This window comes from Furipterus horrens, unplaced genomic scaffold (assembly GCF_987537825.1).
Source record: "Furipterus horrens unplaced genomic scaffold, mFurHor1.1.pri manual_scaffold_1, whole genome shotgun sequence".
NCBI lineage: Eukaryota > Metazoa > Chordata > Mammalia > Chiroptera > Furipteridae > Furipterus > Furipterus horrens.
This window is the reverse complement of record NW_028327171.1, coordinates 99,465,347-100,618,779: the sequence shown is the minus strand read 5'-3', so window position 1 is coordinate 100,618,779 and position 1,153,433 is coordinate 99,465,347. Positions and strand designations below refer to the sequence as shown.

The 1,153,433-nt window shown below is 37.4% G+C and overlaps 3 protein-coding genes and 2 non-coding genes across 7 annotated transcripts; 2 read left to right on the top strand and 3 right to left on the bottom strand.

Annotated features, from left to right (window-relative positions):
• Positions 1 to 261,333: 261,333 nt before the first annotated feature.
• Positions 261,334 to 261,464, top strand: LOC150021579 (small nucleolar RNA SNORA38). Its single transcript, XR_016513709.1, has one exon. It is a non-coding gene; the product is annotated as a small nucleolar RNA SNORA38 (small nucleolar RNA).
• A 2,840-nt stretch (positions 261,465 to 264,304) lies between these two features.
• Positions 264,305 to 943,777, top strand: LSAMP (limbic system associated membrane protein). Of its 3 annotated transcripts, XM_090276839.1 has the most exons (9): positions 264,305 to 264,855; positions 604,102 to 604,334; positions 685,228 to 685,353; positions 900,818 to 900,952; positions 910,429 to 910,549; positions 911,040 to 911,188; positions 918,066 to 918,101; positions 935,118 to 935,150; positions 940,871 to 943,777. In XM_090276839.1, the coding sequence occupies exons 1-9, from the start codon at positions 264,701 to 264,703 to the stop codon at positions 940,966 to 940,968; spliced, it is 1,086 nt and encodes a 361-aa protein (XP_090132965.1). In that variant the 5' UTR covers positions 264,305 to 264,700; the 3' UTR covers positions 940,969 to 943,777. The 3 variants fall into 3 exon arrangements, with proteins under 3 accessions (XP_090132965.1, XP_090132975.1, XP_090132981.1); XM_090276849.1 differs by lacking the exons at positions 918,066 to 918,101; positions 935,118 to 935,150; XM_090276855.1 differs by lacking the exons at positions 918,066 to 918,101; positions 935,118 to 935,150; positions 940,871 to 943,777 and adding an exon at positions 911,714 to 911,785.
• Positions 439,860 to 440,110, bottom strand: LOC150021578 (ubiquitin-like). Its single transcript, XM_090264854.1, has one exon. The coding sequence runs from the start codon at positions 440,098 to 440,100 to the stop codon at positions 439,867 to 439,869; it is 234 nt and encodes a 77-aa protein (XP_090120980.1). The 5' UTR covers positions 440,101 to 440,110; the 3' UTR covers positions 439,860 to 439,866.
• Positions 794,656 to 794,762, bottom strand: LOC150021577 (U6 spliceosomal RNA). Its single transcript, XR_016513913.1, has one exon. It is a non-coding gene; the product is annotated as a U6 spliceosomal RNA (small nuclear RNA).
• An 81,690-nt stretch (positions 943,778 to 1,025,467) lies between the features above and the next one.
• GAP43 (growth associated protein 43) lies at positions 1,025,468 to 1,149,067 on the bottom strand. Its single transcript, XM_090264772.1, has 3 exons — positions 1,148,916 to 1,149,067; positions 1,088,867 to 1,089,479; positions 1,025,468 to 1,026,149 (listed from the first exon to the last, which is right to left on the bottom strand). Exons 1-3 carry the CDS (start codon positions 1,148,943 to 1,148,945, stop codon positions 1,026,061 to 1,026,063), a joined length of 732 nt encoding a protein of 243 aa, XP_090120898.1. The 5' UTR covers positions 1,148,946 to 1,149,067; the 3' UTR covers positions 1,025,468 to 1,026,060.
• Positions 1,149,068 to 1,153,433: the final 4,366 nt, after the last annotated feature.

Here is a 1,153,433-nt window from a genome sequence, read left to right as displayed (position 1 = left end):
AACCAGATATTCCTGAATAAGAATTTTGCCCCATTAGTCCCTAAAAGGGGAAATCATAATTCATATACTGCTATTGTGAAATCTAGTAAAGCTTGGTCAATAAAGTGCTGACATTTTTAGTTGAGATAGCCCATCTGTTACTCTGTGCTGTAAGGAGAGAAATGGTTACTTCAAAAGCATGTACATTGTCTAGCGTTAGGCTGCCAGAGAAAATAAGTTTACAGGTCCTTACTTTCTAAAACCCTGAGAATATTTCTGAGGTATTGTTAGCCTATATACAATACACATGTACACTGGATGGTGTTTCTTAGATATAGGCCTAGTCCAAGTGCTATGTTTAATTATCAATTCATATCTTCCCCTTTGATATTTTTAAAGTAAAATGAGAGTTTAAGAGGTGGGAATATAAAGTCAAGATTTATAAGCAACTTCACAAAGCCCCAAAACTGAATTAATAGGAATCCAGTTTTGGGTTCAGTTCACCCAGCAACGTGACCTTAGGAAATGCCTTAAAGTCTGCAAATGGAGAAATTACTTATGCTCACTTTACCTCCCTAAAATAGCTGGGGGTATCCGAGGCGATAGTAGCATGGGGTGATAGTAAGGGAAGTGCTATAGAAAAGGACAATGTCCTATCATTGTTTTTCTCTGTGTGGCAAAGGTAAACATATCTCCTTACATCTCTGTCATCTTCGCATCAAGGTTTATTCCTAAAATATGTTAGTTTAGAAGAAAGGTTCAACTCTGTAAGCAGGTCAGTTTTGCAAGTATGTTTCAGAGTAGAGAATGGGAAAATAACTTGCATTGCATAAAAAATAGTACTTATATTTAGAATTTTCTCTTATAATAGTTTTTGTATTTGGAATTTTTATAATTCATAGAGAAATAAGGGACAGAAAATGACTCTATCCACAGCTGGGATTCTGTTATATCATTGTATTGTTGTAACCCAAAGGCATAGTCACCATTACTTTCTGATCTCTACTCCCTAGTGTTTTGGGGACAATGAGGAGTTTCTGTCACCTCATCTTATACTTTATTTCTTCAGTCATACTTTACTGTGCCATGGGCCACTGAACACTTGTTGCTGATGTGTTAGAGAGGTCATCGGTGGCAGACCCCATTGTGTAAGTGGAGCTGAGACCCTCAAAGTCATCTTCAAAAAGAAAAAGAATGAAGGGTAGATCTTATTAATTACTCTCCTTCATGATTGTGCACAAAAAAAATTCTATCAACATATATATCAGACCACTGAAACACTGAAAAGCTTAAAATTAAAAATGTGTAGAGAATTTTACCTTGCATACTAAATAGAATGATCATTGTTTGAAGAGAAATGTGCACAAGATGTTAGAGTTGACTTAGAGCTATTATCTGTGGGTGCAGCCTCATTAATAAAATCACTTTCTCATTCCTTGATTTTTCTACCTTTAGAAGAGGATTTTGTTGTTGTTGTTTAAATCAATGTCAAACTTATCTCTACCCATATTTCACAGGACACTTCGTCCTCTACTCATAAAAGTTAATCCATTGCTCATTTTTGCCAAAGCAATATAGTAGAGAGAAGAGAGCCCTTATAGTGGGAGGTAGACTGCTCTGGTTTAAGTTCTGGCTCTGCTTAATGTTTAACTTTAAGAGCACACCAGGAAATTTAATCTTTCTGAATTTTTTTATCACTACAATAATGATAATGTTACTCAGCTTGATGGATGCTCATTTATTTATTAAGTACATACTAACCTCCTACTATGTGCCAGAAATTCTTCCTGGTGCTAGCAGAAGGCTAGGAAACACAAGGAAAAGATAGGTGTAAGGATTAAATAAGTATCTGCAATGGTTCCTGGCACAGAGAGCATGCTCAGTAATATTCATGTCACTTTCTACCCTATTCTTTTCCAAAACCAGTTTCCAAAACCAAGAAAATCTTTGCTCTCAGGTTTCAATATAGACTAAGAAAAGAAAGGTATACTAACTGAATTTTTTACTAACCAGCCAAAATTCAAAATAATTATTTTTTCTTCTGTGTCCATTTGGAATGAGGTAAGTGATGTAAAACTACAAAGGCACATGCGTGTGTGAGCATCTCCAGCTATACACTTTCCCACAACAACATATACAATCTCTTCCTTATAAAATACAGAAACAACCACATTACTTGTACTTCAGAATTGTAATGGCTTGTGAAGGAGTGCTACAGATATTTTGCTTTGTCATTGTTTCCTCACATAAAAATTGAAAGGCAGAGTAAGCATCTCATGTGTCTAATTTCCTACATACTGGGAATGAGGTTGAGGGAAAGTGATTAATCAAGGAAAAAAATTTAAATATTTTTTGATCATCATCTCTGAAAAAGAAAAAAGGACTCAAGTATAATTAGGCTCTTGGGAAGAGATATTAAAGGCATTCAGGAAGACTAACAAAATAATCACTTATTTTTTATCCCCAAATATAATTATTTATTGCTATTTGGAGGAAGAAATTAGAATTAACACTTTGCTAGGCCTCTTAAATATGTTATTTTATTTAATTCTCACAACATGCAGTTAAATAATACAAAATATATAAAATATGCAATTACCAAAAAACCCCAGTGTGCACAATGTAAGCATAATTCATGTTTTTCCTTTGTTTGACCAGGAAGCCCATACTCTTCCACTTCATCATGAGATTCATCACATCTCATTAGACTTTGTCCAAAAGGCCTTAAAGTGTTTGCCTGGGTTTTGTTTCATTTCAATCCAAAGTATATTTTCTTTAATATTATATATATAGATATTAGATGTGTTGACACCTCACTAAGATAACATTATAGGGCAATGTAGAAGATATTGGGTGAAATGTCATCAAGCTTCTATTTCATATTCTATAGATGAGCGAAACAAAGATTAATGGATTTCACAGATATCAAATCCCAACAGAATGCCTGGCACATAGTAGGAGTTTAACAAATGGTAAATTTTCTTATTCTTAATCTGCAAGTCAGGTTTGCATATTATATAATTTACTCATTTCCCTAGTAGACTTGTCCTCTTTTAAAATCTCCTTAAAGCCTTTGAAACTTGGGACAATATTTTAGAGATTAACCTAATGTATTAGAATCATCTTTCTCTTACACTTTCTTTTATCTTTCTCCAGCTCTTGCTAATCCCTTATTTAATCTCCATTCCTATAGTTTCTCTCATTTCTCCTTTTGGGTTTATACCTTTTACATCTACAGAATTTCCATCCACTAGTACTCTTATTATCCAAGCCACCTTGCTGTGGCCATAGGGTAAAGTATATTCTTTGACTCAGGAGAAAGTCTAGTTATGTACAGAAATGCCTTACCTGAGGCCAGGGGAGAATTTAATACATTTTCTAATCTCTTCTCCTGTGTCCGTCCTTGTAGCTAAGTAATGAGAGTGAGGCAATCTTTTCGTCACCCCATTTCTTTTCTGTTGCTTTGTTTTATATTGTTTTTGCTTTCTGTCAACTTGTGGAAGACTGAGAAACAGGGATGTGTGATGAGAGAGCCTGATAATATGAGGCAGAACAGTGTAAGGAGCCTGCTGCTGCATTCATGTGGACATCAGTTTTCTCCCACCTAAAGGAAATGGATTTACTTTTTTTTCTAAAGGAACTCAACTGCCTCTGGTTTTATTGTCTTTCTTCCCAGGGCTTGGTATTTCTTATACCCATTGTTTATTGCCTCCTCTACTTTTTCTTACATTTCTTCTTTTCCCAGAGAACTGCCCTACCTCTTCTCTCTCTCAGATACTGTATCCAGGACAGCAAAATTACTCTTCATTTCCTAAAAGACAGGCTAATTATCAATAATACAAAAACAGAAAATGTGTATGGCTTTACTAAGATTATGTTTATTTTTACATTTTATCTAACTTTTGAAATAACCCAATGAAGTACAAATTACTGTTATTCCCATTTTGCAGATGAAATAACCAGGGCCACACCCTGTATTACATGCAACTATTAGGTATTCTCATTCCTGCTAATATGCCCATTGCACAACATTTTGCTGTCCTTCCATTTTAGCCTATATTGCTCTTTCCCTTCTCTGATTTATTTTGGTACTTATACAAGACTTTGTAATTTAATATTTAATTATATACTCTCTAAAGCTTTTATAGGATCACTTCATAAATCTCTCTCCATATATATTACATATATTTTGTTTAACAAGATTGTTGGTCACACAAAATATAGGCATTCTGTCTAATACTTGTTTTGTTTCTGGAGTAATTGACTCAGTATCAGAGTCTTATATGCTTAATAAATATGTTTGATTGATTGAATGAGTCATAAAAGATTTATCCTATTTTAACAAGTTCTGTATCTCTTTAAAAGCCTAAAAGAATGGATAGATGATGTGGTAATGATGGTAAAATAATACTTTACTTGTTGTTCATAAACTCCATCATCATTCCTGCTTGAGAGTTATGAATGCTTTTCCTGGTAGGATTCCCAGTTTACAGGTGCTGCCCATGATGAAGACAGTGGCAAAACCACATCTGCCTGGGCTGTCCTTGTCAAAGTGAATCAAGATTGCCACCCTTTGGAATGCTTGTCCTACTCTGTTTTGTAAGAACGGACCTGTCATGTAAGCCACAGAAATATTTACCCAAGAATAAAGAACAATTTTCTGACCAAAGTCAAATGTTCAGTATATCACTTTACAAATCTGGATAAGCTGAACTCCACTGTGTTATACTACTCTTGCCTTCTGTGGAATATGGTATTTTCTTAATTCTCTTACTTTTTTTTATAATCTTTTTTCTTTCTTGTAGAAAAGGTATAAGAGGAAAGTAAAGAGCTGGCTTGGATGTTTCTCTTCTAGTAGGAGGAGTACCTCTTAAAGGAGGAAACAGGTGTTGGAAGTGCCTCTTTCTTATCTGTACCCTACTTCTTATTTTTCCTCCTGTCTTCCTACTTGGCAAGAAAGTCTGGATTTTATGCATAAGATTCGCAGGAAATGTTTCTTCCTCAGCTGAAGAAATATTTAGACAGCAGCAGAGACAGACGTGAATCCCACATGCACAACAGACCTAGTCCTATTCAGTCTTTCACATGAGAGGACGAAAGCATGAAGAGTGTTTTTGAAAAGCTAAAAATATTTTTAATAATCACAGCCCTCTCTTCCGTGGAGGCTGGCAGTCTTGTTTTTTCTCTTCACTAGGTTGAGTGTTACAGAATTCTTTTCCTCTTCCTTTTTTTTTTGTCCAAGGGTAGCTAGGAGGTCTCACTTTAGATTATCATGCAGATGTCTTTTAAAGGAGACAGTTGTGAAAAGATGTAATGCGAGTTTCATAGTTTAGCTGGGAAACAGTGGTAAAGAAAGGGATGCTTCTAGAATGAGTTTACTCTTTGTCCAAAAATCATGTTAGCATCTAATGAAGCATACAAAATAAGGGACTAAAACAAACTAAAACAAATGAATTTTATTAGAAACAAAACTATATCCCAAAAAGGAGAATATGAAGAATACGTGAAAGGTGAGGCCACATATACAGTGCAGGTATTATTTTGGAGGTTTAAGTTTTCTGAGACACGGAAATGTGCTACTCTCTGTATTCAGAGTGGGTTCCTGGGATAAGCAAATTCTCTCTTGAGTGTGTTAGAAATGTAGACTGTCCAGCACGATTTCAGATTTACAGAATCAGAATCTGCATTTGACGAGAATGCCAGGTAACTCTTAGGCACCGCTAAAGGCTTTTTATACTTATCTTCCTTTTTAACTGTTTCTGCCTTTTTGTGATTGGCCCCTTTGCCTCTACTGCCACTTATTTTAGCACCCCCTTTTTGAGGAGTCTCATCTGACTTCTTGGCTGCCGCATCAGGCTGCCTGCTGGTAATAAATTGCTTGATACTCTAGAGAGCATCAGTCTTTAGCTACCAAAACAAAATTCTGATGTCAGGATATCTCTGGGGGTGCTGTTTGTGTATGCTGCTGGGTGCTCTGTGGTTAATACATAATTTCACTCCTGAAAGGCAGAAATTAGATCAATGTTTCTTCATTTCCTTGAGTTTAGGAGTAACACACATCAGGATTAATAGGTCTCAATTTTTTAAAAAATATTTAAATTTGTTCTGTGTTGTCGGAACAATAAATCATTTATTCTCTGAGTCCTTCATGCTCAAGGAATAGTGAAGTAATTACTGATTCTGGTCACAAGATTAAACCTTTGAAATGATATTTGCTGATACATTCTTCACCAGGAAAAAAATAATCATTTCCTTCGCCAGTTACTGTGGGTTAATAACGAATCTTACCACCTGAATTGTTGTTTGTTATTGCTTTATGTCAAGAAAACACAATGAAGGCATCTAGAGTATTCTCACCAGCTGTTCTTCCCAAGTGCTATGACACTAGGTTTGTTCTGCACAACACCATATAATTAAGACTCATACTTGCTTTGGTGCCTGAATATGTTGCTGTGGTACTGGTAGGTCTTTCTAGGATATTATTCTCGGTACTCAGTTACATGGTTTGTTTGTTGAAATGTTTTACTCCCATTGGACATTAGTTTAGAAAAAATTAGGATGTTTTTTCCTCCACATTTGATTACAGACTTAAAACAATGTGTATTAGCTGGTTAACTGGGATAGTGTCTGATTCAAATAAAAAGAAAAATCCATTTTGGCTGACTACATTTAACTCTAGGGGAACTAAAATTTCTTCTATTCTGTCATGTCTACCACTGTGACAGAATTAGCAGTGGTGCTTCTAATTTAGTAATTTTAACTTTTAGTATTAATTGTACAGTAGGGAATTTGATCAAGCTTGCAGATTTTGAATTTTTTTTCTTTTTATTTTCTCTCTCCCCTCTGCCCAGCACCCACCCTCCCCCAGTAATCCCACTCCCCCTAGTTCATGTCCATGGGCTGTACACATAAGTTCTTTGGCTTCACCCTTTCCTATACCACTCTCAACCCCGCCCCTATTCTGTACCTACCAATTATGCTTCTTAATCCCTGCATAATTTCCCCATTTCTCTTCCATCCCCCTCCCAGGTGATAACCCTCTAAATGATCCCCATACCTATGATTCTGTTCCTCTTCTTGTTGTTTTCTTAGTTGTGTTGTTGTTGTTGTTGTTGTTTTTCAGGATCTTAATTTTATTGATTTATTTCTTAAAGTATATTTTATTGATTATGTAGTTACAGTAGTCCCAACACTTTTCCCTTTGCTCCCCTCCACCCAGCAACTCCCCTCCCTCCAGAAATCCCAACCCCCCTAGTTTATGTCAATGGGCTGCACATACAAGTTTCTTGGCTTCACCCTTTTCCATACCACTCCCAATTTCCCCCTGTCTATTCTGTACCAATTAATTATGCTTCTTAGTCCCTGCACGATATCCCCATTTCTCCCCTTCCCCCCTCTCAGCTGAGAATCCTCCAAATGATCCCCATACCTATGATTCTGTTCCTATTTTGGTTTGCTTAGTGGGATTTTGTTTTTATTTTTTAGATTCGGTTGATAGTTTTGAGTTTGTTGCCATTTTAATGTTCATAGTTTTGATCTTCTTTCTCTTAAATAAGTCTCTTTAACATTTCATATAATAATGGCTTGCTGATGATGAACTCCTTTAGCTTAGCTTGATTATGTCTGGGAAGCACCTTATCTGCCCTTTCATTCTAAATGATAGCTTTGATGGATAGAGTCATCTTGGTTGTAGGTCCTTGCTTTTCATCACATTGAATACTTTTTGCCAGTCCCTTCTTGCTTCCAAAGTTTTTTTTTGAGAAGTCAGCTGACAGTCTTATAGGCACCCCTTTGTAGGTAACTCTCTGCTTTTCTCTTGCTGCTTTTAAGACTCTCTCTTTATCTTTCAGCTTTGACATTTTAATGATGATGTGTCTTGGTGTGGTCCTTTTTGAGTCTAGATTGTTTGGGACTCTCTGTGCTTCCTGGACTTGTATGTCTATTTCCTTCACCAGATTTGGGAAGTTTTTCTTCATTTTTTTTCACATAAGCTTTTGATTTCGTGCTTTTCCCCTTCTCCTTCTAGCACCCCTATGATTTGGATGTTGGCATGTTTAAAGTTGTCCCAGAGGTTCCTAAGGCTCTCCTCATTTTCTTCAATTCTCTTTCCTTATTCTGTACCGATTGACTGTTTTTTCTTCCTTATATTCCAAATCATTGATTTGAACCTGTTTCCTTCCCTTCACCATTGGTTTTGTGTGGATTTTTCTTCGTTTCATTTAGCATAGCCTTCACTTCTTCCTTTATGCATTTACCATACATAAGCATGTGTATCAAGTTTGTGAGCATCTTTATCACCAGTGTTTTGAACTCTGCATCTGTTAGGTTTGCTATCTCCTCATTTGTTAGGTTAGTTGTCTCCTCGTTGCTTAGTTCTCCCACTGGAACCTTGATTTGTTCCCTCTTTTGAGTCATACTTCTCTGTCTTCTCATCTTGACAGCCTCCTGTGTTTGTTTGCCTCTGTTGAATTGGTTTTTAATAGAAAAACAATACTTCTTTCTTTGTGTCAGGGGAACTTCATGAACACAGTAGATACCCAATGATACTTGTTCTATTTCTTGTATTATCAATAAAGATATTAAAGTTTCACTTTGAATAGTAGTTATGCTTAAAACCAAAGAAATAGAATACAAAGGGAATTGTTTTTTTTTTCCCCCTTAATATTGAAGGGAAAAACATTGAAGACAATGTATCATGCTAGAAGAAAACTTCTTTTTAAAATTTATCTATTTTTTAATTATATTTTTCCATTATCTTTTATCCCTCTTATATCCTCTTACATCTCCACCCACCCCACTCCTACAATCACCACACTGTTTGGCCATGTCCATGAACCTTTATCTCTTTTGCTGGATACCTCCACCTTTTAACTGCCCTGCCACTCTCACAGAGTTATCAGCCTGCTCTTTATGAGTCTGTCACTATTTTGCTTGTTAGTTAAGTTTGTTCATTAGATTCCACATATGAGTGAAATCATGTGGTATATGTCTTTCTCAGACCAGCTTATTTCACTTAGCATAATGTTCTCCAGGTCCATCGATGCTACTAAAGTTTTTCTTCTTGTTTACAGAAAAGTAGTATTCCATCACGTAAATGTATCATTGTCTTTTTTTTTTTTTTAATCCACTTATCTGTTGACAGACACTTGGTCTGTTTTCATATCTTGGCAATTGAAAATAACACTGAAATAAACATAGAGGTGCTTATATTCTTTAAATTACTGTTTTAGGTTTCTTTGGACAAATTCTCAAAGGTGGAATCTCTGAGTCAAAAAGCAATTCCATTTTTAACTTTTTGGGATAACTCCATACTGCTTACAACAGTGGCTGCACCAGTTTACACTCCCAACAACAGTGAAAAAAGAGTTATTTCTCAACCTTCTCACCAGCACTGTTGTTAGTTGATTTATTGATAGCCATTCTGATTGGTGTGAGGTGATATATTTTTGTGGTTTTCATTTGCATTGCTCTGATGGTTAGTGACGTTAAGCATCTTTTCATATGTCTACTGGTCATCTGTAAGTCCTCTTTGGAACAATGTCTATTCATGTCCTTTGCCCATTTTTTAATTGGATTGTTTGTTTGTTTGTTTGTTTGTTTTTTGGTGCTGAGTTTGTGAGTACTTTATAAAATTGGATTTTAACCCTTATAGATGTATCAGCAAATATATTCTCCCATTCAAATGTTTGTCTTTTTATTTTGTGGATGGCTTCCTTTGCATCAAAAAATATTTCTTTTTGCGTTGTAGTCCCATTTGTTTATTTTATCTCTTGTTTCCCTTGCCTGAGGAAATATATCAGAAAAATATATTTTATTCTTCTTGCCTGAGAAGATATATCAGAATAAATATATCCAAAATATCTGAAAATTTACTGCCCATGTTTTCTTCTAGAATTTTAATGGTTTTAAATCTAACATTTAAGTCTCTAATCCATTTTGAATTTATTTTTGTATGCGGTGTAAGACGATAATCTAGTTTCATTTTTCCACACAGATCTATCCAATTCCCCCAACACCATTTGTTGACTCTTTAGCCCATTGCATGTGCTTGCTTCTTCTGTCAACAATTAATTGACTATAAAAGCATCAGTTTACTTCTGGGCTCTATCCTGGCTGGTTTGGCTCAGTGGATTGAGCGTCGGCCTACGAGCTAAGTGTCGCTGGTTCGATCTTCCAGTCAGGGCACATCAGAGAAGGAAAACTCTGACTCCAAAAAACCTCCGCTGCCTTGCGGCATACCTCTTCAGGGGAAAGGCTAAGGGAGTAAACCCCACCAGAAAATCCGGAGCTGGAGTCCCTAAGGCGGTTTGACGTTGTAGTCAACACCGGCAACTCCTGCGGTGCACCTGAAACCAAGCTGTATTGACTCCGTCTTTCCCTTGGACCCTTCAGCTGCGAAGAGAGGGGGGGTCTGCTGCTTGGGCAACAGCAGACCCTCCATATCACCCTGCCCAGGCTCTGTAGCTTCAGCTTCACTGGAGAGGACACTCCAGCGTCATCGCAAGATGTCGATTCAACACGGGAGGAGACAGATACCGTGTCACTCCCGAGTCGGACTGCACAACCATTCTTGGCGGTGCAGATAGACTCTTAAGAAGCTACACCATCGTCTCTCGAGACGGACGGCTGCCGACGACGACTTCTGGGCTCTCTATTCTGTTCCATTGATCTATTTGTCTGTTTTTAGTTTGATTACTATGGCCTTTTGATATTAGGTAGTATGATTCCTTCAACTTCTTCTTCCTGAGGATCACTGTTGCTATGTAGGGCCTTTTGTGGTTCCATACACATGTTTGAAATACTTGTTCTAGTACTGTGGAATATGACATTGGAAACTTTTTTTTTAAGTATATTATGTTGATTATGTTGTTACAGTAGTCCCAATTTTTTCCCTTTGCTCCCCTCTGCCCAGTACCCCATTTCCCTCAAGCAATTCCACCCCCCTTAGCTAATGTCCATGGGTCATGCATATAAGTTCTTTGGCTTCATCCTTTCCTATATTATTCTTAACTCCCCCCTGTCTATTTTGCACCAACCAATTATGCTTCTTAATCCCTGTACCATTTCCCCATTTCTCCCCTTTCCACTTTCAGATAATAACCCTCCAAATGATCCCCATACCTATGATTCTGTTCCTATTCTTGTTTCCTTGGCTGGATTTTGTTTTCATTTTTTAGATTCAGTTGTTGATAGTTGTAAGTTCATTGTCTTTTTATTTTATTTTTTAAATATGTTTTATTGATTATGCTGTTACTATTGTCCCAATTTCCCTTCCCTCTGCTCCCTTCCATCTGGTGGCTCCCCTCCCTCCAGTTGTTCCCCCTTTTTAGTCCATGTCCATTGGTTGTGCATATAGTTCCTCTCAACATCTTCCTGTCTACTCCATTCCCTCCTACTATGCTTCTTAATTTCTGTACCATCTCCCTCCCTTTCCCACTTCCCCCTCTCTGCTGACCTCCCCCCAGTATGTTCCCCATACCTATAGTTCTTTTTTTCCACTCTCATTGCCTGTTTAGTTTGCCTTTGTTTCGATTCTCTAGCTTCTGTTGTTGGTTCTTGTGATGCAGTTTTCATTTTAATGTTCATAGTTTTGATCCTCCTTCTTCTAAACCAATCCCTTTAACATCTCATAGAATATTGGTTTGGATCTAATGAACTCCTTCAGTTTTATTTTGTCCTGGAAGCACTTTCTCTGACCTTCTAATCTGAATGACAGTTTCACTGGATAGAGTATTCATGGCCGTAGGTTTTTGATTTTCATCGCTTTGGATATTTCTTGCCAGTCCCTTCTTGCCTGCAGAGTCTCCCTTGAGAAGTCAGTTGACAGTCTAATTGGGACCCCTTTGTACATGATTCTTTTCTTCTCTCTTTCTGCTTTTAAGATTCCCTCTTTACCTTTAATTTTTGACAATTTGATTATAATGTGTTTTGGAGTTCTCCCTGGGTCCAGTTTTTCTGGAACTGTCTGTGCTTCCTGGACCTGTAAGTGTATTTCTTTCCCCAAGTTTAGGAAGTTCCGCTTCATTATTTTTTCACATAATTTTTAAATTTCTAGTTCTTCTTCGCCCTTTGCCAATTCTATAATCTGAATGTTGGATCTCTTATAGCTGTCCCAGAGGTTTCTGATCCTCTCCTCACTTTCTTTTCTTTTTGTTTCCTCTTTCTGCACTGGTTGATTGTTTGCTCCTTCTCTATGTTCTGGTTTGTTGATTTGATCTCTGGATTTTATTTCCTCACCACTTGTCTCATATGTGTTTTAATTCTTTTCAGTATTAGTGGCTTTCTTTCCTTCCCTGTCCTGTTCCAAATCTTTTGTTAATTCTGTAAGCCACCTTATAACAATAGCTCTGAACTGAGCCTCTGACAGGTTTCATATTTGTTCGTCTGTCAGGTTCTTCATCTGCTGCCTGGTGAGCTGCGTCACTGGAATTTCAATTGTTGTCTCCCTCATTTTGACAGATTTGTGTTTTGCTTTTCTTCCTGGGCAGGCTGTGGGGGGCGGAGCCCCATGTACTCATCACTACCCAGCGACCAGCGGCAATCCCGACCTTTTTTGCCAAGCTGCAGCACTTTGTGTGGGGGTGGGGGACCAAGATGGATTCCTGCCGTTATTCTCCACTGGGAGACTGGGATCCATCCTCCCTCCCTCTGGGCCTCACCGTCCAATGCAATGGGCGGGGCTGCCTTTCCTCGCATTGGGTCGCGAGCTGCCAGGGCTCGATGGCAGCCAAGATTGTTCCCTTGCTGCTCTCCCCGCTGCTACTGCAAACAGCCCTGCCTGACCTTTCCATTCTGGTTCCGATTTTGCCCCTCCTACCCATCCAGGCGAGCACCGCTGGTTTATAACTTCATTTGTTGAGCTTCCATGTAGTTTTATTTTCTGGAATTTCTGGTTATCTTTTGTTTTGAGGTAGTTGTATTCCTTTCTAGCTGTAGAGGGAGACCATGTGTGTCCATTTGAGCCTCCATCTTGGCTGGAAGTCCTGTTGTCATTTTAATATTCATAGTTTTGATTTTCTTTTTCTTAAGTAAGTCCCTTTGACATTTCATATAATAATGGCTTGGTGACGATGAACTTCTTTAGCTTTACCTTGTCTGGCAAGCACTTTCTCTGCCTTTTTATTCTAAATGATAGCTTCACTGGGTAGAATAATCTTGGTTGCTGATATTTTGTTGAGCATTTTAGCATCTATGTTCATCAGTGGTATTGGCCTATAATTTTGTATTGTCTTTATCTGGTTTTGGAACTAAAGTAAAGCTTATCCATAAATTGAACTTGAGACTCTTCCTTCTTCTTGAATTTTTTGGAATATTTTGAGAATGAGAGGTGTTGGTTCTTCTGGAAATGTTCAGTAAAATTCACCTGTGAAGCCATCTGGTACAGGGCTCTTGTTTGTTGGCAGTTTTTAAATTATAGCTTTGATTTCACTAGGTATAATCTGTCTATTCAAATTTTCTGATTCTCCCTGATTTAGTTTTAGAAGATATTACGTGTCTAGGAATTTATTCATCCAAGTTGTCCAATTTATTTGCATATAGTTGTTCATAATATTTTCTTACAACCCTTTGTACTTTTGTTGTCAATTGTTGTTTCTCCTCTTTCTGATTTTATTTATTTGATTTCTCCTTTTTTTTATGAATCCTGTTTTTAAAGGTTTGTCAATCTTGTATATTTTTTCAAAGAATCAGTTCTTGAATTCATTAATCTTTTGTATAATTTCTTTAGACTCTATTTGGTTTGTTTCTGCTCTGAATTTATCATTTTCTTTCATCACTTTAGGCTTCCTTTGTTGTTCTTTTCCAAGTTTCTTTATTTTTTTTAATATCTATTTTTTCAAAGATTTTATTTATTTATTTTAGAGATAGGGAAGTGAGGTAGAATGAGAGGGGGAGAAACATCAATGTGTGGTTGCCTTTCACACACCCCCAACTGAGAATATGGCTCACAACCCACACAAGTGCCTTGACTGGGAATCAAACAAGAGACCCTTTTGTTCACACGCTGGTGCTCAATCCACTGAGCCACACCAGCCAGACCTCAAGTTCCTTTAAATGTAGAGTTATATTGTTACTTTGTTCTGGTTCTTGTTTCTTGAGATAGGCTTGCAATGCTTTGCATTTCCCTCTTAGGATTGCTTTCCCTATGTACCACAGATTTTGGTGTGTTGTGTTCTCATTTTCATTTATTTTAAAGTATCTTTTGATTTTTTCCCTTGATCTCATTGTTGACCCATTCATTGTTTAATAACTGAAAAGAAGGTATATTATTCTGCTTTGGGATGAAATGCTTTGTAGATAGCAATTAAATCCTTTTGGTTTAGTATGTCATTTAAGGCCACTGTCTCCTTGTTGATTTTCTGTCTGGAAGATCTGTCCATTGAAGACAATGGGATATTAAAATCCCCAGCTATGAGTGTATTTCTATCAATCTCTCCCTTTAATGTTCATCAAGATGTTCGTTACATATTTAGGTGCTCATATGTTGGGTGCATAAATGTTTGCTAGGGTTATATCTTCTAGTCAGGTTGTTCCCTTATCATTATGTAGTGTCCCTCTTAATCTCTTACTATAGAGTCTTGGTTTTAAAGTCTATTATGTCAAATATAAGTATTGCTACTCCACCTTTTATTTTCCTTTCCATTTGCATGAAATACCTTTTTAAAAAGTCTTTTCCTTTCAATCTGTGTGTGTCTTTCACTCTAAGGTGGGTCTCTTGGAGACAGCACATCTATGGGTCTTGTTTTATTATCCATTCAGCTATCATATGTTGTTTTGTTTTATTGGAGTATTTAATTTATTTACACTTAAAGTGATTATTGATAGATATATATTTATTGACATATTTTTTAAACAATTCTCCTTTGTTTTTCTCCTTCTCCTTCTCTTTCTCCTTCTCCTTCTTCTTTGTCTTCTTCTTCTTCTTCAAGCAAGCCCTTTATCATTTGTCGTAATACTGGTTTGGTAGTAACAAATGCCTTTAGCTTTTTCTTGTTTGGGAAACTCTTTATTTCTCCTTCAATTTTAAATGATAGTCGGGCTTGGTAAAGTAACCTTGATTATAGGTTCTTGCTTTTTATCACCTTGAATATTTCATGCCAGTACCTTCTGGCCTGAAATATTTCTGTTGAGAAATCCAATGGGAGTTCCTGTGTAGGTAACAAACTGCTTTTCTTTTGCAGCTATTAAGATTATCTCCTAGTCTTTAAGTTTTGCCATTTTAATTATGATGTGTCTTGGTGTGAGCCTCTTTGGGTCCTTTTGTTTGGGACTCTCTGCTCTTCCTGGATTTGTGTGTGATTTTCCTTCACAGGGTTAGGGCAGTTTTTGATCATAATTTTTTCAAAAATTTTCTCAATTTCTTGCTTACTCTTTTTCTTTTTGGTATCCCAATGATGTTGTTATGATTCATGTTTTCACAAAAATTTCTTAAACTCTTATCATTTTTTTTTTCTTTTTGCTGCTCTGCTTGGGGATTTTTTTTTTCCTATCTTATCTTCCAAATCACTGATTCGATCCTCCGCTTTATCTAACCTACTATTTATTCATTCCAGTGTATTGTTTATTTCAGATATTACATTTTTGTTTCTAATGGTCCTTTTTTGACTTCTATGTCTTTTTTTCATTATTCTAAACTCTATATCTGATCTATTGTTTGCCTCTATTTTATTTAGTTCTGGAGGAGTCTCTTATTGTTTCATTTGAGTTTTGTTTCTTTTCTTTCCATTTTGGCTGCCTCTTTGTCTTTGTTTCTATGTATCAAGTAGATCTGCAAAGACTTTGATTCAGACCTATGTCAGATATTGTATGTGACTGTCCTTGGACAACCGGTCTCAAGGTATTATTACTGGTGCACACCTTGGCTCCCTTTGCTGGGCCTGGGTGTGTGCACAAAGAACCAAGCTGCACATCAAGGCTGATTTTTACTGTCACTGGGCCAGGGGGAGGGTCATTTAAAGTCTCAAGTCTCCCAGAGATCCACCTTCACCTGCAGGCTTTCTGTTAGGCTTATTCACTAAAAGTGTCTCGAGCTATACCCCTCAGAAGCCAGAGTTAAGCTCCCTAAGATAGGACAGCAGGGATTCCTTTGTGTGGGGTAATGGTTTCCCCAAGGCTGATATTGCATGTAGGGGAGTTTTCTTCCAGAGATCAATGGCTTCTGCAGTATAAAGGAATGACTGAGCATGGAGGTCTTGGTGGCTGATCCTTAATCTCTCGCCACAGAACTACCAACCCTAGACTCTCCTCACAGGACTTAGTCTGCTTTGCCATCCTCTGTCAGAGCCCAGGGCAAGTGGCTGAAAGAGAAATTGTGTGTTGGCCCTTTAAGAGGCTCTTTGCATCTCTAGCTGTCTCTCCCTGGCTAACAGAAACCCTGCTTCTTTTCATGGATGAGTGTTATTTGGGTTCCTTTCTCAGTTCAGGTGTTCTAAGCTGGGGATCCCAGCTTGGGGTTTAGACATTGCACTTCTCAGGGGGAAGCCCCTGGCTGCTGAAATATCCTTCCAGAATTTTAGCTGCTACCTATGGGAGGCCAGCCAGCATTCCCACACCTCCATACTTTCTACCAGTCTCATTGTGTTGATGTAGTTTCTTTGGTAAGTCCTTGGTTAAGCCTTCTCTTGAGCTAGTGTTCAGTTTGTAATTCAGGATGATTTTTCTATAATTTGTTGGGAGGAGGACAGTGTAGCTTCCACCTCCTCAGTTGCCATCTTAGATTGCTAGAAGAAAAATTTTGACAACAGTTCTTTAATCCATTTCTAAGAGATATGCTTTTGCCTACAGCTATGTTGATTAACCTTCGGGGTAATTTTAAACCCCAAGCTTTATTGTGAATGGAAATCAAAACACACCTTTTTCTTGCTGAGTACAATATCCTTTTCAATTTAGCAGGAATTTATCATGTACACAGCATTATGGTAGGTAAGGAAAATGTTAAAGGTAGAAAATGTGGTGCCTTCTCTTTTGACAACATATACATTATTTCATGGAATAATTAGAATCTCAAATAATAAATAAAATAGAGACTTAGATTTAGAGATCAAATTATTATTTGTTTATATAAAACTGGTTTTCTTCCTGCAGGTCCTCTCTAAAAAAAGAGCACACTAGTAACTCAAGCCTCAATCACAGATTTCATCCAAAACTTCTCCCTTTCTCTTCCCACTATATCCCACTAATCATGAAGTCTGGTTGATTCTACCTTCGTAATATTTCTTGATTCAATATATTCTCTCCATCATCTATGCTTCAGCTTTAGATTGGTCTGCTTTACCTTTGGCTCAGATCACTGCCATGCCCTTTTAACTTCTTATCTGGTTTCTCTGACTTTGACTTTTTATTTAAACAATTTCTTAAAACATAAGTATCAAATTATGCTTCTCTTATTAATATTCTCCATCAGTCACAAGATAAAGTCCAGACCCTCTCTTCTAAACTTAGGTCTCCAGTTTTGTCTCTATCAGCATAGATACTTCATTCCCACCAGAACATATCCAGCTGTTTCAGCATCTGGAGGTTTTTGCATTTCTACTCCCTGCCTAGAATGATCTTTCTTCTCATTTTTCCCCACTTGACAACTAAAGACAACAACAGAAGCAACAAAAACTACCTTTTAAATATTCACTTAAGAATATGTCTTCTAATTATTTCCTAAGCAGAAATAACCTTACTATCCTTTGGGTTCCACCCTGTAAGTTGGGTACACGTTTGTTCTCATTTCTACTATATGTACTCTCATTTGATTTGTCTCATCAGCTCCTAGAAAATTGAGTAGACTTGACTGAGAAAATGAATGATAAATAAGTGCTAAGAAAATGAATGGTCAAAATGTTGTACTTCTTTGGAAAAATATCTGAGAAGAGGTTCATCCAGTGTGTTAGTGTCCTGTTGCTGCTTTAACGAATTACTGCAAACTTGTAGCTAAAACAACATGAATGTATTATCACACATTTCTGATCATCAGGAATTCAGAATGAGTCAGCAGAGCTGTGCCCTTTCTAGAGCTCTAGAGAATTTGTTTTCTTGCCTTCCCCAGCTTCTAGAGGCAGCTTGCTTTCTTTGGCCTATGGCTCTACATCACTCTGGCTGCTACTTCAGTTGACACACTTTTTCTGACTCTGGCACCCATCCTCTTCCATCTTTTACAGACTTTGTGGCTATATTGGAACCACCAACGTAATTCATGATAACCTCCTCACCTCAAGGTCCTTAGTTAGTAACATTTACAAAATTTCTATTGTTATGTAAAGTAATATATTCACAGATTCCAGGGAATAAGGCATCTAGGGGCAGGGGGGTCATATTATTCTCCCTACCATACCCAGGATAAGCCATCCTTGGATATTATAATTACTTTCAAGCCCTTTTCATAGAAAGGAAGATAGAATGTAACCTTGCAGGGAGGATGTGGTTGATACTAAAGAAATTAGAAAACAACAACAACAAAAACAAACCACCTGAGATTTACAGGCAAGCTTAAACATCAATACACATGCCCACAATCAGCATGTATACATGCATGCAGGTACTCACCTCTAAAATATTTTTTTATTCATCACCTGGTCAAGGCTTTCCATTATGCTTCCTGGACTCCACGTTGTCTTGCTTTTTCTTGTTTTTTTTTTTTTTTTAAGACTTTTTCTAAAGATGAACCTTAGCTTGATTTCATGTGCTATGGTGCACAATTGAAGGTGCTTTACCTCAGCTACAAAGGTCCAGATGAGTAAATATTCTATTTCTACAAGCTCAGTTTAGTCTTCTTGAGACAGCAAGGGACATTTAGATCTGTACTGTTCAAAAGAACCTTCAGAAATTGGTTGGAACACTTAGTTACGGATGTGAGTACCTTTGGGTTGAGATAGTTGTGATTTTCTAAAGAGTTACTTGCTTTGTTATTTTCTTGACAAGCCTCAGGAAAACTGTCAGATTGAGTTCAAGCATTCTCATGGCCCGAAATGTAATTAGTCTAATGATATATGCCTACCTTTAAGATTTTTCTTCTCCCCCTTAAGGTTACAAGTTGTTAGTTTGGCTTAGTTTTAAATACAGTTTTTGTTTGTGCATGGTTAAAAAATCCTTCAGAGATATTACCTTCATCTCCTTGGCTGAGAGAATCAGTCAGACACTGGTTTAAATTTTCTTTTTTTTCCCCCCTTGAGTCCTGATGGCCCTTCTTGTCCCTATTCATCAGTCCTTTATCTATTTTTACTCTAAATTCTCTAAACATGCTTGTGCACACTCATGTGTGTGTGTGTGTGTTGGTATGCTGAGAGTCAAATACCTTTTCTTTCCCTGCTGAGTAATTGGATTCAGAATATAATAAGACTATGTTCTGAAATATCAGCACTAATCCTCTTGCCCTGAAGGGAATGGTGCTTGAAATCTTGAAAGTCCTTTATCAGACTAAAATATATTTCTCTATAACTAGGAAGTACCTTATATCATAAGTACTTGCCATCAAATGTCTTCAGCTGACAAGAAAATGCTTTATCAATCATTAAATTTCCAAGTCCCCTTCTCTTCTGTTTGTATTGTCATTTGTGGATCTTGCATAAAACAAGTTAGAAGTATAGACGTGAGGTTCTAATCAGGTTACTTCTCACATATACTTGAAAAGTCAAAGATATGTTTCTCACTGGTTTTAAGAAACAGATTGTTACTCATACAAAATTAACAATTAGACACTATTATGAGAGATCAGGTGTGGGAGGCAAAAGTGATGTGAGATAACTTTCTGGCACACTCAAGTTCTGAAGTGTTGACTGAATTTGACTTTTGTAAAATGGCACACAACCCGAGGGCACTTTCTAGAGCTGCCAGTTATGTATCAAGGAGTTCTCTGAATTTGACTAAGCTTATTAGGGATAGCATTATCATTTATAAGAAAACCTCATGAGGTTTTTTAAGTACATGGAGTCCTCTAGCAATATGAGAAAAACACACAGTGACCTATGAGATAGGCAGTGCTCAGTCTCTGGAGAATGACAGGTTATCTTGACCCACACTGCATTTGAAGCTCATGTTCAAGCTATTGGAGGGCTGAGTTTTAGATCACGAAGTCACCCCATCTGTCTTATCTTCTCTGCTTAGTCTGTGCCAATTTTTTTCTTAAGTACCTGAATTACTTTTTTATGTTGCTCTATAAATAAAGTGTTGTGACATTTTAAATACATTTACAGTTCATGTTAAGTCACTGCTCCTTTCAGTTAATTGAAAAGTGGGTTGGATCGCTCAAATTTTGTTATGTGGTACAAAATGGAATTCAAATCCAACTCAGACGTAAATAAGTCTCTTCAAATTTAAGTTCAAATGAAGCATTATGGCTGTTCAAATATGAACTCAATGCCATCTTTATTTAAGGAACCTAAATCATTATTCCGATTAGGTCAAAAATAGATTTACAGTTTGTATGAAAAATAGTACAATACTTAATAAATAATCCAAAAATAAACTGTGTTTTGCGTACTCACAACTGTAAACCTCCTTTTGCCCCACTTTATATAAAATATTAGAGAAGTACACAACAAATATAATTAACTGTTGTTTTTTTTTTATGGCAATCATTCCATTTTATTTTCCTCTGTCACTCAGGAGCTCATTTGATTGTCTGGTATGCATGTAATTATTCATTCAACAAATATTAATTTATGCCTGTTATATACCAGGAATAACTAAGATCCTAGAGACACAGGAAAAAATACCATAGCTTCCTCTCTTAAAGAGAAATGCAGAAACAGTTTGGGAACAATGTGGGACAGTCACACTGCCTGTCCTGGGGAATGACAAAAGACTTCCTAGAAGAAATAAATCCTGAACTGAGTTTTGAAAGGGAGGAGGAGAAGTTAGGCAAACAAAGGGCAGTGGGTTAGAGGGTGCCATTCTGGGAATTGGGAAAGCCAAACAGGAATGGAGTGTTTAATGTGTGGAAGGGGAGTGACAAGAGATAGTTTTTAACAGCTAGGAAGGGGGACATCATTAAAAGCCTGATATAACAAACATACTGGTAGTTTGGATCCTAACTTAAAATTAATGAGCAGATAAACGTTGGAGAATTTTAAGAAGTAGGAAAACATGATGTGATCTGAGTTTTAGAAAAGTATCTCTGACAACATTGTGGAAAATAGATGGGTGTTGGAGAATAAATAGTGCAAAACTGGAAACATGGGGACCAATTAGAGATATTCCAAAATCCAGAAGATGGCTGTCTCATCTAGACAAGGAGAGGTGGGAATGTGGGATGCAAAGTAAAGGAGAAAGTCAAGGATAACTCTTATCCCTTACTTGAACATCAGGATGGATGACAATGGTGTTTGCCAAGATAGGGAACAGTGGATAAGGAGTTGTGCTTGGAGGAGAAAAAGAACTAAGAGAACAATGACATTGAGGTTAGGAGGTTGGCACACAATAATAGCATGATAAATAAAATATTCTTGAATAACATTGCATTACCTCTTTCTTTTAGCAGCCCATACCTTCCAATTCTTTCTAAATGAAATATGTTTTAACTTTACCATATTAGCATTCTCAACCTCCATGCTTTTTCTTTCTGTTATATCTCATTTCATTCAACTTCTTATCTCCTCTTCTTTGTAAAACCCACACTTTTACTTTCCTTTCTGGTGTAACTTTGATATACCACTTACCTCTTATATCTTAGAGTCCCTGTTTATGTTGCAAGGCTAACTTTTAGCATTAGAAATTCATATACGTCTTTTTCAACTCAATCTCTTTTCTCATAATTCTAGGGGTTTTAAGGCAGCTTATCTACATCAGACCTTTCCTTTGTGAATGATCTGATATGCTTTGGTCAGTGTCAATTTGACTACTGGAAGGGTCCAACATGGGATAATCTAAGCCTGAACAATTTGCCCAAAGCTAATAACTAACTCTCAATTCTGCCTATGTATTTCCTTAAAAAAGAGCAAGAGATGGAATTGAATGAGCCTCAGAGCAGGAAGAGCAGCCAGTGATCATACTCACTATCTGTTTCTGGATTATGGGAAATTTGAGCACATTGAATTGTGCTAAAAAAACATGGTTTTCCAATACTTATACAGGAAACCCCTTGATAATTACAGTAGAATCAATCACATGAAAGATTTATCTTAAATTTTATATTTCCCACTATAAAAATTAATAAGTAATAGAGATAAATTAAGGAAAACTAAATTGTCCAGAGACACAAGAGGAAAATTACAAATTTGAGAAGAGAAGGTGAACTTTCAAAGTACAACTTGTTCTTTTTTTTTAAGTATATTTTATTGATTATATTGTTACAATAGTTCCAATTTCTTCCCCTTTGCTCCCCTCCGCCCTGCACCCCCCTTCCAAAACAATTCCCTCTCCAAGTCCATGCCCATGGGTCATACATACAAGCTCTCCTGCCTCACCCTTTCATATATTCTTCTTCTTCTTTTTTTAAAAATAATTAATTAATTAGTTAAATATTTTAACAATAAAAAATAACAATCCCTCCCTCTCAGACTTAAGACCCTTTGCAATCTTATAAAGGACAATGGACGAAGGTCTCGAGCTCCTCTAGCTGCTTCAAGCTGGACATGGTCGTCGTCCTACCTACCCTTGGGTCAAGAAATCCCTAATAAGGGTAGGGGTGTGGAGGGGAGGGTGGCCTTCCCACATGGGGAAGGATCGTGCAGACTCCAGGTCGGTTGGCTGTCTCTGGACAACGGCATGCTTGGTTTAACAGGCTGGCATCCTTGTTATATTCTGGGGGCAACAGGGTTAAAGGACATCATTCAATCCGTAACCACTAGATGACAAAAGACAGGTATTAATTTTTCAATGTCCCACATTAGGGAAAAGAAGGGCTTCTTTGGAGGAAGGTATGCCAAGTACATCTCACCTGTCCAAAACTCTTTTGCCCATTATACTTAGTTTGGACTGAGGGAAATATTTTAGGTTTCCCCCCTCTCAGACCTCTGGGCCCTTTCTGTCCAAGCCATTAGGATAGCAAAGAGAAACCAGTTTTAAAGTGAAGCCCACAGACCACCCCATTCTTCACCAACCCAGCCACTTAGTTCAGCCAAACCATTGAGTCTCAGGAGGCAGCAATGCAGACAGGATTAAGTGAGGCCTATACGTACAGACAATCACTCAGGTAATGAGATCGTAGGCTTATGCCCTTTGAAAACAGAAAACACATGTTAATTTATGTAACATAACCCACATACAAATCTCTAAATCTGTAGGACTGTCTTATCAGAAAGACATCCAGTTGCAAGGCATTTGACATTCTTCTTGCCTGTAAATTAAACATCTTTGATAATGCCACAGACATAGTTTAACTTTCAAATGAAAACAAATTTTAAATGAAAAGAAACTTTAAAGACGGTTAGTTGCACTACTTTATAGTCTACCACTGGGCATTGTGATCTTCTTTGAATTGTGATTTTTCTCCCTAAGATTACCCTCCTTGTCATTAAAGGGACTGCATTAAGTCCATTTTTAATTTATCCTGTTCATTTGCATAAACACAACAAGAGCAGCAAATGATCACTTATGATCTTTAGCTCTGCTTTGCTGGAACTTACGCAAGGAACACTTAGGGTGACCTTCAGTCTGCCCTTCAAGGCACAGAAGCAGATCCACATACCTGGCATTCAGCCTTGCCTGTAAACACCTGTCTTTTCCAGGTCCTCCTGGTTTTCCATTGTGCCTTAAGGTCCCTTCTAGCCATCTTTCAGGAAAACAACTTTCATTCCTTCCCTGGAAAGATTGCTATGGACCGCCCATCCATCCAAGGTACCAGGCCTTTTATCTCGTGAACTTTTATTACCTTTGAAAGTCAGTCCCAGTTGCTCAGGGCTTTTTGGTAACAACCAAAGCCCAAGCATGTCTCCTTTAGGCATGACATTCCAGTCAAAGTCTTAGTTAAAAAAGAAAAAAAAAAAAAAAACCTCTATTAACAACTGGTCTTGTTAGTTCTATGCAAAGAAAGTTAGGTCATTACTTACTTCTTTAGAATGCCAAATTCTGGAGGGATCAGATAGGGAGAAAAATATACAGTGTGAAGGAAAATCCTTGTCCTTCTAATATTCACTGAGCTTGCATTTCTATTCTTTATATTTTTATTTTTCCCCCCACTAAAAAATTCTCTGTTTGTTTGTTTTTCCATTACAGTTGTCTCACTTTTTTCCCCCTTTTGCTTCCCTGCACCCTGCTCCCCCTTCTTCCACATTCAGTCTCCACCCAGTTGTCCATGTCCATGGGTCATTTATACATGTTCTTTGACAAGACCCTTCCCCTTCTTACCACTTCTCTCCCTCTCATCTCCCCCTTTGTTACTGTTAGTTTATTCCTTGTTTACATACCTCTGGTTCAATTTTGCTCATTTGTTTGTGTTGTTCATTAGTTTCCTATAACAGGTGATAACATAAGGTAATTTTCTTTTGTTCCCTGGCTTATTTCGCTAAGCATAATTCTCTCTAGTTCCAATCATGTTGTTGCAAATGGTAGAAGTTCCTTCTTTCTTTCAGTACTTATTCATTGTCATTTTCCCCCTTTGTACTCGTGTTCCTCGCTATCTCTCTCTGTTTCTTCATCTTCTTAAAGCAAACCCTTTAGCATCTCTTGCAATGCTGGTTTGGTGGAGATGTATTCTTTTAGCCTTCTTTTGTCTTGGAAACTCATTATTTCACCTTCCATTTTGAATGAGAGCCTTGCTGGGTAGAGTATTCTTGGTTGTAGGCCTTTGTTTTTCATTGCTTGGAATATATTTTGCCATTCCCTTCTGGCTTGTAGTGTTTCTGCTGAGAAATCTGATGATAGCCTTATTGGAGCTCCCTTGTATGTTATTAGTTGTTTCTTTCTTGCTGCTTTTAGGATTCTCTCTTTGTCTTTGAATGTTGGCATTTTAATTATGATGTGTCTTGAAGTGGGCCTGTTGGGGTTCATCTTCATTGGGACCCTCTGTGCTTCCTGGACTTGCATGATTCTTTCTCTCCTCATGTTAGGGAAGTTTTCTGTCATTTGTTTTTCAAAGAGGATTTCTATCCCTTGCTCTTCTTCTTCTCCTTCTGGAATTCCTATGATACGGATATTATTACATTTCATGTTGTCCTGCACCTGTCTTAGAGCCTCTTCAGTCTTGTTCAGTCTTTTTTCATTTTGCTGCACTGTCTGTGAGTTTTTGTCTACATTGTCCTCCAGCTCACTGATCTGATCTTCTGCTTCCTCTAGCCTGCTTTTAATTCCTTCTACTGTGATCTTCAATTCAGAGATCGTATTCTTCATTTCCTCCTGGCTCTTATTGAGAGCTTCCATGTCCTTTTTGATGCTGGTATAATTCTCAGTAAGTTCCTTATAGTTCTTCTGGAGTTCACTGTAGTTTTTCTGGAGTTCTTTGTAGTTTCCGCTGAGCTCATTGAGCTTCTCCATAATCCATGCTTTCAATTCCATATCTGATAGTTTGCTCCCCTCTATTTCATTTAGCACTCTTTCTGGGGACTCTACCTTTCCTTTAGATGGGGGTTTTTTTCTCTGTCTCCCCATTTTTGTGACTCCTATTGTTTGTTGGTCCTTCTTAGAATGATCTGCACTTCCTGGATCTGCCCCTGGTGGCATCAAATCCTGTACCAGTCTGGGCCTAGGCAGCCTGTTGGAGACTTTCAGGGATCTACTGCCTTTGTCTGGCTTCTTTAGTTGTTAATCTATTCAATCTGTGATTAGCTGTCAGGTTTAAGGACCCTGGGTGTGGCAGCTTAATTCCTGGAGACAGGGCCTTTGCTTCCCCTCAGGCTGATGCCACTTGGCCGGGAATGGTCTGCCTGCAGTGTGGGGATGAGTCAGCACTGGGACCCGGTCGGCCGCTTCCCCAGCTCTCCCCTCAAAGCCACCACACCAAACTCTCCCCAAGCATTTCCAGTCCTCTCTGTCTTCCCTCTGCTTGTGCCCAGGGTAAGTGGGGGCAGAATATTTTCATACGTGATCCGCTTAAGAGCTCTTTTTCTCCAGCTCTTTCTCTCTGGCTAGCAAGAAACCCTGTGGCTTTTCGCTTTTCTCAGCTGGATACGATTTTACTTTCCACTCTGTTCCTGTAGGCTGGGAAGCTCAGCTGGGTGTTTAGACCCTGCCCTTCTCAGGGGGAATCCCTGGCTGCTGAGCTGTTTCTCAGTCCCTTCAGCTGCCACCCGTGTGAGCCCAGCCAGCCCTTCCGCGTCTCCGCACTCCCTACCGGTCGCGTTGTGATGTAGCGGCCTTTTCTGTCTCTCCGTGGTTATAAGACTTCTCTCCAGCTGGTGTTCGGTTGGTTATTCCAGATGATTTCTCCAAAATTACGTTGTAAATCCAGACTAGTTCTAGGAGGAAGTTAGTGTAGCTTCCACTTACTCCTCTGCCATCTTGTTTCTCTCCTTAAGTTCTTTTTAAAGATTACTTTGTTCCTCAGTCAGAAAGCCCTGCCCTAAGTAACACTGCATGCATTAATGTGCTTATTAAATGAACCTATGAAACCAAAGATGGGGCATGACATCTGAATATCTGAGGCTCTTCTCCAGGTATCTGTTTGCCTTCTTTTTTTACCTTTGTGCAGTGATTGCTTAGAAACACCTTCCTTGTTAGGTTTTACTGGCCACTTAATTTAAAATAGCTTCACTACCTAATTTAACCTTCCCCATTTTCTTTCCTTGCTTCATTTTACTCCATAACATTTACATTTATTAAACAAATTACATGTTTAGCTGTTTAAATTCTGTTTTATGTTCATCTTTACCTGCCCAACCAGAATGTAGGCTCCTTGAGGCATGGATATGTGTCTCTTTAGTTCATTCTCTGGCTCCTAGGATGGCACTTGACACATAGTAGACACCCAATAAATAATTGCTGAGTACATGAGTGGTCAATTGTTTTAGAAATGTTTGCATCTCAACATTCTAAGCAACTTATTTTTATTATTTTACCTTACATTTAAAAAGAACTGAAATTGTTTTATAGCCATAACATTGTGAACAAAAAGGCTATTGTTGTAAAAAAGATGAGAAATATCTTAAGTAGTTGATTCTAGAGGATCTCCATTGTTTGGTTTTTAAGTATATTTATTGATTATGCTGTTAACAGTTGTCTCAGTTTTTTTTCCCTTTGACACTCTGCCCAGTATCCCACTTCCCCTCCAGCAATCCATACCTTAGTTCATGTCTATGGGTCATGCGTGCAAGTTCTTTGGCTTCACCCTTTCCTATACTATTCTTAACAGCCCCCTGTCTATTTTGTTCCTACCAATTATGTTTCTTGGTCCCTAAACCTTTATCCCCATTGCCTCCCTTCTCCTTCCGAGCTGATAACCCTCCAAATGATCCTCATACCTATGATTCTGTTTCTCTTTTGGTTGTTTGCTTAGTTTGTTTTTGTTAGAAATAGTAAAAACCGAAACCAAGGAAGCTGAAATGCAAGATTTATTAAGAGGAACCTGCTGGGATGTCTCAAAGGAGAGAACAGCAGCTGATGTACAGGCTGACAAGGTTTTAAAGGGAGGGATAGAGGATGACTGGAACAGGGTATAGGGGCATGTAGTGATTGGTTTGGCCTGGGGGTAACGGCGGGAACAATGGGTTGAGTATGCGGTAATGGCGTGGACAACAGTGGGAACAACGAGGCACTTGGTGTTCTGTTGGGTATGTTGTTCGGGAGAAGGTACTTGGTGATTTATTGGGCAGGTTGCTGGGAAGAAGAATAGAATAAGGGAGTAAAAAATTTTCTACCTCCTACTGGTGCTTTGCAAGATTTGAGGAACTTTTCACTGGACTTCTCAATAGTCATTGTTTGTGATTTTTACTTCCTGCTAATCAACTTATTGGGTGGGGGTTTTGAGGCTTTTACTGAACCTAAGAGTTTTTATTTTTGAGATTCAATTGATGATAGTTGTGAGTCTGTTGTCATTTTAAGGTTCATAGTTTTGATTTTCTTTTTCTTAAGTAAGTCCCTTTAACATTTCATGTAATAGTGGCTTGGTCGTGATGAATTCTTTTTGCTTTATCTTATCTGGGAAGCACTTTATCTGCCTTTCCAATCTAAGTGATAGCTTTGCTGGATAGAATAATCTTGGTTTTAGGACCTTGCTTTTCATAACTTTGAATATTTCTTGCCAGCCCTTTCTCGCCTGCAAAGTTTCTTTTGAGAAATCAGTTGAGAGTCTTATGGGAACTCCTTTGCAGGTAACTCTTTCCTTTTGCTGCTTTTAATATTCTTTCTTTATCTTTTGAAGGGTTAATTCCTAACACTTCTGCCTGAAGGCTTGCAAGGCCAAGCCGGCCCAGGTGTCCTGTCTCAGCCCAGAGGTCTGCAAGGCAGATCTTGTTAATGGCAGCTGAAGTCTCAAGGCCCTGAGGTTAAAAGAAGTCTTGGAGTGCTTCAGCTCCTTTCCCTTTAGCGATAATGTCTTATGTGAAATATACTCTTTAAATTTATAGCCTTGTTTAGTAGCCATAATAAAAACAACAGATGTGTTTTGAAAACTCCTTGTTTGATCTATATACTTTTATGTTTGCTCCTATATCATTGAGAAGGTGTATACTAATTGCATGAAAATCCTTTGACTCTATTGTCAGTAACTTCATTTACCTAATAAAAGGGGGGGGGGGGCTGGGCTGCTAATTTTTTGCTGACAGCCTGATCGAGCTTCAGTCCTCCGTCTGTTTTTGGCAAAATCATTCTGCTTGCCGAGATTATCTCAGTGTCTCCGTTCACAGAGTACAGCAACCATCTTTAACCTTTGGCATTTTAATTATGATGTGTTTTGGTATTGTTCTCTTTGAGTCTAGCTTGTTTGTGATTCTCTGTGCTTCCTGGACTTGTATGTCTATTTTCTTTGTCAAATTAGGAAGTTTTTCTTTCATTGTTTTTTCAAATAAGTTTTAAATTTTTTGCTCTTCCTTTTTTCCATCTGGCACACCTATGTTTCAGATGTTGGTACATTTAAAGTAGTCCCAGAGGTTCCTAAACATCTCTTCATTTTTTAAAATTCTTGTTTATTCTTTCTGTTCCAGGTGAATGTTTATTTCTTCCTTTTGTTCCAAATCATTGATTTGAATCTCAGCTTCCTTCCTATCACTGTTAGTTCCCTGATTTTTTTTATTTCACTTTTTATAACCTTCACTTCTTCCTTTATTTTATGGCCACACTCAATCATTTCTCTGAGCATCATGATCAACAGTATTTTGAACTCTGCATCTCATAAGTTGGCTATCTTCATTTCACTTACTCCTTTTTCCGGGGCTTTGTTTTGTTCTTTCATTTGGGCCATATTTCTTTGCCTCCTCAATTTGGCAGCCTCTCTGTGTTTGTTTCTGTGTACTGTGTAGAGGTGCTTTGACTCTATTTCTTGGTAGTATGGCCTAATGTATAGGTGTCCTATAGCATCCAGTGGTATAACTTCCCCTATCACCCAAGCTATTCATTAGATTCCACATATGAGTGAGATCATATAGTATTTATGTTTCTCTGATGGGTTTATTTCAGTTAGTAAAATAATCCACAGGCTCAACTACAAGAGCAGTACACCCTCCTCTTGTAGTTGAGCCTTGGTTGCTGTTGGCAGATCAATGGGAGGGATTTACCCGGTCAGTCAGCTGCAAGGATTGGCTGTGACTGCTGATCACCAACCTCTGCCCTCCATGGAGGATCAGCTGTGCAGGGGCAGAGTGATGGTGCTCCAACATGGTCTGTAGCTTTCACTGGGTGCATTGGTTCTGTGGTTCCTCATGTGGTGCAAGCCAAGGTTAGCCTCTACATGTGTTTTGCCTGAGGCACCCTGCCTTAGCTATAAAGCAATATGAGATGGCTGCTATTTGTGCTTGGCTTGGAGATTCTCAGGGAAATCCAAGCTGTGAATCTAAGCTGGCTGCTGCTAGTGCCAGACCTGGAGCTTACTGAGGCCAGCTATCGCTTATTTGATGGGATTTAGGGAATTGTTAAGCATGAGCTAAGACTGGCCATTCATTTGGAAAAGCAGTTTGGGTGAGATCATAAATTGGGTGGGGTGGAGTCTCTTGGGATGTCTAAGATGGTTCAAACAGTGTTAACCAGGTTGATGGGGTCTCACATATGGCATCAGCTTACCAGCTCTGACTTGATGGATGTGGTTTCTTGAATTCTATAATTGTCAGACTTCCATTCAATTTGATTTCTGACAGTTCTGGCTAATGATTGTTCTATATTTTAGTTGTAATTTTGATGTGGTTGTGTGAAGACACAAGCCATGTCTGCCTACACCTCTATCTTTACCAGATCCTCTGCTTTTTGTTTGTTTGTTTTAAAGAAAGAAATCTAAGAGAACTTCATACTTTTTTCACAGTGGCTTCACCAGTTAGCATTTCTACCAGCCGTGCACTAGGGTTCCCTTTTTTCCACATCTTCACTAGCACTTGTTGGTTTGACCCAGCAATCCCACTTCTAGAAATATATCCTAAGAATCCCACAACACCAATCAGAAATATACATGCACCCCTATATTCATAGCAGCATTATTTATAATAGCCAAAATCTGGAAACAGCCGAAGTCCCCATCAGTCGATGAGTGGATAAAAAAATCTGTGGTACATTTACACAATGGAATACTACTCAGCTGTAAAAAAGAATGAACTCTTTAGATTATTATGCTAAGTAAAATAAACCTATCAGAGAAAGACAAATACTACATGATCACACTCACATGTGGAATCTAATGAACAAAATAAAAGCAGAGGTGTGGATACATGGAACAGACCGCTAGACATCAGAGGGGAGGGAGAGGGGGAGGACTGGAGGAGATTAGATGAAGTAAATAGATGCAAAGCCCATGGACACAGACAATAATATGGTGAAGGTTTGGGTGGGGGCTGGGTGGAGGTGGGTATCTGTAATAGTGTCAACAATAAAAACAGAAAGAAAGAAATATGTTTCAAATAGTATATGGTTAAGGTAACAGTTAAAATTCTTGGCTTAAAAATAGATTTATAAAGGATTTTTAAGAAGATTATTTAGATTTTTTTTTATGAAGTATGTTCTGAAAACATTTTATATATACTTAAAATGACTTAAGTGTAGGCTCTTGTGAATATTTTGCTTCTGTTTTTGGAAGCACTTTATTCTCATTTGAATTGTTTGGATAATAGTCTCACAGTTGTTCCCCCAATTGTCTGTTAGATTTAGAGCTTTCAGAGGAGGCCTAGAAAGAAAAAATGAATGAGTGGGCAGTGTTAATTTATTATATATATGAGCAGAATAATTTTAATTTATTAATTTCTGGTTCATGCCATTTTTTAAGGGAGTGGAGAGTAAAAGCATGCTGTGATCAGGTTGGGCTGGCTAAGTAGGCTATGACCTTCCCTATTCAGCCCCACTTTCTCTTGTTCAACTTGAGAATTCATGCAGACTTTATTTTATCATTAACTTCAAAACAACAAGGCTGAACAAGGGGAAAAGAGAGAATACAGAGAGGAAAAGATTTTGCCTTTAATCAAAGACTAGTTTTGAGTTCCTCAGGAATCTGAAAATTCTTAGAAATATTTTAAATTTTGTATGTTCTTGTGTTCATTTTTTCAACAAATATTTTTTATTACTTTCTCTGTATCAGGATCTATGTTCTATCTAGGTAATATAGAGGTTCAATCATTTTAAAAAATATATATTTTGAGTCTATACTAGTGCCAGGCCCTGTTACAAGCAGTAATGAAGGAGAAGTGAATACATCAAAGTCCCTGCTTCCACTGAGCTCACATAACATGATCAGGGAATTAAAATAACTGTACTAAAACAAAAACTCACAGATACCATCAGGAGCTGACAAGTACTACAGTGGGAAATAAAGCCAGGTAAGTGGAATGGAGCAAGGTGTGAGGGCATGGAAATGTGTCTGAGATGAAACAAATAGCAATGTTACTTTTCAGGGTCATTCTGTGCTTTAGAAATGTAGCTCTTATGAAAAATGTGAGGGCCAGTTTGGATGGTGATGAGATGATGGCTGGTGTTTAGGTATCATTGTAATTGTACAGGGCAGATATGGCAATGACTATGCTAAGAGGGTGGCAATGAGGTAGGGTATAAGTAAATAGATAGATCTATATACATGTATATTTACCTGCATATCATGTCTATATAGATGAATATATCTTGTATATTTAGAGAGAGAGAGAAAGGTAAGCTATGTTAAAAAGTAGAGTAGACCGGACTCAGTCATTCCTTAAATCTTGAGCAGCTGCTTAATTCAGGCAATGCAGTAGACACTCAGACACACAGTATATATGTACGTGTAGGTGCACAATATTTTATGTAGGAAGGTCTGTTATATATGAAACAACATGGACTGCATCTGCTGCAGAAAATATTTAGCAAATACATGAATTGTGCCTGTCACATTTTATGTGTCTCCTCAAAAATATAATTACTTTCTAGAGTGTATTAGTAAAGGAAAATGTATTTTCATTTTAGAGTCATGTTTGTGTTATATAAGCAAGTCTTTTCCCCTCAGGACAGAGCCTGGTCAGCTCTACTTTACTAAAGGTAATAATAAAGCTATCAACTTTCAGTAAAGAAACAAGTGCCTTGAGGATGAAGAATTGTTACCTTATTCATAATACAAAAAATTTACTAATTGTTTCCCACCCACCCTACCCATTCAAGAATTTAGCCACCAATTTATTATACATGTGCACACACATGCACAGACCCATGTGAAGTAATTTTTGAAGAGAGTTCTTTTCCCATTAGATTAGATTACTGAGCCAGAGTGAAGGGTTTGTCCCTCTCTGACCAGGAAACTGATGAGCCTCATGAATTAAAATTTATGTCTTCTGATATTACTGATGTGTCAGCAGGCTCCTTTGAATTATCACAGTCACCAAATGAATTTTATAGTCCATTGGGGACTGTCCATGCTTGCTAAGGTGATATTTCCATCTCTGGCATAGCATGGAATCTCATCTCCTTTGTAAATAATTATAGTACCGAATCCCAATCCTCTATCTTTTGCTTGTTGAAATGGTATCTATGTCATATATCCTCTACTTCTTAGAAAACCGGTCAAAAGATGGCATAATGTTCAAACCTTAATGGCCCTGCTGATTATCTCTATTGTGTACCATCTTCCCACTACCGGTTTTGTAACATGTATTTCTTAGATAGATTTGTTCTATTTCCAACTGACATTTCCTCATTTCTATTCTTATTTTACTAGTTTCTATTATTTTCTACTTTTCTTTTTCCCTGTTCTATTAAATTACTCTGCTGGGAGATTTACTTACATTACTGAATTTAATTCTTTCAAGACTCTCTAAGTAGGTATTTCTATTCCTATATAATAGATGTAAGAAAGTTGCCCAAGGTCATGCAGGCAATAGGAGAAAAAGCCAGAATTCATCTTGTGATTATAAAGTTCCAAAGGTTATGCTTTTTTATCCAATACTGTTTCTTGAAAAAGCCATTTCCCCTCATCCTTCTAAACCTCACCCTAGCATTCTCAGTATCCTACAGAAAACTCTCCTGGGAGAGGAAAACAGCACTACAGTTTACCCCAGTGCCTGTCCAACAGCTTTCTTCTAAGTCATGAAAGCAATATGAATAGATAAAAAGCATACAATTTGGACTGGGAAATATGGTTCTGAGTGTAGATCTGGTACCAATTAGTCAGGTGATCTGGGCAAATTCCTCTCAAGTACAAAATGACATAATGATACCTGTAAGATCTTGGGGTTGTGGGGAGATAAAATCAAGCTAGTTAGAGGTGTCTATTGCAATCTGATTGACCCAAAGTTATAAAATGGCTGAAGATCAATGGCTTGGATAGAAGAACCCAGTGAGACTTTCCAGAGTTTCTGCAAATCAGATCCTGAAGAATGCCTAGAGACCTGTCTTTCTTAAGCCATGTTTGTGTAAACCATTCAACATATTGTTCTAAAGTTGTTTTGTTTTTCTAAAGTGTACCAAAGTCCAGTTTTATTGTTTACAACACAGGAAATATGACTAATATCATATCCAATTTGCAACTCCCAGAAGTTTGAATCAAGGTAGATCTTATTCTTGGGGCCAAAATGGCTGAATTGAGTAGATTTGAGAAGTTTGCTTGTGAGACCATAAGGTTGTCTCATTTAGTAAGGGATTGGGTTCTAGAGATATTATCATATTCTGTGCCCCTCTTGTGATCTGGCATTCTTAGATTGGCCATAAAGCTGCATATTAACTAGAGGGTATCCCAGGGCCAGAGGTAACTCAGACCTGAAGTAGATTTGAGTGATGGCTTCAAATTATAAGGATTCCCTGATCTTCCTTCACTCCATTGGATGCCTGCACTAAGGGACCCTGGTGTAACATAAGTTCTGAGGTGGATGGCTACTGAAAACAACTTAGATTCCCAGAAGGCTGCTCCTGTTAACAAGGAAAAATAGAGAGAAGCACATATTCTGACTACTGGATGTGAGACTATACTGTCAGAGGTAAAGGGTGCCTCATTGCAATGCAAGTGCTATTGCAGATTTTTGACTAAAAACTCTAAGTCTCTACCCTTGAAGATCGTTAAGCTCTATCCACTGAATAAAACAAGAAAAAGGTAGATTCTCCTAGAAATTTACTTTCCTCCCTATCACACTTTGCCTCATGAGAAATTCTTTAAAACAACAATGAATATTGTTTTTGCAAAGTAAATTTCAAATTTTAGATTGGTTTGGTTTTTATGAAAAACAGAGATGGCACATGTGTGAGTGTGTGATGCTTTAGTCTTGATTTGTACTTACAATAAATTGAAATCTTTGGAATTTGGTTGAGAGATGACTGGAGAGTATCTAATTTCCCAGCAATCAGCACCATTACTAAAAGATTCTCTGAAAGGATCTCTTTTTTATTGTTTACCCATCATAGGAAATGTACTTAAGGGTGTACCATATGTGAAGACATGAATACTCCCTTTATTTGCAGAGATATTTGGTCTGCTAAGGGTGCAATGATTTTTGGATAATACATAAAGTCAAGATCCAGATGGCTTGCCAGTATTAAAGGTCTATTTTAGGCATATAATTTTCAGGTCTTAACCATGGCCCCTTAGCTAAATACAAATGCAAATTAATTATTATTTTTTCTATTATGTTTCTCTGAATTCCCTCAAGCAATTTTACTAGACCACAACACTCTTCCCTGTTGCTGGGCGGTGGTTCTGGTGCTGCCATTAAACATCTGCTAGGGCCTTCCTGAAAGGTGAGTTAATAGATCCTAACCATTACTCACTTATATCATCAGTTGTATGAGACTTAGGTAATTCACACTTTGAAAAAAATAAAATGAAATATATTTAAGTCCCTAAATTGAAAGGTAGTATACCATTTTAGCATTTCATAGTTTCTATGAAGAAAAAAATAGCCTTGACATAAAAAAAAAGTTAATGGAAAAGAGGTAGAGTGGGGGTGTATTCCATTTAGGTTCATTGACCATATGGCTCCCATCCATGACTGCACATTAGAATCATCTACAGTGCTTTAACAAAGACTATACCCTGGTCACAACTTGGACCATTTAAATTAGGATATCTGGAATTGAGGCCTGATAATTGAATTTTAAAATAGCTTCTTGTGATTCTAGTCCATAGTCAGAACTGAGTAAACTCATGGAATTCTTATCTCAGGTGACTCAAGGATGAGTATCAGTATCTACCTTCAGTTTTACATTATTAGCCTTAGAGGATACAAAATACCTTAGAAGAAGACAATGAATGCCTTAAATTGAACATACAAACTATGTAAAGAAACCTAATCTAAAAATTCATAAACATGCAACCATGCTGTTTCCTCCAAGACATTCTTACCTTCTTTTCATACATGCAATGATCAATACTCTTACTTAGGTTGTTTCTATGATGCATTCCTTTTCTTTTGTAAGAACTACTATAATTTGCAGCTATTTAAAATTTTTTCATAGCACTTAATACCACTTTTGGTTCTGTCAGATGACTACATAGCCCCTGGAAAGAAAAAAAATACATATTTCTTTTTTCTTTTGTATATTTTATTGATTATGTTGTTACAATATTTCTGAATATTTTTTCCTTTGCTCCCTTCCACCCAGTACTCCCCTTCCCCCAGAAACCCCACCCCACTTAGTTTATGTCCATGGGTCGTGCATACAAGTTCTTTGGCTTCACCCTTTCCTATATTCTTGTTTTTCTTAGATTAATTAATTAACTTTTTATAACAATAAAAAAATAACAATTCCCCCCACTCAGACTTAAGACCCTTTATAATCTTACAAAGGACAATGGGCGAAGGTTTCATGCTCTTTTAGCTGCTTCAAACTGGACATGGCCGTCGTCCTACGTACCCTTGGGTCCAGAAATCCCTAATAAGAGTAGGGGTGTGGAGGGGAGGGTGGCCTTCCCACATGGGGAAGGATCTTGCAGACTCCAGGTCAGTTGGCTGTCCCCAGACAATGGCATGCTTGGTTTAACAGGCTGACATCCTTGTTATATTCTGGGGGCAACAGATTTGCCAACAGGGTTAAAAGGCATCATTCAATCCATAACCACTTGGTGACAAAAGGCAGGTATTAATTTTTCAATGTCCCACATTAAGAGAAACAAAAGGCTCTTTGGAGGAAGGTGTGCAATGCACGTCACACTTGTCCAAAACCCTCTTGCCCACTGTACTTAGTTTGGACTGAGGGGAATATTTTAGGTTTCCCCCCTTTCAGACCTCTGGGCCTTTCTGCCCAAGCCTTTCAGATAGAAAAAAGAAACCAGTTTTAAAATGAAGCCCACAGACCACTCCATGCTTCACTAACCCAGCCACTTAGTTCAGCTAAACCATTGAGTCTCGGGAGGCAGCAATGCAGACAGGATTAAGGGAGGCCTATACATATGGACAGTCACTTAGGTAATGAGATCATAGGCTTATATCCTGTGAAAACAGAACACACATGTTAATTTATGCAATATAACCCACAAACCAGTCTCTATATCTGCAAGACTCTCTTATTGGAAAGACGTCCAGTTGCAAGGCACTTGACATTCTTCTTGTCTGTAAATTAAGCACCTTTGATGATGTCACAGGCTTGGTTTAACTTTCAAATGAAAACAAACTTTAAATGAAAATAAACCTTAAAGACAGTTAGCTGCACTACTTTATAGTCTACCACTGAGCATTGTGGTTTTTCCTGAATCGCAATTTTTCTCCTTAAGATTACCCTCCTTGCCATTAAAGGGACCACATTAAATCCAGTTTTAATTTACCCTGTTTGTTTGCATAAACACAACAAGAGCAGCAGATGATCACATATGATCTTTACATTTGTTTTGCTGGAACTTACACAAGGAACCTTTAGGGTGACTTTCAGTCTGCCCTTCAGGGCACAGGAGCTGAGCCACACACCTGCCATTCAACCTTGCCTATAAACACCTGTCTTTTCCAAGTCCTTCAGGTTTTCAATTGCACTTTAAGGTCCCTTCTAGCGATATTTCAGGAAAACAATCTTCATTCCTTCCCTGGAAAGATTGTCATGGACCATACAACCAACCAAGGAACCAGGCCTTTTTTCCCATGGGCTTTTATTACTTTCGAAAGTCAATCTCAGTTCCTCAGGGCTTTTTGATAACAACCAGAGCCCAAGCATGTCTCCTTTAGGTATGACATTCCAGTCAAAGTCATGGTCAACAAAACCTCTATTAACAACTGGTCTTATTAGTTTTATGCAAAGAACCTTATGTCATTACTTATTTCTTCAGAATGCTAAATTCTGGAGGGATCAGGTAGGGAGAAAAATATACAATGTGAAGGAAAATCCTTGTCCTAATATTCACTAAAATTACATTTCCATACTTTACATTTTATTTTGTTCACTGTCCTACATGTGAGGGGTTTTTTTTGTTTGTTTGTTTTTCTATTACAGCTGCCCCACTTTTTTCCCTATTGCTCCCTTGCACCCTGCCCACCCCTTCTCCCACAGTCAGTCTCTACCTAGTTGTCCATGTCCATGGGTCATTCATACAAAAGTACAACATATTTCTTGATGAGACAAATGAGAATTCAAAATGTCTCTTCAGTCTGGAGCTTCTAAATACTTTGAAAAAGGTCAAAGTATGTGAACTTGTCCACTTAAATTATCGTTAGGGGATACAGCCAGGCCATGTGCTAGTGGCAGCCACATCTGAACTTAACCACACAAGCCTCTTCTCATTTGATCCTCATTGTAACTCTGTGAAGTAGCTTGGAATGGGAATTTATACTCATTGCACTGATGAGGAAACAACCCTAGAACTAGTTAATGGCTTTTTAAGTATAATTTTACTATACTGGTATCTGTATCTCTAAGCTTCTGATTTTTTTACCTTTGTATTTATACTGGCCTTTGCTTGTTTGTAGAGAGGCTTTTTTTTTTTTTTTATGTTAACTTTGCACTCAGGCTCCTGGCTAACTTCTTTTACTGGTCTAATAATTCTTTAGTTTTTCCCCTCTATCTTTGCTGGCATATAAACATAGTATCTTTAAATAATGACAAGGTTGCTTTCACTTTACTATTAGCACACACCTTTTTTTTTATTTATCTTGTCTGTTTAGAGTAATCACTTGTTACAGAAAAATTTTAAGTATTTTTGATACTAGATATTCTTTTCTTGGTGCTAACTTTATAGAGAATATATAAAAATGTTTCACACCTAAATGTGATCCTGCCTTTTGTTTTAGAGAAAGAAATATCTGTGTATCTTTGTGCTTATTATATATGAGCTTATAAGATATATGCATGTATTAAATGCAATATTAGCAAAATCAACAACTAAAAGGCAAACCACGAAGTTTAAAAAATGGGCAATAGACTCAAATAGACATTTCTCCAAAAAAAAAAAAATGTATAATGGTCAATAAGCACATGAAAATATGTGCAACACTGTTTGCCATATGGAAAATGCAATCAAAACCACAATGAGATACTACTTCATACACACTAAGATGGCTATAATCTTTTAATGGAAAATGAGAACATTGTTGAGGATGTGGAGAAATCGGAATCCTCATACACTGCTGGTGGGGATAAAAAATGATGCAGCCACTGTCGAAAATAATTTGGTAGTTCATTAAAATGTTAAATATAGAATTACCACATACTCCAGAAATTCCTTGCTTTGGTATATACCTCAACATAAACATGTTATAGACTGAATTATATCTCCCCACTTCCCCAATTCATATGTTGAAGTTCTAACCCCAATGTGCCTACATAGATAGAGATTTTTTAAAAATAATTAGAACTTCTGGCCAAGATGGAGGCCTAGATAGACACACTGCATTTCCCTCTACAACTAAGAAAGAATACAGCTATCTCAAAACTAGAGACTACCAGAAGTTCTAGAAAATTGAGCTGCATGGAAGTTCAACAAACAAAGATATAAAGAAGAAATACTGTATTCAGCCAGTCAGGTAAGAGGGGCAGAGCCAGGGTGGAGAGGAAGCAGTGTGGTGGCGGCAGCAGTGGTGGTGGTGGTGGCTGGCTGGTGGAAAGTTTAGTCACATGTTTTAAAAAGTAGGGAGGGACACCTGGGGAGCACTCCTGGCACCAGACCAGACCACACAGCTCATGGTTCCAGTGCTGGGGGAAATAAAGCCTCATTGTTTCTAACTGTGAAAACCAGTGGGGGTTGGGATGGAGGAAGAAGGTGCCAGTATCTTAACAAGTCTGTTTGTTTAAAGGGCCCCCATGGTCCTAGAATGTCCACAGACCCACCCACTCTGGGAACAACATCCAGGGCAACAGCTAGAGGGGTGCCAGTTCCATACAGTAAGCAGAAGAAGTGCCTGGAAAAGGGATGAGTGCTGAGCAAGAGGCATCATCCTGTCTCAGACCCATCCTCTACATACAGCACCACAACGTGGTGAAACGGGTTACTCTATACTGATAAATACCTAAGGCTCTGCCTTAAAACATAACAGGTGTGGCAGCTCTACCTAATACACAGAGACAAACAAACATGAAAGCTTGTCAAGATGAGGAGACAGAGAAGTATGGCCCAAAAGAGGGAACAGATCAGGATTCCAGTGACAGAACTAAGCGATGAGGAGATAGCCAACCTAACAGACAAGGAGATGGCCAACCTTAGTGATGTAGAGTTCAAAACACTGGTGTTAAAGATGCTCACAGACTTGATAGATATGCTTAAGTATGGCAAATGCAGAAAAGAAGAAGTGAAGTCTATGCTAAGTAAAACCAAGGAAAATTCATACAAAACCAATGGTGAAAGGAAAGAAACCAGGATTAAAATAAATGATTTGGAATATAAGGAAGGAAAAAAGCAGTCAACTAGTACAAAATGGGGAAAGAATTGAAAAAAAAAAAATGAGGAGAGGCTTAGAAACCTCTGGGACAACTTTAAATGTGCCCAAAACTGAATCATAGGGGGGGTCAGAAGGAGAAGAGAAAAAGCAAGAAATCAAAAGCTTATGTGAAAAAAACAATGAAGGAAAACTTCCCAAATTTGGTGAAGGAAATAGACATATAAGTCCAGGAAGCACAGAGAGTCCCAAACAAGCTAGACCCAAAGAGGACCATACCAAGACACATCCTAATTAAAATGCCAAAGCTGAAAGGTAAAGAGAGAATTTTAAAAGCAGCAAGAGAAAAGCAGAGAGTTACCTACGAAGGGGTGCCTATAAGACTGTCAGCTGACTTCTCAAAAGAAACTTTGGAAGCAAGAAGGGACTGGCAAGAAGTATTCAATATGAAGAAAAGCAAGAACCTACAACCAAGATGACTCTATCCATCAAAGCTATCATTTAGAATGGAAGGGCTGATAAAGTGCTTCCCAGACAAAACCAAGCTAAAGGAGTTCATCATCACCAAGCTCTTATTATGTGAAATGTCAAAGGGACTTACTTAAGAAAAAGAAGATCAAAACTATGAACACTAAAATGACAACAAACTCACAACTATCAACAGCTGAATCTAAAAAATAAAAACAAGATCTGGCTAAGCAAACCAGAATAGGAACAGAATCATAGATATGGGGATCATTTGGAGGGTTATCAGCTGGGAGAACAAGGGAAAGAAATCAGTAAATGGTGCAGGGATTCAATTTTTCTCGATAGGAAACAGCTTGTTAGGTTCTCCAGCTCTTCTGGGGTGATATTTTTAAGGTACCATTTAATTAATTTTTACTAAACATAACTTGGTAACTGGCATACAGATAAATACACAAAACCGTTCCAGCATTCTAGAAGCCCTTTAGCACCCATTCCAGTTGTCACCCACTCCCAGGGGAAACTTCTATTGTTAATTCTGTAACTATACATTTATTTCCCCCATTTTGTACTTTATATAAATGGAATTATACACTAAATACTATTTGTGTCTAAGTTTATTTTTTCTCAACATTATAGTTGTGAGATTCATTCATATTACTCTGGTCTTTGTTCTTATTGCTGTGTAGCATTCCACTATGTAAAATTGTGAAATTACTACATTATACCTATTGTTCTGTTAAACATTTTGGGTAGTTTTTAGTTAAAGGCTTTGTGAATATTTCTATTCTTCATATTTTATTATTGGTTTATCTTGAATTACAATTTTTTTTTCTGTTGAATAAATACCTAGAAGTAAAATTGCTGAGTGGTAGCGTGTGTTTATTCAGGTATAGTAGATACTGTGAAACAGTTTTCCAAGTGGCTATACAAATTTATACTTCTGCCAGCAGTGTATGTGATTTCCAATTGCTCTAATTACTTATGCACCCTTGGTAATTTCTCTTTTTAATTTTAGTCATTTTATTATGTTGGTGTTGATATGTATTGTGGTTTAATTTGTATTTTTGGAATGACTATTAAAATTGAACACCTGTTAATGTTTATTGGTCATTTAGATAGCTTTTCCTATGAAGTTTTGTTCAATCATTTGGCCAAGTTATTTATTGAGTTGTCTTTTACTTATTGATTTTAGAAATTATTTATGTATCGTGATTACAATTTCTGAATCCTCTGTTATAAGGCATTACAAATACCTCTCCCTAGTCTATAGGTTGCCATTTTACCCACTTTTTGATTAACACAATTTGTAATCTTTTTCTTTATGTTGCTGATTTTATTCTGGGTTAATTTTGCATTGTATCCAAGTTTTGCCAATATCAATATACATATAAGAAAGTCTCTTATACTACTTGCATATTTTCAGTGTCCTATATATCTGTGAATTATTTTCTATACTTTTTTAATTTTAAAAATTTTTATTACTTTTTTTGTTATTTCATGATCTATGTTAACTAGTATTGTATTGATTCATTTTTCTCTTCAAAATTGCAATCTTTCCCTGCCTGGTGTGGCTTAGTGGATTGAGCACTGTCCTGCAAACCAAAAGGTCACTGGTTTGATTCCCAGTCGGGGCACATGCCTGGATTGCTGGCCAGGTCCTCAGTTGGGGGCACATGAGAAGCAACCACATGTTGAAGTTTCTCTTCCTCTCTTTCTCCTTTCTTTCCTCTCTAAAAGTAAATAAATAAATGCAATCTTGTTTAAAAAAAAGCAGTCTTCAGATTTATTTGTTTCATAGTTTTTTTTTCAAGTATTTTATTTATTTATTTATTTTTAGAAAGAGGGGAAGGGAGGGATAAAAAGAGGGAGGAAACATCAATGTGTGGTTGCTTCTCAAACACCTACAACTGGGAACCTGGCCCACAACCCAGGCATGTGTCCTGACTGGGAATCAAACCAGCAACCCTTTGGTTTGCAGGCTCGTGCTCAATCCACTGAGCCACACCTGCCAGGGCTGTTCTGTAGTTTTTAATGTATTAATTTTTATTTGGCTTTTATCTTTATTAAATATGTTTCTTTTGTTTTCATTCATTGTAATTTGCTCTAATTTCTTGAGTTGAATAATTAATCCATGTACTTCTAGTCTTTCTTTTAAAAAATGTAAGAATTTAATTATATAAATGTTTTTTCAAGCACAACTTTCTTCCTATTTCTTGGATGGGATATATAATGTTTTCATAATTTTAATTTTATGAAGTAACATTTTTAAAAATAGGGGAAGAGGAGAGAATAATTTAGGAAAACAAAATCTTTGGTTCAGGTAAGTTTTCTCAGAAACTTTCTAATCATATTCAACACATTCTCTGCCACTGTGACATGTCTTTATTGTTTTAGGTTCTGTTCTCTCAATCAGCAGGAGCTGCACATATTCCCAATTCACTTGACAAATGTATAGCCTTCTGTGTGGTGGTTCAGTATTTACCCACCTGTTTTTGCCCTGCCCCTTACCTATTTTTTTCTCTGCTGACATTGCATGAGGACATTATCTTCACCTCATCCCCAAAGAAAGGAGCCCTGGTATGCTCTTGTGGCCCACATGTGAAGACTTCCAATGAGAAATTGCTTTTGATCTGTACATCTATAAAGCATTCTTCATAAGGCTTGGTTTGAAACCATTGCTATTTTCTAGTTTAATAGAAAATGGGCTTTTCTTCACTTTTTACTTGTTTTTCAGCTTTTAGTTAGCTCTGTGGAGAGCAGAAAATAATCCCTATCCTGACATCTTCATGCAGACTTCTGTAGTGTGTTAGTTTACAAGTAAATTTTATTAATATTATTTTTATTAGAAAGTGCAATATAATTATTTTAAATGAGTGGTTTTAAAAGAGGTTTTGTGTTTCTACCTTTTATATTATTATGTAATGAGGTGATCTCTCTCTTTCTCTTTCTCTCTTACTGCATCACCTAGTAGAAAAAACAAAGGAAAACAGTACAATATATGTGTATTTGTGAATACTTTTAATGAGGTAATAAAAGGACTTTTGACTAGACACATTTAAGCACTCATTGAGAGTATCCAATTCTAAGTAAACCCAATTTATTTAAGCTTTCCACAAATTACCTAACACAAACCTTGTTCTTATAACAAATCCTTTCTGATACCCTCTGATGAAGACACCTCACAGTTCCTGGAGCATGAGACTTTCACGCATAGTCCTTTATAAGATTATAAAGGATCTTAAGTCTGAGATGGGGGAATTGTTACAGAGTGGGGGTTCCCCCCCAAAACTAAGTTAATTAATTAAAAAACAAGAACAACAATATTTTAAAGATGTCAGGATTTCCAAAATCTATAGATTTAATATCAGGTTGGTGCAAAAGTAATGTCTGACTTTTTTAAAAGAAAGTTTTAGATAGTATTTATTAAATTTTTGCCTCTTCTTGTAATTTTTTGATGTCACAGTGACTAATTTATACCTTATTTTTTCAGATTATTGAAGTATTGTTCATAATTGTCTGCAATATTTGTACCCATGTTCATCCCATCTAAAGACCACATTCGAAATGTTGTACTCTATGAGTTTCATAAAGGTGTCAATGCATGTATGGCAGCAAAGTCTATTCAGAGCACTTATGGGGATGATGCAGTGACTGAAAGAAGTTGCAGGATGTGGTTTTTCCATTTCCAAAGTGGGGATTTTAGTTTGAAAAATTGCCAAAAGAGGGTCGTCCAAAAAAACTTGATTCCGAAGTGTTGGAAGCTATTGTCACAGAAAACCCCACCATTACCTCTAGGGAACTTGTAGAAACAATTTAACATAGCCCATACAACTGTGCTACACCAACTGAAAAGAATCAGAAAGGTTTCAGTAGTTGGAAAATGGGTCGCACATGAACTGTCTCCAGAGAATTTGCAAAAGCATGTTGCTTGTTGTAAATCATTGCTTTCGCAACACCTTCAGGCACCATTTTTGGGTGCTGAGAAGTGGATCCTTCACCATAATGTTTCATGCTGCTGATTGTGGATCAGTCGAGGAGGAAGAGTTCAACAACCAAGAGGAAGACTTCATCCAAAGAAGATCATGTTGAGTGAATGGTGGGATATGGAAGGAATTGTCCATTATGAACTGTTAGACAACAATCAAACAATTACTGCTAATCTTTACTGTGAACAACTTCATTGTTTGAAAGCAGCTTTAAAACAAAAGTGACCCTCCCTAGTCAACAGAAAGGGTGTCATCTTCCATCATGATAATGCTCGTCCTCACACAGCTCGACTCACCAAAAACTTCTTGAAAGAGCTTGGTTGGGAATTATTTCTTCATCCTCCATTTTCTCCTGAACTTACTCCTTCTGATTATCACTTGTTTCGGGGACTACAGAATCATTGTGATAGTCTTAGGTTGACATCAAGAGAAGAGGTTGAAAATGAGTTGGATTCATATTTTGCTTCAAAACCTAAAGAATTTAACAAGCATGGCATTTATATGCTAGTTGAAAGATGGAATGAGGTTCTAGAAAGCAAAGGAGGTTATGTTAAAAAATAAATGTTTTCATAATCATGGGCTTTTTCATTTTTAAAATAGACCTCGAAATCAGACATTATTTTTGCACCAAACTTATACAATCAACCTAAAAATTAACAAGTGAATTATAATATTTATATGGAATTTCTAAACAACTGTGTTAAATGAACTAAGTTGGGAAACATCCTAACTGATTTTACAACTTACTATAATCAAGTCAGTGTGAGGTGTGTGTAAAGGTGAACATGTAAATCAGTAAACAGATTAGGGAGTCTAGAATTAGATCCTCACAAAAAGGAGTGGTCTGCTGATTTTCACCAAAGGTACAAAAGTGATTTGAGAGGAAAAATATATCTTTAATAAATGATACTGGAACAGTTAGATATACACATCCAATAAAGTACACTTTCACTCTTACCTTGAAACACATAGAAAAGTTACCTTAGGATGGATCATAGCTCTAAACATAAGAGCTAAAACTATAACACTTGTAGAAGGAAAATATGAGAAGGTCTTTGTAGATTTGTATATAGGTCATTAAGAATTGATAAATTATATTTCATTATATTTGAAAGCTTGGGTCTTCAAAATACACTGTTAAGGAAATGAAAAGGCAAGTCAGATTCTGAAAAAAAAAAAAAAACCTGTAAGATATATATTGAGTAAAGGACTTACATTCAGGATGTACAAAGAAAACCTACAGCTCAAAGTGGAAGAGAAACCCACTAAAGAAATTGGCAAAATTTTTGTATAGAAACATCATCATGAATGGCAAATAAGCCTGATTGTTTTGGAACCTGTGAAATAGTAATGGCAATTATTTTATTGTACTGTTTTTGATTTTTGAAGTGTAAGTGTGGTGGGAAAGGTGTGCGTGAAGGTGAATCTGCACTGGTGCCTTGCAGCACCGGCGCAGGTGAGAGAAGAGCTGTGGATAGGGAGGTTGAGCAGGAATAAAGTGCAGTAAGGTCCCTTATCAAGACAAGCAGTCTGATAAAGGCTATGTGATTTCTGGTGAACAGAGAGGGAGGTTGTGAGGACAATAGAGTCTGTCAGCCTCCCTCACCCCGGATGCCCAGGCATGGGTGCTTAGAAATAGATTCACATGCGCAGTGCACGTGCAGTTATATAAGCATTGATGTCATATTTTTGCTAGTATCCAACTTTGTCTATGCATAGTATCTATGGGGAAGAACCCCCATCGGAGTATTCCTGCAGTGAGCAGTGGGAGTGCGGTTGGCAGTTCACTGGTGGTCCAGCACACACACGCACTGGAGGGCAAGCATGAATGCTATAACACCTGAAAATAAAGAATGTCAGGAAAAAAAAAAGACACCTCACAGTTCCTAATCACTTTTTTAACAATTTGTTCCAATGAATTTATAAACTTAAGTTGTTTTTAATATAGATGTTTCTGGTGGCTTTTGAAACAGGATATTGACAAGTGATATATTTCTCTTTAATTCATATATCGCTGTTCAGTACTATTTATTGAACACATTATTTGGTTGATATAAAGTAAATAAATTAATAATAGTTAATATTGTTATATATTACACATATTTAATAGTAAGAGTTAATTATAATAACATATGAGGTTTATATAATGCTTTTACCAAAGTGGTTTAGTCTTCAAATACTCTTTAAAATAACAATGTATTTCAATTTACACAAATTGAAGCTCAGCAATATTAGTTGGAAGCTACAATATTAAATTATTAATCTACAAACTTTTTGTTGTGAAATAGATAGTACTAAGATAGTCACTAAACATTTTAAGTAACCAATGAAAAAACGGAGGTTCAGAAATGCCCAGTACCTTTCTAAATGTCATATACTTAGCAAGGGACAAAACCAGGTCTCTTCTATAAACCTTATACCCCACCCCCTGCAGTTTTATTGAGATATAATCACAGATTACACTGTTGTAAGTTAATGGTATACAACCTATTGATTTGATACATTTATATCTTGAAAAATTATTTTCCCTTTACGTAACACCCATATTGTTACAGAACCCCTAGGCTGCTCCAATTGAAAACAAACCCACGGGCTCTTTAGTTAGGGGCCCGATTGCCCGCCGCCAAAATCATAGCTCTTAATACCAGAGTTTGGTGAAAAGAAAAAGAATAGTTTATTTAACAGTTATACAGATTTAGTTATTTGCGGATTTCTGTTGTTAAGTCTTATGCTCTTTAAAACATACACAAACACATATCCTTGCCTCCCCCCCTACCAAACCAGGCTAGTTTTAGAAAAGTCAGAGAAACCCTTTCCCTACTTTCCAAACACAGTTCAGCTTTACCAGTAGCTGCCAATCATTCAATCCTGATTGGGGAGACCTCGTCTGTGTTATGGGGTCCACCAGCTTTTAATCCAGAACCTCATGGATTCTCAGCCTCCTTGTAAACTGCATAGTTAGTCCTTTTATAATCCACACAGTCAGCCCCAGCCTCAGTCAAATGCACATAGTCGGCCTCAACCTTAGTCAAATCCGCACAGTCAGCCTGGCTAAAATGTCTGCCGCTTATTTTCAAATCCCTGACTAGTCTTCTGATGCAGTGGGTGTGGTAACCAGTTCTGACCATTCACAGAACCTCATGCAGGATCTGTGTGCTTTCTCCATACCATCCCCTGGACCAAGTCCCCTCCCATCTACCTGAGGCTTTGGATGCATTAAAGCCATTTTGCATAAAAAAGACAGTAGCCACCAGCCTCAGGCATGTGGAGGCATTCTAAAAGCTGCTTCCTTCTCCCCATCCCCCGGCCACAAACTCTGGGGTTTTTTGGACTCCCCTGTTTCTGTAACAATATCATATAACATAATTATAATTTCTTTTATGTAGTGAGATCTTTTAAAATTTACTAAGAGTAAATTTCAAGCATATTATACAGTATTATTAACTGCTCACTATGTTGTATGTTAGCTACCCAGAATTTATTAGTCTTCTAAATGGAAGCTTGTACTCTTTGATCAATATCTCCCCTTTTCTCCTACTACTCAGTACCTGGTAACTACCATTCTAGTCTTTGTTTCTATAAGTTCAGCTCTTTTTGAGGCCACATAAAGGTGATATCACACAGCATTTATCTTTCTCTGATTTTTTTCACTTACCATGATACCCTCAATTTTCATGCATATTGTCACAAATGGAAGGATGTCCTTCTTTCTCATAGCTTAATAATATTCCACTGTGTGTATCTACCATACCTTCTATGCCCATTTATCCAGCAACAAACATTTAGGTCTTTTTAATGCCTTGGGTGTTGTGATTAATGCTACAATAAACATGAGAATGCAGATATTTCTTTAGAATCCTATATTCATTTTCTTTGGATATAGACCCAAATGTGGGATCACTGGGTCATATGGTAGAATAAATTATTCTTAATTTTTTTGAGCATCCTTCATACTCTTTTCTTTAATAATTGCACTAATTTACATTCCCACCAACAGTGCAGTTAGTTTTCCTTTTCTCCACATCCTCACCAACATGTTATCTCATTTTTTTTGATGATAATGATTCTAAGTTTTTGATTTGCATTTCCCTAATAATCAGTGAGGCTGAGCACCTTTTCATGTACCTGTTGGCCATTTGTGTGTCTTCTTTGGATAAATCTCATAATTTTGAATTCTATGCTAATATTTAGATGCTGAGAGGGGGAAAATGTCCCAGGAAAATAAAGAGACTACATGGTGTTTTTGAGGATACATCAATAGAATGCATTTATTGTTTGAGTACAGTATATGGTTAGCAAGAGAGAAACTAGAGATGGGGCTGGAGAAGTGAGCAGGTCAGTAGCATGTGCGTCTGTGTGTGTGCGGGGGGAGGGGTGAGAGAAATTGGATTATGTTTGAAATGAAATGAAAAGTTATAAAGAGAAATCCATTTAAAAGTGTGTGTTTTTGAAATACTGCTCTGACTGCAAAATGGAAAATAAATTTAAGGAGAGTAACACCAGTGACAGGAGACCAATCAGGAGAGTATTTTAGTGCTCAGGGAAAAATATGATATTGCCTTGAACAACAGTGGTGACAGTAACAATGAAGAGAAGCAGAAAGACTTGAGAGAATGATGGGCTAGATTCCATGGGATTCTCCTACTGATTAGATTGAGGGGATGACAGAGTGATTGGAGTCAAGGATAACAACTAAATATCAAACTTGAATAACAACAGGGATGGTGATAAGTAGAAGTAAATTTCTTGGGGGCAGAGAATTTCATCTTTGACATGCTGATTTTCAGAAGTGCCTGTGTGTAAGCACTTAATTAGGCAGTTGGATATTCATGCCTGGAGCTCAGGAGATATCTGGTATCTGTGCGTGTTAGTCATCTGCCTATATTTGTCAATTCTTGCCAGGAGGCTAGAAAAGAACTGTTCTCTGAGGTTTCTAACAGTGAGAAAAACAGAAGAACCAAGGACCAACACCAATATTAAAGGGTTAGCACAAGAAGCAGAGCATGCACAGATCAAGAAAGAGTAGCCAGAAAAGGTGAGGCCTTTGAATCAGGACTCAAGGTTCAAGCTAAGACTTGGAGCTAGACAAGACACTGGATTTAATAGAGAAACCCAAACATATTGGAAAAACTTCCTTTCCTTTTACTTTATTTTTTTATTTCAATTGAGACAAGGAGCATCTACAGTGTCTTCTCAGGTCACCCTTTATTTTTATACTTCTTCATGTTTTTCTTGGTCATTTGTTTTTATCCACAGTTCTGTCAATGGGTACTGACTTCATCCAAGAAAGCACATTCCAAGGTCTCTGTGGTCCTAAGATTGTCCTAGAGGGGGCATCAATTTATTATTGTGTACACTCTGTAAATGTTTCTAAAAGATCAAATTTTCAGATCAGTACATCTGTGAACAAAGATACCTTTTTATTGATAATATTGGTCAATTCATATTGAATTTGATGAGTTATTTTGTGAAAAAAAAAATTGCCTGGTTGAGGTGTGAAGAAGAAAGGACAACAGAAAATAAAGAGAAATATTATGTCTTATTATTTTGAACGTATATGGAGAGACTATAGAGGAAATGTGGTTAGAAGTGCTTATTCTACTGTTTACTCACAGATGATGGAGCTCACATAATATACCTCCATCTAATCCCAATGCATTTCTAGGTACCTATTTGCAATTATACCTTTAAATAAATATTGCCTGTTGTATTTTAAGTGAAAGGGAATGTATTATTATTGTTGTTATTATTGTTATTTACATTAGATGTTTTTGCTCCCAAAAGGCAGACTGAAGCCAGTTTTTGTAATTTTCTAACTTCTAGTTTAGCTCTGTAGGCACTCCAGTTTAACAAACATTTTGCACCATGATAATTTTAAATTTAAAAAATGGGACTGTTGACATTGTCCTATCATGTCAAATCTATGCATCACCCACCTTTACATTTTTTCTTTCTGTTCCATTTAACCTTATGTTCCTTGGCCATTCTGATATTTGCATATAAGAAGGAGGCAGAGGTGACTGGTACTGCTACTTTTTCTTTCTCTGGGTCCTGATCATTTCTGATTTTATTTTCCCCCTTCATTTCCATGGATTTCCTTCTCCTACTCTGTTTCAAAAAAAGAGAAAGAGAAAGCTTTTAATATTCTTAAAAAAAAATAAAACCCTTTTGAAATGATACTGTCTCTGCCACTTCACTCTCACTTTTTAAATTATAAACTAAAATAAAAATTGGCATATTGATAAAAGTTTCCAAGGCTGTTGCCTGCTGCTTTCTGGTGATTAGGTATGAGAAGGTGGCCTTTCTCAATTCAGATAAAGAATATGCAAATGATGATATTTAAACCAAAATGATTGTATAGAAGAAGAGGGAAGGGAACATTTATTCCATTTTCTTCCACACACTTTCTTTTTTGTATGGCTATGTAGGCAACAATTTAAAACTTTAATAAAGAGTTGAAGTTATGGAAAAGTTCACACACAACTGCATACCAGTTCTCCACCTTGGAAAGAAAACATTCCTGACTTGGCTCAAATATTCTAAATTGTTCATTCTTTGTTGAAAGGGTACCTTGGGTGTGTGACTTTTCTACATGGACAGAAATATGACATATTTTTAGCACTTGTTGTGGGCCAACTTTAATGCTGAGATTTTAAATATAATTCTTTATTTACTCCATAAAATAATCCTATAAGTATGCTTCATTATTCTTATTTGCACAGTGAACAAACAACATGGCGATACCACTCATCCAACATTAACATATCCAAGATCACTCAGTAGAAAGTGGATGTTTGACTTTAAATTAAGTATCATTGTCACCACACAAGAAAAGAAAGATAAGCCCAGGATGGAAGTAAATAAATAATCAATATCTCTGTGCATGAGTTTGTGTCTGAGCATAGGTGAAGACTAAAAAGAATTGTAATGTCTATTTCAGTCACTGCCACTTACAATATGAATGTGATCCAGAAACTATGCACAAATACTGTACCAAGACTGGGGGGATCGTAGAGATAACTGCTCACTGGCATGCACAGACTCTATGGCCACTCTGTAGAATCTGAGCCTGAGCTTTGAAAGTCCATCATCTACTCTGACATATTTATAGTCAATCAATTTAATATGTCACCCTATAGACTGATGCAATCATAAGTTATAATATGTATACAGGCCAGAAATTGAGGTTTTCTGGTGTAAACAAGAATTTAGGAACCTTTACTTCACAAACGCTGTGAATGTTTTAAAAACTTAATGGGTAAAAGGATAGTGTGACTATAATTTACCCACAGACCTTAGCCAGAAGTGATTGATGTGAGAATATGTATGAATGTATTTAGACATGTTTCTCTGCTCAAAAAGGGGCAGAAGGAAGAACTAGAAAACTGAAATGAATGAAATTGTCCAAACAATAGCTATATGTATTGAGTGAAAGGCAGCCAGAGTGCTCAAATTCTAAATTATCATTTTCAGGATGTATTAAACCCTAAAGTGACACTTACTGGGATTCTAAGGACAGTTCAGCCTTCAGGATACAACCAATCTCCCTATGAAGCCCTGGATCACTTGCATTTCCTGCTGGATCTAGAAGAAGTCATGGGGACTTATTTTCTCACTAGGAAAGCTAACACTGACTGATTTAGGATTGAATTTTCTCAAGCTCCAGATACCACTTAAAGATTGAATATTTAATTAAAACTTTAGGGAAAGGAAGGAAGAAAGAACATGATGTCAGCTAAAGATCTGATGTGTGCTCCTTTGGGCAAATGGCTAGATGACCACAGCATAGAGACTTCTGATGATGTTTAAAGGGCCACAATTCCCATTCATATTCCATGGCCTCATTATTCGGCAGCTTTTAACAAAACTGTCTCTTTGTGAATTCTTTTCCCACAAAGTATAACCCTTCACATGGAGGGAGGTAGCAGCCTATCTCTGTAGTTTAAAAGAAAACATTTGAGTAGAATGGGACATCTGTGCCTTTCATGTTAGTCATGTGGAAGAGACAAAATGAGGAGACAGGAGACATGGATGACTGGTGCTTTGCCCATTGTGAAGACCATGGGAAGCCCAGCAGCCCCCTCTAGAAACAACACATTTCTTTATTCTGCTATCAAAGAGAATTTGTCATGTTGAAAGTCTAAACTCCTTTAGTGAGAGAGAGACCTGATGGGGCTTTCTTTGTCTTTCATCACTCACTGCTGTTTGATATGAGTCTTTTGAGAGGTAGGTAGTTAGAGACCAGAAACCTAATATCACGTCCATCACTCCATGCATTCTTCTTTCTCCTCCTTTATCCAAATACTATGGGTAGAATGAGAGTGAAGCTTTGTGAATTTGGAATATTATTCAGCAAGTTTTATATTAGAGAGGAAATGGAAGTAGTCATCAGGTATCAAATATAGCTTCATGTTACGGGCCTTAATAGTCTATGAGATACAAATCACATGCTATAGTGGACAAGTCTGACCCAGAATCTACTTAACATGTTTCTAATGCTTGTACTAACAGTAAGTAATCTTTTTGAGGATTGTAAATGTAACAAGGATACAAGGCTGCCATAGTACACTTTATCCTTATAATTCACTTAAGGTCAGAAAATTCACCACATTTATCAGTAGTGGTTCCTTTAACTCAAAATTCTCAGGATTTACCAGTCAATATCAGTCATGCCACCCTTTATGCCTATGTGCTAAAAATTAAGTGAAAGAATGGTCCTTCCCTCCTTTTGATGTTTGTTATCTTTCACCTTGCATAAACAAATACTGTTTACTCTGACAACTGCTATATTGCAATTTAATTCTGGCACCAAAAACTCAGAGTTAGTATCAGACTTCACAGGTTCTAGGCTATGGTTCCCAACAGGACTGTTCTTATTTCACACACCAGCTATACATGAGGGATTTCCAAAGTACTCACTCTCTGCCTGACTGGTTACATGTTCAGGGGATCCTATGACCCCTTTAGGTTTAGTAATTTGCTATGATAACATACAGAGCTCAGAAAAGTGCTATACTTATATTTGTAGATATAAGGGATATAAATCAGGACTAGAAAAATAGACACATCAAGACAAGTTTGGGAGGACCTAAAACAGAGCTTCTATGCTCTCTCCTCCTGAAATTAGGGTGTGTCACTCTCCTGGTACAGGAATGTGTTCACTAACCAGGAAGCACCATTGAGCCTCAGTCTCTAGAGCAGTGGTTTTCAACCTTCCTAATGCTGCAACCCTTTAATACAGTTCCTCATGTTGTGGTGACCCCCAACCATAAAATTATTTTCATTGCTACTTCATAAGTGTAATTTTGCTACTGTTATGAATCGTAATGTAAATATCTGATATGCAGGATGTATTTTCATTGTTACAAATTGAACATAGTTAAAGCATAGTGATTAATCATAAAAACAATATGTAATTATATATGTGTTTTCTGATGGTCTTAGACGACCCCTGTGAAAGCGTCATTCGACCCCCAAAGGGGTCATGACCCACAGGTTGAGAACCGCTGGTCTAGAGAATATACTGTGGTTCCTTTACAAAGGCACAATAGCCTTAATCATTGTCCACATGATTAAATTCAATCTCCAACCTCTTCTCCTCCCCACCCCCCATAGGTAAGGCTAGTTCAAAGTTCCAACTCTATTATCATGAGGTTGGTCTTGCTGGTGACCATGCCCCATCCTGCAGAAATCTAGGGGTAGCCATGAGTCTCATTATAGTAATCTCAGGTGTGAAGCAAAGGGCTCATGAATAACAAAGACACTTCTATCACTCAGGAAATTCCAAGGGTTTTAGAGGCACTGGGATAAAGACCAAACACATTTTTAAAAATATACAACAATGGTAGATCTAGATGGATCTGAAATATAATGCAGTTATAAGAGTGTTAGCTCACCTCTGATCACACAACTTGTGTGGGAGAAATAGAATAGTAGTACAACCTAGGCTGTGTGTCTGCCTACCATGTCCTATGGTGCCCATGTCTCTCACTTCATTAGTTTACAGCAGAATACCTTCTTATAACTGTTTATTATCACACATATATTGAAATGTCTGATTTGAAATTAAACACAAAGTAATTCAACATGAATGAGGCTTTCTTTCTCCCTCTCTCCATTCCCATTTAACATCCCAGAAGTCCTTTTACTCTGTCAAAATGGAGAGATGTCTTCTTTTTTTAAAATAATTTATTTGTTTGTTTGTTTATTTATTTACTTATTTGTAGAGAGAGGGGAAAGGAGAAAGAGAAGGAGAGAAACATCACTGTGTGGTTGCCTTTCACTCGCTCCCCCAACTGGGGACCTGACATAAAACCTGGTCATGTGCCCTGACTGGAAATCAAACCAGCGACACTTGGCTTGCAGTCTGATGGTCAGTCCACTGAGCCACAGCAGCCAGGGCCTGAGAGATGTCTTCTTAAAGGTAAACATTTTGAGGGAAATAGAGCAATAGAAGCATATATAAAGCATTTTTAGTAACAGAGTAATCCAATTTTCAGTTGAGAAAGTTAGCTTATTTTTTAATCCTTATGAAAGTATATATTTAATATATTTATTGATCTGAGAGAGAGAGAGAGACATCAAGACATCAATCTGAGATAAATATGTCCCCAACACAGATCAAATCTGCAACCCAGGTATGTGTCCTGACTGGGAATCAAACCCTCAACCTTCCAATGCACAGAACAATGCTCCAACCAACCGAGCCACTTGGCCAGGGAGAAAAGTTAAGTTTTTGAATGACCCTTGACATTTTCTGCCATTTGCTATTATATGTTGTTCTTATTCAAACCAGCAATTCCTGAATACAATTCTACATAATTTGATTTTCAAGAAGATATAGAGAAAGTGGCTTGCCCCTTATGTTCAAAGCCATTTCATTGTTCTCTTCATTCTTCTAGAGAAAAAGACCAACACTTTCCATTTTCTGAGACTCTATAAATGTTATTGAAATGACTAGATGAAAATGATATTGTACTTAGCTTGTCCTTTCTGTATTTCTCTCTCTTGTCCTAAATGAGAAAAAATTCTTGTTCTCTGTGCTGATTCAATTACAGGAGACCCTGATGAGCTAGCCTTGGTATTTGCTTTCACAAACACATGGGCATTTTTACACATTAGCAGGATTATAAGGTTTCTAGTGATCTTGTGTGCTTGAAGATAATTGTGGCTTACATTTAAGGACAATTTTGGCTTGATTTCAGTTGTTCCTACTTGCCTTCCCTCATTCAGATGTTAGGCCTTTTTCTTGTTTCTCATCATGTCCTTTATTTTTTTAAATTTTATTTTCTATCATCCCAGATATTTAAAGTATAGTGAGAGATTTTTACCTTTTAATGTTATTAAAACATTAAAATTGTCATTCTTATCCTACATAAAATCATCAATAATGCCATTTGTTCTCAAAAATATTTTATGATCTCCTATTACCCTTCATTAATTTTTAAATGAAGTACAAATTTAACGTGGTATTTAAGGTCTTGCATAACAAAGTTTATCTCTAATTTTATTTTATATTATTACATCCATATATACTTGATCTACTTCCTAGCTTGCCTGTAAAGTGTGTCCTGGTTCCCTATCTATATTTGGCCAACTGCTTTTGTGATTTCCACTGTCTAAAATAACTTCTTCTCAACTGATAAAATTTAATCTCTCAAGATCCAGTTCTAAAGCCATATCTGCCAGAAAACCTTTTATTCAGTCCTCTTAGACTTCTTCTTTCCATGGGCAATACACTTTTATTGGTGAACTGCTATATGTTAAGTATAGAATTAGCTGCTGTAAATACAATGGTGAGTAATTTATCAATTGGAGTTTTGTGCCTTCAGGATTTTTTTAAGCCTAGGAAGAAATGAATGAGTAGCACAATAATGTACAAGGGATGCTATAATGAAGAAACCACAAAGTTCTATGGGGGAACATAGAAAGGGAACTTAGCCCAGTCTTAAGCAATGAAAGAAGGATTCTAAGAAAAAGTGGCATCTCTGCCAAGGTTGAAATAAGAATCAGCAACCATTGGGATGATAAATAAGGATGATGAAAGAAGTTTCCATGTAGATGGAAAATACGTGTCAAAGACCAAAGGTGAGAAGAGGCACAAGATATTGGAGGAGTACACAGAATTTCAATAATCCTAACATAGAATAAGTCAAAGAATTTATGAAAGCTGACACTGAGAGGAAAGTAGGGGCTTATAATAGTTGTTTTTGAATTACAATAGGAAAGTTTATCCAGTAAGAAAATAGATTTATAGAATGAAAAAAGAGAGAGATATAGTTTGAAATGTTAGATTTGAAAATCTCCAGTATATTTATGGTCACTAACTCAAAAGAGAGCATGATATCACACAGAAGGAGTATGCAGAAGTGAGGAGTCTAAAGCATAACCCTGAAGGATACCACTATTTAAGGAATGGCCAAGTAGTCTAAGCAGAAATAGCCAGAGAAGTGGGAGGAAAAAAGCAGAAGAGTATGATAGCACGTCAACCTACAAGAAATAAGGCGACTTCTGGCCAAGATGGAGGCCTAGACTGGGACACTCCATCTCCCTCCACAACTAAGAAGAACTACAACTACCGCAAAACCAGAAATAACCAGAAGTTTCAGAAAATAAAGCTACATGGAAGTCCAATGTATGAAGTTATAAACCAGTGGTGCTCGTCTGGACAGAAAGGAAGGGTAAAGCCGGGGCAGAGAGATCAAGCTGTGCTGGTGGCGGCAGCTGCAGCAAGGAGCAGTGGGACTACATTAAGCACAGACAACTGTATTTAAGTGGAGGCAAAAAGCACCTGGGGAGCACCTCTGGCTGCAGACCAAACCCATCAGCTCACAATTCCAATGCCAGGGAAGGCAGACCCCCATTGCCTCAGACTGTGAGGCCCAAAGGGAGTGGGGATGGAGAAGGAAGCTCCCAGTTTCTCAGCGGAGAGTGAATGGCAGGAACCCATCTTGGACCCCCGTCCCCACACAAAGCGCCACAGTGTGGTGAGAAGGGTGGCCCGGTAGTGATGAGTGCACGGGGCTCTGCCCACTATAGGGTAGGAGGTGTGACAGCCCCACCCAAAAAGCAAAGGTAAAAAGAAAACTGTCAGGATGGCAGGGATAATGATAGAGACTCCAATCACACAGCTGACCAGAAAGCAAATACATGAATTAACAGACAAACAGTTAGATAATCTTTCCGAGGCTCATTTCAGAGCTATAGTTATAAGACAGCTTACAGAAATAACAGCGGTACTTAAACAAGACAGGGAAGGAATGAAGGCTAGTCCTGCTGAAATGAATGAAAACACATATGAAACAAGTGGTGAGGGAAGGAAAACCAGGGATCAAATCAACAAATCGAAACATAGGGAAGGAACAAACAGTCAGCCAGTGCAGAAAGAGGAAACGAAAAGTGAGAAAAATGAGGAGGAGCTCAGAAACTTCTGGGACAACTATAAGAGAGTGAACATTCAAATTATAGGGTTGCCAGAGGTGAAGAAGAATTAGAAACTAAAAAATTATGTGAAAAAATAATGAAGCAGAACTTCCAGAACTTGGGGAAGGAAATAGATTTACAGGTCCAGGAAGCACAGAGAATTCCAGAAAAACTGGACCCAGGAAGAACCACACCAAGACACATTATCATCAAAATGTCAAAAATTAAAGATAAAGAGAGAATCTTAAAAGCAGCAAGAGAGAAGAAGATAATTATGTACAAAGGGGTCTCAATTAGACTATCAACTGATTTCTCAAAGGAGACTCTGCAGGAAAGAAGGAACTGCCAAGAAATATTCAAAGTAATGAAAAGCAAAAACCTACAACCACGAATACTCTATCCAGCAAAGCTGTCATTCAGGATAGAAGGGCAGAGAAAATGCTTCCAGGACAAAGTAAAACTGAAGGAGTTCAATAGATCCAAACCATTATTATATGAGATGTTAAAGGGACTTGTTTAGAAGAAGGAGGATCAAAACTATGAACATTAAAATGAAAACTGTATCACAACAACCAACAACAGAAGCTAAGGAATCAAAACAAAGGCAAACTGAGCAGGCAATGAGAGTGGAAAAAAGAGTTATAAGTATGGGAAACATATAGGGGAGAGGTCAGCAGAGAGGGGGGAAGGGGGAAAGTGGGGGAGATGATGCAGGAATTAAGAAGCAGAGTAGGAGGGAGTGGAGTAGACAGGAAGATGTTGAGAAGAACTATATGCACAACCAATGGGCATGGACTAAGTGGGGAGCAACTAGAGGGAGGGGGGCCACTGGGTGGAGGAGAGTAGAGGGAAAATAAATTGGGACAACTGTAACACCATAATCAATAAAACATATTAAAAAAAAAAAGGCAAAGCTGATCAATAGAATTTAATGTTCCTAAGAAGTTATGTAAAATTAGGCATGAAAAGTGCCCATTGAGTTTAGCCAATAGGAAATGGGAGCTCTGGCAAAGGCATCTTCAATGGACTCATGGGGGCATAGCATGACTGCCTTCGGTTAAAATGTGAGTGAGAGGTAAAATGGTGAAACCACAAATGTGACATATTACAAGAAAATATTAGCTAGGAAAAATAAAAAAGAAAGACATTGGTATCTAAAGGTAAATATGGGTTGAAGAAAGAATGTTTTAAATTATGAAAGAGATAATATGTTTTCATGAGCTTAGGTTTGTGATATAGTTTTTCCTATAAGGCAGCATGGCAACTCCTCAGGTAGCTGCCTGCTGAGCAGCCTGGCACTGAGGAACAGACAAGAGTCACACACAGGTTCCATCCTTGGTCAGGATACATGCATGAGCCAATCAATGAGTGTATGAGTAAGTGTAAAAATAAATCTCTCTCCCTTTCTCTGTCTAAAATCAATAAAAAAGAAATTTTAAAAAGTCACACACAGTAACTATGCTATTCATTCAGCTTTTATTGAATGCAGGTTCATTTAAAGTAGAACATCAACATACATTAATATCTTACACTCTAAAAATCTAAGAGAATTATGACACACACACACACACACACAGAGCACTCAATGGGGGATAATGAACCTGAGTCCCAGAGTCTCAGTCTGCAGGTCTGGGAGACAACATGGTTGGTGAGGAAGTTGTCAGTGTCTTGCAAGGAAGGATCTCCACAGCTAGACCAAGTCTTCACTCCAACAGGGCAAAGCCTCCAGTGACCTATGCCACGAGAGATCAGCATGGCATAGAGCAGCATTCTGGTGTGATCTGGAACCTTCGGCAGTTATACCTTGAAAGTGGTGTACTCCACCCTTCTGAGTCTTTTTGATAAATGCCTTAGCACTTCTGATGCCAAGCATGGAATTTCCCCAGGAGCCTATCTATCTATGGGTGGTCCTGCTCTGCAGACATGGCTATTCTGATCACATGTGCAGATTTCTTAGGTGTGTCTCCTTGCCAGATGTGTCTGCTCTTACTTAGGTAGTTTCCTTCTTGAATGAAAGTGTCATGGCTAACAGACAGTTGTTTTAGTTGACATAACTGACTCCATTTTGTTTTATATATTTTATGCTATTTTGATTGGACCAATGCCATTTTATTGCTCCTGTTCTGCTCATATGTTTACATAGTACAGAGAAAGGGTCTATAGAACAGTCAAAATTAAAAATACAAAACAGAAAAAACTCTTGTTAAATATGTCCCTGAGAAGAAGATAAGGCACAGCAAAGCATTAGCCTTAGACAAAAGGCTAATTAAGTATTTATAGCAAAAGGAAAGCCAGGAGGTTAGATACATATTCTCTGTATGTGATGTACAGGTTTGTGCTCAGGGAGTTGGGGGAGCTTCTGGCATGATGACTTATACTCTTCGAATTGCCCTAATACTTCACTTTTTGCCTCTTTTAGCACTTGTCACCTTTTCTCATAAGTATTTGCTTTACTTGTTCCATCTCAACCAGATTACAGGTCAGTACTGTCCAATAAAAATTAATGTGAAACACATATAAAATGTAATTTAAATTTTTCTACTGGCCACATTAAGAAATTTTTTAAAAGAGAAAACTCAGTTTAATATATTTTATTAAATCCAATGTATTTAAAATATTATAATTCAACACATAATTTACATAAAATTAATGACACATTTTCACACTTTTTTTTGTACTAAGTCTTTGAATCCTGATGTATATTTAACATTATATTAAATCTTAGTGAAGAACAGACACATCGTAAGTGTCCAGTCGCCACATTCAGCCAGTGCCTTGAATCAGACAGCACAGACATAGATGGTCAGTATCATGAAAGGAGACACTACTACTTCCCTCCACCGCAAATTTCATTTGCTTACTCAATGGTTGTTAAGTTAGAACTACATAAAATGAAAACATTTATCTAAGTAGTTATAGGACATTCAATAATTTTTTTAAAAAATATTTAATTGATCCAATAAATAAAAATCAGCAGTGCCTATGTAGTTTTTATCTGATTTGCTAGTGAAAAAGTCATGTTTTTGTCTTCAGAGGACTTTGGGACACTGATCTAATCTTTGTAAAGGGAAACGGTGCTATTTTAATTTGAGCAATTTAGATGGGACTAAGCAGCACTGTGCCCATTTCGGATATGTTGCTATCCTGTTTCTCCAGAATAGATTCTGATTCAATGAGTATAAATTAATACAGAATTCTTCTGATTTGTTATTAGAGCAGTTTGTCTTCTTTACAGTAAATTCTACTATCTCCCAGAGAGGTGGTTGCTATGGATTAGTGGAGAGACTGAGGAGCTGTAGTCTCCTCGCTATTGCCTAACCACACTCAGAAAGCAAATAAACATCAATGAATTTCTCTCCCCTCCAAAGAGTCCTTGTGCAGATGGAAGTCTACTTTTTCTTAGAGATATAGCTCCTGGTGTGCCAAATGTGCTACATGAATAAAAGAGTCATAGAATCATAAAATGATAGAGTTGGAAGAGGTCTTAAAAACATTTTATTCACACCTCTACACCCTCCTCTCCCAAGTTCTTTTTTTAATTGTTGTCCCATTTTTCCCCCCATTACTTTCCCCTGCCCTGCCCACCTGCTCCCTCTCCCACAGTCAATCCCCATTTAGTTGTCCAAGTCCATGGGTCATTTAACTAGTTCCGTGATTAGACCCTTTCCCTTCATTCCCTGCTTTTCCCCTGCCCCCACTCCTCTAGTCACTGTAAGTCTATTCCTTGTTTTCATGCTTCTGGTTCTATTGTGCTCATTTGTTTGTTTTGTTCATTAGTTTTCTGTATTAGGTGAGATCATATGGTATCCAAGTTCTTATTTTATGAGTGAAAAAAGTAGTTATAATAGTGCATTTCTTCTGCTACTAGAAGCAGAATTGAGCCCTTACATTAAGATTTTCCCTAGGTTAATGTAGCCCATTTGTTTATTTGTAAAATGTTTGCACAATAGAGAAAACCATCAACAAAATAAAAAGAAAACCAGCTGAAGGGGAGAAGATACTTGCTGATACATTTGATAAGGGCTTAGTATCCAAAATTTATAAGGAACTTATAAAACTCAACACCCAAAATACAAACAATCCAATTAAGAAATGGGCAAAAGACCTGAATAGATACTTCTCCATAGAGGACATTGTTATGGAGCAAGTGCGAGAACCACATGGTCGGAGACAACCAAATTAGAATTTAAAGAGCCTTTGTTAGCAGGCCAGCGACTACCCACTCTCACTCTACGTAGGGATTCAAGTGAGTAGCCCCGAACCTTGGTTTCGGGGTGCTTATAAAGGAAAAAACTACATCCTTGTTCCTGCAGGTGCAGAAACTGTTGTAAGAACTTGGCTGAGCAAACAACTTTGCGCACACAAACGGGTTTCTAGGTCATTGCACAAGGGTAGTACATTCTGGTCAACTGTTCGTTATGCTTGGCTTGAGCATGCAGCCCCAGAGGTCCTGCTTCTTTGGCTAAGTTCCTCCATTGTTGCAACCTTGGAGCTTAGGGCTGCAGGACTGCTGGAGGTAAGAAGGTAAAATGACCTCTAACAGACATAGAGATGGCCAACAGACATATGAAAAGGTGCTTAATGTCACTAATCATCAGAGAAATGCAAATTAAAACCACAATGACCCATTACCTCACACCTGTCATAAAGGCTATCATCAACAAATCAACAAACAACAAGTTCCAGTGAAAATGTAGAGAAAAGGGAACCTATTGCACTGTTGGTGGGAATGAAGATTGGTGCAGCCACTGTTGAAAGCAATATATAGTTATCTCAAAAAATTAAAAACTGAACTGTTATATGACCCAACAATTCCACTTCTGGGAATATCCAAAGGAACATGAAACATTAATTCAAAAGAATATGTGCACCCCTGTGTTCATTGCAGCATTATTTACAACAAGGATTTGGAAGTAGCCCAAGTACCCATCAGTAGATGAGTGGTTAAAAAAGCAACAGTACATTTACACAACGGAATACTACTTAGCCATAAAAAAGAAGGAATTCTTACCTTTTGTGACAATATGGATGGACATGGAGAGTATTATGCTAAGTGAAATAAGCCAGTCAGGGAAAGACAAATACCATAAGATTTCACTTGTATGTGGTATCTAAGGAACAAAATAAACTAACAACCAAAATAGAAACATACTCATAGATAGAGAATAGACTGACAGCTGTCAGAGGGAAAGGGGATTGGGGCTGGGTGAAAAAGGTGAAGGGATTAAGAAATAAAAGAGAACTCATAGACACAGAAAACAGTATGTTAATTACAAGAAGAAAAGGGGGTGGGGAAAGTAAAAAGGTAAAGGAAGAATCAATAGTGATGGAAAGAGACTTGACTTGTAAACACAGAATACAATATACAATGAAGCATTATAGAATTTTATACCTCAAACCTAGATATTTTTTTTAACCAAAATCACTCCAATAAATTTAATTAAAAAAATAATGTTTCCTAGACACACATTTTATTTAAAAGTGGGGCAGGCCAGACTGAATGCATATTATACCCTACAGAATAATTCTTGAACACATGGCTTTTATATTGACCTCTGCTGAAAAATCACTGCACACATTCTCTTCCTATAAATATTTAAGTTTTATGTATTCTTGAAGAATTGAATGTGCCCCTTTAAATGGATTCTCTCATTTATTTTAAATTTCCTAAAATAAAAGAGATCTCCACTATGTATGACATTTTTGTCAGTTCCTGCCACTGTACTCCCAGCTGTGGCTACTGAAGAGCTCCCAACAGATTACTCAGCTTTGCCTAATTCCTGAATCATTAAAATTCCATCCTGGTGGTATATTAGAAACTAATTCTCTACCAACAGGAATAAGAAAATTAGTCTGTAGCTCTATGCGAGATGTCCCTTTCTTCCAAGGACTGCATCAGCACCAAGCTTAGCATTCTTTCTCTCATCCTCCTCCCTCCCTTTCCTCTGCATTTCCATTTCATTCTGCTGAGTCACCTGCCCCTCTGGGTCTCTTGCAACAAACCCTAAGCCCCAACCCAGTTGTCTATGGCTCTGAGATTCCCTCTAGCTACTGTAGATCTCATACTCCAGGATCTAATTCCTGTTCCAGCATCATCAGTCATTGTCTGCTTCACTGCTTAATTTCCAGTGGAACACCTTGACATCTTGGCTCAGTTCCCTCAACTATTTCCAAGTATCAAACCAATCCCTCTTTTAGCCTCCCTTGTTTGTCTTCCTTTAAATAAGAGCTCTGGGAAACCTGGCCCAAACATAAAGGATTTCCTGTGCTACTCTGCATGTAGCAATTTGGACTGCAGGCTCTTTCTTCAGAGTTAACACATCTACCCTAGGATTATTCATCTGAGCCTAAATTTCCTTGTTTTCAGATAGCTTTTTTTTCACCACTCTTCTGCCATAAGGCACAGTATGCTTCAGGCTAAAGTTGTGTAGAGTATCAAATTTTGGCCAATTTTAAGAAACAAAATGATAACTACTTTTTTGTCTCATACAGTACTATCTCATTTCAGTGGGTATAAGGAGTCTTTCTGCAGGATTGTAGTTTTAGTGTCTTTGATGGCTGTCTTACTAAGAAAAATTAATCATCTATCAATTTTAAACATCCAATTTAAAAGGTACCATCAAAACTTTGACTATGGTATAGAATCTCATAAAGATGAGAAAAGAGATTCTACTGCTGTGAGTATGTGTATGTGAAAACAACAGATACTCAGGTTGGTTGAGTAACAATGGAAACATGTCATATAATACTGTTTATAGTTTCTTTTCCTTTATATTTTTCTGCTTTTGAGATGCTAATAATCAGCCCGTGGTATAATGTCAAGACAGAATTTTACGTATGGAAATATCTATTATTAGGACTGTACACACTAAAACACACCCTGGCCTGTATATTAGCCTGCAGAGACTTCATCTTATATTAGACTGCAGAAAAAAAAAAGTGTTTATATAGCCATCTTGAAAATTATCAGACAATATATCACTTGAAGGCTCTCATATAAAATAAAACATTAAGAAGAATATTTATGGGTTTTTGTGCTGTCCTAGCATTATAACTCTAATAAATCATTCCGCAGCGTATACCCCTGCCTCTTTCCTCCTGCCTTAGTAAAAGTTTTGCAATCTAATGATTGGTTGGAACTTGGAACATCACAGACCTGATAGAATCCTGAATTGGAGAGCGGTGATTAAACTGTCATCCTGCAGGATGTTGCTCCCTAGCCTCTGAGCACCAAACTGCACTTTGCACACTCATTGCATGAAATTAAAACTAGATTGTTATAGGAAAATGGCTGAATAATATAAAGCATTTCAATTCCCAAATAGCACTAGAAAACTGCAAGTTAAAAGGATATCAACCAGTACCAGTCATTTTGACAATGTACAGTTAGAGATATCACACTAGCAGTAGGTTTAAGAAATGCTGTTACGTAAAGAGTTTGTCTTATACAAGCTGTGAAGCTCTCCTGCACTTTCTGGTTCTTTCTAGGTCTTTTTTAGTTCCTAGGTCTTATTTGATTCCTAGTTTAGGCTCCATGTTGCCCTCAGTAAGTGGTAAAGTCTAAGCAAAAGTCAGCAACTTTTATTCTGGTAGGTACCACATTTGAGGGGAAAATGAGGTAGTGAATAATATTTCTAGATGCAATTTCTAACACTCCACCTATGTGGGCAATGTTGTTGACTTAGCATTCAAAATTATCTTTTTTATGTTTTAAGTTTTGCTTTGGATATAAAATGAGGTTGTTGCTGGTACTCAGGCATCCAGAGATGCTAATGTATTCACAACTTAGAAGGAAAAGGAAAAAAAAAAAGGACTTGGTTTTAAGTACCATCAATATTGAGACCAGAGCTTTCCCAGTGGGGACCCCTGGCCAACATGACAGGCAGATGTACAGGGCATCTAGAAATTCAGGAGGGGATGATGCTACCCAGGTTCCCATTTTCATTTGTATTTTGTTTCTGTACATTAAGCTTTGAAAAATAAAAAGTAGTAAGTACCTCTAGGCTTTTATGTTCTTCTTCTTATTCCATGTGTAGTTGTTCATTCATACAAAGACGGGATGTCCTTCTCCTGTCTGGAAATCTCATATCTTCTCATCAAGGCTGCAAAAATAGCAGGTACAAAATGCAAAATGCCACCACAAAACTAAAACAAAGAGATTAACACCATACATAAAAGGCAGCTAAATTTATACAAATATTCATTCCCTATATCTTACTCTATTGTTTAAGAAAGACACATAAATAAAAAGTATTTTTCTGTAATGTTGTGAATGAACATTGTGAAAGCCAAGCTACGGATCTGCAGTGAGGACATATTATAACTAATCTGTAATGCAGTGTAGGGAGCATGAGCCACATTGTCATGATCCTGCATGAAAATTGTGTATATATTTCTAATTGCCAATTACCATGCTTACTTCCTCAGTTAAAACACTTTTCTTGGATTTCAAATTTTCTCTAATTAAAGGTTGCTTCTTCTTCTTTTTTTTTTTTTAAAGGGCCATGTGTTTCAAACCAATTTCCTTTGATTAAATTGTAAATTTAGGTAAGTGAATGATAAGATCAAAGTTATCAATATTTATCTTAATAAATGAATTGGTAAACAATATTTGCATATTTAATGTAAAACTGTTTAAATGACATGAGTTTACATGTATTTACATAATTTAGGGCCTCCCAACCTAGGAGCCAGATTTATGATCTCAGAGTTCTATACTGTGACATCCAAATTATTATAGAAAATTCTATAAAGCACCTGACTAAATTACTGCATCATAATAGTATTGTCCTTTCTGTGAATGCAAAGACAATGGCTGTTTAATTCCTGGACCTAATGTAGTATTGGCACATAGTAGACACTTAATAAAGATTCTTGAATTAAGGAATGAAAGCCTCTTGGCTTTAGAGTCATACAGACCTAAGATAAAAAAACAGGTTATTCTATCTATGATCTGTGACCTTGAGCAAATTACTCAAATTAATCGTATTTCAGTTTTAGCATCTGAAAAAAAAAATGAGGAAAAAAATAAAAACAGCTGCTTCTTAGGGTAATTTTGAACATTTTTAGGGCTCAGAACATAAAACTTCTTTCTCCCCTCCCTACACACTTCATTCATATAGTAGGAATTGGGATTCAAGTCTAAGTAAGAGGAACTTACTAAAACATGGCTGTCCAATCTTTCCAGCCACGTATTTCTTTTCTTTGATTTAAAGGTATAAAGAGAATTCACCTGGAATCAGAAAAAGTGAGTAGGCAGAGAAGGAAGAAAAACAGAAAAGGAAGAAGGAAAAATATTGACTTGGCCTTTAGAAATTTAATGAATTTTGGGAGATGATTGCTTTAAGGCCAGTAGTACACACTGCAGATGTCAGGCAAAGCTGTGAAATGGATAGTATGTGTCCTTGCACTACGTACTTTACTTCTTCACAGTGGAATCATTTTTTAAAATTGAGGTATAATTTTTAATTGATGTGTACAACATAATGATTTGATATGTGTGGATAAAGCAAAATAATCACCACAATAAGTTCAGTGAATATACATCACCATTTCTGGTTACAAATTTAAAAAAGATTTTTCTTCATACTTGAAACTTGACAGTGGTTGATAAGAGCTGTTTTGGGCCTTGAGAAGCTAAGAATGCTAAAGAACATACTCTTTCTCACTCAAAATTAAAATAGTTTTGTCCACATTTTCTGGTCATCAAAACAATTCATGTAGCATACCAGTAAGGATTATGTACAGAAAAAATTTTTATAAGACCTTTATTCAAAGATATCACTTCTTAACATTTTGGGATGTATATAGTTTTAATATTTTGCTTTGCTAATATAAAGAAAACTGGATTATATGATATAGCATAGTTTATTCTCTCTTTTTTTAAGTAACTATGTTACGGAGAAATTGATATATATATAAAAATATACCTACATAACAATTTTTTTATGGCTGCATAAAATTTTACTGTATGTTAGTATCATTATTTGTTTGATCACTTCCTTATTAATGAGCATGTTGACTATGTCAAGTTTTACATTCTTATAAACAATATGCATAGACCTGTTTAAAATATAACTTAAATATTAATCTGATTATACCCTGATTATGTTTTTACTTGAATCATTGGGTCTAAGAGAATAGATATTTAGAATTATGATTTATTTTATCAGATTGATTATGTTTGAGCCATTTTTTCTTTCTACTAGAAGAATATTTAATGGATCCAGGAGATGACATATATACATGGTACTAATGAAAACCATTTTGGTTTGTCAATTGCTTTCATATTCATTGAATCATTTTGCTCTTGTGAAGTAGACAAGGTAGCTATAATATTCAACTGAGTAAAGTGAGGCAAGCAAGTACATGTACCTCCTTGATGGTCCAAGGAGTGCTGCTTGAAATTTGCCTTTCGTTATTATCTCTTTTGGAGTTAGGATGGTGGTTTAGTATATTTATAATTCTGATATATTCACAACTCTGTGAACTGTGCTTAAAAAAATAGCAGGTGTCAATTGGCCTTTTATTTTCATTTTTTTCTGCATCTAGTTCACCGGATGGAATTGTGTACAGAAATCCTCTTAGTCTTTATTAGAGAAAAACACTTGCTGGTGGTAAAAATAACACTCAAATCTCCAAGTTTGATGTTGTCGAGATACTTTATCATTGATAAAGAGGAGCTCTGACATGAAATGCCACTTTTCCTCCGAGGGACAACTTTCCTATGGATTCCCTTACTAATAATGCTGTCGTTTCAGAAATACCCATGAGATTTGGTTTCTCTTGTAATACCCTGGTCATAGTCTAAACAAAAAACTCTTCATTTACTACTCATACATGAGCTGAGACAAGTCTAGAATATTTAAGCAATGTAATATTAAAGGAAATTAAAAGAAAATAGATGACACATGTCACTATTGTGCAGTTATAGACATTTGAGAATCTGATGTAAATTATGAATTTTCTTATTGATTAAACTACATATAAACAATAAAATGTTTGTATAGTAAATAATAAAACTCATGGATTCTCTGAAGTCCATACATTGGCCACCAATAATGATTCTAATCTCTGCTGTAAATAATCTGAACTGAAAAACTTTATTTTACTTTCTTGAGTTACTGTCAATTTCTTCAAAAACAATTTGTTGTTTCTTGAGTCTTTCTTCATCTTAGTAGCCTTCGGCCTAGACAACAACCCTATACACCCAGACTCTCTAAACTACAGATCGAGAGAGGCCAATACGTATTTTTAACTAAATTCAGCCCCCACCCACAATAGTTGGGCTGTTTCTTCCATGACCTCACCTGTCAATCATTGACCTGGTTCTACACAGACATCAAAAGAAGAGCCATGTTTCTGTATAACACAGCCACCATAATACAAATACAACAAAAAGAGAAAAACCCACTCAGAGCTTAGGTAGGGAAGACCTTCCACCTCTACTCCTGTTTACTGTTTCCCTCAACCTCTTTTCAATGTTTGATGTAGTTTTTTTTTTTATTTGCTGAAGGAAAATTTACAATTCTTTATTATTTTGTATTCTAAGGGATTCTGTGACTTGAAAAAATGCTTTCTTTCTGTATCTTAAACAGTTGCTAGGAGACACGTGCTAAACAATGGTAAATCAATAAACCTGGGTCTTATGTTGCCTGGAAATAAAGAGATAGTATGTTCTTGTGCAGCAGGGAATATATTAGAGAGAGCTGAGCAAACTACTCATGGTCAAGATCTCTTAGTCCTTAGCAGAGGATGAGAGACCAGAATAACAAAGATTATTTTCTGAAGCAGAAACTTCTGAGATAAGATAGAAAACCGGAATTTGATGCAGAACTTAATATGAGAGTTGGTATTATAACAAAGAAATGGCTTTCTGCAAAGTTGTGTAAAAGTTACACAAGTGAGGTTTTCTGTATAGGGCATCTTAACAAGATGTTTTACAGTCCAAAGTGTGGTGCAGTGAAGGAAGGACTGTCTCTGGTTCAGTTGACAAGTCAGTAGAGTAGTTTTCCTTGATTTCCCTATTTTAAAGTCTAATGAAATTTTATTCACCTTCTACTCTTAGAAAAACAAATCACTTGTTCACTGGGGCTTGGAGTGTGGGCTCCCTTTTTAGTGCTCCATAGTTTTAGGACTAAGCTAAAGTAGAGTTTTCTCTTTAATGTGTGATTTGAATAGCAATAAAAGAACTATACTGCTCCTCTTTTTTGTTTATGTTCTCTCATTCTCTGTATAACTGAATTATCTCAATTATAGAGTCATTCCCTTTCCTAATTAAATATTGTGGCATGTTAAGCACACACCATTTGGAAAGAAGGAAGGAGGGAAGGAAAGAAGGGAGGAATGAAGACCCCAGGTAAAGGTAATAATTCTGTTTTATCAGAAAATACCTTAGAGGAATTAGTTGCTGCAGTCTGAGAAGGGGCCTCAGCAAGATGGATGTTTGGATAAAGGTTAAGACCCTGAGTGGAAAAATAGGTTACTTACTTCAGCAGTTTTGCCACAGGTCAATCAGGCCAGATCTCTTAGAGTCATATAAACCCTGAGAGGCCAAATAAGAAATTAAAATATCCAGCTTGGGAGGCTAACTATGGCTGATCACTTATTCTAGTACAAAATTAGCATTCTGTAGCTCTTGTCTCTACAGGCATATTCTACCTCAGTGACCCCTAGTTACTAATATTTTTAAAACTCTATGTTTTTTCAGTAGTTTAGGTTCTTAAATAGCATCTTTTCCAAAATTACTTCACAGAAAACTCAGTCGCCACACAAATATTAAGGACATGAGTACTTTTCAATCATTTTGATATAAAGAATGACTATTTTGTCTTTCACGCATTTTCAATGTCAGTTTGTAAAAGCCTTTCTGGGCTTGCTGACTTCCGTTGACCTCAGCATCAGGACTTACTTGACCCTCAGCCCCAGGGAATCTGCATATTGCTCTCTAGAGTTAAGCAGCATATAGTGTTAAGGGTTGTACCTTGGGAGAAAGCTGGATTTTGGCTGTGATGTACTAACATTTTTACTTTGGCAGTTCACTCCCCATTACCCCCAGTTCAGGACTAATTTTCTGCATTACAAGGATGATTCATTCATTCTTATCAAGCAGTAACTTACTAAGAACATACCTGTGTCAAATCTGTGTGAGACCTGAGAGTCTAGATAGTTCTTAACTCCCTTTATGGTCCATGGCAGGGCTTATCACTGAGTCCATTTTGCTGCTGATAATCATGATATAGTCTCTGAATCCAGTCAAATGATTCCTTGTTCCCCATTGAGTATTAAAGGTTCTATATCTAACTCTCTTAAAAGACTGGATCTTACCCTGCATCTTGATTACTACTACTCTGCCCCTACCTCCTAACTTCTGCCTATTAGCTGCTAGAAACTTTTTTTCACTGTCCATTTTCTGCTTAAAATGACACATTGGCCTCTGTTTCAGTGTTCTTGAGGTTGCATCCTGCTTTCTCTGTTAACTTTGTCAGGGTCTCTATCCACCTAGACTTACTTCTATGCCACAGATAGGCTCAGCAGGGCACATTTGCTTCTGGCTTTCCCTCTACAGAATAATTCTGCCACATTCTAATCCCAGTTCTGACAGAATTCTGATTAAATACACCAACCAAAAGATAGAAAATGCTTATGGCAAATCTTCAGGCAAATACAGCAAACTTGGGTTGATTTGTTTCTGCTGCTTATCTAAATAGAAATGCCAAATAGCAAGAACTTTGAATTCTAGCTGGTAACAAACTGAAAGAGAATGAAGTGCCACATTTTTGTTGTCTCATCATCCCCTTTTCTCTGTTTTATTTTATTCTTGATTGTGTCAAATAGCAGTGCAGAGCCTTCTCGCCTCCCAAGTCCTGGCTCTCATTAAAGCTTTGGTTTTAGAAACATGCACACATATATATGCAATTAAATGCAGGCTTTAACTTTTCACCTGGGAAACAGGAAGGATAAGGTGAACTAAGCTTTTAATTACAAGTACCCATTCTGGGAGGCTGGGAGTTTGAGCTCCCACTGCTCAGCCTAATCCCATCTTTCAAGAGAGAAAAAGAAAAGCCCACCTGTATCTATCTACAAATATGTTGACTTAATACATTCAACATTATTTTTTTATATTTGCTAATGTAAATTCTGCTTGAAAACCAGAGGAAAAAAAATATTGTTGTTATAAAACAAAGGCTTAATATACATATGAATCTTTGGTTCCTTTTAGATTCTTGAATTGTTCTATTTCTGTCTTATTAAATTTGTCTCAAGACATAGAGAAATGCGAGTATTCTGCACTTTAATAACTGCTTTCACCCAGAATCCCAAATCCCTTTATAAACACTAATTATTGTGATCTAATGTCACTGGAAATTGTTAAATATTCTCCAAAGAGGTTAAATACTTTAAATCACAATTTACAAATTAAAAACTAGAACTTGGAAAAGCTAAGTTGGACTGGAGATTTAAAAAGGGTTTTGGTTGAAACAACTGGAAATGACAGCTGTCAACCTGGTCCCCTAGTCCTTGAACTCATTTGATATTCTCCATTTTTTGAATTATTGCACATGTAGGAAGATAGGTTGCCATTGTGAATTCAAGCACTAAAGATCTCTTTTCCTCTGAACAATATATAACACTTAAAATTTTTATTGTAGAGTGACGGCATCTTTCCAGGTCAAACTTTAAATTATTTCTCTGTCATGGAAGTCATTATTTTAAAAAAAACTAAAGATTGTAATCAGTGAAATTATTTCTTCCTTCTTTAGTAATTTCTAGCTATCTACCAACTGGATTCAGTTTTGTAAGTTTAAAAAGTAGAGATACACATACACACATATAAGTATAGGTATGTCTATATGTATAAGTATGTATACATGCTTAAATACATCATATGTATGCATATATATCATGTAAATATGTATACACACAGAATAAGATAAACAAAAATTATTCCTATTTAAGATCTTGCCATTAGTAACAAATAAATGAGAGTCTCTTATGCTTATACAACCATGTATCAATATATTCCTAGCACTGCCTTCTTATTTCTAAGGGCTTATCTGTGTTTAGGGTTTTGGTGAAACAGGAGGACATAATGTCTGTACACATGAGCGAATGGTCTAACTTCATCTCAGTATTACCTTAATATATTTTTCTCTCAAAGACTATTGAGCAAGAGGTGTTTCAGAGGACAAATGCTAAGTAAGCATATACAGCCTAGAAAGTATATCTGGAGACCAAGTCTGATCATAGAATAGGCAATAGATGACAAAAGAATTTTATTAGGACTTTCATATGCATCAAGTAAATACATGTGGCATTAGGAGGTGTCAGAGTAGATATTTAGAGAATGAGCATAAAAATGTGAAATACGTTTTATTGTGTATAGATAGGGAAATAAAGACTGTCATTGGCACAAATGGGTTTCTATTGAGATTGCAAAGAAACTTGCTAGTACTATAAGCATTGCCTCATTTCCTGCTGAGCTGTATCCTTGAGTATTATATGAGTTCTGTCCAGAAAAATCCAGCCATTGTTAATATCATGAGGATGGTTTGCACAATCAATGTAACCTCACAGCCAAGGAGAGTGGCCTGGAACGCACATGTGTGAACAATGACAACTTCACCGTACTGGTCAGTGGGGGCATTAGACACCACTGAGTGAGCATGTGTACTGTGGGGCCATCACATTCAAAAAGACTGAAAATTCCTCCTCAGAAACTATTCAGATAATTCAGAAGGTTCTGGGGAATGATGCAATGAGTGCAGCACAAATAAAAGTGTGGACAAATGCTTCAAAGATGGTCAAGAATCTGTTGAAAGTGATCCATATTCTGGAAGGCCTACAACAAGCAGAGCACCTGAGAATGTTGAATATGTATGGGCTGCCATCAACAAAGATCATGCAGGATCTTGTCATGAAACATGTTGTGGCAAAATTTGTTCTGCAGCTTCTGCTACCAGAACAGAAGGAACATCATGCTGCAGTTGTGAGAACTGTGTGAGGTCCCAACAGTGCCTACTTTGAAGGGGACTGAGGTATCATTTGGCCTATGTACAATGTTTCTTGTATCTTGTATCTTTTATCTTTTTCAATAAATGTCTATTTTTTCATATTACATGAATGGATACTTCCTGGACAGACCTCATATACTTTCTGTCTGAATCAAAGGAATATATTTTCCTACCTGGATGTGAATCAAAGAGTATTTTTAGATGCCCCTTTTGGAAATAAATGGGTAACATTAGGTAGAAGAAGAGATATTGGTTGATGAATGGGTGAGAGGCTAGTAAAATATCTCATGTAACTGTTAGAGCACTTCTTGTGCCTTTCAAATAATTGGAACAACTAATTTTCCTTTTCACAAACATCCAGTTATAAGAATTACCTTTATTAATTTTTAAGTCTTTCAAGGAGCCTTCCAGCAAAAAGTGATGATTATAACAATATTTCTCTACAAACAAATTCCCTCTAAATGTACTTTTGGTTAAAAGATGATCTTGGGTTTTGTTGTCTTAAATTCTATGTATAGAGTATCATTCCTGAAATTGAATGGATTCCTACCCTAGTCCAGTGTTAGAAAAATCCTAGTGTTTGCTACAATTCTCAATTAGGTTTTGGCACATAATTACAGGCATAAATATCCCAAAACCTAGAAACTGTGGCCTCTTGGATTCAGGTTTCCTGGATTCTGTCTGATAATTGCATTATTTGGGCTTAAGTTATATATGAGAATTAATGTGACTTTAATCTCTGTATGGTTAATGTTTATGTTATATATCCACATTGTATGTATTTATCTTTATTGTATGAGTTAATAGATGTAAAACATCTGAAGAATTTCCTGGACTATGGCCTAAAAACTGTTAGCTGTCTCAGCTGTTGTTACTGTTGTTTCATTTGTCATTTTTTGTAGCTGTTATATGACATAATAACCTTTGCAAGGACAGGTGAACCATAATTTGAACCTGCATGATTAGAAACTATTAGATTGGCACATCACATTCCATCAGGGATCGTGACCTAACTAACTCTCCCGAGATAGAGTGCTTCATCTCACAGCAAAGGGTCATATTTTCTACTCTAGAAGATTCTTACATGATTGATACTCTATTGCTGATGCTGTCTCTTGGGAAGGAGTTGCAGGACCCTCAGAATGTGGGGCAATATGAATGAACTTCTAGTGGTCTTTAAACAAGACCACTCTCTGTGGAGGATGAATTTTTATTCTGGCCAGGTATTAGCAAGATTCAGAGAGCAAGCTACTGAGAGATGTCCTGGCTAAGCTCACCTGGGGCTTTTCCTTTGGCTTGATGAGGCCCAACAGACACTGACAAGCTGCCTCTGGAGATTCTGGTACTGTCTCATAGCTACAGGTCTACATGAGAATGGGCTCATATCTCGAGTTAACCACTGTTCTAATTGGTGTATAGAGAAAATGAAATTACATCTGGATTGGAACTATGCTTTATGCTGGAATGAACTCTGAGTCATACTCCATAAGCCCAGGGTTGTTATCTATTATCACACATGGGAATAACCTCTCCACCTTGTCACTGCCTATGCAGCATCTTCTCTAATGTTTCTCATCCCTGCAGTTCATCTCTCCAGTGTCTAGGCTAGGCAACATATCCTACTGCTCCCATCATCATCTATCCTAAGAGAGTGTATTGTTAACAGTCAGATTACATCTGCTAAATTCCTCAAATCTCCACAAATTAATAGTATTGTTTGCTTGTCTAATCACAGACTTTGGAATCAGTCCAACTCAGCTTCATGTTCCCTCTCTAACTGGCTGATTTTTGACTTTGAACAGGTTATTTAACCTCTACGGTGTTTTTGTGAGGACCCAAAACAATGGTATATATAAAGTGCTTGGTACTAGCCAGCAGTTGTTTAATTAAATGAGATGAATATGCAAAACACTCAATACAATTATTTTTGTATGGATGAGCACTCTATATGTCTTAGCTATTACCAATATTTGCTTCTTTGCCTTTTATGCTTTTCTCAGTCCTTTCTTCAACCTCTCCCTCCCTTTTCTAGGCACTTGGGGATAAAATAATAGAATAATGGATCATCTCTCTCCTCTAGCCACTGAGAGTAAGAAGGTGACAAGGGTAGGTAGAAGAGAAGTATAAGCAAATTTTTATGGGGATTCTGAGTGGGGAGAAATTGATTCTGACTAGAGAGGCAGGTGTCAAAGAAGGCTTCACACAGCAGGTAACATTTAAGCTGACACTTGAAGGACTGACACTGATTGCTTAATGATAAAGAACGAAGGAAGGAGAGAAAGATAGGAAACGTGATCGCAGTCAAATGTATTTGACCTGCCATAACTTGCCAAGTAGCAAGAGTGAGGTCAGCAAAATGGCAGCTGTGTGCTGAGAGAAACATCTGTTAGAACAGTTTGGTTAAATATTCAGTTACTGTTTCTTGGCTCTGGAAGAGACTTCAAAGTGAGCAAGCAGAAAGCTAACAGTTAAACTCTTATTTTTTGTTGTTATTTTAAGGCCTTTATAAAATCTGTAACAAAATAGATTTTTTTCTGAGGAAACACATTTTTCTGAGTCAGAGATAAGGTGGCTTGCAGTCTTATTTTGGAGACATTCTGCCCCAATCCCCCACCATACAAACAACTGTATCCATATCCAATGCATTTGTTGAGTCATAAATAAAAATAACAATGAAAGTATAAACATTCCTCTTTGCAAATATTAATCATGATGAGCCAAAAGTTGTTTTGGTTTTTTTAAAAACATAAGAAAAATCTCCTCCTTGACAACAGTTGCTTGTGCTTGCACATATATCATTCCAGTGAGCGTTACGGGAGCCGGAGCAACTGGTGTGAGGCTCAGAGAAGTTTAGCAGGAATCCGTTCCAAGAGAATTGTTATGGTGAGCACTTGTCATTACATATAAATCTGATTGGTCTTCTTGCCTCTGTTTCAGCTTGGACTTAACTTACACTTGAGCAATAACTTTATCTTCTTCTCCTCTCCCAGAATTCACTTTATTCAACTGACTAGCTGCCAAGTTACCTTGATTATCCTATTATCCACCTTCAGACACTCTTTAAAGCCAAATGAAATAGTATTTTTGTATATGTATATAAAACACAGATAGCACATATGCTGCTGTGTTGAATATGATGCTTCATATGATGAAAACCAAGAAAGGGTACTTGGGACAGCCCAGAGTGAGTAAAATGTCATTGAATTGCTCCTAAAAATGTTTATATTCATAGACTATTTAGAAATTCTATAATCAGTCATGGCAAAATTCACCCTTTCCAAAACTTGCACTTGGATTTTAGAACAATAACTCTAACCCAGATATTATCTTAGATGACAGATATTGTTCTTTTCCTTTTTCAATATTTTCTTACCCCATTCTATTTATGTGTTTAAATATATATTCTGATAGTCTAAAAATAATTTTTTCTTTGTTCTCATTCACTGGCTCATCTCCTATGTGACTAAATATGACTTCCCTACCCTCTGCATACATTTAACTCCTTAATGAAACTTGTCATTTAAAATAGCTCTAAAAGAAAAACCTCAAATTTAGCATCAAGCTCAGTGTTAAGTATAAAGTAACATCCCAAAGTCAAGTCAATGAATGAATGAAAATTAAGAACCAGATATACTTGGACATAAAATAGAATTACTCTGTATTTTCTATTTTTGCTACTTATTTTCTGTATACTATGTATCAATAATTTTTTAAGGGGTATGTGTGTGCATGCATCTGTGAAGAAGAAACTCAGAAAGTAATTTGATAAATGCATTAGTAAGTTTGCTAGAAACCCCTAATTTCAAACCAAATTCTTTCATAAAATTCTGCAACAAAAAGTTTTCTGTACTAGTTTGCCACAGATAACTATAATTCCATCTTCAAGTTAATAAATTATTCTCTGATCAAAATATTAAGAGGAATGGAACTAGCTTCCACTACCCAATTTTAACAGCTTAGCCTGGATCTTGTTATCATAACCTGGGATTTCCATTTTACCAAAGGAAGCAGGAGACAAACCTTAGAGGGCTGACACATGAAAAGATAGAATTAGGAATTATGTATGTAAGTACAAATGGACCAGAGTGTAAGACTTGAAGGCAGGCCTGGATGTGGAAATGCAAACTCAGAGTTGGTTAGAATATGAGATAGGTGGGTTTGGTGTCCTGAAGAGTGAAGAAAACATGAAAAGTGGTTCAGACAAACAGGGAACTATGAAGACCCCAATTTTGTCTACAGCTGAACATAAACACTTCGGTAAGGTGAATTACACTTGTACCGTACATATTAATAAGATAAATATGCTATCACCTGCAAATGATAGCTTGTTGAAAGTGAATAATATCTTCCTCTAGGCAGTAATTCTACTGATTTACTATTAAGACAGCATTCCTGAGTAAGCATGATTTGTATCCTACATGACAGATAATCTTTCCTTTCTGTCTTTAAGAATATACATAGCACTCTTCACAAAGGGAGAGTCAAGGGGCTGATTTCTGAGATTTTTGAGTTCTCTGCTGATATTTAATGCTTCCTTAATTGGAATAAACTTTGCACTCTTTTAAATTGAGTTCATTTTTTCTTGATATTTTCTACGTACCTGAAATAAAGATTTTTAAACTAACTTAGTAAGAATAATTTTACTTTCTTATGAAACTTCTGCCATAACTTAGATGTCAAATCACAGGTACTTATTGAGTACCTAGTGTATACCTAAGCTTTGGCAAAACCACAAGACTAATTTACCAGATTTAAGAATGGAAAAAGCGAAGACCAGGGACTAGTCTATTTTGTAGTATGTTATTATAGGATAACTACAGAGGTGAAGAGCTCTTCTGAGCAATTCCTCTTTAAAGCACCACTGATAGCCCTGTGCAATGGTGCTAAATAATTCTTACATGTAGGCTGCTTAATGCTTTGTGGTTCTGCAATTGCATCCCACTTTTCCCTAAGTTTCCTTGTCTTTTTTAGTATCCTGAATGTCCTCACTGTTTTCAACACAATCAGACTTTTAGTGCTCTGACTTTTTATGACTCTTCCTCTCCATTTAACCAGCCCTCATCCTCTACCCCACAAGCCCAAACCCATCCTTTCTCCTTGAACATAAGCTCAAGGTCTTTCTGGTCTAATGTTTCCAGGGCTCTATCATTTGACTAATGACATCTAAATTCAAGACTAAGAAATGTATAAAGGTAGAAGATTTGTTTCAACTATTTCCCCATGCTTTTGTCCTCAAGATGGGCTGCCTTTTTTCTTTCATTTATGCTAAATTAAAATTTTTTTCAGGCATGGAATTTATAACAATTCTTCTGTATCCTAAATGCCTAAATTAATCCCCCCTCCACCACCACCAAATCTTAAGCTAGGTACTACTTGTCATTTCATTCATTCTGGCTTGAGGGTAGGGAAAAGAAAAGCCACCCACCAGATAACTTACCTGTCCTACTCTCTCACTTTATGGGGGGGGAGAAGGAGAGAGAGAGGGAGAAAGGGAGAGATCATGTGTCTATGTGTGTGTGTGTGTCAAACTGTTCCTAGTGAAAAATATTTATAAAGAACGTTAATTGATAAGAATTATGCCACATCAGGAGGTGCCATCAGTGCATTTTTAAAGATGTTTCTAACATATGTGCTAGAATTTCTCCTAATCACAATTCACAGTGAAAATTGGTATATAAGGCCAAATCTATGACCCTAGCTAACGTGGATTAGTTATGATAATACCAAAGGCCACTTAGGGAAACATGGTCTTACCTACAAGGTTAGTTCCATGGCCAGGATACCAAGGATATCCTTAGGTTGAACATTATATATAATAAATGAGATAATGCAAGTACAGGTCAGAACAGTGCTGGGAACATAGAAAACACACAGTAAATGTTAGCTTCTCTTCTCATCTTTATATCTGTGGTTTTTCTACACCTTTAGTTTCTCTCTCTCTCTCTCCCTCTCTCTCTCTCTCTCTCTCTCTCTCTCTCTCTCTCTCTATATATATATATATATATATATATATATATATATATATATATTAGGATCTAGAATCTACCCAAATATTTTCATTTATGGTATTATAATTATTTTTCTTTGATGTATGAGGATATTTAAGTCCTGCATAAGGCATATGATATGACTTTATGTTTTTCAGACTTAGAGGTGAGAATCAGTACATTGTGAGCTAAATTGCATGATGAAAATATGTAATGAGGAACAGTAAGTCTTATGCTTTCATATCCTGTCATGCATAATAATTTCCAGTAACAACTCTGACTTAGAAGCTAGTAGACATAGACCTTTGTCCTACATGCTTTTTTACTTTAGAATCGAGGGTAGCCACAGATGCAACTTAATATTAGTTTAACATTGGCAGGTCAACCAGACCAGACCTCTTTTTGGTAAGCTTCCTGCTAATTTTAAACTGTTCAAAATTACATGTTTCAGTGACTACTTCTTACCTCCTGCTATGAATACAAAGCTTCTAATTTGTTCCTTACAATTTCTGGACTAGCTTTTATTTTCAGTTGTTGAATAAACTAAGGATGTAAAAGAATTACTTTTGCTTAGATGTTGTCAAGCATTTCTATAAATTTTTTTCATAATATACCTTCCTTCTCAAATTACAGTATCACGTCTTTCACTTCAATATCTATCATCCTTTTTTAAAAAATGTTAGTCTCGGTTTTGCTTTGCCCAATTATCTTGCCTATAATGAAATAGAACTGTGATGAAAGGAACACTTCTTCTAAAGCTCTTAAAGAAAAATTGGATTAGCTATACTCTAACAATCATAATTTAGTGTAGACAATTAAAATAATATATAATTATTTATAAAGTAAAGCTATAAATAAATTTAAATGTACTTCCTATTCAGATCCAAAATGTTTTATTTCACTAAAATTAGCATTATTTTATTACTATTTTATGAACCTAAATAAATCTTGAACAGATTAAAAAATAAAATATTTTCAGTAGCTCCACATGCTTTACTACTTCCTAACCTCTTAGGGCACAATTAACAGGTCTTTTAAGACCATTGACTATAATCACATGCAAGGCTATAATGAAGTGATGTGTTTCTCTAACTAGAATAGTTGTGAGTATGCATGAGTTTAGCTTATTCACAATTTTAGACTGTGACAACTACCTGACTCACCAACTCAACTCTGTATTTATGTAGTCACTTATATTTTCATTTATGCATTCTATTTCTTGGCCATGCAATCCATTTTTTCAGATTCCATAACTTAATATTTAAAAGAATCATTTACATTGAAGTAATATTTGCTCAACAGGTATTTATCAAGAACTTATTATATGCAATACTGTTCTGGATACAGGAAATGAAGAAATATAAATATAAAGCCCCTGTCCTAATAAGCACTCATTCTGCTTAAGGAGATAATTGGTAAAAAGTCAATAGGTAACCCTGGCCAGTGTGGCTCAGGACATTGGAGTGTCATCCTGTAAAGGTGAAAGGTCATACATTCAATGCCCAGTCAGGGCACATGCCTAGGTTGTGGGTTTGGTCCCTGGTCTTGACACATATGACAGGCACCCAATCAATGTTTCTCTCTCACATCTCTCTCTCCCTTCCTCTTTCCCTCCCTTCTCCTCTCTCTAAAACCAATAAGCATATCCTTAGGTATAGAAAATAATTAAAAAAAAAAAACCTAAATAGGTAAATTTCATAGTAAGTAGGATGCTGCTAAGTGCTGTAAAGAAAAATAAAATAAAGAGAGTTAAGAGGTAGTGTTGTATCGGTGTATAGGTGTGTGTATGTGCATGCCTGGGTGTGTGCATGTGTTTGAAATTATTTTTAATACAGTTGGCAGGAAAGATTTCATCATAACATAACATTTGGGCAGACACTAAAAGAAATTATGAAGCTCTGGAGAAGGTTTTTCCAAAAGAAAACAGCAGGTATAAAAACCCTAAATGGTGACTTTGCCCAATATGTTCAAGAAACAGCAAGGAGACCAGAGTAACTGGGATGGAAAAAGGAAGATATTGTGATAGGAGATGAGGACTGAAAACAATAGGCTGGGGCTCCAGGATGGAAGATTATATCAGGCATCTAAGGCCTTTGTAAAAATGTTGATGTTTTTACAGCACTGCACAATCTGCCTTGTTTTTTTTTTAATTATTTTTATTTTGTTTAAGTTATTGTTAAGTTATTGTTTAAGTTACACTGGTCTTAGTTTTTTAGTTCTAAGAGTCTTGGCAATTATACATTTGTATATACCCATGTAACCATCACTCAGAATAATAATATAGAACAGCAGAAAATTTCCTCTGGCATGTTTTCCATTCAACTCTCCCTTTTTTCTGTTCTTGAACTTTAAATAAATGGAACCATTTAGTATGTACTCTTTTGTATCTGGTATATCTTGCTTAATGTAGTGTTTCTATGATTTATTCTTTTGTATTAAATCATTTTTATTGTTATTCTATTATAGTTGTCCCAATTTTTCCCCCTTGCCTTCTTCCATCCATCCCACTCCCCACTCTTGTAGTCAGTCCCCACACTGTTGTCCATGTCCGTGGCTCATTCATACACATTATTTGGTCCCTTCCCCTTCTTTCCACCTTTATCCCCCTTCCCCTTCCCCTCTAGCCACTTTCAGTATGTTCCATTTTTCCATGCTTGTGGTTCTATTTTGTATGTTAGTTTATTTTGTTCATTAGATTCCTCTTATAGGTGAGATCATACGGTATTTGTCTTTCACCAACTGGCTTATTTCACCTGGCATAATACTCTCGAGTTCCACCACGCTGTCACAAAAGGTACAAATTCCTTCTTTCTTTCTGCTGCATAGTATTCTAGTGTGCAAATGCCCCAGTTTTTTTAATTCATTCATCTACTGATCGGCACTTAGGCTGTTTCCAGTACTTAGCTATTATAAATAATGCTGTTATGAACATAGGGATGCATAAGTTCTTTTAAATTGATGTTTCAGGATTCTTCGGGTATAATCCCAGAGGTGGAATTGCTGGATGAAAGGCGGTTCCATTTTTAGTTTTTTGAGGAAACTCCATACTTTTTTTCATAGTGGCTGCACCAGTCTGCATTCTCACCAACAGTGCACTAGGGTTCCCTTTCCTCCACATCCTCGCCAGCACTTGTTTGTTGATTTGTTAATGATGGTCATTCTGACAAGTGTAAGGCAGTAACTCATTGTGGTTTTAATTTGCATCTCTCTGATGGCTAGTGATATTGAGCATCCTTTCATATGCTTATGGGTTCTCTGTATGTTCTTGAAGAAGTATCTGTTCAGGTCCTTTGCCCATTTTTTCATTGGATTGTTTGTCTTCCTGGTGTTTAATAGTATAAATTTTTTATATATTTTGGAAATCAAATCCTTGTTCAAGATATCACTTGGAAATATGTTCTCCCACACAGTTGGTTCCCTTTTCATTTTGATGTTTTCTTTAGCCATGTAGACGCTCCCTGCATGGTCTAGGGGTTCCCTGCCTTGGGAAGGAAGGGAACCACAAAGCTGCAATCTCTGACCAGGCTCTTCACAGCTGCAGGCACCACACATAGGATATTTCCCCTTCAACCTATAAAACCTTACTGCGATTGTGAAGTGTCCTGTGTATTCTTTGGCTTCCAAACTTCACATCAGCTAAGATTCTGTTGAATGTTCAGTTTATTTTTCAGAAGGCCAGCCAAGTGTCTGAGTTGGGTGCAAGAGCAAGTGGACTCATCTTGCACCTACTTGGCCCCCATTTTCCACTTCCCTGATTTATTCTTATTGTTACATATATTTCTTGTTATTCCTGTGTACTATTCTAATATTTATTTGTTTATATTCTTTATTCATCCGTTTTCCCATTGATGAATATTTGGGCTTTTCTATTTTGGGTCGTTATGAATAATTCTGCTGTGATGTTGTTTTGAGAACATTACTTTTTATTTACTTTAAGCATATGCCTAGCTGTGGAGCTGGGTCATAGGATGTACTTTCAACTTTATAGTGAACTACCAAACAGCTCTTCAAAATAGTTGTATAATTTTATACTCCCTCCAGCACTTTATAATTGTGGTTGCTCTCCATTGGAATTGCTGATATTTTTAAAACTTTAGTCATACAAGTAGGTGTGAAATGATCTGTCTGTGTTCTGATTTACATTTCACTGTTGGCTAATAATGATAATGATGACCACCTTTCTAATGCTTATTGGACATGCTGATATCCTTCTTCGTGAATTGCTGTTTCATGTATTGTGTCTATTTTGTAAATGAGCAGCTTCTCTTTGTATTGTTAAATTGTGGAAGTTCTTTATATATTCTCTCAAAAAGTTATATTGCCAATGATATCTCAGACAGGGGACTGATCTCCAAAATATATAAAGAGCTTATATGACTCAACATCAAGAAAACAAACAACCCAATTAAAAAATGGGCAAAGGAACTGAACAATCGTTTCTCCAAAGAGGATATACAGAAGATCCATAGACACATGAAAAAATGCTCAACATCACTAGACATTAGAGAGATGCAAATAGAAACCACAATGAGATACCACTTTACACCAGTCAGAATGGCCATCATCAACAAATCAACAAACAACAAGTGCTGGCGAGGATGTGGAGAAACGGGAACCCTACTGCACTGTTGGTGGGAATGCAGACTAATGCAGCCACTATGAAAACCAGTATGGAATTACCTCAAAAAACTTAAAAAGGAACTGCCTTTTGAACCAGAGATTCCACTGCTAGGATTATACCCAAAAAATCCTAAAACACTAATTCAAAAGAACTTATGCACCCCTATGTTCATAGCAGCACTGTTTATAATAGCTAAGTGCTGGAAACAGCCTAAGTGCCCATCTGTAGATGACTGGATCAAAAAACGGTGGTACATTTACACAATGGAATACTATGCAGCAAAGAGAAAGTTCTTTCCTACCATTTGCGACATGGATGGAACTAGAGAGAATTATGCTTAGTGAAATAAGCCAGGCAAAGAAAGAAAAATACCATATGATATCACCTAATACAGGAAACTAAAGAACAACATAAACAAATGAACTAAACAGGACAAGAAGCAGAATAACAGTCAATAGGGGGAAGAGAGGCGGAAGAGAAGGGGGCTAAGTAAGGGAAGGGTTCAGTCAAGGAATATGTATAAATGACTCATGGACATGGACGATGGGGAGGGATATGATTGTGGGAAAAGAGGTGGGCTGGGTGGTGGGGAGCAATGGGGGAAAAATAGGACAACTGTAATTGAAAAACCAAAATATAAAGTTAAAAAAGGAAACAAACCTCTATGTTTAAAATTAGGCTTAACAACTCACCCTATCCTTGCTCTCCACAATTTTTTTTTAATGCTTGGATGATATTCAAGTTAAACAAAAACTTTGGAGTCATTCCAGATGCTTTCCTCTTGCTTACATTATAGCCAAGTCTTATCTATTGCCAAGCCCTAGCAACCTATATATTAAAAAATACACAAAAATATGACCTTTCATTTATATATTCCTTATGGTTCCTGTGTAAGCATTTTTGACACCATATTGATAAGTATTCCCACTAATTTCTACCCCATTTTTTTTTCCCTACTAAGAAAATCTGGCTCCACAACACATGTTGGTTAGAATCTTTGTTCTACCTTTTCCTAACTGTATTGCCTCAGACAAATTAGGAACCATTTCTGTAAGATGGAAATAAGATTGACAATAACTCCATAGAACTGATTAAATTAGTTAATAAGTGTAAAGCGCTTAGTTCTTGGCATAGGGCACTCAGTGCACGTTAGCTGTTTAGTTCTTATTTTTGTACTTTCTAACCATGAAACATCACTCCTACTCCAACCCCCTTGCAATATTTGGAATACTCATTGTATTATCCTCCTAACTGGCTTCCTGCCACCAAGTGGCAGCTCTGTCAGTGATTCTTTTCCTCTAAAATGAGAATCTGTTCAATTTATCCTATAACATAAAAATTCTGTAATGCTCTAAAATTATCTATATAATGAATTCCAATACACAGTGTGTAGCACTTATATCATTATTTTGTTATCCTTCTCTCTCCCCAGTCCCCACTTTATCCATTTCTAATCTTGACTCAATAAAAATTTTATTGATTTTCATATATTTTTGTATCTGTTTTTCCACTGGACTGCTCTCTCACTCTGGGCAGATGAAGTATCTTTCTATCAATGAGCAACAACATGAATCACGTGGTAGATGGGCTATGATATGTTTGCAGTAAATAAAAACATACAGATTGCCTCTAATTTTCAAGAGGATGAAATGCAAGGCTAACACATACTCTCTTTTCTCTTTCAAAATCTTCTTTGAATCCAATGTTTTCCATATCCTTAGCCCAAGCAAACTTAGCCCAAAAGAATAATTTGTCTGTAGTAATAATTAGTCCAATACTGAAATATTTTGCTTTAAGGCAGAACAAAAAAATAAATTTACTTCCCTATAAAATAATTATTTTTTAGCCTTATTATTTTGTGTCTAAACAATCGGAGCAGGTGGTATTTTAAGTGTCAGAGAAGAAAACTGCCTTATTCAGTGACCTTTTGTAAACTCTCTAAGAATTAAAAATCCAGCAGAAAAGGTATACATGTAAAAAAATGATCATAATACGAGAAAGAGAAAAAACAATGTCATTGGCTTCTCACTTACTGCCTAAAATAGTGCCTTGTTTAGAATAGGTACTTGCTAGATTAATGTAAAGGAGACTCATATAAGCCTGTGAATAATTAAGTTTCATAAATGGCCACTTTCACATTCTTCTAAAGTGTAAAGATTCAATGTGTATAAGCTTTGCATATGTGTCAATATCCTTAGCACTTCTACCAGGTCTTTCTCAAAAGACCTGACTATGTTTACTGAGGAATTAAAGGATCTCCACATTATAAAATTTTTCTGGGGTTCGGTCTGGATTTGAGGGAAGAAAGACAATGAAGAGAAAGAAACTTTCTTTCATTGGTTTTGTTTCAGTACCCACTGATAATCGCTATCCGCTGTCCAAACTACTATAATTCCCAGGACCTATCTCGTGGATTTCAGCTCCATCTGTTCCTTCCTCATGAAATTATTTTCCCCTCTCCTCACTCATCAATATCTTACTTGCCTCAAAATCCAACTGAAAAGCTCCTTCTACCATGAAGCTCAGTGGATCTCTCCCTTCTTGAACATCAATAGCATAGTCTTCTTAGTTGCACTCATAGTACTTGATACCAGTTATTTTAAATTCCAAGGTCTGAACAGATATCCTATCTATTCATGTGAGGGCAATTCTCAATAATGCAGGGGCATGAGCTTTGAGTCGTGCAGATTTTTGGCCCTAGTTTTGGTTTTGGGGATATTACATAATTTACATGAGACTCATTTTTGTCATCTGTAAAATAGAATAACCTACAAGACTAAATCAGATAGCATCTATAAAGGTATATTAGATGTTCAACAAGTCTCATTATTCTACCACATTCTTTTCGTTTGGTTGTAAACTTCTTGTTTCTTCTGTTTTTAGTCTAGAACAGTACATAACAAAGTATGTGCACAACATTCTTTAATAAACTTATTTTCAGAACAGTTTTTGATTTACAGAAAAACTGTGACAGTTGTACATAAAATTACCATTTACCTTGCAGTAAATTACTGTTTCATTATACCTATATAGTGGTTTAAGAATTGTTAATCTGTACATCCATGGGAAGCAACTTCATAAACATCCAAAGTTACATGGATTATCACCTCTTCCCCCACTCTCTTCAGTAAGGTTGTTTCATACATTTGTAATACAGTTAAATTTGTTTTTTATCACATTCTTTATTCCATATGGGAGCCTCAATCTTGTGACTTTAAATAATTTACGTACATTAAAATTCATTGTTTGCTTAAAGTGCTGAGTTTTAACAAATCCATAGTAACGTGTATCCACTGTTACAGCATCACAGAGCACAGGGTTACAGCCCTAAAAAGAAGTCACGCTTTACTTACTCAATGCCCTCCGTCTCCGAATCCCTAGAAACCACTGATCCTTTTTACTCTCTATGGTTTTTGCTTTTTAAGAATGTTATATAATTGGTATTATACATTATGTAGCCTTTCAGACAAGCTTCTTTCACTTAGCAATATGCATTTAAGATTAATTCATGTCTTTGTAGTGTTTGGTCACTTATTTCTTTTTATTGCTCAATAATATCCCCTTGCCTAGCTATACCAGAGTTAATTTATTCACTTATTGAATTAGAATCTTGGTGTTTCTAGTTTTTGGCACAGTTATTTTTGATCAGTATAAGAATAGAGTATGGGATTGAGGGAACAAATTAAGCCTTCAGCCTTGAAGATTTAGAAAACAGAAAGAATTTGAAGAATTATTATACATAACCTGAAACTAATCAGAAATCCAAAACATAGGAGGCTGCATTATCATTCTCTTTGCCTTAAAGAATGTGTAGATAAAGATATAAGAGGGAAAAACAAGACAAAGATATAGCCATCATAAATAATTGCAAAATGATTTCAGCTATTATATTTTTTATTAGATGCTATAAAATTCCCCATTTCTGGACTCTCATAGACCAGAACTTTAAAATATGAAAGGTATAGGTACATAGGAGATAAAATACTTAGAGATGATAATTACATGTAAGCATTTGTCTTTAACAGCAGGTTGATGGAAACTACATATGCTATGCTGTTTTGTTAGAGTCTGTGCCCCTTATATCTTAGAAGCAGAATTTGTAGGGGCACCATTTCTGAAAAGAAAACACACCATCCTCACCGAAGCATGCCAATTCTAAGGCTGATTCAGATTCCAAATTGAGTTGTTTTGCCTTTCTTAGCTTTCCTTTGAATCTCTTTCCAAACTATAATCTGTAGACAACTGTTCGCCCACATACCTGTGGGTAGGGCATTGTGACATAGCTTCGCCTTTATTCCATATTAAATGTAAAAATCACTGTAATGCAGTGCTGAGCTAAATATGTTGAAGGCACTCCAGAAAATAAAAGCCAGAAATTTCTGACTTAATGGTCCTGCAGAAGAAAAATCTCAGCTTCATTGTGTGTCCTATGCATATCACAATGCATATTTAACATAAAGCTGAAAGATAAATATGATAAACCACTTTCATCTTATTATTTATTATGAAGGATTAGAAAAATATATCAAGGGCAAGCAGGTTTTTAGTCTTTCCCCTGTTTTTCTCTTGTGTGTCTCTCTCAGTAAGGAGTTCTTAAGTCAGATTTCTGAGATGAGCACAAAAGTGTGGCAGAGAAAGGAATCATGCTCAAATGTACAATTTAGTTGAATATGTGTCTTTTCTGTATTAGAAACTGTTCAATTTTGTACCAAAATTGTTTGATATTTTTGTTTGTTTTAATTGTCAAAAAATCATCATTTAACCAAAGATTACTTATCAAAAGTCTACTTTGGCCATGGAATGCTGGTATATTCTGAACAGACATCAAAATTTCAAGGAGATAGGTCAGACTTATTACCTACTTGGAGAAAATAGAATTAGACCAATAAGATATGAATAATAAAACAGGATATGATTAAGTGCCTGATAAGTGGTACAGACCAGTTGTTTCCATTAAAGGAACACTTGTGACATTGCATGAGAAAATAACAGAATCTCCTAGAACTATTGATCTAGTCAGAATGCTATAAGAACTCAGAGAGAGAGAGCATCATGGAATCAGAGTATTTAAGAAAGATATTAAAAAAGGAACTAAACTAAGGCATTGATTGACTTTTTCTGCATAAGAAACAACACCAAGACGTAATGGTTTAAAACAACTAATTTATTTAGGTCATGATTTTGTGGCTGGCTTGATAGTTGTTCTAGTCCAGGCTGGCTCTGCTCATTTCCATGGGGTCTCTGCACAGCTGTTGGTTTGGCTGATGGATGGTAATTAAGGATGGCCTCATTCCATGTCCAGTGATTTTCCAATCTCCACTAGAATACTTCTTCATCATGTTGGTTTAGGGTCATTAATACGGAATTCTCAAATTGCCAAGTGAAATAAAATAGCCAAGTCCTAATGTAAAACCACTTATAAAGTCTCTGTTTGAGTCATGTTTGCTACTGTCCCATTGGCCAAATCTAGTCACAAGACAAAGTGAAGAAATAGATGCCGTATTTTGATTGGAGAATGTATAAAGTCACACCACATAGTGGTATTTATGTGAGGATGGGAAAAGTATGGCCATTTTATTAATATATTACAGTATAAGAAGCAGTGAGCAAAGATTAGCTTCAATAGAATAGAGTTAATGTTGAAAAAAGTGAAAAATATAGATGGATGACATCAAATCGAGCCACTGGAATGATTTTTCCAGGAGAAAGGAAAGATGACTATATTATCATTTTATGAATAGTAATTTAAAATTTAAAATTTAAGATAGTTTGGAAGAGAGAGAATCTAGAGAAACATTCATGTTTGAAAGTAGCTAACAGTATCTGGCACCTAGCGGATGCTCACTAAATGATTTCTATATCTCAATCTAAATACAGATGTGAAATAATGAGGACATGCATTATGGTGATAGTCTGAATGCAAAGATAGTGCAGGGTGTGATATGTAATTTTGAATGAATTATTAATATGCATGATTACTAATGGATTTTCTGGTTGGGAGAGATAAGTAGAGGAAATAAAAAAAAGATAGCTTTATACTTCTGACCAAGATGGAGGCTTAGACGGACACACTCAGTCTCCCTCTACAACTAGAAAGGAATACAACTACCTCAAAACAAAAGATAACAAGATATTCCAGAAAATAAAACTACATGGAAGCCCAACATATGAAGTTATAAACCAGCGGTGCTCGCCTGGATGGGTAGGAGGGGTGAAATCGGAACTGGAATGGAAAGGTCAGGTGGGGCTGTTTGCGGTAATAGCGGGGAGAGCAGCAGAGGGAGCAATCCCGGCTGCAGTCGAGCCCCGGCAGCTCGAGACCCCAACGCTAGGAAAGGCATCCCCCACCCCCATTGCCTTGGAGTGTGAGGCACAGTTGCAAATACTTCCCTTAGATAAATGGGAAGATCTAACCACTAAAAATTCTGTTTTGGTTCATCCACCAGATAAGAACATTCTCTGACCTGGGTGGATACATGGGTGAAATCAACATTTTCTTCATTAATTTTGTTCTCACATTTCTGGTTTTGAAAATGATACCAAAGCTTTTATTTACCCAGTGTTGAGTATCTGCCCAATGTTTGCTCAGGTACTTGTTGATAATGAAATGCCAAGTTGGTGGAAGCAGATACCTCACCAAAGCTCACTGTTTTCTTTATAGTCATTATTAATAGAATCCCCTAGAGTTGCATAGCATAAAACATATGTGATCATTTGTGACAGCTTAGAGTGAAAGGGAATCACATATGAATGATTTACATTCTCATGTGGAGGAAGATAGAAAGAAAAATACAACAATTGGAAAATCCAAAAATATTTCACAGAAAAACCAGGCAAAGGAATCAGTGACCAGAGAAAGTGGTGCAGGAGATTCCGAGTTTTTGTTTGGACAGAAAGTAATTAGACAAGATCTTCTGAAATAAGAGTTTATGTGGGAGATAAGTAGATGACAATGAGGGAAAACAAAATATGTGGATCTTCAAATGGTGGAGTATATAGTTTGGATATTATCCCTAGGTTATATATAAACTTGAAGGATAGGAAGATGTTTAGAAAAACCCAAGTGAAGGGAAGCAGTTAGGGAATGCTTTCAGGCAGAGTAATTACCTTTATTTTTTTATCCTAAGATTTATGGATATGTAAAATAGCATAAATTCCTCTGAATTGCTAAACTAAGGCAAATATTCTGAGTTAAAGAAAATCTGTGTGATAGTCCATTTGCATATGTTTTACAATTTATTTCTAAATTCCTAGGAACATTGCAAATTGAGTACTTTTCACATGAATCCTGTTTTTCAATTTTTGTAATATAAGGAAACTTAAGTACACACATTGAATAAAACTTAGCAGTTATTAAAAATGAATTTACAGTCATCAATGCCAAGTATGTTGTTCTAGTATATTCTTTTTTCTTATTCATCCCTTTAAATTAAATGATGTAAGTTAAGACTGTCATAATCTTGTTGACTTGTTTAATTTGATAAGCAGAATTGTCATTGAATTGATATGAATGAATCAATGACTAATCAGTTTAAATAGCAATCATTACTGAACATATTTATGGGACCTTAATTACTATACAGTAGTGTCATGTCAAGTGGGAAAAAGCATTAAAATATACAAGGATGTGTCAACAAGCAATGTCAGAAAGTGCAATGGACAATAAACCCATTAAACTTTTATCTTTTTTAAGCACTTTACTTGGACAAAGCATGATATTTCAGTGATAACTTGCAAAATATGCAAATTAGTATTATTGCACTTCCAAGCAAGCCGTGACACATTCCCGACCTGTTTGTGCATTCACCATATTCAACACAACTTACCACCAGTGTTGCTGTTGAGTTGAGTACAGATTCCAATTTTTCATCTGAAATTCTGGTGGTGATCTTAGGCAGGTGATGAAAGCTACATTGTCTGTTTAAACAAATCCATCTAGGTCTATCTTATTTCCTTACAATATTTTGTTCTTTGTAATTCAGCTTATCTTATTGGGTAAGCTTGCCTTAGTAAAGAGGAATATGATGTATGAGACAATGGAAGGCATTTGTTAATGTAAAGGTTTAGAACCCTGTGTAGTGTCTTTTAAGCACGACCAGTACAGATTGGGTCTGACAAGTTAGAATGGGGGTTCTGTGTATAATGAGGGGAAGGAGAAAGCATCTACAAAAATGTGAGAAGAATGTAAAGAGAATTATGCCCATTACAGAGTTCTAAAATCATTTTGAAGCAGAGATCACAAGCATGTTGATGGCAAGAAGTCAATACATTAAGAGTTGTTTTTACAGCTGACAATTATAACCATCTTTTTCATTATATCTCAGATATGGACACATATATCTGCCCAGGAGGAAAAAAATTCCTTCTAACCTCCTTGGTTCTTCTGGCTGGTTTAAGAATTAAATTGACATGACTCAGACTAACAGGAGAAAATCAAGTTTAATTTTATACATATGGAAGTGTCATAGATATAGGACCTAAAACTATGAACAAAAGAGGCAGCTTTTATAATTTTTAGACTTGGGTAGTAATTAGTTAAGAATGTAAGCAGAGTGTGTTCACACAGCCCCCTCAGCCCTGAATTTCCTGTCTCTGACAATAAGGGTGACACTTTATCTTCTGGTGCAGCAAGAATTCCTTTAACATGGGAGATTTATGTCCTGACAGAGAAGAGGGTTAGAATGTCCTTCTTGCACATGCTATTGCTCAAGAAATTTTAATTTAAAATAATCAGTATGCCAGGTGGCATATTTTGGGATGGCAAATTTTGCCCCACTACAGTCCCACCTTTGAAACTTCCCCAATAAGTTTCATAGTTGTGAAGTTCAGTTGATAGAGTGTTACAGCTCACTGAACCAGTTTCTTAGTCCAAACTATAGGTAAGTTCAGGTGAAGGCTGTCTCATTTCAGTAAGTGCTAATGCAGGTGGCCTCACAAAGTTAGACCTGTGGTACAAGCAATTGGGTATAATGCATTTCTATGAAAACAAAAGAAAATCAATGGTCAATGACATGAGCAAATTATAAACAGGTTTCTGAGTTCTGAGAATAGCCAGGGGAAAAGAATTCTAGATGTCAGGCTGAAAGCATCTTTTGTAGCTTGAGTGTCTCTGATGATGTTATCGGGTGCTCAGGAAAACTCTTGAGAGGCCCACACAACAGGCATAAACAAAGTCTACACATGGAATATTGATGTGATTTCTCTGAAGTTTATAGCAAGACGTCTAGTTTGCAGGATTTCAGGAAAAAGGACTGTTTTAGTTTTCAATTATTTCAAATTGGAAGGGTGGGAGAGAAATTGAAGTATTACCTTCTAAGAGTTTATGTGCATATGCACTCTCAGATATGACATTTCATTTAAAAATCTTGGCAATAAAACCAATGTTTCCAATGAGGCCCTGTTACAAGAACAGATTCTCATTCAACTTATGTAAATAACTATATTGTCATGGAAATAAGAATACTTACTAAGTTCCTAAATTCTGGAGGGATAAGGAAAGGAGAAAAAGATATAATGTTTCCATTCTGTTTACAGAGGTATAGTTTACCAAATTGTTGTAATCATAGTTAGTGTAAGAGGAAAGTTTTACTCATATCTGGAACTAAAAAAAAAGAAACAAAGAACCAGTAATATTTCAAATAAAGATTCATATGATTATAATCATCCTCCTCAGTTCATTTAGTCCCATAGTATTAATTCTTGTTGATCTTGATCTCAATGATAATGGTTTTATGAATCTAGTTTACTCTTGGGTTCTGTAAATTCTTACCCAGTTCAGTAGTATGATCTGAAAGTTATAAGAAACCCGTATTTGTCATAAGTCCTTTTTTAAATCTCCTTGAAGATGAAGCACTTTTATGAAAACATTTTGCAAAGCATCACATTAAAACAATAAAACTGTAAATGACAACAGACTTTAAAAATGCCCATTGTTCAATATCTGATGAGAGTTCATTATAATGCAAATAAAGAAATTTGGTTTTTTTTTGTTATATACATTTTAAGAAAATAAGTGGAATAATGATATAATATTACACATCAGATTTTTAGAAACTTTATTAAATTTCCAGATCACTTCTGTTAATAACATATATGCATACAAACATAATGTATATAAATGCATACAAATTAATTATTATTTCTTATTTGACAATGTTTCTCATTCATTTGAACTTATCAAATAAGCCCCGTCAGCTTTATATCTCTTTTTTTATAGGGAAAGAAAACAGGTATTTGAGATAATTAAGGGCCACTCTGAAAAGTATCAAAGGTAGTTTGAGGTTAAAAATACTTTATTTAGAATTTTATTTAGGTAAGTTTTCAAAATGCCAAAAGATTTTAAACCACTTGGTCAAATAAGATCATAGGTCATTGTGAAACAATAGTTATTCATTTAACAACGGTGCCATAGACTTCACAATTATAAGCAAAACTAATCAAAGACCTGATGAAGGACAGAAAATTATTTTGGTAAAACACAAAAGGTTTGTTTTCTGGGCTAACCACCCAATGGCAAAGAAAACTCCTCAGAATTTAAGAGTATGTAGAGAATCCAAGAATGTGGAGGAGTAAGTGGAAGCTACATTAACCTCCTCCCAGGACCAATCTGGAATTAGAACTAAATTGTAGAGACATCATCCAGAGTAACCAACAGAACAGCTAGAGAGAAGCCTTACAACCAAGGACAGGCAAAAGAAACCACTTAACCACAACAAGGCTAGTAGGCAGTGCAGAGGAGGTGAGAGATGGCTAGCTGGGCTCCCATGGGTGACAGCTGAAGTTCTGGAGGGATATGTCAGTGGCTAGGGGCTTCCCCCTGAAAATTGTGGGGTCTAAACCCCAAGCTGGGCTCCCTAGCCTACAGCACCAGAGTCAGAAAGGAACCCAGATAATATCCAGCTGTGAAAAGCAACAGGATTTCTGTCTGCTAGAGAGAGATGGCTAGAGACACAGAGTCCCTCTTAAAGGGCTAATGCACAAAATTTTATTTGCAGCCACTTACCCTGGGCTCTAGCAGAAGGTGGACAGAGCGGACTAGAGACACTTGAGGAGAGTCTGGGCTGGTGTTCTGTAGAGAGAACTGAAGGAACAGCTACAAGCTAAGTCATTTCCCTATATTACAGAAGCCATCTTTCTTAGGCAGAGCACTCCTCTCCAAGTGGCTTCAGCATGAGGGCAAGTAATAGCCTCTCCCACAAGAATTACTCTGCCCTACCCTGTAGTTCTTAAACTAGGCTGCTGATTACAGCTTGACTGTATTAACATTGATCAGTTTAAAGACTGATTAGTTTAACAACTAAGGCAGAAAATACAAATAAGCAGCCAAAATAGGAAGACAAAGAAATAGACCCCAAATGAAAGAATAAGAGAATTCTCCAGAAGAACTAGATGAAATGAAGGCAAGCAATCTATAAGACAGAGTTTAGAGTACTGATTATAAGGATACACAACAGAATGAAAAAAAGACATATAAATTATAAAAATGGTCGGTCAGAAATAAAAAATGCAATATCTGAAAGTAATACATTGGAAGGAATAAACAGTAGGTTAAAGGAAACAGAGGATCGAAATCATTATTTTGGAAGACAATATAGATAAAAACACTCAGGCAGAGCAGTAAAAAGAAAAAAGAATTTTAAAAAAATGAGGAGAGCTCAAAAACATTTTGAACAACATGAAGCTTAACAATGTCCAGAATATCAGAAGGAGAAGAGACTGAGCAAGGGATTGAGAACCTATTTGAAGAAATAACGACTGAAAATTTTCCTAATCTGGTGAAGGACAAAGATACACAAGTCCCAGATGTTCAAAGAGTCCCAAACAAGTTGGACCAAAAGAGGCCTATGCCAAGACACATCATAATTAAAATGACAGGGCTTAAAGACAAGGAGAGAATTCTAAAAGCCACAAGAGAGAAGCAGGTAGTTCCTACAAGGGAGCACCAATTAGATGTCATCTGATTATTCAACAGAAACATTTCAGGTCAGAATGGGGTCACATTAAATGTTCAAGGTGATGAAAACCAAGGACCTATAACTGAGGATACTTTATCCAGCAAGGATATCACTTAAAATCTGAAGAGAAATAAGGAGCTTCCCAGACAAGAAAAAGCTAAAGGAGTTTGTTAACACCAAACCAATGCTACAACAAAAGTTAAATGGCTTGCTTTAAGAAGAAAAAGAGAAAGGGAAAGAAACAGAGGAAAACAGTAAGACAAATAACATATTATTTCACTCATGTGGAATCTAATGAACAAACAACTAACAAGCAAAACAGAGACAGACTCATAGATGGAGAGCAGATGACAGCTAGTTGGGTAGGGGGAGGTTAGCGGGTGGAGGGAGGGAGCAAAAAGGAAGAAGGACTCATGGACAACAGTATGGTGATTGCAGGAACAGGGGTATATAAGGGAACTAAAAGGTAATGGAAAAAAAATACAATAAAGACTAAATGTTTTAAAAGTGTTGATAAGTAATCCAAGATAACTTTGTCTTTTTAACAGAAAGAGAAAAAGCAATTTCTATTTTTGAACCAGCTTACTCTCAATATTGAAATTCTTTTCTTTTTTTTTTTTTTACAAAACTATTACAACTATATTTTAAAATTCAGATTGTCACATTTTTCCCTTTTCCCATTCTGCCTTCCTTTAGGATATTTTATTTTATTGAAAACTCACATCCTACTTAGCTTGCATTCAAAGTGATTTCCCTTATTAGTTCTAGTAGCTTTAATAACATATATTAATTAGAATTCTCAACCCTTAGAAACTTTCATTTCTAGAGGAAACTAAAAAGAATGCTTGTGAGCTGTCTGTTATATAGTATTCTTTAGATTGAGAAATGTATGAATACATTTCATAATCTCTAAAGCATATGCTTCCTCATAGTATATTTATTTATTTTTAGTGTGGCACAAGACTTGTTCATTAACAGACCCAAATATCTTTAGTTTATCTCTAATAAGAAGTCAAAAGTAAACAGACTTATTTAGCAATTAGTGTTTCAGTATTTTATCTTATTTGGAAATGATCCAGACATTTAATGAATTCCCATCATTTAATTTAACTGAGCAAAATTTTCAGGGTGAAAGTTACCCAAAAGTTTTGGGAAACTATTTTTAAGTAGACATATTATTAAAATAATAATTGTTGAAAAGTTTATCTAAAATCTTTTTGTCCCACCTACATCTGTTTAACTTACTTTTTCCCAAGAATCATGTCTCAATTACCTAAAAAAAAAAAAATTAGATATTAGACAACAGAAAACATCAACCATTATCTTCAGTTATTTTTTCACTGAAGAATTTTGCAACAGAAGACAACATGAACTTATTTGATGAATAAGTTCAAGTAGATTGAAAGTTATTTACCATCATTATATTTCATTCTGCTAACTCTGAAGACACACCTACTTAATTAAACCAACAAATTTAAGCTACAGCTGACTCAAACAACATGGGGGTTAGGGACACCGACCGCTTGTGCAGTTGTAAATCAACACATAACTTAAGTCAACCCTCTACAAATGTGGATTCCCAAGCATAGTCTGAAAATACAGTTAACCCTTGAACAATGCATATTTGAATGGTGTGGCTCCACTTAAACACAGTTTTTAAAAATCTACATATAGGTGTAATTGCACAATTCAACCTTGCATTGTTACAGGGTCAACTGTAGTTTTTATTTACCAAAAATTATCCTAGATAACGAGAACTTGAAAATATTTGGTTCTTAAACACTAATTTTTAAGCCAGGTAAACGTAGCTCTTTTACACATTAATTTTTACAATATCACCTGGAGATAGAAAAATGACATGTCTATAATATATCTACATAAACATAGATACAGACAAACACAGAGCTCTTATCATTTCTATTTTGAAATGATATAAAACTTACTAGTTTATAAATAACAATAGAAATAAATTAAATTTATTCAGATGGTTAAAGCTTTTACTGTTTATTGAGAAGTTTTTAAGATTTGTGTTTGTCCTTGGAAGTAATCTTAAGGAGCTCTACTGCGTGGGCAGGACAGCTCTTTTAGCAGTTTATGTATCAGAAGGGCTTCTCTCTCTTTTCTTTCAGTCTCAGGCAATTGTGAGCTGGGATGTTTGTATTTCAAAGACATAGAAATATTTATATTTTCCTCAGTGTTTTGAGGTACATCTGAAGTCTAGGGAAATTATTATTGTAAAATTTCATATTTTTTAAGTGCAGGACAATTATACTTCCAATGTTCTTATTTTTACAATATTGGCCAAGTGTCCGAAGGCACATAGGAAGTGGTCTGAGCTGATTTTTAATTACTCTGAGTCATGTTTTTGCTTTCCTTAATATTTAATTTGCTAAACAAGAATTGTTGATTCTAACTTTTTAAATTCCTGCATTCCTGCAAGCTATCTTCAAAGCTGTAAAGACCATTGCATAGAAAAGCCTGAAGCTGTCAGAGCCTGATTACAGAGCCTAGCAAATTGAGCCGTATTGTCCATCCAGGGTACGTTTGCTGAATTTATTTTCTGGCTTCTAGCGTTTACATGAGTAACTTTGAGCCTAGAGATTAGGTTGGAGTGCTCTGTGTAAATCTTGTAGAGAAAGGGGAGTTACAACAGACATTGGGGTATTTAAGGGATTTTCTAGGAAAGGTGGAGGAATTTTAGGTTTTAAAAGAATTGGCTGAGGAAATAGAGCTGGGTTTTGATGAGGGTTGGGTTAGACCAGAGCCCACTGATCCTAAAGATCTCCTGGAAGGTAAGGAACATGTGGTTGGGTATAAGGAGGTGTTCAAGAGGGAGGAGAAGGGAGTTTTACATTAGATGAGAACTTTAATTTTGTTCTAAGTTTAATTTCTGAAAACAGTAGAAGCCCAAAGTGGCTCCCTAAAGGCTAGTTGTTATAGTTCTTTGTATCCATTTTTTAATCTGATTTTTCTAAAGGTACCAATAAAATAATTGTTCACAAGGAGAGTGCTCTAGAACTTTTTTCAATTTAGACGTTTTTACGGTTCAAAGAATCCATCATCTGTCCATTGATGAATATGATCATCTTAATAATGACTCAAAGCAGCAAATCTTGTTAGGGCTCAATGGTGGACACAAGAGGTATACCTAAAGAGGGTGCAAAGAGAGAAAGAGCGGCCCTTAAAAGATCCAGAAAGTTCACTCCCAAAGATAGTCTGAGAAAGTAAAGACCTTGTTTGCACAAGCAGTGAGGGTGGAGTAGTGAAAATGGTGATTCCAGTTCCTCATGAGAAAGTGAGACACCTCCAGCCACAGGTCTGCTAATCTGGGACACTGGGCAGTCAATACACAAATGGTATATTTTCAGCACTAACAAAACAATGAAGGTTGAGATGACAAAGGCCCCTTAATGACTGAGATCCCTTATGACAAAGTCCCCTGATTGCTAGCACAACTGGATGAAGAGAGTACTATGTGACTTTGTGACTCAAAATCCCAGACTAAATATTTGACTGGCTACCAAGTCCACCTCAGTAAGAGCATCTTCCAGATGGCAGAGACCAGAGAGAATATTCTCACTGTCACAAAGCCAAGTTCTCAGGACATAGAACAAAACAAAGGGAAAATCCTCATGTAGTTTTATGTAGTTTAAGACCCACAGCAAAGTTTTCTAAGCAGAGGTCCATCTCTTGAAAATCATTAACTCATCAATATGTGAGGCCAGCTACAACAGCAGGCTTATAGGGCCTATGCCTGTGTTCTTACTCTGGTTTTTCTACAGTGACAAGTGACACAGCAGAGAGAAAGAAAAACAGTGACTATCTCTGGGAGAAAAAGGATCTGTGAAAACTGAGAGTACTAATTTACCAAATTTACCAGTTGCTGTGCCCAAGAAACTAATTCCACAAATATTTTCTCCAGGTAAGCTAAATTTAGAAAGAGAAAGAAAAGGACTCTCGCCACTTTAACTTTCACTGGACTCAAATACAGAAATCTGGGATGTTGATGTCATAGAATTCTTACTTTCTACCAGGGTTTTTTGTTTTGTCTTTTTTATCTTTTTTGTCAAGTTTCCAGGAGCTCTTTTTCTACAGCAGTCCCAAGAGCAAGCAGTTTCAAGCCAGTAAAGATCAGTGGTGGGGGGCTGCGGGAGCAACTACTTCCTTCTAGGTTCTTCTGGCTGGTATAAGAATTAAATTGACATGAGACAGACCAAAAAAAAAAAAAAAAAAAAAACAAGTTAGTCTCATACAAATGGAGGTCTCATATATATGTGACCAAAAGAGTTGACCAAAGCAGCAGCATTAATACTTTTAAACAAAGTTGTTAGGCATGTGTAGTAATTAAGGATCCAGGCAGACTGTGTTCACACGACCTTCACAGCCCTGAATTTCCTGTCTCTGGCAATAAGGATGACTCTTTACCTTCTGGTGCTGCAATGATTCCTCTCACATGGGAAACTTATGTTCTGCTTTCAGGAAACAGAGAGGAGGGTTAGAATGTCCTTCTTGCACACTGTTTCTAATGCAACTTGAATTTAAAATAATCAATGTATCAAAAGTGGCATATTTTAGGATGGCAAATTTTTCTTTCATACACACCCCACACTGTGAGGATGCTCGCACTCACAGACACATCCTCTTTTATTTCATGTCAGGGACAATAAAATAAATATTATTGCTAGCCTTTCTTCACTACTTCTCTCCCCAAATGCTTCTGCTGACCTTTTATTAAAAAACTTAATTCCAAAAGCGAGATAATCAGTTAGGAGAAAAAATAATCTACTGTTAAATGGAACCCTTTGTCTCCTACTTTCAATCAAAGGTGAAATAGGAAGTAAAAGCAATCTGGATTGCTTTTAAATAATTTTTTTCCTGACCGTCTCTAAAACTTATTGACAAGAGCACTTGCATCTCGAGGACTTTGACTTTGCATCTATTCTTTCTATAAAGTTTCTATAGAAGTGACATGATATTTCTATATCTTTTCACCTTAATTAAAACAATACTTAGAAAAGAGACCTAAAACTTGGCAAGAGGCAAAAATCAGAATGCCTGGAGCTGGGAAAGCCAGAGGGAAATAAATTGCAAAGGTGTATAAGCTTTGAACGAAAGCTACGGGACAACTCTGATACAGGTTTTCTGGTTTCATGTCTTGGCTGCTCTTATGTTCACTCAAAAGTTTCATATTATTTTTATTCTCCTAAAGAAAAAGATTAACCTCTTGGTGGATTGATTGCTTTGACACTTGCACCCATAATACAAAGCTCTTCCTTCCCAAATTTGAGCCTGCTAGGGCCATGGAAATGCAAATAGCTGGGGATTGTTGTCTCACAGTCCAAGTTAAATTCCACACCATCTCATTTGTATAATTTTTTTGAGAAAAGGTATACAATTCTGTATGTGCTCACATAATCTACAGCCTTAGAGTTTAGGGTAGCATATATTCCTTCAATGCAGAAATATGTCCAGATTTAGGCTAATTGTAATGTCATTGAATAAGAGTGGGGTTCAGCTGCCTACTGCCACCCACAGGCAAATTCCGAAGACAAAAGCTGATGGGGAAGAAAATAAGTCTTTATTAAAATGTTGCACAATTTGGAAGGGAACGCCCTGATTCCAGGCCTTTCTCTTCTGCAACCACAGACAAAGCCCATTTCTTCCCAAGAAGACTAAAACCCAAAATGGTGTCCAGAAATACTGCTTCATCCTAATCTGTCCTTTGGAGCACAAGGTTGCTAAACTACAGGTTCTCTGGCTTCAAGCTCATTTCTCAGAGCCCACTTCTCAGACAGAGTCCGTGTGTGTTGTCCAGGCAGCCATTTGTTATGCACCTTCCAGGACCCGCCAGTCCCGCAGACTTTGGCCAACATGTACTATGGGTCCCAGAGAGAAGAAGAGGGAAAGTCTCTGCTTTTCCTCCGTTTAAATCTCCCAGCCCAAACTTCCGCGCTATGGAAGGGTTCAACTACTCTGGCCAATCTCAGTCCTTTGCCCAGGCTAATTGATAGTACAGCACCTCCCCTTGCACCCACGTTGACCCTTACAGTACACAGGCTGCTTTGTCTCCTGGTCCCACCTTCAGTCAAAGACTGGAAGGGAGTAGGAGGGCTTTTTCCTCTGTCAGTCATTCTCATTAGCCTCCTGCATATTCCATGCAAGGTCTCCTAACTGTCTCTGCCTGCGGGGTGGGGAAATTTGTCGTCCTTACATTGCATCACACCGTGGGTTCACCCACGCTGAGACAGGTGTTTCCTGTGGCCCCTACCTCACTCCAGGGTTTGGCCAGGCTGTCTGGCCAGGTCTGCTAGTATCAGTAACATTGTAGGGATAAGGACATGTCAATTCTACTAAATTACTTGCAAAAAGAAAAAGAAAAACAGAAAAACAAAAACCAGAAACAAACAAGAATTTAAAAGAAAAACAAGGAAGGGGTATTGAGAGAGTAGTCACGCCAAGTTGGCAGTGGGTGGTGAAATGACTTTCAGAGTTACTGGATAAACACAAAAGTGACAATTTTTTAATTTACAAAACTTTTTACATCAAATATACACTGTGGTATCCATATGAATATTACTGTTGAAATATGTGGTCAGATAAAGAGAAAAAAAAGCAATCTGTTCTGGAGACTAGAGGATATTATAAGTAAGATTTCTTCCAATATTGTATACATACAAAGTGAATAGAAGAGCTGAAGCAACTGGATATTGAAAACTGTTAATGAAAAAGCTCTGAATTATTCATGCTAACTCTCTAATAAATCAGAGTCCCTAAAAAAATCATTCTTTTCTTCCTTATACTTTACTGTAAAGATAATCTGATTCTTGTGTTTTGTCCATTTAATAAGATAAGCATCCCATCCAATGGAAAACAAGCTGACCTTAAAATTTCAGGCTTGTTGGAATCAATCTCCACTGAAAGCAGCTACTTCTATCTCCCAGACTAAAAGTAGAACATGAAATCCATAAGGCTCATTAAAATCCTACACATCTCAAGCCCCGTCTGTAATGATGACAAGCAGTAATCAATGTAATTGCAATGTATACTTAATACCTTCATATATCAACACATGCAGACATGTGACATGGTTTGGAAAGGTTGGAAATATTTCAAGACTCTTTAGATGTCTTAAGATTTCAGACTGTATCGTGGGTGATGATCTAGGTAAGAGGTAAGAAGCTGCTGTTCTGACTTTTCCCTACAATGTGGACTTTTTGGTTTTCAGCAGCCCAGCACTCTCAGTCCTCAATGTGAAACCCAAACATACTGAACATAAGCCAGACCACTATCTAGTGTTAACACCCAGAGATGACACAACCAACAAAGGTTTCCTTCTGGAAAACCCCTGAGGATCCCAATTACTCTTAATCAAGAGAGAAGTCAGTCAGGCTTGAATTAAGGGACCTGCATTCAAAATCAGCAGAGGGACGCATGTGATGAACAGATGAAGTTTCTTGGCTTGTCAGACCCGCTGAAAACTATTATTGTCAAACTTATCACCTCCCTTCCAACCCTACTTCTGCTTTATGGTATTAATAGGAAATGCAGTCAGATCAATTTTTCTTTGTCATCCTGCAAGAGCATAAGATTTTTTTTAATTGACATTCTCTAAATTTCAATTCAAGAAGTTATTTTTCAGGATAGAATTAAACCCCAGGATCTCTCCTCATTCAGAATTAAAACCCTGGGGTTGCTTCAAAGGGAGAAGAAAAGAAGAAATGTCTACAGCCCTGTTTGCTGCCAAAGGACTTAATGAAAGATTGCCAGCACCATATCTTCTTTAATTGCATTTCAGCTTGTTTCACACATGGGAGTCCAGTTGCCACAAGGGAATTATATACAGACACATTGTCCTTCATGGCTACGGAGGTCAGTGGAGTGGAGAATGAGAAGAGCATTATTTACAGAGATTTTTCCCTGCTGCCTCAGTAGGGGTCAGTTGGGAGGAGTCCTTGAGCAGCAAAACACCAGAGCTGTGCTTCCAGGATGCATTTGACAGCCTGGCTAGCCAAACGCTACTCATTCTTTAAACATAGGTCCCCTAGCGGTTGCAGTAAAAAAGGTATAAACATTCCAGCTTTAAAATATTCAGATATTTTTGGCCAAGGAGTTTTATTATAGATTATATTCTGTTTTTCAATATTTTTAAAAAATTAACTATGTTTGCGTTTGTATTCAAGGAGTTGATTATGTTGTTAATACTGGCTGAGCATTAACTCCACAAAAATGACTTATTCTGTTTCAGCAACTATAGAAAGTTTTGAGAAGTAAGTTTCCACTCTCATGAGACATGCATTCTAGTGGAGAAAACTGATAATTGAACAGTGATTATAGTGCAATGTAATGTATGCCATAATATAGACATGTGCATATATTTCTTCAGTAAATAATCTTGTTTCACCAAAATATTTTCCACCACATTTCCAGACCAGAAATTTTCTCTTGCATTTTTGTTCTCACCATAGGTCTTATTCCCTGAAAACTAAGATCATATTTAAATTCTTCTGTTAAAAGTCCAAGATCACTTTTTAGTTACCACACTTTGTGCATTGGATAATAGGATCTTAAGTCATAAAAATTGTAGTCAGTTTTTATTCTTGGAGAATCACAATGAAAAGTCTCCACTTACCCCTGCCCTTTTTTTTTCCTCCTTTCTCTGTCAACTCTGTAGTTCTCTATTATTTCTGATATCGTATAAGAATTCTTTTTCATTCTTTTAAGATTTTGTTTCTTCTGCAATCAGAAGAGGTTCTTTCCTGCTCTGTGAGATGTACTGTATACTTTCTAGGAATCCACATTGTTGGTATTAAAAGCTGCTATTTTGTTTATTTTTTCTTTGAAACACCCACAGAGTAATCTTCACTTTGACTATCTACATTCAAAAATATCTTCCAAAACACTAATTTTAAAATATAGATGAAGATTCCACTTGTACTAATAATTGCTACTCAGGTTTTTAAGTTATCACATTGAGGCTCTTGGAAGTACCCTAAGTAGCATTGACATCAATGCTCTCATTTTGAAAATAAGGAAAATAAATCCTGGAAATAGGAAATGACTTGCTCAAGGTCAAAGTTGCTAAAAATACATTTCAGCTGTCTCTGGCTCAATCATTTTTTCCAACATGAATCAACTGAGTTGGTAGCAAATGGACTTGATGACTCTTGGGAGGCACAGCATCACCCTTGGATGAGAAACCTAGGAAAATAATAAACCTCTCACTTAGCCTTGTCAATCCACATAAAGGCATTTCCATAAGTGACTGTGCTTATATCTTTCCCCTAATGTCTATAATAAGATGCCTTGAATTTATTAGTGCCTATAAATACTTCTGAATATAATGTGGCTCATGGGAAGTAACTGCTTCTTCAATTGCCATGGTTTTATTTTAGGTAATACAATTTTTTTTATTACTATTGTCTATGTCATGTTTTTCCTCTAAAACACTACAAATCTCATTTACTCATTCATTAGTTTATTAATTTATTCATTCTATAAGAGATTATTTTGCTCCTAATGCATCCCAGCCATTTTATTTTGCACTGGGCATAAAATAAATGTGGTTTCTTCTATCATATCTCTGCTTTCAGAACCATCGAGCAAGACTTTTTTTCCCCCCATTTGTATTGTTTCTTCTAGGAGACCTCAAGAATACTTTGCTTGTAAATAAATATGTCAGTAGAGAAATAGTCCTCAAGCTTTTTCGTTTTTCTTTCTTTAAGTATACTTTATTGATTATGTTGTTACAGTTGTCCCAATTTCTTTTCCCTTTGCTCTCCTCTTCCCAGTAGCTTCCCTCCAGCACTCCCACCCCTCCTTAGTTCATGTTCATGGTCATGCATATAAGTTCTTTGACTTCACTCTTTCCTACATTATTAACTTCCCCCTGTCTATTTTGTACCAACTAATTATGCTTCTTATTTTTTAAAGTATATTTTATTGATTATGTTGTTACAACAGTTCCAATTATTTTCCCCTTTGCTTTCCTCCGCCCAGTACTCCCCTTCCCCCAGCAATCCCACCCCCTTAGTTCATGTCCATGGGTCATGCATATAAGTTCCTTGGCTTCACACTTTCTTATATATTTTTTAATTAATAAATTAATTAATTTTATAACAATAAAAATAACAATTCCCCCCTCTCAGACTTAAGACCCTTTATAATCTTATAAAAAACAACCTACCTACCCTTGGGTCCAGAAATCCCTAATAAGAGTGGGGGTGTAGCAGGGAGGGTGACCTTGCCACATGGGGAAGGATCTTCCAGACTCCAGGTTAGTTGGCATCCCTGGACAACAGTGTGCTTGGTTTAACAGGCTGGCATCCTTGTTGTATTAGACAATCACTCAGGTAATGAGATTATAGGCTTATGCCCTCTGGTTCAATTTTGCTCATTTGTTTGTGTTGTTCCTTAGTCTCCTGTATTAGGTGATATCATATGGTATTTTTCTTTCATTGCCTGGCTTATTTCACTAAGCATAATTCTCTCTAGTTCCATCCATGTTGTTGCAAATGGTAGAAGTTCCTTCTTTCTTTCTGCTGTGTAGTATTTCATTATGCAAATATACCACAGTTTTTTGATCCACTCATCTACAGATGGGCACTTAGGTTGTTTCCAGCATTTGGCTATTATAAATAGTGCTGCTATGAACACAGGGTAGCATAGGTTCTTCTAAATTGGTGTTTCAGGATTCTTCTGATATAATCCTAGCAATGGAATTGCTGGTTCAAAAGGCAGTTCCATTTTTAGTTTTTTGAGGAAATTCCAAACTGTTTTCCATATTGGCTGCACCAGTCTACATTCCCACCAATAGTGCACCAGGGTTCCCTTTTCTGTGCATCCTCACCAGCACAAGTTGTTTGTGGATTTGTTGATGATGGCAATTCTGACCAGTGTGAGGTGGTATCTCATTGTGGTTTTTATTTGCATCTCTGTGATGGCTAGTGATGTTGAGCATTCTTTCATATGTCTGTGGACCCTCCGTATGCCCTCTTTGGAGAAGTGTTTGTTTCGGTCCTCTGCCCATTTTATAATTGGGTTGTCTGTCTTCTTGGTGTTGAGTCATATAAGTTCTTTATATATTTTGGACATCAATCCCTTGTCTGAGGTATCATTGGCAAATATGTTTTCCCATATGGTTGATTCCCATTTCATCTTGCTGATGTTTTCTTTTGCTGAGCAGAAACTCTAGTTTGATGTAGATATATCAGTGAAAATATTGCTAATATGGAATACCTGAAATTTCCCTGCCTATGTTATCCTCTAGGACTTTTATGGTGTTATGGCTTACATTTACGTCTTTGATCTGTCTTGAGTTTATTCTGGTGTTTGGTGAAAGTTGGTGGTTTAGTTTCATTTTTTTGCATGTGCCTGTCCTGTTCTCCCAAAACCATTTGTTGAAGAAGCACTTTTTACTCCGTTTTATGTTCCTTCCCCCTTTGTCAAATATTAGTTTACTATATAAACCTGGATTTATTTCTGGGCTCTCTATTCTGTTCCATTGGTCTATATGTCTGTTCTTATGCCAGTACCAGACTGTTTTGATTACTATGGCCTTGTAGTATAGTTTGGTATCAGGTATTGTGATTCCTCCTACTGTGTTCTTTTTCCTCAAGATTTCTGTGGCTATTTGGGCTCTTTTTTGGTTTCATATAAAGTTTTGAAGTATTTGTTCTAGGTCTGTGAAATATGACATTGGTATTTTAATAGGGATTGCATTGAATCTATAAATTGCTTTGGACATTTTAATGATGTTAATTTTTCCCATCCATGAACATGGTATATGCTTCCATTTATTTGTATCATCCTTAATTTCTTTCTCAGTGTTATGTAGTTTTCTGAGTACAGGTCTTTTACCTCCTTGATTAAGTTTATTCCTGGGTACCTAATTTTTCTTGTTGCTATAGAAAATGGGAAATTATGCTTCTTAGTCCCTGCACCATTTCTCTATTTCTCCCCTTGCCCCTCTCAACTGATAACCCTGCAAGTGATCCCCACACCTATGATTCTGTTCCTATTCTGGTTGTTTCCTTAGTTTGTCTTTGTTTTTATTTTTTAGATTCAGTTGTTGATAGTTGTAAGTTTGTTGTCATTTTAGTGTTCATAGTATTGACCTTCTTTTACTTGAATAAGTCCCTTTAACATTTTATATAATAATGGCTTGGTGATGATGGACTCCTTTAGGTTTACCTTGTCTGGGAAGTACTTTCTCTGCCCTTCCATTCTAAATGATAGTTTTGCTGGATAGAATTGTCTTGGTTGTAGGTCCTTACCTTTTATCACATTGAATACTTCTTGCCAGTCCCTTCTTGCCTGCAAAGTTTCTTTTGAGAAATCATCTGACAATCCTATAAGCACCCCTTTGTAGGTAACTCTCTGCTTTTCTCTTGCTGCTTTTAAGATTCTCTCTTTGTCTTTCACCTTTGGCATTTTAATCATGATGTGTCTTGGTGTTGTCCTCTTTGGGTCTAGCTTCTTTGGGACTCTCTGTGCTTCCTAGACTTGTATGTCTATTTCCTTTGCCAAATTTGGGAAGTTTTTCTTCATTATTTTACATAAGCTTTCAATTTCTTGCTCTTCCTCTTCTCCTTCTGGCACCCCTATGATTCGGATGTTGGCATGTTTAAAGTTGTCCCAGATGTTCCTAAGCCTCTCCTCATTTTTTTCAATTCTTGTTTCCTCATTTTGTACTGGTTGACTTTTTTTTTTTTTTCCTTGTATTCCAAGTCATTGATTTGAACCTCACTTTCCTTCTCTTCACCATTGGTTTTGTATAGATTTCCTTCATTTCATTTAGCATAGCCTTCACTTCTTCTCTTATGCATTTGCCATATTTAAGCATATCTGTGAAGTCTGTGAGAATCTTTATCACCAGTGTTCTAAACTCTACATCTTCTAGGTTGGTTATCTCCTCATTTGTCAGGTTGGCTATCTCCTCGTTGCTTAGTCCCCCCACTGGAACCTTGACCCATTCCCTCTTTTGGGCCATTCTTCTGTCTCTTCATCTTGACAGGCTCCTTTGTTTGTTTGCCTCTTTGTCTTAGATAGAGCTGTCAGGCCTGTTATGTTGTAAGGGGCGGAGCCTTAGGTATTTGTCAGTACAGGGCAACCTGTTTCACCACGTTGTGGCGTTGTGTGTGGAGGATGGGTCTGAAAGGAAACAATGTCACTTGCTCAGCACCCACCCCTCTTCCAGGCACTTCTCTCACTTCTGTATGGGCCTGGCACCTCTCTTGCTGTTGCCTTGGCTGTGTGTCTAGAGTGGGTGGGTCTGCAGATGTTCTAGGACCATGGGGCCCTTTAAACAAGCAGACTCTGCTGAGAGATTGGCAGTTTCTTCCTCTGCTCCAACCCTCACTGTTTTTCATAGTCAGAAACAATGAGGCTTTATTGTCTCCTGTGCTGGAACCATGAGTTGTGTGGTCTGGTCTGGTGCTGGGAGTGCTCCCTAGGTGTCCCTCCTGACTTTTTAAATTGTGTGACTGCACTTTCCACAAGCCCGCCACTGTTGCCACTTCAGCCACCACACTGTGTCCTTTCCACCCCAGCTCCACTCCTCCTACCTGTCTGGAGGAGTATTTCTTCTTTATATTTTTGTTTGTTGGACTTCAATGCAGCTTGATTTTCTGCAACTCCTGGTTGTCTCTAGTTTTGAGGTAGTTGTATTCCTTCTTAGTTGTGGAGGGAGATGCGGTGTCTGTCTAGGTCTCCATCTTGCCTGGAAGTACCTCAAGGTTTTTCACTATTCCCATGCATAATTCATAAATCGGGTGCAAGACAACCAATATGATACTTTCTAAGACAGCGAAGTGATGAGTTCCTCATCCATTTCCTGAAATTGCACATCAAACCAAAATTACTAGTATGAATTCTGAGGGTGAATTGTTTGTTGTTTTTTTCCTAGAGTTGTTCATTTGTGGAATATTTATGCATTCAATAATCCATGAACCAGCTGTACAGTCTGTAGGTAGTAACGTGTTGATCTAGCTAAACACTATGTATCCATAGTGCATAAAGCAATGTCTGGAACATAATAAATATTCAAAAATATTGTCAAATAAGTGAAAGGAAAAATGAATGAATAAGCTTCAGGAAAGTACTGATTGTACATTAGTTGATCATTTTCTTCCTCATTCCTAAACCTACCATTAGTGTAAAAAGGATTAGTAATGAGCACTAATTTACATGAACCTAGGCATAGTTATATATAGCCTTGGTAAGAAAAAATGGTTTTATGGAGTTTTTCCTACAATATTCCGTTGTGTTTCCCCCACATCCTACTGTTCCCTTCACTCAGCTTTTCTTTCTGGACGTGGCTGCCACCTAGAAGCCTTGGCATGTGCCCCACCCGGTGGAGCCCACCTGGAGGCATCTTAACAAAGCTTGCTTTGGGGCCAGGGCAAGAATTAGCAAGGGTTGCTTTCGAGGATTGCTACTCCCACAATCTAATACATATTCCAGCTTTGTGCTTCACTTCTCTGCCTGGGTAGTGAACTATTTTATGAAAGGTATAAGGCAGTGAATTTTAAAAAATGCATTGGATTTTTTTTTTTTTTTCATTTAGTAATTACTGCACTGCAGCAAACAGAGCCAGGTCTGAGTGGATGTTGACATCTAATTTTCATGTTTTGAATTGCTTGGAGAAAAGCAGATCTCTCTGTTTTCATCTACTAACTTTTGCTGTGAGGTAATCATGCAGAACAGAGTATGGTCTTGGGCAATGTTTAACACAGGCAGGTCATAACTACACAGAAAATGGACCTTTGCTTCTAGGATAGAAATAATTAAAGGCTCATGATCTTGGAGGAGCAGTGGTGATGTCACTTAACAGACACACACTTGCATGGAATTGCTTGCTTGAAAAGCATGTGTTTTACTATTTTGGATCACTCATAAACTGTCAATATAATTTGGAAGTAAAGCCTTTTTTCTCTCTTTGTCCCATTGTTGGGGGGTGCATTTTTATCTCCATGAGCAAGACCGTGCCTTATGGATATTCTGTTGGTTTTCTTTATTTGCAAATATATGTACACATTACAATAGGTTGTTTTCTCCAGGTTCCAAATGAACTAAGAAGAAACTGGAAAACTGGACATCTACATGGAATTGTGGAATTAGAATTTGGGGGCTATAAAGGACTTTGAAGATCATATCTTAACAGTTTTTTTATACATAGAAAAGAGTTAGACAATCTGCACAGTTTGAGGGAACAGTCCCCATGATACTGCCATCAATAAAATCACTAACTAGGAGATTTCAAAATGTGAGGTTTCCACTGTCTTCCTGCTAGCATCAATGCACATCAATATACGGAGTATTGCCAACCAGGGAAGTTCACCCAAGCTCTGATGTCCAGAGTTTTTATTGAGTTTTAAAAACATAGGTGTGATTAATTAAATTTCCACCTATGTGGTTAAAAAAAGTCTTCAGCCTCTCACTCTGACACTCTGAGCACCGACCCTTTAATCACATAGTTGGTCTTTCAGGAGTGGTTCACCCTCCTCTTGAATAATCTTTCTAAGGACCCACTATGATTCACCTTGTTAGCATAAATGACTGGTGTGGTTAAAGGGACCACCATTAATTACAACGACACACCTACCACTTGGTAAATTCCATAGTTTAGAGGTTACCTCTCAAGAGCTATGACATTAACTAGATCTCTCTTTAGGTAAAGACAAGTATCTAATATGCACAAATGCACAGCCCAAATTACAGATTTGGTTTAAGGAAGTTCAAATATGTCAGAGGAAATAACTGGATAACAGGAAAATATTTCCTTGCTCTTTCTCTAGAATTATTTTTTCTCCACTCATCAAATGTAAAATGCTTTTAAAAATACAAAATTTATAAAGCAATAAAGGGATGCTTATTCATTTTAGACCTGAGGGCTTACTTTGTATATATGCCCTCCTCCACATGAGGGTGAGAGCCTAATAAATCATGACAAATCTGTTACCAAAGAGAGCAGATTAAGAACAGAGAGAAGGCTCCATAGAAAGCAGAGGGACTTTCTGCTTAGGGACTCAAGAGGAACAACTCAGGATTATTGTTTGAGTGGAGGTTTTAAAAAAAAAAAAAAGAGTCGTGGGGGAAATTAGAGAAAGCAATTACTTTATTTAAACTAGGAAGATATTGAGCAAATCTAGTTGAACATGAAACTAAAAAGTAACATATAGTCTGCTTATCTAATTATTGTGAAAAGATTCTACAAATATACTAGAGTTGAGTAATTAGATAGAAGATTTCAGAAATAAAGACTAGGTCAATAAGAGCTTTCTTTATCTTGTACTTTTATCTATGTAACGTGGGCAATAAATGCAAAAATGTTTGCAAAATAGCAGGATATTTTTTGCCTTATTTACAAGTAGATTATTATAAAAGCTCATATATAACATGCTAAGTTTTGTGTAAGAAAAAAGGAGAAATAAGAAAATATCCATGTACCTGATTACTTTTATAAGAGAAAGGTAGTAGTAGATATAAACCAAATAACTAAAGAAATTTTTATATCTATGGGGGGGCGGGGCATGTAGGACTCAGGGAGAATGTGACACTTGTTTGAGTATAAGTTTTTGTGCAGTTTGCACTTTTGGAAGTTTGTTAATGTTCTACAAATTCAAAAATAAAAGCTAAATCAATAAGAATAGAAAGAAAAAAAAACACACAAAAAACTGATAACAAGCCAGAAACAAACAGCCCCAATCATCTTTTAAATGAAGAGCATCATCACACTTAAAGGAAAAAACAAAGAAATGAAATATTTTAATATAAGTATATACTTATCAAGGTATAACTCATATTCAATAAAACTCACCAGTTTTAAGTGTATATAACTATCTTTTGAACACAGTACCTTTTCTGTATACCCCCAATCTAGAGGCAAAACTTCAATCAAATCTTAAACTCTTTTTTACCCTGTGTTTGTTTGTTTTTAATAGTGGTGTGAATCAACAATTCTGAAAGTACTTTCTATGCATTGCAGGACTGAACAAATGAGTAAATATGGTCATGTTGGTAGAAGCAAAGGTTTTTACTGTGATAAAAAGAAATGTGAAATGAGCAAAAGCATGAAGAATCTTATATGGTTAGATTGGACCTGGAGATACCGTGGGAACAAATATTTCCTCTGTCCATTAAAAGTCTAAGAAGCAATGACACCTCAGGAAATAATGAGCACACTGTAAGCCTAGATACTGGTTTCTAAATGTCATTCCCCATTAATGGAACCAGGGATAATTGAATATGTGACTGAGTCCAGAGCTGGGGTAGGGAGGGTATAAGATGAGCCTGGAACATCTTATTGTTTAGTAAATGCTAAAAAATATGGAGTCATGTTAAGGAGCCAGCTTGAAGGAACTCCTATCATATACATCTATGACAATTTCAGCATCCAAAATTAAAAAGCATAATGGATTATAAAAAAGTGAATAAAATAAGAATCCATGAGTGCATACTGATAAATAATAGATAAACAATTAAATAAGTAGGAAAGAAAGAAAGGCTCTTCCTAACTTACGCCAACTTATAAATGTGGAGAAAATAGTGAATTTGGATAACACTATTTGCAACCATAACAGAACAAATTGTTTTAGGCAAGAACACCAATAAATATTAAAGACAGGGAGAAAAACTTGGTGAGAAATAGAATATTTGCATATCCCAAATCATTTCCACATATTGTTTATTAGTTGCAAGAGAAAGATAGTTATTATACAGTGAAGAAGTTAGAAAACACTTTGACCTAGTGATCAAAATTAATCAATGAGTGGCAGGTGGGGAAAATGGCTTCAGATATGATGCCCTAAGAAAGACACATCACTTATTTAAGTATTGCATGAAGCATATATTACATAAACAGAATTTAGGGGAAATATTAGATGTGACATCTGTATGCAATAAATAGCCATGCTGCTGGGTCTTATACTCATAGTTATGCTATAAAAGGCATAACTTGGTTATTTAATAAAATTGGAAAATAAACACGCATTGCATTTTTCTTATACTTTGTGAAATTGAATATAAATTTAATATACATATGATTTATATTAGCATTAAATTACAGTTGACCCTTCAACGACACAGAGGTGAGGGGTAACTCATCCCGCCCTCCGTGCAGTCGAAAGTCTGCCTGTAACTTTTACTCCTCAAAACCTTAACTACAGTAGTTTCTGGTAGCCATGGGGGATTGTTTCCAGGACCATTCACATCCCCAAATTTGTGGATGCTCAAGACCTTTTTATAAAATGGTGTAGAATAATGGATACAGTTGTCCTCTTCATCTGCAGACTCCCAAACACAGATCAAAAACACTGTTTTTAATTTATGGTGCTTGAATCTGTGGATGTGAATTCCAAGTATATGGAGGGCCGGTTGTATATTTACTGGAAAAAAAATCCATGTATAAATGGACCTACACAATTCAAACCCATGTTTTTCAAGGGTCAACTATAATTAAATGAGAAGATGGCAAAGTAGTACAAATTGGTAAAACTGGGAAAGGGTATACAGAAGTTCTCTGTATTAATTTTGCAAGCATTTTGAAATTACTTTAAAATATTTTTTTTTTTTTTTAAAGAACAGAAGAGCTACAATTGCAAGCAATGAATCCCTGAGTTCTTGGATATGGCAAAGTTGGCAAGGAGTTTCTTATTTCATCACCTTAAAGATCCTGCTTTAAATAAATTCTTTAATATGTTTCCTTTTTACATTTGTTCTGCTGCCTTTTGTGGATCCTATCTCTTAGTTTCTTCTTTCCCCCTAGTATAGTGTTCTCACAGGTAGTGTGTGGGCTTCCTCATTTGCTTCCCTTACATTGCTGCAATCCAAAAGGGAGCACAGGTGGCTAAGTGTACAGCTGTCTCATGGGCCTGCACAGATTCCTAGGTTATTCCTTCTTCAGAAGCCCTTTCCTCTTTCAGTTCCTAATTCAACTTTTCACCCAAGAGAAGCAACCAGATGGTTTTCCAAGCTTCAAAGGGACCCCCATCTAATAGGAACTCACTTTACGTCTTGTATAGCTGTTGAGGATCGAAAATTCTGATCCACCAAATTAAAAGTTGCCTAACATTTGTTATGCCACCAGCAGCTAAGAGAACTTTAGTGACATCATTTTACTTACTCTACCATAGTCTTTGAGAGGTATATAAGGAGCAGATATCACATACCTCATCAAAAGAAAGAACTGAGACCAGGATCAATTATATACCCTATTTAAAAGCCCAGCAAAGCCTGTCCTTCCATAAAAGAATATTTCACCTGTTTAACAATAGTTATACTGCAAAATTACCTTTTGAAGTTATAAGATAAAATAATAATTTGAAAGAAATAATTAGAATTATTAAGCATCTATCTCAGGTCACTGTCAATGGAATGCACTGTGGCACTGTTTAGGGTCTTCATGTGTCCATATGACCTCCAGGGTGTGATGTTCATGTGTGTGTGTGTGTGTGTGTGTGTGTGTGTGTGTGTGTGTGAATTGCTTTTCTAATGATTTCAATGTAATTACTCTTTGAGAAAGATAATGAGATTATAGAATATATCATATTGGCTTTGAATTTTGCATATTAGATATTTCTAAATGCTGCGTAATCATAGAGCTGAAAGGAATTTGAGTCATTATCACATCAAATACAATTTATTCTATCATAATCTTTTTCACATGAAGATTACAGCATTCCTCATTATTCTAGATATCTTTGAGACTATGGGAACAGGATAAAGGAAGGTAAGTCAGCCCTGACCAGTGTGGTTCAGTTGGTTGGGCATCATCCTGCTGGGCCAAAGGTTGCTGCCCCGATTCGCAGTCGGGCACATGCCTGGGTTGTGGGTTCAGTCCCTGGCCAGGGCACATATGAGAGGCAACCAATCAATATTTCACTCTCACATTGATGTTCTGCCTCACTCTTTCTCCCTCTCTTCTCTTCTCTCTAAAAATAAATAAATAAAATCTCTTAAAAAATAGTAGTCATTACCAATATTAATTGGCACATTTAGAAATAACAAACTTCATTTTTTAAAATATATCTCATTATAGGTTTCAAGCATTGTTAACTAAAATGTTTTGATTCTTCATTTTGTTCATAATTTATTAATAATGCTGATGTTCTCTCTGCCCTCTTTGACTCCTTTCTTCCTATACTCTTCCTTTAGCCTGACTCAGTAGCCACATACTTCTTTCTTCTCAAACCCGTAGAGTATTCTTTGAGACTCTGTATCTTCCTTTATTTCCCCTCTGTATCTGCCTTTCCTTCTTTTAACTAAAGCCTAAATCTTTGAATCAGACCCTAAGGTCTAGTCTTTTTTCCTCAACTAACAGTTACTTATACAACAAGAATACCATAATTGTGGGATAACTTCAAGGTTCTTATATCCAAAGTTGTTAAGAATAGTCATTTTTAACAAGAATGAAGGGATGCTGGGGGAGTCATTATCTGTATCAAGACCTGGATAATAAGGGAACTTTCATAGACACTATAGATTTGAAGGCCCTAAATCCAGAAAGAGGTTGCTGCATTTGAAGAGCAGAAAGAAGGCCAGATTCCCAAAGGGAGCACAGAAAGATGATGTCAAAAAAGTTGAGAGAGCAAGTGGATATTGGTCATAGTCAGCTGAAATGATGACTACCACCATTTGTAATTTCATGCTAAGTTTGCATCTCTGACAAGCAGAGACATTGGAAGAGGAGAAATAATAGTATAGAGAAGATGAGGCAAAATGAGTTATTGATCTAACAGAATAGCTGTACCATTTAGCCTTGGGGAAATTTGAATGGGAAATCAGAGTATCATTTTGGATGAGGAATTGTGGCATCATTTTGGGGAGGTTGGGTTGTGAATGAAGATGTTGCTTCGCTATTTCTAGCTCTGTGGACTTTCAACAGCCTGGGATAATACAGCCTAACATAGCGAAGGGATATACTCACAAGAAGTATATAGTGGTAGCTGGTAGATTTCAGTTTTACATAGACACAAGAAGATAGATCTATTCCCTATTTATTAATCAGTACAGAATTAGATTTCCTGAAGTTTCCTCAGATTAAAATGAGTTTAAGTAAATTTCCATTCACCATGCAATCAGAAGGCAACAATGGTTGTGATAATTCCAGACAGCAACTAATGAAAAATTTCATCTATTTTTGGTTCTTAACTGTATTAGATTGGTTTGGTATCATTTAGTATTTAGTACCTTTATCATGGTAGCTAAGTCACTTAATCTCCCTAAGTCTCCTTTTCCTCTTCTGTATAACTAGAGTAATAATAGTACTTGCCTAACACGATTGTTATATAAATTATTTTAAGTGAGATAATATATTCTACTGGGCAATAATACTGGCTTGAGTTCATGCAGCTTTAAGTGGTCAAAGCTGATTTTAAAATAAATTCTATATCTAAGAAATAGGCCCTTATTAGGAGAAAGGGGACAAAGGGAAGCAGAAATAATGACCAAGAAGCAATTTTAGTAGGGTTAATGCTTTCATAGATAATTTATAAAACAATGTCTCATTTATAGGTAATATAGTGGTCGATTCATTTTGTGTATCAATTAAAATGTCATTAATACAATACTTTTCACACTGTTGGAAAAACCATGATAAAGATTCATAGCCAAATTGTATTCCAAATTAGATTCATGTACCACTTATTAAGTGATGCAGATGATCTGCTACGTCCTATTTTAGACTTACTTGTCTGACATGCAGCTAGTTTTAGGAAACAATGTGAACACTCTTTAACAAATACACAGCTATGAAAATGCTTCACACTGGAATGAAGAAAAATCTACTGCTTGCTTAATGGCGGGGAGATCTGGGGTGACATCATCACAGAAATGTATAATGAATATATGCTTTTATGCTGTGCGTGGAGTACTCTTAATAAACCCTGTACATTGTTAAGCATTCAAACTGGGATTTGGCTAATGCTCTGGAACACTCCTCCTCCAGCACAACTGCTTTCTCTCTCTTAGTATAGGAAGAGAGTCAAGTGGACTAGAAGTGGCACTAAATAGATTGATAGAAAGATGTCTGCAGTAGAGATATTTTCCTGTGTGTGCACCTTTGTTTTCTTTATTCTCATCACCCTACCTTCAGGCAGTCTCTCTTTTATTTAAGGAATGCGACTCTGTATGAGAGATACCATTCTTGACAGCCTCCTTATGCCTCAGGGCAATGCCAGATACACAAAGGTCATTGACTTAAAAATGTAAGACTGCATCTTGCTCTGTGTCAGATAAAATACAAAACTGGAATGGCTCCTTGATCTGCCTTTGTGGTTTTCTGAGTTAACCTTAGGCAAACTGTAAAGTAATTGAAGTCCAAAGTTGATCTTTGGTGTCTGCCTCTCTATAGCCTATTCCTCTTGTTTAACCTTTCTCCTGTTCCTTGGGACTTACACTGTGCAAGATACTATGAGGGAGGTCATAGAAGATACAAAGAGTTGTATCTTCTGACTAAAATAGCTAATGGTGCTATCATTTCTGGTACTAAGTTCCTGAGAAGAAGAGCCCGTTTAAGATGGGAGAGTATTCTCCCTATTGTATGAATCTGAGGGCCACCAAGCTTGCCTAGGATTGAGATGAGCACACAATACATAAAGAAGTGGCCATAAATGCATGGCCTCTAGTGATTTGTCTTTGAAAAAGCCATCGGGTAGACACATCATACTGACTGTCCTTAGATCATCACTCACTGTCTCTGGGTGAAGCACAAGTATTACAAATCAAGAATTATGACTTAAAACCTTCTGGACATGACTGAATTACCTAGCTTACAACACTTGACTGCTGCTCACAATAAGTGCTCTCTAGTATCTGTTGATGATTTGGATTACAAATTCTAGAAAATTCTAACATAATTTGCTGTACTTCAGTTTGATTTATTTATACATCTATGTATTCTGGCTATCTAAACTGCATCCGGGAATTCAGTAATGTAGTTAACTTCTTCAGTAACAAATAATGGCTAAAAAGAAAAGAAACTGAGAAACATGGAGCATAGTTATGCAAGTTACAAATGAGATGGCGTATCAACGGTGTTTTCTGTATTGCTCCAATGACCAGGGGTTCACACATAGAACAAGTCACACTGCTGAAAAGTAATAACATAAAACCATTAAGAGTCATAGACAGTAAACTCCCAGAGCTCTACATTAAAAAGCTTGTCCTCCACTACTGATATACACACAATTGCATCCCTACCTAGATTCCAACCCTCTTACTTCAGGCTATCTTATATGAAACTTACATTAACTACAGGTTTAAAGAGGGCAAAATTTAACTACAGATTTAGAGTAAGCAAAATTTTCCAGTGCTAGTGTAACAGAACCCCTGGGCTCTCCAATTGAAACAGAACCCACAGGCTGTTTTGTTAGCGGCCCAATTGCCCGCCGCCAGAATTATAACTCTCAATACCAGAGTTTAGTGAAAAGAAAAAGAATTGTTTATTTAATAGTTATATAGATTTAGATTATTTGCAGATTTCTGCCGTTAAGTCTTACTTTCTTTAAAACACCCAAAAACACATAGTTCTGCCTCCTCTTACAAAGCCAGGCTAGTTTTAGAAAAGTTAAAGAAACTATTTCCCTACTTCCTAGACACAGTTCAGCTTTTTACCGGTAGCTGCCAATCATTTTATTCTGATTGGGGAGGCCTTGTCTGTGTTATGGTGACTGCCAGCTTTTAATCCAGAACCGCGTGGAATTCCCAGCCTCCTCGTAAAATGCATGGAGTTTTCCCTTCTCAAAGTTGCATGGTGTACCCAGTTAAAATGTCTGCCGCTTATTTTTAAATCCCTGACTGCATCCTGTGACACAGTGGGCATGGTACCCAGTTCTGACCATTCACAGAACCTCACACAGTCTCTGTAAGCTCTTTCAGTACCATCCCACGGTCCAAGACCCTTCCCATCTCCTTGGGCCTTGGAAGTATCAAAACCATTTACATAACAAAGACACTAGCCACTAGCCCTAAGCATGCAAAGGCATTTTAAAAACTGTTTCCTTTTTCCCATCCCCCAGCCTGAAGGCTCTGGGGACCCCCAGACACCCCCGTTTTGTAACACTAGTATTGAAGTCTGGGCTACATTTTCATTGCCATTCCTATTTGACCTCGGTGCAGTATATTATGGAAAAACAGAACAAAACAAAACAAGACAAAAACAGAAGCGGAATCAGAGAACTTGAGCTTTAGTTTTGACTTAGCCATTTATGATTAGCTCTATGTCATTTAAAACATCACTTATCTTCTCTGACCCTTAGTTTTCTTTACCTAGAAAAAGAACTTAATTGTAGCTTGTATAATACATAACAGAAAACTCTGAGGACTACAAGTCAAATGTTCATGAAATTGGAATGGGTTTAAGTTGAATAGAATTTAGAGGCTGTTTTAGTGACTACCTTGGCTAATGTGGAAGCTTTCACCGAGTGATTAAAGACTCGAGTGGTGCTCCTAAAAGGTTTGATAGAAAGTGAAATCTGTGCATCAGTGCAACGTGCCCAGCTGCAAGTAACAAAAAAAAAATTGTAGTAATTTTTAAAGTAAGAATTTATTTTTCTCATAAATCAAGAAGCCTAGATGTAGGAGTCTGCAGCTCTTAGTTCAATAGCTCATTGTTGCCAGGGCTAAAGTACCTGCCATGTTCTTGGGCTTTTCTTTATGACTGTAGGATGATGGCCTCAATTTTAGATATTGGGTTCTATTCAAGGCAGAAAGTGGAATGGGAATATAACAGACAGAAATATTCTCTTCCATCAGTAAAGCAAAAGCTTACTTAGGAACCACCAGCAAATATTCACTTCTGTCTCATTGACCATAAAGAAAATACTATGAATACCTCTTAGTGCAAAGGGAACTGAAAAGAGTAAGGTTTACCCAAGCACAATGATACTCTGAACCCAATTAGGGCTTTTAGCAAGGAAGAAAGAGAGAAAGAAAATTGGACAATTGACTCACAGTATCTGACACAAAGTAAACTTCAATCAAATAACTTAAAATTGAATTATTTTCCCCAGTCAGCCACTAATATTTTCTTTACATTGAGACTTCAGTCACCGACAACATCCAGCATGTGTGAAACATTTCTATTTACCCAAATATGACAATTCTCAAATAGAATGACTACATTTGGTGTTAAACTGACTTTCCTAATTAGTTACTCTAATTGAAGAACATTTAGCTCCTTGGAACAGAAACCATTCAAACCATTTTTTTTTCTTGATATATCTGTAACCACAGAAATAAGCAAATAAGAAGAGCCAGATCAGCAAGGCATTGACTTGTGCACACATCTAAGTTTACCAACAGTAGCTAATTAGTAGTTGTAGTTGGATGAATTATAAATGGTGAAAACATGGCAAATGAGCAATGGTGACTTTCATGCACGCAGCTGATCTTAGTTACATTTGCAAATATGGCAAGAACCAACATTGTGCTTCTTGCAGGTTTGAAGAGAAAGATACATACTAATTTGTGTACATTAAAAAAATCTGCCAATTTGATGATGGTAATAGAATTATGACCTTTCATATCTCAGTGCATTTACCCATGGACTTGACAGTTTCTATCTGTATTTATAGAGGTAAATGCAATAGCACCCATGTGGTCAGTATACAGCGCTTGTGTGATAAGGATTCTGTTCTAGTTATATTGTTTAAAAGATTATTTTGTGGAAGAGCTAGTATTCAAAGAAGAGGGCAGCCTGAAATGGGTGAATGTCTAGAGAGACATTTGAAACAAGAAAAACTATCTACCTATATTACCCAAAGGTCTTGAATATATTTGTTCAGTTTCATTCTTTATCAATCTTCTACATGGTATAGAATATGTAACACTAAATGCAGCCTGAACTTTGGAATTGCAAAGAAGTTAGATTATGATATGCACAATTTTAGAGTCCTTGATAAGAATTATAGAGCTGAATGGTCCTACTTGTCTCAAAATATTTAGATATTCATCTTTATAGCAATTGAGCTATCTTTTAGCAATTTAATTCTTAAATAAGAAAAATGTCAAAATTTTATCTTAGCTAAAGGTATCTAGTATTAGAACAACTGTGTTTTCATCTGAATCACCCAAACCAAAGCATCGTTTTACTGGCTTGGTCTAATACATTAATTTGACTGAAATCATTTCTTATATTGGCTATTGTGGGAAATCCTAATTAGCATTCTTATAGACTTCTGTAGGACATAATCAGTCAGAAACCCACAGAATAACAGAATGGTTTTAGCTAGTTTACTATATGGTTTTTTTTCCCCCTAAATCCCAATTGTAGGAAAGTAGAAGTGTTGCAGAAAATAATGACCTTGGTGAGTTCAGAGGGCAGCAAGAGGTTTTTATTACTCATGCGGCTCAGAGGAGCTCATTCCAAAGTCTAAACCCCAAACAACTGCTGCACATTCCTTTTATGCAAGCGTATAGGGCAGAGCAGGGTTTGGACGCGAAAGCAGGCTACAGAAGCAGAAAAGCTTTGCTCTTCCTCGTTTCTCCATGCTGGATACTCCGGAGTTACAATCTAACTAAATTAATTGGTGTGCTAATTAACTGAGAGTGATCTGGTTATAATCTGTCTCCAGATCTTCTTTGAAATTTCTTTATCTTGTTTGCTGGGCTGTTTTGCTACAATCTCCCACTTCCTGGAGTCTGGCAATGACTGTCTTCCCCCTTTGATCTCAGAGATGCTTAGTGCTCAGAAGCATCTGGGCTGAGGTATGGAATGCCTCCCCCTCTTCCTGACTTGTAAGTGTGCTGATACTGTCAACTCTGGCTCAGAGAGCCCCTGACTCAAGATTTAATTACATTTTGACTGCACCTGATGATTTACACAGAAATGGTAGGGAAGAGAAGTGGTGATTTTTACGTTTCTGGATATTTCTTTACAGAAGGACTAATCCACTCTGCTAATTCATTTTAAAAGTCCAGAGACCCGAGACATCTGGCCAGGATGGGGGTGTCAATGGACATGCTGCATCTCCCTCCACAACTGGGAGGGAATGCAGCTGCCTCGAGGCTGGAGATAATCAAAGTTTCCAGAGGGTCGAGCTGCATGGAAGTCCAGCAGACAGGAATATAGACAGGAGGTGCTCATCCAGATGGGTGGGAGGGGCAGAGCAGGGGCAGGGGGAGGGGGTGTGTGTGGCACATGGTGTGGTGGCAGGGGCAGCAGCAGGCCAACGGAGAGCTCAGTCACATGTTTTGAAGTGGGGGGGGGCACCTGGAGAGCGTTCCCGGCTTCTCAGCGAACCTCACAGCTCACAGTCCCAGTGCCAGGGAGGGTCAGGCCTCATTGCTTCTGACTGTGAGGACAAGTGGAGGTTGGGGTGGAGACAGAGACTGCCTGCCTCTCAGCAGAGTCCACTTGTTTAAAGGGCCCCCAGTGTCCTAGAACATCCACAGACCCACCCAATCTGGGGACAGCCAGAGCAGCAGCTAGAGGGGTGCCAGACCGGTGCGGAAGTGGAAGAAGTGCCTGGGAAAAGGGTGAGTGCTGGGCAGGTGGCATTGTTCCCTCTCGGACCCCTCTCTCCCCCACATACAGCGCCACAACGTGGTGTAACAGGTCGCCCTGTACTGATGAATCCCTACGGCTCTGTCCCTTACAACATAACAGGAGCGACAGCTATACCTGGGACATGGAGGCACACAAACAGGAACCTGTCAGAATGAGGAGACAGAGAAGTATGGCCCAAAAGGGGACATGGATCAAGGTTCCAGTGGGAGAACTAAGTGAGGAGGAGATAGCCAATCTCACAGATGACGAAATAGACAACCTAACAGACACAGAATTCCAAACACCAGTGATAAAGATGCTCACAGGCTTGACAGATATGCTTGAATACAGCAAACGCATAAGAGAAGAAGTGAAGACTATGCTAAGTGAAATGAAGGAAAACCCACACAAAACCAATGATGAGGGAAAGCAAACCAGGGTTCAAGTCAATGATTTGGAACATAAAAAAGAAAAAATCAGTCAACCAGTGCAGAATGGGGAAGCAAGAATTTTAAAAAATGAGGAAAACTTCCCAAATTTTGTGAAGGAGTTGGACATATAGGTCCAGGAAGCACGGAGTGTCTCAGGCAAGCTGGACCCAGAGGGGACCACACCAGGACACATCATGACTGAGGTGCCAAAGTTAAAAGATAAAGAAAGTTCCTAGGACAGCAAGAGAGAGACGGAGAGTTGCCTACAGGGACTGCTTATAGGATTATCAGCTGATTTCTCAGAGAACACTTTGAAAGCAGGAAGGGACTGGCAAGCAGTATTCAATGTGATGAAAGGCAACCTGCAACCAGGACTACTCTATCCAGCAAGGCTGTCATTTGGAATGGAAGGGATGATGAAGTGCTTCTCAGACAAGGTGAAGCTAAAGCACTTCATCATCACCAAGCCATTATTATATGAATGTCAAAGGGACTTACTTAAGAAAAAGAAGATCAAAGCTATGAACACTAAAATGACAACAAACTCATAACTATCAACAACTGAATCTAAAAAATGAAAAGAAAATCCAACAGAATAGGAACAGATTCATAGGTCTGGGAATCATTTGGAGGGTTATCAGCTGGGAATGGGGAGGGGAGAAATGGGGATATGGTGCAGGGATTAAGAAGCATAATTTGTTGGTACAAAATAGACAGGGGGCTGTTAAGAATAATATAGAAAAGAGTGAAACCAAAGAACTTATATGCATGACCCATGGACATGAACTAGAGAGAAGGGGAGTACTGGGCAGAGAGGAGCAAAGGAGGAAAAATATTGGAAACACTGTAACAACATAATCAATAAAATATACTAAAAAAAAAAAAGTCCAGAGACCTATAGAAGTTCTGGAAAACTCAAGCTCTCCTACAAGCTTAATTGTTCTAAGAATCTTGCTAAGGCTACTTGATGGGTTTTCGTTCAGTGCTGTTGATGGTTGATGCCCAGCCTGCCTTGTCTCCATAATTAACAAAGTAGAGCACTGACAACATACACTCATCAGCATGCTAGTACTTTCACCGCTGTGCTTCAGGCCACAGTAAGCTTCGAGGACAACACTAGAACACATTCCCTGGAGAGTTGGAAAAGTTTTTTGATCAATAGGAATATGAACTTCACATTAGGGGACTGTGTAGACAAAATAGTTCTTTAGTAGTGTCCATGGAGCATAACATGAAAATAAGCAGACTGCTTCAATGCACAACTGGAAAAAAAAGGAGGTTGTACACTAACTGGCCTAAGAGAAAACAGATAAAAGGTATAGTTTGTATTTGATACATGAAACCAGGCTGAGTGCTGGACAGTAATAAACTGATTTACCATGGACAGTAAAGTAAAATATAATTTTATTTTGCCAGTCAACCATCTCTTTCTCTTTCTCTAAAGAACTATTCCAGTGTTCTTATAACTCCGATTAGCCATATCAGCCCAGGAGAAGGTCGTCGTTGGCAGCCGTCCGTCTCAAGAGACGATGGTGTAGCTTCTTAAGAGTCCATCTGCACCACCGAGAATGGCTGTGCAGTCCGACTCGGGAGTGACACGGTATCTGTCTCCTCCCGTGTTAAATCGACATCTTGCGATGACACTGGAGTGTCCTCTCCAGTGAAGCTGAAGCTACAGAGCCTGGGCAGGGTGATATGGAGGGTCTGCTGTTGCCCATGCAGCAGACCCCCCCTCTCTTCGCAGCTGAAGGGTCCAAGGGAAAGACGGAGTCAATACAGCTTGGCTTCAGGTGCGCCGCAGGAGTTGCCGGTGTTGACTACAACGTCAAACTGCCTTAGGGACTCCAGGATACCAGGAGAAGGTATCTGACTTAGAACTGGCCAATTAGAATGTCTCACCTCTACCCTGACCACAGTGATTGGTCAGGAGTGGCCATATGATCTAGTCTGATGTCTCAAGAGTCCTCACCAGGCCATTAATGGACCATGGAGGTGAAAATGCTTCCTAGTGCTTCATTTAACAAATTATCCCTCTATGTGGAAAGACAATGTGCTTGAGAATGAAACCCATGGAGAGAAAAACAAAGCTAGGAGAGGGAAGTGGGGGGCGGCTGGCAGGGAGGGTATCTGGCGGTAGGGGGAGATTGATACTTCAGGAGATGGACCCAGCTGTAGTTGATTCTAGATCTTTCTTTGGACTTCTATTGCCAAGACTTTTTTTCTTATGCTAATTTGAGTTGAGATTCTTTCGCTTGAAATTTTGAGTATACAGTCAAATACACAAAATTTTAATTACAATGAATTCTAGAAAATAGATTGTCCTTTAAAAGGTTTATAGAATACATCCCAAATGTAATCATACAGCAAGCCAAACCAGAAACTAGTTTAGTCGTGGTCTGGCTATATTGTCAGAAGGATATGGAACCTGGACCTAATAATTTCCCACCTGGCTCTTTAAGTGATCTCTCGCTGTTATTCCAAGTCAGGCATGAATCAATCTTTGACATCAGTAGCACCACTCTAAGAAACTCACAGGAAAATACTTTTCATGGTGACTTGAACTCATAGCCCAGGATACTGGTAACACTTAACAGGGGAATACTCAGCAGGAGTGAGCAGCACTATGTCTATAACTAGAGATTGGAATTGCTTTTCCTAGAAATACCGGGAGTTTAAGTTACTGTTATAGAAAAAAAAAATTTCAGTGAGCGTGAATTTAGTACTCACAATGTATTATATGTGCTACACTAAAATTTTGCAGTGTCTCCTGATCTAAGGTAGGAAATGGACCTCGTTTACCTTAAGGACTACAATTTGGGGGAGTAGAGTTTTTCTCATGGGCCTAAAGTTTAGTTTTACATCATTGCTTCTCTACCCACAACCATTCAACCAGAAGCAGTAATGGATGTAATGACATGTATAAGCAGCATGAGATAAATGGCAATCCTGAATTGTGAATGTAAAATAAAGCCTAAGGAAAAACAAAGCTATCCACTTAGTTGAAGAAAAGATGACTAGCAATGCTTATCTCTCAAAGTTTCTAACTAAAAAGCCACAGGAAAAAAAGGAAAGGGACATTGCAGGCCAGAGGTTAAAATCTTTTCCAGATCGAGTTTATTTTGTACCTACTCGCTTGACATGCTTAGTTTACTAGTTTTTCTCCCCTTAATAAGCATGTTGTAGGGATCATCTGGAGACCAGAGTCTTGTACACATCAGCTTTTTAACAGCTCCACGAGGGAATTGATCACAGATACTCTGATTTTAACCTCAGAGCATGGAGTGGGCTTAGTTAAGTGCACTCACTGTCAATATTTCTCCTCCATACATAATACAGGCATATGCTCCAAGTGCTAACTGGGTAATTTGGAGTTCAATTCTTAGGAGAGTGAGAGAAGGAAAATCTCACATTATGTTTTAAAACCACTGTTGTTTAACACTTAGATCAAAAGCTTTACAGAAATCACACCTTTGATGCATTTTACTTTTGCAGGAGTGGCTAAAGGTGATTTATTTCTATTATAGTTTATTCCCCGTGGAAAAGGTAGTAGATGTCAATGGATAATGCATTAGGAAGTGTCATACTCTGCACAGTTGTTGTGAAGCTAAGGATGACAGAGACAGACAGTGCCTGTAAGTCTGTGGCATTCTTAGTCACAAAGTGCTGTAGTAGTTATACATTCTGACTTGGCATAAACAAATAATAGTGTCATTATTTTTTATCCTAATCATAATATACATACAGATATATTCTTTGTATGTATAGCAGAAAGGACTTAGTAGATTTAGCAGGCTAGTTTGATAGCTATAATATATTCAAAACTACACAGGAAATTAGGGGCTCAGTTAGGAGACTATAAATCAAGTTGTCCTATACCTGAAGTGAGTCTCATGAATTAAGACATTCCCTTATTGGTTCCCAGAGTTAGTAAAGCTTTATCCACCTTAGTTTTGGGGAGAGGGGGCTCTCTCCAAGGGGAAGCTGATGGTGCTACTGTTAAAACAGCGTCCATGCTTAGGGTGTCCCTCTTATCTCTAGTGCATCTCTCAGGAACCAGAAAGCCAGGGATTAAGGTGCCAACAAGGGGGTATCTCAGCACGGATCTAAGACCCAGAGGTGTGAGGAAGACTCATTCCTTGTTTAGAAGAAATTTTAATTTGACCACTACAGTACATCTTCAAGGATTTTATTTTGTTTAGTAATACTCAAATGATAAGTTTGAAATTCGGCATTTAAAATTTGGCAGTTGGACAGTCCCACAGATCTGGGTGTTCTGCAAACTCTGTGAGTCAGAATTATTCTGACATATTTCAGACAATCTACTAATCCAGTTTCATAAAGGCCTTTGTCACGATAAACCAGGTATAAAATGTAAATACACTCTTTAATTCATTTCTTCATCTCCAACTTGTCCTTTGAAGAGAGATAGTATAGAACAAAGAGTTAGGATGTTGGATTAGGAGCCAGAAACACTAGGACACTATATTCAGTCCCTGTGAATTCAATCACTGAGTATAATGACCTCATCACTTAATTTTCTGAGTCTTAATTTCCCTTTCAAATGAAAAGTAAGAAAAAGTTTGTATTTAATCTCCTATTGGGTTGGTCAAAACGTCTGTGTGGTTGTTTCCATAAAATAAAAGACACATTATTTATTTCTACCAATAACTTTATTGATTTGGATATTTTGAGTATGTCGTCTATCTCCTGTATGGTATGGTGTTGATTGTTCTCAATTAATGTCTCGATTTGATCACCATTAACTTCAGCTGGCCTACTCAACCATGGAACATCATCCAGCAAGAAATCTCCAATAGGAAGCTTCTCAAACTTCTTTTTATACATTCAATCAGTTACAGCAGCTTCTCTATACACTGCACAAATCTTTTCTTTTGTTTCAGTTGCATTTTTACCTTTCTTAAAATAATGACGCATAATATGCCGAAAATTATATTTTCTTCCATCTTCAATATTAAAATGGTTACACAAAAATTCACTAATATTGATGATTTATAAAAATGCACGCTGATATGACAGTTGTCACAATACAATCTAACAAAATTGTTTTGAATGAAGTTAAAGACAACTGAGTGCTACTAGAGCCTTCTTACAGAAAAAGCCAAACAAACATTTTGGCTAGCCCAATACTAAGTGTCAGACACTGTGACAATGACATCTTCTGGGTTATCTTATTTTGTCACAACTCATTGTCCCTACTACACAGATGAGAGGATTGAGACACAGAGGGTACATTTTCTGTGTGAAACCACAAAGGTAGAAAGTGATGCAACAGATTTACAGCCGGGAAAACTTGATTCTAGAGACATTTTTGCTAACCATTACATTCTAGTGCTGATAATATTAATTTCTTTATGAGGGTGGTCATAAGCATAAAATTAAAAGTATACATGAAAACATTTTATAAACTAGAAGGTGATTAATAGATATGGCTAATATACCATTTTAAGTCAAATTTAGAAGTCTCACTCTTTCTACTCCTTATTGAACTGTTGTTTCCTTGTGTGCCTGATCTCGTATTGCAGTGACTCACCCAGATATTTCTGCCTGCCCATTAATTCATCCCTGTTCTGGTCTCTGAGTTCTTCTAGTTGAAGTCTAGCAAAGTGTTTTCTGTGGGAAGTATATTAAAATCCCCTGATATATTAAATGTATTATTTTTAAGGTTAACATATTAAAATTTAATAGTGTCTAATACCACCTACCCAATACATCAATAATTTTTTTAAATTATATAGTATAGAAAACCTAAGCTGGGAGCTTCCCATGGAGAAGTCATCTCCATGAGTCAGAACATGTCTGGGGCTGGCCAATAGAACACTTGCATCTGAATCATCCAGCAAGTATGATCAAAATTCAGACTCCCAGGCTCCACCTAGAGATTCTGATTCAGTTGCTGAATCTTAAGCACACTATATAGTTGGATTCCCATTGCTCTAGAGTTAATTATAGACCCCATTTTATAAAATCTTATAGGTAGTTCTATACACTAGTAAGTATTACCCATGAGGAATATCAGGGCCAGTTTGCTCAAAAGAGTGTTGACTATCAAGGATAGTGTAACATCAACATGAAAAAGGTTGTTTGCTTCTTTCCTGAGGAAGTAGATTTGTGAAACATAGAATGATTTGTTAATTGAAAAGTGTCTCTTTCTCATCAAGGGTCAAATGATATTTTCATGTCTTAGTTTACATAACACCACTCCTGGAATCAACCAGCAATGCAAACACACCCAGCTCCTGTGATATTTTTTGGGGGCGGGGGTATGTGATTTTTTGGTGGGGGATGTCCAGGTGAGTCACTTGCAACTTTGTTTCAAATTATTTTCCTTTTCACTGAAAAACATTTAATAAATATGCAGATATATTTATTTTTAAAAGTTTGCTTTTCTGTTGTCTCTCCTGGCCATCATATGAGAGACAAGAGATGAAAAAGAAACCTTCTTCTAGGTCCGACCAGATTTCAAACAGCCAATAAACAGGAGGAAAGGGGCCATTGGAGCAGTATGTCTCTGACATGATACTGATTTGTAACACAGGAGCTTTTCCTGTGACTGAAAGGAAAGGAAAAAAATCAAGCATCCCAGGAACATTGAGGTCTACCAAACCATGTACTCTAAGCAGCCAGAAATATCTCAAGTCTTTCACCTCAAAGGTATTGGAAAACATTGAAGTGCAAATGCTGGAAAACTGGGGACCCAAGTTGTAAGAGAGGAGTATGTTTTTTGGTTTTATTTTCAAAGGAGAATAGTGTCTTCTGGAATCACCACGTGTACATTTTTTTAGTGGCGGTAGTTTCTATTTAAGGGTCTCTGAAGCCAAGACAAAATATACGAAGTTGATTGTGACACCCGAAAGCACTCTCATTCCCGAGGGTCTGTCAGCCATCATATCCCATGCCATTCTCTCCTAGCTGTATAAATTGGCCCCAGGGTGCTGTATTTGACACAAAAAGTTTCAGTCTCAGAATATTTCTCTGCACCCAATTTTCCTTAAAATTGGTCCGGCTATTAAGTTAGAAGACAGAAAATATAACCTTAGTGAGGGAGATACATTCACAGGGACACCTGCCACTCAAAGCAACTGTATTTCCACAGACAAGTCTGTCGTCCACGAAGTGCTAAAATGTTCACATCCATTGAAGAACATATAAAACAGCAAATTCTGGTGACTGTTTGGAGGTGAGTTCCTAGAATTCACTGTAAATTTCTTTGTTTGAATAAATCACTCCCTCAGGACCCCATTCATAGAATTTTAAAGTTTTTACTGAGTTACAAAAGCAATCTGAATGATCTTGTGGTTCAGTGGCTACATTAGTAAATCATTTATTTCCTGAGATTTACTACAAAAACACTTAAAACACATAAAATATAAATAACGTAAGATATTTTGCACCTTTTGGAAATTCATGCATAGACCTGACCCTCTGCTAATGGATGTACTTGGGCAGCTTTGGGGTTTTAGCAGCTCTTCCTCCTCCTTGCACACGCACGTGCACAGGAGAAACCATTCTCTACCTGGCTGATGTTTTGAGTGAAGTTGGGGTATCTTCAGAAACACATGACAAATAGAAAACACATGGCAAATTTCTGAATGAATGACCTGAGGAATGATTCTAGAAAAATAATTTTCCATGATCTGACAGAGCCCCTAGTACAGTCCAAGGTCACCAGTTAATTGTGTTACTAGAATGTGTGATGTTTATTTTTTTCCCATTTGGCTATAGAGACATCATAAGATTTCACTACTTTAAAATATGCTTATGACTTTCCATTGATAGTGGATTGTTTTCAAATTTTTCACATGTGGGATCTGGTGTCTATTAACTATCTCTTAACACTGGGGTAGGGTAGCAGGGCTCATATATGAATGAAACATCAGAGAAAATCTTTTTCAACAAAGATTGATGAGATGTCTAAAATGTGTCAAGCACATTCCTGGACCCAAATCAACAAAGCTCCTCCTCTCAGGGAGCTTACATTCTAATTGAAGGAGAAAGAAAATAACTAACTAATATATAGTGTACCCAGGGTAAAATGGAGGAAAATCTATTGGGCATGAAAAGTGATGATTTAACTATTTGAAAGAGAGCAGGTAGGGCTATATTACCTTATTTTATCAAACCAAAAACATGAACAATTTTGCAAATATGTACTTATGTTTATCTAGCTAAAAAGGAAGCAAGAGCTTCCAGTTATAACTGTAATATGCCATCAATTGTAAGATGCATTCAATTCTTAGAGACGCTGAAATTAAAAAAGAAAAGAAAAGAGAATTTTAAACAGAAGAAATCGTGTGTACCATGGGTTATTAGGAAATACCTTACTGAGAAAATGATGTTTAAGCAAGACCCAAGAGGATGGAGGGCTGGCGATGGATGACTATTGGAGGAAGAGCCCTTAAACAGATAACCAGCAGGTGCAAAGTTCTTGAGGTAGCCATACATTGGATGCACATGTCTGAGGAGAGCAAGCAGTCTGGTGAGACGGGAGCGGAACAGTCAAGGAGTAGACCCTGTAGGGCCTTCCAGGTCATTGTAAGAAATTTAGATTTTACTTTGAGTGTAAAGAAAAGCCAGAGGATGTTTCAGCAGAGGGGAGATTAAGAGTGTCAAAAAAACCTTACTTTGGCTGCTCTCCACTCTGGAGAATGGACAGTAGGGATGAAATGGTGAAAGCAGACCTCATCGCAGTAAGTAGCTATTAAAACCATCTATACAGGAGAGGATGGGGCTTTGACTGATGGGTAGGGAGCTGCAGTGAAGATGAAAACTGGTCAGATTCTCAGAGTATTTCAAAGTGACAGTTCTTGAGAGCAAAAAGGTGTTTATAAACCAATTTTTAAAAGGCTATACTATTCTCTAGGGATGACAATCATATTTATTATACAATAGAGCTGGTATCTAAGGGCATTTTTTTAGATAGGAAAGAAACAATTAATGGAAAGTGTTAGAAAGGAGTAGAATTTAGACACGAGATGATTTCAATGTCTAAGACCTTTGGTGGAGGAGCTCAGAGGGAGTCCCCATCTGGTCATAGACTTTAGCTTAAAAGAATAGATTAGGAAGTAGAGTTTCTCTGCAGAGTGAGAACAGCCTGTGTGCCTTAATTAGTGAATATACTGCATAAAAATTGAACCAGTAAAATTGGATGAAGAAAAGTCCTGGGATTCTGTGAACAAGTATTTTTATCCACCCCAGTTAATGATCATAGTCCGCAATGTTTTATGAATTCTGTATTTGGCAAATCAATCTTTTAATCTATTTTAATAATTTCTTTGAAAAGAGTATTGCTTAGTAAAATTTCAACTTTTTATTACTAAAATATAAGGGGTAATAGAAGAATAAGTTAACAAATGTAATTTTAGGGTCTACATACCTGGGCTTGAATGCCAGGTTGCAACTTCTTGTTTACTTAGATTTGAAATCACTTAACTTTGAATTCTCAGTGTCACTGTCTGAAAAATTAGTCTAAAATCATACCACCTTCCTCATAAAATTGTTGTGAGGATTAAAGGAGGTTATGTAGTTTTGGCATCTAGCACAGTTAGGGGCACATAGTACATTTTCAATAAAAAGCTATCATCATTATTTGCACCATCAAGGTATGATAGTACAAAGAAAAACATAATGCCTTGGAGACCAACTTAGAGACAAGCAGTCATCCTCAGCATGGAGAACAAAGGCAATCTGCCGGTCTCCTGTGGACAGACAAGTCCAACTGCAAAGGCGCAGGATGAGGAGGCATTCCAGTGGTGTCTTTTCCTGCCTGGGTTTTCTTCCTTTTACAACAGGATGACTCAAACCTCAACATTGACTCTCCTTAACCTAGAGTCTCCCTTGAGTTCTGCATTTCATTAGGATCTCAGTGTTAGCTGGTTAGAGTCGCTGAGTTAATTAGGTAAGGTGGAAACCTAGATAAACAATAGAATACCTGCCACTGAGGGGTCCTTTGGGAATTTCTTTAGTGGACCCCTGGAGGCCATCCTTTGTTATAATTGTGCACAGTTGTTGGACATCTCAGAGAAGTCCTGCTGAATTAAAGTGTGATGAATTTGTTGAACTAAAGTTTTTTAATTCGGTGGTGTCTCTCCTGTTCTGCCCTTGACTCACTTTATCCTTCTGTTTCCTTCCTGAAGCACCATTGACTTCCTCTCTTGCCTCTCTCCTTTTCATTTCCATTCATTTGTCTCTCACTTTTTGCCATACTGGTTTGTCTCTCCACATCCATATGGCATCTTTCACCTGAGATCCTCAGAGCTCAGCATAGTTGTTACTTAGTAGGCTTTGTAGAGCATTCATCATTGTTTTCGTCAGAAGACCGATTCTGTTTCTGGTTAGTTGAAGGTGGCAGGGAGCTAATTGTGCCCTTAGTTAGTGTGGTGGTAAACTCTTTTTATAATGTTTACAGGTTCACACCCTACTCTTAACCTATTTTTTTTAACTTCTTGGCTGATTATCACCCTGCCTGTAATCCACTCTTAATGGCAGGAAAGGTGCTGTCAAGGCAGCTCGGGGCAAAATGGGATAACACAGCATTTTTGACAACTTTCAGTGTGAGCTCTGGCTTCCTTAAGTAATGGAGACAGGCTGCATCATTATTTTGTTAGGAGAAAAATGTCACTGTGTGGCTGAGTTTGTGTTCACTAATGTGTAGATTTGGGAGACCATCATTTTCTATTTTCCTCTCATACATTGTCAAGAGATAGATAGGGCAGAGTGGGCCCTGCCTCACAGTCAATGCTACAGGGCCTTGAAAAATGTAGGCATTTTACAAAGACTACAATTTACAAACAGTGTGCTCATACCCACTTAGGCTGTACTTAATAACTGCATGCATTGTGAATGAGTATTAGAAATATTCATGAGAAATGCTAAGTGAAAATACTACATATTTCAAAAAATCTCTGCAATACCTATGTGTGGGGGGAATGCATGTTCTTGATATTATGAAAACAAATATGCACAGTAAAAACATTATCTTGTTTCATGAAGCCCAATTATTGAGTAACAGCTGCTGGTTCTACCTGTACAGCATATATCCTATGATATTGCCAAGAATAATAAAAAGGTATTGCCTACTAGTACCCAGTATACTATGGATGTACAATAAATATTAAGTCACTATTACATCAGTAATTGAAAGGTAAAAGAAAATACTGTAGAATTGATTTACTGACACTACTTATGAGTATGGTGATTCCTTTAGATGAATCACAACACACATACACCTACAATTCTTTTCCTTTTATACCTGGCTCTCCTTCTCTACCTCCTTATTTCCTTCACCTTCCTTCTAGCCTGCCTTCACCTCCTTTTAAATAGCTGTCTTTTCCCTTGGCCCTTTAATATTTCTTTCACATTAAGCTATTTCAAATAACAAGTTTGAGGTCTTCTTAATGACTTTTAATCAGTCGCTTCAATTCTCTATTTCTCTCACATTCTTCTCCATCTCTAATCTACGGCCTCTGTGTTAGTGTAGGGGTTCATTTATTTTCATTCATTACCCTCAGTTTACCCTACATATATTCTTTTTTAAAATTAATTCTTTATTTGTTTATTCATTTATTTTTAGAGAGAGGGGGAAGGAGAAAGAGAGGGAGAGAAACATCACTGTGTGGTTGCCTCTCACTTGTGCCCCCAACTGGGGACCTGACGTGCAACCCAGTCATGTGTCCTGACGGGGAATTGAACCAGCCACACTTGGCTCGCAGGCCAACGTTCAATCCACTGAGCCACAGCAGCCAGGGCTTCATTCATTCTTAATACAGCTCTCACACAATCTTTTCTTTCCATCCCTACCCCAGCCTTCCAACATGGGTTTTAAATGCCTAATTAGTAACATTTTAACACCAAGCTCAGAATTCAAGAACCTGTGCCATCTGCCCACACCATTCTTTCCCATTGGCATCACTTGTTACCCTTGCTTTGGCCTATCCCTATTCCAGCCAGATCAAGTAGCCTCAGATGCTTTCAGACTATTGACTCAGTTCATTCAGTGTATTTGGAGCACTTGTACAGACTCTCCGGTCAGCACCCTGCCAATGCATGGGCTTCGTTTTCTTATGAGGACTCAAAGTTCTCACCATCTTTAAAGTGTTTCTTGAGATTGTCATATATTTATATATGTTCTTCTACTTTGCACATTTTACTTTATGTATCAACGTTGCTGATAGTAAAATTTCATTTGTTGCTCAGTTACCTAGCAGTATTTCTCAAGGAGTTCCATGTATATTCTTTCCTTTTTTTCCTGTTAAAACAGAAACTAGAGTTTATCACTGACCTCAATTACAAAATAGTTTGCATTTTGCTATACCTGATATAAAAGTACATATATAATGGGCACTAGATGAATGTTTTTTAACTCTTTCTTACTTCTTAATGATATATTCCTTGTGTTGCTATTGTTTTTCAAGTAGGTATAAGAAAATCTTCCTAGAAAAGAACGTATATGCATATGCCATGAAAATAAACAATGCAGTAAATGCCCGTGGAGGGGGGCAAATAGAAGAGAGAGCAGGGACATCTGTAATAGTGTCAACAATAAAAAAAATCTCCCTAGCTAGATTATAAGCCCCCTGAAATTATAGATTTTAACTTTTTTATAAAACTCTTCACTCAATGGATAATTAAAATTTTCTTGACATACTAAAATAAAATAATAAAATTAATTATTTTTATTATTTATACTAAAAGTTTATCACTTTTTGGTTATTGCTAGTATAATTCATTTTGCTACACTTTCCAACTTTTTAGATATTAATACTATCCTTAAAGAAAAGTTGCAAATTCCTCAAGGACAGGACTGATTTCTATGCCTGTCTCTTTATAGTGCAGAGCACTGAAAAAGTTAAGCTGAAAAAATAGTAAGTACTAAGTAATAATTTGATAATTGACCTTAAAAGAGACAAGACTCCTGTAAAACACTTATTAGAATAACAGCCTGGAGATCCAAGATGGCAGAGGAGTAAATAAAAGTTACAGTAACCTCCTTCCATGACCAATCTGGAATTACAACTAAATTGTAGAAAAATCATGCAGAATAACCAAGTGAACAATAGTTGGAGAGAAGCCGTATAACCATAGACAGACAGAAGAAACAACTTCACCACAATGTGACTGGTATGTGGTGTGGAGAAAATGTGAGAGGGCTGACTGGGATCCCATGGGCTGCAGTTAAAGTGCTAGAGGGAAATTTAAGTGGCTGGGGCATGCTCCCTGAGAAGAATGGGATCTAAACCCCAAGCTGGGCTCTGCAGCCTACAACACCAGAGCCTGAAAACAACCCTGATAGCATCCAGCTGGGAAAAGCAGTGGGCTTTCTGCCTGCCAGGGAGAGATGGCTGGAAACAGAGAGAGCTTCTTAAAGGGCTAACACACAAAATTTCATTTGCATCCACTTACTTTGGGCTCCAGCAAAGTGAGGGCAGAGTGGACTAGAGACTCTTGAAGAGAGTCTTGGGATGGTGGCTTTGGGGAGGGAACTGAAGGAGCAGTCACCAGGATCCTTGTGCTGAGTCATTCCCCATATTGGAGGACCCATCTTGCTCAAGCAGACCACTCCCTTCCAAGTGGCATCAGCCTGAGGGGAAACAATAGCCCTGACTAAAGGAATTACTCTGTGCCACCCTGTGGTGCTTAAGCCTGACTGCTGATTACATATTGATTAGAGTAACAACTGAAGGAGACAGCCACAAACTATGGATCACTTCTAGTCTCAAACAGGCTGCCTAGGGCCAGACTGGAAAACCACCTGACCTCACCAGGGGCAGATCCCAAATGGGAAAACAGTGCTAAACAGTAGATTCTACTGAGACAACTTCCACTGTGGTCTTGTTCATGATTTGAGTTATTTTCCCTCCTGCATAGTTTTTAGCATTCATATAATGTCCTGTAAGTTTGCACCTATCAGGTCACTAGTTTTTATATTATAGTCTATTTCAAAATCTCATATTAGGTTCTTTCCTTCTCTTATTCCAACTTACCTTCTTCTTCCCTCTTATTATTTTTGTTTTATTTTATTTCTTTTGCTACAACTGATTTCCATTCCACATTCTTACTATTTCTCTCTCCTCCAGACTCTCAAAACCATTTTTCTTGTCATCAGCAATCTCACATTTCTTTTTCTGTTCTTAAAATACCCTTATTCTCTCTCTGCCTTTATCAGTAGTTGCTAGTTGGTTGTAGATATGGGGTTGTTGTTGCATTTTTACAATTATATGCCTAGATCTTCACTATTTTTATATTTTAAATATCAAATTTTACCGTTCCTATTTCCTGCTCCATTTTGCCTTCCTTTTGCTTTATTTTTAATTTTAAATTTAAATTTTTCCCTGTCTTAGCCTGATTTTAATTTCTCACTTTTAGTATTTCTTCTCCTTCTATCCTCTCCAGATCACTTCTATTTCCTCCGGACATCTCTTAAGCCTTGCTTTATCTTTTTTCCCCCTCTTATTTCCATACTATCTATATTAATCTTTGCTCATTTGTTGTTGATAATGCTGTGGTGAAACTTTTTATCCAGTTTGGTTCCTATTTTTCCTATCTCTCACTATATTTTTATAATTTCTGTTTAAGCCTAATACTATAGGCTTCCCTTCTCTTACTCCTTCTGTCTTCTTTCCTCCATTTTTTATTTATGATGTAAATTTTACTTTGTTTCTCACTTTGCCTTGTCTCTATTCCCTTACTCTTATTATTGCTCCTTTCTTTACCCTCTCAAAATCATTTGTCTTTCAATTAGTCATCCCATATTCACTTTTCCTTTCTTATAATAGCCAGTCTCTTTACACCTTTAATATTGGCTTGTTTGCTATTGATAGTGTGATTGTGGGAGGGGAACATTTTTGCAGGTGTGGGTTTGTTTCCTGAGCTGTTTGGTTTTGTTCTGGCAGCACCTGTAAAACAACATACAAGGCATGGTGGGTGGAGTAACTATCAGTCAGCCAGTTAGAATGAAGGGCCAAACAAAGAACAATTCAACAACAATCAAAACCCAGTTACAACCAGAAAGCCCACATAAACAGCACAAAGGATATCCCAAGAGCATTAAGTTCAAGAGCTCAAGTAGACTGCACCACGTAATCCCACAGGTCTCCTACCACAGAAAGTCATACCACAAAGACCATTAGGTAAAGTAGATCATTCTATGACTCAGAAACAAACAAGAAGAGTCACCTTAATGGGGAGACAAAGAAACAACTCCCAATAAAAGTGAAAGGAGGAATCCCCAGAAAGAGTGCTAGATGAAATAGTGTCAAGAAAACTATCAAAATAATGGTTATAAGGATGCTTAATGAGTGCAGTGACAACTACAAAGAACTCCATGAAGCTACAAGGAACTTGCTATGAACTATACCAGCATGAAAAAGAACATTAAACACTATCAATAAGAGCCAGGAAGAAATGAATAATAAAATATATGAAATGAAGAAACAATAGAAGGTATTAAAATTAGGCTAGATGACACAGAAGATTGAATCAGAGAGCTGGAGAATAAGGTAGAAAAAAATTCCCACACAAAGCAACAACAACAACAAAAGACTCCTAAAGAATGAAGAGGGTTTAAGGGAGCTTCAAGACACCATGAAATGTAATAATATCCATATCATAAGGATACCAGAAAGAGAAGAAGAGGAGCAAGGGATAGAAAATTTGTTTAAAAAAGTAATGACATAAAACTTACCTCAGTTGATGAGAGAAAAAGTCATGCAAGTCCAGGGAGCACAGAGGACCCCCAATCAAGATAAACCTAAAGAGGCCCACTCCAAAACACATTATGATTAAAATGGCAAATTTTAAAGACAAAAAGAGAATTTTAAAGGCAGCACAAGAGAAACAGCTAGTAACAAACAAGGGAGCTCTGATAAGGCTATCAGCTGATTACTCAACAGAAGCACCATGAGCCAGAAGGGAATGACATGACATATTCCAAGTAATGAAAAACAAAGGCCTGCAACCAAGACTACTATATCCAGCAAGGCTCTCTTTTAAAGTGGAAGGCATAATAAGGAGTTTACAAAAACAAAAAACAAAAACGGCAGGTAGGGGGGAGGGGGCTAAAAGAAAACATTGTCACCAAACCAGTATTGCAAGAGATGCAAAGGAACTGCTTTAAAATGATGAAGGGGGAGTTGTGGGGGTGGAATCACAGGTAAGAAGAGAAAAAATTACAACAGTCCAAAACCTATGGGACAAGAGAAAGAAGTCCTAAAAGGGACTTTCATAGTAACACAGGCCTACCTTAAAAAGATAAATAAATCTCAAATAAACAACCTAAACTTACATCTACAAGTACTAGAGGAACAACAACAAACAAAACGCAGACCAAGTACAAGGAAGGAAATAATCAAGATCAGAGCAGAATTAAGTGACATGAAGACAAAAAAACAATTCAAAGGATCAATAAATCCAGGAGCTGGTTCTTTAAAATGATAAACAAAACCATCAAACCTTTAACCAGACTCACCAAGAAAAAAAGAAAAAAAAAGAGAGAGGACCCAAATAAATAAAATCAGAACCAAAAAAGGAGAAATTACAACCAGTAGCACAGAAATACAAAGGATTGTGGAAATTACTACAAACAAGCATATGTCAAGAAATTTGACAGCCTGGGCCAAATTGACAAATTTCTAAAAACATATAATTTTCCAAAACTTAATCAAGAAGAAGCAGAAAGTTTGAATAAACCAATAACAACTATTGAAATTGAAGCAGTAAAAAAAAAAAAAAAAAAAAAACATTGTGGCACAAGAAAACTGTGGACTGGATGGAGTCACAGGTGAATTTTACCAAACATTTAAGGAAGAGCTAACACCTATCTCTCTCAGTTTATTCCAAAAAAACTTAAGAAGAAAGAAGATTCCCAAACTCTTTTTGTATCATCTTAATTCTAAAATGAGGTTAAGACACAATAAAGAAAGAAAACTCCAGGCCTATATCACTGATGAACACAGATGATAAAATGTTCAACAAAATATTGGCAAACCAAATTTAGCAATACATTAAAAAGATCCTACACCATGATCAAGTAGGTTTCATACCAGCAATGTAAGGGTGGTATAATATTCTAAAATCAATAAACATAATACACCACATAAACAAAAATGAATGACAATAATTACATGATCATATCAATAGATGCTGAAAAAGCATTTGATAAAGTACAGCACACATTTATGATAAAAACATTTAACGAAGTTGGAGTAGAGGGAGCATACCTCAACATAATAAAGGCAATATATGAAAAACCTACAGCTAACATCATACACAACAGGCAAATACTAAAAGCTTTCCCCCTAAAATCAAGAACAAGACAAGGGCATCTGCTTTCACCAGTGTTATTCAACATAGCATTAGAAGTTCTAGCCACAGCAATCAGACAAGAAAAAGAAATAAAAGCAAAAAAATTGGAAAGGAGGAAGTAAAACTGTCATTGTCTGCAGATGAAATGATCGTGTAAATAGAACACCCTATAGACTCCATCTAAAAACTACTTGACCTAATAAGTGAATTTGGCAAATTGAAGGAATTTTTGTACACCAACAATAAAACACCAGAAACAGAAGCTATGAAAAAATCCCATCTACTATAACAACAAGAAAAATAAAGTAGTTAGGAATAAACTTAACCAAGGATATAAAAGACCTGTACTCAGAAAACTACAGAACACTGAAGAAAGAAATTAAAGAAGATATAAAAAAATGGACATATATATCATGTTCATGTGTTAGAAGGTTAACGTAATTACAATGCCCATACTACTCAAAGCAACCTATAGATTCAACATAGTCCCTATTAAAATACCAATGACATATTTCACAGATTTAGAACAAATATTTCAAAAATTTATGTGGAACCAAAAAAGATACCACATAGCCTCAGCAACCTCGAGAAAGAAGAACAAAGTAGGAGAGATCACAATACCTTATATCAAACTATACTGCAAGGCCACTATAATCAAGATGGGCTGGTACTGGCATAAGAATAGACATATAGATCAATGGAAGAGACTATGAGCCCAGAAATAAATCCATGCCTCTATGGTCAATTAATATTTGACAAAGGGAGCAAGAGCATAAAATTCTGTAAAAATAGCCTCTTCAATAAATGGTGTTGGGAGAAACTGGAATGGTACATGCAAAAAAATGAAGCTTATACCAGCTTATACCATACACCAAAATAAACTTAAAATGGATAAAAAACTTAAACATAAGCCATGGCACCATAAAAATCCTAGAGCAAAGCATAGGCAGTAAAATTTTAGATATCCCACACAGTAATATTTTTGCCAATATATCCTCTAGGCAAGGGAAGTAAAATAAATAATAAAGTAATGGGAATATATTAAATTATAAAGCTTCTGCACAGCTAAAGGAAACATCATCATAGTGAAAAAGGAACGAACTTTATGGCAAAACACATTTACCAATGATACCTCAGACAAGGGTTTGACTTCCAAAATATATAAAGAACTCAGATGACCTAACACCAGGAAGATAAACAATGCAATTAAAAAATGGACAAAGGACCTGAACAGACACTTATTCAAGGAGAATATCCAGAGAACCCATAGACATATGAAAGGATGTTCAGTATCACTAGCCATAAGAGAGTTGCAAATTAAAACCACAATGAGATATTACCTCGCACCAGTCAGAATGGCCATCATTAACAAATCAACAAATAACAAGTGCTGGCGAGGATGTGGGGAAAGGGAACTCTAGTGCACTGTTGGTGGGAATGCAGACTGGTGCAGCCACTGTGGAAAACAGTATGAAATTACCTCAAAGAACTAAAAATGGAACTGCTTTTTGTTCCAGCGATTCCGATGCTGGGATTATACCCTAGGAATTCTGAAACATCAGTTCAAAAGAACCTATACACCCCTATGTTCATAGCAGCGCTATTTACAATAGCCAAGTTATGGAAACAACCTAAGTGCCCAACAGGGGATGAGTGAATCAAAAATTCTGGCACATCTGCACAATGGAATACCATGCAGCAGAAAAAAAGAAAGAACTTCTACCTTTTGCAGCAGCATAGAAGAAACTGGAGGCTATTATGCTATGTGAAATAAGACAATAGGTGAAACTCAAAAACCATATGATCTCACCTATAAGAGGAACTTAAAGGACAAAACAAATGAAGCAAAATAGAAGCAGAGGGATGGGAACAAGGAATAGACTGACAGCAACCAGAGGAGAGGGAGGAGGGGAGAAAGGGGGAAAGAAGAAGGGAAGGGTCTAGAACAGGAACAGTGTAAATGACCCATGAACATGGGCAACAGGGGGGATAATTTTCTGAGGTAGTACATGGTGGGCAGGGCAGGGGAGAGCAAGGGGGGGAAATGGGGACAACTGTTATAGAATAACAATAAAAAATCACTTTGAAATAAAAAACAAAACAAATAAAAGAAAGAATAATTACCTGGTGTGAAATAATTGCTAAAAGTTATTTGCTATTAAATCTTACCCTAAAGAACTATAGTCCAGTCTGATAGTTTTCAACTTAACTCTGATCTTTGATGGCTAGGATAAATGGACTCTGCTTTGGAGCTTTTTCATGTATATTATTTAAAAAAATAGTACTAACAGTATCTTATGCTCCCTTTTTTTGTAGACTGGTATTAGGGATAGATCCTGTTAATATAAGCATATCTAGGAGTACTAGTTTATAAAATAACAAAAAATGAATAATAAGGTCAAATAAGATATTCAGAGAATATACAGAACATACACCTGCAAACTGCAAGTGTAGCTAGTGTTTAAATCGTCACTGCAATATTCTGAGCTCTTGACAAGAAGGGTGTATATAAGTGGGCACTGGCATTTTTGAGAAGGTGTCTTTGGAAAAAGGTACTTTTTTAGAGTTACCTTGAGGAATTGGAATTTTTGAACTTATGCACTAGATAGCTGGATCATTCATGATATATATACCCTCAGCCCAGAATCACTTCCTCCTCTCATACCCACCTCCAGCCTTCACCCCAGGCAAACTCTTACTCATATTTCAAAACTCAGCTCAGGTGTCATTTTTCTAAATCTTGGTTCCTCCACCTCTATAAAACTAATCAGTTCTCAAGCTTCCTCCACACTCATGTTCCTATCATTGTATTTACTACCTGTGTTCTAATTTATTTGCTTACATGCCTGTCTTCTTTGGCTTATTTACTCTATGGATTGAGCTTTGATAAGCCCTCTATCCTGAATTCCAAGCCTAATTCTAGTTCACTTTAACTGCCCATAGTTTTTGTTTTGTTTAATTTGTTTACTGCTTTTATCAAATTTATAGTTATTTTAAAAAATGTTATAGAGTTGTTAAATGGGGAATCAAATTAAGAGTATCAAATGCACAAATTCAATATTGGTAAGAAAACCTCTAAAAACAAATTAGAAAAGAAAATAAAAACATATAAAGCAAAGATCCTTAAATGAAGCATGTCTCTGGGAAGAGGCATGTAGAAGTCTCTAGTGATGAATATTGTCTATGCAAAGAATTGGAGAGACTTCATGCCAAGACAGAGGCTTAGACAGACACGCTCGTTCTCCCTCTACAACTAGAAAGGAATACGACCACCTCGGAACAAAAGATAACCAGAAATTCCAGAAAATAAAACTACATGGAAGCCCAGCGTATGAAGTTATAAACCAGCAGTGCTTGTCTGGATGGGTAGGAGGGGTGAAATCAGAACCGGAACGGAAAGGTTGGGCGGCGCCGTTTGTGGTAGCAGCAGGGATAGCGGCATGGGGAGCAATCCTGGCTGCAGTCGAGTCCTGGCAGCTCGTGACCCCAATGCTGGGAAAGGCAACCCCCCCATTGTCAGACAGAGAGGCCGAGAGGGCGAGGGGACAGATCCCAGTCTCCCAACGGAGAATAACGTCAGGAATCCATCCTGGACCCCGCCCCTACACAAAGCTCCACAGCGCAGTGAAAAAGGTTGCAGACCACCACCAGTCACCGAGTAGTGATGAGTACACGGTGCTCCGCCCCCCACAGCCTGCCCAAGAAGCAAAGCAAAACACAAATCTGTCAAAATGAAGCAGACAACAATTGAAATCCCGGTGACGCAGCTCACCAGGCAGCAGATGAGGAACCTGACAGATGAACAAATAGGAAACATTTCAGAGGCTCAGTTCCAAGCTATAGTTATAAGGTGGCTTACAGAATTAACAAAATACTTGAAACAAGACAGGGAAGGAATGAAAGCCACTCATACTGAAACAAACGAAAACACATATGAGACGAGTGATGAGGAAATAAAATCCAGAGATCAAATCAACAAACCAGAACATAAGGAAGGAACAAACAATTAACCAGTGCAGAAAGAGGAAACAAAAAGTAAGGAAAGTGAGGAGAGGATCAGAAATCTCTGGGACAGTTATCAGAGACCGAACATTCAGATTATAGGATTGCCAGACAGTGAAGAAGAACTAACAATTGAAAAATTATGTGAAAAAATAACGAAGCAGAACTTCCCAGACTTGGGGAAGGAAATAGACTTACAGGTCCAGGAAGCACAGAGAGTTCCCAAAAAACTGGACCCAGGGAGAACCACTCCAAGACACATTATAATCAAATTGTCAAAAATTAAAGATAAGAGAGAATCTTAAAAGCAGCAAGAGAGAAGAAAAGAATCATGTACAAAGGGGTCCCAATTAGACTATCAGCTGACTTCTCAAGGGAGACCCTGCAGGCAAGAAGGGACTGGCAAGAAATATTCAAAGTAATGAAAATCAAAAACCTACAGCCATGAATACTCTATCCAGTGAAACTGTCATTCAGAATAGAAGGGCAGAGATAGTGCTTACAGGACAAAATAAAACTTAAGGAGTTCATTAATTCCAAACCACTGTTATATGAGATGTTAAAGGGACTGGTTTAGAAGAAGGAGGATCAAAACTATGAACATTAAAATGAAAACTGCATCACAAGAAACAACAGAAGCTAGGGAATCGAAACAAAGGCAAACTAAATAGGCAACGAGAGTGGAAAAAGAACTATAGGTATGGGGAGCATATGGGGGGGAGGTCAGCAGGGAGGGGAGAGGGGGAGAGGGAGGGAGATGGTGTAGGAATTAAGAAGCATGGTAGGAGGGAATGGAATAGACAGGAAGAGGTTGAGAAGAACTATATGCATAACCAATGGACATGGATTAAAAGGAGGGGGACAACTGGAGGGAGGGGGGCTACTGGGTGGAGGGGAGCAGAGAGAAGGGATATTGGGACAACTGTAACAGCAAAATCAATAAAACATATTTTAAAAAAAGAATTGGAATGACACAAAACAGAAAAATATTCAGCTATGTTTTCTCACAAAAACCTAGAGTTAAAAGCAGAAGTGACAGAAGGCTGAACTAGAAAGGAGTGTCTGGGCAGAGGGCAGTGAAAAATGTACTTTAGGATCAAGTGGACTTGTTTCCTAATTCTATCCAGTTCAGCAACTCGTCCTATAACTTTAAGCAACTAATGTATTCTTTCTTAGCCTCAGTTTCCTTATGTCAAAAATGAAATCTCCGTGTGAGGGCTGCTATGAGGCTTAAATATCCCAAGCTTAAATGCTTGGCCTAAGTTAGTACTGAATAAATGTTAAATACCACCATCATTAGAGTAGGTAAGATCCAGGTTCATTAATGGAAGCAATGTAATAACATGGCCATAATCTTAGCGATTTAATTTAGCAAAGTTCTTGAGGACTAAAGCCATAGAACTTTGTTTAAAAAAATAAGCACACAAAGTGTTACTTGATATGTTAGTACCAGATATTCATATACTTACACACTTTTTTTTCTCACTGTGTGCCAGATTATTATTATATACAATTTGTACTTTTAAAAGGTAGTACATTTAGTACAGAAAAAATTAAGTCAGGTATAGTAACTTAATGGTACACTAAAGTAATAATTAACTGTTTTATAATAAAACTAAACATAGGAAATAAATGTTTGGGGTGTTGAGTTTTAAATGATTAAATATTTGGTAATGTACTAGATTCATAGCCCATCAACAATGTTAAAAGAAAAGGTTAAATTCAAGTAATACCATACTAACTTCCCATTGTCAATGGATAAGCATAATAAACTAACTTTATACATAACTAGATCTAATTCTGTATATATGAATAAAAGTTGAAACCAACCCTCTTTCAAGATTTTCACCACTTTGTATGCTCCCTTTTTAAGTTGATAAGACTCCTGAATTATGAAAATAGCTTTAGAAAACTTTAGACTTAAACTTGTTTTCATTTTTCCCTTTAATCTAGCCCATAGAAAATAAAGAGATAAGAAAGGTGCTTTTGAAAAGTTCAAGAGTTTTAGCATATTGATAATATAAAGTTTTCATTTCAACTCTTCATAACAAGGTTATTTGTAAGGGAAGGAAATTGAGTACTGTACCATGACTTCATTAGCAATCTTACCAATAGGTTCAAAGGGTTGGTAACCTAGCAAAAACAAATACAAAATCCTTGCACCTTCTATTATTTTAAATATCCACTAGAGCAAGAAGATTGAACAACTCAGAGTCTGACGTATGGAGATCTATATCAGTTATGGAGATCTTCCACACATGAGAATAAAATCTTACACTGTCCTCACTTTAGCTTGACAGTATTATTTTTACATCAGATTATCGTTTGTGTGTTTCTTCATAGCACCGCTCTGTTAAGGATTTTAGTTCCATTTTCAGAAAAATCAGAATGTAGCATCTTAGTAAGTTCCCCAAACTCATGGGAGAGCCATGGCAGAAAAAGATCCTACGGACAGTTTTAGAAAATAAAATGATACATTGTATATTTTTCTAGTAGTTAGCTAAGAGGTAGTTTTTAACAAATAAATATATTTGTGCCCACATAAGGATTAGAAAATGTTCGGAAGCTTGAAACCCGCCCCCCAACCTTAATATAGACTTCTTTGTGAACACATGTATTTGTATAGTCCTTTATCTCTCCTCCTCCATCTTCCTCCACCCATTTTTATTACAAAGGTTCTCCAAATTTCCCCTATAAAAACATGGCCTGTGTCCCTCACACTATTCTCCTGCTTGGACACACACTGCTTTAGTTTGACAGCTAAATCAATTAATCATTACTAAGCTCCTCCTGGCACTGACACAAGGGCCCTTTCAGTTGTCAGAAGACAAAAAATGCACACAAAAAAGTGGGGGAAATAAATGTTTTAGTAGATTAATAGTTTATTTGCATTTACCCCTACCTCATCCACTTAATAGAATAAGCTCAGATTTCCAACTAACTAAAGTTTTTCACTGGCATAAAAATAATACAACTTTTAAAAAATGTTACAATACAGTAATACATTTTATTTCTATCTAATAGAATCCAAAGCAATTTAATGATATAAACAATAAACACTAACTCTTCCTCATCCATCCTTTTCTATATAATCTTTGTTATATATGAGAATCACTGTTGTGATTCTGAAACAGAACTATCTCCTTTGTTTCCTATTCTACTTTTTTTTTAAGATTGATGTTACCTCACTTTAAGGCTCACTGGAGACAATATCCCTTTATTGGGAGCGAAGAGTAAATTCTCCCATGAGAAGTTAAGAAAGACATCTCCTAAGGTTCCAACTTTCTCAAATATCTAGGTGGACCTTGAAAGCCCCAAATAGTTATGGGTACTGGGTGTTTCCCAGCCAGATTTATCTTCCAGAGATCTCCTAAATTAAAGGCCTTCCTGATAGATGGAGTTGTAAATGAAGAGGTTCTTTCAGTGTGGGATTTGGGTGGACCATCGGATTCAACGTGAACTGTTCTCAGATCCATCAAGAGTACGTATTAATCACAATAGTTCCCCCTAAATGCACACTTACTGTGTGTTTCTAGATCCTTGATGGACCAAAATAGATATCAAAGTTCTTATAATAGCCTGGTTCATTTTGAGGTTGTTTCATAAAATCTTTATTTCTGAAGTAGCAGAGACTTTAGGGATGAGGAGAAAACCGGAGCACCGCTTGGCTTATTTGGCTCTCTGCCTCCTTGTCACCGCCATGGAAGCCCTTCTGACATTCTGACAGTTTGGAATACCTGGGACTGACAGCTTTGTATTTCTCTCCTTTGTCCTGAAGCAAAAACAGTGATACACCATATAACTTCAGATTTAGAGCTAAAATGCCCTTTAACAAAGTTTGTAATTGCATATTTTGTAAGTGTGTGAATTTTTTTTCAAATTATTTTAGAAGTGTCTTTAACAGAATGGAAAAGTAAGGTAGATAAATATTCAGTACTAGAACATAGTCCCAATATGCCAAGGTTGTGAGCTCTGTGGGCTCAATCCCTGGAAAGAGCACATACAGGAAGCAACCAACGAGTGAATAAATGAGTGAAACAGCAAACCGATCTCTCTCTCTCTCTCTCTTTTCCCCTCCCACCTTCCTCCTCCTTCTTCTCCTCCCCCTTCTTCTTCTTTCTAAAATCAGTCATTAAAAAAATTTTTAAGATGTAACAGAAGTTAATTTAGAAAGTTAATTTGACCTGCACTTAGAGCAGATGCTCAGTTAGATATACTATTCAAGGGTAATTTCTACAGTTTTAAAAGTACTATTTTTTTTTATGAAGAACATAGAAGGTAGTGCAAATATTACCTAAATCCCTGAATACTCAAAGTATGACAATTAGATAATCAGGCAGCATTATTTATTAAAATGTACAGATTTTACTTTATCCGGTTTGAATTCAGAACAAGACAAACTTTGATATTTTATAATTATATTCACAAAGTTAAATGACACGTGGATTATAAAACGTAAAGGGATTCAAGTGATCACAACTACTATAGCAATAGTAGCAATTCATTGATTTTGCGGCAGGAATGTTTAAGGTATCAATTTTGCCCTATATGAAAAGGAAAATAAAATAGTCTCCCATGGTGCCACAAAAGGGAAAAGTGCATCCTTCCACCCTGTCAGGTATTCCAATGATGCTGAGATTGTCCTTATTTGACCAGCATACTGTCTAAAATTGTGCTCACCGCTGTAACACTTTCCAATACATCTTCCTAAATTCCACTCCTTCTCTTCCCTTGAAGTCCAGCTCCTACCCTTTCTTTTTGGCTTGTCAAAGAATGAATGTGGGTGAATACACTGGAAACATCTGTGTAAAAACATAATAAAGGTGGTGAATGTCCCAAAGACTAAGCTTTTTAATTTAATTTTTTAAAAACATTTTTGATGCAAACTTTCTTCTTAGCCACATCTCCTTCATTAGCTTTAGAGTTGGGGTGGATCTGAGCACAAAGCTTCACTGAAGCCCATTGCCAAAGTGCAATGAAAAAATGTTCTCAGACACTCTCTGACCATTTTGGAAAAATTCTGTTTTCCCAGGAATGTCATAGTATATTCTGAAGAATCCCCAAGAAATTTTAAAATGAAAAATAAAATTTACCACTAAGGAACTTTTGGGAGATGTTGACATTATTCTACATAGATCTATAGAGAAATATGTGACTTATATGTGAATTCTTAGAGAAATGTACACATTTTATGTATTCAATTCTTAAGGGAATACCATCTCTTTTTTTGTTGTTGTTTGCCTCAAAATTTTATCTGGAATGGTTTGTACCCTATCCTTCTTCCTTTGGGTTTTTGCACATTTCAGATATGTATACATTTCAGATATAAATAGCAGAAAGATGCTTTTAAAAACTAATTTATTTCATGTGATTAGTTTATAAAATATTTATGTAGTGGTGTTATCTCTCTGATGACTTGTGATTAGTTTTATTCTACCCTATAACAATTCCCTAAATATCCACAATACCACTCATAATAATCATTATTTTATTTGAGTTGTTTTGGCTACTTTTTCTACCAACTATGTCTAATTCATCCACAACCACTACCACTTCTCTGCCTATTTCATCCTTTCCTTTCTGTCTCCATAAAGTGATCCTCACTATCAGAGTACTGAATTCTTGCAATGGCCCCAATCCCCTGTCTCCTTCTCTTAAATGACATTTTAAAAACACACACTGATTATAATTAATCTTTTCTAAGCCTTTCAGGAGACCCTTTCTTTTGGCAGAATATTTGGATCTGGTATGTAAGGCCCCAGTTTTTCTGACCACAGCCTGTTTTCCCAATCTTTTATTCTGTTATTTTCCACATGAGTCCTTTTTTTCTTGGTAGAGTGCTTTGTGGACTAGCTGAACATTCCATCCTTATCACCTGCCTTTTGGATTTTGCTCATGGTGTGCTCATGGTCTGAATTTCTTGTGTCTCCCCCTTTGCTTGTAAACATCAAACATGAGCCCTGCTTCCCCTTCCATAAAGCCTGCTCTAGCAGACTTCTCCAAGTAATCCCTTAACTCATGCCTTTATCATTTGTTCTGCCAATTAATTATTTTCTCTCTTAGGTTATTATGTAAGCATTTTCCCTGTTTACTATCTAAACTAAAAACTCCTCAGTGTCTCCATTTCCTTTGAATTCCCAAATCACCCAGCAAAATTATGAAGGGCAATGGAAGGAATGCATATCTGAAAGGAGATTATTTGAAAGATTTGACAACAAAATACTTTTTTCCCCATTAATACAGCATTTTAGACCAAAAAACTACATTCACTATTTAAGTGCAAGATATTCAAAACAATACATTATCATTGAAGGTGGGCATTTTGGCCATTTATAACTTAAGGATAAAAAAGTTGATATTGGTTTATATCTGTACATTTTGTGAAATATAATATTTAATAAATTGTGACACTATGTTTAAACTGTCCAATGTCATACCCTAATTACTGCTTTCTGTCATATTTTTTTTTTTTTACTTTTTTCCATTTCTGGACCCTTTCAAAGTATAGTGGTGGTAAATTACTTTGGTCTGGTTACTTTATGCCCCACCCCATCCTACTCTATTATACAGCTTATAAGTCCTAGATCCTCTCTTGTCCCCAAACATATAACTTATCTTTCTATTTAACGGTAAATATTTTTCTTGCCAGAGAAGATGCCAGAATCCATGAAAACCATTTGTTTACTGATACCTAGATTGGAAAAGGGAAAATCCAGTATTTTAAACCTATATGCATTGATATGATTAAAGACTAACATTTTAATTTTAAAATGGAGCACATGGGGGGAGTGTATAATGAATGGTTCAGCCACGGCAGAAAAAGGTTAAACATAGAATTACATATTACCCAATGATTCCACTCCTGCAAATATAACCCAAAGAGTTGAAAACAGGTATTTAAACAAGAACTTTTATGCAAATGTACATAGCAACACTATTTTTAATATATAAAAGATAGAAACAACCCAAATACCCAAGATGTCTTTTATTCATACAATAAATATTATTGGTCCATAAAAACAATGAAGTACTGATTGATACATGCTACAACATAGGTGAGTCTTGAAAACATTATGCCAAGTGAAAAAGGGCAGTCACAAAATAACATGTATTTTTTGAATCAATTTATATGAAATACCAAGAATACTCAATATTACAGAGACAGCAACTTGATTAGTAATTGTGCAATGTTGAGAGTAGGAATACCTAAAGGGCACAAGGTTTTTTCTAAGTTATGAAAGTGTTCTAAAATTGGTTGTGGTGATGGTTCCACATGTTTATGCATATACTGAAACCATTGAATTGTATATTCTAACTGGATGGATTGCATGGTATATATTTAATGCTGTATGTATAAAAACCACTTAAAAATCAAATTTAGAACAAATTATTTTCTGTTTAGATAAATGTCTATTTATATTGAGATATTTGCTTGCAAATAATGGAGGTATAAACATTTTTAAATATTTAAAAAATAAGTGTCAGTACTGCCTCCTTACATCCTCATCCTGATGAAAAAGAAGTCAAGGAGCCCTTGCATTAACTGACATTAAGGATTATAGTTTCTAATTTTTCTAGGGCAGCACGTGCAAATATTAAAGAAGCCAAGGATTCTCAGAGAGCCACCCCTTGACCACAAGTCAGAGGAAAGGCAGGAGGTCTGAAAGATCCCAGGCAGTTGAAGTATGGTTAGCATGGTACAGGTATTCATCAATTCATCTCAGATTATATTGGAGAGAAGCCATCAGATCTCTCCTTATAGGGTTAAAAGAGTATAGCCTAATTTTTATTGCCAGAGGACAGTACTTGACTCTCAAACAACTAAGTTGCTCAGAGGTTAGCCACATGTTTAGAGGTGCTGTATGCTCAGGACTATGAAGATTATCACGCCATAAGTAAAATACTAATCCTTTGAAAGCACATAATATTAGTGCCTAAGTTCAAATCATTGCATTTACTTTGTTTATTTCTCCATATGAAATTTCACTAACCAGATTTATATCTAAGATTTACAGCTTTTATTTCACAGAATGATCTAGTGATCAACAAAGAAAGTTGCATTACACATGGTATTTACTTAAGAAGATAAAATCCCAGAGTGGGCTAGTTTCAAGGCCTGTTGATTAAAGCATTGATATACTGCCCCACCCTTCAAGTTTCTGTCCCTGTTTGATCTTATTTCACCAATGAGCGGGATGATATTCTACAAGTGTATTTTACATGGCCAGGAAAGATGCCATAAATGATATCTGGGTCTGCAATGGTTGCCAGATCTTTCTCTCCTTTGATTTCATTCCCAAACATGAAAAATAAGGAAATTACAAATGTAAATACCACCTGTCATCAATGGGAAATCGTTTCCTCCCCACAAGAGACTTTCTCTAAAAAGACAGATTCTCCACATTATATTTTTTTTAATTAAAGGAATTAGTGAAGGGTAGTATTAAAGAGCTCTAGTTTTGATTTATTTTGTTGATTTCCTACTATCGTTTGAGAAATAAGATTGTTACTATAAAGGCTAATTAAGTTTTCTGATGACTATTGTAGTATGTAGCCCACAAATGACATGACTTCCCTTCTCCTTTCACCCACCCAAATTAGAGTGAAAATATTGGCACTCTAGAGGAGGAGACTTTCTGAATAAATATGAGAATGTCATCTACCCTTTCCAGTTTTCAAAACTAAATATTTTTAATAGTGAGTCCAAAATATGCCATGTGAGTTCTATACTAATGATCTATTACTTGAGACACTGACAGCATCCATATGTGTCTACATCTTCCAGATGAAAAACAGGGGCAAGTATATACATAGCTCAGCTGGTACCAAACACTGCCTTACTCACAAATATAATTTGTAGTAAAAATTTAAAAACATGAATAATATAATTTTTAAAATCCCCCTTTCTCTCACCTGTAAGATTCCGTGACCCTCTTTATTCTTGGTATGTTTAATATAATGCTGATGTACTAGTATAAATTCAAATGCTGAGCTGACAAATGCTTTGATTAGCCACAACTGTTCAATCATACCCCTCCTGATACTTCTACATACATCTCCTGATACTTCTACATACCTCTCCTGATACTTCTACATACTCCACTATGGAATATTGTGTGTGTGTGTGCATATTTCTTGTCAGTTATAACATATGACAGTACAAAAAATGCTGATCTGACAAATGACTTTATATTTCTCTTGGGCAAAATTAAAAAAAAAAAAAAAAAAAAACAGATATGTGCCCACATTCATGTTCCTTCTCTCTTCCATCTCCTTTTCCACACACTGTGCACTATTGAGTGGTGTCTTTGATCAAAGTACATGAACCAGGAAAAAAATAATCAGCTCTTCCTGAAGAGAATAAAATCTCATTGATAACTCTTAGGTTGTTTTCTCACTAACTTGTGAATGGCTCAAAGTATCTTAATATTGAAAGGAATGTTGGGATTTTTCTCTTGTGCTTCCTGAGCAAGGAGTTAGTGAATACCCGGTTTCTGTAATCATCATAAGTGAAACTTTTGAAGTGTGCCTGTACTGAGGTTAAATCAGGACCCAGCATAATTATCCATAGTCAGCTCACTGAGAATCAGGCCAACAGGCTGGGAATTATATCGAATCTTTCATCATGCTACCCTTTTGTTATTGTTAGATTTGGAAATTTATGTATCTGCTTATCTGCTGATTTTTCTCAGGAGTAAATAAACTGTTACTAATTTCTTATACTGGGAAGATCTGTTACTCACTTTTTCTTATTGAAACTCCCCACACCCAAAAATCCCAGACTGAATTAATTCTTTATTTCTATTCAATGTGCAAAGAGTGTTTTTACAAGAAAGCAAAATTGTCCTCTATGGTAGTGACTAGTAGGGCACTGTGCACCATTTCATTCTACAAAGAGAAGTGTTCTAGGGTCAGAAAATGCCAGAAATAAGCATGAATGACAATACTACCAGATTGGTCATGCAAATTAAGGCTTTACCATAAATGTATAGGGAATCTTCCTGGGGTTGGGGAGTTATGTAAATACTTGAAGTATATTTATTTTAATTTTTTGGTCTTGGAAGAGAGTTAAACCTAGAAACATTGGTGTAGATCATATTTAATATCCACAAAAGAAATATACATGATTTCATATTGTAGGCATCTCACCCAGTACCTCTCTCATTGCCCTCTGCCTCACTATCTATCAAGAATAATAAGGACAATGGAATGCTTAGATATTAGTGTGCATTCTTGGATTGCAGGTATTTATATGGCCATTGACCCTGAGATCTAAATTCTTTCGAGGTCAGGGCAATAGATGCCCCCACTAAGCGACCAACTCCTGGAGCTCAGAGAGCTGTCTTTGCCTTTCTAATATACAGAACACAGATTTGTTGAATTGAAATTGATTTCATGAAATTTAAGGGAGTTTAAGAGTTCTTTCATTTCCCTTCTTATCCCTCCTTTTTCTCCCACCTTAGGGTGAAATTCAGTTGTTATTTTGTGATGAAAATGTAATTGGATTATTATATAAACCCTAATGGGTCACTTATCTGGGAAGATGAAGTATGTCAGCCATATACACATTAGTTTACACTAGTGGGTTATATTTCTGATAAAAAGAAAGCCCCTAAAGAGTAGAGCAAAAGAGATAATGATGCTGGACTACTGCAGTGGTGACTGAGGCAGCTGTCAGGCAAAGGGACTGGGGAAAGAGAAGGAAAATATGAAGGCCTTGGATGCCCATTGATATAAAGCCTGGCTGCAAAGGGCACAGGGAAAACAGATGTGACCTACTTTTTTATTATACTTTAGGCAGGCATCCTTTGAAATTAGTTTTGGGGAATTTAAACACTGGAATCTTATTATAAAGCTTTTTACAATAAATATTGAAAAGAAAACAGGAGTCAGAGAAAGGCTGTTTTGTAGATGTATACACACATGCATACATATAGAACATCTATGTGTAATATATTTGCACATATACATACTATATATACCTATACACACATGAATAGATAATGAGCAGTTCAAAATATTTTTCTTTGAATAGGTAAGAATTTTACTGATAATGAATAATAATATGAAAAGAAACAATTCTTGATTAGAGAATGATTTTTCTATATAAAAGCAAAGTGATTCATAATCAAAAGCAGCCATTTCAGACCAGACACTCCATAAGAATGGATAAATAAGCAAATCAATCAGTTAAACATCTTTTATTCTTGAAGTTTAGGGGTCCCAATAGACCTTGAGATTTTCACAGGAAAAAAATGTTATTTTTGAGTTCTGTTGCCAGTTACTTGGCATTCAAACCTCAGAATAACAGCCCAAACTTATTTTCACGATTTCATTAGAATCATATATGGGAATATATCTGTTACACAAATATTCATTGAGTGCCTTCTTATGAGCAGGGCACTAAATGCTACACATGAGCTGCATAAATTTTCTACCCTTCAAAACTTCATGGTATTGGAGGACATATGTGTAAACACATATATAATAAGTAGTAACAGTAAACATGTATACCATGCTTCCTTTATGCCAGATCATGTTCCATGCACTATATATCTATCTACCCATCTATATGTACAATATATACTCATTTAATCTTCAGAGAAGATTTATGAGAAAGGGGAGATTATTGTCCATTTCATATAAATAAAATTTAGGCATAGAGAAATTAAGTTAACCTGTCCAAGGTCACACAGCTATTAAATAGTAGAGTCAGAATTTGCACCTAGACAGTTTTGCTCCTGAGTTTGCAATTTTAAGCACCGTTCTATAATGGAAAAACACATAGGATACATGGGGATATAAATGAGGAAAGTTGTTGGGGGTAAGAAAACATGTCCTTGAAGGAGCTAAACCTGAATTGGTTCTTTAAAATATGTAAAAATGAGAGTGGGACATGAAAGAAAGAGCCAAGAATTTACTTTCCTGGTAGAGTCATATTTGTGAATGATTTCTTGTTTTAGTAAACAAGGCTTCTGTACAACATATTGGGCTACTTCCATTCGGTCAACTATACTTCAATTAAGAATAGCGCAAAAACTAGTTTTCCTATTATACCACACTTAAATAAATTGAATCACGTGATGGAGTGAGGAAATAGATATCCTGGTTGATCAATTGCATGAGATGAAACGAGATGGGGTGTCACTGATAAGATGTGATATAGAAATGATAAGAAAACATCTATTTGATCTACAATATTTCCACTACCAACTCACTTTTGCCTTGGTGTTATAGTATAGGAAGGCAGCAGATGTTATCTGGAAGGGATAAGTCTTTTGATGACCATTAATGCATTAGCTCATATTACACTTATGAGTTCCCTAGCAAAGAGCAAAAAGGCTGAATGGTAGGCAAATGTAGGAGCAGACAAATAGGTTATGACTAGTAGACTTTGGAGAAAAGAAGAAAACTAGGAAGAATGGTCCACGCCTTATGAGTTGTATCAGTCTGAGATAGGCAATGGTGCCCAGGTCAGAGGAGACATTGTCAAGGGCAATACTAAAAATTGCAGTTGTATAGCCAAAGGTTGCACTCAGACACCCAGGAATGTTTACCTTGGAAGCACAATTCCAGGAAAAAGGGGTAATTTTTTTCTCTCCTGTCAACAGGGACCTGGGACATTCATCTACATCCTGAAGGTGTGGGATAGGGTGGAAACAAACAAACATTTGGGTACAAATTTCTCCCTTGACTGATAACATATTTAGTAGAGAAGAAAAGAAACTGGTAGAGCTTAGAGATCACCCACTTCCTTGAGTGGCAAGTTTGATATCCAGGATTATTCTTGCCAGTTCAGTTGTTCCTCCCAATTCATAGTATAACTGGCACACTTTTGCTGTCCTTGATGCCAGACGTAAACTTTCAAACTCTGATAATCTTCCTAAGAGCACAGTTCACCTTGTAGGTGTCAACCTAAATAAGGAAGGTAAACTAAGGAAAGCTCAAATTACCAGAAACAGAAATTGAGTTCATTCTGTAATAGCAGAGGAATTGCAGTTTGGGAGTTGTATGCTGTAGCAAGCTGAAGCTAAGTCCATTGTGGTTTGGAGTGAGCTATATTTATGGGCAAAAAGTGCAAAAGAGGTGAAAGTCCAGCCAGAATCCAAGGAGTAAGTTCATTGGTTTGAGGATGAAGAGAGACCCATTGTGGTTGTTCATCAGTCAGGAAATGTCTGTCTTCTGTAAATCAGGCATTTAATGGAAATCAGTCTCTTGGTCCTTAAGTTCCATTCTGCTGAGGGTGCATGCATGAGATTCTCCATTTCCTATATTCCAGTTCCATTATTGGTTGAAATTCTTTCACAAAGAAACATACTGACACTGGATAAGATAGGTTCCTCAATACTCTTTCCTCTTTTCCATGAATAATAACTTTCCCTTTCATTGCTTTCTCCCTCTCAATCAAAGAACAACTGGATCCAGAGAATATATATGGCAAGGATTGTCAGGCCTTTACATGCACACACACATAAAAATAGAGGATATCTAATGAAATTTGAACTTAAGATACATAATGATACATTTTTGGTAGAAGTATATATCCCATGCAATACTTGGGATATACTTATGCTAAAAAAAATATTTGTTATTCATCTGAAATTCAAATTTCACTGGATGGCCTATATTTTATCTGACAACACTATATATGGCAGAGTGAAAAAGAACATTGGCCTTGGTGTTTACCAGAAGAGGAATTCAGATCCTAACTCTGCTACCTAGCAGACGCATACCTTTAAGTAATTTACTTAGTCTCTCTGAAACAGTTTTCTTCTTTTAACAGAGGTAACACTAAATCTATCATAGGGTTGGTGAGAAGATGAAGTAAGCTAATATATGAACTGAGTGGTAGGATGCACAAACTGAAGGGTCTCAATAAATGGTGGCTCTATATGGAGTTTAGCAGCATTCAGGGGCTCCTTTAAACAACTGGTAATAGTTATTGATGATGGAGTTTAACTTCTTACCTTCTGGCAGGGTTTTATTTGTCTTCTTACATAATCAATATCTAATTTTCATGTAAATTTCAATATATTTTAAATTTCTGAAGGACTTAGAGAGTGTAATTTATATGTAAAATAATTCAAAATTTAACTGAAAGCAATTAGTGTTTACATTCCTTTGCAAATTCATCCTCTAAAAAATTGGCTGTTTCACGCCTCTGTTTGATTCACAGAGCTGTATAGCCACTGTACCCATTTCCACTTTCCCTTTCTGTTTGACTAGTGCATGTGAATTCCACAGTACTTCAACTCCCTACCAGTGAGTTCTCAGTCTCTGTCTCTCTATCTCTGGGTCTGTATTTCTTTGTCTCTTTATTTCTCTTTCTCTCTTTTACATACACACACACATACTCATCTGCATTTGCCTGGGGAAAAAAAAGCCCATTTGTCTGTCTCAAAGAGAATAGGGTAGGTGTTCTAGAGATTTTTTAAAATGTATTTTCTATTTAGAAAGGAGAGAGAGAAAGAAGGAGGAAGAGAGATAACCCCCAAGAAAGTCAAACTATCTATTTATTTAGTTATGTGTTTGGGGTTGCATTTTGCATTAATCGCCACCACACAAGGGAGCCCTGCAATTTATTATTGGTGATAAGTGTGGACAGTAGCTATTATTTTCTCTCCCTGTTCTTAAGTGTGGCATAGTGGGACATTCAGATTTATGGAACATGCATTATTCAAAACTCTAGGTCTGGGATGGCTCAGCAGGAAGAATCCAGCTATTTCCATAAGCTTTTTCAAAATTCTTCCTCACTTGCTTTCTTCGTTCCCATGCCAGGGTATTAGAAATTACCTAAAACTCAGAAGAGGAGAATTCATCATGTAAATCTGTCATTATGGTATCTTTCACAAACAATAATGAATAGGAAACCCCTATTCTACAAAATCTACTAAAAAGACCTTGAGGAACAAAATAGATTTTTATTGAAGTAATGAGATGAACACCTAATTCTCTAGCAAATTGCTTAGGTGTTAAAGACTCAAATGATATAGCTTCCCCTACCCCAAAATTTGATTGTGCTAGTAACCAGGAATCATTTGTCATCAATCTTTTGTTTTTTCACTCAATATCCTAGGATTTCATATACATGCAAGATACTTGAAAGAAAGAAAAACAAAGCAGGTTACTGAGAAGAGTACACAATAAAATGAGGGGATAGAAATATTACTATATGCATAATAGCCTGTATATAGTAACACTAATATATGCAATGTGAATGCATTTTCAAATATAAATTATTTGAAATTGTCAGAGTGCAATACTTATAATTGCTAGTAATTGTAATCATTGTTGTATGTGTGTAATTTTATGAAAGACTATATAAATGTGAATTATATAATTAAAATATATTCAGCTTGTTGGAAATAAAAACATCTATCTGAAAATGGCTCAACTAATAAAAGGTATAAGCTCTCACAATGATGAGTTGGGAATCATACCAATGAAAGAAGTCTGAAAATGGCATTTGGTGCCATGGTAACCTACAAAGAATCAATAGGATAATGTAGTTCTTGGCTATGAACAATACAGAAAAGAGAGAAGTATGGTTAGTAACCTCAGCTCAAAACACCTGCTCTACAGTACTGAGCCTATACAGTAGGAGCACAAGTATTCCTATAGCTTTCAGAAGATTAGTCCTCTGCTTGACTTTCTTCAAATTTGTGAGACTGTAAGTGTCTTTTCTTTTCTTTTTAAGATTTTATTTATCTTTAGAGAAAGGGAAAGGGAGAGAGAAAGAGAAGGAGAGAAACACTGATGTGTGAGAGAAACATTAATGGGTTGCCTTTCACACGCCCCCAATCAGGGACTTGGTCTGCAATCCAGGTATGTGCCCTGACTGGGAATTGAACCAGTGACCTTTTGTAGGACAACACCCAATTCATGGAACTACATCAGTCAGGGTAAGACTATAAATTTCTTAAGGTCAGGAACCATATTTCACATTCTATGACTCCTAAATGCTTAACTTGTGCTATCATCTATACTCATTTGTATTTGTGTATGGGAAATAACCATTCATAGATGGTTACCTAAGAGTTAGTGCATGTTTTATTATAATTCTGTTTAGGCACAACCCAGCAATAAAAGTACCATCTAATGGGTTCAGGCTGGATCTAGGTTCTGTCATGTGAACTGGACCCCAGTAGGCCCATGTCAGTATAAATTACTTGGGATTGAGTCTCAGTTATGCCTTACTAGAATATGACCTTGAGCAAGTCACTCAGGTGGGAGTAGTACAGTATGTATCCATGTCACGGGTTTGCTGTAAGAATAGGGAATAACTATGTAGCACTCAAAGCAGTGCCTAGCACGTAGAGAGTGTTACTGTGCTAGCCATTTTGATTACCTGCATTCTTGTTGTATCCTGCATGAAATGAGATTTCAAAAATATTTTCTCCATCGGGAATAAGCAGGGACCTTTACACAAGTGCAGGGAGCACCTTGGGCTCTGATAAGTTGGGATGGAGAGAGAAGATATAACCTTACCTTTCCAATCCAGATCAGTTTACAATTATCTAGGGAAAATAGGGATGACAATTCAGGCTGTTTGACTACCCTATGATTGTAATTGGAGAGAATGAGAACATGCTATCAGTCAGATATAAAGCAAAGTCCAAGATGACCTCTATAATGGCAATCTTTGGAAAAGAGCTCTTTCCAGAGTGGCAGTTTTGTCCTTCTCTGACTTATCTTGTTGTAGAATATTCTGCTCACCAAGGTGAGAAACGGTTTTGAAACGGAACCCCTTTCTTTATGTTCTTGTTTATTGATTGGTGTGTATGGTTGGGTGGTTTAGGATAAATGAAGGTTAGTAGGGAATGGAAGGAAAAAAGGCAATTAAAAATGTTCTGAAAAGTCATTTGGTGAAATTAAGATCTCTGAGGCCAATATTAGTTAAGGAAGGTAGTAAATATAGTGGGCTAAGGGACATGTTTACAGAAAACTCAAGAAAAATTACTGTCTTACCTGTGATCTATTTAAGCATACACTTAAGATTAATGCATAACTGATTTTTCAATACTGGGGAAAATTGATAGGCTGCATAGAAGCAATATTTAAAAAAATACAACTTCTGTGAGGGGGGACTCAAAAATAACAAGAATTACCTTAGAACACTAGGTGAGTGTTCTAAGGAACCCATCTGGGTCAGTGTACCAGCTGGCATTGTTGTGAGAGCTGCATTCGGCTTCTGTGAATTTTTTTTTGAAGACTCTTGCAATGTGTTTGCCTATTTCATGATGGGTGATTTATGAGTCCACCTGCCCACACTGCACTGTGTTAAGCAGTTTTTGACCAAAAGCAGCATGATCCCCATACCCCACCCTCCCTATTCACCTCATCTTGCCCCTAGCGACACTTTTTTGTTTCCCCAAAAGAAAAAAGTCCTCAAAAGGAAACATGTTGCCAATGTGGAAGAGGTGAAACAAAAAACAGCAGAAGCCCCAAAAGGCATCAAAATTGATGAGTTCAAAAACTGTTTTGAGCTGTCAAAAAAGGTCCCAATTAGTGTATCATATCTAATGGAGAGTATTTTGAAAGTGACTGAAGTTTAAACATGTGAAAATAAATACACAATTTTTAATAAATAAATGTTTTTTTTGGGGGGGGTCCCCCCTCACATATATTTTTCCTGCTTACACTAGTAATTCATGTTCATTGATGGGGATGCCCTGTTTTGTTGTGTTTAATTTTGTGGGTAAGGTTAGTTTCACCCAGTCCATAACTTTCATTGGTTAGGGCTCATATATCCCTCAGCAACCTCATCTTGTCAGCATGAAGATTTCTTAGAGTTTGGGTGACCCACCACAACACATGCCCATCACTTGCTTTCAGTCTCTTGGTAATTAACAACCTAGGTATGTGTTTCATTTCTTTTTTAAAAAGTGATACAAATTAAGTCTGGCATTTTAAGTGAGAAAAAGTTGTGATTTTGTTGTAAGTAAAACTATGATTTGGATTTTATTTCTAATCCCCTTCTTGATAAAGATCAGTCTGTCACTGCTTATTTTTATTCTACGGAAACACTATATCAGACTTTTTTTTCAAATGACAGGTTATAACATTCTTTTTAGGGGGTACCTGTTTATCCTACACTTAATTAAAAGTCCATACGATCCTTCTAAACATTATTTCCTAAAGGTATTTGAACATGGTCAAGTATAAGATATTTATCAGCTACTTTATGTTTGTCTAAAATCAAAACAGAGTCTTTAAGATGTTTCTGCATTTTAATATACTTTGAGAACTTACAGTAACCATACACCTGAAATTTCACTGTTCACCCCATATTCAAGAACTTATAAAAGTAGTTAAAACAGGATTTGACAGGGATATCTGCATAAGTTTACTAAAATAATCTGCACTTATCCTTGGGGGATACATTCTAAGACCCCTGTGGGTGCCTGAATCTGAGAATAGTACCAAACCTTATGATTTTTTTTATATACACATACTGTGATAAAATTTAATTATAAATTAGGTACAGTAATAGATTGACAATAACTAATAATAAAATAGAACAGTTATATATACTGTTCTATATAGTATAGAACAATATACTATAAATATACTATAATAGTAGTTATGTAAATTTGTCTCTCTCTCAAAATATTATTGCACTACATTCATTCTTCTTGTGTGATGTGAGATGAGATGACACAATGCCTACGTGATGAAGTGAAGTGAAGTGAATGACATAGGCATTGTGACCTAGTGTTAGGTTCCTATATAGATTACTTGAACATAAACACTGCAATGCTACAGGAGTCATCTGATAGTCAAGATAGCTCCTAAGTAACTAGTGGGTGGATAGCATACAGGGTGTGTATATGCTGGACAAAGAGATGATTCAGATACTGGGCAGGACAGAGCTGAATGACATGATATTTTATTATACTACTCAGAATGGCACACAGTTTAAAACATAAATTGTTTATTTCTGGAATTTTTCATTTAATATTTTCCAATAGTGGTTGGTTGTGAGTTAACTGGAACTGTGGAAAGTGAAACCATAGATAAGGGGGGACTACTGTATACTTTTTTTCTCAAATATATAGTGACTGGTTTGTTTTCTATTTTTATTTTACTTACACCCACCTCCTTTCATTATTACTTCATTTTTATATTATTGTTGCTTAACAACCTTCAGTTAATTAACAATTATTATGAGGCTTTACGAAAATCTATAGAAGTAATTGTTACTGATTTTTATTTAATTAATTATTTACCTTCTTTTGAAAACTCTAGCTTATTAATGAACATATGCTTTCAGATATTACTTATTCTGTGATCCTACACTCAATAGATATTTTAGTATATTTGGGATATGTCCTTAGTTTTCTCTCTTTGTCTATTTCTTTTCAATTAAAATTAAAAGTGGTATTTTAAGTGAAGAGTTGTAATATAAACACTAGCAAGAAAAACAATTTTAAATTGCTGATTTGATTCTCTGTTTCATCTAATCTACTGTTTATTACTTCCAGTGTATTATTTATTTCAGATATTGCACTCTTTATTTCTGACTGTTCCCTTTTTATGGTTTTTATGTCTTTTTTTTATGCTGTTGAGTATATAATTATTATTCTAAACTCTCTATTTGATACATTGCTTGCTTCCATTACATCTAGTTCTTCTGGAGAATTCTCTTGTTCTTTCATTTGGGGTCTGTTTCTTTGTCTTCCCATTTTGGCTAGTTCTTTGTATTTGTTTCTTTGTAGTAGGTAGATCTGCAATTGTTTCTTTGTAGTAGGTAGATTTGCAAAGACTAGTATAAGCCTTTGTCAGACACTGCTTGTGACTGGCTCTGGGTAACATGTTTGGAGCTATCAGTAATCTGCAGCAAGTGGCTCCCTCTGCTGTGGTAGTCACATTGTGGTGAAGTGGTTTCTTCTGTCTGTCCTTAGCTAATGTTCAGTCGGTTATTTAGGATAATTTCTCTACAATTTAGTTTTAATTCCAGGTTGGTCCTGAGAGGAGGCTAGTGCAACTTCCACTTACTCTTCCACCATCTTGGGTATCTCTTCCTTCCAGTTTTTGTTTTAGAAAATAATTTTTAAAAATAATAACAGCAGCTAGCATCTATTGTGTGTTTCCAATGTGTCTAATATTTAACATGCTTTCTAAGCATTTTAAATATATTAAATCCTTTAACCCTCTCAACAAACTTCACTAAAGTCAGAAAGGTTAAGTAACTTGCTCCAGGTCTTTCAGCTAGTTAATGATAGAGTTAGTATTCAAACCCAGAGAGTCTAGATTTAAAGCCTGAACTTTTAACCATTTGCTGACTCTGGCCCACAACTCTTTTTTTGTGTGGTATAGTTGAGAGTATACTCTTTAAACAGATATCTTAGAGTGATATAAGGAATTATTTTCCCTCCCACTTGGGAGAAATGAGTCACTTAATATTATTTTTAATTTTGTTGCTAGATTATTAAGGGCCAGAGTAATGTTTCTATGATAAATTTCCAAGGATTCTATTTATAAAGTGGTTATTATCATTTAATAGTTATAATAATATTTTCTTTAACATACATTAGGGTTTTTTCAATGAATAGCACATGGTAAAACCAAAATATTAAGATTATTTTGATTATGGCTTCTCTTGGGTCTATGTAATTGTTAATTTTGGACATTTTCTGACCCTAATTCAGAAATGCCTATCAAGATTTTTGTATAAAGTAGGTACTCAAGAATATTTTCAGAAATATATGGATTGCATAAGTGACAGATACATTCTTGAATTTTCTCCATGAAATACACAAGAGACTTATTCTTTTTGATTCCCTGGATAACACAACTATTGTTGCAACATTAATTGCATTATGTGTATACATTTAGATTAGCAAAATTAAAAAAAAATTCTTAGTAATCGGAAAGATGTAGAGTCAAAGCCTATGGCTGCCAGCTGGGTAATTGTGGATTATCAATTTCCTCCAGACTCATCTTCTCTTCATGAATGGTAACAGTAGTTACTCCAAAGGGTTTCTGTGAGAATTAAATAAGATGAACCATGGGAAATGCCCAAAACACTACCCACACATAGTAAGAAAGACATACATGATATAAACTAGTCTTGAGCAATAGTGACAATAACTGCTTTCAGATACTGTTGCTTTATCTTTTCCCTCATAGTCAATATGCTCTTAAAATCAATTTATATTAACTAAATTTGCCTAGCGTTAACCTTAAGTATTTTCTCAGATACAGCCTTTTGTTAGTATATGCATCAGTTCATTGATCATAAGCTTCTTGTAGAAAATGCAGTTCTGAGTACCATTAGGTGTATGATGTATGTGCTTGTTTTTGCTGATTAAGAGTAGAAAAATGGTAGAATACATATGCTATCTGAGAATATGTTTTCCTTGTTCCTATGAAAGATCTGTTGCCATGGAGGAACTGTTCATATTCAGCCCCACACTGTTTTTTGTAAACCCCAGCAATCCTGCCTTGCTCCTTAGAGACTGAAGGACTGTCATCATCATTCTAACACTTGCATAATGACATATAATGCATGACCAATCTGCCAGTCTGAATGTGGAGAGCTGACATTCTGGTATGTTTGTGTGTATATTCCAGCCAGTCCTCTAAACCCTGCAGGCATCTCTCAGCACAGCTCCTGAGTAATCTGTGGAGAGCTGTGAATTAGAATTAGGTGGGGTGAAAGAAAAAGGGGTGTAGGGTAAAGAGCAATTACACCAGGGTCTTATTTCTCATATATGGGCTTCAGATGTCAAGAAACTACAAGAAACACCTAGGTTAAAGATTACACTTTTTCCATTCCCAAGGATATCATTAATTTGAGGGTCAAAATAATCATAAAATATTTGCCACAAAGCATTATAAGAATGGAGTGGAAGCAAGAATAGAATATTAGTTGGTCTCTTAATAATCCTGATAATGAGCAAGACATTTGTATATGCATCATCACATTTAAATCTCACAATGGTACTGTGAGAAAGGTAGCATTTGATCCATTTTGGATGTGAGGATTCTGGTCCAGATGTGTTAAGTAGTTGGCCAAAGTTCATGTAGTTGAAATTGAATAAATATATATTTCTGGTTCTAAAACCCATAAGTGTTTTTAATGCATAGCACTGCTTCCTTGGGAATTTTGTGGATAAGGGTGGGTGTCAGCATTTAAGAAAATAATTAAACTCTTTAGGGAAGACCCAGTGAGAAGTGATACATTTCTATTATGTCGATGGTTCTAGAATCACAGTAGAGCAAGGTTACTATTGCACATCATTGCACTCCTCAAAAAAGAGGGATTTATCTCTGATTCATGATGAAAGAGAAAGGACACGGTTGAGCAGTGGATAGGGAAGAAATTTGGTCCCCTGACCTTGTATTGAAAGTTCTCACCTTGAAGTTGTCCAAAGTCTGTCTGAATAATGAGGGCTGTCATGAAGGAGACTGATAAAGACTGAATGTCTGACACTGACAACAATAACATTTCATCATTGGTAAAAATGTTCCACAAGGGGCTGATAATATACCCAGGGATCATGCATGACTTATTCACATAATGGCAGTGGCTCCCATTCGAAATAGCTTCTGGAGACAATGGACTATGGGCTGGCAAAGCATTTCCGCTCCATCAGCAAAAACATCTTTGTCCAGCAAAGAAGCTAATGAAATAATACTACTTGATTTCTTTCTTTTGTGTGTGTCAAAAGGTGGAAGGATAAAAGATTAAGGCAAGATTTAATACCCCATGTACTTGTATGTGAAATATGGAACTTAGTGATTCTTCTATATATTGGTACATGAAAAAGAACAAAAAAGCAAGAAGAAGATAATGGTCATTTGGTGTTCTGGAACTGATTGTACAGTGGGAATCCACTTACATCTCAGGTCATGTGTGGTAGCCTTTGAACTTTAGCATAACCACCTGTGGATTTTGTAGAATTCAAGTATGCAATGAAATAGATATTTTACCAGAAGAATTTGATTTACTTTAAACGTTATGTAAAAATCACAAAGGAAGAGAGTGACTTAGCTTTATTCAGTTTCAGTGTGCACCTGAACAACCAGACAGTGATATGGAGAAATGGAAATGTTCTCTTACTAGGGGCACACTCATTTTTGAAAACAAGTTAAATATATTTTCTAAAATTTAAAATGTTTCTTTGGTTCAATGATTCTTACTATATAACAGGAATAGTCATACAAGTATACAAAGATATATACATATTTGCATAAAGGTATTCATTCCAGCATTCATCACAATGGCAAAAAAAAAAAATTGTAAACTATCTCAAGTAATAAGAAATTAATTAGATAAGTTTTGGAAGATACATACATTAAACTATTGAAGAGTTGATAAAAATTAAGATAGATTATGTTCAGGTATAAACAGATCTTTAATATGTATTGATAAGTGAAAAGAAGCAAACTAAAAATGAAGTAACATCTCATCCTGTAACATTAGATAAGATAGTGTGTGCATGTATGTGTATAGTGTTTTACAAAAAAAGAAAATTGCATGAAAAATGGAGAAGTATAAAACAAATAATTTTTAGTGAAATTATAGGGGAATTAAATTTTGCCACTTTTTCATGTCCATATAATCTTATTTTTCATAATAAATAAATACATATTTAACAATCATGTAAACAATATACATATAAAATATATATGTATTTACCTTATGATAAAAAACAGATATGTATTTATGGAAAACTACTAAGTAAACAAAGGAAAAAGAGCAGTAACCCAGGCATAGGGCAGTTTTTAAAGTTATTGGTTGTGGCAGAAGTACATGGGCAATACTGTTATTGTCTCCATGTGCACTACAGAAAACACAAAACACAAAAGCACAAGTCAAAAATACCTAGAATTTAGAGTTTTCTAATATTTCCCATTTCTCCTTAAATGATTTTCTGAGTGTCTTCATATTTTTCTATCATTTCTCTATGTTTCTTGCTGACTGGTACTCTTAACTGGCTCTTAAATGAACAGAGGTTATGCAGAAAAATCTCCTATGCAAAGAAAGTAAAATTCGAACAGTTAACAGAATTTGATGTCTGTGCCCAGAAGTTGAGGGAGGAAGTGATTGATATAACATTCCTTGATACATTTTGAAGAATAGTATTCTCAACAATGTTTATGAGCTGATCAATGGACAAGGTGTTGAAAGGAATTTTTAAGAAATAGTGAGAAGGAATAAATATTTTGATAATTGTTATTTTTAAGAGGCTAACTATTAAGAATGATCTGTTGAAAACTTAAATTTGGCTTCCATGTTTTTTAAATTTTTATGTATCATTTATTTGTTTTTTAAAAATGGAAGTAATGCCAGAACATTTTAGGTAAGTTTCTGCATAAATTATTTCTTGAGAGCATCAAACTTATTCAGAAAATGGAAAGAATATATATTAACTTTAGCAAAAATTATTAAAGAAAGACAGTATTGATTCATATGGACAACTTGAGCTGTAATTTATTGTTAATAAGTTGTACATATTTAAAATGTACAATTTCCTAGGTTTTGGCATACATATACACCCACAAAACGATCACTACAATCAAGGTAACTAACATTTCCGTCACCCACAGAATTTTCCTCTTGCCTCTTTGAAATGTATTCATCCCTCCACCCTCATCCTTAGGTAACCACTGATCTGCCTTCTATCACTATATATTAATTTGTATTTGTTATAATTTTATCTTAATAAACTCACCCAACATGTATTTTTTAAAAGTATATATATATTTTTTAAATTTATTTTTATTTTTTACTTTTTATTTTTTTATTTTTTGGTTTTTCAATTACAGTTGTCCCATTTTTCCCCCATTTCTCTCCCCCACACAGACCACCTCTTCTCCCACAATCATATCCCTCCCCGTTGTCCATGAGTCATTTATACATGTTCTTTGACTAAACCCTTCCCTTACTTATCCCCCTTCTCTCCCTCCCCCTGCCCCCCTATTGACTGCTAAAAGTATATTTTATTGATTATGTTGTTACAGTACAGTAGTTCCACTTGTTTTCCCCTTTGCTCCCCTCTGCCCAGTATCCCTCTTCCCTCCAGCAATCCCACCCTCCATAGTACATGCCCATGGGTTGTGCATATAAGTTCTTTGGCTTCACCCTTTTCTATATTATTCTTAACAGCCCCCTGTCTATTTTGTACTAACTAATTATGCTTCTTAGCACCTGCACCATTTCCTCATTTCTCTCCCTTCCCATTCCCAGATAATAACCCTCCAAATGATCCCCATACCTATGATTCTGTTTCTATTCTGGTTTGCTTAGTTAGATTTTGTTTTTATTTTTTAGATTCAGTTGTTGATAGTTGTGAATTTTAGTCATCTTAGTGTTCATAGTTTTGATCTTCTTTTTCTTAAGTAAGTCCCTTTGACATTTCATATAATAATGGCTTGGTGATGATGAACTCCTTTAGCTTCACCTTGTCTGGTAAGCACTTCATCTGCCCTTCCATTCCAAATGATAGCTTTGCCGCATAGACTAATCTTGGTTGTAGGTTGCTTTTCATCACATTGAATACTGCTTACCGGTTCTGCCTGCAAAGTGTCCTCTTGAGAAATCAGCTGATAGTCCTATAGGCACCCCCCTGTAGGCAACTCTCCACCTCTCTTTTGCTGTCCCCAGGACTCTGTTTTTATCTTTCACCTTTGGCATCTCAGTCATGATGCGTCCTGGTGTGGTTCCCTCTAGGTCCAGCTTGCCTGGGACCCTCCGTGCTTCCCGAACCTGTATGTCCATCTCCTTCACAAAATTTGGGAAGTTTTTCTCTTTTTTTTCAATTCTTGCATCCCCATTCTGCACTGGTTGACTGTTTTTTTCTTCCTTCAGTTTCAAATCATTGATTTGAACCCCAGTTTTCTTCCCTTCACCATTGGTTTTGTGTGGATTTTTCTTCATTTCACTTAGCACAGCCTTCACTTTTTCTCTTATGCTTTGTCATACTCAAGCATATCTATCAAGCCTGTGAGCATCTTTATCACCAGTGTTTTGAATTCTGTGTCTGATAGGTTGGCTATCTCCTCATCACTTAGTTCTCCCACTGGAACCTTGATCTGTTTCCCGTTTTGGGACATACTTTTCTGTCTCCTCAGTCTGACAGGCTCCTGTGTTTGTTTGCCTCCATGTCCCAGGTAGAGCTGTCACTCCTGTTATGTTGTAAGGGGCAGAGCCGTAGGTATTCATCAGTACAGTGAGACCTGTTTCACCACGTTATGGTGCTGTCTGTGGGAGAGGGGTCCGAGAGGTAACAATGCCACCTGCCCAGCACTTGCCCATTTCCCAGGCACCACTCCCACTTCCACACTGGACTGGCCCCTCTAGCTGCTTTCCTGGTCGTTGTTCCCAGAGTTAGTGGGTCTGTGGCTGTTCTAGGACTGTGGGGGCCCTTTAAACAAGTAGACTCTCCTGAGACCAGCAGTTTCTGCCCCCACCCTAACCCATACTGGTCTGCACAGTCAGAGGCAATGAGGCTTGATTTTTTCCAGTGCTGGGACCGTGAGCTGGGAGGCCTGGTGAGGAGCTGGAAATGCTCCCCAGGTGTCCCTCCTGACTTTAAAATGTGTGACTGCACTTTCTGCTAGCCTGCCACTGCTGCTGGTGCTGCCGCCACCACACTGGGTCCTCTCTGCGCCAGCGCTGCCCCTCCTACCTGTCTGGTTGAGTATTTCTTCCTTATATCTTTGTTTGCTGCACTTTCATGCAGTTTTTCTGGAACTTATGGTTGTTTCTAGTTTTGAGGTAGTTGTATTCCTTTTTAGTTGTGAAGGGAGACACAGCATGTCTGTCTACACCTCCATCTTGACCAGAAGTCCCCAACATGTATTCTTATTTTGTCTTTTTTCTCCACTGGATATAATGATTCTGAGACTATTCATGTTTTTGTGTATATCAATAAGTTCTTCCTTTTTATTACTGAGTAGTATTACATGTATGGATATAATCTGTTTATTTGATCACAAATTGGTGGTAATTTGGGTTGATTCCAGTTTTAAGCTATTAAAAATATAGCTGCTATGAACATCTCTGTATAAGGTCTTATGTGGACATATGTTTTTATTTCTCTTGGGCAAAATACCTATGTTTAGAATGGAAAAATTATCTGAAAAACACATATTTAACCTTTTAAGAAACTATCAAAGCATTATTCAAAATAGTTGTAGCATTTTACATTCCCACTACCAGCATATGAAAATCCCAGTTGCTCCACATATTTACCAATTCAATAGTTTCGTAGTGGTATGTCATTGTGGTTTTAATTTTCATTTCTCTGGTTACTAATGATAATAAGCAAATTTTTAGGTTTTTATGGCCATGTTCAAACCTTCTGTTTACTATTTAGTGTATCAATATTATTATTATTGAATTGTGAGATTTATTTTTATATCCTACATATAAGTTCTTTGCTTGATATATACTTGGCAAATATTTTCTCCTAATCTGGGGTTTGTGTTTTCTTTCTTTTAAAGGAGTTTTTTGAAGGCTCTAAGTTTCTAATTTCAATGAAGTCTAACAAATTTTATTTTATGTCTTAAGCTTTTCGTGGTTTACATAATATATTTTAACTACTCCAAAATCACAAAGCTTATTGCTTTCGTTTTCATTTAAAGGTTTTATTGTTTTAGGTTTTACACTTAGGGTTATGATCCAATTCAGTTTAATTTTTTAGATGGTATGAAGTAAAAATTGATGTTGTTTTTTTCCTACCCAGTTGTTTTATAACCATTTGTTGAAAATGTATTTCTTTTCCTATTGAGTTGTTTTGGTATCTTTGTGGAAAATCGTTTTATCATATATGTGTCAATTCATTTCTGGACTCTCTATTTTATTCCCTAAACATGTGTATCTATCTTTTCACACATATTAAATGTCATTGATTACCATTAAATTAAAATTACTTTTGAAATCAGATAGGGTAATCTTTGTAAAAATTAGCCTGGCTTTCCTAGATCCATTGTCTTTTCATGTAAATTTTAGAATTGACATGCTATTTTGTACAATAAAAAGTTAATGAAAACTTAATATAGATAGTCTTGACTTTAAAGGTAAATTTGGAGAAAACTGCCATCTTTAAAACAGAGAGTCTGATTGTGGGAGAAGGGGTAGGCTGGTGGGCGAGAGAAATGGGGGAAAAATGGGACAACTGTAATTGAAAAACCAAAAAATAATAAAATAATAAAATAAAATAAAACAAGGAGTCTTTTAATCAATGACCATGGTGTATCTCTCCACTATTTGGATCTTTACTCTCTATAATAAATTATTTATAGTCTTCTTTGTAGAGAAATGGTAGACATCTTTCAGAGCATGCTAAATTTTAATGATATTATAAATGAGATTTTCAAAGCAAATAAGTATTCCTCTAAGAATACAATAGATTTTTATATTAATTTTGAACCCTGTGATACTGCTAAATTCATTTATTTGCTGTAAATATTATCTTATAGGTTTTTGGGGGAGATTTTTTTCTGAACATAGTCATATCAAATGGAAATATGGATAGTTCTTTTCTTTTTCCTGTCATTCAGATTTATACTGTTAATAAATGGTTTGCCTTGATTGATTGACTAATTGATTGATTATTGTATTTTTATCCTCTTATACCTTTCTCCCCCTTGCAATCACCACACTGTTGTGCACGTCCATGAGTCCTTTTTTCCCTTTACTTGATCCCTCCAACCCTTAGCCCCTCTCCCCTCAGAGCTGTTAGCCCACTCTCTATCTATGAATCTGTCTCTATTTTGCTTTTTAGTTCAGTTTGTTCATTAGATTCCACATTAGAGGGAAATCATGTGATATTTATCTTCTCTGACTGGCTTATTTCACTTAGCGTAATGTTCTCTAGGCCCAACTATGCTGTAATAAAGGGTAAATTTTTCTTCTTTTTATAGCCAAGTAGTATTCCATTGTGTAAATGTCCCATAGTTGTTTTATCCACTCACTACTGATGGATATACTTGGGCTGCTTCCATATCTTGGTAATTGTAAATAATGATGCAATGAACATAGTGGTGCTTATTTTTTTTCATTAATTGATTTTTTAAATGTTTCCACAACTTTACGTTTCTGGAATAAACCTCGCTCATATGTATATATGTTTGTATATAATGTGTATATATATATATATATATATATATATATATATATACATATACACACATGTATATCTTTGTTAGGTTTTTATATTAAGGTTTCTACTAGCCTCATAAAACAAAGTAATAATGTTTATGACATCTCTGTTTTCTGAAAAAAATATGTATAAGATTTATTTTTCTTGCATATTTGATAAATGCACTAATAAAACTACTTGGATCTGGAGTTTTATTTTTTTTAGGAATGATTTTTTGATAACAAAGTAGAAGTCTTAAATAGCTGTAGGGCTAATTTCATTTAATTACATTTTTTATTTCTCCTTGTGTTAATTTTTATAAATTGTATTTTTCAGTTTAATTGCCCTGTATTATTTGTTTTTCTTTCACTGATTTCTGCTTTTGTATTTTTTTTCATTACTTCTAACTACCTTGGGTTAACTCATTCTTCTTTTTTGACTTCTTAATGTGAATATATAGATCATTTACTTTACTTTTTAATATGCTTTATTGATTATGCTGTTACAGTTGTCCCAATTTCTTTTTCCTTTGTTCCCCTCTACCCAGTGATCCCCTTCCCTCCAGTTGCTTCCCCTCTTAGTCCATGCCCATTGGTTGTGCATACAGTTCTTCTCAACATTTCTTATCTTCTCCACTCCTTCCTACTATGCTTCTTAATTCCTGTACCACCTCCCTCCCATTCCCCTCTTCCCCCTCCCTGCTGATTTCCCCCAAAACATTCCCCATACCTATAATTCTTTTCCCACTCTCATTGCCTACTTAGTTTGCCTTTGTTTTGATTCCCTAGTTTCTGTTGTTGGTTGCTGTGATACGGTTTTCATTTTAATGTTCATAGTTTTGAACCTCTTTCTCCTAAACAAGTCCCTTTAACATTTCATATAACAGTGGTTTGGAACTGATGAACTCCTTCAGTTTTATTTTGTCTTGGAAGCACTTTCTCTGTCCTTCTATTCTGAATGATGGCATCACTGGATAGAGTAATTGTGGTTGTAGGTTTTTGCTTTTCATTACTTTGAATATTTCTTGCCAGTCACTTCTTGCCTGCAGAGTTTCTTTTGAGAAATCAGCTGATAGTCTTATTGGGACCCCTTTGTATATAATTCTCTTCTTCTCTCTTGCTGCTTTTAAGATTCTCTCTTTATCCTTAATTTTTGGCATTTTGATTATAATGTGTCTTGGTGTGGTTCTCCCTGGGTCCAGTTTTTTGGGAACTCTCTGTGCTTCCTGGACCTGTAAGTTTTATTTCCTTCCCCAAGTTAGGGAAGTTGTGCTTCATTATTTTTTCACATAATTTTTCTATTTCTAGTTCTTCTTCTTCACCTCTGGCAACACTATGATTTGGATGTTGGCCCACTTATAGCTGTCCCATAGGTTTCTGAGTCTTTCCCCATTTTTCTCACTTTTCGTTACCTCTTTCTGCACTGGTTGACTGTTTGTTCCATCCCTATATTCCGATTTGTTGATATGATCCCTGGTTTTCTTTTCCTCACCATTAGTTTCATATGTGTTTTCATTCATTTCAGCAGTACTAGCCTTCATTCCTTCCCCATGTTGTTTAAGATCTGCTGTTAGGTCTGTAAGCATTCATATAACCAAAGCTCTGAACTGTGCCTCAGAAAGATTTCCTATCTGCTGAGCTGTTAGATTAGATATTTGCTGTCTGGTCAGCTGTGTCACTGGGATCTTGATCATGATCTGTACCATCCTGACAGTTTTGTGTTTACCTTTACTTCCTGGGTGAGGCTATCACAGCTCCTATGCTCTAGGGGGCGGAGCCCTGTGCACTCGTCACTACTAGGCAACTCTTCCCACCATGCTGTGGCACTTTGTGTGGGGGTGGGGGTCCAAGGTGGATTCCTGCAGTTCACTATCTGTTGAGAGACCAGAAGCCTCCTCCTCCATCCCCACACCCTCCAGCCCTCACAGTCTGAGGCAATGAGGTTCTGCCTTCCTTGGCATTGGAATCATGAGCTGATGGATTTGGTCTGCAGCTGAGGCTTCCTAAGGTTCTTCTCACCTCCCCTTAAATATAGATGTCTGTGCTTGCCGCCGTCCCGCCACTAGCACAGCTTGACCTCTCCGCCCTGGCTTCATCCTTCCTACCCATCCAGACAAGCACCACTTCTTTATGACTTCATACGTTGGACTTCCATACAGCTTATTTTCTGGAACTTCTGGTTATTTCTGGTTTTGCGGTAGTTGTAATCCTTCTTTAGTTGTGAAGGGAGATGGAGAGTGTCAGTCTAGGCCTCCATCTTGGCCAGAAGTCTCTAGGTCATTTACTTTAGATTATTCTTTAATTTCTGGAATATGTACTCAAGGTTATATATGTACCTCTAAATACTGGTTTAACTGCCTTGCACAAATCATTGTATGTTGCATTTTATTTCCAATTAGTTCAAAATATTTCCATTTTATCTTGTGGCTTCTTTGACCCATGATATTATTTATTTGCAGATAGTTGTGGTTTCCTAAATATCTTCTTACTTATTTATAATTTAATTTCAAATGTCATCAGAGAATATTCTAAGTATTTTTTGATCCTTTTAAAGTATTAATATTTGTTTTATGGTCCAGCATATAGGCTATTGTACTGAATGTACCAGTAAACTTGAAAAGTATCTGTATTCTAAAATTCCTATATGCACTGTTCTGTAAATGCCTCTTGGATAATGGTGGTTGATAGTACTATTCAGATATTTTATGCATTTACTTATTTTTTATGCATTTACTTCTATGCAATTATTAATTTTGACTACTTATTTTATCAGTTGCTTAGAGTAGTGTTAAAACTTGCTATGATTGTGATATTATCTATTTTATTCTTCAATTATTTTAATTTTTGCTTTATTGATTTTGAGACTATCACTAGGTGTATATGTATCTAAGATGCTTATGTCTCCTTGATGAATGGCCCTTTTCACAATTATGTATCTCTTTATCTCTTGCAATATTCTTTGTATTACAATCTACCTTATCTGATATAAGACATCAGGTAAGTTTTATTTCCTTATTTACATTATATATATATATATATATATATATATATATATATATATATATATATATATATATATTTCCAACTATTCTCTTTTAACCTCTTTGTCTCTTCATATTTGAAGTATGTCTTTTATAAGCAACATCTAGGCTATTGTGTTTTTATCCATTCTGGTAATATATTCCTTTTAATTTAAGCATTTAGATTATTAACTGATATTGTTGAATTTAGCCCTGCTATTTTAATTTTATTATTTGTTTTCTGTTTGACCCAGCCTCTCCATTTTTGTTCTCCCTTTTCCTTTTACTACCTTTCTTTGGGGGTTTAATATTTTTACCATTACATGATAATTTAACTTTTGGCTTGGCTATGCATTTGTATTGTGAAGATACTATAATATAAATATCTACAACACTGGTGTGGCAAACAGTTTCTTCTCATATATATGTGTGTATGTATACTACATATATATATATATATATATATATATATATATATATATATATATAAAATCAGTCTACTTAGAGTTAATATTGCACTACCTTATCTAAAATGTAGAAATTTTGCCACCATAAAAAATAAATGTCCACTCTCTAACCCGTGCTGTCTCTTATTTTACAGTGGTTATATTCTTCATACCTATGTATACAGAAATCACCACCAATGTTACATATGCTTTTTAAATAACATAAAGTAAAAATAATATTTTATATATAAGCATATACCATTTCCAGTGTTATTTATTTGATACTGAAGTTGCAAATTGCTCTCACATCATATGTCTTCAGTTTGAAAAACTCTCCTTGGCATTGATTATAGATCAGGTATACATGCATCAAATTCTCTTGGTATTTCTTTATATAAAATGTGTTTATTTTACCTTCATTACTAAATATTTTTACTGTACAATGTTTTAAAAGGTTTATGTTGACAGGTTTAAAACATTTTCTCAGTATATTAATAAAGTTTCCTTTTCTAGCTTCCATTTCTTAAAAATACATTTTGTTCATGAAGTATATCACATTAATTGATTTACAGATATTGTACCAACATTGCATCCCAATAATACATCTCACTTGATTATGATGTATGGTCTTTTTAATGTATTTTTGGATTTGACTTGCTATTATTTTGTTTAGGATTTTTACATCTATGCTCATCAGGGATATTGGCATATAATTTTCTTTCTTTGTAGTGTCTTTATCTGGTTTTGAAATTAAGATAATGCTGGCCTCACAAAATGAGAATGGTATAGTTTGAGTAGCATAGCTATTAGTTTATCTCTGAATGTTTGACAAAATTCACATGTAAAGCCATTCGGTCTAGAATTTTTGTTTGTTGGAAGTTTTTTGGTAACTGCTTCAGTTTTATTAGTTGTAATTAGTCTGTTCAGACTTTCTGTTTCTTCTTGATTTAGTTTTTGAAGATTACCTTTTTCTAAGAATTTATCCATCTCTTCCTGATCGTCCAATTTGTGGTCCTATAGTAATTAGTAATATAAGTCAAACAGAGAAAAAAAATCATATGATTTCACTTATATGTGGAATCTGAATAACAAAATACAGAAACAAACAAACAAAAATAAAATAGAAAAGCAGAAACAGACTCAGAGATACAGAGAACAGACTGATGGTTGCCAGATGGATGGGGGTTTAGGGGACTGAGTTAAAATGTTGAAGGGATTGAGAAGTACAGATTGGTAATTACTAAATAGTCATGGGTGTATAAAATATGGCATAGGAAATACAGTCAGTAATAATTTTAATATCTATGTATGATGTCAGTTGGGTATTGGACATGTCAGGAAAGCACTTCATAAAATATATGATTGTCTAACCACTATGCTCTGTACCTGAAACTAATACAAAATAATATTAAACGTAAACTATAATTGAAAAATTTTTAATTAATAAAATAAAAATTGAAAATTCTATTAAATCTGTGATTATTGGAAACATTGCATCCCAGTGCATAATTTGTGAAATGTCTCTAGTTAAAGATATTATTTAGCTTTGTTTTTCATCAGTTTAATTACGATGTGCCTAGACATAATTTTCTTTGATTTATCTTATGTGGGGTTAATGAGTTTCCTGAACTTACAAATTTATGGCTTTCACAAGTTGGAAGAGCTTGGATCATTATTAACTTAGAAATATAATTTTACCACAGTTTCTTTGTACTCTCTCACTGGGATTCCAATTATATTTTTGACCTTTTCATAGTGTCCTACCAATATTTAATTCTCTTCACTGTTTAAAGTTATTTTTTTCTTTCTTTATATTAGATAATTTCTATTGAGCTATCTTTAAGTTCACTGACTCTTACCACTTTTGACTGTCACTCCTCTTGAGAATGTTATATTTTTTCTGCTTATTTACATGTTGAGTAATTTTTAATGTGATGTATGGACTTGAAGTCTTGTTTCTTTTTTTCAGCAACTTAGTTAGATGAAGACTATAAATTTGGATTCACTTTCAGTGGAATGTTGTTCAGATTTCACTTCAGTTTTCTCAGCCTTTATTGTACTGTATCATGTTAGTCCACACATGTGTGGTTCATAGTCTAGACTAAGATTTGTATGGGTTTCTGCACAGAATTTGAAGGCCCCCTTTGCTGTTCTAATCCTCCCAGTATTTCCTCCTTACTGCACAGCTGCTCAGGTTCCATGCTGTGGTTTCTCTGGAATTCCTATTTCTTTATCAGAATATTAATTAATCATGTCTCTCCCTATATACTTCTTGAGGCAGAGCTAGGAGGGGAAAAAAAAAACAAGAAACTCATCCTCATGCTGGTTGCCTTTCCAAAATGTGTTTCTCTCTCACATTCTGCCTGCTTTTGTTTGGTTTCCCACTCTTCAGATATTTGGGGAGGGGGTGATTTTTTTAATCAAAAGTTTTTAGTTGTAATGAGTGGGATCATGAATATCATTGTTAAATCTCAGTTTTACAATTCATTAGATTGTGATGTTGGGTAAATTGCCTAACCTTTTTGAGGATTGATTTTATCACTTATAAAACAGAAATAACAAATTCATCTTTTATGAGGACTAAAAGAGATAGTATTTTTATAAATATTTCACAGAGTTTGGCACATCATTTTCATATTCTTCTTTTTGAATATTAGGCCTATGAAAGGCTATTTCCTTGAGTTAAACTGAAAATCCTAATTGGATCTCTGGAGAACTGTACTGCTTATATCCCTTCCCAATCAGCCTTTACCTTTCCAAGTCAGGTCTGGCATGGACTTTCTACTATACTTAAGGAAAATTGCTCTCTTCTACATGAACTAAAAAATAATAATAATAATAACTTTATTGAGATAGTTTGGCATACAATATTTAAAGTGTACAGTTCATTATGTTTTGACATAACTATACATCTATGAAACCATCACCACAATCCAGACAGTGAACATATACATCATCCCCTAAGTGCTTACTTTGCCCTATTGTAATTCCCCTCTCTGATGATACCCAACCACTGATTTGCTTTCTCTCACTATGTATTTGTTTGTATTCTCTAGAATTTTATATAAATGAAAATTTTTTGGCTCATTCCACAGTGTAATTAATTTTGAGATTCATACATGTTATTGCTAGTATCAATAACATTTTTTAAACTCATGTTTTTTTATTGCTGAAGAGTAGTACAGAATCCTCTTTAAAAACTTACTTTGTTTGGGTTTGTATTTAAGGAGGTACTTCCTCCAAGAATCCAAGGTGCAAATCTCAGTGCTTCACAGACAGAGGCACTTATTTGTTGAAAGGATGAATTTCTGACCACCCCCAGAGTGCTAATACCTTATATAGATTGCTGTTGTTGTTGTCATTCTGTAGAATGCTTGGCTTTTACTACCTGTCTCTTCATAAATGTTGTTCCTCTCACCTTCTGCTATGCCATAAACAATCACTCACTTCTTAAATGTTCTTTAATAATAAAGCCAAGAACATGCTCAAGTATTCCTGCACTGAAATCTGGTGTGGGATTGGGGGGGCTGTAAAAAGATAAAGTAGGCATAATTCCAGCCCACAATCCACTACCTTCTTGAAGATGTTGCTCTCGATCAAGTATTTTTAAAATATTCATTTTCTTTTTTTAAGTATATTTTATTGATTATGCTATTACAGTTGTCTGAATAATTTCCTCTTTGCATCCCTCCACCTGGTACCTACCTTCCCTCCAGCATACCTACCCTTAGGTCATGCATATAAGTTCTTTGACTTCTCCATTTCCTTTACTATTCTTAACATTCCCCCTGTCTATTTTGTACCGACCAATTATTCTTCTTGATTCCTATACCATTTCCCCCTTTCTCCCCCTTCACCCTTCCAGCTGATGACCCCCTATATGATCTCATACTTATGATTCTGTTCCTGTTCTTGTTCTTTGCTTAGATTGTTTTTGTTTATATTTTTGATTCAGTTGATGATAGTTGTGAGTTTGTTGTCATTTTAATGTTCATAGTTTTGATCTTCTTCATTTTCTTAAATAGGTCCCTTTAGCATATCATGTAATAATGGCTTGGTTGTAATGAACTCCTTTAGCTTTACCTTGTCTGGCAAGCACTTTATCTGCCCTTCCATTCAAAATGATAGTTTTGCTGGATAGAGTAATCTTGGTTGTAGGTCCTTGCTTTTCATCACTTTGAATACTTCTTGCCAATCTCTCATAGCCTGCAAAGTGTCTTTGAGAAATCAGCTGATAGTCTTATGGGAACTCCTTTGTAGGTAACTCTCTTCTTTTCTCTTGCTGCTTTTAAGATTCATTCTTTATCTTTAGCCTTTGGCATTTTAATTATGATGTATCTTGGTGTGATCCTCTTTGGGTCCAACTTGTTTGGGACTCTCGGTGATTTCTGGACTTGTATGTCTATTTCCTTTGCCAGGTTAGGGAAGTATCCTTTCATTATTTTCTCAAGTAAGTTTTCAGTTTCTTGCTCTTCCTCTTCTCCTTCTGGTAGCCCTGTGATTAGGATGTTGGCATGTTTGAAGTTGTACCAGAGGTTCCTAAGCTTATCCTCTTTTTTTTTTCTCTAATTCTTGTTTTTTCTTTTTGTTCTGATTGAATGTTATCTCTTCCTTATGTTTCAAATCATTGGTTTAAATCCCAGCTTTCTTCCCTTTTCTTTTGGTTTCCTGTGGATTATTCTTTATTTCACTTAGTGCAACCTTCATTTCTTCCTTTATTCTTTTTGCTGTACTCAAGGAGTTCTCTGACCATCCTTATCACCAGTGTTTTGAACTCTACATCTGCTAGGTTGGCTGTCTCTGTTTCACTTAGTTCTTTCTCTGGGGTTTTGTTCTGTTATTCCATTTGGGCAATATTTCTTTGTCTCTTCAGTTTAGCAGCTTCCCTGTGCTTGTTTCTGTATATTAGGTAGAGTTGCTTTGATTCCCTGTCTTAGTAGTGTGGCCTGTGTAGCAAAGGCACTTGTTGTCATGAGTGTCTGTTTGTGATATAGTCTTTTCTGTAAGTTAGCTTGGCAACTGCTTGGCTAGCTGCCTGCTGAGCATCCCAGCACCAAGGAATAAACAAGAGTCACACATAGTAACTATGCTATTCACTCAGCTTTTATTGAATGCAGGTTCACTCAAAGTAGAACATCAACATGCATTAATATCCTACTCATACTTTAACTATCTAAGAGAATTATAACACACAAGCACATAAAAATCAATGGGGGAATAATGAACCTGAGTCCCAGACTTCAGTCTATAGGTCCAGGAGAGAGCACGTGGGCAGAGGAGCTGTCAGCATCTTTCAAGTTAAGATTTCTGGTGCCAGGTGGGCAGCAGGGCAGGTGAAGTCCTCAGTCCAAAAGTGAGGCAGATGTGCCTCACACACCCTAGGCTTGGTTGGAAGCTGCTCTGTCCAGCAGAGTCTTCGTGACCACAGTGGAACAAACTTTTACCCAGGACATTACATTATGTCTGGGGGAAGAAAGGTGGCTGCCTCTCTAGTGGAGAACAGTGATTAGACCTTCTTCCCTCATGCCTTTTATTGAGGAAGATACACATGAGAGATACAAGATCAAGATTCATGAATCATCAATAGTTTGAAAGTATTAGGATTACAGTTGACAGTAACAGATTACATGTACTAGTACAGAGGGTACAGTGACTAGTCTGCATTAGGGTCTATGAAACATCTTGATGCCACACTGTCATTAGGTGCAAGGTTTCATACATTCCTATCTAGAGACTGTTTATGTTATACTACAGATAAAGAAAGCAGAGAAATTTCTAAAGCTTAATAAGCATTCTTTAAATCCATTTCCCATGGAAACCATCTGAGTGGCTTTCGGTTATGTGTCACACAGAGCCTTATGTTGAGACTTAAAGACAACCACAGCCAGAATGCCAGCAGCAGTCATGCTCAGGCCAGGGCTGCAATTCCCTAAATCATGAGGAGCAGTTCCCTACACAAAAGGGCAGAGCCTCCAGCAGTCCATGCCAAGGGAGATCAGCATTGCATGGAGCAGCACTCTGGTGTGTGGAGATCAACTATCTCAGCAGTGGTCTGATACCTGCCTCAGTTATATCTGATGATGTACTCCACCCTCCTGGTTCCTTTCGATAAATGTCTTGGCACCCCTGATGCCAAGTTTGGAATTTGTCCAGGCACCTATGTGTGTTACATGGCTGCCACCCCTGCTGGCAAGAGTAGAATTTCCCCAGGAGCCTATCTATGAGTATTCCAACTCTGCAGACATGGCCATTCTGATCGCATAGGCAGGTATCTTAGCTGTGTCTCCTTGCCAGATGTGTCTGTTCTGACCATGTGAGTAGATATCTTAAGCGTGTCCCCTTGCCAGATGTGTCTTTAAGCAGTTTTTCTCTTGAACCAAAGTGTCATGGCTTACAGAAAGCCATTTTAATTGGCATGAGTGACTCCACTTTATTTTTAATACTTTATGCTATCTTGATCAGACCAATGCCATTTTATCAATCCTGCTCTTTATACCTGTAAACTGTGTTGGGTAGAGCCTTAGGTAATTGCCAGGTTAGGGGAACCTGCTTCACCATTTTGTGGCTGTGTGGCAAGGGCTTGGAGGGGAGACAATGCTGCAGCCTGGCTTCTGGTGGTTTGACTGGAGTTTGCCCCATTTTCAGTCACTTCACACCCTTCCCTTGTGCAGCTGACACCCTTCCAGCTGCTTACCCGGTGGTGGATCCCAGAGTGGGTGGGTTTGCATACATTCTAAGACCACATTGGCTCTTTAAGCAGTGAAATCTGGTTTTTACAGCCATAAGTAACAGAGGTCTACCTTCCTGGTGCTGGAACCCTGGGCTGTGTGATCTGACCTAGGGCTGGGATTGCTTGCTCCTAAGGTATCATCCATTCCACCACCGCTACTTCCTTGCCACTGCTGCCGCCGCCGTTCCACCCACCTCTGCAACTCTGCCCTTCCTCCCCATAGGAATGAATGTGCCTTCCTTAAATCCTTGCTTGTCAGACTTCAAAACAGCTCAATTTTCTGATGATTCTGGGTGTTATTAGTTCTTAGATTTGGTTATAATTCTTTCTATGGTTGCACGAGAAGGCGAAGGATGTCTACCTATGCCTCCTTCTTGACTGGAAGTCTGCATGAACATTTTTTATTTTAGTTTTTCTATCTTTGTACTGAAATCAGCAAGAAATAAAAAAAATAGAGTTGGAGACCATGTAAGGGAACATTTAGTTCAGTATTCACAGAGGGTCTTTGTGACTTGACCCAAGACACAATCTGATATGTAGATCTAAGATTAATTTTTCCTCACTACTTTAACTCCTTTGTCTGTTTTGAAAATTAGTATTTATATACTCATTTTGAGATCTTAAAGGGAGACAGCCATTTTCACTTACAGTCTAAAAATATTAAGATTTATTTCTTAAACTTTATCCAGAGACCGTAGAAGTAAAATAAATGTGTTAAACTGGATAGGTGTTCTGATCAACATGCATGTCCAAAAATTAGCCCAGAAAATTCCTGAAAGGATGCCTAAAAACTGCTGTTTTGGACTTCCGGCCAAGATGGAGGCTTAGACTGACGCGCTCGGTCTCCCTCTACAACTAGAGAGGAATACAACTACTTCAAAACAAAGGATAACTAGAAATTCCAGAAAATAAAGCTACACGGAAGCCCAACGTATGACGTTATAAACCAGCGACGCCCTTTGGGCAGGTAGGACGAGAGAAAGGGGGCGGAGCTGTTTGCGGTCGCACCTGGGACAGCGGCAGGGAGAGCAATCCCAGCAGCAGGGAGGACAATCCCGGCTGCAGTCGAACCCCCGGCAGCTCGCGACCCCGACGCTGGGGAAAGCAGCCACCACATCGCCTTGAACAGTGAGGCCCAGGGGGGCGGGAGGACGGATCCTGGTCTCCTAACGGAATAACTGTGTGAATCCATCTTGGACCCCCGCCCCCAAAGAAAGCACCACAGGGCTGCGAAATAGGTCGCGGACAGGCGCCGGTCGCTGGATTGTGACGAGTACACAGGCACTGCCCCCTACAGCCGGCCCAAGAAAACAAAACGCATCTGTCAAAATGAGGCAGACAACTATAGAAATCCCGGTGACACAGCTCACCAGGCAACAGATGGAGAACCTGACAGATGAACAGATAAGAAACCTGTCAGAGGCTCAGTTCAGGGCCATTGTTATCAGGTGGCTTACAGAATTAACAAAAGATCTGGAAAAAGATGAGAAAGAAGCGAAAAACACTCATAACGAAAGGAACAAAACCACATACGAGACAGATGGTGAGGAAAAAAAATCCAGAGTTCACTTCAACAAACCGGAATATGGAGAAGGAACAAGCAGTCAACCAATGCAGCGAGAGGAAATGGGAAGCAATGATGAGAGGATCAGAAACCTCTGGGACAGCTATAAAAGTCCCAACATAAGAATCATTGGTTTACCAGAGAGCGAGGAAGATGAACTAGAACTTGAAAAATTGAGTGAAAATATAATAAAGGAGAACTTCCCAGACTTGGGGAAAGAAATAGACTTGCAGGTCCAGGAAGCACAGAGAATTCCAAAAATACTGGACCCAGGGAGAACCACTCCAAGACACATTATAATCAAAATGTCAAAAATTAAAGATAAAGAGAGAATCCTAAAAGCAGCAAGAAAGAAGAAAAGAATCATGTACAAAGGGGTCCCAATTAGACTATCAGCTGACTTCTCAAGGGAGACCCTGCAGGCAAGAAGGGACTGGCAAGAAATATTCAAAGTAATGAAAATCCAAAACCTACAACCACGAATACTCTATCCAGCGAAATTGTCATTCAGAATAGAAGGGCAGAGAAAGTGTTTCCAGGACAAAATAAAACTGAAAGAGTTCATTAGATCCAAACCACTGTTATATGAGATGTTAAAGGGACTGGTTTAGAAAAAGGAGGATCAAGACTATGAAATCTAAAATGAAAACTGCATCACAAGTAACAACAGGAGCTAGGGAATTGAAACAAAGGCAAACTAAACAGGCAATTAGAGTGGAAAAAGAACTATAGGTACGGGGAACATATTGGGGGGAGGTCAACAGGGAGGGGGAATGGGGAGAGGGAGGGAGATGATATAGGAATTAAGGATCATGGTAGGAGGGAATGGAATAGACAGAGAGAGGTTGAGAAGAACTGTATGCACAACTAATGGACATGATCTAAAAGGGGGGGACAACTGGAGGGAGGGGGACCACCAGGTGGAGGGGAGCAGAGGGAAGGGAAATTGGGACAAATGTAATATTATAATCAATAAAACACATGAGAAAAAAAAAAAACTGCTGTTTTGAAGTATATTGATTTGAGAATGCGTATTTAACTCCTGGAAACACAGTAAACCTTATTTTTATGAGGAAGGCATGGTCCTTTCCTAGGCACCCAGAACAGAGGCAGATTAAAGTCAGTTGAGGCCCCAGGTGCAGAAGAAAATATTGGGTCCCTTACAAATAAAAATACATAATTCTTCAGGACCCTTCAGAAGTTGGGGCCCAGGGCGTGGGCCTGGTGCACCCACTGTTAAATCTGTCTCTGACCCAGAACTGACACTGGTGAAACAGTTTCTTCCAATTAACATGCTATGCTATGGTTTGAGTTCTTGATATTACCAGTTTTGGATCTCAGCAAAGATTCTCTAAATGACAATTATTAACGCAATTTTAGCCAAATGTATAACAAAGAGTTTTTTCCAAGCTTTGTATATTTTAGTGTCACATCAGGGCCTTGTTAGGGAGAATGATTTCTGGTAAGGCTGAAGGATTTGTGATAGATGTGAATTCATTTTTGTTCATACAGAGTGGAGACAAGCTGTTATATGTGTAGCTCCACATAGAAGTTGAAAGGGGTTATATATTAGTTTTTTGATAGGACCACATCATTTTGAACAGTCACAGCTAGCCCAATTCAACCACAGGTAGTAAGTATTTCTGCTTTAAATACTGCCATCCAAAATTTGGGGCTGACAAAAGTAATATCTGACACTATATAAATAGCAGTGTAGGTCACATGCTATTTTACTGCACATCCGAGCTGTGGCTCTGTTCTTGTAATTCTTATTTATTTTCTTATCATTCTCCCAGATAGTCTGTAAGCTCATTGAGGGTAGGAATCCTGTATTGTTCACCTTTGTATCCCCAGAATATAACTTAATGCCTGGCAAAAAGTAGGTTTTCATTTTTTTTAATGAATTAAAAAAATCAAAAGGTTACAGCTTAAGACAAAATTAGCCAGCACTCCCTGGAGTAAGTCTGAATGGACTGTGGAAATCTGACTTATTCTTCATGTTTGGAATACTTACTTAATTTTATATACTAACTGATAACAACTATCAAAAAGGAAATAAAAGTAATACAACTTTTAGTATTCTTATTCTTCGAAGATATTGGAAATATTATACAGATCTTTTATAGATATTATTTAATTGAATTATGTCTAGTCTCTTTGGGGAAACTCTAAATTGGCTTTGACCAAAGGAAAAGTGGATAATAATTGTATTTTACCAACCACTTTATCTAAGTGCCAGTAATGTTGCCTGACACATAGTAGGTATGTAATATATACTTGTTTAATTAATCACTGAGCTTATATTGTTGGTTTACACCCAGACTCATTCTAAAACTTATATGAGGAACCTTGCCTAAATGGATGGAAGTTGAAAATAAATGTATAAAACTGGGGGAAGGGGGCAATGAGCACCAAAAATAAATAGAACAAGGGGTAAACAAGTATACAAAAATGTATGTATAGTTGTTAGATATGGGCATCTTTTTAAATTCTGCACTTTATAGAAAACAAAACAAAACAAAACAAAACAGTAACACTAGAGCAGATGCTCTCAGTGCTCTAGCCATGTTGCCTGGACCTTTTAGCATATTCCAGACAGGATTCAGGTGACCACACCCGCATCTGTGTTTAGGATTCTTTCCTGAAGAACTTCAGAAATCAGGGAGGTGTTGAGAACTTAATGCCCAGAGCATCTTCAACCAAAGACTTGCAGTAACTGGTATACAAAGATCACTATTCCTACACCACTTGGGAGTGATCCTTCTAAGATGTGTTCTTTCTTTTAATAATTTCTCAGAATCTCTCTGTGGGATTAAATTTCAGTAGCCTACTCTGGTAGCTTTTTCATTGCCTTCCATTTTCTGTGTTACTTCATCACTTCTTTGTCAGTGTCCCCTGCATTTCCCAAAGAAACTACTTTTACTCTAATCTTTGTCTTTGAGAGTATGTCCTGAAAAAAGCCAAAATAACATAGGCATATAAGTCAAAATTATACAAGGATAAAATAAGCCATATTGGCAGGAAGAACATTTTTCAAAAAATAATTTTAAATTTTTATTCATGTACAGTCCTAAAGTGGGCAGAGGACGATGTATAAAACATCTTTGGTGACATTGATTAAGCTACGTCTCTGTCTCCTGTGATTATGATTACTTCTCCCAATTGAGAAGCATTTGGGGGTGGAAAAGAACATTCTTTAGCCCAGGCACAGAAAGCTTAAAGCAAAGATCCCTTTTATTTCTTCTGGATTCTTTATGAATTAGCATTAGGATTATTCTGTCTCTGGTCATTTAACTACCACTCAAATTTCAACTCATCTACTTTTATCCCTTTGGTTCTACTCATTAGAAGGATGCTGTTCATCAGCTACTCTGTTACAGTTTTGGATGACATGCTGCTTACTGTCCCAGTCTTCCCACACACATTCTCCTTGTAAATTTACCTTTTAGAATAACATTTGTTATGCATGATCTCTGAGCAGATGAGTAACCTTTCCTTTGTTTTATTCTGGGGAAAAGAAAGGAATAATAAAGAAAAGGATCATGTACTGACACACTGGATACTTAAGCCAGACACATCATTAATGGATGTGGAGGTTTTGATCAGAAGTTTGATGGGTAGTGCTAATGCATTATGTGTTTACTGTCCTTGGACACAACTAGCTGTATGTTTCCAAAGCATCTGTCATACAATTCTGGCAAGTAACTGTGCTGAATTTTTTTTACCATTGTTTCTTTTGCTATTCCTGATTATTCAATAAAAATAGAAAAACAAAATTCCATAAAAGTAAGGGTTAACAAAGGATTGAATGGAGTGAAAGATTCTGGCCATGCTTAGACACTGAAAATGAGCAGATTGTGCCATACTTGATCTAGCTATTTTAACTCCTTTGATAGATTATTGAGAATACCATAATCTACCTGTGACTAATTGTTGGGGTATCACTTGTTAATATGACATGATAAAAAAAAGAAAGAAACAAATTAACTATACTGCTTTAGATTAAGCTTGTCATATAAATACAACATAAAGTTGGGTTTATAGACTCAAAATGAATTACTTATATTGCTGAATAATTAAGGGTGACTAAACAGTGCAAACCACCAGTGTGGAAAAACTCGAGTATTTCTCTGATTCCCCTTCCTTCCCTGCCAATTCTCCTTTTCACATATCTGAACATATACTATCTTTGGTGGATACCAAATCTGTCACTTTGTTTGTGAATGATAGATAGCTAAATTATAATGGAGAAACAACAGTTGCCTCTAGTTTAGGTAAGGCAATATCATTCTGAATCTTAGAAAATGGTAGATTAAAAGAACATAGGTCCCTGAGAATGGAGGTCAACAAAGAGTTGGAGATTAGGAGAAATATTAGAGTTGATTTTATTAATAATAAACAGTCATTGAAAACTTATTGTGTGCTAAATTTATTACTAAGTCCCCTTTATGCATTTACTTGTTTAATACTCAGAATAACTTTGACTTAAGAACTGTCATTTCCTATTCTTTACAAACGAGGGAATTGAAGCAGAGTGATTAGTTGCCAGAGAATAAATGGTATAGTTATCATTTTTTTAAAGATTTTGTTTATTTGTTTTTAGAGGGATGAAAAAGGAGATAGAAAGAGAGAGAGAGAGAGAGAGACATTAATATGAGAGAGAAACATCTATCAGTTTTCTCTTGTATGCACCCTGACTGGAGACCAAACCTACAACCCAGGCATGTGCCCCGACTCTGAGTCAAACCAGTGAACTTTCACTTTACAGAATGACACTCAACCACCTGAGCCACACTGGTCAGGGCTATAGTTAGAATTTTTTTGTTACAGAGCAAGGTCCCCAAGGATATGGGAGGGGCTTTGACCATAGAGTGGTGACAAAAAGCTAACAGGGCCTTCGTAAAATTCTACAAGTGGCCACAATTAGTCACCCTGCCCACTGAGTCACAGGCCACAGTTAGGGATTTAAAAATAAGGCGGCAGACATTTTGACTAGGGGAATACCATGTGGCTTTGAAAGGGTTTACAAGGAGGCTCGGGACTCCACGTGGTTCTGAATTAAGAGCTGGAGAGCACTGCAACACAGGCAAAACCTCCCCAGTCAGGCTTGAATGATTGGGAGCTGCTGGGAAAACTGAACTATGTCTGGGAGTGGGGAAACGGTATCGCTGACTTTTCTATTCTAAAACTAGCCTGGTTTGGCAGGGGGAGGCAGAACTAGGTGTTTGTGGGTGTTTTAAAGAAAGTAAGACTTAATGGCAGAAATCCACCATTAATCTAAATCTGTATAGCCTTTAAATAAACAATTCATTTTTTTTTTCACCAAACTCTGGTATTAAGAGCTAGGCTTTTGGCAGCGGGCAATTGAGCCCCTCATATGTGAACAGCCCATGGGTTCTGTTTCAACTGGGGCAGCCCGTGGGTTCTATTTCATTTTCACTCAGACAGTAACTCCGAAACAACAGTCTCAAAGAGCCCTAATACTCAGGTAGCCAGGTGAATGTGGCTAGTGGATAGCTCATTACAAAATGAGAGAAGAGCAAGAAAAAACTAGAATGCTTCAGTGACTGGGTGTGAGGATAGAAAGATGTTGGGGTTCAACACTTTCAGAATGACAAACATTACCAAAGAAGAGATTTCACAGGAACCCAAAGACCATTATATTTTAATACTTGATCATGAATGGCTTGACTCTAGGCATTGAAGATAGATATTCAAGAAAACTCTAAAGCCCTAGCTGAGCACCTCAGTTGGTTAGAGCATCATCCTGATACAAAAAGGTTGTGGGTTTGATCTTGGGTCAGAGCACAAAAAAGAATCAACCAATAAATGCATAAGTAAGTGTAACAATAAATTGATGTTATTCTCTCTCTCAAATCAATTGTTTTTTAACAAAGAAAACCTTACAAGTATATACCAACTAAGTAAAAAGAATCTGTATATCCTTGGTTAGTGTATTAAAATGGGGACCCCACAAAATGGAATTAATTTCAGGAAGGCTTGAAAAGTAGTTCAGGCTTCCCCAGCTAGGTGAGTGTTCTAAGAACCCATCTGTGTCAGTGGACCAGCTGGTGTTGCAAGAGGCTGTATTCAGCTTCAGTGCATGTTTTTTGAAGTCTCTTTCAATGCATTTACCCATTTCATGATGGCTGATTTACTAGGTCACTTGCCCACACTGCACTGAGTGTTTAGCAGTTTTTGAGGAAAAAAGACATGACCCCTTATTCACCCAGTCTCAAAGGGAAACATTTTGCCCATGTCGAAGAGGTGAAACAAAAAAAGTCAAAAGCACTAAGAGGCATTGAAATCAATGAGTTCAAAAACTGTTTTGAGCGGTGGAAACAACATCTTGATAGGTGTGGTACATCAAAGGGCAAGTACTTTGAAGGTGACTGAAGTTTAAACATGTAGAATAAATATACAATTTTTTAATAAATAACTTCCATTTGGGGGATGGTGTCTCCCTCATATGCATGGACTTCCTAGATGTCTTTAGTAATTTCGGCATAGGGACAGCCATGCAGACCATGCTTACTGAACATGAGGCAGCAAACCTATTGTTTTTTTAAATAAGGTTTTGCATTATATTTATTTCAAATACTGTTTCCCTTTCAACTTTAATTTTTCCATGTTGGCAAGAACAGAACAACAAAAATGAAGTTTTTATTTTGCTACATAATCCAGAAAGCTGTAGAGGAGGTAAGCAAGAACACTGATAGGGGAACTCAGACTTAGATTTTAACCTCAGTCATAGTTGATAGGTTTAAGTGATTAATGCATGTGGAAAGCTGTTGTTCCAGGAACTGGAATACATGACCTATATGACTCAAGGAGGTTGGATAAGCAATTCAACCTTTGCCCCATAGGGAGTTCTGCAAAGCAATTGAGATGGTATCTGAGCCATTGTGCTCCAGGGGGCGAATGTGGATGAAGAAATACTGGGAAAATCACCACTGGACTGCAACTCTTATCTGATTACCTTTTCCCAAATCCTTTGCCTACACTTCTCTTCTCATAAAAAAGGTGGGCTTGAGATGAGATGTTAAGAAGGTTTTGAGGATACATAATTGCTGTCTTCTCAGGTCACTGGCATCCGAATAAAGCGACCATAAAGATTCAGTTGTTGTCCCTTCTTATTGATTCTAGTAGTGACAGGCAGCATGAATGCTGACTTTTCCAGTTTCAACATGATTAATATTTTTGAATGGAGAAGTATTGATCAAAGAGTAGAGACTATTTTTATAAGTCAGTGGATGGGGGAAAATAGGTTAATTTATGTGTTGTGACTTTTACAGATGCTTTACAGGAAAAAGAAAGGTCTGAGAAATGCTCAATGTGCCTTTTTGTCTTGGATATTTGTAATGCATGTTTACATATAAAAGTTCTTAGAAGTCCTTCAGTAAAGAAATCCTACTGAGTTTGTTTAATGCTCTGCTTCCCAACCATATGTGATCAATAAAATCTATTTTTTCAGAGAATCCCTTTTAAAATCTACTGGTCCCATTTTGGGAAATCTTTCTATGGTTAATAACATAATTTTAGAGATGTAGAAATTAAGAGGTAATTTAAATATAGATCGTCGGCAGCCGTCCGTCTCGAGAGACGATGGTGTAGCTTCTTAAGAGTCTATCTGCACCGCCGAGAATGGTTGTGCAGTCCGACTCGGGAGTGACACGGTATCTGTCTCCTCCCGTGTTGAATCGACATCTTGCGATGACGCTGGAGTGTCCTCTCCAGTGAAGCTGAAGCTACAGAGCCTGGGCAGGGTGATATGGAGGGTCTGCTGTTGCCCATGCAGCAGACCCCCCCTCTCTTCGCAGCTGAAGGGTCCAAGGGAAAGACGGAGTCAATACAGCTTGGCTTCAGGTGCGCCGCAGGAGTTGCCGGTGTTGACTACAACGTCAAACCGCCTTAGGGACTCCGGCTCCGGATTTTCTGTCGGGGTTTACTCCCTTAGCCTTTCCCCTGAAGAGGTATGCCGCAAAGCAGCGGAGGTTTTTTGGAGTCAGAGTTTTCCTTCTCTGATGTGCCCTGACTGGAAGATCGAACCAGCGACACTTAGCTCGCAGGCCGACGCTCAATCCACTGAGCCAAACCAGCCAGGGGTTAAATATAGATAAATATAAATATTAATAAATATAACTAAAAATATTTATTGAGTCCTCACCATGTGCAAGGCAGTAGACTAGGTCCTTGGTAATGACAAAGGTCACTCACTGCCCTCAAAGAGGTTAACATATTGTCTTCTCTAACCAATATTGGTATAACAGAACAACTTCATTGATAATCACGTAACTTCAGTCTGTGACTTTCAGAGTCTTCCCAAGAATCAAACTGGTATTTCAAAAAGATTAAAAACTGAAGGAAAAATATGATATATTTCAAATTAAAGACCACAGATTTAATGAAGTCTACATCAAAATGATATATGATTCATATATTAAATTAAATTTGTTTAGTCCAACACAGTCTAATAAATCACAGTCACATTTAATAAATATATATCTTGTTTTAATCACCATTTAGTGTTTCAGTGTTCTCATCTCTCTAAATGTTTCACTTCAATGTTCATTAGATATGATTTTTATTTCTAAAGTAATCTATACATCTTCATTTTATAATTCAAGTTTACTTTTCCCATTTATACAATGTTTAATTAAGGTTATGTTTTGCTCCCTAATTTTGAAATAGAAATTCCTACATTTTTCACAATTAAATTATTACTAAGTAATATAATTTTAATATTGATATCCATTAGTGCAGTAACAAATTGCAGACATGGCATTCGTTATTGCTAGATTTGGAAGCTCTAAAATATCAAGTGATTTTGTGGTAGTTATGCTTCCCAAATATATATATATATATATATATATATATATATATATATATATACACACACACACACACATACCTACATACAAATATATAGTTATTCTTTAAAAACAAATATAATCAAGAGTAATGTTTTCTATATGTATTTGACATAGCTGTCAATTTTAATTAGTAAAGGGCAAATAAAAATACTAAACAATTTCAAAGTGTCATCATTCTTGAAATCTAACTAAAAAGCATATTAAAGTTTGGGTTCTCAGGCACTTTTGAATTATAATCTGATGGAGGATTTTATTGTTATTGTTCTATAATAAAATGTGTTGGGTTTTCCTTATTTCTGGAGCACTGATTCATTAGGAATATCTAGAAAATGAGTAACCATTGTGAAGTGGAATCAGATTTCTGAAAATTTTTCCATTAAAGATAAACTTTCTCCAGAACAAATTCTAAATCAACATCACATTGTTTCAGCAGGGCATTTTGTTCAAATGGGATTTTTTAAAGTACTTGTTAAATAAGTGAATGAGTGAATGAATGAATGAATGAATTGGCTAATGAATGCAGTAGAGAATTCTGGCCACCATTAATAATATTCTCCAATCTTCCAGAATTATAAATTTATAAAGTTCAGAATTACAAGTTTAGGATGTAGGATTTATTTGTTATCTGAATTTCTTGGTGCAGAGGAAAATAGCTAATGATTTTGAGAAACACTTTAACTACAGCCCAGAAGATAAGCATTTCCATTCCAGAGGCAATGCCTAAGACCTCACAAATAATTCATTTAAGAATTGTTCTAGGTGTTGTGGTTACAACAAACAAACAAATTTCTGCCTTAAAGTTTTCTTTTTAAGTATATTTAATTGATTATGTTGTTACAGTGTTTCCAGTGTTTTTCCCCTTTGCTCCCCTCTGCCCAGTACCCCCCTTCCCTCCAGCAATTCCACCCTCCTTAATTCATATCCATGGGTCATGCATATAAGTTCTTTGGCTTCACCCTTTCCTATATTATTCTTAACTTCCCACTGTCTATTTTGTACCAACCAATTATGCCTCTTAATTCTTGTACCATATCCCCATTTCTGCCCCTCCCCGCTCCCAGCTGATAACCCTCCAAATGACCCCCATACCTATGGTTCTGTTCCTATTCTGGTTTGCTTAGTTGGATCTTGTTTTTATTTTTAGATTCAGTTGTTGATAGTTGTGAGTTTGTTGTCATTTTATTGTTCATAGTTTTGATCTTCTTTTTCTTAAGTAAGTCTCTTTGGCATTTCATATAATAATGGCTTGGTGATGATAAACTCCTTTAGCTTCACCTTGTCTGGGAAGCACTTCATCTGCCCTTCCATTCCAAATGATAGCTTTGCTGGATAGAGTAATCTTGGTTGTAGGTTCCTTTTCATCACATTGAATACTGCTTGCCAGTCCCTTCCTGCCTGCAAAGTGTCCTCTTGAGAAATCAGCTGATAATCCTATAGGCATTCCCCTATAGGCAACTCTCCACCTCTCTCTTGCTGCCTCCAGGACTCTGTCTTTATCTTTCACCTTTGGCATCTCAGTCATGATGCATGCTGGTGTGGTCCTCTCTGGGTCCAGCTCACCAGGGACCCTCCATGCTTCCCAGACCTGTATGTCCATCTCCTTCACAAAATTTGGGAAGTTTTCCTCATTTTTTTCAATTCTTGCTTCATCATTCTGCACTGGTTGACTGATTTTTTCTTCCTTATGTTCCAAATCATTGATTTGAACCCCAGTTTTCTTCCCTTCACCATTGGTTCTGTGTAGATTTTCCTTTGTTTCACTTAGCATAGCTTTCACTTCTTCCCTTACATGTTTGCCATATTGAAGCATATCTGTTAAGCCTGTGAACATCTTTATCACCAGTGTTTTGAATTCTTCATCTGTTAGGTTGCCTATCTCCTCATCTGTGAGGTTGGCTATGTCTTGTCGCTTAGTTCTCCCACTGGAACCTCGATCTGTTTCCCCTTTTGGGACATACTTCTCTTTCTCCTCATTCTGACAGGTTCCTGTGTTTGTTTGCCTCTGCATCCCAGGTAGAGCTGTCACTTCTGTTACATTGTAAGGGGTGGAGCTGTAAGTACTCGTCAGTACAGGGAGACCTGTTTTACCATGTTGTGGTGTATGTGGGGGAGGGGTCTGAGAGGGAACAATGCCACCTGCCAAGGACTCGCCCCTTTTACAAGCACCTCTCCCATTTCTGCAACAGACTGGTGCCCCTCTAGCTGCTTCCCTGGCCGTCATCCCCAGAGTGGGTGGGTCTGTGGACGTTCTAGGATCATGGGTGCCCTTTAAACAAGTGGACTCTGCTGAGACTAGCAGTTTCTGTCTCCACCCCAACCCCCACTGGTCTTCACAGTCAGAAACAATGAGGCTTGACTTCCCCCAGTGCTGGAACTGTGGGCTGGGAGGTCCGGTGAGGAGCTGGGAACACTCCCCAGGTGTCTCTCCTGGCTTTTTAAAATATGTGACTGAGCTTTCTGCCAGCCTGCCACTGCCACTGCTGCTGATGCCACCACATTGTGTCCTCTCTGCCGTGGCTCCACCCCTTCTACCTGTTTGAATGAGTAGTTTTTCATTATATTTTTGTTTGCTGGACTTCCATGCGATTTGATTTCCTGGAACTTCTGGTTGTTTCTAGTTTTGAGGTAGTTGTATTCCTTCTTAGTTGTGGAGGAAAACTCAGCGTATCTGTCTATGCCTCCATCTTGGCCAGAAGTCTCCTGCCTTAAAGAGTTTATGGAATTTAAATAAAATGTCATGTAGTTAAAAATGCTATAAATAAAAATAAAGTGCAATGAGGGGCATAAGGGGATAAAACAGTGAAGGGGCAACATATCTAAAATAAGATGTTCAGGGAAGGACTTTCTGATGTTATATAAGTTGAGATCTGAAGAAAGTAAAGAAGAAAACCATTTAAGATACCAAGGAAGAGTTTTCCAGAAAACACTATTTTCCAGAAAATGGGGGTGGGTGGGTGAGAATTGCTTTGAGATAGAAGGCAAAAACTAGCAAAGAGGCCAGTTTGAGAGAGAGTAAGTGAAAGAAAATTAATAGGGGATGAGGTCAAAGAGAGGTAGCAAGAGATGGATAATGTGCAACTTTGTCTGGAATGGGAAACAATTGGGTTGTTTTAAACAGAATGACAAGACCTGACATACTTTTAAAGGATTACTCTGGTTGTTGAGTGGAGAATTGATTCTGGAGTAGAGAGTTTGTTATAGGAGATATATCAGCTGGGATTATTGCAACAATCCAGACAACTAAGATAAATCTGGGATCCTGTTTGTAATAGTGGTTATAAGAAGTCATCAGTTTTGGAGATATGTTTTAAGGGAAAAGACAACATTATCTGTTCATGGGTTCAACGTAGGGTGTAAATAAAATAATTATGACTCTAGAATAACTCTATGGTTTTTAACATAAACAACTAAAATAGTAGGAATGTTATTTACTGAAATAGAAAAAACCAGGGAAGATTCAGGTTGAGTGGTGGCAGGGGCTAAAAATAAAGAGTTCTGTTTGGTACATGTTCCTTTCCAAATCTCTATTAGATAACTATGTAGAAATGTCAGTTAAGCAGCTATAAGATTCTGGATAAAGGAAAGGGTGTTATATAGGAATATATATTTGAGATGTAGTAAATAACATTTAAAGATTGAAGACTAGTGAGATTACCCAAGTGTTAAAAAAGGAGGAAGAACATAAATACAGAAAATAGACTGATGGTTGCCAGAGGGAAGGGAGTTTGGGGACTGAGTGAAAAAGGTGAAGGAATTGAGAAGTACAAATTTATAGTTACAAAATGGTTATGGGGATGTAAAGTACAGCATAAGAAATATAGTCAATAATATCGTAATAACTATGTATAGTACCAGATGGGTACTGAAAATACCAGCAGAAGCACTTTGTAAAGTATATAATTATCTAACCACTATGCTGTATACCTAAAACTAAAACAAAATAATATCAAATTTAAACTATAATTGAAAAAATAACAATAATAAAAATAGAAGAAGTAGGAAAATATTAGGTCATAGGTCATGGGTAGTTATCATATATATAATGATGAAATTTAATTAACATGGAACAGAACTATAACAAAATCAATGAACACTAGAGAAACAAAATATAAACTTTGCATTTTGAGAACCAAGACACAATTAATCCAGTGAGACAATATTTTTTTCCTAAAAAAAGGCATTGGAATTAGCTATAACCTTTCAAATTGTGACTGCACCAATTAGTCTATTAATTCTATTTCATTGGAAGTTCTATCTATACAGGATCCTTCTAAATTTATTTTTGCATTTGAGTTTCAATAAGTGTTAAGAACTAAAATATCAGTTCTTCTTGAGATATTGAAAGTATGGAGAACACTGGATACAAAATCATCTATGAGGTGGCCCTTCATATAGCTATTTGTCATGATTAAGGCTGAGGAACATGGACCTTGATTGTTCATCCTCCTCTTGAAAAGATGTCTTGACTGCTGTAGAGTCAAGATTCCACTGCATATTCTTCCTCATAAGGCAGTGAAAGCCTTCTTTTGTATATTTGAAAGGGAGAAACACTTAAGGCAAGAGAAATAAAAAAATAAAAATAAACAAATGGGACTACATCAAACTAAAGAGTTTCTGCTCAGCAAAAGAAAACATCAGCAAGATGAAAAGGAAACCAACCATATGAGAAAACATATTTGCCAATGATATCACAGACAGGGGACTGATCTCCAAAATATATAAAGAGCTTATATGACTCAACATCAAGAAAACAAACAACCCAATTAAAAAATGGGCAAAGGACCTGAACAAACATTTCTCCAAAGAGGACATACAGAAGGTCCATAGGCACATGAAAAAATGCTCAACAGCATTGGCCATCAGGGAGATGCAAATAAAAACCACAATGAGATACCACTTTACACCAGTCAGAATGGCCATCATCAACAAATCAACAAACAAGTGCTGGCGAGGATGTGGAGAAATGGGAACCCTACTGCACTGTTGGTGGGAATGCAGACTGGTGCCGCCACTGTGGAAAACAGTATGGAATTACCTCAAAATATTAAAAACGAACTGCCTTTTGAACCAGTGATTCCACTGCTAGGATTATACCTGAAAAATCCTAAAACCCTAATTCGAAGAAACTTATGCACTCCTATGTTCATAGCAGCTCTGTTTACAATAGCTAAGTACTGGAAACAGCCTAAGTGCCCATCTGTAGATGAGTGGATCAAAAAACGGTGGTACATTTACACAATGGAATACTATGCAGCAGAGAGAAATAAGGAACTCCTGCCATTTGCAACAACATGGATGGAACTAGAGAGAATTATGCTCAGTGAAATAAGCCAGGCAAAGAAAGAAAAATGCCATATGATATTATCTAATACAGGAAACTAAAGAACAACATAAACAAACAAACTAAATAGGACAAAGAGTAGAATAGTAGTCAATAGGGAGGAGGGGGGAGGGAGAGAAGGGAGATAAGTACGGGAAGGGTCTAGTCAAGGAACGTGTATAAATGAATCATGGACATGGACAACAGGGAGGGATATGATTGTGGGAGAAGGGTTGGGCTGGGTGGGGGGGAGCAATGGGGGAAAAATGGGACAACTGTAATTGAAAAACCAAAAAATAAAATTAAAAAAAAAGAAGAAGAAGAAAGGGAGAAACAAGAGTTCTTTGACTTTTTTCCTCTGCTTCTGCAGGATAGGAAACTATGAAAATCACATATAGCCCAAAGTATTGGCTCTAACTATACCTTGGCTTTACTAAAAAAGAACACAGAAAATTAAGCTGTCAGAATTGTGTGGAACATAAGAAAAACTGACTTGACAACGGGGGTTGTTATTAAGCTGAAATACATTATCATTTTCTAAAAGTGTTAACAACTTGAAGGTTGTAGCCTCTTTTTATTCCCTACAGGTCTTTCAAAATAACAAATAATTCTATTCTAGAAGTGTTTTAGGTGTAATTTGAATTGAAAGGTAGTGGCCATTCTAAATTAATATTTTTTAAGGTTTCATCCACTACATGATTTTATTATTTTGTTTCCTTGGGCAGTTTAACCTCATTTGCCTTCAATGTGGCAGAAGCTTTTTTCCCCTTTCATCACATTTTCCAGATGACTGTGCAACCATTAGAGAGATATGTACATGGTATATAAAGAATAAGAATAAAAAGGGTAAAATCACAACAAAAAAATTTCACAAGAAAATAAACCAAGCTATATTTTGTTTTATGATATGAAAGTCAAACAGCTATCTCTTTATCACACTAGGTGAGGATGTTAGGGATATCTATGGAAAATTACCTGTCCCCTGGCCTTCTAGATCAAGACACAATTAGTTATACTCATTTTTCCTTTTACAATATAAAAGGAAAATAAAGTTACAATTGTTACAGTACTTAGGCCCCAAACTATGCAAATGTTACAGATTAGAACCTTGGAAGTATATTTAGAATGCAGTAGACTATCCCACAATACATCATTGATGTCGTAACAGTGCAGCTCTATTTCATTATGAATCATAAAAGTATAGCATAGTCAAATAAAACTATGTCTTATGGGGAAAGTATTTCATATGTGAAACAAATAGAAATGGCTAAAAAAGGATTGTCTCCCAGGACTTCAAATAGTTTGAATGCACCTAAGATTTGTAAAATTTAGTTGCAAATTAAAACAAAACAAAAAACACTCATTGAGGCAGATTCTCATTGTTGCTCACCCCTGCCATTTATAGTTTTATTAGTTAAAAATAAGAGCTATTTTAACCCTGTGTTTTTCTTCTTCTCTTTTAGAAAAGCTTTATTTTTCACTTACCGTACTTATTGCATCCATGTTCCCCTAAGAACTTATAAAGAACATATAAAGAACATTATTATATTTGTTACACCTCATTCCAGTATTAGTTTTCATTCAATGTTCTTAGTGTATCATTCTAATCTCCCATTGTCAAGGTCAACATTTTAGAATTTGCAAAATGTACCAAGGGATTCTGTGCCTATGCTACAATTAATCATTGATATCAACCAACACAATGGACTAGCCATTATTGCATTCCCTATGTACCTATAACTTAGCCAGAAAGTATTCTGGACATACAGTGGAGCTGTTTAAAGTCTTAGTAGCAGATTAGTTTTCTAGTTTTATCTACCTACTCTTGCATAAATCCTGGATGATGAAATCTGAAATAGCAGTCTCTTGAAAGCATAGAATAATCATCATATAGAGGCTGATTTTTGTGCAACATTATGGATAGAAGAGGTGTAGTTCCAAGAAAGTTTCACCAGTTTCTTCCACCTTCTATCTATCAATTAATCAATCTATCAATCTATCATCTATCTATCATCTATTATTCATCATTTATTTGTGTATCTATCTATCATCTATCCTGTGTAGTGTGTAGTATGTACATAAGTCTGTAAATCTGCAAAATTGGCGTTACCTTTGGTATGAGGTCTATGGAGGTAGGGTAACTGAATTCCTGCAGATTCTACCATAGGGTGACAGAGAGAGAGAAAAAGAGACAGAGAGAGAGAGAGAGAGAGAAAATGAGGCAGAGATGGAGATGACAGAGACAAGGGGTAGAGTTGGGAGCAGGGTAGAGAAAGAGGTTGTTTTAGTTTTTCTTCAGCATCATTATTCCTTGGCAGGATTCTGGAATTATAATATTAAAAATATTTATATAACTCTGAGATGTAAAGCTCCTTAGAGGTCAAGTGGCTACACTTTACAGATAAAAAATCTAGAGCCCAGAAAGGTTAGGTGCTGCCATCCGCTAATAGAAGAGCCTGCATCCTATGCTTACCCTCCCTGATCTTCAATTAATCATAATCCTTTCCCTCCACCCTAGCCTAAATCTGAAAGTTATTCCTCTATTAAGAAAAACAAAAATCAAATATAAATGACTATAAAGTGCAGAACTATTAAAAGAGAGAGAAAATTGAAGGACAAGTACAATTCAAAATTATCAAATTTTTATTATTTTTTCATATTAAATATTTTTAACTTTTATGAAGAAAAGTAAGACGAATTAAGCAAGTTTGGTATATTTAACAAATTGAACTTGCTTATCAACATTTGTAGGATACATTGCCTACCACAGTAGACTGTTTTGAAAACAAGTTGAAAATCTTTTTAAAAGTAGTTGAAAAAGTATATTAATAAGCTAAGGTTAATGCAGTAATATCTACAATTTCATGATTACCAACAGTGTGTGGGGCCTTAGAATAACACAGGAGGATGCAGTAATTTTCCCTTATCATTGAAAACATGATATTTACATTAACTTGAACCAAAAAGAAAATTTTCTGATCCATGTAAAGAAACAATTGTTACATGTTTTTCATCTGTTTATGTCACCTTATAGCCAAGGTTGAAAGGCCTTCTGATGTTCCCTACAGGGTACTTGACATTTAGCCAATCTTAAAGTCATGACTATGAAATTATTGCTTTTTATAAAATAATAAGAAACTTCCTTGCTAGCTCCCAAAATATATTAGTATAGGAACCTCCAAAGAGCCTAACCCAAGCCTGCCCATGGTTCTTTATGGACCAGTGGAGCAAGTTCTTTCACATAGCTTGAAGCAGACATACTACTTTATGCTCCAAGCTTACTGGGAGGTACTTGTGGGCTCCAAGCTTACTGGGAGGTACTTGTGGGCTCCAAGGTTACTGGGAGGTATAAGTGGGCCCATCCCCACTGTACATAAAAGAAAACAAAACTTGATGACGCTAGATGTAGAAAGAGACCTCTACACAAGGTGCCTTGGTTTCCTTGACTAAGGGCACTTCCAACTCTGAAGTTCTATGATACATTCATTCTGGAAATTCATTGAGGATAGGAGACTTGCCCTCCCAACAATCTTGAAGTTTTAAATTTAACAATTTCCTGATTTATTTTTCACAAACTAGTTAATAAAACAATCTCCCCTTATATGGGATCTTTCAGTCTTTGGCCTTGTATCATACAATATATGATAGCTAGGAAAGTCTCATGTCAGAAATGCACATGTTTTAGTTTAAAATTTCATTGAATCTTATAAACTTATTTTATAATTAACTCTTGAATAATTAATAAATTAGCAAAAAATCCAAATATCTTTAGAAAAAAAAAGTGTTTATAATTGATTGTCTTGCTAAGTTTTTTTTTTCAGTTAGCTAACAATTTCACAACCATAGTCTGCATAAAATGCTTTCTTTTAGATAAGATATAAAACCAAACACCATAACACATTTTTTATGCAAAATAAATGTGTCTGAAATATATTAGTTGTTTATACATTGTGCTAGAAAGTAGAGGATTCACTTTCTTGCTTCCGTTTTTTACAGAAAAAATTAATAATGCGTGACTCTGCTTTAGACAGGGGAAGACAACCTACAGCCCATGAACCAGGTCTGGACCACCACCTGTTTTTGTAAATAAAGTTTTATTGGAATACAGCTATGTTTATTCTTGTACATATTGTCCATAGCTGATTCTGTCCCACAGCAGAGTGTGAGGTCACCACACCCTTAAGCTCTGATTCAATGGTAATTGAGCTTCTAAAAATCCTCCAGAATTTTCTGGTCAGATATCCTGGTCAAAGAGTATTATTTTTGATATTTCATATACAGAGGAATCTGAAGCCCTAACTAAACTTTCAAAGGCTATAATATATGGAAAGACGTATTCTGTCTTGAATTCAAAAATTATTATGCATAGTCAGCATGCACATATCTTTTAAAAATTACTTAAAGCTAATTTTATCTTTGTTTCCATGAAGATATGTGTTTCACCTGTGACTGTTTTGTCCATCACATTTCCTATGGTTGCCATAGCATTTAAGAAAGGTATTTGTGTGTGTGTGTGTGTGTGTGTGTGTGTGCCCGCGCACGTGCGTGCGTGCATGTGTGTGTGTATTTGAAGTGCCTGTGAAATTAAAGAAAAAACATTTTTCCTGATTTCTTGATTAATTTTTAATACATTGGTCTCATCACTTATTCTTACAGTTATCTCTATTTTTAACTCTTAGCAGGAAATTTTAAGATCATTCAAGATTTCATTGTTATTATGTTATCTTCTTCTCTTTTACTCCTTTTTCAATTAACAGCCACTTTCTTTTTCTGTTCACACTTAGTCTTCCATGATACAGTGATGTTTATCCTTCACATACTTAATTTGATTTGTTTATTTGTTGTTGTTTTGTTTTTGTTTTATAACTCAAGATATTTACTAACAGAGAAACAATATTCTAGCAAGAAACATCTTTATGAGGAAGGAGTCTCTGAATCCCTTTGTACTAGACAAGGGTATTAGATTAATACTTCACTACATCCAGGTATAAGCACATCGATCTGTTGTGGGAAGTTTTAGGTCAGGGAGAAGACGATGAGAATTGTTAGTTCTAATTTTCTCTTTGGATGTTGATCTTTTAGTGTACAGAAGTTAAGCTATAACTTAAAGGAGATGACTCTGACTTTTCAGCCATAAAAAATTCATTTTACAGATGTTTTCCAAAAAGTCTATTATTTTTTAAAAAGGGAACAAATAAGAAAGAAATACAACTCTTAATGGAAAAAATAATGAAATAATTCAGATCTGTTAATTTCTTCAAAGTTTTAATGATTTGTAAGAATATGGGCCTATGTATCATTAGTGTGTTTCAGAGAAAAGGTCTTTTCCCACTTTGTTTAATTTTCTGTCCCTAAAAGATGCTATATAAAAGAGAGGTAGAAGATCTCCCTCTCCCATCCCATTGTGTATCTGATTTTCATTTCTTAATTCCATTTGAGTAGCAGAGACAAAACATAGAAATCCAAGTCTGTGAGGATATTGTACCATAGTTCTCTTGGACTTCAGAAAAATCTTTCTCTTAATTGGTCTCTGGAGCTTTGATTTTCATTAACTATTTTAAACAAACTTTTTTTTCTAATGGAAAGAGATCTAGAAACAATATGTGGTATTGGCCATTTCAGTAATATTAATAATGTTAATATCAAGCCAATTCCAACGAGACCTGTCACTGGATAATCAATCAGACTCTAATGATAAGCTAAGGACCCATGTAGGTAAATAGGAAAAAATCACCTACAATTAAATGTCTTGCTGAATCTGATATATGTGAAGTAAAGAAGCAAAATCTATAGCAATAACGAGGGAGACACATTTACAAATGTCCCAAATAGAGGATGATAAGCTTCTTTTTTTTTTTTTTGTCCTGTTGCCTTTTTTTTTTTTTTTTTGTTTTTCAATTACAGTTGTCCCCTTTTCCCCCAATTTCTCTCTCCCACCCAACCCACCCCCTCTCCCGCAATCATATCCCTCCCCGTTGTCCATGTCCATGAGTCATTTATACAGGTTCTTTGACTAAACCCTTCCCTTACTTATCCCTCTTCTCTTCCTCTCCCCTCCCCCCTATTTACTGCTATTCAGCTCTTTGTTCTATTTAGTTCCTTTGTTTGTGTTGTTCTTTAGTTTCCTGTATTAGGTGATATCATATGGTATTTTTCTTTCTTTGCCTGGCTTATTTCACTAAGCATAATTCTCTCTAGTTCCATCCATGTTGCAAATGGCAGGAGTTCCTTCTTTCTTTCTGCTACATAGTATTCCATTGTGTAAATGTACCACAGTTTTTTGATCCACTCATCTACAGATGGGCACTTAGGTTTTTTCCAGCACTTAGCTATTGTAAACAGTGCTGCAATGAACATGGGGGTGCATAAGTTCTTTTGAATTGGTGTTTCAAGATTCTTCGGGTATAATCCTAGCAGTGGAATCACTGGTTCAAAAGGCAATTCCATTTTTAGTTTTTTGAGGTAATTCCATACTGTTTTCCATAGTGGCTGCACCAGTCTGCATTCCCACCAACAGTGCAGTAGGGTTCCCGTTTCTCCACATCCTCGCCAGCACTTGCTGTTTGTTGATTTGTTGATGATGGCCATTCTGACTGGTGTAAAATGGTATCTCATTGTGGTTTTTATTTGCATCTCCCTGATGGCCAATGATGTTGAGCATTTTTTTCATGTGCCTATGGACCTTCTGTATGTCCTCTTTGGAGAAATGTTTGTTCAGGTCCTTTGCCCATTTTTTAATTGGGTTGTTTGTTTTCTTGATGTTGAGTCATATAAGCTCGTTATATATTTTGGAGATCAGTCCCGTGTCTGTGACATCATTGGCAAATATGTTTTCCCATATGGTTGGTTTCCTTTTCATCTTGCTGATGTTTTCTTTTGCTGAGCAGAAACTCTTTAGTTTGATGTAATCCCATTTATTTATTTTTGCCTTTATTTCTCTTGCTTTAGGAGATGTATCTGTGAAGAAATTGTTACATGAGATATCTGATAATTTCTTGCCTATGTTTTCCTCTAGGATTTTTATGGTGTCACGGCTTACATTTAAGTCTTTGATCCATCTTGAGCTTATTCTTGTGTGTAGTGTAAGTTGTTGGTCTACTTTCATTTTTTTGCAGGTCCCTATCCAGTTCTCCCAGCACCATTTGTTAAAGAGGCTCTTCTCACTCCATTTTATGTTCCTTCCGCCTTTATCGAATATTAGTTGACCATAGAGGTCTGGGTTTATTTCTGGACTCTCTATTCTGTTCCACTGATCTATATGTCTGTTCTTATGCCAGTACCAGACTGTTTTGATTACTATGGCCTTGTAGTATAGTTTGGTATCTGGTGTTGTGATTCCTCCTGCTGTGTTCTTCTGTCTCAAGATTGCTTTTGCTATTCGGGGTCTTTTTTGGTTCCATATGAATTTATGGAGTATTTGTTCTCGGTCTGTGAAATATGTCATTGGTATTTTAATAGGGATTGCATTGAATCTGTAAATTGCTTTGGGTAGTATGGCCATTTTGATGATGTTGATTCTTCCAATCCAAGAACATGGTATTTGCTTCCATTTATTTGTATCTTCCTTAATTTCTTTCTTCAATGTTATGTAATTTTCAGAGTACAGGTCTTTTATCTCTTTGGTTAAGTTTACTCCTAGGTACTTTATTTTTCTTGTTGCTATAGTAAATGATATTTTCTTTTTTGTCTCTGTCTCTGATATTTTATTGTTGGTATACAGAAATGCCTTAGATTTCTGTATATTTATTTTGTACCCTGCTATTTTGCCAAATTCATTTATTATATAGAGTAGTCTTTTAGTGGAGTTTATAGGATTTTCTAGGTATACTAGCATGTTATCTGCATATAATGATAGTTTTACTTCTTCTTTCCCAATTTGGATGCCTTTTATTTCTTTTTCTTGTCTGATTGCTGTGGCTAGAACTTCCAACACTATGTTGAATAGGAGTGGAGAGAGTGGACAACCTTGTCTAGTTCCTGAATTCAGGGGAATGCTTTTAGTTTTTGTCCATTGAGTATGATGTTGGCTTCAGGCTTCTCATATATAGCCTTAATTATGTTAAGGTATGCTCCCTCTATTCCCATTTTGCTGAGTGTTTTCATCATAAATGGGTGTTGTACTTTATCAAATGCTTTTTCTGCATCTATTGATATGATCATGTGATTTTTGTCTTTCATTTTGTTTAGGTGATGTATTATATTTATTGATTTGCGAATATTAAACCATCCTTGCATCCCTGGAATGAATCCCATTTGATCATGATGTATGATCTTTTTGATGTATTGCTAGATCCTGTTTGCCAATATTTTATTGAGGATTTTAGCATCGATGTTCATCAGTGATATTGGCCTGTAGTTTTCTTTCTTTGCTGTGTCTTGACCTGGTTTGGGGATTAGGATAATCCTGGCTTCATTGAAAGAGTTTGGGATTTTCCCCTCTTCTTGGATTTTTTGGAACAGTTTGAGGAGGATAGGAGTTAGTTCTTCCCTGAATGTTTTGTAGAATTCGCCTGTGAATCCATCCGGTCCAGGGTTTTTGTGTGCAGGGAGATTTTGGATTACTGTTTCAATTTCCTTCTTTGTTATTGGTCTGTTGAGACTTTCCACTTCTTCTTGATTCAGTTTTGGAAGGTCATATGTTTCTAGAAATTTGTCCATTTCTTCTAGATTGTCAAATTTCTTGCCATACAGTTGTCTGTAGTAATTTCTAACTATCATTTGTATTTCTGTGGTATCAGTCGTGATTTCTCCTCTTTCATTTCTGATTTTGTTTATTTGGGTCTTCTCTCTTTTTTTCTTGATTAGACTGGCTAGAGGCTTGTCGATTTTGTTTATTTTTTTGAAGAACCAGCTCTTAGTTTTGTTGATCTTTTGGACTGTTTGTTTAGTCTCTATGTCATTTAGTTCTTCTCTGATCTTGATGATTTTGTTCCTTCTTATTGCCCTAGGCTTTGTTTGTTGTTGTTGTTCTAGTTCTTGTAGCTTTATGGTTAGGGTTTTTATTTGAGATTCTTCTATCCTTTTCAGATATGCCTGTATTGCTATGAACTTTCCTCTTAGGACTGCTTTTGCTGTGTCCCACAGGTTTTGGGATGTTGTGTGCTCATTATCATTAGTTTCTAGAAATTTCTTGATTTCCTCTTTGATGTCATTGATATTTTTCTCTGAGATTGATTTGTAGTTTCAAGGCATTGTTATCTGAAAAGATGCTTGATATGATTTCAATTTTCTTGAATTTGTTGAGGCTTGTTTTGTGTCCTATCATGTGGTCTATCTTTGAAAATGTCCCATGTGCATTTGAAAACAATGTATGTTTTGCTTCTTTGGGGTGGAAAGTTCTATATATATCAGTTAGGTCCATGTGGTTTAATGTGTTGTTCAATGCCTGTATATCCTTGGTGTTTCTTTGCTTTGATGATCTGTCTATTGTTGATAATGGAGTGTTGAAGTCCCCTACTATTGAGTGTGTTACTGTTAATATCATTTTTATGGTCTTCTTGTATTTGCTTTATGTATTTGGGTGCTCCTATGTTGTGTGCATATATGTTTATTAGTGTTATATCTTCTTGATGGATTGTTCCTTTAAGTATTATGGAATGTCCTTCTTTGTCTCTTTTAATTGCCTTTTTTTTGTAATCCATTTTGTCTGATATGAGGACTGCTATCCCGGCTTTTTTTTCCAGTCCGTTTGCTTGGAATATTTTTTTTATATCCCTTTACTTTCAGTCTGTGTAAATCTTTTGTTTTGAGGTGTGTTTCTTGTAGACAGCAAATATGTGGGTCCTGTTTTCTTATCCATTCCGTTACCCTATGTCTTTTAATTGGAGCATTTAATCCATTTACATTTAAGGTTATTATTGATGTGTATTTATTCATTTCCCTTTGTACCTCTGTTCCTCTCCTCTCTCTCTCTTTTTTTTTTTCCCCTTCTTTTTTCTTAGAACACTCCCTTTAGCATCTCTTGCAATGCTGGTTTGGTGGAGATGTATTCTTTTAGTCCTCCTTTGTCTGAGAAACTCCTTATTTCACCTTCTATTTTGAATGAGAGCCTTGCTGGGTAGACAAGTCTTGGTTGTAGGCCTTTGTTTTTCATTGCTTGAAATATTTTGACCATTCCCTTCTGGCTTGTAATGTTTCTGTTGAGAAATCAGTTGATAGCCTTATCGGAGCTCCCGTGTATGTTATTTGCTGTTTTTCTCTTGCTGCTTTTAGGATTCTCTCTTTGTCTTGGAATGTTGCCATTTTAATTATGATGTGCCTTGGAGTGGGTTTTTGGGGTTTCCTCTTCATTGGAACTCTCTGTGCTTCCTGAACTTGTATAACTTTTTCTCTCATCGGGTTCGGAAAATTTTATGTCACTATTTCTCCTATCAGTTTTTCAATTCCATGCTCCTTTTCTTCTCCCTCTCTAATTCTGATGATCCTGATATTATTTCTTCTCATGCTATCCTGTAATTCCCTTACATCTTGTTCATATTTTTTCAATCTTTTTTCATTTTGCTGTATTGTCTGGGAGTTTTTCTCTACATTATCTTCTAACTCACTAATCTGATCCTCTGCTTTGTTTAGTCTGCTTTTGACTGATTCTACTGTGTTTTTCAGTTCAGAGATTGAATTCTTCAATTCTTCCTGGTTCTTGTTAACAGTTTCTATGTCTTTTTTTATGCTGGTATAGTTCTCTGCAAGTTCCCTGTAATTTTCTTGGAGCTGCTGGTAACTTCCTTGGAGGTTGTCATAGTTGTTTTTAAGGATGTCGAGTATATTGAGCTTCTTTACCATCATTGTTTTGAATTCTATGTCTGACATTTGGGCTATGTCTATTTCATCTATTTCTCTTTCTGAGGATTCCTCTTTTCTTTTCATTGAGGGGTTATTTTTGTGTCTTACCATGTTGGATTCTTCTTGTTTGTTTTTATTTATTTGTTTTTTGGGGGCGGTGTGTGGTCTGCTTTGACTTCCCTCCTTTGTGGTGTGAGATTCTTTATGGGAGATCTGGGGGTTTCAGTGTTGCAGTCTCTTTGATATCCTGAGCCTGATGTTCTTGAGTTACCCTTTATGTCATTTGTTTATACTGTCTGGTTATATTTCAGATGTTCTTTGGTAGGATCTTCCTTCTGGCTAGTTGATTGAGAGTCACTCTATCCACTTTGTCTTGAGTTCTTTTGTGGAGATGCTGTTAAAAACATAAACACACAGCCCAGGCAGGCGACCCACACCCTCAAAAAATATCCCCCACCCTCTATCCCACTATCGTCAGCCAACGAGCCCGTATTAATATAAATGTAAAGAGATTAGAGCTTTTATACTATAAGAAGAATAGATAAGAGTTGTTTTTAGTGAGGAAAAATATAATTTTTGAAAGAGGGGGTGATAGATTAATAATAGTTTAGACTATGCAAGCAAGTAGGTAATATTTACATTGTATGTTAATAAAAATAGAAGAAAAGGATGGAAAAATGCATAATATAGTAAGAAAGTGGGATTGTATTGTATTGGGTTTATATAGTAATTATATTCTATTATTTAGAGTGATAGGGGGGCTAAACTAGACACACAAACAAATAAACAACGATTAAAGAGAAAGGATGAGAAGGAGAGGTTATATGCAACACATTAGAGATATAGTTTATTTTTCTTTTTGGAAGGGGAAAAAAAAGAAAAGAAGAAGGAAAGAAAGAGAGAAAAGAAAGAAGAAAGAAGAAAGAAAAAAAGAAGAAAACACTCCCCCCCCAAAAAAAACAGAAAAAAGAAGAAAGAAAAGAAGAAAGAAAGAAAGAAAGAAAAGAAAGAAGAAAGAAAGAAGAAAGAGAGAAAAAAAAGTGAAGAAAAAAAAAAAAGGATGTTTTTACTCAGTTCAGCCTTGGTGTGTCGCCTTCTTTTTCTGTGTCCCCAGCTGGTCTAGTGTGGCGTTTCAGAGTTTCTTGTTCCTTGCAGCAATGGTGTGCGCCTGCGGTTGCCTGCACAGCTTGCTCCCTTGCTGCCTGCTGGAGTCAGCTGAGGTGTCCTTGCGCGCGCAGGCGGCCCAAGAGCTTGCCCCGAGATTGGTGCCTATTGTCGCTGGGCTGAGGTGTTTTTGCGCTCGTGTGCTCGTGCCCTTAGTCCCGCTGAGCCGAGCTCCGGGAGTTGGTCTCTAGCCTCTTAGGGCGGGGCCGCGGACACTTGTGCACAGTGGAAGTGAGCGTCTGTGAGTCCCTGCCGCCCGCTGTTCCCGCGCCGCAGCTGCCCGCCTTCCCTCACCCATCTGGGCTGCACGAACAGAGCCTGCACTAGTGGTCTGCGTTCTGGCCTGGGGCCCAGCACCCACGGGAGCTGGCTAGGGGTGTCTGCACATGGTCCTCTGCGTGTTCAGTGGGCCCTCCCTGTGCCCCTTGGGGCACTGATCTTATGTCCATTGGGGAGTGTCCGAGGGACGCCTGGACTCATGGCACCGTGCACCTGGGCCAGTGAATGAGGGTACTTCCCTATGCGCGCCCCTGGGACCCAAGGGTAGGGTTCGGGAGTGGACGAGCGCGCCTCTGCGCCTGCGCTCCTTAAAAATGGCCTACCACCCCCAAACTTTCCTCCCCTCTCTACCGTCCACTAGAGAAAAATATAAAGGAGAATTATGTTCTCACTTGCCCGGCAGCACACTGTCTCCTGTCCTTCAGCGCCAATGCCACCTGGTCGAGTCCCGTCTCTGCCAGCGGGCAGAGATCTTCTCTCCTCCCGACTCCTCTCTGGGGAAGCCTTTGGTCGCCAAAAAGACTTTGTATACTTCCAGCCGCAACTCGGGCAGCTGCCCCAGTCAGGAATCCCGTTTCGTCCCCTTTTCCTCCGCTATCCTCACTAAACAGGTTGTTCCCAGATGGATTTTCTCTAATCCAGCAGTGCCATGGCTCGACTCCTGCCAGTGTCCAGCTGCTCACTGAGATGTTCTGTCTGCAATTAGCCCAAACTGCAGACGGGTCTCGGGAGCCTGAAAGCGCAGCCTCCCCTCACTCCTCTGCCATCTTCCCAACCTTGATAAGCTTCTTGAAGACCTTAAGTTAATATATCAATTTCTTCTGGTTCTCATAGTAGTGAACTAAGTTCACTTACTCAGTAAGAATGAAATAAATACTAACAGTTGACTGATGGGAATCCTGTAGGACATTAAATCTTTCTCAGTACATGAACAACAAAAATTAAAATTGCTATTTCAAGTCCTATGTAAGTATCGTTGAACACCCATTCCCCGTTACACCACTTTGATTGCTTTGCCTGTTTAATTGTAAGAAGAAGTGAATAATTACTATTTTTTCTCATCTTTAACGATACAAAATTAGAGAAATTGACCAATTTTAAATTTGCCTTCATTTATAGAGAGCCCTCTTAGGTATAAATTACAAAAAAACAAAGAAAAAAAAACATAAAAAATAAGAATATGAAATATATTTGGAATCACAATAAACATCTACTAAAAAGTAAAAAGATAAAGTTCTATTTGGTCACCAGTCTAACTTATTTCATTTACAGTCACATGAGTTACATTGTATACATTTCACAGCTATCCAAAAGTTACTTCAACATGAGAAATAGATGTGATGTTTGTAAACAATGGTTCTAGTCATTCATGGAAACATTCATTTTAAGGTATCTGTTCCTATAGTTGTTACTTTTAAAATAGAGAAATGAACATAGATTTTTGTGTTGTGGAGAGTCTTCCACTCAGTTTACTTCCAACTTTTACTTGAATTCTTAATATCCACCAGGTGTCAGACATCATGTCTTAGACACGATTGGAAATTATGAAGATCTATTCATTCATCAATAAATATCTATTAAGTATATCTCATGTGTAATTTGCCAGGGTCAAATATGACAAATGAAAGTCACTACTGTCAAGCAGATTGTAAATCAAGTAGAAGAAAAACATATACACTAAGAATTATAGTACAAGGCAACACGAGATAAACATTATTCAAATGTTCTAATCAACAAATTTCAAAAAAAAAAAAAAAGAAAGAAAGAGAGAGAGAGAGAGAAAGCAATCATTTCTAGCTGAAGGGTGTCCTGAAGAAAATGGCATTTATACTGTGTTTTAAAGAAAGTACACAAATTTAATAGATATAGATGTAGGAAACAGAAATTGTCATTCCAGGCAAAGGGAATGGTATAAGCAAAGACATGAACTTGTGGAATGTGTATTAATAGAACCAAATGTATTAAGAAAATGTGGCAAAGATGAGGTATGTTAATGAGTCAGTTTGTATGTAGGAAAATGGTGCAGGTGAGGTAAGAGATAAAACTTACTAATTTGGTAGGGCCAAATTAGTAAGGACCTGGAATGGTAGGCTTAAGTGTTTGGTCTTCCAGGGGCAATGAAAACTAATGGAAGATTTTTCAATGAGGGATTTAATTTCACGTATTAATTTGGCAGCATTCATTAGGAGAGAAAGGAAGGGGAAAAGAGATGCCCTGCAGATGACTGGCTGGTAATCTCACAGAGTAGTGAAGAGCAAAGCTAAAATCATCAGGCCAGCACAGTGGAGAGACTACAAAAAAAAAAAAAAAAAAAGAGAGAGAGAGAGAAAATACTAAAAACAAAGTTAATTCAATAAATGACCCTAGAATCCTTATTTTATCCATTTTATATTCATTTAAATGTCCTTGCAAGTGTAAGGAGAGTTAGAGAAAATGTGGCAACAGAGACGATGAGGCAAGAAAAGTTTTATCCAAGGATGGCAGGAAATTTTTTACTTGGTTAAAAAAATGTTTTGCCAAAAATAAATATTCATTTTTTAAGTTAAAAAAATTTTTATTTAGACATTTAAATATTATATGCATATAATATATGGATGCATATTTATACATGTATATTATACACACACACGCACACATGTACACGCACGCGCGCACACACACACACACACATATACATATATATATATACACACACACATACTTTTGGACTCTAATAAATTTTCCTGTACTACTAAAGTTTTCTGAATTAGTGGTCTTAGTCAGTTTAGTCTGCTGTAACAAAACAGCACAGTTGAGGTGACATATAGAATAAGAAATTTATTTCTCACAGTTCAGGGCACTGGAGGTCCTCAATCAGGGTGCCAGCATGGTGGGATTCTGATGAGAGCCCTCTTCTGGGTTTCAGACTGCCAGCTTCTCCTTGTATCCTCACATGGCAGAAAGAGGGTGAGAAAGTTTTCTGGGGCCCCTTTTACAAGGGCACTAATCCCATTCATGAAGGCTCCTTCTCAAAACCTAATTACCTTCCAAAGATTTTGCCTCCTAATACCATCACATAAGGGTTAGGATTTCAACATATAAAACTGAGGGGGATATTAGTCTGTAACAATGTTGAGGAAAAAAATGTCTTTGTTTTTTGTAAACAACTGTTTAGTTAATGTTAGTTATCTATTGCATATTATGATGGTGAGGATTTGATTATCGATTTACATACTGATGATAGAAAGTATATTGAAAGATCTGTGTTTGTTTTAAGACTGTGAGACTTCATTAAGTAGCACATAAATCAACCTTGATTGTCTTTCATACATTAGTTCTCCAATAAAAATGGTACAGTTCTAGCTGAAGATTCTCTACAAATCACCAACTTTATGGTTTTATTGAGTCTCTCCTCCTTGGAGCCTTATCCCTCTTTGCTCCACGTTCTTAAACACAATCAGTTCATTTGTGGCACATTTTAATAAAGAGAATGTGTCAGTGTATGCTGCCCATGTTTTAACTGTAGAAAAGTGGAAATTGCTTCTTTTTCCTGAGGCCTTGCTCACAACAATGTCCTCTTTCTGCTCTGGCATTTTTTATCCCATTGACTCTTTACCCTTCTTTTGGAAGACTTCTAGTTGTCTTCTATAAGATTTAGAAATGTTCAGACACCTGCCTTCCTTGATTCTTTGAGTACTCTGCCCAGATTACATGTCCCTTCCTTCTCCTGAATACTACTATATCTGATTTTAAGTGTCCATTGATTCCCCTGTATATCCTAAAGAGTGTGTGAAAAAAAGTTACCTTAGTATCCCTGGCTGCTGTGGCTCAGTGGATTGAGTGTTGGCCTGCGAGCCAAGTGTCACTGGTTCAATTCCCAGTCAGGGCACATGACTAGGTTGCACGTCAGGTCCCCAGTTGGGGGCATAAGTGAGAGGCAACCACACAGTGATGTTTCTCTCCCTCTCTTTCTCCTTTCCCCTCTCTCTAAAAATAAAATAAATAAATAACTTTTTAAGACTTAGCTTGGCTTGGCTAAGGAAGTTGTTGATTTCCCTCACCCCAAATGTAAAAGAATTTAATTGAGAGGAATACATAGTTGACTTGGATGCTCAAACAGCAACCCCAAGATTCATTTGGTTTAACAGGGATTTTGGTATTCAGATTCTTGTATAACCTATGTTACATTTTAATCCACAGACAGGGATTCCAGGATTATCTCTTTCACTACAGGTTAGGTAGAAGTTTCTGCTTTACTTGACCTTGACCTTACTGATCTTTATTTCATAACAAACTCTCTGCTCTCCTATGGTTCTCTATAGTTGGATTCTCTGATTCATTATTTTTCTTTCTTATTTGATTTACTTAACCTACTAGTGGGACTGGTCATACTCTATGGGCTAACCAGGGCATTTACTTCTATTTCTTCTCTAAGAGCCCTGTGGCCCAAAGGAAGAATAAAGCAATTTTAGAATATAGCCTCAAAAATGCCCATAAAGCCCTCTTCTACTTAGAATCAAGGTTCCTTTGCCATTTTCTCCTATTTTAAATGTATCATCTTCCTTTTTTTTGTGGGTAAGTCTGTATCACATCATTTTATTTTATTCTCAACCCTGCTGTGGTTACTAAGTTCCTATCCAATGCAAGAATTTGACTCCTTGTTTTAAAAGAACTTTAAACCTTTCAAAGAACTAATGGTCAGAACCACATCCTAAAATGTGGCAAGTGGAGCCATAACTAATCTCAGTTTCTAAATTAATCCCATTTGATATGCCTTTGTCATGGGGTAGCAGGGGGTGAGAATGTAGTTAATAAATCTGTGTCCTGATTGCCCTTTTTCTTATTTGATTTTACTAACCTGCTGGTAGCACTGGTCCTATTCTGTGGGGTAGCCAGGGACATTTAGCTCTTACTCTTCTGTAAGAGCCCTGTGAACTTCATGATGGGTCAACTTCCTTTCTTGAGGTTAGATCTGCCTCACATCATCTTCCTTCATTCCCACCCACTGCTCCCATTACCAAGTTTCTATCCAGTGCAAGAATTTAACTACTAATAATCAGATATTAAAGTCACATGCATAACTAATGTGTGATGCCTGTCCTCAAAAGTGTTTATAATTATTAGTTAAAATTTTTCTGATGAGCATGTTTTAATTTCTTATCTGAATAACCTCTACATACTTCATTTGCAAAAGAAAAATGATTGACTTTTTCTGTCTAATTAATCATTAGGTCTTTCTTGGGTCAGGTTACTTTTCTTCATTCTCTTTGCTGTATCTACCCTCAATTATCTCTAGAGGTGTGACTGTCCAGCATCCCATAACCATATATGTACAATATCAAAATTATTTTACACTTAGACTTTAGGTCCTTGAGGAATAATGATAGTACAATGTTTCATGTAAAGAAAAGAAAGATATGAAACAAAGAACCTTGGAATTACTGACCAAACTTTAATATACTCATATATTAAATTAAATATTAGCCACCATTGAAGAAGAGAAAAAAAGTAATAATATGAAATTTAACCAATAGTAAAAAGTCATTGTGCTTCTTGATAGTTTTAAAATATTGTTTCTTTTCTACTATAGTAAAAAACTTCACTTATTGCCTATCAAAGCAGCCTTAAAAATGTGAAGTTTTATTTTTGATTTTTTAATTTCTAACCTGGAGATTAAGAGTCTTTTGTCCTATCCTTTCAAGGACTGCTTTTATTTTCTGTTTTCATCTCAATATTGTATTTCCATTCCATATATATCATGAGAGGTCATAAGGCACCAGTATCTTTTATGCAAATCAAGTAAAAATGTACAAGGTGCTTGGTCTGGTTTTATTTTCAAAAGTGGAATTACATGTGCTCCCAGCTGCAAACAATCTACACATGCAGCTAAAGCTACAGTCCTTTGGCCTTGGCCTCGCAAATCCAGAAGGCATCTTCATTCCTTTAGAAGGCAGAGTCCGTGTCTCTATTTGTGTTTAACAGTAAATTACCACAAGGTGGCATTCTCTCAGAACATAGTACTGCTCCAACGTTCTGGCGTCTGCATGTTGAAGATTTGGTATGTCTTTAGTTATATTAAGGAATCAACACAAACATTTGTTGTTTTTATCCCTTTGGACATCTTATTGAATTTCACAGAACTTTCTAGTAGACAGATCTTTAGTACCAATAACTTATGACTATGGCGATTTCATTCCTTGGATTTAAAGTTCTGTAGGCAAATCCACCACCCCCTTTCCCACCCATAACAAATGTTTCTCTACGCTCAAAGCACTTGTGTGGTCTATTTTTAACCCCAACACCTAGAAAACTCTTTGATAGTTTACCCACAGAATACACAATAAAGCATGCTGGTTAAGATCATGGTTTTGGTAGAGAGACAGATTTGATTGAAAGCTCATCACCACCCTTTTTAACATATGTGAGCATAGGCAAGTTACTTGACCTCTCCAGTTCCTTCCACGATAACACTACCTTACATGTTATTTATATTAAATGAGATAATGATTGTAAAACACTTAGTACTTGGTACATTTTAGGTGCTCAATACATAACAACTATACTTATTATTTATTACAGCGAACATCATAGTCCCAAAACATGCTTCCCCTAGCCTTTCTGACTACCTGAAATATTTCCTTTATAATAACTTTTAGGCTTAAGACATTGCCACTAGAAAAGCATTTAATAGTAATATATCACTTGGTTAATATGGTTTAATTTGTTAGAAAAGCTGATTTTACCTCACTTTCAAACATGGCCACAAGTAATGACAAAAAAAAGAAGAAAAACATCTTGATAAATATAATGAGGTTGAAAGTCTGTAGAAAGTCCACAATGTAAAGTGGAATGAAAAAGAATAGGACCTGGAGGCAGTGTAGCAATTGAGTTTTGCAAACTCAGCAAGGCCAGGGTGACCTAGAGCTCAGATTTACTTTTCTTCCTATTGTCTACTGCTTTTACTTCTCCTGAAATACAAATAGTAGTGCCTAATCCAAATTACTTTTATATGGAACATAGGGGACTAATATTTCTAAATTACAGTAAAATGTACTCAATGTATTGATGACAACAATCACTTTGAATTTTAACAATATATGTAAATATGTATACATTACTATATTAATGTTAATAGATATTATTTTCATGTTATAAATGAGATAAGTATACTTAGAGGATTATTTACTAAGTTCCCATAAGTAGTAAAATTTGGTAAACATAGGTCTTACTATTAGAAATATCTAAGTTGTGTCCCAGTTCATTTCTCCCAACATCATTTATTGAAGAGACTGTCTTTACTCCATTATATGTTCTTGCCCTCTTTGTCAAATATTAATTGACCATAGAGACCTGGGTTTATTCCTGGGCTCTCTGTTCTGTTCCATTGATCTGTGTGTCTGTTCTTATGCCAGTACCAGACTACTTTGATTAGAGTGGCTTTGTGGTGTAGTTTGATATCACATATTGTAATCTCTCCAACTTTGTTGTACTTTCTCAAGATTGCTCAGGCTATTTGGGGTCTTTTGGGGTTCCATATAAATTTTGGAATATTTTTTCTAGATCTGTGAAATCTGCCATTAGTATTTTTATAGGAATTGTGTTGAATCTATAGATTGCTTTGGGTAGTATAAATATTTTAATGATGTTAATTCTTCCAATCCATGAACACAGTATGTGCTTCCACTTATTTGTATCTTCCTCAATTTCTTTCTTCAGTGTCCTATGGTATTCTGAGTACAGGTTTTTTACCTCCTTGGTTAAATTTAGTTCTTGCTACCTTATTTTTTATTTTTGCAATAGTGACTAGTACATGAAAAAAATGAAACTAGACCACCAATTTACACCATACACCAGAATAAACTCAAAATGGATAAAAAACTTAAATGTAAGTCATGATACCACAGAAACCCTAAAGGAAAACAGGCAGTAAAATTTCAGATATCTTGCATAGTAATATTTTTTGCCAATATGTCTGCTAGGCAAGGGAAACAAAGGAAAAATCAACAAATGGGACTACATCAAATTTATAAGCTTCTGCACAGCTAAAGAAACCATCATCAAAATAAAAAGGGAATCCATTGTATAGGAGAACATATTTGTCCATGATACATCACACAAGGATTTAACCTCCAAAATATATAAAGAAATTATGATTCAACACCAGGAAGACAGACAATCCAATTAAAAATGAGCAAAGAACCTGAATAGACACATCTTCAAGGAGGACATACAGATGGTGCAGAGACATGAAGAAATGCTCAACATCATGAGCCATTAAGGAGATGCAAACTAAAACCACAATGAGTTATCACCTCACGCCTGCCAAAATGGCTATCATTAATAAATCAACAAACAACAAGTGCTGGTGAGAATGTGGAGAAAAGAGAACCCTATTGTACTCTTTGTTGATGGGAATGCAGACTGGTGCAGCGACTGTGGAAAACAGTATGGAGTTTCCTCAAAATTTTAAATATGGAACTGCCTTTTGACTCAGTCCTGGGAATATATCCTAAGAATCCTGAAATGCCAAGTCAAAAGAATCTATGCACCCCTATATTCATAGCAGCACTATTTACAATAGCCCAGATTTAGAAACAACCTAACTGCCCATCAGTAGATGAGTGAATACAAATGTTGTGGTACATTTAAGCAATGGAATACTATGCAGCCAAAGCAAATAATTTAAAAAAAAATTTTTTTGTGACAGCATGGATGAAACTGGAGACTATTATGCTAAATGAAATAAGTCAGTCAATAAATACCATATGATTTCACTTATAAGTGGAGTCTAATGAAGAAAATAAACTAATGAGCAAAATAGGACCAGAGGTATAGAAACATAGAACAGACTGATTACTGTAAGAGGGGAGGAGGGGAGTGAGAAGTTCTTGAAAGCATGTCAGGGGATTAGTCAAATAGCATATATGAATGACCCATGGGCATGGACAATGGTGGGGGCATTGACTGTGGGAATGGAGGGTGGGGTAGGTGGAGGGGGCTGAAGTGGGAAAAGTTGGAACTGTAATAGCATAAAAAATAATTTTTATTACTTAGCATTCTTAAAAAATGTTATAAGCATAAAAAGATTCTGACTTTCAAAGTCTTGAGCTTCCAATTACTACCAGAATGTTTGGCTGCCACTATGCACTCCCTATACAAAACTGGCCTGGCCTGCCTTGAAAATGTCAGAAGAAACAGACAACCTACCAATAGTTATTTTATGCTTTCTACACTTATTAAAAAATATAAAGCAACTAAAGGGGGATATGTAATAGGTAGGGAATTTAGACTTTAATAGGTGACACACAAATTTCAAAGATTAACATAACAGTCATGTTGAGCAGACAAATTCTCCTCCAAGTGGTCATGAAGGCACCAGGTCCATCCATCTTTGTTCCACTATTTCACAGAGCCATGTCATAATAAATATCCATCCACAGAGGTAGTAAAAAGCAATCATGGAGGAGACACACCCCATTTTATAATAGCCTTTGTTTGACAGTGACCCACATAACATTTGCTCATATCTATTGGCAAGACAGTTACAGACACACCTAGATACAAGGGGAGGTTTGTAGTTACAATCCTATTACTGGAGGAGAAAACATAATAGAATTCAGTGGACAGTGAAGGATCACTGCCACAGTGTGTGGAAGAGAAGTTACATTCCAATTGTATTTTTCTTTAATCTAAAACAATAACTTGCTAGTCTATTGATACTTATCCTATTTTGCTGAAGAATCCCTCAAGAACTAGTAATTTAAATTTTTTCCAATTAGTTGAGAATGTGGGTGGTATTTGTTCTGTGTGTGGGGTGATCTTTCTTAATGTAATTTTAAATAACAGACCCAATTGAGTGCAGTACCAGCAAAGTATTCAATTAAAATAACATTATTAAAATAAAAATTAATGTTCTGTTGCTGAACTGCTTGGCTGCATGCACCAATTAAAAGTTTTCTTATTTCCTGACCCCCTCTCCAATCCCTTTGGGAAAAAGACATATACACAAACGACTTTCAGACTAAATAAATTGAAGCTAAAGTTGAACTTAGTCCCTGAGATAATATAACCTTACAATTGCTTATAACACTTGTCATGTGTAATGTAAAAAATAAAATAAAAACACAGTGCAAATACGTTATTAAAACAAGCATAGATTATACTTTCTCAAACTTCAAAATTAAAAAAAAAAAACTACACATAACCTTAACTTCCTTTTCTTCCTGTCTTTATCTTTAAAAAAAAAAAAAAATCCTATCAGGAGGATATGTCCATTGAGAGAGAGAGAGAGAGAAAGAGAGAGAGAGACAGAGAGAGAGAGAGAGAGACAGAGAGAGAGACAGAGAGACAGAGAGACAGAGAGAGACAGAATGAATCAGCGATGTGTTAGATAAACAATGCGGCCATCAGGGATGCAACTGAAACCTTTCAGTGCACAGGATGGCACTCCAACCAACTGAGCAACCCAGCCAGGACAGGACCTCTCTTTATCTTCTTAAAATGACTGGAGAAGTCACCAGGAATAGATGGAAATTAGGAAAGAAAGTCTGGATGATGACTGTTGAAAACCTTAGATTTAGCGAGTTGTACCCTTTGATTTTAAATACTACGGTTTTTATTCTCCTTCACCTAGCACATAGATCAGGGAAGACTTCATCCTGGGCCCTGGTGAATTATGCAAGACTTTGACCCTAGATGTGCTAGATAAAACTTCCATACTATCTGGGACAACTATAAAACCGTTTCTTTTCTTTATTAATCCTGTCTTAGAAGTCCTGCTCTTACAAAAGTATATGTGGAATTATGTGAAAAAAAAACAACAACAAGTGTATCCAAGAATAAAGACACAGCACATGAAATGGTATATCCATTCCAGTGTTCACACCAGAGACATACGGAGCACAGGAAAAAGCTCTTCTAAAACTACCTGGCTCAAGGCGGGGGGTGTGAAGACTCTGGGTGGCATGGTGGCCCCAGGCACAGAGTGTGGGCAGCCTGCCTCCTCCTGTGGCATGGTGGGTAAGGCAGCACCAGCTGGGGGGTGGGTGGAGGGCAGGGTGTTCAGAGTCAGCAGTGAGCCAGGGCAGTGAGCAGGGCTGCAGCGCCTGGCCCTCCTAAGCCATCCGCCAGGACATCTCAGGTCTCCTGGGCTTCAGGGCCAGTAAAGTGCACTTTCAGGAGCCCTGGCCTTGGTCGATCTTTTAATGAAAGATTTCAATCAGAATGACCCACACCTGCAAATCTGTCTGGATAAAGAGGTGCTGTGCTTCCAAGAGGCCGAAGGTAGCAGCCACCTCACTCCCTGCCACACGCTGTGTTAAGGAAGTAATAAAGTCTACGCAGTATGCTCTTGCGTGGTGCCGGGAAGAAATCCCTCAGCAGGAAGGCCTGCTCCAGGGCAGTGATGGTATGCCTGGAGGCGCGGGCTCACCTCAGCTGGCGGTTTACTCGCTCCTTCTGCAAAGCCTGCTTCCCAAAGTCCTTGTCCTTCAGTTTCTGGATCTTAACCACCAAAAGTGAGTGTCCACGTTCTGCAAGAAGGACGACTTGAAGCGAATCCGCAGATTGGCTCTGTGCTGGTCCCAGTGCTTCATGTCCTTCTCGGGGTCTCAGACCTTCACCCACAGAATATGGTCCAGGAGCCAGTCGATGGGCTTATTCAGGTAGAACATGAGGATGAACTCCACAATCAGGCTCAGGTCCAGCAACTTGAACACCTTCTCAATGAAACCCAGCTGGGAGCACTCCTGGATCAGCCAATTCTCTGAAGGCTGCTGGAAAGCAAAGCTCTTCCTGGACCTCGGGTATCAGCTAAAGTGTTGGCCTCCAGCTGCAGGTACTAGATGCCTTTTGGCTGCACTTACCTTATGACAAAGCTGTAATCAAAGCTCCTTTGTCATTTTCCGTTTAAAATTTTTCTTCCCATTTTTCTTTTTTTTCAGGATATTTTATATCTAGGGTCATTTGAAATCACATATATAAATGTGCACTACTAGTCTTCTTTTCCTTTTGAGAATGCTATTACTATTACAGTGGATATGTTTTAGTGTTCATCCTCCTCAAGGCAGTTTGTTTCTCAAGATTTCTAGTGGATAAAAATATATAAGATCGTGTGTATTATGCTAAGTGAAATGTCAGTCAAAAAAAGACAAATACCATATGATTTCACTCATATGTGGAATCTAAAGACTACCATAAAAAGAATTGAAACAGCCATAGACACTGAGAACAGATTGATGGTTATCAGAGGGGAGGGGCATTAGGAAACTGGGTGATAAAGGTGAAGGGATCGAGAAGTACAAATTGGTAGTCACAAAATAGTCATGGGTATGTAAAGCACAGCATAGGATGTATAGTCAATAATGTTGTAATAACTATGGCGGGCACTGGAAATATCAGGGCAGGGGGACCACTTTGTAAAGTATATGATTTTCTAGCCAGTATGCTCTACACCTGAAACTACAAAATAATATTTAGTGTGTACTGTAATTAAAATAAAAAAGAAATATAGGATCTTGGGCAGCAAGAAGTTTTCCAGTTTGATCCAGCTTCCATTTCCCACCTTCCTTGAACCATTCTGGTGGACAATTCTTCCAAGTTTATCTGTAAAGCTTTGTATTCAGATAAATATTGATTGTACTTCCATTATTGCATAGCAATGGGAATAGCTAGAGTTTCAAACTAACCATCACATCTGTGTATTTGCACATGCTGATTGATACGTGTTTGCGAATTGCACCTAAGTTAAGTCTCCCTCGTTTTAAGAGAATCTAGACCCTTCAAAAACACAAATGGCCACAATGGAAACTGTTTGAATTGTTTTTAAAATGTGGCAAGTGAAGTCATAACTAATCTCAATTTCTAAATTAATCTCATTGGCATGCCTTTGTGATAGGATAGCAGAGGGTTAGAAGCACTGACTAAATTTTTTTTTTTTAGTAGCACATGCAGACTGCTGTCAGAAATGGTCTTTTGTCATATCAGGTTTTAGAAAAAAAGCAAAACCTGCATAGGAAATTTTGTCTGGAAACAGCCAATGATATTCATAAACACAGGTGAAACACACACATGCACGCCATGTATATAAGCCCAACAAATTCACACAAAGACACCTGTATACAAAGGCACACCAAGCATCCATACATTCCAATAAAGAAGAAATTGAGAAAGAAAATTAAGTACAGAAAGAGGGATTTATGGGTAGTCTTGAGGCCATCCTCTGAAGCTGCTTTATTCTTCTAAACTTAAAATTGTGCATATATCTCCTGGATAGTGGTTTTAGTGAGACCACAGCCTGGAGAACATAGTTGCTCTTTCTAGGAAACTTGCGCATTTGATGCAGAGGTGTAAAATGATTGAGAGCCATAAAGACTTGGGTTTACGACTTGAAATACCTGAAAGACACTTAATTTAGGGAAAAAGTTCTTTGTCTTCAAAAACCCATGGTTCCATGACTAATCACTCATCTCGCATGAAGACATATTCTCTGTCATCTCCACAAAAATAACATGCATCTAATCCTAATGAGTCTCAATTCATATTTTTCTGACTTACCAAGAGGAGGTTCCTTGACATTTGAAGGCAATTCATGATGAAGTCCCCGTCCAGCCATTTCAAGGAGCAACACTCTTTGTTACAGGAAGCTACCATGCCACTAGAGGCCAGGAATGCTTTCTGGTTGGCCTTCCTGTCACCACAGGACACCTCCCAATCCCTAAACAAACTTACCCATTCCAGATGAATGTCATCAATACATTCAGTTTCTTTATTTGCCCACATGTAAAGTTAAATGATGACTTTCTCAGGAGGTGGCTCAATTATTTAACTCAAAATTAATCAAATTACCTTAAGTTCATGCAATTTATCCTTTCTAGTTGATGAAATTTAAAAAGAAAAACCCCACGTGAGACTTTATTTTTTAATGTGGTTTCTATTAGACTGTTGATGAACAATAATTATTTTTAAAAAGGCTGTCTGAACCGATTGCCCTCCCAGTGGGAATGAACTCCATATATCAGGGAGAGGGATGACCTAGAATCTTGAAAAGCTGAAACATTCCCAGGAGGAGGCAGCTTCTCAGGTGTTTTTCTTCCAGTCTTTGCATAGCTTCTCATCCCTAGAAGTGCATTGAAATAGGTCAGCATGTGGAGAAATATTAAAGAGGTGTTATATACCCTCTGAGTCATGCCATTCAGTGCTTTATGTTCCCCTGGAAAGTGAGGAAAAGTAATACCTCATTAGAGCAAATGAGACCCAAATTTACAAGCATCTTTTACTCTCTTGTGATGACTTCTGCTTGGAGCTCAGATTTAGGTGGAGAGAATGACAGAAGTTGGGGAGGGGGAATGGCAAAGGGGAATCAGCATGCACCCACTCTTTCATATCATTTATTATTCACCTGTGTCTCAGATGTCTGTTTCTTCATTATATGTAACAAATAGGCAAGTGCTGCTTGGGATAAAATCAAGCCTGAGTTATACAGGTACTACTTTCAAAGCACTGACAGGAAGATACAAGGAGAAATGTTAAGATCCACATTTACTTTGAAAAAAATATATGAATTCTAGTTGTATATATATCAGCGCATCGGGCATTTTTCCAACAGCTTGCTATATCAGGCACTGTGCATGGATTATCTCATATAATTCTCACAAGAATTCAATCAGATGGCTATGTGCTTGGTTCCATTTTGCAGATGAGGAAGCTAGAGTTAATGAGTTCAAGGTTGTATACTTTCTGCATCCAGTCTCTTCAAGCTTTTATGTGTTTTGCACACAATTGTGAGAAAAATATTCTTAATACTGATTTGATCTGTATTTAACTCCTTATTGACTTTTTTCCAATGATCCCCACTTACATAATAAAGCTCAGTGATGAGTTTGAGCTCCTCTTTGCTGTTTTATTGGCCTCTACTCTTTCATAGCAATCAACTGCTTTTACTTTCTACTCTTTCATAGCAATTAGCTGCTTTTACTCTCTTCTCTTTTCTACTTATCTACATAACTTAAAATTTTCACTTTTGTGAAACCACTTTGTGAACTCCTTGATTTCTGGGTAATTCTTTCTGCCACAGGGAAGAAAGCTCATTCAGCATGGCTGGGTTTCTGCCACAACACCTGATTGTTGTCTGAATTTTTTACCAGGCTGTCCTTCTACTTTGACATCTGTACCTGTTATCTAGAAGGCATCTTTTCTACTTGGCTGCCTATGTTAGTTTTCCAAGGCTGCTATAACAAACTACCACAGCTGAGTGGCTTCAACAACAGAAATATATTTTCTTGCAGTTCTGGAGCATAGAAGTCTAAGAGCAAGGTATCAGCAGAATTTAATCCTTCTAATGGCTGTGAGGAAGGATCTATCCCATCCCTCTCCCCTAGCTTCTAGTGGTTTGCTGGTAATCTTGGGCATTCATAATCTTGTAGAAGCTTCACCTGGACCACAGACTTCATCTTCACATGGTGTTCTCTCTATGTGCATGTCTGTTCTAAATTTCCCTTTTTTATAAGGACATCAGTCATGTTGGATTAGGGCCCACTCTAATGACTTCACCTTAACTAATTACATCTGCTGTGACCCTATTCACAAATAATGTCACATCAGAGACACTGAGGTTTATGGTTTTAACATATGAATTTTAGAGTTCCCATAACACTGTAGTATTATTTCTCTAGGGCTTGACTATGGTGCCCTCTGATTTACTTTGCAGTCATTGAATCCTACATTCTTATACCTTTGCTACTATATGCAGTACTGTATCTGGTAACTTCTGAATCATTGTAGGAATTTGGGAGATAAAAACAGTTAGAAAAAATCCTAGCATTAGTCAAGTTTGATAATCCTCATGCAAGCAACTGATTTACAGCAGAGAGAGATTTTCTAATCATAATTATTTGGAAAGAGGTCTTCACAAAATTCATTATTTTAAAAATGATGAACTTGATGCATGAGCTACTATGACTATGTCTGCAAAGGCACAGTCTAATCATATAGGGTGAATATGGCTGAGTAGTAGAAATGAAACCAAGGAAAATGTCATTAAGTCCTTCCAAATGTTATTAAGACAGTTTTTTTGGAACAAATCATATGGATTAAATGTTTTCTTCCAGCATCTGAAACAAAAGTGCAAAATAAAGCTTATCTGTGTCTCTTAGAGTTACCATGTAATTGTACAAGCCCTTTGCTTTACTCACAAAACCCATCACAGGGCATTCACAATAACATTAGCACTTCATAGTGTCTACAAATTTAGCCTGCTAAACCAATGAGATATTTTTAGCTTTGGCAGATGTCACTGTGACTGTATTTAAGAATCACTTTGTCCTTTTCCATTTCAAACCACTTTTAAAGGTTAAGAAGAGAAAAATCTATTTTTTAACAAATGTTCAATAAGCATTTTAAAAGATTGTTTTGAGGTTTTATAGCTAAGATGTACAAATCTGCTGCAACCGATATTCCAAACTGAAATTTATTTAATACTTACTAGTAATTGGGAGAACATTTTTAAGTGACAAAGAAATAAAAATAGAGGAGGGAATGAGAACTTTGTCTCCAAGGATAGTATGTCAAAATTAGGAAGTAGAGATCAAAAGTTTGAAGTAATTGGTAGAGAATGAAGACTTATTAGACTTTTAACTACTTTTTAAATTCTAACCTTTTCTTTTATATACTAGCTCTTATTATTTGCTATAAAACTATGGACAATATTTAAGATTTTAGGAGAACTGACTAAAGCGAATCCTCCAAAAAGCTGTATACAGTCACTGAAGTTGTTGGCAAAAGCATTAAGAATAATTAACTTGTTTTGAACCTGATAAGCAAAGTCAAGTCTATATTTTGAGATAGCCAATCAATACCACTTATTTAGATCCCATCAATATCTTTTTTTTCACGCAAGTACCAATTGTTTTAATCAAAGTTGCCCAATGCCTTATTAAGTTTAGCTAAAGTTGGTCTCCAGTGAAGTTTGGGAGATTCTGACATTTACTGTCAGAGATTTAAGGTGTCACTAATGACAGGGACATAAAAAGTTGGCAACACAGACAGAAATAAGCAGTGGCTTTTAAGCCTTTGTCAAAAGAAGCCAGGCTAATAATATTGAAAACAATGAGTATAAGAAGAAGATTAGGAGAAAGGAGCACAGGGCATAAGTAGATAAGGGCACCATGGGAAATGATAAAGGGCAGAGGAAATCTCCACAAGATGACACAGGACAGAAGTTTCAGAATGATAGTGTGTGGCTTTATGGCAAAATTGTAGAGACTGTTATAATTTTTAAACTTTGTATACATTCAATTAATAATGAAAAAATTAGAGTGCTGTTTATAATTACATAAAAGTAAATAAGCAGTTCTTTTTTAAGGACCAAGAAGCAAGGGGCTCCTTAAAGTTTAAAATGCTGTGTTCAAACCCTTATAGAATATAGCAGTCATTTAAAACTTTTCAATGCAGAAGAGAGAAAAGGAGGAGAAATTCAGAGCTGGTAAAAAGCCAAGAGAAAAATGAAGACAAGGAGTTAAAAATTATCCATAGTCATGCTTTAGTCAGAAAGTCATGTCCTTAAACAGTTTTTCATAACTTGTTTAGTATAATTCCATATTTTAAAATAATTTTCAATTATTAAAGGTAATTTGGAGGGGGTTTTATGTCTTTTCTAACAAATGGTATTGTGATATTTTGTACTAAGTATTAAATAAACCAAGTTCTTTAACTTCTTTTTCCCTTCAATTTTTCATCTATAAAATGTAGGTAAGAAGCTCTTAGAGTAGGTTGATGAAATTAATTATTACCTTAAAGGAGCTTTAAATATAATAAATACTCAGTGACAAATAGGAATAGCTTTTACTATTTGTAACAGTAAAATAATCATTTATTATATGATTTAAATAAACCAAAAATATTGCACCTTCTTTTAAATGAAATTATTTTTTTATGCATGGTTTATTATTCATATTAATATACTGTATTTTTGGAGGATATAGTGAAGACATTTTAAATCTGTGCTTTAAAAATATCATGCAATATCTTGTCTAAACTTTAGTTTCTGTCACCTTTTTTTTGTATTTTAAAGGCTGTTTTAGATTATAATTCATATCAAAAGTAACTTGAAAAGGCCTCTGTAGAAATTTGATATGGCAAAATGTAAGGGATACTGCACATGCATATACCTTATATAAATACCTATGTACATGCACACGCACACACACCAATACTATTTATTAGAATACCTCACAATACGAAAAAGCAGGTTTTTTTTTAACCTTTAAATATTTTAAAATCTATTTTTAAAAAACCTATTTGAACATGTGGTAAAAGTCAACTTTTTTGATTGGTAAAATCAGTTACATTTTTTGTGTCAAAGCAATTTAAAGATAGTGTTTTTGATCCTAAGTTCCTGCAGGACAAGGAATAGATGTTACTTACTCCTCCAGCATACTTCTTGGATCCTAGTAAGATACTGAGTACATATTTATAATTAAATGAATGAATCAATCAATAAATAAATTAAAAAAAATGCATACATGAATGGAAGAATGAAAGGCAAAAATTTGGAAGCAGAGCAAAAGGAATAGAACAATGACCATATCTGTTCTTTCTTTCCCATTAGTTTTTTGTTTCTTTGTTTTTGCTACTTAGGGAGATCCTGGAGAAATCTATTTTTAGAATGCTGAGAAACTTTCTTAAGCATAAAACATGTTATTAAATAGAACACTGTAGTGGTAGCTTACAGTTTAGAGAAATTAGGTGCACTTTGATGCCTTGAACCCAAGGGTCAATGAAAAGCAAATCTAAGCACACACAGAACAAATTAAAAAGGATGTAAGAGGACTTAATAAAGAACAATCACACCTCAATTCTTTATTTTTTTTTTCTTTTTTCTTTTAATGTCTTTTAGGCAGGGCAATCTTCACTCCTGTATTTCTAACACTTAGACAGCATCTTGCATACATTGTTTGGGCTTCAATAATTTTTATGGAATGAGTCAAATAATGACTTAATGATATTGGAAAGGTGTTAAAAGTCATTCAAAAGGTTAAGGGGATATAGGTAAAGGAAGATGGAGAAAAGGATTGATATAAGTAAACTGAAGACTGAACAGAAAGAAAGGAAAGACATTAGATGGATGTGAAGGAAGAGTGAAAAGAAGAGATTGTACAGATTCCAAAATAAAATGAGAAGCATAGGGTACAGAATGGGACCTTTGTGTAAAGATTTGGTAATTTGGAGTTTGGGTTTTGTTTTCTCTAACCAAAAAAGTGTTAAGTACCTTGGGAGAAAAGCAAAATTCAAAACTTACAACCAAAACAAGTTAGGTATTATGTTTCTCCTCAGACCTCATAAAAGAGCTATTTACTCTTGTATGTTCTCTAAATATTTTCAAGAAAGAATGTTTTATGGGCATACAGATTTTAGAATTCCTTCTCTGAGTCTTAACTAATTCACATAGAAAAAAATCTTTCTGCATCTGGCAAACTAAGAAAGCTTTTCTGCAGCTGGGGTCTTCTGATTTGAAGATTTGAGTTCTGGGTTGTTCAGTCTCTCAAAATTAACAGAATTGAATAAGTTATTAAAAAGGGAATTAGAGCCCTGGCTGGTATGGCTCAGTGGATTGAGCACCAGCATGTGAATAAAAGAGTTGCCAGTTTGATTCCCAGTCAGGGCACATGCCTGGGTTGTGGGCTAGGTTAGGGGCATGCAAGAGGCAACCACACATTGATGTTTCTCTTGCTCTCTTTCTCCCTCCATTTCCCTCTCTCTAAGAATAAATAAATAAAATCTTTAAAAAATAAAAAGGCAATTAACATTGAAATAAAGAAAAGACAAGTCAGGTCTCAGTTACTCCAAAATCCAAAATCTCTGTCCAACCATTGGCTTAACTTGGAAGCATTGGCTCCAGGGAAATACCATAAGATGTCAAATAATGGCAGTATATTATGGCCAAGAAATTGGAGCCCTCTTCTTCCATGATAAACAATTTTCCCCCAAATTTACAACTTCATAGTAAATAGATGATATCATTCTTAGTATATGTACTAAGAATAAAAAACAATATAAAGATGAAGGGCTTGAAAAGATGTTGGACAGATATCCTTGTTTTGCAGATAAGGATATTAAGCATAAATGTGTTACTCAGGTCACAAAACTAGTTAAGAACAGAAATGTAAATAAAACTCAGTACTCCTGATTTCTTATGTCACATGTGTTAAATATATTATGTACTGAAAATAAAAAGTTGATTATGTGGAAAGTAATGAGAAGGATGTAATGAGGTCTAACGCCTTGAGTAGCCAGCTGATAAAAAGTAATTTATTGGGTATGTTAATTTTATGAGAGCAGAGTTAGTTCTTCACTATATCTCTAGTGAGTTGCACAGAATCTGGCACTTGGTAAGGTGATATTTTTTGGTGTAATTTACATACAAAACGATGCACAGATTTTAAACCTTCAATTTGGTAAATTCTGCAATTTTATATGCACATATAACTATGTACAGAACACAAATATTATGTATATGTTTTCCTTATTGGATATATGTATTAGGAGAACTTTTCTCAGTCTGTGGCTTGCCTATCTTTTTCTTAATGATGTAATTTACACTATCCCTGAAAATTCCCTCATGCCAATTTATGCTCCATCTTCCCTTCAGTTTTTTTACCCACAGAGGTAAACACTCTCTGATATCTATCACCATAGGTTAGATTTGTCTATCCTTGGAAGTTATATAAAGTAATTGAATTAATGTATTTTTGTGGCTGGCTTCTTTTACTCATATGTTTTTGAAATTTATTCATGTTGTTGCCTATATGAATATTCTCTCCTTTTATATTATATAGTAGCATATTATTGCATGACTATGAATATATTTTGTTTATTCATTTTTCCATTGATGAATGTCTGTGTAGTTATGAATATAAAAGTTGCTATAAACATAGTTTTACAATCTTTTTTGACATCTTGAACACATTTTTGTGAATGTACCGGCCATTTGTATTTCTTCTTTGTGAAGTATCTATTCAAGTTATTACCCATTTTGTAATTGGATTATTTGCCCTTTTGTTATTGCTTTGTAGAAGTTCTCTATATATTCTTGATAGGAATTCTTTTTCAAATGTATGCATTATGAAAACTTTTCTTCGATTTGTTTTTGCTTAGTAATTTTCTTAATATTTCTTTCAATATAATATAAATTCTAATTTTGATGAAGTTCTGTTTTTTCTTTTAGAGTTGTTAATTTTTGAAACTATTTTAAAAATCAACAATTCTAAAAATGTTCATAGCAACTGTTGTATTCATAGTTATGCAAATATGCAATAATGGGAGAATAAATAAACAAAATATGTTATAGTCATATAATAAAATGCTAACACATAATATAAAAAGAGAAACTAGTCATATAGAAAACAACATGAATACATCTCAAAAACATTATGAGTAAAAGAGAACCGCCACAAAAATACATTAACTCAATTATTTTATTTATATAACTTCTAAGAATAGACAAACTAACTTATGGTAGTACAAGGGGGAGCAAAAAACCCCGGAATTATCTTTTGGAGGGCAGGCCCCAGGTAGTAGAGGTGAGTGTTCTAGGAAGCCACTTGTATCAGTGTACTAGCTGGTGCTGTTGTGAGAGGCTGCTTTAGGCTTCAGGGAGTTTTTTAGGAAGACTCTTTCAATGTATTTGCCCATTTCACGATGGGTGATTTACAAGCACACCTGCCCACACTGCAACAAGTGTTCACCAGCTTTCACAAAAAAAGGCAGACCCCCTACCCCACCCTCCCTATTCACTGGATCTCATCCCAACAACGTTTTTTTGTTTCCCCATGAAAAAGTCCCCAAAAGGAAACATTTTGCCTATGTGGAAAACATGAAACAAAAAACAGCAGAAGCACTACAAGGCATCAAAATTGACAAGTTCAAAAACTGTTTTGAACAGTGGAAAAAAACGTCTCAGTAGGTGTATTGCATCGAATGGAGAGTACTTTAAAGGTGACTGAAGTTTAAATGCACAAGAATAAATACACATTTTTTAAATAAATAAATTCTGGTCACCTCTGTGGATAAGCGGACTGAAAGGAAGATAGACCACAAGTGGTATGAGGGAATTTTCTGTTTTTAAACTTGTTGAAAATACCTTTGCCTAATTCTAGGTTATAGAGTTTCATTGTGTAAATCTTATATATGTTTAAATAGGTTTTTTTAATCTAAATTTAATTTTTGATATTCTCAAATTGCTTATATTTTATTTTGTTTCCTTGTTTATATATAGAATTACTCTTGATTTTTGTGAATTGATTATGGATCTTGCAATTGCATTAAATTTACTTCGTAGTTCTAGTCTCTTTTTCTGGATTTCATGATTTTTTTTACAGATACAATTATTTTTCCTGTAAATAACAAGTTTTAAGTCTTTCTTTTAGATCTTCAAGATTTTATTTATTGTTTCTTGCCTTATGGTACAAGCGGGAAACTCTCGGAAAAATTTAAATAGAAATGGTGAGAAAGGACCTTCTCACCTTCTCTGGTAGAGTAGGAGGAAAGCATATAAAATTTCACAATTAAGGATGATATTAGCTGTGGAAATTTTGTAGATGTCTTTTACTAGGTTAATGAGGTGTCCTTCTATTCTTAATTTGCTGAGTTTTTATTCAGAATCTATATTCAATGTTGTCAAATGTAGTTTTCTACATAGATTTAGATGATAAGTATTTTTCTTTTTTATTCTGTTAGTATGGAAAATTATATTAATGGCTTTTTAAAAACGTTGAACAACTTTTGCATACCTGAGACAAAATCCTCTGGTTATGATACATCAGTCTGTGTCTGTGCTCAATTTGTTTTTAAGTTTTTAAGGGTTTTGCATGTGAGATTATAATAAATATTGGTCAGTGATTTTTTTCTTATATCTCTGCCAAGTTAATATATCAAATTATATTGGTTGAACAGTTTCTCTTCTTCCTTCATTTTTTGAAAGAATTTATGTAAAATTGGTATTATTTCTTACTTAAATGCTTCATAAAATTTTAGTGAAGTCATCTGAGCTGAGAGTACCTTCATAGGTAAATTTTTTATTATGAGCCAATTTATTTTATAGTCAAAGGACTATTTAGATTGCCCATTTCTCAGTTTATATAAGTGTATTGCTCAAGGAATTTGTTCATTTCAACTAACTCACAGAATGTATTGGCATAAATTTGTTTATTCTTTTAAGATCTGTACATTCTCTAGTATGTCCCATTTTGCACTTGATGTTGGTAATTTGCATTTTCTCTCTTTTTTGATAAATCTCATTAGAAATTTGGCAAGTTTATTAATTTTTAAAATGAATTTGCTTTCAACATTTTGATTATATGTTTTATTTATATTTTTGTAGATCTGTACTTACCTTTATTTTTTCTTCTATTTACTTTGCACTTAAGTTACTACATTTTGAATACCTTCTAAAGTAAATTTTTTATCACATTTTTAAAGTCATTCTTCTTTCACATAAACATCTGAACTATAAATGTGCAGCTTTAGCTGAATCATAAAGATTTGGTATACTGTCTTTTTACTGTAGTTTGTTTTGTAATATTTTCTAATTTTTGGACTTCCAGTCAAGGTGGAGACATAGATAAACATGCCTTGACTCCATGCACAACTATAACAAAAAATACAACTAGACTACAGAACAAATATCACCCAGAACTGTCAGAAATTCAAGCTATGTGGAAGCCTGACTACTGAGGGTTTAAGGAAGCCACATTCATTCAGATGGGTAGGAGGGACTGAGACACAGAGGGGTGAAGAGACATGGAGAGGTGGAGAGACATGGAAAAGGGCATCAGTGGCATGTAGGGAGAAATTGAAGTGTGAGTGCTGGCAGACAGCTTCCTCTCAGGCAAAACTCCAGAGGCCAGGCAGCAGCATTGTCCCTTCTTTGTGCCCTCCCCCAAAGAGAGCAACAGAGCAGTGACATGGGTTGCTCCACCCTGGTGATTACCTAAGGCTCCTCCCTATACAACCTAACAGGTGTGCTTTTCTATAAAAGGCCACACTACTAAGACAGGGAGTCAAAGTAGCTTTACCTAATACAGAGAAACAAACACAGGGAGGATGCCAAAATCAGGCCCAACTGAGGCCCAAATGAAAAAACAGAACAAAACTCCAGAAAAAAAACTAAATGAACTAGATGTAAGCAACCTATCAAGTGCACAGTTCAAAACACTAGTTATCGGGATGCTCAAGGAAATAATTGTGTACTTCAACAGCATAAAAAAGACCCAGGCAGAAATGAAGCTTATATTAAGTGAAATAAAGAAAAATCTACATGGAAACAACAGTGGAAGGGATGAAGCTGAGAACCAGATCAATGATTTGGAACATAAGGAAGAAAGAAGCATTCAATCAGAACAGCAAGAAGGAGAAAGAACTTTAAAAAATGAAGATAGGGTAAAGATCCTCTGAGAAATCCTCAAATGCACCAACATCCAAATCATAAGGGTGCCAGAAGGAAAAGAGAAAGGGCAAGAAATTGAAACTTATTTGAAAAAAATAATGAAAGGGGACACCCTTAATTTGGTGAAGGGAATTGACATACAAGTCCAGAAAGCACAGAGTCCCAAACAAGATGGACCCAAAGAGGACCACATCAAGACACATCATAATTAAAATACCAAAGGTTAAAGATAAAGAGAGATTTTTCAAAAGCAGCAAGAGAAAAGCAGAGTTACCTACAAAGGAGTTCCCATGAGACTGTCAGCTAATTTCTCAAAAGAAATTTTGCAGGCAAGAAGGGGCTGGCAAAAGGTATTCAAAATGAGAAAAACCAAGGACCTACAACCTAGATTATTCTACCCAACAAAGCTATCATTTAGAAAGGAAGGACAGATAAAGTGCTTCCCAAACAAGGTGAAAATAAAGGAGTTCATGAACACCAAGCCATTATTATATGAAATACTGAAGGGAATTATTTAAGAAAAAAATATCAAAACTACAAACATTAAAATAGCAATAAATTCACAATTATTAATAATTGAATCAAAATAACACACTATGTGAACAAGCAGAACAGGAATAGAATTATAAGTATGGAGATCATTTGTAGGGTTATCAGTTAGTTGGGAGGAAGAAGGGGAAGAATGGGGGGGTTGCAGGGATTAAGAAGAACAAATTGGTAGGTACAAAATAGACAAGGGGATGTTAAGAACAGTATAGGTAATGAAGTAGCCAAAGAACTTGCATGCATGACCCATAGACCCATGGTATCATTTCTCTTCAGTCTGGGCTGAACATGTATAGAGCTGCTGGAGGCAAATTCCTGCTTTTGTTCTCTGAAATAATTTTATATGTCCTCCTTTTTAAAGCAGAGATAGACAGATATTTAACATTCTTAGCTGGACTTTTTTAGTGCTTTATATTATTGCTGTTTCCAAAAATATAGTGTCCTATTACATATTTTTAGTGGGAAATCAGCCATCTTGCAGATAATGTGGCTAATTTTACTGCTTATAAATTCTTTTATTTAAACTTGGTTTTCAGAAATTTGAAAAATATAGGTGTATTTTGCTTTGTAGTATTCTTCATGGGGTCTATATAATATGTTAAACATACGTGTTAATGTCTTTCAATTATTTTGAAACAGTTTCTTCCATATTTTTTTTTTTTTTGCCATATTTCTTTAAATACTTTTTCTACTCTGTACTCTGTCTTCTCTTTTATACTCATGGTGGAGTTGATACTGTCCCATGAATCTCAAACACTTCACTCATTTTTTTCACTATATTTTGCTTCAGTCTGGATGCCTTTTATTTACTAATCATTGTAGATTTTTTTTCTGATTTCAGTTTGCTGTTAAATTTTTCTAATTAACTCTGTATTTATGATATTGGAATCTTTTTTCTGAGATCTTCAATAGATTTTGTTTAATATAATATTCATGCCTCTGCTAAATTTCACCATCTCTTCATTCATGTTGCATACTTTTTCTACTGGGTCCTTTAGATATTCTATTATATGTATTTTATCTAAAGTTTCTCACTGATAATTAATTCTAACAGCTGGGCTATCTTTGACATTACTGCTCTTCATTTGTTCTCTTCTTAATCATTATTTACTTTTTTTGCTTTGTCATGTAAATTTTATGGCACTGAAGATGCTTTGCATAAGAAAACAGTAGTAATTGATCTAAGTTGTATTTATTTGTAGAAAAGATGTAGAGTGGAGAGCTAAATAAATCTGATGTCTAGTTGAGATGTGTTTGGACTTTGTTACAATATTAGTTTGACCACAGGCTTTCAATGCTTTAAAAGTGGAATTAGAATTTATCCCCTGTAAGCTTGGGGTGTGAGCATTAGTGAGATTCATAGATCTCTGTGCTTCTTTGCCCAAATACTAGCTTTTTTTAAGCATGAAGATTTTGTACAGTCTAGCTTCCAATTCTTGGCTTTCTGGAGAGTTTTCTTTGTTGTCCTTCAGTCTCACTGAGGGTGTATGCTTAGGAAGACCTCTCTCCTTCCAGAATGCCTTGGAGCACTGTCTCAGAACTCTTGTTTGTCCTCAATTATTAGAAGCTGAAATCCTGAGGTGAAATTGATCCCTCTCAGCACTCAGCTGCTGCCTTCAAGCATTTGGAAAACTGTTCCTAAACACTCAGGAAAGATCCAGGCAATAGAGTTGGGGCGTGTGGGGTGCGAGGGGCAGTGAATACAGATTTACTCTGTGAATCTGGGCTCAGAATTCAAATCTTTCTTGACAGCCCACACACAGGCCTCACAATTTTGTTCAAGATTCTAATGATTTCCTGTCTTTGGGGATATTTTTCCTTTCTTCTAGTCAGCCAGGGAAGAGACAAGCTTTGTATGTCTTTTTTCCTATGAGGTGTTCATCACTGGGGTTCAGTTTATTTAAGGATTCTTTGCAATGCATTTTTCCGATAGGTTCAGGAGAACTGATTCTGTATCTCACTTTATTTTTGCTTGTGATGAGAGAGGTACACTTTTGTAACTTCCTGCTTCACAGCTAGAGGTGGAGTGATCACTCAATACATTTGGTGATGGAGTGGAGGCAAGCAGGAGGGCAGTCTCTCCTGTGTTGTTTTCAAATTCCAGGTGTGTTCCTAATTTGCTCCTTGTTATAATCTTGGAGAAGATTTTAACACCTTTATTTCCTCAAATATAAAAAGGAGATGATAATAATGTCTAAATGATAAAAATTTTTATGAGTTAGTATCTATAAAACACTTAGAGAGTTGCCTAAAACAGTTAAAATTATGAATGCTAATTTTATTTTTTATTTTGAAGAGAGTTCTTCAGACAACATAGTGTGTTTAAAAATCTCGGCAAAATAAGCATTGTAGAGGGTAGAATTAAAAAAAACAGTACCAATTATTAAAACAAAATGTATTTCTATAAATAGAATAGTATTTAATCACCCTGAATAACTTCTTTCAAGTTGCTGGTGAGTTAGGTCCTTCATCAGTAGAATGAGGTACTTTAGTTGAGTAGGGAATAATATATGCTGTTACATAAATTAAAATAACTGAAGGGGTAATCAGTCCCTCTGACACTGAGATATACTCTGTTATTGCTGGTCTGTACAATTTCTGGAGTTGACAAAATGCCCTATTATAGGGTGATGCACAGCTTATACTCCTACCTTTCTTTTCTTTTTAAAAACCATCCTGTATGTATTTATTGAACACTTTTACACACACTGCAGTGTGGACTATACAAATTTAGTGAAAGACATTGCCTTGATCTCAGTGAATTTGTACTTTTAGCTTTTTTTTTTTTTTTTTAAATTTATTGGACTGACATTGGTTAATGAAATTATATAGTTTCCAGATGTACAATTCTATAATACATCATCTGTATGTTGTAGTGTTTTCCCACCTCCCCAAGTCAAGTTTTCTTCCATCACCATTTATCTCCCCTTTACCCTCTTCTACCTCCCCCTGCCCCCCCTCTTCCCTCTGGTAATCACCTTACTGTTGTCTGTGTCTGTGAGAGGATTGTTTCCTTAATCCCTTCACCTTTTTCACCCAATCCCCCAACCCTCCTCCCCTCTGACAGCTGTCAGTCTGTTCTCTGTATCTATGAGTCTCTTTTTTGTCAGTTTACTTTGTTTATTAGATTCTACATGTAAGTGAAATTATATGGTATTTGTCTTTCTTTGATTGACTTATTTATGCCGCCCCACACTGCTTGGTTCTAGGCAGCTGAGATTTTCTATAAACAAAAGAAATGGCTGAAAAAACTAGATGGAACATCATTTTAGTCTCCTTTCTCTTTTCCTATTCCCTCTCTCTCTCTCAGTCTTTCCCTCAAGAAAGTCTTTTCATTTCCCAAGACTTTCTTCCTACTTCTTAATACCATTGTGTCATCTTCCAATAATCTTTCCATTTTTTCTCTCCTTTCTTTCATGTACCTCAAGCCAAAATAACACTGCATCATAATCATCATCAATCATCGTCATCATCAATATAATATTTCTGATAGATTAGAGAGATGAATGTATGATATCTTCAATGATTATATTTTCTTAGTAGTAATTATTCAGTACTCCTGGACTGTAGGAAAATATTATATATTATAAAAAGTCTTTAAAAATAATAAAAATAAATAAATGAATTCCGGTATCATCTAAATCAGGTCTAGCCTCTCAAAATTACAATTTGGAAAAATTGTGGCTCTGACCCATGAATTCTTGCAATCTCTGACATTCTCAGCTCTGTTTTTTTAGATCTTCTCAGGCTGTCTTGGGTCTCTCCTGTTTTTAACAATATGATCTCCAGCAAGGTTAGTAGGTTAACTACTGTTTGGAATATTGAACTACCCCATTTCTCTCTTAGCCTCATTCTTCTCTAACACCTCCCAAACAACACAGTTTATTCATTTACACACGCTGGTGAACATAATGCAGTGCATCTATTCTGATGCATTTTCAGTTCTGTGATTGCAGGTTCAGGGAGGTAATCCTAGATAAGGGGCTCTTCCACTAAAAACAACAACTTATATGTAAGTCTGGTTTTGTTCCTAATAAATCTGCCAAGAAACAAGGGTTTTTAGATACAGTATCAAGAGTTTCTGAAGGAACTATTCAAAGTGAGGCAACCTTCACTCCCTCCCATCTTTCCCTGTGAATTTTGCTAGGCCTGTGACAGCCATCAGTGACATGATCTGCTCCACCTACCCACAGATAGATTGCTTCTTTTGTCCTCGTTCTTGAGGTTGATAGTCTCTGAGCTAGGTAGGCAGGAAGCTGCAGAGGGCAAGAGTACAACTCTCATATCCTTGATAATTGCAAAGGCAGCTGAATTCAGGAGCCCCACCTGTTAATGAGCTGCCACTTATTTATATGCTTATAAATCACCTTTTAAACACTTACAAGCATTAATAAGCCTTGGCTACTGGTTACCATGGTAACTGATCATGTCCCAAAGGGCAAGGTTACTAATGACATGTGCACTTTGGGTCAATGGTCCAGTATCTCCTGGGACTGACATTTTAATTCCTGCACCTGAAACTGCTCTGTCCAAAATCACATGATAAAGGAGGCATAGGACATGATAAAATGCCTACTTTTCCCACTGTAGCTGAGTGTCTAAAGGGAATAGAATTGTGTGCAAGTCACTAGAAGCTATGGGAACTAGCAGCCTTAGCTTGTTAAGTGGCAGTTCCTGTGTACAGCCACACAGCTGGTCTATCCAGGCCACCTGCTATCAGATATTTTATTCCTCAAAGCTTCCGGGGCTTCTAGGCTCCACCATTGCGAAAAGGTTTTCCTTGTACATTCAGTTTGCTGTTACAAATAGATAAGAAGATAAGCTACTTGTGGGATGCTCAGTAATATTTAGTGAGATGCAAGGAATGGTTTCAGATGAAAGAGAACATACTTTTGCTCCCAGCGAACTGAAGGCATTTTCTCTCTTCTTTTAAAAGCACAGTGAGAAGGCAACCATCCATGACCCAAAACTCTTTTTTATAGAACAGAAAGAAAACCACTTTCTGCCTTCAACTGCTTTTCCAGACTAGATATAAGGATGCTCACCACAAGTGCTATCGGGTACGAGATGACAGCTACCAGGTACAGGGTGGTTACATGGCATTAGTGGACACTGACCTAATAAACAACAGAAAAATGAATTGTTATTGTTTTTGTCATAACTCACCCAGAGATGGCTTTTACCATGACTTCTAAGAGATACTAGTTTTCAATAAAATAATTGAATTGCTGATACAACAAAGAGTCTACTTACCCTCCAGCTGGTGTTCAAATTAATACCTTTAACCTCCTAACTGTCTGCTATAGTACAAAGAGCATGAACTTTAGATCAGGATTCATTAGTATCACTACTATTTATGTGCCTCCTCCCCTGAGGTGGAGAATCAAGGAAATGGATGTAGCTCCTTGCAAATTTTCAAATTTTGATGACAATTATTCCAGTGGTAGGGATATATTGTACCCTCTACTTTGGGGTGTTTTCAGGTCTCTGCATCCATTATATTATGAAAAAGGTAGGGGTTCAGAGTCTGCATGAGATTTATTTTGTATATCTATATCTATATTCCTATCTTTTAAATATCTTACTGGATGTATGCATATCTTACCTTATAGTTATGCATATGCCAATGCTAGGGAATTCGCTTTTTCTTGCCATTGTTATTTTCCATAGACAGTGTCCACTTCATGTTTGGCCTCTACCAGTCTTTCTTCCTATCTCCTGTGCTTGCTAAACTGAATAACTCAGATAGGCACTTAGAGTCTCCACAAAAGGACAAAGATACAGTCAAGGTCCAGGGACATATATTATACAGGGTTATCCCCCTAATGAAATATTCTGGCATGAGCAGGATGACAATGTGAATAAAAATCCAGTGGAAAGGAAAATGTAGGACTGATTAAAAGTCAAAAGAGGATCAGTTGTGTTGAAAACATTGTCAAAATGTAAAGGCTGCAAAGAATGCCTCAACAAAAGGGCAATAAACCATGTGGACTGTGGAGAAAAATGCATGAAGGGATGATTGACCCTTTGGTCTTGCTCTGGCCTGTTAGTAGTGAGGTTGACAAGGTGGAGGAGTACTTTGTAAGTGTATGCATGACTGATTTGATATCAAACTAAGTCATTCAAAATGTTGAGGGAAAGGAGACTGATCTCCCATGCAGGTGGGAATTTAATACATTCTACCACCCAGTCCTTTTCTTTATTTGTAGTGGTCAAGTAGAAAGAACAATGACGGGGAAACAACTCCAGCCTGCTTCTGCTTCTAAATGGTTTGGAACCATTGCCAAGTCATTTCTCACTTCTGAGTCTTCATTTTTATACTCATATATTGTATTTCATAAGGATATATCAGTTTATACCAACATAATGTATATGTGAATCAGTGAAAGCTGAATGACTCTAAATAAAATATTGTCAGTGTGAAAGATGATGATATGATAATGATAATGACCCCTTATGTCTTTTGGCAGTGGACTAGTATTTTCAGAATTGATGAGAAAAAGATATTTAGTAAAATACATAGAGAAAACTACTCTAGACACAACTATAAAGTGCTGAAAGAAGAAAGGAGAATTGGTAAATTTTTAAAAGAGAATAAGTAGATGCCAATAAATGGAAAGAGGAATTAGAGTGGCAGAAATGATACTTAGCAGATGAAGACTCTGGAGACCTGGGTCTAATCCTGGCTCTGTCGCTCACTGACTGATCTGAAAGAAGTTACTGAATCTCTCTCAGACTGGAATTTCTCATCCACTAACAGGAAGATCTTTTATCAAATGAAATTGAAAGTGGAAGTTCAGAGTATAAAAGCAGTTTAAAGTCTTGTTTCTTTCATTGAAACCTTTCTTAGCATTCTGTTTGCTCCCACTCTGCACTGTGGCGTTAAGCGCCTGTTTAAAATTCCCAACTTGGAGAATCATAGTTTGAAAACCAGGGAATGCAATATCTAATGGGCTTTCCAACAGTATCATTCTTGCTTTTGAGATTCAAACACTCCTAGAGTAGTTTGAATTCCCATCAGAAGGAACTTAAAAGGGATGTTAAAGATCTACTCAAATGGAAAAGCTGATTGTTGACTAAGGCTATTGTTGACTGGTTTAAAAACAAATATCTAGAAACAATATTCACCAAAAAAGAAAGATGAGTTCATGGGGAAGTAATGTCCCCCAAATTAATACTATTCTAAGAATTATTTATGTTAGTAGAGTAGAAAGAGAAGCCATAGTAATATTCCACAAAAATAACTTTGATCAGAAAACTGAACTGTCTACAATTCATTGACATTCAATTCAGTCTGATCAAGTTTGCAACCCAGAGGAGCAAAATGCTTCAACACATTCCAGCAAAAGGTTGTCCAGGGATATAATCTAAGCCAGTTCTTATTCATTCAGGATCATTTGTTTCATTCTTCCCTCTTTTGCCCAATAATTCAGTGAAATTTCTATAGGAAAATATAAAATGCAGTTGCCCACTCCTAACAAAAGTCAGCTGGACAAATATCTGACCAGGTTCATTTAATCTTTTGCAACCAAAAGTAAAGGAGGGTTTGGGAGGTAGGTAGGGAAGGAGCTCCCTTCCTTTCTAATGAAGCCATCATTCTCTACCAAAGAGTTCTGCAAAATGCTAATATTAGCAATGCTTTATACAAAGAAGTTCCCACAACTCTTTCCTCAGTTTCAGAATAGGATTGCTATTGTGTGGGGTTTCGAAGCTTTTGGTAAATACTGAACATTTTAACCTTTTCTTTAAGACTTGAGTTTCAGTTTTCAAGTTTGAATATGCACTGCCAGATGGGCTACTGAGTTGAGAGAGGAAATGGAGAAATAGAGCTTTGGGTGGAAAAACATTTATCTGATAGTCCTTTGACAGCTCTCATCTTGTTGATGTAGTAACAAGCTCCTGAGACTTTATATTAAAATAAAATGTTTACCTCAAAAAGAATTTCAAATATTATTCTGAATTTTAAAAGTCTATTAATACAAATATTTCAATTTTTCTGTAACACCCACTTTTGTTGGTTTTCGGATCAGATGCTCTCACTAAGGATTATAAATCAGATATTTAGCTGAAATCTCACTTGATATGCCTGATGATTTTGGAAATTCAGCTTATTTAATGGCTAATATCTGAAGGATCAAATGATCAATAAAAGGAAATAGCGTTTAAATTATGTTTTTTATTATTTCAAGTTCTTTTTATGCCAACAACTGAGCCAGATCCTAAGTAATTTTTTTTTTTTTTTTGGACAACTATATAATATTACACTTCATGAATATAGAAAGAAAGGGGTGTGTGTAGTATGTATGGAGTGTATGATTAATTTATGTATAGCCTCAGAGTATGTGTATCCCTATGACTGTACATGTGGTCCTCTAACATCATCACTCTGTATTTGGTTGCTGGTAAGAGTTAGTGCAAGCCCTCTGTGATCCAACTACTGTGTATTTCTCTAGATCTCCAGCTTACTCATCTTTTAGACATACTAAACAGCTTGCAGTATCAACTGAATAGAACAAGGTATGACTTTCTCCCTACTTCTACCTTTTAAATTGTATTTAAAAATTAGCTCCATCATTTATTTAGCCATAAAGCTTTTCTTGAAATTAACTGTCCTGTTCAGAAAACCTTGAGAACATGTAATTCATTTCACCTTTGTGCCTTCACTCTTCCTCTTGCAAATGTCTTATCCCAGCATCTCAAATTTCTAGTGTGCTCATGTGTTAGTTTGGATGATATTTCCTATTCTACTAAATTATGAGATGGTATCAGGAATGTACCAAGCCCAGACTTTTAGCAGAGGGCTGGCAGAGGATTGAGCTGCCTGCAGCTGATTAAGTCAGTGTCAACAAAAGGAAGTTGTGGTGACGTTCATGGTTTAAAAACGTTAACTTTACAGAACTACTTTCCTAAAGCCTTTAGACAGATTCTCATTTGATCCAGCGACAATATGTGCTTGGCTCCAAACTGATTGTCATCTGCTAATTTTTCTAACTGCTTTAATCATTTTGGGGGTTCTGCTTTGAGTCTCTCCAAATCCCCTCCTTCTCCCTAATGCCTCAAGTCTTCAAAGTGTACACCAATTATAAGAAATGTCTTAAAAGATTACCTTATGTTCCCAATTTAGCATTCCTATGTAATAACCCATGCTTTGTCTCATTTCATGTATCAAAATGCAGAGTAGAATTCAGAATTTCCAGGAGTCAATACAGAAACAAAATTTGAAATTCAGTTTAAGGTCACACATAAACAAAAAACAGTGTGTGTGTGTGTGTGTGTGTGTGTGTGTGTGTGTGTGTTTCTTGTTCACTATAGTATGATATTCTTGAGAACAAGGACTTTGTGTTTTTCAAAATTTTCCCAAGCATCTAGCATAATATTTACCCCATTTAAAAAATCTTTTTGTCCAAAGTAAGTATTTAGGGTTATTTTGCTGTTTTTATTTTCAAACACTCCTGTCAAGTGTGTTTGGTAAGTAAAAATGAAATGGGAAATTAAGACCAAAAAGAAAAATTATTTTCAGGAACATGAGATAATTAAGTGTCCATCAATAGATGAGTGGATAAAACCACTATGGTAATTTATACAATGGAATGCTACTCAGTCATGAAAAAGAAGAAAATTTTACCCTTTGAGACAGCGTGGAGAACATAATGCTAAGTGAAATAAGCCAGTCAGAGAAAGACAAGTACTATGTGATTATGTGATTTCACTTATATATGGACTCTAATAAACAAACTGAACTAATAAGCAAAATAGAAACAGACTGAAAGAGAGCAGGCTGACAGCCCTGCTGGGGGCTGGCGGGTGGGGGGGGGCAGAGGGTGGAGATATCAAGAAAAAAGAAAAAAAATAGAGAAAAAACTCATGAACACAGACAACAGTGTGGTGATTGTGGGGGGAGGGGCTGGATGGAGGTGGAAGAGGGTAGAGGTGGGATAAATGGTGATAGGAAAAAAAAAAAAAAAAACCTGCCCCAAAGAATTTCAACTCCCTTTTTATGGTCTAGTGTGAGACATGGGGTAAAAAGTGAGGCTAAAGGAAAAAAATAAGATAACCCTGAGAAAAAAAAGATCAAGGGGTACAAAGAAGAAAAATTTTAGGAATGGAACTAAACTGAATATGAATCAGAAGAGTGGGGAGGGTGGGAAAAAGTGGAAACGGAGACAGAGGGAAGAAGCAGAATGTTACATGTTTATAAAAGGGCAAACACTATTTGAGTGACTCTTTCCCCACCCCCCAACTTCCTTATTGACCAAAATATGTCATAGTTTAGTGTGGGAGGTCTAGACATACAGCTTATGTTATCTTCCACAATATCATGAAAGACACAGTTGAACTAAATGGCTGGCCCTTCTTTGTCTTGTTCTTAAAGGTCTTATTCACATATTCTGAAATTGTAACCTATAAATAATCTATTTTTAGCCTTATATAAATAGATGTGATAGTTCATATAATGCCCAATAGCAAATATTCAGGTGAGTGAACAGATCATTAACTGAAGCATCACCCACTTAAGACGAGGCCTGAAATTTCAGATTGTCTCCAATGACTTTAACAAAATAGCTGTAAATAGATGTGAAATGTCATTTTTACAAAGGAAGATAGCGGAAGGTTCCTTTCGGTCCTGAGAAGTTATAGTACTGTTCCTTCAGAATAAGACTTACTGGGAAATGTAGGTGCCCATGCTGTTTCTGCCTTTCAAGGACGTGGTCCATTTCATCTAGATTATTGAATTCGTGGGCGTAATACCAGTATTGCCTCTGAAAAACAGCACATGGCCTACCTCCACTCTTCCACAAAGTACTTATTAAAGTTGTCTTTGTACCCTCTAAACATTCCAGATGAATTAAAACAAAATGCAATATGATGCCTAGAGAAAAAGTGTAATTCTTAGACTATGTACTTTGAAGGGTAAGGTTTTTTCTCAACTGATCTGAATGAAATTGAGCCGTTTCTGCAAACCACTGTAGAGCACTCACCACCATCAAGCTCTGCACTAGGCACCGTGCATTTAAAGGCAAATAAGCTGTAGTTCCTGTTCTTAAAAGATTCATGATGTTGTAATAATAGTTCATCATCCATTCAACAAAATAGAAATATTTGCAAAGAACTCTGATGTGTTTGACAGTTGTGCTCCTCAAATGATTAAATTATTTCCAAGGAGGATAAAGAGCTAAGCACTGCCTGAAATGAGTAAGGGAGGCAAGAAGAGATGGTGTTTGATCTCAGTCTTGATTAAGGAGTAAGAATTTGCTGCATAAAGAAGTGTTAAAGGCAGGGAGTTAGGGGATATAAGGATATTTTCCCCAAGGAGAGAGACTAAGCAGAAGTGCACACTCACACACCTGTACACATAACATGTATGCTTCCCTATGCCTGTGCGTCAGCATAGTTTGGAGTTCTAAACTGAGAATAAGAAGTGCTTTTACGTCCTGACTCTGCTAGAATTTATTGCATGACCTTGAGCAAGACTTTTAAAAAATCTCTGGATCTCAGTTATTCCATTGGTAAAATGTAAAATGAAAAGCTAGATTGTGTGATAGCTAGGACTTCATCCAATGAAAAAAAAATTGAGTGATACAGTTAAATCTATTTGATCTAAAACTCATGATTTAGGGGATATAAGAACATTTTATGAGGAGTGATCTAAGCTCATATATTTTTTATTTCATAAAGGGAAAACATTTTAGACTCATTAACAGGAAAAATAATTGCAAATTATATACTTCTTTGCTTTTTGCTAACAATTCTTAGTATATAAATTTGACATTTTTCTTAAAAATTAGAGATACTTTTTTCCCCTAAATTTTGGATAAGAAAAGGTACTGCTAGCAGTCAGGACATTGACAGATAGTACACTAAAATACTCTCTCTAGATCTGCCTAAGAAAGTAGAGATGATATCAAATCAATGTCATACACAGCCCCAAGTTCCATGTGAGAGCAAGAATTTAATGACTGGAAATATGATAGAGATATACCAAATCTATTTATATCTGAATATCTGTAGGATTTGCATTTGTCAAATATGAAAACTTTGAGCTCACGAACTACATATAGTACCAGAGATAGAACCAGGCACGTTATCTTTCCTTCTGCAAACATCTTTTGGAGGCTTGAAGCTCAAGTTTTCCATTTTCATTTCTCTGGTACCTAATTTGCTCCATCTGGAAGCACTATGAACACAACTAAGAAGCAAACTTGAAATTTTAACTTTGCCAATTGTATAGTTTGGTTTTAGTTGAATTAATGAGTTACTGGATAGAGAACTAACTAGTTAATAAAAAGTCCTAGTAAGTTACCAACTGTCTAGTTGTTGGTATATTTGTGGCAGACATATTTTTGCACATATATGTCTCTAGGTGTTTGTATGGGGGAGTTGATATTCCAAAATTTTTCAAATTGTCTTTAAATGTTTCTTGGTTTTTAGCACTGAATAATATTCTATTATCTGGATATATCATAGTTTATCTATTCACCTGCTAAAGGACAATTGTGAATAAATTACTATAAACATAAAAAAATAAATGTTTATTGAGAAAGTTATAATTTAGTGATGGTTATCAAAGGTAATCTTTTCATTTGTAAAATGCCTGCATGGTATCAAAATTTCAAACTGTATTTGCAAATTGGAGTAACTATTGTAAACTGGCATTTTAGGGAATAGATTCCATTTCAGTTATTCAGGAGGAAAAAAACATCAAATATATATTTAAACCATTTCCTTCATAAAGGTCCATCACCTAGTAATAATGAAGTTAGGGCCTGTGATGTCAGAATTACTCTTGGGAACATGAAAGTCCCATTATACATGTAGCAATCATCTATTCATCTGTTGATGAATCTCTCTAATTATATATTGAATTAGTGGCAAGCCTAATGGAACTTCGAATAAGACAGAGGGGTGCATTTGGAAGGGAGACCACCCACTTTTCTTCAGGGTGTTTATCATCTCATTTCATATATAAGGATGTCCTAAGCTTTGTCTGCCCTGGGTTCTAATTATTCTTTGATATTGATCTAAACCACTTAGTGATGAATACAAGCAGTACTCTCCTTCAATTCAAAAGTCTTGAGTATCTATTATTGTTTTTATGTTTATTATCTTAATACCTGACATTAATAACATCTTTCTTCCAAAGAGCCCTCTGGAGTGCAATACGGTGTCAAGTTAAGACAAATAACTGTTAAAGCACTTTGTGTTCTACACATGAAAGGAGTTTCACTCTGGACCTGCTGCTTTCCAGGGACACTCTCTTTCTTCTTCCTTATTTTCTTGTTCCAATATAACAAACCCTACAAACTGCAGTTCTTAGACAATGCTCTTCTTTTCCTTCTCTCAGTCTCTCAAACACACACATACATTTCAACTCTCACCTTGATCCCGATGACTCCACACACTTTATTTTACTACTGGATCCTTTCTTAAAGCCCAGTTCCATATTTATAACTATCTTCTGTACATTTCTTCTGTAATATTTAAATAATTCTAACACTTCCCAACATAAAGCTCATTATTTATTTATTATTACAAAAACTATTTTATAACTTTATTTGATATTCAAAATGCATTTTGAAATGTACTTTTTTTTTTTTTTTTTTTTTTAATGGCCTGGCCCCAGTTAGGAATAGATTAGAATAAAGAAAGGCATAAGAAGCACAAGGACAGAGGATTATGATGAATAATCAAATCCAGTGAGCAGAGCCTGGAGTGAGAGCCAGGAGAAAACAAAATCTAGAGTTATATTAAATAGAAATTTAGGACAATCAAACTTTAGTAAGATTCACTTCAGCTCAGATGTTATGTGTATTTGTTCCAAAATGTGTACACATATTTAGAGAGTGGACATTAGCAAATAATTAATGCTAATTTATTTATGAGTAATTATAACTATAAACATCAATACTGAAAGGATCATATGGTTTCTTTTTTAAGTTTTAGCTTTCTTAGTTATGCACATCTGGGAAGTTCATACAGCTTGTGCTAATGCAGCCAAATTCATTAACAAACACTCCCTCCAGTAGCAGAAGATAACCAAATGGCAAGCCTGATGCTTAGGAAGGATTAGTTACTCCCCCTCCCACTTCCCTATACTCTTCACTCTGCTTGATCTCTATCAGTAATTATCTATTCTTCAGAAACCCAAGGTGGGAGGAATCACAGGTCTCATCTTGGATATCTCCCTCTTATTCATTTCATATATTCAGTCAAAAATTGCATTTCACTCTTTCTTTACATCTTTTATATTCTTCTGCACACTCACTGCAAGGTCTTTACCTTTTCAGCCTGAGTTACTGAGATAATATCCTAGCTCCATTTTATACAAGCGCTATACCAAATGTCACTTTCAAGGACTTGTCCCCTAAATAAAACACTTCTTGTTTATTAATGCATTAAGCTAGATATCCCCCTTATGGACTTATAAGAGCCTTTATAATCTGTCTTCATTCTCTTTATCTACATGAGTTTGTTACTACTACCCAGCATGGACCCATTCTGGTAAGACACACTTTCTTCCCTGCCTCAAGATGTTGCATCCTAAGTCAGCGTTTATCCTTGTTCTTGACCCTTATGAACTTTACTCCACACTCATTTCCAAATGTTAACATCACAGATATCCTGAAAGACTCCATCCCCAATTTCTTCTTTAGGATGCGACTCAGTTACTGTATCTTTCAGAAAACCTTCCCTTTCGTTTGGATTAGGTGGCTTCCTGTATGTGGACACAGTACCTGTGGGAACTTGCCTAGTTCATGCTCATTGTCATTGCCTAACTATTTGTATCTCTTTCAAGGATGTTCATTCTTTGAGAGGAGGGATCTTTCCCTGTGCTTCTTTGTGACCTCAGTGCCTAGTATTCTGACTGACACATAGAAGGTTAAAGTGATCTCCGCATGTTTGAATTTCTCTTCATTTAGAGCCCTTTTCTTAAAATTTCAGACTTAATTGTATTCTGGCTTTGAATCATTCACTAATTTATTGATAAATTTTTCCTAACAAGGTTAAAATTCCTTAATGTAGAGACCATACCTAATGGTTCTCAGATCTTTCAGAGTACCCCTTTCCAAAGTAAGTGATCAGACAAATTTTGTTATTTAAATAAAATAAATAATTATTGCTAATAATATCACAAACCAGAAATAATATAAATCAAATTGGTGGGAGTGGAAAGAAGTTGCAAATCATCACTTAGTTTGTTCCTTAATAGCAGGGTGGTCATTTTGTACCAAGAAAAATTATTTTACTCAGTCACTATATGTATTAAAACAAATACCAGTATTAGATGATATCACATCAGCTGAATATAAATGTTCTATTTTAAGAAATACTTCATAACATTGCTAGTTGCCCTTTACTTCCTTATTTCTTCTTCTTATTGCCTGTGTTGGCTCACACTCTCTCTTGTTCACTCGGTGTTGTCACAATACAAATCTTCATACCTGGTTATTATTTTCTCTGTCTTTCTACCTCCCCAAACTATCTGGTCCTGATATCCAAGCTAGATATTTCCTAGATCAAAGCTCTACCTATAACCTATTTTTTCTGAGACAGTGAATAGTCCTCCCATCCGCTCATTCTCATTGCTTTCAAATATCACAAAAGGCTTCTAAAGCCACTTACCAACCTGATTCTATCCTAAGATCAATACTCTGCCATGCTTTCTTGCCATAGAAAAAGCGAACACCATTGAACAAAAAAGACTCTAATTTTAATTTTGATACTGAAAAAAAAGCTGTGTAAAAATTATAACCGATAAACTGTTGTTATATATATATGGGTATTGGGAATATTTACTAAGTGTATTGGAAATTGCCTATATTTTAGAACTGTCAGTATTGTCTGTGTGTATATCTGTATGTATGTATTGCATAAAGTTTTACTATACTATTATTTTTCCATTTCTGACCAATATCTATTACCTGTATAACAACTTTTTAAAATAGGCACAGTGTGTTTAGTTGATGGTCTGTGATGATTTTTCTTCTGTGTGTGGTGGGGAGGGAGATATTATCATTGAATGGGTTAAGATTATGTAGATTCTTTTCTTAAATTTTAATTTTAGAGCTCTTAAAGTATTTTCACAGTTTTTAGCCCAGAGGCCTTTATCTCTTGTCAGTAAGAAACAAAAAATTACAAAAGAACTCTTTCATTTAAAAATATATTTTTTACGTATTTTACCTATTAGAGAATTATTGGGTTTAGGAGACTGTTCTTACATAATGTTGATATCCCTTCAGAAGATGGTATTTATAAGTCACTCACACGCAAGTATAAGTTACTTTAATCAGCTTCTTTTTTTTTTCTCTGCTAAGAGAGAATGGGACTTCCCATGAAGAATGGAGGTAACTGGAGAGTAGTATGTCAGGTGAATATCTAGAGAGCTGTAGTAGACAGACGGTCTAGGAAGGGCATACAAGGAATATGAAAAGAGAGCCCCAGGCAGTTAGAAAGTGAGGAATCCTCCTCGGTTCCTCTGCTGACATGATTTATGATACTCTAGAATCCCTGAAAATTATCTCAAATCTTGCCCGTGGTTCTAGAGCTCCAGGTGGTATAAGACTGCAGGTATATTCAAACAGGAATAGGGGATTTGTCTTTACCTTATTATCTGTTTGTCCAACTTATGTACATTAATTTTTGTTTCTTACCTGCTTAAAAATTAACATAGCAGTGGATTGTTCTGAGGCAAAGTAGATCTAGCCTTAGAGAAAGAGGCATTTCTAATGCACAGCCCAGCCTTCTTGTGTAAATGCTTTAGCTGTAGTATAAAAGATTAGCATTCTGGTGATATTAAGCAGATATTAAGCAGGAGGCATGGTACAATAGAAAGAGCACTGTTTTGAGAGTTGTGGTCTCTGAACATTAATCTCAATGATCCTAAATAACTGTGTAAATGCTAAGTTTCAATGTTTCAGCTTTATAATGGGGAATTTAAGCAAGAAGATCTGGGTATTTTCTAGCTTTAACGTTGTGCAATACTTTTAATTACACGTGCTTCCTGATTTTCCTCCAATTTCTCTAATTTCATATGAGATCTTAATGACTTGGAGTCTCAAAGTGTTTTTCTGACAAGTGGAGTAATAATATTTGCAGTGTTTATCCACAGAGTTACAGCAAAGATAAAATATAAAATATATGTGTCACTGTGTATTGTGAACCACAAAGTCCAATGTGTGTGCTTAACAAGTTATTACTGGGTATTTCTATTTCTACTATGACTCTGGTTTAAAAAGGCCCATGATACTTCATTGTGCAACCAGCAGAGGGAGACAAGTTCAGATTATATTTCTTCTTGAAACATTGAAGCAGTTAATTATTTTGTGCACATGTGTTTTTAAAAATAAAAATGAGGTTCATATTATTGACAAATATGTCACTTGCTCAATGCTATATTTACATCTTGAAGTTACAAAGAGAAATGAGAGAAAGAAAGAAAACATAAGGAAAAATATGGGAGAAAAATCTTGATTTTTGGACTTAGTTTATTATAGAACCCAGAGATAGAGAGCATCCTATGAACAATGTCATATTCCTATGACAACTTCCTGAACATGCCCATCTGGAGATGCAGGCTATTTAAATACCAATTTAGGAACCAACCCAGAATTCTAAAAGTAGAATTTCCAAAGAATTTTTGAAACTAGCTTCTTAACTCCACTTTTCCATTTTATCAGCCTGGTCTTTGAGGAAAAAATAGAGAGAGAGAGGACTGTTTTGCCCTTCCTGTTTCCTCAACTTTTATATCCAATTAATTGACAAGTTCCATCAGTCCTCCTGCAAAATTCCTCTAAAAATCTTTGCCTCTTTTCTCTTTCTACTGCCATTGCCTTGCGGCCTGCTTTTGTCATCTCTTGCCTGTTCTATTTTAGAACCATTATATCTGGTCTTCCCTGACTTTGACTTGTCCCAATTCATCCCCACTCCATTGCCAGTTAGTTATCTTTTTAAAACACAGGTGTGATTATGTCACTGGCTTACTGAAAATGTCTAAAGGCTCTATCTTGCATACAAAATAAAGTCAAACTCACTAGCATGCTTATCAAAACACTCACTTTCCCAGCTTACAAAAACCAGTCATTTTCTAGTCTAACTTTTTCCCATCTCTATCTACACATCCTTTTCTACAACTTACCTCCACCACCAATATAAAGTCTCTAGGAAAGACTTAATTTCTCATCATTATTGGAAAGCAGTAGTGTATATAATCAATGATGTTCATCCCTTTTCCATAATGTCATCAACAGCTCTCTTAATCTTCTTACTAGTTTCTCTACTTCATTTTTTTTTCTAACCTTTAGTGTTTCATTGTCAAAATAATCTCTCTAAGATGTCAGGATCTCACTTTACTATCTAAAGTGGACATCTATGAAATGATGAGAAATGTGGTTCTTCAAGCAAGAATTTAGGTTTCTCAATTTTGCAAGTTCTCTCTCCAACTTTCTCTCTCTTCTCCCCACTGCTAGTCAGGTAAGGCTTCTTCCATTTCCATGGTTTCAGATTGGTTATCGTGGTTATATTTCCCATCCTTTGCATACGAGATACTGCCTTCCTCCATTGTCTTCTTTACAAATCTAACAAGAGTTACCTAAAATACCACTTACTGCAAGAAGCCTCTTTCTTGATTACCTTTTCTGAACTACCATTATGTTTTGGTTCTGCCCCTTTATAATGTAGTCCTTGATCACTCACTGGCCCAGCTTATTTTATGTTTCATGTGTGTTCATCTTATGTCTCCATCTTGTTTGTGAGTTCCTGGGTTCCTGAGAATGAGAACTCTGGATTTTATTATTTAGTAATACTGGGCAGCAACAGAGAGGTTTGGGTATATATGTTAATTGATTTTGGTTCTGCTTTGTAATGGAGAGCAGGTTTGAAAGATCTGCCTTTTAATTGTACAAAGATGTTTGGTCCCTCTCGAAGAGGGTCTTTGAATGACATACCCCTCATTAGATTACATGAGGTCAGAGTGTCAATTTTGTGTCGTTTCCCCAGAGCTTAATACAGTGCCTGTCATATGACAGGTCTCAAAAACATTGATTATTTTAATGAATTGTTTTATACATGGCCACATTACTGATGAGACACATCTTTTGAATCCGCTTCCCCTCCTGTAGGCATGCTCCTACGTTCATTACTAAAAGCAGAGAGGGCTAAAAATAAGAAAGGAAGATACTTTTAAGCAGGGACACTTCTGGGACCCTTTCAATAATATAATGACATAACAATAGATTTGCCCTGCAGCTCAATATTGTCAGTAAACTCTTGAGAAAACATATTAGTGTTATTTACATGATTTATAGCCTCAAGATATTCAAGTAGGCATTTTATTTAGATTTACCAGGGTAGCTATTGCCTACTAAATAAATACAGATATATAAGAAAATATTTAGTAAAGTTTAGCAATAAAATAGCATCTACTCATCTTGTGAGGCACTTATTAATCTGTAACAAAACACTTTATTATAATGACATTTAATTAACATGTAAAAATATATTAAAGAGTAAGTGAAATTATACTTGAAGAAAAGTACCAACTAGAACATATTTTTTCCTGACTATATGGTATAATGATAGCCTACTTGGCATTGTGTCAGTTATTTTTTTCCTTTTTTAGCCACATCCAAGGACACACTTATTAATTTTTAGAGAGAGGGAAAGGGAGAGAGAGAGAGAGAGAGGGAGAGAAACATCAGTGTGAGAGAGAAACATCAATCAGTTGCCTCCTGAATGCACCCCAAGTGGGGACTGAACCCTCAACCTAAGTACATTCCCTGACTGATAATTGAACCTGTGACCTTTTGGTTTATGGGATGACACTCCAACCAACTGAACCACTCCAGCCAGGGCTCTGTCAGTTCTTATTTGATGGGTACTGGCTTTCTGTAAGTGAACGCCAGAATTAAACTAGCAGTGTAAGAAAGAATGCTGCTATATGAAAAACATTGATCATTGTGAGAGAACATGGGTCTTTCCATTATGTGTAAGTCTAGTTTATTCAATCATCTCTCCATTTCCATTGTTATCCCCCCAATTCAAGCATGTTGCCACTGGATGACTATGATTTCCTTTTGTCTGTCTCCTTGTTTCTACTATTGTCCTACTACAATCTATTTTCCATGTGGTATTCACAGATATCTTTCTAAAATGTAAATGAGATTATGTCAATACCTTGCTTAAAATCTTTTATTTACCATTCAAGTCACTAGAATAAAATCTAATTTTCTTACTTTGAAATCTTTTCTTTTTAACCCCTTCTCAATTTCTAATTTCATCTGCTTTTTTTCCAGCTATCTCCCACAACATACACACAAACTCCATTTCAGGTGTGTTGTTTTTGTTTAGATGTCTGGTATGTGACATACCTATTCCTTCCTCAGGGCCTTTGCACATTCCATTTCTTTTTTCTGGAGAGGTCTTTTTGAAGATATTTACATGGCTGCCTTCTTAGATTTCAAGATATATATTACCCTTACCACCCCTCCAGGCCATTTTCTCAGTATCATACACATTTTTGTCCATAGCCTTCACTTTCCCAAATAATCTTAAGATGTATTTACTTGCTTAGTGTCTGTCTATTTCTGCCTTAAGAATGTAAGTCCTGTGAGAATTGAGTCTTGGTCTGTCATAATTCACTGCCATATCAATAGAAGTATATTAAGTGAATGAATGAACCATAAACCCACTGGGCATGTCAGTGTATGGAATTGCATACCTACCTCCACTCTTTCTCATTTCTCCTTGACCTATTTTTTTGATAATAAGGATCAAAGTTATTATCACAACCACAAATAGATGATATAATTGCCTGATTGCTTGTTTGTATTAGCACCTTGCTATAATGAGGACGCTGCTATCGTCATCTTTCCAGATGTTGCAATGTTCTTCCCATATGTGAGGATCAAAATCTATAGCAACAATGCACATTACTTAGCAGCTGCCACCTTTTTTACATGGTAGCAGAGTGGACAGTCTAGAGAAGAGGAAAGTTCAAGGGCTAATGAGTACATATTTGAGAAATAATAAGGCATATATATGAGAATAAGTTTTCTGGTGTGGGAGGTCCCAAGCAGCAGCTCAAGAATCACAAAAGTTTGGGCAAAAAGGAAAAAGAACTCATGGACATGGACAATGGTGTTGTGATTGCTGGGGGCAGGGGAGTGTAAGGGGGATAAATGGTAATGGAAAAATATAACAAAATATAAAATTTTTTAAAAATCAGAAAAAGCTTTTGAGAACTTGGACAGATCTAGGCATTGATACCAACCAAAACAGAATGAGCGAACAAAAGAGCAGTAGACCATTATGATACCAATGAATCACAAAGGCATGAACTAATAGCAAATTGTGCAAGAGCAATTTTAATTGTGCAGAGTATGGATTGAGTATTTTGAATCATTGAGGGTTCTTAAGTAAAGACTTGAATGATATTGGGTTGGCAAAAAATGCGTATGTTTTATTTCCATATAATAAGACACATTTTTCATTTTCACCAGTAACTTTATTGATTTGGATATTTTGAGTATGTCAGCTATCTCCCATATGGTATGACATTGATTGTTCTCAATTAATGTCTCAATTTGGTCACTATCAACTTAAACTTGGAGCATCATCCAGCAAGAAATCTCCATCGTGAAGCTTTGCAAACCACTTTTGACACCTTTGACCAGTCATAGTACCTTCTCCATACACCACATGTCTTTTTGGCATTTCAGTTGCGGTTTTACCTTTCTTGAAATAATAAAGCACAATATGCCGAAAATGTTGTGTATTTTCTTTCATCTTCAATATTAAAATGACGACTACACAAAAATTCACTAATTTTGATTTTTTTTAATGCACACTCATATGACAGCTGTCACAATATAATCTAACAAAATTGTTTTGAGTGAAGTAAAAGACAGCTAAGTGCTACTAGAGCCATCATATGGGGAAAAGAAACAATGAACTTTTTGGCTAACCCAATATTTAACTGACTTGAAACCAATTGATTTTGTTAGGCAGTGAGACACATGTGAATGAAGCTACTGTATTCTAAAGAGTCAAATTCCAAAGAAAGTTCACATGAAATAGTGCCATGCTTATGAGCATAAACCGAGATACTTGAACATTGTCAAATTGTGATGAAATCATTGAGAATGTCATAACAGGAATCCTAAGGAGAAGTATTAACAATTATGCATTTCTAGTTCAGATGAAAATGCTAATACCACTTATGAAGGTAGAGTATAGACATGGCGTTATTATGATTAAGACCTTACAACTGTAGAAGTATAGAGTGGTATATTAATAATATTATAAACCTGTTTAGCATAAAATGCAAGCAATGTAACTAAATTAGTTATACATTCCAGGCTGCATCTGGATTTTCTGTGAGCCTATTACCTTACAAAATTAACAGAAGAATAAACCTTTCATGCTTCTTAGGGTGCTCAGATATTAGCCAGTTTTTGTTTTTCTTGCAGCATTTGTCCCTAGAGAGTGCCAAAATCCTCTAAAGCCCTTTTCACAATGGCAGTATGTTATTTTAAAGTAGTAGTGAAGATTATCTTACTTGGGTGATGATGGCTGTTTCACATGGCTAACAGCCATACTTGCTTCGCAAATAACCTGAAACTATGTTCATTTTTGCCAGCCCTCTTGGAAGATTGTATATAGGGGTTTACAGAAAAATAGCTTGTATAAATTTCAGTAACTCACCTAGTTGTTTCTCTATGTTTCTTAGGAAAGCAAGCAGAGAAGTTAATATTGGAATTGGGGAGTGACTATTAAGATGAGATAAGTAACTCAGTATATGGTGATGATTGCTTTTATTAGAATTTACTAGACTTTATTAAGAGGAGAGAAAACCAGAATGATTCCATAAGAAACTAAAAAAAGAATGGATTCTGAAATGACACAAAGTTGAGGTGGAAGTTGATAGTACATCCACAAGTAGATTTATTATTTTGTAAATGATAAGATAGCCATGTGAATGGGCTTGGACATTTGATCATTTCTCTATTCTTATATATATTGACTATAGAGTTTCCCTCTTGTGCCAAGGGTTGGGTTAGAAGGGTTGGGTTGTATTTGAAGTGCCAGCTGGATGTAAATAATAAATATTAAATAATTAACTATATAATAAGCCAAAATTTTGAAGTTGTTCAGAAATCTATTCTGAATTATGAAACAGTCTATCTTAGAGCATTTAAAAAAATGTAGTCCCATCCTCCTACAAAGGCATATCTGTGGTTCCCTATCATTAGACATGTAAGAATTGGAGGCAAAGAAATGTAGACCTGGAGAAGTCTGGGGCCAGCTTGCTCGCTGCAAGCTCAAGATCAACCATCCCACATAGAAAAAAAAAAAAAGTCTTTCTGTATGTGTTCCAGTGCACATAGTAAGTCAAACTAGTTTAATAAAAATAGGCAAGAAATGGACTTTATTTAATGAAAATATTTAAAAATATTTTAATTACATCATGTGATTTTTTAAATATAACATATGCTTATGATTTTACTTTCTTAGGAAGGTTAGGCATGTCTATTACAATTCTGATTACAACCCTGATTAATTTAATACATCCTTTTTCTCAGAATGATTGTAGAGACAACCCCCAGATCTGATTGCTTTACTACAAATCCTGCATTCCTACTATTTTGGTATGAATTATTTTGAACCGCAGTATATTAAATTTAATTCTTTGTCCTAAGATCAGACAAATCCTCCTGGTAACTGGAGATTACCTGTATAGGCATTAGTCAACAACCATGTGTAAGCATCTCCTACAGATAATATGCTACCACTCCACCATACTTCCTCCTTGCTTCAGAAGACTTCTGTCTCTCTTCATTTGAAATGTAGTCCCCTGATTCAAGAAGATACTCATAATTGTGGTATATCTAATCCCTCCCGTGAGAATATATGGTTCCCATTGGGGGTAGAGGGTGACACCATTTGTCTAACATCATCAATGGAAATAGATGTTCCAGTAGCTGTGGTTTGTGTCTTTCTTTTCTTCTTCAGACATTGGAGAAACACCACCCACCCAAAGAAGATATTACACCTAAGTTTTTGTCTAAGCCAACCCTTCATCACTAAAAGCTCAGAAGAAACCTGCCGGGGATTTTCAAGCCTGTTGGCAGCAGTGGGTGGGGGTGGGTGTTCTTTTCCCTGCAATCTTGGCAGAGAGTTTTGTAATTTGCATCTCTTCTTGGCACTTGAAACTAATTTTCCCACTGATATTGGGAACCACAAAATTTGGGGCTTTTCAGCTCAAGTAACCACTTAACCATTTTCTTTTCCTGTGGCAGAATGGGTTCCAAGTTTTAACCATCTGAGTTACAAATTAGTGGTGAAACATTTTTCGCATATTTGGGGACTGCTTATCAGCCCCAACATAGAACAGCTTGATTTATATAAATATAATGTATAGCATAAAGAAAAATTAACTCCACCAATTTTGATTTTTGACAATTCTGTTTCCGATCCTTCAAATTCTTAAAGAAAAGAACAATAGGTATTTCTTTTTCCTCCTCATAATGTAAAAGAGTGTATATACCTTTTAAATTGATAAAATGCTGTAGATAAATTCTCAGAATATGCTGGGGAAAGAAAGCAGGTATCAGCATAGTAAGGGCCTCCATATGGCTTGTTTTCTGGTGGATCTGAGAAGGATCCCTAAACCTGTTTTTTCCCCAAATATCCTTGGCTAACCATTTATATAAATAAGAGTGGTGGCATAACACATGTGTATATGTATGTGTACATCTGTGTATTTACTTATATGTAATTGGATATTTAGGGAAAGATGTATAAAAAACTGAAAATATTTGTTGCCTCCAAAAAGGAGAAATGGGTTGCCTAAAACAGGGATAGGAAAGATAACTGCAATTTACAGGATTCTGTACCACTTCATATTTGCACCACGTGGATGTCTTAACTATTCAAATAAATAAAATTAAAAATAAAACCAGAAGTCCTTGTCTGGTCTGCTCCCATTTTGTATCCTCAGCGTCAGTACTGAGGGAGATATCTAATAAATAGTTTGAGACTCTCATGTGAGTGACTGACTAATAGAGTTGGCCCCTTATGGTCCCTATCACTTTGTTCAACTCTTGGAGTAGAAGAAGGAATAACAAAAAATGGTAAACTGTCTGTCATTTACTGAGGTGCGGTGTGCAGCCTTAATGTCACCCTGTAAATGACAAGCTTTCTGATACAGATCTTCCTTGCATATGAACATTTCAAGAAGAAAATGCCCATAGAAACTTGGGTAGTATGCATGACTTTCAAACAACAGTCCTTAATACCATTCCTCATGTGTGAGACTGAGTGGGGGTTTCCTGAAGATTGAGGTTGATTTAGGGATCAGGGATCAGCTGCTGAGGCTGGCACTTAGAAAAGACAAACCAAGCATTCACACCCTAGACCACTCAATACCAGCATTGTCTCCAATCCATCTTTCATAAGGGGGCTCCAAGAGGGGGAGGGGATAAGGGAAGAAGAGAAAATAAACGTTTTTAATCCTGTAAGAGAAAGTGTGGGAGAGAAGAAGGAACAAGATGGGAGCATGAAAAGACAGTTGCTAGAAATACTTAGCTTTGAAATCAACTTTTTCTTTTAATCTTAACCTCCACTGTCAAGTTTATTGTTCTACATTTCCTCATACCATCTTTCAGCACAGGTCCCCCTCCAGCCCACGTGCTTTCTTCCCTTCTCTCTTTCATACCTCTCATCTATCAGGCTTTGCCTTCTCTTCTTCCCATCTCCCTTTCCTCCTTTCCTCACCTTTCCCTCTCCTCTCCTGGACTCCCGCTGCTGTTCTTTCACAGCTCGAGTCTTTCTCCTTCTCCCCTTTCTCTTGCACGGTATCTTCAAGCTCCATTCACTCTTCTTAAGGAAATCAGCCAGGCCTCAGATGGAGCTGTTGTCCTGACAACCTAAAGGTGCATCGGCCTTTCATTGAGCCTGGCTGCTGCTGAAGGGGGCAGTTGTGCAAAGCTAGGGGCCACGCCAAAGGGAGGGCGGAGGGGATGACGTGGAGGGGCTGTTGAAATCGGTGGGGGCAGGGGAGGTGCTGAGCAGAGAGAGGGAGGGGACTGGAGAGAGAAACAGGAAAGGGAGGAGGGGGCAGAGAGACTCTGGGCTGCTGCCGCTGCTGTGTGGGTTTTTTTACACTCCCTCGCTGCCCTCCTGCCTGGGAAAGTGGGTTACAGAGCTCAACTCAGACACTGGCAAAGGAGCATCCAGCTACAGACAGACCGGAGAACAGCTCCCTTTTGCAGCCGTCTCTTCATCTTTTTCTAGAGGGTTTTATATTTGTACTCTCTCTCTTTTAAATTTTGTTCCTTTGACTTTTAACGTTCCCCCCACTCCCTTGGGTTTTATGAGTGCTTTGTTAAGTCTTAGAGGGAAAAGAGACTGCGCGAGGGAGAGGGACAGAGAGAGGCAAAGTGGAAAGGACCACAAACTGGCCGAGCCGGTCTGCCTTTGCTGTTGATGAAAGCCCTCTGTTTGTAAAGCCCCCTCGGCTGAGCAGCGAGCACACACACCCTTCCAGAGTACACCGACCCGCACCGCCGCGTGGCCACCATGGTCGGCAGAGTTCAGCCAGATCGGAAACAGTTGCCGCTGGTCCTACTGAGATTGCTCTGCCTTCTTCCCACAGGACTGCCTGTTCGCAGCGTGGATTTTAATCGAGGCACGGACAACATCACCGTGAGGCAGGGGGACACGGCCATCCTCAGGTAGGGCTTTCTGGCAACTTTTCTACTCTGTGTGTATGTGTGTGATCTTTTTAAACTCCAGCTTTTCATGCTGTGTGTGTGTGTGTGTGTGTGTGGGTGTGTGGGTGGGTGTGTGTCTGTCTTTTACTGACTGACAGAGGTATCTGCAAACACATTTCAAGGAAATTCTGGTCCCTGTCAAAGACCAGCAGGGTTGGTTAAATGTTGTTTGATTCTGGGAACCTTGTTTCTCTTACCAGGAAAGCCTAACTTGCCCTCTGCTATTAGTGACTTTTGGATAGTAATCTTGCTTTTGTAATTGCGGATGCTTTGCACTTCAGAGTTTTGTTTGGGGTTCCTTAATTGGGAAAGAAGAGTTGCTGAATTATGGCTCTCAGAGAGTGGTACACACCACTGCATCCTCTGTGGTGTGTGTGTGTGTGTGTGTGTGTGTGTGTGTGTGTGTGTGTGTGTGTGTGTGGAGAGAGAGAGAGAGAGAGAGAGAGAGAGAGAGAGAATGAATAAGTGCTCCAAGGCTCTCCTCTGCCCAAGCAGTAGTCCTATAGAAGACTTGCTGTAAGAATCTTCTAACTGACATGGAGACAATAAATCAATCTTAGAACTTTGGTTGATTACTGAGTCTTTTTTGGAATGCAGATGGAATCAACAAAAGAATGAAGAGCATAACAAGAAGTAAAAAAAGAACTTACCGAAAAAGAACAAGTATTTGCTGATATTTAAGAATAGGAGTGTTAAACACAGAGGCTTAGGGAAGAATTAACCTGGCATAAAATGGATATTTCAGATTGATTACTGACCTCAAAGTCTTATCTCTGTGCAGCTCTGCCAAACTCTTATATAATTTGGGATTGAAATTTGTAAAGGAAGAGTCCCAAGTCCTTGGTAGTTTGACCCCTATAAGGGACAGTGAACTAGAGAAACTCAGATGGAACCTAACCATAATTCTATTTCTAAAAAGCTCCAAGCATTTCCCCCCTGTTTCTCTTCTTTCTAACCCTCCTATACCTACTGCACATACCCCTTGTCTTTTTTTCTAGCTTTCCTTAAATTTCCATTAGAGTCTACCAAAAATTTAAAAAGAAGAAAAAAGAATGAAAAGAAATGTTCTCCTTGGAGAGCCTTTAAAATATCATTTCATCCAAATAAAATGACCCAGTGTCAGTTTGTCTATCTAACTAATATTGCTTGTTGTGGCAATAAAAAAAAAACAAAACAAAACATTATACAATAGAAAGTAAACCTCTAATCTGTGTGCAAGAAGCTGATAGTGCACAAACCCTGGGGCATCAGGGAGCAGTTCTGTAGCAGAGCTGCCTAGAGCAGCAAAGTTTTCTTTCCCTTTCCCAGAAATAAATTTGGTTGGCTGTCACAGTGTCCTGCTTTGGGATCTCTAGCCTTGTTAGAGAGGAGTGTGTGTGTGTGTGTGTGTGTGTGTGTGTGTGTGTGCTATGCATACCATGTTGTGTGTGTATGTATGTTGCTGCAGATTGTAAAAACTAAGAAAATCCTAACGTGTAAGTACTCCTTTCTTCATTTCCTGAGCATTGTATGATTATGAATCCCAAAGATACTACTATCCAAAGCAGATTTTCTCCTCTACCTCTCCAGCCCTGTAAACCTGCATGTATGATTTATCCACATGGAGTAATAAGATTTATAGAGTAATTTATCTATTTGCAGAGGGATTTGGGCATGATGCAATGTTTTTGCAAACACATAAGCATGTTTTCTCCCCTGCTAGCATTCATACTCCCTAACATCATTAACTCTTTACTAATTATGTAGCCTATGAAAATTTATGCTACCCCTAGAAATATTTTTTCACTGATTGTGAGATTGAGTATGGGGGAAGTGAATACCCCAGGTGTCTAAGTTTTTATTTAAATGTCCGTGAACTTTGTAAGGTCTTTCTACGTCAGCAACATCTATACCCTAAGTTATAGCTAGCAAAGATTTAGATAAGCATCTAAATACTAATTCAGAAGAAAAAAGGTATTCTTATACCTTCATACACTATATATGCATAGAAGTCTGTGTCTATAAGAACAGTCTCACTACATAAATATCTATATATAATATAGATGTTGCTTCTTTGTGTCTACAGCTCAAAGAAATGGAGATTTTTAGCAACATACTTCAGTAGACATTACAGTGTGAAATGGGCACAGTGAGGAAAGAGAACATAGAAGCAGTTATTCCCTGGGAAATGGAAGACAGACTAACAGAGCATGCAAAGGAGGCACCTGTGAGAGTCCATTGCTCCCCAGACCTCTCACCTAATGTGCCCTCCTTTTTATTTCCCTTGTCTTGGACAAGGCCTTATTTCTGGGTTGGTGGAGCTCGATCAGAAAAAACTATAGAGAGAGTTCCCTTTGTTTTCTTAGCTGACCTTCTTCTCAATCTCTTTAACTGAATCCAGTAAGCTTTGTGGGTCAGTTTCCTGGTGAAGAATGGTGCTCTTGGATTTTGCTTACAAGTCCAGCCTGGGAAAGGCTTGCTTCTACTTTAATTGTGACATTTTACTGAGTGCATGAGCTTCCAGGGGAGGAGAGGAAGGAGAACTTGATTCATTGGAAGCCACGGTAGATGTTTGGCACTGTGAAAGTGAAGTGGCAAGAGGAAAAAAAATCCTCCCTCTATAAGTCTGTGGCCCTGAATAATCTGAAATAGAATCAGGAGACAAGGGTGGTTTGTAATTCTGGTGGTCCAGTGACAGAAGTTTGGCTGACTGTCCCCAAAACATTTAGCTTTACTGCCTTACTTTAGTGGAAAAAGTGTTTCTTTTGAAAATTGATGCTCATTTTTGTATAATTATGATTTTGTTGTAAATAAGCATCTTGGTAGGAAAACACACACTACTATTGGGGTCTTGTTCTATAATTTCTTTTGGCGGGGGGTAACTGTAGAATGAAGGTGACAAAACTAGATGGAAAGAAAGATACTCTCATGTATATAAATCTAACCCAGTTGTTTCCCAGAGAATATTGTAGAGCTTTATGAAGTCTGTCATGAGAGTATTTGAGAGCTGAAGGAAACCACAATATCATCTTAACCCTTTGAGTGCCAGTGTCGCTGGGAGTGGTGCTGACAAAGTTTCCCAAAAGTGCCAGCGTCGCTCTCACCGACTTTTTTCCCCATGGCTATGAATGTAAATAACAATGGAATAATTTGTATTTTATGTTTTATTCTCTTTTTTTGTACCTCAGGTTATATATTGATATAATTTTTTCTCATGTCGATCCAAATTTCGAATTATGCATGGCACTCAAAGGGTTAAAGAGAAGAATCCAAGTGTGATCCACAGACTAGTGGTGCCAGCAGCAGCACCTGGAGCTATGTCCTAAATCTACTGAACTAGAATTTGTGTTTATATTTGTATGAACAGTGAAGTATGTGACACACTTATTCACAGGATTTTATTTGTGGGGAACTCTCAGGTGTTTCCTCTGAACAAAGCCCATCTACGTCACTGCCACTCCCTAAGAGCGTAGGAGTTCATCAATGACTGGTTGAGTTTTTGGCACTGATCTTTCCAGCCCTCTGTCTTTGCACACAGGCCCCCACAGAGATTCACCTCCTGCTCAATCTTGGCAGGTTGAAACCATGTAGCTCTCTTAATAAGTCAAGGGAAAGTAGAAATAGATAATGTTGTAACGTTCCAATCCAACTTTTAAAATTCAATTTTTAACAGTCCCACTGAGTATATTTTCAGTATCACAGCATATGTCTCTAGAAGTAATTATAAAATACATGGTCTCAATGTATGTTCATAAGCTAACTTTGTAAAAATTATGAATATGTGTACATCTGGATATATAGCATAAATATATATATGATAAGATGGAGAAACTGTACATTATTGTGACTTTAAGTATTTTAAATTTGAGGTATTGAAATTTTATTTATTTTACAATTCTGACGATGTTAGTGGAATATCGTAATACTTTTTATGATGATAACATTTTTCCCACTTATTGTACCTGTTAGACATTTAGTATCTAAGTTTAAGAAAGTTAAATTCTTAAGCTTTCAAAAATTTAGGTCTTTTTTTCCCCCAGAGTGTTTCTAAATTAAGGGACAAAAGGAGAATCAATACAAAAGATGTGATTAATTGATTGTAAGATATAAAAATTGCATGCAAATTTCAAGGAAAATTGGTTTCCCTTTTATAAGGCATCTGCAAAGCTTACATTCACTAAGAAAGTGTCAGCATGCAAAGAAACTCCTGATACAATATGTGGTTTTCTACCACTTACAACTCACTGTTTGGAAGCAAACTTTGTGGTCATGAGTCTATAGGGAGAGCTTGTAACTTTTAAGTTTTCTTTTTCCTGTAACTGAATCACTAAAGGTAATCAAAATTTATTGGTTATTACTGTTACTTAAAAACCATTCATTATCCATAAAATCTTTTATTAAATATATTTGGTACATAATCGGGTATAGCCTACTCTTGTGTATTGTCTAGGAGTATGGCTTATTAATACATATTTTTAAAGGATGTTTACATCCCTGTGAATTATATCATCTGTTGTCATTTATGGCCTGAGGAACACAGCAGGCAAGTCTCATGTGACAAATGCAATTGTAATAACTTATGTTTCTTTAAGTATGAAACACCTAAGTATGATCACACACACTTATATACACATACACTCCCCACATATTAAGGTGATTTTTCTGTTCTATGTAATTTGACTTTGAATGAATTATTTGTAGAATTGTGGTGCAAACAACCAAAAGTGACTCATTCATCCACAAAATCAGTTGGTGAGGTTCAAACATTTGTGTTTTTGAGGCTGGTTTCACATAATAGCAAATTCAGGCAAAAACAAACAAACAAACAAAACCCCATGATTAGTGCATTTTGCTTTGGTCTCTGAGAGCTCCACATACAAATGTCTGTGACTCACATGACAGAATGTTGCCCAGATGTGTACTCACCGCTGAAATGTGTATTTGTCCACTGTTGCTGTCCCTACCTGAGCCTTAAGAGCCCTTCCCTTCAGGGCACTACTTAGGGCTTACAGCCATTTGCCCTATTATTATCTGAATGTCCTGCCTGTTAATTTGTAAGATTCAGAAGATGTGGGCTCTAATTTTGGATCTATCCTTGCACGCAACATGACTTTGAGCAAATCTCTTAAATGTTTTGAACTTTAGTTTCATTTATAAAATGCTGAAACTATCCATTTTAGTTACTCTATGAGATTGTTCAAGGAAGCTCATAAGAGGTAAAGTAGGAAAGTTTGCTGAATTGTAAACTGCTTCATAAGCATAAAGTATTAGTGGTTTTCCAATCATATGCAGCCAGTTGTTCAGACTTTAGGCACATCTTTCTTTCTTTTTTTTAAATCAGTGTTTCTCAATCTTGAAGGTGTATCAGAATAACATGGAGTGCTCGTTAAAACAAGGTTTCCTGGTCCCTACTTTCAGTAGGTCTCTGGTAGGGTCTGAGATTTGCATTTCTAAGTAGTTCTCAGATGATGCTGATGCTGCAGGACTGGGCCACACGTTGAGAACCTCTGACTCCTGTTACTACAAGTGTGTTCTGCAGATGGGCATCTTAAGTATCGTATAGTAGCTTATTAAACTCCAAAATCTTGAGGTCTATCCAAGACCTAATAAATCAATCTACATTTAACAGGATCCTCAAATGAATCATAAGCACATTAAAGTTGGAGAAATACTGCTTTAGATAATTTACAACCATGGCTGTACATTACAATCAAACAGGGACCTTAAAAATACTGACACCACATATTCTGTACTCTCAGAAAATTTGAATTTAATTAGTTTAAGGTAGGGCCTGGGCATAGGTACTTTTTAGTGATTCTGTTATGTACTTATTGTTGAAAACCACTGCTTTACTGGTTGAGGACTCTTTAAAAACATTTCACGGGCAGCATTGAATAACTAAGCAGTAAAAACTTGGAGTCATGTTCTATGGTTTGGTAAATATGTCAGCAGCAAAGATGTAAAAATTCAGCTAGTAGAGAGAAAAGAGATTGTCATAGATTCATTTCTTTACCATATGATCTAACTACAATATCATGGAAAATGGAGTGACTTTATTGTAATATGATCCAATTTACATAGTATCTATTGAAATAACATTAGGCTTGATTTTTTTTAAGTTGATTGTCCTGTGTTCTGTCTTTCATTTATATTGGACAAGACACAAAACAGTGCTAGTTTGTAATGCTGTCTCTAAGACAGAAAAGAGGTATTGAGGTAAGAAAAATGTCTTCAGTGTAAACTTATACAAACAGGTTTAATTGTGTGCATTTCTATTTTCATGTACACAAATATATTATTTATATAATAGTTATATATTTATAGACTTCATTTCATCTTTTACATCGTGATCAGTCTTTAGCTGAAACTTATAGACAAGTATTTGCATCATAACTAAAGACGTCCATCTATGATACTGTACATTCAAAATGTTGAACAAATACACAGAAGACTAAGATCTAAATAGCTTTAAATAATTTTATCTATTAAATGAAGATAACTGACAATTACTTGGCCTACTATGCAAGCTATTTTTTTGATCATATGAGATACTATGTGTGCAAGTGTTTTGTAAACTGTGAAATGGTATAAAATTTAAGCTCTTAATGAGATTATTATCATTATATTCACAGTAGGAAATAACTTTTAGAAAATTAGAAAATTTAATAAAATTAGCTTTCAATTTTTATGTCTATGGTCAAGGTTGAGCATTCTCTCTATGATGTTTCTATCGTTTTATTTCAAGTTCTTCAAAGTCACATGTATCTTAGGATATTGCTGAGTTTTTTTTTAAATCAGGAATACAGGGAAAGTGAACACTTTTTTTTTTGTAGTTATCTGTAATCAAAATATAATTTCAGTTAATGAGTGATTAACCTTCACACACAAAAAAACTGTACTTTAGATTTTATTAATTACTCTAAGATAAACTTGTAGAAACTTAGAGTAAGGAAAGACCTGGGATATTAGCCAGTCCACCATTTCATTTTAAAGTGATGTGACTGAGAAGAGAAAAATGTAATTGATTGTCCAAAGATTTGAGTGAACATTTGAGAACTAGAATTTATATCTCCTAATTATCATTCAGAACTCTGAAATGATTTTCTGGTTTCGATGTTATCCCGTGATATGCTGTTTTTAACCCAGAACAATGCTAAAAAATGTCTTTCTCTCTCCTTTTTCTTAGTCTCCCCTCCCTTTTTCTTACCTCTTCCCATCATTCCCCTCCTATCCTCTTGCCTTCTCTCCCCTCTCTTTTCTCTCCTCTGCTTTCTCCTCTACCCTCCTTTTCTTGACTCTCATCTCTCCTCCTCTCCCCTCTTCTCCTTCTCCTCTCTTATGTCTCTCATTCCTGAAAATAAAAGCTGCACTTACTTGTGGAGGACCATCTAGCTGCTGCAAGTCAAGAAGTAATTTTGTACAAAGTACTTCACTTTTCCCATATCCACTACCTGTATTAACCAAGTGGGTTTTTCTTTTCTTCACTTGCAGCCTCCATGTTGTCATATTCTCAGAGGCATTTTTGTATTTGGCTGAACCTATGCAACATTTTTTTAAAATTTATTTTCTTTTTGCTTCTGGTATTCTGCCTATTACTCAGATTTTTAAAAATCTGAATTCTAAGCTTTCCTCCTACCCCTCCAGTCCTTCCGTTTGGTTACTAAACCTTACCACCTCCTTATTGTTACTTAAGACCCTCTGCCTGGTTCAGTCTATCACTCGTTCTCAGAGACCCTGATCGGGACAGCTGCAGTGAGGCTGCCGTTCAGGTCTCTGCTTTCAGTGGCAGATGATCTTTTTCACAATCTCAAGGGTTACTCTATGCCTTGTAGTCATTGTAGATTGTAGTTAAAATTCTTTGAGGTACATAGAATTTTTTTCTAATTTGTACAGAATTTACTTTGGGCTAACAATTGTCTGGTGGTGTTAAACTGGGAGGAACTAAACTGAGATCCGGACCAGTCTCCTGGGATGGTGGAGGCATTGCGTGATGAAGCCCTCGGCAGATACTTGGGGGGAGGGGGAGGTTCTGATGTGGCATGCAGAGAAGGTCTCATGATGCTTTATTAGCAGGTGAGCAGTGAAGCCAAGGGAGGCCCAATGTGTTACACCAAGAAGAGGGCAGAACACCGTAAAGGAAATAATAGGTCAGCAACTCTCAGCCCCACAGGGAGGTTTGCCAGATCATAGGAGAGACTCAGTCATAAGGATGAGACTCAGAGAAGGAACAGAATCCTTTGGATAAGGGCTGGCTTAAGCAGGGAAGGGCCTTCAGGAATAAGGGACATATCCCAAATATATTTTTAAATTGGTAACTTGGTCAAGAATAAAATTAAGCTCTGCATCAAAATTGTTGTAACCAAGGGGTGACATGGATATGAATCTCAGAGGACTGAACTTCATTCACCTTTTAAAACTCTTGTTATGTAACTTCAGGATCATAAAACCTGGTCCAGCTAGGTGGGGGGAAATGGGGACAAAGATCCAAAAGAAGCAAGAATTTGCACTACCTGCCTCTCTCTGTTTAGGTAATTTCACTGAATTACATCTTTAGTCTACTTATAACATCCAAAGCTCTATATAGTTAGCAAAACCATGAATCTATCTCAGGCCTGTTGTTTTCCAATATCAGTCTAGAAACGGGGCCAGATCTTTTAAAGGCTTATCATCATCTGCAACATAAAGTCAAAGCTCCTTGTATTGTCTGACTCTTCATCACCTTCTACCTCATGGCGTTCACTAATTCAGAACCATTTACAGTTTCTGCTCATGAACATGTGAATGTGTGTACACAACAGTGCTGGTTCTTACCTTTGTTTGTGATGCTTACTCTATCTAGAGGCTCCTTTCCTCTCTCTCAACTGCCCCCTGCCCACCATACTTCTTTGCTAGGTTACCTCCTTGCTATTTGAGGCACAAGACTAGTTCTGGTGCTGTCTCACCCATAATGTTTTTTCTAATTCTCACAGACTGGGCTAAGTACTGTATTTATTATTGCTGATAGTCTTTTTGCATATTTCCCCCCTAGGTTTATTAAGATATAACCGACTAACAAAATTTAATAAACTTTAGGTGTACATAGTCTGTTCAGAAGGTGATGATTATATATGTGTGTGTGTGTGTGTATACACACACACACACACACACATATATATATATATATATATATATATATATATGTATATAGTCTTTTCAGAAGGTATCCAGCCATGTAATATGAAAAATAGATATTTATTGAAGAAGATATAAGATACAAGAAACATTGTATGTAGGACAGTGATGCCTTAGTCCCCATTCAGAGTAGGCATCTTGGGACCTCACACAGTTTTCCCAGTCGCCATCAGCCGCATCATTGTATTTTCCTGAATCTTATTGATGGTCTGAAATCTCTTCCCTTTCAAAGATAATTCTAGTTTTGGGAAAGGTTAGAAGTCACAAAGTGCCAAATCTGGGCTGTAGAGGGGCTGAGTCACCTGGGTGATTTGGTCTTTCACCAGAAAACTTCATGAGATGTGATACATAAGTAGGCGCGTTGTTGTGATGGAACTGCCAATCACCAGTTGCCCATTCCTGTAGCCTTCTGAATTATCCAAATAGTTTCTGTGGAAGAATGTTCAAGCTTAAGGCAAACTTTGATGCAGATTAGTTGCTCTACTCAGTCATTTTGAATGCAACAGCCATATGTTGCACATGTTCACTCAATAACATCTGCCACCCCCACCGACTAGCACAGTGAAATTGTCATTGTTCACGCATTCGCATTTCAGTCCACTCTCTTTGTCTGCCAGGTTACATCCATGTGGCGCATACCATTCTCGTTGTATTAACAATGGCTGGACTTTTTCTGGACGGACCTCATGTAGTGAAAAGATTGCTATGATCAAGTTAATTAACAGATTCATCACCTCAGATACCTACATTTTTTTGTGTGGTGAGAACACCCAACATTCACTTCCCTAGCAAACTTCAAGTGTACAACACAGCATTGTTAATTATAATCACAATGCTGTACATTATATCTCCAGGATTATTCATTTTATAACTGAAAGTTTGTATGCTTTAACCAACATCTTCCCATTTTCACCATCCTTCAGACCCTGGCAACCACCATCCTACTCACTGTTTCTATGACTTTGACTTTTTTTAGCTTCCCCATATAAGTGAAATCATGTAGTATCTATCTTTCTCTTCTTAGCTTGTTTTTTCTTACTATAATGCCTCCTATGTTTATCCACATTGTTGCAAATGACAGTATTTCCTTATTATTATTTTTGATTTTGAGAATGTTTATTTTTTAACCTTTTTATTGTTTATTTTATTGCAGTTGCCCCAATATTTTTCCCCTTTGCCCCTCTCCACTCAGCCCATCCCTCTTTCCCTTGGTCAATCCTAAGTCTGTTGTCTATGTCCATGGATTATTCATACACGTTCTTTTCCTTATTTTTATAGCTGAGTAATATTCCATTTTGTGTTTCTGTGCAGATAGATAGATACATAGATAGATAAAAATAGAGCTCAAATTTCTTTAACCATTTATCAGTGAATAGTTGAGTTGTTTTCATATCTTGATGGTTATGAATAATGCTACAATGAACAGGAAGTGCAGCTATCTTTGTGATACTGATTTTGTTTCCCTTGAAGTGGGAGTGCTGAATCATATCCATACCTCAATTTAGCATTTCCTGCACTTTAAAAAATGAATATCCACTCTTGTCTTGCCTTAAATATATCATCACCTCTTCAAAGGCAACTGGCTCATGTACTTTACCTTTTCATCCCAGAATTTAGCTTAGTACCTATAGGTGCTCAGATAAATATTTCCTCATTGAATTGAACAGAGAGTGTTAGTCATACTGTAAATCAAGCAGACCAGAAACTGGCTTATAAAAGAAGAGACAAATTGGAAGGAGACAGGGATGAAGCAAATTATGTTAGTGGTGAAATCAGCCACCACTGGGGTCATGGTGGATGTGTGGTTGGAAAGGGGGAAAGTTGTAAAATCATAGATGGATTCTTTTCTGACCACTGCTGGCAGAGGGGATTTGGCTAGACCTACTTTCAACATTTTCATTTCAGCTACTCCTCAAGCACAGATTTCTAGAGAATGAGAAAAGGAAATGAGAGAATTTTAGGGGGATCCAAAAGTTTTAGCTCAGGTGCCCAGACAAAATGTGCTTCATTCTCTCATAGATTAGCTTGTAGCAAAACTAGGAGTTACTCGGTGAACTGAAGTGAGGCTCATCCAGCTTCTGTGAAGAGCTCTGTATGCCAAGTAGGTGTAAGAGAAGGAAAACACCTCTCAGGAGCTGCAGAGGCTTCCTCCCTCTAGTGGTGGCTGTGAGACTTTCAGGGACTAAGTTAGGGATTTGGGAATTCCGCAGTGTCAGGATTAACAGATACATTCACTTAATCTGTTCTACTTTCTTGTGAAATAAGGTGAGGTGCAGCAGATTACTCTCATTCATTTGACTCAAAACAATTATTTGTACTGACCACTGATGCTTATGTGGATTTTTCAGTATAGAGCTCATGACCCACTCCAAGAGAAATTCAAACTTGAATGTACAATGGACTTCGTAAAAAATCCCAAATTCCCTCTGTATGTCTTACCATAATTCACAAGGCATTATTTATATGAGGTCAGAGGAAAATCCCATAACTGAGGAAAACTTCAACCCAACTTTTCATACAATCATGCATTACTACTTATTGTAGTAATTGTAATTTTTTGATGATTTATTTCTATATAGAATTTCCGTTTTGAAGTTATCTACAGTTAACAATATCCTCTGTAATGTTGTACTTTAGTCATGCTACTATTTTCTACACTGTTAGGACAAAAGATAAACATGAAAGTGTTGCAGTTTAACACTAAGTCATACATACCCTACATGTGAAATGTCTATATGTGAAAGCATTGAGAAAATTAATTGGTTTCCCAATTTCTAGCACATCTACATCAAGCCTATTTATTTTATGGTGTTTGAGTCACATGGTTGCCAAATTGTAACTGACCTTCATCTTGAGATAATCAAAGATTGCTGTAATCTTATACATGTTCATAATGTAATTGTATGAGCATATCTTAAAATCAATATTGTATATCGCTGAATCATTAACTTAGCAGGTGAATATACTTTTGACTCTTATGACTTCTATTCTATCATTTTAGACTCTAATATGATTAACTAATATCTAATATCATCGTCATAATAAGGAACTTCCCAAAGTTTCTATGATACCACTAGATTAGATCAGCATCTAGATTGAATGCCAAGGAGTGTAGGCATTGGTTCCACCAAAATTATTAACTGTATAAAGCTGGGAATTACTGTCCACTGTTTTAACTCCAAGGTGGATATCATTCTTATGTTGGTCTGATGAAGTTACATGCTTTTGCCTGTGGTTGAATACATCAAAAGAAATGCATGATGTTATCAGTGGGGTGATGATATGCTCTAATTAAAAAATATAAACTCCTATATTGACTTAAAAGGGTCATGGTATAAGAAACTTAAAAATATTTTTGCATTGATGCCTTGAACCTTGTATAACAATAAAACAAGACTCAAAATCCAGTTCTTAACAAAATAAGATTATATGTTTATATAGAATTTGCTATGATATGTAAACAATTTATGTCACGAATATACTTAATTTATATTATGTGGATATGTTGAACGTAAGGTTTAATTTAAATTTCTTCTGCACATATTTATAATTATATATTAAAGTCTTCTGGACTTTGTTCCTGGCAGCCCGTAGAGCTTGAAGTGTACTGGGAGTGGGCGTGGCCTTGTAAGCCAGTAGGGCTTTCCTCTTAGCCTCGATCACGGGTTCCATTTCTTCCCAGTGAGCCTCGTACCAGTCAGCGTTCTTCCGCTCTTTCTTCCCGTAAGCAATAATGGCGGAGTTGTATATGGCGTCGCGGAGACGTGGCCAATTGGATTCGATAATGTCATCTGCCGCCATTCCCTCGCCGAGTGCATCTTCCATCCTGTTGATGAATTGCTGGGTCTTAACTGGGTTGCTGGCACAACTGGTGTTGATGCGTGGGCGACCCTTCATCTTGGAGTGGTGCAACCTCTTTGGCATTATGCGCACCTTGCTTACCACGAGGGCATGGTCCGTGTCGCAGTCTGCACTGTGGTAGCTGCGGGTGAGGAGGGTGCTGCCAATATCCGTTCTTCTGGTGATGACGAGGTCAAGCTGGTGCCAGTGGCGGGAGCGGGGGTGCCTCCATGACACCTGGTGGATCTCTTTGCACTTGAAGAATGTGTTTGTCACGCACAGGCCGTGGTGACAGAAAAGCTCAAGCAGTCGCTGACCATTCTCATTGATCTTTCCTCTCCCAAAGTTTCTGAGGCAGGTGGGCCAGGCCATGTGGTCGGCTCCTACTCTTGCGTTGAAGTCTCCAAGGAGATAAAGAGCGTTACTTCTGGGGATCTTGGATAATGCTTCGTCCAGTGCATGGTAGAACTGTTCTTTCTCTTCGGTGGTGGCGCAGAGGGTTGGGGCATACGCGCTAAGAATGCTGACTGGGCCGAAAGTTGTTGACAATCGGAGGGTAAGTAATCTCTCTGTGCCTCCTGTGGGTGGCTCTATGGAGTTAACAAGCGTGTTCTTCACAGCGAACCCAACACCGTGCTGTCTTGGTTGGTCCGGAGACTTCCCTTGCCAGTAGAAGGTGTAGTTGGTTTCTCTGACAGTTCCGTTGTCGGCCAACCGGGTCTCCTGTAGAGCCGCAATGTCGATGTTTAGTCGTGCCAGTTCCCTGTCGATGACGGCGGTTTTCCTGGCACCATTGATCCACGGAAGGTCTGCAGTAAGTCCGGGACACATGGTCCTGATGTTCCAGCTAGCGAGGCGAAGAGCTGGAGGCTTCTTTCTTGTTGTTTGCTTGGAATTGCCTGGTGCGAGTGTTTTGTGGCCCACTTTTCAAGAGACGCCTCTCTGATCCCCACACATCCAGTGGGGCAGGTGAGCCATGGCGAGACGGCACCTAATTGGCTGGGGGCTGCCCAGCTTGAGGCGGGCGGTAGCTGTCCACTGAGGTGCGATGACCTCTCCCACCATCAGAGGAGACCCCTGGCGCTCATTTCCTTCGCCAATCGGATGAGCTTATAACCGGTAACTGTCTCCTCCCGTGTTAAGTCGACATCTTGCGATGATGCTGGAGTGTCCTCTCCAGTGAAGCTACAAAGCCTGGGCAGGGTGATATGGAGGGCCAGCTGTTGCCCATGCAGCAGACCCCCCCTCTCTTCGCAGCTGAAGGATCCAAGGGGAAAGACAGAGTCAATACAGCTTGGCTTCAGGTGCGCCGCAGGAGTTGCCGGTGTTGACTACAACGTCAAACCGCCTTAGGGACTCCGGCTCCGGATTTTCTGTCGGGGTTTACTCCCTTAGCCTTTCCCCTGAGGAGGTATGCTGCAAGGCAGCGGAGGTTTGGAGTCAGAGTTTCCCTTCTCCTTAGCCTTTCCCCTGAAGAGGTATGCCGCAAGGCAGCGGAGGTTTTTTGGAGTCAGAGTTTTCCTTCTCTGATGTGCCCTGACTGGAAGATCGAACCAGCGACACTTAGCTCGCAGGCCGACGCTCAATCCACTGAGCCAAACCAGCCAGGTTTGGCTAAACCTGTGCAGAAGCATCCAGGAAGCCGCTGATATAGGCAACGCACGAGGAATGTATGAGGGTATCAAGAAGGCAACAGGCCCAATCTCCTCCAAGATCGCCCCCCTTAAGTCCAAGACAGGTGAGGTCATCACTGACCAGGAACAGCAAATGCGGCGGTGGACCGAGCACTACCTCGAGCTGTACGCAACGAAGAACACTGTAACAGACACTGCTCTTAACGCCTTCCCAGACCTACCAGTCATGGAGGAGCTAGACACCCCACCTACTGCGGCAGAGCTCGGCAAAGCCATCGACCGCCTCGCTTGCGGGAAAGCACCAGGAAGCGACGGAATCCCTCCAGAAATCCTAAAGAGCGGGAAACCAGTCCTGCTACAGCCGCTCCACCATCTACTCTGTCTCTGCTGGAAGGAGGGTTACATCCCCCAGGATATGAGAGACGCCAACATTATCACCATGTACAAGAACAAAGGAGACCGCAGCGACTGCAACAACTACCGGGGCATCTCTCTCCTCAGCGTTGTCGGCAAAGTATTCCCCCGGGTTGCTCTTGCCTGCCTGCAGACCCTTGCTTCCCGCGTCTACCCAGAGTCCCAGTGTGGCTTCAGAGCTGGCCGATCAACAGTGGACATGATCTTCTCCCTACGCCAGCTGCAGGAGAAGTGTCACGAGCAGCATAAACCACTCTACCTCGCCTTTATTGACCTCACGAAGGCGTTTGATCTGGTCAGTCGAAGCGGACTCTTCAGCTTGCTACGGAAGATTGGCTGCTTGCTGTGGTCATGTCCTTTCACGACAACATGCACAGCACGGTGTCCTACAACGGCGCAACCTCTGAGGCCTTCCCAGTCAGCAGCGGAGTAAAGCAGGGCTGCGTCCTCGCGCCTACGCTGTTCGGAGTCTTCTTCTCCATGCTCCTCCAATACGCCTTTAAGGACTGCAGCGAGGGTGTCTTCATTCACACCAGATCCGATGGCAAGCTCTACAACCTGGCCCGTCTACGAGCCAAGACCAAAGTCAAAGAGGTGCTCATCCGTGAGATGCTCTTCGCCGACGACACAGCCTTGACATCACACTCCGAAGAGGGACTCCAGCAGCTAGTCACTTGCCTTTCCCACGCATGCAAGGAGTTCGGACTAGCCATCAGCCTGACGAAGACGAATGTTATGGCTCAAGGCACGGGGACTCCCCCATGCATCACCATCGACGGATACACCCTGGAGGTTGTCAACGACTTCACTTACCTCGGGTCCATCATCTCGAGCTCTCTGTCAGTCGACTTGGAGGTCAATCGGAGAATCACCAGGGCAGCCACAGTTATGGCCAAACTGAACCGGTGAGTGTGGAACAATTCCAGCCTCACTGAGAAAACCAGACTGCACATCTACCAAGCCTGCGTACTCAGCACTCTCCTCTATGGCAGCGAGACGTGGACCACCTACGCAAGGCACGAAAGGAAACTCAACAGCTTCCACATGAGGTGCCTGCGACGCGTCCTGCATGTCGCCTGGCAGGATAAGGTCCCCAACACCGAGGTGCTGAAGCGAGCCAACATGAGCAGTTTGCATGCAGTTCTTAGCGAGAGACGCCTCAGGTGGCTCGGCCATGTCAAAAGAATGGATGCAGGCCGTATCCCCAAAGACCTCCTCTACGGCGAGCTAGCAGAAGGCAAGAGGATGACAGGGCGCCCAAAACTGCGGTTCAAAGACATCTGCAAAAAGGACATGACACAATGCTCCATCAATCTCAACACATGGGAAGTTCAAGCAGACGACCGCCTAGCCTGGAGGCTCGCGGTCAGGCAAGGTACGTCACGCGCAGAGGCTGTGTGCAACGAGGAGGCGGTTCAGAAAAGATCGAGGCGGAAGCAGCGTCAACAGCAGCAACAACGGCCATCTGCCTTCACCTGTACCAAGTGCGGCAGGGATTGTCACTCCCGAGTCAGACTGCACAGCCATTCTCGGCGGTGCAGATAGACTCTCAAGAAGCTACGCCATCGTCTCTCGAGACGGACGGCTGCCGATGCTGATATATTAAAGTGAAAGCATATATATGCTTTTTATTTTTTTAATATTTTATTTATTTTTTAGAGGTGGAGGGGGAAGGGAGAGGGAAAGAGAAGGAGAGAAACATTGACGTGTAAGAGAAACATGCATTGGCTGCCTCACACACCCCCAGTCGGGGAGCTGGCCCACAACCCAGGCATGTACCCTGATTGGAAATTTGGTTTGTGGGCTGGCTCTCAACCCACTGAGCCACAATAGCCAAGGCTATGTGCTTTTTATGTGTACATAAAAATTACATACATAAAACACGAGTGATAATATAATTGTGAACTTAGGTCACAGCATACTTTATGAGAACCTAATTAATTTGAGGTACCAATAATGGATACGTTTATTGCAGAAAACCAAATTTTCTTGGTAATCAAGGATGTGAACTGTTACAACATATAAGAAGTGTCATACAATGGCTTTCTTAATTTGTTTTGATTAATGTTTCATTTAATCATTATGCAAGTGTTAAAATAATTTTGTAAGAAAGTTCAGACAATATTTCTTACTTCTACATTTTGGCTGTCATATAGCCCCTAAAGAGCAAAATAAAATCTTATAACTTTTTTTCTATTTGTATTTTAGAATAGATGCTAATTCTATCTTAGCTAAATCAGAAATAACTTTTTAAATAAAAGTAGAGTAAATCTTTTGTATTTGTGACCTCAATTCTAGTCTAAATTTATTTTATTTTATTTTTTTCTTTCTAAGTCAACACTATCTAGTGATTGTTAACAGGCATGTTTAATTAGGATGAGAGACTGGCCACTGAAAGAGAAGAATATGAATTTTAATTAAATTTCAATTTGTTTATCAAGTAAAATGATCATAATTATGCTTTTATACTTTTTTCAATACTCAAGTCCTAAGTCATGTGAAAAACAGATTTGGCTGTTATATTCATATCCATTATCCCCAGAGTACTAAAACAACTTGATAGCATGATTATAGAAATACTGTTGCTAACATTTGAAACCCTGTAGAAAATAGAAGGTATATCACAATATTGGTGCCATGCAATATTGTCCTAGTTAGAAATAAAATGGGGAACCTAATATTAAATTAACAACAACAACAAATGCCTAAATATTAGAACAATTTGAAAAGTAAGCAGTGATCAGTAGAAGACAACATGGGTTCTCTGGGAACAAGCTATAACATGGTAAATAGATTTCTTCAAAACAACCCAAATTTCAGACTGGTAGATCAGGGAAATTTTGTTCACTCTAAGTATGTGTAGCTTGACAAATTTCTCCTGATATACTTATGAACAGATTTTGGGTCCATATGGGCTAGATTTTGTTTTTAGCTGATTAGATAATTACACCAAAGAAATACTGATTGATAGTGGTGAAATATTCTCTTAGTCTGTGCTTGGCCATGTTCAATATTTAGATAAAAACACAGGAAGCAAACTATTCACCATATGTATGACACAAAGAAATGAGGATTTTGTTTGTTGGTAGAATTATAAGGTAAAAATGGATAAAATCTACAGAAGGACAAATTTTAGCTTTTTATAAAAAAGAATGTTATTCATATTACGTAAGTATGTGTGTTTATACCACATCTCATTAAAAGGAAGGAAGAAAAGAGAGAGAAAGCAAGCAAAAGCAAAATAAAGCAAAAGAGTATAGGGTGGTTTAAAATCTAAATAGAACATAATTTAATTAAGCAAATCAGGTTGAATTATTTTGAAAATGAACATTCAAATGGCTTTATGGGATAATGGAAATAATAGCTTCTGAGCCAGGAGTCACAGCTCCAAGTATCACCTCTGCCAATTACCAGCTTTGTGAATATAGGCAAGTCACTTATCCCTGCTGGGCCTCAGGTCCTTCATTTACAAGATGAGTATGATAATAATAATATTTATCCTCTTACCTCAGAAGGTTAGAGTAAAGTAAGAAGGATCTAAATTATGTATATAAATAAGAAGTAAAATAAGGATCTATAATAGCCATTTGCTATTCTGCCAGGTGGAATAGGTTTTCTTGCAAAGCAGTAACTCTTAGCCATGTTAGTATTTAAGGAGAGGCTAGGTAACCACTATTAGGAAATACTATTCTAGAAACAACTTTTATGTAGCAGAAAGTTGAAATAATTTCTCATATCTCTGCTACTACTACTAATATATTATTGTGTAATATTCTGCATTTCCACTGTAGTTTGTTCTTTGTGTATGTTTTTAAATTTTTTCCTGGCATTTCATTATAATTTTGCTTATGAAGAATACCACTCAGAAATATATTCTCTAATTCTTTTTTCAATGGGTATTAATATTCATACCTCTACTACTTTCTTCCCACTGGAGAATTTGCAAACATGTCTAGAGAGAGGGACTGTGCTTTTAAAACGGTCTTTTTAGGCCTTTCATATTTCTATGTAAAACAATATCAAGACAAATCTGGTCTCAGAAGGATACTTTTATATTTATCCATCTTCATAGAAATAGGTAGCATTGATCAGATTAACTGGTGATCTCATCTCTTACATTTAACTACCTCTATTACTTCCACATACATGTTAGTATAATTTTGTCTGAAGTCCACCTTATGGTTCTACATCATACTGATGTTCATCTCTAACTGCACCTCTTGTTACCATCTGAATTTAAAAATTACAAAAAAAGGATTTCTTATCTTAAACCTTAACTATTCACCCTATCTCAACCTCTTTGTCAACACGGCTCAAATTGTTACCTCATTTACTGTCTGAGAGAGTAAAACATGATCCTACCTCCAAATTCATGCTTTCTGTTGTCTCCTATCCTACTCTGAGGTCCTAGATATCCTTGGCTTTAACCTTCTCTGGTCCTGGCTCCCTCTAAGCCCTAACAGGACTCAGTCACCTCCCCTGATGTAAGAACCTTCCCTCTACTTACTCCTGCAGATCCAACAGAGGTGATCTCTAGAAGAATGGGAGTGCTTAGCAGGGACCATGGACTTTATTTTGCCCGTGGGTAAATGTGTATTTCTAAATTGAGGAGTGCTTTTTTATATCACTCACTTACTTTTTATATTAAATGCCTTCTCCAGAAATAATGAAGCGAAAAGTTTGAATGTCTGATTTTCTATTCTTACAATTCAGGTAACCTCTGCTGCCACTAAATATGAGGTCAGCCAACAAACAACATCTATCAATGTATCTTGGTAAACCATATTTTGACCTGCTGAAAACAATCTCTTTCACCAACTTCAGCATTTTTGCTTTCTTATTTTTTGTATGCATCTTTACTTATTTTATCTTTTTTGTGGAATGACTTTAATTTACCTGAAAGTTCAAGCTGTTAAAATTAATAAATAGCACAATTATCAGAGTATGAAACCAGTCTCTTTCCTGTTGAGCTGACAGGTACTTAGCCAATTTCCTTTTCATTGCCTAAGCAGTATTTATAGTGAAAGAAGCATCAGTGCACAGCTTTGTCTATGGAACCAGGTGCCTTAAATACATAATGTGGCATTTTGGGTAATAGTTTTAAAAGACCTTAAAAAGATCAAGCAAACGAAAGTGGGTATTTAAAGAGAGAAGTGAAAAGATAGAGACAGATTAGGAGCAAGCAGATTAGGAAAGGAATGTATGTCAGGATTTGAGTAAAAAACACAGATAGCCCTAGTCCAAAATGGGTTATCTGTGTGTAAAGCTGAAAATGTTCCCCAAAATGTTACAGTTCCCCAATGGTAATCTGTGGATGCTAAAATTAAAATAGAGCTTGTTAAAAGATAATGACAGGTGATCCTAAGAATTATCTAACAAAGTGGATAAAATCTCAGTTTTCTTTAATCTTAGTCCCAAGAGAAAAGGTTTAGGCAATCAGTTCTCCAGCCTTTGTCTCTGGTAAACTACAAAATTAATGAAAAAATTTCAAACTGCCATGCATACTTTAAGCATTATGTGTAGACATTATGTATCTCAAACATAAATGAGTTACTCTTTTTCAAATATCTGTATCATTTTTATTATCTTTTTCAAATATGACTATAATAATAGAAAATTTATTATTTATTTCTTAATAATGGTACTTTTTAAATGTTATTCAAGCCCCCCCCCCTTTTTATAGGAGATTTCTTCAATTACAAAATGGTAAGAAAATTTGATGCTGAAAAGATTCTCTTATTTAGAAAGATTGAAGACGATTCTAGACCAAGTGAGGATAAGTCTAATTAAAATATAGGTAGGAAATGAAGATGAGAAGGACAGCAGGGTAATAGAGAGGGGAGAGCCCTAAGTAAGTAAGGTAGACTATGCTTGGAAATACACATGTGGGAAAGATAAGAAACAAATGCAAAAGTATATATGGAATAAAATTGATTTTCTTTTTTTATGATTTTTTTGCATTTTAAAAATTTTATCCTATTTTCTTTATAAATTATAGTTTATTGATTATGCTATTATCATTATCCCAATTTTGCTCCTTTGCCCCCCTCCCATCAGCACCCCCCACTCCCTCAGGCAACCCCCCCACCATTGTTCATGTCCATGGGTCATGCATAGGTTCTTTGGCTACTCCATTTCCTATACTGTAATTTACATCGCCATGGCTATTTTGTAACCACTCATTTGTACTTCTTAATCCTCTCACCTCTTCACCTATTCCCCAATACCCCCGTCCCATCTGGCAACCATCAAAATGCTCTCTGTATCCATGATTCTGTCTCTTTTTTTCTTGTTTTCTTAGTTTGTTTTTGACATTCAGATGTTGATAGATATATGTTTATTGCCATTTTATAGTTCATAGTTTTTATCTTTTTCTTAAATAAGTACCTTTAACATTTCATATAATAATGGTTTAGTGATGATGAACACCTTTAGTTTTTCCTGTCTGGGAAGCTCTTTATCTACCCTTTGATTCTAAATGATATCTTTGCTGGGTAGAACAGTCTTGGCTGTAGGTCCCTACTTTACATGACTTTGAATATTTCTTTGACAATCCCTTCTAGCCTACAAAATTTATTTTGAGAAATAAGCTGACAGTCTTATGGGTACTCCTCTGCAGATAACTCTGCATATCTCTTGCTTCTTTTAAGATTCTCTCTTTATCTTTAACCTTAGCATTTTAATTATGGTGTGTCTTGGAGTGGGCCTATTTATATCCATCTGTTTGGGACTCTCTGTGTTTCCTAGACTTGCATGTCTATTTCCTTCACCAAATAGGGAAGTTTTCTTTTCATTATTTTTTCAAGTGGATTTCCAATTTCTTGCTCTTCCTCTTCTCCTTATGGCACCCCCATGATGCGAATGTTGGATTTCTTTAAGTTGTTCTTTTCTTATACCATTCTTATACCATTCTTTTTTCCTTGGGGATTCTTTCTTCTTCCTGTTGTTCTGACTGATTTTCTTTTTCTTCCTTACATTCCAAATTATTGATTTGTTCCAAATTATTGATTTGTTCCTCAGCCTCATCCAGTGTACTGTTGTTGCCCTGTAAATTGTTCTTTATTTCAATTAGTGTATTCTTCATTTCTGACTGAACCTTTTTAATGCTGTCGAGGTCTTCACTAAGTTCCTCAAGCATCCTTATAACCAGTGTTTTGAACTCTGGATCTGATAAATTGCTTATCTCCATTTTGTTTAGTTCTTTTTCTGGAGTTTTGATCTGTTTTTTTCATTTGGGACATGTTTCTTTGTCTCTTTATTTTGGCAGCCTCCCTGTGTTTGCTTCTATGTATTAGATAGAGCTGCTCTGACTCACTTTCTTGGTAGCGTGGCCCAATGTAGTAGGTGTCTTGTAGAGTTTAGTGACACAGCCCCCTCTGTCACCCAAGCTGGGTACTCTTAAGTGTGCCCCCTTCGTGTGAACTGGGCACACCCTCCTCTTGTAGTTGAGACTTGCTTGCCATTGGCAGGTCAATGGGATGGATTTATCAAGGCCAGTCAGCTGCAAGGGCTGTGACCACTGACCACCAACCTTTGCCCTCTGTGGAGGATCAGCTGGGCAGGGGTATAATGGTGGTGCTCTGACATGGTCTGTAGCTGCCCACTGGGTGTGTAGGCTCTGGGGTTTCTCAGGTGGGGCAGGCCAAGGTCCACCCCACCTGTGTTTTCCCTGGGGTGACCCTGCCTGAGCTATAAAGCAATCTGGGATGACTGCTACTTATACTGGCTTGGGGATTCCCAGGTGAAGCCAAATTGTGAATCTAGGCTGGCTGCTGCTAGTATACAATAGTCCCTCTCTATATCGCGGTTCACTTATCACGGCCTCACTGTATTGCGGGATTTTTAAAAATATTATTTTTAATTATTTATCACAGATTTTTCACTATAAGGTTAATAAGGGACTGGGAATGGTTTATAAGTGTGTGGGAAGGGTTTATAAAGCCTTAATACATATATAAATACTGAAATAAATGTAAGGTTCCTACTTTGCAGATTTTCACCTATTGTGGGGGGTGGGTGGGGTCTAGAAGGTAATACCCGTGGTAAGTGAGGGAATACTGTACATGCCTGCAGCCACTTTAGCAAGAAGTACTAGGGATAGGGGCTCACTGAAGCCAGTTGTTGGTTATTTGAAATGATTTAAGAAGTTGTAAAACATGAGCCAAGACCAGCCATTCATATGGAAAAGCCACTGTTAACAGCTGTAAATTGGATGAGATAGAGCCTCAGGGGGTCTCCAGGGCAGGGCAAACAGTGTTAGCCAGGTTGATGGAGTCTCAGATATGGCACCAGCCTGTGGACTCTGTGCTTCTGTGAGGGTAGGGTTGAGAAAAGGGACAATGGTTTCTGCCCACATTTCTGTCTGGGAGAAAGCTATACCCTAGTTCCTTCCTTGATGCCAGACACTTCAGTTCCTCCCTGTATGCTACTGGTGCCTTTCAAGCTGCTATTCTGGTGCTGGAGCTCAGAGGGAGTGAGTCTGAGTAGATGAGTCTGTGTGTGGGTTCTTTAAGAAGAACTACTTGGGATTCCACAGTTTCTTCCACTGACTCAATACCTGCTGGATTTTGCAGCCATAAATTATGGGGTTTTTATCTCTAGCACTGTAACCATGGGCTGAGGAGCCTGGTGTGAGGCTGGGACTCCTCAGTCCCAAGATATCCCTCCTGGATTTTTGTCTACCACATGTGGATGTGGGACCAGCCCGTTCTGTTTCCGCACCTCTGCTACCAATCTGGATGGATATGGTTTCTTTAATCCTGTAGTTGTTGGACTCCCATTCCACTTGATTTCTGATGGTTCTGAGTGATGGCTGTTCTATAATTTTTTGTGATTTTGATGTGGTTGTGCGAGGAGGTAAGCCATGTTTATCTATGCTGCCATCTTGACTAGAATTCAGAATGAAATAGATTTTCAAAATAAGATTTAGTTTTTTAAGTTGTGTTTGAGGGGCCATGAAATATTCAGGTGTGGTTCCCTATTGGTGAGTGAATCTTATGACCTAGTGTTCAGGAAAAGAGCTGAATTACATAGGATCATCATCTGTTTTCTGGTGAAGGTTAGCTCAAACTATAGTTTACATGAAATTGACAAGTGAAAGAGTGTATCATGGGTAATTAGTATGCATGACCCTGTGCTGGGCATTCCGTGAGGATTAAAGAAATATCCAACAGAAGTAGATTTACAGTAAAACTTAAGCTTTGGGGCTCTTATATGGTTTACCTACTTTGGAGCTTTGTCTCTAATTCTTAATTTATCATTTTTAATTTATCACTTTTTTAAAGAAACTGTACACTTTACACTAGAAATTTCAAGATATGTATAATCATACTTGTCCTAGTTCTTCAAGGAACTTGTAAAAATGAACAAGTAAACAACAATAAAAACATTATAGTCCTAATGATGGTTAAAATGGCTTTTCAAAAATTTCCGAGGACTTGTGTGCTACTGCAGATATGTTTAATGAAAAAGCTGAGTCTTGAAGGTTATGGTGAAACTTAAATGGAAAAAATAAGCAGGCATTTCAGTAAAGAAGAGAGCACACAATAAAGTAATCTCAGGTTGTGTAAGAAAACCCAAGAGATCTTTGTTTTTGGACTTCTTGGCACACTTCTTTACTTTGAGGAAGATTAGTAATTATATTTACACCCATGGTATAATACTGTAGATGACTTTGGCTCATTCTTTACCATGAGATACATACAGACTCGCTATGCTGTTGGCAGCTCTATGTTGCTTCAGAGTTAGGAAAAATGGTAATGACTGCTCCAAGGTTCAGTGTGATGAGAGAAGATACAGGGTGAGCACAAAAGATATATTCATATTTTGGATTTGGTTACCCAGTTGTGCTGCAGTGCTGTTACAATTTTTATTATTATTGTCATCATCATCGTCTTGTTTTTATTTTTCTTAATACTTGATAAATTTAATGAACTGCCTCTAAGTAACAGGACTTCTTTATTCCCACCACTATCACTCTATTCCAATCCCTTGTAAGTGCATGACTGACTTCAGTCTTTCCATGTATTGAGTTCTTACTTTATGCCATGCACTAGGTTGTACACTGGCAATGAGCCGTGAATAATATGGAGCTTATAGTCTAACCATCCAGATTTTCATCCCTGGATTCACAGCTTTTAATCAGTTATTTTTCTTGCTCAATAAAATTAGTCTGTGTCTCCTCAGCCTCAATTTCAAAGCACCATCAGGCCCTAGTGTGTATCTCTGTGACATCCAACCTGACTTTTTGTCAGAAATGTTTCCTGATACCCCTTGCCCATATTTCCCTTTTGGTATAGTCATATTAGTGTTTTATTTTCTTTCAGGATGTATGACTTACTTTTCTCCCTATACCCAAATTTTACTTACTTTAAGCCCTTTCTCCTGTAAGAAACCATTAATTAGTTCATCCTCCTTTATTTTGAGATTTTCAGAACATTCCAAACACTTTTAGTGCTTAAGTGTCTGCTAATGGTTTAATGAATTTTAGCTTCATATCCTCAACTATAATGCAAGCTCCCTAAATCATAAAATCAAGGAAGGTTGAAGACCACATGAGTATATGGGTCTGGGTAACCTCTCCATTACTAATTGTACTGATATACTTTCTTAAGTATAGAACATTTTCTGCATTTTAAAGAAGAGGAAATAAAGCTCTGGGAAAAAATAAATGACTTTCCAGTGGTCAAACAAGTAATTGTTAGCATATCCTGGTCTAGATCACTACTACTTTCAGAAAGTCTTGCCTTCTGCGCCCCCTCATATTGCTTGGAAAAGAGCTGGACAAGTAGCAGGTGCTCAATAATTTATTTTGTGGTAGGTACAGAGTGAAGTGTATTTGTTGCTGTGCTCCATTCAGTGGATCATATATGGCCAAAGATATGGAGAGACAATAGGACATCTGCTTTTCCCTTGTCTTAAGTAAATATGGGGTGGTGAAACCTGTAGGTTCAATTAAATTAATGCAGGTGAGCAGTTCCTTTGAAATTATTTTCATACTGATTTTGGTTGATAATTGTATTGCCAGAGTTGATGACTTGGCAAAAGCTTTATGACTTAGACATATCTAAGTCATATCTAAGTGCCCAGCCCCCACAGTAGGCAATTTATTTGGCATGGAAAACTCCACTCTCTTTTTCATTAGTGAGTTTGGCCTCTTGGGAATGGCATTTTGAAGAGTAATGCAAATACCTCCTTTCCTACCAATAAAACTGTGATTTACAGTATGTAATCTAGTTGAAAGGCAAGAAAAATGGAAGTCTGCATACAGGAGATATGAAATTAGAATAAAATGGCATAATCCTCAAAGTTTTCTTAATATGTAGAGTATTAACCTGGCAACTAGCCTTATTTGCTACATTCAGAACTCTATCAATCAGAAGAATGGAAAGCCTGGCTCTCCAAGACCCTTACAGGGCATTTGACTCACTAGGTTCTGTAGATTTCTTGGGTAAATAACATGATATTTGATCCACAAAGTTAGGGTGGTTGATGATGTAGGCTGTGAAAGAATTCACAAAGGTAAGAAAGTGCAGAAAGTAAAAGTTTTTATCTTACTTTCCCAAGAGAAGGAAAGGGCTAGATGCAGAGATATGCACCAGCCCCTGGGGTTAAGGCTTTGGGCTTTTATCAGGTAATGGGGTAGTTGTGGAGCAGGAAGTTTAAATTGGGCTGTGACTTGTTTCAATGTTATCATGTTACATTTGGGTGTAGGGTCCAGCTGCTGGGGTGTCTGGGGTTTTGTAAGTTCCTGGAGCCTCTGTGCCTTCAAGGGCACTTCCAGTAATATTCTGGTACTGAGGATAAAGGCTCATAAAAGAATTAGGTTCAGTTATGCTATATGGGGTCCAGCTAGCTCTGAGAAAGAGGGCCTGCAAAAGGGGCTTTTGTCCTGTTACACAATATCTCCTTTTTTTTTTGTCCTGTGTAAGACTGAGCCTCTAAGACCTAGACATATTCCTTATAACTTTTGCTCTGTACTTATCCAACTTTATCTTTTTACCCACCTGCCGCTATATTCTCTACAACTCTATGAACCTCAGTTGATTTTAAAACATTTGGCTTTCCTGAGTAAGAGCTTTCTCTGTCCCCCCTTCCCTATTACCAGATAACTACCCCCTGGGGAAGGCAGGGCTAATGAAAATTAGTAGTGTTTTGTCACTAGGTTAGAAATGCTGGAATGAAATTGAAATCTTTCCCCAGTGAACTATAAACTGCTCTCTCTTGCTCAGCCTCAAAACTTGAGTGTGATTTAATGTTTATTCAGCACCAACAATGTACGGCCACTTCAGAAAAGCATTCTATTAATCTAGCATTCTAAAGTTCTAAAGACGTGGCACATACTTTGCCTAATTGGTTCTCACCAGACCCTAGTGAAGAAGGAAAGGAGGGCACGCACATTAGCCCCACCACATACACTGGAAAGAAAACTCTGGCTTTTTAACAAGATAATTGAAGTCAATGGCCACAGGACATGGATGGAACAGAGCTCCCTGATTCATTCTGAACTAACCAATAAATAACAGTACTTATTTTTCTCTACTTTCCCTTTGAAATAATCTATTTCTATGTCTGTTTTAGGTCCTACTTTATTTTCATCTTAAGTTTTAGAGTAATCTGATTCTTTTTTATTTTGCTATATACTCCCCTTTGTGCACTATTGTTATCAGTCCATTCCCCTTTCCCTTTCTTCTTTCACTCACAATTGCATTGGACTCTGTTATTGTGGGAGACATTACAAGAGGAAAATATGGTGAAGACATTAAGATGTTCTCTCTCTCTCTCTCTCTCTCTCTCTCTCTCTCTCTCTCTCTCTCTCTCTCTCTCTCTCTCTCTCTCTCTCTCCACCTTCCCCACACCCCCATCATTTCTGTTGCTATGTTGTTCAGTGCAGGCTCTCTGTTGTCATTGAGGCTGCAGCTTCTTTGCTGAATCACTGTTTTGTATTCAGTCAGAGACCATAGAGTATTCCAAGTGTATTTATTTTTTGTTCCTGAACAGAATGCTGGGTGCTTCTTTGTCCTGATGCTTCTGCAAAGGAGTTCAGGAGGTGGGGGATGGAGAGGGAAAAGGAGGGAGTAGGGGTGGGAATGCCAATAAAGCTCTCTCTATGCCCCAGAGAAATGTGCATAAACATCTTTAACATTGCTTCACTCAGTGTTCTCCTCTCTGCTGCCCTTGCTTTTAATTGGATCTAGACCCTAGAGAAAATCACTTTGTTAATGGGATGGTTAGAGAAAAAGAGAGGTGGAAGTTGGCTGTGCTCACTTCTGGCAACTAGTTCTCTTTGGGAATAAAAGTCTCAGAGGCCTGATCTAAGAAAGGGATTCTACTTTCCTGATCATGAGAAAATACCACTTACATTCTGTTGCATTTTTTTTTTTCTGCTTAAAGTTGAAGATTATTCTCTGTGTGTCTTAAAAACATATACAATTAATTTGATTAGAAGATATAGGCCATCCATTTACTCAACTATTTATTTATTCACATGTTTGACAAATGGCTGTTAAAAATGTCTTTGTGCCAGGTACTGTGCTGTTATGAGAATAAAATTGTAAATAAGAATAATAAAGTACCTGCCTTCATGGGACTTACATTCCAATTGAGAAGGAAGACAATAAACAAGTGTTTCAATACATAATTAAGAGTTATAGCTTGTGGTAGTGCTATAATTGAAAATCAACAGGATATAATAACAGAAACTATGAATGGGATACTTTAGGTTACGTTTCCAGGTAAGGTCTCTCTGAAGGAGTAATATTGAAGCTGGGACATAAAAGTTGCTTATGCAAGTTTATTAGCGTTATTTATTTACTTTTAGCAATTTTAATGAGGTATAACATATATCATAAAATTCACCCATGTAAAATATTCAGTTCAATGATTATTAGTAAATGTACAGAGTTGTGCGGTCATCAATACAATCTAGTTTTAGAACATTTCCATCATTCCCCAATTGTCCTTCATGTCTATTTTAGTCCATTCTAATTCCCACCCCAGACTCTGAGCAATCACCCGTCTACTTGCTGTCTCTGTTTGCTTTTTCTGGATAGTTCATGTAAGTGGAATTATTCAATACGTGGTCTTGTACAGCTGGCTTTTTTTTGTTTTTGTTTTTTCTTATTTAGGATAATATTTTGAGGTTCATCCATGTGGTAGCATGCATAAGTAGTTTGTTCCTTTTTATGATAGACTATTATTTTGTTATATGGATATATCATATTATATTTAATCACTTAATAATTAATGGGCACTTTGGGGTATTACAAACAATATTGCTATGAACATTTTTGAACCATTCATTGTTTTAACATACATTTTTATTTATCTTCTGTAGATACCTAGGATTGAAATTTCTAGGTTATATGGAAAATTTGTTTTTAACTTTTAAGAAATTTTCAGTGTAGCCACACCATTGTACATTACAAACAGCAATGTTTCAGTTTCCAGTACCCTTGCCAAAATATATTGATGTTTGTCTTTTTAGTATAACCATTTATTTATGTTAGTCTTTCTGGGCATGTATTTGTATTTTATCTTGGTTTTAATTTGTACCTACCTAATACCTAATGTTGAGTATCTTTCAAGTGTTTTTCTGCCATGTCTTTTAATGACGTGTTATTCATATATTTGGCCCCATTTTTAATTGAGATGTTCATCTTATTGTTGAATTATAAAATTCTTCATATTTTGTTGACATGAGTCATTTATCATATATAAATTTATAAACACATTTTCTTACAATTGATAGCTCATCTTTTCATTTTGAAGTACAGAAGTTTTTAATTTAATAAAGTTCAATTTATCAAGTTTTATTCTTCTGAATTGTGCTTTTGGTTTGAGATTTAAGATCTTTTTGCGTAGCCTAAAATTATAAGGATTTATTCCAGGTTGTTTTTTTTTCTAAAATTTAGCTCTTACATTTAGATCTATGATTCACTTTTCATTCATTTCTGTATATAGTGTGAAGTAGATTCTAAATTCACTTTTTCGATGTGGATATCCAATTAGTTCAGAACCATATGTTGAGAAGACTGTTTTATCCCTATAAAATTGATTTGACATCTTGCCAATAAATTTATTTTAAATTGCTCTTTTTCAGGAGAGAAGAATGGCCCAAGAAGCTGAATTCTGTTAGTTTGTTCTTAGATCGGTCATTGTTGTAGGATATCTGAAATCTGTAGTACTCCATCCCTGTTATTGCTCCTTTAATTGAGTATCTATTGTATTAGGCACAGAGAGACACAAGGGCTTTTATTTCTCTCAAAAACTTTTTATTGTAGGGGTGATATATATGCCTTAGCACATGTATCAACAAGAGTAAGTACAGTGTACTTCTAGATATTATAAAGAGCAAAAGAAAACAAAGTTAGACTTCTAAGTCAAAATTTTGAAGTGGACACATGAGAGGTTTTTGGTTTTTGTTTTTTGTTTTTGTAAAAGGCACTATGCTTGTTGTTTTAGTAAAAGGCACTATGATTGCTTAATTGTATATTGAAATGCTTTGCTCTAATATTTTAAATTACCAATACAAGTAGATATATCTATTTCCATGTTGGGCAATAAGCAATTTACCCAACTTTTTCTAGTCCAACTTGGTTCATTTCCCCTTCATGATGTTGTCTCCATGCTGTTAATTTATGTACCATTGTTTCCACTAGCCTGTCTTGGATTTTTTAAAGATTTCTGTTTTCTTTCCAAGTAAGTATTTTTGAGATCTTACTTGTCTTCATGCTTTGAATCTTGACCCCATGCTGCTATACTTTACTCCTCTCCTATTTTCCTAGTACTGATGTCTAGACGTAAAACTCAGACCACCAATATTTTAGAGAAAAAAAAAAAAACCCTTTAAATACTAAACCAATACTTCTTAAAATCTTATTAATCTATTCCCCAAAGGTTCCAGAAACACAAGAAATGATCTAATAAGTATAATCTCCAAATAAAAGTAGTAAATGATTTATGAAATAAGCATTTAAGAAATTTAAAAAGAGGAATCATTTGTATCTGGTATGATCAAAGAAGGCTTCAAAGATACATGGCAAGTGAAGATCCTTGAAAGATAGTGAGACTAACTTTGTAGAGATGTGGGAATAATAGAAAAGTAGGCAACTCCAAACAGTATAGTTTCATTTATTGATACATTAATTCACTCATCACGAGATATAATGCTAGAGAAAAAGAACGTAGAGGGTGCTTATGGATAACATTTATGAGTCATCTACACAGATTGGGAAACTGCTAGAAAAATGTCCTCAATATTGAATATTTACATTTAAGGGTTAATAATGGTTAGAAGGAAGAAAGATATGTTTCAGGATGAGGAAATAACATGTGTGATGGTATGGACCCTTAAAAGTGTATGGAGCATTCAAGGACTTGAAAGTAGGTTGGTATGAATGAAGCACAGTACAAATGTGAGCGTGAGCAAATCGTACAACTTGGAGAGCTCCAGGTGATTTTAGAAAATGGTGAATCTCGTTGGGCAGGTATAAAGACTACAAAGAGAATCTTTTTAGATATCTGGAGATATAGAACAGATCCATTAGGAGTCACCTTGAATACAAGGTTTAGGAATCTGAATTTAATTTTAATTTTTCCAGGCAAAGGAAACAATTTGGTAACTCACATTGCTATAGTTGTGGTCTCTGTGCTAGTTTGAAAGTGAGGAAAGGCTGGCAAAAGAGGCATCATCGAGAAGCATTTTGTAGTAGTATTTGTTTGATGGCACAGAGATAAGCTTAAGTAGTGAGTATGGTATTGAAATAAATAAAATATCATGAGAAATATCTTGAAGAAATTATCAACAAGCATATGTGACTGGTTAACTTAACATAGCATGGATGAGAGAAGAGTCAAAGATGTCACTGAAGTTTCAGTCTTAAAAAAATAGAAAATTAGGAAAAATGAGCAGTTTGGTGAGGAAAAATGCTGAATTGGGTTTTTCGATTTGCTGAGTTTGAGAGACATTACAATATTTATGGAACTCTTCTGCTAGCTCACTAAGATAAATGACTAAATCACATTAGTGAGATCAATGCTGAAAATTGGATTGGGAAGTTTCATATTGTAGTGGAAGAAAGAATACTACTTTAAAATAAACATAAATGGCAAAAAATGCATTGACTTCACTGTAGTGATGCAAATAAAGGACCATGTGGGAATTCAGGTACCAGTGAATGAGAATAAACACATATTTATAAAACAGATGCTTCAAAGATGGCACAACTTTTCAAGATTGCATCAGTGATATATCAAGTGAGTTTAGGTTATTAAAGCCATTGTGTAGTCTCGAACTTGTCACTTCTGTGTCTAGGTTTTAATATTTTCCTCTTCAGTGTACAAAAGGTCCATAGGTCATTGCTATGACCCCTCCAGCAGGAAATCCACAAGGTCTATAGGACGTGGGTCCTTGTCCTTAGAGACAAAAAACAAAACTTATTTTTTTTTAACTAATGGAATCTGAAAAAAATACAAAAATAGTTGTATCGCCCTCTTGTCATTATTTCGTTTATCATAATCAGGACTGACAAGTGAAACAAAGAGATGTATTCCTGTAAAGCAACAGGAAACCAAGCCAGTTGATTGAAAATAAAACCAAACCCCAAAAGGCCAGGATATAAGACAAACTCTTTTTTCCTTCCTTTGTGATCACCTTGTCCTATTTCTAGTTTGTGTTTGCTTGTCAGCATTTTCTCCAATGGATTGATTCTTCTTCAGCTAGTCCCAGAGATCTTAAAGCAGAGAGAAGCTTACATTTTTCAGGTGAGAGATAATCAAGTGAATATTACACAGCCCTTGAAGTACAAGAAGCTGATAACAAGAGCCAAACTCAATATCCTTACAGATGTTGTCTTGGATTGATTAATCCCTGCTCTCACTCTGGGGTAGCCATCCTCCAGCGTGGGCAGCACAGCCCCTTGGCCCATCCCAGACGGGTTCCTGTGTCGCTGGGACTAGTTCAGAGGAACAACCCTGTTACAAGTACAATAAAATCCCTACCTTTGCAGGAAAGGGAAATTAAACCCCAGCTTGCCTACCTCTCTTTTGCTGTTTTGAAATCCACTGTAGATTCTGGGTTCATTTATGATGCTCAGAGTAAAGGAATAAAGATATCTCTCCTCTGAGTTTTTCACTGAGCCAAATATTAATAATAAAGGGACCTTTGTCCCTCGAACTTCAAGAATTGAGGGATGCTTATTTTTGTGGTGGAAAAAAATATGAGAGATTAGAACAAATAGGATTTTAAAAAGTAAAGCTAGAAAAGCAAGTGATTATAAGACTGCTTCCAGATTTAATGAGGGAAGAAAAAAGAGATTCTTTTACTTTTCTTTTTGCCTTCTCTCCCTTCCTTCCTTTTCCCTTTTCCCTTACCACTCTTTTCTTTCTTTCTTCCCTGCCACTTCTCCCTTCCTTCTAAATCTCCTTCTTTGATTCTGTTTAAAAATATATATTATTTTCAAGCTAGTCTCTAAATGCTGAGGACACAACAGGACAAAAAAAAAAAAATGTCTCTGTCATTAAGGGCATGTCTTCAACTTAGCAAGGAACCTAGGAGGTAGATAAAACCACAAAATAGCTATGAGAGAAACCTGTAACAGAGTACCATGTGTTACATGAGCCAGAATAAACCAGGGAAGGCTTCATGTAAGAGCAGGCTTGTCCTGAGCTTTAAAGGATGGCTACTTATTCACAAAAAGGGCAAGGACAGGAGCATTCCAAAGAGAAGAAAGCACGCAGAGAAAAAAGGTGGAGTAATTGAAGGGTGTGTCAGCTCTGTTCCAACTGCATTAAATATTAAAGTCGACATGTACTCCACTTAAGAACTGCAGCAGATTCACTACCACCTGCCTTGATGCATTCAGTCTCCTTATTCCCACTGTTTTCTTATCCCAATTTGATCCCGTACCTTATTCTCACTCCAAATGTAGTGTCTCAGACTAGTGACCTAGTGTTTAATTTCTTCCAGCCCTGACCTTAAAAGGGTGCTTCCTTAAAACCTCCTATTTAGCAGTTACATAGTACTATAACTAAGTAAAAATGCCTCACTCCTTTTCTAATCCCAGGACAAAACATGTTTAGACAGCCACTTAGGCAGGGGCTCTGCATGACTTAGAGAGCAAGCGGTTATGTGGCTGGAATCCTGGAAGAGTCCATGGGAGTGAGTCTGGAAAAGTAGCGAGGGCTAGCCCAAGATGGATTTTAAAAGGGAGAAGAGCTCAGAAATATGCTGGGGCTTGGTGTAGAGAGTGCTGGGAGCAGAGGAGGCAAACAGAACAACCAAGATTCTGAGTTCCTTGAGACCTTGTCCTGTCCAGCGTTGGGGTCCCAGCCTCACACAATTTCTGGTACTTAGAAGTGCTCAATTAGTGCTGATTGACTCATTTGTTTCAATAATTCAGACTGCAGGGAAACAGCCCAGAACCATTTTCCACAGTACCCTCGTTTTACAGAATAAAGTAAAGTTTTAATCTACAGAAATAAAACTGAAGTGAAATGTAACTGTTTAACTTTGTGATTTCTATGCTTAGAGTTGCAAGAATATACAGCGAAACCTTTGTGAATGTCATTGCTTTAAGGAAAGTATTTGCATCAGAGTAAACATTTTATTTTAAAATTAACAAAATTTACAGACTACATTTGCCCCAGTCCTGCTCCTTTCACCTCCACCTCCCACTAGGCTACCTGTCTTCCCACACTAACTACTTCTCACTCTATCCTTCGCCCAAAGCCCTGTTGACATATTCCACAGTCTTTCATTTGCATTCTCTGCAAGGGCCTGTGTTAATTTGACATCGCAACATTACAGTGAAGCATGAAGGGTAAAGCACTATTCTTTTTTTTATTTTGATGCTTTGAGTTTATACTTTACCTGTGGGAAGCTTCAAATGCCCTCATCATGCCAGTCTGCAGTAACCATTTGTACAACATAATTTGAGGGAATGTCAGCTCTTTCTCCAAGATAGAAGAAGAAACTCAGAACAACCTGGGTAACTCTTCCCACCACAGTTCCAAAAATAAAATTTATTGCCCTGATCATTTTGTTAGGCATATTGAAATGCATTGAGAACTCTATTTTTGGTCTCAGGCCCATTGACCTACCTATAGTTTTATATTAGATTTAACTCTCTCCAGTGACCTCTGTCAGGTTGGGCTGATATATCTATAGCTGTTCCTTAGCAATATCGTGAAGCAGGAAATACTTGTTTTCACCCTGTCCAGCAACCAGTTTTGTACACATTTTTTCTGTACTGTATCATTTATGACCTCAGATGACCATCATATGACTTCAAGCCACCTCTGTGAATCTCAGTTTCTTCATTTGTAAAATGTAATAACTACTGTCAAACAAAAATGCATTTGGAATTAGCTAGGGAGAAACTTTAATTAGAAAGCAAGACTCTTGCAATAAAGAGAATACTCTGATCTCAGAGATCTGCAAATGTCTCAAAAGCAAACAAAAAAAGGTTTTCTTTTATAGGGTAAAGGATGGGCAAGCAGAAAGAAGCAGAATATTTGGAGGAGAAGCTGGTCAAGCAAGGGGAAATTATCCTTGGGGTCTGGTAGGAAAAGTATCTCTGTGGTCAGTCAATTCCCAGGGGAAACTGATAAGGGGCTTGTTAGGTTCAGCCGAGTGAGAGGAGAAAAGACAGGAGAACAGGCAATGAATTTACAAGATTTATTTCGCCAGCTGCAAATGTATAAGCTGAGACCAAAGTGGTGTTAGCTACGAGTAGCAGCAAAGTGAGGGTTTTTAAGGAGTGGGGTAGTTGGTGGGACTTTCTGCAGATGGTGCTAGTCATAGGGAAGTAGATAAATTCCTAAGAACAGGGAATTTGATAAATTCTTGTCAGAGGAAATATATCTTTGTTAAACAGGAAACCCGCAGAGCATAGACAGTTATTGGCATCAACAGTTACTGGGGGCAGCAGATTTATTGGGGTTTTGTTAAAATTAGGTCTGAGTTCCCGGAATCCAGTTCTTATGCCTAAGATTCCTGCCTTTGTTTTACTGGATCTGCTTGCTGCTGAGTTTAGGGCATAGAGCTGTCCCTATATTTCTTCATGAGGCATAGGTTGATATGGAAGGGTACAGAGTAGGAGCGTGTCACCGACAGTTTGATTTGTGGCAGCTGGCACTGTCCTGCAGATACAATTTATTAGAATGAGTAGGAGATAGGGACCTACTAAGAGAAAATAAAGCAGATTATTATTATTGTGGTTATTAAGGGTATTAGTATGGCTCAGAGGGGAGAGGAGAAATAGAAGAAGGTCCCGAGACTACTTATTTTTGCGTGTTTTATGATATCAATGTTTTCTTTTAAAACATTTAAATTTTCTACAACCTGCCCACTAGTGTTGACATAAAAACAATATGTCTCATTTAAAAGAGTACATGCTCCACCTGCCTCAGCAGCAAGTATGTCTAGGGCTTGTCTGTTCTGTAGGACTACATTGGCCAGACTGTCTAAGGATCTCTACTGGTACTTACACAAACCCTCTGCAACATGCTCAGATGCTCTGCAACATATGTAATCCTTCTTCAACATGACATTCTAAAATAATCATTAGAATTATAAATGAAAGTATATTACAACTTTGTAGGCTCTTGGAGATTTTTGTATAATTCCTTACATGACAAAGCTTTCCATGTATTTTATATATATTAAATATATAATTCTAGCCTGATTAGAATTTTCTCCATTGTAAGAAGAAAATAATAAGTCCTTGAGATATTTCAGAGGCTCTTTGAAATACCACAAAGCTATAAAAAGTCTTTTAAATTTTAAACCCTGGAAATTTTGTTAAACATTTGACCTAACGGATATAATAAAATATTTGACTGTTTATTTACAGTGATAAGAAAAGGCATGTGACATCAACATAGGCTGACAAAACTTCAGTTCTTAGCATTGAAAGACATGAATTTTTTGAAGTTAAGAATTTGAGTAACACACCATGATATAATTATTTTACTAATTATTGGCTTTCGGGCAGACATAAAAAAAACCTTTTTACCATTTATCATATTAAAAAGGACTAACCATATTTTGTTTTAGCTTGTTTATAAAATTTCCTCCCAAGATTTTTATAAACCTTTAATTTTTACAGCATTTCTGTAATATACACAGTCCCTCTTAGTTTTCATTTTAGTTTATTCAGAAATAAGTCTCTCTTTCCTGTTGGCAGATATACACACAGCGCTTAGAATTGGGCTGTTTTCCTATCTTATAAACTTGACATCTGCAAGGAGGCTGGAGAAGAAGGGGAGAGATCACCCTTGGGCAATCTTCACCTCTTCATTTTTAAAAGTATCGGTTTTTCTTTTGCATGTTGAAGGAGGGGGAGTTATTGTTTCTAGGGGCAGTGAAACAAAGGGAAGACTTAGGGTGGAGAAATTAATGGGAGAGAGCCTAGGTTGTCTGCTTTGACTTCTTAGAAAAGTTATGGATAGGAAAGGAATGAGCTAAGGCAAGGCTGCCTTCATTCACTCAGAAGCTAGAAAAAGTGGGTCCTGGAGAGAGGATCAGGGGGTTATCCTGGGCCAAGCTTCCGCTGCCCAATTTCACCAGTCTTGAGTCTTTCCTTTTCCTGATGGTGTTAATTGGAATTCTAAGTATGTGACTGATGTTTGGGTAATTTGAGCCTTTTGGGGTGATCCTAGACATCTGACCCAGGCTAGATGGTTTCGAAGAGTGGCTCTTTGTTCCTCAGAGTCAGAGAAAGACGGGCTACATAGCAGAAGGTCATCTACATATTGTAGAAGGGTGAAAGGGGAGAGACCAATCTGATGGAGATCACAAGCTAGGGTCTGAATAGGTGAGTGCTGTCTCTGAATCCCTGAGAAAGTACTGTCCAAATCAGTTGTTGAGAGGCATGTATGTTGGGATCAGCCATGTAAAAGTGAATAAATCTTGGGAATCAGGATGTAGGAGGATATCAAAAAAGGCACCTTTCAGGTCTAAGACAGAATAGTGGGTGGTATTAGATGGAATAAGAGATGGGATTGTATATGGTTTAGGCACTATAGGATGCAGGGGAACTACAGCCTGGTTGATTATGCATATCTTGGACCAGACGGTTGGCTTATGGATGCGTAAGATGAGAGTGTAATAAGGGGAGTTAGCAGGTCTTAAGAGACCTGCCTGTAATAAGCAAGTGATGGTAGGTTTAAAACTGTGTAAGGCCTCTGGAGGTATTGAGTATTGGGGATGAACAGGGAATTGAATAGGGTCTTTGAGTCTGATGATAACCGGGTCTTGGCTGGTAGCAATGACAGTAATGTCAGTGTCCCATACTTCTGTGTTTACAGACTGAGAGGAAATAATAGAGGGAAGAGAGTGGGGAGGGGTGGATGGTTGAGACAGAGTGAGGAGAAAAATGCCGTGCCAGCTCTGAGGAGAGGGAAGGAGCATCTGGGCTTTAAGCTTGAACAGAATGTCTCACCCAAGTATTGGCGTTGGATAGTGAGGGAGGACTAGAAATGAGTGGGCAAAAACATGTTCTTCTAAGGAGCATGGAAGGAAGGGAGTAGTGGACGGTAGTGAGACTATGCCGTCAACCCCAATGACTGATATTGAGGAATTGGGTAAGTGGCCCGGCATATTCAGGAAGAGCAGAGTAAGTGGCCTCCATATCAGTAAGAAAAGATACTGGCTTACCTGCTACTAAAAGAGTTATCTGAGGTTCCATCCTGGAGATAGGCATAGAGGCCAGTGTGGTCCCTGGGTACCTTCAGTCCTCTGTGGCAGGTCCCAGGAGTTCAAGGAGGTTGAAGCCCGAGGCTTAGTCTGATTGGGTAGCCAATGTGCCTTGCCTTCAGGGATCTCAGGGCAGTGGGACTGCCAATGTCCTGCTGTTTACTCACCGGGCAGGGATTTGTGGGAGGTTGAGGATTTGGGCACTGCTTAGCCCAATGTCTAGGCTTGCTGCATTTGAAGCAGTCCCCTGGAGGGGTCTGACTTTTACCTTTTTATGGGTTAGGTTTGCAGGACTCTTTTAGAACAGAAGCCAGTAATTGGGAAGTCTGAGTTCATGATTGGGCACGCTCCTCATCTCGATTGTTGAAGACCTTAAAGGCCAGAATAACTAATTCAGTCTGACTGGTTCAAGGACCTTCCTCTAATTTTTGGAGTTTGTGGTGTATGTTGGGAACTGACTGGGAAATAATATGCATATGGAGTAGCAGGGTACCTTCAGGGGAGTCAGAATAGAAGTTAGTGAAACACTGAAGTACCTCTTGCAATCTAGTAAAGAAGGATGCAGGATTCTCATCATATCCCTGGGAGATTTGTTTTATCTTATCATAGTTAACTGACTTCTGGGCCTAATTCTGCATCCCAGCAATTAGGCACATTACCATACAGTCATGGGCTAGGTGGCTGGGATTTCCCTACTGATATTCCCAACTAGGTTCTTCCCAAGGGACAGTGGTGGCCCCTATAGGACTATTGTGTGGGTTTTGTCTGTTGAGCATGCCATTGTGCTCCTAGGCAGCCCTCCTCAGTGGACATGCAAGTGAAAAGAATGACATAAAGTCTCACCAGGTAAGGTAATAGGAAATAGTCAAATATTGGAATTCTTTGAGAAAGTGAGTGGGATCAGAGGAATAAGATCCAAGACAGTTTGACTTGGGAGAGATCAGACAGAGAGAAAGATACATGAACCTAAACAGGTCCCCCCCTCAGCTCTAGCTACCTCTTGGAGGGGAAGGACAGGTTGAGGTTTTCCCTGGGTTCTACAGGGAAAAGGGAGACGGTCTTCTGATGCTGAGTCAGGGGAGGGAGAAGGATTCCCCCCTCAGGTCAAGGGACAGCCACGGCCCATCCCGAGCCTGCTGGGGCCACATATGGGGGAGAGGGAGCTGAGAGGAGGCTGTCCTCCATAGGATCTGAAGGGGTCTCAAGGGTCAGAGGGGGAGCAGTTGCTCCATTTGCCTAGATGGTGACAATAATTGTCAAAGTCAGTCAGAGTTGAAGGATCAAGGGTCACATTTGAAGGCCAAATGAACTGTTATCTAATTGCTAAATTCTTGTCAGCAGAAAAGATATCTTTGTTAAATAGGGAACCCACAGGGCACAGGCAGTCACTGGCATCAGCAATTACTGGGGGCAGCAGATTTATTGAGGGTTTGCTAAAATCACACCTGAATTCCTGGAATCCAGGTCTTATCCCTAAGAGGGGTATGGCTTGTTTGTTTTGTGCTTGCTCAGTCTTGGGGGTAAACTAGTTTAGGGGCCTGTAGGAAGTAAAGAAGCTTGACTAAAGTTTGGTCAGAAAAAGACAAAACAAGGGTAAGAAGTGGGAAATTGAGAACATTTGATCACGACTTTGAGGATAATTGTGGGAATTAAATGGCAGTGCATATGCAAGTAGTTGAGCATCGTAATTGCAGCAGACCACAGAACAGAACGCACTAAGTTCCTTGAGCCAACAGACAGAATATTCAGCAATACTATTACTGTGGCTCGTTCAAGTGGCACCTTGGTGTATGACCCAGCAATTAGTGTTGAGAAAAATAGGTCTTTATTGACAATATTTCAACCTTGGGGGTACTGAGAGCCCTTCAGCTAGAGCCCTGTTCTCCATGACACCCAGCACTTCCCTTGCTCCCCAGAAGGCTATAAACCAAGCCCAATAGTCCCCCATCCTTTATCTATCAGCTCTCCTCTTCAAGATCTGGGATACGTTGCCTTCAGCTTCTGTATAAAAGTCCAGAAAAGCATGTGCTGTGTTATACTGGATCATGGTGAAGTCCAGGAAAGGCACAAGTCCTAAGAGTGTTTTTTCCATGTCCCATGTTCCAAGAATTCAGAGTCCAGGTCTGCAAGGCAGAGTCCTTGGCGGCTTTGGAGTCACCTAGAGCTGGCACAATCAAAACAGCAGCATGCCTGCTTTTTTACTAGCGCAGGCTGCATGGCGAAATCCTTACTACAAACTGTATAGCTGCTTGCTGCTCACCTGTCTGCTACGACAAGCTCTTTCACCATGATCCTCCATCATGGCATCTTTCTCAGGCTCTCTCTTAAGGCTGCCTGCCCTGCCCTTCCTTTTAAATCCTGGAAGTCACTACATCTTTTGCCTTGGGGCAGTAGCATAGCTGTTATCTATCTGTCAGCTTGCCATAGATATGCAAAGTATCTTAAAAGTTGTGTTATCTCCTTTCCCCATCTGCCAAACCATGGGCTGTGGGAACTTTGGGGACCCCTCCCCTGCTATGTTTCAATACTAATTTGATTCCTTCCAGACTTCAGTTCCTTCTAGGACCTTAAGGCACACTAAAGAGTCTCTAGTCAGGCTTTCTTGGGAATTTGATAAGTTTTAGCTGAAATGTAATTCAGCTGACATAGAAGAACACAAGGTTGGATGATTGCTGTCTGCTCCAAATTGTTATAAGATCTTTGAGGCCAGGCCCATGTTTTTTTTTATCACATGTCTGATGAATGAATTCATTAATCAACTAATTATAAACTTGCTGAAAGGCACAGGCCAGGCAACATGGTGATATACTGAAGGAATTGTGCAGTAAACCACAGACAATTGAAATCCACTATTCTGCAGGGTAGGTCATTTTGACAAATCTGCTGCTGAAGGAGTAGGGGTATTTTAGGGAAAGATAAAAATTCTACTGGCTTTTTTTGTTTCACTGTAATGAATACATCTGCCACTTTTGCTTTCATTGTGCCCATATCTAACAGTGATAGCAGTCCCCAGGTGATGTATACAATTACCCTCTCCAAAACATACATCCCCCAAAATAAAGATTGGCATGATGATCTGACAGTTTACAACAGCCAGTTTTAAAAAGTTCTCTTTTTAACAAACTAAAGTACATTCCTTTATTGGACTTTTTTTGTTTTTTTAACACTAGTCCCCTTCCCTACCTACTTCCTTTACCATCTCCTTAAAATTGATTAAATATTAGAGATATGTATGTACTATAAGGGAACAAAAAGGACAAATTTCCAAAACAAGTTTCCTCTGGGTTTCTATTTGATTTTCTACTTTATGTGAGATTAGCAAGTGGCTATTTTCAAAAAGCTTTCCTGTTCTTTCCACAGATTGACTGAAACCATGGGTTTCTTAGTGAGACCTTTCCCTCTTTCATTGGATGTTCTTTGGAATGTTTTCTCTCTGTGTACTTACCCAGCATGCTTCATGTCTGAAACTTTTTCTGTGGATAATTTGTGCCAATGCTCTTTGGTGTAGAGTGGCTCTGCTTACGACATGGATATGGAAGCAGGGGAGGAGGAAATGCAGAATACCAGGTCTGATCCAATTTAAAGTATAGTGACCTTTCTCATGAGGACTGAATTATTTGGCTCAATGAATGCTTAATTTATGAACAACCAGGTTAAACCTCTCCATCCTTCATGGCAAGCATGTAAGTGGGCACATCAACTCGTGGGGGGAACGTTTGATGATCTTGTGTAAATATTTTAAGAATTAAATATATTAAATTATATAGAATATCTGTAAAGAATAGGACACTGCCTAACACAAAATAAACGAGGCTGTGTTTCTTTGAAAGTATGTTTTTTCCGCCAAAAAAGTATGATTAATTTGAGATCATTGTTTTTTTTGTATGTTTGTTTGTTTTTTTTTTAGTAATTAATGACTATCGTGGGGTAGTCCTAGGATAACTGAAATCACCATAGACCAGTGATTCCCAGACTTTGGCCTGCATCGGATTCACCTGGTTGTTAAAGCACAGCTTGTTTGGCCACATCACCAGTGTTTCTGATTCAGTAACCCTGGTGAAGTCCAATAATTTATTTTCTTACAAGTTCGCAGGTGAACCCACGGCAACTGGTTCCGAGAACCGCATTTTGAGAATTACTGCTGTAGTAATTACCTGAGAATTCAGCTACTTTAGTTTTTCCTATGTGATACATGGAAAAAAATTAATATTAAATTCAAGGAGAAAATTTCTACTTTCTCAATAACACTTTATTAAGTACCTGCAACTGAGATTTATTCCAGTGTCAATGTAAGAAACATTTGAACCTGTAGAGTTTTTGGTAAGTTTATTTGAGCCAAATTAATGACAGTTGCCAGGGAGCAAAATCTCAAGGAACTGAGAAATGTTCCCGAAAATGGCAGTTTAGTGCATTACAATAAAAAGTGGAGGCGTAAAGGGGTTACATGAAACCCACTGGTGGTAGATTAGGGAGGCCAGGGAAAGCTAAGTGGTGGTGGGGGATTTCTGGGATTGGATAAAAGGTAAAATGATAGACACATACTTTTACTTGGGTGGTTATAGGATAGTTAACAGTTAACAATTAACACAGTAACAATAACAATGAAGGGATTTGTGGTCTCCCCCTGGTGCAATGCCTGTACTTTGAGGGGTGTGGGTGGGGGAGATTTGACATTCCAAATTTCCAAATGTCCAAATGTCCAAAAAGACAACAGACAGACTCAGTTAAGGTAAAGATTGACCTTTGTTAGGGAAAAATACTGGCCTAGGACATGGCTACCCACCATGAACTGCTTTTAGTTAGTAAGTTTTAATTTCAAACCATCCTATGTGGCTACTTTAGGTCTCTGAGTTTCTTAGGCCACCACGCAGGCCTTCCCTGAGTTTGTCAGGTTTAGCATGTGGCACCTTTTCTTCCACACCAGGTTTGTTCTGCCTCATTGAGAATATTAAAGTGAAACCGGAAAAGCCAGTGTCCATGCTCCTGTCACCTACCAGACCCAATAAGCAGAGGCAGGGACTGAATCTTTATGGGAGCCTTATTCAGATGGTCAGTGATCTGAGAAGACAAGGGATTTGTACCCTAACAGACTGTCTCAAATTCCTTTATAAACGGACCCTTTCTATAAGGAGAATAAAAGTATAAGTAAGGGGTTTGGAATTCAGGGAAAAGGCTAATCAGATAAAAGCTGCAGCATTTTTTCATCTGTGTCCTGGGTGGTAGTCCCCTCACCCAGGAGTACAATGGTGCAGAGACCATCTTGATTGCTTGCAGTCCTCCTGAGGCAGGAAGGTGAACCTGCGTATGGTCACCTGGGGTCAAGGTGGGTCATAGCTCCAGTCCCTGACACAGTAGCTTTTTACATACGTTGATTACTAAGCTTATTAGCTGTTACCTGAAACTAAATTTTTTCAACATTTGAATCCCCCATCAAAAGGACTTTTATTTTTCTCTGATTCTTAGGGTTAGCTTATTTTTCTGTAATATTTAGAAAGTTATTTTCTTATAATGATATTAAATAATAATGTAAGTTATATGTCAATTATATCTCAATCAAACAAGACCAAAAAGTGTTAAACATTAAAATTCCCTATGCTTTCTTTGAAATTAAAAATAAATTTTTAATATACAATGGGACTACTTTTTTCTTAGATTCTTGATGGTGTGGCTGCTTCTGTGGACCCAAACCCAGACTGTGATGTAACTAGTGGTATCTTACCTCGATTTATCTTTATTGCATACATGTTATACAAGAAGAATGGAAATCTGCATTTGGTTCTTTATTCCTGTTAAAATATTGTGGTCTTCATAGCAGGTTAAGAAATATTATAACACCACCATCTTTCATGTTTAGCATCTATAAAACAGCTTAATGGATTAAATGTATAAGGTGAGGAGAAATGAAAGTAGAATTATGTTAAATTGTGTGGCCTCTAAATAGATTACAAAATGTTTAAGTAGTTGTGATTCTATAGGTATTACTGAACTAGGAACTTGCTGTCAGTGCTTGTTTAATTTTTGCTTAGCAATAGATAATGTTCTCATTAAAAACCTGCTTTTCTTTGAGACAGATCCTTGGTTTCTCAAAACATTTCCATAAAGGAGGAAGAGAGTTCAAGTGAATTGGCAGAGATGTAGAAACAGTCATCAGTAAAGCAAATATTTACAATACCCTTGATGTGGGAACCTGAAAAATTAGGATTGCAGATTCTAAGAGCATTTCAGGCAAGCAGAGCCAAGAGATCCCTATGTGACTTTTCCTACAGAGTTGATTTCTTTAACTTAATATGATCTATTGCCTTGCCTCCCCGAATATTTACTGTTTTCATCTCCATTCTGGCTTTTGGGTAGTATAACCATATGAAAAATTGAGAAAAATGGAGATTTCTAGCTATGCCCATCGGAGTTCTTCCACAGGAGTAGCTCCAGAACAGATGTAGTGGTAATAACAGTCTCAGTCATATAACCTTACAGACAGCCACCTATGACCTAGAGGGATAGAGCTGCTATAGCGGAAGGGGGACCAAGAAAGGGGACAGTCATAATAAAACATTTGCTGCTCATGCTCGAAAGCACAAGTTAGACCACAGAAGGGAAGGCTTGAAAAAACTCCATTTCTCCTGCAGGGTTTCCCAGCTTGGGGGATGGGGAGTGAAGTGAAGAGAGCTGACCTGGATAGGGAGTTGGCACAGCATTCCCCTGATGGACCAAATGACAATCATTGTGCACTTGTCTGATCACGTGTCATTTTGCTGTGACCTGAATTTTGCTATGAACAGTTTTGGTCTGAAAAGCAGTTAAGGAGGGTGTTTCAAAATAGAAGCTAGAAATAAAAGGAAGCAAAGGAAGTTTGTGCCAAGATCAGGGGGAAAAAAAAAGAGGCTAATTTCATAATCCTACAAAGACTTTTTAAACGAGCAGATACTTTTAGAGGTGAATTCCAGCAGGCGATGGAGGAAGGTTGAAAGAGCTTCCTCTAACACTAATCCTTCTGCTCTGTAGGGTCCATCAGCTTCACCCGAGTCCACTGGAATAACATGACACTGGAGGTCTTTACGTGAAATTCCCTTTATAGCTCCTCTCCACACTTCAATATTAACTAAGCCTCCCCTGGTGGGGGCCAAGAATCAGGGGTCTCACAAACACAATTCTGTTTTTCCTATTCAACATAACAGTCTATTAAGAATGTTAGCAATCCTATTACCTAGAATTGTGATTTAGGTGCTGTATGGAGAGTTAGCAACAGAAGCAGAAGAAATTGTCTTAATGTGATAAAAATATGTCCTTATAATGAAAACTCAGGAATGAGTGGAAAGTGGAAAGTGGGACTTGCCTGAGAGCCACTAAAGAGACTGTTTTTGAAGGATACTATTTAAAGAATCCATGCTCTTTACCCTGGTGCGAGCCTCCGTGAGGAACCAGAGTTAGTAATCTGAACAGATATGTACTGGAAGAGCTGGCTTCAAACACACCAATAGCTCTTACATTAAGTATAGTCTGTAAATAAAGTGTCTTTCTCCTTCTTTTCAGATCTTCTGAAGCATTTACAGCTTCTTAATTAGACATATGTCTGGTATTTATTACTTTTTAAAAGGTCAAGCGGGTAACGTCCCACTGTTGAAAATTGCTAGTAATTAATAATTAACATAATAAGCACAGCTCCTCTACCTTCCTTCTCTTTGGTTGTCTCCCTGTGTTTACACATTAATATGGAGTAATTAAATGATGGCAGGAGAAGTGTCTACAATGGCAGCAGCATATCAATGGATCTATTGCTCATCCTTCCAGCCTTTTTAGTGTTATTTCTAAAGGATAGAATGGAAGGGGCTGATTCCACCGGTTGCTTTTATTTCTTAAGGTTACAAGGGCATTTTCCCATAGGCATACATTAGAGCAGATAACTTTTATTTTCATTTGTAAAAGGGAGATGTGATGAGTGAAAACTACAGAGTCTAGCATGCAAATCAGTTTTCTAGCATGGATCAAAAACAAACAAACAAATAAATAAATAAATAAATGCCTACATAAAGAGGTATTTTATCTCTCTGAGATATTCCTCATCACTAAAGAGGAAGATCATTGAGGTCACTTTAAAGTGCCTTTGCATCAAATTTGGTCTGAAAAACTATGCTTTGTCCACACCTGTCTTCCATTGTGCCTGAGGTGTCCAGAGGGAAAATGCTTAAACAAACAGCTGGTGGTTAAGTTCTTACTGTGTCTCATAACAATGCCAATGATAACCTAAAGCTTTGTACTTAAAAGCATCTGTCATCTAAGAAACTTGAAGAGCTTTACACATGATAACTCATTAGAATTTCCAACATCCCTCCTAGGTAACTACAAGGCAAATATGACCTCAGCTGTATAGATGGGGAAACTGATGTGGAAGAGCAGCAAAGTGCTTTTCCCATTTTTGCACAATGACTCAGCAGCAGTCCTGGGAATAGAAAGTATGTCTTCTGACTACAGTCTTTCTGGTTAGGCTCTGGACCACATACTTAATAAGGACTTGTCCGTGAGAAAGACTCTATTTACAAGTACAACAAAGGAGGATTTATACTTTTATAGTCATCGTGTCTAAGAATCAGTAAGCCAAATGCCAGTTGTTACGCTTTTATGCAGTTATTATTCTCATGGTGTGATTGAAAGATCATTGACCTGGGAGTCAGATAGATTCAGCCATTTCACTAGTTGTGAAACTTTGTGCAATCTGTCTAACCTCTCTGAACCCATAAAATGGAGAGAATAATATCTATCACACATGGTGGCTATAAGGATTACATGCCTATTTCTACGATGCCCATAGTGAAGATGTTTCTCAATGTGTTGAACATAAATGTAAAGTTTGTACTTGTCATTCAGGTGTGATTAAATTCCTAGGCAGCAAAACTCAATTTAATACCCATGGCTCCTCCTCAATATAAAATACCACATGCAGAAGGATGCTAAATGTCCTTTCCCATTCAGATTTCATTTTTGCAAGTTGCACATTGTAGGTTTGTCCATTTCAAATAAATTCTCTAGTTTAGTGAATTTCTCCCAAGGAAGAAAACAAACACTCTTTCTGCACTTAAGAACAAACAAATAGTATTGATAAATGTCCCACTCATCCATTTATTTACTATACTAACTTTTGCCACTTTACAAGTGTAACCTTTTATATAAATTACATTTTCCAGTAATAAACAATATACACTTGTTATATAAAATTTAAGTGACACAGGTATGTGTAGAAAAGGAAAATATTAATAGTATTTGGTGTGTGTTTCTTTAAGATTTCTTCCAAGAAACACATTTCTTAGGGTCCATGTTTAGTTTTTAAGAAATGTTATGACAAGAAGTTTGATAGTTACCTCAAAGGCTACTACCCAATAAATTTACATCAGGCTCTAACCTTTACCCTTTTATCCACCATAGTTTATATAATAGTATGTTTTAATACTACACAAAATGTAAAACAGCTTGTTTAGAGTCTGTTCCTAGGTGCTTCTGACTTGGCAGAGTGTTACTAGAATGGGTCACCCTACAGAATGATAAGTCAGACCTGGAATTAGGAACAAATAACATCAGTGGCCACCAGGAAAGTTGGGTTAGTAGGCACTGGACTGTGGATTGCTTCTGTCATGCTCAATTTACAGGTCCTATCATGCAAATTCATCATTTTACCTGACAGGGCAAATCAGGCATACAAATCATGCACCACAGTCATGAAGAGTGCTACATGAACAATAAACAACCATATTCTGAGGTTGAACATGCCGAGGCTTGCCTTCATAGTCAGGATTTGCCTTTGTGCAAACCCTTAGTCTATACTTACATCTTTCTCATAACTGAGGCATCCATTGCAAAAGCCTGAAGATAGGGAATATAATCTTGCTGTATCCTTCCTGAAAACAAAACAAAACAAAACAACAAAACTAAGTGGCATTGAAGTTCCTGAAAGGCTTGCTACCATTGAGAATAATATTATTGAATATTTAAAATAACTAGAATTGAGATTTCACTAAAGGTCATCAGTTGCTACAAAGGTCTTTTAAATTTGACTTTTAATTATTTTACACTTATGCATCGAATAGCAAAGCTATTTCTGCTTTGTTTCAAATAGTCAGTCTCCCCTCAGTATCTGCTTTGCATAGATGTTTGATGGATACAGGGCTGAAAAGACACATATATAAATAATATACTGGTATAGACAACTAGATCAAAAATGAATAGAGAGAAGGATACTTGAATGGATGATGAACTGATGAGAAGTACTGTGTGTTCCCTTCACAGACAGATATGCTTGGCTATTTTTTATCAGTCTTTCTGAAGAACCTGAAATTTGAACTTAAGAAATTTAAATTGTCTTCATACTTTCACAGATGCTTTAAGAATCAAAGACAGGCAGTTTAAGAAACACTTAAAAGAATCATCACTTGTCTTTCTCTTTCTCTATTCTCCCCCCCCCCCAATTTCTTCTACCTTTGCTTTACCATTTTTTACCTCTTTCTAGCCTTTATCTTTCATTTATATATTCAACTCCTCATTTTACTAATATTTGCTCTCAACCTCCCTGTTTCTCTCTTTATTTTTCCTCCTAATATTTGTCAAAAAATGACCAAACACATACTTGAGTTTGCTTTTTATTATGGATATACAGAGTGGAAAGAGAACAGGAAGAGCAGGCCATTAAAGAAAAAATATGAGTGCTTTTCAAATTTCCCATTTTTCTCTCTCTTGCGGTAATGAGCAATTTCTACCCAATTCCTAAAAAAGGAATGAGAAGAAGATGCAGAGAAATGGGAAGTTGAAGTGGAGTTATTTGATTTAAATATCAGTACAAATTAGGAAAGTCAGGAAGCAAATGTATGCTCGCAGAGTAATATAGGAGGTTCAGTGAGGCATAATCAAGAAGGAAATAGACAAAAAAAAAAAAAAGATTCATAACAATACCATTTTTCCTGAAAGAAAGACATGACTCCAATAATTTTATTTAAAAATAATAACTCTTAGATACCATTTCTTTGGTTCCAGGTTATACTTTATGTTACAAGCTTTAACAAATAGCTAGAGTGTGATTTCCCAGGCATAGAGAGTTGGCTTTTTGGATACATCTTTTTGTACATTAACTTACCCAGCCTGAGTATTTGTGGCCCGTATTGCTTTATGCAATACATTCCAGAGTCTCCTGAACCTCAAGCAAATGATTATTCCAAGTAAGAAGGTGCTTTGGATACTGTGTTTTTCATTGACTTTTCATATCTTTTAGGCAGATATACACTTATATTGGTGGTGAAACAGCACCAGGTGTTAGACCAGTGGAGTCAGAGTGAACCTTAGTTCAGTAACCTCAGTACTTGAGTTCTGGCTAAGAAAGAATTTAGAGTCAAGACTCAAACTATAAGAGAAAGTTTATTTAGAAAGTCACAGAGGTAGAAGAAGTGAGCCATAGAAGAAATGGGCTTAGGAAAGAAGTTGCAAGGGCAAAAGAAGGGCCATTGGAGCTTAGGAGAAAGAGAAAGGCAAGGAAACTGCACCTGGGGGAAGGGAGTAGGTAAAAATGAAGGCATGCTTGAGAGAGAGAGAGAGAGAGAGAGAGAGAGAGAGAGAGAGAGAGAGAGAGAGAGAGAGAGAGAGAGAGAGAGCCGGGCTGGGTCCAGGTCTTAAGTATGCTTATCTGGAGGTCTCGGGAGAATCCCAATAGAATATTCATTAGCTTTCCTGGTGTGTCCTTTCAGCATCATGGTCTCTACTGATTGGGTAGTGCCAGGGCAGGGAGGGGGTCATTAGTCAAGGCAGCTGATCCAAATGTTGGCCATGGTGTAGTCTGTCTGGTTTTGCTGTTTTTCTGGGCCTGCAACTCAGACACAACTGAGGCCTAGATGTATTTGATGTGGGTCAGAACCTCATTGTCCTGAGGGCTTAATTCATAAGGGCTATTCTCTGGTCCCCTTGTTTTCATTCCCTCTCTGTGGGGATCTAACCTGCATGACTAGCACCATGCCAGGGGAGGAAAAGTCAGGGGAGGGTCCAAAGCCACATGACCAGCGATATGAATGGTCAGGGGTCTAAACTCCATGGCCAGTGATATGCTAGGGTAGCACATGTTACACTGGGGGTGAAGTCCTTGTTTTCCCAGTTTTGCCCATTGCTAGGACACTTGGGGCTTTCTGCCCTGGTTACCTTCTATACCTGGCCTATTGTTTTTTCTCTGTTCATGTCTGTCTAACTGCCTACCATACTTCTAGATTTTAGCCAGGACTAAAAAGATACAGAAATTTAACTACCATGAGAAAATATACCATTTGGATTTGTAGCAAAATGAACATAGTGAAAATGCAGAAATCTCATAAAGTTTTTGCTTCAGAATCCAAATAATTGTCTAGGCTCAGATACCAATAATAAACTCAGTTTTAATTGTTTCTAGTTTATGCAACTTCTTGTAGTGTTTTCTGTTCTCCCCACTATGGTTCACATATACAACCTTATCAACAGATGGGAAGGATAGGTTCTACTCCTCAGCTAATAACTAAATGCATGATCTTGTGAACTTTTCAGCACCTGAGGATTCAGTATCTTCAGTTGAGGGGACAAAAGGATTAATCTATACCACCTCTAATGACCCTTATAGATCTAAATATTTGAAAATCATTACAAAAATTATTATTTTATACTTAGTGCTCTTGTTGATTATAAAATGTGCTCATTTGAATGGATTAGTTGACTTATTTGTAGTCAGATGCAACACCACCTCTCCGATTATGTATCATATTGGAAACATTTCATCTTGCTGATGTGTTTGTCACTATCATGTGTCAGTTAAATAGAACATCTCAAAGAGTGGCATTTTTGCAACCTAGAGAGAGCAGTCCTCACCACTGTCTGTCTTCCAGACAGTCCCCACCTATCTTCTGCCCATATCAGGAAGATAAGTAAATGTCTCATCTTTCCCATACAAATAATTTAGTAGCTTGTCTGTCTAGAAGGTAATAGCATATCATCTGCAATTTCTGCAATTTTGATAGTGTAATATAATAGGATATAAGACACCCTCAAACTGCAACCCAGACAACTCTGTTGTTAAGAGTGGTAAATTACACTGATCTCCTACTCATAGGAACATTGTGGTCAGCATCACTCATCTATACTTGTTCTTTGAGTCTTTTTGATCTGCCTACATCTAGGAAGTAAATATATTATTATTTTTATTATGTAGCCCATAGATATGTCAATTTCAATAAAATCTCTTGGCCTCTGAACACAATTATTTGGGGCTCTTTATGTTACCATTTCCCATTGACTCATCTTTTATCAATAAATCCTTTCTGGTGCAATGTTAACATACTTACAGTCCTGAGTTACAATATTGCACCAACCTCAGATCTAGAAAGTGAAACACTCAAAGGGAAAGAAACAGAATTGCTATGTGTTTGATAAGATGTATAAGACAAGGAGAAGAAAATTTCTAGGGAAATGTATAACTCATATCTCTCCTTTAAATTCTGAGCATGGCTTGTAATATTTAACCCAACGAAGAAAATTTTGTCCTCTTCTTTGGAATCATGTGATCTAAAGTTTGCTAATAAGAAAACAAAATATATTTTATTCAAATAAATTAGTGTATTTCTTTTGTGAGCTATAGAAATACGAAGTAGTTGTGTTCACCATCATTATCATCATAAGCATTGTAATAATAATAACATGCCTTCCTTTGAATGTACAACTTATTTATATTCATTCATCCGTTATCCATATATACATCCATTAATTTCACATATGTTTGCTGTGGATACACTTGGTGTAAAACATGATGCAAGGAACCAGGAACTGGTTTACAATGACAATTTATTAGGCTAATTAGGTCTAGTAATAATAGGGTATATTTTTACTCTTTTAGAAATTCCAACAAGTCAGGCATACATTAACATTGTTCAAAACATTAAAAATAGAGGGAATTCCAGCTTTTACCATTAGATAATAAGAACTAGATATTTACATTACATTTTATTTTGTAAGAGCCAAATCTAAAACTTGCAATCATTATAATCATGGGACAGATAGAAAATTTGTACCCAACCTTGCTGTTAAAAATCCACAGTCACATTTCAACAGTGAACACTTTTACCATGTATTTATTTATTTATTTATTTAACTATAAAACTTAGGGAGAAAAATATTTTTCTCAAATTTATTTTTAACATGTATATTATTCTAAGCCAAACTTAAATTATAATACTTTTCATGTGGTTTATCAGTCATGTATGAGAGATATTTACTGTACCAGTCTTGAGAACATATGTAACAAACCCATATATATTCAACCCATACACTTTTGAGAGTACACAAAATCATTTCAATTAAACTTTTACCTGTATTTTATTAATGTGGACTTGAATAATACATGCTCGCCACGTTGTAGCTTGATTAGATCGGTACCAAGGCATCTTTTTTTTTTTTGAAAATAAACAGAATATTTCCCAGATTAATTTAGCATCAATAGTGAAAATATAAATGTTCAATAAGCATGAATTGTTAAAGCAAACTCAAGGATACATATGTGGGTGTTGAAGTATATTGATAGTGATTTATATGTAAGTAGAAATCTATTGTTTATTATTTCAGTGTCTTCTTTACTAACCCTCCCACTCCCAGGAACGCTGTCCACTTGCTCTGAGTGGCTGCCTTGACTATGGTTTTGATTTAGATTTCCTTTTAAAAGAATTTTTACTCCCCTTGTTTTTTAAATAATATTTTATTGTCTTTGTTTTTATAGTTTTCCAATTTTTTCCCCTTCTCCTGCCCCTCTGCCCAGCCCTCTCCCCACTTCCATAGTCAATCACCATACCATTGTCCATTTCCATGGGTCCTTCATAAATGTTCTTTGTCTAATCCCTTTGCTTTCTTTCAAACAGTCTCCACCTTTCTCCTCCCTTTTTACCACTGTCAGTCTGTTCCATGATTCTATGTCTCTGATTCTATTTAGCTCATTAGTTTATTTTGTTCATTAGATTCCACTCATAAGTGAGATCATGTGGTATTTGTCTTTCACTGATTGGCTTATTTCATTTAGCATAATAGTCTCCAGTTCCATCCACGCTGTTGCAAAGGCAGGAATCCCTTATTTTTTTCTCCTGTGTAGTATTCCATTATGTAGATGTACCACAGTTTTTTGATTCACTCACCTATTGATGGGCACTTAGGCTGCCTACAGCTCTTGGCTACCATAAATAGTGCTGCTATAAACATAGGGTTACATAAATTCTTTTGAATTGGTATTTCGGGATTCTTAGGGCATATTACCAGCAGTGGTATCACTGGATCAAAAGGCAGTTTCATTTTTAGTTTTTTGAGGAAATTCCATACTGTTTCCCACAGTGGCTGCATCAGTCTGCATTTCCACTAACAGTGCACCAGGGTGCCCTTTTCTCCACATCCTTTCAGCACTTGTGTTTGCTGATTTTTTAATAATGGCCATTTTGGCAGGTGTAAATTGATATTTCGTTGTGGTTTTAATTTGCATCTCTCTAATGGGTAGTGATGTTGAGAGTTTTTTCATATGTCTATGGGCCATCTGTATATCCTTCTTAGATAAGTGTCCTTTGCCCATTTTTAATTGGGTTGTTTGTTTTTCCGGTCTATAGTCATATGCGTTCTTTATATAATTTGAGGATTAAACCCTTGTCTGATGTATAATTGGTAAATATGCTCTCCCATATAGTGGGTTCCCTTTTCATTTTGATGATGTGTTCTTTAGCTATACAGAAGCTTTTTCATTTTATGTAGGCCCATTTGTTTATTTTTCCTTCATTTTCCTTGCTTTAGGAGATATAGCAGTAAAAATATCGCTATGTGGGATATCTGAAATTTTACTTCCTATGTTTTCCTCTAGGATTCTTATGGTATCATGACTCATATTTTAGCCTTTTAATCATTTTAATTTCTCACTTAGTCAAATATTATCAGCCATAGAGACATGGGTTTATTTTGGGGCTCTCTATTGTGTTCCATTAATCTATGTCTATTCTTATGCCAGTAGCAGACTGTTTTGATTGTAGTGGCCTTGTAGTAGAGTTTGTATCAGGTATTGTGATCCTTTTAACTTTGTTTTTCTTCCTCAGATTGCTGAGGCTATTCAGGGTCTTTTTTGGCTCCACATAAGTTTTTGGAATATTTGTTCTAAATCTGTGAAATATGCCATTGTATTTTTATAGGAATTGTGTTGAATTTATTGATTGCTTTGGGTAGTAATGACATTTAAACGGTGTTAATTCTTCCAGTCTGTGAACATGGTATATGCTTTCATTAATTTGTATCTTCCTCAATTTCTTTCTTGTGTCCTATAGTATGATGAGTATAGGCCTTTTACCTCCTTGGTTAAATTTATTCCTAGGTACATTTTTTGTTGTTGTTTCTATAGTAAATGGGAGTTTTTTTCTTGATTTCTCTTTCTGATCATTCATTATCAGAGTACAAAAATGCCATTGATTTCTGAATATTGACTTCGTATCCCACTACTTTGCTAAATTCATTTATTATATTGAGTAATTTTTTGGTGAATCCTATAGGGTTTCCTAGGTACACTATCATGTCATCTGTGAATAATGACAGTTTCACCTCCTCTTTTCCAGTTTATTTACCTTCTATTTCTTCTTGTGTAATTGCTGTGGCTAGAACTTCCAGTACTATGCTAAATAGGAATGGGGAAATCAGACACCTTTTTCTTGTTCCTGACCTTAAAAGGAAAGCTTCTAGTTTTTGCCCACTGAGTATGATGTTGGCAGTAGGTTTTTCATATATGGCCTTTGCTATGTTGAGTTATGCTCCCTCAATTCCCACTTTGCTGAGTGTTTTTTTTTTTTTTTCTTTTTTTATCATAAATGGGTACTGGATTTTACCAAATGCTTTTTCTGCATCTATTGATATGATCATATGATTTTTGTCTTTCATTTTGTTTGTGTTGTTTTATGTTTACTTATTTGTGAATATTTTACCATCCTTGCATCCCTGGAGTAAATCCCACTCGATCATGGTGTATGATCTTTTGAATACATTGCTGGATCCAGTTTGCTTATATTTTGTTGAGGATTTTAACATCTACATTCATCAGAGATATTGGCCTGTAGTTTTCTCTCTTTGTTGTGTCTTTACCTGGTTTTGGAATTAGGGTAATACTGACTTCATAAAAGGAGCTTTATGAGTCTTCCCTCTTCTTGAGTTTTTTGGAATAGTTTGAGAAGGAAAAGCATTAGCTCTTCTCTGAATGTTTGGTGAAATTCACCTGTGAAGTTTTTTAGTCCTGGGTGTCTATGTGTTGGGAGGTTTTTGATTGCTGCTTCAATTTTGCTAGTTGTTATTGTTCTATTCAGGCTTTCTGCTTATTCCTGATTCAGTTTTGGAAGATTGTATGTTTCTCAAAATATATCCATTTCACCCAGGTTGTCCAATTTCTTGGCATATAGTTATTCATAGTAACTACTCACAATCCTTTATATTGCTGTGGTATCAGTTGTTACCTATCCTCTTTAGTTTCTGATTTTATTTATTTGAGTCCTCCCTCTTTTTTTTTTTTTTGATGAGACTGGTTAAAGGTTTGTCAATTTTGTTTATCTTTTCAAAGGACCAACTCCTTGATTAATTGGTCCTTTATTTATTTTTATTTTATTTTTAGCTTCTATGTCATTCAATTCTGCTCTGATCTTGACATGTCCTTCCTTCTACTCACTCTGGGTGTTGTCTGTTGTTTCTCTAGTTCTTTCAGATGTAGGGTTAGATTTTTTATTTGAGAATTTTCTACCTTCTTTAAGTAGGCTTGTATTGCTATGAACTTTCCTCTCAGGACTCTCTTCACTGTGTCCCATAGATTTTGGGTTGTTATGTGGTGATTTTCATTTGTTTCCAGAAACGTTTTGATTTTTTCCTTGATCTCATTGTTAATCCAGTCATTGTTTATTAACATGTTATTCAGGCTGCATCGATTTGAATGTTTTTGAATTTTTTCCTGACATTGGTTTCTAGTTCAAGCCATTGTAATCCCATAAGATGCTTGATATAATTTCAATTTCCTTGAATTTGTTAAGACTTGTTTTGTGTTGTACCATGTGGTTTATTTTTGAAAATGATCCCTGTGCATTTGAGAAGAATGTTTATTTTGCTATTTTGTGGTGGGATATTCTGTAAATATCAATTAAGTCCATTTGATGTAGAGTGTCATTTAATGCTACAATGTTCTTGGTCATTTTTTGTTTGAAAGGTCTATCCATTTTTGACACTGGGATGTTAATATCCTTTACAATGACTGTATTGCTGTCAATCTCTTTCTTAAAGTCATTCAAGATTTTCTTTATACACATAGGTGCTGCTATATTTGGGTGCATATTCATTCCCCTTGTTAACTCAGCTGGTTGCTCCTATTGTCATTATTCATGTAATGATAGTTCTTCAGTCCCTATTTTTACCTTCCTGACAGCAGTTATTGAGATAGAAATGATGTCTATCCTCATAGAGATTTCATGATATTTGTTGTTTTATGTCTCTAAAACCTTCCTATGTTGCCATTCCTTAGGTGAAATATCTTTCACCTCTCAAATGAGCATCTTTACCTCTAGAAAAGTGTATGTCCTTATAATTTCAAAATTATTCACATAAGCACATAGCTAATATTTGTACAAGTATGAGTATTTGGAGGTAATAAAATTTTATACTGAAAATTTATCCATCGTTGTACATGTAAACAAATTATTGGTTGCTGTCAATTTTTATCATTACAAAGGAAATTCATTAGAGGCAGACCATAATGTGCTAGATTTTATTCTTTTACCTGTTATTAATTGGGTAAGGGATATAGAAACTACATGAAAAAGTTTTCTATAAAGAAGACACAATTTTCTCTTAGAATGATAAATATACTTCTGATATGAAAAAATAAAATTATATATTGTGGTAATATGGAAAGGATGTTATTTATGTAAAGAGAAATGGAAGGAAGGGAAAAAAACCTGAGTTATTTGCTGACATGGAAATATATTTGGATTCTTGGATAAGTAATTTAGCCTGCATGGCCTCAGTTTGCATTTCTATATATAAAATAAGGTACTTAAGCTAGATGGTCTACAATTCCTCTTTTATCAACATTCTGCAGGTAATAGAAACCCAACTCTTACTAGCTTAAGAAGAAATAATTGTGAGTGAAAATGGCCTCAGGATGCAATGGAAACTAAGGGTTTCTAATTTGTAAGCATTCTCTCTTATTTTCTTTCTAATTCTTATTTCCACTTTTCTCATTTTTGTCTTCTTTCTTCAGTGCTGCTCATTGGCTTTTTTTATATATCAGACCACAGGGTTGCTGGCAGTTCTGGGCATATGTACACCCTTAACTAGGAGTTATAACCATATTGAAAAGGAAACTTCCCGTGCCAACACCATCTAGAAAGTCTTGGTGAAGAAGGTTACCATTAATTTCTGTTCATTGTCCAGAGCACTGCTAGCTTCTTGTCCCAGCATAACTATTAAGAATACTCTCTTTCACTCTTAATTGTCCAGTTTGGGCAATAAATTATTCAATTACCCTTCCTTAAAGGAGACTGATTAACTTGGTTTAGGTTTCATTCTCTTTTTGCAGTATCATTTTAGAGTAATCAGAAAAATGAGATACAGTGATTGGCCGTATCTGGATCATATGCTAACCATTGAAGCCAGAGACTTGGGCGGCGTGATTGGCACTTCCTCCTGAAACACAAGTGGGTGACAAAAGAACAGTCCCTGAAGACATGAGTGGTTTTCATCAGAAGAAAGCATGAATATTTACTTACTGCATAGATGAAACACACATATGGCTAATATGTCATGGCAAAGTGCAAGGTATATGCAAAGAATGTTGAGTAGAGTAACAATCAGTATTAAGGCATCATAGCATCTAGTATTGTATTGTAGGTTTATCTTAAAAACTGAAGATAATAATAGTGCATACTATAAATAAATTGTTTTATATATATGTATATATATATAGAGAGAGAGAGATTTCAATTTTGGCATATATATACGAACACGTACATACTTATACGTGTACATATATAACCTTAATTTAGTTTAATGTCCATGAATAGCAATCTAGTTATTATAAAACTAATTTAGGATCATGATTATGTTTATATCTCTATAAGTTGCTAAAATGACTTTTTTTTTAAAACAAAGTTATTGGGAGCTTTTTTGCTTGTATTTATTTATTTTTTACTCTAGTTGTTGAGATATTATGAAAGCTATTTTTAAGTTGAAGTGGTGTAAATGGTATAGCAGTATTTGCACATATTTTGCTTTTTCTAGCAGGCCTATCCTCAGTCAGCAGTTCCACAGGATGACAGTTTTCAGGAACAGACAAGATCTTTTGTAAATGAAAAGTGATTATTCATCATAATAGAATTGCAAATAGTACATTAATGAGTGGATGCACTAATATCTATTTGCTATTTAGACATTTTAGCCTAGATTTTGTTTGTAGCTCTAATTGTGAAATCACAAACAAAATACATAATTATCACTTTAAAATAGCATCATATAAGATGTTTTTATCATATATTTAGGCTATGAATCACCAAATTTTTTCTACAATGAGGAAGTAAAGTGTATTATTGAAAAATGTCAGTGGTTGAGTTTTTTATTTTGGTTTTCTATATTGGGCAATGAAAACATGAAATAAGATTCCTCATGAAGTGGCAAGTGGTTTAAATTCCTTTCATTAAAATAGGTTAACTACCTAGTACATGCCAGGTATTGTACTAGGATCATTGCAGAATGAACAGAATTGCACAATTTAGTAAGAGTGTAATAAATGTGTATATATCTATCTGATATTATATGGCAGAACACATGTAGCCTTGATTTGGTCTATTGTCCATGAATAGTGAATTAATTATTAGTATGAGCTGCTATGGGAATAAAGAAAGAGGAAACTAATTCCTCACAAAGGAAGACTCAGGAGGTATGATTTGCAAGGAAAGATTACACATGAGTCTTAAAGGATTAGAAGAGATGATCAGGTCCACAAAGGAGAGGGTTGTTGTAGGTTGTTATAAAGAAATTATTCCAAATGTAGAGTACAGTGCAAATTTTTACTGTTAACCAGTCTTTTCTGGATTTTCTATGGAAGTTCTTATCATGTTGCAAAGTACAGTGAATATTAAGTGACCAATAATTCATTATGAGCCAGCTCTCATCCCAGATATCCTCCTGGAAGCCAGGGTTGTCTCAGGAAAATATTAAGGACACTGCCAAATGTTAACACATGTTCAATGGTGAACTAAGGCTATGGCGGAACTACAAAACTACCATTAGTGGCCTTCTCTTGGAAATCTATACTTATATAATTCCTTTCTAAAGGGACAGGTTACATGGGACATGTATTTGCTTGTATGTCCATCCCATGGCACTTTGTTTCTTTGCACTTAGGTGACTAGAGCAATAAGATCAAACCATTGCAGAGATTAAAAAAAAAAAAAAAAAGCAAGTACATTATTAAAGAAGGAGTCAAAAGTGGAATATGGAAAACATCTGCATTCAGGAAAAAAAAGGGGGTGGTATCTAAAAGCAACAGGTTCAGAAATGGCTGAAAGTGGCAAGCCAGGTATGGAAGAGCACCTGATTTGGGGGATGTTTAAAGACAGTGCCAAATGTTGACACATCTCCATTGGTAAACTACGGCTTTTAGAGGAAAGGGGAAATCACATGAGAAGACTATATGCCAGTGATGCAAATACAAACAACACAAATTAACTAGCTAGGTTTTTTGTTTTTTTCCCTGTGACATATGGGGGAAGCAAAGAAATCCAGAAGTGCTTTTGCAATTTGTAGATAGTATTAACCTAGCCTTAATCTTTAGTCCACAGATTTTCCTGAATCGTTCAGAAGGAATGATTTAAGCCAGAATTCACCTCTAATACTTTAATTTTGCACTTTTCATTGCTATTCTATCTCCTTCCTTCACTTGTAGCCATCAAGGAACATGTACACCTACCACTCTAAATACATAGTCTCTGCACTATATTGACAATGCTTTCTACATTAATGATCCCACAACAGAGTCTGGACATGAAATGCAATGAGATGTCAGAGTTAGTAATTCACCTAGACTTGGGGGCTGCTGGTCAGTAGCTTTTGCTTATTGAGGTATAAACTTGTGATCAAAGGAATAGTTTCTTTCCATGATGCCACAGAGCATATGACTTCAACGTGCAGAGTCAGAAGGAAAGACCAAGGCACTGTATTTCTTATTGCTAGTTAGATATTTTCCCTCCTTATTGACAAAACCTCTGTTCTCTCACTGGTCCTCAACTGGAGTTTTTATTGGATTGCTCATTTCTAGTGCTGCTTCTCTCTGTCTGATCCTAACTGCTTGACCTTATGACCTTGTCTCTCATCTCAAATGTTCTGTACAGTAAGTTCCTGCCAATTTCACTTCCGTAACATCTTTTAAATTAATCCCCCTAATTTCTTCCTCTATCATCACTGCCCAATTCAGGCCTACATTATTTTTGTTAATATTGAAAGAGTCTCCAGCTGTCTTCCATTCCTCACATTGCCTCTCCAATTTATTCTACATACTGTAGACAGATCTTCCTAAATGTGGATTCTACTTTCAATTACATATCATTGCTTTTCTTATACTACTTTAGTTGCTCACCATGATTCTTACAATAAAATTTATTTCAAAAGCAAACAAGCGCTTTGAAATCCAATCCATCTGAAATTCAACTCCAATGGCCTTCTTTTGTGTCTTCCAATGTACAGTTTTCTCTTTCCCGGTGCTTTTTTCCAACCTTTCATCTGTCTAACAACTCTTTCTTCAGTTTTTATCTCAGTTTTCATTTTCTCTGGGAAGACTTCCTTGATCCACCAGTAATCTTGGTTAGGTAAACCTTATATCCTCAACACTGTCTGTTGGATTCATTTATTTCATTTTTTTCCCCTTCAAAGATTGCCACCTTTTTAAGAACAGTGCATGTTATTCATCCAGTGCAGAGGCTGGCACATACAGGTACTTAAAACATGAACAGTCCTGTTATACTGAGATAATGTTAAAGGTGCTTAACTTCTAAATTAAAGACCTCTTCTATATTCTAGTGATTATCAATTATTCGTCACCCTCCTTAAATACACATTTTAACATTTTCTCTAGATGTATTTATTCTTTGGGTGATTTCCCCATTTAACCCTTAATCCAAGGACCATCTCTTTTTTTTTATTACAATAAACAAAAATTTTTAAAACACTGTCTCCTTGGGATTTTATGAGATAATGAGGCAATTCAGTAAAAGAGACAATGTCCATGATCATCTTACAGCATCTTTCCTGTCTTCATTTCTCCCCTCCTCAGTGAGCACTCACTCTCAACAGTAAGTCATTTTTTAAATTATATTTTTGCTTAGTGAACATCTGTTGAGTAGATACTATGAACTATGCAGTGTTGTGTTGATGGTGTAATTGTCAAGCATTTCAGGGTCTAAGCTTTGGATGACAGTGATTATTTTATTTATCAATCCCGTATCTTCAGTCCACTACTGAATATAAAATGCTATGTAGAAGAGATAATCAACTCTGTTTTAGAAGTTAATTAATCATACAGAAGACAGCATGAGAAAAGTTTACAAAACAGTATATAAAACACTCAGGTTAATGATAGGGATCATAACAAATTTACAAATGTGTGTCCAAGGTCAAAAGAATTTCAGGCCTTTCCTGGGTTTTGTAGGTAACCAGTGGCTACATTTGGCCTCGAACCTATCTCTCCTGGCCTTGGTAGGATGCGCACAACTATCCATGCCTGAGGAGAAATGCCTTTTTTGGAGTAATGCCTTACTCTAAGATATTTTCAAAGATGTTTCCATTTATTTTACACTCTACTAATTTAATAATAATGTAGACTTTCAACAAGAATATATTATCTGCCTGTTTACTCATTCATTCAAGTAGTCATCAAAATAATCATTGGGCATCTGTTTCTTGCCTGGCACTATTCTAGCACCTGGCAATAAAGCAGTGAACCTATAGGAAGCTTATGTTCTAGTAGGGGAAGGCAAATAATAAAAGAAATAAACAAGTAAACATTTCAATATGTTAGCTGATGATAAATACTATGGAAAACAAAAATTAAGTGAAAAAGGTTATCTAAAGGTATTTTACCAAAGGTGTGTGCGGGTGACATTTACTAGAAAAAACCACTCCAGGCTAAAGGAAGAGCACTTGAAAAGGCCCTGGGACAGGAACTTGACTGGAGTATTCCAGGAACAGTAAGGAGGCCAGTGTGCTATACGTATAGATGGAGTGATGGGGAGATAAGGAGATGAAGTCAAAGAGATAATGGAATGCCAAGTCTGTAGGGCTTTATAGGTCGCTGTTAAGACTTTAACACTTATACTGTTAAGACACTAACTGAAATGTGAGGCCGTTGGGGAAGATGAGTGACATGATCTGACTTAATGTTTTCAGAGTATACCTCCTGGCTCCTATGTTGAGAATGGATTGCAGGGTGCAGGGTGCAAGTAAAGAGACCAATTAGTGTTAATATTTTGTAATAGTATTGTAATTGGAGAGAGAGGATGATGTCTTAGCAAAAGTTGTAGCAGTCAAAGTAGAAATAATAGTATTTCGGATTTGTTTTGAAGATAGAAGTGAGATGATTTCATGATGGATGAGACATGGAGTATGACAGAGAAATTGGTGTGAATAACTGGGAGGCTGGAGCCTCCAAAAACTGGGCTGAAGAAATGATGTAAGGAGAAGTTTTTAGAGGGTAAAGACTGAGAATTTTATTTTGGATATCCAAAGTATGATATGTCTATTAGAGTCCCAAAGGACATGTTGAGTAGGCTGATGGATAAATAAATCTAGGGCCAAGGAGTGGTCTAGGATGGATATCTGTTTTATATGATGGAAAATTGTTGGATATAATCTACTGGTTGGACATGTTAGACACATGAAAGTAATTAATAAGAAATGCAAAGCACTAGAGGTAGTATGTTACAGAATATACAAGTACCAAACGAATGTTGGAGAAAATATGTGCAGTAACAGTCAGGAGAAGGAAGACATACATTCTGGGAGGGGTCAGAGAGAAGACAGGGTTTGAAGTGGCCTAGAGGCATGTGTTGAATTTCAGTAATTACAAAGGAGAGATGTATCCAAGGCTCAGAATATAGGGAGTAAGAACAACACAAAACTGTTCAAACCCAGATCAGATCTTCCCACCTGTCTGGGAATGCATGTATGGAAGTCCTAAATTAGATTACAAGGAATCAGAGTCGTATAAAAACTAGTGTAATCTTGATCTTGTAAAAAAGTATTCCTAGAGATTTCTGAGTTAGTGAATAACATATAATGCATTGTTTTCAGTAAATGAATCTGGTGGCCACATTGAATATATTCAGTTTTGCAAATCCAGCTTCAGTATTTCCTGCAAAATATTGTCAATCAGAGCTCTGGAGCCTAACTGATAAAGAAAAAAACCCTCTAATTCCATAGTTTTGAAGTACTTTCACTATTTTAGAATATAAATAGACCTAACAAAGATATATAAATAATATTTATGTAAAACTATTATTATGGTCTCATGTTCATACTTGTGATGATTACGAATCAGCCATATTAAGGCTATGAATTTGGATAGCCTGAAACAGTATAAATAAATGTATATACATATTTAAGAATATATACGTATATGTTTATATACGTATATATATTTAATTTTTGCTATAGGCAGTCTGTCTTTTAACCCTGAAAAAAAAATAGGCAATTTTCCTCTGGCCAATAAAAACTACCCTACAGAAGCGGATAGTAACAATAGGAACTAAACAGGTTGAAATACTTTAAAACTCAAAACATGTTCGCCTTCCATGAAATGGCTGTAGTTGTCCTGTTTGAGTCACACCTTAGTTTTCTAAGCAGACTGTATAATCTGAGTCTTTCTCTGGAAATATTACAGGGTGCAAGTCCCTTCAAAAAAGGGATTTGTGCTTGCTGGCAGCTCCTGGAGCTCTGTTCTGGCTGGATGTTAAGATCTCCAGAGTGGCTTATGGGCTTTGTGTAATTTCTATCTGCACCGAGACAGCCAGACTTCATTTCGTTTTATTTGCATTTAATAATAAGCTGCCTTTCCTTAGCTGTTAAATTGTGAATTATCAAACACTATCAAATCCTCCTTCCCGTATTTCAACTGCACTTACTTTGAAACAGACCCATTGGTTACATGCTGGTTCCAGAGAAAAGCTGGGCTTCATGCCCATGTTTTTCAGGGTGGGAAACACTCTGACATATTTCTTTTGGGGGCAGAATATGCCATTTCTGATCTAATCTGAATACTGGGAGTAGTAGAGCAAGCTTTGTGGTGGATTCGTCTTTAATTATTAAAACAGGAGAGATCATTGATACTTCCTTGAAGTTCTTATTTTATTTTCAGGAAAGGAAATTAATGTACAAGTCACTACATATGAAGCATGGTAGAAAGTGAAGGTAAAAAGAAGAAAAAGAAACAGAATGACAAAAGTATTAGAATATAAGAGGGAATAGTGATTCCAAAGAGGAAAAGAACTATAAAAAGGAGAACAAAGTACTGAAGTGGCCTGTCTGGTAGGAAGCTGGTGCACAGCTCTCAATAATATTTGGAAATAAGTGGATTTGAGATCTGTTTTCTAACTCACTGTCAGTTAATATAAATGCAACTGTGTTGGCAGCCACTGGGTTTATGATAGCTAATGATGAAGGAATGGATGAGGAATGAGTGAGAACGATTTTGCATATTAAAACTTGCTGAGGGATTATGTCCTTTTGCAATGGATTTAGGAGGAAAAACACATTCATAAAATTGGGGAAGCTGGAATGGAATGAGGAATTGTGAGAAAGAGTCACAACTAAAATAAAAGGTCACTCAGTATCAAGGATCAAATATCTCAGTGGGTGGTTTTTCTTTCTGTCTAAAATTGTCCAGTCTTGGTAATTAGGAAGTGAGCATAATGAAGAGCTGGTCTGAGTCGTGCTTCCATGAGTCAAAATTACAGCAGGCTGGCATCCCTTACACGGCAGCACTTACGTGTGGGTGGGGTGGGGGGAGGAGGCGAGATGTCATTTTTCAGGGGAGAACATTACTAAAACTCAATGTGCGTTGACAGAATTATTCATGGGCCTAAGCCAGGAGTAGCAGACAGAGCACATGATTTAAGTTCATGAATGAACTCTATAATTTTTATTCTCAATGTTATTATAATCATGGATAATATAACATATATAAAAAAAACTAATTATCATTTAGTTGTCTCTGATGCTTTAAGGAGTCTGTGCCTTTCCTGGTGAAATAACCAAAAGATAAAGAGTGAGGAGGGAGATGATGATACACAGAAGCTGGATGTTTGCTAATGTAACAAGATTCCCTATTGTTTGTCCTCTAACCTGAGATATGTGGAGTTAAAATTAACTTCCCCCTATAAAGAGAGAAATATGGAAAGGAAACAAGAACATCTTTATAAAGGGTGTTTAGAAACACAGAGCCCTAAGCTGGAGTCGGGGGACCAGATTCACTAGTCCTTCAGTCATAATATCATCAGTTCCAACAGAGTACACATCTATGAAACAGTGCTCCAATGCCAATAAGACAACTAAAGCAAATGTGTAAATGTATGCCCTCATGCTATTATCCTTGCACTATGCTGAAAGCTAATTAGAGACAGATTTCCCATTTTGTCATGGCTTTGTATTTAAACTCTTTTTTAAAAAATATTTTATTTATTAAATTTTTTAGAGAGAGGGAAAGGAAGGGAGAAAGAAAGGGCAAGAAGCATTGATGTGCAAGAGTAACATCTATCTAAATCAGCTGCTTGTTGTGCGCCCCCCAGCTCACAACCCAAGCAGGTTCCCTGACCAGGAATCGAACTTTCGGTTTTCAGGACAACTCCCAACCCACTGAGTTGTACCGTCAGGGCATGGCTTTCATTTAGTTTATCAATGAAACACTTTCCCTAACAACTCACTAGCTCACAACTCTAAGTTAGAAGTGTATCTCAGATTGGATTCCCCAAAAAGTAGGTCCTGAAATGAATTGTGGTAAAGTGATTTATCAGGAATCATTTTCAGGGAAAACAAGTAGAGGAGTAGGAAAGTGGGTATCAGAGGGGAAGGATGGCACATGAGAGTGCACATCATGCAAAATCCCACTGCGGGTATGGGGTACCTCAATGTTCCTAACTGGAGCAAGAGGGCCTGAGTGTTTATATCTCAGAACCAGAATCATTGGTTAAGGGCTTTATTGGGAGAATACAAATTCATGGGCATTTCAAGAGCTCTATATGTTTAAGCAAAACAGACTTTAGGAGAGCACACTGATGAAGAGATTCAGGTGGTGATTCTTTAAGTAAACCTCAGTGGGAGACAATGTCCATGAAAATGGTAGGGAGTCAGAACATATGACACTTTATAAGCTTCATACTGCCTGGAAAAAAAAGTAGGGATATTGTCATTATGTCTTGGTATGGTCCTTACTTTTTTTTCCATTGCCCTCCTCATTCCTTTCCCACTTTACAGAACTGCTTCCATTATCTCAAATGTGCCATGATACTATGTGTTTCCCTGCCTTTGTTTATGACTTTTCTGCTCTGGAATACTCTTAATTAAAACTGTTCCTTTCGATTGGCTGGTAAACTCTTGCCTCATTCCTGAAGATCCTACTCAAGCTTTTCCTTCTGTGTGAAGTCTTGTCTAACAGCCTGGAAGAACTGACACGTATTTCATCATAAAACTACAGCACCTTTAGTCTCTAACATAGATATATCCCACTGAATTTTAATTTTTAATTTGTGACTGCTTACTTTGGTTATGATGTCTGTGTTTTTATTTATCTTGGAAAATCTGGAACCCTTGATCCATATCCAATGGGTTTTGCTGAATGTAAACTAAATCTATAAAAAAGAGTTTGTAGGAGACACACTGGGCTTTTTACTTGGAGGATCCCTTTTGAGGTAATCAAGTCCCACTCCCAACCAGTGCAGAAATCTTTATCTATTGCATCCATAAGCAGTGCATATTTGGTCTGTTTATTTTAAATATTATGCCAGCTAAAACTGTCATCTTTTGTTTATTTCAACATGAGATAGCTGTAATAATCAGCTGTGGGAGTGCTTGCTCCTTGGGACCTGAACCTCCATACTCTTCTCTTAGTAACTAGAGTTTATATGCCGAAAATCCTCTTTTCTTAGTCTTTTACAGGATTAGTAATAGTTGTATTGACAATCAATACTTTCTAGTTTGAGAAGTCAACAGAGAATATCAATACATGTGATATATTAATATTATTTTCAAAGCTGACACTGTTCTGCTACTGGACATTTCATGGACATTCATTCTTGCTTGTGTGCTTCCCCCTGATTATGTCACGAGAAAGATCTCCTTTTGCTGAGACTTTTCCTGTGACCTTGCCATGTATTTGTACATCAAATGACCAAACTTTAGCAATACATTTGCTGGCTTCCAAGTACTGCAATGTGAAGAGGAAATTAAAAACAAATAATAACTGAAATGTTTTGTTATCACAGGGACAAAGAGTATAGAATCTGGATAAGATACAGGCATGTGTTAGAGGCAGATATCATGGGTTTTATGAGGTATAACTGATATAAGAGTGATTACAATGTGAATTTGTCCAACATCACTGTAACCAAAGCAGGCCCTCTCTGCCTCTTATTCTTTGCTGTTCGAAAGTATCTTTTCTGCTCTGTCCACAACCTTCCCCCACCCATAGGACCTTTATCATGCCTTGCTTATCCTCCCACAGCTGGAAGTTGGCTAGCTTTTGGAATAGACACCAGAGAGCCTGTGTTTGCATTTTTTCCTGTGTGCCATCTGTTCACAGAATGAATTACAGTTGCCTCCAGTTAAAAAGCAGATTGTCTTGGCCCAAGGTCAGGAGAGAAGTCTCAACATCCTGTTTGACTCTTGAAAACCTCTTCCCCATTCCTTCAAGACAGGAATGTAACATCTGCAATCAGAACTTGGGTCCATTGACTGATTCCTCTGGCTATTGTGTCACAATCCTCTATTGGAAATTCACAAAAGCACCTCATCTTTTTCTGGCCTGGCCTTCTATTTCTTCATTTCAATGTGTGTTCTATTAGGCTCATCTTTTAAAAAAATGCCTGCTGTCAGGGTTGATTTACTTTTAACTGTGCTTCTGCTCAGAACTTTCAGAACTGTGGTCCCAATAAACATTAAGGTTGGTGAAAAGACCTATAGTTGTCATTTGCCAAATCACTTTGGCAACATTTTGTATGTTTCTGTCTCTTGTAAGTTCATTGAGAGATTGGAGATCAAGAGCAGAGAAAGCGAAGACAGTGAAGCTGAAAATTAAAATCTTTCCCAGATTGTGGGGCCACCACTTGGAAGAGAAGTAAAAATGTTATATATATATATATATATATATATATATATATATATATATATATATATGTTGTTTTCTTGATTCTCCTGATATATATATATATGTGTGTATATATATATATATATATATGTATATATGTGTGTGTGTATATATATATATATATACATATAAAGTTTAATACATACTATATGTATGTATACACATACACACACCCACTACCTCCTCTTCTCCAAGTTTTGTGTTGGCATCTAGTAAAATAATTTTCTACGTCTCTATGTTTTGGAGGCCTTATTTTAATTTTAAAAGATTTACAAAAATAGAAAACTTCTTTTGTTAGATTCAGCCAATTACAGAGCAATTTGCCTTTTGATAATAGAGATAGATGGCTATTGCTGTGAATTGTCCAGATATGTAAAATGGCAAGAGTAAGTGAGTCAAAAGCTAAATGAAAAAAATATGCAGCATCTGTTCCTTCATCTTTACCTTCTGGTGAATTGACTGAAATGTTACTTGAAATCCTGACTCATTGGGCCAGTGAGTGCATCTTCCTAATGATTTCCTAATTTCCTAGTAAAGTCACCTGACTTGTTTTCTTGATTCTCCTGCAATATATGTTTTGTGACAATGTCCTTTTTGTATCATCCTTCTCATATGTTTACCTTCCTTTTTTCCAAGGTTCAAACTTTGCCAGTCTAAATTCTAGTGATCCCTCAAGATCCGATTTAAATGTCACTTATTTCATTAAGACTTCCCTGTTCACATTAGCTGGAGACTCCAGGGTGGAAGATGGCATTTTAGACAAATGAAAAGGAATATGTATATATGAATGCACTGGGTATACTGTAGAGGGTTCGTGGGCATTAAGATTGGCAACATAGATTATGATCAGATGCTAGGTTACCTGGAATGTCTGTCTGAAGTAGATGGATTTAGGAAGAGATGTATTCTCGTGAAGATTTATAAAAATCAGAACAAAACTTTAGGAAAATTAACTCTATGGCTGAGTATAAGACCTATTGGGGAAAAGCCTGTCAGATACTCCTTTTATTTCAAGTCCTGTCTTAACAACTATACTGTACTAACCACTCTGTTATTGGCACTTACTGTGTGTTAGGGACTTTAGGATGTTCTAACAGATTTGAATTATAAACCTGCTTTTCTGCTTTATTAACCATGTGACCCTGGACCTCTCTGAGTTAGTTTTCTTATCTATTAAATGAGGAAAATAGTAAGAATTTCATAAAGTTATTTTAAGGATTCAATTACACACACACACACACACACACATATGCATATATAATGTAGTTTCTACCCTATGCTAAGTACTCAGTAATTGTTATCTATATGTAGTATTTAGTGTTACTATCAGAGATAATAAATATTTCTTGCTTGAATTCTTTAATTCACATTTTGAAAAGATCAGTGTACACATACTCACTAAAATCACTCATGTCAAAGACTCTCTTTTATTATACTAAACACTCCCTCTCGTGGGTGAAACTGTGCCCTTACCACCAGCCCCCTGCCACTTCCGCACCCAAAGAAAATTCCAATGTCAAACTCCCACTCCCCAGTACTTCAGAGTGAACTTATTTGAAGCTAGGGTTTTTTTTTTTTAACAGAGATAATGAAGTTAAAATGTGGGTACTACTCTAATGGGTGGTATCCTTATAAGCAGAGGACATTTGGATACAGATATGTACAGAGGGAAGACAATGTGAAGACACAGGGAGGAGATGGCCATTTACAAGCCCAGGAAAGAGACTTGGAGCAGACCCTTTCCTCACAGCCCTCAGAGGAACTAGCTTTGCAGGTACCTTGATTTTAGACTTGTAGCCACCACCCCCCATTACAATAAGAAAATTAATTTCTGTTGTTTAAGCCAACCAATCCAATCTTAGTTTTTTTTTTCTTTTTAATATAACAGCTGTAATAAACTAGTACACTCTCCCAGTTTTCAAGGCATTTGTCACCTTTTAAATAAATTGCTCCATTCAGTGCCACAAATAATAACTAGACAGAGAAGATATTTAAAAGTAGACAGGCTACCATATTAAGTAAAGACATTCCGGTAGCATATAGGTAGACTTATAAGAGTCTCTTAACAATCATGAGACATAGCCTGAGATCCTTGTGACTCCCTAAATTTGTAAAGATAATAGAGAATGGAATGCCCCATTGATGCAGAAGCTGAATGAGCTTAAAATTTCCCTACATCACAGCCTCTTGCACCTGGCCAGGGCCAGCTTACAGTTTACATTTTAGGAGTGCTCTAAAGTAGTGAGAACTACAAGTAGATCCTTGAATGCCAAAGATCTACCTTACATTACTAAAGTCAGTTTTTGTACATCCTACTATTTGGAACTCAAAGAAGTTATCTCACAGAATCATCACACTTTACTCCTTGCTGAGAATTGAAAAGGATTTTAATCAACTTTCTCATGTAACAAATATGGAATCTAAATCCTGAAGATGAGAAATATTTTGGCTGAGGTTGCACAGCTAATTTTAATTTTTCCTAATTTCAGTCTTCCTTTTTAGACTCTTAGAGCGAGAGCCATATTAAACAACATTTTCTTCTCCTTTCTTTCTCTTCAGTTTTGGCTTTTATTATTCCTTCTTCTTAAGTTTTCTGTGGAAATAAAAAGAGAGATTCTGACCCGGCAACTCAGTGGAGCTCAGTGACTTACTTACATGCACCCCTGCTTGTTCTTTAATCCAACCAGCCTCGGAGACTGCTTAGCTCCTAGCATCTCAATAATTCATTTCACACATTCTGGAAGATGTTGTTTTAACAAACAGCTTTTGAAAGTGAAGGGAGGGAAAGGAAGGGTTGAGGGAATTAGGAAAACATGATCACTGATGAAATAGTGTGAGATAATTATATCTTCTAAAATATATGACTCAAAAATAAATGCGTTTCCTATGTGGGTGTACAGGTGATAATATGCAAGAAAAGGGGAAAAATCACAAAACACTCCCTCAATGTTACCCTTTCTTGGCTTAGAATTTTTTAGATTGTTCACGTGTACAGAGAACAATGCACCATCCATCATGAATATTGGGAATAATACAAATGATCTGTTAACTTCATCACTGTCTACATCCCACATCACCTGGTACTCCAGATTAATGGACTTAAATATATATTTGAAAATTCAGTAACTTACAGCCCTCGCTGTGAATCAAACTCATCTCTGCACTTAACACAGACGAACCAACACAGATGCTCAGGTGCCACTTTTAGAAATTCTGAGTTATTTGGGCTGCAATGTGGACCATACATCAATATTTCTTTGAAATCTTTCCAGGTGTTTCTAATATACCGGCTCTTGAGAATAGCTAACTTAATGGTTAACTGATGACTGATATGGATGAAATATAAGACTTTCTGAGAATAAAGACAATAAAAAGGGAAGCAACCTCTTCCTGAGTTGAGACCTGAGATAGCAGGAGCCTGGGAAGTAACCAGAGAAAGTCTGAAGGATGCTGCTGTGGTTTTCTGTTCTTCTGAAAATGTTTGACAAGCCATTTTAATGAGAGGAAGTTGGTAGATTACTGTGTATTGCTGAATAGAATGGGCCAAATAATTCTCTGGTTTGTTTAATAAATTTCTTCCTAAGCAAGTGAAATGGATTTGTACTTATTTAATATAATAAAGTTCCTTTACATGGTTTGGTCTGAGGTTAGCAGGTTTAGATCTCAGACAAAGGGGGAAAGTGCTAGTTAGAGTGCAGCTATTAGACACCAATGCATTAATGAGCCAACTATGGCATGTAATCAATGCATGAAAAATGGATATTTCTTACTTATGTCCTCCTAACGTTCTCATAATGATTTGTCAACGTACAAGAGCTAATTATTGTCATGAAATTTGGCCCACGTCCACTGGGATAACCCTGGCATTGGTGAATAAACGCACACATTGCAGGTTTGCTACCCACTTTGAATGTTTTTTCCTGTTTTCCTCACATAGACATCTTTTACGTCATTTTCTATATACTTACACACTTCATTTTTCTTTCATTTTCTTGTTTTTTTAGCCTCCATGTTTCATCTTTTTTTCTTACTTACCTTTTGTATTACAAAAAAGTACTGGGTGGGAACTCAAAAGCTCAAGTTTATGACTTGACTATGATACATTTTTGAGTCATGGGACATACATAGGTGCCTACTAGTAATCAATGGCACAGGAAATGGAGTTCACCTGCTATAGAGATTTAGAGAAGGGAGGAGAAAATAGAGCCGTTAGATATGAAAACATAGTTCCAAGTACACAGCAAGGTGACACTGCCACCCTCAGACTTTCTCTTAGGGTAGTTATTCTTGTGGAAGAATATTTTTTGTTAATAATCTCTTAAATAATAAATTATCATAGCAGTGCCTTGGATCAGTATAGCATCTAGTGAAGAGCTCTGAACTCTACTCATCTCACTTTATAACATCGCTGTGTGCAAGTTGGAGCGGAATAATTATTCCTTCTTTGTTGGTGGAAAGCAAGCAAAGGGGATTAATATCATATATAGACAGAGCAAATTTGCATTATGCATTTCCTTTATAAAGCCATCTATCCTTCAAGACTCTTCTGTGTGTGTGTGTGTGTGTGTGTGTGTGTGTGTGTGTCTGTGTGTGTGTTTACTTTTTCAGCAAATACAACTCAGATAGTAAGGCACCTTGCCCTTTTCCACCTTGGAGTCAAATTGAGAAAGAGTGCCCTGTTTACTCCCAGGATAGACAAAAGCTGGAATAAATTACACATTTGGAAAACTTTAAGATTATCATTTTAGTTTACAAATATAAGCAACATTATTTTCCTTGAAGGCTATACAAAAATAGGCCATAGGTCAGATTTTGCTTTGGGGCCATACTTTGCTAACCCCTCCCTACCTCAGAGACATGTCCATATTGTATGATCCTGAGACTCTTGGGCCAAGAGGAACACTGATGTTCACATGTAGGTGTTCAGAACAGGAACATTAACGTATCATGATGCATTAAATTGACACGTAAGAGGTAGTCTCTAAGCTAGTCAACTTGACAACCATTGAAAATAAGACTCATTTCTCAGAAGGGACAGAATCTCCAATAAGAAACATGAAATCTTTAATAGCAGGTTTCCAAATTCTGTCAAAAACTCATTAGGGTTCCAAATAAAAGTTATTGTCCAGGCTATCTCTAGCTTATACCACTGATGTGACTTTGAAAAGCAATGTTAAAATTAAAAATTTGTGGACTGAATCTTTTTTTCTGTTTTTTATTCTCACATAACTTTTGTGATGGAAGTTTTTCCCTTGGAAAAATATATTATTGTGAGACATAATGAAGAGTGTGCCTTTCATAATACTAATATTCTCTTCATTTTTAGCAATGATCAATCTGTATTCTCTTCATTTTCCCATACAATCCTCAATGAAGAAAGTTAGTCAAGAGATAACCAATATGCATGATCTTCCATAAACATATGATGTACACATGCACACACACACACACACAAGCACAGTGCTAGTAGATATGTCAAGTAGCTAATACATGTTTAATAGGGCATTCCCAATGATCCATGGAACTATAATATACCTGCAATAGAGAATTCTCAGTTGAGAGAGACAAATGGAAATACTTTCTAGGAAAGAACCCACCATGTTTTTGTTGTTCTTTTTAATCCTCATCTGAGAACATGCTTATTGATTTTAGAGAGAGGGGAAGAGAGGGAGAGAAACTGATGTGAGAGAGAAACCCCTATTGGTTGCCTCTGGGACACACCCCGACTGGGGACCGAACATGCAACCTAGGTATGAACCTCCATTGGGAATCGAATCCATGACCTTTTGGTTTATGAGACAATGCTCCAACCAACTGAGCCACACTGGCCAGGGGAAACCCACATGTTTGTGATATCTTTCCCTCATTTACACGTGATGAAACCAAAATGGAATAACAACAAAACAATGGGGGAGTAAGTTTCTTTTTTAAAATACAGCAAGGATCCCTTGTCATATTATATTGGTGAAGGAGAATGTCCATGATGTTTTAAGTCATAGAGTCATTTATGCAATGTGGCCCCTACTTTGCAAACATAAGCATCACAATATATGCATATATTTATATGAGCATGGAGGAATATGAGAACAAGCATACTTTTAGCCTATTAAAATTCGTTGCTTCAGGAGGGTACCAATGGGGAAAGCAGGCAAAAATGGGTTGAGATTGTGAAACTTTTCTTTATGCACTAAATTTAAAAAGGAAATTAAGATATGGAAAAGCACATACATAAAGCAAATGTAGGGCATAATATCATAAATATATCATTAGTCTTAAATAGATACTACCAGTTAATGCAGTATAAGTCAATTATATGCCAACCAACATATAAGAAACATTAATTAATTTTAATAATAATCGATTCTTTTAACTTCAATCTGACATATAACTAATAATATTAATAATGCCTAAAATTAACTTTATGTGGCCCAAGTAATATGAACAGCGCTTTATATGGATTTTTTTTTTTTTTGCCACCCACAGCAACCCTAGATGGTTGCTGCTATTAATAACATAATTTTACCAATGAGAAGACCATGGATCAGTTAGGTTGAAGCAGTTGCTCAGACTCATATGGACTGAAAGAGGTTGCACTGAATTTTAAACTTTGGTCTAAGTATAAAACCCTTGTTCTGCCCTAAATGTTGCTGTCAAAGTGTATGGTAGTCTCCTACAAAGGCTCCAAGGATACAGAATTTTATGCATAGGAAAGCCAGTGATTATAGAATGCTGATTCAGAAATTCTGAACATAGAAGGAATCTGCATGAGATTCACAGTTTGTGGCAATGACTAAGTTTCCATCCTTTAATCCCACATTTCCCTGCAAGTGGATATCAACTTATCTATGTATGACTATTTTCCTTGCTTGTCAAATATTTATAATCCCTTGTTAACCTGTCGACTACAAATCTTTTTAATTGTTCTAATTGCTGTGGCTTCAACCTCTGGTCAGAGATTTTTTTTTTTCTTCCGTATCCTCTGACTTTAAGAGAAGTATCATTTCCAGTTCGATCACTGTTATTTTACACTCCACATGTTCACTTGATTCCAAGAGACTTTGGTCTGTACAATCTTCTACAAATGTAAGCCTAATTAGGTCACTTTTCTGCTTAGGATGTTTTAGTCTTTCCACAGCTTTTAAATAAAACTGAGTTTTCTTCAGCCAACAAAGGCCACGCATGATCTGTCCTTTTTCTAATTTTCAATAACATATACTCTACCTAACCCATGACTGAGACTATCTGTACTCTTTTGTTGCAATGCAATACCTGGATCTCTGAGTCTGGGTTCTCGTCATTCTTACCTTCTGAGAGAATTTGCTTGGGCCACTTAATCGCTTTCTGTCTCAGCACACTTCTTTAATTCTCAGCATGGCACTGAAAACATGTAAGAATATATCCTTGGCTAAGTAATTATTGTCTTTATTTGTAATCACTATAACATTTAAAATTTATAATCAATAATACAATTAAATTGTTCACTGATGGTACTTTTATGTCTTTAAAATATACTTTAAGTAATAACAGCATTCTGAATGCCTGCAAACACACAAATCCTCTTTACAATAAGAATGAACTTATTTATATCATGATAGAGCTCACTATTTTTTGGTCTAACAATTACTGGTAGTAAAGACAACAGACTAAGCATAAGTCCTGTTACATGTGTTACTTCTGCCACATATCCAATATGTGACCTTGGCTAAGATCAGTTTAATTTGCCAAGTTCAATTTATTCATCTATAAACTTAAATTAGTGCTATTTATCTTATAGCCATATCTACCATATGGACTGTGGACAAGAAGCCACTGTCAGAACAAAATATGGAAATATGGAATGGTTTCCTATAGACAGTGGTGTCAGACAAGAGTGCATTTTATCTCCCTATTAGTTTAATTTGTATGCAGAATATATACAAAAAAACAAAAAAATAAAAAAAAACTGGGCTAGCCTACTCAGAGGAAGAAAGAATAAAAATTGGTGAAAGAAATACCAAAAACTTCAGCTATGCAGATGACACCATCTTACTGGCAAAAAGTAGCAATAATTTGAAATGACTTCCAATGAAAGTGAAAGAAGAAAGTGCCAGAGCAGGACTGCATTTAAGTATGAAGAAGAAAAAAAATCATGACTATACAGACAATGAAGACATCAAAGTTGTTAAAGAGTTTGCTTACCTTTGTTCAGTCATCAATTCAAATGGAGACTGTAGTCTAGAAATCAAAAGGTGGCTAATAGCAGCATTGGAGAGGTTTTCAAGAGAAAAGATGTGTCATTAGAGACTAAGGCTAGACCCTTGTATTCCCAATTACTATGTACTGATATGAAAGTTGGACAGTGAAGAAGGCTGGTAGGGGAAAAAATGATTCATTTAAAATATGGTGTTGGAGGAAAGCTCCATAGATACCCTGGGCCACCAGAAAGACAAGCAAGTGAGTCCTAGAGGAAATCAAGCCTGAAACATCATTGAAGGCAAAAATGACAAAAACAAAGCTATACTGTTACGGCAGATTCAGCGAGAATTAACCACTTGGAGACAATGGATAGGGAAAGCAAAAGGTTTTATTTGTCACCAGTCGGGCAGAGACCAAAACAAGTCTCAAATAAAGCACCAACAACCATAGGGGGCTTAAGGCAGGGTTTTTATACTCTAAGCTTTGAACGGGGAAAGGGGAGAGGTGAGGAGGGGGTTAGGAGTAAGTCAGCAAGTCTGTTGCAACAGGGGGATATGGCACTAGAGCTGGTCAACACATTCCAGGATGTGGGTTCAGTTTGGCCAGAGAGGGTCCATTTCGCAAACGCTGCAAAATAGAGCTCATAGAAAACAAACTAGGTTAAAAGCACAGCTGGTTGGGGGGGCTTGCTGGCCACTACAGTACTACTTTGAGCACATCATGAGAAGGAAGGGATCTTTGGAAAAGACAATAATGCTGGGAAAAATATAAGGTAGCAGAAAAAGAGGAAGACCAAATATGAAATGGGTTGACTCTATAAAAGGAACCGTAGGCGTGAGTCTACAGGAACTGAGCAGGGAGGGCTATGAGGACAGGATATTGTGGATATCTCCCATTCATAGCGCTGCCAAAAGTCAGAGGTGGCTCAGCAGCATGTAACACACACACACCAGATAGAATAGGTGAAATAGGTGCGGTATTCTTCTATTGAGGGGAAAGGGAGTTCTCATGTCAACCTTGGCACAATTTTTATAATTGTAACAGATAAATTACTTGTGTAATTAGTTTAATTTCTGTTTAAACCATTAGACTGTAAGTTACTTGACATCAACAATAGTATTTATCTTATAAGATTATGAATCCTTAGCATCTAATTCAGTGTCAAAAACAGAAGACTCTCAATAAAAATGTATTGAATTCAATAATGGCTTATGTTCTTATGAAGATCAAATAAGATAATATGTGGGATAGCTTTTTATGTGTTCTAAAACAAGCTACCATGTACAATATTAAATTATTTTCTCCACTACTGTAAACTCTTCTTATTCTTTTTCATATCCATAGAAGGAAAGCCATCCCTAGAGTCAGTGGGCTTTGGAAGTTTGTTTTTTGGGGCGGTGGGGGAGGACTCTATATGAATTTTAAAAGTCCCTCCTAAATTAGTATGTCAACATCATTCTGGTAGCCTAAGCTCATATGATCCCTTAAAAAATATTTTAGCAGTTACCAAGAGCAATCCTCTAATCAGGCCACCTACCTGGAACTCAGCCTGGCCATATTCCCAGTTTGCCTTCATAGTTATGAGCCTTGGAGATCTCTTTAAGACATTTGGTTGACCCCAAATAGAATAGAGGTTTGAAAGCACTGTGAAGGTTTACTGTGGCTGGTTTTAGGTCCTAGAGAGAGACATAGAAATTTTGAAAAGGTACTCCAAAGTTTATTTAGGCCCTTCTAGGGAACATGGACCAGGTGTTGGCTCTGCTGTCTGAGATTTGGGCTGGAAGAGCTGTACTGACACTTCCTGCAGGTACACTTGGCTAAACTGTGTTCCTGTCTTTAATTCTCAGTCAACTGTTTAGTTTCAAGCCAAATGCATTCTTTGTGTTTTTTTTTATTGGTTAAAGAGGACCAATGATGTTTTTCTAATCTATCTCTCAGTATTGTGTGTGTGTGTGTGTGCATGTGTGTGTATGAAGGGTTTGATGGAATTTAAATGTTATTAGCAGTTGTGAATATCATGAAAATAATAGAGGTGAATGGGATATGACTTTGAAGAAAATATAAGATATTTGTCAATAAATTTAAAATGAGGTTTTGTGTGCTAGGGGAAAGAGTATTTGGACTAGTAGGTTGAATAAAGGAGGGATATAAAGTAAAGGTTTGAAATTGTCTTAGAAATAGTACAAATATACAAGACAAATTTGTTGAAGGCCATCTTGAAATGCAGCATTGAAGAGTTGCATTTTATTTAATATCTGTGAGAGATTATATAGACCATGGAAGTGATTGACAAAAAAATGTTTTAGAAAGAGTGATCTGGCATTAAGTGATGGACTATATCACCCCATCAGGGTGTCTTTGAAATGTGTTCTTCTTTAGCTTCCTTTATTTTGACATCATTAAAAGTACCTAATCTGGAGATATCTAGATATAGAAATCAAGATACTTGTGTTAGTTAAATGTAAAAACTGCACTAAGAAAAACATGCCTAAATACAGATTGACTGATGACACAGAAATGTTCTTTTTTGAATAAACCCAAATAACCATCACCAGCAAAAATTAAACTATAGCTTTCATCAAGTGATTCTGTAGCTTCAAGAATAAAACTTCAATCCCACTACAGTTCTCCTGATATAAGAAGTGCTGCTGTTGTTTATATTGTCTTTTATTTTTGAGACCTCACGTCAAGTCTGGTCTGGCCCGTGAAATTAAAATATTTTGTTATTGTAATAAGAAAGAACTTCTTTTTCATCACACATTTTATTCAAATGAGAGATGCAAGATTCTTGTATTTAAGAAATAGTAATTAGATGCAAGAATATCTCATCATCAATGTTTAAAATGAATCCACTCAGTGGGTGTTTTACCTTATTATGACTGCATTTATCAAAATTCAAAGAGTGTTCCTTATAAGGAAGTGATAAGCCACACAACATTTAACTGCAGTAGCTTTCCAACTTATAGATTGTGTTCCAAAAGTTTATTGGCAAGCATTTTTTTAAGTATATTTTATTGATTATGTTGTCACAGTAGTTCCAATTGTTTTCCCCTTTGCTCCCCTCTGCTCAGTACCCCCCTTCCCTCCAGCAATCCCACCCCCCATAGTTCATGTCCATTGGTCATGCATATAAGTTCTTTGGCTTCACCCTTTCCTATATTATTCTTAACATCTCCCTGTCTATTTTGTACCAAGCAATTATGCTTCTTAGTCCCTGCACCATTTCCCCATTTCTCTCCCTCCCTCCTCCCAGCTGATAACTCTCCAAATGATCCCCATACCTATGATTCTGTTCCTATTCTGCTTTGCTTAGTTGGATTTTGTTTTTATTTTTTAGATTTAGTTGTTGATAGTTGTGAGTTTGTTGTAATTTTAATGTTCATAGTTTTGGTCTTCATTTTCTTAAGTAAGTCCCTGTGACATTTCATATAATAATGGCTTGGTGATGATAAACTCCTTTAGCTTCACCTTGTCTGGGAAGCACTTCATCTGCCCTTCCATTCCAAATGATAGCTTTGCTGGATAAAGTAATCTTGGTTGTAGGTTGCTTTTCATCACATTGAATACTTCTTGCCAGTCCCTTCCTGCCTGCAAAGTATCCTCTGAGAGATCAGCTGATAGTCCTATAGGCACCCCCGTAGGCAACTCTCCACCTCTCTCTTGCTGCTGCCAGGACTCTGTCTTTATCTTTCACCTTTGGCATCTCATTCATGATGCGTCCCTTGGGTCCAGCTCGCCCGGGACCCTCTGTGCTTCCTTGACCTGTATGTTCATCTTTGCAAAATTTGGGAAGTTTTTCTCATATTTTTTAAATTTTTGCTTCCCCATTCTGCACTGGTTGACTGTTTTTTTCTTCCTTATGTTCCAAATCATTGATTTGAACCCCGGTTTCCTTCCCTTCACCATTGGTTTACTGTGGATTTTCCTTTGTTTCACTTAGCATAGACTTCACTTCTCTTATGCACTTGCCATACTCAAGCATATCTGTCAAGCCTGTGAGCATCTTTATCACTAGGGTTTTGAACTCTGTTCGTTAGGTTGGCTATCTCCTCGTCACTCAGTTCTCCCACTGGAACCTTGATCTGTTCCCCCTTTTGGGCCATACCTCATTCCGACAGACTCCTGTATTTGTTTGCCTCTGCCTCCCAGGTCAAGCTATAGCTCCTGTTATGTTGTAAGGGGTGAGGCCTTAGGGATTTGTCAGCACAGGGAGACCTTTTTCACCACATTGTGGCACTGTATGTGGGGGAGGGGTCTGAGAGGGAACAATGCTGCCTGCCCAGCACTCGCCCCTTTTCCAAACACCTCTCCCACTTCTGCACTGGACTGGCACCCCTCTAGCTGCTGCCCTGGCCATCGTTCCCAGAGTGATGGGTCTGTGGACGTTCTAGGACCATGAGGGCCCTTTAAACAAGCGGACTCTGCTGAGACCAGCAGTTTCTGCCCCCACCCCAACCCCCACGGGTCTGCACAGTCAGAAGCAATGAGGCTTGATTTTCCCCAGTGATTGGACCATGAGCTGCGAGGTCCAGTGAGGAGCTAGGAATGCTCCCCAAGTGTCCCTCCTGACTTTTTAAAATGTGTGACTGCACTTTCTGCTGGCCTGCCGCCACTGCTGCTGCTGCCACCACCACCACACCACATCCTCTCTGACCTGGCTCCACCCCTCCTACCTGTCTGGATGAGTGTTCGTTCTTTATATCTTTGTTTGCTGGACTTCCATGCAGTTTGATTTTCTGGAACTTCTGGTTGTTTCTAGTTTTGAGGTAGTTGTATTCCTTCTTAGTTGTGGAGGGAGATGCAGTGTGTCTGTCTATGCCTCCATCTTGACTGGAAGATGGCAAGCATTATTCTAACTAATTATTTTAAAGTTCTGAAGAGTAAAGCTTGCTATATTAGTATCAAAACTCCATGAATATTAATGAATTTAGTTTATTGTTGAGTCAAATAAAAATTATAAAAAGTAAATTATGTACATAGTAAAAATATGCACAATAGTTATTTATCTTACAAAGGAAGTAGTCTGACATGATAAGCAGTTCACATAAATGTCTACATTTTGAAGTATTTTTATTAAAAATCAAATTTTAGTGCATAGAGAAGTGTTGGAATTTTAATCCTAAAAATGCTAGAGAATTCAGACTAAAGTAAAATTCTGTAATGCTCTCAGAGTAAACCATTGATTATGTTCAGTTTCCTTTCAACACTTAATTTCAGGATGATCTTATAAAGATATTACAAATAAAATCCACTATTAAGCTCTGTTGTTTTTTATAAATAATAAAAAGTACTTGTGTTAAAAAATAATGAAGAGAAAAAAGGAAAGATGCAACTTTATATATATCATAATAGCCACACTATAAAACAAACAAAAAAAATTCACGCATAGGAAAAAAATAATCCTCTTTAGTAGTGATTATCATTGGATGGTGGGACTAAAGGGATTTATTTTTACTACTTTCAGTTTTAGATGTTTTGTGAATTTTTTAAACTTAATGTTTTATTGATGAAATTTTTTTTTTCAAAAACTGTCCCAGCAACAAAGAGCAGCCCAAAACTCTTCAGTATAGAAACAACCCAGAGTCCTTTTTCCCAACAATGACTGAAATAGCCTTGCTTTCTTCTCTCAGTAATAATATAATGATTATAATAGTGATGATAGAGTAAGAAGACAAAGTAGCATGTATTTGAAAAGCATACCATACATTTCAAAGAAATTTTCATGTAAATATCATTTGTTTCTCATGATATCAACTCTGTGAAGTAGATTGCTTATTTACTAAAGGGAACCAGTCCCTTTTATTAGTTGGGCCCAAGGCAGGAAGATTAAAGGAGCTATTTAGCTGTTAGGGGAGGCATCTTGCATCTTGGCTAAACCATAATTTATTCACCTAGAGAATATATTCATGACCATTCTCTCATTCTCAGAACCTCCTTTGATAGCATGTTTTACTCTGGGGTTCTAGAAGAGCTCAGCTTCTGACCTTTTAGTTCTAGAGTCAAGAATCAGTTGCATAGCCTATAGAGAAATTGGTATACTGACTGTAATTTGGCACCAAAAACTCATTAGTAAATGTAATATTAATAGTTATATTGTCTTTAGAGTGATTGCCAAGGATTTTCTGATTATCATCTGTTCTTTCTTTCTTTGTTTCTTGCCGTAATTCAGTACCATTCAGGGATAAGAGTGAAATACAGTCAGACATCCAGTAGCTAAGGTGCAGATGACCAGAATTTGATTATTATCTCTGTAGTTGACTTGTCTGGTGACAAGTTAGGTTCAGACACTTAACCTCTTTGTTCCTCCATTCATCTCTAGTAAAATGCATTTAATGTTGTAATAATACTTGTCAAGCTGGAGAAGGCAGATGCATTTCTTGATTTTTAAAACAATTTTATTGTTTATGCTATTACAGTTGTCTTACTTTTACTCCCTTTGCCCACCTTCTACTGTTCCCACCCCCTCACTTCCATAATCAGTCCATTCACTATTGTCTATGTCCATGGGTCCTTCATATACGTACTTTGACTAATTCTTTTACCTTCTTTCAATCAGTCTCTGCCTCCCACCTCCCTTCTTACAGCTGTCAGTCTATTCCATTATTCTATGTCTCTGGTTCTATTTAGCTCATTAATTTATGTATTTTGTTCATTAGATTCCACTTATAACTGAGATCATATGGTATTTGTCTTTCACTGATTGGCTTATTTCACATAGTGTAATAGTCTCCAGTTCCATTCACGCTGTCACAAATGGCAGGAATTCCTTCCTTTCTGCTGTGTAGTATTCCATTGTGTAGATGTACCATAGTCGTTTAATCTATTCATCTACTGATGGGCACAGGCTGTTTTTAAATCTTGGCTATTGCAAACAGTGCTACTCAAACATTGGGGTGCATAAATTCTTTTGAATTGGTGTTTCAGGGTTCTTTGGGTATATTCCCAGCAGTGGAATTGCTAGGCCAAAAAGCTGTTCCATTTTAATTTTCTGAGGAAATTCTATACTTTCTTCCACAGTGGCTGCACCAGTCTACATTCCCACTGGGGTTCCCTTTTCTCCACATCCTCACCAGCACGTGTTGTTTGTTGATTTATTAATGGCCATTCTGAGAGGTGTGAGGTGGTACAGTAGTCCCTCTCTATATCGCTGTTTACTTGTTGCAGCCTCACTGTATTGTGGGATTTTTAAAAATATTATATTTAATTATTTATCACAGATTTTTCGCTATATCGCGGGATTTTACGGTACTGTATATGTATGTTGTTAAAGTTATTTAGGTTTAAGAATGTAGAATATGTTTAAGAACATAAGTAGTGTTTATAAAAGTGTGGAAAGGGAGTGGGAAAGGTTAATAAGGAACTGGGAATGGTTTATAAGTATATGGGAAGGGTTTATAAAGCCTTAAAATATATATAAATACTAAAATAAGTGTAAGGTTCCTACTTCGCAGATTTTCACCTATTGCTGGGGGTTCTAGAATGTAATAGCCGTGATAAGTGAGGGAATACTGTATCTCATTGTGGTTTTAATTTGTATCTCTCTGATGGCTAGTGATGTTGAGTTTATTCGTATGTCTATGGGCCATCTGTATGTCTTCCTTGTAGACGTGCCTGTTGAGGACCTTTGCCTATTTTTAATTGGATTATTTTTCTTCCTAGTGTCGAGTCATGTATTTTGGAGATTAAATCCTTGTTTAATATTTCATTGGCAAATATGTTCTCCCATACATTAGATTCCCTTTTCATTTTGATAATGGTTTCTTTAGCTGTAGAGGAGCTTTTTAATTTGATGTAGTCTCATTTGTCTACTTTTCCTTTATTTCCCTTGTCCTAGGAAATATATTAGCAAAAATATTGCTATGCAAGATATCTGAAATGTTAGTATCTATGTTTTCCTTTAGGATTTTTATGATATCATGACTCATATTTAAGTCTTTTATCCATTTTGAGTTTATTCTGGTTAATGGGGTAAGATACTGGGTCTAGTTTCATTTCTTGCATATACCAGTCCAGTTTGGAGAAGATAGATTACTGATACTACCTATTCCATCATCTCCCCAGAAATCTCCTGGTCTCCTGATACTTTTACAATAAATTTCTACTCTTGTTGACATATTAACTGTATAATTATAGGTTCTCTCATTTGCTGCTGATATTTTCTCTTTGCCTTGTGTTTCTTGAAAAACCTCTTCTGTTCCCCAAAGGACCACAACCACAAAATTATATGAAAATCATTTTTTAAAAGATTAATGAAAATGAAACAACATTTAAAATTACATATTTTTCCACTTTAATGTACTTTATAAATCTTGACTTCATTAGCTCAATGTATTAGTTTGTGAGGTGTACCATAACAAAATACCATAGCGAGGTGGATTAAACAACTGAGAATTATTTTCTTACACTTTTGGAGGTTGTAAGTCTGAGAGATCAAGGTGCTAGCAGGGTTGGGATCTTCTGAGGCCTCTCTCCTTGGTATGCATGTGGCTACCTCCTTGCTGCCTGCTCCCATTGCTGTCTCTCTGTGCACATGCCCCTGGTGTTTCTTCCTTCTCTTATATAAAGACCAAAATTATATAGGTTTAGGAACCCACTCTAAAAGCTTTACCTTGATATAATCACCTCTTTAAAACCTTATTTCTCAATAATCACATTCTGAAGTACTGGCATTTGGAACTTAAATCTGTGGATTTGGGTTGGACACAATTCAACCCGTAACAATCTATTTCCCCAAGACCTTAGAATACCTTTATGTTTCTCATCTGACCCTTCTTCTCCTCCTCTTTGCCAGTTCCCTGTGCCAGTTCCTAAAACACATATTTATTCTAGAGCTACTAGAAGGCAAGCCCAAGTTCTTATATTTTAATTACTTCTTGGTCTCTCTTCTCTTGGCTAGATCAACAAGTGTGGGGAGAAGGAACATACCATAGAGTTCCAGAAAGATGTTTTCCAGAATGTAAGAGCAATCTGCTCCTTGAAAAGCATGCTTTCAACACTGTAGCTCAAATTGCAGCCAGTGTTGTAAATAACATTTTTCCTCTAATTGCTCTATGTGCATCACACTCAGCCTTTTATTAAAATTATTGGCTGCATCTGTCTGCCTCAACCTATGGAATGCAAGGTCTTCCTAGGCAGTAGCTATCACTTATTGATTGTTGTATTTTTCACTGCCTCTGTCTGAAAGCCTTCTTATCATAGGATCTATCTCTTAACTAGCTTTCTTCTTTATGCTCATGGAAAAGCTGTGACTTTTGTTTAATGTTAATACAACTAATAAAATATTTTTTCTTTAAAACTTCAGGCTAGACTTTTATATTTTAGGTTTTAAACTTTATTATTTTGTAACTTTATTTTTATTGTTGACACTATTACAGACACCCCCTTCTTCCCCTTCTCTGCCCGCCTCCACTCAGCCCTTGTCTATCTCCACCCTTCCCTCTGGCTATCACCACACTGTCATCTGTGTCTATGGGACAGGTATATATGATATCTGTCCAGACAGTATCCAGCCATATGATATGAAAAATAGAGACATTTATTGAAGAAGATACAAGAAACATCATACATAAAACAATGATGCCTTAGTCCCCATCAAAGTAGGCACCTTGGGATTTCACACAGTTCTCCCAGTCGCCATCAGCTGCTCCTCTGTGTTTTTCCGAATCTTATCAATGGTCTGAAATCTCTTCATTTAATAGGTGATTTTAGTTTTGGGAAAAGCCAGAAGTTGCAGGGCTCCAAATCTGGGCTGTTGGGGTAAGGTGCAAGGGGCTAAGTCACCTAGGTGATTTGATGTTTGACCAAAAAGTACTTCATGAGATTTTATGCATGAGTGGGTGCATTGTCACGATGAAGCTGCCAATCACCAGTTGCCCATAGCTGCGGCCTTTTGGATCATTTGACTAGTTTCTGCAGATGAGTGTTCAACCTTATCGCAAAATTTGATGCAGATTTGTTGCTCTACTCTCTCAGTTATTTTGAATGTGATGGCCCCACAGTACACATGCTCACTCAATGGCATCTACTGCCCCCACTGACTAGTACAGTGAAGTCATCATTGTTCACACATGCACATTCCAGTCCACTCTCCTTGCCTGCCAAGTTACATTGATGTCACGCAAACCATTCTCATTATATTAACAATGGCTGGACTTTTCCTGGATAGACCGTGTATGTTTTTTGGCTAATCCCTTTGCCTTCTTTCATCCAGTTAAGCCTTGTTAATGAATTTGCTTTTAAATCCTACCTATGTACTTCCAATAGCACAAATTATGATACTTTGTACTAGTTCAAGAATTTTTTTTTTAAGTCAAATAGTTACCTAGGTTTAAAAAAAAGTATTATTTTTTTTCTGATGAGGTAATTTTTTAGCTTTTTGGTCATGAATTTGTTTTATCTTTTCAAATGCTTCCTGTTTTTGAAATTTATATAGAGAACATTTACAGTCAACTTTAATGAATTTTTTCATTTAAATTATATATATGCACACACAAACACATATACACATACAGACATATGTATACAATTATACATACATATTATAGGTCTTACAATATGGTTTCAGAGAAGGAAAACTCTGTCTCCGTAAAACCTCCGCTGCCTTGCGGCATACCTCTTCAGGGGAAAGGCTAAGGGAGTAAACCCCGACAGAAAATCCGGAGCCGGAGTCCCTAAGGCGGTTTGACGTTGTAGTCAACACCGGCAACTCCTGCGGCGCACCTGAAGCCAAGCTGTATTGACTCCGTCTTTCCCTTGGACCCTTCAGCTGCGAAGAGAGGGGGGGGTCTGCTGCATGGGCAACAGCAGACCCTCCATATCACCCTGCCCAGGCTCTGTAGCTTCAGCGTCATCGCAAGATGTCGATTCAACACGGGAGGAGACAGATACGATGTCACTCCCGAGTCGGACTGCACAGCCATTCTCGGCGGTGCAGATAGACTCTTAAGAAGCTACACCATCGTCTCTCGAGACGGACGGCTGCCAACAACAATATGGTTTCTAGGAATAATTATAATTCTCATAATATGACTTCTTTCTGTAATGATAGAGTCATTCATTACTTCTATGAAAAATAACCACCTAATTAATAGAAGTATTGACCTCTAATATAATCTGTCTTGATGAAGCATTTAGTCACTAATTGTCCCTTCACCATGTCATACTCATTGATAGCATATCCTATCAAAAATGTCCAACGTAATTGCAGGTGTTGTTTTTCCTTTTGGTTTTGGGAACTAAAAAGCCTAATTGTCTAGAACCAGCTTCTTCAAACTAGTTATCTTTTAGAGGAAACTTAAAAGTAGATTTAAAGCCAGAATTCTCCAAATCTATTCAGCTAACTTGGGTATGTTTTATTGAACAAATCTAAATTATTTTCCCTTGATCTCTTTGTCTAGTATCTGGATAATTATAGTTGGTTATGGAGATTTGTTATAACTTCACATTTCATATTTTCCAGTATTTAAAAAAAATTTTTTCTGAGATAAAAGTGGGCTACATTGGTATTAACAAAAGTGTTAAAGTGTTATTAGGGCTCATGGAAGAGTCAGCATGACTCCTGCCCCACTCTTGACAATCACCTCTTTTGGATTCATTAGTGCGAAGTTGCCTTTGGTCCCATTTCACTGTATATTAGCATGGTTTTCACCTGTCAGGGAATGTTCTACATCTCCTCTGTACACCACTGCAGAAGAAAAATGTGAGCATCCCTCTATGTTTTACCAGTACTCTTCTCTAACTATTAATTAAATGAGAAATATTATTGCAGCATTTAAAAGAACCTATCAGGCAGCTAACATTTTCTGCCCACCTACATATACCAGAAGCAGTTTTGCTCCCACTCACTCACTTGCCACTCATGTCCTTATGTTAAGAGAATTTTCATTTGTGCTTGCAGTCCATCATATTCTGAGATGGCATACCTCCACAGTCATTAGGCCTAGAAGGAATGTGTAGGGAAGCAAAGATAAGAGAAATAGTGAATAATTATTCTTGCTTGTAAGCAGTAGGTTTCATAAGAAATGAAAGGAAAGGCAAGAAAATGAATAAATTTAAGAAAAGAGAAAGAAATACCCTGTTCAGAGATTTTTTAAAAAACTTAGGTCAGAAAGAAGTACATTTGTTAGGAAATGAGGAAATAAAAGGAATACAGAGATATACAATATATTCAAGTTCTAATGTCTTTGTAATGGATGGCTGCCTGATTTCTCTTTTCAAGTACTTAGCACACTTATACTCCATGCGCTGCTTAAGAAATGCATCCATGATACTATTTTGAAGATGTCAGTGGTTGTGATTTCTCTAGTTTAAGCCTCAGATACACATATTCAAGAAATTATTGGGCTGTGTCCATACCTTTTACCCTTCTATTGAAAGGATTTAATTATTTTAACATTAATCAATCACTATTTAACAGTTTGTTAATGTCTAATGCGCCAATTGGAAGTACTTAGGAAAGGCATAGAGGAGTAATTGTTTCAGGTATAAGATATTTCATTAGCCTTATTCTCAAAATCTGGGTAATCAAATCAATCGATCCCTCTCCCTCTTCATTTATATTTTGTGAAGGGCTAGGCAATGTTGATGGCTGAAAAGTGACTCAGGAATACAAGGTAGTAGTGGTGGTAGTGTGTGGTTGTATGTGTTATGTGTGTGCTTCTGTGTGTGATTGATAAGGAATATCCAAAAAAGATTATAATTATGATATGGCAAAGTAAATAGATTTTTGTTTTGACACTTAGAATTATTTCCTAACCTTAGCTATCCTTATTAAAGAAAAACAGAGAGGATAACCACTAAGAGCCCAGAACTGATTTACCATTTCTGAATTCCTAGTTCTTAACACCAACCAGTAACTACTCAGTAAATGATTTTCTAAATAAATAAATGAACAAATGCATTGCTTCTTAGGCACTTCCTCTATACCTCCTTGGAGCCCCTATGACTGGACTTCCTTGATCCATTGAAGCTTTCTTTCATGTTCTTTGAAGATTTTTACTCACTTATGTAAAATATGTGTAAGGAGGATTCTCAACGACAGTTATATTTGTAGTCGAATATGAATTACCATATAAAGACATAAACAGTGAGACATAGTCTGAGAAGTCAGTGTGAAAACCAATACTGTGGGTTGGAAAAATACAGTTTCCCATTGCCTATCAATCCTGGTCTTCACCTTCATGAAAAGTTGATGAGTCCTAGAGAGAGATGTTGTTGACTGAAGTAAGATATTAGCCTCAAGAAAAGCCAGTCTCTCCTGACCCACTTCACTAGAAAGACAAAAAGAAAAAACTTACTTCAAGTAAACTGCAGTTTATCTTGCAGGATATTGTCTTGAAACTTCATCCTAAGGATTAAATCTAAGGAGACTCTTCTTGAATTCCTGCCTTCAAGTCATCTCTCCTGGTGTTTTACCTTTCTAAGGCCTGACTGTTCACATCCCCTCAGAAAAGCTGCTAAAGGGGCATAGATTATATAATGTAGGTACTTGGAGCCTGATGGACCTCTGACATCTGTTCATTGTTATCAAGGTAATATGATTGATTTATTACAGAGTGATTCCACAGTCCTTTGTTGAAGAGAGGCCATGTCTATGCCTTTATAATTCTTGCCATTTGATAAGTTTCAACATCTTGATCCCATTTGCATTACACCAAAAATTCTATTCTTTAATCACCTCATGGTTCAAGGAGAAACAATATTTACATATTGATTGATGGATCAATTAATCCAAATATGTTATATACATGTTTTGCTTAGAAGAGAGGTAAATTCAAAAGTAATACATGTCATAGTCTCTGTTCTCAATAAGTGTAAAATATAATTTGAAATATAATATTTCAAAATAACTACAATGAAAAGGCTCAAATAAACCCAAATTTCTTTCAGGGAAGCTAGAGTTTTCTTTTTTTAATTTAGTATGACAGAAAACATTTTATACATGGTAAAGATATCAAAGGCGGATAGGCAGATATTTAAATAAAGTCCAAACATTTTAACTAGACTCTTTATTTATATCCTACATAAATCCAGAATGTTCTTTAGTGGATAATAGTAATTACCAACTACATTATTCAAATCCACATTTGTTCTGTTAGCATTCTTAGCTTTTTATTTGTACCTGTTACTATTTTTGTAAATGTTATAAAACCAGTAGCATCTAACATTAAAATAAATATTTGAACACCTCAAATTTTTATTTTATAGTAGAGATTTTCACTCAGTAAACATTTTTGTAGAGAAACAGGTATGCATAAAGACAGACTGCCTTTCATGTAATACATCACTCTTATCAAAGCTTTTTAAAAAGCATTCCAACTGGTGAATTTATTATTGTATTCTAGCAATGAGCGTATATAATGGGCTTCATTTCTTTTTATTCTCTCAGATGTAGTTTGGCATGACAAAGCTTAGGCTTCTGTTCCATTTCCTCTTGTGTACCTTTGCAATTTTGGTTAGTGCCTTGTTCCTAAGACGTTCAGATTGTTGTCATCCAACAACTCTCCTATATTCATGTATCCTCAGTACTGAAGTCCAGCAAATGCCTACATTGAATGAAGAGATTTGGCCTGCCCAAGTCCTTTTTCTTCATTCCTATAAAAAACAAAACAACAAGCTTTTCCGTTGGGAAACTGCCACTCCTACACACCATCTGGTGCTATTTGGGCTGTCAAGCATGGCACCTTCTCCACCTCAATTATGGAGACTAAACAGCTCTTTTCATCAGTTTGAATATAGAGCATGGTCATGTGAGGATGGAAACTGATTGAAACTCCTGCATCCTGAGGGTGGAAACTCAGGAGACTCTCCATTAATTCCTACCTCCAAGCTCCCTGAGGCTTTCCAGGTGTTTTATTTTCTTAAGGTCTGGATTGTTCAACTCTTTCTTTAATCCTTTGTCTTACTTTATGAAGCCAGTCAGTTCCATTTTTTGATGTTAGCTCCAGTGGAATACCATGAACTAATATAAATTTGTTTTAGACTCTGTTTTCAGGGTTTATTTATTATTTATTTATATTAGCTTTGGAGCAGGATAATTGGACCCAATGGTTGTAAACCTCACCTAAAATTCATGATACACACACACACACACACACACACACACTCACACACACACACACACTGGTAAAAAAAAAAAAAGACCACCTTACAGTTTGCATACTCAACCATCTCTTGGAGGATTGTACACTCTATGTGAACATTTATTTTTATTATCTAGCAATGTACTGGGTGAATCATGATTTCAAATCTCCTAGACCCAGGCTTCTGTGAATGATTTAATTACTACTATGCATGTTCTTGGATTATCTACTTTAACTACTCTTCAAACCCAGAGCTATTACCCATTGTCAATATTTAGAGTAATCTCAGGATATTTATTGTCCATTTTGAGCTTGAAAAGATTTTGGTTTCATAAAGTCTCCAGGTATTTTACAAAAGATTCTTTTTTTTTTTTTCAAAGAAATTCTGGTGATTTCCTTTTCCGGGAAAATATTGAAAATACTACTTTTTAAGAAAATATAACCAGTTTTTATTTATTACATAGAGATTAATTAGATAAGTGAATTTGCTTTATTTTATTATAAAATTCTAATTTTCAATATGACTAAAAATTTACATTGGGGTTATCAGATCTAGTGATATTGTTTGGCAGTTTGATGATCTTGCTGTAAGGTCCTAACTCTTGATCAGGTCTATAATAATAAGAAACTGACTTCCTAAGGGAAACGATTTTAAAAAGATCTTTTCATATAGCAGTTCCTAAACATCAGAAATGCTTATTTTAAACTAGAATTATCTTAAACTGCAAGCCAGATCATATGAATTAGCTAGTTTCCCTTTATTGCAGATATTACTTGTATTTTAAAATTTAGAAATACATGCACATTAATGTGGAAAACAAATATATGTATTGAACCCAAGTTATCTTGTTGTCAATTTTCTTTTATAGAATCAATAGCTGATCGAGTCAGCACTTAGTGGAAAATAAAAAGACAATTGTCTATTATTATATAAGAAGCAAACAAGATCTATAGAGGAAGTCTGGGGAATCAGTGATGCCATTTAGATGTAAGTTATTGTGTGCAATATACATTCAGTCTTCTGAATCCTCTTTTCTTCAAGGAAAAACCACAGAAGCACATATACACACATAGGACACTTTTTCTGCAGACCTAGAAGAAGTTTTTGACGGCTTTATCCATTTTTTTCTTATGGAATTATAAAAGCACTGGTGATGTCCTCAGTGTTTACCTGCTCCTATTTCCTTTGAGAATGCATGGGTATTAGGTATATGACTGGTCTTTTATACTCTAAGGCAACCTGCCATAAAATAACTGCATTTACATGCAACATCCAATTCACCTTTAAAGTTGAAGGATCTCTTCAGTCCCTCTGAGTTCCAGAATTTTTATGATTCTGTTATTCTAGGTACAAGGAAATATTTAAACTTTCTCATTGTCAAGGGAAGACCACTGCGGCTATAATTCTACAAATTCAATGAAGACTAATTCACAGCAAGACTTTTGGTGATTGGCAGAGCTATGACTCAGGTAGTCGTGGAAACAGTCAAGTCTGAAACAGCTAAGCCTGGTGGGAAAGGTCTTTCTAAGGAGGTGATTATCAACAGGATCCACATCACAAAGGCCTGCAGTTTGCTTGGAAGTATCTGATCTTGGGAATGCCTGCCTTGGATTTTGATCCAGGGGTGGTTTTAGAAAGAATCAGGGATTTATGACTGGAAGGGATAAGATAGTCACTTTAATTCAGGATTTGGATATGAAGGGAGAGCAAGACTATTCTATTAGCTTAGATGCCTTAAAATATTCCTTAATCAGGGTTAAATTTAAATATTGGTGTTAAGGGGCTCCAACTTCAAAGGTTAAAAGAAAATGATGGGATGGTTCTAGCAAAGCCTAATAATATTCTTTCAGTCAAACTCTAAGTGATACTGTAGCTGTTAAATTCAGTAAAAATAAATCATTGAATAGATATGCAATTGAAGTATCTTAGAAACTCTTCTACAATAATTTTAATGAAGATTTTTTTGTTGTTGTTGTTAGATGCAAATGATATTTCCTGAAGTGGTTCTAATAATGTGTAATCTAATGTTTGTATGAATGTACTCATATCTATCATATGAACTTTCAGGGAAACTTACATAATTAAGGCATTTCATTATGTTAAAATATGGCATGGAATATTAAGTATATGACTTTTATTCCATAATTTCCTGATACTTACACTTATACACCTTTTCTCTTCTTCCAGTTTTGTATCGTTACTGGGCTAGATAATGGCAGAAGGAGATTTATACTATCCTAATTTCAGTCTAATTTTAAAGATTGATATATAACAATTAAATTTAGTAGAATTATACAGTGCCCTATACATGTACCAGATTATCTGGGGAGCTGTGAAGAGACACAAATTAGGGGGGGAAGACTTGATCCCTGCCTTCAGCAAGACTATAGTCCTGTTGAAGAAGTAACACTTGTGAGCATGAAGCAATTAAAAAACAACACCAATATAGTTTATAATAAAGTGCTAAATTAAATATCAAGTACTGTAATTATATGGCTCAAACTGTAACTCTTGTGGGTAGAACTAGCCAGAGTTAATTTATCATTTTGAATAATTCAGCAAGAGTAGAGGAATATAATTTATCTTTGTCTGAATTTCCTCAGTTAGGTCATCCAACGCTTTTTATAACTTAATCACATTCCCAGGAATGTGGCATTATTAACCCTCATTTCCTCAACATTTGTCTGCAGCTGCATCTCTGTCTCATGATCTTTGTGTTTTTGCTTAAGTGTAGTACCCAGATTAACCAGAGGTCAGGGCATAGCTAATCACTGCCAGAAGACTAAAGGTACAGAGCTGAGCTGAATGAGTTTTAGAAGGTGAATTTAACCAGGTTGGATATAAAATTCCAAATTCTATAAAAAGAAGCAAGTATTTCTGTATATGGGCAACTAATGACAAAGGGATGAAACTAGGCAGCTATAAACTTAGGAAAGTGTTTGAGCCATTCCATGTTGGGGTAAATAACCTATGTACACACCCTAAGAAATCCCAAGAAAGTTGTTTTACTGAATCATATAGTGCAGTAAAACAATTGATGCTTGTTGGAAATTGAATATATGTGAATTAAAGAAAATAAGTAATTGATAAGTTTTATAATTATAAGCAAAATTGTTAAAATGAAAGCTTGTTTTAGAGATTAAAGAGATAATTTTCAGTTATTTGAATGAATGTTTTACTTTGAAGCCCACTACATTCTTTGGAGACAGAGGTAAATGACTTATTACTATACTTTTTTTCTAGCAGAATGTTTTCATATTGCAGATCAAAACTTCAAAGGCAGCTTATTTAATGAGTTATCATTATTCTCAGAGCTGTCTCTGGCTGATACTGTAAACAAGGCTGGTTGTCCTTTTCCCACTCCTGTCCCCACCAGTGACTGCTGTTGGCGGTGCTCCTCATTTTCTCTTTGCACTGCTCTCCATGTAGCCCCTGGCTGGTTTGGCTCAGTGGATTGAGCGTCGGCCTGCGAGCTAAGTGTCGCTGGTTCGATCTTCCAGTCAGGGCACATCAGAGAAGGAAAACTCTGATTCCAAAAAACCTCCGTTGCCTTGCGGCATACCTCTTCAGGGGAAAGGCTAAGGGAGTAAACCCCGACAGAAAATCCGGAGCCGGAGTCCCTAAGGCGGTTTGACGTTGTAGTCAACACCGGCAACTCCTGCGGCGCACCTGAAGCCAAGCTGTATTGACTCCGTCTTTCCCTTGGACCCTTCAGCTGCGAAGAGAGTGGGGGTCTGCTGCATGGGCAACAGCTGGCCCTCCATATCACCCTGCCCAGGCTTTGTAGCTTCAGCTTCACTGGAGAGGACACTCCAGCGTCATCGCAAGATGTCGATTCAACACGGGAGGAGACAGATACCGTGTCACTCCCGAGTCGGACTGCACAGCCATTCTCGGCGGTGCAGATGGACTCTTAAGAAGCTACACCATCGTCTCTCGAGACGGACGGCTGCCGCCGCCGCCGCCGCTCTCCATGTGAGGCCCTTAGTTTCCCATTAGAACACTCCCATGCTAGTTGGCTTTGACTTGAAAGTCCCATGCTCTGGATCTGTCTTACCTTCTCCTTTCCCATTACAATTCTATCATTATATACATATCAGAATCCTGTACTCTTAAAAAGAAAAATATTTATTTAAATTTTAGAGAGGGGAGAAGGGAGGGAGAAAGAAAGAAAGGAAAGAAAGCAAGAAAGCAAGCAAGAAAGGAAGGAAGGAAGGAAGGAAGGAAGGAAGGATGGAAGGAAGGAAGGAAGGAAAGAAAAAGAAAGAAAGAGAAAAGGACAAAAGAAAAGAAAAGAGAGAGGAACATCAGTGTGAGAGAAAAACATCACTTTCCTCTCGTACTCATCTCCATTGGGGACCAAACCTGCAACAAAGGCACGTGGCCTGACTAGGAATTGAACCATTGACCTTTTGCTTTGTGAGACAATGCTCCAACCAATTGAGCCATACCAGTCAGGGCCCTCTCCTTTGTTAGATACTTTGATAATCGATCACACATTGGTGTTCAGTGGACACTAATGGAGTGATATGTTCTGTAAAGGATCCTCTCTGTTGACAATTAAACTTAATTGTGCAAATTTCAGAGATATCAGAGAGTATTTTTAAGACAAGTGGAACTATCTGCTTCCATTTTTAGAGTAGATGTCTGCTTTTTCTATCTGTACATATAGCCAAGACTGATTAATCTTTTAACCAAATTAATAGGACTGACAGAAGATAGTGTTGCAATGACTAAAGGGTTTAGCTAAAATGACCTCTGACATCATCACTGATATTTTTACACTCTGATAACATGAAAGAAGATGTTGCTGATATTGGTATATTTAAATAAAAAGCTGATTGGTATTTGTCCCTGAGAAGAAAATGAGATAATTCTTCTGTTTGATTCTAGTTAATATCATCTCTGAACAATTTCAAGAATTCCAAATCTCATGTGAGCCAGAGGAGCCAATTGGAAGGAGATGGTACAGGATAGCAATAACAACTTCCAAATTTCAGCAGCAATCCAGATAAATAGATAACAGGTTTGGGGGATATGCTTTTCTTTATTTAATTAGTTTATCACTGCCATTTATTTACATGCAGTTTCCAGTGGCATATTTTTCTAATAATTGGAAAGAGTCTCTTTAGTCCAGGCTGAGGAGCTCTGACTCTAGTCAGTTGAGAAAGGACATAAGTACATGTAATATGAGACTAAGGATGGATGGGTTTCATATGTGAAGATGCTGCTGACTCTGGAATATTCATCAGGATCCTTTCTTGACATAGCCAAGGCCAGCCCTCCATGCAATTCCCCCATCAGGGCAGAATCCACTCTTTCATTTCTCAGTGAAGCTACTGAGGTGTCATTCTCTTCCTTCTTCTTTCATATATTTAGCTTTTGATCATTTTCCTGTTTAACAGCACCTCCTCCAGAAGGTAGGTTCTAGGGAAGAAAAAAAAAGGCAGAATTCAAGCAAATCAATTGTATTGTATATAGGACACAGCAGGTGTGCTGCCTTCACTGGCAGGAATGCAGGTCTTTCCTACATTTTCTTCCCTCAGACACAGACTCCCAAATCCCTCCTTCCTTTATGGGAACTTTTTCAACAGACTCTCAGGCAGTCTTCAGGGCTAAGGCTGTCTGCCTCCAGTGCCCTGGCTCAGTGGGAAACTCCCTGTCTAGCAGAGGTTTCAGGATCATGGATGAGAGAACAAATTTACCCAGAACACTGAATTTTGTCTGGAGGGAGGAAAGGTGGCAAATCCCTCTAGTGGAGAAGAGCATTGAATGCATTCTCCTGGTCCCTTTTATTGAGGAGGGGGTTTGGGAGACACAAGGTCAAGACTTATGAATCATCAATTAGCTTTAGATGCTTGGGTTACAGTTGACAGTTGCTGATTACAGATATCAATATAATATCAATATAAAGAACAAAGTGACCAGTCTGTGTCATGGTCTGTTAAACACCCTGATGCCACACTGACACCAGGTGCCAGGCTTCATACATTTTTTACATTGTTTATAGTTCACTAAGAGATAAGAAAAGCAGAGCAAGCTCTAAAGCATAATCTGTATTCTTCACATCCAATTCCCACGGGAACCTCCTGAGTGGCTTTCAAGTCATGTCTACCTCTAACCTTCCCAGTTTTCCAGGCAAGTCTTATAGGCCTCTGGGGGTTGGCACCTAGCTTCTGGCTGGTCTACAATTCTCGAAACCACACAGAACGGTCACCTACACAGGGCCACAGCAGGAAACTTCTTTACAAAATGTACTGAAGATGTTCTCTAGGTAAATCTCCTGGAGATAAATTGATATAGAGTATGTAGTGTCAGCAATTACAGCTTGTGTTTCCCTTACGATTATTTAACTTCTATAAGCCTCATTTACTTCATCTGCCAAATCTTGGAGAGTTCTTGAGTGATACAACACACATATTTCTGTTCCACTTGTATTTAGTGAGTACCTACTATGGTCTGTTATAAGGAAATTCATTAATCTTATTTTGGGCTATTTTGCATCCAATCACTTTTTAATTTATTTTCTTAATTGTTTTTATGTAAAAAAGTAACATTTATACTAATTAAGGTGTGTAAAGAAGACATAAATAACCTTCCCCAACCTTGCCCCCTCCTCATCTCTTTCCTTCCTGAAGTAATTAAATTTAATACCTTGGTATATTCTCTTTTATACACTCCTTCATGTTCACACAAATATATAAACTTATACACATAATCAGAAAGCATAGACCTTTCCAGACAAGCTGAGATATATGGCCACTTTAGTTAGATATCTTAGACTTTCATTTTCTACTTCTCCCACATAAAGTCTACTTGCAAAAAATCTTAAATATGTAATGGACAATAATATTTTCCATCTCATTTATTTCTTTATAGCTGTCATTCTCTGTTCCTCTTTCCTTCTCTCATTTTTTTTTCATTTTCCCACATTGCCATATTCCTCTATCCTCAAAATACAATATTTCTACTTCTAATTGTTAAATTATAAATAGAAGAAAAAAGATCACCTGATGTTCCTTGTGAGTTTCCTGGGTTCCAGTGTGGATGGGCCATGTTACAATGGCCCTATTCTCTTGGTTTTGCTATTACTTGCCCTTTTAGTATTGTCTCATTACCTGCCATTTTTGTTCTTAAAGATCATTGTATGAGTTATTTTTAAAATAGAAACTCTTACAATCCATGAATAAAATGTATAGATATTTTAAAGGCAGAGAGAGAGAAAAGAGATAGACTAAACTAGTTAGTAAGGGCAGAACAAGTTACAGAGATATTCTGATATAAGTGATCAAATCCTTCTGTCACAGATAGTGTCATTTCTGTGTACATACATTGTTACTGCCTGACCATGTTAATGTGCCTATAAGTCTAAAGAGAGCCAATATTTGTTTTGAAGCAATTATTTGGTTGAATCATCAACTGTGAAATGGTTCTTTAAAGATGAGGATAGGGAAAAAGAGGTAAGTTTTGTATAGAACAGCAGAAGATTGACCTTCATCATCAAAGCTCATTTTATAAAGAGTAAATACAAGGAAGGATTGTTATTATTATGACTATTCATGTCATAAATCATCTACTCTTTAGTGCTCAATGCATAGCTCTAGGGGAAATTAGAAAGTGTACTTGCCCTGTATTCTTCCAGCAGCACTAGATTTTTCTTGCCATTGTGAGAAGTTGATTTTCTGTTAATGTTTTATTATAAATAATAGCATTACTTCGATGTACAGTTCTTAAAACTGTACATAAATAAATCAGTTCTTAGTTTCCTTATTAAGTCCAGGAAATTATTTTAGGGTCAGAGGGATCTGTTGTATCATTTAATCTTACTCTGGTGGGTAAATGAACATACAGACTTAAAGGTATTGAGACAGAGAGGAGGAAATTGAGGATATGTCAGGAGATTACTGTTCTAGGGTACATGTGGAACCCAAACCAACACATACTAGGTAACTAATGAATGTTTGTTGATGAAATAATTCCCAGGCTGCTTGAAATACCTGTTTTACATATGGCGACATATATAGCCTCTCTGATTCTCAGTATTTTCTTCTGCAAAACAAAGGGGTCAGACAATGATCTGTATGGATCATTTCATCTCTAAAATTCTGCAATTTGTAGTGATAATTAATTAAAAAAATAATGTGAATTAGCTACAAATTCCCACAGATACTCAGATAAACTATAGAGTTATTACAATTTTATCTAGTCAGTAATAAGATTCAACAAACTTTTTGAAAATAAACCATCTGCTTTGGTTGTAGAAGAAAAACTCTTTGGGCATACTTGTGCTCATAAATTCAAAAATCTCATTAGTAGGACATCTAACCATGAAATGTAGCACCTATTTCATGAAATGCTTATCTCTTTGGTGATATGGTTTTATACAATTAAAAGGTAATTTTATTTTTTATAGGTTTCAACTGAGGTTCCAGAGTATAACAATTTTAGGATCTGTATTACTTTTAACATTTTACATTCAGACTTTTAAATTTGTATAATACTTTTAGGTTTCTTCCTTCCTCTCATTTCAAAATGCATACATCTTTAGATTAGGTGCATGGCATACTTTATTTATTTATTCACCAAATATGACATCCTAATAAGGAACAATGCAGTAGAAAGCCATCAATAGTTATTACTTTCCCCAGTTCTGTTTCCTCCTCTGTTTTGTTTCCCTTTTTATTCTTTTTTTAAAAGTTTTATTTATTTATTTATGTATTTAAAGTATATTTTATTGATTATGTTGTTACAGTTGTCCCATTTCTTTTCCCTTTGCTCCCCTCTTCCCAGTACCCTCTTCCCCTCCAGCAATCTCACCCCCTTAGTTCATGTCCACGGGTCATGCATATAAGTTCTTTGGCTTCACCCTTTCCTATATTATTCTTAACTTTACCCTGTCTATTTTGTACCATCCAATTATACTTCTTAGTTCCCCATTTCTGCCCCTTCCCCCTCCCAGCTGATAACCTTCCAAATGATCCCCAGACTTATGATTCTGTTCCTCTTCTGGTGGTTTGCTTAGTTTGTTTTTGTTTTTATTTTTTAGATTCAGTTGTTGATAGTTGTGAATGTGTTGTCATTGTAATGTTCATAGTGTTGATCTTCTTTTTCTTAAATAAGTCCCTTTAACTTTTCATATAATAATAGCTTGGTGATGATGAACTCCTTTAGCTTTACCTTGTCTGCGAGGGAACAATGCCGCTTGCTCAGCACCTGCCCCTTTTCCAGGCACTTCTCCCATTTCCATATGGAACTGGCACCTCTCTAACTGTTGCCCTGGCCATTGTTCCAGAGTGGGTGGGTTTGCAGATGTTCTAGGGCTGTGGGGGCCCTTTAAACAAGCAGACTCTGCTGAGAGATTGGCAATTTCTGCTTCCACCCCAACCCCCACTGATTTGCACTGTCAGAAGCAATGAGGCTTTATTTCCCCCGGTGCTGGAACCGTGAGCTGTGCAACCTGGTCTGGTGCTGGGAGTGCTCCCCAGGTATCCCTTTTGACTTTTCTTAAATGTGTGACTGCACTTTCCACTGGTCTGCCACTGCCATTGCCGCTGCTGCCACCACCACACCATGTCCTCTCCACCCCAGCTCCACCCATTCTACCTGTCTGGATGAGTATTTCTTCTTTACATCTGTGTTCTTTGGACTTACATGCAGCTCGATTTTCTGGAACTTCAGGTTGTCTCCAGTCTTGAGGCAGTTGAACTCCCTCTTAGTTGTGGAGGGGGACACAGCATGTCTGTCTAGGCCTCCATCTTGGCTGGAAGTCGCCTTTTATTATTATTTTTAAATAACATAGTTATACCAGCTGCTCTAAGCTTAATAGCTGGACTAGCAGCTGACAGTACCATGCTGAATTTTGAGTAAAAATTTTAGATCTTCCTGGGCTAGGTATCTAGACATTAACAAAACATTGTTTTCTCCCTCAGATTAGTCAAAAGTAAACAAACAAACAACAGAAGTTCTAAAAGGTAACGTTATCTGGTAATTGGGGGGAAAATAAAAATCTGAAAACTGAAATTATGAAAGGTAATGATATTGTGAGCACAGTTTTACTACTGAATGTAACTAAGTATTCATCCCATTTGCCTGTTCCTGGAAGTCACTGGAGACATCCCATTTTAATGATTGCATTCAAGTAGGGTAAATTATTTCTCTGTTCATTTACAGAAAAGAGAAGAGTGATGTACCCTGAGTTCTGAACGTTGGGATAGGCATCTAGTTTCTCTCAGTGCTACAGATGACCTCTGCTCTGAGGGTTGACAGCCTTGCAGAATTCTACTATCTCAAATTTTGCAATAATAAAATTATTTTATGACTATAATTATTATGATGATGACAACAGTATGTGATGGTTGATCTCTTGCATAGCTACATATTTCCCTTTAAATATTGGTGGAATCAACTTTCTCCATATTTTAATGCCCTGATTTCTATTTAGTTTTAAATAACTTTACCTCATTAAGCAGAGCAGGCAGATAGGTGATAATATTCTTGAGGGCAGAGGTCATGTCTATTACTTTATTCATAGCTCTTGGGTATGTTGCCTAGCACAGGATTATGTGTTCTATGGGTATTTGTTGAACAAATAAAATATGTACACGCATGCATTGCACACATACACACAGTTATTGCAATCTATTTGCTTATAGCCTAAAGGAAATTAAAGCAACTTTTAAGAAATACTTTGAATGAATGATATAGAAATCAGAGTGGGATCTAAATAAATTTAAGGAAACCTAAGTATATCTTTTTTCATTGTTTCTCTGCTAGAATTAGCCAGGCCTGGCTTTGAACCTTGCATAGCAAACGAACGTTGTAAGTATATATCCTCCTATTTGTTTCTTCTTTAACATCAGAATAATAGTACTTATCTTTTATGTTTTTTGTATGGGTTAAATATATTTCTGAGGTACCTGATGCATTTCATGTCTAGATAAATAGTCATTATTCAGTTGTTATGGAGCTGGCATGATAATTACACAGGGGAACAATTTTTAACATAATTCCTGTTGAGTTTGATTTTTCTACTCTTTTAGACTTAAATAGGCATGCTGATTTCAAAACTGCAGTTAGTTTTTCTCTATAACATCAAGTTTTTTGTCGACAGCTTATCTTAATGCAACCACTCTAAACTGAATCGAACCTGGATCGAGAGAAGCATTAGTGCTCTCCTATTGGCTTAGAGCAAACCTCCCTTGAGTGGGGGTAGGTGGGGGATGACCTTGGAGACCAGCGACAGGTTCATACTTGTCTAGGCTATTCAGTTACAGATGAGACAGTGTGGTGAGAGATTGTGTGCCTCTCTATATAGTGAATCGTATTCCGAAGTGTAGTCCGAGCTCTTGTCTGCATACAAGGAGTTAGTAGAATTTATTTTTTTATTTAGCATATGTACTTATTTCCTTTCCTTCAGATCATGTCTGCCTCTGCTATTTCTCATCGTAAGTGTCTACCCAATCCTGATTTGTTTTGTACCATTCCCAGTCAAAGGACAAACATCAGTGCATTCATCAGGCAAGCCTATTTTGCATATTTTAAAGTAAAACTTGGTGATCAAGATAAGTCTAGGGCCCCTCACAAGGTGTGCAAGCAGTGTGTCAAGAGTTTACAGATGTGGACGAAGGGAACATGTGATAAATTTCCATTTGGTATACCTATGGTTTGGCAACAGCCCAGAGATCATTCAAGTGACTGTTACTTTTGTATAGTGAAAATGTCAGGATATAATAAGAAAAATAAATGTAAAGTAGAGTATCCTAGTCTACCATCACCTACACACCCAGTGACTCACTCATTCAGCTGAAATCCCAGTGCCAGTTTTCACTGAACTACCCTCTTTCAAAAAACAGAAGTATGGTGAAGAACAAAGTGACAGCAATGAGGAAGACTTTGAAATTGAAGATGACTCAGTTCATAAGGGATTTGATCAGCATGAGTTGAATGATTTGGCATGAGATTTGGGACTATCCAAAAAAGCTTCAGAACTCCTAGCATCAAGACTGCATGAGAAAAACTTGTTTGAAAAAAGAGAGAAGGTATCCTACTTTCTATCAAGAGAAACTGCATTTCTATAGTACTTTCAAAGTGACGATGGCTTTGTGTATTGCCATAACGTACATGGTTTAATGGAGGAATTGGGAATTACAATCTATAATGCAACTGAATGGCAACTGTTCATTGATAGCTTGAAGAGGAGCTTGGAGTGTATTCTTCTCCACAATGGAAATTGATTTGGTGCAGTACCAATTGGCCATTCAGTTTGTTTTTGTGAAGAATATGAAGACATAAAAAGGTCATTGATCTGTTGCAATATCACAAGCACAATTGGATCATCTGTGTTGACCTCAAAATGGTCTGCTTCCTTCTTGGTCAGCAACACAGATACACCAAGTATTCCTGTTTTCTGTGTATTTGGGACAGTAGAGCTCATGAGAAGCATTGGGTGGCGTCAAATTGGCCTCTAAGATCTGACCTCAAATCTGGTGATCAAACATTCTACATGAGCCACTTGTTGACAGAAAGAACATTATATTCCCACCTCTGCACATAAAACTGGGTCTCATGAAGCAATTTGTTAAAGTTTGGTCAACTGAAGGAGACTGTTTCAAGTATCTTATTTTGGCACTTCCTAGCCTGTCATTTGAAAAGATAAAATACTTTAATAAGTATGTTTGGTAGCAGAACTTTACTGCTTGTACACAATTTGACTTACAGTAATAATTTATAGCCTTTATATGAATAAAATAACTCAAAATAAACAGTATATTCAGGTAATTTTTTCTTTATTTTCCTTTGTATGTATATTTTGTATGATTTTGGGGACAAAGGGAGGGTATCCTGTACCTTAAAAAGTTGATGTGATAGAGAAAAACTTTGGTCATTTTTGGATTCAGATGCCAATAGTTAGTCAAAAATAAGTTTCAGATCTAACTCAACAAAAATTGTGTTCCCCATGGTTATAGTTGGGATATTCTGGAGTAGATTTTTCTAGATGTTGGCCTTAGGTGCATTTCAGATATGACAATTCTAGGAGGTGGAATGGAAGAGGCTGGAGGTAGAGATGTCTTTAATAAATATGGTGTAGTTAATGTAGGTTTATAAGCATAATGAAATCTTCTTTCTTGAAGATTTTCTCAAATTTCTTTGCAAATTTGTAATGAGTTGCAGTATAATGTCCTGTCTGCCCCCTTCCCCTACTCCATTTTGGCTATCGATCAGTTATTCTATTTTGTCTTTGAACTTCTTGTCCCACTAGCTATAAATGATTAGGAAAATTCTGGGTTATTTTGTTTTTCTTTTAATATTTTAACCATCTTTCTTTCACTCAAATCTTTATGCATATCTGTTGTCTGTATCTATGAAATCACAGCTGAGTTGGATTTAAAACACAAGTACAGTGCACTATTACTTAACACTTGTAGCCAATCCACATGGCAAAACTACCATCCATTGAGTGAGATATGGTGGTACCACTACTCAGATGCTATCATAGGAACCTAATAATTTTTGTTTCCTTGTTTCTGAGCTTATCACTCTGTAATTCAAATCCTTGTATATTTTGAAATCTTGCTTTTTGCACAGTTGTTACCTTAAAATTGTAGCAAGGAGATTTCTACACACTATGTGACTGCTGTCTTACTTATAAATAATAAATGTATACTATTACAGTGCCCACATAGTAATGCTATAATTGAAATTACCCAGGTTTGTTTGAAGAAACCATGTGGTTGAAGAATCCCTATCTGGATGTGGCTGAAAACAAAACAGACTCTGGAAGCTGGTTCATCCTGCCTGTCTGTGTAGTTTAGAGTGACCCACATTCTGTATTTGGCTTCTGTAGTGTTGACCCAGGCTGTGCCTCTGGAAAGCTGGAGAAATTTATGAGACATGGCTAAAATAGTTCTTATACTTGTCCACTAATAATAAACACAGGGTTGTGCTATCAGTCAACCCTGAGTGACCTGAAGAGATCATAAAGACTGCCTATGGACAGGAGTACAGGTGATTTTATACCCAGCATGATACATTTTACTGACCATGTTTGGTTAAACTGTCTGCCTCTGGTGCCTATCTTGTTTCCATTAGAGCACTTGTATTAGGAAATAACCTGAAACTTAAGAAACTATTTTCTTTGCTATTAGAATATCAATAACACGTGGACCCCGGTTATTATTATATTGCTTTTACATTCCCATCCATCCTTTCAGGACAGTTGCTGGCAGATGTAGGGTGGGTTTTCACTCTGCCTGCATTGCCTACATTCAGGGTCACAAATAGGTTCTTTCTGTAACTTAGGGGCTCTTTAGTGACCCATGTTTCACTGTGTTTGCTCTGCAGCAGATGTTTGATTCTTTAAAGTTTCCCCTGAGCAAGATATCCTATCTTTCCAAATAGATCACAAGTAGGTGCAGGGATTTTGCATTTCCTTCCCTTCCTCTCCAGGGATCACTGATGGATGGTTGCAGCAGTTTGGTTTGATTTTTTTTTTTTTTTTTTTAAGATTTCCCCCTTTTGTTTGCTATCCTTACATACTTCATCACTCATTTTGTTCCCAAATTGTGTCTCCCTGGTATTGCAAATACTTAACACATAATGGAACAGGTTTTCATCTCTCACTTTCTCACATTTTCAATTTGGAAGGAATCCATCAATATTGACTCTTGAATCATGAAAATTGATCCTACAGTCACTGAATTATAGAGTCTTAGAATGTTAGCACTGGAAGGGAGCTAAGTTATATTTCTCTTGCATTTATGCTCCCAACAGAGCATGTCCTGGCTTGTTGTAGCTGCATGAAAATTTCTCTCACAATTTCATGTTATAAAGCATGCCACGTGCTCTTGATGTTTTAACATAAAACCCCAAATATCTATTAAATACAGCCCATTCAATCTCTAAGACTATGCTGCATTTATTTTAGCAGCTTGGAATGGTACATTGGCCACTTTCAAATATTAGCATTTGACACTTGAAAGCTCAGCGAATGTGATTTGAAGGACTCAGACATGGTCCGTATCAAAACACATTTCTCATCTACTGGACAGAGAGACCTCGTTGTGGGGAAAAATATATTGTTCATTACATGTTGGAAATATATTAAATTGTTATCTCACAGACTAACATCTTGGTATAAATTGGTTTAGATTCTCCATTTTTCCTCTGTTGTTTCACTTAGAAGAAAGTTCCTAGAGAGAGAGAATCAAAAACAAGATTTGATGTGGGTTCTGGAAACAAGGGTGAGTAAATTAAATTGTGACCAAAGAGCAGAGTAATAGAGACCAGTGTTAAGAAAGGCCCTAAAATTACACAACATTTACTTTTTGCCACTAACAACTCTCAACTGCTCAAGTTTCTCGAGCACAAGGTTAAGAAGAGGATCTGTCCAGTGCTCTTCAACCACAGCATGGCAACTGAAAGGACTATGTTAGGATAGCTGATGTCAGGAAGTGATCTTTACTACTAACTATATGCTGAGGATAAGCCGTCACCTCTTTGACAGTTTTTCATAGTGTTTTGGTATTGTTGCTGTTATTTTACATTCATATAGCCCTTTCTCCTGAGGAAAATTAGACCTTCCAAATGTTGACTTAGTGCTACCCTAGCTCTGTTTATCATCGCTTATCCAGCCAATATATATTTTGCTTCTTTCATCTTTTCCCATAAATACATCATTCCATTTCTTTAATCATTTCAGTGCTATCCTCTGTGCTCAGTACAATTTCTCAACACATTTCGAGTGTTGAAAGGTATGGTGTTGTTAAGTTTAGCCATAACGGCATTAAGGAAGATGGGAGTCATTTCTCTATATTTTTGCTCTGCCCTAACATAATGGATCATTGTACTCAGTTCAAAATAGCATTAGCCCCTTTGACAGCCATATCACATTGCAAACTGATATCTAATTTGTCCTCCATTATCAGCTTCAGATCTCCTTTAGTGTTACTACTCTCCAGGTTTCTTTTGTCCGTTAGGTTATTTTTCTCAAGATGTATTGGTTTTCATTTTTCTAAGCTGAACCTCATTTTGTAATTTTTGATTCCTATCACTATTATCTTTGGGTTCACATATATATCATCTTAGAGCTTCCATGGTGCCTGCCATATATCTTATCACCTGCAAGTTTCATTAATGATTTATTTCCACTCGTTCCTTACATAGGGGACTATTAACACAATGAAAATAGTCCCCATTCCAGGTCATTTTAAAAGAGATTTATTAAGATTTAAGATAAGAATATCCCAACAATAAAAATATTGTTTATCACTATTTTCATACTTAACAAAATATTCCTTTTGCTTTTTTCTGTGTTAAGTTATGAAAAATGGAAATTTTGAGAGTTTGGTAATATATATTTTCATGGAGATTCTATTTTACCTATGTATGATTTGGAATTTTTAAAACAAGAATCACTGTAGTGAGTGTTTAAATGTCATTATCTCAATTATTTGAAGACCATCTGGATACCTAAAGGGATCAGTTAAGTTCTCTTTCCTCTATATGGCACATGACCAATCAAACCAGTGTCTTTTCTTATAGGACTACTGATAATGAGTGTACAGAGCTTATCAGAAATATTTTCTTTCTATTACATTGAAAGGGCCAAGGAAAATTATAAAGCATATTCCTAACTGGGTGTTTTTATGTAGCATCACTTTTGGAGTACATAGACATGAAGAATTGAAAAGGGACACTGACTTGTTATAAGAATACCTAGGTTCTGAGGTTTGCTGAGCAATAAGACATTATTCTAATAGAGCCTTGGATCTATTTGCAGAGTATTTTCTGTCAGTTGTGTGACAGACATACATTGCTATTTTCAATATTTATATACAGGCTATGTTTAGTAAGAAAATATTTTTTCTAACATGAATGCTACTATCATATGAGTGTCCAATGGTTGTTTTATACATAAAAAAGTCATCACATTGAAAAATGATGAGTTCATTGATCTGGAAGAAATATTTCAACAGTGTGTCATCTATGTAAGGCGTTTGTTGGGAAGGACAGGTTCTGTAATCCTCATTCCCACCGTGAGATTTATTTGCCATGACTCAGATGCATTCTATTGATTTCCCTCAATCATAAGGGGTAATGTTTTTGATCTTCACTGAGATATTTGTGGATCTTTGATACTTAGTTACAGCAATGTTAGTGACAACAATTACAAAGGTAATAGCAACAAATACAGCATTCTCATTGTTTTACAGGCATGGTGCCAGGCATATTTCTGTATATCCCTCTTTTAAACTTTACTACAATTCTGATACATACTTTTCTATTATTTACATATTAAAAATCTGATATTTTGAGAGCATGAGTAAATCACACATGTTTTAACTGAATGACAAGAATAACTGAAAGACAGAGCCAGACTGTCAGATCCTACAATTCTTCTATCCCCCACAATGCCTTGCATGATTTCTGGCCATGCTGCATATTCTACCCCACAGTTTGGTCCTATAAAACAACAATGTTGCTGTGCTCAAAACTCTGGGAGTGAGGAGTTGGGAAGGGTCTAGTAAAAACAATTTGCTTCTACTTCACAATATCTGGGACTTCAACTGGAAACACCCAAAGATGAGGTGACTCACTAGCTTGGAGTGACTCAATAGTAACTGTAGTCATATGTGGAGGTATTTTCACTTAGTTATATGGGCATTGATGCTGTCTGTTGCATCCTTGATGGCTGGTTTCTCAGCTACGACAATCAGCCAAATCACCTACAGTGAAGCCTTCATGGGAAACATGGCAGCCTGAGATGTCCACTTGGTAGATCAAGGCTCTGATGGCACATGTCTTAAGAAATTCAGGTATAAGCTCTATCATCTTTTAGGGTCACCTTCTCTGTACTCTGTTGATCAGTTGTTCCCTAAGTTAAGCCCAGGTTCAGGGGAAGGAGTTGTAGATTCCATTTCTCTCTGAGAAAGTGTAAATTTTCAGATATGTTTAAAACCTTTATAATTCAGGTTTTCATGTGGGTTCTTGAAGAACTCTTTCTTATGAACTTAATGTAGGTTCTTCAAAAACTCTTTCTTCTGGCTTTGATTTATTTGTTATGGTTCTTAACCATGGAAGTAGATCATTATCATTGGGAAGCATGATAAACCTATCAAGCAAGTCCTGTTTTCCACTCCAAATATTTTGAAACAAAATATCTAGGGGGATGGGGAGGCTTGGTAATCTATGGTTTTTCCAAACCCCTGGTAATTCTTGAGCAGCCAGCCTAATCTAAGCACTGGTGTATACTAACGCTGCTTCTGTAGGTAAAGATGGTCTCCAATGCCTGCAGCCAGGTTGCTTCTTGGTAGGGCTGCTGCAACCTGGCAAAACCCTTGGCAGCTGCTTTTAAAGCTATTTGTCATCCCCACCATTTTCTCCCTGAAGCTTTTCAAAATGCACCCTCTACATTTTCAGGAGAAATCCAGGGAGCGCCCTTTCCCATTTCATCAGGGATGGGTGACAAGACTTTAAGCAAAATCTCTGCTGAAGCTATCACAGCAGGGGCTGTACCAGTTTAAAACTGTCAGTTGATAATCACTGTGCTGTGAATGGTTGGGCTAGTAGCACCCAGTGATTCTATTTGCATATTTATAACTTGATATGTGCACAGAAGTGCTGCTTTGGGGTGCCACTGCAGCAGCTCCTCTCCAATGAAAACATCTTCAAAGAACCTCAACAGCTCCCTTCAGCATTTGTCTGAAGAGTAGAACCAGAGGAGGGTGGCAGTTCACACACTGGAAAAATGTCTGATAAATTCTCTAAACTCTTTCTCCCCTTATACATATCTCTCAGCTGCATCAGCAAACGATCCCCTCAGTGGGAATTAAATTCTCTTCTCTTAACTAAAAGAGAAATAATACTTCTATTTTATTGCCTGGTTTACAGTCTTCGGATTGTCAGGAATTTCACATATCTGATATCCAGGCATGGAGTGGGAGAGAAGAAACTATAAAGGAGCATCTGGGGAGGATGAAAGACTGCTTCTAGGAAGAACTTCCTGTAGCTTTGAGGTGGAAGTACCTTGGTAGTTATCTTGAGCAAGGGACAAGCTACTAAGGATATTGCCCTGGGATTCAACTAGAGAGGCTATGATGAGAATCTTACTATTACACACTGAGCAGGAAAGTGAAACTCAGTTGGCTAAGCTTGCTGGATGACAGTCCACTGCCTCACAAGTTTATTTGAAGGAGGCTAAAGCGATGAAGATCAGTAAGAATCACATTCCCCAAATCCTCTATAAAGGTGAGAGTCTGGATAAATTAAATAACACTAGTAAAAACCAATAAATGTCATGTCATATTCTTTGTAGGACTAGGGTAAGGTTGTGGAGGGCAAGAAGCAAGTAAGAAACACGTTCTCTTCCTTTCTCTCCTCTTCTGCGGTTTCAGAGTGGGTCCAGCTATCTGTGTCTTCAAATGTATATTTCTCGAGCAGTCTGCCCAGAATCCTTTAGAAGTTTTATGAAAAATGATGATTTCTAGAACCCACCTTAGAGCTACTGAATCAGAAACTCTGGCAGCGGGACCCTGAAATCAGGATTAGTAACAAGTTTCCCAATGACTCAAATGCACAGGCAGTTAGAAGAAACATTAATCAAGAGCCTGCCAATGCCTGTATTGGGGAAACCAGGAAAGATGTTGGGGAACTTCTCTTTTAACATGTGAGAACTCTTTCTTTGCCTTTGCCCTTCAAGAGGACCCTGTGCTCTATCTAGGAGGGTCTTTTGAAGTTTGATGGTGTTAAGTGGTTGACCTTTATGAAGTAAAATCTTCTTTGATATTAATTAATCATTAGGTCAGCAAGCATGCTAAAGGAATGGGCTACTTACAATGCAGAATATAATAAAAATGCCTCTGGAGGTTTTGAGTAAAATTTAGAGATTATTTTCTATATTTGAACCCTGTAAACTTGCTTGTCCAAAGGACTACTAAATGTCCCCAGTGCTGGAAGAGCCAGTAGAAGCTGTGTAACATTCTAATCAATGTAAAGGCTCAAAGAACACTGAATTAACTGTGATGTGTTTAATAAATAAACAATGTACAAAGATCATGTGAGTTAATCGCCCTTTTGACTAAATTTCTTGGAAGAGTGGTATAGAAAATAGAAAAGGAAAGCAATGACTGTTTAGTAGCTGCTCTGTGCCAGGCACTGTTTTAGGTCATTGACATTCAAAACCTAATTTATTTCAGTGCAAAGAGTAGGCTTTTAATTATATGCAAAAAGTATTATTTTATGTGTTTTAACCAGATTCTTATTGCTTGTTATTATGTGTGACACTAATTGTTGCTCTGGATGCACTGAATATAAATCACAGAAAATAAAAATGGAAAAACATGTTTGGATGAAATGGCATTGAACATTTGAAGTGAAGTAAGGTGGCACATTTGTTCTGGCCCAGTCTTCACCATTATATCATAAAGTCCACCTCCGTAATATTCAAGAAAGGTATTAACACCTGGTGTTGGCAGAATTACTGTTGAATCTTTAAATTTTGGATCCTATTTTATTTGTGACTTTTTTGATAAATAAGAATTTGCATGTGTAACATCACAGACTTTTAGATTTGGCCAAAATATTTACTGTTTAGATGAAGAAGCTGAAGCCCCCAAATTATATATATTAAAAATTTCATTTTCCTGCTAACAATTATCAATCTTATTCTAAATAGGGTAGTCCCCTTTAATGTCAAAGAATTTGATAAAGCCAGAAACAAACAACTATAATTCTTTGGTTTAACAATTTTCATAGAAAAAAATTAACTAAACATTAAAAGACATTGTGTAGTACTTTATCCACTTGTAGCTGATATGTCTTGGGTGATTGTGCTTTAGTTCTTTAACCCTAAAATGGAGATCAAATCTAGATCAAGTTCACTGGGCTGTGCATTAAGTTGTAAAAACTGAACTAGAGAATGTATATTCACTGCTTAGCACAGAGCTTATTGAAGTTTGGCATGTTCTAGTCTGTATTGAAAACTATTTTATAATTCATGCTCTTTACTAATCCAAAAGTGCCTTACCCTGCACTACTCTGAATTGGATGACATTTCACTTTTTTATAATTAAGAAACTATTTTTATGACAATTAAATTTTGCATTTTAAAGATCTGGAAATTTTAACTCACTTGCTTTTATTTCTATATATGTTAAGGTATAGTCCTATACTATAGGGTTAAGGAATAGTAAGAATGGTATAATCTTAATTTTCTACAATAAGCATATAAAATATACATTAGCTTCATAAAAATATCTTAATCAGATAAAAACAGACCATTTTTGAAGAATAATAATTGGTTTATTTGTTTTTTAATTGGCCACATAAAATAGTATCATCCCTTTCCCATTTTGTTTTGTATATAAGGGTACAGATGGATCTTTTTATTGACAAAGTAGTAATGATGAAGACCCTGTCACTCTTCGGCTCTTCTCATTAGCTCATAACCACCATCATTTATTACTACTAATTCCCTCATGTTCAGTATATTAAATGCTAAAAAATGGTTCTCTTTTTACATGATAATTCTAATAGTTAATGATTACAGAAGCATATTAGACACATATGCCAAAATATATTACACCTAATGGTAATCTCTAATTTGTGTTCATTTGTTCATTAGGACTCAAATATGCTATTTAGAAGTCACAGTACGAACACAAATCCACCTCTATACCTCTTCTTCACCATCATATGTCTATTAATTTAAGTCAGTGAAGAATTCTAAATCTAACTCTTCACCAGCACTGTCAAACTTCCAGGAAAGGTCTCTGAGGCCCAAAGAAGAGTTAGTTGAAATTCATAATGGAAAGAGAGGGGATGCAATGAAGAGAAATAAATACTCTTGCCCTGGCATCTCTTAAATGCCCAAGTGACTGTGGGAGATCACTGCCTTTGCATGATGGATAACCACTCTTCCCTCTATTTAGCTCTGGGAAGGAGGATAAGAGCAGAGGAGCAGGTCTAGACTTTTAGGTTCTTAGCTAATGAGCATCAAGAGGACCATAGACAAGGCATTGAAGAGGAAAATACAAGAGGAAGGGAGGTGAGGGGATTAGTGCCTCAGAAATAAGGAACAGAACTGTGTAACTGATAGAACTTGGTTTCACAACTATTCCTCAGGTGTCCAGACCTTTGTAATATCTCAGCACAAATAGGGTGCATGCAAGGGAGACTCACTAATGTGTCTTCAAGGCATGTCATACAGATTTCAGCCTAATTCACTCTGCCTGTTAATTTTTAAAAATAATTTTTCTTTTTTTAATATCTGTCACAATCACACTTATTACTGATGGGGTGTTATGTCATAGCCCATAATAAGCTGTTATTAGGAACTGACATTCTACCTGACCCTTAACTGCCTGATCAGTCAGATATAGGTCTAAAATTCAGTGTGCTTTTTATACACTACGTAGTTGAACAAATATTTACAAAGTGCTCTAGTATGCCACAAAGTATGCTAAAAGCTGAGGATACAGAAAATCAAATGGAATTCTGATCCTTGATAACTTCAACATCTAGGGGGAAGAAATAGCCACAAAAACTTAAACCTTGACATAAGGGCTGTAGAACAGAAAACAGGTGGCAACTAAGATCAGAGGTTTACAAGATAAAATCCTGGAGAAGACAATCTTTGGGCAAAGTCTAAAAGAGATGCAAAAAGAATATTTCTCATTTAGGATGAGCTGAGGTATAGAGTAATAAACTGCTGGAGTGTTCCTGGAAACAATGGTTTGTTCTTACTCGAAGGCCAAGTACAGGAACACAGGTAGGACCTGTGGTAGGTGATGTCAGCAAAAAATTGTAGAAGATCTTGTAGGGCCTTATTATTCGAAGTGTTATTTTCAGCCCTCCACATTGGCCTTGGCTAGAGCTTGTTGGAAAGGCAGCTCCTCTGGCCAGATCTACTACATCAAAATCTGGGTTTTAACAGGACTCCTGAGTGATTTGTTTGCACAATAAAACACACAAGATAACTGGTGTAGTAGATGTAGGCAGATGGAAGGAAGACATAACTGGAAGCTGAAAGACCAGAAGTTTTTCTCAGCCAGTTTCTCTTGACCTTTATCTTTTTCTTCCTCACCAAGAACAGGCTCTTCAGAGTAGCTTCAGTTTGGACTTTGAGCTTCTGATTTTTCCTGCTTGGTTTCAGTGACACCTCCCTCCCCTCCTGCCCCCATACCATTGAAAACCTGGGCATGGAAAGCCTTGGGTATATGGGGGTAAAAGGAAGGTGGTGAGGACACTATGGAAAATCTTGAAGACTAAAGTTAACAACCAATATTCTTTCACTGCATAATGGTTGTCAGTTTTTTTCACACAATTTTCTTCACATCAGGTATACAAGGTCATGAGTAATTTCTTCATGTTGCGGATGAAATGACTTGAGACAGGTGATGTCAACTATTAAAAGTCATATGACTGAGGAAGAAGCATAACACAGACTAAACCAGCTTTTCTTTTTAAAAATTATTTATTTGTTTATTTGTTTTATTTTTAGAGAGAGGGGAAAGGAGAAAGGGAGAGAAACATCACTGTGTGGTTGCCTCTCACTCACGCCCCCAACTGGGGACCTGACGTGCAACCTAGTAATGTGCCCTGACTGGGAATCGAACCAGTGACACTTGGCTCGCAGGCTGACGCTCAGTCCACTGAGCCACAGCAGCCAGTGTTTAAACCAGTTTTTCTAATGTGAAGTTCAAAGCTGCTTCCTCTTCTCTAAGTTGCCTTCTTAGTTCATGAGCTCATGAAGCCCTGGCCTGGCTAGTCCCTCTGTCTGCATTGTATTCTAGCATAATTTTGGAATAGAGACCCCAAGGACATTGAGAGTTAGGAGAGACTCAGAGCAGAGGTCCACTAGAAGATAGCTGGGTTCACCTGTTCAAAGGAATTGGGACTCAGTGAAATGTTAAAGCGATGTGATTCTTTCTACCCTTATGTAGAAGAGAGCTAGGAAAAATATTTTAATTAATTTTAGATTAATTCTAGTTCAGAAAAGAGATCAAATCCTCATTAAAGTTGCCTTGCTTTTCTTTTTCACTGCTCAAGAGTACAAAAGACCATGGCTTTAGCATAAAACCACTCCACTGAATCATGGCAGATTTAAGGTTTAGAATTCATTTTAATGATTAAATTGAAATGTCTACATAGATGATTTGATTGATTAAATTGAGGTCAGTCATTACTTATATAGTTAAGTTGGAAATAAAGACTATGCTGAGAAATGTCTTAATGTCCAAATGTAGGTAGAGTAAAATGTCCCATTTCTCAATTATTCAAGCCTTTGATCATCCATCTAAAATGGGGAAAGGGATCTGTGGGGAAAAAATATCACAACTGTCTTTGGAAAGTCTCATGTTCTCTTTATTCTATTTTATTTGAGGGTTTGGGGCCCTAAACCTCTCTTTGATTGGTAGAGAGAAAGCAGAAATTTTTATCATCAAAATAGAACTGCTGCTCTGCTGTGGCAGTCCTCAAATAATACCTTGATCATTGAGAGCACAAAGTAGTTCTAAATTCAATTCTTTGGTACCTTCAGCTCAAAGGCAAATAGTGTTGCTTAAACCCTAAAATTTTGCACCTGATATGCATGTGAAGAGACTCTAACTGTTATAAATTCAGAGAGCAGAATTCACAGAGGGAAAGGATGATATTTGAGAGTTGAGGTTAAGAAAGTGGAAATATAATTGTTAGGTCTGTTCGTTTTTATTGCATATTTGATTTTGTTTTTCATCTTTGGCAATTCTACCTCCTGTTTGAAATAAAGTCTTGATTTATCTCAAGATTTGAGGGTATTCTATGTCTTTAATGAAATCAAGGACATCAGCTTTTGAGGACACTATGTGACCTTCCGTGTGTTCCTTGTCCTTCAGTTCATAAGCAAAGGAACACTAGTAAGAGAAGGGATACAAATGAGTGTGGGACTCAGATGAGGTTGGGTTAGAGCAGAGGGCAGCTGGAAGAGAAAGTAGCAATTCCTTGTTAATATGTGTATTTAAATAGGCAGGATTATATAATATGTTAACAGAGTCACCTGGGTTCAGATCTAGAGATGTCCAAGAAACATTAATGAAAAAAGTTATCATCTTGGACTGTGACAGCACAACACGTATTTACCAACACCATGCTGGCAAGAAAGGCTCCAGAGGAGGGCATTAGAAAGCATATAAGAAGCTGAGGGGCCCAATATAACCCTGGAAGGACTAAAACAAATTACAATCAGTAAAGTCTATGAAGAAAAAGAGGCACATAAGAGGGCATGTAAGTGACTGTAGAATCTTAAATGCTGTAGGTAATTTCAAGGCACACTGTTTATCACAGGCCAGGTTGTGAGCCAGCTGAGAGAAAGACAAGCTGCAGAAGGGAAACAATTTCTCTCATCTCAAGTGAAAATGCTATGCAGGAGCTATGGGTATCCAAAAGGACTTGAAGCAAAAAAGAGGAATTCCAGAAAACCAATGCCTTACCTGCTGTGGTTCAGATGCTCATGAGCTCAGAATAATTAGACTATGGTACTAGTGTTATTAATGATTAAAAAGTTTTATTTACCATATACTATATAGATCTGGCTACATAATCTAACATTGTCAAATTTGGGGGGTCTGAATATTAAGTAAATCTAAGATGAATAATTTGTGGACTACCTCTGTTTGCTTAATTTCAAAGGTAAAACACAAGGCTTAGAAAGACCTTTTATTAGTTGAACATCAAGAGACAATTAAGCAGGAAAAGCTCTTTCCACTCACCACTGAGAATGTGGTGGTGAGAAGCCCCTGGTCACAACTTTAGCAAATAGATAGAATAAATTGTTACACTATATGTATAACAATTACAAAAATAGGGAAAGCCCTATTTTATAATATCAATTATAGTATCAAAATTTTAATTACTATTCTTGTTCATTCATACATTCATTCATATGTTCACTCATCCTATAAAAAATAATCTCATGCCTACTAAAGGACCAGGGAATGTTCTCAGTGCTGTGGATACTATTGTCACTACATAGAGCCCATCCTTGCAGTCATGGAGCTTACAGACCAGTAGAGAAAGGCAGATTATTTGAAATGACAAAATTACTGTAAAAGAAGAGAATAAGATGGCATTATGGAGATTCATTGCTTAGACAAGGAAGACAAACTGCATTGTAGGGTATTATGGGAAGGCCTTTCTGAGGTGTCATTTAAGTTGAGATCCATGATTAGAAGAAGCTAGGCTGTATCAGCAATATACATACAAATAGCAGAATGTAAAGACTAAGTGACATTTCAGAATATGCCAATCTGAAATTAAAGAATGATTTTCCAACACAGTAAAGTCCTTGAATTGTTTTAAGTTGGGGAGAAACACCCCCCCCCACTCCCCTCTCTCTTCCCTCTCCCCTTCTCCCTCCTTCTCCCTCTTTTTTTCTCAGAGTGGAAATTGGCATCTCTTCTTTATGCATCTTCCTTATGTCTCTGTCTTCTGGAGTTAAGATATTTCTTATGCACAACAAAAAGCATGTCTAGACTCCTAGTCAGTCCTGTGGGAGTTAAAATGATTGTCTTTGATTTTAATGTAGTATGATATGCTTGGTAGTTGCTCAATGAAAACTAACCAAAATAAGGAATAGAATTTTGTTTAATGATGGTAGTTCCTAAATACTTACTTGCTGTTAAAGAATAGAATGTAGTTTAATGAGATGATATTCTGTTTTCATGATTCTTTTTCAATGACTCTAAAATGATTTATTACTCATTCCGCCATTCAATTGCCTAAATCAGGTCTTAGAGCATTGATCATGAAAGTGTAACCCTGAGTGGTGATAGTGTTGGTTCAATGAAGAGATTTGACTTAAAGCAACACTTTTGTCCCTTTTGAAATAACACATAGGTAGATAAAAATATAAGGGAGCACAAACTTTTTATAAAGCTTATATTTTCAGTTACTTTGTAAAATACATAAAGATACTAGTCAATTATTTATGCCTCTTTAGAACCCCAATTTTTATCAGATATACAAATGATAGATGCTAACTAACCTTGTGCAGTGAACTAAGAAACAGGTGATCTTTAAAGCCAACCAGACTGGTTTGAACCCTGGTTTTGCAACTTTCTAGCTCTATGGGGCTGAGCTAACTGGTATGTTATCTGAGCTTCATTTTTTTTCACATATAGAATAAAGATCCTACTGCATTTCTAGGTGGAGTTAGAAATCAGTTATATTTTATATAGAAAATAACTTAGGATAGCTATTAACTTTTAAAAAGAAGAAAAACAGGCAAACTATGCTATTCAGTTTTGTGAGGGCAGAAGAAGGCGATATATCTTTTTTGAATACACAATTCCTGGCTCTCAAGAGTAAGCACTCAGTGAATACTTGAATGAAGAAGTCTGATGAATTTGGGAAAATATGCTAAATGAAGCAGTTAAGTGGTCTCTACGTTCAGAAAGCACAACAATATGTCTAAGAATTTCTGAGGGCCACAGTCGCTCTGTAGGTGAGTCTACATACCTGTGTGAAGAGTTATTGTCAACCTAAAAAGATGGTGGAATTGGACCTTATGTGGGAAAAGATTCTGCTTTTCCATGGACCTATATAAATCTGAGGCAAAGAGCTCTATTCTTTACTGATGGTAGAAATAAGGAAAGTTACCAACGAGAAAGAGAATTCATCTAGGTATGGAAATATCCAGATCAGATAATCTGCAGAATGGAGTGGTGGAAAAAGATATTGCTTTCTCTTCATAGTTGGTTTATAATGTTTCAACTAGAAATTTCCAACATGGTGCCTACAGTGAGCACAGCCCCTTCTGAAGGAAATTGTTCCACCCTTCACCTCTGCTAAGAAACTAGGCACCAAGTTTTGTCCTCCTGTCTCCTCCTCCCCATACTATTCTCAATTTGACTCTAACACCGTTCACTGGACTGAATGGACATCTGCTAACTGGGAAACAAATCTGTAAACTGGCCTAAGGTATAGCCAATGTAAGATGATAAACTGGGCTCAAGAGATTCGCTCTGGACTATGAATTGAGGGAGTTACTACAAAATGGTTTAGTTAGCAAAGGAAATTGAAGTTTAATCATCCAGAGAACCCATGAGTTAAGTCATAAGAAGGTAAGAAAACAGAAGCTATGCAATTAGAAAAAGGTGTGTAAAAGTAAAGGGAAAAATTCACAGTCCAGTTGCCACTAGGAAGAGAAGTGGGCATTCAGAGGTAGAGATTTATAGAGTAGACTCAGCTACTCCCTATAAATGTTTATGGTAGACAGGTATTTACCAATTGCTACTCTTTCTGCAACCCTGCTTTGTTATAATTCCTGTTTTTACTGAGTTTCAAGTTTTCAGTCTTTTCTGGTTCACTGGGCAGAGTATCTTTTCAGTAAGACACTATTCATTGTGGTAAAACTACTTTAATGATGAAAGTATCCAGATGAAAACCTGTATGAAGTCTAAGCAGCAAATTTTCCTTGGCACAGTCTCAATTTTAGATATTTTGTCCCATTGTTCTCATGCAACTAGTAAAGTTGGTTCTATTTGTGGTTTGAAAAATATGAATGCCGTACCCTTAGCTAGCCTAATAAAGTTTTCAGAAAAAAGAGGAGGGGAAGGGAGAAAGAAGAAAGAAAGAAGTTGGGATAGCAGAAAAGGAGGGAGGGAAGGCAGTAGGGAAAAAAGAGAGAATAAAGAAGACTGGAGGAATAAAAAAATTGAAATGTTTGGATGGAAAAAATATATTCCAGTAATTGGTTAACAAATTTTCTGAAGTGAATTTTGAGTTTAAGAACGTTTTTTCACCTATAATAAGCCTTTAAAGTTATCTATCATGTGTCAAAAGAAATGAGACAATTTCAAAAATTTTTACATGGCCAAATATATAAAACCAAAAACATTATGCTAAGTGAAATAAGCCAGTCAGAGAAAGACAAATACCATGTGATTTCACTCATATGTGGAATCTAATGAACAAACTGAACCAACAAGCAAAATAGAGACAGACTCAGAGAGCAGGCTGACAGCTCTGGCGGTGGGGTTAGGGGTAGAGGGATCCAGCAAAAAGGAAAAATGACTCATGGGCATTGACAACAGTGTGGTGATTGCAGGGATTGAGGGGCAGGGTTGTGGGGATAAATGTCAATGGAACAATTACAATAAAAAAGAAAAAGAGAAAGTGTAATACTACAAAACAAAACAAAAGAACTAAATATTTCAGATAAACAATACGCCTTCTAGTATAACATAAGATAAACATACTTAAATAGTGTTAAGATGGGGTGATGTTTGCATGTAATTTGTATACCAAGAATCCATTGAAAAAATATATATATATATGTGTGTATGTGTGTGTGTGTGTGTATATATATATATATTCATTCATAAGCCTTCTTACGGAGCCCGAAAACATATTTTTTAAAAAGTCTGCATGTCCCTGGTTGAGTTCACACAAAGGAGGCACACATATTTTCTTATGTCTTCCCTTGAAATAGTATTGCGTTCACCATGTGTCTTCCTCAAGTTACTTTCTAGTGTCATTACTTTACATATTAATTGCACACCACTAATCCCTACATAGAATGAATGAATTTTGGAAAACAACTACAAAAATTGCCTAGGCTGAAAATCAGGGAAGCTTGTTGAAAATAACCAGGACCAAATTCAGATTTCAAACCCTCTTACCACCAGCCCCAGTCTCATTCCAATTAGTTAGTTTTGAAGATGGAAAGGTTTAGAAGCCATTTACTCTTTTATCTTCAGGAACTAAGAATGAGTGTGTGTGTGTGTGTGTTTGTGTGTGTAAGAGAGAAGGACAGAGACAGAGAGATATCTGAAACATTAAAACTGCTGTGAAAGAATAGAAGTCACAGACTTAAATTTGAACCCAGGATCCATCTCTTACTAGCTATGTCACTGTAGCTAATAATTCTTCACTCAATCTTCTTGGCACTAAAACATCAATAATAGTACCTTTCTCATAGAGTTGTATGAGTAGAAAAAGCCCTGAAAGTCCCCCACATGATACTTGGCACATAGTAAGCACCTAGTAAAGATGAATTGCTAATAATGACCATAGCTATTCTTTATGTAGTCGCAGTGATTAAACCTGGTCCTGTAAGTAAAAGGATTTCATTTTCAATGTCTCCTTTGGAAAGATATCCTCATGAAGAAATAATTGAGAAGAAAGGGACAGGAAGTCTGGCATGGAAGCGGTTTGGAAGAAAAATGCACAACCCAGATGCCCTCATAATGATCCTGAAGACAGGAAGAGAAAATACTGAGGACAGATGGAGGAAAAAATATTGAGAGTATGTTTATCCAAGTGTGCATCTCTGTTCACTGTTTGCATATGATACGCCACTTGTGTGCTAGTACTGCCATTGTAATGAGGGCCAGGTGTGGGGTTGTAAGTGGGGAGAGGAAGAGAAAACCATATGTTTTAAATTGAGATATAATTGACATATTACATTGTATTAGTCTTAGATGTACAACATGATATTTTGATATATGTATATATTGCAAAATGATAACCACAGTAATTTCAGTTAACATCCAGTGTCAAGAGGACAGTAGACAAATGAAGTAGAAAACAGGGTGCAGAGGCAGGTGAGAGTGAGGATAAATTACATTTAAGCTTTGTCTTAATATTTGATTCCTGACCCATTCTGAGTATGATTTCTGAGCAACACAATCAGCTAGATGCATAGCACTTTCAGTGAACCTAATACTTCTGGCTTGTGTCAACTGTCATGTGCACTGACCTAACCGTACAAAAGGAGAAATAGAGAAAAGTTTAACTGAAGGTACAGATTAATGTCTTGCCCGTGCTATGAATTATTGCTGTTGTTTCCAAGGACTGCTGCATTGGAAACACAATGGCAGTTTACTTGTACATTTATGTGAAAGGCTGGTGTCTGACGTCATTTGGGAGGAGTAGAGGTTGGGGGTTACAAATATAACATATTGTTTTGCAGACATATGCAAATGTTTGGAAAGTCTCCCAAATTTAAAGGAGAATAGCAACAACAAAACAACATAAATTGTAGTCAAAGAAGAAAAACTGTTGTTTGGTTTTCCATCTTCCCTAGGGAGCAGCTGCTGATTTCACTCTAATTTTAGTTGCTATTGCTTTGAGCTAAACTTTCCATTTTTATTAAAAAAAAAAAAAAAAAAACTTTGAGTCTAGAGGATTACAAATGCCTGTGCTTTTTATTTTTAATGAAAAGCAAGCATTTACCTCTGAACAGTAGCAGCAAGAAAGGGAATTAAACCTGAGGCTAGTGAGTTGACCTTTAGAGGGGTGCTGATCCAGAGGGAGACAAAGAATTTAACACACATGCGATTTCTTTCTCATGTGCACACTCTCCAGCTAATATTCGTTAAAACATATGTGTGTGTATATATATTTATTTATTTATTTAAATGGGAAAATTATTTGATTAAAAAAACCTTTGTTCATTAATGTTTGTATTTCATGAATTGGCTGGGGGATGCCAGTCCTTCTGAGTGCTATGCTGGCTGGTATGCTTGGATTTCCTTATATAATACGAATGGTGATGGTGCCAATTTAAGGTATCTAATAGAAAGATAAATGACATAACCATTTTTATACAATACTCTACTGAATCGGGAGTCTGGGGTGATACCTGACATAATGAAACTAAATACTCCAAGACAGCTGACAAAATACTGCTTACAACTGGGAATGCATACCCAAATAGCAGGAAAATCTTATTCCTTAATTTGTTCACATTTTTATAGAGGAAAAGAAGCATAGTGAATTTAGTCTAATCTGTGTATGACTTCTCTGTAAATAAGTGTATTCCTGTAGCATTAAATGAATACCACTGCTTAAAGAAAAAAATAATCTATGGTTTATCAATTCCATTTAAAAATTGCCATGGGCATTATTACCCAACCTTCCCCTATCATCAATTCTATATAACACTATTTTGTGTCAGTAAAGTAACTCACCTATATCTAGCTTAGGACTAAAATGTTGAACTTCAAACTCAGCCTTCCACTCCTTTTGCTTTTGTCATTCTTTACTGCTTCTACCTCTTGTGGAAAGAGTGTCATCCTCATAGAATAAGGTTGGGAGTTCACATTTCTATTTGAAATTATTTATGGCTTTAATTCTTTATGTTAAATGGATCACCACTTTTACAGTATTTAATTAGCTTTTATATCCCCAAATTTTCCCTTCAGAGAAAAGATTTAAAGAAGTTTTTGTTAGAGTATCTAAATGTAATATGTATTGCACTGAGTTTTGTTTTCATGAATTTCATCTTCCTATGGGCATTGACATTAGTTAGATGTGTACATCGAATGCTAACTGCATTATGTTTGTTTTTGTTATTTACTTGTAATTTTTAGTTAGTTAAACTTATAACCATGGGATAATATAAACTTCTCTTGGAGCTAATTAGACAACTAAGGATCATTAGTAAAGGTCAGGCTGGCAGCTGGCTTGGGAAAAGCAGGGGCTTGCTGAGTCAAGAATGTCAGCGAGAAGGTAGACTGTCTTACTAGACTTAGAGAGTGTCAGCGGGACAAGCTTTCAGAGGTGGTGGTGCCCAGTCCCTTCCTTCTACTGGTGTGAAGACTAAATGGAGATTAGGTTCTATATCTATCTGTGAATTGCTATGAAATCTTGAGAAGAATAATTTAATTTCTCAGTATCTGATTCATACAATCTGTTATAAAAATCCCAACATTTGATTAGTGTCATGTAGGTTTTCTGAGAGACTCAAAAGATTTGATGTAACGTTGCCGCCAGCTGAGGAAGAGTGAGTGTTTTATTATCAGGCTCATAGAAGACATTTACATTAACAGGTTAAAGGAATAGACTTGGGTCTTCTGAAAAGAAATGGATTCTTGATCTAATTGCTTACTTACAAACTTCTTTTCCTTTTGCTAATTAAGAAGAGTCATGGATCCTCTCTGCTGCCTTTATGTTCTCCTTTAATGTCATGAAGACAAGCTTGGGTTCTATCTATCATTAGAACAGTACTCTTGAAAGTCACCCAAACACCCCTCTAGCCAAATTGAATGACCTCTTCTCAACTTTCATCCTCCTTTAGTTCATTTTGGTATTAACTCTTATACTTCCTACCTTGTTTCTGAAGCATATTTATTTTCCTTGAATTTCCACACTGTGCTGTCTAAATATCTCTCAATGCTCTTTTTATACATTCATTCATTCAACAACCGTTTACGATCATTTGCCAGGAATTTTGCTGGGCATGGAAGATACATTTATTTATAAATGAAACCTAAAATAACCTAAAAAGCTTAATAAAGACAGAATCATGTAGAGAATATAAATTATGTAATATAGTATAGAATCCTACTCACAAGTAATTCCAAATGATAGTACTTTTAATACAGCATCCTTTTGCTTCTCTAGGATCTGATGGCTCTATATTACTTGTATTATCACATCTAAACTCTTTCACTTATGTTGAAGGCCTTGTATCAAGTATTCTTTTTCTTACCTGTTGGTCCTTATGTTTCACTGGGTCTCACCACACAAACCATTTTTGCTCTGGTCTCTGTAACTTTATTGAAGTTTCTCCTTCTATCCTGAACATAACACTTGATCTTCATGCAGGCAGTACTTTCTGTTTCAGTTTTCATCTCTCTGAACACTTGGATTCCTATTTGAATACACCTGCTTTCCCCCACTCTGAATGTCGTTTTCTGTTTCTGAACATGTAGTTGGGATTCCAAAATTTAGCAGATTATCATAACCCAAAGACATTACATCAAGGACATGAATTCTGTAGTCAGCATTTTATCATTTATCAATTGAGCACTGGCTCCATGCTTATGTTTTATCCTTGGTAAAATGGAGATGGTAATAGTACCTGCCTCTCAGAGTTAAGGAGATGATCAAATGAGGAGATATGTAGGTAGGTAGGTAGATGATACAGAGATATCTAGATAGATAGCTTACTTCCTCAGTTAAAACAGTTCCTCAAACATAGTGAATGCACAGCAAAACGTTAGATATTTTATTTTATATTTACATTTATAAATAATTGTTCTCTGAATATAGTTCTCATTTCTTTAAGCATACATTCTGTAAAGGCAGAATTACTACATTTTATTTCTTCTGTAGCTAATGGAGAACTGTCTATGGTGCTTGTCATACAATGGGTACTAAGTTGACTGAGATATTTAGTGTTTTTTCCTTTATTACATTTGACTCTATCTGTACCCTCAATGTAGTATGTAGATTTCTCCCCTCTACTTACTAAAAATGTATGCCTCATGCAGTTTAAAATGCTACCTAGAAGTAGTATATCCTGAACTAGTATAAGACCATGGGGCTTCGGACAAAGACAGCAAAGATGAGACCAGGCCCCTTTTACATCCGGGGATATATCTGATTCCTTGAAGAGTCTTTAGAAAGGAGTAGACCTCTGGATGAATCTCAGAGGCTTGGTAAATAGAATTTGAGAGATAGAGATTAGGATATGGGTAAGATAAATCCAGATAGAGGGACTGGAATGAGCGAAGTCTGGAGGCCAGACAGCCTTAAGACATGTTTAGGGAAACTTCAAATCATTCAGTTTGGCTGGTATAGCGCTATTGGAATAAAAATTAGAAAATTGGGGCGGACTACTAAAATTAAGGGTAATTCTATTTAAGGGTCAATGATATTTTCATCTGATTTATCAGCAGCCGTCCGTCTCGAGAGACGATGGTGTAGCTTCTTAAGAGTCTATCTGCGCCGCCGAGAATGGCTGTGCAGTCCGACTCGGGAGTGACACGGTATCTGTCTCCTCCCGTGTTGAATCGACATCTTGCGGTGATGCTGGAGTGTCCTCTCCAGTGAAGCTGAAGCTACAGAGCCTGGGCAGGGTGATATGGAGGGTCTGCTGTTGCCCATGCAGCAGACCCCCCCTCTCTTCGCAGCTGAAGGGTCCAAGGGAAAGACGGAGTCAATACAGCTTGGCTTCAGGTGCGCCGCAGGAGTTGCCGGTGTTGACTACAACGTCAAACCGCCTTAGGGACTCCGGCTCCGGATTTTCTGTTGGGGTTTACTCCCTTAGCCTTTCCCCTGGAGAGGTATGCCGCAAGGCAGCGGAGGTTTTTTAGAGTCAGAGTTTTCCTTCTCTGATGTGCCATCTGATTTATATTGCTTAAATATCATTATTGTTTGGTAGGTTAAACAAACAAACAAAAAAAACTAGGAACTGATACTGCTTTCTGTTTCCTGGGAATTGTGAGACTATTTTTAAATGGAAAATGATTCATTTGTAGCATGGTTGAATAAGATGAGTTTAGCTTTTCATAAATGTTGGCAGCAGTACTGATAATGGTCAAGCTAAGTTCTCAATTCAGCAACCCCAGAGGACTTCCAGAAGTAGGCAGGAGAGCTCTGAGTGAAAAATGGCCCCTGGAACTACTTTATCTGTCTTTATCAATTAAACCCATAACTATGTTCTGACACAGCCAGTTTCTATAGATACCATTAGAACTTTTGTGTTCCTTTTTTAAAAGTAGACTCATTTCCTGTTTTACAGGGTGGGAAGTGCTAGTCAGGAATTCTTTGAGGTCCAAGAGCTTTTTCTTTTTAACTTTACTTTAGTATTTGTACTAAATACTGTAGTATAATTATCTGTTTATGCATCTGATCTCCTCACCAGTCTATGAATTCTATCAGGACTTTCTTGAAGTCGTTCCATGTTTCAGGCATTATGCTAAGATTTTACATTGGTAATTTATTCACCTTCATAACAATTCTCTGATATGGATACTATTATTAATTCCATTTTACAAATAGGGAACTGATGTATATACAGGGTGCCACAAGAGGCACAGCCATATGGGACATGTACACAATGAAACAGTAGTCAACTATAAAAAAGAAGAAAGCTTTACCCTTTGTGACAGCATGGATGGGCCTGGAGAACATTATGTTAAGTGAAAGAAGCCAGTCAGAGAGAGACAAATACCATATGATTTCACTCATATGTGGAATCTGATGAACAAACTGAACTAGCAAGGAAAGTAGGGCCAGACTAGTGGGGCAGGGGGAGTTCATGGGGTGGAAGGATTGAGCAAAAGGAAAAAGGACTCATGGACATGGACAGCAGTGTGTTTGTTTATTGCTGGGAGACTAAATGGTGATAGGAAAAAATACAATAAAGGTTAAATTAAAAAAGAAAGTGAGGGAATGAAGAATTGATTAGAACCATAAATCATGCAGGCAAGATATTTCCAAGTTTTACACAGTGTCACTGCCAGTGCCCAGAGGCCCAGAAAAGAAAAGCAGGTGTCCTGCCTTAGTAGTGTCATCTTATGATCTCAGAGCTACAGGCATTTGAGGACAGCTTTTTGACATTGGCTCATCATCAATGATTAGAGAGGTGGACAAAGAATAAGTGTAGCCTTAACTCTTTATCTGTGATTCCTTTCAAACATGATTTGATATATGACCAATATAGATTCATAGAATGTTAGTGCCAGGGGCGACAGCAGGATCACAGCAAGCAACAGTACTTGAATCTAGGTCTCTTGACAGTGTAGAGGTCATTCCCTGAGAGTTAGGCCACAGTGATAATGGCCCTAAGGCTTGATCTCTCTCATTACATCTAGCACAGGCACATGTCCTATTCATGAATGAACTGTTGTTCACATTAATAAAAATGATTCCATCAAGAAACATAATGGGTAGGTGCAAAATAGACAGGGGGATGTTAAGATAGTAAAGTAGATGGAGAAGCCAAAGAACTCATGTACATGATCCCTGGACATGAACTAAGGGGGAGGGAGTTGCTGGAGGGAAGGGATATACAAGGAAGAGGGGGGCAAAGGGGGAAAATTGGGGCAACTATAATAGCATAATCAATAAAATATACTTTAAAAAATTATTCCACTAAAAAAGAATTTTTTAAAATGCATTACCTGACTAGTCAAGGGCACAAATCTCTTTTCCTTTAGATTGTCAAATTAAAAAAAAAAAAATCACAACAGCCAACAAAACAATAGCCATCTGCTGTGAAGGGATCAAAATTATACCTTTTTGGGGTCAGATCAGCAAAAAAATATATATATTTTTGGTGTGCTGCATAATTTAATAATTAGTTCATGTGTGCCATGAGATACAAAAGGTTGAAAATTGCTGATATAGACGGTAAGGAAATTGCCTATGTTGTGTGATCAGTAGATGTTGGAGTTATGATTTGACTTCAGTCTAATTCTAGAGCCTCAGCTCTTAAATATCACATTACTCAAAATTGAATATCTGTTTGATTGAATGTACGAATAAATGGAACAATGTATTATGCACATTTTGGTAGAAAAAAATATTGGATAGGGAAATAGGAAACCTGATCTCTAGTCCCAGGTCTGCATCAAACTAGCTGGATGACCTTGGGTAATTAACTTCTTTGAGCCTCATTTTTTTACTGGGTGATTGTGAGAATTAAGTTATGTGACATGTGTGAACGTGCTTAGCACAATTATTATAAATGCTAGTTTTCCTTTCTTTCTCATCCTTTTTTTCCCCTAAGACCCCTGTGAGCCAAACTTGACTTTTCTAAGGCACATCACATTCTGTCTCAATCTGTGACCAACCCCTATGGGCCAGGAGGTACTTGCCCTCACTTGAATACTGGAAGACATGGTCAGTGCCTGATGATTATTGAGAGAACAGGAGTGGGTAAGATTATTGCAGCTGCCACATCAACGACCAGTGATGACAAGGGGCCTTCATACTAGTGCAGAGCCCCACGCGGTGATACCGGGCACAGCAGCCTCAAGTCACTGTGTCTTTAACGTGAGTGACACATATAATTATCCAGGCAGCAAGCTAAAATATCTCCACATGCACGTTTCATCAACAGAAGGGAACATTTTGTTTCATGTGACTTCAGCAGAGCACTGCCAAGTGTTATAAAGCTGTGGTGATTAATTGGAGGACAGGTTAGAAAGTCATGGACTAGTATGCAAATGACTCAAAATTATGCCTATTTTTGGTCAGATCGGCAAAAAATATATATACCAGTAACTTTTGGTGTGCTGCAGAATTTTAGTAATTAGTTTATGTGTGCCATGAGATAGAAAAGGTTGAAAATCGCTGCTCTAGAGAGGTCAAATGAAATTCTAGAAATCTTGAAGGTTGCTGACCCAGTATTTCTAAGAGGTCATTTTACTTGATCTACTCCCCTTACTGCCATCTGTACCCAACCCCCATGCAAACATGTCCTTTAAGATCTGGCTTATTTTTTCATTTTAATATATTTTTTTTCTTTTTTCTGGAAAGGGGTTGGTGAGAAGAAATAAATGGGAATATACAGGGAGATTTAGTGTGATGAAGCAAAAGGGTTGTACCTGCATAGGTATAGATCATTTTTTACTTGCTTATTGATGGGAATGCCAAATGGAACTGAATCAAAAACACTATTGATCGATAGATTACATCTGTTCCTTCCCCTTTTCTGCTTGGCTTGCTACTCATTCTGAGATGAAAATTAAATGACTTGGAACCATTTACTCCTCACGTAGGCATTAATTGTTGCTCAGGTTGTTGAAATAGATCATTTCTTTTTGAGTTAAAGGTGTTTTTTGAGCAAGTACTACTAATACTACTTCTACTGCTCCTGTTACTACTAATACCATAATCTTTACTAGTACAACTACTAAGAACCATTTATGAAAAGCCCATATTATGATTTACCTGCTTGGCATATCATCTTATTTGTATTATACAACAATCCTTTGATGTATATACAATTATATAGGTAACTAGGGCTCACAGAAGTTTTGTAATTTGCTCAAGTTCATATAGTTAGTTGTGGCAGAGCTGAAATTCAAACTGCAGTGTCTCTGGTTCTAAACCATTGTATAGATAATTATGCAAGGAATAGGGCTGAGACCAGACAACACACACATACACACACAAAGAAATATAATTAAGGCTGTTCACTACTTTAAAATTTAGTGGATGAAAAGACATAAATAACTATCAGTATAACTGGCATTGAATGTTCTGAACAGTGATTCTCAAATGATGCACCTGAATAACTTGGGGGAATTTATTAAAAATATAGAATCTAGAACTTCCAGCCAAGGTGGAGGCTGACATGCTCCATCTCCCTCCACAACTAAGAAGGATTACAGCTACCACAAAGCCAGAAATAACCAGAAGTTCCAGAAAATAAAGCTACATGGAAGTCCAACGTATGAAGTTATAAACAAGTGGTGCTCATCCGGACAGGTAGGAGGGGTGAAGCCGGGGCAGAGAGGTCCAGCTGTGCTGGTGGTGGCAACTGTGGTATGGGTGGCAGGACTGTGATAAGCACAGACACCCGTATTTAAGGGGAGGCGAGAAGCACCAGGGGAGCACCTCCAGCTGCAGTCCAGACCCGTGAGCTCACGATCCCAACACCTGGGAAGGCAGACCCCCATTGCCTCAGACTTTGAGGCCCAAAGGGCATGGGGATGGAGGAAGAGACTCCCGGTCTCTCAACGGAGAGTGAACGGTAGGAATCCGTCTTGGACCCCTGCCCCCACACAAAGCGCCACAGTGTGGTGAGAAGGGTTACCCGGTAGTGATGAGCACACGGGGATCCGCCCCCTATAGCATAGGAGGTGTGACAGCTCCGCCCAAGAAGGAAAGGTAAACAAACCTGTCAGGATGGTAGGGAAAGTGATAGAGATACCAATCACACAGCTGACCAGAAAGCAAATACACAAATTAACAGATGAACAGATAGATAACCTTTTTGAGGCTCAGTTCAGAGCTATAGTTATAAGACAGCTTACAGAAATAACAGCGGGACTTAATCAAGATTGGAAAGGTATGAAGGCTAGTCCTGCTGAAATGAACAAAAACATATACAAAACAAGGGGTGAGGGAAGGAAAACCAGCGATCAAATCAACAAATTGGAACATAGGAAAGGAACAAACAGTCAACCAGTGCAAAAAGAGGAACCAAAAAGTGAGGAAAATGAGGAGAAGCTCAGAAACCTCTGGGACAACTATAAGAGAGAAAATATCTGAATTTTAGGGTTGTCAGAAGGTGAAGAAGAAGAACTGGAAATGGAAAAATTATGTGAAAAAATAGTGAAGCAGAACTTCCCAAACTTGGGGAAGGAAATAGACTTACAGGTCCAGGAAGCACAGAGAGTTCCAAAAAAAAAAAAAAAAAAACTGGACCCAGGGAGAACCACACCAAGACACATTATAATCAAAATGTCAAAAATTAAAGATAAAGAGAGAATCTTAAAAGCAGCAAGAGAAAAGAAGAGAATTGTGTACAAAGGGGTCCCAATTAGCCTATCAGCTGATTTCTCAAAGGAGACTCTGCAGGCAAGAAGGGACTGACAAGAAATATTCAAAGTAATGAAAAGCAAAAACCTACAGCCATGATTACTCTATCCAGCGAAGCTGTCATTCAGAATAGAAGGGCAGAGAAAGTGCTTCCAGGACAAAGTAAAACTGAAGGAGTTCATCAGATCCAAACCACTGTTATATGAAATGTTAAAGGGACTTGTTTAGAAAAAGGAGAATCAAAATTTTGAACATTAAAATGAAAACTGTATTACAACAACCAACAACAGAAGCTAGGGAATTGAAACAAAGGCAAACTAAGTAGGCAACGAGAGTGGAAAAAGAATTATAGGTATAGGGAACACATTGTGGGGAGGTCAGTGAGGAGGGGGAAGGGGCAAAAAGGAAGGAGATGATGCAGGAATTAAGAAGCATATTAGGAGGGCATGGAGTAGACAGGAAGATGTTGAAAAGAACTATATGCACAACCAATGGGCATGGACTGGCAGGGGTGGGGGACAACTGGAGGGAGGTGGGTCACTGGGTTGAGGGGAGAAGAAGGAAAAGAAATTGGGAAAACTGTAACAGCATAATCCATAAAACATATTAAAAAGAAAAAGAAAAAAATATAGAATCCAGACTGCAACCAAAAACCTTTGGGTTATAACCAAGGAATCTATCATCATAAAGGAAAAAAAAAGAAGTGAAAATCTTCATTGATTCCAAAGCTCAGCCAACTTTGAGAACAACTATTAATCCTTAATAGCCAAGGTAATCTATGTAAGAAGAGGTAAAATAGATTCATTTGAGGGAGCGAAGATTGGGGAAGAATGTTTGAGGTTGTTTAGCTGACTTTATAGTTTTCAGGGTTATCTAAGTCAAATTTCCAAAAAATAGTTTTCAGTAGCTTTAGACTAGCAACTACTAATTCTATAAATGAGTATCCTTAACCTTTGATGGCTTAAATAGATCTTATGTTTTAAAGCACACTTATATTGAGTATTTCACCAGAATGATTTGATCTAACCTTTCAGTTTACTTATTCTAGTAATGTAGTTATCATACAAGTATACATAAAAAAGTCATCATTTTAAGTTGTAACTTTCAACATCTTTGCTTAGACACAATCTGTATGTTCTTGATCAAATTACTTTACCTCTCTGGGCCCAAATTTCTCATGTTAATAGGGAGTTGGACTAAGTAAACTCAAAGCTGTGAAAATCCATAAAGTTAAGATCTTGGGCCATCATCCATCAGTGCTCAATTATCTTGAGACATTTTTCTTTTCAATTGGCAAACTTCTACATAATTGGGTAAACATAAAATCACTACTTTAAAGGCCAGTTCTGGCATAAGTAGGAATCTTGCTGGGCAGCTTTGAGCCTTGTGTATGAAAAGCTATATATACAGAAAACCTAGAGGATTGAAATAGTCCAGAGCATTTCTGGACTAGACAGCTGATGAGTGGGTAAAGGTTGCCTATGCCCCACTCTGTCGGCTTGCCATTTTAATGAATATCAGAAACACCCACACGCCCAATTGGGAAGCCAAGGATTTCATCTTGGCTAAGAATGAGCCCCTCCCAGAACCTGACTGAGTTCCATGAGAACTGTTTCAGTAGCTAAAAGTTTCACTCCCACCTGCCACTGGAAGGATGTCTATTGCCGGAATTTTGTGACCTCTCTTGTCCTTGATTATAATATTGGTGAAAAACTGCCTTGAAAAGATTAAGATATTTTACATGATTTATAGCCTGACCTTAAGATGCTCTTGACAGTATGTCTGAAGGAAAAGAGGGAACGGTTGTTCCCAGACAGGTTGAGTTCTTTCCTTATCAGAGGGTTCAAATAAAGATTTTTTCTCTCTGTGCCTTCCTAATATTTCTCTGGCTGATAAAAGGGAAGATCTGTGTATTGGACTGAGAGTTATGGGAAAGCACATCCAGAGAGATGGGGCAAGCTTTTCTCTCTGCCAGTGTGTAACAAGTGTGAGTTTGGAGAAAGGGGGTTGGCCACAGAAAGGATAGTCACCAAAGCCAGGGCATCCATGCCTGTCAAATCAATATGCAAGGAAAGTCTTGGCTGGTAGAATAAGTATTCTAGCAATAAGGTCAGTTTTTCCTGTTGTCCAAATTATTATAACTGAATGCCAGTAAACATTTGAATTATCCAATCATTCTCTTTGTTTTGCTTCTGTGCCTCCTAAACCAATCTTGGGTCAAAATGTTCATCCAATGGAGAAAAGATATTGGTTGCTCTGACATTGTTTGAGAGTTTTCTTTCATATTATGTAATAATAGACTCATTTTTCTAAATGTTCCTTGGGCTTATAAGCAAATCACCATGCTAAATACAGTGACTGATTAAGACTACACTATTAATATAGTAAGCAGCCACTAGTCAAAATAGCTATTCAAAATTAATTAAAATTAAGTTCCTTAGTCATACAAACCACATTTCAAGTGCTAAAAAGCCACATATGGGTAGTGGCTACCATAATGAAATAATACACATTATGAAACATTCCCATCATAGAAAGTTCAATTGGGCAACTCTGGATTAGAAAGGAATTCTTAATTCCTTTTGCCAGATCATACTTGGTAAATCTACAATAATACATTTAGATCTAGCTCTACTTCAGTTTGTTTACAAAATGAGATAAAGATGCTGTCACCCAAATAGAATTAGTGGGCATTTTAATGTAATTGCTAATTGATGCTTTACAAATAGAACAAAGAAGAATGTTTGTATATTTAAATATTAATGTGAATTACATCTTCATCTTCAGTGTGTTCCACAGAAACTCAATTTAACTATTTTAATCTCCTCCATCTTTTCAACAACTTATTTGTAAAGTAAGACAAAGGGAAATACTGAAAGGTTGTCCTTTATCTTGTCAAAGAACTATAGGCTATTTCAAATTTGTAAAATGTTTGATATTAAATGTGAATTTCTGAATGAGCTAAGCTTTACCAGCTAAGTAACTAATGGTGGTACTTTATATTTGTATACTGCCTTTCCAAAATACTCTCACATGAATACTCTAATTGATACTTAAAATAACCCTTTGAAGTAGATGCAGACAGGTTATATATTATCATCTGAATTTTACATGTTCAAAGTGGTTTTCTTATTTTTTCAAGGTCATATGTTAGCAACAAAACCTGGACTTTGACTCCTAAATCTATTTTTTATTCTGTTATTCTACCCTGTTCGTTTCTTAGGAAAAGTATTATATTAGGAAAGGCAACAATATAAGGAAAATAGAAGTGTTGAAGATTTGAAGTTTTGAAATACAGACTGAAAATATTCCTCATTCTTCCTCCAGAACAAAAATGTATACCTGAGCCTTTGGAAGTCGCAGGGAAAGAAACTGCTGCTTTTATTCTTCCCTATTTCATTCATGGAAAATTAGCATTCATTCATTCACCCAACATGGACTTGGCACTTCTCATGTCAGGCACTTGCTAAGCTGTGGGGATATAGAGGGGAGCAAGACCCATTCCTCATTCTGAGGGCCCACATTCTTATGGGAAAAGAGATACACATTGATTACCATTCTGTGGTATAGATGCTCTGATAGAGTATTGTGAAGTTTTCTGACAGTGAACAGGAAGGGTGGTTAATTCTGTCATGAGAAAAAGCTTCATACTCTGTCTAGATGACATGTGAGCTGGATGTCAAAGGGAAAGTGGGAGCTAAGTAGAATAAACAGTATGAGTAAAGTTATGTTGATTTTAAAACAAATAAAAATAGTATTTTTTTCATGAAACCAATAACTTTTTATTATATAAAGTAAATTTTTCCTCAAAACTACTTGCTTTCCATTAATTATTAGGATCCCAGATAATTTTTTATTATTTTTATTGCATTTTTTCCATTACCATTTATCCCCCCCATACCAACTTCTATCTCCACACACACCCCTCCCCTAAAAATCACACTGTTGTCCATGCCCATGAGTTCTCTCTCTCTCGCTTCTTTTTTTTTTTTTTTTTGCTTGAAAAATAGTATTATTTATTGTACTTACTATGTTCCAGGCATTTTACAAATACATGAAACATCTCATCATCCTATAGAAACACTTTGAGAAAGGTAGTGTTTATTATCTGCCTTTTACAAATAAAGAAACTGAAACTAAGAAAGGTGAAGTAATTTTCTCTAGTTCAAATATCTAATAACTGATACAATCGGGACTCAAACGTATGCAGCCAGATTCTTGCAACTGTGCTCTTAAGCACACAGTGGTGATAATACTGTATAGTTAATTTTATAACCTAATTTTTCTTACCTTTTATGGCATATCATAAGCAGTTTCCCAAGTCATTAAAACTCTCTATAAATGCTATTTTACTAGCAAAGAAACCCATCTTGTTGATGTATTATAATTTGTTTAACTGGTCCTTTATTGTTGTATATTAAGTTGTCTCCAGTTTTTTACTAGTTTGGATAACAGCACATGACGAGTTTTGTGAATCAGGATTTTCTTCACAGGCCCAACTTAATGGAAAAAGTCCCATGAGATATTTTTGGTACTATCACCAAGAGCAAGAGCAGTCCTTGAAGGCTAGAACACAAACTAAATGCACTCTATTTTCGATTATTCTCTTTGGGAATTATCCCTGGGGTATTGAACAAACCAAGTTGGTTCTTTCTGAAGGCCTAGATATTTCTAGACCTCTACTACCCAGTTAGTATATTCTAAAGGATTGCAAATTAATTTTAATATTAACCTAAGGAAAATATTATTAAGAAAGTAAATTAGCTTAAATACTATTACAAACACAAATGGAGGTAATTTTGGATTATCTGTTCTTTTTTATTACTTATTATGTCACTCTGTCCATTTAAGTGAACGGTGGCAGTTTGTTTTTTTGTTTGTTTTAAAAAGAAGGGAAGGGAAGGAGAAAAAGAGAAAGAGAAATATCAATGCGAGAGAGAGACATTGATCAGTTGCCTCTTGTACACACCCCTACCGTGGACAAACCCGAAACTCAGGCATGTGTCCTGACCCGGAATTGAATTGGTAACCTTTTTCTTGGTGGAGCAATCCCCAGTCAACTGCACCACACCGGTCAGGGCAATGCTGGCAGTTTTTGTTTGCCTTGCCCTAAGTCAAACTAAGCAGAGAGAAATGAGATGTGAGATTTTTTTTTTTTTTTATCTTTAAGATGTGAGAATTATTTTTTCATTTATATGAATGCAATTTAAATAGTTTCACTTGTCTCATACTAATTGTACATTTCTTTTTGTTGTTGTTGTTTGTTTGTTTAGTGATAGCATCCATCTTTAGGGAGAAACTTAAAAATGCTGAGCAAAGAACACATACCCTTCTATTCAAAAAGGTTCATCTCCCACTTCATCTTTAGACTGACAATGAACTGTAGTTCAAAGGCTGGCCTGCAGGGAAGCTCATATACCCTATAATTTAAAGAGCCTTAGCCACTTCATGGGAAACTTGGTAAGACATGCCTGCTGATAAGACATATATTTTTATAGTTATATCTCTTTATTGCTGGGATATAAAAACTGTTTTTACTCAAAACGTGCCTGCTTTCAGACAATAGAACAAGAGATGTGCAAAAAACAATGATCCTATTATTGTGTAATATAACTTTTGTTTTATAGTTCTCTTCTCTAACTCATTTTCTTTCCCTGTCTCTGTGGGGTCTGGACAGAAAAGTCTTCTGTATATTTCTTCTACTAAGCCCAAGGATGAGTCCTAGGTTATAGACACAGTGACACTGACTTTGAAAGACACTTCTGCAGCCCTCACTAACTTTTTACCAGCTAGGCCTCTAAGTACAAGTGCAACAGAATCATTTGTTCAATCCTCCATTCCTTTATCCCCATTAAAAAACTATCTATACAATTTACATTTCAGGAGTAGTAGGTATTTGCTAGGAATTGTGCTACATGTTGCCAAGAACACACATATAATAAAAAGATTATGACTGTGCCCTCCCCAACTTTCTCAGAAAATGACATTCCTTTTACAGATTGTTGCATGTGAGAACATTCTTCATTCCTCAGATTAAATATTCTAATCTGTCCACACTTTAATTCATCCCTTTAATCCCCTACCTCCTGTTACATTGGAGGTGAGAGAAAGGGTGTGGCTTGCCACCTTTTGTCTAAGGATAAAGCCTTCACTTTACCTCCCTCTCCTCCTCAGCCACATGAGACTCCAAAGGCTCAAGGGCAGTGATCGTACCTGTATTCACATACCACTGTTTCTTCAGGGTCTAGCATAATTCCTGGCACATGAATGTCTTTCAATAAATGTTAGGTAAGTAAGTTAATAAGTAAGTAAACAAATTTCACTCTAAAGTAGATAATGACCTAATAATGAAGCTTACTTGTGTGCTGAGCACAAAATATTGACAAAAAAAAATGAATATATGCTTTTAAAACACTAAAGAAATAAGTTCTTTATGAGACAGAGGAACAATATTTTTCAGAAGAAATATAGATTCCCTCAAGCTGGGAAATGAGAGACGTTTTCTCTTTGTGATTGTACATCAAGCTATACTCCAGGTTCTCCTGGAAATCTCCTTTTTTCTATTGTATTTATTAGGTTAGATAATTTCATTTTTTAGTGTCCTATTACAAAATGGGTCTTATGAAGGCACTATTAGAATACATACAGAACTGTGATGAATATAATTTTTTGTGTGACATTAAGAGGCATTTCTTTTATTGGATTTTGATATTTACACTTTCATATCAAGGTTACATTTTTCTCCTCTTCCTCCTCCTCCTCTTCTTTTTATTTTAAAAATTTTTATTGTATTTTTTCTATTATCATTTAGTCCCCTTATACCACCCTCAAAATCACTATACTATTGTCATCTTCATCTTCTTCTCTTCCTCCCCCTCCTCCTCCTCCTTCTTTCTTTTTTCTTCTTCTTTCTTCTCCTTCTGCTTTCCTGGGATCTAGCTCATAGTTGTTTCAACCTGAAAGTGATGAAGGATTGGAGGGAAATAAGAAATGAGACTAGAGGTGGTAGATTTTGTTTGAGTTGGATTATTTTTTATTTAAGGAAATCTTGGTTCAGGCTTTGGAGTCTTCTAGGACTTTCTTCATTAATGGTGAAATGAGTTTGCATAAGGTAGACCATAAAATAGTGTGTTCCTAGAGTTTAGAACCATGGATGGTTTGGAAATGTCTCCTTTCTCTTCTTTTCTTAAACTACTAATTCAGTTTTATTTTATTGGTCCATTTGTGTGAAAGATCTAGTCCTGAAATAAAATCTGTTTGCTGTTAACAATAAATCCTATAAGCTATAATTGAGATACATCATGAGGGAAATGTAATTTAATTATGCACAAGGCTGTGTTACCATCTGTAACTCTTTGGCCCTGCCATAGAAATAGGGAAGGACATTAGGGATTTTGGAATCATGTATGTGTTTAAAAGAAAAAAAAGGAGGCTGTTCTGTTCTTGATCTTTCTTTAAAAGACAAATTTGTTGTATCAAATTAGATGTAGATATCTGGTACTATTTTGGTCATAACACCTGAAGTCAAGTACTTTACCTTTTCTCCCTGATTCTATAATTCAACTTGTGACTTTCTGACTTTTCTCCAGGAGGAAATCATTTAGAAGCAAAAAAAAAAAAAAAAAAGACATTTTATTCTTTGCTTTCTATTATCCAATTTTCCCACCAATAACATCCTAACATAAATTTCTGTTCATTCTACTTCAGCATCATATATGTATCCCATTTAGGTGTCATTGACACCATTGCCTTAGATTATGTCCTTATCAGCAATCACCAGAACTATTAGATTAAGGGTCCATAATGTTCTCCATACCCAAGACTTAAACACCAAAATTCATTTCCTTTAAGTACTGTTAGAGAAATCTCTAAAATCTACATCTGATCTCCTCATTCACCTGCTGAAAAGCCTTCGTTTTTTCTTTGTTTTGGATAATTACAGCCATGTTACTTACAGACCCATGACCTCCATGCCTAGTTTCCTCTCCCATAGCACCTCACCCTCACTTCCACACTCATCTCTCATATCTTGAACTTCAAAAATGTGGCTTACTTGTTTCTTCATGGACTCTGTATTATCCTTGTAGTTTATTTTGTCTGTAACATGGTTTCCTTCATGTCTGAATGTCCATCTGGCTTGTGCCTCTTAAGAAAGGTCTCCCTGATTTTGGACTTTTCTTTCAACCCTACATCACACAGCATTACTTACTCCTTCCTCTGTATACTCCTGTATCTTACCTGGTTTTCTATGATTATAATGATATTGAATTGAACTGTTTACATGTCTGCTTCTTCCCAATGAACTCTTGACTCTTTGAGACAAAGATCATCCCTTATTCTTCTCTAAGTCCTCAGGATATGGTACATAGCAGTAGTTCAATATCTTTGGTGAATTTCATAGAACATCCTACCAGATAGGCCAACCTAGCTGAGTTAGCATAGTCAATGAGAGAACAGGGACATTACTAACCATGCCCTATTTAATAAGGTAAAAACTATTTATGACCTATTCATGATTATTCTTGGGAAGATTTATCCCTTCTTTGGCCCCTTATCTCATTCCTCCATAGGTACTACCCGAACCCTGTCATTTAATATCCTTTCAACCACCTTCAAATAATGCCATCCCTTAAATTCTTTTGACTGTTTTAACACTACCATCAGTTCACACTTGTTTTTTACAATGATATAAGAGATAACAACCCAAATACCACACACCATGTAAAAGATTGCTCTGTGCATCCAGTTGTTAAATCTGTTGTGCTCTGGGTACACTCATGCCAGTCTGCACATACAGATCATTTGTTCTCAGGGTTAGTGACTGTAACATTTTTGATTAACCTCTCAGTACACTTCACAAGCACTTACTCTGAGTCATTTTCAGATCATGGAGATATCTTGAATCACTGAGATGTTGCTGGATATATGTTGACATAATTTTTACAAGTGTGGGATAATGCTGTGCTCCCAAAATTCAATGAGAGCAAAATAGTTTTCTTTTTCTAGCTTTGTTTCTATCTCAGACATAATTGTACATTAAATTACAAATTAAAAAAGAAAAAAATCCATTAGGAATTACTTATGTTATGTCTACATGTCAAAATTTGTGTATTCATAGACATGCATTCAATTCTTTGGTACCAAATTAGCCAATTCTTTTAAAGTTTGCTTCTTAAATTTTTTTTTTGAAATAAGCAACCTAGTGCATATATTTCATTTATTTTCCAAACTTTAATGACACATGACAATTTTATCAAAATATTTATTTCTTCTAACTATCCTCTACAAGAGACATGACTTCTGTAGTTCGCTTAATTGAATTCCAAGACAACTTGACATTTTAGCTATTATTTACCCTCTTTCAAGAAGAAGCCAGGCGTTTGCACGAGATTGAGAAGGGCACTCTGGTTGTTTCATTTCTCAATGTTTATGGCAAAAATAAAAACAAAACAAACTCAAGATATTTTTAATGTAGAATTTAGGACCACAGACAGCAGCCAAATATCAAAATAGTTTAGCATTCTAGGTTCTCTGATGGAGAAAAATCATATATTTATTTAGTAGACTGACAGATACATGAATGACTAACTTGTAGACTATTCCTTCCCATCTTGTATATCCTTCCTAATGGAAACATTGAGGGACAGCTCCTTCTGAAAAGTCAGCTTTTTCCCTACAGTGATATTAGCTGTCTATCCAAACATTTATGTATCAAAATATTTTTTATTTCAGAACTAGTTATTGAACTCCTACTGTGTTTCAGGCAGAAAAGGCAGAGAATTGCTTTAAAAACAAACCAGGCCTGTGAGTTTGGATGGTCATTATTCTTTATCAAAGCAGACATGTGGCAAAACATGAGAACCCTCCAGACTTATAAATCAAATATCATTCATATTTTTAGTGAGTTATTTATTCAACAGTCCACGAAAAGCTATAGAATACCTCCTATGTGTTGGGAACTGTGTTAAACATTAATATTCTGTCCTTCATGGTTTAGAAAGTTAGCAGAATGGAGGTAGTTTTTACATAAATTGGGTGTGTGAGAAAGATTTTATAGTGGTGATTGCTGTTATAAATAACTGTTGGAAAAAGGTATTTTAGGGGGTTAAGAAAGATAAAGCCTGGGAACTAATGGAAGGTGGGGCAGGCAAAATGAGCATACTTACAGAGGGATTGTGAATTATAGGGAAACAAGTTACTTACATACAGTTTTGCCTAGGGCTACCTGAGGCATGCTTAATTGGAAAGGGACATTGTCTGAAAATGTGCTACAATAAACAAACAGAATACATTATTTAGAATGCCATTGGTGATTATCATGACAAATGGACCCTTCCTATTGCATCATTGAGTCACAATTATCAGTGCCTTCCTTTCAGAACACATTCTTCCTTCTTGACAGATTGCCATGGTATATGGAACCATTGAACAGTATTGTTACAAAAAACAGACGTGAGCTGAAGAATCCACCTATCCTTGATTGGCGGGGCTGCTCTGGGTAGTGGAAATGTGGGTGAATTTTCACCCTGTCCCCAAAGCTGCAGTCAACCATCTGCTTTAGGAGGGCTCTTCACTGGGAAGGAGGGAAGGACCACCGATTAAGATCAGATTGCTGGCTCTATCATTATGACTTTGTGTCAAGGAAACATCTTGCTTGCTATCTGCCTTTATAATTTCTAAAATCATAATTTTAAACTTTTATCTATTTTTTTAAATTTAGTTTATAAAAGCCTTAATTTTATGGTTTAATAGGAATACTTATTTTTACTATGAATATATGTTTAAGGAATGAGGCCAGTCATATCTCCAGTGACTCATCCAGTGAAATGCATAAATCTCAGACCATTATTGGAAATAATTCCCAGCCCCTTCAGGGTTGACAGCTTTCTAAAGAAGCCAATTTTAGGAGGAAGTATAGTCTTAGAAATCAACAATTTACTTCTCTCTAGCCTAAGAGAACATTAGAAACTGTTGCTGACACAGTCTTCTATTATGAACCCATGGCTGCATTATTAGATTGTAAATCTTTGTTGAAATCTCCCTCATTGGTTTTATTTTATTTCGTTTTGTTTGTTTTTTGATCTGAGATATACAAGGCTGTATTAATTTTTCTCCTGAGTTTATTGTCATTTGTCATTAATGATCAGTTTAGTTGTCAAAGAGTCATTTTCAGCTGCAATGTACAAGTAATTTTAGGGTCTATCCTTCAGTCTGGATGAAATAGTTTTAAGTCTCAAGTGTATAGGTGTGGCTTTTTAAATAACATATTTGTATTCTTGCATCTTAATTTCAATACCTGTTTAAACGGAAATGATCCTGGTGAGGTAGTATCAAATTTTCTTTTTCCCCTTTAATTTCCAAATATAAAAACATTGTTTTCAGTTCTCAAATATTCCAAAAGTATACTCAATATATTAACTCTTGTCATTTTTTGAGTAAACTAATATTGAGATTTTAGGTTAGTAACTAAGTATTAAAATATTATTATTATTTTATTTTTTGTTTTTGTTAAGACAGACACAGATGACCTGAAAGTGTTAAGTCATTTCCCCGAAATATGTACAGGGTTTTAGATTCATCCTTCATCTTAATGCAAAGCACATGTGACCTTATGTGATGAGATGAAAATCATTATCTCCATTATAGACATGGCAGATCATTGCCACAAGTTTAAGTGACTCTATGCATGACGCAAATCAAGTCTATGGGAGAGGAGAGAATAAATTCCAAGACCCCTGACCATTTGCCCAGAGCTTCTTCCATGGGATTACAGTATTCCCTCACTTATCACAGGTATTACATTCTAGACCTCCCATGATAGGTGAAAATCTGCGAAGTAGGAACCTTACATTTATTTTAGTATTTATACATATTTTAAGGCTTTATAAACCCTTCCCACACACTTGTAATCCATTCCCAGTCTGTTATTAATCTTTCCCACTCCCTTATTAACCTTTTCCACACTTTTATAAACACTACTTATGTTCTTAAACATATTCTACACTCTTAAATCTATGTAACTTTAACAATATACGTATACATTACCGCAAAATCCTGCAATATAGCAAAAAAATCGCAATAAATAATTAAATATAATATTTTTAAAAATCCCACGATACAATGAGGCTGCAATAAGTGAACCACGATATAGAGAGGGACTACTGTATGTGGTTTTTCATATCCTATGAGCTCTAGGTGCAAACTCTTGGGAACTGTGGCCAAGCTCTTTCTTTTGCTCTCCATGATGGCTTTTCTTGAGCTTGGGGATGGATGACTGGGAGCTGCTGCACAAGCCAGCCTGCTTTCTTCCTTCACCTCTCTGCTAAATGGATGTGATCAAAATGTGCCTGACATGGAAGCCTAAATAATGGGGCTGCATTTCCTTGCAGAGCTCAGTAATATTTACTGAGACCAACAGCTTTATTTTCCTCAGTCCCTGCTACATTAAGGACTGGCTTTAAGGTAGGAGGTGAGAAAGCAGAGAATGAAGAATTGCTGAAAGGGACTCAGGCGACGTGGTTAACAGATGGCCTTATTAGAGACATTTTCTCTCGGCCTAAGTGATGCCTTTTTGTCTGAGTCGGCAAGAAGTGGGTCACTTCCCTGAGCTGGCAGGCTCTGTGCTTAGTTGACTTGTGGCTATAGTTGCAGCAAGCTGTGGATTTCCCTGCTGGCTTTTGGTTTTCTGAGATATACTAAGGGCCCTGTCTCTCTAGGCCTTCCCAGGAAAGGACTGGACTTTCCACAGGCCATTTGTTTCTTTTCTGGGCTGTGGGCTGCTTCATAACTGCATGCCTCATGCACAACTAGCCACAGTTGGGGAACTCTGAGTCACTACCCCTAAGGCTGGGTTGAATTCTGAACTGGTACAATAATCTGGTGGTTCCAGACACCTGGAGAGCCAGGGAAATATTGCAGAGTCTCAAAACCACATGCACACCAAAAACATCTATACACAACTCATATTTGTATTGCTATAATTTCTAAAGTAAGGACATTTATAATGAGTAAGTTTTAATTTTATACTGATTATGAATTTATAGGAATTTCTTGTCACTATCTACTTTCTCAATCAAATAGATATTAAAGGAATGACCATGGTCCTGTGTGGTTCTGCACAGTCCTTTTACAGTGTTTGCATAGATTTGCTGAGAATCTGCTTTCCGTCAATACTGTTTCTAATATGTGACATCCTGTTTCCTGTAGGCTCGACCTGTCACAAATTAAACATCAGTGACCTTTTAGCATGTCACTAGTAATCCTTCCCTACCCACAGCTGCTGTTTTGGAAAAATTCAATCATTGTGTTTCTCGTTCTCCTACTCCACCAGTTCAAGGCATTATGGGTGGCCATTCCCTAGGGATATTGAAAGGGCAGAATACTTGAATGGTCAAAATAAAAGGCAGTCTATATTCTGTTACTTGGCAAGGCTCTGTGCTCCGAGTCATTTGCATAAGGCTGCATTACCCTTTTAGTCTACTCCTGCTGGCTAATTTTCTTTTTTTAAAGTTTTGGTTCCATTCTCTCCCCACTTCTGATATATTACCTTTTTTAAAGTCTCCAAGTGATTGGCAGATATACACCATATATAAGGGTAGGCACTGCTTAATTCTGAAAACCTCTGCAAAAATAAGTTTTATCTGTTCCTGCTTTTTGCACCAAGAATGTGGGACAGGATGGGAAACTCTTAAGTAAATTATGAAATAAACCAGTATCACTAGACAGCCTCCTGTGGATTAAAATTTTTTAAATGTTTAATTAAACCTAACTTGAAAATCATTTTTATCTCCAGCATGAAGAATAGGAAAAAAAAAGTGAAACTGTACCTCGAAATTAGTTCTTATAACATATATAACATACTTTAATTAATAGATAAGCAACTTATTCTATGAAGTTATTTTTTTTCCCAAAGCCACAGATTAATGACTGTATCTTTACAGACTGAGAAGAGAGCACTTAAATACATTTTATATTGAACAATATTGCCCCGATTTCCTTGTGCCCTTCTGCTTTCCTCCTCCCTTCTTTCTCTAGCAAACTCCAGAAATAAGATAAGAATCTCCAGTTTTTTTTTAAGTTCTGAACACACACATCTCTTAAACATATTTAGACATACTGTACTGTAGTCAGCAGATATAAAGCTGGTTTTAAGTCTATGGTTCATTTGCTAAAACTGGACATGATTTTGAGCAGAAAATTAGACAGGGGAACAGAAGAAGAGTCTCTCCCTTCTGTCCATGGATCTGTCCAGGGATTTCTGTTGGAACCAGAAGAGAAGAATCAGACAGAAAGTTTGTTTAGCTTCCAAGAAAGAGTAAGTCAATTGTTGCATCATATTTTAAGTATCTGTGTCTGCAACAAAAGCATAATGGTTAGCTAGATGGATTTATAGATGGATACCTGGATGGATAGATGGAATATACATTGAGGAATTGTATCACAGAATGCCTTTTGGAAGGTTATTTGACTGTCAGAGATGCCACACATAAAAAAGATAAAGGAGATAGAGCCAAAAAGCAGTAAATCTATTATTACAGAGTTGGATTCTGGAAGAAGAGAAAGGGTGATAGTGGGGGTTATCACTGAAGAATAAAAATAAAGGCAAAATTAGAAAACATGAGCAAAACTGAAATACTATGCTTTACCCCCCCTCCTATGAGCTCAAAAGCTAAACACTTTTTCTGAAAACAGTTATTTCCAACCTTTTAATTCTTATTATATATGAAGAAACCATCTTACAGAGAAGTAAGTTGGCTTTATCTATTTAGTTAATGTGTCTTATAATAACCTTGTGGCTTTTATTCTTAGTCTATTCAAAAAGACCTTTCCTAGCATAAGGCTAAAAAAAAAATAAGGCAAAAGGATTGAAATGAAACATGCTATATGATTAGAATCAAACTTAGCACTTAAATTTAGGTAAATTGGTAGAAAGTATCATATTGTATATCATCACCTATACAAGAAAATGTCTTCTTTTTGGCCCTCTACAGCACACACGCATAGGTATGAGCCTTGTAAACTCAGTGGGAATGGGTTCTTTATTCTGAACTAGATCTTAATGTTCCATCCAAATTTGTGTATACAAGTATATAGCAAAATAGGATGTTCCTTTTGAGGGCTTAGGGGTGTCAGTATATAATACCTCTTTGTTGCCTTTCTGAATTTTAATTAAGAAATAAGACAGAAGTCAAGTGTCTCTTCTGATATAATGATATGATGAGATAGTGATTTTGTTATTATTGATAATTGCAAGTGGAGAATAAAGCAATAGAACTGTGATTAAAAGAACATGTTAACACTGTCCCCTTTTTCCAACTTCCTTCATCCCTGGGACCAATTATATAATAGAAAGTTTAACTCTACAGAATAACTACACTTGCCTAGAATGATAGCTCTATGCTTTTCAAGATGGAGAAAGAATGAACAAGTTCCTGTAACTTGCAACTTTTAAAGGAAGGCTAGTTTCATCCCCCAAAAATGTGGCTCCGTAAATGTCACCTGTTATTCAAGTAACTTAATCTTGGAGCATCAGTAGGCTGAAATATTACTGTACTGAAAATCTTTCCAGGTGCAAAAAGGAACAGAGAAAAGGAGGTTCTCCTCAGCATTACTTTTATTCAGAATAAAAAATTCCTCAGGTTGGCACAATATCTGTAAATCAATTAATGCGATGCACCACATAAATAAAATGAAGGATAAAAATCATATGATCCTATCAATAGATGCAGAGAAAAGCATTTGACAGGATAAAAAATTTCTTTATTGTTGGTCAGTTGTATAACTCCCTGGGAGTAAGACAATTGTGTGATGTCAGTTCTGGCCACTTTTTATTTTCATTTCAACTATAAAAGCGTGATTTCATGTCTTCTTTGATCACCTTCTTTCCTCCAGTATCCCATCAGTTTTTTGTGTGTTCCATACAGGGGCATTTTTATACTCTCCTATGGCTAGGAGATAAAATGTATCCTATTAGTTTCTTATTCCCTATACCCTTACAAATAAGTTTTAATTGAGCTTTGGGAAAGATTGCGGAAAAACTCCGCCACTGATACAGCTCCTCCAATCTGTCCTGTAGTTGATAATAAAGGCCATAAGTTCTACTGGTGACAAACTGAATTATACACCCTCTGTCACCCTCTCTCACTGCTCCCCATGTTCAATCACTTCAGGCTTGAAAGTTAAGTGCAGGGTACTTATGTTATTTGATCTTAATGATAAAATGGCTGCCCCTATAATATCCCACATTAGTTATTATTCACAGAACCTACAAATTAATGTTTGATTCATAACAGTTCTTAATATTTAAATTTAAATGTCAATCTAAGCTTGTAACATTGTCTGTGGCTTTTAATACCTTGAAGCACAATAGAAAACACTGATAACTATAGTTCTCAATCTGTATGAAGAGTATTTAAAAATCACTACTGCTATGGTAACCAAAAAAAAAACAAAAAGCACTTACTCTTTATTTAAAAACTCTGTTAAAGATTTTTTTTTTACTTCAGATTGATTTACACATGCTTTTATTCATTTCATATGAATTGAATTTTCTAAAATAGAAGTGATTATTTCATTTGCTCCTTATTTCTGAATACAAGAATATTCAAATGCTTTTGTAGGTTGTAGTAAGACTCAGCAATCAACATTTGAAATAATTATGATAAAATCAAGATTCAAAATTGCATAGAAATATTGTTCCTAAAACATTGTCCTTCTGGCTTATTTTATGAAATTCGACCATTAATAGTTGCTCATCTTCATGTGACCAATCCACTGTGTGGACTGATTTTAGCCAGTGTTCAATGTCAAGTGTCCGTACTCCTACTGGATTCTTACACCATGGCCTTAGTAGGTATGTGTGCAGGAGGTGTAGATTCAAGATGATGATGAAGATGTGATGAAGATTCATTCCATTATGTAGTCAATTATTTGTTCATTCAACCCGTGAGCTAGACAGCTGAACAACCAATGAAGTAAACAACCAGTATCTACCAAGGACATTGTTCATAGCACTGGTTTTATGTTATATATCATGTAGAAGGAAAAAAAGTGAGTTTTGCACACATGTATGGTATTCAAATAATACATGCCTATAACTAAAAACATTAACAACATTAAAGTACTGAACAATCTCCTGCCTTAGCCCTCAAATGCTACTTACCACTTTTATAGTTTCTATTTTAATTATTTTATTAACTCCGTCTATCTCATTATAATGCTTATAATGATGTTAATAGACTTACAAGTTTTAGATATTACCTGTTGACTTCATGTTATAACAGATAATAATTTTGCTTATTCAAACCATCCTCTAATTTTTCCAATCCAATATTATTATAATCTCAGTTATTTTACAAGTCACTTCTGTATGAACTGTTGGTAACCAGTTTTAAACATCTATTTTCCCCATGAGCCACAGACAATATTTCTTAAACCTTATAAGTTAAAAACATTTGAATTTCTGCCTGTCCCTCTAGCTTGCTTCCAATCTTGGGGAAAAAGAAGTTTTAATGGAAATAGAAAATAAAGTGTGATTATAACATATTTATAAGCCCCTCATAGTTTACAAAATTTTCAGGTTTGAGGGATAATCTTCAAGATTACTGATGGCCTTTGCTAGAATTTAAAATGAAGGGGTATCTCTGTATGGATATTAACCACATCCTTCACGAGGTTTCCCAATGTGAGTAAAATCTGGAGATGACAATACTGAGTGTTCAGTCTTCTGAAAGAGAAATCACCTTGGTGGCAGCACCAGTAAAAAGGAGCACCCATAAGAAGAGTTTCAGCCTCATAGGAAAAAAGCAAACATATATTAAATGAACACTCAAGAAAATGATGGTGGATATAAGAGTGAGGGTGCTACAAGAGGCCTTTGTATTGATTTTCGTTCTTGAAAAAGGAAGAAAATAAGTGGAGAATGACATAGTTTTTGCTTTCTTTTGTGAAGGTTGACACAAGAGGTTTCAAGAGGCAACCCTCCCATAGGGTACAGACTTAAAAAGGTTAATGTGATAGCCTTTGGGTTATTGAACATTTATATTGTTCTGAGCTTTACCCTTACATACATTTAGGTTCACTATCTTGTAAACAAACACTTTCAGGACAACAGAGAATCTATACGAGCAAATCATTTAACTTTTATGTACTTTAGTTATTTTCTCTGAAAAATGAATGTTGGGAACAAGATTGTTTGTAAAGTCATCTTTTGGTGTTAAATTTTATACTGTGGATCAGAAGTCAAGAAGTACACCTAGATGCACTGAAGTTGAGTAAACGACCTAATAATAATGTCTTACATTTGTAAAACACATTACAAATTACAAACCCAAATAGTCACCTTGCCTTATTGATTTCTCAGGAAACCCTGGAAAATGCACTGGGTGTATTTGCCCAATATCTTGCAGTTAAATAATGGCTGAGCTGACATTAGAAACCTGATTTCCTGTTTTCTGGTAGAATTTTTTTCTCATTTACCTTGAGATAGATAACACATAGGTCTTTTATCCATATTCATGATTTATTCCTATCACATACATACAGCTTGTGTACTATAATCATCATTTGAGAAGTTATGGTTGATTTGGTCATCTTTTCATTTTGCATAGTGAGACCCAGATAAAGATGAGTTGACATGATGAACTGACTATTAATATCTTGGAGAGATTAGGAGCTTTGTCAGTGTGATATTATGTCCTACTTACATTTAATTATAAAATGTACACTCCACCTAAACTGCAGAAGTAAAATAAATAAAAGAAGTAGGGGAGATTATCAAAGATAAATTTTAAATTAACTCAATGCTCTGTAGGTCAGGAGAGAAAATACCACTTTCTCCTGTACATCTTTTGTGAGAGCTGTCATTTTACATGGATGCTGTTCCCAGAGAGGGTATATTTCAAAAGATGACAAACAAACAATAAGACTTTCTGGGATTTATTTTATCCTTCTTTATTTGTTTTTTAACTAGAATTATTCTTACACACTTTACTGTGAAGAAGATTGCTGAGTGGTGACCTTGGAATTGGGAAAATTTGTAGAGATGTGGAAGAAAGAAGAGAGATTAAAAATGAAAAAGTCCAAGAAGTAGTTGCCTGGCAGATTGCTTCATAACAATGGGAGCGCTGCCAGGCACTTGCATGTGTGAGTCAAGGACTATTTTTCTCAAGAAAACTGTAGATTAATGCAATTTCTGAAGTCTGGTCTGAAAGTGGTTGTGTCTATTTCACAAGTGGGGAACTCTGCCAATGCTCCAAGTACCTAGTCTGTCTGAATCATGGCGGGATCAGAAAGTTGCAGTGTGGCACGAGAAATACCTGGTCTTTGGAGGATAAAAGAAATGATGAAAGCTTGATTATGTATCTGAACTATGCCTTTGGATAAATCTCTATCCCTGAATTCTAAGCTGGGCCATTTCCCAAGCTAACATTAGTTGTGGCAAACCAGTGAAGCCATCTCGTATTAGAATGAAAACATCTATCATAGCATCATAAAATATGAAGAATTGGAAATACTCCAGGTATCATCTAGACCAAGGCACTTATTTTACAGATGAAGGCACTGAAACCCGAGGAGCTTAAGTGTCTTGCCCAGGGTTAAATGGCTTGTTAGTATCATATCTGGGATTGGAGCCCAGATCTAATGACTCCTAGGCCAATGCTTCTGGTCAAATTCAATATACTCTGTCCATATGGCCAAGCCATATGGCAGAGCCTCAAAGATCCAGTTCTGCCCCCAGAAAATCTAAGCTAATCATTTTTCTTTTAAGTTCACTTTCAATCCCCCTACCCATGTATATTAACCCTTATAAGTAACGCATAAGCTTATAATTTATGGCATCTGTGTCCAGAAGAGTAGGCAGATTAGATTAGGGTAAAGCGGCAGATAGGAACATGACCAGTCAGGAGAATGACTGAGAAAAGACATGAATGTGAGAATTTGGCTGGTGTCCTTAGCAACCAGTACAAAGACTAACAGTTTCCTTTTAGACTGAAGGGGCACATATGTTTAGGAATGTAGTTCAGAGTGAGAAAATGTAGAGTCTTTGTTGCAATGTCAGAGTTTAGAAGGCATCCTGGGTGCAAGAAGAGATACTGGAGATTTTTGAGCAGAACAGTTGTTTGTCCTAACCATTATTAATTAGAGTAACGCACACATAAAGCAGGATTGATTACATCAGGGAGAATTTAGAGGCTTAAAGACCAATTAGGAAAATATTTTTGTCTAAATTATTTTACATGTATCTTGGAGAAAATAGGAAAAAATTCTTCAGTATACAGGTTCCAAGGTATAATATCTACTTATTCCTGAATGTGGTACAGCACATACAGTGAAATTTAATATTTCCCCTATATCAGTGTAGTAAGGGCAGTGTGCAGTGACATGCCATTTAAGAAACTGCCGTACATAATGTCTCTTACAAACTAAAATGTCACTAGTCCAATTCTTTATCATGAAAGTCACTATAGGCTGCCTAAACAGAAGTCTTTTTTTACTTAAATGAGGAGATGCACACCTGATCCAAATATGCCATTCTAGAGTCCATGACACCAGTTGATACATAGAACTCCATACAATAGGAGTTCTGTCTATACTCTATTCAGTCAGACTAGCTGCCTGTTGTATTTCTCCTAGAAAATATGAGAGATGAACCAGAAGGTAATGAAAAGAGAAGATAGAAGAAATCCAAAGAGAGAGAGAGGAAAATGGAGCAAGTAATTAGTTTTACAGCTATCTCGTATACTATGATAGACTTTTAGTCCAGGTTTAGCTTCAGGCTACATATCTTTATAATAATTTTTTTCATAAGGTAGTCTGAGTGAGTCTCTGTTCTGGTAAGTATGTTGATCTAATTTTTAATTTTTTTCAAATTGACAATTTAAAACTTAATAAGTGAGCTCTGTGTTGGAGACAGTGACTAAGATTACTATTAGAATGTGCTACTGCTTGAGTACCAGATATTGTATTTGACTTATAGGAAATGATCATTGAGCTATTTTGAATAAACAAAGTCAAATAAATAATTTTTCTGGACCTGCAGTTGGGAAATGACATATATAAAAGGAATAGAGTAAAAAAGGTAGGAGAAATTGATCACAAAGTCAGTGGGTCTTCAGAAGTCTTTGCTGCATCATTTAGCTATTGACTTAGCCAACTATTTCTCTAAGTAAGTTGTGAAGAACTAGGGTATCACATGTTAGTAGGTATTCTATTTCCCTGGGGAAAAAAGGCTACTCTAAGTTAAATACAGGTAGGTTTTCCTATTTTAAAAGTTTAACGAAATTAAACATGTTTTGGGAAAGTGGGACTTTTCAGAACCCTTTATATGTTATGGTGCCTTGTAAATACCTAAAAAAGGGATACAATGTGCAATGGTTTTCAAATGTTTGATCATGAAAACCCCTACCCTCAGTTTTTGAGAACTGTTTATTTATATCTCAGAATACCAGTCTTGATTTGTTTCTCTCTTTTATACATTGGCATGTGCTCTTATGTATTAAGCATTCTCTGATCACTTTAGATGTTACTGATAGTTTATTTTATGCAATTTTATAAAACAGATAAACAATCAAAAACTCATGGTTCAATAAGTTTTGTTTGCATCTCTAAGCGTGCACTGTGTTTTAGAGTAAATTATTGCAGACCATCCTAATAAACTCATGGGATTTAATACTGGAAAAGCATAGATCTGATTTTATTATGCATGAAATGGCTTAAACATTTATAGAAAATTGAACTTAACTCCATTTCATTTATTCTCAAATGAATTGTTCTTGTGTTTGTTTGTTTCTTCTTGATCTTGACAGCTTTTAAATACTATGGTAGTTAATGCAAGATTCCAGCTCTTGTTAGAGGTCTCCTTATGAAAAATATTCTATTGGGTAATTTGGGAGCCAAAGAAATTTCTCACTGCCTTATGCCAGGAAAATTGACAGTGCTATGCTGAAGACCCAAGAGACCAGAGTAGGCTGAAAAAAAAATTCAGCTAGTGCATGTTATGGGGAAGTTAGCAAATTGAAATTCATTATTTTTAGGGCCTCATCACAAAAAATACCCTCAGACTTTGTGAGAGAGAGAACGACAAAATGGAATGAAGTTTTCAATTGGCTATTTAAGGTTTAAAAAATTAGAAATTACACAACCTTCACTCTACAGATCCTCAGTAAAGAACAACAACGTGAGAGTAATCACAGGTGCACCAGTAAACAGACATTTTAATCCATTGCTTGTAAGGCCTTGGTGGGGGTATGATGCAACTGAAATAACAGTTTTGCCATTTCTCCAACTATATTTCCCACTTTTAAATGTACCTCCTTTTGTCTGTCTTTTCCTTGATTAGTTCATGCAGAGAGGAAAGTAGAAGCAACAGAAGATAGGAAAAGGTAGAAAAATAGGAATGGTGCTCAATAGTAGTTTTCATCCACTTCCAAGAGGGCATTGTGTATCACCTCCCCACATGCCTTTGTCTGCATTTTTGTCTTGCTCTTTTTCTGATTCCCCCAACCTCATATAGACAATACCAACATCATCAGCATCATAAGGTCCACTTCCTTTCCCTAAAATAAAGAAATAGACCCTGTCCTCATTTACGTGGTCATGGTAGCCAACATAATTTTCTCTTGCCTCTCTTCTGGGAAGGCAGCACTCTCTGTTCTCTTTCACAATCAAAGTTATTAGAAATAAAGAGGAAATATCACGCTTCCTGAGTCTAGCTGGTTTGGAATTACATAAAGTCAGAGACTTGTGCAGCATTTCTTAGCCAGGGAGACTGCACATTAACACTTGTGGGTGAGGGCAAATGAGGAGCTCTGTAAGAGCAGGCAGAGAAATATTCATGGGGGGGATTAGTGAGTGATTGGAGCATGAAATGATCAGACTGGAGGTGGGACTTTGGGACATGCTGGTGATAAAAGAATGATAAAGGTAGATAAATGGCCATTGCTTTTGGTTTCCCTCTTTTTCATCTGATAAAGAAGGAACATTTAGGAATGTCTTTCCTTTCCAACATTCATTTTTTTCAGGTTTATTTTTCTGGTGGGTTTTGCTTTCAAGGTCCTTACCTTTCTGTCTTTGGAAAATGTTACATGAATCAAGCTGCAGTAAGTGACAGAGCCAGATATAATGCGCACAAAAAGGAATAAGCATTTCTCAGGCAGCCTCTCTGCACCAATGTGCACACGTACATAGGTACTGGGTGAGAGCCTGATGATTATGTCGACCACCCACCCGGACAGAGGAAATTGTGCAGATTGTAAATTAAGGCTTCGTGTTTGGGAGTGCATCTCCTCATATTACAGGGTCATGTTGTGAGAGCTGTAGGTGAGAAAATCAGAGAGGAGTGCTCAGCAGTTCTGGCCTCACCTCCTTACAGTGCATAGTGTCACCAATATTTTATATGTAAAGATGAATTTATGGGCTTCCATATGTGATACCTCCCCACTCTCTACACACATGCACACATGCACACACACACATCACCAAGCAATAAACAGTTATCTTCTTTAAGATAAATTACACACAGATATCTGAAACATTATAAACTTTAGCCAATTCTGATTATGTTTATAAGTGGCTATCATGTGGCAAGCAATGGGAAACTGAAGGGGACTATTCATCTAATATATAGGTGGGCACAGATAGAAAGTAATGAAATAATCGCAGCTGGTGGTGACAGTATCTTTTTATAGAACTTATAGGCCCTAGTTACATTTTTAAGCATATTTTACTGATTATGCTGTTACAGTTGTCATAATTTTTCCCCGTTGTATCCCTCTGCCTGGCAACCCCCTTCCCTGCAGCAATTCCTCCCTTTCCTTAGTTCATGTCCATGGGCCATGCATATAAATTCTGTGGCATCTCCATTCTTTTTAATATTCTTAACATTCCCCATCTATGTTGTACCCACCAATTATGCTTCTTAGTCCCTGTATCTTTTCCCCCATTCTCTCCCTTTTCCCTCCCCACTGATAACCCTCCATATGATTTCCATATCTATGATTCTGTTCCAGTTCTAGTTGTTTGCTTAGTTTGTTTCTGATTTTTAGATTTAATTGTTGATAGTTGTGAGTTCATTGTCATTTTAATGTTCATCGTTTTGATCTTCTTTTTCTTAAATAAATCCCTCTAACATTTCAAATAATAAGGGCTTAGTGATGATGAGCTCTTTTAGCTTTACCTTGTCTGGGGAGTACTTTATTTGCCCTTCCATTCTAAATGATAGCTTTACTGGATAATCTTGGTTGTAGGTCTTTGCTTTTCATCACTTTGAATATTTCTTGCCAACCCCTTCTTGCCTACAAAGTTTCTTTTGAGAAATCAATTGATAGTCTTATGGGAACCACTTTGTAGGTATCTCTCTGCTTTTCTCTTGCTGCTTTTAAGATTCTCTCTTTACCTTTAGCCTTTGAATTTTTAATTATGATGTGTCTTGGTGTGGTCCTCTGTGGGTCCAATTTGTTTGGGACTCTCTGTGCTTCCTGGACTTGTATGTCTATTTCCTTCACCAAATTAGGGAAGTTTTCCTCCATTATGTTTTCAAATAAGTTTTCAATTTCTTGCTTTTTCTTTTCTCCTTCTGTCACCCCTATGATTCAGGTGTTGGCACTTTCGCAAATGCCCCAGAGTCTTCTTATTCTCTCCTCATTTTTTTGAATTCTTGTTTCTTCATTCTGTACTGGTTGACTTTATTTTTTTCCTATGTTCCAATTTGTTGATTTGGACCCTGGCTTCCTTCCCTTCACTATTGTTTCCATGTAGATTTTTCTTTATTTCACTTAATATAGCCTTCATTTCTTCCCTTATGCATTTGCCATACTGAGTCATTTCTCTGAGCATCATTATCACTAGTGTTTTGAACTCTTCATCTGATAGGTTTGCTGTCTTCTTTTCACTTAGTTCTTCTTCTGGTGTTTTGATCTGTTCTTTTATTCAGGCCATAATTCTTTGTCTCCTCAATTTAACAGTCTTCCTGTGTTTACTTCTGTGTATTAGGTAGAGCTGTCACACCTGTTACGTCGTATGTGGTAGAGCCTTAGGTACTCATTAGTGGGGGGTGAACCCATTTCACTTCCTTGTAGTGCTATAGGTGGGGTCGGGGTCAGAGAGGGAACAACACTTCTTTCTTGGCATTCACCTCTTTTCCAGCCACTTCACCCACTTTCTATATGCAATTGATGGCCCTCTAGCTGTTGCCCTGGTTATGGTTCCCAGAGTGGGTGAGTTTGCATACATTATAGGACTGTGGGGAGCCTCTGAACAAAATCTCCTGAGAGATGGGCAGTTTCATCTGCCTCCCCAACCCCCTCTGGTTTTCACAGTCAGAAGCTATGAGGCTTTATCTTCCTGGCGCTAGAACCATGAGCTGCATGGTCTAGCCTGGGGCTGAGATCACTCCCCAGGTGTCCCTCCCACCTTTTATCTGCCACATGTGAATGTGGAACCACTTGTTCCTCTGGCTACAGCCTCTGCCTTGCCACCACTCTGTTGCCTCTGTCACACTGCATCCTCTCCACCCTGGCTCCCCATCTCTGCCCTTCCTACCCATCTGGATGAATATTTATTCTTTAAATCTTTGGTTCAGTGTTCCATACAGTTTTATTTTCTGGCAGTTCTGCTTGTGTTTTTGTTTTGAGATAGTTGTAATCTTTATGATTGTGTGAGGAAGTGAAGCGTGTCTACCTATACCTCCACCTTAGCTGGAAGTCTCACCTTTTGTTTTTTGACTTTAGTAATAAATAGACATGGAATGAAACATGGAAATGCAGAACTTGGAAGAATCTCTGGCATTAATACTGAACATTAATAGTTCTTGTACTGATCAAAACCAAGTAGATGCTAAACATATATTCGTTTTTAATCTTAGATCCCAGTTTTTGTATGGCCCAGATGATTGATGTAACTTTTGGTAGAAATAGTTTAAAAATTACTAGTCCTTATTGAAAAATGTAATACCAATTTCTCTGCTAATCAAGGCAAATGAGCCATAGTCAGATAGATGGAAAGTTAGACCAAAAATTAAAAGGAGAGAAAAAAGTGCTGAAGGTGGTGGGTGGCTAGTGATTAAAACCACAGAAGCCTCATCTGAGCACATAAGCCCAAAAGAACAGCATCCCTCTGAACCTGACTTACTGTGAAAGCTGTGCCTTTCCCACATTTTTAATGGAATATTATTAAAGACAAATCTTGAGTAGTGAACCCTTCAGTGCTTTCTTTTAATTTATTTATATCTGCAGAAGGAAACCCTATTAACCCCAGCAGATAATGTATTCAGCAGCTTGTATCAATGCAAGGTTGTTTTCTAAAAATTTTATGGGATAAATTTAGTTCAACATTTGCACATATTTACACACAAGGACTCTATTTCAAGGTCTTTGGTTTAAGTAAGAAAGTCATTCCCAAAGCAGGACATCTGCCAGGGCTGCAGAGTATATTCCATACACATTGTAAAGCTCTTGTTTCCTAGGACATGAACAGGACACTGTGTCAAATACCCCTTCTCTTGGAATTTCAAAGCATAGTCTGTCTAGGACAGCTGCAATCCATAGGAAGCTTTCTACAGTTTAGCCCCCTGTGTCTTGTCTCAGACCTAGGCTGGATCCCATTGTCTCTGTCCTCCTTTTTGTAAGTCCTAGAGATGAAGCCTATAGTACTTCCTTTTCCTCTTTAAAGAAAAAAAAGAAGAGCTCTATCTCTTCTTGCTCTTTTCTGCAGTGGAACTACCTGGAGTAGCATAACCTCCTTATCTCTTATGTTCCCACTGCTAGACTCACACAACTGCCATTTTTTCTTCTAAGAATTTTCTAGCTAATATTTGTGTGTGTGGAGGGAAGTTGCAGAAATAGAGAGAAAATATTCATTTTTTTTTACCTTCTGTTGACATCTCATGATCACCTCTTATGCACCTGGCCTTATTTAGGTATAGGAAATGCCATGGTGTGGAAGCAAAGTTGCTATTTTCATGACTCTTACATTTCAGTGAGACAAGACAATAAATACTGTCATTTGATTTTATATAAATTTGAAGAAGAAAATTGAAGCAGGGGTAGGGCTTAATGAATGGGGGATATTTTGAAAGTGTATTCTATTTTTTAAAATATGCATATATCTCAGGAGTATTTAGTTACCTTAGAGCAGAGACCTAAAAGAAGATGGAATGAGCCTGGAAACAAAGCATGCCAGAGAGATGAAATGGTGTTGGACCAAAAAGCTCTGGTTGCCTGAGGATTGGCAGGATTGCCAATGTATCTAGAGGAGGGAAAGCAAAGCAATGGCTGGTGCCAGGTGAGGATCATCTCCCGTAGAGCTGTTGATCAATAAGGAATGGGTATTTTATTGCATGTGTAATGATAAGGCGTTGCAGGCAAGTGTCACAGATGATTTACATTTTAAAAGGTCACTTATACAACTAAAGATCAGGGAATTGAAGGGAGTTCCCCAAACCACTTAGACAATTGGGGCTAAGCCAACCCTAAAGCTCAAACTTTAAAACAGCCCTACTCAGGAATCTAGGATTTCAGTTTCAACTTTGAGATCAAGACCTTTACTCTCATTGTTCCTTTTTCTTTTTGTCCTTGAAAGTAGCTACATCATTCAGTCATTTACTAAGCAAGGATATTGACCACAGTGTGGGGAATTCTTGGAATATATACTCATCCAATTTTATTATATTTTCATAATTGTATCATTTTTTACATTTCCATAAGTAGCACTGATGAGCAGATAAATTGAAATTCTAGGTGGACTTGATTATTTTAGAAATTAAGTGTGTGAATTTCAGATGAAATTGACCATTTTTTGGGAATTCGGAAGGATTCTGTCCTTTGTGTTCTTTGGATTTGGTACTCATGAAATAGACGTGATACTGCTTATGGTCTGTCTTAAACACAGCAGGGTAACAGCCACAAGGGAATTAAACTCAGTGGTTTTCTTTCCTTCAGACTAAAGTAGCAATGCACTGTGCTGAAGTCAAAAACGGAATATAATGATTTCACCTGATGGTAAGAAAAAAGATAGGCTGAATTTCTCAGAGATGGTCCACAGCTTTTGTGATGTGTTAGCCTTAGAGAAGATAAAAATTAATTTTAAATTATTGAACCAGAAACATGCAGATTCATTATTAGTAAATTGCATGCCTTCTAGGTCCTCTTGAGTACTAAGAATATATATGTTCTCTTCTAGGAAAATGTTATTAAAAAATAAAAGAATATTAAAACTATACTGTGGCTTTGTAAGATTACTACATTAAAAACTGAGTCTTTTGGGGGGGGGGGCGGCACAGAACTCTGAATTAAAGGATCCAGGTAGTGAAATACTTCACAAGAGGAAACATGATATCAGAGAAGCAACTTCAGGAATGAAGCAAAATGACATTTACAGTAAAGGAGCTCTAAAGTCAGACTTCCACACATTTGTTTTTGGATTACACAAATAATGAAAGTATTCTTCACACACTTTTTCCATTTTTCTAACCTTCTCTCTTGACCACATATAAAATCACAAATGTGTATGTGTGTGCCCATGCATAAAATCTTGCATAAGTAGGGGCCATTCTAATGAGAAGCAAAATAGAAACTAGGGAGTCTGAGCATGAACATATGTTTTTTCCATAAGGTAGGCTTCTCATGCCATCTCAACCTCTTTCTGAACCTTGAAAAACTAGGCTTATGGGTTTCATTATAAAACATCTTTTTTTTTTAATTCCTAATATTTCTTTAAAATGTGTTCACTGGGATATCTTCCCCCTATCTTTGACCAAAACTCAGATAATACAAAGCCCTAAAGTTACTTTAAGTACAAAGTATAGATCTCATTAAAAACTAAACTGACAAACTCTATTAGTTATTCAACAATTTTTTTAAGGGAAAGAGGTTACCAGCTTCTTTTCTCTTTCCTTCACGTTCACCAGCTGTTTGGTTTTCTTCTTGTTTTTGTCTGGGACTGGTTCTTTGTGGAGAGAGAAAGGGTAAGGAGAATAGGAAACATCTTACCTTATTGGTACCACTGTAAAACATTTTTACCTTCTCTAATCCTAGAAAAAGTTTATGTTCTTTCTCTAATGAATAACCTTCAAGGGTTCTGAGGAGACCCCATCCATCTCTGGAAAGTAATAATCTGCAGCTCTTTGATCACAATAAATGTATCCCCTCTCCCAATGATGACAGCCCCTTCTAAAGCCCTAGTAATCAAATTATGTAACTTCAGCTGATGTTTGCTTAATCTTGCTCTGCTCTACAGGTTGTTCTATTGCAGCGTTTCTTAACCTGTGGGTCGCAACCCCTTTGGGGGTCGAATGACCCTTTCACAGGGGTCACCTAAGACCATCGGAAAACACATATATAATCACATATTGTTTCTGTGATTAGTCACTATGTTTTAATTATGTTCAATTTGTAACAATGAAAATACATCCTGCATATCAGATATTTACATTTCGATTCATAACAGTAGCAAAATTACAGTTATGAAGTAGCAACAAAAATAATTTTATAATTGGGGGTCACCACACATGAGGAACTATATTAAAGGGTCGCAGCATTAAGAAGGTTGAGAACCACTGTTCTATTAAAAAGGACTTAAGGACCTCAGGCTGGCTCTCTGCCATGTGGGGCATATGTTTAGTATACAGGAAGGATCTTTGGGGATACTGGGGAGTGAAGATAATATAATAAACAACTTCATCTTAGCTCTACTTTCAGCCCATTTTTGCCCTTCTGAGTGTTCAGGGATATGTCAGAGATAAGTCCACTGTCACCCTTAACTGCATATAAAGTTCTCAGAGAGCTTTGTTGAAACTCTTTTGAGATGGTTAGGGAGCCATCAATCAATTGGGAATAGGGCTATTTCACAGCTTATTCCAAACAGTTTCTCTTTTCTTATCCCCTAGCTTTCAAACCTTTTATGCTTTTTTAAAAAATGTTGGTGAAAGTTTTAAAAGTCTTCTAGCCTATTTTTTTTTCCTACCATGAATCTCACAACTCCCTTTGGTATTTGTTGTCTCTCTCCACCAAACCTTACATTGTAACATTCTCATCATCACATATATCACGTGGCAGACTGTGTATTCATTAAAATCAGCTAGGAAATTGTTCTTATTAATGCTTCATTTATTAATAATCCTTTCATTTGTTCCAATATAGGCTTAAGTTTTACCAATGTATATAATTGGGAAATATTATTTTACTCAAACCGATATACCTGGATGGATGACCTGAATGCCTCTGGCTTTATCCACAGGCAGTTGGTCTATGTCATAATTTAATAGCTTAGAAGAACTTTATGCCTTTTAATAACTATCTTCCTTTATCCAACATTTATTGGTAACTAAAACCTTTGAACGACCAGCATAAGCAAGAATTTCTTGTGAGTTGGAGTCAGAAATCTTGAGTTTGAACCATTTCTATTTTTCCATTCAACACCTGTGGGATTTTATTGCCAGTAGTGCAAGATATAGTTTCTCTGAATTTTAATTTACTCACTTGTAAAATGTGGTCAGAAATATCACTCGTACAAGTTTGTCATATTCATTAAATATGATGAACATTTAAGGATAATACAAGCTTAAAGTATTCATCAAATGTAAATTCTTATGACCATGACTACTGCTAATGTTCCTACTACAGATACTACTTCTATACTTTAGTTATGGGAGAGATAGCAGAGCAATGCATCCGGAAGTGGACAGCTTTTAAGGAAGGAAGGGCAGTATGTTATCAGATATTGACAAGATCAGGGGTAACGAAAAGCAGGATGAAGGCAATGAGCAGCTTATTGGAAGAAAGGAACAGGGGAGAAAGTATAAGAAGCATTGGAAAAAGAAGCAGGCAAGGAGTCCAAGCCAAATATTTCTATGAGTCTGCTTCAGATTTGTCTTACCATGGAAGAAATACACTGGCTTTAGTTTAGGTCTAAATGTCAGCTGTACAGTGGGCCACACACATATGCTTGTCATATTTCCTTCATAGGATGTCATTGCGATTAAAGTTAATGAGAAATCTTCTGATATCATAACATCCTTGCTTAGTTATATTCCAGAACATTTTTGTTGTTGTTGTTGTTGTTGTTCTGTATTGCCTGTTTAGCACATAGTTACAGTCCACATGGCAGAAAATGTAAATTTCAGGAGACTGGAAGCATTGCTATGTACAGATTAAGGAGCATGGGCTCATAGCATAGTTATGTGTGATATATGAGTGATATATGTCAGATGTAACCCTATTCCAACTATACAGAAGCCATTGAAAGTAGTTATCATTTCCTATTTTATAAGGAAAGGACGTATTAAGAGAAAAAAAGAATGTTACAGTGATAGAATGATGCTGAATAAATTAGTTTTATGAAGATCTTATTTACCACTGGCTAAAAGAACAGAGTTTTATTCCCTGAATTCCCAAACTCTGGGTTGTTTCTAGGGGCATGTGATGTGGCATTCTTGCCCTTGTAAAATTGGCGATGGAGGAAACCAGAGACAACCAACTGACCTTTAATGTCTAACCCCTTCCCTCTACATTTTATCATCTGTCCTGGTTATTTCAAACCAAACTGGTGTTATTTCAGTTTGGTCCTGCCCAATATGAGCCCAGTCTTTGGTCTAGCATGAAACTCTATCAAAATTATCTTTGCTTTTAGTAAAGAGTAGAGGTGCTTTTAAAGAGAAGCTTGAATTTTTATAGAAGATAAAGCAAATAGCACATTCATAATCACTTAAATAGCAGCCCTTTCTATAACAACAATGAACCTTCTTATTGGCAGTATGAGAAGGTTAATTAAGAAGGCTGTTAATGTGAAAAAGGATTTTTTATTAGTGTAGCATCTTTTATTTTACAAAATGGTTTCATATTTAAACTTATTTCTCACAAGAGTCCCTTAAGGTAGTGTTATTATGCCTGTTTTTCAGATTGTGGTTTAACCGCCATTTGTGAATCTGGCTGTTGTAGAGATCAAGTATGACTCTTCTTTATCAGTTAAGATAGCTCTCATTCTTTCCTATCTAATTACAAAATGGATAGTTGTCACGAACAATAAAAACATGGACTGTCTCACCAGTTTTCCTAATAAGCACTTCTCTTTGAGAACAGTAAGATGTCAGTTCATACAAAGCTTGAAAAATATATTGTAGCAGGTATAAGCTGTCCTCCCCTGCCTATATTGCTCCACTTACACTCATCTTTGATGTCCTCCTTTTGTCCCTCTTCAAATATCCTCAAAAATTTCCTCCACAAAGGTTGTTCAGTCTAACTTCCTACATTTCTTGTCTTTCATATTTATTCCACCATCTGCATTTCTCTTTCTTTCTCTTCCCTTCCCTTGTCCTCCTTTCTCCTTCCTCTTTTCCTATACCTATCATTTTTATTTGTGCATTCAATGTCTTCCAGTTTCTTGAGGATTGAACTTTTTTTTTTTTACTTAATAGATGAGTGTTTTGTCAGGAAAAAATAATCACACTTTCCTTATCTTTTCACAAGAGTCAGCATGTCTCATTCTATTCTATAAATGTGTGCTAAGTTATCACTGCAACTGGCTAGAGGGGAATAAACAGAATCATGAAGGAGAGACACAAGACTGTTGGAAAGGAAGAGGAACTACAGGACATAAGCCAGTCACCTAGAAAGTGCTGCCAGTTAACCCCCTCCTGTAGGTGATCATATTCTCAAAAGATGTTTATTTCCAAGTCTATACAACTTTGTTTAGAAACCCCAGTCCCTAAGCATCATCCAACAGCACAGTGTTTTGAAAACTTCCTGGCCAGCGCCATGGAAATGGATGCCAGTACTTGCTCTCATTTTCGATTGATTGAATTCTGACCCGAAGCCAAGCTACTTTAGGAAAGAGAACAATATGGCACATATAAATTAAAAAGTCCAGTCACCATGTCCTTGAAAATGCTCTCTTTCTTTTTTCAGTTTTAGTACATGAAAAAAGCAGAAGACGGGGCTTTGGAACCTGGTCTAGGTCCCTCCTGGTCACTCATTGGTCACATGACCATGAGATACTTCACTTCTCAGAGCCTCTGTAGCTTTATGTCTAAACTGGAGAAAAAAAATCTGTTGTGGTTTTCTTACTCAGTCATTACAGTGGGGAACTGACATGATTTAACCAAAATATGAGAAAGTAAAAGAGTTGATGCATATTCATTTAATACTATTCTCTTTTTTTATTCTTTTGTCTTCTATGGTATAAGCATTTCTGGTCGCATTCTCTTTTGCGTTAAATTACATCAAAACAAAAAGTTTATAAGAATTATCAATAATTAAAGCCACCTGTGTTTAAATATAAAGACTCCCTTATAAATGCCTATATCGCAGGCTCCATTTTGTATTACAAACTCAGATTTCTGAATTATTGTTTTTCTAACCAGGATTGGCCATAAATAATGTTAAATGTTTGGAATGTATTTCTGACATTTACCAGAACAGATGATATTGGATAAAAAGGGTGAATGCAGCTACTTCATCAGAGATTATGCAGAGTTTCTTTACAACAGAGTTCAATAATCATTAACTGGTAGAATTTAGGGAAAATGTGTCTCTAGAAATGCTTACCATTTAGACAAAATTTTTCAGTATTATATAACAGATTTCCAAACTTTAATACAGATAATATATACTCAGAAGTCAACAATATACAAGTAACAGTATTATGAACATAATTATATTTCTTCAGTAATTACAAGCAATAAAATACAATAACCAAAAATATAGTTTTCTAGGCATGCACATAATTCTTATAAAGATATGAAAATAATTACTTCTAAGATTTGAGCCTAGCACAAGCAAAAATCGTCACAAATAATTTTTCACATGATGCAGACATAATTACTAATGGGCTTCCAGCTCTTCTATACCTAGTTTTACTCAGAGAACCTAGTTCAACTAAAGAAGAGATATTTATACAGGGCGAGAAGTATATTCTGGGCAGCCAAGAAAGCTAACATCAGGGGGCATTCTTTTGGAAATACCAGGCTGGAAATCAGACCTTTTGTGAGAAAGAAACCATTCTAGTTTAGGCAGTGCTCTTGTATGATTCTTTCTTCTCTGGAAGGCAGACTTCTCATGACCAATAATTTACTAAGGGGTGACATGTATGTGTTTGAGGGCAAGGCAGGAAGCTCTCCCACTTGATCAAGGTTTCCTTTGTACCTCTGTTTCCTGGGGGCACATACAATTTAATATAACTTCAAAATACAGGACAAAATAATGATGAATGCATTCCTGTGACAAATTTTGTTCAAGTGGCAAGCACCAACAAAAAGAGTTTTAATGAAGACTCTCCTACAGCAAAGGCAAAAACCAAGTATAAAGACTTGCTGACAGTTTTATTGAATGAAACTACACATATTGATACATTCTCCAAGCATGCAAGCTAAATACATGTTTCCTCAGCTGTCCCTGGAGGGTGACCAAATACAGGTGAGAAGAGCCACCCATCTTGCTTGAGGCAGATTAATTAATACAAACAGATTAATGAACATTCAATTTGGCATATATAGATTCTAATTCAATAAAGATTACTTATCAAAATCCGTTTAACAAAAATTAGTTGAGCAACAACCATGTGCTAGGCTTGATGTTAGGTGTTGAGTTTAAACTTGATTCACATCAAAAATAGATACTGTCATTTGAGAGCTAATTTTGTCCAATAACAGCAACAACATCAAAGAAAGAAAAAGAAAAAAGCTGGTACAGCCACTGTGGAAAGCAGTATAGAGGCTCCTCAAAAATTTGAGAATAGAGTTACAATATGATGCAGCACCCCCTCTTTTGGGTATCTACCCCAAAATTTAGAAACATTTAGTCACAAAGATATAGGCATCTCTATGTTCATTGCAGCATTATTCTTAGTGGCCAAGACATGAAAACAACCAACAGGTCCCCTGATAGATGATTGGATAAAGAAAATATGGTACTTCATACAATGGAATACTACTCAGCCATAGGAAAAGAAAATACTACCATTTGTGACAACATGGATGGATCTTGAGACTATCATGCTAAGTGAAATGAATCAGAAAAAGTCAAGAACTATATGATTTAACTCATATGTGGATATAAAACTGTAAACAGCAAATGAACAGACAAGACAAACAAATCTCACACAGACAACAGTATGGTGGTTACCAGAGGGAAAGGGAGTGGTGAGGGTAGTAAAGGGTAGAGGGGTCAAGTGTATGGTGATGGAAGGAGATTTGACTTTGGTTGGTGGGCACACAGTGAAATATACAGATGATTTGTCATAGAGTTATACACTTGAAACCTATATAATCTTATTAACCAATGTCACTTCAATAAATTTAATGTTTAAAAAGAAAAAATGGGGGGTTTCTTAATTTATACATGGTCAAAATTATGTCACAATAGAAGTAACTCTTAGTTATTTCAAACCCAAGTACAGCTAAATCAGTAACTTAGAAGAAATGAGAAATATACGTATGCCTATGTCTCCCCAGTGACACTTCCTTGCTCTTTCTGCTTTCTACATCCCTCCATTCCTTTTGTTTATTTTTGCCAACTGAATTCATGTTACTGTTTGGTTGCTTTGCAGATGAGTATGATATCATGAATTGAGGATAATAACCTCAGGTGGAGAATAAGCAATAAGAAAATGAGCTAATAGTTTCATTTAAATGTCCTCAATAGTAAAGAGAAGGAAGAGGAAACCTAGACAATATATAATCTAGGAGCTGAATTATTTCCAAATGGAATAATTTTCAGAGTTCCACAGAGTGACAATAGCTCTTAAATCACATGAAAGGAAAAGCTTATTTCAGCTTCTGGATGTATGTGTGACTTTTTTTTTCTTTTCTCTTTTTTCTTTTTTGGCTCCCCTAGGCTAGAATTGTTCTGATAATCACCACACAGAAGGTTTGCCCTGCTGGGACTAAATTATAAATAAAAGAAACATTTAGTGCCCTTAAAGGATTTTACCTGTGGTAATATAATAGTGCTTTCCATTTTTAATACACTTCATTTTTATTATAGGATTATTGCTTTTAACCCCTCTTCTAAATGTGTGGTTTTGCCAGCACAATATCTCATATAAATAAATAACATTAAATAGACTTACAGTGATTATTAAACATTACAGCAGTTTCTTATACATCACAGTACCAATATATAATATGTGTCCAAAAGATAGGGACAATATTTTATATTAAGCAATAAACATTACTTTTTCTTCTTCTATTTATTTTTTGTATGATGAAAATGAGAATAGGCTGAGTCTGTTAAAGACTCTTTAAAAAACAGTTATGTTTATCCTGGGACATTTGGAAACCTTATACAAGGTGACTGTTAAAGCTCTGACATAAGTAGAAATGGGCAGGCATTGGCTGATAATGAGCTACATGAAAATTAGCCACATGCTAACCATACGAAACTTTCTACTGCAGTATTATGATTCAATGTTTATAGATCTAATATTGTTTGACCTCTCTTTTATCAGGGACCACGTTCTCTTGCATGTTGTTTGATGATCATTCAAGTGTTCTTTGATGTACAAACTAAGTATACACAACTGCAAGCTCTACTATCCCTGCCACCTTTCTTTTCAATTCATTTAACTCTAAGTCTTCTGTTCCATGTAAACTAACTTGTAGGTGCATCTGCCACAGCCATTACTGAACAAGTGAAGAACATGAGTACACCAAAGTCTGTTCATTCCAAAATTCCTCCTTGGTGACCATTGGTGGTTTGTCCATTTAATTACAAACACTGTTCTTGGCTCTCTCTCACTCTCTCAGCAGGTTTTCTAAAATGTTATCAGAAAGAATTGCTCCACTGGGGCCAGCTCCACATATTTGGGCTCATATTCTATTCCTCTTGGGATTTCTTTACAGAGTTCAATCTTTAAGCTTCATATCTGCCCCAAAGACCCTCTACTTTTAATAATACTTTGAATATGTGTTGCTCATGAAACGTCTTAACTTTTCTGTGAACTACATTTATTTTCATCTTAACTCTTAACTTAATCCTTAAATTCCTTGTGACTAAACGTGCAAAAAGTAACATAATCTTTTTAATTTCAAGTATCGTTTTGAGGACTTCAAAATGTGCATCCCACTCTAACATAAGAGAAGCATGTGGATGCATTTACTTTCCTTCTAATCCAAGTATTTTCTAGTTATAAATAATGCTGTCTCTGCACCACGTTCTCTCAAGATAACATCCCAAGCTGTAGAACACTTAGTGCCTACATAAGGAAATAGTTCCCTGGGGATATCCATCATTTATATTTCCAAGGAAAAGCTTCTTGAAGACATCAAATCAATTAGCTCTATTATTAAAACTCAGCACCTTCTATGTCTGGTTGCTCTTAACATCTATAGTCTTCAGGGTATCTTTCATCTCCTTATGCATGTGCTTATATATAATTAAAGTGCTTAAAGTTTACATAATTTCACCTTTGTGCCTTCCCTCAATGTAGTTTTATTTAGTTGTGTGGAATAATCCTACCATTTATTTTTGCTTTCTCCTGTTTATTCATAATGGGAATAAAATTAATTGTTATATAGATTCCATATTGGAATAATGGAGGAAGGAATAAAAGATGTAAATGATGTTTTAATTCTCTTAATATGAAAAATTTGAAACTTCACCCAAAATCTCTTTCAAAAGTGTGGGAAGACTATTATTTTGCTGTGTTAATATTTCTGCTTTGGTCCAAACGCCTAAAAAAAAAAGAAATGAAAGAAAAAAGGAAAACCTAAATAGAAAATGCAGTGACATCCTATGTGACTTTTTCTATTGTTGCCCCTATTTAATAGATAAATAAAATTTTTGAACTTACAGACTCTCCACCATTTACCTATAGACACATATTGGATTTTTACAACCACAATAAAATGACTGAAATAGTTAAAACATATATATTTTTTTATATATTATTGTCTTAGATGTTACTACTTGATGTTATTCCTTATAAATTATGGAGATAATATATGATTATGTCGGTACCTGATGAACTAACTAAATTTTGCACATTTAATTTGTTAATACTGAGAAGAAAATTCCTGCAACATGGAAATAAATTTCATCTTTTTCTGCATAAATTTTTTGATGGAAAATTGACAAAAATAAATAAACAAAAAAACAACAAGCAAACAAACAAGAAGAGTTTCCAACTCTAGTGAAAAATACCTTTTGTTTCACTGCTCCATCAGCTTTTTTATTCTTGTATATTCTACTACAGTTGTCCCAATTTTTCCCCCTTTGACCTCCTCTGCCCAACCCACCCCTCTTCTAATTTCATAGAGGTTATGGTTTTAAGTAGGTTGAGAGATGAAGAAAGCCTGTTAATTCAGCATCTAGTAAATGTTCAGTAAGTGTGTTTTTAAATTAATTATTGAAATTTTAGACCATGAATTGAGTATGTTTATTTCATGTAGATCAATATTTTAAGCATAACAATTATAGTAAAATATTTTTAAAATTAAATAATACAATAGTATTGATCTAAGTCAGAGAACCTTTAATACAAAGAAAAATATAATTTGTTAAAACATTGTTCCATTTACATTCCTAGTTCTTAACAGCTCTTGACATTTATTTTGTCTTCCATTAGCTATATTCTAGTAATAGTAGCCCCAAGTAATAGTGAAAAAACCAAAAACAAAAAACCAGAAATACAAGCTATACAATGCTAATTATATTCCAATACAAACTACATGTCTTCCAAATTCTAACACACGGACTAAGTATGGAAACTCCTGAAAGGGAAGTTTAAAGATAGTGAGAAGGAAAATGCAAATTTGGAAACTAATATACTAAATATGAGACAGTCCAGACTGGAAGTCACTTCTGAGGTGATTCATAGTGAAGACGTAAAGTTTAGTGAGGAAACAGAAAGGAAGTAGATAGGAAAAAAAGTACAGATAGAAGTGAGGGGAGAATCTTAAACATGGAAGGAATTTTAGTGGTCATCTGGGGGCTACTCTTCTAGCACATGGTCAAACACTTTAAACAAACCTGTGGTAGGTTGTCATCCAGGCTCTTCTCGAGAGACATACAGACAGTTGTTTCTGTCAGACACAGAGAGAGAATGAGACAGAGGATGCACATATATGTAATACAAAATAAGATCATAATTCCACATTCTGAAATAGATTTCTGCAAGAGAGCAGTAATTCATTCTAAGACTGAAACTACAAACCAAAAGTACTTTTGGAGTTAATATTTTCTGTTGTATAGACAAGAATGTCCATTATCTATCCTCATATACATTTTACATGAATATTCTACTTCTTTCAATTGTCTTTTATATTAAGATGTGGGTGGGTTTTTGTCTGTGACTAGCCAGAGGTTACATAGCAGATCAGTTTAGAAGCCAGGATGAGAATGGCAAGTCTGATGTCCTTATCCAGTGCTGTGTTAGTCGACGATAGGGTGAGATGGAGAGAGGATTGATAGGGACAGCAGTTTGACTGGTAGAACAGGTCACACATGAACTCACATTTGATATACAGATAAGGTCCTGTGTCCTGCTTATCTCTTTTGAAATTTTAAGTGTTTTGATGACCTTTTGGGAAACAGTGAACAATTCTAAGTAGTGTTCAAACAATGAATGACAGCACTTATTAACATCAAAAGGACTCAGAAAATCAAAGGCAACACATTATCATGACATTAAGCTCTAAAAATAATTTACTTGATTCTGAGAGATTATACTCAAAGTGCTGCTTCCATGATAAAGTAAAGAAAAAACAAAAAAGTTATTTCATTGTAGCCAAGTCAAATCAACCCAAAATTTCTGGATTTTTTTTTTCTATGTCAATACAATTTTCAACCCCCTATTTAGAGCAGATACCTACACATAGAGGATGGCATTATTTGTATGTGCCCTGCATCTGTGAAAGCCACAGACATGCAGAAAATGATGGATTAGCCAGAAGATTCCTGTCTTTGAATCAAAACAAAACAAAGACTAGAAAATGCCATGACCAAGAGAAACATAAAATTTCAATGCAGTTAAATAACAAAAAGTTACTTTTGCTTCATGTAGAAAGTACATCTCCTCATAAGCCAGTTGGCTATCATATAACAAATCTGAGGAGGTATAGTGAACTGTTACCTCTGTAGCCATTATTGAACTGTTAGCTGGGGAATAATCATTCAATGAGTGAAATTAAATTATTCCAGATGGCTTTTGTATCAAACAGTGGAACTTATCTTTCCCAGTCAAAGAATGCCAATTCAAAGTCTTAAAGTTGTAGGTTTTAATTTTGGTTTTCTAATGTTATTTTTCGCTTTCTCCAAATAGTCAGTGGCAATGGGACTTATAATGACTGTGCATGCACAACTACAGTGCTATACAGAGGGTTATTAACACATACATGGATCTGGTATTTGTTTTTGTTGTATGCATACTTATTTGTTTGTGGTTCTATAATTCATGATACATATACATGAATGAGTAGTCAGGGGTCTTGAAGACAAAGGGTTTTAATAACTCCTCTCATCTTTACATTCATTTATTCTTTCATTCTACTTGCTTTTCTAAAATCCAAACTCCTATTTCATCACTCTTTTTATTTTTCCTTTTGCAACTGCATCCCACCATGTTTTTTTTCTTCCCCATATTCAATTCAGATAGAATATATAGAAAAACAATCCATTGTACTTTCTTAACTTCTCTCCTTAGTTTCTAGCTGCCCTTCTCTGGAGTGAAAAGGAGCCCAAGAATTAGTGTGTATAATTGAATTACTCCTCCCACAAAACAGTAATAAAAGTCCAAGTTTTTTTTTAGACTAAATTCAACTTCGTTCATTATCTCTCAGAAAATTGTACTTTTATGTTCTGTCCACAAAGCAGATTATACCACTGTGGTATAAAATGGGAGGTTTAAATAAAAATGTTTCCATTTGTTTCCTACTGATAGTAAAGTGGAATGTTCTTTGTAATAATCTTAGGACATCTAGATTCAACTGCTGTCTAAAATAATCCAGGTGTTTTTGTTGTTGTTGTAGTTACTTTCTACATGAAGAAATCTAAGATACAAAACAAACTAACTAGGAGTAAAGAAATATGGAGTATTTTAAGTTCTGGCAAACAGGGAAAATATTTAATTTCTCCAAGATAAGGAATAAAATTAAGTTAGGTATTACAGAATAATTTTTAAACTGAAAAACATACTACGGTAGTAATTGCATAATATTTTGTTTGCATACTAAAAATAAGCTATATCCTATCAGAAAGGCTGAATTCTGTTTTTATTGGCTTAAGTCTTGAGTTAATTCCCTTGTTGGCCATCAGCTCTTTACATTGGAATCATGGGACATCATTATAACCCTGTAACATCCTAGGTTTCTGTCTATTTAAGGCTTCGAAAAATCACTCCTAAAATGTTAGTTATGAAAGAAGTCTATGGTATATATGATTTCATTCTCTAATTTTACATATGAAGTAATTGAAATCTAGAGAAGTAAATAGGCTTTGTCACGTTGTCAGAGCCAGTGACTAAAATAGCCTGCACTGCACTTTAAATTTTCCTGACTTTTCTTCTTCCTCAAGGGTGCCGGGATGATCATGCTGCAGCTGCCTGAGTTACCCAGTGGACAGTGTTCTGGATGGGAAGAAAGTCTGAGCACAACCTAGAATCAGGCTGGCTAGGCAGAGGGTGGCAGGGTTGTTCTTCTTTGGGTGTTCTAGAGGGAACAGTCTCTGAGGCTGAAGCCTGCCGTTCTTCCAAAATTGTGTAGCTTTTGTATCTTCTGTTCTTTTAGTTTGTAAACTAATCCTATAGAAATAAGATAATTAAAAACTAACAGGAAGAAATGCCAGGAGAACTCAGGTGTTAAAGAGTTTAGCCTTAATTGAAAGGCTTAAGTGATTAAAGCTGTAACTAAAGAGTTAAAGATTTTAGGCTTAATTGATAGACTTAAGTGACTAATGCATGTGGAAAGCTGTTATTCCAAAACTGTGAATCTTTTGAATAAAGACTCTTTTCCTTTATCACCAAACCTTTGACTCTGGAATTTTGTCTAGATGGTGGTGGCAGGAAGCAGGACTCCACTTGCTGTTCAGTAACAACCAGACTTTAAAGTAAGAAAGAAAGAAAAAAAAAAAAAAAGAGAGAGAGAGAGAAAAAAAGAAAATAAATAAATAAATACGTTTTCTTGAGTCTAAGTTATGGTATTGTTTTCTGTATTTTTTGTTTTTTGCTACTATGCAATGAAATCTTTATTAACACTTTGAACAGTTTCAGCTATTACTGAAACTGGTAATTTCTAAACTTAAAACTGGGACAAATGGCTAGAATGTATAGTAGTGGCCATCATTGGACACTATGAATGCAAAACTGAAGAATTAACAGCCACCCCGGAGACGGAGGACCAGGTGCAGGGTGGACTCTTTCTGGATGTTGTAGTCAGAAAGAGGGCGGCCATCTTCCAGCTGCTTGCCGGCAAAGATGAGCCTCTGCTGGTCAGGTGGGATGACTTCCTTATCCTGGATCTTGGCCTTCACATTCTCAATGGTGTCACTGGGCTCTACCTCCAGGGTGATGGTCTTGCCACTCAAGGTCTTCACAAAGATTTGCATTTTGCCCGAATGCAAAAATCCAGTCACGATGACTCACTTGAGTGCAGGACACCACCTCCTACCAATGCCAGTCCCTTCTAAGTTATGATATTGTTAATGCTTATCATTGGGTTGGCCAAAAAGTCCATTACGTTTTCTTTTTTTTCCCATAAAAGACACATTTTTCATTTTCATCATTAACTGTATTAATTTGGACATTTTGAATATGTCAGTTATCTCCCACTATTGACTTCTCCTGGATAGAGGCCAGGGGTGCTGCTAAATATCTTCCGATGTATAAGACAGCCCCACAGAAAAGAATTATTTGGCCAAAATATCAATAGTACCAAGAAACTTCTCAAACCACTTTTGACATGTTCAATCAGTCCCAGCACCTTCTTCATACACCGCACAAATCTTTTTTGTTTCAGTTGCATTTTTAACTTTCTTGAAATAATAAAGCATAATATGCCAAAAATGTTGCTAATTTTCTTTTATCTTCAATATTAAAATGGCTGTACAAAAATTCACCAATTTTGGTAAGTTTTTTTATTTTTTTAAATGCACACTGATATGACAGATGTCACAGTATAATCTAACAAAATTGTTTTAAATGAAGTTAAAGACAACTAAGCACCAGTAGAGCTATCGTATGGGAAAAACTAAGAAACTTTTTAGCCAACCCAATATATATATAACTATTCAAGTGGATTGTTGGGTAGGTATGGAAGGGTTCAGTTCAACATGTTAAGATGTTACTTAATATCCTCTGTGTAGTGACATTCTGTGTTCACAGCTTAAACAGAATAAACAAGGAACCCTCATGAAAGTCACAGTTGAAAGGTTTTCTGTAATCTTCCAACATACGTTAAACATTAAGCAGTTACAGAACTCATATGCTTCTTGAAATATATTACCTTGGACCTAATTGAGAGAAACTTAGCCAATGTTTTATTTCATGATTAGTCTGTGTTGGCTACTGAAGAGCCAACGCTGTTGTTGATGACCCATCTCTGGTATTCCTGAAGTCATTCTGACAAGCTCAACTGCTGAGATAATTGCAGTCTACATCTTAAATGCAATAAGGAAGCTTTGGGAGTTTATCTTACCCTGCAATTGCAATTTCAGGCAACCTTGCTTGAGTTCCAAAGGGCAGAAGCATATTTTCATCACAGTAAAGGTCTTAAGTGACTAAAAGGGTCCTTGGTGAATAATTGACCAATTGCATGTAGTTAGGATGTTTCCGACATGAGTCTGGCCTGGATGTGGGTCTTGCTTTGGAAAACTCAATATAAAGCTAAAAAAAAAAAAATTAATTTACAAGGAAATACATTGGATATCAAGTTTTGTGGTGAGGGGTTGATTATTCAAATTTTAGAATTTATTGCTTTAAAAATGGTTCAATACAGAGATTCTTTAAAAAAGAGTGCCCCATGGGAATGTATATGTACTTTCATTTATTAAAAATCCTGTAAACACAGGTGCTCAGAAAGCAATCGATTGTGCAGAGTAAAGCGTGTGTGTGTAATGTGTGGGTAGTTTTCTTGGCTTAAACATTGAGAGAATCAAACCTGTGCATCCTTTCACAGTTACAAATTCATTTGTGATCCTGGCCAAGGGATCAGGCAAAGACTATGTGCTTTTTAATGACAAAATGTTTACACCAGTTGTCAATAGTAATTACTAATAGTGCCCCTCTTCATTCTCAAAAGTGTCCTCGTTTGGATGGTAAATTATATGGTCACCTTATTTATAGGGTTACTGTACTGTGCAATAAACTCAATGTTAGCCTGAATATAGAATGGTATTACACAAATAAAATTTAGCTGGAACTAAGAGTGATGCCATTAGGACATTCATTCATTAGTTCATTATGCATTATTCAAACTTAAGCACATATTTATTGAGCTCTGTGTATCAATAAATATTTTTGAGCAATTTTCTCAGCATTCTATGTAGGGTCCAGAAATTCAAATGAGAGTTGTAGGTGGGAAAAATATATAATATGTGTGTTGCATATATCATTTAATATTTAATTAGGTTTCAATTCACATTGTATAAATGAGGAAACTGGCTTGCAGAGGTTATTTTTGTTTATTCTCACACAGCTCATATGTGGAAAGTTGAAGTTTATAGGCACTTATTATCAATTCTCTTTACTTATCCCTTCATTGTTTTACCTTTTATGCTGAATTGGGAAATGAATTAAAGAACCTTGTACTTAGTATATGAGCAGGAATAGACAGAGGTGATGATGAAAAAGGTTAGAGCCCCCCCTAAACATAGCTTTCTGAGCTGCTGGGATCATCCATTGGGAGAGCTTGTCTAGGCCCTACCATGGAAATTGTGACCTATGTGGGTACACTAATAGGAACAGGATGGCTACCAGACCCACTGAGTGATCTGATGTTACATAGATTCTTCCATCTGTTGGTTTGCCATTTTATTTACTACGCAAACCCCAAGAAAAGTTACACTCTTTTCTTTACTCCATACAAATTTCTGTCCTCTTACCAACCCTGTCCTTTATCCTCAAAAATAAATAAATTTTTAAACTGTGCAACAATTTCTAAAATTATAAAATTAAAGACCAAGAGAAACAAAGCAAAAATGAAAGAAATAAAACAGAAAAAAAATAGAGAAGACATCAAAAAACTTTAGAAATCCTGAAACACACACAAAATAACAAGGTCAAATTAAAAATGGAGTGATTCTACAATTGTCAAGTTTTTAAAAAAGTGATGCTCTTTTTTTCTGGTGTCCCCACAAGTTTCAGGGCCCTAAGGATGTCAAAGAAGCACTATGAACCTCCAGGCTCCCATGTGGCAACAGCAGCATATAAAGAAATTGGTAGTCCTCCCCTTCCAAACTCCCATCTGCCCCCTTGAGTTCCTCAGATATAGCTAAGAACCAAAAAAAGAAAACAAATTAAGCCATCACCTTAAGTGAAGCAATGGGTATGGATTTTACCTAATATTGGAACTGTAGCAAGGAAAAGGAGTTTTTGGCTAGCCAGGCAAGAGAGGTGTTCATAGCTGACGTGACTACTCTGCTTACCAAAAGGAGTTTACTTTATAAACAAATGTAAAAAGAGGTGGTTGTGTCTTACCTACCACGAAAGAAAATTTTAAATAGCCATTCTTATTAGTCTAGGTATAGTAAGAGGAAATTAAAAAAAGGTTGTATTAGTTAGGGTTAAAGTGAGTTGCATATTACAGAAAGCCCAGATAAAGTAGCTTTAAAAAGTACGGTCTTTTAGTTTTCTTTCATATAAAATAGACCAGAAGAGATACTTAGAGCTGAAATTATAACAGAACTGCCCTGGGTTTTTTTTGTTTGTTTGTCTGTTTGGTTGGTTGGTTTTTTTTTTTTTTTTTTTTTTTTTTTGCCATCTTTAATGTCTTTCATTCTTGAGGTTCAATGACATTTTGGAGCTCTCCAGCAAGACATTTCTTCAGAGAATGTCCTTGGAGCTTCTGTCTGCTGACTTCTATTTACATCTCATGGGCCACTCCATCTACAAGGGAGGCTACAAAATGAAGAGTTTTAGCTGGGCTTACTTGCCAATAATACAAATATTCTCTTATGGAGGGAGAAGGGAAGACTAGTTACTGGCCAGAACACAGAGATTGTGTTTTTGTTATTGAAATGCACATAAGGTTGGAAAACAGAAGGTTCTTTACCTAATGAACAGTTCACTAAGGGAGCTGCTGCTCTAGAGACTGTCTCTGCCAACTTGACTCTGCGGTTCCCAGGGTACAAAGATGGGCCTGGCATAGTGCCTTCTCCCCTTTGCTAAGGGATTTCCCTATAAATTCTGACTGCTGCTTCTTTTCTTTTAGTTGATAAGAAAAAAGGGGGTAGTTCTTGACTTAAGGGAAACACCAGCAGAAGCACATCAGGAAACATGCTCAAACACATTGTGGTGACAGAAAGAAAAAAGTCCTTGCTATTCTAATTCTAACACTTCAAAATGCAAACCTTAATAGAGGTTAAGTAAATGATCCAAATTGCATGGTGGTGATAACATCAACCCATAAAAGCCATTTCTCCTTCTCCAAACTCTATTATTCCTATTTAATTTTTTAAATTTCTTTTTTATTGTTGTTCTATTACAGTTGTCTCATTTTCCCCCGTTGCTCTCCACTGCCCTACCCAGTCCCCCACAGTCAACCCCCACCCTGTTGTTCATGTCCATGAATCATGTATACTAGTTCCTTGACTAGACCCTTCCCCTTCTTTCCCCCTTCTCCTCCCACACTCTCTGCTTGCTGCCAGTCCATTCCTGTTTCCATGCCTGTGGTTCTGTTTTGTTCATTTGTTTGTTTTGTTCATTAGGTTCCTGTATTAGGTGAGATCATATGGTGTTTGTCTTTCACCGCCTGGCTTATTTCAATGGGCGTAATAGATCTCCTCAAAGTTCAGTTACACTATTGACCTTTCATTGTTCATTTCCACTTAAATTAGTACCTATTATATTCTGGAGACAGGGAGTATGGACACTTATATATGCAGCACCTCAGTGTACATGGTGGGCATCCACTCTTACTGTTGTATTGCAGATGTTTTTAGTTTTAAATCTCTGTTTAGAGGCACTTTGCTTCAAAACCTTACATTGATCTTATAGTTCTCTCTAGGGTGGAGTATCTGTCAAATAATGAATATAAAATACTTGGTAGAGACATGCCTTCTAGGAAAGGAACACTGAGTAAGTGTTGATTATCATTATTGTTAAAATTAGTGTTATCATCTTTTATTTGAAGTTGACAGGCAGTGATTTATATATATATATTTATATTTATATAATAAATATATTTATTATATATATATTTATATTTACTGTTGTTCTATTACAGTTGTCCCAATTTTTCCCCATTTTTCTCCCCCCATCCAAGCTCACAAAGTCAATCCCTATCCTGTTGTCCATGTCCGTGGGTCATTTATACCTGTTCCTTGACTAGACCCTTCCCCTTCTTTCCCCCCTTATCTCCCTTGCCCCTCCCATCTGATCACTGTCAGTCTGTTATTTGTTTCTATGCCTTTGGTTCTATTTTGCTCTTTTGTTTATTTTGTTCATAATGTACCACTTATAAGTGAAATCATATGGTATTTGTCTTTCCATGCCTGCTTATTTCACTTAACATAATACTCTCCAGTTCCATCCATGATGCTGCAAAAAGTAGGAGTTTCTACTTTCTTTCTGCTGTGTAGTATTTCATTATATAAATGTACCATGTTTTTTGTTTTTTGTTTTTTGTTTTATCCATTGGTCCACTGATGGGCATTTAGGCTGTTTCTAGCACCTGGCTATTGTAAATAACACTGCAGTGAACATAGGGGTGCATAGGTTCTTTTGAATTGGTGATCCAGTGGAATTGCTGGATCAAAAGGCAGTTCCATTTTTAGTTTTTTGAGAAAAATGCTTCAGTCTGCATTCCCACCAACAGTGCAGAGTGTTCCCTTTTCTCCACATCATCACCAGCACTTGTTGTTTGTTGATTTGTTAATGATGGCCATTTTGACTGGTGTCAGGTGGTATCTCATTGTGGTTTTAATTTGCATCTCTGATGGATAGTGATGTTGAGATTCCTTTCATATGCCTATGGACCCTCTGAATGTTTTCCTTGGAGAAGAGTTTGTTCAGGTCCTTTGCCCATTTTTTAATTATATCATTTGTCTTCCTGGTGTTGAGTCATATGAGTTCTTTATGTACTTTGGAGATCAAACCCTTGTCTAAAGTATCATTGGCAAATATGTTTTCCCATACCCTTGGTTCCCTTTTCATTTTGATGATGTTTTCTTTAGCTGTGCAGAAGCTATTTAATTTGATGTAGTCCCATTTGTTTATCTTTTCTTTATTTCCCTTGCCCTAGAGGATATATTGGTGAAAATATTGCTGCGTGGGATATCTGAAATTTTACTGCCTATATTTTTGTCTAGGGTTTTTATGGTTTCACAACTTATGTTTAAGTCTTTTATCCATTTTGAGTTTATTCTGGTGTATGGTGTAAGCTGGTGGTCTGGTTTCATTTTCTTGCATGTACCATTCCAGTTCTCCCAACACAATTTGCTGAAGAGGCTATTTTTACTCCTTTTTATGCTCCTGCCCCCTTTCCCAAATGTTACTTGACCATAGAGACCTGGGTTTATTTCTGGCCTCTCTACTTTGTTCCATTGATCTATGTGTATGTTCTTATGCCAGTACCAGACTGTTTTGATTACAGAGGCCTTGTAATATAGTTTGATATTAGGTATTGTAACTCCTCCTACTTAGTTCTTCTTTTTCAAGATTGCTGAGGCTATTTAGGATCATTTTTGGTTCCATATAAATTTTGAAATACTTGTTCTAAATCTGTAAAATATGTAATTCATATTTTAATAAGGGATTGTATTGAATCTATGGTTTGCTTTGGGTAGTATGAACATTTTAATGATGTCAATTCTTCCAGTCTGTGAATATGATATGAGTTTCCATTTATTTGTATTTTCCTTAATTTCTTTCTTCAGGGTTCTGTAATTTTCTGAGTAACAGGTATTTTACCAACTTGGTTAAATTTATCCCTAGGTACTTTATTTTTCTTGTTGTTATAGTAGGTAGGATTTATTTTTCTGGTTCCTGTTTCTGATGTTTCACTGATGGTGTACAAAAATGTCTTTGATTTCTGAATATTCATTTTGTATCCAGCTACTTTGCCAAATTCACTTATTAAGCCAAGTAGTTTTCTGGTGGAGCTTATAGGGTATTCTATAAGGGTTTGTAGGTACACTATCATGTCACCTGCAAATAATGACAGTTTTACTTCCTTCTTTTCAACTCATTTGCCTTTTATTTCTTTTTCTTGTCTGTGTGCTGTGACTAGAACCTCCAATACTATGTCAAATAAAAGTGATGAAAGCGGACACTCTTGTCTTGTTCCCGATCTTAGGGGGAAAGCTTTTAGTTTTTTCCCATTGATTATTGTGTTGGCTTCAGGTTTCTCGATATGGCCTTTATTATATTGAGGTATGCTCCTTCTGTTCTCACTTGCTGAGTGTTTCTTTATCATAAGTGGTTGTTGTACTTTATCCAATGCTTTTTCAGCATCTGTTGATATGATCATGTGATTTTTGTCTTTCATTTTGTTTATGTGGTATATTACGTTTATTGATTTGCAAATATTATACAATCCCTGCATCCTTGGGATGAATCCCACTTGATCACGGTGTATGATCTTTTTAATGTATTTCTGGATCTGGTTTGCCAATATTTTGTTGAAGATTTTAGCATCTATGTTCATCAGAGATATTGGCCTGTAGTTTTCTTTCTTTGTTGTGCATTGATCTGGTTTTGGAGTTAGGATAATACTGATCTCATAGAAAGAGTTTGGGAGTTCTCCCTCTTCTTGAATTTTTTGTAATAATTTGAGAAGTATAGGAGTTAGTTCTTCCCTAAATGTTTTTTAAAATTCACCTCTGAAGCCATTTGGTCTGGGGCTTTTGTGTGCCATGAGTTTTTTGTTTACTGCTTTAATTTCACTAGTTGTGATTGGTTTATTCAGGCTTTCTGCTGCTTTTTTGATTCAGTTTTGGAAGATTATATTTTTCCAGAAATTTGTCCATTTCACCCAGGTTGTCAAATTTCTTGTCATATAGTTGTTCATAGTAATTTCTTAAAATCCTTTGTATTTCTGTGGTATTTGTTATGATTTTTCCTCTTTTGTTTCTGATTTTATTTGTTTGGGACCTCTCTCTTTTTTTCTTGATGAGTCTGGTTAAAGGCTTGTCATTTTGTTTACCTCTTCAAACAACCAGCTTTGGTTTTGTCAATCCTTTGAATTATTCTTTTAGTCCCTCTGATCTCGATTATTTCCTTCCTTGTACTCACTTTGGGCTTTGTTTGTTGTTGTTCCTCTGGTTCTTATAGAAGTAGAGTTAGGTTGTTTATTTGAGGTTTTCCTATCTTTTTCGGGTAGGCTTGTATTGCTATGAACTTCCTTCTCAGGATTGCCTTTGTTATGTCCCATAGGTTTTGGGTTGTTGTGTGCTCATTTTTATTTGTTTCCAGAAACTTTTTGATTTCTTCCTTGATCTCATTGTTAACGCATTCATTATTTAATAGCATGTTATTCAGTCTCCTTGAATTTGAATGTTTTTGAGTTTTTTTCTTGAGGTTGGTTTCTAGTTTCAAGCCATTGTGATTTGATAAGATGCCTGATATGATTTCAGTTTTCTTGAATTTGTTGAGGCATGTTTTGTGTTCTACCATGTGGTCTATCTCTGAGAATTATCCATTTGCACTTGAGAAGAATGTGTATTCTTCTTTGGAGTGAAAGATTCTGTATATATCAATTAGGTCCGTTCAATCTAGACTGTTGTTCAATGCTACAATGCCCTTGTTGATTCTTTGCTTGGAAGATCTATCCATTGTTGACAATGGAGTGTTAAGATTCCCTACTATGAGTGTTTTTGTCGATATCTTTCTTGAAGTCCTCCAGGATTTTCCTTATATATTTGGGTATTCCTTATGTTGCATGTATATATGTTTACAAGGGTTATATCTTCTTTATGGTTTATTCCCTAAGTATTATGTAATGTCCTTCTTTGTCTCTTCTTATGGCCTTTGTTTTGAAATCTATTTTGTCTGATATAAATATTGCTACCCCAGATTTTTTTTTCATGTCTGTTTGCTTGGAATATTTTGTTGTTATCTTCTTGTTCATTGATAACATCAATGCTTATTCAATTTGTATGCCTTTCTCAGTCAGACAAAAATAATTATATATACTTGTTCTTGCCATTTTTCTTCTCTCCAGGTGTCCTCTTTCCTTCCTCTCTATATGCTGCACTTTTGTGCTTGCCTCTGACTTCACCTTGTAGGCTATCTTAGGGAACTTCTAAACTAATGTAATCAAATCTAGACAGAGGGCATACATACAAGTACCTGATCAATAGTTCATTTCCAATATGCTCATCTTCCATTACTGTGCCCACTAGAAATAACAATAAAAGTTTCCTATTTATTCAACACCTTATGCCATGTGTTCTGCAATGTGGAAACACATTCCACAGTTTTCTATCAATCAAATCCTCAGATTTCTTTGATTCATGATTTCAGCTCAGGTATTATGTCCTGCGTGATTCTGTTGCCTGACCATCCTGCCCTCTCCCAAAGTTCCTGGTTGGAAGTGGCATAATAAATTCCAGCCTCATCATCATTAACTGTCAACTGGAAATCCACAGCCAGGTAAAGTGTAGCATAGGAGCCCATGTCTTTTCACTAAAGCATGCTGGATCTCTAATAACTCATTAGTATACCATATACAAGCATTCTGCTTTTAATTAGTTATGGGGTGTGATAATTAAGTAGTATTTCTTTGCAGTTTCCCCTTGTGTGTTTAAAAAGGGAGGAGGGAAGAGTTTGGCTAATGATGGAAAGGGGTGTTAAAGCTAAGCACAAAGTTTTATGTAATTGTCACTCTGGAGACAAACAGCTAACAAACTGTCTGTCAAGGGGAGGAAATAATTTCCTTCATGTTAAAATCAAGAGACAACTTCTTTTCCCCATTCTTGCTGATATTTAGCTAAAGGAAAAACTTTCTAAACATTTAAGCCAAAGGTAAACGTACATGTTGTCTTTAATTTTGATGTGAGAGCACAACTTATGTTATAGTACTAGCCCCGGCTGGGGAATGGCAAAGGGGAGCGCATGTGGATGACTAAAGAATGCTGGTGGGGACTTGATTGTTTAGCACAGAAACATTTCAGGAAGCCTGTATGTGAGCCCCAAGGAATGACCAAGATAGTTACATTGTTGAATATAATATTTTCTCCTCACCTGTGTAAAAGGTGATGCACTACTCAACTGTCTCTGGACAGTTGTCATGGCACTGTTGTGAGGCAAGGCACTATGAGAAGAAATTTCTCTTCTTAAGAACTTCATCACCCTGCAACACTTACTTAGATTACTGTGGCCAGAACAGCAGGGCATATAAACTAAAGCCATATTCTGGTAGGCAATAAATTGTAAAGTTCCTTCTTATGGTGAAGCAGATGGTAGGGCTATGAGCCTTCTATATGTGGATTTGAAAATTACCGTATCATCAAAAGGACAGTTGTAAACCTGTTATGACAGAAAGTACCAAATGCAGTTCCACATTGAAATTTAGTAGAAATACATCCTCATAATCTTTTGAAAATAACATCTACCTCAAACAAGTGCCAAATTCCCATTTAAAAAATAATTTCCAACATGAACTTTAGCCTTTCTCTAGGCATTAGAAAGGGGAAGATAGTTCTGATTTTCAGTCAAACATGTGCAACATTATAAATCTGTTTAAAATGGGAGACTGATCTCTAACAAGCCTCTTTCAACTGCAAATCAATATATAGGGAAGCGTTAATACATATATGGTGCATAGACATTAGAGCACAGTTGTCAAATAACTAAGTAAAGTATTGAAGAAAAAGAGGACTCTAAAATAGAAGCTTGTAAAAAAAGCAGATTTAAAATAGAATAGGACTGATGAGGGTAATACTATTTACCCATCCTCACCACCATCTTCTCTAAATCTTCTTTACCCCATCTCTCTCTTGTTCTTTTGTTCTTAATAGCAGGGCAGAAACACTGAACAATCTTCCTTAGCTCCTATGAGTCTCCAGGGGAATCTGACCTCAGTGGCTGAGCTGTGCCAGCATTCAAGTAGGCGGCACTAAAGCCAGGGTTTGGTGTCTTGAATGCCATCCCCTTCCAGTATATGGGAAATATCACAAGGCGTTTCATTGACCAAACTTGGCAGGCAGTCAGTTACAGAGAACACTTTACCTTGGTCCAAACTTAAGTTCAGATTAAAATGTAATCTGGAAGAAGAATACACATAGAACTTTATCTTTTCACCCCAGAAGAATGAATTTTTAGGATTCTACCAGATAAAGAGGAAGAGACCAGGAAGGTAGCAGAATATATTGAGCATCTTCCCCTTTAATTTGCTGAGCATCTATACCTCACTAGCATTCTGCAGAACTAACAGATGACTTAATAGTAAAAGGTGGTATTTCCCTTTAATGAGAGAGGCAGATGACAACGGCCAAGTGCAAGCTAATATGCAGACATTTCCATTGCCATCCTGCCTGGGAGAAACACACCATTTTCAGATGGAGCCTCTCAGAACTGATCTGGACTTTCCTTTCTACTTGCTCCTGGTTCTCCCAAACAACCGAGTGTGTCCCATTCCCATCTGAGTGAAGATGCCACAGATGGCTCCCTTTCACTTTCAGTAAAAATCCATATAAAGCCATGCTGCTGTTTTTCCTTAGAAGTCAAAGGGTGCAACAAAGAGAATACATTTCATATGTAGATGAAGATTAGTGGATAAAGTTATTGTTTGTGTTGAGTGTTATAAATACAAGGTCATATTTCTAGAACTCTATACTTTAAAACATAAAACTGTCGATCTGATGAGAAGCAATATAAAATTGTAACCTTGATATGTGCTTCATAAAGCCATACTTTACTCCATATAAGTGGAGCTCAAGATATTTAAACATGACACTCAATATACAGTTTCTTACCAAATATATGCAACTATAACAGTATCCATTATTTTAGGTTGTAGATTAATCAATTCCTATAAATGAGAGCTTGCATAGTCCATCATGGTCACCTTCTCATCTCATCTTGATCATATTCTTTGCTATCTTTGTCATTCATAAATTAAACAAGAGACCTTATGCCAACATTTTTTTCTCCCTCTCCTACCAAGTATTACCTTCTCCTTGACCATTAGAGAGCAAGTAGGTTTCCCCAGTGACAAAGGATAGAGTGACAGAGACCAACTCCTAGAATATCTCCCTAACCAAACCATGATTTCAGGGGCCTTAGGCTTTCTACTGAGCACCCACCAAACCAGTATCTGTGAGTGCATCAAACCCCTCAATCCCTGCGCCCACCTAATGAGAGACCTTGGAGAAGATTCCAAGCACACAAAGTTGAAGTTATGGATCTTGCTCTGATTTTTATTGTTTCAGGCTTCCCTTGTAAATTTTCTTTTTTATTCTTGCCTCCTCTTCAGCACACAATGATATCCTTTGCAACTCTTTCCCTGTTCCTTAGCAAAATGTGCTGAGTTGTGATCAGAAATTACTGCATTCTTTTCTGTGCAATGGTAGCTTTTTTGGTACAGTAGTCTAAGCCACTTTTAGTACCTCCGTGTTATGTGCACTGAAAAGTGCCTGCTACCCAAAGTGAATAGTCACATGTCTTCAACCCCAAAGCCTAGATGCCCAGGGAGGACCTTGAACATTTTGTTGAGTCAGAGTGGTCAAAACAGCATAAAAAGATGAATTTATGGGAGGATGAAAGGCCACCTGGATAGGGAGTCAGGGAGGAAATTTATTCATATTTGTATAAGTTATTCTCTAAAATCTAGAAGCCCAAGAAGACAGATACCACAATGCAGGATCTATAGTTTATGATTTCTGCCTCCTTGAGAGTTAAAATCAAGTTTGTCACTCAATCTCACTGGTCAAAGCACAACAGGTGGTAGCTGTTGGTTCTATTTGCATAGCCAAAGGAAGAAATGCTGCAATGTCTACTCTTTTACTACAGTAGTCCTTACATTTGGGTCAGAAAAATAGTAAGGAAGTAGTAAGGAAGAGGATCTGTTAGACTCATTAGGGAAGTGATTTAATATTTATTCCATTTTCAGATTATTCCTCTATTGTATATGTCAGCCACATAAGGTATTAAAATGTTTGCTCAACCCTCTCAGTTTAATTTAGAGAAAAATGTGAGTACAGATATACATATCCAGATGGAGAATAGCAGCACATTCTAGCGGCAAAGAGACTGATCAAATTCAGAGCGTTTTGGAAAGGACATTTCCAAGATCAGTACATTCTGGGAATATGCTCACAGCTGACTAAAATTTTTCTGAAGAACCAAGCCTTCAGAAATATTGGATGCAGGACCTGGTTTCCTAGCTGGGCAATTGTTTCCTAAACAGGAAATGGTACAAACCACAGATCACTTCAAGCAAAGGAAAACTGAAAAAATGAAACTCAAAGCATCCAGAACGATTAAGCTGAAGTGGAGGTATGCCATGAAGAAGAGGGAGTTGGATAAAGATAACAGCTTTCTAAATAGCAAGGTGACATGCTGATAATGCAATGTGATGTGAAGATAATAAAAATGTAGGAGAGCCCTGGCTTCATAAACAGATACAGGCTATCACTGCACAAGAAAGCTATAGCCTATAGCTCCTATTTATAAGGTAAGGTGAGACTCTATCAGGCAGTCCCCTTCTAAGTCTAAGAGCCCCAGGATCAGAAGATACTGATAACTAAAAATGAAAGAAGAAACCAACAATAAAAATTATTGAAGAACTTTAGAGCATATGAAGAAAAAAAATAAAAGAATAAAATAACTCTATTTCACTGTGATAACTAGGAAGGAATATGCATGATCACTATCTGCGAGTGCTATATCAGAAAGTTGTAAACACTAAAGAGGAAAGGGAATAATTTACAATACTGTGCTATCAAGGTATATGTGGCTAAAGGTAAATAGGATAGAATCACACTACTCAAGACATAATTTGGAAGCTCTGGAATATGCTTTAGAAAGTTAATTGTTCACTAACTGTTTCGCATGCCCTGAGTGTTCATCAGCTACATCCTCCCCCACGTGATGATGCTCTGTCTTTGCCTACATCTCTAACCCATCAACAAATACTCGAGAAGAAACACTTTACTGAAGACTGAATCTCCCACAGGAAATGCTGTCTTGGACTTTGGGCCTTGGGCCCAGGTTGTCCATCCCCAAGGACAGATGCACATTAATTGGCTTCCATTTCTCTAAGTTTCACAAATGTTGATCTGGTTCAGGCCAGAGAAAAAGGGAACCTAAGAGTTAGTTATGCTGTTGTAGCAACACATATGTTTCACTTCATCCCACACCTATCCGGGAGCCTCCCCCAGGTCATCTGTTCTTCCTCTAGGTGTCCAAATGCAATTGCCAATCACCTGGAAGATCATGCAGTTGTTTCAAAGAGGGTCTCAAGACTAAACACTGATAAATCAGAAATTCTATTGTTATCTCTCATTTCTCTTTCTATTTTTATGTATTTTACATTTATAAAATATTAATATGATTTATAATGTATTAGTAAAGATGCTCATGAATATTATTTGAGAATAAACATGCATATTTGAGGTCACGTTCTTTAAATATATACATATATATTTAAATTTGTACATAGGAGGGAGATACCTAGAGGTTAAAGAGTCCTACCTACAGCTAGCGGTATCACTAAGTATCAAATGAGATAAAACTTATTTTTTAAATCCTTCAGAAAGTAAAAAAAAAAAGGGGGGAGGGGGCTCTTTATTGAAGGGATTAGAAGGAAGGGAAGTTTAGCATCCCTTTTCTTGGAGAAAGACAATCAATTTCCTGATAATTTCTTCCTAAATGCAAACTGAAGATTTGACCCTACTCGTGAGGCAAATAGTTAAATTTGGAAATGTATCCTCTCAAGCAACAATGCCCATCTGGGAAATTGCAGGAAGACTAAGGAGAAAAACTATAAAAAAAGTGAAAGTATTCTGAGCTGAAGCAAAGAGGAAGGAGCAAGTAGCAATGTTATTGTAGAGGATAAGTCTAGTTGTTATGGTGGTGGGGAGCAAAGTAGTATAAGAATCAAACACTCTCTTATATTTGAGGGTGTTTGTTACCAAAATAATTCTTCAGCCTTTTGCACACTCAAACAATAGGAAATAAATATATTATTACCAGCAACTTGCCCACAGCATTACATACCAATGCCACCAGCACCACAACTATACATATTTATGTAGGGCTTTCTAAATTAAAAATGAGTTTCATGCACATCACTATCATATTGACTTCTAGTTGTGAAAGATGCATAAGTAATCAATCAAGTTGCAATATTGTTGGTAGAAATCAGGCTCTTTCATGGATCATGAGGAAAGCATTTCAAGGACCCACACACAGGAGACTGGTGTGGCAAGGTTTGTTTGGATGGAAGTCTGCCCTTGGGTTTTCAATTTCCCATTTCCCTCTATCCAGTTATGGAAAAAGTCCAACTGTGTCTCCAGCAAGGTCAAAACAAAAGCCAATGTTCAGAGTTTCTGTTTCATATTAAAGTTTAGTCCTTTGGAGGCAACGCAGTCTGCCATGGGCCCCAGGAGCTGCTAGACCTGCATGGTCATGTGGTCCCCAGCAAGAGAGAATCCAAGAACACATGGGGCCTGTGTGGGTCACTGAGACAGAGAGAAGAAAGAGAAAGAGAGAGAAAGAGAGAAAGAAGAGGAGAGGAGAGGAGAGAAGAGTGGAAGGGAGGGAGCGGGGAGAGAGAGAGAGAGAGAGAAGAGGGAGGGAGGGAGAGGGAGCGGGAGAGAGAGATAGAGAGATTGAGATTGAGATTCTTTGTTCCCCTGAGGTTGTATGATGGGCCCACTCCCTAGTTAGACTGACAGGTCTCTGTAGTTAACCACCTCCCCCTGTGCTCCACAACAATTCAGTACTAGAGGGCAAGCTCTGCTCCTGGGGAGATTTCCTGTGCTCCTCGGATTAGGTCTCCTCCACAGCAGTTCCCTGGATTGTGTGAAGCTATAGTTTCCTGGTGAAGCAAACAGGTTTATGCTCTGCAATTAAACTCTAAGTAAGCAGGTTTATGCTTCCCAGTTTATTAAGCTCAATGTATAATTCCATTTACTCTTTCTTACTAATAACTAGTTAACTACCTATGATAACAATATAAGCCTTAACACAGGAAAGAACATGCATATAATTATGAAAAACAATGAACATAAGAAAAAGTTTTGGTGACATTTTCCAATTTTAGTTTATATTGTAGACTGTCAGGGCTGAAAATGAATCAGTCTAAATTCTTCACCATTTGTAAGCAAAATATAGCTATTGGATGCTGTCTTATACCCATATAGCAATATTAGAACATACAAACCATATTTTGAATATGAATGTTTTCAACTGCTATCTATGGCCTAACGTGTCATGAATAAGCTAAAATAAATGCTTTGAATACATAAAACTGATTGAGGCATATGCCTTGTTGGTAAGATAGCGTTGGCATTTTCAGATTGACATATTATTGAATAGCTAAATATATTGTTGTAAAAAGTTATCGGCTGAATGCATAACAACTGAACAATTTTTCAGAATTTTGAATTTCTGTTGTACTAATTACAAATATTGAATAGCATTAGTGATGAACTGATATGTTTTGGTTAAAAAAAAGATGATCTTTGTGTAGGATCAAGCCAAATTTAAACATCTAAAGGGTAAGTGAAATAAATACAGAATAAATAATAAATAAATAAGTACAGAATGACTATATGTGTGGACTTGAAAAAGAATTGTATTGATGCAAAATGTTATTCCAATATTTTTCAAGAATGTCACATGTAAACCATTTTCTAAGAAAGTACAAATTTATATATAAATGTCACTCTTTTCCATTGAGTAGCCCCTTTGCATTATTATATACACAAAAAGAGATCATTCTAAAAGCATATGCTCATCTTAAAATAGTAACTCTATATTACTCTTAGACAATTGTGTTCATCCTCAGGAAACAGAGGTAAAGAATGTGATGACATTTTCTAATCATTTTCTATTGACCATTTTTGCTCCCTTAATTCAAACTATGGACCTAGTTGTTACTTGGAATATGATACACTTTATTTTAAAAGTATATTTTATTGATTATGTTGTTACAGTAGTCCCAATTTTCTTCCCCTTTGCTCCCCTCCTCCCAGTACCCACCTTCCCTCCAGCAATCCTACCCCACTTAGTTCATGTCCATGGGTTGTGTGTATAAGTTCTTTGGATTCACCCTTTACTATATTATTCTAACTCCCCCTGTCTATTTTGTACCAATTAATTATACTTAATCCCTGTATCATTTTCCCATTTCTCCCCCTTCCCCCTCCCAGCTGATAACCCTCCAAATCATCCCCATACCTATGATTCTGCTCCTATTCTGGTTTGCTTAGTTGGATTTTGTTTTCATTTTTTAGAGTCAATGTGGTCCTCCTTGGATCTAACTTGTTTGGGACTCTTTGTGCTGCTACCTGGAATTATATGTCTATTTCCTTCACCAATTTTGGGAAGTTTTCTTTCATTTTTTTTTTTTCTTGTTCTTCCTCTTCTCCTTCTGGCACCTCTATGATTTGGATATTGGCAAATTTAAAGTTGTTCCAGAGGTTCCTAAGCCTCTCCTCATTTCTTTTCAATTTTTGCTTCCTCATTTTTTACTGGTTGACTGTTTTTTTTCATTTCTATATTCCAAATCATTGATTTGAACCCCGGTTTCCTTCCCTTCATTATTGGTTTTGTGTGGATTTTCCTTTGTTTCATGTAGCATAGCCTTCACTTCTTCCTTTATGCATTTGCCATACTTAAGAATATCTGCCAAGCCTTCAGCATCTTTATCACCAGTGATTTGAACTCTGTGTCTGTTAGGTTGGCTATCTTCTCATTGCTAGTTCTCCCACTGGAACATTGATTCATTCACTCTTTTGGTCAATACCTCTCTGTCTCCTCATGTTGACAGGCTCCTGTGTTCATTTGCCTCTGTCTCTTAGGTAGAGCTGTCATGTCTATTACATTGTAAGAGGTGGAGCCTTAGGTATTCATCAACACAGGGCAACCCGTTTCACCATGTTGTGGTGCTATATGTGGGGAAGGGGTCTGAGTGGGAACAATGCTGCCTGCTCAGCACTCATCCCTTTTCCAGGCACTTCTCCCACTTCCTGGCCATCGTTCCCAGAGTGGGTGGGTCTGTGGACATTCTAGGACTGGGTGGGGGGCAGATTTAAACAAGCAGACTCTGTTGAGAGACTGGCAGTTTCTGCCTTTGCCCCAACCGCCACTGTTTTGCACAGTCAAAAGTAATGAGGCTTTATTTTCCCCACCGCTGGGACTGTGAGCTGTGCTGTCTGGTCTGGTGCTGGCAGTACTCCCCAGGTGTCCCTCCCTACTTTTTAAAATGTGTGACTGCGCTTTCCACCAGCCTGCCATTGTGGTCATTGCTGCTGCCGCCGCCACTACACCATGTCCTCTCTGCTCTGGCTCCCCCTCTTCTACCTGTCTGGATGTCTTTATATCTTTGTTGGACTTCCATGCAGCTCAATTTTCTAGAACTTCTGGTTTTCTCTAGTTTTGAGGTAGTTGTATTCCTTCTTAGCTGTGGAGGGAGACAACATCATGTTTGTCTAAGCCTCCATTGTGGCTGGAAGTGGAATATGATACACTTCTATAAAAGAGATATTCATCACCTAATTGTAGTATGTTTTTAAAATGTTGCTTTTTTCTAGAATTTTGTTAAATTTTAATTAAAAAAGCAAAAGCTTGGAAAATATTGCCCCCTAACTGTTTGTTTAATTCTTTAAAGATTAAGGTTCTCAAATATACTAATTTTTAAAAGGAATTGTTACTCAAAAAATGCATTAAAGTTTCAGTATTTAATTAAGTTATTATTAATTCACGGCCAAAAATATATGTATTTTGACAACTACTGAAAATTTAAAGGAGATGTAGAAATGGTAGGAAAGATAATAATGAGGGTTGGAAAACAATTTAGAAGAAGATAGAGTCATCCTTAGATTTACTCATTAATTTTGTAGAAAAGCAACTATGTTCAGTTTAGTGCAGAAGGCCATAGGTTTGCACATTCTTCACTCTTTTTATTAGAATGAGATAAAAGACAAGAAAACAAGCTGGAATCAAAGAATTAGTCAAAAGCAAGTGGGTGTGACAAGTTAAGGGTCAACGGCAACAGTTTAAATTCCTCCCATTTTACCTATAATTGTCAGATTATTAATTTTATAGTACTAATTAATATTAGTCATAGTTAATGAAGCACTGCAAAATTTTGAGCTAGTAAGAAAAGTCAAACTATTTTTCTATGTTTACTAAAGAAGCAAAGAAATATCTAAAAATGTTTTTCAAAAGAAGAGTTGAAACAAGAGAACGACACAAAGAATAATATTCACTTAACTATTTATTGATGTAACTAGTATTTTGAAGTACCTACTACATATCAGAAACTCTAGGTAATAAGGTTACGGTAATAAAGTTACTGTAATAAGCAAGTCTAAAAATGTCCCTGGAGCTTAAATTCTAACAACCAGAAAAATTACATTGTTCACTCTAATTCTCAAGCAAATATTTAAGCTGATTGTATGCTTTCTTTTGTTGTTTATTTCATAATTGGCAGAAAATATTTAGAGCAAACCTATAATTTTATACAGGAAAGTACAATAACACCATTGTTTCATATAATCCAAATTTGTTACATAAAATAGTTATACTATACTACTCTTTGCTTACATATTGAATCCTACATGATCACTAAAGAAATTATCCAAAGACTATTGAAAAGCAGAAACTATGGAAGAGAATTAAAGGGGAAAAAGAGGACTAAGGAAACAGTAAGCATTTGTTAAGAATGGAATATTTGCATTTCCCAAATACCCACTTTGATCCCAATACCCAAGGTGATGGTACTAAGAAGGGGCTTTGGGGAGGTGATTAGATAATGAGGATGCAGCCCTCATGAATGGGGTTGGTGCCCTTAGAAAAGAGGCCTTGGAGAGCTCTCTCCACTCCTTATATCATGTAAGGATAGAGTGAGAAGATAGCCGTCTATGAAGCAGGAAGCAGGCTCTCACTAGACACCGAATCTTCTAGTGCCTTGATCTTACACTTTCCAGCTCTTGAATTGTGTGAAATAAATCTTTGTTGTTTATGCCAACCAGTATGTGGTAGGTTTGTGGTAGCAGCCCTGACTAAGTCAGCATCTATGGCAAGGAAGAATGCTTTACATATTGTGTGTTTGGGGCTTAATGTTTTTTCCACCTTCTCCCAGGTTTTTAAGGGATGGAGGGTAGAGGCATAGATTGGGTGCATGTATACCATTTTATTAGTCTGTCAGAGTTATTTTTTATAACTCCGGTGCTTGGCTGTCTGCTTTCTTTTTTTTTTTTTTTTCAGATTTAATGTGTTTTATTGATTAAAATATTACATTTGTGCCAATTTCCCTTCCCTCTGCTCCCCTCCACCCGGTGGCCCCCCTCCCTCCAGTTGTCCCCCCCTTTTAGATTATGTCCATTAGTTGTGCATACAGTTCCTCCCAACCTCTCTCCGTCTATTCCATTCCCTCCTACCATGATCCCCAATTCCTATATCATCTCCCTCCCTCTCCCCACTCCCCCTCCCTGTTGACCTCCCCCCAATATGCTTCCCGTACCCACAGTTCCTTTTCCACTCTCGTTGCCTGTTTAGTTTGCCTTTGTTTCATCTCCCTAGCTTCTGTTTTTTAAACCAGTCCCTTTAACATCTCATATAACAGTGGTTTGGATCTAATGAACTCTTTCAGTTTTATTTTGTCCTGGAAACACTTTCTCTGTCCTTCTATTCTGAATGACAATTTCGCTGGATAGAGTATTCGTGGTTGTAGGTTTTGGATTTTCATTACTTTGAATATTTCTTGCCAGTCCCTTCTTGCCTGTAGGGTCTCCCTTGAGAAGTCAGCTGATAGTCTAATTGGGACCCCTTTGTACATAATTCTTTTCTTCTCTCTTGCTGCTTTTAAGATTCTCTCTTTATCTTTAATTTTTGACATTTTGATTATAATGTGTCTTGGAGTGGTTCTCCCTGGGTCCAGTCTCTTGGGAACTCTCCTTGCTTCCTGGACCTGCAAGTCTATTCCCTTCCCCAAGTCTGGGAAGTTCTCCTTTATTATATTTTCACTCAATTTTTCAAGTTCTAGTTCATCTTCCTCACTCTCTGGCAAACCAATGATTCTTATGTTGGGCCTTTTATAGCTGTCCCAGAGGTTTCTGATCCTCTCATCGTTGCTTCCCATTTCCTCTCGCTGCATTGGTTGACTGCTTGTTCCTTCTCCATATTCCAGTTTGTTGAAATGAACTCTGGATTTTTTTTCCTCACCATCTGTCTCGTATGTGGTTTTGTTCCTTTCGTTATGAATGTTTTTCGCTTCTTTCTTATCTTTTTCCTGCTCTTTTGTGAATTCTGTAAGCCACCTGATAACAATGGCCCAGAACTGAGCCTCTGACAGGTTTCTTATCTGTTCATCTGTCAGGTTCTCTATCTGTTGCCTGGTGAGTTGTGTCACCGGGATTTCTATAGTTGTCTGCCTCATTTTGACAGATGCGTTTTGTTTTCTTGGGCTGGCTATAGGGGGCAGTGCCTGCGTACGCGTCACAAATCAGCGACCGGCGCCTGTCTGCGACCTATTTCGCAGCCCTGTGGTGCTTTCTTTGGGGGCGGGGGTCCAAGATGGATTCACACAGTTATTCAGCTAGGAGACCGGGATCCGTCCTCCCGCCCCCCTGGGCCTCACTGTTCAAGGCGATGCGGTGGCTGCTTTCCCCAGTGCTGGGGTCGCGCACTGCCAGGGGCTTGACTGCCGCCGGGATTTTTCGCCGCCCCGCCGCTGTTTCAGGTGCGACCGCAAACAGCACTGCCCTCTTTAACTCTTACCTGCCCAAATGGCACCGCTGGTTTATAACTTCATATGTTGGGCTTCCGTGTAGTTTTATTTTCTGGAATTTCTAGTTATCCTTTGTTTTGAAGTAGTTGTATTCCTCTCTAGTTGTAGAGGGAGACCTAGCGTGTCCGTCTAAGCCTCCATCTTGGCCGGAAGTCCCTTGGCTGTCTGCTTTCAATGGGTCAGAGCACATGATGTGACTCTGAGGCTGAAGGGCAAACCTCTGACCTCCCATCCTAAATTTTGAAGTTGGAACCTATGCACTGATATGCCTTGTCTGAGGAGCACAAATTTTACTGTGGAAACCACACCCTGGGCCTTGTCCAAAGTGCCCCCAACATGGGACTTGGAAGCAGATGACCCAAGGCATGTTTTTCCCAGATATGGAGGAACAGGCAAGAAGCACTTGCTGCTTCTGAGTATAGCAGTTGACAAAAGATAAAATGGGACCTGTTTCCTGCTACTGAGAAACAGTAGCTTGTGCCACTCATAAAAAGTGACTCAATCAATTCATCCTTTCTCTCCTTCCTCCTTGCTTGGCATGACAAAAATGAGGGGATGAAATGAATTGAATTCTTCTGCTTTAAGAGAAGATAAGGTGATGAGGACACAGAAGAAGGAAGAGAATGATACCCATCACAAAAGTGGGTAAATTATGTTGGAAATTTAGAGATAATCTGATATTTTGAGTAGCCTTTCACTCTACTTTCAATTTTTTGGTTTGTGATATATAATTATAGGTGAAGGCATATTATATATTAATCATGCTATCACACGCTGTTCCCCTACTTCCTCCAACTAATTCTTCAACTTCACTCAAGCTGCAAATCACACTATCAAAAATTAAAGATGGAAAACACTTGTGAGGTCATAGCTTCTCCCTTCTCTTGAGGAGTGTGAGGAAAACCAGTCTTACTCCCTCAGTATTTTGTAAAAGTGATTTTCTCTCTTCCCACACTGGTGTGCACAAAGGTCTGCCCAAATGTTCCTGTCTTGCTGGGTGGTTTTGCACAGAGACAGGTTTTAAATGGACCAGGGGAAAGCAGCATCTGCTAAATGTTTTATAATGTGTCAGGAAGCCTTTATCGAACATTTAATCCAAAACCTGGCTTTGAACCAGGGAGGCATACCATTTCGTAATTAATTTTTTTACCTTCTTTTGCTAATCGCTGATAAAAAGCTTAATTCTATTAACAACTTGACTTGACAAATTGCACCGCTCAACGGAAGCATTTAGAAATTAATTATGCATTTTATTGCATTAGATCGGATAAACAGGAAAGCACCAGCAAGAAAAAGGGAAATCGGGAAAGAAGGAAAATGCTCACAATATAAACAACCCGTTGGTGTCTAACTATTTTTATTATGACTCAACATGTCACCTAAAAAAATAAATAAAATAAACACATAAACCTCTCAAACAGCACCTCCTACTTAAGTACAATTTTGCCTCTAGGCTATGTTAGAAATACAAATTTTTTCTCTTTTTCCTGGAAGCATACATTTTTCTTCCCTAAAACCCAAGCTGATTTGGATTCCTAGAAGAGCTTCTTGTCTAATTGTCATGTAAACTCTATCCTTCCCCTTCTTAGATCCTCCAGCTTCTAGTTTTAGGAATATCAGAGCATCGCTTTCAGGGATTTAACTAAAAGTAGCAAATTGTAACACTAGGTATAATGTTGTTCTATAGGAACTTAAAAAAGAAAAAAAAGGAGAAACAAAGATTAAACTGCCTTGCATTTCACTTCTCTAAAGTTAAATGCTCAAGCAATCAGAAGACCATATGCAATTTTTATGGTTCTCTGTTTATAAATATACATGCTTCAAAGTAGTGAAAAGTGAAAAGAGATTTTTGTCACTTAACCAGTCTGTCCGAGCATGTGGTCTTCTACACTGTCTGTCTAACCAAAAACCTTACCCTGTAGCAAACTTGTCAATACATTCTTATTTAAAGCATCATACTCTTTCTCTCTCTAAACTCTTGCATCTCTCTGGCCAATCTTTCTTTTCTTAACTGATGTGCTAAAATATAATTACAATTTTAGATTTTCTTCAAAAATCTAATGTCCTCAATTGTTCAGTTTTTTTAAAATTTCAGTTCCATATTTGTTATATCAGTATATAAGGAAGTTATTGAAACAAACATCACCACCAATGATGATGGGCGGATCAAAAAGAATAGAACCAGTCTGTAAAATGAAATGGAAATGTAGAGAAAAATGTAATTTCACACAGAAGTACTGTGTAAAGAAGGACACATTCATCAAGACCAAAGAGCAAAGAGAAAGGTGCTTTCCCAATGCCCAAGCTCAGTAGCTGGTGAAGAGCCCCCTCCAATATGAAGAAACATGAAAAGCAAACATCTACTTAGAAACAGAAGGGGAAGTCTGAGAGGTTGGAAAATACCCGGAGCAAAAATGCATATCCTTCACAAAATGAGTTTTTATTGAGGGACATTTGTGGAAAAATACATTATGGGGAGATTTGTGGATTCTGTGAAATTGCTTGGGAAATAGTGCCAACTGTTGGTTTCTTCTAAAAAAATCGAAACTCACAAGTCAAACCACTAAATAAATTGTAGTCAAAGGTTTAAATAAGGCTACAGGTTAGCTTTTTTCTAGCCCTGGTAAAGTCAGTCGCACTTGCTTAAAGTTGGAGTCTCAGCAAAATCACTTTATGACATTACCAAAAGAAGAGGTTAATAGAAGAACTGGTTTTGTTTACCCATGAGAGACAGAAATGGAGGAAACCACTTAAAAGCTGTTTTTACATGACAGAATGGGCCTCCTTCTCTTAACACCTCCCCTCTCTTTTCTCTCTCTCTCTCTCTCTCTCTCTCTCTCTCTCTCTCTCTCTCTCTCTCTCTCTCTCTCTCTCTCTCTCTCTTTCTCTCTCTCTCTCATTTTTAGTAGTCTATTTTCTTCTCTCATTGTTGCTTTCGCCATGTTATGCCACTGTCCTTTTCTGAAAAGCAAGTAGACAGTTGTGAGTTGTGGTGAACTTCTATATTAATCTGTTTGTTGCATGAACTGTCAAATCCAGATCTAATTAATGGACAGACTGCTGATTATAGAATGGATACAGAAACTTTTATCATCAACAGATAATTTTTAACCTCCTTCTCTATGTTGCATAGTACGGGCTGTTGGGACACTAAGAGATATGTTATGGTCCCTGACCTTAGGGAATATTTCATGTATATTCAGGATATATTAAAAGAGAAACTACTCTACGGGTTATCATATTAAATGTCCCTCACGAAAGATGTGCAGTCATTGTTACTGGACTTCAAAGAATGGAGGGCCATTGTGAAACTTTAGGGAAAGTAAGTAATGTGAAAGAAGCATATGATATTTTAATTGGGAATAACTAGGTCTGAAAAGGAATATGCACTTCATAAAATGTTACAGTGATTGGGGAAGGAGGATAATCTTGCCAGGCTCTTTCGAGAAGGAAGAGTCTCACCTTGACCCTTGCAGCAGCTTGTCTCACACCTTGCCACTCAGTTTTCCTGACATTGCTTTCCACTCTCAAATCTCAAATTTTGTTGGGTTTTTTTTTCTCGCTACTTTAAAACTTCTGCATTTAGTAAAGCACAGCACACCAGTCCATGTCCAGTGTAAAACAAGAAGTGAAAAATGTTTATACTTGCCAAAGGAAACTGCATGAGTCCTCTGTTAGACTAGCTGTAGCTTTGTGAGTAAGCAAGAGAGAATTATTAAGGTTTATTACCCTTTCATTTATGTTGGGCTCCCTTTTCCCCTTGCCTCTGCAATTCTATTTTAGATTGCTGTGAATTATCATCTGCAATGATATGTAAAATATAAAAGACAGATAACAGTAATAAAAACATAATAAAAACATGTTGTATGTATCACATATATGCAATGTTTTAGAAAAATGTGTTTCTCCAGGGAGTTTAGCTGATGTTTTCAACTACCAACAGCAACTCTTTGTTTGGGGATTGGATGTCACTTATAGAATATCACCTTCTGTTCTCTATATTTCCATGGATGATATCTGATTACTACAAGTCATATTATATGGCTGGACCATATATATAGATGGTGAAGGGTGTTTTATTTCTATATTTATTCAATTTTCAAAATGTATCAATTTCTTAGACTTCAACCTTCCTAGCTCTCCCTTGAGGAAGAAAGAAGAGAGAAAGTTTGAGGCCATGCGCTATTCTTCAGAGCTCTGATATTCTTCAGGTCTGGCACAGTTCTGGGACTGCTGGTGTAGCTCAAAATAATAGGGTGTCTTTTTTAATATGATCATGGCACTGTAGTCAAAATAGGCCTCTCTCTTTGTTGACCAGGACTTATGTCTCCAGTTCACTTGAGGTGCCCCTCCATTCTTAATGCTGGCTGTCAAAGACTTGGTCTTCCTGAAGTCTCTTATAAAGGAGGGAAAAAAATACTTAAGGTTAACTTTATGGTGACATTTGTGAGTTGGCTGAAATCACACTAATTACAGAAATGGTAGAGTTGAATGCCTATTAAGTAGACATTTATTGCAGTAAAATTTTCCTTGAATTATTCACATTCATAATGCTAAAATATTTTCTTCTCAGAGAAAATTTCAAGTTATTTATAAAAATGTTTAGCTACTTAGAAACACAGGGACTCGTGATTACAAGTGCCTCTAGAGATTTTTCAAATGAGCCACGTACCACCCTGCAGTGTGCCTTCAGATTTTTCCCCACAAACTATTGAGGGAAGCAGCGGGGCGTGCGGAGGGGGGAACAACAATGATGAAATTCTTTTACTACTGCAAAGGCTGAATAAGAGTCTTCATCTCGCAGGTCACAGGCTACCTAAAGCCAATTTCCTTAAGGCTAACTTTAAATGGATGACTTGAAAAGTCTCCTTTAGTCTGTATTGATTTCATGAGTGTTTCTTCTTGGTATGAGATTACTGGGTTCTTTCTCTGGTACATCAGCATTGTACCCAGTGGTGGCAGAGCACACTGCCAACTGCCCTGCCTTCCCAATTGTGTACCATCCATGTGGCCCTCACATTTGCCTCTTTGTGCTTGTAGATTGTGTGTGCATTTGTAGGCACTTGGCACAAGATTGGCTTTATTCTACAGGGGCCCCCAAAGTCCCCATGTGTTTAAGGACAATGAATGTTAATGTTCCTAGGCAGCAGCACGGGAAGCAGAGACACTCCTAATGAGAGCTGACACAAGGAAAAACACTGGCTTTTTGTCTCTCTTGTATGTTAAACAATTCATGAGGTTTGGGGTTGAGCGAAACATTTAATAAACATTGGCCTCTTGGGCTGCCTACAGCTGCTGATTTGTCACTATTGGTCAAATGTATGAGAAACAAAATGAGTTTTTCAGCTTTGAGGACTTAAGGCTTAACAAATAATGTAACGCTGTTTTACCAACCATTTACATTTAAAGGTACGTGACTTAAGAGTTAAGCACTGATTTTTGTTATGTCCAAAAAAGTAAGATTTTCCTAAGATGAAATTAAGGTATTTGCAAAATGAAATCTCTTATGGAATCTTAGCACTGGAATTGTTTTCAGATGCAGTTCAGGCTAAGTTCATACCCCTTATAGGAACCCCTCCTGAGGGATGGGGTCAGCTCTCTATTCTTACCCAAACATTTTGCCTTGCCTGGCAGTTCTTTCACAGGCGGTGCTCTCTACTGTGTTGAGATAAAAGGAGTGACCCACCAGACTTGAACTATCTTGTCTCACCTGCCTATATCTGTATTTGTGGCCTCTTCTATGCTAATGAATCCATCTGCTTTCACTATAATTAACCTTATGAGTAAGACATCTGCTGGGTGGCTCTGGCCCCCATGACCGATTCCTGTTAGAAAGGGTGTCTTCATATTGAGGTGTTTGCTGCCTCTGTCCTATCTCTGCCTTTGGGTACTACCAATGCCCTCCTCAAAAACTTAACACTAAACTGGCTGAATTAGTAATTTTATATTCTAGAGTTTATGAAATTTGAATGATTTCATGAGAGAAATAATAAGTCAACTTGATGCTCAAGTCAGATGTTTGAACCATAAATTAATAATTTGTTCTACTATTTTATTGTTTCAGCTGATCCATTTAAATGGCAGGGATATATTTTATAAAAAGGAAACTGCTGCTTGGGGGCGTATGTCTTCTGAAGGGGGCCCTGTTCTCGGCAAGGAGGGGTCTGCACTTACGCAAACAAGATGAAGTATAGGCACATGGACAGCTAATTTTCTGTCCCTTGACGGAGTGCTACCTAACAAATGAGCTGATCACTCATTGTCTGCTTGAATATTTTATCCCACCTCTGACATAAGCACATGGACAGCAATGAGTTTACTTTCCCTTTTCTCATATAGGTTTATTTATTTATTTATTTTGCTTTTTTTTTTTCATCACAAGTCTGAGCATCTGAAGAAGGGTGAAAGAAAAGGTGTTACACTGTTGGTAATACTTCATGTTTAATTCCTACGCAGATATAATTATTTTGGGGGTATTTTGGGGAATGATTACTTGAAAACAAGGTAAAGGAATAAGGAGCCAGCTCTTTTTAAGAGAAGTGCTACCAGCTGTGTACTCAATAGCACAGTGCATTCTTTGAGACCAGATAGCCTGCCCCAGGAACTCCTCATACTCTGTATTTGACATTGTGTTTCGGACAACAAATATTTCACCTCAATTAAAACAAGTATTCATAGTGAAAATAATACCATGATCTCTCTGTTTAAACTAAGAGAGGGGAGGAAATATAGCATGCTTTCATTGTCAAGCATCCTATTTAATTTATTTTATTTTATTTGATTCTGTATGGCATAAGTCATCATTTGGAGGCAGTAAGAGGCATAAAGTTTGGAAGAATATCTGGGTTTTTCTATGGCCATGCTATCAAACAGCTGAGTGATCCTGGGAGAGTCTGTTGTTCCTCTGGATCTCAGGCTCTCTGTTAATAAAATGGGCTTCAAAATGTTTATCTTAGAGTTATAGGAGACCAAAATGAGATAATGCGCTTGGAAGCACTTTGTAAATTATGAATGATCATTTCAGTGGCAGATGTTGTTAACAGTATGATATTGTTGCTGGTAAAACTGTAATAATAATAAAAATAATAACAATAAAATTAATGCTACAGAGTAGTCCTCGCCCATAACAATGGTGAAGTATGATTGGTCTACAGTGACTTTGTAGAGCAATATTTTCTGAGACTCTCCTGGGTATGCAGTACCCAGAAGAGTAGATATTAAAGGATCTTCTACTAATTTTATCTAGAACTAGATGAAACATCTGAGAACTCCCAGGATCAGGCAGAAAACTTTCTTGTCATCCAGACACCAAGACAAAATAATATCAGCTAAAAGGACTAGGTGGCTTATTATTCCTGAATCCAAGACATATTTTTTGGACACACCTTAGTTAGAGCAACATGTCCCCTGACTCTGTCAGTATCAAAAGTATTATTGAACATTAGTTTATTTTTAAATAGCTTTCTCATGGGTGTTATATCAGCTTGAAGAACAAACACTAGCCTTTCAAACATACGTCTATACAGACATATAGGTTTACTCATGTCTACATACATACACAGGGATCTTCAACCTAATTTCTGGCTCAAGAAACCCCAATGAGGTATGGGCAGGGCAGAGCAGAGGGAAGCTAGTGGCCAAAACAGTCCAAAGTGGTTGGTCTGAAAACTGTGCAGGTTGGTCATGACATAGAAGACAGCCCTGTCTCATTTGCCTGAGTTTTTGCCAAGTCCAACTAATGTTTACGTAATGGAGTATACGGGCTAAATGGCTTATTATGCCCCAGAGTTCTTGTCTAGATATTACAGCTGATTAGAATTTTTCTTTCTCCATTTCTCCAGTTAAAATCCCACTCATTCTTCAAGGACCTGTAGGCTAAAATCTGAAACCCTTTCTAACTTTCCCCAAAAGGTAAGCCCTGTTCCCAAGTTAATGAGTTGGGTGTGCATTAATCTCTCCTTCCATCATTGAGCTTCTAGAGGTAAGGACATCTGTCCCTTTTATCTTTGTATCTATAGAATCTAGTCCATTACCCAACACAGAGTTTGGTAATTGTTACTACTCAGTGATTAATAGTGTCACTTTCAAAGAATATGTCCTCCAGAGTCACCATCTTTTTGTGATTCTCCTGTGATTTCTCTACTATATGTGTGGTCTCAAACCCATCATGTTCTGTAGGTCTCTAGGTGCACACATGACATTTCACTATAACTTAGGAAGAATAAGTAAGGCACATTAAATTCTCTCAGATGAGTCAATTTGTCCTGAGAATGATTCCCATTTGCTGATTTTTATTGTCATTTTATGTTTACATAATTCACCTGTACTTTAAGTAGTCAAAGATTAGAGAGACACCTTAGTTACCAGAGTCTCTTCTCCTAGATTCCATGCTTGCTTCCAGGCTAAAATTCAGCTTGATAGTTTTTCCTGTTTCTGCACTCATAAGCTCACCCTAGTCCCCAAACTTCCTCCCTTTTACAATGTTATTAAGCACTTTGTTCCTATAATTTCTCCAGAAATATTTCCAATTGTCTCTGTCATTTCATATTTCTATATCATATTTGTAGGATTTTCATTCTCATATCAACAAAATGTGTCTTGACATGTTAATTTTCTTAAGTATTTTTTCAACCTATTTATTAGTGTCTTAGGGGATAACATTGATGCATTATGACAATTAACTTTATTCACAAATCAAGAAACTGTGACATACATATCATAAAAGATCTAGAAAGTCTGGAATACATATATAAAAGCCATGGTCTGATAGAAAAAGCTAATGAGTTTCCTATTACTGATTGTGAACAAACAGAAGCCAGTTCAATAAAGAAGGGAAATTATGGAAGCCTTTAGATATTAGGTAATGCTTACTCCCAGACTTATAATTCTCTCAACTTTCACACCACTTAGTCAAGATCAGAGTTCCATGATCTCACTTCTATGTCTTAACTGAAAATGATATGGGAGTCCTCTATGAATTGCTAATACTGCATTGTTCTATATGATTTTTACCACTTTCTTTTCTAATACACATCCATTTCCTGAGTATTTCTTTATTAGTGATAACATAACCACAGTCACAAAAAAAATTGAGGATGGAGAAGTTGATATGAGGCATGTTGATTTTAAAATGTTCTGAACTGAACATCATGCCATCTCTACTCCACCTCTCTTCTGCCCTATCATCACCACTACCAGAACAGTTGCAAAACAAGAGAGGATCTTTCTGTCCTGTGGCTGTTTTAATATTTCTAGGTCTGCCTTCCCATTCATGACTCAAGTGTTTACTTACTGACTCCCTGTTCCCCTGCCCTTCCATAATGCATCACTTTGGATGTGGCATAGGGGGACCACATCCCCTCCCCTCTCCAGCCCTGAGGTGGTTGTGGAGCTGAGAGAATGACATGCAATTGGGTTGTTTATCACCATGCTAAAAAATGGAAGGATGGCATCGTTACAGGAGCAGATGGCACTGCACGCTTGGCATAATTTTCTCAGACAAACTAGGACTAGAGCTGTGAATACTGGCATTTGCCTGCTATAGTCATTCACATCAAAACATAATAATGAAAATAAGGGACTTTTGCATAAAAATGTGGAGATATTAAATTACATGCATGTAAGTTTCATAAGCTTTCATGGTATTCATACAACATGGTTGTACTCATAACATTTTTTATCAAGCAAAATTTTGTGTGTGGTTTTCTTTTGTATTTATCTTTTTATGTAGTTTCATAAATGTACTAGGGCAGTGATATACCAGAAATATACATTTAAGCATGTAGAGTGTGTTTGAAAAAAATAGAAATAAAAATGATGGTAAAAAGAATAAGAATGTGTTTTAAATTCTGGGAACTAACAAATGTCTGAAAGAAAAATATGATGTGATGAAAGGGTCATTTATCTTTGTTTAAGCAAACTTGAATTAAGATTCTACTACTTATTAACTGGATGATTTTAGGCAAGTCAAACCAATTTTTTTCTCATTGGTAAAGTGAAGAGTTTGGATTGGATGATTATAAAGAAACAATATGCTGGACACCTATCTTTTGACCTGTTTGTCTGGGATTTTTTGTCTGTTTGTTTCCATTTTGTTTGTTTTGTTTAGTTTAAAGAACCATGGAGTGAAAGGAGAGAGAACACAATGAAATGGCTGCAGAATTCAGTATGCTTTTCATTTCTGAAATACGTTTCATTTTTTATTCCCTTCCTTCCTTTCCTCTTTCCTTAGAATCAGTAGTTCTATGCTGCAATTTAGGTTTTCTTTGAGAAAATAGACAACTGCTAAGAAAATGGCTATTGTCTGTTATATTTGAATTGACATATACACATATTCATTCACTTAACAAATTCTGCTGTAGGCAGGCACTAGATTATAGAGATACAGTGATGGTCAGGAAATATGCCCTACAGAAATTGACAGTCCAGAAGAGACTTATTGCCTACATATGTATGTAGTGAGAAGTAGCAAGTGCTAAAATAAGACACGGGGGATGGAACCAGTTTTACTAAGAAGATATGGAGAAAATGCCACAAAAGAGATTATATTGAGATTGCATTTTAGAAAAATTGTTACAAATTTCCAATGAAGAAAAGAAAAACATTTTATATAGAGATAATAGTATATACTAGAATGAAGGGTCTTGAAAAGGTCTGACATATTTGGAAGAAAAAGATAAATTTTATATGACTTGATTACAGGCTATAGATAAAAATGGTAGGAATGAAAAACTAAGAGGAAAATATGAACCAGGTTTTGAAGACTTTGTAATTCTATCTAAGATATTTGGATCTTATATTTTAAGAAATAAGAAAACAATAGAGAATTTTATGTGCGTAACTTAAGTATCGTGGTCATGTCATTTGTTTTGTAATAGTTAGGATTTTGGCAGTAATTTAGAGAGCGTTTCACCAGGAGAGAGATTTGGGGCTTGGGTCATTAGAAATAGTCCAGGAAAAATAAGTCTAAGAATATTAACTAAAAGAAGCAGGGGAAATATATTTTGCAGGATTTGGTTACTGATTCAATATCTAATACAACCAGGAAATTATTGTTTATTCATGTAATAAATATTTATTGAACACCTATTATGTGTCAACAATAAATAAGACTGAGTCCTTGTTTTCTTGGAATTTATTTTCTAATGGAAAGGGAGTAGACAGTACATGAAGAAGCAAACAACATTATCCAAATGGTGATGGCCTAGATCATCAACACAGGATGCTGTGTCAGAGCACCAGGGCCACTGTTTCAAGTTGGTGCGATTAGGTAAGTAAGTCTCACGGAGGCAAAGAGGAGAATGACAGGAAGAGCAGACACACAAAGATGAGGAGGAAGAATATTCCAGGCATAGGACTGGATTTCTATTTTATAGTTTAAATAGATGAAAACAAAGGAAGCAGAACATGTTTGGAAGGGCACCTGATTCCATCGAGGACATGTTAGGTGTGAGAGCATGGATTTGCCTGGGAGGGAGCTGAAAATATATCTGACTACATAATAAGAGATTGGGTCCATGTGCATAAATTTGGGAATAACCAGGTTGTAGAGGAAAACTGAAGTTATGATTGTGGTAGAGAAACATATTAAGAAGAAAATTTCAAAGAAAGAAGCGAATTGCCAGAGTTGTTGAAAGGATAGGTAGTAAGGCCCAAGGTAATATATATAGGACTCCAGGGAGAAGTGACAGAGTGCTTCTTTTATGATAGAGATTAAGTAAAGATGAATAAACCTGCAAGTGTTGAAACAGTTGGAAGAGAAATTGAGGAAGATCTCACCTAGAGAAGTTTATTCTGAATGTGTTTAAGATATGGACTTTAAAGCAGAGTGGTAAAAGTTTAGGAAATCTACCATAGGGTTGCACAAGAGAACTTCCTGGGGACAAATAAAAGACTTGCCAAGCAACATAGTGTTCCACTGAAATTAGACAACCCTATTCTTCTTTTTCTGCCATTCATCAGATTTATAATTTAGAAATGCATATTTCATAATTGTGAGTCTGCAGATAACTTATAATAGAATAAGTCTGGCCTTTAAATAAAAGATGCATGTCATAAATTTTATTTTTATCAACACCGTATCTCTTTACCATATCCCTATACATACTTATTTTTGTAGCAGCATATGATTTGTGAAATAAATGAAATTTGCAGCTGTACAGATAGCTTATCTTTTCCTAGGCCTGAAGTTCCCCAAATTGTATGGATGGATATAGTGGGAAAATTATGTCTATAAGCATATGAGTTTTTGAACCCTTAGTGTTTCAAGATACTAGTTCAAAGGTAAAACATGCATTGGGTATAAGACTTTGAGAACTTAGGAACTTCCAGATATTTCAGGTTTTGGCTCTCTTATAAATATTTGAATTCTGTTTCGATGCAGGAATTGACTACTTGCTAACATACAGGAGATAAAAAACTTAAAAATAGAATAATCAATCCCCTTACTATTCTAAAGAGCTGGAGTATGCTGGCCCCAGGACAGTGGCTCTTCAAATTCAGGCCTTGCATTGCTCTGCTCCCTCTTAGGAGGAGGAGTCTGACCTCCACGGGCTTTGTTTTCAAGGCTTCCCTGCTAGGCTGGCCTCTTGCTGGGCTCAGCTGGTGCAAGGCATGGTGGGAAACTGGAAGGCAAGAGAAAGGGAACTGAGTATTTCTCTCTTTTCTCTAGTTGGTGTCTTGGACAGCCCTTGAATTTTTTTCTGTGACCCTAGATCCCCAGGACAGGCCTACATATTTCCAGTTACTGCTCCTAGGTTTAAATGATACCACATCTCCCCTGTCTCTACAACTAGAGGGAGCAAGTAGCTTTCTGATTGCTAATCATGTTATGGCCTTAGTATTCCCTGGTTGACTTCTCATCCTCTTCCATCATCTGTGTGTGAATTCCCTACATCAATCTCTTCTTTTTTTAAATACTCATAGAGTATTGTGTTTTTTGCTTATACCTTGAGTAACAGAACACAACTAGGAGCTTACTTCAGGGTAAGAGATTCTGGTGTTTTAATTCATAATAGAATAGAATTCAATAACTCTTTCAAGGTATTTCTCTAACTATGATATGAAACAGAGAGAAAGTGATGGAAATATTTCTTAGAAGCCAAATCTTAATAGATTTTTAAATATTAAAATTTGGATCAGAGCCCTGCCGTGTGACTCAGTTTGTTAGAGTGTTATCCCATACACCAAAAAGTTGCAGGTTCGATTCCTGGTCAGGGCACATATCTAGGTTGAAGGTTCAATCCCCAGTTGGGGCATGTATGAGAAGCCACTGATTGTTTTTCTCTCACATCAATGTTTCTCTCTCTCTCTCTCTCTCTCTCTCTCTCTCTCTCTCTCTCTCTCTCTCTCTCTCTCTCGCTCTCTCTCTCTCTCGCTCTCTCTCTTTCTTCTTCCTTCCCTCCCTCCCTCTCTCTAAAACCAATAAATGTATCCTCTAATGAAGACTTAAAAAATGAGTTAGATGGGTTGAGCATGTTTGAGTACAAAGATCAATACACAAGGAAAGCATATTTATAAATGGGAAAGTTGAAACAAAGCCTTGCAGGAAAAAAAAAAAAAAGCAGGAAGAGAAAAAGTATTTAGAAAAACATGTTAAAAATGGTAATGGGACGGTGGAGAGAAAAAGATTCCAAAAGAAAGAAGGGGAAGTGGGAAACGAGGAGACCTAGGAAAGAATACAGTCTTTTACAGAAGAAAGAGATGAAGCCAACACAGATACCCACCCTGATGCTGCCTCACTTCTTCAGGATCACTGCATCTGCCTGGAGAGTCCCAAAAGCTTTTAAATTTTAGTTCCTGGCCAGCCCTTTTCTTCCCCCACCATCAACCTGCTAATGCTTTTGTAATAATTACCATTTTTGAAACTCTTTTGGCTGTTAAAAATGTTTCTTTTAATAAGCTGATTAAAAGAGGCTGCTTATTAGCATAAGCTCTTTGCCATTCAACCCTCTTTCTAATTAAAAGCACTCATCTGTGGAGACCTCGATTTTTTTCTTTCTCTCTGTGATGAGTTTTTTGATATTTTTTCCTTGACAATTTGTTTTATTTTCCCCTTCCTTCATTTGGTAGTTTTCTGCTTCTATATTCCACAGAGATAGAGGCTATTAAGCAAAATAACACATGGAAGGTAATGTGCTGTCTGAATATTTGAGAGAGGAATGGAAAATACACCCATGTGGTTAAGTTGGGTCTAAAGAGAATCCTACTTCTATGGTGGGTGTGTAGTTTTGTCAGATTTCTATGATCACAAGTTATCAGAAGTGATGTGTAAAGGTGAAAGATAATGAATCCAAATCTGCTATTCTTTGCAAAGAATTATACCTCCAACATCAATAGCTATGCCCTTGGACATGTCCCTTCTCTAATAGTGAAAGTGTTGAGAGCACATATTTGGGAGCTACCCCCTGAGAACACAGGGATATTCAGTAGATGGCATTCACTGATACGAGATGCACTCATTCCCCAGAAAAGGATCTTAAATATGTGTCTAAGAAACTGGGGAAACAATTAGACTCTAAAAGATGTGATTTGTGTCATATTTTTATGGGCCAAAGTTTTTAATATAAAGAAAACTATACATTAAGAAATTGCATAAAGAATATATAGACAGAAAGGGTGAAAACTAGAACAAAGGGAGTGAAAATGAAAAATATGTGTGTCTGAAAGTTGTTTAGAGCAAAGAAATTTCTATACAGGTAACATAAGATTTCCTGTTCACGAAATCCTGGCATGACATATTACTTAATGCTTACATTGTCTGTATTGTTGACCCTCTTGAGGATCTGATGCAATTATTGCCTCTCATGTCCCCAAAATAAACATTTGCATGTAAACACACTTTTTTTCCCCCTTGCAATATCTTGGGTATCACAGATGCCTTAAAGCCCAGAGCCCACGGACATCAGTTCAGAATACAAGTTCTGTATTGGTATTGCTAGCTATATTCATCATACTTAATTTTGGCTTCACTCTAATATCTTGCTCATCAAGTGAACTGATAAGTTCAATTATCCTTCTTCTATGATATTTTCTACAGGGAAGAGGTGGTGCCAACCATATCTAGTATAAATGTTTTGCTTTACTTGGCAGACATATTTCTCAATGAAAATTTAGAAGATAGCATTCTTATTTATTACACATTTTTTTTCAAATCTTGCTACTGTGGATTCTCTCCCTAAGCCTTTTAACTCTGAGTTAAGTGGAAAGGTTTTATTCTGATTTTCAAAAACAGCAGATCCATGTCCAGTGATGTAGTTTTCTCATTAAGGTCTTATGGAAGGCCTTATGGAACCTTATGGGTCTTATGGGACCTCTAAGGGACCCAGCCTCCACATATTTTATAAATGGCAGTCATGAGACATATTATTTTTGTCCAATCAAGCATTCATATCATGAATATCTTTTTCATAAAGGGGAGATTAGAGGATATTTATTTTTGTAAAGCTTCTTGACTGTTTTTTTCCAGAACCATATGCCCTTGTAAAAGCTATTAATTATATTATTTGAGAACGTTTTCTACACTGTTAAAATGTTTTAAAAACACTTTAAAAATTCTAGCAAGTTATTTTATGGATGTCAATAAAATTTATGTTGAGAGGCAAAAAACAAAAAAGAAAAAAAACAGGATAGTCAACACATTATTGAAGGAGAACAGATATGGAGAATGGACACTGCCCATCTCCAAGACTTACTATGGTAAGCTACAGTAATCAAGACAGTGCTATAGTGGCAGAAAAATAGACAAATACATCAATGCGACATAATAGGGAACCCAGAAATAGACACATATAAGTAAAGTCAACTGATTTTTGACCAAGGAACAAAAACAATACAATGGAACAAAATTAACTCTTCAACAAATAGTACTGGAACTATTAGATATTTATATGCAAAATAATGAATCTATACACAGACCTTACACTCTACACAAAAAATTAACTCAAAGTGGATCATAGATCTAGAAGTTCGATGAGCTATCCATTATGCCACAGAGCCTAAAACAGATCAGAGATCTAAACGTGAAATGCAAACTGTAAAACTCTAGACAGTAACATAGGAGGAAACTTTAGGTATGACAATGTCTCTTTACACAAAGAAACAATCTGTAAAATAAATCATTAATAAGCTGGTCTTTATTAAAATCAAAATCTTCTGCTCTACAAAAGATAGTATCAAGAGAATTAAAAGACAAGCCACAGATTGGGAGAATATATTTGCAAAACCCATACCAGATAAAGCAATCTTATTCTTATATACAAATATCTTTGAAAACTCCACAATAAAAAAAAATGCCAATTTTTAATATGGGCCAAAAACTTTAACAGATACTTCACCATAACACAGTGGTTCTCAATCTGTGGGTCGCCACCCCTTTGGGGGTCCAACGACCCTTTCACAGGGGCCGCCTAAGACCATCAGAAAACACATATATAATTACATATTGTTTTGGTGAGTAATCACTATGCTTTAATTATGTTTAATTTGTAACATGAAAATACATCCTGCATATCAGATATTTACATTATGATTCATAACAGTAGCAAAATTACAGTTATGAAGTAGCAACGAAAATGATTTTATGGTTGGGGGTCACCACAACATGAGGAACTGTATTAAAGGGTCGCAGCATTAGGAAGGTTGAGAACCACTGCCATAACAGATAGGGGGTAACAAATAAGCATATGAAAGGATGTCAAGAGTATGCAAATTAAAACAACAATGACATACCACTATACTCCAATTAGAATGGTCAAAATTCAGAACCCTGACAACACCAAATGCTGCCAAGAATGTGAGCAACAGGAACTATTTTAGGCATTGCTGGTAGGAATGCAAAATTGTACAGCCATTTTGGAAGAGGTTTGGGCAGTTTCTTACAAAGCTAAACATATGATTCAACTATTGTGCCCCTTGGTATTTACCCAAACAAGTTGAAAACTCATGTCCACACAAAAACCCGCACACAGATGTTTATAGCAGCTTTCTTCATAATTGCCAAAAACATGGAAGCAACCAAGATATCCTTTAGTAAGTGAATGGATAAATATATTGTCATACACCCAGACAATGGAATATTATTCCATTGAGCTATCAAGTTGTAAAAAGTCATGAAGGAACTTTAATGCATATCACTAAGTGAAAGAAGCCAATCTAAAATGACACATAGTATATGATTCCAACTATATGACATTCTAGAAAAGGCAAAAATATGGAGACAATAAAAGGATCAGTGGTTGTCAGAGGAGGTTGGGGAGATGAACAGGTAGAGCACAGGGGGTGTTCAAGGCAGTAAAAACACTCTGTATGATATTATAATAATGGATATATGTCATTATATATTTTCCAAATCCATAGAAAGAACAGTGAGTGTGAACCACAAGGTAAATTATCAACTTTGGGTAATTATGATATTTCAATATAAGTTCATCCTTGGGAAAAAAATGTACTGTTCTGGTGAATGATATTGATAATGGAGAGTGCTATGCATGTGTGGGACAGAGGGTGTATGGGAAATCTCTGTACTTTCCCTTTGATTTTGTTGTAAACCTAAAACTGCTCTGAAAAATTAGTCTTGAAGAATGAAGAAATATTTATGATATAATGCTCAGTGGCTTTATATGACCATCCATATACACTGTGATCACAAAAGTGAAAAAAATGGAAAAGAGCAATAGCAGCAAGAGTGTGTTCAACTGAAGGGACTCCAAATGGCAGAATTTGTAGGTCACAAACTTGTTAATACAAGGAAGTGTGAAACATAACCTAACTGATTAAATCTAACCTAGAGAGGAGAGTACAGACATGGCTCTCTCCAAACTTATGAACATCTGATGTAAGAAAAGAAGGAGTGTGTTAATCCTGCACTGACCCGAGGATCAGAACAGAGGCTAGTGAGCATGAGATATGGGGATGGGGTGGGGTAGGAAGATACAAGATTACTATCAGGATGGCTTAAAGCAAGTGGCACGTCAGCTGAAGAATATTGAATCTTTTCAATTGTAAGCCCTCTATCCCTGGAAGAGTTGAAGCAGAGATTGGATGACCATTAGTCAGGTAACCTGTTAACTGTATTCTAAGAATTATATTGTTAAAATAATTTGAAATATTAAGTGTGTGATGCTTTTATGTAACTGTTATGTGCCTTGTCTTCCACCACTAATTGGAAGGTCTATTTTTTATATTTAGGTACTTCTTGATTGTCTAAAAATTATTTTGTTTTCTCTGCTTCAATCACTTAAAAATTTAAATCATTTTTAAAAAGTGTAATGTGCCTGTTAACTTATTCAATAAATCAAACAAAGCCTTCCTTGTCGTACATTTAATTAGGAATTTAAGAATGAGATTCTTAGCTTTCAATAGATTTCCTTAATTTTCCCAATCTTTTTCTTTTGTTTTTTTCAAACACACATTCTGGATCATATATTCTAGGATTTGTGGATCTCAAGTTGCAGTTCCAAAGCCTAGCAAGCCAGGAAGTCACTTCTGTTTTCTATAGTTTAGTAAGTGCACTTTATCAAGATAGAGACATATGGCTGTGTGTGTGCATGTGTGTTCCCCCGTGAACATTCATTCAGCAGCATATCATGATTTGAACCCCAAGTCATCCACTTTACTCTCCCAACTGGGGACTATATATATATATTTCACAGTCCTGTGGTGAGGTCAGCAACCCTCACAGAAGAATATCTGGAATAGAGTCCCTTTATTCTAGACTTGGACGATCACAGGTGACATGACACAAATGCAACTCAACTTTTCGTAGTTTCTAAAGCATAGCTATACCTCACCACATGGGGAGAACTAAGCTGAATTCACTCTCACCTTGTGAATCATCAAAACCTTGTCAGTTGAGTTATGGTTATAGGATCTAGTGTCAATGAGGCATGGGGTGAGGGACAAAATAAAAGCACAAAACTCCATCTGTTTTTAAGACTGCAGGTAGTGCAAGTAGAGTGGTTTAGCATTGCTACTTCAAAAAACAAAAGTGATCATTTCATTTTTATATTGAGCACATTTTCTGCTAAAGTCAGCCAATACCAAACTCTATGGGATGCCTTGATATCAGGTTTATATTTTCTTAGCTAATTTTAGAGCAGACAGAGGCAGGTAGACTGGAATCCCCTGAGCTGATTTTATTGAGCAGAGGAGAGAGAGATTAGGCAACTGACATGACAACCTGGGGAAGGGGGTCTAGTACTGTTCATTAAATATGTTTTGTATAAAGGCATTAGACACAGTTATCTTCTCTCTCTTCTTCATGTCTTTTCTTCCTGGATATTTTGCATCTGAGTTGAGGGCCATGCAGCAAGTATTCCAGAAAGGTAGGCACATAACATGCTGTCTTGTTAGCTATGGCTCTGTGTATGAGTAACCCCCTGCAGCAGTCAGGACGGATACATAAGCAGATCCCATTATGCAGGGATAGCAGAAATGTCAGCAGTTTTTTTTTTTTTTTCAAAATTACAGCTATTTTGTGCTTCTAGGATCTTAACCATTTTTCAGAAATGTGAGGCAAGATCAAAATAATGCTGCAGTAACTAAATGGGCTTGATTAGCTAATGAAGGCCAAAGGATCATGTTGTTTAGTGAGCCTTTGAGGGAGCCAGTCTATTGGTAGGAGAGAACCAAGAAGATTCAAGCCCCAGAAGGCCTGTGATAAATATGGGACCCTTGCAGGGCTGATTATTCAGGTGGTCATGGTAAGTGTTATTCCTCTAGAACAGAGTTTCTCAACCTGGGGTGATTTTGCCCCCCACCCCCCCAGGAAACAGCTGGCCATGTGTAGAGACAATTTTTTGTTGTTGCATCTTAATGGGGGAAGAGATGGACCCTAAAGAAATCTAGTTAGCAGAAACCAGAGATGTTAAGCATCCTACAATGAACAGAGCTATTCCTCACAATGAAGTATTGTTTATACCAAAATGTCAATAGTTCCAAGACTGAAAAACCCTAATCAAGAAATTTATCTGGACTGGCCTCTAAATGTCAGCCCTCTGATCTTCTATGACCCCATCAACTTTAAGACACGCATGAGAACTTTGTTTAATGTGTTGTCGAATTACACACTAATTAAATCATGGGCTTCAGAGTTAAATGGTTTGAGTTTGAGTCCTAGGCAGTGACTTGTGTGACCTCTGGCCACTTTCAATTTCTTCTGAACCTCAGCTTGTATATCCATAAAACAGGGCTAGCAATGTCTCTAAGGTTTCTTAAAAGAACTAAATGTTCTTGTGAGTGTTTAATAAAAAACAGTGAAAATAATTAATGGGGAAAGAAGTAGATATTCTGTAATTACAATACCTCCATATTAATTGGGTCAGAAGACATATATGAAGCCCATGAATCTGGCACTGTGGTAGATGTTCCGTTCCATACTTCACTACCTTGTATATACTAATAGAAAAGTTTCTTGCTCTCCTTTTTTCCTGTGCTTTGCTCACTTACCAGCAATCATTAGCATTGTCACTGTAGAGTCCAAGCAAAACAAAAATGAAAACAAAAGGTAAAATTTATTAAATTGTTACTGATTTGAATGTTGTATTTATTTTTGAACACATTGAACAAGGATTTGCACAATTAAGACAAAAGGACATTGCTTATAGGATCTATATGTTGATACTGATGTAAGATTCACCTTTGATTGAATCTTTGTGTAGAAGAGTGTAGACATTGGAGAGTAAATTTTAGTAACATGTTATGATAGGACTGGGCCTGTATTCTGACTAAATTATACTCATACCGGCATGTTTTAAACATCGCCATCAGAAAATAATCTTAGTGTCTTCAGTTTTATGTTCCAGATTTTGAAATGGCTATTTCAAATGGCAAATATTATTGCTGAAAAAAAAGTGTATATTGTTTAAATTGTAGAGGCATAGCATTTTTGCAGTAGAAAATGACTTTAAAATTATGCTTTTTGCAATAATTATTCCAGTAACTTTATGAAATAAGATATTTAATGTACCTTTTAAAAGGGAGTGGCACATAGTAGATATTCAAATGTAATTTTCTTTTCTTTTACTGATATACAGCACTACTTTTACTATTACATATAAAATAACAAAGATTTGGAAATAAAATTATTTAAGGCTTATGGCAAAATCAATCTCTCTGTCTCAGTCTCTGTCTCTCTTCCATCCTCCCTTACCCCCTCCCCAGCTTTCTTCCTTTCTCCTTCCATTTTTTGGTCTGTGAATTCATGCATGTGCATTAAAGTTAAAAAGGACACACTTTAGCAGGAAAACAAAAAATTGAATGTCGGCCTTCTTGAGTGTCAGTCCATTTTCTTTGTACTACAATGGCATATCCCACATCATAACTTTTAGAATATATATTCTGCAGAAATATAATTGTAATACATTTTTTCAATTATAGTTGACATTCAGTATTATTTTATATTAGTTTCAGGCGTACAGCATAATGGTTAGACATTTATATAATTATGAAGCATTCCCCCCTGGTAATTCAAATACCCACATGGCACCATACATAGTAATTGCAATGTTATTGACTATATTCCCTACACTTTTCTTTACATCCATGTGACTATTTTATAACGGTCATTTTGTACTTATTAATCCTTTAATTATATTACATTTAAAATATATATTTTCATGATTAAAGAGTTTGGTGGATACAGACTTAAAGTTCTTTTTTACAGGACTTCCCAAAACATGTAGTATGTTTATATAGGTTTGAAATTCAAGAAAGCCTATTGTTATCTAAAATATCTAAGACATGCCCCACACAGTTAATGAAACATAAATCTAAGATATATTACACTTCAGAATTGAATGTGATGGGAAAAAAGTCTTATTAAAAATAGGAGTTTTCATTTTCAATGTCCAGAAATTCAGGTACTTATGTCCTTAAGTCAAGAGCAAAGAATTAAAAATTAGAATGTAGAAGAAAAAATAAATTTCATTTTTCAGAAGAGGCCTTGGTTTTTAAAAAAATATATTTTAGTTAACACATTTAGAATAAAATTTCTTTCTTTTCTATTAACCTACTCTATCAGGACTAATGTAGTGAGCTCTGATGCTAATTTTCGGGTTGAGTTTTAAACAAGAAATAATTTTCCTTTGGTTAAATAGGATTCTGTATTTGAATGAATGAATGAATGAATGAATGAACAAATGAATAAAGCCTCAAAGCCTTGAAGCTGGCTACAGTGTCTTTCACCCTTTATGTCTTTGGCCAAGTTCTACCTTTTTATCCATTAGGAAACATTTGGTCATTTGATAAATTATTTTCTGTGTATGCCCTTTTGTTATTTTTCTTTCTCTTGATATTCATACCCCAAGAGAAGTTAAAATGAAAAATGGAAGAGCCTGTATTTCCAATTGATGGTATCTGTGGTTGGACCTGTAAAAACCTAAGAAAGGCCCCTATTCAACATATACAACAGAAGAAAACTGAACTGTCAAAGAGTGTGCATAAAGATAGTCTGTGTCCTGTGCAGCCAACCTCAAGATCCCTGATCTCGCTGTATTTGTCTCTAAAAGCCAAGCCTTGAAGTGTTCAAGCCAATAGTTATGCACATGCCAGCTGCCAGTCAGCAGTTCTTTGCTTGAACCAGATTGTAAGTTCAGCACTTTAAGTGGAGAGTCTACGAACCAGTCAGCAGGAGAATTTTCTGCTGCTCACAGAGCATGTTGTTGTGCCTTCTGGAACTAGGAGGAGAGAATCAAGTAAACCATGTGACGATTACAAATTGAACTGCAAAATGGAATTCACAGAGGTCACAGAATATCAATAACTCACCTTAAACTAGTAATTTCCTATCATTTCTATTCTGGCCCATATTCTTCACACTGTTCCATTACTTCAAGGTCCATCTTTTCGTGTCAGCATATAATCTAGTCTGTTGTTTTTTCATTAAAATGTGGCTGTACATTTTTTCTTGAAAATATCCATAAATTTTAAATGGTAGTCTCCTTTTCTATAAGATCCTAAGGAGTGATTAAAAGAATCTAAAAAAAAAAACAAAAACCTGTGTACTTTAGCTTTGTCAATGCCACACAACTTAACAGTGCATTGTCACACATAATAAAGGCAGGTAGGGGATAGGGAGGAATAAATAAATTTTCCTTGCTTGCTAATTTCTTACTGATGTAGGAAAAGGATGTTTTCAATTGGTGCAGGCCTCTCCCTATTTTGAGTAGTTGAACAGTTGCCCAGAAGCCCATCTGACATCCATCAAATCCCACCTAGTTTCATTTAACCTAACAGTTTTCACCCAACAGTTCTACTTCCTCCGTGTTTAAAACCTGTGCTCATCTGAGATAAGGACCGTCTTTGCCTCAGGCAACAAAATGTACCTTGTTGCAAACAAACAAAAAAAGAAAACCTTCTCAAACCATCCTCTTTCTCAGGTTGAACTAGCTGGAACTAGTATTGATTTTCCTCACTTGGAAATTGCAGATGCTCCACGGTCAAGCCAAGGCCTTTATAAAGATTCTTAGAAGCTTCTATGGGGCTCCACAGACTGTCAGCAGGCTTTCCATCTATAGATATTGAGTGGACCAAGTGAGCCTTGTTCCCTAAACATCTTTGGTTGCAGGGACTTATACAAGTTCCTTTTGCGCAAATACAGATGGTTTCACTAAGAGAATACCAACTTTGTTTTTAAATCTAAGGAATCTAATTTTACGATCTGTAATGTCTGCGAACAGACATTGAAGAAGTCATATGGTCACACTTAGTACAATTTCTTGGAAAGCTGTTACCTGGCAATGCTAGCGAAATGGCTGGAAACATGGGATGACTGTGGAATTTGGAGGACTATATTCAGTTTTACCAAGAGAGTATCTGAAGGCTCCCCAGCATCTCTTCTTATACTAATTTCAAAATCCATGCAGAGAGCTGTTGGCTCAATGCATTTCTCACCACAACTATGGTCCTAACTTTGAAAGATTAGCCATATAATGATTCCCATCTATAAACTGTTAGGGATATATTTCTACCTGAACATGAAACAACGGCATATCACAGATTCAAGGCCTTAAAGGGTAACATGTCCAAGATATAATAATCTACAGAATACCAAACAGAACCAAAGGACTCTTCCAGGTATTGATGGAGTACAAAAGAAGCCCCCTAAAGTGCTAGAGAAATTCTACAAATATTTACCTGCTGAAAATGTATTTCTCTCTTGAATGATAACTGAGATGTATAGAAATTTTATGTTCTGAGCTGTGATGAAAATCCTTTCCTTGACTATGTGCTTTCTTATGTTCCTTTCCTTTATTTCATTCTCTCCATGAAGTCCTTACTCACTTCCAGACCAGTGTCCCGTCCCTTTACACAGACTCTCTTTTCACTCAATGTCAGAGCCTTTAGCCTTCAACAGCCCACTTGTAAGTGGTCTATGCAACTTACCTTTTCTTCCAGTGAGTATATCAGTTCTTTGACAAAAAGGGTTATGTTTTTCACTGTTTCTGTAGCCCTGAAAGCACCTGACATAATCCTAAGGTGCATACTAGGATTTCATTAAGCACGTTTTTATTGATTGATTGTTCTTCTTCATGAACATTAGGACACTGTTGCATTACACGAATTTAAAAGAAGCTGTGCTCCTAGACTTATAGGGGGTTCTCTTTGTAAGTTATATAAATAACTAACTACCATGCTCTACACCTGAAATCAATATAATGTTGAATGTCAAATGTAATTGAAAAATTTTAAACGTAAAATTGAACGGAAAAAGAAGGTGTGACCCTCAGATACAAACGGGAAGCTAAATTTAGAAAAATTGGGAGAGTGGGAAGTGAAGAGCTTGCTTCTCGCCAAGTCTGCGCTTCAGGATGGGGAGAAGTCAGATTTTCTCACTCAAACTCTGTTATGACCAGTGATTGAATTTGTCAGGAGTTTGTCCCATAAAAAAGAAACAGTCTTTTCCCTGCATCAAATGTTAAAAAAAATCAGGCATCAGATTTAATTAATAATCACATAAAAGCCTATTACACGGCTCATTACTTCAAACAGCCCAATATGAGAAATTTGAAGGGAGGGTTTGAACAAACATGAGTGTTCATGTTTGTGGTCTTCACAGTGACCCATAGCCAAAAGGAAGAAAAGTGAAACTTTTTCGTGTGCCCCAACCAACTGATAGTTTTTGGCTCCATTAACCCAGACTGTAACACAAAAGAAAAAGAATCAGGAAAAAAAAAGTAAAGCCCAGCCTCCTCGATTTGCTTCACTTACAAGGCTGCAAACTCTTAGACAGTTACCTCCTCCTTTTACCCTTCCCTTTCCCTTTTTGTTTCATTTAACTGAAGGAAATTCATCTCATTTTAATTAATTTTTACTTGCAGCATTATCATCCTGAGTATAAAGGCAAAAAGTTTGTGTTTTTTTAATTACAAAGCTAACAGCATTAATTACTAGTACAGTAAAATGCGTTGGCGCCCGCAAGCTGAGTGGGTTCCAAGGAGCTGAGGCAGCAACTGGTGAAGGTTTAGTCACAAAGGGGAAACCTTTCTGTGGCAAAAATGTGAAGGCTGTCTTCACGCCGATTGAGCCATTGTTTAATTGAAGGTGACAGAGCTTATAGCCTAGGTAAAGCACTATTGCATTACAGGAAAGACATTATTCAGAGAAAGTCTCTCTGGACTTCTTGCTGGGTATACTGTCAGATGGGAACCTAGAAATGAAGCAAATTCTGAAATGTATGAGAAGAGCTGCAATGGCATAGCACTACAGTACAGATGAATATGATATCAAGTGCCCTTTTTATACCATGCATTTAGTTTTTGCTACTAAGTAAGAAGCAGTCTCATGATGTGCTAAAAAAGCCAAAACCTGATACCTAGTATGTAGCTAGACAGGACTAGCCAACATTTGCATATTAACCTAGTAAACTGGTAAAAACAAGCAAAATTATTCTATCTGCAAGGCTCAATAAGTACATCATAACAGAGCTTTCTAGGTGTTTACCTTCTTGCAACTTATGGGCGTACTCTGTTTGGCAAACACAATGGTAGAAAGAAACATCCCTGCCACTCTGTAGACATCTCATAGAACATTTCTGCCCCATCATTTCCTTAACCTGCTGCCAAGGGATTATACACAATCCTGCACCTCTATCATTCTCTACACATACTCGGCAATTTCCACCCAGACAAGCTCCTTTGTTTCCAGACATTTCTTCATGTTTAATACCTTCCTTCCCTTCCTACCCCCATTTCCTTATAAGTCAGCTTCTCATTTTATCTCTCCATTACATTTTTAAGTCAATAACTGATCATTTAAATACAGTTATGAAAACTGACCTGTACCATCTGTGAGATCTGAAATTATTTAGGGGAAAAAGAGAATGTGGTCTCATAACTCCTAAAGGCCTTGAAGATGCCCCATGCCTTCTTCAGAAGTTCTACCAAAGACATCACATCTCTCTTCCTCTTTGGTTTTATCATCCTTTTATCCAATGCATAAAATTTTAAATAAATATAAAATAATACCTTTTATTGCAGTTTAGAATTTTATTTTTACTTTATTATTTTATTACTGAAAGAGTATATGTTTTCTTCAGTAGATGTAAAATGTCATAATGATTTTATGTAAAAGTAGCATTTGCAGCCTTGTAAATGAATCTAACCACAAATTATAGAAGTGTTTCTATCAGAAAAGTGCATTGCCAGTTTCAAATGACTGAATTGTAAATGAAATTTTGGAATGTATCCTTTGTATATTGGAAATTGCCTGTAGTTATTGTTATTCAGGAGTATGACTTGGTGCTATCCATATAGCAAATTTATCTCTAGCCTATTAGAATTTTTAAAAAGCAGGAATTTCCAGCTGACTTTAGCTCTGTGGTATTGATATTAATCTGAATTTAGATTTTATTTTTAACTACTCTGAGAATATACTATAACTGCTAGATTTCCTTTTGTTTTCCTTAAATAAGTAAATAGATGTTGTGTTCTTACTTGAGAATGTGAAAGGCAAATATCTCTGTTCATTTTTCTCAGAATATCTTATTTTGGTAGAAAAAGACTGTAATTTCAAAAAAAAAAACATTTTTTTTAAAGATTTTATTCATTTATTTTTAGAGAGAGAGGAAGGGAGGGAGAAAGAGAGGGAGAGAAACGTCAATGTGCCACATGCATGCCCCCAACTGGGGACATGGCCTGCAACCCAGGCAAGTGCCCTTACTGATATTTGAACTTGCGACCTTCCATTTGCAGGCCTGCAGGCTGGCATTTTGGGCCACACAAGCCAGGGCCCAAAAACATTTTCAAAAGAAGTTCTGGTATCTCTTATTTGTGAAATTTCTATGAGAAATCTTACAAACCATAACAGATTAAAATTTTAGAGAAAATAATTGCTGGACTTATTCAAATTTTTATAAAAGATGACATTTTTAGATTTAAATTTGCCAAACATTTTTACTACTTGTTAAATCCCAGTGAATTCACTGATCCCCAGAGCAATGCGATAGAGCTGGGGATTTCCCAAGTTGTTCCTCAGGTTATCATTTGAAAGAGCCTGTAGGAAATACTAGAGGAAATATTAAATAGACTATTTGCTTGCCCTAAAGACCCCAGCTTCCTTCACAGGTAAAGAAGGGATTAATGTTAATCTTCTTTTTAAAATCCATGCTAGTTTTCTTGTGGTATCAACATTTGCTGTACTTGACATGTTTTCCATATAACAGCACTTAGAATTGACTTCCCTTGCTTTTGGAATTTGTTTTCACATTTAACAAGAACAAAGTAATCAGCACCAATACCACAGTATCATAGCAATGATCATGAGAGTCACAGAATAGCTATCATTTAATTGAGTACTTACTGTATAAATAATTAATTTATTACCTTTAATTTTCATATAACAAAGGTGAGGCCCAGGGAGTTCAATGTTTTTCCCAAAGTGACATGATTAGTAGAGGGTGAAATCTAAACTCAATCTAAGTCTTTCTGATTCCAAAGCCAAAGTTGTAAATATTCAGTGATAATGAAATTGTATATTTTGGTATGTCTCTTCCACACTTGGTATCCTTTAAGAATGATTAATATATGACTTAGCCTTGGCAAAATTGATTTCTCATCAAATACTATCACAGGGGCCTTTATGAAGGTTTGTCTCCTTTAATACTTTGCCACCTCTTAGAGAATTTAGATGAGAGTAAGAAAAATTGTGGGCTACATACAATAGGGAGGATTTAAAAAAATAAATAAATTTTTAAAAACAGACAGGACTGATGTTCTCTCCCTCATGGACATCCCATATTTTGTCTTTTGGACCTGGCTTACATTATTTTTTTCCAGGAAAACAGGCTTGTATTCATTATGTACAACTATGCATCAATGTGTTTAGATAGCTACATCCTTGCATATGATTAATATGAATTAGTTGAATGTATACTGCTTATCATTATTTTCCTTTGAACCAACACCAGTATGACTGAATTTTGATTACACTTTAAAAATCAGAGCTATGTTATGCTAAGCAAAACTATATAGTTGAAAGTTATGGACCTTTCAAATGTGAATCAACTGTCATTTCCATTATTTATATGTGAGGCATCATGCAAAAATTCATAAATAGGGTGGTAGAGAGGAGAGAAGAGAAAAGGAAAGGAGGGGGCTGTATGATAAGAGACATAAAAAAGATAGTAGAGGAAAAACAAAAACAGAGAAGAGGGCAGGAGGAAAAATTCTATTTTGAGAGAAAAATGGCCTGGACATACATAAATAATTAATTAATAATTTTAAAAATCAGTTAAGCATGGTAAAGCTGGACTTCGGATGCATGCTATACTCAGTCATTTAACAAATATATATTAATCACTTTATATGTATCTGGTATATGGAGTCAAATGAAATAGGTCATTTTTAACCCATAAATAGTATATGAATACATATTCTGATTAGCGCTTTGATGAAAACATGCCTGAGCAATGTTCCTTAGATTGGGTGGTCAGGTAAGATGACTTCAAGGAGTGGTTAAACTAAAACCAGAAAGATGAGAAGTTTCTACCTATGTGAAGAACAGTGTATAGGTTATAGTGGAAAATGTTTACAATATACCAGTCACTTTATGAAACCTAAACAAGTGACTGTGTGATTATTTATATGCCTCACATGAAGAAGGGGTTGTTTTAGAGGAACTTGGAAAACCCAGGTTTCGTTCTCTAGAAGAACCCCCTGAATTTCTTGATGATAATGATAGAAGCAATCAGGAAAAAAACATTGGCTGCATATTTCTGGGGGGGAAATATGACAAATTTATTAGAGTGAAGGGAGAAGACAGGAGGGGCTACAAAATACAATTCAGAGACTTCCGGCCAAGATGGAGGCGTAGACAGACATGCTGTGTCTCCCTCCACAACTAAGAAGGAATACAACTACCTCAAAATTAGAAATAACCAGAAGTTCCAGAAAAACAAAGTGCATGGAAGTCCAGCAAACAAAGATATAAAAAAAGAAATACCCATCCAGACAGGAGGGGCGGAGCCGGGATGGAGAAGACACGATGTGGTGGTGGCAGCAGCGGCAACAGCAGCAGGACACTGGAAAGCAAAGTTACATGTTTTAAAAAGTCAGAAGGGACACACACAGGGGGAGCATTCCCAGCTCCTCACCAGACCACACAGCTCACTGTCCCAGCACCAGGGAAAATCAAGCCTCATTGCTTTTGACTGTGCAAACCAGTCGGGGTTGGGACAGAGGAAGAAACTGCAGGTCTCTCAGCAGTCTGCTTGTTTAAAGGGTCCCCATGGACCTAGAACATCTGCAGACCCACCCACTCTGGGAACAACAGCCAGGGCAGCAGCTAGAGGTGCGCCAGTTGGGTGCGGAAGTGGGAGAAGTGCCTGGAAAGGGGGTGAGTGCTGGGCAGGCGGCATTGTTCCTTCTCAGACCCCTCCCCCACATACAGCACCACAAGGTGGTGAAACAGGTCTCCCATTACTGACAAATACCTAAGGCTCCGCCCCTTACAACATAATAGGAGTGACAGCTCTACCTGGGACACGAAAGCAAACACAGGAGATTTCTGGCCAAGATGGAGGCCTAGACTGACAAGCTCCATCTCCCTCCACAACTAAGAAGAAATATAACTACCGCAAAACCAGAAATAACCAGAAGTTCCAGAAAATAAATGGAAGTCCAACGTATAAAGTTATAAAGAAGTGGTGCTTGTTCGGACAGGTAGGAGGGGTAAAGCCAGGGTAGAGAGGTCAAGCTGTGCTCTCCGCGGTAACAGCAGAGATGGTGGTAGGACAGTGGTAAGCACAGACACCCATATTTAAGGGGAGGCGAGAAGCCCCTGGGGAGCACCCTCGGCTGCAGACCAGACCCCTCAGCTTGAGATTCCAAAGCCGAGGAAGGCAGACCCCCATTTTCTTGGACTGTGAGGCCCGGAGGGGTTGGGGATGGAGGAGGAGGCTCCCAGTCTCTCAGCAGAGAGTGAACTCCAGGAATCCATACTGGATCCCCACCCCCGCATATGCCACAGCATGGTGAGATGGGTCGCCCAGTTGTGACGAGTGCACAGGGCTCTGCCCCCTATAGCATAGGAGATGTGACAGCCCTGCTCAAGAAGCAAAGGTAAACACAAAACTGTCAGGATGGCACAGATCATGATAGAGATTCCAGTGACACAGATGACCAGACAGCAAATATCTAATCTAACGGACCAGCAGATAGATAATCTCTCTGAGGCTCAGTTCAGAGCTTTGGTTATAAAATTTCTTAGAGACCTAACAGCATATCCTAAATAAGACTGGGAAGGAATGAAGGCTAGTCCTGGTGAAATGAACAAAAATACATACGAAACTAGTGGTGAGGGCAAGAAAACCAGGGATCAAATCAACAAATCAGAACATAGGGAAGGAACAAACAGTCAACCAGTGCAGAAAGAGGAAATGAGAAGTGAGGAAAATGAGGAGAGGCTCAGAAACTTATCAGACAGCTATAAGTGGGCCAACATCCAAATCATAGGGTTGCCATAAGGTGAAGAAGAAGAACTAGAAATAGAAAAATTATGTGAAAAAATAATGAAGCAGAACTTCCCTAACTTGGAGAAGGAAATAGACTTACGGGTCCAAGAAGCACAGAGAGTTCCAAAAAAACTGGATCCAGGGAGAACCACACCAAGACACATTATAATCAAAATGTCAAAAATTAAGGCTAAAGAGAGAATCTTAAAAGCAGCAAGAGAGAAGAAGAGAATTACATAACATGGGGTTCCAATAAGACTATCAGCTGATTTCTGAAAAGAAACTCTGCAGGCAAGAAGGGACTGGCAAGAAATATTCAAAGTAATGAAAGGCAAAAACGTACAACCATGATTACTCTATCCAGCGAAGCTGTCATTCAGAATAGAAGGGCAGAGGAAGTGCCTCCAGGACAAAGTAGAACTGAAGGAGTTCATCAGATCCAAACCACTGTTATATGAGATGTTAAAGGGACTTGTTTAGGAGAAAGAAGATCAAAACTATGAACATTAAAATCAAAACTGTTTCACAACAACCAACAACAGAAGCTGGGGAACCAAAACAAAGACAAACTAAGTAGGCAATGAGAGGGGGAAAAGAATTATAGGTATGGGGAACATTATGGGGGGAGGTCAGCGGGGAGGGAGAAGGGGGGAAAGGGAGGGAGATGGTGCAGGAATTAGGAAGCATGGTAGGAGGCAGTGGAGTAGACAGGAAGATGTTGAGAAGAACTATATGCACATCCATTGGGCATGGACTAAGGGGGGAGACACAACTGGAGGGAGGGATGTCACTGGGTGGAGGGGAAAAAAGGGAAAAGAAATTGGGACAACTGTAATAGCATAATCAATAAAGCATATTAAAAACATACAATTCATTGTTGGTGTGTGGGGATGTGGTGGAAGGGGAATTTGTGGGGCCTGGTTCCTCAGATTCCACTGCAAGAGAGGTTGAGAGAGGTAGTCATCCTATTATAATAATGAGAGCCATACACTTTATGATGCCCATTACACAAAAAAGAGAGAGAACAATAACCCTGGAAGGGATTAAATCATCTAATATATAATTCTGCAAGGATGTGAACCATAAAAGATGGAGAATAGCCAGTACTCAATGTCAATGATGCTAGACAAGAGAATTCTCAGGGTGTTACTAGAGCCTTGGGTGATTCTCCAGTGATCAAAAGATGAATTCTATAAGCCAGAGATGGTGTCACTGCGAGACAGTTATGAGAACAGCTTCAGGTGATAAAATAGAGTAAACGGACTGCTCTATCCCTCCAGCAAAGGTCAGCGATGGGATGAGAGAGAACCAAGGAGTACTAAAAAGAAAATGTAATTTGCTGGGATCACCTTCTAGTAGAAGTGAAATAAGTGGCAATTTGTCAAACTTTGATGCCATCCCTCTGGGGTAGACAATCAGCTATTTTCAGAAGTTGAAGAGACAGGCTATCATATGAGGAGGGGACTTGACTGTAAAGCATGAGAATGATTATGAGCCTGGTGCCTAACGTTCAGTAGAGTGGCAGAAGGGGTGTGTGGAGATTCGTGGCTGTTGTTATTTATTGTGTTACCTAGTTCTGGATTCTCTGTCTTTTGTTATGTTCCATTGGAATCTGCCAGCAAGTTGAAAAGTTTATTATAAGAAGAAAAGAAAGAAACTGAGAAGGGGTATATATCTTTTTTTAAGGAAGCCCTAAAAAGTATGATTTTTAATATTGCTCATCAGTTTCTTGGATGTATTATGCAAATGACTAAGTGAAGAAGTGTTCACTAAAATGCTTAGAAATCCTCAGATGAAGGGTCTAATTAAGTCAGCATTACTCTTTTTATTATTTTGTGGGCATGGTTTAAAATAATTATTGTTGGATAATATGAATAGTTGTTTCTTGAAATAGCTAACCTGGCAGCCTGGTACGGAGGTTATGATCTTGAAGTTGTAAGCCTAGTTGAGTCATTAAGTAACAGAGAGCACAATCTAATTAAATTTGATATTCTCACATGAGAAATCATACCCAAAGGTAGTACTACAGCATGATACTTCAGGAAGGATTTCTATTTTTTAAAGAAAGTTCATTAGAAAGAGACTAAGGGGAAGAGTTTGAAAATGAAAATTTATGAAATCAGCAAAGGAACCACTTTCAAATATCCCCCTGGAGAAAGAATTAGAGCTGTGGAAGTATCAACAGTTTCCAAAGGGTTATACTATCTTCTGTGCAGTTGGTAGGCCCACAGGGTCGGACCTCAGGCGCCTCGCTGTGGGACTGGAATCACTGACAATAAGCCATCCCTGGTGTAGCTAAGTATTATTGCATGCACACATGTGTCATTAGGGAATGTGGGCCTTTGTAAAATGTTAAACAAAAGTACTATAATATTAACATTAAATACCAAATCTTTAAAAGCATAACACACAATATGACCACTTTAATAACTTTTAAAACTCTAACTTTTACTTTTTCATATTTTTTTCAAATCTCTGTTTATATGAATATATATATTTACCTGGTTGAGATACTAGTGTGCAAACCATTTTGTGGTTTCCTTTTTCTTATTTAATGTAATAGTCTGAACATTTTTAGCAGCTTTCAATTCTTATATATTTTGATGTTAAGTGGCTTCATAATATTTTATTGAATTTATATACTGTACTAGATAAATCTCCAATTTTTGGACATTTAGATTGATTCTAATTTTTGATTATTATAGATAAATTTCAATTAATTTTTGACCCATTTAAACAGTTCTCGTATAATGTAAGGGCTTAGTAAATATTTGGTGAAGGGATGACTATAATTGCTTGTTCTTTCTTGGCTAGTATTGCCAGTAATGTCATTCTGATTTTGGAATTTCTATTACTTATCCAAAGAGTTGTATATTTTACAATGTCACCAAATTGTATGAATTCCTTTTACTCTCAACTTCTCCCATATTTGTTATTTCTTAAATATTAAAAACAAATATAGGTTAATAGTTCATTTAGTTTGCAATCATTTTTTACCCTTTATGCAATTTATGTATTTTAAAAAGAGGACTTTTTATGGAAAAATCACATAAGTCCGTTAAAAAATGGGTGAGAAGATAAATGAGAAAGAAAAAAAAGAAGGAGCAGCAGAGGTGAGAAAGATGTTAAATTCCTTCACAGACACCACCCCTGGCTTCTATAAAATCATCTCTTCTCTTCCTTTTCTCATTCCCCGGTATACACTGTCTGCAGCACAAAACTCTCAAACATAGCTCTTGTCACACAGCTTCACAACCAGACCAAAAGTGCAACCAACAACATTATAATGGAAAATTATGAAAATAAGCCTTTTTCTACCTCGTATTTGAGTAGCTTCATATAGAAATGTGTTTATGCCCTAAAGGGGATACTTAAAAATTTTAAGTGAGCACCAAATAAGTAGTTATTAAAAAGTAACTTCATCCATGGCAGGTGACTATCAGCCTATAGGATGAAGCACTATGGAAATAAAAAAGACTATCTAATTTTATTTTTGAAGTCACAAGATAGGCATAACATTACATACTGTCAGAGCTGGAAGAGGTCTTAGGGATCACTTTAATTTATAATTGAGGAACCATATCCAGAGAGGAACAAGGTTCCCACAGTCACAAAGCTGAATGTTAGAGCCAAAACTAGAACCCACATGGAGTGTGGGGGGGAGGGGAGATTGTACAACCCCATCATTATGAATCTTTCTTCCAGAAAGAGAAGCAGCTGCCAGTTGCAATGGAGGTGAGCCCATTGTGCGGTTGCCTCCTCAGACCTGACTCACACTGTGAAACTTTGACCAACCAGTCTTTTAAGGAAGAGCAACAGAAAAAGGCCATGTCAGTGTGTTTACTGCACCCCACCCACACACACATGCGGGGTAGGGCAAAAGTAGGTTTACAGTTGTGAATATGCAAGAGTTTATCTTTATATTATTATTTATTAAATACGAAGAACTGAATCTTACTTTTGCTCCACCTGTATAGTTGTTCACAGAATGTTAGACAGAGTTTTCAGGCTGTTCTCTGCAGAGTTCTAAGTGTTTTTGGCATCTCTTGGGATCTCAGTGGGGATGGAGGGGGTAAGACACCAGGACCTTTACCAGTGCCTCTCGGCACAGCTCTGCCAGTGTCTGTGACATACAGCCCAGGTCTGTGTAAGATTTTGTGAGCATGAAAGTTCTACCTTTCGCTCTCTGTCTCTCAGACACACACGCAAACCACTGATCTCTGTCAGCTATCTCATTTTAAAGGCAAACACATGGAGGTTCAGATAGGTGGAGTGGCTATGTGGTTTCTCTAGCTGGTTAGGAGACGAGGTGGGAAAGTAGAGAGGACTGTAATGTGGAATCCTGAGATTCTTGATCCCAAACCTGTCTCCATTAGTTATCAGATGTGTTAACTTTGGTAAATTACTAAATGTGCTAAGCCTCAATTTTCTTGTTTATAAAATAGGGCAATTGAAACTATTATATATGTCGGTTTTAAGATAAAATGAAGCACTGTATGTAAACAAGTAGTTTCAGTGTTTTAAATAAATATTTAGATTATTTTTGTTGTTTTCCCTTTTCTTTAGTCTCAGGGTCAGAACTGAAAACATACTTCCTGAATCCCATTTAATACTCTTTTGACTACAGAATGGCTGCTTACCCTACCCATGTCAGAATTGTTTTCCATCGTGCTTGATTACAGCAGTAGATAAGTGGCCCCCAAGTCCCTTATCTCATTCCTCAGTTCCAGTTTGATAAATACAAATCCTGAAACTCCTAAAGGTATGATGCCTGAGAATCCATAATGGTTGCTTCATAACCCAACAAATCCTGATGTCTGATAGAAAAAAGACAGTGGTGTCTCAAACTGTCTACCTTCTTTAATGTGTGGCACCACAAAATGTCTCTAAGTCCTAATACGCTCCTTCCCAATGACTGATAAATTTTCTTCTCTTCTACATTTTTTCCACATGGAGCTTCAGTTCCAATTAAGCTCCTTCCGTTGCCATTGTCCTGCTTCCTTTGGTACTTTGTTCCTTTTAGAACTATCTAATGTGTGCATTTGTGTATGTATGTGTATCACACATGAAACATAGTATATACATATACATACATTCATATATACACCAATGACACGGCAAAATGGCAAAACTTTACTAAAATGTAGTTTCTTTGCTACTAAGGCTTCAAGGCAGAAGCATAAACTATTACCAGTAAGAAATTTGAACCCACTCAAAATAGAGTTATAAAGCTGGACTGATTACATGGCATTAAAAAAGAAAGCAGAAGGGAGAGAAACACAGCACATTTGGAAGAGAAGTGCCTGGTTGTGGGAGGTTATCAGTAAACTCCACCCAGTATGCTGGACGCAGAGAACACTGCAGTGCTGTAACCCTGGGAAGCAAATTTGGCAAATCTATATCAAAACTGTTGGCAAGGGAGGGATGGTGATGGGATAAGGGAGATGCAGTGACGACAAGGAAAGTTTTAAGTTAAACAGTAAAATTGTGAGAATGTTTTGGTAGCAAATAATCAACAAGAACCTGCTATTTCTGTACCTTCTAGAACAGAACTAATCAGATAAAGCCTGTTATCATCTGTTGCACTCCATAGGTAATATGTTAACATTTGATCTACATTACTTCCTTCTGGGATCAATTACATAGTTAGTCTGCATCTTCTTTCTCATGAATCTATTAGATGCTGGAAAACTCAGACTTTTCCAACATCTAATGGGCTCTACTGCTCTTGGAAGGTGACTACATGGAAGAAAGGATTTCCACTCCTCTTCTACCTTCCCTCTCCAAAACGCCACACTTGCCTCCCACTTCTGAGTACCCAGACCACGTAATCCTAATCCACATGCCCTATTCCTTCTTTGCGTTATCAGATGGCTCAGTAGCATCTTCAAATGCTGAAAGAGTTTAAGACTAAACACGCTTTGCACCCAGTTTTCAAGTGTACTGTCCTATCATCTGACTTCTATAGGAATAAAAGCCTCTCCTAAACCCTGTGAATGAAATATTACTACTGCCTGATATCGATGAGATATTGATATTACCACTGCCTGATTTATGGCCTGGAGTGGGAGCCTCTCAGTGGTTCTCACTGTCCCCTCTAATCCCCCACCCCAGCACTTAGGCAGATGTAAGCAATGAGGTACAGAGGCTAGAAACAAAAGCCCAGGATTAGGAATGCCGGATTTCAAACATTAACTTGGATAAATTACTTAAATGTTCTAATCTTCTAATTGAAGTTACTACCTTCATAGAGCTCTGGTGCAAAATAAATAAGCAAATACTATGTAAAATGTTTGGCGCAGTACTTGGCACATGGCAGCTCTTTTAAACAAGAGAATGAAGAACTAGAATCCTATGTGCTTCTTCTCACTGCAGTGTAAAGTCCTTGGAGCAGAGACTATGTCTTAGTATCTATACAGAACATAGTAGACAATATGGAAGTAATGAATGCAAGAATGTTTGCATTTATGAATAAATCATAAAACAAGAGCTCAGAAGATTTAAATAGCTTGCCCAAAGCCATCCATTGTTAGAAGGGCTAGAATTTGAGGCCAGATATATTTTTGTATGCTGCCAGTCAGTCTTCTGTAAGATAAATACTTTTTTTAAGTTTCTTTACTTTGTGAGGGTTAGATCTTGCTTTTTCAAGCACAATTCCTTGAGCTCTACAGGCTTGGTGATGAAAACAGCTATAAATCATTGGACCTTGATATTAAAGTGTTTTGGCTCAATTACCTGCATGAATTTATCTGTTTGGTGAAGGTGTGAGCTCATACCACAACAGCCAACAGCAGTGAGGATTAATCTCCTGAGTCTTAATTAAAACAGTTTTTGGAGAATACAACTGCCTCAGGAAGTGCCAGAAATCTCATTTGTAAGCTTCCTGATTGTGATATTTCCAATGTCATATTGCAGAGTCAAGAAAACTGGGTGTTTGAAATAAGCTTAGGATAAGAACAGCCTCACTTTAAGTGTTTATCTTAACCACCAAACCATCTGTTCTGCTCCCATCATGGTTCTGAACAGTACATAAGAACAAGTATTCTCCTCTCCCTGTCTCATTTTGCATCAGAACATGATCTATTTCCAAAGCAGTTTATTTCTCTCCTTTCCCCATCAAGTAAAGAAGAAACTAGCTGTGAAGATTTCAACAGAATTGAATCTTCACCTCTTTTTAATACCTCCTCCCCCTATCCCCTCCCTAAATATCTCGTTTTAAACTGTTATTTCAGTGAAGTATGTTTTTTAATATTCACATCCAATTCATTACTACACCAACTAATTTTTTCCTAAAGAGTTTCTTGTATCTCTCCCCTCCCTTTCTCTTTACCTCATGCATTAGACTATTATAAAAATTTTATTTTCTGTTTCCCTGCTTTTTGGTTCTTTCATGCCCATACCGTCTTGGACAAGATGTAAAAGTAATGGGTTGTAGATAATAAAGCATGGCTACTGGGAAAAAGCAAACAAAACAAAACAAAACAAAAAAACCCAAGAAGCTAGTTTGATCCTGTGCTCTCTTACAAGGTGTACATTGCCCAGAACAAGGACAGTGAATGTCACTTTTCTTCCCTGTCCTCATCAGAGCACACGTAGAGTAGTACATTCAATTCTGGGCACATTTAAAGAACATTAGAAAACTGGACGAGTTTTGTTACAGAGTGATCCAGATGGCAATGGGCCTGGAAGTCATGGGAGGTAAGGGACAAGTTAAAAAACCCTGAGGAAGTTTATCTGAAAATGGAAAGGCTAAAGGGAAACATGACAAACGAAGATTTCAAGGTATGTTACACAGTACAATAGTGGGAGGATTAAACTTACTTGCAAAGGTAAAACTTAAACCACTGATTGGAAACTAAGGGTAAGTGGATTTCAGATCCATCTAAAGAAGAATTTTCTAATGTTTGATATAGATAAAAATGGTCCAGCACCTTTCTGGGGCTGTGACTTTCCTCTATCAGAAGATGTTGCCTGGCTACTTAGTCCAGATTTTACAGGATACATTCATGTTAGAGAAGGGAAATAGATCACATAACCTCTTGGATTGTCTGAAATGCTTAATGACTGTGATTCTTCAATCATATGAAACTTGTTTTTCACTTTTTTCCATGTTTTTTTAAACAACTTTATTGAGATATAATTTACATATAAAAGTCACCGAGTTCACATGAACATTGTAACCTATTAAGACTTTATTTTTTCTTAAAGAAGTCTTAGGTTCACAGGAAAATTGACAAGAAAGTAAGGAGATTTCCCTTATACCTCCTGCCCCTCTTCCTGTATAGCTTCTTCCCCCATTATCAACATCCCCACCAAAATATTTCTTACAACTGATGATTCTACATTAGCACATCGTAACCACCCTGGCTGGTTTGACTCAGTGGATTGAGCGTCGGCCTGCGAGCTAAGTGTCGCTGGTTCGATCTTCCAGTCAGGGCACATCAGAGAAGGAAAACTCTGATTCCAAAAAACCTCCGCTGCCTTGCGGCATACCTCTTCAGGGGCAAGGCTAAGGGAGTAAACCCCGACAGAAAATCCGGAGCCGGAGTCCCTAAGGCGGTTTGACGTTGTAGTCAACACCGGCAACTCCTGCGGCGCACCTGAAGCCAAGCTGTATTGACTCTGTCTTTCCCTTGGACCCTTCAGCTGCGAAGAGAGGGGGGGTCTGCTGCATGGGCAACAGCAGACCCTCCATATCACCCTGCCCAGGCTCTGTAGCTTCAGCTTCACTGGAGAGGACACTCCAGCGTCATCGCAAGATGTCGATTCAACACGGGAGGAGACAGATACCGTGTCACTCCCGAGTTGGACTGCACAGCCATTCTCAGCGGTGCAGATAGACTCTTAAGAAGCTACACCATCATCTCTCGAGATGGACGGCTGCCGACGACGACGACGACGACATCGTAACCATCTGAAATCTATAGTTTACCTTAGGATTCACTTTTGTTGTAGTTTATAGGGGTTTGGACAAATGTATAATGGCATGTATCCATCATTACAGTATCATATAGAGTATTTTCACTGCCTTAAAAAGTCTCTGTGTTCTGTCTGTCCCTTCTTTCCCACCAGCACTAGCATCCTGTGATCCCTTTACTGTCTCCATAGTTTTGTCTTCTCCAAAAAGTTTTATAGTTGGATTCATACAGTGTATAGCCTTTTCAGATTGGCTTCTTTCACTTAGTAATGTTCATGTAAGGTCCCTCCATGTCTTTTCGTGGCTTGGTTGCTCATTTTTTTTTTTTAGCACTAATTAATATTCTATCGTCTGGATGTACCCTAGTTTATATATCCATTCACCCACTGAAGGAGGTCTTGGTTACCTGTCATCAGTTTCTTAGTGAACACGTTTTACTTTAATCATCACAGTTATGTTCACCTACCATAGTTTATCTTGATCATGGTACCACTGCATATAGATATCTGCTCCTGGACAAACTACGCGCCCATCATCTTCCTCAAAGTCAACTAAAGGACTTTGTTTAATCTCATCACTCTGATTGCTTGGCAACTGAATTGGTTAGGTTCAGGCTTAGACTCTACAACAAATATACTGGGGGTGAAAAACAGTGGCAGAAATGCAGCAGAAGGTCATTTATCTCTTGGGTAACAGCTCAGAGGTCAGTGGTCTTGATCAGGATGCTTTTGTAAATCTTCAGTAAGTGGCCTCTACCTCTCTGACTCAGGCAGTTTTCCCCTTCTCACCTTCTTGCAGCAGGAGGCTCCTGGAAATGTGCCAAGGCATTGTATGCTCAATAATTTAAAGGGTAAACTTGGAAGTGGGACATATCACCTTCACTCACATTGCATTCACCAGACATTTTTCTCATGATTGCATCCAACTTAAGGAAGACTGGGTAATAGAGTCTTCCTTGAATGATCAGGGACCAGCTAAAACTCAAATATAGATGAAAGGGAGAATAAATGTTGCAGAACATCTCTTGGTTGACCAGAGCAATCCCTCAGCAGTTATTTACTTGTTTGTTTCTTTACTTTTTATTTTTTATGACAGTAAATTTCCCTTTTCAGAAAACAAAATAACTTTATTTTGAAGCATAATTTTCCATTAAATTCCAATTAAAGTTTAGGGACAAATTCGTATGTTTAAAATGTGTAGCCTTTTATCTCACAATAATTTTGACTTTGTCTTGTTTAGTATGAAATCTCTATAACTTTAAAACAAATGTCTGACAATTCTAAAAGGCAGTAGACAGTGAAGCTTCAGAATCTTTGAACGTAGTTCAAAAATACACATATTGCCAAGTGATCCCACTGGAAATTCTCATATCTCTGTAACTTCTCATTGACAAGACTTACAATCTTTACATTTTCACATGGGTTACACCATTGGTGCAGAAAGGCAGCAAAATTTGGTGTTTATAGAGACAAATCAGTCAGCTTTCCTGAAGTATGCTGCTTCCCAGGGTATGCATATAGAGTTATAGTCACCCTACTGGCAAAAAGGGAATAATGCTACAAGGAACTGGCACTTAAATAAACTTGCAACTTTAAAACCTGTTTTTATGATTTTTATAAGCTTTAAGCATTAGTTAGATGGTCATTAAATGCTTAAATAAACATTTAAAGTATCAAATCAACTTGGAAGGGTATCTTTGAAGTTGATTTTACTTCTGTGATTTCTTTGAAGTTTTATTTTGTCTCTAAACAAAATTCTCTAAATTAAAGTTCTGCCTTAATAGAGCAAATGGCAAAAGTGTAATTTCATGGTGACTATGCTCAGAAGAATGTCAGTCTAAATGGAATAGTTTCTCAATTACTCGTCTGTCTTTACTGTTTAAAATGGATTTTTTCTTTGATTCTGATCTTTATCAGGAACCATTATACTATTACAATGAATGAACAGGAACTTTCACTGTTAGCATCTTTAAAATTTAACTTTCTCATCACTCCTGAATTATTTTGTTCCTAGAACTGAACGTTGTGCATCTTTCCAGTTGGCTGATCATAAGCATTCTCTCAATTCCAACTCCCATTTCTTTGATATCACAGCACACATGGCTCATTATTTTCCAGAAGTACTAGACTGTGAATTGCCTCATGGCTACTCAACAAACTGTGTCAAGCAATAATATCCCATGTCACTGGATTGGGTAAGAGCCCCCTTTCTTCACATTCTTTTCAGTCTTTCTCACAATGAGAATCCAGTTATAACCTGACTTGTCTCTTCTATTACACGTGAAGAAACACAGTCAGAATACCGACACCAACTTTAACCCATAAAACCAAGGTCTCCTGTTCTAATCTCTCTCCTGCTTATTTTTCACATTTCGTTTATATCTGAAAATGAGGGCTGGTAGATAGCAGAATCCTCATTAAATGAAAAGTGATAGGCTCCACTTTCTTCAAGATAAATTCTAACCCAAAATTAATTGTTATTGTTTTGCCAGATTGATTAGTTCCTTTGAGTCTGGTGCCCATATCTGGGACATCCAATAAGAACTCAGTCATATACACATAAAATCGGCATATTGTTGCCCATTCCTATATTTAAGCTGTGAATAATGGATCCGCCACCTTATCTTCTTTTAGATTCCAAGTATTTATTTTAAATACTCTCAAACCTCTTGGCTTTCTCATATTTCTGGGTTAGCAGACTATAAAGTCAATCTAGCTTAATGCAACCTTAGTTATTGCTTTTTGGTCATTTGTCTTGGACTTTTAATTTGGTCATTCACTGTTCGAATTTTTCTCTACTACTGGGCTAGACTATGTATTTATATTTTCAAATCATCATCATAATTATCATCATCACAAATGAAACATGGGACACTAAAGCCAGATACATATTATTTATTTCTAAATAGTGTCCTACTAAGTGAAGAGTAAAAAATAAATAAAATAAAATCCCAAAATCTCTTTGTCCAATTTGAGACTCCAGACTAAGGACTAAATACTAGCTCATTGAACTCTGCTTTTCTTTGGGGGGAGATGGCTCACCTTAACTTCTTTTTAGTTTCTCCAAGTCAATGCTTCCCCAAACAGATATGAACATATACAAATACTGAAAGAACAGTGTATGCAAAAGATACCTCAGTTTGAAACTTAACTGGCTTAAATAATCACACATGTATGACAGTTTTGGAAAATTATATGCATGGGGAAAATTAAAATTATACCTCTAACAATAGAGTAGAATTTGGGGAGAATTATTTATATAAAAATAATTTCAAAAAATTATAAAGTTTTATACATATTTATAATAAAAACATCTTTGCAAATTAGGTTTAAAGAAACTTTTACCTTATAAAGGAAATCTACTAAAAATATAGCCAAATATTTAATGGTAAAATGAAGTATTGCCTTGACAATCAGTAATGAGACGAAGATGCTCTATATCACAACATCACACAGAAAGATTTATAGGCAGTTCAGCAAGAAAGAGAATAAAAGTCACGATGATTGGAAAGTGAGAATTATTATTATTATTATTATTTGCAGAAAATATGATTGCCTACATAAAACAAGCAGATATATACACTATTAGCACTATGAATATGAAATACTTTAGGAAAGTGATTGGATATAAAATCAATATAGAAAATTCAATTGCATTTGTATACTTCAGCAACAAAGAACACATTTCTATATTTCTCCATCTAGAATATCTTTAGTGGTGCCTGTATACAATGATTGAGGCTAGGATGCTTCACTTGCAAAGAGACGGTGACTTTGAGGGCAGAAGACATAAGTTGCAGCATCATAGGTGAGTTTATTTGGAGTAGGGAAGGTTTTCTATAGCAGGAGTTACTGGAGCAGGTATTCAATATGGGTAGGGATGATGAGGCAAGGAAAGAATGTCAATGGGTGGGCGCAGGTTAGTCTCAATTGACGTGATATGTAATAAAGAGATGGAGGCTAGGGTGAAAACGGAATTGCGAGTGTCAGAGAATAAATCAAAGACCTTGGGGGAGGAACTGAGTTTATTAACCTGCCAGGCAACACCAATGAGGTCATTCACTGAGTGATTCACTGAGTGGGGAAATGTTAGGAGTTTCTAAGTAATGGAAGGTGGGGATTCATGGTGTTAATTCTAATTAACGATGAAAACCTAACACTCTGGATGGGATAGAAAGAGTTCCTTGGTCTCCGCACAATTGGTTAAGGAAAGAGTCTTCAAGTTTGGTCCAGTATTTGAAGTGGGGGAGGGGTCTCTCAGAGTTCAAGGTACTTCAACAGCTTCAGCTGGTTAAAGCAAGTGCAGTGAAATACCATGCAGTTTCTCTGTCTTGTGGGCAAATGCTTTTGTAAATGGAACATTTCCCTTTAACAAAACTAATTCGGGATGACTGGGTCTAAATTAGAAGCCATTCTAAGGGGTTCATTAACCTGTAGGTAACAGGAAGCCAATGAAATGCTCCAAGAACAGAATGGCCCAGGCTTCTGCTGGGAGGCTGGGGGCATTCTGGCAGTCCTGCCAGGGATCTTGATGGGAATCACAGAGAGGACTTGACTTTCCCTGACTCTTCCAAAAAGAAGTCAATTTAGTTTTATGGAAAAAACAAAACAAAACACTAAAGCACAAAGATGAGGGAGCACCATCCCTGCCTTCCTGAGGAGTGTTAACATTTTGAATGTTTGGATGATCTTAGTGTAAAGAGGCAAGGCTGTTTTTAAATCTGTGCATGCTGGAACCTCCTGAGCTTTACTAGGCCCTGAAGGAGGCTCTGCTGGGAATGCCAATTAACAGTCTAGGCACACACTAGGAGCCAATACATGCAAATGAAAAACAAACAAACCTGAAGGTGGGATGGAGGGGCATGGGGGAGGGGCAAAGAGCAGCTAAAACAACAAACCCACCCATCCAATGAATTCTCTGCTCACGTTTCCGAGCCGCACAGGCTTGGCTGCGCGTGCACTTCACTTGTTAATCTCTTTTTTGCATCCCTGTTTTTGTGGCTGTCAGAACTCCATATTATGCAAATTTGGTTTAAGCAATTAAGGCAATAATGTTTCCCTTGAAGAGTTTGACAAGGTGGTGGGAGCTTGGACTGAATTTTGCAGACAGGAGCTTGGATGTTTATTTACCTACAAATAGAAGAGGAACAAGAAAAGGGAAAACACCGCAGCACCAGGCTTACCCTGAGCTGTGCTACTGATTTTCTTGCTTTTCCTTGGTTGTTTTCGCAGGAAAACAAAGGGTCACTCATGGCATTAGTGGGTGGTAAATTTAGAACAAATGAACACTTTTCACAAGATATCTATTTAACCTGTTGAATTCACTGCCTCAGGAAGGCAAGGAATCGAATCTTCTGCGGGATTTTAAATGGGACCATGTGATTTCATGACCAATAACATTAGAAGCCATTGGGACTGTCTCCTTTTTGGGGTCATGAGCTCATTATCTTGCAGCTTGAGAGAAACAAGGCCAGAAAGCAGGATTTTGTCATCAGTAAGCCAAATTGCACAGTAGATGAGACTGTCACAGTTACCTTCCTCTGAAATATATGCTGTCATTAGGAAACCAGATATGATGCATCAAATTTAATTGGGAACAGCACGTTCCACCTTTCTATACTTAGGGGAACAATACCCAGATGATATTGTCCTCAACTTGATCATGTGGCTGAAAACCCCCTTCTTACAGCTTGCCAGAAATCATTTTTAAAATAGTCTTTATTAAAGTCCCATTATATGACTGTGAGTATTTTCCTTCTCCCATAATGTGTTTGAAATTTCCTAAATGTCAGAGTATCAGTGGAAAATGGAGCCCTCTCTCCTGCCTGGCATTTATTAACTGTTGAACCTCTCACTTGATCAACAAGTGACTAGAAAATAACTGCTATGCATTTAGCACTCTGTTCATGTGAGTGGATGAGAGAGAGAGAGAGAGAGAGAGAGAGAGAGAGAGAGAGAGAGAGAGAGAGAGAGAGAGATGGAAACTGAGACTGAACAACAGTAAAAATATAAGGTATCTCCCTGTTATTGATTATTCTGTGACCACATTACTCTGGGTTCCTTATATATACATACCTTTTCAATTTATCTCATCCATCCTTCCAAAAATACATAATCCTTGTCACCCAACATCAACATCTATACTCTCATTTCCCCTTAATTCTCTAAATTTCTCTGAGTATAGTCAATGGTGGAGGAAGTGGTGGACCCACTTCCTCCCTTACATGTATTTATAAAATAATTAAATTCTGACCTCTGCTCCCTGAAAAAAATTTCTTTAGAAAACAAAAAAGCCCAAACATTCAATTATTTGCTTAAGCTAATCACGTCCTTCATTTGATCTCTACTTGATTGCTGTATAGCATTTCATGCTGTTAGCCTTCTTGAAACTTTCACTTGCCTTCAACCTATCTTTCTGATAATTCTGTGTCTTGTGGTTCTTTATTTTACTTATTCATTCATTCACTCATTTTTTTAATTCATGTATTCTAGTAGACATGCATTAAACTTCTGCCCTATATGAAGACTGTGATATGTTGTAGGACTACAAAATTGTGAAGACACAGTCCCAGATTTAAAGAAACTTTATATCAATGGGGATAAAATAATGCAAACAAGTTAACATAATATATAGCAAGTTCATTATAAAGCAAGAGCAAATGTGGTGTGATTGGAGGCAGAGAGAAAAAAGCACAGGTAAGACTTATGTGATCAGGTTGAGCAGCAGGAAGCACATCCTCAAAGAAGTGACAACTGAGCTGGGTTTAAAATTTTTAAGAACATATTAACCATGTATTTTATAAAAGTAAATACCCAAGCTTTCCTACTCAGCTTTCTTTCCACTCAGTTCCAGAGTCTCTATACCTTTAACCCTGGAAAAATACTGATGATTCACTAATTTTTATACTGAGCTTTGATTTTCTGACAGAAATTTCCACCAAGATTTCTAACTTCCTGGTGAAAACTTATCTAAATTTTATTACCTATAGCATGAATCATGTTATAATAAAGCTGGCCGTTCATGTGTCTGCCCAGTGGACTACATCTTTTTTGGGGAAAGGACTGGGTCTTGTACTACTAGTGCTTAGTAGATGCCCAGCTGCCCAAATGCAGAATGAAATTATGGTTCCCTTAACTCTCCATTTCCTAGTGTTATTCTGAAGATTGAGAGGTTCTCATTATTAAGAATAAACAGAAATAGGTGGCTTGATATTGGAATAGAGGAATTAAGACTCTATGGTGAGGAAAAGAGAACAATCCACATAGCTGGGTTATAAAATCTGCTGCCTTGCCTAGAAGTAAAAGAGGGGAAGGCTTTGAAGAGTTGTCACAGTGCTTTAGGCAAACTTTAACTTAATATGCTGAGCTTGTAGAGTTGTAACTTAATCGATTTTGCTGAGTAAGGTGAGTTTGTATACTTCATACTACTTTGTAAACCATGATTGCCTGGCTCTATAGTTAAAAAAAAAAAAAAAAAAAAAAAAGATGTCTGCATCTGGAAGCAACTGGCTCTATGTGAACATTTGGAGGTGGGCTGTTTAGAAGAGGAGTGATAAGAATAAAGTTATAAATTCCATGCGTTCATGAAGCCCTTTTACTTCTCTCCCTACCCAATCGTGGTCTTTCCAGGATGGAAAAGGCAAGCAGAGGCAAGGGTTGAGAGGTGGTTAATGGAACCCAGAGAAAGAAAGGGAGGAGGTAACTTTTTGTTTGAGGGCTGACCAGAGGACCCTATGATCAGAGACTGCTGCTCAAAAGTGCTTGTTATTTGGAAGAGAGAGATTTTGAATGGTCTCTAGTCCCCCTTTATTTAATTAACCTTTTAGGTAAAGAGTGTAACAGAATTCGAGACAATGGCAGTGAAAAACCCAGGCAGTGGAAAGCTTTCAGGAGTTAATTAGCACGTTAGCTGGGCTATGGCCAGAGAGGGTGTGGGAGCCCAAGAAGGAGGTAAGCTCTTGAATGAGAGAGTGCCTAGAGAGAGGGTGATCCAAAGGAGATTGCTAGGAGGAAGGAATGAGAGAAAAGAGAGAGAGGTGAGACTGTAAAAGGAAAAGGTGATGGGACTAAGAAATACAAATTAGTAGTTACAAAACAGCAATGGGATGTAAATTACAGCCTAGGGAATATAGTTAATAACATTGTAATAACTATGTATGGTGCCAGCTGGGTACTGGAATTATCAGGGAGATCACTTCATAAATTATATAATTGTCTAATCACAATGCTGTATACCTGAAACTAATATAAAAAAAAAAAAAAGAAGAAGAAGAAGAAGAAGAAGAAGAAGAGGAAAGAAAGTACTGTTCTCCCCTTTTAGATTTTTATCCGAAACAGGCACTGGCTTTGTATTTTAACTACACATGGTAAGGCAGGTTTCTAAAATGGAAAAAAATCTTGCTATTTAAAAAATAATTCTCTCCTAATCCCAACAACCCCAATATAATTTTCATAGAAAATTTAAATTTTATCCTGGCAACAATAGCTAAAATAAAAATCCCTGATAATGAACATGATGGCTTAAGTAGTATATTAGGAAAAATAAAACCAATACTGTTACTAATTATGATCTAGTTGAGACACAACTGAAATGTTTCCATCTGTCTCTTGGTAAATTTATATGAAATAAATGGACAGTGGAATTATTGTCGATTCAATTCATGTAAACAAATACTTATTGGTAATTGAACAATGTACTAAGTTCTGTGGATGACGATATGAATAAGACAGTATCCTAATCAGATATTTACAGAAGACTTACTGGAGCCAAAAATTATTTTAGTTGCTATAATAATATGGAGCCTAACATCACCATAACTATGGATCACAGTTTACCTCTTTGAGTAGGTGAAAGTAGTCTTAGTGAAAACATATCAAAATCTAGCTAAAGAACTCTGGATATTTAGATTCAACTGAAGATCAAAAGTTGGTGAGAAAATGGAGTAAAGGGAAATGACCATTATGGTTACATCTATTATTTTTTAAAAAGCCTTTATATTTCTGAAATGTGGGCTTTGTTCCAACTATCAAATTATTACTGGATCAATCATTTCTAATCACCAATAGTATTCTATTTTTATGTCTATTAAAATTCATATTTTAATATTAATATTTTTGAAAGCAGTTCCTCTCAAAATTTAATATACATAAAAATTGCTCAGTGTGTTTCGTTTCTTTTAAAATATATTTCTGAATCCCAATGAACAAACACGTTCAATATATATAGAAAGGGACCAGAAATAATCTAACATTAGCAAGCAGCCTGAGTAATTCTTACATAATTGGCCCATGAACAATAATTTGAGAAGCACTGCTTTATGGAAGGAACTTTCTTAGAAAAGTTGTCTCCACTTTTTTTCTAAAAGACCTTTCTCCTGGAACAGATTTTTTTAAATGTATTCATTTATTTTGGGGTTTCCATCTTTACCAAAAATAAGTAAGTACTTTTAGATGGTATACTATTTCAGCTTTCTTTCTGCTATCTTGCTTTTTGTTTATGCTTCAGACAATGGTGATTGTATTAGGTTGCAGTCTGATGTTGACTCATTGTCATGCCAATTTAAGAGAAAATATAGCAGAACTGTTTAGAGATATAGTTGGGTTGTATATATTGATTATTTTATCATATGTGTGTTATATCCATTAATACTAATATGACAGAATGATTTAATCAGAAATATTAAAATAGATTTTAGTAACAGAAATTCTGAGAAAAGGTGGTTGGACTAGTGAAGGCCCAACCAGGGAAACAAAACTCCAAGTATTAAAAAAAGAAAATTAAAATTTTAAAAAAATGTTTACACAAGTGATAAAATTGTAAGAAGCCAGCCAGAAAGCATAGAAGCAACCCAGAGATTAGTATCAACTACAGAGACAATGGGAGGAAGTAGGATTACCAGAGCCAAGGGATTGATCCCTAGAGGAGATGTAGCTACAGCCAAAGATGGTAGCTGAAGTAGAGCAAAAGGGGAGAGATACCCTGGCTCCTGCCATACCCTATCCTCCAGTTTTCTGCCTGTCATTGTTACTAAATGAATGAACTCGGTTGACAGAGCTCTGGGGAATGCTATTGCAGTCATCTCCACAGTGACTCAGAAGAGAAAAGGAAGAGTTGTGAAGAGATAAAGTCAGGCATATTAAAATTTTAAGAATTTATTTGGGAAAAAATCAATTTGAAGAGAGCAGAGGCAAACCATAAATATTTAGAAGTGCTCTAACAGAGCTGGGGAAAAACTTTTATAGAGAAAAAGGTGGAAACCAAATTAAGGAAATTATTGATTGGCTATTGCTTAAAACTAGTTGGCTGTTTGTGATTGGTTTTCCTTAGGTTTCCATTTCATCACCTGAGATATTTATAGGCTTAGATTTGAGTTTGCCACCAAACCAAACTTTTATGCCATGGCATTAGAATCACCTTAGTCTAATAGCCTCAGAGAAGGAAAACTCTGACTCCAAAAAACCTCCGCTGCCTTGCGGCATACCTCTTCAGGGGAAAGGCTAAGGGAGTAGACCCCGACAGAAAATACGGAGCCGGAGTCCCTAAGGCGGTTTGACGTTGTAGTCAACACCGGCAACTCCTGCGGCGCACCTGAAGCCAAGCTGTATTGACTCCGTCTTTCCCTTGGACCCTTCAGCTGCAAAGAGAGGGGGGGTCTGCTGCATGGGCAACAGCAGACCCTCCATATCACCCTGCCCAGGCTCTGTAGCTTCAGCTTCACTGGAGAGGACACTCCAGCGTCATCGCAAGATGTCGATTCAACACGGGAGGAGACAGATACCGTGTCACTCCCGAGTCGGACTGCACAGCCATTCTCGGCGGTGCAGATAGACTCTTAAGAAGCTACACCATCGTCTCTCGAGACGGATGGCTGCCGACGAGTCTAATAGCCTCCTTGTTTTATTAAGCATAGAGCCAAGGACCAGCAGAGAGATGTGTAATTCCCCAAATTTATTCTAATGATTTCCCCAAATCTACCTTAATGCCATGAACTTTGTCTCTGATAGTCTTTATAAGCCTATTTTTATACTATACCTAACTTGAACCTTAAATGGTGATTTAGTTGAGCATAAGGCAAGGTGGAGGGATGTGTGGGAGGGCTCATTTAAGAATGCTCCACATCAGAACTACAGTTTGATTCCTGGGAGTGTGGTTCTTGGGATTCACAGCAGTTAAGAAAAACGTGGTTCTTCTAGGCATGTGTCTTCCACTGCAGACATTGTTGCTAGACTGTTCTCTGAAATTCTCACAAGAGTCTCTCGTGGTGATCAGGTGCATTGGGCCATCCTCAGCCTCATGCATCCTGATTTAGGCAATAATGCCTTGCATCCATTTCCTAATGGCTGTCATCACTTCTCACCCCTTCCCACTCTCCCTTCCCCTACTTCTTCCTTGTGTAATGTAGTTTTTATATGGACTTCTTTCTTTCCTGTAGGACGGGGCTTGCTTTAACTGGTAAACTTTAGGAATGTCCAGTTCTAATTGCAACTCGAATGCAGCTACAAAAGGTTTTCAGCTTTCTGTCTGAAACTCAGTATGGCCTAGCTATAAAAAGAAAGACTGTGCACCACCAAAAGAGTAGATTGGGGTCAACAAAGAGAGGACTATGAAGCTGACGATAGTGTGGCATTTAATTTATTTCCCAGAGTATAACAATTATTATTTTATTGTTTTAATTGAGGTTTTAATGTTTTGCTTTCATGACTTTCTATTCTTTGTCTCACCTTAGTGTTTTACTTTGTTGGATGGCGTGGGCCAAAGGGTAGGAAGGTTTAGGTGTAGTTTTCTATGTTCTAGTGGCCAGGCTTTCAGGTCTTCTCCAGCTCTGTTTTTCCTATGAATTTGAGCCAGTTCCAATCCCAAAATGAAGTATATTGTTCCAAAATGGGATCAGCTTTTGTGTAGCACAGTGTTTGGCTTGGAGTAACGTTTTTTTATTTTTTTCATTTCTTTTTTGCAAATATACCTTTTTTCACAGGATTTATCTAGTCTTTCAGATGAGGGGCATTTATTTAAATCTGAGAAATCATTTCATCATAATAGAAATGATACCCTGCTTTCCAAAACCAAATGCCTTAATGAACTGCTTCTCCGCCAGAAATTAATGATTCCAAGGATTGTGAGTCGTCTCTGTTGTGATAACTCACTCCGTAGATGAATACTTTGAGGAAGAGACTATCTGAGTTCAAATCCTCCAGTTAACCTGTATGACAAAGGAAAAATTAAGACAATCAGGAATCAATTCCCCTTCTTTTATGGGAGACAGAAGACTGCCTTATAGTTCCTGGTCAACCTTTAACAAATCAAATTGTTGCAAGCTCAGCACTCTCATTTGTAAAATTTGGAAATAGTGCCTGTAGTTCATGATTTTAGTGAGGACTTAGTGAGTTCATGTATGTGAAAGTGCTTCAGAAACATGAAATAAAGCATTATAAAAATAAAGGATATTAACATCCTTCTCATTCTTACTTCTAATTACACAAGAAACTAATCATCTACCAAAGAGGTGTTCTGTCAAAGTGCAGTGGTTGGCATATCACTACAAAAGTCCCCTAATTAAATGGTAGTGAAGCACCTCTGATACCAATGTAATCCAATTACATTCACCAGGTAAAAGAAATTAGACTGGGCATTTAGTCTCTGGCTTAGATAGCTCCCTATTCATGAGCCAGCTTTTCAGAACTGAAAAGGTTTTTAGCGATCATCAATTTCAATATCTTAATTGCTTAATAAAAACAAACAAACAAAAAAGCTGAAAACCAGGGGAGAATAGCATAGCACTAACCATTATTACGGTTGTAGCAGAAATGATGGGTGGGATGCAGACACTAACCAGTTGCCTGTATTTGATGACTCACCCACTTAATTTTCTTCTCTAATTTTCTGCCTTGCCAGGTGTCACTTATTGATAATATTTTTCTATGCCTTCATATTCTTTAACTCATTCTCTCTAATTTCATTTCCCCAGCATATTGAAAGGTAAAGAGAGAGAGAGAGAGTGAAATTGGGAAAGAAAAAGACTCAGGCAGGGAGAAGAAAAAGGAAGGAATGGTGAATTACAGAAATTGGAGAAATTTAGAGAGCAATGGAATGCAAAAAGGTGATGGGGATGGCTGGGCAAAGAGAAGAGTGATTAAAAAGAAGTGGATAGAGTACTAAGGATTTAGGAATGACTTCTGATATGTCCTCATAGTAAAAGGTGGTTCTCAAGCCAGGTCTCACTGATAGGAATAATCAGAAAGTCTCTGTTGAAGTCTTTGTTTGGCTCATGAATTATTGTATTAATATCCAGGACAGTGTCATCTATTCTCATGGCACATGTCGTTGACTATTACAGGAACGTCATACAGAAATGTTGGCACAATGACACAGCACAGAAAACCAGATTCAGACCAGAGTAGCTAAACCAAGAAACCAAACTAACAAAGGAAATTAATCCTATTTCTCGAGCCAAGCTACTGAACTGACCCTGGGAATCAGTGAAGCTGGTTGGGATCCAAAAGTTGAGTGGAATCCCCAGGCTGCTCAAAATCATGCCTCTCTGAGGTTCTTAATCATCTTTAGACTGCAGATTCAATTAAGAACCCCAAGAAAAATGTGTATACATAAAAACACACATGACTGTTTCATTCACTATTAGGCATTCATAGACTTCCTTTACCTGTCTGTTGACAGTGTTTCTCAGAATGTTCCCCTTGGATTTCTTTATCAGAGTTTGCTTAAATTCAGACTTTTTATTCTCATCCCAAACCCATGAAAACATTCTCTATGTATGGTGACTAGGAGTTTGCATTTTAATAAGCTCTACAGATGATTCTTATGCAATTTAAAGTTTGAGAACCCATGTTTTAAGTGTCTATTGAGCCCAGATAAAAATCATCTGTTAGAAAAGTAAGTGTGAGGCTGCCGCACAAACTCTGCCATCCTGTTCCAGCCTTAAACAATATTGCAATGTTGTCCATATTAAAGCTGGGATAAACACTCTCCCTAGGAAGGGCAGTGGTTCTTCATTTTTCTCTGCATGGAAGGTACCCAAGATAGGAGGGCATCTAACCTAGCAGAGGCTCAGAAGGGTGTTTCCCAGTTTCCTAGTACCATCTGAAAGAATAATGTAAGCTGTTAAGTTCTGTTTACAAATGTTATGATTCCACCCATAATAACAGAAATGTTACACTCCTTGTAACTTACTACTATCCATAACACATGCACTTTTCACTATATCCCTCTGGTTTAGAAATAAGAAGCCAGTGTAGTAAAGAAGTGAATGAGCCTGTCCTGTTTATTTCCATTAAAATGCAGGTACACGCTGTTTGTTTATCTCCCTCTGGGAACAAGCTGGGAAACTGTTAGTGTTGGGGAAAATAATAATAAAAAAAAATTGGTCTTAAGTGTTGACTCCACATTTTCAGGGCTTGATAAGACCTTCTGAGTATAGCACTCCATCACTTTTCTCAGCAGGGTATAATTACTCATAACTTGAAGGTTTTTATCTCTGGGCTGCCTATAATAAAAAGGGGGAAAAGGAAGGTAAATCTTTTACTCACTGGAAGTATAGATATTTAATTAAGTCTCACATATAATTATTTCAGTCTCTTGTGTGACAGTTGCACAGTCTTGGACTTTGGAGTGGGGGAAGGGAGATCATCTAGCAGAGTTATGAGGATTTATAAAGTAGGAATTTCTTAGTACATTGTGTGTGTGTTGTGTGTGCTCCTACTGTACCTGAGGCTCATCCTGGTGTCTGGCTTTTGAATCTTGCACTGCTTGATACTCATTTACATTCTTTTTAGGAAACCTTCTTAGTATTTTTATTTTATTTTTTCTTTATTTCGATTACAGTTGACATAGAATGTTATATTAGTTTCAGGTGTACAACATGGTGATTAGACAATTATATAACTTAAAAAGTGATCACCCCGATCTGACACCACATGTAGTTATCATTGTTATTGATTATGTTCCCTATGCTGCAAGTTACAACCGTGTGACTGTCTTTATAAGTGAAAATTTGTGCTTCTTAATCCCTTGCCCTCTTTCACCTAGTCCTCCAATCCCCTCCCATCTGGCAAGCACTTACACCTCCTCAGTATTTTTAAACTGTGAAATAATTATTTTATCCTCTTTTCAGCTTCTCTGTATCTCCTCTCGTGCATAGGCCAATGGTTCTTATATTTAGCATATTTATGTGACATATCTGATATAACCTCAGAGGACAAAAAGTAGAAAAGGCAAACCGGGGTTCTGCATTGACTGAAAAAAAGAAAGGTTGAAGGAGTCATGGCTCTTTCTAAGCTAATGTAGGCTGCTTAAAAATATGTATCAAAATGTCTCTGAGGACTTTCTCTCTGTGTTCCTTCTACCCTGGACTCAACCAGCTTTAGAAGTTTCCAGGCACTCTGGTTATAGGGACGAGGCGCTGTGGCTGACTGTCTGTCTCTGTTGGAGATCTTCTTTGGACCAAAGATGTTCTGGAGGTCTGAGAAGTAGGTTTTTTTCTCTGCATCTGTGCCACTACTCAGAGACACAGAACATTTCCTGTGACCCAGACAAAGAAAAACCTGATGTGCAGTGTTTTCCAATTTCCATGCTTTTAGTACTCCTGTTATGGTGACTTGAGAGGCTCTGCTGTGACTGTTCAGGTATTCTTCCTGACCCTCAAACTGTCAGTGTCAGTCACACCTCACTGATTTTGCTGTTGTTTCTTCTTATACCAGGAAAATTCTTTGCTTACACTTTCACCTGACTCTCTCTACATCACTTAGTTTTAGGCCTCTACTGTAATGTCACCTCCTCAGAGAGGCCTTCCCTAACCACATATTAATTTTTACCCAATTTTTCTTCATAGCATTTATCATGGCCTGAAACTATATATTTGCTTGTTTTTTAATGGTTTCCTTCATTAGAGTATAAACTAGAAAATTAGTTAGTATTCTTCTTTATTGTACCTCACAACCTAGAATAAAGCTGACATGTAGTAGATACTCATAAATAAGTGTTGTATTAATAAATAAAATATATAAGTAATCAATAGTCATGAGATGAAGATTGTGACAACTTTTACAATTCTGGAATATTTTTAACTTTAAATATAACAGGAACTGCTTTTTTTTTTTACTGTGCCTTCTGCATTTATCTTTCTATAAGAGTATCTTTTGAGTATATGTGAATTTTGTCTGTTAGACTGGGAGTCTCTTGGAGGAAGGCTTCATTTTGCATTTACTCTTAATTTTCCAATGCCGGGAATAGAGTAGAAGCTCAGTTTATACCTGTAGATGGAGAAGATGAACTCACCACATTTTCTGTTGTTTTTATTTGCCATTTCTCATCAGTGGTTAGCAATAAATCTGTTAGAATAAAAAGGGCCTGTGTGCATCTGTCAGGGCCAGCGAGAACTTGAGAGCCTCCATAAACATGCTGGAGGGAGATTACAAAGTCAGGGGATGGAGTGAATTTTGGCAGCTGCCCATGAGAAGTAGCTAAAATCCCTGGGGTCTCAGGGCAAAGAAGAAATAGCCTTGTGGCTGCAGAGATTAATGGTGCCCAGGGGAGCCTCACTCAACATGATGATGCCAGGCATTCCTAAATATGCTTTAAGATGTCATATTATACCTCTAATCAATTGAGCCTCCTGTAATAGTCTCAGAGGTAACTGTTCCTGGGGTGTCGGCCAGAAAAAGGCATGAGCCTACATGAGGCCCTACTGAGGCAATGGAGTTTCCACATCTGCTTTTCCTCATACATATCTGGCCACTAAATGAGACAAAGAACTCTGTGAACAAATGCTCAGGATACAGAAGGCATTGAAGGGCATGAAGCTATGATGTTTGACATCAGCAAGGAACTACAACAAACTTGTAAAAAGCCTATATTTTTATGTGTTCAGATGATTTGCATAGAAAGATGTGTACAAAGGTAAGAGTATGTCTTCTCTATGTAAAAAAAATTCAAGTGTGATATACCTTTGGTGTGGGTAAGGAGTGTTGAGGGGAAACTGTGATTGGAAAAGGATTCTGACTGAGTCAGAGGGAAGTTTCATAGCTCAATAACTTACTGTGTAATTACTATGGAGGAAGAGATTTCCTCTCAAAAAGGAAGGGAATAGGAAGAATACAAAGCTTTCATGTTCTGCTGAGTCCTTGATACTTTAAAAAATGCACAGCTGACAGTTTAAGGCAATAGAAAGATCACAGTAATTGAGAAAGAAGAGTGGGGGGTGGAGGGCAGGCAAAGAAGGAAGAAAAGGCTGCTTTTTCTTTTCCTCTCTGGTTTTTAGAGAAAGTTAGTACTGAAAAGTGCTTTAAAAGTTCTGAAATGTAGCCTCTTCATTTTACTTAAACTTTCTGAACCCGGTTTCCCATCTGTAATTTGCTCAAAGCTACAGGGATGGATATTGGTAGTTAAGGCTTGGATCCAGGAGTTCTTCAGTTTTTCCTTAAGCCAGTCCACTTTTGCACTATACTTCTCTAGGGTATCTGGCTAAACTAACATGATATGACCTACGTTCCAAGCACAGTATGGAAAAAGTTAAATAGGCCGAGGAGTTGATGTAGGTGTAGAATATAGGAGGGTTGAAGACATTTAGTAGAACATTGGAAATCAGAAAGATCAGGGTAAGGGCATGATGCACCCCTCTGTGGTAGTCTTTGTTACCCCAGGGAACTTGATCATTATTCCTACACCTGATACCAAAAGTTGCCCTTCTCCCTGCCCCCTCTGGAAATACTCTCATGAACAGCAGGGCCTTTTTCTTATATGCTAACCTAGCTTTGTTCAAAGCCACAGCCTTTAATACACTCAGAGGCATATTTAGCTGATGCAAACCCTGCTGGTCAAATAGTTTTTCAAGACAAAGAAATTGAATCAAATACTAGGAAAGAGAAGCAGGATTATAGATGATAAATGAGGTGTTCTGAAAGTAAAGAGAGGAATTGTATGGTATAAGAAGCAAGAGTGTGGAGAAATGGATTGTGGCCCTATAATTTCATTGGACTAATTGTGAGTCCTTGAAGCTCAATTTCCTCTTTATAAAATGAGGGCATTCGTCATGATGTCTTAATGGTGCCAATGTGATGGAATTACATCTACTCAATAAATAATCCTTATCTTGATTAGGTAAATAGGATTTGATTAATTTCACTTTGATTAACCATTGCTTTTCAGAATGTCCTGGAGACTTCTACCCATTTACCCAGCAATTCACCATTTTCTCCTAGCAGAAAGAAAAATGCTCTAGTATCCCTCTAGATAGAGATCAAGCCAAGATCCAAATGCTTTGAAACATAAAACACTTCTAGAGATGGTTATGGTTTGCCTTGCAAGTGATATGGCATTGGTGGGACAAGATGATGAGGGAAAAAGGGGAGGGAGAATTTAAAAGAGAGGTTCCTTTAAACATCAAAAAGGCTTTATATGTCTTTTTTGCCCTTTCATAAAGATTTCATCTGGCAGCCAGATTGCCTTAATGGTCTGCCTAAAAAGGCCCACCCTAGCCTGACATAGCTAGACACACACTCTCCATCTTTGCTTTGCTCCTTTGATGCTGTCACATGTCCTTCATTTTCTATATTTCATTCATTCTCTGCCTTTAAGCTACAAGGATAAAAGTGCTTGGCATTAAAAAATATCAGCTTACATTTTTTAAAGGGGCAGACATTTCATGCAGCCTTTGATTTCCTTCTAGGAGAAAATCATTAATTTTCTTTAAAGGAGAAACAAGAGAGATTTTTCTGCTTCCTTTTCCTCCTTCCCACTCTTCAACTCAACTCTCCCATTTTAAGCAGTAATAAATAACACTGGGTGTAGTACAGGAAAAACATTGTCTCCTAGGAAGCACTTATACCACTAAAGTGAATAAAAAATCTGAACATTCATTTACTGCTAAACAATGACAAAAGATAATTAGAATATTTCAAAGCACTGTACTATATTCAACAACTGTTAAACATTGGTTCAGATAGCTGTTTTTAAAACTAGGTGGTGCTGAGAGGGAACGATAACCAGTAGGATATAATGCTATAGCCTTTGGAATCTGTGATAAGGGTATGTAAGAGAGGTTTGAATCGGAAATAGAGTAAAAACCCCATTGTACACTGTATGATAGGATTACTCTGTGTGAAAACACTCACTTAAATAATAAAATGTGTCTATAAGGATACCCTTTTGACTTTCTCTCCAAAATAATGAGCCTGATCTTAAAATATGGAGGGACACAGAGAATCTACAAAAAGGAAAAGTAGTAATACTTAGGGATAGGATTTGGCCAAATATGGAGTGTTGAACATGCACACAGGAGGAAAGGAAATGATAAGTCTTTCAGATAGGCTAAATGACTACTTCTACAACAGGTGTTTAGAACGCAAATGAAAAAGAAATGTCTGAAGATAATCATTAGACTTGAATAAGAGCTGATGCACCTGTGCACACACACGAATACAAACATACACCCACAGTTATGGAGGAAGAGAAAAACATTAAGGAAATTAATCATCTAGTTATTAAACTCCAGAAGATAAAACTGTGCCAAAATGTGAGAATTGAAAAAAAAAAAGAAAGAAAGAAAGAAAAAAAAAAAAAAAACTAAAGGGAAACTGCAAAGTTAAATCAACCACAAGAAACCTGGAAATATTTAAAATACCTCATGGGAAATTTAGAATAAATGTATTCAGAGCATCAAAGGGACCAAGGTGTGGTAAAAGTAAAACAAAACTGTCTGAGTCACTAAAAAAGTCAAAGAATCTCTTATTGGAAGGAATGAAAAAAAAAAAACACAAAAACATCTTTGGGAGAGAGAAACACAATTAAGAACTGGAAAGTCAACCAACCAGAGTAAGCCCCAAGCATGTAAGAAATCAACATAGGGGGATCCCAGGAGAGGTAGTCAAAATTTAATACTAAAAATGTCTTTCAATCAGGTAGCTGAGTTAGGAGCCTGCTTGAAGCTCAACTAGGCCTCAGCTTCAAGGGATGGAATCCTTTAGGAAATTTGAATCATCATTAGATGGTCAGTGTATGAATAGTGGGCTTAGGTGAAAAAAGGAAAATCTGAGAATTTGATTGCAATATCCACTCCTCTTATTTGTAAAATGGGTCAATAAGTCTCCAAACAGTGCTAATGTTTTATTCAGAGTAATTAGATAAAATAATGACAGAATCACTGACTGTTTTATTTCCATGCTGGACTTTCTGATAGTATGCATAATGAAAAGAACACTCAATAAATGCTTACAAACCCTAGTTTTTTGAGAGAAAGATGCCACAGCTTCTACAAGTGGTAGTAATTTACTAACAAAACTGTTAGGACTCCTTTAAATTTAGCACATTTAAAAATTATTTTTAAAAACTTTAAAATTTATATTGGGAAAATATTTTTTCTTTTACTATAGAGCAGGATCTTTCTTAAAAACAAAAAAATCAAGCATAAAAATAAAATTGACTCAAGATTTCCAAGCAAGATAGCAAGATGGCAGCCTAGGTAAATGCAATCCTCACCTCTTCCCAAAATCACATCAAAATTACAACTAAACTACAGAACAACCATCATTTAGAACCATCTGAAACCTGGCTGAATGGAAGTCCTACAGCTAGGGAATTAAAGAAGAAGCCACATCAAGATATACTATTTGTAAAGGTGATGAGGACTTCATTAACAAGTGAGAATAGTTTATGTACTTCTTCCTGTCCTGTGGCAGCCCCTTCTCCAATCTCCAGCCTTTAAATTATGCTATAAATTAATAAATTAGGCAATAACTTTGGACATCTCCCTAGCTTTTCAGTGACTAAAACATGAAAAAATAATATGGATTTTTATATAACTTTATAAATGTAACGTTGCAACACATTTTTAACAGGACATAGGTAGATGGACAGATACTCGCAGATGGATAGGTAGATAGACCATAAGGTTACATGGCTAATGTGACAGGCTAACAGAAAAGGGAGTTTGAGAATTAAAGTCTATTGATTCAGCTCAACAAGATTATTTTTGGATTGATATGTTCATTTTTCCCAGTCAGTTCTCGTTCTCTCATTCTCTCTCTCTCTCTCTCTCTCTCCCCTCTCCCCCTCTCTTTCTCTCTCTCTCTCCCAGTCTCCTACCCCCATCCCTTACTTCCTCCCTATTTTTTAATAAAGATTCATATTTCAGAATGCTTCCAAATGGTGCACATTTGCAACTATATAAATCCCCTTTGCAGCTATTTGCAACATATTCCTCAACACACACAACCTCTCTTGCCCCCAATTTCATATTGTTAAGAATATCACAAAATTCCAGTTACCCCTCTTCAGAATGTCAGGGTTAATTTTCACTCCCCCTTTTTCCTAGTTTCCATACTCCATTTAGCTTCCTAGTTAAATTGAGTCTATCATCTTGAAACTACTGTTCTCCACTTTCTTCTGAGATACACTGTCATGTAGCAATCAGCAGTGTGGTGATTGCAGTGGGAGTGCTGGTGAGTGGAGGTGGAAGAGGGTGCAAATTAGTTGATACATGCAATGCTCCATGAATTTAGTTGTAATTATGGTGGTGATGATAATGATGATGGTAATAAAGAAGAGGACAATGGTTTCAGAGCCTTCTAACCTATGTAGTAGTTGTAATGAGATTATTTCTGATGTCATACTCCTGATTTTTTCTTTCCCCTTACTTTTGTTGCCCAGCAGTTCTTGAATGTCTTCTAATGGGTCTCTCAGATTCCACTCTCTATTCTCTCAAGTTCAGCTTTCATGCTTCTACCTGAGTTGGCATTCTACAGCTTCATCATGGGCTACAGAGGTTTCATCAATGATCTTGGAGTTGGCTAGTATCTACCAAGTTATTTTCATGGGAAAATGATTTCTAGCTTCTTTAATTTAAAAGAACTTTCAAACACATTTGGGGCTTACCCATAAAGAACAGGCTGGCAATTCTCATTGACACCAAAACACATTCTACTCGTTTTTAAATAAAATTTGTATATTTTCATCTTTAAATTTTTTATGGCTTTTCTACACCAATGATCCCTAAATTCAGTTACTGGATAAACTGAAACAATAGACTGAAACACAGTCACCTGGGAGACCTTTACATAAATACATATTCCTGGGTTCCACACAAGAAATTTATATTTGGAATATTTAAATGTAAATTTTTTAACGAATTCCTAAGGAAAGTGGATGCATAGACAGAACCTCAAAGTCTTGGGTCACTGTGGCTATGCAATTGGAAGTCTGGTGTTTGAACAACAAGGCTGTCTGCTCCAGGATATTTTGATGAGTAGTAAAAAGAATTTGTTGGCAAGTGCTTTGTGAAAGTAAGGGTCATAGAAATACCCGATATTTAGAAAAATGTTAATGTTTTTACTTTGCATCTGTCATACGGGTATCATTATACAATATTAGCAATGGGTTTTGATACTGTTAATGATGGGTATGTGTAGGGAACTGAGGTGAATTTGGGATATCTTAATTCCTTACAGGCATAAACTTTCTCTGTAGATATACAATCAAACATTTTTACAGCAATTATTCCACTTCAAAACTCATTAACAGTGTCCTTTTCAATAATGTCCTGTTATATCTGAGGCTGAAAACTGGTGAACTATATATTGAATAGCACCTTTTACTTTGGGTTGGAAATCTGTCCTTTGTTACTACTTTACCACAATTCTAGCAAAGGGAAAAATCAAAGAAGTTTAAAACTAGCAACTCAGGCAAGGGGGATTGAATCATTGGACAGTGTTTTAACTTTTACAGATAAGTTATAATTAAATGAAGACTAATTTAGAAACTTCTATATAAATGGCAGACTAAAGGTTTAAATAATTATTTGAAGTACAAAACACTCTGAAAATTCTCTTGGACTGTTCTCAGCTGATTTTCAGCAGTCCCTGTGTTCTGTCTTTTATTTGAGCAGATCTCTCAATATTCTACAAATCATAACCATGGCATCACTTCTCTGATCTTCATTGTGCAGCTGCCTTCAGGGTAATAACTATTTAACATACCACCAAACACCACCTTGACACATTATTCTCTCTTCATATCTTTAAGGGAACTTATAGTAATAGCAATCATAATAGTTTTGCATTTATTATGCTCTTTCTTTGACCTACTTATAGACCAGAGGTATGATTCAGTAATAAAAACATGATAACTTTCTAATACCAAAAGAATTGGCCCAAAAAACTTGTGGTCATCAAGTCTAGTCACATTTCATATTTGTGCCTTCTCTTCCACTTCCTCAACTGTGAGGATAAGTAACCTATTGCATCCTAAAGGGATTTTGTGACCATTTCCCTTCTATACTAGTCAAAAACAGTCTCAAGTTATACCACCAATGTTCTTCACCCTCCTAGAAATCTTTCCTATGGAACAGTTCTTTTCTTAGTCATGACAGATATTTAACTAGTTTAGCATGATCTCTAATGCTTTAGCTTTTTAGAGAAAATATGATAACATAAAACATCTGGGACAAGAAATCTGAATCTTCAAATCTTCATACCTCCAGATTCTGGTAATATACTCTGATAGTATTTTGTATTTTGCCTGTCTTTGCCTTATCATACTTATAATAATGTGTTTGTTTGAACAGTTATTTGTGTAATGTCTGCTGCCTGCTCCAAGTGAGTGATAAATTCCATAAAGGCAGCAATTCTGTCTGTCTAAACCAGGGGTTTGACTGCAACACAAAGTGTGGCACCTGACATATGTTTATTGTATATATTTCCTCTGATGTCTTGGCGACTAAGCATGTGGCTATAATCTTTAAAATATCTGCCACATGGAAAATATGAATGATTGAAAATGAATAAACATCTGAGATCTGAGCCTACGCTGTCTATTATAATGCTATTACGATTATGTTACATGTACTTAGAACAAATACTACTTCTTTGGCCAAATGCAAACATGCTGTTAAAAAAAATTCAATAAAGAGACTAGGAGGTCAAAAGTATTTTGTTCCAGCAGCAATTGGTTAGGTATTATTTTAGTACCTTTTTCTTGACATTAATATCCTTGAGGACTATCAAGCATGTTTATCTGATCAATTATTTCCTCTTTAACCACCTCTATCTACTGAAATTTATCTTCCAATGCTCAGGGATCAAGGGTAGACAGGATTTTTCCATGGGAGGTGTTTGAGACCAGAAGTTATGCACCTCAGTGGTCTTACTACTGTATTTGTTTGCTGATTTTAGGAATTATTTGAGGAGGTGCCTGTATATAAAACTGCTTCCAAGAGATGTCTGCAAAGGTTTTTGTGGTTTGTGGCAACAGAGGTTGCAGCCTGGAACAGCAGGAAGGAGCCTTGCTCTGAAAGTTCTTGGCTTCAACATGTTTGACTATATTCTTGGAGAAATTTAAACTATGATGCAGTCATGGGGGTTATCATTCAGGAAATGGGAGGAGGCCACTGCTGTCAATATTTTTTTAAGTATTAAAAGTTGGGTAGCTGAGACCCTAACGGAGGCAGTGGATGCAGTATCTTTTTATGAACTATAAAATGATTAAAACTCAATTTGATAAAATCTCAAGGATTCAGAGCACTTCAGGAGAGGAAAGCTGGAAAGAAGACAGTGAGGCCAGATGGCACTTAAGGGAGCTTCAGACAGGAAGATTTTATTAAGAAATAATTCACAATTTTGTCCAAATTGCCCATTTAATACCTTTTTATTTTGTTTAATCTTTATTTATTTATTGTTATCTATTTTGGAGGCTAAAATAGATAGTCGGGTGAGAAATGGACTTGGGTTTTCTTGGGCTCCCAAGTGACAAGGATGGGTACCTTTTTCACCGATAGCCTCCTTTAGGGAAGCAGGATTTCTGTTATCTATATGTCTTAATTTATCCTGCTCCTTCTTAGCATGAATAGCATGCATCCTATAATTCAACCTGTCATTCCTGCTCTACCACTTCTCTGGTTTAGGTAATAATGCCTAATTTTTAAATCGACTTCTGACTGATATATCTCCTTTAAGTCTCTTCCTTTTTGCATGCATGTGTAAGTGTGTGCACATGTGTGCAAGCATGTGCAAGCTTGCATGCCCCACTCACACACACATACAAATATACACAGGACTATCAGAATGATTCCTCATAAAGACAGATATTATTACATATAACATATTTACCCTGACTTCAGCGTTTTCTCTTTATAACATAAACTCCTATTTTCAAGACTTCACTGATTTAATCCAATATCTCTGATAAAACTTTGCATGACGTGCCATATATCTACCAGCCATGTCCTGCAAGCATTATCCTCTCCATCTAATTTTTGAACTGCCATAAGTCAGAGAGAACATTTTATTGATTTTCTCATTCTCATAATAACTAGAACATGATTTTTACATAGTAGGTGCTTAATAGATATTTGCTGAAGGAATGGGTGACTACTGTCAGTAATTTTGAGGATTTTTCTCATCTAGACCGTAAGACAAGTCAGATGAAATTATCTTTTTTCCCCTCCCCGCCTTTGTTTTTCTCCCTGTGAGATGAATTTTTATAAATACCTTCAACAAGATCTATTCACTTTTCATCCCTGGATAATTCTAAGGGAACTGGTTTTATTTTTTAATTAATTTTTTACTTACATTCTCTCCTGATCTTGTTCATATTGTGACATTTCACATTGTAAAGCACAGATAAAACCCCTTTGGTCACATTGTGAAAACATCCAGACCTATTTTACATTTATTGACTCTCTCAAGAGGGCTATCTCATGCCTCCCTGGTATAATATTTATTAAGCAGAGTATTCATATCCTCTGTAGTACATGGATTCCTATTAACTTCCCTCAGTGTGAAGTGACTCCCCTTTGATTCTGGACTAGCTTCTCTTGCGAGAACTAAACATTCCTTATCCTAAATCTCTGAGACACAGGGCAATTCTGAAATGTCAGCCTTGGGAACTACTGTTTCTTCCTATAATCAGTGTTACATACAGAGCTGCAACACAACCACACAAACACTTTACGTCTTGAATCTTTCAGGGAAGTGGTTTTTAAACTGTAGCCCTATGATTTCTAACCTTCATAAAGGAGTCCTCAAGATGTTTCCTAGGAGAAAAGCTTCAATGTTTGCCAACTTTGCTTTTATCTATTTTGTATAACTTGGATTCCAAGTAAGACTTTACTTTGGAAAACAGCATTCACCACAAAAATAAAAATTTCAAAGCTTAAAAATGAATGAAATTAACTATATTAGGGGATAAATACAAAGGTATGGAACCTGATACTAACTTTAAGCAATTCTTCAAGTATTAGAAGCTTTTTTAAACCTCTTTCCTCGTCTTTCTTAATGCCCATCACATCTAAAAGTCATGTATGGAAGCAGAATTTCATTACTTTCTTTCACATCCATGTACCCCTCATAACATAATTCAGGATTCTGTGAATAGTACTGAGTTCTTCTATGTGCCGAATATCAGGTATGTCGCTAGTTGTAACTAGTTCAAACAATTAGATATTTTTCTTACTATAATCTGAATATTTGTGTTCCTCCACAGTTCATATGTTGAAACCCTAATTTACAAAGGTGATGGAGTTAGTAGATGAGGCCTTTGGGGGTGATTAGGTTACGAGGGCCGAATCCTCATGAATGGGATTAGTGCCTTGTAAAAGAGGCCCAGACAGATCCCATTTCTTCTGCAGTGAGAGGCTACAGGGCAAAGCCTGAGACCTAAACAACAGCCTTCACTGACCATGATGGTACCCTGATCTCAGAACCTCTTCCTCCAAAACTGTGAGAAAAAAATTCTGTTGTTAATAAACTACCCAGCCTCTTATTTTGCTGTACCAGCCTGAACTTGTACAGACTAAAAGAGTTCCAAACTACATTTATCTTATTCTCTAGTGGGTATTACATTTTGATATATACCATTTCTGATAATAAGGAAGAGCCTTTGGTTGATTGGTTAGTTGTTTGTTTATTGGTTGGTTGATTCATCCTTTCATTAATTTCACAAGTAAGATCATGGCAGTGGCTATGTTGAGAGTGTGTGAGATCCTGAAATGTGCTAATTGTTTTCAGGTAGTAAAGTCTTTGCCAATGATGCAGCGCCTCTCAATTTTAAACATAAACTGGTTACTTCTATACTCATCCCATACTTAGCATTTCTCTTTCCTTTTTTCTCTCTCGCATATTTCTTCTGCAAATTTGTTATTATACTTTCCTATGTCTGTTAAGGGCAGAGATTATTTCTCATTCATCTGTGTACATTATACATCTGTGAATTGCTCCATTCCCTACTGTTTCTACTGCAATTATTTTCACATATAGGGTACTCAATAATATGTCTGAAAGTACCAGTTATTATATTTCTGGATTTCTGACTGTACTGATGAGGAAAATGATTGAAATATTGCAGGGTTTTTTTTTTAATGACATGCCAAGGTCTATCAGGTGGAAAACTATTTTTAAAAGGGATATTATATCAAGAATATATTCATCACATAAAGGGTTAAAGTAGGTGACCTCTAAAGCTCCTTCTACCTCTTAATTTTTATTATTCTGTGTTATTGCACAAAAGTGCACTTGTGTAAACAGAAGAAATGTTTGCCTTGGGTGTTAGGTTTTCACATCCTTCACTCTGAGTTTTCATTAGATTTACTATAATCATTAATGCAATGGTCTTTCCATTGTACTGAAAGTACCAAGAAACTTGGCTCTGCTTTTTAGCACAAAAGTGCCTTCATCATGAGCCATTTAGTAAAGATGTCTGTTTACACCTCTATGACCCCCACTTTTACCCAGCCTTTTTTTATTTTCATGTAAAAAGAAATATTCTGTAATGCAGCTGTATGTGATTCTGTTTGAATGTGCTCATGATGCTGCTGATCTGTTTTATCTTCATATTCTTTGGGTATATACCTCATATACCTCTCATACAGTCATTCAATCAGTAGTTCTTGAGTAGTCACTGCCTTCTCAGCACTACTGTAGATGCTTTGGTAGGGTCAAAAAATAAGATGATGTGTGATTGGACTTCTACCCTGGCTGGTTTGGCTCAGTGGATTGAGCGTCGGCCTGCGAGCTAAGTGTCGCTGGTTCGATCTTCCAGTCAGGGCACATCAGAGAAGGAAAACTCTGACTCCAAAAAACCTCCGCTGCCTTGCGGCATACCTCTTCAGGGGAAAGGCTAAGGGAGTAAACCCCGACAGAAAATCCGGAGCCGGAGTCCCTAAGGCGGTTTGACGTTGTAGTCAACACCGGCAACTCCTGCGGCGCACCTGAAGCCAAGCTGTATTGACTCCGTCTTTCCCTTGGACCCTTCAGCTGCGAAGAGAGGGGGGGTCTGCTGCATGGGCAACAGCAGACCCTCCATATCACCCTGCCCAGGCTCTGTAGCTTCAGCTCCACTGGAGAGGACACTCCAGCGTCATCGCAAGATGTCGATTCAACACGGGAGGAGACAGATACCGTGTCACTCCCAAGTCGGACTGCACAACCATTCTCGGCGGTGCAGATGGACTCTTAAGAAGCTACACCATCGTCTCTCGAGACGGACGGCTGCCGACGACGACGATTGGACTTGCAAAGCATAGTCTAATTGGAGAAACAAACAAACAAAAACAACAAATGATAATCTTACATATCTTAGGAAAAGTTTGATATACTGTGAAAAAGAATTACAATCTAGGCTAAAAGATGGTTCCAGTAGTGAATTTACTTACTAAGGAAAAATTCTTGAAGCCTAGACTTGTCCTTGTAACAGTGGAGAGGATGTTTTTAAAGGTGAGCGGTGGAGAGGTAGCATAAGCCAATGGAGAAAGGTGAGATGAACCATAATTGTATAGGCTAATTATTTGGGGCTCTTTAGTGAAGTTATCATGTTTTCTTTACTGAAAAAAAATGCCTCTGGTATATGAATAGGGCAAGAGAATGATTATAATAAAAAAACATAACTTTTATGATGGCTATTATTATAAAATCCCTTAAAGATTTGAAGAGACAATAATAATCTTAATGTGGTATTTGTGGGCCAGCACTAATTTAAATAGCTATTTATACCCAAGGATATGGTTTATAGAATATTTAGGGTTTAGCTCAAATAAAAGGCACCATATACATGCAAAGTGTCATTGCCAATAGTCTTAACAGTTATTGTTGTAATAGTTGTCTCTGGAAGTTTATAAGTACTAATTTCAATGGTAGCTCAAACTGCAGCCATAAACTGTAAGAAATAATCTCTTGAGTTATAATATTAAATATGTCCAAAGGCAGCTAAACAGCCCTCGAGAATAAATGAGATTGCTTTGATTTTTACCTGTGACAATGCACAAATCTGGCATTTTCTGATTTGGAAAAGTTCTGAGTGTGGAAATTAAACTGTCAGAGTTGAAAAGTATGGGAATGTGAGGACCAAAAACTGTTTAATCAAAGTGCTAGATACTTTTTCAAAAGGGGTAGGAAATAGATTGCCCAATAACAATGTAACTGTGTGAAATGTATCTTTGGAACAAGGAAAGATAGAAGAGGAAGAAGGCACAAGAAACTGGAGATTGCTTTTCTAGTAGTTAAGAAAAAGAAAATATTTCTCCTTCCTCTTTTAAATTTATTATGTCAGACGTACATCACCTGTTAAATGAACTCTGTCTTTACCTTCCACTAAAAATCACTTGCCTTTAAAATTCTTTTAGAACCCGAATTTCTGGGTTTTCAAAATATTTGATGAAAGATTAAAAATATATTATACATATCAGAAATCAAAAGAGACAGAGAAGAAGGGAGGGAGGAGAAATACAGAGATAGAAATATATAAAGAAAGGTTTTTCTATCTTTAAATGTAAACTGTTTTATTCCTGCTATAAAGAAAGTGGCAACAGAAGGCAATGGCAAATAGTTTACGTATCTTTCAACTCCTGAATTATTAGTGGACGTTTGGCACTGGACTGTAAATTCTAGAGTTACTATTAATGTTTTTCTAATGGATCTTTGTTATCCATAAGTTGATCAGTGTTTAGCCAGTTAATTGACAAATCGAAAAGGCCACAGTATACGGGCTCTGTTAATTCAAGTTTTGGGAGAAACAATGAAAACAAATGCAGTGGGATTAACCGCATATGGGCTTCCTCTGCTTAACCAGTGTTTAGGACAGCTAACCTGGCCTCTTTATAAAATTCAAGCGTGTTGTAGTAAGTAGATATTACTGGTTTTGAAAATTTAATAGATAGCACTATTGACAATTTACTTGACTCTTGGTGTCTTATTTGAAAAGGATTACTCTTTTTCTCTCCTGCCAATTATTTCTTTCCCTATTTCCCAGTAGTCATTGTAGGTGTAGACTTTGTTCTCTTTCATATCATGAAGGGTATGGGGGAGAAACACTTCACTCAGCAAGGCAAACATAAGTAAACTGGTTCTTATTTTTAGGTTATTGAACAAAGCTTGAATCATGACATGCAATATCAATAAGAGCAATGATTCTGGAAGCAGGCATTCTTGAGAGAATCTGAGAGCAACTAGGTGGTTAACATTTCTATCCCCAATCCTCTCCATAATATTGCTACTATCTTTCATGGGAGTTTACAAATGCTAGCAAGCCTAGGTTTGAAGTTGCCTTTTATCCTCACTACATTTTCTCCATGGCAAGATTAAGCAAAAAGTATCAGCTGTTTGGAAAGCCCCGGTAACCAATTCCAGATGTTTGTATCTGGTTCTTCTCTATTTTCTTACCACTAGCAGAAGTGAAAGATATTGATAATGAGGTTAACAGAACCTGAGAGATTTCAATAAAATTTGAAAGTAAAATCCTAAAACAATGAAATTGCTAAACATCCAGTTTTATTTCTCATTTATTCTGCCTGTTGAAATTTTAAACCTTTTTGCATGAAGTTATAGAAAACTGAATAAAAAGCCAGCTACAATTTCTACATTGTCAGAGGTCAGATCTTCTTTATTCACCAGCCTATAACTAGAGTTGACCCTTTAATAATGTAGGGGTTTGGAATATTGACCAACACACAGTTGAAAATCCATGTGTAACTTTCAGCTTCCCCAAATTCAACCAAAGTTGTCCATTGGTGTCTGTGAGGAATTGGTTCCAGCATCCCCCCACCCATGAATATCAAAATTTGCTGCTGCTCTAGTGCCCTATATAAAATGGAATAGAACAGTGCATACAGTTGGCACTCTGCATCCTCAGATTCCCAGCAGTGGATGGAAAATTCTGTTTTTCATCCACAGTTGGTTAAATTCACAGATGCAACACCTGGGAATACTGAAGGCTGACTGTATATTTATTGAAAAGATTCAATGTACAAGTGAACCTGTGCAGCTAAGTCAAACTCTTGTTGTTCAAGGGTCAACTATACTTGCCCAGTACTTAACAGGACATAGAAGATTAATACTTACTGAATTAATTGGGGAGGGTTGTGATAAAACTGTGCTCTCTTTATTGTGTTGGTGGTTACATGATTATATATATTTGTCAAAATTAATGGAACCGAACACAAACTGAATTTACTTTATTGTATGTAAATAAAACATTTTTGGATAAAAACATGCTCACCTGATATAGGATCTAGGCATGTTCATTCGCTCTCTCTTTTATTCACCAGCTATTTTTTTAGGAACCACAAGGCACTGGGCATTGTGTTGAACTCCAAAGAGATGCAGATAAATAAACTCTTCCCTCCCTTCTAAGGATTAGTCCTCTCTTCTCCAACTGCTCCATGTACACCTACCTCTCATAGTTTCTTTTGTTGTCACTTTCCTTACTAGGACCCATGGTTTGTGGTTACTTAGAGGACAGGAGGATTCAGAGGTGCTGGAAGGTTCTGGATCCTCTGGGTTCAGAGATGCTACAGCAGACTTAAAATCACTCAGATCTAGTATGAAGTCCTGTTTCAGTGATATCCTGGGTGACAAGTAGTTGGACAAATACAGTTTTTAAAAAGTGTTATTGAAAAAATATGTTCCATGTTTAAAATAACAGGTAAAAAATAAAATAATCAGGTAGGCCTTACCTGTAGTTTAGTCTGTGGATTTTCATTTGGAGAGAAAGGTAACGTGGTGATGTTATTAAAATAATAGGAGGGGGAGTAAGAGTGTTAGTGCTGGGAGTGTGGTGATCAGACTTGGTTGCCTACCTTATATAACTCCATTTTATTAAAGTTTCTCTTCTCCCACCTGATTCAATAGAAGGTGACTCTTTCTCAAGCTAATTAATCTAAACCAATACTGGTAATATCATTCCTATCCTCATCAATTGATTTAGAATTAAAAATAGCGAACACTTACTAAACATTCAGTATGTGCCAGGTACTATCCTCAGTGTTTGCTTTGTATTAGCCCAGTAATCATCACAGCAATTCAATGAGGAAGATAGTATTGATACAGTGTTCTCATTTTATAGGTAAAGGATTTGAGGCCTAGCAAAACAGAGCAACTGCCCAGCAATGTTGGAATTCAAACTCAAGCCATCTTACTCCAATTCACATGCCCTTAATCACTATTTTATTCTGCATGCAACCCAATTCTTCCCAATGATAATGTAATGATAAATTTGTTGGAAATTTCTCAGAGAGCTTCCTTGCACCAGAGAACTGAACCAAAAGAGAGAGGAGGGAATTGCAGGGAACCCCAGAGAAGCAAAGCCAGTGATCTGACGTACCACCATGGAGCCTGCCCCACTTATGCGCTTCTAATTACATGAGATAATAAACAGCCTCATTGCTTCAATCCTATCTCAAGACTTTCTCTTTTTTATAGCCAAACTCATCCAAGCAGTTATTAATATATTGAATGCTAATCCCACTCCTTGTCATATAGCAAGTGTGTTACATATATTATCATATGTAACCCTCACAATCTAAAATAGGTTTTATTATACTCCTATCCAGACTGAGGGTTAAAGAGATAAGCTATTTTTCCACAATCATATAGCAAGTCAATGGCAGAGGCCAGTATACTAAACACCAAAATTCATGTTCTTAACACCCTGCAAAACTGTCTTTCTCAAACATAAATATTATTTCATAATAAAACCCTCTTATCCAATGCTTATTATACAACACGGGTTTTACCTTTTATAATAGGAAAGTCATCTATATATCTATTATAATATCTATATATAAATCAGATTAGTCAAAGAGTGCATTATACTATCTTAGGCTACTAAGCAATTAAATTTTAAATACTGGTCACCTCTGATTGGCTTATACAACAAATGAGGAAAATTGATAGCTAGAATTTTGACATTCTTCTTGCTTTTAAAGCAGGTTGAAAATTCCAAGTTGAAATTTATTTAGTTATGCTTATTCACATAACTAGTTTTAAATATGTACATGCTTTTTTTTTGCATTGGCTGATCAAAGAAGAACTCGAACAAATTTGCTGGGTAAAGCACACAGACATACACAAGAAACATGAGAATGGATTAAAGGCAATCAGGAGAGTCGGCCATATGATCGTGATTTCTCTTAGATGAGGTTTAAGCCCATCATTTATCAGTAGCTATGGGCTTTGGCTAAGAAAATTGCCAGTGCCTACCACTGGTGTTTACAGCCTGTAACTGGAGACAGACGTAGGCTTTACTGAAATGCACATCTATTTATTTTAAAAATGTACTGAATGGCAGGCGTTAAAAATATATGAGTCTAGTTTCATGAGACCCACTGACAGTAATCAACAGCATGAGTGGGTAGAAAAATAAATTAGATTTTTAAAACCTTTTCAGTTGAAACCATCAATGATTCTTCTGATCCACAAAGAATGAAATGAGTTTAAAGAAATACAGTTATCACTTTGGGGCTGTGCTTTTAAAATGAAGGACAATTTCTTAATAATACATTTAATATTTCAAGGGCCTCCCTCCTAAGCAGTGATGACTTTTTCCACAGGGAGCAGAGTGTTGTGTGGGCCTTGCTGGACCCTGGACTTCCAGGAAGCACTCAAAAGAACTGTGTTGTTTACTGCTACATCTTTTCTTTTTCCTTTAATTAATTTATTTTAATTAAATTTATTGGGATGACACTGGTTCACAAAACCACACAGGAGAGGCAGAGAAGGGAGCAGGGTTCCAATTGGAAGGGACACAGGGTCTGCAAGCTCAACCCACAGGAAACCCCTCAGCCCCGGGATCAGCAGTGCCTAAGCCTGTGTCCCTCATTTTGCTTTTTGATTGGGATGCAAACTGGAAAATAGCAAAGGGTCTTAAAGGAGAATCTTCTACTAATCGATTCACTAGAGATGGTTTAGAGGGAAAAAGTAATTTCAGTTTTGGGTTTTTATGCCTTTTTGGTTTTTTTATATGTCTTATCCCTACTTGTTAAGTGTACATGATTTAAAGTCTTCTTTCTATAGCTGTCCTTTTAAAGAATATTTTCATTTTAGAGAGACACCAGTTAAAGCAGCAGAATTAGGCTTAGTATATAATGAATTGTACTGTACTTTCTTGGTAATTAAGGAACAACTTACAGATACCTAATCCATAATGGCTCTTTGATTTCTCCTGAGCATTAATCACTAGTGGTGGAATTTTGGGCATCATTGGGGGAGATGTGCAAGTCCTGCACACATGCCCCCACCCCCCAATCAACTCACACCACAGGGTGAGCACATCCTGCATAGCCAGGGGTGTTCCAATCAGTTGTGTCAGGACATGGTAAGTTAAATGCTCAGACATCAGATATGTGCAGATGAGAAGCAGAAGAAAATGCCTCCCTCCACATTAGTTTCAGGGAGCATTCTTAGAGATTGTCAACATCAGTATAATCTCATTAAAATGTTATAGCCTATTTCTTGGATGAATTTTCATCAAAGGTCTTCTTGGCAGTCATGGTGAAGGGGGGTGGATTGTTTGGAACAGAACTGACAATAAAATGAGGGCTTTTTTTTCTCTCTTACTTCACATGTAGATTAATGTCCTTTTCTTTTGAGGAGATGTAGCCATAGTTCTGCCACCCACCATGGCACAGAGAGAGCTCCCCTCCAGATGTGTTGTCTCCAGTACCCAAACAGACCCCTTCAGTCAATAAAGTAGAAGCTCTAAGGGTATCATCCTCCCCAAAACAAACATATAATAATAATGACTGGCTGGTGGAGTCTGTTGTATTTTTTAGAAAAAGTAGCAATTTGAACAATTTGTTTATGTCCTTTAATAGATCTTAAAACACTTTTAAAAATACTTTAATATGAGCAGTCTCTGCACTTGTCCTAGTTACAAAGGATGAACCTTCTGAGTTTCGTGGGACAAAGTTGTCATTCTTTCTTTGATCTGTCCCTTCCCTAGATCCCCTTAATTTTATCTCCTCGTTTTATACTTGTTCATTTCCTCTCATCACTCCTTCTCCCATTATACAGACCTTTTCCTCCTGACAGCTATGCTTCTGTTTCTCTTCTGCCTTTGGTCTTCACACAACAGCCCTGTACATGGGATGAGGGTCTGTGAGTGTTGCGTACAATGTATCTGAGGGGGCAGGGGCAGGGACAGAATCTGCCTTGGCTATTGCTTATAGCTCCTGCTTAAATCACTTTCACAGTGATATGCTCATAGCAGACATTGGATGGATGGATGGATGGATGGATGGATGGATGGATGGATGGACGGACGGACAGACATATGTATATGGACAGGGTACAAAGGTTATGTATGCTTCATAATATCCTGAGGTCTTTCTCATTTTAATTCAGCTTTATAGTTTTTGCATGTACACACACGCACACACATACTTCTCTCCACCCTTTTTGAAGAGTGGATTTATGTTATAACCTCTCAGGCCAAATAGTGCTGTGAAAAAAATAAGTTTTCACTCATATGCAATACAACTACACAAATTGCTGAGATATAGGCTGAATAGGTTTGATCATGTGACTTCTGGTCACAAGATCTTGCAAATGGACCCTCAATATCTGCAATAGATTTTTTTCTGGTACCTTAGACTATGTGTTCAATACAATTACATCAAGTGTGCACATGCACACGCACACATTTGGCCTTTTGGTATTATTATTTTTAATTGCGCTGAGTGCCTATAGATGCTTATGATAATGTTAAGAGATGGTAGAGTACAGTCCCTAAGACCACAGAGTCTAGGTTCAAACGGCCTGAGTCCAAATACTAGTTCTGCCACTTGGCAACTTTATGAACATGGGAAAGTAACTAAAACTCTCTGTGTTCTCTATTCTCAATTTCCTCATTTAAAATACAGAGATAATAAGAGCACCTGCCTCCTAAGTTTTTTTGTAAGGATTAAATGTAGTATATAAAGAACTTAGAACAGTGCCTGTTATGTGGTAAATGCTATATAGAGGGTAACTTTGATGATATCAACTGGGGCATGGTTACAGTAACAAAAAATGCTGAAAGTATGTTTTTTTCTTAGTAACTATTACCTCAATATATTGTTCATTCATTGATTCAGCACATGTGATAGGTGTTATGGCATTCACTGTTTCTGCATAGGGAATAAAATAGACAATTTCCTTGCCCCCAACGAATTTACCTTCTAGTTGGAGAAATAAAAAACAAGATTATGCATATATAGGTACAGAGATAGAGACATAGAACTAAGATAGATAGATAGATAGATAGATAGATTGATTGATGGATGTTGTAGATAGATAAATAAATAGATCTCAAGGCTAGAGATTATGCAACAGGGTAAAGGGATCAGGAGAGCTTGGGTGAAGTGGAAGGCAACTGAAAATTCAATAGGAGGAAACCAATCCTGCATAGACTGTGGGAAGACAGTCAAGGGATCAGCGTTGCTGGGCTTCTGGTGATAAAGAACTTGGCATTTTTGCGGCATAGAAGCCAGGGTTGGGGGTGACAGCAGATGAGGCCTGTAGAGTTGAGTGGAGCTTAGCCTGTTCTGCCTGCCTTTCCCTCATAATTAAAAATAACCTATCTGGACTACCCTTAAATTTCCAAGGCACAGACAGAGCCCAAGTTTTCATTAATTATAATTTATCATTTCCTGTTTAGTGGATTTCTGAAAAAAAAAAAAAATACTGGGTGCCCATCCGCACACGCATGCGTGCACGCAGACACACACACACACACACACACACACACACACACACACACATGCCTATCTTTAGTTGAGGTTTTGATTAATCCAGTTCTAATTTATCTACCTAACTGTGCTTTGCTTTTTCTCTCTTTCTTTATCCTGCTATTGCTTCAATGGGCTGGGGATCTGGAGGGCGAAAATATTCATTATGTTGCCAGCAAACAAGATGGGAATCTCACTGCAGGGGATAAAATTAAATTTACAACTTTCCCTTGTACATGTTATAAACTATTGATTTAACACAAGAGGAAAAGGCTGTGATAATGGGGCACAACTGCAGTGTGGACCAGGCTCTGGCTGAGGAGAACTCACTGGTGACTGTAGATAAGCCAGGTCTGGACTTCTGAGACCAACTCCTGTCCCTAGCCAAAGTGTGAAGGTAGGTAGACTTAGTCTACGAGGTGAGTGTGCAGAATTTCAACTCAGGACCATTCCCTGATCAGACATACTGACTTTATGTCTGGACAAAGCATTGAGTGATCAATGTTGGGAGGGTAGATTCAGGGAATGTTTACATTTACTATTCCTAGTATATTACACCTACCCAAGATCTTATTTAAAGTTACAAGTGAAGTGAGGAGATAGTCATGGAAGGCTACCTACCCACTTGTAAGTATTAGTTAGAATTAGCTCATTTGCTGATACCCCAGCACTAGTTAGGGACAGCTCCTTCATGTTCCCCTAAAGACGCATATCTGGTTTCATACTGTTATATGGTTCCCTGGAGTCTCCTTAAAGGCAGACAATGCGTCACATGCATGCTTATATCTGAAGTGATGAGAAGAGGATCTGAAACATAAAGATACTTCATATACTATGTTAGTTGAATTAGCAACTAGGTGTTGATTTCAAAATGAGACAACATTAATTACAATAATACATCTTCACACCAAAATCTTCATATCAAAACTTCTTGGTCCTCACTCTTTCTGGGAAAAAAAACAAAAAAACAAAAAACTGGCACAACTTTTAGGAAATGAAATCAGGAATGAAAAGGAAGGAGAATGGGATAGAATTTCAAAGGATTTAAGTAGTCTGTTGCATCGATGGGTGTTAAATAATCTGGGATCCAGATGCTTGTTAACTGCATTTTGTGTAAGCACATAGGACCCAAATTTAAGAAGCATGATGCATAGTTGAATTAAAAGAACACTATTTTCCAACATTTGTGCAAATATTTGGCACATTTGTGATTCAGAGGACCCAACTCAAGCTGTCCTTATTATATGAGCATCCACCTTTGCATCTATAAAGTTTTGACAGTCAAAGGAGTTGAACCCACAAAAGGTTCCCTATAAAGGAAAACAGAAGTGTCACATAAAGGACAGCTTTTAAAACATTATAATAGAGAACAGTACACCAACTCTTATTACAAAGTGAGCCTTAAAGAACATATTATGAACTGAGCCCTCACAATATTCTGACATCATTGGGGGTATATTTAGAGGTGTTAGCTCCAGAATCCATCTCTTCTGTTTTCTGGCTAGAACCAGTTTTCTAGATGAGGTTATCCCAAGAAGCAGGCAACTTCGCCAATTTGTACAGGTAATGGAATATGGCCAACACCAAGCCATACACTAGACATGTATACTGCCAATCACAGAATTTCTTAAAACAGTTGTCAAAGACCACTTATTACCAGCCACACAGAGATGTCTAAGACTTTATTTAAGAAAGCAATAATTAGTCATAGCCTAACCCTAGAATTCATTTTCATATGCCAAAATGCTAATGTGAACGTACAGAAAGAGCCTTTGTCTCTAGGGGCAAAGGAGGCAGATCCATTAATGGTTGTTTTTCTTTTATTCCCCCTGTCCTTTTTTTCTTTTCTGCTTGTGAATGAGTAATTTTGACATAATTACGCACTCTCATTTCAGCACCCAAATCCACTATTGCCCACCCTCGCCTGCCAAACCCCATCTGTTTAGTCTGTGTGCGTATGTGTGTTTGTGCATGCAGTTTTTAGATTTTCTCCCTACATGCTTCTTAGCATTAGTCAATAAAGATAAGGTTTTACATCCCTGCTAAGCCTGGCATAGGAATCCAACTAATTTTTAGAAGGGAAATCCACTGTGTCTCATCTCTGGTGCACGATTGCTATACCCTGGTGCTCATTGATTTAGAATATTTATTGACAATAAACCCATTCATGGGATAGCTTGAAATCTTAGTTTCTTCTGTTACAACTTTTTGGCAGTCAGCATTTCTACTATTTGCTTAAGAAGCAGAAATCTGTGAATTTGGTGAGCTTCTTAAGTCCATGGAGTAGCCATTTTTAATACCTAATCAAGGCTTATATGCCTGACCTAATTGGCCACAAGCAGAATAGTCATGAAGGTAAGTGGTGGGATTGCCACATGGTCCAACAACATATCCAGTGCATGCTCTTTAGTCATGTTAAGTACAAACAAATAAAGATAACTACAGATGGTTTATTTAGTTCACCCTGTGAATATGGCATTGCTTGCTATTTACAGACTGGGGTAGGAATAAAAATGTTTACACTGATAATGTAAAGTCATATCATTATATTCACTTGTGGATTGAATGGAAGAACCCTGCAGAAAATATTTTTCACACTATGCTTACTGAGATAAAGAATCTCCTGCTTTCTCACTGTGTTGATAATGTGAAAGAAGTGCATATTTCATGTCCCAAAACAAAATATATTCTAAAGTTGAATTCTCCTATACGGCAGCCACTAGTCACATGTGGCTATTTAATTTTAAAGTAATTAAAATTAAATAAAATTGAAAATTCAGTTCTTCATCTGCACTACCTACTTTTTAAGGACTCAATAACCACAAGGGTCTAAGGACTACCACATTGAAAAGCTTTTATGGAGCATTTCTACTGTTACAGAAAGTTCCGTTGGAGAAGTCTGTAAGATATTCTTTCTCTAAATGTGGGCTGTACAATTGTTCCTTCTGCTTATTAAAAACATAAATTTGGGGGCCCCATTCAAGACCTTCTCAATCAGAATAACTAGGGTGCTATCTTTTATTTAAAATAGTTCCTCTTGCTTGTTTCTATTTACTCTTTTTTTTTCACTGAGCTATATTTTGGGATCATACAATAATTCCCATCAGGAGAGTAATTACTAAACTGTTTGATTAAAGTGAATAGCAAGAAGCTTTATCTCTTCTCTTTGCCAATGACTGCATTAGCAAACATAACCAGAGAATAAAGTACAGAACACAGGAGCACCTGAAAAAAAACTAAAAACCCTCACTGAAAATCTCATAAATCAAAGTTCAAATCTTCAGCACTAGCTTCCTCCTTTTGTCAGTTCTTTATTATTATCACTAGAAATTATAAAGAAAGGTAGAATCGGGGTTTCTGGAATGAAAAGACTCTTAGAAATCATCTTCCTTATCCTGCTTGGATTATGTCTACATCACATAATGATCACCTAGCCCTGAGATCCTACATTTTGCCTCATCATAAGAATAGCTTGTTTTGGGTCTTGGATATGGTTAGGAAGTTATCCAGGTGATTTTGATAATCTGGAAGGTGTGGAAACCAGTATTCTGGTCTATGATTGATCCCATCCAGTGGTCCACATTTAGCATTCTTGAGGCTGCTACCCAAACATCACAGAGTCCTAAAAATACCTTCTCTTAAATAGAGTTGAACTTGTCTTTGAAGCATCTATCCACAGGTCCCAGTGCTGCTGCTTAAGTCTATATAGGATTCTCCACCTAATACTCCTTTCGCAAAACACACTTTGCCATTTGATGCTACTAATCACATTTCTTTTCTCCTGGTTACATCCTGATAACTTTTTGTAATCATTCTATTTTAGGTATTGTGTTGTCTCATCATAGTGGTCTCTCTTCTAAAAGATTTCCAGTCTGCTCTCCTTTTAAAACGTAACACTCCAAACTATTTTTTTGCTATCAGTAAAGCCTGACTTAATTTACAATATTTAATAGCCACATCCACGTCATATCATACTCCCTGCCCACCAATCCTGGCATCCTTTATGTGCACTGCTGTTCATCTTGTCACTGCTCCCAAATCCCAAACGTGTGTTTTGCTAATCTCACTAGTGGTTTACACACACACACATACACACAAATACATTCACATATATGTATTAGATAATAGATATAGATATCAATAATCAATATTAAAATTATATTAAAACATTTTTAGATAAGGGTAACAAAAATTCCTTCCTCCAACCCCAGTCTAAATTAGAAGGGTTGTTTGTGACCTCATGCATTATTTTACTCAACTTTTAAAATTTCAGTAGCAATATCTGTTTCTTCCTGAGACAGGTAGCACAAACTAATCTGATCATCTTTAATACAAGTCTGTCCTGGCAGTCTCTTTTCTCTTCTTTCATTCTCTTTCCTGCAGTGTTGGATTATAGGTTTGCCACCCCCTGCCTGGGAACTCTGAATGAAACATAAAGAGAACTGGAATTTTCAACCGTATCCTCAATCACTGTTATTAAGTCCAAAGAGCACATCCTGTACAGGAAAATTGCAGCAGCATATGGGCAGCGCTCTGCACTTCATGTGCTATCCATCATGTTACAGAGCCCTGCCACATGTTCCAGGAGCAGCCAGGGAAGAAGTTGGCTCAGTGCTCACTGAAGAGGGCCTCTTCATCAGGTTTACAGGAAACACTTTTGCAACCACTACGGGCATCATGGACCCAGCTGATATTTGAGCTTTGTCCTGACAAGTCTGTATCAAATAAACATATGACATAAATATAGTCCACTGAAATTAATGAAAAAGAAACTAGAAAGATGGAGAAAGGGTTTATTGGTTATTGATTACAAACAGAGAAGGAAAACATTTCAGCTCTCCCTTTGAAAGCTTTGATTCTGGCTAACTTGTATATGTATACATATATATACGTATGTTTCAAATGTATACCAGTCAGAATGGCCATCATCAGCAAATCAACAAACAACAAGTGCTGGTGAGGATGTGGAGAAATGGGACCCTAGTATACTGTTGGTGGGAATGCAGACTGGTGCAGCCACTGTGGAAAACAGTATGGAATTACCTCAAAAGATTAAAAATGGAAATGCCTTTTGAACCAGTGATTCCACTGCTAGGATTATACCCGAAAAATCCTGAAACCCTAATTCAAGAGAACTTATGCACCCCTATGTTCATAGCAGCCCTGTTTACAATAGCTAAGTGCTGGAAACAGCCTAGGTGCCCGTCTGTGGATGAGTGGATCAAAAAACTGTGGTACATTTACACAATGGAATGCTATGTAGCAGAAAGAAAGAACTCCTGCCATTTGCAACAACATGGATGGAACTAGAGAGAATTATGCTTAGTGAAATAAGCCAGGCAAAGAAAGCAAAATACCATATGATATCACCTAATACAGGAAACTAAAGAACAACACAAACAAAGAAACTAAATAGAACAAAGAGCAGAATAGCAGTCAATAGGGGGGAGGGGAGAGGAAGAGAAGGGGGATAAGTAAGGGAAGGATTTAGTCAAAGAACCTGTATAAGTGACTCATGGACATGGACAATGGGGAGGGATATGATTGTGGGAGAGGGGGTGGGTTGGGTGGGGGGGAGCAATGGGGGAAAAGGGGACAACTGTAATTGAAAAACCAAAATTAAAAAATAAAATAAAAATAAAAATTAGGATATTTGATAGTCGTCGTCGGCAGCCGTCCGTCTCGAGAGACGATGGTGTAGCTTCTTAAGTGTCTATCTGCACCGCCGAGAATGGCTGTGCAGTCCGACACGGGAGTGACACGGCATCTGTCTCCTCCCGTGTTGAATTGACATCTTGCGATGACGCTGGAGTGTCCTCTCCAGTGGAGCTGAAGCTACAGAGCCTGGGCAGGGTGATATGGAGGGTCTGCTGTTGCCCATGCAGCAGACCCCCCCTCTCTTCGCAGCTGAAGGATCCAAGGGAAAGACGGAGTCGATACAGCTTGGCTTCAGGTGCGCCGCAGGAGTTGCCGGTGTTGACTACAACATCAAACCGCCTTAGGGACTCCGGCTCCGGATTTTCTGTCGGGGTTTACTCCCTTAGCCTTTCCCCAGAAGAGGTATGCCGCAAGGCAGCGGAGGTTTTTTGGAGTCAGAGTTTTCCTTCTCTGATGATATTTGATAGTAAGGAAAAATAAAATAAAATAAAATGGCAAAAATATATATATACTATATGTTTCAAATATATATACATTTCACACACACCCCTGTGTTCATCAAATTTTATTAAGTACTTCTTCTAAGTAAGGCAACATGCTGGGCATTATTAAGGAAAAAGGTGATTAAAAACAGACCTCAGTGCCTGCCCTCATGAGAGAAACCAGTGAATGAGAACAGACATTAATCATATAGTCTCAAGGCTAAATGTAAAATTATAGCCACAATAATGATTCACAGAAGTGTATTGCAGGATGGGTCTGCAGGGGGAGTTTTTGTCTTAGTCTCATTGATAAAGAAGAGCATTCATGATGAGGTGACAGTTGAGCTAAGATCTGAGTCAAACGTTTTTCATACAATATACTTCAAATATGGATTTATTATGTGTAAATCCTTTAAATTTAGATAAAAATAAATAGAATAAAAGGATTTTCCCCCCTTTACTTCTCAGTCCCCAAAGGAAAGTCTTGCATTCTTCACAGGGTGCGTACAACACATCCTGCTGTGGAGACAGACCTCTGCGGATGTTGATAAGCTAACTAAGCAAAATGAGGAGGAATGGGGAGGAATATGTGTCGAGGCCCTGAAGGAGAAGGGAGTAAGGTATGTTTGAAAAGGAGCCCAGAAAGGAATAGCTGAGAGAGGGGACAGTTAGGTGACACTCAAGAAGATCTTAGGTTCAAGACCAGGCAGGGCATTGTCAAACCAAGTTGTCTTAGGTTATTAACCTAAGACCAACAGAAGCTGTGAAAAATTTAATCAGTGGATGAGAAGATTCCATTTGAGTCATGAAAAGATCATTTTAACTAATTGTGGAGAATATTTTACCAGAGCATATTAAACCTTGAGGAACTGATTTTGTCAGTGAATGTGTTATTTAAGATAATCAACGTGTATGAGAACACTCTTCATGATCCAAGCTTTGTTATTAAAAATGCCTTTCTAAATTAGTTAAGGTATATAATGTACCAAATAGCATAACAAATATAATTGGTCTTGCAGTCCCTCAAGGTTGACCAATATATATTTGTGACTGATAATTATCATGACAGTGTCCAGCATCATCATAACTGTGAATCAGACTTCTTTTGACATACTGCATTAGTTTCTGAAAATATATAATAGAACAGCAAATTAGTGCTTTACTTGAAATAACTGTTAATCCTCACAACCGCACTATGAGGTGCATAGACTTATGTTATAGGTTATCTTTACAAGTGATACCATAATAAATGAGCTAATTTGGTAGGTTTTTCAATTTTTTTGAATAAGTGAACACAGATTTATAATGCTGCATTTGCTAGAGCTCTAGCTGGTTGGTTTTGATGTTCTAAAAATCAAAGATTTGACCATAAAATTGTGGTTTTCCTTTCTTTTACTTACAGAGCACATCTACCAGATCTTGTTAGCCAATGAGTAGTTGCTAACTACTGTAAATGTGATCATTTATACTAGGTTTTAGTTAAAGGCAAATTGTTAAAACTATACTTAAAGAAAGCTCATGGGATTAAAATAAGGGGTTTCTAGGTCAAATGCTCCTATGCCTCTATAACTGGTTCTCAGCCCTAAGCAAAAGCTGAGTGTAGACAGTCTTGTTGACACAATGCCAATTCTCCTCTTAACAATATGAGAGGCTACTCATAGTTTTCTATGAATTTGTAACCACCTTATTGTTACCAACCTATAAAACTCCTTATTATTCTGAATTAAATTCACTGTTGGTTTTATGTATGATCATCATTCTATAGAAAAAAATTGTATACACACTTGTACACTGAAGTTGAAAAAACGAACTATAGTGCATTTAGTGAAATGGGACAATTGGAGTATTTCAGATCTATCTTATTCTTTATCTTTAATCAATAGAATAATTATTGGGAAATGTGTGTGGCCTCTCCAGTACCAAAGCTATTTTCATCCTTGGTGAATTCTTTTGCCTCGTCAATTTACTGAAGCGAGAGCACAGTTTGATAACTCATCTTTTCTTAGAAAAACACTAGCCGTCCAAGCATGTAGCATAATTTAGAGCCATTATTCAGAAGACATCCTGAAGAGCTGAGCTCCTAAATATGGAATTACTCTCATTTTCCTGTAATTCGGATGAGTCATTAGCTAAGTCATATCAGAACATTCTGAGAAATCCCTTTGAATTCTCCAATGGTCTGAGGAAGCCGAAACATGACAGAGGGTCTTCAGTTTTGGATGAACTTGAGCCAAGCATGAAATCAAACTCAAAAGAATTTTGCAAAAGTGCATGTAATGGTTCTAAACATTTATATTTTTTGAGAGAATGATATTTTTTCACTTTAAACATTTTTCTGAATATTTGTATATTCTTAATGTAGGTTCATTCTAAAATATAAAAGATAGTTTTTTTTAATTATCCATAATATCACAGAAAAGTAAACACTGGTAATGTTTTTGAAAATTTACTTCTAGTCTTTTTTTAAGCATTGACTTATTTACTTGTAGAGCTAATACCATTCTCATAAGCGTACAAGTGACAAGAACCAGTGGGATGGAATACAGAGATTGGATATTAGTCCACACTCTTCTAATGATATGTTTATTACTTCAAATAAATTGTGGGTATGTGCATATGTTTAATAAATTTTATTTCAGGTCTTACTTTCCTGTTTTGCTAAATAAATAAATTAGACGTGATGATTTCTGGATTTCCTACATGTTCCCCCTCATATGATCTTCTGTAATTTGAACTACTACTATTAGAATATAATCTGCATAAGAATATTGACCCCATGATTTCTCCCCCTGTGTATCCAGATGCCTAAAATAGTGAGCCTGGCACATAGATGTTGCTTGTTCAATATTTATTGACTGATTGTTACAATGAAGGACCTAAGTGGAGATGTAATTAATAGTCTTTCTAAGGTACTCTAGCTCAGTTTGGTACAACTGAGGCACAACAGAGCACAGTAGCTGAAGCAGTGCAGAGTCATGGTTAACAAGGCAGACTCTGAAAGCAGACTGCCGAGATGTGCACACCAGCTCCTCCATTAACGAGCTTGATTTTCTTCATGTTCATTAGCTTAAAGCTATTGTTTACCTCTTAGAATGGGAGTAACAATTGCATATAAATTTCAGAGTTATTATTAGAAATAAATGAATTTATACATGAACAGCACGTAGAAGGCTGCTTGGCACATGGTAAAGCCCTCAATAAGTGCTACTAGTCATGGAGTGTATCACAATGAAATAAGCCCAAATAATGTGCTGGCATTTAAAATGTTTACAACATAATAAGATTAAAATAACGTTTGCACCAAGAACATGTGTCAGACCTGATCTGAGAGCAGGAATTAAACAAGCTTGGTGAGAAAGAACAAAGTCCAAGGATTTTCTTAGAATGGAGGTAGAAGACAATTAAGTAGGCCTGAGGTTAGTTAGGTCTAGAGAGGTCAGAAAAAAGAAAGAGAAAAACACTGAACAGAAATATAAGTATATTCTTACTTCTTTGTTCCAAAAGTTAATTGCTGGTTTTATTATGTCTAGAGTCTTTTGTGATTTCTGGGTGCCTTTCTTAAAAAGGAGCATGTACCTATTCAACTTTCTTCACGGGTCTAGCAACAAGAGATTAGCAGGTTGTGGAGTGGAGAGGTAGGTAACAGGAGTTCTGTAGACTACATTATAATGAAGGAATGAAGACGGACAGTTCAGGGACCTGCTCCTTTTCTGCAGACTTGATCACGTTCCTAGTGTTTGGTCTCCACGAGTAAGTCCTGGGATATGTCAGTGTGGCTGCACTGAAGTTCAGTAGCAAAGGAACATTTTTCTGTTCCTTCCCCGTCACCACTCCCAACTTTAATTATCTTAAGGGAAGAGACTAAGCTAATACACAGAAGAGGCATAAAAAATATTTTTGTACCAAAAAAAAGTATTTAAAGAGGGAGAGAATAGTGGCTTCTTTATTGAGTTTTATAGTAAATTTTATGTGCCTCCTAATCACACAGTCTCCCTCAGGTCTCTCCAGGCCTCTTAATAAATTGTTACCTTTGCTTGGAATACCTATTTCTATTACTTAACACTGCGTTAAATCCTACACATCCTTAAAAACTCAGCTGACAAATTTCTATTCCCAGAAAATTCCTTACTATGTCCTCTCCACCTCAGCTCAGGCTCCGATAAATGCCCTCATTAGTAACACAATAGCACCCTATGCATATCTTCATCTCCAACCTCAGTAAATTCCACTATTACTTTTCTATCTTTCTTGTTAAATTGTAAGATTTTTTTATGCTAATGACTTTGAATTTTGGCTTGGTATTCTCAGGGATGACCTTTACTCAGTGTATGAAAGGATTTTGAAATAATAGGGCCTAAAATGGGCTGGACAAAGCAGGACCTCCAGAAATAGCAGTTAAGGATAGAAAATAGGTTGTGTTTATGTTCCCTCGCTCATCCGAGTCTTGGTGGCATGACTCATCCAAACCCTAAAGTGGATGTAGTAGCCCACTACCTGGAAATATGTAATTATCCAAAATAGTTTACTTTATATGTGTTATAAGTAATAAAACTGCATTTCTTTAATATATTTTTCCATCTAGATTTTTACCTGTTCAGCAGGTTTCTCTTTCCAAATTCGTAGTTTTTATTACAGCGTAACATCTTCGTAGTTTTTCTTTATATTCTTAAAACTTGCTTCTAACACTTTTGGATCAAATTAAAATTCCTTGTTCCCTCTATTAGTATATTTTCCAGCCCCCGAGGTAGATAGCTACACGCTTCTTTCTATTCCTTAATCATTCTGACTCCTATAGCTGTGCATCACTTACCATCAAACTGCCTTCTTCTACCCTTTTTCTCTGTCTATAGCTTTTCTTTAGACAGTCTTTTTTATTAATAATAAAACACCATTTTCCCTTTTCTTTCTGCTACCATGTAGTTGCTTTTTGAATTATTTCACCTAAAGCATCCATCCATTTGCAGTAAAAAAGATGTCACAACAGTTCTGCCAAAAAAGATTGTTCCTTATTCTTGAGACTTTTAAAAATTTCTTTAAACCAAATGTCTAAGTGTATTTAAATCAACAAGTACAGACATTAGACTCAATTATCAAACAATAGCTAGAGTTCAGTATAGGGGAGGAAAATCAGCTATTTTATGAATTAGAAACCTATTTATATGTTGGGAATTTAAAAAACAATTTGTTGACTTAAATAAACTCTAGACTTTGATTTCTTGTGTTCCTATAATTGAAAGTGATGACTAAATTTAGGCCCATGCTGCGAAAAGCAAGTGTGTGAAATTCTAACACACTTATGAGGTCAGAAGAATGTAATTTGCTAATTAAAGCACACCAAGTGGCTTTAATGAGTCCACATACTTTTGAATCAACTGTGTACATTCAATCATCTAATTGAATATGTGAATTGGAATCAAGTTAATGAATATAGTTATTGATTTTTTATACATACCCTGAGTAATATTCAGTGCTATATTTAGAAAGATGCTATTTCAACTCTACATATATATGTAGAGTTTATATATATATATGTATATATATATGTATATGCACACACACACATTTTACATATATATATGTATATGTATATAAATATATCAGCTGCTGAAGTCATTATGTGTATAAGAAATGCTTCCAGTCACTTGGAAAGCTCTCCTTTAAAAATGATATTTATTTAAGAGGTCCATCAAAAAAGAAGTGCATCGCCATCACTACAAAGTCTCCTTCCCTGAAATCTTGCAGGGTAACAGTACATACTCAGATAAATGAATCATTGAATGCTGTGTGTAATAGCATCAGCTGGCACCTCTCAGATAACGCTGAGCTGCCCAGCCCCCATAGATGAGAAAACAGTCAACTACTGAGTCAAATTTTTATAGATCTGAAGTCTGCTGAATACGCATTGAAAGACAGCAAAATGTGCATTAGACCTCGCTGACAAATGCTCAAGGTTCAATCTCTCAAACAGTTTTGCAGACCAACAAAAACAGGAGTGAAAGGGCTTATCTTCATCCTCAAATTTTCAAAGTGATCAAAAGAGACTATAAAACCCTTCTGGTGAGCAAGGCAGGTTTAATGGTCGGGAACAAACGCTTCTTTAGTCACAGACCAAGCCTTTAGGATTTGTTGTAATTTCCTGTTAGGGACAGAAAGGCAGTACACAACCTCCTCGCCTACCCCTACCCTGCTTTCCAGCCCCTTTACCAAACTTTTCTCTTCTGTTCTTTCCCTTTCTTCCTGCACAAATCTAACTCTATTGCAGGGTTTCCTGGAGCCTGTACTTTGAGGGCACATGGACTATATTGTGATCCATTCACCACGATTCTGCACATAAAACCACTATGTACTCAAACTGCTAATTGTAAACATAATTAGTGACTAGTGGAAGGTGTAACACAGCACTAATAACAGCTCATTGGGGGCTGAATAGATGATCTTACGCAATCACTTGCTCTGGGGCTGTGAGTCAGCCTAGCAGCGGGCCTCTTATTATTACTAGTCTTTTCGTAGCCTGTGCCATTTTCCCTACTTACTTCTGTACACTGGTTGTCCAAAATCAGTCGTTTTCTATATGCACACTACTATAAGTAAACCACTGACATACTTCTTAAACATGGTGGGGACCATTATCCAGTATCAGTTACTCTTTTATTCTGAGTTTGAAATATACCTCTTTCTGTTTACCAATTCCATGTTAATTATTTTGCCAGATGCATTTTAAAAGGCAAATGAATTTAGTCTGAGATTACATGGAACAAAGATGTTGGATGGCTTATCATTATCTCCTGGTGTCTTTAACTCACTAAGACTTACATATCCTTGAATTTCCCACATGGCTAAAACTTGCCTTGAACATAGGGGTTCACTATCTACTCAAACACTGGTTTGTGGCCCCCAAAAAATGCCTTTTATTTGCAATTGGGTATGACTATAAAGGTAATATGACCAACATTATTTAATGTTGCAGTAACATATAAAGCTTTTACTGTATTGACTTGAGCTGTTCCTCATAATCATAAGCCAGAGAAGGTGACCAGGGACCACCTGTGTGACATTATCTGCACATCAGTCCAGGTCTGCAAAGTGATTCCCTTTTCCATTTAAAAGGACATTGGCTAAGTGTTTGATTGTGTAAATAAATACTGAACCAAACAAAATCCCTATTTCCTTGTTTGTTGTTGTCATTGTTTACTTAACTAGCTCTGAGTATATAAATGCAAATTAGACACTATTCCTAATGAATAGAAGCAGCATAGATTTTATTTTCATATTAAACATACAAAGAATTAATACATTATGAGGGGAAAAAAATGCCCTCCAAAATGCCATGAACCTTCAGAAATAGTGTCTGTAAGTCTTACAATTATAACAAACTGTGGGGAAAATGTCTAAAGACAGAAATGTATATATTAGTTTCATTCAAATTAAGGGAAAAGATAAATTACAGGTAATCTGAAGACAAAAAGCAAAAAATAAAACCATATTTTTCCTATTTTAAAATTGTGATGTGTGTAATGAAGAAAGTTTTTCAAACTGAAAAAAATGAAACTCAAAACATGCAGAAATAATGAAGGCAGCTAACTAACTAAAGTGAATTTAGTTGTCCTTGGCCAGATGCCTGCTGACAAAATCAATGAAACTGCTTTAAGATTTTTGAAAAATCAAGGATAATGGATCAGAAGACTAGAGATGAGAAAACTGGGCCTCAATTTTTAAAAACAGAAAAGGAGATAGATATTATAAACCATATAATATAAGACCTGTTACCAATTCTTGGAAAATATTACAGACAAATTACTAACTTAATTGTGGGAAAAGAAGATGGTAATCACTCTGAGCTAGAACAGGATCACTAAAAACCAGGTTATGTCAAAATGAACTCATGTGCTTTTATGACCAACTCACAAAACTATCGATTAGGAGAATGAGTATATGTACCATAGATCAATGTTACCAAAACACTGGAAAATACTTGCTGTGATACCATTGGTGAAGAAATGGAGAGAAATGAAGAGAATTTTAATAAAGCTGAGTTCACCTGGAGGGAATTTTTTAAAGCACGTTGTAAGGGTTAATTTTTCTGTCAATGAAGTATATAAGGATATAAATCACAGAGATTGGGCGTGTCACCGAAATTTGGATAAACATAGATAACATGCTAAATAGTAGACATGAAATTTTAAGTTCTTAGGAATTTAGAATAATGATACAAATCTCAAAAAAATAAGACTGTGTCAAATTTAACATTTGTGTATATGTAAAAAACGGCTGTAAAGTTCACTGCAATTTCATTTCAAATCAATAAAGGTAATGTCAGAATTAAAGGGATAATGATCTAACTTTATGTCTTGACCATGAAACACCAGAATTCTCAGTTTGGTAGAACCCTGAGAAGTCATCTTGTTCAAAAATTTTTATGATTCATATAAATTCCTTCAATGACACTTTTAATAAGCTGTATTTCAGCCTTTCCAATACCACCAAAACAGGGCATTCCATTTTTCTTTTGAGCCCAAATTCATTTGCCTGTAACTTTTAGCAAATAGATATAATTATCTTCACTTGAATTGCACAGAAAAGTCCTAATTCATCCTGTATCTGACAACTTTAGGTATCTGAGAATCTTTCTTTTTTTAATTTTTTGTATTTTCCCATGCAATATATATCATGTTAACATCTTCTCTCTTGTTAATACTGCCATCCTTTCATATAACACATAGTTACTGTTCTACTTGATGTGCTACTGTTGGTGATAAAAAGAAAAACAAGACTTTCCTCTACACTCAAAGAAGCATGCTATTTAAAAAGAAAACAATATATTATTAACTCATATTGGAGTTTTTGCCAACTAAGATCTCTAAGGCCCTTTTTATTTCTGTAAATAATAGCAGCTGCTAATCCATGTTTCACCTGTTTTACACTTGCAAAAACTAGTTTTAAAACACTGAAAAAGAGATGCTTCATGACCAAGTAATATTAAAGTTTCTTAAAATTTGTAAATTCAAAGCAACCAGGCTATATTAAGAATCAGGTACAACTCCTACATGTAAGGTTGCCAGTTTATTGGTAGATGAAAGTATAAAACAAGAATCACATTATAATGTTATATGCTATGGAATAGAGATATGTAGTGAATGGTACAGGAATACAGAGGAAAAAAAAGAAACAATTTTGCTGTTTACTATTTCCATGAAAAAGATTTATTCACAATTGCCCATGTGGTATTTGAGACTTTATTTTATAAAGTTTATAAGGCCAACTTTATAAAGACAGTTGGCCTATGAGATTTTATTTTTGAAGAACTGGAGCTATATTCTGGAGGAGACTTGAAGCAGATATGAAAGCTATCTTTAAGATAATTGAAGGGCTACTGTATACACACTCACATGCACATATTTGGTTCTGGTTCTCTGAAGAACCATGAATAATATAAAATGAGAATTCCAAAATAGGTCTAATAGAACTTTCAGAAAAAGAGAGTACATAAAATGGGGAAGAAGAAACATTAAAAGGGACAATGGTCAAGAAACTCTCAAAAGATTTAAAACGTAAAATTCCCAAGCAAATTTGCACAAAACTACCTTGTAGTGGAAATAAAGGACACAAAAAGAAAAAAATCTTAAAAGCAGCTATGCAAAATAAGACAACATATCTAAAAAAAATTCAGTTTAGTTAAGCAGACTTCTTTCTCATCAGCAACAGAATGCATAATAAGGCAATAGAATTTTTTTTAAAAAAGACAATAAAGTATTTTCTTCAATGTGGCAAAAGACAATGATCATTTTTTGTACCATTCTAGACCCAATGGTTCTTTTTCTACAATTCTACACAAATTCTGAAACCCAACTTACTATTATATATATAATTAATTCAACTGGGTATGTATATTTGTGTGTAGCATATAAGTGCATAAATGTAATTTACCAACAGAATATAATAATAGTCGTTATGTAGTCAAATAAAGTTTTAAACTATATTCAGATAAATTTGACCAGATTACTCAAAAACATTGACAAATATAAACATAGTGGGAACGTTAATATACTTTCACTCAAATATATAGATGAAAAAGATTTTTAAAAGTGATAATATAGAGAATTTGAACAACACAATTAAGGAGTTTAAATATGAGCATTTGTCTCTATAAATTGCACAGAGCAATTGGAGAATGCATATTCTTTTCAAGCATGAATGAGTCATTTTAAAAACTGCCCACATAATAAATGACAAAAAGAACTCTGATAACAATACAATGACTTTCCCACTTCCACATATGATATGATGAGAAACTAAAAAACACATTTAAAAAAAATTAATGAAATTTTATTCAAAGCATTAGTAAAATCATATTTAAAACAGAGAAATAATCACAGCATAACAGTGCTGCATAGACAGTGGCATACAAGTTTCCGGATGCTTAGTACTTCTTCCTAACTTAAATCTCAGTTTTCACGTCACCAGATAGAAAATTGTGGAGGCATTATTTTGTTTCTCTTAGGCTGGAAAAATGGTTTTGATGGTGAGAAGTGACACCATTTAAACAACAAAGATTAGACTATCCCCCAGTTTAATTATAATCCTTTCTTGTTATTTCCCAGAGACAAAAAGTTAGTATGTAAGGATCGCTAAAAGGAAAAAGGAGGTAAATTATCTCTTAGAAAATATCCAGATCAGTGCTTGCTTTAGTCAGAGAAAACACTGAATTAAGTTTTAAAATTACAATCACACCATTATGCTTAACTAAAATTGTCAATATAAATACATTTTTACATAATACATTACATATATAAAAGAAAACAATGACCTGTTTCCAATCCTTTCAACTTTACTAAAAAAAAAAAAAAAAGTTATCACTAATGGAGATTTGAAAAATAGTTTTTATGGTGGAACTTTAGAACTTGAACTTTATAATGATCAAAATAAATCCTGAATACTGAAAGTAGCCTAAATCAATAAGAAATTGCCAGATGTATAAGATTACTTTTCCAAAGGGAAGACAATTTATTTGGAAGGAATTTGTAACCAAAAACATTGTTCATTAAAAAAAATGGTTACACTGAGAAAAACTCTTAAAATTGCCAATACTTTCACAAGACCCCAACAATTCATGAAAGAGCAGACTTGTACCTACATAAAAAATGTTTTGAACCAAACAGTGATATAGGTTTCTCTGTTATAATGGTAATAGGTCACAACCAAGATATCTTAATATGATGGACTATAAGCAAATTTTGCATACATAAAAAACAAATGTCTAACTAAAATGTGTCAGCAGAATTTATAGTGGAAAGTCCAGAATATTTAGACCTTTATGGCAATAAAAATATTATATACCAAATTTTTTTTTAATTTTTTTTTTTTTGGTTTTTCAATTACAGTTGTCCCCTTTTCCCCCAATTTCTCTCCCCCACCCAACCCACCCCCTCTCCCACAATCATATATACCAAATGTTTTAAGATGCAGCTAAAATAATCTTAGGTGAACATTTTGGCATATATTGTAAATAAATATAATTTAAAGAAATAAGATTAAAAATTAATGAGCTAAGTTTTTGATTACAAAGGTAGGAATGGAGAAACTAATTTAACCCAAAGCAAATAGAAGGCAATATGTAAAGAACAAAGCAACAACTTACAAATTAAGTTATAAGGAAGTAGTATGGAAAGTGAACAAATTCAAAAGCTTGCTCTTTTGAAAAGGCTAACAAAATCTATGCAATGCTTGATTAAGTAAAAAAGACAACCACCCTCCCCTCCACAGCCCCACTCTTATTAGGAATTTCTGGACCCAAGGGTAGGTAGGACGACGACCATATCCAGCTTGAAGCAGCTAGAGGAGCACGAGACCTTCGCCCATTGTCCTTTATAAGATTATAAAGGGTCTTAAGTCTGAGAGGAGGGAATTGTTACAGAGTGGGGTACCCCTCCAAAATAAAAATATAAATAAATTAATTTTTAAAAATATATTAAAATTTTTTTAAAAATAAAAGAGGCAAAGAAGCATGGAGTATAGACACATGATGTTTTATAGCTAGATATATAGATTGAGATCACTAGATATATAGATAAAGATATCTAAAGGAAGAAATAGAGAACAGTGGATGGAGATAGAAAAGAAGCCATAATAAAATTAAAACTAAAAAAAAAAAAGACAAGGCAGAAAAATCAGTGATAGATATAAAAGGGGGCAATTAAGATAGTTGAAAGTGTAAACTAATAAGAGCAAACAACTTTATGCCAACACATTTGAAAACGTAATTAAAATGGACATTTTTATAGAAAAAAATATATGACAAAACTGATTCAAGAGAAAATGAAAAATTAATTTCTCACTGTCTTTTCACCATTGTATTCAGTTTGGTAATGAGTACTATAAAATCTATAAGGAGAACGACTAAGACAATGAGAGGACTTTAAATCATGTCATAAGGGTCATGAGCTGTCTTCAAATATCTGAAGGGATACCACAAAAAGAAGAATTAAATGTGTGTATTGCTTCCTAAGGAGGGAACTAAGACCAGTTGTATAAAAATCATACATGAGTAGGTAGTCTGTTTTCATGTTAAACTAAAACTCTATTAGTTGAATCTTTCAGTACGTGGAATAGCTTATTGCTTATGACTATACCTCTTTGTCTTTGAAAGACACGCAAATAGACTGGATGATCACATAGTGAGAATGTGGGAGAGGGGACAAAAACAACAGAAAGACTGGACAAGATGTACTTTTAGGTTTAATTGTGGATTTAGAAATCGTATCTACTTTCCAGGCATAAATGGAACATACCTGGGAAATGATTTCCACCCATCACATGCTAAGCTTATGATTTGCCATAGGCATATGTAAAATAAATCTCTAGCACATTCTGAAATTACCAACTTTTAAATGTCTGGAACAAATGTTCTAAATTCCTACTATCATTACTGACCACACTATGAGTGTTTAAATCCCAAAGGATTCATTCAGTTGTAACCAACCAATTCCCCAGCTAACAGGGTAGTGAGGATGATTTACCTTGCAAAGGGAATCCGAGTTGCAATAGCTAATGTTGTAGTGCACTTCTCAGATCCCCTTTTCAGGACAAGGAAACCATTCCCCAGCCTTTTGGAATATTGATGGTTTATGATTCTCTCATCTTATTCTCTCTCTCTTCCAGAATTACCTTCCTCAGAAAACAGCTACTTTCCCAAGTCCCGCACAGTCCCAATTCAATGACTGATAGATAAGGAATATTAAGTTTCTGTTGCCTAAGGCTATACAACTCTGAAAGGCCGTTGCAGCTCCAGACCTTTTGCAAACAAATTGCAATCCCAGAGAATGTTTCCCAGAAACTTGACTTAAAATATAAGTGATTTAATAGGTCTTCAGTGTCCCTTTTTGTGGAATGTGTACTAGGCTGACACATATGACCATGTGAGGGCTCCCACAAGACACTTGAATTGCTGCAGGCATTCAGTAGTGTTAAGGATTCATTCTTTTTCCGCCTTGTTCAAAAATTTGACTTGGGATTTAACTTGGGGGAAGAAGTAATGAAAAAAGGAGGGTGGAGAAGTAATAATGAGAATAGGAGGGTATAATGGAAATGGAGAAGGGGAAGTGGAGAAGGTGAAATAGACTCCTGAAGAGTGTGCTGCTTCTTTTTTCAGCTATAATTATAAATTGCACTTTATTTTCTTACAATGTACATCTTTCTTAAGTATTCCTTCCTCCATTTCTTCTCACCCTTCTCCCCATCCTCTTTTAACCATTTCTTTTCTTTTTAAAAATTTATCTTTATTTTTATTTTATTTCTTCTAATTTTTATTGAATTTACTGGGGTGACACTGGTTAATAAAATTATATAGGTTTCAGGTGTACAATTCTATACTATATCATCAGTACATTGTATTGCGTGTTTTCCACCCCAAGTCAAAGCTCCTTTCATCTCCATTTATTTCCTCCTTTACCCTCTTTTACATTCCCTCACCCCTCTTTCCCTCTGGTAATCACCATACTGTTGTCTGTGTCTAGAGGTTAGTTGTTTTTTTTTCTTAATCCCTTCACCTGTTTTCACCCAGCTTCCCAACCCCCTCCCTTCTGACAATTGTCAGTCTGTTCTCTGTTTCTAGAAGTTTGTTCCAATTTTGTCAGTATATTTTGTTTATTAGATTCCATACATGAGTGAAATCATATGGTACTTGTCTTCTCTGACTTGTTTAATCAATTTAGCATAATACTCTCCAGGTCCATTCATGCTGTCACTAAATGTAAGATTTCCTTGTTTTTTATGGACAAGTAGCATTCCATTGTGTAAATGTACCACAGCATCTTTATCCATTCATCTACTTATGGGCACTTGTGCTGCTATTTATCTCTTTTCAACCTGCCTAAAAACAGGAGTAGACAGCCCTTGAATGGTGTGTAATGGGGAGAACACTGTTGATAGTTGGGATCTAGATGTATGTTACAGCTTTGCCACTTACTGCAAATAAATTTTAACATCAAATATAGTTTCAAATAAACTATAAATGGAATTTCAGCCGCTTTGGTAAGTATTTGAGACATTTTAGTAGAAATGAATGGAACTTAAGCCATCAGCTCTAACCATTTAGGCAATAGCATGCTCCTAGATAACAGGGGTAGCTTATTGCTTGAGCTAGTTCTTCTGGGCTTTATTTTTATATCTCTTCCATTTAGGCCAATGTAAATCCTCTTTAGTTATGAAATATCAGCCTATGGAGAAAACCACTGATCATTTTTCCTTCTCCCTCTCTTTTTTTTTTTTCCTACTCTCCTTTCTATTAATCTGAATTTCCCACTTTATTTGCATTAGTTTAAACATTTCCCCTCTGTAGTTTCACTTTTTAAAAAATTATGACAATTTCAGCAAATGAATACCAAATACCTTTTTTATCTGTATTAGTCAATATAGGCCCTTGAGCAGATATATCTTTTGGACAAAATTACATGAATGTTTATTTGCTTTGACTTGATTACTACCTATTGCCTTAAAGTCTCAATGTCGTTGTGTTTTGTTGCCATGATATGACAAATAAGAATCCTATTTTCTACCTTCTCTGGTTCATTTAGCTGATCCCGATCTTCAGCGGGATTGCTTAAAATTATCTTTTTAAACTGCTTATGCATGTTTCTTTTCTAAGATTATCTAGTCATTCTGGCCATTCAGCACAAGATTAACCCCACCATTGTCATTTGGGTGTGTGAAATCATCATATTTAATAGATTGTAATTAGGAAAAGAAATTCAATTGTGTTTAACTTAGGTTTAAAACCAAATACGTGATTGTGCATTCACCTGTTACAAAATGTGGTCCCATTTACAGAAACAGGTCTGGGTCCTCTAGACTCAAAGATTAATTTTAGAAACACTGTCACCTGGTGGTATACTAGAGTTATTGCACTTGGCTTTTCCTCAAGTATTTTTAATGTCCAAGTCTATAGGAGAAAAGAATCAACGTCTGAATAACTAAACAGCACATTTTAATTACCAAGTGTAGTTAAGAATAGAACTATACAAACCTTTTCCATCATGCTCTAAGTCTTTAATATTTTAAGACCATGGGCCATTTCTCATTCTGTGAAGTCCAACCTAGTGTTCAGGGATTTTTTGTGCCTCCCCTACAGTGTCTTTCTTCACATGTATTTGTAACTTGTAGAAACTTAAAGAAATCTTGGATAACAATTTGGACCAATAAAACCATCTCCCTTCTATTGTAACCCTTTGCTGATTTGTGAAAAGAAGGGCATATACCACAGACAAGGTAACGTAACCTGATAGATAACTCTGTCTGCAGGTAATTTGCTCCCCTTCCTAGATGGAAATGAGTCATAAAATCCCTGACCTGGACAGTATTATGCTAAGTGAAATAAGCCAGTCAGAGAAAGACAAGTATCATATGATTTCACTTATATGTGGAATCTAATGAACAAAATAAACTAACAGAATAGAAAGAACTCACAGAGAAGAGAACACACTGCTAGCTATCAGAAGGGACAGCAGTTGGGGGGGCTGCGTGAAAAAGGTGAAGGGACTGAACAAAAAAACAATAACGAAAACAAAAAACTCATAGACACAAACAACGGTATGGGGATTACCAGAGGTAAAAGGGGGTATGGGGAGGTAGAAGAGGGTAAAGGGGGGATAAATGGTGATGAAAAGAGACTTGACTTTGGGTGGTGAACACCTGCTATAATATGCAGATGATATATTAAAGAATTATGTACCTGAAACCTATATAATTTTATTAACTAATGTCATCCAATAAATATAAATAAATAAATAAATAAATAAATAAATAAATAAATACTTAGCCAGCGGAAGAACAGAAAACAGTGTTCCCTGTTGCTATATTATTCTCATTTCTCCAAAATGCAGAAACCATTAGAAGCACTATATGTCTAAAAATAAGTCCCAGAAGTGCTATTATATATTGGTCTGAATAGGCCTTTAAGGAGGCAAATAAAGGCCCATAGGTTGATAATCAATGACTTAAACAATATAGCTATGCATAAAATCCTACAGCATGTATTTATCAATTGGCTAGCTGTTTGTTGAATAGAAATAGCAAAACCAAATGTTTCATCCACTATTTCTGCTTTGGGGTGGAGAAGTATAGTTAAACTTTGGAATACAGAACCTAGTCTTTTAGCTTATGCTGTGAGATTTGGTTTTGGCAATTAAAATACTCATTTGCCATCATTTTTGATGTTATGATGACTTCAGGTGGGTCTCAGAGACCGTAATCTACTAACAGGAGAAGATTCATATCTAATATTAGAAATGAATATTTTGTGGTCTTGGATTCTTTTGATCAAAATAAGTTTAAACATGAACACTTATTCTTTTAGGATTGGTGGTAGCATAATAGTTCCCCTTTTGTGAGAATTTACTGGGTGAAAATCATGATATTGCAACTTCCTTTGTGTCTTCAGGCTCGAAGAATATCAGAAAATCACTGTTACTTTCCATAGCAAAGGGAGTATGAGCAGGTTTCTCATAGGGCAAGTTTTTTAGCACTTTAAAGATCCTCCTGATAATATATAACTTGCATGTAGAAGTTATACACATACATCCATACATGCATGTATCACACACACATACACACATAATATATATTTTTACATATGTGTATATACATATATTATGTATACACGTGTATGTATAATGCTCAATATATATTTCTAGTTGACAGTGTAAACATGTAGACCACTGTCATGATTAGATTAATCTCTGGTGGATTCTCATTTAAACTGACTCAACAAGAATCATAAACAAATTGCCTTCATGGCTACCTGCCCATGAACTCCACAGTCTTAACTCACTAAGCCAACATTAAAAAAAAGAGAGACAATTGATGTAAGTTGAGACTTCAGCATCCAGGGCCATTTGTCTCTAGCACATCTCTTTAGCGGGCATAGTACTAAATTAAATAAAAAGCAAGAATCTATCAATTTTTTAATAAATAATTTTTGTGAATGTGTTATTATCTTTGTGAGAAATGCCTAATCATTGCTGCACCCACTTCCAGCCTGGAACTGAAAGCACAATTCTGATTATTGCTCCCAAAATCTGAGCACAAGGTGTATTGTCATGCTGTCTCTCTGAGAACAGTCCTTCAGGAACAAAGACACTGCCCTCATTGCTGAGAGATTGTATCTTTCTTTCAGACAGAGAAAAAAATGTGTTATCAGTTGTTCAAAAATGCTAAGCAAAGGTGAACTTTTAAGCCTATTTATAAAATATTGTATATCTATATATTTCTAATATTGTTTGAAAGAGAAAGTAGATGCCAGGTATTATACATGAAAAAAAATCTTGAAGATATGAATTATATTTCATTTATCTTTGTACTTACCATAATGGCTGGTACAGAATAGAAGCCCAATGAACATCTGCTGAATGACTAAAATCATCCTAAGCCTGTGTTAGATAATAATTTTCGCCAGCTCTGTTGGAATACTTTGATCCTCTAACCTTGGTACTAAAAGCGTGGTCCTTGTTCATTACCTGAGAGCTTGTTAGAAATACAAAATCATAGGATCTACCACCTACCACACTAGAATCTGCATTTTAACAAGATCCCCAAGTTTTTCTTATGTGAGAAGCATTGCTTCTCTATATGTCTGATTCTTTATTAGAATGGTCAGGCTTTGTTTTCCTAAGCTCTTGCCCTATAAATATATTTCTTTTATATTGATTCCAATGGGGTCTTTTATTGAAGAGGGTAGAGAGTTTATGTTTATATCCACTGCCCAGAGGCTCAAACAAAACACCCCTTTTGTGGGTATTCATTACCCTTTGATAAGGATGTTATTATATAAATTAATATGAATATAACCTTCATGAACATAAAGCCCAGTGGTCTTCTTTCTAGAATATAGAATACTTTGTAAGTATTCAAGATGTTTCTGTCTTGTTTCAAACTGTTCTGAAGATCAATCAGTAATTCCAAAGTTGACTAGTTGAAAGAACTTTAAAATACCAGTTTAAACCTTGATATGTATATCATCCTCTTACCCTGTTTCTGTGAGCGTAGAAGCACACATGTATGCACAGAATGCAAGACATGTGCACACATAGGTAAAAACTGAGAAAATAATTTAAAAAGTGGACAAGTGGAAAGAAGAGATGATACTTCCAGAAATGGGAAGATTGGCAGGAAAAGAGAAAAAGAAGGTAAGATTTTTAAAGCAATTTTGAAAATGTAAGGGCAGAAGTTTTAAAGAAACAAAGATCAGGATTAGCTGTGTTTATAAAGGGCCATAACTGTTACCACATAGGAACCAGGCCCAGAGAGGGTCTGCTTCAGGCCAAGCTGTAGTGTGTGGGTTCTTTACTCTGTGTAGAAAAGATTTCACAACATAAGTCCCAGTGATTTTGAGATTATGTTTACTAAAGCTGGGGACAATGAAACAAGGAAGGCGTTAGCATAGAAGAAGAAACAGGAGAGAGCCTAGGTGGGGCTGCTTTGGCTCACTGGGAAGTCAGAGAAAAGGAGGCCTCGGAGACAAGTACAGGGGATTAGCCTGGGATGAGCTGACACTGTCCGTTGCTCCCCTGGTTGCAAGTCTTATGGGAACCCTTAGAGTTTAGGAGATGCACATCTGAGAGGGAAGAAAGGTGTGGGCACGCTCCTGGGAGGAAGAGTAGGCTCTAGGTCCTTCATCTTGAGGGTTTTAAAGGGTGGGAGTTTAGGGGATGTCTTAGAGGAGGAACTCGAGACCTTCCCTAGAACATATCAGTTTTATGCTGATATACCAAAATGAGATTTATTTCTTTAACTTCATCTGTCCTTGGGTATGGTTGGAACAAATGGTACTAATTGGATTTCTGCTATCTATCTCCTTAAGTGGGTGATTTAAGCTATTTACCCTCTGGTTGGGGAGAGGTATAAACCATTTACTCTTACATGTCCTTGGTTAGGAAAGAGAATTTGGGTATTTACTAGATAGCTGTAAACTTCTTAGACCTTTATCTATCTGTCTCCATTTCCCTATTCTACTTGTCCTGGCTTACTAACCTGTCTCAATAACCTTGGTTTATGATATTCCAATACACAAAGAAATGACAACCTGCATGTTCATCTATAGATTAATATATAAAAAATGTGATATATATATTAGTATATATTTAATATAAAGGCACACACTATGGAATAGTATTCAGATATTAAAAAGAAGGAAATCTTGCCATGTGCAACAATATGGATGAATTTTGAGGGCATTATACTAAGTGAAATAAGTCAGACTGAGAAGGACAAAAATTGTATGATCTCACTTATATGTGGAATCTAAAGAAATCAAACTCATAGAAACAAAAGAGTAGATTGGTGATTGCCAAGGGCAAGAGAATGTGGGTGGAGGAAATGGATAAAGATGGTGAAATAGTATAAGCTTTCAGATACAAGATGAATAAGTTCTGAGGATCTTATGTACAGTATGTTGACTACAGTTGACAGTACTGTATGGTATACTTGAAAGTTGCTGAGAGTAGATGTAAAGTTCTCACCACACACACACACACACACACACACACACACAAGGTAATTATGTGAAGTAATAGGTGTGTTAACTAACCTTATTGTGGTAATTATTTTCTAAATATACATGTATCAAATCATCATGCTGTACTCATTAAACTTGCACAACTTTATGTGTCAGTTATGTCTCAATAAAGCTGGAGAGAAAAACCCTAAAAAGGAAATAAATGAATAGCTTTTACTCTTTAATTCAACAATCACAGTTTAACTCCAGTTAAAGTTAGTAGTTCTAACATGTTGTTCTGTTATACCTGGATTGATCTCTGTGAGTGCATGTGTGTGACTAAGGTGGGTTTTGAAAACATACTTACTTCTAGGGAGTGTCTGCTATATTCTTGCACATCCCCAGTATGGATAGAGCAATAGTCATTGGTCTGGTTGAGTGAATACTTCTGTGACTTGTTCTACACTTCTCCAATTCCTTGTCAAAGCTAAATGATCCAACAGAGCACATTCAAGAATCAACTAACAAATGAAAATAAATGGGAAAACAAATCAATATTTCTCTCTCTATTCTCTCTTCCAGTTCTCTCTCCTCCCTTCCTGTCTCTAAAATCAATTAAGAAATATTGATATATTAGGTGTGTGAAAGAAATGTGTTTTTTTTTTAAATAGTTTGCTCCATCACTGATGTGGGTCTTGCCACCTTGCAGTCTCACAAACGAATATCCAAATTCAATGACAAACTTTTTCAAAAACATAATTCATTAAGCTTTAGTACTGTTTAGGACAAGGGTCTTGCCTGTATGAGGCAATCAAGCACTGATATTGACTCTTTAAAACATTGTTAAGGCTATTATATCACAATAAAGGTGTTCTATTAGCCTCACCAATCAGGAGAGTGCAAATTCAACCCTGGGATCAGCTCTGCTTGATCCTGTGGACCAGGGAAGGTTAAGAAATTATGGGATGTATTTTCTTCAAACTTATTTGAAACTTTCTGGTTAAAACAATTCACAAGCACAGTTTATTGCTTATAAAATAAATGAAGAAGGCACTGCTAATGTAGTAATGAAAGTTTGAGCTTGTTTTTCTCCTACTTGACAGAGAGTTGGTGGTCTGCCAGTAGAGAGATTGCTGGTTTCCGCAGTTAGAGAAATGCGTCTGTTGTCTGACCAAGATTAATGTCCTGGCCATGCAGTAGGGCTGCACCCATCTTGTTGCACAGATCTAGACTAGTAGTTCCTACCATCTCTGACTTGGCAAGTCATGCTGCCTTTCACTGAGTCAGGGAAATGCTATCCCATAGTATTTAACAGTTCAGGCTCAGAAGACAGACAAGACTGGGATCAAATTCCCTCTGACTTATTTGAGCTGAATTTTTCTCAGCTGAGAAATAAGCGATCTACATCTTAGGGATGTTGTGAGAATTAATGTGGATAATGCTCTATGCAGAGTAAGCACTCAGTAAATAATGCTCTCTGTTAACATTATTAGTTTTGATAGGTTCTCACTTCTAGTTGGGTATCTAGCACTGGTATGAAAAGATATGGTTGATGATGATGTTTATAAGGTTAAGATGACCAATTTTAGGGTCAGACAGAGTTATAGTTGAACCCAAGCTCTGCCACTTATGAGCTGTAATTTTTTGTGTAATAAACTTACTTTCTTTGAGTTTTAGTTCCTTAAGCTATAAATGGTTATAAACACAATAGTGCCAAACCCTCGAAGTTGTTGGGAAGACTGATGGAAAATATATGTTTGTAATATATGTTGAATGCTTTCTGCATATCTAGTACCTCACACACTATAAACATCCCATCAATGACATTTTTATATGATTATTGAGAGGCTGGAAATGGTTTAGAAGGAAATATCTATGTGCATACCTAGAGAATTATTAATTTAATTGATTGTGTACATTTACTTAATGGATATTTATTGATTACCTTCTATAGCTAGACAGTGGGGACACAGAGAAGAACAAGATAGGAAAATCTCTGTTCATAGATCTCATAATCTACATGGGGAAGACAGACTCACACCTTTGAAAGTAACTAAAACACAGGGCATTGTGCAAGATAGTGACTGGGGGATTCAGAGCAGTTGTTGGTCAGCAGACCCCTCTGAAATAATACAGTTTCAGCTAGGAAAAAATGCAAATGTGGAAAGGGAGGACGAACATATTTTAAGCAGAGAGAACTTCAAATACAAAAGCTCTGAGGCAGAAACAAACTGATAAGAAAGGCCAGGGTGTCTGGAGTATGGTGAAGCAGGGATGGATTAATAGAATATGAGGTCCTGAGTTAGAGGCAGAATCATGGAAAGGCTTCGTAAGATGATTGTAAGACTTTGGATTTTATGGTAAGTGCTTTAACAATGCATCAGGCAGTATTAGAGCTGGTGAGGATGGTCTGCCTTCCCTTTTTAAAGGTAATTCTATCTGCCAGGAAGACTGATGGTGGTAGCTTATACTAGCATTACAGAAATGTATATTAGGGTAGCAGCAATGGAGATGAAAGGAAGGAAAATATATATGGAGTATTTTGGGGGAGGAGCATTGCTGATGAGCTTCATGAAGAAAAAATTTTTTTAAAGAATCAGGCAGATTTCTGGCCAAGATGGAGGCATAGACAGACATGCTGCATCTCCCTCCACAACTAAGAAGGAACACAACTACCTCAAAACTAGAAACAACCAGAAGTTCCAGAAAATAAAACTGCATGGAAGTCCAATAAACAACTATATAAAGCAGAAATACTCATCCAGACAGGTATGAGGGACGGAGCAGGAGTGGAGAGGACACAGTGTGGTGGCAGCAGCAGATGCTGCAGCAGCAGCAGCAGCAGCAGCAGCAGTGGCAGTGGCAGCATCGGCAGTGGCAGGCCAGCAGAAAACATAGTCACAAGTTTTAAAAAGTCGGGAGGGACACCTGGGGAGCATTCACAGCCCCAGACCAGGCCGCACAGCTCATGGTCCCAGCACTGGGGAAAATAAGAGCTTCATTGATTCTGACTGTGAAAATCAGTGGGGGTCAAGGTGCAGGAAGAAACTGCTTGTCTCTCAGCAGAGTCCACTTGTCCTAGAACTGTCCCAACTGTCCTAGAACTACTGCAGACCCACCCACTCTGGGAATGATGTCCAGGGCAACTGCTAGAGAGGCACCAGACCCATTCAGAAGTGGGAGAGGTGCCTGGAAAAGGGGTGAATGCTGAGCAGGTGGCATTGTTCCATCTCGAACCACTCCCCCACACACAGCACCACAGCGTGGTGAAACGGGTCACCCTGCACTGATGAATAACTAAGGCTCCACCCATTACAACATAACAGGAGCAATAGCTCTACCTAAGACACAGAGGCAAACAAACACAGGAGCCCATGAAGATGAGGAGACAGAGAATTATGGCCCAGAGGGGGTAACAGATCAAGGTTCCAGTGGGAGAACTAAGCGATGAGGAGATATCCAGCCTCACAAATGAGAAGAAAGCCAACCTAACAAACATATGCAGAATTCAAAACACTGGTGATAAAGATGCTCACAGGCTTGACAGAGATGCTTGAGTATGGCAAACTCATAAGGGAAGAAGTGAAGGCTATGCTTAGTGAAATGAAGGAAAATCCACACAAAACCAATAGTGAAGGGAAGGAACCCAGGGTTCAAATCAATGATTTGGAACATTAAAAAGAAAAAAGCAGTCATCCATTACAGAATGAGGAAACAAGAATTTTTAAAAATGAGTAGAGGTTTAGGAACCTCAGGGACAACTTTAAATGTGCCAATGTCTGAATCATAGGGGTGCCAGAAGGAGAAGAGGAAGAGCAAGAAATTGAAAGCTTATGTGAAAAAATAATGAAGGAAAACTCCCCAAATTTGGCCAAGGAAATAGACATACAAGTCCAGGAAGCACAGAGAGTCCCAAACAAGCTAGACCCAAAGAGGACCACACCAAGACATATCATCATTAAAATGCCAAAGGTTCAAGATAAAGAGAGAATCTTAAAAGCAGCAAGAGGAAAGCAGAGAGTTACTTACAAAGGGGTGCCTATAAGACTGTCAGCTGATTTCTCACAAGAAACTTTGCAGGCAAGAAGGGACTGGCAAGAAGTATACAAAGTGATGAAAAGCAACAACCTACAACCAAGACTACTCTATCCAGCAAAGCGATAATTTAGAATGCAAGGGAAGATAAAGTGATTCCCAGACAAGGTAAAACTAAAAGAGTTCATCATCACCAAGCCATTATTATATGAAATGTTAAAAGGACTTATTTAAGAAAAAGAAGATCAAAACTATGAACACTAAAATGACAACAAACTGACAACTATCACCAACTAGATCTAAAAAATAGAAACAAAATCTAATTAAGTAAATCAGAATAGAAACAGAGTCATGGGTATGGGGATCACTTTGAGGGTTATCAGCTGGGATGGGGAAGGGGGATATATGGGGAAATGGTGCAGGGATTAAGAAGCATAATCAGTTGGAACAAAATAGACAGGGGGAAGTTAAGAATAATATAGGAAAGGATGAAGCCAAGGTACTTATATCATGACCCATGGACATGAACTAAGGGGGGTGGGATTGCTGGAGGAAAGGGGAGTGCTGGGCAGAGGGAGGCGAAAGGAAAAAATTAGGACTACTGTAACAACATAATCAATAAAATATACTTTTAAAAAAGAATCAAGGATGACTTGAAAAGAATTTATTGTAGAAAAATGTTTATCTCTTTTTACAGATAAACATTTTAATCAACTTGGACCAAATCAAGCCCAAGTCAGCTTCAGTATTTTATACAAGGGATATTTCTGGATTATTCAAGTCATATTTGCTCATTTCAAAGTGTGATACTTCCTATTTAACTTTTCCAAAAACCTTAAAGAGGCTAAAGGCACTTTTAACAGAAAAAAAAAAAAGAAGTTAGAATGCCCTAATTGGGAAAGAGAGCTTATATTGGATACTATGTATTGAATTTTACTGTGTGCTAGGCTCTGAACCCTGGATTTATTTAAATTCTATAATTTAGTTTATTCAACAATGCTCTTACATGAAATATAAATGATTTTACAATTGAATTTTTACTATTTTAATCAAAGTACATTATGGACCCCTAGAACAATGCCTAGCCAGATGCTAAATAACTATGCGTTGCATTAATTACGTAGGTATAACTATTCTCAATTTAAATGTGGAAACTGAGATGCACTGAGTTTAAGGCAGATGCTCAAATTCTCATAGGGTCTGCAACTGAGCCGGAGTTTTAATTCCTTAAGTGTTTTTCTCTACCTCCTGAAGTAGACTGGACAAGAAGGCACATGGTAATCTTTAAAACCTCCATTCTGAGGATTCTTGTTATAAAAATATCTGGGCTTCGTTCAAACGCAGAGATGAGGTTTCACTATGTCAGGGAAATTTGGTTTAGTGATTTAAGGAATGACCATGATCAGGATCTTATTCTATTTTGTCAAACCCTTTTCTATACTATATTTATACCAACAGGGAGGTGGTGAAGGAGGTACTGTGAAGGAACAGAAATAGATTGATAGGATGAGTTGCAGGTTCTCTTAGGTAAACATTATAGGATAATTCAAGACAGTGTATTTGGGGAGGGATATATCCTAAGGCTAAAATAACCCACTAAACTATACCAAGCTGTTAGTTATTAATTGATTGAAATGTTTTTGCTGTTGCTATTTCAGTTAAAGAGCAATAAAAGTACTAAGCTATTGTAAAAGATATAAGGGTGAAAATTCAGGGGAGAAAGGAGAGATGAAGAAAAAGGGACATATATAGAAAAACAAAATGAGAGAGAATACTACCTGAGGCTTTTTTCTTTTAAAATTGTGGGGACTTTTCAGTCATGAGAAGTTCATGAGAAATGCATTATGTACTAGTAGATCATACCCTTCATTTTTGTTCAAGTTCTTACAGTCCCTATTTTACAAAGAAAATGTGATCAACCATGAGCCGTTACAAATAATCCATCAGGTGTGGAGTGGCAAAGTGAACAAAGCCAGACGTTTTGCATTCTTTTCATTCCCGTTTTTATTGCCAAGTGGTGTTGGTTGAGGCTTATCTCAGCTGCTGAGTGTCCTGTGGGGAATGATATGTGCTACGAGGTTAAAGAGGCTTGTCTTTCAAGGACCTAAGGGATGTTAATTCTGAGGCATTTGGATTATTTTCTTCACTGGGTTGCTCTATCGGTAACTTTCTATTTAGCTACAAAGGATTAAAGTAGTGGTTCTTGATGGATGAGCAGCAGTTTTTCAAGGGGGTACTTGAACTTAAAAATTTGGGAGTTACTGGTAAAGAACTCAGTCTCTGTCTACCTGTTCTGCATTGTTTATAGTCTGGATTTTTCACTCAAGACGTTTTGGCTACAAAACACAGAATACCAACTTAAACTCGTTTAAGCCCCGAGAGAAGTTATTGCTTCACAAAAGTGAGAAGCACTGTGGGGAGCTAGCTGCAGGTGTAGTTGACCACTGTCTCTGTGTCTTGCTTTACTTGCTTCTCTGTTGACTTTATCCCTGGATAGGCTCTCTCCGCATGGTCAGAAGATGGCCATTGCAGCACCACACATTGTGTTCTTTGGGCTTTAAATTCCTTGGGAAGAACAAGCTTCTCTCTCCCCAAAGTCTATGAAAATCTCGAAATACTTTATTCCATTTTACTGGCTTGATTGGGTTATATGTCTGTTTCTTTGGACCAATAACAGATACGCTGCTTGTCTCATCCCTGGGCACCATCTCTGCAGTCAGCAAGTGGGTCTCAGCCAATTTACAAAAGCAGAGAGATGAAAGTGTGTACTCCTGCCCTCACTGGTGTGGCTCCGTGGGTTGAGCATTGTTCCTCAAAGAGAAAGTTCCCCTAGTTTGGTTCCCAGTCAGGACACATGCCTGGGTTGCAGGCTTGGTCCCCCGTCGGGGCGCCTACAAGAGGCAACCAATTGTTTCTCTCTTACATCAATGTTTCTCTCCCTCCCTTTCTCCCTTCCTTCCCCTCTCTCTAACAAAAAAAAAAAAAAAAAAAAAAAAAAGTGTTTTTTAAATTAAAAAAAATGAGCCTTGGCCAGTGTGGCTTAGTTGGTTGGAGCATCATCCCACAGACCAAAGGTTCACAGGTTTGATTCTACTTCAGAGCACATACCCAGGTTGCAGGTTTCATCCCTGGTCTGGGCACATACAAGAGCGGGGGTGAAGTGCATATCTCTAATGGATCCTTAAGTAAAGCAAATGAATCTTGAATGGCTGAATGAAAGAAATAGAAGGATTTGATGAGGAAAGAGAAAGATGATGGTGAAGAGGAAAAGAGGGGGAAGGAAAATATACAGATATAATCTATACTTAGATATATGTTTAGAACTTCTAAGTAGGTACACAGATATAATCTATATTAGATATATGTTTAGAATTTTTAAGTAGGTAAGTAACTTTTTTATTTATATGGAATAAGCTGTAACTATACATTATATTAACAACTATGCTTATTATACTTTATTTTAAAATGTATACTAACAAATATTTTAAAAGTGGGACATTGAGAATAAGAATAAATTATTTTTAGTTTCATCATTATCACAAAAAGATGCTCCTCTTCAAATTCTATTTTCAACTTGGTCAATGATATATAGGAAAAAAAATACAAGTATCTTTTGCCCCAACTCCAAGGCCTTCTCTTTAAAATGGCACCATTTGTAGTCCATGTGTTAGTATTCAATAACTTTTTTTCCAGTCAGGCATTAGATGACTGAACTATCTTTGAAAGAACAAACCAGCTCATGTAGGAATTTTTGCTAACTGTATTTGTACCTATACAGTTGAGATTTAGTCAACTCTAGCTTCCTAACCATATGCTGATAACCTTGGTTTTATATGTATACAAAACCATACTACTAGATTGTAGAAATATTTTTTAAATTATATTCTATGGATTATGCTATTATAGTTGTTCCAATTATTCTCCTTTTGCCCCCCTCCATCCAGCACTCTCCACTTTCTCAGGCAATCCTGATACCATTGTTAATGTCCATGGGTCATGTGTATAAGTTCTTTGGCTATTCCACTTACTATACTGTACATTACATCCCCATGACTATTTTGTAACTACCTTTTGTACTTCTTAATCCTCTCACCTCCTTACCCATTCCTCTATGCCTGTCTTCCATTTGGAAGCCATCAAATCCCTCTTTATATCCATGATTCTGTCTCTATTCTTCTTGTTTGCTTATGCTGATTTTTAGATTCAGTTGTTGATTAATATGTACGTATTACCATTTTATTGTTCATAGTTTGATCTTCTCCTTTTCTTTTTCCTTTTTTTCTCCTTTGGAGTAGGCAGTGGGTTTATTGAGGGGAAAAAGGGGAATGGGGTGGAGGGGAGAGGCAACTCCCGGGCTGACTCGAGGGCCTATAGGAGCAAATGGAATGGGGAGCAAGGGAACAGGGACTCCTGGTCCTCCACGTCAGCCTGCAGGAGTCCCCTCCTTTTTCTTAAATAAGTCCCTTTGACATTTCATATAATAATGACTTGGTGATGATGAACTCCTTTAGTTTTTTCTTGTCTGGAAAGCTCTTTATCTACCCTTTGATTCTAAATGATATCTTTGTTGAGTAGAGCAATTTTGGCTGTAGGTACCTACTTTTCATGACTTTGAATATTTCTTGCCAATTTCTTCTAGCCTATAAAGTTTTTTTGAGAAATCAACTGACAGTCTTATGGGAACTCCCCTGTAGGTAACTTTTTTTTTTTTTTTTTTTTTGTCTTGCTGCTTTTAAGATTATCTCTTTATCTTCAACCTTTGACATTTTAATTATGATGTGTCTTGGAATGGGACTATTTGCATCCATCTAGTTTGGGGCCCTATATGCTTCCTGGACTTGCTTGTCTATTTCCATCGCCAAATTAGGGAAGTTTCCTTTCATTAATTTTTCAAATAGATTTCCAATTCTTTTTCCTTCTGGCACTTCTATGAGGTGAAGGTTGGAACACTTCAAGTTGACCCAGAGGATGTTTACACTATACTGTTTTTTTTTTTTAATCCTTTTTTCTTCTTGCTATCCTGATTAGTCATTTTGTTTTGTTTTTTTTTTTCTTATGTTCCAAATTATTCTTTTGATCCTCGGCTTCGTTTGCTCTACTGTTGTTTCCCTGTAAATTGTTCCTTATTTTAATTAGTATATCCTTCACTCCTGACTGGATCTTTTTAATGCTGTTGAGGTCCTCATTAAATTCCTTGAGCATTCTTATAACCAGTGTTTTGAACTCTGTATCTGATAGATTGCTTATCTCCATTTTGTTTAGTTCTTTTTCTTTTTGTTTAGTTCAGTTTTGATCTGTCCTTTCATTTGGGCCCTGCTTCGTTGTCTCCTCATTTTGGCAACCTCCCTGTGTTTGTTTCTATGTATTAGGTAGAGTACTATGACACCCTATCTTAGTAGTGTGGCATGTATGATCCAGCAGCATAGCCTCCCCTATCACCCAAGCTGGGTACACAAGGTATGCTGCCCTTTGTGGGGGCTGGGTACACCCTCCTCTTGTAGTTGAGCTTTGGTTGCTGTTGGCAGGTCAATGGGAAGGATTTTTCCAGGCTAGTCAGCTTCAAGGATTTACTATGACCACTGACCACCAACCTTGCCCTCCATGGAGGATCAGCTGTGCAGGGGCAGTGTGGTGGTACTCCAATGTGGTCTGTAGCTGTCCACTGAGGGCACAGACCCTGGGTTTTCCCAGGTGGTGCAGGCCAAGGTTATCCTCCACCTTTGTTTTGCCCAGGGCCACCTTGCCTGAGCTATAAAACAATCTGAGATGGCTGCTACTTGTGTTGGGCTAGGAAATTCCCAGGCAAAGCCAAGCTGTGAATCTAGGCTGGCTGCTGCTAATTCCAGGCCTGGGGCCAATCAACAAAATATAAAGTGGCTGGGGGCTTACTGAGGCTGGCTGTTGTTTATTTGAAAGGATTTAGGAAATTGTGAAACATGAGCCAAGACCAGGCAACTGTATGGTATAGCCACTGTTAACAGCTGTAAGTTGGGTGGGAGGGAGCCTCAGGGGATCTCCAGGGTGAGGCAAAGTGTTATCCAGGTTGCTGAAGTCTCAGATATGACACCCAACTGCTGGCTCTGTGGTTCTTGGAGGTAGGGTTCAGAAAAGGGATAGTGGCCTCTGCTCACCTTTTACTCTGCAAGAAAGCTGTCCCCCAGCTCTTGCACTGATGCCAGACACTTCATTTCCTCCCTGAGTGCCATTGGTGACTTTTAAGCTACTACCTTGGTGCTTGATCTCAAAGGGAGTGAATCTGGATATGTCCACATGTGGATTCTTTAAGAGGAACTGTGTGGGACTCCAACAACTTTTTCTGCCAACTCAACCCCCACTGGTTTTTGCAGCTAGAAGTTATGGGGACTTATCTTCCTGGTGCTGGAACCCTTGGCTGGGGGCCCTGATGTGGGACTGGGACTCCTCACTCTCAAGATATACCTCTCAAATTTTTATTCACCACATAGATGTGGGACCAGGCTGTCCCACATTTCTACCCCTCCTACCAGGCTGGATGGATGTGATATATTTAATTCTGTAGTTATCGGACTTCCATCAACTCATTTTCTTATGGCTCTGAATGATGGTAGTTCTATAATTTAGTTGTAATTTTGATATTGTTGTGTGAGGAGGCAAGCCATATTTACTTATGATTCCATCTTGACTGGAAGTCCTGGTTGGATGTATCAGATTGTAGAAATCTTGATAAGCCAAATTACCCCCCAGGGAATTCTCTGGAACACAGACCAACAGTTTTGTGCATGAGTGAGATGGATAAAAAGGGGAAGAAGGCAGTAGCAGATATATGAAGTGAAGGAAGAGAGAAAGTCAGCTAGATAAGCCAGTCATGAGATGGGCTAGAAAGCTTGGTTTTTAGCACAATTACCCAAAACATTTTTTCTCTTTATAATATTGTCCTTGAAACTACTGGGAATGTTCCCTGATATGCTTGGAAAAGCTTGTCGTCTTTATATTTGGACTCTGAAATAAAAGAATATTGGGATACTATTTTTTGGAGTTGGTGTCCAGAATATAGTGAATATTGAAAGTAAGATTGAGATTGGTAACCCAATTCATTTTAATCATCCTCCTGATGAACACATAGAACCCAGAGCTGGGTGCATCTCTAAGGCTTTACTTTCCAGTGGGGTGACCTCCAGAAAGATACAGTACATCCCTGAAGGGTTGGATACATCCCCCAATACTTTACAGGCAGAACAAGTAGAATTTCCATGGAAACCTTGCATATGTTCATGTGTGCACATCCCCAGTAGCATTCATCCTTCCAGTGACAAAGCCAAATGAGGCAATTTGTGCTACAGCCACTGAAAGCTGGCCTTGCTTCATTAAACCCATATTGTGTTAGCAGGATATATACGGAAAGAGTGTTGATTCCCTTTAGGGGACGTGGTTTTCTGCTGGGTCCTTGCCAGAGGTCACACTGACAATGTTTTGAGACAAGCTGGGCCATACCCTCCTCATAACTGCTATGTGTTTTGTGGCCAGAGTTCCATTTTATAAACAAAAAATCTAATAGAGCAGAGACCTACTTACCTTGGGAGAGGAGGATGCTATTTACCCAAGGTAAGAAGTTGGCAGTATATTATCAGAGGATGTTTTCTGAACAAATATTTAATCAGAACCTCTCCTATATTTCTTCTTTAGTCTGAGCATGTTCTATGAAGCACAATGCAGTTCCATTCTTATGTTCATGATTTACCCAGACCTTTGCCACAGGCTGTTGTGTATGCAAAAGGAAGTTCATTATTTCAATTATATTGTGTACCTAGTCTATTATTTGACATTCCTCTGTATTGCCAAATAAATTTTATCAATATTTTCTATTGCCAAATATCAAGGTCCTATAAATTATGTTAATTTTGTTAAGTTTTTCAGGGAATATCATGGATGCAATATAAATATAGTCAGTCTTACACATTCTTGCTTCATCGTGCACATCTATGAACATACCAAATCCAATCTATTGTGATTTCCTACTTTCCAATAGCCTGAACACTTGTTTTTGACAAATACCCTGGAATGTCACATTGCTGAAAGAATTTTGGTTAGATGACATTTGAATGGCATTTAGCAAAAATTTAGTGACATGTTTTAATGTTCTTTTTCTCTGCAGAGGTCAAATGAAAGTGATAACTAAAATTTTTCCCTTTTTTCTGCATTGTGTTCTTCTTTTTCTTCTCCTTCTTCTTCTTCTTCTTCTTCTTCTTCTTCTTCTTCTTCTTCTTCTTCTTCTTCTTCTTCTTCTTCTTCTTCTTAATCTTAGTTGAAGAAGTGGATTGTCTGGATGTTTTTTCTAAGATTTATAATTAAACAGTAGAGGAATACCTCTTGCAATTATAGTGATGGGGCCAACTTCATATATAAGTGACAATGGTCTCTTAAAAGATATTGTTCTTTGGAATACAGTAGTCCTTCTTTGTATCATAGTTCACTTATTGTGGCCTCACTGTATCATGGGATTTAAAAAAATATTATATTTAATTATGTATTGTGGATTTTTCACTGTATCGCAGGATTTTGCGGTACTGTATATGTATGTTAAAGTTACATAGGTTTAAGAGTGTAGAATATGTTTAATAACATAGGTAGTGTTTATAAAAGTGTGGAAAAGGTTAATAAGGGACTGGGAGTGGTTTATAAGTATGCGGGAAGGGTTTATAAAGCCTTAAAATATACATAAATACTAAAATAAATGTAAGGTTCCTACTTTGTGGATTTTCACCTGTTGTGGGGGGCATCTAAAACGTAATACCCACGATAAGTGAGGGAATACTGTATTGAAGTAGTTTTCCAATGTGCAATTGGAATAGGTGGAAGCACAGCTCTGTCCTAAGCTTTGCCTACTATATCACATGATGTAGACCATAATGCAATTATGAAAGCAATGGTGTAGAATTTGAGGGTAAATAACATGAACAAATCCATTTAACCTCTCACCCATGGACTTGGTAGGAATATGTGCACTCACTAAAGCATCGAGGGGAGAAAGTGCTAGACCAGTGTCCAAGAACACCATTTTGTGGGGAAAATGTATGACTTCTGTAGTCATAAACTAAGGTGTTTAAATACCATCATTACTTTTTTTCCAGCTGTATAAAATTAGTCAAGTTTTCTGAGTATCTTTGTTGTTTTCTTAGGAGAAATAAGTGAAGAGATGTCTATAAAAAAGGGCCTGGCAATGATAGTTGTTCAATATATGCTTCTTCTTCCACTATGCTGTGATCTCGTTAGGACAACAACTATATATTCACCTCTGGGATCCCCTAGACTTAGAACATTTTGTGAAATGGAAAACATTTTATAAATGTTTATTGAATAATAAGTGAATATGTAAATTAATGTTAAAATTGTGAATTATAGGCAATCACATCAGAGATTTAAATTAAAAATTGAAGCAAGCCAATGAAAGTATTCCAATTCCCTTGATCATGTTGTTCAACCTAGTTGTGATAATGAAGATAAAACTAAGTCCTGGGGAACCTGATGAACAATTGACAGCTATGCTTTGAAAACTTCTATTAGAGATGCTAAGCAGTATAATGTATGAAAATGATCTTTAAAAATAGAAGAAGAAACATATGTTACTTAAAATTAAATTAATTCTCCTAATAAATAAAATGCATAAACATACAATTGTCTCATTTTTAGTATCTCTCCATTATAAAGTCAAAGGTTTTCACTATTATTTGCCTTAAGAGCCAATGTCTATATAAGAAACATACACAAACACTGAAAAGAAAATATTTGCCTACTCAACTTTTATCCCTTATAGAGACACCAATTCCCACTTTGAGAGAAGGTATATCAAAGGAACTTTCTTTTTCAACTTTTATTTTGAAGTGTGAGTATTTTTATTCTTGTGGATTTGCACTTCTTCTGAAAATGATTTAAGACTTGCAAATGTACTCTGATGATATTAATTTGAACATGTGTTTCTCTTCTTTTGCCTTTTCTTTCTCTGTTACCCCTTTTTCTTTAATTTCTTTTAAAATGACTTTACTGCATTTAAAAAAAAAGAACATTAGTTCCATCTTACTATTTCTATGTCGACTAAGGTGGGGTCTATAGATGCAAAAGGAATGGGAAGAATATATCTTATGTCCACCACACATATGTGTCACTTGGATATGATTATCAATATTGACAGAAAATTGTTCAAAAAATTTAACATATAAACAAAACTCATTTGGTATCCTAATTAATTGAACTTTCATATGGCATATTACATAAGAAAAGCATATGCTTTTGCACTTTATTAGTAGATAGTTTATAGCAAATCCTGGAGGTACCTACTATATCATTTGAGTTATTCCCTGTAAATAAATAACAACAAGTGAATCCAGATGTCTGAGAAACTTGCAGAAACTATTAAAATCTTAACTGGTAATTTTCATTCTAGCTAGATTTCTATTTCATGTCTTAAAATCTCCCTAGAACAGAAAAGAGTTAAGGTCCAGACAAACCTCATGTGCAAATAGTAGAATTTATTAGCAGACCTTTCTCATCTCTCCAACTAGATGCTTAACTCCTTAAGGTATAGATCAAAATCTTATTTAAAATCTTCAAGCACCCAGCCTAGTGCACTGGACTTTGATGCTTAACAAACAAATTAAGAGCATAACCCATGGTACTATTTTCTATCACTTATTAGATTTTGAACACACCCTGCCTTACTTTCAAGAGAAATTTGACAGAGGAATTGATATCCTTTGGGCATGTCTCACTGATAATGCTTTTGAGAGGGACTTGTCCTGTAGAATTCTGCCTCCATATACCCTCAAATTTTACCAGTTACTTTGAGGAAGCTAGGGTAAGTCATAACTCATACTGATTCAACTGAGTTTCAAGTTGACTTACACATTGCCAAACAAAATATGGCCAGATGTGTTAGCTGCATTTTTGAGCTTCTCTGTTTTTGTCATGATTTTATTTATTTTTTTGTCATATAGACAAAAGTTTAGAAGCTTTGGATTGATATATTCAAAGTTCAAAGCCATGTTTATCTCAGTTTCCCAGTCCTCTTCTATGCCCTGCCCCCCCCCAAAAAAAATAAAAAATAAAAATAAAACAAAAACTCCTTTGGATTCCTGATGTCTGCTGAAGACTCCTGCCTGCAACTGGATATGAAATGCTGCAGCATGGAGAAAAGATTCAGAATTCAGATTCTATTATCTGCATTTTCTCCATGGCTATGTGTTTTGTAATATGTGAAGGGATATTACTTACTGTGAAAGAGCAGTGAGTCTGGGCATGACCACAGATTCTAATTCTCTAACTCTTACTGTCTTTTCTCTTTTGGTTACTAATTTTAGATCATTTTCAGTTGTTAGTCTTTTTTTTTTTTTTTTTAATGTTTTTTATTGATTATATTGTTACAACAGTTCCAATTTTCTCCCCCTTGTTCCCCTCTCAGTTGTTAGTCTTGCCAGAGGGAATACTATCAAGCATATTCTGCCAAGATTTTTTTATTTTGTTTTCATTTTTCTTTATTGTATATTGAACTGCCCTCATTTATAAAACCCATTATGAGTAGTGGTTTGAAGGTGAATTCAGAAAAAAAATAACCTCCTAGGAGCTTGTGTACAAAATGCTGTTCCATTTCATTGTTTGCCCGGCTGAAATAGAGCAGCCAATAAATGCAATCAATCTGAGGGAAACAAATTCCTTCTGTATGTAGGAGAGTCAGGTTAAAGGAACTTAAAGAGGAGCGTTGTAGAGGATGTTGGAAAAGCAGAAAAGAGGGTCAAAGCAATAAAGGAGGACAAGGAAAAGAGAAGGGCAGTGGTTGCCACCAGGAAAGAAGAAAGGAGGGGACAATAGGAGTAGAAAAAAGACTAATGAATAATTAGCAACTTTCAAAGGGAGAGTAGAGAAAGGGAAAGCAAACAGAATATTCTAAAAAATGGTTATTGCTTGATTATTGTTGGGTAAAAATAGGCACAAAAACAGATGAAGTTGTATTTTTTTCTCCTAAGAACTTCATTATATGATGATATTTCAGAGCTGGATTTATTTATGGAAATGAGTTTGTCACTGTCTTGCTTCCTGTAACAGAGACCATTCTCTGCTTTCAAGTGGAAAGACATAACAGGGTAGATAGGACACCATACACAATGGAAGCACACCAGACTAAGCCAGAAGTCCCTGGAAAATAAATGACTTTGAAATGTTGCAGGAATGAATATTTTTTAATGTCTCCCTTCAAAATTCCAAATCTGAGTATCCTTCCGTACCCTGCTATCTAATTTGCCACTCCCCCACCCACCCAATTAGCAAACGCAGGTCGGATTTTTGCTGTGCAAAATTAGGAGTGGAGTTTTCAAATAAAAATAATAACCCCTTTCAGGTATAAAATGAAGATGAATATTTCTGTAAAACCTTGAAGTATTTATGACTCCAGCTGCATTTTCTTCTTTGACTGTGTGACCACCTCCACACCTACAGCAGTCTGTAGCTGTTATAAACAACTTCATTTCTTTAAGTGTCTCCTAACTCCACACATTCTGTAGTTTTAAAGTTGAATGGAGAATTTTACTCTCACAGTTTAGTATTTTTATTTTATGTTTTTAAATCTCTCTTGGTTGGAAACCTGTTTACAACTGTAATTATAAATATGGTTGATGGTAAATCAGTCCCTAAAATGTTTTCAAAGTCATTTACATTTTAATTAACTTAAAATGCTTAAATGCTAATGATATATATTTAGATTTAGGTTTTTTTTCCCCCAAATGATTTAATTTAAATAAACTTTTCAAATTTTGAGACAATGATCTCAACCTGGATGATTTCACCAAGACTAGATTGGTTTAATATAAGAATTTAATACTTTGATATAACTTTGGAGCAACTCAGAAGGCTTCAGAGCCCATAGATAATTTTTATGAGTGAGAAGTAATGATGTCTTCAAGTTTCTAGGATATGGAAGTGGTAGGTCTTCTATTCAAACTGAGAAAGTTTTAGTTGATAAAGACTTACAACTCTTGTGGGCCTTTCTACTTTCAAGTGACTCAGTTACTTTGTCATCTTTGCACATCAGTGTACAATGCTGAGTATTCCATTGTTCTTTCTAAATGAGAAAGTCCATTTTCCACCAAACATATGAAAATAATTTCATTTTTTTGCTTTTATACCTAGTAGTCTAATCATGTAAGGTGATAAGGAAGTATTTGTCTCAAACTTGTATTCTTTATTTTTTTAACTATATTTTATTGATTGTGTTGTTACAGTAGTCCCAATTTCTTTCCCCTTTGTTCCCTTTAACCCAGTACCCCCTCCACCCGACAATCCCACCCCACTTAGTTCATGTCCATGGATCATGCATATAAGTTCTTTGGCTTCACCCTTTCCTATATTATTCTTAACTTTCCCCTATCTGTTTTGTACCAACCAATTAAGCTTCTTAATCCCTGTACCATTTCCCCATTTCTCCCCCTTCCCCTTCCCAGTTTATAAACTTCCAAATGATCCCTATACCTATGATTCTGTCCCTATTCTGGTTTGCATAGTTGGATTTTGTTTTTATTTTTTAGATTCAGTTGTTGATAGTTGTGAATTTGTTGTCATTTTAGTGTTCATAATTTTGATCTTCTTTTAAATAAGTCCCTTTACATTTAATATAAAATGGCTTGGTGATGATGAACTCTTTTAGCTTTACCTTGTCTGGGAAGCAGTTTACCTGCCCTTCCCTTCTAAATGATAGCTTTCCTGGATAGAGTAATCTTGGTTGTAGGTCCTTGCTTTTCATCACATTGAATATTTCTTGCCAGTCCCTTATTGCCTGCAAAGTTTCTTTTGAGAAATCAGCTGATAGTCTAATAGGCACCCTTTGTAAGTAACTCTCTGATTTTCTCTTGCTGCTTTTAAGATTCTCTCTTTATCTTTCACTTTTGGCATTCTAATTATAATGTCTCTTGGTGTGGTCTTCCTTGGGTCTAGCTTGTTTGGGACTCTACATTTCCTGGACTTGTATGTCTATTTCCTTGGCCAAATTTGGAAAGTTTTTCTTCATTATTTTATCACATAAGCTTTCAATTTCTTGCCCTTCCTCTTCTCTTTCTGGCATCCCTATGATTTAGACGTTGGCATGTTTAAAGTTGTCCCTGAGGTTCCTAAACTTCTCATTTTTTTCAATTCTTGTTTCCTCATTCTGTACTGGTTGACTGTTTTTTTCTTCCTTATATTCCAAATCATTGATTTGAACCCCGGTTTCTTTCCCTTCACCATTGGTTTTGTGTGGATTTTTTTTCATTTCACTCAGCATAGCCTTCACTTCTTCCCTTATGTGTCTGCCGTACTCAAGCATATCTGTCAAGCCTGTGAGCATCTTTATTACCAGTGTTTTGAATTCTGCATCTGTTAGGTTGGCTATCTCCTCGTCCCTTAGTTCTCCCACTGGAACCTTGATCCATTCCCTCTTTGGGGTCATACTTCTCTGTTTCCTCATCTTGACAGGCTCCTGTGTCTATTTTCCTCTGTGTCTTAGCTAGAGCTGTCACTCCTGTTATATTGTGAGGGGCAGAGCCTTTGGTATTCATCTGTACGGGGTGACCTGTTTCACCATGCTGTGGCACTGTTTGTGGGAGAGGAATCAGAGAGGGAACAATGCTCATTACTCACCACTTGCCCCTTTTCACACACATCTCCCACTTTTGTATGGGACTGGTGCCTCTCTGGCTATTGCCCTGGCTGTCGTTCCCAGAGTGTGTGGGTCTGCAGATGTTCTAGGACTGTGGGGGCCCTTTAAACAAGTGGACTGCTTAGAGACCCACAGTTTCTTTCTCTACCCCAACTCCCACCTGTTTGCACAGTCGGAAGCAATGATGCTTGATTTTCCCTGGTGCTGGGACTGTGAGCTGCGTGGTCTGGTCAGGAGCTGGAAACATTCCCCAGGTGTCCCTCCCCACTTTTTAAAATGTGTGACTGCACTTTCCATTGGCCTGCCACTGCCGCTGCCGCCACCACACCTCATCCTCTCTGCCCCAGCTCCACCCCTCTTACCTATCTGGATGAGTATTTCTTCTTTATATCTTTGTTTGTTGGACTTCCATGCAGCTTGATTTTCTGGAACTTCTGGTTGTTTCTAGTTTTCAGGTAGTTGTATTTCTTCTTAGTTGTGGAGGGAGGCCCAGCGTGTCTGTCTAGGCCTCCATCTTGGCCAGAAGCCCTCAAACTCATATTCTTATAGGTCCTGAGTGCATAAAGTTTTTTTTCTAAATCATAATTTGGTGGTAAGGAAAGCGTATGGCCCTTTGTTCCAGAGTTTTTGTTCTATAGTTTCTTAATCAACAGAGCATTTTTCTAAATGTACCATATATTATCTAAAACTCAATTACTTCAGTCATCTCCAAATTTATGGGACTATCATACAGCATCAAAGCCAAGGTAGTTAGGGCTTACTCCAAAGATGGATTGGGTAAACTTAATGTCTGTTATGCTAACAAAGTGTCAGGGAAGATATTAATTTTTTTCCTTTAGTCTAGTACTCTGGATACACATTCATTTAAGATGAAAACATAATTCCAGAAACACTTTTGATTCACAAGAGTTAAAGAGTTAAAGGACAGAGTGTAGCAATTAAAGCAGAATGGTTTTTATTCTTCAACTTCTATGATAAATAAGTAATTGTTATTAATCTTCAACTTCCTTCTGTATCATAATGTTTCCCATGTGGTGGTAGAGCTTTGCCTATTGTTGGAATATCTTCAAAGTTGAAAAAGCTAAACTTTCCCTGCTATTTCTTTCCAAATGAGTTGCCAGAACTGAAAGTTATGTTTAGAATATATGCTGAGAATAAACTATATCTCTGAGGAAAAACTGCTTTAGTTGTGCCACATGACTACAGGTGTTATGAGCCACTCTCCCAAAGCTCATATTAAATGGGACCACTCATATCCAAATGCAAAGACAGTTCACACTACCTTTGTTTATATTTATTTCAAAATGGGCAGAAGAGACCTAATCAAACACTGATAATTAACTGTTGTTAATTTTTACCATGGGAATTGCTTTTAAAATTTTTGATATATCAAAAAAATGAATTTAAGAAAGCTATTTTGACTTCTCTATTTTAGAATGTAACTCAAAGCTAGTAGTCCCTCTGAGTTTATAGTTTATGTTGCCACTTATGTATTTTTATAACTATATTGTAATTTTTTCAGAAGTCTTTCAAGCCAACTAGATGTAACCTATGGAGCGGGAGCCTCTCTCCACATCTCCCATTGTTCCCATATTTAGTGTGCACTCAGTTATATGTGATAATAGGGGCAATGTGGGGATGGCTGAAGGGAAAGAATCTATGAACTTCCTTTGGTTAAATTTGAGGTTGAGATTTTCTGTGGTTAAGTGACAGGTTTTAAGAGTGTGTTAAATTGTAGATATATAATTTATTTGTCATTTGTTCACTAATTTATTCAATGCATAGTTAAAGAGCACCCATACAACTTTCTAAATCATGGAAATATACAGATGTGAACAAGAGGGACATGGTCATGTAGACTGCTTATAGTGGAGATGATAGAAAAGTCAAAGCCTGTGTAATAACTAATAACAAAAGATATTTATAAGTATTGAAGTATGATAACTATGATAGAGTGCTTATCAATAGTGATATAAAAAGAGCATCCAGGTGCCTACTTCAGGGGGTCAGGGAAGACCTCTTTGAAAAGGGGAAATTTGGACTAAACTCTAAAAGCCAGAAAGGAGTCAGCTGTATAAAGATCAGAAGAGTATTCTTGAGAAAATAAACAAAAACTACATATTTACCTACCATTATGGTAATTATCATAATAACATTTTGACATATATCCTGTATTTGTGTATGTGTTTGTTTTTCTGAGTACGTATAAATGTGTTTTACTATAAAGTATGTTTGCTTTATTCATTCAGCAGTATACAGTGAATATTTTATCAGCCCACTACATTTATTTCTTCAATCTACATTTTAATGACAGTACAATATTCCCTCACTTATTGCAGGTATTACATTGTAGACCACCTCCACCCCCCGCGATAGGTGAAAATCTGCGAAGTAGGAACCTTACATTTATTTTAGTAATTATATATATTTTAAGGCTTTATAAATCCTTCCCACACACTTATAATCCATTCCCAGTCCCTTATTAACCTTTTCCACACTTTTATAAACACTATTTATGTTCTTAAACATATTCTACACTCTTAAACCTGCGTAACTTTAACAACGTATGTACACAGTACTGCAAAATCCCACGATATAACAAAAAATCCTCAATAAATAATTAAATATAGTATTTTTTAAAATTCCACATACAGTGAGGCTGCGATAAATGAACTGCAATATAGAGAGGGACTACTGTATAGAATTCAATTAGATTTAACTGGTATTATTTGATCAACTTCTTCTGTTATTTCATACATCTGTCTTCAATGTTTTGATACCTTGATTTCTATTTTTTTATACTGAGGTCTCTGAGAAGAGAGTACCTGTTATGAAATAATGAAAAGTGCAGACTCCAGAGTCAGCCTAGCTGAGTCTTGACTTGTTTGTGCTATTTACAGCTGTATGGCTTTCGGTGAATTGCTTAACCTACCTGTTTTGTCATCTCTAAAATGGGCATAATAATAATGTCTACATCACAGTGTTGCAGGTAGAAAGTTTCATTGAGATAGTAATACTTGTAATGTGGAGTGCTTGGCACCTCCAGAGCACCTCATTAAATGAGAGCAACTATTTTTAGGTTCTAGAGAACTTTTCAGAGGAGGAAATATACTGTGCCAACCAAACATTGTCAGTTATTATTCTAATCATGGAAGAAGTTTGTGATTTATTTTTTTTTAATTTATAAGATAGTTTCAATAAAGTAAAAAATGTGTGGTTAACAGTCCACCATACTTCCCAAAGCTGACTCAAGAATAAGCAAGTCTTTATGACCTATGAAGTTTGTGGTTATGTGTACCGGGGAAGTCAGAAAATTTGCAAACTTGTTGCCAGGCCCACTATTTGTACTTGACAAAGCACTTCTTTTATTCACTGAGATCTCAGTGCTAAGCAAGAATGCAATATTTTAGTTTCAGCTTAAGGTCTCACCATAGACAACTATTATTGGGTGAAAGATCAGGTGAAAGGTCTGCTGAAAGGCCTGTGAGTTCAAGTAACGAGAAAAGTGCACACAAATGAAACGCGATTGGGATAAAATAATTGATGGTGTTGTGACTCCATGATTCTAGGTCATATTTCCCCTAACTTGAGTGTTCTTAACCTAAGGTTCCCATAATGGGCTTCACGGTATCTGTCATCCATCTGAAAATGTTGATAGTCTGTAATCAGGTCACTTGATGAGCACAGAATTAAAGTAAAGGGAGTTAGCAAGAATATCTGAATGGCTGCTTGTCTCAAGTTATGATGATAGCCAGATGAATCCATCAAATTTTGTTTGTTTAGTTGTTTTTTACCCAGGGTCTAAGGAAAATTCTAAAAGGTCTGTGATACTCTTAAAACCCCTAAACCCAAAACAAAAATTTTCATCTGTGTTTATTTGAAGGTTTTTCTAAGTAGAAGTTAAGTAGACATATATATATTTTTTTCATTTTACTGAGATATGTACATATATATTCTTTTGAGAAAAGTCCAGCCATTGTTAATATAATGAGATGGTTTGTGTGACATCGATGTAACCTGGCAGCCAAGGAGAGTGGATTGGAATGTGTATAAGTGAACAATGATGACTTCACTGTACTAGTCAGTGGGGGCAGTATGTGAGTGAGCACATATATTGTGTGACCATCACATTCAAAATGACTGAACGAGTAGAGCAATGAATCTACATCAAATTTTGTGTTCTGCGGAAACTATTCAAATGATTCAGAAGGCCACGGCTATGCATTACATCTTGTGCAGAGTTTTTTGGCAAAACATCGAATCACCAAGGTGACTCAGCCCCCCTACAGTTCAGATTTATTGCCCTATGACTGCTGGCTCTTTCCAAAACTAAAATCACCTTTGAAAGGGAAGAGATTTTAGACCATTGATGAGATTCAGGAAAATACAGCGGAGCAGCAAGTGGTGAATGGGAGAACTGTGTGAGGTCCCAATGTGCCTTCTTTGAAGGGGACTGAGGTATCATTGTCCTATATACAAGTTTCTTATATCTCGTTTTCTGTTTTTCATATGACATGGCTGGATACATTCTGGACAGACCTTGTATGTATTCCACTGGAAAGTTTATTTTGTCAGATATCTATAAGGATTGTTAAGATTGTTATCTGTGAAGAAATACCTGAGGCTAATAATTATGAAATGCCTATACATGGGTATCTCTGTGTGTGTGTGTATATATATATAAAACAATCCCTTATATCTTATACCGAACTGATTTAAGATGGCTTAACTATGCATGCAAGTAATATTTATTAAGAGACAAGGAAATGAAGGCAAAAGAAAGAATGACAATAAGAAAGATGAAATAAAACAAATGTTGAAGTTAGTACACCAAATATGTACTTGTACACAGAATATATGCACACTAATGACAGAGTTATCATAAATATGGCTCTGGGTAGTGAGCTCAAAATGAATACGCACACACACACACACATATATATATGTTGCACTCTTACATTACAGCCTATATACGGTAATTCCTCACTTATCACGGGTATTATGTTCCAGACGCCCCCGCGAAGTAGGGACCTTACATTTATTCTACACTCTTAAACCTATGTAACTTTAATAACATACGTATACAGTACTGCAAAATCCCATGATATAGCAAAAAATCCGCGATAAATAATTAAATATAATATTTTTTAAAATCTCGCAATACAGTGAGGCTGCGATAAGTGAACCACGATATAGAGAGGGACCTCGCGGAATTTAAAAAAATATATTTAATTATTTATCGCGGATTTTTCACTATATCGCGGGATTTTGCAGTACTGTATACGTGTGTTGTTAAAGTTACGTAGGTTTAAGAGTGTAGAATAAATGTAAGGCTCCTACTTCGCGGGGTGGGGGGGTCTGGAACATAATACCCGCGATAAGTGAGGGAATACTGTACTATATTTATTCAACTGGTAGGTTGACCTGAGCCTCCAGTTCTTCCTTTCCCCGGGACAACTCATTGCTATCCAAGTCCTGAATTTGATAAAATTGTTATGCAAATAGTTCCTCTACATAAGAAATAAAATGTAAAATGGTATTTTAATGCTAGAATATATAGTGCTATATATCTATTAATAAACATTCTAGCTATACAGGTTTGTAGTCCTTGGACCAGCAGAGACTCAACCCAGACTTATTCAATCAGAATCTACATTTTAAAAGATACCCAGAGTATTTATATGCACATAAAAGTTTGAAAAGCACTGATCTACAAGATCTTATAAAAAATTGAAGATAACAAACTTTATAATTGATAAGTAATGAAATTTGAATGTAATGTAAAAAATGAAAATTAAATTGGATTTATATTTGTATTTGAGTCCTGACTCTGCTTCCTATTTTCATGCATTCAAGGCTCAATCAGTATTTGCCTCATACTCTTCAACAGACGTGTGTGAATAATGGAGATACAGAGCCTCTGTGAATCTGAGTGAATCCTGAGTGAATCTGAAAAGATGACAGATTGAACATATTTGCTGTCCCAAAATTCTACTAAACCTGCTCTGCAGGGATTTTTTCCCCCCTGAAGACAAGCATAGAGGGAGGTGAGGAGAACAGGACAGGAGAGTAGAGCAAAATCAATGTTGGAGGCTGTAAAGCAGTTGGATGAGAGAAACTGTTTAAGCAAACATGAAAATGCTGAAACCTAAGCCAATAATGAGGAGGGCTGAGAACCAAACTAATTTTTTCCACAAAATCCTCACAGCATTTTAATTTGCATCTCCGACATCACTAATCATCAGAGAGATGCAAATTAACACCAAAAGGAGATACTACCTCACATCTGTCAGAATGGCTACCATCAATAAATCAACCAAAAATAAGTGTTGGCAAGGATGTGGAGAAAGGAGAACCCTAGTGCACTGTTAGTAGCAATAGAGTCTGGTGCAGCCACTGTGTAAAACAATATGGAGTATCCTCAAAAAATTAAAAATGTAACTTCCTTTTGACTCAGCAATCCCACTTCTGGGAATATATCCTAAGTATCCTGAAATGCCAATACAAAAAATATATATCCATACCTATGTTCATAACAGTGCTATTAAAACAGCCTAAGTGCCCATCAGCAGATGAGTGGATAAGAACGCAATGGTACAACATTCACACAATGGAGTACTGTGCAGCAGTGAAAAAGAAGATACTCACCCTATACACCAGAAATTGACCTGAAGAATATTATGCTAAGTGAAATAAGCCAGTCAGTGAAGGACAAATGCCACATGATCTCACTTTTATGTGGAATCTAATGAACACAGTAAACTAATAAACAAAATAGAAACAGAAGCATAGATATGTGGAACAGATTGGCAGCTACCAGAGAGGAGTAAGGGGACTGGATAAAAGATGGTAAAGGGATTAACCAAAGAAGGAAAACTCTGACTCCAAAAAACCTCCGCTGCCTTGCGGCATACCTCTTCAGGGGAAAGGCTAAGGGAGTAAACCCCGACAGAAAATCCGGAGCCGGAGTCCCTAAGGCAGTTTGACGTTGTAGTCAACACCGGCAACTCCTGCGGTGCACCTGAAGCCAAGCTGTATTGACTCCATCTTTCCCTTGGATCCTTCAGCTGCGAAGAGAGGGGGGATCTGCTGCATGGACAACAGCAGACCCTCCATATCACCCTGCCCAGGCTCTGTAGCTTCAGCTTCACTGGAGGGGACACTCCAGCGTCATCGCAAGATGTCGATTCAACACGGGAGGAGACAGATACCCTGTCACTCCCGAGTCGGACTGCACAGCCATTCTCGGCGGTGCAGATAGACTCTTAAGAAGCTACACCATCGTCTCTCGAGACGGACGGCTGCCGACGACGACGATATATGCATGACCCCTGGACACAGACAACCTTATGGAGACTGACAGGGGGAGGGGAGAGGGTGGGGCTGGGTGCAGGGGGGAAAGGGGGGAAGAAGCAGGAACAGTTGTAATAGCATAAACAATTAAATCCCCACAGTGTTTAGGAACTGGCAGCACCATAGACCACTGGAAATTGGGAGAAGATCAAGGTGGAGGTGGAGGGGCAACTAAAACAAGCAAAATGGTTGGAATAATATTTAAAAATAAGTTAAATCCATAGATCTCTTCCTTTGTTCATTTCCCTGGCCGACTCTCCTTAACTAAACTAAGCAAAATAATTTAGGTTCATTCTCTGGAGAAAGTAAAACAGGGTCTCTGTGCTGAGGGAAACCAGAGGCAGTTGAGACTTGGGTACATCGTATTTTCATGTCAAATATGAAAACAAGCTTTAATTTTCCACTGAGACTTCAGAATATTGGCAGCTAGATATTACCTTTTGCAGAATATTGTATGACTCTTTCCTGGGGAATATAACTAACTAAAAAGGAAAGATCTAAAAATAGGCATCATATAAAAAATCTATGAATATGAATTCATACTGATATAAATAAATGATTGATTATAAATGTGGGAAGAAACAAATCTCCTATGCAGAAGAATTCCAAGTAAACTATGCAGATACAGTACCTTCCAGGAGGTGGGGTATAGTTCTCCACTCCTTAAGTGTGGGCTGCTCATAGTGTCTTCCTTCCAAAGAGGACAATATGGAAAGGAAGGGAGGAAAAAAGGAGAGAAACTTACCAAACACCACTTCCGCCAGGCAATTGAGGTCAATGTGGTCAAGTCAAGAGCAACAGTCATATTGATAGCATGTACTCTTCTCATTATGTAAAAAAAATGGCACTACATCCCTATGGTTTCCTCCCCCAAAACTCGTAACCCTAATCTACAAACAAGGCAAGTCTGAGACTGTCACAGCCAAGAGGAGCCTAAGAGATATGTCAACTAATGTGGTATCCTGCAAGCGATCCTAAGAGAGAAGAGAGACATTTAGACAAAAACTGTAAAGAAATGTGATTCTGGAAGAGAAAATGGATATTAGGCAAAAAGTAAAGCAGTGTACTCTAATTAATAGTAATAATGTACCAGTATTAGCCTATTAATTATGACAAATATACCATACTAATGTAATATGTTAATAATAAGGGAAAATTGGTGAGGAGTTTATGGGAAATTTGTATCGACTTTGTAATTGTTCTGTAAGTCTTAAACTGTCCTAAAAATAAAACTAATTTTAAAAATAATAATGTTCCTGTGACTATTTTGTAGCTACTAATTTGTACTTCTTAATCCCTTCACCTTTTTCACCCAATCCCCCATCCCCTTGCCCTCTGGCCATCATGAAACTAATACAAAATAATACTGAATGTAATTTAAAAACTTAAATATAAAATAATAATAATAAGTAACAGGGTAGGGGAGGCTGTGCTGTTCCTGTAAGAAATCTTATAGTAAATCTCCCCATCAAGAAGTCCCACCTAAACCATCAGAATTTCCAATCACTATTTTTTAAGTCATTATACAAGTTTCATTTATTTTAACTTACCAGTATGTTAGACATCACCTCTCTGTGTAAATGCATATAAATATAATGTTTCGATTATTAATTGTTACATTAAAAATGATCCAAATCTTAGTGGCTTATAACAACAACTTTGTTATATCTCAAGATCCAGGAATTTGAACAGGGCTTGGCTAGGTGATTCCTCTTTTCTATGTGGTGTTAACTGAGGTTGCTTTATTCAATTCAGCCCACAATTAGTGTGCAGGGTCCAGGTGGGCTCATTTTTCTGGCACTTTTATGGGATGACTGGAAGGCTGGACTCAGCTAGACATCTTGGCCAGAGTACCTATACATGGACTCTCCAACATGGAAGGCTCTGGTAGTCAAACTTCTGACATGGCTAGAGAGTTTTCCAAGATTCACTTATATTTTATTTCCTATTTTAAATATTAATGACAAATGAAGATTACCAGATATCTAAGGAATGCCTCTGACACCAAAGAGAGAAACTAGAAGAAACAAACAGATAAAGGCAACTTGAAGAAAAGAGAGGATTTAAGCAAGAAAAAAAAGTAACTTTAAAATATTATTAATATTCTTAGACAAGAGAAGATATTGCACCCATATACAATAGATCTTGGAAATTTAAAACATGGTGGTAGAAATAATAAAACTCACTAGACATTGACATTAAACATTGAGAAAATTACTCAGGAAGTGGAGGCAAAAGACAGAAAGATGGAAGGTAGAGGGGGAATAAAGGTGACCCAACAGGACCGGTGCAGAAGGCTTACAATGCAAATAATAGTAATTTCAGAAAAAGGAAGCAGAGAAAAGGAAAGGTGGAAATCACTAATGAAAGAGTTCAATAAAAATTTCCTGAAGAACATGGTTGAAAGTGCAATAGAAGAAAGTAGACCCATCCAAATACTTTGCCTTGAATTTCCAAATACTGGGACAAAAAGAACCTGTAGGCATCCAAGTAGGGGGAAAAAACCAGGAAAGCAAATAACATTCAAAGGAGCAGTTATCAAAGTGATTTTGGACCTCTCAATAGCAAAACTGGGATTTAGAATTGAATGGGAAATAATTCCAAAATTGTGGAGGAAAATCATTTCCAATACAGATCTCTCAACTGAACAAAGTTGACTTTTTTTACCTTCATGTTGGATTGATAGACAAAATTTATAAAATAATGAATACATGTCACACATCTTAATCAGGAAATTAGGATGTGTTCCACCAAAATGAATAAACAGAAAAAAATAATACTATGAACTAAAGAAAATAGAAAACTGGACTTAGGACAAAAGCAACAAGAGGTAACAGATATAGAAAGCAAAAAGTTTACACTGGATTAAATGACATTCCCTGAGCCACCATTTATTGACTAAGTTCCATGAACAATGTTGTTGACCTGTGATCACTTTCCTCTTCTGTCCAATGTGGATAATCAGAGTACTTATCCCCTCACATGCATTGTTGTGAGAATTAAATCTAATAGCATTAACATATCTGAGCAGTGCCTGGCACAAACTAGATGCTCAACTAACATCAGTCTTTATTTTTTTTTATTAAGGCATCTTCCAACTTTGCTTCCTATTTGGTCTCTTATAAGTAACATAGATGTCTTGGCTTATTTTAAGAAAAAAATAAGTTTCCCCAAATGCAAGCCATATTGGATTTATTTTATCAGTTTATAAAATCTAAGCTAAACTGAAGATTTTATTTAAAGTGTTTTGAAAAATCTTCAAAACCTACAGTTATAGAGATGAATAATAAGCAAAACAATCCCTTCCACTTTATAAAATACTATTAAAAAGCATCTACATTAGCAAGTTATCCTAGATTCTAAAAGCAGCAATACTCAGCTATTAACCCAGTAGGATAAAACAAAGAAAAGCATAATAAAATATAGGGACTCTGCCAAATTCCCAGCTTTATGACCCACTCAGAGGAATGATCCAAAGTGTAGGCAGATCATTGAAATTTAAAGTCAGCCTAAGGGGTTCCCTTTCAATATTTTAATTGTGTGACCAATATGGTGGGTTTGACAAAATTATAAATGTTGATAGTATTACTGTTAGTGTTTTTATAAAAGCAGAATTACTATTTCTTTTAAATATGTGAGTATAAAAAGTGCTACAACTGCTTTCTTAAATGTTTGATTTTATTATAGCTCATGGTTTTGTTATATTCAGGGATCTCTGGTTTTCTAATAGCAATTGCTAAGCCACCAGAAAAAAACACACTTCTGCAATGCACATATTGTGTGAAATAAGAGATAATATAATGAGCAGGTTCACACCCAAATAAAGATAAAGCCTCCCTTTTCTAACTTCTTCCTGCTATCCCATGCACTGTCCAGAACTGCTCTGGCACTGCTCCCAGACCATGTTTCCAAAGGGAAACCCAGCACAGAGAACTTTGTGATACTTGTGAAAGACAAAAGGCCCCAGATTGTTACTGAAATGATGTTACTCACATCAGTGCAATAAGAAGAAGGAAGAGAGCCAGGGTTTCACAGGGGCGGAGAGTCACCGAAGGCTTATGGATGTCATGCAGAATAAGGATGAGGCTTGCTTCATGTTCTATGAGAGTACTGGGGGCCTTTGCAATTTGGCATTTCCTGGAATACAAAAGTGGCGGGGGTGGGGCACACAGGTGGGGTGGAGGATTGGTGTTAATCATTCTTGCTTTCCAGGAATGTAGGGCTTATGTAAAAGTTCAACATTTTCAATGTGGTTTTCTACTATTTTCTTTTTTTCCATTTAGAAGGTCATCTCATCAAATTATACCTCAATCAGCGTTTTCCCCACAGTGAGCTTTCCTGAGACCCTCCTCATTGCTCCTTCTCTCTTGCAATCATTAACTTATGTGATTCAGAAAAAAGTCTCACATCCCATTCTTCCTCATTTTGTGACTAGTAAATATAATAGCAATAATAATCACAACAATGACAGTAACAATCATAATTTGTAACAATTATTGATCAGTTTTCATATGCCAGATATTGTTCTCAGGGCTTTGTATTTAATGATTTATTAATTCCCAAAACAATCCAATGGATATACTTAAGAGATGTGAAATAATTTGCCTAAGTTATTTTAACTGATGTGTTGTGGAGTTGAGATTTAAACCTCCTGAGACTACCTTTCCTCATTATTCTATTCTAACTTTAAAATTCCGTACCACACAGCAACACGTGCACCTTGGGGACACAGTCTGGTGTTCATTAGAGACACCCTAGGAATCAGTTTCAAATCCTAAGACTCCTCCACCTAGACTGAGTTCACATTATGCTAACCTCATGCATGGTGTACTACACAGGCATTAGGGTCAGTTATCCCAGGATCCCTGTTGTAGGGAATACCTTCAAGAGCTACTTGGTAAATGCGTAAGAGGGCAGTGATTCACATGCAGTATTTGTCTAATACAATTGTTTTAAATGTAGAGTTCAATGTTATATACCTTTGTATAAGTGTATAAACATATAAGTTGTAAGCTCAATATGATCGTAATTAAACATAAGTGTGACTGTATCACTTTAAATATAAATCACCAGAATTAAGTACTGTTAAGATTCTGATTGATTTTATTTCATCCTTTCTGAAATTTTGGTGCAGAATGGGTGTTTTTTGATAAAACATACAGTAAAAATATTTTTGAATTTCTCAACTTCTCTAACCTACATCACTTACTGATCCTTCAAGTTTGCTGTTTCAGGGGTGGGAAGGACTTGAGATGAGAGAGCATGATCTAACATGTCTGAACTCCAATACTTTTTATTTCTCTTTTCTATATGCCCTACTTAAAAACAAGTCATTCTGAATTTCTATTCTGGAATTTCCTTTGGCTTTTTCTATAAACTTCTTGATCTAATTTTGAAACAGAACACATGGGCTATTCAGTTATGAGGGGCTTGATTGCCCATCGCAAAAAAAAAAGAAAAAAAAGTAACTCCCAATATCAGAGTTTGGTGAAAAGGAAAGGAATTATTTATTTAAAGGTTATACAGATTTAGATTAATGGCAGATTTCTGCCATTAAGTCCCACTCCCTTTAAAATACCCCAAAAATACATAGTTCTCCCTCCCTCTGCCAAACCAGGCTGGTTTCAGAACATAAAAGTCAGAGGTACCATTTCCCTCTAGGAAAATAGAAGTCCATGGCTTTGTGTAATATTTCCCAGACACAGTTCAGCTTTATTGGCAGCTCCCATTCATTAGTGCCTGACTGAGTTATTTTTTTTTCCCTGTATCAAGGTGCTTTTCAGCTCTTAATCCAGAACCACGTGGCACCTTCTTACCTACCCAACCTACCCGACTGGTGGGGCGCTTCTGCTCCCTTTTAAACCACGTGGCTATCCCCTACTTAATGGCTGATATCTTATTTTTAAATTCCTGACGGCAGCCTGTGACACAGTGGGTATGGTGACCAGTTGTGGCCACTTGTAGAATTTAGCGCAGGTATGGTAAGCTTTTCGTCACCATTCTACAGTCAAAGCCCCTCACATCTCCCTGGCGTGTGGATTGGCTATAGCTATTTACATATTAAGAAGCGAGGTCTCTCTCAGGAAAATAGCTGCACTCCACTGAGTCCCATTCCCCAAAATTTGGAGCTTCAGCTGCTCTTTTACAATTCTGTAATACTTGCTCTGTAGCATCTCTTTTTCTGTTTCTCTCCCCTATTTCTCACATTCTCTGACACTGAGTTTGAGTTCCTTCTTTCTCTTTTCCTTACACACTCTCTCATGTTTATTTGTTGCAGATACATTTCTGGTTTTCTTTATCTTCCTGAATGCATTTTTTAAAAAGCATCTGAATGCTGGAGTCTCAGAACCTTAAACTCACTAGTACTTAGGAAAACATTTCATAATTATCAGGGAAATTGATACAGACTTGGGGTGTCCAAAAAAAACCCAGAGCTTGCGGCTGGGAAATGGGGAAAAGGAAGCAGCTTTTAGGATGCCTTTGCATGCCTGAGGCTAGTGGCTGGCAAATTTGTTGCTCAAATGGCTTTGATACTTCTGTGAGAAACGCTCACAATAAAAACCGGGACACAGGACTTGAGCAGTAAAGCGAGGCCTTTATTCACGAGTCTGCAGAGCTGGGCGCACCCTCATAGCCAGGAGAATGTGCGCCCCAAGTAGACAAAGGAACCTGGTTTTATAGTCTTAGCTTCCCCACCCTAACGCAACTAGTTTCCCCTCCCCTCTCCTCCTTCCCCGTTTCTCCATGACTGGATACTCCTGAGGTACAATCTAACGCGTTCATCTAAATGCCCCTATTGTGATTTGTGAATATGCTAATGTTATCCACTCCCTTCTCAGAGATCCTTTAATTACATTTTCCCTTAAGACCCTTCAATTACATTTGCCTTTTGTTACCAATGACTTTGCTACTGGTTTGGGAGTCACTATGACCTTGTTTCTAACACTTCCAAGGCCCAAGAAGATGGGAGGGGTCTTGGACCATGGAATGGTATGAAAGAGCTTATGGATCCTGTGTGGGGTTCTGTGAATGGTCAGAACTGCTCGCCATGCCCACTGCATCAGAGGATGCAGTCAGGGATTTAAAAAGCAGCTGCAGACATTTTTATAGGGGCTCTCCATGCTGCTTTAAGAAGGGCTATCCAGGCTGCTTTAAGAAGGGAGTTCTCCATGTGGTTTTGAGGAGGTTCTCCATGTATTTTTGAGAGGGAAACACCATGCGGCTTTGAAAAGGCAGTTTACAAGGAGGCTGAGAATCCATGTGGTTCTGCATTGAAAGCTGGCAGGCAGCACAACACATAAAGACCTCCCCAATCAGAATTGATTGGCAGCTACCGGTAAAGCTGAACTGTGCCTAGGAAGTAGGGAAATGGTATTTCTAACTTTTCTAAAACTAGCCTGGTTTGGTAGGAGAAGGCAGAACTATGTGTTTGTGGGTGTTTTAAAGAACATAAGACTTAGCAGAAATCCGCAAATAATCTAAATCTATATAACTATTAAATAAACAATTCTTTTTATTTTCATGAAACTCTGGTATTGAGAGTTCTAATTCTGGCAGCGGGCAATCGGGCCCTTAACTAAAGAGCCTGTGGGTTCTGTTTCAAATCGGAACAGCCCAGGGGTTCTGTTACAATATGAATATAACAAACTCAAATTTAAATTCTCAAAGGCTAAAGTCACGGCAGCTATTCAGCTATTCAGGTAATAAGTGATTAAAATATTTTAAAAATTACTTAAATCAATTATGGGTAAATCTAATAGGTTGCAAATTTTTGTTATTAAAATGGCCTTGGGTAGAGTAAAAAGAAATATAGATATTGGCAAAGATATTATGGGTGGGTTGGCCCAGGTGTTTGAAAGAAGATTCCCTGAAGAGAGCAAAGTTCAATTCCCTGACGGTTCTCTTTTCAAATTAAACTCTTCCCTACCCTCTCTTTCTAATTACTAACAATCCTGGGGCTTCTCAGACCTGCTCCGCAGATCCCACCAGATCCAGTATTTCTAATTGCAACCTTCCTAGGCTGGTTGCAATGTTTCTGAAAACCATAAGAGAGCATAAGCTCTGTGGATCAAAAGATGCACCTATTAAAATACTAAAGGGTTGAGTAGGGATTGTAACATTGAATTGTTAAATGAATGACTTTTTCAGATCGTGAGCCGTTCTAATTCCTAGATCTTTTATTACTTTTCTTATTATAATCATTTGGAAGCTTACTGTCCATCCCAATCCCCTCCTTCACATTCTAAAGAAAAGAGGCGCCAGCTGTTTCAGATGGCACAGTCAGGCTCAATTCTTTTCTTATCACCCATCCTGCCCCTCATCATACATTTGAGCTCTTTTGTTAAGGTACACATATTTGCATACTTTCTATCATTAAAAGAGCGACTGGTTTTGATTAGTTGTGATCCCAGGCTCCACATTTCTAAGGGGTATCCCTGTTCTGACCTTAAGCTCCCTTGTTAAAGCATCTGTGGAGTTCAAATTTCTCTATCATTTGGCATCCAGGTTGGAATGCAACTTTCTGTTTTCTTATCTAGCTAGGAAAACTTATTCCTGCAAGAAAGCAGGCCTCATCACAGCACATGGCTTCTGTCCAGGTAAATCCCACTGAGTAATTATCTTTCACATACTGGAGGAGAAGCTGTCTCATGTTACCTAAACCCTTCTATTCATCTCCCTAACTTTGCCTCTGAAAATTTAGTGCTAGTTAGCAGAAGCAGAGAGGTTTTCACCTGCTGCCAAGATGTTGCTAGAGTCCTCTTGTTTTTGCACCAACATTCATTACAGCCACCTCAAGCTCACTGAACGCTCTTATCAGGAGAGTAGTGAAAAGGGAGTAAATGTCATTACCCAATTAATTGATGAATTAACAGAATGAATGAAACAGAAAAGAAACAGTCTTGTAAATCTCTGCAAATAATATACTAAACAAATTTTTCATGACCTATGGCTAAAAATAAGTGTTAAAAGAGGGAAAAGACGGAAAATAAAAATAGCAGATTACTAGCATCAAAAACTGCACAACTTTGTGAAAATCTACTTTTACACAGGGCCAAGCTTCAGAGTAGGAACATTTTGAAATCATTTAAGTGATTCTAAATAAATTCTTTGAACACTCTAATTGCATTAATGAAAATGAAGATCCAACTCCTGTCACAGTGCAAATTCATGAACCATAAGTATCAGGAGTTGTCTTCTGTTAGGCACCAATCAGAGGAAATGAAATTCCTAATTGATAAAAGGAAGACATTTACTACCTGTCCTACCATTTCTCAATGGCAGTGCCTCTTTGGCTATGCAGCAGGCCACAGCCAACTGCCCTACTGTCTCTCCAGAGCTGTTTCTATTCAGAGGGGTGTGCCTGGCAGGAGCTGGCAGCATGGGAAGCTGGGAGGTCTTCCTGACAGTTAGTTCCCTTGTATTATGCTTCTACCGCGGTTCCAACAGTCTCAAAGGATTGGCTGGTAATACTTGTTCCCTTACCCTGTACTGTGTATTACCAGCGGCAAAAAGTTTTTCCTAGGCAAATGGAAAAATACTTCTTCCCTAGCCAAAAGCCCCATAAATGTTTTCAGTGTGCTAAATATTTCACACCCTGGTCAAACTTTCAAAAGGCTTTTAAAGAATAGTTGGCTCTTCTAGGTTTGTGCCTGCTGATACTGAAGCACATTACCTGCCCTATTTCTAACACTGGAGTCTGTTATGAAAGCACCTGGGACACGAGGTAACAAATAGCTCTTCTAATGCTAGGTCTCCACTATGGCTGTTTCCCAAGGATGGAGCATAAAAGTGCATTTATTAAGTGCGAATGATCTGGCCTGTAATACATTATTATTAGCTTTTCATCTGACATTGAGAAGGAATGGGATAGCTGTAAGGTCTTTTGGGGAGATTTGGGTCTGATCTCACACCAGGCAGCTCCCACTGGAGAGGTAGGGTGAGCAGGCTTACTGTTGTGGAGTAACAGAAATTTAATTGCATTTTACTGTTTTAGAGAAATGCGGTTCACTTGTAGATGGTCTGCAAAGGATAGCACTGTAACAAACATATTTTCTACAACTTATGCAACCCCATATCCGACATTCTAATGATGTTAATGCTAAAGCATTATCATAGATGGGGTTAATAGCTAATGTAAAATTGTTAATCTCTTCTAATCTTTCTTGTAAAATATTATTAGATTTCCACCATGATGAACAAAGACTGAGTGAGTTATTTGATAGAACAAAACATATAGGTCTGGTCTGCTTTTGTTGTTGGGTTAATTTTTTTTAACATTGCCTGGGGCAGATTTGCATCTAACATCAGCCTCCCAGAAACACACTTTACTTCACAATGGAGAAGGCTCTCCACTTATTTGTTGCTGGGGGCTGGCAGGCCAAGCTGTTTTGCATTTGAATATGTATCTTTTGATCTTGCTTTATTTTCCTCTTGCCATTTTGTTGCTGCTAAGAACTAATGATTAAGAGAAATCTGTAAGTGAATATAAGAACATACCATTAAGAAACAAAATTCAACAGAGAAAACTGAAAGATCAAATTGGTTTTTATTAAGGATTCATGAGTGGGCAGCATCCTCTCCAGTAGGAAGTCAAGAAACTTTACAAAATGTAAAGTTTTTATAGGCCAAGAAGGGCAGAGACAAAGAAGAAGTAAATTACCTCATTTTTTTGGAGGGGGGTTGTTGAAAAGGGTCTATCAGGTAGATTACCTCACTACTGCAGACCAGGAGATTTCAGGTTGACTGCTTTAAGATTATATTCCTGCGAGAGATTGTAACTGCGATTAGGTTAAGTATTAAGTCTGGGTTTGGTGACGTGAGTTTTGCACAAGTGACTTTATTTTAGGCCTGTCATCTCTTTTGTTAACAATACTTTGATGAACTGTAGTAGTTATCTCCTTTAGCAGAGCTCTTTTGGAGAAAACTCTAACTGAAGGTAACAATATGAACTTTAGGAAATCTATCATTAGAGGAAAAGAGAGAGCAAGACATGAGAAACAATAATATATTGTCATCTAGTCGACTGAGATAAACTCAGCTGTAAATCATTAAAAACATTTTGTTTAAGCTTATGTTTCTCTCATTCTGTATTTTAGGGAAGTTTTGCTTGGTTCTGATTGCTGATTTGGGTGCTGTCATTCAAAATGAGAAAATTAGTGTCTTTTAAAAAAGATTTTGTTTATTTATTTTTAGGGAAAGGGGAAGGGAGAGAGAAACAGAGGGAGAGAAACATCAATGTGTGTGAGAAACATCGATCGGTTGCCTCTCGCTCTCCTCCAACCAGGGACTTGGCCTGCAACCCAGGCATGTGCCCTGACTGGGAATTGAAATGGCAACCTTTCATTTTGCAAGTTGATGCCCAACCCACTTAGCCACCCAGTCAGGGTGAAAATGAAGAAATTAGTATCTTGATGGAAAAAAAAAATTGCTAACTTCAGAGGGAAGTAAAGTGGGGGGAAAATTTTTTTAAGTTCCATAAAATCAAATTAACTTATTTCAATTGAGATGAATAGTGAGGAAATTGGTTATGATTCAGTCATAAACCCTCTGTAGACTCATCGAATTAGGTTATGCTGCTGAAGGTGGTTAGTCCTCAATGTGAAACCACTAGGAATAGTAAAATTCTTCCAACTTCAATATTGTATTAGAAGAGCGACATCTCTAAGATTGTGAAATCGGAGGAGAAAGCTGTTGGTATGTTCATTCATCTATTAAACAATTACTGAGTGTTCTTATTTATCAGGATCTTTGTGAGACAATAAAGATGTAAATATTGAGAAGACATGGCTGTGCTTTACTCTTAAATATTGATGTGAGGCAGAAGAACAAAGAATTAAAGTGCTAGCACAAGCAGGGAAACAACTAGGGAAATTGGAGAATACATCACAAGGCAGGGCACATCTGAGATGGGTTTTGTGTAGGAGCTTGCCAAAGGAAAACGTTGCAAAAGGTACTTTAGGTAAAAGGAAAACAAAGTGAGGAAGAATGAGATCAGAATCTGAATAAAGAATAAGATTCATGGCAGAGAATCTTATTAAGATCTTAATTTTAAGGTCTTGACCGTAGAAGTCTTGACCTTTTACAATACAGGCAAACTAAACTGCAGAGCCCTTTTCTAAAGGTAGCCTTGTTAGACAGTCTCACTGTAACTGAGCAAACGAGGGCCCATTCATGTGGCACTTTGGTGGATGACCCAAAAATTAGTGTTGAGAGAAACAGGTATTTATTTATGATATTCCAACCTAGGGGTGGGGGGGCTCATCTTTTCTCCTTATAAAAGATACAAATTGCCCTCTGTATCCCTATGGTGGACAGCCTGTGGGTAGGACATCGATTTCCTGTCTATGCATAGGTGTAGAATCTCTATGCTTGGCTGTTTGGACCTGAGAGGAAACTTAGATTTGAGTTGGTTTGGAAATACAGGGAAGCATGGTATTTTAATTGTTTTGCTGTCATATTCTAGGCTCCTTCTGTCCATCTCTAGTGTCCCAGAGTGCTGAACAGCTGGCTCTGCAGCTGTGTGCAGGGTCTGGGACAATGTTCCTGTGGGGCAAACATAAATCTTGCCAAAGTGATGCAGAGAGAATTTTCTTTTGCTTGATTTGTAAATTTCCAGATTCTTGATAGAATTGAAGAAAACTGCACTTACCATGGAGCATTTACCCCTTCACTAATCTATGCACTTTGCTCCTTTCTTTCAAGTTTCAGGGAGAGACTCTTTTAGCTTTTTTTCTAAAATTAAGTTTCCTTCATCTTCCTTGGAATAGAAACTACAAAATTGGTTTCTTCATCTCCCATAAAAGATTGAATTCATTCTACTGTGGTCTGAAATGCAGGCAACCTACAGCCCTCAGCAGCTGGAACCACAAGTAGGCAAGATAATACGGGCTTTGATTATCCTGACACAACACCTATTCACTTACTTGGACCTGCTCACATACATCTCACTCCCAGGAGTGGTCACTCCAAACTCATACAGATCAGATGCAAACTCCGAAATCTAATCTAATTCCTATAGTGGTGGGGCAGTACTTGAATACACCATCACACAGACTTTAGGAAACAGTTATGAAAGAATAAATACAATTCAAAACTGAGTAAAATTATCACATTATCAATCATCTAATTCTCAAAGTTACTTAAATAGATGGAGTTCTGTGTAAATGCCCTTTTCCTAGACAAGAAGATAATGTAGTGGGAAATCAATACCATTTAACTTTATTTGTCTGCATTACTCACACTCAGATTGTTTATTGCTGAATTGAGTCTAATACATTGACACCTATCCCTTTAAATCTGATTAGGTCCTAACGGAGAAATAGTGATGATACTTAAGATCCTAAGAAAGAGAATTTCAGTGGTTCATCCTGCATATATATATATATATATATATATATATATATATTGACTGGTCTTGTTGAGTCTAATCATGTGGAGAATGAATACAGATGCAGGTATGGCTAAGGCTCTAATGTTATTCTGCTCTGACAGGTGCGTTGTAGAAGATAAGAACTCGAAGGTGGCCTGGTTGAACCGTTCTGGAATCATTTTTGCTGGGGATGACAAGTGGTCTCTGGACCCCCGGGTTGAACTGGAAAAACGCCATTCTCTGGAATACAGCCTTCGAATCCAGAAAGTGGATGTCTATGATGAGGGTTCCTATACTTGCTCGGTTCAGACACAGCATGAGCCCAAGACCTCTCAAGTTTACTTGATTGTGCAAGGTAAGAAAAGGATGGGATTAATGGGTAGGAAAGGAGAGGTTGGAGGTATTGAATAATCCAGTGTATAAAATACTTGCATCATCCTTTCTGGGGAAAAAAAGGAAGATTTAAAATACATCATGGCACTTAAGTATCTGTTTTCTCTCTAAAAGAACAGAGTTAAAACTGTTTTGAGAGGACTAAGGAGAATATAGAGAGTTGAGTCTTGCCACTGTGAGAATGGTTTCTCCCAGCCCTGAGTGTGATAATACACAGCAAAGCCCACAGCTGTTGGAATAGGTTGAAACAGGAGCACAAGAACACACAAAATGCTTAAAACCATGTCTAATCCCCTTCATCACACTCTTGAATACTGGACACTTTGCTGAAGGTTTGATTTTTAACCTATCCTCAGCCTAAAGAATATTACTAATTACCTGTTTTTATGATAGTAAATGTTGTTTGGAAAAATAAAAATTACCAGAGGCCTTATCCTCTCAGCTAACCAACCAGCTTTCTATGTAGTTTGTGGCTCCATCTAATGGTATGTTATTTGTGAGCAAATCCAGTGACAAGGATCTGCAAAGTTATTGGGGATAATCTGCTTCTAGACTGGGATTTCCAAGGAAACATCTGAGTCATGGTTTTACAGGATGAAAACCCTAAATGGCATACACACACACCCAGACTATAGCTCTCTTGGGTCCCATTGCTCACAATTGCAGAATGAGAACAAAGCTGATCAGCTGCACAATTTTATTGCAAGCTAATTCAAACTACCAGCAGTTTCAATCCATCTAACAAGATATAAGTACTAACAAATATTAGGGTTGTGTTCATGTATTCTTGATTTATGATTTTATGTAAATTTAATGCAAATTAGGCATGGCCGTAGGGCTCCTGTCAAGATTCCAGTGCAGTCAGTGGTGTGGCAAAGTTTGACTGTAACTTCTATTAATGTGTATGTAATTGATTATTGCAGCATTTAAATTATTGCTCTTCCAACTCCTCTGATTAATAGGTTGAAACTGGAGTAAAATACATCAGAGGCTGCCTGCTGCAGGGGCTGTTTAGTCATGTGACCTCCATCTTGGTCCATTTGCAATGGCTGACAGCTTCATTTTATTGCTTTTAAAAGGGATGTCTACTGACTGCCAAAGTTCCTCTCACATTCAAAGCATAGAATGCTTACCTTTTAGTTTAGTAGACAGTACTTGAGATCCAGTAACAAGAGATACTAGGGCTTGGGTCTCAGGCAGCCCATTTAAAATGTTTAAGCAGAACTAGAGAATTGTAAGTATGTAAATGGTAATTTACCATTTCCCTCAAAACAAATGCTCACAATCTTTCTCTCTCTGTCTCTTACACACAGACATACCTCAAAAACAAAAACCTACCTCATTCAATAGCAGAAGAAAGGGAGATAATAACTAAGTTTACTTAAGATCCCTTAGAACAGATTTTATGTAATGACCAGCTCCACATTTTATAATGAGATTGCTACGCAATATTTGTACCTTCACAGCCTTTAATGTCATTGTAAAGTCTCTAGAGACTGTCAGAACATGGTGGCGGCTGGACTGCCTGCTGGACTTTTGACATATGCAAATGAGCTGTATCCAAATTAACCTAGGTCCCAGCTTCCCCTGTAAGAAATGAAAATGGACTTTGCTTGTTCTCAGAAGAAATGCTGATGGACCTAGCATGCCATATTGACTGGGGAAAAGCAGGGAAATGTAAATAACTTGTTGTATGTGTTAATATATAAACTCACCTTAACCTAAATATATGTCCAGAAAAGTGTGGAGTCGGAGCCTGCAGGTACATAGACAATAGGCAATTCCTACTATCCTTTCTGGGTGACCGGGAGTCTCTACTTCCCCCTTCCCCCTTCCCCTTTTCCCCTTGCTCCTATGGGCCTTTGAGGTTGACTGGGAGTTTCCCTGTTACCTCTAATCCCTTTTCCTCCTTTTCATCAATAAACCTGGTGTAAAATCCTAGACTGTTCTCTTGGTGATTTCTCAGAGCAAAGGCAGCCTGACAGAGACCTTACTAGAAATCATGCACTGTTGTCCTATACTGAATAAAATTGGACAATCTAAGTATTATATTCCTTGGTTTCTAGATGAGGAAACAAAAGTTCATTAAATTTAGGTTACTTGTTCAACATCACCCAGAAAGTTCAGGGAGTAGTTTGGAGTCAAACCAACTTGGAATCAAATCTAAAGCACTTCCTACTAGAATGGAAAATTTGTATTATTACTTTAAGAGCTACCACATTTATATTTAAGTCAGAGTTTTTAGTGCCTGATGTTCAATGCTATTTCATTTCTTTCTTATTCATCTGTACAGTTTTTGGCTACAAACATGATCATCCCAACAGGGTTAGAGCTAGAACTAGGTTAGATTATACTACATACACCTCCATGCCATATCAACACAAGTGAAATTAACTTATATTTAACCTGATATCAAGTTGTTAAATTTAACTTAATTTTAAGGTGAACCTACTAAGTGCCAGCTATCATTTTTATTCCTTGTTTCATTTGTTCTAATATTATTATTATTAAGTATGTGTTAATAACTTTATTAAAATATACAAAAGCTTAAAGTTCAGAGATAATTAGGAGCTTACTCAAGGCTTCCTGTTTACTGAGAACAGGATTCCAAACCCATATCTATTTTATTTAAGATGTCATTGAATTTTCATCTTAACCATATTTTTTGAAAGCAAAAATGAGCAGCAAAGCCTGTACTTGTAAGGGAGATGAAGAAAGGATGGTCTCTTCTTTGAGCCTAAGTCATGAAGATGAAGGGGGATTTTTTTGACAATTATGTGGATGTTGGCATTTGACCATTAGCATCAGATGGCTGAACCAGTTCCCCTTAGGACATGCAATTTCATGATTATGACACGGGTTCAGTCCCTATATGCTGTTTGTTCTCACTGCTTCCTACCCCATGCCTCAACTCTACATGTTTCCACCACTTCAAAAATTCTGCTTCTAGGTATGGCTGGCATCCTTCTTTCCTCTAATCCCATAGCACCTTCCTTCAGAATATGAGGGTGTTTAGGTTTTTTCAAGTTCTATCTTGCTCACCCTCCATGGTTTCTGCAAGTCCAACTTAACTAGTTGTTAAATAAATACTGTACTCTTTTTCTTTGCCCACCACTCTTTGAGGCCACTCTGCTCAAAGATGCTATGAGATATCACTAAAGAATAGCAGTTCAAAGGTGGGCTTTGAATTCACACTATTTGAATCTCAGTTTTCCTTCTTGCTACTAAAATTAATTTTGAGTAAACCATTTTATTTCTCTAGGGCTTAATTTTGTCATACATAAAATTCAGGTAAGGTTAAAATTTTAAATCCTCTAAATTTATTCTAAGAATTAAATTGGATGATCTATGTATGTCCTTATCCTGGTGTCTGGAGATCATGTGTGCTCAGCCAATAGATGATGATGATGACGACTACAACCACTGTGATGCTGTCGCTGCTACAGTATCTCTCATGAGGCTCGCTTTGGCCCTGGGGTGCTGCCCTGTTTCTAACAGCTCTTACCCTTGTCTATTACCCTTGTGGTAGGCTCTTTCAAGTTTTATTTTATGTCACTCTAGTTTATTTTCCTTAGTTGTTCTTTTTCTTAGCATCCAGTCTTTAGCATTACTTCTTTAGGATTCTAGAGACTTCTTAGACCAGCATAACTTTTAAGTTCTTAGCCATACAGTATTCCCTCACTTATCATGGGTATTAGTTTTAGACCCCCCTGTGAAGTAGGAACCTTACATTTATTCTACACTCTTAAACCTATGTAACTTTAACAATATACATATATAGTACCACAAAATCCCGCAATATAGTAAGAAATCCTTGATAAATAATTAAATATAATATTTTTAAAAATCCCGCGATACAGTGAGGCTGTGATAAGTGAACCGCGATATAGAGAGGGACTACTGTATTAATTAAGGATGCTTGAGGAGAACATGCAATACACATCAGCAGCACATCGGTGTTAACTTTTAGATTGATGAGGCCTCCTGAGAATTTCTAATTAAGTAGTTTTGGGGTGGGGCTTGATAATTTACACTTCTATCGAGTTCCCAGATAATGCCCCTGCTACTGGTACAGGGGTCACATTTTGAGAACCAGTGCTTTAAAAGAATTGTGTACCTTAAAAACATCTGAGGAAGTAATCCTGTATAATTTTATTTGATTTCAGATAGTTCTACAGCTGTAAATACGTCTATAATTAATCTTGTTGGCCATGAGACAGAGAACGGGTAGATTGGTAAATATTTCAACTTTCATAGTAACAACTTATGGCTCCCAAGACTGCTTACCTAGTCAAGTCCTGTGGAAAAAAAAAATCTCTTTCCAAACTGTCCATTTACAAGTATCAAAGCTGCAAAAAGTGGTTGAGACATAAAAACTGCTCTACACATCAAAAAATCTTGACAAATTTTCAAGTATTTGTACTCCCTCACATTTCTTCTGCATTCCATTTCCCCTGGTGCATCTTTCTTTTCTTTTATATATATTCCCACCATGTTAGTGACTTTTCAACCTCTCCAATATTTTCTCTGTATTTCAATGATTGTTTTTCACAGCGAAAGTTTTTATCAGTTTATGAGGGCCATTACACACAAAATATTCTGTGTTGAAATATATATCCTGCATGGTTTGCTAAACTCAATCTTTAGCTGCATGATGTCTCCACACACCTTCCTTATGAGTTACACAGGTGAAAATTTTTGAATCAACAAATATAGAAACCAATAATGACCTTTGGGATCACTTGTGATTGGTGGTATTAAATGTTGTATCAGTATAAGCCAAGGCTTTTCAAATATTAACATGTGTTTGAGATAATAAATTGTGTGACCCATTTCTAAAGCCATATATTTTTGTTCCTATACTATCTACTTTACAGATTCTTAGTTCAAAGATTAAGAAAACATAACCATTAACTTCAATAAAATAAACAGAGTACTCTGGCATTTTTCTCATAAATAACACCAGTTTCTTTTCCAAAGCCTACCCTTCTACGATTTCCTTTTCTTTTTTTTAAATCATGCCATAGATGAAAGTGCTTGTGTTAATGCAAAGTTTCTCTTTTTTGTTTTTTTGTATTGAATTTATTTGGGTGACATTGCTTAATAAAATTATGTAGGTTTCATGGGTACAATTCTATAATACCTTATCTGTACATTGTATGGTGTGTTCACCACCCAAAGTCAAGTCTCCTTTCATCACCATTTATTCTCTCTTTACCATCTTCTACATTCACTCACCCCCTTTCCCTTTGGTAATTACCATACTGCTGTCTGTGTCTCTGAGTTATTGTTTTGTTTTTGCCTAATCCCTTCAGTTTTTTCACCCAGCACCACCCCCAAAGCCCTCTTTCTCTTTGACAGCTGTCAGTCTATTCTCTATCTATGAGTCTTTCTATTTTATTTGTTAGTTTATTTTGCTCATTAGGTTCCACATATATGTAAAATAATGTGATACTTATTTTTCTCTGATTGGCTTATTTCACTTAGCATAATACTCTGCAGGTTCATCCATGCTATTACAAAGGTAAGATTCCCTTCTTTGTTATAGCCAAATAGTATCCCACTGCATAAATATTCCACAGTTGTTTTTTTTTATCAACTCATCTGTTGGTGGGCACATGGCCTGATTCCAAATCTTGGCTATTGAAAATAATGCTGCACAACATAGGAATACATATATTCTTTCAAATTAGTGTTTCAGATTTCTTCAGATATGTTCCCAGAAATGGAACTCCTAGATTATAAGGCAGTTTCATTTTTAATTTTTTTGGGTAACTCCATACTGCTTCCACAATGGGTGCACCAATCTACATTTCCACCAGCAGTGAAAGAGGGTTTCCTTTCCCCCACATCCTCACCAGCACTTGTTGTTTGTTGATTTGTTAATGATGGCCATTCTGACAGGGGTAAGGTGATATCTCATTGTAGTTTTAATGATGTTAATTCTTCCTATCCATGAAGACAGTATATGTTTCCACTTATTTATATCTTTTTCAGTTTCTCTCTTCAATGTCTTATAATTTTCCGAGTACAATGTTTTATATCCTTGGTTAAATTTATTTCTATTTTTTTAATTATTATTTTTTATTTTTTTAATTATTTTTTGATGCAACTATAAATGGGATTGTTTTCTTAGTTTCCCTTTCTGATAGTTCATTACTAGTGTGTAAAATTGCAACTGATTTCGGGAAATTTATTTTGTATCCTATTACTTTACTAAATTCATTTATCAGTTCTAGTAATTTATTGATGAAGTCTTTAGGGTTCTTTATGTACGGTATCATGTAATCTGCAAATAATGATAGTTTTAATTCTTTCTTCCCAATCTGGATGCTTTTTATTTCTTGTTCTTTTCTGATTGCTGTGGCTAGAACTTCCAATACTATGTTGAATAAGAGTTGTGAAAGCGGACATCCCTGTCTTGTTCTTCATGTTAAGGGAAACACTTTTAGTTTTTGCCCATTGAGCATGATGTTGGCTGTGGGTTTGTCATATTTGGTCTTGATTATGTTGAGGTATTTTTCCTACTGTGCTAAGAGTTTTTATCATGAATGTGTGCTGGATTTTATCAATTTTTCTCCTGCATCTATCAATGATTATGTAATTTTTTTCTTCATTTTATTTATCTAGTGTTACCATTTTTATTGGTTTGTGGATATGGTACTGGTCTTGCATCCCCAGGATAAACCCACTTGATCCCGCTGTGTGGTTTTTTTTAAATGTGTCACTGGGTCCAGCTTGCTAATATATGGCTAAAGATTTTGGCATTTATGTTCAATATAGAGATATTGGCCTATAATTTTCTTTTCTTTTCTTTTCTTTTTTTTTTTTTTTGTAGTATCTTTATCTGGTTCTGGAATTAGGATAATTCTGGCCTTGTAAAATGAGATTGGGAATCTTCCCTCCTACTGAATTTCTGGGATAGTTTGAAAAAGAGAGATGTTAGTTCTTTGAATGTTTGGTAAAATCCACCTGTGAAGTCATCTAGTCCAGGACTTTGGTTTGTTGGAAGGTTTTTGAAGGCCTAGTTTCTCTTTATGTGATCTTTGCATAACCTGCAACAAGTCAGCATTTGGGCTTATTATTCTTGTCACAATGCAAATTTCTGAGAATGACTCCCAGAATAATTAAATCTGAATCTCTGGGGATTTGGCTGAAATGTGCAAATACATTATGCTCTTCAGGTGATTCAGAAACATGTGACTACTGTTGTAGGGATCTAAGCAGTCAATGAGAGGACCTGCCTGCTCATTTTTCTGTATGACATAGAATGACACTGTACTGTATCTAAAACTCTGAGGAGCAGGTACTAGAGCCTTGTAATAGAAAAATAAATAATAAAATAAACCTGTGTGCTCATCTGACAGAGATTAAGCTCATGCTCTCGGGCCCAAAGAAATAGTGGAAATAGTGGTACCAAAAATGAGACTTTTTCAAAACTGTAGCATGAAGACTTTCCATATGTATATGAATACAAAGGAAATCTTGGTGTGACAATATTATAAAGATGTGAACTTTTATTTAAATTTCTGATTCAACATACTTTAATTATATTTTCATATTTTTAACTTATTTATTACATTATTCTTGAGTTGAGTACCCATAGCAGAGTGGTCTTTTCTAAGTTGAGTCTTCTGCTGTCTTTTTACACTACTCTGATTTGCTTAATATTGTTTTAGAAATGCCCTAATATGCATATTCTAAAGTTGAAGATAGTTTTAAAAAAAAAAAAATGTATTCTAAGTTTATATTTAAATTTCACTATAATAGTAAATAAAATTAAAAAATATTTTCTCTGCATTTTGACTCAAATCACATACATGCATTGTGAGAAGCCATTATTTGTAAGAAAAATTATTGCATCATTACCTTAATTAAATCAATATAATTATGGAGAAAATTGAAAATGGGACTTCTTGTCAGACTAAACATGTTTGATGTTTCTTTTCCCACCCACACACTTAAAAAAGCCATAATTTCTGTATCTCATATTGACTTACAGGATATCTGTATTGACTTTTTTTGCCTATTTTTATTGTTGTTCTTTTTATAGTTGTCCCAATTTTTCCCCCATTGCTCTCGCCTGCCCACCCACCCACAGCTCCAAGTCTATATTGATTTACAAGTATGTCAGTAGATTCCCTTTTAAGTTAATAATTGAAAACTCAAATGTTTGAAAACACAAATTTATTTTTTTAAATGAATACCCATCTAGGACTTATTATTTGTAAGTTTTGAAGTCTTAGAACCATTTAACAATTATATTAAAAACTCCTTTCACCAAACCCATTACCCACTACTCAAGTAAGTGTAATCTCTCTCTCTCTCTCTCTCTCTCTCTCTCTCTCTTAAGTATATTTTATTAATTATGCTATTACAGTTGTGCCAGTTTTTCCCCCTTTGCTCCCCTTGGCTCAGTACCCCGATCTGTCCAGAAATATTCCCACTTAGTTCATATCCATGGGTCATTCCTGTAAGTTCTTTGGCTTCTCCCTTTCCTGTACTGTTCTTAACATCCTCCTGTCTATTTTGTTCCTACCAATTATGCTTCTTAATCCCTGCACGATTTCCCCCATGATTCCCCTTCCACCTCCCAGATAATAACCCTCCAAATGATCCCCATACCTATGATTCTATTCCTGTTCTAGTTGTTTGTTTAGTTTTTGTTTTTGCTTTTTAGATTCAGTTGCTGATAGTTGTGAGTTTGTTGTCAATTTAACATTCATAGTTTTAATCTTCTTCCTTTTCTTAAATAAGCCCCTTCAACATTTCATGTAATAGTTGCTTGGTGATGATGAATTCCTTTAGCTTACTTTGGGGAGCACTTTATCTGCCCTTCTATTCTAAATAATCACTTTGCTGGATAGAGTAATCAAATTAATCTAGGTTATAGGTTCTTGCTTTTTATCATTTTGAGTACTCCTTGCAAACCCCTTCTTGCCAGCAAAGTTTTTTTTTTGAGAAATCAGCTGATAGTCCTATGGGAACTCCTTTGTAGTTAACTCTGCTTTTTTCTTGCTGCTTTTAAGATTCTCTCTTTATCCTGAACGTTTAGCATTTTAATTATGATATGTCTTGATGTGGTCCTCTTTGGGTCCAACTTGTTTGGATTCTCTGTGCTTCCTGGACTTGTGTGTCTATTTCCTTCACCAAATTATGGAAGTTTTCCTTCATTATTTTTCAAATAAGTTTTAGGTTTCTTGCTCTTCCTCTTCTTCTGGCACCCCTGTGATCCAGATGTTAGTATTTTTAAAGTCATCCCAGAAGTTCCTAGGCCTCTCCTCATTTCTTTTATTCTTGTTCCTTCTTTCCATTCTGGTTAAATGTTTATTTCTTCCTTTTGTTCCAAATTGTTGATTTGAATCTCAGCTTCCTTCCCTTTATTATTGGTTTCCTGTAAATTTTTCTTTATTTCACTTTGTGTGACTTTCATTTCTTCCTTTATTTTTTTGCCATACTCTATGACCATCTTTATCACCAGTGTTTTGAACTCTGCATCTGACAGGTTCACTATCTCTGTTTCTTTAGTTCTTTTTCTGGAGTTTTGTCCTGTTCTTTCACTTGAGCCATATTTCTTTGCCCCTTCAGTTTGGCAGCCTCCCTGTGTTTGTTTCTTTGTATTAGATATAGTTGATTTTACTCCCTGTCTTAGTAGCATAGCCTATGTAGCAAAAGCACCTTTAAATTGTGTGGGGTGGGGCCTTAGGTAATTGCCATGGAAGAGCAACTCAATTCATTGTTTTGTGGCTCTGTGTTGGGTGGGGATTTCAGAGAGGGGACAATGCCACTGCCTGGCTTCTGGCAATTTGTGCAGCACTCACCCTGTTTCCAGTCACTTTATCCATTTCCCAAATGCAATTGGCACCCTTCCAGTTGCTTCCCTGGGGTTTGTGTCTGTTCTAAGACCATGTGGGCCCTTTAAGTAGCAAAACTCCAGCAATTTCCTGTGCCACCCCAATTCCCACTGGTTTTCATGGGTAGAGGTAATGGGGGGTTTATCTTCTGGGTGCTGGAACACTGGAATGTGTGGTCTGGCCTGAGGCTGGGATAGCTCGCTCCCAGGGTGCCCCTCCTGATTTTTATCCACCACATGTGAATGTCGGACCATCTGTATTGCCGCCCCACCACCACCACCACCACTTCTCCATGCCATACTGCCTCTCTGCCCCATCTCTGCAACTCTGCCTTTCCTATCCATCTGGATGAATGGCCTTTTCAAATACTTGTTTGTCAGACTTCCATATAGCTCAATTTTCTGACAGTTCTGGTCATTTGTTTATGAGGTCTGGTTGTAATTCTTTCTATGGTTGCACAAGGAGGCAAAGCATGTCTATCTATGCCTTCATTTTGACCAGAAGTCTCTCTCTCTTTCTTAATCTCTCTCCTCTGTCCTTCCTTTATTACTTTCTTGTTCTTCCTTCCCTTTTGTCCTTCTCTTCCTTAATTTCCATCATGTTGCATTCATTATTTTTCCATTAACTTAGCATTGTCCACAAAATTTCATTCAAAAGGTTTGTCACTGCATTTTAATTGAACTTAGCCTGAAGCTCTTCATTTTTAAAGCATTGTAATAAAGTATTTGAAATCTCTAGTTAGATTTTATCTGAGGGTTAATTCTGTTGATTATGGAGAATCTTAATGATTAACTAGAATTCTCATTTGGATTTTACATGCTGAAGCCTACTAATTTTTCTACTCTTCAGCTTAATTTTTCAGAAATAGCCCCTTGATTAGCTGTTAATAGGTCAGGTTCAGACTTTAAAGACATCACTATTCACATCAGCAATCACACAGTTAATTTAATGACAAAAAGTGACACTTTGGGGCAAAAATATTTGGGAGCATTACCTCATGCAGTTTTAATTTGATATTCCCTCTGTAGAAAAAATTTCAAGTTTTATCTAAATCAAGCTCATTCACCCATAATTAATTCCTGTCTCCAAGCTCTTCATATGTATATGCATGCAGTCCATCTTTTAGTTAATAAATCAACTATTTACATCTACATAGTTTCTTCTCTAACCTGCATTTGTTCTTCTTGAAAATGAGAAAAAAACTAAGAGAAAAGATACTAACTAAATCATTTTGGCTCAGTATTAAACCCAGATTCCATGAAATGAAGAAAGCTACTTAAAAATATAGCCCAATAAATATTCAGTAATATTCAGATCTTTAATCTTTATACCAATAAGAATTTTAATACCTATGGTCAGAATTTTGACAGTGATTAGAGAGAATTTGGGGAGGGTGTTTAAATTATACTGAATCTGCACCAACTAGGTAGTTTAACTACATCCAGTTTTCATCAGACATTATTTTTACTTACATTTACATACTAATATATTTGGCTACTCACAAACTTGTGAGTTTTTACACAGATATTTTGCCTATAAAAATAAGAATAATTATCCTTCCAAAAATTTTAAATAGTACCATAAGTCACTACACATTATCATCATCTGTAGCATTTATATTTTCTATGCATTACCAAAAACAAAGGGAAAGCAAAACTGTGTACTCTTAAAAATATTAAAAATTACTTTAAAAAATTATTTATTTATTTTTAAAGAGAGGGGAAGGGAGGATGAAAGAGAAGGAGAGAAACCTCAACATGAGAGAGAAACATCAGTCATTTGACTCTCCTATGCTCCCTGAATGGGGACCAAACCGCAATCCAGGCATGTGTCCTGACCAGATATCAAACAGGTGACCTTTCGCTTTGCAGAATGATGCCCAACCAACTGAGCCACACTGGTCAGGGATAAGGGCAACTTTTGAATTCTTGTATTTAGAAGTCAAAAAAATGTGGCATATATATTGATATTTTTCAATATGTAGGTACTTTTATTGTTTTCATTTTGTTATAGATAGGTAACATTTATTTTAGGATAGTGGGATGATTTAGGTTACCTTTATAATTTGTCCAGTCCTGAGTCTGCCTCAATGACAAAATATACAAAACATATAAAGCCTCTTTCGTTTTTTTAGTCAAAAAGCTCTTAGTCAGGCTGTAGTGTAGTGGGAAAGCAAGCCAACCGGTGCCAGGACCTACCCAAGGAGGTTTTCTGCATGTGGTGTGACCACTACAAGTCACAGGGCTTATACAATAAGGGCCCCAAAGTGGGAGAGCAGCCATAGAGGATTAGGACATTGGCTACATTTAAGGTAATTGAGAAAGTTAGTAAATATATTGAGGATAATGATAATCAGTTTCTCACTGTTAGGGAAATATAAATATGGAAAAGGGGAAAGTTACAGTGAACACTGTATTGTTCACTAGTGGATTGAAATTGGAGTTATTGGTGTTTATTCATGAGTGTTAGTAGGAGATTAGATAGATGATAGATGATAATGATAGATAGATAGATGTAAATATGTGTCCATATTTCCTAGACTTGCTCATTGTGAGGGACTTGGAATACTTACACACTGGTAGAAATGAGCATCCAGATGTTAATTTTAAAATATCACTCTTTGGTAAAAGAAGCCAGTCTAACTTGGAAAAAAAGATGATTCCAGGCCTGGGGCAAGGAAGAAACACTATGAGTTTTGAGCATCTGTTGTGTCAGAAGGTAAGGAATTCCTCAAAGAAAAATGAGGCATTTCAACAGTACATAGAAGCCAGCTTGAAAGGGACTTCCACTGGCCAGTTCTAAGACAAGTTGGGTATTAAAATACTTAAGAGCAATACAGTATAAAAGTGACATAACTTAAGCAATGGTTATTAGAAATGAAAATGTAACTTTCATGTTATATAATGCCAACTAATCAATGTAGAAGGAATGATGGAATTGGAAAATTATGATCTGGTAACCATTGCAAACATAATTAACTCAGACAAAAAACACCAATGGATTATAAAATGATTTGGTAAAAGTAAAATAAAGACTGGAATTTTTATATAATCTCAAAGTAGCTCCCTGCTAACTATTTACTAAGTACCAAGGGGAAAAATAAAAAATTACAAAAGTAAAGAAATCTAACACCATTCAAATTTAACACTAGAAGTAATTGGACAAACTGCCATAATGTGCCAAATGATAGGATGCGATGAGCAGAATACAGCATTACTTCTGTGATATTTCTATCAAAACCTGAGTCTAATCATAAGAAGATATCGGATACACCCAAATGGGAAGACATTCTATAGAAAGACTGGCCTGTTAATCTTCATAAATGTCAAGGTCATGAAAGTCAGGAGAGACAGAGAAACTGCCCTAGATTGAAGGAGTCTAGAAGACTTGGTAACTGGGAGTAATGTGTAATCTTACAGTGGACCATTTCCTAGAAAAGATATTATTGGAAAAATGGACAAAACTTGGAGTCTCTGGGTAAAGAGTATACAGGAGTTCTTTGTATTATTTGTGCATTTTTTCTGTAAATCTGAAATTACTTCAGAACAAAAGTAAAACAGATATAATAATATGTAAGGTAGATATTAGGGTTATATGCTAGCAGGTAAAATGCAAAATTATATTAAATATAACATAATCAAACAGGATTTTTCAAGCATAATCCATTACAAAGAAATATATGAATAAAATATATTACATCAAAAGTTTAAAGGAGGAAAATTATGAGATAATTCTAATAACCAAAAAAATATATACAATATAATTCAACCAATTGCTGTTTTTTAATTCTTTTAATTACTCATAAATTTACTGAGGTAAATATGGAGGTTATCTTTTATAACATGAAAAAAGCTAGATAATTTCAACAATAATACAGCAAAACCAGGATAAGACAAGGATACCAACAGTCATTTCTTTTCTTATTTAACATTACTCTGGAGAGGTTCTAGTCGATGTAATGTAACAAGATCAACAAAGAGAGAAAATATATGGAAAATTTGATTAAAATTCATTAAAGGGCATACTGTCAACTTATAAAAGGTCCCATGAAAAAAGCAAACATATGAAAATCTATTAAAACCTCACTCATAATCAAGGAAATGCAAAGTAACACAGCAATAGACTGTTATTTTTTTTTAACCAGTAATACTGGGAAAGGGTTAACAAAATGTGGCTAGCCTGAATCCAAAGTCAGTAGGAAAACTAGCACTTTTATATCTCTCTCTCTTGAGAGTGTAAATTAGTGGAAACTTTACTAGGGGAATATAGAGATGTCTATCAAAGTTTTAAAATATAATTGTATAATTTGACCCAGTAATTCCACTTCCATGAATGTGTAGAAAGAAAAACTTCTCAAGTGAAAGTACAGATCTTTATACAAAGTGGTCATCACAGAATTATTTTTTTAATTATGCAAAGCACACTAAATATTTAGAATAAGGAATGAGAGAATTAAACTAATTTCATAAAAATAAATACTGTTATAAGAGACATTAGATTGGCCACCCAGCATTCAAACCCCTCCCTGGTGTTAAGAAACTTTGCTTCTTTTAGGATTGTTGGAATGTAGTCTTTACCAACCAGTCTCAAAGCTGAAATAAAATTCAGACACTCTCAGAACTAGGGCTTGGGCATGAGATCCAGGCCTTGAAATTTGCACTTGCTTCAAATTTGGGATTATTAATAAACATTGATACAAGAAACTTGGGACCAAAGAGAATCTCTTTATGTACTGGCAGCACCAGTAGCAGCGAGTCTAAATGGGAATGCTTATATTATTGATGTTTCACTAAATAAGGCCTGTTGACCTGTCAAAATTCACTCATACACCAATGACATTACAACTTTGTTACATATTTTGTTTTTAAATCATTTTATCACTTCTCTTAATTTTATACATTTATATATGTATATGTATAGTCAAATTTTTATGCTTTTTTATTCATTTTTATGCTAAGAAAGCCTTCCTTACACTGAGATACTTATGTATTGCTGATTCTTCTAGCCCTTTCTTTTCTTTTCTACTTTTAAATCTCTGAGAAATCCAGTATTAATTTTCATGAGTGGCTGTTCCATAAAAATATAATTTTATTTTCCTTTATTAATTATTCATAACCATCTGTTGAACAATCATACTTTTTTACAAAAAAATAAAGCAAAGAGATTTAGTTGCAGTTAACACAATTACTAACTTAAAAAAACTTATGAATTAATGAGAAATATATGAGCACTAATAACAGTTTGATAAGTTGTCCAGTTATATAAAGAAATATATAAAATCAATAATTTTTATATTTGGTTATAGTACACACACAAAATAAACTATAAAATGGCCATTCAGAAAACTTCAAAAATATAAAATCAATTAAGAGTGAATTAAATAAACAGTGTGGAGAAACTGAGCACAGAAATTTTACTTGGGAGAATAAAAGAAAAGGTTTTTTGTTTTTTTGTTTGTTCTTTGTCATTTTGGTGGTTGTTTAATGGAATGGAAATAATTATTGAATGGCAACGTAAGTGATGTGAAATGAACATTTTACCAAGGTAGACAGCTTTTTGTATGTCTCTAAAATTTACCAACGCCTGGATCCAGGGCCGTGTTGATGGTGGTGAGAGCTGTGCCATCTGATGTTTAGATTCACCAGCAGCCATGCCCACGTCCATGATTTTTTGGCATGACTCCAGTTTTGCAGACTTCCCAGTGATCTGAGTTGTAGTAAGTTCCTTTTCTACACAAGACAGCCAGAGATGCTCTCAGTTTTTCTTGGTTATACAACTAAGCAGCTATTGACTATCATGCTTTGTAAAACATTTTATTACATGATAAAAATATTTATGGTTAAATGAAGTGGCAGCTTACAAAACAATATGTCGATAACCTCAATTTTGTAAACTACAATAAATATGCACTCAAATCATATGCACTCATACAGTCTATTGGTAAAAAAAAAAAAAAAAAAGAATGAAGTAGACCCAAATAGTTTTTACAATAGTTTTGTAAATGTTGTTTTGTAGGTAAAAATGTTTAGTTTACAAGTGTGTGAGTGTGTGTATAATGACAAGAATACCTGAAAAATTGTTGAAATAATAAACTCATGATTATTGAAAGGACAGACCCAGAAATATTTTCAGAGAGAAAATACTGTGCATTCTACTTCTATTTTATATTATTTTTTCTTTATTCAACCCTTGATCATTACCACACTTGTGTGTTTTTCTACCTTTTTCTCATGGAGAAAGCAAATTCACAGAATAATCTATTATTAAAATGATAAGGCCTTAATTTCTTATGCCTTGCAAAGATATATTCTTTCTAAGAAAAATATTATAAGCTAATGCTACACACACACACACACACACACACACATACACACACAGAGAGACCTAGAAAGTCCTGGGGAAGAGGAACAAAGATAGACATTTCCTATAATTAGGACCTTGTCAATCTCCTTGAATCAAGTAAAATTGTATAATAAACAATTTCCTGCATAAGATCTCTAAGTCCCATACTGATTTCAAAACATAAAACAAACAAACAAACAAAACCTTTCTGTATTTCTTAAATGCTGGTATAACCACATACTGGATTTGTTTGCCTGTCTACCCCAGCTGGAGCCCATAGTCCTGGCACCCTAAATTCAAGTCTATGGTATTTGATCTGGCATGACCTCTATAGTCCCTAACCATGAATAACTTTGATAACTCTTTTTTTCCTCTCATCTAATGGTTGCTAGGAAATGGAATATCATAACATTTTATTGAGTACCCTACAAAATCATGTGAATCTCAGCTGAGTCCTCATGCTTTCTGGAAATCTCTCAATTCATCATTGGCTGATTTTGAACTCAGCGACCTAAACTAGCTTTTCCTAATCTTCTCCTTAATCTGTGTTTACAACCTTCTACGGTCCCTCCCTTTCTAAAGAGTCAGTCTTTTCATTCCAGTCTCTTTGATTTCTATTTAGTCATCCTACTCATAATTCCCTGTTTTTTCTTATAAGCCCTTTCTTTCTTATTTCCTGAAATTATATCTATTTTAGTGTTCTTTCTGCCTCTCAGACTATGTCAACTTGAAATCCTTTGATCGTATGATCTTATTTCTATATGTTTCACCAGAGCTTTCCTTGCTTCTTTCTTTTCATATTTTGTTCATTGATGACCTCATTTTTAATGTAACATCTATATAGTTTGATTCCAAGTCTCCATTGCCAATCTTGCCATTATTTTTTGGTGGGGAGGTGGGGAGCCAGAGAGAATTCCAGTCCAGAAATACATTGTAAAGCATTTTTTTTCTATCTACCAGGCACTTTAATGTACTCAAGTCAAAATCATCTCCTCCTCTTCTGATTTTCTTTATTTCTGATAATAGCACAATTGATCTCTCTGAAAGCAGGATTATTTCTAACTTCTCCATGCCCATCTATCTCTTCCATTCAATCAGTCACACATTTTTGTGAATAATCCTTTCTTACATTCTCTAATATAGGCTCTTGTTATCTTTCTCACATTTTGTCGAGATGTGGTATCCATTGCTTCCACATTTCTGTATTCTAAACTGTCCTGAATATCACTTGCAGATATTTATAAAATATAGCTCTGATAAAAACATTTCTTATATCAAAAACTTTCAAGTTCTCGCAATAGCACACAGAATAGTCTAGTTTTAAGTAATTTTTTTCTAACCTATTTTTTCTAAATGAACTTCTCCATATGTGCATACTCTATATCCTGGATAATCAAATTCTTCCACCAAAATTCTGAAAGTAGGGATAGCCAGGCATGGAGTGCAAGACAGTTGATTTCAGGCAAAATTACGGTGTGTGGCCAATAAGCTGGAATATGATGAGCAAGGAGAAATGGGAAGCAAGAGAATGCTGCAAAGGGTCAAAGAGCCTTGTAGGTATTTAGGGTTTTATTTTGCTTTGCTTTTGGTGAGATGTATTTGGGTGTTCAACATGTGGCTGAAGTCAGTTGAATGTTTTAAGCAGGGGAGGAAACAAGTTCCCATTGAAGATTTTTTTTTTTTTTAAGTTACCCTGCACACTCTATGTAGAGTAGTTTCTCTCAGGTGGCTTATTTGATCTTATATCCACAAGCAAGCTCTCTTCTCTCTTCCTGGAACCATTTTTATCTTTTTTCTGAACACATATCATATTCCACCTTATAACCTGTCCATTTGAATATGTATCTTTTCTTCTCTACTAGTAAAAGCTCCCAGCATGAACAGACTGTTCCTTGTTCCTCTTTGGAACCACACAGAACTTGAGAAAATAGAAAGTTCAGAAAATACTTGGTAATTGATTAGTATTAGTTTTCTAACAGTGATGTCCAGGGTCATAGTGGATGATAGAGTCAGTCACATAAAGAATATTGATTGTTGATGAAAATTTTAGTTTTTTTTATTGTGATTCTTCATCACTCTGCGTTTGCTTGGAAGGAGCACATCTTTGTAATTATCTGTACCTTGTTCCCTCTGTCTTTGAGACAGCAATAAATCTCATCAACTTCTTTATAAAGGTGTCATGAACATCACCCATTTAATAATTACTGAGTACTTTAAATTTTCCAAAAAATATGTCCATTTTCTCATCTAGTATTTGCTACAATGAGAAAATATTGAAGCTGAAAGAAAACTTATTTTCTGCCAAATACAAATATCCAGCCAGGAGAACTGCATAATGTTTATAACAAAAATAAGAGCATTTTAGATGGTTTCAAGGCAGAAAAAGAGGGGTAGATGTAACTTTCCTGAAAGCTGACTGGCTGCTGAGCAGATAATGCTTTTTGGTACATTTTAAATGACTCTTTGGGATGAAATGGTTTATGGAGGGAGAAATGGGATTGTTCTTTAATATCCTGAAGCATCTGAAAACCTATGCAACTTTCATTGATCTGCTCGCTGGTGGATAATACTGCTATTTAAAATCGATGACATATTTACTTCTCTCAGAATGCCTCTATGGTTGTAAACCATCCTTTCTTGTTTGTTGAGACATAATTTCTTATTTACTCCTCCATTAAACTAGAGTTTCAATAAACTTTGGGAGTATCACAGGTTTATCAGTACTCACTCTATCTTTCATTCTCCTCCTTATTCCACTTTCATTTAATAATCACTTGGGATAACTTGAGGGTCTAGAATTTTGGGGCCGATTTCAATAGTCTTTGAGAGGAAAAAAACAAACAGTGAACCACCTCCCAAACTCTGCACATTTCCCATCACCTATTTCCCAGAAGAATCTTTCCTAATAATTCTTTAACAAAGAGAAACAAATTATCAGCTTGATGTTTTTATTTGGTTTTGTTTGGTGGGGAATGGAGAGGGTTGCAGATTTTTTTAATGGCAAGTTACAGAAAAACATATGTCCAATGATAAGAAACTCCTTATATCCTACTCAGATCAAAATTTATACTAGATTATTTCATTGCCCTAAAAAAAAAAGGTCTTTAACTGAGTTTAAAGAGAGAGAAAACCTGTTCAAGAATGCAGCCAGGCCAAATGGCCCATGATTGATGGGGCAGCAACAACCAGGGGGTATTTACCAATTCACCAGTGCCAAGTCCTTGGAGTGATTTTTCTGCCTGTGACAGCTGGTGCTCTCTATTGGAAGGCTGTATCTGTATACATCTATGATTTGCATATTTATATGCCTCGGTTGCTGTATGAGGTCTGAATTTCACAGCAGTGTACATAAGCTGTGCAGTCTTGATGCTTGAGTGCCTCTGGGCATGGGATGGTAGAATTGGTTTGAGTAAAATTAGAATTTTAGGGTTGTGTTTTGCAGGTTAGCCAGTAATAGCACATTTTTGTTCATCTTCCTCTTCATCAGGTTTAGTAATATTTTGAAGTATCTTTCTGCAAGGGCTACCATTTGAGGCAGACACTTAATATGCTCTCTAGGAGGCTACAAACTCAGATATTAAGGCATCATGCACAGATAGAAAAGGAAGACATTAAAGGAATTTATTTGGTCAAACTGAAGCCTAAAGAGGGCATTATGAGGTTTGGACATTGAAGAGACTTACTGATGCTTTCCCCTAAGTTGGAAAGGACTTAAGCAGGTAAGAATTGCTCTACTAAAGCATATATATGAACTCATCTAAGACTTCTCTTTCTAAATAGTAATCTCACAGGGTTCCTGGAACAGGTGGGGATTTCCACAGGTTTTTGAAAGAGAGTGGATATAGAATGTTTGTTGAACAGGAAAACAATGTGGGGAGGGCTTTGGAGGAAAAAGTACAAAGGCTCGAAGGAAACAGGAGTTGGATAAAACAGGCAATGAATATGTGGAAAAGAATGATTTTAGAAACAGAGATTAGTAGGTGACTAGGAAATATATTGGGATGTGAATGTCATACAGTAATTTTTAAAGATAGTTATTGTGAGATCTAAAGTCTCTTATGGTCTCAAAAACAACTTTAAAAGAAATATATGTTTTGTTTTACAATTAAAAATAAGAAAGTTTCTTAAGGTCAAAAGGTATTAATTTGGTAAAAACAATGAACAGGATCTTCAATGTTAGAAAAGATCATCATCTGAAGTAGGATATTCTGAAGGTAGTTTCTGAACAATAGTGCTATTATCAGAACGAAGGTATAGAATACAATAGTAACGGAAGAAGAAGATGGGACAATTTTTTAATGAGTTAAGACTATAAGTATATGGCAGAAATACTCAAATTTTATCATACAAGCAATAAACAGTTTAAAAGTAAACCTAAGTTTTCTTCTAAGTATATTTCTACTAGTGTCATGGGATGTTGTAGTAATGTAGTAACTTCCATTTTGAAGAACCTACTATATGTACTAGACATTCATACTCACTATCTATAAACTTCTCCCAAACCGTCGAGTGAATATTTTCAGCCCTCCTACAGATGAGATAATGGAAACAAAGAACATTAAATAACTCATCCAATTTCATACAACTATTATGTGGTAGTATCATAATTCAAACTCAGGTTTGTCTGATTCCAAAGTCTTTTCTGTTTATTTATTTGTTTGCTTATTTTCCTCATATGCAGCTTCCCTAAGCACAGAGAAGGCATATAAAGAAAAGACAGTAAACAGTTCTCTTGGGAGTATTTAATTTGAGTTAGCCATCTGGAGATGTTGCTTAGATAGAGTACTTGATGAGATGGTTCTTTGCATACCTGTGAAATGTGTGGTGTTAGGAACTACAGTCTCATTTGAGGAATGGAGTGGATGAAAAACTTGATTATGATTACAAAATATAGTTCATTCTAACAGTGCTAAAAGTGATGGTGATCCACATGACTAGTCTGTATTTATTCCCAGTATCACCCACTAGTACAGTATAGGTCATTGGAACTGCATTTTGATTGCTTAGATAGCTACAGCAAGTAACAGTTATCACAAATATTGACCAAATATAGAAAACAAAACTGAATATGTAATTCTGAAAAGAACTGAAGGCGCGACTGTCTTTGAGGTGTTGCTATCCGATGATATCATATATATCATAAATACTGTGTAAGTTTCATTGTTTTTAATCATCTTTGATTCTGTTCCTATTGGGCTTGGCATTGGCATAATTTGAACCCACTTTTAGCATAATAGTCACATAGTCTGAGTGAAGAGCTGTTCACAGAATCCTTTGCAGGCTCAGCCGCAAACTCCGAAGTGAATGCTATCTAATCATTACAGGAGACATTTCTTTCTTTCTTTTTGAAATATCATCTTTTAAGTAATATCTGAAAAAGGACTGCTTCTGAATCCTGCTCTTATATATCAGGTAAATGTTTATCTAAAAAATCAGCTCATCTGTGGAAAATAATAATAATAATAATTATTATTATTATTATTATTATTATTATTATTATTATTATATTGAACCTGACATTTAGAATATTAGACTAAAGATCTGCCAAATTCCCAAACTTAGCCATAAAGATTTAGTACATAGTGGTTAAAGAGCATACATTTTAAGGTAACAATATATTAATTATATTCCTGTCTGACTCATTTACTAGCTGTGTGATTTGATTCATATTATATTATCTTTTGTGCTTTAGTTTCCTTTTTTGTAAAAAGGGAATGTAACAGCAACACTCTTACGGTTGTTTGTATATGTGTGGGCACATATGTAGACATTAGGAGAAAATGTAATCTATACATTACTTGACAAATAGGTGCTAAGTTAATATTGGGCATTATTATTATTTAAACAAATTTATTCTCCTTTGAAAACATGTTAGCCACAGCTGGGTGATTTTTTACTGCTTTTTCACATTAAGGAAAATATTTAATAACTTGTCAGCATAAGTTTCCATACAGTAAAGAAAGGTACAAATTCATTTTCTGTGTTTCTGAAAGTTTTATATTTATTTTGCACAGGAAAATGCCAAATGCTTATGACATTGAAAAGAAGATTATATTTCTAGGAAGTATTAAGGATGTTTGCTTTACCAAACTACTGATCTTTCATTAGAACCCGGTTCTTCTGAGACCAAATCTTAAAAAGAAAAGAAATATGACTATACTTTATTTACTTACTACTCTACACCAGCATTTATTTATTATGTTTACTTAGAATTTGGCCAAAAGTACAGCACAGAGCAAAGCAAATAATAGATTAAAGGATGCTTCAAAGTATGAGGGAAGAAATCAGATACTTTGAGGAAAGAGGGTTTAGAAGAAACAATAGTTTTGATAAAATGTCATGCATTCTGAAGAAAAAAGTTTTTGTTGGTTTTTTCGTTTTTTGCATTAGGCACCTAGGGAAAGTCTATATCAAAATTTATCTTCATTGATTTTTTTTTCATAAACCGACACTATTTAAAACATTTTCATTTTGCAATTGATCTTTGCTTTTGCATTCATGTTTTTGATGTAATGTTGGGCTTTCACAAAGCAGCACACACAAGTATTCTGTTTATTATTGCCACAGAATTGAGGAGATAATTCTTAGGCAACATGATATAGATTGAGTTGCCTTTGACAATGGGAAAAATAATTTCATTTTCTCATGGAAAGAAAAAGTGGTTTAGGTTGGGTTTTGTGTGTTTTGCTTGTTCAGTGTGTTCTAACAGCATAATTAGTAAAGAATCACAAGAATTATATTGTCTGCAATTCAAAAATAGTACTAAATACCGGGCGGCAATTTCAGCTATAAAAGGCTTAATGAGGTTTGTCAAATCCAAAGATCAGAATGCCATAAACAAGTATCCAGATATGGTGTTTAGATTAAATTAGACAAACTTAACTCTGAGTCCAAAGTAGTAATGTGTAAACACACACACACAGATACAATGAGTCATAATAAATAACTGAATTAATTGATAAACAATAGGAGTTACTTATAAATTCAAATAAATTTTATCCTTTAAATTAGTCCATTTTATTTAAATTGTATCCTTTGAATATTGTAGTGATTTTGCCCTTTTAGAGAACTTTTCATTAACTGATATGTTTATGAACAATAGGAAAATAATTTTTACTATTTCATGAATTTATTGTTTATTTTACTGTATTATCCAGCTCAATTACACATTTTAATTATTAATATTGGGATTCAGTCTTGGTGAATAAATATTTGTTGCCTTAGTATCAAGATACCAACATCTTAGTGAATTTCAAAAGTAATTTCTAAGAATAATTAGAACAATAATTACATATTGAAGTAAGAATATATTTTTCTAAAATGTTCTGAAATGCTTATACATAACTATGTTATACTTTTACTTCAAAATAAAAGTAGTTTTGTTAACATAATTGAAACTTATTGAATATATCTGTGTAAACTCAAACACACATATACACAAAATATGTCTGTTTAGTGATCTCTATATTTAAAAGCCATAAAATTAGTTATGGTCTTCTAGCCTTCTTATTCAATTAGACAAGATAAATGAGAAAAATGGCTATTAATTGAACTATAAAATTACTTCTGATGATAGCCCCTCACCTCTTTGTCTCTCTTCTTAGGCTCCATAGAAAAATGGTAGAGATGTTATTTTTCCTTGACAATTCTTCTCTTCCAATTCATTCACCAGAAAAGGATATGTTTGAGAATCATAACTAATAGGGTAATCTACAGATACCAGAAATTAAGAGAAAACATACTGCAATTAATAAAAGTTAAAATTAAAAGCCCTCAGTAATAGCAGAACTGGTTATGTTACAGGCCAAGATTTTAATGTAAAAGTGGGAACTGCAACTAACATGAGAAACCCTGTGCAGAGTGAAGTTGCTGGAACTGGTCTCTTCACTTGAGGCTAGGAGCCGAGAAAGAAATCTAACGTGAAATAATCCCACCTCCCTATCCAAGGACCCAGAATAGAGCCAGTCTGAATAACACCCGGTTCTGAGATGAGAAATCCACTGATACCTACACCATCCTTTCTTACTTTCTAGAAATAATTTAAAATGAGTAGATATTTGGTTTAGGATTACCACACTTTAGACATTGTTCATTCAAGTATACATACAAGAATACATTTAAGGTCAATGATTATTATATATATCTAGAAAAAAACAATCATGAGACTACCCCATAGGTGTACATCTTCAACCTAGGGCTTCTGAATTCAGGTAATAATTTCCATTCATTATTAATTTGCAGATTTAAAATACAAAGCTCAAGAGAAAATTTGATGCTATTAAATATAATGTAGAAGTCCAATATATAAGACAATTACATGTGAGGAAGTGCTGATTATAGGACAATCTAAAAAGGACTTTAAAATTAGTATGCTTAAATTTTCAAAACAGTTATCTATTAAGCAAGAACAGCATATCATGAGAAAAGAATAAATACATTAAAAAAACATGAAAGAGTTAAGTTCTATGTTAGACACAGCAGAAGGAGAGTTAAAGAAGTGAAACTTGGTTCAGAGTAAATTACCCAGAATGAATCCCAAGTTGATAAACATATGGAACATTTTAAAAATAAAATGTTATGAAACATGAAAGATTGAATAAATTGCAAAACACACCTAATAAAAATTTAAGGAGAATATAGAAAGAATTGAGGAGATATATTAATTGATTTGAGTCTGAATTTTTTTTCTAGAGCTTGAAACATAATATAGATTAAAGAATCATATTCACTGAAAAATACCAAATTAAAAATATTTACAAACCGAGACACATTATGATACACTGAAATGCATGGAAGACAAAGGGGAAAAAATTCTCAAAACATCCATATTTAAAGCAGGTTGCCTACAAAAGAAAAACAGTCAGTGTGATTGAAGACTTTCCTTCAGTAATGAAATTTCCAGAAATAATGGTATAATTATTATAAAGAGTTGAGGGAAGATAACTGTCAGCTACCTAGAAATGAACTCAGGTAAAAATATTCGAGTGAGTTCAAAATAAAAATATCTTCAAACCAATAAAGACTAAAGAGTACAACATTCACAGACCTCAGTGATCCATCTCCTTGGGGGTAAAATGTTTTGCACTTAAGAGAGACGATAAATCTAAAGGGAAGAAATTTAAAATATAAGAAGAAATAACAGAACTTTTAGCAAATGTTTTGGTAATTATAAACAGATGTAAAATTTTAAATGTTGGCTAATTTGGGAATTGCAAATAAGAAGTACTATAACAGATATAATGATATCAAAAAAGATTAAAAAATGAGATGTTAGTTAAAGCAATTTAAGGTTCTTGACTTGCTTGGGAGGAGGCTTTTAAGGCTTCTTACAGCACACCAAGCAGATAGATACAGTCTCGGATGCCGACGACGACGACCCCTGAAGGAGGAGCAGCTGCAAAAGATTCAGGTGTACTTGCACAAAACTAGTCTATGTCTGAGGAAGAAGGCAAACAAATAAACAAACAAAACCTCTGCCCTTTGGCCTTCACACTGAGGATACAGGGGTGAGCAAAAGGAGGTTTACAGTTATTAGTACATGAAACAGTTTATTCCTTTATTATTATTTATTAACAATTGTACTGATTTGTATTGTAACTGTAAACCTACCCCCCACCCCCACTTAGTATATCAGTGGCCATCTATAAGAGAAGGACAGGATAGCTGAGGTTCTTCCCCCCACTCCAAGGAAAAGGAATACAAATACACAAGTTTGGCCTAAGCACGAGCAAAGCAGAAAAACTGAAAAAAGTCCTCTTCACTCCAGGGTTTATATTAAGACCAAGGCATGCCAGCCTAGAATTTGGAGAATTTATCCTCAGGGATGCACTGTAGATTAGTATAACAATAAAGCCCAGATTCAGATTAATTAAATACTACATTGATTCAGTCCTTGGCATTAACAGCCCTGAAGTAAAAGAGATGGATCTTTGTCTAAGTGACAGTGCATTATTTATTTAAGTCTCTATTCTGTTATGCACAGTTTTTTTCAGGTGATAAAATACTTTGTGACAATATAAGCAAGAAAATAGAATTTATGATTAAGAGATAATATAGTTAATAGAAACAAACCCAGAGGTGACCCAAATAATGAAAATATCAAAAAGGACTTCATTACTACAATATGATAAAGGAGTCAGTGTGAAAGATCAGCAACATACCTGAAGAGATGAAGAATTTCAACAGAGAAATTAAACCTATAAAGACCCAAGGAGAAATATTAGAAATAGGAAAAACATTAGGATCAAGACTTGATTTGATGACCTTGTCAGCAGACTGGGTACAAAAGAGAAAAAAAATTCAGTTAACAATAAAATCATAGGAATTATCCAAAATGAACACACACAGCAAACAAAGTGTTGAAAATCATAAAGAAAGCATCCTAGATCTATGTGAAACCATGCAATAGTAAAATCCTGGAATGAAAAAAAGGGGGTGGGGCGGGAATATGGTAGAAGAAAAATATTGGAAGTGATAATGGTGAAGAATTTTTCAAAATTAGTGAAAGACACAAATCTAAGCTCCAATAAATCTAAAATTATTTTAAATTAGATAGACTGATAGATGTATAAGCACCCATACAAATATGTATGCATAAATATGTATATATGATTTGCCTCATATAGTATATGCACTTAATAAACATTAACTGCTAGTATTACCACTATTACTTTTTGTTTTCTTGCTCTCTGAAAGAGAAAAGTAGTAATACAAGGATTTCCCTATATCTTGGCCATAGGAAAATAACTGAAACTATATCTTATTTGAATTTTTGGAAGAACTATAACATTAATAGTATGTCACATCTCAAATTCCTTACCTCAATATTCCTTGCTCTTATATTTTTAATTATAACATAGTTTTGTGGTTCACACACTACTCTTGTTATTAACTGAATAATCTTTTATTCATTAGTTCATTAAACAACAATCATATGCAGGGTATGTTGGAAGCTTATGCAAATTTTAATAGGCAAAATGGGTGTAAGAGTAGTGAAGCTCATTTAGCTCATTTAGCATAGCCTTTACCTCTTCCCTTATGCGTTTGCCATACTTAAGCATATCTGTCAAGCTTGTGAACATCTTTATCACCAGTGTTTTGAACTCTATATCTGTTAGGTTGACTATCTCCTCATCGCTTAGTTCTCCCACTGGAACCTTGATCCATTTCCTCTTTTGGGCCATACTTATCTGTTGCTAATCTTGACAAGCTCCTGTAAACAGCTTGTCTCTGTGTCTTAGGTAGAGCTGTCACACTTGTTATGTTATAAGGGGCGGAGCCTTAGATATTTGTCAGTATGGGTGACCCGTTTCACCATATTGTGGCATTGTATATGGGGGAGGGGTCAGAAGGGGAACAGTGCTGCTTTCTCAGCACTCGTCCCTTTTCCAGGCACTTCTCCCACTTCCGTATGGGACTGGTATCTCTCTAGCTGTTGCCCTGGCCTTGTTCCCAGAGTGGGTGGGTCTGCGGATGTTCTAGGACCATGGGGGCCCTTTAAACAAGTGGACTCTATTGAGAGACCAGCCGTTTCTTCCTCTGCCCCAACCCCCACTGGTTTGCACAGTCAGAGGCAATGAGGCTTTATTGTCTCTGGCACTGGGACTGTGGGCTGTGTGGTCTGGTCTGGTGCTGGGAGCGATCCCCAGGTGTCCCTCCCTACTTTTTTAAAACATGTGACTGCACTTTCTGCTGGCCTGCCACTGCTGCCTCTGCTGCCGCCACCACACCGCATCCTCTCCTGCCCTGGCTCTGCCCTCCCTATCTGTATGGGTTAGTATTTCTTCTTTATGTCTTGTTTGTTGGACTTCCATGCAGCTCAATATTCTGGAACTTATGGTTGTCTCTAGTTTTGTGATAGTTGTATTCCTTCTTAGTTGTGGAGGGAGAAGCAGCATGTCTGTCTAAACCTCCATCTTGGCCGGAAGTCCCTAACATTTTCTATGTGTCTTCTAGACATTAGATATAGAAGAGTGAATGTAAATGATTTTTTAAAAACTCTCCCCTCGTGGAACTTAGATTCCAAAAAAGGAAACAGTCAATCATATGCAAAGCACGAAAAACTAACAGTATGTCTGTCTGATGGTGAGAATGCTGCAGAGGAATAGAGGCAAGATGATAAGGAGTGGTGGAGGTGTGTTGTTGGGAGGGTGTTAGCAAATTTCAGTAGTGTGACCTCTCAGTGATATTTGAGCTGCTGGGGTGATATTTGAGCAAAGATCTGAAGGAGATGGGGGACTAATGGTGAACTTACCACCATCTGACTCTGCCTGTCACCACACAGACTGGGCTGCCATCACTCAAGTACCGTGTCCATACAGGGAGGAAAATTTAGGCCAGGCCATGGCAGAAGGTTCCCTCAACCACCTGAGGAAAAGGGACCTAAGTATTTTATCACGGTTAATTGTATCATTTTTATTTTAAATCATACCCTATTAAGTGAATTATGCATGGTTCCTTTTCCTATGTAACATGCCAGAAAGAATAGGGCTTTGGAGCAAAGAGACCTGTACTCAAACCCTGACTGATAATTTCTAGCTATGTACTCAGTGGAGGAGAGCTTCTGTGTACTCATTTTCAAAGTAGAACTATTAATGTTAAGATATTTTGGAGAGAATATATGAAGTATTAATATTGGCATCGGCAGCCGTCCGTCTCGAGAGACGATGGCGTAGCTTCTTGAGAGTCTATCTGCACCGCCGAGAATGGCTGTGCAGTCCGACTCGGGAGTGACAATCCCTGCCACACTTGTTACAGGTGAAGGCAGATGGCTGTTGTTGCTGCTGTTGACGCTGCTTCCGCCTCGATCTTTTCTGGACCACCTCCTCGGTGCGCGCAGCCTCTGCGCGTGACGTACCTTGCCTGACCGCGAGCCTCCAGGCTAGGCGGTCGTCTGCTTGAACTTGCCATGTGTTGAGATTGATGGAGCATTGTGTCATGTCCTTTTTGCAGATGTCTTTGAACCGCAGTTTTCGGCGCCCTGTCATCCTCTGGCCTTCTGCTAGCTCGCCGTAGAGGAGGTCTTTGGGAATACGGCCTGCATCCATTCTTTTGACATGGCCGAGCCACCTGAGGCGTCTCTCACTAAGAACTGCATGCAAACTGCTCATGTTGGCTCGCTTCAGCACCTTGGTGTTGGGGACCTTATCCTGCCAGGCGACATGCAGGACGCGTCGCAGGCACCTCATGTGGAAGCTGTTGAGTTTCCTTTCGTGCCTTGCGTGAAGTGTTAATAAATAAAAATGATAAAGTATGTTAAGTGTCTAGCACCTCTTCTAGTCCCTGACTCTATTCTCTATAGTTCCTTTTCCCTTAAAACTTGAGGCTGAGTGGTTTCATGTCCTGTATACACAGTAGTTCCCCATAATTGATAAAGAATAAGTTCCATGATCCTCAGTGGATTCTTTAAACCATGGATTGTACCCAACCCTATATATATTATGTTTTGTTACTATACATACATATACTGCATGGCTTCTCTTTGACATATCTGAATTTCCAGCATCACTACTCTGGCACTTTGGGGTCATTATTAAGTAAAATAAGGGTTACTTGAACACAAGTATTGTGATATTGCAACAGTCTAGCTAATAACCAAGATGACTACTAAGTAACTACCAGGGAGGTAGCATTTTTGTGAATATGCTGGACAGAGGGATGAGTCACATATGGGTGGGGTAGAATGGGATGGTGCAAGATTTTATCATGCTACCCAGAAAGTTATATAATTTAAAACTAATGAATTTCTGGAATTTTCCATTTAATATATTCAAATTGCAGTTGACCATGTGTAACTGAAACTGAAGAAAGGGAAACTGTGGATAACGGGGGACAACTATATTCCCGTCTACTAGAAAATAAACTATGTGGTTGAGATTTATTATTTTTTATGTTTTCATTGTGGTATTTTATTTTTTATTTAGGTATCTCTTATAGTCTAGTGTCTTGGATATTAAAGGCATTAAAATTTTGTGAAATGAATAAATGAGTTTAAAAGAAATCCCTCCTTTATAGCAATCTCATCTCTTGGATTATGAAGCAATCTATTCATTAGAGCTTGGATTTGCTTAGCTAGTAAGACTTCACTAAGTGTTTATTTACATTAACTCTTTAAAGAAAATTTGATGTGTTTGTGTGTTTTTCCAACTTTGTAGTTTGATTTGAGCTTAAGGAAAAGAGAATTCACAATCAACTCTTATTTTGCTACTGTCAAACTCTGCTAGTAAAGAATTATATTGCTAGAAAGATTTGGCAAGAGAAAAGTACAGATGGGAAAGGAAGGGAGGTGAGGAAAGACAAGTAAAGGGAAGGGATAAAAGAGAAGGGAAGAGAGACAGAGAACAACCCAAAGAAAGCCTTTGTATTTTCCCTGACCCCCATAATGAGCAATTACTGGCAGCATTTTCTGCCTACAGGCATTGCTATGTAACATAAGTCACAGAATTCCTATGCTCAGCCAAGAATGGTGGACTCAGAGAGAACTCCAAGTGCTTGTGGCAACCCAGCCATTTCTCCAGCAGCAGGGCTGCAAACAGTTGGATCAGTTAGGGCTCCTTATTACCCTTCCTGGTGAGTCACACAAGCATTCACATGCCAGAACAAGCAGCGTTTCGTCAGAAAGGGTTCAGGTGATTTTTCATTTTCTAAAACTGAGATGCAGCCAAGTCAGACAGTGGAAATCCAGACAACTAATTAAGAAATCTCATTTATGTCTGTTTGGCTACTTGTGTGTACATGACTTTTAGGCTATCACAGCTGAGATTTGAATGAAAACCCCTATGTTAGAAGGCACCAGCTTGGCCTATTGATTCCTTGGTGAAACTGTGCTGTGCTTTTCTCCAGCTGAACTATGATGTTTGATGTAGGAAATACTGGAGGAAGAAAGAAGAAATCTCAGAAAAGTAGAATAGGCGATGATGGTTTCATGATCAAAATTCTCAGAAGCTAAGTGTTTTCTTCCACACACACGTCTACTCAGAAAAACAAAATACTAATAAATAAACAGAATTGAAGGGACACATTTTTACTCGTTTTATTTTATTTTTTTTTTTTTAATTTTATTTTAGTCCTTTCAAAAATGCGAGTGGCTGGAGAGGATTGGCTAAGGCAAAAGGCTAATATTTCTGATGCCTTATCTCTACAGGACAGTGAACATTCTTTAATATAAATAATTTACCAAATAATTTACCACTTTGCTTCACCAAAGAGGTAAAGTAAGTTTTTAAGGTGAAAACGAAATCATTTGAAACTTCAGCTAGCCAGGTGCTAAATTAACTGCATTCCTGTTCAGACCAAAAATTTACTCTCTGCACACACCATTTGAAGCTTTGCAGCTGTTGTTATATTTAAACTCATGTCTGTTTAAGCTCAAGTAACAAGATGGGGAACAAGTCATAGCCCTTCATATGCTACAGAGACATATGATTCTGTCCATGACAAAGTAAACATAGAGCAGTGTTTATTGATAATAATAGAAATAAAATAAAAACCCTTTTACTAGTTTATGAACACTATTTACCTGTCGTTAGTTCCTTTCCTAGTGTCACAGCGATATAAATTGGGTTCATCTTTTCTCTTTCTTACATGTTCTGAATCTGAATATCTAAAACACTAATTTGAATTCTCAGACTAAGTTTTCTTTTTTAATTTTTAAATACCATACTTCACAAAGGTAAAGATTCTGAGTATTCAAATATGACCAACAGGCTTGAATTAAATAAAAACAATTATAGCAGATGGTTATTTTCTGTGAGTAGGGTATTGCATTTCTGAGAAAAACATTAATTTGGAGATTAACTTCAAAGAGTGTTTAAAAGCAAAAGGAACTTAGGGATCATCAAGCCTGTGGTTTTAAACTTTTTTTCCCCTGAATTTTAAACCACAGAAACCCTTCAGCTGAAAGCAAATATTCAAGCTTAGTAGATAGAAGAAAGACAATAGTTCGAGCTCCTCTGGTTTATAGATCAGGGTGGAAGGGTGTGGGAACCCTCCTTTGTTGCTTTTTCCCACATTTCACCCTTCAGTGTGCTCCATAAAACATCCAGGGATCATCAGAGTCTAGTGTGACAGCCACTGCTCCAACCCCCCTTGTCTTACAAAGAAGGAAACTAATCAAAGACCTAGCTTATGTCAGCATTGAAACTAGAACCCAGATCTTCTTAATTCACTTCCCAAATTGAGCTGCCTTTATTCCTTTTCTGATTTTAAAAGTGAAATATATTCATATAGAAAATTTAGCAGACTTTGTCCCTTCTAATTTCCAACAGAATGCTCTTCCCACTGTACCATACCACCCCATTATAGCTTTGCTAAAATAAATGCTATTCATTTTCAAATACCTATGTTAGCACATGCCATAGAAGGTATAGATTTAATTCATACATACAGTATGCCTTTCCCCCCCAAACAAATTTGTTTTGCCAAAGAAATTTGATTTTATTTAATTCAGCTCACATACATGTATATATATTTGTATATGTATATAAGTATACATGTTCAAACCACAGCCATAGTCTTTTAATTTTTGAGAGTGCATAAATCAGTGGCAGAAAATGTCATATCAAAATAGCTTAAGTAGAAAGGAGAAAGTATGGATCATGTAACTGGAAAACATAGGGGTGGTTTAATTTCAAGCATGGTTGGATTCAGAAGTTCAAATGATGTCATAAGTATTCCATTTATCTCTGTACCTCTTAGCTATGATTTCTTCTACCTTAACCTTATTCTCAGTCAGGGTTTTAACATACAAGGAGAGAAGTGACCCTCAAGGAAAATAAATCAATCTCTCGCTCTCTATCTCCTATCTCTCTCTAAGTCTATGTCTCCTTTCCCTCTTCCCCCAACCCTTCTCTCTTTCTCCAGCCATTTCATCCTGTGAGAAGAAAGACTCTGGTCAGCACTTTTCAGTCACATGCCCACTCATTACTCAACCGTTCTTTCTCTAGTGTAACAGTACTCTCATGGGCTAGTTTGAGTTAGATGACCGGTTCTTGTATCAGTGACAGTTGGGTGAGATGACCAGTGCTGTATCCGTTATAGGATAATCCCACCAGGCGGCTACAATTATTTAAATAAAAGATGTTAGGCAGATAAAAAAAGTAAAGACAACACTACTTGCAAATAAATCACATATACAGTTATAGCTAAAAATACCAAAATATGCTTTTGCATACTGAAGTTGGCTTACCTATAATCCAGTAACTGATTGAGTTGAGTTTATCCATTTCATTTTTGCTTTATTGCTAAAAGTACCAATAAGCAAAGCAATGTCCAAAATGAGGGTTTCTAGTCGATCTGCAGCACTTCTAAAAAAACAAACAAACAAACAAACAAAAACCCACCTGTCAATGGATCTTGATTTTCAGTGGGAGCTCTGTTCAGAAGAGGTGTCAACATGGATTGCAGCCAGGGTCAGGCTTTGATATGAATGATGTGTGCTAACTTTAAAAGACAGCATCTCTAAATTCTTTGTGGCTCAATTTAATTATGTATTTTTTTATATTGCACATCAGACTATCTCTCTGTCACTCACTTTACAAATGCCGTATTTTGCATACTGTTCAGTACATGGTAGATACACATTAAAGATTTGTTTAGATAATCCACGAATCAATGACTAAAAACTTTTCAAGGAATGGTGAATCTAGATCCCTAATGCCTTGGTGAGGATTTATTTATTGATTATCTTTCCTCCAAAACCAGAAAACAAAGGTCTTTTGTAAGCATTTATGCTCTCTGGAAGATAAAGGAGGCATTAACAGAGCAAAGAAAATATAGAACATTGAGGCAAGGGGAACTGAAATCATCTTTGTAGAATTGCCTCTTCAAAGATAACTTTGTTATTAAAAATAATTTTAATGCCCAGAGATTTAATTAAACTAGTCTTCCTCTAAGAATGTTTGTTTCTGACTAATATCATTGTTTAATATGCTGTGCTCTCTACCTTTTATTAATAACAATTATCATATATCTGGGTTATATATCATAACTGTGTATACTATTACGTCAGTTTATCTTTTGGAACCATATTTTTAGTTATGGATCATATTTCTACATGAACCAGGGTTAGCTCTATACCATACTGTTATTACATAACAATCCCGTTCTCTAGTTGATACTCTTTCTTGTGAAAGAATACATGCCAGAGATGAAAATTAGTAAATAAAATTAGTATCAGAATGAGGATTGAGAGCTTAGTATCTTTCTTTATAATTATAGAATTAGAAATATTATTTCATATAAGGCAAGTCTGCAGGCTTACTGTAGTTACTGCCTCAGTAGCCCTGTTAAATCAAGAGCTGTAAGAAGAAAATAGGCCCTTTCCCATCTTTGGCTTAGTTATAACATTATCTTCCAATCACAGACTCTTTGAAAATAATGATGATGTAAGAACAAACATAATTTCAGAACCTACATGGAATTTGCAAACTTAGCTCAAAAAAATCGTTTCTTGACATGTAGACTAAGCAGATTTTCTGTATAAGTGATTTAGAAAGGAAGCATATGGGATTCACTGTCACTTTTCTCCAATAACTCTTTACTCCCTTCGCACACATTTGAAGAATGAGAAATGTGACTGATCCTGGGATAGGTCCCCGGGTGAGCCAGGACTGAGAAGCCAGGTCTGCAATGAGCTGCAGAAAGCCCTATTCGTCTGCATTAGATTACCTGTGAGCCTAAGGCACTGCCCAGTGCAGTCATTTTCATATTTTCATATTTTTGTGTGTGAGGTAGATCAATATTTACAAAAGACTGAGGAGGGGGACATTACCCCTCAACTTGGACTTCTAGAGAATGCTTGCCATCATCATTCTAAATAGACTTCCATCATCATATTGATCTCTAACCATTCAATTACCAAATAAGGTAAGTGAACACAATTTCTAAACCTCTTTTACTGCAGTGATCATGAGTCTCTGTACTTATTTCCAGGTTACACTTACCCATTCTTGTCTTTAGGCCAAGTATTATCACCACTGCATCCCCAGTATAGTATGGTACATGAAAAATAACACATGGTCAATGAAAGGACAGTAACCTCCATCAGTTTTGATCTTTATTTAAAAAGGACTTTTTAGTAGATTATCTCTTTCCATACCACAACATCTTCATAGCATACCTAGAGCTGACATTTTCTTAATACTTGAGTAACACAGGGAAATCGAAGCATGATAATGTTCATTAGTCTGGTCCTGATCATACAGCAAACCAGAGACAGTTATGGTGTTTCTCTGAATCCCAGGCCAAGAATCTTTGTACTATATTCTTATATCACCTACACTCGTGTTTCAGAATATATTTTTATGTAGGTGATGCATAGGAAGTATAATAGACATTTGGAAAAAACCCCTAACCCTTTCAAAGCCACAACCTCCAGAAAGGACCACCCCAAACACAGGACACTATTGTTTTGTGATTTTGCAACAGGACAGGATTACATGGTAGTTAATGTGAATATAAATGTCAAACTCTTTGTTGCTAACTTTTCAGGTAAAGGCAGAAGAATGATTTCAGTTTTCCAAATCTTTCATTCACTATTTTTGCGAAATTATTTTTCTGTTTTTTCTTGACATTAAGGGGATATAGTATTTGTATTCTTGTTAAATATTTATTCAGTGACACTTAGAGGTACTAATGCAAAATAGTTTAAGTATGTAGGTGGGACAGCAACATTATAATTGAAGTCCTTTCCTCCTGGACTGTATTGATTCACCTGTGAGAAACTGGCTAAAATCTAGGACATGTCTTTAGAAGTTCACACTTGGAGTGTCATGCTCCACCCTCTCCTTTTATGCTTTTTTTCTCTGCACTAAGTGTGCGTGGGTAGGCAGAAAAATGCCTCCTCTCTGAAGACTTTCACATCTTAATCCTGGAACCTATGATGTGTTATTTTATATGGCAAAAAGGATCTTGTGATGTGATTAAGTTAAGGATTTTGACATTAGGTTATCCTAGATTATTCAAATAGGTCCAGAGTAATCATCACAAGAGTTTTATGAGTCAGAGAAGGAGACATGATGTTGAAAGCAGGCTGGAAGAGTCACAGAGAGATCTGACCATATTAAGCTGCTGGCATTGGATGGATGGAGACCAGTAGCCCAGAACTGGGCAGCCTCTAGAAGCTAAATAAGAAGGAACATGTTTTCCTCTAGAGCCTCCAGAAGAACCACAACCTTGCCAATACCTTGATTTTAGACCAGTAAGACCCATTTTGGACTTCTAACCTTTAAACCTATAAGGTAGTATATTTATGCTGTTTTAGGCCTCGGACTCTGTGGTAATTTATTATAGCAGCAGTTGAAAACTAATGCGGTATTCAAAAATGAAACATGAAGTATATAGGACTGGAAAAAGAAAAGCAAATTTACCAATTGCCTCTACTCTAAAACCTTCCAATAGGCCTCCTTATTTATGCTGCCTTTCAAAAACACACTAGTGCCTGTTACTCTTCTATGCAAAACACTTGAATGACCCACTGAATAAAGTAGCACACTTGCCTGGCTTTCATCTTCCCCATTAATTTATAATAACCTTACATTCCAGCTATGTCACTTGTTACATTTACTTACATTCCTCACTTTCAGTCATATCAAATGACTTGTATATCCCTGAAAAACATAAACTTCACCACCTTTAAACCTTTGCACCCAAAGTGTTCCTCAACCTAGAATTTCCTTTGAGCCCCTTCAGTATGACAGTTCTGTTCATCTTCAATGCTGTGTCCTCAGAGACACTTTCTCAGCATCTATAAATGATCTCTACTTCCTTTTGCTCAACAGTTGGTTTTATTTCAAGTCACATATTTCTTTCTTTCTTTCCTTCTTTTTTCATTTTCACCAAAAAGTTTATTGATTTCGATATTTTGAGTATGTTGGCTATCTCCCATGTGGTATAACGTTGATTGTTCTCAATTAATATCTCGATGATCACTACCGACTACAAAAGGTCTACCCAACCATGGATCATTGTCCAAGGAGAAGTCCCCAGCATGAAACTTCACAAACTACTTTTGACACTTTTGATCAGTCACAGTACGTCTTCCATACACTGCACAAATCATTTTCTTTCTTTTTTTTTTATGAGCTTTTACCTTTCTTGAAATAATAAATCATAATATTCTGGAAATGTTGTATATTTTCTTCCATCTTCAATATTAAAATGCCTACAAAAATTCACAGATTTTGATGTTCTTTTTTATAGGATTTTTATTTTATTTTTCAATTACAGTTGTCCCATTTTTCCGCTGTTGCTCCCCCCCAACCCAGCCCACCCCTTCTCCCACAATCATACCCCCCCATAGTACATGTCCATGAGTCATTTATACATGTTCTTTGACTAAACCCTTCCCTTACTTATCCCCTCTCTATTCCTCCCCCTCCCCCCTAATAACTGTTATTCTGTTCCTTGTTCTATTTAGCTCATTTGTTTGTGTTTTTCCTTACTTTCCTGTATTAGGTGATATCATATGGTATTTTTCTTTCTTTGCCTGGCTTATTTCACTAAGCATAATTGTCCATGTTGTCGCAAATGGCAGGAGTTTCTTCCTTCTTTCTGCTGCATAGTTTTCCATTGTGTAATGTACCAGTTTTTTGATCCACTCATCTACTGATGGGCACTTGGGCTGTTTCCAGCACTTAGCTATTGTAAACAGTGCTGCTATGAACATTGGAGTGCATAAGTTATTTTGAATTAGGGTTTTAAGATTTTTCGAGTATAATCCTAGCAGTGGAATCGCTGGTTCAAAAGGCAGTTCCATTTTTATTTTTTTGAGGTAATTCCATACTGTTTTCCACAGTGGCTGCACCAGTCTGCATTCCCACCAGCAGTGCACCAGGGTTCCCGTTTCTCCGCATCCTCGCCAGCAGTTGTTGTTTGTTGATTTGTTGATGATGGCCATTCTGACTGGTGTAAAATGGTATCTCATTGTGGTTTTTATTTGCATCTCTCTGATGGCTAGTGATGTTGAGCAGTTTTTCATGTGTCTATGGACCTTCTGTATGTCCTCTTCGGAGAAGTGTTTGTTGAGGTTCTTTGCCCATTTTTTAACTGGGTTGTCTGTTTTCTTGATGTTGAGTCATATAAGCTGTTTATATATTTTGGAGATCAGTCCCTTTTCTGAGGTATCATTGGCAATTATGTTTTCCCATATGGTTGGTTTCCTTTTTATCTTGCTGATATTTTCTTTTGCTGAGCAGAAACTCTTTAGTTTGATGTAGTCCCATTTGTTTATTTTTTTCTTTATTTCTCTTGCCTTATGAGATATATCCGTGAAAATATTGTTATGTGGGATATCTGAAATTTCCTTGCCTATGATTTCCTCTAGGACATTTATGGTGTCATGTCTTACATTTAAGTCTTTGATCCATCTTGAGTTTCTTCTGGTGTGTGGTATAAGTTGGTGGTCAAATTTCATTTTTTTGCAAGTCCCTGTCCAGTTCTCTCAGCACCATTTGTTGAAGCAGCTCTTCTCACTCCACTTTATGTTCCTTTCTCCTTTATCAAATATTAGTTACGTATAGTCCCGGATTTATTTCTGGACTCTGTATTCTGTTCCATTGATCTATATGTCTGTTCTTATGCCAGTACCAGACTATTTTGATCATAGTGCTTTGTAGTATTTTTGATGTCTGGTATTGTAATTCCTCCTGCCATGCTCTTCTGTCTCAAGATTGCTTTGGCTATTCGGAGTCTTTTTTTTCCAAATGAATTTTTGAAGTATTTGTTCTAGGTCTGTGAAATATGTCACTGGTATTCTAATAGGGATTGCATTGAATCTGTAAATTGCTTTGGGTAGTATGGACATTTTAATGATGTTGATTCTTTCCATCTAAGAACATGGTATTTGCTTTCATTTATTTGTATCTTCCTTAATTTCTTTCTTCAGTGTTACATAATTTTTAGAGTACAGGTCTATAATCTCTTTGGTTAAGTTTATTCCTAGGTACTTTATTTTTCTTGTAGCTATAGTAAATGGTATTTTTTTGTTTGTTTCTGTCTCTGATATTTTATTGTTGGTGTAAAGAAATGCCTTAGGTTTCTGTATATTTATTTTGTACACTGCTATTTTGCCAAATTCGCTTATTATATCGAGTAGCTTTTTAGTGGAGTCTATAGGGTTTTCTATGTATACTATCATGTCATCTGCATATAATGATAGTTTTACCTCCTCTTTTCCAATTTGGGTGCCTTGTATATTTTTTTATTGTCTGATTGCTGTGGCTAGGAGTTCCAACACTATGTTGAATAGGAGTGGTGAGAGTGGACATCCTTATCTTGTTCCTGATCTCAGGGGGAATGCTTTCAGTTTTTGCCCATTGAGTGTAATGTTGGCCTCAGGTTTCTTGTATATAGCCTTAATTATGTTAAGGTATGCTCCCTCTATTTCCATTTTGCTGAGTGTTTTCATCATAAATGGGTGTTGTATTTTATCAAATGCTTTTTCTGCATCAATTGATATGATCATGTGATTTTTGTCTTTCATTTTGTTTAGGTGATGTATTATATTTATTGATTTGCGAATATTAAACCATCCTGGCATCCCTGGGATGAATCCCACTTGATCATGGTGCATGACCTTTTTAATGTGTTGATGGATCCTGTTTGCCAATATTTTGTTGAGGATTTTAGCATCTATGTTCATCAGTGATATTGGCCTGTAGTCTTTTTTCTTTGTTGTGTCTTGACCTGGTTTTGGAATTAGGGTAATACTGGCTTCATAGAAAGAGTTTGGGAGTTTTCCCCCTTGTTGGATTTTTTTGGAATAGTTTGAGAGGGGTAGGAGTTAGTTCTTCCCAAAATTTTTGTAAAATTTGCCTGTGAAGCCATTCAGTCCAGGACTTTTGTGTGCTGGGAGACTTTTGATTGCTGTTTCAATTTCATTCTTTGTTATTAGTCTGTTGAGACTTTCTACTCTTCTTGATTCAGTTTTGGAAGGTAATATTTTTTTAGAAATTTGTCCATTTCTTCTAGGTTGTCAAATTTCTTGCCATACAGTTGTTTGTAGTAATTTCTTACAATCCTTTGTATTTCTGTGGTATCAGTCGTGATTTCTCCTCTTTCATTTCTGATTTTGTTTATTTGGGTCTTCTCTCTTTTTTTCTTGATGAGCCTGGCTAAAGGCTTGTCGATTTTGTCTATTTTTTCAAAGAACCAGCTTCTACTTTTGTTGATCTTTTGAATTGTTTGTTTCATCTCTAATGTCATTTAATTCTGCTCTGATCTTGATGATTTCCTTCCTTCTTCTTGCCCTAAGCTTTGTTTGTTGTTGTTGTTCTAATTCTTGTAGCTTTAGGGTTAGATTTTTTATTTGAGATTCTTCTATCCTTTTCAGATATGCCTGCATTGCTATGAACTTCCCTCTTAGGACTGCTTTTGCTGTGTCCCATAGGTTTTGAGCTGTCGTGTGTTCATTATCATTAGTTTCCAGAAATTTCTTGATTTCTTCTTTGATGTCATTGTTAACCCATTCATTATTTAATAGCATGTTATTCATTCTCCATGAGTTTGGGTGCCTTTGATTTTTTTCTTTGTGGTTGATTTCTAGTTTCAAGGCATTGTGATCTGAAAAGATGCTTGATATGATTTCAATTTTCTTGAATTTGTTGAGACTTGTTTTGTGTTCTATCATGTGGTCTGTCTTCAAAAATGTCCCATGTGCATTTGAAAAGAATGTATATTTTGCTTCTTTGGGGTGAAAAGTTCTATATGTATCAGTTAAACCCATGTGGTTTAGTGTGTTGTTCAATGTTTGTGTATCTTTGATGTTTCTTTGTTTCAAAGATCTGTCTATTGTTGATAATGGAGTATTAAATTCCCCTACTATGAGTGTGTTGCTGTTAACATCCTTCTTGTGGTCTTCTAGTATTTTCTTTATGTATTTGGGTGCTCCTATGTTGGGTGCATATAGGTTTATCAGTGTTATATCTTCTTGGAGGATTTTTCCCTTAAGTATTATGAAGTATTCTTCTTTGTCTCTTTTTTTGGCCCTTGCTTTGAAATCCGTTTTGTCTGATATGAGTATTGCTACTCCAGCTTTTTTTTCATGTCTGTTTGCTTGGAATACTTTTCTCCATCCCTTCACTTTCAATCTGTGTAAGTATTTTTTTTTTTTTTGAGGTGTGTTTCTTGTAGGCAGTAAATATGTGGGTCCTGTTTTCATATCCATTCCACTACCCTATGTTATTTAATTGGAGCATCTACCTAATCCATTTACATTTAAGAGTATTATTGACATGCATTTATTCATTTCCCTTTGTATCTGTGTTCCTTTCCCTCTTTTTTTTATTCCTTTTATTTCTTAGATCATTCCTTTTAGCATCTCTTGAAATGCTGGTTTGGTAGAGATGTATTCTTTTAGTCTTCCTTTGTGAAACTCCTTATTTCACCTTTCATTTTGAATGAGAGCCTTGCTGGGTAGAGTATTCTTGGTTGTAGGCCTTTGTTTTTCATTGTTTGAAATATTTTTGAACATTCCCTTTTGGCTTGTAGTGTTTCTGTTGAGAAATCGGTCGATAGCCTTACTGGAGCTCCCTTGTATATTATTTGCTGTTTTTCTCTTGCTGCTTTTAGGATTCTCTATTTGTCTTTGAATGTTGCCATTTTAATTATGATGTGCCTTGGAGTGGGCCTTTTGGTGTTACTCTTCATTGGGACTCTCTGTGTCTCTTGGACTTGCATGACTTTTTCTCTCATCAGTTTAGGAAAATTTTTTGTCATTACTTCTCCTATCAGTTTTTCTATCCCTTGTTCTTCTTCTCCTTATTTTATTCCAATGATCCGGATATTATTTTGTCTCATGTTGTCCTGTAATTTCCTTAGACCTTCTTCATACTTTTTCAATCTTTTTTCATTTTGTTGTATTATTTGGGAATTTTTTTCTATATTGTCCTCTAACTCACTAATCTGATCCTCTGCTTCATTTTGCCTGCTTTTGATTGATTCTACTGTGTTTTTTTAGTTCAGAGACTGTATTCTTCATTTCTTCCTGGTTCTCATTAATAGTTTCTATGCTGGCATAGTTTTTCGTAAGTTTCCTTTCATTTTCTTGGAGCTGTTGGTAATTTCCTTGGAGGTTGTTGTAGTTGTTTTTGAGGTTGTTGAGTATATTGAGCTTCTTCATCACCATTATTTTGAATTCCACCTGGCATTTGGGTTATGTCTATTCCATCTACCTCTCTTTCTGGGGATTCCTCTTTTCCTTTTATTGGGAGGTTGTTTCTGTGTCTTCCCATGTTGCATTCTTCTTGTTTGTTTTTGGTTTTTGGATTTGTCTGCTTTGACTTTCCGCCTTTGTGGTATGAGATTTTTTTATAGGAGATCTGGAGGTTTCAGTGGTGCAGTCTCTTTGATCTCCTGAGCCTGACGCTCTTGGGATACCCTTTATGTCTTTTGTTTATGCTGTTTGGTTATATTTCCATTACTCTTTGGTGGGACCTTCCATCTGGCTAGTTTATTGAGAGTCATTCTGCCCACCTTGTCTTGAGTTCTTTTGTGGAGATGCTGTAAAAAATCATAAAGACACAGCCCAGGCAAGAAACCCACAACCTCAAAAATATCCCCTACCTTCTATCCCACTATCGGCAGCAAATGAGCCAGTATTTATATAAATGTAGAGAGGTTAGGGCTATTATACTATAGGAGAAACAGATAAGATTTGTTTTAAATGCAGAAAAAGATGATTTTTGAGAGGGGGGATGATAGAGTAATAATAGTAGCAAGTAGTGTCAAGACTATGCAAGACAGCAAGTAATATTTACATTGTATGTTAACAAAAAAAGGAGAGAAGGGAGAATGCAGGACAAAGTAAGAAAGTGGTCGTGTATAGTATTAGATTTATATAGTAGTTATATGCTATATATTTAATGTGAAAGGGAGGCTAAACAAAAGAGACAAAGGAACAAACAAAAATTAAAGATGAAGGATGGGAAAGAGAGATGGTATGAAACAAATTATAGAGATAATTTAAAGAAAAAAAAACATTTATAAAAAAGAAAAAGAAAAAATTAAAATTAAAAAGAAAATTTTTACTCAGTTCAACCTTTATGTGCAGTCTTCTCTTTCTGGATCCACACCTGGTCAAAATTCCATGAGTTTCAATTTTTTTTCCTGGTTGGCTGGCTGTGAGGAGCTCTGGCTGTTTTCTGTGGCTGCTTTTCTCTCACTCAGGGGCCTGCAGTAACTATCTGCTGTGAGCCACAGAGTTGGGTCTCTCCCCACTTGTCCTACGGCACCCTCCAGGAGTCCTCAAGCTTCTCTGGTAATGCTGTTCTGTTGGTAAGCCAGTGCGCTTGATCCTTGACCCCGCCCTGCCTTGGATCCTGCCTTCACTCCTCCTTCCAAGAGGTCTCTGTGTTCCACGCTGCAGCACCAGCACTGGGCTCCGTCACTGGCTAGCAGCACCTCACTGTTCACCTGCATGCTCTGCCCGTCCACTTTGGGCCCTGACCAAGACTGTGTTTCTAACACAGTTTTCCCAGCCCAATTCCACTTTTTATCTAATCAGTTGTGCCGCGATGTATGCGTGCGCCCCAGTATGTAGTGCCACCATCCCAGACTCAGTTCACACAGCTTTCCATATTCTGGGTCGCTCACGGTCTCACCGTTCACCTGTGCGCCCTGTCTGCCGGTATGGAGCTCTGACCGAGACTGTTTCTAACACAGCTCTCCCGGCCCAGTTCAGCTCCTCTCTTTTAATTAGCGCTGCAATGCGCGCACTAGGGGCGTGGGGTCACCAGCCCAGACCTGCCTGTTCAGATTCAGGTCCTACAGCTTTCCAAAGTGTGGGCCACTCGCTGTCCTCCCACACCTCCGGCTGCTTCACGGAAACCTTTCTCTCATGTCACCCATTTTATTGTGCTATGTTTTCTCTATGCCTGTCTCCTCTGAATTTTAAGAACACTGAGGATAGGAAAAAATCATGAGTAAATTGCCTGTATTTTTTCCCAAAGTCCCTTGAGCTAGGAGCTCAGTAACCATGATCTAATTGAGTTGAACATCTGGCCTTTGCAGTTGGGGCTACAGAGCTAGGACCGGGATACACAGTTCTCAAATGTATTATGGAGATCTATATTCAAAGTTATGAATTAAGAGTCTTTACTTATGGTGACAGTGGACAACAATAATGGGTAGTGCCACAAGCCTCAGAGTGAACGTGCCCCTTTCCTCTCCACTAACTCGGAGCTCGGACGACTTGTGAATAGAGATGCTTTACCCTGATCTTATTTCCAATCTTTTCACTCAGCATTCCACTCTGCTTCCTTTAATGACACCAAGTTTTGCTTCAGAACTAGTTGATTCTCTCCACCATGGTAGAGAGACCAAAGAGCATGTACAATAAAATTCCATCCACTTAAGCAATGAGATGTGAAATAGGTTTGGGAGTACACGAGCACCTTGAATGACATCACACTGACTTGTTTGCTACCGAAATGCATGAGTGTGGGCCCTCTCTGAAAGCAGTGTCCCGGGTAATGGAGCCCAAATGCCCAGGAACTACTAGCTAGCAGGTGCATAAGTTCTTCTTAATGGGATGTTATACACTGCAAGTCTTCTGTGGAATGTCTTGTCTTGTTATCCTATCATCCTTTAACATTAAACTTCATGAACTCACTGGTACAGTGTCCACCTACCAGGACCCTAGGCATAAAGCCAGCCAAAAAGAAGCAAAACTTATAATAAACTTAAATGCCATATGGTTGTTCACTTAATTTAAAATAAATACTTATTTATGAAAGCTACAACTCAAGTTGTTCTGTGGAACAAGAGGGAAATAAAACAAAGGCTATATAGAATGTTTCTCTATTTTCCTCTAAGTTTTTAATCAGGATGTTTGTGTGTTCTCTCTCTGTCTCTGTCTTCCTCCCTCCCTCTTCTTTATCTTCTCGTTTTCTCATCCTTCTTCTTCCTCTTCTTTCTCTTCATTGCTGGCTCTATTCACAGAGGATTTTGTTCATTATCATAAGCTATCAATGAAGGAATCCTTGTGATGTATTCATTGTTGACCTGCTGTTCAGTGTCCTGAAGTAATACTTGGATCACTGACCAGCCTGGAGTAGAAATTCTTCAGTTCATGGCCTCCCTTCCTACCACTCCCGTTTATTTGCTTAAATCACCCCTTCCTCTATTTTCTTTACCTTACTTTAGCACATCTGGTTTTTTCTGTTCTTTGCATAAATGGGTGAAGGGAAATTCTGAAGAAGTTGGTGGTAGGATGACAGGTGTTCCACTTGTATTCCCCCGGGGAGCAATTTTATCCCATCAAGAGGAAAACTGAATCACGCCCTTCCCCAGACCCTTGCACCATTTCAGACACATGCACCTGCCAATGGTGCTTCTCAACTGATAGCTTTGGCATAGATGGGGCCTTCATCACATTCTGTGTGGGCACTCAAACTGGAAGTGACATTCCTTTGACTCTGGAGTCAGAGCCGGTCAGGAAGTGATTGCTCTCAACTCTGTGAAGAAGAGGCTGAGATTCTTTGCTGAAGGCCAAAGAATAGTAACTTTAGAAAGAAATTGTCCTTTGAATTTTCATTTCCTCCTTGAAGGATTGTTGGAGCTGGAAGGTGATCCTCATTTGGAGGGAGAAAAGGATTCTCAAGCAAAATTTAATCATTTGAAGGGGAGATGCTACTGCCTTTCCCAGCAAGCTGCATTTTCAGAGGGAGATTTGTGCTACAAGAAGCAGCTTTTGGAAGTCATCTCAGTAGAAGATCCTCTTTTTTGCCTCACTAATCATCCCTTTTGTGCTGTCTGGGTCCAGTGACAAGTCACATGGAACCTGCAGAAAAGCTATTTTAAACCCTCGTTTTTCTTGCCAAATGCATAGGAGGCTAAAACCTGACAAGGGAGGTCACCGTCATTCACGTTGCTGCTCCCAGGCTGGCCTTCATGATTCACTGTGCCAGGTGCCAAAGCTCTTTCATTTTGTTGTAGTTTGTTGTTGCAAAATTCCATACTCCTTGGGGGAGGGTGGGGAATTAGGCTACCCAATATCCTCCTCACTGCCACTACCACCACGTTTCTGCTGGGAGAAGTCATGGAAGAAGATTCCATTATATCACCATTTCAAATAGTTTGTGTTCTTTTATTACTTGGCAGGTTCCTGGAATTTCTGGAATTCTTGCTTGGAGACATGTTGTAATTCTGGAATCCAGTGTGCCCTGCACTGTGGCCTTCTAAGGCCCAATTTATCTTTCACAAAGTGTCACTGATCACATTGCTGATACAAATGAATTTTATGGCTGTTGGGAAAAAATAAGCATTTCATAACAACTTGTATTTTGGATCTTTTAAACAAGAAATCATTTAGAAGTAACTGGGAAATATTCCCTTGGCCTGTGGAGAGCAAAGCTGACTCCAAACCTTTTATTTTGCTATTAAAACTTTGGCTGGGAAGCATGCTTTAGTGTGTGAATGTGAGTCACATTATAATGACCAATATCTGGCATGAGAAATTCATCTGGTTTCCTCATGCTTTTCTAGGCTAAACTGCCCATTTTCAACCCAGTAACTTAGTAGAGGGTTTTGTTTTTTTTCTGATTTCCCAAAGGACCATATTCAGGCTTCAGAATAAAGGTAAATCTGAGTTATAGGGCTTTATCAGTAAGGCTCCCTACGGAAAACAGATGGCACACTCAAATTGGATAATTTCAAAGGAGCTTAATAGAGAATATTTTTTTATATTTGAGCAGGAAGAAGGGGTAAGAAAATTACAAGGGACAGTGCGGTGCCCCAGGACTAGGAACTTCAGGAAAATATTAGCTCTAGGGCTGATGAGAAAGGGTAATGGGAGGGAGCAGTTTTCTCAGAAGCCAGAAAATGAGAGAACTGTGTGCAGAGAGCCTCTGACAAGAGCTGAGAGGGAGAGTGGGAGACTGCAGTGCCAGAGCCAGGGAAATAAATGCCTAGACCACATTATCCCCACCCTTCAGATCTCTCAGTGATGTTGCTCCCTGGGCTGTCCCCGCTGGAAGCCAGAGGCAAGGACACCATTGACATAATTCAGGTGGTCAGCCTTCCAGGGCACAGAGCAGGGGGAATCTGAGATGGAAGGTGGTGAATGAATGGAAGATTTCCAGCAAAAGAATAATTCCTTCATCTTTTCTTTAAAAAGATACAGTCTCTATTAAGTAGGGTAAGTGAGCAGGACCTTTGACTTTGTCTTCTGACAAAAACCCTATGTTTTAGCTAACTCAACTTTGCTGTCTGTTTTGGTTCAGCATTTGATGTTGATTAAAGTACACATGCAAAAGATTATAAAGTGAAAACACTGGTGTTTAAATCTAAATTCTGAAGGCTGATATTAAAAGTGCATTTTCATGCATCCAATATTATCCTTCTTCAGATAAAAAATGGTTAATTGACCCAAGAAGATATGACTTGGTTAATGCTTGAGGTAACTAGAGGCCTCTTATGTGCAATTAACAAAAGGAGGAAGTAAATGGCAGCTTTGTGAGTGGTCAGCAATGGTGGTTATGTAAGTAATCACCCTACTATAACCTCTATTGCAACTACTCCACAGTCACAGAACTAAAGACAGAGTTTAAAGGCATTTAATACCTTCTGGTTGGGAGAGGGCAGAGGAGAGAGGTGGTAGGTGTCACCAACACCTTGCTATAAATTACTAGAATGATTCAAATACTCTCTTTGCTGGCTAATGGTCGTGGGGAAGAATGGAACACTTAGGAACGCTCAGAAGATGAACTGCCTACTCCCTGGTTTTGCTACAGGCTGGCCCTGAAACGAGCCCTACTGTCCATAAATTCCACTAACAGCCACTTATGTAGCTAAAAACTGCTCCCAAATTACTAACACTGATGCCTTCTGATTGTGTCTGGCAGGAAGCAGAGACAGCAAAGCTTGATCAATCAATCCTATTAAAGCGAGGACAGATGGACACTCCTGACTTCAAGCTCCGGCAGGGCACTGCAGTCCTCCACAGTGCACACACCATGCTTCTCGTCTCCTAAGCACGGTCTGAGAGTGAGCCCAGAGGAGGTTCTGTGCTCAACTCAGTTTCTGTAGTGTCAGCTCCCATAGGGGTTCCTACGAGCGGTGAACCTCTCCTCACCCGTTCCTGAACTGCCTTCTACCTCTGTCGTTCAGCTGTGTCTCAACCCTCTTTATTTTTAATTCCTGCGTCTTCTCTGCATATCTTACTTTGTCTCACAGCATAATGGAGAAGGGAAACAAAAAGTTATGGCATAGCAGAAGGAGTCATGCCCTTGAAAACAGAACACTTGTTTGATTTTGGTACTGCAGATCTAGATCTACAAATTGGATGAATGATGTCATTTCATTAAACCTCAATTCCCAACCTTTTGAATGGGGATGATACCTTGTCTAAAATACTATAATATAATAAGTGCTAAATAAATACTTCAATTTTATTCTCCCCTCTCGTATCATTAAAATAGTGTGGAAACAAAAGCAGTTCACAGGAAAGATTGTTGTCACTTATATATTTTTTGATCTACTCACAATGTAAGTCATGTGACTTTGTTTATGAATTAACTCTTCTGGTGACCAGTCCATAGCTAAGTCACACTACTCAGAGATATGCTTTTATGGGTACTTTAAAATTACCTTTTATTACTCCACTTTAATTTATCACGTATCAAGGTCTCAGATATAATTCACCATAACTTAGCCCTCAGAACTGTTATAAAAATATTCCTTCCTCGGTAGACTGGTGACCATCCAGGACATTACGCTTGGTGATTATTTTCTCTGCCCTCTTATGTAAGAAATGTGCATGCATGACAAAGTTTTTTAAGATGGGTACATTTGTCAGTTTTACCAAATAAAACATACCTGGTCATTCAGAAGTCCCATCATCGATACTCTTCTCTAACAATTAATTACGGCACCATCTGCTACTGAAACAGTTATATTTAGTGGCAAAGTTTATTTATAAATTCATCCTTTTGACAGATGTTTATTAAGGGCCTACCATATGCCAAGCACTGTGCCAGATTTTGGAAACTCAAAGATGACTGATAATATAGCCCTGTTCTCAAGGGCTAAATAAGAGTGGATTCCAAGCAGGGAAGTTGAGGAGAAGGAAGACTAGAAATGAAAACAAAAATTATAATGTGTGATAAGATCTGTGGAAACACAAGTGAAGTCCAGTTGGCACAGAGAAAGGAAAAGCCTCTTTATCTAGAATATGAAAGAGGTTTCACTGTGGAAGAGATGTGAGACAGCTTTGAAGGATATGCCAGAGTTGTCAGGTAGTCTAAAGTAACAAATGCGACACAGGTGTGGAATTGGGTGGGACATTTAGAAAATGGCAAAGAGCAAAGATTCTGTTTTAAATAGAGTAAGAGGAACGCAGAGAAGAATCTGGGGCAGTGAAGCTGGAATAATCAGTTGACATCAATATATCATGGATTTTGAATACCTTGAGAATGATCTTTGACTCTACCTTGCAGACCAGAGTAAGTAAGGATTTTCAGAGGGGAGTGAACTGATTAGAAGATGTGTTGTAAAGGTTCCCAGGAGCAGTGAGGGGAAGATTGAGTCTATATCGCCGATGAAAATATCTGCCTGTGTGTAGAATTTTTCTGTTGTGGACTGAGATGCGGCCTTTTCCTTCTTCAGCTTATTTTCGATGCATAACATGCTGCTTTTGAAATAGGATCACAATCTTTTAAATGCATTCACTGGGAAACTAGTCTTTAGCATAGACAGGCCTACAGAGGATTTCCTTGAGGGCATCAGAATTTTTTGACTTGCAACTGCAAAAAAAAAAAAAAAAAAAAAAAAGATGGGAACTGCATTCTGGCATCAGTGTCTGAGAACCTTAAGTATCTGAAAACAGCTACATCAAAGAGAATACATAAAACAGGACTTCTCTCTCAGCCCTTTGCAGTGGGAGATGACTTGGGCAGCTCTGACCTCACCAGCCTTCAGTTTTTTTCCCTGCCTGACCTCTGTGTGAGTGAGCCTTGGAATCATCACTGCAGGCCAGTGTCTGAAACACAGGAACAAATGAGACTTGGGGATAGGACAGAAGGGGCATTGACACAGAGGGGGCATTGGCAATGCTTCTTAGTTTTTTGTTTTTGTTTTTTTCATGTGTGTTTTGGCTCTGTGGACATCTGGAGCACCTTTGTTTTGCCCTTGGAAATTCAGAAAACACCTATTATTTGGGGAAACAAGAAAGGCTCAGACTGTTATTCATGACTGCCATAGCTTTTCAGTCATTACTATTTCCGCTCAGGGTTGCTGCGGCAGAAGCATCTGATGTTGCTGGGGTGCTGGCGGTCTCTGTCTGTTGCCATTCCTCCGTCTGCTCCAGTCTCCTAAACCAGGGCCTGTGAGGTCTGCTCCCCATCTAATCTGTGCCTCCTACCTAACGACATCCACTAATGTGTGCTAACAGATGTCTGAGGGAAAATTAGCTGTGGTGTCCAAATCAATTAGACCGGAGTTGCTGTGCAGGAACAATTGCTCTGTAAGCTGTGTGGGATGTATTTTTTTTTTCTGGGTTGTTTTTTTTCCCCCAAAGGTGAAGTCATGTAGCCTAAGCTGAGCTTCCCTGCTCCATATTTCCCACTTCCAGGCAGTTTACCTCAGTGCTTAATGGGTTCTGATTGGACTACCAGATGGAGATCCCTCTACCAGGTGCAGGCTCCCAGCAACCAAGTTAAGAACTAAAGGGCTGTATCCACCCCAAAGGCAATTCAGCTCAAAATAAGAATCATGTCAGCTTCAAAAATACAGCTTTGTTGTGTCTTTTAAATTCTAAGAAATGTTATCTTAACAGAGTCGCCTTATATGTGTTTTAGAGAAAGACTGAAAATTAGAGAATGGCTTTAGTAGCAAAACACACCTGCTTATTGTCTGTCAAAGGGGATTTCTATTTCCCATCTCCTAATACAAGAGCGTTAGTTAGGCTGGCCTGTAGGATATGGGACTTTGGAAAGCCCTAAATTTGAATCAGAATTTTTACCTTATGAGCGTGAAGCCATTTATTAATACTTTTCATCATGGTTTGTCTCTCTGAGCCTCAGTTTACTTATATGTAGAGTAGGTATAATATCTACATCTCAAGAAGAATCTGGTACTTAAATGAAATGCTTTTAGAACAAGGCTTGCTATTTATAGTACATGCTCAATAAATGATGGCCATGTAGTCAACCTTTCCATTCTGATTTTCAGAAACACTTAAGAAGCATTCAGTTTGTGAACAATTCCAATCTTTTATACTTGTTTTACCATCACTCCCCCAAAATGCTTTTTGAGCTGTTTGTGGTTTTATACTTTTTTTAACCATTATCATTTTCTCTCAGATTTGTTGTTGCTTTCTAAAATATGATCACCAAGCCACAATCACTGCTTTCTTCTCTCCCTACTTATCCCCTGACAATGTCCTCTTTGCAGTCACTGTGACTGTCTGAGAACTCTTGAGCTAAGAAAGTGGACACTTGTTCCCAAAATGTGATCAAAGGTCATAACAAAAATTAATACAGGTTGTGTCAGATGAGTACTAAACTTTACTGGGATCATCACTTTGTAAGTTACACAAATGTTATATCTGAAACTAATGCCACAGTATATGTAAACTGTAACTGAAAAATAAAAAATACATAAATTTTTTAAAAAGCAAAAAATATTTATCTTGAAATAATGAAGAAAATAAAGGTCAATATTTGGAGGCAGTTGTTGAAAGAAACTAAACTTTCTCTCTTTTATCTATGTGCCCATATTTGGAGTTTCATCTTACTTAGGCTAGAAGATCCTTTAACATTATAACTACTTTTCTGCTGCTTATAAGCCTTCAATACCACACCACGTATTTATATATTCTATTTTAACACTAACAGCTTTCATGAGACCCTCCTTAGGCAAGCCATGTGTATGGAATGATCCTATTTCCAAGAACTTCTGACATTCGCTATAAAGCTTTTTCAGAAATGGCAGCCTGTTTTTGTTTTGTTTTTGTTTTTTCTCACCCGTCCTAAAAATGTAATTACCACCTACCACCGTAGGCATCTAGCCTTTCAGGGGCAACTTCCACCGCTAGGGGAATGCAAAGAAAAACGTAGCCTGAGCCCCCCGCCCCGTGCTCACCTCTTCTTCTAAACACATGGGTTTTGTTCTCATCACCCTCCCATGCAGCTTTCTGGGTCCGGTCAGGCAGGGCTGTGAGAGCTGAGGATTCCCGTATGTGAATAACCTCCTGATCAGAAAGTAGCAGGGTTTGTTTTACCTTCACAAGAATTGCTTGTTACGATTTCAGATTAGGTTTTTAAATTAAAGTACAGTTACATTTCTGCTTTAGGTTTCTTGCCATGGCTCAGAAATAGAAACCTGTCAGACTCTGCATCTCAGTCTGTCCCCCTCTTGTGCATGAAATAGTTCCCCATGAACACACAAACATCACACTTAGCTCTGTCAGATTGGCTTCATGGCCACATTTATCAAAATTATCCCAGAGTCCCTTGCAGAGGCAAATATTAATAGGGTTCATTTAAAACCAAGAGTGTTACTAATGCTTTTTTCTGTGTGCTAAATGGGAGGAAACAAGAATTACACAAACAAAAAAAGGCAAGGTTGTTAGAATAGTTAATAAGGCAAAGTGAAATCTTTGGGCAAGGGGAAATAACGCTGAGCTTTCAGAAAGCTTGATACATCAATTTACATATTATTATTCCCATTGCTTTGCATCCAGAAGGCAGAGCAGCATTTCTCCCAGTATACAACACACTGCCAGGTAATCAACACTGAGCATTTCCCCCGACTACATTCTGTCTGTCCAAGTATCTAAAGCATTCTTACTTGTTAATACTTGAATTGAAAGAGGAATAACGTTACCTCTGCCCTAAGTTGGTAAGGGAAGTAAAGTAGAGGAACCTAGGATAGCGTGAATGCAAACACATTAGGAATGGATACTTTCCATTTTCTCTCCAGTTGTACAAAGCCGTTTGCACACAGGCCAGGTGTTACTGGCAGGTCTGCTTTATATAGCAACAAGCTAACATAGTGGTATTCTTGGTAAGTTTTATTGGATAGCATTTCACCCTGTGATGCTGCTTCAGTGCCCAGAAATGCCATTTTGTTGCTTTGTGCTGAGGTGACATCTGCTCTGAGTTAGGGAGATAGTGGCATCACACCTCCCTCAAGCAGAGTAGAGAATCAGAAGCAACCTTTTCATGTCTATCGGCATTAAAATGACATTAGTAATTATGTATTAAGCCTGCCAAAATCCTCATGGTTCACATTCTACATGGAAGAAGGTAAACAGAATGCTTGCCTTAGAATCTTCCGCAAGCACCTAAATAGAAGGTTTTTAATTAATTATTTTTCAAAGGATACAGTAACCACAGATGAGTGTTTAAAAAGTGAAACATAATAGCAATAGATAAAACCATTCTTTATTACTATTTAATTTATTGGAACAGCATCTTAACATATAAAACTAATATGCTTTATGGAGCTATAGGAGAACATGATTCCAAAGTTAATTTTACTCTTGGATCAGAGACACTAGAGCAATTTGATTTTCAAGTCAAGCCCTCTGCTGTGAGAACTGCCGTTGTCTTTGAGAAAGATAGGTTATGCCATCTTCATTTACTAGTAGCCTAGGAGACATCACCTTCCTTGCTCTATCCAACACAACCTTCTAGAGCCGTAGTTCTCAGACAGGGGTAGTTTTGCCCCTAGGGACATTTTGGAATGTCTGAAGACATTTTTGGTTGTCACAACTGGCAGGGAAGGGGGGGCGAGTGGGGATGGGAAGCTACTAGTATCTAGTGGATAGTGACCAGGTATGTAGCTTAACATTCTACAAATACAAAAACAACCCCCCTCCCACACACACAAAAGAGTTATCCAGACCATAATGTCAGTTAGTGCCAAAGCTGAGAATCCCTGCACTAGAAAGATGTGTAGAAAAATGTAAAATTTACAAACTGATCAAGGATTGACTGGGGGCGGGAGGGGAGCACAACATTGGATCATTACTCTCATGGAACTTCTAACAGAGAAACATAAGCTATTTAAACAGCTTTATGTAACACAGTTTCCTCATACCTAAAATGGAAATATTAATGGTGTCTATCTTTTAGGGTAGTAAAGAGGATTCAATGAATTCTTCTGGGCAAAACATTTAACAAGTGCTAGGTATTGTCATCATCTTCTCTTAGTGGGGAACACATGAATAAGTTATTCTAAACTTGATAGAGTCACACTTATTTCAGAATGTTAGGTGAATTTTCAGGCAGTGAAGGTCCTGTTCATCACCTAACTTTGCCCATAGACTTAATGCATAATCAACTTCAATCAATCTAAGTAAATTGTGTACTTGCGCGTATATATGTTGATTCTACTATAGTAGTGTGCAGAGATCTATGACAAGGAAAAGCAGATGATAGTTTACTTCAAGCACTCACGAATGCTCCAAGTATATTCAAGTACAATAACCATAGAGAAGATGACCCCATATTTTTAAATTAATTTATTTTAAGTATGTTTTATTGATTATGTTGTTAAAGTAGTCCCATTTTTTTCCCTTTGTTCCCCTCCTCCCAGTACCCCCCTTCCCTCCAGCAATCCCACTCCCCTTAGTTCATGTCCATGGGTCGTGCATATAAGTTCTTTGGCTTCACACTTTCCTATACTATTCTTAACTTCCCCCCTGTCTATTTTGTACCAACCAATTACGCATCTTAATCTCTGCTCCATTTCCCCATTTCTCCCCCTTCTCCCTCCCAGCTGATAACCCTCCAAATGATCCCCATACCTATGATTCTGTTCCTATTCTGGTTTGCTTAGTTGCATTTTGTTTTTATTTTTTAGGTTCGGTTGTTGACAGTTGTGAGTTTGTTGTCATTGTAGTGTTCATAGTTTTGATTGTTTTCTTAAGTAAGTCCCTTTGACATTTCATATAATAATACTTGGTGATGATGAACTCCTTTAGCTTTACCTTGTCTGGGAAGCACTTCATCTGCCCTTCCATTCTAAATAACAGCTTTGCTGGATAGAATAATCTTGGTTGTAGGTTGTTGCTTTTCATCACCTTGAATACTTCTTGCCAGTCTCTTCTTGCCTGCAAAGTTTCTTTTGAGAAATCAGGTGATAGTCTTATAGGCACCCCTTTGTAGATAACTCTCTGCTTCTCTCATGCTGCTTTTAAGATTCTTTATCTTGAACCTTTGGCATTTTAATTATGATGTGTCCTTTTTTTCTTTTTTTTTTTTTTTTTTTTTTTTGTCTAGCTTGTTTGGGACTCTCTGTGCTTCCTGGACTTGTATGTCTGTTTCCTTCACCAAATTTGGGGAGTTTTCCTTCATTATTTTCTCACCTAAGTTTTCAATTCCTTTCTCTTCCTCTTCTCCTTCTGGCACACCTATGGTTCGGATGTTGGTGTGTTTAAAGTTGTCCTAGAGATTCCTAAGCCTCTCCTCATTTTTTTCAATTCTTGTTTTCTCATTCTGTACTGGCTGACTGCTTATTTCTTCCTTATGTTCCAAATCATTGATTTGAACCCTGGTTTCATTTCCTTCACCATTGGTTTTGTGTGGATTTTCTTTTGCTTTATTTAGCATAACCTTCAATCTTCCCTTATGCATTTGCTGTACTTAAGCATATCTGTCAAGTCTGTCAGCATTTTTATCACCAGTGTTTGGAACTCTTCATCTGTTATATTGGTTATCTCCTCATCACTTAGTTCTCCCACTGGACCATTGATCCATTCCCTCTTTGGGGTCATACTTCTCTGTTTCCTCATCTTGACAGGCTACTGTGTTTATTTGCCTCTGTGTCTTAGATAGAGCTGTCGTACCTGTTATGTTGTAAGAGACTGAGCCTTAGGTATTCGTCAGTACAGGGTGACCTGTTTCACCACATTGTGGTTCTGTGTGTAGGGGAGGTGGTCTTAGAGGGAACAGTGTCACTTTCTCAGTACTTGCCCCTTTCCCAGGTACTTCTCCCACTTCTGTATTGACCTGGCACCTCTCTAGCTGTTGCCCTGGCTGTCCTTCCCAGAGTGGGTGGGTCTGTGGACATTTTAGGACCATGGAGGCTCTTTAAACAAGCAGACTCTACTGAGAGACCAGCAGTTTCTTCCTCTGGCCCAACCCCCACTGGTCTGCACAGTCAAAAGTAACAAGGCTTTATTGTCCCTGGTGCTGGGACTATGAGCTGCATGGTCTGGTCTCCGCCCCAGCTCCACCCCTCCTGCCTGTCTGGACGAGTATTTCTTCTTTATATCTTTGTTTGTTGGACTTCTATGCAGCTCGATTTTCTGGAACTTTTGGTTGTCTCTAGTTTTGAGGTAGTTGTATTCCTTCTTAGTTGTGAAGGGAAATGCAGTGTGTCTGTCTAGGCCTCCATCTTGGCTGGAAGTCTAAATTTATTTTTTTATTGTTTTTCTATCACAGTTGTCCCACTTTTCCCCCCTTTGCTCCCTGCAACCCAGCCCAGCCCTTCTCCCACAGTCAATCCCCACCTCGTTGTATATGTCCATGGGTTTTTTATACTAGTTCCTTTACTAAACCCTTCCCACTACTTACCCCCCTACTCTCAAAAAGTTTTCAAAACAGGTTGCTTTATTGTTATACACTCTTAATTGTTGCCAGAATTTATGTGCCTTCTTGTTGACCAGAATAGGCCTTAAAATCATGTGACCTAGTTCACTCCATATACTTCAGAGTCCCTAAAATGAAGTTTTCATGGAAGATCATACCATGATCATTTTCATTTCCACCAAATTACTCTAAAGAGGAATTGCTGAGATGTTTAATAATCATGGTAACATAAAGGTGAAAATGAACCAATATAATAGGAATGATGACTATAAAAACAAATAAGGATTAGCATGTATGTCATGTGCATTTTAGAATTATGCGTGCTTTTATGTAAAGAGGAACTTCTTTTGCCCAGATGAGCTATATCCAGAAGGCAGTCATTTCTCCTTGCTTATCTGAAGTAGAGAGTTGGAAACTGTCATCTTCCTCTGTCTTCTTTCAGCGAAGACAGATTGCTTTCATCAGTTTCTCTATTCTAAATTCTTTTCCTTTGACCTGTGTCTCGTAAGTCCCATCCTGGAAGTAGAGAAAAAGGCTTTGAATTCTCTGCTATCCGTCAAAATGCTGGAGTGAGGTCAGAGTGATAGTGATTTGCCAGAGAGTTCCCTTCCCCTCAGTCTGTGTTTATGCAGGTCGGACAAAACCATCCCTGCACAACACACATTTGCTTTCTCTTTGAGTGTGTTGTTCTACTGTGCAAGTTTTCTATTTCCTTCCTTTTAATTCCACTCCCAATAAGCAAAGAGGAGGCCAGTTTTTTTGTGTTTATTTTTTTCCTCAAAAAAAAAGAAAAGAAAAAAGGCAGGAGAAAGAGTGTCTGTTACTTGAAGCCTAGGGACTGGAGATGAGGCAGAGCTTTGGCAGTATAAGTTGAGGGCAAAAGGGGGGACTTTGAAAGGTGAACCTCAGAGAGACAAGCTGGTCATTGAAAACTAAATTGCCAACTTGCCTCCAGTGAACAAATGCACCTGCCATTCGTATTGCAGCCAATTTGCTGTTTCTACTTTTATCTCTCTCATACAGCAGGCTCCAAACTCTCAAAGGTTTCTCTGTGCCTCTTTTTTGTGATGCCCAAAACAGCCGGACTGTTAGATAGAGGCTTCTGTGAATGCATTTAATTCCCACCTTCTATCCCACTCATTGCATTAAAATAAATCGAGACAATAATATTCATAAGAGAAGTAAAGTTCTAAGGAGCAACAGCTCTTCCTCCACACCTGAATGCTACTGGAAAATTTTCAGCTTTTCGGGACGGTGCATGGTAGTACCTACAGAAAACGCAGGCTCTATAGCCTCACCACCAAGGGAAAGACACTGTGCTGTGAACACATTGCTTAAGTGTGAAGTAATGCTTTTCATTCCATCCTCCAAGATGGAGTAGTATCTTCTGGAGAAAGTCTTCCTTTGAAAGATGAAATCTCACAAGTAAGTTCTCAGCCCCAAAACATTTTTTACTGTGTGCAGAAATGTTTGATAATGAATGATCTTCAGATGCCTGTTTTTAATTACTTAAATAGGAGGGAGAAACACCATGTTTCCATAAAAAGAATTTAGAATGACAAATGTATATTTGCTTATTTGAAAGCATCTAGTTCAAACATTTCTAAAAGATTTAATTATTTCAACATGTATTGTTGAACTTTCATAGTAGCTTACATTTCTCAAACCCAAAAGGAGCTTCCAGTTATATACTTGTAATTCTAAATGGCTGCGTTTCTCTAAAGACACCCCTGCACATTTAAATATAGGCTATTCCAAACCCTGGCAGGAGAGAAAGGATGACCTTGGAACTGCATCAAATGATTTTCCCCCTCTCTCATGAAAACCTGAAGAAAATCTTAGGTGAAATATTCTAATGCTGCATTAAGGTTGGTATTTTAAATGCATAAAGGGGAAATTATTCTATTGTGGTTTTCCAATCAACTGTAGCTCTTAACTGATATAAGGGAAGATTTTAGTCACTTGTCTTATAATATGGAGAAAATGACAAGCCTTTAGGCAACCTTTCTATTCTGGTGACGCCCCTTGGCTTTTTGCCTTGCACTCCTACCTTGCTTTAGGCCTACCAAATGAATTGCCTTCAGGTAAAAGTGGCAGGGCTAAGCAACAATAGTATACATCTCAGAAGAGGAGCTGGGCTTTGACTCTTCTGACAGCACAGATATTAGAAATAAAAAGAAAGCATTCAGTGTATCATACTGTTGAAGAAATAAATATTATGTAGATGTAGATGCTTTAGTCTACTTTTCAGCGACATCACAGAATAAAGTAAATAAGTAAAAGTTACTGGTCAATGTTAGCTCTCAAATTACATTTCCAGAGAATTCTTCTGCGCTTTACTGATTCATTCATTCATTCACTCCCTCTGTTATATATATATATATATTTAAACTACCATCGCTGACATTGTAATCAGATGGCATTAACATGTTCTGAAATAAAAAAAAAAAACATTTATTATAAGCATTTACTATATACTAGACATCAGGTTAAGTACTTCACATGCATTAGTTATCTCATTTAATACTTGAAAAGCCTATGAGATAGGGTATGTTTCTCATCCTGAGAATGAGAATACCAAGTCAAAGAAAGGCTAAAAAATTTCCTGAGATTGAACAGCTAGCAAGTTGAGGAACCAGTATTGGAAGGTTACCTGGTTTCAGAGCCCAGTGTCGAGCCACTAAATTATACTCTATAAATATATATTAAAAGAAATGGTTCCCACCCTTGTGTGTCTTCAAACATTACTGAGTTATTCCTTTGGTCAGAGCATTTATCACACTCACACCTTTGACATTAGTCCCTTGACCTCTTGCATTTATGGGTAGAGGGAAGCATTAGCCATAGTGCTGTGTAGACCACTCAAGGAGCAGTCCTTTGACTCCTAAAGCTGTCTTAATAGAATAAGCTTATAACATTGAGATTGGGTAGAACTTCTTTATATAGGCTATGGTTGACATGTACACTCACTATAAGGTTAATCTCTGAGTCCCTAGTTAGTATTATAACGTGTAGTAGGCCAAGTGTAATTACAAAGTCATGGGGCATATTCTATAGCCCACATAAAAGTGAGTCAGGTTACCATGTAATCCTAACTCAATTTTATCTTTCTTTTCAGCTTTTTGAAAAAAAGATAAGATTAGTTAAAAGAAAATATTTTAAACATATATATCCACTATATTTTCCCTGAATTATTTAGTTAATCCTTGTAGCTATCCTGGAATTTTTTTTAAATGGCATTTTTTAGAATATTATTTTTAGAGATGAATACACTGAGGTATAGAGAGATTTTTGTGGCCTGAAGGAGCCCTACTGGGAGTGACAGGAAGTATGGGACTCAAATCTAGGTCTCCTTGAAGCCTTCTATTTAGTGAACAGTGCTGCTCCTGGATAACTCTGTTTACTTATGTGGGTCAGATCTTATTTTCTATTCAGTCACTCACACTCAGTATGTCCCCTCACTATTATCATGAAGTTCTTCTTGACTGGCCTTAAAAATCTTTCCTTGTACTAGAAATATATTCAGTGCAATTCTTTTATGGTTTTCTTATGAAGAATTGACTGTGTAATAATAAGGCCTGCAGAGTGCCAAATATAGAATCATTTCACTGTGGCAAATATGAGCACATACTCAAGCCATGTTAGAGACCTTATTTGTTTAGGTAAAGTATGATTTTGTATTTAGTAAGGAAAACTAGTACAGAGGTCTCTGAGTCCTTGCACTGATTATGTAACACAGTTTTCTTGCATAATTCCTGCGGCCTTGTCCTCCTTCTCTAGATGGGGGAAGGAGAAAACCCCAAACCTGCAGATACAAAAGACAATAAGACAGGGAGAAATCCAAAAATATAACCCAGAACTCATGTATTTCCAGGCAGTGTGCTATTTACTAGCAAGCATATGCAAATGGAGAGAAATCTGGTCCTAGTTCCTGGAGTACAAAATAAGCATTTTTAGTACAATATTTCCTCAGACAGTTTCTAGAAATATGTGGTACTGGTTCATTTTCCCTATAATTGTGAATAGAGGTTGTGAATCTTGTGATGGAAAATGCCATTTTGCTAATTGAAATAATATTCCTTCACACTATCTTTGCTTCGATTTTATAGAGCAGTTTATATAGTTTTCAAACTATGTATCTTATAAAGAATTATGAAATTCAAACTTGAGAATGCTAAATTTCTAGGATATATGACTTGCAGATTAGAGGACAGAAGTCCAGAAGCAGGCATTTCAAGGTTCTTAACACCAGAGGTTTATAATCAGAGGTAGGTGTGTGGGTAGGAAACTTCTGACTGGTGGCAAAGACAAAAGCAAGGCATAGAATTAGAGACATACATTTCTGCCTCTTCACTGTAGCTTCAATTCTACAGAGCAGAGGAGAGGTTTCTGCACTTCTTATAGATGACGGCCAAAGTCAGGCAAAGGTTAAGATTGGTCAGAAAATAGAAAATAAATGGATGAGTAGACTAGAAGATTAATTGTGTAGTCATGAGCAATGGCCAATCAAGACTTCATTGAATGGAGGAAAAGAGGGTTTTCATTCAAAAGTCATAATTATGAAATATGAGGACCCTTGAGAGATCATCTTATCTAATTTCCAACTTTAGGCCAGTACACTTCTAAATAAAAATCATATAGTTTGCTTTTGTTAGCAATGTTGTTTTGATCGGAGTAATTAAGGTTAGCTACCACAGCAGATACTGCTGAACTTTCATGGTTTATTTTTTGCTTATGAAGTTCAATCCAGGTCAGGCAGCCCCCTGCTACATAGCAGTTATGCCATCTGGATGACATATCCCCATGGTTACCCTGACAAGGTAGGAAAGTACTGGAGCGATATGCTGGCCTGGATATGGCTCACTACCCTCAAGATTTATTGGCCAGAGCTCGATTATATGGTCCCAAGCTAACCACAGGAGGTTGGGAAATGCAGTGAAGCTCATAGGTACTTGGTGAGCATGAACAGCCTCTTTCTCAACCCCAAAGGGCATCATAGACAATAAATTGGGAATACCATTCTGCAGAGCTCTTACCATCACTGACACTCACATTCATCCCTTGAAGAAGCAGATGAACTAAAGATGAGGTCCGTGGTGTCCTGACTGCATACAGACACAATTGATATAAGAAATGTCTGGGCAGATGGCTAGTTTGGAAGCCAAGGATTAAATGTTAATATGTTTGTCTTTGGTTTTTCATTGTAATGGGGGGAATGTGTGGCATTTGAAATATTTTAATGAAGGATGTTAAAAGGAAGAAGACATCTGCATTAGGAAACACACACGTCCATGTAAAATGTCTCTCATTTTTCAATTTTATTTCCTTTTCTTGACTAATTGTTCCTGTCCTAATGGAGAAATTTGAAGATCCCCTTAGTCTTGTGTAAGTGAAATGTTCCTACAACTCCCATTAGGATCTATAAACTGAGGTGTACTTTGGGTTGAACAGTTTAGTATCTGATTGAATGAGAGAGAAATGTTATAAAGTTTTTAATGTGTGGATGCCAGACTTTGGTATCAGAAACAGCCAGAGCACATAACATTCACACTCATGGATGTCCTAATCCCAAACAAGGCTATCAAATAACATCATAGCAGATTTCTGTTTGGTTGGTAATTTTTCTTTTTTACAGTGTTTTAAGACACCTCTGAAAATATTTATAATAATTTACTCTACTTTGTAATTAGATTTAGTGATTAGAATCTTGCTCACTTGTATAGCTGTTTTCCTTTAAATGAATGGCACCAGCTGGCTTATAGCTGAAACCTGATCTGAGTTCCAAAGTGATCAGAGAGGCCAGCATAAGGCAAAACTTAATGTATTGTGGAGCTTCCTGCTCTTTTACATTCTTTTATACATATATATATGGCAAAATTTTCTCTTAAATATATATATATATATATATATATATACATATATATATATATATATATATACAGGAGAAAATTTTCTTTTTAAATTTAAATCTTAGCTACTCTGGGCATACATTTAATTTACAAGACATGGAAAGAGGTTGATGTTCTCTCATACAGCTTCAGATCATTAGAGGAAGGACAAATAGCTATAAATTTGCAGTTTGGACTTGAGCCACTTGGGCTATTTTACCGTCAAGGCATATGTGATGGATATACAATTAATGGAAGAAAGCATTTAGCAAAGGCTAAGAGAGAAAAGTAATCACAGGTGGCCCTGTGTATTAATTGTTTATGTGTAATTTTACACATGGTATATGAAGATTCAGTTAAGTTATTCATTCACTCCCTTAACACACAGTGAATGACAAGCCAAAGCAGGCTAGGCACTGTGTTTTCCTGCTGGTATGACAGGCAATGAGTGAGTCTGACTCATGGAAATAAAAGATACTAGATGGCCACTCAGGGCCAAGCCATTTTCCAGATAAGGTTAATCGACTTGCCCAAGCCCAGAGGGAAGGTGGGTGGAGTACTAGACAGAGTGAACACTTGCCCTTTCCCAATGGATTGAAATGGAGAGATTTGGGCTGAGAATCAAGAATACTTTTGATGGCCAACAGGCCTGGTTCTCAATCCATCTGGAGCTTTTTGGAACCAATAAAAACACAAGAATCCCTCTCACTGCCTTTTGTGGTCTGTGGATTATTGAAAAAAAAGTGGCCATCACATCAGCTGCCTTCAGTCAGTTGAATGCTGGTAGGCAAGAGTACTTACTGACTGGGCCAATGTGCTTCCAAGTGCATGACCACCTCTTCCTAATTTTCACTCCATAACTTGCCCAGGGTACTAGCAACAAACATAGGATAGACAGAGATGGTGGGAGCTACTTGCTTTCCTCCTCTAATGCTCACTTTCCATAGAGTCTCTATAGAAACTGAGATGCATTTCCACACTGTTTTGGCCTGGGCCCTGTGGACAAGCTACTACCTTGCTGGCCAACAGAGCAATAATCACTGAGCACAGAGCTGATGCAGAGCCCAGCACAAATCCTGCCTGTTCCTCTGGTGGAAGTGTGGCTCATTCCCACCTGGTCTCAGTCACATCTGCACCCTGCCTTAGTTTCCAACAGTTTGATTTTCTTGATATGAACCTAGAGTTCCACCGGTACTTAAAACCATCCCTCTTGGGAAGGTGGGTCAGTGGACACATCATGTTGTATAAGCACAAGCATTGTGAGATGGAGACAAACTCTATCAGAGAGTCAAGCTGCCTCAGAAATCATTCACCTGAGTGCTCTGGCCTTGCAGTGTGTTATCAGGAGACAGCATTTTGCTAGAATTGATCAGCTCTCCTAAACATAGGTGTTGTGCATGTTTACGTGTAAGACGGGGAGCCAGGTGGGGGAGTTTTTGATAAGCAGTGTTTGTTTCCTGAGGACATGGAGGTTTGAATAAAACATCACGGCAGGGTGCAGTAGCAAGAGAAGATAAATCTTTGACATTTTCTCCATAACATGCCTAGGGCTCTGAACAGGTGGGACCAGAGGTGCCTTCATGTCTAACTTCACATTTAGCTCAAGATTAATGAGAGACTTGCCCCATTCGAGTTTCATTTGTGGAAGCAGGGACAGAAAGTTCCTTTCCACCACCACCACCATGACCCCCTCTTAAGTTTTAAAAAGAGGAGAGGTAAGAGAAATCCCATTTTGAGTTGGCCTAATCGAGCAGAAGGAAATGTGATACAGGCAGTAAATAAGGCCTGTGAGGATGGCTCTAGTTTCCACTGTAAAATTGTTTAATATTTTCAAGTTACAGACATAAATATTATAAGCATTATTTTTCAAAATCCCACCAAACCAGAAAGCCAAATTCTTTCCTGTATAATATTAATTGAACTGAATAATGCAGGGAAAATTAACTTCAGTAGTAAACTAAACTTCCAGAGCTTCTACACAACCAGTGGTATTCTTATCATTGTACTCAGTACAGCTCCCCACCTACCCAGATCTCCTATCTCTAGTTGTGCCCTGATTATCTCGGCAGCTATTTAGTTCAATCAATATGGCAGCATCTCACATCTCAGCAGTATAAATAATCTAGTCCGTGAAATACAGGGCCTTCCTGGGTCTTCTTGACACAATCAAAAGAGCTGGTTATAAACTAAGTACTTTCACTTTCCAGATTTGTGACGTTGGCCAAGAGAATAAACATTACTGAGCTTCTGAGCGCAATGTTTTCTTTTTTTATGTCTTCCCTTCCTCTACCACCCCCCCCCCACCACACACACATTCTGCACACCAACCTACCTCTCTGGGAACTTAAAACCTACTTAGAATTTCAGGAAGTATTCTATTTCTCCTAGTGACATTTAACACAACAATTATTATGTTTTCTACCACTGCATAAAATTCTTGAAAAATTACAGTTGGCATGAATATATTAATTAATTCACATGGTAGCGCTATTTGTTTAGAAGAAAATAATATGAACATTCCACATTCTGTTTGTAACAGTTCGTGGGTAAGTTTGAATGGGGACAGTGCATAGAAAGAAACTCTAAAAACCTCCTGTTGATGATATTCTTTGTCTGCATATTCTATCTTCTGGGCCCTTGAGCAATGGCAGGAAACAACTTTTATTATTTTCATTGTATTCTAGGCATGCTTTAGTTCACACTGGTTGGTTTCTGTTAGAATATACCTCCTTCCCTACACACAAAGAGCACTATATGCCTTAAGCAACTAAAAAAAATAAAAGTTAGGCTAGTAATGTGGGCATGAAATCATTAAGTTCAAAGAATTCTTACAAGCACCTTAGTTATCTGTACATATTTCTGATTCCCAAAATGCAATGAAGAAATGAGATGAGCAGTAAAGCCATTTTGAAAATGTTAAAATAAGAACTCTTATTATTCTCATGGTAACCTCTTACTGGCACCTGTGTTGACAGAATAAAAACTGGCTGTTTTAGGTCATAATTTCCATTGCTTTATCCCCTCCTAACTTCTGCCCATGCTAGCATAGTGCCTTTTTGTGTTGTAGGTACTCAGTAAATGTGGTCAGTTTGTATTATTCTTTTTTTAAGTATATTTTATTGATTATGTTGTTACAGTAGTTCCAGTTTTTTTCCCCTTTGCTCACCTCTGCCCAGTAACCCCCTTCCCTCTAGCAATCCCACCCCCTTTAGTTCATGTCCATGGGTGGTGCATATAAGTTCTTCAGCTTCACCCTTTCCTATATTATACTTAATTTCCCTTCTATTTTGTATCAACTGATTATGCTTCTTAGTCCCTGCTCCATTTCCCCATTTCTCCCCCTTCTCCCTCCCAGCTGATAACCCTCCAAATGATCCCCATACCTATGATTCTGTTCCTGTTCTGGTTTGCTTAGTAGCATTTTGTTTTTATTTTTTAGATTCAGTTGTTGATAATTGTGAGTTTGTTGTCATTTTAGTGTTCATAGTTTTGACCTTCTTTTTCTTAAGTAAGTTCCTTTGACTTTTCATATAATAATGGCTTGGAGATTGTGAATTCCCTTAGTTTCACCTTGTCTGGGAAGCACTTCATCTGCCCTTCCATTCCAAATGACAGCTTTACTGGATAGAGTAATCTTGGTTGTAGGTTGCATTTCATCACATTGAATACTTCTTGCCAGTCCTTTCCTGCCCGCAAAATGTCCTGAGAAATCAGCTGATAGTCCTATAGGCGCCCCCCTGTAGGCAACTCTCCGAGTCTCTCTTGCTGCCCCCAGGACTCTGTCTTTATCTTTCACCTTTGGCATCTCAGTCATGATGCATCCTGGTGTGGTCCCCTCTGGGTCTAGCTCGCCCTTTACACTCCATGCTTCCTGAACCTGTATGTTCATCTCCTTCGCAAAATTTGGGAAGTTTTCCTCATTTTTTTCAATTCTTGCTTCCTCATTCTGCACTGGTTGACTGTTTTTTTCTTCCTTATGTTCCAAATCATTGATTTGAACCCCAGTTACCTTCCCTTCATCATTGGTTTTGTGTGGGTTTTCCTTCGTTTCACTTAGCATAGCCTTCACTTCTTCTCTTATGCGTTTGTCGTACTCAAGCATATCTGTCAAGCCTGTGAGCATCTTTATCATCAGTGTTTTGAATTCTTCATCTGTTAGGTTGTCTATCTCCTCATCTGTTAGGTTGGCTATCTCCTTGTCGCTTAGTTCTCCCACTGGAACCTTGATCTGTTTCCCATTTTGGGCCATACTTCTCTGTCTCCTCATTCTGACAGGTTCCTGCGTTTGTTTGCCTCCACATCCTAGGTAGAGCCATCGCTCCTGTTATGTTGTAAGGAGCAGAGCCATAGGGTTTCATATGTACAGGGCGACCTGTTTCACCACGTTGTGGCACTGTATGTGGGGGAGAGGTCCGAGAGGGAACAATGCCTCCTGCCCAGCACTCGCCCCTTTTCCAGGCACCTCTTCCACTTCCACACCAGACTGGCACCCCTCTAGCTGCTGCCCTGGCCATGGTGCCCAGAGTGGGTGGGTCTGCAGATGTTCTAGGACCATGGGGGCCCTTTAAACCAGCAGACTCTCCTGACCTGGCAGTTTCTTCCTCCACCCCAACCCCCACCGGTCTGCACAGTCAGAAGCAATGAGGCTTGATTTTCCCCAGTGCTGGGACAATGAGCTTCAAGGTCCTTTGAGGAGCTGGGAATGCTCCCCAGGTGTCGATCCTGACTTTTTAAAACATGTAACTGGGCTTTCTGCTGGCCTGCAGCTGCTGCCGCCACTGCTACCACCACTGCTTCCACCACCACACCATGTCCTCTCTGCCCTGGCTCCACCCCTCATACCTGTCTGGATGAGTATTTCTTCCTTATATCTTTGTTTACTGGGCTTCCATGCAGTTTGATTTTCTGGAACTTTGGGTTGTTTCTAGTTTTGAGATAGTTGTATTCCTTCTTAGTTTTGGGGGGAGACACAGTATGTCTGTCTATGCCTCCATCTTGGCCGCAACTCAGTTTATATTATTCTTAAGCATAATAGACAACAGATTACACTCTGAAAGCTTTATACTTCTATTTTCTAAGCACTTACAGCTCCTGTCTCTCTGATTTAAAATCCTTTCTGCTCTTGATATAAGGACTTGTTTATAAGATTCTCTTAATAGCTAAAGAATTCTGCTATGGGGTACAAGTAATGTTTACACCACATTTAATTTTTTTCTTTTAAGAAAGCTAATGGAACACAGCCTTTAAGGATATGTCATGGTGTAGGGTTAAATCTATAGGCTGCTCATGGAATAAGAAATGGAATGTTAGCTGATGGCAGGAAGATAGCCCGAGTTTTCATCTATTCTGAGAATTATAGCGAGCAATTCTCTTTCACATGGAAAAAGATCTTTTTTCAGTGCAAAGGAGGAAAAGATGCACTCCTCTGTTCTCTTATAAAGTCTCACAGTGCCACTTTTCAGACCTTGGAATTCGCCTAGTTGCTATTTGCCACCTACCTTAGGTAGCCTGATATAGTTGAGCTTCCCTCTGCTTGATACCCCAATTTCTCCCAAATAACAAAACCACCTGGTCTGGTTAGACTGTATGTAAAGACTCTTCTGCCAATACCAGACACAGGAAATCTATTTTTCCTAGGAAAAGGGAAAATAGCAAATTCATTTCTCCCATCTATTGATTAGATCAGCTTCTGGATGTTCTCTCAGATTAGCAAAAACAAATATCTAAGCAGCTGGAATAAGGCTCAGGGAATATGAGATTCTGAAGAAGCTGCTGACTTGCTGAGTAACTAGCCTCAGTGAGCAGAGTCAGGATAGTTCCATTTGCTCTTATTTAGCAAGGCAATGACCCGTACATGGAAACAGCCATTTGATATCCCACAGAGCAGACTTATTGCTGAAGCAGCAACAATGGACACCCTCAGCTGGTCATGAATGCAAATATTGGTGTCTGAATAATTTGTCCCTTTTCTAAACCAAGGCCACACATTGTATTTCAGGGTAATTTTTAACATTTAAGAAATATAGAACAATTATAACTTAAAATACTTTCTTTTCAGGCAGACCAGGGGACTCCACCAGATGCAGATGCAGATGCAGATGCAGATGCAGATATCCGTTTAACACATACATCACCACAAGTAAACACTTATTCCTGAGTGGTATATAAATGAGCTCATAGCACTTTTTGTCCCGTGGCTACTGTGTTTGAGTTATTTAGACTAGTCTGACCCAAATTAACCCTCCCTTTTGATAGTGGCTACTGTCTGAATGAGTTTCTAGGGACAGTGCTAGGAACTCATGACCACTTGGGAATATGCTAATGTATGGCTCAAAGGCCCAGAAAAGTATGTCCTACCCAGCTAATAGTATATCTTTGGCCAGCACAGTAAAATGTAAGCTCCCTCTCAGAAGACTATGGTGAGTGAGGCTTCAGGTGCTACCTTACTTACATGTATAGTTTACAAACTAAGCTGCTCCTTTCTGAATAAAAGAGGGTGACTTTTTCTTGACTATACATTGTTTTAATATGTCATCTTCATGAGCCTTCTCTCTCCATTCCCCTAACTTTATCACATTACCACTCATATGGCTCTCGGCATTGCTTTGTTTTATATTACATACATTTTATCTTTTCCTCTTAATTGTTAACATATTATTCCTTTTTCCTTACGTTACTTTTTTCTCATTTAATACATGCATAAGTGCAGCATTTCTAGTCACTCCTGGCAGAAAAATTTGAGTAGCTGATACTTATAATGAGTTTCTCCCACCCTTAGTTTCACCTGACACTCAAAGAATCTATAGTTTCCATATATTTTCTACTCATCCTTGAAATTTGTGTCTAAGGAATCATGTTCCTGCAGAGTGCTTCTTTTCAAATACCTACTTCAGGGGCTGATGTTTTTTGCTTTGTAAAATGGATTCTAATAGGGTGGGAACTAGTACTAGTGGAAAAAAAAAGATCACTGCTGATGGTGTTCTTCTGCAAAATCTAAGGCTTCTGAGACTCAAATTATAGACACACACATACATACATACACACAAAACAAACAGACAAATAAAAACCTGGCAACATCTGTTATCTATAAGAACAACAAATAAAAGCAGACCTCCTTTTACTGAAACTTATACTTTAGATTTAATAATGGTGATAGAATTTCATTTGCAGAGATTTTCTTGGGATCCCAAGAGTTAAGCTTCTAAAGTTTTTTGGTGACACTTATTTTACTTATTGTTGTACACTCACACATCTTTGTTTCACTTTTATTATAGGTATAAAATGTCTAGACATTCACTAAGGAGCTGAACATATTGGCATAGCTCTGCCCATTAGCAGATAAGAACTCAGTATATATCTTTGGGGTGATTTATTATTGATGCCAATATTCATGGTTAATTATGAATTGTAATAATTACCTATACTTTTTAGCAATAATGGCATCCTTAAAAATATAACTAGAATTCCATTTACTATAGAAATGTATAAACTACTTTATCATGTTATCCTAGGAGGGGTTAAGGCAACTCTATGTTATTGCCTATTTAGAGCATGTAATAAATAATAGCTACACTTGTAGAACCTTCTATAGTTTACAGAATAAGTTCATATGCATTATCTTACTTGACTGAAATAACAATCCTATAATATTGCGTAATATCAACTTTGCACCTTATTTCCAATTACACAGGGGAACAATTTTTAACATAATTCCCGTTGAGTTTGATTTTTCAGCTGTTTGAGACTTAAATAGGGATGCTGATTTCAGAACTTCAATTAGTTTTGTTCTAGCACATCAATGTTTTTCTGTACAGCTTATCTTAATGTGACTACTCTAGGTTAGATTGAGCCTGGATCAAGGGAAACACTAGTGCTCTCCTGTTGGCTGAGAGCAAACCTCTCTCAAGTGGGGAGAGGTGGGGGATGACCTTGGAGACCAGCGACAGGTTCATACTTCTCTAGGCTACTCAGTTCCACATGAGACAATGTGGTGAGAGGTTGTGCGCTGCTCTATATAGTGAACTGTATTCCAAAGTGTAGTCTGAGTTCTTGTCTATATACAGGAGTTAGCAGAATTTATTATTTTATTTACATACATACTCATTTCCTTTCCTTCAGATCATGTCTGCCTCTGCTATTTCTCATTGTAAGTGCCTAAAAAATGCTGATTCATTTTGTTATATCTGTGGCAGTTTCACCATTCCCAGTCAAAGGACAAACAACAGCGCATTTGTCAGGCGAGCCTATTTTTCATATTTTAAAATAAAACTTGGTGGTCAAGATAAGTCTTGGGCCCCTCACAGGGTGTGCAAGCAGTGTGTCGAGAGTTTATTCTTGTGGACGAAGGGAACACATGATAAATTGCCATTTGCTATACCTATGGTTTGGTGACAGCCCAGAGATCATTCAAGTGACTGTTACTTTTGTACAGTGAAAACGTCAGGATAGAACAAGAAAAACAAATGTAAAGTAGAGTATCCTAGTCTACCATCAGCTATACACCCAGCGCCTCATTCATCTGAAATCCCAGTGCCAGTTTTCACTGAACTACCCTCTTTTGAAAAACAGAAGTATGGTGAAGAACTAAGTGACAGCAACAATGAAGATTTTGACATTGAAGATGACTCAGTTCATAAGGGATTTGATCAGAATGAGTTGAATGATTTGGCACAAGATTTAGGACTATCCAAAAAGGCTTCAGAACTCCTAGCATCAAGACTGCATGAGAAAAACTTGCTTGAAAAAGGAGCGAAGACATCCTACTTTTGATCAAGAGAAAGTGCATTTCTGCAGTACTTTTGAAGTGATGGCAGCTTTGTGTGTTGCCATAGCATACATGGTTTAATGGAGGAATTGAGAATTCCAATCTAGAACACAATTGAATGGCTACTATTAATCAATAGCTCAAAGAAGAGCTTGAATTGTGTCCTCCTCCACAATGGCAATTTATTTGGTGCAGTCCCAATTGGCCATTCAGTTTGTTTTCATGAAGACTATGAAGACATAAAGAGAGTCATTGATCTGTTGCAATATCACAAGCACAATTGGATCATCTGTGTTGACCTTCAGATGGTCTGCTTCCTTCTCGGTCAGCTATGCAGATACACCAAATACTCCTGTTTTCTGTGTATATGGAACAGCAGAGCTCACGAGAAGCATTGGGTGGAGTCAAATTGGCCTCCAAGATCTGACTTCAAACCTGGCGTTCTAAACATTCTACATGAGCCACTTGTTGACAGAAAAAAACATTATATTCTCACCTCTGCACATAAAACTGGGTCTCATGAAGCAATTTGTTAAAGCTTTGCCAACTGAAGGAGACTGTTTCAAGTATCTCATTTTGACATTTCCTAGCCTGTCATTTGAAAAGGTAAAATACCTTAATATGTATGTTTGGTAGCAGAATTTTACTACTTGTTCACAATTTGACATATAGTAATAATATATAGCCTTTATATGAATAAAATAACTCTAAATAAACAGTCTATTCAAGTAACTTTTTTCTTTATTTTCTTTGTATGTACATTTTGTATGATTTTTGGGACAAAGGGAAGGTAGCCTGTACCTTAAAAAGTTGACGTGATAGAGAAAAACTGGGGTCACTTTTGGATTCAGATGCCAAGTTAATCAAAAACAAGGGTCATATCTAACTCAGCAGAAATTCTATTCCCCAGTGTTATCAGATGAGGAAATTAAGGCTCAGAGGAATTTAAATAACTTGTCATTAACTTGTTCATTTAGTCATTCAAAATTTGTTAAGTACCTACAATGCATCTGATGATATAGATTCAAAAGCAAATAATAGAGAATATGTGGTTGCCTTGTGAGCTAGTGTGGTAGGGCGGGATCAAAGTCCCCTGGTTCTCAATCTAGTACACTGTGAAACATTTTCTAATCCTGTCATTCATCCCAGAAACTACCACACCACACAGCAAAACATGGTTTCATGCCATTTTCAGAAGGAAAATGCCAGACTGGATGAATGTTTGATGTTTCACAAGATAGAATTTATGTGTTACATGGTATATTTTTATTCTTACTGTTGAATTCTTAGATTATGCTTGTTAAAGCCAAGAGCTGTTCAAGAAACATCCTATAGATTTCTGAACCCAACTTTCATATAGGCACACCATACCATTCCATATAATCCATTACATATGCAACAAGATAGTGCTTAAGCTTCTGTAGCCATAGCAAAGAAAGGTTAGAGATTAGGGAGTTGGTAGTGTTGTATCTTTAACATGCTCACCACCAACACATACACAGTAATACATTCACTTTGTCCCAACTTCAGTTGAACAAATAAGACCAATTTGTTGCTAATTTGTACCATTAGGAATGGCATTTTGAATTAAATACAAAAAATAACAGCTAATTATTTGAGATTAGGGAAATAAGCCAACTGACCACTTTTCTTCCCTACTCTGGAACTAATAATTTTCTTCTGTAAGCTGGTTTGTGAGGTACCAAGGATAAAGCTATTAAAACCATTACAGCTAGAATTAGGCAGTTTTGCAAACCTAGGATTGTTTTTAAAACAATGTGTTCTGACAGATAAGAACCAATGCTAAACATGCAACTCAGTTGATTTTGTGAAAACCCAAAGGAGTTGGGTAAGCAGAGATGACCACAATTTACCTCTATGAAAAGGCTCGTCTTCAAAATTTTCCCTTATGACTGCTTTGATTTAAACAACAAAAATTGGCTAATTTCATGTAAAAAGAAAAGGAATAATATGGAATAGTTCTTTAGAAGAATATGGAATAACTCACAGAATCAAGAGAAAACCAGGAAAATCTTGCCTTGGAAAACATAAAGTCATGTGTCTCTAGGAAGGCAGGTTGCAGACACTAGTGAAAAATAATGGTCCTCTCATGGCTGTTCTTTCATGATATGTATCAGCTAACCATGGCTGATGAACAAACCACTCCAGAGTCAGGGGTATAGACAATAGTTATTCTTTATTCCTAACAAACATGCAAGTCAGCAGAGTTAGGCTGCATTTTGCTACAGGTGACTATTGCTGGGGTTGTCTGATATAGCAAATAAATAGGATGCCAGTTAAATTTGAATTTTAGATAACATATATTTTAGTATAACTATATCCCATGCTATCTTTGGAACTTATACTAAAGAAAAGCATTTGTTGTTTATCTGAAATTCATGTTTAACTGAATGCTCAGTATTTTATCTGGCAACCCTATTTACCATCTTCCGTTCTCCTTCTCCTGGAACCAACAGGCTCAGTTGGGCATGTTCTTCTCATGGTGATGGCAGAGGCACAAGATAAAGTGAGTCCAATTGGGTCAACCCTTTTCAAGACCCTGCTTGTATTTCCTATGCTGTTATCTTTGGCCAATACAAATAAAATGGCCCAGGGATAGAAAACTCTGTGCCACCCACTACAGGAATGCATGGGTGTGGCAAAGGATGTGGACACAGGGAAGAGTAGGAAATCAGGGCCATCAACATAGGCTACCACAAGCTGAGTCAGTTTTAACATCTCTTGAGCCACTTCTTATAAAAAGCAAGTTCCAAGGAGGGAGAGTCTGAATGGCCCAGTGTATGTCATATCCGCAATCCTTGGCCAAGGAAAAATGGGTCGCTTGATTGACAGTGCCCACAAACCCATGGCAGTAGTTGAGAGGTGGTTTCCCCAGAGAAAAAAGCAGGGCATCTTATCAGAAGAAGGTGTGAATTTGGGAGGGTAAAACACTCTGCTATATCCCTAACTTTGCCTGCAGTTCAACTTTAAGTCATATGTAAGAGATATAATATTAGTCTTATACAAAAGAGAAGAAGAAATTATTGGAACCTAGAGAACTGTAAAAACATGTAAAGGCACCTCTGAATCTGCAAATGCCAGGGCAGACCTTGAAGATTTGGTAGAGATAAAGGATGTGAAAATTACAACAACAACAACAAAAGAAGTGAGGAGGGACAATAAAATTATGGATGGCAGAACCAGATTATATCATGATCCTACCTGATACTGGTTCATTCATGTGTCTAAATACACATAGATGTTAGCATTAATTTAGAGACTGCCCTTCAATATGTACTGAATAGAAAAAGCATACCTTTCTTTAACACAGACCTTATGTGTATTTCAATAGGTGTGTATTTGACACAATAGGTATATACTTCAGTAGGTGAAAGAATATCACCTATTTAATAATTCAGATTTTAAAATTTGAACTGTTAGTTGTGGCATCTTCATTTTACAGTTTTTGTAACAATGGAAAAACTTGAGAATTTCTTAGAATAATGAATTTTACTAGTGTCCTGAAAAATGGGTATCTATATTACATCTTTTACTCAGCATTTTAGGAGGCATTCATCCAATAAGCAATTAACTTTGGAACTGACAACATATAATAATAATGTGTTATCAAGAGATTAGTGACTTACAGTTTTAAATATTTTGATAAGATTCCTTTGCATGGTAAGTAAGGTGTATATTTGCATGATTCCCAGAAATATTGCTCTGGCCAAGTTGGTAGCACTTTATAGGGTATTTCTGAAAACCAAATAAATTTTATATTTCACATATGTTATCAGAGAAATTGATTAAAAATAATGGGGGAGAAACCTGGTTGTAGCTTATACCATAAATAAATCCCAGATTATATAAAGAGTCCAATATAAAAAATGATAAAGAACATTAAAAGAAAAAAAGAAGTAGAGATAAGCATTTAACTGATTTTAGGAAAGAAGTTAATATGCATAGAAAAAAATGGAAGCAATCTCAAAAGAAAGATCAACAAAGAAATATAAAAGTTCTGCAAAACAAGAATGATCATAAAACTAAGAAGGTAGGAATGAATTGGGGAAATTGCAAATAACATGACAACAAAAGGTCAGTTCCTTATGATATAAGGAGTTCTTATTAATCTTTAAGAAAAACAAAATAATCCAAACAAATTGAAACAGTCACTAAAACTGAATAGGTTGAAAACATCAAATAAATGCTGCATGGCATTACATTTAAGAAAATATAATAAATCACACTGATATCCTGTGAATAAAAATTGTTAGGCAATACTCCAGAAACTAACCAAACAAAATCAACAACAATGACACAAAAAATCCAAACTCAGGGTACTGTGATGACCCAAGGATTAAAGACTTGATCATACATAAATTTCTATTACGGTGATTTTAATAAATGACTCATATTTGCTGGTACAAATAATATTATCAAATAAACACTATTTCCTAAGTAGTCATCCTTACTGAGAATTAAATATAGCAAAAAATACTATTTGGTGCCACTTTTGCAAGAGTAAATTCTGTCTAGAGGTAGAGTTGAGTTTGGAAAAATCTATAAATCCTTGGTTTTAGTCCTGGCTTTGTAATTTCTTAGCTATGTGATTATTACTCATTTTCACTCTGCGTCTACATCTGTACAATGGCAGTAATAATAACAATACTTTTTACTTTCCAGAATATGTATAAAGATTTTACAAACTAATAGAATAGAGCCTTTGAATTGCTACTTCAACTTATGATGTAAACATAAACTCCATGAATTACTTACTACAGGAAACTAGGAAGGAACTAGTAAACTATTAAACTAAAAATGTTTATATATGACTTCTCATAGAAAAAAAAGTTAAAAACCTGAAAAATTTATAACTGAGAGAGTTGGGCACCAAGTTTGTCTTGCTTCTTTTGTTTCTAAAATACAAACTTTTCTCTGCCCCATGGTTAATCTTTTTAATTAAGAGTCAAAGAAATTGATAGTAAAACTCATGACTGGAGAAGTAGCTAAAGAAATATTGATAAAGTCTGTGTTCTATTGGTTCAGAATAAAAGCTTTCTCCTTTCTGACAAAAAGTCAATGAAATGACTTCCTTTAGCTCAGAAAAAAAGTTGAGGGTAAAATTTCATTAAGTTTTTTTTTTTTTTTTTTTTTCTCCAAACGTTCTATGAGTACTATGTTCCAAGTACCATGCTCTGTAATATTCAGTGGTCAAAAAAGTAAAGACCTTCCTGTCTGCCTGTTTCAATTTAGTGACAGACACAGGTAAATAATCCAGCAATTAAGATTCAGGGCACAGTGTTATGAACACAGGAGAGTGCTTCACCCAGTATGGAGTTAGAGTGGGGTGGAAATGGGGGTGGGGAATGACAAGGCAGTCTTCCAGGAAAAAGTGAGAAAATAAGCTGATAAACTGAAACCTAAAGGAGGAAAGTAGCTAAACACATGAAGAGTTGAAAGAAGAATATTCCTTGTAGAAAAAATTTATATATGTTAAATGTGTGGGAGAAAATAAGGGTAGTGTATTCCAGGAACCAAAAGTTGTTTGATTTGATTGAATGATGCAATGCACTCAAATTAGGAAGTAAGGTTGGAGAGAGAAGCAGAGGCCAGTAAAGAATGACCTATTAAGCCATACTAAGAAATTTGGATTTTATCCATAGGGCAGTGAGATTAATCAGGGAATACAGAATTCATATTTGCAATTTATTGAAAAGAATTCTGATTGCTCTGTGGTACATGAGTGACGATGAGCTTGAGGAAAAGATTAGAGGCAAAGGAACTAGTACTGTTCTTGCAGAAATTTAAGGGAAAAAATGTTGATGGCTGCAAAAGAACAGTGGAAATATGGATTAAGAGTAATGAATAGATCTGAAGATACATTAGCCACAGAACTTGGGGATCCATTTTATATGGGACAGTAAAGCAGAGAGAGCTGTCAAAGGAGATAAACCTTTTTTTTTATCTTGGGCAACTGTTTGCATGATGATACCACTTAATGAGATAATATACACAAGATCACAAGTGTTCTGTGAGAAGAAAGATGATGAGTATGTTGAATCTTGAGTATCTGTGAGGCATTTGATGGTGATGTAGAATAGTCTAACAGAAAACTAGGTATAAATGTCATGAGAAAAATCTGGGATGTCAATACTGATATGGGAGTCATCAATAACATGGCTTATGCTTCTGAAGCTAGAGCGTGGATGAGATCACTCACAGTGAATGACATGAAGAAAGAAAACAGTTATCAAACCCTCAGACATACAGATATTTAAGGAACAGGGCAAGATAAGCCCAAGAGTTAAACTGTGAGTTTAACTTAGCCCTGGTCAGAGGGCTAAGTGGAAAAGCAGCTGAGTTGGGTGACCTAGAGACTAAGAAAAGAATGGAAGAAAAAGTTTATGATCAACAAAGTCATATACTACAGAGAAAAATAGAATAACAACAAATATTGATCATTGGATTTAAAAACAATATGATTCAAACAAATTGGTGAGTTTCCTGAGAGCAGTTTATTTGGAAGTTAGTGAGGGACTCCAGATCGCATCGAAGGTTGAAGTGTGAATGGGAGATGAGATGTAGTAAGGAGCAATTCTTTCAAGAAATTTAGAAAGAGAGAGGTTGAAAATTAGTAAAAGGGCAACATGAGATTTGCAGAAGGATTTTTTCCTAAAGTAAAAGAACTACATTATTTATAAATATTTATGGGAAGAAGCTTATACAAAGTACCATAAAGTAGGCAGTTAAATAATGGAGTGAAACCTATTGATAGTGAGCCAGAGGAAGATGTGATACAATGTCAACATGATTAGGTTTCTAACTACTCAACAAAAGACACTTTTGGTTATTGCTCAGTATCTGAGATCCCAGACTGGAGTATATTGTTCTTAATTAGAAGAAAGAATATTGTTTGGTGGCCAAAACATAGGCTGCGGTTAATTATGACAGTATTTATTCCTAGTTTTTTCACTACTTATCTATGTACCACTGAGTATGTGACTCTTTGCATGCCATGTAAAATTAAAGTACTTAGTATATATTATTCTCATAAAAGAGGGATTATATGAGTAAATTGCATCATAGATAATAACTCTGTGAGAGCTCAACCACTGGAGATTTTTCTGTTTTGTAAGTTTGAACCTTTTTATATTAGAGATATAACCCCACTTTTTAAAAAAATATATCAGAACACATTTTTATTTCCTCTATGCTGTGTCCCTTGCTATTCAGAATTAACTACAACTTGACTAAGGTGAGCTCTTATAATTACTATATAGATTCCTGTTATAGGTTTTAGATTGCTGAGAAAGACACCTGGGATGACTAAATATTTTTTCATCATAGATTGGTATTTTATTGTAGTGTTTGGAGATTTTCAGAAACTTGGCTTACTCAGCTGGGAATTAGAAATTGCAAATATTAAACAACAGAACAGTTGGACATTCAGGAGTTCTGAGTTTTAAGCCCATCTTTAATTCTTGATGTGATCACCCTTGTCAAGCTATTATTCCTCTCTGTGCCTCCTGTTCTTTTGTATAAAATGGGTATAACTTTTCACGTCCTCATTATAAAAGTCTGGAAGAATATATTGCAAGTCAGTGTATGAATATAAGAAAACAACCCTTAACCCTAATAGATAAAAGAGGGAATAGAAAATCTATAAATAGAAATTACTAAGTAACAGGAATCAACTACATTCTATTTCTGTCATTGGATTTGATTTGGAATCCCTGGTTTCCACCCAGAGGCCATATAAGATGTCATTTTGAGAGGAGCCTTAAGATAATTAGAGATCTCTTCCCATTTCCTCCTTGAGACACTCTGATCTGGTCAGTTGCCCAAGTACCATTAATGTCTCCTATCAGGGATCTGTGGGGATTATACATGTATTAGTCAGACAGCTATCTCTACAAGCAGAAAATATTTCTGTTTTATTGGTCATCTCCAGAGACAGATTAAGGTCGGTTGAGGCCCTGGGCACAGAAGAAAATATTGGGCCCCTTAAAAAAAAGAGACAGGGAAAATAAAAATACTTGTTAACCATATTTTATGCAGCATAGTAATGAAACCAAACTTGGTGTCATTACAAAAAAATGTAAAGTTGGGGTTTCGCGGGGACTTCAGAAGTCAGAGCCCAGGGTGTGCGCCAGGTGGACCTGCCATTAAATCCACCGCTGGTCATCACACAGAGCTCCTAATGGGCAGGAAGAGTGAGAAAAAGCAAGATTCTTGAACTCCTTCATGCTCTCTTGTCCTCTCCCTCTCCTCGACACATACTTTCTCAGGGACAGCATAAGCAACTAAGAGTATAAAAAGGAAAATCACAGTCAAACCATAAACTCTGCTATTTGTAATCAGTGCATAACCTCTGTGATGAAACGTGTGAGTAATTCACTTTCCACTTGAGCCTACCAATGTGAGATCTGGTGTGGCCGCCCTGAACACTAATGAATGAAGTCAGACGGCAGGCAGTACAGCTAGCCCTTGGGGACTCATTTCTCACATCACCAAAAAGTAATTTTCATCATTTTCAGCCATCTGGTAGCCTCGCTCGTGAAGATGAAGTTTCATTTAAGTAGTACTTAAGAGCATGGACCCTGGAGTCTGCCTAGAATCAAATCAATTTTCTGCTTCTCACCTAACCTCCTCTATACCTCAGTTTCCCACCTATAAATAAAATCTTCATAGGGTATTATTTCCTTATTAAAAGGAATTATTTAGATAATATTCGCAAAGCACTATATATAGGGTCTCATGATAGTAAATAATTAAAATTAGTTGTTATTAAGTTGTTAGCAGTAGAGGCGATGATACTACAAACAGTATTTTTTTGTAATGTCTACCTATTTGTGATGTAGGCCTTATTTATTCAATTTTTAAGCCCTGAGGTGCATTATCTGGCCTGCCACACACCAGGATGATGTTTAGAGACTCTCTATTCTAGTGATTAACTGGTGGTTTCTTCATGTGGCTAGATTCTAAGTAACCAGATTTTACTACTTCTTAATAACACAACTATGCAATCTTATGCTAAATAACACTTTTTTCCTGACATTTGAATGAGAGATTAAATTATATTCATTTTATATATATAAGAAAATACTTGTAGGTAACAGTAATAAGAAAAATTTATTCTTATATATATAAATGTCCATGATCTCTAATATCAAAAAAAAAAAAAAAAAGTCATTCTAATCAGAAAAGAGCTTACACATTTTCATTATACTACTCTGTACTTGTACTTGTTCATAGTGGGAAGAGCCTCACCTTATAGTAACACTTATGCTTTTTATCTGTGCACTAAGTCTCTAAGGAGGGCCTAAAGCAACCCGGCTTCTTAACCCCAAAATTCAGAGGTTTTAAGTTATAAGAGTACTTAGCTCAAATTTGCCACTTCCAGTTGCATGGACCAGTGCTGCAAGCCTGTTTTTACTGACATAGTCACACATTCAATTTGCTTTTCCCCTTACAGTTCCACCAAAGATCTCCAACATTTCCTCAGATGTCACTGTGAATGAGGGCAGCAACGTGACCCTGGTCTGCATGGCCAATGGCCGTCCTGAACCTGTAATCACTTGGAGACACCTTACACCAACTGGTAAGTAACCCTCCAGTCTTCAAAATGCCACACACTATTTAAGGTCTGAAAGACAAGCATGCATCTTGTTATTAAAACATGAATAGAATGGTGACATAGAAGTTATTTAGGGTCCTTCCTGGTCTTCTCTATAAAGCCTACAACCGTGTTATGTACATAAAACATAATTTTATTTCCAATAGGACACTTTCCCAAGGGAATGAATGTAGAAGCATTTAATGCCTTAAATAACTTCATATTATGTCTACAATATATGCCAGTTTGGTGCTTAAATATTTTGGAGCAATGTTTTGTATGGATTAAATTTACATACTTTGTGTGTTTTTTATTTGGACTTGCTTTGAACTATTGTTCCCTAACATGCAGCACCTTGTGAAGAAATTTTTTAGGAACAATACAAAATTGTGACTTATAATGTCCTGTGCTTGGCATCTGGCTTAGTGGACGGGCACTGGGCATGGAATAAACTGCATGAGTTCATTATTGGCCCCCACCTATTGATGCTAACTCAGTATAAGTCAGAAAAACTTTTTCCAGGAATATCTTCTGCTTTCTCCCCTCCTCTTTCCCACCACCATCACCATAACTGGGTTCTCAGGCCCTGGTGCTTTTCAAACTTCATTTAAATATTTTACCAAATTATTAAAGATTAACTGTGTACATATTCCTCTATTCTACAAATTATATTTTCTTATATGTAAAGCCATGCATTTGAAAATACATGCCTGTAGAATGGAGCCTGCTGTTTAATTTTTCTAGAAACAGGAGGTATGGTCAATTAGACTTATAAAATGTCATTTCTTTTAGCAGATAGCCCCCAACTTTTAACTGATTTATAGCTGCTATTCTCTTCTGGTTTCTTTGTATAAGAAAGTATCTAGAGATTTAATTTACAACAACTTTTCATTTTGGAATGAACCCCATGAAATTTGTTGTGCAAAGCTAGACATGCAATAGAAGGTATCCTGAGATACTTCTAAAAGGACAGGGAGGTATTTGGTTATAGTATCTTTAAAAAAAATTCTGTATATTGTGGTTTGAGAATATTGGCCTCTATTTTGTTAGCCATCAAATTAATTTATCAAGAGACATTTGGACCAATCTATGAAAACTCATTTATTTAAGCAGCTATTCTTATTAGAGGCTTATTTATACATTTTATTTTTATAGTGTAAAAACAAACTTAAGATATTAGTGCACTAATGGAATTATCAGTATACTATTAATGTAATAAACAGTAGGTAAAAATAGATGTCTACAGAACAAGATTCAAGACTAGTAGTGAGTTTTGTCTTTATAATGTTCTCTAAAGTGATACACACATTTGTTTTAGTATAAAAAATTATAATACCAAGAAGTATGTTTTAAGTATATGTTATTGATTATGCTAACACAGTTGTCCCAATATTTTTATTTCCATTTGCTCCCCTCCACTGAGTACTCTCCTTACCTCCAGCAATCCCCCCTACTTAGTTCATGTGCATGGGTTATGGGTGTAAGTTCCTTGGCTTCTGCATTTCCTATACTATTCTGTCTATTTTGTAGCTACCAGTTATGCTTCTTTATCCCTGCATCATTTCCCCCATTCTCCCACTTCCCCTCCCCAGCTGATAACCCTCCAAAGTATCCCCATACCTATGATTCTGTTCCTGTTCTGGTTGTTTGCCTAGTTTGTTTTTGTTTTTGTTTTTATTTTCTAGATATAGTTGATAAATAGTTGTAGTTTATTCTGGTTGTTTTTTGTTTTGAGGTAGTTGTAATCCTTCTTATGGTTTTACAAGGAGGCTACCATCTTGGCCAGAAGTCTGATCAAGTAGTATAATTTTATCTTAATATTTAATAAATATTAAGTTAATATTATTAATACACAGTCATGATTTAATAAGAAGTTTAAAGTCATTTCAACACTATATGGGACTTCAAAATATAATTCATAGATCACATAGAGCTCAGTCACTGTATCTTACAAATGAGAAAACAAATATAAAAATGGTAGGTAATAATTAACAACACACAACTAAACTATGATAAAAACAGACTATCATCTTGACTTTCAATTCTGAACTCTTCCCATTAAATCATTTTATGTTAGGGTGGACCTGGTTGGGTAACTAATACACTCAAGCGGAATCTTGCTTATTTAACAGGAAAAATACTAATGTTCTTGTTTAATTGGTGACTCTCATACACTTTTTTAATTAAATCATGTTTTATTGTTATTTGATTACAATTTTCCCAATTTTTCCCGATTACAATTTTCCCCATTTTTCCCCCTTTGTCCTCCTTCACTCATTCCAAACTGCACTTCCATAGTCAATTCCCACACTGTTGTCCATGTCTGTGGGTAATTCATACATGTTCTTTGTCTAATCCCTTTCCCTTCTTTCCACCTTTATCCCCCTCTGTCTCCCCTCTATTCACTTTCTGTCTGTTCTATGTTTCCATGCCAGTGGTTCCACTTTTTTTGTTAGCTTCTACTTTCTTGAGAAAATGTTACTCAATACCCATCCTTGCTGTTAATGCATGCAACTTGTGATTTACTTATAATAATTAAAAACAATAAATGAGGTACTTATTTGGGAGATCAAGCTCATTTCCTCTCAAACCTATTTTATACCTCACACGGGGAAAAATACACAAGGAAAATACAGTATTCCCTCACTTATTGCAGGTATTACGTTCTAGACCACCACGCCCCCCCACCCCCCCACCCCGGAATAGGTGAAAATCCACGAAGTAGGAACCTTACATTTATTTTAGTATTTACATATATTTTAAGGCTTTATAAACCCTTCCCACACACTTATAAACCATTCCCAGTCCCTTATTAACCTTTTCCACTCCCTTATAAACCTTTTCCACACTTTTATAAACACTACTTATATTCTTAAATATATTCTACACTCTTAAACCTACATAACTTTAACAATATACGTATACAGTACCGCAAAATCCCATGATATAGTGAAAAATCCATGATAAATAATTAAATATAATTTTTTTTTAATCCTGCAATACAGTGAGGCTGCAATAAGTGAACCGCAGTATAGAGGGACTACTGTAACCTCATGTGTGAAGCTTTGGATATCATACACCTTTTCTCTGGATCAAATCAAACCACCAGAGCACATTCAACTTGGATGAAAATATTTCATCTCCCAATATCCCCCCACTTACCCTTGTCCCAATAAGAATTGCTTTCAATGAATGACAATTTGGTATAAAAGCCATTGGCCTGCCTTTAAAGATGTTATAAAAGGTCTCCTCTAAAATCATTGCATTTATTGTAATGGTTTTGAGAGGTTGTTAATTTTATTGCCTAGTTTCCTTTTCAAGGACCGTTTGAGAAAATTCCTCTTTCTTTTCATTATTTCTGTTGTCCTTTTTCTAAGTAATGGTTTGTTTATCTTCTAAATGAACCCACTGAGTTTTTATAAATGATCATGAGTCCTTCGTTGTATTGAATGTTACCAAATGTAAAGCCAAATTTGTGGCCCATCTGTAGAGAAATATGGGAAGTCATATATAAATTACATGTTAACAATAGGGATTTTAAGCAAAATTCAGAGATTTTATGGCTTCAAATCTTTTCTTTTTTCAAGTATATTTTATTGATTATGTTGCTACAGTAGTCCCAATTTTTTTCCCCTTTGCTCCTCTCTGCCCAGTACACCCCTTCCTCCAGCAATCCCACTCCCTTAGTTTATGTCCAGGCCATTCATATAAGTTCTTTGGCTTCACCCTTTCCTATACTATTCTTAACTTCCCCATGTCTATTTTGTACCAATCATTTATGCTTCTTAATCCCTGCACCATTTCCCCATTTCTCCCCCTTCACCCTCCCAGCTAATAACCTTCCAAATGATCCCCATACCTATGATTCTGTTCCTATTCTGGTTTGCTTAGTTGGATTTTGTTTTTATTTTTTAGATTTAGTTGTTGATAGTTGTGGGATTTTTGTCATTTTAGTGTTCATAGTTTTGATCTTCTTTTTCTTAAGTAAGTCTCTTTAACATTTCATATAATAATGGCTTCGTGATAATGAACTCTTTTAGCTTTACCTTGTCTGGGAAGCACTTTATCTGCTCTTCTGTTCTAAATGATAGGTGGGATGGATAGAGTAGTCTTGGTTGTGGGTCCTTGCTTTTCAACACATTGAATACTTCTTGCCAGTCCCTTCTTGCCTGCAAAGTTTCTTTTGAGAAATCAGCTGATAGTCTTATAGGCACCCCTTTGCAGGTAACTCTCTGCTTTTCTCTTCCTGCTTTTAAGGTTCTCTCTTTATCTTGAACCTTTAGAATTTAATTATGATGTGTCTTGGTGTGGTCCTCTTTGCGTCTAGCTTGTTTGGGACTCTCTGTGCTTCCTGGACTTGTATGTCTATTTCCTTCACCAAATTTGCAGAGTTTTCCTTCATTATTTTCTCACATAAGCTTTCAGTTTCTTGCTCTTCCTCTTCTCCTTCTGACACCCCTGTGATTCGGATGGCGGCATGTTTAAAGTTGTCCCAGAGGTTCCTAAGGCTCTCTTCGTTTTTTTCATTTCTTGTTTCCTTATTCTGTACTGGTTGACTCTTTTTTTCTTCCTTATATTCCAAATCATTGATTTGAATTTCAGTTTCCTTCCCTTCACCATTGGTTTTGTGTGGATTTTCCTTCATTTCACTTAGCATAGCCATCACTTCTTCCCTTATGCACTTGCCATACTCAAGCATATCTGTTAGGCCTGTGAGCATTTCTATCACCAGTGTTTGGAATTCTGCATCTGTTATATTGGTTATCTCCTCATCGCTTAGTTCTCCCACTGTACCCTTGATTCATTCCCCCTTTTGGGCCATACTTCTCTGTTTCCTCATCTTGACAGGCTCCAGTGTTTGTTTGCCTCCGCATCCCAGGTACAGCTGTCGCTCCTGTTACATTGTAAGGAATGGAGTCTTACATATGCGTCAGTAGAGGGTGACCAGTTTCACCACTTCGTGGCACTGTATGTGGGGGAGAGGTCAGAGAGGGAACAATGCCACTTGCTTAGCACTTTCCCCTTTTCCAGGCACTTCTCCCACTTTTGTGTGGGACTGGCGCCTCTCTAGCTATCGCCCAGACTGTGTTCCCAGAGTAAGTGGGTCTGCAGTGATTCTAGGACTGTGGGGGCCCTTTAAACAAGAGGACTCTGCTAAGAGATTGGCAGTTTCTTCCTGCACTCCAACCTCCACTGGTTTGCACAGTCAGAAGCAATGAGGCTTGATTTTCCCTGGTGCTGATTTTCCCTGCTGCATGGTCTCGTCAGGAGCTGGGAACACTCCCCATGTGTCCCTTCCCACTTTTAAAACATATGACTGCAGTTTCCTCTGGCCTGCCACTGCCGCTGCCAGCGCAGCAACCACACCACGTCCTCTTTGCCTGGGCTCTGCCCCTCCTACCTGTCTGGATGAGTATTTCTTCTTTATATCTTTGTTTGTTGGACTTCCATGCAGCTTGATTTTCTGGAACTTCTGGTTGTCTCTAGTTTTGAGGTAGTTGTATTTCTTCTTAGTTGTGGAGGGAGGTGCACCATGTCTGTCTACGCCTCCATCTTGGCCAGAAGTCTCTTGTTTTCTTACCATTATTTTTTATATCATCTCACCTTCTATAATTAATTTAAATTGTATATGAAATATGCTATTTATAATCTTAATTTTTCTGAGAAAATATGTAAAGAAGTGAAGAAGGATGGAAGGAAGATGGATTATATTCAATTTATAATCAAGGAATGAACTGCATTAATAAAAATACTTTATTTATTTTGGTGCACTATTGCTTAGTAAATACTTTTTTTCTCTAACAAAAATCCTACTGATGACCTGAACTTAAAAATATATATTTTTTACTCCTTGATTTTATAAAAATAATTAGAGCCAGAGTTTCAAGGCCTTCCCAGCCCTGGTCTAGTAGTTAAGATCTTCAGAGCTAACTCTAGTAAACTTTCTAATGCTAGTGAACATGTAATGTGAACCCTGAATAATCTGGTTATCCATGATGTTGCAAGTCAAAAAAGGCCAAAGATCTTGTCAGATCTTCCGCACTAAAGGCAGCATTTACATACATTTAGAGAACCCTCAAAATCAACTGGAAAAACAGGTGTCTTCACAGAGTTTCCCAACAGTTAGACCAGGGGTCAGCAAACTACAGTTCCTGGACCAAAGTCAGCCTGCTCCACTTTTGGACAGCCTGCAGGCTAAGAATGGTTTTTAAATGGTTGAGGAAAAATCAGAAGAAGAATTCTATTTCTGTCATGCAAAAAATATATGACATTCAAATTTCAGTGCCCATAAATAAGTTTTTATTGAAACACAGCCAAGCTCATTCATTTATATATTGTCTATGACTGCTTTTGCTCTAAAATAACAGAGTTGAATGCTTGCAACAAAGGTGGCTTAGACCCCAAAGCCTAAAATGTTTTCTGTCTGGCCTTTTACAGTGTGATTTACAGACCACTGCTCAAGACTATGGCTTGGAGCAGAAGACAAAGGTTTTCTGCACTCATCTTTGACCTCACATAGGTCTTTGGAGATATCATCCATTAAGTTTCTAAGGACATCTTAAGGGAAAGAACTTTATTCTTCTATAATCTTCTATCTAGGTCCTCTCACTGGGACAAATTCTATCCTGGCACATGCAAAACTAGTTCCCTGCTGCATTCACAGACTCAAGGACAAACTTCAATTGTCCTTTACAATGGGTATTAATTTCCAAGCCCACTCTTTCATCTCTTTCACATCTGACCTAAATAACCATCTATCTGATCACAATCATATTCCTTCTGACTGGAGAGAGAATTTGCCTTTACTGTCCTATAAAGAAAACTAGGATTTTTTTTTATTGTCACTTTTTGTTTTTGTGGGTTACTTTCTTTTTTTTTTTTTTCCCAAAATTTGAAAATGATATGATCCTTTTTAGCCTGTAATGCAAAAGCTGTGTTCCCTGTGTGGCAGCAAAGCTACCTGCAACCCATGGCCATGTGAGAAAAAAAAATCAGCTAGCTTTGTTCAATTATTAATTGTGCCTTCAACAGTACAGGGTGTAACTGTCTTGCAGAGGAAATGTACCTGTAATTAGCTCGAACCCACAGGGACATGGAGCCCTTAATGGGGGAAGAGTCCATGCAGGGTTCACAAGTACCTGATTACCTGTCGTATGATGACATAGGGAGAGAAAGGGAAGACAGTGCAAGCTTTATTTTTATGAGATAAATATGTATTACCTCTTAATTTAGTTTGTTTGTTTTTAATTTTATGTTGGGTCATTTTGTTTCTCTTTCTTTGGACACCTGAAATTTCTTTTCAAGTATACTGCAAAATGTTTTTAAAGAGGGAAATTAGAAGAATGGTAAACCTTGCATATATATGAAATCAAGACATATTTTTGATTTAGATGGAGAAGAAACTGATGCATTCTGTGACTGTCTTTCCTGTATTTCTGATGTTTTAATTTTTCTCTCCTCTTCAAATTTTCTGTATAGTCAAAATGATGTGTCATATATGTGGTTGTTAAATGTGACCTATTTTCTCCATTAATTAAGTTAGACTTTCATAATCCAGTAACTCCCAGAGGGCAATTGCACCATAACATGCATTTTCTGTGGAGTGTTTGATCTCCCTTCTGTGAGCTGTGCTACTCCCATCTTCATTTCACTTTGTTTCTAAATCTTTCTTCTCACAATCCGGAGTAAGTCCCTTTCTCAAGTGTGCCTCACATGGTGTCAAATTGCTCCGGGTTACAGAAAGCTTTTATGCATTTTATTTCCATACATGTTTTTACAACCTTAGTAGCTTTTTGTACCTGGAAAAAAAAAACAAAAACAAAACACACTGATTAGTTTAGCCCATTAGGCTAAGGACAACTTAATCCATACCATATAATTCTGTTGTCCAAGCCAGAAGCTAGACTTGACATTGCTACAAAGTATGGAAATCTCAAGAAATATTTTGTTTTTGATGGGGTAGGTGGGAAAACACTGTCCTAGGAGGAGCCAGGAGGACTCTGGAGAGTCTGAAATCCCATTTCTCATTGGATGTTGAGTTTTAAACACTTGGTTAAGCATTTCCTTTTAATTTATTTCCAAGTTTGAATCCTTGCCTGATGGTACTCTTAAACTCCACTAATGTTATAACCACATATATCTTCTAATTTTATAGACTCTGATCTCATGGTCTAAGGAGATATATATAATGTTAAAATAAAATATTTATTTAAATTGAATTGCAGAAGTACATGTTATAGGATTTATCATGTTATCATCTGCTCTTTTTAGTTAGCATTATAGAATTAGTATGACTTCACAATTCACACAGAGAATATATGATCTACAGTTTAAGTTTTAGGAAATGCTTTCTCTGAGTTTTTTCCTGCATAGACCTTCCAGAAGGTTCTCTGAGTCAATCCTGGTAGTATATGGGTGTGGAGGAATCAAACCTGAGCACTTCGCAGGTAAAGTTTCTTGATTATATAATAACAATTTAAATGAGAATAATGGTTCAACCTGTTCTATCCATTGCTTTCATTTATTTCTTGCATTTTTTTGTTTTTAATATTCAATTTCTTTTTACAAACAGCAGGAAAAGATTTGCTGTTTCTTTTTATTGTCTTACTTGTATGTTGTTTTAAAATATGTCAACCACCAATGTAGAATTATATTCAAATTAACCTTGATCTCCATCTCATAATTTGTTCTTTGGGCAATAAATATTTATAGAATGCTCACATGTAAAAGGATAAAATAAAGAGCAAGATAGACATGGTGCCTACACAAATGGAGCTTATAGTTCAACAGGAAAGCAGAACATTAAACTAATAATTGCATGAATAACCACTTAATTGGATTTATGTAGTATAAAGGGAAATTATAGCATTCTATAAAAGCATAAACTAGGGCCATATAGTACAATCTGCAAGGCCTCAGTTCCCTGAGGGAAACTTATACTGAGAACTCAGGAATGAACAAACCTGGCCAAGAAAATAGGCATATATAATAATGCATTTAAGAATCCAAGGAGCATCTTTATGTGAAACCATGATGTTAATGGTTAGTCATGCTACCTTTGCTAATGTTTAAATCTTTTTTATAGCACATTTTTTTATTTTTCCACTGTTCAATATTCCTTTTTTTCCCCTCAAAGAACAGAAATATAGATAAATAAAAATCTTGCTATGTAATTTTTCAGTACCTTACTTATATACTGGTTTTAAATATACAATGCTTTATATACCAATATATACCCTCTAAGTATAGCAGACATGTAGACAGTTATTTGTGTATATGAATATATTATATTTAGGTCAGAAACATATTCTTTTTTCACATAGATGATTTCAAAATAGCCTAATTAAATTTATTCCTGGGTACTTTATTTTTCTAGTTTCTCTTTCTGATATTTCATTTGATCCTGTGATTCTGCTGCTGAGAATATACCCCTAAGAACCCCAGATCACAAATTCAAAAGAACTTATGCACCCCAATGTTTATAGCAACACTATTTATAACAGCCAAGTGCTAGAAACAGCCTAAGTGCTCATCATTAAATGAGTGGATAAAAAAACTGTGGTACATTTACATAAAGGAATACTACACAGCAGAAAGAAAGAAGGAACTCCTGCCTTTTGCAACAGCATGGATGAAACTGGAGAATATTATGCTAAGTGAAGTAAGCCAGTCAGTGAAAGACCAATACCATATGATCTCACCTATAAGAGAACCGAATGAACAAAGCAAGCAGACAAGCAAAATAGAAGCAGAGGCATGGAAACAATGAACAGACTGACAGTGACCACATGGGTGGGAGGAGAGGGATAATGGTGGAAAGAAGGGGAAGGGACTAGACAAAGAACATGTCTGAATATCCATGACCCATTTACATGGACAAGTGTGTGAATTAACTGTGGGAATAGGGGGTGGGATGAGCAGAAGAGGGCAGTGTGGGAAAAATTGGGACAACTGTAGCAGAATAGCAATAAAAAATGTTTCTTTTTTAAATTTTTTAAATAAAAAAAATAGCCTGATTAAGTCAACACAAATTCCTTTCTGTAACCTTATCATTAAAACAAATGGGTAACTTACAAAATGAGGACTACAAAGTTTAACCACAGAATTACTGGCATCCAAACCTTAAAAATCCTGGACAAGACTCACAAGAACTAGCACTGTCAACCTTCAAGCCATGGAAGGATCTCCATAACCAGATGCACTTGCCATTCTGATGAATGTTGGACTTCATGCTTACCCTAACAACATCTCTCATCAAATTCTCAGAATACACTTTCTGAAGAGGAAATAATCACCCTAGATGTGTCCTTGAAAGACTAGCTTGGATTTGAATGCTCTAGAACGTTTGGAAGCTTGGATGGGGGAGGGAGAATAGCTTAATCACAAACTTTGTACATTATCTAGCATAACATAGGAGTCCACATCTCTCAGCATCACCACTTCAAATATTTTTGTCATTATTCGAAATTATATGTATGTTCTCATATTTAAAATAGGTATAAAAATAGGATCTCTTTTCAAAAATTATGAGAATTAAAGAAAAATATGTAAGCAAAGTCCTCAGTACAGCACTATGTATTATTGACATTCTTATTTTATCATTTATTTTAATTATATTTATCTATATATCAGCTTCCTATAATGATAATTTGGAGGAATAACAGTAACTTGATGAAGAAGAACCTCAGTGCCATCTTTATTCTGGTCTAGATCCATTTGAACACAAAAACCAGGGAGATTTTTCTAATGTTCTTATCAAGAAAAGGTTTAATATTTTATATATTATATTGTGTCACATCTCAACATACCCATTTGAAGTGTTCCTTTTTCAAAGGGGCATGACAACAATGTCTTGTTAGGAAGAGATTTTCCAGGAGAGCTCATTTATGTGTCTATCCTTCTTTCAAGGGACAGTTTGTACTGAGTCTGTCTATGTAATAGCAAATATCTATTAACTGTAGATATGCAGAATCTATAGGTGTGAATTGCACTGATTATCATCATCATCATCATCATCATCATCTACAAATTTGGATTTTCAGGCAATGATTTTACTCTGACACTAAATAATGACCTGCAGTATTTATGATTGAGCCATTGAACAGTAACAGTGAGGCTACACAATAAAAAGAACACAAAAATAAAGCAGTAAATATAGTTTTTTGGAGAAGCATATTAAAAAGGTCAAAGTGATTGTGAACTTTGAAATGGGCAGATGTTAACACAATGCAATTCATTAAAATAAGTGCAAGCTGATTTACTTGGAAGCCAAATAGAATACTGTAAAAGAGGAGACAGAACTCACAACCTAATTGATATGGCTCATGTATGCAAAAATAATAATAAAAGTCTGGATAGGTTATCTAATTCTTATGGGCCATCTGCAGTTAACTTGGAAACCTTAAGTACAGATATCAGCTTGGTCCATTCTAGGAACCATCACAAGATGTCAGAGTAGGTCTCACTTAGTTTATTAGTAAGAAGGGCATACCTAGCTCCCATGAATCAAGGCATTAACTGAGGGTAGTTGGAAGCAAAGGGGCCAGATGATAAGTTCTAAGTAAGAGATGCTCAGAAAAGAAGATAAAAATGGTCTAAGCTAGAAAATTGAGAGTGAGACTGGTCTCTTTTCTTCCTTTTCTCCAGAAATGATTCATTTGACACATTGCCTTGATTCTACCTCCTTACTAGCTGCCAATTCATTCTTCTTTCCCAACATTGTCATTGTCACAATGTAGGTAAACCGACATTTCTCTCATCTGTATTTCAACAGTGATTCAATTGATTGTTTGCTACTAGATATTTCCCCCTACTACAAAAATACTATTTCGAAATAGGAAATGGTTAAGTAGCTTTTTCTGTTAAATTTCCCAACTTTCCAAGCAATGTTTTTGGGATAAACTTCCAACTACTGAGCATTAAAGCCCTTCATTCAACTTATTTTCCTATTCCTAAACGCTTAACCATTCAACTTTATGTGATGGATAGAGTACAGTAATTATATTTCAAAAATATGCCTTGTCCATTTGTTTTTGAGCCTTTACATGTCCTGGTTTTCTTCTTGAAATATGATTTCTTATCCCTTCTGTGTCATCATTTTGTCAGTATAACCTTCTCTTGCTAGACCTTTAAGTTGACACTTCCTCCAGGAAACCATATCATAGAACTAATAAAATTTTATTTTAATTATGTGCAATCTATATATTGTAAGCTCTATAAAAATGCAGAAACTATACCCTAATCATATATATAATTGCCCAGTCAATCAATCAATCGAGTTGTTCAATCAAGGGCTTTATTAAAAATAATATTGTTGGGAATTAAAATGATCAAATATAAACTAAATACATATTGATAAGTACTTAAAGCTTGAATGGAGAGCAAACTTCAAATGATAAAATAGAATTATAGAACTAAGGCTATTCAACTAATAGTTTAAGTTCTTGCTGAGAAAGTTTTGAAAATTTCAATACAGTTCCCTGTCTAGGTTCTGTTCAGATCCTGTTCTCCTTGTGTTGTACTGATGTGCTGATTCACTTCTATCTGATTCGCATCATCCACTAGACTACAGAGAATGCTCTGAAATCCTTACATTCTTGTCTCAGGTCCTCTGATATTCTCTTTAACATTCTTTTATTATCAGCAACTGTTCTTCTCAGCAGTTATCACACTCAGTAATTGTTTACATTTTTACTATTTCCCTCATGAAAGCAGGCACCTACATGTCCTTAGTTCCATTATAATGCCTAGAAAAGAGTAAATACTAAATATTTATTGAATGAATAAATGCATAACATATTCTAAATAAACGTCAGACTGTTAGAACTTGCTTACAGTTTAGACTTCAAGAACAGAATCTTCATAAACTATAATTTTGCTTTATTGCATAATACACATCTCAAATACAGAGGATATTTTCTTTCACTAAGACAGTCCATGAAATGTTTACTGCAGATTTCTGTATCTGGGAATTCTTGTTTTGTTAATGTGTGACAACAAAGCTTTCAGCATTATTACTCCAATGAACTAGTGCTATCATTGGGAGGGAGTGGGGTTCGGTGTACCTGCCAGAAGTTCAGGCAACCCTGGCTTTGGTAGTAGAGAATAGTTCACAGGTTGAGTCAAGGAGCCTCCTTTTCAAAAACGAAACCTCCATCACAAAACCATAAGTTTTTTAATACCTGCTGTGATTCACTATAAACCATTCCACCTGGATATAGCCTCCTATGGCACAATTGTCTTCTCCACTATTAGATAATCAAATTGGGCCAATTGTCAGAATTACCTAGAGGTAAAAGATTTTTAAAAATGCAGATTTCCTGGCTCACCCCATACTTAAGTCATCCCTTTTGGTGAATTCTAGGATTCTGTAGGAGGAAAACCTCCCAGTGAGACAGATGACCAGCCAGGTGAGCAGAATGGTGACTATGTAAGCACAGGAGGGCCAAAAGCTTTGTAAAGGAGTGATTTTCAGCTTTATTGTGCTGGAAAGTCATCTGGGGAATCTTGTTAAAATGCGAATTTTGATTCACTGGGTCTGGGGTGGGTCCTGAAATTCTGCCTTTCTAGTAAGCACACAGGTAATATTGGTGCTATGAGTCCATGGATGACATTTAAAACATCATTCTGGATCTCGATATCAAAGTATGTTGGAAGATACTGGGATGTATAAACAGTCTACCTCAGAGAACATGTAGGTAAGTCCCCATGTACACAGTGTTCAACAAATATTATTACAGTTCTTATTTTATGTTTTAATTTCTCTGTTACAACCTAAAGATTCAGAGCTGGTTTAGAAAATAATGCAAATAATTATAGTTCTAAGAAGTAAGATTGACCCTTGCCTTTCATGGTTGGACCATGATCAACAGAACTGGCATCAGTTTGGAATTTTGTAGACATGCAGAATATTGAGCTCGCTCTGTACCCACTGAATCAGAATCTGTATTGTATCAAGATCCCCAGAATTATTTGTATGCACTTTAAACTTTGAAAAGTGCTGGACTAGAGGTGAAGAGACTTTGCATGCAGAGAAAACTGTTTTTCTAATTATTTGAAGTATAAAAACTTTTCCCACTTTTCTTCCAATAATAACCCTAAATGTTATCATCCCCACCTCTCTTCCTTCCAAACGCATTCCTACCAAGAAAAAAGAAGAAAAAAAAATGTGATGGGGTAGAGTTAAAACACTATGCCATTGAATATTGCTTGGAAAGGAAAGCATCTAATACTTTAGCTACTACATAAGATACTGCTGTTAAATATTTCAGGATAATTTAGCCTAGTGTGTGAAGAAATACATCTGAATGACAGTAGCTACTTTTCTCATCATCTTTTATAAGGGTTTTATCTCCAAATGTAGACAATTGTATGTGCCTTTCCTATCTCACACTGCTGCTTTGAGAGGTCAAATAAGATCATGAATATGAAAGTAGTTTGAAAAGCATGCAGTTCTCTATAAATGTAAGGGATTAACAGGAAGAGTGACTTGGTAGAAAGAATACAAAATTTAGAGTCAGGCAGCCTGGGTTCGAGTCTGTTCTCCATCATTTACTTTCTTTGGTGTTTTGGGGAAGTCATTTAAGCTCTCAACTTTCCATATGTAAGATATGAATATAATACTTGCTTACCTACCAGGATTCCTATCTTCTCTTAAGTGAGATAATGTGTATACAAATGATTTATTAATGATAAAGCATTATTCAGGTGCTGTTTGTCATTGCTATTATATTAGACTCTACAATGCAAAATATAGATTTAAATTACAGTAGTCAATTTGGTTTGATAGTAGAAAGGACTGACTGCAAGACTATAAAACACTCCATTTGACCAAAATAAGTAACAAAGCAGTGGTTCTCAGATTGTGGTCCCCAAACCAGCCATCACTTATGAACTTGTTAGAAATGCAAGTGATTGGACCCCACATCAGACTTACATGAATCAGAAACTCTAGGCTGAAAGATTTGTACTTTAATAAGCCCTTAAGGTAATTCCAATGCACATTAAATTTAGAGAACCCCTGCAGTAAAGAAAACACATCTTTTTTGAGGGAGGATTGTGCACTATTTTCACCAAGCATGAGTATAGGAGGACTTGAGGTTCTTTCTGTGTAATAATAAATCAATAGGGAACTTTTTGATGACCTGGGGTGTGTGTGTGTCACATGTTTAAAGCTATCTGATATATAAATGCACTATCATATTTCTGTGGTTAGACTTTCTGTCACTTCAGATGAGGAGATCTAGAAGTAACAACTTCACAGAAATTTCCACTTTGTCTTTTTCTATCTATAGTCTAATAATATTTGGGACTAACATATTACTTCAAATGTACAAACATTTCTGAAATCCGTATCCTTCTCTAGACATATTTATTTTCAAGTCTCCCAGGAGATCAAGGCTGCAATTAATTCTAATAAAACAGAGAAACCTCAATAGGTAACTCAAATTGGGTCATACTGTCCACAGAAGACGTGCCAATTAAATTTCCCTAGGTCACTTAAACATTGGTGAGAATCATACGCCTTCACAAAAACTTCCTTGCCATTTCTTTTATGCGTTATCACCTACCTTCATTTTATGAATCAAATTGGGTATTTTCCTCCAGTTGGTCAACAATTAAAAAGCCCTGAAGGCTCTGTAAAGTCACATGATTGTTAAATTTATCTCCTATTGACTAACGTGTCAAAATCTGATGAAGGAAAGAAAAAAAATGTTTAATAATAATTCAGTTTGCAAATATCAATGCAAATCAGATCTAATACTTCATGGTACTCTAGTAATAAAAACTGAAATGTCAGTCTCTACGTGACATCAGTCTTTTTTAAATTGTTTTTGTTTGTTTGTTTGTTTGTTTGTTTTTTCTTTTTGGCCTGATCAGTGAGGCTTTATGCTATTCTGGCTGTGGAAAGACAGATCCAGCTCAGGGAATGAGGGATTTGAAATGCAGATGGGAATATAGTTACTGAAAGTTAGTCTTCATAGGGCAATCCAGAAGACGTTTTGCATTTTGAAAAATTCCTACACCCCCGCACCCACCAAATAAATAAAGCCATGGCAAACAAAATTGCAACAAAATATGAATTCCAGAATTTTACCTTAAAACAAAAGTTATTCCAAATGTAACACATGATATTGAGGACTTGGCTGCCCATAGATTATGGTCACTTGCTGTGAACCCAAAAGTGGGCAATTCTTTGAATAACTCTGAAAATTGGTCAGCTTAGTTTAGGAGCCATCTGGGAAAAGGCAAACAGATTCCCTTTTTCCTTGAAGAAAGAAGATGTAGAAATCTTTTATATTTTAGCAAAGCAGTTGGTTGTGGTAACTATGCTGGCTGGACTATAAGCCCATATAGACTGGGGTCTTAAACAGAAGATGTTTATTTTCCCACAATTCTGGATGCTAGAAGTCCATTATAAGGGTGTAGCATGATCAGGTTCTGGTGAGAGCTTTCATCCTGGCTTGTAGAAGGCCAGTAGCTCACTGTGTGCTCACCAGACCTCTTCTCTGTGTGCACACAGAGGGAGAGCAAGCAAACTCTCTGGGGTTTCTTCTTATAAAGCACTAATCCCACCATGAGGGCCAGATCCTCATGATCTCGTCGTCGTCGACAGCCGTCCGTCTCGAGAGACGATGGTGTAGCTTCTTAAGAGTCTATCTGCACTGCCGAGAATGGCTGTGCAGTCCAACTCGGGAGTGACACGGTATCTGTCTCCTCCCGTGTTGAATCGACATCTTGCGATGACGCTGGAGTGTCCTCTCCAGTGGAGCTGAAGCTACAGAGCCTGGGCAGGGTGATATGGAGGGCCAGCTGTTGCCCATGCAGCAGACCCCCCTCTCTTCACAGCTGAAGGATCCAAGGGAAAGACGGAGTCAATACAGCTTGGCTTCAGGTGCGCCGCAGGAGTTGCCGGTGTTGACTACAACGTCAAACCGCCTTAGGGACTCCGGCTCCGGATTTTCTGTCGGGGTTTACTCCCTTAGCCTTTCCCCTGAAGAGGTATGCCGCAAGGCAGCGGAGGTTTTTTGGAGTCAGAGTTTTCCTTCTCTGATGTGCCCTGACTGGAAGATCGAACCAGCGACACTTAGCTCGCAGGCCGACGCTCAATCCACTGAGCCAAACCAGCCAGGGTCCCTCATGACCTAATCTAAACCTAATTACCTCCCAAAGGCCTATCTCCAGATACCAACACACTGGGAGTTAGGACTTGAACATAGGAATTTGGAGGGGAGAGGAGCACAACTCTGTCCATAGCATATACTAGCTGCTCTCATGATGCTTGCACCCTGGACTCCCAGCTCATCTGTCTTCTGAGTTCCCAGTTACAGCCCTGCAGTGGCTCTTTCCTCACATTTCTTTATGATTGGTTATATCCTGCAGTTAAATCTTCTTTTAAAGTCAAGATATGCAGCTACAGTCCACAGACCAACTGGGAAGAGCATTACCACTCTACTACTTGCTCCCCTCCCTGAGTCTGAATGTCCTGTCAATAGAGGAAACCCCATGTAACTTCTCCAGCAGGAGACCCAAAGTATGTCCCATTCCTTTACTACATTATTCCTATAGCATACCCAGGTTAGGCTGAAAGGATAATTTGTCTTATATAGTATGAGTACCTATAACTTCCTACCCTTGAAAGTTCTGTTACTGATTGTTGCTCAGAGGAGATAGTTCCCCAGGGACATTTAAGCTTTCTAAGGTCTCCACAGCAGGCTGACTCAGCTCTGGTGTCAGAGTGTGGCAGAGCCTCTGCTGAGGCTAGTATGCAATGTTGCTAAACCTTGAAGAATGTAAATGTCTGTTTCTTGTGGTTCTGCCAAGGAAGTGTCGGGCAGCAGCAATACCACATAACCTTATTCTATCACGTTGCATAAGGGTGGGTGATTGGTGCCATGGAGATATAAAGGCCGCTACCATGGCCAGCCTGTAAGCACCACATCTTGCTTCATTCTAAATAGAGTCTTCATATGGAGATAGGCTAAGAGTTTTCGCAGATCCAGAACATTCAGTTAGGATCTCAGTTTCTTAAGATGGTGCCTTTCTGGGTTCAAATCGATTCTTAGTTTCCACTGAGATATCAAAATAAGGAGCTGATTCCCTTTCTTTGGGACTTCTATCTTATATGAAAGAGTTTCATGAGATTTGGAAAACAAAAATTATTCTTCAGGTCTTTATTCACCACATGTACCATTACTATTACTGTTATTACTACTACTACCATCACTAGTAACAACCTCACTAGTATCAACTACCGTTGTTAATGACTGAGTGCCTGCTCCATGCCAGTGATGGTATTTGGCATTTGTAATTGCCAGTTTTTATAAGAGCTACTGGCCAATCATCCATGAATGATTCCATGAATTGTCAAAATTCGTTCCCAACCCAAGCCCAGAGATCTATAAGCAATCACTTGGGAATTAAGAACTAGGCCTGAGACATTGCCCAGGGGCAATCCTGGCTTTAATCAGGGATAGAAAAACCTACCAGATATTAATAGGGTTTCTGTATGAATTTTTCTTCTTATTGGACTTTTGTAAGAAACCAATCAAACATATAACAAGTAATATGAAGACTATATGTATCTGTATGTATACATGTAAATACACTATATATACATTTGCTTACATATGATACATACATTCATATGTAATATAAACACATTTGTGTTATTTGTATGAATTTGATATTGTTGGATATTTTACATTTTTAAAAAGAAATATTTCAATACTTTATGATTTCTGAGTTTCTGTTAGTAAGAAGCTAAAGCACAAAATTGCATTTCTGAGACCCAGTTATAGTCACAAATCACAGTTTCTTTTAGTAATGTTTGTCAAACTTTCTTGATATCTATACCATCGAAATACATCTATGTGCTGTATTAGTTTTCTAAGTCTGCCACAGCAAATTACCACAAGCGTGATGGTTTAAAACAACAGACATTTATTTCCTCTTTGATTTTGGCTGGAAGTCTAAAACCAAGGTGTCAGCAGGGCTGCACCCCCTCCCCCCACAGGCTCCAGGGCAGAATCCTTCCTCACCTCTTCCAACTCCTGGTGACTCCAGCTGTTTCTTGGCTTGTGACTGCATGACTCCAATCTCTGCTTGTATCTTCACATGGCCTTTTCTTCTATGTCTCTGTGTGGGTGTCTCAAATCTCTTTTGTTTATCTTATAAGAGCACCAGTCATTGGATTCAGGTTCCACCCTAAATCCAGAATGGTCTCATTTCAAGGTTCTTAAATGTCTCTGCAGAGATCCTTTTCCAAATAAGGTCATATCCACTGTTTCTGGGGGGGTTAGGACTTGTACATATCTTTTTGGGGGGCCACTAGTTAACATGCTACAATCTGTTTTGCAGAGAAAAAATATATAGAGAGTAATAAAATTTGAGTGAAACAAGCCCAAATGACTTTTGAAAGGCAGACTTGGGAAGCTCCAAGTATGGCCATAGTCAAATCAAATGTAATTAGATCTTGCCTTTATTATCTATTAAGTAATCTGAGAAGAAATTTATACACTTCACAGTTTTCCGAGTTTACCTATGAAGACAAATATCTTTTCAGAAAAAAAAACATAAAGCAAATAAGTGTTGTTGCTGAGAGGATAAAATTAGGAAGTAGCTAACTTGGGTTTCAGTTTTAGATATGATTTCCTAACTATGACTATGGCAAAACGACTTTCTTTAGCCATATAATGACCTAAAAAAATGGGGGGATTATATGAATTTCTCATGATTGTTGTGGGAATTAAAGAGATAATGTTCATGAGGCTCTTCCCACAGTACCTGAGCTGTTAAGGTCTTAGTAAATATAGTTGTTATTACTGTTGTTCCATTAAAGTTTCTAATGAAAACAAGGTGTCCATGTGCAAAGCACCAGTCCACAAGTGACCATCACTATACAAAAAGAAGAAAGAAAAAACAAACACAAAACAAAATAAGTCACATCCAACAATGATACAGTTTCATCTTTTCTTCACCCCAGTGCTTAGCTATAGGGAAGCTTTTCTGTGTCTTGTCTGAGCTTGAATGATGGATCATGTTCCTGCAAATGTTGCTTAAAATAGATCTGTCAGGTGCCCTATTTAAAACCTAATGGTTTTGCAAATGACAAGGCTTATGAAACACTCAAATTTGAGATAAAAAAAGAAATATCCAACACAATTCAGAGGCAAGCAACCAATGTGAGTGTAAGGCAAAAAGTTAGTGGACAGGACATTTGTCCATAGCTGAAAAACAGAAGACAAGTCTGGCTCAACCTATGTGGACTTTCTTCCTGTCTGAACATTTTGTCCACACAGCTATAACCTCCACTGCCCCTTGGCCAGTGTCTCCCATAACCTTATTCTTTGGGTGCACTGAGATGTTTTTTCTCCAAGGGATTCTTTTCTGTTCCTCTTTTAAGGCACAGAGGGATGTAGGTACATGGTGCTGCTGGGCAGGCAGCCAAATCTGCACATTCAAAAGGCCTGTCAGGTGGCATCCAAAGTTTCTTTCAGCCTGGCTTTCTGCCTCCTCATTTTGCCTTCCTAATATCCTCTTGTGTTTCTTCACTAGCACCAGGAAAATATTCTCCATCATTTTCTTTCTTTCTTTTAAGTTCCAACTCCATGTTGTTTTAATCTTTAAGTCAAAGTTTTAAGGAACAAAAGTCTAAGCAACTCTCATCTTTGGGTTGTAAGTGCCAGTGGGCCACACATGGTGCAGTGGGCAGTTGCCAGCTTTGCCCCGTTGTTGCTGAATTTGATCCCATGGTCAAATATTAGTGGATGATCCCTATGAACTTGCTTCCTTAAATATTATGAACTTCAGTAATTTTCATTTCAAGACCACATGACCCATCATATATGCAAAGAGGTTATTGCTTCCAAAAATTTTAAGCCAAAGAAAAAAGACAGAGAAGATTGTGATAAATGAGTTATTGTTAAGGGGGTATGACATGAAGATAGAGAAGGGGCCATAAGCCAAGGACTACAGGCAGCTTCTAAAACCTGAACAAGGGCCCTGGCTGGATAGTACAGTTTGTTAGAGCATTATCCCAATGTACCAAGGCTGAAGTTCAACACCTAGTCAGGGAACACACAAGAATCAACGAATGAATGTGTAAACAAGTGTAACAACAAAATCGATGTCTCTTTTTCTTTCTGTGTGTTTGTCTCTCTCTCTCCGTGTGTCTCTGTCTCCACCCTCTTCTTGTCTCTCTCTAAAATCAGTAAATGAAAAAAAATTAAAAGCTGAACAAGGCATGGAAACACATTCTCCTCTTAAACCTCCAGAAGGGACACAACTCTGCAGACACTGATTTTAAGCCCCATGAGACCCATCTGGAACTTCTCAACCCAGAACTGCAAGTGGCTTATCATCATAAGCCACTAGGTTTATGGCAATTTGTTACAGTCATAATAGGAAATGAATGCAAGCAGTGACCTCTTAGAGTTGTTCACAGTAAGATACTAAGTTATATAAAATTGACTTGGGTATTTCTTTTAGGGGGAGGGGGGCAAAAGATACTGAATACAGGTCTGTGTAAAATCACATAATTTGTTACTGATGACTAATATTCAAAGAATTGTATTATAATGAAATCTAAAGCAAAAATACACCAAAGGAAACTCTCTCTCTCTCTCTCTCTCTCTCTCTCTCTCTCTCTCTCTCTCTCTCTCTCTCGTAGTTCAGAAACTTGCACGGCTTTGGCATAATTAAATATCAATTATTATTGGACCATTGGAATACAGAAACACCCACTAGTAGCAACATTTCCATCATTTACTATGATATAATACCTAGATTATGCTTGTTAAACTAAAATTTTGGGGATATTATCTAACTGTTCCAGAATTAAAATTTACTCATTTCAAGTGTTTGCCTTAAAATTTCCTAGAGAGTGATAGAATGAGAAATAAAAGGAGATCTTGTGGCTACTATTAAGTACTATGCATAAAATGCTGATAGTAGACCTCACTGTCAGTAACCTCTGCTAGAACAGATATTAGGTAAGCAATGGTTTGGTTTTAGCCTCATTTGGTGAACATGTGGGGTGTCCTTGATTTCTGGTGTCTTGAACCTACTCTATGGATACATTACTTTTCTTCCTAGCACTTGATAAAATGGAAGTTACTTCAGGGAAGAGCCCATAGCTACTTGTCTCACTCCCCTTCTCCATGTCATATCTGACTATACTTTGTAGAATAGGACCTTTTTTGCAGCATGAATAAATAAGTTAATGTTGAATTATTTAAATAACAGTAGCACACATTGGTACAACACTCAACGTACAGTGTGCTTCCCACCTGTGCTCAGTTGACCACCCAGTCACAAGATGAGGAGCATTATATTTAATAAGGCACAATGCTGATGCATGATGACTCCCGACCACACAGCTTGGGGTGTATCCTGGCCCTATCATCCCCATCTGGGGGCTGTGGAGGGAATTTACTTAACCTCTGTAAACCTCAGTTTCTTTGCTTGCAAAAATAATGGTAAGTACAGTTACTGTCTCATCAGGTTATTATGAACATTAAGTGAGGTGGTATCTACAATGTGCTCTAGCATGGGGCCAGGCACTTAATAAGGAGTCTATAAATCATAGGTCGCTGCTCTTCTCCATTGGTAGAGAAAAAAAATGAAGACTAGAGGCGTAAAATGACTTACCCAAAGTCCCTAATAACAAAATGAAAAATCTGGCTCAGTTCCTGCTCTCTTCCCTTTCTGCTGTGTAAATGTTTCTCCTTTGTTGATGTCTTCCTAGAACACACACACACACACACACACACACACACGCATGCACACATGTGTGCACACACGCACACACCCCTGCATCACTGCCCAGCTTTGGTTTCTGGGGAATTACTACATGTCCCTTTCAGGAACCTGCTAATGGCAGATGACAGCTGTGCCATGACAGAAGCTGTGTGCTTCAGGGGCCAGTCCCCTGTAGAGAGGAGCAGTTTCACATTCAGTTCTAAAAAGGCACTCCGCTTTGTCTTTCTATGGTGAGCTTGTGGCCATCCCCCTGGCCCCAGCCAATGTGCTCCTACATACAGCAGTTGGTTTATCTGCCCTTTATAAACCCACTGACTCCAGGAAACCAGAAAACCCTCCTTGGCAGAAGTGTTCACCAAATCACTCCCAGACTTGAAGGAGGCAGGGCTGCCCTCACACTTCTGAGGCTTAGAGATAGAGATCAGTTTCTTGTCAAGTGAAAGGCAGACTGGGAAAAAAAAAAAAAGAAAGGCAGACTGGAGGATTTGAATCACTTTTCTTATCCCACTTTCCCCTCCAGCTCATCCTCCAAAGCAGGCTCTCTAATTTATGATATGATGGGGCCCACATATTGGGATAAGCGCAGCATATTAGCTCTGCAGAAGCTGCCAAAAAGGACAGCAGCTATTTTGTGCTTTAGGTTTTGAGCAGAAGAGAATTTGACAAATGGTCCCTTTCCCAGCGGGATGAGACAGCAGCAAGGCAAGTGTGGGCTAGCCAGAGAACAGGATGATAAAGACAAGGAGAACACAGACTGATACTCAGTTTTCCAAAATCTCTCTTTACATGAAGGGAAAAGAAAACATGGTTCAAGTTACAAATCCTGCTGCTTGTGGTCTGGAATATTCTTGTCACTGAATATGCAGCTGCACAGTTCTCTGAGCAGAGGCTGATCTCAAAGCCTCATCAGCATTGCCTACACCCGATGCTGGCATTACTTTCCAAGGGATTTGTTTTATATTTGCGGTGTTAGCTCTCTTAGCAGGGAAAAGATGCCAGCCCTGTGAACAGCAGTGACACAGCTTGGTAATTGGTTTTTAAATGCCTTTTTGCTTTAAGTTGATACCATAGGTCTTTTCGTTCTTCCCTGGAGGGATTTCAATCTTTTATTTTGTGAAGGGTTACTTTTCTTTGTCCTGTGAGAATTAAGAGACAACTTTCAATTTCTGGCTGAGGAAGGACACTAATATGAGATACATATTCTACTAAGCAGGCTGCTGGAGAGGACCTGGAATCAGGCAGGGAGACAGGAGAACTGGGTTTCCAGTTGGGATTGCCCCTGAATCTCTCTGTGACCTTGGAAAGACCACTCTTTCTCTTAAAACATATCTTGTTTTTATATGTAAATAAAATGAGAAGCTAGCTTAGAGCTGATTTATCAAACTTTTACATACATAGCAATGACCTAGGGAATATTATTAACACAGAGATTCTGTTTCTCATGTCTGGGGTAGGGCCATGGAATGGTACATCTACTCTCGCAAGCTAAGACCATGTAGCTGGTCCATAGATCCCATTTTGAATAGCAAGCATCATGAACGTTGTTCCTCCAAGTCTGGTCTACTGATCACCCAAAGTCCTGTCAAGGCTTCTTTCCATACACTTTCTGAATCCAAGGGCTTTTCACCATCTTTACTGCTAACTACTATTTCACTCCCATCATCTTTTTGCTGAACTACTTCAGTAGCCCCAGCTTCCTTTTTCTACTTCCCATATTCCCAGCCAGTCAACAGTGCCCCTCTAAAAACATAAATCAGATCATATCAATCCCCTAACCCCAATTACAACTCTTCAGTGATGTTTGGAGTCTCTTGGAATAAGATTCAGGGATTATTGTGGCGCTGTGTGATTTAGCTACTCTACTTTATCACCCCCATCTCCTACCATTCTTCATCTTCTACTAGCTTTACCTCAGTCGTTCTCAATTACAGTAATTATATTCCACACAGGACATTTGACAATGGCTGGAGACATTTTTGGTGGTCCACAGCTGGGTGAGTGTAACTAGCATCTAGTGGGTAGAGGCCAAGGATGCCATTAAAATCCCACAGTGCACAAAGAAGTCATCAGGAATAAGCAATTACTTAGCTGAAAATATAAATAGTTCTACTGTTGAGAAACCCTGCTCTAGCTAGACTGACCTGCTTTCCATTATTCAAGATCACCAAGCTTCTTCCTACCTCAGGGTCATATCCTGTGACTTAAATACACACACACACAGACACACACACATTTCTTTTCATCATTAAGGTATATATTTTTAAAAATAGGGAATTCTAAGCTCCATTCCAGACTTAGCGAAACACAATCTCTCAGGTGCAGGGTCTAGGAATCTACATTTGAACAAGTTTTCCTTGTGTTCTCTACACACAGTGGAGTATGAGTTCCCCTGGGCTAGATAATCACTAGCTCTTATGACTCACAGGGAGGCACTCACTCCCAATCCTGCACATGGATTTTGCCAGCAGACCCACTTCTCTTCTGTCCTGCTGGGAAAAGATCAAGAATCTTGTCCTTGGTTTTATCTCTGCAAGGGTTGGGGTTGGAGGTGGAGAGGGATGCAGAGCATAACTCTGACCAGGAACCCAATTTGTCTTACCTTAACATTGAATAGTTGAAAGGAGCAAGAGGAGAGGGGAGGAAATGACTTTTCCTGTGAAAATTTTAATAAAGTGAGAAATGAATAAAGAATAAACAAAAACAATATGAATTTAACCTTAAGATAATTAGTGTCATGAAGACTTTTAAAAATTGGTGGGACATTTACACCCATAGCCATACCAGAGGCTGTGACATCACAGTCAACCAAAAAGCTTCTGAGTGATTTCACACACAAGCCTAATGAGCTATTTCCTCTCTTGAATTTACATTATTTTTTACTGTAAGAGAAACACTTTATGTGTTCCTGTTATATACAATTTTAGTATGTTTGTTTTATTGTTGCAGTATTATAATATGGCAATGGTTTTGAAATTCCTGTTATGAAAGCTAAACAAAACATCAGTTTCCTGAATATTTCCCCTGAAATAAAAGATGATGGGGGTTATTTGTATATGTCAGTTCAGCTGTAGAACTCACTCTTTGGATACTATTCTATCATCAAATTATTTTTTTAATGTAGTAAAATCAATGTTTGAACCTTATTGGTACTCTTATTCTGTGTTTTATCTATTTTAATCAGTTTAATTGGTTATAACAACTAAATTTGATTAATTTGTCCTTTTCTGGTCCCTCAAGTTGATATCAGTTTTTTAATTAATTCTTTGGGAAAAGTTTTAAATCAGTTATGAATCTATTTTACCATTACCCAGTCCATGTATTCCACGTTGCTTACAAAAATAGGTTCTGACAGAATTTTTTTCTTAAATTCTATTATATTATACTGTGTTCCTTTAAGCATTTGCTTGGTAATCATAATCAGTGGAATTCAGATATTTATTTCACTCTAGAGTTTTCATTGTTAATATATTGTGTCTCAAGCTAAGCTTTCTCTGATGATAATTCATATGTCCCCAGAGACAAATCACTGAGGTTTTCTGAAAATTTTATATTACACAGGTTTCCCTACCATATCCTAATAAATGCCCATTAATTTTATGGGAAATTTTGATCTTGAGGATAAGTCATTGGTGATCAACTATAAAATTTATTGCTTTTTTCAGTTTTGCATTGAATGACTTTTCTGCCCTATTAGTAACATGTAAAGTCAAGGGAACTAAAAAATATATATTTACCTATTTTATTACTTTCTTCTCATTACCATAAACCTCATACATTAATTAGTCATTAAACAGATAATTGAAAAAAAAGTATGAATCTGTTTTTAAACTACCTTCTAAACATTCTCTGGAATGTATATAGTTTCTTTAATTCATTAACAACAAAAACATAAAACCAATAACTAATGAATTTGGTGTTTCTAAATCAGAGAAGGCACCAATGGTCCAGAGTGTGGGATAAACATCACCATCATCATGAACAAATATTCAGTGAGTAGCCTGTATCATGTGCCATGCAGTCAGCTAGGCCCTGAATACTGGGGAGAGGAAAGACACTAAATTAAACAAAAGTAACAAGGGCCCCCTTCTCTGGGATCAGCACTAACCTCTACCATGAATGGCCACTTGTAGGTGAAAACATAACAAAGCTCTGGAAGGGGCAAGCTGTTGATCATGTGTGCCCTTAATTTCCTTGCTACAGACAGGCTTCTTTCTTTATTTTTTAGAAGAACTTATGGAAAAGTTCTTCATAAATTCTATGTGGGGAAAGTTGACAAGCTTAAATCAGCAAGACCAATGATGGTAGGTATACAAGGGAAGTTTCTAGGAATGCTTTGCATAAACCTTATGAGCATTATGTCATGCCCAGGCATCTACATTCCCACACCTGCATCACACTTGGTACATCTGTTTCAGAGAGAGATGGGGAAGGAGACTTTGTCTAGTAGATTATTGCCCCGGCACTTCCTACAAATGCCTATTATTAACCAAACCCTAATAAGTGTAGAATATAAAGATTTAATAGCTAAAATAGACCATAGTTCTCTTTGGGACAATGAATTTAAGCTAAAGGAAATGTGGGGTTACCTCTGGCCAAATTTTATTTTTAATTCTAATATAGAGTTTCAAAGGGAAGATTCAGTATTAATGACTCTATTTGCATGCTTTCTCTTATGCATAGAAATCCCAGGTCATTCCACCACCAGTATGTAGGGATCACTTATTCTGTGCTGAAATAAAGCTGCCTTTCAGCAGTTAAACATGGCCACACTAATGATTATTCAACAGCAAAACATATCAGTTACAGACAAGGACTAAATAAATAATAAAAGAAAGTAAGCCTTATGAAAGAGTAACAGGATTCTGACATTTTGTAACTGACACGACCTACTTCCCAAGTTAGGTTACCAAATAAAGTTGCATTTTTGGGTGATGGTGGCTCTTTTTATGACTAGAGCTATATTCTTGCCTATAATGAGTGAGACCATCTTTTTTCCTCTTTAGAATCATTCCTCACAAATCCGCAGGCAATAAACTCAGGAAATCTCATTCCTGGTTCCCTTCTCTGGCTCTGAAACCAACTGCTTTTTTTTTTTTTTTTCTTTTCTTTTCTAAATCCTCACCTGAGAACATGCTCATTTGGAGAGAGGGGAAGGAAGGGAGAGAGAGAGAGGCAGAAAAATATCAATGTGAGAGAGAAACATTGATCAGTTGCCTCTCGAACATGCCCTGACTAGGAATTGAACCTGTGACCTTTTGGTTCACACTGAGCCACACTGGCCCAGCATGAAGCTGACTGCTTTTTTATTTTTTCTTCTTTACCTAATTTTGTTTAAGTATATTTTATTGATTATGTTTTTACAGCTGCCCCAATTCTTTTCCCTTTGCTCCCTCCACCCAATACCTCTCTTGACCTTCCAGCAATCCCTTCATTTTACTTCATGTCCATAGGTCATGCATGTAAGTTCTTTGGCTTCTCCATCTCCTATACTGTTCTTAACATCCCCCTATCTGTTTTGTTCTTACCAATTATGCTTCTTGATCCTTGCACCATTTCCCCCTTTCTCAGATCACTTTATAGGTCAGGCAGAGTACCCTGGGAAAAACACAGGTGGGAGCTGACCTTGGCCTGCACCACCCAAAAAAGTCCAGGGGAAGCTGACTGCTTTTTTTCTGAATATGCCACCATTAAAAGCAGGAGTTCTGGGGAGCTGATGTCACCTTGACATCCAGGAAGTCACTCTCCTGGTTGCTATTGTCATTGCTGAAATGCTGAGTTGTAACTGGTCCTTTCCAAAGGCCAGGCTCAAATCACAGAGGCAGTAGGTTGGAGGGACAGGGAAGATGGGCAAGAAAAGTTCATTTGTCTCAGCTTGCACCATCTGGAAGCTCTAGGACTTTACTGCTAAGTTTTACACTCTTAAAACAGAGTTCAACCTGGAAAACAATCTCTGCATTGTTTCTAAGAGGATGTACTTATAGAACCCATCAACTCCATTCTTTTCATGTATAAATTGTCTTTGCTGAGATAAATCAACATTCACATCCTAATTCATTTTTAGAAATAAAAATATTACATACAAATTAGAGAAAGGGACAAGAGAAAAAGTGATCATTTTACATTAAAAAATTTTAAATACCACCATTGCAGAAGTGTCACAATTTTCAGGGCAAAAGATAAAAATGAACATTCATCTGTATAATTTTAAAAATGTGAAGTCTGTTCCTTTAAGAACACAGGGGATGCAATCATGAAAAAAAAATCAAATTAGCATGAAGTGTCATGACTTAGAAAACTTTCACAAGACAGGTTATTAACAAATTTCAAAAGTCTAATAGGTAAATTTAGTTTACATAATCATTAAGTGTTAAGATTATCTTAACCTGTGTAATATAGTCAGATATTTTGAGGAACTGATTCCTTTATGGAATACTAAATTCCTTATGTCTCCTAGATACACTACACCTCAAAGAGAAACATGCCCACAGGTAACAGAGCAGTTGGAATGAAAAGCAAACAATGGTTTTTTTCCCTAACATTTTCAAGCCTAGCAAAACAATATGCTGGATTTTACAGTGGAGCTGAGTTCAGGCTTATGTCATATATTCAAACTGCCGATGGAAAAAGTTAGGTGGAATGTGCTTTGTTTCTTTCTCTGAGCTTTTGTTTATCACCATGTCTCATGAATCTCTGTAGTTTATAAGCAGCAACTTATAAATAAGAATTTAACCCTATATGGTATGTAAGAGAAATTTAATTTTATCCTGTTTACAGGGTAAAATGGTGTGGTACACATAACTCTGAGGCCAGATATCTACATGTTGTATTACACGGAGGAACCTGAAAACAGGTGCTGGAGACATTTCCACTATCCATACAAACCAGTGTCAGCCAGGTAGAGAAGAAAAAGAGAACCAGGAAAGAGGGCTCTATCAAGTTCTCAATTCCTGTGACTGAAGAGGGAGAGAGCCCGAGGGAGGTCATTGTTATCCCAACACATAGCATTAACTTTGACAGCAGACAAATTTATGACTAGGCACATCAAAGCAACTTATTAATTAGCCTTCATGACAGCTTTGATTCATTGTAAATTTACTTCAATCTATTCCTTCGTTCCCTTTAGTCACCTTTACAATTATGTCAACATCACACCATAGACCTCCACAAAGGAAGAAAAGCCATCAGTACACAAAACATATGCATTTTAAAAAGTTTTCTATGGCAAAACACTTGCAAAATAAATTTCTTATATTTATTTGCATTGTATGAGAAGACTTATCTCTGAAGTTTCCTTTTTAAAATTTTCTTTCTTATTGTACTTTTTCCATTATCATTTATCCCCCTTATACCTTTTTCCACCTCCACCAAACCCCTCCTCACCACAGTCATCACACTGTTGTCTCAGTCCATGAGTCCTTTCTCTTTTTGGCTCCATTACTCCAACCCTCAACCCCATCCCACAGCTGTCATCCTGCTCTCTATCTATGAGTCTTGTCACTATTTTGCTTGCTAGTTTAGTTTGTTCATTAGATTCCACACATGAGTGAAATCATATAGTATTTGTCTTTCTCTGACTGGCTTATTTTACTAAGGCATAATACTCTCTAGGTCCATCCATGTTGCCCCAAAGGGTGAAATTTTCTTCTTTTTTATGACCAAGTAGTATTTCATTATATAAATGTACCATAGTTGTTTTATCCACTCATCTACTGATGGACACTTGAGCTGCATCCAAATCTTGGCTATTCTAAATAACGCTGCAATGATCATAGGGGTGTATATATTCTTTCAAATTAGTGTTTTGGGATTCTTTGGATAAATTTCCAGAGATGGAATCTCTTGGTCATAAGGCAGTTCTATTTTTAATTTTTTGAGGTAACTTGATACTGCTTTCCACGGTGCCTGCAACAATCTGCATTCCCACCAACAATGCATGAGGATTCCCCTTTCTTCACATGCTCACCAGCACTTATTTTTTTGTTCATTTATTGATGATAGCCATCCTGACAAGCGTGAGGTGATATCTCACTGTGGTTTTAAATTGAATTTCTCTGATGATTAGTGATATTGAGTATCTTTTCATGTCTACTGCCATCTGTATGTCCTCTTGGGAGAAGTGTCTATTCAGGTCCTTTACCCTCTTTTTATTTGGATTGTTTCTTCTGTTGGTGTTGAGTTTTTAAAATTCTTTATACATTTTAGATACTAACCCCTTATCAGATATATCAGTGAATATGATCTCTCATTCAGTGGGTTGTCATTTCATTTTGTTGCTGGTTTCCTTTCCTGTGCAGAAACATCTTAGTTTGAGGTACTCCCATTTGTTTAGTTTTTCTTTTGTTTCTCTTGCCTGAGGAGATACATCAGAAAAAATATTGCTATGAGTAATGTCTGAGATTTTACTACCTATGTTTTCTTCTAGGACTTTTATAGTTTTGAGTCTAACATTTCAGCCTTTAATCCATTTTGAATTTATTCTTGTATGTGGTGTAAGAAAGTTTCATTTTTCTGCACATATCTGTCTAATTTTTCTGACACCACTTATTAAATAAACTAACTTTAGCTCATTGTATAGGCTTGCTTCCTCTGTCAATAATTAATTGACAATAAAGGCTTGGCTTTATTTCTGGGTTCTCTATTTTATTCCATTGATCTATGTGTCTGTTTTTGAGCTAGTACCATACTATTTTAATTACTATGACCATATAGTAGAGTTTGATATTAGGTAGTGTGATTCCTCCAACTTTGTTCTTCTTTCTTAAGATCACTGTAGCTATTCTGGATCTTCTGTGATTCCATATATATTTTTGGAATATTTGTTCTAGTTCTGTGAAATACATCATTGGTACCTCGATAGTAATTTCATTGAATCTGTAGATTGTTTTGGGTAGTATGAACATTTTAATGATGTTAATTCTTCCTATCCATGAACACAATATGTGCTTCTACTTATTTGTACCCTCTTCAGCTTCTTTCTTTAGTGTCTTATAATTTTCCAAGTAAAGGTCTTTTACATCCTCGGTTAAATTTATTCTTATGTATTTTATTATTTTTGAAGCAATTATGAATGGGATTTTTTAAAATATCTCTTTCTGATAGTTCATTGTTGGCATATAAAAATACAACTAATTTCTGGACATTAATTTTGTATCCTGCTATTTTATTGAATTCATTTATCAGTTTTAGTATTTTCTTGATTAAATCTTTAGGGTTCTCTACATACACTATCATGTCATCTATGAATAATGACAGTTTTACTTCTTCCCCTCCAATTTGGATGTCTTTTATTTCTTCTTCTTGTATGATTTCTGTGGCTAGGAATTCCAGTTCTATGTTGAATAAAGGAGGTGAAAGAGGACACCCCTGTCTTATTCCTGATCTTAAGGGAAATGCCTATTGAATATGATGCTGGCAGTGGGTTTCTCACATGTGGCTCTTAATATGTTTAGTTATGGAAGGGGAAGATGGTGGAGGAGTGAGGGGAGGCTGTGCTTCTAGCTCCCGAGACCTGTCTGTAGTTTGGAATTATTGCAGATAGAACATCTCAGAGAGCAGCTGGACACTGGCAGGAGTAGAACCTTGGCGCTGCTGGATTAGAGAAAACCATCTGGGAATGACCTGTTTGGTGAGGTTAGCAGAGGAAAAAGGGGCGAGACAGAATTTCTGACTGGGTTGGCTTCCCGAGCTGCAGCTGGAAATCCACAAAGACTTTTTAGTGACCACAGGCTTCCCCAGTGAGGAATCAGGAGAGCGGGTCTCTGCCCACTGGCAGAGCCAGGAGTGGGCCAGGTGGCATCTGGCGCTGAGGGACAAGAAACAGCATACTGCTGTGTATGTAAGAACATGTTTTTTCCTTTACATTTTTCTCTTGTGTGCTATGGAGAGGGGAGGAGAGGTTGGGGGTGATAGGACATTCTTGAGGAGCGCAGGTGCAGAAGTGCGCTCGCCCACTCCCCAACCCTCCCCTTGGATTGCAGGGGCACACACAGGGTGGTGCCCTCGTCCACTGGCCCAGGCGTGCAGCCAGGTCACTGGCCACATGTCCCGGTGCCCCATGGACCCACCCCAACAGACATAAGATCAATGCGCCAACAGGCTCAAAATCAGCCCGCTGTGCCCGCAGGAGACCGTGCGCAGACACCCCAGGCCCACCCCAATAGGCACCAAGCTGGCGGGGCGCACAGCCCACTTGTGCAAGCTCTGCTCGTGCCCACCCAGGCGGGTGCAGGAACAGTGGACAGCTGCAGCACAGGAGCAGCTGGCAGCGGCAACTCACAGATGCCCCCTTCCGCCGTGCACAAGTATCCAGGGCCCCACCCCAAGGGGCAAAAAACCAACTCCTGGGGCATGGCTCAGCGGGCTTGAGGCTAGCATGTAGGCCACCATGCGCGCGCACAGGCACCCCGGCCAGCTCCAACAGGCCCCAAACGAACGCGCCGGCCACCGCAGGCACGCAGGTGTTACCTGGGCGCACGACCCAGTGAATGGGAGGCTAGCGTGACTAGCACCCCACGCAGGCGCACACCACTGCCACCAGGACCAGGAACCTCTGGTCCGCCTCAATAGACAAGGTGTGAATCCAGAAAAAGAAGACAGAACACAAAGGCTGAACTGAGTAAAAACTTTCTGTTTTTTTCTTTAATTTTTATTACTATTTCAGTTTTTTATTTGTATTTTATTTTAATTTTTTAATTTCTCATTTTTATTTTTAATTCTAATTATAACTTTTTAAAATTTTTTTAAACTGTCTCTTTAATTTGTTTCATACCATCTCTCCCTCTCATCCTTCCTCTTTGATTTTTGTTTGTCTGTTTTGTCTAGCCTCCCTTTCACACTAAATATATAGCAAATAACTACTATATAAATCTAATACTATACAATTCCACTTTCTTACTATATTCTGCATTCTTCTCTCTTTTTCTTTTGTTATTATTAACATACAATGTAAATATTACTTACTGTCTTGCATAGTCCCGACACTACTTGGTACTATTATTAATCTATAAGCCCCCCTCTAAAAATCATATTTTTCTTCATTAAAAACAACTCTTATCTATTCTTCCTATAGTATAAAAGTCATAACTTCTCTACATTTATATTAATACTGGCTCATTTGCTGAATAGAGGGTGGGGGATATTTTTGAGGGTGTGAGTTTCCTGCATGGGCTGTGTGTTTATGTTTTTAATAGCATCTCCACAAAAAAAAACTCAAGACAAAGTGGGCAGTGTGACTCTCAATCAACTAGCCAGAGGGAAGGTCTCATCAAAGAGCATCTGAAATATAACCAGACAGCATAAACAAACGACATACAGGGTACCCAAGAACATCAGGCTCAGGAGATCAAAGAGACTGCACCACTGAAACCCCCAGATCTCCTATAAAGAATCTCATACCACAAAGGCGGGAAGTCAAAGCAGAAAAATCCAAAAAAACAAAAACAAACAAGAAGAATCCAACATGGTAAGATGTAGAAACAACCTCCCAATGAAAGGAAAAGAGGAATCCCCAGAAAGAGAGGTAGATGGAATAGGCATAAACCAAATGTCAGACATGGAATTCAAAACAATGGTGGTGAAAAAGCTCAACATACCTGACAACCTCAAAAATAACTATGACAACCTCCAAAGGAAGTTACCAACAGCTCCAAGAAAATCACAAGGAACTTACGGAGAACTACACCAGCATAAAAAAGGACATAGAAACTATTAATAAGAACCAGGAAGAAATGAAGAATACAATCTCTGAACTGAAAAACACAGGATCAATCAAAAGCAGGCAAAATGAAGCAGAGGATCGGATTAGTGAGCTAGAGGACAATGTAGAAAAAAATTTCCAGAAAATACAACAAAATGAAAAAAGATTGAAAAAGTATGAAGAAGATCTAAGGGAATTACAGGATAACATGAGACAAAATAATATCCGGATTATTAGAAAAAAAAAAGGGGGGAGAATAAGAAAAATGAGGGATAGAGAAGCTGATATGAGAAGTAATGACAGAAAATTTTCCTAACCTGAAGAGAGAAAAAGTCATGCAAGTCCAAGAAGCATAGAGAGTCCCAATAAAGAGGAACACCAAAAGGTCCACTCCAGGGCACATCATAATTAAAATGGCAACATTCCAAGACAAAGAGAGAATCCTAAAAGCAGCAAGAGAAAAACAGCAAATAACATACAAGGAAGCTTCAATAAGTCTATCGACCGATTTCTCAACAGAAACACTACAAGCCAGAAGGGAATGGTCAAAACTATTTCAAGCAATGAAAAACAAAGGCCTACAACCAAGAATACTCTACCCAGCAAGGCTCTCATTCAAAATAGAAGGTGAAATAAGGAGTTTCTCAGACAAAGGAAGACTAAAAGAATACATCTACACCAAACCAGAATTGCAAGAGATGCTAAAGGGAATGTTTTAAGAAAAAGAAGGAAAAAAGAGGAGAGGAACACAAGTACAAAGGGAAATGAATAAATACATGTCAATAATACACTTAAATGTAAATGGATTAAATACTCCAATTAAAAGACATAGGGTAGCAGAATGGATATGAAAACAGGACCCACATACTTGCTAATTACAAGAAACACACCTCAAAACAAAAGACTTACACAGACTGAAAGTGAAGGGATGGAGAAAAATATTCCAAGCAAATGGACACACAAAAAAAGCTGGGGTAGCAATACTCATATCGACAAAATGGATTTCAAAGCAAGGGCCATAAAAAGAGACAAAGAAGGACATTTTATAATACTTAAGGGAAAAAGCCATCAAGAACATATAACACTGATAAACATATATGCACCCAACATAGGAGCACCCAAATACATAAAGAAAATACTGGAAGACCACAAGAAGGATATCAACAGCAACACACTCCTAGGAGGGGAATTCAACACTCCATTATCAACAAATAGACAGATCTTTGAAGCAAAGAAACACCAAGGATACACAAACATTGAACAACACACTAAACCACATGGACTTAACTGATACATATAGAACTTTTCACCCCAGAGAAGCAAAATATACATTCTTTTCAAATGCACATGGGACATTTTCAGAAATAGACCACATGATAGAAAACAAAACAAGCCTCAACAAATTGAAGGAAATTGAAATTATATCAAGCATCTTTTCAGACCACAATGCCTTGAAACTAGAAATCAACCTCAAAGAAAAAAATCAAAGGCACCCAAACTCATGGAGAATGAATAACATGCTATTAAATAATGAATGGGTTAACAATGACATCAAAGAAGAAATCAAGAAATTTTTGGAAAGTAATGATGATGACCACATGACAACTCAAAATCTATGGGACACAGCGAAAGCAGTCCTGGGAGGGAAGTTCATAGCAATACAGGCATATCTGAAAAAGATAGAAGAATCTCAAATAAAAAATCTAACCCTAAAGCTACAAGAACTAGAACAACAACAACAAACAAAGCCTAGGGCAAGAAGAAGAAAGGAAATCATCAAGTTCAGAGCAGAATTAAATGACATAGCGATGAAACAAACAATTCTAAAGATCAACAAAAGTAGAAGCTTGTTCTTTGAAAAAATACACAAAATCGACAAGCCTTTAGCCAGGCTCATCAAGAAAAAAAGAGAGAGGACCCAAATAAATAAAATCAGAAACGAAAAAGGAGAAATCATGACTGATACCACAGAAATACAAAGGTTTGTAAGAAATTACTACAAACAACTGTATGGCAAGAAATTTGACAACCTAGAAGAAATGGACAAATTTCTAGAAACATAACCTTCCAAAACAAAATCAAGAAGTAAAAAGTCTCAACAGACTAATAACAAAGAAGGAAATTGAAACAGTAATCCAAAATCTCCCAGCACACAAAAGCCCTGGATCAGATGGCTTCACAGGTGAATTTTACAAAACATTTGGAGAAGAACTAACTCCTAACCTCCTCAAACTATACCAAAAAATCCAACAAGAGGGAAAACTCCCAAACTCTTTCTATGAAGCCAGTATTACCCTAATTCCAAAACCAGGTCAAGACACAACAAAGAAAGAAAATTACAGGCCAATATCACTGATGAACATAGATGCTAAAATCCTCAACGAAATATTGGCAAACACGATCCACCAATACATTAAAAAGATCATACAGCACGATCAAGGGGGATTCATTTCAGAGATGCAAGGATGGTTTAATATTCACAAATCAATAAATATAATACATCACCTAAACAAAATGAAAGACAAAAATCACATGATCATATCAATAGATGCAGAAAAAGCATTTGAAAAAGTACAACACCCATATATGATGAAAACACTCAGCAAAATGGGAATAGAGGGAGCATACCTTAACATAATTAAGGCCATATATGAGAAACCTGAAGCCAACATCATACTCAATGGGCAAAAACTGAAAGCATTCCCCTTGAGGTCAGGAACAAAACAAGAATGTCCACTCTCTCCACTCCTATTCAACATAGTCTTGGAAGTTCTAGCCACAGCAATCAGACAAGAAAGAGAAATAAAAGGCATCCAAATTGGAAAAGAGGAAGTAAAACTGTCATTATATGCAGATGACATGATAGTGTACATAGAAAACCCTATAGACTCCACAAAAAACTACTCGACCTAATAAGTGAATTTGGCAAAATAGCAAGATACAAAATAAATATACAGAAACCTAAGGCATTTCTGTACACCAATAATATAATATCAGAGACAGAAATAAAAACGAAAGCACCATTGACTATAGCAACAGAAAAAATAAAATACCTAGGAATAAACTTAATCAAAGAGGTAAAAGACCTATACTCTAAAAATTATGTAACATTGAAGAAAGAAATTAAGGAAGATACAAATAAATGAAAGCAAACACCATGTTCTTGGATGGGAAGAATCAACATCATCAAAATGGCCATACTACCCAAAGCAATTTAAAGATTCAATGCAATCCCTATTAAAATACCAATGACATATTTCACAGACCTAAGACAAATACTTCAAAAATTCACATGGAACCAAAAAGGACCCTAAATAGCTAAAGCCATCTTGAGACAGAAGAACACAGCAGAAGGAATCACAATACCAGACATCAAACAATACTACAAAGCCACTGTGATCAAAACAGTCTGGTACTGGCATAAAAACAGACATATAGATCAATGGAACAGAATAGAGAGTCCAGAAATAAATCCAGGACTATAGGGTCAACTAATATTTGATGAAGAAGGAAGAAACATAAAATGGAATGAGAAGAGCCTCTTCAACAACTGGTGCTGGGAGAACTGGACAGGTACATGCAAAAAAATGAAACTAGATCACCAACTTACACCACGCACGAGAATAAACTAAAGATGGATCAAAGACTTAAATGTAAGCCGTGACACTATGAAAGTCCTAGAGGAAAACATAGGCAGGAAAACTTCAAATATCCCACATAACAATATCTTCATGGATACATCTCCTAAGACAAGAGGAATAAAGGAAAAAATAAACAAATGGGACTACATCAAACTAAAGAGTTTCTGCTCAGCAAAAGAAAACATCAGCAAGATGAAAAGAAAACCAATCATATGGGAAAACATATTTGCCAATGATATCTCAGACAAGGGACTGATCTCTAAAATATATAAAGAATTCATACAACTCAACATCAAGAAAACAGACAACCCAATTAAAAAATGAACAAAGGACCTGAACAAACACTTCTCTGAAGAGGACATACAGAAGGTCCATAGACACATGAAAAAATGCTCAACATTACTAGCCATCAGAGAGATGCAAATAAAATACACAATGAGATACCACTTTACACCAGTCAGAATGGCCATCATCAACAAATCAACAAACAACTGCTGGCGAGGATGTGGAGAAACAGGAACCCTAATGCACTGTTGGTGGGAATGTAGACTGGTGTAGCTACTATGGAAAACAGTATGGAATTACCTCAAAAAACTAAAAATGGAACTGCCTTTTGAACCAACAATTCCACTGCTAGGATTATACCTGAAAAATCCTAAAACCCTAATTCAAAAGAACTTATGCACCCCTATGTTCATAGCAGCACTGTTTACAATAGCTAAGTGCTGGAAACAGCCTAAATGCCCATCTGTAGATGAGTGGATCAAAAAACTATGGTACATTTACACAGTGGAATACTATGTAGCAGAAAGAAAGAAGGAACTCTGCCATTTGTGACAACATGGATGGAACTAAAGAGAATTATGCCTAGTGAAATAAGCCAAGCAAAGAAAGAAAAATACCATATGATATCACCTAATACAGGAAAGTAAGGAACAACACAAACAAATGAACTAAATAGAACAAGGAGCAGAATAACAGTCAATGGGGGGAAGGGGGAGAGAGAGAAGGGGAACAAGTAAGGGAAGGGTTTAGTCAAGGAATGTGTATAAATGACTCATGGACATGGAAAATGGGGAGGGGTTTGACTGTGGGAGAAGGGGTGGGCTGGGTGGGGGGATAGCAATGGGGAAAAAATGGGACAACTGTAATTGAAGAACCAAAAAATAAAAAATAAAAAAAAAAGAACATTAAAAAAAAAACTAATTCAATGTAAAAAGCTAATACTGTATATGTTTTTAACACATTTAGCTTTACTTAAAATAATAAAAGTTCTAAAAGTTTAAAAAATATGTTTAGTTATGTTCCTTCTGTTCCCACTTGACTGAAATTTTTTATCATAAATGGATGCTGAGTTTTATTACATGCTTCTTATGCATCTGTTGATATGATCATGTGGTTTTTATCTTTCATTTTGTTTAAGATGTATCACATCTTTTGATTTGTGAATGTTGTACCAACTTTGTATTCTCAGAATAAATCCCACTTGGTCATGGTGTATGATCTTTTTTATGTATTACTGTATTTAGTTTGCTAAGATTTTGTTGATGATTTTAGCATCTATGTTCATCAGGGATATTGGCCTATAATTTTCTTTTTTTTTTTTCTAGCCTCTTTATCTGGTTTTGGAATTAAGATAATGGTGGACTCAAAGAGGGGAAAGAAGGTGAAGGGCCTAGTTGAGGAATGAATATAAATGACCCATGGACATGGACAACAGGGCGGGGTTTTACTGTTGGAGTAGGGGGAAGCAGGGATCGGGCAGTGGAGAGCAATAGGGGAACAATTGGAACAACTGTAATAGAACACCAATAAAAAAAAGAAATAAAAGAAGGGATAATACTGGACTCATAAAATGAAATTGGGAGTCTTCCCTTCTCTTGAATTTTTTGGGAATAGTTTCATAAGGCGAGGTGTTAGTTCTTCCTGGAATATTTGATAAAGTTCACCATTGAAACCATGTGATATAGAGCTTTTTGAGGGGGGGCCTGGGGCTGGGGATTTTGTGATTACTGCTTCAATTTCAGTAGGTGTAATCTTATCTATTCAGATGCTCTTATTCTTCCTGATTTAGTTTTGGAAGAATGCAAATTTCTAGGAATTTATCCATTTTGTCCAGGTTTATTGGAGTATAGTTGTTTGTAGTATATTCTTATAATCTTTTATATTTCTTATGTGTCACTTGTTGCTTCTCCTCTTTCATTTCTGATTTTATTTATTTGGATCTCCTTTCTCTTTTTTTTTTTTTTTCTTGATGAATCTGGTTAAAAGTTTGTCAATCTTGTTTATATTTTCAAAGAACCAGTTCTTGGATTCATTGATCTTTTGTATAGTTTTTTAAGACTCTATTTCACTTATTTATACTCTGATCTTTATTATTTCCTTCCTTCTACTCACTTTGGCTTCATTTGTTTTTCTTTTTCAAGTTCCTTTAAGTGTAGTTAGATTCTTTATTTGAGGTTTATTTTATTTCTTGAGATAGGCTTATAATGCTATGCATTTTACTCTTAGGACAGCTTTCCCTGTATTTCACAGGTTTAAATTGTTTTGTTCCATTTCCATTTGTTTCAATGTATGTTTTGATTTCTTCCTTGATTGCACTGTTGACCCATTCATTGCTTAAAAACATGTTATTTGGCTTCCATGTCTTTGTGTATTTTTCAGTTTTCTTTTCATCATTGATTTCTAGTTTCATAGAATAATGGTCATAGAAGATACTTGATATGATTTCAATCTTCTTAAATTTATTGAGACTTTTTTTGTGTCCTAACATGTGCTCTATCCTAGAAAATGTTCCATGTGCGCTTGAAAAGTATGTATATTCTGCTGTTTTGGGGTGAAATGCTCCATTTGATCTAGTGTGTCATTTAAGGCCACTGTCAACTTGTTGATATTCTCGCTGGAAGATCTATCCTTTGAAGTCAGTGGTATGTTAAAATTCACTACTCTCACTGTATTTCTCTAAGTCTCTCACTTAGTGTCTATCAAGATTTTCTTTACATATTTAGATGCCCCTATGTTGGGTGCATAAGTGTTTACTAAGGGTATATTCTCTTCTTGTATTATTCCCTTATCATTATGTAGTATCCTTCTTTGTCTCTTACTATTGCCTTGGTATTGACATCTATTTTGTCTCATATAAGTCTTGGTACTCTAGCTCTTTGTCCCTTTCCATTTGCATGAAATATCTTTTTCCATCCCTTTACTTTTAGTCTGTGTGTATCTTTCATTTTGAGGCGGGTCTCTTGGAGACAGCATGTATTTTGGTCTTGTTTTCTTACCCACTCAGCTACCATATGTCTTTTGATTGGAGTATTTAAGCTATTTACATATAAAGTGATTATTGGTAGATAAATATTTATTGCCATTTTATTCCTTAACTATTTTCCTCTTTTTTTTTTTTTTTCTTCTTCAAGCAAACTCTTTAACATTTGTTGCAACTGGTTTGGTGTTAACAAACTTTTTAAACTTTTTCTTGTCTGAAAAGCAATTTATTTCTCCCTCAACTTTAAATGATAGCTTTACTGGATAAAGTAGCCTCAGTTGTAGATCCTTGCTTTTCATCACCTTGAAAATTTTGTACCAATCCTCTCTGGCCTGAAATGTTTCTGTTGAGAAATCTGATGACAGTCTAGTAAAAGCTCCCTTGTAGTTAACTGTTTTTCTCATGTGGCTTTTAAGATTCTCTCTTTGTCTTTAAGCTTTACCATTATAACAAGTGTGTGTCTTGGTTTGGGCCTCTTTGGATCCATCTTGTTTGGGATTCTCTGCACTTTCTGGATGTGTGCCTTTTTCCTTCACCAGTTTAGGGAAGTTTTTCAGCCATTATTTTTACAAATAGGTTCTCAATACCCTGCTCACTCTCTTTTCCTTCTGGTATCCCCATGATGCAGATGTTGTTCACTTCATATTGTCCAAAACATCACTTAAACTTTCCTCATTTAATTTTTTTTTTCTTTTTGCTGCTCCGCTTGGGTGATTTTTTTCTACCTTGTCTTCCAAATTGCTGATTTGATCCTCTGCCTCATCTAACCTACTATTTATTCCTTCCAGTGTATTATTTGATATAAAGAATGATATTGCATTCTTTATTTCTGACTGGTTCTTTTTTGTGGTTTCTATGTCATTTTTCATGCTGCTGAACGTTCTTAAAATCATTACTTTAAATTCTGTATCTGATAAATTCCTCGCCTCCATTTCATTTAGATCATCTGGAGAATTCTCTTATTCTTTCATTTAGGGCCTGTTTCTTTGACTTTCCATTTTAGCTGCCTCTTTGTATTTGTTTCTATGTATCAGGTAGATCTGCAAAGACTGGTGAAAACCTATCTTAGACACTGCCTGTGACTAGCCCTGGGAAACCTTTCTGGAGCTATCTGCAATCCACAGCTTGTAGCTCCCTCTTCTGGGCCTGTTTGTCTGCAGAAAGAACCAACTGCACACCAAAGCCCACTTTTACCAGCACCAGGCCTGGTGAAGTGTCAGCTAAAATCTGAAACTTCCCAGAGATCCACCTCCTCCTGCAAGTTTTCTATTAGGCTTAACCACTGAACATGCCTCCAGCTGTACTCCTCAGCAACCAGACTTAAGCTCCACAGGGTGGGGTGACAGGAAATCCTGCTGGTGGAGCTGTTGCTTCCCCCAAGGCTGATGCTGCATGGAGGGCATTACTCTAGCTGAGAAAGATGCCTTCTGCAGTATGGTGAATGACTGAGCACAGGAATCCTGGTGGCTCACTCTTCAGCTCTTTACCCAGAACCACAAACCCCACTCTGCCCTTCCCCTGCCAGAGCCCAGGATTAAGTAGCTGTAGCTAAAATGTTTGTGTTGGCCCTTTATTAGGCTCTCTGTGTCTCTCACCATTTCTCCCTGGTGGGCAGAAACCCTTCTGCTTTTCACAGCCAAGTGTTATTTGGGTTCCTTTCCAAGTTATGATGCTCTAGTCTGGAGAGAGTCCAGCTTGGGTTTAGACCCCACACTTATTAGGGGAACCCTCCCAGCCTCTGAAATATCCCTCTGGCACTTCAGCTGCCACCTGTGGGAGTTCAGCCAGCCCTCTGTGCCTCTGTACTTCCTACCAGTCTCATTGTGGTGATATGGTTTCTTTTTTTTTTCCTATACTATTCTTAACATGATGATGTGGTTTCTTTTGTAAGATTTTTATTATAAGGCTTGTCTTCAGACAGTTCATTTGGCTTATAGGATAAATTTTCTATAATTTAGTTATAATTGCAATTTAGTCCAGGGAGGAGGTTAGTATAGCTTCCACCTACTCCACCACTCTGTTGGATTTTCTCTCTTCTATGAGATTTCAAATGACCATATCTTCTCAGTGGTATCATCTGATTCACATGCTGACATTAATGCTGATATTAGAGGAAGGAGGGTAACTTTAGTAGGTGGCCAGACATGTATTTTCAAAACTACCAAGCAAGAATACCAGCAACTACTGCAGAAAAAAAAGATTTTTGACCTGGAGAGAGTTACAGTTCTGTGACTTATCACTACATCACTCTCATCCACCTTCTGGCCCTCATTAACTACACCTGTCATTGCATATAAGGGCTTAGGCAGACATTTTGATTGGGTTTGCATCTGTCACACTAGGCTGAAGCTGGTGCAAAGTTGGAGCTGGAGGTAAGGATATCTAATCTGGGAAAAACAACCCAAAGTATTATTCATCAGCTAACATACTTCATAAAGAATGTTATTAAAAAATTGTATGTGCTGCACATTTTCTCTTCAAATTAAACTGATGGCAAAGAAAATCACTTAGTTCTTGCAGCCATGCCCTCTGCCTGCCCCCTTTCTGAACAAGAAACTGGACTATTTGTGTTTTTTTAAAATATAGTAGCATGTGGAAGATCAAACATGGGTGGGGAAAGGGAGATAGTTCCAGATGACCCACTTTACCCTACAGCATGGTGCTGCCTTATTCTTGCCATCTGAGCTTGCAACAATATTGCTGGGCATGGGCCAACCTCAGCACATTTAGTCCCCTATGGTGCAATCCTATGGCATTCCTTCCAGAGTTGCAGCCTGTCTTTAAATGGCAATTTTCTTTCTCTGTTTCATTTCTACCTTTACCTTACTTATAAGAAAGACTTGATTAGAGAGATTGGCTAGAAGCCTAGAAGCTTCATTATCCTTTTTCAAGATAGATAAAGATATTTAAGGATGTTAACATTTCTCTGTAGTCCCTTGATGATTAAAATGAATATATAAGATTACTCTGGGTCAGGTACCATGTGTGTGTGTGTGTATTTAAATTTTGTGGCATTCTATAAGATATTACTATTCTTATTTTATAGATGAGAATACTGCGAATTAGGTTGTTAAATAGCTAAGATCTAGTAAGTGGCATAGATGGCACTTGAACTCACATCTCATGTCTGAACCACTATTCAGTGAGTTATGACCTTGGGAAAGCTTTACAAAGGTTAATCGCTCTTGATTTTTACAATCATGCTATGCAGACACAAAATCTCTGTATTTTTTTACCTTTTTTTTTTTCAAGGAAATAAACGTACTCAAATATTCATTTACAAAATACTTTAGAAAAGTAATTATTTAGTTTAGAAGAACTGGAGGCATAGGCAGAAGGTAAAAAAGGAAAACCATTTTGTCAATGCATTTAGATAAAATGCTGATATGTCTTCACCTATAAAATCTAATATGTTAGTAATTGGCCTCATACAACTTTTCTCAAAATGTGATCCAGGGCTATCTTTATCACAGAGGTGTTTGTTTAATTGAGTTTCCTGGGGTCACCCAAGACATACTAAAAAAGAGCATCTTAGGATATGCTCTAGGAATCCACATTTAAAGCTTACTCTCCTGGGGATCCTCATGGCCACTACAGATGGAGCAAAAGTGCCCTAAGATCTTATGTTGTTTCTTATTAGTGTGACAAGTTATTGGAGAATGCCATTGGTGACAGGAAAAGTGTAACTTTTAGGTGTACATAGCTTGCAGCTCTCCCAGTACCACTCAGTGGAAGTGACAGAGCTTGTTTTGGGAGTTCTGGTGCATTATCAGCAGCCAATTTGATCTAAGGTACATGTGAAATTTCTGAGGAAGTAAAAACTGATTGGTGTAGTCAGACTGTTATAATGGATGACTAGGAAGAGAATAAACATTTTGGACAAAACTTTTCTTACATTGTGACCTTGTTTGCAAGCCAACATTTCTATGACTAAGTCACAGAGTATCAGTTTTTTGTTTTTTTGTTTTTTTTTTAATGAGCATTTTATCAAAGGTTTTGCAACATGTGCTAATCAGAAGCTGTCTGTCAAGTTGAAGTAGCATCAAGAGGCTCAGAATAAGGATTCTTGGTCACTAAATGGTTTCTACCAAATACCTAACCTATTATCATGACTGGTTGTTATAGTCCTCTAAACAGCAAAGTGATTAACTTGGTCATTATGAAACCTTAAAAATGCATAATTATGACAAATAAGATTCAAGTGCAAGGAGATTTCTATTTCACTGACTGAATTACATTCAAGGAGGAATCAATGAAAGAATGTTTTTAAAACCACTGTTGGCTGTGGGGAAGCTTCTTAGAAACTGGATTCTTTTGATCTTCACCCAATCTCTTTTGTCCATCATCTCAACACACTCAGTTCAAAAACCTCTCCAGATCTTAATGCTGATCCTAAATGTCCGTCCTTTACAACTTCTCTCCATTTACATGATAGCTCTAAATTATACATAAAATACTCCTCTTGATCATTTTGCTAAGTATCAGATATGTCTACCAGAATATTGCATTTATTCTGAGTCACTCTAATTAGGTCTAAGTCCTCAGCCTAGATTTGATCCACTTATCATTACTAATAATAATAATGGTTAAAAACTAGGATAAAAAAAAAGCTGGTTCTATCTAGTCTGTTCTACATCTGAGAATTGAAGGAAATAACTGTAACTCATGACAATATATATTGCCTAAAAGGAGGCTTTCTCCTAGAAATAGACATACTATAAACTTTTGTAAGATATGCCTGGATCACTGACAATAAGAATATACCAGGCTGCACCCACAAATTCCAGCACACAGTCTAAGATTTTTTCTTTAGCACTATAGAAGTGATAGATCATATTAATTCAGTTTCTTGATAGAATACCTTTCAATAATACTACTATAGTGTCCAGTATCAAGCTTTGTCATTATTACGAATTAAAATGTTACTTATTGCATAATGATATTTGTTGCATCACTAATATCTTCTAGGAAAGAAGCCCCTACTAGGATGCCATATGATGTATGATGCAAACTATAATTGTGATGGTTGATGTTTGAAACAGAAAATCATCAGGAATGTAGCCAGAATTTATTTTCTCTGTTTATATCATATACAGAACATAAGCTATTTACTTTTTCCTTTTTATCTTCTCTCTCTATGAATTTCTTTCACTTTCTTCAGTTCTGTTCACCATACAACTTGAACTGTACTCTCATCCTCAGAACACTCATTTAGTGTGAGAATTGAATGCTCTTTAAGAAGCGAATTATCAGTATTTGACATCACTGTGCTCCTCTCATTAAAGAAATTGTATGGTTTTATTGGAGAGATGGGAAACATTAAAAGAAAGAAAATTAAAACATCCTGAAAGGTGAAACAGCTTTGTTTTTAAATACATTTTAAGATTGTGATAACAACATATGGAAAAGAAAAAAATAGATGATATTGATGAAAATAAACATGGGCATCTGGATGATGTTTTTTGGCAACTCAACCACAAGAACCTTTATCAACTCAGGAGCTTTAATCATCTTTATAATCAAAAGTATTATTTTCCTAATAAAAATGAAGGAAATTAGAACCATGTATAAAGAAGTTAATGTGTTTAAATTTGTAGTTCTCTAATTTTTAAGGTTATGCCCTTTCTTACAAGTGTATGCTAGATGCACCCAAAATTAATCATTATCAAGAATTCCCTACCCTGGGCCATTCTGATAGCCAATGTTTAACTTATCCCCAAAGCAAGCTTGAGAATGCTGCTCATTGTTTGTTGCCTTGCTACTGCTTTTTAAGGTATGCTTGTTGTTTCCATGGGCACATGAAACCAAATTAAATGCTATATAAGAAAAATCAACTATAGTGTTTTAAGTGAAATATAAACACTGAGAATGAAGATCAGTTATTCACATAATATGTGGGGGCATTTGAGGTGAAAATTTCTATATGGTTTTATTATTATAATGAATGTATAAAGAAGTTATCCACTGTAGTGGTTAACATTTATCTGATTTCTTTCTAGTTATAACATTTTTGGATGAGATGGATATTCTCATATTTGTCAAGGATAAGGGACAATGTAGGCATTATCAGAATAGAAAGTCACCCAGATAGAGAGTGTTTAGAGAGAAAATACATATTTGGCTTTAGAAAAATCACAAACATATAATATGTTATTACTTTTATATACAGAGACGCTTTGGAGGAAAATAGAAATTCTGGCCTGCTGGATGAATTAAGTTTGAAGATTTTTATGTGTACAATGATAGGGGGAGCCATTCCATGAAATTATTTAAATAGAAAGAAGATCTGTATTCAAGATTTTCTCCTGACTGAAAGATATACTTGTATTAAAGGTCTCATATCCAAAGAATTATTTGTAGGTGTAGAGAAGAACTCCATACATAGATAAAATAGGTCCTGATGCATAACTATATGATAGCATAAACATGAATTCACAAATCATTCAAGAAATGTTTCTATAAATAAAATATTATAAAACCATATTCTACTTGATTAATGTTTCCCAGGCTTTGAGGATATTGACCATAATATTGTTTATTTATTAGATTTTTTACTGTTCTTATGTGGGGTAGGAAAGAGAAGGGAAGGGAATTGAAATGTCAGGATAATTAATCCTAGCTGACACTAGTCCCTAGAATCTTAGTGGCTTAACACAATAAAATATATTCCTTTCTCATATTACAGTCTTATGTGTATCATTCTCCTCTACTATTTAGCTCTGCCATCTAAAAACATAGACTCTAGGTCATTTTGAAGGGAAAAGAGGGAGAGGACAGGGCAAGCCTCTAGCTAATAACTACCTCAGCCCAAAAGAAACACACTTCACTTCCACCAGTTCATTGGCCAGCACTCACATTTGTGGCCCTCTCTAACTGCACCGAAGGCTCAGAAATGTGATGTTGACCTTTAACAAATAGCCAGATATTTCTCCAGCAAAAAGGGTTTATTTGGGAACAAAAAAATTGCACTTCGCAGCATGCAGTCTAGTGGCAACCCACACTCAAGTCTAGAGAAACAAAGGCAAGGAATGCTCTTTAATGGACTTGGGCAGGACTGTTGTAAACAAAGAGCCTATTGGCTGAAACTGAAAGTTCAAAGTATATTGACTTTTCATTGGTTGAGTTATTGCAGTCTATCATTGGCGGAGCTGTTACTGGGCAAGGAGGAGTTTTTTCCCTGAGGTAGTGAAGTGGATCCCTTTTGCAGATGCAAGGCACTTCTCTTCCTGTTGGGGTCAGTATTGTGCTCTGACTGAACCATGTGGGAATTTTTTCTTCTAGCCTCGCCGCTCCATTTTAAATGAGGTTTCTGTACATTAATTTTTACAGTACTCTCATTTGTGCCCAGGAAGTAGAAGTGAAATGAGATATGGTAGACCCAAAGCATTTTCTCTGCTACAGTCAGCCCTTTCAGAATACCACCATCCCCACCCCAGACACTGCGTGCACCTCAGATTTCACAGCCTTACCCTTGAGGTCCAGATATTGTTCTTCGAAGTCCAACAAATGAGAAAGTAAAAGGATAAGTTGTCTGTCATCTTACCTTTCCAGTCACACATACACCTAACATACAACGATGGGACAGGGATTGTATTCTTTCAAGAAACTCTCACTGGAGAAGGGGATAAATAGGAGAACATATCAGTTATTAGTCCAAAGCAATTCCAAAATTCCACTGGGTGTTGTAAAAGCTCCTTCCCACAACCTGGTGGTTGATGAGCCTCTGGTTTTGTTTTGTTGCCCATTTTTTTCCTCAGCAGCTCCTAGATCTGCTGGGTGTGGGGGGAGGGAAAGGAGACTATCACTCACCCACCTTTTTTCTTTTCTTTTTTTTTTTTTTTTTTTTTTATGACATCTGAAGTGGGAATTTGAAAATAAGCTCATCTGGGAGACAGAATAACTTTTGCAGCTCAACTTCTCATGATGGCCCAAGGTTTTTAAAAAACAGCTAACAAAGTTTTTAGCCAATTTTTCAATTAAATACAAATTCAATAATTACCTTTTTTTTTTAGAAATTCTAGCAGGTTTAGTGTAGACTCGTGGTTTCTTTGGTGATACAGTTTCTCCAACATGTTAATAGGCTTCTGATCTATTTGCTGCTAGTCATGTGCTCAGTGTCCTATTGGGGACCTAGTACTCAGACAGGTTTTGTACCTTCTGCTTTCGGAACTCTATATCCTCCCCCCACAAAGTTAATAGTAGCTACCTTGAGGCCTTACTGTTTACATGATTTTTGCCCTGATTCTCTTCAGTCAATTAAGAAGGTTTTTTTTCTGCCATTTGTTATTGTTATTCATATCCTATCTCCTATTGTTCGAGATCAAGAAGCAGTTGGATTTTGTAACCCTTCAAATCTCCAAATTTCCAGATTCTTCCCTTTCTCTTTTTTTTCTGCTTGCAAACTTGGTGATTCTCTCCTGTGCTGATTTATTTCAAAGGCAGCTACATTAGTTACATATTGCTGAATAAAAAAATTTACTCAAAATCAATTTGTTGTTTTATTGGGTTAAAACAGCAAACATTTATCACCTCATATCTTCAGTGGATTTGGAGTCCAGAAACAGTTTAACTGGTTGCTCTTTTCTCAGGGTCTTTCATGAAATTGCAGTCAGATCATTGGCTGAGGCTACATTCTCTGAAGAGTTAACTGGGGCTGGAGAGTTGACTTTCAAGCTTATCCACATGGCTGGCTGCTTGGCAGGGGGCTTTAATTTTTCCTATTTGGGCCTTTCCATTGGCTACTCGTGACATATTTCCTTGATTATGTATAGTCCAAAGGAAGAGAATGAGTAAACAAGAGAGCACCCAACACAGAAACTGTAGTCTTTTACAACCTAATCTTAGAAGTGACATATAATCACATCTGCCTTATTCTGTTGTTCGCACATACCAACCCTCACATGACATGGATAAGAAGGTATGAATACCAGGAGATGATGATCACTGGGGGCCATCTTAAAGGCTGGTTACGACAGGCAGCCAAGAGTAGCGAACACAAAGGTTTCAAGCTCTTTTCAGTCTGCTCACTCTGTGAGCATATAGCCTATCTCATTAAGTTAACACAGGTAACAGTTTCACCAAATATTTTAATGCTTCATATAATAAAGCATATGGCCTAGTCCTCAGCTGGCCACCAAACTTTCAGTTTTATTACCAATTAACCACTAAACCAATTTCACGTCTTTTTGTTTGTTTGTTTGTTTTCTGTTATTGTCATTTTGTTTGTTATAGCAGCACTGTACTCCTGGTACTGATGTTTTGTTTTGTTTTTAATTGGCCATGATACTTAAATAATAGCTACCACAAAAAAACCTAAATTATCCTGAATGTTTCTTGTTTTCAGGCTCTCCTATAATGAATCTATCCCCTCTAAAGTGACCATAATTTTCTATGTGAAATACATGTTTGAGCATGTCAATCTGTTAGTGAAAGCTCTTTGGCACCAGTGCCTTCAGAACAAAATTTATTTCCTTACTGTTGCTCACAAGGCCCTTTATATTCCAACCTTAGTCTATTTATCTACCCTCATCTCCAACTACCCTTCATACATACTTGGTACTCTAATTACATGACTGCTCACTATCTATAAAATATAATAAGCACTTTTACACCTCTGTGCTTTGTACCTGCCAATCACTTTATCTAAGATTACCTGTCTTTCCCCAAAACCTGTATAGATCCCACAAGTTGCTCAATCATTTATGCAACTATTGCAATGTATGCAAACCTTTACTGCATCATGCTTTACAATGTTTTATCTCCTTGTCTCCTGAACTATAGTATTTAGTCCTCAAAGGAACTGCACTGAGAATTACTTTCCATTACCATAGAAACTTTTATCAATCTTACTTCCTAACTTACTGGATTTCCTAGTAGTAATGATATAATAAATATTTATTGACTACATAAATGAATATATGAATGAATTGACAGGGATCATTCCTTTTTTTATCCTTACCATAAAGCTAAGCTCTTTAATCACCTTGTACCAATAGTAAACTTCAATAAATGTTTTACAAATCTAAAGTGGATGATAATGGCTGATTCCTCTAATTGTACCTGTTCTCCCTGGGTGACTCAATTTATTTATCTCACCATTTATACTCTATGCCTTCCAAAAATTTAACTGCTGTCCGGACCCCTCCCCTGGGTTTTATATGCATATAACTAACTCTTTGATAAAAATCTTCATTTATAATTTCCAAAATAAACTTGAATTCAATATGTACAAAATTAAATTCCTCATGCCTCTCATTCATACTCATTTCACTCTTGATTTTTTTCTTTGTGAGTGCCACCACCATCACCCAAATCAGAAGCTTGAATGTTATCCCAGACTCCTCCTATTTACTTGTTCTCCATACCCAATTTGTCACTAAATTTGTGACTTACATATCTCTAGGATTGCTTTTATTTCTCTAGCTTCTTATCATGTCTTATGTAGGATACCACAAGAGCCTCCTAACTGTCTTCTCTACCTCCTATCTGACATTCCTCTGGTTTTTTCCAACACTACTGTAAAATAATTGTTCTGCAACATAAAGTAGCCACGTGCCATTTCTATTTGAACACTGTCAGTAGCTCCCCATTGCCATCATATTAATATTACTACTATTGTGCTGATACAGAGAATGCTCTGTGGTTCCACCCTTGCCTGTTTGGAGACATATCTCTTGCCTGTCCTCCTTCTCTCTGTAGGCCCTAAATATGGGAAGCCATACCTAACTAACCTAAAAGATACCATTCTCTCATGTGCTCTCCTCTTCCCTCTATATGACTCTTTTTCTGATTAAATGTTAACTACTTATCCCAGAAAAGCCTCCTTATTCACAGCCCTCTCTCTAAATATGTGTTGACTCAATGCATGTTTATCAGAAATCTTAACAGTAAAGAGCACAAAACCTAAAAACAAAATGCATTTTGTAATTTAGCCATTAATTAATTTGTACTGCTAAATGTCACCTTAGATGTTAGGATCCTCTGATAATGTCCTAGATGATTTAACCCATTTTTCTTCTTGTGTCTCAGAGAGTCACATTTTAGTTTGAGTTTTGGGTTTTTTGTTTGTTTGTTGCTTGTCTTTTGGTTTTGGCAGAGGCAGTGGCAAGAAAAGGATATTGAAAAGTTTGGTTTTTAAATAGCTTCATTTTAAATAGAATAGACCTCTCTATTCATACTTTGCCTTACACTAGATATCTTTTTTTTAATGCCTTTGTGGGCAGTGGCTGGTTAAGACAGAGAAAAGAGATAATGATTCACTCATGGGAGGAGGCTGAAGCACGTAAAGGCAGTGATAGGCAGCAAAACAGAAAAGGAGGAAATGATTAAAAATAAAAAATCTTTGGTGCCTGAGCAGCCCAGCCTGAGACGGCGAAGGAGATAAAAGGAGAAAGAGGAGAAATGCAGTCTGCACTTGTGGTAATTGGAGTGGCTAGAGAAATGGGGGCCTGAAGCTCAGAGTGGGAAGAAGAGCACAGAAAGAAAATGGACAACAGGGGAGGAAAAGGCACATAGGGAAACGTTGAAAAAACTGAGAAACCAGTCAAAGAGGGTAGAAAATGGGGATTTGAGACATTGAGAATCTCTTGGGTCTCACTTCTCAGCTATTTTATTAACTTCTAAACAAGAAGAATTATGGTTAATTTAAAGAATTTTCTTCCTTTCATTTAAAATAAATAAATAAACATTTCGATAAAGAAATTCTATCTTAGACAAAATTCAAAATCAGGATGAACTTACCATAGGCATCCAGATGATTTGGAAGCTTAGTTTTTCTAAAATAGGAAGTCAAAGAACTTGGCAAATGTCTCTCCCAAACAAGAATTATACTGTCTGCATTTCCACCAGTTGCTTCCCATCCCTGCCTTTCTGTCTACATATATTTTTTCTTTAGGCACAGTTCATCCTAGCACATCCACCTGGTGAGTAAAGATGTTACTGCCTTTAGTTCAACAATAACAGTTGATGAAAGCATTAGAATGTCTCAATTCTGTTCCCATTTCTATCTGCAGAATGGATTCACAGTGATGGTTTTTTTATTTGATAGCTTCTCCCTCCTTCAAAAATAAATAAAATGTGAAGCATTTATGTTTCCAAATGCCTGTTTTTCTTAAGGAAAAAAAATTTTTTACCAGGAACATACAAGTGATCATTCTGGACCTCAAATTCACACTTTTCTGTTGTTTGTGATATCTTTCCAGTTACACATCCAATCACATGTAGGTGGATGTCTTTAGTTATCTCTGTGAAGTTCTTTGTGTGACTATTAAGTGCCATAAAAAGAACAATGTAACTTCCATAGCTGGTTTTACTTTGAAGATTGGGAGGAAACAAAGGCTCTTGGTTAGAATTCTGATGTGAAGATTTGGGTTTTTTGTTGTTGTTAAATAATGCTTTCAGAAATCCAGTTTTTAAAAGAACATGGGACAATATTGGCTAAAGTACAGAACAATTCAACAAGTGACAGTCATGCATCTGAGCAACTAGCCAATCAGAATTCATGGCAAGCAGATACCATCCGGTTGGTATTCATTTCATGTGATTAGTAGCCAGTTACTGACAGAAAATGGATGAAAGTCAGCACTCGGAAAAGTGGATAAGAGTTCAGTTCTACAAAGCTGCAAGGTTAACGGGCTTAGGAAATGATTTTTGCAGCTTTAGAAAAGACACATTTTTTTATAAGCTCTCACTATCAACAGTATAAAAGAAGCCCAAAACAAACAAATAGAAAAGAATTTATAGCATAATACCTGTTGCTTTCTATTTATTGCAAAAGGCTCAGCTTTTGATAAATGTCCAATGATTTATCTGAGAAAGAGTACCAGAAAGCTGGAGTGCATGTTAATATCCCAATGTCTTTCTAAGAACTTAACTTTGGAGGGCAGGATATTTTTAGTCCTATCCTAATTTTCCTTCTAGTTGATCAGAAGCTCAATTCCTTTCTTTTTTCTGAATGTTTTTCTATGATGAAGCAATTTCTCATGGGGCAAGTTTCATTTCACACTAAGAATACCATGCCATTGTTGGGTTATAGCTTACAGAGTTTAAATGAGAAGGGAACTCAGTTTGGAACACTGGCATTGTGACTCAGGGTTAAAAACAGCTCTAGGAGGTACTCCCCCAAGCTCTGGTTATCACCAGTGAAATAACAATTCACTTCTCTGATTTCTTCTACGGAAACTGACAAAATGTAAGTAACAAAATGTACGGAGGTTTCAAAGAAAGGAAAATGACCTTTAAATTTTCTGAAGCATAAAGGCCACTTCATGCAACAGAGAACAGCAAGAGATGCGTGGCCTTAGGAGGTGACTGAGATGACTCAGATTAGGGAATAAAAGGAGAATGCAGCTGGGACCTTGGGGCTTGTCCTTTCTGAAGTCACAAAGACCAAGGTCTCCCTTAAATGGAAAATAAAGGTGGATAAACCTCAAAAAACTTGGTACAGATAATACTAAAAGGCCTCAATAATTATTCAAGGTATTCTCAGAGTTTAAAATGGGTCAGCCAACATGCTGTATGCCAATATTTTTAATTATGCTCTTATAAAATCTGGATAGAAGGACATACATGTGAAAATTAATATGGAAATATTTCCTACTGTCTAATAGTCTCAAAGTAAGAATTAAGGCTCTTATTTCCTACACTAAAAGAAAGACAAACTCCAGTCTGAGTGATTACTATAAGGCTAATTTGTCTTTGATATAGGAAAAAATATTGAGAAGTCACAAAGCATTATCTAGTCAGAAATTCATGGAACTGTGGAAATTTTCCAAGTCCTAAAGCAATTTCAGCAGCTAAATTCAATAGGAGAGGAATAGTTAAAATCTACTTTTTTAGTACTATTATGCAATTCCAAATGATAACAAATTTACAGTTTAAATGAAATGATCATTTCTTAAGAAAGAAATTAATTGGCAAAGGGTTAATAGTATGAAAATTTAAAAATATTTTTCTACAAATTAAAATCTCTCCTAATTCTAGGACACACTCTAGGAATATAACAGGGTATCTTATATATTTTGCATGACATGGCTATCTTAAAATAAGATGCAGTATACTGCAGGTACTAAACGTACTGAAGTTGAAATACAAGTTGGTTTTAGATCCAATGAAGACATGAATTTAATTTAATAAAATATCTAAAAAAAAATAGCAAGTCAAATATGCTATTGATGAAACGGTATCTTTAAACAGAAAAATAATAAGCCTCACTAAAGATACTTGACTCTCTTCAAAGCCTATTTGCACTTAGAATTATTTACTAAATAGATAGTAAACACCTATTGTATAAAGAGATTAATATTTGAAATGATTGAAAATACACCATGATTAGAAGGAATAATCTTTGCCCTTTGTCTATTTAGAGGTGAGAAATCTGTTGTACGATGATCAAAATTATTCATGGAATCAAAATACTCAAGAGAACTTTATTATTTATTCTATTGGATATTTAAAAAAATGAAGATTTAATTGCTCTTGGAAGCTCATTCCAAGGTTATTACAAGAAGTAATGTTATAAAACTCCAATCAGGATAATAACCACTATCTAATTTCAGTTCATATTCCCAGACCCCAAAAGAGAAAAAAAGAAAATCATAGAACCATCAAATCCATGCTTTCTAAAATTAACTGACTCTTTGCTGCTACCAGGAATGCTTGTATCTAACTCCTTCTGCATATTTCATAGACATTCTTTTCAAGCTTGTAAATTCTGCAGTATTCTTAGTTCTTCTCTCTTTCTTCTGCTAGATAAGCTAGAGCCCTTGAGTATCAGCATTTTTATCATCATTTTTTTCCTCTTCAAGCTATCCCTCCTAAAACAAATACTAATACAAAGTAAACATTTCCTAAGATTGATGGCTGAGCTCAAATATGACCAACTGCCCTACTCTTTCCTTTTCTCCTTTTCCATCTGTGTGTTCTTTTTGAATATTCTGTTCATGTATTGACCTTATTTTGCCTTTTCACTATCTCTCTGTTCATTCTTAGCTCTCTGCCTTAAATGCATGAGACTCAGTTTTATCATTCTTTTTCTATTTTACAATGTCGGCCTCTCTACCAATAAAAAAATTTTCTTCTTCTTTTGGACCACATTTTTCAAAACAGTAGACTTCATTTCCTTATTCAACTCTTTTACTTTTAGTTGAATTTGGCAATCACCAGTTTCTACTTAATTGCGAAATCAAATGGTCCTGGCATCATCTTAATTCTCTGTTTCATGGTAACAGTCTCTAAAGGCCACAGCTAGGCCCTATTTCCTTTCTTTACCTTTTTCCTCTTTTATTTTCCTTTCTTTAGTCTTTCTGACTACTCCTCTTTTTTCTTCACTGACTCTTTATTTTCTCATCTATGAAATCTGATGAGATTTGTTACCTTGGATGAGTTCTTCAAGGAACAGAGTTTGCTTTCTTAGTTGAAATAGTATTAATAATACTGTATTTCCGAGCTTATTTTCTCCGTATAATTTGTTAGTATCATAAAAGGAGCAAAATTTCTTGCTTGTCACCACTGCTTTTCAAAATTTTACAGTAAACTATTGTAAGTCATTTTTGAAAAAGTGGAAAGATTACTGGATTAGAATATTAAAGATCTTGGTGATTAAGCCTCACTGACTTTGAGTTTCCTTATCTGCAAATAAGGATTAAAATGTCTGCCTCTCTCATTGTTGTGATAATCAGATGAGAGATTGTCATAAAAGCACCTTGTAAATGTGAAAGTGTTACAGAATGAAATGGGGTTCTTTCACATGGTGCCTTGGTGTAAAACCCAACAAATGGTGTTGAGGAAAACAGGTCTTTATTTACAATGTTCCAACCTGGGGAGGGTAGTGAGCACTTCAACTCAGAGCCCTGTTCTCCCATAGGACCCAGCACTTCCCTTGCTCCCCAAAAAGCTATAAGCCAAAAACATACTCAGAAGTTCCCCATCCCTTATCTGTCAGCTCTCTCCTTCAAGATCTGGGGTATGATGTCATCAGCCTCCATATAACAATCCAGAAAAACATGTGCCGGGTTGCACTGGATCACACATGGTTCTCTCTCTGCCCTTTCAAAGCCGAATGGATCTCTTTCTTTCTACCTCCTTGCAAACTGCATGGATCTCTCTCTCTCTCTTCCCTCTCCCTGACTGAGGTCTGTGACTTGTGACTCAATGGGCAGGGTAACTGGTTCTGACCATTCACAGAAGCTTGCGTAGGCCTCATATGCTCTTTCCTCACCATTCTATGGTCAGATCCCTTCCCATCTCCTTGGGGCCTTGGAAGAACCAAAGTCATTTGTATAACTAAGACCCTGGCTACCAGCCATAGATATGCAAAGGCATCTTGAAAGCTGTCCCCTTCCCTCATCCTCCAACCACAGGCTCTAGGGATTTTGGGGGACCTGCTCTGTAACAAAAGCACTATTTTGATCCATCATATATTCTTACTGGGAGCCAATAATAAATACATCCACATGTTACCCAAATTGTCCTTTATTTTTCTCTTTTATAGGGGGCATAATTTTGCTTCTTCCATGGGAAAGAAATTAATATAACTTTCTTGTCTTAAGACAGATCATGTCTCCAAAATCTTTCAACTCCCAGAATTTTGTCCCTGGGGATTTTATTTTCCATGACTACTCAAGAAAAAAAAAAAAAAAAACTATTGACCGTGTCATAACATCTACCAGTTTTTTAAATAACCTAGGGTGAATTTAATTCATTCAGCTCCTCAAGTCTATGAAAATGTCTTCTTTCCCTTTTAGTTTAGCCCTCATGCCTTCCTTTATAACTGGAACTTGTTCAGTCAACTATTTATATTTAACTTGAAAGAGAGAAAGACAGAGAGAGATGAAGGGAGAAAGATGAAGGGGAGAGGGTGGGGGAGAGAGAGAAGGAGAGAGACAAAAGAACCTACAGAACTTACTAATGATAACATGAAAGAGAGTGGGAAACTAAAGTTCCTTGTAAGGTTTCAAACTGTAGTGACTGGGTATATTACAGTTCTCGAGAAAAACAGAAGCAAGGAACTAGGTTGATATAAGGGTATGACTTCTCAGTTATGGACACTGAGAAGTCCCACAATCTACAGTCAGCCAGCTGGAGACCCAGGAGAATCTGTCATGTATTTCCAGCCTGGGTCATATAGTTTCAACCTGAGTCCAAAAGCCTGAGAACTAAGAAAGCTAATGGTGTAAATTTCAGTTTAAGAAAAGGAGAAGTGTGATGTCCCAGTTTAGGCAGGCCAAATTCCCTCTTACTCTACCCTTTTCTTCTATTGAGGTCTCCAATTAATAGGATGTGACCCAATTATATTAAGGAAGAGGACCTGCTTCCCTAGGCCTACCAATTCAAATGTTAATTTCATTCAGAAACACCCTTATGGACACACTCAGAATAATGTTTGACCAAAAGTCTGGCACCCTGTTGCCCAGTTAAGTTGACATGTATAATTAACCATCACACTGAGAAAACGGTGAAATGAAGAAGCCAGAAGAGATGTTGCTTTGGAAACGAGGGACAAGCCATTTGAGTTTCAGGTGGACAGACATGATGAAGATGACTATATAGGTGATTAGAAATAATAGGTTAGGACTCAGAAAAGAGGTAAGGATTAAACATATAGATCTGTGCTTTATTTATGTAAAAGGTATTGTAACAGAGCAGGGGCCCTCCCCAAAATTCCCACAGCTCATGGTTTTGAGGATGGGGAAAAGAGATAGTACACCTTTTCAAGTACTTTGTATATCTATGGCAAGCTGATAACTAGATAATAGCTGTGCTGCAGCCCAGGAAAAAGGGGTAGATGAAAGGCTTAAGGTATTAGCTTTTCCTGAAGAAAAGCTATGTAGCTGCTTCCAGGTAAAAGGACAGATGATAGGGTTAAGATGCTTTTCATAACAATGATGTATGGTGCTCTGCGTCAGCCTTTAAAAGAAGGGCAGGCAGCCTTGAAAAGGGGCCATGATGATGAGGGCGCATCAGAGAGAAACCACACAGTCTGAAGGGGTATAGACAGGATTCAGCTAGGAGGTTTGGGGTATAAGGGGGAAGCCATGTGGTTTGGAGAGAGTCTATCACAAGGTCTGGAGTAAGAAAGAGGAGATCCACTGGGAAACCTGCCTGGAGAACATGGAGGCATGGCTGATAGACTAGAATTGTGGGGACCTGCCTAACCAAGCATGGATTAGTGGGAGATGCCTTAAATGCTGAACCGTGACTGGGAATACAGAGCCATGGACTTCTGCTTTTCTGAAAGATGGTACCTCTGATTGGCGTATTCTGAAACAGGCCTGGTTTGGCAGGGGGAGGCAGTACTAAGTGTCTTTTGGCTACTTTAAGTGGAGTGGGACATAACAGTAGAAACCTACCATTATTCTGAATTACTAAAACTTTTAAATAAATCCCCTTTCCTTTTCCACCAGACTTTTGTATTGGGAGTCACATTTCTTGGCAGTGGGCAATTGGACCCCACAGCTGTTCCAGAACAGCGTAGGCTGGGGTTCTGTAACAACATTAGTCAAGGACATTCAAGAGGCTACTAACATAGACTGGATGATGATCAAGAAAAAGTCAACAGTTTGGAGGTTTACACATAATCTATGGTCAGTAATGTGGGAGGATAATTTGATAGATACAGAAGTGCAGAAACCAAGCAAATAATATTTATTCTTGAGTAAAGCATCTCTATTCACTATCTCTATACCATCATTTCCTTCTCTCTTACTCTCTTGAGACTTCATTAATCAGGCTTCTCATTTTATAAATTTACTGAAGTTGGCTTCTCAGAAAATATTATGTTCTCTGTCCCATTGGCTTTCTCCTTTTGTCTTCTGAATGCAATAAACCCCCCCCCCAAAAGCAATATCTTCAGTCCTCAGTATCAGTCATATGTGTAAATCAGAAAAGTATAAAACCATATCACAATCACTTTTATTAGTTCAAGACCACTATTTACAATAAACTGGCCAGAAAGCCCACCTGGATGTTTCTTATTTCTGTATCTAAAACACAAAGTATCCTAAACAGAACTCAGAATCTTCCAATAAAATATTTGTAATGGCTTAAGATTACTTCAAGATGCTCAAGATATAAATCTCAAAAACAGCTTTGATTTGACTTTATCTTACCCTTTACTATCCTCCATCTTCAACTCCAAATCCTATCAGTCCTCCCTACAAAACATCCTCCAAACTGTCAGTGTAAGAATACTCATACGTGTAGACAAAATTTATAAGTTTATTTGAAAAAAACTGATGATATATGCCAGGGAGCAAGATCTCAAATACTCCAGAGAATAACAGTAAATAAGTTATATGCTTGGGGCTGACTGTGCACCATGATCTGCCCACTTAGGAATATATAGTCAGATTACCCTGTGAGGTTATTTTCCATAAATCTTCCCTTTTCATTCACAAAATCCATACCTTTTGCATTATTACTGTCACCACCACCACCGCTATTCTAATTCATGTCCTAGTTGTCACTTAAGAATGATATTAACCTCCTAGGGAGACTTCCCATTTCTAGCTATTCTCACCTCTAATCTGTTCTTGTAGATTGCTGCCAAATTAATCTTCCTAAAGTACAATTTAAATCATGTCATTTCACTACTCCAAAATGTTTAATTGCTTTTTATTACCCATTGAATAAAATTCAAACTCCTTAAAACAATATTTGATACCATCCACCATCTGGTAATATTTTACATTTCTAGACTTATTTTCCATTTCTCCTTTTCAGATTCATTACTGCATTCAAACTAAATGTCCTTTGCCTGTCTGTCTCAGCCCCTCTGTTTATTTTCTCCTACTTTCCAATAATGTCATTTCTATTCACCCATCTCTGTGAAGCTTTTGTTGATTGCCCAAGTAGAAAGCAATATATAATACAAAATGTTTTGGAATATATGTTAAGTATATTATTTACATTATCATGCTAATTATCACAATAACCTTATCATATATTTACTTTTTTCTAAATTTACTAATGAATAAGCTGTTGTATATGTGGGTTTTTTAAATTAACCCAAAGTAACATAATGTAACTCAGCTTTCCATATTTGACTGACCTAAAGTCAGTACTTTTAACCTTAATCCAAATATTTTTAATGTTATGATAGCATCACCCTCTCAGGAGTAATGAGTCCCATGACTTCAATGAGGCCATTGTAATAGGTGAAAATGTTTAATAATAACATATTAAATGCTTGTAAATTCTTAGTCTTGTTTGCTAAAGTATAATTCACTCTTTTTAGTGTGCAGTTCTATTAATTTGGCATTTCTACCTTTATTTTTCCAAGTTCTCCTTTAGAATCAGATGATTTATTCTTACTAGTCTCCTTAGCAGTTTGATTTAGTTTCAAAATCTTTTGGCTTTCCTTTTCCTCTAAATTTCTTTGGGAATGCTGGATGTTGTCAAAATTGTTTCTAGTAACTCTCCAAACTTTTCTTTATGAACTTGTAGAATTTTTCTTATAATGAGTAACTAAATATATAATTGTAACCAGAATTCATAGATTTTCCCCCATCAGAGCTTTCTTATTAGTGTACCAAACCTAAAAAGATGTGTTTTCTTGAAAATTATTTTCTTTATCTTTATTTAACAGATGTATAGAATTGGTATAATTTACATTATTATATGGCCATACACACACACAAACTGAGGAAATGTATCTTTTCAAATAATAGTTCAATGCAATTCAGAATGAACTCATAGGGGAAAACATAGGCATGGAATCCAATTTTTTAGCTACATTTCTGCTGAACTTGTACACATAATTGATCCATCCATTCATTCCTTTATTTAATAAACATTTATAGAGCACTTTCTATATGAAACATTATGAAACTTTTTCTTATATAGCTTACCATCTAATAGGTATTCTAGTCACCTAATTTATATGTAGTGTGCAAAGGAAATCCTCTGGATGATGATGACCTTGACAAAAGTTAATGGCCAAGTTAAAATGCTGGAGTCACCAAGAGAATTTTTGAGAATTTTTGTTTTTTATTAGCTTTTAGAAAAGCTAAGAATATAATACCATGCATGTTGTTTATGATCAGCAGCAGTTAAATAATAATAATTAGGAAAACAAGATGATGCTGAAAATGGTTTTAAAGCTTAAGTAGTATTAGGTCAATCAATACATTAGAAATAAGTTTTCATATAAGAGCAAGAGTACTTTTACTAATGGGAAGGCAAATAAGCAAGTGTTTCCCTTTAGGGCTTTTGAAAATAAGATAAAGCCCTTTTAAAGAGCTTTATTATGGAGTGACTTCAGAAAAATAGTGGTGTGAGAGATCTCCTTGATCTCTCCCCTTGAAGTTTCAACAATATGAACAGCTATAATTCAACAAATAATTCCATGAACAATGCACAAACACATCAGATAGATCCACACATTGAAACAGCTAAAGGTGGGCAAGTGGGAGTGAACCAGGGAGGCAAGAAGGGGGAAGATGCAGAGTTGTACCCCAAGCTCACTGTGAGGTTCATCCCAGAAAGGGAAGGATTTAGGTTGTGCCTGGCACTCCCTTCTGCTAAGGGGAGCAAAGAGAACTGGTACTGTACAAGTACATTTTCCCTAAAAAAAGAGCACAATCTGGGTCAGGTGGAGGCATAGGGGGGATGCCGAGGAGATCCACTGGTCACCATTGCAGGGAGGGCAAAACAACAAAGGAGGTAACATGGTTCCCCCAGCTCCTCTCACCCCCACATATTGAGGCTGCCCTGCCAGTAGCATATGGCTGTGGGGAACAGCACCATAATCTCACGGCTTTGAAGCCACATGGCCCATTATATTTGCCTGCAGGGTTGGTCCCTGGGACTGGGAAAACCAGATCATAGGGATGGTGCCCATGTTCCCGGGGAATACAGGCCATTTTCCACCACCCCGTAGAAATCTGAAAATCAAGAGAAGTGCAAGAGAGCTAAAAACTTACCAATCTTCTAAAGAAGTGCCACTCAAACATAGATGCCTAGACAGAGAAGGAATCCATCAAATAACATGAATAACCAAGCTAGTGAGGCAACTCAGAAAATAAAAAATAAAAAATCTCCAAAAATGAAACTTAAAGACATGGAAATGTGTGATTTAAATGACAGAGGATTCAAGATTGCAGTTCTAAGAAAATTCATAAAGATGCAAGAAAACACAGGTAGTTTAATGAACTCAGAGAACAAATTGATAAAAAATATGAGTATTTTACCAAAGAAGTTGAAACTTCAAAAAAGAACGAAGTAGGAATTCTGGATATGAGAAACTCAATAAAAGAGATCAATGTGAAAAGATGGCAGAGGAGTGAGAGGAGGCTGCGCTTGTTTGCTCCCAAGACCTGTCTGTAGTTTAGGCTAATTATGGACAGAACATCTCAGTTAATATGTGGGTACTGGCAGGAGTTGAGGCTTGGTGCTGCTGGGAGCAGAGGAGACCATCTCAGAGCGACCTGTCTGGTGAGGATCATGGAGAAGAAGGGGGCGAGATGCAAGTTCTGGCTGGCATGGCTCCCCGAGATGCAGCTGGCAGTATGCAAAGAATTTTTAGGCACCCTAGGTTTCCTGTGAGAGGATTCAGGGGTGGAGAGCAAGGCTCTGCCTGCTGGCAGAGCCAGGAGTGGGCCAGGTGGTATCTAGCTCTGAGAGGAAAGGAGCAGTGTATTTTGTGTGTGTGTGTGTGTGTGTGTGTTGAGTGAGTGTATGTGTGTGTGTGTGTGTGTGTGTGTGTGTGTGTGTGTGTGTTCTTTTGGTTGCTTTTTAAGCAGACCAGGGTGGAAAGGCTAGGGGTGGGGTGAGATCTTGAGTGATGCACATGCAGGAGCACACTCGCCCACTCCCCACCCCCTGCCCTGAATCCCACATGTGAGCCCCAGAGCACCCCAGTTGCCCACCCAGGCGCGCAACCAGTCCGCTTAATCTAGTACACAGAAGTGCCATCAGTCCGCTCACCCTGACGCAAAACCAGTTCGTCCACTGCAGCATGCAACCATCCTGCCCATGGCCAATCCCAAGCCAGCACACAGAAGCACCTGCAGTCCTCCTGCCCTGGGGTACCTGCCCCTGGCCTGTGCCATGGAGTGCACTTGCCCCTGGCTGAGGCCAAAGTAGGGTGAAGTGAACTAAAAGTGCTTTGTAAAAGTGTTGGGAACTGGCTCCGGAGAAAGAGCTGGAAGAGCAAAAGACTAGATCCCAGTACAGAAACATTCCCAGTGCTATGCAAGAAATCTCTTTAGCAGACTACTCCCCTTCAAGTCAGCTGGAGGCAGCAGCTCAACAACTGTATACAAGAAGGTCACACCACAAAGGCAAGAAGTAAAAGCAGGTTAATCTAAGAACAGAAACAAACAAGAAAACCCACCTAAAATTGGGGGAAGGAGAAACAACACCCCATCAAAAGGAAAGGAGGAATTCCCAGCAGGAGGGATAGATGAAATAGAGGCAAGCAAAGTATCAGACATGGAATTCAAAACAAGATAATGAGGACACAGAAAACTATCAATAAGAGTCAAGAAAAAATGAAGAATAAAATTTCTGAACTGAAGAACACACTAAAGCAAACAAAAGCAGACTAAATGAAGCAGAGGATCAGATCAGTGAGCTAGAGGACAATGTAGAAAAAATTCCCAGACAGTGCAACAAAATGAATAAAGACTGGATAAGCATGAAGAGGATTTAAGAGAACTGCCGGACAACATGAAATGCATCAAAATTTGTGTCATAGGGATACCAGAAGGAGCAGAAGAGGAACAAGGGATAGAAAACCTGATTGAAAAAGTAATGACAGAAAAATTCACTAACATGAGGGGAGAAAAAGCCTCACAAGTACAGGAAGCACAGAGCATCCAAAGGAGGCCCAATCCAAGGCAAATCATAATTAAAATGGCAACACTTAAAGACAAAGAGAGAATCCTAAAGGCAACAAGAGAAAAACAGCAAATACCATACAAGGACACTCGATAAGACTATAAACTGATTTCTTGGCAGAAACACTGCAAGTCAGAAGGGAATGGCTAAAAATATTTCAAGTAATGAAAAACAAAGGCCTACAACCAAGACTATTTGAGAGAGGGAGAGGAACGCTGGTACAAAGGGGAATTAATAAATATCTTTTAATAATAACCTTAAATGTAAATGGATTAAATGTGCCAATCAAAAGACATAGGGTAGTGGAATGGGTACAAAAACATGATCTACATATATACTGTCTACAGGAGACCCATCTCAAAACAAAAGACCTATACAGACTGAAAATGAAGGGATGGAAAAAAGTATTTCAAGCAAATGGACATGAAAAAAAAAGCTGGGGTAGCAATACTTATATGAGACAAAACAGATTTCACAGCAAAGGCCATAAAAAGAGACAAAGAAGGACATTTCATAATACTTAAGGGAGCAATCTATCGAGAAGATACAAACCTGGTAAACATATATGCACCCAATATAGGAACACGCAAATATATAAAGAAAATCCTGGAAGACTACAAGGAGGATATCACAGAAACACACTCATAGTAGGAAATTTTAACACCCTATTGTCAACAATGGACATTTCTTCAAAGCAAAAAAATACCAAGAATATCGAGGCATTGAACAACGCTCTAGATCAAATGGACTTAGTGGATATATATAGAACTTTTCACCCCAGAGAAGCAAAATATACATTCTTTTCAAGTGCACATGGAACATTTCCAAAGATAGAACACATGGTAGAACACAAAACAAGCCTCAAAAAGTTTAAGAAAATGGAAATTATATCAAGCATCTTCTCAGATCACAATGGCTTGAAACTAGAAATCAACCTCAAGGAAAAAACTCAAAGACATATAAACTCATGGAGAGTGAATAACATGCTATTAAATAATGAATGTGTTAACAATGATATCAAAGTAAAAATCTAAAAGTTTCTGGAAACAAATGATAATGAACACACAACAACCCAAAACCTATGAGACACAGCAAAAGCAGTCCTGAGAGGAAAGCTCGTAGCAATACAGGCCTACCTAAAAAGGATAGAAGAATCCCAAATAACAAATCTAACCCTCCAGCTACGAGAACTAGAGGAACTATAACGAACAAAGCCCATAGCAAATTGAAGGAAGGAAATCATCAAAATTAGAGTAGAATTAAATGATATAGAGGCTAAACAAACAATTCAAAAGATCAATACAACCAGGAGTTGGTTCTTGGAAAAAATAAACAAAATCAACAAGCCTTTAGCCAGGCTCATCAAAAAAAAAAGAGAGAAGACCCAAATAAACAAAATCAGAAACAAAAGAAGAGAAATCACAACTGATACCACAGAAATACAAAGGATTGTAAGAAATTACTACAAACAACTGTACGGCAAGAAATTTGACAACTTAGATGAAATGGACAAATTTCTGGAAACATATAATCTTCCAAAACTGAATCAGGAAGAAGCAGAAAGACTGAATAGACTGATAACAAGTAATTAAATTGGAGTAGTAATCAAAAACTCCCAGCACACAAAAGCCCTGGACTGGTTGACTTCAGATGTGAATTTTACAAAACATTTAGGGAAGACCTAACACCTATCTTTCTCAAACTATTCCAAAACACTCAGGAAAAGGGAAGACTACCTAACTCTTTCTATGAAGCCAGTATTACTCTAATTCCAAAATCAGGTCAAGACATAAAGAAAAAAAAAAAAACTACAGGCCAATATTGCTGATGAACATAGATGCTAAAATTCTCAACAAAATATTAGTAAACTGGATCCAATAACACATTGAAAAGATTAAACACTGTGATCAAGTGGAATTCATCCCAGGGGTGAAAGGATGGTTTAATATTTGCAAATCAATAAATGTAATATACCACATAAACAAAATGAAAGACAAAAATCAAAGATTATATCAATAGATGCTGAAAAAGCACTTGATAAAGTACAACACCCATTTATAATGAAACCATTTAGCAAAATGGGAATAGAGGGAGCATACCTCAACATAATAAAGGCCATATATGAGAAACCTGAAGCCAACATCATACTCAATGGGCAAAAACTGAAAGCATTCCCTCTGAGGTCAGGAACAAGACCAGGATGTCCACTCTCTCCACTCTTATTCAACATAGTGTTGGAAGTTCTAGCCACAGCAATTAGACGAGAAAAAGAAATAAAAGGCATCCAAATTGGAAAAGAGGAAGTAAAACTGTCCTTATTTGCAGATGAGATGAAAGTGTCCATCGAAAACCCAACTCTACAAAAAAACTACTTGACCTAGTAAGTGAATTTGGCAAAATAGCAAGGAACAAAGTCAATATTCAGAAGTCAAAGGCATTTCTGTACACCAATAATAAAATATCAGAGATAGAAACTAGAAAAAAATTATATTTACTGTAGCAACAAGAAAAATAAAGTACCTAGAAATAAACTTAACCAAGGAGGTAACATACCAGTACTCGGAAAACTATATAACACTGCAGAGAGAACTTAAGGAAGATAAAAATAAATGAAAGCATATATCATGCTCATGGATGGAAAGAATCAACATCCTTAAAATGTTCATACTACCAAAAACAATTTATAGACTCAACACAATCCCTATTAAGATACCAATGACATATTTCACAGACCTAGAACAAATACTCCAAAAATTTATATGAAATGAAAAAGAGCCCGAATAGTTACAGCAATCCTGAGGAAGAACACGGTCAGAGGAATCACAATACCTTGAAAAACATAGAGGAATCGCAATACCTTATACTATACTACAAAGCCACTGTAATCAAAACAGCCTAGTTCTGGCATAAGAGCAGACATATAGATCAATGAAACAGAATAGAGAGCCCAGAAATAAACCCAGGTCTATATGGTCATCTAATATTTGACAAAGGGGGAAGGAACATCTAATGGAATAAAAAGAGCCTCTTCAATAAATGGTGCTAGGAGAACTGGATGGGGACATGCAAAAAAATGAAACTAGACCACCAACTTACACCACACACCAGAATAAACTCAAGATGAATCAAAGACTTAAATGTCTTGACATCGTGAAAGTCCTAGAGGAAAATGTAGGCAGGAATATTTCAGATATCCCATGTAGCAATATTTTCATCTATATATCTCCTAAGGCAAGGGAAATAAAGGAAAGAATAAACAAATGGGGCTACATCAAACTAAAGAGTTTCTGCTCAGCAAAAGAAAACATCAGCAAGATAAAAAGGGAACCAACCATATGGAAAAGCATATTTGCCAATGATACCTCAGACCAAGGATTGATCTCCAAAATATATAAAGAACTTACACGTCTCAACACCAAGAAGACAGACAGCCCAATTAAAAAATGGATAAAAGGCCTGAACAAACACTTATCTAAGGAGGACATACAGAGGGTCCATAAGCATATGAAAGAATGCTCAACATCACTAGCCATCAGAAATATGCAAATAAAAACCACAATGAGAGACCACTTTACACCTGTCAGAATGGCCATCCTCAACAAATCAATAAACAACAAGTGCTGGAAACAATGTGGAGAAAAGGGAACCCTACTGCACTGTTGGTGGGAATGCAGACTGGTGCAGCCACTATGGAAAACAGTATGGAATTACCTCAAAAAACTAAAAATGGAACTGCCTTTTGACCCAGCGATTCCATTGCTAGAATTATACCCAAAGAATCTTGAAACACCAATTCTAAAAAACCTATGCACCCGTATGTTCATAGCAGCACTATTTACAATAGCCAAGTGCTAGAAACAGCCTAAGAGCCTATCTGTAGATGAGTGGGTCAAAAAACTGGTACATTTACACAATGAAATACTAGGCAACAGAAAGAAAGAAGGAACTCCTATCATTTGCAACATGGATGGAACTAGAGAGAATTATGCTTAGCAAAATAAGCCGGACAATGAAAAACAAATACCATATGATATCACCTAATACAGGAAACTAATGAAGAACACAAACAAAAGAGCAAATTGAACTAGAGAAGGAGCAGACTGACAGCTACCAGGGGGGAGGTGGGGCGGGAGAGAAGGGGGTAAAGTAAGGGAAGGGTCTAGTCAAGGAACTTGTTTAAATGACTCATGGACATAGACAACGGGTTGGGGATTGACTATGGGAGAAGCGGTGGGCTGGGTGGGTGTAGAGCAATGGGGGAAAAAACAGGACAACTGTAATAGAAAAATGAGAGAGAGAGAGAGAGAGAGAGAGAGAGAGAGAGAGAGAGAGAGAGAGAGAGAGAGATCATGAATGAACTAGAGGTCACAGAAAATAGAGCTGATTATATGGAGGAAAGAATTAGTGGTGTCAAAGGTAGAAATTCAGAAATGATGCAGAGAGAAAAAGAGAGAGACGTAAGCATGAAAAATTAAAGAAATAACTCTATGAGAACTATTTGGCTCCTTCAGAAACAGTAATATAAGAATAATAGGCATACCAGAAAATGAACAAAGGCAGAAGGGAACAGAGAGCCTTCAAACAAAGAGTTGATAAGAACTTCCCAAGCTTACGGAAAGAGCTAGATCCTTGAATCCAAAAAGCAAACGGAACACCTATTTATCTCAATCCAAAGGTGCCTTCTCCAGAGCACTTTGTATTAAAATTGTCAAAAATTAATGACAAAGAAAGAATTCTCCAGGCAGCCATGAAAGGGAAGAAAATAACCTATAAAGGAAAGCCTATTAGGTTGTCATCAGACTTCTCAGCAGAAAATCTAAAAACTAGAAGAGAATGAGGCAGAATATTCAAACTACTGAAAGAGAAATTACCAGCCAAGAATATTATGTCCAGCAAAGCTATCCTTTATATGTGAAGGAGAAATAAATACTTTTCCAGACATACAAAAGCTGAGGGAAATTATCACCAGAAGACCTTTATTGTGGAAAATAGTTGGGGTTATTCTACCTGAAACAAAGAACAAAAGGTCACAAAACTGTGAGCAAGATCACTAAACTTACAGTATAAACAGGGGTAATTTATAACAACAAAAACATAAAAGAGGAGGGGTAAAAGTCTGAATTTTCAAAGGAGGATGAAGATGAGGTGCATTCGAAAGGAGAAGGACTACTGTATGTATGAAACTTTTTTTTCATAAACCTAATAGCAGCCAATTACAAAAACAAACAAACAAACAAAAATCCACAACTGGGACACATAATTTAAATAAGGGAAAACTAGAGGGAAAAAGTATGGAATACCACAAAAAAAAAAAAAAAAAAAAAAACAGACAGAAACACAAAGGAAAAGATCTAATGGAGGCACAGAGCTACCAGAAAATAAAAGATACAATAATAAGTCTTAATCCTCATACATTGATAATTACCCTAAATGTAAATGGAGTGAATTCATCAATAAAAAGGCACAGAATAGGAGATCGTATCAAAAAACAAAACCCAACCGTATGCTGCCTCCAGGAGACACATCTAAGCTGCAAAGACAAAGATAGACTCAAAATGAAAGGGTGAAAAATGATTCTCCAGGCAAACAGCATCCACAGAAAAGGAAGTGTAGCATTCCTATATCTGAAAAAATAGATTTCAAAATATCAAAGGTAACAGAGACATGGATGGACCTTTTATAATAATAAAGAGGATACTACATCAAGAAGACATAACATTCTCAATATATATGCACCCAATCAAGGAGCACTGAAATATATAAAGCAGCTACTAACAGAACTAAAGGGAGAAAATGACAAAAACACCATTGTAATAGGTGACCTTAATACTCCATTGACAGCTCAAGATAGATCATTCAAACAGAAAATCAATAAAGAGATATCAGCCTTAGTGACACATTAGACCAAATGGACATAATTGACATTTACAAAGCCTTTCATCCCACAACATGAGATTATACATTCTTCTCCAGTACACATGGAACACTCCGAAGGCTAAACCGTATGTGGGTCACAAAACTAGCCTCAATTAACTTAAGATTTAAATTAAAACAACCATATCCTCTGACCACAATGGTTTGAAATTAGAAATCAACTGCAAAAAGGAACTAAATCCCCCCACAAATATGTGGAGATTAAACAACATACTACTAAAAAATGACTGGGTCAAAGGAGAAATAAAAGTTGAGATCAAAATATAGAGAGGGACAAATGAGAGTTAGAATATGAGATACCAAAACTTCTGGGATATGGTGAAATGAGTAATAAGAGGGAACTTTATACTGTTATAAGAAGCAAGAGAAATCCCAACTAAAAAACCTAACATTGCATCTTAAAAAGCTAGAAAAAGAACAAAAACGCCTAAAGTCAGCAGAAAAAAAAAAGAAAATAATTCAAATTAGAACAGACCCTGGCCAGCATGGCTCAGCTGCTTGGAGCATCATCCCATAGATCAAAAAGTCACAAATTCAATTCTTGGTCAGGGCACATGCCTAGGTTTCAGGTTTGATCCCCAGTCTGGATACATATCGGGGGCAATTAATCAGTTTCTATCTGTCTGTCTGTCTGTCTCTCTTTCTCCTTCATTTCTCCCTCTCTAAAGGCAATGAAAGAGAATCTGCTCAAGTAAGGATAAAAAAAGTCAGAGCAGAATTGAATGAAATAGAGAAAAAACTATACAAAAAATTAATACAATAGCTGGTTCTTTAAAAAGATTAATAAAATGGACAATCCTCTGGTTAGAGTCACTAAGGAAAAAAAGAGAAAAAAACTCATATAAACAAAATCAGAAGTTAAAGAGAGGTCACCACATACATCCCAGAAATACAAAGAATCATACTAGAATACTATGAAAGACTATATGCCACAAAATTCAATAACCTAGAAGAAATTGATACATTCCAGAAACATATAGCCTTCTTAGACTGAATCATAAAGAATTGCAAAATCTAAATAGACCAATAAACAGTGAGAAAATTGAAACAACAATCAAAAACCTCTCAAAAATATAAGTCAGGACCAGATGGCTTTACATGTGAATTCTACCCAGCATACAAAGATTTGATACCCATCTTTCTCAAACTTCCAAAAAAATTGAAGAAGAGGCTATACTTCCTAACAAGTTATATGAAGCCAGCATAACTCTGTTACCAAAACCTGGCATGGATAACACACACACACACACACACACACACACACACACACACACACACACACACTACAGACCAATATCTCTGATTAATACATATGCAAAAATTCTTTAAAAATACTATCAAATCAAATACAATAATACATTATGATGAGATGGGGTTCATTCCATGGGCACATGGATGGTTCAAGACTTGTAAACCAATTCATGTAATACACCACATTAACAAAACAAAGTATAAAATAATATGACCTTATCAATAGATGTAGAAAGAGCATTTGATAAGATACAGCATCCATTTATGACTAAAACATTCAATAAAACTGGTGTAGCAGGAAAGTACCTCAACATAATAAAAGCCATATGTGACAAACCCTCATACTTAATGATGAAACACTGAAAGCTTTTCCTCTAAAATCAGAAACAAGACAAGGATATCCACTTTCACCCCTCTTAATTCAGCATAGTACTGGAAGTGCTAGGCAGAGCAGTCAGGCAAGAGAAAAAAAATAAAAGGCATCTAAATTGGGAATGAAGAATTAAAAGTGTCACTTTTTGCATATGACATGATTCTTTATATAGGAAATTCTATAGACTCCACAAAAAATACTATTAGAAATAATAAACAAATACAGTAAATTTGCAGGATAAAAAAAATCAATGTATAAAAATTTTCTGCTTTCCTATATACTAACAATGAAACTTCAGGAAAAAAATGTTTTTAAAATTTATTTTGCAATTTCAACCAAAAGAATAAAATATCTAGGAATAAGCTTAACAAAGATGTAAAGGATCTTTATACTAAAAACTACACAGCATTATTAAAAGAGATTAAAAAACACACAACAAAATGGAAAGACACTCTGTGTTCATGGGTTGGAAGAATCAACATAGTTTAAATATCCATTACCCAAAGCAATATATAGATTTAATGAAATCCCCATCAAAATCCCAATGACATCTTTTAAAGAAATAGAACAAAAAAATAATAATCATTGGATTTGTATGGAATTACAAAAGACCCCAAATAGCCAAAGCAATTCTCAGAAAAAAGCATGAAGACAGAGCTATCATACTACCTGACTTCAAATTATACAGAGCAATGACAATCAAAACAACATGGTATTGGCAGAAAAACAGACACACAGACCAATGGGACAGAATTGAGAGCCCAGAAATAAAACCACATGTATCTGGGCAAATAATTTTTGACAAAGGAGCCCAAAATCATACAGTGGAGAAAAGAAATTCTCTTCAATAAATAGTGCTGAGAAAATTGGAAATTCACATGCAAAAGAATGAAACTAGACTACAGTTTGTCCCCATGCACAAAAATTAATTCAAAATGGATAGAAGACCTAAATATGAAATCTGAAACAATAAATTACACAGAAGAAAACATAGTTCCTAAACTTATGGACCTTGGTCTTACAGAAGACTTTATGAATTGGACCCCAGCGGTAAGGGAAGTAAAGGTAAAAATAAATGAATGGGACTACATCAAACTGAAAAGCTTATGCACAGCAAAAAAAAAAAAAAAAAAAAAAAAAAAAAATTGCCAACATAACAAAAAGGTAACCAACTTGATGGGAGATGATATATCCAAACAACAGTTCCAACAAGGAATTAATATCCAAAATATATAAAGAACTCATACAATTCAACACCAAACAAACAAACGATCCAGCTAAAAAGTGGGAATAGAACATGAAAAGACACTTCTCCCAAGAAGACGTAGAAATGGCCAACAGATATATGAAAAGATGCTCAACTTCACTAGATATTATAGGGAAACGAAAACCAAAACTACAATGAGATACCACCTCATACCTGTTAGAATGGCTATAATCAACAATACAGGTAATAAGTGTTGGAGAAGTTGTGGAGAGATAGGAACCCCTCATTCACTGCTAGTGGAAATGTAAACTGGTACAGCCACTATGGAAAACAGTATAGATGTTCCTCAAAAGTTAAGAATAGAATTACCGTATGACCCAGCAATCTCTTTTCTGGGTATCAACCTGAACAACTCAAAAACATTTAGTTACAGAGATATAGGCACCCCTGTGTTCTTTTCAGCATTATTTACTGTGACGAAGACATAGAAACAACCAAAGTGTCCTTCAATAAATGATCAGATAAAGAAGATATGGTACATATGCAATGGAATACTACTCAGCCATAGAAAAGATGAAACACTGCCCTTTGTGACAACATTGAGAATATTATACTTAGTGAAGTCAGAAAAAAAGCTGAAAACTATATGATTTTACTCATATGTGAAATACAAAACTGCTACTCATAGACACAGACAACAGTATAGTGGTTACTAGAGGGAAGGTTTGGGGTGGGAGGTAGTGCAGGGTAAAGAGGGCCAAATATATGATGATGGAAGATGGTTTCACTTTGGATGGTAGGCTCACAATATAATATACAGATTATGTATCATAAAAATGTACACTTGAAACCTATATAATATTATTTACCAAAGTCACCCCAATAAATTTAACTTCAAAAATAAATTCAGACTAAATAGAAAAAAAATAATAAAGAGCTTTATTATGAAGTTCTAACGATAGTTTTTTCCTGCCAGTATAGTCTAAATACACATATGTCATTGTCTTAATTTTTTAAATCATATGGGTTTTCACCTTTTGGTTTATTGTAAAATTTTGTAGAAAACAAACAAAAACATGTAGAGACATTTCATCATAACATATTTCTCATTAACATTGCATAGGCACAATTTTGAACTTTAAAGTGAAGAGTATAAAACCTTTGTTGCAGCCCTTTCCTGACTTAATGCCCATCGCTCCAGAGCTTCCCTTTGGGGGGTATATACATTAAGACTTGATTTTCATGCCTCAGAATTATCTGAATGTACCTTTGGGTTTTCTGGCCCTCGCATGCGGTGGAGAGGATGAATGAATTGTTTCCATTATTCTGTCTGCTTGCTTTCTCTCTCCTAATTACAACTCCCAAAACATGATTACAATAAAAAGAAAGATTAAATAAATTATAATATATGGTGATTGTTTTAAAAATCCTACAATACATATAAATAACAGATCTCATGACAACACATATATCACAGAATTCAGAAGAGGAAGGGTTCTGTCATATACTCTACCTGCTGAAACCAGCAGTACCAAAATTATCTCTTTTAATAAATAGATAAATGTCTTATTTAAAAAAATTTTAGTGAATATTAAGTGTCATATTCCCACCCTAACAATCTGAATTTTTATACCTCATAGAAATGTCTACATATATCTGTGATATATACATTCAAATGCCCAGCTAACATATTTAAATATACATAATAATTCAAAGCAAGTACTTCTTTGGTTTGACCTAAAAGAACCTCATTAGTACAAATGTCCAAGATAGACAGCCCCAAATACACTGAGGTCCAAGGGCATGCAAAAGCCCTTACTTCTATAGACTAAGTAATGGATTCATGCAAATTAGTGTGTGAACTTGAAGATATAATTATAACAAACTGATTGGTACAAACATGCTGCCAAAGAGAAATACCAGCTAGGCAGTATTATTATTATTACTGCTATAATTATTGGCAAAACCATGAGACCTTAAAGCTTTCTGGATGAAAGGCTTGTGAGAGAAAAACAATCTATCCTAGTGTTTGCTCTGTGGATTTGCAATTACTTTTCAACCTTTTCCTTTTATTTATCCAACTCATTTCAAAAGATGAAACACCTATTCTAAGGTGAGAAAGAGGCTTCTTGGGGGGAAAAATAATTCTTTAGGATAGTCGTATTATTTTCTGTTCATTCTCCTGATTCCTATTTTCCTGTCTATTTCCCTGGCTTTAATTTGCCTTACTCATTTCTATTCTTTCACCCTCAATACTTCAGAAAGTTCTGTTTTTCTCTTAGTGTCTCACCTTCCTACCTCTCAGAATTGTCAATAATCAGTCATACATTTACTCGGTTCTTCTTCTTTCTGTTACTCATTCAAAGCATTTCTATGAATGTTGGTTCAGAGAAGACATGGCACCCATTATCATAAGTGATGTGGTGGCAGTAAAAACAGGCATATTTGAAATAAGGGTTTTAGAGAAGCAGTATAGTGGTTGAGAGGACACGTTTTGGAAACAGACAAGTTTGCATTTGAACCTAGGCACTGCCATTTACTATCTATGACAAGGCTACTTCATTTATTCACCACTCTGAGCTTAATGTCGAGCAGATGTTATAAAGGGTTAATAGCATCTAGCTCATTGGATTATTGAATAATGGAATAAACCATTTACTAAAATATCAGGAACATTAAAACTTACTACAGAGTCATGATATCAAGACAGTGGTGAAGGTGGTAGCTGTGGTGGAGACAGTGGTGATGGTGGTGATTAGACATGAGCATTCAGTCTCTTTGCTGAAAGGGGTGGCCACCTTCATCTATTTGGATTGCATATATTGATAATTATTTGAACATTTAAAAGTGGATAACAAAGTGCTCTGCCCTAGAAGTGGTACTTAAACCTGAGTGTTATGGTCAGATTTAAATTTCTTCATGTCCCCAGAAAGAGCTTTACTTCACTTATACACCTCAAAATCTAAGCACTATTTTGTCCTCCATGCTATTTTTCCTACTATTATTACAAATTTTATACATTCAAAAGAATGTTTAAAACACACATGTAAGTTAAAAATAAAAATACTAAAATCAATATCCTTGCGCTTAGGACCTAACATTAAACAAACAAACAAAAAAAAAGGAGCAGTTTATCAACATTTTAAAGCTCCAACTATGCCTCTCTCTGATTGCAGCTCCTCTCCCTCCCACACTAGACGTAATAACTTTATGAAGTTAGGATTTATCATTCCATTAGCTTTTACTTATAAATTATATATATATATGTATGTAACCCCCCAAAATCTTTTGTCTTGTTGTTGAATTTTTATAAATTAAACCATGCTGATGGATTCCTTAGAGATTGTGTTTATTCCTAGCTATATGTTAGTATTTCACTGAATGAGAACACTGCAATAAATTATTAATTCTTCCATCTATGGGCTTTAGGGCTATTTCCAATATTTAGTCTTAGAACCATATTATTATTCTGAACATTTTTGTACATGCTTCCCAGTGCACACAAGGATGTGATCCTTCAAGGCATATACGTAGGAGAATAAATTGCTGAGCTGTAGGATATACACATCTTCAACTTTACAAGATAATACCAAAGCTTTTCCTAATAACGTTGTATTGGTTAGAATTTGGTTAAGTGATGTGAGTACTAAAAAATCCAGAATCACAGTGGTTTAAACCCATGCATTTGTAGTTGAATTTAAGAGAGAAAGAGGTATTAATTTGTTGTTCCATTTATTTTTGCATTCATTGGTTGCTTCTTGTAAGTGCCCTGACCATAGATTGAACCCACAACCTTGGTGTATTGGGGTGATGCTCTAACCAACTGAGCTATCTAGCCAGGGCTAAACCCATGCATTTTTATCTCAGGTTCAAGAACTCTGGAGTTGGCCAGTCTAGACATGGTTGGACACTCCACAGTGTCAAAGACCCAGGCTCCGTGTATTTTTTAGGTCACCGCATATGAATAGTTTTTATCCACAAAGTCAACCCAGAGTCCAAAATTATTTCTGAAGACCCAGCCAGCATACTGATACTATGGGTGGCAAGAAGAGGAAAGAAACAAGATGTACAGTGCCCCTTTCCTGAGGATCCTCCTAGTCAGAACTTACATGGCCATATCTGGCTTCAAGGAAAAATGGGACGTTAAGTGTTTATCCCAACTGGCTATGACTCCAGCTCAAAATAGAGTTCCTATTACTGAGAAAGAGAAGGACTAATATAGGGGGATAGCTTGCAGCCTCTACCACAGTTGTGCTAATTTATACACCACCTGAAGACTAAGAGTGTTTTTGTTTCTCTGCATACTTGTCAGAATTAAAATGATCAGACTTCTAAAATTTTGATCAAAATAGATGTTAAATATTACACCATTTTAAAAAACTGTATCTGAAAATACTAAAGTTTTATCTTTTCATATCTTTATTAGTCATTTGGATTTTTTGTTGTCTATGAATTGCCTGTTCATACCTTTCCCATTTTTTTCTTATTGCTTTTATGACTTTTGTATTTATTCTAAATAATAATCTTTCATCAGCTATATAAATTACAAATTTCAAAAAAAAATCTTGTCAGTGTCTTTGCCTTTTTTTTTTTCAAAATATTGTTTGTTGACAAGAAGTTTTTTAGTTTAGATCCAAATATTTTTAGCTGCCTCCAAATTCAAATTTAATCTCAAATTATAATTTTCCACCCCTGAGGAGATTCACATGAAAAAATGAGTAGTTTAAGGCAATTCTCAAAGGAATCCCTAATTTTTAGCAATGGTGGTATCATTAGAACAAGTTTATAAATTCACTAAATGACTGTTTTTAAGCAAGCAGCCATTCGGATGGTTTATACATTTGTGAAAATCCCAATCACATTATTTAATAGCTGGACCTGTTACATGAACCATGGCTATGGCTCAACACAACCAAGTTGTTCAGAACTTTTAAAGATGGAATATAATAAGAATTTAAGGAAAACAACTTTACATACATAGATCGCCTACACCCTCCTTCATCATATCACTCAGTAGCAATTTAGTCCCTGGTTAATGTATTACTTGTAATTTATTGCAAATTTATTAAACCTCAGTAGCTCAGAAACCTCATAGCTTATGGATGATCCTCTAATTAGTGGAATTAAAGGATGATACTGTTTCCTTTGATTAATTGGCACACTCAGAGACTGGGTGTCCTCTGAGGCCTTTCATTTGCATATTAAGTTACCAAATATCAATGTGCTGAAATGGGGATGGCTGGGGGCTCTGCTACCCATGTGAAGGCAATGTCCTGTGGATCTAATTAAATCACTATGCTCTTCCCCCTTTCCCTTTTCACCCACTTTGGCACAATTTTCCAAGGAGTAACCTAAAAGTTATAAAATATTAAAAAGGAATAAACAATTAATATACATGTAGCAATTTTCCATTTTTACATTTAAATTGTTTTCACATTTATTATCCCATTTAACTCTCAAAAACCCTGTTGAGGACATCAAGCTTTATTCCCGTTTTATAAATAGGTAGTGAGATTGATAGGCCTCCCAATTTATAAGATAGTAAATGATCAAGCTGGGACTCACATCTGCATCTTCTTACTCCAAGGTCAGAGCTATCTTCACTGTGTCATGTTGCATCATTAGATAATACTTTCAAATTGTATAATAAAAGACATGAACAAAATATTATTCTTCCAGCACTGGTCACATTCTCTACAAAGTACCATTATACTCATGGCTTTTGGGCAAAGGAACAGGTTAAATGGAATTAGTAAAAAGACAGTTTAAGCATACTAAGGGGGAAATGGTGTTCAATAAGAGCCAGCACACAGGAGATAATAACTTCCATAGTCTTCATTCCAGAATTTCAAGTCAAGATTGGAATGCTCCTTCATTGCAATGATAATTCAGATGTCACATATTCAGATATGTGGTTGGGAAAGTGGATCATTTAGATTTCTTTGCTGATTTTCTGTGGTTGGTTTATTTGTTTGTTTGTTTTTTTATAAATTTATTTAAAAGATTGCTATGGCTGGTGTGGCTCAGTGGATGGAGCACTGGCCTGCGAACCGAAAGGTTGCCAGTTGATTCCCAGTCAGGGCACATGCCTGGGTTCCAGGCCAGGTCCCTATTTGGGGGAACTTGAGAGGCAACTGATTGATGTTTCTCTCCCTCTCTTTCTCCCTCCCTTTCCCTCTCTCTAAAACATGCTTTTTTTGTGGTTTAAAAATAAAATAACACATCATGTTCCTGGGTCAAAAAAATTTGCTGGCCAATGCCTTTGCTGAGCATGTGTCAGAGCCTAGACACAAATAAGGAGTTATTTTAGATAGCAGATAGTTCCAATACCCAAAAGCTGAGCACCTGTCACAACGCATATTATCTTTGCTGGGTAGGAGCAACAGAGTATATTTGGAAGGACTGAATAAAGGTTCTGAAGAACGGTCTTGGTATAAATGCCTATTGTTGTCATCAGTGTTATTTAAGAACAGCAGGATGGAGGCATTTCAAATAGAAGTTCAGCTTCTATTCCCAGAAGCCCTTCCAGATCCAGCACTGCTGTGGTCTTTAAGCCATCTGTGAAACTGGCCTCCAAGAAGGGTGTGAGGGAGAAGGCGGAGCTTCCCCACATGGTATTGTTTGCTAGCACAGAGAATTGGTTGGGAGACTGATTATCTATTTAGTTAGTGGTCCTGTTGCTGGAGGCAAGTGCCCTTCATTGGACGTATGGAAGAGAAAGCTAGGTCAGCGCCCCTAATAGCGATCTACACTGTGAATATCCTTCACGCCAGACTTGTCTGAGAAGGCATAAAGAAAATCTGTGCCTTTTTTGTTTGTTTGTTTGTTTGTTTGTTTGTTCATTTTGTTTTGTTTTGTATCTCATCGTGAATTCTAACGGAAGCCCCTCACCTGAAGCTGTAGGCCATCCTGGGAAGAGGTGGGTCTCTAATAGCTAGAGATGCATGGAGAGGACCTGGCACAGTCTCCGGTTTCTGCATAAGATAAAATTGTGTGAGGGTGGCCAAACTGCTGCGATTTGGTGCTTCCTAACTCACCCTCTGCAGCCTGTTCTGATGTTAGAACTTTGAAAACAACATATCTGCATAGAAATGACAAAATGAGGTCTTAGGAGAAAAAATCCTGTTGCTTAATAGCCTATATCTAGCTTTTCTCCACCACTGCTCCTCTCTTAGCTTCCCTCTAAAACAGCATTTTCCTCTTGATGATGCCAGCTCCCTCACCTCTTTAAGCTGCTGCAGCAGAGACCAGGGGATTGATGGCAGAAAGGTTTAATGTGGCTCGCACAGAGCAGTCACGTTTGGTGTGTGGAAGGCTGCTGGGAAAATATTCCCTCAGGCTCAGGCACACCAGTTGATTGAAGTTGCTGTGAACTGACAGCTAATGGGGGTACTTTCTTTGATAGCTATTTTATTGTGGGTGCAGCTGTATTTAAATTCTTTTTCTCAATGGGAAAAAAATGTAATGATTATTTTTGTGTGCCTTTTATTAACAGCTGACTCCAGGGGATTCCAGAAAAATTATCTTGGCATGGACTATATTGTCTGACTAAAACCTTGACTGGAAACTCTTTTTAGGTCCTTCCTCTAGGTAGTGAATATGCCAGGCACCAGTGTGTAACTGGAAATCAATGCCAACCACATGCTAGAGATGCCATTACAATGACTAAAAGGATGTAGTGGTGGAGAATACCAGATGAAAAGTTGGCTGAAATCTTTTTGCTGAGAAAAGTAAATGCTGGTTTGGGGTGACTAAAAGATCCCAGTGTGTAACATTTTACTTTGGAAAAAAGAACAGAACTGGAATTCCAGGTGAATACTGAGCCCCAACTTGTTTTCCCTGCACTTGGACTGGTAAAGAAAATTCACCTTTTGGAACTCAACTAAAATATGCAATCTAGGTTTGCTAGGGCTGTGGTGACAAAGTGCCACAGGCTGGGTTTATTGTTTAAATTTCTTAAATAATAGAAATTTCTTTTCTCATTGTTCTGGAGATTTGAGGTTTGAGATCAAGGTGTTGACAGGACTGGTTCCCTGAAGGCTGAGGGGAAAGGATCTGTTCCAGGCCTCTCTCCTTAGCAGGTAGATGGCTGTCTTTTTCTTGTGTCTTCACATCACCTTCCCTCTGCATGATCTCTTTTTTTAATTATATTTATTGTTTATGCTATTATAGTTGTCCCAAATTTTACTTCTTTGTCCCCTCCCCACTCCATCAGGCAATCCCCACACCATTGTCCATGTCCATGGATCATGCATATATGTTCTTTGTCTATCATATTCCCTATGCTGTGCTTTACACCCCCATGACTATTCTGTAACTACCTATTTGTACTTCTTAATCCCCTCATCTTTTTCACCCATTCCCTCAACCCCCCTCCCATCTGACAACCATCAAAACATTCACTATATCTATAATTCTGTTTCTGTTCTGATTGTTTATTTTGTTTTTTTTTATTCAATTGTTGATAGATATGTATTTATTGCCATTTTATTATTCATGTTTGATCTTCTTCTTCTCCTTAAAGGAGACCCTTTTACACTTCATGTGATACTGGTTTGGTGATAATGAACTCCTTTAGTTTTTTCTTGTCTGGGAAGCTCATTATCTGCCCTTTGATTCTAAACAATATCTTTGCTGGATAGAGCAATCTTGGCTGTAGGTCCCTGCTTTTCATCACATTGAATATTTCTTGCCAATCCCTTTCAGCCTGTTCTTTGGAGAAATAAGCTCACAGTTTTATGGAACTCCCTTTAGGTAACTAACTGCTTTTCTCTCGCTGCTTTTAAGATTCTCTCTTTGTATTTAAACTTTGGCATTTTAATTATGATGTGTCTTGGATTGGGCCTCTTTGGGTCCATCTTGTTTGGGACTCTGTACTTCCTGGATTTGTATGTCTATTGCCTTCAACAAGTTAGGGAAATTTTCTTTCATTACTTTTTCAAATAGATTATCAATTTCTTGCTCTCTCTGTTTCCTTCCAGCACCCCTATGATGTGAATGTTGGTGTGCTTGAAGTTGTCCCAGAATCTCATTATACTATCCTTGCTGTTTTGCATTCTTTTTTTTCTTCCTGTTGTTCTAATTCATTGGTTTTTTTTGCTTCCTTATGTTCTAACTTGCTGATTTGATTCTTGGCTTCATTCAGTCTACTGCTGATACCCTGTAAATTATTCTTTATTTCAACTAGTGTATTCTTTGTTTTGGCCTGGATCTTTTTTATGTTGTTGAGGTCCTCACTAAGTTCCTCGAGCATCTTTATAACCAGTGTTTGTAACTCTGTATCTGATAGATTGCTTCTCTCCATTTTGTTATTTTTCTGGAGTTTTGTTCTTTTTTGTTTGTTTGTTTTGTTTTGTTTTGTTTTTTATTTGGGCCATGTTTCTTTGTCTCCTTATTTTGGATAACCTTTCTGTGTTTGTTTCTACATATTAGGTAGAGTTTCTTTGACTCCATGCCTTGGTAGTGTGGCCTAATGTAGTAAGTGTCCTATTGAGTCCAGTGGCACAGCTTACCCTATTATACAAGCTGGGTACTCAGGGTGCACCCACTGTGTGGGCTGTGTACACCCTTCTTTTATAGGTGAGCCTTGATTGCCATCAGCATATCTAAGGTCGACCACCACTTATGTTCTGTCCAGGGTTACACAGCATTAGCTACAAAGTGATCTGCAGATGGCTGCTATTTATACTGGGCTTGGAGGTTCCAGGAGAGGCCAAACTGTGAACCAAGGCCAGCTGCTGTTAGTGCCATACCTGGGGCAACTTAGCACCAATTACTGTTGCTGAAACTAGCCAGTAGGAATCCTACCACTCACCGCTAAACAGGCAAAACTCTGTAGACAGAGTTCAGTGAAAGGAAAAAGAGTCTTTTATATGACAGCCATACAGTTTGAAATAAAGGCAGATTTCTGCCTCAAAGCCCATTCCTTCTAAAATAGCCAAAGAAAAATAACCCTGCCACCCTCTGCCAGGCCAGAAAAGTACTAGGCCACACCTGGGGACTGCCGCATGCTCTGGTCATGGTCTGCTCCAGGCATCTTGGAGTTTGTGCGCACTGGCCAAAGTCCCACTCGCAGCATGCTGCTCTCTCCTTGGCTTCTGCCTGCTGGCCTGGCACTTGCTCCCTGTCTCTTCAGCATTGGCTTGCCAGTGCAATTGTTCCCTGGCTAGCTTCAGTCCCCAGTGCCACTGTGGTTTCCCATGCAGGAGAGGGGCACGTGGCTTGCTGCCCAGCCATGCAGCCTCCAAGACCTGCCAACCCAGGCCTCTCCCACTTCATCTTTACTGGCCCAGTGCCTGCTATGCTCCTTGTCAGGCAGGCCCTGGAGCATTCAGGGAGGAGCACCATGAACACTCCCTGGCCAAGTAGTCTCCAGGGCCCACTGGCCCAGTGTGAGAACTACCCTCACCCTGTCCAAACTCAAGAAATGGACTTGGAGACAAAAAGTACAGCGAAAGTGAGGCTTTAAATGGCGGTCTTGCAAGATTTGGTGTCTGGCATGCAGACACTCCCAGTGTAGACACAGCGGGGTTTTTATTCCCTAGCGCGCATGGGTCCCTTCCCCCGGTTCCTCATTGGCTGAGTACTATGGGAGGTACAATCTTTCCAATCGTGTCTAAAAAAATGATTGGCTATTCCCTCCTCCCTTTGTTCTTGAAGGCATTCGTGGCAAATTGTGGAAGTCCCCAACCCCTGGCACGTCCTCTCGGGGATTCTGTTCCCTTTTTGTTTTCCAGTTTCCTCAGAGACCCTCTAACCTACACTTTGCAGTTGAGTGCATCTGCTATGCTGTTTTCCATTAACTATACTGCCCTGAAAATGAACCATTAATGCCTCTATTCCTTCCACCAGGAATCTGAGTCCCTGGTGGCCCACTGGAGCAGTGAGGGGAGGGGAAAGCAAAGAGCCCAGTTAGTCTGTGTGCTCTTCTTTTTCAAGATGACCCCCAGAATCCCCTGCATAGCAGAAGTAGATGGGAGGGTATTTCCTTCCATCCAATCACATCCCTAGTCCAACGCATGTGCTCTACATGCTTCTTTCTGCTCAGTTGTGTTACATTGCCCCATGCTGGGGCAATGCATGCATGCACAGTCCTTAGCACTTTCCAACCCCTCCCTCGTTTCTGGGGTGGGTTCCCATGTTAGAGTATGGGGCTCGCTGATGCCTGATGCTGTTCCTATGAAAGAATTTAGGAAAATATGAAGCATGGCTAAGACAAGCCCTTCCACTGGAAACAGTTTGAGTGGACCTGAAAGTTGGATGGGTCAGGGCCTCAGAGAATCACCAGGGTGGGGCAAACAGTGTGAGTTAGGTTGATGGAGTCTCAGATATGGTGCCTGCCTACTGGCTCTGTGAGGAGAAGGCTCATCAGAGAAACAATGGCCTCTGCCAATACTTTCATGTGGGAGAAAGCTGTCTCCCAGCTCTCACCTTGATGCCAGACAATTCACTTTCTCCCTGTATGTCTCTGATGCCTTTCAGTCTGCTGCTTCAGTACTGGAGCTCAGAGGGAGGGAGTTCAAGTAGTCTGTACCTAGGCCCTTTAAGGAGGAACTGCCTTGGATTCTAGCAGTTTCTTCTGTCTTCCACAGCCTCAATCCCCACTAATTGTTACAGCCAGAAGTTATGGAAACTTATCTTCCTGGCATTGAAACCCTGGGCTGGCGAGCCTGGTGTGGGGCTGCAACCCCTCCTAAGAATACCCCTCCCAATTTTTATCTGCCATATGTGGGTGTGGGACCAGTCCATTCCATATCTCTGCCCCCCCTTCCAGTCTCAATGTAGTTTCATCTTTAATTCTGTAGTTGTAGGACTTCCATGCAGATCAGTTTCTGATGGTTCTGAATGATGGTTGTTCTACAGTTTTGTAATTTTGATGTGGTTATGCAAGGAGGTGAACCATGTTTACTTATGCTGCCATCTTGACAAGAAGGCTCTCTGCATGTTCTATGTTCAAATTTCTTCATTTTAGTTTACCAATCATATTGGATTAGGGTTCATCCTAATGACATTATTTTAACTTAATTACTTCTTCAAAGACTTCTGAGGTACTGGGTATTAGAAATTTTCTAGGTTGTGAGAGTGGGGGTTGGTAGAGAAGAACATGAAATAATTCTGTCTGTCACAGTAAGGGACACAGATCTTCAGTGTGGCATTAGGTGTGTTCAGCCAGTCAGCACAACCTAGATCCTGAAATGCCATCCCCATGGAGAATCATTTTATTCCTACCAGAATGTTTTATTCTCTCTCTCTCTCTCTCACACACACACTCTCTCTCTGTCTCTCTCTCTCTTCCTCTCTCTCTTCCTTGCCTCAGCTCCCATGAGAGGGGGGGCCTATCATTAAAGATTAGATCATTAGAGTCCCATGGCATTCTATACAAATTCCAAAGCAGATTAAACCAATGAATCCAACCTGTTGTAATAGCTCTAATAATAATAGCAAAAGTAATAGTAATAGTAATGACAAAATTATTATAGCAGCTACCTTTTCGTGTTTACTGTGTCAGTCTCAATTCCAAATATGTTCATATATTCTCTTTTACGTCTTGTTACAAACTTATGACGTAGACACAATTATTATCCCATGAAGTAACTAAGGTACAGGGATACTAAGCAGCTGGTCCAAGTTCAAAAGGTTACTTAGATGCTAAACTATATTCTGCCTAAAACCAGTGCCCCTGCTCTTAACTAACTATACTTTATTGTATAGAACCAACTATTTCCTAAATCAGGCTTTAAACACTTTCTTTTAGTGATAAAACTCTCCGTCTTTCGAACCAAACCCTGACATTGCACTCTGTTATACAGCACAGATATGCAAGCTGCAAGTCAAGAAGAGGGATACAGAGCACTGCCCATGCTGCCTACCCATTTCCTCTTCTTGGAGGGTCCACCAGCTTGAAAACCACAGCCCTGAATCATGCCTAAAATCCCTGCACTCTTGGACTCTCTGCCTTGGAAGCCTTGAAAGCTCTCATCTGTTCTGATTTCCTTCTCCTCCCTACAAACCTTATATTTCTATCTCCTGCTCCAGAAATAATCTGAGGCTAAAATCCATAGTGACTTGCCCAATGAATCATATGAAGCCCCAGGACTAGTTTATTAGTGGCATCTAGTTATAGTGATAAAGAAATAGCTAGGCCTAGTAAGAGCATAAAATATTGTCGATTATTGCTAAGAGAAGCATCTAAATCAGGAGACATTCCCGGAACCCATGTCTTAAATACAGGATGTGATTTGCTGATGAGGGAGAGGGCACAGCAATTATTAGGCACCCCTCCAGATATGACACTGAGTGCTCTGCATGGGCCTTATCATATACTCCCCATCAGTCTATGGAGATGCTTTTACACCTCCTGGCCTCACTTCCACCAGCTTCCCCTCACAATAGGAATGCCCAGAAATTGATCTCATTGAAGAGGGCAAGTTCTATCATTTGGAGACCAAAAAAAAAAAAAAAAAAAAAGCACTTAATGCTTCACTTGCTGACTCCTTTACAGAAAAAAACAGCCTTTGCAGCCACTCGTCTGCAGGAATATATCCTGCTATGGAGTATTATCTTCTCATTCTCTCTGCCATATGTTCAGGCAATCTGTGTTTCACAGTCTATGTTAATGCATTGAGTCAGAGGCAGTGGGGTTCACTGGGCTAAGCACAGCCTGCAATATTAAGGGGTGTGAGTTCTAATTCTGTCCTTTTCCCCAGCTTGCTGGCTGACCTTCAGGGAAATTATATCAGCCTCACATTGCCCTCCATTTCCTCCTCGCTTATCACACATGGATTACAGTATCTCAGCAAACTGAAGAGAAATACTAACAATGCCAGTGTAGAATTTCACAAACATCTTCGAAGCTTTTAAATGCCCATCATTTGAAAATACTGTACTGAGCCCATTAAAGATCCTTAAAAATGTGATCCCTACCTTTTAGTCCTTTGTAATCTAGTTGGGAAAATGAATCATATTTATAAGATTTTTTTAAATCAACATTTTTTGTCTAGAATTTAAAATTATATTAAGAAGACATTAAGAAAGGTGTTGCACAACTCCTATGACAATGTATTTATGCTCACACCTGAAATCCTTCATAAAGTGAGCCAAAATATGTGCATATATACATGCATATGAATAAGCAAAAAAGCAATTATTTTCATCTCAAAAATATAGCAGGCTCAGAAATGGTTATTACTACATTTCTGTCAATAGTAGAATTTTTCTTTATCCCTCCAGTTCAGGGTCCAGAGGAGCTTCCTTCCTCTCTTATTCTCCTTTTGGGAAACCTGAGCAGCACACACCTACAAATGCTGGATGAAAAATCGAGGTGACATAGAGGTTACAGTGAAGAAAGGACCTTCCACAATAAGGTGATGATTCAGTTATAGTTGGGAGTCTTGTGGTTTAGGAGAGCATGTTTTTGAAGCTCTTCTGCATAAGAGAATCACCATGTCTTCCAGAGAAAGGTACAAAACGGTCTTCCTCTGAACACTAAAACTACCAGAATGTTACCAGGGCTTTGAAATGGAAGCAAATTAATCATTAAGTTCATTGAAATTATACCACAAATGCATTTGAGGCAGACATGGAAAATGCAAATTCCTCAACTTCTTTGTCCTGGCATAGAATTCATAGTAGTGATATAGTTGTCATATAATGGCAAGAAACTGGTAAAATATTGTCCCCAATGTCCTTTATAGGTTAGGTGGTTTACACCAGTTGCCACAGGTATACTGGGGTTTAGGTTTCCTCAAAGAAGAGATTAAAATAAATATATTGGTGATGGGGTCTCAGGATACTCAGGACACAGCTTGGGGCCTGGATAGAATTGACAAGGTATCGCTGAACGTTAGATTGGTCTATGGCCACAAAATGCTCAAGGTAAAAGTCTTCTAAACAAATAGGCTATGTTTTCCAACATAAGCCATTTATACAGTGGTTGTAGCCACTGGGAATAAATGTGGCATGGAGCAGACTCCTGTGTCTATCTTCAGTGGAGCTTCCTTCTTGTCTGATATGAATTTTGACCTCTTATAGGTACTAGATTTCTTCAATAAAAACACCATACTTTTCATGTGTATCCTGAGTACCTTTACCTTAAATAAATTATTCATTTGATTTGAGTTAAACGTCTCTAAGATATTCACAAAGAAGAACACTCAGGATACAGCCAAAGCAATATTGGACAAAAGTAAATGTTCAAGTTATTAATTTTGACAATAAGTGGTGGTTGAGGGTACATTTGGACTATGATTCTCAAAAAAAAAAATTAAGGTAAAATAAAAGTAGGCTTTCAAGTTCAAGAAGACTTATGGCATCTAAAACTTTTGGACTGACTTCTTCAGGAAGTCTATTAGGGAGAAATTGGGGCTGAGGGGAAGAATATCTTAAATCCAATAAATCTTTGAAATTCCCTAATATGCTAGAATTAAATGTTGAGTGATATCTTTTATTGGGAAGTATTGGGATGGCCAAAAATTTGTTTGGTTTTTCCATAAGATGGCTCTAGCAATGCTTAGTTGTTTTTAACTTCATTGAAACAATTTTGATATATTGTATTGTGGCAGCTGTCATATCAGCATGCATTAAAAAAAACTTATCAAAGCTAGTGAATTTTTGTGTAGCCATTTTAATATTGAAAATGAAAGAAAATATACAACATTTTTGGCATATTATGCTTCATTACTTCAAGAAAGGTAAAAATGCAACTGAAACACAGAAAAGATTTGTGCAGTGTGTGGAGAAGGTGCCATGACTGGTTGAGTATGTCAAAAGCGGTTTGTGAAGTTTCATGCTGGAGACTTCTTGCTGGACGATGCTCCATGGTTGGGTAGACCAGTTGAAGTTCATAGGGATCAGATTGAGACATTAATTGAGAACAGTCAACATTATACCATGCAGGAAATAGCTGACGTATTCAGAATATCCAAATCAATAGAGTAATTGGTGAAAATAAAAAATGTGTCTTTTACAGAAAAAACTAAGTGAAGTTTTTGGCCAACCCAATAGTTAAAAAATTGTAAAGATTTTCACTGTAAGTCCCTGAATTTCTCTTTCTCTTATTACCTTGTAGATTTCTTCTATCACAGAAACAAGCTGACAGGGACCTAAATCCAAATCTTTAGTGAATTTTTTTCTACATGATGAGTCTCCACTTACCTCCACTTGTTTCCATTTTTATGGGAGATATCTTTAGAACATAAGTATCTTCTACCAAAAAGTAGGTCTGATCTAAGAACAAACGTGGGCAACAAGCTGTATGTCATGAGTCAATTGAAGAATGTGTTGCAGAAATAGTGAATTTAATGGGAGTAGATACTCAATTGTGCCAATCTGGAAAGCCAAAGACTTTCTCCCTTGGGTATTAAGATCATTTAGAAATGACTAGTTAGACTGTAATAGAAGCTTCTTTTTTTAGAATTGTTTTTCCAGAATGATGCAGTCACTCATTCTTGGATAGGAGGCCTACTAATTGAGATCTGTCTTGCACAAGAACCTTATGTTCAGGTTCAGGCCCCAGCCCCCTAATCTCAGCTACTTCAGTGCTTTGCCAAGTCTTTTCTCCATTCATATTTTAAGTTTTCCGTTATAGTTATATGGAGATAATAATCATGGAGGAGGTCATAAGCTCTTCCTGTAAGTTGTTATAGGGAATAATATGTCTTCAGGTGAGGTTCTAGACACAAAGGTGTATAATGGTAGCCTACATTTGAACTTGGTTACATCCCTGGTGATCATGTGTATGGCTCCCATTTAAGATTTTCTCCTTGATAACAGCTTGAATTTTCTAATAAAACTCTTAGGGGAGAAAAGGTCTAATACTGGCCTAATGAGGACTTAGGGTTAGTTAGTTATGCACAGGACCTCACTCCTTTCACTTGCCAAAATAGTTAAGTAGGGGCGGGTGGACTACTGACCTTCCCAGGATCAAACGCATTCATTTTGGAGATTTGTTTTGGAGGCAGCTCCAGAGTCACATGAGTTCCCTGACCAGCAGCAGATGGGATGTAGGTGTCCCAGTGCAACAAGCAGAGAGACTTTCATTTGCTGTTGTTTAAACAAAGTGCCTGGCTTATTCCAACTTATGCCTTAAATGTCCACTTAGATGTAGCATTTCCTGCAAAAAGTAATAACTGATAATACACACAGACAGAGCTACCTGCTGGGTTAGCATCACTTTTTTTTTTTAACCATCAGCAGTTACTATAGTGACTTGTTTAAATAATCATTCATGACAATAACACTTAGAAATTAGGAATACAAAGAAAGTTTCTCTGATATAGGAGGGGTCAGCCAAACAGCTACGGTAATCATTATATTTGTTGATTGAAAGTTTACCCTTTAAAATAAATGTAAGTTCCCTGAGGGTGAGTATCATACTAACTTTGTTTACTGTTGTCTTCTTAGTAGTTAGAATAGTGTCTAGCATATAATAGATGCTTAATAAATATTTATCAATGAATGAATGAAGTTTGATATTACCTCTATTTTCATGGTATGAGAACATGATCTGCTGAGATAGTTAGTAAAGAAATTATCAGGACCAAGCCAAGAGTATGGGAAAACAATTATAATTCTGAAGAAGCAGCAAAAAAACAGAGAACTCCTATTCAGGATGCAAGCATTGAGCATGAGGTCAGTTTACCAAGTTATAAGAGAAAATAATGAGAAACATTAGGAAGCAAACCAGTGGAAGGGTGATGCCACAGTCAAGTTCAGAAGGCATGGATACACAGGGTCATGAGCCAGTGGATACCAATCTGGTAACAGGATATGGAACATACAAGGAAATAATTATGGAATTACTTAAAGAAACTGACACAGTGCCTTGCTCTTTAATCAGAGTAGTCATAAAGGCAACATCTAATCAATGCTGAGCTCTGGAAAGAGAATGCCTGTTCTTTTCCAGCCATCTTAAAAATCATATGTTTGCTTAAAAACACATTGCCCTTTCATTCTAGTCTATATTTGGCCCCAACATTGAAAGAGCTTGGCTTTAGTGCAGCTGAGTGTTCTATCTCAGTGCTGCAGCTGACGCATCCAACAGGAACGTTTCAGACCTTTGCGTTTCTTCCAGTCTTTCTCTGCATTTGTCATGTGCGTTTCAATTTCCCTGGCCTCTTACTAAAAAAAGTAACTTGGTTACTTTTACACAGGGATACTACCACGGGCAACAAGAACTTATTTTTTCTTGCCCCCCATGGTAGTTTTCCTGTGCTTGTGTATCTGGAGGAGCAGGCAGGTCAATTTCATCCCTTCAGTATGAGCTCACAGACCTAAGTACATAAGTGCCCAAGGGTGTGGGAATGGAGGTAGGGCACTGTCATTCAATAAAATCTTGTCTTTTAATACAATTTATTACTTATGCGGATAAGTGTATTTAGAGATTCACATCATTTCAACTAGGGCATCTTCACTGTTAAGACCTGATACAGAGTAAACAGAAATGCTTTTGCCCTCACCTCTCTGGCCCGTGATTTTCTCTATTTCATACTTAAATGATCCAGTAAAATGAATATTGCCTTTGTGCATAGCGCAATCAAAGGTTTCACCTATATGTAAATGTACTTTCCCTTAGCTGGCTCCTGAACACTGTCCTAAATGTGTAGTCCTAGGGCAGAGCCCTGTTGGTGGCCCTCCCATTAGCCACTCCCTGCCTAGAGATGCCTGAGTAAACTTGTAACATATCAAGAATGCAAAAAAACACAGTCGGTAGGTAGTATGCTACCCGTTGAGGCTGGCTCATTCCAAGTTCAGCTCACTCTCAGTTTACAGTATTCCCTCACTTATCACGGGTATTACGTTCTAGACCCCCACGTGATATGTGAAAATCTGCGAAGTAGGAACCTTACATTTATTTTAGTGTTTATATATATTTTAAGGCTTTATAAATCCTTCCCACACACTTATAAACCATTTCCAGTCCCTTATTAACCTTTCCCACTCCCTTATTAAACTTCTCCACACTTTTATAAACACTACTTATGTTCTTAAACATCTTCTACACTCTTAAACCTACGTAACTTTAACAACATATGTATACAGTACCGCAAAATCACGCGATACAGCAAAAAATCCATGATAAATAATTAAATATAATATTTTTTAAAATCCCGCGATACAGTGAGGCCACAATAAGTGAACTGCGATATAGGGAGGGACTACTGTATTCTACTTTCCCACCAGTTAATTCACAAACTTGTATCATATTTAATTGTCAGCTTGTCCATTTGAATTTAAGTACAGGTGATTAGGCAATTATTTTATAATTATTTTTATAACTTTTAAATAAAGTGTAAGGTGCATACAATAGAAATTTAAAATCATATACTTGATGACTTTGCACAAAGTGAACATGCTGTTACCACATCCCATGTCAAAAAAATAAAACACTATCAGACCCAGAAGATTCCCTCATTATCACATCATGACTTCTTTCACCAGAGATATGTTCTCTCTCTCAAACAAAATGGGATCACATAATAACACGTACCCTTTCATGTTTACCATCTTTCACTCAGTATTGTGTATATGCCGTTTACAGCATCGTGTCATCTGCAAATAATGACAATTTTGTTTCTCCTTTATAGTTCTCATAACTTTCATTTTTCTTGCCTTATTGCATTACCTGAGACTTTTAATATAGTATGATTAGAAAGGAGAGTAGAAATTCTTGTCTCGTTTATTTTAAAGGATAACTTTATAGCTATTTGGTTAACCCCTTATGTAAAGAAAATTCCTTTCTATTTCTAATTGGTAGGTATTATTGTCATGAATGATTATTAAATTTTAATAAATCCATTTTATGCATATATAGAGATAATATAGATTTTCCTCTTTATTATGTTAATATGGTAAATTGCATTGATTATTTTAAAATGTAAACCAACTATGTTTTTGAGAAAAAAATCTAGCTTGGTTTGAAATGTTATATATGATCATATATATGATTTTGATATGCTAATATTTTACTTTTACATAAAAAATAGGCTTATTTTCCTTTCTTGCATTTTTTTGTCAGGCCTTGTTATTGAAGTTATAATGACTTCAAAAAATGATTTTGGAAATGTTTCCCCCTTTTTTTTGTTCCCCCAAAGAGTTTTTCTTCAGATTATTTCCCCCCTAGCTTAAATGTCTGCAAGGGTTCATCAATGAAAGGCCTGAAGTTCATTCTGTGGGAAGATTTTAATTATGCATTAAGTTTATTCAATAGCTATTGGGCTATTTAGATTTTTTTATTCTTCTTGTGCCAATTTTGGGAAATTGTTTTTCAAGAAATACATTATTTTCATCCAAGTTTTCAAATACATTGACACTAAATTGTTCACATCTAATTTTTATATTTTTAATGTTTACAAGTTCTGTAGTATTGTACACCTCTGTATTCCTGATAATCAGAAGTTTTGGTGGGTTTCTTTTTGCTAATAATCTTACATGAGTATCATCAGTTTTATTGTTCTTTTTAAACAACTTAAAGTTTTGGCTTTGTTTATTTTTTATATTATATTTGCTTCTGTTTTATTAAATTTTATCTTTTATTATTTATTTCTTTTATTTGGGTTTTATTTGTGATTCAAAGATTCTTGAAATATATTCTTATACCATTTCTAGCCTTTTTAAATTTTCAAATATATATATATATAAAGATAGAAATGTGTCTCAAATACTAATTTAACTGTATCCCTCAAGTTTTGATATGTTTTACTTTCATTGTTATATTGTTTAAATTATTTTACATTTCCATTGTAATTTTTATGACTTATGGATTATTTAGAAAGGTGTTGCTTAATTTGAAATATTTGGGTTTTTTCTAGTAATTTTTAAATTATTGTTTCTTAGCTTAATTTCTCTGTGGTCAGAAAACATACTTTCTGAAAGATTTCAATCCTTAGAAAATTATTCAGTTTTGCTTTGTGGTTCAGGACATAGTAAATTTTGGTAAGTGTACCAAGTGCACTTAAAAAAAAAAAAGATGCCTTATGCTATGGTTATGTGGAGTATTTTATATAAATTAGTTAGGTTACTATTAAAATAAGTTTTTCAAATCTTCCATATATTTATTTTGTCTTTTTATTTTATTAGCTACTGGAAAAGATGTGTTGAAAATATCCTACTTTGTGAAGTTTTCTATTTTTCCCTTTGGTTCTGATAATTTTGGCTTTACATATCTTGGATTATGCAATTAAGTGTATCCAAATTTAGGATTGTATATATTCTGCTTATTTATTATTATTATAAAATGTCTTTCTTATCTCTAGTAGTAACCTCTGACTTAATTTTTCTTTTTTAATTCTGGTATAGCTACATTACTGTTCTTTTATTTAATGTTTGTATAATATACCTCTTTTTAAAGTTTCAGACATTTTGTATTTTTATATTTCAGTTGTTCCTTTTTGAAGCAGCAAAATATTTGCTATCTAGTCTTGACAACTTATATTTTTTAATTGCAATATTTCATGTATTTAATATAATTATGACATTTTATGCCATCTATTACCTGTTCTCTCTTTGCCTCATGTATTATTTTTTTCTTCACTTATACCTTCATTTGGATTCATCATGTATTTTAAAAATTATTCCACTGTTGTTAGTTTGTTCGTTATATACTTTAAAAAATTGTTTTAATTGTTACCATGAAGATTGCTTCTAGAACTCTAATGACACTTATCCTAAACTTCCTATCATTTTCCATTTATCTTGCACACACATTGCTGTATTTACTTCCATTTTTTAAGTATATTTTATTGATTATGTTGTTACAGTAGTCCCAATTTTTTTCCCTTTGCTCCCCTCCTCCCTCTTCCCTCCAGCAATTCCACCCTCCTTAGTTCATGTCCATGGGTCATATATATAAGTTCCTTGGCTTCACCCTTTCCTATATTATTCTTAATTTCCCCCTGTCTAGTTTCTACCAAACAATTATGCTTCTTAATCCCTGCACCATTTCCCCATTTCTCCCTCTTCCCCCTCCCAGATAATAACCCTCCAAGTGATCCCCGTACCCATGACTCTGTTCCTATTTTGGTTTGCTTAGTTGGATTTTGTTTTTATTTTTTAGATTCAGTTGTTGATAGTTGTGAGTTGTTGCCAGTTGTGAGTTGTTGTCATTTTAGTGTTCATAGTTTTGAACTTCTTTTTCTTAAATAAGTCCCTTTAACATTTCATATAATAATGACTTGGTGATAATGAACTCTTTTAGCTTTACCTTGTCTCGGAAGTACATTATCTGCCCTTACATTCTAAGTGATAGCTTTGCTGGGTAGAACAGTCTTGGTTGCAAGTCCTTGCTTTTCATCACTTTGAATACTTCTTCCCAGTCCCTTCTTACCTGCAAAGTTTCTGTTGAGAAATCAGCTGACAGTCTTATAGGCACCCCTTTGTAGGTAACTCTCTGCTTTTCTCTTGCTACTTTTAAGATTCTCTCTTTCTCTTTAACCTTTGGCATTTTAATGATGATGTGTCTTGGTGTGGTCTTCTTTGGGTCTAGCTTGTTTGGCACTCTCTGTACTTCCTGGACTTGTATGTCTATTTCTTTTGTCAAATTTGGTGAGTTTTCTTTTATTATTTTTCCATATAAGCTTTCAATTTCTTGCTCTAGCTCTTCTTCTTCTGGCACCGCTATGATTCAGATATTGGCACATTTAAAGTTATCCCAGAGGTTCCTAAGCCTCTCTTCATTTTTTTTCCATTCTTGTTTCCTCATTCTGTACTGTTTTTTTTTTCTTTCTTTCTTTCTTATGTTCCAAATTATTGATTTGAACCCTGGTTTCCTTCCCTTCATCATTGGTTTTGTGTAAATTTTTTTTCATTTCAGTTAGCACGGCCTTCACGTCTTCCTTAATGCATTTGCCATACTCAAGCATATCTATCAAGCCTGTGAGCATCTTTATCACCAGTGTTTTGAACTCTACGTCTGTTAGGTTGGCTACCTCCTCGTCTCTTAGGTTGCCTATCTCCTCATCACTTAGTTCTTCCACTGGAACCTTGATTAGTTCCCCCTTTTGGGCCACACTTCTCTGTATCCTCATCTTGACAGGCTCCTGCGTTTGTTTGCCTCTGTGTCTTAGGCAAGCTGACACTCCTGTTACATTGTAAGGGATGGAGCCTTAAGTATTTTTCAGTACAGGGTGACCCATTTCACCATGCTGTGGCTATGCATGGGGGAGGGGCCTGAGAGGGAACAATGCCACCCACTCAGTACTTGCCCCTCTTCCAGGCACCTCTCCCACTTCCATATGGGCCTGGTGAGTCTCTAGCTGTTGCCCTGGCCATCATTCCCAGAGTGGGTGGGTAAGTGGACATTCTAGGACTGTGGGGGCCCTTCAAACAAGAGGACTCTGCTGAGAAACTGTCAGTTTTTTCCTTTGCCCTGACCCCCACTTGTTTGCACAGTCAGAATCAATGAGGCTCTTATTTTCTCCGGTGCTGGGACCGTGAGCTGCACAGTCTGGTCTGGGGCTGGGAACACCCCTCAGGTGTTCCTCCCCACTTTTTAAAATGCATGACTGTGTTTCCTGCCAGCCTGCCACTGCCGCTGCCGCCACCGCCGCCACCACAATCTGCTGCCGCCACCACAATCTGCTGCTGCCACCACACTGCATCCTCTCCACCCCAGCTCCATCCATCCTACCTCTCTGGATGAGTGTTCGTTCTTTATATCTTTGTTTGTTGAACTTCCATGCAGCTTGATTTTCTGGAACTTCTGGTTGTCTCTAGTTTTGAGGTAGTTGTGTTCCTTCTTAGTTGTGGAGGGAGATGCAGTGTGTCTGTCTATGCCTCCATCTTGGCCAGAAGTCTAGTTGCATTTTTTTTTAATGCTCTATGCTTAAGTACAGATCAATTTATCTTTTGATGTCTCTACTCATTCATTATATCTGAGATTTCTAGTATATTGTATTTTACAGATATTACTTCTTTGTTAAAGTTGTCCAAGTTGTCCTTTATTTTCTTGGACATAGTACTTAAAGAGTGTTATATTCTGCATGTGATAGTGTCAATACTTGGATAACCTATGGATGGATTTTTGTTTGTTTGTTTGTTTGTTTTGGCGGAGTCTTTTGGTATATATTTTCTCTTAGTTTCCGGTCATTAAATCATATTTCTGGACATGTCTAGTAATGTTTTATTTACTACCAGAAATTGTATTAAACAGTATTATAGACCCAGGGTGATGCTGCCTTCCACCAAGAGCATTTGTTAGAGCATGCACAGATTAATTTGACCCCATCAAAGCTGGTCTATTTTATGTTTATTTCATGTTTGTTATTACACTTGGTGCATAGTCTTCCAAAGGTCTCAGCTGAAAGCATGTGCTATTTAACAGGGCCCCTTAGCAAGTTCATATTCAATGTTCAGTGTTCAGTATTATAAGAATAACAAAATCTCTGCTTAGATGTTTTAGTCTCTTAACAGAAGTTTTCTTCCTGGTTTCTTGGCATCTTGCCTTGTGCAAGATTATACATCTTGGAAGTTGACATGTGCCTTCAGGGGAAATTTCTTGCAAATTCCAGAATTTTCCCCCTCATGTCTTAGCTGCTTTGATAGTATTGTGTATGTAGTATGTATGTCTCCCAGTTCAGGGACTAATGCTTTCTCTTGGGCTCTTTACTCCATACTTTGAATCAACAAATATTCCAAATTTCAAAGGGGGGGGGTAAAACAGCTGCAACTATGTGGCTAACCTCAATGGCTACCCTCCCTTGTGGGATCGTGCCTACCCTACCAATCCAGGTATCTACATTACTTTCTAATAATATGAAAAGTTTTGAGGGTTTTTTAAACCACACTTTTATCATTGTTTTCAACAGAAGACTTAATATAATACCAATTACTTTGTCATACCTAGAAATGGAAAGTCTCATTAATTTTTGCATTGACTGTGATAGTTTGTTCAATCAATATATATTAAATATGTAAATAAAGTTTTCAGAGAATGTTCTATTTAAGACTTTGAGTTTAAAACAGGTTGTCCTTTAGACTATTATTGTATTTAAATTTAAGAAGAGTACACTGACATTGCCTTAACAAAAGATTTAACCAAACTGAGTAGACAATGTCACTAAGAACTCAAAAGCAAAATTTCTTCTTGATGATCCATCTGTGAGTAATTGAAAGGTGTCTACTTGAGCAAAGAGGTTCTATGACAGTTAAGACTCTATTAAATTGAAACTTTTGAAAAGGCAGTTAAGTAATTTTATTTCTTAAAGCTGAGGTCTGATTTCTTCTAAAGTTTCTAGTTATATTGTAAGGAAAAAGGTGTTGGATTCTAGGTCCAGAACACTTGATGGCAAGATATTTGAAATGCCACTGGTTGTTCTGTTTGTGTCTGCAGGGTGTAGTAAAAAGACAATTGCACTGTTTAAAAGCAATAGGAATCACAGTTCAGTGGCTCTAAAACTTCAAAGTTGTGTGATGTTTTTGATAAGTGCTGGTAAGTGCTTTCTCCTGCTTCTCGTTTTTCACCCCTTCGCGACATCTGAAGCCTAGAAAGATATAGTACAACCCTCACTCCTCCACATGAGAGACAGAGACCCATGATCCCAGGACCCTGTATGTGAATACCCAATAGAATAGGTCCTTAGTCTGAGCCCTGATCCAGATTAATCCTAGAAATGCTTGTAGCAAATTCCATTTTATAGATGTTTATTGAGCAGCTATTACATGGTAAATATTTGATTAAGTCTTTTAGGAATATATGTGAGCCATAATTTGGGAGTTTATAGTTCCAAAGCCAAGTAAACAAGGCAAAATAAGGTAAGAACCCTAACAGTTTTAAGGAAGCTGCTCAGAGTATGCAAAATATGGAGCTTGTATCTGACTAGAGGAGTGTAGAGAAGAGGAAGAGAAAATAAGGATAGGCTTCATGGAGAAGATGATATTTAAGATCAGCATTGAGGAAATACACAGAATTTTGACAGGCGTATATGGGGAAGGAAGGGAATGCAGATAGGGGAATTATTCAAGTAGCACAGTAATGTGGGCAAATGCACAGAGGGAGGGAACATGAATGGGCCCAGTACACTAGAGAGATGCAGTATATTATGGAGGCTACAAAGCTCTGGCTATAGAGTCAGATAGTCTTGGGTTCAAATTCTAGGTCTGTCTCATACAAGATAAGTGACCTTCAATAATACCTAACTTTGGCTCTCACTTTTCTTATTTGTAAGATGTGGATAATGATAGTAACATAAAGAACTATTGCAATTATTAACTAAGATAATTTATTAAGTATTTAACACATAAGCACTCCTTAAGCAATACCTAGGATTACTTCAGGATTGGCAAAAGAAGGCACACTTGGGTCTCAGAGCCTTTGAAACCTACCATATTTATTCCCATCAGGAATAATTAATCTACAAGAGGGTGGAATTGCAAGAGCTGAAACTCAGAAGTCCTCTTTAAAGTTTCAGATTGACAGTCACCCAGGGGTTCAGTGTAAAACATGAGGCTGAATTTCAAATAGGCAAAACTGCTGTGTTATTGATAACAATGCATGTATCTAAAGAGATTGTCTTTAATAGCCTAGGGTCGATACGTCCTTAATTTCAATGAGAGGTAATACCTCACCTTCAGTCCTTCATCTCTTCAGCAGTGCCAGCAAGGACATTCCTACTGAGAAGCGTTTAGCACAAACTCTAAATGCCGCAACTAGCAGCAGCTTCCTTTCCCAGAGGGCCCCTGCCAAGTGTGCTGTCAGAAATTTATTACTACCACCAGCCATCATCCTCATTAAGTATGATGGGAAAAGTATATTAGTGATTGTTCTTAATGCTGCATTGGAAATCTGTGGATTTGATTAAGTATCATTTTCTTCTTAAGAAATCCTTTGCTTTAGAGCCACCAACTTCTGGGAACTTGTTCCTAAATAAGCCTGATATAAGGTGATGCATTCTCCCTCAGAGAGAGAAAGAGGTAGTTAGAAGCAGTTTGGGAACTTCCCCAAAGGCTTATTTGAGGACTGGTTCAGGCCTTTTTTGCAAAGTGGGATCCTCAAAGAGTTACCTTCAACTCCAGACCCTAGCAAAGACTCCCAGGAGGCAGCAATGAGGGCAAGTGAAGAGCAGGAAGCTCTAAATCTCCCAAGGTACAGTCTAGTTCCAGTTTTAGATTAGACCTGAGAAAGTGAAATTGCATCGCGCAGGCTACTTCACCTTCTAAGTAAGAACAGCTTAATCAGGACATGGCACCTGCCTATTAAGGAAATCTTAGAGAGGGCTTAAGGAAGTCAGATCCCAGGGAGTTAAGAGCAGACAGCTGACAGCTGTCTGTCCTGTGCTCAGGCTCTAATTGATTTTAGGGGAGAATAGTCAGGCTAACAATAGGAGCAGAGCAGTAAGAAACCAGCATTCAACTTACTCTTTTCTTGTGGGTGGACACTCAATTAGAAGGAAATGTAGTTCATTTTAACTTCCTGTGAAAGAAAGAGGAACTGCCAGCTCCCAAACTTCCTAAAAGTGTGTGTGTGCGGCTGGTCACGAGAAAGAGTTAATTCAGATGCCAAGAAGTCAGAGCCAAATCAAGAAGAATGAGAATAAAACCATAATCTAAGTTTTAGCCCAGCAGATCTCCCCAGCTCTCTTCAGAGGACTCTGACGTGCACCCAGCACTTCTGCCTCTCTAGTTTACCTGCTACACCACAGGTGGAATCTTCTTCAGATGTTTTTAGTTTTTGTAGAACTAGCTCCATTACTAAAATGGTTTTCTCCTTCACATAAATGCTCACCTTTCAAATCTCATTACAAGTGAATACATATATTGAACCTTACAACTGAAAATACTTTCTTCCTCTGAGCTCTTTGTAACTTATGTTGATCATCCGCGCAATTCACTGAGTACTTTTTATTGCATTGTATTATGCTTATTTGAATCTATACTCATCTCCTTCCAATAAACTATAAAATCAATTCGTGAAAGCATTAACGTTGATAACTCTATGAGAGACTATGAAAGCCATGGATGCTAGTATGGTTTTATTTTTACCTTTAATGTAAACGCAAGAATTCAAGATAGATCTTTATCCAAAGTATCCAAAATGTGCTCTACAGATCAATTGCATAAGAAGTTACTGAGGAACTTTAAAAATATTCATTCTTAGGCTTCACCACAGGCCTACTGAATCTGATTCTCTGAAGAAGGGGGGCCTAGAAATATGCATTTTAACAAAACATCATCATGTTTGGGGTAATAAGATGAAGAGATAACAAAAGATAAGAGGGAACCTAGAAACATTACTGTTCAAATATTTGTTAGAAGAGAGTGGAACACTTTTCTGAATGTTACACTCTCTTAAAGTATATATTCTCCACTGCATGGCTGCTTCTTTAATAGTGTGAGATAATTACCAGTTTATAGAGGAGAAACTGACTCAATCTCCATGGCCTAACTTTGGCTGAGTTTTTATGAGCAGACCCTTTTGCTCCTCAGATACCAATAGAATTATGACTTTTTGTGATGGGAAATACTTGCACTTTCATAAGGAAGACAGATTTTCATATAAAATAGAAAATAATAAAGACACACACTTGAAGTCAGACAATAATTGTGATGGAACTTAAGACACTAAATTTGTTTGCAAAGCTACTTCTTGTTTTCTTTGCTTAGCCTATTCTTCCATCCTGTCTTTGTTTAGCATGAATCTACTCTTTCTTCCTTTAGCAACTAGCGAGATTACCGGTCTCTTTTGCAATATATCCATTTTAGCAGAATTTGGTGAATAAATACCAAGTTGTTTTATAACTACTAATAGAGAAAATATAATAAAAACAAAATAATTTTCACAAAGAAATAAAATGTTATCTTTCAGGAAGCAATCTGGTGTAGTGAAAGGAGCATGATGCTGAATTCTGAGATGAGGTCAACGCCTACTTGTTTTATTCTCTTTTAGGTTATACATTTCTCCCCTCACTTTTTATTTTATGTCTTCCTAAGATGGAAAAACTAAGACTGGGGTCCCACTGAAACTTATATCTCAATGCTAAGTTCATTTTACTAATTGTGAGAACCTGGCTTTTCATTAGTAGAGCATCACCATTCAGAAACAACAAGCTAATCTTGTGACAGATAGCAAGTCGGTTTGTGACCTCTGAGACCTGCTTTTAAGGTCAAACATCATTACCTTTGTTATTTTTTTCCTGTATAGGCCAAAAGTCATAGACTAAGAATCTGAAAGTTAATGAAGCAGACAGAATAATAATTATCAAGTTCTGTGTTGTTATAATAAATTATTATTTACTTAATACCTGCTGTCCTGGTGCTGGGAACTCAAAATAAATTTAAGCAAGGTTCTGAAATGGATTAATCCAATGTCTCATAAAGAAAATATTCACAGAAACAAAAAAAAAATACATTTCAGTTTGAATGGAGGTTTGTACAAATATTTGTTTTGGTATCCTTATACGACTGCAATTATTTATATCCTGAAAAATCACTATTAATCTTCCTATATTCATATGTCCACATGTAACAAGATATATCTAGACAATGAAATTTTTGTGTGTTATGTGTCTTTTTCTGTCCCTGCAGTTTGTGTTTTTCTTAGAACCTTCCAACCACAAATAAACTCAGGTCTCTGTGGTCAAATAATATATGACAAATGGGGAAGGAGCGTGAAATGGAATGAAAATAGCCTCCCTCTTCAATAAATGGTGTTGGGAGAACTGAACAAGCACCTGCAAAAAAATGAAACTAGAACACAAATTTACACCAAAGCCAGAATAAACTTAAGATGGATGAAAGACTTAAATGTAAGCCATGACACCATAAAAGTCCTAGAGGAAAACATAGGTAGGAAAATTTCAGATATCCCATGTAGCAGTATTTTCACCAATATATCTCCTAAGGCAAGGGAAATAAAGGAAAGAATAAACAAATAGGACTACATCAAACTAAGAAGTTCCTACTCAGCGAAAGAAAACATCAGCAAGATGAAAAGGGAACCAACTGTATGGGAATACATATTTGCCAATGATACCTCAGACATATATTTCCAGATATATTTTGGACTGATCTCCAAATAATATACATAACTTATATAACTCAAAACCAAGAAGACAGACAATCCCATTAAAAAATGGGCAAAAGACCTGAACAGACAATTCTCCAAGGAGGACGTACAGAGGGTCCATAGGCATATGAAAGAATGCTCAACATCACTAGCCATCAGAGAGATGCAAATAAAAACCACAATGAGATACCACCCCACACCTGTCAAAATGGCCATCATCAACAAATCAACAAACAAGTGCTGGCAACTATGGGGAGAAAAGGGAACCCTAGTGTACTGTTGGTGGGAATGCAGACTGGTGCAGCCACTATGAAAAACAGTATGGAATTACCTCAAAAAACTAAAAATGGAACTGCCTTTTGAATCAGTGATTCCATTGCTAGGATTATACCTGAAGAATCCTGAAACACCAATTCAAAAGAACCTATGCACCCCTATATTCATAGCAGTGCTATTTATAATAGCCAAATGCTGGAAACAGCCTATGTGCCCATCAGTGGGTAAGTGGATAAAAAACTGTGGTACCTTTACACAATGGAGTACTATGCAGCAGAAAGAAAGAAGGAACTCCTTCCTTTTGTGACAACATGGATGGAACTAGGGAGAATTAGGCTTAATGAAATGAGTCAGGCAATGAAAGACAAATACCATATGACCTCACCTAATACAGGAAACTAATGAACAAAACAAACAAGCAAAATAGAATCAGAGGCATGTAAACAAGGAACAAACTGATGGTGACCAGGGGGGAAGGGGAAAAGAGGGGAAAGGTCTAGTCAAGGAACATATATAAATGACTCATGGACATGGACAATAGGGTGGGGATTGGCTGTGAGAGAGGAGGGTGTGGGTGGGGTAGGGGAGAGCAATTGGGGCAGGGGATAGGACAACTGTAATAGAAAAACAATTTTGAAAAACCTTCTAGAATTCAAAACTAACATTATTCAGGACCAATTCTATTAAAGATGGCATGGATTGATATTTTGCTTACTCAAAGTGGCCTCTATGTTATAAGAGCATAAACATATTTGCAATATATTCAACATTACATCTCTGATAAAATATTATCATGAATCTCTGTTAAATATTTGGGGAGATATTTATTACAAGATAAACCTGATATAAGAGAAAAATTAAATGGTTATTAGAAAAGTCATTTCAAATATGGAAATGTATTTCATAAAAATTTTAATATATCAATGTACACAAATGATCATATATTTATACCCTTATCTCTTGATTTAGTATCATGATAATTTGGGGGAACCTAGATCTGCTCAGTAATGTTCAATGTTTCTTTCTCTCATAAACCACACCCATATTAAATTGCCTTCAAATTTCTATTTTAGATTCTTTTATTGCAATGAAAACTTTAAGACCTTTTGTGAAATAATCTGAGTGCAGTATTTTTGCATTTGCTTTCATTCTTTTACAGTTGTCTTTCCCACATTCAATAAAATAGTACTTATATCTTTTCTTTAATAACTATTTCCAATGTATTGACTATAGTTCAAATAAAAACTTTTTTAACACATATTTCAACAGTACACAATATTAAATTAACTTAATAACAGTTACTGGTACAACTCTGAGAAACAGATTTGGTAATAAGCACAAGTCATGTCTAAGTAAGCATACAGCATAAATGTGGAGGAAGTAGGTAGCCATACAGTATTAGTCAATGCAGTTCAGCATGCCTTGGCCATCCCTTTTAACAGAGGAATAGAGGGTTAAAAGGCCCATATGAAGGCTGGTTTATAAAACAGACACTTTCAAAATTTGTATATAATTCAAGTCATTATGTTTTTATGCCACCACAGTTCTTTTTTAAGAAATTATAATTCACATAAATTTTATTGCATTGAGCTATATTCCCTATTCATTGTGCCTAAGATTCAAGAAGCCTACACCAGATGCCGTTGTTACTGATTTTTCCTCAGAAAATTTTATAGAAAAAACTTTAAAAGTAGGTAGGTAAGACACAATTTTCTAATTAAATTATGCTTTATGATCTAAAAATATCTTAAAGATGTATATTATTTCAATGGCATCTTTAGTATAATTCATGAGTATGTGCAAGAAATACAATGTGGAAAAAAAGTTAAAATTAATTAAAATAAATGAATATAGCTTGTGTACTTAACTAAATGACAATAAAATTTTAAGCATCTTTTATTATGTTGTTACAGTAGTCCCAACTTTTTACCCTTTGTTCCCCTCTGCCCAGTACCCCTCTTCCCTCCAGCAATGCCACCCCCCTTAATTAGTTCATGTCCATGGGTCAGGCATATAAGTTCTTTGGATTCACCTTTTCCTATATTATTCTTAACCTCACCCTGTCTGTTTTGTACCAAAAAATTGTGCTTCTTAATCCCTGCACCATTTTTCCATTTCTCCCCCTTTCCCCTCCAGTTGATAACCCTCCAAATGATCCCCATATCTATGATTCTGTTCCTATTCTGGTTTGCTTTGTAGGTCCTTGCTTTTTATCACATTGAATACTTCTTGCCAGTCCCTTCTTGCCTGCAAAGTTTCTGTTGAGAAATCAGCTGACAGTCTTATAGGCACCCCTTTCTAGGTAACTCTCTGCTTTCTCTTGATGCTTTTAAGATTCTCTCTTTATCTTCAACCTTTGACATTTTAATTATGATGTGTCTTGATGTGGTCCTCCTTGGGTTTAGCTTGTTTGGGACTCTCTGTGCTTCCTATTTTCTTCACCAAATTTGGCAAGTTTTCCTTCATTATATTTTCACATAAGTTTTCAATTTCTTGCTCTTCCTCTTCTCCTTCTGGCACCCATATGATTCGGATGTTGACATGTTTAAAGTTTTCCCAGAGGTTCCTTAGCCTCTCATTTTCTTCAATTCTTGTTTTCTCATTCTGTACTGGTTGCCTGTTTTTTTTTTCTTCCTTATGTTACAAATCATTGATTTGAACCACTGTTTCCTTCCCTTCACCATCGGATTTGTGTGGATTTTCCTTCATTTCATTTAGTATAGCTTTCACTTCTTCACTTATGCATTTGCCTCACTCAAGCATATCTGTCAAGCCTGTGAGCATCTTTATCACCAGTGTTTTGAACTCTGTATCTGTTAGGTTGGCTGTCTCTTTGTCACTTAGTTCTCCCACTGGAACCTTGACCCGTTCCCTCTTTTGGGCCATATTTCTCTGTCTCCTCACCTTAACAGGCTCCTGTGATTTTTTGCCTCTGTGTCTTAGGTGGAGCTCTCATGCCTGTTATGTTGTAAGGGGCGGAGCCTTAGGTAATTATCAGTATGGAGTGGCCTGTTTCACCACATCATGGCGCTGTATGTAGGGAAGGGGTCTGAGAGGGAACAATACTGCTTGCTCAGCATTTGACCCTTTTCCACCCACTTCTCCCACTTCCCATATGGAACTGGCGCCCCTTTAGCTATTGACCTGGCCATCGTTCCAAGAGTGGGTGGGTCTGCAGATGTTCCAGGACTGTGGGGGCCCTTTAAACAATGGGACTCTGCCTAGAGACCAGCAGTTTCTTCCTCTGCCCCAAACCCCACTGGTTTTCACAGTCACAAGCAATGAGGCTTTATCTTCCCCAGTATTGGGACTGTGAGTTGTTCGGTGTTATCTGGTGCTGGGAGAGCTCCCCAGGTGTCCTTCCATACTATTTAAAACATTTGCCTGCACTTTCCACTACCATTGCCACTGCTGCTGCCACCACCACACCACATCCTTTCTGCCCTGGCTCTGCCGCTTCTATGTGTTTGAATGAGTACTCTTTTTTTGTTGTTGTTTTATTTATTTATTTTTAATTTTATTCTTATTTTTTATTATTGTTTTTCAATTACAGTTGTTCCATTTTTCCCCATTGCTCCCCCCACCCAGCCCACTCCTTCTCCCACAGTCATATTCCCCCATGTTGTCCATATCCATGACTCATTTATACATGTTCTTTGACTAAACCCTTCCCTTACTTATCCCTCCCTCCCAATAACATTTATTCTGTTCTTTGTTCAATTTAGTTTATTTGTTTGTGTTGTTCCTTAGTCTCCTGTATTAGGTGATATCATATGGTATTTTTTTTTCATTGCCTGGCTTATTCCACTAAGCATAATTCTCTCTAGTTCCATCCATGTTGTCACAAATGGCAGGAGTTCCTTCTTTCTTTCTGCTGCATAGTATTCCATTGTGTAAATGTACTACAGTTTTTTAATCCACTCATTTACAGATGGGCATTTAGGCTGTTTCCAGCACTTAGCTATTGTAAACAGCACTGCTATGAATATAGGGGTGCATAAGTTCTTTTGAATTGGTGTTTTAGGATTTTTCAGGTATAATCCTAGCAGTGAAATCGCTGGTTCAAAAGGCAGTTCCATTTTTAGTTTTTTGAGGTAATTCCATACTGTTTCCCATAGTGGCTGCACCAGTCTGCATTCTTACCAACATTGCAGTAGGATTCCCATTTCTGCACATCCTCACCAGCACTTGTTGTTTGTTGATTTGTTGATGATGGCCATTCTGACTGGTGTAAAGTGGTATCTCATTGTGGTTTTTATTTGCATCTCTCTGATGGTTAGTGATGTTGAGCATTCTTTCATGTGTCTATGCACCTTCTGTGTATCCTCCTTGGAGAAATGTTTGTTCAGGTCTTCTGCCCATTTTTTAATTGCATTGTCTGTCTTCTTGGTGTTGAGTCATGTAAGTTCTTTATATATTTTAGAGATCAATCCCTTGTCTGAGGTATCATTGGCAATTATGTTTTCCCATATGGTTGGTTTCCTTTTCATCTTGCTAATGTTTTCTTTTGCTTAGCAGAAACTTTTTAGTTTGATGTAGCCCCATTTGTTTATTTTTTCCTTTATTTCCCTTACCTTAGGAGATATATCGGTGAAAATATTGCTACGTGGGATATCTGAAATTTTCCTGCTTATATTTTTCTCTACGACTTTCGTGGTGTCACGGCTTACATTTAAGTCTTTGCTCCATCTTGAGTTTATTCTGGTGTGTGGTGTAAGTTGGTGGTCTAGTTTCATTTCTTTGCATGTTCCTGTCCAGTTCTCCCAGCACCATTTGTTGAAGAGGCTCTTCTCACTCCATTTTATGCTCCTTCCCTCTTTGTCAAATATTAGTTGACCATATAGTCCTGGTTTATTTCTGGGCTCTCTATTCTGTTCCATTGATCTGCATGTCTGCTCCCATGCCAGTACCAGACTGCCCTGACCACAGTGGCTCTGTAGCACAGCCCAATGTCTGGCACCATGACTCCTCCCGCTGTGCTCCTCCGCCCCAAGACTGCTTTGGCCACTCGCGGTCTTCCTTGGCTCCACACAAACACCTGAAGTATTTGTTAAAATATGGAACGCTTCACAAATTTGTGTGTCATCCTTGCGCAGGGGCCATGCTAATCTTCTCTGTATCATTCCAATTTTAGTATATGTGCTGCCAAAACGAGCACTGAATGAGTATTCTTTATATCTTTGTTTGTTGAACTTACATGCAGCTCAATTTTCTGGAACTTCTGGTTGTCTCTAGTTTTGAGGTAGCTCTATACCTTCTTAGTTTTGGACGGTGACTCAGCATGTCTATCTAGGCCTCCGTATTGGCCGGAAATCTCGACAATAACTATTAATGGCAGTTTTATCTAAGACTGAAATTACTCAAATTTAGCTTGCATAGTTCCTAAAACTGTCTTCCTGGTGTCAGAATTCTCCTAGTTAACTAACTCAAGTGTGGTAACTTTACTGTATGCTCTGTTCTATATATTTACTGCATCTAAAACTGTGCCCAAAATATTGTAGGACCTTAATCTAATAATTTTAAATAAATGAGTTGAATAAGTTAACTATTGACATGGCTTTTTCCCTAGCTTAGAAATCTCCTCCAGGCTCCCAAAGTCTAGTTTTTTAGATTACTGCTTTTCCTTATTACCTAGAAGTCTCACTTTTCCTCCCTAATTCTGGAGATAGTGATTAATCTTTGTCAACTCCTGAAAAATCAGAGTAAAATGACCTTCTATTATCACTTTCAACTCTGTGTCAATACTAAAAATCAAAGGGAGGCTGTCAAACTTACCATCTGTTGTTTTCTCGACCACTGGCCTTGATCAGAAAAATATTATTCTGACAATTTTATTATAGTAATATATTGTTACAGTCCCAAACAAATATATATGATAAGTAAATATAAAGACTGGTTTTGTTCTCTATTCAAATGTGTTTTAAATGTTTAGTTTGTTTGGGACCATGACAACACTATTACCATAATAAAATTGTCAAAATCATATATATATATATATATATATATATATATATATATATATATATATATATATTATATAGGACATTATTTAATGACCAATGTATATAAAAGAGGAAGAGTTGATCATCTAATGTGTCAGGTACTGGGTGACACATGATAAAGATGTTACTGAAATAAGGAACCCAGGTAGGATCAAGCACTTTGTCCAGAGTTTCACATGCATTAGATGGTTGACCTAGGATTCTCTTTTCATGAACCCTCTTTTTGTATTTTCAAGATGTATTAATGAATAGTAAGGGGGAAAAACACCCAAACTGAATGATTAGTTTTCTTCTGATTCTTGAGGTGCCAGTAACAGTGACTCAACTCTGTCATTTTTAGTCTTAATTTACAATTTAAATCTGACCTACAGAATCTTTGGCAGGAACCACTCTACTGAATCAAGATCCACATGAAATTTAGTGTAGCTATTCTAGCTACCAAATAATACTTATCTCTAAAGCAACCCTGAGATATTTAAAGTAGCAAACACTGAAGGACACTTGAAGTGTTGTAAGAAAGTGTGGTTCTTTCAGACTTCCAGTTCAATTTGCTTGTTTAGAGAGGTCTGAATGTGACTTATAGAGAAGGTTAAAAACCTTTCCTGGTGAGTGTTCAATAAATGTTAACTGAACTAAATTGAATTGAGACCCAAGTTCAAAACCAATTTAATACCAAAATAGTGAAGGTTTGGTCAGATCACAAAGTCAGAGCTGATGGGAATGCCTGGGACAGGTATTATGTCATGTGTGGTGGGAAGAAAAGGAAGAGACTGACAGGACACCTCAAATTGCGTTTCAGGTTTTGAAAGAGTGCTATTTACAGCCAAGAAGAGTCATGACACCTTGCTACATTTTACAGAACCTAAAACATTTTGCTATTTCTTGAAATTGTCATGATGTGAAAAATCCTTGTCTCTTCCTTTCCTACTCTCCCAAAGACATCACCCCACATCCTGCCACTCTGAGATGAGAGTCTCTTCTCATATAAAATATAGCAGGTGCAGAGCTATGTCCCAGAATCAGAAAGAAACAAATTTTCAACTACCAAACCAATTACCAATAAGGCATGCTTTCTGAGATCATGGCCAAGGAAGTAAAGGGATTAAGAAATAACTTGGTAGAAAACAGCAAAACCACCTGTGTTACTCTATCCAAGCTGCTATAATGAATTACCATAGTTGGGTGCCTTGTAAACAACATAAGTTATTTCTCACATTTCTAGAGGCTGGGATGGCCAAGATAAAGTCTCTGATAGATTTGGGGTCTGATGAAAACCTGCTTCCTAGATAGCTGTCTTTGCATTGCAACTTGACATGACAGAAAGGACACAGGAATTCTCTTGGACCTCTCTTATTGTTACGGCTACATAGGCGAGATTGAACACTCTGAAGCGGTGTATAAAGTTAAGCAAAGGATTTTTAATATTGGCCAGGAGTTGGGCAGACCCTGAGCAGGTCTCTAACATGCTCCAACCTACAATGGAGTCTAAACACTGGGCTTTTATACTAGTGCAGTCTCTTTGTTTCTTCTTTGGCGGGAAACAGCCTTAGGAAGAGGGGGCTGGGCAGGACTGCAGGAATGTCTTGGCAGTAACAGGAACAGAAATTCACAAGGCTAAAGGTTATCTTCGACGGCAGCATAGCTCTTCAGCCAGGGACGAACTCCCTGTGAGGCAATTTATTTTCAAAGGGCTAGACATTCTGCAAAGCACAACCTTCACAAATGTTATAAACCAGACACAAGCAAGCAAATGGGAGGTGATAGAGGCTGAAGTCCTTTTAGCTTGTAAATCACTAATTGCTATAACACTTCTTCTTACATTCCTTTTTCCAAGGCCTTTTAGCAAGTCCTTGCTACTTCTTACAAAGAACATTTAAAGCCCTTACATACTTACATATTGAAACTTTTTCCAGGGAATATTTGGTGCCCCTACATAATCCCCCCTCTAGTCCCTGGACTAAACCTATTAGGGACGTCTAGGGACTATAAGTAGGGTTTTTAAACCCTGGTTTTCAGGAGGGGCTTAGTAGCAAGGATAAGGAGTTGGGTATTTATAATGCTAGCTTTCAGGAGCTGCAAGGAAGAAATTAAGTTTTCAGAAACAAATGATAATGAGTATACAACATTCCAAAACTAAAAGGGACACAGCAAAAGCAGTTTTGAGAGGAAAGTCCATAGCAAAACAGGCCTACCCAAAGAGGATAGAAGAACTTCACACAAAAATTTAACCCCACAGCTACAAAAACTAGAAAAACAATAATAAACAAAGCCCAGAGCAAGCAGAAGGAAGGAAATTATTAAGGTTAGAGCAGAATTAAATGACACTGAGACTAAACAAACAACTTAAAAGATTAACAAAAGCAGGGGCTGGTTCTAGGCTTATAAAGAAAAAAAGAATCCAAATAAACAAAATTAGAAACAAAAGAGGAGATATTATGACCGATAACACAGAAATACAAAAAATTGTAAGAAATTACTATAAACAACTATATGGCAAGAAACTTGACAACCTAGATGAAATGGACAAATTTCTAGAAACATATAATTTTCCAAAACAGAATTAAGAAGTAGAAAGTCTTAACAGACCAATAACAAAGAAGGAAATTGAAACAGTAATCAAAAATTTCCTGGCACACAAAAGCCCTGGACCGGATGGCTTTACAGGCGAATTTTACAAAATATTTAGGGAAGAACTAACTTCTACCCTTCCCAAACCACTCCAAAAATTTAAGAAAAGGGAAAAATTCCAAACTCCCTCCATGAAGCCAGCACTACCCCAATCCCAAAACCAGGTCAAGACACAACAAAGAAAGAAAACTACAGGCCAATATCGCTAATGAACATAGATGCTAAAATTCTTAACAAAATATTGGCAAACAGGATCCAGCAACACATTAAAAAGATTATACACTACGATCAAGTGGGACTCACCCCAGGGACACAAAGATGGTTCAATATTCGCAAATTAACAAATATAATACATCACCCAAACAAAATGAATGACGAAAATTACATGATCATATCAATAGATGCAGAAAAAGCACCCGATAAAGTACAACACCCATTTATGATGAAAACCCCCAGCAAAATGGGAATAGAGGGAGCATACCTTAACATAATTAAGGCTATATATGAGAAACCTGAAGCCAACATTTTACTCAATGGACAAAAACTGAAAACATTCCTTCTGAGATTAGGAACAAGATAAGGATGTCTACTTTTTTCCTTTTTTTTTTAAAACAGTGTTGGAAGTTCTAACTACAGCAATTAGACAGGAAGAAATTAAAGACATTCAAATGGTAAGGAAGACAAAACTGTTACCACTTGCAGAAGACACGATAGTATACATAGAAAACCTTACAGACTTTACGAAAAAACTACTTGACCTAGTAAATGAATTTGACAAAACAGCAGGGCGCAAAGTTAATATTCAGAAATTAAAAGCGTTTCTATATACCAACAAAACATTAGAGATAGAAACCAGAAAAAAATTCCATTTACTATAGCAACAAGAAAAACAACAGTATTCAAGGATAAACTTAACCAAAGAGGCAAAAGACCTGCACTCGGAAAGCTACACAACCCTGAAGAAAGAAATTAAGAAAGACACAAATAAATGGAAGCATACACCACATCCACGGATGGGAAGAATTAACATTTCCAAAATGTCCACATTATTTAAAGCAATTTATAGATTCAATGCAATTTCTATTAAAATACCAGCAACATATCTTACAAACCTAAAGCAAACACTTACAATTTAATTTAGCAGACATTTGTTAAGCACTTGCTATGTGCCATGCATTGTAGATTCAATGATTAATAAGAAGAGCAAATGGAATGTTAGCAAGATGATGGAAAACAAATTTCCAGACCCTTATGGAAACATTAAATTAACAACTAGGAACTGACTAAAATAAGTTTTTACAGCTTTGAAAACTAGTCAAAGATTAATAGCAATTAAGGAAATGACCAACAAAGAAAGCACTACATTCAAAATGATAGAAAATTTTATGGCACTGTACTTATTTTTGCCTTACCCTTTTTTTTTCAATGTAGTGCAGTATACTTGGGAGGAATTAGCCTAATTCCCAGTTTTTTTCTTTTTTTATAAGGAATGTCTGAAGCCCCTGTATAATTCCCCTCCTTAGACTTAAGACCTTTTATTTTATAAGAGGACAATGGGCGAAGGTCTCGTGCTCTTCTAGCTGCTTCAAGCTGAACATGGTCGTCGTCCTACCTACCCTTGGGTCTAGGAATTTCTAATAAGAGTGGGGGTGGAGGGGAGTGCGGCCCTCCCTTATGGGGAAGGATTTTGCAGAGTCCAGGTCAGTTGGCTGTCCCCGGGCAGCGGCATTCTTGGTTTCCAAGGGCTGGCACTGTTGGACAAATTGACATCCTTGTCATATTCTGGAGGCAACAGATTTGGCAACAGGGTTAAAAGGCATAATTTAACCCACAACCACTAGATGACAAAAGACAGAGATTAATTTTTCAATGTCCCACATTAGGAAAAGAAATGGCTTCTTTGGAGGAAGGTGTGCAGGGCATGTCACACCTGTCCAAAATTCTTTTGCTCACTATACTTAGCTAGGGCTGAGGGAAATATTTTAGGTTTTTCCCCCTCTCAGACCTTTAGGCCCTTTTTGTCCAAGTCATTAGGATAGAAAAGAGAAATAAGTTTTTAAAGTGAAGCTCACAGACTACCCCATACTTTACCAACCCAACCACTTAGTTCAGCCAAACCGTCGAGTCTTAGGAGGAGGCACTGCAGATGGGCTTCTTAAGTGAGGCCTATAAGTACAATTACTCAGGTAATGAGATCATAAGCTTATGCCCTATGAAAACAGAAAGAACACACATGTTAATTCACACAACACAATTCACAAACCAGTCTCCAAATCGGAGAGACTGTCTTATTGGGAAGACATCCAGTTGCAAGGCACTTGACATTCTTCTTACCTGTAAATTAAGCATCCTTGATAATGTCACAGACCTGGTTTAACTTTTAAGTGAAGACAAACTTTATAGACAGTTAGCTGCACTGAGCATTGCGATTTTCCTTGAGTCACAATTTTTCTCCTTAAGATTACCCTCCTTGTTATTAAAGGAACTGCATTAAATACAGTTTTAATTTAGCCTGTTCATTTGCATAAACACAACAAGAGCAGTGATTGACCACATATGATTTTTAAGTCTACTTTGCTGGAACTTATACAAGGAACCTTCATGCTGACTATTAGTCTGCCCACTAGGGCACAGAAGCTGAGCCACACACCTGCCATTCAGCCTTGCCTGTAAACACCTGCTTTTCCCAAGTCCTTTGGATTTTTCATTGTGCCTTGAGGTTCCTTCTAGCCATTTTTCAGGAAAGCAACCTTCGTTCCTTCCCTGGAAAGACTGCCATGAACCGCACAACCAACCAAGGTGTCAGGCCTTTTTTTCTCATGGGCTTTTCTTAGCTTCAAAAGTTAAATCCAGTTCCTTAGGGCTTCCTGGTAACAACCAGAGCCTAAGCATGCCTCTTTCAGGCATATTATTCCAGTCAATGTTTTGGTTAACAATACCTTTATTAACAACTGGTCTTTTTAGTTTTATGCAAAGAAACTTAATGTCATTACTTACTTCTTTAAGTTGCCAAATTCTGGAGGGATCAGGTAGGGAGAAAAATACACAGCGTGAAGGAAAATCCTTGTTCTTCTAATATTTACTAAAACTGCATTTCCATGCCTTATACTTTCTTTTGTTCACTTTCCTACATGTGAAGTTTTCTTTTTTTTCTTTTTAACTCTCTCTGGGGAACCTTAATTTTCCTTTCAGATTATATGGCTAATACCAATACAGAGAATTCTAGACCTTTTCTAGGTCCCCAATGGCTAATGCCAATTCCAACACAGGGAATTCCAAATGACCTTTCATAGGTCCCAAGGCTAAATGCCAATACAGAGGTACAGTAACCATACAATTAGACCACAAGTAGTTGAGGTTTCCTTTCCCCAGGTTTAAAAACTTTCACAACCTTTTTATACATTTTTATGACTTTCCACAGACCTTCTGCAACATTCACAAACTTTCCATATATTTACCCATTCAGATTTAACCATAATCCATTTCCAATTCTTGTTCTTTTTCACACTGTAAAGGACTTTACTCAAACTCAGTATTTAGCAGCTAAAATTTCCCTAGATTTGTAGATATTCTGCAGTTTTCTGAAGCTTCCTGCTTCTTCTTCTTCTTCTTTTCTAACATACACTTTTGAGCTTTCCTGAGAAGTTTTTCAATTGTTTTATTTGGCCTATTACTATTCTATTTAGGATTTTATTGGGAACCTTTTGTTTGGCCAGGACAATTCCCTGACCAGGAGGATCCTTGCATTTTTTTTATATTCTTATAGCAGCCCACCTGATTATTCCTCTTTCTTTCCTATTGAAGAGGATGTCTAGAATGGACATTAGTTTTATTCATGTGTAACAACACTTTTCCTTAAGATACAGGCACATTCCCCCTGCTGAAGCAGTGAGGAGACTGAAGGCCCTTTAGTTACAGCTTTAGAGGTGTTGCTGATTGGCACCCAAGCAGCTTGCACCAGTTTGAAGAAGAGCGGCCTGAGTTTTAAAACTGTCACTTTTTTTTTTTCCTCCATGTTGGAGAGACAGACATTCTGCTCTTTCTGTAACCTGTAGCAAGGGGATTATAGACTGCCGCTTTGCTAGCAAATTTAACATTGCCCCTCCTTGCAGTTCTAGCAGGGAGTATTCAGATGCAAACTGAATTGCTAGAAGTTACCTGGGGTGGAAAGAAATGCTGCAAGCAATTTCTCTGGGGAAATTTTTTAGGAGCCTGATTCCTTTGGCCAGGGCTCCAAGGCAGCAGGAGACAGCACAGAGGGTCCTAGGCTTTTTTCTGTGACACTGTCCATATTGATAGCCTTGGTTTTCCTGTTCCCCACCCCCCTCTCCCACGCCTGCAGCTGTTTGAGAGATAGCAATTTGATCTGGGAACCAGGGGCCTTCCCAGATTACAGAATATGTGAAACTAACCCACGTTTGTTTGGCCTTCACTAGCCATCTGCAAGATAATACCTTTTTTTTTTTTTTTTTTTCTTAAAAAAAACACTTTTCCCTTAGAAGTGCAGAGCAGGAGCTACTCTTTCAAGGCACAGCTCCCTCCTGCCTTGCTACTTCCCCCAATAACCCTCTCCTTTCTGCTTGTTGCATTTTTGCTTCCCGAGAGACACCATTTTACACTTATAATATTTAGATTTAAAGTACTCCCAAGGGGGGTGGGGCTATCCGACCCCAAAAGCAGGCCACTCTGACCTACAGAATGTTTCCAGGGTGCCAGAGTTTATGAAGGGATTTTATCCCCAGAACTTGGGGAAATTCTGGAGCACACAGTCAAGAACTGAGGGTGCAGGCTTAGACTGGCGTCCCCTTATGTTGGCTAAGGTGACTGCTACAAACATGCACTTAATTTGGATTACAATTAGGAGCTGGAACACAAGGCACAGGAGCAATTCCCCCCTCACGGCGCAGACAAACACGGGCTGGGAGCTCCCAAAGGAAGCCAAACAAATGCCCGCTTGACCTCTCCTCCTGCGAGGCTAGAGCCCACTCAGACTCCATAGACCGAAGTTTGTGGAGGCACACAAAAAGGAGGAAATAACTTTTTTTACTTTAACCTTAACATTCACTCACACATTCACTCAGAGGTTAAACAATCCCACCCAAACCCCGCCTAGGCTTCTGAGATTAGACGAACAGCGTCGGCTACAGGCAGCAGAACCCCAAAACCAAAAGAGCTCTATACAATCCAAATGAAGCTAGCCAAGCCGGCTTCAACAAATTCCCTGTTCGGGAATATGTACCTCTGCGTCCAGAGGACAAAAGAGACCAAGTCTCAGTGGCAGTGGCCCAAGTCCGCTGCCCAAATGGGTTGCCACTCACCTGTCGCCGAGGCTGTCCTCTGTCCTTTGCTTACTCTAGACTGGGCCGTCAGGGCTTCTAGCAGCTCCCGAGTGTCTCCTGAAGGTGCAGGGAATTGCTCCCAATCAGAGCTTGCAGCCGCTGTCCTGCCACACGTCAGCTAGACACACGGGACCGCACGAAGCCCCGGGGGCTCACCGAAGGCGGCACCGCTTTACAGAGGCATCTCGCTGGGGCCTCCAAAATGTTACGGCTACATAGGCGAGATTGAACACTCTGAAGCGGTGTATAAAGTTAAGCAAAGGATTTTTAATATTGGCCAGGAGTTGGGCAGACCCTGAGCAGGTCTCTAACATGCTCCAACCTACAATGGAGTCTAAACACTGGGCTTTTATACTAGTGCAGTCTCTTTGTTTCTTCTTTGGCGGGAAACAGCCTTAGGAAGAGGGGGCTGGGCAGGACTGCAGGAATGTCTTGGCAGTAACAGGAACAGAAATTCACAAGGCTAAAGGTTATCTTCGACGGCAGCATAGCTCTTCAGCCAGGGACGAACTCCCTGTGAGGCAATTTATTTTCAAAGGGCTAGACATTCTGCAAAGCACAACCTTCACAAATGTTATAAACCAGACACAAGCAAGCAAATGGGAGGTGATAGAGGCTGAAGTCCTTTTAGCTTGTAAATCACTAATTGCTATAACACTTCTTCTTACATTCCTTTTTCCAAGGCCTTTTAGCAAGTCCTTGCTACTTCTTACAAAGAACATTTAAAGCCCTTACATACTTACATATTGAAACTTTTTCCAGGGAATATTTGGTGCCCCTACATTATAAGGGTACTAATCACATTAATTAGGGCAGATTCATAACCTAATCCCCTCCTGAATATTCCACCTCTAAATTTCATCACCTTGGTGGTTAGGATTCAGCATATAAATGAGACTCGGGGATATACAAACACTCAGACCTCAGCACCACCCATACCCAATGGACTTGCATTATTCTGGGACCTGCAGCATGTTAAGTACAACACATACACTGTTCACTGCTTCCTCAAGGACCATAAAGGCCAGAGTACAGTTTGCCATTGTCTGTGGTTCTTTCCACTTGACTTTCTCAAGAGGCTCTATATAGCCAATATCATGTTCTCATAAAGTAGAGAAATCATCTCTCAGTGCCTCTCATGCTTCCAATTCATTCATCATCCTTGAATCAAGACTTTTTCTTTCATCTGAAATGGATCATCATACAAAATTGCCTGTGTTGAATAAACTTTATACTTTCTCTGTTCCCTTCCTCTTTCTTATTTTCTTTTTCCATTTTTTAAAATAAGATATAGCCAGAGATTTATCAATTGTGCCAAAATGGTTATGTGTTAGAAGACTACTATAGGGTTCTTTTTTATTTTATTTATTTATTTTTAATCTTATTTTCATTTTTAATTTATTTTTAAGTATATTTTATTGACTATGTTGTTGTGATAGTTCCAATTTTTTTCTCTTTTCTCCTTTCTCCCAGTACCGTCCTTGCCTCCAGCAATCCCACACTCCCAGTTCATGTCCATGGGTCATGCATATAAGTTCTTTGACGTCACCCTTTCCTATATTATTCTTAACTTCCCACTGTCTATTTTGTACCAACCAATTATGTCTCTTAATCCTTGCACCATATCCCCATTTCTCCCCCTCCCCCCTCCCTGCGGATAACACTCCAAATGATCCCCATACCTATAATTCTGTTCCTATTCTGGTTTGCTTAGTTGGATTTTGTTTTTATTTTTTAGATTCAGGTGTTGATAGTTGTGAGTTTGTTGTCATTTTAATGTTCATAGTTTTGATCTTTTTCTTAAGTAAGTCCCTTTGACATTTCATATAATAATGGCTTGGTGATGATGAATTCCTTTAGCTTTACCTTGTCTGGGAAGCACTTTATCTGCCCTTCCATTCCAACTGATAGCTTTGCTGGATAGAGTAATCCTGGTTGCAGGTTGCCTTTCATCATTTTGAATACTTCTTGCCAGTCCCTTCCTGCCTGCAAAGTGTCCTCTGAGAAATCAGCTAATAGTCCTATAGGCACCTCCCTGTAGGCAACTCTCAGCATCTCTCTCTTGCTGCCCCCAGGACTCTGTCTTTATTTTTCACCTTTGGCATCTCAGCCATGATGCGTCCTGGTGTGGTTCCCTCTAGATCCAGCTCACCCAGGACCCTCCAGCTTCCTGGACCTGTATGTCCATCTCCTTCGCAAAATTTGGGAAGTTTTCCTCATTTTTTTCAATTCTTGCTTCCTCCTTCTGCACTGGTTGACATTTTTTTATTATTCCTTTTGTTCCAAGTCATTGATTTGAACTTCGGTTTCCTTCCCTTCACCATTGGTTTTGTGTGGATTTTCCTTCATTTCACTTAACATAGCCTTCACTTCTTCTCTTACACATTTGCCGTACTCAGGCATATCTGTCAAGCCTGTGAGCATCTTTATCTCCAGAGTTTTGAATTCTGCATCTCTTAGGTTGTCTGTCTCCTCATCTGTTAGGTTGGCTATCTCCTCATTGCTTAGTTCTCCCACTGGAACCTTGATCTGTTCTTCTTTTTGGGCCATACTTCTCTGTTTCCTCATTCTGACTGGTTCCTATGTTCGTTTGCCTCCGCGTCCCAGATGGAGCTGTTGTTCCTGTTACATTGCGAGGGGTAAAGCCTTAGTGATTCATCAGTACAGGGCAACCTGTTTCACCACGTCGTGGTGCTGTATGTGGGGGAGGGGTCTGAGAGGGAACAATGCCACCTGTCCAGCACTCGCCCCTTTTCCAGGCACCTCTCACACTTCCACATTGGACTGGCACCCCTCTAACTGCTGCTCTGGCCATCATTCCCAGAATGGGTGAGTATACTGATATTCTAGGACTGTAGGGTCCCTTTAAACAAGTGGACTCTGCTGAGAGACCAGCAGTTTCTGCCTTCACCCCAACCTCCACTGGTCTGTATAGTCAGAAGCAATGAGGCTTGATTTTCCCCGATGCTGGGACTATGAGCTGCGAGCTCCGGTGAGGAGCTGGCAAAGCTCCCCAGGTGTCCCTCCGGATTTTTTAAAATGTGGGCTGTGCTTTCCACCAGCCTGCCACTGCTGCTGCTGCTGCCACCACCACACCATGTCCTCTCCACCCCTCCTACCTGTCTGGATGAGCATTTCTTCTTTATATCTTTGTTTGCTGGACTTTCATGCAGTTTGATTTTCTGGAACTTCTGGTTGTCTCTAGTTTTGAGGTAGTTGTGTTCCTTCTTAGTTGTGGAGGGAGATTCAGCATGTCTGTCTACACCTCCATCTTGGCTGGAAGTCTCAGGATTCTTTTTTTTTTTTAATATTTTACTTATTTATTTTTAGAGAGAGGGGAAGGGAAGAAGAAAGATAGAGAGAGAAACATCAATGTGTGGTTGCCTCTCACATGCCCCCAACCAGGGACCTGGCCCACAACCCAGGCATGTGCCCTGACTGGGGATCGAACTGGTGACCCTTTGGTTTGCACTCTGGAACTCAGTCCACTGAGCCACACCAGCCAGGGCTATAGGGATTCATATTAATTAAACCAAAAGTAAATCCATGTCAGAGACTACAATAAAGACCACATAAAAAATTATGCTTCCATATTTTTTTATCAAATTACTCGTTCCATTTTATTTTTCAAGATTACATTTAATGTTCCAGAAACTATAATTTTTTTTTATTTTCCCATTGGTGAATTTTCTGTATTTGGTCTTACCCATGTCCCACCTTTATTTCCAAATAAATGATTCGGTGCTCAGTTCTTGAAATTTTTTTCTTAAAGCTTGACCAGTTTTCTGATTCTGTTGATTGCATGTATATAATGTATTCAAAACCCTTCCCAAAATGCAGCTAAATCAAGGAAGGGAAGGCATATAACAGCCTCCAGTTGGAATCAAAGATATCACCGAGTCTGTAATATTTATTTTTAGGAAATGGTGTAGAAGCCCATACAAGCCAATTAATTTGCCCCAGGCTTCAGAGCTTGTCAGTGACACACCCAGGATCATTACCTACACAAGTCCTCCATATAAGGAGGGAGACCCACATGTAAGTAATTTGTGAAGAAAGGAAAATAAACAGTCTGACTTAATGGCAAAACACATAATCTGTCTACTTAAACCATTAGTTCATCAAGTACTACTATCTTGCATAATACAGCATCCAATTTCTCATGGCCCAGTTCAAGTAAAATAAAGTATACTTGTATTTTACATAGGACTTTTATTTTGTTCAATAATACTTTAAAAACACAGTAGAAACTATTTTTAAGGAAATTACTTTGGTGTACTATGTTAGAATGAATACATTTAAGCTTTTAAATGCCACAGTTATATCCAAAAGGCATTGATAGAATTATGTTTTCCATTATAAAAACTTCCCTTAAACATAGCTAGTTCCTCAAGCCACTGCTCCAATTTTCTCCTTTCCTCTCAGTGCCTGCATTGTGAAAAGAATGAATCACTTATATTGCCTTTTCTTCTTTGGTGATATTAATCCTACTTGCTGACTTCTGTCCCAAACACTCTACTATTTTCTTTCCCAGAAAGTTACCAACACCCTCATTAAATGGTCCTGCAACTTTTGGTACCATTGACTCTCCTCTCCTAGTCCCATAACATGTTACCAAGGTTCTTCTAATTCTTTAAATGGCTGCTCATTTCCCTGTCACCTGAATATAGAGATGCTCCTCATTTTTCTATAATTGATCTCCTTTCTCCACACACTCATCCAGGGCTGCTTTTATGTCTATATAGATCAGAAGTTAAAAGCAGACTATTCTGAGCTATAGACCTGAATGCCCTTGCATGCTGATCATTTTATTTGGATGTCTTATAAAAAACTCAATTTCAACATGGCCAATAAACCTTCCTTTTCATGGCAACTGGTTTATCTCAATGTTAATAATTCTTTCCCTATTCGTCTAGCATTATCTTGATTTGTTATACTTTGTTCTTTAGATTTAGTCACTCACAAAGCTTGATTATATTTTCTCTGTAACATCTTTCAACCCAACCATCCTTTTCATGTGGTAACTATCATTACCACTTACCTGAACAAGAGCTGGAGTGTTCCAATTGGTCTTTCACACCATCAATCTCTTGAACTCCAAACCATTCAAAATTACTACTTGCAGAGTTAAAGTTTCAAATGCTCTGCTGCTCTGCTGCTGTCAGTGCATTATGAACAACCTCAGTGCTTTCCTGTTGCCATCCTAGTAGAGTCCAAATTCAGCTAGGTATGCACAGCTGTGACAGAGCCTCCCCCTATTAGTTGAGACATAGTACATCCCTTTTTGTGATCCTGTGTCCCAGCCCTCCTTGACAGCTAGCTCTCATTTTGCTCACTATATCTTACTCAGTTTTGTTTCTTATTCTTTTTTCTTTTTGGTCTTTATTTCCTTGAATCATTATCAATGGAAGTAATGCTCAAGGTCTAGTTCACTTTCACCTCCTTCTTTTAAAAACCACATCATCTCTATCTCTACCACATGCCTGCTGTTCAGCCTCAAAAGTTAGTTATCTCTTCATTTGAATATAATTATATCTCTTAAATTTAATGTGTTCCTTGGCTGTTACTCTCTTATTTATCCAGTGACTGGTATATCATAGTAATCAGAAAACATTTTAATTGGATGAATATTTCTCTAATAAATAAAGTCATGAGATTGATATGATTTTTATAAATGACTAATAGATTAGTAAAGAGTAAGAATTGATAAAAACAGAGAGGACCTAGAGATGATCTAAAGAACTATATCACGTGTTATAATGTTTTCCAAATTGATCACTTTGATTTTCTAATATTTCAGTTGTGCTATATGTCATACTATATATGCAGGACAAGTCCTAGGTAATTATTTTTTAGGTTTTACTTTTAGCAATAAACTGTCTCCTTTCTCTATCCATAACTGACTATTTAGTAATTCTGGAATCTACTCTGATATCTTGTCACACATCTGAGCCTTTGCACACATTTTTCTCATTGCCTGCACGCTCTTACCCACAAAAAAGTTTTCTTATAAAAAATGTATCCATTCAGGCCCAGCTTAAATTACAATTTCTCTATGAAAATTTCCCCTGTCAGTCAATTAGCATTACATAGAAGTTAAGAGTGCAGTAATTATGGTCAGAAGGCCCAAGCTCAAATTCTGTTTCATTTCCTTGGTGATTTAAGGCAATACACAGTTTCATATCTACTATATGAAAATACTCATAGTATCTTCCTTGTAAGTTGTCAGTTGTAAAATAACATCATAAATGTTATTAATGCTGTTTTATTATTGTCTTATACCTTAATGTTACCAATGCATTTTCTTTGTATCCCTATCACATTACATTAATTTTCACATTCTTTCATATGTTGTTTTTCTATAATTTAAGTTCATGTGTGTCTCAACCACTATATTGTAAACTCTTCAAAGCCACCACCTGGTCCATTTTGCACTATCATGTTGCCCATCTCAGTGCTAAGTATATACTACTTGCTGTGTCTTAGGACTTGAGCTCATAAATTTTGGAGACAGATAAAACTGGGTTAGAATCTACACTATGCTCCTTACTAGCACTCTCTTTTGGGGCAAATTACTCAACATTTTTGAGACTCAGTTTCTCCTTTAATAAACTTGGAATAATAATAGTTTGTTTCCACCTAATGAGATTGCTATTAAGTAAGGTAATGATGACTAATACAGGAATGTGTAGGATGAGCTAAGTGCTGAAAAGAATAACTATGTTATCTATTCAATAAGTATTTTTGAAATCAATTCAAGTATTTGCATGGGAGATCTTTTCTACAATTTTAAAGGTGGGTCATGACAAGAAGAGAGGAGAAACATGGGAGTAGGGAGTATACTCTCAACAGGGCCTTCTCTAGTCTCAAAGCTCGTTTGTACCTGCAGTCTGACCCTGTGCCTCAGAGCATAAGAATCACTTTGATCTAATCCCCTGACACTTGATTTTATTCTTCTCTTTGTAAAACAATCTCATTAGCGAAATCATGCTGCTGAGAAAGCAGGTCACACAGCTGGGGGCAGGCAAAGAAAGTCTTGCCTGGCTTAGTCATGACCTCCATGAAAAGTGATGTGTAAGTGAGGGGCCATGGGATTCACAGTGTGGCATGGCCAAGATTTTCACCAGAGGCTGCTGGGAGTTGGGTAGAAGGAAGAGTAATGATGGGCTTGAGTGAACTGCTGCTGTGGGTGTTAGCATCTATTCTTCCCTCCTGGTTAGTAATGAGGTCTCTCCCAATCTGGTGGAAAGTCTGTAATGGAAGGAGGAAGTGTGGGTGCTGCCAAGGGTGATATCAGCAGGGATATATTTAGAATAAACACCCAATTGGGTGGCTTCTCATCTGCAGTCAACATTGACCTCACCACACTTTCTTGAAAATCAGAAGAGTTCATTAAAGCACCGAGGACTCATTTCAAATTTAAGACTATTTCTCTTCAACCAACTTAAATATTTTGCATCTCATTGTCTTCATAAAATGCAATAGCAAAAAAAAAATAAAATAAAATGCATACAGAATATGTTAACAAGATCTTCAGGGTCACATCTTCATCCCATGTATTCAGACATGGAGGGCCATATGACTTCTCCAAAAAAAGTCAGAAAAATCCCTGTGATATCAGAATGTATAGGAGCAGAAGATTCCAAACACAGAAGTCATAGTTTATCTCCTCTTACCTCTCAAATTAGAAAATGAAAAGGTTAGCACCTAGACCGCGAATGAAATATTTTGCTGTACTTTAAAGCTATCCAATCCAAAAGATTCACAAAGGATCTTTGGGTTGTGGACAATTCAGTGATACTAAGTTAAGAAATAAAGATATTAAGTGCTATTAATTCAAGTGGGTTTTCTTTCTTCATATCTCTCCTTTTACTTACTGTAGACTGTTTCCTAGTCTAATCTCCCTAGGAATTTTACAAGGAGGAGAATGTCCTACCTAAGAAAGTTTTCTCCTTTCCCTGGTAGAAAATTAGCCACACAATGGCCATATTGTAACCAATATTTGGAAGTAGCCCAAGTGCCCATCAGTAGATGAGTGGATAAAAAGCTGTGGTACATTTACACAATGTCAGAATGGCTATCATCGGTAAATCATCAAACAACAAATATTGGAGAGGATCTGGAGAAAAGGGAACCCTTTTGCACTGTTGTTGGGAATGCATATGGTACAGCCACTGTGAAAGCAGTATGCAGTTACCTAAAAAAATTAAAAATGAAAGTTCCTTATGACCTAGCTATTCTGTTTCTGGGAATATATCCAAAGAAACATGAAACACTAGCTTGAAATAATATATGTATCTATATGTTCTTTGCAGCATTATTTACAATAGCTAAGATTTGGAAGCAGAACAAGTGCCCATCAGTAGCTGAGTGGATAAAAAAAAAAGCTGTGGTACATTGACACAATGGAATACTACTTGGTCATAACAAAGAAGGAAATCTGACCTTTTGTGACAGTAAGGATGAACCTGGAGAGTATTATGCTAAGTGAAGTAAGGTAGTCTGAGAAAGGCAAGTTTCATAAGATTTCACTTGTATGTAGAACCTAATGAACAAAATAAACTAACAAATAAAATAGAAACAGATAGAGAATATACTGACATCTGTCAGAGGGGAGAGGATAGGGGAACTGGGTGAAAAAGTTGAAGATATTAAGGGGAAAAAAACTCTTAGACACAGAAAACAGTACCATAATTACCTGAGGGAAAGAGGGTTGTAGGAGGTAGAAGAGGGTAAAGGGAAGATAAATGGTGATGAAAGGAAAGTTGACTTTTGGTGATAAACACATGATACAATATGCAGATGACGTATTATAAAATTGCCCACATGAGATCTACATAATTTTATTAACCAATGTCATACCAGTCGGTCGGTCGTCGGCAGCCATCCGTCTCGAGAGACGATGGTGTAGCTTCTTAAGAGTCTATCTGCACCGCCGAAAATGGCTGTGCAGTCCGACTCGGGAGTGACACGGTATCTGTCTCCTCCCGTGTTGAATTGACATCTTGCAATGACGCTGGAGTGTCCTCTCCAGTGGAACTGAAGCTACAGAGCCTGGGCAGGGTGATATGGACGGTCTGCTGTTGCCCATGCAGCAGACCCCCCCCCTCTCTTCGCAGCTGAAGGGTCCAAGGGAAAGACGAAGTCAATACAGCTTGGCTTCAGGTGCGCCGCAGGAGTTGCCGGTGTTGACTACAACGTCAAACCGCCTTAGGGACTCCAGCTCCGGATTTTCTGTCGGGGTTTACTCCCTTAGCCTTTCCCCTGAAGAGGTATGCCGCAAGGCAGCGGAGGTTTTTTGGAGTCAGAGTTTTCCTTCTCTGATGTGCCCTGACTGGAAGATCGAACCAGCGACACTTAGCTCGCAGGCCGACGCTCAATCCACTGAACCAAACCAGTAAAGTCAATAAAAAATAAAATAACAGTAAAAAGCAGATAAAACTGAACAGTATGCTTTTAGAACATATATATGTGATAAAACCATAAAGAATATCAAGAAACTGGTGAAAGTATTATAATATTGACTTCCAGAAGGAGTAGGCAGGAAAAGAAGTGTACTTGAGCTACAACTAATTTTCTAATTTTTGAGGAAGGTGGTTAATATATGTGTATTTTTTCATTGTTCTTTTAAAAATTACAAATATAAGTCATATAGTCCTTTTTAATGTATATTTCATAATTAAACACATTTAAGTATCCTCAAAACATAGCCTTATTATTACTCTTGAATCTCCCAGAATCCCTCCTAAAGGAGGTACTCAAATAATAAAAGTGAAAACAAAACATCTGACACTCTGCCTGACTCATAACAGATGCTTATTAGGTGTTAATTATTTTAGCTGTAGAGCCACAGATTAAAGGGCTGCATTCGGACTCTCAAAAATACATCTGTACCTGGCTGCTGTGGCTCAGTGGATTGAGCGTCGGCCTGTGAACCAAGTGTTGCTGGTTCGATTCCCAGTCAGGGCACATGACTAGGTTGCACGTCAGGTACCCAGTTGGGGGCGTGAGTGAGAGGCAACCATACAGTGATGTTTCTCTCCCTCTCTTTCTCCTATCCTCTCTCTCTAAAAATAAATAAACAACAAACAAATAAATAAATTTTTTTAATACATCTGTAATTTTGACTGAATGAGATTTCTTCTTAATGCAACGTAAATCAGACCCAAATGAAAAATGGACGGAGCTGGTATTGGAGTCACATCCCAAACCACTGCTTACGTATTTAACTACATAACTAACCATTTTCTCCATTGTAACTTCTGTACTCATAGATGCCAATACTTTGCAAGACCTATCTTACATCTTAATTAAGGATATGGTAAAAATATAGATCTGGTATCTAAATATTTATTGTGTATACCTATTATGTGTCAGGCAATGTCTTTTACAGGAATGCTGGTGTTTTAAAGATAATCATTGAAATAAAAGTAACTTAATCAAAAAACCTGAAATCAAGAGTAGAATTTCAAGGAACACGGTACAGGAGTGCAAGGAAATCTTTGCCCTTTCAAGTTATCTTGAAGCTTGCTACTTTTACTACTGAGTAGTATTTTTACTACCAAGTCGTAGAAAAGAGCCCTATATATTTCTGAAGGGGCTGTTTTTCCTGCCTTCTTGACATTTTCTTTTTTTTTTTAATTTAATTTCATGGCATATTTTTTAGTAGGAAAGGAACTTATAATCCACCTAGTAAACAAGTGAAATTTATCTAAGATTACACAAGTGGTTGACACCAAAATTTTTGACTCCCTGCTAAGGTATTTTATAACCTGTACCATGTTCTATTTCTCTGTGCTTTCACTTACCTACTCAGTAGATCTAGATTTTTCTTCTCTGTAGAGCTAGGAACAAGAAACTAAAAGAGGGAATTCTTTATATTCTCATCCACTCTACTTCTGTATAACACAGTTGTTAGGTTCAGACAGATGCCATGTTATGCAAAATCATGTTATTCAAAACAAAAAATCTAGTACAAAAAAGGGGATTAGTTTCCAAAAAAAATTTTAAGTGTACAGTATATTTTCATAATTAAGAGAAATATCTTTTTTAAATCAATTTTCATCAAAAGTATTACATATTGGATTTCTGACCAAGATGGAGGCCTAGACAGACACACTGCATCTTTCTCCACAATTAAGAAGGAAACAACTACCTCAAAACTAGAGACAACCAGCTAAGTTCCAGAAAAGCTAGCTGCATGGAAGTCCAACAAACAAAGATAAAGAAGAAATACTCATCCAGACAGGTAGGAGGGGTGGAACCGGGGCAGAGAGGATGCAGTGTGGTGGCAGCAGCAGGCCAGCAGAAAGCACAGTCACACATTTAAAAAGTCAGGAGGGACACCTGGGGAGTGCTGCCAGTGCCAGACCAGACCACACAGCTCACAGTCCCAGCACCAGGAAAAATAAAAACTCATTGCTTCTGACTGTGCAAACCAGTGGGGGTTGGGACATAGGAAGAAACTGATGCTCTCTCAGCAGAGTCTGCTTGTTTAAAAGCCCCCCCTTGGTCCTAGAACACCTGCAGATACCCCTACTCTGGGAAAGGCAGCCAGAGCAACAGCTAGAGAGGCACCAGTCCATATGGAAGTGAGAGAAGAGCCTGGAAAAAGGGTGAGTGCTGAGCAAGCAACATTGTTCCCTCTCAGACCCCTCCTCCACATATAGCACCACATGTGGTGAAATGGGTCACCCTGTACTGATGAATACCGAAGGCTCCACTCCTTACAATGTAACAGGTGTGACAGCTCTACCTAAGACACAGGCAAACAAACACAGAATCCTGTCAAGATAAGGAGACAAAGAAGTATGGCCCAAAAGGAGGAACAGATCAAGATTCCAGTTGGAGAACTAAGGAACGAGGAGATAGCGAACCTAACAGATGTAGAGTTCAAAACACTGGTGATAAAGATGCTCACAGGCTTGACAGATATGCTTGAGCATGGCAGACCCATAAGGGAAGAAGTGAAGGCTATGCTAAATGAAACAAAGGAAAATCCACACAAAACCAATGGTGCAGGGAAGGAAACTGAGGTTTGAATCAATGGTTTGAAACATAAGGAAGAAAAAAAACAGTCAACCAGTACAGAATGAGGAAACAAGAATTGAAAAAAAAATGAGGAGAGTCTTAGGAATCTCTGGGACAACTTTAAACATGCCAGCATCCAAATCATAGTGGTGCCAAAAGGAGAAGAGGAAAAGCAAGAAATCAAAAGTTTATGTGAAAAAATAATGAAGGAAAACTTGCTAAATTTGGCAAAGGAAGTAGACCTAAAAGTCCAGGAAGCACAGAGAGTCTCAAACAAGCTAGATCCAAGGAGGACCACACCAAGACACATGATAATTAGAGTGCTAAAGGTTAAAGATAAAGAGAGAACCTTAAAAGCAGCAAGAGAAAAGAAGAGAGTTACCTACAAACGAGTTCCCATAAGACTATCAGCTGACTTCTCAACAGAAACTTTGCAGGCAAGAAGGGACTGACAAGAAGTATTCAAAGTGATGAAAAGTAAGGACTTAGAACCAAGATTACTCTATCCAGCAAAGCTGTCGTTTAGAAGGGAAGGGCAGGTAAAGTGCTTCCCAGACAAGGTAAAGCTAAAGGAGCTGATCATCACCAAGCTATGATTATATGAAATGTCAAGGGGACTTACTTAAGGAAAAGAAGATCAAAACTATGAACATTAAAATAACAACAAACTCACAACTATCGACAACTGAATCTAAAAAATAAAAGCAAAATCTAACTAAGCAAACAGAATAGGAACAGAGTCATAAGTATGGGGATCATTTGGACGGTTATTAGCTGGGAGGGGGAAGAGGGAGAAATGGGAAAATGGTGCAGAGATTAAGAAGCATAATTGTTTGGTACAAACTAGACAGGGAGAAGTTAAGAATAATACAGGAAAGGGTGAAGCTGAAGAACTTATATGCATGACCCATGGACATGAACTAAGGGGGGGGGGTGGCATTACTGGAGAGAAAAGGTGGGGTACTGGGCAGAGGGGAGCAAAGGGGAAAAAATTGGGACTACTGTAACAACATAACCAATAAAATCTACTTTAAAAAAAGGGTAGCTCCAAAATAAAAATATTACATATTAATAAAAATAATGTTTTCTTCATCATTACTAAGCTTCATTAACTGAATGCATTTTCTTTTTGACAAGATATCCTCATCCTCTGAACTTTCTTCAGCATTATTTTGACTTATGACTCTAACTGTTCGACTAAGTCTTTATGCTTTTTAGAGTATACTGTTTAACTTCTTCATTTTCATCAGTGCTATCATCCTCTTAAGTTATCTCGGCACATTCCAAATGTCATTTCCACCAAAATTGCTTCATCAGTTTCTTCTTCTACCAGCAATTCTTGGATATCTTCTACAGTTATACAACGTACATGATTGAATGAAAAATTTTAAATGAGTTATCTTTTGCTCTTAAAATATTTTATCACGTTCAGTATTGTATGGGGATTTCCCTAATTTTGTGTTATATGGGAGTTTTTCCCAATTCTCTAACCGTGTTAGAGCAAAGCCATGTTATATAAGTACCGTGTTACACAAGAGGGTTCCCCAATTCTCTTAACTGTGTTACAGAATTACCATGTTATACAAGGGATACCTGTATACACAATTTGATCAAATGCCACCTATTTGAAGATTGAGGCCTAAGGTTTGACATAATATAATAAGTAGAGTCCCATGCGAAACCAGGTTTACCACTCTCACCAATCCTTAGAGACCTTGCCACTCTTTCCTCCTGACTTTTCCTCTTTTCCTTTTCAGAATAAGGGTGGGGGGTTGTTTGTTTCTTTGTTTTCTCTCCAACTTGCTTTCTACTCTCCATGCCTGAGTTAATCAATTACCTTTATTTCTCTAATTGGGGCACTAGAAGATTAAGATGCTTTTCTGATAGGGTCCAGGGGAACCTTTTTATCTAGTTATATTAAGAGTCCACATTAATCAGCCACAGACTTCCACAGAATATTGTCACAGCTAAGAAATACCTAACTACCTCTGTTCAACTTCCTGTAATGTACAAACACAGATGTCAAAAAAACCTGCACAATAAATCATAAGTCAAATAGGGAAGAGAAGGCACATTAGCATCCCAACATTTGTGACACTAGTCTTTTCTCATATAAATCTTTACTTCTGTATTCCTCTCTCTGCCCTTAACATCTCAAATGAAAATATCTTAACATTCTTTCAGGATACTTTTTCATTTCTTTTTACTGGCTTATGATCTGAGATCCATGGAACAGAGTGTAATTTCTTTATGCTGGTGTCATGTTTCTTTAATATCCTGGACCCATGATTTTTTCTCTCACCTTTCTCCTGTATGCTACTTACTCAAGAACACTCCTTCCAGCTCCTCCCTCTTCTCCTCCCCCGACCCCCAGTCACTCAGTTGCATTCTGTCTTTCCTGCCAGGGGTCACCGCACTTGGATATAATTCAACAAATCCTGTAAAACAAATCCAGCAATTGACAACATTCACTCAGTATTTTAAAGGCAGCTCCTTATCTTCCTCCAAATCCCTGACTTCCATTAAGCAATTAAAGCTATTACATTTCTCACATTTACATGTTAGCAAAGGAAGTGTGGTGTGAGCCTTTTTATAACCCACCATCTGTGGACAGGTGACATTTTTATCAATGTGTTCTCTATATCTGCATTGTGAGCTACTTAGGGCTGTCTTCTTTCGTTTTTCCTTCCATGAGCTCAGCGAAGTGACCTATACATGGTGGTGTTAAGTGCTTTTTGAATAAATTAATCATTGAACAAAAGAAGCAAATATGAATGCAAGGTAGAATCTAAAGTCAAAAGGACCAGGGATTCCTAAATTCTTTCACTGGAATAAGAACTGTTTAGCACTCTTTCCTGGAGTCTATTTAATATATCATTCATTCATTCATTTTGTGAATCAACAAATATTCATTGAGTAGGTACTACATGATAGGTAGTTTTCTGCTCATGGGGAATACAATTTTAAACAAAACAAAAATCCTTTCCTACCCTCATGAGCACTCTTGTGTGAGGTGGTGTTGTGGGAAGGCAGATAAACAATTAGACATAATAAAGGTAATTTGAAAACATCAAATAGTAAGTACACAGAAAAATAAGAAACTTGGAGCGGGTTAATAGTCTCGGGGATACGTGAAGAGGGCAAGGCTGCTGCTTGAAATAGGGTTGTCAAAGTCAGACTCACTCATTGGGCAAAGACTTGAAACAGGTGAATGAAGGAGTCAAGTGGAGGAAGACTTTTTCAGGCAGAGCACAGCCAGTGCAAAGCCCCGGGGTAGGGACATGCTCCGTGTGTTTAAAGAAAAGCAGGAAGGCCAGTATGGCTGAAGTAAAGTAAACAAAGGCAGGAGTATCCTGGGAGGAAAGACAGGAGGATTGATAGTTAAGAGAAGGAGGGACACAGATCCTTTTCTTCAGGAATAATTAGGCGAGGTGGGGCTAGTCCTCTTGGGGAAAAGAGAGGGCTTTCTGGGAGTGGATGGCAGACAGCAAGCTGCTGTGTATGGGAGACAGGTAGGAGGGGAAAGGATAGAAAGCAGATTACAAATGTTCACACAGACCCCTCAATACACATCTGTTATTTCAGAGTGTGATGAATATTTCAAGAAGTCAGCTGCTATAGCCAGCTTCTCGGCAAGCTGTTTCACTCCAGTGCTCTCTACTTCCTTCTTAGTTCTGCTGCCTTTTATGCCAGTTCTCTCATCTCCTTCCTTTTCTTCAGCATCCTCTCTCTAATCTTTGTGGCTGGGAAAAAAAATTTTGAGATAAAACTTCCGTACGATGCATGAGATTTCCCCTAAAGCATTCTCAAACTCTGTGGTTAACCAATCTCTGTTTGAATATCTTCCTCATAAAGGGGTGGTGCCATTCAAACTGTTAATCAAACTGTTAGCCAATCAATATACAGTTATTTATTTATTTATCAATTAATTAATTTAATAAATACTTGCTGATCATTTATTGTTACCAAGGCTTTCTTCTAAGAAATGTATAGACAGCAGGGAATAAGAAAAAGTCACCATCCTCATGGAACATATGTACTAGTGACAAAGAGACCAATAAACAGATTAATGTGATTTTATATAAGCAGTAAGTACAAAGAAGAGAAAGAAGACAAGGCATAAAGAAATGATGGGAGATGGGCCTATTTTAGATCTGGGTGAGGGAGCAAAACTTTCAGAAGCCTCAAGCATAATGTCCTAGGAGATAGAACAGCAAGTGCAAAGGTCCAGAGTCAAGACATTAGCATGGTCTTAGCATGTGCCAGACCTTGTATTTCACAGTAGGACAATGGTTCTTGACTCCTAATGCACATCAGCACTCTGATGGGTCAGTTCAGATCTTCAGAGGCACATACCCCTATAATACCTTCTAAATCTAAATCTCTGGTAAAGGAACTTTAGAATGCATATTTTTTCATGACTCTACAAGATATTCAGCCAGGAGGTTTGAGAACCACTGCACTAGTAATACAGCTGTGAACACAGCAAACATTTTCTCTCTCTTCATGGAACTGTGTAGGTGAGCTTTCCATGCTAGAAGCTTGTTTACATATATCTTCATTCAACCCATTTCACTGTGACTTCCTGTCCTTTGCCCTTAAGTCCTCTGAGACTACAGTGCAGTTCAACTGCACTTGCATATGGCAGTCTTTCAGGTATTTGAAGACAACACTTTCTATAATAAATTCCCTTGATCCCTCTGTGTGAGAGATGTCAGATCCTTCACCTTCCCAGTCACTCTCAGCTAGACTTGCTCCAAATGCTCACACTCCTTTTTAAGTCCGAGTCCAGAAGTAACATAGCATTGCTCATGATCATGGAGGCAGCAGCTGTTTATCTCGAGGCACGTGTTTTTCACATTTCCTCACACATATCACATAATATTTCAACAATTCCCTTGCAAGGTTTTCTTTTTAAATTTTATCTACATATTATTTATTTTTTAGAGAGTGGAAAGGGAAGAAGAAAGAGAGAGAGAGAAAAATAGATGCAAGAGAGAAGCATCGATTTGTTGCCTCTTATACATACCCTAACTGGGGATCAAACCCACAACCTAGGTATATGCCCTGACCAGAAATCAAACCAATGACCTTTCATTTTGTGGGATGATGCCCAACCAACTGAGCCATACCAGTCAGGGCAAGGTTTTCTTTCTGGTGCACTATAGGATGCATTGTGATCTTTGCCTGTTATTTTCTTTGTATCTTATGTATTTAACATTTATGTTGGTAAGTTCTCTTTCACCTTTTTGCCCTTTGGACCTAAAGCTTTCCTCAAATAGCATGGTTAAATGATTCTTTTATTGGCATATAAGATTCATCCCATTGATTTAGCCTTTCCTCTACCTGTTTTCCTTCACCATGCATGTCAACATCTTCCATCCATTCATAAATAATATTATTCAAAAAAATTCTGATTGACCCAGTTAACTGGAATATTGGAGGAGCACTCAATCAGTGGCATTCCTCTTTTAGAATAAAAAGGAAATTTTTAAATAACTGATCCAATAACTGAGAGTTTAGTTAAGAACTTTCAAGGTATGTTTCAGGGTCAGTTCATATTTGTTATAATCCAAAAATATTTACAATGTCTTGGATCCATATTGTTGTACAGGTTGCAATTATCAAAACAAATATAGTCTTTTTCATGATACTTAATACTTACCAAGGCAAGTCAGGCCTCCCCTAATGTTTGTGAGTACTAGAGGAAAAGTGCAAATGGAGGCCCATATCCTAATAGATGTATGTTTTAAAGGTGCAAATCAAATTTTTAAAGAAATTCTATCCTCTACCTTATAACATTATTTTGAAATGGCATGGAAACGAAGCTTGTATTAAAATTAAAATTCCTTCTGGTTAACAACTTGACCCAACATTTATGCATAATTTCTAATGATATTTTTAAAGTGTATTTTATTCCCCTATAGTACCTTCCTCAGAGACCCAATAACGGATTCTTCAGGACAACAAAATAGTTTTGTTCTACTTCATCAGCCTGGTTAATATTCAGTGAAACAATCTTTCAAAATTGCCTTCAATTCAAACCTGAAATGAGCAATATCTTCACTCTTCCTAAAAGGCTAAGTGACTTTAGATAAGTTGTTTTTCCCCTCTAGTAAATGAGCAGGCAATGTCTGAGAAACCTATAGGTCCCATTCAGCTTTAACACATTCTCTGCCGTACTTATGAATTCACTGATCTAGAACCATACAGAACAAGTTCAATGACATTTCATTTTGCCTGATAATTTTAATCAAGGCTAAAATTTTCAAATTAGGAAAAAACTAATCTTTATTATCTCTTGCTAATGTGAAACTGAATTAGGTTCCTAGATATTCAGAGAAAGCAGCATAACTACTCTATATAATTCAGTTGCTAAACATTTAATAAGCACTTCATGTTGGTCCTCTTGCTTGGTACTAGACAAAAAAACAGATAAGGCAGGTGTCAGCAATAGAAACATGAATTATTTTAGGTAGTATCCCTCTCCTGGAGAAGTTTGGAGACAGGTAGTGCTGAAACCTATTATAACACAAAGTGATATGGGTTCTAATGTAAAAATGAAAAAGTACTATGACTATTTTAGAAGGGAAAGATTTTTTTTTTGGTGACTCACAATGAACATGGCATTGAGACTTCTTCTAGAAAACTGAGTAGAAGTCCATTAAGTAGAAAAGGAAGGAAAGGTCTTTCAGGTAGAAGAGAAAATATAAGACAGGAGAGCATTCTGTGTTTAGGAAATAGTATAAATTTTCATTAAGAGAGGAGATGCTAATAGCCAGTGAGATGCAGTAACCATACACTGTATATCAAAAAATGTGTCTAGCAGTTTACATAGATTATCTCAATACCTATAGAGGAGTGATATCAGATAAATGTTGGAATAAGAAGTCCCAGCCCTTGCTACCCCACATAAACACCAATTTAACAATTATCTATGGACCAAAATACCTTTATGAGAATTTCATAATCCAGTTAAGAAGTTTTAGTACCCCAGGTGTACACAAAGTCAAGAATACTTGCATTGAGACAAGAAGAGCACGTTCACTTGATCTGCACCAGCCCTTCCCCCAAGCTGACATAGCTTACTTAGTTCAGAGAGAGAACCTACCACCTCAGAACTTCTCTCTCAGGAAAATAAGAAGAGTGGAATGTGTATACAATGTTTCAGTTTTTTGTTGAAGGGGCTGGTTTCTGTCTTGTTTCATCTGAAGTGCCGATGAAAAAGAACATAGTTTTGAGACAAACAAGGATTCAGGGAAGCATGTGCTAAAGAAGAGAACACAATAAATCTTCAGAAGTTGTCCCTAAAGAAATGGATATACATTAATTACCTGGAAAATAATTCAAAATAACAACCGCAAAGTTTCTCTACTAGCTCAAGAAAATGATGTGTGAACAAGACAAGAATGTCAACAAAGAGATACAAAAAAAATTTTTTTTATTATGGAGCTGAAGAATAATTGAACTGAAAAATTCACTAGTGGGATTTAATAGCAGATTTGACCTAGTAGAATAAAGAATCAGCAAACTCAATGATGGATCATTTGAAATTATCCAATCAGAGGAACAAGAAGGGGAGAAAAAAAAAGAAATGAAGAGAACTTAAGAGACTTATAAGGTACTAAAAACAGATCAACATATGTATTACGAGAATTTCAGAAGAAAAAGTAGAAAAGGATCAGAAACCTTATTTAAAGATATAATGACTGAAAATGTACCCAATCTGGGGATAGAAATGGACATCCAGATTCAAGAAACCTAACAGATTTTACCTAGAAGGAGCTTAAAGAAACAACAAACAAACAAAACACTGACGCACATTACAATCAAGTTGCCAAAAGTTGTACACAAAGAGAGAATTTTGAAAGAAGCAAGAGAAAAGCAACTGCGTATGTACAAGGAAACTCACATAAAACTGTAAGCAGTTTCTCAACATACATCTTGAAGAACAAAACAGGATGGAATGATCTGCTCAAAGTACTGTACTAAAAGAAAAAGTATTGTTAACCAAGAATAAAGAATTTCACAAAAACACACACAAAACCTAATGAAGTTCATCATCACTCTACTTACCTTATAAGAAATGCACAAGGGAATTCTTCAAGTTGAAATGTAAGGATTCCAAACAGGAACACAAAAGTACAAAAGTACATGAAAGTATAAAGTTTTCTGGTAAAGGTAAATATATGGATAAGCACAGAGTATTGTAATACTATCATAGTGATACATAATTACTTTTATTTCTGGTATAGAAGTTCAAGGGTAAAAGTTAAAGACACCATAACTATAAAAGTTAATGGATACATAATAAAAAAGGTGTAATTTCTGACACAATAACATAAGGTTTGTGGAGAGTGGAAAAAGCAAAAATGTAGATAATTTATTTGCAATTAAAGTTGTTGTTGTTATCAGCTGAAACATATCGTTATAACTGCAAGACATTTTATGTAAACCTGGTGTACACAAAGAAAATACCTATAAAAGATACACAAAAGAAAATGGGAAAGGAATCAAGGCATATCACTACAAAAAAAAAAAATCAGTGATTATCAGAAGACAGCAAGAGAGTAAGAACAAAAAATCTATAAGACAAAGAACAATTTTAAAAATGGTAAAAGTAAGTTCTTATCAATAATTACTTTAAATGTAAATGGATTAAGCTCTACTCAAAAAGCACAGTGGCTGAATGGATAAAAAATTAATACCCAACTATATGATGTCTATCAGAGATTCACTTCACTTTTTAAATATGTAGATGAATATCTAATGTCATAAGAAGTATTCATGATATAGTACTAAATGAAAAAAAAGTCATTTTAATATGTATGTGTGTGTGTATAGAATATTTTTTAATAGAACAATCTGAAATTAATGTGGTTTGAACAGACAATGACTTATTTTTTACCAACTATTGCCTTCCAACATATTCTGTTGCATCTCCTTTCTCTACCTTTTGTGATATCTTGGAAAGAGGACTTTAGCTTTTCTGTTATTTTGTGATTATGTTCTCCATAATTACATTTCATTTGCAGTCATTAAATGGTCCAGTCCATTCTAAATGAAAATTTTAAACTCACACTCAATTCAGAGTCCCTCTTCCCTTTACAATTCCACCCCTCCACTGGGACCCGCAGCAGGGAAGGGGAATGTGGGCTGTTTTCTTTTCTTTTTTTCTTTTTATTGAATGTATTGGTGTGATACTGGTTAACAGAGTTATACAAGTTACAGGTGCACAATTACACAACACATCATCTGTACACCATATTGTGTGTTCACCATCCCAAGTCAAGTCTTCCTTCACCATCTATCCCCTCTACACTCTCCACTCCCTCCCCAACTCCCCTGCCTCCCAGCAATCAGCACAATGTTGTCTGTGTTCATGAGGTTTTCTTTTCCTTATTTATTTTTTGTTCAATCCCTCCAGACTCACAATCCCCCTCTCCCAACAGCTGTCAGCCTGCCATCTATGAGTCTGTCCCTGTTTTGCTTGTTAGTTTATTTTGTTCATTAGATTCCACATGTGAGTGAAGTTATATGTCCTTGTCTTTCTCTGATTGGCTTATTTCACTTAGCATAATGTCTCCAGATCCAACCATGCTGTCACAAAGAGTAACACTTCCTTCTCTTTTATGGCCAAATAGTACTCCATTGTGTAAATGTACCACAGCCTTTTTAATCTACTCATCTACCGATGGGCAGTGGGGCTGCTTATGATTGTCTCACTTTAGATTTAAGGACACAACACTGAAAGTGATAAGATGGAAAGACATTTTTTTTTTTTTGTAAATGATAGTCAAAAGAGAGCAAGAGTAGCTATACTTATATTCAACAAAATAGATTTTAAGTAAAAAAAAAAACTGTCAAAAGAGACAAGGAACATCATATCGTGAGAAAAGGGTCAACTCGCCAGGAATATATAATTATAAACACATAAGTACCCAACATCAAGCACCCAAATATATGAAGCAAACACTGATAGACCTGAATGGAGAAAGAGCAACACAATAAGAGAAGGAGATTTCAGTACCCTACTTTCAATAGTGGATTAAAACATCTAGACTAGAGATCAATAGGGAAATGGGAGAATTGAACAACATTATAGATCATATGAACTAACAAACGTATGCAGAACATTTTACCCAACAAAGGCAGAATACATGTGCACAAGGAACATTCTCCAGGATAGATCACGTTAGATCATAAAAGAAGTTCTAACAAATTTTAGAAGCCTAAACTAAATAGTAAAAAACAAACATAAACCCAAATAATTCAATTAAAAATGAACATATCTCCAAAGAAGGCATACAAATGGACAAGAGGTGTATTAAAAGATACTCAACATCATTAATTGGCAGGGAAATGCAAATCAAAACTACAATGAGGTATCACCTCAAATCTGTCAGGCTGGCTACTATAAGCAAAGCAAAATAAAATAGCAAGTGTTAGAGAGAATATGGAAAAATTAGGAACCTTGGGCACTGTTGTTAGTAATGTAAAATGGTGTGGTCAGTATGAAAACAGTATGGATGTTTCTCAGAAAGTTAAAAATACAACTGCCATATGATCCCATAATCGCATTTCTGGGTATTTTCCCAAAAGAATTGAAATCAAGGTCTCTAAGAAATATTTGTACCCCCTGTTCTTTGCCACAATATTCATAATAGACAAGAGGTATAAACAACCTAAATATCTGTCAATGGATGAATGGGTAAAGAAAATGTGGTATATGTATACATACAATGGAATATTATTCAGCCATAAGAAAGGAGATCCTGCCACAGGTTGCAACATGGTTGAACCTCAAGGACATTATATTAAGTGAAATAAGCCACTCAGAGTGATGTATACTACATGACTGCATAAGTTATCTAAAATACTCAAAGCCATAGAAACAAAAAGTAGAAAAATTGTTGCCAGGGGCTGGAGGAAGGGAGAAATGGGGATTTGTTATTCAATGAATATAGAGTTTCAGTAATGCAAGATGAAAGTGTTCTTGAAATATGCTGTCCAAGATCATGCTTATAGTAAACAGCACTCTACACTTAAATATTTAAGCGGGTAGATCTCATATTATGTGTTGTTGTTTTTTACCACAGTAGTTTTTTAGAGATAGACTTACGATGACCTTACAAATTCATATTACTATCTCTAATTTTGCACATGAGAATTCTGACGCTTAGGCAAAGTTTTTCAAGGTCTCACAGCTAGCAAGTGATATGAATTCAGTTAGTCTCCAGCATGCTTTAGATCACTATGCTACTCTCTACTCTTTCCCTAAAATGAGTTTAAAGAAGTATCTTATAAAACATCTCATATACATTGCTAAGGAGTTTACATTTTTCACACATTGTGTGTGTGTGTGTGTGTGTGTGTGTGTATTTTTTTTCAGGAATAAATTATTATAATGAACTTAATTTTTTTAAAAATTTCATATTTGGCCACTCCAGAGAATCCACCAACTTCAATCTATATCAGAGCCTACCTCTTGCAATCTTGGGTTTCTGTAAATATTGAGCAATTAGAAAAAAATAAATAAGACCTGTTTTATAACATTTTCAGAATTCAGGAAGAAAGAAGTAAACAAAGCAGAGGCTAATTATTCACATCTCAGACACCCATTCACACTCATTCAGAGATCATCACATATCGATATATGCATACACATGTACAACAGCTCTCTAGAATTCACACATACACACGCACTTCACATGCGTATCCAACCTCTAGAATAGAAGTGGAAAACAAAGTGTTGGCCAGCAGAACTCTGGCCTATTGTGAGACAGTTGTATCCTTTTTTTCTCAGCTGATCAAGCTACTTTAATTACAAGTATTTTTGAGTCTAATAAAAACAAGAAATGTCATCTGCAACTTTTCCCTCAGGGCTAAACAAACCCAGGTACACAAAAACAGGGCTCTGAATTGATTCTGTTGGCATTTAATTTCTAGATTCAGGAGCTAAATATAGAATGTCCTATTGACAACCTAGTATCTATCAGGACAGTGGGGCCTGGAGTGAGGGTGGGTGAGGGAGCAGAATTTCCTGAGTGCTGTGTGGTCTGTCTGTCCTACAGAAAGTAGGGAAGCATCAACTCTTCTAAAGCAGATAATTTCACCTATCTTTACCTGTCCTGGCAGACAGTGTAGATTGTGTTAAGATTATAAAATTAAATAAGATAATGCATGTAAGGAGTTTAACACAAGATTGGCATGTAGAAAGCACTAAATAATTGGTAGCTATGATCTAATCTGGACAAATTTAACTCTAGTTCTGACTCCTTTCAAAGCAGTTGGAGTAGCACATACCCCCCACCCCCATCGCTTTGAGCTATAGGGAGCATGGAAATAGGGACAAAATACTGTCTTTTCAGATCTTGTCCCCAATCTAAAAATGAAGCCAGCTAGGGATTTACTCAGCAAAACAGCCACTGAGAGTGGCAGTTCACCACCCAGCCAAGGCCACATTCAGTGCCAGAATAATTGAGCTGACTGTGGTGTTGATACTGTGTCTTTCATCACAGCTGTGCCAGTAGGAGCCTAATGTAGGTAAGAGTTTTGACCAGAGACAAATAAGAAGCCTCCCCTCACCACCTCAAACCTCACCAGGCTATCTTAAGAGGTTATCATGACCTCAGAAAATGTTGTTTAACTGATTGAATCTGAATTTGTTTTACTGAAGAACACGTAATGCCATACCAGATAGCATCATTCATTTCTCAGCTTGAGGAAAAATCTTTGAGCATTTGCTTTCACTTGGTGATTATTTTACCATGGTCGGGGAGAATAATCTCTAACCTTTGCATTACTTGGAATTATATGATTTTATCCTATACCAGTGCTGGTAATCTTTCTACATAAGAATCTGCCAATAAACCTGGGGTCTTAATGGCACTTGAAGAATAAAACCTCATCTTTGTCCCCTGAGAAGAGTCAATGACCACTGCCCTGAACGATCAGAGAACTGAGGAGGTCAGCAGATAGAAATGTGCTATTGAACCTGAGCTGCCCACAGGCACAGCATTGGTCCTGGATGTAGATTTTACTGAACAGGGCTTGCATTTAGAAGACTGCCTCAATTTGGAACAAAAGGTGCTCTTAGAAAATAATTATGTATAATTAAAACCTCTCTGATGAACAGAGATAATTTTTACATTCAGGGAAGTTGCTGAGGCAGCAGACTTTCAGTCATTAGTATATTTACAGGGTTAATGTACTTAATAAAGTAAATAAAGTGTTTTATAAATTTTTAGAAAAATGGTAAAAATGAGAAAAGTGAAGAAAATTCCATTCAATTTGGAATATTCAGTAAGCATCAAATGAATCCTTCTTCCTACCAGGGATACTATTCTTATCCAAAACAAAATTTCAGCTATCTTATAGTAAAAAACTTCAAAAGTTATTTAATAACTTAATAAAGAATTTGATAGAATAAGGAGGAATGGAATCAATGGATGAGAGAATGTGAAAAATACATATAGTTACCTTTATGTATGGTGCAAAACAGAGACATGTTCATACAGTTTTTGAGGAAAACATGAAGGGAAATATGTTTTAGAAGTATCAGAAAGGAAGAGGGGGTAATAATAACAATACCTGGGAAGATACCTCTGGAAAAATGATAAAGAAGAAATCAATGAGAGCCTAGTTCTATTGCTAAAGAAGTTCTATGATCCCTGAATTGAAGCATTTTATTTCAAAAGGCAGCAACAATATATAAGCCAAGACAAGTGATAAACAATCAGCTAAAGTGGTGGAACAAAAAGGTTGGTTGCAAGTCAGAAGTAGAGAAGCAAGTGTCCAGGGATTGCCCAAAGCTATTGAGCATTTTTTAAATGTCCTAGTTCAACACTCAACTTAATATTTTATTTTTCTTTTAAGTTCCCCAACCTAGAAAATATCTGAAACCATTCACAGTAAGTTACTGTGTGCCTTGGGATGCAATCATTTTGTTCTTCCCAGCTGCAAGCCTGAGGCAAGTTTCAGGAAATCATTAGCAGAAGCCCTTGTTCCAATACTCAGTATTTTGCAGAACTACGGGTCTCTAACTTAGAGTTTTTAATAGTATACATGTTGGGAATCTCATTCATAGAAAAGTGAAGCTACCTTTTATAGGGAGAATGTTACCACTTCTTTTCTATCCTACTTTTTAAAATTCTTATTCTCCCATGTCTCCAAAAGTATAATGACATACATGTAATGTGAATAGTACTTTGATGATAGACAGACAGACTTAGATGTAGTTTCTGACCATGAACAAGTGACTTGTAATCTCAGGACTTTAATTTTTCCATCTGTAATATGAAAATAATATTTATTTCATTGTATTGTCATGAGAAATAAAGGAGATTACATTCATTCATTTCCCCATCCTAGAAATATTTTTAAGCTTCTACTATCAACTAAAATGTCTGGAAAGTTGGACTTCGAATTAATTAATTAATTAATTAAATCAGTGTCAGAAAATGAAATTTGCTAAGAGAATACATCTTAAATGTTCTCACTATAACCATAACAACAAGATATTAATAATGGGAGGGGAAGGATGGGTTAACTAACCTTACTGCAGTGATTGTTTCACAATGTATATACATGTATCAAATCACCACAATGTACACCTTAAAGTTCCATATTATTATGTGTCAATTACATCCCCATAAAACTGGGGGGGAAAGAACACATGTGAAAAATAAAAGAAAGTAAAGGAGACTACCACTAAACACAGTAGAGATTCCCCTTAGTTTGATACATCTCATAGACCAATATTGTGATTAAATGCCCCTAATGCTCTTGATCTGAGCTGTACAGAACAATTAAGATCTGTTAGATGATGGGAATTTTCACTTGAGGGGAAGAGGTGGTATTTGACAGACATGTTATAGAAAGTGAAATGACTGCTTGTGTATTTTATACTTCAGATGTTTTGGCTTTCATATCTCATTGTGTAAATGTCTGTTTACTTGTCTCTTGGCTGCTGAGCTCCATTCTAAATCCCTCATAGTCCATAGCCCAGCTGATTAAGCAGTGGGCTTTATAAAGAAGAGGCAAGTGGGAGGCATGCCCCTAAGCATTCTCTGTGACCTACTGTATCTGCTTGCATCTACTTCTTTCTTGGATGATTGGTGTTGGACCCGAAGCTTTAATATTCCACATTTTAGATGTGTTTCATTTATCTATAAAGTAAAAGGAAAAATCTCTTTCATGCTCTGTCAAATGAGAATGATAGAAAACAGAGTAGTCTTTCCAAGGAGTTTCTGGTGACTTGTGTGTTGACCACTCTTCCTTTTGGGCTAGAGTTAGCATAATATTCTAGGGGTTGTATCTAGTAAAAGGTATTATTATCCCCAGATTACCAAGACCAGTATTTAAAGGCTGCAACAAGGTGAACTTAGGTTTGTCTATACAGTGATAGAGAAGAAAAAACTGGAAGAAACCAAGATCTACCCCAGCTCGGATCAAAAGTATAAATGGCATTTAGTCATAATATTGTTGTATGAGATATATCAAACTAAGGAAAATCGCTATACTGTTTAATGGTAGTCTCCTTTACCTTCTCTGGTATTAATTAGCTGGGTGATCTAAGTCATATTGTTTCACCTCTAAAATTTTTCTTCCTCATTTACAAAATAAGGGAGTAGTTGACCTAGTTGATCTTAAAGGTCTTTTACAGCAGCAAAATTCTGTAGTCAGCAAAGCCGCTTACAACAAGACAAGCAGACACAGGAGAAACCTCATCTCATTTTTCCACCTCTAAATTTATCATGTCAGTCATCAACAAGACGTTGCCCCATACAAGGGAGCGGAGTTAGCCGTATTTAATAGCATGGGAGTTGTCTTAGCCAAGCTAGGAATGTCAGACTTTCACTCAGATGTTTGGTCACAGTTGAAGAAAACCAAAGAGAATGAATGGTGCAGCAAATCCTGGTGTCCCAATTCCAGCTTAATTTACATAATACCAAGGAAAGGGTATGAGGATATTTCTTTTCAGACAGTTTCTATATCACAGCAAGCCGCCAGCCTTCTGATTTTCTGGTAAATAAAAGTAGAAACTGCCCCCACTTTCTGCATCCCTTCTCCACCCCACCCCTTTCAAGGGATGGTTCTCTCACACACTTTGGGGTCCAACTCAGGATACAGGTCTCCCAAGTATAAAAATGTGCTTCCCAGTTCCAACTTCCCAACAATGCAGAAGAATCCTAAGAGGTTAGGAAGAATGAAGAGGCTTCTAAAATCTATATGCCTGAGAGTACTTAGTGTCCTATTTTTCCTGACACAATAGGTCAGGCTTTTTTGGGATTATACAGCTAAGAAGGACAGATCTCAGGGTAGTAATGAGCAGGTCTGAATGTAAGAGAGATGCTTATCTCTTAGGTTTTTCTAACTCTTAGAGATAATAGAAATATAATAAGAGAGAAGAAGAGAAAATCTGCCTTTCTAGTTCTCCTCTAGATTTAGAGTTTGTTAAAGAAAAAATGTTATTCTGATACTTGTTAAAGTGTTAAGGAAGACTACATCCAGTTTTATTACAATAGGTGCAGAGACTATTTCAATAATGAAAAGAGATCAAGTTCAACTCCTAATATAACAATAACAAGTTGGGATTTATAGCCAAGAACCAGGTTGAGGCAGGGGAAGGAATGGAGTGGTCAGCAGATGAAATTACTGAAAGGAGACATCAAGGGTTAAGAGAGATTTGTTGCTAATCTGACCTAACAGGATCTTTGCTAAAGATAGGTCAAGATGATCAGGTATCAAGGGTGGGTTAGTTGGGTAAAGGGGATTTGATCAGACATTGAGTGTTATCAGGGTAGAAGGATTCTTGCTGAGTTGGCTTACCAATATTCTTGCTAAAACTGGAATATGCAGTCCCAGAAAAGCACAGAGGCCAAAGTTGAGGCCTAGTTGAGAACTAAAGTTTAGTCAGAAAGAGAGTAACAAAGATTCTTTCCTTGTCCAAACTTTGTTCAACAAGCTCTTCTGAGTTCTCTTTATGATGAGGCTCTGACTCTTGGGGTTCCACATTTATCTCTGCATTGTTCAACTCTAGCAGGAATCCTGATAAATCAGTTTAGCCAGAATCCTCCACAATCAATATCTGATCATCCTTAATAAAGCATTCTGCTCACCTGTTAGGTGGTTTAGCCAGAAAATCCCCTTAATAATTTTTTATCCACTGACCCTACCCTGCCCGTTGGCTATAAATTCCCACTTTTTCTGTTGCATTCAGAGTTGTGCTCAATCTCTCTGTCACTGCAAAACTCCATTGCAGTGGCCCCTACCTCCCTTGGTGGTCTTGAGTCAAGTTTCTCTTACTGTCTTTAACAAGTGTCGTGAATAATTTTTCCTTAACAAGAGTCTGTCAATTCTCTGAATCTTCTGGTTTGGGGAATGGGGCTTCACTTTTTTGACCATTGTGTTATATTTGCAGAGCTGCCACAATCAGTGATCTTATGGAACTTGTTGGTTTAATGGTCTTCTGTCTCTTTATCTTTCCTTCCCTGCTTTCTTTCTTTTGAAATGCTTAATTATGCTTTTGGATTTGTGGAGTTCAGTTCCCTGTACATTCTCTTTTTAAGGCCCACACCGAGTTTACACATGATTGTGGCTCAGGGTGACATAGATGGATTTTAACCTTTACTCTGTGTCAAATACCATGATAGGAGATATAAATGAAGAAGACACAGCTCCTGGTCTTCTGGAAGAACCTCATGGAAAAACTAATGCTTCATGGTGGAGCCCACATAAATGATTCGCTATATTTTCTCCTCCAATTCCGTGTCAAAGAGAGATTCCTCATCAATGGAAAAGAGAGTGTATCTATTTATTTTTCCTTTTCTTAAGACTCAGACCTAGCTTCAAAAGAGCTTTGTTGAAAAAAGGCATTTCCAGGTAATTTTTTAAAAACCTAAAACACCTGTGTACCCTTCAGGTGTCTGACAGTCCTTGCCCTGGGGAAGCTAACGGCTGAAGCACACTGGCTGCTGCCAGACTGCTAAGCACCCAATACAAGTCTCTGTCCCTGGGGCATTCAATAAATATTTGTAGACTGACAGAAGCCTGCAAGCCAGTAAGGATGTGGATGTGCCATGCAGGCAAGTAAGCTGGAGGTGTCAATACAACCCATTGAGTGGATTAGAGAGGAAACACTAGGAAACCAGTTGCTGTAAGTCTAGAGAAAATATGAAGTCATAGAGAAATAAAAATGATATCAGTTATATTCTCTCCCCTAGAGGTCATTAAGTGTACAGATTACACAACTGATAAAGATCAGTTTTTCTTTCCTTCTTTCATCATCAACATAAAAATCCAGTAATTTATTGGAGCATCTGTCCACTTTATAGCTTTGGGCTGTGAACTTTGAAGTGTATATTAAAATAATACAATTCTCCTGCCAGAGTAAATATGATGTATTTTCTAAGTTTTAAATATGATGTATTTCTCCAAGTTTTATTTAAAAATCAACTTGGAGAACATCTACTTCTGGAAAGATGTGGCTGAGGACATGATTGGATTTTTCCCATGGCAGGACAAAGGGAGATGGGACATTGGAAACCCAGGGGGCAACTTCTATCTCCACACGAATAAACCATGCCATGCAACAGTCTCCCGTGTGTGGGCCCTTGGAATGATTTCCTTGTGATCCTGTGGAATAGCCTAATTGCCACCATCAACAGACATATTTATTTCTATTCTTCAAAAAAATACAATTACAAAACCCTGCATATTGCATGTAAAACAAACATAGAAGACTCCAAAAGTTGGAGAGAAGAGGCAAACTGTCAGGGGCTCAGGATGTGTGGACAAACATGGTCTTAAGTTCTCTGGCTTTTTTGTTTGTTTTTTGTGTTTGCTTGTTTGTTTGTTTTATATATATCTGACATGGAGTGGCAGAAGCTGACTACCTGGAAATGTAATGGACGTAGACAAAAGAAGCTACAACAAAAGTCTACTCTCTCTAACCAAAGGACCAAGAAAGAGGCAAAATAGCAAAACAGAAATCTTTAAACAACAACTGTTCTATTCTAACCCAATGCCACAGAAAAACTGGCTCCAATCCCACTTACATCAGTAGAGAGGCTAGACTTCCATGCTGGTGTGGCTGTAACAAGGCGTGATGCCTCTACCAAGAAAGTGTCAGATAAAGCCAAGTAGGACACAGAGATTTTCATCCCCAATGACCAGTAATGAGCCCTCAGCCCACTCACTGTGTGTCAGTGGAGTCCATGTGAAGAGTCTGGGCTACCACATTCACCCAACAGTAATGAGCCTAGCCACCTCCTGATCTGGGTTGGTGTCAGACAGATGGAACAAATGGTGCCGTAGCAGGTAGACCTCTGTAGGCAAAAAGGAAACTGAACATCAACCTGAGCCTAACTAATACATTATACAAAAATTAACTCAAAGTGGATCTCAGACTTAAATATAAACTTATAACTTAAACTTTAAGAAAAAATATCTTCATAATCTAGGGGTTAGGCAAAGTATTCTTAGACTTGACACCAGAAGCATCTGTGAAAAGGATGAAAAGACAAATTAGAGAGTAAGATGAGCTACTTATTTGATAAAGGTCTGGCATCTAGAATATAAAAAGGACTCTCAATACTCAATAGTAGAAAACATACAAATAAGCAAAAACAAAACAACTCATTAGAAAATGGACAAAGAAAATGAACTGACATTTCACTTAGGAGGATATACAGATGGCAAATAAGCATGAAAAGAAGTCATTAAGGAAACACAAACTAAAACCACAAGGAGTTATCACCACATATCTAAAAAATAAATAAAATAAATATATAAAACAGTATCACCAAGCCATAGAGAGGATGTGGAGACACTGAATTGCTCATACATTGTTGGTGGGAATGTAAAATGGCATAGACACTGTGGGAAAATGTTTGGTATTTTCTTAAAAAATTAAACATATCAGTACTATATGCTCTACTGATTGTACTCCTGGGCATTTATCTCAGAAAAATATAAAGTTATGTTTACACAAAAACCTGTACTCAGATAGTTGTAGCAACTTTATTTGTAATAGCCAAAAACCAGAAAGAACTGAGATGTCCTTCAGTGGTTAAATGAACTGTAGTACTGTACATCCATTCCATGGATGCAATAAAGAGGGATTAGTTATTGACATATGCAGCAACCTGGATGATTCTTCAGTGACTTACACTGAGTGAAAAAGTCAATACCAAAAGTTGTATACTCTGTAATTCCACTTATATAACATTCTTAAAGGGACAAATTATAGAAGCAAAAAACATAAGTAGTGTTTCCTAAGGCTAAGGAAGAGGTGGGACAGGAGGGCAGTGTTGTGTCTATGAAAGAACAACATGAGGGATCCTTGTGGTGATGAAAATGTTCTGTATCTTAACTATTGAGCTGGCCAAAGAGTTCATTCTATTTTTTCCGGAAGATGGCTCTATTTGCACTTAGTCATTTTTAATGTCATTTGAAACAATTTTGTTAGATTGTATTGTGACAGTTGTCATATCAGCATGCATTTAAAAAAACTTATCAAAACTGGTGAATTTTTATGTAGCCATTTTAATATTGAAGATGGAAGAAAATAAGCAACATTGTCAGCATATTGTGCTTTATTATTTCAAGAAAAGTAAAAGCACAACTGAAACTCAAAAATAAAGATTTGTGCAGTTTATGGAGAAGGTACTGTGAATGACCAAACATGTCAAAAATGATTTGTGAAGTTTCGTGCTGGAGATTTTTCATAGGACAATGTTCCACAGTTGGTTAGATCAGTTGTAGTTGATAGTGATAAAATTGAGACAGTAATTAAGAACAATCAGCATTATACCATGTGGGAGATAGCCAACCTACTCAAAATATCCAAATCAATAAAGTTATTGGTGAAAATGAAAAATATGTCTTTCACTTTATGGAAAAAACCATATGGACTTTTTGGCTAACCCAATATATTAATGGTCAATATCCTCATTGTGATATTGTGCTCTAGTTTTACCACTGGGGGAAACTGGATAGAATATTCACAGGGATTTCGGTATTATTTCTTACAATTATATGGGAATTTATATTTAACTCAAAACTTAAACTAAAAAAAATCAAACGGGAGGGCAGAAGAGTTAGAGGAAGCTTTGCTTACATTAAAATACTCTGATATGGGTATAGTGCAAATTTTGCCTGAATTTTTGATAAAATATGAGAAATCAAAGACATTTCACATTTACAATAGACTTTGGAAACTATATTGCAGACCCCCTAGGAACAAAAATTTTCACTACTGTGTTTCCCAGTGTACTTGGGTGGAAACCCTTGAGAAGTGCTGAGTAGAAAGAATGGAGGATTTAGAGAAATACATGGATTCTACTTTTTATTAGACATGGGACTTTAAAAATTTTACTTCATTTCTCTGAGCTTTTGTCTCCTCCTCTGTAAATTGGGAATAATAATTTTTTTTTAATTCTTGCCATGGTTATTATAAGAATCAAATGAAAAAAATGTATCTGTAACCTTAAAAGTATTTTTATTATCAAGACAGACACTGATATGAGCACACAGTATGAAGGATTTAGATATGTCTTACAAAGAAAAAAAATAACTAGCCTAAACATATTAGTACAAACAAGAGGAAAAATATATTTGGCTTTTTAGAAGAGTAAAACAGGTACTATAAATTTATGTAGAATGAGCCAGACAAGCACAAAATTACCTCCTCTTTAATAAAGCAAACTTCTTATTAAAGTATGTATGAGGTCTCTCCAGAAGGTATCCAGTCATGTAATATGAAAAATAGACATTTATTGAAGAACATACAAGATACAAGAAACATTGTACATAGGACAATGATGCCTCAGTCCCCTTCAAAGTAGGCACTTTGGGACCTCACACAGTTCTCCCAGTCGCCATCAGCTGCCCCATTGTATTTCACTGAATCTCATGGATTCCCTTTCAAAGATGATTTTAGTATAGGGAAAACCCAGAACTCACAGGGTGCCAAATCTGGGCTGTAAGGGGGCTGAGTCACCTGGGTGATTTGATGTTTTGCCAAAAAACTCTACACAAGATGTGATGCATGAACAGGTATGTTGTTGTGATGAAGCTGCCAATCACCAGTTGCCCATAGCTGTAGCCCTCTGAATCATCCAAATAGTTTCTGTGGAGGAACGCTCAATCTTACCACAAAATTTGATCCGTATTTGTTGTTCTACTTGCTTAGTCACTTTGAATGTCATGGCAACACAGTACACATGTTCACTCAACAGCCTCTACTGCTCCCACTGACTAGTTCAGTGAAGTCATCATTGTTCATGCATGTGCATTCCAGTTCACTCTCCTTGACTGCCAGGTGTCATTGATGTTGTGCAAACCATTCTCATTATATTAACAGTGGCTAGACTGTTTCTGGAGAGACCTCGTATATCTGGACTAGTCTCTTTCAACTTGCCACCCAAAACTGATGGAATGCAGATGATATCTGCTTGTTTAGCTATTTAGAACATTTTGAGTTTTATCCTTGCGGCACCATCTCCCAAAAATCAAATAGAGGGAAAACTTCAACCTATTGGACTGATACTGTCCATCTAAGAAGTGATGCATTTCTCAATTTTAAAAAATAGGAAATAAAAATTTACAGATTGAGTCAATGTGTAGGAATAGGAGTTTCCAAGCCAAGGTATATTTATAGGAGTGGGGGAATGCTAGGGAAGGATCTACTACGGCTGAAGAGAAGACTAGTACTAATTAATATAAGTTATGTGAATGACTATATTAAGGGAACAAAAATAAACACCTGCTGAGCATTTGACACTTGAATCATTCACCTGGAGATATTTCAAAAAGAACACTTTGCTTGGTTCTTGATTGAGGGCACAAAGGATTGGTGCCCAGGGCAAGGTTATCCTCTAGGTAGGTTGACAGGAAGACAGAGGAGCTATAAGTGGAGAAAACTTCAGAAAGGAAGCAGGCTAAGCTCTGGCGCAGATGTAGATTTATTGTCTGCAAATTTCATGTCAAAGATGACTCAAAAATAATCCTCTTTGCACTACAAGAGATATAATATTATAAGGGGCAATCAGTTATAATGTTGCCTCTTGTCCTTTTACTTTTGCATTCCTCTTTTGTGCTCTGTAGTAATAAGTTCTACATAAATATCAGAGGTTGCATATCTGAAAAATCATAGTTGCTATGAGCAACTTCAAAATCAGTCTTAGGAGGCTCTAAAGAGAAGTCCACCTAATCTTTCACTTTGTTAAATATTCCTGTGTTTGAAATTTTGCAGATCTGGCCACCTGCTATGTTTTATTCTGGGCCTTACAAATACAGATTATAGGAGAGATTTCATGTTCTCAAGATAACAGTAAGATAAGAGATGATGAAGTCAACAGTTGAATAAGCTTGGTACAGCATAATTTATAAGGTATGAAGTAAACTTTAAAGCGTTCAATTGGATGTGTAGGGGTATGTTTTTAGTAGGGTGATGTTTCTCCTAAGAAAATGTAAAGCAAGTTTTTAAAATCTTCCCATTTGTTTAAACGCCAGGATTTTATATGCTGGCCACAAACCTTCCTATGAATTAAGTGTAGGTTGCAAGCACTCTTTCAACATTAAAAATTCGTCTATAGGTAGATGAAGTCAGCAGTGACATACGACAAGTGTATGTTGTCTGATTGGAAACTTCCCAGCAAGTGTGACTCTGATCTTCAGGATAAGAAGTCTTTGAGTAACCCCCAAATTGTGTCATGTCTTACTGACCTGGTACATACGCTTTTCTTTTCCCCCATAAAAATGTTTTCAATACAAATTTACGATTTTACCTTGATTATAAAGCTAAAGTATTTCATTGAAAAAAAATTTTATCATTGTATTTACATGGTACTCATAGACCAGTTCCCGATTGTCTGGAAAGTACATTTTGCTATTTTACTGTTCCTCACTGAATTTTCTTTCATGTGGAGTCAGGCAGATCTGACTGGGGAAGTGTATGTAGACTACAGTGAGCTCGGGGGAGTGAAGAAAATCAGAAGATGGGTAAGAAGATCAGGAGTAAAAACTGGAGCTAGTGTCAGAAACTAAACAGGAATCAGATCCAAATTCCTATTTGGAAGCAATCAACAAGACTTGAGGGTGACTGTCGCAAATAGCACTGGGTGTGTTTGAGATGGGAAGCCAACCCACTAGAGCAATTTTTGAAGAAAGGGAAGATTGTTTTTAATATTCAAATTATTCTGAGTTGTGTTAACATTAAATTATTAGAATTATTGTCTACCTCTTTACTTCAGTTTTTCTATGTGGAACCTGACTAAAAATTCTAATAAACCCCAAAATTTATTTTGCTCATTCTTTGAACTCAAATAGCAAAAATATCATTAATATCCTTTAATTCAGTTTAATATGTGATACTTGATTATTGGACCACATCTTATCTCTGAGGTCTCTTGGACAACCATGCCTAAAATAACAAATACCACTTAACATGCAATGCGTGCCTGCTGTGTGCCAAAAACTGTGCCAAGCTCTTATACATAGTAATTTATTGAAAGCCTTCAGCAAACAAGCTATTAGCTTTACTTTACAGGTGAATAAATTAGGGCTTTGATGGTTGAAGTCACTTGCCCCTGGATATGCAGTAATAGGAGAGAGAAATGAGATTCCAAAGTTAATGCTTCTGCTCTGCCATGCTACCTCCCTTTTGGATTACAGATCAGTGAATGGCCTGCTCTTTGAAGTTTACTCTGCAGATAGCTGAATGTTGCAATAACTGTGATAACTAATAATAATAAAGTTGATCTCATAGCAATACCTACACCTAGACAACATCTGATTCATTTAAGTCATTTGCTCTCCAGAGCACTATTATTTTCCCCTAGGCTTACATGCAAAAACAATAAAAGAAAACTGAGAGGAAATCAAGTGTAATCGCAGTACCATGCTTAATAAATGCTGATCTCAGATAGATAAAATGGAATAAATAAAAGTAACATCACTTAGTTACCTCTGTTCTCCCAAAGACGAAGTGATCTATGTTATAAATGGCAGAACTCCATCACTGAATGCACTTCTGGCATATACTGAGGGAAGGAGGCAGAGAGAGAAATTCCCTGTGCGGGTGAATTCATCAGCTTTCTCACTTTGACACTGGCAATGGCCCATAATCTGAATGGGAGCTTTCACTGTTTTCCATAAAATTCCAGTACTGTTTCCAGGATCTAGTGGTCAGATGAACAGACTGAATTACTAAAAGCCGTGTTTGCTATTTGCAGTTTTGTCATAGCCTCATGACCTGGGAATTCTGGGTCTCACTGACCTAATCCCACCTCCCAGCATTATCCAAAATAGTAATGCCCAGTATTTTCCATTCACAAATACTCTACAGGTTTTTGACTTCCTGATACTCTTGAATGAGAGAGGCTGCTGATGGGCAGCCAGGATGAAACCTCCTCCTCCATTGGGAGCTGCAAATTGCCAATGCAGCAGAGGGGAGTGAACATCTTGGCGTAGGTTCTGTTGGGTTCTCATGCTGGGGCTCTAAGGTATGGCAAATCTGTTACTTCTCTATGTAGGGCTGTATTTCTAAAGTACATATTCCCAAGTATGCCCTGTATAGCTGTACAGCCTGTGACTTCAATAACTCTCAAAGCCTTCTCCTGGTTTTATGTTACCAACTCAATAGCAAAGGATAAATTTATATTAAAGGCCAAATATTTGAAATTCTAGGGAGGACTCTGAGGTATCTATTTTGGAATTTAATTGAAATCAGTGTAATGTTGTTTACAGATGAAAAGCCAAGCAGGAATATTTTAGAGGCTTGTAATGATAGCTCTGTATTATGAAATTCAACCCAGCAGGGAGGAAACTAAAACATTGATTTTTTTTTTTTTTCAGGATGTCATGTGTCTGTGCACCAAAGAGTGCTTCCCAATATCATTAGTATCTCATATTAGAGCAACTGTGAGCTTCCTGTTTTTTGGAATACCTAGGAGAGAAAGATAATGCTTTTATTTTCTCCCATATCCCAAACTTTTGAGAAACATTTCATAGCTAATACAGACATATCTGAAACTACAAATGGGTTGTGTTCCAAAAGTACATTTGTTGTTGTTCTCTTTCCCTGGAAGGTACTTTTCCACAGAAATAAGATTCTACTTGATAATTAAGTTACCAGACAAGCTATGCAAAAAAGCATCTTATCCATGATATGCCTATACCCACCATGTGCTGATCTCTGAAGACCCACAAATTCCCTGAAGGAATTTTACATTATCGTAAGAAAGAAAAAAACCATTATAGTAAGCAGAGTTCAGTATGGCCAGATGGGTGCTCTGCAGGTCCAATGGAAGGACCAATTAAATCTAGTTCAGAAAGACAAGAATGTGAAGTCACAGAGTGTGTGAGTGTAGCAACAGAGAAGTGCAAATCCATGGCACCTCTGGAAGAGTGTAGCAATAGCTCATGGAGATGAGGTTGAGAAGGGAGGCAAGAGATGAGATGAGGAGACAGGATACCAGAGGGAGGAGCTCTGATGGTTTACCCTGGTGGTAATGAGGAACAACTGAAAAGAGTGTCCCAAAGGACTGGCATGATCAGATTTGCATTTTAGAAAGATCACACTGAGAATGACGGGTAGATCTGGAAGAGACTAGGACACAAATTAAGAAATAATTTCAAAGTTTTACTACTGTAATAGTTAATTGTAAAGTATCCCCTGTGCTTATATATGCCAGAGTAATACAGTTAACTTGTTTTCTTTGTGGGAAGACTTAAAGCTACCAGTAAAATTTCTATAATGTTTATGCAACAATATATATTTTCTATTCTTTCTTGAATCAGTTTTTCTTTTCTTTTTTTTAATTTTATTTTTTGGTTATTCAATTACAGTTGTCCCATTTTTCCCCCATTGCTCCCCCCTCCCAGCCCATCTCTCCTCCCACAATTATATCCCTCCCCGTTGTCCATGTCCATGAGTCATTCATATACGTTCCTTGACTAAACCCTTCCCTTACTTATCCCCCTTCTCTCCCTCCCCCCTCCCCCCTACTGACTACTATTCTAGTCTTTGCCTATTTAGTTCGTTTGTTTGTGTTGCTCTTTAGTTTCCTGTATTGGGTGATATCATATGGTATTTTGCCTGGCTTATTTCACTAAGCATAATTCTCTCTAGTTCCATCCATGTTGTCGCAAATGGCAGGAGTTCAGTTTTTCTAGTTATATTATTTAGGAATTTAAAATATCCATCTAAATTTCTAAAAGCATTTGCTATAAATTTTTCAAACTTCCCAAAAAATAGTTCTGAAAACATGTATAATATCTCCTTCTCTTTTTAATCTATAGTGACTTTCAATTTTTGATTAACATCTCCATCATCATCGTCGTCGGCAGCCATCCGTCTCGAGAGACGATGGTGTAGCTTCTTAAGAGTCTATCTGCACCGCCGAGAATGGCTGTGCAGTCCGACTCGGGAGTGACACGGTATCTGTCTCCTCCCGTGTTGAATCGACATCTTGCGATGACGCTGGAGTGTCCTCTCCAGTGAAGCTGAAGCTACAGAGCCTGGGCAGGGCGATATGGAGGGTCTGCTGTTGCCCATGCAGCAGACCCCCCCTCTCTTCGCAGCTGAAGGGTCCAAGGGAAAGACGGAGTCAATACAGCTTGGCTTCAGGTGCGCCGCAGGAGTTGCCGGTGTTGACTACAACGTCAAACCGCCTTAGGGACTCCGGCTCCGGATTTTCTGTCGGGGTTTACTCCCTTAGCCTTTCCCCTGAAGAGGTATGCCGCAAGGCAGCGGAGGTTTTTTGGAGTCAGAGTTTTCCTTCTCTGAACATCTCCATCATATTCACTTTTTTATTCCTAATATTTATTTGTTTAATTTTGTCTCTTGACAGAGACTTGATCATTTTTAATTTTTTCAGAGAATAAGCTTTTAGTTTTGTTGATTTTTTTCTATTGTCTGTGTACTGTTGTTCACTGTTCCAGTAATTTAGTCTCTTATCTGTGTTATCATTTCCTTCTTGCTTTCTGTGAGTCTATTATGTTGTTCTTTTTGCAACTTCTAAAAATACATGCCAAGCTCATTAATCTTCAATGCTTATTTCTTTAAAACATAAACACAATGTTACAGGTTACCCTCTAAGGACTGCTTTAACTGAAACCCACAGGGCTTGGTTTGTGATATTTTTATTATTGTTCATCTTATTTTATTATGACTTATACTGTTGCCTTTAAGTTATTCAGAGTTTCTAAATGAGCAGTTTTTTAAGGTAAAATTAGTTACTGATTTTTAATTTAATTGCATTTTTACTAGAGATTGTGATCTGTAGGTAGCAGCTTTATTTATTGAGATTTGCTTTTTTTGTTCCTGAATGTGGTCACTTTTTGTAAAAGATACATATGCATTTAGGATAATTCTTATTCTCTACTTGTTATGTATGATATTCTATCTACACTTAGGAATTAATTTTAGCTGCCTTTATGAGATAAAATAATATATTGAACTAAGGTCATGATGAAGGAGAAAGGAAGAGGATGTATTAGAGATGTATTCAGAAGATTTTAATTGCTAATTAATTGGATGCTAACATTATAGAAATTGAAATCTAAGATGATTCAGCCATATTCTAACTTACGTTATTGAATGGATTTAGATGCTGTACATTGAGATCAGAGACATAGTGGGAGAAGCTGCTTTGTGAGAATGGGATAAAAGGTTGAGTTTTGAATGATGCTTTTGAAATGCTGGTGTAACCTCCAGGTTAATATGTGTAGAAAATGGTTGGAAATAAGTATCTATAGTTCAACAGAGACCTGACCTTAAAACACTATTTTGGGAGGCATCCACATCAAGGTGTAATTATAGCCCACGTAAAGGAAATAGAATGAGAAGAGAAGGTAGCATAGGATATGTTTTGAAACCTAGTAGCATGTATTACTATACATCTGCCTTCCTCACATGCCTTTCTGTCTAGTATTCTGCTGCTAAATTGGCCAAAGGCAGTGATTAGGTAAGTGTCTTTGGCTGCCATCCCTGACAGTTAACCTGGACTCTGAGACCCAGAATATTTCTAATGGCAAGGCCCCCAAATGTTTGTCCAAGCAGCCAACAGCAGTGAATGCATCCATGATCATGTTCCCACTGCTTTAGCTTCTCTTACTAACCTTGGAGAGAGGGCCTGCCACTCACGACTAAAGCAAAGGTGAACACAGAGGGGTTGTAAGAATATGTGAGGGTGGGAGAAATAAAATGTTTTTGTGTTAGATTGGGAGGGGAGAACGTAAAACTCTCAGCAAAGGAGAATTCATCCAAATAAGTAAGAGAATACTTACACTACACTAAACATTTTTGACTCCAAGATCTATAGCCATAAGCCCAAATCAGCTGTTTTCATCTTGATGCAGAATTCACCGCATTAGTGCCATGGACCCAGGAAGGCACCTAACAAGAGAATAACATTTTTCTTCAGTTCACCATTGTTATTTCACTTTCAGTTTTTCCCTTGTTGCTGAAAACAAAGGACAGGAATCAAATCAGCGGGGCAGCGGGCTTCTCTTCATTTGGTTCTATACACATTCATTTACCCTTCTATCCTATCAGCATGAAGAAAATTAGCAAATGTAGAGGATCCTCAAATCCCTGGTCTCTGAGATTTAGGGTCAGAGTTTGTGAGGAATGCTGGCTCTGATATCAAATAGAAATTTGAGTTTAAATGAAGCTTTCTTTTATTCTTGTCCTCCTTCAGTTTCCTCATCTGTACAACTTGAACTTAAAAAGGAGCACCTCCAATGTCACAACCCACACTGAAATTTTCTAATCTATTCAGTTTAGGGATGGCTGATAATGACACAGATATCCTAAGAGTAAATAATTCACTGAAATTCTACATCCAAATTATTTATCATGCTTAGAGCACCACTGTGAGGAAGTAAAGGATTATGATATAGTGATGTCCTTCAGTATTTTACATTTTAAGAAAGCAGGACATTCCTAATGATCATCAGGAGGACCATATTTCAATTTGAAAACTGGGTCTGCACCTCTGAAGTAAATTAGATATAAATAAATATAGACTTCACTGCCATTTTTAGAGAATTCTGTTGTGGATAGTAAGCACAATTTACAGTGAAGCCAGATGCCACGTCCCCTTCTCGGGATGTTTAAGATTGTTGCTGACTATACAAAGTCGATGTTTGGACTATGTATAGCACTAGATACCAAATCACTCTAATCAACAGAATAAAAGAGCATCACATTTAGATTTTATGGCAATTTGACAAATAAGATTTAGTGAATGTGCAGGGTTGAATTATAAAATAGTTCACTCTACACCTTTTATTGAATAGTCATTGTGTTCCAAGGACATGGTTAAAAATAGGCATCAGGCAGTTCTGCATGCAAGGGTAATCACAGCTCTTCTAATAATAATATTTTTTTTAAGTACCTTCCTTTTATTTGCCAAGGAAAGTAGACTCAGTGATTTATTGGAACTGTGAGTGCTCTATTCGGCCTCTTCTTTCTAAACTAAGGTATCCTTCCTTTCTGTAAGTCTTTTTCTTGGGTGTTTCCTAAGAAGACAGAGCCCTTTGAAACAAACAGGTGTTAACGTAAATCTGATGCAAATAAGGACTCCTGCTGTCACAGTGACACATGCTTTGTACCTATATAAATGCATGTCTCGGAAACCTCTCAATGTTGAGAAAAACTGTTTGAAAGGAAGCCAAGCTAGCTAAAAACACTATTCTTTGTACCCTGAATACATCTGCCTCTGCCTCAGATTGGCTGCCTTAGTTATAAATGAGGCGTTTTTTTCTTCTTTTCCACCATCTCAGTACAATTCTCTCCTTTGGGTTCTAAATACTGAACTAATTTGTCTGTATTTATACTGTGGTGGCAGCTGATATGCTCCTGGCCGCATGCATTGGGGCATAGGTTCAAATGGCCGTTACCTGGCAGAATCTTGGCCTCTGCAGCCCTCCCTCAAAGTGTGTTCAGTGGCCAAAGAGAACTTCATATATACTAGTTCCTCTCTTGCCTTGCTCAAGCTTTCTTTATGTCTATTTAGTGAGGTGGTCACTACTGTAGATTTCCTGCAGCCTTCAAACAGGAAAGCATTGTGTCCCCCATGTCTTGAGCTTTCTACTAAGTGAGGTCTGCCTTACTCTGGTCTAGCAAGGGAGGATGTGCCACTGGCCGGTCATTAGGTGAGTCTCAATCTAATTATATCTTATTAAGCTCAAGGAACTCTCTTTTGAGTGCCTGAATATAATCAGCCTGCACACTATAAGACACATTTAGAGATTTATATATTGGTAGTAAAGAGGTCTGAGATGCAACCTAGGTAGCTTATTCCGACTTCAATGAAGTCCACTTTCTTAGCTTTTATGGGAATTACTCCCTCTAGAAAATATTTAGAAAGCCCAAGTTAAAAGGAAAAGTCTGTAGGTGGCCCCAGAGCAGTATTTCCCAAACTGTGTTTCATGGCTTGACCTGCTAAACACTTTGAAAAACAGTTCCATGGTCAAATAGATTTGGGGAACTCACTGCCTTTCTCTTTTAGAAATTTACAACATATATTAGCATATTAAATGTTTTAGGAATTCCAATAGTTAAAAATAATCTCTTAACTTTTTTCTTAACCCAGTGTTCCCCAAACATATTTTCCATAGATACTACTTTTTGCATAACATTTATTATCACTAAGAACTTGGGACAATGCTGCACCAGAACAACCCTAAACACTCACAATAAGAGCCAAGACCTCCCACTGGTCCCGAGGTTCCTGAATGTAAGTACTCAAGCTGGTGCTCTTTCTGGAGCTTATCTAAACCACTAGGACATCCTCAAGAGGAATATGGGGAACCAGAGATTTGGATCTGGGGTGAGATTTGAATTTAGACTAGAAGGTGGAGTTGTCCCTAGCTGGATAGTCACAAACTGCTCCCACATTAAGTGGCACTTTGCCTACCAGCATGACTTCCTGACACTATTTCTCTAATAAGCCAAATTTTGCCTTTCCAATTTAATTAACATGCCAAGAAGTGCACATTCCATAGTTTTAAATCTGTAATCAGCAGTAAAAATATTTTTAAAGACCCTAAACTTAATGTGTCTAAAAAAAGAGAAAGCAAGAGGGGAAAAAAAGGGGGGGGAAATTGGAGGTGGGAAAGCCAGTGATTTTTGCCAGAGGCACTTTTGAAACTATTCTAGCAGGCAGTGAGCCATGCTCATTTTTCCATTTTAAAGAAGTCCAGACACTATTAAAACGTGTCCTATTTTTAACAAAACACAATTAAACTGTCACATATCCTTCTTTCTGTTTTCTTCTCCACTGCTGCTGATGGTGACCAAGATATTTGTATGTGAATAAAAGCTGTCTCTTTTATATTCAGCCAACATCTCTACTTCCCTGATATTATTATTTTGCATTTCTATAGACTTTATCTTTCCAAATAGCTTCCTAATCATTTATTAGTTATTCCTCACAGCCTCCCCATTAGATGGAACACTATGATTTACCACTTTCACCATTTCATTCTTCTCCACTCAGTCCCTCCCCTCTTCTCTTCATGGAGGGAAGAGAGAGGTAAATGACATAGGGCCTACAGTGTGTCAAGCTTTTTTATCCTATAATCACTATAATCCTCTAAGGGTAATGTGATTTCTAGATGGGATTTAGTAAAATCCAGGCTGCTCTGCCCTCCTTTCAAGTTTGCTATAGAGAAAATTATATGCAACAATAACACTGGCCAAATGAGGGGACCAATTATTGGCTTTATTAATAGCTGGACAAGCATCTGAGGAATACTCTACACAGATACCCTTGGCGCCCCCCACCTGCACTGTAACGGAATGCACCGGCTGCCCCAATTGAAACAAAACCCATGGGCTGTTCGGTTATGAGGGGCTCGATTGCCCACTGCCAGAAGTGTAGCTCTAAATACCAGAGTTTGGTGAAAAGAAATGGAATTGTTTATTTAAAGGTTATACAGATTTAAATGAATGGCAGATTACTGCCATTAAGTCTTATTTTCTTTAAAACACCCATAAACACATAGTTCTGCCTCCACCTGCCAAACCAGGCTAGTTTTAGAATAGAAAAGTCAGCGATACCGTTTCCCCACTCCCAGACATAATTCAGTTTTACCAGCAACTCCCAGTTATTCGAGCCTGATTGGGGAGGTTTTGCCTGTGTTGCAATGGTCTTCAGCTCTTAATTAAGAACCACGAGGAGTTCCCAGCCTCCTTGTAAACCGCATGGAGTTTTCCTTCCCTTTCAAAGCCACATGGTTCTCTCTCTGCCAGTGGCCACTGCCTTATTTTTAAATCCCTGACTGCAGCCTGTGACGCAGTAGGTAGGCTATTTGCAACCACTTGTAGAATTTTATGAAGGCCCTGTAAGCTTTGCTTTTCCTCACCATTCTGTGGTCAAAGCCCCTCCCATTTCCTTGGGGATCCTGCTCTGTAACACCACCACAGTCCAACGCTACCCAGTTCAAGGTTTCTCTGATAAAAAGCACCAGTGGGAAGCTTAGGCTAGGAATGATAAGTGAGGCTTCTTATTTTCTCCAATTCTATCCTCTTCATCTACAAGTCAGTTTAAGTCTGCATTGACCCAACCAGTGGCAGAAGCAAGGAGCAGAAATGGAAGCAGACATGGAGGTCCAACCCCAGTGTTGCTCAGGATGTGGTTTCAGTAAATACGAAAGAGCCCCATGCATGAACACCAAAGCGCCACGTGGAACTTAGAAACTCATCTTCAAGTCATAAAAACTCTGCACTTGTAAATTAACGACCATAAAGGACAGAGGTTCTGATTCATCAAATTAAAAAGTCCTTCCATTGAGGCTAATGAGGTATGGATCACATAGAAAAAGAGTGGACGCTGCATCTTATATGACCAGTTTAGGAAAACGAGAAGAGCAGCAGAAATATTCCTCACTCCCAAAGGTGATATTAATTATGAAAACCAAGGCACAAGATTATTAAATGAATAGTACCAGGTCATATAAGCTAAAGAATGGCAGACCAGATGATCTATCCATACCCTGTATCTGACAGGGCAGGATGGCCCCAATTTCCACTGTTTCCTGGACCCTGAACCACTTGCCTTAAGCCACTGATTCCATCTTTTTTTACCCTCATGATAATTTTTCTCAGGCACCATTGTGTATATCCAGAGGAAGTATATGGCATCTCATAACCAAACCTACCAGGACTAGCTAGCAGTCAAATTGAGTAGAATATCTAAGTGACAATTATTTTGACAGCTTATGGTCCTTTCTGTTTGTTTGTTTGTTTGTTTAGCTGTTAATACACTTCATAAGATACCCCAGTAGGACCTTAATATGGGGCTCTTTGAAAACTAAATTTAATGCCTTACTGTCTTATTTTTAAACCTTAGAAGATAAGAAGAAATTCAAGGGAAAAATAATTTAGGAAAAAATAGAAAAGCATAAGAATAACAGTAGCCTGACCAGGAGAAGACAGAAAAAAAACACAAAGGCAGACATGAACATTTAAAACTCAGAGCTGAATAAGGACAATTAGTTAAAAGCCAAAAAGCCCAGCAGATTCTTCGATGAATTTTAAATATATAAAAATCTATTACAATAATAGATGTTCATAATTATAACCCTGGCTCTTCAGGGAAAGAAGTTGAATTAATAGCAGTGTTTTCTGTTTAAAATGGCAGGAATATATGTGTGGCACATTTAAGAAAGATTTCCATCCAAAGAATTTAAAATGTAAAATATCTTACTGCTTAAAGACAGAAACCCTCAGCTACTAAGAAACAAACAAACAAAAAAAATTGGCTTTCCAGAATGAATCATTTCCAAAGAGTCTTGGATAAACGTGGTTTTACAGTTATATTTTTATTCTGCTTGGAATAAATATACTGAAAGAGAATTACAAATTTGTCACATGTCTTTATTTTGTATTAAACACACGCACCTTACTTCATACTACTTCCATCCACCTGCTCCTCCCACATTCCACAGATCCATTCAAAGAAGTATATCCTCTCCTGATGTACTCCCACAAAAGGGGTTTTATAATAAAAAATGACTTGTTGCTTATCTGAAATTCAGATGTAGCCAAGTATCCTGTATTTTTCCTTTGCTAAATCTGGAAACTGCACTGAGAAATTTCTGATGATCAATCAGTTTGTGTAACCAATGGAGTTTCTGTTGTTTCTGCAGAGACTCCTTGCCCGCAGCACCTGGAGTTTGCTAGGAGCCATCGGACTCCATTTGCCTGGTCCCTTGATGGGTACTTGGTATCTCAAATGTCAGTAGAGAAGTTTTGACCAACAGCACTAAAATGATACATTTCTGAACTTCTCAAGAATGGTCCTATCCAGCCTCTAGGAGCTTGTAAATCACAGTAAGAGATGGGGTGGTTCTGATGTCAAGAGCTGTGACTTGTGAAATAGAATAGAGAGAGAGAGACAGAACCATAGAAGAACAATCAGATAATCAAACAACCAAAACCTGTATGTATGCCTGATGACTCTGATAATTGTCATAGGAAGGGAAGCATTGCACATGTCTTTTAAACGCCATGAATAAACACAGTTCTGCATTTTCTTTACACTCGTTTGAATATAGCAAAGTGTATTAATCTTTCATTTGCCTTCCTTTTCATTATCTTTTTCTTTTTTATTCATCTGCATTTGGTTCTCGAGAATAACAAAAGGAAATCAAAGTGTCTTTGTGAGTTTTGACAGCGAAGTGCAAATAGATTGACTTAAAACATGGTGTTTCTTTTTTAAATCTAAATAGAGGAAATATTTGTTGGTAATATGCATAATATGTGTTCACTCTCAACAAGCTAGCTCTGGGAAGAGGGAGAAGATATGGAAGCATCATAGCGTTGTTCTGCTTTTAAGCACGAGATTGATTATAATTTTTTTCTGTGTCAGTTTCATTATAAGCAAATTAATCCTTCTTTCAGTGGCTTGAGACTTTTTCCTGAACTCCTTGTAGAAAAATATGTATCAGTAGTTTTTATTTTTTATGAACAGTGAATTAAATCTGAATGCTGAGTTAGTGTTCCTAGCTCAGAAGATGAGAAGATGGCAGTTACAAGTAAGATGGTCTCCAAAGAAACCCTTTATTTTTACCTTGCCATGTTCTATTTATCCCACATTCCAGCATAAAGGTAGCAAGTTCAGAATGAGCTCATTTTCTCACATTACTTTTATAGAATATCAGTGTGAGGATACTCCTTCAGCCAGACATCACTGAGGGTCCCGGACAATCTTATGTATGGTTAGCACATATTTCATTTCTCAGCTTCTTACCTTTGCCCTTAGGTGCTACATGCAACTAGGGACAAAGTGGGAGTACAGAAGGTGTATTAATTACAGACAGTGACCAGAGGCAGGGAATTGTAGGTGGTAAGAAAAATGTTAGGGCTCCGCTAGATGAATCAGAGATCTAGGCAAGATTGCCCTAGAAGAAGTAGGTACATCATAGACCTTTGTCTGATTACATGAGAAAAGATGTGTCTAAATTATTACGCTGGGGCTGGTACAATAAAGAAGTGTCCATACATACTTCTTTAATTCAGGTTATGTTGCAAAATTAAGAGTAAGAAAGAAAAACAGGGCACTCTCTAAATTAAGCATAAGAAAGAAAACAGGGCAAGGTAAAAAAAAGAAAAAGAGAAAAGAAGGCACAGGAGAAGTCAGAAGGTAGAAGGGGTTTGAAGGGATGACAGTCTGCCTGGCAGGAGACAGCTGTAGAAGATGCATGGACATCTGGGTTCTGTGGGACCTGGAATTGCCATAATTTGTAAGTGCTCTTGAAAAAAAATTTGGTTGTAAAATTTATTTTTTTAATTTAAAGTAAAAATAGAAGTTGCAATAAATTATAAACTTTGAAAGCTGGTGCATACCACAAGCATAAAAAAATTAAGAGTATATCATTTTATGAATTAACTGCCTGATCTACATCAAATAGTATTATGCCTACTTTTTTTGGTTGTATATATTTTGAGTGCTTTTTTATAAGACTATAGTTTTGTTATAATTTCTACAGGTTACATAGAAGGATAATTTAACTTTTTTTTTTTTACTATGGATGATCAAAGTTTGTATTATAGTATTGATAATTTGAAACATTTCTTTGTGTTTCACAACTGTTACTAGCAATGTCATCCAAATGTTTAGGGATGTAGTCAATTTGGGGAAAAGAAAACCTCTTGGGATTCCTTTAATCTCTGAGCTTTAAGAGATAAGGACATTTCAAGTTTTCTCTTTCAGTGACTACTCTTAAATATTCTTGAGTTAACAACAATCTTTAACTGTTTTGCTGCCAGTATTCTCATTTAAGTAGAAAACAAAGAATTTTATGGTATCCTTGTTGATTTTAGTGTTTGATTTAGTGATTTCACATATAATTTCCCATACCTCCATGCCCAATATTTGTAGAAATGTGACAGAACACCTTATTTCCCTAAAATAATGCTGATAAATGCCATTTCACACAGTTTACATAAAAATAATATATAATTTATATACATCATATTTATAATTATGTATATTGCATCATCAGATATATTCCAGAAAGGAAAGGTTTTCATCTTGATAACAGAATCCGCTGTCCATAATTTTTCTAATATTTTATTCAAGGATATACATACAGAAAAGTGACCATATTATATTGTATGGCTCACTAAACTTTTATAAATATACTTTCATTAAATAGATATTCAGATCAAGAAATAAAATACCATTAGCACCCCAGAAGCCCTCCTTTTTCCCTCTTCCAGTTACAACCTCCTGCAAGAGTAGTCACTATTTGCCTGCTTTTGTACTCTACATAAATGGAATACTTATATTATTATTTTTTGTGTGTATTTGGTTTCTTTCCCACCACGGGCTTTTGACATACTCTTAGATAAATTTATTCTTATGCTGTAGAGTTTTCCAATTCCACATAGACCACAATTTTTTACAGTTATTCTACTATTAATAGACATTGGTCAGTTTCCTTTGGGAGATTTTATATATATATACTGCTACTGAGAACATTCTCATATAATGTAATTTAATAAACATATGACTCCATTTCTGTGATTATGATTTTAGAAGTAGGGTTACCAGATCCTAGGGTAAGCAAATATTCTACTTTTGTAGATTCTGCCAAATAGTTTTCAAAAGTTGGCTGAACCACATTGCTTGAACTGGACAAGTCTGATGTTTGGAAGAACTTTTCAATGACTAACTTCTGACTTTGAACATTTTAAACTTTATCCTCCACTACTCATGTTATTCTGGTACTGGCTAATACATGTTTAAATCATATTACAACCTTTGTCCCTGCAACACTGAGTGAGAAAAAGCAGTAGGATGTAGGTGCATTCCCAACACCAAGGTGTTAGTAATAACTTACTTCTTCAAAGAATCAAACATGAACCTCATAAACATATCCCACTCAACTTAATTATATGCAGCAGCAACTCAATTTCTATTTAGCAGGATTCCCAAGATAACGAGGCCAGTACAATGCCACCTACAACTAGAAGTGTGATGGAGGAGAAGAGGCTTGGAAGGAGGCAACAGTTGTTAACCTTTTGTGATTAAAATACCATATTTTTGCAAATTTTACAAAACATCTGACCAAATTGAACAAACAGCTAAGGCCTCCCCCAGGGGGATTAGAAAGGGGCTTTGGCAAGTGAGGGATCCTGAGGCTTACAGTTCATAAAATTACTCATTATCTGTTGCCTGATAGCAAACAACAACAAAACTCAGTGACATTCAACAATAAGCATATTTTGCTCATGTGTCAGGAGTGGCTGGCTCCCCAGTTCTGCTAATCTTGGCTGAGATCACGCATATGTTGCCGGGATCAACTACTCTAAGAAGGCTCTGACTGGAATGTCTTGTGATGAGTCAGATTTTCTCATGTCTCTCATCTTCCATAAGGTTAGCCCATGCATTTCTTTTTTCATGGCAATAGCAGAGGGCATGAGTAGAATAAGCCCCAATGTACAAGCTCATTTTAAGCCTCAATTTGTATTCTGTTTGTTAACATCTCAGTGCTCAAAGCTAATCATAAGGCTGAGGCCAGAGTCAGAAGTGGGAGAGACCTACAAAATTCCATAGCAACAGATGTGGATAAAGGAAGGAAGAAGATTGGGGCCATTCCTACCACCATTCTATGAAAATTAGGTGTCCACTAAACCGACCCCTGGCTCCTGGCCTTCCCTCCACACATCACAAGCTGTAGCTTTGGGAGTATCTTTAGCAGTAATATAAAGTTGGGCAAGAAAAGTATGCAGAGGGTACACCTGTGGTGTAATTTGTGTCACAATGGAAATACCCTTCCTCATCCAAAAAGTCTACCTTCAGTTTAACTGAGCACAAACTCTTTTCACAGCAAGCCATGCATGGAAAATGATAATATCTTTAGATCATACCGGACAGGGCTGCTCATGACGAGGGACAAATTGCATAGATCCTATGACAGCTAAGGGGCTCAATATCTCTACACACCCAGAACCAATTCCTGTCACACCTGTGTGATTCAGCCCACTAGTTGGGAAGGTCTTTATCAGAGTACAGAGGCTGCTGAGACTTTCACCACTAGATACTCATCCCTGTGATGTGAAACTCTTTCCATATGGAAGTACCTCTGGGGGAACATAACAGTCATTTACACATGAGTGCATGAAGGCTTAATTGCTACATGTTTTCCTGAGATTTTATTTTTATTTATTTTGTTTTCTGGGAGAAAAATACAGTAACAGATATGGAAAAGGCTTTACACAGTAAAGAGCAGAAGATGTGCTTTGGAAATATAGAAGAGTGCGGACTTATAAGGCAAACTGCCCTCCTAATTTGGGTTCAGTTTCCTCTGTCTGCTCTATGTGTGACGACATCTTATCATTGAGTGTAAGAGTGAGGAGTTTCCTCATGCCAGACTTTAATGTACCCTGGAAGAGATGCCTAACCTGAACTATTAATGCCATATTGTTTCACAGAGAGTTTAGATACAATAGGAAAGTAAATCATTGTTTTTGGATTATCATGTAGAGTTATATGACTATTAATCTGTGAAGTCATTAATAATTTTAGCTGGTTAATGCTCTAGTATCCTCTCTACAAGTTCACATATTAACGTTTTCTATATTGTGCCTGTCTATAGAGCTATGGTTGTTTTTGAAATTTAGGAATTCAGGTAGAATCTTATTTTAAGCAACTTGAAGAAAATAAAAATTTCTGTATTGAAACCAAATCTCATTAAAATGGAAATTTAGTGCTTAAAAGTATGAAGAGATGAACTGTTTATTAAGTGTTTTTTATTTGTTTATATAAAACAAGTGTTAGATATGAACTGTGTCTGCAAACAATAACAAACAGGAGAGATGCAAAAGAGGGTGTTCTTCCCAGATCTGAGGGACTACCTAAAATTATCTTGTCCAATGTAACTGTATTTATTCACTTATTTAAAAATGTTATTGTATTTTTTCATTTACCATTTATCCCCCTCTTTCACCTCCACCCACCCACCTCCCTGCCACAATCACTATAGCTGTATTTAAATACAATATAAGATGCTCTGGATATGATTCGTATGTTTCTCACATTGTTTTAGCAGTGATGGAGGCATAGGCAAGGTTTCTTTCATAGCGTTCAGTTTTTAGGGTTATGTCTTAGGCAATAACCAGGAAGAGATGACTAAACAGAATTATTAGTATTATATTGTTTATGAAGAATTCCAATATTATAAGGAAGTAAGTTACTGTTATAGGATTATCACATAGAGTTATATAATATTAATCTCTAAGGTCAACACCAGTTTTCATTATCTTTTTCACTCTCCACAGCCATTTTGTTGATCCTGTAATGCCACCACCTTTATTTATAAGTTACAGCTAATTGGGGGACAAACCAGAGCTGGAATCAGGCCTTCTAAGACTTAACTAATGATGTATTTGTATTAGAAATAACAGATGTTCTTATTCTTGGATCTATGCCCAGACTGTATAGTTTCACCCCTCTGAAGTTCCTAGGTCTGGCGTAAACATAGCCTCCGTTTGCACACCAGATTCAAAGTTTCATTCTTTAGTAACCCTTACACACACACACCTAGCAGTGCACAGAACTCTAAAATTTCACCAAGATACAATACAACATCTGGCATTAAGTGTATTTGGTTTTGCAGATATTCAACCTCAGATTTTGCACTCAATTTTAAATGAGTAATATTTTCATTAAGTAGAAGAATAGCTAACTGCATTTCAGTTTTCAACACAAGGACACTGGCCCATCCTCAGGCTCTGCCTTTTAATTCCAGTTTGTTGTACCTGGAATGGAATGGAGGGTCCTGAGAAAATCCAGCTGGAACACGGTCACTGTTAAGAGTGCTATAGGGGGAATGAGAACATTCAAAGTCTCAACAGAGGATGGAAACATGGCATGGTCCTATTCTGTTGCCCTTCTTTTCCCTCTGTTTTTATTCTCTCTGTGTGGTGGAGGGCGGAACCAAGCCCTGAGATGGACTGAAATTTTTGGTGCTCAGAAGGTTGCGATGGGGTGGCTGTTTCTTCTTCAGAATTCACTTTCTCCAGTCATAGACTTAGAAAAGACAAGGCTTCCATTCTAAGTAATCATGACAATCCTATTTAGCCACGTAGTTGACTTTCCCCTTTCTGAATTTATCAACTTCCAAACAGTCTGAGAAAAGGGTGGTAAAGGGGGAAGGGAGTGTGAAGAACCAGACATTTGTTCAACCTATACATTCTTTTTCTGAATTTTTCAAAACATTGAAAAGAGAAGTTATGAGCTTCAGGAGAGTGGGCAGTAAGCATGGAAGTCTGGTTGCCAAGGAGAGCAGGGTTTCAGCAGAATGGCAGACCATGGAATGGAATGCACCAGGGTCGGCTGGAGTATATTCACTGCTTCTCTTAAAGAGTATTAGCAAGATACTTGACTTGAGAGAGAAAATGTGGAAACTTGGAACTCTGAAAAACAGAAAGGATGATTTATCCCAAAAGCACTGAGTGTGATGTAAGGTCGGTCAGATGCTGTGTGGAGTAAGCAGAGAGGTGTTAAAGAGGTAATTAACAACCACAATCTAAATAAAACCTAAATAAAAAAGGTTTTGTAACAGATGGGATTAGAAGCTACAGAAAAGGCCTGGAGTGGTAATAGGAAGACAAACATGAATGTATTAGAAGAAGTGAGAAGTAGTTCTTAGTACAGCTAAGTCAATAACAAGATAATTGGCACCTAAGAGCTTATACTTCTTTTAAGTCTTGCTATGGTATATCATGGTCTATGAGAAAAAGTAGAATAATGATTGTCAAGCTGCTTTCTAAATCAACAGAATTGTGTGTATAAATCACCATATGTACATCTCTACAAATACATGTATTTTTAGTGACAACAGGAAACGACAAATTTTTTCTTTTTATTCATCAATGCCTGATCTAAAATCCAATCAGATGACAATACGAATATCATTGTATTTTCCTAAAAAAAAATAGTTACTATTTAGCCAATGATTGCTTTAGACGATTCAGACTTCATACTTATATCAATCTGTTCTTGCCACAATCATGCTGTGTGGCATTATTCTCCCATTCATAGGTTTTCAAGTTACCTGTGTCTCACCTGATCTAGCTAGGCTGAGAAGCGTGGCTCTGCACCAGGCTCTAAGTCAGGAGGGCTTGGCTTCAGGTTGTGGACTGGGTTCAGGCTGGTTTTCCCAGAGTTTCTGCTGGTGCTCAGGCTTCAGAGGCAGGGCACACTGTCCACATGGCAAGTGGAACCATGAAGACACATAACAAAGGTTCTTAGAGTATTGCACAATATCAATTATGCAGAGCAAACACTCTTCATAAGTATATTCTTTATAAGTATCAGTAATAACTATTCAGTACTTACTAATAAATTCTTAATAGAATTGACTGTATATTTTTCATATGTACACTTTTCAATCTAAATATAAAATTATAGAATTTCTTTGACATGGCCAACTGACCGATAATCACCTTCTGATTTCCAATTTGCTGTTATTATTTTCTCTGAGTTTGGTACAGTTAGCTTACACACCATGAGAATTCACCTCAGATAGAATTTTTAACAATAATGAGGAGCAGTCAGTATCTTTTACCTCACCACAGCTCCTTTAGCATCAGATGGCTGAAGTTTTAAGCAAAAAAGTAGCTAACAAATTTGGACCCATGGAGCCTGAAGACCTCGGGTATTCCCCCCTTGTAAAGTGAAGACTCTTGAGACATGGGAGATGTGGCTTCCCTTACCACCCATGAAATAAGTCAATGTGTAAGATTCAGTCGAAAAAAGGTATCTTAAAGTATTTATTATGTGAAAAATAGTAATCAATACTTCACTCTGTGCTTTCTCAGCATGATTAAGTTCACTGAAGCCAGCTGAAGCAGACCCTAGTTCACCTGCGATTCACAAAGCAGAATACATGATTTACTGAACTCCACAAAGTCACCTACTTTAAACTTCTACCTATTATCTACCCACTCTCTCCTTTGTCATTTAAAATACTGCAGGTATGTATAGATACCAAACGCTGGCTGAATTGATAACTCAGTAAATAACAGATAGGATGGTCTCAGCTTTTGCCTCTCACATTGAAAAACACACTTCTGATCCCTGCCCCCCAAATTAACTGCAGTTTGGAGAAATGGGTTAAACATATTTGAACTATTTATCTTCATACATGAATTACTTTAACATATTTGACCCAATTAGTGAAAAAGAAAACAGAGGAGCACTATCTGAGTTAAATAAAATTATTAAATTTTAGATACTTGTTAAAATATTTCATTCATTTTATCAAAAGCAGTGAAGTGGTCTTCATACCTGCAAAACTTTGTTTTTTTTCTTATTAAAATAGAATCTATCTTTACTTTGATTTATTGTCTAAGATAAATATCAGCAAGCTGTTCTTGTAATTTCTGATGCTTGCATAATGTATGGACATAATAAAATTATACAAATAATATATACAATGGAAAAGAGAAAGGCAGCTCTCATATAGTCACCCTTCTAATCATCATCAGCTCTACCATAGAGTATTTAATATTAGAAACTATTAAGAGCCACTTAAAAACGAATTAAATTTGCTAAAAATTTGATAAAACAATTATTTGGGTTCTTATCAAAGCCATTCCTATTTATGTAGGTTATTACTTTGCCCCATTTTAAGGTCAAGATGGTTCAAAGAAAACCTGTTGTTCTAATATCAAAAACATATAAAATTCCTTATATGTTAATTATTGTTAATGTAGGCCTGGCATTTGTATTAGGCCTCTGCCATGGGAGAATGTTTTTTTAAAAAATGATTGAAGTTGAGCATGTTTATCCAAGGGAACATTATTCCTGAACCCTGTTTACATAGACAGCAATGAAACATTCAACAATTTGAACAAAATAGTTGACTTAATATCTAAAGATGGTTTCCAATTTCCAAAATACACAAGAAAAGGTAACACACTATTCACCTGCAAATAACATCCCATCCTCTGAGACAAGTGTGCCATTTCATCATGGGTCTCAGTGAAGTGGGTTTGTGGAGATGAAGCTTTAGCCCACTCAGCCAGCCTCATTTAGCCACTTTGTTTCTGACAGCCACTCAAAAGAGGATTAGGACTAGATTAGGTAGATACTAAAGGTCAGAACTGAAAGTAGTATAATAATTTGGTTAGGGAAAATCTAGGAACAGAATGCCACTAGTATTTCAAGTCAAAGATAAGAAAACGCAGAATTTAGACTTAAATTTTGGACCTTCATTTACTCAGATCTAGCCATCCTTGACTGTTCTGATTTCAAAAGGCACATATTGTCATTTACATCACTGCTTCTCAAAATGAGGTCCATGTACCAGTACCAGCAGGTAGACTGTTAACAGTCCACAATGAGATAAATATAGAAATTGAGAGTAAATGTGTAGATAGCACACTTACCTGGTGAACCAGCAAAAATATTTACAGACCACATTTTAATAGTAGGGAAGATTAGCATGGAATTTAAGAAAAATTCTGCATAGTAATAGGTGTCAGAAGATTTTCGTTTTAATTGGAGCCACTGTCAGCTGCTCTCTTCACCTTTCTGGTCTCAGTTACCACAAATGTAAAAGGAGGCCTTAAATCTCTAAGGTCTCTTCCATAATTAACATTCTATTATTCTATTGAATATACTTTTGACTTTTGAATATACTTTTGTAATATTTCACCTTGACTTTCGCTCATTTATCCTTATTAACCTCTAAAATTGAAGCCTCTAAGATGTCACAAACCATCATACCATAAAAGCAAAGATCTGAATTATCAACAGTGTGTTTAGTGTTTGTTAAAATAAGACTTTTTAACTTTTATTGTTATAGGGCAGACGTTAACAAGCTCCTTATAGGTTTCATTTTAACACTTTAATACATGGACATAGTAAAATTAGAAAATATTCAATAAAAATAAAGAAGGAAGAGGCATTCACACTGCTATTCATATTCAACAGTAACTTCTCAGTGTTCTTTTAAATAGTCCCTCTGCTGAGAAACTGCATCAAAGAAAAAGACTTAGAATCTATGCTCTCAAAGGATAAATCTCTGCCAAAGACTGAAAGAAAACAATTCTTCATTAAAAGCCATATTTGGGCAGACGAAGCCCTGGTACAGCTGTGAAACTCCAAAGTTACTCTTGATTGGGTGCTTTAAGACTTAAGTACTCACTTTCCAGTGTCTGGGAAACTCTATGGGATGATGGGGCAACCTCATCTTCAGGCCCTCTGGCATTCTGGTACTGCTACATATCCTGGCAGCATCCGATTGCACAACTGATTCTTGGTTCTAACTTCAGCCTTGCTTTTCTAAGTTGTTTCCAGTGTTTTGTTTGATAAAAAAAAAAAAAAAAGCATCTAAATGAGATAAAGGATTATCTTGCATTATGTGGCAAACAGTTCTCCCTCCCACCAATGTTTTGCCTTCTAAACTTGACCTCTGCTGATCACAACCTGATTCCTTTGTGAATCCAGCCTTGATTTTGACCAGCTGTTCATGCCTATAGCTGCTACTAAATCTCTCTTCTTCAAAACACCCCTTATTCTTTCTTTGGCTGATATAGACTTGCTTATCTTCCAGTCATCTAGACTTTTCTTCAGAACTGAAAACCATGGACTTATCATGTATAGAAGGGGATTGAAATCATCTTGCCCAACCACTTCATCTCATAATGATAATGGATCTTGGATCTCTGTTCATTTCACGGTCCTTTCCACTCTTCCACATTTACAACTTGTAAAATTCTTGAATATTAGGCAATTTCTGTTGTATATAAATCTCTCTCCCAAAGAATAAAACACCTAGGACAGGAATAGACCCATGCAAATTCTGTGTGCCACCCCCCCGCCACGCCCCCAGCAGAACACTAAGCACATTGCACTGCACAGTGCAGGTGTTAAATATGAGAACTTGTTGAATTAAGTTTGCATCATTCTTACACCTTCTCCATCTCATTGGGTTTTGCCCTTTTTTTCTGTAAATATCCTGTTTTTGTATTTGGGTGATAAGGATTTTTAATTTAATTTTGCATGTTTCATATACCTTCTTTTGTGAGAGTGTTGTTTAGTATTTTGCACATACTAGTGTTGAATGACATACTTTTTTAAGAATTCAATTTGCCTGTGTTATATCTACAGGCACCTCTCTAACCTTTGAAGAGTGCTTTCTTACACTTGACATCTAAAGGAACAACTCTTGTTTATATTTGCTATTCTCAGAATACACTTGTATTTCTTTTTTTTTTTCAGATTTAATGTGTTTTATTGATTAAAATATTACATTTGTGCCAATTTCCCTTCCCTCTGCTCCCCTCCACCCGGTGGCCCCCCTCCCTCCAGTTGTCCCCCCCCTTTTAGATTATGTCCATTAGTTGTGCATACAGTTCCTCCCAACCTCTCTCCGTCTATTCCATTCCCTCCTACCTTGATCCCCAATTCCTATATCATCTCCCTCCCTTTCCCCATTCCCCCTCCCTGTTGACCTCCCCCCAATATGCTTCCCGTACCCACAGTTCCTTTTCCACTCTCGTTGCCTATTTAGTTTGCCTTTGTTTCATCTCCCTAGCTTCTGTTTTTTTAAACCAGTCCCTTTAACATCTCATATAACAGTGGTTTGGATCTAATGAACTCTTTCAGTTTTATTTTGTCCTGGAAATACTTTCTCTGTCCTTCTATTCTGAATGACAATTTCACTGGATAGAGTATTCGTGGTTGTAGGTTTTGGATTTTCATTACTTTGAATATTTCTTGCCAGTCCCTTCTTGCCTGTAGGGTCTCCCTTGAGAAGTCAGCTGATAGTCTAATTGGGACCCCTTTGTACATAATTCTTTTCTTCTCTCTTGCTGCTTTTAAGATTCTCTCTTTATCTTTAATTTTTGACATTTTGATTATAATGTGTCTTGGAGTGGTTCTCCCTGGGTCCAGTCTCTTGGGAACTCTCCTTGCTTCCTGGACCTGCAAGTCTATTCCCTTCCCCAAGTCTGGGAAGTTCTCCTTTATTATATTTTCACTCAATTTTTCAAGTTCTAGTTCATCTTCCTCATTCTCTGGCAAACCAATGATTCTTATGTTGGGCCTTTTATAGCTGTCCCAGAGGTTTCTGATCCTCTCATTGTTGCTTCCCATTTCCTCTCTCTGCATTGGTTGACTGCTTGTTCCTTCTCCATATTCCAGTTTGTTGAAATGAACTCTGGATTTTTTCTCACCTTCTATCTCGTATGTGGTTTTGTTCCTTTTGTTATGAAATTTTTTCGCTTCTTTCTTATCTTTTTCCTGCTCTTTTGTGAATTCTGTAAGCCACCTGATAACAATGGCCCAGAACTGAGCCTCTGACAGGTTTCTTATCTGTTCAACTGTCAGGTTCTCTATCTGCTGCCTGGTGAGTTGTGTCACCGGGATTTCTATAGTTGTCTGCCTCATTTTGACAGATGCGTTTTGTTTTCTTGGGCCGGCTGTCGGGGGCAGTGCCTGTGTACTCGTAATGACCCAGCGACCGGCGCCGTTTGGCGTCACAAATCAGCGACCGGCGCCTGCCTGTCTGCGACCTATTTCGCAGCCCTGTGGTGCTTTCTTTGGGGGCGGGGGTCCAAGATGGATTCACACAGTTATTCAGCTAGGAGACCGGGATCCGTCCTCCCGCCCCCCTGGGCCTCACTGTTCAAGGCGATGCGGCGGCCGCTCTCCCCAGCGCCGGAGTCGCACCGCCAGGGGCTTGCGCAGCCGGGATTCCTCGCCACCCGCCGCTCCGGGTGCGACCACAAACAGCGCTACCCTCTTTAACTCTTACCTGCCCAAATGGCACCGCTGGTTTATAGCTTCATATGTTGGGCTTCCGTGTAGTTTTATTTTCTGGAATTTCTAGTTATCCTTTGTTTTGAAGTAGTTGTATTTCTCTCTAGTTGTAGAGGGAGACCTAGCGTGTCCGTCTAAGCCTCCATCTTGGTCGGAAGTCCCTACACTTGTATTTCTTATAATCATTCATGCTTGTTTTGTTTTCAATGTTGCCGATTTCCAGGTTCATTTCTTATTGAATATATGTGTCTGCTAGGTTGCTTTCTCTTCTGCTAGAGCTTTTATTTTTGTCTAAGCTCAATCTTATTTTTTTATTTAATCTTTATTGTGTTTTTTCCATTACCATTTAGTCCCCTTATGCTTCCCTTACCCAAGCAATCACCACACTGTTGTCCATGTCCATGATCAATCTTATTTTAGGTGCTTTCCATTCATATCTGTAAATGTGCTGGCATTTGCATTGTTTTCTATTCTCTGACATTTGCAATATCTTTAAATCCAGTGCCATCTGCAATTTCTCCATAATCATTCTTGTATGCAGTAACGAACCTTATTGTACCCCCACTAAAGAAATCACTGAAACTAGATATCTAGTCAGTCATTATAAATTTTTGCTCATTGAAAAACCAATAGCATTAATTTCAGATTAAATTTGAATTGAAATAAAATCTATTTCATATTTATGAAACTCAGCTACATGAGTTGTCCTATGCTGAATTTTATTGCTTGCTAATATAATTCTGTCTACCATAAAGCTATCAAAAATGATGTCCACCATTTGTTCTTCTCAAGATAATATATTGCTTACCTGTCATCTTGATGTTTAAGAGTGTTCTTTATGAACATCTGTTCCTTTTGAAAACTGCTTAAGTCAGCCTCCAAAATCATTCTCTTTACCTAGTATGAAGATTGGTTCAATTCACCCATTATTACTACATCTTTTGGCGATACATAGAGATCTCCTTTTTTCCTCATACCTTTGCAAAAATCAAGTTCAATCACTCTGACACCCAACTAGCAAGTCAATTGTAGGCATCATGTACCCAGAGTCACTGACTTGTTAATGTCCAGATTTTCCAGTAACTCCATTTTCTGCTTTTAGGAGCTGTTTTTGCAGAAACTTAATTACATTCTAATCATACACAGTAATTGTTTTCTTATTAAAATAAAATTTAAGAGATTAGTTGAGTCTCTCAGCTATTTGGACTTATCATTAATGTCATGTCTCTCATTTATTTTTTTACTCAATTCACTATTATTTTCTCCCTGCTCCTATATCCTCATGGGGTTTTAAACATACTTCTTTTAACTTTAATCATTTGTGTCAACCCTGACTCATTTGTTCTGTAGAATTCTTTTTTTCTTCACTTCTAAGTTATAATACCCTACCATTGCTTTATGTAAACAGTGAATAAGTAGAGAATAACTAGGATGACTACCCCATACTAAATTCAGATCCAGGAACCCTACAGAGCCTCATATGTAGACTCAGTGCTTGCTCAGGGGTCTAATCAGCTACAGTTGGACCTGATTTCTATTCTTACACTATCTGCATACACTACCTATGCCGTCTACACTGTAAACCCAATCATACACCCAGCCCACGGAGTAGCCACACAGCCTCCTCATTATTTCAGAACCTAGCTCTCTCCAAGTACAGTCACACCAGGAGTCTTCCCTCAGCCTCTTTTTCTGCCTTTTGCCCTTCAACTTACCCTCTTACCTCCTTACCTTCACACTTCAGTCTCTTTAAAATCACTTTTCTGTTCTTTTACCTAAACTTGTTCTAATAGACCACAGTATAACAGAATCCTCTGTTTAAATCAAGATTGTCCCAAGCCCCAGCCAGCGGTTTACTTGTGTCCACTGGCAGTGGATGAAAGAGGGTTTTAGGAACTGGAAAAATTTAAATAATCTTTTATATTTTTAGTGTAATAGGAGTTCTCCTCTAGTTTTAATTCTCATTCAGTCTAGCTGCTTTAGTTTCCTTATATCATGCACAATTTCTTGCTATTAGCCATCCACCCAGCATAGGGAAAGAAGGTGAAAAGAGCTAAAGTTGATCAGCATAAGGTAAACTCAGCAGTATGGGAGCACTAGGGCCATAATAACACAGCCATAAAAACAGAAATGGTAGTCCAAAAATAAGAATGGAGACTAGGGGAGGATTGGAAAGGAGAAGCCACCAGTAAATTCATTTGGTATGGACACATTATCCAGTAAAGCAGTACCTTCTTTATAGTAATGTGATATACGGGAATTTAAATTTCAAAGTAGAGTAATTTTATGGTTATTCGCTATGAAAGGATTAACAATAAGATTAACAATAATGGTTTTAATAGCATAGTCCCCTATGCCATTTCAAATATGGCTCTATTTACTGAAACTCTATTACATAACTTTTAGGAGCATGACTCTTGAATAAAGTAAGGTGTATAAGAATGTATAGATTCAGATAAACAGGAAAGTGTGAATCAAGAAAATTATTTACTGGACCAGAAATTATTAGACCAGAATGTGTCTGGAGAAATCCAGAAAAGAAAGCACTTGGGGAGAAGGGACAATGTCTTATTCATATTTTTATCACTAATACTTGGCACAAAGTAGGTGATTATCTTAGGTCAAGTTCCTTAAATGGAGAACCTGAGACAATAATTTAAGTGTGTGTGATTTATTGAGAAGTATTCCTCAAGAAAAAACCTGTAAACAGTAGAGAAGTGAAATGAGGAAGAGGAAAGGGCCAAAAAGAATAATGCCTGGAGAAAATTTGCCTTGTCCTGGTCTGTGGTGATGCTCTCGATTCTAAATAGCACTGCAGCATTTCCCCATCTTGAGACAGAGGGGCTTGACTTTCTAAATCTTGAATCAGTCCATCATTAATTGTTTGGGAGCAGCTAAGTTGTAACCCAGGAGTTTCTGAACATCTTGGCCCCCGTCCACCACAAATTCTCCAGAGAAAGCCACAAGTAAAGCTGCTAACCATAGTTCTCACAGCAGCTGGGAGATAGGTGTACCCTCTAGAAAGGGAATCTGGACTTGATACCTAGAGCATTGCCTTCACTGATCAATCAATATTTATAATTTGAGGGAAAAGATGAGCATGACCCAATCTGACTCTGAACAAACTTCATATTTTATAGGAATTGGATATTTTCTAATTATTCTTTATGGCCATGAATCTTATTCAGCCTATTAACACATGTCCCATCTGGCTTAATCACTATCATTTTAGAACCCACATTTAAGCAGCAAGTGAATATAAACAATTACTGAGTCCATGACAACAGCCATCAAGAAGCAGTAAGAGAATGTTTGTACTTAATATTGGCAGGGTAAAGGCATCAAGATTTATAAGCAGCTATATGGGTAAGTCCATAAAGAAAGTGGGAAGAAGACATACTAGCAGAACACATTAAAGCAAGGACCCAGACAATGCAGAATGGTTTTATAAGGCTTGCAAAAAGAGTAATTGGAAATGCAATGTAGATGAGTAACACCCAAATATGGACTGAGCATTCAAAATAGGCATGTTGTAGGGTTTCAAATAGTAGTAGAAGGCACAGGGGTGACAACTAAACTTACTGATCCTGGAGAAGTTTTTAAGGATGCTAAGGCTGACAAAGAACAATGGTTATATGTTAATTCTTTACCTGAGCACAAGTTTACAGCCACCTTTAGCAGCAACATCTTTGAATGCAAATGGTAAAACTATTAAAATGCTGCTTGTTCAAGTATGACATTACTAGCCCGGGGTGTAAAGATGATACAATCTCACTGGAAATAGCACAGAAAGCACTTGGTGCATTATTTTAACAGCAGATTTCAAATATTTAGGCTTCAATCTAAACATGATTTTAAAATCTGATTTTCTAACTCATTAAAAATATTCTTATTCTCCATTTGCTAATCTCCATTAAGTTATTACATAAATTTTACTCATAACCCTTAGATTTGCCCAATTATTTAGAAATTTTGGTACGGAAACATAATTTCAGTGTGGCCCTTGATTTTGTAGGGACTTTGAGGATCTCAAGAGGAAACTTTGGTTGTCAAATATTTATCTCTGTTAATGTCCTTTGGTGGTAAGCAACAAAAACTGACTGACCTAACATAGGGTAAAACAGAAAATACATTCCATACTTGAAAGAAAAGTTGAACAATGTGCCCTTGGTAAAGCAAAATTAAGGCAACTCTTAAGCAGGAGCTGTTTGGGGACTTGCTCCGTAGCGTGATACTTAAGAAACTCATCTCATTCTGACACTTTCCATTCAAGTTTCACATTTCCAGGAGAGAATTTTATTAGTCTCGCTTCAAGTCCTATTTCCCCTTGGATCAATCAGCCTGTCCAGAGACCAACACCATAGAAATGGTCACCAGAGAAATCACTGATATCCAGGAAGCCATCCCAATTTATTTTGGCTTAAAAATTAGAGTTTGTCTCTGGGATGTCTGTGGTCATCACTGTGTTGAAATCCATATGAGCCTTTACAATAAATTTATTGTTCTGTGTATGTTTCTTTAATTGGTCTTAATGTTTACACCTAATTAGAACTGTTTTTTTAAATGTGCAATTAAATAAATTTAAATTCATAAATACCAACCTTATGAATTTTGCTCACATTTTAAAGTCAAATTAAGCATTTTGATCTATAATACAGAGGTTGCATAAAAACTTTTTAAATGAAAGATCAGGAAAGAAAGACATGTATTTGTTCCTCATAATTTTACCCAGGATTCCTTTTTGAAAAGGTGACCTGCTAATGAGACATCATTATTGCTCATCGACACATTGCCTTAGCTAATCAGTCAGTTCTCAGTTGTTCAGACCTTGCTGTCTAGTCTTAATATTTTCACTTAAATGTCAGCTCTTAAGGGCAGAGACCCTGTCCTCCATTTGTAGAACTCCATGATGAGTGGAACATAGTATAGGCGCCATGATGTATTTGCTGAATGAGTGAGTGAAGGAATGACTATATCTCCTCTTCCTACCTTCTAATATCAGCTTTTTAATTTATTATTAACAATAAAACTAGTGTATACAAGCTCTTAAGAGACATATAAAACCCAGGTTGGTTAGTTTTTCTATGTAATAGTAACTAATAAATGCTTCAGTGATGAAGGTGGAATTTGAAATTTTTTAATCAGTCATTATAAAGTTTGAGCTTTATCTTTGGGTTTCTTTTACTCATTTATGATACTCTAAGCATCCAATGGCTTGGGTAATTTGAAATTTACAGTTTCCATTAATTTTGTTGAATGTAGACATTTGCAAACCTGTGCCACAGGCAGCAGAAGAGGATAGAATAGCGCATCTTCACAGTAAATCTGAACCTATTTACTTGCTTGGCTAGACTTGTACTTCTTGGATCATAAAATTTGCCCTCTGTAAGTTCAAGGAATAGTAATAATGATGCAAACTTGACTGAACTTGCATCTCCAAAGGCATGAGAGTGGTTATTTAGGGCCTATCATAAATTCACTGTCGTGTAGTTTTCATCAAAATTTTAAGATATGGGTATTGCACATTTGGAGTAATGTATTCAACTTATAGACGGTGCAACTACCAAGGCTTCAGAAGCACCAATCTCTACTATTCAATTTGACCCCATAACTCACCAAAAGTAATTGGACTCACCAAATCCACTGTAACTACCACAGATTTATATCAATTCCCAAGTGATTCTCAATTCCTTCTACAGTTGGTGATATGTACCATCATTGGTATTATTATTATACTTCTATTATAGAATAGCATATCCTCAAAGTACCAAGCAAATCTTTTACTGGTTAATAATGTCTGATGCATGTGCATTCATTTGCCTCTTCCTTGTTTGTCACTCTTCATAATCAAAACAAAATACTTCATCATTGCATGTCTTAAACACAAAATTGTATTTCATGACCAATAGTAATAGGCTGGGTGCAAAGTGTCTTCCATCACATTTCCCTTGCTCCCTCCCCTTCCACATACATTGCCTCATGCTGAGATACATGCATGGACACTAGTGAAGAATCTCACTCCTTTGTGAAGTTCTGCCTTCTAAGTCATGGTTATCTCTCCATGACCATGTGGATGCTGAGAATCATCATTTTAGTACATCAGCATTGGTGATCACAACTGCCTATGTGTGATATAACAACTATGCCACTGGATATGGCTCAGGAAAATGGAGCTCATTGGCCTGAGGCACACATCTTATCCCAATGAGTCTGGAAGGCTGAACAGTAATGGATCAAAACACCTCTGTTCAGCAATTATTTCTCCATGTCATTATTTGTTTGCATAGCTATCTCTCCAGTAGCCTGGGATCTGCCTAAGAGTGGGAGCCAAATTTTATTTATTTTTGCAACCCCCTTTTCAAAACAGCACAGTGTATGGTAATAGTTACTGGTGAGCCAACTGACCAAAGAATCCTCTTGCTGAAATACACACAAAGCATGACCTTGTGATTGGAAGTCTTAGCCACAAAGTCACACATTTGTGGCAGCAAAATGAAAATGATACAAAACTTCAAAATGGAAGAAAAGAGAGAAGGACGTGTTCAAAATCTAGTCTTCCCTCTGCTGCCAGTTGGCAAGTGATGCCTTTTATGCAACAAAACACTGTTACACTCTGAGCTGTGTTCTTGATGAGATCGGCACATAATGCTGATAAGATCTTAGCTACATTGTCATTTCTTTATTATTTTTTGTAAACAGTGCATTCATTTATAAATGTTTGAAAAAGAAAAAATCTACTCAGTTTGAAATGCTATGTCTGTGAATAAAATATGTACATGTATTTGAGAGTTGGTTTGACACTACAACGGTATATTTAAGATAAACTATTTATCTTCCACAAACACATTTCACTGTTTTAACACATCCATTTGTTTCTGGAATGAAGACAGAAGCATGAGGGTGGGAGGAAGGGAGGGAAGGGAGGTGGCAGGAAGGGGAGGGAAACAGAGAGCTTTGTGTTGTGAAATTTCAGCTTTTCTCTTGATGGCAAAATCCTAACTGGAATATGGTTTTGTTATCCCAGATGTCAGTTCACAAATCATGAATTAAGCAGCTAGAGCCAAGTGGCACCTAGCAATAAAACTGGCATTTCTCAAAATATTGGCAGATCGAGCAAGCAACTGTTGATTTTAAATGTTTAATGAGCAATATGTTACTTATTCCAGTAATATTGTTGTGTTTGCCTAACCTTCTCAGACTGCCTCCTTCTGCTGTATTGCTGGAAAGCTTCCAAAAAAGAGAGGGGGTGTTAGGGAGGGAAAAGAGTGTGGATAGAATGAAGAACTGTAAGAAGAAAAAACTCATTAAACTTGCTCTCCTGATAATGGGGAACCATCTACATCTTCTCAGAATCATAACTCAGGGAGTTATATGGTGTTATGGAATCTGGCATGTTGTGCTTCACATGCTTATGATCACAGTGGAAGAAAAAAGAATAAAAGAAAAGTAGATTGAAAGAGAACAGGAAAAACTGTTACAGGGTCTTTGAAATGAGAAACAGTGTAACTAATGAGAAGTCCTGGGTAACGTCTTTTTTTTTAATTATATTTTATTGATTATGCTGTTACAGTTGCCCCAATTTTTCCCTCTTTGCTCCCCCCACCCAGCACCTCCCACCCTCTCAGGTAATCCCCACAACTTTGTTCATGTCCATGGGTCATGCCTATAAGTCCCTTGGCTACTCCATTTCCTATACTGTATTTTACATCCCCATGGCTATTCTGTGACTACAAATTTGTACTTCCTATTCCCCTTTCCACTTCACCCATTCCCCAAATCCCCTACAATCTGGCAACCATCAAAATGCTCTCTGTATCCATAATTATGTCTCTGTTCTTCTTGTTTGCTTAGTTTGTTTTTTAGATTCAATCATTGATAGGTATGTATTTATTGCCATTTTATTGTTTATAGTTTTTATCTTTTTTATTAAATAAGTGCCTTTAACATTCCATGTAATAATGGTTTGGTGTTAATGAACTCCTTTAGTTTTTTTCTTCTCTGGGAAGCTCTTTATCTGCCCTTTGATTCTAAATTATAGCTTTGAATATTTTCTGATGATCCCTTCAAGCTGGCAAAGTTTCTTTTGAGACATTAGCTAATAATCTTATGGGAACGCCCCTGTAAGTAACTAACTGCTTTTCTCTTGCTGCTTTTAAGATTCTCTCTTTATCTTTAACCTTTGGCATATTAATTATGATGTGTCTTGGTGTGAGCCTGCTTGTGTCCATCTTGCTTGGGACTCTATGCTTCCTAGACTTGGCATGTCTATTTCCTTCACCAAATTAAGGAAATTTTCTTTCATTAATTTTTTCAAATAGATTTCCAAATTCTTGCCCTTCCTCTTCTCCTTCTGGGACCTCTATGATGCAAATGTTGGTATACTTGAAATTGCCCCAGAGATTCCTTACACTATTTTTGCTTTTGTTTTTTAATTCTTTTTTTCTTGTCGTTCTTCTGATTGGTTGTTTTTAGCTTCCTTATGTTCCATATCATTAATTTGATTCTTGGCTTTATCCACTCTACTGTTGATTCCTTATAAATTGTTCTTTATTTCAATTAGTGTATGCTTCATTCCTGCCTGGATCTTTTTTATGCTGGTGAGGTCCTCACTAAGTTCCTTGAGAATCTTTATAACCAGTGTTTTGAATTCACTAGGTGAAGCCAACCTGTGATCAAAAGCTGGCTGCCACTAGTGCAAGACCTGGGGCTACTTAGCCAGAGGTACCAGGGCTGGGGACATACTGAGGCTGGCTGTTTCTTTTTTGAAAGGATTTAGGAAGGTGTGAAGTCTGAGTCAAGACCTGCTATTTATATGGAAAAGCCACTGTTAAGAGCTTAGGTGGGCCATATTTTGGTGGGGCAGAGCCTCAGGGATTCACCAGGGTGAAACAAGCCATATGAGCCAAGTTAATGGAGTCTCAGATATGGCCCCCACCTACTGGCTCTGCAGCTTTATGAGGAAAGGGCTCAGAAAAGGAACAATGGCCTCTCTCTATTTCTCTGTCTGGGAGAAAGCTGTCCCCAGCTCTGGCCATGATGCCAGACACTTCAGTTCCTCCCCATATGCCACTGGTGTCTTTCAAGCTGCTACTGTGGTCCTGGAGCTTAGAGGGAATGAGTGTGAGTAAGTCCTTGTGCCAGTTCTTTAAGTGGAACTGCTTGAGAATCCAGTAGTTTTTGTTTCTTTCTTTGTGTTTTAACCTATTCAAATCCTGCTGGGTTTTATAACCAGAAGTTATGGGGCTTATCTTCCTGGCACTGGAACCATGGGTTGGGGATCCTAATGTGAGGTTGGGACCCCTCACTCCCAAGATATCCCTCCCAAATTTTTATCCACCACATATGGGTGTGGGACCAGCCAGTTCTGAGTTTGCTTCTCTGCATCTCTGCATCTCCTGCCAGTCTGGATGGATGTGGTTTCTTTAGTTCTGTAGTTGTCAGACTCCTATCCAACTCTATTTCTTATGGTTCTTAGTGATGCTTAATTGTAATTTTGATGTGGTTTTGCAAGGCAGCAAGCCATGCCTATGCCTCTATCCTGACCAGGAGTCCCGCCCCTGGGTGAAACCCTAAGAGTGAGATCAAGATGACAGAAATGTGGGTGAAGTCATTCTTTATACAGTTGTGATACAGGATTCTTGGTCCAGGGAATGAACCTGTGGCAGGATTGCAACAGAAGTCAAATCAATGGAGCAAAGGGGTATGAGAAACGCAAAAGTAACTTCTGTAGCAGAAAGCGCTTGGCTTCTTGATCCCCTTGCAGTTAAACACATGCTCATTTGTTAGCGGTCCTGACTGGTGAGTCTGGATGCATTCATTATTGGTCAATATGTTTATAATACCTGTTGGAAATTAAACCTTCATTAAGGTTAAGTTAATAAGCACTATACAAACTATAAGTATCATTTGTTCTCTCAAAACAATTTGCTTTCTTTTTCAGAACCTTTTTTTTTTCCTTAGTGAAAGTGAATGAGGAACGGAAGACATTACTGAGTAAACTTGAAATCCTCTACAGGGCTAATTCTGATAATTTATGCAAAAGATCTGGATCACTAGGAGTGTTAAAATGGAGATAACCATATGACTGATTAGCATTAAAAATTAGCCACAGAGACAAATCTCCTGAACAGACCCCTCATTATAATTTGAATACAAAGGAATTCCTTGGTGCTCTAAGAATTGAAATGAAAGGGAAAAAAAAATCAATCTCCTGTTTGTGGAAGTTAGGGGAGGATGTCACCTTATGTAAATATACCATCAGCCTGCTGTTATACTACTTACACAATTAGGGATACTGTTTCTAAACTTCAGAAGAAAACCATTGTTGTATAAAGCTCATCCCAGATCACATTTGGTAAAGTTATTTCAAAATATATGCATGTCTGCACTCTTTCAATGTTTGTTCTCCTGTAGAGAGGAACTGTGATTTTCCTTAATGCAGTCATAAGGCTTATTTTTGGTATTGAGTTCAAGAACCCTGGGAATGATGCTAATGAGGTCAAAACAACAAGTACAGTGCCTAATTTAGGGAGCTTCATTTTGTCCTCTGACCATGGTCTTCAACCCTGGCAGTGACCCCTCAAATGAATATTCAATCACAACAGCAATGGCTTGTCAAAGAAAAATTATTTCAGATTCATCATTAAGAAGTCATCATTTATTGAGTATCTACTATGTGACAGGCATAGTGCATAGTGATATTTGGGATAATATTATAATTATTCTGTACCCTCTGGAAATGTGTTTCTATTTATAGAGACAGTGCAGCAATTTGGATAACCTATTACATTTGTTAAAATGAAATACAGCAAACACTAATAAACCCCCTACTCTAACCTCTCACTCAATTAAGTATTTCAGTACAGAAATAAGTGAGAGTATGAAGAAAATATTATTTGGAGAATGATCATAAAGGATACAATTGGAACAAATAAATTCAAATGATAGATTACGGTTACTTGACTTGCTTCCTCTGACAGAACCTCTCTTCTAAAAAGACATTTGGGAGAGGATCTGTAGAATAATTTGTGATTTGGACTGCAAGTAGACAGTTTGTGTTATATTTAATTCACTGTCTAATTTTAATCTATCTTTTGAAGTTGTAATAAAAATAAAACAAATAATATTCTCTCAGTGGTGGTTGTAAGAATTACCTTAAGTGCCACAGATGTGTGTTAAAAAATCTTAAATAAATAATAGTTATTTCTGTTAAACTTTTCTTTCATTTGAGGAGGTTCTTTATTTTTTCTTTTGTTTTATTGTGTTTTGTTTTGTAAAGCACTTACTGTGTTCTGTGAGCTCCTTACTTGGTAATAAAATACTTTTCTTGTGATCTCAAATTAAGTGGCCTTATTCTTAGGTGATTTTCCCCAGCCTCCGTAACCAGGTGAAATCTCTTTTGCATAGGTTTTCTTTCATACCAGATATCTTGCCTTCTTCACACTGAACAGGGTTGTAATTGAGACTTAATCAAACACACACACACACACACACACACACTTGAGATGGCAAGCTCCATCAAGGTGAAAATGGGCTGGTTTTATTTGCTGCCATGTCTGCAGAACCTAGCACAATGCCTGTTGGGTACTAGGCATTTGGTAACATATTCTGTGAAAGTATAGGGAAACCAAAAAGAAATGAGGGTTGGGAATAAGGGTATTTCAAGCATGAGTTAAAAGAAAAGGAGGCACTACAAGGGAGGATTCTGAGAAAAACTTTATAAAGGAGATGTCAGTTGGACTGGTTCTTAAAAGTTGGGTAGAAAAAGCCCAGACAGAGAGGAGAGTAAATGTCTTTCTGGAGGAAGAGGGACAGCAAGCATTGTCTACATTAGTCTGTACACTGAAATCTAAAAGCTCAACTTTATTATGTCAAACAAAACAAACTGATGTTTTGCAATATCCAGAGGTGATATTCAAGGATTAATTATATTTAAATATACAATTAAAAATTGGAAAAGGCTCCAAAAGGAAAGTGTAAACCTATAAGATGGCAGAAGCTCGCACTATAAAATGTTTCTAAGTGTATGGGGTTCTGGTATCCTGCAAATGACCTCTACTCATCTTTGGGCCTGAACCTTCATGGGCAGATTCCCATGTGGAAAGATGAATCCTGGGATGGCCTGCACAGGGGACAAAGGAGGAATAAGCTGGAATAAGCAGTCTAAGACATGAGTGCTGTGAAATGTATTTGTGTGCATTTACTTACAAATATAACATCCTTGGTTATATTGCCATTGCTTCTTTTGAGCTTCTTAGTGATCTTGTAAGGTCATCAAGAAAGGTATTGTAACACCTGTTTTATAGATGAAGAAAGTGAATTTTGGAGACTTTTATTTAATTACTTGAGCAAAGTTAATGACAAAACTATAAACTCATGTTTCCTAAATTCAGTCTCAAGGTTCTGTTACACTACATGATCTTGTTTATTTTCTAAAACAAAGCAATCAAATAAGGTGGAATGATCAGAGAAGTCAAATTTAAATGTTAAAATAGTTTCTGACCCCCTTGTTAGGACAAAAGTTAAAATCTAATCTAATTAGCTTTTAACCTAATTATCATTTTTGGATGCATATTTCATTTTTTTCCTTTTATTTTCTTGATCTCTTCTATTTTGATCCTTATATCTCTCTTCAGTCTAGTCCCTTTTCTTTATTTCTGAAATAGAATTTCTGCTAGTTTAAAAAGCATGGACTTCAGAGCTAGACAGAACTGAATTCAAATTCTGGTTCTGCCACTTATTAGCTTTATAATCTTAAAAAACTATTTCAAATTTGTGCCTCGCCCACATCTATTAATTGTTAGGGCATATATATGAAATACCTATGCATGTATCTCATAATGTTACATTTTTCTGAATTAAACAAGGAAGTATGTGTGGAATTGCTTAGCACATGTGCCTAGTTCACAATTACACTCACTCTCAATAAATATTTATTTAATGAACCAGCATTAGTTATCAATTCCTTCCCCATTCTGTGTGAACTTAGGCCAGACACTTAATATCTCTGAGCTTCCTCATTTGTAAGGACAATAAAACTTATATTGGCATTCTCAATAAGGTTAAATAAGGTAACTTATGTGAGAGTGCTGCAGTCTTTCCTCTTTCTTTCATTACTTTCATTCTGTACTCTGTTTAAACTTTTCTTTCCATTCTTCCATCCTCAATAATCTGAATTTGGTTTTCTTTCCTAGTTCCTACTACTATGTTTTTCCTGGCACTCACCTCTCCTCTTTTACAGACTCTACTGTACTCCCCTCTTTAGTTTCTCATTCTTAATCCCGGAGGCCTTTCCTCTTGTCCTTGCCAACTTTTTGAACACTAGAATAGAAACCAGCTGATATCTAGAGAAGGCAGGTGGAGAAATCCCATCTGTTCTGAAGATTCTTCAGGCTGTTCCAAGCATTGAAAAATAATGATATAGATGTCTTTGATTTGGGAGAATGGAGAGAGCAAAATGTATTGAACTGTAGAGATCCTCTTGACTCTTTACCTTCTCCATTTTGCACATGCACACACACACACACACGAATTTACCCAAGAATTATGCTTGTGATCACTTCTTCACTCTCATGAGAACTTTTATCTTTGTATTTATATTTAATGCCTCTTCACTCATGTTCAGTACTTAAGAAATAACAGTAGGCAAATCAATAAAAATCTAAGAAGAAAGCAAAAGAGGACATAAAAAAGGAGATGCTAAGGTATAAATGACAACTAGATATGAACATTTCACTACTTTTAAAACCAGCATGCTCTTAAGTATCCCAACCACACTGTACAATTGTTCCAAGCAGCTTGTAATTATCTCTCCTTTCTCACAAGGCCCTCTGCTACATGGTATGGGGATGTTTCTGAGTCCAGTTGGTGACCATTTTCCTGAGGCAAAAGGATTGATGGTGTGTGTCATACCTTTCTAGCTTATATAATGCAGATGCTATTCCTGTTCTGTTCATTCACATAAATGTTCAGTTCTTCCTAGAGTCTTATGAACCTTCAACAGTACCCTAGGAAGTTCAGGCAGCAGGTGCACCCTCAGGTAATACATATAGATAAAAATTTCAGGTAATAGAAAGTTAGAGACACATTCTCTCTGTCTCTGTTTCTGTCTCTCTCTCTCTCTCTCTCTCTCCCTCTTCCCACACACAGGCCACACATGGTCTTTCCAGAAAGTATCCAGCCATGTAATATAAAAAATAGGGACATTATTGAAGAAGATACGAGATACCAGAGAAATTATACATAGGATAATGACACCTCATTCCCCTTCAAAGTAGGCACCTTGGGACCTCACACAGGTCTCCCAGTGTCTCTCTCACTGTTCAAAACACTATGCAAAATTCTTTGTTGGAACACCATCAGCTGCCTCATCGTATTTTCCTGAATCTCATCAATGGTTTGAAATCTCTTCCCTTTCAAAAGTGCTTTTAGTTTTGGGAAAAGCCAGAAGTCACAGGGCACCAAATCTGGGCTGTAGGGGGACTGAGTCACTTGGGTGATTTGAGGTTTCATCAAAAAATTTTGTATGAGACGTAATGTATGAGTGGATGTATTGTCATGATAAAGCTGCCATTCACTAGTTGTGGAGCAAATTTTGCCATGACACATTTTATGCCAAAATCCTATGTCAAAAATCTCAGACAGAGTAGTTTTTGGAATTCCCAGATCAGCTTCTAGTTCTTGCAGTCAGTTCCTGATCTTTGTTGATTGCTGCCCGTACACATTCAACATTCTCAGGTGTTCTGCTTCTTGCAGGCCTTCCAGGATATGAATCACTTTCAATAGATTCTCAACCATTTTTGAAGTGTTTGTACCACGCTTTTATTTTTGCCGCACTCATTGCTTCATCCCCTAAAGCCTTCTAAGTCATCCAAATAGTTTCCATGTAGGAATGTTCAAACTTAACACAAAATCTGATGCAGCAGATTCATTGCTCTAGTTGCTCGGCCATTTTGAATGTGACGACCACCCACTACACATGCTCATTGAGCAGCACCCACCACCCCTACTGACTAGTACAGTGAAGCCATCGTTGTTCACACACATACACATTCTAGTCCACTCTCCTTAGCTTCTAGGTTACACCAATGTCATGCACACCATTCTCATTATATTAATGGTTGGACGTATTCCGGACAGACCTCATACACACACACACACACACACACACACACACACACACATACTACTTCACATTGGTTTTCTTTGGGTGAAATTAGTTATTCTTTGTTCACTGGAATGATTTCAACAGGGATCCTGTCTTTTTACCCTTTTTTATTCCAGCACTGCATTCCTAATGTTTTTTTCCTTTAAGTCACTGCCTTTCTGGAGATAGACTGGGGCCTTTGGAATCTTGGATGGTAAGGTTGATTTCCCAAGTCTGCACCTTTCTAAGGATCATTGTCTTCTGATTCCATGTAGCCATTTTTTCTCTCCCTGCTGAATAGACTTAATCGTGTCTTGAGCCTTGACTCAGGGCAAAGAAGACCATTTGAAAGGAGAAAGGAATGAATATCTTTATGTTTCAAGATCTAAACCATGTGATCATTTCAGGCTGTCAGTCCCTATGAGAATGTCATGCTGTTTCTTCTACGGTCCATCAATTTAAAGAACTTCCAGGCAGCATAAAACTAGAGAGAAGTTTATTGTGAATTTGGAATACCTCTAACCTCAGAGGGGAAAACTTTTCAACTCTTGGAAATATAATTTCTAGATTTATCATTTGAAAACTCCGTGACTGCTTTCTTCACATTTCTCTCCCATCTTGTTTTGGGTGTCTGTGTGTGATTTCATATCATGGCTTTGCTCTACTGTTGAAATCAAGATGCTGTGCACCTTAAAGGTTTGTGATCACCATCCCTCCAGCCGGAAAAAGAAATGCCTGTGGCCTTTTCAGCTCTTTTAGAAAGAAACAAGTATAAGACTGTTAGTCTGATTTTAACTTTTACTGCATTTCTCCTGGGAGCAACTCTACAGCACTCCCTTCCCTAGAAAGTCTCAGGATGCAAGCTCAAATAATTCAGTTTATACCTACAGCCAGAGCTTCTAAAGATTTCTTTACACCAGTGACTATTGTTGAGGCCAAGGCAAAGGAACCAGTGAGCCAGGGCTTTTTGAAACTTTTGTGAAAGCTTTGTGAAGCTTCTGCAGTCAAAATGTACACCTGAATCACCATCGACTGTTACAATGCAGATTCCTAGGGCTCGCTGCAGACCTACTGCACCAGAACCTCTGGAGCTGAGCCTAAGAATATTCCTTTTTAAAAAGTTCCCACAGTGACTTTTTCTAGTTTGGAAACTACTTCTTTAGAACAATATTTAGAATGACCTAAAAATGCAAGTGGACTGATAGGTATTGCTATCATAATCAATTGAAAATAATTGCTTAGATCCTAAGTCATAGATATTCCTGAGATGCAATTTTGGTTCCATCTACTATACTTCCCAATTTAAAGAATGGGAACTGCAACAGTGGAATGAAAAATGCAGTTTTTGCTTGGTAGTTTGTTTTTTTATAGTAAGGATAGCCAAACTTCCCATAAAGGACCAGATAGATAGTAAATAGTTTAAGTTGCAACTAAACTCTGCAGTTGTATCTGATAACAGTCTAGAAATTAAGTAAACACGTGGGGCATGGCTGTGTCCCAATTAGACTTCACCTGTGGATACTGAAATTTGAATTTCTTATAGTTGCCGTGTGTACAAAACGTGGTTCTTGTTTTGTGCCTCTGTTGCTTCCAACTTAAAACAAATTTGGCAACGAGTAAACTACAGTCTCTGGAATTAATTACTTTATTTCTTTAAATAACAATTTTGTTTATCAATACAATGATATGAGATTATATATGGAATATACCAAGCAATAAAAGATTTTTGTTCAGGAAAGACATCTGTGTTAAATCTTTCATTTTACAAGTGGTTCATCAGAAATAGAGCTGACAGTTGTGGCAAAAAAGAGAACGAGACTGAAGTGGAATTCACATTTATTGAGTGCCTACTGTGTCTGGGTGCTGTTCATCATATTCAAAAGTAGGGAACTAGAGTATCCACAAGTAATAAATATCAACAATGAAAGCAAATGTAAGTTATTATTAAGGAATTATCAACATAATGGTTTCCCAGATAGTTGCATCCCCTTTACTTTTCAGTATTGTCTTATTATGCTTTGTTGCATCTTCCCAGCACAGTGCTGGACATGTAACAGTTGTCAAATTAAATTCTCTTCTTTGCTTTCTATTCTGAGCAGCTGGTACTCATCAAGTAGAGATTAATAAAGGGAGAGCCACCTTGCTTCTCTCCCCCCCCCCCCCCACAAGGTAGAAAATCCAGCTTTATGGAGAAACCAGTTTCCTGCTTAATGTTAATGTATTTAGCTTTCCACATGTGGTTATCAAAGTTTGGACAGTTGGAAGCAGTTGATCTATGCAGCAGCCACAATCTTTACCATTTCATAAACTTATTTAATTTTAGTTTTTCCCTTGAACATAATTGTATTGATTTTTCCTTTGGAAATTATTTCAGTGCTTTTTAAACTATCTGCCAAAGAACATTGGTGTTCCAGAAACTGACTTAGTGGTTCTGCTTCTAAAATGAAATATTGGCATTCTTTTCATGATTTGTTAGAAAAGTAATATTACTAAGTAGAATTTTATTGATTGAAGGTTATCCCATAATAAGTTCTTTTTTTTCTCGTATACTTTTTCAGTTTTATTGGAGATTGAATGGACACATAAAATTGTATATATTTAAGGTGTTCAACCTGATGTTTTCTAAAAAATATGTTTTATTTATTATGCTCTTACGTTTGTCCCAATTTCTTTTCCCCTGCTCCCTTCCACCTGGTGAACCCCCTCCCTCCCGTTGTCCCCCCCTTAGTCCATGTCCATTGGTTGTGCATATAGTTCTTCTCAACCTCTTTCTGTCTACTCCATTCCCTCCTATTATGCTTCTTAATTCCTGTACCATCTCCTTCCCTTTCCCCCTCCCCCCTCCTTGCTGACCTCCCCTCAATATGTTTCCTGTACCTATAATTCTTTTTCCACTCTTGTTACCTATTTAGTTTGCCTTTGTTTCAATTCCCTAGCTTCTGTTGTTTCTTGTGATGCAGTTTTCATTTTAATGTTCATAGTTTGATCCTCCTTCTTCTAAACCAGTCCCTTTAACATCTCATATAATAGTGGTTTGGATCTAATGAACTCTTTCAGTTTTACTTTGTCCTGGAAGCACTTTCTCTGCCCTTCTATTCTGAATGACAGTTTCGCTGGATAGAGTATTCGTGGCTGTAGGTTTGGGATTTTCATTACTTTGAATATTTCTTGCCTGTAGGGTCTCCTTTGAGAAATCAGTTGATAGTCTAATTGGGACCCCTTTGTATGTAATTCTCTTCTTCTCTCTTGCTGCTTTTAAGGTTCTATCTTTATCTTTAATTTTTGACATTTTGATTATAATGTGTCTTGGAGTGGTTCTCCCTGGGTCCACTTTTTCTGGAACTCTCTGTGCTTCCTATACCTGTAAGTCTATTTCCTTCCCCAAGTTTGGGACATTCTGCTTCATTATTTTTTCACATAATTTTTCAATTTCTAGTTCTTCTTCACCCTCTGACAATCCAATTATTTGAATGTTCATTCGCTTATAGCTGTCGCAGAGGTTTCTGAGCCTCTCCTCGTATTCCTTACTTTTTGTTTCCTCTTCCTGCACTGGTTGACTGTTTGTTCCTTCCCTATGTTCCGGTTTGTTGATTTAATTTCTGGATTTTATTTCCTCACCACTTGTCTTGTATGTGTTTTCGTTCGTTTAAGTATGAGTAATTTTCATTCCTTCCGTCTTGTTCCAAATCTTTTGTTAATTCTGTAAGCCACCTCATAACTATAGCTCTGAACTGAGCCTCTGAAAGGTTTTTTATTTCTTCCTCTGTCAGGTTCCTCATCTGCTGCCTGGTGAGCTGCGTCCCGGGGATTTCAATCATTGTCTGCTTCATTCTAACAGATTAGTGTTTAGCTTTGCTTCCTGGGCAGGCTGTGGGGGGCAGAGGAGCCCCGTGCACTCGTCAAAACCCTGCGACGGCGGTGATCCGCAACCTTTTACGCAGCACTGTGGCACTTTGTGTGGGGGTGGGGATCCAAGATGGATTCCTGCCATTACTCTCCGCTGAGAGACGGGGATCCATCTCCCCACCCTCTGGGCCTCGCCGTCCAAGGCAATGGGTGGGCTGCCTTCCCCAGCGTTGGAATCATGAGCTGCTGGAAGTTACTGCAGCCAGGATTGCTCTCCTGGCATTTCTCACTGTCCTGCCGCTATGCCCACTGCTTCTGCAGACAGCACTGCATTTTCTCGTCCCTCCTACCCATCCAGAAGAGCACTGCTGGTTTATAACTTTATACGTTGGGCTTGCATGTAGTTTTATTTTCTGGAATTTCTAATTATCTTTTGTTTTGAGGTAGTTGTATTCCTTTTTAGTTGTAGAGGGAGACTGAGCATGTCCGTCTAAGCCTGCATCTTGGCCACAAGTCCCATAAGTTCTTAAATAAAGTTTTTAGTGTTTGAACAACTTTTTCCTGAATTGAAATCTAACAATCCAATACAGGATAATCACAAGATCATGTAATCAAATAGTTTGCCTTTCATATTTGGACTTATTGTTCGACAGAGCATTTTCATTTTCAGGTGCTCTGCTACCTGAACAATTTGGGGAACCTGTATCCTGGGTTGTAATTTGAAAAAGTTACTAGTGTCTTTTCTAGAAAATAGAGTTTAAGTCTATCTGATTTTGATTAAATTTAATGAAATTACTTTTAAACTTTCCTTTATCCAAACTTCATTTTAAATATATGTGTCTCAAGTTTCATATTTTGACTCTTCAGTGAAAAATATTTTTTGATACCTTAAGGATTATTTCCACATTCCTGCTAACCCAAATTCAGCCACTTACCTTTCTCCACAAACATATAAACACATATTTTCTTCCAAATACCTCTTATCCTTCAGTTGCTTTAAGACATTCTTAATTGATGGCAAGAGGAACAGATTTCTCAATGGCCAATGCTTGATTGATGAAAGGAGAGTTCAAGCATATGACTGCTTTGCAATTACATCATTTTTTGATTAGTGTCATCCAACCAAGCCATGTTCTAACATGGGTTTAATTAGCCAGACAATAGCCCATGCAGTTTGTATGTAGCCAGTATCGTCATTTCCCATGCCAATGGCCAATAGCTCTTGTCCATGACAGCATGCAGCAGCTTTCAAGGTAGACACTCAATTAGATAAAAGTTAAATGTAGGGGCAAAATATTTTTATTATTTTTGAGTAAAGAGTGCCTTGATAACATGCCCAAGCCTAAACCTAAAGCCTTTAGACCACCTGAAACTATCAGGACTGGGAATATTGGTTTAAAAAAACATGGTTTGAACCAGAGGGTCCTATAAGGAGCACTAAAAGTGATCATTATTATGTCAGGAATGACCACTCCAAACTTCTGTGACTCAAGTTTTCTTATACCCAACCACCTCTGCAATCATATGCTCATCTATTAATTTACTCCAGGTATATAGAATGACAAGTGACCACTTCTTAGCGTGGTTATTTTATGTCATATCCAAGTGAAGTCTTTTTTTTTTTTTTTTTTTTTTTTTTTGACTAGGCTTAGGTTCAACCAACCAAAACAAACCCCCATCTTCCCTGGCTACCAGCAAGGCTGATTTCTTTTCTGGAGCTATCTATGAGTCTGCTCTAGGCTGTTACTATTCTGGGAACATTTTCTTCATGCTCTTATTCTTCCCTGTGGTCTGATTTATTTGATTTCTTCCCATGCTCTCCCTGTGCCCCACTCTATTACCTTCTTGTTTGCTGCAGGACTTCCCCTCACACTCTTCTGTCTTCACACCTCCCCTATGGTCCCTGAACACAGCAGGTCAGGCAGTATTGCATAAGAACCACTGCTAACTTTGCCTTGAGTGAAACCATCTGTCCAAAGGGGATGATCTGAAGTGCTTAACTTTTTCACCTCGAAATTGTGTTTTTAGACCAGGAACCTGAAATTGCATCAGTCTATGTTACATTGAAATCTTGATATAAGCCAGTTTAGCTTCCTGGAAACCCACAGTATTTTAAAATAATATACAAGGAAGCAAAGGCTGAGATATTTGAAAGCCTAACAGTTTATTGAAGATATTCCAAGGCCTCCTACTCAGAACTTACCCAGTTATCTTCTGAAAAATGGGATAGTATTGTTCTCATCAAGATATGGATCAGCAAGTTTAAAAGACCACCAAGTATGACCGACCTCAAATGGACCCAAAGACTTTTAGTGTGTTTAGTGTGTGTCTATTCCAAGGCAAACTTATTTATATAGCACAAGCCATGACCTTTTTCATCCAGTCTGCAACTAATTTTACATCAAGTATTAGATATTAATAAGAATGATTTTCTGTCTCAGTATTTACTACCTACTTCTTAGTGACCTTAAACATTTAGAGACAGTAAGCCAACATTTTGTAAAATCTGTTTTCTGAATGAACTTGTGACCCTTCTTCTTCCATTCTAGTCCCTTCAGTTCCCCAGAACCTATTCTCACAGGTAGCTATCCTGATTGCCTGCAGGCTGACAAGTCCCTTAAGCATTAATTGAGAATTAAGACATTAGTTGATGAAAGTTATAACCATTTGCATTAATGTTTGTATTGCCAAAGAAGTCTTAATGGGGAAATAATTAAGCTTTAAAGTTTTATATCTTTGAGGCAATTTATCTTGCCTAGCAACCTGTCAAATCTCAGCACACAGGCAGCCCCTGCTTTGCATCACCTTGTCTGCCTACATCTCATGCTGACCACATGTAATTTCAGTGTAACTCTACAATCAGACTATTGAAGCATGCGGTGGGATGCTTGGAATCCTACGTAACATGATAAAAAAAATTAAATCTCTCATCTGTTTACAAATTAACTTACTTTTAAATGATATTCCAGTGCTTGAGAAGGTCAGCAGTATCCATCTGCTCTTCTCCAAGTTTGCAGACAGTTTATCCACTGATCAAAGGTGCTTCCATAACAAAAGTCATGCATAATGGAGGTGGGAAAGGCAATTTGTGTTTTCTTGTCCAATTTTGTAAATGATCTATTCTTGGTGATTTACACAATATGGAAACCTAGTGACCATGCCAGGTAAAACACAGTGAACTGCAGGAAAGAGAGGACAGCAAAGGACAGCAGACAACTGGGAATTGGGATCCAGGCTTTGTATAGGGCCTGGGTACACCAGCAGGCAGTCAGCATTGGCTTTTGTCAGGAACTGAGTGTCTAGAATGGGTAGGCAAGAGGAACATCAATCCCAGGAATAGAGTTAATATTTTTTAAAATATGATATAGTAGTTAAAAACACTAGAATATACACCTTGGCTCTGTCATTTATCTGTGTGATGTTGGGAAAGTTGCTTAACTTTGCTAAACTTAAGTAGCTTCATTTGTAAAGAAAGAGAGAAAAGAGCATGCCTATTTAGGTAAACAAACTAGCATATCGATACCAACAAATGGAGGCTGAATTGTAAGCTCAGAAATGAGAATTGAGTGTCAAGTTAAATGCAGAATGTTGATTCTTATCATTATAATTTAACTCTTCTCTCAGTCTCCTCTGAACTAAAAACTGGCTATCCCCTATCCCAAGCCAATGTTAAATCTGTCAGCTGGGGTTAATTGAATCCCCTTGAGAGAAGAAAAGGGCTTTGCCTCTGTATGTCAGACTACTAAAATAAGATGGATAGTCCCAAATGTAAGTATGCCCAAGCATCATCCAGGGAGCTTTATAAATACATATAATTCCTGGGCCTCACCCCCAGAGGTTCTGGTTCAGTAATTTTATGGAAGGGCTCAGTGATCTACATGTATAATGAGCTCCCTAAGTAATTCTTATATAAGTGGTCCATGGATCACATGTCAAGAAACACTGGAACAGATGCTGACAGAAACCTTAGGTAAGCTGAGTACTATATCTGGACACAATATTTGCATAATTTTTATAAGTGCGAGTGAGAGGGAAATCGTCGTCGTCGGCAGCCGTCCGTCTCGAGAGACGATGGTGTAGCTTCTTAAGAGTCTATCTGCACCGCCGAGAATGGCTGTGCAGTCCGACTCGGGAGTGACACGGTATCTGTCTCCTCCCGTGTTGAATCGACATCTTGCGATGACGCTGGAGTGTCCTCTCCAGTGAAGCTGAAGCTACAGAGCCTGGGCAGGGTGATATGGAGGGTCTGCTGTTGCCCATGCAGCAGACCCCCCCTCTCTTCGCAGCTGAAGGGTCCAAGGGAAAGACGGAGTCAATACAGCTTGGCTTCAGGTGCGCCGCAGGAGTTGCCGGTGTTGACTACAACGTCAAACCACCTTAGGGACTCCGGCTCCGGATTTTCTGTCAGGGTTTACTCCCTTAGCCTTTCCCCTGAAGAGGTATGCCGCAAGGCAGCGGAGGTTTTTTGGAGTCAGAGTTTTCCTTCTCTGATGTGCCCTGACTGGAAGATCGAACCAGCGACACTTAGCTCGCAGGCCGACGCTCAATCCACTGAGCCAAACCAGCCAGGGTGGAATAGTAGCAAGGAAGTTGATATTATATAAAAATCAGAACAATTGTCTAATTGACTGCATAACAAAGAAATTTTAATGGCTGTACGTGAATATGGTCTCTTTCACCCTACCTCCTGTACTGGAAATACAGTCACGTAATTCATTTTTGTTTTGAAAACAGTAGTAAGAATTTATTCATCTGAGGAGACATTATTTTCTGCAAATATCTGATGCATAGAATTTATTTATGAAGGATATTGAGTAATGTAGTCGCTAATATATTTGACTGAAATTTATGAAGTACACAGGAAATGTGTTCAAAGGGGTAGTTTTTAAATAGTCTTTATAAGAAAACCTGTGGTCTTACTTCAGTAAATCCTTTTCTAGGACACGAATAAGTAATTTTGGCCCAAGTAGCTTGCTCTAAATACATGATTCTTGGATAGACTCCACTCTTAAATAAATGCATAGCAGTGTCCTGAGTAAATATGCTGTCTTAGTCAGTTTGTGCTGCTATAACAAAGTACCATAGACTGGTGACTTAAACAACAAACATTTATTTCTCACAGTTCTGGAGGCTGAGGAGTGCAAGATCAAGGTACCAGCAAATTCAGTGTCTGGTGAGAGCCTGCTTCCTGGCTCATAGATGGCCATCTTTTTTCTGTGTCCTCACATGGCAAAAGGCATGAGAGAGCTCTCTGGGGTCTCTTTTCTAAGAGCACTACCCTACTCTCATGACCTAATCATTTCTCAAAAGCCCCATCTTCTAATATTATCACTTGGGGGTAGGATTTCAACATGAATTTCCATGAAACACAAACATTCAGTTCATAACAATATGCTTTGTAATTATCAAATGTCTTATATAAGCATTTGACATTCCTAGGTTGAACTTCATTAACAATTGAATCTCTGGACAGTTATTCTGTGTGATTGCAGTGAGATCCTCATATGGTAGTAAGAGAAGTGATGGCAGCAGAATTTCTGCCTAGAGCAAAACAAAACAGCTTCAACACAGGGCTGGAAAGTTGTCTGATATAAACAAATGATTGAGTACATTTAAGTGCTTGGTTGAGATACAAAGTTCTGTGCTATACAATGTGAAAAAAATACTGAGCCTAATATTTTTGTATGGCAGTTATTAGTTATGACCTGCTCTCTTCATCCATAAAGATTCTCCATGTAGACCCTATTAATATATACTTGTAAGGAAATAATTTTGTGTTTCTTCTCTGTTAGGCTGTGAGGGGCCTAAGCCACTAGTAAACTTAGAAGTTCCCTGTAAGAAAGATAAGCTACGTTCTGATTGGGCTGAAGGAGTATAAAAGGAAAAACAAACTAGGTCAAAAGAAGGATTCTTTCTACCCATACCTCAGGCCTCCTCCCCTTTCCTGGAAGACTCATAGTTTGTAATATTAAAGAAACTCAAGATTATTCTCAGAATATTTGGATCCAAAGGTTTATGACAATAGTGGGGCACAGAAACTTCTGCATAATGGTGCTGCATCAAGGGTAGTAGGCTATTAGTCAGTGACACAAGTGCAGCACAAAGGCGCTAGCCTTGGAGGAAAAGAGATGCAATTAGGTGATGGATCAAGTTCACAATTCAGCCCAACTTTAGCTGCATCTGGGGACTGGAGTGCAATTTGAATGCTAGTGGCAAGAACTGAAGAGCATTCAAGCTAACTGGTGCCACAGAGTAGAAAGTCAGGAGGGAAAAAGACACATGAGTATGCTTACAGATACCTTTCACCTTCAGCATCAGCAGTCTTAGTAAAGATCCATCTCAACAGGCTCAAGTCTCACTGTTTCAGGGTTGAATGGACTGAGCCTGCAGGTCACAATTCTTTAATGAACACAGTTGGACAGTACAGGAGGTAGGGTGAAAGAGACCATATTCACGTACAGCCATTAAAATTTCTTTGTTATGCAGTCAATTAGACAATTGTTCTGATTTTTATATAATATCAACTTCCTTGCTACTATTCCACCTGTCATTAGGTATTGATATCTTATTTCCCTATTAATTCTTCTTTCCTTATGCCAGAAATAGAAAACTCTCATAGATTTTTCTTTTTCATTATGAGAAACCTGCCCTGAGGATATAGCCACAAAGGTGGGTATGTCTTTCCCCTATACTGAAATGATTAAATCCAGTTTCATTTTTAAACATACTTCTAATATAAAATATATGATCTATGTCAAAAATTCAAGCAGTATAGGAAAGCATGAAATGAAGGAAAATTCCCTGACCACACACTTCTGACACTCTGATTCCATCATTCAGAAGCATGACTGTTACTAACATTGTGTACACATTGTGTGTGTGTGCGTGTATATATATATATATATATATATATATATATATATATATATATCTCAAATGTGTTAAAAAGCATGCTATGAATATGTGCATTTGTGTGTATATACAATGTTCAAACACAAAGGAGAATACACTATACATGGTATCCTATAACCTATATATCTTTTTATGACTAGTTATCATTACATTACATACATTAAATTCTCTTAAGTGAATACACATATAAAAAGTATGACACATAGTAAGTACTTGAATAATACAGGGTATAACAATGCTAAATATTTGGGGATAATTCTTTTTTTTGCTTGACTTTATAATTTTTCAACTATATAGAATTTCTAGAAAATAAAGATTAGTTTTGCTTGTCTATAATTTTCAGATGAGGGGATATATACTTTATTTATTCTGTTTTATTTACTTCACACAACTTTATGCTTGGGAGATTGGCCATGTTGCCACTTCTAGCTGTCACCTATTCATTTTCTCTCAGTATGGTATCCGATATAGATATATATGTGTAGCAATTTATTTACCCTCTGCACAGTGTGGGTGCTTCCAGCGCTTCTGTGAGCAACACAGCAATAGCAGTGGGATTGTAGCATCGTAGGCACATCCTCAGCTATAGCAGATATTGTCCATCTCTTTCCTAAAATGGTTGGACCAGCCCACTGACTGAAAATTCAACGTTTTTGGATTTGGGCCCTCTTATGTCATATATAGTATAAATATACTTTTCATCTTATGACTTATGTATTGATTTTGTTGATGAAGGTTTTGTACTGTGGACATTTTTTTATTTTTTATGTGTTCAAACATATAAACCTCTTTTATGGCTTCTATGTTTCATAACTTTCTTAGAAGCATATTCCTTCTTCAATATTATCAAACTACTGTCTTCTCTTTTAGTAGTTTTTTAGTTTAATTTTTAATTTCACCCACTTTGTTTTGGTGAATAAAATGAGGATATTTCTTTTTTTCAAAATAGGTTAGCCTGTTATTTCAACACCATGTTAAGAATGTAAGAGAGAAAGATAATTCAATGGATAGCTAGTTAAAATGCTGATATACAAAACTATAGTTTTGCTATATATGACTAATACTAGGTAGATAATGACAAAAAAGACGCTATTCACTAGAAATAACAATCTAAAATATACTAGAATAAGCTTAATGCATACTTCTCATGAATTAGGAAGAAAACTAAACAATTGATAGATGAATCAAGAACACTTAAACGTGATATCTTATTCTTGGATAGAAAGAATCAAAATTGTAAAGCTTTTTCTCTGTAAGTTAACCTTGAAATCCAATATAAACCTGATCAAAGGACCAAATATTTGTGTTTGTTTGATTCAGAAGATAATTATAAAGTTCATCTGGAAAAAAAATATGGAACCAATTAGGAAAATGCTGAGACATAACTATTCATATCCTTAATTAAAAAGTATTACAAAGCTAATGTAGTTAAAATAGTAAGAGACTGGCCCAGGAACGAACAAACAGAATCAAGAAACAGAACAGAATCCAGAAACAAGCCAAATTGTAAAGAGGAGTAGCATTTAAGATCATTGAGGGGATATGATTAATATTTTTTAATTGAAACTAATCCCCAAATCCTTTAATCCACTTCCCACTCACATGAAATAAAGCCAAGGCTTTCCAGAGCTGTTTAACTGTATTTATTACTGATGAGAATGTAAGCTTATGAAAATTAGAAATAATATCTTTTTCTGTTTCCTTTATTTCTTGTTCTTCCTGTTTAAATTATTGGCTGTCACATGGTAGCAGTTGATATTTGTCAATTGACTATTTATAATGGTACTCAGAAGCCATGCTCTACTATTCAGATCACAACTGATATGCACATTTATTTTAAGTATTTAGGTCTTTTTATACTAAAAAAAAATTATATTTTGAATTAGTAATCTTATCTGGCATTTGGAGGTGCCTCATCTCTATGCTCTTTACCCCCTAAATGGTTACTTTCTTCTTTTTGTCTATAGTTAATTTCTTCAGACGGTAAAGACCTCAGAAAATAAATGAATGATTAAGAAAATAAAGAGTAAAAAATAAGTACTTTTATTCTTCATTTATATCCAGTTGTTTAGAAGGAATATCCACTTGACTGTCCTCTGGAACCATTCAATTCAACAGATATAAAAACTCATTTTATCCACCCTTTACCCCTTTAGAAATACCATCCAGTCCACAAATCAGTCAAACCAAGAACTTCAGGGTAGCCCTCTCCCTCACTTGCCACTTTAATCAAAAGGGAGTGTGTTAAAGCAGCCCCCTCCCATCAGGCTAAGACTGTTGTGAGCTTTCTTCATTTCAACCATTTAATCTAAACTTCTGTGGTGGCCCTTTTCCTCTCCCTTTGTTTTTATTTAAAAAGAAGTAGAGGAAACATCCTCATGCAGTGCTTTATAAATGAAGTGACTTGTCAAGTCACAGACTGTGGCAGTAATCTGAAAGGCAGTAAATTTAGCGACCCTCACTTGCACTGACAGGCTGTCACACGCTTGAAACATAAATAGCACCGGAGACAAATGGCTGCTGTTTTCTTATTAAGCTCTGGCCCGCTGGCCTCCAGCCCTCCAGGAGTGGGCAGGTCCAGCCTGGGAGAAGACTGCTCTCAAAGCCAGAGATGAGCCAGCTCCTGGTCTCTCCCACCCCACCTCCTTGAGTACTCCCAACACTGCAGCTAGGACCCTCACTCCCTCTGAGACCCATCTGCTTCACAGGAAGTCTGAAAACCCAGGCCAGGATTGAGGGGTGCTGGTGTGCAGAGGGCTGCCACCCAAACTGAATGTTGATGGTGGTGATTCCTACTTCATACATTTTGGTCTAAGAGCAGGAACCAAATTGCCAGACTTTACTATTATTTGTGTTGACTCACGAGCAACTGAACGCTGCCCACCTTAGGTTAAATGCGAACAATCTAAGAATACCACTTTAGTTCATACTTAAACCATTTCCTTTTCTGGTCTATCCCCTCCTTCCCCACTTACTCCCACTTTTCTCTTCATTACTTATTTATTGACTTTAAGCAAGAACAGTTTTTTTTAAATGGGATTGAACAGCTCCTTCAGCAATGAGACTAGCTGAAAAAGTGAGGCTGGGATTTGGGGGTGAGCCCAAGTGAAGTCACTGCAGCAGTGGGGCCTGTAAGAAAAGGGCAGAGGGCCAGATGAGGTTGTCACACACTTTGTTTTAATTACTGTTCAAAGGCTTCCGTGGCAGCCACAGAACCACACCGAGCAGTCCTTCCACGGTGCAGTTGCCCTGCTGAGTTTAACATACTCACTTACAAAATGCCAATTGATTTATGTGACTTTTGAAGTCAGCAACCACTGTTCTTGTATCTCTTGATATTTAATCCTCTACCATGGAAGAGGCCCTAATGACAGGTCGCAGAATACCCCTGCAGTTCTGGTGACAACGGTGAAAGATGGTGGTTGTTGTTCCCTCGGACTAGCAGTTCTTTGTTCTCCCTCACCCCCTTCTTAGGAAGTAGCCTAGAAAATAATCAACGCCTGCCAGAGTTTTCACTTCTATTTTATTGCAAAGGACTCTTCTAGGTATTTCTTTTTATAGTTTTACCTCTTGGCCTCTTCTTTCCCACACCCCTGAGTTAATAAAAATTAAGTGAGATAGTGAGTCCTTGCTTTATGACATCATGTTACATCATACAAATATTCAGCAGTCCCTCCTGTAGTAGTTTGAATTACCATCAATGTATATATTACATATTAAATCCTCATTTAGCCCCAGTCTCTTAGCAACTCCATATTTCTGTGTGCCTATGGAATGTACTCCCCAGGATGTTCAAGGAAAACTAATATCAACCATGTCAAGAGTCAAACTCATTATCTCAACTCCAAAATAAACACTCCTTCCTAATCTCCTGACTGGCACCAAATGCATTCAAACTCAGGAAGTCACTAGCTTTCAACCTATACATTGCATTCAGAATATATTTCTTCATATCCAAGAAAATTCAAGTGGACTACAGGAGACCTCAGGACAAGTGAAGGTCAAGTACGTGGCGTGCATTCCCTCTGCCCTCATAGATATTGCCCCTCTTTCCCATTGAGCCCAGGCTCTGCCTCAGAATCCTTCTCAATATCATGCTCCAGGAAGCCACTGCCAGTTAGGACCGATGGTGACTATTTGACATTCTTAAAGAACTATCTACTCTTTTTCACAGCAATTCACAGGGTGGTGTATCACAATACACATTAGGACTCAGTGCCAAGAAATCGCACCAAGCAAAAGTGGTGTTGATGTAGAAAGGACATTAAATGAATAGAAATTTCATGGGATTCCATGATTACACACCATGTTTTCTCCAGAAAAGAGAGGAAGGAAGAAATGGAGGGAGGAAAAAGAGGGAGAGAGGGGAAGAAAGTCATATAAAATGTCAATTTTACTCAGTCCTTTGTGGGTGCTGAAACATTCCACTGCATCTTTTTAATTTTATTTTAGAGAGAAAGAGGGAAGGAGGGAAGGATGGACGGAGAGAGAGAGAGAGAGACATCAATTTGTTGTCCCACTTATTTATGCATTGATTAATTGATTCTGGTATGTGCTCTGACTGGGGATTGAACCCACAACCTTGGCATATCAGGATGATGTTCTAACCAACTGAGCTCTCTGGCCAGGGCCCTACTGTGTCTTTATTGTGAATTAGGTACTGAACACAGCAAATCCAGAGTATTCACCCCACCTCTCACATCCTAGAATATGTCCCCCTGTCACATCACACTGCTTATTTCTCCTGTTTGAAGAATTCTTTTTCAGGCAGGCAAACCAGACTACCACACCCTCATAATTTGCCAGCTCTGATTCTCTCCCCTTATGTTTTTCAACTTCCTGAAAACAAACTTCTCCCTGTAAGTCATTCCTAATATAAGAAGTCCACGCTACACTGTTTCTGCAACTCCTTGGCTGACTCTTGGCATTTAAGTGCAACAGTGCTTTATATTGTTGGGGGGGGGGGGGCTCTATAAAGTTAGAGGGTGGGGCTAAAATTTTAAATACCAACTATTTTTTCTCACTACTTTATTTGATTCTCTCAATAAAGAAGTTAAGTGAGGAATACAAAGCTTATAAAAGCTGATGGCTATCAATCACTGAGCTGCTTTGCTTTGCAAATTTCCCAGGTGTACCATTCTCAACTTCCCATTTTATACTTAGAAACAGAAATAGAGCAGATTCTGAGCGCCTAAGAATTCAACCAACCCTAGTATCTCCTGGCATTCTAATGATGTAAGTAGTCAAAGCTAATTGGGAACATGGACTCCAAAAATTCATAGGCCTGGTTCAAACCTCGGTTCTCCCTTAATAACATTATAAACTTGGACACATTCCTTAAGGGTCCTCTTTAAACCTGGGTTCCTGTGTTCCCCCATCTTTAAGCAATCTTAACAGTATCGTGAATTAAATAAGAAAATATTCAAGTCACCTAGCACAATGCCCAGAACATGTTTATGTAAGTGGTGCTCATTCAATAGTCACTCTGCAATATTTATCGAACATGCCAGCACCCAGCATTGCACTGCACTATGGGGCACAATGATGAGCAAAACCAAACGTGGTCCCTACAGTGGAATGATAGCTATTATCAGTATAATTCCTCCTCAGAGAACCAGATGTAGGGGATCCTGATTTCAAGCCCAGCATTTCGAAGGGCAGAATGGTTTCTAAAAACTGAGACCAAGTAGGTGGTAAAGATTAAGCATTAGTACAATACGGAATGTCACGGCCAGGACTGAAAAGGATGTGTGGATGGCAGCCTCCTGTGGGTTGCTGAGCTCAAACCATGTCAGCTAGCTGATTTCTGTATGTGAAAGGAAAAAGGCAAACCATAATGAATTGGATCTCTCTGGATGCCAGGGCATTCTGCATTTGGCCCATGATCATTCATAGAGCCAGAGGCAGCTGTGAATCTTTCCTGACACTATGCTTGCCTCTGGTTTCTGAGTACCGACTCTTCCTTTTCGGACTGCAGAAGACATGGAGCCAGATTCCACACCCTGTGTGTTTTTCTACTTGAATAGGGAACATTTCTAGAGCTGCATAACCACCCCCTTCTCTTCCATATAATTCACATATCTTAATAGTCAAACGCTTCTTTTTCTAGAGAAGTCTCCCTTCTTTCGTTTCTATCCTTCTCTTTCTTGCTCCCCTACACCCCCCATTCTCTTTAATACTTGCTCTTCCCTGTTTCTCATTTCCTGTGTTTGCTCCTTTGGCAACTGTGTCTGTCCCCCACACCTACCTTCTTTCAATCATAGGTCACTTACCGGTCCTCACCCCTTCCTTGATGGGTGATGAGAGGTGGATTTGGCCTTTGGACAGGAACATTGTCAAACACTAAAGGATCTCTCAGGTGGGATGTGAAGCTGAGCAATGAAAACCTCAAAGGATCTGGAAGGAGACATGTTAGGAAACATAAACAACTCCATCGCAGGCCTTTTTTCTAGATTTCTTGTGTTTCACTCCAGCTTCCTTTTTTATAAGCATGTCTGTATAGAACATGATGTGCAAAAAAAGTAGGGAAAGAACAAAAAACAGGAACAGGTGAGTATGTCCTTAGGGAAAAAAACATGAAATGTACTTTAAGAACAGGAACCCCTTACAGCATTTGAAGTTAGCACAGGAAATTTCAAATGGCATCATTGATTCACAATCTTTCTTTCTCTTGTTTTTAGAGGCAGCAGTTTATAGCTTGCTTTTGCTTGCCCTTTTCACTCCCCTTTCAACTACACAAACACATACGTACACACACACACATGTCCTGCAAGATAAGTTCCACTCGTTTGCTTTTAATTAATCTGTCATGTTTATAACTATTGTATCTACAGTTACTACTTGTAAATATTCAAATTTAGGTGAGTAAAGGAAATGTCAAACCCATTTCAAACACGTTTTCCCTTCTGTGAAAAAAAAAATCTACAGAGATGTTTTAAGTACCTTCTCTGAATAGTGAAAAAACAACTATTCATTCACTTTCTAACGTGTAACAATCCCTGGTGTTCTACTCTTCAAAGTCAGAAAACATTCAAATTTAACAAGTTTCTTAAATTTTATTTGTTGTATCTCAAATAAAAGGGGGGAAAAGCAAATACCATAATGATTATTGGGACAGAAAGCTTTTAAAATTTTCAGACAGGGAGCTATTTGTGCTGTCCTGGGGAATTTTCAAGAATAAGTTTGCTCTACGTAGTGAGCAAGTGCTTGGGTATTAGTGAAATTGTGTGCAGTCTCCTAAAAGATAGAGGGGAAGGTTATATGTAAATAAGTAGCTGTATGTGTGCGTGCATGTGTATGTGAGGGTGTTTGTATGAATATGGAGGTGGGGGAGAGAGAAAAAAGAGAGAGGGCAGGGTTGGGGAGAGAGGAAGAGGAAAGAGAGAGAGAAAGGGAGAAAGAAATACCATGGAAATGTATTTAATTTTATACAGCTGCTTGCTTACAAATGCCTGGTTGACCTTGGAAATCTAAATAAATCAACATTCTGAATATGAGCGCTACAAGTTTCACCAAAGCAGGGCCAGTACTCTGAAGGCACTGGACTCTGAAAGCAGCACCTGGTATACTTTAGTTGGGATATTTCTGGCTGATTAGTTTCCATGTTAGGAAAACATGGAAGAGAACACTTTGCTCTTGCCATTAGCTCTAGGCCCCTCTTTCTGACTTATGAAGAAATATTAAAAGAACCAATATGTACAACTTGAGTAAACAGTGACTAAGAGGAAATATGCTAATTATGTGCAAGAGTTTGAAAGGTGCATGCTCTGAGGAGGACGAGAAGTTATTTAGCCTGGTAACTGCATATTGCCAGGAGACACAAAAGCACATTAAGCAAAGGGAGGTTTAAACTAAACACCAGATCCCAGAATAAACATAACACTCGATGATGTAAGCATGCTTGTGGAAACAGGTCGAAATGTTTAAAATAGCAAAATATTGAAATTTGCATTTCAAGTAAACATTTATACAAGGGCAGAAAATAATAGGAGCGAGAGAGACAGGCCCAAATTGAAGCCATAGGGCTTTTTATTCCACAGAGAGCTTAACAGGTTAAGTGTGACCTTTTGGCCTGAGAGCCTTCTGAAGGTTGAGAGTGTAAAAGGAAATGGTGACAGGACCCTCGGGTTAAAAGCAGTGAGTCTGAGTGAACTGAAAGAGTGTGAGAAAGGTGCCCTGAGGGGGACACGTTGGGGCAAAGGGTGAGGAACAAGAGCATGTAGTGCATTTTAGAGCTTTGTGACTCAAGACTAACACAGTGTATTCAATGCCTTGAAATCAGAAACTGCAGCAACTCAGAAGAAAGAGGGGGCATTGTTCCTGTTTTTCCACCAGGGTATCCACAAAGCAGATAAATCCTCAGAACATTACCAGAGATGCCTCATCCAGCCTTTTACAGCAGAGTACTAAGCACTTCCTCAGATAGGAATTGAAGATTCATCCCATGAGGGTCTGTTTTATTCTCTGCCTGTCAGGAAGAAATGAGAATATTAATACTTTCATTGGCAAAGAAGAATTCCAGGTCAAAAACCCAATAAATATAATTTTATTTTCTCTAATTCATCTTAATGTTAACTCTTATGGTGCTGTCTTCCCAAACTGGTAGGGTGTTTGGTGCTGCTGCTGCTAAAATTGTCTTTTTCTCTCCTGAAACTGGCTTATCTCTTTGATAAATTCAAAATGCAGAATTGGGTCTATTACTCACCATTTCTAGGTATATTATGGGTGTTGAAAAGAATTCAGTGTTGTTAGCCATCTCTAAGAGGACGATACTTGTTCTCTCTCTCTTTTCCTCACATCTGTACCCACTTGGGATGTGTGTGGAACAGAAACCTTAAAACATTCTGAAGTCATCTTGAACTATTTTCTTATTCAATTCATCATTATTCTCAAAATCATTAATTGTGTCTTACTGTCAATTTCCCCTCTCCACTACAGATTTTTAATGAGCGCACACTTGTTTTTGGCCTGCAGTGTCAGAGCTGCCTTTAGTCTTCAAGGTGCTTATGCTTAGCTGGAAGACTCTTAGCATCAGTAAGCTGGCTGGTTCTCAGTCCATAGAGTCATAGACACAAGTATACAGGATCTTTCTTTTCCTTCCTAGCCCAAATCCTGCCCATCTCATCCAATAGAGTGGACTAATACCCTTTCTGATGTTTCTGTTTCCTTTTCTACCACATTCCATATCTGTGACCTGTGAAGTCGGATCTGACTACTTGCTTGAATGTGGGGGAAAAAAAGAGGAAATACAGATAAGAAAAAAATTAGCCTTTTATAAATAATATGCACCTATATACTTATAAACTTATCCTAAAACATTTTTAGTAGAAGTGTATGCTAGATAATGTTAATGACTTCAGAACCAAATAATTTTATTTAACTATTGCCTTCATATTATTGGGATTGCAAAGTTCCCTCAAAACTAGCAATAGAGACATTGACAGCCGACTTGAAGTTTGGACTGTTCCTGACAGTTGTGTTATAGACTGTTATCAAAGAGACTGTCCATTCTATTGGGAGCCTATTTAACAGGCTTAGCTGACTTATTTAGATAGTGAATTTGTCTTTGTGCTGGCCGTCTGTTATGTTGATTTGGCCATCAGGGAATTTCCAGAAAAGGAAAACAGCTTGTGGCATTCAAGCAGAGCTATTAATTGGTACCATTTAGTGTAGGATGACCAGGGCAAGATTTCTTCAAGATGGCAGAAATGTGTTCCTTAACACACTCCCAGCTGCCCTATCCTGACCCAAGCAGCAGTGGAGTTTTGTGACGGGAGGTGAGAGGGTTTAGCTAGAGTGGAACATCAAGCTCTTCCTGCTCAACCTCTTTTCTTCTTTACTTTATCTGCCCCTTTCCTTTTCCTCCCCCTCCACTTCCCCTTCATTATCTATGACCTCCCTCCCTTGATGAAGAAAGTCATCTAATAATTTTTACTCCACATGAGGGGAATTAAGCCTGCAAATCTTGTGATTTCTTTACTATAATGGAAACATCCAACTTGCCAGAATTTTCAAAAAAGGGCCACCAGACCCTTAATCCCAACTGTTTAAACCAGTGGTACTTAGCTCCCTGCCATCAGCCTATGTGACACAGTCTGTCACAAAATGCACCAGCAGCGGCACATTCTCATGCATCTGGTCCATGGCCTGGAAGTCTCAGTGATGATGTAGTTTCATACTGAACAAAGAAGCCATAACTGAAAGACAGGGTTTTGAATATGATCCTTGTGAACAGAACTGCACATAAACTGGGGGAAAAGAATGAAAGTTTCTAAAATAAATAAATAAATAAAGCCATTTCTCCTTCTAACAACAACTTTAGTTGAAAGAATGCTTTAAAAAAGAAAAAGGAAAAAAATAAAAAATAAAAAATAAAAGAAAAAAATAAAAAAGAAAAAGGACTCATGGACATGGACAACAGTGTGGTGATTGTTGGGGAGAGAGGGGCACAAGAGGACTAAATGGTGATGGAAAAAATACAATAAAGATTTTTTTAAGTGCTTTCCAGCATAATGTGATTGAGGATATCAGTGCTTCACCTATAGCCCCTCTCTGTCCTTTACAACTTCTGTGCACCTCCCCCCAACTCCCACTTTGTTCTAAGCCCTTAATCTGTGACTGAGAAATGAGGACGTGTAAACACTCCAGCTTCTTGCCTCTTGGTCAGGACAACTTTGACATGAGACATGTGCTGTCCCCAGAGCTCCCTGAACGAGTGAACCAGCTGGACTTCTGGGAACCTTGGCATGGCGCCCCAGCTGGGCTTCTTTCTTGCCAAATCCCGTTTCCCATTCCCCTACCAGTTTTCCTGATAACACTTCCTCTTTAATCACTTTCACATGATGCTTTGTCTTGGCGACTACTTCTGTGGAATTGGCCTCAGACAAAGCACACTGTCAAATGATTGAAAAGCCATGTGGATTGATTGCTTCTTTTAAAAAAAAGGAGGTGATAAGCATATATTAAACTTTAAAAAACAATCATGTAAACATCTAACCTCTATTTTTCAGGAAGAGAATTTGAAGGAGAAGAAGAATATCTGGAGATCCTCGGCATCACCAGGGAGCAGTCAGGCAAATATGAGTGTAAAGCTGCCAATGAGGTCTCCTCGGCAGATGTCAAACAAGTCAAGGTCACTGTGAACTGTGAGTATGGCAGCAGCCAGCAGGTGCTCTGTGCCCAGGGTCCACCTCCACCTCCAGTGAGCTCTAAAGATCCCATTAGCAAAAGAACATTGCATTTCAAGCAGATGCTCCTCAGGTCAGGGATGCACATTTATACATTTGATACATCCAAGGGCAGGACTTGGCCTTTGAATTTGATAAATCAACTCTACTAACTCTAAATATAACCCATAATACATTTAACAATACACTTTGTCTTTTACTCAGACTATAGAATTAAGAAAACATGATCAGACAGCACTAGCATTTCTGGCAATCACTATAGAGTCTTTGTGGAGACCAAGGTCATACCACTTTCGAAAAAAAGCAACAAAGCAACAATTCATATCTGCCTTAAGTGGAATTTTCATTTTAATGCATTGTTTGTCAGAGAAAATAACCCAAGATCATATTTTATTCTCTGCTATTTAACTAATTGGCCTTGGGAACAAATTCAAGCCACTGTGGTCAGATACCATGTATCCCTGCGGGCTAATAGGGATACCTGATAAGTTAATTTTGGTTATTTGTTTGTCCCAAAGTATAGGCATTGGAAAATAACATTTCTCTAAGGCGAATAGGTGAGGAGGCATATTTTTAACTTCTCAGGTGAAAGAATCCTTAGATGTACTTCAAAAGATGGGAGGTGGGGGAGTATACATATGATATGTGTCACCCGACAAAGAAATACATAAAATTTGTTTACCCTTCTCAGTTAGAAGTGACTTTCTGCATCACTAAAATTTAAGTTTTTATATCATACAATTGTGGCTAGTGACCAGGGATTAAGGGATATCCTGAGAGTTCTTTTCTCCTATGTATTTAACACATACACACACACAAATAAAATATATATAATCTACATACACATATATATACATATGCAGATATAACACACATATATGTATATATTATATATATATGTTATATATATTATATATATATATATACCCTACATGCACAGATATATACAACTGTGCTCATATACCACACATACACAGCCCCTATTTGAAAATGTGCTTTGGTCTGTGGTGAGTTACTTTTTGTTATCTAAAGTCCTCCATGTAGTTACCTATATTCCAGTGATTCTATATAAATTCTCTGGAAAGGTTAGGTATAATTTACTCCATTTTATAGTTTGAGACACTGAAACCAAAGGAGGTAAAACAGTCTCTCCCAAGTGGCACAGGCAGCAGGTGGAAGAAAGGGACTCAGACTACGTTTGATCCTAAAGCTCATGCTCTCAGGAAAAAGGAGGAGGAGGAGTTTTCCATTCTATTACCTACAATGTGCAGCGCTGGATTAAGGATTTACGTTTGTCATTTAATACTTACAATAGTCATGAGATATATATTTTTGGTCTGACTTTAAAATTTTGGAAACTGAGATATAGATTACTGAGGAAGTTTTTCTAAGGTGACCCAGGCATGCTGGGCTACACTGTGTTCTGGGACCTTCCTCCAGCCTTGCAGCCTTGTGAAACAGCCTTACCTTCTTCTGCACAGCATACCAAGAAGAATCCAGTAGCTACAACTCTGCTGTAGACATTTATGGCACTCATTTCCAAGAAACAAGGGGCTGCTTTTGATGAGCTCTGAAGTGCTTTTATCCCTAGCTGTCTGCAATTTTTTTAGTACTAGAGTCCTGAAATGCCAGTATTACTATTCTTTTCCAGTACTGGGTGTGTTTCAAAGACACATTAATGAGCTCAATGTCATAAAATGCTTTAGGACCATTTTTTCACATGAAAGACACTTTCTCTGGGTGTTTATACAAGTTGTAATTAGGTTAGTTAGCTTCTTTTATGTACACACAGCCATTCCATTCTCTTCCACCTCTTCTCTGACTTTTGGGGTTAAGATTTTATTTTCTCTTAATTGACCTTCATCTTAATTAGGTTTCTGAAAGTCCAATCATGGCGTACACAGAAAATATTTATGCTTCCATTGTGTAAAACATCAAAGTGGTCTGCATTGCAGATGGTTCCCATGATCAAAGCCAGCTCCCTGGGCCCCTTTATTATTAGTGCAATTAGTTTGACATTGCTCCTTTTTGACTGTCCCCAAAGTGTAACTTAGAATAGAAGAAAATACTGATCATTTTCAAGAAAAGGCTTTTATGAAAGTGTGAGGTTTTGCCAGTAATGAGTGAGCCACAGAAGATTATGGACAGAACCTTGAGGTTTTTAAAAATAGCTTATAACAGAAAATCTAGTATAATGAGCTTAGTCAGACATCCAGTAAATGTTTACTGAATGAGTAGGCAAAAAACTCACAGGTAAACCCTGCCCTCTTAACATTTCTCCAATTTGCAAATGATGTTGGTTACAAATCAGGAAGTATATTCAAATATCAATTTCCTTTGGAACCATCTTTACCAACACTTCATAAGCTGTGTTCCTAATATATTAAAACAACTAGCTGTTGCTCCTCTTACCCTGTTCAAACAATTTGTTTTGCTTAAGTATAATCATAATAAGGAGATGAAGTCTCCAAGATTAAATTATATAACCAGGTCTGGCTAGCAAAACTCATGAATACTGAGAAATATCTTCTATCGCCTTTTCCACTTCATCTAACCCTGCCTAATATGGAAATGTCCCATTATTTGAACTGACTCTTCCTCTTCAAAACACAGGATTTGGAATTAGGTCAGAGAATCAGGATGGCTTAGATAATTAATGGCTGAATAGATTACTGTAATGAAACAGACCCTGAATACCACTGGAAAAAAAAAAAAAAGCAGAGCTGGTAATTATCTCCCACTAGCATTTTATTGATTCCTGTACTCAGAGGTAAATGGGTATTTGTAGCAGGACACTGAGGAGTTAGAGCAGTAAACAAGAGACAAAGCTCACAAGCTGGATTCTACAGTCTGTCCTTTTTTACTTCTCTTGATAATCCTTCTCCCCAGTTTGTCTGTGGTATTGCACATAACCATTTGATACACAAAATCTATTTTCTGAATGGTAGGATGTCCTGGAATTTATAGAAGCTAAATTATTTACCTGAAATATCTTAACTAAATAAGCTTAGTAAATTTTTGGACAACAGGCACAGCTTCTGGTTTCTTATATCTTACTTACAGGATAGCTGCTAACTTTTTCCAAATACCAGCCCTAAGGACAGATGTCCTTTCATTACAGGCTCTATGTGTAATCCCTCAATTTCAGTTCTCGCAGTGCATTAAAAGCAGATCTACCTATGGGTTTGTCTCATCCTAGTGTCCAGTATACTGAGCACAGTATCTAGTGCATAGTAAATTTCTAATAAATACAACCTATTAATTTTATTTTGACTCTTCTTACACTGGACTCTTGTTCTACTCCTGGAAAAATTCTTCTTGAAAGCTACTCCAACTGTCAATCCTTCCTCTCACCCTAATGACCAGCTAATATTTTCAAACCCTGCTGCCTTCCCACAACTATCTCTCCAACTAGGTTCACATTGTCGCTCTTTATAGCCTCTTTTCTTCTTCTTGTCACCCTTTGAACTCAGCTCTGCCACCACTCTGTGGTGTCCAGAGATAACCGACCCAGCATAGTTGTTGGGAGGCATAAGACACTGGCATTTCTAAAACTCTTCCTTACCTTTGAGAGCTATTATTTTCAAGGAAGCAGAAGTTACTACTAGAGAATGCACAGTTGGGACTGGAGACATCTGTTGTCTCCAGGTAATATACATGCATTTTAACTGGACTCTTCAGTGCCTTGATTCAAAAATCACCTGCTGAGGAAATTTTCGTAAGATAACTGCTCAGTATGGAACCAGTTGGCTACGTTCTGTAGCTATTTGTAGCTTCACCTATCCATTCCCCATGCCTACCTTTAGTTTATTCTTATATTTGGGAAAGTATCAGTAAAGACACGTTCTAATGTTTATCATCTCTTATGGTATCTTCAGAGGAAATATTCAGGAAGAATCCAGAGTTACTGTAATTTTCAACCATTACTTTGCAATGTGAACAAGAACCATAATTTCATGAGTGACATCAGAGTACCAAGATTATGCTAAAGGTTTTGTATGACTCACTGCAATCATCACAGTGGCATTGCCTAGCTACGTGGGGAGGCATGTTGGGCTGGAACCTGCCCCAGCGAGGAGGAGTATTTACCGTATAACTGACATTGTTGAGTATTGCTGATAGATTGTGATTTTAAAAAAGGACACCTTTTAGTTACTTCCATTATTGTTTCTAAATTCTCTACAGACAATGTTGTCCTTATTGGTTGCATTGGTTGCTCTCACCCCATTGGTCCACCACTGTACACTGACCTGGGGAGACAACTGAGTCATCCCCATGCAGAGAGGCCAAAAACAAAGCTCAGAGCATGTAAGCACTTTCTGCCACAAATTCAAACAACTTGTGAGTAGTAGAGTTGGGACTCTAACCCAGGTCTAACTCTAAACTCTTCTTTCCTTTAATGACACTGTGTGGTAACAGCAATAAATGTAATCACTTCAGGTGTTAAAATATGCTCTCCTATATGTGATTTTATTTGATTTTTACATAAAACCTGAAAGATAGGTAGGCAGATATCATCACCTACATTCACAAATCAGAGGCTCCAGGACCTCAGCGTGTCACCTCCAGCAGGTGACAACCTCAGTGGCCCAGACAGAAACTGAGCCCTTATCTCCTGATTCCGAATGTGAGTTTATATCTATTATGTCATTTCATGTTGTGCCATTTTTATTGTCTGTAATAGCAGAACTATGAAACATTTACCTTTTAAGCTACTAGCACGCTTCTCTGAATGATATTTTTCCTTAGCAGGAGTTCATTTTTCCCTAAAAAAATTCATTCAAATGGAAATACAGAGAGAGCATGGACTTCAGAGGGATGGGTTTAAATCTAGGCTCCTTCAAATGCTGGTTATGTGAATTTGGACAATTTACTAACCCTCTGTAGGTCTGTCTTCTCATTTATAAAATGGGTTAATAATCCTTACTTCCTAATGGGTATTATTTGGATGACAAGAATATCTAAAGCCTAGTAGACTGCTGACATATGTAAATGCTTATAAATTGAATTCTTTATTAAGAATTTTGTTACTTAAACTATTATTTCTTATACCAGGAAGTGTAAATAAATGATATTCTGTTTGCTAGGGACCTCTCATTGTTATCTCAATTGACAGTCTTGTTATTGGTGATATAGAAGAAAGCCCTTTTTAATATTTTCAGAACCCAAAATTTTGAAGTAATAAAAACTGGAAGAATCATTTGACAATTGTTAACTATTCTGAAGTCCCATAAAGAATAACAATAGACTACCATGAAGCATTTTTTATTGTCACAATTTTATTATAATTATATTTTGAGCAAGGAGATCTATTATTTTAACTACAATAGGCATGCCACAATATGATTTGTAATAATTTTTCTTAGCCTCACCAATATAGAATTTATCACAAATGAATTTTGAAATGTTCATTCCAATAAGCCATGAACAAATAGACCTGCACCATTGTGTCATTTGAGAAATATTGGAAAAAACAAGCTCTTCATACATTTATCATCACCTGCAAATTTACCCTAGTATGATAAACTTCCTAGATTTTCAATGAGAGAATCAAGTGTTTTGTGTTTGACATTGACTGTTGTCATCCTGTCCCAAGATTAGTACAGTTAATAGTATTTAGCCCTAGTTTACTACCACCTTTCCCATGCTGGAATTTCTAAGGAGTAAATAAATAGCTTGCTACTTAACTATTCAGGTTCTGAACACATTGAGAAATAAGTAAAAAAGCAGTACAGAGGCCCATTTGCCCCTATTAGAGATCAAGGTGGTTAGAGGTAGAATTTGTGTGACCAACTTCCCATTCCAATTATGGCTGCCCTGGACTGGGACAGGCATGCCCACATGCAAGTGGGAAAGGGAGAGCCCAAGTAAAACTTCAGTGTGGAAAAGCAGAGGAGAAGCTCTGATCCCCACTGGAAGGTTGGTCCCAAAAGGAAGAAGGGGACGAGCAGAGTCAAACAAACCTACTTTGTTATTCACCAAAATTTTAATCAGAAAAAGCATTTCTCCCCACTAGGTCCCAGAGCAAGGAGATATTCTAAATAATCCCCTGCCACGTGGGCAGAAAATCCAGAGCAAGGAAAAATTCTCCCATGAGATTGTGGTCTCCTGGTGTAGGGACTGGAAGGCTCCACCATGCCATCGTTAGGTTGAGGCGCTACAGCAATGAGTGCAGAGATGGAGGAAGTGGAATGGGGAGGGTCTGATCCAAGCTTAGGGCTGGTTGAGCACAGAGGTACTCATCATCAAGGATTTGTCAGTTAGAACCATGTGGCTACAGGAATCCACAAGCTGGTTAAACCTTATTTAACAAGTTGAGCAATTGAACAAAGCAATAGAATCCTAAGCAAGATTATTGCTCTGGCCAAGATGCTACAGACTGTGAAGTTATTGGCAGCTTAAGAACCTACTACAGTTGACCCTTGAACAATGCTGGGGTTAGGGGCACCGGTCCCTGCACAGTCAAAAATCCACATATAACTTTTGACTCCCCCAAAAGTTAACTACTAAAAGCCTACAGTTGACCAGAAGTCTTACTGATAACATAGTCAATTAACACATATTTTGTATATTGCATGTACTATATGATGTATTCTTACAATAAAGTAAGCTAGAAAAAAGAAAATGTTAAAAAGTTATAGTATTTATTTATCTTTAAACCCATATAAGTGAAACCACACAGTTGAAACCTGTATTGATCAAGGGCCAACTAGCTGTACAGTGAAGAGGTGAGGACAGGAAACTAATATCCATTTAGTGTATTATGGCTGATCATCTATTTTTCTTCTTCTGTATCTTTTCTCAATGGAGGGCATCACCTAGATGTTTAAGCCAGAAACTTGCCTGTTATCTGTGTTATCTTTAACACACCTTTTTTCCCTCACCAATCACATCTAGTCTTGTCAGTTCTGAAGCTCCATATCTCTCAATCTCAATCCATCCATTTCCTTCCAGACTCTTTATCACAACCAAGTTCAGGCTTTCTCTGGAATCCTTTAGCAATCTCCAAATGGACTTCCTGGTTTCTGGTTCCAACATTTCATGGATGAGAAAATTGAAGCAATATGACTCTAGACAGGGTACTAAGCTGTCTAATGAGAGACAGAGCCTAGATTTGAGCTCAGGTTTATCAAACTTTAAATACAAACTTTTAAATTCTATTAGATGTCTCATTCCTACAAATACCTCCTCCACCAATGCCGCTACCCCCAGTTATTGCATTATTCTTTGCACTAATGTGCTCCAATGATCAATATAAACAATCCTAGAATGAAACATTTTTAAATGGAAACCCTTGGTGCTCATTTTAAACTAAGCCCTTGTTTTGAAAGATAAGAAAGAAAAGGCTCAGACTGGTGCAGATGTTTGCCTAGGCCACAGTTCTGGTTAAAAGAATTAATCCCACCTCATGTTTCCTATTTCTGACTGTTAATCCTGATTTCTAACCCATAAAATAAATAAATGAGCTATAATTTTGAAAGCTAGCAATGTAAGGATTAAATGAGTCATGGGTATGAAAACACATTTGGATTATAATGATACAAACTGCCCATTTGTAAAGAATGGGCAGTTTTAACTAGAACTGGGATTTTTTTAATAGCTGGAAGGAATCATTAAAGTGTAGTTCCCTCATTACATTGGTAATAAAACCAAGGCTCAGAAAGATAAAGTGTGTGATGGGAGGTCCACACAAGCAAGTTGAAATTAAATTCCTGGACTCCTAGTTTCCAACCCAGGGTTTTTTCCACTCATCATGCTGCCTTTATGTGCCTATACAAAAATGAGCAGATAATTCTACAACAAAACACAGCAACTATCACTCATTCTGGCACACCTGTTTACACACAGGCTAGAGCTGCTTATCCAAATGTCCTCTAACTCCTCTCCTCTGACAATGACTTAAAGATATCCAAGCTCCTGTAAAAATGAAACAGGAGATAAAATAGCAGACTAACTAGATACTTTTGTACATCTTTCCTAACAAAGATCAGAGTCTTCTCTAGGCATAAAACTTGAAAAATAGTTTTTAAATGTGAAGAAAAAACTCAGAAATAAGTGAGCTGAACCAGGCACTGAGGGGGTTTAAATAAATTTTATATATAGAGATCACTTTATTATTTCCCTTAAGTAAGCTTTGTTTCATGCACATGTAGCCATGTTGCCATTTTCTGGCAAATAAGTTTTGGACAAAAAATTCTTTTTTCCCTAAAGGTCCACAACCTCCACAAACACAGCATCATCAAGCCAAGAGCTCACATCTACCAACCTTACTCCATCACGTGGACCCGTAGACACTTGTTCCACCCTCCACAGGATTGCTTGAGAGAATTACTCATAGATACAGAGAACGGACTGATAGTTGCGAGGGGTGTGGGGGTTGGGAGCCTCGGTGAAAAAGGTGAATGGATTGTGAAGTACACATTGATGGTTACAAAATAGTCAGGGGGATGCAACATACAGCATAGGGAATAAAGTCAATAATATTGTAATAATTATGTATGGTGCTGTGTGGGTACTAGAAATATCAGTAGGAACACTTTGTAAAGAATATGATTGTCTAACCACTATGCTATACACCTGAAACTAATACAAAATAATATTAAATGTAAAGAGAAAGTGTGGTACTGGATAAAGGAAAATAAATAAATAAATAAATATATATATATATATATATATATAATGTTTTTTAATAAAGAATAATGGCAAATTAGCTGTGTTTTGTCACAGCTCTGTGGGCCTTTTCTAAGCAGACAGAAGATACACTAGGAAGGCTTCTGTGCATCAGGATAGACTTCAAACTGCACCGTCCCACATAAAAGCAAAACTTTACTTGGGTCATAGCAATAAGGAAACACAGAAGAGAAAAATGGTTAAGTAATCATCTAATATTAGTTTATTTTTCTGAATTCCTGAAAAGAATATTAGGCTAAGCTTGGGTTTGGAGAACTTTAGACCTGTATTATTTTCATCAGACTTCTTACTGTCATCCTAAACTGTAACAATCACAATGATGGTCATGACAATTATGAAAAAAAATTAAGAATTATACATTAAAATCCCAAGTCCTTTAGTATCACCACCTAATTTATGAAGAAAAAAAAAAACCTATGCACATATTATAATCTATGGTTGAAGTAATTGATGGTGTATTGGAAGAAGGAAAAAGAAATCCTAGATTCTATATCCATAAAACCCTGTTAAGTGTCCCATTTAAGTACATCAAGTCTGTGGCTTCATTAATTATCTCTTATTTTTATTTAGGTTTCTAGTGATCAGTCCCATTCATCTGATCATAAATTCATGTAAATGGAGATTTAAGACTATTTCTTTCCTGCAGCTCTCCAATCAGATTCTCCTTTCCAATTTCTTCTTGCATGGATATTTTGGAGTGCCCTCTGATTGTCATGCAAACCATGTGCCTTTCCTTCCCGCAGATCCTCCCACCATCACAGAGTCCAAGAGTAACGAAGCCACCACAGGGCGACAAGCTTCGCTCAAATGTGAGGCCTCGGCAGTGCCTGCACCTGACTTTGAGTGGTACCGGGATGATACCAGGTATGTATGTGCCAAATCTGTTGTGCCCAACTTCTGTGATAGGTGGCCCTAGTGGCACCAGGAGCCCCAATGACAAAAACTAGCCCAAGTATACTTGCATAGGCCTGTACTCTTAGACTCTTTCTTTTCAACATTTTTTTTTATCAAGTGCTTTCAGGACTGTAATACTTAAGCTGAAGCTTCAAAGCACTCAGGTTACATGCAGAGAGTGAGGTATGTGGTTCAGTGGATAGTTTCCACCTGCATGTTTTTCTTGCTTAGAGTGGAAATCAAGCCCAGTGAAACTCATCCATCCCTGGGGTCTTCTCTGTAGATGGACGTTGATTCAGATCATATTGAATTGCACTATTAACACGAGGAATGAATACAGAACAACAGACTCTAACCACTTCCTTTCTCTTCTTTTCCTCCAATATAATGATGAAAAAGGAATTCCTATGCCAAATCTTCATCAGTGTTACTTTTTACTCTTCTGTTTTTGAATTCTTAGGATAAACAGTGCCAATGGCCTTGAGATTAAGAGCACAGAGGGCCAGTCCTCCCTGACAGTGACCAACGTCACTGAGGAGCACTATGGCAACTATACCTGCGTGGCTGCCAACAAGCTGGGGGTCACCAATGCAAGCCTAGTCCTTTTCAGTAAGTATACCAAATCAGGCCCAATTTGGGAGCATCTGGTTGATCGAATCCTCCCATGGAAAGCTTAAAAATCACTTATTTATTTACTAATGGTAAATTTATATAAAAATCAGACTATAGTCACAAACAAAAATACAGGTTCTCAACCCCTATGCATATGACAAGTTTACAGATGGAATAATTTATCTCTCTATTCTCTGGCTTACTTTTGATATTTGTCTTGTTTTCATTTGTCTGTTTGTATACATATCTCTTGGGTGATAGTCTCTTTAAGGAGCAGAGGTGATGTAACATCCCAGAATATGGATGAGATTTCAAAAATGGCAGTGATGAGAATTATTAAGTGATTAATAATCAGTGAGGATGGATTAGGTGCTGGCAGAAGAAAGAGGCTGGAAAAAGAAAGTGTATTATGTAAAAAGAGAGAAAATGGAACAAATGATTAAAATATGAAATCCATTGGAGAAAAATGTTGCAGAAAGGTTACCGTATGACAGCATGAAACATTTTCTAATGTATTTTTAGAAGAGAGATGGAATGGTAGGAGAGGGGCATTTCTGAAGACCAGTGAAGAGCCTTAGGACAGACCCAGGAGGGATCAGTTGTGGTAAGTGATTGATGTTAGCAGGAGAGCCCACTTTGGAGCCTTGCTCTATAGCAGCTTGTTACCATTGGGTACCTGACCCCCTGCCTTGTTGGCTGGTGATTCTGCACATAGAAGCAAATGCTCCCTGAGAAATAGAAGTATGATGGGTGAGATCCTGAAAGATGATAACATGTGGAATAAGGAAATGTATATCAGAATAAGTAAAACAAGCAAAATTGTTAGTACATGCTGGGCCAAAAAGTTCATTCTAACTAAAGCATAAAGTCCAAAGAATTTACTATTATTATTTTAGAATAACAAGCTGCTATGACATTTTTTTCTACACAGATTAAATTGGAAACTCTAGAGATACTGTGGCCAGGAGTGATCTTTCCATCTTACTTTATATAGTTTAGAGGAGACTTTGAGAAAAAAAAGATTTTTAAAAGAAAAATCCATTTAAGTGAGAGTTTTCTTGAAATATAATATTAAAATCATTTAAAAATTGTTCAAAATACAACTCCACTTGTAAGAAATAATAACCACAAACTATTCTCATTGATACCTTCCATTGACTTAAGTCTGTAAGAGTTGGATATGATACAGCTATAAAGATGCTCTGTCAATATGAAGCTTAGAATTCATACCTCTGTTTACTTGCCTCTGAAGGCCAAACATCAGTGTTCTTTATTCCAGATATAGACATCAATATCTCATGACACTTGAGAAGACATTTGTTAAGAAATATAGTTACCTGTTTCATTTCTGACTTTAGGAATGCCATAAATGGGGGAGGGGGGACAGCCTTAATGATAAATTTGAGATTCTGAAAAGTCTAGAGTGATCTGGCTAAATAAAACAACATATACTTAACAAGAGGTTTTATAAGGATTGGAAAAGAGAAAATTGGACAATTGGATTAGAGAAGGTGAGCAATTATAAATTTGCATTACAGTAGCTTTTCTTTCTAGCCAGCCCAGAACTGCACTAATGATACATTTCAAGTAATTAATAAGTGACAGCTAAAGACAGAGAGAAGGAGGAGGAGGAAGAGTGGCATACTTGAGGAGGACAGAGAGAGAATGGGCTGGGTCAAAGGTAATGGAGATACTGTCAGTCTGGGGTTGGTGAAAAAAGGTCATCTCAAGCCTCATAATAACATTGCCCTAAAAATAAAAGTCCAATTAAAGGACTTCTAAGATTAAGCGAAATTAAGAAGTGCCCAGGGAAATATGTCAAGAATCTTACAGAATTTCTATTTGTAAACTCAAAATCAAGGAATTGCGCAAGTGTGGCCCTTGACGATTTCACAGATGTCACCCTCAATTACCTTTGTGAGGTGTGCACAGCGCTGTGGTGAACAATGTACTACTTCCCAGTGAGCCCACACTCCCCTCTGCAGAGCAGCCCACATGGGCACGAGCTCTGACTCCAGCAGCACACAGAGGCAGCACACGCATCAGCATTCAGTCTGGCATTGATTTCTTACCTTATGGGAAAGTTAGGAGGTGTCATACAGAAGAATAGAGTAAGAGAACTCATTAAGTTCTGAAGGGAAAAGAAGTTTTTAAAAGTGCTAAAAAAAATAGTGATTCTACTTCCCTATTTCTTAGACCCAAGGCCTAAGCATAAACATTTTAAGGGGGAAGTTCTCTGTGCTTCTCATGTACAGGAATCACTTCCACCATGCCCACCCCACCCCTACCATTTAGGTTTCACAGATGCATTGTTACTACAGCCTTCATAGCTGATTCCTTGGGAATGCAGCTCTGTGGTGACCTGTTTCACACAAAGGAGAGAGAGAGCGGGAGAGAGAGAGAGAGATGGAGCGCGTGTGGAGAAGGGAAGGTGGGAAGGAAGAAAAGGAAAAAAGAAAAAAGTACATCTGTGAACAGACTGCCCGTAACTTAGATTCAGAGTAGGCAGAGGGTTTAATGGGAGGAAGGAAGACACTGTTGGTAGTGCTTTTACATAGAGCAGAGTCAGGAGGGGAGGGGTGCCTGGGAGGGATGGCTGCGGCTGGCCGCCCTGACAGAGAGCACAGTGTGGGCAGCGGGGTGCTCTGCTGACCCAGCCAGTCCAGAGCAGATGAGGCAGCTGGTGAGTTGCTGCCAGCCAGAGGTAGCAGCCGGTGTAAACCAGAGCCAGAGCCCCTGTAGAGTTCACGATTATCCATCTTCATTGGTGCATCAGCACATTTTCAGTGTCCACCACAGTGACTTGTGCTGTCTTTTTATGCGGTGTCAATTTGCGGTCACTGCTACATGTTGCCCTGAACCATAGGCACACATATACTTCTCCACTCTGTATTAAAATAGTGCTCTCCAAAGGGATCAGAACAATGGAATAGAGTGCAAGAATACACTACACTCATAGGACCTTTTTCCTAAGTCAATGGAAGCATTTCTTTCTCGTGTCTGGTTCTCCACACATTCTAGCATTATATTTGTCAATGATCCATACTACCTCAGGCTATAGATCCAAGTAATCTAGCCTTTTATATGTTCTTCTTTACCCTGGGCAAAGAATTCCACTGTATAATTTTTCTGAACACATTAATCTATTGGTACAATGTGATGGGCAAGGATTCAGTTCCTTGGTCTTTGTCATATGGGGGAATGTGTATCACCTGGGTGAAGACTGGGACTTCTGATGATGCCGTTGTCAGTCTATATAACATAAGAGGTTCCATGTTTCCACAGTGATGACTGTGATGCACCCACAGAGGAACCCTATCTTGTTTCACTGCTTATGTTGAGTTACTTTAAAAGAAACAGGGAAGGAGAATAGTAATTTTAATATCATTACTTATTACCAACTGAGTGCTTACAAGGTACTCTGCACATGTGCTGAACACTTAACATACATGATCTCATTTAATCATCATGACAACCCTATTAGGTATTCATATTTCTCCATTATACAAAAAAGTTACGTTAGTTATTACAACTAAGTAAGGGTGCTGGGACTTAAATTCATGAAATCTGTTTCCAGAGTCCAGGCTCTAGACCAATGTATTATCTAGATTTGTGTCCATGGGGAAATGTTAGGAGATATATCTTTTGTTGTTTGGAGGTGAGAGGATATCTAATTTATTTCTCCATTTTTCAGCTAAGAAGGTCTTTCAACTACTATTATATATACATTCCTTCCCACCCAGGAGCACTAATTCTGCCACAGCCCACTTCCATTTCCATTAACTCCCACCAGCCTGGATCCATAGTTTAGACTGCTGGCTTTCCTTCAGCACATTGGGATTCTGAGCTGATAATTTAGCCCAGTGGTCAGCATTTGACCCTTGAGGGGAATAGTCCCACATGTTAAAAAAGGACAGTCCCATTGATCAATGTGTGGATTGATGAGGTACTTTACTACAATGCTGGAGGCTGTTGAGTACAAAAGAATAAAAGTACAAAGAAACCTACACTGGGTCATACCATGTAAGTGTGTAGGAGGTTTTTAAATTTTCTTTTTAATTTTAAAAGACTATTAACTTTTAAAGCTATACTTGATTAAATCTCAAGTACTACCTAAGCAACCCAGCACTGAGGAGGGCCCTCAGAATGGGGGCTTCCTCCGCTTCTTTAGAAACCATTTTGAGTTCTTATCTCAATACTAGTTAAGATGAGGTAAAACCTCTTTATCAGCTACTTCTGCATACACCATATAATAATCCAGTCTGAGCAGCTATGTGAACACTTACCCACATGTATTTTGAAAGAGTGTCTGTAAACTACTTATAAAGGTTCTCTGTTGATACAAAAGAAATAGATGGAAAACTAGTTTTAGTTTCAAAAACAGCCATTGAATATGCTGACTTCCCAAGAGACCATTGAACATCTGCAATACCCATTGGATATTAAAATAAAATCATATCAGAGTTAATATATTATGTGTGTGTGTGTGTGCGTATATATGTGTGTGTGTGTGTGTGTGTGTGTGTGTGTGTGTCGCCAACCCTCAACTCTAGCTTTTGTCATTTAGGTGCTTTAAATGGAGATGGTTTTCTTGTGAAGTGAAAATGCCCATACAGCAGTTTTTCATGGTGTCCCAGCAGAATCAGTCAATAATAACCCAAACCCCCATCTAGCAGACAAGAAACTGAAGCTCAGAGTCAAGGGGGTTACTAAGAGCCACACAATATAGTACTGGGATCAACGTTAAAGTTATGTTCCTAAAACCTCCCAATCAGTTACTAAGCGAGGTTGACCTTGTCAAGTACTAGCATACCTCGGAGATATTGCATGTTCACTTCCAGACCACCACAATAAAGCAAGTATTGCAATTAAGTGAGAAGTAATCTTTTTTGCAGGTGGAAGATCTTGCCTTCAATTTGTAAAACACACATCTACAAAATGCAATAAAGTGAGGCACAATAGAACAAGGTATGCCTGTATTAGCAGCCAAAAGACAAAGCACATACACAGCACCAAGGTCTCTGACCTCCCTGACTTTTGAAGATTAAAAATTGGAGAATTTAGGTTTCATTTTATAAGTGAAATTTACTTCATTTTATAGGAGGTCACAAACCCTGGTATAAACTATAAAGTACAACAGAATGAGGTGGAAGGATAGGGATTAAAAGCTGAGATGGGATGTATCTAAGGAATGATAAGAATGGAATTAAAAGAATGAGAATAACTAATAGGACATCATAGGGCTTAGAGGATGATAACAGGATGGAGCTAAGATGATAATAACAAGATGGGCAACAGTTGAAAAGGCCATAAGAGGAGGGTGAGTGAGATGGTTTAACAATACAAATGGTCTTGTGGAAGTGAGGGCAGAGTGCATGTTCCCAGCTGTGAACAGTGTGATGAGAAAGTATGAAGCTGAGTTATTTAAATTGTTTAAATAATAACAGTAATAATAAAAATAAAATACAGTAGATAGAATATAATATGGGACAGTGGTCTCCTACTGCTACATAACTACTGAGAACTATTTATTTTAAAAGCTGGAAACTTAACACCAAATAACCAGTGGAGTTTAAACCATTTTTCTACTTGACACTTGTGTAACTAAGACACAATTGTTCATTGTGCTGTTACTGACCTTTTCCATCTAAATGCACTTAGGAAACTTTGGCGTTTAAGCTACAACTTTCAGCCAAGCTAGAGAAAAAGCCCACTCTGCCAGGAGACTGGGTTTTCTGTACCCAGATATACTGAGTGCCCAAATTCCAGGAAAACCTACTCTTTCTAAGTAAGCTTATGGTACAAAATGACAAGAAGATTAAATTTAAATATGTATATATGCTTTTCTCTTCATGGTTTTGATATTTGTTGATTTTTACTGATCATTGATCTTCATTTAACCAGGCTGCTGGGAGGAATATAGAATAGTGTGTGCTAATTATATTACACTATACAGGGGTTATGAGTAGCAAGTAATGCATCCTATCCCTAATACATAATCCTGCCTTCCTGAAAGAGCCTCAGAAGAGGATTTAGAGTTAAACCTGGGGTTTTGATGAGATAAGTAGAGGGTACCTTCAAGCCTGAGTTTTGTCAGCATGTACAATTTATGCTCAGTAGCTTAGGGATGGATGGGACTGTGAGGGGCAACATAAGTTAAGACCCAAGTGTTGAAAATAAAAGCACTTCTCGTTTCTCAGTAGGATGTATCATCAAGAAAATTTGATTGGTTGATCAAATTTCAGGTGACATTGTATTACCACAAGAAGGTGAGATTAAGGAAAAGACTAAAAATAAAATTATATTATGACAAGAAACTTATTACCTTGGCATCACTCTTGCACTGATATCAGTGATGTGGAAGTAAAAGCCTGAGGGAAAAGTTGAATTAGTATTTCCCAAAATAAATTTTCCAGATGCTTAGCTAGAGCTAATATGACCTCTAGAGCTTAGGGAGAGGAAAGGCATCCTTAGCCACCATAGAGGTCCATTTGTTATGAGTCAAACTGACCAAAACCAGGATCAAAATGCATAACCTGAACGTGATCACTACTGCTATAAACACCCTCAACCCTAATCCTCAAAAAATTCTGTAATTCTGGTAGTGGGTTTTTCCAGTGGAGGGTGGCCTCCTGTTTGTAGGCTTATCACAATAGGATATTGTCCCCGACTCTTGCTAAATTTTTTCAAAAGGCTTTGAATTTTGTGTTACTAATAATTCTTTAGTGTTGGCAGGAAGAACATACAGACACTTTATGGAAAAGATAATCTTATTGGCATTGAAATTCATCTGTTTTATAATTGAGCAACTAAACATGAAGATATATATTTATATATAAACTCTCCATGATGCTTATTATTTTTTCCCCTTCAGAGCGTGTCTCACCCACAATCCCCCACCCCATTCAAGGTCAGTATGATTTTCATCACTGTAGCTCTGTTGCTGGGTCATTCTCCATCATCTATAATGTGCAAACACACAGACTAAAACATATTCACAAAAGTAACACACAATTGAAATCACTTTTTTTAAACATACAAAAGAAAGTCAGTCAGTTGCCCCCATACCAGTTGATAGGTATGTAACATATTCATCACCTAACTGAACTTCAGGTTGGTTAATAGTTGGGATGATGATACTAAAGTAGGAAAGCAATTTTTTCTTCAATTACAGGAAACTGTGAACCCCATATTTGGAACACAGCCAATTAAATTCTGTAGCTCATAAAATTATGAATCCTCTCACTGACCACACTCATATTTGGAGGTTTATAGAATCTGAATCTAGAGTATTACTTGTAAAAATGAATTAATCTACTGCCTAAGGTTGAACTCAAGCATATCACAAGGATATTGCTTTTTCTTTAAATCTTGGTCAATTCAGGGGCTTTTCCTTTTAAACATAATTATTTTAGAAAACACAAATAAAAAAAGGGCAATCATTCTGTATTTCTTTTCATAAAACTTTCTACACACTCAAATTAAATTTCGCTTCCTACATCACATTTAGATGCAAGTTGCAGCCCCAATCTTCTAGCTTAAGGCTGTTTAAAGGCAAATTGGCAAATAAAATTAAAATAATACAAAAAAATCTGAAATGAAACCAACCTACCATTGAAATTAAATTCCAGAAAAGTGATTTGCAAATAACACTCAAAGACCTGAGAAAAAAATGGAAAGTAGGCCATGCAGGGGCTAATGTGGAAAAAAATAAATCCAATTAAACAAGATTATTGTATATACTCTAAAGGAAATGTGCTCAGAATTAAAGGTAGGAAGCTGCAGTTTTATTAGTTTGAAGACAGATCATGTTTCATTAACATTTGTCCAAACTAAAATGAGGCTAGAGTTGGGTGTAGAATTCAGTGTCAATAATGCAATGTTTTTCATATCTATGTATTCATAGATGTTTGAATTATATTTGAAATGAGGATTGCAAGGTTTTAAGGATCAATTAAACAGCTTATTAAAAGTTACCCTTAAATTTTAAGAAGGGCTCAAACTATTTTTAGAAGAACTCTGCTGAATAAGATCTTTTCCTAAAACATTAATGAAATCTGTTTCTTATGCCAGCCACTAAAAATAAGACTGTTAAAATGTGCCTGTTTTTTACATTTGACATCAAACTTCATGTTCACTGAAAATATCCCATTTTGAATTCTTGATATGCCATGATTATTTTAAGACGTTCATCATATAGTGTTGCAGAGATTAACACCGTTTTACCATGTTGCCATCTTGCGAGTATCTTAATGTGACAAATACATACATACGCATTTGTCCCAATGGATAGTTTTTCAAAAAAGTCGTGCTATATCCAAGACGAACTTTTCACAGTGTCTCTAGGTCCTTTGTGAGAGTTCTGCAGCTAAAAACTCAAATATTTTATTGGGTCATGCTTTATGATATATGTAACATTGAACAAAATGAAGCCAGACACTCTTCTCAAAGGACTGCAATTGGATATTGAAAAACAGTCTGATTAAGGGATGGAGTATGTCAGATTTTGTTGAGCTTGATATTTTCCCACAAACTGAATTGTTGATTGGAGAATGACCCTAGTTTGATTTTAGATTGTAGATAGACTGTAGATAGCTTCTGTAGATTCAATAGTTTTAGAGAACATAGTTTATTTTACTAATACTTTGGGCTTCTGCTGTTAGAAATTGAAAAGCTGTTCATGGAGACTTGGGAGAGCTGGTGTAAGAGGCTGGTAAGGAAAGATAGTGCCCTCTTAAATTCCATATTTTTTACAAGGACTTTATTTTTCTAGGGATCAAATCCCTTTTCTCCTTGTCTTTCCAATCAAAATGGCAACCCACATGAAATGAAGTTTCCCATGGACGGAGGGGAACTAACTTACAGGGTTCTTAATTTTTTCCATAGTGCCACTTATGTACTGAAATATCTATGGAAAGCATGCCAGCCTCACTGTGGTCATAACTATAGCACTAGCCACCTTCATTTAAATAAATATTGTATCCTCTCATCTATGTGGAATCCTACATTTCAGACCTTAGTGTTAAAAAAGTCTGTAAGCAGTTGGTTGATGCAAAGGGCCTGAAAGATTTTGAGCCAATTACTTCCCTTAAGGTGTTTCAAAAGTAGCAGAAAGTACCACAGATCTATTTCTGTCCTCCCATCATAAAGAGAACTTTTCCTCCTACTTTCCAGTAACAGAAATACATGTATATTTTCAGCTGCTTCATTGTTAATACCACTCATTGGAGGGGCTCCTACCCCCTCTACATGGCTCATCAGGCTGTCTGCGAACAAACAGCAGAGTCACAGCAGGAATGCATCCCTAAACCCCTTCAAGCTGTGATTAAACAAAGCAAGGCTCAATAAGTCAAATGTATTTCCCCTGGGTTTCCTTCATCATATTGCTTGATTCTCTGCAGTGATAATGATATTACTGGAATTATACTAAAGGATAATTTGTATTGTCTGTGGACAATCAGAAATTTTTCAAATGTCCTTTTCTATTCTGCCAAAGCAAAACAAAACAAAAAATCAGTGTGCTTCTCTGCTTCTATTTAAAAGAGATATATATAATAGTGGTCCATCCTTGATCTGTTCCTAATAGACGGTTTTCTCATTAATTTTAATTTTGGTTTATATATTCTGAAATGAGTCCTGAATGGCATATATTTGCATAACTACCCCAAAATATATCTCTGTAGAAACTCCACTGAATTGTAAAATGAGGAAGAAGTCCACTCAGAGGGAACTTTTCTCACTTTGTTAGTCTCCAATCATTTCCCAAGGCCTCTGAATAACGAGCTTCCTCGCGCATTGCCCATCAGGATGAAAGTGCACCTGGAGTTGCCCTCACACTTGGGAGGACTGCAGGTTAAAAATGAGGTGAGCAAACCAGCCTCAGAAACCTAAAGTTACATGAAAGAAGAGAAAAGGACAAGGACAAACATCATTGTCTTATTTTTATCACCCTCAAGTGAAGAATTCCCTTGAGCTTGGGGCTCTCTGGGCTCAATCGGCCCATCCTTCCCTATCACAGAAACTTTTTTAAAAAATTAATAACTGAAATGTCTCACTTGTTTGCCTCCCATCTGATATTTATCCCAAGTGAACAGCCTTTCCATTCACTAACCCAGTGTGGTGAGTGGGTCTGGGAAATGTTGAGATTATCTTCCAGGTTCAGGCATTGCACTGGGTTTGTTCACAGCTACTTGCCATTCAGTTCCTGTTCTGCCGTTGATAAAACACATTGCACATGGCTGGGTTTGCATGATTAATACAGCTGTCTAAAGCTTTCTCTGAAAACAAAACAACCCCCCCCCCAAATTAAAGTTTAAAAAAAATAAAATCCAATCCACAAACAAGCCAGGCTTGCAGAAATCTAAAGTCTACCTGGTACATGTCCTCATGAGGCGGGCTAGTGATGTTATGGGCAGATTTGGCATCAGACCAGCCAGATTCTATCTACAATAGGAGGATGGGATATACCTCCCCTCACCTGGCATTCCCAGGAGTGGGTTCTCAAAATCAGACTCCATGGGATGAGAAGAAAACTGGAAGAAACATCCTAAAAATATTCCATGCTGTAAAGATGAGTGGATAATTTCCTACAGCTTTACTTATTTTCTGTAGTATATTATCCTGGGTATCAATGAGAAAACGCCTCTTTTCAGCTCCTTATTATAGCATCACTTTCAGCTTATCTAACAGTGGTAATAATAATAATAGCTAACATTGATAGTGGGCTTCTCATGTAGCAGTAGAGCTCTAAGGCTTCTTTCATGTGTTACCTCAACCCCTGCAACTCCAAGAAACTAACATATACCTTCTCCCACGCTTTTTCATCATCACAGTGCACCCAAACTTCAGTCTGTCCATCGCAACACCCAGGCACATGTATAAATCTATAGCACATTTTAAATAAACATTATGTATGCATTTATGTTCATTAAATATATATCTGTTTACTGAATTTAAAATTTTCATCTAATACTTTATGTAGTGTAATGTTTATAATACACAATACTCAGTTATCTTAATATCCATACAGTTTTACCAAGACCATTTTCAAATATACTCAGCACATAGAATGTATGCCCAGCTCATGCAGAGATGTATATGAGAGCATTCATCTTTAAAAACATGAGCAGAGCTCTCTGGCATCGGCACATCTAATTTCACACACTTATTCAGGCTGATTTACATATGCCCCTCTATTAATCATGGATAATTACTAGCATTGTTCTCTTTAATTCAGTTTTTCCAACTGTGAAATGGGAAAGAAATTATATTTTTTATGCCTATAAGCTCAAAGTGGTGTTTTAAATAATATATTAAAGAGAGCTTTCAAGTTCCTAGAAAGAAAGCATATTGAATTTAAAATATTCATATTTAGATACACATATTTCTCATGATTTTTAAAAGCACTGATATTTAGAGATGTACTTGTATCATATTGTCTGGATATTAATCAGATATAAGCTCCGTGTGGCTTCATTATAGTTTGATGTATTATGGATTGTAGGGATATCTGAAATGCCCACAGACCTAACAAGTTTAAATATAGAAGTATCTCAAGGCCAAATAAAGAAATTCATTATTTCCTCCATCAATATTACAGTATTAACTTAAGAGGAGCTGAAAGCTGCACAGTTTCCTGTTTGTGACACACACACATCCACTCACACACTCAGTGCATGCCTGTCAAGCACATTACCACTAATTCAAAGTCATCAATTTAAAGAACCTACCCCTTTTCCTGGTCAAAAGTATAAAGCATGTTCTAGCAAAGGTTTCAGTTTTTATATACATCACTTCTTTCCCATTGACTGGTGAAAAGAGGGTCTTGTTTTTACTGTTAGAACTTCGGCAGCTGTGTTGACACAAATTTACAGCAAAACCACGAGCTCTGATTAATACACAAGACGATAATTAGGAGTGAACGTTAGTACCCTGACTCCTTTCCTGGGAACAACAGTGTGACTTTCTCTTGATTTTTGTTATTAATTGGGAACCAAGTGGAAGAGTTGTGCCAATACTTCACCTGGAATCAATACTTCTCTTGCCAATCCGGTGATTTAGACCCAATAGGTGTTTGTCTTTGCTGAATTCATTTCTTTGTCTTCCTCTTCTCACCTCTCCATCCTTCCTACCTTGGTTTCCTAAACAGTTCTTATTCTCTCCCTGTCAAACTGTGCTAGAAAGAATAAATCTGAAATTTATTTATATTGCTGTTTAAATGTCCAACAATAGCTTGGAAGTGTCACCTCTCTCAGAATTTACATTAGCTTCAAGCTAAATGGCTAAAAATCCTACAGCATCAGTGTAAAAGCAGAAGAATTTTTGGTTCTTGGGACTCCTTTCTAATGGCTTTTCCTCTTTTCCTAGTTTGGATCTGCCTACAACAGTCAGCCTTTCCTGGTGACTTCCCTGTTCTATTGGATGGCTGTGCGATTTAGATTTCTAGAGCCAGAAGGGATTTGAAGATGAATAATTTTTGAAAATCCAAGCTCACACTACATTTTAATTTGATGGAAATATTTCTCTAATATGAGCTTTATGGGAAAAAATCTTTCAAAGTAACAATTACATTTGAGGATTAAGTTTAAATAATTGACAGTCTTGTCTTTTTAATTAAAAGAAATAACGCTGCCTAAAAAGAACTCAATGAGATTTGCAGCAGGAAATATGTTGGCATGCTGCCCCAAAGGGTGAAAAGACCAGGATCCTGAATGGACAGGAAAAGCTGATGCAGGTCCCTCTAGTCTTTAGAGCGCACCCCCAGCAGAGATTGCACCAGTAGGCCATTTAGCAGGAAGGTAACAGCCTACTGTGAGGAACAGTGGTGGATGTAGCTAGGAAGAAGGTCCTGTCTGTGGGAGATTTGCTCTAGGTTCAGGATTCCTGAAAGGAGTGGGACTACTAAGAGTCAATAATAATAATAATAGTACATAGTCTTCCAAGAATTCTGTCATAATCAATACAGTCACAGCCCCTGATGAATGTCATATAATAACCCCCAAAAGTATAAATTTAAATTTTAGTCTGCCCCTTGGCTTTCTCTTTCTTTTTCATTTGAAATTCTTATTCCTGGTTTTTATTTCTTAATTTTCTTTTGCTCCACATTTTCCACCTTATTCACCTTGCATTACATATACACTTTTCCTTTGATATCCTTCAAAAAAAGAAAAGAAAAGAAAAGGTTTTGGTAGTATTAGCATTCACTTCTAAACCATGATTATCAGTCATGCAAGCACCATAAAGCCGTTATCCTCTCTTTATGGAGGAAATATCTACTTCTGAAGAGGCAAGATACAAAATAAACGTAGTAATAACTTGCCTTATGCAGTCACTCTGTCCTCACAATGGTCTTTCATCATCACAAGTCATTGGTAGGTATTAAAATTAAAGGAACCCTTCCATGGGGGGAAAATCAGCTTAACTAGCTCCACCTTCTTACATCCCCCATGTATACTGCTGTGTAGAAGCAAACCTGCCATGTCAGAACACAGCATGACATAATGAGTTTGGAATTCTAATTTAAGGTATTCACAGGTACCCAGGTATGATGAGAGAAGGCAGACCGCTCACTGGGACTTCACTAAGAATTGTCAACTTACATCCACCATAAATCAGGGGGTGTGGGGAGAGACTTTACGAGTCATTTATCATGCTGCCTAATTGGAGCCTGGAGAGCCAAGCACCCTCGTAGTTTACTATGCTGTTTTGCTTATCACTGTGCTGATTCTAAAAAAAAAACACTTGCCACATCTCTGTAACACATGTGCATACTTTAACACCTAGACATTACCTAACAAAATGTCTTTACTATGAATTACAGCTTTCTGTCCTTTCTACTTTATCTGTCATATAGTCACAGCAAAAATTCTGACCTAACCGCTCACCTTCTAATCTTGCAGTTTCAGTATGAATTTTTTACCTATCTGAGAGGACACTGTTTGGGGGGGCAACAACAGGATACTGTGGTTTTTAAAAAAGCGGTAAGAGGTAACGTGCCTTGGCTGAGTGTCCATTCTGTTTACCGTCCCATCCTCTTCAGTCCACACAGCACCAAGCATTCCCAGCCATGTTCTATGTGGGAACATTGCTTGGCCATTCTAAAATCCGTCCTCAAATATACGTGCAGATTTTGTCTGACTTGGAAGCAGGGGATGATTGTAGAGCAGAAACAGCTTAAACAAAAGAAACCAAGCACAAGCTTGTACTTCTCTTTGTTGAGGAGCAAGTTAGAGAGCTCCTTGGGAGATTGGTTCTATTTTCCTCCCTGGAGTTCCAGAGCACAGGTAAGTTCATCTTGAAGGTTGCTTAGTGTTGCGGTGCTGAGAAAGATGGAATGATCGTGGCGGCTGGTCTTCCCTTAGAGGACCATTCCTAGCTCTCTTAGTCATTCAGTTAGTAGCATGACTTCTTTTTCTGTATGTAGATGTCCGCTCCACTTGCTTTTGCTTTGTAGAGTTTCTTTTAGAGTTCATGTTTTCTTCTCCTTGTGACTTCTAACCATTAGGAGGAATATAAGAAAGAGTCTTCATCCTTGATGCGCAGTGAAAAACTACCTTCTGACCCAGGTTAAATTTATTTGATAATGCACAATATTTTGATGACACCATTCATTCACTCAAAAAAATAAAAAATCGATCCTAGTACTTTCTGTGTGCCACGCTCAGAGCTGCGTCTTGGGAAAGACTGTGGCAAGTGAAGCAGACAAGGCCTCCATGCTGTGAGCTCGCCAACCGGGTGGGGCAATGGATGAGGAATTAAATAATCACAAAAAGCTTTGCTGAGTTTGCAATACCTGTGTGCTGTTTAGGGAGCACAGGACAGGGGCGCCTTTGCTAGCCTGGACTGATCAAAGAAGGCTTCCAGGTGAAAGTGAAATTTAAAAGGTAGAAAGGAAAAAAAGGAAAGAAGGACAGAACATTCCAGTATGTACAAAGGTCTAGACTTCAAAGAGAGCTGGATAATATTAAGTCTGATTAATTTTAGAAATCTGAAAAAATAAAACCATAATTTTTGCCTTAAGGGTTTCTTACTTGTTGTCATTTATATCTGGCTTGTTTAAAAAATAAGAAAAAATATTTAAAAAGGTAAGCCAACTGAGTTAAAGGAAAAGGGATCAGCATTTCCACCTCTGTTAGACTTTGAGGCCAAGAAAGAGTATGTGCTGATTTCATTGTGCAGAGATGGACTGGTACTGTACACTGTATGATAAGTGGGCCGACTTGGGGTTAGTTTTCTGGATACTGAGAGCCTATGATCTGCTAGAACCTCTACAGCAAACTCTCAGCCTCTCAACAGGGAGGTTAATGGTACGGTTTTATTTTATTTATGGGAATGATCAAGTTGTAAGGAGCCATCAGTGTTTTTCAGGAGCTGCCCCAGAACTCAGCTGTGATGCTATATTGGTAGTGATAGATGAATCCTGGCGCTCCGAGTAATGAAGCCACAGAGAGGGGTGCAAAGCAGACCTGCCTTTATCAAATCCTGTGCCGTGGTGGTTACTGCCATGCGTGTAGGTCCAAGGGCAACTAGGAGCACACTACCATTACTAATCCCTTATCTTCTTATTTCCAAGAGTCTTAAAAGCCCAGAAAAATCTCATAAATTCAAATTCCATAGGCCAGGTACCTTGTTTCATGTTATTTGAATGTTTTTTATTTTGAAACATATGAAGTAAAAATACGTATTACATGGATTAAAGACCATCTTGAATCCCTTAGAATGTAGATCTAAAATGTATTCCAAAAACAACTTAGAGCGGAGAAACAGAGAGAGATGAGGAAAACCAGGAAGAGTAAATATCTCTAGAGGCCTATCCAAACCTGTGCTTTTAATCCTTTTTAGCAAGTCAAATAAATGAAGGCATGAGAGGCTTTAAAATGCATGCTTTTAAAAATGGAAAACATAATCTACTGTTGCACCAACAACCAAGGAGATTTAGGGCTGGGAGGTAGTTCTTAATCTCATTTAATTATGAGATGACTGGTCTTTAATTCCAACAAGAGATAAAAGGCCAGGATAGTCCCCACAGGTGTAATGGGCACATTCCTGGCACAAGGGCACAGTGCTTCTTTCTTTAAGACAGAAACTGCATGTCTGGCCCTAATGCGTTACTGACAGCTGATTCAAATGACTTTATGTGCGGAGTTTTTCTAACCTTATAGAGATTTTTAGGTGGAGCGGCCCGGGGAAACCCGTTTATTAAACTTAGACTCTTGAGCATTCTCTAGCATTTCAATTCATTGACTATTAAAAATTAAACCTCTCAGGCTAAATAAGAAAACCACTGGGCTTGAGAATGCTGACTTGCTGTAAGCAACTTGATGTAGCCGTCTTTTGTGTTGGGAGTGCTTGGTGAGACTGCACTCTCTAAAACTTGGCTATTGTCACTGAGCAGAGCTCATGGTGATTAAAGTCAAGACATACACCTCTGCTTACTCTACAGGGCAATCACATTAAGCCTGCAGTCAGAGAGACCTCATCAACCCAGATAATACATTTTTTAGTATATCATAATTTCATGCTGCTGAGACTATGTTCCCTACAAAAATTAGACCTCACCTATCTTAGCTTTTCTTTGGTTTTACTATGTGATACCAGCCAACTAAAAAGTGAGGGGGGATGGTGGCAGGTATTCAGTCTTCTTGTAATAATGTCAACCCAAAGCTAAATAATCAGAAATTAATTATTGACTCCCCCCACCCCTGGACTTAGAGGGCATTTTTAATGCATTGATTTGTTTTTATAACTAGTTTTCTATTCTGATAATAAGTGTTATGCATTTTCATTATGGAAGAACTTGAAATTCATGAAACTATGAAGAAGAAAAATAAAGATCATATATAAGCTCCTTCCTCAGAGATGGCACCATTAATATGATATAAACGAATGTTTTGTCTGAGTGTTTGAGCTGTCTGTGTACTGTAAACTATTCAAGTTAAACCTCCTAAACTACTCTCCATTTCTTGCCCTCTCAGAGGCTGGGCACGTTTCTGTGACTTGTTGAAGGTGATCGCAGAGGCTGGCCCTGGACCGGGGCTCTCCCCACAGTGACAGGTGCACTCAGGGCTCTTCCAGGTCCTACATCAAACCTGACTCATTTGATAGGAGATTTCCTCTGACTTATGAGAGATTGTCCTTGTGCCACCTCCAGGATTTCCAGTAAGAATCCCTCTTTTAGATGAGAGAGCTCCTGCATTCTCTCCCTAAAATGGTATAACAACATTTTCCCTTTTATAATTTTGTCTTTTTCTTTGTTTTAATGTAATGACCTTTTACTTAAACATTTTTTATGATTTTCTTCAGTATGGGTCATGTGGTTTGTAGAGGGTTGGTCCACTAATAATGAGAATAAGGAGTGAGTCTCCAATATTTCATTCACATTGTGTAAGGAGAAATTATGTCAGCATTGGTTTTGGCTTGGGTTTCTTCATTCATTCAACAAGAAGTTACCTCCATATGTCCAAGGTGATGGATATCCTGGTTAATCTCTCATGCCCCTGATGCACCATGAAAGAGCATCTGAAGTAAGCTCTAAGAGAAAAAGCCCTTATAAGTATCCGAAAGTAAAGTTGTAAGGTCCCTTTATGACCCAGATTTAGCTGAAGGAGGCCAACTGCCTTTCTCAAATGTCGATGACATGCTAAGACTTTTTCGTTTTCCAAACCAATCTGATAAATTCTCTTAGTAATTAGGATAATGGTCCATCCATGAACTAACTTTAAAAAACAGGGATAACTTTAACATTGAAATTTAGACCTGTTTTTCTGTTTTGGCTTTTCCTCCCTGAACCAGACCCAGAATGATTACTGTGATTCTCCGAGAATATTACTGTAGGAATATTAGGCAATAGGGTTTATAGAGCATAGGAGAAAATAAAAAACTCAAACATTCCAAACGGAAATCACAGGCATATCTTTTTCTATGCCAAAGAAAAAATAATAATACTTGTGAGTAGAAACTGCTAATCCTTAAAGCCTCTGAGCACAATGGGGAACCCTTCGAGAAAGAAGTTAATAAATTTCAAAGTGTGGCTTTGAAAATTGAATTAATAAAAAGTCTCCATTTTAAGCCACTACAATAATAAAGGTTTTATTTTTCAGAACTGTAGCAAAAAATAAAAGTCAGAGCACAAAAACTATAAATCTCCATGGAGGAACCTTACCAATGCTGTGTTTCAAGTCCTCGATGTCAGCGAGAGAAGGGTCTTCTCCTCTGTTTCTTTCATTAAATTTCTCCATGATTTTTTAAAAACTATTTTATTTATTTTTTAGACAGAGGGGAAGGGAGAGAGAAAAAGAGGTAGACAAACATCAATGTGCGAGAGATAGATCTATCAGTAGCCTCTCACAGGCCCCCAACTGGGGACCTGGCCCACAACCCAGGCATGTGCCCTGACTGGGAATCGAACCAGTGAACTTTTGGTTCACAGGCCAATGCTCAATCCATTGCTACACCAGCCAGGGCAAATTTCTCTGTGATTTTAACCCCCTCCCTCTCTCACACTTTTTCCAGGCAACTGGAGTATAAAATCCTTATTGAATTTGGACCCCCCCCCCCACTTTGCTTACTAATTCTGGTGCAGAAAAAAAAAAGTGCCATTAATTATTTTAGTTCTCTAATATGTCATTTCAAGAACTGTGGCACATTAGAAGACTGGCCTTCCAGAAAGAGTTGTGCCATATGCAACAGAAAAGAGACTGTTTCCTTGTTCAAACAGTGGCTGTGGGAGGTTAAAACATGAGCCATTTATGTACAAGTAAAACTCTGAAAGTAGAAAAACTATGCAAACAATATGAACCCCCAAACTCTACATAAGCTACATGTGGTGGGAACTAGTGCTTATAAGCAAAGGATTGGAGGGACATTGTCAAGAGTCAAAGCACTAAAAATCAATTATTTTTTTATGGGTTTGTTGTACCCTCATCTTCTCTCCCAGATAGAACTCAGAGCAGGTAAAATGCCAAAATCATCCATAACATAGATATGAAAATTTTCTCAGGTAATAGCGAGTTACCAAATTTTAAACTCTAGAGTTTCTAATGAAGCATTTCTCACCTTCACAAAACTCACTGAAATAGAGAGAGAGAGAGAGAGAGAGAGAGAGAGATTGAGAAAACTAATTATATCACATAATAGGAGATGAGAGGTAAGAGAAATAATAAATCTTCTGGCGTCTGAATGAAAAAAAAGCTTGGATTTTTATTTTCTAAGGTGTACATTTTCATTAGTCATAAGGACATTCTGAAACAAAGCTCAGCTCTCCAGAAAAGTGTCTATGTGCCAGGATTTGAGGACCAATGACAGGACCTCCTGCCCCATATGGCTCTTCCAGTGGCTACATTCCCAACAACTCTGCCTTGGATTAAGGCATGGTGGTTCCAGAAGGAAAACAGAATCTTCCCCTGCCTAGAATCATAGCTTAGGCAACTCTGGAGGTTTTAATTGATTCATTAGCCCACTCATTCACTCACTCACTAACTCACTCACTCATTCATTCATTCATTCATTCACTCCATTCATGCACTCAGACATTTATTCAGCAAATCTGTTGGACATTTACTCTGATAGAGAAATACTGAGAAATAGTGAACAGGAAGATATCGTCCGGGCCAGTGAGACAGGCTGAATCAGCTCTTCTTAATGCTTCAGGTTTGTTTAACATGGCTGGGTATAAAGACTCTGAAAGTCAAAGACAGATTAGCATAAATTAGTCAAGGCATTTCCTTTTTCTAGTATTAATTCTTTCCCCATTGCCTCTCTGTACCTTCTCATCAGGAGGTAATATCTAGGTATATGATGGTGATGCTTCCAGAGAATTCTAGAACTTTCCCTGTACTAGATGCCCCCAAAGTATTATCCACTGTATAGCTGCAGTAGATTTATGTTTTTATTTTATTATTTGGACCTGCACTGCCACGCTTACTTGTTAAGTGTGTTTACTAAAGCAAGATAAATATGTGGTGAGAAGTTTCTCTGAAAAACATAAATCATATGTTTTAAGTATATTCTACTAAGCGTCAAGGGAATCCCTACAGAAATAATATCCCTAGCAAGGCTGTTTTTCTCAAGAACTTGAGATCACCTTTGCAATAAAAATAAGAATAATTTTTAGTTGTCAAAAATCAAAATAAATGTTGTTCTTGTCTATGACAATAGGAAAGACTTTTTTGGAGAGTAAAATTTCAGTCCTGCTCTGACTGAAAAAAGTAATGTTGCTTTTATTTTTTCCAACTATTGCCACCTGGTGGACAAAGGTGTTTAAATCTTTAGACGGTACATAGGACTATGCCTTACTATTACCACAAGATGGCACAACGCGACCAGGTTTTCAAAGAACCAGGTACAAAAGTATCATCATTTTGCTCCTGAAGAGAATAATGTTCTGTTACAACAGAAGATGATACGTTGGAAATAATAGTACTAAGTAAGCACCTAATTCTCTTGTCCTGAAGACAAATGGAATTCTGAGTCTTAAGATCATTAATATTTCACAAACACATTCATTTATTGCAATAGGAGTACAGTACTTCCTAAAATGTAAATGATAAATTTTTATGATCCTTATGAAGTTTTCTTCATATAGTGTAATATTTTGGCAATGTTTTAAAATCCTTTTAATGAACTCCTTTTAATTGACTAAAGATCAATTAAGATATCCATTTAAAGCATAAAGACTCTTACCCAAGCCTGTGCCAGTGGCTGGTTCACCTGGACACGTTAGTAGTTTTTGACCAAAATGATGCCTAATCAATCTGCTTCAGTGCGCTAGCCTCTCTCAACATTTTGCTCATCTGTATTATTGCGGTGGATTGTTAAAATTTTCAGTTCTTTTGGCCTATACTGCCATGGCTTACTCGTTAAGATATATTTTCCTCAGGCCCTGGCTCGGGTCCTTGGCAGGTTAGAGCAGTGACCTGATTACACCAAGGTTGCAGGTTTGATCCCCAGTCATGGACCACAGAATCAACCAATGAATGCATAAAGAAGTGGAACAACAAATTGATATCTCTCTTTCCCTCTCTTTCCTTTTGCTCAAAAATGAATTAAAAAACTTTTAAGCTTTATATTTTTTCACCAATATTTTACTGATAGTCCTTTGTAGAAGGTATTTACCGTAAATCCGACACTCTTTTTATTAACTGAGCATTTCATTTGTGTCTGGCTGCATTCTAAGTATAATATAGTACCTGATTTATTGAATTGATAGCACAAATTTATAAAAAGAAGTTATGCGACTTTTTTTTTTTTCCTAGCCTAAGCCCAGGTTCCTAACAATTGCTTGCAATTACTCCCATGAGGCCTGTGGACCAGCGATGGAACAGGGGAGAACAAGTGTTTCTTACATAAAGATGTTCACATCAGGAATGTACACTTCTTTGGGTGAAGAGTCCCACTCTGTGACCTTGAGAAGTCCTTACAAATTCCAAAGAATGACTAGCCAAAGGCTTGACCAAAGAAAGAAGGGAAGTTGCACTTTGCACAAGAGCGGAGCCAAACTCTCCCAGTCAATACTGCATCGTTTCTGTTCCAGTGATAACCCTAGAGTTACATACACTACAGTTGTAGAGTCTCGATTTCATAAAAATACCAGAGGGGTGTGGGGGAGTAATGGGCAGGGTCCTGGCTGGGGAACTGCGAACCTTGAACCACAGTATCAGCTCTGTGTGACCTTGAGCAACTGCTTAGCCTCTCTGGGCCTCAGTTTCCTCATATCGTGATGGGCATAGTTTCTATGGTGCCTTTTTAACAACTTGTAAGGCAATATGTGGATTTCAGAAAGTTCTCAGAGCAAGCGTTGTGAAAGAAAACAAGTGGCATTGTGTTCCACATACAACTGAACCATCAGTGGGCAGATGATCAGTGTGGCTGCCAGGCAGACACCGGTGCTTCCTATCTCAAGAGAACTTGGCTTCACATCTAGGGGGACAGTGGTATCAGCTGCCGGCTTCTGCTAAGACAGGGATGGAATTCCCCCTCCATTCTCTGTCTAGACTTTCATACAGAAGACACCCTTTATTAGTGCAAGGACACTAGGGAGGGTGCTGGCTGGTGACTGAAGGACGTCTGGAAGTTCACCAGCAAGCACGATACCAAGGACGTTGACGCTGGATGTCCCATCCACCCCGCCTCTGGCCTGTTTAGGGAAACTGCCCTTCTATGCAGTCGTAGCTTGCCCTTAGGAGCAGCCTGGCTGACGCTAGTTTTACTAATGCTGAATTACAGCCAAACGTTTTCAAGGCCCCAGACACTCGGTTAGTGGCGCTCTTCTTATATAGCCACCTTAGAGTTCCAGGAAACAGCATAGGTATATGCTTGGCATATACTTACTTTTCACATATTTCATTGATTCTGGATCTCCTGTCATGGCCCACTGAGCACTCCGAGAGCCTTCCTGCACTGGCTGCCCCCGCCCCGGGAACAGTCACGGACGTAGCCCCTGCCGCCCCAGCACTCACAGTCCAGGGGTGCAGACAGGCAGTCATCTAAACTTCAGACAAACCTATTTGAAGTTAACACTGAGATGAGCGTTAGGAAAGAGAGCAGAGCTTATGATAAAAGGACCTCATTTTACCAAGGAGACTAACTTCTGAAGGGTGAGTGAAACGTCTAGTAGAGCTATTATTGGGCCAGAGGCGCTCTGACAGAGGAAGCACGGAACCGTGGAGAAAGAAGGAAAGCGTGCGGTCCGGAACACAGAGCTGATAAACATTGGTGAGAGCTGAGGGGCAGAGCCATGGGCGCCATCCTAGGAACGTTGATGTCTGTCCTGGAAGCCACGGGAAAGCGCCCACAAGTTTCAAGCAGGACAATGAGGTGACTAGACAGCCAATTCAAAAGGTTCTCTTAAGTTTCAGGGTCCAGTCAGCTTACTTTCTTAGTGAAAGCATATGATTCAGAGATGATGCACGACTTTATGTCCAGATCACCGAGAAGAAAATCATGTCCCACGGCGATAGTTTGGGCTCCTGTATTTGACTAACCACTCAGTCGGTCCTCAGATTCAAAGTGGTATCCCATGGAAATTTTCCATAGTTACTTCTACCGATCTCAAAGTATTCTGGTCACGTTGATAAGGGTACTTCAAAGGGAATACAAGCAGTGGACCTATTTGGGCTTTTCCAGTCCTGACATTTATTTGTATATATTGAATACCCACTGCCTGCCAGGCTCTAATCTAGACTCCAGGGACACAAGGGTTGACAAGACAGTCACTATTGCTGCTCTCTGAAGCACCTAATGAACGAGATAAACTCTAGACAAGCAACTAAGTCGATGTGTAACATGATGCCAAGTAGCAATAAGTGCCATTAATATTAGTAAATCAGGACAAAGAAATAGAAAGTAACAGAGGGAACCGTTATTTGATAAGGTGAGGGGAGAAGTCCTTCCTGAGTTGCCAACTAAAACATTTTAGCAGAAATCTGAATGATGTGACTGAGTGAGCCTGGCAGAAATGTGGGGGAAGAACATTCCAAACAGATGAAACAGCAACTACAAAAGTTTTAAAGTTGCAATGCATTTAGTATGTTAGAAGAAAAGAGGGAGTGGAACAAACCAGGGGCAAAATGGTAGGATGGTGTTGGGAGCCACACACACCCTGTCACTTCACCAGACCGCAGTCCACAGCTCCTCTGCCTGCCGCCCTCAGGTTCTTGTGCTTGTCTACACATACGGCACGGAGCATCAAGCACCTGTGGTTACAAACTGCTTTTGCCACCTCCAACTGCACAATGTTTGTTCAAGCTGACCAGTCTCTTTCCCTGTGCCTTGCTTTCGGTCTCTGTCAGTGTGTGAGTCCACTAGAATGGTGTTCTGCCTTTCCTCTCATTCTCCTTCTGGGGGAGAGTACCAGGCGACTTTTGTGCTTCTTCTCAACTGATAAAGAATTTTTTATCTGTTTTTGTTTTGCTAAATGTTTCTTTTTTAGAAATTGGCACCACCGTGCACTTCAAGCAAAAAGGTATGGTACTCATTTCTAATTATCTTCTTCTACATGTTAATATTAAAATGTCATAGCAATGTGTTGGTGTCTCATACAGTGGACTTTATTTCATCTTAACAATTTGTGATAATTTCCATAACACATTTGCCACTATTCTTTCCTAAATTGTAACCTTTCTTCTTCACAAAAATCCCCTGGTGCAACCCATGTCTACACTATATAATAGTTTTTAAACCTCTGGAAATAAGCAACTTCTCCCCCTCCCACTTTTCTTATCTTAAGTGTGCATGGTTATTCCTTGCAGAGCTATGCTTTTGGAAATGCCCATTGCCCAGGGACAGAGTTCTCAGAAGACACGCAGATAGATCTTGCTTTGCCGTTTTTTTGTTGGCTATTCAAGTAGATGTATTTCTGAAGCAAATAGAGCAGGATCTCCTAAAATGAAGCAGTTTAGAATTTAATACCCCTCCTGCCTCAGCATCTCCCCAGGTCTTCATCTCACCTCCCCCTGCCACAGCACACCTGGGATCTCCCAGGATTTGCTTTTTTCTGACTCCAGCTGCCCCACAGACGTCCATCAGCCATGTGGCATGTAGTTCAAATACTTTCCCCAATGAAGACAGCGCAGTCCGGATAAAGCTTCAACAAATGGACCCCAAAGTAAAAACAATTACCAATTCTGCAGTGCCCCCTTCACAAGTCCAACACAAAGCTGCAGACCAGAGCCACAGAGGATCTACATGTCCAGACACCACCCTCCTTAAGATCTCGTGGCCACCCACTTCGATTGGTAATTGTCTCATATGAAGATGTCTTCTTCTCTTGACTTCAAATGAGATGAGACAACCAAGATCATTATCAATAGTGAAAACCTATTTTTGTGGGATTTAGACCCCGCCAGTGACCAAAAACCACAGAGATTATGGATACTTTGTCACTTACTCTCAGAAAACGGCCAGCACTTTGTTTACAACCAGCTCTAGCTGGTCTTCCCAGAAGGCAACCAGAAATTCATGTATAGGACCAACATTATTTGGAGCAAGAAGGTATAAGCTACTATCTAGTTCAGCCCTTCTCTCCCCAATGCTGTGATTATCAATTGCAGTTGAATCTTAAGTAGTGGAATATATGATACTTCAGGGCTTTGGTGTACATGGAGAAATAAGGCATAGGATGTTTTCTTTTTCCTTTTATTTATTTTTTTTTAATTTCAGAAACCATTGAGATAAATTCCTAGTGTCACACAGAGAAATTATAAACAGTAGCCTAAAACTTCACAACTTTTCATGCTAAAATATTTTATGCTCTTTTGATGGAAAAGATATGATAATTCCAACTTTACTGTGAGACTATTGCAGCCTTACCAAGACTCACTTCAAAGGAACGGGAAATAATGCATAAAGAATTATATAGGAGGAGCCCAAATTTAATTCTAAGACACCGTGCTCAAAGGAAACATCAACCTATCTCCTCTTCTGATCTGCTCCAGGCAAGATGACAGTATAGACTTGAATTCCCCCGAGTTCCTGCCCCAGAGGAAGCTGTATTGGCAGAACATGGACAGCAGATGGCGCCAAAGTCCGTCTTTTCAGGCTTCCCTTAACCATGGCTTCCCAGGAGAGATTTAGGAGATTATTTTTCTTCCCCTTAACTATTGTTTTGTATATTGTTTAGATTTTTGTCTTATTTGCAGTCATTCAGTCAGCCCTTAGTAACTCTAAGAATAATTCAAACTTAAATTTGCCTGACCTTCTTTTCTCGTAATGCTGAACTTACGTACAGGAAGAAACTTATGATTGACTTTGATTGCTTAATGGATGGAAGGTTTGCCCAGCAATCACTGAGGCTGATTATTTTGAATAAATGTTGTCCTCAATCCAGGAAACAAGCCCTAAATACCCAGGAGAAGCAACAGAAATTCGCTGGCCAGATTTGAATCACAAACTTTCTCTCAGAGCATGCTCTCTAAAGGTGTTGAAAATCACCTATCCTTTCTTTGAGATGCTATTGAAAGACGAATCAGCTGGCTCAGCATCCTGCACCAGGTTTCTAGTGTATAGACTTTGCCAAAAAATACTCATATTCCTCAATTTCAGGATGTTTGATCAGTCATGCCCTTAGTCACAAATTCCCTTTTTAAGCATTGTCATAGCAAAGTGCAGCCCAACATTCACCTTAACACAGTCCCACTTGTCATCTTGTCCTGGGGTTGAGAACTTTGACCTGGTGAGTTGACTCAAGATCTTTAATCTTGCTGCAGCAGAATTTAGTCCCTTCAGGTCAAACATTAAAAGCCTTGACCCAACTCACTAACCAATGATTTGATTCAGGGGTATTTTGTGCCTTTCTGTAATCCAAACATCTATAGTTGATAACAATAATGATTCTGCTACCATTTGTTGAATGTTTACTAGATACCACCCATGAAAGTGCGCACACACACATACACACATATAGAATGTGGCTAAAGACCAATATGTGATATTTGTCTGTTGTATGGAGAACATGTAGCAATTTTTGACTTGTGGTTCTACTCACCCATCTACCCTTTAGGCTAGATTATGTTTGCAGACTCTTTACCTTCATTATATCTGTTTGTATAATAGAGTACTTACTGAACCTGGCCATCTGGTGTGGGAAATAAGGTTTATCATTTGCATTTCTACAAATAAGCAGAAATTTGATAACTATGAACAAAACATAATTAATGATTGTGCTGATTATTCTTCTCTGAAATGGCCATTAACTGAAGCACTCTCCCACGCAGTCATCTATACACACCTATGAGTATAATTGCATGCACACTTGTGATGATTCCCCAACTGTCACCCATTTACCCCTGCATTATCTCAAGCCTATCTATTTACTCTCAAAACCAATTGTGAAAAGAGCAAGTTATATAAGTATATCAGATAGCTATATGAGAGCACTCAATAAATAATAATTGATAGAGATGAAGATATCTTTAATAGATCCACAAAATTCACTTCAAATAATTTTCTTAAGGATAAAATTAAATATTAACACAGTCATATACTGGGATTCTCTATACGTAACATAGAATATCATATGAAAATAATAGTTAATTCTCAATGATGTGTATGAAAATATCACATGTGTATATATGAATCTGCATGGAACATATATTCTTCTCTTTGTATCCAGGTATATTTGTATGTCCATACATTAGAAAAATCTTATATTGAACATGTTTATCTAGATTCATGTATGTCTATATTGCAATGAAAGAATTTCTGCTTTCTCAAATATTTACTACCCTTCTCATAAAAGGATAAGATGAGGCTTTTTAGACTTCCCTAGGTGCCGCTCAACTCCAAGATGACTGAAAGATAAACTAGCCTGTCCAGCACTAAAAATGATATTAAAGAAATAGGCAGAATTAGACTCTTTATGAAAACCTTCTGTTTCACGCTGTCCCTAGAGCAAAACAAAAATAATTTCTCTTTAACCATGTACGGCCTCAATTTGTGTGTACTCTTTCTCTGCTTTGGAAGCCTCATTGACACACTCATGTAAACAAATGTGCCACAGATCTCATGCCATCTGTAGCATATAGAGGGACTCAAATGTCCATCAGGCCAGAGCCCCAGAGCGCTGTCATTAAAAGGGCTTAAAGCTACCAGGGGGGCCAAAAAGGGTAGGGATGGAGGCCAGTGAGGGAGTGTTAGGGGTGGCACCGAGCTAAGACTGAGAACACCTGGATTCCGGTGCCTGGTCCAGTTAACTAATCAGGTGCGTTTTGCAAGATACATGATCTCCTTGAACCTTAATTCCTCATGAAAGGCAGGAACCTGAGACCTTTCTATTAATATGATCCTATAGCCATTCAGAAAATTAAAGGATTGATTGAATATTTAAAATTTTAATCTGTATTTCCATCTCTTTACATATAATAAAGCTCATTTTACACTGTAACTATGCTGTTTGAAGTTTGCATATATTGGTATTTTTATAGTAATATTTTTAATATTTTCAAGATGGCATTCTCATACAAATACTCCATTGAAATCATTTTTATAAAGATAATGAATGCCTTTGTGTTGTTTTGTTTATTCTGGCTATTGTTTTAAACAAGCACAAATTTCATTTGCCAAATGTTTGACCAGAGACTCGCCGGCATCCCTTCACTGGGTGCCTTCACTGTGTAGTAGTGTGACAGGCAAAGACTCTGAACTCAGCTGCCTGGGCAAAAACCCCAGCTTGCTGGCTAGTAAACTTGTGCAAGAGATTTTCCCTCTCTCTGCTGTTATCTCACTGTGAAGCAGATTTCATTGTAGCACCTGCCTCAGAGCAGGTTGTGTGCTCATATTTGTAAAGCATTTACAACAGTACCTTGTAATAAGAGCTATGTCATTGTTTACTGGTTTTGTTTTGTTGCTCTTGCTATTATCATTTACAAAAATACATAGACTAGGAGAATATTCTTGAATTCAAAACTTCTCCTGTTATTTTACCTCTGATCTATTATGTCTGTTGACAATTTTGGCAACATTCACATACCAGAGGATGCTCCCATTGCACTTGCAAACCATCATAAATTTAAATATGCACACACTCACATACACACTCGTTCACACACATTCACCTGCATATGTGCCCTCAAGACTTCAAAGTGACCCATAATTACAGTCATACTGATCTATCTTTAATGTCATCATTTAAGCATACAGTCTTAATCCCAAAGTCTAGGTTGTGAAAAGTACTAGTATTGCCTTCTTATAATGGATCTATATGAACAGAACTGTACAATAGGAGAGCGTAGACAAGCAAAGCATAGAAGACAAGATCTTCTGACCTACATTCTCTTCCCCAATCCTCCCCTTTCTGTCAACACACAGAATGCGTATCCACTTTTCCTCTTCAATTCAGTCTCCCTCTTGGACCTATAGGCACGCCCCCCAAAATCAAGCCCATGTGGGAAAACTAGAGTGCCCGCCGGCAACACACAGACCGCCATTCCAGGATGAATTCTGAGCAAGTTCAAGGCTCAGTTCTGCTTCTGCTTTGGACCTGCCTCTTAACCTCTCTAGGTCTATTTGTTGTTTTCTGTTGTTATTGTCTTTGCTTCTGATTTTTTAAATATCAAATAAAGAGTTTGGGCCAGATGATCCCCTGCTTCCTCTTAAAACTCTGCAATGAGTTGACTTATTTTCCACTTTGCAACTAAAGTGTCACTAGTCATCGATATTACTTTGAAACAGTTCCCCTGCCTATAATCAATAAATAAGTACTGCCCCCCTCACCCCCAAGAAACAAGAGAGTCACAGATTAGTTCCATGTTTTATTGATGGAGATGCTGTGATAAATCGGCTGGAGGAGCCCGTGTCTGACTGCCGAAGGACCCTCACCAATGCCTGGAATAATAATGAGCGCTGGCACCGCACCGGGTGTCGTGAGAGCAGAGCGTGCAAGAGGAGGCTGGTGAGGAGGAGCCCACCGCACCAGCAGAGGCATCAGCAATAGCCAGTTTAGGACCTTCTCTGGTGGAAGCATTTCCTGTTTAGAGGTGTTTCCATCAGTGATACTCCTTAAGATACTTACAGCTCAAGAAGAGGGATTCAGGGACGATTGTCAGCCCTTGTTGGGCTGTACACAGTGCACTGGCTTTGAAGCGCTGGGCCCTGGCCGGGGCTCACCGTGAACATGGTCCGCAGGCCGCCGGAGCGCAGAGTGGGCCGGAGGTAACTGTTCTCTTCTCTCTCTCTTTTGCTCTGCAGGACCTGGGTCGGTGAGAGGAATAAACGGATCCATCAGTCTGGCCGTACCACTGTGGCTGCTGGCAGCATCTCTGCTCTGCCTTCTCAGCAAATGTTAATAGAATACAAATTTTAAAATAATTTTAAAAAACACACAAAAATGCGTCACACAGGATACACAGAGAGAGAAAGAGTGAGATGGGGGAGACTTTATTTCACAACTTTGTGTGTTTATAAATAAAGGGGGAAATAAGAAAAGGAAGAAGAAAATACAACCTTTAAAACAATTTCAAAGTCCATCAATAAACATTTGAGTATAATTCAGGGTGGGAAAGCTCTACCAGGATATCTGTATATCTAAGCAATGTATGCTGTATGAAGACTATGTCATAATAAGGACATCCAGAGGTTGTAAAAATAAGACAAGTGAAGAAGTACCTGATGGACATTAACCCCACACACACTTTATCCTTCCTTCATCTTTTTCCAGCTGTGAGGAAAAAAAAAAAAGAAGGTCTTGCTTTCGGTGTGTATATTTCCATCATCTTTTTATTGTTTTTCATTTGAGCTGACTCGTAACCATTTCAGACTATCAATGAAATCCAAGCAGGCTCTTCTGCCTCCACTATGCCCAACTTTAAAGGCCACACCCGCCCCAGATACTCCCTTTTAATCTCCACCTGTCCCCCGCCACCTGCCACCTCCCTTAACTCCACTACCCCTGAGCACTAGTCATGCCGCAAATGCTAGGAAGTGCCATTTTAATTTCCCCACTGCGCGTGCGTGCTCACGTCTTTCTCTCTCACGTGGGTGTACATGTGTGTGAGCGTGTGTGTCCCTCTAAAGCATGCCAAGGGAATGGTCCATGTGTACATAGACTTTGTGCTGTAGATACTGTCCCGCATTGTAATTGTGAGGCGCGGCTGTGACAAGTTGCTGGGGGACGTGCAGGGGAAGGAGGCAAAGAGTAGAGGCCCATCCCATCCATGGCTGTCACATGACATCAGTGTGTATTCAGACCAAGCCGTGCCCCTTCGAAGGGCAGAACCTCATATTTCTCCTAGTCCAATCATCAGAGCCCAGTCGATAGTCACTCAGAATATCACTGTAAATGAAAGTGCCTACTATTGATGGGGTGAGCAAACAGAGAGAATAGGTGACGTGGAGGAGGTGACCTAGGAGAGGTTTCTGATTTCACACTTTTTCCATGAGTCTGAGGGATTCATAGATTTGCTGGCTTGCTGCAGGCTGGGTCCTGCTCTGCTGCAGGGTTTAGTAGCATGTGCTGAGTAAATCCCCAGATGAAGGAAGGTCTCCCAGGGTTAACTCCTAAAGAAAGGATAAGGAGCCACGTGGAGATCCTACACAGCCCTGTTTTGCCCCCTCCCTCATCTTCAAGTAACACTACATTTGCCCTGTGGATTCCCCTGAGCAGAGATTCTTTCCTATTTCAGATCAAATAATACAGTGAGAGTGAGCAGAGCAGAAGTGGACAGATGCTCAGATCCTTACTTGTATTGGTAGAGATACGGACAGAGCTCTAACACAAAGCATTGACCACAACAACAAGGAATCCACTCCTGTGCTCCTTTGCAGATTTTTGTCCTGGTGTTCTAGGACGCTATGTTATTTGGTTGTCCACATTATCTCCCTTCTGTTCCACTGATAGTGTTTACAGCACCATTGTTCATAGTAGTCCATCATTATCCTAGGCCAGGCCACTAGGAATGGAGTTATATTCCAATTTCCCTGCTCACTTTCGTCTTCTAGTCTCCTGAAAAGGGTGCAGTGGGGAATATGCTGTTTAAGTCTACATCAACAATCATCATCTTGCCATTAACACTGAAATGCGAGTTAGTGTCTTAACCAAAAGAGCTGGGAAATGTGTAATAATTTATGCAGAAGTTGTATGCTTACCACAAAGCTTGGCATCATCACAACAACAGAAGGATTTTCTCAGGAAAGACCTTGCAGAGAGAGCTGGCTCTATGTGCATAGATAGCTTTGCCAGGAAACCAGCACTACAGGAGACATTGGAAGTGACTCAGTTTATGCAAGGACAGAAGATTATTACCGAGGTCATAATTGGAAGTATTTTAGCAGAGCCAAATACGGTACCTCGCCAAGTTTTGAAACACGAGAAATAGCTGTCATGTGATACAAAACAGGAAATTTCATAACTGCAAAAAAAAAAAAAAAAAAAAAGGACGAGAGGAAGAAAGGAAAGAACAAGGGGGGGGCAGGAGGAAGGAAGGAAAGAAGGAAGGAAAATTTCTCTTGACAGGTTTTAATTCAAGGCTCTTTGCAATGAATCTATGAACATAATAATCTCCATGATAAGCAGTATTTTAATCTCTTCTAAGAGATTCTATTGTTTGTTTTAGAAGTTTATCACCAGTCTTCTTTTATGACTTTTGTAATTTAGACATAGAACAGAAGAACAAATTGGGCTTTGAAATCAGTAAGAGCATTTATGGCAAATTCTGCTATAGATAGGAAACTACTAAAACATAGGGAAGGTTGGCCATATTTCTCTGCAGCATCAACTTACTGACAATCAGGGATTTCTCTAAGAATTTGGTCTTAGTACAGGATTAAAAGTTTATCATCCTTCATGATAAATGTTCCCCATATATATGAAGAGCCAGCCACATCCTTAAGTAGAATCTTTAGAACACATGATAATTTAAAGATATACAGTATCAGAAAAGTAACAGAAGTTAATTCAATTTAGTATCAGTTTCAGTGGCATGTCACAGATTTTAATCATACACCTCAATTTCTAACTGTCCCCACCCTATCATAAGGACAAGGCCTTGGTTTTATGGAAGGAGATTCTCCATTGAAAGGGATGTCTTTGCCTTGTCAGCACCATTTGTTCCTTGCGTTTTAATAGAATGGACCATATATTAAACATAATTAAACATATATTGAATATTGTGGTTTTTGCATATACCTCTGGCAGGATCTGGGAATTTAAGAAGTCATCCTGGATCCTGTTTCAGAGCAAACATTGACCCCAGTAATCTTACAGGTTTGAGAATGTCTCTACGTAATGTGAAGAATGGAGAAGGATTTTTAAAATTAAAAAAATAAAAAGGTAGAAGCCAGGACTGTCACCAAGAAATTGAGTCTGAACATGAGACTTCTTGGAATTTAATTCATCATATTGCTGTAAATCATCCCCTCAAGAATCTTGTCCCCTGGTAATCAAAGCTTAAACTCTGAAAAGAACCCACAGATAGAAATAATACACTGAGAGGAGTGACGTGCATGAACTAATCTGAATGGCTAATATGTGTAACGTTCTTTGTATGCAAAAGAAACATCATTATAAAACATAATTCCTAGACTCAATTGATTTCCAGTTAAAAAAGCAGAAATAACCTTGACCCAGGGCACTTTCTGAACTATGAGAACTAATCTTAGGTTTTACAACACAGAATTATATACTCTGGACAATTGTTCATTAGAAACTATTTGTCTTCCTTGTTTTGAGACATAATATCCTTCTGCCCTAAAAGAACTGAGGCTTATGGGAAAGTCATTGAGTTTTCTGTTGGCAAGAATTGTCCCATTGACCTTCACCTTCTCTCCCAAATCAGGCAGATTTCTCCCTTGTTGTGGGCATTTTTTAGCTACATATTTAGACAACTGGGGCTATTCATAGAGACCTTGTAAAAGAACTCGTGATTTTTATGTTCTTGGAGGACAGAAACAAAAATCTGTTTCTCCTCCAAAAATGGACTTACCTCCTTTGCACACACAAACTAAACTCCTCAGCATGAAATTGTATCTGAGTTATCACCTACCAAGTTGTTAGCTTCTCAACTACTCCAGAGTCATGGTTTCCACCCCCAGAATGGTTGTGGTTTGACTGTTTCTATTGGCTTGTCTCCCAGAATTTTTCGTTTTGGTTTTTGCAGGCCTTGAATTATTTGTGGAAAAATAATATATGTGTGTATGTATTATTTTTTATCTTTACAGATGCTATATTTACAATATTATGTGTATTAGAAGGCAAATGTAGAATAACAGTTTAAACCTAAAAGGAAGAGGAGTACTGAATTTTGTTTAAAAAAAAAAAAAGCTACGCTTCATTTAGAAAGTCATGGAGCCCCATTTTTTTCCATTTTGTTATTATTTGTTTAAAAGGAATTTGTTTATGGACCATGTTCCATGGGCTTATTTTTTCTCTTTATATTCAAAACCTTTTAGCTTAAATTTAGTCTTGGTTCTCGATTACTATCATTTTTATAGAACTATAAGTATAATGCAATATCTAACCTATAAAAACTATTATTTTGAGACAAATGTTAAATATACAACAAAATAGTGAGATTAGACCTTGAGTTAAGAAATGCAAATTAGTTTAGAAAGCCTCCTTCTTTCTTAAGTTTTTAAAAATATTTCTCCTACAAAGACTGCATCTGCCTCAGTGATATAAATTTTCCACCATGGTTGGCATAAGATCTGTAAACATCTTCCTAACTGCAAAATGGAGTTTACATTTATGTGCACACTAGTGGAAGAAAAGTAAACTATTTTCATGTTGTCAAATGTGGCCAACTGAAATTAAAGAAAGAATTTTTCACCCAGCAATGTACATTACTCTCCTTCTGGCTAGGATGCTGGTGTTAACATTAGGACTAGGTTTAATATTGCACCAGTATAAATGTTTATGAGTATTATGAAAACCTTATTTTAAAATCTTGATTTCCTTTCAGCATATTTACATACTGTGTGCTGATTAATAAATTAGGCACCAATCATGTGTAAATCAATGTAAATCACTAGTTTATGTACATAATATAAACTATGTAAACTTCAGTTTTCAGGCAGGGCCCAAGTTCAGCTAAACCTGTGACTATTAAAAAAGAAAATGAAAATAAATAAAAACCAAAGCATTTCACAGTCAGAATGGGAAGAAGTATAACTAATGGCCCAAACTCCAGGTTGCCCCAGAAAAAGGAAGCAGGCCCACAGGAAGCATTAGAGATTCATATCCCGCTCAAGGCACAGGAAGCCACCTCTTTGTTCCTTCAAGACCCAAGTGGAGTTTCTCCCAACTGTTTCCACAATAGTCTCACCTGGTTCCAAACCAAGGGAAATGATGAGATAGGGAGGAAGGAGTTTTAATGGTTAGTGTGTCTGGTGCATCAACTCCCAAATATCTTCTTGATACTTTTTACTCACCATCTGAGATGTCTTATTGAAATAGCTCCATGGAAGTCAACTACACCTTGATGAACAAAATATTACTCAGTTTTTCTTTTCCATCCATCAAAGGCACTGGGAGAGCTTCTTTGTCATCTTAATCATAATAAATTGTGGGATATAAGAACTATGTTATATCTCTGAGAAACATTCTGCTAAATCACCCTGGGAAATGACTACTTTTACTTAATCTAGTAGACCTCTATGTCTACATATCTATCCTGAATATTGCAAATGAGAACAAAGTCATTTCAATTGGGAGTACCTATCTCAGACACTTTCTGCTGGAGGTTTTGTTTTGTTTTTTTCTTAATGTCTGGTGCGTTTAACAGACATATATACTTTTTCTAAAATCTAAACAACTGATACCTAAAGAATCATCGAAGAGATGACTTAAAGGACTACATGACTTTTCTGAAAAGACTGTATTAGAAAGAAATTTAAATCAAATCAATAGTACATTTAAAATATACTCCTCTACCCAAGATAAATGGCAACTTTAAAGTGGGCAGAAAAGTGTGCTGGATTGGAAGTCAGGAGAATTGGGTTCTAGACCCTGGGTCCAGCCACAAACAAGCTATGTGACCTTAAGTAAGTCACTTAACCTTCCTGACTCTTGGTTTTCTCATCCTAAAACTGAGGAATTTGGGTGACATCTCTGAAACCTCTGTCAACTCTAAGCTCTCTGATTCTGAACAAGAATCTAATACCATGCAGTACGGTGCCCAGCTAGTCATTCCAAGAAGTTACTTGTCATCTCTAGTCTGGTCTCTGGACTATCTGTCATTCCCAGAATCATCACGCCATCATCTCCATTTCAAAAGCCAAAACTTCCTAGAATGTAGGATCTCTGAACTGGTTCTACAATTTTCTTCTAATCCAAACTTCTTAACAATGTTGATAAGGGACAGGGTCATACTAAACTGAAGGCACTGAAGTAGCTAGAGTTGTTTCCTTATTTATAATAAAATCTAACTCTTGAACTATATTCTAATAACCTTTCACAGGAAGGAAAATAACCAGATTGGGTATTATGCCAGTAACAAGTGAGGAAGTTGTGCATATGAAAGAAAACATCAGTTTTCTCTCATCCTGGACCAAGTGTCTCACTTTAGTAAATGTATGTCCTTGAAAAATAATGTGCTTGTGCTGATGGCAGTAAGCATGCGATCCAAGGCAGGTTCAAAAGGCAGGTCCGTGAGATACGGGCAAGATTATATATTGTTGGGGAAGGAATTTCTTATGGCATAAGTTTCTCTAAACTTGACTTATAGGCTATGAAGTCAAGCAAGTGCATGGAGAGAAAACAAACCTCATTTTCAAAAAGTACAATGTCAATACCATCTAATGAGGTCAGGTTGAAAATAGGACAAAAATAGACACATTTTAGAAGGTTACAGAGCTAAAGATAGTAAGAGTTGTTGTGAAGGCCAAAAACCAAACGTGAAAGTTCAGTTCTCTGAGAAGAGAGTAAGCAGAAAGGATGGTTTCTCAGTGGTTAAATTCTTGTGCCATGTTCTGGATGGATCGAGCATCCACTTGTCTTGACCCATCAAAGTATATCCCCACACTGTCCTAGAGACTCAATTTAGCATTTGTCCAATGGTAGCTTTCCGTGCATTGCCCAAGAGAACAGAAAGAATCCTAGTCTCCTGTACACAAGAGCAGGGATTACACATAACTTCCCAGAATTACTATCACTTTATGTAGATAAGGAAACACCATGTACTTGGAGTACTTACAAAGCTCCCCTAAGTGGGAGAATGACCTGCCCAAGGACAACTCCCCATTTCCATGGATATTTCAGAGGTGCCTCTTTTTGAGTGGTGCTCCTGGATCTGCTCCTGCAGCTATGTTCTCTGTACAAGCCCTCTCTATGTAAAGCCAGGCACAGAGTTAAAATCTGCTTTCTTGCAAATGAAAACACCTAAACTACTAGCTTCATGGCACGTGGCAGTAATTCTAAGCTATTTGAAGCCTTTTTAAACCCACTTCCCTACGTCATTGCTCTTCACCAGAGAATGTTAATGGTTCACACTGGTGAATTATGGCCAAGTTCTGCAACCTAAGTATTTACTGGAAGTGGGGAAGGTTAAAGGGAGGAAATTAACAGGGGGAAAGCAGCATGGGAGAAAACCTCCAACTCCCTCCCGCAGCCCTCCGTGCTTCACCCCTTCCTTCTCACTGCTGTGCTGAATGGTGTATAAATCCTGCTCTTGGTTAGAATTCTCATTAACAGTGTTATATACATATAAATATATATAAATATATAAATATATTTCTTTTTTCAGCCCTGTAGACATCAACAGAACGTTCCTTAATATAAACACATGGCCATTTTTTGTTTTTGTTTCTTTGTTCAAGGTTTTTAATATTTGTTTATTGGGTGGATTTTTTCCTCCTGGATACTAGCTCTGTGAAGAAACATAAAAAGCGCAGTGTGTGTAAAACAAATTAAAATTTTAAAAAAGCTTTTTGCCTTTTTTTTTTCAATGTATTTAAATTCTATTTCTCTCTTCTGTTACTTTACACGTATGAATGCTCTGCTCTTCTGTGATCTTAAAACAAAATGAAATAAACGTGAAAAGGAGATGTATCTTCATTGACCTGAGTCAGTGATCTTGTGGTTGAATATACTGTTTCTTGGAATTGTTCATGAATAAGATAGAGAACGAAGCCAATGATAATGAAAATCATGTGAGCGAAGAGTGGACAAAATATTATACTAAAGAATCACTTGAAGTTCCACAGAAGCGAATGTGGTATTTACAATAATTGTCTTCATCTAAGCAAAGAGATTACCTAAAAGTGTCTCTTTTCTCCCTTAAAGGAGCATATAAAATAAGCATAAATTACCACTGGGAAGCTACAGATAAAGCATTAAGAAGTTATTGATTTTAAGATAGGAGTAAGACCCTAAGACATACCAGAAATTAGGGGTACACTCTTTAAGTCTCCATTTGGAGTTATCTTTAAGGGTTAGTTTTCAAAGGATCCTACCTGATAGAATTAGGAGGAATCAAAGTCACCTTTTCTTTTTAATTTTATTTTTACTTACGACAAAAGGCAGTTTGCTTCCTACCCCTCCTGAGAGCTATTTCACCTTCACCAAATGTTTCCAGAATCTGCATAGAATCTCAATAGCATTGGGGACAGATAGAAGACGACAAGAGAAGATGAGAAATATGCAATCCACAATCCAAAGAGGTGAGGTTGACCAACCGTATATCAGAAGCGATTAGGAGGGTCCGAAATTTGATTCATATGAGCCAAATTGGGTCAGAAAATCCAAGAGAAGTGAGAAGTCATCCCAAATCACAGTGAGTAGCGGGGGAGGGGGGGTACTGTGGGGAGGGGGACTGAACATTCATGATCAGCATTAATAATCAACAAAGGGTCTCAGAAGCAAAACCTCCGGTCTCCTCTGATTCAAAGAGACAGCATGAAGAACCCAATCTCCCCAAATCTGAATTTTATATAAAACTCTGAAAATGCTCTTCTTCAATAAGTTTGCCAAACTCAAGGTTAAACAAGACAGCACTCACACCAGACACCAGACACAAAGTTGGGGACCTCAAGCCATCCTCGTTTCTGATCAGCTGGTAAAACCATCCTCTCTGATTTAATAATTTCTTGAATGACTCACAGAACTCAGAAAGGTTTTATACTTATGATTATAATTTTATTATAGAAAAGGAATGCAAATCAGAACAAGCCAAAAGGAAAGACACAGAGGGCACAGTCTGAGAGAGTCCCAAATGTAAAGTTCCCTCTGTCTTCTCCCTGTGGGAATGGACACCACTTTGCCCTCTCAGCACACTGACGTGGGACAGTACACAGAATGTTGCCCAAGCTTTGGTGCCCCAAGTTTATATTGGAGTCTCATTGCTTAAGCATGATTGATTGAATCATTGGTTATATAGTTGAATTCAATCTTCAGGCTTCCTCCTCTGCCAGGAATTCAAGCTCGTATCACTATCACATGACTCAAAGCTCCAACACCTTCACCACATGGCTGGTCTTTCTGGCACAGGTGGTCCCATCCTGAGTTATCTCCTTAGAGACCCACCATGAGTCACCTCATTAGTAGCGACTATCAGGTGTGGCTCAAGGGGGAACAAAGATGAATAACAAAGAAATTCCTACGGAAGATGCTCCTCAACTTATAATGGGGGTTATCTCTGGATAAACCCATTTCATCAGACACTGAAAATATCATGTCAAAAATACATTTAACACACTTAATCTACCAAACATCATAACTTAGCCTAGCTCACAGTATACATGCTCAGAACACATACATTCCCATATAGATGGGCAATTATCTTGTATTTCATCTCAAGAGTAATTGCCTTCCTCTTCTCACCAGAAGCAGGAGACACAGATTGGCATATTATAGACATGATGGGATGGGAAAACAAAAAACACAATATCCAAAAAGTGCTGACAACACAGTTCACTGCAGAATATTGGTCGTTTACCCACATGATCCCATGGCTGAGTGGCAGCCCTATCTCACTGCCATGGCCCGGTACCATGAGAGAGTATCGTCCTGCATACTTCTAGCCCAAGAAAAGATCCTAATTCAAAGCACAGTTTCTACTGAATGCATATCACTTTTGCAAAATCGTCAGTTGAACTAACTATTGTAAGTGGTGGACTGGCTGTATTTGGAAAATTTCAAGGACTTAGAGTTTACCTCCCAGAAATCAGGGACAAAGGCTAGCCAAAGTCTTCATTGTATACCTCTTGTTGCCAATCTTTTAAAAAAACAAAAACAAAAACACCTGGAGTCTCTAATAGCATTATCCCTAGTTGGCTTGAGATTGTATTTCCTTTAAGCTACAGAAGGTTCAGGGTTGAAAGTTAACAACACTACATCAAGGTTTCACTATCATTAGTGCCTCAGAAGAAACTCCTCCTGGTATACCGCATTTTTTTTATGTCCATCTATTTAAAAGTTTATCCAAAACATCATGTAAGAGCTTGGAAGGAGGTGAGTCTTCTAACTTCTGAAGGAAAGGGACATGAGTTTTCCTCCTTGTGATCCTTATAAACATGCTTCACAGGTGTGGTCAACCCCTCCCAGCTTAGTTCTTCCCCAGCCCAGACCAGCTCCACTGCCCTGAACAGTCCAGGCTTGAATAGATTTAGCCAGACCTGGAGAGTTAGTTAGCCCATTCCAGAAGGAAATGAGTCAAGAAGAGGCCTGGGTTATACCCATTAAATACATATGGGCTCTCCCAAGACACAAACATTCCCCTACACTACCCCTCCCTCACCATGCAGCCACATGCCAACACCTGGAGACTCTGTCTCAGGGTGTGACTAGTGATAAAATGTGGAAAAATACAGAGCTCTCCCTGTGCACCTGTTAAACCTTTGTTTTACAAACTCTGTCTTCTAATGAGAAATCCCATACCAAGTTTCTTTTTTTTATATGAAATATGGTGCATTAAGGAAATAAGACCTTACACAATTGTGCAAGAAGGTGGGTGAGGAAAGGTCTGCAAAGGGAATTGGGAGATCAAAAAAAGTTCTAACCTTGCCCTTAGGAATAGAACTATTTCTTCAGATGGACAAGTAGGAGCTTGCAAGAGACTGTTGGACATGGGGCATGTCCAACTAGAGCAGGGTGGAACAGGAGAACAGGTGGAGAAGTTAGCAGGAAGCTCTTGCCTTTGCTTTATTGGTCAACCTGAGGTTGCTGTAGGTCAGGAAAGCAGACATCAGGGGAGCTGGACACAGATCAAGGCAAGAGAAAAGCAAGGCAGAATCCTCTGTACCTGTCTTTCATGACATCTAACTATGATGATCTTTGGAACGTAGGACTGCTGCTTCACTCCCAGCTTCACAAACCTCAATAAATTCCATTTTTGGTCAACTTTAATCAGGGCCCATATAAGAAAAGACACTCTGGGAAACATGGCTCCAGCTTTGCCAATTGGTCACAGTACAAAACTACCACAGACTTTAACTTCCTCTTACATACTCTATACTTTAATTATATATTTCTTTTTTTATCTGTATGTGCATGCACACATACACATGCAAGTGATCTTAAACTCCCTGAGCATAGGGATTTTTATCTGTCTTATACACCTCAATGTCTACAGCAGTGCTTAACATGTAGTAAATACAAGGTGAGGCAAAAGTAGGTTTAAAGTTGTTCATATGAAAAATAATACAATAATTAATAAATAATAATACAAAAATAAACTCTGTAAAATGATGATACAACAATAAACTCTGTGTTTTGTGTACTCACAACTGTATTCAATGAATAATTGTAGGTTGAAGTTTTATTGCTACCTGGGTATGTGCCCCAACTTTTGATTCTTTTAGATCTTTTAATTAGCTATATCTTAGTCCTCCGTAAGTGATTAAATGATGGGCCTCAACATACGATGAGTTCCATAGGTAAGGAGACTGTTGGAAACCTCTGCCTGCAAGATCTTAAGGAATTTCTAATGCTAAAATATAAGGCTACCAGACAGTCTACTGGTCAACGTATTTTGGGGTAGGACTTATGTCTGTTAAGGGTTAGTAATATAAGATGAGGAAGTGTGATCCACTTAAACTACAGCAATTAAAGCCTTTACAAGACATTTAATGAAGTGAATTCCCAAGATCTTAATGCCTGATGCTGAAAACATGTGTCTCCACAGCTTAATTCCTGGTTTCCCATGGGTAAAGCTTACACACTAGGTCCATCTATATAAGCCCTTTTTTTCTTTTACATTTTGAACTACCTGTAAGCTTCCCTAACCTTACAGACAGAAATAAGGCCACTGCTGGTATTAGACTGAATTTACTCCCTGGCCCCTCCCGTCTTCCTGGGGAGGGGCAGCATCTCATGTCAGATTGGGGTTCCCTGTTCTGTTCTCCAGTAATCTGGCCTGACTCTCCCTGTTGCAATGCCCCCTTTAACACCTCTGGACTTTGTAACCTTACAAAGACAATGGGCAAAGTTCTGGTTCTTCTGGAGCTACTTCCTGCTGGCCAAGAGCATAGTCCTACCTATCCCTTGGTCCAGGGATTCCTATCAAAATAAAAGGGGAATCTGGAGTACAGGGAAGGCTTCATGCAAGAGAGAAGGATCTTGCAGAGTCCAGGTCAGTTGGCTGTCCCTAGAAAGCAACATGAACAATGTCCAAAGGATGGCACTGCTGGACATGTTGGCATCTTTGTCATGTTCTGGAGGTGACAGGTCTGGCAACAGTGTTAGAAGACACTATCAAAACTGTAACAGCAAAATGACAAAGACAGGGATCAATTCTACAATGTCCCACATTAAGAGAAAGTGGTTTCTTTGAAGAAAGGTATGCAAAGCATGTCACACTTGTATGAAGTCCTTTTGCCCATTATACTTAACTCAGGATGAAGTAAATATTCTAGAATTCCTCCCTTTAATACCTCTTCCCCTTTCTGTCCAAATCATTAGGGCAGAAAAAAATAGCAGATTTTGAGACAACTGAAAGACCAGCCCACACTTCACCAACTCAACCATTTATTCCAACTAAACTGTTGTGTCTCAGGAGGCGACGATGCAGATGGGCTTCTTAAGTGAGGCCTATACTATGTAAACAATCACCCAGGTAAATGATGCCATAGACATACACCCTATGAAAACAGAAACGAAGAGCACACAGGTAAACTCACACAACAAATCACAAACCAGTCTCTGAATCCACAAGACTGTCCTTTGAGAAGACACCCAGTTGCAAGGCCTTTGCTGGAAAGACATTAATCAGTGACAATCTGACAAATTCTTCTTGTCTTTAAATTGAACATCTCTGGTGATGTCACAAACCCAGTTCAACTTCCAGGTGAACACAAAACTTTGAAGACAGCTGCGTTAGGGTCCAACGTCCACCACTGAGCATTGTGATTTTCCTTGAAACATGATTTTTATCCTTAAAAATCACCCTCATTGTCATCAAAGGGACTGCATTAAAACCAGTTTTAATTTTTTCTGCTAATTTGCATAAACACAACAAAAGCAGCAATTAATCACATAGGCTCTTTAAGTCTTCTCTGCTGGAACTCACATAAGAAACCTTAGAACTGAGCTCAAGTCAGCCCTTCAGGGCAAGAAACCAAGCCATCTGGCTTTGCCTGCAGTACCTATATTTCTCAAGTCCTCGGGGTTCCCAATATGCCCTGAGGTTTCTCCTCTCCATCTTCCAGGAATGCAACCTTCATTCCTTCCCTGGAAAGACTGCCTTGAATCACACAATCAAACAAGATACCAGGCCATTCCTCTAGTGGGCTTTATTAGTTTCAAAAGTCACTCTCCGTTCCTCAAGACTTTCTGGTAACAACTGAAGTCCAGGCATGCCTCCTTTAGTTATGCATTCTTGTCAGTCTTGGTTAACAAAACCACCACTGGAAACTGATCTTAATGGTTTTATGCAAATAAACCTTATGCCATCCATCACTCCTTAAGAATGTCAAATTCTAAATCCAAGTCTCTATGGTCAATTAATATTTGACAAAGGGCTCATTGACATACAATGGAGAAAAGATAGTCTCTTCAATAAATGGTGCTTGGAGAACTGGATTGGTACATGCAAAAAAATGAAACTAGACTACCAACTTACACCATACAACAGAATAAACTCAAAATGGATAAAGTACTGAAATATGTCATGATACCATAAAAGTCCTAGAGGAAAGTTTAGACAGAAAATTTTCAGATATCCCATGTAGCAATATTTTTGCTGATATATGTCCTATGGCGAGGGAAATAAAGGAAAAAAATAAACAAATGTGACTACATCAAACTAAAAAGCTCTGCTCACCTAAAGAAACCATCATCAAAATGAAAAGGGACCAACCATATGGGAGAACATATTTGCCAATGATACATCGGATGAGGGTTTGATCTCCAAAATATATAAAGAACTCATATGACTCAACACCAGGAAGACAAACAATCCAATTATAAAATGGAATCTGAAATTCTCCAAGTAGGACATGCAGATGGCCTATAGACATATGAAAAGACGCTCAACATCATTAACCATCAGAGAGATGCAAATTAAAATCACCTCACACCAGTCAGAATGGCCATCATCAACAAATCAACGGACAATAAGTACTAGCAAGGATGTAGAGAAAAGGGAAACCTATTGCACTGTTGGTGGGAATGCAGACTGGTGCAGCCATTGTGGAAAATAGTATAAAATTTCCTCAAAAAACTGAAAATAAAACTGCCTTTTGACCCAGCAATTCCACTAATTAGAATATACCCTAAGAATCCAGAATCACCAATTCAAAAGAACTTATGCACCCCTTTGTTCATAGAGGTGCTACTTACAATAACCAAGTGTTGGAAACAGCCTAAGGGCCCACCAGTACATGAGTGGATCGAAAAACTGGTACATTTACACAATGAAAAGCTATGTAGCAGAAAGAAAGAAGGAACTCCTACCTTTTGTAACAACATGAATGGAACTGGAGAATATTGTGCTAAGTAAAATAAACCCACCAGTGAGAGACAAATACCATATGATCTCATTGATAATAGGAATCTAATGAAAAAAATTAACTCATGAACAAAATAAAACTACAGGCACAGAAACTGCTTATCAGCAGTTTGGTTTTCCTGACTCATTTGAAAGCATCACTTCGGTGTCCTGGGAATTGCATATGGCAATCTGGTTTGGTAGATTCACTGCCTTTAGCGATTATAAAATCTCTTCTGCGTGTTTAACATTCTTGTTCTCTGAGGTTAAGAGCCCTTTCCCTTTCCATATTGCTCCATGGGCATGGACTACCATGAAGGCATATTTGGAGTCTGTGTAGATGTTAACCTTCTTTCTCTGGGACAGCTCTAAGGCTCTCATGAGAGCTGTCAGTTCAGCATTTTGTGCTGAGGTTCTTATGGCAAAAGCTTGGGCTTCTAGTACCTTGTCTGTGGTGACTACCACATGTCTGACTCATCATTGGCCCCTATCCTTGGAGCTGCTTTTGTGTGTGTATAGCTCCCAGTCTGGTGCTGCCAGCAGTTGGTCTAGTAGATCTTGTCTGTGAGAATACACTTGGTCAATGATTTCCAAGCAGTCATGCTGAAGGACTGAATCTCGCTCCTTGTCTGGGAGTAGGGTGGATGGTTTTGAGGCTATGATAGTTTGCAAGGTAACATTGGGTTGTCCAACAGAATTACCTAGTATTTTCCCATGCACTCTGCCCTCAGCCAACACCTCCTTTTCTGTTCCAATAGAGTTAGGACCTGGTGTGGTACCAATATCATAGTAGGCTGCCCAAAGTGAACTTCTCAGCCTCCTGTAAGAAGTCACAGGTAGCTAGCTGCCATTGCCTGGAGGCATGGTGGCCATCCTTTTGTCATGCAATCCAACTTCTTTGAATCAGAGGATGTTTCCCAGGGTCTGGATTAGTAGCCTTAGTCCAGTCCCCTGCCTTTCATGACATACAACTTGAAAGGCTTCGTAAATCAGACAATCCTAGTGCAAGAGCTTTAACTAACTTTTCCTTCAAAGTATCAAATGCTACCTGACAATCCCTGTCCATTCAAAATGTTCAGAAACCAGTCCTGTTAAGGAATTGTACAGTGGCTTTGCTATAATCCAAAGTCTGGAATCCAAATTTGGCAGAACCGTGTAATTTCTAAGAAGCCACAAAGGTTCTTCTGGTTCTATGGGGGTTTTAGTGTAGCAATGGCTTGCTTTCTATCTGCCATCAAGACCCTGGTACCCTATTTCAGTTGAAATCCCAGACATATGCCACCTCCTGTTTGCAAATATGGACATTGTGAGATGATACCTTATATCCCCTTTTAAACAAATAATTTAGAACTGTGATGGTGTTGAGCAAACAGTTCTTGTAGGTGCTGCTAGCTATCAACATTTCATCTACATATTGCAAAAGAACTCCCAATTTTCATTGAACATTCCTTAAATATTTTGCCAATAGTTCCCAAAATATAGTTGAGGAGTTCTTAAATCCTTGTGGCAGCATAGTCCAGCAGTATTGGTGTGTGGCTTTAGTTTCTGAGTCCTGCCATTCAAAGGTGAACAGTAGTTGAGCCTGTTCATCTATTGGGATGCAGAAAAAGGCATCCTTCAAGTCTAGGACTGAAAACCATTTGCTATCCCCAGGCACCATGGTTAATAGAGTATAGGTGTTGGCCACTGTAGAATGAATGTCCTGAACAGTGTAATATATAGCTCTAATATCCTGCAAAAGCCAATGTTTGTCAGAGTGAGGCTTTTTGACTGGCAAAATGGCAGTGTTATGGGGAGACCAACGTGACTGAATTAGTCTCAATTTTTTAAATTTCTGTAACATTGGCAGAATACCCTCCAAAGCCTCCTTTTTTTTGAGGGGGCACTACTTCTTCTGTGGGAGCTATACCCCTTCTTTTAGATTAACTTTTATGGGTTGGATGTTAACTGCCTTACCATCAGCCCAAATGGTTTGATTGACCTGCTCATAGATCTCAGTTGGAGAGAGTTCACCTCTGGAAACTTCCAGACAAGTCAGGAGTGCCTGGAGATGAAGAGCATATTCCAGTGGGACCTCTACACATAATGACTCCTTTTCAGGAGAAAAAGTTATTTGTGCATGCAATTTACAAAATAAATCTCTTCCCAACAATGGGATGGGCAGTCTGTCATGTAAAGGAAGCTGGGCAGAAACTTTTGATCCCTAAACTGGCATTCCAGATGTTGAAGGAATGTCTGTTTTTGTAATTTCCCAGTCACACATGTAACCATTACTGAAGCCAAACTTTTCTTGGTTAATTTTGTATTCAACACTGAGTATGTAGCTACTGTATCTACAAGTAAATCAATTAGCTTGTTCTCCACAATCAACTGTACCTGGGGCTCCTGTGGGGAAATAGTAATAGGTTGGGAGATGTCCAAAGGAGCCCCTGAGTCCTCTCATTCATCATTAAACTCCGCCTGCCCTTCAGCATTTCTTGGTGAGGGTTTTCATAATCTCTATTCTCCCCTTTGAGTTTTGGGCACTCCCTTTTCAGGGGCCCTCTCCTTGCAATAGTCACATTGATTTGCACCTAGTGGGCCTTTCCTCTTTCCTTTATGGTCCTCCCTCTCTGTTTCTAAGAATGCCATGGCCTGTTTTATCTTCCTTGCTTCCTGGCATTGTAATCTTTAAAAGCTATGTCCACCAGCTGAGAGGAATTCATTCCCAATGCCCCATCTGAACTCTGGAATTTCTTTCTGATCCACGGCACTTTGCCCAATGAAAGTCATGTTCACCACCTGCACATTCTCTGGTACCTGCAGGTCAGCAGCATGTGCTGCCTATAGGTCTGACAGAACCTCTCTAGAAATTCAGAAAGATAGTCATTTAGTTTTTACTGGAGGGTCTGTTTCATACTCAGGCTCTTTGGCTCAGGTGCCCCTTTCTTAAGCCCTTTCAAAATACACCTTCTATAATGTTCCAGTAGAGCAAGGTTCCCATTATTTGGGGCCAAGTTCAGCTCTAGCAAAGGGATTGCCCCAGCTGGATTGGAGGTCCCATTGGGATTCTGTTGGTTGAGGCACTGAGCCTCTTCATTAGCCTTATTTATAACCAGCCATCTCTCATCTGCTGTTAGCAAGATATTAAGGAGAGCCTGTACATCTGTCCAATTTGGATGATGAGTAGCAGAAATGGAGGCAACAAGATCCGTCATTTTCTGAGGATCTTCCCCATATGAGGGGTTGGAATTCTCCCAATTCAGTAAGTCTGAAGTGAAAAATGGAGTATGAGCCCAATAGTAGTCAGCAGGCTGGCCTTGCTGATTTATTCCATCTGTAGGTTATTGCCTAGAAACTGTCTTACTCTGGATAGGGATGCTCCCTGGCCAAATTGGGTGCCCTGATGGATCTTTTGAGGGAGGGATCCATTCCTCATCACACAGGGGTGGAACTGTTGGCTCTCTGGGCCGTACTTCAGGGGCAGCTAGTAGAGGAGGTGGTGACAGGGGAGGTCTACCTGCCACCAACCCTGAGTCTCCTGGGTTCAGGGCATTAATGAGACTTATCTCCTCATTTTCCTTTTCTTCCTTTGCCCTGCTCTCAGGGAGAGGTTTTGAAGCCTCTTCCTTTCTCCATACCATCAAGCAGTTCTCTGTCCCTGGTGAAACCTCACTATGCGATGACATAAATGCTTTGACATAAAAGATTTTCTGTCATTCATCCAATTGTTGGCTATATTGTTCCAATTGCATGATGGTACAGTAACTCAGGGAACCATTTAGGGGCAATTTTCCCCCACAGTCTAAAATATACATAGGCCACACAGTATTACAGTAATAAGCCAATACCTCCTTAGATCTTGGATAATAACCAAACATACTCCAGTCTAATAAAATTCTACCCAGAGGGCTCCCTCCAGGAGCCAACCCAGAATGGCCCTTATTGCCATGGACAAACATACAGGCCAGGCCTATGACCAGAAATATCCAAGGAAACTGAGAACATATAAACAAAGCTGACATTCACGACTCCATTATTCCAGAGTGTTCATAAGCAAATCTTCTGCCAACAAGCGTCACAAACCATGGTCCCCCAGCAATGGCCTCCCCAAAGCTCAGCCAGTTCTTACCCAGACTGTGTTTCATAGCCCCAAAATGTGGATGATACTCAAAACTTCTTAGGGTCTATTCCCTTCCCAGACCTATTTCCCTTCCACCTGCCAGGTGTGTTTAGCTGGCCGATGCCTCGGGTGAGTGTGCGGAGAATTTCCTAGAGAATGGAAAACCCCACAGTCCCACTCTCCCACTCCTGGGGGGAGAGGTTGAACTGCCACGAGCAATTAATGCCATACTGCTTGCTGCCTATAGGCAAAACTGGAGTGAGAAGTTTGGTGGAAAAGGAAAGGAGTTGTTCATTTAAAGGTTATACAGTTTTGGAATAATGGCAGGTTTCTGCCTCAGAGCCCTGCTCCCTTTAAAACACCCGAAGACACATAACCCTGTCACCCTCTGTCTGCCCTGCCAGACCAGTTCCAGAGTGCACCTGGAATCCCTTTTCCCGTTTAAAGTACTGTTCTTTGGGGAACTCAGTTGTCTCTGGTATGACCATCCAGGCTGTTTGGCAGGTTCCCAGTTACAGCTTTGGTCACAGTTTGATTCCAGGAATCTATCACGACTCTATGTGAACCTGGCCGGGCAGGGTGGCACAACACAGCCAGTGCTGCCGCCACTTTCTGTGCAGGCGGGACACTAGGAACATCCCCAGGCTGTGCGGCCCCCAGCGCCCACTGGTCGGTCGCAGGAACTTGAGACCACTGCAGCTGACCAGACTAGCGAGGGAAAGGGAAAAGACCACGAGTTTCTTGTCACATTCTGTTTTAAAGACTTGGCCTAGAAATCCATGAGCAACGGAGCGTCTGGCGTTTCAACCAATGTGTGCCAGTGGTCGCCATGTTTGTCAGCTCCCCGGTGTCTTTGCTCCCCTTCTGGCTGCCATTTTGCAGAACGGGGCAGAAAGTTTCCCAGCTGAGCAGAGGCACGCAAATGTCTCTGCCCGAGGCAAGGTGTCCAGCCCTCACAGCTCAAGCAGCCCACTGCCTTTGTTTACAGTGGTCCCAGGGTGTGGGAAGGCTGTCATAAGATTTCTTTGCCCTTTTAATCTGGGCACCCTCTGGCTCTTCCTGCCATTTTCCTCCTAGGGAAGCAGGCTTTTTCACTTGCTGCTGCTTCAATCTACCACCTTGGAGTTTTTCCCCAACCCACTCTCTTCTGGGGGCAGGAGGTGTGGGCAGCTTTTCGTGCCAGATTGGGGTTTCCCCCGTTGCTCCCCAGCAGCCTGGCCTGGCTCACCCTGTAAACTTTTCATAGGAGAGTGTCACAGTAGCTGGACAACCTCTTATGTCCTGACAGACTCTCAAGTCTCCAATGATGATTCAGTCATTGCTCAGTTTCTTGGAATTGACTACTTACTCGTTTCCTGAACCTAGGTTTTCTCAACTACAAAGTAATGATCCTGACCTAGATCAGACTTCTTGTTGTTCTGGAAGGAACCAGTTACCCAATTCTGCTCTCATCCTAAATAACTATTGAGAGGAAACAGATGAAAACACAGAGAGCGAGTTAGTTTCCAAGTATAGTCAGTGTTAATACCGGCCTGCAGTCTGCTATGAACAGAAGTCATATTAGCTTTCCCCATGCATCCCATTTTCTTACTTTTGCCTATATACACTAGATCATAATGGAAATAAACTGAACTTTTCATTTTTTTCCTCTTTAAAACTCCCTAAATAGGCATTAGGCTCACACCTTCCCAAAGTCCTTTTGAAAATAAGAAGTAATAAAGCAGAGGTTAAAACAAAAATTCCTGGTGGATACAATCACTGTTTTCATTAACATTTTAAATGGTTATTTTTAATGGTACATTTAACTAAAGCTAACTTATCCATGGGAAAAGAATGTGGCCATTAAAATCGGCATCTGTTGAACAAACTGAGGTTCCATATTTGGTGAAGCATAATTATAACACCAAGAATATTACATGCTAACAGCACACTCATTAGCATTAATTGCTGCATTTAGTCCCACTTAAAACTGCCTGTATATATAACACCTGCTAAATACATTAGCCTTTTTGAAATAAATACACCCTAAAATATTATCACATAAATAACAATGGAACTAATTCAAAATCAGCATGTGTGATGTTGTGATGAAAAGAAAGGGGAGCTAATGATGATATTGGTGACTTGGCAATTTGACATAGAAACCCACCATTTGTCAACATAGAAACCCACCATTTGCAAAATTCAACCCAAAAGGGAAGCTCACACAGAAGGGGGTGCCACTGCCAATGTAAGGTTACTTTTCAGTGCTTAACAATTTCTTCAGTGGGAGTAGTGGAAAAAACTGGAGAAGTGTGAATACGAGATGCCAATTACTGTGCTATGGTCTGCGTTCATTCATTTGTTTTTCATTCAGAAATCTTCATAAGGAGATGAGTGTGGGCCAGGCACCAGGCTTAATTAGTCACTTGCTCCCTGAGGGCAAGCTCCTGTCCTCTGGAGTCTGGTTGCAAAGACAAACATTTAACAAAGTTTGATTTATGACTCAATCCTTTTATGATGCAAATAAGGTATTTTAATGACCCTTTCAATGTTCTGCCTTTGAACCCAACCACCTCTGCCTAGAGCTGGGCCCAGGTGGAACTGAGGTCATTGAAAGATTGGGCTGTGAACAGGTTTTACGAATGGAAGAGGCAGCTTTTCAGAACCCACTACTGTGTGCTGTGTCCCGTGTCCCAACTTCTCCATTTCCTTTTAAGTTATTAGATTCTGAGCTGTAGTCTAGCCTCCATATCATTGTTTCTTCAACTTTAAGGTTCATGCTGTTCTCTATCATTATCTCCTCTGGAGTTTTTCTCACTTGTTACCTGTCACCAGAAAAACTGGTATAGTGTTTTGACGACTCTCTTAGTAACACACCATTTACTCACTTATTGTCCAAATATTTGCAGGTCCTTCCTATTTGCTGGGCACTGTGTTAGGTGTTGTGATGCCCATGTGAGTGAAGGTGAGTATTGTTTTATGAGCCTCCTCGATACCTTGCTTACTCAAGCTTCAGGCTGAAAGAGTGTAAAATGAGATCAAGTTGTGCAGCAAATCAGCATTGCATACTGAAAGAAATGACTATGACACTCCTGTATGTGATATGTCATAAGACTGCTTTAACAGAGAGATGATGTGTTTGAAAGGAAAATATACGAATGTCTTTTCCACCTTCGCAAAGGTGCAGAGTTCTACACCTTGAAAACTGGTGTGGGTAAAGGAGGAAGAGGAGAGAGAACCTACTAAAGAATAAATTGCTATCATTGGCACAGAAGCAAATCACACTGATCATTCAGGAAACGCAAATCAGGCATCGGGGTGAACTCAATTTAGAGGTCAAGAAAGTGTAGAAAAGAGCAAGGGAAATATTTTACAGGAATAATTATTGGTGATGATGATAAACTCTTTTTAAGCCTTCACATTTCATATGTATTATTTTCTTTAATCTTCATATGATGTTTGTGAGGTTGTTTATGTTAGTCCCATTTTCCATAGGAAGAAACTGAATTTTTCAAAGTTAAAGGATGGGATAAAGGAAGTAAATAGGATGGAACCCAACTTCAGATCTGGGTGCCCCACAGGCATTGTTCTTAACCACTACACTGCCTCCTAGCATGAAAATACCTCGCATGAAAGTACCAGTAGGAAGATGCACTGTGAAAATACTATATATTGAAGCAGCACATATCATTTCACAGACCTACTTTACATAGTTACTCTAGGGCACCAAATAGTAATAGTAAATGCAGTAATAATTTGTCACGGACTCTGACCAGCAGGGTCCACAACATTGTGGATGAGGGGGAAATAAATGTACACAGACTCAGTGAATCCTATGGAGAAAAGGGACAGAGTGGACACCCTCTAGGTGAGAGAGCACCCTGACCCTTGCCTAGATAGGCTTTTTATTACCGTTCTTGAGGAATTACATCCAAGAGAGTCATAAATTATCACACTAAAATTACTTCAAATGGTTATAGCTTACAGATAGACAAAAAGAGAATGTTGTGCATGCAGGGGGATGATAAGGATGGGTGAGCTGGCCACATCCTGTCCTTGAAACAGCTCAGAATAAACCCTAGGAAGTTACTTCAAGATTATACACTAAATATCTGTTGTTCTCAACCTTAGGGTGAGTTTTAGCAAAAGCACACTTTAAAGCTGCCTAGATACAATGCAGGCCTGATTCCCACAGGAAAGTCGATCTGCGGGCCAGGGTTCTGTGTGCCACCTCATGCCTGTCAGTTTTCCAGACCAGGGCTGAGCTACATTCACCACTGCCATGCGGACCATTTCCCTATAATAACTAGTGCTAGAACACCATCAGTTAGTCTGTGTTTCATGGATATGGGAATTGAGCCTCAGAAAATTAACTGCTTGGCTCAAGATCACACAGCCAGCTGCATTAGGGGACCCCAGCATCCGACCTTGAGGTCTGCTGGATCTAGTATTAGACTACTCTCCTATGGAACCTGGAAGAGGACTCCCAGTTGCCACCTTCAGTGGCCCACACAAATATGCTTGGAAAGGGTTGCGGGCTAAGTTGTGTCCTCTCAAAATTGATAGTTGAAGCTCAAACTCCCCAGTACACCTTAGAATGCAACTGTGTTTGGAGATAGGGACTTGAAAGAGGTGACTGAGGTTAAATGAGGTCATAAATTTGGGGCTCTAATTCAGTATGACTGGTGTCCTTATAAGAGGAGACACCAGGGAGGCATGTAGACAGAGAAGAGGTCATATAAGGACACAGCAAGAAGGGGGCCATCCTCAAGCCAAGGAGAGAGGCCTCAGGGGAAATCAACCCTACTGGCATCTTGATCTTAGACTTCTAGGCTCCAGAACTTTGAGATAATAAATTTCTATTGATTAAGCCACCCAGTCTGTGGTATTTGGTTATGGAAGTCACAGCAATCTAAAACAGAATGCAAGTTTATTGGTCCATAAAGGTTTTGTTAAATGTTCTTGCTTTTTAACCCCAGGGTAACACTTACTATAGGGACATATATTTTTGTTCTCACTCCAAGTCTGAAGGCAAACTACTGAGTCCTATAAAGTGGTAAATCTTGTGAGGGAGGGTAAGAAACATTAGTAGAGGGAGGTGTGTCTGGGTGTGTGTCCGTAGAGATAAAAAAAATTAGATATGTTTGTGTGTGAGAGAGAGAGGCTTAATGTATGTGATGTGAGACTTCATACACATACACATATACAAATATACATACATAGTACTGCATTTTAATCCATTTCTATCAATCAAGAATAGAGTTAGAGTTGTTCCTACCCCCACTCCAGTAAAGGGCAGATTCACAGATTCATCTGAACTCTTTGCGATGAACTCTCTTTAAGCTACAGCAGCTGAGCATGGAGCTGAATGATGCTCCTTGACTACTACAGACTAATCTCACCACCACGTCAATGAAACCCAGTTAAAGCCTGGGTTCCTTGGCTGATACCCTGATCAAGCATCATAAGAAAATGCACTAAACAGATTCAACTAAAATATATAAAAGGAGTGAAAAGGAAGCTAAGAGAATAAACTGTCAATGTTTGAATGTTAGAGAGGTAATTGAACAGTTAATTAATGATTTGAAGATACAGCATTGACTGGTTCTGAAAAACCTGCAGCAAGCACCCTTTTCCCTATAGCATTGTCCTACCTTAGCTCTGAGGAGCATCTTCTGACTTTGCAAAGCATGTCCACATATGTTATCAATTTTGAATTTCACAACAACTTATTGAATAAGAACGCTCTGAGATTGATAAAAACATGTCACAGAAAACTTTTGTATTTTGAGGGCCCAACGCATTTTTTTCTTCCTTCTGCTTGTCTGTGTTTCAATCCACTAACCACAATGAGAAATGGTTTATCTCCAAACTGCATCCATGGAATATCCCTGGCATGTCACAGAATAAGGGTGAAACACCAAGGATGGCCACTCCCCAGAGAGCTTCCATCTGAATGACCCATAGTTATGTCCATCCCCTCCATTCAATTATTCAGATAGGCCACCACTTCTCATATGGCAGAATAAGCTGTATTGACCACAACATTTTCATGAAACCATTTGTTGTGGTAAATGAGCTTGGGCATTACTGCCCACGCCCATATGCATTGATTTATCTCCTGCCAAAACAGTTTTTATCATCCTGTCCAGGCTTTCCAAATTTGACCCCCCTCCCTCAAATCTGGAACAGAATTGGGTATTGTTGGCAAATAATAACTGAAACTGGGAAATGGAAAATCTCATCACCATTTGTACCCAGTCATAGTTTAACATAGACATTGCAAAATCTCTCTTCTTTTGTTCTTCTAGAGATGAAAAGGAGTAGAACAGGAGTTGCAGATGCAATTCAAAAGAACCCATTTTTGAGGCTGTTTGTTGCTGTTGGGCTTTGTTTTGTTTGTTGATGCATGGGTGGCAGAAGTCTTTGTGAGAGTGTTTGTCACATACATTTGAATTCTGAGCAGCTACTGTCTATTCCTCAAAGGACAAGCTGGCCCATGGGGGTCAGTGGAGAGAGAGAGCCATGGTAAAGCCTGCATCAGATAACAAAAGCAGATGTGGCTGATGGCGGTTGCGCAGGGCAGGAACTAATAAGCCCCGCGCGCACCCGGTGCTCTCTCAGACCCTGGGAATGTATGGCATAATTGTTTCTGCCTCTAATGATCCAGTGATGTGTGAGACATGAGAATATTAAAACAAGACAGAAAAATGGAAACTCATTTCTAGCAGCTGCCAAACAAGATAGGATGTAAAATAAGAGAGAGGTATATTGAAATGTTCACAAGGTTCACTTCCCCAAAATGAAACTGTACTTCTCACGGATGTCAAACCCTCCCCCTCTCTTTCATGCATAAGCCCCCTCCCAGTGCCCATCAAACTGTTGCTCCCTGTGTTCTTTCATTCTTTTTGCATCCTTTGCTGTCACTCTATTCCCTCATCACTGTCAGTTTGCCGCTCTTGCTTCTTAATTCCCTTCATTTTTCCTATTTCTTTCTTTCCTCTCCATTATCCTGTCACAAACATGCTCTCATCCTCTCTCTCTCTCTCTCTCTCTCTCACACACACACACACACACACACACTTATTTATTAGTAATTAATCTGGGAGACACATCTCCTATCTCCAGCAGTTGAATGGAGCTGTAAAAATGCTCCCTTCAAAAACACGCAGAAGCGACGCTGGGAGGGCTGCGGGTGGGCGGTGGCCGCAGGCGCCGCGAGGAGGCAGAGGCGCGCACCGGCGGGCCAGCAAGCACTGTAGCGCACGCTCTGGTGCGCTCGGAAGGCAAGCAGGAAGGTCGCCCATTCCGTGTCACCCATCACCGCGGCTGACAGCCCGCATAAGGATTCTGCCTGCGTCCTACGCACGGCTGGGCGCAGCGAATAAGCAGACGATTCCTGATGAGTGCGGGAGGGGTGAATTCCGCCTCAGGCTAGTACAGATATCTTTTCCAGAAACAAAGGAGTGAGTCATGCTGCCTCTGATTAGGGAAGGAAAAGGGGCAAAGCTGAGCGAGCCCGCTGGGCCCCCGCAGCCCTGAGTCTCGCAGAGGTTCCCTTTCGCCGCCCTCAGTCGTGGCCTCTGTGGTGGGTGCGTTCCGGCTCGTCCCGGACCCGCCCCTTACATCCGCCGGCCCCTCCCCTGGTGGCTGCACCGGTGACCCCTGTCACCGGGTCAGAAGGCATCTGAAAGGCAGCGTCGCGTGGCCCGCGGGAAGACAGACCGTGACGGGACCAGCCCGCAGTGTGTGTTAGGGAGCGAAGATCGACTTGCTGCGAAGGGGCCGCCAGGCCAGTCGCCCTCCCCCGCGTGTGCGGCGGCGAACAGTGACAGTTTGCTGAACTGGGCGGCAGGTGGCAGTAACGCTGTCAACTTGCAGCCTCCTCGGAACTGGAATTGGAGCGCGGCCGAAGTGTTCCTCTTGGTCAGCCCGCCCGCGCGCGCACCCGCCTCCTTCCCGCCCCACGGTCGTGGTGTTCCGCTGTACTTTCTCTCCTTTTAATATATTCCAAAATAGGGTCAAGGGGATAGTGACATTAATAATAATAGTAATAAATGTACATTTATTAAGTGCTATGTGTCAGGTATACACTGTTTTCACATGATAAATTATAATTAGTAAGAATAAGCCAAAATAATGTTGGTCAGAAAGCAGCTGGATCTTGTTTCCTTGGTTTTGGGTTGAGAGTGTAAGAGGCATTTTTTCTTTCCAAGAAAGTAGCTGAGTTTGGGTCTCACTACCTCCAGAGAATCAAGAAGCCTTATTCATTTATTTTAATTTTTGGAATGTTGGGGTTATTTGGCTACCTTTGTACAGGACTCAGTCTCCAGACTGTTTTCCTCAGCAATGTATTATTTTTAATGGCCATTTTCATGTAACTGTCCAGATTTACAGATTCCCTTGAACAAGTAAAACATCTGGAGACACTGGACCTGAATGGCAACCATCCCTGGGCGCTGAGGAGTTTTACTACTATTAGAAGGGTCAAATTTGCCACAGTACCCACCTCAACCTATTGTCTCCCCCTCACCCCCTCACCTGCATGGCCTTCCGAGGCATCTGAGCATGTGATTCCTGGGGGATAAGGGGCTTGTGGAGATGGAGAACTGAACTGTCAGAGAAGAAGGAGGACCCATGGGTTGAAGAGGAAAGAACTGGTGTTGGATAGAGCCTGGGAAGAATAGCCTGGTAAAGGGTATCTGTACCGCCACTTTATTTCCACACAATGCCAAACCTAGGGACAGAAGAGTGCTGTGATACCTGGGGCCTCAGGTATGGGAGCTGTGGTGAAGGTCCTATGGCCTTTTGTGAAGACAATGGGGGGAAATCAGGAGCAAAGCTCCCTGCTTTGCATAGGCCTTGAGGACCTGGTCAAAGAGACACAGGGATCACCTACAAGAAACCTCTTTAGTGATGCTCCTGGAATTCTTTCATGATCCCAAGGGAGGTGGAAGAAATCCTCCCAAAATGATTGAGGTAAGTTTCCCTTCCAATCTTGGTATGTGGGAACCTCTTACAGTTTGTCTTAGACAAAGAAAGAAATGTAATTTTGTCTGCATCCAAGTATTTGTAACACTAACATTTACGGTGGGCTTCTTATGTTAAATTCTTCTAATAACCCATTGAAGTGAATATCCTTGTTATACCCACTTTATAGCTGAAGAAAATAAGACTTAGAGACTTAGATAAAATGCTCACAATCATGCAATTGGTAATGGGGGAGCCAAGGCTCAAATACAAGTGTGTGTGTGACTCTTGCTCAGAGATCAGCAAACTTTTTCTGGGAAGGGCTCGATAGTAAATACGTTTTGGGCTTTGTGGGTTATATGGTCTATTGCAACTACTCAACTCTGTATTATTGCATAAAACAGTGTATAAATGAATGATCATATCTGTGTCCAAAAAACTTTATTTATGGACATTGAAATATGAATTTCTTATAATTTCTTCTCACAAAATGTTATTCTTTTTGATTTTTCAACAATTAATAAAAATGGAAAGCCCTTCTTACACTTGCAGGCTGTACAGAAACAGCAGGGGTAAACAGATTTGGTTTGTGGACTGCAGTTTTTCAACTCCTGCTCTAGTGTCTACAATAATTGGTATACTGTACTTTGTAGGCACTTCCTGCCTCTAGACCTAAACTAGCCAGTCACAATGGAGAAAAAAAACTAAGTTATTTTGCCATTCACATTTCAACAAGTATTTAAAAACTGTCCATTCCCTAAAGAACTACCTCTTCAACCTCTAGCCATCATTACATCAAGGTTATATTCCATGAGGGAGTGTAATATATTAGAAAGAACAGCAGGCTTGACATCAGAAAAGCTTATTTCAAATTCTAAGCTATGTGATTTTGAGCAAATGACCTAGGTTGTCAGAATTTCACTGTCTTCATTTATCAATCACAATGCTTGCCTCAAAGGTTAATTATGGGCATTAGATCAGACAATGCACATAAGATATATAGCAATAAAGGCAAATTCAGAATTCGGGGTGCCTAAACTTTATTCAAGTTAGAGGACCCTATTTAAGAAAAAGAATAAAAACATTTTATTAAAGAACAATCTGATGAAAATAAATATTTATTTAGAGTGAGAAAAAAACTCTCAACAAATAATAGGAGACTTAGAGGTTCAGGTTATTTTCTTCTGAGAATTCTTCAAGCAATTTACCAAAAATGCTTACATGCAAAATTGTCCTGATTATGACTTGGCTTTCCCTCCCCATCAAGAGCATGGTAAAGCCCCCGAAACTCACAGCATTCATAGGGGTCCATACAAGTGAGAGGCCCTGCAGCTTAGTGTCAAAGTGTGGTAGCAGCAGTGGGAAGGTAGTAACACAGAGGAGAATTGATCAACAAATGCATATATTAAGGATAATGGGAGCTCAGTTTCTCATTGTCAGAGAAGGAGGTAGAAATACTTAAAAACAGAATGAACTCTATAGTGTTAGGATAGAATCAGAAGCATTGGTGTAAACTCATAATTTTTACTATAGACAGATACAAATAGAGCTGATAGATGACAGATAGGTAATAGATAAATGCAGATATGAATGTATGCCCATGTATGTGTGTGTACACATATGTCATCTTAGTACTATCCACTAAATGCAGTAATACTCCCCCAAACAATGAGTTCATTCAGTTCCCAGAATTTGCTTTCTGAACACCATTCTCCAATAAAAGCAGTTAAGGTCCTTGGACAAATGGCTGATTCCAGGGCTGGGGATGGAATATACACAATAAACCTGGAATGTTCTATTATGTCAGAAGTTTCTTTTTAAAGGCTTAAAGAATGACAGAGACATATAAAAAGGATACAGAGGCCAGTTTGAAAGAGCTATCATTGACCAAATCTGGGATAATTTGAACATTAAAATAAATCATGATGGCAACAGATTACGGATCATTAGATAAAATAGCTTAGTCCATACTGATATAAATGAATGAATGAATAAATTGAAATTTTAATGAAGAAAGACGTATTTACAGTTATAGAGTAACCCTCACCTTACCCCAATCACACACACAAACACACACAGTGAATACTCATTAATTACAAAGGGAAAAGAGGAATCATGCAGTGGAGAAGTCTGGAAAACACTTTGATACTTTGATCAGAGGATCAAAGGGAACATCACCAGTGATAAGGCAAATCCAAATCACTGGCCACCTGACAGGATGCAGTGAAAGGAGCATAGCATCATTTCTGTAATATGTGTCATCATGAGGAAAAGTAGATGAGCCCAAATCAAGAGGCATTCTGCAAAATAGTTGGTCTGTAATCTTCAGAACTGTCAAGGTCAGGAACCAGGAAAAACTGAGGAAGTATTCCAGATTGAAAGAAATTTGAAGAGACATGGCTGCTAAATGCAACTCATTTCTGAACTACTTTTGCTATAAAAACCATAAGATAGGAGTAAAGTATCAATGTTAATTTCTGATTTTGATGAGTGCAGTGTGGTTATACAGAGGACATTTTTAAAAAATACACAATAAACTGCTATGCATGATGAAGCACTGTGTTGGTAACATTGTCAGATGGTTCAGGGATAAAATATCTTTGTGCTAAATTCTCAAATTTTCTGGAAACTTAAAATTATTTAAAAATTAAAAAGTCCATATAAAGTATAAACAGAAAAGTAATAGATTATAAGTTTCATGAGAGTAAGAGAGGTGTTGTGTATTTCTTTGAAATCCCTCATAGAAATCCATAGATTAGGTCATATTGTAGGTATTTAATAAACACTGTTGAATGAAAATTTATTCAATGAAATGGGCAATGGAACATTACTTAAAGAGTCAGACTACCACAAAGGTGCCTCTAATATTTTTTAAGGACTAAGAAGAAATTCACACAAGGCATACCACCTCTGCTATGCACGCACGCACAAAAATTTGATATTGAAAGCTAATAGAATTTACAGCAAAATTAATGTATGAATACTCCATTAAAAATAAACATTTTTGTTCCTTAATAATCAGTCTTAGATATACTAAAAAGTAAAAAAAATACTAAAAAGTATGATTATTTTAATCTATAAAAAAATGTAGGCCTAACCGTAGAGGTAAAAGAGATGTGATTTGATATATACATCAAAATTGTGTTGTAAAAAAAAAAAAATCACTATTTTATACTGTATAGAAACCCTAGTTTTGCAATACTGCTTGCTTATTTGTAAGTTATGGTTCTATTGGAGAAGCAGAACCACTGTGGAAAGTACTCACCAAAATATCAGTGCCCTTCCCTTTTACCATACCCCCAAGCCCTGTACTCTCTACTCCCTACTAACCACTGAAAGAGTCATCCTTGAGTCCACTGTGATCTCCAGCCTCACCCAGTTAAACTATCGTTGACCAAGAATGTAAAGGGTGGGGCAAAAGTAAGTTTACAGTTATTCATATGGAAAATAATATAATAATAAGTAATAATAGAATAGAATAAACTGCTTCAGGTACTCACGACTGTAAACCTCCTTTTGCCACACCCTGTATATTGGAAACTGTAATTCCTGTGGAGGACCCATATGATATATTCCAGGGTATGAGTATGTATTATCTAATGGAGTTCTTACAAGGAACAAACACCTGCTTTTCTGGTTCCCTGTTCAAAATTTCACTGTTTTAACAAGGATCCTAAGGAATTCTGTAAGCTGATAACAAACTGATATCTAAAGCTGGCACTCACCCTGTGGTGATTATGGACTTGTTGTTTCAAACTGACTGATTTAAAGTTAAACACATAAATAAATTACCATAATCCACCCTGTCTTTTAGTGTTTCATACTAAATAAATTGTTAAAGAAAAGGATGAGTGGTTTGAAAGCATAATGTGTTAAATAATATAATTGGCTATGGGACCAGGTCCTTATGCAGACGTTAGAGTCAGAATTGGCCATTGGTCCAAAATGGGAACTGTTAATATTTCTATATATGTAATAACTATAATGCCCATTCATTGAGATCTCAATATCTGTGGGCTTCAAACTGTGCATCACACATCCAAACTAGAAAAAATAATTAAAGCATATATCTTCAAGCATGTATATTTATTTGTAAAGTATGTCATAGTATTTCTGTACTACTGTTTATATATATATATATATATATGTGTGTGTGTGTGTGTGTATGTATATATGTATATATATAATTAGAAACATAAACAAATAATAAATCTTTCATAAGATGAAATAAAAGATATAAAATAGAAATTCTAATATTATCATTTTGTACTCTATTACATCAGCTTAGCCACACCCTACTTTAGAGATCACTGATTACATGAATAGACCAATATATTTTTAAATATTTTAACAGACAGAAAGTTTAGTTGAAAGTGTCACAAAATGAGCAATTGCACAAGTAAATTTTTCTGGGTTTTGATATGAGAAAGGAAAAGGGGATGAGAAAGAATCAGTGAATGCCATCTTCTCCCATCACTATCCTCTTATCCACCCAGTTAATACAAGGAGAAAGTATAGCAAAAAGATAGATGAATGAAGACTGCAACAAATCCCCCTGGATAGAAGGCACTCCCTCCTTACATTACTATACTAGACAATGAAAAGGGAGTCCAGTTGGACAAGTGGGTTAAGGACTGAGTTAAGATAAAAAGTTGTGTTATGACTGAGGCTACTCCTTTTGCTTTGGGGCTTAAATGAAGCTGCTAAGTATGGGATCTGGCTCTCAGCAGGTGCACTAAGCACCTGGGTGACATGAACTGGAAGTGTAGGGTAACTGATACTTTTTAATAAAACTTTGACTAAGGAGAGACAGAAGATGGAAAGAAGCCAGCAGGTAAGTGTCTCTTCTCTCCCTGCCCCGCCTCAAGAGGCTATTCTGAATTAGTTTGGACCAACCCACCCCACCTGTTTAGTGACATCCTGCATAACCAAATAATAGGCTGTTTTTGAAGAAGTGTAGCCATCTCAGTAACATGTCACATTTGGAATGATGCTCTGGTCACATTTGGAACCTCCCCTCACTTCTACCTCTTATGCTGAAGTGTCATAACTAAGATCTGTACCAAGTGTTTCCACACCTCTAGCCACATTCTTTGGGCCAAAGGACATTAGATTCAATGGCCATTCCCCCAACACTGGACAGCTGTTTATAGCTGATCTAAAAGAAGAGCTGGATCAAGGTCTTTTGGGGGGGGAATTTTGGTTTGGTCAATTCAAATGAATAACATGTATTTTCTGTTGGTGCTGAGTTGTTAATTCTGAGGGCTGGAGTGGCTGCTTTGAACCTTGGTGGCAAAGCCTCCCTAGAGAGAAGAAAATAGCAGATACAAAATGAGAGAGAGGGAGAGATGGCAGGGTATGCCGAGAGAGAGAGAGAGAGAGAGAGAGAGAGAGAGAGATCAGCTGATTTTGTTTCTCTGCAGTTTCCAGATACATTTTCAACAAAGCACAGCTATTCTTTATTTCTTACATTTAAATTATTGGAGTCCTCTCTGTGTCTCTACATCATCCCCTGGTACCAAGATATGTGGGTATCTGTTCCCTTCAACAATCTCCTGACTAAAATATAATTGTTACCCAGTGTCTATTACAAGCTTAGCTGAGAGAGCAGGTGAAGCCTGAAGGTTTGTGATATACCCATTTCTCCAGATACTTTTAAATATATACTTCTGAATTAAGTCAAGACAGCCGAGAGATGTTAACTAAATGGATTTTGTGTGGTCAAGCCCTTTCCAAGTCCCACAGAATAGTCTTCTATTTTGTGTCTAGTGTGATACCATCAGCCTTTATTTGAGAAATTCTTAAGAAGCAGTTCTACGAAATGCATTGCCTTAAACATAAGAAAGTTGTTGAGGAATTTGTTCATAACAGTGTGGCATCCTTTTGATAAAACCCTCAGGAGAAACATCTTTATAGTCTAAACAATAAACCTACTCCTCACTGAGAAAACTTGTTTGCCAAGAACTTATAGTCTTAGAATTTATATAAATGGATGCTAGAAAGCTTAGGATAGAAATCTGTTTTTTGCATTAGTTTCATTTATGATTCTAATTTAAGTCTCGACCTGCTGTTTAACCTTTTTCTTCCCCCTCATTTGCTTCTAATTTATATTATCTTGGTGCATGGCATGTAACATTAAAACTATCTTAAATCTTTTCTAGAGTAATGCAGATGTAAAATAAAATACCCCCAACACCAATAACTCAGAAAGCAAAAATTGTGTCATTACTTGTATTCATAAAAATGCACTTGAGAAAATTAGAATGGCTAAACTCACACACATGCTGTTAACTAGTTTTTAATATGAGATAAGCATTCTAAAGCAAAAGTCTAGGTTTCAAAACTGTTGTATATTTCTGTATTAGGAAGCTATCAAACAGAGTCATTACTGGATAAACTCACAGAGAACATCAAGAACCTAGTGACAATCCATCATAGTTTGTCTTTCATTAATCTGAAATTTTAACATCAGTCTGGACTCTCTTATAAAGCCTAGTGGCATTCAGTAATAAAAAAAAGGCAATGTAAAATTAGTTTTTATCAATATGGTATAGCTACAAAGCTGTGTTTTCTAATAGAATTGAGTGAATTTAGGAAGCCCCAACCCCTTTATTTCTCTTTCCAATGCCTAGGAGGAAGATCAAGGTGAATTTTCTGCAGGCTTTCTAAATTCATGGCAGAACCAACGCTTTTTATATTTCCTGTCAATGTCCTGACATCCCTCCCTGCTTGTCCAATTTTCCTCTATAATTTTTCTCCTCTTTTCTGTCTCTTACTATCTTTGAATTATTTAATTTCATGGTACAAAGAAATATTGTTCCTGGTCTCTAGATTTATTGCCACCTACCCATGGCGGACTGTACAGTAAAGTGATGGAATCCGGGCAGCTGATCCTGTACTGTGCTTCTGATTATAGAACTAACTCTGTTGTCCCTTTAATGCAGCCATGTTCAAACTTGAGTCTGTCATTCTTCCTGATAAACCAGCTCTATTTACTCTCTTCTGTTTTTGATCAGAGACAATGTGGGAGAGGAGTCTGCTTAATAAGCTCTAGCATCCTCTTTAGCAGAAGCAGCTCAGATTATTAATATGATTTCATGAGAGAAGAAGAGAAAGTGGCCTAATGGGGTAGATTTTTGAAAACCACTAAGCTATGAACTTTGGATTCTTCTGTATACAACCACATGGGAAGAATCAATATGTTCTCAATTCACGGAATCATAAAGTTTCATGAATAAGGGAGACTTCAAAGACTATTTTATGTCCTTTTACAGGTAAGAATATGGGCTCTAAGAAGTATGACTCCCTCTTCCCAACCAAAATTCACAATTTGTTGGGAACTGAGGAATATGAGGCACATGGACAAAGATCCAAACTCTTCAGTAGAGAATTTAAGGCAAGGATGATCTATATCACTATATATTTTTAGGCCCCATTTCTTACTTTCTCCCCAATAAGCTTATTTACCAGTCTCACTGAAGGCTATATGGGTATTCAGACTCCTGAACCTTTGATGATTCTATTTCTTCAGCCAGAAACACTCTTCCTCCTTGTTCCTGCTTATTAAAAACTACCTTCTGATTCAGACCAGATGTTTTCTTTTCTATAAACATGTCCCTGATTCTCCAATAAGATCATTTTGATCTGGGGAAATACAGAATGATAGTTAAGAGGAGATCCTTTTTTGAGAGGAAACATGGTATTTACATAACTTTAAAGTATACCTCCCAAGATATTTATCACTTACAAAGGAAAAAATTGTAATTTTATGGTAGACCAATCTAGCAGACACCACCTTGACCTAGTGTTCAAGATTAACATCACCATTGATACGATATTGACATAAGGAACCCCCTGAAATGATACACTGAGAAGAACACACCAGCAATTCTGTGATATTCATGCCCCAAATGCACACCCTCCATCTAATTGTGAGAAAACATCAGGCTGGCCAAAATTGAGAGCTGCTCTACAAAATAATTGAGCAGTACTTTTCAAAAGTGTCAAGCTCATGGAAGGAAAGGAAAGAATGAATGTATTGTTACAGACTGAAAGAGACTAAGGACACACTACTAAAAGTAATATGTGATTCTGGATTCAATCCTGGACTGGAAAAAAAAAGGCATAAAGATAAAAACTGATAAAATTCTAATAAAATCTTTTAATGCAGTTAATATTGTACCATTTGTGTCCTGATTTTTCATAAGTGCACTATTATGCAAGATGTTAACATTAGAGCAAACCAAATGAAAAGAATATGGGAACTTTGTACTATTTTTGCATCTTTCCTGTAAGTCTAAAATTATTCATAAATGAAATGGTTTCTTTTTTTTAAGTTTTTAAAGACCAAAAAAAAAAAAGTACTTCCCCTGGAACCAGGATCTAAATCCTGGTTTGCCACTCATTAGTCACATGACCTTGAGCAAGTTGCATTTCTGTCTCTATTTCCTCATTTTTAAAACAGGGGTAACCATTGAATGGTTATGAGGATTAAATGACTTACAACATGTTAGTGCCTTACGACAGTGCCTGACACTTAATTAGCTCAATAAGCATTGGTTAGTTTTATCATTTTCCCTGTATCACTTCTGCCTTCCTCCATGCTTCCATAATACTTCTTGTCTTTAACAGGTCATTTAACACATAGTTCATCCTATACTGCAGACTATTCCTGGGTTTTGGAAACAAGCTTACCTGGGTTCATATTTGTGTTTTAACATGAGTTTAGGCAAATGAGATATGAAAATGAATATTAACATAATGACTATTAATGTATCGACAATATTCCATGTGACTCTGAGATTAAGTTATATAAAGTATAGAAAGTGTTTAGCAAAGCCCAATAACTCATAGAGAACATTCAATACATGTTAGCTATGTTTCCATTTTCTCTCTTTTCAGTAAACTGTAGACACTGTACATCTTATTCATCTTGGTAAGCCCTACTCACCCGAGAACTTTCACTTCTAATACACACAACACAGAAACATACCATACATGCATCATTTGAATAACACACACATTGACTAGCACACTATGCACAGAGTAAATTTTAAAATTAGTGCTTTTAAAAATGAGTAGGTATACTAACAGTTTTATTTACTCCCTAATCTTACACTTTTTTATGGAATGTGGCCCACATACACCACTGAAATGAGCTGAGATGGGCTGATCAGACAAGCTCTTCCAATATTTACAAAGATTTTAGATCAAGGAACTCTAGAAGCTGCATCTGGATTGTACTGTTACTCAGAGATTGAGAACACCTTTTTAAGACAGTGATTATGAGTCATATGTGGAACAGACAATAGCCAGTCTGCAGGGAATGAAAGACTGCTATAGAGTGAAGACTAGGTCCTAAAAAAGAAAGAGACAAGAGACAGAGACAGGGCAGAGTGAGTATAGCTTTTTTGGCCCCTGCCTAATGAGTATGTCGTTCTTGCTACACATCTATTGTAAGGCCTGGCTACCCATTCTGCCTTTGAAAGGATATAGGAAAATATGATAAAATCCAATACAATTTTCTCTTTTGTTTAAACTAATCTGAGTGAGCTTCAATTCTTTCTAACATAATATTCCAGACTAAAATAAAAGCAAGAGTAACAGCTTTCTCTATATACCCAACTTTCAGTTTAGTATAAAAATGCCTTTATTTATTTCTAGACCTGTTTCATCTTTGCTTCATTGCAGGAAGATCATAAACTATTTCTATAAAAATCAAATAAAGATCGACAAATTTTAATTTTAAAATGTCACAGTAAGTGCTTTTATAAACTGCATATGAGTCAGGGCTCCAAGTAATCCATCCTTACACAGGGTGGTATTCAAAAGACCCATAAATCTAACTCTACAAACCTTGAAAAATGTAGATTTTTATTGTGGATTTTCATATAGGGCCCAGCAGAGGGGTTTTATATAATAAGGTAACCATATAAACTACTGTTCATCTGCGACGCTTTTGACAGGGATAAATTTTTCCTAAAAAAATATGCTAGATCAACAGGCAGAATCCAAGACCAACTCAGGCATATCTAGCTATATGGTCATCCTAGTTTTATCCCATCCAACACAGAGACCCCTTCTGAAATATTCTAGTTAGTTATCTTTTCCTTTTTCCCAAATTCCCAAACTTGCATCAGGCTCTAAACATCATCACTCCCTCTTTTCCCAGTCCAGCTGTCTCTTCCCATTCTGCTCCTTTCATCCTCTTTCTCAGTCCCCCGCACTTTGCTGCCCTGTCTCCCTGTGGAAAGTCACCACAGAGATGTCTGCTCCCACCTGTGCCAAGCCAGTCTAGGCGGTCTGGAGGACACAGTCACTCCCACTTTCCATGGCTTCTTGAGGAGAGAACAACTGGTACCCTTAATACATTTAGTTTCTTTGGATGATTTTTCACAAGAAATGTCCTGTGAATAAAATTCTCAACTTCATTACATTTTTCTCCTACTTAACATTCAAACTTCTCTTCAAAGAGGTGTAATATCTTTTAAATCCCCCGACAATCTCAGGTCAAATATCATATCTTCAAAGAATCTTTTCTTGACCACCCTTTATTTCACAGTTTTGAAAACTCTGAATTGTAAAAAATGATTATGCTTCACCAGTTTATTCCCCGTCCCTCTCCATTAAAATGTAAGCTCCATGAGGGCAGGAATTCTGCCTACTTTTTTCTCCTCGCAGCACTCAGAGTACTGACTGCACAACAGGTTTGAGACCAGGCCTTCCCTGGTCCTTTACCCCCATCCTTAAAGGAATAGGGAGGACTAATGTTCTTTGTCTAAAATTTCTTCAGTCCATCAATAAGGTTCATGATTGACCATGTATATGCAGAGAAAGATCATCTCTCCACCAAGAAGGGAAAAGTGAATCTGAACAGGTCTTCAATCAAACCCTTGATAAGCCTTGTGTCCCAGCATCTGTGATCAGAAGAAATATAAATTAAGACTATGCTCATGACCCCCACAGATCTTTTTCATGGATTAAGAGTGAGCCTCAGAAATACTCCACAGACAGAGAGGCTTGTCACCTCTTGGATGAATTTCAGTAAGCCCTTCACCTCTCATTATGTTTGTGACAATAAGAACCTCTCAGACATCTAGGTAGCCTCCCATCTCTTGCACACTAATCCATATAAGGCTCTGCACACTCCCTATTTAGTCCCCTCTTCCTACAATTCTCACCATATTAGCAAGGTTTCTCCAGAGAAACAGTATGTATATTAAATTTATTAAAGAATTGGTTCATACAATTATGGAGGCTGGCAAGTCCAAAATCTGCAGTGTATACCCCCAGGTTGGAGACATCTCCAAACTTTTGATCCTACCACCCTGTTATTATTTCTTTTTCCCTTGATATCCTCACTCCTCTTCTTACCCTTCTAAGTTCTTTAGTCAGTCATTAAAACCACTATTTTGAGGAAGATGGCAGAGGAGTGAGGGGAGGCTGTGCTTTCCGGCTCCCGAGACCCATCTGCAGTTTGGGCTAATTGCAGACAGAACATCTCAGTGAGCAGCTGGACACTGGCAGGAGTCGAGCCATGGCACTGCTGGATTAGAGAAAATCCATCTGGGAACAATCTGTTTAGTGAGGATAGCAGAGGAAAAGGGGATGAAACAGGATTCCTGACTGGGATGGCTGCTGGCAGAGACGGGACTCAACCAAGTGGCATTGGCGCTGAAGGACAGGAGACAGCGTGCTGCCGGACAAGTGAGAACATAACTCTCCTTTATATTTTTCTCTAGAGGATGGTGGAGAGGGGAGGAAAGTTTGGGGGTGGTAAGCCATTCTTGAGGAGCACAGGCGCAGAGGCGCGCTCATCCACTCCCCAACCCTACCCTTGGGTCGTGGGGGCATGCAAAGCGAAGTGCTCTCATTCACTGGCCCAGGTGCGCGGGGCCATGAGTCCGGGTGCCCCTTGGACACTCCCCAACAGACATAAGATCAGTGCCCCAAAGGGCACAGGGAGGGCCCACTGAACATGCAGAGGACCGTGCACAGACACTCCTAGCCAGCTCCAGTGGGCACCTGGCCCCAGGCCAGAAAGCAGACCACTAGCTCAGGCTCTCTTCATGCGCACCCAGTCGGGTGAGGGAAGGTGGGCGGCTGTGGTGCGGGAACAGCAGGCGGCTGCAATGCGGGAACAGCCGGCAGCAGCGACTCACAGACGCTCACTTCCACTGTGCACAAGTGTCCGGGGCCCCGCCCTAAGAGGCAAGAGACCAACTCCCGGAGCTTGGCTAAGCAGGACTAAGGGCACGGGCACTTGAGCACAAAAACACCTCAGCCCGGCGACAATAGGCGCCAATCGCGGGGCAAGCTCTCGGGCCACCCTGCCCGTGCAGGGGCGCGCGCGCAAGGACACCTCAGCTGGCTCCAACAGGCAGCAAGGGAGCGTGCCGTGCCGGCAACCGCAAGCGCACACCATTGCTGCAAAAAACAAGAACCTCTGAACCGCCACACTAGACCAACTGCGGATGCAGAAAAAGAAGACGACACACCAAGGCTGAACTGAGTAAAAACATTCCTTTTTTTTTTCTCTCTTTTTTTTTTCTTTTCTCTCTTTCTTCTTTCTTCTTTCTTTTCTTTCTTTCTTTCTTCTTTTCTTCCTTCTTTTTTCTTTCTTCTTTCTTCTTTCTTTCCTCTCTTTCTTTCTTTCTTCTTTTTTCTTGTTGTTGGTTTTTTCTTTTTTCCCATTCCCCCCCTCCAAAAAAAAAAAAAAAAAAAAAAAAGGAGAGAGAAGGAGAGGAGAGGAGGGGAAGAAAAAAGGAAAAGAAAAACAAACTATATCTCTAATGTGTTGCATATAACCTCTCCTTCTCATCCTTTCTCTTTAATCGTTGTTTATTTGTTGGTATGTCTAGTTTAGCCCCCCTATCACTCTAAATAATAGAATATAATTACTATATAAACCCAATAGAATACAATCCCACTTTCTTACTATATTATGCATTTTTCCATCCTTTTCTTCTATTTTTATAAACATACAATGTAAATATTACCTACTGGCTTGCATAGTCTCAACTATTATTAATCTATCACCCCTTCTATCAAAAGTTGTATCTTTCCTCCCTAAAAACAACTCTTATCTATTCTTCTTATAGTATAAAAGCTCTAATCTCTTTACATTTATATTAATACGGGCTCGTTGGCTGACGATAGTGGGATATTTTTTGAGGGTGTGGGTCGCCTGCCTGGGCTGTGTGTTTATGTTTTTAACAGCATCTCCACAAAAGAACTCAAGAAAAAGTGGATAGAGTGACTCTCAATCAACTAGCCAGAAGGAAGATCCTACCAAAGAACATCTGAAATATAACCAGACAGCATAAACAAATGACATAAAGGGTAACCCAAGAATATCAGGCTCAGGATATCGAAGAGACTGAACCACTGAAACCCCCAGATCTCCCATAAAGAATCTCACACCACAAAGGAGGGAAGTCAAAGCAGAACATCCCCCCCAAAAAAACAAATAAATAAATAAATAAATAAAAACAAGAAGAATCCAACATGGTAAGAAGCAAAAATAACCCCTCAATGAAAAGAAAAGAGGAATCCTCAGAAAGAGAGATAGATGAAATAGACATAGCCCAAATGTCAGACACGGAATTCAAAACAATGGTGGTGAAGAAGCTCAATATACTCGACATCCTTAAAAACAACTATGACAACCTCCAAGGAAGTTACCAGCAGCTCCAAGAAAATTACAGGGAACTTGCAGAGAACTACACCAGCATAAAAAAAGACATAGAAACTGTTAACAAGAACCAGGAAGAACTGAAGAATTCAATCTCTGAACTGAAAAACACAGTAGTATCAGTCAAAAGCAGACTAAACGAAGCAGAGGATTGGATTAGTGAGTTAGAAGATAATGTAGAGAAAAACTTCCAGACAATACAGCAACATGAAAAAAGATTGAAAAAATATGAACAAGATGTAAGGGAATTACAGGATAGCATGATAAGAAATAATATCAGGATCATCGGAATTAGAGAGGGAGAAGAAAAGGAGCATGGAATTGAAAAACTGATAGGAGAAATAGTGACAGAAAATTTTCCCAACCTGATGAGAGAAAAAGTTATACAAGTTCAGGAAGCAAGAGAGTTCCAATGAAGAGGAACCCAAAAAAACCCACTCCAAGTCATATCATAATTAAAATGGCAACATTTCAAGACAAAGAGAGAATCCGAAAAGCAGCAGGAGAAAAACAGCAAGTAACATACAAGGGAGCTCTGATAAGGCTATCAACTGATTTCTCAACAGAAAGACTACAAGCCAGAAGGGAATGGTCAAAAATATTTCAAGCAATGAAAAACAAAGGCCTACAACCAAGAATACTCTACTCAGCAAGGCTCTCATTCAAAATAGAAGGTGAAATAAGGAGTTTCTCAGACAAAGGAAGACTAAAAGAATACATCTCCACCAAACCAGCATTGCAAGAGATGCTAAAGGGAGTGTTCTAAGAAAAAAGAAGAAAAAAAAAAAAAAGAGAGAGGAGAGGAACAGAGGTACAAAGGGCAATGAATAAATACACATCAATAATAACCTTAAATGTAAATGGATTAAATGCTCCAATTAAAAGACATAAGGTAACGGAATGAATAAGAAAACAGGACCCACATATTTGCTGTCTACAAGAAACACACCTCAAAACAAAAGATTTACACCGACTGAAAGTAAATGGATATATAAAAATATTCCAAGCAAACGGACCGGAAAAAAAAAAGCCGGGTAGCAGTCCTCATATCAGACAAAACGGATTTCAAAGCAAGGGCAATAAAAAGAGACAAAGGAGGACATTTCATAATACTTAAAGGAACAATCCATCAAGAAGATATGACATTGATAAACATATATGCACCCAACATAGGAGCACCCAAATACATAAAGAAAATACTAGAAGACCACAAGAAGGATATCAACAACAACACACTCATAGTAGGGGACTTTAATACTCCATTATCAACGATAGACAGATCATCAAAGCAAAAAAACACCAAGGATATACAGGCATTGAACAACACACTAAACCACATGGACCTAACATATATATAGAACTTTCCACCCCAAAGAAGCAAAACATACATTCTTTTCAAATGCACATGGGACATTTTCAAAGATAGACCACATGATAGGACATAAAACAAGTCTCAACAAATTCAAGAAAATTGAAATCATATCAAGCATCTTTTCAGACCACAATGCCTTGAAATTAAAAACCAACCTCAGAGAAAAAAATCAAAGACACCCAAACTCACGGAGATTGAATAACATGCTATTAAATAATGACTGGATTAACCATGACATCAAAAAAGAAATCAAAAAATTTCTGGAAACTAATGATAATGAGCACACAACAGCCCAAAACCTGTGGGACACAGCAGAAGCAGTCCTGAGAGGGAAGTTCATAGCAATACAGGCCTATCTGAAAAGGATAGAAGAATCTCAAATAAAAAACCTAACCATAAAGCTACAAGAACTAGAACAACAACAACAAACAAAGCCCAAAGCAAGAAGAAGGAACAAAATCATCAAGATCAGAGCAGAACTAAATAACATAGAGACTAAACAAACAATCCAAAAGGTCAACAAAACTAGGAGCTGGTTCTTTGAAAAAATAAATAAAATCGACAAGCCTCTAGCCAGTCTAATCAAGAAAAAAAGAAAGAAGACCCAAATAAACAAAATCAGAAATGAAAGAGAAGAAATCATGACTGATACCACAGAAATACAAATGATAGTTAGAAATTACTACAGAGAACTGTATGGCAAGAAATTTGACAATCTAGAAGAAATGGAAAAATTTCTAGAAACATATGACCTTCCAAAACTAAATCAAGAAGAAGTGGAAAGTCTCTACAGACCAATAACAAAGAAGAAAATTGAAACAGTAATCCAAAATCTCCCTGCAGACAAAAGCCCTGGACCGGATGGCTTCATAGGCAAATTCTACAAAACATTCAGGGAAGAACTAACTCCTATCCTCCTCAAACTGTTCCGAAAAATGCAAGAAGAAGGGAAAATCCCAAACACTTTCTATGAAGCCAGTATTATCCTAATCCCAAAACCAGGTCAAGACACAACAAAGAAAGAAAACTACAGGCCAATATCACTGAGGAACATAGATGCTAAAATCCTCTATAAAATATTGGCAAACAGGATCCAGCAATACATCAAAAAGATCATACATCACGATCAAGTGGGCTTCATTCCAGGGATGCAAGGATGGTTTAATATTCACAAATCAATAAATATAATACATCACTTAAACAAAATGAAAGACAAAAATCACATGATCATATCAATAGATGCAGAAAAAGCATTTGATAAAGTACAACACCCATTTATGATGAAAACTCTCAGCAAAATGGGAATGGAGGGAGCATACCTTAACATAATTAAGGCTATATATGAGAAGCCTAAGGCCAACATCATACTCAATGGACAAAAACTAAAAGCATTCCCCCTGAATTCAGGAACTAGACAAGGTTGTCCACTCTCTCCACTCCTATTCAACAAAGTGTTGGAAGTCCTAGCCACAGCAATCAGACAAGAAAAAGAAATAAAAGGCATCGAAATTGGGAAATAAGAAGTAAAACTATCATTATATGCAGATGACATGATAGTATACATAGAAAACCCTATAAACTTCACTAAAAGACTACTCAATATAATAAGTGAATTTCGCAAAATAGCAGGGTACAAAATAAATATACAGAAATCTAAGGCATTTCTGTACACCAACAATAAAATATCAGAAACAGAGACAAAAAAGAAAATACCATTTACTATAGCAACAAGAAAAATAAAATACCTAGGAGTAAACTTAACCAAAGAGGTAAAAGACCTGTTCTCTGAAAATTATGTAACATTGAAGAAAGAAATTAAGGAAGATACAAATAAATGGAAGCAAATAACATGTTCTTGAATGGGAAGAATCAACATCATCAAAATGGCCATACTACCCAAAGCAATTTATAGATTCAATGCAATCCCTATTAAAATACCAACGACATATTTCACAGATCTAGAACAAATACTCCATAAATTCATATGGAACCAAAAAAGACCCTGAATAGCAAAAGCAATCTTGAGACAGAAGAACACAGCAGGAAGAATCACAACACCAGATATCAAACAATACTACAAAGCCACTGTAATCAAAACAGTCTGGTACTGGCATAAGAACAGACATATAGATCAGTGGAACAGAATAGAGAGTCCAGAAATAAACCCAGGCCTCCATGGTTAACTAATATTTGATAAAGGAGGAAGGAACATAAAATGGAGTGAGAAGAGCCTCTTTAACAAATGGTGCTGGGAGAACTGGATAGGGACCTGCAAAAAAATGAAACTAGACCACCAACTTACACCACACACGAGAATAAACTCAAGATGAATCAAAGACTTAAATGTAAGCCGTGACACCATAAAAGTCCTAGAGGAAAACATAGGCAAGAAAATATCAGATATCTCACGTAACAATTTCTTCACGGATACATCTCCTAAAGCAAGAGAAATAAAGGAAAAAATAAATAAATGGGATTACATCAAACTAAAGAGTTTCTGCTCAGCAAAAGAAAACATCAGCAAGATGAAAAGGAAACCAACCATATGGGAAAACATATTTGCCAATGACATCACAGACAGGGGACTGATTTCCAAAATATATAAAGAGCTGATATGACTCAACATCAAGAAAACAAACAAGTCAATTGAAAAATGGGCATATTGTAACAATATAATCAATAAAAAACATTAAAAAAAAAGAAAAAGAAAAAGAAAAATGGGCAAAGGACCTGAACAAACACTTCTCCGAAGAGGACATACAGAAGGTCCATAGACACATGAAAAAATGCTCAACATCATTAGCCATCAGGGAGATGCAAATAAAAACCACAATGAGATACCATTTTACACCAGTCAGAATGGCCATCATCAACAAATCAACAAACAACAAGTGCTGGCGAGGATGTGGAGAAACGGGAACTCTACTGCACTGTTGCTGGGAATGCAGACTCATGCAGCCACTGTGGAAAACAGTATGGAATTACCTCAAAAGATTAAAAATGGAACTGCCTTTTGAACCAATGACTCCACTACTAGGATTATACCCGAAGAATCTTGAAACACCAATTCAAAAGAACTTATGCACCCTATGTTCATTGCAGCACTGTTTACAATAGCTAAGTGCTGGAAACAGCCTAAGTGCCCATCTGTAGATGAGTGGATCAAAAAAACTGTGGTACATTTACACAATGGAATACTATGCAGCAGAAAGAAAGAAGGAACTCCTGCCATTTGTGACAACATGGATGGAACTAGAGAGAATTATGCTTAGTGAAATAAGCCAGACAAAGAAAGAAAAATACCATATGATATTGTTACAGAAACAGGGGAGTCCAAAAATCCCCAGAGTTTGCTGCTGGGGGATGGGGAGAAGTAAGCAGCTTTTCAAATGCTTCCACATGCCTGAGGCTGGTGGCTACTGTCTTTCTTATGCAAATGGCTTTAATGCATCCAAAGCCTCAGGCAGATGGGAGGAGTCTTGAACCAGGGGACGGTATGGAAAGCACACAGAGCCTACGTAAGGTTCTGTGAATGGTCAGAACTGTTTGCAACGCCCACTGCGTCAGATGACGCAGTCGGGGATATATAGGCAGCTGCAGACATTTTAGCTCAGACTCTCTCAGACTCTCTCTGACTCTTGCTCTGAGACTCTCTCTCTGGCTCTCGCTCGTGCTCTCTCTCTGAGACTCTGACTCTGAGACTCTCTCTGGCTCTCGCTCATGCTCTCACTCTGGGACTCTCGCTCTCAGACTCTCTCTGGCTCTGGCTCTGAGGGTCTCTCAAGCTCTCGTTCAGGCTCTGGCTCTCACTGGCACTCTGGCTCTCGCTCTGGCGCTCTGACTCGGGCTCTCACTCACGCTCGCGCTCTCGGGCTCTCTCTCTCTCGCTCTCCCGTGTGCTCCCTCCACGTGGCTTGGTGAAGGGGCCTTCTCCATGTGGCTTGGAGAAGGGGTCTCCGGGCTGCTTTAAGAGGCTCTCGCCATGCGGTTTTGAGAAGGAGAGGAGATCTGCGCGGTTTGCAGGAAGAAGGCAGTTTGCAAGGAGGCTGAGAATCCAGGCGATCCTGCATTGAGAGCTGGAGGGCACCACAGCACAGAAAGGACCTCCCCAATCAGATTGAATGATTGGCAGCTGCTGGTAAAGCTGAACTGTGTTGGGAAAGTAGGGAAACGGTTTCTCTGACTTCCCTAAAACTAGCCTGGTTTGGAAGGGGGGGAGGCAAGGATATGTGTTTGTGGGTATTTTAAAGAGCATAAGACTTAACAACAGAAATCCGCAAATAACTAAATCTATATAACTGTTAAATAAACAATTCTTTTTCTTTTCACCAAACTCTGGTATTGAGAGTTATAATTTTGGCGGCGGGCAATCGGGCCCCTAACTAAAGAGCCCGTGGGTTTGTTTTCAACTGGAGCAGCCCAGGGGTTCTGTAACAATATCACCTAATAGAGGAAACTAAAGAACAACACAAACAAAGAAACTAAATAGAACAAAGAGCAGAATAGCAGTCAATAGGGGGGAGGGGAGAGGGAGAGAAGGCGGATAAGTAAGGGAAGGGTTTAGTCAAAGAACCTGTATAAATGACTCATGGACATGGACAACGGGGAGGGATATGATTGCAGGAGAGGGGGTGGGTTGGGTGGGGGAGAGAAATGGGGGAAAATGGGACAACTGTAATTGAAAAAACAAATTAAAATTTTTAAAAAAATTTAAAAAAAAAGAAAAAACCCCACTATTTTAGCACTGTAGATTTTTTTGCTATTGTATATGCTTAGGAGCTAAATTCCATTTTGGAATCTAACTCTTTGCTTATTCCAGACTACACCTGTGCCATTAAACATAATTGGAGGAAAAGACACAACCAAACTAACTTCAAATTTATGATCTTGAACCCAAAGTGGGCCCTTACTACTGGTAGGCTACCAAACTATAATTCACTTCACTCTTCCAATCTCCTATACAACTATTCATATTTTTCTTCTCTAACATCCAACATCTCCTTACCCATTTTTACCCTCAGCTAAAGACTCATTTCCTACTTTCCTAAAAAAGTAGAAACAATCAGCAGAGACTATTCCAACACTATCACATATACGCATTTACCTGCCTCTGTGCCCAGGTATACTACTTCTCTTCCTGTGACAACAGATGGCATTTCCATACTCTTATCCAAAGCTAATTTCTTTATTTGTGGATTAGATTCTGTTCATTCTCTCTTACTCAAGAACATTGATCCATCAAGTCCCTTCTCTCTCCTAATTCATCAAATAATTGCTCTCCACTCAATTGTTCCCATAGGAATATAAACACGATGCTCCTACTCCTGTGTCTCTCAGTTCAAATTCCCAAAAGAAAAAGAATAAATGGGTGAATTTGAGTTGATTGTCCAGCTACAGAGAAGGGAGCAAGGTCACATAACAGAAACGTGGCTTCCAGAAGACTGGAGAAAAAAGGTGTTTAGATGCCACTAACATGTATTTCATGGATGTTTTTCCAAAAGAATTTGTTCACAACAAAGCATGGGAAGTTTCATAAACAAGAAGATTAGGAGGAAGCAGAAAGGGGAGCCTTGATACAGAGGAGGTTTTGACAGGTGCCACAAATCTAGAGGGGCTGGTTTCCAAGTCCAGTAAGTCAAGGAGAGGTATTTAGGAATGGTATTTTAACTCTAGACCATTCAGCAAGGTGGGAACAGCCCCTTGCAGAACAAGTAATAGAATCGTATCAGAAATCTTTAACATGATTTTTATAGAATTAAAGACTAATTTGGAAAAAGAGATAAAAATAAAACTTGGATTAACAAATTTATAAGTTATTTTTAAAAGTAAGTTGCAAATATTGTGAATCTTAAAATCAGTATAATGTTTGCAATAAAATGAGACATCTTCGACTGAGGCTTCTGATGAAAGAGAAATTACTGCAACAACCAGCTTCAAAACTGGTCCAGATTATACTGCAAAGCTGTCAGGGCAAAACCAGGACCAAACACTTGAAGTACTCAATTCGGCAGGCTCCTCTAACATGCAAGATAATAAGAAAGAAAAAGAAAGAAAGAAATTGTTCTACAGCACAAAACAGAATTTGCAAAACTAGAAGGAAAAATGAGTCTCAGCTTGAACAAATGATGACTAAGTCATTTGGGGAAAATATCCAAAGCACCATAAATTCAATGGTAAGTTCAATGAGCAGGAGCACATGGAACAATGGTGATAATGAAAGAGACCTTGAGGTGAGAGTAGGTAGCAAATTTACTGTGAGTCGGCAAAGTGTCCAGTTTGAGCTACATAACACAAGAGGAGGAACAGTGTAGTCCTTTCAATCCACTCAGGGGCATTGTATCTGTGGGGTTAGAGGCAAGCCACTGGCCAAATGTGGACTAAAGACAGAAGATTTAGTTCAATGTCCCATTCATCTCTTAATTTATTAAGTCAGTTTGTCCCTAAATATGAGTGAGATAAGGTTTTTTCCTCTTCTTCTGAAACAAAACAGAGGATTGTCCTGGTTTTTCTCTCACAAACAGTTTATGTAGAGATCCAATAGTTTAGACAGAGTCAATTCCTGAAAGTTTCTTGGTGCTTTTAGATTGCAGAATGGCTGGAAGTTGGTTTTTTTTTGTTTGTTTTTTTTTTTGTTTTTTCTTGTTTGTTTGTTTGTCTGTTTTTGTTTTTGCCTTTCGAGAAAGACAACTATCAAAGTGTGGATAAAAGAAATGGCACTGAAGTGAATGCTGAAGAATGTGGGAAAATCAAAGTTGAGGGCCTTTCTGACAGATGGTATGAGAAATGGCAAGACGTATTTCAGACCTGGCAAAAAGGCTGATATGGCTTTCCCTAAGGAATATTTATTAGTTAGGGACTGTTTAGTTGCAAGACAAGAAACAGAAATTCACTCAAACTTAAGTTAATGGGGATTTATTCTAAGAAGTAGAGGGCAGACCGAGCAGGTAAATCTCATATTTGTGTAGAACTAAGGGGCAGGTATGCCATCAAGAATAAAGGCATCTACTTTCCATCTTTCTTTCTCTTTCTGGGCCTCTAGTTTTTGCTCTTTTCTGGATTTTGGTTCTATTTACCTGCTTCTCTCTTTAGCGTGCTACTTTTTTCTAGCTCTCAGCATCTATAGGCCCCAAATATTTGTGGTGAGATGGTAGGCACACACTCTTGCATCAACATTACTGGTAATACTAAACAACCAGCTGAGCTGTTGAGTTCCAAATCTAAATTCCTTGGACAGAAGATGTGATTGGTCTAACTGGGTTAGTTGTCTACCCTTGTCCAATCATCTGTGGGCAGTTGAATGGGGCCACAGGATGACTCAGGAAGATGTGGCAAAGTGAACTCTTCGAAGACCTTTCACAAAAGAAAATATAGAGGCAAGTGAGAAATAATGGACAAAATAAAGTTTTAAAGAAAGATAGTTTGAGTCTTTTTCATGGAGGACCTTAAATGCTAGGCTGAAGGGCTTTTATTTTTATATGGTAAATAATTCATCTATTGAAGCCAATAATTTCATCAGTTTAAGCAAAAAAGATCTAAACAAAGGATTGTTATTATAAAATAAGATTACTCTAGCAGAAGGAGAAATTGAAGAACGTAATAATGAAAGACACAAAGGTCAGAATAAAGATAGCAATAGCCTTCAAAAGGCATAATAAGATTTGAAGCTGAGTGACAGCAGTGAGAATAAAAACAAAAAACAAAAAAATAAAACAACAACAACAACAACAACAAAACAGAAAGAAGGATTTGAGAGAACCCTGATAGAATTTGTTACTCCCCAGTTGAAGGAATCAAGATAATAAATCTGTGTTAAGAACAGGAAAAAACTATATAAATTTAGTACCCACAGATGTGTCCAAAAATAAAGGATGCAAAGCATGATGATGACATGCATTTGAAGGAAATCCACGTGATAAAACCTGACAAACTATTAGGAAAGCAGGTCTAGAGCCAAAGAGAGAGACAGGGATGAAGGACAGTCCTCCTGGACTTGATGATTATGGAAGAAAAAGGGGAGGGTTTCCTTTAAAGAGGCTGGAAGGGAACACAGACATGTAAAATTGTTTTCACCTATTTATAAAATAGTTATAATAAAAAGAACATTCCTCTTATTTTCTCCTCCAATAAAGCATGAGGTATCTTTCCTGGCCTGATAATAAGAATTCAGTAAAAATCTATCTTGCTTGACTAGAAGTGAGTCCTCTTTTCTGCACAAAAGAAGGAATGGGCATGACCTCACACAGATGCCTTTCATGGTCCTTCACTAAATTTTTGATTGTGTAATTTCCCTATTGCTAGATGATTATGCACGGCAGGCTGATTCAGAGGCCATTGTCTGTTTTGAAATGAATCCCTAGAGTGCACTAATGGGATTTTATGCTGTTAATGCTGAATAGAGTGGGATGAGAAATTACTTTTCTGATCTGTCTGCTCCTTGGTCTCAGGGCTCAATGAGATGGTAGAAGTGCGCATGTGAGAAAAAAATTCACTGAGATCCTGGTCCCTTCCATTGTCCTCCTAAGACCCTGCAATGAATTAAGGTGGCCTTACCTACCCCGTCTTTTCTTCTTTGCTAGTTTACTTCAAGATACTGAGTCACCAGCTCCTATTTGTCAGGGTGGGCGAGTCATCTGCCACCTTCTCTATAGCCCACTTCATCCAGACTAAAAAGTCTTGTGCAATGAGGACATTTTAAACCAGAGACGATCAGCTTTGTAGATCAGTCCCTATACCATATTCCTTTCCCAAGTCTTTCCTTTGCCAATTTTCCTTCTCTGGTCTTTCTAACTCCTTGACAGAAATCAATAGTTTTGTTTCTGTGGGCAAGGAGGAAAGATGGGTTGAGCCAGAGCTGAGCTGTTTATATTAGGTTGGCCAAAAAGTTTGTGTGTGTATTTTTCATAAAAGACACATTTTTCTTCTTTTCTTCTAAAATATTGCTATTCAGTGTTTTGAAAGTGGAAAGGTATCAAATTTTGAAGATACTGAGGAGGGTTGCTTTCCCAATTTTGTACTTTATGCAATTTAGTCTATAATCTATTTTTATAACCCATCTTCCTATTCTAGTTATTCAAATAAATACTCCATGCATTGCACTGCCTCTCCCTGAGAAATCTTAAAGATAACAAGCTGGAATTAATCTTAATTTGCATTGATGCAGTAAATTCTCTATATTTCAAAGTAGGACATCCATCCTTTTTTTAAAAGACACATTTTTTCATTTTCACCAATAACTATTGATTTGGGTAATTTGAGTATTTCAGCTATCTCCTGCATGATATAACGTTGATTGTTCTCAATTAATGCCTCGATTTGATTGCTATCAATTTGAACTGGTCTGCCTGACTGTGGAGCATCGTCCAGAGAAAAACTTCCAACACAAAACTTCTCAAACCACTTTTGACACACTGGGTCAGTCACAGCACCTTCTCCATACACTATTCAAATCATGTGTGTGTGTGTGTGTGTGTGTGTTTCGGTTGCATTTTTACCTTTCTTGAAATAATAAAGCATAATATGCCAAAAATGTTGCTTATTTTATTCCATCTTCAATATTAAAATGGCTACACAAAAAATGACCAATTTTGATAAATTTTAAAAAATGCATGCTGATATGACAGCTATCATGATACAATCTAACAAAATTGTTTCAAATGAAGTTAAAGACAATTAAGCGCTACTAGAGTCATCTCATAGACAAAAAACAAACAAACTATCACCACCCCAATACTTCTTTTGCCTTAGCTACCAGGTTAACCACCAGCCACTTCCCCAATTGTACTCAACAAGAACAAAACCTGAGAGACTGAAGCTCAGAGCCAGGGCTGATGCCACCTTCCCTGTAGCACAGCTGCTCAGTTATTAATTTACAACTCAGGTGGAACCTGTTGTTCCCTCTTTTCTTGCTAAGAGCCAGTTTGCTTTCCATGTGTCCACATTAACAAAATTTCTGTGCAACAAAAACAGTAGCACTGTTTTGGCAAGTTTCTTATGAATTCTTTTTATCTCTATCAGTTTTCCCTTCTGCTGTGGGAGAGGGAGAAGGGAGAGGAGTGAAGAGATGGGTCTGCACTAAAGATTAGTAACCTATGGGATCAGAGAGGAGTGGGGAACTGCAATGTCTGAGGGGTCAGCATGGGTGAGAGCTTCAGAGATTAGCAGCAGAGAGACTTGGGCAGTTAGGACCTGAAGAATCAAGGGTAAATAAAACAAACGACTATTACTATTACTGTAGACGTCCTATGGCATCCACCCAAGAGCCATCTCTCTCCCTTAACTCTCAGCTCCTGCCTCTAACCTCCAGGCCAGCCACACTAACCAGGATGAGGATTCACTTCACCTTTCCCACGTGTTAGAGGAGGTGAGATGCTCTGAACTAAGCTCTACAGAGAGTTTCATTTAATCTTAGAAACCTGAGTTGTAAACATTGTTATTATCAATTCAAGATAAGAACACTAAAGCTAAAAGAAAGTTAACTTGACCAAGGTCACATAATTATTGTATTATATGTGAAAGAAGTTCAAAATCCAAGCATTGTGTGGCTCATCCTCTTTCTACTATGCTATACTGATTTCAAGCTTTTAAAACTAACATAAAATTGTACATGTAAAAATTGAAAACCTGGTGAAATGATGTTTTAACTATATGCATGTAACAAATGCTAATTCATGGATATCTTTAATTATAGAATTAATACACATAGTTTTCTGAATTTTATAAAGTAACAGCATTAATTAAGCATTCAATTGTGCATGTAATGATCTATGTTCGGAGAGTTTGAAATAGTACTAATATCAAAACAATTCTATTTTAGGGTGAAATGTTGGTTGATAAATTGAGGTAAGAAGTAGAAATAAAAATTATCTTCCTCCTTTATATGATTTTTATATTCAGAGCATGGTGAAACAAAGGTAATATATTTTGTACCTATAAGAAGTTGAATTTAGGAATATGTATGAAAACCTGACTCAGAAGTAATAGTCTCATAAAACGTAAAAAATGAACTAAGTCTACATGCTAAGTGCCACCTGCAAGTGGACATTTCCATCTCCATGGATCAAGGCCCCACAAAGTAAGCGATGGTGGCTTACTCCTGTCTTCACTAGGAAAGTGCATCTATGTGCCTGCTTTCCCTTCCTATGGTTACCTGCTCCAGTGACCTGGCTGTCAGATGGCTCTGTGTCTGGGGTAGGCAGACTGGCAGAAATAAGACGCCTCACTCAGTGTCATGTTTCTGTATAAAAAAATCTGTGGGAGGCATATGAATACCTGGTAATTGAGGTGATTCTGAACACATTAGGATGATTTTATGGCAGCATGGCACAATCTGTGAACATTTTGATAAGCATTTCACTCTTAGAGAGTGTATAGGTGGTCAGATGAATAGTTTCATGCTATGAATAAATATGTGAGTGTTGTTGCCTTTGCCCCTAACCCCCTCTACTACCTCTCAACCATATTATGAGAAAGAGAGGGGGAAATTGTATGTGTATGTGTGTAAGTATACATTTATGTATATATGTATATAATTGTATGTGTGTATAAATAAGCATATATGTATAAATACATGTGTCCATCTATATAAATATATAGTTATGCCTAGAAAAAAGTAAAAGAAGAAGACTTTTATATTCTAAAATGAACAGAGGCTTTAAAATAAATCTTTCAGAAGATGCGTTCTGGACTTGACCTACAAAGCAGAGAAGGCTAATCCACTAGACACCTCTGCAGATTTGAAATACTCTACTTTGTTGATAAATGTTGGAGGGCAGGTGATTCATTTCAGAAAGCTGGGTTGAAACTCTAGTTACCCCCCAAAACACTTGTCACCAGTACCATGCCCTCAAATGCTCTACTTCGAATCATATTGTTCCTTATCCTTAGAAAGGACAACATCTCAGTATACGGTAAGCAGCTTTAATCAATAAGACTGCATAGCTCAGGAGAGAGAGCTAACCTCAAGACAGAGTTGTTGAACTCATGGGCGCACAGAATGTAGGTGAAGCAATAGAGGAGGAGGAGAGAGCTTGGGGAGGGCGTACACACTGGGAAGAGATGAGAACTGAGGAAAAACCTAGAAACATTAACATTAAAGAATAAGTGAAGGAAAAGAAGCCTTGAAGAAGACTGAGAGTGATCTTTGTAGAGGTGGAAAGTAATCGGGAGAAGCCAAGAAGAGAGAGAGTTTTAAGAGGGTGTATTGGGTAGAGATCAAAAGTTATTTTTTATTCTTCTGAATAATTAATAAAGAGAAAAACATGTTAGTGAAAATACCAAGGAAGGTACTACATTTTTTTGAGTGCCCACTGTGTACTAGGCACTGAACTATCTCACAAATGTGTTGGAACATGAATATATCCCCTGAACTTGGGTTTTTCTAAGGATACTCAAGATTTAAGAACTTCATTAAAATATGGAGCTGTATAAGTACCTTTTCTGAGGAATCATGATTTCTAATTTTATCACTGCTAGAAGCTTGCACAATGACCTGGAACAAATAGCCTATCTTCCTGGGATTTTGTTTGCTCTTCCATAAAATAAAATAGAGGGTTTGAAAATATCTTTAAGTTTCTACCAAACTCTACATACGCTCATTCTGGTAAACGCCATTACAGTACATTACATGCTACATATAGCCATATGGTCTAGTGGTTAATGAATCCATTGGCCAAAGATCCAATCCTGGCTCCATTGCATTTATTTACTTATTTGTTGAGGGATCATATGGAGATTACTAACTTTTTTTTGTGCTTTAGTTTCTTCATGTATAAACTGCAACTAATAATAATAATAATAGTAGTAGTAGTAGTAGTAGCTCCTACTTTCCAAAGCCATTGCAAGAATTAAAAATAAAGAAACCAGTGCTTATAAAGACCTTAGCATATTCCCTACAACATAGTAAGTACTCAACAATTGTTTTGTATTTGTTGGTGGGCATATTATGATAATCATCACAGATAAGATAATTATTAGCATTGAAATCTTTAAATTCCTATTTCACAGTCAGAACTCAGCAGGAAAAAACCAGTTCAGTAGAAGAGCTCTTTCAGACTGTGCTTGATTGAGTAATTAAAATCATAGCTTTAACAGTGTTTAGGTAACAGTCAATGAGTTGGCAAAAATTTTAGGAATCAACTTTAATGTCGTGTTCTTTTTCCTGTTATCCTTTTTTATGTTCAGAAATTAATCTGGATTTTAAGTAATAAGGGAAGGGAGTGAGTGGTAAGAATTTGTGCATCACATCAACATGCTGCATTAGTAAGTGTTGACGTTTTAATCAAGGCATCTACTCATGATGTTTGTAAAGTTGGACAATTGTCAACCTATATTAAAACCACTCAAGGACATGGCAGGATCTCTTTTTGTTCAATCAAACTAAAGTTTATCATCTAATATATGCTCCAGTCACAGTTATTGACAGTAGGCTTAATATTAAACACCTGTACTATGAAAAATACTCCTAAAATAAGTACATATTTCTAGTGTATGTGTGTGTGTGTGTGTGTGTGTGTGTACAATATCCAACTGCCAAATCATCCCGCCTTGTGGATAAATTTATTGTGTTAACAATTTCAGAAGGTTTGGGCCAGATATCTGGTGACCTAGTTCACTGAGGTTGCTAGGAAGACTGTCAAACCTTTATCCCAGCTGGAATGATTATGTAATATCAGTTTGTGTTTTAAAGCCTCTGCAAAAGAAGTTAACTTTTGTAAAGAGGAAAAAAATACATAGCCGTGAGGGACGAGAACTGCACTAGCCCCGGTTAACCTGCTGTGTCATTTCTCATCTTTGCTTTTCTTATCTCAGTAGTTAAAGCTGGATTCTATCCCCTTCCTTACAGAACTGAGCGGGAAAGGCTCTATTTTTATAAGGCCAGGCAGAACTGCCTTTTCAGCATATCAAAGCAAGTGAGCCAAATAGTTTCTCAGATAAAATCAGAGCTCATTTTAGATCTAATGCCAGTTTTTGCTTTTCTACCTTAGGAAGTGTGTTATAGGAGAATGGTGTAAAATACTCTAATGCTCTTTTGTACTTATTTGACATCTCTCACATAATTAATTCTGTAGCAATTCAATATTAGTTTCTTATTGGGGAGTGAATTTACTTTGTTCCTGAGCTTCTGACTTCACTGAAATGTCAACAGAGCACTGGATATTTAGGGGGCTTGGATCAGCGGTCAGAGGGGGTAGGCCTGATCCCAGGCTTTGTTTCCTATGAGGCTGTGTGATCCTTAGGGGAGTACAGAATGTACCTTCTTCATTGTGTGGCTTAGTTCAGTGCCTGACCATAAGAAGTGGCGTAGGAGTTGTGGATCTGAGATTAGAACCTGAAAACAGACATCCTACAAAAGATACACCTGAATATACATGAAAATGTGAGGAGATGTCTTTCGTAGTACAGAAATGGACTTACTGAGTTTTTTGTTTGTTTGTTTGTGTCATGTGCTGAGTGACCTTGGGCAAGTTACATAACTTCTCTGTGCCGTTGTGTGCCCCACCTATAAATGGGAATAAAAATAATGTCCACTTCATATCATTGAGGGAATTCAGTGTGATAATATATATATATAATACTTAGATCAGTGTCTATAACATAATTAGTATTGTACTTAATAAATTAGATATCATTGTTCAAAAAATATATGAGAAAAAATATTATATTAATATCTTATAATCTGACTATAGATTATGTTAAAAAATAGAATTCCTAAAGAAAGGGAAGGCAATTTTTAGGACCTAAAGAAACAGTATTAATAAATTTTTTATTCTAGACACTGTTTTCCTCTCTTGCCTGTTTATCGCATCTCTAAGTTTTATCTAGCTTTTTCTTTGTGTACATAAATGCAGTTTCATGGTTCCCTCCCATAGAAATTCCTCCACTTAATGTGATTTATATTTTGATTACATAATATTTATATAAACTTACAATCAACAATTATTATGGCTGCTATTTAATTTGTGCTCTTAGTTTATTTTGAATTATTTATTTAATTGAGATTATTCATGGGTCCCCAAACTTAAAGAGTTTCTATATTCTTCCTGAAAAACTTTTTTTTTTGTTTATTTTTTAAAATGATATTAAGTGTGGAAACTCTCAAACTACCTTTAGCAAGAGAGGTGGAAAAAGGAAGAGCGCTTGGGCTTTGGAATTTGAGTAGGGTACAATTCTCAGCTCTTCTAAGAGAGGCTTAAAGTTGTCTGATTTTTCTGAGCCTCCATTTCCTTCTCTCTCAAAAAGGATTGTAATTACTCAACAAAGTTGTTACGGTGCCTGGCACACAATAGCTACTCTGAAAAATAGCTTTTTTTAAAATTTAATTTAATTTATTTATTTTGGTTTTTCAATTACATAAAAGAGCTAGACTTTGCTCTAGAAAGGGATTCATGTTGGGTAGATAGACAGTAGTTGTTAAATGAAGGCACACTATATATATATATACACACACACGCATACACACATACATACATACATATTATAGATACATACATACATATTATAGATACATACATACATATTATACATACATATATATATTTCCTGTTTCACTCTAGTAAATCAAGACTAAAATGATGGAGGGGCCTTGCTACACTACTGTGATTGCTATGTTACTCCTATGACTAAGGAGGGCAGATGAATGACAGCAGAGAAGGGAGCTGGGTGAGTGGATCTGAAGGTGCAGCAGGGGCCCAATCACAGCAAAGTAAATGTGCTAACTGCAGAAGTGTTCGGTCATTTCACGCTTTTATCTTGTTTGCTGACCCTCCACCAAGCTCTCCACGGGGAAAATTTCTCATTATTCTTTTGAGACTTGGTGACTTAACCTAGTGGAGAAGGCAGATACAGTGAAAGAAATGACATGGCCAAATCAATCGCTTTTTCCAGAATGTGACATTTCTACACTCCCTCTTTTTCAGACCTGTGGGAAGCTGGCTTGCTTCTTGGGGGGATGAGCACTTTCTTCCCTCTCCCAGAGCTGGGAGCAAGCGCCTGCCACACTTGCACACATCTCCTCCTGCACTGCTTCCCCTCCTTTAGCTCCTGAGGTCTCTCTCCAAATGGAGGAGAAGGTGAGCATGAAAGGAACTGCTAAAGGCCCATAAATATTTCAAAGGGAAAAGCCAAGGGACTCCATTAAATCCTGTATACTCTCCCGTAAATGGAGAAAGAAGCAGAATAGTGAAATGCTCAGAGGTATTAAGGCGATTTCAAAGCAAAGCAAGCAGATATAAAATAAAATGCTTCTTACCACGACAAAATCTCCATTTCCTCTCTAGCCTTCCATCTTGGCCAGTTCTTTTTAGACTTCCAACATCTTTGTGCCTATCACTACAAAAAGGCACAGGAGGCCACATAATTCAGTGGTTAAAAACAAACCTTTCTCTCCAAGAATCCTGGTTGGAATCTGGTTTCTTAGATTGACTGGCTTCATTACCTTAGAGGTATTTCATCTCCAAAGCAAGATGAAGAAATTCAAAAATCAGGAAGATAGGAGAATGCTTCTCACTTTAGATTAGTGTGTTGAGAATAAAATATGACAAAGCGCATAAAGCTCAGAGCACAGACTGATTACTTATTGGTTCCTTGTTATTATGTATTCCTCTTCCATATTTTTCTGTGTTAATAAAAGCTATCTTATTCTCCCAACTTCTTTCCAAACTACTGCTGTGCAAGATCTCAACCTCACCCACTGGTCAGGTGGCAGCAGCCCTAGCATTTCCACTGGCAAGCTGCCAGCATCCACCCCACAGACAAATTGTGGTAGCAGACCCAGTTCTCTCTCTAAAGGCCATGGATAGATGGGACTTTTAAGCCCACACATGCATGAGACAGGCTAGAAAGCCTTTATTAATGGCTCCATGTACTGTCAAGACCAGTTAAGTCAGTAGGTGATACCTTCTGCTTTCTGGTCTGTGGTGAGATCATGCCTCCTTTCTTTCTTTTTTTTTTTTTTTTATCTTTAAGTATATTTCATTGATTATGTTGTTACAGTTGTCCCAATTTATTTCCCTTTGCTGCCCTCTGCCAGTACCCTTCTTCACTCCACCAACCCCACCCCCCTTAGTTCATGTCCCTGGGTTGTGCATATAAGTCCTTTGGCTTCACCCTTTCCTATATTATTCTTTTTTAAAATTATTTATTTATTTGTTTGTTTGTTTATTTATTTTATTTTTAGAGAGAGGGGAAAGGAGAAAGAGAGGGAGAGAAACATCACTGTGTGGTTGCCTCTCATTCGCACCCCTAACTGGGGACCTGGCATGCAACCTACTAATGTACCCTGACTGGGAATCAAACCAGCGACACTTGGCTCGAAGGCCCACGCTCAATCCACCGAGCCACAGCAGCCAGGTCCTATAATATTCTTAAATTCACCCTGTCTAGTTTGTACCAACCAATTATGTTTCTAAATCCTCCATTTCTCCTCCTTCCGCCTCCCAGCTGATAAGCCTCCAAATAATCCCCATACCTACGATTCTGTTCATATTCTGGTTTGCTTAATTGGGTTTTGTTTTTATTTTTTAAATTCAATTGTTGATAGTTGTGCGTTTGTTGTCATTTTAGTATTCATAGTTTTGATCTTCTTTTTCTTAAATATGTCCCTTTAACATTCATATAATAACAGCTTAGTGATGATGAACTCTTTTAGCTTTACCTTGTCTGAGAAGCACTTTATCTGCCCTTTAATTCTAAATGATAGCTTTACTGGATAGAGTAATCTTGGTTGTAGGTCCTTGCTTTTCATTACAGTGAATACTTCTTACCAGCCCCTTCTTGCCTGCAAAGTGTCTTTGGAGAAATCAGCTAATAGTCTTATAGGCACCCCTTTGTAGATAACTCTGCTTTTCTCTTGCTGCTTTAGGATCCTCTCTTTATCTTTCACCTTCGGCATTTTAGTTAGGATGTGTGTTGGTATGGTCCTCTTTGGGTCTAGCTTGTTTGGGACTCTCTCTGCTTCCTGGACTTGTACGTCTATTTCCTTCACCAAATTTGGGAAGTTTCCCTTCATTATTTTTTCACATAAGCTTTCAATTTCTTGCTCTTCCTCTTCTCTTTCTGGAACCTCTATGATTCAGATGTTGGCATGTTTAAAGTTGTCCCAGAGGTTCCTATGCCTCTCTTCATTTTTTTCATTCTTGTTTCCTCATTCTGTATTGGTTGACTGTTTTTTTTTTTCCTCCTTATGTTCCAAATCATTGATTTGAATCCAGGTGTTCACCATTGTTTATTTGTTTGTTTTTTGTGGATTTTCCTTTATTTCATTTAGCCTACCCTTCACTTCTTCCTTTATGTATTTGCCATACTCAAGCATATCTGTCAAGCCTGTGAGCATCCTTATCAGCAGGGTTTTGAACTCTGCATTTGTTAGGTTGGCTAGCTTATCGTTTTTTAGGTTGGCTATCTCCTTGTCGCTTAGTTCTCCCACTGGAACTTTGATCCGTTCCCCCCTTTGGGCCATACTTCTCTGTCTCCTCATCTTGACATGCTCCTGTGTTTGTTTGACTGTGTCTTAGGTAGAGCTGTCACACCTGTTACATTGTAAGGGGTGGAGCCTTAGGCATTTGTCAGTAGAGGGCAACCTGTTTCACCACATTGTGGCACTGTATGTGGAGGAGGGGTCTGAGAGGAAAGAATATTGTTTGCTCAGCACTTGCCCCTTTTCCAGGCACTTCTCCCACTTTCATATGGGATTGGTGCCTCTCTAGCTGTTGCCCTGGCCATCATTTCCAGAGTGGGAGGTCTGTAGATGTTCTAGGACCATGGGGGCCCTTTAAACAAGCAGACTCTGCTGAGAGACTGGCAGTCTCTTTATTCGCCTCAAACCCCACTGGTTTGCAGAGTCAGAAGCAATGAGGCTTTATTTTCCCCAGTGCTGGGACCGTGAGCTGTGTAGTCTGGTCTGGGGCTGGGAATGCTCCCCAGGTGTCCCTCCCAACTTTTTTAAGCATGTGACTGGTTTCTACTGGCCTATCACTGCTGCCACCACACTGCATCCTCTCTACCCCAGTTCTACCCCTCCTACCTGTCTGGATGAGTATTTCTTTTTTATATCTTTTTTTGTTGGACATGCAGCTTTATTTCCTGGAACTTCTGGTTGTCTCTAGTTTTGAGGTAGTTTTATTCCTTCTTAGTTGTGGTGGGAGATGCAGCATGTCTGTCTAGGCCTCTATCTTGGCCAGAAGTCCTCTTTTCTTTCTCTTTCCTTATCTACCTCCATACAATATAAAAATCACTTCTGAGTTGTCAAATTATCCATGTTTGTAATTAACCACTCAGAGTCCAAGTGGATATCTTTCTTTTGAGTTTTGTCATTGCTGAAGTAGGAGAAATAACTATTTTGCCACTGATGATCTCTGTGGGAGTTCCTCAAGGACAGAGATGGCATAGGCACTGACCAGGCTATTTTGGAATGAGTAAATCTGTAAAGCATCCTCCTATTATAGAATTTTATCTGAGCCATTGAAAAAATATTGTAATTTCTACTCACAAATTGTCTCAATCAGTTCAGTGTGCTATAACAGAATACCATAGACTCTGTGTCTTATAAACAATGGAAATTTATTTCTCATAGTTCTGCCAGCTAGAAGTCCAAGATCAGGGTGCCAGCATAGTCAGTTTTGGAGGACACCCTCTTCTGGGTTGCAGACTGCTGACTTCTCACACTAACCTCACCTGGTGGAACAGACTAAGAGCTCTGTGGGGCCCCTTTTATTATAGCACTGATCCAACTCATGAGAGCTCTACCTTCAAGACCTAAGCACCTCTCAAAGGTCCTACTTCCTAATATCTTCACAAGGAGGAGGGGTAGGATTTCAACACATGAATTTTAGTGGGGGAGGGGACACAAATTTTACAGTTCATAATACAAACATTATTTCAGGACTACTTATTTGTCAGCTTCAGTACCAGCTTCTGGCTGTGCAGAGAACACTAGGTTCCTGCCCTTAGTGTCTTAGAAGCTAATAGACAACCAAACCTAGTATCTAATAGGAGGCTAACTGGGTAGAAAACTAAATGGGTGCTTATATTACAGTGGAGTGCTAGCAGAGAAGTTAAGTGCCATGACAAGCAAGACACATGTGGGAAGAGCCCTAGAGCAGGTGGGGCACTCAGGAAAGACAACCCAGAGGTGGCAACATTTAAACTGAGTCCTGAAATATGAGTAAGAATAAGCCAATTGGACAACAGGGTGGGGATTGACTGTAGAAGTGGGGATGAGGGGTGGGGGAATAGGGATGGGGTGGGGTGGGCATGGCAGTGGAGAACAATGGGAGAAAAATTGAGACAACTCTAATAGAACAATAAAAGTTTTTTAAAAGGCTATAGTTTAAAATTTAAAAGAAGAAGAAGAAGAACAGTCTCTAACCCAAGTCTTCCTCTAGTAAATGGGGAACAAACCCATTCCATTTTGTCTATGAAGGATTGCATTGGTATAAAGTATGGTCTGGTGCCCCACATGATCATGCTGAAGTGGAGCCTGCCGTCCATCCACAAGCCCCTTTCCACAGATAGAGCTTACAATAAACATTTATGTTTCTTTATACTTAAAAAAGTAATGAACTAATTGTTTTGATCAATACACAATTTCTAGTTTCATTAGAGCAAATTCTTTCAAATAAAGTGTTATATATTTGGTCTCAAATCTCATCTTTTTATGAAGACTCCTGCCCAACTCTTCTATCACAAATTAACCTCTGCTGTGTTTGATCTTCTGTAGCTCATGTAGAACTTCTATAGAACCAAACCTTTTATTTCTGTTTCACAATGATTTCAAGTTGTTTTACTTCCAGTAAGATTGTAGGCTTCCCAAAGGAGGAGTTTTATGAATGTGAATTTTATATTTTTAATATTTCTGGTGTGCTTTTGTAAAAGGTCCCCTATCTGAGAGACAAAGAACACAGGTTCTCCTCCTAACTCTGAAAGTGTTTGCATGATTTGCTAAAGTTCTCAGAGAGAGAAAGAAAGAATTTGAATCTCACATGGGCATATACTTGCTTCCTCCAAGAAGTCACTATTACCTGCAACCAATGGTCAAAACTAGTCCCATGGCCTCCATACAGCCAAAAGGAGAGCAATAAGTACAATGTCAACATGTGGCCAGAAGTCAAAGAGTCATAAAGTTGGTGAATAGTAGGAGAGTTGTCATGGTCTAGTCTACTAATGGTCCACTGCCTTTGAGTAGCTCACAGTGTAATAAAAAAGAAGGATAAATAAAGAATACACAGTGACTATAAGGAGATGTAACTTCATGTAACTAAGGGACACAGATACTGGGCCTATTCATTTATTCAAAAAACATTTATTGAGCACCTACACTATGCTCAAAACAAGGGATACCAAGAACCCAATCCCTGCCTTCAAGAAGCACATTGTCTTCAACAAGATAAAGGAAGACTAGAAGAGCATGAATTAAGTGCCACCTTTATGCCAAGCTCTGGGGTATATTTCTGATTTGATCCTCATCACAATCCTACAAAAGTGTCAGTGTTCTCATGTTGCATGCAACTTAGTCATCTTTAACATCCCTGTTATGGTGACAGAAGCTGAAATTGGAACCAGTTCTGTCTATTCCCAAAGCAGTGGTCTTTCCACCATACTCTGCTGACTCATTGGTCAAAGAGAGAAAATAAATAAGCAGCAAATTACAGCATGGAAAATATTATAGCAGTATGAACAGTTTAGGTACGTGTCTTCCATGGTCCCTGGAAAGGCAACTAAATGCCTGGAGAGTGTGTGAAAAGCTTCTCCATGAAGGTGACATTTTTAACTGGGGCTTTTGAAAGATGAGTCAATATTTGCCATGTAGAAATCAATTCAGACTAAGGAGTAATAAATGGGGTTTAAAGAGGCAAACAGCCAAGTTGTTTATCTAATGTCAAATGTCCCTACAATCACACATTTCCATTTGTCTTCCTTGCCATCAGCATCCTTCTAAATTCTCAGACTCATAACCCCCCAGCTACCCTCACATTCTCTCTTATTCACCCTTTATATCTCATTAGCAATCTATCACCAGCTTCTGGTAAATTTTTTTTTCATGTTATTTCTCATGACCAACTCCCAATGAGGGTGGGTGTCTGCAGCAGAGCCTGTTGCCTGGTTCAATCACGGACTTCTTATCTGTCTATGTTGCTGAAATAGACAGAACAGCAGAGCTAAAGTCAATACCGTGCAAGTAGGGCAAAGCGGTTTTTCTCATCCAATTTCAGCAACTGCCAGTTTATCTCTGCTGCTGGCAAAGGAAGAAGGAAGAATGAAACATGCTTGTTTCTGAAGGTGTAAGCTGGAGCTGGAATAATAGTGAAGGGAATCCTACTTAAATATGTTGCTTTAAGATTTCCCTGCAGATGTTTCCTTCTTTTGGCCCCTTACAGATATGTAAGAGAAGATTTTGGTCTGTTTTTAAATTTTCATTTTAATTTTCTAAGTGAGCCCACTTAATATAGGAAAGAAAAAAGAATAAGTATGGAACATTAATATATATTTTAAAGATTCTGGATTTATGTTCTGCTCACCCTCTTTTTAAAATTTTTATTTATTGGGTTTTTGTTTTTTTTGAAGAGAGGAAGAATTTGTTTTTCCACGTATTTATCCTTTCATTGGTTGATTTTTGTATGGGCCTTGACCAGAGATTGGAATCCACAACCTTGGCATAGCTTTAACCAACTGATCTACCCAGCCAGGACTGCTCACTCTCTTAACTATTCAACCTGGTCACACCAACTAGAACAAGTGACCAGCATTATAAATGTTATCATTAGCAGAAAATCCAGCTATCTTTTATTTTTTACTTATGATAAAGTATGAAATTAAGACCAAGCAGTTAGAAATGATCTGGAAATTTTGTCAGTGATGCGTGATTCAGTTTGCTATTACTTTGCATATCTTGAGAATGCTCCTAGACATGGGGGAAGGTGCCATTTTGCAGGTGGCATTATGTTTACTCAAGTTTTCTAAGCAATCTCATTTTAAGCAAATATAAAGTAGTGATAATAAACATGGAAGATGGCCTCTAAATTAGGTTAGAGATGTTTGAAAGGTTCTCAAGTATGAGATTGGAGTGAGTCCTTTTAAAAATAGATTTTAGAAAGAGAGAAAAAGAGAAGATGAGGGAGAGAGAAAGAGAAATTGATTTGTCATTCTATTTAGTAATGCATTCACTCGTTAATTCTTGCCTGTGCCCTGACCATGGATCAAACCTTCAACCTTGGCATATGTATGGGACGATGTTCTAACCAACTGAGCTATTTGGCCAGGGCTTTAAACAAGTCTTGAGTAATAGGAAGAACAGTATCAATTCTGAATCTACATAGAGAATGAAGTCATAGGTACTGCTACTGCCATTGTGGTTTGTTAGGTATAAACCACAACTAAAAATGTTATGACTTAATGGTTCCCCCCCCCTAAAATCCTTTTGATAAAGCTTTAACCATGAAAAATATGATATTAGGAGGTGGGGCCTCTGGGAGGCAAATAGGTTTAAATGAGGTTATGGGGGTGGATCCCCATGATGGGATGTGCTCCTATAAGAAGAGGAAGAGACAGCAGGGCTTTCTCTCTCTCGCTCTCTGCCATGTAAGGATATAGCAAGAAGGTGGCCACCTGTAAGCCAGGAAGAGGGCCTTCCTCAAGAACCAAATTCCTGTCACCTTGATTTGGACTTCCCAGCTTTCAGATCTATGAGAAGTAAATGTGTATTGTTTAAGGCACCCAGTGTATAGTATTTTGCTATACAAGCAGTCCAAGCAGAGTAAGACAGAAAGAAACACTATGTTTCACTTCATAGTCAGTAAAAATAATAATGTATTTTATTTTTCTTCCCAGTTTACAACCCTCTTTGAATTCCATTTCAGATGGAGTATAGTAGTAGTTGAGTCCCTACATCCTACTTTTATATAATAAATTCCAAACTCCTTAGTTAGTTTCTTAAACTCTTTGCAAATATCTTTAACACATTTTCTAGCCTCCTCTGAGTATAAAATTGTGCATCCCCTTATTCTAATCTCCTAATAAAAGACCTCCTGCCATTTCCAGTATTTCTTTTGTATCATCAGGCTTGAATAAGGGTAATCTCTCTGGCTAAAGTACAGTATTCCCTCACTTATCACAGGTATTACCTTCTAGACTCCCCCGCAATAGGTGAACATCCACGAAATAGGAATCTTACATTTATTTTAGTATTTATATATATTTTAAGGCTTTATAAACCCTTCCCACACACTTATAAACCGTTCCCAGTCCCTCATTAACCTTTCCCAGTCCCTTATTAACCATTTCCACACTTTTATAAACACTACTAATGTTATTAAACATATTCTACACTCTTAAACCTACTTAACTTTAACAACATATGTATAAAGTACCGCCAAATCCAGCAATATAGTGAAAAATCAATGATAAATAATTAAATATAATATTTTTAAAAATCCTGGGATACGGTGAGGCCGTGATAAGTGAACCGCGATGTAGAGAGGGACTACTGTATCTTTCTCTTACTTCTTTGCCCAAAAAACTTCCACATCACTTAAGACTAAACTTTTCTGACTTCTCCTCCTCCTCCTCCTCCTCCTCCTCCTCCAGGAAGCCCTCCTTATTCTCTGCGCAGTTTTAGGTGCACCTGTTCCTGGTCCTCACAGCATTCTTCATTCCTCTGCAGCAGTCATCACAACCTCACACTTCCCGTGCTTCATGTTAGCACCCCTTAATTATATAGACTTTGTCTTATTTCTTGTGTTATCTCCTGTTACTAGGACATTACAAGTGTTTAATGAATTTTTGTGAAATCAATTGATTATATCTTGAACCTTTTATAGCTTCTAGACTCCTGTGAAATAGTCAGAAAACAAAGATTGAGCTTATATAATTAGGAGAGATGAGCTCATCTGAGTTGCCCTGGTAATGGCTTAAAGCAGTGGATGAGAACTTGAACTTAATAATATGTAAAAAAAAAAAAAACCCAACATGACTTTGGCTGTTTAGAAGTACAAAAAAAAAAAAAAAAAAAAAAGCCCCTTTCCAGGGAAGACCTTGGGTGCTGGCTAATTTTCTCTATTTTGCATGATGTCCTGGCACAATGAACTCTTTCTCTTTCCTAATTCCTTTGGAAAATATCCAAGATAGATACAAGTGACAACTGATTCTATGGATGTTATAGCTGTTTAGGTGAGACTCCAGTGTTTCTGTTTTTATTTTGTTTTCAATTTTTAAATTTCTTATCTCATTTTCTACAGTTTATCAAAATATTATATACATGTACATATACATATATGTTTTTTACACATATATTTGTATATGAAGATCTGTCTGGAAAAAGTCCAGCCATTGTATATATAACGAGAATGGTTCAGGCAACCTCAGTGTAACCTGGCAGCTAAGGAGAGTGGACTGGAATACTCATGCATGAACAATGATGACTTCACTGTACTAGTCAGTGGGGGCAGTGGACGCTGTTGAGTGAGCATGTGTACTGTGTGGCCGTAGCATTCAAAATGACTGAGCAAGTACAGCAACAAATCTGCATCAAACTTTGCGTTAAGCTTGAACATTGCTCCACAGAAATTATTCAGATGATTCAGAAGAATTTTGGGGATAGTGCAATAAATGCAGCACAAATAAAAGTGTGACACAAATGCTTCAGAGATGGTCAAGAATCTGTTGAAAGTGACCCATGTTCTGGAAGGCCTGCAACAAGCAGAATGCCTGAGAATGTTGAACATGTACGGGCTGCAATCAACAAAGACAGTTCGAGAACCAAAAACTGATCTGAGGATTCCAAAAACTACTGTGTTGAGATTTTGATGCAGGGACTTGTCATGAAACATGTCATGGCAGCTGATGGCAATTCCAACAAAGGATTTTGCAGAGTGTTTTGAATAGTGGAGGAGACAGTGGGAGAACTGCGTGAGATCCCAGGTTGCCTGCCTTGAAGGGGCCTGAGGTGTCACTATCTTACGTACAATGTTTCTTGTGTCTTGTATCTTCTTCAATAAATTTCTCTATTTTTCATAGTGCATGGCTAGATACTTTCTGGACAGATCTCATATATACATATATACAGCATTCCCTCACTTATTGCAGGTATTACCTTCTAGACACCCCCCCCCCAACCGCGATAAGTGGAAATCTGTGAAGTAGGAAGCTTACATTTATTTTAGTATTTATATATTTTTTAAGGCTTTATAAACCCTTCCGACACACTTATAAACCATTCCCAGTCCCTTATTAACCTTTCCCACTCCATTATTAACCCTTTCCATGCTTTTATAAACACTATATATATTCTTAAACATATTCTACACTCTTAAACCTACATAACTTTAACAACATACATATACAGTACTGCAAAATTTTATATGGGTATTCACCAGTGAAGTATACTATAACTTGAATGATCAAGATGATGAATTAGTTGTGCAGTACTGATGACGATGAAGGTGATGAAGATGAGATGAGTGTACTGCACAGCAAAGAAGAGCATTACAGCTCTTCTAAAGGCACCACTTCATCAGGTGCTTCTTCAGGTGGTGCAGTAGTATCTTTGGCCTTGTCCATAACTTTTACTTCCGCTAAAGGCATAGGTGTAACCGACCTCTTTGTTCAGGTGATGAACATAGTTATGGGGAGTTGCTGGCACTGATTTTTCTTCTGATTGAGAAGGTTTTTGTAAACTGACATGGCACTGTAGATTGAATTTGCAAACTGCAATGAATGAACCATATGGGGATCCCATTCTTCAGCCACTCGTTGAAGTTCTTTGGCCATTCTGACCATGGTTGCAAGATGATCAAGTGTTAGGCCAACCTCTTCCTCTTCTTCAACCCATTGTTCATCTTGTTCCTCATCCTCTTCTTCACTTGCTGACTTAGCTCCTCAAGGTCTTAGTGTATCAACGGTTGAGAGTGTCGATCAGGGTATTTATGTCTTCAGTAGTCATGTCACTGAAGCCCTCACCTCCCAGTATTTTTGCCAGCTTCATGGCCTTATCCACCACAGAGTTATGGATTTCATCAAGAGAGAATCCCTTGTAATCATGAACCACTTCTGGCCACAATTTTTTCCAGCTGGCATTCAAAGTCTCACTCTTCATCTCCTTTATGGACTTTTGAATATTTTGGAGACACGATACAATTGTGTACTCATGCCAGTATGCCTTTAGTGAGAAGTCTTCATCTGAGTCCATGGCTTCACTGAGGTTTTGCGGGGCGTTTCAGGTGTAGAGCGCCTTAAAAGCACGAAGAATGCCTTGATCCATTGGCTGAATGAGCGATGTGGTGTTCGGCAGCAAGAAATCTAGCTGGACGTCATCATATGTCAGGTCGACAGCATGGCCTTCAGCATTGCCTATTATCAGAAGTACTTTGAAATCAAGGCCTTTCTCTGCCAGATAAACCTTAACCTTCAGGATAAAACATTGATGAAACCAATCAGTCATGAGGAGTTTTGTGATCCATGTCTTAGAGTTGTGCATCCAGTACTCAAGCAATACATTTTTATTTTTGTTTTTTAGGGCCCTTGGGTTCTTGGACTTATAAATAAGCCCTGGCTTTATCATAAAGCCTGCAGCATTCCCACACATGATTAAAGTTACCCTATCTCTTTGGGCCTTAAAACTAGGGGCTCTTGCTTCTTCCTTCATAACGAAAGTGCAAGATGGCATCTGTTTCGAGAATAAGCTTGTTTCATGCGTGTTGAAAACCTGTTCAGGCTTATAGCCTCCTTCTTCTATGATGTCTTTGAATGTGTTGTTCACGTACTCCTTGGCTCTGGCTTTAATCTGCAGAGGCAGCCTCTCCATGCAGAGAAATGCTCTCGAGTCCAAAGCATTTCTGAAATTTGTCAAACCAGCCCTTGCTAGCACTGAATGGGGTTGGTCTGGTTGGAGAAGCACTTGAAGGTCCTGCTTCAGTGTCGTCATCGTCATCCTCTTCTTCACTCTCATCACCGTCATGATCATCCCTTTTTGCTGCTAAATGATCCTACAGTTGCTTGGCCTTCCTCTGGATGGTGTTTGTATCCAGAGAGATATTCTTTTTTCTGCAATCATTTATCCACACAGCTAATGCAGACTCCATCTTCACAATGATCTTATTGCAGGAAGTAACCACCCTATTTGCTGTTTTGTTGAAAGCCACTGATACCATAGACCTGATATTCTTCTTGTCTTTCTTTATATAGCAAACCGTAGACTCATTGATCCTGCAATGGCAGCCAACAGACGCATAGCTTCTCCCTTTCTTCAACATGTCGAGAAGTTTCATCTTCTCTTTTATGGTAAGGATCTTCCTCTGGCGCTTGAATTCACTGCCAGGATCCTTAGAAGATGCAGAACTTTTGGGTGGCATCATAGGGCTTGCAATAAATTCAGTCTTTAAGGAAAATTTCACAAAACACAACACCCCAGAGCAAAACTACACACAGCAATCGGAGGTAGGAGTGAAGTGGACAAGGCGAGATGCTGGACGTATGCGCATAGTGCGGGATAGCAGACAGACTGATGCTGTGGTTACTGAGCCAATTGGGGCTCAGAATACACAAAACAATGCTTTAGTTGGTCGCCTTCCATCAATCAGCCAATCGTGTGCCCTGTACAATCTCACGTAGGCAAACAAGCCCGAGCATACATCTCATTTTCAGCATAGTGTATGTGTTTGTCTGCAAAACAAATACATATTGTAAACAGTGTGCAGTATTTTATTTTGATTTAATACTCTTTTAATGTTAGAATCATTTATTATATTTTTAAATATATTTTTTGAAATTTTTAGGCAAAAACCATTAAAATCATAAATCATCGTCGTCGGCAGCCGTCCGTCTCGAGAGACGATGGTGTAGCTTCTTAAGAGTCTATCTGCACCGCCGAGAATGGCTGTGCAGTCCGACTCGGGAGTGACATGGTATCTGTCTCCTCCCGTGTTGAATCGACATCTTGCGATGACGCTGGAGTGTCCTCTCCAGTGAAGCTGAAGCTACAGAGCCTGGGCAGGGTGATATGGAGGGTCTGCTGTTGCCCATGCAGCAGACCCCCCCTCTCTTCGCAGCTGAAGGATCCAAGGGAAAGACGGAGTCAATACAGCTTGGCTTCAGGTGCGCCGCAGGAGTTGCCGGTGTTGACTACAACGTCAAACCGCCTTAAGGACTCCAGCTCCGGATTTTCTGTCGGGGTTTACTCCCTTAGCCTTTCCCCTGAAGAGGTATGCCGCAAGGCAGCGGAGGTTTTTTGGAGTCAGAGTTTTCCTTCTCTGATGTGCCCTGACTGGAAGATCGAACCAGAGACACTTAGCTCGCAGGCCGACGCTCAATCCACTGAGCCAAACCAGCCAGGGTAAAAATCATAAATACTACACACATAAATACGTATAAGTACCAAAAAATTCCACGATATAGCAAAAAATTTGCAATAAGTAATCAAATATAATATTTTTAAAAATCCCACGATACAGTAAAGTCGTGATAAGTGAACTGCGATATAGAGAGGGACTCGTCGTCGTCGGCAGCCGTCCGTCTCGAGAGACGATGGTGTAGCTTCTTAAGAGTCTATCTGCACCGCCGAGAATGGCTGTGCAGTCCGACTCGGGAGTGACATCGTATCTGTCTCCTCCCGTGTTGAATCGACATCTTGCGATGACGCTGAAGCTACAGAGCCTGGGCAGGGTGATATGGAGGGTCTGCTGTTGCCCATGCAGCAGACCCCCCCTCTCTTCGCAGCTGAAGGGTCCAAGGGAAAGACGGAGTCAATACAGCTTGGCTTCAGGTGCGCCGCAGGAGTTGCCGGTGTTGACTACATCGTCAAACCGCCTTAGGGACTCCGGCTCCGGATTTTCTGTCAGGGTTTACTCCCTTAGCCTTTCCCCTGAAGAGGTATGCCGCAAGGCAGCGGAGGTTTTTTGGAGTCAGAGTTTTCCTTCTCTGATGTACCCTGACTGGAAGATCAAACCAGCGACACTTAGCTCGCAGGCCGACGCTCAATCCACTGAGCTAAACCAGCCAGGGCCTTAGAGAGGGACTACTGTATGTACATACATATTGTGTTTCCTTACTCTAGGCAACAAAGGTACACTAATTTTTATTTCAATGAACACCCACTCTATTATAGCATAACAGTAATATACCCAGAGTATTTTAAAATATTTGTTCAACATAATTTGCTAATAAGAGTGTATTTACATTCATTAAGATGTATAATTAGTTTCATACCATATGTTGTTCTGATGTAAAATAAGGTTCAATTTTTGAAGAAAACACCTAAGATTTTAAGATTAAATCACATACAATATCTTGTTCACCTAAGCATAAAATGTATTTTATGACTTCTAGTCAGAGTTTGGTGAAGGGGGAAGTGTCATCATCATTACTGTACCTCACTTTCCAACCTCAGCTATGTGTGGTCTTGTTTTCCTCCTCTGTAGACATAATAGTATTGTTTCTCAGCATTTTCAGTTTGTGCATTAAATCTGAAATTATTTAATCAACATGTGGGGGAAAAAACTATATGTTTTATACACTGGGCCACGAATCACCATGCTTATGCCACAGATACTATGAAAATGTCCAAGTGCCAGGAAACAAGGACCAGCTGGGTGAGACCATCACCCAAAGGGTTACTTATATATGTTGTGGTTACTAGGGCTGGGGCAGCATGAAGGAGCTGATAGATCAGGAATCCTTTAAATTGTACATGGCAAACATGCAGTTTAAATAAGCTTATGCAGAAAAGAAAAAGTATTAACACACATAACTCAAAAGTCCAAGAACAGTGCTTGCTTCAGGAATTGTTAGATCTAGAAGACCCAACAATGTTGCCAGGACTCTTGTCTCTTTTTATTTCTTGGGCAGGCTCTCTGTACATGCTGATACAACAGCCATTATCTGTGGAAGAGTTGTCTAAAAATTGTACTAAGAAGAAAACTTATTCCTCCTAGCTTTGGCAGAAAAATCCCAGGGTAAGACCTGGCTTAAGTCACATGCCCATGCTTAATGAATCACTGCAGCCAGGAGATGTAATGGTCTGATTGGCCAGGCCTGGTTCTTGTGTCTGTTCTATGTTGAGCATGAGAGGGAAAGATTCAGAATCAGCTCCACTCAAACTTAATGGAATAGGATTAAAATGGAAAAAGGTGTTTTATTTTACTAGAGAAATGTAAAAAAGATGCTGGGTGGGAAAGAACAATAAATGTCTATTGCTAGGTAATGTTATAGGACAGTGACTCATAGATAAATACTATAGTTAGAAGGAACCACTTTTAAAAGTGAGACAGTTAAAAAATATGTGCCATATTCAAGGAGGAATTAAAAGACAAAGTACAACTTAAGCTTGCACTTTTGAGAGAGATTTTTTAAAGTATATTTTATTGATTATGTTGTTATGGCAGTCCCAATTTTTTCCCTTTGCTCCCCTCCACCCAGTATCCCCCTTCCCTCCAGCAATCACACTCTATATAGTTCATGGCCATGGGTCGTGCATATAAGTTATTTGGCTTCACCCTTTCCTATATTATTCTTAACTTCTCCATGTCTATTTTGTCCCAACCAATTATGCTTCTTAATCCCTGCACCATTTCCCCATTTCTCCCCTTTTGCCCACCCAGCTTATAACCCTCCAAATGATCCCCATACCTATGATTCTGTTCATATTCTGGTTTGCTTAGTTGGGTTTTGTTTTTATTTTTTAGATTCAGTTGTTGATAGTTGTGAGTTCATTGTCATTTTACTGTTCATAGTTTTAATCTTCTTTTTCTTAAATAAGTCCTTTTAACATTTCATATAATAATGGTTTGGGTGATAATGAACCTCTTTAGCTTTACCTTGTCTGAGAAGCACTTTATCAGCCCTTTAATTCTAAACGATAGCTTTTCTGGATAGAGTAATCTTGATTTAAGTCCTTGCTTTTCATCCCCTTGAATACTTCTTGCCAGTCCCTTCTGGCCTGCAAAGTTTCTTTTGAGAAAGCAGCTGACAGTCTTATAGGCACCCCTTTGCAGGTAACTCTCTGCTTTTCTCTTGCTGCTTTTAAGATTCTCTCTTTATCTTTAACCTTTGGCATTTTAATTAGAATGTGTGTTGGTGTGGTCCCCTCTGGGTCTAGCTTCCTGGACTTGTATGTCTATTTCCTTTGCCAAATTTGGGAAGTTTCCCTTCATCATTGTTTCACATAAGCTTTCAATTTCTTGCGCTTCCCCTTTTCCTTCTGGCACTCCTATGATTCTGATGTTGGCACGTTTAAAGTTGTCCTAGAGGTTCCTAAGTCTCTTCTCATTTTTTTCAATTCTTGTTTTCTCATTCTGTACTGATTGACTGTTTTTTTTTTTTCTTCCTTATGTTCCAAATCATTAATCTGAACCCCGGTTTCCTTCCCTTCATCATTGGTTTTGTGTGGATTTTCCTTCATTTCATTTAGCATAGCCTTTCCTTCTTCCCTTATGCATTGCCATACTCGAGCATATCTGTCAAGCCTGTGAGCATCCTTATCACCAGTGTTTTGAAGTCCGCATCTGTTAGGTTGGCTGTCTCCTCATCACTTAATTCCCCCACTGGAACCTTGATTTGTTCCCTCTTTTGAGCCACACTTCTCTGTCTCCTCATCTTGACAGGCTCCTGTGTTTGTTTGCCTCTGTGTTTTAGGTAGAGCTGTCACAACTGTTACATTATAAGAGGCAGAGACTTAGGTATTCATCAGTACTGGTGACCCATCTCACCACATTGTGGTGCTGTGGGGGGACAGTCTGAGAGGGAACAGTGCCACTTGCTCAGCACTCGCCCCTTTTCCAGGCACTTCTCCCACTTCCATATGGGACTGGCACCTCTCTAGCTGTTGCCCTGGCTGTCATTCCCAGAGTGGGTGGGTCTGTGGATATTCTAGAACCATCGGGGCCCTATAAACAAGCAGATTCTGCTGAGAGACCCACAGTTTTTTCCTCCACCCCAACCCCCACAGCCAGAAGCAATGAGGCTTTATTGTCCCTGGCACTAGAACTGTGAGCTGTGTGGTTAAGTCTGGTGCTAGGAGCGCTCCCCAGGTGTCCCTCCTTACTTTTTAAAACACGTGACTGCGCTTTCCACTGACCTGCCACTGCAGCTGCCACCGCGCCGCGTCCTCTCTTCCCTGGCTCTGCCACCCCCCCCACCTGTCTAGATGTGTATTTCTTCTTTATATCTTTGTTTGTTGGACTTCCATGCATCTCAGTTTTCTGGAACTTCTGGTTGTCTTTAGTTTTTAGGTAGTTGCATTCCTTCTTGGTTTTGGAGGGATATGCAGTGTGTCTGTCTAGGCCTCCATCTTGGCTGGAAATCCCCTGAGAGAGATTAATTTGCCATTTTGAGATCCTGCTCAATGCTAGGCAGTTTCTTAAGAACTAGAGACAGAAGCAAAACTGGGAAAGTTCTTGCCTTTGTGAAGTTTATATTCTAGTGATGGAAGACAAGTAAATAAAATAATTGAGTAAAGGCTATAGTATTTTAAATGAAAACAAGATTTATATCTACTTAAAATACTTTCACAGGTAAGGGAGATGCAAAATATTGATTGAGCTATTCATGGGAGACTTTGATGAGGTGATTTTGATGAAAGAACTGAAAGAGCCATGTGTATATCTGGAGAAAGAGCATTCCAGGCAAAGAGAACAATAAGACCAAAGGTGGCAATAAATTCGTGGAGATCTACTCCTACAAAGTCAGGACTGGAAAAGCAGGAACTGTGAGGAGGCCACTGTGGCTGGCATTTTTCAGCTACCATTTAATGATTGAATAAAAACTTGTCAGATTTATGTGGCCATTGGTGCCTCAAGTTCATCATCCAGTATATCTGAATTCTCAGAAAAATAAAAATACTTCTCTTTCTTGAATGAGGGACCTGAGTTGCAACTGACACTCCTGTGGGAACTGTGCAAAGCCAAAGGAAGGGAAAAGGAAGGAGAGACTGATGGGCCAGAATTACAGTTCATTCATTCATTTATTCATTCATCCATTCATGCATTCATGAAGCATTTATTTAATATCTGCCTGTTATCTTCAGACACTAAGGAAACCAGAGTACAAAATTAAGCAGGATAAAAATCCCACACCTAAGCACTTTATGGTCTCGGGGGAGTTGTCTGAGCAGACAGTGTGGGCTCCATCCTGGAGAGGAAGGCAGGATTCATAGGTTTAGGTTGGCAAGTCAGAAAGTTGGCAAGGGCAGCACCACAGAGCACTTACTGTTGGTGACCTCCCATGCTGAGGCAGAGTCTGCCTTACCCTTCCTAGGTGGAGAGGATGGTTAGAGCCTTTACTGATTCTTGCAGCTGTAGAACCCAGGCACAGGTCTTGTACCTTCACATTCCCTTTGCCTTAATGAACACCCCAGGGTTTCTAGGCTCTTCCCTTACTCTACTTACTGAAGAAACAAGAGAGAAGGGACTAGGAAGGGTAGAGAAACAAAGACAGACAGACATGAATGTTTCTTTTTTTATTTCTACCCTGAATCATTTTTTCCTAAGTGATGAAAGAGAAATTTTAAAAAGCATAATTCTTCCTCCCATGCTTTAAAAAGAACTTAAGAGAGAAAAATACCTTCTTTATTTTTTCTCTTTTGCCTTTTTTTATTGTTGTTCTTTTACAGTTGTCCTAATTTTTCCCCCATTGGTCTTCCCTGCCCCTTCCATACCCACTCCCATGGTCAATTCTCACCCAGTTGTCCATGTCCATGGGTCATTTGTACATGTTCCTTGACTAGACCCTTTCCCAAATACCTTCTTTTTTACTTCGGTGTATAAAATGAAATATCCATCTTCTCATATACAGTTTAAACATAAATTTGCACTTAGGATGAGTTAATGAATGAGCACCTTGATAATAGTTCCAGTTTATGAGGCCCTAGTTGATCAGCTTCTTCATGAACACAAGTTTTGAAGTGACCAAGTCTAGTTTTATAACCATACTATTCCCAAACACTGCTGTGGGGAGTGGTAAAAACCTACCAGGCATTGCAACCTGGCAGTCTGGTTTGGCAGGCCTGATGTTATTCTTATTTACTTTTTAATTTATTTTTCAGAGTGTTTAAGTGGGTAATGAATTCTTCAGTTTACCACAACTCTAACTAACTTGGAACTACTCCACATTTTCTATACACATTTCATAGTCTATACCTTCTCTAGAAAGCAAGGGAACTTAAAGTAATTCTAGTAGCTTTCTTGGAATATAAGGCATTTAATTCCCAAGTTCTCATAAGCCAACCCACTCTCAAGCTTTATAGTTCCTGGATAAATCATTAAGACTTCATAAAATCATCAGAAAACCTTGGTCTAGCAAACAACAATTCTAGTATTCCCTTTGGGAGCCTCAGGGCCAGGAGTAGGATGAGGCAAGTGAGGCGCTTGTCTCAATGGCAAAATTTAAGATCCCATCAAAATAGTAATCAAGATAAATAATATTTTAATGCAATATTTTAAAGATCAAAATTAGTGCAAAAATATTTATGCTAAGCAAAACATGAACATGTAAAATAAAGACAGGTTGCTGTTTGTTTATTTTACAACCTTGCATTACTGCACAATAGCGTCTGTCCTTTCCGATCAACCCCCAGTGTCCTGGTCTGGTAAGGCAACAGAGCCCATGTGCACTGGGCTTGTGAGGTCTGGGCAACAGACTGGGCAACGTGGGGCTTTCTGTGTAGCCCTGTGTTTGATTATAGAGCTTTTATTAACCTTCCCACTTGGTTAAAAAATGGTATATTATTGTAATAAGTGAATATAGAATTACACTTTACTTTTATTTTGGTCTCAGGCACTAGGAAACAACAAGAAACCTGAGTTTTAAAGTTCTCTCTTCCTATTTTGTCAGTCTATAAGAAAATGTTCACAATATGTAGAGCAGTTTGCAAAATAATATGTAAAGCATGAGCCCATTGATGTCTTTTTTAAAAACTGTTTTTCTATTTCAGTTGTCCCATTTTATTCCCCCATTCCTCTGCCCTGTCCTGCCCACCACTCCCCTCTCTCAGTCATTCCCCACCCTGTTGTCCACATCCATGGGTCATTTATACTAGTTCCTTGACTAAACCCTTTCTCTTCTTTCCCCTCTTCTCCCCGCCTCCCCTCTGGTCACTGTCAGTCTGTTCCTTGTTTCCCTACCTCTGATTCTATTTTGCTCCTTTGTTAGTTTTGTTCATTATGTTCCTGTATTAGGTGAGATCATATGGTATTTGTCATTCACCACCTGGCTTATTTCACTTACAATAATACTCTCTGGTTCCATCCATGTTATTGTAAAAGATAGGAGTTCCTTCTTTCTTTCTGCTGCATAGTATTCCATTGTGTAAATGCGCCACCGTTTTTTGATCCACTCATCCACTGATGGGCACTTAGGCTGTTTTCAGCACTTAGCTATTGTAAACAGTGCCGCTATGAACACAAGGATGCATAAATTCTTTTAAATTGGTGTTTTAGGATTCTTCGGGTATAATCCTAGTGTTACAGAACCCCTGGGCTACTCCAGTTGAAAACAAACCCACGGGCTCTTTAGTTAGGGGCCCGATTGCCCGCCGCCAAAATTATAACTCTCAATACCAGAGTTTAGTGAAAAGAAAAAGAATAGTTTATTTAACAGTTATATAGATTTAGTTATTTGCGGATTTCTGTTAAGTCTTATGTTCTTTAAAACACCCATAAACACATATCCTTGCCTCCCCCCTACCAAACCAGGCCAGCTTTAGAAAAGTCAGAGAAACCCTTTCCCTACTTTCCAAACACAGTTCAGCTTTACCAGTAGCTGCCAATCATTCAATCCTGATTGGGGAGACCTCGTCTGTGTTATGGGGTCCACCAGCTTTTAATCCAGAACCTCATGGATTCTCAGCCTCCTTGTAAACTGTATAGTTAGTCCTTTTGTAATCCACACAGTCAGCCTCAGCCTTAGTCCAATCCGCACAGTCAGCCCTAACCTTAGTTAAATCCGCACAGTCCGCCTTAACCTTAGTTAAATCCGCACAGTCAGTCCTAACCTTAGTGAAATCCGCACAGTCAGCCCGCCTAAAATGTCTGCCGCTTATTTTTAAATCCCTGACTACATCCTCTGATGTAGTGGGTGCGGTAACCAGTTCTGACCATTCACAGAACCTTACGCAGGTTCTGTGTGCTTTCTCCATACCATCCCCTGGTTCAAGACTCCTCCCATCTACCTGAGGCTTTGGATGCATTAAAGCCATTTTGCATAAAAAAAGACACTAGCCACCGGCCTCAGGCATGTGGAGGTATTCTGAAAGCTGCTTCCTTCTCCCCATACCCCAGCTGCAAACTCTGGGGTTTTTTTGGGAACACCCCTGTTTCTGTAACACTAGCAATGGACTCACTGGTTCAAAAGGCATTTTCATTTTTATTTTTTTGAGGTAATTTCATACTGTTTTCCACAGTGGCTGCACCAGTCTGCATTCCCACCAACAGTACAGTAGGGTTCCCTTTTCTCCACATCCTCCTCAGCACTTGTTGTTTGTTGATTTGTTGATGATGGCCTTCCTGACTGGTGTGAAGTGGTATTTCATTGTGGTTTTTCTTTGCATCTCTCTGATGGCTAGTGATGTTGAGCATCCTTTCATATGCCTATAGGCCACTTGTATGTCCTCTTTGGAGAAGTGTTTGTTCAGGTCCTTTGCCCATTTTTAAATTGGATTTTCTATCTTCTTGGTCCGAGGTCTTAAATATACATATCTATCTATACATATGAATATTGATAAATAGGTGAGTGGATACTATAATAAGAAGGGAAGAAGGCAGATAAACAGGCAGACAGACTATGTAAAGCTATGTCTCTAAATGTTAAAATGTTCAAATCTGGGTGATAAATTGTGAATGACTTTACCTTCTTTCTTCTATTTTTTACCTTTTAAACAGTATTATTTGGGTGGTTAAGAAATAAACTTATTTTAAAATTTTTACAACTGTAATAGAACAATAAAATATTTAAAAAATAAATTGCTGGTTTTTTAAAAAAAGATTCTTATGACAACCCCATGTGCTCTCATAGCCGGATCACATGTGATGGAATGTTAACCAGAAACATTAATTTTTTTTGTATGGAGACATCTCACTTCATCAAAGATGTACATACTTAGTAAGGTACCATCTGTGACATTAGATATGCTGCAATTGCCAACAATGGCCCATAGTTGTAAAAAGAAAAATCACATAACCAATCTGCTGGAAAATGTACAGTTAAAATGTCCTTACCTCTTTCATAGAATTTTCCAAGAGCATTTAGTGACTCATCATTCTCATAGCTATAATCTTGTCTTCATTCCCAATGATGTGAATTTCTTTCCAGGAAGAAGACAAATTTGCAATTAAATAAGAGTAAATATGTGACTAAGAGTTGATGAATGTGGGTGCAGGCCTTGCCTGCATGATAGGCAGATATAACTTTTAATTTCCTAGGGAAAAATGTTAAGTGAGTTTTTTTTGTTTTTGTTTTTTTGAAATGAAGAAAGCCCACATTTCTGTGCTCATTAGCTAACATTTAGCTAGAAGGGTCATCAATCATTAAATTAATTTTATAGCCAGCTTAGCAGAAGCTGTTTCCATGACAACAAACCAATGTATGAAAGGTTAAAGAAAAGCTAATGGAATTTCCAGTGATCTTAATAGTGCTTTATGGAAATCACTCATTAATTTGATTTTCCTATTGCTCAGGCTTCCATGCCAACTGAAGAATGTGCTTTCCTGGGACTGGCTAATGTTGGGAATAATGCATTTTTGAGAGGTCCAACGTGTCTTTTCCCCAAGGAATTGAGACAGATATTTGGTAATCCCTCTCCAATCTCCCGTAAAAGCCATATGGGAAGGGACAATTATAAAAGACCCTCAGATAACCACAAACTGACCAAGGAAAGTCAAGATTTGGTCAAAGCATCAGGCACAAGTGAATCCTTACTTTCTTCTGCAATCTGCATCAACAAATTTGTTCATGACTTAAATGTCTTGTGGACCAAAAAGAGGAATCAGATTGCTTCCCAGATTTCTGAATGAGGTCACTGGGTAGCTGATGGTGAAAAAGACTGAAGGATGATCAAAGTACAGAGTAATGGGAATAAAGTGTTCTATTTTAGAAATGCTTTCATCTTCAAAGAGACTCGAATTGTATTACATCAGGACTGAACATTTTAGATCCAAATAATACAGCTCAGTCAAGAGATTACTTCATGCAGATACGGCCATGGTTTTCTAACAATGGGATATTGGGTCTGGTCCCCAGAATATGATCTTATTACCATTTTAATGAATCATTGACCAGTGTTGAGGTTTTCCTTTATTTGTTCTCAACCTCATTTTTATCTTAAAAAAATAAACTAAATGTAGGTATTTTAGAATCAACAAAATATTTTAGGACAGATTTAAAATCTATTTTTGTATCTTGAATGATCTGTTTCCCAGTATCACTTTACTATGTGTGTATTGTGTACAAGTTTGAATCGTATTGCTTTGTATCAGTGTGAAGACTACAATTATTCTTGGTATATCTTTTAAGATTATTATGAGCCTCTTTGATGTGTCTTCCCCACCTTTAAAATTTGGTTAAGGAGTCAAGATTTTATAAAACACATAAAAATAGATATTCATAAGTACAAGCAAAATCCCAACTCTGACAAAATTAATAAGATCACTAAACAATGTATATTAATATAGACTTAAAAGTCATATGCTGTTGTTTTCAGTATGGCCATGGATTCAGAGGAAGTTTAGAATTATATTTTGAAAAAGTTGAACTGTTTCAAGTCATAAGAATGTTGCTTTCAATTATAAATTTGGAAAAGATATTAAAGCATTTATTTTACAAAAAAGAAAAAAGAAAAAACTTAGAATAAAATAGAATTCTAAAACAATATACTGCCCAGATGGCTCCAGCCTATGGAAGACCTTTTCTAAAACCTCATCTCACATCTGATGAGACCCTAATCAGGTTAAGATTGAGTCCCAGGTACTTGTTTCAAATTCTTTGAAATCATACCAAGCAGGAATGAATTTAAAACTCTTAAATTATTTTACTGTAATTGATGATTTCTGACCTTTTTTTCTTTATGGTTGTTTCTCTCAATGAAATTCCACTTAAATGTCAGTGCCAAGAAATGATCCCTTAATCTGGTGAGTACTGATTTTCACATGACATTAGCTTTCTTCAAAGCATTAATTAGGCACCATTTCCCCAAAGAGCTGAGTAGAGTTACCAAGGTGTAGGTTGCACCCCCTAAGATCACTTATTTCCATGACCTTTTCTAAATTTTTTTTATTTTTGTTTATTCTATTAGAGTTGTCCCAAGTGTTCTTCCTTTGCCTCCCCCCTTCCTGCCCCATCCCCTGCTCCCACAATCCATCCCCACCCCATTAGCCATGTTGATGGGTCATTCATACATGTTCTTTGACTACTCCCTTCCCCTTCTTTCACCCTTCCTCACCCACAACCCTTTCCCCTGGAAGCTGTCAGTCTGTGCCCTGTTTCCATATCTCTGGTTCTGTTTTACTCATTAGTTTATTTTGTTCATCAGATTCCTCTTATGAGACTGGCTTATTTCACTTAGCATAATAGCCTCCAGTTCACCCATGCTGTCACAAAGGGTAGGAATTCCTTCTTTCTTTCTGCTGCATAGTATTCTATTGTATTCATTTACACAATGGAATACCATGATCTCTATTATTTTAAGGTTTTGAAACAAATTTCTCTTCCTTACTAAGAAATTCTATGTGCAGATCAGTGTGGGAAGCTGGAAGGGGTCCATTGTTCATGCTTATCTATGGGAGAGAACTGAGGATAAGGCAGCATATGATTTGGTAGAAATTTATACCAAGTTTGAATCAGGAAATTTAAAGGGAAAGAAGAAGAGCATCAAGTTCTTCAAGAGTTAGGGACATTGCTGTTTTTCATGGGAACTTTTACCTTCTAACACAGGGTACTTAGAAAACAGCAACTGGAAGCAAATTTGAAAAGTATGGATATGCTACATGAATACCATTTCTTCTTTATATGCTATCATCAGCAGCAGGAAAAATGATAGTAAATAATCAAGAATATAAGAACTGCCTTATGTGGGGATAAGTCCAACAGAAGTTAATAAGCAGAAAAAAATAGAATGGGCTGCATTAATACTTGGGCTAAAAATCAAGACAAAAGTCTGGTGGTTTCTAGGAGTTGTATTTCTCTGTAATACTTACCTTAGCAAAAACCTAGAATAACTTTCCATTGGATACTTCTCCTGTGGGGTGAAAATACTCCAAGGTGACTTCAGTAAAAGTAAGTCTTAGGACATATTATGGTTTGATTGTGCCCCTCCTCCTCAGGTTCATATGTTGAAATCCTAACTTTCAATACTTCTGAGTATGACTTTATTTGGAGATAATGAAGTTAAGGTGGGCCCTAATAAAATGTGATTGGTGTCCTTACAAAAAGTGTGAATTTAGACATAGAAATGCCCATAGACAATGAAGAGATGTAGAGAGAAGATGGCCATTTATATGTCAGAGAGAGAGAGGCCTGGAACAAATCCTACCCTCATGGCCCTCAGAAGGAGCCAACACTAACAACATCTTGATTTTAGATTCAAGACTCCAGAACAGTGAGAAAGTAAATTTCTGTTGTTTAAGCCACTCAGTCTGTAGTATTTTCCTACAGCAACCTAGTGAACCAGTACCGCCCCCAGCCATCCCATCAAGGACCAAAGCCTTTGGCTCTGACCAGAGCCTTAGGCTTCATCTGTTTTTCTTTATCAGGGTTATTGGTGTCAGAAAAGACATAAAATGAAAGACCCTAGTTAGAGGGTGTCAAACCAATAGGAAGGCAGAAGAGAAACACAGAACCATTGGAGTCTGATTATTCTCATGATTTATTAATATTCAGATTGAAAAAGGAGCCTTAGAGCCGCAAGTTACGCTAATTGGCACATTTGCTTTATTTATTTTCTAAACGAACTGGGTTTTTGAATTTTTTTCTTTTTGTTCATTCCATCACATTGAAAAGGAGGAAAAGAAAAATGGTTTTGGATTCACTCAGTATTTTGGACTCCTCAGATGAACGGAACATTGCACACACACTTGGAACAGAGAGAGATAGGAAAGTGGACTCCCACAGGGCCACACGCACCAATTCAAAAAACTTGGATACAGTGCAAGAATTTCCCAAAATGATTGGATCATCATTACCAAAAACTTGCCATAACAACACCAAGAAACAAAAAATGTTTAAGCCACACTGTTTGACTTGGGATCTTTCCTGCTCTTTTTTTTTTTTTTTTAATGTTTGCCACATAGAGAGAAAGAGGGCTAGTGGGGGGGGAGAAGACAGACTCACAAATGTGAGCAGGTCAGGAGGGAAAACTTCAGAGTGGAGCTGAGAAGAGGGAGGGAGAGACAGGGTCCTGGAGAGGGGAGGGTGGGGACGTGGAAAGCCATTTCTTAGAGTTCAGGCATGTTCTTGGTCCGCCTCACGTTCTTCTCCTTTACCCTCCTCCTGCCGGGCACTTTCCTTAGGTTTGGTTTCATCTACAGCTTCTGGGGAAAAAACAAGGTGGGGGTGGAGAGCAGGAGAAGAGTTAGTATTTTGTCTCATCTGTTCATATGATAGTGGAACGCATTTCTTCTTTTCATACCATTTCCCAAGAGCTTTAAGATAAAAAGAGACTGCTATCTTAGTAATATAATTTCTAGGTTCAGAAGAGTTTACCTCCAGAAGGTTGTTCAATGACACACAGAAAGAGCTCAGAAACAAAGCTATGATATTGAGAGCAAGGAGTCCACACAGAAACTACCATGGTCTTTAATCTCTCAGCCTTACTATCAAAGTATCCATGTACAGGCTCTAACATAGGGAATCAGCATTAATCCTGTGTCTCTTTTTCCATTAATGTCAGAATAATTGTGAAAGATACTTTATCTGGATCATTGAACAGCCATCCCGACTCTCTCATCCCTTATTTCTAGTATTATAAAGTGTGTAAAGTAAAATACTTGAATTTCCAGCTCCCCTTAAAGTTAAAGTTAAAGGTGTCCAATTAGGTAGAGAAAGAATTCTCTGAGGAGGAATCCAGAGGAAGCATTTGCCCTTTACTTTTTCCCATTCTTGATGATCGAGGCATCAAACATACCTGGCAGTGCAGTAGCTATTTTGTGAACATGAAGACAATGACTATACACTAAGGATGGTGGAGCAGAAAGATAAGAAAAGACCTGTTATGAGTGACCATATCATTTCAGGACACTTTCTCCTCAGATATTTTTTTCATTATGTGAAACAAATAACTAATCACTAAACCATTCTAGTAGTTTTTAGTTTCTTGCAGTCAAAAATATAAGGCAAGTGTGCTTTGTGTCTTTTTAAAGTAGCATTTTTTTTTTGCTTAAGGAAGCAGGCAACTTTACTAATAACTTTTCTGTCTGGTTTCCCTAAAGAACTCAGTCAATTGATTTCATGCTACAAGATAGTTTACTAATATGCCAGCTAGTGGAAAGACAATTTATTTGCCCTGTAATCACCTGTGTTACTAACCTAAACTTCCTGTTTTGAGGGTCGCCAAGACCACCCACAAGTTCAAGGATTTGCTAAGAGGACTCACAAGACCCAATGCACAGTCCTACTCATGGATGTGATTTATTATGGTGAGAGGATACAAAGCAAAATCAGCAAAGGGAAAAGTTGCATGGGGTGAAGTTCAGAGGAAACCAGGCACAGCATCCAGTAGTTCTCTCCCCACAAGCATCCAAAGTCATAGAGGATAGGATGTGCATAATTCCTCCAGCTGTGAACTGTGATATGTGAAATGTCATCTACTAGGGAAGCTCATCTGAGCCAACAAATCTGGAGTTGTTATGGGGCTGGTCATGTAGACACCTACTACCTAGTAGTAACCAAATCTAGACACCCAGAAGGAAAATAGACGTGCAACACAAACCACAGTGAACACTCTTAGGGAACAATGAGAACCCTCTCAAAATCCAACTTCCCAGATGCCAGCCAAGAGTCAACTTTATAAACAGAACTTCCTAGGAATTGAGAGATGTTGAAACTAGAGAAATGGACAACTATTTATTTATTTATTTATTTTTTAAATCACAGTTTACATTTAAATTATTTTGTGTTAGTTTCAGGTGTATAGCATACGTCGGCAGCCGTCCGTCTCGAGAGACGATGGTGTAGCTTCTTAAGAGTCTATCTGCACCGCCGAGAATGGCTGTGCAGTCCAACTCGGGAGTGACACGGTATCTGTCTCCTCCCGTGTTGAATCGACATCTTGCGATGACGCTGGAGTGTCCTCTCCAGTGAAGCTGAAGCTACAGAGCCTGGGCAGGGTGATATGGAGGGTCTGCTGTTGCCCATGCAGCAGACCCCCCCTCTCTTCGCAGCTGAAGGGTCCAAGGGAAAGACGGAGTCAATACAGCTTGGCTTCAGGTGCGCCGCAGGAGTTGCCGGTATTGACTACAACGTCAAACCGCCTTAGGGACTCCGGCTGCGGATTTTCTGTCGGGGTTTACTCCCTTAGCCTTTCCCCTGAAGAGGTATGCCGCAAGGCAGCGGAGGTTTTTTGGAGTCAGAGTTTTCCTTCTCTGATGTGCCCTGACTGGAAGATCGAACCAGCGACACTTAGCTTGCAGGCCGACGCTCAATCCACTGAGCCAAACCAGCCAGGGCCAGTGTATAGCATAGTGGTTAGATAATCATATACTTTACAAAGTGATTGCCCCAATATTTCCACTACCCACCTGGCAAAATACCTAGTTATTACAATATTATTGACTATATTTCCTATGTTGTACTTTATATACCCGTGACTATTTTGTAACTAGCCCAGCCCCATAACCTCTCTCCCCTCTGGCATCCACCAGTCTGTTCTCTGTATCTGAAAAAAAAATGCAACATTTTTGGCATATTATGTTTTATTATTTAAAGAAAGGTAAAAATGGAACTGAAACACAAGAAAATATTTGTGCAGTGTATGGAGAAGGTGCTGTGACTGATCGAATGTGTCAAAATTGGCTTGCAAAATTTTGTGCTGGAGATTTCTTGCTGAACTATGCTCCATGGTCAGTTAGACCAGTTGAAGTTGATAGCAACCAAATCGAGACATTAATTGATAGCTAGCATACTCAAAATATCAAAATCAATAAAATTCTTGGTGAAAATTAAAAACGTGTCTTTTATTTTACTGGGAAAAAAAAAGCCCACAAACTCTTTGGCCAACCCAGTGTCTTGTTCTTTATAGTGTGCACATATAAGTAAAATCATATGATATTTGTCTTTCAATATCTGGTTTATTTTACTTAGCATAATTCTCTCTAGATCCATCCATGCTATTGCAAATTATAAGACTTTGTTCTTATTTTAAAAAATCCTCACCTGATGATAAGCTTATTGATTTCAGAGAGAGAGGAAGCAAGAGGGCAAGAGAGAGAGAGACATCAGTGTAAGAGAGAAACATCAGTTGCCTCTGGTGTACACCTCCACTGGGGATTAAAACCATAACCCTTATGGGGTTTGAACCCACAATCTTTTTGTGCATGGAACAATGCTCCAACAATATAGCTATTAGGCCAAGTCTCTGATTTTGTTCTTTTTTATGGCCAAGTAACATTCCACTGTATATAAGTACCACAACTTTTTATCCACTCATCTATTGATGGGCACATAGGTTGCTTCCATATCTTGGCTATTGTAAATAACATTTCAATGAATATAGGGATGCATATATTCTTTCAAACTAGTGTTCTGGGTTTCTTTATATACACACCCAGAATTGGAATTGCTGGCTAATCAGACAGTTCCATTTTTAATTTTTTGAAGAACCATCATAATTTTTTCCCTATTGTCTGTACCAGTCTGCATTCCCACCAACAGTATAATGAGGGCTCCCTTATGTCTAAAACCTGGACAACACTTGTTGTTTGTTGAGTTATTGTTGATAGCCATTCTGACAGGTATAAGGTCATATATCATTGTGGTGTTTTTAATTATTGTTCTGTTACAGTTGTCCCAATTTTTCCCCTGCCCCACCTACACCCTTGCTCCCACAGTCAATCCCCATCCTGTTGTCCATGTCCATAAGTCATTTATACATTTTCCTTGACTAGACCCTTCCCCTTCTTTCCCCCCTTCTCCCACTTCTCACCCCCCCCTCAGGTCACCATCAGTCTGTTCTTTGTTTCCATGCTTCTGGTTCTATTTTGCTCATTTGTTTGTTTTGTTATTAGGTTCCGCTTATAGGTGAGATCATATGGTATTTGTCTTTTACTGCCTGGCCTATTTCACTTAGCATAATACTCTCTAGTTTGTTCCATATTGTCGAGAAAGGTAGGAATTCCTTCTTTCTTTCTGCTGCGTGGTATTCCAATGTGTAAATGTGCCACAGTTTTTTGATCCACTCATCCACTGATGGGCACTTAGGCTGTTTCCAGCACTGGACTATTAAAAATACGCTGCTATAAAGACAGGGGTGTATAGGTTCTTTTAAATTGATGTTTCAGAATTCTTCAGGTATAATCCTAGCAGTGGAATTGCTGGATCAAAAGCAGCTCCATTTTTTGTTTTTTGAGGAAATTCCATACTGTTTTCCATAGTGGCTGCACCAGTCTGCATTCCCACCAACAGTGCACTAGGGTTCCCTTTTCTCCACATCCTTGCCAGCATTTGTTGTTTGTTGATTTGTTAATGATGGCCATTCTGACCAGTTTGAGGTGGTATCTCATTGTGGTTTTAATTTGCATCTATCTGATAGCTAGTGATGTTGAGCATCCTTTCATATGCCTATAGGTCATCTGTATGTCCTCCTTGAAACATAGTGAAAATGTGCTACTACATATTAAGTATCATGTAGTATGATGTCTAATGAGGAGTTAGCTAGTACAATACTATGCTTCAAAGCCCTAAGCAAGTTTCTTTCACTTAATTCCTGATATAAGGACTGCAGGAATCTATCCTACATCAATTGAATGCAAATCAACTACTTTAATTAAGCTAAGACCTTACTAGGTTGATGGGCTTCGAACCCACAAAACTTTAGTTAACAGCTAAAAACCCTAATCAACTGGCTTCAATCTACTTCTCCCGCCATTAGAAAAAAAAAAAGGCGGGAGAAGCTCTGGCAGGACTGAAGCTGCTTCTTTGAATTTGCAATTCAACATGTATTACACCACAGGACTTTTATAGTGTCACGGCTTACATTTAAGTCTTTTATCCACCATGAGCTTATTCTGGTGTATGGTGTATGTTGGTGGTCTAGTTTCATTTTTTTGCATGTACCTGTCCACATCTCCCAACACCACTTATTAAAGAGGCTATTTTTACTCCATTTTATGCTCCTTCTTCCTTTGTCAAACATTAATTGACCAAAGAGATAGGTTTATTTTGGGGCTCTCTATTCTGTTCCATTTATCTATATGTCTGTTCTAGGTCAGTATTAGTTTGTTTTGATTATACCCACTTGTAGTACAGTTTGATATCGAGTATTATGATTCCCTTCTACTTTGTTCTTCTTTCTCAAGATTGCTGAGGCTATTTGGGGTCATTTTTGGTTCCATATACATTTTAAAAATATTTTTATAATTCTGTGAAATATGTCATTGGTATTTTAATAAGGATTGCATTGAATCTATAGATTGCTTTGGGTACTATGGACATTTTAATTGTGTTACTTCTTCCAGTCCATAAGATCGTATATGCTTCTCTTTATCTGTATCTTCCTTAATATCTTCCTTCAGTGTTCTGCAGTTTTCCAAGTACAGGTCTTTTACCTCCTTGGTTAAGTTTATTCCTAGGTACTTTAATTTCCTTGTCATTATAGTAAACAAAATTTTTTCCCCACGTTTCTGTTTCTGATATTTCATTGCTGGTGTACAAAAATTGCTTTCATTTCCGAATATTGACTTTGTATTCCACTATTTTGTCAAATTCACTTATTAGGTCGAGGGTTTTTTCTGGTGGAGTGTATAGGGTCTTCTATGTACACTATCATGTCATCCGCAAATAATGACAGTTTTACTTCCTTCTTTCCAATTTGGATGTATTTTATTTCTTTTTATTGTCTGATACTATGTTGAATAAAAGTGGTGGAAGTGGACACCCTTGTCTTATTCCTGATCTTAGGGAGAAAGCTTTTAGTTTTTGCCCATTGAGTATGATGTTGGCTTCAGGTTTCTCTTATATGACCTTTATTATGTTGAGGTATGCTCCTTCTATTCCTACTTTGCTGAGTGTTTTTATCATAAATGGGCGCTTTACTTTATCAAATGCTTTTTCAGCATCTATTGATATGATCATGTGATTTTTATCTTTCATTTTGCTTATGTGGTATAATATGTTCATTGATTTGTGAATATTATACCATTCTTGCATCTTTGGAATTAATCCCACTTGACCATGGTTTTTGGTCTTTTTAATGTATTGCAGTATCCAGTTGCCAATATTTTGTTGAAGGTTTTAACATCTATGTTCATCAGCAATACTGGCCTGTAGCTTTCTTTCTTTGCATGTCTTTATCTGGTTTTGGAATTAGGATGATACTGGGCTCATAGAACAAGTTTGGGAATCTTCCTTCTTGGAATTTTTGGAATAGTTTGAGAAGGCTAGGAGTTAGCTCTTCCTTAAATGTTTCATAAAATTTGCCTGTGAAGCTGTTAGGTCCAGAGTTTTTGTGTCATTGTGGTTTTAATTTGCATCTTTCTGATGGTTAGTTAGTTAAACACTTTTTCATATGTCATTGGTCATCTTTATAACCTCTTTGGAGAAGTGTTTATTCAGGTCCTGTGCCCACTTTTTAATAGGATATTTTTGGTGTTGAATTGTAATTCTTTATAAATTTTGAATAGTAATCATTTATTGGATGTATCGTTGGATAATAAGTTCTCCTATTAAGTGGGTTATCTTTTTTTGTTTTATTGAGTTTCCTTTGCTGTGCAATAAGTCTTTACTTTGATGTAGTCCCAGAAATGAAGTCCTTTTAGAAGACCATTAGAAAAGCTCATAAAAATGTACGACTCTTTCAGGTCAGTCAGCTATATATGTATAGTCATATAAAGCTGAACATTTATTTCCAAATAAGACCAATGTCACTAAATATATTTTTGTAATTCCTTCTTTGGAACACTATCTAATATTTTTTAAAATCTCTTCAGTAGCAGAGAATGTATAACTTCTAAAAAATAGATGAGACTTTTATAATCAGATGAGACTGGTCTTGTAAATAAGGTTTTGGCTATGATGAAAATTTTTATTTTATGACTTGTTTTTTAAGTATATTTTATTGATTATGTTGTTACAGTATTGCCCCCTTTGTTCCACTCTGCCCAGTACCCCCTTTCCCTCCAGCAAGCCCACCCCACATAGTTTATGTCCATGTGCCGTGCATATAAGTTCTTTGGCTTCACCATTTTCTATATTATTCATAACTTCCCTATGTCTATTTTGTACCAATCAATTATGCTTCTTAATCCCTGCACCATTTCCCCATTTCTTCCCCTTTGCCCTCCCAGCTGATAACCCTCTGAATGATCCCCATACCTATGATTCTGTTTCTATTTTGGTTTGCTTGGTTCAGTTGTTGATAGTTGTGAGTGTGTTGTCATTTTAATGTTCATTATTTTGATCCTTTTTCTTTTTTTAGGAATATTTTATTGATTATGTTGTTACAGTAGTTTTAATTTTTTCCCCTTTGCTCCCCTCTGCCCAGTACCGCCCTTGCCTCCAGCAATCCCATCCCCCTTATTTCATGGCCATGGGTCATGCATATACATTCTTTGGCTTCACCCTTTCCTATATTATTCTTATCTTCTCCCTGTCTATTTTGTACTTAGCAATTATGCTTCTTAATTCCTGCAACATTTCCCCATTTCTCCCTCTTGCCCCTCCAAGCTGATAACCACCCGAATGATCCCCATACCTATGATTCTGTTCCTATTCTCGTTTGCTTAGTTGGATTTTGTTTTTACTTTTTAGGTTCAGTTGTTGATAGTTGTGACTTTATTGTCATTTTAATGTTCATAATTTTGACCTTTTTTTCTTAAGTAATTCCTTTTGACATTTCATATAATAATAGCTTGCTGGTGATGAACTCATTTTGCTTTACCTTGTCTGGGAAACATTTCATTTGCCCTTCCATTCCAAGTGATAGCTTTGCTGGATAGAGTAGTCTTGGTTGTAAGTCCTTGCTTTTCATCACCTTGAATACTTCTTGTCAGTCCCTTCTGGCCTGCAAAGTTTTTCTTGAAAAATCAGTTGAAAGTCTTATAGGCACCCCTTTATAGGTAACTCTCTGTTTTTCTCTTCCTGCTTTTAAGATTCTCTCTTTATCTTGAACCTTTGGCATTTTAATTATGATGTGTCTTGACGTGGTCCTTTTTGGATCTAGCTTGTTTGGGATTCCCTGTGCTTCCTGGACTTGTATGCCTATTTCCTTCATCAAATATAGGGAGTTTTCCTTCATTATTTTCTCACATAAGTTTTCAATTTCTTGCTCTTCCTCTTCTCCTTCTGGCACCCCTATGGTTCGGATGTTTGCACATTTAAAGTTGTCCCAGAAGTTCCCAAGCCTCTCATCTTTTACAATTTTTGTTTCCTCATTCTGTACTGGTTAACTATTTCTTTTCTTACTTATGTTCCAAGTCACTGATGTGAACCCCAGTTTCCTTCCCTTCATCATTGGTTTTGTGTGGATTTTCCTTCATTTCATTTAGCCTAGTTTTCACTTCTTCCCTTATGTGTTTGCCATACTTAAGGATGTCTGTCAAGTCTGTGAGCATCTTTATCATCAGTGTTTTGAACTCTACATCTGTTAGGTTGGCTATCTCCTCATCGCTTAGTTCTCCCACTGGAACCTTGATCTATTCCCCCTTTTGGGCCATACTTTTCTGTCTCCTCAACTTGACAGGCTCTTGTGTTTGTTTGCCTCTGTGCCTTAGGTAGAGCTTTCATACCTGTAACATTGTAAGGGGTGGAGCTTTGGGTATTTGTCAGTACAAGGCGACCTGCTACATCGCGTTTTGGAGCTGTATGTGGGGGAGCGTTCTGAGAGGGAACAATGTTGCTTGTTCAGCACTCACCCCTTTTCCAGGCAGTTCTCCCACTTTCAAATGCGACTGGTGCCTCTAGCTGTTGCTCTGGCAGTCATTCCCAGGGTGGGTGGGTCTGCAGACTTTCTAGGACCATGGGGTCCCTTCAAACAAGTGGACTCTGCTGAGAGACTGGCAGTTTCTTCCTTCGTCCCAACCCCCAATGGTTTGCAGAGTCAGAAGCAATGAAGTTTTATTTTTCCCAGCATTGAGACTGTGAACTGTGTTGTCTGGCGTCACTCCTGACTTTTTAAAATGTGTGACTGGACTTTCCGCCAGCCTGCTGCTGCCGCCACTGCTGCTACCACCACACTGCATCCTCTCCACCCTGGCTCTGCCCCTCCTACCTGTCTGGATGAGTATTTCTTCTTTATATCTTTGTCTGTTGGATTTCCATGAAGCTCAATTTTCTGGAACTTCTGGTTGTCTCTAGTTTTGAGGTAGTTGTATTCCTTCTTATTTGTGGAGGGAGATGCAGCATGTCTGTCTAGGCCTCCATCTTGGCTGAATGTGGCTATTTTATGACTTATGTTTTATCAAACTTTAAAAACTGATTTATTTGTGGATTTTTAGTTAACTATAAGTTATTTCCAAACTGTACTCATTCTAGTAAAGTTACCTACTACTTCTCATATAGATTTTTTTTAATGCCATAGCCTTCTAAATTGACAATTACTAACCCTTGAAGAATCAGCATGCCAATCATGTTTTTCAGCAAACAATTTTGCATGAAACTAACTGAATTCTAACCACCATAATACTTTATGTACCAGCAGTGTTCCTCATGGGTTACAGAAATTTAGTATGCTAATGAGTAATTTAATTTTCTGACAGAAGAAAGCTCTGGATTTAACTTACTGAGGGCATTCTATAGCAACTTGAAGTCTTTTTAGAGAATTTACTTAGTTTTCCAGCCTATCTTAAACTTTTGGATACTACAGGTATGCCCAGGGTAGTTTAGTATCCTGATCAGCTCTAAGAAAAAACATATTTTGTGCCCTCTTAAAACTACAAAAGAATAGAATATTGATTTAAGCTTTTTAGATTCATATAGAAGGATTAGCTGTAGGAGCAAGATAATACTTCAAAATTATCTTCCTAAAATAAAAATTTGGGAGCTATTATGTATGATTTGAGTAAGATTAAAACATTCACAATAAAAAAGGTGGAAGTGGGCTAGGTAAGGTGAGAAGAATTATATACTTGTGGAATAAAGGGAATGGAATTCCAAAGGAGAAAACAAAAGAATAAAGATTTTGGTAACTCTGAGAAGTAGCCATACTTTCTGTCATTATTTGTGTGAAATTAGGCTAAATCCTCCCAAATTTTCCCACTTTCTGTTGTCATCCTTTGCCTGGGCCTAGGAGAAAAGGTGAAACTTGACTCCCATCTGCTGATTGTAACAGGAAATCACTGCTATTTTCCATTAAAAGAGCTTCAGTATCTACACAGTCTCTCCTCAAATGCTTCAAAGTATTTGAAATATAATTTATTTATTTGTTCAATAACTTGTTATTGAGCACTTGCAATGAGCCAGGCATTCTTCTAGGTATTGAGAGGAAACAGTGAAAAAACAACAAATATCTTTTATTTTGTTTAAGCCTTTTATAATATACTTTTAACAAACAATGAAATCCATAATCATAGATTGTCGGTAGTGACAGGGACCTTTAATATCATCTAGTCATTAAACCATAACTCTAAGTAACAACAATATCTATTTTTGCTCAGCTGTGAACAACTGGCCCCCACCCCTACCATGTCTAGCGCAGAACCTAGTACAGGGAAGACCCTCAATTAATATTTGTTGAATGCAATAATAGACATTCTCATTTTACACATGAGGAAACCAAGATCCAAGCACAGAAAGAGATTTTCCCAAAATCATAAGATTTCCTCATGACCAAGCCAGGACTAAAACCTAGGTCTTCTACTTGTCCTGATTTTCCCATTATATTAGGTAGCCAAACTCAACCAGAGTAGGGTCAGGTCAAATACTTCTTATCATTTTGGCACTGGAAACTGAGTATCTGCGGTTCATAGATTTTTAGTGATCTATAAAAGTTCTGTGATGAAAAACAAATTGATGTTACAAAATGTAAAATAAAATTAAAATTGATAAAGTTCAGTTAGATAACTATTGAAGGGAACATGTCAATCGGTTAGCTGTCATGTAAGTCAGCTGAACACACACAATTTTATTGTATGTATGTTATATTTTATTTGAGATGAGAATAATTTTATACTTGTTTGATATTATTGAATAGTGAAAAAAGGGGTTATCTTTGCATTAGATGAAAGCATAACCAGTTAGTAAAAATAAAATGTGTCAAGTTGGTGGGCTCAACAAAATTCTTATAGACCACCAGGAAATTAGGGGGAGAAAAAAAATCTAATGTAACAATCTTTTACAAGCAAAAAGTGAGGTAAGCCAAAAACTTAATATTAAAAAAAAGAAACCTATATGCAAATGAAAGAAACAGCAATCAGATGTGGACCACACACCTGTTCTTCTAGTTAGAGCCACTTTGACAGAAGACTGAACAGGAGTTTGCAAAGGTTTGAACCTCATATAAAGGGAAATTTATTGTGAACAGAATCAGAGTTATATATAAATGGATCCATTTGAGCCTGAATGTTAGCAAGAACTTCTGGAGATTACTAATTTGCTCTTTTTTTCATTGATGCTAAGTCTAGACAAGTCAATGCAGTTAATAAATCATGTTGGCCATATAGTTGTTCATGTACATTTCCTTGCCTGTTCTATTCAGCAGCCTCTGTGCTTGGGAAGAACCATGAATTATGACTTTCCTGGACCTTTGCATAAAGCATTTTGCTTTAGCTAACATATTTGACCTCTTACTCTAGGCTCAGAACAGTTCCAAGTATTTCATTCTACATCATTTAATTTCATTCTCACAGGTACCTTAATCATCCCATTTCATAGCTGGGAAACTGTGGCGCAGTAAAATGAAATAACTTCTCTAAGACCACACTTTCTGAATGGCAGCAGTGAGTTCCAAGCTAGGACAGGACCATCTAGGCAGTTTCTACTTTAGATTGCTCTCCCTGCCCCTATCTTTGCCCAAGAATTGTGGGTGTTCCCCAAGTAGGAGCTAGAGCAGGGAGTCAGTACATATGTAAGCCTGGGGCTTACAAAATCTAAAAACTGGTCTTGGTAAAAGCAGCTCAGAATGAAAGGAAGAATCCTGATTAGTCTTGAATAATATGAATCTTGTCCTGGTACTTTCTGGCACTAATTAAATAATTTATAAATGCTAGAATGAGTTAACATGTAAACTTTAGTATTTTGTGCAAAAACTTTGATCACATAGGGAGTGGCAAAGATAGATGAATGGCTGAAGCCAGCTGGTCACTCCAATTATCACGATCCAATTAGAGTAATTAATCACTTTCCCCATCTAGAGAATCAACCTCCCTCTGAGATAGTTATTGCTTAAGAAGAGGCTGTAGAAGCTAAATATTAAATGAGATTTTCAATACCAAGTGACAGAGAACAAGTGAGTGGAAGTAAATGGGCCTGAAGGTGGCAAATGAGGAAAGCCTGGAGTCGCTGATATGACAGCTGAATCCAGCAAGTTAAAGAGTAGAAAATACTTTTTCTTTTCCAGTGTAGTTCTGAATATACTTTTGTTTATATTAAACATGAAAACTTAATGCTAATGAAGTTCAATTAGATATTCATCTAATAATAACACTGTAATTTGATTAAGATATTACAGGAAAAGAGCAAGATTCAATTAATCACATGATTATTTATGTATGTATCTATGTATTATCTTAAGTGACCAGTGAACTTATCCTTACTAAGAGTTATTAATGTCCTATCTAGTGATGGTTTCTCTCCCCAAATCAGTCTTCACCAGGGGAAATCAATCCTCAAATCCAGTTTGATTATGAGACAGAATACATCCAACAAAAAAATGATGATACAATTTAACAGTTTGGTCTAGGAGGTGGGGGGTGGGGTGAGTGGGGAGGAGTTGTTTTGTAAAAAAATAAAACTGGGTAAATTTTTATAATAATTATATTAAGTAATATTTAAATTCTCAAAAATTACATTCTGTCAATATTTACAGTTGATGTTAGAATCTGGTAAACAGCTAAAACCTTCTCCAACTTTCATATTTTAAACTTGAGAAAACATTACTTTTTCCAGGTTCAAAATTCTCTTAGAAAAAACCATGTTCTCTAACAGTTTCTATGTATCAGATAATTTTCTGAGTTAGTTTAAAAAGAATGAGTGAACATCATAGACAGTAAAGTCATGTATTCTTAATGTTCTAGAATTGAAGAATGCTTTAAAAGGAAAGAAAAATGTGTAAGTTTATTCATTTATTCATTCAGTGCAAAGTTCTGCGTGATAGTTACCATGTGCCATGCACTACTCTATGCACACAGCAGTGGTGATACAGCAACGAAAACACCAAGCAAAGATCTCTACCTTCTTGGAATTTGTATGCTCGTAACTACTGTCATGTGTATTGCTTTTTGGAGAAGAAGTTGTAAAGGAAAACACAGTAGCTAGGTAAGAACTTGGTCCAAAGGGGCATAATTTCTCCTGGGCCATTTGGATTTGCAAAATTGGGTCGCCGGAATGAATCTCATAAGTTTTGAAATAAGGAAAACTCTAGTAGTTTTCATATTCTAGATCTACAACCACTATTCCTTAAAAATATTCAGACCACATTAAGACATCAAGAAAAGTGGACACCTTTCTGTATCCCTTTGGAACAGTATGGTGGTAGCCTTAAAAGAGTAAGGGGACCCAGGGATGAGTTTACAGTGGTCTTTGAAAAATGTACACAAAACTGACTCTCTGATCCTTGCTGGAATAGATTCTGGAAGCAGTTATTGCCTTTATGCAACCCATTCATTTCCTCGAAAGAGTGAGAATAGCACAAGTGCACATTATGCTGGTGAGCAAATACCAGGAGCATATGCAGCCGCCGGCTGCAATGCTGCTGGAGGGATGGCCGTGTTCCCAGCCGCCAGCGCCTACACTGAGCTCTAATGGCCCTGTTTTCTGGCTCTGGGCCAGGCCCCTCCACAGCCCTACATTACTGAAATTAGGTTGAGTGGATTTCCGAGTAAAACATTACCTCTTGGGACCTGCCCAGCTCTCCCCAGCCTTGTCAACATTGATTAAATAGAAGCTGCTATCATCCTGGGGCCATGCCCACAATTACTCTACCAGTCAATACTGGCTGGGGTGTTTGCTCCCTTTCTTTTATTTTCATCTTTCTTGAATATTAAGTATCATCATCTGAAAGGCTCAAAGGAAAGTAATAAAAAAGCATTCTGCCACTAACTCACATATGATCCTCTTGTCACTTACATAGTCTTCCTCTTGAACTGTGTACCAGATGTCAATCTGGAGCCTGAGCATGGCTCTTGGTGGTTACCGGGATCCAGATTTTATACTTTTCATGATCATATTTTACATTTCAAGTTTCTTTCAAAGCACTGAGCCAGTGTACACCATTTTGATGTCAACAGAATGGTACAAATAATACCTATATCCCCTCCTTGCTTTTTGAGCCTTTGAAAGAGAGTATAATCCTATTGCTTATAACCCTGTGCACTTCGGATTTCAGAGTGTAGCAAACAAGAATTTATCAAAGAAGAAAACTCAAAGGCAGCATGGCAGGGCCCCAATGATATCTGAAACATTGTTTCTTCTCTCAGAAGTTGAGGCCTAGGATCAAACTGATTGATGTCCTAGCCTTGACTGTGCAACCAATTAGTCATACAACCTCAGAGAAGTTCCTTTGCCTTTCTTTGCCTCAGTTTTCTAATGTACAGAAAAAAAATATATATGGATAATCATGTCTGCCCTACCTTATTGCAGGTTGTTTGGAGGTGGGATGAAGATATTTGTAAAGACTTCATAAAATTTAAAGTACAGAATGCAGTATATTGAGAATTTAATCTAACCTGTAAGATTTAGGTTAAAAAAAAAAAAAAAAAAAAAAAAAAAGCACCCATCAAATTTAACATTTTCCAAGGAAGAGAAAAAGAAATTTCCCAAAAGAAAATAAAACTTCTTTCTGAGGTAAATGATTAAGACAATTTCTGCCCTAGAATGTCCCAATAAAGCCTCTAAATCTGTTCAGAAAGTAAGAATACCAGAGATAGATTAATTCAATAGAGCTACTCAGTTATAGATGTTGAAAAAGAATCTAGGATTACTGACCTATAGAACAAAAGTCAGTGCTTTTTCTGAAAGGAAAAAAGACCCAGAGATTAAAAAAATAAATAAAACAGAACTCAAAGAAGGTACAGTCTGGCCTTGAAAACTTCTTAAACATACTCTATACAAAATTAATGTCCAGCTTCATTAGAACATAAAGAAAGATAAAAAAAATTATAATATATATTATAATTTATGTGACTTGCATAGTTGCCTTAAATAATTTGGGAAACAAGATAGGATAAATATAAAAGAGTAAATGGTGTTCACTTTATTTTTCACCATTATTACAATGAATAAGTCAACTTTTAAAGGTTAAATAGTAAAACAAAAATTGGGGCATATTTTTGCTCTAGCACAGTAGTCAAATAGACTCGGTTTTCCTTTCTCTGAGCTAAATCACATGCTGAGCTCACTGTGGAATGGGAGGCTCTGCTTAACGCTCATCTCTGAGAGGAACTGAAGAATGGGGCATCAGCATAAACCATGACAGCTCCTCTGACATTGAGAGGTTTGAGAAGGGCTGTGTCCGGGATAGAGAAGTCATGTTGTGATATTGACTGTAGCTAAGAGCGATGATCAGAAACAGGTCAGTCTAGAAATTAAGTTTTGCTCTTTTCTGTAAAGTTATATGTATATTTTTAAAAGTTCAAAATTTAATCTGACAGGAGTTCAACCCTGCATTTTCCACTTTTCACTTTATAGTATCTCAGGTGAGGAGTATCCTACCCAGGAGAAAATCTTAGTTGCATTTCTCCAGCGTTTACAAACTCAATTGCAAAGGAACAAGGCAGATAATAACATTAACGTGAGAACCTGGCCATAGGTAAAACCACTAATGGGGTCTATGGGGAACTGAAAAGTGCAGGCATTGCCTGATGGCATTTAAAAATTGTAAAACACTCTCATTGGACAAATAAAAGAGGTATGGGGTGTCTGGATTAAGGCTCTGAAATTGTACCAGGAAGATACAATGTGGGCTTTGATTCAAAATGGAAAAGGTTCCCTTTAATCAGAATAGAAAATAGTCATATCTGTGTTTAAGAAGTAACTTCAATCAGCAGTCCTGAATAACAGTGATGCTTTTTCCATTTTGCTATATTTATTCATATTTCAAGATTTTTAAAAAATATTTATTTTATTAATTCCAGGGAGAGGGGAATGGGGGGAAAAAGAGAGGGAGAGGAACATTGTGAGAAATATCAGTTGTCTCCTGTACATGCCCAAATAGGGACTGAACCCACAACCCAGGCCTGTGCCCTGGTGGGGAATCAAACCTGCAGCCTCAGTTTCTGGGACAGCTTCAAACCAACTGAGCCACACTGGCCAGGGTTCAAGAGTTTTTTAGTGAATGAAGTAAAAAATAAATAATGACAATTTCAGATTTTATAGTCTACCAAAGCAAAAAGAGATTTAAAAGAAAAACAAACATTTCTCCTTATCATCTCTCCCCTTTTACTTGCCTTCAAATATTCTCAACATGTTTACATCCCTACCTATGGCTTCCAGATGTACTACCTTCCTTGTGGCAGATGCTGTCGGTGATCCTCTCAGACCTTTTTCATCAGCCCATGCATTCATCTCACAGCTGCAGCAGGTGTTGGCTTCCAGTTCCCAGTGGAATAAGGGGTGTGTGAACCACCTCAACCTGAGATGCCTGAGAGGTCATGCCCCTTTTTTCACCTTATAACACCAGAGCCCTTGATTTTGGGGCAAAACAATCTCTGTGGTACAATTTGTGCTTTAGAGCTCTCTGTGGGGTCAGGCTGAGGGTACACTTTTCCTGAAACCACTTCTTATCTATCTATACTTCCCTGGCTTACCCTCTTTTCTCACTCACCTATAGATTTCAACCAATAAACTAGCTTCACAAGATTCCTTTTTAAGGGTCTGATTCTACAGACTGGGATCTACGTTATTCTTCTAACCAAAAATTAAGGACTGGAGCTGGAAGACAGGCCAGTCAAATGACCCTAGTTAATGTATCTAGCAAGTCCTGGTTTAATCATTCCTCATGGACCAGCTCAAATGTTCCTTCCACATCTCCAAACCTATCCTAGGCAGAATCAATCACTCCCTTCTCTTTATTTATATGAAAACTACATATTTATATTATACCTTAGTTTGTGGTATCCCTCCTAGTTTCTTGACTGAGAACTGACTTCTCAAAGGAAAAGGATACATTGCTAGCAATTAAATTCCACAAAGGTGGAGATTTTTAATTTTGTTTACTGATAAATCCCAAATGCCTAGAAAAGTGTCTGGAAAATATATACATATATTTATTAATGAATCAAAGCACTTATATTACCCCCAACTTCTAGTGTCATGCTTATAACAAAATAGGCATTCAATATTTATAGAAAGGAAAGTAGTGATAACTTGGGGAAATTCCCAAGAATGTTTTGTGACATGTAGATAAAACCTCAATTACCTCAAGCAGAAAAAGTGTGAACCTTTAATTATTTAAAGTACTTAATAATGAATGGTGTGTTTCAGTAAGTGCTCAATAAGTGTTGGCTATTATTAAGTGACTGAAAGGGAACTAACATCACTTTAATGTTTACCATGTGCCAATCATTGTTATACAGGGTTCCACATGTAAGCGTTCAATACACATGTTCCCTGCTTTTTCATTTCTTCATTAGTAAAGTAGAAATAATATCTACCTCATAGTTTTAATGGGCATTAAATGAGAGAATGAAGAATCTAATACAGTGTCACCACCTTGCTCACCTTTGTGCTAAATGAATGAAACTTATATTCTCCACCTCTTCACATTCATGCTTATCCGATCTTAGCCCACAGCCAAAGAGAAACTTCCTTCAAATATTCAAAGAAAAGGAAAGAAAACCGTGGCTTATAAAATTTTGCTTGTAGAGTGAAAAAAATTTTTTTCATAAAAGGCTTTGACATCAAGCACCCAGGTCCAGAAATGATTGCAAGGGCAAAGATGACCATTGATCAAACTTGAGGGGCATGATTTTGTGATACAAGAATCAAGTCTGCTAAACAATGTCTCAAAAGGCAAAAACATCTCTGCTATTGCCTCTATTCGAGAACAGAACAATCTTTTCTATTATATGTATGTAGAATAGCAGTCAGTTGATTTCAAAATGAAACAACATATCCTCGGCTTTAGCTCCATATTACTCACTAAATTTTGTAGCAAAAATTTACTATATGAATGAACAAGAACCAAGTCACCTCCTGATCCTAGATATGCAGTAAATTTTGTATCCAGTAGGCAAGTTACACAGAGGGAAGATAACTCTCCAGGCATAAGAAAAATGTCCTTAATTGATAATAATTATCAAATTCAAAACTTAAAAAGACCTAAAACTTCTTGTCCCTTAACCTTAAAGAAAATGTTCAGAGACAGTGAAAAATCTCAACTTCATGATGAGAAAGATCTTTTCATTTCCATGAAGCTTTGCAGTCATCTGGGGAAAGGGCATGTTGGGGGAGAAACTGGTGAGGCTGTGCAGCAGACTGTTCTGATGGGGTCCTTCTTTCTACCTATATATGATTTCTGTTATTTTCTGGGCCTTCGGAAGCAAGGAATTTCTGCAGATTTTGAAGAATAAAGATGAAAAACAGATAAAGTAGGAAGAGACCATTCTCTTAAAAGAATTTCAGGCACAGAAATACCATACTTTGGGGGGGATCTTATAAAAACATGACTCCCTCTCCCCAGGGTTATCTTTAATTCCTACTGCTGTATTTTAGAGAAAATTAATAATTTTCAGAAAAAATCAGACCTCAGGTATTTGATGTTATTTAGATCTATACTTAGTTTGTGGTATCAAACTATGTATATATTTGCCAAGCACTTTTCTAGGTGTTTGAGATTTATCAGTAAAATAAATTGTAAAACATTTGCCTTTGTGGATTTTATTTTATTTTATTTTTTCCCCAAAATCTAAAATATTTTCTTTTTTTTATTGTTTTTCAATTACAGTTGTCCCATTTTCCCCCATTGCTCCCCCCCACCCAGCCCACCCCTTCTCCCACAGTCATATCCCACCCTGTTGTCCATGTCTATGAGTCATTTATTCATGTTCTTTGACTAAACCTTTCCCTTACTTATCTCCCTTCTTTCCCTCCTCCCTCCCCCTGATAACTATTATTCTGTTCCTTGTTCTATTTTGTTCATTTGTTTGTGTTGTTCATTAGTCTCCTGTATTAGGTGATATCATATGACATTTGTCTCTCATTGCCTGGCTTATTTCACTAACCATAATTCTCTCTAGTTCCATCCATGTTGTCGCAAATGGTAGGAGTTACTTCTTTCTTTCTGCTGCATAGTATTCCATTGTGTAAATGTATCACAGTTTTTTAATCCACTCATCTACAGATGGGCACTTAGGCTGTTTCCAGCACTTAGCTATTGTAAACAGCACTGCTATGAACATAGAGGTGCATATGTTCTTTTGATTTAAATACTAGCAATGTATTATTTTCCTTTCAGAAGTTAGTTCTCAGTCAGAAAGACTAAAAATGATACCACAAACTAACAGACAAATCATATTTGTTTGTCATTTTTTCATTGAATTTATTCTCTTAGCTTTTCTTTCTAGGAGTTTTATATATTTATTGAAATAGACTGCTCAGGCATTATACTAGCCATTTCAAGTTTGTTTTTCCTTAGATATTTCTATTATTCTCATTGTTTTCATATTGTTTCCAACAATGATCTGATCTAGTAATCAGTTACAAAGTATAGCAATTTATGTCTGTCAGACCTTAAAGAAGTGATACTGGTTGTCATTTAAAAATTCAACTATTTATAGTGTTTTAACATATATTGAGTTAATATACCTTTTTTACAAGTTTATTTTTTCAATATTTGTCTTGAAAAGCAAAAGAAGATCTAAGTCTTTCAAATTCCACAGTCTGATATGTGATTACATGATTTCCCTGATTCTAGGGTTAAAATACAGGAACCCCAACTAGACATAACTCTTAACTCTGTAAGAGTCACTCTAATAGTGATGAAGCTGCCTAAAATGTTTTCCTGTGTATGAATATCTATTGTTTGGGGAGAATTTAAATTTTAAAATAAAAGTACTACATTTATGAGTCATATTCAGCTCAGGTCTTGCCATGATTTGCTATGATGTGTTTGGGTAGCATATGCAATGAGCCAGACAATTATTTATCTTTGTTGTTAAATTTTCCCTTATAGCTGTATCTACATAGCACAAAGAAAACTAAACACTTGGCACTTGTCTTGCTATTTTTATCAATGTGAATGAATAAACCATATAATTCAGGACAAAAATGAAAAATCTATATGTATTGTCATAGAGTCGGCTTGTAAAATTACAGAATAGTGGAAGCTGAAGGAGATCTTGGAGATCATCTGATCTCAGATCCTCATTTCCTCTGAGAAAAATTACAAAGGGAGAGTTTCTGTGACTTGCTCAAAGTCACACAGCTGATTAGAATTCACAGAATCTTCCCATAATAATATAATATCTCTCACAATTTTGGAGGAATGAGAGGATTCTACTGCTTGATTTTAATTTGCTTTTCTCTCCAGTAGTACCAAATGTACTGTATAAATCTATTCCTCCCTCCTTCCTCTTTTTCTCCCTTCCATCTCTTCCTCCTTTTCCTCTTTACTGTCCTCCTTCCCTCTCCTGACCCCTCTCTCCCTCATTTATTTTCTCCTTTGTGAAAGAAGAAGGTAAGTTCAATATAGTTTTGCTTTAAGGACTACCAGGAGTAACTTTAGATACTCTAGAGGCTTGCAAAACCAGGATTGAAGATTATTGTCATATCAAACTTCAACATGCTAAGTACCTATTGGGAGAGGTATAGTGGATTTGTTATACAGAGAGGAAAAGAAATGGGCACCTCTAAAACTGTGGCTTAGGCTGAATAGTCATCAATTATGGTAGGTTTTATAAACTCAATGACTGAAGAGTTACTAGGTAATGAAAGTCCAGAAGTAGCAGAAATTACTACAAATGCTGTCATATCTAAAAATCCATAAGAAATCATGACTATGTTGTGAGGAAGAGAAAATAAAATTGTGTGCCATTCCCCCACCTACCACTCCCTCCTCTTCCCAATGAAAGCAGAGTGATAAAAAACCAACTGAGAAGGTTTAACTCAATTTTTAAATTAATTTTAAAAAGCATTATTATAACAAGAAAGCCCTATAAAGGTGTTTGTGCTTGCATGAGGGTAAGTAAACACAATCCCCATCTCTTACTGCAACAATTCATTTTGCACTCATTGTGAGTGTTGGCTTCCTGGGGCCTGTCAAATTATGGCGCTGCCTGTGAGTGAAACATTGCTTGAAGAATCAATAGAACTCACTGGAATGCAACTAGAACTTTATCGAAAAAATAATATTTTTATTTGTACTGATTTTGCTCTTTTTAGACAAAGATGCCAAAGCTCTTTACTTATATTTAGTGACAAAGAATGTTATAGTTTGGCTATTTGGAGACATTGGGACAATAGCTAGTTAAAGAATAGACTCATGGTGAGCCTGCAGCTTATCTGGGCTAGAACTTGAGAACCAACTATGTCTGCCCATCCTATAATATTGCCATTTGAAAAATCATTCCACTGGAGGCTTTTTCTCCTTTCTCTACCCACTGTTTTTTTCTCTAACAAAGCCATTTTTCAAAGATACACCTGATACCTAGAATCTACCTCCTATTATTATTTTTCTTTCAAAACCTACTTATTTGAAAGTAATCAGACTATGTATGGAAACTTTAGAATAGAAAGGACCTTAAAAGACCCTCCAGCAGTGCCTCACCTAGCACAGGAGTCCCCCAGAACACTCCTAGCCGATGGACAGCCTCAGCTTCAACAGGTCATTTCAGCTCTAACTGTAAAATAGTCCTGATATTCAGCTAAAATCTACCTCCCATAAACTTTTATAGAATTTCTTTTTCCGGAATAACACAGAACAAAATGTATCCTCAATATAGTTTCTTTTGTAAAGACAGCCCAAAACCACAAAGACACCCTCTTTGTTAAGAAGTTTATATATCTGTTCTTCTCTTCTTCAATCAATGAACTTTACGAAAGAATACATTGTAATTATGCCATCTTTCTTCATCTCACGTTCCTTCATTTCTCTGTGAGCTGATTTTATCTTCATCTTTTTTCTAAGAGTGCTCTCCTCAAATTCAAAAAAAGAAAAAGAAAAAAAAACCCAACACACAGTTACATTCCAAGTCATAAGGCCTTTTCTGATTTACCATTGTTCTTGATATTTTTTTACTACTCCTTTTTTTTGACAGTGTTGACCTTTACTGGAGCTCTATGCTCCAGAAAACAATGATAGGAATTCCCCTAACCATTTTTTTCTCCCCTGAAGTTTCACTATCCATTGGTGCTCTAGAAAATGGCTTGCTGAAAAACACCCTTCTTCATATGATTTGCTGTCCATTTTTTCACCTGACTCCAGAAAACTCAGAGTGACTCCCTTGTTTACCTGTAACAAGGACAAACACAGATCTTTCCCCTTGCCTGAATGTTCCAGACACAGGCCCCCAACTTCCCATTCATTGTCTCATAAGTGCGTAACAAATTAGAATTGTTTGTTTTTTTGAAACATACTAGATACAAAAATAAACAAATCCTGCTTAGCTAACTGACTACACTTCTACTGCATGCAAAACAACTTCAGTTGAAATCACTCCACCAGTAACTTATTTACTTCTCCCCATTAAGATCTAAGAAAATAATGACATCACCAAGACACTTGAGAACTGAGGTACCTATTACAATACCCTGAACAAAATCATCTCCTTAATTGCTGGTGCACTTTCGTTTTTGACATCTTCTTAAAATATTCCTTTCTTTTTAACTTCATTAAAAACTATGTTCTGGATTTACTTATTCTATTTTCTAGTTTTTCTTTTGCCATTCTGGGTCTAGTTTTTAGTCCTTGTACCCTAACATGTCCATAAACCAAGATTAAATTCTACATTCTCTTGGTAGACTCTACATCAGAAAACTCATTCTCTCTAATGGCTTCAACCCTGACCCCATAATCAGGTTACCAGCAAGTTTATATTATCAGTGCCATATTGTTAATCCTATACAACATTATAAGCATATTACTTCCTTTATCACAAAAAATTAATGATTCCTGGCCTCATATACATCAAATTCTAATATTTCTCTATATCCTTGACTCCTGATACTAATCTTATATCTTGGTCTATACTGGACATCACACAATTGCTATCACTACAAGTATAGTCAGACTGGCCCTATCATTCTCTCAGTAACCCAAGTTAAAATTTTTTCTCTCCATACGCACCTATCTATATTTGTTCATTCTTCTTTCTCAACAACACGTCTCTTTACTTGAGGCCATGAAATGGAAAGAAAAAATAAAAATAAGGACTGTACTGAGAACTTCTGGTCAAGGTGGAAGTGTAGGTAGACAGATTTCACCTACTCACACAATCACAAGAAGAATTACAACTAACCTCAAAACATAAAACTCCCAGAACTGCCAGAAAACTGAACTGTATGGAAGTCTGACAATCAAGAATTTAAAGAAGCCCCATTCATCCAGATTGGTAGGAGGGACAGAGGCGGAGTCAGGTGGAGAGGTTAGGAGACACAGTGTGGTGGGGAGAGGTGCGGTGGCAGCACAGGTAAGTCCAACATTCGTGTGTGGTAGATAAAAATCAGGAGAGATACCTTGGGAGCGAGCAATACCAGCCCCAGATCAGACCATACAGCCCAGGATTTCAGCACTGGGGAGATAAAGTCCTATAACTTCTGGTTGTAAAAACCAACGGGGGTTAGGGTGGCAGAAGAAACTGCCAGTTTCTCAGGGGAGTCCATTTAAAGGGCCCACACAGACTTTGAAGTTATGCAAATCCACCCACTCTGGCATTCACCACCATGATAACAGCTGGAAGGGCACCATTTGCATGCAGGAAGTGGGTGAAATGACTGGAAATGGGCCAAGTGCTGGAAAAATCTCCAGAAGCCAAGCAGCAGCATCTCCCTTCTCCAAGTCCTCTCCCCGCACAGAGCCACAAAGCAGTGAAGCAGGTTGCCCTGCCCAGGCAAATACACAAGGCTCTGTCCCATACAACTTAACAGGTACATTAAGATAGGGAGTCAAAGCAGTTCTACTGAATACACAGAAACAAACACAAGGAGGTGGCCAAATTGAGGAGAAAACGAAATATGGCCCAAATGAAAAAACAGGAAAAAACAAACAAACAAAAAGAACTAAACATAACAGAGATAGCCAACCTATCATATGAAGAGTTCAAAACACCGGTAATCAGGATGCTCAGAGAATTCACTGAGTATAGCAACAGTATAAGGGAAGAAATGAGGGTTACACTAAGTGAAATAAAAAAAAATCTACAGGGCACCAACATTTCCAAAAGTGCCAATATCTGAATCATAGGGATGCCAGAAGGAGAAGAGGAAGAACAGTAAATTGAAAACTTATTTGAAAACATAATGAAAGAAAACTTCCCTAATTTAGCAAAAAAAATAGACATACAAGTCCAGGAAGCACAGAGAGTCCCAAAGAAGTTGGACCCGAAGAGGACCACATCAAGATACATCATAATTAAAATGTCAAAGGTTAAAGATAAAGAGAGAATCTTAAAAGCAGCAAGAAAAAAGAAAAGGGTTACCTACAAAGGAGCGCCCATAAGACTATCAGCAGATTTTTTTAAAAAAACTTTGCAAGCAAGAAGGGCTGGCAAGTAGTATTCAAAGTTATGAAAAGCAAGGAACTACAACCAAGACTACTCTATCCAGTAAAGCTATTATTTAGAATTGAAGGGCAAATAAAATGCTTCCCAGACAAAGTAAAACTATAAGAATTCATCATCACTAAGTCATTATTACATGAAATGTTAAAGGGACTTATTTAAGAAAAATAAGATCAAAATTATGAACATTAAAATGAGAACAAACTCACAACTTTCAACGATTAAATCTAAAAACAAACAAACTAAGCAAACAACCAGAACAGTAACAGAATCATAGGTATGGGGATCATTTGGAGGGTTATCAGTTGGGAGAGGGAAGGGTAAAAATGGGGGAGATGGTGCAGAGATTAAGAAGCACAATTAGTAGGTACAAAATAGACAGGGAGGGGGGTATTAAGAATAGTATAGAAAATGGAGAAGCCAAATAATTTATATGCACAACTTATGGACATGAACTAAGGAGGAGAAAGTGGGTACTGAGCAGAGGGGGGCAAAGGGAGAAAAATTGGGACAACTATAATAGCATAATTAATAAGATATACTTAAAAAAACAACTGTGCTGATACACTTGTTGAAAATCATGCCAGATTCAAAGGGAATAGAAACTAAAGATACTACTACTACTACTGCCAGGGCATGAAACCAGCAGTAAGCAATGAAAAGAAGTGCAAGTGGGTAAGGATATGAAGTATATGTTTACAGAAAATATTCAAATAGGAGGTCAACAGCAGGGGATGTTAACAAGCATTAGAGACTAGTGGAACATAGTACCTAGAAAGAGGTCAATATAGATAGACCATGGACATGTAGGGAGGTCCATCAGCCAGCAATAGGGCCCTGTAGTCCTGGGTCTAAAAACAAGATTCCCCTTTCTAAGACAATGATGAGAATAAGAAAGGGCCTTAGGCTTAGAGAGACAAGAACACAAGTGAGATGAATGAGACAGGGACTTAGATAAAGCAACCCAAGCAGTGGAACTGTTTACAGTGAAAGACCAATTACTGGTATTTAGGCATAATTTGACTTGATGCTGGGCCATTTTGTGTAGGGCCATTTAAATTTCCCTAGCCTAAGAATGAGAGTGACACCAATTCCAGGACTAGTCACAGAACAACCTCTAAGAGGGATAGTGAGTGATGCCATCAGGATAGATGGCACTATACCAGGCTGGCAGTTCAGGGCATGGTGGATACACTGAAGTCTGAACCAATGCAGTCATAGCTTAACACATCCTTCTGCTTCCAAGTTAGCCCTCTTGAAATCTTCTCCATCATGGATAGTGGTAGCTAAAATAGTTATTTAAAACCAACAGATGATAATGTAAGAAAGGAGAGGAGAATGTTGCTGCCCCAACAAATTTCTTGAAACCATTGAGTCAGAAACAAGAAACATGACTTTCTTGTCATTGAAATAAACATGTACTAAATAATTTTTTGTCATAGTCTCACTATATAATTTTTCTTGGACATGCTTGGGTGTTAGCTATCTGTGTGACCCACATGTCTCTGCCATAACTGCTGACTCAGGTCATGGAAACCCCAAAGAGTAGTACAGAGCCTTTTAAACTCTTCCAGGGGCCATCTTGTTTAATTGTTGAGATTTTAAAGAGAGAGAGAGAGAGAGAGAGAGAGAGAGAGAGAGAGAGAGAGAGAAGAAAATACTAGATATAGGAAAAATAAATTAGAAGTTAATTTAGTCTTCTAAGTTATATTTGTATGAGATCTTAGAAGGAGAATTAGTGTATTAAGGGAGATACAGAAATAAATTGGGGGATAAAGAGACTACTGAAAATATCCAAAAGTTGTAGGGGAAAATAAGAAGAAAGTATTTTACTGAAGGTAACTTGAATATAAATTATAATACACAATGAAATTCTATAAAGTGTCAACACTTTTTAGTGCCAGAAAAACAACTGTGGTTGAACAGAGCAGGGTTTGTTGATATGTTGCAGCTGGAGAGAACATACACCACTAATTTGGGCTTGTGCTAGGATATTTGGATTCAAGAAAGCAGGACTTTGCTCTGGATTAGATGCTGTAATAAAGCAGGGGTAATTTTTTGTTTGTAAATCTCAACAAATATCTACAAGGAAGGAGGAATGAGGCAAGTATCATCATTTTTATATTAGGGAGGTTAGGGAAACACTTGGACATTTTATGATTTAGACAATGTCCATATTTAGTGTGTGTTCAAACATGATTATGGTGGTATGTTTTGTCTTGAACTACCATACGAAGTCTGATGCTGGTGTTCTATGGAATTGTTTATGTTAACAGGAGAGCTAAGGCCTACCTGTGAGTACCAGCCAGCTCCTGGCTGTCAGGGGCTGCTTTTCTCTTACTCAGAAGACATACTGGAGATTAAACTTGACTTTCCATATCTGAGGTGTCATTATTAAGGCCAGCTGTTGTATTTGCCTGTGTTCCAATCGTAATTTTTCCATCTAGTAATACTTACAAATGTGTGATTTCCTTGAGCATTATAGAAGAGAAATGACATTGATTGCACAAAGACAGTGAAGATTCTACCTCAACCCAGTGCTATTAGCTGAGGCCCTATCCTGAATTGCTTTTACTGGCTCTTAAAGATGCTTATGGGTCCCAATGGACTAGTGGCACTGTTTTCCAATTTAAAATATTTTAATTAAATAAAATCCTTCATGAGGAAGAAAGATTGGGGTCTGTCGCCTCTGTTGTTTTCTCACTTCATAGATATGACAAGACAGCAAAGTTTGGGTTTTTCTCCCTCTCTCTCTTCCCCTCCTCCCTTTAATGGCCTGTAGAAAGGAAATCCCATCCTGTGTTGGCGTTAATGCTTGCTGTAAATAAAGAGGAAATGCAAGAAAGAAGAGAAGGGAAGAGGGGGGTATGTGTGTGATAGAAGCTAGATTTGCAGCTCAATTGCAAGGCATTTCGCAGTGTCTAGACACCAGCTGCCTGGTAACCATGGGAACCCACTAACTTTGGCTGATGAGCTGAGGAGTGATGACTCTCAGGAGACCTGGGTGGGAACATGGTAGTGGGAGCAGAGGAAGGAAGGTTGGGAGAGACAGCACAGGGATGATTAGAGCGATATGGGAGAGAGCAGGAGAAGGCAAAACTCTCTTTGTAAAAGGGTGGCACTAACCTTGTTACCATTTTTTCTCATGCATATTACACATGTGGTGACAAGTCACAAACCTGCCATACTCTGCAGGTGTCAGGACACAGGTTGCTAAAGATGAATAGCTGAGCTGGAATGATTATATTCCCATCAACCTCCTGCCAGTGCCAAACAACTTCCTCAATAAACCAAAGCTTTCCACGGTAAACAGACAGAATCAATTGTCTGAAGTCTGGGGCATAGGAAATTCCCATCCATAAGAATGCTGCCGCTTTTACAAGCACTCAGCAGCAAAGATTAATCACAGCTCTTTGTACCTATGGTGGCCTCCCTTCCTGCTGCTCCCATTTTCCTTTGTCATGCAAGGGTTGGGCTGCTGTTAACTAAAGCAGGATGGTGGTAGGAATGGTGAGGGAATGAGTAAGAAATGAAGGGTTACTAGCTTAGGGCCAATGCATCAATCATACAAACATATTTTATACTCTTATTCAAATACAGATTTCTATCATCAGAGGTCTCCAATCCATGGATTTTGAAGCTTTACAGTTGCTTGACATCACCCTGTTCCCTGACCATCACACAGTCCTTTTAATGCAAATTTTAGGTAACATTGGCACCCCTACCCCACCTCTCTCATCACTAATTCTGTGCCCATTTCCACCCCTTACCCACATCTCTCCGCCCCATTTCCTTAACTAGTACCATCACATACAGACATATCCCCATGAACCTCTAGGCTCTTTGGTAAGGCAGAGTAGCCCTTTCTCACCAAAGTTTGTCTACAGCTATACAGATGGGTTTATCATCTGTCTCACAGTGTTTTACCTTTACTCGGGCAACCTTACCCTGCTGCTTTTATTAGAGTTATCTGGGTCACAAAACTGTTTTTCCAATTGTGAAAAGTTAACAAATGACATGAGCATTAATTTTTGGACTTTGACTGATAAAAGCCAATAGAGATGCCTGAGTATATATATATATATATATGTATATATATATATATATATATACGAATTTTTATGCAATGGTTCCTCTGGGAAAAAAATGTTCCTGTATGAAAAATGTCCCAATCTTATTAATTATAATCATCATGTAAGCAAATTCAACATATTAAAAAAGGGCTACTAAAAAGTAAATGCTCATTTAACTATAATTTATGATAAGCAGAACATTTTAATTCATCGGAGACTTTTTGTTAGAGATTAAAGCTTGCATGACTTTGATTTGATGATTTAACAAGAGAGAAAGACAGCTCGTTCTTAAGCAAAGGTGTGTTTTTGACATCCATTTCCAGACAGTGGAAAATTTCCAGTGGTTTTGAATTACCAAAATGGTTCTCTGCTTTTAGACATGGGGAGATGAAACAAATTTCCTCCCATGGCCTGGGAGTGCCTAAGAAGCACTGAGACTAGGACAAGAATCTGGTCTTCAGGTGCCACTGACACAGCCCATTTACAGTCACTGTCAAGTTGCCAACATCTCCTGGTCAGTAGGCGGTATAGGATAACATATGAGAACTATGTGGGTCACCAAAGAATTTGCAGGGGCAAAGGAAGATGGGGGAACAGCTGTCCAGGTGGCAGAGGGGATAAGGAGTAAACCAACTCAATGTGAGGGTGATTTGGGGTCAACTTTGCCACCTATACATTGCCCATAAGGATTCACTCGGCTACTCTGAGTAAATAGCTGTCTTCTTTCTCACTCATTGAATCAACTACATCTATTGAAAATTCATTATCTGCTCTAGTTGCAGGGAATATAGCAGTGTACAAAACAATAAGACTAAAAACATCCTGTTCTCATGGAGCTTATGTTTTACTATACTAAAAAATTAAATTGTATAGCATATCAGGTGGTGGCAAGAGCTGGATGAAGGTAGAGTATACAGTATCGAATAGAGAGAAAGTCTCCTTGAGAGGGGTCATGTGAACCAAGAGAGAAAGAAGGTTAGAGAGTAAACTCTCTGAGCATCTAGAGGATGGTTTCCAGGTAGAGGAAACAATGAACAAATGCAAATGAACTAGATGTGAGTACACATATTTGTGGGAGTTGTAGCAAGGAAATCATGGTACTAGAAAGGGACAGTAAAGGAAGATGACATCTGAGTGGTGATCTAGTGGGGAGGATGTTAATCACAGAGGAGTCTGAGGCTATTTTAAAGACTTGGCTATTACCCAGGTGAGATAAGTGCTAGAGAGAAAGTGAGATGTGCTCAGATTCTAGATATAGTTTGAAGGTGGAGGCAATAAGATTTTCGGACAGTTTTAATGTTGCTAAAGAAAAGAGTCAGGGATTATTCCAAGATATCTCGCCTGAGCTTCAGGAAAAGATAGATTAGCCATGTTTTGAATGGGGAAAACTTGAGAAGGAGCAGTTCAGGGAGCAAAGACAAAAGTTTTGTTTTCAAACTGTTTAGTCTGAGGTGTCTATCTCATACAGAAGCTGAGGTGAAGAGTAAGTAGCTGTTTGAAATGGGGAGAGAAGTCTGAGCTACAGATGGAAAATTGGGATTTATCAGGCTGTAGATAATATTTTAAACCATGAAATGAAGAGATCCTGAGGGGAGTAAATATAAGTGGAGAAGAGAGAAGAGGTACAAGATGAAGCCATTTAGAAACTCCAACATTTAGAAACCAGAAGATGAAGAAGAAGAGCAAAGGAAACTGAAAGGGAAGAGAGCCACTGTGTTAGGAGAAAAATCAGGAATAGGCAATATGCTGGATGAACAGTAACACAAATATTTCAAAAAGTAGAGAGTGATCAACAATCCAGTGCTATTATTGGTAGATCAAAAAATTATGGGTCTATCAGCCAAGATGGAGGCCTAGACAGACACACTGCATCTCCCTCCACAACTACGAAGAAACACAACTACCTCAAAACCAGAGACAACTAGAAGGTCCAGAAAATCAAGCTGCATGGAAGTCCAACAAACAAAGATATAAAGAACGAACACTCATCCAGACAAGTAGGAGGGGCGGAGCCAGGGTGGAGAGGATGCAGTGTGGTGGTGGCAGAAGATGCAATGGTGGCAGTGGTAGCAGCAGGCTGGCAGAAAACCCAGTCACATGTTTTAAAAAGTTGGGAGGGACATCTGGGGAGCATTCCTAGCACCAAACCAGACCGTGCAGCTCATGGTTCCAGTGCCAGGGAAAATAAAGCCTCATTGCTTCTGACTGTGAAAACCAGTAGGTGTTGGGGCAGAGGAAGAAACCGTCAGTCTCTCAGTAGAGTCCACCTATTTAAAGGGCCCCCATGGACCTAGAACATTCACAGACCCACCAACTCTGGGAATGACAGCCAGGGCAACAGCTAGAAAGGTCCCAGTCTCATATGGAAGTGGAAGAAGTGCCTGGCAAAGGGGCAAGTGCTGAAAAAGTGGCATTGTTCCCTCTCAGACCCCTCTGCCAATACATCACCACAACATGGTGAAACAGATTACCCATACTGATGAATACCTAAGGCTTTTCCTCTTACAACATAACAGGTGCGACAGCTCTGCCTAAGACACAGAGGCAAACAAACACAGGAGCCTGTCAAGATGAGAAAACAGAGAAGGTATGACCCAAAAGGGATGCTCACACACTTGACAGATATGCCTAAGTATGGCAAACACATAAGGGAAGAAGTGAAGGCTATGCTATATGAAACAAAGGAAAATCCACACAAAACCAATAGTGAAGGGAAGGAAACCAGGGTTCAAATCAATGATTTGGAACATAAGGAAGAAAAAAAGTCAACCACTACAAAATGAAGAAACAAGAATTGAAAAAAATAAGGAGAGACTTAGGAACCTCTGGGACAACTTTAAACATGCCAACATCTGAATCATAGGAGTGCCAGAAGGAGAAGAGGAAGAGTGAGAAATCAAAAGCTTATGTGAAAAAATAATGAGGGAGAAATTTCCCAAATTTGGTGGAGGAAATAGACATACAAATCCAGGAAGCACAGAGACTCTCAAACGAGCTAGACCAAAAAAGGACCACACCAACACATATCATAATTAAAATGTCAAAGGTTAAAGATAAAGGGAAAATCTTAAAAGCAGCAAGAGAAAAGCAGAAAGTTACCTACAAAGGGGTGCCTATAAGACTATCAGCTGATTTCTCAAAAGACACTTTACAGGCAAGAAGAAACTGGCAAGAAGTATTCAAAGTGATGAAAATAAGGACCTACAACCAAGATTGCTCTATCCTGCAAAGCTAATGTTTAGAATGGAAGGGCAGATAAAGTGCTTCTCAGACAAGGTAAAGCTAAAGGAGTTCATCATCACCAAGCCATTATTATATAAAATGTTAAAGGGACTTATTTAAGAAAAAAGATTAAAACTATGAACATTAAAATGACAACAAACTCACAACTATCTACAACTGAATCTAAAATATTTTTTAAAAAACCCACCTAAGCAAACCAGAATAAAAACAGAATCATAGGTATAGGGATCATTTGGAGCGTTATTAGCTGAGAGGGGGGAGGGAGAGAAATGGGGATATGGTGTAGGGATTAAGAAGCATAATTGAGGACTTCCAGCCAAGATGGAGATGTAGACAGACATGCTGCGTCTCCCTCCACAACTAAGGAATACAACTACCTCAAAACTAGAAATAACCAGAAATTCCAGAAAAATCAAAGTGCATGGAAGTCCAGCAAACAAAGATATAAAGAAGAAATACTCATCCAGACAGGTAGGAGGGGCGGAACCCAGGCGGAGAGGACATGGTACGGTGGTAGCAGCAGCGGCAACAGCAGCAGGCTGGCAGAAAGCACAGTTACACGTTTTAAAAAGTCAGGAGGGACACCTGGGGAGTGTTCCCAGCTCCTCACCAGACTGTGCAGCTCACTGTCCCAATACTGTGGAAAATCAAGCCTCATTGCTTTTGACTGTGCAAACCAGTCGGGGTTGGGATGGAGGCAGAAACTGCTGGTCTCTCAGCAGAGTCCGCTTGTTGAAAGTGGCCCCACAGACCTAGAACATCCGCAGACCCACCCACTCTGGGAACGACGACCAGGGCAGCAGCTAGAGGGGCACCAGTCTGGTGTGGAAGTGGGAGAAGTGCCTGGAAAAGGGGTGAGTGCTGGACAGGCGGCATTGTTCCTTCTCAGACCCCTACTCCGCATACAGCGCCACACTGTGGTGAAACAGGTCGCCCTGTACTGATGAATCCCTAAGGCTCCACCCCTTACAATGTAGTAGGAGTGACAGCTCTCCCTGGAACATGGAAGCAAACAAACACAGAAGACTTCTGGCCATGATGGAGGCCTAGACTGACACGCTCCATCTCCCTCAACAACTAAGAAGGAATACAACTACCACAAAACCAGAAATAACCAGAAGTTCCAGAAAATAAATGAAATTCCAATGTATGAAGTTATAAAAAAGTGGTGCTCATCTGGACAGGTAGGAGGGGCGAAGCTGGGAAGGAGAGTTCAAGCTGTGCTGTCCGCGGCAGCCGTAGTGACAGAGGCAGGACAGCGGTAAGCACAGACACCCGTATTTAGGGGGAGGCGAGAAGTGCCTGGGGAGCACCCCCAGCTGCAGACGAGACCCATCAGCTTGCAGTTCCAAAGCCAGGGAAGGCAGACCTCCATTGCCTTGGACTGTGAGGTCCAGAGAGGGTGGAGGTGGAGGAGGACGCTCCCAGTCTCTCAGCAGAAAGTGAATGGCAGGAATCCATCTTGGACCCCCTACCCTGCAGAAAACGCCACAGTATGGTGAGACAAGTCCCCAGTTGTGACGAGTGCATGCAACTCCGCCCCCTATAGCATAGGAGGTGTGACAGCCCTGCCCAGGAAGCAAAGGTAAACACAAAATGGTCAGGATGGCACAGATCATGATAGAGATCCCGGTGACGCAGCTGACCAAACAGCAAATATCTTATCTAATGGCTCAGCAGATAGGAAATCATTCTGAGGCTCAGTTCAGTTTTGGTTATAAATATGCTTACAGACCTAATGGCAGATCTTAAACAAGGCGGGGAAGGAATGAAGGCTAGTCATGCTGAAATGAACAAAAACACATACAAAACTAGTGGTGAGGGAAAGAAAACCAGGGATCAAATCAACAAATCGGAACATAGGAAAGGAACAAACAGTCAACCAGTGCAGAAAGAGGAAGCAAAAAGTGAGGAAAATGAGGAGAGGCTCAGAAACTTATCGGACAGCTATAAGAGGACCAACATCCAAATCACAGGGCTTCCAGACGGTGAAGAAGAAGAACTAGAAATTGAACAATTATGTGAAAAAATAATGAAGCAAAACTTCCCTAACTTGGGGAAGGAAATAGACTTACAGGTCCAGGAAGCACAGAGAGTTCCAAAAACACTGAACCCAGGGAGAACCACACCAAGACACATTATAATCAAAATGTCAAAAATTAAGGATAAAGAGAGAACCTTAAAAGCAGCAAGAGAGAAGAGAATTACATACAAAGGGGTCCCAGTAAGACTACCAGCTGATTTCTCAAAAGAAACTCTGCAGGCAAGAAGGGACTGGGAAGAAATATTCAAAGTAATGAAAAGCAAAAACCTACAACCACGATTACTCTATCCAGTGAAGCTGTCATTCAGAATAGAAGGGCAGAGAAAGTGCTTCCAGGACAAAGTAAAACTGAAGGAGTTCATCAGATCCAAACCATTGTTATATGAAATGTTAAAGGGACTTGTTTAGGAGAAAGGAGAATCAAAACTATGAACATTAAAATGAAAACTGTATCACAACAACCAACAACAGAAGCTAGGGAATTGAAACAAAGGCAGACTAAGTAGGCAATTAGAGTGGGAAAAGAATTATAGGATGGGGAACATTTTAGGGGGAGGTCAGTGGGGAGGGAGAAGGGTGAAAAGGAGGGAGATGGTACAGGAATTAAGAAGCATAGTAGGAGGGAGTGGAGTAGATAGGAAAATGTTGAGAAGAACTATATGCACAACCAATGGGATGAACTAAGGAGGGGGACAACTGGAGGGAGGGTGGTCACTGGGTGGAGGGGAACAAAGAGAAAAGAAATTGAGACAATTGTAATAGCATAAACAATAATGCATATTTTAAAAAATAAGCATAATTTGTTGGTACAAAACAGACACAGGGAAGTTAAGAATAATATAGGAAATGGTGAAGCCAAAGAACTTATATGTATTACCCATGGACATGAACTAAGGGGGGTGTGAAATTACTGGAGCTTAAGGGGGTACTGGGTGGAAAGGAGAGAAGGGAAAAAATTTGGGACTACTGTAACAGTATAATTAATAAAATATACTTTAAAAACTTTTTAAAAATTATTAAAAAGAAGAAGTCTCAGAATTGACCATTGGATTTGAGCAACATGGAGGTCATTTATAACTTTGGCAAAAGTTATTTCAGTGCAGGGCAGGAGGGTAAGCAAGATTGTTGTGGATTCAGGAGAGAATAGGAATAAATAAATTGGAGAGAGTGAATATAGACAACCCTGGTTAAGCATACAGACTCAGTAGCTAGACTGCTTGAGCTTGAATCTAGAACCCACTGTTCCTCAAATGTGATACCTTGGGCAAGTTATGTAACAGCCCTGGGCCTTGATTTTTCCACCTATAAAATGGGGACATAGAACAGACCTCACATGGTTGTGTGCTTAAATGATATGCTCAGTAAGTATTAATTAAAATTGTTCTTACCCTTGTGAGCAAGTTCTATTATCAGTTCTGGAGACTAAAATCATAACTGTTGTTTGAGCAGCTATGATGAAAATGCTGCCAACTTTGATCTACTGTCATAGTGCTTTACAACAGATTTGGATTGAACCACCTCAAGGGAGTGTTATATTTTGCTTTCCATATAGTGTAAGGTTCTGGTTTAATAAAAACAGTTTAGAGATCCAGGGTGCTTAATGAATTTCAGGTTTTCCAAGCATTAATATTCTTTAACCCCAAAAGATTTTTTTTTTCCTGATCTCATTGAGCTTCAGTGGTAGTTCACATAAAGTTCTTTGAAATATATAAAATTCAGTGTTAAAGGCATTGATAGTTCTATGCTACAAAACAATACATGTGGTGTATTGTCAAACAGACATCTCTATCAATGAACATTTCTGCATAACAATAAAAACTGACATTTGTGTAATGACCTTGAAGCATTTTATGATTGATTACTGTGCTTCTAATGTGTATATTTTATTATATCCCAATTGGAAATTCAATAACAACATAGATGGTAGTTATTAATCAACATATTTCATTAAAACACTAACCAGAATATTCCACTTCCCAATTACATTGGATCGTCGGCAGCCGTCCGTCCCGAGAGACGATGGTGTAGCTTCCCAAGAGTCCATCTGCACCGCCGAGAATGGCTGTGCAGTCCAACTCGGGAGTGACACGGTATCTGTCTCCTCCCGTGTTAAATCGACATCTTGCGATGACGCTGGAGTGTCCTCTCCAGTGGAGCTGAAGCTACAGAGCCTGGGCAGGGTGATATGGAGGGTCTGCTGTTGCCCATGCAGCAGACCCCCCCTCTCTTCGCAGCTGAAGGATCCAAGGGAAAGACGGAGTCAATACAGCTTGGCTTCAGGTGCGCCGCAGGAGTTGCCGGTGTTGACTACAACGTCAAACCGCCTTAGGGACTCCGGCTCCGGATTTTCTGTCGGGGTTTACTCCCTTAGCCTTTCCCCTGAAGAGGTATGCCGCAAGGCAGCGGAGGTTTTTTGGAATCAGAGTTTTCCTTCTCTGATGTGCCCTGACTGGAAGATCGAACCAGCGACACTTAGCTCGCAGGCCGACGCTCAATCCACTGAGCCAAACCAGCCAGGGGCAATTACATTGGAGAACACAGACTTTACTATAAGTGTGTTGTTCCTTTTTTATCTTGAGGACATCCAAGTTTTAAATAAGAGAAAAATAAAAGTAATTATATACAGAAAGCAGAAATGTGTTGCTGATGTAATCCACTCACTAGCTGTGTGGCCTAAGATACATTGTTTACAATCTCTTGCTTCTGTTTCCTCAACTTTGGAAATGGACAGTGATGCCCCTCATCACAGGGTTATTGTGAGGTTTAAATAAGAAACTCGATGCAGAGAATTTAGCAGAAAGACTGGCAGAAGACAAGTAAATGTTATACACATTGTCATCATCATTGGTACTACTGTTGCTATTGCATTTGTTCTGTGGTGAGGACCTAATAAGAGAACACCAGACCAAAGACTGAGTAATTCAAAGCTATCAAATATGCATTAGGTTGGCTTTACTTGTAGTTAAGGCTTGAGTTAATATTAGAAATTTAGAGTCACCATTGTCTTTGTGAGGAAGTCTCAATTAATTATAGGAGCTCAATAAACATATATGGTATGTGATATATTGATATGGATTTATTCCAGATAGATGGCTTTTGGGGTGGGACTAGAAAAAGCTATGTTTCATTCCATTTCTGAGCTGCCTGCAACGGCAGCCACAGCCACTTTCGGCTTTGAGAGCCGCCCACAGCTTCCTGAACGATAGCGCCCTCCTGAAGTGATAGGGGGAGAAACTGCTGCTGTCTCCCCCCACCTCTCCCCTTCCTGTCCCCCCCACTCTCCCGCCAGTGCAGCAGACACGTGCCAGCAATGAGCTGCCTGCCTCACTGGGATCCTGAGCTCCATTAATAAGCCCTGCAAGGCTGATAATTGGGGATTTGTGGAGCCTGCAGTCGTTCAATAAGCCAGGTTGTTATGGAAACCAGAGGCAGGCCTCCATGTCCACGGAATTGATCCTAAAGAAAAAAACAAATAAAATAAAATAAAAATAAAATTGGGATGCTGGAAAGGATCATTTCAATTCATCTTCTTCACTTCCCCCAACATTTTTTTTTAGAAGTTCACCTCCAATTTGCACTTGTGAGAATTCAGGACTCTTCTCATTTTTGGTTTTCCCTCTCAGCACTCCCCTGCTCCTTTCTTAATTACAACTGACTGTTTTTTCACCTCTAGCAAAAAAGTCAGTTGAGCAGGGTACTATGGGAACACCAGAGTAGACATTCTAAATCTAATTTAACACAATGGCATTAATTCTGATTTTTTGAGCCAAGAAATTAGCAATGAATATCAATGTACTTTCCCCACCATTAAAATAACAATAACTGGACAGGATTTAAAAATGCCCTCAGAGTCTCTTACTGGCCTCTCAGGAGGTATTGTTCTATAGCAGCATGGCCACCACCCGTGATGAGTTCTGGTATTGTGTGCAATGAAAGGAGTGTCCAGCTCTCAAACTGGCAGAGTAAAAGGGGACAGTTTTCTTGGACTACTTTAAAAAATTAAGTGACAACCTCCCTACAATAAAAATCCAATTACTCCATCTGGTTAAAAAATCCAGACATGATGCCAGAGCATAAATGACTGGGAGGCCTGTCAATAGCACTAAATTAATCCAGCCTGGAGGCTGCTGTGCGTCCAGAAACGCCTCTTCGGCCCCTACACTACAAAGCCCAGGACACCGTTGTTTCCTGAAAAACTACCCACTTTCTTCCAGCAGAGGGCCCCCACGTAATTCCTTTCCCAGCTGGGGAACCTGGGTGAAAGGCAAAAGCAGGAAGAAATGACTCCAGGCCAAGTGATAGAGAAGAAACCACCTTTGTGACTGGATCCTACTTTTAAGCTGTCCTGAAATTAATTTTTATTTTAAAGTTCTTTCAAATGGCTAAAAACTGAGCCTCAGTACTGTTCATTGAAGCTGCTTTATCAAATAAACTAAAATTACTATTAGTCTTTGAACTGAATTAGTGAGTGTGGATGGCGCTGTGTGTACTCCTTGTAGAGACATCCGAGTTATTCTTGGAGCAACAATAATGCAATAAAGTAAAAACTTCAATCACCCTCTATTCACTACTGCACTTAGTAGTGAAGGCTTCTTACCTAGGCTTTTAATAAGTGGACGCAGGATATCCCACCTTCTCTGCATTAACACCCGCTTCTAGGACCAGTATCCTCACCAATATTCCACAGTGAGGCTCATTTCTTTCCTTTGGACCCTACTCTCCACCCTGATGTCTGAATTTCTTCTCTGGAACTACAGACTGCAGCTGGCAAGCAGGCATGCACTTGCATTGTTCCTTTCTCATCCTGGACTTTTTAAAAGACCCCCCCCTTTTTTATTCTCAACCAGATTGTAACTTCTGTGACCAGAGATACTCACTTTTGTACATCTATGGCCTCGATAGTGCCTAATGCAGCATGAAAATTACACATATTAATCAATAAAATTATTGAATGGCAGGAAAATACAGTCATTGGGACATCTGGGTTTATCTCTTCTACTCTGATACTAATTCATTAAGCGACCATGGACAGACCAGGCAACCTGAATCCCTGAGTATGTTCTGTCTTTCATCAAAACACACAGCTACAGAACCTGTCCTAGAGACTGTTCAAGTTCAGTGGAACTTACTAATCTTGTGTTGTGGTCCCAACTGAGTATCTGATGAAATAAAAGACACGAGAATATCACCCATATACACACATAGTATAACTCATTGCAAATGATTTCAGATATTAAAGGACCCTCCTGAAGCCCATCCTGTTCCCAGGTCTAGGGGATTTTAAGTTTTCTTTCAGGGTTGAGACTGTAAGATTGAACCAAGATATGACAGTTGATGGCTAGTATCTACCTAGAACGAGTGTATTAGCTATTTCACTCAGGAGACCCCAAAATTTTCTATTGAATCCCTAGATTGCCATTTCTGAGGGACCAATTACATGGAGCCTAACATCACTACCTGGTGGCATTGGCTGACTTCCAGACTCAGTCATTACAGATAATGTAAGAACTTGGTAATCTTGCTGAGCTGCAAGGTAAGCCAAATAGAATAGTGTCTGACTCCCAGAAGAGACTGCAAATCGTTGTGTCTTTCTTGCCAGCCATAAACTACATTTTATTTTCACATTAATTTCTGTTATGAAATCAGAAGTATACTGCCAAGAAAAAAAGATGCTTCAGTTGAAAGGAACCAGAAGTAAGGGTGACTTTTTATTAGGCACTATGCATTCACTGAAACATAATAGCAGGCTCTTTACATGTGATTTATTTAATACAAACCACCACTAAGTTCAGCAATGAGGATATTATATTGTGATAAAACTGATTGCATAGAGCTGGTTAGGGAGGGGACCTCTTATTCAAACAATGCCAAATTCAATTCCAACACCTGTGATCCTTCCCTTGCACTGCAGGCCTCCAGGGAGGAGAGTTGGCTAAATCCATGGCTGTTGCAATTTTCTGTCTACTGTTGCAGTATCCACCAAGTAATGCATGTTTATTTTGCAGTTATTTATTCTCTTTGAAGTACTTTGGATGACCAAAAAAAAAATTTTTTTAAAGGTTCTCTCTATTTACTGGATATAAAATTCTCTTCCACTATATTACCTATGGAAAGGTGACAGACTTTCTTGCTTTAACTGTTTCCAATTTGAAGATCTGCCCATGGGATCTCCATATGGGGAGAGAAGAGTATGAGAACTAGTTACTTCAGATTATCAGTAGAAAAGTAAAGCAAAATGATTAATTGAGGACCTATGCTGTATCAGCTTCCTTTTAAAATTTTTTTATTTTGCCTTTTTTTTATTGTTCTACTTTTATAGTTGTCCCACTTTCCCCCCCATTGCTCTCCTCTTCCCCTTAAAATATGTTACATTATTAAATTCTCACACTTGCTTGAGGGTAGGATTATTATCTCTGTATTATAAATGAAGATACTCGGTGTTCAACAAATCATAAAAGCCACACAAGGAGAAGCCTGTAAGTGAACCCAAGTCTGTCTAATTCTAATACTGCTTCCATATGAGGTGTTCTAAGTAAAAAAAAGAAAAAAATGTTTCTGAACTGTGCCTTGCAATTCATAACACATTAGTATGAAAACAGATCCACATTTAAACTTGTGAAATAATGAAGCTCAACTTTTCTTTTTCTTCCTGGAAACAAGCAGAGGCAATCTCCTCTCTTGGTTTGCAGAGGCCTCAGTGACTGCGAACTGACACTGAGGAAGGGCTCTTAACAATAGTGAGCCTGGTGCGGAGGCGGGGGTGGGGTGGTCGGTTCTCTCCTTGGGGAGCTGGGCCCCATCTGCCACTTAGACCTGCTCAAAGACAGAAAATCCATTTGCCAGGGAGCCCTTTAGGGCCTGCTATTTGTGAAGTCAACAACAGAGAGTGCTAGAGATGGAAGACACCTAAAGAACTATATTCTTTGACCAGAGAGGAAGGTTAATTTGTTCTTGCCCATGCCAGACAGGATGTTAGCTGCAGAGCTACAGGGAACCCGCTTGGTGCCAGCTCAGCACCTTTGCTCTACTCTGCACAGTCCTGCTTGTCCCATGATTTCTCCTCTGTCTCTTTTCCACTTTCTCTTCTTTCTTGACTTCCTTCCTTATTCTTTCTGCCTCTAATACTTCCATTTCTGATCTTCTGCTGCTTTTCTTCTCCCTCTGTTTTCTCTGGTTTTTTTCCTACCTCATTTTTCTTTCTTTCTACGTCTGCTTTCCTATTCCTTCATTGAAAAGTCCCCACCCACACCCCACCTGGTTCTTCAGAGGAACTCAAACTTCTTTTCACATTCTGTTCGATTTTCCTTTTGAGCCAAACTTCCTCATCCAAATTCAGATTGTCTGGGTGCCTGGGTGATATTCAGAAGTAGGTCCTGGAAAGGAGGCTGCTAATTTATAAAGTCTAAAAGAGTTGGGTTGCAAGCAATAAAAATGGCCAGTTGCCTGAAAAATTCTTAGCTCCTTTTGTGGGCTTTTAATAGGAAAAATGAAATGATTCTTCCCTTTTCTCAAACTGCTTATGAAAAGAACTCACTTTCTAGGTAAAATTCATATTACCAGTCAATTAGTGGAAACCCAATTGAGGTCTGTGTGACAGGCTCCATTCTGAGCACTGCAGATTCTGTGCTAAAGAATGCCAAGTTCTTGATTTTAAAGAATGGAAAGTTTAGTGAGAAATAAATAAGTCACTATAGATAGACATATACAGTCATTTTAGACACAAAGAGTGGTATGAAAAAACCATGTAGAACTGATAGTTTGGCACGGGTGGTGTCATTCTGGTAAATGGTAAGGGAATTCTTTTCTGAGCAAGTGACATCCAAATGAAGATCTAAGTGGTAAGAGATGGCTATGGGAAAATCAAAGGCAAAAGCAAATGCAAAGGCCCTAAGGTAAGAAAACCTGATTGGGTTCAGAGACTTTAAGAAAGAATATCACTAGATCAGAGAGATCAAGCAGAAGTCATATCATATGCAATCTTTTGACTATGGCAATAATTTAGATTTCATTTAGGTTGCAAGAAGTAAGCACTGGGAGGTTTTATGTAGGGCATTTAAATGAGAAGATATAAGTGTAAGTAGCTTTGCATGAGTAGTCTTCAGAATAGTCTATTAGAAATTAAAAGAATTAGTGCAGCCTCTCAAACCCTAAGCCTAAGATTATCATGACATTACTGGATCTACTCCTTTTACCCCAGTTGGTTGTTTCACATGGTGTTAATCATTCAAGTGACATTTAGAATTTGAGATCTGGAGTAAAGTAAGAACTGGCCCCATTACCCATGGGTGTTTCCGTCTTAGGCGTCCTTTTAGATAGGCACAAACAGCTATCATCCACTGGGGCTGAGGAGTGAAAGAAAGAAAGGTGACAGAGTTTTTGGAATTCTAGAGACCGATGTGGGCTTTAACTTCCTAGAAATCTTTCTTTTGTGGATATTTCAAAATTACATAGATGGAATTCCTTAAGTGGTATTTTTCAGAGAAAATGTTTTGTTTATACAATTATGTTGCAAATTGGACTTGAACTAAATAATATTATTGCATTATTAGTGTTTCTTTTTCCTTAAGACCCAGAAGCCATGGATGTAGTAATTTTATTTACTTTGATTAGTAACCCTGAATGAATTACATAACTTTCATTTGTTTATAATTTGTACTGTAAAAAAAGTTACTTGAATTTGTACAATTCTTATAACATATCTTAGAAGGTCATCTGTTTGTAAAAATAAACATTTTAAGTTAAGTATAGAGTGGATAGCTGAATGAAAACATGAGTTCTAAATTATCTTCAGTTAAGTTTTAATCATGCCAAAATTCAAGGACTTTTGAAAATGGCCTTAAGTTACTTAAGAAAATTACTTAAGAACAGTAATTACAGTAATTTTCAATAATTATGTGTTAAAATGTCAATGTTTTACCAAGATCCAGAAATAGTCAGTGGGGGGACAGAGGATTGTATGATTGTAGAGGACTGGATCTCATCCAGCCTGGCCCCTGCAAAACCCATAAGCCACTTCTGAGGTGCTTGGAATTGCAGGGCTCCAAGTAACATAATTCATAACTCACTGATTCAGGGATTTAAAACAAGGCTTTAGAAAATAAAATTTCCTTGGGCTTATCTTTAAAAAACATTTTTATAAAAATATAAATATAGAACCAAAATAAACTAGAATGTGGTTTATTGGCCTAACACCACAGTCTGAGGTTAATCAGATCAATTCCACCTGTGACTAAAAAAACAGGACTATAATATGGGGAGAGGGTTATCTGTTGACCTTTGAAATGATACACATCATGTACTTTGGTCAGTATTGTAGCATTTACCCATATTCATTGTGAAGAACAGCTGCAGAGAGTGACATTGACTACTTGTTGGCTGCATGTAGAAAGCCATTAACAGAAATATTCCTTGAATTGGTAATTTTCAAATTGTATTTCACAGACCAGAGAAAGTCCATTTGAGGGGAGGGGGTAGAAATGGAGTAAAAGGAGTTCTGGGCCTCTTTAGCCATCTCCACTTTCCCCTACCATTCTCAACTAGATCAGCTCTCTTTGGGAGGTTAACATATACAAATATATGTATATATAAAACTTCTTGAACAAATGTTGATCATTATAACAACTTTTTATTCTACCCTCTGTGAACTCACCATTTCACAAAGCTCATCCTAGAATTAAAAGCATCATTCTCACTAAAAATTATTAGGACAAAAGAATCAACACTTCCTCTGCATTAGAAGTTTAAAAAGTCAGCAATGCAGAAAAATCATTCTGAATCACTGACTGAACACTAGCTGGAGAGATGCCTATAACCAAGGACAGACAGAAGAAACCACTTCACCACAATGAAACTGGTAGGGGGTGCAAAGGAGATGCAAGAGGGCTGGCTGGGCTCCCATGGGCAGCAGCTGAAATTCCAGGGGCATATATTAGTGGCCAGGGTTTCCACTGAGAAGTGTGAGGTCTAAACCCTAAGCTGGGCTCCCCAGTCTACAGCATCAGAGCCAGAAAGGAATGCAGAAAACATACAGCTGTGAAAAGCAGCAGGGTTTCTCTCTGCCAGGGGGAGATGGCTAGAGACACAGACAGTCTCTTAGGGCCAATGCATAAAATTTCATTTGTAGTCACTTAGCCTGGGCTCAGGCAGAGGGAGGGCAGAGTAGACTCGAGGTGCTTGAGGAGAGTCTGGGGTTTGTAACTCTGGGGAGAGAACTTAAGGAACAGCTGCCTGGATCCCTGCGCTGAGTCATTCCCAATACCTCAGAAGCCATCTTTCTCAGGCAGAGCATTACTCTCTCAATGGTATCAGCCTGAGGGGAAGCAATAACCCCACTCCCAGGAACTACTTTGGACCACCCTGTGGAGCATAAGCTGTGCTGATGGTTGCAGCTTGAGACTATATCATTGGTCAGTTTAACAACTAAGGTGGAAAATACAAAGAAGCAGCCAAAATGGGAAGACAAAAAAACAGACTCCAAATGAAATAACAAGAGAATGCTCCAGAAGAAGAACTAGATGAAATGGAGGCACACAATTTATCAGCTAGTGAGTTTAGAGTAATTATAAGGATACTCAACGGCACGAAAAAAGACATAGAAACCATAAAAAAGGACCAGTCAGAAATAAAGAATGCAATATCTGAAATAAATAAAACAGTATTCCCTTACTTATCACGGGTATTATGTTCTAGACCCCCCCGCGATAGGTGAAAATCCATGAAGTAGGAACCTTACATTTATTTTAGTATTTATATATATTTTAAGGCTTTATAAACCCTTCCCACACACTTATAAACCATTCACAGTCCCCTATTAACCTTTCCCACTCCCTTATTAACCTTTTCCACACTTTTATAAACACTACTTATGTTCTTAAACATATTCTACACTCTTAAACCTATGTAACTTTAACAACATATGTATACAGTACCACAAAATCCCACAATATAGCAAAAAATCTGTGATAAATAATTAAATATAATATTTTTTTAAATCCCACAACACAGTGAGGCCGTGGTAAGTGAACCACGATATAGAGAGGGACTTCCGTACACTATAAGGAATAAACAGTAGCTTAGATGAAGCAGAGGATCAAATCAGTGATTTGAAAGGCAAAGTAGAAAAAAAAAAATACCCAGGCAGAGCAGCAAAAGCAAAAAAGAATTTTAAAAAGTTTAGGAGAGCTTAAGAAACATTTTAGACAACTTGAAATGTACCAACATCTGCATCATGGGAATAATAGAAGGAGAAGAGAGCAGACAAGGGATTGAGAACCTATTTGAAGAAATAATGACCAAAACTTCTCTAATCTGGTGAAGGAAAAAGGCATACAAGTCCATGAAGCTCAGAGAGTCCTAACCAAGTTGGAGGCAAAGAGGCTTACACCAAGACACATAATAATTAAAATGACAAGATTAACCTAAAAGCTGTAAGAAAAAAGCAGTTAGTTACATACAAGGAAGCATCAATTAGACTGTCATCTGGTTTCTCAACAAAAACATTTCAGGCCAGGAGAGAGTGGCATGAAATATTCAAGGTGATAAAAAGTAAGGACTTACAACCAAGGTTACTTAACCCATCAAAGCTAACATCTAAAATCAAAAAAGAAATAAAAAACTTCACAGAAAAGAAAAAGCTAAAGGAGCTTGTTAACCCCAAACCAGTACTGCAACAAATGTTAAAGGGCTTGCTCTAAGAGGAAGAAGAAGTGAAAGAAAAAAACAAACAAACAAACAGAAAAATAGTCTAACAATAAAATGGCACAAATATGTATGTATCAATAATCACCTTAAATGTAAATGACTTAAATGCTCCAACCAAAAGACATAGGGTAGCTGAATGATAAGAAAAGAAGACACATATATATGCTGTTGACAGGAGACCTATCTCAGATAGAAAGATACACACAGACTAGAAGTAAAGGGATGGAAAAAGATATTTCATGCACATGGAAAGGGAAAAAAATTGTGGGGTAACAGTACTTATATCCGACAAAATAGACTTTAAAACCAAGGCTATAGTAAGAGACAAAGGACACTTCATAATGATAAAGGGAACACTCCAGCAAGAGCTATAACCCTAGCAAACATTTATGCACCCAACATAGCAGCACCTAAATATGTAAAGCAAATCTTGATGGACATAAGGGGAGAGATCAATAGAAATACAGTCATAGTCAGGGATTTTAACACCCTATTGACTTTAAAGGATAGATCTTCAAGGCAGACAATCAAGAAGGAGACAGTGACCTTAAATGTCACACTAGATCAAATGATTTAATTGATATTTTCAGAGCATTTCATCCCAAAGCAACAGAATATACATACTTTTCAAGTGTACATGGAAAATTTTCTAGGATAGACCACACGTCAGGACACAAAACTAATCTCAATAAATGTAAGAAGATTGAAATCTTATTGAGCATCTTCTCTGACCACAATGCTATGAAACTAGAAATTAATCACAAGAAGAGCACTGAAAAACAGGGAAGAATGAGTCAACAATTAGATCAAGGAAGAAATCAAGAGATACCTTGAAATAAACAAAAATGAGAACACAACAATCCAAAATCTGTGAAATACTGGGAAAGCAGTCCTAAGAGGGAAATTCATAACGTTACAGGCTTATTTCAAAAAACAAGAAAAATCTCAAATAAACAACCTAACTTCACACTTAAATGAACTTGAAAAGGAATAACAGACCAAGTCAAAGTGAGTAGAAGGAAGGAAACAATAAAGATTAGAGCAGGATTAAATGAAATAAATACTTCTTAAAAAGATACAAATGGTCAATGAGTCCAAGAGCCGGTTCTTTGAAAAGATAAACAAGAGTGACAAACCTCTAAACCAGACTCATCATGAAAAAAAGAGAAAGGATCCAAATAAACAAAATCAGAAGTGAAAGAGGAGAAATAACTGACACCAAAGAAATACAAAGGGTTGTAAGAAAATATTATGAACAACTATATGCCAACAAACTGGACCACCTGGAAGAAATGGAAAAATTTCTAGAAACATAGTCTTCCAAAACTAAATTAAGAAGAATCAGAGAATCTAAATAGATGGATTATACCTAGTGAAATTGAAGCAGTAGTCAAAAAACTCCCTAAAACCAAAAGCCCTGGACTGAATTGCTTTACAGGTAAATTTTCCCAAGCATTCAGAGAAGAACTGACAGCTCTCCTTCTCAAACTATTTCATAAAATTCAAGAGGAAGGGAGCCTCAGAACTCGTTTTATAAGGCCAGATTTTTTTTTAATGTGTTTTATTGATTAAAATATTACATTTGTGCCAATTTCCCTTCCCTCTGCTCCCCTCCACCCAGTGGCCCCCCTCCCTCCAGTTGTCCCCCCCTTTTAGATTATGTCCATTAGTTGTGCATACAGTTCCTCCCAACCTCTCTCCGTCTATTCCATTCCCTCCTACCATGCTCCTTAATTCCTATATCATCTCCCTCCCTCTCCCCACTCCCCCTCCCTGTTGACCTCCCCCCAATATGCTTCCCGTACCCACAGTTCCTTTTCCACTCTCGTTGCCTGTTTAGTTTGCCTTTGTTTCATCTCCCTAGCTTCTGTTTTTTAAACCAGTCCCTTTAACATCTCATATAACAGTGGTTTGGATCTAATGAACTCTTTCAGTTTTATTTTGTCCTGGAAACACTTTCTCTCTCCTTCTATTCTGAATGACAATTTCGCTGGATAGAGTATTCGTGGTTGTAGGTTTTGGATTTTCATTACTTTGAATATTTCTTGCCAGTCCCTTCTTGCCTGTAGGGTCTCCCTTGAGAAGTCAGCTGATAGTCTAATTGGGACCCCTTTGTACATAATTCTTTTCTTCTCTCTTGCTGCTTTTAAGATTCTCTCTTTATCTTTAATTTTTGACATTTTGATTATAATGTGTCTTGGAGTGGTTCTCCCTGGGTCCAGTCTCTTGGGAACTCTCCTTGCTTCCTGGACCTGCAAGTCTATTCCCTTCCCCAAGTCTGGGAAGTTCTCCTTTATTATATTTTCACTCAATTTTTCAAGTTCTAGTTCATCTTCCTCACTCTCTGGCAAACCAATGATTCTTATGTTGGGCCTTTTATAGCTGTCCCAGAGGTTTCTGATCCTCTCATTGTTGCTTCCCATTTCCTCTCGCTGCATTGGTTGACTGCTTGTTCCTTCTCCATATTCCAGTTTGTTGAAATGAACTCTGGATTTTTTTTCCTCACCATCTGTCTCGTATGTGGTTTTGTTCCTTTCGTTATGAATGTTTTTCGCTTCTTTCTCATCTTTTTCCTGCTCTTTTGTGAATTCTGTAAGCCACCTGATAACAATGGCCCAGAACTGAGCCTCTGACAGGTTTCTTATCTGTTCATCTGTCAGGTTCTCCATCTGTTGCCTGGTGAGTTGTGTCACCGGGATTTCTATAGTTGTCTGCCTCATTTTGACAGATGCGTTTTGTTTTCTTGGGCTGGCTATAGGGGGCAGGGGGCAGTGCCTGCGTACGCATCACAAATCAGCGACCGGTGCCTGTCTGCGACCTATTTCGCAGCCCTGTGGTGCTTTCTTTGGGGGCGGGGGTCCAAGATGGATTCACACAGTTATTCAGCTAGGAGACCGGGATCCGTCCTCCCGCCCCCCTGGGCCTCACTGTTCAAGGCGATGCGGTGGCTGCTTTCCCCAGCGCTGGGGTTGCGCACTGCCAGGGGCTTGACTGCCGCCGGGATTTTTCGCCCACCCCCCCGCCGCTGTCTCAGGTGCGACCGCAAACAGCACTGCCCTCTTTAACTCTTACCTGCCCAAATGGCACCGCTGGTTTATAACTTCATATGTTGGGCTTCCGTGTAGTTTTATTTTCTGGAATTTCTAGTTATCCTTTGTTTTGAAGTAGTTGTATTCCTCTCTAGTTGTAGAGGGAGACCTAGCGTGTCCGTCTAAGCCTCCATCTTGGCCGGAAGTCCTATAAGGCCAGTTTTAATATAATTCCAAAACCAGATAGACACTACAAAAAAAAAAAAATTATTGGCCAATATCCCCGATGAACATAGAGATTAAAATGCTCAACAAAATATTAGCAAACCAGCCCTGGCTGCTGTGGCTCAGTGGATTGAGCATTGGCTGGCGAGCCAAATGTCGCTGGTTCGATTCCCAGTCAGGGCACATTACTAGGTTGCATGTCAGGTCCCCAGTTGGGGGCACGAGTGAGAGGCAACCACACAGTGATGTTTCTCTCCCTCTCTTTCTCCTTTCCCCTCTCTCTAAATGTAAAATTAAATAATTAAAAAAATATATTAGCAAACCAAATACAGCAATGCATCAAAAAAGATTATACACCATAATCTAGTGGTATTCAACCTGAAAATGCAAGGTTCGTACAACATTCACAAATCAATAAATGTGATTACCACATAAAAAAAAATGAAGGATAAAAACCACATGATTATATCAACAGATGCAGAAAAAACAATTTCTAAAATCCAGCACACATTTATTATAAAAACTCTCAGCAAAATAGAATTAGAGGGAAAAAACCTAAACATAATAAAGCCCATATATGAGAAACCCATAGCCAGCATCATACTCAATAGGCAAAAACTACATACAGGTGTTTCCCTTAAGATCGGGAACAAGACAGGGATGTCTATTTTCACATCTCTTATTCAACATAGTATTAGAAGTCCTAGCCACAGCAATCATACAAGAGGAAGAAATAAAAGGCACCCAAAATTGGAAAGGAAGAAGTAAAACTGTCTTTATTTGCAGATGACATGACACTGTACACAGAGTACCCCAAAGATTCTACCAAGAAACTATTATAACTGATAAGTGAATTTAGCAAAGTAGCAGGATACAAAATTAATATTCAGAATTCAGTTGCATTTTTATATGCCAATAGCAACGTAACAGAAAGGGAAGTTAGGAAAAGCAATTCCATTCACAATTGCTACAAAAAAACAAACCACCAAAACCTAGGAATAAACCTAACCAAGGATATAAAAGACCTATATTTGGAAAATTATAAGACACCAAAGAAAGAAATTGAAGAAGATACAAGTAAGTGGAAGCATATACTGTGATCACAGATAGGAAGAATTAACATCATTAAGATATTCATATTACCCAAAGCAATCTATAGGTTCAATGCAATTCCTATTAAGATACCAATGACATATTTCACAGAACTAGAACTAATATTTCAAAAATGTATATGGAACCACAAAAGGCCCTGCATAGCAACAGTGATTATGAGAAAGAACAAAGTTGGAGGAATCATGCTATCTGATATCAAACTATACTATAAAGCCATAGTAATTAAAACAGCATGATAACTAACATAAAAACAGACACAAAGATCAATGGAACAGAATAGAAAGCTGAGAAATCAATCTACACCTTTATAGTCAATTAATACTTGACAGAGGAAGCAAGCACATAAAATGGGCTCAAGATAGTCTATTCGATAAATGGGTTTGGGAAAATTGGACAGATATGCGCAGAAAAATGAAACTAAACCACTTTCTTACATCACACTCAAGAATAAATTCAAAATTGGTCAAAGACTTAAATGTTAGATCCAAAACCATAAGAATCATAGAGGAAAAGATAGGCAGCAAAATCTTGAACATTGCTCATAGAAATATTTTATCTGACATATTTCCTCAGGCAAGGGAAACAAAAGAAAAAATAAACAAATGGGACTACATCAAACTAAAAAGTTTTGTACAGAAAAGGAAATCCTCTACATTTATGAGTGTACAACATATATAGTTAGTTAATTCAATCCTCATCAGACTATGTGAGGAGCACAACACAACTGAGACACTGAGAAAACATAAAGGGGTCCATTTTATACAGTTTCTAAGTGACAGAGCCCATCCTCAATCCTACTCCTCATCCAGTGCTTAAAACATCAACAAAATAAAAGACAACTCACAGAACGGGAGAACATATTTACCAACACAGCTGATAAGGGGTTAATATCCAAAATTTATATGGAATATCCAAAATTCAACACCAAGGAAAAAACAAACAAACCACAAACAACCCAATTAAAAAATGTGCAAGGGACCTGAATAGTCCCTTCTCCAAAGAGGACATACAGATGGCCCATAGACATATGAAAAGATGCTCAATGTCACTCGTCATTAGAGAAATGTAAATTAAAACCACAATGAGATATTACCTCACATCTGTCCAGAATGGCCATCATCAATAAATCGACAAACAACAAGTGGTGGCGAGGATGTGGGGAAAAGGGAACCCTAGTGCACTCTTGGTGGGAATACAGACTGGTGCAGCCACTGTGGAAAACAGTATGGAGATACATCAAAAAATTAAAAAAAAATTTGCCTTTTGACCTGGTGATCCCACTTTTGGAAATATATCTATAGGAACCCAGAACGTTAATTCAAATGAACATAAGTACCCCTATGTTCATTGCAGTGTTATTTACAATCACTAAGATATGGAAGCAGCCCAAGTGCCCATCAATAGATGAGTGGGTAAAACAACTATGGGACATTTACACAATAGAATACTATTTAGCTGTAAGAAAAAAAGAAATTTTTACCCTTTGTGACAGTGTGGATGGACCTGGTGAACATTATGCTAAGTGAAATAAGCCAGGCAGAGAAAGACAAATGCCACATGATTTCACTTATATGTGGAGTCTAGCGAACAAGCTGAACTAATAAAGAAAATGGGAACAGATTCATGAATGGAGAGTAGTTGACAGCTAGTGGTGGGGGGAGGTTAGGTCTGGAGGAATTGAGCGAAAAGGAAAAGAACTCATGGACAACATTGTTATGGTTGCTGGGGGAAGTGGGTATAAGGGAAAATAGTAATGAAAAAAATACAAAAAAGATTAAATAAAAAATAAAAATAAAAAGTCAGCAATGCTCACAATTCAATCCAACCCTGAATTCATCTCTGAAAAGATAAAAACAAAAATAAAAAACAAACAAAAAAATCCTCTTTGAAAAGATGCAGCTCAGATCACACTTGTGAGTACAATAGATCCATCCCTCCAGTAACAGTTATTTTTCCAATTGAATAACTGGTACAATTCCAGATTTTACCCATTTCCTTAACTTTTAATAAATGTCCAATGCATAGCAGGAACCACTGCAAATGTTAAAACTAATTCTCAAGGCTTCACATGCATATACATATAAATGAGTGTTATAAATAGATATGTGCTTCTATACTGATACCTTGTTTGGGTTTTGATAATTAGTGTTCTAGTATTTTAGAGTAACCAAAAGTAAAGTTTATTAAATCATTAAAACATACTGATTTGGGGTATGATGGAGCCGGTTCACACTGGCTACTGTTCAGTGACAACTCATTAGTAGCCTGAAATCAACCATGGGGATATTATACCCTAGAGAGTGGCAAACACTATAAATCAGGGTTTTTTTAATTTTGGGTATTTTTTCTTTTTCTTTGTTCTTTTAATTTTTTTGGAGAGACAGTTTACTGATACACCACTGCAGATATATGACAAAACCATCAATCATCATGATTTATGTTTTGTCTTTTTATATTGTAACATATATCCACGTGCAATTACCATACACCTCAGGGCAAATGGACAGACAATGACTAAAATGAATAATGTAAGGAGAGACTGGAGAAGAGAAATATCATTCTATACTACATAAAAATGTACTAAAAGCTCATTCTAACACACATTTCAATTTACTCCTGTGATGGAGACTCCCGATGTGATAAACATGTATACCAGAGTCCCAGCCTAATAATGAACATGAAAATCAATTTCTTCATTTGTTGATTGGAACTCCTGCAAACATTTGCTTTCTCAGAATAATAGGAAAATAGAGATGGGTTTCCCCTCACAGTAGTTCAAAAGCAGTATGTAATTTGACAACCATACCAATTTTGTATCCAGATCACTATCAATGTCCTACAAATACAGTAGTACATCTTAAATGGCTGATTTTCACCTGGAGTAAAAAGCATAAATAAATAGTTAAAGCAGTTTGCTTTATTTTTTTACCCTCTGTTTATGCTTTTAAAAAACTGGCAAGAAAATGACACCGACTTGTTCCCTCAAAAAAAAGCCAGGTAGGTTCTTCTACCAACCTACTGTAGTTAAGCCATCTAGATTAAAGAAGAAAATGGGGAAACAGAAATCTTCCACTGCTGCTATTCTTTCTAAAAGAATCTGATTTTACCAACGAGAGAATGCTGCAACCACACTGCTAAACTCTGGCTTTGTTAGCCCTTACCCTAGACTGGTGACAGTTTCACATAGTGGGGTCCTGCCTGTGTTTTCATCAAGTACATGATAAGTTGCTTCAAGTTACAGTTTATATGTGGAGGAAAACCTGTTCAACCGCCTATGCCAATGTCCTCTATGGTCTGTAGACTGAATGGCTCACAAGCAGCATACAAATTATATTTATATTATTGTGGGGAAGGAGAATAGGCAACAGAAATGGGAAAGCCTATTTTCTGGTCTCTGTCCCAACACTGTTGGTTTGGAAATATATTAACAATTCATCCTATAGTGGGCACAGCAGGTTCAAGAGATTCTTAACACCTTGTAAAGACTACTTAAACATGTCAAATGAGGAAAAGGAGCCAAGGAACCTGGCAGATCATTCCTTCCCTGGGTGTACCTGTCACACACTGGCAAGAGCCACATACACAGGTCATTCATGGAGCTGGAATGAAATTAATTGCCTGCTTTTAGAAGGCAGCAACCTTGGTTTCCTCTAGTTCTCAATATGTTTCTAAGCATAATGCAAAATGCTCACATTGGTCTATGAAGCTCAAAGTGGTTTGGAATCTGTCTACCTCAAGCATGACGAATACCCTTGAGTAACAACAAAACTTACCTCTGAGCTTCTGTATTCAGCTTCTGAAACAGCAGAAAGGTTGCAAGCAGCACAGCTTTCTGTTTAAGCAAGTGTCTGCCTCCCCTTGTCACTTAGAATCTTCATATAAAGTTAGAATGTGTCATAATGTAGGCATTATTGAAATGGTGGTGATTTTGAGATTCTCTATCCAACATTTTGTTTTATGAAAGGAAAAACTCATACCAAACGCACTGAAGGAATTTGCCTGCCCAAAGGTTAAAAGTTATCTAGTCTCTTGGACTTTCTTTACCATAGTAATATTGTTCATTCATTCTTAACCCTTTCATCAAATACTTACTATTTCTTATTTCCCAATCCTTGTTATAGGTACAAGGGATTCAATAACAAATAAAAGAGAGCATGGAACTACTTTTCTTAACCAAGGGTTAATCTTTAATAGCTACTGCCAAATTGTGATAAATTAAATTTTTTGTTTTAATTTGAATAAGGTTTTTTTGTTTGTTTGTTTTTTGTTTTGGTAAAAAGTATCCCTTTTCATTAGCTACTTCTTTCTTGTTCTCCAAGACTCACTTAAGGTAACCTCTGCACCAAGAAATCTTCCTGGACTATTTTACTAATTACCCTAAGCAGGACTTTAATTTTCATTGGAGTTGGAGGCAGCCGTCCATCTCGAGAGACGATGGTGTAGCTTCTTAAGAGTCTATCTGCACCGCCGAGAATGGCTGTGCAGTCCAACTCGGGAGTGACACGGTATCTGTCTCCTCCCGTGTTGAATCGACATCTTGCGATGACGCTGGAGTGTCCTCTCCAGTGAAGCTGAAGCTACAGAGCCTGGGCAGGGTGATATGGAGGGTCTGCTGTTGCCCATGCAGCAGACCCCCACTCTCTTCGCAGCTGAAGGGTCCAAGGGAAAGACGGAGTCAATACAGCTTGGCTTCAGGTGCGCCGCAGGAGTTGCCAGTGTTGACTACAACGTCAAACCGCCTTAGGGACTCCGGCTCCGGATTTTCTGTCGGGGTTTACTCCCTTAGCCTTTCCCCTGAAGAGGTATGCCGCAAGGCAGCGGAGGTTTTTTGGAGTCAGAGTTTTCCTTCTCTGATGTGCCCTGACTGGAAGATCGAACCAGCGACACTTAGCTCGCAGGCCGACGCTCAATCCACTGAGCCAAACCAGCCAGGGCTCTGACACATGGTAGGTACTTGATAAGTATTCATAGAATAGAAGAATGATTGGATGAAGTGAGTCCTTTTATTATTCCATTTTACAGATGAGGAAATTAGGGCACAGAGGGGGTCAGTCACCTGCAAAGACAGTCAAACTCAAGCAATCTGACTTCTGAGCCCACACTCTTAACCACAAGACAGTTGCCACTCTGCTAAGCACAGACTGACTTCCTACTTTGTTCTCTCAGACCTGCTTTCCCCTTGTAGCAATGAATGTTTTCTCCCATGGCTAGAAATTCTCATACTCCCAAAAAGAGGGTGGAGATCCATTCATTCCTGTAGCCCCAGGGTGCAGTGTGGGCACATAGCTGGTACGCATTTGCTGAACCAATGAATGAATGAATTACTGAAAGGCGCAGAGATTCGGAAAAGCTTAGATTGCATCCACTAGTGTTACAGAAGAGGGATGTCCAAAACCCCCCAGAGCTTGCGGCTGGGGGATGGGGAGAAGGAAGCATCTTTCAGGATGCCTTCACATGCCTGGGGCTAGGGGCTAGTGTCTTTGTTTTGCAAATTGATTTAATGCATCCAAGTCTCTGAAGATGGGAGGGGTCTTGGGCTGGGGGATGGTATGGAAAAAGCACACAGCCTGCGTGAGGTTCTGTGAATGGTCAGAATTGGGGGCTATAACCTCTGTGTCACGGGACACAGGGATTTAAAAATAAGCAGCAGACATTTTAACTGGGTTCTCCATGCAGTTTGCAAGGAAAGCAGAGGTACACCATGCAGTTTTAATTGGGGACACACACCATGCTGCTTTGAAAAGAAGGGGTCTGACCATGCGGTTTTGAGGAGGGGGAATACCTCTGTGGTTTTGGAAAGGAAAGGTTGGGGATTCACATGGCTCTGGATTAAAAGCTGGCGAGCACCATAACACAGACAAGACCTTCCCCAATCAGAATTGAATGGTTGGCAGCTACCGGTAAAGCTGAACTGTGTCTAAGAAGTAGAGAAACCGTTTCTCTAACTTTTCTAAAACTAGCCTGGTTTGGTAGGGGGAGGCAGAAACATGTGTTTGTGGGTGTTCTAAGGAACATAAGACCCAACAGAAGAAATCCACAAATAATCCAAATCCACATAACTATCAAACAAACAACTCTTTTTCCCCTCACCAAACTCTGGTATTGAGAGTCACAATTCTGGCAGCAGGCAATCAGGCCCCCAACCAAACAGCCCTGGGTTCTGTTTCAATTGGAGCAGTCCAGGGGTTCTGCAACAGTAGGACTCTTTGATAGCCCGCAACAGACCTTATGGTCATACTAGGACTTTCTATTTAGGTCCACTGTGAAAAATCTCAAAGAAGGATCCTGACTGACCCAGCCTGGGTCCTGTCCTATCTCCGAACTAACTAATCACTGTGACTAGGGGGTGGGGTCACATACAAAATGGCAGCTTCCAGCTGGATCACATGGCAAGAGCAGTGGAGGAACACCAATTCCCCTGAAAGGGAGGTGGTTCTACTGGGGCTGCTGAGGGTCCCATGGGAAGCCTCTTCCACTGGGGAAGGGGAAGAAGTCCTTGATCTTGGAAGGTCATGAAACATAAGCCTGTTCCACTGTCATTAGCTCTAAAGTGATTCTCTACGTCCTGCTCATAGCTCTGTTCATAGCCCCTTTATTAGAAGTTATCTTGTTACAGAACCCCTGGGCTGCTCCAGTTGAAAACAAGCCCACGGGCTCTCTAGCCAGGGGCCCGACTGCCCGCCGCCAAAACCACAACCCTCAACACCAGAGTCTGGTGAAAAGAAAAAGAATTGTTAAACAATTCTTTTTCTTTTAATTTTCATACACTATAAATTTCATCATAGATAGCCTTAATCTCAACTTCTAACTCTCCTCATTTCAGTGTAAATTTACAAATGGAGCTGGCCTAAAATCATGTGCAGAATCTGAATAAGAACTGAGGAGTCTTGATTTTAGGTGGTGTTTAGTCTTTCACGCTGAAAACACAGAGCATGTGCATTATATACATTCTATAAGATACTGGATCAATTAAAGACATAATACTATTCATTATCCTTATGAAAACAATTTATGGGCAATTCTTTTTAAGAAGCCCAGAAATAAATTATTTGCTCAAAGAACCAAGTTTTATTGCTCTGAGATAAAAAAAAAAAACTGGCTAAAGCGTCTTTAAAGAAGGAAGTGATTCAAATTTTGATTATCTGAGGTTCAGCATCTAATTCAGTCATTTATTTATGGCACAAAATTTAAACATGACTAAGAGAGCTGGCAAAACTTACACATCCTTTCAAACTTTCCCCTCCTCTTTATGAATGCTATAAACTGTATAATCTTGGGAGATCTTCAAGGGCTCAGGTCTTGCAGCTTTAAACAGCATTGTTGGCTTCCTTCTTCCCTTCCTTTTATGCATGGTTACAGAAAGTTTTTTATTCTTTACTTAATGAAGCTATCTATCATTCTGAGAACAAAATGAAAGTGATGACCACATAATGCTTTTAGTCCATTAGACTGAATGCTCTCTCTCCATATTTAGCCAAATGGACTGACTGTGTAACATTTCCTGCTTTTGGTTCCTTCTCCTCCTCCTTCTGGGATTATGTGTGTGCACGTGTGTGTGGAGAGGAAAAAAGAGGAAAAAATATGTGATGAATATGCATTAGCATCTGAAACATATTCTATACTTTAAGAAATATTGTTTGATTTTCAGTTCCAAATATAGTTCTACCACTTTGAAATTGGAGGAGCTACTTATATGTCTTATTGTTTATTTGCTTCTTTATAAGATGATAGTAGTTATTTAATATGAACTATGAAAGAAATAGGTCAAAGGTCTCACAATATGAGTTCCTTGATTCTAAAACACATCTTATCTTTTGTATGCCTAAAATTTTTTAATTGAAGAGATAATTATTTCTCTCTAATCTGCCCTATTAAGTTCTTTATATCATTTTAGTTACAAATATACAGATATCAGGGTCCTTTGGAAACACACCTGCCAAAAGGGGGGAGGGATATGAACAAGAATTTTAAGAGATACTAATTCTTATAATCCAAATTTAGGGTAGGTATCACCTAGAATACATGAAATTATTTTCATCTGATTGAGATTTGAAAAACTTCAATTTCTAATTTTTAGTTCTCCCAGTACTCTTGTTAAGAACCATCTATTTCAGCTGATATTTACAGCTCTCTTAGGCCTAATAAAACAGTATTTGAAGGATTTTCGAACTAAGAAGAACCCAGGACTCAGAACCTGTTTAATATTTCCAATCATTTTGGGGTGATGGGACCAGGAACTATGGTTAGTTACTGGAAACCCATCTGTAAAAAAGAGTCTTTAGTATGCAATTATACAAATGAGGGGGATGGTCTTAGATTAGAACACAATGCTGGGGTTCTTAGACATCTCTCTTATCTTTGTTTCTTCCATAATAGTACTTGTGGTGTCAGGGCTCAATATGTGGCCTCTGCAATCAGTCTGTCAGGATTCAGCTCCTGGTTCAGCTACTTGCTAGCTGTTGACAACAATTAGGAGCCACGATCTCTCTAAACCACAGATCCCTCATCTGTAAAAGGGGAAGAGGAAATTATAGTACTTATACCATAGAGTGGTTATGATGGTTAAATGGGTAATCACCATAGCTCTTAGCACAGGGCTTGCCCATTTATAAATGTACATTAAGTGTCACCAATCATAGAAACTTTTTATTTTAAAATCAACTGTCCTAGCCCCTCTTCTTGAAGATGAGACCACTGAGGACCAGAGAGAAGCAGTGTCTTGCCTAAGATCCCACAGCTGGGTGGTAGAAATATTAAGGACTGGAGCCATTGTCTCCTTATTCTAATCTAAGGTTCTTTCCTCTGCATTAGCTTATTGGGCATGCAGGACAGAGAATACCCAAGGTAAGTCCTGGGTGGTATTTTCCAACAATAATAATAAGGTGTCACAACTGATAAGATAAAGAAAAAACATACAAGAATTGAGATAAAACATAGCACCTTAGAAGAGAGGTAAAGAACTGTAGGGCTGAAGTTAAGGAGAAGATGTAGAGGTCTACCAATTTGACCCCCATTTTGTTTGGCTGTGCTTGTGGGCACAAAACCTATTTCATTTGCCCCCAATCTCAGAATGTAAAAGTACAAAGAAAAATATTGTCAAATGCCACTGGATTGTTGTCAAGAAATGCCAATAAAAATGATTACTCTAGCAATATAAAAGTGTACCATAAAAGATTAATAATCAACAGTATTTAAGCAGCATGCCACTGGGTATCTGATAGATGCCCGTGTTTTATAGACAGATTTATGGACTTTCAAACTCCAAATTTTTCTCTTTATGAGTGGTGTATAAATTTGGGAAGTGGTTGAAACCACATTTCAAATCAAAACTGCTTATGAGGCACCCTGCCAAATAAGTATAAATATCCTTGGGAAATCTCACATCTAACACAGAGCTCAGTGAAAGGAGGGGGGGTCTAGATTCTGGATAGAGAAAAATATTATAGATGGTTACCTTGGGCCTTAGCAAAACATTGTTTTGAGGAACAAAAATAATTTCCCCAAATACAGAGATATGGGCTGAATATGTCACTTTCTTACACATAATTATCATTTGCATCTATTTTTTGGTTAGTAATTTAACTGTAGAGACACACACTATATAAAAACTTTTTTATAGCATGTACCGAACTACAAGAAGCACTGGTTCATTCATATTATTTCCCACAGTACTTTGACATAGAGAATGCTCTATACTAGTTTGCAGAATTTAACTGAGTTGAAATTATTACTGTGAGTGTTTTCAATACCACTCCTGAATTTCTTCCCACCCCCACTACCAAATGAGAACTCTTTAAGATCAGCAACCATATTGTACTCATCTTTGTGACCCCAAGGCCTACACAGTAGAAAGTTAATATAAATTGGAAAAAAGAAAGGGATAGAGCAAGGTAAAATAAGCAACATATTTATAATTTACAAAGCATTTCCATATATAATAAAGCAGTGTTCATATCTGGTCTAAAACTTGTGAACGAATTATTGTCTTGAGTTCTCTCTTTTGACTTGTTTTGCCCCAACCCCTCTCCACCCTCCCAGATGATCTCTTCGCACCCTTCCAGGCAACCCAAGGTTGGTATCCATTTCCAAACAGTAGAGCCCTATGGAAATAATATTTTAACCTGGTTTGGAAATAAATCTAATGGGAAATAGAAGAAAATGCTGTTCAGGGCCTCTGGGAACGTGGGCCAGTGATGCTGTGATAGCTCTCCTTGTCAGCTCTAGTTTCTGTGATTCCATGAAACTCACCATATCTGGTAATTTGTGCTTGTTACACACAGCAGGCAAGGCTAATAGAGACATCAGTCCCAAGAGAACTACAGGCAGCATTTCAGGATCTAATCTAGAGGACATTACTTAGCCAAAGCTCAGAAACAATGTATTGACCTTTGTGATTACCTTCAGGTTGAACTTTACCTACACCTTCAATTACCTTTAAATGCACATAATAAAATCAAACTAATGAGATATTTTTCAGCTGGAACTTGTAAAATTTAGGACAGAGCATGATCTCTTTTTGTGTTTACTTACAAGAACAGCAGTCAATAGGGGGGAGGGGAGAGGGAGAGAAGGGGGATAAGTAAGGGAAGGGCTTAATTAAAGAGCCTGTATGAAAGACTCATGGACATGGACAACGGGGAGGGATATGATTGTGGGAGAGGGGGTGGGTTGGGTGGGGGAGAGAAATTGGGGGAAAAGGGGACAACTGTAATTGAAAAACCAAAATAAAAAAATTAAAAAAAAAAAAAAAAGACACATTCTTAATCAAATAAACAAGTAGAATAAGCAAGGCTGCAGGAGGATTACATGAACTATTGAACAAATTACCTATACATTAAGTTTAATCCATTTTTGTTCATTCAGTATTTGGCATTTATTCAGTATGTACTACATAAAATACTCTATTCATCTGGATTATCATAACCTGAAAAATAATAAAACTAAATGTTCTTAAAATATATTATATTTTAGACTTTTCATTGATTCAAGAAATCCTTTTTTCTATTAATCCACATCATGATTATATACCTAAAACCACATCATGTCTTTCTGTCTAGGCTCACAGTTTTAGAAATCCCTGTTTAAAAATATGATCTAAGCAAATATTTTCTGTTATTTTAAAAGCGTGATTAATTTCTAAGATTTGTAAAAATATTCAATAGGTAGTCTACCATATGCAAAATGATTTCTAGCCATCAGATCTGAGTCTAAAGTCTTCAACCTAAAGAAAATCAGATAACAAGCTTTGTGTTGCTGAGTGAATCAAAAACAATAGCCCATTCTTTGCAACATGCCTTACCTTGTAGGGGAAAAATATTCTCATTTTCTTAACCCCAAAGCCTGGCCCCTGGGGCAGGTAGGTATGTGGTTAGAAAAAGGATTTTAAATGAGTCACTGGTAGAAAGAGGCATGTGATTTATCTTGAGCAAGAGAATGCTAATAATAATATAATCTGTCTTCTTACAGAATTTTGAGGTAAGATGAAAGAGGTTGAACTAAAAATACTTAGAACAATCATCTGCCATCTCTAGTATCTCATTTGGAAAAATGGGAATAAAAGCAAGTTTCTAATAACTACTTTCTCAATCTAATGGTCAGATGTCAAAACATTTCCCAGAGCATTATCATGGTGTAAGTCCTTTCCCAGGACATAGTGTTGTGCAGTCCAAATTTGGGTCCTTGCACATGGGCTAAGACCTTGAAGTTCTAGAGGAGTAAACCCATTTTTTTTTTAAACTGGCACAGAAGCAGCAGCTTTTCCTTAAAGGCTTTTTTTTGTGTGTGTGTGGCTGAAAGGTGTTCATGAGTCATACTAGGATAGAGAAAGACCATGGAGACTGCTGGCCTTCTTTAAGCACAATGGATGGGTGAGGTGAGGTGATGTAGGGGTCCAGTCTCCAGAGGTGAAAGTCTATTAAATTTATCTTGCTTTGAGAATGCTCTATTTCAATTCTGCACAGGCTCTTTGGCAATGATAGTGAAAACACTCTAATTTTGAAGTAAGAGCTCCAAACCAAAGAAAGTCCAGAACATTTTGGTAATCATAGTCAACCCACAATTATTTATGCATATCGTAGAAAGTAGCTTTTTCTACAGTAAAATGATAATTTATGTTTAGCTTCACAATATGTTCTATATTTGGGGTTTCTCTTTTGTTTTTGGCAACATCAACAGACTTATTTTCCTAGTTAGTTCGACCCCAATTAATGGTACAATTAGCATTCTCTGAGCATACAAACACATACGCAAACTGCTCACCAATTGATGGTGGGGAGAATGCCCACTAACATATTGTGGGATAAGGGGAAAGGTGGTCTGAGATTATGTTTTTTTGCTGCTGGCAACTCACAAACTAGATCATCTGAATCAATAAGGAGTTGGATATTCTTATTAACAGGCACTTCCTAGAGCCAAATACTCACACTAGCTAATTCCCATTCATAAAATGTATTGTGGCCTTAGTAATTACTTATTGAACTAAGTCTATCCCACACATGGAACATTTTTTGAAACTGTATTACCTAGTTTTACTGGTTATGCCAATCCAATTAATAAGATAATTGCCAGCTCTTTCTAGTCCTGTCAGAGTTCTCTCTCAGGCTTGGAGACATTTGGGAAAATAAATAGCCAGAGTTCACTCTTATCCTGCCACTTTGGGGAATTAAGCACAGCTTTCCTTAATTTCCTGAAAACACCTTCTAGACTTTCCCCTTTTCCCTTGATGGCCCAGGTGGCCTAGACTTCCCGAAGACTCCCATAGGCTACCCCTGCCCCTCACGGCCTCTGACCCTCACAGTTGCTCACCTATCTTCTCCTCGGCTTGGCTGCTCTCTGAAGTCTCCGTCGGAAGCTGGGTCGTTGCCTTGGCGGCAGCATCCTCTGCAACAGGGGTGGTGGCGGTAGCAGCAGCAGTGACAGCAGCAGGCACATCGGATTGTTTAGGCTCCTCCTTGGCTGGGGCGTCTTCTGCCTTGGAGGACGGCGACTTGTCAATGGAAGCTTTAGTGGCACTTTCTGTCTCAGCAGAGCCGGCCTTCTCCTCTGAGGGGGCAGGAGCCTGGGGGGCTGCCTGCTCTGTGGCAGCATCAGAGGCACCCTCCCCCTTCTTCTCCTCAGAAGGAGCTTCTCCTCCTTTGCCGAGCTCCTCAGGCTTGGGGGCAGTGGCTTGGGCTGCCTCAGTGGTCGTGGGGCCTTCTCCCTCCTTCTTCTCCGCGCCAACAGCAGCAAGGGTGTCATCCTTCTTGTCACTCACCTCAGCCTCAGCAGCTTGCGCATCGCCCTTCTTCTCTCCTTTGAGCTTTTTCCTTGTTATGTGTCCACGGAAGCTAGCCTGAATTTTGGTCGCGGCCTTATGAGCTTTATCTTCTGGTTTGATGCCATCTTGTTCAATCTTTTGGTCCTCATCGTTTTTTTCAACCTTTGAGGAGAGAATGGGGGGAGGCAAAGGAGAGTTGGAGTGATTTTTTCCCCCTTCAAATCACAACATTTAACGAAAATGTATTGAATGATTTATAGTGTGCCAGCTAGCACAGACATCAACAATACTGTGTAAATTCAAATTAAGCCTCCTCTCTGTGGAGAATTGAGTGGAGAACACATTATTTGATGAAAAACTCACATCCTTTTGGCCTTGCAGAGTCACTGGCATTATTTTATATGTATTTCTTTTCCCAGCTCAATGTCTCTGCATTGCCAAACTTCAACCAGACTTTCTGTAAATGTACCTTGGCCATTTCAAAGCACATTCACCCTAGGTTTTAATTAAATAGCTCTGAAAGATATTGCTTTTTCAGGGTTTCTGAGAGGGACTCTGTGCAAAACTTCACATTAAAAAAATATTATGAAAAAGGCTTTCTTTTTCCCCTAAGACTTCAAGTCTGGCCTGGAAGTCAATAGATTCAGGACAAAAAGTATGGTAAAGGTTTAGACAACAAATTCTATCATGGTTTTGTATAAACTGCAAAAGAGTTCTAGGATTTTGAGGGTTTTGTTCAGAATATGACAATTCAGAATGCTGGTCACAAAATGATATCTATTTTCCCTTGTGTGTGATCCAACATCAATAATCAACACACTAGATTTTCACAATTTGAAGACAGAAAATGGCCATTATTCTTGAGTTTTAAAAAAAGAGTGGAAAATGCCATTTCCACTTTAGAAAAAGCAGCATATATTTACCAAATCACAAACTCTTATTCCCAAAGCAATTTAAAACTGAAATTAGTTTTATATTATCACTGATAGTCATTCTAGTACTAAAAGCAAGAGACTAGAATATAAAATTTTTATCATTTGATGCAACATTTACAGCATAACATGCTGCAAACGATGTTTTTACACAAGGAAATTAAACCAGAGAATAGAAATAGAAGGTATAGTCATGGAAAGAAACATATAGGCAAGTGCCAGAATTATTATATAGCTCCATTGCTAACCACGAGGCTGCAATGTGGTTACTTATAGTCTCTCCATGCACTCCTTCCTTCAGCTTTGGAGCACAAACTTTTGTGAACATTGTTCTAAACATTGGGGAAATACAACCGTGAACAATGCAGCAATTTTCCTTCAGAAGAGTGCTTTTTATCTTTCTAATATGGTGGTTGGCTCCAGTCTTTACCTTGGCCTGTCCATGGTCTTTGCTCCAGTTTAGGAGGTAAGCCACAGCAAGCCAACACAATGATACGTTTTTCACCTGTCATACCAGCTCTGCCCCAGTGACCTAGATCCAGCTAATCATGATGTAGGCCTGCTTGACATAATTTGGACAAGCATATGAGCTTAATGTTATGTAGGTGCATCAACATGTAGTGGATATATAAAGGTATTTTTGAAAATAAGCTATATGTGAGAGTAAAAGCAGGACTGACAAATTTCCAGTAAAATTCAAGACAAGTTTTTCTTCTTCCTCAGGAAACTATGTGTGTATCCATACAAATAAAGAAGGAGTGGATGAAAAGTGCTTTGCAGAGGCTCAGCCTGCTCCCTCTTCCCAGCACCATGGTGCCACACTGATCAGTTTTCTGGTGCACTACCACCTTCCCACTATCCTGCTGTGCTTGATGACTCCTATTGGGACACACAAGAGCACAATCTGGGGCACGGGAGCAGCTGTCCCTGACAGGAGCTCTCTGCTCAGAGATGGAAGCATGACCCTGTTAAATTAACAGTTGTGAATGGAGCATGGAGCCAAGATGTTGTTAATTCATTTTACTTTAGCTTGAGTTTTCTGAATGAGGCACCATCTTATATGACAGGACATCTGCACTTGGGCATTGATGCCAAGTGGTTCTTTAATACAAATACTGCTCCATGGGAAGTAGACAAGCCAATTACCTCAGAGTGGACAGATGTGCCAAAAAGACCTTCTTATAACTCTAAGAAACTGTAACTTTAGATCCCCCCACTTTAAGAACATAAAGGAAAGGAGATGAAACTGAAAGCTGGAAAACATAAAGATAAGGAAGCTGAGAATCTGAATGATATAAAGAAAGAAACTTGACATGGATAAAGGAAGAGATCCTCTCAATGCTCCTGTCCCTGCTTCAATTTTTCAGATCATCTGCCACATTAACTTTCCAAATGAATAGGACTTAGGTGTCTGGACACAGCCTCTATGTTAAAAATGAATATGTAGAAATGCTCAGAGTAGACTTGGGTGCCTAGATTGTGGGATCAGGCTTGCGCAAACAGTCCAGGAGTATAAGAAATGCAAGAGAGAAAGGGGAGTGCAGGAAGGAAGGGAATTATGAGAGACCACAGTTAGGAGTGAGAAGTGAAGATTCTTCTGTAACAGTTAGGTGCCCAGATGGGTCGATACACCCAAAGAGGCGTCCAAAGTAATCCTTGGGCATGTAGCTTATCCTGGAGGCACAGACCGGACCACTTGACATCATTAGAGATTTAGAAAAACTGGATTTTAGAGATTGATTGAAAAAAAGACAACTATTATACATTATTCAGATAGAGGGAGACAAAGAGAGAGAGAGAAAAAAAAGGGGAAAGGAAATGAGGAGAGGGGAAGGAAGGGCTAGGGGGAAAGGGGAGAGAAGAGGTGATGAGAGGGAGTGAGAGGGGATACAAAGGGCAGGAGAAGGTAAATGGAGGGAAGAAATCAGCCTAAGATGAGATCAGACTTCAGTGATTAAACAGAGACATATAGAAACAAAAATATATTAAGTAAAAACTGGGTAGTAAGCTAGACAGTGCCAGATTGTGTGTGTGTATGTATGTCCTTTTTTTTTTTTTCTGCACCTGTAATTCAGTCTATTAATACAGCTTAAACTTGAAGTGCTTTTCTGGTATAATTCCTTTCACAGTACTGGAAGTAACTGGACTAAGAATATATTTTGTAGAGAGATGACAAGGAGGAAGAGAAGCTTTCCTAAGAGTAGCTGTGGGGAGAACCCTAAGATGTTAGGCCAAATAACCCTTTCCTCAACTAGAAATAGAAGAGCTTACCTAAGACAAAATATTTTGAAGCCCAGGGAACCAGAGATCACTCAGTAAATTTAGCATAACCTTTTCATTTTCTGAAAGAAAAAGCCACAGTGGCCCTAAGAAGTTACCCTGCCTAAATTCACAGCATCAGTCAGTCAGTGGCTCAAGATTGTATTTGAACCCAGGTCCTCTCCTTTCCCACCCAACCACAAGAGCAATTTTATTGTTTCAATGACCTGAAATACCTTGGTCTTTCTTGTAGCAGATAATCCATGAAGCATCCTTTTAACATTCTCATTTACCTGTTCATTTAACAATACTGAGTGCCTATGCTAGGTAGTACACACTCTAGTGAGCAGATAAATACTGTACCTATCCACACAGGACACACAATATTCTTTTTAAAATATTATTTTGTTAAAATAACTTCATTATACTTCAACAATCAATGATTTATCAGGTATTGCCCTGGCTGGTGTGACTCAGTGGACTGAATGCTGGACTGTGAGCCAAAAGGTTGCCGGTTCGATTCCCAGTCAGGGCACATGCCTGGGTTGCAGGCCAGGTCCCTGGTTGGGGGTGTGCAAGAGGCAACCACACATTGATGTTTCTCTCCCTTTCCTTCTCCCTCCCTTTCCCTCTCTCTAAAAGTAAACAAAATCTTTAATAAAATAGTTTACCAAGTATTCATAGTAGACACCTGAGCTTATACATATCTTGTAGAGTAAGACATATAGACTAAACATGTGAATTACAGGTGAATGAGGTCCATAAAAGGAGGATCTTGGTATTTAGTGGCTAAAGAATCAGTTCATAAATCTCATTAAAATAGATTTATTTTTATACTCAGCCTTGCCACAAGTAAGCTTTGTGCTGAGCTCTGATAGCTTCTGATTGATTTTAAAAATTCTTTCATTTTAACATGAGACTGTTGCCATCTGTGAATTCACTCAGGAGGGCATTCCTGTTCAGTGTATTATATGTAGGAAGAGTACCATTATGAGTTGCAATAGCTTTTTCAGGGATTTTCATTACTGTAGCTTAGTATGTTAATGACCAATATATTTGGGAGCTCTGTAGTTTTTGAAGTCTTAGAGGAAACCAAGGTATATGAAATCTTTACTTTTCAACCAAGGCTAGAATCTTGGATGAATGTGGTCTGAAGAAGATGAAGGGTACCATTACACTAACTTTTTGGGATCTGGTCAAATTTCTAAATTCATTAGATGAGAAGGCAATGGTTTTAATTAATATTTAAGAGTCACAAATAAGAAGCCAAAAATAAGTAGTTTATTTAATACCCAACATTGTTACTCTGGCTGGGGAAGGAGAAGTAGACAATTTAAGATCCATTCTAAGATGTCCAAATATTTGTATTCTTTATGTTACAAAAGAACTGTAGGCAAAAATCCATGAATGCCTGACTTTTAGCACTAAAATAACATCATCCATTCAACTGGGACACCTCAATTCATTTAACATTTTCCAATTATCATAGGAATGCCTCGACCTTCAGAGCACTAAAAAACTTGGCCCTGTATCTACTTCTGCCAGCTATAAATACTACTTTTATAATACCTCAAATGTTCTCTTAAGCAGAATTGAATATTAAATGTTTTCTAAAAATCATTGATGTATACCAATTCTTCTAAGAATATCTTTAGTAAACCAAAATATTTTCCATTTGATTGAGCAAAAGATATTTCTGAGAAGCAAAGTTGAAGGACTGGAAATATTTTAAGCAAAGTTTTCTTTAACACACTGTAATTTCCATCCTTATCAGAATTTTATGCAGCCCATAAGGAAAATAGACTAAAGTGTTGATGGATAAGTATAAAATCTGGCAGATATCTACTTATGACTCATTCTATTATTTTAACTAATAACTTATTGAGGTAAAATTTATATAAGAAAATTTTACTCTATGTTTAATCTTAGTTGATTTTAAGCATAGTTGATAGCATATAGTTTAGGGAAAATGTCTAATTATTAAAAGAGTTCACAGTGGAGCTTCTGTGCTTTCTTTGAACCTAGTCAAAGATAAGAAATCCAGTGAAATGTCAGCTATGACAGAGAGAAAGGAGAAGGTGCCAACCTTCTCCAGTTAGGTCGATGAATTACCTTCAGGTTTCTGAGCAGTTGTAGAGAAGAAGGTGGTAATTAAAAGATGAATATGCACAGCTAGGACACGCAGGATTCCCTCCACACTCAATCTGGTTTAAAGATCTAACTATGGTGTGAGGGGGTAAGGAGCAGGATGAAGGTAGAAGCGATGAAAGTGTGATTTTGCCAAGGAATGTCATCACTTTTTTAAAACTCTGGTTTCAGTCCAGTGAAAAGTCCTTTTTTAGTTACTAGGTAGATGAGGGCACAAATATATAGTAACTAAGCAATTCTCCAGGGGAATGTCAGACATCAGGAATGATCTTGCAAATCCTGGCAGAGAGGTAGTAAGGGAGCTTGGTTTTCCTCTTCAATTGAAGGGTGTAGTACATTGCTGCAGCTCTAGAGTTTTATAATTAGCAGGCAATAAATGCTCACTGATTGCCTTGCTATATAAGAAAACCAAATATCCTATATTGGACATTGGAATAGTAATGTTGGCATTTTATTACTAGTGATCAAGATATAGGTCTTTAGCTCAATTTCATATATTATTTGTTTAACGTGCACAGCCCATGTAATTCCAAAAGAATATGGGTGGCAGGTTCAACACAGTATAAAATATTAGAGAACTCAGTGCCCATTCAAAAGAGTGATCTTTTATTTTGAATATTTGTAATTCTATTTGTCCCACAAAGATAAATATAGAGAAGAGGTAAATGGCATATTATAATTGGTGCCTTCTGACAGACAAGAGTCAGCATGATAATACTTTTTCTACTTTGTTCAAAGCTGAACCTCCAGTTTCTAGAATGGCATCTGATACATAGTAGATGCTTACTGATATTTGTTGAATAAATCCAAGTTTAAACATCTCAATTAGTGCCATTTTAGAAAGATGATGATAGGCAAAGAAGTCTTGAATTCTATTTTGTAAATTTTTGTTAAAATCCTTTATTTCCTAAGTGATGGACTTCAAGAGCATCTGACTAAAACAAATATGTTTCCCCAATACCTAACTGAATAACTAACTAAATAACTGGTGAGCTTGAATGCAAAAACCAATTATGAAAATAAATTAGCAAGGATCAGACAAAGAGAGAAGTCACAAAACTATAGAAATGACATTATGATAATAGTAATTTTACAAAGCACCTAGAAATTTCAATAGATCTAAGAAAAAATTGACTTATATTCATTCATCCTATCTATGGATTGGCTATAGTCATTACTTTCAATAAAATTATTTTTTAAATACATGTTTCTGCTTCTCCACTAATAAAACAGGTGAAAATTCATGGAGATTATTGAAAACTCTCCCTTTTCTTCTACTTATATTTATCTGTATAATGAGCTTCAGGGTCTAAAGGTAGGGTGGATGACTAGTTCCTTTGTCATTTAAGAAATGAAGCTCCCTTTCTTATACCAGGGTTGGGAGAAGCACAGGTTTGAAATGAGGCATATACTTACGCTGCTCAATCTATCAGGGCACAGGTTGGACAGAATACTGTGACTAAACTCATTCAGAAAACCTTTGGGTATGTCAGACAGAGGTATAAGTCACCTAACTGAGTCAAGGACAAAGTCAGTGATGTCCAAGCAAATACCTGCTGAGAGTCAGCTCTGGGAGGAAGGAATTACACTCTTGAGCAACAGGAGCAGATCCTTTGATAAGCATCTCCTGTTCACTACCTCTATAAGTGTTTGTTACCTCTACCTCTACCACTGTTCACTATCTGTGCTTTTTACCTCTACAAGTGTTCACTACCTCTGTAAGTGTTCATTACCTCTAAAAGTGTCATGCTCAAAGAAGGGAAGGGCAAGCAAGGTGAGGGAGATACTACACCCTGTTCTTGAAGAGATCTCTGTGCTTACAGCGACAACTGAGCTAGGAACAAAAAGGGAAGGATTCCCCATCAAGCTGCTTAAAAGGCTAAAATCACATAGCAAGACGTGAGAGGGAGTGCAACACTTCTTCTGCTAACAAATGGGGGGTGGGGAGGGCAGCAGGCAGCCAATACATCTGGAAAAAGACAGAAAAGCAGCCTACCTACAGACAGCCCATTGTATCACTACCATAGGTGAATTCCTCTCATTTGAGAGTTCCCAGGAGCAAACCACAGCCTGAGCTGCTGCAGAAGGTGCTAAGAGCCAACCAGCATGAAGAAAAGCTCTAGCTCAGGGAACCATCTCCCTTCCAGGTAAGACATTGTGAAATGACTCATGTCAGATGGTCAGGAATACAGGAGACAATAAGTATTGATTTAAAAGTTACTATATTTTCCTACTATACTGAATACTGATTAATTTACTTTTTAAATTAAACCTCTCGTAAATTACATTCTAAGTCCACAGTACTTGATAAATTTGTCCAATGAATAAATGAATGAGAAAGACCTTCCTCATCCACTCTAATATGCACCCTTCCCCAGATATTGTCACTCTTGGTCTAAAAATGTCATGCTCAAAGACACTTTTAGCTGAATCTTCCCTTGGACTATAAATTTCCTGAGAGCAGGACCTTCAGTTTTATACAATACCCGAAGTCTTGGTACCTGAAGTAGCGTTGGCACATGGCTGATGCTCCAAAAATATTTATTTGCAGTTATGTGACTATGTGTCACACTATGTGAGTGATCAGAGAATATGTAAATGGACAGCACCCAGATAACTAGCTGCATATCCTTGTTTTGCTCTAGGAAGCAATGTTTAAGGTCTTCATCAAGCCACTCTTCAGCAGTCATATTCCTCCTCTACACTTATGAGTGTACAATATATACAATTAGTAAGTTAACTCAATCCTCATCAGACTATGTGAGGAGCACAACACAATTGAGGCACTGAGAAAACATAAAGGGGTCCATTTTATCCAGTTTCTAAGTGACAACGTCCACGCTCAATCCTACTCCTCATCCAGTGCTGAAAACAATAACAAAATAAAAAGACAACCCACAGAATGGAAGAATATATTCACAAATACATCAAAATTTATAAAGAACGTATGACCCATGAGCACGGACTTGAGGTGGGGGACTGCTGGGGGAGGGGTGGTGCTGGGCAGAGGGGAGCAAAGGGGAAAAAATTGGAACTATTGTAACAATATAATCAATAAAATATATTTAAAAAATTTAAAAAGAACTTACAAAGCCCAACACATCAAAATTTATAAAGAACTTAAAAAGCCCAACGCCAAAAAAACAAACCACCCAATTAAAAAATGGGCAAAGGACCTGAATAGATACTTCTCCAAAGAGGACATACAGATGGCCAATAGACATATGAAAAGATACTCAACATCATTAATCATCGGAGAAATGCAAATTAAAACCACAATGAGATATCATCTCACACTTATCAGAATGACTTTCATCAATAGATCAATAAACAACAAGTGGTGGTGAGGATGTAGAGAAAGAGGAACCCTCTTGCACTGTTGGTGGAAATGCAGATTAGTGCAGCCACTGTGGAAAACAGTATGGAGATACCTCAAAAAATTAAAAATAGATCTGCCTTTTGACCCAGTGATCCCACTTTTGGGATATCCAAAGGGACCCAGAACACTAATTCAAATGAACATAAGTACACATATGTTCATTGCAGCATTATTTACAATTGCCAAGATATGGAAACAGCCCAAGTGTCCATTGGTAGGTGAGTAAGTAAAACAACTATGGGACATGTACACAATGGAATACTACTTGGCTATTAAAAAAAAAAAATTTACCCTTTGCAACACTATGGATGGACCTGGAGAACATTATGCTAAGTGGAATAAGCCCGTCAGAGAAAGACAAATACCATATAATTTCAGTCACATGTGGCATCTAATGAACAAAGTGAACTAACAAGCAAAATAGAGACAGACTCATAGATAGAGAGCAGGCTGACAGCTAAGGGAGGAGGGAAGCCCAAGAGGTAGAGGGGTTGAATAAAAAGAAAAAAGGACTCGTGGACACGGACAACAGTGTGGTGCTTGTGTTGGGGGTAGGGGGGTATCAGGGGACTAAATGGTGATAAGAGCAAATACAATTTAAACAAGTAAAAAACAGAAAAAATTTTAAAAAATAAAAATAAAATAGAGTGTGGGAAGCCAATACTTCTTGGTGTATAAGAGCATGGGCTATAGAGTTAAAGGTACATAGGTTTGAATCTCCGCTTTGTCACTTAATTATCAGCTCTTGATCATAGAAATGTCAGCTTCAGTTTTCTATGCATAAGTAGGGGAAATTTGGGGGCTATCTCACTGGGATGTTGTTATGGGTTAAATGAGTTAATGCATATAAAAGTTTTTAGCACAATTCTCACATATTGTACAGTACATGCTCAAAAAGGAGTAACTGCTATTATTTTTCTTATCATAATCATTGCCCTCATCAATATCATTTCAGAAGAATTTCCATTATCATTAGACTAAGTCAAGACATGTTAATAATATAAGTACCAAAGGAGGTTTGGTAGTGAGACTGCATTCATCCCCATGATTGTTGATATCCCCACCCAGGTCAGATAGAGTCCAGTTCCACAGTACTAATGAACTATCTATCCTCAAAGAAATAAGCAAGAGACAGTCCAAAATGTGCCACAATACTCAATTCAGGGGAAGGGGGCAGATCTGTTTACACTGTCATGGTAAATCACAGTCCTACTTCTCTACCACATAATGCTCACTAATTCTATCTTTTACCCATCCCTAAACCTCCATATGGTCCAGAATCTTGTTGATGTAAATCCACTTAAACTAGAAGTCTATTCATTCTCAAAATATATGCCCTTTATGTAACAACCACCCATCTCACAAAAAAACCTCATTTAGCTACTATTTCCTGTATCTATCCCACTGACCTAGCTATGTCCCTTACACATCCAGTAAAACAATTACCTGCATAGGTTCTGAGATCTACGCAATTAACTCATGTCTGGTAAAAGCTGTGGATGCAGCTGCCAGACACTTCGTTGGAGATTGGCTTAGCAGCATCTGTTTCTAGGGACAGAAGAGCATCATGATTTGGGATTTCCAACTCTATCCAATTGTAGCCCCATTGGAGAATCAGTAAAGCTTCCCTGAATATCATTGTACCTATTATCTAGTGAGGGTACATAATATGTGCCATCAGAGTGCATGTCATTATAAAGCCCAGTTGAATGGAAAAGAAATCCATTTACAAAAAAAAAAAAAAAAAAGACAGTAGCTTTAAGTTTTACATTACAGATTATAATTCAACTTTATAAAATTGTTCCTCAAGGACTAAGCAAATAGGCTAAGCAAATGTCCTAACCCTGTTATTAAAACAAAACAAAACAAAACAGAATGGGTATTTAACCTAGACCTCCGATCTCCAACATTTTAAGAAACCAGAGAATTCAATTTAAGAATTCAACACTTCTCCCTCAGAAGGTGTCATTGAATAAGTAACAATCCTAATATCAGCCCTAAGGCTATTTGAAGTACTTTTTTAAAAAAATTAATCCTCATTTGAGAATAGGTTTTTATTGATTTTAGAAAGAAAGGGGGAGAGAGATAAACATCAGTGTGAGAGGGAAGTATCGATTGTTTGCCTCCCACATGTGCCTTGATCAGGGATCAAACCCGCAACCAAGTATGTGCCCTAACTGGAATCGAACCCCAGAACCTTTTGGTGTAGGGGATGATGCTCCAATATACTGAGCCACCTGGCTGGGGCTTAAGTTATTTTTAATTAATAGAATTGGTCCTCATTTCTGATCTTATGACGGAGGCTGCTCCAGAATCTCCAAGAGGGATCATGGAGGAGGAACTAGGTGATTTTTCCTGAAGCTGCACTTGCCCAGCAAACATATTGCTTTTTACAGTATGCTTATTTATATAAGGTAGTGGTGGGATGATTTTGCAGGGACACTGCTATCTATCAACATTAATTTGCACATGCCTTAATGTCCTATATCAGTCACCAGGTAAGTGACTTCCCATTTACAACAGTACTTGAGAAATCCAAAACAAAAACAAAAAACCATAACACCCTGCAAGTATATTCTCTCTCTGATTCTAGAAGACATGTTGTATTCTTCCACGTGTGGGAAAAAACAATTGAATTTTCTGGTTGAGGGGAGGGCGGGTGTTGAGTAAAAGGTATACAGTTTGAGGACAGATAGACTTCCATTTTAACTGAGTTCTTATCCTGGACCTGCTAGACACTTTAAAGGCAAATACATAAGAAACTAGAAAACTCTGTAAATCATAACCAAGTCGAAATTTGCTCCCAATGTTATTGCTCTTGTTATTCTGCCTTTCTTGCCTCTTCCTCTGTAATTGGCATCCAGCTTTGTCTTGGTCATCAGTCACTGACACTGACACAATTACATGTTCTCTGCCCCGGCTTTGGGGTCAAATGATTTGATTTCAAATCCTGGCTCAGTTACTGCTTAAATGTATGACCTGGGGTAAATTTTAATTTCTTCAGACTTTACTTTCTTCATCCCTCATATTGGGATACTAATACCTACTGTGCAGAATTTTCTTGATGATAAAAAATAATATTGGTAAAGTGCTTCAGAGGTAAGAACTCAATAAATAATTGCTTGGAGGAAGACAATATAAATGAAGTAAAAAAAAAATGCTACTATTTGGAGACTAGGGAATAGGTGCATTATTTGATAAATATTTTATGATTATTCTCTCTTTGATAGCTCATGTAAGAATTTTTTTCATGGCTATACACATTTAATAAAAATAATAAAGGTTCCCCTCCAAAAAAAATCCATTATAGACTATAAAATATATTCAGATCCTTGGATAAAATAATACTAATAATAGATTTTAAATTACTATTATATAGCTCTATGTGCAAGTACTCTTCTAAGATATTATACATACAAATATATATTAATTAAATATATTACATATATTAACTAATGTTCTAACAAGACTGTGCAATTGGTACTATTATTTTACAGATGAAGAGACTGAGGAACAGGGACATTAAGTAACTTGCTCAAAAATCACACAGCTATTTAGTGGCAGAGACAGATTTGAACCCAAAATATTTGTACAAGCAGCACATGAGGCAAAGTCACTCTAGGAAGATACGTTTGATCTACTCTCTGCAAGTTGTCTCTCAAGGCTCCTGGACAAGGCAAAGAGTGGAGTGGAGGGTGCGAGAGTCCACAGCCAGACTTTGTCATGACCACTACTGGGCTAGTCTGAGTGTCTGAAGGATCAGGCTTCAGACCTGTCACTGCAATTTCATCTTCTCCTTTCAAAATCTCTTCACAATAGAAAAGTACAAATAAAATCTCAAAGCAAGGTCTGTGGTATCATGATCTCATCACCCAAGTGATGTCATGACTCATTTTCCTTATGAAGATTTTGACGGGGAAGAGTCACACTTGAGATGTTGAGAACAGTATAGAGACCAGGTTTCCTATCAATTCTGAAAATAGAAGAGAGAAAATATCAGAGAGCAGAGAAAGAAGTACTGGGAGAAGTGGGAGGAACAGGTCAGAAATTACAACTATTTAATTAAATGAACAAGCAGACAAATAAAGCAGACTCACCATTGTTCATTCTTATCAGAAGGAGGGAATTGGGCAGGTGGTAAATAGCAGGTTCTGTGATTTAGTCCCATCTGAAAATTTATATCCAGCCAGAGTTTCTAAATTAAAATTGTCTTTTCCTTGAACCAACTATTCCTGATATTTTCTGAAAATTGTAGTGAGGCAAATAGAGGAGTTCATCTAGAACTATTCCACAGACATCTTCCTTCTTCCTTTTCTTGCCACATAGTTCACTGGAGGAATTTAGTAATGGTGTTGATTATGGTGCAAAGAACCAGCACACCTCTCACTTTGTTGTTCTGAGGGGAGAAAACACTGCACCCTCTGGAGCCCTCAAAGAGAGGAAATGACCTTTTATCTGTTTTGAAAACTAGGCAGGCAAATTCTACAACTTCTGTATTAGTCCATATGAACCTGTTATCCAGTGATTTAATATACAACCTGATCTCTGAGCCAGAATAATTAAGCAAATTTGAGTAAAATTTTTAAAAAAGGATTAAATCTGATTCTACACTCTTGAGCTCAATGAAAATTGCTTTCTTCTTGATGCACAGACAGCTATGAGATGGGCCACAACCCTCTCATAAGTGTTGTTGCAACACCAAAGGAGATACAGAGCACCAAGCCTGTGCCTGGCACTGTGAAACTACATAAAATGAGGCTCTTAACAGATGTGTCATAACATGGAACCCTGAGTTCAAGTATTCCAGAAAGGTGGGATGATGCAACCACTCTTCCCACAATTAAGATTTACTCATCAAAAGGCAATGATTTCCCATATTCCTGTGTCAGCTCAGGGCTGGACCTGAAACTAGATATAAAAGATTCCCAGGGCAATCCAACAACCATTTTTCCCTGTGGCTGGGGCAACTCAACAGCTCCAGGCTAGAATAATTCCTTAGTTTAAAAGTTACAAAGCCCAGTTAGCTTAACAAAATAAAACTGGCTGATACCTATATAGCCTCTGTGGTTATACACCAGTCCAGCTGTGCCATGGCACAGAAGCACCCAGAAACATACCCCAGAAGGTTTAAATCACTGTGGAGAATCAAGGTAGTAATGGGGATGGCTGGTGGTGGTGGTAGGGGGTGTGCAAGGAACACTTAGACAAAGAACTTCTTTTACCCAAAGTCTCAAAATCCATGTTGGAGCATTATTCTCTTATTTTAAGGTTTAGAACATACTGAAAGCTAACACTATAGATGCTCTCTTAATGTCTTCCACATATTATCAGATTGAGCTGAAACAGAATTATGGTTTTATAACATGCTTACTCCCAAACATTCCAACCCTGCTCCCCTCCAAAATCTTTAACTATCCCCATTGCTTCTCAGGCTAAGAAGTTATGCATTATTTTTGCATTTGAGAAATTCATAGAATAGACCCAGTCTGCCCTTCCCACTTCTCTTGAGAACACATTCTTTACTTTAGCCAGGTAAATACACATGCTGATCATTGAACATGCTCGTCTCTCCCTGATTTCTCTGACTTTACTTATGATGTGGGCCCCCTCAAACATTTCTCTTTCCTACCCTTCACAACTCATCCCAATTCTCACCTCCTTGGTTGGAGAGTTTTCACACATTACTCTAAATGGATAGTCCAGGTGCCAGCAAACTTTTTCTGCAAAGAGCCAGATAGTATATATTTTGGTTTTCTGAGCCATATACAGGGTGGAGGAAAAAAGTAGTCAATAGTAATAATAATAAATACAATAATTAACAAATAAATAATACAAGAATAAACTGTTTTGTGTACTCACAACTGTAAGCCTACTTTAGCCCACCCCTGTCTATGGAATGTGTTGCAACTACTCTGTCACTGTAGTATGAAATAAGCTATAGATGCTACATAAATGAATGAGTATGGTTATATTCCATAAAACTTTATCTAGGAACACCAAATTTGAATTTCATATCATTTTAAAGTTATCACAAAATATTATTTTTTATTTTCTCTCAACCACTTTATAATGCAAAAACTCAGCCCACAGGCTGTAGTTTGCAAATTTCTGGGGCAAGGGCTACCTTTATGTTAAACTCCCACTGCATTTGGGGGGGGAGTTTCTTTTTGGTTTTGTTGCTTTGTTTTGCATTGTAGTTATTAGTGCACTTATTTCCCAAACTTTTCGTTACTCTCTAAACTTCTTGAGGACAGGAATATTGTCTTATTAATAATAGAGTCTGTGCTATTGCAACTTACATTAAGAAAACCATATTTGTTCTTTGTCCCATTTCTGGCACAGAGATCTTAAAACTCTTGCAATTTCCTGTGATGGGAGCTATAAAGATATCTTTTGTTATGTTAATGAGCTAAGTATTGAACTTCACCTGAGGATGGGCTCCTGGCCAGGAGAACAAACCTTGCATAGGGGATTGGAACTTTCACTTTCACTTTTGACCTCTTGAAAGGAGATAGGGGCTGGAGGTTGAATCAAATACCAATGGCTAATGATTTTGTCAGTCATTGCTGTGTAATGAAGTCTTTACAATATCCTGAAAGGACAGGGTTTGAAGGTTTCAGGCTTGGTGAACACAAGGAGATGCAAGCAGAGTGGCAGGCTCAGAGAGGGCATGAACACTCCTCCCTCCTTCCCTATGTCTTGCCCTATGCACAGCAGCTCTTTCATCTGGCTGTTCCATATACATGCTCACACACACACTCACACACACGCACACACACATATATATACAAACACACAGATATATATGTATAGGTATATATAAAACCAGTGATCTAATGAGTAAACAAGTTTCCTGAGTTCTGTAAGCTGCTCTAGCAAATTAATTGAACCCAAGAAAGGGGTTGTGGGAACAAGTTGGACTTACAATTGGCATTCTCAATTAGAAGAGTTCATGGGAACCTCCAATTTGTGATTGGTCATCAGAAGCAAAGGTTAACAATCTGGGCCTTCACCTGGCATCTTAAGTGGAGGGTGGTCTTGTGGGACTGAGCCCTTTACCTATTGAATCTGTTGCTATCATCCTGTAGATAGTGTCAGCATTAAGTTGAACAGTAGGATACCCAGCTAGTGCCTAAAGAATTGTTGTTAGTGTGGAAAACCCCCTTTCACCACACTGTAACTGAGTTCAAGACCTTTTTAGGAGATAACAATATTAATCACTTTGTGCCAGGCACTGAGGGAGTTTTGCATGATATCAGGTTCAGAATGAGCCACCCCAAGATGTATTTCTGTGGTATGTGGGTTGTTTTGAAATAAAGGCAATTTTAGCTCCAGGCTCTAGAGATACTTCTGCTCCTCCCTTTAATTACTTAGAACTTGATTTAGGGGCCTTGCTCATAACCAGAGGTTATCAGTGATAACATTTTTGACCCACTTGTATGGCAGGGCAAACATTTATTTACTCAATGTCTTCTCTTATCATCTTGCAATGACCATTTGAAGTCCCCAAGGCACCTTACCTCATCTCTAGCATAGAATGTCTTATATACCCATCTTGTGCCATTCTGTCTGAACCTCTCCTGCATGTGGGGTCTCTGACTTTCTCATGTATGCAGTTTTCATACATATATTTGTATTAAATTTGGTTAGGGTAGGGGGACATTTGTTCTTCCCCTATAATAGCAAATTTCATAACAAATTATGAGGTAGGTATTTTTCTTATTTTTACAGATGAGGAAACTAATACTTGGGGAGGTTCCATATTTAATAAGTGTAGAGCTAGGCTTGGACAATGTAAGCAGTCTCACTGTAGCATTCACTCTCCCTACCCCTTTACTATATTGCCTCTCTATCACTGTTTCATATAGGAGGGCCTTCATAAACGCCTGGTGAATGTATATTATAATTTAGATTAAATTCTGTTTCTTTTCTGAGGATAGTTTACAATAAGAAAGAGGTACCTTGAGAGAGAAGATGGCGGAGGAGTGAGGGGAGGAGTGAGGAGCGAGACCCATCTGTAGTTTGGACTAATTGCAGAGAGAACATCTCAGTGAGCAGCTGGACACTAGCAGAAGTGAAGCCATGGCACTGCTGGATTAGAGAAAATCCATCTGGGAACAACCTGTTTAGTGAGGATAGTGGAGGGAAAAGGGACGAAATAGGATTCCTGACTGGGGTGGCTGCCTGAGCTGCAGCTGGAAGTACACAAAGGCTTTTTGGAGACCACAGGCTTCTCCAGAGAGGAGTCGGGAGGAGAGCGGATCCCTGCCCACTGGCAGAGACGGGACTCAACCAAGTGGCATTGGCGCTGAAGGACAGGAGACAGCGTACTGCTGTGCAAGTGAGAACATAATTCTCCTTTATATTTTTCTCTAGTGGACGGCGGAGAGGAGTGGAAAGTTTGGGGGTGGTAGAACATTCTTGAGGAGCGCAGGCACAGAGGTGTGCTTGTCCACTCCCCAACCCTACCCTTGGGTCACGGGGGCGCACATAGGGAAGTGACCTCATTCACTGGCCCAGGTGCACAGCTGCGAGTCCAGGTGTCCCTCGGACACGCCCCAACAAACATAAGATTAGTGCCTCAACGGGCACAGGGAAGGCCCACTGAACACGCAGAAGACCGTGTGCAGACACCCCTAGCCGGCTCCAGTGGGCGTCAGGCCCCAGGCCGGAATGCAGACCACTTGTTCAGGCTCCACTCATTCCCACCCAGATGGGTGCCAGAACGGCGGCTGGCTGCGGCATGGGAACAGTGGGCGGCAGCGACTCACAGACGCTCACAAGTGTCCCAGGCCCCACTCTAAGAGGCGAGAGACCAACTCCCGGAACTCGGCTCGACAGGCCTGAGGCAAGCTCTCGGGCGGCCATGTGCGCACAGGGGCGCACGCAAAGGCACCTCAGCTGGCTCCAGCGGGCTCCAAGGGAGTGCGCTGTGCCAGCCACCTCAGGCGCATACCACTGCTACAAGGAACAAGAACCTCTGACCCGCCACATTACACCAGCTGGGGATGCAGAGATGACACACGAAAGCTAAACTGACATCTCCACAAAAGAACTCAAGACAAAGTGGATAGAGTGACTCTCAATCAACTAGCCAGAAGGAAGATCCTACCAAAGAACATTTGAAATATAACCAAACAGCATAAACAAACGACATAAAGAGTACCCCAAGAACATCAGGCTCAGGAGATCAAAGAGACTGCACTACTGAAACCCCCAGATCTCCTATAAAGAATCTCATACCACAAAGGTGAAAAGTCAAAGAAAACAAACCCCCAAAAATAAAAACAAACAAGAAGAATCCAACATGGTAAGACGCAGAAATAACCTCTCAATGAAAAGAAAAGAGGAATCCTCAGAAAGAGAGGTAGATGGAACAGACATAGCCCAAATGTCAGACACGGAATTCAAAACAATGGTGGTGAAGAAGCTCAATATACTCGACATGCTTAAAAACAACTATGACAACCTCCAAGGAAGTTACCAGCAGCTCCAAGAAAATTACAGAGAACTTGCAGAGAACTACACCAGCATAAAAAAAGACATAGAAACTATTAATAAGAACCAGGAAGAAGTGAAGAATTCAATCTCTGAACTGAAAAACACAGTAGAATCAATCAAAAGCAGACTAAACAAAGCAGAGGATCAGATTAGTGAGTTAGAAGATAATGTAGAGAAAAACTCCCAGACAATACAGTAACATGAAAAAAGATTGAAAAAATATGAACAAGATGTAAGGGAATTACAGGATAGCATGAGAAGAAATAATATCAGGATCATCGGAATAAGAGAGGGAGAAGAAAAGGAGCATGGAATTGAAAAACCGATAGGAGAAATAGTGACAGAAAATTTTCCCAACCTGATGAGAGAAAAACTTATACAAGTTCAGGAAGCACAGAGAGTTCCAATGAAGAGGAACCCCCAAAAACCCACGCCAAGGCACATCATAATTAAAATGGCAACATTCCAGGACAAAGAGAGAATCCTAAAAGCAGCAAGAGAAAAACAGCAAATAACATACAAGAGAGTTCCGATAAGGCTATCGACCGATTTCTCAACAGAAACACTACAAGCCAGTAGGGAATCGTCAAAAATATTTCAAGCAATGAAAAACAAAGGCCTACAACCAAGAATACTCTACCCAGCAAGGCTCTCATTCAAAATGGAAGGTGAAATAAGGAGTTTCTCAGACAAAGGAAGACTAAAAGAATACAACTCCAGCAAACCAGCATTGCAACACATGCTAAAGGGAATGTTCTAAGAAAAAAGAAGAAGAAGAAAAAAAAGAGGAGAGGAACACAGGTACAAAGGGAAATGAATAAATACACGTCAATAATAACCTTAAATGTAAATGGATTAAATGCTCCAATTAAAAGACATAGGGTAACAGAATGGATAAGAAAACAGGACCCACATATTTGCTGTCTACAAGAAACACACCTCAAAACAAAAGATTTACACAGACTAAAAGTAAATGGATATAAAAAAATATTCCAAGCAAACGGACCGGAAATAAAAGCCGGGGTAGCAGTCCTCATATCAGACAAAACGGATTTCAAAGCAGGGGCAATAAAAAGAGACAAAGAAGGACATTTCATAATACGTAAAGGAACAATCCATCAAGAAGATATAACACTGATAAACATATATGCACCCAACATAGGAGCACCCAAATACACAAAGAAAATACTAGAAGACCACAAGAAGGATATCAACAACAACACACTTATAGTAGGGGACTTCAACACTCCATTATCAACAATAGACAGATCTTTGAAGCAAAGAAACACCAAGGATATACAGGCATTGAACAACACACTAAACCACATGGACTTAACTGATACATATAGAACTTTTCACCCCAAAGAAGCAAAATATACACATGGGACATTTTGAAAGATAGACCACATGATAGGACACAAAACTAGCTTCAACAAATTCAAGAAAATTGAAATCATATCAAGCATCTTTTCAGACCACAATGCCTTAAAACTAAAAATCAACCTCAGAGAAATAAATCAAAGACACCCAAACTCATGGAGAATGAATAACGTGCTATTAAATAATGAATGGGTTAACAATGACATCAAAGAAGAAATCAAGGAATTACTGTAAACTAATGATAATGAACACACAACAGCCCAAAACCTATGGGACACAGCAAAAGCAGTCCTAAGAGGGAAGTTCAGAGCAATACAGGCCTATCTGAAAAGGATAGAAGAATCTCAAATAAAAATCTAACCCTAAAGCTACAAGAACTAGAACAACAACAAAAAACAAAGCCTAAGGCAAGAAGAAGGAAGGAAATCATCAAGATCAGAGCAGAATTAAACTACATAGAGACTAAACAAACAATCCAAAAGATCAACAAAACTAGGAGCTGGTTCTTCAAAAAAATAAACAAAATCAACAAGCCTCTAGCCAGGCTCATCAAGAAAAAAAGAGAGAAGATGCAAATAAACAAAATCAGAAATGAAAGAGGGGAAATCACGACTGATACCACAGAAATACAAACAATAGTAAGAAATTACTACAGACAACTGTATGGCAAGAAATTTGAAAACCTAGAAGAAATGGACAAATTTCTAGAAACAAATAACCTTCTAAAACTGAATCAAGAAGAAGTGGAAAGTCTCAACAGGCCAATAACAATGAAGGAAATTGAAACAGTAATCCAAAATCTCCCTCCACACAAAAGCCCTGGACCAGATGGCTTCACAGGCGAATTTTCAAAACATTTAGGGAAGAACTAACTCCTACCCTCCTCAAACTATTTCGAGAAATCCAAGACGAGGGAAAAATCCCAAACTCTTTCTATGAAGCCAGTATTACCCTAATCCCAAAACCAGGTCAAGACACAACAAAGAAAACTACAGGCCAATATCACTGAGGAACATAGATGCTAAAATCCTCAATAAAATATTGGCAAAGAGGATCCAGCAATACATCAAAAAGATCATACACCACGATCAAGTGGGATTCATCCCAGGTATGCAAGGATGGTTTAATATTCACAAATCAATAAACATAATACATCACCTAAACAGAATGAAAGACAAAAATCACATGATCATATCAATAGATGCAGAAAAAGCATTTGATAAAGTACAACGCCCATTTATGATGAAAACACTCAGCAAAATGGCAATAGAGGGAGCATACCTTAACATCATTAAGGCTATATATGAGAAGCCTGAAGCCAACATCATACTCAATGGACAAAAACTGAAAGCATTCCCCCTGAAATCTGGAACTAGACAAGGATGTTCACTCTCTCCACTCCTATTGAACATAGTGTTGGAAGTCCTAGCCATAGCAATCAGACAAAAAGAAGAAATAAGAGGCATCCAAATTGGGAAAGAAGAAGTAAAACTATCATTATATGCAGATGACATGATAGTATACCTAGAAAACCCTATAAACTCCACTAAAAGACTACTCAATATAATAAGTGAATTTGGCAAAATAGCAGGGTACAAAATAAGTATACAGAAATCTAAGGCATTTCTGTACACCAACAATAAAATAGCGGAGACAGAGACAAAAAAGAAAATACCATTTACTATAGCAACACGAAAAATAAAGTACCTAGGAGTAAACTTAACCAAAGAGATAAAAGACCTGTACTCTGAAAATTACATAACATTGAAGAAAGAAATTAAGGAAGATACAAATAAATGGAAGCAAATACCATGTTCTTGGATGGGAAGAATCAACATCATCAAAATGGCCATACTACCCAAAGCAATTTACAGATTCAATGCAATCCCTATTAAAATACCAATGACATATTTCACAGACCTTGAACAAATACTCCATAAATTCATATGGAACCAAAAAAGACCCTGAATAGCCAGAGCAATCTTGAGACAGAAGAACACAGCAGGAGGAATCACAACACCAGATATCAAACAATACTACAAAGCCACTGTAATCAAAACAGTCTGGTACTGGCATAAGAACAGACATATAGATCAGTGGAACAGAATAGAGAGTCCAGAAATAAACCCAGGCCTCCATGGTTAACTAATATTTGATAAAGGAGGAAGGAACATAAAATGGAGTGAGAAGAGCCTCTTTAACAAATGGTGCTGGGAGAACTGGACAGGGACATGCAAAAAAATGAAACTAGACCACTAACTTATACCACACATGAGAATAAACTCAAGATGGACCAAAGACTTAAATGTAAGCCATGATACCATAAAAGTCCTAGAGGAAAACATAGGCAGGAAAATTTCAGATATCTCACATAACAATATCTTCACAGATACATCTCCTAAGGCAAGAGAAATAAAGGTAAAAATAAACAAATGGGACGACATTAAACTAAAGAGTTTCTGCTCAGCAAAAGAAAACATCAGCAAGATGAAAAGGAAACCAACCATATGGGAAAACATATTTGCCAATGACATCACAGACAGGGGACTGATTTCCAAAATATATAAAGAGCTTATACGACTCAACATCAAGAAAACAGTCAACCCAATTAAAAAATGGGCAAAGGATCTAAACAAACACTTCTCTGAAGAGGACATAGAGAAGGTCCAAGACACATGAAAAAATGCTCAACATCATTAGCCGTCAGCGAGATGCAAATAAAAACCACAATGAGATACCATTTTACACCAGTCAGAATGGCCGTCATCAACAAATCAACAAACAGGTGCTGGCGAGGATGTGGAGAAACGGGAACCCTACTGCACTGTTGGTGGGAATGCAGACTGGTGCAGCCACTATGGAAAACAGTATGGAATTACCTCAAAAAACTAAAAATGGAACTGTCTTTTGAACCAGCGATTCCACTACTAGGATTATACCCAAAAGATCCTAAAACCTTAATTCATAGCAGCACTGTTTACAATAGCTAAGTGCTGGAAACAGCCTAAATGCCCATCTGTAGATGAGTGGATCAAAAAAACTGTGGTACATTTACAAAATGGAATACTATGTAGCAGAAAGAAAAAAGGAACTCCTTCCATTTGCAACAACATGGATGGAACTAGAGAGAATTATGCTTAGTGAAACAAGCCAGGCAAAGAAAGCAAAATACCATATGATATCACCCAATACAGGAAACTAAAGAGCAACACAAACAAACGAACTAAATAGGCAAAGACTAGAATAGTAGTCAGTAGGGGGGAGGGGGGAGGGAGATAAGGGGGATAAGTAAGGGAAGGGTTTATTCAAAGAACATGTATAAATGACTCATGGACATGGACAAAGGGGAGGGATATGATTGTGGGAGAAGGGGTGGGCTGAGTGGGGGAGAGAAATGGGGGAAAAATGGGACAACTGTAATTAAAAAACCAAAAAATAAAAATTAAAAAAAATAATAAATAAATAATAAAAAAAAATTTAAAAATAAAAAGAAAGAGGTACCTCCGAGTCAGGCAAGCTTCAGAGAACTAAGAAATGGTTGCCACCAGAGCTTCCCTGCTATAGAATGGCTTCTGCCCTGCTATCACTTAGCCAATGGCTAAACTTAAATTGTGTACTCAGACCTGAATCCAGGTATTATGTGCAGCTTGAGAAACGCAGGACAGAAGTGAGTGGTGGGAAGTGCTCAGAGACTTGCTGAGCCCCAGTTGAAAGGCCACACCTATGAGCTAGCAGCTGCCAGCTGTACTCCCAGGAGAGAAGCTGCAGCTGTGAGGACATGTGTGAGAGAGAAAAATACTTTTTTGCTTGTTTGTTTATTTGTTTGTTTGTTTTTACTATCAGATTTAAGCAAGTTGCTTTTGTACAAAGGTTTTGTGGAATCAAGTTAGATAGTGCTAATTCACTAAACAAAAGATCATACCCTCCAGCTCCGGATACTGGTCTCTCGGGACTATTTTTAACAGTCACAGGTCTGGGTGAGGACATGCAATGAAAGGCCTCCAGATTAGTTGAGGGAATACAATGACCTGGTAATAGAAGGAAGAAAGGAGGGGAGGACTCTAAATCTCCAGAGTTGTTTTATCAGTGAGAAAGGACAGGCATCCAGGGAAGGTGATGTCACAATTTTGCTGCTCAGCATAGGGAGCAGCAGCATCTGTATCGCCAAGAGCTGGGTGGTGATGCACTCTAAACTCACCCAGATCTACTCATCAGGATTTGCACATTGAAATAAATCTTCTGCACATCACAATGTAAAGTGTACTGGCCTATAACACGCAGACTAAACACACCTGTCCTGGTAAATCCACAGTCCTCTTGAATGTCTCTTTAAACAAAAGTACAATTTCAGAGGTGCCTTTATGAAATTCAGAGAAGTAAGAAGCAGCAAGTAAAGCAGCAAAAGCCCTGGAGTAGAAACCAGGTGACCAGGGCAGTAAATCTGACAAGTTTCAACCTGACTGCAACCTCATGGAGGTCTCTTCACTTCTCTAGACCTCAGTTACTGTGTCTATGTATTGAGGGAGTTCACTAGGATATTTAAGATGCAAACATTCAAAGTATAGAAGTCCTAACTATGTGCAAATTTCAGTTATATGTGTTCTGATTTCCAATTTCCATAAAAAACAAAACAAAACAAAACAAAAAAAAAACCACAGCATCAGAGAAATTCACTGTGATCTAATCCTATTCTGGCATGGACAGGGTTCCCCCCAACACACACACACACACACACACACACACACACACACACACACACACACACACTTTGGCCTCTACTGTCACTTAACTTCTAAAATTAATTATATACCTTGAACATATCATGAGATTAAGGTCTTCCTAAAATGTACCACTCCTCAGAGAAGTTCACCAAACTGATCGAGCACAGAATTTGTCCGTCAGCCAGCCTCCCATATACTCAGACTCTTGACTCTGCACAGTTCAGAATGACCTCACTTACATGCTTCTGTGAACTAGTAAATGACCCACTGTGTCAGGAAAGGGGACACCACCTTCCTCTAGGCACTAACTCCAACCTTCTCAGAATGTGGGGACACATCATTCATCAGTCAGCAAAAAGCTGCACCTTCCCCAGCTTCCCAAAAGTAGAGAGAGTGAAGCATTCTAAATGAATGCCTTGTTTGACAATTTTTAAAGCCAAATTGTCAGTCTGTGTGGAAAATCTGAATGAAATCTACTGTCCTAGTTAGAGGAAAAAACCAAGACTGCTAAAAATAAATAAATAAGATATGCAAATCACTCATCCTCTGCCACAGTTAGTTTCAACCTATTTAAGCAAGAAAAAGAGGTCAGAGCACAGGGCGTGGAAGCTCTGACTCCCATCAGCTTCCTACCCTCAGCACTCGCAAGTGTGGCTGCTCCCCCTCTGCAGCTCCTCCAGTCTCTCAGGTCTCTTCACATTCACCCCACTCCATAGCTGGGTAACCACTCATGCCCAAAGCAGTTCAATGACTGACACCTGCGCTCTCTCCTTCTCTTCCTTTCAGCTTTTCTCTCATGTGGACCTGAGGTCATTTTTATAGCCGGAAACAAAGTCCATCACAGTGTATGTGTTTAATAAATACTGCTGAAATAAATTTCTAGGCCACTCCATCCCAGGGGTGCCATGTCAGCAAACCAAAACTTAAATAATTTTTATGTCCCTGTAAATGCTCTGCTTGACCGGAAATGCAGAAATCCACTTAGCCAATCTCCAAACACCAAGTCGACTCTGGGCTCTATACTTAACTCTTTGTTTCTGTGGACAAAAAGGGGCCACATACTAAACCTGACAAACTCAGGGGAGGCCTGAATGGTGGTCCTCACAAACTCAGAGGCCAAAAGCAACTACATAGGATGGTCTGAACATAAAAATTCCTAACTAAAAGCAAGTCATGGTGGTAGTCACATGTTAAAACTATGACTTCCTTGACAAAGGTCAGTCTTTACCTTAAGTGAGCCTGCCTATTTTCTTTTTGCATCTAAAACAACATATTCTTGGAATCAAAGTAATCTTTTCCAAACTCCTCAAGGCACAACCTTTGCACCAGAGCAGAAGTCCACAGAACCCCTCATCGTTATCTTGTCTCCTGAATACAATCTCTATGTGCTGTAAATCTTAAATATTCTGTACCCACTAAAGTAAAAGCAGTATGTGTCTCTTCACTTTGCTTTTTACCCAGTTTCCACTTTGCTTTCTCCTGCCCTCTTAATCTACCACCAATGGATTTCATGTAACTCTCCTTACATCTCCAACTTTCATCCTAATGCATAAAATAAGCTGCAAATCTGCCATGCTCTGGAGCACCTTCTCAATCCTTTAAGACTTTGCTTCCTGGCCATTGTTGTTACTTTGGCTCAAATAAACTCATAAAAAATCTCTAAAGGTTTGAGTGTTTCTCACCTTAACATTTCCTATTCTTTATCTTACAATAGCTTCCCTCCTTCCACCCATTTTGCAGTTCCCTGGACCCTTGGGAAGGGAGACTGCCACTTCATGGAGTGTTAAATAAAGTTTGTTTTTATCACTTGCAATTTTCTTCTTCAATCATGTTTTTAGAATATTATTGAATAAATGAACAACTATGTACTGGTACCATGTCCTTCCAGGCTAAGAGAAAATCTCACACCAAGTCTAAATTTGACCACACCTACAGAAGTCATCTCACTTTTTCCCACTTGCTTCATTTACCTGCCCCCCACCCCCAAACAAACTCATTTGCGATTGTCTCTGGAGCCTGCATTTTATCATGGGAAACGGAAAGCTCACGTGAAGAATAGAAAACTTTTTTTTTTTTTTAATAATGAAGAATGATTGTCTCTGGATCTGATCTTTGCTGGTTTTCTCGCCTCTACTATATTATAATAATAAGGCATTCCTGTTTCGTTTCCTGAAGACATGAAGAAACCTTCCTACTGCAGCTTTGCATCTTCCCATACCACGCTAGAGAAACTTAGGCGCCAACAGCCCGAGGGATGCTAATATGCTCTTGGCAGCCCCAAGGAAGAAAAACTGGGAGGGACAAGGAGGAAGACTTCCAACTGACCCAGCTTTCCCTCTTCTTTCTCCACCCGCTATGTAACCTGGACCTGAGAGAGGGCTCCTTCCGGGGAAGCCGGCCGCTGCCGGTGCTTCTGCAGGCGGGAGGTGAAGGCCAGCAGACAAACAACGGGGCAAAACGGGGAGACTACATCGCCCCCTCGCTGCTCCTACACCATGGCCAGACCTGGCGAATGGGCTGAGGCTCTTCTTGTTCCAGCCACTGAAAGAAACAGTTATCCCCCAACAAGAGCCTGTGGCCGTTCCTTAAAATAAAATAAAACTTCACGCCGTTCGGGGAAGCAAGAAGTCTCCCAGCGAGGTTTGGGGCTTTGGAGGAGGGGCTGGGCAAGACCAGCGACGCGGGGTGGGGAGGCTGGCAGAGGGCACGCCCAGCTCAGGTCCCAACCGCGCCCTGCGGCCCCGTGTCCCGCGGTCCCTCTGGTCCCAGAGACCAGCCTCGCTAAGCACTCCTGCAGCGCTGCCCGAGCCCAGGAAGGGGGCGCAGGGTGCGGCTGAGTGATGGCAGCGGTGGAGAAACAAAGGGATGAGGTCACCCTGGATAGAGGCCGGAGGGAACGCCTAAAGGAGGCAGAGCAAGACTTGTAGAGGGGCTGTGGGACCAAAACCTCAGTGCAAAAGCAGGGGGAAGGGCCAGGAGACAAAGGCTGAGGGAAGATCAGAGATGGGGAAGGGAAGACAAACAGTTGTCTGCGCTGGAGAGAAAACAGTGGGGGGAGACACCAGTCAGAGCGACCCCCGCTTAAGAAAAGTTTGCTTACACCTTCTTTCCCGCTCTCCTTTATATCCCACAAACTCTCACCATTTGGATCAGTACTTTGAATTATACAATTAAAAAAAAATATGTATGTATATATGTGTGTGTGTGTGTATGTATGCGGTGGTTTAAGGATGAGCTTCAGGGTGTCCCTGAATCTGAAGTAGTATGCCATGAAGTTCGTTTATGTAATTATGTTTATTTAATTATTTTTCTGCTGAATGTCCATAGCTTGCTTAAGAAAGTCAGAGGTGTCCATTACCCCAAAAAGGTTGAATGTAACCAGGCTCTGATAATGTGAGAAAAACAAAAACAAAAACACCTAAAATGCATATGATATTAGAAGTAAAAAATGTAATAACCTCCTCTCTTTGGTTAATCAAATTAATACCAGTCACCTAGACAAGACAAACATTTTGAAAGCAAGAGTCCAATAACTAGTACATTTTTATTTGAGAGCAGACTGAAGGTAGGATTCGGAAAGATCAAGAGGTGAGGTGCACTGGTGTGGGAGGCACTGTCTTTACGTTTTGGTCTTGTTGGGACTGACACTGAGGCAAGTTCACCAGAGGAACAAACCTGAACCTCACTACATAAGAAAAACGTTTACTAGTATTCTAGGGCCATTCTTGTGACTGGTTAATCCTCCACCCAGCTGGAAGTTTATTGAGGGCATGAGGGCAGGATCTTTGTCCTGTTGGCCATTTCAACATCAGGTCCTAGCATAGTTCCTGGGACATAGTGAGGACTCACTACTTGAAGCATAAATGAACTAATTAGCAAGTGACACCCCGCCGCCTCTTTCCTATGAACCCACCAGTTCCCAAGAGGCCTTGGGTTAATTTTGCCATCTGGTGGTAAATATGGGTAATTGACAAAATCCCTTAACCAGTGTCTCTTTCTTCTGCCTGGAGGTGAACATATAAACACCCAATAAGTTTTCTCCTTACACATAAACAACTCATCTCTCCCTTACTTCCACTTCAGCTCATCACCTGCCCACATAAATCACTCATTTCCTCTTTTTTAAAAAAAATTTATTTATCATTTTTAGAGAGAGAGGAAGGGAGGGAGAGAGAGAGGGAGAGAAACATCAGTGTGCAAGAGATATATTGATTAGTTGCCTCTTGCACGCCCCCATCTGGGGAACTGGCCCACAACCTAGGCATGTGCCCTGACTGAGAATCGGACTAGCAGCCTTTCAGTTCAAGCCAGCACTCGATCCTCTGAACCACAACAGCCAGGGCTCATTTCCTCTTAACCTTCTTTTTCTCCCTTCCTGTTTTCTTCCTGCCCTGATCTCATACCTCCCTCCCCAACCCTCAATTTTAACTTTTGCCCACACATCACTGGAAATTTCCTTTTTTAAAAAAAATAATTGTTTATTTATTTTTAGAGAGAGGGGAAAGGAGAAAAAGAGGGAGAGAAACATCACTGTGTCATTGCCTCTCACTCGCACCCCCAACTGGAGACCTGACTGGGAATCGAACCAGCGACACTCGGCTCGCAGGCCGATGCTCAAGGAAATTTCCTTTTGATCCATCCCTCTTTTCATTCATTCAGTTATAACCCAGACTTACCTAATAAGTTTTTCTATAATTTTTATTCTAACTACTATTGAATGGGGCTCACATAATACCTAATCAGAAAAGGGAAACTGTGTGTATGTGTGTGCATGCTCGTGCATATGAATACATTTTTTTCAAATGAAATTGGTTATAAAGGACTGGTTCTATTACTCTCCAAAACCCAGTAACATTATTGCTTTCTTCTACGTTTTCATTACAAATGTATAGAATTTCAGCTACATTTTGGATCAACCTAATTGCATACATAGGTCTAGAAATCTTAAGACTATTTTACATTATTTCTATGGGGAAAACATTTTAAGTTTCAGGTTTAACAATTTATTTTTGAAATACAATCCATTTGTAACTAGGAAATTTCTTGCTTTTCTAAGAAGCTATTTTCTAAAAGGCTGTTCGACTAACACTTTTCCTTTCTGGGAAATGAGGAAGGACACATAATGTTTTCATTATTACAAAACTGCAGTTTAAAGTAGAGGAAATGATTTTTTTTTTCCCAACAAAATGTTGGATTAGCAGAAAAAAAGCACTCTTTCATTTAGATTAGGGATATATATATATATGTATATATATATATATATATATATATATATATTTTTTTTTTTTTTTTTTACCACCAAGTGTGCTTGTGTAAATCAGACCCATGGCCCCACCTCCTATGATGCTGACTCAGGGAGCTTGGTATGGAGCTGTAGAGCACCTGAAATGCACTTTAATAAATACTCTAGGGGGCTTAGACCACAATGAGGCCTGAGCCACACTCCTATTTGGAAATACCTTCCTTGCTTTTATTGAAAATGTCTATATCAAGCAACAAAATTTTCTATTTCTATCTCTATCTCATTGCTTCCTGATTAGAGTCAATTGTAGCTATCCCACACACATGACTTAATTTTTAAATTTCAACACGCACAGACATACTGAACATAGTCATGAGCCTGAGAAGAGGTTGTTAAACCTTGTCCTTTTATAGCCTTGGAAACTGAGGCCTAGAAAGTGAGGCAACAATCAATAATAGAGCAGGGGCCAGCCTTCATCTCCTCTTGTGTTTTTGAGTCATTGGGCCACAGAGAATAAGAGGCTGAATTTGGGACAAAATAGATAGCTGAATTAGATTATTAGTGTCAAACGACATGCTTTGGCTTGAGGCAATTGGAAGGTTTCTTTATTATCCTTCCATTCTGGGCCTTAAAGATTCAGGTTAGTGGACTAGATTGTCCCTCTGTTACATTTCAGTCATAGACACCTGGTTTGGTGGTGTTGAATAGTTTGTATAGAATCATAAAAGCAGAAAAAAGATTATGCTTTTCTGCCCCAGAAGCAAAATTTCCAAGTTAGACATAATAGCATTGCATATTACAATATGTAATGTAATGGCAAATTAACTTCCAATGTTTTATCACATTTACTAAATTATAGGATATATAGTGGTCTTCTGCAAAGTTTTTGTTGGCGCATGTACGAAGGTAGAGATAGCCCTGGTCCAGGAGAAACCTCATCTTCAAGGTGCACTGGATCACTGTATAACATTCGCACACAACATTTAACATAGTTTAAGAGAAAAAGAGAATTCACACAAAGAGAAGGTAGTGAAGCTTATAGTGATATACATATTTGTCAACAGACCTGTTAATAAGCTGTTGAAAGCAATGAGCTTGCCTTGTTTGGTTAGCATTGTTTTTAATTTTCAAGGATAACACTGATTTCCATATATTCACATAAATATATATCCTGAGGGAAAGCAAGTATTTTTAATACAATAAGTGCATTAGTAGAAATGAGTTCACCTACTACTTCTTGTTATATCCAAGGTAACACAGGCTTTCAAAGTAAGGAACCATTGAGTTCTAGTTTCCAGGAAAGGACCTGGAGACTGATCCCTGCCAGACTATGCAGTGGTCAGTTTAGGAATATTCTGGTGTCCACATGTCAAAAGTTATGATTACCTTGATACATTATGGCCTTGCTGAAATCTTGTTTATATCCGAGATGTACAGACCTCAGAGGTTTAGCATCAGAGGTTTCCTAATTCAATTATCTACTCAATACATATTTCTTGTCTGGTAAACTTTAAAATAAAAGATTTGTTACTACCTTTTCTGGACATGAAGATTTGTCCAGTTTCATTAGGAATTTTTAAACACCCCCAAACTGAATCATTTTCTAGGTGCCCCTGGACTTAACTGCTAGGTGCCCTACTGAACTTCCATGTTTTTTAAATGCAAGCACATTCAGCTAGAGACACAAAAGAGAACTTAATACAGAATGTTACAGCTGCACTGCACTGTGTACATTTCTGGAAAGTGGACTTGGTATTATTTTCCCCCAAGAAACCACCAATTTACACATCTGTTCTTTGCAGCAATGGATGTAATTACCGCGATGCTGTTCGTAGACCCTTGACCCTCTAAGGGGCCACTGGTTAAACATCTGTAAACAGAGATAAACATCACATTGCATCCCTTTCTCAAGAAATTTGAACAATTTTTTACTGGAGGAAAGAACAAAAAACATCTTTTGTCCAGTTCAGCAGTATATATCTCCCTTTCTAAGACTGTGACTGTGTGACATTGCTTTTGCCCCTAGGAAGGCAGATTTTACTGAAGCTCTCTTTTGACTCAGGAAAGTAATGTGTAGATAAAATAGGGCTTTTTGAAAGACTGAGAGAGGTGTGCTGAAGTAGTATTGGGTTTGCTCACATTTCCTCAGATCTCCCTGGGAAAAGCTGGGTCCTTCAGAAAAGAGAGTTTGTATTTCCTAAGCCTCTTTCTCCAGAGAAGAACTTTCCAGATAAACTCTAATTTGTTGTTGGATCAACTGTAAGTGGATAGCAGACAAAAATGTGGCTAACTTAGGGTCATACTAAAAATGAATATGATAACTGTATTTGAATCAGTACTTTGCTGTTTCACACATGTAGTGACCAACTGATAAATGGAAATAATGGAGTACTTGAAATATAGACTATTTTACACCAACGCAGAAAACTTCAAACTAATGAGAGTCAACCAAGCTGACTTGTCCAGTCTCAAGAATAGCATAATTACCTTATTGCAGAATCAATGCTCATATATGCATTTGATTTGGGGTGGGGAAGGCATGGACAGAAGAGGATACAGAGTAATATTTCCTTCCTATTATTATTCCATATATTTTGGGAAATATTCTTTGGGACTAATTTTACATTTCAAAGATTATGTATCTGAAAAATAAGAAGGGAACCCACTTATTCATGAATAAATCTATTAAATAAAAAGAGACAAATATGTTATTTTTAATAAAACAACAACATTTCAATTTGGATGAAATTACCCAAACTCTAGGGCCACTACAAAGTTGGGGCTTCACAGACAAGGCCCAGAGGAAGCAGGTTACATATCTTGAAAGGTTTGAACTAGATGGTCAAGTTCCTTCTAGCTCATTAATTCTAAGACTCTCTAAACCTAGTCCTAGGAGAAATAGGAATTTAAGAGGTAGAGGTTACCTTTGGTAAATTAATGGCATAAAACATAAAGTAAGCAGAAATCATTCCTCAAAACTTTTCCTACCCTCCTTTGACACTGGAAAATCTGTGCCATATTTTGGTCAAGAAAATGTATATCCCCTGATATTCTCCCAAATAAGGTAGAAAAGTCCAGTCTTCAATTTTTAGCTCAGCCTCACTGCTTGTTAGGGCATTTGTTTAACCTAATCTAACTCTAGATCCTTCCACTTACCTCTGAAGTTTTGACTGGCAGTTTGTTTCATCAGAGGTTCTGAATAGCAGCACATATTCAGCATAAACACAAGCATGTATAAAATTGTACTGTACATACTGTTAATAATGTTACAGAAATTCTATCAGTAAATTTCTTAGCTGCCATTTTATCTCAAGATGATGGTCTAAACCTCAATTAAATCTTCATATGTATTCATTTTCATCACAACTAGTACCTTTCAAATAACCACAAAGAGAAGAGAGCAATATATGCAAAATATCAGTAACTTAATTGAAACATCTTAACGATAGAAATCACTTACAGAATCTGAATGAGAATCAGGAATATAGAGGTGTAGAAAATGCAATTCTTGCCCTCAAAATATTTATTATTTAGATATGGTAAGAAAAAGTAAAATTAAAGAAATGAGTTAATAACATATAGCAGTATACATTTGGAATTAAATGGATGGTAGAGTTAATATGTGTTTTAAAAATTCAGATGAGGAAATCATTTCTGAGACTAGAAGAATCAACAGAAAGGAGGAAATTCAAAGAGGGAGCTGAATTTTTGGAGAAAACTGATGGACTAAGTTTTAATTATAAATGTTTGGAAGGGGGACTCCAATGAAAGATATTTAGTATGAAGCATGTTAGTACAGGAAATATAAACTGCAGAGTTATTTATGGAAAGGTGACGCTTGAAGCTATGAAGGTAAATGATATTTCTGATGAAGAAAGTTAGAGATAAAAGCTTTTGTTCTAGCGGATATTTGTATTTAGAAGACAAAAGGAGAAAGTTGATCCAGTGAAATCCATTCTAGACAGGAGAGTAAAATTGAAAAGGGCCAAAATGGGATCTGAGAGAAGAGAGAATCAATCCCAAGAAGGGGTGTTCAGGAGAGCCCAATACAGTGCAAATGTTAAGTGAAGATTGAGAAAAGGTCTTTGGAAATGAAAATGAAGAGGCCACCGGGGATCTCAGAAGGAACGCTTTTAGAACAGTGGGGGAGGGAGGGAAGGACAGATTACATGTGTTTAAGAAAAGCATGGGCAAGATAAAAGTGGAGGAAATTACTATACTATTTTAAATATGTTGGCAAATTGGCCAAAAGGAATTAAAAAACTAAAACCTCTCATTTCTGCATTGGTTAAATAAAATGGAATGCAGAGGAAAGAAAAGTATAGAATTTACATATGAAATGAGTTTAGGATATGCTTGCTCTCAAAAACAGGGTCCAATTCCATGTTGTGCCTTCAATATTGACTCCTTCTCATCATAGATCAGTGACTTTCAACCTTTTTCATCTCATGGCATATATAAGTTAATTACTAAAATTCTGCAGCACACCCAAAAATACATTATATTTTTTGTCACTCTGACAAAAATAAATAGGTATACTTTTGATTCATTCACACCAGACAGCTATTGTTATGTTGGCTGTTTTTAAATTTTTATTTATTTTTTGACAGTCTAAGGGAAAAGAGGTCAGTCAGTGTCTTTGACTACATAGTCAGGTATTTTAAAAATTCTTGCAACACACCAGTTGAAAATTGCTGCCCTAGATAACTGGTAGTGAATTGTTTTTTCCCAAACAAAATATCCCAATCAACCAGACAAACTTAAAACTAATCAGATAATTTTCAAACACCAAGTCAAACTTTTCAAACAAACAAACAAAAAAAACAGTTCTTGTGGTGTGTGTGTGTGTGTGTGTGTGTGTGTGTGTGTGAGAGAGAGAGAGAGAGAGAGAGAGAGAGAGAGAGAGAGATCCCTTAGCAGGAAATGCATAACATACAACCCACAGAACTCCACCATCAGTGCCTCTGCTTCCCTAATGTGGGCCTTCTGGCAAATGGGTTACAAATAATGAAAGGTATGCTCGTGTGGAAAAATTGGACTTGACATCTTTTCACACACTTTCTTTCCCTTTTACCCTTTATGAGGAGTAAGATTGGATTAAGAAACAGAATTTTTTAATAGACAATAATATATCAAAGTTATGGTAGAGAAATTGTTAATATTAGCACATATATATTTGCATTTTCTACATGTGCAGCTTTGAAACCTCTAGGGACCAAATATCTGAAGATGCTAATGGCGACCATCTAGCATGGAACATGGGGCAATGAACAGGACTGTAAAGATCTAATCTCCCACCTCAGGTATTGGATGGAACTGGGGTGGGGGAGGAAGAGAGACAAAAGGATAGAAAATGGGATACGGGAACAGAGAAAAATAAAGGAAGTCTGAGAAAGAAGGGGATTCCCAGATGCCTCTGACTGGAGTATACTCTTAATGGAGTGGAAGGGAATTCAGGGGGGGAAAAATGAGTGGTTTAGATCATCCTCTAAACTTCATGTATGTACATGATCAGTACTGAGGTTTTCAGAACTTATTGCTTTCTTCGTATACTGGGCCCTAAGCAAGAGCTCATGCCAGTGTAGGCAGGATGAGTTGCATTCTTTCCCATGCAAATATACTTAGGAAAGGGCACACTGTGAGGGATGTAAAAATTTAAATGAACACAGTATGACAAACAATGTAGCTTCTTGTTAGGTTCTTAAATTAGTGTTTGCAAGATTGTTTCACTTTGAAATAAGGCAGGGCTTCAAATTTGCATGCATAAAAATAATCTGAGGAGCCTGTAAATGAAGTCTGTCCTCCAGAAACCTTTGTTTTTAGAATCTTCTCCAAGTGATTTGAAGTCAGGTGACCCATAAACCACTTGGGAACATGTTCTGTAACTCACTCTTCATGCTTAACTCACTCTTCGAGATTTCCCCCCCACTTTTCTATGTTTTTTAAATTTATTTTTTAGAAAGAGGAAATAAAAAAGAGGGAGAGATGTGTTGTTCCACCTTTTTATACAATTATTGATTGATTCCTGTATGTGCCCTGAAAGGGGATCAGACCCTCAACCTTGGTGCATCAGGACAATGCTCTAACCAACTGTGCTACCTGGCCAGGCCTTTGTTTCCTCTTTACTACTCTGAGAAACTGACCCCATAGAGGGGTCAGAATTTTGGCTAGATCCCCATCCCAATCTAATGAATCTCATATCCTCTATCTCCCCCCCATAGTACCCAATTATTTACTTATTTTCAATCATTTTTATTGTTATTCTATTATAGTTGTTCCAATATTTTCCCTTTTGCCCTCCTCTTCCCATCCCACTCCCCACTCCTACAGTCAATTCCCACAGCGTTGTCCATGTCCATGGCTCATTCATACATGTTTTGTCTAGTTCCTTCCCCTTCTTCACCATGATCCCCCTCCCCACTCCCCTCTGGTTCCCTTTCACTCTGTTCCATGTTTTCATGCCTGTGGTTCCAATTTATTTATTAGTTTGTTTTGTTCATCAGATCCCTCTTATGGGTGAGATCACATGGTATTTGTCTTTTACCCACTGGCTTATTCCACTTAGCATAATATCCTCCAATTCCATCCATGCTGCTGAAAAAGGTAGGGGTTCCTTCTTTCTTTCTGCTGCAAAGTATTCCATTGTGTAAATGTACCACAGTTTTTTGATCCATTCATTTACTGATGGGGCCCTCAGATTGTTTCCAGCACTTGGCTGCTACGAACATAGGGGTGCATATATTCTTTTGAGTTATTCCAAAGTGATATAATTTCTTCTAAAGGAACCCTTTTAAAATTTAAGAATTTGAACCCATCCCTTCATTGATGTCACATTTATCTCCTTCTTTAGCCTATCAGTCTTCCCTTCCATATTATTCCCTTTGCTTCTCTACCTAGCTAGAATCTCGTATCTCTTCCTCTGTTCACTGTCAAATTTCTTGAATGTGTGGTCTTTGCCAATTGCATTTCCACTTCAATCACCTTCTAACCACCTACAGTCTGGCTTTCATTCTCACCACTCTATTAAGTTGCCCACTTGGAGACTCTCAGTGGTACTCTAATAGTCAAGGATCTGTTCTTCATTCTCATCCTTCTTGATCACTCTGATTACATAGTCATGTCTATTTTATTTTGGAACTTCTTATGGACTTCTCTTATTCTATATGCTGGTTACTTTGCTTACTGATCTTTCTGTTTCTTTAATGAAGTATCTTCCTCCTCTGGAAGGGAGAGTAAGTAAGCCCTTCCCTCAGCTCTTCTCTTTCTAGCTCTCCCTCAACTGGGACCCTCAAAGATGAACAAGCTTTCAATCATGCCTTTGAGTCACTTGCAACTGTCTCCTCTCCCTCACTTCTGAATCTTCAATTAGACATTTGTTTCTCGATGTCTCACTCATACTGACCACACTGTATATGAAAACCATTGTCTTTCTTACAAAACCAGATCTTTATTTCAAGTTTACCAACTCTGCCAGTAGTATTTCCGTTCCACTATCTAAGTTGGAAGTTTTACAATTAGATATTTCATTTCTCTACTTATCACAGGAAAACTTAGGGGGATTGGCATGCCTTATAGGATTCAGTGGGTTTGAAATGGGGTGATAGAGTTCAATGCCATAACTGGTGCCAGAGGATAGAGAAGAGAACAGGACTGATAGCCCAGTGGGCAGGAGGTTCAAACCTCAGAGGCTGAGAAGAAATGCTTGAACAGGTCAGAAGAAATAAGAGTGGGGCATAGAACTAGCAATCCAAGAAACAGGGAAATGAAAAGCAAATAAATCTACAAAAGGGCTGGAGTAACTACCTAAAACAAGGACTGCTTCTATGACTTGACTTGTCATACCACCTATACCTCATGCCACTTGGGCAGACAAATTGGAAAGGTTACAGATCACACGTTTTGGCAGAGACTTTTATTTGTGGCCCATTGCCATTGATAATGGTTGATTTTTCTCAAAAGGTCTGCAATTAGCTTTACATTTCAATTCCAGTTGTGAACACTCTGGTTTAAGGTTTAACTTCCTCATTAATCCTTTTTAAAAAATCACCTCTTAACTTACCCTCCTGTCTCCAGTCTCCCCCATGCAATCCTGCATGCATATTCACCTTAAATATATATGATACTTTCAGCAAAAAGATGCTACTAGTACAAATTTCTTACCAAAGCAGGCCAAATGACTTGGCTGGGCTTCACCTACCCACATATTTCACCACCAAACCTAATTTTTAGCATCAAGCACTCTTTTCTCTTTTCAAGTCTCCACAAGCATCTCACTTAGCTAGAATACTGTCTCGTCTTCCTCATTCTGAACATTCTCCTTTTTCCACCCTTAAAGCCTCATGTTCTCCTGTCTTAGCTTATCTTTCACAGCATGTGTATCTTTTAATTACAGACTACCTCGTTTTGTTATTTTCATAAGTGTCATTCCTCAGTTGGTACACTTCTTAAACATCAGTCTTCTTTTGCCTCCTGGATGGTGGGGTTCATATTCTCCTGCCCCATCACAATATGTCTCATAGTACCTAACACAGGTCCATATAGTGGTTCAGGAAATACAAATTGGTTGCTTAGTTTCCTGGAAATAGGTACTTAATAAATATATAAAACAGGGTAAGAAGGCAGTTTCCAACATACAATATGGCACCAAATTGCAAATGAGTCTCAATGGAGTGGTGTCTTGTGGTTGGGGTCTTTTCTGATTATATCTTCTCTAAAAGAAATGGTGATCTACTAATTTAGGGCACTGTGAGTATTTCCAGAGGCTCATGTTTGATTCAAGATACCTGTTGAGCTTCCCCTCCCTTATCTTGGATTATTTCTACATTGTTCGTTTTTTTCAGAATAATTTGAAGTTCTCTCTCTCTCTCTCTCTCTCTCTCTCTCATTCTTTCTCTCCTTTTCATTACACCCTTCTGAGTCTCCACCTATGGCAACCTGTGTCCTTGCTACATCACCAAGGATGCAAAGTCTGAACACTATAATCTTGAAATAGTCTCTTTTTACTTCTGTCCTTGACCAAAAAGTAAGGGTTAACCAAGACTTTTCTGGATCCAAAAAATAGAATAGGGAGAAAGAAAAAAATAAGGGAGGAAGGAAGGGAGGAAGGAAGGGAGGAAGGGAGGAAGGAAGGAAGGAAGGAAGGAAGGAAGGAAGGAAGGAAGGAAGGAAGGAAGGAAGGCTCAGCACAGTAGTAATTGCTTGTATAAGCAAAGCAAACCTGGGAAATGACAGCTTTGGAAGTTTCCACAGTGCATATATAAACAGTTGGCAGAAGCAGAGATGCTTGCAGGAAAAATCTTTATAGGTCACAAATGTTGGACAGATTGGTGGCCTAGGCCAGACAATCTGTTTATCTAAGACTGACTTAACCTTGGCTCTGACAGTGATTCTGAGATCATGATTTAAGAATAGTCTTATTAAGAGACATAATCTAATATGTTTTGGTTTTAATTTTTAAATTTTAAAAGTTAATCTAATGTTTTTTTTATTATTATTAAACAAAGCTTCTGATATATAACAACTGACCACTAACCTTAGACTCAACATGAAATTTCAAAAATTCCTAAAATTCAATATTTTAGATTTGTGTGTGTGTGTGTGTGTTTGCGTGCCAAATTATTTTTCATTTTGTAGGAGCACTTGATGCCTTAATTCTGGCCAAAACCAATGCTGAAATGTAACACACTTCTTAAGAAGTATCCTCATCACTAAGCGGCACATGTAATATAGGGGTCAGCCTATATTACCTTAAAGATGTCTTTCTCTGGGGAAAGATGAGAGATTAAATATTCGTTTCCTTCTTTAGGATCCCTACCTCAACAAGACTGTCAGATGGATCCAGACATACCGAAAGTGTCTTCCTTTAGGAGAGATATCACCTCACTTCAGTCTGGAATAAAGCTTCTAATGAAGACCGGGTTTCAAGAATGCCAGAGGGATTAGATTTTGGTTTGAGATAATGTTATAACCACAGAACGCAGTATGATATTATGCCATTATATATTTTAATCTTCAATTCCCACAGATAAAAGTTTCTCTTAGAATGTCTCAGAATGTATTTAAAAGTTTTATTTTTTTAAAACATCTCCATTTATAAGATATGATGTTGAGAAAAGGTATACACAGAATTCCAGCTGCAATCACAACCATGTGGAATCATGGCATATTTAGTAATGATATAGGATTTTTCTTTTTTGTTGCAAGTCAAGTCTTTTCTAAAAAATCTCACTATTTTTATCTTGGAATGTTTTTGCCATGTAGACTCTCCAACAATTTTCCTGGAATGCAAATAAGATGTACGATGAATGTTCTATCTTATTCAGTGTTTAGAATACCTCATGGTGTGTGACTTATTGCTACAGGTTTGTTATTCTTTCCCAACCAGTGTTTGAACTCCTCCAACTCTCACCCATTCATCACCCTGACAATCCTGTCCAAAGACTATCAGGTAAAATACAATAACCAGTCAAAGCCAGATGGTGCCAATGGCAGAAGCAAGCCTTTCCCCTCATGGTGCCTGCAATAAATAAATAAGTAAATAAATAAATAAATAAATAAATAAATAACACAATCATATTTGACAATTTAATGAATATAAATTTACCACAGAAGGAAAATTCTCCCCAAATATTTAAACAATTAAAATGTAAAAGGAGAAATAAATAAGCATTTTGAAGTGGGAAGCAGGACCAAATTTCTCTTATTAATCTTAGGAAATACACTGTATCACATATCTTAGACTGAGAGAGGCAGAAAGAAATACATGATATGCTACTGGTCAAGATCAAGGGACAGAAAGCAAGAATGACATGGAGAAAGGTGAAATGGATGTATCAATATTAGCTATAGCACATTTTTAGCTTATTGCTATTATCGCATTTGAGCAGAATTTAAATTAATTCATTCAAGAACCATTTATTGAGCATCCATCATATGCAGGCACTTTACTAGGTGCCAGAAAGTATTAGTAACTAAAATAGTCAGGGAGTCCTTATAAAGTTTTCATGCCACTAGTGTGAGCAGATAACTATCTTGGATGGAGATCAATAAGGATAGAGAGAAAAATGAAAGAGAATAAAAGGGAGTGTAGGAGTGAGGTGCTGCTTTATATAAGGTGATGAGAGAAAACCTCCTTGATGAGACCTATGAAAGTGAGATTGAAGCAGAGGCCTGAGGAGGTAAGGAAGCAAGTCATGAGAATAGGTATGAACAAAGTATTTCAGGCAGAAGGAACAGTAAGTGCAAAAAGCCCTGAGACTATTGCAATAATCCAGGTAAAAAGTCTTAGTAGCTTGGGCTAATTTCTTGGGTATATGGTTGTATCAGTAGGATTCTTAGGTGCAAGCAATAGAAACTGGATAATACCAGAGCTCACATTATTGACAGGAAGACCAGAGAATTAGGTTCAAGAAATAGGCTGGAACCAAGGAAAGCAAGCTGGACTCAGGAAACACAGCCACAATAAGACCACTGACTTACTAAGGACATCAGCTACCAGACCCTGGATGCTATCACCACTACAGATAATTTAACACATTTAGTAACATTTTTGAAGAATTAAAGTGGCTGAGTCTATATCTTAAGAGGCTCACATGACAGTTGCCTTGAAGTGATGGGCTTTCTGTCTTCGAAGTGTAGGGCAGGCTCAAATTTCTATTCCTATTTTATTGTCCACATCTATAAGATAGGCTAATTATATTTCAGTCCCAGATTTCAAGAATGAATATACATTATCTCTAAGGAGCCTTAACTGTTAGTAAACCTCAGACACACACACACACACACACACACACACACACACACACACACTACCCAAAGTCTAGAAACTAGTTCTTGAAGAATTCTTACCAAAGGATACTTAGAAATAGAATTCATTTAACACACACACACTATCACCATCAACAACAACATCAACAACAATTAAGTCTTAATAACTTTGAGTATTCTCTCTTTCACAAAACTTACCCTCTAGGCTAGATAGTCACAGCCACATGAATTAAAAAGAAAACAAAACACTAGCCTATTTCTATAATGGAAAAGATCCCTGAAGAATTAGAAAAATACACCTGAGATTGATAAAATTATCTAGGAACACATTCTAGAATTAAGTGAATAAAGTTTTAAATAGACACATATAAGTCTACCATACTCTACTGGGAGCCTCTTAAGGATAGAGAGTGTTTCTTTTAAAATAAGTATTTCTATATTTTCAGTATGTGGCATAGTTTCTGGCTCAGTAGATGATGAATAAATCTTTTTTGAATGAATAAATGACATTTAAGGAAATGAATAAAACTTTTAAGGAAAATATTGTCTCCAGATGAAAAAAAACTAACTGAAAAATGAGTCGAAAGGTGACAAAACAGAAAACTAACTTCTAGTCTTCATTTGTGAAAGACCCCTGTCCACTGATGAAACACTTAAATGCTGACTTCGCAAATTTAGAATATTTTAGTACACCCAGAAATTGAGGACATGATCCTCTGTCACTCCTCTGAAAGATGTAGCATTGATACAGGAGGATCCAGTTCAACCATTTCCGAGGGGAATGATCTTGAACACAAGACTTCCAACATCTGCACCATCCAAGACTGGATGTAGACAAGTGTTTCCAAAACTCTGCTCCCTAAGCTTTGTCAGAGAGGCTTTGAGGGAGAAGACGGGGTTGACCACACAGAACTCTAGGCCACCAACTCTACTTTAACCACAAAAGTTAATTGCATCTGTTTTGTCTATTTGGATTTTGAGAAATATCTGGGACAAAAGTTTTTGTGGCTTAAAACAATTTGAAAAAACTAGGTGGTCTCTAAGATCGCTTAGCTCTGCTCATCAATAAAAATGATCACCATCGGGCATCCAGTAAAAGAGGATGACAACGTTTCCCTAGGAGACTAAATAAAAAGGTTGTTAGTAGCTTAAACTGTAGACTCAGTATGTGCAAGCATTGTGTAGTGCCTTGTGAAATCTAAAAACAGGAACTCAGGAATGAAAATTAAGCAGTGGCTAGGAAATAGGAAAGGACAATACATATAAATGTAAAACATATATGCAAGACACACACACACACACACAAACAATATGAGAGAGAAGGAATTACTAGGAAGGTTACTGTAGTGGTAACAGTATAAATCCAGAGAAGGAATAAGGGAAGGTCTGGAATGATTTTATAAAGTAGGTGGTTTTTCAACAGAATTCTATACCCCCCACCCCACTTTCCTTCTGGAAAGCAACATACTGTTATCTATGTCTATAATTTTTTATTTCTTAATGCCTTCACCTTTTGCACTCAGCTCCCCAACCGTCTCCCTTCTGATAGCTGTCAGTCTATTCTCTGTACCAATGAGTCTGTTTCTATTTTGTTTATTCATTTATTTTGTTCATTAGATTTCACATATAAGTGAAATCATATGGTATTTGTCTTTCTCTGATTAACTCATTTTACTTAGCATAATACTCTCCAGGTCCATACATTCTGTTACAAAAGGTAAGACTTCCTTCTTTTTATAGCCAAGTAGTACTCTATTGTGTAAATGTACCACAGCTTCTTTATACACTCATCTACTGATGGGCACTTGGGCTGCTTCCAAGGCTTGGCTATTGTAAATAATACTGCATCACCAGAATTTTTGAAGACAGAATAAGATTTGGCAGAGTGAAGGAAAGGAAGAATTTCGGGTGGAGATAACAGCACCACTTAATATTAGGAGGTAATAAAAGTTTTTATGTATAGAGAATGCCTAGAAGATTTTGTTTTCCCCTAGTCTAGTCTATTATCTAATCTTCTTGTACCAATATAAGCTTGACCTGTGGACCCTTTATTAGAATCCAAAGAAAACTCTTTTCTTAGTTCTAGAAAATTTGGTTGAAATTTGGTTTAATCAGAACAACCCAGATTTGTTGGCTGTTTCTGGAGTATAAGATCAGTGGCCTAACACTGCAGTGTCTCTGGGTATACATCATCTGGGAAGTCCAGAGCCTTGATGTGAAATAGCTTTCAACTCTTTAAAGGGTTCTGTTGAGAAAATAGTGTATAGAAAGTCTGTGGGAAATGGAAGCAAAAGAATGTGTGGCTAGACCAGTGGGAAGGAAAATGAATTCTTCTCTAGAAATGACTCTAAAGGTCCCACCTATGTCTTAGGGGCCTTTCAAAGTTCCATTATAATCCCACAAAACCAACCTCTTCAATGTTGAATATTAGCTTTTTTCATGTATTTTCTCAGCAACCCAAACTACTCACACATCTTCTCCACCTCCCACATAATTACTGAAGTAAAAAATGTACAACTGAGAAAAGTGACTCATTTTTTTTCAGCTGGAGTCTGCCTTATCTTGCCTTTCTTATACTCATCCATTCCCTACAAAGGAAAATGATATTTTTTAGGTTCCTCCCAAGTTTGATTTTGGAGTGAACATTACTCCCACATATAAATGAGACGTGTTTCCAGAGTTTGCTTTGCAAGTTAGCAGTTTGAAACTTAGAATATCATTACCTGAAAAAAATAAATCTAAAGAAGTTTTTAAATTTCCCATCCAAACAAACAAAAAAAGTATATTTAATCTCTACGTTATTTAACTTTTAAATTCAGTGGGACATAGCTACTTAATAACCATTGACCATTCTTCTTTCTTCTTGATTTTCATACATATTCTTAATAAAAGGAAACAGACTACATTGAAGAATATTTCTCCTTCTTCAGAATTCCTTCTCAAACATACCTCTCAGAAGGAATGATATTTTTGTGTGTAAGAGACATAAGTTAGATGTTAAGATAATGATTACCTGGCCATTTGTTTCTTCACTCCTGTGAAGGGAAAACTACTAGTATTTTTCTTTTTGTTTATAATTTGGAAATAGATACAACATCAGACAGATGGATGATTTCACAGCACATATACAGGGACCAGGAAAAACAACAACAATTAAACATCATAGTGTATAATTGTTCTAACTAGAAACTAAAGAGAGTGAAAGGAGAGCATGTGTACATGGCAGCTACAAGTCATACCATTAACAAAGAGGAAGAATATGAAGCCTCACCAGGATTTCTGTAGGATCAGTACCAGAAGACACAATTTTAGGTATTAGGAAAGGGCTAAATGTTTAGCACAAGGCTTATGAGGCAAGTTAGTGATTTAAGAAGACTATAGCTATATATTCTAAATTGTTAGTCATCCTTAGCCCGGATCATAAAAATTTCATGTCATTAAGTATGGCTATGTTTGTTTTTTTTCATGTTAAAGTACCTTTTCTACAAAATGGTGACTATTATTTGTTACAACAACCAGCTGGTATAACTTGGGTGAAATCCTTAGCTCTGTGTGAGCTCTCTATTAGGTGTCCAATTATAAACTGTGCCAGGGTGGGCATGTTTCATGACTGATCAGTGGAAATTAAGAAACCTTTGCTTGAGACCTACACAAATTTTGCCCTCACAGACTACTTACTAGACACCGATATTTAGATATTTGTTCACTTGTTTAGGCTCCATTAACTCAGCTCCTATTAAATGGGAGCCTGTTATATGCAAAGCATTGAACTGAGCTATACATAGGCAATAAATGAAACATGACTTCTTCCCTAAAAGAGCTCCTAGTATAATAAAACAGACAGACGTGTAAATGAATGCAGTCTGTTAAATGTAGAAGTATGTAGACACAAGGATGGCATCAAGGAGAGGATGGTCATATCTGCCTGGGGGGTCAGGGAGTTGACACAAAGAAGAAAGCAACTCCATCCACATTTTTCAAATAAATTGGAAATGTGTTATTTGAAAAGGAGAGAAATAAACCATTCTAGTGTTTAGAAAGGGAAAAAAGATATAAAAGAATATAGGTTATTCCATGAAATTATATAATTTCAATGGAGTATGTGATGTGAGGAGGGGTAGATTCTGAAGTTTTAAGAGATAGGCAGGGACCAGAAAATTAACAAGGAGATATTCTTTTAAAAAAGTCAGATTGACAGTAATCCTAAAAATAAAATAAAAGAAGTGGGATGATTTGGACACCACAAGATGGATTTGATACAGAAGGCCTCTCAAAGAGTCAGAGAAAGAGTATTCTGGATAGAAGGAGAAACACATGCAAAATACCTGAAGAAGAAATGTATATAGTGTGTTTTAAAAACAAAAAGTAGGTCAGCAGATTTGGTGGTCTAGAGGGGTATAGTTATAAGAAGGCTTACAAAGAAGCAGGCTTGGATCATGTAGGACTTTATAGGCCATGTTATAATGAATTTGATTTTGGTTCTAAGTGAAGTGGGAAGCTATTTAAGGTTTTTAAGTGGAGAAGATACACAACCTGAGACACACTTAAAAACAATTCTGGCTACTGAGGGGACAATAACCTAAAGGGTGAAGGTAAAAGAAGGGAGATTAGAAGGGAAGGCTATTGCATTGTCTCCATGAAAAACAACTGAGTTGGAGATGACAGTGGAAATAGAGAAAAGTGAACAGAGTCAAGACATAATTGAGGAAAAAAGTGAGGGAAAAGGAGAGATTAAACTTTTTTCCTCTATAGTAACTAGACAAAGTAGTAGAATCTAATGATAAAAGGAAGATACTGGGGAATGGATCAGGGTTCCATTTCCATTTAAATGACTGATGAAAAGGGGGAAGAGATTTGGCAATAAGAGATAATGACTTATTTGGGGGATATATTTAAGTTGGGGATCCTGAGGATCATCAGAAAAAGATTTCCAGTAGATAGTCAGATATAAAGCTCTAGAACCCAGTAATTAAAAAGCCTGGAGAATTTGAGACCCACTAGTCCATGTGAGTGTTATGGGCATGGATTAGACTACCCATGGAGATTCTGTTGAGTAAGAACATGTAAGAATGAGGACAAAAGCCTGGATGACACCAACTTTTCAGAATTGTTAAAGAAAGAAAAACCAGGAAGGAAAAAAAAAAACACAAGAAAAACTTGTGCAACCAAAGATTTAGGAGAGAAAAACCAGCAAATTAGGTGTTTATGGATGCTAAGAAGGTAAAGAGATTCAAGAAAGGAGGCATGTTTCATGGTGTCAAATGTCCCAGAATTGTCATAGCTTTACTTGTCCTTCTGATAATTTATAGAGTCTTCTATTTGTCTTGTATACCCCGACAAAGTCTGATATAGAGCTATTACAAAGTAGATATCAGTATATCAATCAACATGTGTTTCTTGAGCCAGGCACTCAACTCAATATCTTACCTTCAAAGGGTTTGCAAAATAGTTGAGGTAGGTACATACAAATACAAAGGGGTAATCAAGTAAGGTTTTGTTGAATGACTGCCAAAGGAACAAATATGTAATATGTGCTACTGAAGAACTAAGAGGAAAAGAAGTCCCAGGGAAATATGGAAGTCAGGAAAATCTTCACAAAGGCAATAACTCTTGATTCAAGCCAAAGGCGTTGGATGAGATGCAGTGAGGCAGAAAGGGGACTTTCCAAGTAGTGGAAATGACAATGAAGAAAAATAAAAAATAAAAATAAAAAAAAACACCTGATACTGAAATTCATGCTAAGTCTATCTAGGGCAGAAAGACAAAGTGAAGAAGCTTTGCTATAGAACATGCTATTTTATAAGTTGGAAAGCCGTAGTTCAATACTTTGGTTTATATACAAATGACAAGTCAGAGAGACTACATTCACAAGACTAGTCAAAGGCAGAGCCAGTAGGATGTAGGGCAAGAATAGAAAATTGGTATCAGATTCAAAAGAGCCTTGCAGACAATCATAAATAAATACAATTAACCCTGTAAACAAAGAAAAGCCATTGATATTTTTGGGAAAAGGGAAGTGAAATGTAAGTTAATACCAGCAGGCAGTGTGCAAAGGTAATGCCTAACTGGTAATTTGGGTTACTATCCAGCATTTCTCACCTTAGGTTTCTCATCTGAACTACAGAACAACAACAACAAAAACAACAACAGCAAATTTGAGTGACTGTTTTCTCCATATTTACAAGGATGGTATGTAACTAGTACCAATCTAGTCTAGTGCATAGGAAAGAGGTGAATTTATGGGCTATAGAGCTTAGGGTGTTAGAACTTGGTTCTCTTCTAGAATGCTGATTGAAGAAGGCTGGCAGAAGAAGGAAAGGACAGATGTAAACAACATTGCAAATAGAATTTGGTAACTGATAACATAGCATGTATGGCTTTCATATAGGAAGAGTAATCAGTTATTCTAAGCAATGAGTTGGGTAACTGGGATGTACTGGTATCTGGAAAAGACATTGTCAAAAGTAGGAGAGTCAGAGGTCTAATACAGGGAGAAAACAATTAGTTTAACCTAAGGAAAAATAATTCATTTAAAATGATAATTTCTGAGATGACAACAAAGAATAGACGAAAAACTGATATTTTCTGTATTTTAAATCTTGAATTATGGGAAAGTTAATTTTTCTATTGGCTTTCCTATGGTTCCTATAGTTGAGTTCTTTATGGGTGGATTTTTACAATATACTCAAGTTCAGTAAAGGTAATAATTTTGATAAGATATACTTAATAAAATAAACTTTAGTTGTACACAAGCCAATCAGTTTCTATGATACTGGAATGATAAAATAGGAGAATTGCAGAGGTTTGGATAAAAACCCTTAAATACTGAAATATAATTTAGCATAAAATAAGACAATACCTGTGATGACAAAATTGGCATTTCTTAGTCAAAAATAAAAACCAATAGCTTTTCCCACTTAAGTGAGGACAAAAGTTGGTCTTAATTATGCTTAAGTATACTTCAGTACACTAGTACACAAACCTCTTGGATTCTTCCCTTAATACTCTTGTTCTTGGCCTTAATGTATCTTCCAGATGACATTTAGAAGTAAAGTCTGAGCCATCTGTGGTCATTAATATTCCCATGACAGTTTTCACTAGAGAGTTATGGCTGAATTCCAACCTGAGTAATTCTATTTTAAAACTCCTCCTCCCTTTTCAATTATAATTTTTATTTTTTCCTCTATAATGGTTTTACCCCAAAGATGTAAAGTATGAAGTTGAAGATGGAAGAAAGAATATACAAGAAACTAGGTCTTGTTGATATTTTCAATACAGCTTTTCAGGTAACTGTCCACCAGATTGGAGTAAAAATGTGGCTGAGTTATCAAAATTTATCACTCTGTGTCTTTCAATGAAAGCCAGTCAGACCATGGGAACAGTGAATTTAGATTAGTATGAAAGATGTTCAAATGAATACTTTACACAATCTGATTTCTCCAGAGTATCTTTCCCAAATGATAGAGAAAAACAGAATCACCTTCTCTTTCATTGTAGTAAACAAATGCTTGAGGGATAAGGGTAAAATTCTTAAGATCTTACTCTTCAGAAAAAATATGTATTTTGAGTAAACCAAACCTTCAAGTGAGAGTCAACTAAAGAAAAGCCAATGTTTTTTAAATGAGATAATAACATTCTTTCCATCCTTTTGAAAATCTCAGAAATTTTAAGAAATATTAATGTAATAAAATTTGAAAAGAAAAATTCTCTAAATGCCTCAGTGAAGATGAAGTGAGGAAAGTTTCTGATGGATCATCTATGAAGTTTCACAATTCCCTTACATCTCTCAAATAAAATATTATTTTTTTATTTATTTAAATATAAAGAATTTTGAAATGTAATTTCTACCCCAAATATACTCAATGCCTATTTTCCTTCCCCATTAGAACCCGGTAAGAGAGTGGATAACTCAAGTCAGCTTTTCTCAATATAACACATACCTAGAAATCTAACTGCAACTTAATTACTTAAAAACTGAGTTTTCTCTTCAAAGAAATTCTGCCTTGATTGTGTGTGTGTGTGTGTGTGTGTGCATGCACTCATGCACGTGTGTGTGTAAATAATGAAGACAATTGCTTCTAGTGGAGTTTGAGTACAACTGTGAACTGCATCCTTTGGAATAACTGTTAAAGATATAATGTGGAGATTAATTTTACTTTTCAGTTTACACTCCAAGCAGGTAAATTGGTTTCTCAACTAAAGCAAAGTAAGAGGGGAAGAGGATTTGCATTCTAACAGCTCCTAGTCTAGGTTAGTTCCTAGGCTTAGTTGTGCTGTCGAAGAGGTTCAGAAGCAATTTAGAAAAGCAGCCAGTTCTTGAGCTGCTTAACCTTTGGAGGTAACTTTGTTTATTATTTTTCTTTGCATCATCTAGCTCCTTTATACAGTCTATAGTGGGAAGATATTAGAGTCTTTCAATTTTCATTTAAAAATAACTTTTTTACATAGTTGTTGGAACTAGGATACAAATAATGGATGAAAATCTAAAATAGATGCATATGGAGACAACAGCAACTAGATAAATATGATTATTGATGGACTTAATTCAATGACATTCAAAATGAGATGACTAATATCAAAGAGTAGCATTTCTCTGATATAAATCCAAGGAAGATGTTTTACACTCATTATTGCCCATTTCTTTCACAGAAATGGGTTTTGCACACTAAAAAAAAAAAAGAAAAGAAAAGAACAAAGCTCCACTATGCCAAATTAGCAAGAATAGATGGTACTTAGTATTCCTCTTAGACAGGTAGCACCTGCCTACCTGAGAGAGTTCAGCTTTGGAAAGATAGCAAAAAATTTATACTTGTCAACTCCAGATGTGAGGACTTACCCTAACCTTTCTTTTAGAGGTATAAAAGCCCATGAGATCAGTTATCTGTGTGGTTACTACTTCTTTTCAGAATCATTAGTGATGCTGACTAAGCCCACCAATAATAATATGCAAAACAAAGCAAACTGAAAGCAACCAAAGAGAAAAATTAGTGGTTCTCCACATTTGAGGTAAGTCCCTTCTGATCTGAGTAGCTACCTTATTATGGACATACAAGTATATATTTAGGAGACACTTTCTCAGCCAAATTACTCTCTCACTAAATTCATAGGCATAGCCTTTCAAAAATTTTGTCTAACCCATGTTACCTGGCTCTTCCTGTAGTCAGAGATGATTGGCCATTGGTAACTAGCTGACCCAAGAAAGACCAATAAGATTCATTCATTTTCATTCTCCCTCACCCCTTCCCTTTCTTCCTCTCCCCTCTGTCTTAAATGAGGATTTTGAAGAATTTGAATGCAAGACAGAGAAGTTGGTGTTATTAGTAACTGAATCCTTTAAATGCTGGGCTCTAGTAAGAAAGTCTATGAATTTCTGTTGTTGGGGTTCCCAGGTCTACTCTGGTTCCCCTAAGTTCAGTTGTTCAACTTTCTAGTTTCTGTGATATCTAGTTTTCTTTCAATAGATCCCTTCTATATACCCTTAAAGTTAGTTTCTGTTACTCATACTCTATCAAAGGACACATGAATAATATATGTATGTGTGTGTGTGTAGAGACAGAGACACAGAGAGATAACATGAGAGACACAGAGAGAGGTGGCTAGAATGAATGATTAAAGGGGATACTGATGATTAACTAACCATAAATATAATCAAAGAAATAACTGTTTCTTTCTGGACATCAGTTTATTTTCAAATTTCTAGTTAACACATCTTTCTATTAAATTCTATTTCAATTCCCTATATAAAATTTTTTCAAAATATGCATAATGGTTCTATTTTAAACTTTCTATTTCTAGGAAAAACAAAAATCTCTTAGACAAATGTCATCCAATTATTATACTTAAAAATATTTTCAAATGTTATTCATATATTAACAAATAAGATTCTTTAGTTTGCAAAACCCCATGGCTTATATGAAAATTTGATAAATTTTGTTTTATTAAATTGGTAACTTATCCCAGTCAACCAGGGGCACAGGAGAACTGAAATGCCCTTTGCAGAGATCCTGAGAACTTAGAAAATTATTTATGGAATTTAGAGTTGAGTTGGAAAAGGTTCAGGACTGTATATTACTTCCTGATGCATTGAGAAACCCTAACGCTGTATGAAAATGGTGTTCAGGTGATAATCTTTAAGCTTCCTTCAACCAGGCTTCAATCCATTTCCACTTTCCTAACCAGTCCCACACTCCCTCTCTACTCTTCTGCCTGACTAGGCCTTCATATGATGGATGTGAGCACAGCATGCTTTGTGATATTAGTGCTGAGAACCCAATTTAGAAGAGAGGTGGGGGTGGGGATGGAGGTGAAGGAGAAGCAGCTAACTTAGCAAATGGAGACAAAAAATATAGAGGTGAAGAAAAAGACTAAAACAGAAAAAGTTAAAAATATATATGGTGAATTTTTAAATGCATCTTAACTGATCCTTGAGGTATCACAAGAAAGATATACTATGCACTCGTCCATTAGCATGGTTAATATTTACTCTGTAGAAAATATAAAAGAAGGTATAAGAATGGAAGATATATATCGATATCTATCTAGTTATCTATCTATATCTTCTATACAGAGAACAAGGGTACTTCTTTGCACAAAACCATAAATACTTTAGGTTTCAATTATTAATATCTAATGTTTGAAAAACACATTATTTGTAAAACATTTTTATATTTATAATTTTATTTGCACCTCAAACCAACCTAGTAGAAAAGATAAATTGGGATTTGGAGCATTATTTTTATGTGTCCACTATGTAGGTGAATAAATTGAGGCTCAGAAAGATTGAGTTACTTACCCAAGGTTACATGACAAGCAATTGGCAGAGTCAAGTCTAGAACCCAGAGGAACGGTTTATTCCACTTCAAAGACATGGAACAAGACATTAAACAAACAAAATCTAAGAAAATAAGACCTGTAAATGATTAAAGATAAGAAATATTGAGGGCCAAACTCCCATACTACAATGTAAACTCACAGCAAGTGTGCTATTCTGGTCTAAGTAGACAGGGGAGGAAAGTGTAACTTTGACCACAGCTATCTTGTGAAAAGGACCAATAGAGTTGAACGTGGATTTACACAAAGTCAGCTCTGAATTGGTAAATGAGAATGGTATTCTGTCCCGAACATCTCTCTTAATGGCCCATCACAATGACCCTTCCCTTCTTATTCTTATTCCCTCAGTAAATATTTGTATTGAGAAGTTAGTATGTTCCACACACAGCTTAAAATGCCTGTTTTGTCTAAAATAACCATTTGGAATGTTGAGAGATAGACCTTTTTTCTGAAAGCTCTTCTTTCACAGCCTCACCCACTAAACACTAGCCTGAAGTAGTAGTAATCAATAGGAAAACTCCTCTTGGAACTGAGAGAAGGGAAAAAAATGGAAAAACTTCAAAGAAGAGTTGGAGAACAACGTGTCAGATATAAAATAAAAGTGTGGACATTGGGAAATACTACTCAACTTGAGCAGTTGAAGACAAATTTCATTTTGTCTTATTTCTCTTCTCAAGGCCATGCCAATTCAGTCCGAGAAAAAGGTACTACCTGGAGTCTGGTAGGAAGTATTTTCATTGAAAGCTGTGTTTATGAGTTGCCTCATATTGACCACAATATGCCTACTTCACAATCCAAATCTCTTTAGCCTATTCAAACCTAAGAAAATAAAACTGATCTGATTCGCCTTCATTTGACAAGACTTTTAAAGAACTACTTACCATTCAACCTCTGTTTATTTTCATGCAAGATTTCTCTTTGAGGAATATTATTATGTGGATACTTCAGTGAAAAAGAAAGAAACCCCAAAACGAAAATAAAATTAATTCTTGAACACAGCTTCCTGAGCACAAACCAGCACATTTTGAACATTATGTGATCAGTGAAATAAATCAACTACAAATAGCAAGAGGTTGAGTCAAGGTTTATTTGAAAAAGTTGTGGAACAATGCAGTAAGAGTAAGTATTTGGCCAAAAGAAAGTGCATGAAAAGACCCAAGAATATATTAACCATGGGTCTTTCCTGGGACTCTGCTAATCTCAGAGGGCAGGGCTATATCCTGCTGGTTGGTGAAGAGGAGGACATCCAAGGAGGTTTCCAGATAGTACCAGTTATGGTAGTTTGAAGAAATACAGTATTAATGGGCTCACTGTTTGCCTGCTTTCATTAAAAAGTGATGGTTATCATCCTATAGGTCAATAACAAGAATCAATGATGATCAGCTCCACCTCAAAATTTTATGCCAATAAATTAAAGAAAAAAAATACTAGTGGTTCCATCCATTTAGATATGCCACAACTTATGGAAAGTTTATATACCTAGATCCATATCCATTTAGCAAACAGATCATTCACAGATAAAACCAGGTACTGCATTTGGCAAATATTCTAGTAGACACTGGAGACCGAAAAACAATTAAGATTCCACCTTTCCCTTATGCAGTTCACAGTATGGATACTAGTAAGTTTTTAAAAATGCTATATAGTGCAACAAGTGATATTATGCAATACAGCATAGTCACAAAGAAGGTAGGAGAACCTTAACTTAGGGAGGTTGAGAATGCATTCAAAGAGCTAACTCTTAGAGTGAAAATGGAAATTTTCCAGGTTGAGAGAGTGTGTAATGTGGGCAGAGAGTGCAGTATGCCAAAGACACCAAGGCTTAAAAGATTTATGTGGTGTCATAAGGTAGCAGGAGAGGACATTTCAATAGGGACTGGAAAAGTAAGCAAGATGAAACCATGTAATCCATGCTGAGCAGTTTGTACTTTTGCTTCCAGTTAAGAGGGGACGTAAGGAGATTTTAAGGAGGAAAATCATACAAGATTTGTGTTAGGTAAAGATAACTGCAGTGTTAATTGCAAGGAGAATTGAAGGAAGTCCATGGAAGATGCTATTGCCTTTGTCCAGATAAGAGTAATGAAAATCTGAACTAGGTTATTTGTGGTGGAGTTGAAAAACAGATTATAAATTCAAAACCTTTTTAACTAGAATCTAAGAATTTGCTAGCTGAATGTGGGGATTAAAAAAAAAATTACTATGTTGATGATTACTCCCAGCTTAGTAGCTGGCTACACTGGGGGAATTTGGAGGAAGACTAAATGAAAGACTGAAAATGGTTTTTGTACATAATAAACATGATTTTATCTCTTAAATACTTAGAAGAGATACCTAGTGGACCAGGAGCTCAGAAGAGATATCCAGCATAAAGATTCAGAGCTTACAACAGGTGGTTAAAACTCCCAACAGGAATGAGATCACCTAGAACTGGTTCGTAATGTGAGAGGAGAAATGGATCAAGATTATGAACCAGAAGATAATTGATATTTTGGGGAGAAGAGAATGGAAAAAACCAGCAAAGAAGACTGAGATGGATCTATCTGAGAGGGAGAATGAGGATAGTTATCATGGGGGTCAAATGAGGAGAGGGTTTCAGGAAGAAGTAAAGGCAACAGCATAAAATGTCAAAGGGATATCAAAAAGGCCACCAACTGAAGAATCAGTGGACATGGTATCTTTTCCAGAATATGTTTCAATAGAATTATGGAAACAGAAGCATTTATTAAAGTAGATGAAATAGTGACTGGGAAGTAATGAGTGTGAGGAGAACTTTTAGGGACTTTGTTCTAATAGGAGGGTTGAGATGGGGACAAGAGAGTCAGGAGATGCTCCTTTAAGAGAGAAGAGACAATGGCATGTTCATAGATAATGGAGAAAGGAGAAGATAAAATCTCAAGAGAGGGTAGGACAGGATGGAATGAGATTCTGGAGAAAAAATAGGAGGAGCAATATCGTAAACAGAGGGATCAACTGGGACCAGAAGCAACTACTACATACCAGAAAAAGGCAGGATAGTAGACACTGGACAGTTGTGAACAACTGGCAGTTTTAAGCCAAGCCTCCATTGCGAAACTTAGACAGAATTTTTTTTACATTTGTATCGGTCTTTGTTTTCACATTCATTTTGTGTAATCCCTACAAAAACCCTTTAAGGCCAGCAGGGTGGAATTTGCTTGTTTATTTTTGGATTTGGTTTTGTAGTCTCCATCTTACAGAAGGAAACTGAAGCTCAAGATTACGTGATCCATTCAAAATCACAGAATCAGTATATGACATAAACTAAGAACTCTCAGCACAGTGCTTTTCCCAACACCTCAGAGAATGTTACGAAGACTTCAGTGTAATGGGGCAGAGGCAACCAGACAACACTTTTGAAATTCAGAAGGGAGAATCCCTCCTGCCCACAGTCACTTCTTTGATTGACAACAGACAAGCGTGGTTGCCTAAATGTCTCTGACAGCTAATAGGGAAGTGAATGCATATCTTCTCTTGAGAAGACCTGGGTATGTGCATCCTTTGAAATGTTCCTTTAATATTAGAGGAAGATTTTAGACTTTTCTTACTTTACGAGTATGAACACAGAGAACATTTGGTTAATATACATGATTTACTATTGCCGGAAAAGACCTCCCCCACACCTCTTTCTTGTGGGACCAGGTAAAACTGAAGTTTGAGGAATTAACAGCCCCAGGCATATCACTGACAATTTCACTAGGAAAGAGGCAAAAGAGACCCATTGCCATTCACCCTCTCAGTGAACAGGAGCACTGCCCTTTAGCATAAAACATGAAAGGAGGTTTCTACAGTTGTGCCAGCTCAGCAAGAGAAAATAATTAACCCTACAAGGTCCCATCCCAGTTGCCTCAACATGGGGGGTGAGGGGGAGGGACCGGAGTTACAGACTGTCAGCATGAGAGAGCTGGGCTCATTGTGTATGGGTTAGAAGGAATTAAAGACCCACCAGATATGGACACATTTCTAGATTCACTGTAAATTTTCTAAGATTCTCTACAAATCCAGATAATCTGTCAGGAGGAAAAAGAACCTTTAAATGGTTTCCTCTGTTTAAATTTGGAAATGTGTGGTAGAAATCAGCATTTTAAAAAATGAACAGTTTCAATTATATTCAATAGAATGTCTCCATTTAATTAATTCACTTAGTCCCTGGGTGACACTGGGTGTGGCTCAGAAATATTTAGGAGAAATCCAATTTATAACTAGGGGGAATTATCTGCACCAAGCAGCAAGGCGGCATCCTTTCGCACCTTTCCAACACTGCAAGGGAAAGGTGAGGTTGGAATGCTAAACCACAGATCACACTCTCTAAGATAAAGATTATTTGTTGTATGAATAAAAAGGCAAATGTTGGTATGGTTGAAGGGTGGGGGTCAGAGAGTCTACTTGCTTGTATTGGTAGTCTTTACACTTCAATTAAAGTCCTTAGTTTTAAACAAAGGAAATACCTCATAGTTTTCTTAGCTTTGTGGACTCAGATTCTATCTTGCAAGTTTTTCATCATCTGCAATACACATGGTAATTAAGCTATTTAAAGTTACCCCAAGATATTTGAAAATCATAAGCCAATACAACTTCAGGAATTCTTTTATTTTATTCTTCCTTTGCCCACTCCTTTATCATCTTCTCATCTCCACCACCCTGCCATTCTCTTCTTCCTGATATAATAATCTATAGTGGTAGGTAATGGCCAATAAAGATTATTAACTCTTTTCTCACTCATTGGCAATGTATCACAACTCAGAAATCCAAGATTGCTTCTTTATGCCGCTCAAGTGGAAGAGGAAGGAAGTGCAATTTCTCCAGCCCCCTCCCACATTTCTGCTGGATTTTATGGGTGTGGCAGAGTTTAGACCTTTGCAGGTTTTTGCCCTTGTTTTACACCCTGTTAGGGGCTAGGATGATGAATAGATGCTAGAAGAAAGATAAACACAATCAGATTCTGCCATGAATGATATAGGATCATTTCACCCACAAACAGGAAACCTGTGTGAGACTTAAGTACTCACACTATATAAATGCCAGTCAGTATAGTATGGAGCCCACGCCCTGAATACATCATTTCCTTCAGTTTGATTTAATACTACCCTACATCCTGATTTATGTGAATGATACACAACAATGGTAAATAGGCAGCAGGACCATTTCACACACAGAGAAGCACACGTTTATAAAATGCATGGGCAAAATAGGACAATTTCTATACCTTTCATTTTCTCTCTTGAATATAAATTATGCTAAAACACAGGCTGGCATGTGGAAGCCATACAGAGTACATGCATGACTATCGTATATCAAGTGGGCAGATGCTGTACATATTTAGTGCAAATTTCTACAACTCCCAGACACAAAATTTCAGCTCCATCACTTTGCACATCCCAGTGAATACTTGAGGCTGTCGCTGAGATAGAAACCTAGTGAAGGCAGCTTCCCCCTTTGGGGGAAGGGAATTCCTTTAGCCCCAATTCCCTTTCTAAAAATCATGCCTAGTTTCCTTTGTCAAAGGGGTGTGTGCATATACTTTTATGTGTATACATAAAGTGGCAAAAAGTCATAATGCAGCATATTTTTATTTCCAAAAATCAAAGCATTTAAAAATGAATACCACTGGCTTCCTCAAGGCTTAGCTCCCTAAATTTTTTTCAGCAGCTCACCAGTGCAGCAACTTCAGGACGTTTCCTTGACAGTGTACTTAACCCAGCCACCTGTATCTATCGCATTTATGTATTAGAATGAAGACAGGGAGAAGAAGTGTCCTGGCTTGAAAAATGAGCCAAAGGAAGCATCAATCTCTAGAGTCAGAGCAGTTTAGGGAAGTGTGGCAGGTAAGACTCTCATGCCCTTCCCCACATGCCTCTACACAAACCACACACAAAACCCCAGGTGCCTGGCTACTTTATTCATTCATTCTTTCAGTCATTGATTGATTGGTTGATTGATTTATGCCTCTCCACCCACTGCTCTGATATTCTGCTTCTGTCTCCTTTCCCCTTCCTCTTCTTTCTCCCACATCCTCACTCCCTACCCCTCCTTTCAGGGCTCTGGTTAGTGTTCAAATCTGGCAGGCTGTTTCTTCTCCACTGTCCTCCTTCACCCCCTTCGGATTCAGCGAGTGTATTACAAATTGCCCAATATCCAATACCTGTACAGCAATAATACCCAATTCCTATCTCTCGCACCCCCCATCCCAAGGCAATCAATCTGCGAAGGACTTCTTTGACCAAGCATGCCATCCCCTCCCACGGGCACGCGCACACACACGCACAAGCACTCCCTCACCCATTTTTCCCCTTAACCTTCGCCAAAATCACGCAAACGTGTTCCAATAAATGTTAAAAAGCCTCATTTGGCGAATGCCAGGGCGCTGTCGGTTCCTGCGGATACCATACCCGTTATTCCTCCCCATCCTCACTCCAATCAAGTTTCTAAAATGTCTTTCAAGAAATAAGTGAGCAATTTGAAATGGAAGGAAAACCTGGGCAGTGGCAGAGGAGGGCGGGGACTCGGAGTCTTGCTCATCTTGTATGTGTCCCTCTTCCTGATGAAAATGAGTCACCATGCTTATTATCTACAATGTTAGCCTGACTCTGGTCACTGACAATCCCAGGAAAGATGCAAGAGAAGGGGAGGAAAGACCTGATTTCCAACAGGTAACACACGGATCGTCTTTCCCATCCCATCTGAGCTCAAAGCTCCTAGGGGCGTGGTCCACCATCTCCTCCGACCAGCTGGTGCACAATCGCTAAGGGGATTTTCCCCTTCCACGCGCCCAGTTTCTCCCTCAGCCCTGGTTGCCTTCAGATTCTCTTTTTGAAAAATAAGCATCTCCCAAGTCACAGTTTCATTCATTGCAAAATAAATAAATAAGTAAATAAATAAATAAATAAAACCTTCACATTTTCTTCCATTAATACCTGCGCCCATTTGAGGCTCAGGCGTGTAGGAAATAAGGGTTCTCCGGCAGCACATGTGAGAAAATTGTACGGCAGAACAAGCAATACTCATTACTGAATGTTATTCTTTCAACCTGCTTTTTGCAAATAATATAAAGGGTTGCCTCCCCATCTTGTAGGTAGAGCCCATCTTTCCCCCCACACCCATTTCTACATCCACACCCGCCAAACCAGACCTGAAATGCTAAACATTTACTAATAGTCAAAAATAAAAAAATTAAAAAATCTTATTCTCGGCCAAATAGGCGAATTTTTAAAAATCTCATCTTAATTAGTAGCAGCAATCTAAAACCAGAGCACAAGAGACGGAATAGAATAAAAGCTGGGATGCAACCATCAGTTACCATATGCTAAAGAAACGCGAGCACCATGGCCAGAGCAGAAGCAGTTAAAATATTTTTTCTGCCCGTACAGGGAAACACTGTACTCTGGTAATTTCACAAGAGCAAGAAGTAAAAATCTTTAGCTCTACCTGTTTGGTTCTTCTCATACAGCACAGCATGGTTGTATCCTCCCTTGCCTTCTTCCTGCCTTCTCTCCTTTCCTCCTCTCTCTTTCTTATTTCCCCCCCTCTCCACCTCTTTTCTGCTCGCTTGCTCACTCGCTCTCTCGCGCTGCGCACTCTCTCCCCCTCCCTCCCTCCCTCTCTCCCTCACACACACCAGGGCAGTTAGCAGCAACTGTAAGGTCCACAGCTATTGCTCATCGCACATGCTCTCTTCTCTCTTCCCTCTTCTCTCTCTCTCTCTCTCTCTCTCTCTCTCTCTCCCCCTCCCTCCCTCTCTCTCTCTCTCTCCCTCCTCACCTCTCTTTTCTCTCTTCCCCTCCCCACCTACTCTCTTTCTTTTTCTTCCTTGTCTCTCAGTCTCTTTCTCAGAATTGTTCTCTAGCTTTCAATGACTAATCACTTCCCCAGCCCCCACCCTCATTCTAGACAGTCGCCCCCTCCCAGTCCCCTGCCAGCCTCATGAATATTTAAACATCTCCAATCTGGACCCAATTACCCACCGACTTTTAGGCTGTAAGGAGAGGGTACTGGGGTGGGGGCAGAAAAGGATATTCCAGCCTGTTCAGGAGACTGGGTGAAATGTGTTTTTTGGAAGAGGGGCTTGGGGAATGCTAGTATTTCTCGACTAACTCTTTTCTTTTCCCAATATCATAAAAGCAAAGAACAGCTATTCTGAATGAGTAGTCAAACCTATACAACACGTTATATCTCCTATTTAGGTTTTATGCACAGTTAATAATTGTGAGGGTTAAGTTCTCTCAAAAAAATGAAGTAACATGTAAACATCATACATTGTACATATACGGTGATCATATAACCTAAAATAAATAATACATATAAACTGAGGTATGCACAAACATATCTCATATATGCTCCAATATCCTAAAAAATCCACATAAATATATTGCATTTTTAACTTTCTAAACACGTGAGTTCAGAAACAGTAACTAATGTTTAGAAATTAGCATCTATCTGAAATTTCATGGTAGTTTTTTTCTTAATGCACATACACCTGTTTAAAAATTAGGGTTTCTTCGAATTTTACTGAAAAAAGTGAGCACACCTGAGCACCAAGTCTGTGCAATGTTAATGATATGTTACAGTTTGAGCAAGAAAAATAAAAATAAACTCATCTGTTTTGAGGGAAAAAAAGGTGTATCATGAAGACTACTTCTTCAATTCCTTCTATAATCTTGTAATTTGGGTAAAGAAAAAGCTGACTTTTAAAAAAGTGTAAATAATACAAATTTTAGATATATAGTACTGTGTGATTTTGGACATATTACCATACCTCTCTGCACCTAATTTTCTGATTTCTAAAATAGGAGTAATAATGCCAACTTATTATTGGTGAAGATCAAATAATAAAATATTTGTAAAGTACAACAAAGTCATTCTCAATACACAGTAAATTTACCTCAAAGACTGTACTTACTTTTCTAAAATTTTGATGACATTTTCAAGTGACTATCTCAAAAACTTTTCAAAGTATTTCTTGTTGTTTACTAGTAATGCTAAGCATCCCCAATTAAATAGCTCATGTTTTTTCTAGTCCCTCCTAGACATGAACCTAGCTAATAGGTGTCAGACAGCTTTTTATCATATATATTATCAGTATCACTGAGCTTAATATGTGCTAAGTACATTTTAACAAAATTCAGCATACAACCATACACTCATCCCAGAATGGACTATCTCAGGGATAGATACCCAGCGGGTGATAGTTATAAATTATCCCCAGAGGTCTTCCTGGGCCTGATCTGCTTCATATCTAGCCTTGCTTGGTCTTTCATTCCTCTCAATTTGTTTTTTAGTTTTCATATATTATGATTAAAATACAGGGTTAGGTTCTGAATTTAATATTTTTTAATGCTGTAATGAGCCCAGTTAGAGCCAAGCTTTCAAAACCAATGTTCTGTGGATTTAAGTGAAAGAAGAAGGTAAAGAATGGGGGTGGCTTTATTAGAGACATTCTGGTTGTGAATTAAGATCACACTATCTAGCTTGTGAGGAGCTGGAAAGTGACAGAGGAAAGCAGCAGAGGAGCTGAGAACTGAGGGCAAGGGAGAAGAATTGCTTTTTCTGGTGTTTTAACAGACTCATAGCTAATATCATTTTGTCAACTATGTGGTCCAACACAGGCAGTTAACATAAGCCCAGACAGTAAGCCATAAAAGAAGCCACTCCTTTCCTTTTCAATGCACTATCCTGAGCCCTCCCATTTATAACTTGTTTTCCTTTTTATTTATTGGAAGAAAACTTGGACCCAAAGTAGCATAATAAAGTCAAACAGAGTCTAGAGCTCAAAACTAGGCATAAGCCTGGATGAACTTTGTGACTAAAATATGTTAAGCCACCCCTCTTTGCATCCGTTTCCTCAGTATTCATATGCATTATTTAATCTAATACTCTAAATGAGGTCTTTGCAAGCATTAATCCCACTTTGATGGAGATACTAAAGCTAAGTAAATTAAGTACTTAGACTAGGTCACACAGATAATAAGAGGTAAAGCTATAACTCCAAAATCCTGTTAGCTACTAAAATACATTGTCACTCCATGGGCCTCTATACCTCATTACTTTTGCTCCTTAAGAAATTAGACTATGTAGTGAATGTTGGTGTTGAAATGAAATTAGCATTCTGAAAGGTTCACCTCTCAGGTCCAGCCCTTACCTCGAGGACCATGGAGAGCAAGCTGATACCTTCGTCCAGTAGCAAGCTCTCCATATATTTCTGACCAAACATCAACTACTCCAACCATGCTGAGGGGCCTCAGTATTTAGAGTCCTGCCCGTTTGGATGCCTCCCTCTGGGCATACTACATTCTGTCATGAGCCTCTGAAAATTACTTCCCAGCAGGGAACTCAAGATTCCAAATTTGGTTTGAATAACATGAAATCCATTTCAATACCCTGCCCCCCCTTTAAGCAATGGAAGTTATGGGATGGTAAAGGAGTGAGGAAGAGAAAAATGCACACTCTGATGTGATCTTGGCAAAATATATATATATTGATCCCCACCAATATATAAGCTGTATATGCTTATAGCCAATCCCAAAAAATGCTTAAACTTAAACCCCACAATTGGACCTTATATAATTTTATATTAGCAGATTAACTCATGAAACTCTCAGATAGTTTCCTGACTATAGGTTAGGCAATAACATCATTCTAAAAGAAGGTAAAGAGTATTAGAGGCCAGATCCCAATTCTATTCTTATTTCTCTTTGAATTTCACATTAAAATGATATTGTTTACATAATAAACCCAAAAATCATGGGGCTTTGCTAAAGACTACATTTGTCTTTTTATTCCTCCTTGTAAGAATTTATTTTTTTCAACTTCGAGTCTTAACCTTTTATCTGCGGTATTAGTTTGCTAGGGCTGCTATAACAAAATGCCACTGACTGCAGGGCTTTAACAGCAGAAATTTATTTTCTCACCCTTCTAGAGACTGTAAGACCAAGGTCAAGGTGCTGGCAGGGTTGGTTTCCTCTGAGGGCCATAAGGAAAAGATCTATTTTGGACAGCTCTCCTTGGCTCAGTGAAGGCCGCCCTCTCACGGCCTCTTTACATGGTGGTCCCTCTGTGCATAGGCACTCCTGGTGTCTCTATATCTGAATTTCCTCTTAGTAAAGGACATCAGTCTGATTGGATTACAGCCCACCCATATGACCTTATTTAACCTTAATTATTCATTGGAAATAAGAAGTCATGTCATATATTTAAAAAATGAAAGACCCTGTCTCTAAATGTAGTCACATTCTGAGGTACTGGATTTATGTCTTCAACATATAATTTTGGGGGGCGGAGGGGAGGCACAATTCAGCCCATAAAACCTGTGTTCTCTATCAGTACCTTCTGACTTTATTCATATAGTCACCGTCTATGTTGCAAAAAATTCCTGCCCTCAAGGAGATACACATATATGAAAAACAAAACAAATGCTATTTTAACTAAACAGGATTTGATATCAAATGTGTGTTATAAGAATTCAGAATAGGAAAGAAATCACTGTGGACCAGGGTAAGTCTTTCATTTCATGATTGGGGTTTGGACAAATGGAGAAAGCACAATGAGTTTTAGAGAAGGGAAAGACAAAATGCACAAATAATCACTACACGATCAGGAGATTGTTAATATACAGAAGAGGGGAAGCTTTAAAGAAGGAATAGTAAAGGAGAATCTTGAAAGGGTAGGCTACACACCCAGATTAAGGACCTGAAGTGTCAGGATAATGGGGTGTATTAATGTTCTAGGGCTGCTATAAGAAATTTCCACAAACTTGAGGGCTTAGAACAGCAGAAAGTTATTCTCTCATATTTTTCTAAGTCCAAATTCAGAGTATAAGGAAGATTGGTTCCTTCTGAAGGCTCTGAGAGATAATCAAATCCATACCTTTCTCCTGGTTTCTAGTGGCTGTGGGCAGTCCTTGCCATTAGTTGGTTTGAAGATACATGATTCCAATCTGTCTCCTCTCAC

Coding starts and splice junctions, on each gene's coding strand:
- LSAMP (XM_090276839.1), top strand. CDS start 264,701: ATGGTCGGCAGAGTTCAGCCAGATCGGAAACAGTTGCCGCTGGTCCTA. Junction 604,335..685,227: donor AGTTTACTTGATTGTGCAAG/GTAAGAAAAGGA, acceptor TTCCCCTTACAG/TTCCACCAAAGATCTCCAAC. Junction 935,151..940,870: donor CGTGCACTTCAAGCAAAAAG/GTATGGTACTCA, acceptor TTTGCTCTGCAG/GACCTGGGTCGGTGAGAGGA.
- LOC150021578 (XM_090264854.1), bottom strand. CDS start 440,100: ATGCAAATCTTTGTGAAGACCTTGAGTGGCAAGACCATCACCCTGGAG.
- GAP43 (XM_090264772.1), bottom strand. CDS start 1,148,945: ATGCTGTGCTGTATGAGAAGAACCAAACAG. Junction 1,089,480..1,148,915: donor GTATGAGAAGAACCAAACAG/GTAGAGCTAAAG, acceptor CTCTCCTCAAAG/GTTGAAAAAAACGATGAGGA. Junction 1,026,150..1,088,866: donor CCAAGCCGAGGAGAAGATAG/GTGAGCAACTGT, acceptor TTTTTTCCCCAG/AAGCTGTAGATGAAACCAAA.